Below are 1,055,582 nucleotides of genomic sequence, written 5' to 3'. Positions count from 1 at the left end.
GATGGGTTCTCGTTTGAGATATTTTTAGAGGAGAGATAGTTTCTCTCCACATATTCAGTTACATAATAAAATTATGTAAACCCTATCAAAATGGTAAACCACATGTGACTTTGTGTGTTCGGTATACGTGTATGTAAAGACATAAACACATATAACAAACCTCTCTCAACCTCTCTTCTCCAACAAGTTTTCCACAAAAATAAACTTCCACAGCAAACAAGAACACACACACATCTATAGATATGGATCTTGATTTATTACAAGATCTGTCCAAAGTCAATATCCCAACAACCATTAAAATCCCATCCAAAACCTCTAGAAACATAAACGATGGCGATGAAGAAAACGAAGATGGCATTAGCTGCAGCACACCCACATCTGAAGAACACAAGATTCCCTCCGTTCTTGATTCTCCACCTTCCCCGCCAAGAAAACCTCGTCCACCGCCGTCAGAACCGTCGGCGGCTATGATGATCAGATCGTGTAAGAGGAAGCTCTTAGTGTCGACTTGTGAGATTATCACGAACCGGGAAGAGATTGACCGTTTCTTCACATCCGTTTATAGTGACACGGCGAAAAGGCGGAGACGTTATCCTCATTGTCCGCGAAGATGAGCCTTTAGTTCAAGATTTACACTGATTTTTACAGTTTTACTGGAAATACTGTGAACTTTATAATCAAGTATAAGGTTTAAAGTTTAATATCCCCTATATATTATTTGAGAAGCATTACAACATTTTTTTGTAGCCAGGTGTCATCACTAGAATGATTCTTAGAATCCTTAGAGAAATATGTTGGTCCATCTAAATATATAATAAACTTTTTATTAAACCACAATAAATACATTATTAATGTGCTTCATTATTTCCTTAAATAAAATAACGAAATTGCCTAATGTTGCTAAAGTATATATGACAATTAATGATTTTGAATAATAAAGATTTGATAACATAATTGTGTATTATAATTATATTTGTTTAATTTTAAGCTATTAAAATAAATTAAACAATCATAGTAACCATATAATAAAAATTAAAAAAACTTATTTATATATTATATTTTTAATTTTGAAAAACGAGTATAAATTACTAAAACTGTTAAAAGTTTCACATTCAAATTTTGTGATCTATGATTTAAAACTTTTATTATGACATGATACAAATAATTAAAAAATAATATAAGTTGAAAGTCTCATTTAATAAGTATCAAAAATAAAAGATATATAAATATATGTATCATTTTAAATTAAACTATATGCCATATAAAAATACATAAATATCTTAATTTTGAAATTTACTTTGAACATTTTTGATAAAAAAATTGAAAATATTGACAACTTAATTTTTTAAATACTATAAATTACTTACACCATTAATTCCACAGTGAAAATTTTGTTATCACTAATTTAGACTTTTTGCTATAACATATACAAATGATAAAAAAATATGAGCAAAAAGCATCATCTAATAAATATTAATATTAAAATATACCCCATATATGTTACTATCATTTAAATTTAATTATATATCATTTCAAATAGAAAAAAATATTTTTTTGATTTATAAAATTTATTTATATGTTCGTACCAATTTAATTATATAAGTAGTAGATAATGACTTCTTAATTATTCAATATATATTTATTATTTCATAATATGTTATAAACATATAATATATAAAATAATTTATATATATAATGTTTATCCCGCGCAATGCGCGGGTCTTAACCTAGTGTTTATATAAAATGGATGGATAATTTTCTGCGACCGCATATTATTTTCATTTTTTTAAATGAAAGAAATCAAGGAAGAGGTGCGAGCTTATAGAACAGATCATGTTCAAGTAAGGTCGTATTGATTTTGTATCGAGGGGTTGATGTTGTAAATTCTGTAATAAATGAAAATTTAATTCCAATTGCCAAGTTTTTTTTTTAAGTTGCGAAGTTTTCTAATAATAATTGGGATATTTATGTCATATATAAGCGACAAGATCGACTTCTTTATCATCCAGCGTCAAGGAAACAAAGCAAGTATTGCTTCATGACTTATATACGTACATGTGGTACATGTTCGTGTAAATATGAAATTATTGCATTTATTCAACCAGCTAAGGAAATTCAATGAACCAAAAGTTTTGTAAGAAAAAATGAAACAAATTTTATACTCTGGTATAGTTCTTTATGAAGCCTTAGATGCTGTTTCTTTTTTTATTTTCATACAGATTGATATATTTTTGTAAGCTATTATACACATTTGTCATGTTTTTCAATATTACATACATAAATTATTATTATTGTTTGGTTAATTATAACGGTGCGCTTCCACAAACTGAATTCAGTTGAACAAGATACAAATAATTCAAGTTGAACTGCAAAATGTCATTCTCATTACTATTGTTAGTTATATCAGCTAATTATGTTACCAAAAATGCAATTAGCGTTTAAAAGTATTAGGTGCTAATTTGGTCGAAGATGTATCAGTTGCGTGACCAAAGTTGTGAAAGCAATAACGCAGAGATAATGAAGCCTTGATAAATGCAAATATCTATTTTGAAGTAATGTAAAATAAGCATGCACATGTTAATTAACGCAGTTATATTTTTATCAAATTCGTTTTATCAGAAATTCATGCTTGTTTCTGACATTTTGACGGGCCGGTAGAGCGACGGACGCAACTTTGGGATCTGTGGATACTGCAATTCATTTTTGTATAATACTATAGAAGATATTCTAAATATTTCAAAGTTTTTTTAACACAAACTTTCTTTCATTAAATCATTGAAGAACTACAATAGTATAGTAAGAGGAAATTAAACATTCTCTTGGAAAATAAACATAAACTACAACAATAATTAAGATTAAACATGATAATTCTTCGTCAAAAGATGTCAGCGAATTCAAAACAAATCTTGAATGCGTCGAAGAAGCATGTAAGACAAAGTCTGACAGCTAAAATTTAGCCACCTTATGTTGTAACTTTGAAAACTAATCTTCACAAACGAGAAGAACCGAAATAGTCTCGATTGCACATTTTAACCCCATACAGACTACTACACAAGGTGACAAACCAGTGAACAAGTTGAAGCAAACTCTTGGTAATAAACCCGAAGAATTGTCTCTTTTCACAGAAAATATTTCAAAGTTCGAAGTTGATACTCATCGCTTAGTTTTCTACGATCTCTAAACATTGTATATAAAAAATAAAAAAAATATTAAATGAATCCAAATGATTTGTTTGATGACCGGAAATTATGCATATGTAGTATAATATGTAGTAAAAAAAATTGATTGTTATAAAAATTACAATTGTTGTGTAAATTTGACAATAATATAATACAGTGATCGATGATAAATAAGCCATGATTACTTGAATGATTAAAAATGAGTTAGGTTGAGAATTTTTTCACTTGTTTTTTTAATAAAGGGCTATTAATTTTAACTTGTTTTTAAAAGATAATTTTAGCTTCTTCTTTTTTTGAACAAAATTTTTTTTTTAGCATTTTTATATAAAAAATTGAATTGTTATATGCCTGTTGACTGTTGTGTCTCTTTAGAAAATTAAATTTATTAATTTCTTTGAGAAGCAACAATTTGAAATTATCTTGCTGGCAAGATTACTCACCATACCAACAAAATTAAATATTGAGAATATGGCCATGTGACAAAAATGGAATTAATGTGCTTATTTATTAGACCAATAAAATTGAATAGGAAATTAAATAGAGTAAAAATATGGTTCGTTGTAGGAGCCATGATTACGCAACCAACAAGAAAATTATCTTTTGAACATAAGCTACTCTTTTACTTCTTCATGATTGAGTTAATTCTGTTATTCAATGGGAAAACTCAAGTGTGTATGTTGCCAACAAAAGCACACAAGGCAAAGCTAAACAACTTCGTCGAAGATATTATTACTATTTCTATATAGATCAATGAACCATGCATAAGTATGTAATTAACTAATTTTTAACACAATATTAGTTATATTAATCATGAAATGGTGAATCTGTATGCACAAATAAAAAAAAACCTTGGTCACCGGATGATCGATCGGTTTAAAGCTGCAGAGACCTCTTGTCTGAACCAAACGCTGCAGCTAAGACTGCATAGTCATTACAAGTTTCTGAAGTCATCTCTGCATATGTCTCATTCCTTGCTGAAGTCTTGTCATGTCTCCTCTCAAGTCGTTCAGTATCTTCCCATTCCTATTCACCAGCATCAAAACCACATACACCATTTTTATGATAGAGCACCAGAAGCTAAAAGCCGATAAGAGAGTCAAGAAAGATGCATTAACATCCCCCCAAAAAAAGAAGGAAAATATCCTAATTTTACAACAGCCATTCACACGGTTCACAATCCGTTCTACTGAAGCTACCTCATAATGTAAGAAGCTAAAATGCAAAGAAGAAGAAACCTAGAGTTATGTTTTTTAGAGCGTTCCTTGTCCCTTGTCGCTGTTCTTCTTCAGCTCATCGTTTTCCTGACGCAGTGCATCGATCCTGGACTGGAGAATACTGATCATAGCCTCTGCACTCATCATCTCAAGCTTGAAAGTCTCTCTCTCAACAGACATCTCGTGTATCTCCTTATGTAGATCGTTAAGCATCTTCTCTTCAGGAGATGGAAGTGGAGTAGGAGGAGAACCTTCCTTGTGAAGAGGTTTCTTCTCGGAGATATCCATGAGGGAGAACTCAAGCAATGCAGAGATGGCGGTGCTGGTGGCAGCAGCAGATGATGATATTAAGGTTGTTGTTGTGGACGACTCCGGTGTGGTCCTGCTTGAGTTTTTGTTGTTGGATTCGTTTTGGCGTCTGCGTTTGTATTGGAGGAGAGGTAACGGAGGAGGAGGAGGACACTCAACCTCATCTGCGTGCTCACGTTTGAGTGCTTTCTCATCTTCATCACAATGGTTGTTGTTGTTGTTGTTATTCTCCTGCGGCTTGAGAGCATTCTCCTGATGGTTAACTTCCATATCCATTGGAGTAGCCTCTCTTGGTGTCTCGTTGATGTTAATAAGCTCCTTGCTTTCTGACTGGTACAGTAAAATCACAAAGTTATATGAACTTAAGAAGGTGAACACACAAAAGATCTGACACCAAATGCTTTTGTCAAATTTACAGATTAAGCCTAGTAGTAAATAACACAACAAGTCCTTCTGATAAGAGCATTCACCGATCAAATAAAATGACTTCATATGATGCAAAGTTAAGTGGCAAGTGCTTCTCAAACAAGGATGCTATGTTCAGACGTGAGAGATCTACAAGTGTTGGTTACAGGCTCATGTAGTCCAGATTCTACGAACTCAGCCATCAACTGAAAACAGTACTCAGACAAAGCTTCCCTTCAGCTAAAAGTTTTTACATAAAGAAATTTGATATTTTGCAAATCAAGAGAGATGATTCATCAGATAAATTTTTAACACTTGAACTTAGGTATCATTCAAGTAGTAAGAGTTGTTCATAAATAGACTAGTCAAGTTCAAATTAACTCACTCAGCCCACTGAAACCATTTAAAAGATGGTTTCAACACATAGTTTTTGCATACAAAAAATACTCTCTCCGTTCCAAAATACAGGATGTTTAAAAGATTTTTTTTTATATTTCAATATGTAAGATGCTCATATTTCTAGGTAATTTTTTTAATTTGATCAAAAACTATATATCCAATCGGATTTTTTAGTCTATTTTGTAACTGATTGACAAGTTTTTAATTTATAATTTTAATGAAACTTTTTAGATAAAATGTAACTTTACTAATATGTGTTTTGACCTAAAACATCTTATATTTAAGAATGGAGGGAGTACTAAATATGAAACTAAGCAGCTTCTTGGTAGTGAAGGAAGTACAAACCTCGCCCATCTGGTTGTTTCCATTGGCTACTGGTAACGGCTCTGCCCTGACTCTAACTACTCCATCATCAGCCCACTCCTCTTCAATGAACGGCGCATATCTGTTCGCACTTGGTGGTCCAATGTTCTTCTTGTGGAACACTTTGACCAACACATATGCATCTTGCTGCATTCAAACAAAGACTTGAGATGAGAAAAGGAAGTTTAACTTAGGATGATTCTTTTGGAACAGTATCAGATATAAAACTATATACCACCAAGTTTCCGTTGCTTTCGGTTTCATAGTCCACAAGGCGATACTCGTGCATGACCCAGTTGGTCCGGAGCCCATCCGGGGCACGCCCGCTGTGGAAAACGAGCGTCTTCTTCATACCGAGGATCTGATCGGCGCGGCGGATCTCTCTGTCTTTTCCGGTGGCTTTCCAGTAGCCTATGTTGGTGGATCGGTTCATTCTAGCGCCGTTGCCGTACTTCTTGTCTAACGCGCAGTAGAAGTACCATTCTTGGTCCCTTGTCTTCAACCTCGAAAACACTGGAAACACACGACACGGAAGAAGGGAAAATTAAACCGGAGTAAGCTCGAGATACTTAAGACACGCAACAACAAACTTCATGTCCTGAAACACAAAGCAAACTAATGAGGAATTACACAAGGCAAAACATGAAACCGGACCATAAGACTAGAACTCAAAACTTCACATAACCAAACACAGAAACAACAAACTTCATTCCCTGCAAATTTATGTCGTGAAACTCAAGGTAAACTAATCGGAACTACTCAAGGCAAAAAAGGAAATGAAACTGGACTAAATAAACAATAAACTCAAAAACTTCAAGTAACCAAACACAGAAACAACAAACTTCATTCCCTGCAACACAAGCAAACAAAACTGAAACATAAGGATAGCAAGATAGTCCGACACACAAGCAAACTAACGTGGAAGCACAAGTTAGCAAGAAATCTATAAGGAATCGGAAATACACAAGGCACTAAATGAAACCGGACTTCATAACACTCAAACTCAAAACTTCAAATTTACCAAACACTGAAACATACACAACACAGAAGAAGAGAATCAGAACAGCATAAGCTTGAGATACCAAGACAAGCAAACTAATGTAGAACCAAAAGTCAGCAAGAAGTCCTTAAGGAATGGAAATACAAAAAAGCCAAAAAAAAACATATAACCAGAAACAAAACACCAAACTTCATTCCCTGGAACACAAGTAAACTAATGTGGAAGCACAAGTTACCAAGAACTCCTTAAGGAAGGCGAAAACTTGAGATAACCAAACACAGAACAATGTGTCCTGAGATAACCAAACACAGAACATGAGTTGGCTACAGAACAACAAACTTCATATCCTGAAACACAAGTAAACTAATGTGGAAGCACAAGGTAGCAAAAAAATCCTTTTAAGGAATCAGATACACACACAAAGACAAAGAATGAAACCGAATTTAATAACATGAAACTCAAAACTTCAAGTAACCAAACACATAACAACAACAACAAACTTCATTCCCTGCAACACAAGCAAACAAAACTCAAGCACAAAATAGCAACAAAAAAAAGTACAGATTTTTTCCAATTAAAAGTCGACAAGATGAAATTTTGTTTTCACAGTGTAACAGCCTAAACATAGCAAATGATAAATCTGCATCGAAATTCCCAAGAAAATGAATCAAAGCCCATAAAGCTTAACTCTTTCCCCAGAATTGAGTTACCTAAGAAGCCATGGCCACTCAAATCAGAATCAACAAATACACAGGTCTGTAAGAAACGAAGAGACAGTGAGAGAAACAGAGGAAGCCCATCGAACCTGCTAAGTCCCAAGGCTCGTACTTGTAGATATCGACATCCCCAATCGCATCGAACCGCACTGGTCTACCCAGAACCTTTCGCTTCAAGTAATAGCTCACGAGTTCCTCGTCAGTGGGATGAAATCGGAACCCGGGAGCAAGCGCCGTCGCCGCCACGGCAGTACTCGGCGCAGTCGCTGTAGACGGCGAGGACTCAGCAGCCACAGAACCGCGATCCATTAAAGCAAAAGACCAAACTTTGTTACTAGGGTTTGTTCTCTTTCTCCAGACTTCAGAAGACGAACAGACAAAGGAAGTTGGGAGATGGGTTTTGGATTTTACGGAGAAGAAACCAAAGAGAGACGGCGAAGATTAAAGGTACCTTCAATTGCAAGAAATTAATTGTTCTTCCTCTTTTTTTTTGGCGTTTCCCAGAAGGCTAGACAACAAGTTGTCTTCTTCGGATTGCGATTCCAATTTTGCTTTTTTTTTTCTCTGTTTTAAAGTGTGTTCAGTAATAAAACCCCCAGCGATCAAATCTTACTGAGCAAGTTTTGTCGTATTATGTAGTAAAATGAATAAAACGCCGTCGTTTCGTTGTGGTAAAAAAAGTTAAATGTGTTTTCTTTTTCAACTCTAGAGATCAAAAACGAGAAGAACAAGGCTCCACACATACAAAAATGGTACATTCATTCTACTACTAGTCTGCTAGAGCACACAAACTCATAAATGATAAAAAAAAGTTAAACATAGACAGGATACGTATACCCTACGACATGGTCTAAAATGAAAAAAATCCACCCAATTTGATTTTACAACCATTTCTAAATACATTTTCACTATGATAATCTACAAGTTGATAAAGAGTATATAAAGCTAGACAGTAAAATGAACCACCATGGCTAGCCAGACCAAGTACTAGTCCACCCCTGGCAACCACCACCTAGTCCTAGTCTATAAATTAATGAGGATTTTTCTCCTTAATGCAGCAAAGAGTTTTCATATCGAATCAAAAGAGAAAGCAAGGAAAAATATAATCTGAAAATTATGAGGAGAAGAGAAGAACATTCAAATTTTAGTATATAACCCAACGAAGACCATATGATAATTCAAAATGTGTACGATTATAAACTCAATGCAGACTCACTAAATATAAACCCAATGAAGTTCCCTACTATGGAGAGGTTGAACATTCCTTGAGACAGATTAAAAGAGTTCTTGACTGAAAAGACTAGATGATAGTATATTACAGTGGAGTAACCTTAGAATGTTCTCAAAAGATGTAGAAACATCAGAAAGAAAAATAAACACCTAACAAAGTTCTCAATCCATCTGAAGAAGCTACATAGATAACTCCTAATATTACGGAAATTAAACAGCTAAAACGGCAAAGAAGAATAAAATTAGTGTCCATTGGCGCTGTTGTTGTTCTTCTTCAGCTCATCGTTCTCCTGGCGCAGTGCATCGATCCTCGACTGGAGAATACTGATCATAGCCTCTGCACCCATCATCTCGAGCTTGAAACTTTTTCTCTCATCAGACATCTGCTTACTCTCCTTCTGGAGATCATTAAGCTTCTCCTCAAGTGTAGCTTCCTTGTGAGGACGTAGAAGGTTTTCTTTCTTCTTGGAGATACCCATGAGAGAGAACTCAAGCAATGCAGAGATGGCGCTGTTGGTGGCAGCAGCAGTAGTAGACGATGAGACTAAGGTTGGTGTGTTGTCGACGGTTGTTGTTGTGGACGAACAGTAATCCTCTGCGGTCCTGCTTGAGTTGTTGTTGCTAGACTCGTTTTGGCGTCTGCGTTTGTATTGGATGAGAGGTAACGGAGCTTCTTTGTTGAGAACGCACACGGCAGGAGGACCCTCATCCTTATCTGCATTCTCACGTCTGAGTGCTTTCTCATCTTCATCATTGTTATTCTCATGCGGCTTGAGGGCAATCTCCTGATGATTAACTTCGATATCCATTGGAGTAGCCTCTCTTGGTGGCTCGTTGATGTTAATGAGTCCCTTGCTTTCTGACTGGATTACCACAATAAAATGAGGTTAATGATTAGTCCAAACAGGACTAGAGCAGCTTCATTTCATCATACAGTTTTTGCAAATAAGAAACATTATGATATATTGCAAATTAAGGGAAGGTGATTCACTTCCAACACAGAGCTTTTTGCATATAACAAATACTGAAATGAAACTAAGCGGGTTAGGGGTTATGGAGGAAGTATATAAACCTGGTCCATCTGAATGTTTCCATTGGCTACTGGCAGTGGCTCTACCCTGACACTAACGTTTACTCCTGGAATCAGAGCTGCTCCATCACCGTCCCATTCCTCTTCCATGAACGGCGCGTATCTGTTCCCACATGGTGGCCCAATGTTATTCTTGTGGAATATTCTGCACAACACATATGCATCTTGCTGCATTCAAACAAACAAACAATTGAGATGAGATAGGGTCCCTTACTTAGACAGTATTCAGATAAAAGCTTATTCAAAAGTTAAAATCTTTTTAAAAATGTGCATACCACCGGGTTTCCATTGTTTTCGGTCTCATAGTCCACAAGGCGATACTCGTGCATGACCCAGTTGGTTCGGAGCCCATCTGGAGCACGCCCGCTGTGGAAAACGAGCGTCTTTTTCATACCGAGGATCTGAACGTCACTGCGGATTTCTCTGTCTTTACCAGTTGCTTTCCAGTAGCCTTTGTTGGTTGCTCGGTTCATCCTAGCGCCGTTGCCGTACTTCTTGTCTAACGCGCAGTAGAAGTACCATTCCTGGTCCCTTGTCTTCAACCACGAAAACACTGAAACATACACAACAAAGAAAAAGAGATATTCAAGCAGACATAATAGCACTGAACTTGAGATTCCAAGACACACAACGATAACCTTCATGTGCTGAAACACAAGCAAACTAATGTGGAAGCACAAGTTCACACCAGAAGGCAGAAAAAACTGAAACTTGACTTATTAACACTAAAGCTCAAAACTTGAGATAACCAAACACAGAACAACAAACATCATTCCCAAAAATACAAGCAAACTAAACTAAAGCACAAGATGGCAAGAAACTCTTAAGGAAAAAAAAACTTTTCACTTGAAACACCATCTCTTGAGTCAGCTTGTCAGATGCTTCTTATGGAAACACACACAACACACCAGAAGATAAAATCAAAGCCAGACATAATAACCACTAAAATTGAGATACCAAGACATGCAGCAACAAACTTTATGCCCTTATACACAAGCAAACTAGAGCGGGAGCACAAGCACAAGGAATCGGAAATACATCACACCAGAAGACAAAAAATGAAACCAGACTTAATAAAGCTAAAACTCAAAGCTTTCATATAACCAAATACAGAACAACAAACTTCATTCCCTGAAACACAAGCAAACCAAACTGAAGCACAAGCGGCAAGAAAAAAAAACTAGACTTTTCACAGTGTTACAGCCTAAACATAGCAAAATGTACTAACAGAGAAAAACATCAACAAAATTCTCACAGAAAATGAATCAAAGCCCACAAAAAAAAACTAAACCTTTCTCCTGAACTAAGTAAGAAGACGCTAAGACCACTAAAAAATCCCAAATCAGAACCAGCAAACTCCAATGTCTCACAGACAAAACCCTAAATCACACAATACGCAAAACATAAGAGACATTTCGAGAGGAAACCCATCGAACCTGCCAAGTCCCACGGCTCATGCTTGTAGATATCCACATCCCCAATCGCATCGAACCGCACAGGCTTACCCAGAACCTTCCGCTTCAAGTAATAGCTCACTAGCTCATCGTCAGTGGGATGAAATCGAAACCCAGGAGCAAGCGCCGTCGCCACCGCAGTGGCCGTCGTCGTCGGCGGAGAAGACACAGCAGACACTGATTCGCGACCCATCGAATGCAAAAAGACCCTTAAAAAAAAAATCTACCTTTTCCCCCAAACCTGAACAGGGAGAGAGAGAGAGAGGAGTTGGGTTTTGATTTTAAGAGGAAGAAGAGTAAAAGGTTACTTCAATTGCAAGAAATTTGTTTCTTTTTCGACGGCTATTTCGGATTTTGCGATTCCGATTTTGATTTTCAATTCCATTTTTTTCAATTTTTCATTTTCCATTTGCAGTAAGCCCTAGAAAACACTGCGTACTTTTGTCGTTTTGTTAAGGAATCACTGTCGTTTTAACCTATAGTTGTTTTTTTTTAACGATCCAACGCATTATCAAAGAATTTAAAAATAAAAATAAAATTGTTACAAAAATGAATTGAATTTCCCTTTTTATACTAGGTGAATTGTATATCTCTAGTTAGGTATCTTATTATATCCAGAAAACAGAAAGTTAATGATAGAATATGGAATGTGAAACAAAACACAAAAAGAGTGACATATACGTTTCCTTGCAGAAGGATACTTTACCAATAAGGCAAGCTAAAGACTTGGTCCACACGAATCATCATCTTCACCCATTTTTGATTTTTCTCTTAATGATAAACATAAATTGTGCTTATCTTGTGAAATCATACGACAACTTCGTTATCAACCTGTTAAGAGTACAGATTATTAATAAGCTACGAATATACATATATAAGTTACTTTGTACATATTAAACAAGTAAAGGTGCACAAAAAAGTTTATAGTATTTAAGACTACAACTGTATCAGTTTAATTATAATACAGTGCAAAACCAAAACCAATATTAGTAACATCTTTACAGTGCACAAGATCAACAAACAAAGACCAGAAACTAAAGCTTAGAACACAAAACAAAACCTTAATCTCTTATTCATGGAAGAGGGACTAGACTTGGAACATACACATAGCCACAAACGAAGGCGCGAGAATATTCATGCACGTCGTCACGTTCTGTCACCTTTTCATTTCTCACCCCATCCTCATCAATCTCATAAAGCGTAAGGCAATTACGAACCTTATCACCTTTTCCTTCAACTCCCACGAACCATACGATGACACTCTTAGGCAGGGGCGTCCCTGAGATGCTGGGGGCCTAAAACAGTTTAGTAAGAGTTTTAAAAAAAGAAATTTTTTTACAAATTTAGGGGCCCCTTCTTATGTAAATTTTTTTAAAAATTTTGGGGGCCCTAAGCCGGTGTTTCAGTCCGCTGTGCCCAGGACCGCCCCTGCTCTTAGGCTTCACAAAACAGTATACAGGACTAGCATCATCACGGACCTGTAACGCCGGCCGAAGACCAGGACCGGACAAACTGAAATATTTGCTAAACGAGACATCACCATCACCCAACTTGCTTGAAACCCACACCTCAATGTTTCTTGATGATCTGCCTTGTTGTAGCAAAGACAAGCTATCTCCATTGAAGCAAGATAAATGACTATTAACATAAGAGGTTGGACAGAAGCATACGTCCTTGAATGTTTCATCCGAGAAATCGAAACACCGAATGAACTCATATTCTTCTTCTTCTTCTTCATCTTCTTCTTCTTCTTCTTCATCTTCTTCTTCATGATCTCTATAAGCAATCCAATACATGTTACCCATCACAGCCACACATTTCCTCGTAATCTTCACATCAGCATCAACCTTTATACCAATAGTTCTCCAAGCATTCGTCTTGAACTCGTAAATCTCAACATGTGGTACTACATTGATCTCGTAATTACCCTCAAGGCCACAAGTAAACCGCACGATCTTGTAACCGTCGTCACGAGCCTTCTTCTTGCTGTTGCTGTATCCAATCCCGTAGTACTCACTATTCGTGATAACATCCACGGGGTCGACCCATCTGAATTTCCTTGTGGCGGGATTCCAAAGAGCTAGGTTGGCGAATCTCAAGTGATCGGCACACTTGCACAGCATGAGTCCATCGCAGTGAACCATAGTATCAATTAGAGGTGTCAACTGGGCGGGCTGACCATGGGCTAGCCCAGTCCAATTCATTTTGGGCGGGCTATGGACATGTCCAATTAATAAATGGTCCAACTGGACAAAAGACCAATTGGTATACGGTCCAATTGGGCGAAGACCAAATGGACAATGGGTGTCCATGGGCTTCTTAAAATATAATTTCATGAGTTTAATAAAAGAAAACATAACTTTACAATTTAACCAAAAAAAAAAACAGTTTTATCGTTAAAATAAAAAATTAATGATTTTGACGGAAAACGTAATTCACAGTTTTGACGGAAAAATGTATTTCATAAATTTGGCGAGAAAATTTAATTTTTCGGTTTTGGCGGAAACACACACAATTTCTCGGTTTTGGCGGGAAAACGCAATTTCTCAGATTTTGGCGGAAAAACATAATTTTTCGGTTTTAGCGGGAAAATGCAAATTTGCGGTTTTAGCGAGAAACACACAATTTTTCGATTTTGGCGGAAAACGCAATTTCTTGGATTTTGACGGGAAAATACAATTTTTCGGTTTTGGCGGAAAAATGTAATTTCTCAGATTTTGGCGGGAAAATACAATTTCTCGGTTTTGGCGGGAAAACACAATTTCTCGGTTTTGGCGGGAAAACGCAATTTCTCGGTTTTGGCGAGAAAACGCAATTTTCCGGTTTTGGCGGAAAAACGCAATTTCTTGGTTTTGGCGAAAAAACACAATTTCTCGGTTTTGGCGGAAAAAACACAATTTCTCGGTTTTGGCGAGAAAATGTAATTTCTCGGGTTTGGCAGGAAAACGTAATTTTTTTGATTTTGGCAGAAAAACGTAATTTCTCGGTTTTGACGGAAAAATAAAAAAATATCGGTTTTGGCAGAAAAACGCGATTTTTCGGTTTTTGCGGAAAAATGAAACTTTTTCGATTTTGAGAGGAAAACATAGTTTTACAGTTTTGATAAGAAAAAAATTACTTTTATAATTTTGGAAAGTAAACATAATTTCAAAATTTTAAAAATAAAATCTAAACTAATAATTAAAAAATAATTATAAATATTATTGGGTGTCCATGGGCATGCCCATTTGGACATGGTCTCTATTGGTCTTAGACATTTGTTGGACCATTGTCCAATATGGACCACCCATTACTGCCCAAAACTGAAATGGTCCAAATGGTCATGCCCAATTGGGCCATGGACGGACCATTTGACAGCTCTAGTATCAATCTCATATGGAGGAGGTTGAACGTTTTGGATTGGCGAAGCTGTGCGTTCTCTGGTCAGTACTGGATCCATGATTTGTACCACACCATCAAAGATTCTTATGAATCGTTCTTGAGAGCGACGCAAGTGTTCGTAGATGAATGTTTCGTCGGTTATGAGAGCGTACCACTTCTTGCATGTCGGTTTTGATCGGACGAGAGCATCCGTCGGAGTCTTGTAAAAGATTTCTTGTGTTATCTCCGGTGGCAGCGAAGACAACGACCACGAACGCTTTGAAGAAGAAGCCATGAGCGCACTCAGAAAGATTTGATTAATCGTCGTGGATTCTTGAACCAGTTTGTGATTTTTTTTTATTTTTTTTTGTGTGCGCGAATTGTTTTGTATGCTCACTCTAATATAATCAAATATAACGACCGAATCGGTTAAGATGTAAGATCTCAACGTACATATTGATCGAAATGTGTAAATCTAAATCATGGATACTCCAAATTCTCTGTTTAATTTAGGCCACGTGTTGTTGATCACGCAACCTAGTCTCACCCGTAAAGCAACACGTTCGTGGGATAGTTTTCGTCTAGTGCATGGGCTTCGTTGTTTTCTGATGAGCCGATACGATATATGTTTGAATAATTTGCTATATAAAATAAGATTGATGTGATATTTTTTAAGAGAATTCATACACATATATACGTACATACAAATTAACAGTTAACAAAATTGCTATTAGATGATTCATGTCTTATTTATTTACTATGAGTAATATGAATCTTTTTTTTATAATCACTGGAGTAATATGAATCTAAGAAAATTAAAGTGAAGTAATTTATAAAATAAAAAATTTAAAGGCCATGCAAAAATTAGAAGACAAATGGTAACAAACCAATAAACTCTTGCCGTAGAGATTTCAGTGCCAGAATGTTAGGTTAGCCAATCAGATTTTTACATAATGTAACCACATTTTCAATTCATAAGTAAATGTTTCACATAAATAATACTCACATGCTTTTATAGAATAATAAATTTTCTTGTCAGAGAAAATGATGAACTTGCTTTGGTAGTAGCATGCCTATGGTCATATTTTTAGCATAAGTAGTACTAGTTAGTGTATCTGCCAAAACAGAGTGAATATTATGAGCTCATACGACAAGAGAACTCATACACCTATCATCCAAGGTCTTCAATAATCAACGAGAGAATAATCAATAGATCTAATCCAAGCTTGAGCACCAAGGAAAGGCACATACATCATACATGTTGTGACGTGATCACCACTATCCACACAAAAAAAATCACTAAGCTTGATGAGTTCGTCGTTGTTACCAAACCGGTGGTTACTAAACCGTCGTTACCCAAACGGTGATTACTAAACCGGTTCGTCTGCTTTATTCAGTCATTAAGATTCAAAGATTTCATGTTTTTGGTTAGGTTGAATCTTTAAGTGTTACGCTTGATTTATTCAGTCAATGATGTTAAAATATTTTACAAAAAAATAAAAATAAATCAAAGAATCACAGGGAGGAAAAGAATAATTATCCAAAAAACGGTGGTTACTAAACCGGTTCGTGTTTTTGGTTCGTTTCGGTTGAATTTAACGGTAAAAAGAACCACACTGTTTAGTCGTTTCCCTCTTCTTAATTTTTATCCAAGAATCTCTGATACGACTCGAATCTTCCTCAGAGCGCTCATGGCTTCCCCAAGGCGTTCATGGTCCTTGCCGCTGCTGCCACCGGAGATAATACAAGAAATCTTTTACCGGACTCCGGCGGAAGCTCTCGTCCGATCAAAACCGACGTGCAAGAAATGGCACGCTCTCATCACCAACAAAAGGTTCATCAACGAACACCTCCAACGCTCCAAAGAACGTCCCCAAGAACGCTTCATAAGAATCTTCGACAAGGTACGGATCATGGATCCAATAACCAGAAGAAGCGCAGCATCACCAATCCCAAACGAGCTACTACAACATCCATATAACATCAATACTTTGGTCTACACCCTCATGGTTCACTGCGACGGACTCATGCTGGTTGCGCATCGTGGTTGGAAGTGCAGAAGCGACGGATCAATACTCCCCAACATCGCACTTTGGAATCCTCTTTTGAATAAAATCAAATGGGTCGAGCAGCCCACGGGGTGCATCACGAGTGGTGACTACTACGGGATTGGATACAGCGGCGATGGTAATTACAAGCTCGTGAGATTCACGTCTCGTCCGTTTGAGGTCGAGGGTTTCGAGGACGTGCCAGAGGTTGAGGTTTACGAGTTCGAGACGAGTTCTTGGAGAACCGTTGGCGGCAAGGTTGATGTCGACGTGGAGATTGCGAGGAAGTGTGTGTCTGTGATGGGTAACATGTATTGGGTTGCTTATAGATGTTGGAAAGAATATGAGAAGTTCATTAGAGTTTTCGATTTCTCGGATGAAACGTTCAAGGACATATGTTTCTGTCCTCCCTCTTACGGTGATAATAGTCACTTGTCTTGTTTCAATGGAGATAGCTTGTCGTTGCTGCAGCAAGACGCAGCGTCAAGGAAGATTGAGGTGTGGGTTTCGAGCAAGTTGGGTGATGGTGATGTCTCGTTTAGCAAGTATTTCAGTTTGTCCGGCCTTGATCTTCCGGCGTTACGGGTCCACGCAACTGCTGCTCGTCCTGTGTACTGCTTTGTGAAGCCTAAGAGTGTGATCGTGTGGTGCGTGGAAGTTGAAGGAAAAGGTACTGATAAGGCTTGTAGTTGCTGTACTCTTTATGAGATTGATGAGGATGGGGTGAAGAGTAAGAAGGTGACGGAACGAAACTACGTGCGTGACTATTCTCGCGCCTTCGTTTGTGGGTATGCGTATGTTCCAAGTATGATCCCTCTTCCATGGGTTAGAGATTAGGGTTTTATTTCTTGTTCGCCAAGCTTTCGTTTTGTTCTTTGTTTGTTGATCTTCTGCCATGTATATCTTGAAAGGAACTATATGATACCTGATGTGTTGTGCAGATGTTACTTAACATGACGTTGGTTATGGTTTATGTATTAGAATCTTGACAAGTTTTAGGTTATGGTGCATTGTTATATCATGTGTGTCTCAGTAACGGTAACGTTGCTTTCAGTGCTGGTATGGGCTTAGTCTTTTGATAATAATTTTCTAGTTCAAGAGGATGCCTATTGATCCACCTTTGGAACATGACATGACTCTGGTTTATACGCTGGAGGGTGCCATGCACCCTACAATCAAACCCACAACTCAATTAAGAAATATAGGTGAAAACCACGATAAAAAACGTTTGGGAGGATATAAAGATAATGAACTTGCTTTGATAGTAGCATATGTCATCTTCTTAGCATAAGTAGTACTAGTTTATCTGCTGAGCTCATACAAGTACAACAAGAGAACTCATACCGCCTATCATCCAAGGTCTCCACTCTACAGTAATCAGTGAGAGAATAATCAATAGATCTAATCCAAGCTTGAGTTCCAAGGAAAGGCACATACATCATACATGTCGTGATCACCACTATTCACACACACAAAAATCACTAAGGCTAAAAAAACCACTATAAGTCTACAAGCTTGAGTTCCTCGTCGTTACCAAACCAGTGGTTACTAAACCGGTTCATTTGCTTTATTCAGTCAATGAGATTAAAAAAAATGATTTTATGTTTTTCGTTCGGTTGAATCTTTTAACTGGTTCGCTTCTTTTATTCAGTCAATGAGGTTAAATTATTTTACCAAAAAAGATTAAAGAATCACAAAGAGGAAAATAACATTTATCCAAGAATTTCTGATATCATAATCATAGTTCCTCGTCGTTACTAAAAAACGAATGGTTACTAAACCGATTCGTTTATTTCATTCAATCTATAAGGTTAACCGGTTCATGTTCTTGGTTCGTTTCGGTTGAATCTTTAACTGTTTTAGCGGTAAAAAGAACCACATTGTTTAGTCATTTCCTTATTCTTTCACAGCGCTCTCATGGCTTCTCCAAAGCGCTCGTGGTCGTTGTCCCTGATGCCACCGGAGATAATACAAGAAATCTTTTACAAGACTCCGGCGGAAGCTCTCGTCCGAGCAAAACCGACATGCAAGGAATGGTACGCTCTCCTCACCGACGCAAGTTTCATCAACGAACACTTCCAACGCTCCAAAGAACACTTCATAAGAATCTTCGATACGGTAAAGATCATGGATCCAGTGACCGCAACGAGCTCAGTTTCACCAATCCCAAACGAGCTACTACAACATCCATATACGATCCATAACTTGGTCTACACGCGCATGGTTCACTGCGACGGACTCATGCTGGTTGGTTATCGAGGTTGGAAGTACAGAAGCGACGGTTCAAGAATCTCCAACCTCGCACTTTGGAACCCTGTTTTGAAAAACCTCAGATGGGTCGAGCCGCCCGTGGAAACTATCACGAGTACTGATTATTTCGGGATTGGATACAACAGCGACGGCTACAAGATCGTGAGGTTTACTACTCGTCCGTTTGAGGTTGAGTGTTGCGAGGATGTGCCAGAGGTTGAGATTTACGAGTTCAAGACGAGTTCTTGGAGAACTATTGGTGGAGAAGTTGATACTGATGTGGAGATTACGAGTAACAGTGTGGCTGTGATGGGTAACATGTATTGGACTGCTTATAGAGTAGAAACACCAGAAGAAGAGTTCATTAGGGTTTTCGATTTCTCGGATGAAACATTCAAGGACATATGCTTCTCTCCAACCTCTTACGTTAATAGTCATTTATCTTGTTTCAATGGAGATAACTTGTCGTTGCTACAACAAGACCAAGCATCAAGAAACATTGAGGTGTGGGTTTCGAGCAAGTTGGGTGATGGTGATGTCACGTTTAGCAAATATTTTAGTTTGTCCCGTCCTGATCTTCCGGCGTTACGGGTCCGTGATGATGCTAGACCTGTATACTGCTTTGTGAAGCCTAAGAGTGTCATCGTATGGTGCGTGGAAGTTGAAGGAAAAGGTACTGATAAGGCTTGTACTTGCTGTACTCTTTATGAGATTGGTGAGGATGGGGTGAAGAGTAAACGCGAGACAGAACGAAGCTACGTGCGTGACTATTCTCGCGCCTTCCGGTGTGGGTATGTGTATGTTCCAAGTATGATCCCTCTTCCATGGGTAAGACATTAGGGTTTTCGTTTTGTAGATCTTCTGCGATGTTTATCTTGAAATGAACTATATGATACTGCTGCTTTGTGCAGATGTTACTGAACATGACGTTGGTTTTTGTTTTTGTATTACAATCTTTACAAGTTTTAGTTTATGGTGCACTGTTATATCATGTGTCTTCTGATAATAATTTTCTTGTTCAGGAGGTTGCTCATTGATCCACCTTTGTAACATGAAATAACTATCCTCTGGTTTAGACTCTGGACTAGTGTATGTATGGCTCCCTACAATCAAACCCACAGATCAGTTAAAAGGCACAAGTAAAAAACCACTATCAAAACGTTAGAATGGAAGCAGAAAAAACGGACTTTCTTTTGATTGTAGCAAATGGCAGTTTATTGGTACCAAGTCCTAGTGTATCTGCCAAAACAGAGTGAATCAAATGAGCTCATATATACACCTATCGTCCAAGGTCTCCCGTAATCAGTGAGAGAATAATTAAGAGATCTAATGCAAGCTTGAGTCCCAAGGAAAGGCACATTCATGTTGTGATCACCACTGTTCACCCAAAAAAAACCTCACTAAGATTAAAAAATAAAGAGTCTTGAAAGCGTGAACTATTTCTTCAAAAGGCAAGAGTTTAAATTACTTTGAATTGAACTTGAGAGAAGGATGGCCACAGATGCTGTTATTCATATGGTCATGGTACGCTGCTTTTAATGTCATGAACGTAAGGATGTAAGTTTTATTAATTCCCACACCGGTGGTTACTAAACGGTCGTTGCCAAAACAGTGGTTACTAAATGCTTCACATAAATAATGTTCACATGCTTTCAAAGAATAATACTTTTCTTGTCAAAGAGTCTGTACATTGATCCACCTTTGGAACATGAGTCATAACTCTCCTCTGGTTTATACTCTGGAGTGTGTCCTTTATTAACTGAAGTGTACCAAACACTGTGCCTCAAGCAGAGGGTCTTGGAAAGGCGAAGACTCCGATTCTCTCAGAGGCTTTTGGCAAGACAAAGACTCCTGCTCTTTCAGAAGGTTTGGATGATGATGTCCCAGTTCTAGCCGTTAAGGCTCTTGTCGCTACTCGCAGTCAAAGGAGCAACAAAATACCTTGCCACCAAGAGAGTACGAAGATGACAGCTAAGGGAATCTTTACCTCCAACAGATTTGGATGTTTGGAGTCGTGCGCAATCATTGGCTGATGCCAGCTTGACGATAAGATCGGATTTTGTGTATAAAAGAAGATGAACCCTTGTATCTGTTTCTTAAGTTGAAAAGCATTAATAAAATAAAAGGTGTCTTCTTCATATGTCTCTGTGTAACTTTCATGGTATCAGAGCCATGGAAGAAACCACAAACACACTCTCCCCTCCATCTCTAAGCATTTCTCAATGCGTTACTCTAAAGCTGTCCTCCACAAACTACTTTTCGTGGAAGACTCAGTTCGAGTCGTTTCTTTCTAGTCAGTCTTTTCTTGGATACATCGACGGCTCAACCCCTCGTCCCCTACCCACTGTGACAACCCAAACCGGTGAACTAGTAACTGAAGCAGCAAATCCCGAGTTTGCCAAATGGATGCGTCGTGATCAGCTGGTCATGTCGTGGTTGTTTGGCTCACTCACTAAAGATGCTTTGAGGTCTGTTTACGGTCTACACCTTCTCCCTACAATCAAACCCACAACTCAGTTAAGAAACATATCAAAAACGTTTTAGTGGACACAAAGAAAATGAACTTGATTTGATAGTAGCATACGTCATCTTCTTAGCATAACTAGTGCTACTTTATCTGCCTAAACAGAGTGGTTCTAATGAGCTCATACGAAAAGAGAACTCATACGTCTATTATCATCCAAAGTTTCCAGTAATTAGTGAGAGAATAATTAATAGATCTAATCCAATCCAAGCTTGAGTTCCAAGGAAAGGCACATACATCATACATGTCGTGATCACCACTATTCCACAAACAAAAAAATCACTTAGGCTACAAAAAAAACACTAAGTCTACAAGCCTGAGTTCGTCGACGTTACCAAACCGGTGGTTACTAAACCGTCGTTACTAAAACTGTGATTACCAAACCGGTTCATTTGCTTTATTCAGTCAATTAGATTCAAAAAAAAAAATTCATGTTTTTGGTTCGGTTGAATACTTAACTTTTTCGCTTGTTTTATTCAGTCACTGAGGTTAAATGATCTTACCAAAAAGAAAAAGATTAAAGAATCACAGAGAGGAGAAGAACATTTATCCAAGAATTTCTGATATCATAGTTACTAAACCGGTTCGTTTGCTTCATTCAATCAATCAATAAGGATAACCGGTTCAGTTTTTTGGTTCGTTTCGGTTGAATATTTTAACTGTTTTAACTGTAAAAGGAACCACATTGTTTAGTCGTTCCCCCTTCTTAATTCTTATCCAAGAATCTCTGATACGACTCGAATCTTTCTCAGAGCGCTCATGGCTGCCTCAAGGCGTTCGTGGTCATTGTCCCTGATGCCACCGGTGATATTACAAAAAATCTTTTACAAGACTCCGGCGGATGCTCTCGTCCGAGCAAAACCGACGTGCAAGGAATGGTACGCTCTCCTCACAGACGAAACTTTCATCAACCAACACTTCAACCGCTCCAAAGAACACTTCCTAAGAATCTTCGATACGGTCCAAATCATGGATCCAGTGACCAGAACAAGCTCAGTTTCACCAGTCCCGAACGAGCTACTACAACATCCATTTAAGATCGATACTTTGGTTTACACGCACATGGTTCATTGCGATGGACTCATGCTGGTTGAGAGTTATATGTGGAAGTGCAGAGACGACGGGTCAAGATTCTCCAACCTCGCGCTTTGGAATCCTGTTTTGAGAAACCTCAGATGGATCGAGCCCTCACGAAGTATCACGAGCTCTGATTACCACGGGATTGGATACGACAAGAACAATCGTAACGACGGTTACAAGATCTTGAGGTTTGCTAGTCGACCTTGGGAGATTGAGCGTTATGAAGGTGATGAACCAGAGGTTGAGATTTATGAGTGCAAGACGAGTTCTTGGAGGACTCTTGATGTCGAGCTTGATATGGATGTAAATATCATGCCTCTCTGTGTGGCTGTGATGGGTAACATGTATTGGACTGCTTATAGATATGGAGAAGAAGAAGGAGATGAAGAAGAGATCATTCGTGGTTTCGATTTCACGGATGAAACATTCAAGGACATATGTTTGTGTCCGACCTCTTATGTTAATAGTCATTTATCTTGTTTCAATGGAGATAGCTTGTCTTTGCTACAACAAGACCAAACATCAAGAAACATTGAGGTGTGGGTTTCAAGCAAGTTGGGTGGTGGTGATGGTGATGTCTCGTTTAGCAAATACTTCAGTTTGTCCGGTCCTGATCTTCCGGCGTTACGGGTCCAAGCAAACGCGGCTCGTCCTGTATACTGCTTCGTGAAGCCTAATAAGAGTGTGATCGTATGGTGCGTGGGAGTTGAAGGAGAAGGTACTGATAAGGCTTGTACTTGCTGTACACTGTACGAGATTGATGAGGATGGGGTGAAGAGTAAAAAGGTGACAGAACGTGACGACGTGCGTGACTATTCTCGCGCCTTCCGTTGTGGCTATGTGTATGTTCCAAGTATGATCCCTCTTCCATGGGTAAGAGATTAGAGTTTTTTGTTTCTTGTTCTGTAAGCTTTCGCTTTTGCTCTTTGTTTGTTGATCTTTTGCCATGTATATCTTGAAAGGAACTATATGATATTCCTGTGTTTGTGCAGATGTTACTGAACATGACGTTAGTTTTGGTTTTTGTATTACAATCTTGACAAGTGCACTGTTATGGTGCACTGTTATTATATCATGTGTGTCTCAGTAATGGTAACATTGCTTTCAGTGCTGGTATGGCCTTAGTCTTCTGATAATAATTTTCTTGTTCAAGAGGTTGCCCATTGATGCACCTTTGTAACATAATATAATAACTCTCCTCTGGTTTATACTCTGGACTAGTGAGTCATGCTCCCTGGTGATGGGAATATGTAATATTGTTGTAGAAGTTTCTATAATCAAACCCACAGATCATTTAAAAACGCATAAGTGAAAACCACTATCAAAACGTTAGAATGGACACAAAGAAAAGGGACTTTCTTTTGATAGTATCAAATGTCAGTTTATTGGTACAAGTCCAAGTGTATCTGCCAAAACAGAGTGAATCTAATGAGCTCATACGCCTATCATCCAAGGTCTCCAGTAATTAGTGAGAGAATAGTTAAGAGACCTAATCTACGCTTGAGTTCCAAGTAAAGGCACATACATGTTGTGATCACAACTGTTCACCCAAAAGCCCATTAGGAATAATTAGGCCCTATAATCTTAATCTATATCTAAGGAAAATGTCGATACAAAGTTCAAACCGACCTTAGCTCAGTTGGTAGAGCGGAAGACTGTAGTGGGAAATCCCAAAGAAATCTTTAGGTCGCTGGTTCGATTCCGGCAGGTCGGATTCATTTTTTCTTTATATATGTGTGGGACCCACATCCCTCCATCCATCTTTTGATTCATCTCGCGTGTGCGTAACCGTTGATTAACCAATCCCCAGACGTTATCTACGACTACGCGTAACAGATCAGTCACTATTTCTTGAAAATCACAGATTAGCCCAAAATTTATCCGATACGTCCAGAAGACCCCTTTTTGTTTTTGATTAAACCTCCAGACGTTATCCACGTGTTAACAGATCACTCACTATTTGTTGTAATTCACAGATTGGCCCCCAAAAATCTCGGACACGTCCAGAAGATCCCCTTTTAGATATTTTCTCGCCACGTGTACCTTCCTTCTCCTCCCTCGTACACAAACAATCTCAAAAAGCAGTTCGAGGTAAAAAAAAAAAAAAACAAACGAAAATGGAGAAACTAACTTTCCTCCTGCACATCGTCGTCTTCATCGCTTGCGCATTTCCATCTTCTTCTTCCACTCTCTTGAACGATCGGAGCTTCGAGATATCGAACTTACCGTCATCGCGCGCGGAGAAGCTGATCCGAGAGCTAAACCTCTTCCCGAAGCTCGACGTCAACGTGATCGATGTCACCGATTCGACTCTCGCTTCCGCGGAGGAAGAGGAGGTGCCTTCGATTGTTGAACGGAGCTTCAGATTCCCGAATATAGTCTCCGACGGAGGCGCCACCGTCGAGGATTTAGGTCATCATGCCGGTTACTTCAAGCTCCCGAAATCTCAGGGCGCAAGGTTTATATCTAATCCTAGCTCTTGTTGTTCATGTGGTACGATCTGTGCATAGGTATCTGATTTGCAGCTAGCTGTTGACTAGGTTTGTGTGTATATGTCGATCTGAGCATTGTTTCTAAATATGAATCTCGATTTAAATGTTTTGATTGGTGTGTGTGTGTGTTTAGGATGTTTTACTTCTTCTTTGAGTCGCGCACGAAGAAGAAGGATGCTCCTGTTGTGATTTGGTTGACGGGAGGGCCTGGATGTAGCAGTGAATTGGCTATGTTCTATGAGAACGGTCCTTTCAAGATTGATAAGAACATGTCTCTTGCTTGGAATGAGTATGGATGGGATCAGGTATCATTACCTTATATTGCGATCCTTGTAAAACTATATATCTGATTCTTATGCTCATGAGAGTTGATTGAGAATTGATCATGCAGGTTTCCAATCTACTGTATGTTGACCAGCCTGTTGGAACTGGTTTCAGCTACACCACAGACAAAAGTGATATCCGTCATGATGAAACTGGAGTCAGTGATGATCTGTATGATTTTCTGCAGGTATGGTACTAGATTTTTGTTAGAACTGAAGTGTATTTTGATTAAGATCCGCCCAACCTCCCTCTCTTAGTCTCACAGATCGAGTACTAAGCCAGAATACACTCTTGCTCTTCTCAGAGTCAAGCCCATACAAAATCCACACCGAACTCTAAACGACCATGGGTCCTCTTATATACTTGAGGCCCATGTACATTCCTTTAAACGATCGTAACTAACTCGTAACAACCTCTTCCACGTCAGCAGTCTCCTCTTCTCTTCTCCCTTCTTCCTGCTGCTTCTTTCTCTTCCTAACATAGACCCTCCAGGGCATATCAATTTTCTATTGATTTCCTTTTTCTTCTGAACTTTTTTGAATACAGAAACCTGCTTCCACGCTTTGACTTAGATAAAACCTCTTTAAGATTGTTCTTGTTTGTTTAGCTGTAACAAGATAGTGATTATGTTTCCTCGTGTTACCTCAGGTCTGGCACTAGATATTCTATTGAGTTCCTTTTTTTTGAACTTTTGTGGGTATAGAAACTTGCTTTCAAGCTTTGACTTGGAGAAAACTTCTTTTAGATTGTTCTGATTTAAATATCTGTAACAAGATGGTGAATTGGTGATTATGTTACCTTAGGCATTCTTTGCGGAGCACCCTACGCTGGCAAACAAAGACTTTTACATAACGGGAGAGTCATATGCTGGGCACTACATTCCGGCGTTTGCTGCCAGAGTCCATAAAGGAAACAGGGCTAATGAGGGAGTTCATGTTAACCTTAAGGCATGTGATTGTTTCTTTTTTTTTTTCCCTTCTCGTAAAGGTATTAATGTAAGGTTGGTACTTACAAGTATAGTCTTGCAGGGATTCGCCATTGGAAATGGGCTTACAGATCCTGCAATCCAATACCCAGCCTATCCTGACTATGCTTTGGAAATGGGTTTGATTACACAAGCAGAGCATGATCGTTTAGAAAAGATTGTCCCACTGTGCGAATTATCCATAAAACTTTGTGGTACTTCCCTCCTCTTTTCATTATCAAGTTTTGTCTTTAAATTATTGATCCATGTGTTTTGATGGATCCTGAATCCTTGCTTTTTTGGTTTGTTTGGGGTTTTTCAGGAACTGATGGAACAACTTCTTGTTTGGCGTCATATCTTGTTTGCAACACCTTGTTCACTGGTGTAATGAAACATGCTGGTGGAGTAAACGTAAGCCCAAAATAATTGACTTCCATTGCTAATTGGATATCCAGATAATATTGTTTCTAGCAACATCATGTGGATAAATGAGACCCTCGACCATTGCTATCCACCAGAGAAGCATCACTAGTATAAAAGCAATTATGCATTTAAAGTAGTGATAACTTGACTCACTTCTTTTGTAGCATTACGACATCAGGAAGAAGTGCGAGGGAAGTTTGTGCTACGACTTCTCAGACATGGAGAAATTCTTGAACCTGCAATCGGTGAGAAAGTCGCTTGGTGTTGGGGACATAGAGTTCGTCTCCTGTAGTACAAGTGTCTATCAGGCAATGCTACAAGACTGGATGAGGAATCTCGAGGTTGGGATTCCTACGCTCTTGGAAGATGGAATCAACCTTCTTGTGTACGCAGGAGAATATGATCTTATCTGCAACTGGCTCGGTGAGTTCCAAAAACATAACAACTGAACTTTTAAATATACAATTGTCAATACAGAAACTGGAGATTTTGTGATACATGATATATTGAATTTGGAGCAGGTAACTCGAGGTGGGTGAATGCAATGGAGTGGTCAGGGAAAGAGAACTTTAAGGCGAGTAAGGAAGTACCTTTTTTGGTTGATGGTAAAGAAGCAGGCAAGTTAAAGAGTTATGGACAACTCAGTTTCCTCAAGGTCAGGCTCTTTCTTACATAAAACCGCAGCCGTTCTTCTGTTCTGATGATTGTCTTTTTATAGCAAAAGACAGAAGAGGTTTTGATGATTTAAAACAAAAATATAAACAGGTGCACGATGCGGGGCACATGGTTCCAATGGACCAGCCAAAAGCTGCGCTGGAAATGTTGAAGGGATGGATGGAGAATTCGCTTACTGGAGTAGATGCTGTGACTACTAGTACCACTACAGAAGGAGAGGATTTGGTTGCTCAGATGTGATCCCATCTTCTTTTAAAAACAATGTGTACTGGTTTCTGATGTAATTTGAATATTTGCTTACAATGTTTACAACATACTGTATACTAATTTGATTCCAATTTGGCATCAAAATCACATCAAACCGAAATAAACGAGAATCTGGTTCGATGCGGTTAAACCGAAAAAGTTAGAAGACAAACCAAGTAGAATACATGACAAATGGCGAAATACAATTGGCTAGAGGAACAATTTTATCTCAACAATCACGATGCAAATGAGATAGGGAGAAGCAGCAATGTCGTCTTCTTTGCTGCGGTTTGGAATCTCAAGGCCGTCTTCTTCTTCTTCTTCTTATAAGAACTTAGTAAGCTCTCACTCCTTTGGGCTCGCTACGTCTTCTTTGTCATGGGCAAACAACACACCTCACCACACAAAGCTCAAGCAAAAGCAAAAGCTTTGTGTTAAAGGTTCAGCTCAAGAGATTCCACAGACACTAGAAGAAGATTCGAAGTTTGTACCTTTAGATCCTCAAGATCCTGTGTTCGGCCCTCCTGTCAGTTTCTTTTACATTTTAAATATTTGCTCACTGTTCATTACTGTGAAGTCTGTGATCATCATAAGCCAACACTTTGGAATATATCTTCTTTTTCAGGTTTTGCTGTTGCTTGGCTTTCAAATTCATGAAGCACAGAAGGTAATATATAAAATGGAAACAGAGTTACATATCACACACTGCAAATATTTTGGAGTCTTTGAATTAATCTATCATCTTGTAATGCAGATACAAGAGCTTCTTAAGGAACTCGATGGTGAATTCATGAAGGTACAATCGAAAACTCCCTCTCTGACTCTTGCAAGATGATGCCAGACTAATGTTTGTTGATTGGATAAAAATTGTAGATTATGTTCTGTACAGAAGATATGATCCCACGTTCGTTATGGGAAGCAGTTAACACAAGACAGACTGACCTGAAGAGAGTTAAAGTATGTGTCTTTCAGTTTCCTCCATCAAGGTTCTTGTGTGTAGTTTTTTTTTCTTACATTATTGATCCTTTGTGCAGATTGCGGAGTCGCTGCCACGGATATGCTTCTTATCTGGTTTGACAGGGGAAGAGATGATGATGTTCATTGATGCATTTCCAGAATCTGGTACCTTCTTAATATTCAAAATGTATTAAGAAAACAGGAATACTTTAAAGCATATCGTTTACAAAGCTGGTGGATTCAAATGCAGGGCTAGAACCAGCTGTGTTTGCAGCTATGGTTCCGAACAGCGCTGATAAACCCATCTCGGAGTTGATGGACGAAATCATGGGAGATCATGAGTTGTTGGTTAGTAAACATCTCAGCTCCAAACTCACCAGTTTCAGCTATGGTCTTGAATATTGACACATAACACACTTCTTTCCTATGCAGACCGGGAGCGGTTCCAGCTGAAGAAAGACGAGAGGACAGCTCTGGAAAGGCTCTGTAAGTTGGCTCTTATGTGTTTTGTTCCGCTATGTGAATTCGATCAGATAAAGAGTGTTGTGTTACTTGTATTTACATAACAGAGATAATCTTAGTCATTTTATTAGTCTTCGTGTACATTACAAACACTACATACGTGGATTAATAGTCAGTATTTATCTGCTAAAGTTACAATCCAAAGAGAGAGAGGAGACTCCATCTGTAAATAAAAGAAGAAGTGGGATGAACTCTCCTGAGGCTTTTGAAAGTGGTAAGTCACAGATCATTCATTCATCATCGTCTAGTGAACTCTGCACCTGATGGCCTCTCTTCAAGTTGCCTGGCTTGGGTCGGAGTTGAGACCAGAACTACATTTGTTCTTGTCTTCATCAAACTCATTTGCTTGAGTGAGGTTTTGTTCACTCATTCCGTCATCTTTTCATCGTCTCTCCATGTAAGGAACCACCTGCGTTGTTATATTCAAATGTAAATTGATTATAATTTCAAAAGGATCAAATCAATACTCCCACGAGTGACATGAATTAAGAAGAATGAATACCAGAACTTGATGCAACTCCTGTGCTCAACCATTTGCTTTCCTCTTGCGTGTTGCTGCTTCCTATGGCCTCTGCTATTGTCGCTTGCATAGAGGCTTTGCCATTACCTAAAGATTCATGTTTCACAGTCTCCGAGTCACCATTGTTGTTTTGATTCAGTGGCACCGGTCCTTTAATCCTTCTTGTGCAACAAAAAATTATCTAAGCAATGGCTATTGAAAAGTGCGAGAGATTATTGCACATAAGATCGCTTGTAGTTTACCTGATCAGCTTCCGCTTCAATGCACTCGATTTAACCTTTAACATACCTTCTCAATAGAGTAGAAAGTAAAACATGTCAGTACTGGTTCTATACAATAAGTATGGAGAGCAATCAAATCAAGAAGCCTAACCAGATTTTGTGCCTGAAGATGACAATGCTGGCTTGCGACCGGTTCGCTCAGCTTTAATAGAAGCGATAACGGAATCGGCTCCGATTCCTAAACCTTTTCTTCCCACAAGCTTCACTCCGAGTGTCTCACATAGATAGTAAAGCCTCTTTTCATCACCACCTCTGACTTCTCTCAAATAAAGAGCCTGCTGTCTAGTCAACAACGTATACACCTGAATCTGTTGCTGCTGATTGAAATGAGACTGAAGCTGCTGAAACAGTATCTTGTTCGAGTACTGATCCGCGACTGGATCTTCATTCCTCTTACAAGGCTCGCTCAGCGTTACCCTCAAAATTGCAGGAGACTTTGGGTCTGGATTTCTCCGACTAAAGATTATGGAGAAACTCCCAAACTCCAGATCAGGGTCTCTGAACAAATCCGCAAGAAGGGTAGCGCAAGCGTGAGGGTTCTTTGAAGGGTTCCTATCGATTCTCTTCCTTATGCCTCGGGACTTTGCGGATTGAGCCATGTTAGCAGCTTCTCTCAGACCGGTAACGAAAGCTCCATGCATGGTTGCAGGATACCTCCTTGTTGTGGCTTCACCGGCAAAGAAAAGCCTCCCGTCTCCAACACTTTCTGCTAATATGTCGTAATCATCACCTGAAGCTCCCACTGCAACGTTGGAGTAAGATCCGAAGCTGAATGGATCACCTCCCCACCTGGTGCAGACCGTTTGAATTGGGTCAGGAACATTTATTCCTTGTGGCTCATACATACCTGAAATGTGAATTTTAAACCAAGCTTAATGGAGATTTGGTCTCCTCACAAATGATAATCTGAGTATAGCAAATCTTATTACCCCTAAGAATCTGAAGAACACGAGTCACTGCATCAGTGGGTGGCATTGTCTCAAACTTATGAGCAGCTTCTCCCGCAACCAACGCGATCAGTAGTGGACCACCTGCCACTTGTGCATAGCTATAGAAGAGGAAGAACTCACCTCTATTGGCTGGATCCTCCGTAAGATGTCCAAAGGTATCGAGATCCGTGCCCCAAAACACAAACGGAAACAGCATCGCAACTTTATTCAACAACCCAAAACCTAGCCTCTTTATACAATCAAGCTTCCTCTGAGGCAACTCCGGCACAAATTTGATGGATCCGTTCTTCAGAACACCAAGGGGAACTGTACACAGCACCATATCACCTTCATACACTTGATGTCCAGCGGTTACCTTCACACCATCCGCACCGTATCTGATCGTCTGAACAGTCTTCTCATACAAGATCGGTACATTCTCCGCCAAAGCATGAACCAGCCTCCCATTCCCTCCAGGCAAAAAGCAATGATCCCCACCCATATCGTAAGGATCATCTTGGTCCCAGAACGCAAGAGAGAGCTTAGACACCAAACCCGCATTCGCGTACTCCAAGTTAGCAAGATGCCAATTAAACAAACTCATCTCCTCAGTAGCATCCCCATAAACCTGCCTGAACGTCTCCAGCGCCGCACCGAGCGACACATCCATCGAAACATCACCCATCAGCTGCCTAAGCTTACTAGCCTTATCCAAAAGCCGGTTAAAAGCCCCTTCCACCTTCATATCCAAATCCGGATCAACCGGTTTACCATCAACTCTATAAAGAGGACACTTATCTCTTACTTTATAAAGAGAACAACCTAACTGCCTCGCTATAATCCCTAACGGATTCCCTAACGTCCCGGTCAAAACACTCCCTCCCAAATCCGCCGCCGCCTCCACTCTATTCCCTTCCATCCTCTTAGTATAAACCCTCCCGCCAGGCCGCTTCCTACCTTCCAAAACGGTTACTTTAAACCCGAACCTCAGTAACTGCCTCGCCGCGGCTAAACCGGACAAACCAGCTCCCACTATAACCACACTAGGCTTGCTTTGCTGCTGCTGAGTAGGAGGAACCTTTTCTTTAACCGCCTGGGATATACCGAAGTTGATGTAACCGTGTAGAACCAAGTAGTCGTAAGCAGAGTCTAACAGACTTATGCAGTGGTTAGGAATCGAATCTAGAAAAGATTCCTTCGCGATCCAGCTGGAGATATTCTCTCTCCATTTGGATATGATATGGTTTCTGATTAAAATGTAGTTGACTTGTTCGATTCCTCCGACGACGGGGACCACGCCGAAGTCGATCTCCTCCTCGGTGAGGGAATCGGCGGGGAAGCCGGCCGTGAGAGCGAGGAGAGCCTCCGTGGTGGCGTCCTTGTTGATCGTGATGATCTCGTCGCCTATCCCTGGGTTTGTTGATCTCGGGGCGGCGTCTATGTTGGGGAGGAGTCCTCCGGGGTTGGGGAGAGTGTGAAACGACGACGTTGAGCGCTGAGATCGGCCTCTTCTTCGCTTCTTGGGAGCGGAGAAGGAGACCATTTGCTCGAAGCTAGGGTTGGAGATTGAGATTGAGGTTGGGTCTGGGTTGGGATTTGAGTTTGATTGTGGAGGAGGAGTGGGGAGCTGAGAGTGGGGTGTAGACGGAGCATTGTCTTGGTTGTTATCCGGTGGATTCATGGTTCCACCGTCGCCGTCGAGTTGGAGGAGCGTCGTGGTGGACGAGGAGGAAGGTAGACGGAGGAGGCGTTTCTTCTACAAAAAGCCCAGTTTCTTCTACAAAGCCCAACATGGAGTTCTTTTTATTAACGTAGTTGTGAGTGAACCAGCCCATTACACCGACGAGATTTTGTTTTCCATGTGTATCATTATCTAATCAATCTTCGTATATTTGATCAAAAAGAAAATCAAATTTTTTTTTGTTTGAAAAAAGAAGAAAAAAAAAAGAAAATCAATTTTCATATATTATCTCAATGAAATTAGAGAAAAAGACTAGGATAGCACCAAAGCAAGTTTTTGTTCCCAAAGTAGCACTCAAGACTCAAAGTCACAAAAATAGGTTTCATTAAAGAGGTAAATATACACTTATACCCCTTGGGTTAATTAATCCAAACCTTAGGGTTTAGAGTTAAGGAGGTGGGGTTTTGGAATTAGGGTTTAAAATTTTATAAAAAATAAATACTAAAATAAAAAATAAAAATTTATAAAACAGTTTCTAAAATTATTTTTAAACTATAAAAAGAAAATTTGAAAAAAAAAATAAAAAAAAATTCAAAATTTTTTTTTTAAAAAAAATTATAAAAATTTCGAATCTGAAAACATATAATCTAAAACTATAAAATTTTTATTTTTTTATTTTTTTTATTTTTATTTTTATTTATTTTTGTTTGTTTATTTAATTTAAACCAAGGATATTAGAGACATTTTACCCTTTAATGAATGTCATTTTTGTGACTTTCTCCTTCTAGTGCTCTTTTTGAGACATAAACTTCAAAAGGTGCTATTATTGACAATTGCCCATGAAATTATTAGTTTCTGGGAAAAAAAATTATTAGTTTGTATATTTGTAGATTTAAACTAAATTTAATGCTATTTATTTTATGATTTATGTTAAAATCATATATTGTCAAATGGATTTACTACTAAATTTCATTTCATTAATAAATTTCCGTAGATATAAATGAATTCTTTGTTAAAAATATTAAAATAATTAAATTATTTAAGAATTTATAAAAAAAAAATTAATTAAGTTTTTAACACAAAATTTAGATTCTAATACAAGTACTTACAAATCAACTTCGGTAAATGCTATATCAACAAAATAACAAATTAGAAAAGCATTTTATAATAATATATATTTTGTTGGTTATTTTACTTTTCCGTATATCTTAATTAAAAAAGATTTATATGTATAAACATAAAACTAAAATGTTGAATATATATATTTTACTGCAAATTTATTGTAAGAAATATGATTTAATATTCTTTCCCTGTACTTACGAATAATCCATAAAACGTATTACAGTCAGATAGTGGTTTACCGGTTTACATGTACATTCTGTTTGATAATTATGTATTATTAATGTTTGTTTGTGTGACTAATTTCCCCACAATAAAATTAACATTGGGGGAAAACAGAAAACAAGGAAAAAGTGGAAGAGAGAAACAAATAAATTACAGAGAAGAAAAAGTCTGGTAAAAATTAGAAGAACTCGGAACGTGAAGAAGTTTAGATATATTTCTTCCTTGTTAGCTCTCCTCCTATTTTCTCTTGGTGATCGGGAGTCGCACTCATCAGATTCGTATCCCAGGTAAAGATTCGTAGCTGAAAATCCATTTCGTCTTCTCGATTTTGGCTCTCTAGATCTACTTCAGCACCTATTGTTTGATTGCAATTCTCGATTATGTAAGTTAAAATTTAAACGTATTTGGATTTGGATATTATCTTTTCTCTCTGCGTTGCGTTTTTGTATTTTTGATGTTTGGGAAATGAGCTGCGTAGCATCGTGTTCGCTCATGTATGTGTTGGTTTTCGAACTTTTGATTTCAGCTACAGAGAGCTTGATTGGAATGTGCTGAGGAATTACTCATTTAGGCTCGAACAAGCCAAGCGCGATAAAAAAGATCGCAAGCATGGGAATTTTCAACGACTTGCCTGTTCCCTCGGATAAAACTGTAAGTCCACACTCTAAGGAGCAATCGTCTGGTTCAACGGTGGTGTTCTTGCACCCCTTAGGAGTTTTATTCAGCATGTGAGAAATGATGTTAAGGTCTAGAAAGTTATGCAAGGGGTAGAATGGGAAACCAACTGGAACTATCACTGTTCTTGATTTTTTTTTTTTTGGAGTATATGAGTTTGTGTGTGTCTGAGTGATGATGGTTATTTGCAGTACCTTAGGGAGGAGCTGGCACGAATAGATGAGAGCTGGGCTGTTGCACGTTTTGACTCTTTGCCACATGTGGTCCACATCCTTACTTCAAAAGACCGTGAAGCTGACATTCATGTTTTAAGGGAACAAAGCGATGTTGTCGAGGAGGTTGTGGATGAAGTTGTGCATGCTTATCATGGTGGTTTCAACAAGGCCATTCAAAACTACTCTCAGGTTTCTATTTCTGTTAGCTCTTCCTTTTCTTATCTAAAGCAACAACCAGCGATATCTGTCACATAAACTTCTTTTACCGCTTATTGGCATTCAGATTTCATGTTTAAATTTACGAATCTACTCTATACTAAGTTGCGGCTGCTTCTGTTATTTATAAATTTTGGTGTTTCTTTTGGAATTATACTAGTCAAGAGATAATGTAATTTAGTAAAAGTTCATTCGTGAAGTAAGTTGATTTTGATTCTCTCGTTTTTTTTGCCTGCTTTGAATGTATTCTTCATCAGATTTTGCGTCTATTCAGAGAGTCCACTGAAAAATTAGGCGACTTGAAGCATGATTTGGCAGATGCAAAGAAGAGCTTGGGTACACGTAATAAACAATTACACCAGTTGTGGTACCGTTCTATGACATTGCGGCACATCATCTCAGTGCTGGATCAAATTGAGAGCATATCTAAGGTTGGTTGGATTAACCGTAACATTTCTTAGTTAATTCTTTTTGACAATGCTTGTTATGTATTTTCGCTGCTCTGAAGTTTTATACTCCATTCATGATAGCACTCGGTATTTCTGATGATACATTTGTTGATATGTTTCCAAACTGCTAATCTGTTGTGACAATGGTGGCTCTGCCTTTTGAAACATTGAACAGGTTCCATCTCGTATTGAGAAGCTCATTGCCGATAAGCAGTTTTACGCTGCTATTCAAGTGTATCTCCAGTCGTCTCTGATGCTTGAGCGTGAGGGCCTTCAAACGGTAATTTCCTAACTGCCAATGCTAGCAAATGCTGGAAAAGTAATCTCAGGGGAATTGTTTTGGGTTTTCTCATTCAATTGTCAAATTCATTGATCTCTAGGACTGTTTTGTTACAAATTCATTGAATGGGATCTTTAACATCTAATTTCCATCGGAATTTTCCTGTTATTCTGTTCGAGAGATCTACTGCTCACTTGGATGTTGTACTTATAGATATTCTGGTACGTTCACCTAGGTTGGTGCTCTTCAAGATGTCAGATCTGAGCTATCTAAGCTGCGAGGATCCCTTTTCTTCAAAATTCTAGACGATTTGCATGCACACCTATACAATAGAGGTGAATACAGGTAGGTTTCTTTTCAGCTTCTATACGCAAATTTCAGAAGCTGTGCTGCTTTTTATCCTTGGTTCCAGGCGCCTGCTTGCTTGATAGTGTGTATTATCACTTCTTTCATCGCCCAATTTTCTGTTCTTGACCTTGTCTATGATGCAGTTCGGTTGCGTCAAGTATATATGAAAGAGATGATGAAGTACCAACTACAACAGCTGTTGCAACCAGTCAAATGAGCTCACAACCACTTTCTCGTAGAACACGGACACTGAAAGGTGATAGTCAGTTTGGTGCTAGGGGACTCACAAATGGTTCACATAGGTCGGCTTCTATTGAAGAAGGGTATGATTAAGAAATCTTTCACTTCAATTGATTCTTTATCGGATATTAGGAATACTTTTTCGTGTATAAAGATTAAGATTATTTTTTTCGGAGGGATCAATGTTTAGTAACTGTCTGGTTCGTTTCGGTTCTTTATAGAGGTTCTCTCGGCTTTATTTTCAATATAGAGGTTGAGAATTGCAATATTTCTCTGATCATTGTTTAGAGGTTCTCCTTGTAATTTCATTCCTTAAAATTTTTGTCAGTAAAAGAAAATATGCTGTAAATTGATTGTGGCAGAAGTTTCTTTGCCAGCCTAAGGTTGTTTTACTTCGCTAATTTGTCTTTCTTTAATCACCTTGTGTTTCTTAGTTCATCATTTGATGGACATGACGAGGAGGACTCTGTAGTGCATGATGAAGCATCCGCTGATAGTAAATTGCTTTCTTACCATCTTCCTCCTTGGCTTTCTGATTCCACTCCTGACGAGTTTATTGTACGTGCTTGTTACGCTTATATATCATATTTTATGCTCATTTTTTTAATTGATGCGACATTGCTTTTTCTCCTGTTTCAGGAAGCAATAAGAAAGAGTGATGACCCATTGCATGTGAAATATCTACAGACCCTTGTTGAGTGTCTCTGTATGCTTGGGAAAGTTGCAGCGGCTGGTGCTATCATATGGTTCGTTTTCTAATATCTTTGATTATTTTTAATTGGTTTTAGATATGCTAGAAAATTCACTTCTTTAATTAATATCTTTTAGTTTTAAATCGCCAGCAGTGGCCTCATTTTGTTAGTTAACTTGTCATCGATGTCATCACTAAATACAATCTTTATTAAATGTATTGTGTAATTTGGGTGGGGTGGGGGGGGGGGGGGGGAGTTAACATTTATCATTCTTGAAGTTAAAGATGAATGATAACCGATGCAGCTTAAGTTTATCTTCAAACTTCATTTCGTGATGTTTTTGTGTTCTCTTGCAGCCAAAAACTTCGACCCACAATACATGAGATCATAATATCCAAGATTAAGGCCCATATGGAGACTAGAAATTTGTCGAAGTCCGGGAGTAATCAGGGTGATCGAACGGGAGCTGTGGGATTGCATACTATCAAAGGACAGTCAGAGGCCTACAGATTATCAAAAGATAAACCTCAAAATGGGATGCCAAATTCAGGATCTCACCTGGCTATGAGTCCTGTTTCGCCTCTTATGGCTCCTGGAGGCAAAGCGCAAGCTGCAGCAAAAGATCTTCTTGACTCAATTTTAGATACTATTGTCAAGATATTTGGTGAGAAATCCAACTGTTAAACTCGTCTGAATGTCTCATTTTCCATAATGAAAGCTCAAATTTTCTCTTACTGTTACTTTTATAGAGAATCATGTTGTTATTGGAGAGCTTTTGGAGTTGAAGGCTTCACAACATGACATTAACACGCCAAAGTCATTGCCTACTGATGTCAATTGGAACACCGATCCCGAAGCATCCCAAGTTACTGGAGGCTACACTATCAGTTTACCCTTGACAGTCTTACAGGTCTGCATATGGATTTCAAAATATCTGATTTTTCGTGAAGCCAAATGTTTATAAACTACATTGAACTATTGGGTACTCATACGTAAGCTTATTGAAATTTAACGTTAACTTTGAAGAGTGAATGCCAACAACTCATATGTGAAATTCTACGCGCAACTCCAGAAACCGCTTCAGCAGATGCTGCTGCACAAACTGCTAAACTTGCAAAGAAGGCTCCCAAGAAAGATAAAAGGCAAGTGATCCTTAGCATTGGTAGTTATTACATTCACGGAGATGGGTTTCCCAATATCATGTAGATACATAGACAACGAAACATGTCCCAAAGAATTAGACATTTTAAGATTTTGTTAAGATAGGCGTCATTTCCATGACCAAGCATGTTTTCTTGTCAGTCAACTAATATGTTTATTCGATAGTTTAGGGATGATTTAGAGCACAGATTTCTTCTGATGGCCTAATAAGAAGGTTTTACGACACCCAAGTCTAGAAATTTGTCATGTAGGTTCTTCTCAGCACGCTAGTAAATGGGAGCACTGAAAATATAACACAAATTTGAATGTGAAATTCTGCAGTTTGGTTAGTAGTATTTGATCTTTGACTGATTATTGATGATGGTGGACGGCAGGGGTGCACCTGAAGATGGGCTAACATTCACCTTTCGGTTTACAGATGCAACTGTATCGCTTTCTAATCAGGGTAAAAATTAATCATCTTGACTTTTTTGTGGTTATAATGCCTTTGATGGATTTAATGATGTTATGTGCTGCTGACAGGAGCTGATCTCATTCGTCAAGGCTGGGGAAAGAGGGCTTCAAATGCATCACAGGAAGGTTATGGATCTGCAGCAGTTTTGCCTGAACAGGGAATATATCTAGCTGCATCAATTTACCGGCCTGTCCTTCAGGTTTTGATTCTGGTTCATCTAAGCTTTTCCATTCGATGCCAACTGTTTTTCAGTAGATTTATTATCTTATGAACCTTGCAGTTTACCGATAAAATCACTTCAATGTTACCCAAAAAGCATTCCCAGCTTGTGTAAGTTCAAAATTTCCGTTTGCCTTTACTGGCTGTCATCCTGACAAAGCTAAACACCTCGCTCACTGTGCTGAGAAGTTGAATGTATTTTCACCATCAATTTTTCGATACATGATGCAGGAATGATGGGTTGCTTACATTCACTGAGAACTTTGTGAAAGATCACCTGTTACCGACAATGTTTGTGGACTATAGGAAAGGCGTACAACAAGCTATATCAAGTTAGTTCCGTTGACTCTATAGATCTGATCATAGCGTTTACTTTAGGGTAATTATCCTCTAAAGGTATACACAGTATTACATCTTGAAAGGGGACCTGTTAATTTTGGTTTCAAAGTCTTGGAGTTTTACCATCGCAAGGTGGTAGTAGAAGCATTTGCTTGCAAAACTAACTGATTTGGTCTGTCAATATAGGGTATTGCAGTTTTATGAAAAGTTAAAGCGTCTTGGAATTGTTGCATATATTTGGAAAGATTTCTTGGCTTTTTTTTATAGGAACTGTTGTATTTCAATAGTTTATGAAAATGAAGTACCAGTAGTGTCACTATGAAAATGATTCGAGGTTCGCAAAACCATTTTGCAGGTGCCGCCGCATTTAGACCCCGTGCACATACAAGTACTTACACCCCAACTGTAGAAAAGGGTCGACCTATCTTGCAAGGTCTTTTGGCAATAGATCTCCTTGCAAAAGAGGCAAGTTGTATAGGCTTTTAAACTGGAAGCTTCACTTTATTGCTTTCACATTTTTTTGATCTGCCTTAAGAAGAATGGATGGATACTTCCCATTCGATGGTTTAATCCAATTTTTCGTGTTCTCAGCTTCATGCTATTTTTTTTATAAGGAACTTCCTTGCTCTTCGCTTTTTCTAGGTTCTTGGCTGGGCTCAAGCCATGCCTAAATTTGCCACTGACCTTGTGAAGTATGTTCAAACATTTCTTGAGAGAACATTCGAGAGATGTCGAACCTCATACATGGAGGTATGGATCTTCCTTGTTTCTCATTTGGTGTCCTCTTCCTTTGACTCATCTATTTATTTATATGTTTGATATCTTGTTTAGTGTTTGCACCTATGTAACAAAATCATACACTAAAAAGTATTACTGTCAGTGTGATGTGATTTAAAAAAAGTTCAATTGGAGTTGCATGAACTAGATGCATGACGGTAGATTTAGAGTCGACAGTGTCTTTAACATCGTGAAGCTAGCTAGAGTTCAGTTTGCGATACGTTAAACTGACGTACTTAATTTAAGTCGCAGTGTTATTCTGTTTTAGGCTTCTGGAGTTGTCTTGGGTAGCCTACAGTGTAAATGTAGGTTGTTTACCAGCTTATGATAAGCCCTATAGCCGAACTTGGCACTTAATGCTTAGTAACAGTAGTCGTCGTGATAAAGTTTGATTTAAAGAGAGAAAGAGCTGGAAGATTATGGATTTAGCCAATCTTATATGCGCATATGTCCATCTTTGATAATAATCTGCATTTTCCTTCACTATTTTCTTACGATTTTGTCTCAAGTGTCCCAAAATGTAAAAGCGATGTATTTCTTCCATTGCCACACTTTCTGAGCATAAGTTTGATTATTAATATATCAGGCTGTGCTAGAGAAGCTCAGTTACAGGCTCATTGGGAGGCATGATATTGAGAGATTGATGCGACTTGATGCTGCGAGTGCTTGTTTGCCATCTTCACTTGGGCATTCTGTTTCTCACTCTGAGGCTGTTGGCTCCGGAGTAGAACTCAATGATCTATTCTTAAGTTTGCCGTCTATCAAGCAGGTAAATTCATGTGTTGTCTGAAATAATTTTTCATCTGGTGATGATTATTTAACTAACTATAAATCTTACAGGATAATCTAATTCGTGATGACAACAAACTGATTTTGTTAGCCTCTCTTAGTGACTCACTTGAATATGTGGCAGACTCTATTGAGAGGTGAGTTCTTTGGATCGGATTAATTATGCATGCCTCTTCCTATCATGTCTTGTTCCTAAGTACATCTTAGATGTTATCAGGACACAAGGCAAAATGGGAAGTTCTATGATCTTATAACCGAGGAAATAAGGACATGCATAATTAAAAATGATATATGAAAGAGACTAAACTAGATTGATTGCTGTCTTTTCCATCTTAAATTTAAAGAAACTCAGAAACCTCTGCGTTTAGTGTAAAAGAGAAACTTGCATGGTTTGATATGTCTTCCTTTAGCTCTCTCTTCCTTCCCTAAGTAGCAAGTAAATGAAAACTCTTTCTTAAGTTTTAAATTCCCAAAATTTTAGGCTTGGCCAAGCAGTTCCTCGTGCGGCAAGTCAAGATAGTAATAGCAGGAATCAAGCAACTTCTCCTAGGAATCTGGCATCATTTGCTGATGAGTACAGAAAACTTGCGACGGACTGCCTAAAGGTTCTTCGTGTTGAGATGCAATTGGAAACAGTCTTTCATCTGCAGGTATGTGATCGATGCTCCCTTTGTTAGGAAGCTTGCGGGGAAATGAGAAATTCAACTTGTGTCCTGTAAATTTTACGAAATTCTATGGTTTTGAAAAGGAAATGACAAATCGGGAATACTTAGAGGATGAGGATGCCGAAGAGCCAGACGACTTTGTGATTTCTCTTACTTCACAGGTTAGTCATATCACTTTAATGATGGCCTGGATAAGTTTTACAACCATCAAATATTCACATCACTCTCTTCTGCTGCGAGTACCTAGTGAGCCAAATGACGAAGTCATCTCAATTTTATTGCGGTGCATTATATTTCTGCTCCAAGTTTTCTTACAGTTCCTCTTTTTCCAACAGATAACACGTAGGGACGAGGGAATGGCGCCTTTCATCTCTGGTGAGAAGCGCAATTACGTTTTTGGTGGCATTTGTGGAACTGCAGCAAGTGCGTCCATTAAGGTACACAGTACCTCTTTTTTTATATATACTGTAATGAAATTTACAAGATCTTTGGTACTTCAATTAAAATATCAAATATACTATATCTCAATCCTGTATCTAACACTTGATCATCATCTTTCTAAACTGTTAAAGTCTTTAACTAATTTTTCTAGGCTTTGGCTGACATGAGATCAATCAACCTCTTTGGAGTTCAACAAATTTGTCGGAACACTATTGCATTGGAACAGGTAATAGATCATCAGTCTTGTTTAGGGATCGAGTTCACTATTTGTAATATTTTACAATAAGCATTTCACTGTCTACATTTGTGTGTATGATACCTGGCAGGCCATGGCAGCTATTCTATATATCGATGGTGAAAGCGTACAACAGAACCTAGATCGTGTCCGTACTTACTTTGAACTACTAAACATGCCATTCGAGGTTAGCCAAAAATAAATGTTTCTTCTTGACCTTTTCTCAGCCTTCTTATACTCAAATCTTCACCTGGTTTTGTCTGCAGGCGTTACTTGCATTCATAGCGGAACATGACCAAATGTTTACACCCACAGAGTCTGCTTCTCAACTTTTATCTTCTGCGATTAATGCTAATAGTACGGTTTCTTGACTTAATGTATATTGGCTTGTCAGGTATTCCAATCTTCTAAAGGTGAATGTTCCTGGAAGAGATACTCCTCCAGATGCTCAACACCGCCTTTCGGAAATTCTTTCTCACTGATATCAAACTCCTCGAGCAGCCATCCGCGGGTTACCCCATGAATAAGCAAAGCTTCTCCAAGCAGCCAAGCTCTTGTTACACTATTTTCATAAGCTGCAGAAAAAGCACACTGGTGAAATCCCAAAGGAGAGGCAAGTGACATAACACAATGTACATCATCTTGGTGCTTCTGCTGCAATAATAAGCCTGGTTCCATTATTCTTTAGTTTGTTTTTCTTCTCTCTTGTCCAGTTTTGTGATGTTGAATACAGAACCCAAGACCTTTCTTTGAGAGTTTTGTTAGACATTTCGTTTGAATAAAACTTTCCAAGGTGAGTTCATTTTCCAAGTGAAAACAAAAATGGAGAGAAAGCCACAGATATCTACCATTCATCTTTGATATGGAACGTTATAAAGACCTGCTTGTTTATATCACAATCTTTAAAGGCGTTAATTTCGCTTTGATTCTCACTTCACTCTTACTCTTCTATGCATGAAATAAAATAAATTGTAAGAGATTCTTGATTTTAATAAAAAGCTCAATCATTAATTAATCATCTTAGAGAATGATATTAGACAAGATGAGAGATCACACACGGTCTTAAAATTTAAAGATTAGTGTGTAGAATATAATTAAACAAATAACAAAAAGACAAAAAAAGGAGACATATCCGAATCTAATAGAAGTAGACGAATTACAAGAGAGAGGAGAGGATGAAGGCGATCTCAGACTTCCATGCTTCTTCTTCTTCTTCTTCTTCTTCCCCTCTTCGTTCCCTTCCCAGCTTCTCATTGTCCTTCTTCGTGTTAGCGTAAACGAGAGAACGACGTCGTTCGTCTACGATAAGATCTTACGTACACATTCAAATCCAGAGGTGATTGTTAAATTTGATCGCGATCACAATTTTTTTCGAGGAACTCTCTGATTAGGTCTCATAATTGATTTCAGATGAAGGGAAGAGATGTATACTGATAGCTACACGGACACGCGATCAAACATGAACCGAGGATCCAATGCAGCCGATCTCGAGGATCGATTCCAGAGAGAGCTCGAATCTCTCCTGCAACAGCATCGCAACCACCAAACATTCGGCTCGCAACGAGACGTCGTCGCCGATGTGCACAGAAGCGGAAGCGCGCCGCCGACGGTGGAAGGTTTGTTGAGAGCCATGGATAATCAATACTTGATGAACACCAACGCTGATTACATCAGAGACGCTGCGAACGTCGGCGTCGAGCTTTTGTCCGACGACGAGCTGCGTTGGCACCCTGCGTATTTATCGTACTACTACTCGAACGAGCACTCGAACCCGAGGCTGCCGCCTCCGTTGCTGTCTAGGGAGGATTGGAGAGTTGCTCAGAGGTTTCATAATGGTGAGACGGTGTTTGATCCTGTTGGGGAGTGGAGGAAGAAAGGTGAGAACAGCAACAGCAACAACAACAACTCTTCGTCGTCGCTATTCTCTGTTCAGCCTGGTGTTGAGCAGGCGGAGAGTGATTTGATGGAGCTGAGGAATGCTGTAGCGCAGGGACGCTCTCAGAAGACGGCTGTGCAGAGGCTTGATCCTGGGCTTGGGCCCAGAAGGAAGAGTTTCGCTGATATACTTCAGGTAATGTCTACCAGAGGTCGTTAGCTCAACTGGCAAGGATCTCTAGTCATTGTGTCAGAGGTCCCCGGTCGAGTGGCCCTTGAGACGAACTAATATTATATGTTGCTGTTTTGGGCCTAGGGGGATTACTGGCTTTGGTACCGAACCTCTTGATATTCAAAAGAAATAAAGTTTATACATTTACTAGAGGTTGTTAGCTCAACTGGAAAAGATCTACATTGTGTCAGAGATCCCCGGTCGAGTGGCCCTTGAGACGAGCTAATATTATATGTTGCGGTTTTGGGTCTAGGGATTAGTGGCTTCGGTCCCGAACCTCCTGATATTCAAAAAAACAAAGTCTATACATTTAGTGTTTATGTTCATGTTGAATATATGCTAGCCTTGATTTAATTCTACTTGATTGATTTGTAATTTGTACAGGAAGGACTTGACAGAGATGCAGCCTTACGCAGCCAGCTTTCTCGGCCTGCGAGTTGCAACACTTTCCGCGACATGAACGATCCTGCTGTCTTAACGAATTTTAGTCCGGGTGGATTCGACAGCCCATTAGCATTCCATGAGTCTTTACATTCCGCTGGACAGAACACTCCGAATGCTATGCTGGGATCTAACATGAGTTCTCCAGTGCCAAGGAATAGAACTCCTGAGTCACATCTAGTAGGGCGAGCTTCGGCCTCTGGTTTGCCCCCTATTGGTACCAGAGTCGGTCCTGTCGAGAAGAAGAATACGTTTGGCTCAGCCATCCACACTGCTGCTGATGTTGCTGACACGCTGTCGAGGTTGAACATGGCAGAGATGAATCAAGTCAAAGATAACCTTATGCAGTCCCAGATTCAGGTGGAATTGGAGAATCAATCTGATGTCATGCGTTACATACCCAATGGTCATAAGAAGGCTCTGCGTCAACAGGGTATTGGTATGACAGAGTCAAACGATCAGTTATTTTCTTCAAATTATGGTGGAGTTATGAGTGGTTATGGAACAAGCCTTGGTGCTTCTACGGTGGCTTCCCACGGACAGGTCAACATCCCTAAACGAGCCTCCTCTTCGGCGAGTCTATACTCAACTTCAGACCGCTCTAGATTAGGAAGCCTGGGCTTATCTGATAATATTCAGAATGCAAATGTTAATGGAATGGACTTCTCCACAGCTGGTGGTTATTTGGTAAATAACAAGTTGAATTCACTAGCTGAGCACTATTCCCCTGAAGGTATCTCCCTCGCTCTCTCACTCTCTTACTCTCATAAACGCAAAAAGCGTATCATCTTAGATTTGGTTTTATTCGTTTGTTTTAGGCTCACATTTGAATGGGGAAGGGGATATACAAAACTTGAATAGATTGATAAACCAAGCTGCTGCTGAGCTTCATTCTCCAATTATGGACCCTCATTACAGCCAGTATCGGCATACGGCATCAGCTACTGGTGCACCAAGTGATCACCCTCTTCTTAGAAACAATCTCGGGACATCAAACGGAGATACAGCTAATGAGTATCTCGCGATGTTACTTGCTCAGCAGAGGCATCAGCTGGGTAATCTCAGTGCTGCAAATTCCAGATTGTTTGATAATCCTCCATATGATCTTGGCAGCATGTATCTGGGAAACCATTTACCTTCTCCTTCCAAGAATTCAAGAAACCTCCAGAACATGCGAATGTCACAATCTGCTGCCTCAATGATGAAAATCCCCCTTGGAGGATTACCGGGATCTTCCCATGTAGATATCGGCAGCGCAACGGAAGCATCATTACTAGAAGGGTTCAAGAACAACAAGACAAGGTCTTTGGAGCTTTCAGAAATAGTTGGGCATGTGATTGAGTTCAGGTATTTACCTTGCCTTAACTTATATACTTCATTTAAAGTTATTACTAGCTCACTTTTGTCTTCCTTTGACACCACGTGCAGCATGGATCAATACGGAAGTCGTTTCATTCAGCAAAAACTTGAGACTGCAACAGATGAGGAAAAGAATGCAATATTCCCTGAAATACTTCCTTATGGTCGCACTTTAATGACAGATGTCTTTGGAAATTATGTCATTCAAAAGGTAAGAGCTGTAGCATCTAAACAATTTCGTTGCAAATGGCCTGTGTCTCTATACTCACAGGTTGTTCTGTTTTTTCTTTTCTTTTCGTTTTTAGTTTTTTGAGCATGGTACAACCAAACAGAGAAAAGAACTCGCTGAACAAGTTACTGGCCACGTTTTGGCTCTCTCTCTACAAATGTATGGCTGCAGGGTTATACAAAAGGTACTCAGTACAAACACATTGTTTTGACCCTACTTATTATTATATAATGGTAAGAGTCTTATAGAAAGAGGCTTTAAATTCTCTGAGCATGTCCCTGTCTTGTTTCTGCGATATTGATACAGGCGTTGGAGGTGGTTGATGTTGAGCAGCAAGCTCAAATGGTGCGAGAGCTTGATGGGTCTGTCTTGAAATGCGTTCATGATCAGAATGGTAATCATGTGATCCAGAAGTGTATTGAGCGTCTTCCTCAGGAATGCATACAGTTCATTATTTCCTCATTTTATGGGAAAGTCTTAGCTCTTTCAACACACCCTTATGGATGCCGTGTTATCCAGGTCTGATATATATATAAATCACATCTTATGGTTGTTTTCTTATCCGCTATTAACAACACTTGTAATGTACTTCTTTGGAATCACGGCAGAGGGTACTGGAGCATATTGATGACATAGAAACCCAACGGATCATTATGGAGGAAATCATGAACTCAGTCTGCACTCTAGCTCAAGATCAGTACGGGAACTATGTTATTCAGGTAAGTTTCTTAATGCTTGAGTTACATTGTTAGTGCATGAAAATAGTCACACTACCCTGACAATGGTTGACCTTGCTTTCGTCTGTAGCATATCATACAACACGGTAAACCACACGAACGGACAGAAATTATCAATAAGCTTGCTGGGCAGATTGTGACGATGAGTCAACAGAAGTTTGCTTCTAACGTTGTTGAAAAGTGCTTAACGTTTGGCGGTCCAGAGGAACGCCAGGTTCTAGTGAATGAGATGCTTGGCTATACTGATGAAAACGAGCCTCTTCAGGTCTGCAACTAAAAAAAAAAAATCTTTGCTCGCTCCTGTCTTTCTGCAATGTCTGAGAAGTCTCCCATTAACGCTGAAAAATATGCAGGCGATGATGAAGGATCCATTCGGGAACTACGTAGTGCAGAAGGTTCTTGAAACATGCGATGATCAAAGCCTTTCACTCATTATTTCTCGCATCAAAGTCCACTTGAATGCCTTGAAGCGATACACATATGGGAAACACATCGTTGCCCGCGTTGAGAAACTTATCACCACTGGAGGTAACTATCTCTTCTCTCTCTGTATAACATCTAGTAAGACAAATGTCACAGATCATGCATCATGCATCATTATTCGTTTTTTAATGCAGAGAGAAGAATCGGGCTCTCGTCATCTCTAGCTGCAAATGCTTCTCCTTAGCCATGTAAGTAAACCTCAAGCTCATAACACAACCAGAGAAAGAGGGGATAATTTGATGAACAGAGAGCTATATATGTACAGCCTAACTAAGCAAAGCACTGGTTCATGTTTATATTTATAATTCTGTAAATAAAAAAGAGGGTTTTAGATTTAAGTCAGTAAATAAAATGTATTTTGGATCTCCACTGGCTTAAGTTTAGACCTCCTTTTGGGTGTGTAAAAAGTGAAAGCATTGCTGTTTTATTATGTAAAGCAATGCTTGCTTATCTTTAGGTCTCTTATTATTCTACACATAAGGACAATGTAAATATCTTGAGGCTTTGCTCCCCAAGAGTTGCGATATTTATTGTTTTAAGCACTTAAGTTTTTGAATTGAACATTTTACACCACTAATTAGTTCAACAGTTTGAAACACATGTACAGATGGCCGGTTTGGAATTCTTATTTCTTTTAACCGAGAATTTCAGATCCGGTTTTCTTTTGTTCTGACTTCTGACACACGCTTAACCAATACACGAATCTTTGGATTAATTTTTCTCTGGATACAAATCTACTTGAGAACTCTGGTTCAAGTCTGGACCAAACAACTCTATAACCCCAGATTCCAATAGAAACTAGACTTGATTTATCAAACAAGAAGGCGTGGTAACAAGTTAAGAGAGAGAAGATGAAACACTCTAAGGGCTCTGAAGGTTCTTGAGATCTTCTTCTTTAGCATACCAAGCTGGTATGATCTTGGGAAGGTGAGGGTAGAGATCTTTGTACGAGTTCCTAATAGTTCCTTCTGCAACTCCAGTTGCCACTGAGATATCTGCAAGGAGTTCAACATCAGCGATTGTTTTAAAGTTGTATTGTTTCAGTTCACACGATGTGAATGGAACAGACCTCGAAGAGGCTTCTTCTCATCAGAGAGCTGTGTTATGATGTATATAACCGCTGCTGCAATCGATATGGGACTCCTCCTGCAACCAAAGGTGTTTAAAGCTCCATGTGTGAATACTCGTAACATCGATAAACCCAGAGAACAGAAGTGATAAGACAGTAAATGGTCAACGATGTAACCTTATATCGAACTCCTCTGACTTCTTCACAGATTCTTGAGCCGCCTTCACCGTTTGGTTAGTCATACCAAGATTGGAGCAAAAACGTCTCTGGAGATTTACCAATCCGGTTAACGAAAACAAGCAGCGGATAAGAACAAACATGCACTTGATTTCAAGAGCTCACCATGAAGTCTCCGGCGTGGATAGTTCCCATTTCTACTGATTGTCCAGTTTCAAGTCCCAACTGTTTGACTATATACTCTTTTGCACGACCAATCTCCTTCTTAGTAGCTCCATTGGCAACAGAACATATTTCTACACAATGATGGATGATGATTAACGAACATATGAACCAAAAAAAAAAAAAAACAAATAGCTGTTCGGTAGTACCCTTGACTGTTCGTGGCTTGTCCTCTTGCCGACAAGCAATGTATAAACAAGCAGCCAAAAGAGCATCCTGATTCCTTCCTCTGCTTGACTTCTGATCCTCTACCCTTTTATATATCTCATTGGCTCGGTCCTTTAATCCAATATCAACAAAGGAATGTAAAACCCCACACAAATATAACCATGTGATGATGAAAGAAACATGTCTAGCTAGATACCTTGATGGTCGCCACAAGCCCCAACCTGGAGAAACACAAGGTTCATCAAACCTTGTTAATTACAACTTGTCAAGCAATCTAACTTACAGGGAAAGCAATCTAGTCTCATAAATAACATTCCATAACCCATTGAACCGTCTCAATTAACGTATTATTGCCAAGTAATAAGAGGCATTAATTGCACAATATCATTTATGCAGTGACATAAACTTTGCTTATATAAAAGATTCATCTACATGGAGCTTCATAGTAACTACAATCCTCAAACTTTCAGACCACAACACAAGCAATCAAAAACTTAAAATGAAAACGCAACATAAATAACATTCCATAAGCCACTGAACTGACAAGATTAAACATATCATAAGCAAAAAAAAAAATCAAAATCAAAAGTCTTTCCTTTTCAGTAACAAACACTTGCCATAAATAAACCTTCTAGAAACCAACCACAATTCTCAAACTACTTTCAGACAACAACCAACCAAACAAAATCAATATCCAAGAAAACGACCCAAACTACCTATCAGCCATAGTGGCGATCGTCTTGAACGCGACGATAAGCCCACGATCAGGGTTCGATCCCCGGTTCTGCCAACGACCAAGCGAAGACGAGAGAAAGTCCCCGGACGATCCGTTAGGTTTCGAAATGACGGTGGTGAGACCCCCGTCGGCGAGAAGCGGGTTCGTCGGACCACCGACGCGGACGGGATCGTTGTCGCCCGACTCGTTGGCGAAGGTGCGCCACTCGGAGGTTTCGTCGATTGAGTGAGACTCGAGGACGAGGCCGCACTCCGAGCAGACGGTGTCTCCGGCGGAGTGATCGAACACGACCTCCGTGTGTTTCTTGCAGTCCGAGCAGAACGCGTCGCTCATTGCTTCTCTTTCGTCTCTGGAGTAAACCCTGAAACCCCCTTTTTTTAGTTGGAGTTTGGACTTCGATTTGGACTCTAGTTACGAAAGATTGACACTTTTTGTTCTTCTTCTTCAACGATTACTGTTCTCTCGGAGATGTTATCGCGTCATCATACTGTCTTGTGATGATCCAACGGCTGAGATTATTCGTGGATATGAAGATAAATGGTCTTTTGTAACAAATATGACCCAACTTTTTCAAGCCCAATTTGTTTTTTCCATGTTATAATAGAACATCCATGCATCACACACTCAACACTCAGTGCCCGGAGCCAGAAACTTTTCCTACTGAGGTCGGAAAAAAAATATCAAAAACAAAATGTTTAAATGACCAAAAAACTACAAATGTATTACACAAAAAAAAACCTACAAATGTACTATACTCTCAATCATAGCTTGAAACCTTTTTATAACAGTTTCATTGGTTACATTTTCAAGTATTTTTTTTAATAAAACAAATAAAATAATCATTTAAAAACTGATCACCGATGCGATTTCGTCATACTATCTTTACGATCTTCATTCCTGAAAAACATCTCTCAATGGTTGCAGTAGCAACGTGCAAAGTCAAAGATAACTTCAAGAGAGCCTGTACACCAAAGGTTGAGAAAGATAATTCTTGGTTTCTACCATTAACCGCAATAGATCTCCAAGATGTTTTACAAATACCCCTGTGGGAGATTAAGATAACTAATCTGCATTACCAACATCAAAGTCCTTTTTAATTATAGCAAAGACGGTGTTTATAAAATTTCTAATTTTCTGACCAAAACGAATTAATATTAATGCTGATTATATACATGCATGTAGCTAGAGTCTTACAATATGCCTTATGATATGTAAATGTTTTGTCAGTACGTAATCGTTCAAGCCATGTGGACGTGGAAGTGGAACACAGAGAATATCTATTTATTCATATGATATTTGATTTAGCCACTTCTGTTTCAAGTTCGTCTTTTCGGTGGCGCGTTAAGAGAAATCCTAGTAAATGATCTTCGTGAAAACTCCTATAACAAAGACATTTACTCTCGAGGTCGAAAGCAGTGTCACCGTCGACAATGTCAGAGCCAATATTCAAGCCAAGGAAGGTATTTTTACTAGGAGTGGACACAATTACTTGCTACTCAGCTAGTACTTCTTAAGTTATCCGTACATGATTCGTAAAGTATTCATCTTGATAATGGTGATGTTATATAGATTACAATTGCAAAATTTCCAATAAGTCATGAATGGCTTTTGATTAGTCCAAGTTAACTAAGGATATGTATGACTAATTTTAATAGCTCTCAAAATAAATGGTAAAAGCAAGAAGTTAACATGTCATTAAACTCAGAACGTGGAGTCTTATATATGGGACTTACAATACCATTACTTTATTTTAATGGCTCTAATACCATTAAGAAAAAATTAAGCAAGAGAATTAAGCAGGAAGAGTGGAAACCCTGGAATTTGTAGAGAGCTCCTAACTGCGGTAATTATATACAATGATAAAAAAGAAGAACAACCAATAAACTCCTGCAAGAATCATAGCCACGTTTATACTGGGGAGATAAATAAAAATATAAGTGCCAAAAAGGCAACATAACCAACCGCAAAGAAGCGTGATATAAGCATTCTTCATCTCCATCCTAAACTTATCTGATAGCTGAATCAGACCTACCCCACCAGTGAACAACGATATGGTGAATAACGACATGTATAACAATACGTCATGATCCACCAAAAGTGAATACATTGACGGAGATGTCATTAACGCTAATATGGAAAACTCCGCAAAGAGAAACTGAGGAATCCTCTCTTTGTTTGTAGTAAAATCCTTGTAGCAACCAGTGGAGGGAGGAGGATCGGTGAATAAGAGATACCTGAGTACCGTCACTGCATAGAATGTTGTGGCACTCACTGCGCAGTCCCTGAGGAAAGGAGACGATCCTGGTGACTTTGCCCCAGGTGGCCAAAGAAGATTGAGTGATATGGAGAGGCCAAAGAGCGAGAGTATAGCCATTACATACCATATTTCTCGGCATACAATCACATCTCTTCGACTCATTTCAGTCTTCTCCATCGTATAATATATATTTCTCTTCTCTCTTTCTATTTTTCCTTTCTTTATGGGTTTTATCGTAGCTTATTATACATATATATATATACCTTAGATATACGGACTAGGGATAGGGACTGAATTAGGGTTATTGAGTGGTTTTAGGTTAGGCAGAATAGAGAGATCTTCACAAGATCACAACTGACAAATAAATTATAAATAACTAAATCAATACGTACTTATCCGTTTGATAATACTCAATTAATAAAACAATTAAGACTATTCGGAGAAATAAGATTTCCAAAAAAATCTTCGATGATTAAAAAAAGTTAACACTCATAATTATGTCAAGAAAATTGAAAATCTTATTACAGAAAATCTGGAACGGGTGTAGCGTATCTAATTAGGCGTAATTCGTATCACTTTTAATTAAAAAGTTGTAGTCCGTGCACATGGAGGACTATTTAGTTCTAGTATCATATATATATTTTAAGAAAAATGATTAGGTGTAATATACCCAACAGAAGCTCAAATTTGTAATTTACCCTTATGTGACTCAATTGCCAAAACCATGTACATTTCAGGCTTGGAAGGACGAGAATGTCCATGCTTTTGGAGAACCTGGAACAGCCAAGGTAAGAATTGTGTCAGAAAATAGATTCATGGTGCATAGTTGTTCGCAGGCGTACACCGGTCCATAGATAGCATTATCACTTAATTTTTTATTTAATAGATTTAATAGTTAATAGATTTGATTATAACATTTGAAACTAAAAAGATATTAATTTGATTATTATTTTTCAATTTTGGATGTAACTTTTTGTTAATTTTTGAAATAAAAAAACTTGACATGTATTTTAAGTGAGTAGCAAATCATTTTCTGTATAGTTATATGTATATTATATGAACTTAAAGTATAAATAGTATCAATATAAATATATATATATATATATATAAAAATGTTAGTCTCACTCTTAAGCTATCAACGTGGAAACTCACTCTCTGACAGGCTGACACGTGCCCATCTTCTATTAAACGTTGCATTTCATTAAAGTTGTCGCAATGTTTATGGGTTTCATTTTATATGGACTTTGTTTTGGCATTGAACATGGCCCGGTCTGTGGCAGTCCTACCGCACTCTAAACGCTTTGTCTCATTTTTAGGGTTCTTCTCATTAATCGATCTCCGCCATTCTAGATACTGATCTGTCGGCGTGACACGAGAAAGAACACGAAAGAGACATGAACTCGGCAGCTTGACACGAACGCGGCAGTGTTTAAGTCGGCGTTACACGAATACCGCGGCATAACTCTGGATCTGAGAGATGGTGGAGGAGGCCGATGGTGAATTGGAGAGGAGAGAGAGGAGAATCTGAGGTTGGTGAAGATAGGAGAGCAAGTGAAATGGAGAAGATGAACTGTGAGGAGTGGATGACGAAGGAAGTGAGAGGAAGGAGATGATGGAAAAGTAATGGAGCTAACACCATTTAAATGAATATAATTAAGTATTATAATATAGATAATTAAGTATAAGAACTGTATTAAATTATCCATATACTGAAATTAAAATAATTATATGGTCCAATCCATAACGGATAAAACCTCAGCCCTAGCGCCAAAAAGTTGATGGAGAAACCGAAAAGGTGACGAATAAAGAGGACTGAATACATGAGTAGGTTATATTTTTTGGCTTGCTGACATGGCATCTTAAAATTATTTGACTAGCCTGAATATTTTCACCTATGTTAGCTTAAGAAAACTTTTTTTTTTTTTGTAAACTAGCTTAAGAAAACTTCAAATTAATCTGTTTGATATGTTATGGTTTGGTGCGCTTTACTTTCGTAAAAAAGAAAAGACATGCGTAATACAAATCTATACTATTAAAGCAGGATCCTATTGTCATAATTACCTTAGGGGCATGTTTCCTTCACTAACCTTGCATGTTTCATTAAGGGCAATTAAGTAATATTAATAACAAATCTATATTGGGTCATTATTTTTGGATCCAGCCCAAATCAAATCTCTCTTGGGCCATTTGGACCTATTAAAAAATCAGATTCAATTCTCACTTTTTTTTTTCCTTTGGGCCATTGAGTCCAAGTTCAAATATTTTTTTTTCAACTATTCTTAATTATTATTTTTTTCTTTTCTTAATATAATTTAAGCATTCATAAAAATAATTGAATTTTTTTATTGAAAAGTATAAATCTTTATTAAAAGTATATACTTTTTTAATTAAAATATTAACCCCATAATAAAATTAATTTATCAGAGTTATACCAACTTAATTCATTAAAAAAATAAAGTTTAATTTTTTTAACATAAATAGTCATTTAAAATGAAATACGATAAATAAAGATAAAATTTTTAAGTCTTTTATAAAATAAAACGCAAATATATGAAAATGTGACATTTACTAAATATTTGTCAATTGAAAAAAAAAACAAAAATAAACCCGCGCTTTGAAAGCGCGGGTCAAAATCTAGTCTACTCTATTAAAATAGAGTCCTATTTTTATCTACCATACACAAGTCTATGTTATACCATTCATTAGAAATTTAACTAAACATTCTAAAATTACTCATATATAATATTCTCCTAACAAAAAAATATACATCTAAACAATAATATTTCTAAAAAAAGATAAATATATTGTCATTAGGTAATTATCATTTGATTGTTTATCATATTTAATATAGATCATATTTTATATATTTCAGTAACTAATTTGAAATTAAATAGTATAGCCTAATTCTTTTTAAATTATCAAATTAAATTTTTAGATAAAACCAAATAAACAATTTTTTATTGGTTGTAACATTTTATGTTTGATATTTTAGTAAAAATAAAAACATTAAGCTGAAATATAATATATTAAATAAATAATATTTTAAAATATAAAAAAAATCAATTTATTTACATAAAAACATTTCGAGAATAAAAATTTCTAAACAAAGAAGCTAATAATTTTTTATTAATTCATATAAAACTAATGTTTAATATTAAACTATTAATATTGATGTTACATTTAAATAAATAAACAAAAATACTTCATTAATATATGATTTGTATAATATCATCAAACAAATTTAACAAATAAAAAATTTTAAAATAAAAAATATATACATAAAATTGATATTAAATATATTTATTTATAACATATTTAATATTTTAAAAGTTAATTTAAAAATATAAATATATTCGCACGGATGTGCGGGTTAACATCTAGTATAATAATATTTCAAAACAACTTAAAAGTGCACATTATTACTGACGAATAAGCCAAATCAATGGCTATTTAATCGATTATTCCAAACCACACAAGTACACAACAAAACATTTAAACGCATACACACCCAGAAATTCAAACACAAATATCAATGCAAGTGCAACTGATCGAACAGATGGTTTATTCCCAAGCAGCACAAGTCGTCGTTCAAGCTTAGCAATCGTAACAGAAACAAACTCTACTAGTCATGTCACATTCGCCGTGGGCTGATCCATTACCCACGCAAATACTGCTGCATAAATCATGTCCTGCTAAACAGAGGTTTCGCGGTAGAGTTTTGCTTGGTTTTCTCAGGCATTCACGAGCTTTTCCTTTCGGTATCCCTGAATAGAAATGCACACACACACACATATATATAATTTACATTATGTATTGATAAAATAATTTGATAGTACAAAATGCAGACAATTAACTGATTTTGTTTGATTCATTTAATATAACTTTTATTACCTGTGGAGATCAATAGAAAGATCATCAAAAGAGATACGATGCATATGCTCTTCTTCATGTTGTTTCTGTATCTCTTCTTTAGTTCTGATACTTTGTTTATTTATTTTCTTCTTAATATTCACAAACTTACATGAGAATACTAGGGTTCCATTTATACTGAAAATTCGTTGATTTTTTTTTATTAGGTTCGATGTATGTTGGTAATGATGGATAATATTATATGCTGGCCACTATCTCAATCGTTCAAGCCTTCAAGGTGTGTAGAGCCATTATTTGTTAAGTACTTCCAATTTTAAAATCATATCTTTCTCAACTTTTTTTTATGTGCGTGTTTATTTTCTTCATATGTTTTTGGGTTTTTCGTGTGTTAAGAGTATGTTTAAGCCGGCGCCCAACGTGTTATTAATAAATGTTGATATGTATATTTGACAATCAAAGGGATACGCACAACCCATAATCTTGAGCATGCGATTAGTAGAACTTAAATCATGGTTAATTCCACGTGGCATTGGCTATGGTGATTGTATCGTATATTAAGAGATAATTTGATAGCTTGATTGCAAAGGGATTTGATTAAGACATTAACGTGATCACCAAAACATATAGAATTAAATTACAATGATATCTTAATTAATACAAATTTTCTCATATTGGAATCTCCAAATTATAGATATCCAGTTTGACTTGTAAATCAGAGACGATAGTCACTGGAATATTGAATACAAATAGCTCCAGTTATAGTATTTAGCAAGTTATCAAATTCCATTTACCGATGATACACAACTCAGATTGTCAACCTGAACATACTCACCTCTGGGAATCTGGAGATGATTTTCTAAATATTTGCTCTACATTTCTGCAGCTAAAGCAACTGAACCAAGTTGGCTTCAACTGTTCTGAACACACTCACCTCTGGGAACCAAGTTTGAGGAAGCTGATACTCTCTGTTAAACGACTGCAGATTCGAGTAGTTTTCAACAACCTTGGCGTCGGGTCCAGGGTGAATCTTGTTGATAGCATTGCATAGTATCATACCGTTTCTCAAGCAAGTAACAAACTCTTTCTCAGACGGCTGACTCGGAATACGGAGTTCACCCACTGCAGACTGAAGCCATTGCACGGCTTGAAATCGCCTCGACGCTGCAACAAAAGAGAAGATCAGCCACAAGCGAATCAGAGTCAGAAATCTTTCTTATGATCTTTTGTAACGAACGGCTTTTCTTTAGGCTAAATGAATCTCATGCAACCCAGTCACTGGAATCAAACCCTATAAAAGTTGAAGGAAGGGATCAAAAGTGAGATTGCAGATCAAACGATAGTAGTCTTCTTCCGCTGTTTTGTTTATGCACTGTGTATTGAATTTTTAGGGCTCGGCCTGAAACGTTTATTGTCTTTGAATTCAAATATGGTAAATCAGCTTTATATTTTTGTTTTCTATTAAATATACAAACTTTTTAAATTTGCAGATTTTACACATCGATTTAGATGATATCAACTATGTTTAGCAGAAGTGAAGATAATGTTAGTGTTTAATTGAGCATGTGGTTAAACTGCGAAGAATTTTTTTTTTTAAATGTCCTCCGATAGATTATATTGTTAGCTTTCTTTTTCATTACGCTTCAATAGTGTAAAATTTTTTTCTGATGTAATTTCAATTTTTTTAGCATAGTAGAAAGAATATATGTAGAACTTAATTCATAACACTAAACTTATTTACCATAGTATAAATTAACCTTGAATCATAATCACTACTATCAAAGCAAAGAACAAGAATTAGAAATGCATAACACTAAACTAATTCAAAAATCAGAAACTTGTTTAAAATTACGTAGTTTTCTTCGTCTTTTTTCACGACATGTAGATCGACTCCACTTTGAATTGAAATAAAAAAAATCAAAGTAAAGAAGAAGGAAAAAAAAATATTTTGGATAATAAAAGAGGTTGGAACAGATTAGAGTGCCAAACTCGAATTGAAACTAACTCAAATTAATTTCAGTTGGCTGAGGGTGAGCATGCTTTTCACAGTTAAACCACTTGTTTAATTTAAACATTGTCTTTACTTCTGCTAAACATAGTTGACGTCGTCTAAATCGATGTGTAAAATCTGTAAATTTCAAAAGTTTGTGTATTTAAAAGAAAACAAAAATTAGTTTGTGTATTTAATAGAAAACAAAAATAGTTCGCGAATTTTATTAGCAAATAAAAAATAGTTTGTGTAATATTAAATTCTAATGCCGCCATCGTCACTATCGTTTAATATAGTTAACGCGTTAACGCGTAAAACTATGCGTAAAACCTGCGAATTTCAAAAGTTTGTGTAGTTAATAAACAATAAAAATTAGTTCGTGTATTAAACGAGAATCCAAAATAGTTCATGTATTTTATTAGCAAATGAAAATTAGTCTGCATATTTTTTAAGGAATTTTCCCTTTATACGTGTACTTGAATATTAAGGTACCCAGTAAAAATTTACTTTCTTTCCGGTAAAATGATTTCATCATAAGGCTTGTAATGGGCTAATACATATTTGTTTATGGGCCGAAAGAAACAGTTAAGGCCTCAAGAGTCCATATCTTTGGAATAAAAAGCCCGAATTTATTTCTCGCAGTTAGATCTACAACATGATTCGCTGGTCACAGTAGACAATTGGGCCAAGACAATGAATGGAACAATGTTCTTTAGTGTCCACGCGATAATGAAAGTATATTTATTTTATACACAGTATATGAATACAGATACAGAAATACAAATACTGTAAACGGACAACTGTTACGGCGACACTAAATGCCGCAATATGATTGGTGAAAAAGTAAAGTAAAGTAAATAAAAAAAGGTTATGAATGTGAAGGGCATATTTTATGGGAATTATTTATATTTAAAATGGTAAAAAGGAGAAAAATCAGATGAACAGGCTGTCTAGTTCTTGTGAACAAATGTGACTGACGACAACACTCTTTGTCCTTTTGCCTCTCTCTCTCTCCTCCACCAGCAAACCATTACTCCTCTCTCTCCTCCGTGACTCCGTCCTCCATCGCTGCAACCCCTCATTCCTCGATTCAATTCTTCCCTTTTCCAATCTTTACTTGAAACCCAACCTCAAAGTTCCAATCTTTACCATTCTTGAAGACTTCACGGCGAGTTTGTACTGAGTCACACGTCTCTGACTCGGCCCTGGGGAAGAAGAAACCCAACAATGGGGTTTCTCTTTAGTCTCCAGGTGCTTCTCTTTCTCAGTCTCTCTCAAAAACTCTCTGCTCAGCCTCCTCCGACCAATGTGACTTCTTCTTCTCTCGACGCCCTTCTTCAAGATTACTCCTTTAGAGCTTTCGTTCGTCCCCGCACCGGCATTCTCTACGACGCCACCGTTCCTTCCAATTTCACCGGGATCAAACTCGCCGCCATGAGGCTCAGAAGCGGAAGCTTCAGAAAATACGGAGTATCCTCCCTGAAAGAGTTCTCAATTCCGACAGGAGTCATCGTGAAGCCGTACGTGACAAGGCTCGTTCTTGTTTATCAGAACCTAGCTAACTACTCTCAGTTCTATTACCCTCTTCCCGGCTACGACTACGTAGCTCCCGTGCTGGGACTCCTCGCCTACGACGCTAAGAATCTCTCCGCCGTTAACTTACCGGAGCTGGAGCTAACGGCGTTAAACGATCCCATTAAGATTGGTTTCGCCGATCTTGAACGTATCCCGCAAGGTTCTGGCGCTAAGTGCGTTAGTTTCGATTCGCGAGGGAAAGCCACTTTCAAGGACTCGGTTCAGAACACGTGCGAGACTGTGAATCAAGGGCATTTCTCTGTGGTGGTGAAGTCTGTGGCGTCTGCTCCATCTCCAAGCGAGGGAAGAAAGAAGAAGAAGGAGGAGAGGTCTGAGGATAGTGCCAAGACTTGGATCATTGTAGGATCAGTGGTTGGTGGGTTGATACTATTGGGGCTGTTGGTGTGTCTTGTTATGAGGTGTCGGAGTTACAAGAAGGATGAGAAGATTAGGGAGATGGAGAGAGCTGGAGAGGCGGGGGAAGCTCTTAGGATGACTCAGGTTGGAGAGACGAGAGCACCGACAGCTACTACTACTCGTACACAACCTATGCTTGAGACTGAATACGCAGCTTAGAGGAAAACTTTTGATTGTGGTTTTGTGTACATCTTCATTATTGTTAGAGTTCAGCTTTGATCCATCTGTTACTTGTCTTCTGGTAAAGTGTTTTTTTTCTTCTGATTATTATTTTTTTTTAGTTGTGGTTAGCAAGTTGATACGGTACATTCATCTTGATTCTCTACGAGTGATTTTAAGGAAAATAAGTGTTTATTGTTTAGCCTCTCAAATCACAACTTTGATGGAAGATAGGGATTGTTTCTGGAACACACTCACATTGTTTGCTTTCTAACTACTTTTTTCTGTAAAGCTGTTATCTCTTTTGTAATAATGTTAACATCTTTTGACAGCTTAAGAAGATGATGCTCCATTCTCAACTTTGAGTTTATCATTCTTCAAATGTTAGTAGTAGTGTGTCCACATTCATAATGTCATTCAGAATTGTCTCGCCTGGTTGCTCTTCATAAGACTCGTTATGGTTCTCATGTAGCAGCTACCTCTGAGAAACATAGCAGGCAAAAAGTTTTGAGTCAAACGTGGAATAGCCTGGCTTTGTGTCTTCTTGTGCTATGATTGCATAGTTTCATGTCAACAATGTTAATTTACTCTGACATCTGTAGATGTATCAGAAGATTCTTAATGTCTTTGTCTCATCATTGCGAGATCTTAGTACTGGATCTGAAAATGAAGATAAGAGTGCATTGTATTAATTGTGTTCCAAGGACATCCAAAATGATTGCCCAAAAGGAAAACTATTGTTGTAGAATATTCGTCCTTTTTGTTCCTTGTCTGTAACTTTGGTTGAATAGAACAGAAAGGTCTCAACGGTAAAATAAAAACAATCTTCGTTTTCACTAAAGAGTAAGAGATTCCTTATTAGGTTCACTCATATTCAGGTGTGGCTAATCAAATCCTATTGATAATGGAAGGTGTTTTAAGGAGAAACTGAAAGTGAATCTACCCAAGACTTTTTTGGTTGGTACGAGCAACTTGATGGCATGAAACAAAAACTCTTCTGAACAATGCAATTAAAAAATGGGCTGCGTTACAAGAATCAAGAATGGACCATTTTGGAGAAAAAAGTCAGAAGAGACCCAGTTGAAAGGGACATAGCGAGAGGACTACCTCATGTGAATCTGCAAGCAGAGACAGAGGCTTTGACCTTTATTAACAGGCACAGCCATATAAAACCATGTGATTCAGCATCACAAGCTTCGCTGGACTCAACTATCTTCAAAGTCTCCCCGTTCCCATCTAATATACACTCAACAATCTGCACACATGAGATCCTACTCCCAGCAAACCGAGGATGTAATTCCTCTTCTTTCTTTTTTTACCATCGGCACTTTAAAGTTTTTGACGAGCCATTTTTCAAGATAATTATTCATTCACACAACAAAGAGTGTAAGTTTCAGTGTCTCATACAACTTAAAAGCATGTATTATATCACAAACAGAGATATGTTATAACCAAATGCCATTACGGTCTGAATTCTAAAAGCAGGAAAAAAGAAATCAAACGGGAATAACAATATGAGACTCTTCAGCTTCTTCTTCTTCTTCTGGAATACACTTTATTTGTGTGCCCACAAATGTTCACCTTACGCCCCTACATTAATCACCATGTTACTCAAGAGTTACATCTCAAGCCAAAAGGAGAAAACAGAAAGCAGCAGGAAGGATTCTCTACGCCGAGAAAAAAAAGAAAACCACTTCCCTAGAGCTCAGCTATGACAAAGAAATAAGCACAGCTACAAACTAACCAAACCATAAACATGATCGTAGTCATTCCTAGACAGGAGACAGGACAATACAAGCTTCAAGAACAAATAGCTAAACAGTGCCGATGATAGTCTATATAGCAGCAGAATGGCAACCAAACCAACACGCTGAAGCTTCAAAAACGACAAAGAACTAAACAGTAGCTATTATCCACAAAGTCTTATCTTTTTAATCTCTTTAACGCAATTTTCATTTTCAAGAGCCCAGAGAACAAAAGAGCTATTCAGTAACTAATCACACCTTTACAAACATTCACTGGCACACTAATAGGCTTGTGAAGCAACAAAAACTAGTGCATAGAGAATATTGATCCAATAACCACTTAGAGAAAGAGGAACACAGACCTGAGGGATCAGATCATGAGGAAGGAGTTGTGGCTTTCTCGACGACTTTCTTGTCGCGTCTCTCCATGGCGACATCCCATTCATCGTGGCCTATGTGCTTCGGCTGTTTCAATCCCAATTTTGAAATCATCAAAACCACAAACGATGAATGAATTGCTCTAATTTAGGATCAAACCCTGAGAGAGAGAAGAAGGGGAAGGGGGAAGAATCATACACGGCCATGATAAGCTTTGTGGATGTAGTACTGAGAGTTTCCCATGATGCAGAGCATCCCTCCGATGATCCCCAGAGGCAGAGCTGCTTCTAGCCACACCAACGACATCTTCTTCTTCTCCTTGCCTTTGTGATTCTACTTCTCTCTATCAAAGATCCAAACTTCACCAGCTAATCAATCATCTAAGTTTCAGATCACTGATTCAATCAATGAGCTTTGGGCTTTATAGTCCTTTGGGCTTTTTGTTCAGTAAACTTTACTCTTAAAGCCCAATACATCTATTTGAGGTTGTTTTATCCAAAATTTTAACAACATTAAACCGAAATAAATAAAAAAATTCAGTAGGATTTTCAGAAACCAAACTAACCAAATATTAAATTAAAATTTATTTCGGTTAATTCGATAAGATTTATGTAGAATTAAATTAACCGAAATAAATAACTCGAACTAACCGAATATGCATGCCAATAGCCATTTTTGTTGTTTTATTTATCAACATTACCAAGAAAATAAATTCAGTAAAAGGTCTTAAATTACGAATGATGAAAGAAAGAACAAACACTCTCATAAATAGTTGTCAAAAGTATTTGCTGTTATCCTTTTGTTTTTGTTTTTGTTTTTCCAGTAGATTAGAGCTAAAACAAAGCCCTATCTACTTAATCTCATAAAACATATCCTAAAATCCGACAAAGCTTTGTATAGACACACGAGTTAAAGGGTCATGAAACTATATGTAACTATCTTACACCAGAATCAGAGAGTGCATATGCTCACAAGAAGAGCCTCTTTACTTTCAAGAACCCAATCATCTAACAGCCTCAGGTGCAGAGTTGCAATACGGCGTGTGCAAGCAGACCAGTCTAGTGAAAGTCAGACACACAACAGCACACGCAACTCCCAGCACCATCCCCACACTGCCTTTCCTTCTCTCTAACCTCACCGCTCTCTTAATCACCTGCCAGAAGCTAGGCAGCAATCCACCGCACGCCACCATCATCACGTGGTCCAGTCCACTATAATCTATCCCAGCTAGTATCGATCCTATGGCTGATACAGGTCCCACAAAACCAATCAAAGCAGCTGCTGCAAGAGCTGCATGCCAACTGTCTGTAGCTCCGAACACGCAGCTTGCAACCGCTGTTCCCCTTGGGAGCCCGTGTAAGGAAACAGGGAGTACCATGTGTCTGCCGAGACCGTGAGCACTTGGAGCAGCGACCCCTAGAGCAAGCCCCTCGGCTAGCGCGTGGAAACCAACCGCTCCACACGCTAATAGTGACTGGAGTGTTATGGCACTGGTTGGAAAATTTGTTACTGGGGTTATTAAACTACCAGCTCGAGACTTTTTCCGAGAAGTAACATTCAGGATGGTTGAGCTTATGAAATGGCTCAGCACGGCTCCAAGAGCAAGTAGACTAACCAGAGGGATGAATCCCATTTTTGCAGAGAGCAGCAGCTGAAGCGGACGCCAGAGACCTAGGACAAACGCAATGCCTGAGGCTACTCCCATGAGAAGGGCGTGCTGGAGACGGAAGGTGAGCGCCGATGCAACCAGAAACACTCCCCCAAGCAATGGGCCTAGACCAAAGAGAAGTGAAACGAAGAAGCCAGAAGCATCCTCTGAGCTGCAGATTGGAGAAAATGAATCCTTTTTAGTTAAATTTAAGAACACAATCAAATGCAACATCTTATAAATTCCACTGTTTTACTTGTAATCATGCGTGAAGTTTTCGAAAAGAGTGCTGAGAGCTTCCATGGATGCTACTGATATTGTGGCTGAAGATGCCACTTGCGACGGAGACGCTTCCTGTTGTGTTTACAGAGAAGAGAAATTAAGTCAGTCATCTTCATGTGATAGGAACATCACCAGAGGTCATTAGCTCAACTGGAAAGGACCGTAGCATTGTGTCAGAGGTCCCCAAGTTCGAGTGACCGAGACGAAACTAATATTACATATGTGGGAACATCAACAACATGCAATTCACCTTGAATGCATCAGGAAGCACTTCAGCAATAACCATCCAAATCATACACCCAGCCGCAAACCCAGTGCAGAAAGGCAAAAACTTGCTGAACGCATCCGCACATAAAAAAGCTGGCACTGCAACGATAGGCTGGTAAAAGAATCAACAAGAATCAGTAATCAGTTATGCAGAAAAAGAAATAAGATCACAGACACATCAATGGATTATTACCTGAGGTAAGGATGTGATTATACTCCAGAGCATGGCGTTTTGTGGAGAGACACCTCTCGATGCAAGCACCATGCTAACAGCCAACCCTTCTGGAATATTATGAACGGCTATGGCTAAAGTCACCAGAAGCCCTTGACTAAAACCTTTTGAACCAGCAAAGGACACACCAACCCCTGATCCTTCCCCGAAAGAATGAAGTGTCATGATGCCTATGACGAGAACAACTTTCGCTGCATCTGCACCTTTAATATCCAGCATGCTCACCTCACCATATTGTTCAAGAAACTGCCAAAGGTAAAATGAGTTTTCAATATGTTGTTGGAGAGCCTTTAAGAATCACTTTCAGGTTACCTGCTTGCAGAGCCAAATGAACAAAGCACCGGCTAGAATCCCAGTAACAACCCAGTTTCCAGAACCATGCTCTTGACCCTCCTTCACAAGATCAAAGCTAGCAGCCAACATCACACCAGCCGCCATGCCGTTGCATATCCCAGCCCATTGAGGATCAAGCTCAACAAAGAAGAAAGGCACTGCACCCAAACCAGTAGCAGCAGCCATCGCCAAGGTGAACAACGCAACTGTTGAGACAGAAACTTTGCTGTGACTCCCTCTCTTGTTCTCACCCATTCCAACGTCACGTAACGTTTTCTCTACACCACTTCCATCTATAACGTTCCGTCCCATGTCTCCATGAGGAGCAGTTCTTACTTTATGTGAGATCTCCCATTGAGGGTCTGCGCCAGTGTTCCCAATGAACACAGCAAGATATAAGAGTAGAAGTAGCATGAGTTTTGTGCAGCCTGAATGCATCATTTTGATGCTGCTTACAAATCTAAAGGAGACCAAATAAACTCTGAGGCTTTGTAGAATCAAAACTGCATCAAGAGGAGGTCACTGCTTCCTGTTTTAACACATCACAAGAACGAATTTTCAACTCACTGAAACTGTGCCATAGACAGAAACCTACATTGATTATGTTTCCTATGTGATCAAAACAACCTCTTTTGGGTGAAATCATTTAAACCAAATAGAAACAACATAAACCCATTAAAACAATTTGCAGATAAATAAGAATAGAATCATCATTCAGAAACCTAGAACAACAAAGCAGCAACCTTTATCACCCAGAATCGTCAACCAAATCGCAATTAGCGAACCCAATTGCAGAAAATCGCGATTCAATCCACCAATCTACATAATTTAGACTAACCCATACGAACCCAGATCGAAGAACTCACCAGCACAGGGTAAAAATGGGAGCTTTGGAAAATGTTGGATCCGTTGTAACATGAGCGAGATTCTAGCCGATGAAGAAGGATTGTGGTAAAGTAAGGATGGATGAAAAGCTTTGGACTGGCGTTTGATCCCTTCTAGCTTAGGAGACTTTTGGGATCAATCATTTCATTCAAGTAGTCAAAGAATTAGCCCACAGATTATTCATTCAAAAGAAAAAAAAAAAAAGAATTAGCCCACAGATTTATACATTTTTAAAGAAAAATATTTAAATTTTATTAACCAAGATAATTGTAAGTAAGTCCCTCAAGTTTACTAATCTCATAAAAGAGTCGGTAATTCTTGTAAAAAATGAAATTGACGTCAAGAATGTTGGGTTAGGAGGAGATACACTGGATATATACAATATACTGGCATTTCTTTCTAATCGTGAGTTCACGTCTGCTGTTATGTATTTCTTTTTCGGATACAGCAGTATACATGCTTCATTTACCTAATCATGTCCACGCTACTTGATAAATAAGTAAGTTAACTATATATAACTTTTGTATGATATTTTACTATAACATCTTAATGTTACACTTTAACATAGTATGTTGCAGACAGGAAAAGAAAAAAACTACATTACACATCATCAAGTTTGGCTGATGAATATGCATGAGAAACTACAACAAGAACGTACCAAAACAAATCACATTTATGAATTATGTGATTGAGATATATATTTCCCAAAAGTAGATCATTTAAACTCTGTGCTTTGCTATTTGTTTGTTCTTCTTTTGCGGGTTTTGGTCTGCCAGCTAATTTCCTTGCTCACTTCTCAATCCATTTTTGTTTCAACAAGCTGATAGTGATTTTGGATAAAATTCCACAAAAATAATTATGGATTTGTTTCGAGGACGCAAATGGTTATCATTCATGGCACTTTTGTCTTGATAGTTAAATAAAGATACAGAAATCATAAAATCATACATTGAAATCTCCTGGACATTTTTTCTCTCCGTAATCTCCTCCAAGTTTGGAATCAATATTTCGATTTAAAGAATAACCCTTTGTCCCAAAGATGGTTTAAAACCATGACACAAAGGAACCAACCCCCTTAGAGCATGGTCATCGGTGAAACCTCACCAGAATAATCAGATGTTTAGGGCACATACACCATATTATTTTACATTACAAATTTCCATTATTTATATTTTTGCTAAATTAGTTTAGGGTACTAAATAAAATTTCGCGTTTGAAAGTGATACAGTTTTATTATTAATTAAATTTTAAATCAGATAAAAATATTGAACTAGTCATTTAGTAACACATGTTAGGATAGTGCCTATGGTTTTTTTTCTAGATACTTTACTAGAGACTACCGATAATGTTGCCCTTACATTTGTTGTGACTGAAAATCCATTGTGCTCAATCAAACGCACAAGATCTATAGATGCATCGACAACTTTCATATAACGTAGCAACAATCAAATAATATATATAACCCCATATTGGAAAAGCGATCAATAAAATATCAATTTGAAGCTATAGCGAATTAGCGAGCACTATATCATCGATATGAGCCACCCAATAGACAAGTGAATAAACGAGTAACTTCACTCTTACTCTCTTGTATAATATTTTACATTTTATACCCAGGGATAACAATTATGTGGTATAGAACGCTACACCTAATCAACTTTAATTTGGCTAATGGACATGCATATAAATGAAAAATCATGAGAAACTACAACAAGAACGCACCAAAAGAAAAACAACACACAGTGATGCATGCTGCATGCATTAAGTGATTGAGAACTTATGTCTGTCCCAAAAGTAGATTCTTTAAGCTCTGTCCTTTGGTATATGTTTGCTCTTCTTTGGTGGTTTTGGTCTGACAACGAATTGCTTTCTCATTCTCATTCCAATCTGTTAACCAAAAAAAGGTAATACGTCTTTTGCTTCAACAAGTTGATAGTGTATTATTTGGAGAAAAAATATCACCAAAACAATGAGTTTCTTTACGGTAGGGCATGATTAATGGAGGGTTCTTAAGGTGGGGTTCTAGCGGAATATAAAAAACCGTCTCTTAATTTTTAATTAAAAAAGCTAAGAATTGGCTCTTGAATACGATATTTAAGAGCCGGTTCTTAGCTTTTTTTAGTTAAAAATTAAGAAACGGTTTCTTATATTTCGCTAAGAACTCTACCCTAAGACAGTGGCGGAGCCACATTGTGTGAGAGGGGGGGCATTTGCCCCCAACAACTTTTTTAAATTCCATGTAAATCTCTCAATAAATTCAATATGCCCCCATTGTTTTGATCAAATATACTTCTAATCCATCAACTAATTTTACTCATGCCCCCAACAAAAAAAATATCTGCCTCCGCCCCTGCCCTAAGAACCCTACATTAGTCATGTTCTAATGTTTTTTTTTAGTATCATGTATGGTTTTAATTAGTAAACGTGATATTACTCTACTTTGAAGTTTGGTGCAATATAATTGAGAGAGCTGCAGTAAAGGGAATGTGTACGTCTCCAAGATAGACCAGAACAATAATGGAGTCTTTATGGAGTTCCGTGCCACACTCTCTTTAGCTTTTCTCACGTACCTTGTGAATCATTCTAATATAGAAATAGAATATGCATCATTGCATGTTTCTTTCTTTAGACGGATTGAGTCACATTTAAGTCGGTAGTAAAAAGACAAGAAAATAAACGTTTTTCTTCTTCATTTGGAGGAACGAGTTCGGACCAGGCCGGGACCAGACAACACTAATACCTGATAGATTTAACTCCTTGCGCTAAATCATTAACCCAATACACCATTGGGAGAAAAAGAGTTTAAAACTTAATTAAGGTAACAATATATATTTGTTTTTGGGTCAGAACCGGTTTCGGGAACTTTCAAAATTACAAAATCTCGTCTTGATTAGCGTTTAACTTTTTATTTTGTTTAACATCTTATAAAGGAAAGTATTTACATTTCAAAATCAAAGATGATCAGAACTATTTCCCTTTATGTCTTTTTGTAAATAAAGGCTTTCCTCCTTCACATCACTCGAGAATCTTTATTCTCTAATACTTTCTTTACTTACCAAGAATGCAACAGCGTCTGCGTCTGCACACAAAGCAAAAATCATAGAGACGAGAGACTTATCTCTAAAACCCCTTGGATAGTATTGTTTTCGTTACAACGAGTCTCCACGCGATCTGGAGAACAAGACAGCGTGGTTCAAGATGGCTGGTATTTCAAACAGACCTTTGTCTCAATCTTCTTCCTCAACAAGCTCTACTTCATGTAACAGTCGCTCCTCTATTCCTCCTCCCACCTTTTCCACCTGGTTCGTCCTCTCTCTACATCCCAAGTCTTGTCGTCTCTCTTTAGCTCTACTGTATTCATTTTGCTCATATCAACGAACAGTTTGATTTTGATTATGTGAAACTTGCAGTATATTCTCTGATGTTGCCGGAGACATCACCGTTGTTGTTGGTGGAGAGTCTTTTCTACTCCACAAGGTTAGTGAGTGCACACAAGCTTATTCTACAACATATTTTTCGACATTAAAAATGTTTCTAAAAAATATATATATATTGATTTAAAAATCCCAAAAGGGCATCAATGTTGATTACAACTTCTGTTTCAACCAAAATGATCTAAATCGAAATATAGCAGAGCTCGGTTGATGCGCTTCTCACTTACTAACTCTACCATCAGGGGTGGTCTTGGTCTCGAGCATAGCAAAGTGAAACATTGGCATAAGGCCCAAACTTTTTTAAAAAAATTACATAGAAAAAGACGCCCAGATTTGTAAAAAGAAAAATTAAAAAAAAAATCTTACTAAATTGTTCGTTACTTCCAATATCCCGGAGATGCCCCCTATCTACCATCCTTAATTACCAATAGTCGTTCTCAACCGTTGAGGTTTACCACAAAACCATTAAAAATGTCAAAACTAATAGATAGAATATATCCGAGTTCCACATTGGATATTAGACTACAGAAAACTAATACACATCTGGTTCAATTATCTATTCATATGAAGTTTTTTGGGAAAAAAATATTTAAACAAATATTAGATCCAAAACTAACAATATCATATTTAGCTTCTGGTCCGTCATAATAAACAGTTTTTTTTATATTGCAGTTTCCACTAGTAGCTCGGTGTGGGAAGATGAGAAAGATGGTGAGAGATCTCAAGGACAATTCAAGTATCGAGCTAAGAGACTTCCCTGGTGGACCTCTAACTTTCGAGCTCGCCATGAAGTTCTGCTACGGCATCAACTTAGAGATAAACCCCTCCAACGTGGTCGACCTCCGCTGCGCAGCAGGTTACCTAGAGATGACCGAAGACTACAAGGAAGACAATCTCATCTCTCAAACCGAGAGTTACCTCGACAAGACAGCTTTCCGCAACCTCAAGAAATCAGTTCAAGTGTTAACCTCATGCGAGAGGCAAGAACTGTCGGAAAAGTTCAAGATTCCTGACAGGTGCGTGGAGGCCATCGCCATGAACGCTTGCAGGGAGCAGTTAGTATCGAATTTATCAGAGGAGCTAAAGGGGAGAGACTGTCTCGCGTGGTGGATCGAACAGCTCTCTGCTCTCGGCATTGATTACTACACAAGAGTTGTGTCTGTGATGGCCAGAACAGGTGTCCGGTCCGAGAGCATCGTTGCTTCTCTGATGCATTACTCTCAATCACTAAAAGGTGTTATTGTTGACCGCAACTGTCAGGGGCAGAGAGAGATCGTTGAAGCTATTGTAACCCTTTTGCCGAGTGACGAGAGAGGAACAATCATCCCTCTCAGCTTCCTCCTTGGGATGTTAAAGATTGGAATCACATTAGGTATAGAGATCTCTTACAGGCTTGAGCTAGAACGTAGAATCGGACAGCAGTTAGAGAGCGTGTCTCTTGATGATCTGCTTATACCTTCTGTCGGAAGGGAAGAGGCCATGTATGATGTGGACACTGTGCATAGGATACTCGCGTGTTTTCTCGAGAGGGTTGATGAAGAAGATGAGGAGAGTGGTTGTGATTCAGACTCCACTGGTCATTACCATGGTTCGTTGCTGAAAGTGGGACGGATCATCGATGCGTACTTGGCTGAGATCGCACCGGATCCCTACCTGAGTCTACATAAGTTCACAGCTATTATAGAGAGTTTACCTGATTACGCACGGATCGTTGATGATGGGATATACAGAGCCATTGACGTGTATCTCAAGGTAAGTATCTATATAATATGCAATTAACAAAATTAATCTGATTTTATCTATTTAACACTCAAAATAACTGCAACTTAATATACATCAAAATAAATAAATAAATAAAGAGAAATACTTTATGATAGCACTTTTTATTTTGTATATAGCACGCAAGGGAAAATTTCCAAATATAGCATCAGTTAAAAATTTAAAATACATTTTTACTTTATCTTTAGCTTTAATGATTAGTGTTTATTTTAGAATTTATTTAGTGGAATTAGAAGGAAAAAAATCCAGAGCTTAGCGTAATTTAATCATTTTATTATTTAAATAATGTTATTTTACGAATATTTCTCTTTCAATACAATTTTGTCATTAATTTATTTTGTGAAATATCTAAAAAAAAATCACATAAATGAATGGGTTAGAATTTTATACATATAACACTATATGTATTAGATAATAAGTTATTTTGTAAATATTTATACTCATGCATGAAGAAGAAATCACTTAATTTCTTTATATTGTGAAAAACGTATGATTATTAGACTAATAATAATCAAATATGATATCATTTAGGCTCATCCATTAATGACGGAAGAAGAACGTAAGAGTCTATGCAAGTTCATAGACTGCAACAAGCTTTCACAGGACGCAAGCAACCACATGGCGCAAAACGACCGTCTTCCTGTGCAAATGGTAGTACGTGTTCTCTATTCAGAACAGCTGCGGCTCAAGAAAGCTCTGTCGGGAGACTCAGATGAAGGTGTACTAGATTTGTCTTCGGGAGTTCTGAACCGAGCGGTTTCTCCAAGAGACAACTACGCGTCTCTGAGGAGAGAGAACAGAGAGTTGAAGCTGGAGATAGCGAGGATGAGAGTGAGAGTTAGCGAGTTGGAGAAGGAGCAAACGTTGATGAAAGAGGGAATGATGGAGAGGTCTGGTAATAGCGGTGGAACGTTCTTGACGTCATTGTCTAAAGGGATTGGCAAAATTGGGATATTCGGTGGTGAAAATCGGCAGAAGGTTAACCGGAAATCGAGGTCGGTTTCGGAGAGAAAGACAAGTCGAAAGGGGTAATAGAAATGATGATGGTGGTGATGATGACAATTGACAAGTCGTAAGTAGTGTGAAACGTCAAGGTTGCTAGCTATATCTACAGAGAAAGAGACAGAGTCACATGTAGAGGGTGGTGTACTGGGCCGGATAGAGTGTGGAGTAGACCCATAATAGAACCAATGAGGTATCGTTTTCAGCCTATAGAAAACAGAGGGGTATAATTGTGGGTTGGTTTGGGTCCAGGCCGTCTCTATCATAAAAAAAAATAAAAAAGTATTAGAGAGAGTTTTTCCATTGGGTATCTCATATATTTATATTAGTATAATTTTATTTTATTATATGACTAAAATCTAGATATATAAAACAAAACATTTATATACATATAAGATATGAGTCTTTCATATGTTTTGTAGAATTCCTATAAGAAAAAAAAATGATTCTTCACATTATACTTTTTCCAAATTCTTCACAAATTTTTTTTTGATAACCATGGGAATTCGATAACTGAAGTCAACTGACTAGTCCCACGAAGCCCACAGCACTCCATGTATTTTTGTGATTTAACGCTAGTCCGGGTGACCACACAAGATTTCGAAACCGGGTCCATATTTGGGGCTGTTACTCCCTCAAAACCACTAGTCCACCACCGCGTGGTTAATTCATTCACATTTTCATGCCATTAGTTTTTATTAACTCTCCAAATGAGGTAAAGGAAAAATATACTAGTGCTCTAGAAACATAATCAATAAGATGTGTTGCTTAGTCAGTTATGGTTTACCATATTATCAACAAATATTTTTAATTGTATTTGTAAGAGAGAAAGAAGAAGAAGAACCAATTATATATTAAAAAAACTGGTTTTGGTTTGTTAATAAATCAAAAGTGATAGGTTAATGAATATTTGGTAAACTGTAATATTCTAATATAAATGTTAGTTACTGTGAAAACTGAAAACCTTAACTACATGACCTGTAATAACAAATTAGTTGGAAACCCATCTTGTATATATTTACTCTAGTTGAGTAGTGATCCAAGAAGAACACCACGTGGGGGTCTAACTCAATACACATTCATTAGGAAACTTCCTTTCTTTGTCCGCCTCATAAATAATTTTTTTTTTAAAAGGAGAGCGCATGATTGATGAAAGATGAACATGCAGCGTGATACCATTAGATATTAGTTCAATCATCTCTCAACAACTTCGAAGTGACACATTCATATATCTCCTACACATTGCCTTTCTTGTCTCTTCAGATCTGAGTTTCTCTTTCCTCTCTCCAATGGCGTAGCCTGTAAGCAACAATGAACAGGAATCTTAGAGAGTCTGTTAGCGGTGGGAGGAATGCTCCGGCGATCTCACAGTTTCGCAGAGGCAGTAACAACGGCTTCTCTAGAGATTCCGATGAGAATCTTGATCTATTCTCCAAGATCCGTCGCTCTTTCCCCTTGTCATCCACCGACCATTTACCCGACGGTTCGTTTCAGATTCACCTTTCCTTTTATAGAAACTTCGAATTTCAAAAAATATAATCTCCAAAAAAAAAAACTGAAAACGATGTTAGTTTCGAACTGTCTTCGTCTCCTAGATTCGATCTCTGTTACTTTCTCTATTACAGTGATTTGAAGAGACAGCGCTGTCTTTTTTTTTTTTTTAAGTACATACTTTCGGACCAATGAGAAACTGTTGGATCTTGTTTAACACTATCTCTGCGTTTTGTTTTTAATTCCAGTTTCTGCGAAACTAGGGAGGCTCTCTGTCGGATCTAAACCAACTGCTAAAGGTAAAGGTGGTGATGATCTCTTGTCATCAGCTGAAGTAGGCAAAAATGATTATGACTGGTAAGTTCCATCTTCCCAATCTCTAGTCAGTGTCTTCCCAAAATAAAATGATCCAATCAAATAGTGGATCATTTTATTTGTGGATTTTCCACAGTGTATGCTGATATATTGGTTACCTGCACTTGGGAGTGTTGATTTTTTCGGATGTTGGATAAATCGATAGGCGATAACTAAACGTTTTATAAAGGATTATTGGTTAAACGGATGACTAGACCGATTTTTTTGAACGTCTAGATCGATTATTTAAAAATTTGGTTAAGAGAAATCGTTTCATTTATGCATGAATTGTGTCGTCTACACCAATTTTTAGAACACTGGTTTTTTCTCTTAGTTTTTGCTTTTGTGAGTGTTTAAAATCTTATTGGTAAATTCATTTTTTTGCTCTAGGCTGCTTACTCCTCCTGGAACACCTCTTGGGAACGATTCTCATTCATCTTTGGCACCTCCAAAGGTTACATCTTCCGCTAGAGCTAGTTCTGCTTCAAAGACATCAAGGGTATGAACCAAACCCTCTAAGTTTTCTTCTAGAACCTCAAAAAATTTCTTCATGAGTTCTACTTTCTTGAAATAGAAACTACATTACCTTATTCATCATATAAGAGTATACTCTTTTTATTGTTCCTTTTACAGCTTTCGGTTTCACAGTCAGAGACCAGTTACCATCCCTCACGTCCTGCTAGAAGTAGCTCACTGACTCGCCCATCCGTTTCTAACTCAGGCCGTTTACCATCTTCCATCCTGAACACTAGCTCAGCTTCAGTCTCATCCTACATCAGACCTTCATCCCCTAGCTCCCGTTCCTCATCTTCAGCTAGAACTCCCACTCCCACTCCCACTCGTACTACTTCCCTCTCACGTGCCTCGACTCCATCAAGAATCCGTCCAGTGTCATCCACTTCATCTCTGGACAAGACCAGACCCTCCCTAGTCTCAAGACCATCTACTCCAACTTCTAGAACACAGTCAAACTCACCAAACGTAGTTTCTTCCAGACCAAACTCTCGCCCTTCAACCCCTACGCGTCGAAACACATCCACCTCAGCAACAAATGGTCGTACCGCACCTTCACTGTCTAGGCCAAGCTCTCCTGGACAACCTAGAGTCCGAACCACCACCACCACCAACACACAACAGCCAATTGTGCTACCAGACTTCTCTCTTGATGCACCACCTAATCTCAGAACAACTCTCCCGGGAAGACCAATATCAGCTGGCAGGTCTAGGCCTGTTGCAGCAAAGGCAAGTCCAGAACCCAAAGGTCCCATGACGAGAAGGAACTCATCTCCTGTTGTGACGAGAGGAAGACTCATAGAGAGCCAAGGAAAAGGCCGTTTGAGTGGTAATGGACAGCAACATAACACAGGTGCACCAGAGCCGAGAAGGATTTCAAATGTTTCAGACGTTACTTCACGGAGAACCGTGAGGACTTCTTCAACTGTGATGGACAATAACAATGGGCTTGGGAGGTCATTATCAAAAAGTTCACTTGATATGGCCATTAAGCACATGGTACGTTTATCTCTTGTGCATCTGAAGTGTTTTATCATGCTGTTCAAAATTTGAAATTATACTAAACTTTTTATTTAAAACTTAAAATATTTTTAAGAATTTTTAAACAAAAGTTAAGTTTTTCCTTAACTATTTTCTTTAAACAAAAATCAAAATTTTAAATTTCAATAACATAAAATATATTTTCTTATTTAGTTGTACTATTAAAATTATCTATATTTAACTTATAATAACAAAAAGTCTAGTCTATATGTAATATTTTTATAAATATATTTATGTATATAGATAAAATATTAACCACAGGGTGGTGGGCTAGTGGTCTTGAGGTAGTTAACACACCAATACGGACCCGGGTTCGAATACCCCCTGTGGCCACGGAATGCTTTACGCCCTCCCCAAGTTTAAAGTTATCGCGGCGTTGGTGCTGGGTCCTTGGGTAATGGGTATTAGTGCCGGCTGGTTCCGGGCCAGGGGGATTAGATGGTTGGCAATCGGAAACCATGTGCGGATTACGGGCCTTTGGGCAAACGGAAACCACGTGCGGATTACGGGTCACCTTTGAACCTCCTGTTAAAAAAAAAAAAAAAAAAAAAAAAAAAAAAAAAAAAAAAAAAAAGTATATAGATAAAATATTTTTTTTAAAAATAGGGGGTCCCACAAAGTTGGAGGCTCCACTGAAATGTTTCACATGAATGCCCTCAAACCCCGCTCTGATTGTGTGTGTAGGACATAAGAAACGGGAAGAGTAACGGTTGCGCACTATCAAGCACCACGTTATTCCCTCAGAGCATCAGACAAGCCTCGTCCAAGATCCAGCCAATCCGTTCAGGGAATAGCCTTTCGGATTCTATCAGCAGCAACAGCGCAGAGAACGGGAATGAAGCAAACGAGGGAAGAAGACTGATGGGGAAGTCGAGCGATATGAATATGTATGAGAGCTCAAGGTATGACGCGTTTCTGTTGAAAGAAGACGTGAAGAACACAAACTGGTTGCATAGCATTGATGATAGGTCGTCAGAACATGGACTCATGTTTGATAATGGAGGATTCGAGCTGCTCCCTGAGCCTTTTGCCCCACTATAACAATACACACACCGCAAGTAAACAACTTATTTTTCTTTTTAAAACCACTTCTCTTTATTTTTCCTACACTGCTTGTTTGCTTGTTTAATGGTGTGGAAAGAGACAGACTAATATGTAAGGCTCTAGTGGTTTGTAACTTTGTGGTTCTTGAGTTGGGGGGGCGGCTTCAGTTCTCTCTTCTCGGAACTTATCATGTAAAGGATCTTGATTCTTGAAGAAAACAATTAGCATGTGAAAGAGGAAAGAAAGGTACTTCACACAGGCTACCGTGAATCAGAGACATACCTAAGTTAATAATCGATAGCAAAGCTCAACCAACAATTCCAGTAGCTTTTATTTTATTTTTTTGGTCACACACTACTTCATTAAAACTCAAAAGAAAGGTTACTCTCCCTCGAGGGAGAACGAGTCTACAAGGGCGAGAGCTGACTTTGCCACCAAGTCAGTCTTTGAATTGTTTAAACGAGGAATAAAGCAGAAGGAAATAGAATCAAACAAAGTACTGACATTCAATAGTGACTTTGTTTGATGTATAAGAGATTTCAATTGTTGACCACAAAAAAGAAAAAGAAATTTTAATTGTTGTTTTTTTTTTTAAAAAAAGAGAGAATTAAATATGTTGTTTTTCAGTGTTACTTCTGTATCATATTCTCATGAATGTCATAGACCAAACTCCTTCCCTTTCAGGGTCCCTTATTAAGCAAATATAGTAGTAGCATCTTATCCAACTTAAACTGTACTGTAAACTTTTGAGTAAATGAAATAAGCTTTTTTTTGTCGGCTCATTTTGCTATAAAATATTAAATGAAACTAAACTGTACTATAAAATATTAAATGAAATTAAACGGTAGTACTATACAACATTAAGTGAAATAAGTCAAAAAAAAAAAATTAGTGAAAAAGCTCATTTTGCAAGATAATTTTTAATATCCCCACTCGGTTGTTGCATAACTGGGCTCAAGGTTATGGGCTTCGTAATTTGAGCCGAATAAATAATCCGAGCCAAGTTGGGCTTTCTCGACGGAGCTTCTGACCGAATCAGAAGCTTCGAGTATTTATTATTCGATTTCTCTTTGCACGCTATTAGTAGAAGAAGGGAACCTCTCGGTTTCAGATCCAATTTCAACAACTTCGACTCCTCTAGGGTTTTCTGATCACTTGTTGTTCGGTTCGTAATCTCCGTCTTCTTCCCTTTTGCGATCTCGTTCCGTTAGCATCAATCGTGTCGGCTCGTTTCCTTGTGCAGGTTGTTTAGCGTGTCTGAGCCATGGCTTCGAAGAGGATTCTGAAAGAGCTCAAGGATTTGCAGAAGGATCCTCCTTCTAACTGCAGCGCTGGTAAAGATCGAAGCTTTCTCCTTACTTTTTTTCACTAAGCTAGATAAAAAAAAAATCAATACTTTGTTTCAATATCAAAGTTATGAGCTGTGATTTTGTTAGTCTCTTTGATTCGTCCTGCTTTGTTATATGAACTCATCATTCTATTATTTAGTTAACCAGTAATAAAAATCTTTACTTTGTTTCATCTATCAGAATTATGATTTTTAATTTTGGTGGTAAAGCTTTGATTTTTTTAGTCTCTTTGCTTGATTCTGGTTTGTTGTCTGTTATATGCACTCAACGTCTTCAAAGATTCCTTTGTTTCTCTTACAATCTTAAAGATTGATTATACAGTGACTTAGATTATTATTATTTTTTGTCTAGAGATTCCTTTTGTAGCTCCTACCAATAATAATATGTCTCTATTGATGTGGTATGAGGTCTGATTTGAGTTTTGTTGTAATTTTTTTTGTTTTGTGTGTAGGTCCCGTGGCTGAGGACATGTTCCATTGGCAAGCAACTATCATGGGACCTCCTGACAGTCCCTACGCAGGAGGAGTGTTTTTGGTTTCCATTCACTTTCCTCCGGATTATCCCTTCAAGCCACCAAAGGTTTCGTTTCTTCTTATCTGAATCATTATTTAAAGTTTATGGTGATTGGTGTGTGTATTAGCGATCTTAGCAATGTGTCTCTGATGTTTGTAGGTGTCTTTCAAGACAAGGGTATACCACCCAAACATCAACAGCAACGGAAGCATTTGTCTTGATATCCTGAAAGAACAGTGGAGCCCTGCTCTCACCATCTCCAAGGTTTTAAGCCTTTTGTATCTTTAGAAGACTCTTTCAGCTGGTTCTGTTTTGCTGATGTTTGTGATTATTGCTTGGTGGAATCAGGTTTTGCTGTCGATCTGCTCGTTGCTGACGGACCCGAACCCAGATGATCCGCTTGTGCCAGAGATTGCTCACATGTACAAGACGGATAAGTCCAAGTACGAGTCAACTGCACGAAGCTGGACACAGAAGTACGCCATGGGATGATGAATAATAAGAGACTCGGAAGTGGTGGGGTCGAAGACAAGCGAAGCATAACGTTTATCTCAGCATCCTAAAATATATATCAAAACATAAAAAAATGCATGTGTGTTGGCTTTTACTAAACGCTATTATGTGACATCATAATCCAGCAAAACTTATATGCTCGTACTCTTCTCTACTAATCATCTATTTGGGTTTTTTATTTTTTCTCTAATTATTAATTTTGGGTTTAATCATCTACCCATTTCTCATCCTATCTCTATCTTCTCTACAAATCCATTTGTTTTGATAATCTATTCTATTAAAACAGCAATTTGACATATTCATATAAATATGGTCTAACTATTTTAATACAATTATTAAAAAAAGTTATTAATTATTTAAAAAAATTAAATATAATTAAAAAACACAAATATAAATATTTTTCTAAAAATGTAAATTAAAAAGTACACCCTTAGAATTTAGTTAAGACCTTTAAATCTTTAATCATCGATTTTTTAACCACAGAGAACAAAATGTGTAGAGAAAAGGGTAAAACTGTAATTATGGAGAAGTGTAGGGGGCATTGGGTCTGACGGAGTCAAATCATAATGGGAGGAGGAAGAGCTTCATCTCCAATCAACGAGTAACGACTCCTCTAATTTGGTAGCGTCCCCGTTACGACGCCGTTCTTCCTTTGATTTTTTCATTCTCTCTCTCTCCTCGAAAACATCATTCTCTCTCTCTTTTCAGTTCTCTTCCTTCTCTCTCTCTCTTCGTTTTCTCTGTAAAAAATCTTCAACCTTTAGCCTCTCTGATCGCATCCAAAACTCCTAAAGGTCTCCGTTGTTACCGTTTCAGATTCTCGTGGGGTACGTTTGGAATCGCTTCACTCTTTTCAAATTTTCATTTTTTTTTGACGTTTTTTTTCCCCAAAATTCGATGAACTGAAAGTTTCCTCTCTTTCCTTTCATGACAGGGACTTGCAATAAAACAAAAAAAAAGAAATCGACTTTGTGTTTCAGACAATTCGATGGGAAGCTGTGTCTCTAAGGTACGACATGAACCCCTTTGTTTGTTTGTCTGTTTTTTTTTGCTTCTTGTCGCATGAATAAATTATTGATTTTTTTTTTGTTGTTTATTATGCGATGGTATAGGGCAAAGAAGACGATGATTCAATCCATAACGTTGATTTTTCCGGTGGCAACGTTCATCTCATCACAACTAAAGAAAGCTGGGATGAGAAACTAGCCGAAGCTGGCCGTGATGGCAAAATTGTAATTTTCTTAATATGGAGTGTTGTTTGTGTTTTTTCTAAATCTCATGAACCATCTTCTTCTCTTAAAAAGGTGATTGCAAACTTCAGCGCGACATGGTGTGGGCCTTGTAAGGTCGTGGCACCGTTCTTCATCGAGCTCTCAGAGAAACATCCTTCTATCATGTTCCTTCTTGTAGATGTTGATGAACTCAGCGTAAAGTCCCTTCACCATCTATCCATAGCTTCTCTTCTTTAAATGATCTTTCAATTAAATCTCAAATTTTTGTTTTATTTTGTGACGTGTGCAGGATTTTAGCTCATCATGGGACATAAAGGCAACACCAACCTTCTTCTTTCTTAAAAACGGTCAGCAAATAGGCAAGCTTGTTGGTGCTAACAAGCCTGAGCTACAGAAGAAGGTTACTTCCATCCTTGACTCTGTACCTGAGAGTCCACAACGGCCTTGAAAAGTAAATAGGCACCCTTGTGTTCCCTTCTTCTCGATGGAGAAGTGTTTGGAAAAAGTCTTTGTGTTCTGATCAATGGATGTAAAATATGCGAAAGATGTCATGAATCTTACCTCAGTATTATATTTTTGAAACGTCTCTACCTAAAGGTCAATGTTTGCTCTGGTTCTGGTTCAATAGTTTAATCGTTTGTTCTCCATCAAAACAATTCCTTCACTCTTACTAACAAAATCTCACAAAATCAAATATTAAATAGGTTTCATGTTTCAGACTCTTGCACGGTTGCACGTATATTCCTAACTAGATCGTTTAAAATAAGAACATTTAGAAAAAAAGTAAATCTAATAAATATGCTTAGAAAGTAACCAAAAGGGTTTTGACTAGCAGGGATTGTTCTGGGCATAACCAAATGAAACAGTGGCATAGGACCCCAAAAAAAAATTATTAAAAAATTGCATAGAAAAAAAGTATCTCAATTTTGTAAAAAAAAAAAGATTTAGAAAAAATCATTACTAAATTGTTTATGAATCTCATATTTTCAGGACTGCCCATGTCGACAAGCATAAAAAGAAACGCCATAAAAGTATTGAGTTTACGTCGTTTGACATTGCTGTGTATACGTTTACTTCATGTCCTGATTTTTTTACATGCTAGTTCAGTTCGCAGTGGAATTTTTTTAGCTCGTAACAAAACAAACATAACGAATGTTTTCATATTTGGTCGAAACTATAATCCATTTTGATAATTTTTATTAGAACCTTGAGGAACATAAAGGTGAAGATACATCACTGAACAACGTAGTTACTACTACCAAGCCATGTCCTAACTTCTCGTAGTAGTAGTAGTAGCTTCCTTTAGGATCTTCTGCTTATTTCAGTGGATACTGTAAAAGGAAGACATAAATGTTTGAGATTTTTCTTCATGTCCTAATAAATCATTTTACGGATGTGTTTTTTACCTGTTGCAGTTGGTGGAAGGGCTGATACTGAAAGGGAGATTAACACCACACTTAGCAGGCAAAGACAGAGCATTTTTAAGGTTGCTTGAAGAGTAAGAGGCTCCTCCAATAGCATTTTTGATGCAACGGCAGACGCTCTGACGATCCGCAGTGGTTTGAGCCTGACTGTTGAGCGTTCTGACACCGCTGCAGCAGTTAGTTGATGGGGAGTTTCCGCCTTGCATCACGTAGGAGAGGCAAGGGTAAAGATCACCAACCACGTTGTTGCAAGTCACGGCTGCTTCACCATGGTGAAAAGCAAGAACTAGGAACAAGGCTAGTAAGAAGAGAGATCTCATGTTTACTTTCTGTTTTTTTTTTCTGGTCTTGTGTTTGTGTACTTTGGTTAGAGAATTGAGAGGTTGTATATGTAGATGGGAAGAGTTTGGTCGTTGGTGGTTGAGGAGTGATTGCAAGGTTAAGAATTAGTTGTGGATGAATTTAATGTCTACCTTCAACCCATTAAGAATTTAAGATCCAACCCTCCTGATTCAGTTGCTTTGTATCTAGCAATTTTAAATAAATATATTTTGTGGATATTGTGTTATTACTACACTGTAGTTGTGAAACTCAAGACCGATAGTAAAAACAGCAACAAAAAAAAAAACTTTTCTCCAAATCCATGTTTGTAATAAAAATGATTAGCAACAAATCTGTGAAAGAAAATTCATAAGTAACCGATTGTTAAATCTTGAATTTAATTCAAAGAACATAAAAACAAACTGAGAGCTTCATAATGTTTAGTATGTAATGTTTTTGGTCAGCTTGAAATGTTAATATGATCATCACCGGCACTTAGCCTCACCAGCCAGTTAAAAATGTTAGATTCATATAGTATGTATTCCACCATTTCGCAAAATTTATTCGAAGAAAAATTATCATGCAATTTTCGTTTTGCAGATATTTATTTTATTTTTCTTTTCACAGCTTGGTTAATTTTTCTGTGAGTTCACGATTAATCGATATTTACCAATCAGACCAGAACTGATCGTGTATAAATTCGGGTACGGAGTAGAATGTCTAAATATGTCATTAAACAACGAAAGTGTTTGACTGATATTGGGCGGTGGATTTTGATGGTCTGAGTTAGATCACAGTGCATTAAAACTCCAGAGAAAGAGTGTGGGGCTTCGTACGTTGTTGTCGTTAGAAGTAATTAAAGATAGCACAAAGATGATGGTCCTCCTTCCGTGAGCTGTGTGGGGCGAATTAAATGATTTGATAAGGAAAAGCCGTTTTGTTTGGTTTACAACAACACTATCTATTACCTTACATAGTGGTCCCAAACCTCCTAAGGCCCTAGCCATGTTCGATTCAACCGAATCTTTAATCAAAACCTGATTCAGAAGAAATTGTACCATTACATTAGTTCTGATTCAGCCTTCTACAAAACTTGTATGTTGTATATATAAATAATCAAGTAGACAAAACAATGTATTTTTTACCTCTATGGAAATTCAAACTGAGTCACTCAGACTCTCTGTGTAGCAAGATGGAGCAATTTGCGAAAGAACTGAGGAGGGTAGATTGGTGGCTGCTCTGCTAATGCCTATAAAGTTTCCAATCACAAAACAAAAACGTATCAATGTATCATGATAGTTTTTATCAAATACAGGCTTGAAGACATGTATGAATGTAAAAAAATTTCACCTGTTGGATTAATACAGTGGAAGGAGTCATTCCAGGAACTGTGTTCACCTCTATAACCAGCACCTGCACAACTTAATTTGTGAGAAACCAGAAATATGATTTTGGATTGAAATATTAGAGTACCTCTCCTGTTTCAACGTGCACAAAAGCATCGATCCGTGAAAACCCCTCTAACCCAAGAGTTTCCGCAATCAGCTCGATGCCTTGTTTGCATCTTTCCAAAGCGTCCTTACTGAAAAACCACACAAGTCATCAGATTTATAAATATTTTAGCTTTATTAAAAAGTAAAGTTTTGTAACAAACCTCATGATTGTTGGTGGAGGTGGAGTCAGGTTTATGCCAGTGCCGCCTAATAAAGAGATATATTAGACTAATACTTTCATGAAAATGCATGATATAGCAAAGAAAGACGAGTAAGAGTACCTTGGAACTTCTCCTCGAGTGATAATATATCACCACTTTCCTTTACAGTAAGACTAGGATTCAGTGAACGCATTGACCCACGCTTTCCGATTACTCCCACGGTTATCTCTACCCACCGCCTGGTACCTTTCCAAGAGAGCTGCTGTTTGGCTTTGGATGAAACTATTATTTCATCAGTTTCAACAAATGGTTCGAAAATCAAGAACTCGGGAGTAGTGTTTGGCATCTCAATCATTCCATGTGTCTACAAAAAAGTGGAGATAGCTATTACCAGTGAAGGCCTTAAGGTTTGTACCAATAGAATGACTATTTGTTTTTACCTTAGACAAAGTGTTTGGAGGAATCCTTGGTAGACAATCTTTTAAAGCTTGTACATATACAGCAAGGTCTTCAGCGGAACTGTACAATATCCAAACGGTTCAAAATTAAAAATTAGAATCTTGAAAATGAGTGTCAAAAGGCTTTTGGATATGGATTACCATAATCTTGCAACACCAGTAGAGCATCCATCCCTTGCTGGTTTAACACAGAATGTCATACACCGAAGCTTGGTGATCAATTCATCCCAGATGTTTGAGATGGTCTCATGTATTATATCATCTGTTCTCTTCACATCTTTGCTTATGGTATGAACTCCAACCTCTGAAAGCTGAGAAACCCAAAAGAAATGTAATTTGTTTTACTAAACTGAATACTACTCGCGTATTTCAGTATATTTTCTTGAAGAGATATATTGACGTGTAACCGTACATGACTAAGAGCCTGTGATGTCATAACCTTGTCCATGCAAGTTCTTGAAGCTAGTACGCCTGGACCTTTAATTAAGCACGGAAGAGGATATATAAAACAACCAGGTGAACACATTTCATGTGGACAATTGAAGAGAAACACTATTGATGTACCATAAGTTACAACGAACCTGTGTAAGCAACTCCTTCATCATCCAGTAAGGCCTGCAGAGTACCATCTTCCCCAATTCCTCCATGCACTGTCACATTGCATTTGAAAATTATAATTTCAAAAAGACTGAATATAAAGATGTAGCGACTAAAGGTGAGTCAATACAGAATAAACTCATTGTCTTAACAGAGAAGTGCTTCCGGAGGGTATCAACATTGCTTCAACAAAAGTGTATCACCCTCCTCAAATTTTGTTTTTGTTCTTGCTATTTGGCCAGTAGGCCTTATTATTTAATTTGTTGATAGCTTTTTGCTCATTCTATTATATTTGCTAATGTTAATACATAGTAAGAGACACTGCAGTCTCTCGGTTTTAACACTGACCTGCAATGAATACGGTTGCTTGAGCTTCCTTGGCAAGTTTGATCCACTCTCTCAACGAAAATTTCATTGGCAGTTCGTCTGTTATATCAAACCCTCCAAACCAGCTTTGATTCTTCAAACCATCCATAAGATCCTCCATCACTTGCTTTTGCAGCATAGACGTAAACAGAGCCCTATCAGGCTCGATTGCTTCCAAGCACTCCGCAAGTATTTCCTCAGCAGTGTGCCTTAACACAACAGAGTACCTGAGAAGAAATAAAATCACTGGTGATGTAAAAGGATAAGGCATTAACTTGAGGACAGTTAAAATAGTTTCATGAATGCATGTGAATTGCCATTATGTGTCGTTCCACTCCGTATAAGCACATCAATGCAGTATTGTGTTTGAGGTCAACGTTGTTGTATCTATCTGTAGACAACTACTGTAAATCTTATTTCTACTTGGAATCCGAGAATATACTTACGGTAATAACCAGACTTCTCTGTTGTCCAAATCAGATTCGGTTTTGTCCGGAAATGCACCAGATGAGTTGCTAAGTGATGGGGAAAGCAAGCAGGGAGTTACTTTGAGCTGCAAAAAAAAACCAAGATCACCAGTCAGGGAAAATGTTTTTGTGCCTGCGGTTTAGCTTATAGATACAGGTTAACGACACTGCCAACTGGGATTGATAATAACATAATGGTGCATTGTTTTCAACTTACATCAGCAAATCTTTGCAGATTCATCCAGACATTTGTTCCACTCATGACAGAGACCTGCCGCTCTGAAGTGTCTCCTCCAAATATTACAAACACTTTCTTGACGTCCCGGGAGGATTCCAGGGTTGTTGAACCTCGAAGCAAATGACTAGACTCATAATTATACCAAGTAAGATGGGGAAGCCTTGAGCTAGCTCGGTGGAGGATGGTTCGCAAAATGTTTGAATGAGAAAACCCAACCTGAATTTCAAGAACCAATTATCTAAATAGAATCCAGTCATGTATGCTAATACAAACAAATGACCTGAATACTTGAATAACCTGACCTAGACATGCATGGGAGAGGGAAGGAATGGATAAACAATACATTACAGCTTAAATATTTAGGAAGATAAAAATGACTGCGATAATCATGTTGTTTTTTATCAGCCTTTGACTGTACTTTGGAGTTTGGAAGAAATAGGGTACTATCACAAACGTTTCACAAAATGACTGAGAAGACAGGTTTAACAAGAGTAGGGGACAGTTGGAAGTATATCGTTAACATAATCACCAATGTTACACCTATCTTAGATTACCTTAGAAGCCTGCTGGAAGAGAAAGCTATTTTGCTCCATGCCACTTATCTGTAAATGTACCCGAGTGCTACTTATTAGAACAATGCAGTGTACAAATAGTGGCTCGGGGTACATTCTAAGGCCAAAAATATGCAATAGGCTAACCAGATTGATGTCTGTGAATATAATATTCCCTGACTTGCGTCCTCTAGACGTTTCATTTGAAGCTGATGATATATTTGAAGTGGGAGCCAAATACCATCCATCAATGCGAGCAAAGTCGCGAAGACCTAGTTTTTGAAATAGAAGAGATGCCTCTTCACGGATACTTTTGATTACATGGATAGGGAAACGAGGTGGAGTGTGATAGGTGACCTGTTTATTTTTAATACACACATTGTGAGAGGAAATTAAGCTACTAAAATTTGGAACTCAACATGCTGAGAAACCACGTATATACAGCTAAGAAAATAAATGTTTGGCTTTTGGAAATACACAATTAAGACTTTAAGAGCACGGAGGAAATCAATGTGTTCCAGACGCGCCTTTCATGTAGGGTAATGAAAATTGCAAAAACTGTGTTTCTTTCAGTACCTGTTGTGTCGGCAAATACTTCCTCCGATAGTCGAAGATCGCATCTTCCTCCGGATCACCGCTGCCATGGAACTGAAGTTGCACCTGACCAGATAAACATTTGGATACGTAACATGATTAACATGATTCATGTAAAAGGGGTAAAAAAACATCTGGCACAAGCTCTGAACCCGTGAAACTCAGAGAACAGCTGAAAATGTGATAACCTCAGAGGGCAACAGCACAACAGGATGGGAATCAGAACCAGAACCCACATCCAGGACGATGGCAGTGAACTCATGTCCATTTTCAATAAACACCTCAACAACAACCCTATCATCAATTCCCTGTAAGAAAACAGAAGAAAATAAACAAACTGGCCGTAAAGATATCCCAGAAATAAATATATTTTATTTCTTTCACTTCCAAGTTACTATCAAAACAACGGATACCTCTAGAATAAGTTCAACAGCTTTCTTGATTGAATCCTTTACGCCAAAAGCAACCTTGACACCAATGCTTGACCCTGCTCTAGCTGGTTTTACCTTAAACAGACAGCCGTGTAGAGAAGAAGTAAAAACAAATGAAAAGGAAATTGATTCTTTGGGGAACATTCTCTATCTATGATCAGTATGAGAAATAGCCTGATGCTTACCACCACTTTTCCCACATCAAGATCCAGCCGGTTATCTGTAAACCATTGTGCTATTTCACTTTCGTCTACTCCAGTTCCCTGTTAATAAGCAAAGATATCACTAGCTATAAATACGAGTACAATTGTCTATGCATACTACGGTAGAAACGGAATGCAGATAAAGAGACAATACACTACCTGCACCAAATAGAAAGAGACAAATATACGCTACCTGCACCAAGTAGTTTGGTACTGACATGAACCCATGTTTTTTAAGCTCCAAAGAAGCTTCATACTGGAATCAGTTCACTGAAAAGAGTCAGAACTATACTACTCAAGCTGCAGATGAATATCTGTTGCTCAAAATCTTACTATTAACCTTGTCAAAGGCTCGACGGCATTCACTGGATCCGGTCCCAACAAACGGAATGTTGTGACTCTCCAACAGCTCCTGCATAGTATTAATCAAATTTGTTAAGGTTTCTATAACATTTTAAGTACTTCCAGCAGAAAATAAACTTATATAAAGGACCTGAATGCCCCCATCTTCACCAAATCGACCATGAATAACAGGGAAGACAATGTCCACAGCGGAAACAAGATGCTCGGCCAAGTCTGATAACGAAGAGAACCCCTGTGCAAGACTACACAGCACGAAACAAACATTGTTTGGATACTAATTGTATTCCCATGACAAGAGTCTCAAAGAAACCTTATGTACCTCTCACCTCTCGAGCTTAAAATCAAAATCTGCGGGAGTGTTCGAGTACAGCTGAAATTCATTTTCACAAGAAGACGGAATCAAATGATAGAATACAGCAGAAATTTATGGAAGTGTGTCTAAACAAGGTAGCAGCAAAACCTGAGCGGAGGAAATTGCGAAGGATTTGAGATGAGCATCTATGTAATAGCAGCTCACGCTTACACCGTTCCCCTGATGATTGATGACAATCGAAACGATAAGGTGATTTGATAGAAAAATCTAAAATCAGCGGGAAACGATTTTCAAAATTTAGAGAGGATAACCTGAATGTGATCGAGAACTGATCGAGCTGAGTTGAGAGAAATCCCGCGCTCCGCCGACGGTCCTCCGCAAATGAGTCCAACTCTCAGATTCTTCTTGCTCTTCTCCTCCTCCTCCTCCTCCTCGAAGAGAACCGACTTCGCGACGGTTCGTTTAGCTCTGGAGGAGGCAAGGCGTCTCTTCGTACTCAAAACCCTGCTTGCACTACTCTCGCTCTTCTGATTCAGATTCAGTGTCTTCGCTGATAATCGAGCAACATCATCGTCTCCTCTTCGTATGCCGTTACTCATCCACAAGCTGACGCCGATCGCCATGGACGCCATCTCGAAAGAGATTTTATTATTATTATTATTTTAAAAGGAAGCTTTGGTTTCGAAACGAAAGCATTCGTTCCAGTTTGCTACACGGGGCTGGGTTTTTTTTAATGAATTTGTAAAGGTTGAGGGATTTTTTAGATGCTTTTAAAAGTTCAGGGGTATTTACGATAATTTTCCCCGTAAACCAATAAGCAACCGTTGACGCGAACCAACTTCTGGCGTGCCCCAAATATTAAATGCCAAATCTCCTATAGATTCCTAGAGTCTCCTATACCCTTATTTCATAATTCTTTTTTTAATCATAATCTAAACTTCCAAATTAAATCCTTTCGGGTCATCAAAACTAAACCCTAACTCCCCTATGGATTAGTGAACCCATGGGCAAATATTTAAATTCTATACTTTTCCAAATTCAAAAAAAAATATTTTAAAATCGTTTTAATCATATTTTGATGATTTTTTCGAAAATATAGAAAAAAACGTTTTTGGATTTTTTAAATATTTTTATCAAATTCTATAAATCAAATAAAAAATATTAACGTTTTCATTTTAATTTTATAATTTTTCGTTTGACATATAAAATTAAAAGAATAAAAGGGTCTTTTTGAAATTATGTTATGAGATATAGAGGTATGAGAGGATTTGTCTCCGTTGACGCCAATGAAAAAATATCGTCACTCTCACTCGTTAGGACATGTAAAAATGGGCCTAAAGCCCACTTACATAAACGGGTCTAGTATAAAGTGCCAGCCCATGATCTGCTTATATACTATTCATTAAATAAAATTGTACCCGTTTAAACCTATTTATTGATAAAAACAATTTAAGAAAAATTCTATAAATAAAAAATAAAATCTATAATTAAATAATTTGTGAAGATGATTGTAATTTTATAGCAAATATTATACTACTCCAAATTGAAGATATTTTACAAGATGTTTATAATGTAATAATTTTTATATAATTGATATATATATTCTGAAACAAAATATTGGTATTCTAGTTGTGTTCAGGAAATATTAATTTTTTTCTAATTTTTATCATGATATGATGATTTAATATTGGAAAATTATTTGCTAATATTAATTTTTATTTTATTATGTTTACTAGTTTAATTTCCTAAAACCAAAAACATAATCAAAATAAATAAATTAGTTATTTTAGAAATAAATGATTCATATTTTATTGATCATGGAAAAAAAATGAAGAAATTTTAAGTGTGCTTAATTTGGTTCAAGAAAAAAGCTTAACAATAAAAAAAAACATCAAAATTGATTTAAAATTAAAAGACAACCAAGTACATTCGTCATAGTTGCATGCATAAACCACACACGTTCACAAAAGTTCAGTCATCAGTCATCACACAGTAACACCAAGAACCTTCACTACATGACATCCTGCAGGGACCGTAAGCACATGATCAAACCACTCAACTTTTCCCCAAATTTCACAACCACCGTTGCGCCTTTCAAGTGAAATCTCCCCACACCAAATCACCTTCTTATGCGAGAAACGACTATAAAAAGACAGGTTTTGGCTCACCAAAACCGCCATCTTTCCTCCATGATCAGCCAATCTAACACTTGATTCACTAGTGAGCTCGGGAAGTCCTACCAACCCCTCCAACTCTCTCCACCTTCCTATATATGCCTTCGCGTCGTACCATCTGAACTATCTCTCCCCCCCCCCCCCCAAGCAGAGTACAGGACGTTGTCTATTTCGCAGTAAGCAGATCAATCCATCCCTTGATCTGATTCTGACCACGTCCCATCTAACTTTCTTAAAATCGTAAATAACCACCTCTTTGTTACTCGCCACTACGAGGAACTTTCCGTCAATAGATTCGTTGTAGAATCCGTCTTTTAGTCCAATGGTTACAGGATCCCAAGTTTGAGTTTCTGTGTCGAACACGTGTAACGACTTCTGCTTCTTTTTTTTTTTTTTAAAGGGCTTTTATGTAACGAGTTCTTGCAATCTCTCGAACGACCTATTACATATATCTTTTCATCAACGACGCTAGCAGAAAGTGAATAGAGATCATCACGCATGCTTGGACCCTCGCTCCATGTGTGAGACCGGCAATTTAGTATCGAGACCGGTCCGCTATTAATGTTGTAGATATTAGGACCAACCGACACGAGACCTGTAAAGGACGCACGAGGAGAATTTAGTATTGGGACTTTAGCCAAAACATACTCACTTGATGATGATGATGACTTGGTTTGGTCAGGTTTCCGGCATAGGGTGTACCAGGTAGGACCCAGGTCGGAAAAGAATTGTATGCACACGTAAAGACAACATTCTGTGTGGTCCGAGAGTGAACGTACCTTGTAAAGCTCCGGTGAAGTAAGGAGAGATCGAAAGCTTTTGGAGACGAGGGAGAGAGATGGATAGTACAACGTTGAGATGCGGGCGAAGCAGCTCAATAGGAAATCATCCGGGAGTGACGGATTCGGCGACGGCTCCTTCTTCTTCTTCTTACTAGTTCTCTTTTCCGGGGACGACATTGACGGGATCAAAGCAGAATATAGCAGCTGATCATACATCTGTATCTATTATACTTCTTATCCAAGAAAGAACAAAGATTTATATATAGAGAATAAAACAGACAGGATGTCGGTTTTTGTATTCCCTTCCGCTCTTGTTACAAGTCCTAACGAGATGAAAACCAATGGTTGGTTTGTCTATGAATTTCCATTTTTTTTACTTTAGTATCAAAACTTTCCATTATTTTTACTTTGATAAACTGAATTTATTTTGTTTTTACTGTAGTTGAAAAAAAAAATCAAAGTCCTGTGTTTGCTTGGTTTCAAAGATTTCGATAAACCAAAATGATAATTCAAATTTTTTACATATAGAGCTACCAAAAACATTTTTTAAGTGGGTTACCAAAATATCTCTTATTTAGATCATAAATGTGACCAAGAATGAGAGCACCCCCATTCCATGGACGGAGTTGCTCTCGTTCCACAATTGATAACAATCTGCTCCATCTACCATGTCATGCAGGATAAAGAAAGGAAGATATAGTTGCATTTTGTGGTTAGACCTTTCAATGATCGCTTCAAATAAAATGGACAAATGGCATACACCAAACGTTGATGAATAGCGTGAAAACGCGAAGTGATTTGCCTATTTCCGAACTCCAACTTGATTAAACAAACACACAACTTTTCAATATACTAATCCTTCTAATAATATCACGAAAGCAAACTTTTTTTTTCCACAATTACTTTTTAACATTTTGAAACAAATTGTGAAACGGAAAAGACTTTTAAGATTTTAACAGAAAGGAAAGAAAGCACACACCCAATGAAACATGCTAAATAAAAAACAAATTACGAAACAGTGAAACTATTTACAGATACCATTTACTTGAGTTGGCATAGGAAGAGATAGAGAACTTATTTGGAGAAGCCTCCTCCTTCATCAGTTGTTAACTTAGATCTCCTTTCTAAACTTCAACGGAGGCTAACGAATAACTATAAACCACTTTACCCCCGACCAGGACTGGACCTTTCTTTATCACAAGAGCGATGCAACATTTTGACTTACGGTGTGCGACTCACCTTGCTTGTGAGTTGTCATGGGTGTATACAGAGACGAATGAGTCCGCAGCTCCAGCTGCAAGCAGAACCTGGTACGGATGAAAAGCGAGGCAGCTCACTGAACCGATCTTCTGTGCCATGAAGGACGGGTAGTAGCGGATTATCCCTAGTTGTTCTCCCTGAAGGCTAAACACTTTAATCAGCTGTTTTGCAGATCCGCTCGCGATGATTGGAGCGTGTCTGTGAACAGCTAAGGCCGTGAGTGAACCCCTGTGTGCATCAATCGTCAGGTATGTGTCCTTTGTTGTTCTGAGGTCAAGGAACTGTATGTCACCGGCCTGTGATGCACTCACCACCTGAAAATAAAAAGACCAGATATCGTAACCCTTCAAAATGGAAACCAAACGTTCAACTCAGAGCGGAACCAAAATTTATTTTTAAAACCAAACTGTAAAATTACTCTATCATAGAGTCTCAAAAAGGGTGTGAAAGCTGAGAGTTCAGAGAAAAGTTTTGGCTTCCAACCTTTGCGAGATCAAGCCCAGGCTGAAAACTGAGTCCAACCACTCTTTCAACTTTCTGATGAGGCCGAGTCGCACAGACAAGCCTTCAATAGGAAAAATTATATCAAATGATGTATTCAGTTATTTTTGTATAATGGAGGAGTTCTTGTGTAAATTTGCAGTTCAGGAATAAACTATAAAGCAACTTACGGTTCAGGTGACCGAATATCATAGAGTCTCAAAGATCCATCAGCGAAACCAGCAGCAAGTTGACCCCCGTGCACTTGAGAAGCCGACTACAAAGACAACATTAAGTAAGCAAAATTCCCACGTTTTATACACATAGACTATACAGATGTATTTTTAGTTTCTTCCTGCTCATTTTAAGTTTGAACAACCAATGTCATTTGCTAAGAATCAACAAACCCACATAATGTCAGTTTTTAAATAATAATCAAAGATCAGCCAACAAACAATCAACAGGCAACCAATGAACTGTAATTAAATCCGTTTAATCGATCATAACCGACCGGTAACAAATCATGACACTCTAGAATGTTTCTATGTTATAGATAAGAAGGTCATGTAGACTTACAAGTGCTGTAACTCCGCACTCTGACTCAGAGGGAATAGATCTGAGAAGCTGTTCTTTCTCCAGGTCCCAAAGTGCGACTGTTGACACCTCCCCAGAAGCATACTGTTAAATACCAGAATTCATAAATAACATAAACAGGTTTTCATAACTTCAAGGCTTCAATCAAATGAAACACAGCAAAGCTTGAAAAAAGTAATTACAAACCAGGTAGCCAGACTGTTGTTGCCAGTCCACAACAGCGTTCAAGTCACGTGCACTGGGCTTGTGGCCCTGAATTGAAGAAAACCCCGTAACAAGCTTTTGTTTACCCTTCGTTGCATAGTTTTTCCATATTCGGACCGAGCCATCACCTACCCATATTTCCAGAAGATCGTGTAAACATAAGTACCATTTCTCAGCAGCTATAATCAATCAATTCGCAAACAGTGGCAAGAGTTATGAATATTACATGATGCAACAAGTAGAAAAGAGTCGTCAAGTTCATTGATGAGGCAGAGCTTTGAAATTCCTTTGTCAGGAAAATCATGATTGTCAAAGCCATTGAGAAGAGTTGCTTCCTCATAGTTCCAGACTCTGAGAGGAAAATACAGTCAAGTACTTAGTGGCGTAGATGCATCTCAATAAAATAAACTAAAAAGTCACGAAGAAGATCAAACTTTAAGAACAGTTTTAAAGGGAAGCTTTTCTAAATGATTATGCTAGACAGAGAGATCTAATCAATTAGATCTAGCTTCAAAAGCGAACACCTTTTGTTTTGAGGTAACTAGACAGTACTCTGGCTAATAGGTAAACCTGAACGCAAGAAACTGATATAAGATGCAGATTTTAGCTTACCTGATCCGTTCATTCTCATCCGCAGCAACTACAATAGGAGAGAAAGGGTGAAGGAGAGCTGTCTTTGTTCCCGTTTCAAACCTCGTATCCCAGTTGGCAATAGGATTATTGCTGAGCTTGCTAATAGCTGGTCAAGGTAAAAATATTGTAGTTAAGTTCAAGTGAGTAGTGCAGGTATAGAACAAACCAGAGATAAAAAGACAAACTATTTACAGGAGTGCTGGCATTTTGCAATATGCTCGAGTGCGAATTTTTCTTTCTCTTCTCTTTTGGTAACTATCTCTTGACTAGCATCCGTCCCACCAAGAAGCGGTTTAGAAAAGTGGCCACAGCTCCAGCTGTAGATAGTTGATAATGGGAGCAAACTCCTTTCAGATCCACTGACGCCTAAAGGCGGATCAGCCAATCCTGAGTCTGGTGAACCCAACAGATGAGGTTTGAACTCTAGCGAACAAACTCTCCTCAGTAGATAGTTTGTTCTAGGAGGGCTGACCGGAGGAGTCCTAAAACTTAAGGGCAGATTACCTGTCGTCAACAACAGTGCAAGATCAAATTTACAAACACTCAATAAAGGACAATTTCCTGAATTAAGCACAACTTTCAGAAATTTCACTCCATGAACAGCTACCTGCATGCATATCAAACCATGAGGATGAACGAGCTAGGCCAGTAAGAGGAGTGTTAGATGTCGTTGCGGCTTCCCCTAGTCGGCCAGTGGGCTTCGAGGATTTCGCAACAACTTGTTCGATTCCAATGATAGAAAGCACACGCCGCCCGAGACTTGCAATACGTGGAGATGGGTCTCTAGCTAAGGCAAACATAGCTCGAATGCACTGCGAATAAACAGCATTGTCCAATAGTCTTTGGTGATGGCCAGCTCCATTGCTGACACTGTCAAGCATGATTCCAGAATCAGAATGTAACGAAGAATCATCAGATAATGGAGATCCATTCATCAGCCCAGCCGAGCCAAGAGGGCTGCTTGAGATCTTGGCCTCACGAGCCACTGGTTGGCTATCAGTGCTAGCTCTAGTCAGAGGACTCATGTGTAAAGAAACAAGTTTTGCATTCCCAGCATCATGGAGTTTAGCTATTGAAGGGAGCGAAGTAAGCAAAGAACTTGACTGAGGCTTGCAATATGAAGATGCGGCTGACTTTAGGTGCTGTTTGTGGCCGAAGGCAAAACGTGCAAGACCTGTAGAAACATTAACAAGAGATAAGACTTGGGGATCAAATAGGAAAGAAATAAAAGTAAGCAAGCTCGCTTCAAGATGTACATGCAGAATGAAAAAGACATTGGAAATTGCACAAAATTATATATGAACTTTCTAAGCGAAGAACAATATGGTTTCGAGGTTGTATTGAGTTAGAAACTATCAGGCTCTCTAGCTAACGCAACAAAAAAATTAGATGCCTATGTAAATTGGAGTTATTCAAATTCAGTAAAAGGTAAATCAATAAATAAAAGGTAGGAGAGACGTATCTAATTTAAAATAATCTCATTAGGTTAGAATATTTTAGCTTTGAAGTTAAATAACTATTTAGGTACCCATAGTCCAAAGATCATGAATGTTCAAGAGTTGCATGCTTTGCGTACCTACAGCAACCTCTGCCCGGACAAGTGGACTCCCATCTGAGACAACATCTAAGAGACTTTTAATGATAGCTTCTTCTGCTCTAATCTTTTCATCATCATCAAATTCATCGTCCACAACACTTTTACTAGAGTCAAACCCAATATCAACTAAGGTACCCAGGGCAAAAACAGCAGCAGCCCTTACCTGCAAGGGATTGTTATGGTCAGCAACTACACTACTAAAAGAAGGATAATATGAAGAAATCTAGGCTTCACCTCAGGTTGGGGCTCGGAAACCAGAGGTGCCAATTTTTGAAAAGCATTTGCCTCCCTGCCCATTATTTGGGCCTCCATAAAATCTTCCCACAACTTTCCAAGACAAAGACAAAGCCATTGTAAAAACAATGGTTCTGGCTGTGGATCACTTGGTATCGATGCTTCAAGGTGCCCCAGACAAACACCAATCAAATTTGCTTCAAGACATGCTTCCTGGCCTCGTCGGTGTCCGTCCACTATGACAGCCAGAACAAAAGCAGCCATAGCTCGTTGTTCTGGAAATGCACCCGAACTATCTAGAAATCTTATGAAGTATGTATGCCCCCCATCCTTCACAAGGTCAATTTGACATGACTGAAACAAAGAGAAACCAGTCAATGTTAATAATTCAAAGACTGAGACGAGAAGGCTTAAGCAGCACGAAAGTGCGGTGGCCGGAGATTAATTTGATGTCCATAGATATGATATTAATTATATAATATTCAGAATATATTAGATGGTAGATTTGTGCCATTTAGCATTCATCTCAAAATAACGAGATGGAAAACATAAGAGTTCCATTAAAGTCACTCTCAATAGATGCACAAGAAGATAGTCACCATAGGAACTAGCCCAAATTTGTAAAACAACAAGCAGATGCATGAAAAACTACCATCGTTAGCTCATGGAACACAAAAGACGAAATTACCTTATCAAGTGCCAGAATTTTTGTCCATATGAAAACAAGGATCTGTCTTAGCTCATTTGTTGTTGTTTGCAGAAGCTTCAGCACATATGGGAATATTCCAACAGACAAAGCCTAGAAGAATATTCAATTCAAGTTAAAGACATATAACCTGAAGAAACTATGTGTAAGCCAAAGGGAAAGGGGGTTCAAGTTTAAAGCAATACCAGATCCACGGCCCATGAACCCATATCAAGAAATCTTCCAAGAAGTACAAGAGCACGAAACCGATGGCATTGGCTAAGTAACACCTGAAGAAAACCAGAGTCTATAAATACGCTACGAAAGAAATATGCAAACAGTTCTATGATGGAACCTCCAGAAGGGAGCCAAATAATATTCCTTTAAGTAAAATCCACACGAAACCCCATGCGAAAATGATAAATAAATATGGTTTTCTCTCCCTCGCAGACGAAAATATAAATAGAAATGAATATAGAAATTTAGGTTGCACCTGAAGAACAATAGGCAATTGCTCCGGTGGCTTCTTATGCTCAGATCCATGATCAAGCCACACCTCAAAAGCTGTTAATTGCTCAGTAAAAAATGGACTTGGCTGGAACTCTGCGTTTGGGTCCAGAACAAGTTGGGGAAGGTGCGAAAGGCAGATTTCAGCAGCCATATCCCATGCATCCCTGAAAAGCATGCAACAACTAGCTGAGAGAAATCAAGACACATAACATTTTATCTAACAGAAAAATAGGGATCTTCTTGAATACCACATATGATGTTGATGCGTAGGAGGTAGCATAGGGTGAGATATTGGATTACAATTTGCGGACCGCATTATTCTCTCAGCAAGTAAGAAATTTCGGAAAAGGCTAGCGACCAACAAATCCTGTCTGAATAATCTCTGGAAAAGTTCTGCAGGGTAAAAGTAACATTCATGAGGAATACAGAAATGCAAACAAGTCATTAAGAGATTTGGCGCTAATACATCATGTGAAAAGTTTGGAGCAATACCATGAGGAAGCACATTCCATGCAATTGTATCCGTCACTGCTGTGAAGATCCAATTCAACTCCCCTAACAATGTCTTACGGTCATTTTGGCGGCCGGGAATTCTGTCAATAAGTGATTCATCGATTATTTCTTTTAGAAGAGAACGCCTGCAGAACCTGCAATGGAACGCTTCTTGTAAGAATTGCAGGTAAACTGAACTAGCAATTCTAAACGGGCATAAATCAAACCGCAAAAAAAATGCTAACTAAGATTATATAAAGTAGCTTGATGGAACTACAAGAACGTACTGTAGGAGGAAAACATGACATCTGAGTACGCAAAAACAATCAGAGGTGAATATAGGACTTACCATTTTAACGCCATTTTAATGGGTGTCGTGAGGCAAGCAGTAAAAACATCAGCTGGAAATTCAACGCTCTGAGGAAGTGTCTCATGTACGTCACAAGCAGCAAGTAGAATACAATCCCTTGTGGATCCAGAGGAACCAGACGAACCCCAATCATGAAGCTGTCAAAAGGAACAAATGAATTTCATCAATTTATGGAACGCCCATTGCAGAATCAAGTCTTAAACTTGACAGAAGGATGTGTAACTTGAGGAAAGTGGTTATTTCCTTTACCTCAGCAAACGCATTAAGAATCATCCTAGCAGCAGAGCAGTCAAAAACATAGATGGACGGTGTCTTCAACCAGGAATCAAGATCACTGATTGGCAATGGAATGTACTGCGTATAACTCTGCTCAAATACAGGATCAGTCAGGACGCGGTAAAAGAGGAAAAGGAAGAAGAACATCGTAGATAACAGAAAAGCTAGCAAGACCAGACCTTGTTGAATACCCAAATTTCCCCATTAGCTGTAGGCTTTGGCACACCATGCCCATTATAATGGAATAGAACCCTCTCGGTCTTTGCATATTTCCGACAAGTCAAGCACAGCTTCCTGACTTCGTCTACCGTCGGATCTAACTGAACCTTATATCGAGCCTGAGAGAGATAACAATATAAACATGAAAAACGCAAATTAACAAAACAATAACGATAGGGTGCAGGGCAACAAATATTCACCCTTGGTTGCCATCTTTCATACTGAGTGCTCAAGTTTTGTCCAATAGTCTCGAGAGCTTTTGGCGGCGCCATGGAAAATGGGTCTGCCATCAAATAAAAGAGAATGAAAATTGATTGTAGCGACAACGACAAAGTATAGACACACAAAAGAAGGAGTGTAATAGGGGCTCAACCTATCCAAGCCTCGATTCTTGCACAAGGAGATATCTTTATAACATCCGGCGGATCAACAGTAATGTTTAAACACAGAACTAGAGCTACACATCCTGTTTTCATCTGCAAAGACAAAGAATAAAAGCCAGAAAACAACATGAGATTAGCAAGAAATCACCTAGCAAACATATCCAATAAATGCCTGATTCAGCTTATGCTGGGAAAAATTATATTTTTTTTCCAAGGAGACATTGGAACTCTAGTGAAAACGTGTATCATGTTGCCAATTTTTTAACTTTCCGTCTCCAAAATAAAAACTTCATCGGTTAACATCACCCAACCTAGTAGGTAAACAAAATAGCAGATTGTTTTACAAACATTCTAGAGAATGTAGTTGCCCTATGCTCCTCTTTCATCCTCAACTGCACTACGATCAATCCAAAATCTAAAACAAAGTCCCATCACAAACTTACTCGCTCTTTAAGCCGCCATTTAGGAGCCAACACAATCCCCTCGGAAGTCCCCAAGAGCGCAGACGCCTCGGACGCGTCGTGCCTAAGCTCCCGGAGGACGATAGTCTGCGGCAAGTACGCCATGCTGGTAGCGGAGGCTCGCTCCGCCGTACCATTTCCGTAGATACTACTCGTAGCATCGGAATCTTTCCTCCGCGAGGAATCACCTTGACTGGAGGAGACACAGTCGTCGTCGTAGCGGTGACTGGAGGCCAGAGAAACTGAGGATTGCGAGAACCGAGATACCATTAAGTCTCCCAATGCCATCCAAATCGGAGAACACACCAGAGAAGAATCAAACACCCCAAATCCCTCAAAATCGAATCGCTCGGCCCTAGAGTTATTGTCACGATTGGGGCGAGGATCGGAGATCGATTAGAATCGAATCAATCAACAAAGCCGCTGAACCAGCGGCGCGAGAGCAGAGAATCCAGCTCGGGGGGAGAAAAACAAACCAGATGGATAGAGAAGCGGTGGTGGAAACCCTAGGAATCTAGAGGAAGATGTGGAACGATGGCGGCGATTGAGACGGAGGCGGAGGCGCGTATAACAGTGGTGGTGGTGGTGGTGGTGGCGGCAGAAGAAGAGAGAAAGTGAGGATGCGATTTAGTCAGAGAGAGGAACAAAGGGAAAGTCATCAAACACGCATTGCGTTTTTGTTTCCACTTCTCTTTTTTACCCCTCTTGAGTTAATAACAATATTATTAATACGAGATCCGAATGTATTAACTACTATGAAGCAATTGTAAATTTAATCAGATTCTCTGGTTAAAATCATAAATGCAACCTACACTTGGGTTTTCTCAGTTAATTAAGATCTATATCCAAATTGAAAAAAGAGAAATTTACGGTTTACTAGAGTTTCTATTGTGACTTGCATCAAGTTACAGAAAAGAAAGAGTAACAGAGGATAAAACGTGTGTATATTTTCATGAGCTCAGTGTGCCAGTCATTATGTGAGCTGTCTTCTCTTAATTAATCTATTTGAACCTTGACATTTTGACTGTTGTGTGTGTTTCTTTTACCGTGGTGACAGCATCGGCCAACTACTTATAAGTTGTAGCTTTGGAAAATGACCAAAAAGGCTAAGAGACTAGACTAGGCCGGGTCCATACCAGAGTACAAGCAAATGAATATCTCATCTAAAACATCACAATTTTATGCGATAATTTTTGTTGTCTTAAAAATAAGAGCACAAACTTTTATTCGAGCTTAGAACATTATGATTTTTTTTTTAAATGTATACAAATCAAAGTGAGAAAAGAAGAATTGGGTTGATGAGGAAGACACTGAGCATACTTAAAGAGCTCATCTTCACTTCACGCTGACAAGTCTAGCCTCAGCGATCACGACAGCTCTCTGGACATACGTCTCCTTCCTTCTCCACCGCAACGTCCATCGCCTCGCCCTTGATGACCAACCGTTTCACCTTTGCCCCACGGTTTCAGATTCTAATCATATAATATGTGCATATTATATTTATCCACTGGAAAAAAAAAACGAGACTTTTTTATTTATATGCTTCGTGATACATCTGGGTACTAAAAAGTAAAAACCAACGAAAGATCATAATTTCACTTTTTGTATTGTGTCATTTATATATGTTCACACACAACTACACAAGGTGAATGATTTTGAAAGATATTAGAAACGAGAGTAAATCACATCTTGGACAATGCGTGATCCATCACATCCACAAGGAAATCTACAAAATAAAAATTCGAGAAAACACTAGTTATATATAAATAACAAATAAGATATTTGAAGAAACTAATCTGAACATAAAAGTCTATGGAGCTAACCAGCGTCAGGCAGGGTGAAGCAGAGAGGAGGAGTGATTCTGAAGACGTTCCCATAGAACCCACCTTTACCCACCAACACTCCCATCTCTTTATATCAAAACATACATATTACAATCAATGCAAGTATATCAAAGTATAGGATGAGAGGATGAATTTGGTTTATAGCTCGGATCATTTGGTTTACAAGACCATCTCCGGTATAAATATTTAATATGGGAAGGAATTTACATTAGGTTCCAGTCATTTTCTTTACTATCAAAAAGCATTTTGATCATACTTATCTTTCTTTTAAAAAAAATCGGATTTGCTTTATTCATTGGATGCATCTAACCTTTCATTTGATCCATTAGATGAAGAGTCTCTGATTTAGCCGGAGTTTTTAAGTCACGGTCTGTCACAAACTCAACTCCTAGCATCAATCCTCTTCCTCTAACGTCTCCGATGACTAAACGCATAAGATCAAACATATAAAAAAATCAACAAACAAACAAAACAAATTATTTTAAAATATCTATGTTTTTATTTGGACAATAACTCACGTTCGTATTTGTCTTTGAGTTGTGTAAGTTTACGTGTAAGATGAGAGCCAACGAATAAAGCGTTCTCTTGGAGCTTCTCTTCCCGAATGACTCTAAGGACTGCATGTCCCGCGGCAGTGCACATTGGGTTTCCACCGAAAGTATTAAAATAAAACCGTCGGCTTAGAACGCCGGCGATCTCCGGTGTTGTCACCACCGCTCCAAGCGGGATGCCGTTCCCGATCCCCTGTAAATGTAGTCAACTTCAATTATAACTGATGATGGGAGGCTGAATCTGAGATTTATAGAACCATAAACATTTTTAAAATTAATCTTTTTTACAATTAAAATCATGCAAGTTATGAATAATAAATCTTTTTATTTTGGGAGCTACACCAAGCATGTTCAATCATGATGTGATGTAAACCTTGGCCATGGTGACAATGTCGGGGATAACACCATGGGATTGGAATCCCCAGAAATGGGTTCCGGTACGAGCGAAACCGGACTGAACTTCATCGGCGATGCAAACTCCTCCGGCTCTCCTCACGATGTCGTATGCCACCGGTAAGTATCCGGGAGCCAGCTCCACGATTCCTCCAACTCCCTGTTTCACCATTCCATGCACAAACATAGATTAATATACACACACGTATACGTGCTTCATTGCAATGCTATATGCATGTACAAAAAAAAACTAGGAATTAAACTCGCCTGGATAGATTCGCCGATGAAACCGGCGACTTGACCAGAAGTTCCGAATTGGATCAGGTCATGTACCTCCCTGGCGTACTTTTCACCGTCTGATCCGAATATTCCCCGGTAAGGATCTGGATTTATCGCGTGATGTACACCACTCTGTTACAAAGTTGATACCCAGGTTTAATATGTGTGTAGTTTAGTTTGATAGATAGATGTACTCAATCCTAATAGATTCAAACATCCATAGCTACCACTACCAGTAAACTATGATCATTTAATGTTTTGTACACCCTGATAAAAGTTGAAACTAAAACCAAACCCAAACCAAAAGGTTGACCAAAATATATAAAGACTTACATCAAACCAAAAATAAATCTACTGATCTACATCAAAACGCTTACTAAACCGATGCAAATGGATGTTCAAAAAGAATTTACAGATTTTAAAATATTCGTGTCTATGAATAAGTACCACACTCAAAGTCTAATTTATCTTTCTTTTTAAAAGCAAAAAAAAAAACCATTCATTTAAGTTTTATAATATGTTTCGATTCAGATTCCAATATATTTATTTCAATTTTAATACCTACAAATGAAAAAAAGAGTGAAACCAAACTACACTGAAATTGAAGCTACATGGTCTCCCTAGACTATTGATTAAGTTATCCTGTTATTTAAACAGAAATGATAAAAACAAAACCTGAACGACGTTGAATTTCCAGTTGGACTGAGCAGTGGCTCCCATTGTGGCAGCTGCGTTTCCATGGTAAGAGTTCCTAAGTGAAACCACATCGTTACATCCAGTGTACAGCCTAGCCATCATCATCGCCAACTCATTCGCCTCCGTACCAGAGTTTGTAAAAAACACAACCTATATAGTCATCGACCAACAAAACTTTTATTTAACATCTCAAAAGAGTATATATTTTTTTTTTATTATTAACCTTGAGATCTCCGGGGAGGGTGGAGACAAGAGCTTCAGCGAAATCAGAGATGGTGTGATTAAGGTAAAGGGTGGTGGAGTGTTGAATAAGCTTTAACTGTTTGATGACGGATTCAACTACTTCCGGGTGGCTATGGCCACATGAAACCGTCGCTATTCCTCCGAAGGCATCTAAATATCGCCGTCCCGTCTCGTCGAATACATATTGCTTCTTTCCCTCCACAATGTTTAACTGTTCATCATCAAACATATATACAAATTAGCATGGCCCGGCTCGTCCTAATTAAAACATTGACGGACCTACCGACTCATAAGTCATAGACATAGTCACTCAAAGAAAAATAATATATACTTCGTTTAGTTCTAACATGTATTATTATTTAACATATATTATTTTCTATGAATAAGTATTTGTTACGGTTATAAACCAATAGGAATTTAATAAAGGAGATTTTTTTTGAAAACATTTTTGTTTTAGAAACATATAGTATGTATATATACGCATATAAACAAACGGCGTCGTTTTAAAGGAAAAGAGAAAGGGTCTCTTTATTTTGTACTGGAGTATTGTAGAAGTGGAACAGAGCGGGGCTGAGGAACTCTCGCCGCTTGGCGATGATCTCTGCGGTGGAAGGACCGTCGTAAGGCGGCGGAGAATAACTGAACGGGGGTATTTTCGGAGCTTTTGTTTCGGTCTGGTGAACGGAGTTTGTTCTTTGAGCTACTACATGTGCGAAGCCATGACGTTGGAGAAATGAGTTTTCCCGTTTCAGTAATGTATTTACCGCCGTCGTCAACATCCGCATCTTTTCACCGCCGTTAAAACGTCCGGATATTTTATGAAAAGAGAAGAGATAGATAGAGCATGAGTTTTGGTGGAGTTGTTCAATTTAAAGGCGTAAATAATCTGTCAATTAGTAATTTCGAAAATTGCTATCAGCTGAAACGTATCCGTTTGTCTCACACTGTTTTAAGAAATGTGTCCACTAATGTTAATCATCCTAGTTTGATATTATAATGACGTACTTATATTATATAAGTATAATCTAAACTAAATTGAAACTCACTATAGTACACGAAAAATAATATACTTTAAAACTCCAGGAATTAATTAAGTAGTTGTTCCAACTTCTAATCATGGATAAGACGAGCAAGTAAAGACATTACTCTCAACCATACACATGAAGTCACGCGTTATATTTCTACAGGTAGGAGATAGTGATAGTCTAATCTGATACATGGTTCTATACAACGAATTTCGTACGTCTGAAACAAGATGCACAATACAATATATATACTTGACACATAAAATTTTAATGATATTAACAAACACAATTAAATTAGCATTGTATTGGTAGTCTAGCACTTTTCTTGTGTTCCGAGTTCAAACATTTTTTGGTACGAAGAGTCGTTGTTTAAAACGAAAATTTCTGAATGCTCTCTAGAACCGAGAATAATCATAATATTCTACTTTTAACAAACATAAATAAATCATAATATATATCAACATGTGCTGTTATGAAATTCTCTAATGTTCGTAACATAATCATTGTTTATAAACTCTAGCAAAATGCCAAGATTCTACGACTCTTGATTCTTTCTATACACGTTCCCTAATCAAATTACAGGCAGGCCACCATGAACCTGGACATAAACCTAGGCGTAGATTCGTACTTCACTTGTGCTGTGCTATGAAAGTGAAACAATCAACCTACCAAGCGCACGCCATAAACGCTGGTTCAAATAATTGAACAACACAAGATTTATATATTCATTGTCACTTCGATTACTTTAAAATGATCCAATCAAAGTGTTGCGCATGGGAACGAGCTGGACTGGACCTAAATGTTAAAATTACCTTTTGTCAATGTCGAATTTTGTATTTTCTCATCGCATCCAAGTATATACACTCCTTTCATTATGTGAGATGTTGGTTTAGTCTAATGGTTAACTAATTTTATTTTGAGTTAGCATACACCCTGGTTCTATCCCCCTTGGTCTTACCCAAAATATTATATATTTTAACTATATTCAATGATTGAATATATTTTTTTGTAAATTTTTGTATGTGAATTTATTTCAAAATGAAATAGCAAAGTAATACAAAAAAAATCTTTGGATAAGCTGCATAATAACAATTTCTATCTATGTGAATTTATTTCAAAATAGATTTTTCTGTAAATTTTTGTATGTGAATTTATTTCAAAATTAAATAGCAGAGTGATACAAAAAAATCCTTCGATAAGTTGTATAAAAACAAATTCTATCTAAGAACTCCCCCCCCCCCCCCCCCCCCTCTCTCCCCCCATGTGCGGATCCAAAGCATGAGAGGGTGTGGCATGTGCTCCACTTTTTTTTTTAATGTCAATTGAATTATCTTAAACATAGTTCTTACATAGCAAGCACAGTTGCTAATGCCCTCTTAGCTAGGGAATCAGTGGCCATATTGTCTAAACGTGGAATATGCAGAAAAGTAAAAGCAGAGAGATGACAAGTTAAGTGATGGATGTCCCAAAGCACTCTAAAAAGTCCCTTGATAGGATCTCATGCGTTCATAGCTCGGTAGTGACCTGAGCGTCTGACTTGAGTTCGATGTTGGCATAGCCGCGTGCTTTGGCTTGGAATAAGGCTTCTCTTGTGCTCTTGTGCTCCCGTGATGAATGATCTGGCATGCGCTCCACCCTAGCTTTTATTTTTTCATTAATAAGTAGTGTTAAGTTTTTTGTAAATATAATAGATTAGGTTTTATCATTAGTATAAAAATATATTTAAATTGTGCTTTAGGCCAGCCTAAGCTATGGGACGGGACTGCTCTTTACATGCCGAAATTGTAAGAGGAATAAGAAACAAAATGTTAAAATTCAAGGTCTTTTGGACCATTTGTGTAATCTGCTATTTGGAACCATCTGTGTGGAAGAGTTAGAAGACCTCCAAAACAATTATGACAATGGAGAGTTACTCAAGAACGTGCACAAAATGAAATTACTAATTTGATTAGCCCATTATGAGAATTTGGGCTAGCCCATTATGAGAATTTGGGCTAGCCCATTATATAAGTTGATCTGGGCCCACATCCGTATTCACTCAGTGAGCGGCAGCAGAGTCTCATCAAATCAAACTGATTTTCAAGTTAAAAAAAAAAAAAAAAACTCAGATCTTTCTTCTCCTCAAATCTCTCCGTTTCAATTTATTTGAATTCTCCTTTCTTCTTCAGTAGCCAAGAAGCAAAATCACGTACATACTTGGTACCGAAGCTAGGGGTTTACTGTTAGCCAAAGACACTGTGGATTTTCACCATCAGAAATGGGAGAGAGCTTCGATATTCAAAATCTAATCTCCTTCGGAGACGATCTGATCAGCTTGCTGAATTCCAAAAACGGGTTCGACGTCGTATCGCAAAGCTTCGACCACTCAGAAGCTCTCCACTTCGCTTGCGACGAGGATTTCAATCAGATTCAGGAATCTATCAAAGGTAAATTTCTCGAATTGGGTCTCTATAAAACTTCGAAAGACTGATACTTTACAAGACTTAATGCAGATTGTAAGAAGAAAACAGAGGAAGCTTATTCAGATGAATCAGCTCGAGACGACGAGATTGAGCGTCTTCAGAGAGACCTTGATGAAGATATGGAGCTAGAACGCAAGATAAATGACGAGCTTAGATAAGTGTATACTTTTTTTTTTTAAGTCATCTGTTGGATTAATATTGGAATAACCATGTCTTACACAAAGCCGGCAAAGAAACAAAACCTTTCCGGAGCCATAAGCCGACGAGGTAAAACAACATCCTTCGGAACCAAAAGTAAAACAACAACAAAGAACATAACTTATGCTAAAACAAAGAAGGGATAGAACACTACAGGAGAGGAGAGCACCATCTTGCAAACAAAGACGGGCATACTAAACGAGAACACATCCACAAATAACACCAGAGGAGAAGAACATCGAGGTAGACGGGACGCATACGAGCATCACCAACGCATAAACAGATTCGAGAGAGGTTAGAGTCCTTAACCGTTGCTGTACACACCCTTCAATCCCAACTAAGACTCGCCATTGGACCTTGATTGTGCTCTCCACGCGCCTCATACGCCTAACACCCCACGGCGAAGCCAATAAAGGCTTCCCGAACACGTCTTATTCACACAGCCGGTAGCTGGATAAAAACACTCCACTCGAAATCCAGTACAAACAAGAACAAATCGGAGACAATCGACCATCAATGGAACATTGTCTCCTAAAAACATCAATCTCCCTCTGATTCTCTTCGAAACTAAAATAGATCTCGTAAAAGGCTCTGACTCTCAAAAATCAACAACACCAAGAGTTAATTTCAAAGGACAGAGACAGCACACTAAACCCAACCTCTCCAAGCAGTCCAAAACCGACCAAGTTTCATAAACAAAACGAACGGAAAATTTGGGATTCCAGACCCTAAGCCTAAAAGCCGACCCCCCACCTAACCTCCATATCTTCTTTCGTCTCGCCGCTTCACCAGAGATGAAGAACGAAGCCCAAAATCAAGATCTACTTGACCAGATCTGAGCGACACAGTCATCTTCCATCACCAGGGTCGCGAGCATATCGACGAGAGAAGAAGGAGATGGCAGGAGGCAAAAAGAAACAGAGACGAACGGAGCCGGAGCTGGCGCACGCGCCGGAACAAATCTAGGCCGTCTGGTGTCTTCAAGAGTCGTTTTGATGGAACTTTGAGATCTATTCTAGCTAATTTTTGTATTGAGTGTTCTTCCTCAATAAGTGTATACTTTAGCTTCAGTTAAAATTATTGTTATTATTACTCCGTTTGGTTCAGTGACATGAAGAGTCTTTTTGTTCTGTCAATACAGTCGTTGCTGATGAACTCAAAGACCTGAAGGCCCAATGGGCTTCCACTGATGAAAAGAGGCAGTCTTTAAAGAGAAAAGAGCGTGACGACTTGAGAGCTGAGTAAGGTTCTCAAACCACATTGATTGGTAGATATTGGTTTCTCAACTCCTCTTTATCTCTGCAGGAAGAAGCTTTCTATGTATGCGTGTGTCACAAAGGTTATACCAGAAGCAGACGTTAATGATCCATTCAAGATCTCAGCCTGTATCCTTTTTTTTTTTCATTTTTCATCATCTCTTTACATCACGAGTCTCATTCCTTTGAATCCTTGATTTAAAGTGTTCATTAGATATGGTAGATCGCGAGAAAAGAGTTGAGAAGTTCCAATTAGAGACAAATGAGATGTCGGCCTATGAGTCATGTAACAGTATCTGGAGCATCATAATAAACAAGCAATAGATAGAGCACGTGTGCATTTGTTTGATGTGTTTGTCTGAACAGTCTTGGTTTTTAGCTTAGCAACCAGTGACCTTAGATGTAGAAACCTTTCCTGCTTAGCTTGCGTTGGCCTTTTTGTAATTTTGATTACGAATCTTCTTCTCCTGTAATATTATTCTAGTTTATCCATTGAACTATTGAACCTGCTAGTGTCTCTCCACTGAACCATTGAGCGTGTTTATGTCACATTGTTTTCTCTGTGTTGGGTACTACACGAGCCAAACACATTGTGTGATCTTCACTCTATGAGATTAGTCCCAAACGAAAATGAGTTCACATTGCTACGTGTCATGATTTTATTGGCTGTTGTAGTGTTATAAAAGAAAGAGAAATGAATCATTGATAGAAAAGCTTCCTCCCTCCGATCACGGCCAGAGAGAGAGTGAGAATGGATCAGATCTTGAACAAGGTGGGATCATACTGGCTAGGTCAGAAGGCGAACAAGCAGCTCGATTCCGTCGGCGACGATATCAACGTACGTTTCGTCCCTCACTCTACTCCTTTCACTCTAATCATGTTAACGATATTCAGATTTGATATTCGTTTCACTGATAAGCATCATGTTAATGCTTGCGATTTTCTCAATTAGGGATCCGTTGTGATTTCTTGCGTGTCAAGGCTCTCTGAATCTCTAAATAGCATGATCTATTTATTATTAGTTCGAATAAATGAAGTGTTGATCTTGAAATATCTATAACTAAGTTTCCTTCCAGTCTCTGTCTAACAGCATCCAAGGAGGAACAAAATGGTTGGTGAACAAAATCAAAGGTCAGTTTTATCTTCTTTTTTTTTCTTCTGTTTCCATCTGACACTCAAGGATGAGAGCTCAACAGGGAAAATGCAGAAGCCATTACCCGAGTTACTCCAGGAGTTTGGTTTGCCTGTTGGGATCTTTCCACGGGATGCAACCAACTACGAGTTCAATGAACATACAAAGAAACTAACCGTCTTCATCCCATCGATCTGCGAAGTCGGCTACAAAGATTCATCAGTTCTGAGGTTCACCACAACGGTTACAGGGTTTCTCGAGAAAGGAAAGCTCGCTGATGTTGAAGGGATGAAAACAAAGGTAATGATATGGGTGAAAGTCACAAGTATCTCGGTAGACTCGTCAAAGATCCATTTCAACGCAGGGGTGAAGAAAAGCAGAAGACGTGATGCTTATGAGGTTTTGAGAGATGGCGTTGAGATTGATAAGTTCTAGCTCTGTTTTTGCAGAAGCCAATTCTTTTATCCTCTTATCTTTTATGCCCTATGTTTCATTCAATCTTTTCATGTTACAAGGTTTTTAAATTTCTTTGTAGATGCAATCAACTTTGGTGTTCATGAATCTGATGAATTAAATTGGTTTTATTATGCATGGACACTTTTATCCGAACCGAATAACTGAATTGAGGTTTGGATTCATGTTCGGATACTATGAATTTACCTAAACGGGTCGTATATTTCTAGAACTAAAAAAACGGATCAGAACCGAGAACCGAACATGTATCCGAATTTCTATAATATACTTTAAATAGTAAATGTAGTTAGTTTTCAAAAAATCAAACACACTATTGACACACTTGAAGGAAACACATGAATGATAGATAATTAATAGATAGAAACCATATAGAAGCAAAAGTTACATAGAATAATGGGCTGACAACACAAATACTGATGACAAGTAATAGAAAACAAAAGCAGTTGCAAAAATAAAATAAAAATAAAGCAGAGGATATGATTTTTTCCTTATTCATTGACCTTCACTTTTACTCATCTTTTCCCTTTGGTGCCTTGGCCTCAGCTCCATCTGGAGAGTTAAGCTCCTCCCAAGCCTCAATCCAAGTAACCATTCCATCTGCAAGCTTGTTGAAGTAAGGATCCACCTTCCCAAGTTTCTCTTTCACTAACTTAGCCATCTCCATGTAGCATTGCTGCACCGAAGTGCATTCTTTAGGAAGAGCCAGAGATTGAAAGAAAGGTATCGCCTCTTCTTGCCAAAAGATCCCATTGTATTCCTTTCTCAGGTTCACAAATGGGTTGCTGGCTTTGCTGTGCCATATGTAAGGCAAACCCGTCTTCACTCCCCATCCCATGTGGTCACATATCACCTACATTTGTGTTTCAACCATTACACAAAACCAATGAATAAGAGTTGCATTTGACCAACCTAGCTAGAGCTTTTTTTTTTTTTAATATTAGGAGGTTCGGGCACAACAACATGTAATATTAGTTTCGTTCTAACGGTCACTCAAAGAACCTTTGACACAATGGTCATAGTCCTTTCTAGTTGAGCTAATGACCTCGGATCTAGCTATGCATTTACCTTGACACACCAACCAGCCCACATGTCGTCGTAGCGTCCTATTGGCTGCCCATCACCCATAAGTCCAAAATACATAGCCGGACCAATCAGCTCCCTATCAAAAGCTAAGTTCATACCACACATAGGGAAGAGAGTTCCTTTGGGAATGGTCATGACAGCATCAACATACCTGCACATAACCAAAAACACCAATTAGCAAAACAGAAGCACTACTTCATTGTTTAAGCTTTTCAATTTGGAAGATAAAATTTCCTGGAGTTTCTTTCAAGAGGCTTCACAAGCTGAGTAGGAGCATCATAGTCAGGGATGTTGAGCCAAAGGCCATGAGAGACAGCGGTTATAGCACCTTCACGCATACTAAAAGGGTATCCACGAACAAAGTCTGCTCCATCACCATAAGGATCATAGAGCGTGTTAAAGAAATGTGGTGTTGATGGAGTTAAGAGGTTCTTGATATGCTGCTCAAGCGCATTAATCTCTTTTCCAGATGGATCCTTTGCAACCTACATTGCATAGTCATTGTCAACTTTGAGATCATAATCGTTTGATATAGTAAGAGAGAGAGGTGTTTACAAAGCAATCATCATCAATGGTGTAGATGTACTTCTTCTTGGAGACCATGTAACCAAAGCAACGACAAGCGGAGTCTTTAAAGGAAATGCAAGATGCCTTGGGACCCAAGATTCGATTAATGTCGTTCCTGTTGTAGAGCTCGTAGTCGAAACCTTTGGGAATGTTGATGGTTCTTGAAGGATCACCATCTTGGACGATGATCAGATGGTATTGTTCAAAGAAGGGTCGCCACATCTCGAGGAAATCTAGGTTTCGGATGGTTGGTATCACGATGTCTAGCTCATCTTTCAGCATTGGCGTGGGTTTCACGGAAGAGTACAATTGCGCCATTTGAAATGAATGGGACACAAATGAGTAAGCTCAAGAACAAAGAAGCAAAGACAAGGAGAGAGGTGTATGATAATGAGGATGAGTTCTTTGGTATTTATACACACATGAGATGGGGACACGAATCATTTCTACTGTTAACAGGAAGTGTACATAGTATAACTCTCGTGTTCTTACGCCAAAACATGTCTTTGATGTTTCTTCTTTTCTGTTGTTACATTACAATAATGTTTATATATATTGATATTATATGTTTTGTAGAAGCAAGAAGGAGATGTACTCATGTGTTGTCACAAACAAGTTCACGAGTCTCACCCATTCTAACTCTCTAAACCTTAGTCATGTGACCATGGACTGGTTTTATGTGTCCATGGACTGGTTGTATCCATCTCCTAAAGGAGCGTTACAAAGAGAAACATGTGGAAGATTGTTAGAACAACCATAATAAAGGTTGTACTAAAACGTTTTTTATCAAAACTATTTTAAAGATCTTTTTATTGAGGTTTGCATAGAAAAGAACAGTTTATGAAGATAATCAAAATTTTCAAAAGTAAAGCTTTAACTAGTTCTTTTTATTCAATCTAAATACAACTTATTAGTAAAGAACAAAAAATAGAGATACATAGTATTGTGTAAGTAGATACTAATGATCTTACAATCTCCCAGAAAAAAAACAGTCACACCTAAGTTCACAACGACCACCCAAAGATCCAACTGAAATAACTGAGACCACACGTAGCAGAAAGACAGAGATGGTGTAAAGTTAAATCACATCTAAGCAGACGAAAACATGCGTTTGATTCCAGTTTTCTGCTCAGTCGTTAGCCTCGACGGGAACTTAACGTTAAACTTGATTCTCAAGTTCCCTTTTCTCGACGGGTCTTTAGGAATCGGCATGCCTTCGCCTTTCACAACCTCTTCATAGGTAGGACTGATCACGTTGTTGACAGGAACCGTTAGCGTTCTCCCATCCAAAGTAGTGACCTGAGCAGTGTACCCCGTGAGTGCTTCCACGAGAGGGATCTTTTGCGTGATCACAAGGTCGTTCCCGTCTCTCTTGAACACAGCGTGCGGCTTTTCATCGACTATGAACACAAGATCTGAGGGTATGATTCCTCGCTGCTCGTTTCCTTTCTCAGGGAAGGTTATTTTAGTTCCTTTCTTCCATCCTGGTTTGATCTCTATCGTTAAGATCTCTTCGACTGTTGTGGGTCTCCTGCGTTGTAAACAAAGAAGTAACTCTAATGTCTCAAAAGTGCAAATGAGAATGTGCACTAAGCCAAGTGCCGAACAACTCTGGTAAAACAGAACTCATATAGCTCACTGGTCATGATCCCAAACGTCCAACAAAATCTATCCAATGGCTAACGACTAATATCTAGAATTACATCTTTATATAACTAATCCACTTCCCAATCTCTAGATTTAAAAAAACTGAGACATGGTAACAGAGAACACTAGGTGTACCATTCAGATTCGGTTCAGTTGATTTGGATTTTCAGTACTATATTCACAAGTCCCATTCCGGTTTTACTAATTTTTGGCTTCAGTTCGAAAGGGATTATAACCAATGTTTGAAATCACCTAATCTCTCTTTTTTTTTTAAACTAAAAAATTGACCAAAAACACTCAAACATATAAATAATTCAAAAATCTAATTAAAAACTAGTTAAGCTACTTGAACTGACTAAAAATATTCAAAATAACAAATAAAACAAACTACAAGTCTTTAAAATACTCTAAATAGATAAAGTACCTTATCATATATAACAACATTAACATATTTAACTAATTTCCGATATTTTCAAATCCTAATCCTAGTTTTGATTTTATAGTCCGTAACTCTTAGAATCCCATTTGGATATTTTTTTTATAACGATTCAGATAGAATTTTGGTATTTTCGGCCTTTTTGGTTGGTTCAGATTTAAGTTTATGGTAAAAACGTCTAGGCCTAGAGAACACAACTATTTATTCTAAGTAAAGACTCTATAAGCAACGTCACATGCAAATCAATATTTATTCTTCACACAAATGAATAGAGGACTAACGAGTTGAAGAAAGTACCAGCTGGAATCAAGGACATCCCTCGAGATCTTCATCTTCTTAGTGATACCTTTGTACAAATCCTCCAAACTACAAGGAAGCTGTCTCTCTATAGGAGCAGCTTTCCTCGGCGGAGCATTAGAAGCTTCTCCTGTAGCAGACCTATAAGAAGAGAAAACATCCTCAGCGAACCTGAACCCACCACCAGAGGGTCCCGCACCACGTGTGTCGCCAAAGGGCCTCGCGAAGCCAAAGAACTCCGAGAAGATGTCGTCAGCGCTTCTACCGTTGAACCGGAACGAAGCTCCCCCGTCTGAACCACCGGGAAAACCGCCGGAGCCAGGAGGCGGAGCTTGGCTGTTTAGACCTTCTTCTCCGTATTGATCGTAGATTGCTCTCTTCTGAGGATCGCTCAGTACCTTGAGGCAAATGCAACCAATCAAAACATCATAAGAACGGAGCATTAACACCTTTGTCCCCAAACAAGCTGTCCTTATTCAATTTAAAGATTGAAACTTTCTATGGGAAACGAAATGGGTTTTGTCGGGTATGCAATCAATCAAAACATCACAAGAACAGAAGATTAACAGTTTTGTCGGAATGTCATAACTGTTCAATATTCAAATTCCGACAAAGATTGAAACTTTCGATGGAAAACGAAATGGGTTTTGTCGGGTATGTAATGAACGCGAGTTGTGTAAGAGAAATTTACATCGTAAGCTTCGGAGATCTGTTTGAATTTGGCTTCGGCTTCTTTTTTGGTGTTAGGGTTCTTGTCGGGATGCCATTTCATGGCGAGTTTGCGATAAGCTTTCTTCAAATCGTCATCTTTCGCGCTCCGATCCACTTGAAGAACCTTGTAATAATCGACCCCCATTGCTCTTCTTCCTCCTCTTTGATTCGCTCTTCGTTGTTCTCAACTTGATCTTCTTCAGTTACATCTCAACTCGATCAAACCGTACCGGTTTGGAGTTATAATAAACGTGATAATTAATCTCCGAGCGGTTTTCTCGGTTCGGTTTGAGTGTGCAGAATTTATACCAAGGTCAACCGGATACAACTAATTTACACTTAGCGGCCACAAATATTTTATTAGTTTACAATTTAGCCCATTAGTATCGGGCCATAAACTTCATGAAAGCCCAATAGTATAATTGGTTTTAGAAGCCCAACATTGATTCTACATTAGAACCCGTACGGCGCCGGTTAAGGTATTTTATTACCTGAAGATCACTTTCATTAGTTGTCTGAATCATGGTGCTTCGGAGTTCGGACAGCTGGACTCCCGATTGAGAATGACATTTATACCCAAAGCCACCTGGCACTGGCGCCGTATTCACGTAATTACATCACATAACTGAGGGCAAGGATGTAATTTAAGAATGTTCATCACCTCCTTCCTCTGTCTGGTTTCTCCAGAGGGAAACAAAATCAGATCTGCTAAAATCCCCAAATTCAATTTCAAAATTTTCGAACCCTAGCTTTTTTCTTTTTGCAATTGGGTCCCTACATCTTCAAATCGGGATCGGAACCTCTCGAATCGGATGGGCGATTTCAACCTCGCTCTCGTGATCGTAGCGATCGTCGTCTGCGTCATCGTCTTCATCTCTAGCGTCTACCTCCTCGTCAACTACCAGCATCCAGACGATGCGAACCAGGCGTATTTCCCCAAGTTCGTCGTCGTCTTCGGCCTCTCCATTGCCATGATCTCGATCCTCATGCTGCCGGCTGACGTGGCGAATCGGCACGCTTGTAGGCACGCGATTTACAACGGAGCGTGTAATCTGACGTTGCCTATGAAGGATCTTTGGCTTGCGGTTTACATTGTTGACGCTATCCTCGTGTTCTTTGTTATCCCTTTCGCTATGTTTTTCTATGAAGGGGACCAGGAGAAGTTCGTGTCTTTTGATGAAATTAATCACCTTTTGTTTTTTTTTTTAAATTGTATTTTGTTTTGGTTGAATGTTGATGAATGTGTTGTGGGCTTGCTTTGTTTTTTTTTTCTTCAGGACTATGGGGAAAAGGATTAAAAGTGCCTTGCTTTGGGTGGTAAGCACGGCTGTTGTTTGTGCTCTGGTGCTCGGAATCTTATACGGTTAGTCTTCTGTTGGCTAAAACCAATGTTGGTCTTCTCTTCACTATGATATGGCATCTGTGAACTGCATTTCTATGTTGATTTCAGCTGATAAGTTACCTCATTAGGGCTTGTGCTGAGATATTTTGTCATGTTTCTGCTAGGAATAGCTTATAGTTGTTGGTAACATCTTTATCTTACCTACTGAAGTTATAAACTCTCAGTTATTGAACTCTTACTTAGCCGTTCATGGTTGCGTTTGATTTTGCATTCATTGGATTCACTCTCCTTTACATCATGTTAGGTGTTATTGGAAAGGTGGATTTCTCTGTCAGGCACTTGGCTTCTGGCACGACCTCTTTCCCTACTTCCTGGCAATTTTCAAATAATCAACCATGTATTGGTAACACCGCCCGCCAGGTAATATTTGCTTATCATGATTCGTTTATGCCATTGAAGATTTTCAGCTTGTAACATATTTCCTCTCTCTCTCTCTCTCTGGTTTAATCGATGCAGTGCTCAGCATTTACAGCTAGCGTCGCATCTGAGAAAACGTGGACCATGCGTACTACTTTCCCAGAATACGTTGTTGCTCTTGCTACCATTGTTGGTTCAGTTCTTTTCACGGTATGAGCATTTTTCTATCTTGTTGAGAAGTGCCATGTATGCTTGGAAAGGATAGGATAGGATAGGAACTGTCTTTTATAATGGATTTGTATCTTTTGTAGCTAATTGCTGTTTTAATTTGAGATTCCCATATAAAAAATCTGATAACTAATTGTTCTCTCCAATGTTTCTAGATATTTGGTGGCGTTGGTATTGCCTGCCTACCATTAGGACTTATCACTGCATTCATCCGGCGACCAAAGGCTGTTATCACTCGATCACAATATATAAAGGTTTGGTTATTGTTCTTCTCAGGGTTTCATGTCTTCTACTTCTTGAGTCATTTCTAAATAAACTCCGTAATGTTTTACAGGAAGCAACTGAGCTAGGGAAAAAGGCTAGAGAACTAAAGAAAGCAGCCGATGGACTTCGTCAGGAAGAAAAAGGTGGTGCTAAGGGCAGGGCATGGAGGAAAAATGTTAAAGCAGTTGAAAAGGTACATACTTGGTATCTTCTCTCAGTTTTGTTTCATAATTAAAATTGGAAAATCTACCTGAATTTTGAGTTCTTAATGTCCCCTTGATCCTGTAATTGAATGTGGTTAACCTGCAGGAGTTGCTCCAATTGGAGGAAGATGTGAACCTCTTAGAAGAAGCGTATCCTCAAGGAGAGAAGGTAAGACGAGTGTATTTCTTACAACTATATCTACATTCTTTGTGTTATTTAACTATTCTATGGCTTTTTTTTCAGGCAGAAACTGCCTGGGCTTTCACTGTACTAGGATACTTGGCCAAGTTTATTCTTGGAATCATAGGGTTAGTATTTTGTTTTAAAATAGTCTTCTTCACAGTTTTTTTTTCTGGTGTTATGGCCTTAGTTTACTGGCTTGAATTTATATAAGCATTCATAGAGGTCTTTTTAATGTCTATGTAGATTGATCGTTTCTATTGCATGGGTGGCACACATCATCATATATCTACTTGTCGACCCTCCTCTTTCCCCTTTTCTTAACGAGGTTTTTATTAAGCTTGATGACGTTTGGGGTAAGTTCTTACTTACTGTTCTTTCTATATATTAACGTTCCTCATACCTCTGCCTGACTCTATGTTTGTATGTGCGGGATTCTATAGGTCTTCTTGGCACTGCTGCCTTTGCTTTCTTCTGTTTCTACCTTCTACTCGCTGTTATCGCTGGGGCAATGATGCTGGGTTTGAAGCTTGTCTTCATCACCATTCATCCCATGAAGTAAACCACATCTATTGGTTTTTAACAGTGTTTGGCTATTTTCCAATTATCTTTAATTGCTAATTGGGCCATTTGGACTTTGTTTTCAGATGGGGAGCTACTTTAATGAACTCTTTCCTCTTCAATGTTGGCCTCATTCTTCTTTGTTCAATCAGGTAGGCTACACTAAATGTTAAGCCCTGAGTCAGAGTCCCTGACAATTGAAGTGACTGATGGTTCTTTTAAATTGCAGTGTGATTCAATTCTGCGCCACTGCATTTGGATACTACGCTCAAGCCACTGCTGCCCAGGAGATCTTTGGCCACACGTTGCAGTCACTCCGAGGAATCAAGTACCTCTACAAGTAAGCAGTAACGGTTTAGCACATAGCAGTCTTTTAAACTGTATCTGTCTCTTGTCTTATTAAGAGGTCGATGTGGTATATATCTCAGGTACAACGTGTTCCAAATCGGGTTTGTTATCCTGGCTGGATTGACCTTCCTGTACTACATTGCTTTCGTAAGTCCTATTTCATCATTCATGTTACCTCCCCAGTTTTGTCTTCTGTATAAATGTTATGAAGATTGTTTCTTGTGTTTCTGGTAGGGATGGAGAAGAAAGAAACCTAGCGCCCGTTTCCAGCTCTCTTCTTAATGTAAAAATGTTTCCCTTCCACTGGGGGATCTGATTGAGTGCTGTCCACACAAAAGTGTCTGATTTGTTTTCGGATCATACCGGAAGTACCTGGAGACTCTGCTTGTGCTTATGAGTTTTTTTTTCTTCCTTTTTAATATTTTTTATCATTATTTTTATTATGTATTTACTGTCTGATTGTGTAACTGTTAGCTGTCCTGTCTTGGTCTTGGTTTATTGTATGGTACTCTCTTCTGATGCGAGATTATGTAATGAGAAGCCTTTCATTTCACAAGACGTTGCCTTAGACTGCCATAGATTTCCTTGTGGTTAAAGAGGCCTGTAACTGAATAGATGTTTGGGAAACAAATGTTATAATCTTGACTGCCTAACCGTAAAGTTCACCAAAATATACTAATCTTTATGGTTGAGATAGAGGCGGAGTATATTGATAAAAATGTGTTAATTTAGGGTGGAAAACGTAAATACATAAAATTAAAGGATACCTAAAGTCTTAAACTAGCTTAATGGGCCGTAACGCTAGACAACAGTGGGCCTAACGTACTAAACAGTATGGTGTTTTATTGAAAGGCGTGTGCAAACCTTGCCGTTTACTAGAAGTTTATTACATTGTAAAACTAAAAAACCTTCTCTTGTTCTATTCAGACTAAAACCCCCAGTGAAAAACTCCGATCCGACGTCAAATGGCGTCTGCTCTATGTAGAACAGCAAGCCGTCTTCGTTCCGTTCACCGACTTCGCGCCTCAAGCTATCTACAATCTCCTCCCTGCATCTCCGACGCGCTTCGTCATGGAGATTCCTCTCTTCCTCTATCGGTTCGACAATTATTTTCACTTAGCTGTGGAATCGAACGGTTGAAAATGAATCAGAGATGTTTGCTGAGCACTTTCGCTTCCGATACAACCTCTAAGCTTCCTAAATCCAACGACCCGGAAACAAAATCCGGAGGATCCGATCAGAAAAACGAACGAGCTTCCGGAAAAGACGTTCGCGGAGCGGTAAATCGTTTTTTTTTTTGATAGATGTTTCCATTACCTAAACTCTTGGTTCTGTTAAAAGACTTAATGATGATGTCTTGATGGTGGCATTTTGGTAAATAAAGCCGGTTTCGTGGATGAGCTTCTTCCTGCTGTTTGCTACTGGTGCTGGACTGGTCTACTATTATGATAGGGAGAAGAAACGTCATATCCAAGGTACTCATCTCATGGTGAGTTTGCTTTTTTTCTAGCAATGTCACAACTTTATCATGTAGAGTACCGTTACGTGATAAACACTGTATACTAGGATTCTAGGACTGGTCTACTATTATTCTTTTTTTGTATATTGACCTGGTTTCTTGATGGTGTCGTTAGATATAAATACAAGTTCTATAGCCGTGAAGGAGGGACCATCTGCTGGAAAAGCAGCCATTGGAGGACCATTCAGTCTTGTAAGAGACGATGGGAAGCGTATTACGGAGAAAGACCTGATGGGACAATGGACCGTCTTGTACTTTGGGTTTACTCATTGTCCTGATATCTGTCCTGACGAGCTTATTAAGTTATCTGCTTCCATTGACAAAATCAGTGAGTTTCCTTAGCATTTTTTTTTTCATTTTGTGTGGGTATAGTTTTTCGCTAAGGTTGTATCACATTTTTTACACAGAGGAAAAGTCTGGAGTAGATGTGGTTCCAGTGTTTATCTCTGTGGATCCTGAAAGAGACACAGTTGAACAAGTACATGAATATGTCAAAGGTAGAGTAGATTATCTTCTTAACTCGGTAAAGATGATTTTGTTTCTTGAAATGAAAATTCATATGGTTTATTGTAGAATTTCATCCGAAACTGGTTGGGTTAACTGGGAGCCCTGAAGAAATCAAATCGGTGGCCCGTTCTTACAGGGTGTACTACATGAAGACAGAAGAGGAAGATTCAGACTATCTCGTTGATCACTCTATCGTCATGTACGTGTCTACTTATTATCCCTTTTACAGAGTATTTGTTAGGAAGCTTATGGTAGTGTTTTTGATTGTTTCTTTTGAGTTGGAGGTTTGATATTTGGTTTGTGTGGAATATAGGTACTTGATGAGTCCGGAGATGAGTTTTGTGAAATTTTACGGAAAGAATCATGATGTTGACTCGTTGACCGACGGCGTTGTAAAAGAGATTCGACAGTACCGCAAGTGAAGAGTCTTCTGGAAAAGTGATTAGTTACCATTTTGGATTTGTTGGTGATCATTAATACAAGAATTTCTCAGTGCATGAAAATGTGATTAAGCTATTTAATAAAATTTGATATAGCCACCAACATATGGCCTTTTAGTTGCCTAAAACTCTGTTAGTTTGCATAAAATCTCGAATCAAGAAAATATTCGATTGAAGCCGTTGAGAATGAATCACGAAACGATAGCATAATGAAACCAAATTCTGGAAAAATAAATAAATCAACAGAGTAGGAACGTGAAGAATGAAACTCTTAACAACTCCCACCCTTCTCTTCATATATAACTATTGGGACACAACGTACCCGAATATAACTGATGTTCTGTGTTGGTTTTGAAAGAATGAACTGACATATTAAACTCAAGCATATGAAAGTAAAAAGAAGTTCTAACGACCCTCTCCTTTTGTCCTTGCAGGGCTAAAAATCCCACGGGGAGCTCAAAGAGACGCACCTAACGCACGTACCAGAGTTCCTCAAACCGCCAAGGACGCAGAGGAGACAACGCATATGGTAAAGAGAAGAAAAACTCACTCATTCACCTGAACAGATATGATTAAGTTGCGAGTCAGCTCAAAAGGTGGAGATACATCACCATACCATATACAAATACAAGACTCAATAATGAGGGATCAGAAACTCACTTGAATACTGCTGCTCTTTTAAGTGATATGGAATCAACCAATGAAGAGGCAAAATAATATATAATCACGGCAGTTTTAAAGCTTGTTTCACTTGTGCAAGCTCTGATGGGTGAATCCTACTAATTGCAGAATTGAAGGCATCTCCATGCAATGTGGAACATGTCTGAAGATTCTCACGCACTGACTTCTCCAATGACATCTGGTAGATTGGATCGGAAACTTTGATCTTATAACAAGATAGAAAAATTTACAAACTGCGTTAGAATCAGTGGTTTTGTGGAAGCTGCTTCGTTAAAAAAAAATTACTAGCTTTTACCTGACTTTTACGTAACTCTTTGCTAGGTGGGGTTCCTTCTCCTTGAGACCTGCTTGAACTCATGTCACCGCTGGAATTACAAATCGTAAGTTTTTCAGATAATAATATTGAAGTGTTAACAGTTCAATAACAAATCACAAAACTGGCTTGGAAACTAAATATTTCTACAAGCATTTAAACTTAATATAACCTTGATTCGTCTTCTGTTAGATCTCTGTCTCCACCAAGGATTACACTGGTGCATGTACTGTTTCCAGAAACACGATCAACATAGATACATAAATAGATACATAAATCCAGTTGTTAATATTCGATTGTGCAAGCATGTACCTTAGTATTTGATCAAGCTTGTCAAGAACTTGAGGCATTCTAAGTGTAAGTATTATGGAAAGAGCCAATCCAAATGTCTTTTTTTGCATGGGAGACGCATTATCCACCTGCACAAGAGTAGATGTAATAATAAAGTGAGTCGGAGGATAATATGCAAAATGCAGAGTGGTTTAGAAAAGAGCTATTGCTTAGGATCAAAACGAAAGACCATTTAACAACATTAAAGATTCCGCAAAGCACATTCTAAAACAAGTTAAAAGTTCCAGAAAGCTGGTCAAACAACCAGTTGTTCAAAATACGTTCACCACTGACCTTGTCGAGCCAAATGTCGGTGAGGCAAAAGAGTACGCTGTCTTCGATTGTGACCCCTGCTTGTTGGAGTAACACTGAGAGAGATGAATCAGATGTTAACTGGGCCAAGTAAGTGGTGTTCACCACCAGAATCCTCGCCAGGATAGCAGCTGAAGACGTTTTAACTGCCGTCTTGGATGGATCTCGGTCATCCCCACCACTCAAGCAAATAATAACCAGTTTCTGAGAGATGCCAACAAGTGTTTCAAGGAAGAATATGAATCTTTCATCAATCAAAAAGAGAACTCGAAATTTACCTGTAAACAGCTGTTGATGAGAGGGGGCACTTCCGCAGGAAAACACTGTTCAATACAAGAGAAAATACTTTAAATCAAGAAGTTGTTATTTGTCCACACTTTCAAACATATACATATATAAAAACAGTCATGACAAACACTGTACATCGTAATGATGCAATAAAAGTTCCATCACTGGTCAATTTATATGTAATCCAAAAGATAAGGGTTTGTAATTAAGAAAGTGAGAAATGAAACGCACCTGAACTAAGATGTCAATCACCGGAAGAATCGAGAGTAACCCCTTATCATTTACATTTCCAATAATAAGATCAAGAATCTTTGCTACACTTGAAGCATGCATATTAAGAAATTCCCCTCCATCCAAAATGATGTATGATTCCATGATACTGACAGCAACCTACTTTTGGTTAAGATGTTAGTGCAAAAATTAAGGGGCATATGGTCATTTTGAATGTCTTTAAGGTATGACTGACACAGCATGTTTCAGTAGATCTGAGCCGCGACTTTACGTTATTAACGAATCAAAACGTTAACTCCTTGAAAACTTAAAAAGCTAACCTGTAAGTGATCGAAACTTTTTTCAATGATGTCCACCATATAGGGAAAGCATGCTAGTAGCTGGGGCACCATCATAGGAGCATAGGAAAGTGTGGTTTCCCATAACTGCATATGTTCGGCGTCATTTTTGTATCACATTTGTATCAGCAGAAAAGAAAGGTATATATGTTACGAAGTGGAAACTTACTGCCATGCTATCTTCCAGAAGGTTGAGTGCATCAGGGCTATTAATGTCAATTCCCTTTTGGAGAATTGGAAGCAGTATGCTATAGCAAATGGGAGACTGATAAGCAAGCGCAATTACAAAACTCCGTAGTGCAACAAGAAGCTGAATCTGTAGAAGGCTTTCACCATAAGATTCCTCCCACACCTGTTATTAAGTCAAGCACATAGATAATAAGGCGTCATTTGAGCACCAAGATTTGAATAAACATATAGAGCAAAAAATGATATTATACCTTCTGGAAGAATTGCACCAACTTTTGTGCGTACGGAATGACTTCACTAACATGCCCAAGAAGAACAGAAATCAAGTTCAAAATTTGAACCTGAGAAAAAAGAAAGGATAATTAGATGGAGAGATAGAGAACCGTCTGCGTCATTTGAGGAAGAAGAATGACAAGAATGGAAGGCTGGAATGAATTTGAGGCAGCTAGATCATGTACCTTCGAATCAAACTCTTGAACTTCCTCAACCATTTTGAAACATGACTCCCAACAGATTGGAAGAAGATCAATAAAATATTGCTCCGAGAAATTCGCATCCTCAACATGTAAGCACAATGATCTACTAGCTGCCAGCTACATAAGCAAACAGAAAATCTCAGAGGCAGCTAACAAAATACAAAAAAAAACGGGAGTAAAATCCGACCTTAATGCAAGACAGTAAGAGAAAAGCAACAAATATGTGATAGGATGAGACTACCTTTACAGCGAGGTCATTGTCCTGTAACAATGTTATCAAAGAACAATAGACTGCTCTTTTTGTGTCATCTTTAATCTGAAAGGTTATTATCATCAGTCATAAACCATCAGCCAACAAATTTTCAAACAAATAAATAATTAAGAAAACCTATGGTAGAGTAGATAACAAAAATCAACAGGGCAGCTAATCCTATTAACCTCTTGTTACAAAATAGCCAAATTGTTTTGCTTTTGGATGATTATTCCTCTAACTCAACTTATTCGGACAAGACATTACTTCATTTTGCATATTTATGCCATAATCATCTTTCATGCAGTGATAAGATGCATTTTCTACAGAACATAAGATGCAATTCCCTCTAAGTGTAGTCAATATTTGCAGCATAAAAAAGGTAAAGCCAAAGTAAAACAACATTACCTCTGAAACCCAATGTCCCAATATCATTGCTACTTTTCGGTGGATGATACGCCTATTTGGATGGTCATTTGACAGCTCAAGGGATAGTGCACCATTAAACCTGCATCCAAATCGCCCGATCATTAAGAAGGGCACGTTATTTACTTAACTAATCAAAAACTCTTGTCACATTCTGCTGACTGGCAAAACGAAGGTTTCGTTACGAATTACACAGCCATGTTTAAACGAGATGAAAATAGCGTAGGCATTAAAAGATCAAAGAGCATACCAATCTCTGAAATTAAGATAATTCGAGAGCTCATAGTAGACATATGCAGTAGCAGCATATGCTGCATCTTTAAGAAGTAGCGCTGGTGTTATTTCAGTGACAGAAGGGGGGCAATTATTCATTGCTTCTTGAAGGATGGACACAACAATAGGTCCTAGGAGCTGTTCACAACAATGAAGACAGAAAGAGTAAGTATCAGTTTATATAAATTAGCAGACTTCTTGTCTCTTATTTTTTGGGTTAGATTTAGCATACTTTTCAGAACAGGCTGAAATGCTTAAGACTATCTGCTACTTACTTGGTTGTAGTTCTCAAACAAAACCATATATAGAGCTTCTGCACAAGGCCTCAATTTCTCAGACCACTGAATCATGTCCTGCTCGTGATGAAAGGACTCAGGGTTTTGGTACCACTCCTCTAGGTCACTTGCTGTTAGAACAAAATACCTGTTGAAATGTTGATGATTAAATTTTAGTAAAGTATTTTCCCCGCCATCATTCATACGACCACCATAGAGCGGTGACTGTATGGAGGTAGGAATGCATGACAGCATTAAGACGATCCATGCAATATTTTTCAAACTAAATCCAGAAGGTCCCAAGAGTAACAATCCCTTCTCAAATATTTTACATGCACGTCAGTGACTCTCCTGAATGTTGCATGGCTGAGTATGTCCATACAATAACGATACTTGGATTCACACATCTTATTATTGGTTAGAAGGATACCTTCTCACTAGTATGTTGCACAAAAGAACAATCCTTTCGTTGGGTAAAAGTGAAGACACAATGCCACTAACTGCGTTTGAAGCATTCTTCTTCCTCTGCTCAAATGTAACTCCATTTTCTTCCATCACTCGACCAGTTAGACTAGGCTTATACTCTTTACACTCAAGTACAGATTTCACCATCACCATACACTGAATAAAAAACTCTTCAAACGGCAACGATGCCTGTTTAGGATCTGTTATCTTGTTTAAGCAGAAATCCACTACGACTGGAAGAACACATTTATCTCCAAAGGAATAAGGATGTCTGCTTTGGATTGCGGCTAACACTTTCATCAGCTTGACACATGCCTTCTTTACAAACTCCCAGAATTTAGTATCTCGATTCTGAAAAGATGAATCTGCATAAACAAACGGAGGAAAAAACATCTTTAATATAGAGTTAGTTCTATGTGCTTTTGTCATATGCATGAAAAAATGTTCATCAGCTAAAAACAAACTCACAATATGGAAGAAACGACTGAACCGCATTCAAGAGCAGAGGAGATACTTCTTTCACTGGTTTAATCTCCTGAAAGAAAAGAGTTAGCTGTATATCATATATCTGCATGTAGAGTAAATGTCTGAAAGAAAGAGCGACATCTATATTCCGAAATAGTTTATCAATCTACTAAGGTTATAGATTCAGCTTAACTACGGAAGCTAAAAGAAGAAATTTCGGGGTCAACGTAACACGTCTTTGGTGAAAATATACCACTAGTTCATAGAAGGAAGATAAATGAACATGGATGTAATAAAGGACTGAAAAGTATCACGGAGAAGTATAGTGTAATCTACCTGTATGCTTTTGGCATCGCTTTGAAATCCAGAAATTGTGAGTTGGCGGACTATTTTCAAACATAGAAACCACCTCTGGCAAGTCAGAAAAAGCTCATCGTGATGCTGCTCGGCACTATTTGAACTATAGCTCTGAGCCATTGTTGAAAAGCCACGTAGAATTGTTTGGACATCAGTTTGCCAAAGGTGCCAACTAAAGTCGAAGAGTTGCGACGAGATCTGCCAACAAAATAAACTGGACCTTATCCTTAACTAAAGCAAAGATCCAAGCTTTGATCCTACAATATACACAATAGGAGAAAATAAATTGATCTAAGGGATGAAGACATAGTAGCATACACACCTCAGCGAAAGTTCTCTGATCTGCCGTGAGACGTTTAGTGGACAACTCTTTTAGAGTTCGAAAAAGAATCATAAAGATTCTGTGAGAAGCAAGAACGTCAGCTGAGTGAAGCTGTTGCGCTAGTACCGAAAACAGGTCGGGCCTGACATCACAAAGCACAAAAAAAACATTTATTTCGCTAAAAGAATCAATCCAAAAAAACCCTCAAACCAAAGAAGATACTGTCATCAATCAATTAGAGTTATCAAATGAAAATGCTGACCATTCCCTAGGATAATCAAAGCGGGCTATCTTCGATATGAGAACAGCCAACATCTCCGCTATCTGCAACAAATAAAATAAAAATGAGATACATTTCCACTATATGTCACAGTTGATGCAGCCACGGAATGCTAACGTTACAAGTTACAACACCTTGTAGTTCTCTTCTCTCAAGTGAGACAACAGCTTCTGCCTCAAATGAATCTTCTCCTCATTGCTTATACCCCTGTGAAAATTCCAAGCAAAGAGTGTCAAAGCCTAAGTAATAGAGTAGTAACTTCAAGGAGCTCACGCCACTACACATCCAAAAGTCTAACCCAGCCAGCAAGTGTAATCAAGGGATCCTTAATAATATATAAGATAGCCGGACCAATCCACTTATCACCAATTAATTCCGGAGAAGATGGAACTTACGATGAAGCATTTCGTCTGCTCTTCCAATGACGGTTGATACTGTTCTTGAAGTAAACAGACGCCATCAACCTAACGTCCACATGAGACACCAAATCCTTAGACGCAATCACTTCCTGCAAACCAAAAACGAGAGGGAAGTGAATCAATCAAGCTTCGCATTAGCAGAATCCAAAGCGCTAAGAGCGTTAGATTAGATAACGAACCATGAGGCAGGAGCAGAAACCAGGCCTACTCTCCGACTGAGAAAGAGCCGCCTCCGCCGGCCGACGAACGGACTCGTCGCCGCTCATGGAATTCGCTAGCAACGAGTACATCGCCGGTAAATCGGAAGCTGTCAACGCCATCTGAAGCAATCTCCGTCCTCCTCCGCGAGATCCGACGAAATCCTTGACCTAATCCTACCCTGAGGAGGTTGCGGCGGCGAACAGAGACGACGGGGATAAAATCTCGCGGCGGAGAAAATAAGCGAAGCTAGTAAAAGAAGATTGTCTTCTTTCAACAAAGAAGATTGTCTTCTTTCAACAATGCACCAAGGACAATGGCATATGTGAAAACATTTTTTTTAAATCTTTTTCACTGTCGAAAACGAAGAAAAGTTACCGTCGGGTTGATCGGATTCCGATCACCGAGCCGGAGACTTTAACTTGGGCCGTGGGTCCAAGTTTAAAAGGCCCAATTGTTATAGCGCGTGATGTCGCGAGCGTGTGGCGGCAACTAGACAATAATCATTTTGCTTGCTAGAATCTTATTGGTTGAGATACGCGGGATTCATCGTATCTGCCACGTGTAAATACCCGCCTTAACTTGAAACTGGAAGCCAACGGAATTTATTTTCAAGAAATACAGAACAACCCCAATACTTTTAAAGGAGCAAATTTTCCCCACAAAAAACTGTTAACATAATTAATGAATTTAGTGTCGTTTTGTAAATTTTATAAACCAATGGGACATTGTGAATTAATGTTAGCAATATAAATAAGGGAACATCTTTATAACTTGTCTCCACCACAATCGATGAATATAAACTAATAGTTAAACAGGTGCATTAATAAAATAAAGATGGGAAGCGAATATTTTTTTTTGGATCTTTAAGTTGACAATTGAATTTTCTCTTTCGATGATTTCTATTTTAGCATAACGATGACATCTAAGTAAAGGGTAGTTTGATGACGATTTGTTTTTGTTTTCCTCCAAAACATAAAATGTTGACAAATTTTTTTGAGATAAAAAGAAGAAAAAGAGATACACGTGGTAGTGTGGAACGGCGACAATGACAACAACGTCAGACTTAATGTGCCGTGTAGTTTGGTAATCAAACACTTAACGATAGATATCAGTGCTTATGTTCAAATATGCTAAGTTACTATAGTAAAAAAAGATGGAACAAAAGTAAAGACACTAAAAGACATTATCGAAGCCATATAGACAGAAGGGTCTTGAAAGAGTCTCAATAGTAGACAGAAAGAGTCTCAATGGTAGAGATGGAACGACCTGCCCACTAAAAAGTTAAATACTTTTCTGCGATTCATTTTCTTAAGAGAGGATTTGTTAAAATGACACTGTTAAACTTTTCAAATGTCATTTGACTAAAAATGAAACTCCGCAAATGAAAAATGGAAAAAGTTCAGAGTCCTTTTACTGACTGTGCTTCAAAAAGAATTATGTACTTATTAATTATTTTTTTGTAGACAGGTATTGATAACACATTAAATAATCTCTACTAATAAAAGGGACCTTTTGAGGCTCCATAGAGCGTCCACATTAGCAAAAAAAACTTCTCTCGAAAGATGACACGTGGCATAAAATATTACAAATTTTTGAAAATTATAAATAATATGTAAACATACAACACAAAAAATAGAAAAACTACATTAAACATATGTAAGATTACCATTTTTCACTTAAAAAAAAAGACGGATTATCTCCATAATATAACATTACCGTTTTATAAAAAAAACAAAAAACATTATATATAATTTCAAGAATAATAAATATATGTAAACATACAACATAAAAAAATAGAAATACTACATTAAACATATGTAAGATTATCATTTTACATTTTTATTTAAAAATAATAATATGTAAACATACAACATAAAAATGGAAAAACTACATTAATTAAACATATGTAAGATTACCATTTTTCACTAAAAAACGGATTATCTCCATAATGTAATATTACTATTTTGTAAAAAAACATTATATATAATTTCGAAAATAATAAATAATATGTAAACATACAACATAAAAAATGGAAATACTACATTAAACATATGTAAGATTACCATTTTACATTTAAAAATAACAATAATATGTAAACACACAACATAAAAAAAATAGAAAAACTACATTAAACATATGTAAGCTTACAATTTTCACTAAAAAAACGGCTTATCTCCATAATGTAACATTACCATTATATAAAAAAAGAAAAAAAACATAAATATAACTATTTGACTATTTGTCCAAGTTCTTCTATTGAACATTGCCGCTTTACACTAAAAATGGAAAATACATTAAGATTTAACCATCTATCTTAAAATATAAAATATATAAATTAACTAAATATAAAGTATAAGAAAGAGAAATACTCAATATATAGAAAAATAAATAATAAGTAAATATTATAAATATACAAATTATATATACAATAATAAGTAAATGCACAATTTATAAGAAATGGAAAGAGTATATTAAATATTAAACATCTATCTTAAAATGCAAAATATAGATATTAAGTAAATAGAAAGTATAAGAAAAAGAAATACACAACTTAAAAACAATGGAAAAAGTATATTAAGATTTAAGCATCCATCTTAAAATGTAAAATATAGATATTACGCAAATAGAAAGTATAAGAAAAGGAAATACACAATTTAAAAAATGGACAAAGTACATTAGTATTTAAACATCTATCTTAAAATGTAAATCTATCTTAAAATATAAAATTATTAGTAAATAGAAAGTATAAGAAATAGAAATACACAATATAAAAAAAATTAGTAAATATATAATATAAGTAAATACCCAATTAAAAAATGGAAAATTACATTAAGTTTTAAAAATATATCTTAAAATTTAAAATATAGATATTACGTAAATAGAAAGTATAACAAATGAACGTACATTAAGATTTAAACATCTATATTAAAATGTAAAATAGAGATATTAAGTAAATAAAAAGTACAAGAAATAGAAATACATATACAGGAAAATAAATAATAAGTAAATAATAAGTAAATAATGTAAATATATAATATATGAATTATATATATAATAATAAGTAAATACACAACAAAATTTAAAAAATGGAAAAAGTTCATTAAGCATTAATCATCTATCTTAAAATGTAAAATATATAATATAAGGAAATACACAATTTGAAAAAATGGAAAAAGTACATTAAGATTTAAATATCTATTTTAAAATATAAAATATAGATATTACGTAAAAAAAAATAAGAAATGGAAATAAACATTTTAAAAAATGGAAAAAGTATATTAAGATTTAAACATCTCTCTTAAAATGTACATCTATCTTAAAATGGTAATAAATTATATAAAAATGGAAATACCACATTAAAAAAAAGTATAGTTTTACATCAAGAAAGTCCCTATAAAACTCATTATACTATCAACATCAACCTCACACTATCAAGGAAAGCTTCAAAGCACTCGAGCAAAAAAATGGTTCCACCATTAACTCTTGCCGTCCAAAAACTTTTAACGACCTTGAAGGAGATTTTTTATAAGAACGAACTTTTTATTAGGTGGATTCATTGTTGGGAACCCCGCAACTTCCAAAGGGCAAACTTATTCATGGGAATTGAATTGTTTTTCATAGACTCAAAGGTATTCTTACAAATTTAAATTAATCTAATCCATAATTTTATTGTTAATATTCATACTAACTCTTTCATGATCAAACCATTACAGTTAATATCCATTCAAGCGTTTATCACGGAACACTTCCTTCCTCGCCGAATCAGGTATTAGTTCATGTTGGTTTAGTATTGTTTTTGGTTTATTAACCGGTTTAGGATGGTCCTATTGTAAATATAATTTAAGTTGATTTAGCATATATTATGCTTAAAATAACTTAAATTAAATAATAGTAATTATGCTTAAAATATAATTGTAGAGAGTTTTCAAATATAGTTTACAGAACATTATAGGTGATGAATTTAATTTATTAAATTCATTTATTACTTCAAACTAAGTTTTTTTTAAGCATACTGAGTTATAAATATCAATGATGGATTGATGAGTATAACACGAAGACAAAAATATAATTATTTGATTTTCAAGATAAGAAATTCAGATTTTATTCAGTTACTCAATATATAACATCTTAAATTATTTTTTAAAACATACACATAATTCATATATATATATATTAATCTTCCAAACTTAAACTATTATATTATATATGAATAATGTTTTTAAATAAAAATAATTTCTGATTTAAAAAAAAATAAAAACAACAAATGGTTATTTTTAAATAATGGATGTAATTTACATTATAGTATCATTTAACAAGTATTAGATACGTTTTGATATATCATTATTTTTTATTTCTAGAAAATAATAAATTGTTAAACATCAATATCATCTAGGTTAAGTATACGAACAAAACAAATTCAAACATCACAAAAAAATATTTACATAAACATTATAATACAATAATTTAATCAAAAAATACAATTCAAAAAGAGAATATCCAAAAGAATACTTATATACTTAATATTTGAAAATCAAAGATATTTTTGCTAAAATTGTACTTACCTGGCCAAGGAGATCGACCATCTTTTTACGGATCGATCGATTGTTGAGCATGTGATCGATCCGAAAATACTCTGCAGTTTAATTAAATATCTAAAACATTTATTCCAACACTCAACAGATAGTTTTGCTAAATATGATAATTAGATAGCCAACAAAATTACAAAAAAAATATTTAAATAGTAAAAATATGTTAATTGAACGTGTTAAAATTTAAAATAAATTTTAATTATGACATGCATCTTAAGATTTATAAAAAATATATATCATAACCTAAATATAAATAATTTAAAAACTTAAATTAGAAAAAAATAAAAATCCCGGGCGTAGCCCGGGTTAATCCCTAGTGATATAATAGAGTTCCGAAATAATAAATAGAACATTTATACGGTGAAAATGAAAGTTCATTTGATAAGTTGAATGTTCATATAATACACACACAAACAAGATCATGCAACATACAATGTTTATGTAGGTAAATCACTCATGTTTAATATCTAAAACAATCTTTTTCTTTTGTAAAAAAATATTTTTGTGTTAAAAACAAGTTTTGAAACATTATCAATTATATCAGTCACGTCGTCTTGTAGCTGTCGCTTTCGAGATTTTTTTTTTTGTCTCAGCATATTCACTGTTCATATGTCCCGACTGTGTTTGGTTTGGTTACTAAATAATTTATTGTCATCCACACGAAAAAGATTGAAAAAGCAAATTCATGATGATTTTTCTCTTTGATTAAACTCTCTGGTCTTCTTGTGCCAAAGAAATTTACCCCACTAAACAAGTTTTTTCAAACAAATCCATAATCTTCTTCTTCCTCCAGATTCAGTTTGTATCCAGAAGACAGGTCAAATTTGAGGTTCTTGTAGGAAACTTTTCGTTCTTACATCTCTATCAAATCCAGATTTAGTCTGCATCCAGGAGTGATTCTTGTATATATTCTCTCTGGATCTTGTGATGCCCTTTAATTGCTTCAGAGTTCTTGATAAGTGCAAAAGAAATGATCGTCTTGGTCAGAAAGAAGCTGAAGGTATATGCAAACCATTCCATTGATACGTTTGTACTGATGTACAAGTTCTTTTGTCTGTAGTCATTAATTTTAAGCTAAAGAATCATCAAAAATGGTTGACCAATTCAATTTAGTGATCTTTTTTTTTTGCTAAAGAAAATGGTTCTTGAATTAAATGATCTATGGTTCTTTGAATGATTCAGAGATTTTCACCGACAATGTGAGGGTCTTCTCATATAACTCATTAAGATCAGCCACAGATGACTTCCATCCATCTACCAGAATTGGAGGTGGTGGCTTTGGCGTTGTCTACAAGGTGAGAAATGTTACGTTTGATGTTTCTGGTGAATCATGCAACAACATGGTTCTTGAATCTTGCAGGGAGTATTGAGAGATGGTACACAAGTAGCAGTGAAATCACTTTCAGCAGAATCCAAACAAGGCACACGCGAGTTCTTGACTGAGATCAACTTGATATCCAACATTCATCATCCTAACCTGGTTAACCTCATTGGCTGCTGCATCGAAGGGAACAATCGGATTCTCGTCTATGAGTACCTTGAGAACAACAGTCTTGCTAGTGTTTTGCTTGGTAACATTCGTCTACCAAGTCCAACACAGTGTGTCCTGTCTTTCTCCTGATGTTGTTTTGAGTGATCTTTTAGGTTCAAGGAGTAAGTATGTTCCACTTGATTGGTCCAAACGTGCAGCCATTTGCGTTGGGACAGCTTCAGGTTTAGCTTTCCTTCACGAGGAAGTCGAGCCTCAGGTCGTTCACCGCGACATAAAGGCCAGTAATATCTTACTAGACCGAAACTTTTGTCCCAAGATTGGAGATTTCGGGCTGGCAAAGCTTTTTCCAGACAATGTCACTCACATTAGTACCAGAGTAGCTGGAACAGTGTAAGAATCGTTTCATGTATGTATCCGTCTTTCCTCTACAGATGTTTTCAGCTAATGAAGTCTGACACTACAGGGGATACTTGGCCCCAGAATACGCACTTCTAGGACAGTTAACAAAAAAAGCAGATGTTTACAGCTTTGGAATACTTGTGCTTGAAGTCATAAGTGGTGGTAGTAGCAGCAGAGCTGCCTTTACAGACGAGTTATTGGTTCTGGTCGAATGGGTAAAGCTTATGAACTCTAATACCTTAACACACAATATATACATAAGTCAATGTAAACATCCTAAACTTTGTTGTGATAGGCCTAGGCATTTTACCCGATATTCAAAGAATCAAACTAAAATAACCAAAACCGGATCAAAACTGTTGAATACCTAACTATCCAAAAAATTCTTATATTTATATATACAAACCGAACCGAAACCAAAACGAGAACGAATTGTATATTCGAATATATATAAATAATAATTATATTTACATATAAAATAACCAGAAATATAATTTAAAAATGTACTTAAACTATTTGAGAAAAAGAGACGAATTGTCCAAAACTATCTGTGATCAATGGTTTATATAGTTAATATGTGGTTTGGTAGGTATGGAAACTGAGAGAAGAAGGGAGGCTACTAGAGTGTGTGGATCCATATCTAACCAAGTTTCCTGAAGCAGAAGTGATACGATTCATCAAAGTAGCTCTATTCTGCACTCAAGCCGCGGCACAAAAGAGACCAAACATGAAGCAAGTGGTGGAGATGCTTAGCAGGAAAGAGATTAAGCTCAACGAGTCTGCCTTAACGGAGCCTGGTGTCTACAGAGGTGTCAACAAGGGAGGCAACCACCGTGGCCTCGGTCTTATAGGTAGCAGCTCACAGGAGAGTTCATCAACACAAGGTTACAAAGGGAAAAGCCCAGCTGTTAATCAAGGATCGTCGTCGGTTTCTGTTATTTCGTTTCAGAGCATTTCAGAGGTGGCTCCTAGATGATTATGATTATTTCTTTGGATAGAGCAGATGCATATATTCTTGAGTATATTAATTAGTTTCTGATGGATTAGTATCTAAATATAGATATAGTAGATCAAATACCAATAGAGAAATATTATTAATTCAATAAGAAGTCTTCTTTTTGTGAGTGGGATTCATAGCATTTTTGTTTTTGTAAAGTTCTGTTTCTAATTGATAGTTACTGTAACGAACTAATCCATTTTATGTTAGGTTTTACGTTTTAGTTGAGTGGAAATCAATATAAAGTGAAATACAGGCTTTAATAAGGTTAAATGTCTACCCATTAATATTTTTTTTAGATCTAAAGTAAACAATATTATGTCAGCATTATGGTTATATGGATATCTTTTAGTCTTCAAATCAAGTTTCTATTGTATAGATAGCTAAAATTCAACTACTCTCTTGTCTTTCTCAACATAATGCTCTCTTTACTCATGAAATGTTTTACCTATTTGAACAAGACAAATAATCTTTTTTTTATGTCTTTGATTTCTTGCCAATGTAATAAAACCTTTTGTTTCAACTTCTGCTAGTGCATTCGACTTATAGGAGAGGAACACACATTTTTTTCATAAAAGTGTTGAATGTAAGCTTTTCTTTGGATTCTTTAGATACTGTTGATACGTTTTGTTCTTGTTAGGTCAGATATTTTTTTGAACCAACAATTTGTGAAACGCTTAAACTTTTGTCTTTTTGTTGAATCATCATCCTTCTTTTAAGAAAATTATTGGAACTTACCTCTTGTTTTTTTGTTTGGCAAGAATTATTTTAAATGAGATCAGAAAAGAAGAAGAAAGCCAAGTGGGGATTGCCCATGAGCTTTCTTTTCATTGGTCCATTGATATCGACCCCTCTTTCTTGTCACTGAAACGAGTTTATTTATTTAATGTTAATTATCTTTGTTGGACGAGTTCACTTTATAAGTACATCATTACAGTAGTACTATTCACTCAAGCTGTCCTTACGTATATGTATGTGACCATCTGATCGTAAGTAAAACAAAAAGTGTGAAGCAAAGCCTCTTCAACCATTTTAATGTATGTTATAAACGTTTTGAAGAAAATGCGCATAGGTTTCATAATCTCAAAGACTAAACAAGAGAGAATGTAATAATAACATTGAATAAAAAAAATCAGAAACAGCATTAAATACATTCACAACCTTTAGTCAGCAAGCACTACAAGAAAGAGAATGAGAGCGAATCGTGGTCTCTGGTTTCTGCACAAGATTATATTATTTTAATCTTCTTCTTCTTCTTCTTCACGTAAATCCACACAATAACAAAGAAAACAACTTTACTTTTGTCTTCTTTAAAAGTAGAACTCTTTCTCGGTTCCTAAAAGATTCCATCTAGAAGAAGAAGAAGAAGAGCTTGTCCCTGTTCAAAGCTATGGCGATGTTGCTCAAAGCTCTATCCTTTTTCTTTGCTCTGTGCTTCGTGAGTTATGGAACCATGGCTACTACACATGAGAACTCCTCCTTTTCATTTGATGGGTTCGCGAAGTCTCAGACTTTTTACAAGGATGTCTCTCTGTTCGGAGATTCGAAGCTGGTCAGTTCCACTTCTTCGATTCAGCTGACTAACTCAGTGAGTGGAAGCTTGGGAGGAGTCTTTTACAAGAAACCCATCAAGCTTCTCCAAGGTAAAGAGAGGAGGAACTCGCTATCTTTCTCCACTCACTTCTCCTTCTCGATGCCTAACGAGATTGCTGACGTCCTGGGGTTTGTAATGGTCCCGACAAGTTTTGATCTTGGTCTGTTCGGTAAGAAAGACACCACCTCCTCCTCTGCTTTAGGGTTTCTGTTTCAGTTCGCAAAGAACGAGACGGTTGTTGGCTTTGAGTTTGATGTATCCAGTGGAGGTAACCGTGCGAGAATCTTGATAGGTTCTCAAATTAGAAACCTTTCGTTTAGGGGTGACTTGATGATGGAGAAAGGAGGGAGGCTGAACTGTATGGTTGAGTATGAGGGGAGTTCCAAGAGGATGATGATTCGGTTTAGAAAAGCTGGTTCGGTTAAGATGTATGATCCGTTCTTCTCTTTCTCGGTGGACTTGGAGGAGCTTTGGAATGGTGGTGAGTTCATGGTGGGGTTAAGTTCTGCAAACGGGAACTCTTCAAATGCGCATTTTCTATATTCGTGGGGGGTTGAGGTATGGCATCCTCCTCCGGTGTGGATGCATTCAGAGCCGCTTCAGCCGTATGAAGCATTGGAGGGTGATAGTTCTACTGAGGAGGAAGAGGGTGTTGGGAGAAACGAGTGTGTATGGGGGATGATAGGTGTTTTGGTGTTGGGTGCAGTGTGTGGAGCCTTGGGAGCAGTGTTGGCTTTGTGTATCTGGACATTATGTGGTGTGAGGAGGTCAATGGTGGTGGTTCCAGAGGAATGTCCTGTGAAAGCTGTTAGTTTTGTTGAAGAAGGCAAGAAGTAGTGAGGAGTTTGGTTTTGGTTTTGGAAGGTTGTCTTATGTTGTTGTGTAAATGTATGATCTTATTCTTCTTCTTCTTCCTAGCCCTTTTGTTTGCTTTAGTGACTCTTCTGTGTGTTTCTTTTAGTTTCAGATTTGAAGTTAAAAATCAATTTCAAATGTAAAATCACTATGAAAAGAAGACATAATCTTATTGATCAAAGAAGACATGAAACTTACTGATCTTGATAAATGTAACATCTTTTCTGTTTCTGGTTCTGAATCCAACACGTTCGTCTCCTGGTGCAAGATTCAGGACCCACTTTGTCTTCTTCTCACTTTGATGTTTATTGCAACATACTAACATATGAATGTGAACCGAGTAAAATAAGTCTTTGGTCAGTCATCTCGTGACACAGATCAAATATCTACATTATAGACAACAGTCCCATGTACCATCACTTGTCACTTGCCTCTATGTCTCTTAACCGAGAAGAAAGGAACTGCTATAATGTAAACTTAACCTCAACGTTGGATACAAACAAGAGGGGTCAAAGAGAAAACTAGATATTACAGATCCATGCAAAATGCTCTAAGATGCAAGTTCTATAACCTTCTAATTGATCCTCCCTAACCACTGGATTATTAAGAATCATCTGGAGAGCAACCGCCATGGTAAGCTTCACAAACATCTATGTTGGCTGCAAGAGGCAATTCTTGGTAAGCACGGTGTAGAGGAGGTAGAATTAGAGCAGATTTTTTATCCATCGCTAATAGCCTTCCACATTTACTGCACCATAAGAGATGTGAAAAGTTCACTCCGCTGTTAACACGAGTGCTTCAATGCACAAGAATCTTATAGACTGGCCTATTATTACCTGCACGATTTACTAAATAGGGATTCAAAACTGCATATCCATAGCTGCATTAGAGGACAAGAAAATGTGTAAATTAACTTCCATGGATCCAAAAGAAAGTAATGGTTTATGTTATCCAAAGACAGATGAGTTCTTGCTAAATCTTTTTACCAGAAGAGAGTACAGAGCTGTTCCGGTACCAAAGCCGAGGAAATATTGCAAGGCCGTAGAAGCATGTTCCTGCAAGAAAAAGCTAATTAACGCAAGTTCCTAATCAATCAAATTCGTAACACCAGTTGCACTCTCTGTTACCGTGATGTGTTTGTAAACATGATGAGCCGAGAAGCCTCTCGAATGTAAGTAGCTGCCTCCCTATAAAGAAGTGAAGGGATGAAGCAAAAAACAACATCCTCTGAAGATCAGTTTTAACTAATGGAAGTTACCTCATCTGGAGAGAAGAACGCAACAGAATCTGGATCAACAGAACCAGCCGGATTCAACGAGACCACAGCTCTGAACACAGATGGAACATACAACTCAATCACAGCAACTTTATCAGCGACCTCAGCCTCTAACCCTGATCTCAGCTTACTAGAATTCTGAAAAACAAGTTTCGATGCTTCTGCTGGATCATCATCACTGCCTGACACAGGTAAAGAATTAGCTCTTTTGAGCCAGCTCAACCGTCCATATGTAGACATCTTCACATTCGGAACCAGCTTCTCTAAACGCAATTGTATATCAGGCAATGTTTTGTAATCAAACGGCTCCTCTCCTCCATGTTCCAATAGTGAATGGGAGGCACGATGTTTCTTTAATCTTGGTTCCTTCAGTCCATCGTCAATGTGTGGAAAGAAACGCCTTTTCTGATCCGTGAAGGCCTTAAGAGCTAACCTACAGTCACAAAGAGTCATAAACTCTTAACAAACCAGGATATAGCCATCATTCAAGAGAGAAGAGAAAATGGAAAATAGTAAGCATGCTATAGCAGATGAAACTCCAAAGTGCATGATTCCTAATAACAATCCTTCCAACATCACATGGTATAAACCAAAAACAGAAAGTGAGGACAGATGATGGAAACATAAACCAAAACAATCTACTCTCCAGGAGGAAGATGGAACTAACAGACAAATGTAACTTCAATTCTAAGCTAGCCTTCTTTTGATCCTTGAGAGCTAAACTACAGTCATTAAGAATCATATTCAAAGTTTTAACAAACCAAATCATTCGCCAGAGAAGAGCAAATGGAGAATGCTATAGCTGATGACACTACAAATTGCATATGATTCACTAAGGTTAATGATCATTTCAACACAAATGTATCTTCAATCCTAAGATGTTAGACTCGAACCTAAACACTTAGTTATGCTCAAAATCTCTAACACACAATGTGATACCTAGTTCTATCAACAGCAGAAGCACCAGCTTGGCCAGCAAGCTGCCTCTTCCACGCATACGCAACGACCGCACCATCTGGACAAACCAACGGCATGTGAAGGCCCCACGAGTTACTCCTCGACCTGAGAGACTCAGTGAGAACCCCAGACTCTTCCAGCTTCTTCCCTGAGATCCAATCAACACCATCCCATCCATCCTTAAATCTACAGATACTAACGAAGAGAATCAATTTTGTAAAAAAGTACCAATCGAACGGAGATCGTGAAGGTGTTGACGCATGGAGGCGTCTTCTCTGAGTAAGAGCTGAAGTGACGTGTCGGTTGTGCTGCTGCTGCGAGGATGAGAAGTTAGGAAGACGGCTTCGAAGATACGGTCAGCGCCGAGGCGAATATCGGCGATGGCCCGTGCAGCTTGGTTGAGTCGATCCATGGCCTGAGCCACCTGCTTCGGCGGCGCGTCTGGCTCGGACTGATTGTTCGCCGAATCGGCAGGGTTCTGGAGAAGTTGGGACTGCTGCATAAGCTGTGATGAAGGATCAAACTCTCTCTCTCTCTCTTTCTCTTTCTTGATTGCAGATTGATTTAGTGAACTGTTATCTTCCCGACGACGGCAAGGGACTTAACCGGTTTGAGGAAGAAGAAGAAGTTAGAACTTAACCGGTTTACCCAAAACCATACAAAATTAAAGTATATTGATTTCATAATTTAAATTTTAGATAAGATTATCCACAGATTCAAATTTTGATTTTTTTTTTAAATCTCTACTAATAAAAGGGAGCTTTTGAGGCTCCATAGGGCGTCCACATCAGCGGAAAAAAATTATCCCGAAAGATGACACGTGGCATAAAATATAGTTTTACATTTTAATATTAATTATTTTCAAAAATTGTAAAAAATATGTAAACATACAGCATTAAAAAATAGAAAAACTACATTAAACATATGTAAGATTACTATTTTTCACTTAAAAAAAAAAGACGGCTTATCTCCATAATGTAACATTACCGTTTTATAAAAAAAAAACAAAAAACATTATATATAATTTCGAAAATAATAAATATAAGTAAAACATACAACATAAAAATGGAAATACTACATTAAACATAAATATGTTTGACTATTTGTCCAAGTTCTTCTATTAAACATTTCCGTTTTACATTAAAAATAGAAAAATACGTAAAGATTTAAACATCTATCTTAAAATATAAAATATAGACATTAACTAAATATAAAGTATAAAAAAGAGAAATACTCAATATATAAAAAAATAAATAATAAGTAAATATTATAAATATATAAATATATGAATTATATATACAATAATAAGTAAATGCACAATTTTTTAAAAATGGAAAGAGTATATTAAATATTAAACATCTATCTTAAAATGTAAAATATAGATATTAAGTAAATAGAAAATATAAGAAAAAGAAATACACAACTTAAAAACAATGGAAAAAGTATATTAAGATTTAAACATCTATCTTAAAATGTAAAATATAGATATTACGCAAATAGAAAGTATAAGAAAAGGAAATACACAATTTAAAAAAATAGAAAAGTACATTAGTATTTAAACATCTATCTTAAAATGTAAATCAATCTTAAAATATAAAATTATTAGTAAATAGAAAGTATAAGAAATAAAAATACACAATATAAAGAAAAATAAATAATAAGTAAATATATAATATAATCTCGAAAGATGACACATGGCATTAAAATATAGTTTTACATTTTAATATTACTTATTTTCGAAAATTATAAAAAATATGTAAACATACAGCATTAAAAAAATGTAAAAACTACATTAAACATATGTAAGATTACTATTTTTCACTTAAAAAAAGACGGCTTATCTCCATAATGTAACATTACCGTTTTATAAAAAAAAACAAAAAACATTATATATAATTTTGAAAATAATAAATATATGTAAAACATACAACATAAAAATGAAAATACTACATTAAACATATGTAAGATTACCATTTTACATTTTTATTTTAAGAAAATAATATGTAAACATATAACATAAAAAATGAAAAAACTACATTAAACATATGTAAGATTACCATTTTTCACTAAAAAAAGACGGCTTATCTCCATAATGTAACATTACTATTTTGTAAAAAAAAATTATATATAATTTCGAAAATAATAAATAATATGTAAACATACAACATAAAAAATGGAAATACTACATTAAACATATGTAAAATTACCATTTTACATTTAAAAATAACAATAATATGTAAACATACAACATAAAAAAATGGAAAAACTACATTAAACATGTGTAAGATTACCATTGTTCACTAAAAAAACGGGTTATCTTCATAATGTAACATTAGAATTTTATTAAAAAAAGAAAAAAAAACATAAATAATTATTTGACTATTTGTCCAAGTTTTTTTTTTTTTTTTTTGACAGCAAGACATTCACAGACTCATGTTGACTCTGTAAACCAAATCGGTAACTCCGCATCCATATGAACGACGAAAGACGGTTGTTTCCTAGCACTACGTGCCAAGCTATCCGCCCTTTGGTTCTCCGTTCGGGGTACATGGATGATGTCTGAGTTGAGGAAACTTCTTCGTAAAAGCTTGATATCTTCCAGGTAGCTTCCAGGTACATGGATGATGTCCAAGTTCTTTTATTAAACATTGCCGTTTTACATTAAAAATAGAAAAATACGTAAAGATTTAAACATCTATCTTAAAATATAAAATATATACATTAACTAAATATAAAGTATAAGAAAGAGAAATACTCAATATATAGAAAAATAAATAATAAGTAAATATTATAAATATATAAATATACGAATTATATGTACAATAATAAGTAAATGCACAATTATTAAAAAATGAAAAGAGTATATTAAATATTAAACATCTATCTTAAAATGTAAAATATAGATATTAAGTAAATAGAAAGTATTAGAAAAGGAAATACACAATTTAAAAAAATGGAAAAAATACATTAGTATTTAAACATCTATCTTAAAATATAAATCAATCTTAAAATATAAAATTATTAGTAAATAGAAAGTATAAGAAATAGAAATACACAATATAAAGAAAAATAAATAATAAGTAATATATAATATAAGTGAATACCAAATTTAAAAAATGGGAAATTACATTAAGATTTAAAAATATATATTAAAATTTAAAATATAGATATTACGTAAATAGAATGTATAACAAATAGAAATATACAATTTAAAAAATGGAAAACATACATTAAGATTTAAACATCTATCTAAAAATGTAAAATATAGATATTAAGTAAATTAAAAGTACAAGAAATGGAAATACATATACATGAAAATAAATAATAAGTAAATAATGTAAATATATAATATATGAATTATATATGTAATAATAAGTAAATACACTATTTTTTTAAAAATGGAAAAAGTTCATCAAGCATTAAACATCTATCTTAAAATGTAAAATATATAATATAAGTAAATACACAATTTAAAAAATGGAAAAAGTTCATTAATATTTAAATATCTATTTAAAAATATAAAATTTAGATATTACGTAAATTAAAATATAAGAAATGGAAATAAACATTTTAAAAAATGGAAAAAGTACATTAAGATTTAAGCATCTATCTTAAAATGTACTTCTATCTTTAAATGGTAGTAAATTATATAAAAATAGAAATACCACATTAAACAAAAAAAAATGTATAGTTTTACATCAAGAAAGTCCCTATAAAACTCATTATTCCATCCACATCAACCTCACACTATTAAGCAAAATTTCAAAGCACTCGAGCAAAAAAATAGTTTCACTATCAACTCTTGCCGTCCCAGAAACCTTTAATGACATTGAATGAGATTTTTTTATAACAACAAACTTTTTGTTAGGTGGATTCATTGTTGGGAAACCCGCAACTTCCAAAAGCCAAACTTATTCATGGGAATTGAATTGCTTTTCATAGACTCAAAGGTATTCTTACAAATTTAAATTAATCTAATCTATAATTTTATTGTTAATATTCATACTAACTCTTTCATGATCAAACCATTTCAGTTGATAACCATTCAAGCGTTTATCTCGAAACACTTCCTTCCTCGCCGAATCAGGTATTGGTTCATGTTGGTTTAGTATTATTTTTGGTTTACTAACCGGTTTAGGATGGTCTTATTGTAAATATAATTTAAGTTGGTTTAGCATATATTATGTTTAAAATAACTTAAATTAAATAATAATAATATTATGCTTTAAATATAATTTTAGAGAGTTTTCAAATATAGTTTACAGAACATTATAGGTGATGAATTTAATTTATTAAATTCGTTTATTACTTAAAACTAAGTTTTTTAAAAAACATACTGAGTTATAAATATCAATGATGGATTGGTGAGTATAACATGAAGACAAAAATATAAATATCTGATTTTCAAGATAAGAAATTCAGCTTTTATTCAGATACTCAATATATAATATCTTAAATGATGTTTTAAAAAATATACATAATTTATATATATAGATTAATCTTCCAAACTTAAACTATTATATTATATATGAATAATGTTTTTAAATAAAAATAATTTCTGATTTAAAATAAAAATAAAAACAACAAATGTTTATTTTCAAATAATGGATGTAACTTACATTATACTATCATTTAACAAGTATTAGATACGTTTTGATATATCATTATTTTCTATTCTCAAAAAACAATAAATTGTTAAACATCAATATCATCTAGGTTAAGTATACGAACAACAAAAATTCAAACATCACAAAAAATATTTACATAACCATTATAATACAATAATTTAATCAAAAATACAATTAAAAAAATATTAAAAAGAATAGTTATATACTTAATATTTGAAAATAAAAGATATTTTTGCTAAAATTGTACTTACCTGGCCAAGGAGATCGACCATCTTTTTACGGATCAATCGAATGTTGAGCATGTGGTCGATCCAAAAATACTCTGCAGTTTAATAAAATCTCTAAAACATTTATTCCAACACTCAAAAGATAGTTTTGCTAAATATGATAACTAAATAGCCAATAAAATTATAAAAAAATATTTAAATAGTAAAAAATATGTTAATTTAACGTGTTAAAATTTAAAAATAAATTTTAATTATGACATGCATTTTAACATTTATATAAATATAAATCATAGCCTAAATATAAATAATTTAACAACTTAAATTAGAAAAAAATAAAAATCCCGGGCGTAGCCCGGGTTAATCCCTAGTCCTTACTAATAAAAGAGACCTTTTGAGGCTCCATAGAGCGTCCACATCAACAAAAAAAACTTCTCCCAAAAGATGACACGTGGCATAAAAAATAGTTTTACACTTTAATATTACTAATTTTCGCAAAATATAAATAATATGTAAACATACAGCATAAAAAATAGAAAAACTACATTAAACATATGTAAGATTACCATTTTTCACTTGAAAAAAAGACGGCTTATCTCCATAATGTAACATTACCATTTTATATAAAAAAACAAAAAACATTATATATAATTTCGAAAATAATAAATATATGTAAACATACAACATAAAAAATGGAAATACTACATTAAACATATGTAAGATTACCATTTTACATTTTTAATTTAAAAAAAAAATAATATATAAACATACAACATAAAAATAGAAAAACTACATTAAACATATGTAGGATTACCATTTTTCACTAAAAAAAGACGGTTTATCTCCATAATGTAAAATTACTATTTTGCAAAAAAAAACATTATATATAATTTCGAAAATAATAAATAATATGTAAACATACAACATAAAAAAAATGGAAATACTACATTAAACATATGTAAGATTACCATTTTATATTTAAGAATAACAATAATATGTAAACATACAACATAAAAAAATAGAAAAACTACATTAAATATATGTAAGATTTCCATTTTTCACTAAAAAAAGTGGCTTATCTCCATAATGTAACATTACCATTTTATAAAAAAAAAAAACATAAATATAACTATTTGACTATTTGTCCAAGTTCTTCTATTAAACATTGTCGTTTTACATTAAAAATGTAAAAATACATTAAGATTTAAACATCTATCTTAAAATATAAAATATAGATATTAACTAAATATAAAGTATAAGAAAGAGAAATACTCAATATATATAAAAATAAATAATAAGTAAATATTATAAATATATAAATATACGAATTATATATACAATAATAAGTACATGCACAATTTTTAAAAAATGGAAAGAGTACATTAAATATTAAACATCTATCTTAAAATGTAAAATATAGATATTAAGTAAATAAAAAGTATAAGAAAAAGAAATACACAACTTAAAAACAATGGAAAAAGTATATTAAGATTTAAACATCTATCTTAAAATATAAAATATAGATATTACGCAAATAGAAAGTATAAGAAAAGGAAATACACAATTTAAAAAATGGAAAAAGTACATTGGTATTTAAACATCTATCTTAAAATGTAAATCTATCTTAAATTATAAAATTATTAGTAAATAGAAAGTATAAGAAATAGAAATACACAATATAAAGAAAAATAAATAATAAGTAAATATATATTATAAGAAAATACCCAATTTAAAAAATGGAAAATTACATTAAGATTTAAAAATATATCTTAAAATTTAAAATATAGATATTACGTAAATAGAAAGTATAACAAATGGAAATATACAATTTAAAAAAAAAAAAGAAAACGTACATTAAGATTTAAACATCTATATTAAAATATAAAATAGAGATATTAAGTAAATAAAAAGTACAAGAAATGGAAATACATATACAGGAAAATAAATAATAAGTAAATAATATAAATATATAATATATGAATTATATATATAATAATAAGTAAATACACAATTTTTTTTTAAAAATGGAAAAAGTTCATTAAGCATTAAACATCTATCTTAAAATATAAAATATATGATAAAAGTAAATACACAATTTAAAAAAAAATGGAAAAAGTACATTAAGATTTAAATATCTATTTTAAAATATAAAATATAGATATTACGTAAATAAAAAATATAAGAAATGGAAATAAACATTTTAAAAAATGGAAAAAGTACATTAAGATTTAAACATCGATCTTAAAATGTACATCTATATTAAAATGGTAGTAAATTATATAAAAATGGAAATACCACATTTAACAAAAAAAATAAAAATGTATAGTTTTACATCAAGAAAGTCTCTATAAAACTCATTATTCCATCAACATCAACCTCACACTATCAAGGAAAACTTCAAAGCACTCGAGCAAAAAAATGGTTCCACCATCAACTCTTGCCGTCCCAAAAACCTTTAATGACCTTGAAAGAGATTTTTTATAACAACGAACTTTTTGTTAGGTGGATTCATTGTTGGGAAACCCGCAACTTTCAAAAACCAAACTTATTCATGGGAATTGAATTGCTTTTCATAGACTCAAATGTATTCTTACAAATTTAAATTAATCAAATCCATAATTTTATTGTTAATATTCGTACTAAGTCTTTCATGATCAAACCATTACAGTTAATAATCATTCAAGCGTTTATCCCGAAACACTTCATTCCTCGCCAAATCAGGTATTGGTTCATGTTGGTTTAGTATTGTTTTTGGTTTATTAACCAGTTTAGGATGGTCCTATTGTAAATATAATTTAAGTTGGTTTAGCATATATTATGCTTAAAATAACTTAAATTAAATAATAGTAATATTATGCTTAAAATATAATTTTAGAGAGTTTTCAAAATATAGTTTACAGAACATTATAGGTGATGAATTTAATTTATTAAATTCATTTATTATTTAAAACTAAGTTTTTTAAAAAACATTCTGAGTTATAAATATCAATTATGGATTGGTGAGTATTACATGAAGACAAAACTATAAATATTTGATTTTCAAGATAAGAAATTCAGCTTTTATTCAGTTACTCAATATATAATATCTTGAATTATTTTTAAAAAATATACATAATTTATATATATAGATTAATCTTCCAAACTTAAACAATTATATTATATATGAATGAAGTTTTTAAATAAAAATAATTTCTGATGTAAAATAAAAAATAAAAAAAACAAATGGTTATTTTTAAATAATGGAAGTAATTTACATTATACTATCATTTAACAAGTATTAGATATGTTTTGATATATCATTATTTTCTATATCAAGAAAACAATAAATTGTTAAACATCAATATTATCTAGGTTAAGTATACGAACAACACAAATTCAAACATCAAAAAATATTTACATAAACATTATAATACAATAATTTAATCAAAAAATACAATTTGAAAAACAATATTCAAAAGAATAGTTATATACTTAATATGTGAAAATCAAAGATATTTTTGCTAAAATTGTACTTACCTGGCCAAGGAGATCGACCATCTTTTTACGGATCGACCGATTGTTGAGCATGTGGTCGATCCGAAAATACTCTGCAGTTTAATTAAATATCTAAACATTTATTCCAACACTCAACATATAGTTTTGCTAAATATGTTAACTAGATAGCCAACAAAATTACAAAAAAAGATATTTAAATAGTAAAAAATATGTTAATTTAACGTGTTAAAATATAAAAATAAATTTTAATTATGACATGCATCTTAACATTTATATAAATATATATCATAACCTAAATATAAATAATTTAACAACTTAAATTAGAAAAAAAAATCCCGGGCGTAGCCCGGGTTAATCCCTAGTCTCCATGAAACAAAAGTTTAACTAAATTACACAAGAACATAAATAGAAATTGACAAATTATTTTCCCTTCAAAACTACACTATATTAATGTCTAATATCGATTATCCATCATTTAAAATGTTTAAATATTTTATTCATAAATTCAAGTTTAAAATATATATATCTCTCCCTAAAATAAAATTATAAATCAAATTACATATATACATATATGAATATTGGTTTACTATATAACAGTTACACTTTAACAATTAAAATTTAAAACTAAACCGATTTTAAACCAATAATAACCCGCTTACAGATTTATTATTTGATGGTAAATAACAAAACCAACTAGATTTTGACCCGCGCAGGCGCGCGGGTGTATATTTTGAAAAATATGTTGATATTTGTTTTTCATGTAATTATTAGGATTTGGAAAAATGAATCCGAGGAACATAACCGATACCGATCCAAAGATATAGTACCAAACCCAAACATAAATTGATTAAATATTCTAATTATTTAAAATTTTGTTATTTAGAGAACCGAATCTGATCCGAACCGAAGTATTTGGGTATCCGAATTTATCTAAAAATAGATTTATATACTTATATATATTAATTATTTTTAGATTTAACGTATATAAAACATCAAAAATGATACTTTTAAATTGGTTTAAATACTTGAAAATATATATAGATAGTCAAAAGTAAATATCTGAAATAGTTAAAGTATACTCAAATCACCAAAAATACTTAAAATAATTATTGATTTCGTATCCAAAATTTTAAATCAAGCCAATTGATATGTTAAGCTTAAGTATTATGACATATGTTATTCAAATTTATACGTAATATATTATTTTATTTATACATTTTGAGAAATTTAAAATATATAATGATTTAAGACTTTAAAAATAATTTAAATTAGTTATCCAAACCTAAACCAAACCCGCAAAGATCCAAATCGAACTCAAACCAAAATTTAGAAACATTCTAATAAGGCTGAAATCTTTGACCCCGAAAACTCAAAATACAAACCGATCAGAACTAAACCCGTATGGGTATCCAAAAGCCCATCCCTAGTCATTATTATATATCGTATTTTATCATCATATAATTAATCGTATTTTATATGTACCATCATATAAGTAATCATATAATTAATAGTATTTTATACATACCATCATATAAATAATTACATATATTATATTTTTAAAACTTAATATGAAATATGAAAACCATAATTTGAGTTGGTATTTCAAATTGGGCTTTGTATTATATTTTTCTTATATATATTGACAATATTTTTTTATAATGGTTATTGAAAAATAGTTTAGTAAAAATCCATTTTTGAATATATGTATATTTTTGAATCAATTTTTGATATAAATCAAATTTGAATTATTATTTTGATTTGAAATATGTATATAAAGTTTAAATTTTGTTTTATGGTTAGTTTAGAAAAATTTTTTTTAGGGAATTAGATTGACCCATTTTGGTATATTTTAAAAGTGGCCTAGATAACTTTCAATTTTTTAAAAAAACATAAGTCCATTACTTTTTTTTCTTAATACTACTATCCTTGTTTTCAAACAAAAATATTTTTTTTTAAAAGACTGCAATCCATGTTTCCAAACACTCCAAATTTTTAAAAGTCCTATTCAAGTCTCCAAACACTCCAATTTTGTACTTGAGTTTTAATAAGATATAGACTAGATTTTGACCCGCGCAGGCGCGCGGGTGTATATTTTGAAAAATATGTTGATATTTGTTTTTCATGTAATTATTAGGATTTGGAAAAATGAATCCGAGGAACATAACCGATACCGATCCAAAGATATAGTACTAAACCCAAACATAAATTGATTAAATATTCTAATTATTCAAAATTTTGTTATTTAGAGAACCGAATCTGATCCGAACCGAAGTATTTGGATAATTTATCTAAAAATAGATTTATATACTTATATATTAATTATTTTTAGATTTAACGTATATAAAACATCAAAAATGATACTTTTAAATTGGTTTAAATACTTGAAAATATATATAGATAGTCAAAAGTAAATATCTGAAATAGTTAAAGTATACTCAAATCACCAAAAATACTTAAAATAATTATTGATTTCGTATCCAAAATTTTAAATCAAGCCAATTGATATGTTAAGCTTAAGTATTATGACATATGTTATTCAAATTTATACGTAATATATTATTTTATTTATACATTTTGAGAAATTTAAAATATATAATGATTTAAGACTTTAAAAATAATTTAAATTAGTTATCCAAACCCAAACCAAACCCGCAAAGATCCAAATCGAACTCAAACCAAAATTTAGAAACATTCTAATAAGGCTGAAATCTTTGACCCCGAAAACCCAAAATACAAACCGATCAGAACTAAACCCGTATGGGTATCCAAAAGCCCATCCCTAGTCATTATTATATATCGTATTTTATCATCATATAATTAATCGTATTTTATATGTACCATCATATAAGTAATCATATAATTAATAATATTTTATACATACCATCATATAAATAATTACATATATTATATTTTTAAAACTTAATATGAAATATGAAAACCATAATTTGAGTTGGTATTTCAAATTGGGCTTTGTATTATATTTTTCTTATATATATTGACAATATTTTTTTATAATGGTTATTGAAAAATAGTTTAGTAAAAATCCATTTTTGAATATATGTATATTTTTGAATCAATTTTTGATATAAATCAAATTTGAATTATTATTTTGATTTGAAATATGTATATAAAGTTTAAATTTTGTTTTATGGTTAGTTTAGAAAAAAAAATTTTAGGGAATTAGATTGACCCATTTTGGTATATTTTAAAAGTGGCCTAGATAACTTTCAATTTAAAAAAAAAAACATAAACCCATTACTTTTTTTCTTAATACTACTATTCTTGTTTTCAAACAAAAATATTTTTTTTTAAAAGACTGCAATCCATGTTTTCAAACACTCCAAATTTTTAAAAGTCCTATTCAAGTCTCCAAACACTCCAATTTTGTACTTGAGTTTTAATAAGATAGATAGCCTTTGTTCAATCATGAGATTTAGAAAATCCAAGAGAAAGCAAGTCTACAAGTTAAGTTAGAAGGTTTCGGGTTCGAGCAACAGGAGTAGCGTGAATTGGATGAGCCATGCTCAACGAAGCTGCTCCAGCAACTTCATCCATGTTAACTTTCTCTTCCTTGATTCTCCAATCAAAGGCCTGCACCATTACTCCAACAGCTGCTCCTAGAAAGAGATAAGCCAGGTTTGATCCAGGACAACCTCTCCTTCCACTTCCGAAAGGAATGTATCTTAGACCTTTCGTCTTGTCCTCTTCTTGTCCTGAACGTGAAGTAGCCAAGAACCTCTCTGGCTTAAACTCCTCAGGATCTTCCCAGACATCAGGATCTCTCATTACAGCATAACCATTGACAACAAGTGTTGTCTTCTCCGGTATGTAGAACCCTTTGACCTCACACCCTTCTTGGAATGTTCTTACCACAAGAGGCGCCGGTGGGTGCAATCTCAGTCCTTCCTTCATGACCGCTTGCAGATGAGGAAGGTTTGGTAGATCAGTTTCTTAAATCAACCTTGTTTTCCCTACAATCAAATCGATTTCTCCTCTCAGTTTCTCATGACTCTTGGGGTTGTTTATCAGCTCGGCCATGGTCCATTCTATACTGTTGGACGTAGTTTCACTGCCTGCAATGAAAAGATCCTGTTCGTTGTAGTAGCGAACTTTTCTTAGTCAAGAGTCAGGACAAACAAAGGTGATATTAAAGATCTAACCGGTGACCAAAGAAATCAAGAAGAACACTACATTTTCATTTTTTTAAAAATATTTATAGGAATAATTTTTTCTTTCCATTTCTTTTATTGAGTAAAGTAGAACAAAAATTTTCTTTACTAAATTTGATACAATTTTATTCATGTTTGTTTCTTGTGTTCCTAAGATGGTCACCAGTTAGACTCTTAAATAAGTCAAGAGAGAAACATGCGTTTACCACTAACGAGGACTTGATATGGTTCCTAGTGATCTTATACTCAGCATTTTCGTCTCTATATGCTTCTATCAACACATCCATCATATCCCCACCTTGTTCCTCCTGTTTCTTTTCGTGTTCCACAAGGTACCTCTCTAGTACCTCATCAAACATACTGGAAACACCCATCAGCTCCTTTTTAAAAAGTGAGATCCCAAGCTTCTCAAGCGGTCTGCGCAAGACAGACGCCAAGAAAAGCTTCTTCGTCAGGGAATCTGTCTTTGCCACTAAGCCTCTGACTATCTCCGCATCCTCTACACAAACCCTCCCCATGAGTATCTTGCACATGCTGTTGTTAGTTAGCTTCATTGCTTCTTCACCGATATCAACTCTCTCCTTCCTCATCGCCTTATCTAGGAGGTTAGAGTAAAACAGCTTCACCTCATCACCACGGATGCCTCGTGACCTCTCGAGTGCCTGTGGTCCGAGGAGCTTGGTGGTGATGAGCTTCTTCATAAACTTCCAGTAATCTCCATAAGGTGCGAAGATGAAGCCAGAAGATCCAAAGTAGAGGGACCCCTCGCTAGTAGGGAGGCTGCGAGAGGACACGTTCACGTCTTGTGTTTTGAAGATCTCTTCAGCCACTGAAGCAGAGGAGACGAGGACTATAGGGAAGTTGAAGATGCGGAGATGGAGAAGAGGTCCATACTTAGATGCGAGTTTCTGTAATGATTTGTGGATTAGAAGAGAGAGGATGATGTGAAGATGACCAATGATTGGTAGAGAAGGAGGGCTCGGTGGCAGATCGTCAAAGCCAAGTCGTGACTTCTTTTGTTTCCTGAAGAAGAGAGTGTAACAGAGGAGTGAGAAGAGGCATAGAAGGATGAAGATGAAACAGTTTTGAAAGTCAACTATCATCATTGCTGCCATTGTTGCTCAAAGTGAGAAACCAGATCAAGAAGAGTATCTAATCAAATCACAAGATGCGACAACCCCTAATCAAGTAAATAAGAAAATACTTCTAGTCTATAAAAGGAAGTAAATAACTTAGTTCAGAATATGTCCATTTCCCAATGTGACAGCCAAGATAAAATATGCTATAATATGTGTAAGCTAACTAGGGAATAACAACCACGTGCAAAAAAAATATCATGCAAAGTGAACACTGGAAGCTTCACCTTCACAATGCTGCCACCTCCATGGCCTTGCACAGTTGCACTCTTCAGACTCCAAACTTTCACTTAACCGTTTCTTGTAACTGGAGTTTCTATCAACATCTGTTGATAATTCAAGGAAGACTCAGATGATTCAATAAGAGACTTTTATCGGACCACCTTCAATATATAGAAGATGCCAACTTAGCTTTTTTTATTTGTAACACAGCCAACTTAGCTAAATCTCCATTAAAACCACTTTTATCGGACTATCATCTCCAGCCATGCCTGGTAAAAAAAGTGATAGATTTAGTCATGTTTCCAGTAAAATCTTACCTTAGCCTCGGCAGCACACTAACCTGAGTTACCTGATAGTTTCTTGGCTAGATGAAATCTTTGTCCACATCACACCAAAGGCGAAAAACGTGGTCACCTTTGTATAAAGTTAAAGTTTCTAATTGAGTAACCGATTCAATGAATTGATCTGCTGATGTTTAGCTTTGTACAATATCCCCTGTTATTAGATACAATCATGAGAAGCATGTTCCATGATATCATGATTGACGACTGCATCATCTTTCACCAGATCATATATATCTTCAAGAAACGTCTCTATTTTGCAAATATCAGAATGAGATTTGTCTCCTGCACCAAAAACGTGTTTTCTCTCTCCCACATCAATCCAACTACATCCAGGTACCTTACTGACTCCTCTGTCTTTCATGTCTTTCCTCAAAGCGTTGACCTTCTCCCAACGTCCCTGTGAGGCATATATGTTCGAAAGAAGAACATAAGCTGACGAGTTTTGTGGTTCAAGTTCAATGAGCTTCTCAGCAGCCATTTCCCCTCTAATGTCATCTCCATGGATACTACATGCACCAAGGAGCGATGACCATAGTCTCGCATCTGGTTTCAGGTTTTGTGCTTTTATGAAGTTATCAGCTTCTTCAAGATAACCCCATCTTCCAAGAAGATCAACCATACAAGCTACATGATCTACACGCGCTTCAACACCATATTGACTAATCATCATCTCAAAAATCTTCCGCCCTTCTGACACTTTCCCTGCGTGGCTACAAGCTGTGAGAACACCTAGGAATGTGATTTCATCTGGCGTGATACGAGATTGTCTCATGGAATCAAACATCCTAAGGGCATCTTCAGCGTAACCATTTTTAGCATATCCATTGATGATGGAGTTCCATGAGACAACGTTGCTTCTACGCTTCATTTCATCGAAAACTTGTGATGAGCTTTTCATGTCCCCACATTTAGCATACATGTCTATTAGCGTGTTAGAGGTTAACTCGTCGAGGTCATGAGCCAAGTGGAAGGTGAGAGAATGGATCGCTCTACCTTCTCTTAAAGAGGAAAGGACAGAGCACACTCGAAGAACAGTGACAAATGTTGCCTGATCAGGTAAAGCATCATCACGACGCATTTCTTTGTAGAACTTCAAAGCTTCCTCATAGAAACCGTTCTGACTATGCCCTGACATCATCCCCGTCCAAAGAACAATGCTCTTAGGGGTTTGGAACTCTGAGAAAAGAACACACGCCTCCACTATTCTACATGAGTTCATGTACAAGCCCAAAAGAGAGATCCCTAGATACTCACCTTCATATGAGACCCCTCTCTTTATTATTTGACCATGGAACTGTGTTCCTAAGGTCAACGTTTCTGGTTTATCACAAGCTTCAACTATGGTGGCAAAAGTGATTTCAGATGGGTTAACACCTCTGGTCACCATCTCTCGAAAGAGAACCACAGCTTCTTCCAAGTTGTTCTGAGCATAGCCTGCAATTAACGCATTCATCGACACAACGCTCCACTCAGGCATAGAGGAGAAAACTTTACGTGAGTCTTCGATGACCCCACACTTGGCATACATGTCAATCAGCGAGCTGCCAGCATGAAGATCTGTCTCTAAGCCAAACTTGACAGAGAGGCAGTGAGCTTGTTTTCCTAGATAAAGACCACGGACATTCGCACACGCCTTGAGTGTGCTAGCTAAACACGATCCATCAGACACCATACCGCAAGAATTCATCCTCTTGAACAAGTTGAAAGCCTCACTCTCGTTCTCATCTTGGACATAACCACCAATCATCGTGTTCCACGATACGTTATCACGTTCCCACATGCGCTCAAAAACCTTCCTCGCATCTTCAACACCTCCGCATTTAGCATACATATCTACCAATGCATTTCCCACGAATAAGTTATCCGCTAATTTCTTCTTGATGATAACCGAATGAAACTGGCTCCCCATGTCAAGATCATGCGAAGCAGCACAAGTACTTAACAGGCTTGTAAAGGTGAAATCATCAACGTTATGACCAGAGCCTCTCATATCCATAAACAGCTCCATAACCTTATGAGCTTCTCCGTTATGCGCATAACCTCTTATCATAGCATTCCACAAGACGTCGTTTCTCTCCTCCAAACCCTCAAACACTTTCGCAGCATCTTCCATTCTCTCACACTTCGAGTACATGCTAACCAAAGAACTCCCAACATATATATTACACGCAAGCCCTTGTTTAATAGCCTCCGCATGAACCACCAAACCTAACTCAAGATTCGCTACAATCCCAATTGCACTTAAAACACTCCCCAGCGTCGAACGAGTGGATCTAACACCAGACTTCCTCATCCTGAGAAAATACTCAACAGCTACTTCCTCACACCCTCGTTTCCCATGCCCTGAGATCATTACATTCCAAGCCACCACATCAGGGCTCGCCATCTCTCCAAACAACACACGCGCATCCTTCAGCTTCCCTAAACTAATGTAAGTATTTATAACAGTCACGAAAGCTAGATGGTCAGGACGATGTCCTTCACCACGCATCTTCTCAAAAACTATAACAGCTTCCTCTGGCAAACCAGCTTTGACATAGCCAGAAAACAAACACGTCCAGCAAACTGTATTGGGATCCACTACCCCATCGAAAACTCGCCGAGCATCACCTATGCAGTCACACTTAGCATACATATCAACCAAAGCCCCTCCACAATACGAGTTCCTTTCAAAACCCGTCTTCACCATACAGCAATGAATCTGCCTACCAAACGTTACATTACTCTCCCTGGCACATGTCGATAAAACAATCGAAAAAGTGAACTTATTCGGAAAAACCAAACCCTCAAACAACGACACAAAACTCCTCAAGACCTTTCCAGGTAGCCCAATGCTCGAATACATCGATAGCATCGAGTTCCAAGCCGTTACATCCTTCTCAAGAGACTCGAAAACCTTCTCAGCATAAGCTATTGATTTACACTTGGCGTATAAATCAACGACGGCGTTGCTTAATCTCCCTTTTGGATCGATTCCGAGCGTCAAGCTCCTGGAATGTACAGCTTTGCCGATTCTCGAGACGTGTAAAAGTCTCTGAGGCATTTCGTCGAACACCTTGCGGGTTTTGAATAATTTGCACTGGTCCAAACATATTTCGAGGAGACTGTTATATATCTGATCGTGGTTGGGGGGAACTTGTTTAATGATCCGAAGACTCAAGTCCGTGGAGAAACTCAAACGACGTAGCAAGGAGAAAGAATCGAACTTGGGGGAGGATGGCGGCAAGAGAACTCGAAAGTTCATGATTTTGAGACAACAGTCCGACAATGTACGAACCGGAGGTTGAGCTTAGGTCTCAACTGCTATTATTAATCATGTAAAAAACAGAAAAAGCATCCAAAGGAAAAGATTCGTCGTAAGTAAACTAAGGCCAAAGAACCGTGTCGAGTTTCAAACCTTTTAGCGGCAAAAATAACTAACCTTTTTGGGTCGACCTGGAAACCCGCAGGTTAATATAATTTCAAATGTGTGTATAATTAAGAGCTTTATAGAGGATTAATTGTTTGTTTATGATCTATTTGTTTTCAGTTTTTTCTTTTACAAGGGAGTAATTTTATAATGAAGTTGGGTTTGCTTCAACTCTATAACATTCTCGAGTAAAAATGGAATAATGAACAAAATAAAATAAAATCATTCGGAATTGATTCACTTTGTATTCCACTATGGAGTGAAAAATAAAATAGAATTGAGTATTTTTTAAAATTTTAAAGTAAATTATAGAGCGAAGTTAGAGAAATTAGAAAAATTCTATGTGCCATCTAAACAGATTTTTAGCATATTGATTTCAAAGACGCCGTGAAAGGCCAAGACAAAGCAAGCTCAAGGGTTCTCGTAGTTCGATATATCATTGAATATAATATATATCTCGATGATGTTTACTCAAAATCATTCAGACCAATGCGTGCCACCCAAACGCTTGTGATGTATGTTTGATCCAATGTAGCAGATCTTGATGGTGTTTACTCATATCGTTCAAACTAATGTGAGTCACCCAAATGCTTGTGATATGTATAATCAATATGTATAGTACACTATTGACTTGCTTTGAAAAATTCCAATGACTTCTAGAAACAAACATATAAGACCAAAAAATAATTAAATCATGATTTGTGTTACTTCATTCTACTTAATATCACAATTAAAGTGAAACAAACATTGAAAAAATGTTAAATAGTAAGATAAGTTTATGGTCTCTAATAAGAATAACAAAACATAAAAAGTGAAAACGTATGTTATCTCCTTTATTCTCCTGTTGCCAAGCCCTGCTAAGCTTTTTAAGTGCAGCAAGTCTCGCCATGTTTTGATCATATCGTTGCTTTTCCAACTCGCTTTGTTGTTTCCTTTTACCTCCAGCAGCAGCAGGTTGCTTGATATCAGCTAGGCTTCGAACATAAGAGCACGCATGTTGCATCCACTTTATGTCTCTGCCTAAACGTTCTTCGAGTTCAAGCTTCTTAAAGTATCCAGCCTCTCCAACAATGTTAAATTTTGTGGGGTAGGCATCTTCAAAACTCATGGCGACTTTCTTCTCCTCGTCAATGAAGAAACAATCATATGAAATCAGAGGCTCAAATTCCGCGTCCACCACTCTCAAGAACTTGCTCCACGACACCTTTTCGGCCTCAATCTTAGTACTAATCCATATCTCAAACTCCAGTGGACCTTCTAATTCGTAGTGAGTGAATAAAACCGCAAGCTTCTCTTCTCTAACACATGATAAAGTCACAGTGGCATCATCACCAGCGTCAAACGGCAGACGCAGAAGAGGACCAAAACTCTCACTTGTAAAATCGAAACAGATTATGTGATTGTCAAGCCCTTCGTATGTGTTCCTTGGTGAAGCAAGCCAGTAAGTATTTCCCTTGAGAGACACGCCACGCTCATAAAGGTTTATACGCCAGTGTGGAGTTATAACATCAAGAGTCTTCCATGAACTAGACTCGAAATCGTAAATCTCGTACCATATGAAGTTGTCTTCATAGCCAACAAACTGATCTATAAACCTCAAGAACTTGTAGGCGCGACAAGATGAGCCACCTTTGTCCTCGTACCCTAGAGCGTAACTGAACCAGAACCATCTGTTTGGTCCGACAGAATATCTACATTCTATCGACCTTGTTTGACCCCAATACGGATTCCAAACGATGACTTTGGTATAATCATCTTTCAAGACGCATAACAATAAACCGTCGCAGTGGAAAACATGAGATATCTTATAATTTTGTTTGTCTAGGCAAGTAAGTTGACCTTTACACTCTATAAGTGGATCTTCATTAACGACGAGAACAACATTCATGAGATATAGATTGTAACGCATCAACACAACGACCATCATAGACTCGCCTGCGCTTATTTTATCAATGTGCATCTTTGAAAAGCTTCGACTCTTGGATAAAGTGTCCCACTCTTTGCAAGTTAATCGCACTGCTCTCATATATTTCAAGGGAACCTTTGAGAGAATCTCCTCTACCAAATTTACCGGAAGATCGGAGATTTTCGTCATTATTTCAATCTGGTACTAGTTTTTTTCTGTCTCTCTCTTTTATGCCTTGCGCCTCAGAATCTTTACGTATATTGAATATAACAGTTGAAGACTAGGAAACCAAACCCTACATGAGTTTTTCTTGTTATATAAAGCTTTAGTTTTTAAAAGTTAACAATTACGATGATGAAAGACATATATATGTTAATAACCTTTTTTAAGATTGTGACATGCCTTGAAAAAATTCTTATTAAACATTTATATATATATATATATATATTTTTTTGAAACACATATTAAACATTTATAGTTAATGATAATTTTTCTATTTAATAATAATTTCTTTTTTTAGAAAAATATTAATCCAAAATAAATAATTATTTCCTCCTTATAAGTGTAGTTATTTAATAATATTTTTAAAAAAATCTTAAACCAAAATAATTAAAAAATGTTTTTATAAATATATATTTTATTTTTATAGTCATTTTCTATTTTAAAAATAATAAACCAAAGTAAAATATTGCTAAGTAACATAACTGTGACATATGACAGTAAAAAAATAATATTAAATCATGTATTAAACATGATAAGTAGGTGTTTTGTCCGCATATGCGGTATAATTTTGTATGAATATTTATTGTTTAAACCAAACCAGTACGATAAGTTATTATTTATGTCTTCAAAAAAAAATCAAAAATCAAATTATTTATATTTGATAAAGTTTTTCATTAAAACGCTCAAGTATTAAAAATATTTTAGAAAATTATATTTATGCAAATAGTTTTACTTGATTAATATTTGATTATAAATTGTTGTATATTTTAATTCTAAATTTTTATAATAAATAAATATTATTTTAAGATAACAACACAATATATAAGAATTATCTTTTTTTACAAAAATATGAAATTATTAATATAAATTCGTTTTTAATTATATAATAAAAAAAATATATATATAATTTTATTAAAATATCAATGATATTAATCACTCTAACTTTTAAACGTGAGAGTTTTTTTACGAAAAATTACTTTGCAAATAACAGTATTGATAATAACATCTCTTATAATAAATATATAATGGGTACTTGATAGTAATTTTCTTTGTTAAAAAAAGACATTTTAGGACATTGATTTCAAAGATGCCATGAAAGCATGAAGGATTTCGACGGAGAAAGGTCAAGGGTTGGTATCAGTTAATAAGATTGTAAGTCGTTCTCGCAGTTTAAGGAGAGTATACCGAGCAGGCATTGTTATTAGAAGAAGCTAATAAGGGTAATTAAAGGAAACATGAAGGAATGAATGAGAGATGCTGAGAATTGGCTTCTGTATCAGTCGAAATAAATCAACGTGACATGGTAATATAGATCAACTGACCATGAAGGTAGCAGCATTGTGTAAGAGAAGATGGAGCTAACACGGCGGTGGCGGTGGTGGTGAAGCTACCAGTGTTCACTTTGCATGATATATTTTGCCACGTGGTTGTTGTTCTCTAGTTAGCTTACACATTTTTTTTTATAAAGGTCTAGTTAGCTTACACATATTGTAACATATCTTATCTAGTTATCTTATACTTGTACTCTTCTTCATCGAATTAATAAAATTCAGAAGTTGACAGAAAAATGATTAGTGACAGAAGTATCTCTTTGGCTGTCACATTGGAAAATGGACATGCTTAAAATAGAAGTATTTTCTTTATTTACTTGAGATTATGGGGTTGTCGCATCTTGTTTGTGATTTGATTAGATACTCTTTCTTCATCTGGTTTCTCACTTTGAGCAACAATGGCAGCAATGATGATAGTTGACTTTCAAAACTACTTCATCTTTATCCTTCTATGCCTCTTCTCACTCCTCTGTTACACTCTCTTCTTCAGGAAACAAAAGGACTCACGACTTGGCTTTGATCTGCCTCCAAGCCCTCCTTCTCTACCAATCATTGGCCACCTTCACATCATCCTCTCTCTTCTAATCCACAAATCTTTACAGAAACTCGCATCTAAGCACGGACCTCTCCTCCATCTCCGCATCTTCAGCCTCCCTATAGTCCTCGTCTCCTCTGCTTCAGTGGCTGACGAGATCTTCAAAGCTCAAGACGTGAACGTCTCCTCTCGCAGCAGCCTCCCTACTAGCGAGGGCTCCCTCTACTTTGGATCTTTTGGCTTTGTTACCGCGCCTCATGGAGATTACTGGAAATTTATGAAGAAGCTCATCACCACCAAGCTCCTCGGATCACAGGCACTCGAGAGGTCACGAGGCATCCGTGCTGATGAGGCAAAGCTGTTTTACTCTAACCTCCTAGACAAGGCGATGAAGGATGAGAGGGTTAATATACGTGAAGAAGCGATGAAACTAACTAACAACAGCATGTGCAAGATACTCACGAGGAGGATTTGTTTAGAGGATGCGGAGAGAGTCAGAGGCTTAGTGGCCAGGACAGATTCCTTGTCGAAGAAACTTCTCTTGGCGTCTGTCTTGCGCAGACCGCTTGAGAAGCTTGGGATCTCACTTTTTAAAAAGGAGCTAATGTGTGTTTCCAGCAGGTTCGATGAGGTACTAGAGAGGTACCTTGTGGAACACGAAAAGAAACAGGAGGAGCAAGCAGAGACAATGCTACATGGAGTAAAGGTAGGGCAGTTGCCCACCATAACATTTTTAAATTTGGTGTAATTCTTATAAAAGTTGAGTGATGCCCTTATTCATATATTATGTTTATGTTAATAGTTTTCATTTTTTCCTCGGATAAAAACAATTTCTAGATCCGCCACTCGGAGCAAGGTGTGGATGTGATGGATGTGTTGATAGAAGCATATAGAGACGAAAACGCAGAGTATAAGATCACTAGGAACCATATCAAGTCCTTGTTAGTGGTAAATGCATGTTCCTCTCTTTTTAATTGCATTGTATCACTCACTCCTGACTAAGATATGTTTGCTACTACTACGAACAGGATCTTTTCATTGCAGGCAGTGAAACTACGTCCAACATTATAGAATGGACCATGGCGGAGCTCATAAACAATCCCAAGACTCTTGAGAGATTAAGAGGAGAAATCGATTTGGTTATAGGGAAAACAAGGTTGATTCAAGAAACTGATCTACCAAACCTTCCTTACTTGCAAGCAGTCATGAAGGAAGGGCTGAGATTGCACCCACCGGTGCCTCTTGTGGTAAGAACTTTCCAAGAAGAGTGTGAGGTTAAGGGGTTCCACATACCGGAGAAGACAACACTTGTTGTCAATGGTTATGCTGTAATGAGAGATCCTGATGTCTGGGAAGATCCTGATGAGTTTAAGCCAGAGAGGTTCTTGGTTTCATCAACATCCGGACAACAAGAGGACAAGATTAGGGAGAAGGTTCCCAAGTACATTCCTTTCGGAAGTGGAAGGAGAGGTTGTCCTGGATCAAACCTAGCATATCTCTTCCTAGGAATAGCTGTTGGAGTGATGGTGCAGTGTTTTGATTGGAGAATCAAGGAAGAGAAAGTTAATATGGATGAAGCTGCTGGTGCAGTTTCTTTGAGAAGGGCTCATCCAGTTCACGCCACTCCTGTTGCTCGAAACCGAGACCTTTTAACTTAACTTGTAGACTTGCTTTCTCTTGCTTTTTTAAAAAAAATCTGATGATTGAACATGTGTTCCCGGTTTGTTGTTTACCATAGGTTTTGTTAGCCTTATTCAGTTATTTGGATAACAAAAGCTATCGTTGGTTTTGTTAATTACCATCAAATAATAAATCTGTAAGCAGTTTATTTTGGGTTTAAAATCGGTTTATTTTTAAGTTTAAGTTGTTAAAGTGTAATTGTTATATATATATATTTCTTTTTGACAAATATATAAGGAACCTTCAAAACCTAAATAACAAGATACGATTATTAAACCCAAAACTCATCAGAAAAAAAAAAGAGAAGAAAACAATTATGTAATGTTTACATGTAACTACAACTGAGAGTAAATGAAATACCAGGCCTTGATTGGTAGAGCATTAACAGTAGCAGTATGCTGCAAGAGTTATATGCTTTTGCTAAATTGTTTAATTAGATGATTGGTGTAGAAGTATGAATATGTTATTTAAAATTATTATCAAAATTAGTATATAATATATAATATATTTATTTGTGATGAATATATTTCTAATATATATATATATATAGTTATATTAACATATAAAAATTAAAAGATATATAATTAATTTATTTTATTTAATAATTTTAAAATTATGCTTATATCGAAAATATTATTTTAAAATAAATTTTATAATTAAAATATCTATTTTTAAAAATAATATTTCACATTTAAAATAAATTAAATTAAATTATCTAAATTAAATTATATTTTAAATGTGAAATACTATTTTTAAAAAAAAAAATATTTTTATTGTAAAATAATTTTAGAAATAAAATTTTAATTTTTTAGATATAAAAATAATTTTCTGATATTATTAAATAAAATAAATGAATTAATTATATATTTTTCTTAATTTTATAAATTATAAATGCAAATACTTTTTTTATAGTTTCATATGAAAGCATTGGTCAGAAAGCATTTAGAGAGCATTAGCATTTAGTAAATGGTTCTCTAAATATTTTTCTAACAATTGTTGATTGGATAATGTAGAGCATAATGCTAATGCTTTACCAATCAAGGCCAGCATGTCGCTTTTTCCTCCTTTGCCTTCCTCTTACAGCTTGCCAAACCCTACTACGCTTTTAAGTCCAACAATTCTCCCCATGTTTTGATCATACCGTTGCTTTTCAAACTCGCTTTGTTGCTTCCTTTTACCTTCTACTGCAGCAGGTTGCTTGACGTTAACTAGGCTTCGAACATAAGAGCATGCACTCGTCATCCAGTCTACGTCTCTGCCTAAACATTCTTCGAGTTCCAGCTTTTTAAAGCATCCAGCCTCTCCAACGATGTTAAACGTTTTGGAGTGTACCTCGTCAAAACCCATGGCGACTTTCTTCTCCTCGTCAATGAAGAAACAATTACATGAAATCAGAGGGTTAATCACTCTCAAGAACTTGCTCCGCGACACCTCTTCAGCCTCAATCTTAGTAGTAATCCACATCTCAAACTCCTCTGAACCTGCTTCGTCGTGACTGAATAAAACCGCAAGCTTCTCTTCTCGAACACATGATAAAGTCACAGGGTTATGATAAGCAGCGTCAAACGGCAGACGCATAAGAGGACCAAAACTCTCGCTTGTAATATCGAAACAGATTATGTGATTTTCTTCTCGATATATGTTCCTTGGTGAAGCAGGCCAGTAAGTGTTTACCTTGAGAGACACGCCACGCTGATGAAAATTTATAACCTAGTGTGGAGTAACATCTAGACTCTTTCACTAACTAGACTCGAAATCGTAAATCTCGTACCATAAAAAGTGGTCTTTGACCGCATGTCAACGCAGTGATCTATATACCTCAAGAACTTGTAGGCACGACAAGAACTGGAGCCGCCTTTGTCCTCGTACCCTAGAGCGTAACTGAACCATTAATTATGAATGGATAGTAACCACCAGCTGAAACTGTTGTGATTTAAAAACTTAGAACGATCTGCAGAAAAATCTTTCTTGGATTCACAAGCATTGTAATTGATTTTGCGCTAAACATTTCTTTTGGCAATGAGGATCTCTATGGTTGTTTCCCAATTCCAATGAGTCTATAGTTGTGCATGGTTCTGTCTCGTTCAACAAGTTTCAGATCTTCCCAAGTAGCGAAACTTGTGTTCTGTTGATGTTTATTATAGACAATCTTTATCATTGGGGAATCATGTTCGGTGGTTCAAATTGCAGGGCTCTATGCATGGCGAAGTCTCTTGAGTTTTCGTCACTCATGGTCTTCTCCAACAATTCAACGCTCATCAGAGCTATTTCCGACAACTGGAAGTAAAGAAATCATCGGAATCATTTCAGACTATCGTTCGATCTCTTCTAGTTTTGCAACAATCATGTTTTCTCGCTTTTTTAGATCGGAAAACTTGTTTGCCTACAATTTAGCTAAACAGGCCTTAGAGGTCTTTTCTTCTTTGTACTGAACTCTTTGAGGTTGGGCCATCGTTTTGGATCTCTTCTCCTCTTTCTATTTTAATAAAAAAATTCTGTGACAAAAAAAAAAGACAACCCGACCCTTCGAAAGCCAATTTTTTGGTTGGAACCAAAAACCTGAACTGATACATAAAAAAGATTCTTACTTAGCCTTTTATATAAGTTTTTAGAATGGTTGTGAAAGAAAAAGCTCCTAGTAGTTTATGCAGAAATGGTGTTTGGAGGGAGTTCTTGTTACATTTCTTGGTTCTTTACTCGTTGACAGAGTGATTCTTTGAGTGAAATCTTTTAATAAGAGCAGCCTTAGCGTCATCATGGTATCTCGTTTTACCTCCATTACAAAATTTAGCTGCCAACTCTATAAAAAGAGGCCTTGCATCATCACTTTGTTTTTTTTTTGTAACTTGTACATGGAGCTGTTGCTAATAAGTTCCCAAGTATGGTTTCCAGGAACTAATGCCGATGAATTGACATATTTACATAGCCTCTTGCATTTGACTCTGTATCCGTCGAAACAAATCAATATGAAAAGATAGTATAGACCCAAAGTGGGAAATTTATCACTTTTGGTTTGATACATAAAGCTACAGTTTCTCTTTTGCATCAGATCTCGATGATGTTAACTCAAAATCATTCAAAACCAATGCGAGTCACCCAAATGCTTGTGAATGTATATGTATTATCCAAAGTATCAGATCTCCATGAAGTTTACTCATATCATCCAAACCAATGTGAGTCTTCACCCAAATGCTTGTGATGTATGTATAATCCATAAGTATAGTACACTATCGACTTACTGTGATTTACCTCATGTCACTTCCAAGCAAACATACATCACAACTCAACCTCCAGAAACCAAAAGCTAGCTGAGCTGGTCTAGAGATCAAATCCAGAGCCAAACTATGCAACAACCCCTTCAACATTCATTACGTTAGCAATTCACCACAGCTCTAACGAGTATGTCCCATGTGACAACGGTTGGGGCAATGCCATGGCTTCGAGCATCATCAAAGAACTCAATAGCGTGCCCAACTCTGCCGCACATACACAGCCCTGACAGCATAATATTGTACGATATAACATCAGGTTGCCACCCCTTCTTATACATGTAACCCCAAATCACCGTCGCGCTGTTACCGTCTCTAACTACGAAGCATCCTTCCATCAACGTGTTGTAAGTCACAAGATTCGCAACGCAGCTCCGATGCTCCATCTCCGCCGCGAGTTTCATCGCATCATCAAGCTTCCCAACAGAGCACAGACCATGGATCAGAATGTTGTGCATTGTCACATCAGGCTTTTGACCCGTTTTAAGAAACTGGCGCCACAGGTCTAGCGCTAAATCGATCTTCCCATCGTGGCAAAGACCGGACAGAAGTGAACTGTATGTTCTAAGATCTGGTTTCCATCCGTTTTCAAGCATGTCTCTCACAACAGCTGATGTTTCACTAAACTTTCCTGCTTTACGCAAGCCGTCGATGAGAATGTTGTAAGATACAACGGTGGGACGACAACCGTTCTTCGCCATCTCTTTGAGCAAAAAAGAAGCATCACTAAGCCTTGACTCTCGGATTAACCCACTCATTAATCCATTAATAACATGAGAGTTAATCTCCACGCCGTGCTTGCTTATCTCTTTCAACAACTCTGATGCTTCTTCTAGTCTCCTCTCTTTGCATAAAAAGTTTATAATCGACGAATACGCGTAAACATCCAGATGCTTACCTCTGCTCTCGACCTCTTTCATCACCTCCAAGGCTTTATTTACATAACCATTCACGCATAACCCGTGTATATAAACACCATACGTTATATTATCCGCCGTGTATCCTTTCGCAGGCATAAGCTTCCAAATCATCGTTGCTTCGTCTATCTTACCATACTCCAACAACCCTTTTATCAAAATGTTGTAACTCACTGTGTTAACTGAACTCTTCTGCTCCATGACTCTCCATAACTCCAAACTCTTCTTGATCTCCCCGCAACGACAAAACCCATCGAGCATAGTGTTGTATGTCACCACATCTATAAAGACCTTACTTTCAACCAACTCGTTAAACACACTCTCAGCTTTATCAACACTCCCCACCCCACACAGTCCATGTATCATACTGCTATAAGTAAACAAATCTTTCTCTCTCTCGTTCTCCTTCATCCTCTCCCATATCTTCAAGCAATCATCTACCCTCCCGCACTTGCTCAACCCACTAATCATTATGTTGTGAGTCTTAACATTCGGATAAACAGAAGTATCCTCTGACAATCTCTCCCAGAGCTCCATAGCCTTGGTGTGATCTCTTCCTTTAAGAAACCCATCGATTAAGATATTATAACAAGTTACATCAGCCGCCACTCCTCTCTCAGACATTTCGTCGAACAGCTTCAATGCATCATCCAAGTCTCCAGCTTTCACAATCTCATTAATCACAGTGCTGTAGCTTAACACGTCTGGATTCAAACCCTCTCCCCACAACCAATTCAAAAGCTCTTTCGCCTTCTCGAACTGTTTCTTCTTACACGACATCTTAATCAAAACATTATACGTCTGCAGATTAGGCGTTAAGCCCGCTGTTTCGATGTAGGCAAACAAGGACTCGACTTTAGGCCACTGTCTCGCCTCCACGAAGGCGCTGAGCAGAGAGTTGTAAGATCGAATCCCTGGCTCGCACCCGAAGATCTCCGACATTCGTTGGAACACGTCGAGGGCTCGGTCGGGCATCGAGTTCTTTCCGTAGGCTTTGATGGCGGACAACGCGACGTCCTCGTCGCACTTGCATTCTTGCGATTTGATGAGGTCGACGACGCGGGAGACTTGGGCGACCATACGAGCCTCCGCGAGCCGGCGGAGGATGTGGTGGAAGACGGGGGCGGAGTGTGCGTAGTTTGGGTGGCGAGTCGCTGTGTCGAAGAGAGCGAAGGCGGCGCGAGGGTTCTTCTCTGATTTTAGGAGCTTGAGGACGTGTTTGGGGGACAGGGATTTGGGGAAGACGACCATGGAGGAGAGTTTTGCGGTGATGGTTTATCTCTCCGGCATGTTTTGGGTTCTGACAGCAGCTCTTGTCGGACTTTTAACTAAATAAACTCCAAATTAATTGGGCATTTCGGTTTAGTTCTGGTTTGGGTTTACTTCGATTTGGTTAATTCAGGTCTAAAAACAAATCAATCAAAGTTAATGTGGTTTGTCATCGGTTTGGTTTAATCAAGTATATTTTCAGTTTTGATTCTAACTCAGCTAAAAACTAAATTATAAAACATAAAATAGACTATTATGTTTAGATTCAAAATCAAATATCACAATAAAATATTAATATAATAATTTTAACTTATTATCCTTAAATCAAATAAAATTATTATAAATTTTAGTTTTGATAATAGTATAAAAAATAATATTTTTTTATTTATAAGCTCAATGCATGACATTATATGGGGTTGTTGTTGGATAACTATTTTAAATTATAATATTATAATATAGTTAGTTGGTTTAATTAAATAAACATATTAATTTTTTGGTTCGTTTAAAATCGAACTGGATTGAATTGTTTGGGTTGATAAAAAAGATTTAATCAAATGGTTGAGACATATTTTGGGTTGAGTCGAAGTTCGGTTGTCCACCTCTAGTCATTAGGTTTGTGAACCAAACCAATCTATGTTTTTAACTGAAAGTCTTGAACGAATACCTGATAGTTAAAAGGCGGTTTATTCCGGTTATAATAGACAACGTCAACAAGTCATTCGTTTGAAATGCCCCTCCCCTTAACATTTTAAAGTAAACCAATTGCACCGAAATTAAACCAAACCAGCAAAATGACAACAAAAAAACAAACGGTTCAAAGAGCTAAACCCCTTAACCGAACCACCCAATGAACATGTTGATCAATACATCCTCATAGCACTCCTCGTTATAGAATGGCCGTGACCATTCCCCCACCCACCGCCACCACCACCACCAGCTCCTCCTCCAACGCTCATTCTCCGGCTACCTTTCATCGGTGCCAAATAAAATTTCCACATTCCGTTCTCCCCATTCTTAGGCGAATACCTTGAACTCTTATTCCTCTCCAACCCGTTGACTTTCCTGCCCATTCCACCCCCGGAGCTCCGCCAGCTCACATTGCTGTTACTCCTCACCATCCTCGGCCCTCCTCCGTTCCTCAGCTCCGGCCATGACTCCGACAACGATCTCTCGACCATTCCGCCGTTTAACCTCCTATACCTCTCCTCCTCCTCCTCTTCCTCGTACTTGTTAACACTCTTCCTGTAAATAAGCCCCAAGATGCTCCATTTCCCCCACCGTCTCGACTTCTTGTTGTTATCATTACTACTCACCTTCCTCTCGCCGGTGATCGCCGGGTCCCGGAGAAAACCGTTATCAGTCGTCTCCACACCGTAGTTGTTGTCCCTCAGTGATCCTGAGTAAGTGTCTATTGATGATACTGGCGGCTTTGGCTCGTCCACATCCGCCACAACCGTTTTCCTTATGGAGCTGGACCTGTCGAGACTCTTCCGCCTTCGGGAGGATGAGTCAGTGTAGTAGTCTCGGGTTTGGATTGACCCGCCCGGTATTATAACCGGGTCGGACACATTGTTGGATGTATTATTAACCACCTGTGGTGGTGGTGGTGGAGGTGGTTCCTCTACCGGAATCTGCATATCCGTTCGGGTCACGTGACGGTGCACCGGCGCATCCTCCACCACCGAAAGCATAGACGGCGGAGGAGGAGGTCTCGCCGCCGCCGGAAACACTGTCCGTCCGATCAAAGACCCGTCCCACGAAGCTCTCGGCTCGTCGAACGAGTACCGAGGGTCGTCGACCGAGATCCTTCCGATATCGACGGAGAATCTCCCGGCGTCGAGAGAGAATCTTCCGGCGTCGAGCGAGAATCTAGGATCGGTGTCGCACGACCTCCGGCCGTAACCGTAGTCGGCGATCTCCGACTGCGTGTCCCGGAGCTGCCTCCCTATCGGTTTCTCCACCGGTAGCCTAGCGGATCCGGGACGGTGGTCGCCGGAGTTGCGCCGCTTCTTTAGCTTCTGGTTCTGCCTCCATTTCTGAAGCTTCTTGCTGAAAACGGAGGCGGCTGACCAGAAACTACGTCGTACCGATGGCTTCTTGGTTTGTGAATGCGAATCAAGATCTATGTAGTCCTTCATTGGCTTCAGCTCCTCAGGGACTTCGACTTCCTCTATCTCCTCCTCCCTCTCTTCAACGATCTCGTCGCTTCTAACGCCGTTAACCTCGCTTGTAACGCCGTTAACATCGCCGTCGAAGTCGTTAACAATCTCAAAGTCGCAAGCTTCGACGTAGTGTTCATCAAGATCGTCGCTTTCAGCTTCCTCTTCGTCGTTAACCTCTAGAACAGGCTCCTGGACGCTGGACCTCCTCGGCTCGTCGTCAACCTCTCCGCCGGGGATAGTCGTCGGAGCGTTTCGCTGCTCGTCTTGGCTAAACAGGTTCGAGAGAGAGGTCTGTCTGACGTCGCAAGACCTTCGCTGCGGCTCAAACGCGCCGGAGAGTCCGTTTCCGTCGCTGTTCTTCGACGCGGAGAAAGATTTTGTGCGGCGGAGCTCCGGGAAGAAACCGGGTTTAACCCGGCCGTTACCGTTGGCGTTTCCGTTGGAGGAGGGTTTGAAGAGGGCTTTGAGAGCCGCGGCGGAGATGGCCGGAGGTTTGCGGGAGGAGGAGGCGGTGTTGTTGGTTTGGTCTAAGACTGAGAGGCGTTCGCAGAGGCAGGAAGGGCAGAAACCGGTGAAACGCTCCTCCGGGTGACGGTCGCAGGAGGTTGAGAGACGGTGGGGCTGCGGTGGTTGTGGAGGCGGAGCTAGAGCTGCTGCGGGGTCCGTTGATGGATTCATGACTGGGAAATGGTGGTTGATACTTTCCTCTGCTTAGAGTAGTGACATCACTGTCTCTCTGGTTATAGAGAGAGAGAGAGAGAGAGAGGGAGAGAGAGAGAGAGAGAGAGAGAGAGAGAGAGAGAATACGTACGTTAGAGAGAGAGAGATTGGTTGTGTTGTTTCTGAAACTTGGTCTGCCTCCAAGGTATTGAAAAAGAAAGGAGATGAATAGAAACGAAACAAAATAAAATAAAATAAATTATGAAAAAAATATTTACAATTAATTTTGTATCTTTTGTTTTCGTGTGGTAATCTAGGATTTTAATATTTAATCAAAAGATGGAAATTGGATTATGTTTGATTAGTAGATATTTTAACCAGCTTTATTGATCATATAAGCCAAAACTTGTTTTGTATCTTCGTTATGGAAACATATATTAAAGGTTAAAATTCTTACACGTTAAACTTTGGTTCTTGTCCTCAGTTACACTTTTTGTTAACATGCCTATGGATAGAGTAAAGTCTTACCAAAAAAAAACATTAAACTCAAGTGATTGCTGTTTAGTAAATACTAATTAGAAAGATAACAATCTGAAGCTATGTTCTTCCGGTTTTGTCTCGTGTAATATAAACCCGTTACATGTTGGGTTAGTGACAAAGTGGATCATTTGCATGCTTTGTCAAAAGCGATTTTAACTAAAAATCAAAATTTTCACACTGCTTTTGACAAATTTCCAATGCACACATGTTTCAGTTTAGTTTAAACTCTTTTTGACTTACATCTTAGTATTAAAATATAGTGGTGATTCAACGAAACAAAACATTTAAAGAACATAATGTAACACAACATCGATCATCCAGTTAACAAACAAAAAAAAAAAAAAGCAAAAATATCGAGCATCCGATAAAAATTGTTTGGTCTATTTTAAGACATGTAATGCAACTAATTCTCTGATCTAAATACGTAAACCAAATTTATTTTACCAAAAAAAAAAAATACGTAAACCAAATTCGTTTTTAACTATTTTACGATACCAGTTGAGTATTAATATATTTGTCAGTGCTGCTTCTCTACAGTTCTACCGTAGTAATAACCATGTCAATTATCGCATCAATCAAAGCAACTTCTACGTCAACTAGGAAAATTACTGCTTTAACCACAGTAAAAATTAGTTTTTAAAAATATATATATAGAAAAACCAATAAAAGGGATTCTTTGGAATTTTAAAGATTCGGGACTAAATTCTTGTCTCTATGACACTCTCTCCTTTCGCTTTCTCGCTTCTTCCTTTTTCTTTTTCTTTTTCTCTCCATTTTTTTTTCTCTTTTTCATACATTTTGTAATTAAAGCTTCTCGATATTCGAACACTTATCAGATTGAAGTAACAATAGAAACAACTTTGATTATACCATTTATCTTGATGAAAAGTATGCATTTTATTAAACTAATACATAGGATAACATTAATTTTATGTATTTTACTTGTACCTTCAATTCAAAAATTAGATTGTATGTTACATTTTATATATGTTTAAAAACCTATAATACACCATTTTCTGTGATTATTTATTTTTCATGATTTAAAATTAATTTTTATGTATGTTTTAAAATCTATAATACATCATTTTATCTGATTATGTATTTTCCATAATTTTAAATTTATAAAAATAATTACTATTTGAAAATTTTAATTTATGATTAGTAACCAATAAAAACATAGATATCACAATTTTAACATTTTTTTTCTAGATATGTTGTGTTTTTGAAAGTGATGAATATTTAGTAGTAACTACGATTTATTTTTCTTTTACAAAAAAACTGTGATTTATTTTTGAATGGGGTTGAATAGCTTTTCTCGAAATTGAGCTATGAAAAATATGGTTCAAATATTTTTATATGTTATCGTTATCAAATATTCAAAGACTAAATTATTTATATGCTTTTTGCGATGCATGCTATTACCTTTAACTTTATTTTTTCCTTTATCTGATCAAATTTGTCTTGGCTTTTCTTTTTGTTTCTTTTCTTTTGTGTTTTTTTTGTTCTTCCCGCAAAAAAAAACAATTATTTGAAGTATAGTTATTCTGTGTGAGGTTTTGTGGATGCATATTAATTTGATTTTTGGAAGTATATTTTTATCGTGGTAGTAGTACTAGTACGGTCTCTGAGTGTCTCTACCATGGGAAGCAAATCTTGTCCTTCTTGTAAACGCTTTTATTGTTCGTGGAATAAGTTTGTTCTTAGAGTAGAAATTATATATACGTTTTTTAAAGTAATATATATGTGAATAATTGATTACGATCTTCAATCTTTTTAATTGATCTTTTAATCTTGAAACATATATAGAGCGATGTGTATGTAGATATATTATCAGACGTGTGGGCGAGAATCTTCCAATTAAATCATATCCCACGTTCATAATTCATCATTTGTTACCTTATCTACTTTCGTATATTAATCAATGTCTTTCTAGCATCAAAGATATACTTCATTATCGTATAAGTTTTTTTTCTTAAGTCGTCAGTATTTTTTTCTAATAATTATTTGAGCATCGTGTGTGTATGTGTGTGTGTGTGTGTGTGAGGCACGGCCGCCCATTGTTGCCTCCTATCCCACTAAACCTCACGCAATCAATGCCATTAATGTGGGTGTTTTATTGTATTATTACTTCACCTTTCACTTTAGCACTTGGTAAATGATTAAATGTTGACAAAAATAGTTCTCTTTATTTTAATGAATGGAGATCTAAAGATAGAAATCCTTGTAATCATTTTGTTTAGTCGGGGTAAAATATCTTACAAACGCCCTTTAATTATAACAATGCTTAACTAATTTATGACAAAACAGTTAATGGTAGTAATGCAATATAAATTACTCTATATAACATAATAATTATTCAACGATATATAATATATCATGTTTGGCCTGTGTCACATATATAATCATGAGTTAAATATCATGATTAAGATTTTCCTTCTCTACGGGTATCTAAACAAATAAGGAAAACACGAAACATTATTTTAGTCAAAAAAACAAGAAACATTATGTTTAATAGCATGGTAAAATGTTGCGGAGCGGTAAAAATACTGTAAGAGATTGTGACAGTAAAAACGGTATAGTTGATTTGCTTGATGATGTTTCTTATGAATTGGTCCTTGCATCTTTGTACGATACATCTTCCTTGCCAAAAATGGCCTTGAATGGGGTTAGTTACTTAGTTTATATATGCTCACTCAGTTCTTATACACATTTGTAAGATTTACCATACAAGAGATTCATCGACCAAAGATGAATCTATCTTCTTCTCTTTTACTCACTTTTCACAGTCAACAATAAGTCACTGAACAACAAAGAAATACCAGCTCATGCTTACAGATAATTAACCATGCGAACACAAACCCTAAACATTTGAGAGACACAAATACTTTAATTCTGTTGATCAACCTAAACTACTTGTAATAACAAAAAAAATGTTGTTAAAAAAACAAAAAAAATGTAATAATAATTTGAAGCTTAATTCGTTATCCACAATAACCATTTGATATGTAAATTGATGTAACTCGTTTATGAAAGAAATATACTCAACAAAATAATATAGTAATTTTAACAAATCTAAGATCATCTTTAACCCAACAATATACTCTATTTGTGGTATGATTTTTACACAAAAGCACATTAAACCGAATATTATAAACCATATTGTTTTAGTATAACACTATAATATCACATTAAATTTGGTGTGATAGTATTCAACACACAAAATACTATTACTTATTTTTATTAATAAAATGTACAAATAAATAAATAATAAATTAGAGATTAAATACCTATAAAATAATCAATTAAATATTTATAGTAAATATTATGTGTATTGAAAAATTATTTAAACCTGTTAGTTAAATATTATATAATATTTGTAGAAAAAAACATTTTTCGTGTCATTTGTTTGTATGTAATATAGTTACCTAATAATAATTATTTATATTTTAAATATTAAATAAAAAAAATTGTGTTAATAATATAAAAATAATTTCTAGCATGAAGTGTATAGTGTTATATTTAATATAACTTTTTCTAGTGTTGGAACTACACCAAAATAGTGTGATTTTGATACTAAACTAATACTATAAATTGGAAATGCCTTAAACTAGTACTTAACTGGTTTCTGACATTTTAATAAAAATTAAACATGTCCAATAATTATTAGTCTTTTTTTTAACCAACAATAATTATTAGTCTCTTTGATAAGATTGCAATTTTTTGTAAGAAAAATATGGAACATATTGGATCAAAGGTAAAGGAAAACAAAAAGAGGAATGTAATGATTACATGAGAAATGATGAGTTGGAAAATGACAATCAAAGTATGAACCTTTTGGCCCACAACATTCGACAACTCACAGAAATCAAAGGCTTTTTGATTTTCCCAATTTTAATCAAGAAGAAAAACACAGCCTAGCTTAATTTTCACTTTTATATAAATTTTTAAATCGCAAAAGATTTATTATTTTACATAAAAAGCCTCTATTTTGGACCCAACATGCTTCTGTATGTCATTCTATTCACATTTATGAAAGTCTCTTTACCTCCTTTCTTACTCGGATACTCTTTAACTAATAAGTGTCCATGTATATTATACTAACTTGTAATGTACAGATCTATATAAATGTATTATTAGTATGTGATGTGTGAGTGTGTCATGTATATAGACGTCAAAATATAAACACCGTTGTTTGAGAACGACTTTTTCACATGGTGGGAAAATATTTAAACTTGTATAGTATTTGTTGACATAAATAGAACAAGACAGATTTAGGTAAAAGAAACGTAGATGGAATACATCAAAACTCGCCAAGTATAAACAAGTAAAAAAATCCGTTTAGAAAAAAAAATGTAAGAATCATAACTATAGTCTATATTTAACTTGATTTTTGTGAACATCTATTTTCAAAACTTGTTCGGAGGATTTTTTTATTTTTTTTATTAGAGTGAGGAATCCCAATAAAGTAGACTCTTTGTTGTTTTAGCATGTTACTAAAGCAAGACAAGAAACGCACCTAAAACAAGACAAAATTCTAGGTTTTGCTTTATTATAATGTTTCGTGTCTTAGATGATTAATTGTTCCTAACTTTAATATCGATTTATAACTAATTCATTATTTAATAATTTTACTAACATTTCATACACATGAATTTGAATCCGTTCATATTTTACATTATGACTATGTGTTCCCCATCAACTATTGGAACTCATTTTGATGTGGGAAAACATTTATACAATTATTCTATAATACTATATTTTGTGATTATTAATGTATCTAGAAATTCTCTTTTTATCAAAAGGATGGCACTGTGGATCCAATAAACGCATATATCAAAAGTACCGAATATATCTATCTGGATATGGTTTTATCCTATAAAATGAGTCTACCATTACCATGAAAATCAGCAGCTATCTGTAGTAGGAGTCCTCAAACGAAGAGAGATAGAAAGGCAAAGTTGAAAAACTAAAAGCATTAACATGTCTCAACATTAGTTTGGTGGAATCGGTTTTGTAGGTCACAGGTTCGAGTCTGATCTTCAGAACTACAAAAATTAAGAAGTTAATAAGAAATGAGATAAATGAAACTATTATACAATGTTTTAATTGTATGTTCACATAGCAAACATTTTAAAGTAGTTTTAATATGTTAGCAAGTCAATGTATTCAAACTGTAAAGTGTTCTATTGATTTGAAACTAATCGTTAGACATATTATCCATCGCTTGTGTTCTATTTTACGTGCTCAAACATCATCTTGGCAATTACTTCACTAACTTTCTACATTTCCGGGATCGTCAACGTCAAAATTGCTTCAAAACAACTATGCTCAGAGTTCATCTGATATTCAATATCGGGGAGATAATTACCGACATTGATTATATGAAAACCGAAGCAGCACCATTCAAACCGTGCAATGCTTGACGGCAAGAAGCTATTCTTTCCGAGGAAGTCTTGTCCTGAGCCTGAACAGAATCAGCGATATCATAAAACTTAAAACATAAAACATATATGAATATCATTTACAAGAGTCAAAAATCTCTGTTGCCGGGACTCGAACCCGGGTCTCGAACCCGGGTCTCTCGGGTGAGAGCCGAGTATCCTGACCAGCTAGACTACAACGGATTTTGTTGTTCAACCGTTAAAACATTTATAGTTTTAAAGATAGAGATCCAAAATATTTAGTAACACACTTGATATACCTACAAGCACATTTGATTTGAGGCAAAAGGCAATGCTCACGAAGATTCTGCAGCTACACATTAAAACAAACAAAAACACAATTAACTACTTACATTGAAACAGTTTGATTGTTGATATATCTAATGGAAAGGAAAAAAAACATGTTGATGAGTGATGACAATCTAAGCCAAAAAAATAACATTTCAGAGTAATAAAGTTTCTTTTCTTCAATGGATATTTTCAGATTTTTTTTTCTTAAAATGCTGATGGAGATGCTTCTTTGGCTTCACCCTTTGAGAGGAAGTTGGAGAGACCATTAGATAAGGCAGAGGTTGTGATCAAAGAAGCAAATATGTACTCATTGGGAATGTCCAAAGGCTGTTTTACTCTTATTTGATAACATGTAATTCAACCAGCAGAAGATAAACAACGGTAACAACACATTAACCAGTGTTGTTGGTAAACTCAAAACAATCATATGAAGATGCTTACTAAAGTATTAACACACAGAACTAAGAGACTCTTCGTGCTTCCTCAAGTTCACTTCATGTTCTCCTGTTGTTAGCCGATGAACAGTCCATTTGAATCCCATGGCCGAGTTTCAAAAGACTTCCCAATGATACTTCTTTTGTCACTCACAGTTCCATCTTCTGTTTGGTACTCTGGAAAGTAATCAATGAATGTTTTTGTGCCCATCTCATTCACCCCATTGAACAGAAAATCTCTCAACAACTCCTGGTTTTGTTCAAAAATCAATTATTAACAACATCTTCACAAGGACAACAAGTGAAACCACTCAATGTTATACCTTTGCCTTTTCTTCACCAAATAATTTTCTAAGAAGACCATGTCCAGGATCCTGCCAACCACCAGACAAAGATCCACTGTCACAACAATACAGAACACAAATGTCTGTTTAAACAGAAAGTAAATCACCTTTTGTGCTCGCCATGTAAGGTACTTGTGCTGTGCTTCACGATTAGCTCTCACCTGAGACGGCTCCTTCTCCTCCTTCACTTGGATTGTCATCTCAAGCCATGCCTTTATGGTAAGAGAAACATGTTTTACTGTTAACACCTTAGCTTTTAGCCAGCAGCAGCACACAAGTTCTGAGTATACCTGATAGTATTCAAGAAACGCAGAGAACAAAGCGTTGTGCTTCTCTTGGCTAGATGAGAATCTAGTCCACATCACCAAAGGTGAAAAGAACTTTATGGATTCAGCAGTTAGCTTTCCTCCCCATGGGAACATCTGCAAGAAAAAAACTCAGATCAGTTCATACACACAAGCAGTTGAGTAACTTCGTGTTTATTGTAGCTAACCTCATCATATTTGTGATAAATAGACATTATGTTTTTGTAATACTTGTCTTGGTAATCTGTCGGGTCAGTCAACTGATGCAATGGATTCAGGTCCCTAGGATACAGTAAGCTTTTGGACATCAAGTCTCCATCTTTCAGACAACATAGACATATCTAGAAAATAACTTACAGCACCACTATGTTGGTGTTGGCAGATGTGAAGAAGTTAGCACAGAATATGGGAGTATCATACTCAGGCTCCATGAAACCAGCAAAGTCAAACACCTGAAGATCATACAGTCACTAGAAACAATCATAAACCATTTAATGGTTAGAAATGAGGACTAAAGCAACATGTTCTTTCAGCCTCCTCGGAAGGTCATATACACAGAGATCATGCCAATCAAATTTGTACACATATATTAAAATTAATAATACCTGCATTGTCTCGTTCTCAATGGACATGCTCCGCAAGAGTCTAATCTTTGGAGATTTGAAAGCAAGCATTTGAAGTTGTGTTTTGCCATCAAGTCCTGTCATGCTACTATACCTTTCCTGAAACAGTTTGATGATCAGAAAAAAAAAAAAGTAAGGAAACAGGCTTTACCAGTCAAGCTTGCCTAAAATTGAAATGGATCAGTGTTTAAAGACAAATCAGTTCCCTCCCTGTGTACTTGGACCTTATACATAATAGTTTGTGTTATAAAAATGTCACGGTTATACATAATTGAATCAAGACAAACTTCCCCAGAATCTTTGATATAGTCACATAGATGAACAAGACAGCTCAGGATGTTCTTTAGTAGTTTTTATACTTGCCGTGCGTTTGTCCTAAACGACAACTCAAGCTCAATGTAACTATAACAAATGCTTGTTATGGTCAGTGTCCTAATGACAACTAAAGCTCAAAGTAATTGCATTCTACCTGGAGAGGTGAAGGCTCAAGAGCGACCCTCTTCCTGGTTTCTTCCAGAGCAGACTCCGCGAATTCTTTATACGAAACAGCAGAGACTCTGAATGGGAATCTTTGACTTCCCCTTGTCAACGTGAGATTGGTGTTCTTAGAGATTCGTACAGGAGGGTTTGCTGCCTTGAAGCACGGCCCAATTGAAGAAGATCCTAACTCCATTGATAAAAGCTAATTTACAACACTGAAACACAAACACAAAAGTGAAACTAATGACTTCTTCCTCTGTCCCTTTCTTGAGCTCTGAACTGTTGAAAAATGAAGATATGATTCCAGTATGAAAAAAAAAAAAAAAAAAAAAAAAAAAAATGTGTTAAAAAAAAAAAAAGATTCCAGTATGAAGAAACAAAATCATTTTTGTTCTGTTTACATTAATTTTAAATACATTTTCATGTCCGGGCCGAGCCGGGCCGGGCCAGGAATTGGGCCTCAGTCTATTTGGCGGAGGATTCAGTGAATATATAATTTTGTAAACGGTTCGTTGAAGTTTGAACCTACATTGATCAGCTTCGAATCTCTCCAAGGTGTAAACGAAACTGAATCTCTCTGAAACAATGGCATTTATCAAAATATTTCAAGAAGCAAAACTTCTTCAAACTAGAAAGACAAGTGTATAAATCTGAAGTGGCCAAAGTCGAGAACATTGAAAACATCTTACTACAAACGAAGCAACACTTATAATAATAGCAACGACAAAAACGTAACTCAATAGATTTATTAATCTATTCATCACCGAACATATCGAAACCACCGTAGTCTTCTTCATCTGACTCCTCAACCACTTCCTTCTTCTCCTCTACCTTGGCAGCTCCAGCCGAAGCACCACCGCCTGCGTCAGCAGACACGGCAGCTACAGCAACAGCAAACTTGCTAGGATCCTGCATTCCAAAACCATACCCCAGTGTTAACATCAACAACACACGAACACTTCAATATCAAATTTAAAAAGTTAAAAACAATTTGATGAACTAACCTTCAAGTACTCCTTGACCTTCTCTGCTTGTGGGAAAGTGTACTCAGTGGCAATACAGATAGCCAATGCGTTCTTGTAGGCATTGATGAACATGTGCGGGGCGGCAGCGAGGGTTGGGAAAGAGATGGCTAGAGCCAAGGAAGTGACCATTGAGATACCAGCGGCGAACTTCTGGACGAGGTCGTCTTCTGTGAGGTCAAGAACCTCTGGGCTGAAGACTGAACCGTTGTCGTAAACCGACTGGACGACAAGACCGTATGAAAACGGCCTGATGCCGAGCTTGGCTAGAAGGGCGGCCTCGGAAGAACCCACCTTGTCGCCTTGTTTGATGAGCTCGACGGGGGTGATGATTTCGACTGTACCCTTGTTAATCTTAGTTGGGATGTTAAGAACCTACAAAAACACATTTATGAGTTAATAATTGCTTCAGCAAGTCAGAGTATTACAAAGCATGATTAATAACCAAACCTGGAAGAAAGATGTCTGGGATGGGTCAAGACCAGTGTTACCAGGCTGGACAACCACATCAATTGGGGCAACCAAACCCACACGAGCAGGAGCACCAACCTGTTCATATTACAAAACAGACAAAGACGAAAGAGTTATATCTCAATCCAATCCACAATGAGAAACCATCAAATATTTACACAAGCTGATGCAGAAGACAGTAATCATTTTAGCTGGACATACTACGAAGAAGAACAGAGCTATCGACTTCTCATAAACTAACAGCTATAAGACCTAATTCACGTATGATCGATTTGATGCAGAAGACAGTAATCATTTCAGCTACACATACAATTAAGAACAGAGCTAATATAAGCAGGTATGTAAGTTGATGCAGAAGACAGCACCATTTTAGCAAAACATACTATTAAGACAGAGCTATGGAACATCTATAGGTGAAACTAAACTAATATAAGCAGATAAGTAATTAAGAACTCATTCATGTATAATCACGTTTATGCAAATGACAGTAATCATTTTAGCTACACATACTATTAAGACCGAGCTATGAACAGCTACAACTGAAACTAAACCAACGCAAGCAGACATGTAAGTGAGAACTCATCCACGTCATCAAACCTTGTACTTGGCAACTTCCTCGCTCACTTCCTTAAGATCACCCTTGGTGAAGATCAAACCAACATTTCCCTAAACACAAAAACAGAACTCAGCTCAATAAAAATCAAAACTTTCAAATAAAAAGCTATGAGAAAATTTCAAAATGTGAAAACAAACCTGAAGGAGGGGCATCAAATTAAGAATCCCAGTGTTCCCGGTATTCTCAGCATGAATCTTAACGGAACGTTTCATCATAGTGTTCTTCCCCATGAGCACCACCGAGTCTCCACGAAGACCCTTCCTGATGTTCTGTAGCTGAGTCGATCCAACGTTGTCTGCTGCCACGACAAGGATCTGGGTGAACTCGTCGATGAGCTGACATAGCTTCGCGTCGTACGCGATCTTCTTCTCCGCCTTCGTTGCCTTCACCATTGTTGCTCACAGGATAATGGCTCGAACTCTCCTCTTTGGCTATAGGTAAAAAAGTTCGGCGGTGTGAGGAAGAAACTAGGGTTTTGGTTTCGTTTTTATACTGATCTAGGGTTTCGTATTAACGGTTCGTGTTTGTTTACTTAGTTACTGATCCGACGGCTCTTGTTTATTTTAATGATATTGGGCTTTTTGTCATAGGCCCAAAGTTTTATTCATATGGTATTTTAATATAGTCTTAAGTTGATAAAAGGCTTAAGTAGGCCCAATTAATCAAGTGGAGTTTCCCGCTAAAGCTGAAACTGATCGCTTCCGTTATACGGCAATGACTTAACTCTCCCCCATTTAGATAAGACAGAGGATTAACGGTAAGGGTAAAACGGTAAATGTAATAATAGAGGGTGAAAGAGTAATTATTAATGTTAATGAGGCAAAAAAAAAGAAAAAAAAAAGACACTCGAAGCACTTGGCTTGCGAATCTAGAAGAGCGAGCGTGTCTTTCACGCGACACCAACGATTTAAGTGAGAGATACTTGGAGACGATCGGAGACGACGGCGATGGCGGGGAGAGGCAAAGAGCGAGTGAAAGTGGCGTGGTCTGCGGAGGAAGACGTGGTGTTGAGTAATCTCGTTGAGAAGTTCGGACCGAGGAACTGGAGCTTGCTCGCAAGGAGTGTTCCTGGTCGGACAGGCAAGTCTTGCCGTCTTCGGTGGTGTAATCAGCTCGATCCGTCTCTTAAACGCAACCCTTTCACCGGTATAAATACCTAAATTAGGGATTTAATTTTCAATTGAATTGATGATCGTTTTTGATCAGACATGGTGAAATTGATCATAGTTGGTTGTGAAATGGAATTGAATTGTGGCTATTGATTGATTATAGTTGGTTGTGAAATGGAATTGAATTGTGAGCTTGACGGCATATATGTGAACCTTGCCCTGGTTCTTAGAGTAGCCTTTGGATCTGTGTGTTCTGAGTTTGAAAAAAGAGTAATCTTTGATTCTTCTGGTTGCTTGTATTACTATAGATAATATATATATATATATACTAATAGCTTATATGCTTGTGAAATGCAACTGGAATTTGATTGCGGAATCACTTATCCGTTTCAGTGTGAACTGAAAAAAATCTGGAAAAGTGTAATCTTTGGATCTCTGTTTTTGAGTTTGAAAAGAGTAATATTTGATTCTTGTGGTTGCTTGTGAAATGCATCTGAAGTGTTGTCTCCGTTTTAATAATTGAGAAATAACCCGGAATTGAGTAACCTTTGTATTTCTGAGTTTGAGATTTTAGATCGTTATGGATTGTGATTTTGTGAGCTTCTCCTTGAATCCAAAATGAACTACAAAGTTAGGTTTACTTGAGCCTCAAGTCTTGAGGTTAGTAACTATGCTTGGCTATAGTTTTGTTGTTGTTTGTATCTGGCCTTGCGTGGTGGTGGCTTCCAAGGGTGTGTGCATTAGTTGATTATTCTCAAGTTTCGCGTTATTTCATCAGTAACACTTCTTTATTTGTTTTAATGTTTATAAAGAGGTAGAGGATCAGGCTATCATCACAGCGCATGGCATCCACGGGAACAAATGGTCTGTAATCGCTAAGCTCCTCCCAGGAAGAACAGATAACGCTATCAAGAACCACTGGAACGCCACTCTAAGTCGTCGATGCATGGACTTCGAAATGCTGACGACGAATAACTTAGTCCGGGAAGATTCTGGATTCGATAGAACGATGAACACCATCGCAGCATCATCAGAAGCAACTTTCTCTTCAGGCGGTGGTGGCCATGTAACTACTCCACTTGTATCTTCAGACGGCAAAGAAGCAACCTCCATGGACGTGTCTGAAGAACAATGCGAAGACAAAACAAACGAGGAAGGTAATAATGATCCTCCAACGCTTTCCCGCCCTGTAGCCCGGCTCAGTTCTTTTAATGCTTACAATCACATGGAAGGATCTTCATTTAGTAAGTTCCAATCATGTAAACAAGACGCAGCGATGCTAAGATTGCTTGAAGGAGCTTACAGCGAACGGTTTGTGCCTCAGAAATGCGGACATGGGTGTTGCAGCGACAATCCTGTTAACATTTCTCAGAAAAACTCACTGTTGGGTCCAGAGTTTGTGGACCACTTAGAGCCACCAACGTTCCCTAGTTATGAACTAGCTGCTATAGCGACGGAAATAAGCAGCCTCGCTTGGTTGAGAAGCGGTTTAGAGAGCAGCAGCGTGAGGGCGATGGAAGAAGCAGCTGGTCGGTTAAGACCTCAAGGCTCAAGAGGACATCGAGATCATTGTCTTGCATCTAAACAAGGAAAGAGCATAACCAATGTCCTGTCTACATAAAAAATGGTAGAACTGATACATAGTGACTTATATTTTTCTTCAGAATTTTATACTTTTTTTTTTGTGATGTAATTTAGTAGAAATAGTTTATATAGTTATGAGTTTTGAGTCTTTTCAACTTAGACGCAACTTGTATGTCATGGCGTCTGCATTTACCGTATCATGATGGTTGTTTCACCTTTGTAACATGGCATTCACAACAAGCTTAAAATGATGCTTTATATCAAAACACTACTAAATATTGAAAATACACGAATCTTGTTTTAGCACACAAAATTTTGATGGTACTAATATTTGGTTTAAGCTGTACAAATCTTTGTTTTGTTGTAACTCTAAAAAGATTCGAGAGAAGAGCCATGACTGAGCGCTTCTTTAGCTTCAGCTACCATCCCAAGCTTTAAGAGACAAGCCGCTTGTAAGTAGAGAGCGGTTGAACACTCTGGCGATGCAAGCTCAGCTTGCATCGCATCGGTTAAAGCCTCGCTGAACATATCGCTCATTAGGTAACATAGACACCTTCTGGTCAAAACTGTTGGTGATACCACTGTTGCTCCACTCATGAACTGTTCATAAAATCATTTCATATTTTTATAAAATAATGTATTTTAAGGTTTTTTGATGATTTACAATGGTACATACCTCTGTGTAGAATTCTATTGCGGTTTCAAAGTCCTTAGCGCGAAATGCAGCATCTCCATGCTTCTTGTAATCTGTATTCTCTTGCATTCGACCCGTGCACATTTCAAATGAGAACTGCAATATATTTTTGTAACGTTATATTGAGAGGTATCAAGAGATTATGTTTCTCACAAAGATATATATATACCTCATTTGTGACCACTACATCCTCTCCATATCCGAGTTTCTCTAGCAGTTCGTGTATGACACTTAGATCCATTCTCCAGCATGCTTCTCCTAAAGGAGTCAAGCGCAATGGCTTCTTCTTTCTTGCAGGTTTAGTGTATGATATTGGTAGAGTCTGTCATTATTAAGTCTCATGAATACATAGGAAAGACTTAAAAAAAATCTGAAAACATTTGAAGAATCACTTACAGGGTTTTTGTCCACTTTGATGTTTGGAAATAACTCAACTCGTTTCTCAAGTCTTGAAAGAGCCAACGTAAGAAACTTTATGCTTGGCCTCTCGTCTGGCTCAGAACGCAAACAGCGGGTAGCTAGGTGGATTAGTTCTGTCCTGTCCTCATCAGAGTACTGGCCATCCAGAGCTGAGTCCATTAGCACCAAATAGTTTTTGCCACGGAACATATCAAGTGCCTGTAATTACAAATTAGCTAAAAATCATGAGTTACTAATCAGTCTACTTAACAAAGAACCAATTCACTTCAAAAAATTTACACTCAGTAAGAAGAAGGTTACATGGTTTGGTGGGATATGTCTGCCACTCATAAGATCTAGTAACAAAGTCCCAAAACTGAATATGACACTCTCTGGTAGCAAAGTACCTAGCAAAGTTCACAGTTTGAGAAGAGTGGTTGTGTGAGTGTGACAGAAATATTCAATAAAAAGAACATACCTAGACGCATATATTCAGGTGGAGCAAATGACAAATTTGTGCTATAGCTCTTTCCCTCTTTGCTACTCTTCATGAGACCGAAGCAAGACAGCCTTGGATTCCCAACCTGTTCATCAAACACTTGCATAAGTTATTGTAATAATAAAAGTTATACAAACCAAGATAAATGAAGTTTTTTTTAATTTGAAGTGAAAAAGTCTTCATACCTTATCAAATAATATTCTGTAGGTGTTAAGATCATGGTACAAGTCTATTCCCCGAGAACTACAGTACTCCAAGGCTCTCGCAATATGTAACGCAACCTTCAACCTCGTTTCCCATTTCATTGGTCGTTTCTCCCCTGACAAAAACCATTTTTACAGTTTTATTAGACACAAATGAAATTATAAAAAAAAGAGTTGAACTGTAAAGAAAAGGTTGGCTCTCTCACAGTGGAAGAGGTGTTTTGCAAGTGTTCCATTGGGCATGTACTCAGCAACGAGAAGCCTCTCGTGACCTTTTGAGCAATAACCGATCAGATTGGCCATATACTCACTCCTACACCTCCCCACTGCTTGTGATGCTTCCTGGGAAAAAAAAAACAAAGCTATTTTCAATAAATTCAGCTGTGCTACTGATCAAGCTAGCACCTAATATCAGTCCTCTACCAAGTCCACATGCAACAAAGATCAGAACCTATAACATTGCCACATTCAAGAGAGGTTTCGCGGAAAGCCAAATAAAAAGTAAAGAAATGAAGCCAAGACTAAACTCGCTCCAGGGTCGGTCCTGGAGACAGCCAAACAAAACATACATCCGCCTTGGTCCCCAAATTTTAGGTATTTAAAATATACTAGATTTTGACCCGCGCTTAAAAAGCGCGGGTTATTTTTCAGTTGATAAAATTTATGATATGAATTACTATTTTTGTCTTGTTATACATTATTATGTTACAAAATTTTATTATGTCAAAAAAAATTATTATTATGTAATTATATTTTTAATCGTTTGATTACTTTTTTCAAAAAAAATTATATGGATTGATCATACTCAGTGCGTCTATTATTTTAAAATAAATTATTTTCAATTAGATGAGAACAATACTTTTATATCAAGTTTGGACCCGTCGTCGAACCAGTAAACACGATGACTTGTACATAAGCTGGTTTAGATTTAATGAAAACTCGTTAATTTAAAGCATGCAAACTTCGAAAAAACATGCAATCAAGTGTGACCCGGCATTTGGTTTACATGGTAGGAAAAAAATAATCTTCAATAATATTTTAAGAGATGAATGAAACTTCTAATATATTAATGTAATAAAAAATAATAACATAAATATATATAATTTTGTTTTAACAAATGATTTGCTAAAGTGTTTTTTAATTAAATTTGATTTTGTAAATATTTAGAATTATATCATGTTAGATGACATGATATAATATGTTGTATGATATATGCTTTCATTTTAATAATTGATATCTAAATATTATATATCCATCTTTGAGCATAATATATGATGTATATAACGTTATTGAATAACAACAATAACATTGGATAATAATAAGAAAAATAATTAGAGAAGTGTATCATACAAAATGAGAAATAATATAATAGGATTTATTTAAATTATTTAAATTATTTATAGTTATTGTAGTTAATGGTAGGATAAAAAATAAAGAGTTTTATATAGATGTTATAAATTCTTTTATAAATATTTTTAAAAATATTTTCTTTTAATAATATAAATTTTCAATAGCATCTATAATATATTCTTATCAAAAATCATCATAACAATATATTTAGAATATATATATATATATATATATATATATATTTAGAATATATTGTTAAACTAAATTAGAAAAATATAAGGTAATTGATTATTGCATAGTTAGAGAAATATAAGGTAATTGACTATTGCATAATTAGAGAAATATAAGGTGAGATCAAAAAAATAGTTAAGTCTAATGAAAGGGTCCAACAACTTTTCATAGGTAGATTTTTTAAAACTCATTCCCTTTTAATAGTATAGATATGAATCATCTGGTCTTAAACCATTCAAAACATGTATATATATCATCTATAATTGTTTCAGGCCCTATAAGCCTTAAATAAAAGCACATGAGAAAACTTATTCAGAATCATAAATAATAAATCCAACATTACGGATAGGTTAAATACGAACGATAAACTTGGAAGAATCAGGCCAGAAATGCCTTTGAAACCGTTTAACGGCTATCTTTCTGCCGTTTTTGAGCCTCCCTTTGTAGACGATGTTAGGAACCTTCTCGCTCTGCTCCGACACGATGTTGCCGGCTGAGAATCCGTCTGTAGCGACTCTCAACTGTTCCAAACTGAACTCTCTGAAATTCGGACATGAGCTCACGTCATCAGTATCGTTATTATCTGCCGAAGAAAAACGGCTAGGTTAATTAGTTAGTTTATCAATCATCATCGTCTTCAGGAATAAATAACAAACGCATAAGTGGAGAGCCTATGAGATTATACCTAGTTCGTCGATGATGGTTGGTTTAATCGACCGAGATGGAGAGCGACGCCAAGGTTTAAAGAAAATGCAACCCATCGTCGGCAAAGGGAGAAAGACGACGAGATTGTGTTTTTTTTTCCGGTGGACTAAAACTTTGAATGCGCTTGGTGAAACTCCCGCGCGCAAAGTTTATATATATATTTAAAATAAAAAATTACTATCTATCGTAATTAAATAGTTGATGAGCACCTACACTAGTATATAATACTACTTCTGAAAAGATCAATGTGGATTTATATTATTTAAGATACGAAAAATGTCAACAGGATCTTGATAATATAAAGAATTTAGTTTTCTCATGACTAGCAAAAAAAAAAAAAGATATTTGTTGAGTTTGGTCTTCATTTTCAAATGGATCATCACTTAATTTTAGAATTTAATTATAAAAAGAAGAAATTCTCATAAAAACAATTTATTTTCGTAGGTTCTACCACAGATTTTCGAGATTGGGAGTGTAATATCAATTCATAAATCATAATCATCATCCATACTGTACTTTAGTAAACATATGATATCAAATCGTTTTGGTATATTTTGCTCATGACTGGCAGAAACTAAAACATGTCGTATTCATAATGGGACGCTCGTTTAGGTAAACTATATACTAAAAATGAATTAATATCACACAAACTTTCATACATATATTTTTTTAAACTACATGGATCTAGCCGCTAGTTTTTTTTAAAAAAAGTGGCACAAACTATATGGTCGTTGACACAAACTTGAAATTACATAAGACGGTTCGTAAGTATTCTTTTGTTTATTACTTATGACATAATCCCAAAGTGCTGGACCCAAAAGTCATACATATAACATGTTACATGCACCACACTAATACTAGCATGAAACACAAACAATGATCATGTGTACAAAATTAAAACATAGATAAATCACTCATTTACTATTTCTACCATCGCGGGGCTAAACTGGATTAAGAATTACGATGGACTTGAAACATGCATACCAAGAAAATAGGGGACTTGAAACATGCATACCAAGAAAATTGGGACTGGCTCTGTAATTCTTAAACCAATGGCTGTTATCAGGCCCAAGGTTATAAATGTAGGTCTAGTTACAAGTTTATGTGTGGGCTCTAACTCAAAGCCAAGTAGAGATCACTTCTCTGTTTGGTGGTTCCTCGAAGCTACTTCACTTGCCTTAAGTCTTATCCCATACACTGGAACAGCAATACATTCGGGTTAGGTCCACTCAAGCTGCACAACAAAGGTTTGTTCTGAGTTTTACTCTTACAAGCTGTGGTCAACTTGTAGTTTTAGGTAAGAGTAAGGCCCATTTCTTAAGTCTTGGTTCTGTTTGATGTTAGTGGCACTATTTGGATTTGGAAGCAGGGTCCTGTTGAGTCTAACGCGAAGACAGTAACTAAACTGTAGATGTTGATAGCGTATCATTGGATGAGAACACGTTGAAGCAAGATCTCGAGGCTGAGATACATGAAGAAAACTACGTGGAGGCAGCTAAGATCCGGGACATACTAAAAGAGCTTCAAGAATACAACAAAGCCTCTGTTTTGTCTGCCAACACTCGGTTCTACCAAGCTTTCAGAAACGGGGATTTAGCTGAGATGGAATCTTTATGGTCCAAATCTGGAAAGCCCTGTTGTGTGGATGAACTACGAGTTCCCGTTACGGATTGAGCTGAAAGATGTTGAGGCTCATGTACGAGGGGAAGTAGGTTATGTAACGAGTATGGAGTTTGTGAAGACTAAAGGGAGTAGTAGCTGGGGAGCTCAGTTTGTGTCGAATGTGTTTGAACGGATAGATGGGCAGTGGTTTATATGCATTCGCCATGCTTCTCCTGTTGATATTTGATCTAAGAACCCGACGAAATGGTACACAAGTTCTGACGTTTGATGTTGTTGTGTTTGTAATATATATGTATGAATTCTATAGTGTTTTGTAGGCGCAACAATGTTTTTATAACAATGTAATCTGTGCTTACCACGGAAGAATAGTTATGCCATTGCTAATGACTATAACAACTCATGTTATCTCATGGCGCCAGAGTGTGTGAGACGGATTAGGATGTGACAAATGGAAAAATATTTTTGATCACAATAGATGACAAACAAAAACATATCATATAAAACCAAACTAAGATGAATAAAGTTAGCGAATCAATCTATTTTAAGGATGAGTTAATTAGCATCATGTTATTTTTTATTATTATTTGTTTCTTAAATAGAATTTTGTAAGTTATATTGCATGTAATATGTTATATATATATTTTGAGCAAGTAATATGTTATATTGTGATTGATATTAATAAAGTTCTGAATCGTTTGTGGAAAAAAAAACAATCATAGACTTCTAGATGTTGCAGTTCATGAAGGCATTGTGAAATTGAAAAAGATTCTTATTATAACCAAGACTTCATTGATCTTGGTCAAATCACAAATGAAAACATAAGAAAGAAACCTTGAAACAGACAACCAAATCCTCAGAATACATCTCAAAGCTCATCTTTCTTGATCATGGATGGACGAACACCTTGGCTTAGGAACTCTTTGTAATACTTGCCAGATTCTTTAACATGTCGTGCGAGGTTATTCTTGAAGTCAACGTAATAAAGTCCAAATCTGTTCTTGTAACCATCTTGCCACTCAAAGTTATCCATCAATGACCATACAAAGTATCCAGTAACATTCACCTTGTCGATGCTGCATATATTATACAAATGGTTTTATAAGATTCTCCAAGAACAATTGTAATTTTATCATATGAATAAGACTTACCAAATAGCTTCATTCAGGCTCAAAAGATGCCTCTGAATATAATATTTCCTGTTATGGTCAGCTGTACCAACTTCAACTGAATCTGTAGCCCCAAGCTCTTCTCCATATCCTAGAAAATAAAATATATTTTAAATTCATTGCAAGACTTAATCAAAGGAAACAAAAAACTAGCTAACATGTAATACTATAATCTCTACTTACCGTTTTCCATGATCATAATCTCAGGGTTTGCGTACTTATCCTTGATGTACTTCAAAAGACTTCTAAAGCCTCTCGCATAAACGGGAAGTGCAGCGGTGAAAGGCTGGAAAACATTAGAGTTGAAAATGTTATTTTATAGGAAAAAATGGGTAGAACATTTAGCTGAAAACTTTACTACTAAAATGCATACCTTGCTACCAATGCTGAAGTTTTGAGCATTCTTACCTGAAAATAATTAAGATACATTTTGATTAGTACCAACACTACAAGAAAATAGTCAAATATTGACAAAATGTTATCGGATTTTCGTTGGAAATAGCCATTCTTAAACTTACTTTCCCAGTTAATAAGAGAATCTTGCATCCATCTTGGTTTAGAAGGATCTGGCTTCTCCAAATGGTTTGAAAACACTGAAGTGTAGTAGTTGAGGCCGACGAAATCGGCGGAGTTTTTCAGTTTTGCTTTCTGTGCATCAGTAAATTTAGGCAGTCTGTGTCCAACAATGTCTTTCATGATCTGTGGATAATCTCCATATATAGTTGTGTCTAAATGCCTAGAAAATAATCAAATATATATCATACACAAATAACGAGATAGTTAAGTATTCAATATTAAAAAAGTATTTAATATCACGGCAGATGTTAACTACTTACCATCCCAAAATAAATTGAAGTGCACGGTCTATGGATGCACCGTCCTGTGAATCAGCAAGGTCGTGTGGCTCGAACCAAGCCGGACTATGTGCAATACCGATCTTACCACCTTTACACTGTGCCCATTAAAATACACAAAACAAACTATTATTTTTTGATCCATTAGGAGATAATTAATAATGATATACTAGATTATACTATACCTTTTCGCATTGTCTGAAAGCTTCAACTGCTTCTGCATGAGAGTTAAGGAGATTGTGAGTGACAAGGTAAGCCTCGAATCCTGATCTTCCTTCTTGACATTCTTCTTTGACGTACTTAGAGCAACGTCCTGGTGCTTTCTTGCCAACGTCATAACCGGCGTGGGAGAAAACCCATGGCTCGTTGAAAGTGATCCAATGTTTCACTTTTCCACCATATTCTTGGAAAACAAAATCTGCATATTCCCGGAAATCTTTCCTGCATTTTTATATTGAAAAATTAGTTTGTCACATTAGTGGTTGCTACTATATGATATATCATATATGTATATATATATTTTTTTTTTTTGCGCAACTATCATATATGTATATATATATATACAAATTGGCATTCTTTTATTAAAAAAAACTTACACAATCCTTTCACTTAAAAAGCCACCATATTCGTCCTCTAAATCTTGTGGAGTGTCCCAGTGATACACAGTCACGAACGGAGTTATACCTAATCACAATATTTTTCAAATTATTGAATATAATGACGAGTAAGAACCATAATATGTGTCATGTATGTAGTTTCTGTTTACTTAATTAATTTATATGCTTTATACCATTTTTGATGAGCTCGTCGATGACGTCGTGGTAAAATTGCACACCAGCTTGGCTCACTCCTTTCTCCTTTCTCCCATCTGATAAAACATTTCTTTATTTCATTAATATGTTTCTAAAAATCATATATATGCCATATATTATATACAGACCATATTTGATTATCACAAGATTAATTTAGTAATCGGAAACACATATACTCACGTGGAAATATTCTTGGCCACGCGATAGACATTCTGAAGGCATCGGTGTTTAGATTCTTCATTAGTTGAATATCGTCCTATAAACATTTTTTCAGACGAGACGATTATCAACACGTAATAGAAGTCAACGGTCTATTAAACAAAACAATAAAAAAATATTTACTACGTGAACGTGATAATTATTTCTTCACAGTAATATTTTACCTTATAACGATGGAAGAAATCAACGGCCACATCGCCGTTATCGTTGTTGCATCTGGCTGTAATTAAAAAAATGATTTTCGATATTAATTAGTGGAAACCAAAATCTAAGCACAGTTAAAAGGAGATAAGAAGTGAACGTAGAGGCACTAACCTGGATATCTCTTACAGTAGATATCCCATAAGGCAGGTCCACGACAAGTTTCATTCACTGCACCTTCAACCTAATGGTATAGGTCAACTATTTAGTGTATATGGATCTTATATATGAATATTATGGACAATATAAACTATGTCAATAACTTTTTATAAAATCTTGTGTTATACCTGGTACGCTGCAGTAGCCGTGCCAAATAAAAAGCCTTCAGGGAAACTTGCCCGGCTTAGTTTGGTGGACGGTGGGCAAACAGGTCCATCGGCTGTTGCTGGAGAGACGACAATGGTTAGGAGCATAAGTAGCCCCATGAGAGGAAACTTATGCAAAGCCATTTTTTAGTTTTAGCTTTTTTTCTATGTTTTCTTCAACAGAAAGTTTTGGATGGTCTTTTTGTACATCTAAGTAGAGCTCTTATATAGAGATTTTGATTCACTAGCTGACCTCTTTTTTATTCATTTTAATATTTCAACTACGCCTCGTTAGTCGATTTGAATCTGTACAGATCCGGATCGTTCTTTCATCATATCTTAATTACCACATGCATGGATATTGACATTAGCCTATATAATATATAATGCCTCTCTTTTTGTCCCTTCACAATACTATTATGCAACTCAATTTGGAGAACCTTTTTTTTTTTACAAAACAATTTGGATAACTTTTAATCAATTCAAACTGCGATAATTGTACAGATCACACTTAATTTTTAGTGCGCAAAACAATTGATACAACTAATATAAAATAATTGTAGCTATATACTAATCTAAAATAATCATATTGGAGTACTACTTAAGAGAAAATAGTGTTTAACACATTTAATTGGACTGCTTAGTTTATTTTATAAAGTAATCATATTGGAATTTATGATTTTTAATGATAGTATTACGTGTAATGATACTTACACAATCAGTTTTATTACATGTACTTTCTATATACAAAATTAGTGGTCGGGTAATAATTAAATGGATAAATATAAACTAATATATAGAAGATGTATAAGGGCTATGATCTAAATATTTACAAATTTAAGATGTTTTTAATTCGTACTTGTCAAAAATATTTAGCAGAAGTTTAGTAAATTACTTATTTAGCTTAACTTTGGAATCATATGTATCGTTGCACTGTTACTAAATTTTAGAACATATAATATTCCGCGTGCCACACGAGCAACATATTATAAGTTGCAACTCTAAAAAGAGTGAAGCTTCCTTAAGACTATTTAGAAATAGATCACATATTAAACGGTTGTACCTGCTTTCAGTAAGACCGATTATTTTATACGCTAAAATCAACAATACAGACGATATGGGTCCATTTGATTTCATTTTCAAACTTGAAATCATATAATATTTCTCGTGTTTAACGAGATCAACAATATTAAAATATGTAATACTGAATGAATTGTTTTGGAACTTTACAAAAATCAAGCTTCCATCTTTTGTTATACGAACATGATGAAACCTATTGTTTAATAGATTCACTGCATGAGTGACGACAATGAGCTGTAAAAATGCCAAATGCTAAAGTTACACTTACTTTGTTCAATTCACAAAAATAACCTAATCATAAAACGTATGGTATTTTATTCGTTGTTGCTGGTCACTACCGCAAGAGATTAGCATACGAACATGATGAAACTTATTGTTTCTTTCAATCCATGTCCGGCTCAAAATATGTATGGGACTTGTGCTGAGCATTTTTCAAAAACAAATTGTAGTTACACTATTGTAAATTTGAATTTGAGATCTTAGACTATGCTTTTTAACCTTTTGTTGTCCAAAAAAAAGACAATATGCTTTTTAACAAATTAAAACCTTAATTTCTTAAAGAAAATTGCCAAAAAAAGGATTTAGTGCAAATGGGCTCTGAGCACATGCTCTGAACCGACATTGGATAGTAGATCGAACCATACCAAACCAGCAGTCCCCTTTTCTAATAGGGTTTTTAAGATCAAAACAAAAAAATCATGTCAAAATACTTTATCTTAGACTTGTATATGTGCACTGACTTGATGAATGTCTGGCTATCAAAAATTCAATAAGGAATGATATGTGATTAATCAGAGAACCAAATACTTACGAGTTGAATTGTCCTTTGGATCTACCAGCACTACACTAATACAGCCTCGTTAAGTTGAAAATCAAAATAGTTAATTAGAATATATCTTTAAGCGCTACAGTCATATAAAATCTCTTCGAAGGTCTAAAAGAACATTTATGAGAAAATATAGGTCGTAGTATTGACTAACTTTATGACGCTTATGCGGCTAAATTTACGCATGGTCACATGACATGAGAAAGAACATGAACTTTGCAACTAGTTAAATGAGTTTCAGAAGACAAAAAAAAATCAACCACATTCAAACACAACCAAAACGAAAAACAATGGAAAAGAAGAAAGAAGCACAGGGCTCTTATTACCATAAACATCTTCTTTGATGTATTGGTTTCCCTTAAGTTGAGGACCATTTCTACTCTTGCTAAAAGGACTTTTATGTTTTCATTTTAAGTTATCTTTAACATTTTGATTAGTTCTTGATTTATAGTGATTACGTTATCAATTACGTTAGAAGAAGAAACGGGTATTTTCTAACTGCATTTTTAAGAAAAGGCCGTCTTTAGGCCCAGTATCTTTAAATGGTTACATTAAAGGTAATGTCTCATTAAAGGTAACTAGGAATTTTCCTGCGCCATGCGCAGATATAAAATATTTAAAAATGATATATATAAATAAAATTTTCTATTTTTCTATTACTTTTATTAGCTTAAAAAAATAAAACAATAATGTAATTGTTTTTAGTTTGATTTATTCAAGTTTACTTTGACCCTTTAATTTTGCATTACTTAACTTCTGATAAAAATAATTGAAATTTATAAAGTTACTTTATTATATTATTCTTTATTTAATTACCATTTTTAAATATGTCTATTTGTAAATATATAAATTATTTCTAATAATATATGCATTAAATAAAAATAACTTATATACGTTGATAAAATATATTTTAAACTACACTTATTTTAATAATAAAAATATGATTCATATATTGATGTAAAATTTTAATATCCGTAATTATTATTTATATATAAAAACATATTATTTTAATAGATATAAAAAAAGTTATTAGGTATCATAAAATCTTACCAAAATAAATATTTACTGAGAAAAAATATTTTTGTTATAAAATTTATTAGTTATTACTATATTATGAAACTTTTCCAAAAATATAAATCCGTATATAGAAAATCATCATTATTATATTTAAGAAATCTTACCAAAAACATAAATCTAAATATAGTAAATTTTACATGTCACAATTAGATTTATGCCATGTCATATTTTTTTTAGGCCATGTCATCATTTTTTTATGAAAGTTAATGTAGTGATGACACATATACAAATCACTTCTTAAATATAGTCTGGGGGATGTCTTCAACTTAAATATCCCTGAGAAAGGCCCAAAACCTCAAACTAAACTAGGATACGCAACTTGATTAAGCTGATAACGAAACCGAAACGAACTACCTGCTACTGCAGTGGGCCACTCTTTTGGTTTGATAAGTTTCTCCCCCCCCCCCCCACACCCCAAGTTATATAAGCTCTGATTCATTGTGTACACAAGTCTCATTGTTTTGATTTAAAATTTTAATTTCGCATCACTCAAGAAAGTTTCAAATTTCTAGAAGATGTTAAATGTAAAGTTCACATCATTGTTTATATACTTTATTTTTTTGAATTGATGCTTGAATTTGCGTTTCAATTTCATTTTAGAAGAGGGAAATTTTGGTCTAAGATATGTTTAGCTTCACTTTTCGGCTATAGATTTTATAGAAAATTTTAAATTTAACAAAACCATGTAATATAAATGCACAAGTAAATTAATTTGTTTTCGGTCTTATGAATAAACAAAACCATGTATTTTGTTTTTTTTTTTGTTTTTTTTTTTTGAGAAACACCAGATAGCAAGCTACATTAGTAGGTTTTCTCCCTTAAAAATAGAGTTAATATCGTGTGACCCGATGAACCACATATCAGATATTAAACTGATAAGAACAGATACTACACTTGATATTAGCCAAAAGGCCGAGAAAGGTATTGTTTTCTTCTTAAATGATCGATATTGTACTGTCTCTATTTTTGACAAAATGCATATGTGTAAATGCATATATATATCTATTTCAACGTATTTCTTAAAAGTGCTACTGTGTTTCTACATAATCTTACTTATACGAATTTGGAAGCATAGCAGTTTAAAACTAATTCATATGCGCGAAACAAACAGAGGTGAAAATAGTTAACTGTTTAGCTGTCAAATAGTTGTAGGGTAAACAAGTACTTACAAATTCAGTATTTTTACATATATCACATGATTCTTTAGTTTTTAGTTGATTAGCATTAGCAAGAATAAAACCTTTTGGCTAAAAAACTGAAGTGAGCAATAATAAAACTTGAATTAAACTGAAAACAAAAGCAGAAAAAGATAAATAATTATCAGGAGATTCAGAGCAACCTATATTACTAATTGAGAAGATACCAAATCGAAATAAACTTTATATCACAAAGTCTTATAAATGAAATTAACGAACATTAAACATTTACAATAGAAACACTACTGACACAAAAAAATCAAACTAAAACCTTAGGAGTCCCTGTCTCGTCAGCAAAATTGGGTTTGTGTTTCCTGGTGGCCCTTAGATAACAAAACACCACCACAAGAAACGTAGTTGCTAAACCGCCAAGAATAACTCCACCGCCGGCCACCGATCTGTCCACAGTAGAATGGTGGTGGCCTCGCCGTACAGTTGCTTCTGAATGTGAAATCTCAGGTGCTTCTGCCTCCTCTCTTGGCCAGTCGTGCGCACCGAACTTCCTTGCTACCGGGGGATCACCTTCCGATAATGCTGTGGCCGTAGCAAAGGCGTACGTTAGAAAGCAGCATAGGACTATATGTTTTGTAGCCATTTTAGGTTTTGGTTGATTAGTACCTCAAGTTTTCTTTTCTTCCTTGGTTTACTTGGAGATGATTATGCTAACGGAGTTATTTATAGGTAAATAATTATATTCTCTTTTTTATTTTAATCGTTGGAGAGATCGTGTGGTGTGTCATATGGAAATTTCCGAGTGTTTGGTGTCCGAGAAAGTCGGTAGATTCCACTAAGAATTTAGCCAGGAAAATGATTTTAGTGTAAATTTTTAATACAACTTCTTTTGGTCAACAATTTTTTTAATAAATAAATTACTTATATTTGTGTTCTTCAATGGAGCTGTCGGGTTGGCAAGAGGAATCATACGGGTGTACACGTGAATTGATATTAACAATATTATGAAAAGTAACGATTCATTAAGAAAACATGAGAGAGTTTACATTGTATTGGTACGTATGTACTTAATAAGTTAATGCAAACATACTCGATCATCAGAAAAAAATTAGAAATTTGCTATACAATTTTAAAATCTCAACTTATTGATATTTAGTAAATTTAGTATTTATGAATATATATACACATATAAAAATAATCAAAAATAAGTTTTAAAATTAGGTTAAAATTTAGAAGTAATTGTACAAGCTCTTTGAAATTAAATTAAATATATAAGCTAAAAAGACACTGGATTAAAGATTTTAAAAGGAAGTGAGAAAAATATACATCCCCCATTAAAAGTTATTATCTAGCTATTATATAGAATCAATTTAGTTTGTAAGTGGATTATACTCAACTCTAAAATTAGTATTAATGATACATTCAACATGATTTTGCAAACATGAACGAACAACTGACTGAACCAATAAGTGTACGTAATATCTTGATTTTTCAGAACTTGAGGACGGTTACGTACAATTACAAATAAAATATATCAAAAACAGTGATTATTAATTAAAAATAAAAATACATTAAAATGTTTTAAAATTATTTTATTTTAAGTATTATATTAGAACAAAAAATAAAAATATCTATATATTATGCAAAATTAAAATATTAAAATTTTGAAACTATGTATAAATTTTCTTTATAAATTATTATTATTTTTTAATCTTGAATTGCTATTTGTTTTTAAATTACTATAATATTTTTAATTACTAAAATATTTTCTATTTTTTTTTAATTTTAGTCATTTTGAATGTGTCTAATAATTGTTATAATTATTCGATAATTTTATTTATAGAAATAGATAACTAATTACTTACAATTAGTTATACTATATATAAATATCTAAATTATTTTACAGATATAAAATACAAATAATTATTTTACATTATTATTTAAATGATATTTTATGTACAAAAAGAAACAAATTCGTTTTTTCCTTTAAAAACCCACAAAAGTTGGTTTTTGGTTTTTATTCATAAATTGTTTAAAACTTTGAAAAACTAGTTTCTCTAAATTTTAGGGAATCTATTTGTCAAAAAACTTGATTGGCAAATCAAATGGTTTTTACAAAAACAAAAACTAAAATCTAAAACTTGATTGGAGAAAAAATAGTTTTTGAGAAAACAAAAACCAAAAACTAAAACAAAAACCAGAAACAATCATCACCTATATGTCAGATTTGAAAGAAACAAACTAATAATTTGAGTGGAGACAAATATAAATTTATTTCAAACTTGTACCAAAATATATTTAAATCCCTAGCTATTTAGATTAAACACAGTAAATCTTTTTTTTTTTGAAACTCAGTAAATCTTCTTATATAAGTGAATTAAAGACAGCGATATCTATGGTGTGATTACATGTAAGGGCTGTCTATGAAGTGTTTTGATTGAAGGAGAAAGTGAAGCTTCTTTGTCTCCAGACAAAGACGAAGGTGGTCGGGAACTAGCTTCCTCTTTGTTTTGTTCTATTATAGATTCGTGAGTTTTTTTTAACATTATGCTTGTAAGATTTCGACTAAGTGAAGAATAGCCCAACTATCCGTTTTGTTATAAGGCCTACTCCACAGATAATTGAAATTAAAATAAACCCAATGAATAATCAATCAACCATCAGACCATCTTCGTCCCAAACCTATTTTCTCCTCTATAATTTCCACAAAAACAGAATAATTTTATTATAAAGTAAGTTTTCCTCCAATAATTTACTCTATAACAAAATTACTTTATTAATAGAAAAAATAGAAGAATTTCACTTTTTCACTCCAAATATAAAGTGAAAAAGAGAAATCCCTCTATATTATACAACTCTATTATAGAGTAAATCATTAAAGCAAGATTTACTCTACAATAGAATTACTCTATTTTGTAAAAATTATAGAAAAAAAAATAGGTTTGGGTTGGAGATGTCCTAAGAGGGACAAACACAAACTTGAGCTAAGTAGAAAGATCTCCCAACACGTGGTTTAGTTAGGTTTGATTTAAGTATGGAATATGGCAAGTGTAAAGAGAATGCCTTTTGAAGACCCCATGAGAGCGAAACAAGCAAATGGTGCTTGCCTTTTCCGTTATTTCTACAAAGACAAACCTTTCTCCTCCTGTCGTTAGAGAAATTAAAGAAGAAAAAGGTCACTAATTTATAGAATTTGTTCTCATAATCCTTTCTCATCATTAGCCTACTATTTTATTTGGAAACTGACAGGCAACTTTATTTTGTGTACGAAAATAAAACAGGAATAGACAAAGTTATAATACGATAAGAAAATAAAGCACGAATAGACAAATTTATAATAAGATAAAATCCAAAACTCTTTAGCAAACAATATTACGAAAATAGATATTTATAACCATGTATTTTTATTTATATCTTGAATACTAGGTGTATTACCCGCATATGCGGGCTTAATCGTTTTACAAATATTTATTAGTTTATTTTTTTAATTCAAAATTAGCATAATAACTTATTATTTATGTTTTCAAAAAATTAAATAAAACATATATATATATATGAAAAAATTAAATAAATATATATGTTTAATTAAAATTATTAATTGTTTTATATTTTATTTTTAAAATTTATAACTGAAAAATATGTTTTAAGATAACAACACAATATATAAGAATTATCTTACTGTTTTAAAAAGTTAATATTATTAATCAAAATTCGTTTTTGATTATATAATTAATATATACATAAAATTCATTAAGGGTAATATAGATATTAACCACTCTAACTTTGTTTTATATTTTATTTTTTTAATTTATAACTGAAAAATATGTTTTAAGATAACAACATAATATATAAGAATTATCTTATTGTTTTAAAAGGTTAATATTATTAATCACAATTCATTTTTGATTATATAATTAATATATATACATAAAACTCATTAAGGGTAATATAGATATTAACCACTCTAACTTTCAACGTGAGAGTTTCGTTGTTAAAAATTACTTTGCAAATAATAGTATAAATAGATATTTTACTTGATATTTACCCGAAGATATTAAAAACCATATATTTTTACTTTTATATTCAATATATATTATATTTTCTTTAATTTACCCTTTTTTTTTAATTTACCTGAAGATATTATCCTTCATAATTCATTAGCACTCTAGAGACACAACTTCTATTTCCCGCTATCCAATTACTTTGAAAAGAATTCAGGGTTTATAAAATGATTCGAGAAAAAGTAATGATTAACCCTAATATCTAAAAGACTGATTATTAATACTCATTCCGTTTCCGAAAGTAAGATTTTTTAGATTTTTTTCTTGTTTCACAAAAATAGATTTTATATATTATTAAGATACCTTTTTATATTTTTGAGTAACATTAATTGAGAATATTTGAATTGATTAAATTTCATTGGTGAAAAGTTATTGAAAAGTGTATAATAAAGTAAAAAATAAATTAAATTATAAATATTTATTAAATTCTTAATAAGCGTGCATACTTTAGAAAAATTTACTTTCAGGAACAGAGTGACTACTTTTCTGAAACAGTGGAACCCGAGGAGTTTTGGACCTGAGACCTAATTGTTTCTAGTTTTTAGTATTTTCCCGCTGCTAATTCGATATTAAAATTTAACCCTAATTATACCATATCTTAATCAAATATATCAACACTAGGAAAAGCTGAACGTAGCTGTTGGAAATTTTTTTTTGCTTGGAAATATTCGACGAAATGTTTTCCCCTAAATCTATTTTGTTGTTTTTGATAATATGAATTTATGGTGCGTCCAATACATTGACAAAAAACATATATTATCCTATATTTTAGAACTAATATTAAGTTATTACCCATAAAACCAAAATGTGTTTCCCTGTACAAACTAAAAAAATCAATAATTGTGAAGAGAATCGGTTCAAATAATGATCCAAGAGAAGATCTCTTTAGTATACAACACACAAAAGAATAAGCAAGAAAAGACAGTCAAAAGAAGTCGAATATCATTTGTCTATTAAAAATAGCATAATCCTAAGTTCCCATCATTGGCTCATACAGAACAAATAATCTTTCTCTAATGACTTGATGTCTCACACCCCCTCCTTTTACTTTCCACGATTTATTGTATGCCTAGTGCTTACGCAGAAAACACTCTATGCGAATGAAGAGGTTGTAGTTTACTAATGTGTGGTTTCGTTAGATTGGTCGACATAAAAAAACGGAATTCTTAATTACAATGTATACAATATAGCTGACAGTCTATAAACCAGTATGAGTCCAGGTCCTTTAACATGTTTCCGCATTCAATTTCTTAAACCTTTTTGAAGAGGCATTTCAGGAACCTCACATGCACTTAAAATAAGAAGGGGATTAAAATAATTGATATTAAATATATATTGGCTAATCTATTAGTATTTGTTGTCAAATTGTTTGAAATCAAAACTCATGATTTTTAATAAATTCCATTCACTAACCGAGCATCTCCATCCCCACTCTATAATTTACTGCAAAATGAAGTGAAAAATGGAGTAGTGAAAAAACAAAAAAGTGATTATTCCATAAATAGAGAAATTTTTTATTTTTTGTTCATACTCCATTTCTCACTCTATTTTTGGAGTAAATTATGGTGTGGGGATGAAGATGTCCTACCTATTTACCAACTTATGTATTAAAATATCCACGTTCAGAGATTCATTTTCAATAAGCAAAAATAGAACAACATTTTTTAAGTATATATAATACCCACATGCAGTTAAATGATTAATTCCAGTAGTTTTGTATTGGTTTGTTGAAGATTATGTTTCATAGAGAAACTTAGACACCGCATAATTCACGCTAAATGAATGCCCCAGACTAAAATAAATGTGAGTTTCGATCTAAGAAGCTCACGTATCAATCAAATATAACTTGTTTCTTACAGAACGCTAGCTAATAATTAAAGCTTAGAGTATATACAAATTCTACATTGATCCTAGGCATATATTATAGCTCTAACATCTGTAACAAAGCTAAGAGTATGACATACACGATAAAACACGAACAAAAGATTTTTATTTTCTACTAGAGCATATGTTCTCAAAGCATTAAACCTTTCGAATCAGCATCTTCTCGTTACTATTTAGCCTCAGAAGGCTTATAAATTCTCACATTTCCCTATTAAATTATCAACAACTAAAACAAAAACCATAAGAGCAAACCATAAGAACTCATAAAGGAGATCTTACAAGATAGAAGCAAAAGCAATGAAGGATGCTGCGGGTATGCATCTCCAGATGACAAGTATTGGTGAGGACCGGGTAATCTGCATCCTGAGGTTTAAAGCTTGATTATACGCATAACATGCCGACGCATATAACTATGTGTTTTAGAATAGCTTTTAGTCCTCGGGATGCGGATTACCTCTTCCTTACTATACGTACACGGTTACATGTACACGATGACTGAGAGGTTAGTTTTTTTTCTCCAAAGATACAAGACGTATTACATTCATATGCATTATGTCTAATCTAATGTGTACCTACGTGCATATGAATGTATTATTACTACCGATCTTTTGTGTTTTGTCTATTAACAATTTACGAATATAACTTAAACAATTTGACGAACAAGAGGATCCATCACCCATATACTATAAAGCCGGAAAAGGAAAGAACAATGAAAAATATTGGAAGCTGAGTCATTGCCCTAATATTTTAATGTTTACGAATGTGAATATTTGGGAGCTTCACGTATAAAATATGTTATGTTTTTTTCCTTCAAAATATATCTTTACAAATGTATGATACGTTCATATATTCTAATACTCCAAAGTTTTGTAGTATTAATATATCTACTACTATTACATTTGGTACAAAAGATGTCAGCAGCTACTACTAATATGAAATTTGAAGACAGCCAAACCCTATATTTATTCTTGACATGATCAGGATATTGGATATACCCGTTCAGATACTTTCTCTTTCTTTTTGGTATATGATTTTTTTAATGGATTTGGATACAGAGTTATTTTTAAATCATAAATGGAATACCTTATGATCCGACTCTTTCGGCCAAGCACCATCAGTTTCACAATGTCTGGATTCGATCCGACTCTCAAGAGCTTGTTAGAGCCATCAACTGGAAGACATATCCCATGAATCTTTATGGAATTCTCATGGACATTGAGTTCATATCTTCTTGTTTCGATTTTATTTGCTTTTCTCATGTTTCTCAAGAGCATAATCGTCAAGCTGATTTTCTGTCGAAATCTGCTCTTCTTAATGACTCTCCTGCTATGTAGTAAAACCCTTTCTATATTGAATGAGTTTGTTGTTCAAAAAAATGGAGTACCTTACAAATTAAAGCACATATTAATGAACTTAGAAACAAGTCGGACTGATCAACTTTCAATTGGTAGTTGGTAACACATCGGCGCGTTTAATGGGCAGACGCGATATATATATATTATATCTCAATTTGAAATTAACACGAATAAAACTTGCATTTTTCTTTTGATCAAAGAATAAAACTTGCATATATCATAATGTTACTCTGGAAAAGCAATCTCAGAAGGTTATACTAAGTTTAGCTTAATTTTTTTTTATTACTAGCACATAATAAAAGGATGAATTGTTTCAAATAATAAGTTTTTTTTTTTGATATCCGCGGGAATCCGGTGACCGAGGTCAACCGACTAATCCCATGAGGCCCGCAACAGCCACGTAATTTCCACTCCAGGAATTAGCAGGGAGGGCCCGGGTGGCCACATGGGGTTTCGAAGCCGGGTCCGTATTGACGGGGAAACTGCCACCACTAGCCCATCATCCTGTGGTTAATAATAAGTTTTTTAGTTAAGAAAAGTTATATTAATGATTCATTCCACATATACTCGATGGCAACGGTTAATTGATTACAGTTAACTAGATTTGTCTGATTAATTTGTCATAACACGACTTTCTGTTTTTTTGAATTAGTGAAATTTAGTTTGTACTCTCTCTGTTTCATATTAAGTGTCGTTTTAGAAAAAAAATTGCGTTACAAAATAAGTGTCGTTTTCGGTTTCAATGCAAAATTTATTAATTTTATTATGTTATTTTTTTTTCTATTGGTTGAAATATGGTTAGGTGTATAGTTAATTGTGTTTTTATATAGAAAACTTGCAAAATTAATTATTTCCTTAATCCGTATGCACAAGCCTAAAACGATATTTAATATGAAACAAATGGAGTATATTAATTCACTGATGATGTCAAATACTGGAATATTTGTTGGTTATTTCAGGAAAGCACAAGTTAAAGTAATGCTAAATATATAATAAACTACTACTCCTTCCGTTTTTTAATATAAGTCGTTTTAAAACTGTGCACATAGATTAAGAAATCATTAATTTTTTATATTTTCTAAACGAAAACATCATTAATTATTTACCTAACCACAAATCAACCAATAATAAAATAGAATGTAAATTATCATTGGTCATATAACATTAAATGTTAATAAATTTTACATAGAAAACCGAAAACATCATATAATTTGAAACATAATTTTTTTTTCTAAAACGACTTATATTAAAAAATGGAAGGAATATTTTTTGTGTCAAAAGTATTAAACTACTAATTGTGCAAGGACAAAAAAGAAAACTCCAAAATGCTTGGTTGGACCATGCTTTGTCAACTGCGTATCTGTTAATTATTTTGTTTATAAAACTAACAGAGTATATATAGAAGTACAACAATTGTTAGCAACCAAAAAAAAACAATAAATCAAGCTTTCGTCAGATTAAAATTAGTGGTTTAATGTAGAACAAAACTTAGGGTGAACCTTTAGCGACCAGATACAACGTCGATCACATCTTAGAAACAAAGTATACGTTAATTATTTTGCAAAAAAAAAAAGAAAAAAGTATACGTAGTTAAATATACTGATTTACGTATCCAATTCCGGAGTATATTTTAAATGAAATCATATTGGGAAATGATGTACGTCCGTTTCGATTGTTAGATTTGAACATTTTATTTTCGGAGTATTATTATAGTTGCGATTATGTATTAGTCATAAGTGTTTCAATATTATTACTACCCCATGAATTTATATGCGAAATAATATTATATCAAAGAATAAATTACTCATGTAACGACATAGAACCATTTGTTTTCGTTTTTTGACATAAAAAAAACTGGAACGGTAGATTTTGATTAGAGTGTTACTTAATAAACTATTCTGCCAATTAAACATACAAAGAAGAAGTTCGAGTAGTTGACCATTTCATTTCCGAGATCAAACTCATTCTTCTCCTTCTCGTTTGTTCTTTCTTTCTCTTAATGCTAAATTTCACAATTGTTTCATAGTTCTCTTTATCCTACGGAAAAATCCAAAATATTATATGGAAAACATCAGAAACCCTAAAAACTCGGATGATCATTCCGAACACATATCGAGAAACACTCGTCAAAGCGTCGATAACTCTCTGTCAAGATCTTACACATGCAGTTTCTGCGTAAGGGGCTTCTCGAATGCTCAAGCACTAGGAGGGCATATGAACATCCACAGAAGAGACAGAGCTAACCTCAGACATAAGCTAATGGAAGATAATAAGGACGATGTTGTCGCCGAGAGTGATTCATCAGGAGTTGTCTCTCTAGACCTTAATGAAAAACAACAAGAAGACGATTTGGCATGTGATGATGATGATCAAGATCAAGGTGTGGAGAAAGATATAATCCCTGGTCAGAAACTAGGGTTTTGGGTTCAAGAAAACAAGCTTGATATTAATGATGATGGAAAAGTCACGGAGGTTTGCAGCATAGATGGTTCGAGTTCGAGTCATCATCTTGAGAATGAAAATTTGGATCTTGAACTCCGGTTAGGGCAAAGCGCCGTGGAGAAGAAGACAACATAATCTCTCAGCGATCATCATACGTTGAATATATATCGAAAGGAACAAAAACCTTGAAACATCAAACTCAAGAATACATCTATATTACAAATGGATTCGTGGATCATCAATCTGTATGTATTGAAGGTATGCATATGTGTATATATTATTGCTATCATTATCATCGTTTTGTTTATATTTGTTTACTTGCTTCTGTTGGTTTCAGCAACTTTGTAAGACATACACGTCCAAACAAACATATAAACAAATAAATGCAGATCTAGCATTTGCCTAATGATTGTTAATGTGAAATAAAATAACGTTAACTTAGTTCAAAAGTATTGACATATTCATCAGTGATAGAGATCATTCGAGTAGTGCAGTGAGAAACGTTTTTTTTTTGTGATTTTTTCTGAACCGTTGTTACACTTGACGTTATAGATGTTAGTATGCTACACTTGATTTTTCTCTATATATATAATTCACCATTTAATATTTGTCCACATACTTTTGAATGGAAAACTCATTTCGTTGTTACATTCGAGGTCATTGATCCTCAGCATGTAAAATATGTTATCAAATAGTTAAGTTGTATTATGTTTGCCAGAAAACATTATAAACCAAGATTTATACATCAACTTAGATTTTATACGAATTTTGACTCCACCATCCATTTGCGACTGGTGATGACTGTGAAAACATCATTGAAATGCATAAACATGATCGTAAAAGAGAGAGAGAACATTGAGCGAGTTCAAAACTGAAGGAGCATGCATTTTGGTGACGCCATCAATGACCACGAATTGATCATTTCTACAAGAGCTGCTTCGTTTTTACTAAAGCGAAAATAACAATAAGGTCGATAACCAACAAGACGACTTAAGCCAACCCGGTTCGGTTTAGTTTTTAAATCAATCTTATTCCGATTTAACATTAAAAACAGAACCGGTTAATTTGATCATATTAAAATAGAACGAGTGCCAACGAAGACCAGCTCATCGTCTCCATCGCTGACCTTCCTTCATCGAAGAATCTCTGTATCTATCTTTCTCCCTTAACCGGAGCTCGTAGTGTTGGTGGTACACGGCGGAGAGATGTCTATGTTCGGTGCTATTGCTCCCTCGATCTCAAATTGGGTAGCAGCTGTGACCAAATCAGTTAACGGGTAAGCTTCTTGAGATCCATTTGATTCGAATCTTTTCCCGCAAAGATGCGGCTTTTATAATAAGGGTTTGGTCAAAGTTGAGCTCTTTTTGGAATAATCTATGTGTTTCAGTTTGGTTGGGTATGAGGGAGTTGAAGTTATTAACCCTGAAGGAAGTAATGAAGATGCAGCTGAGGAAGCTAACAAAGGGAGATGGAATCAAGAGGTTTAGTTATTATATACTTCTGTTGTTATCACCTGTTAATCTGATCATTTGAGAAACATTGTTTCAGGATCGAGATGGTTATTGGAAGATGATGCACAAGTACATAGGATCCGATGTTACATCAATGGTGACCCTCCCTGTTATTATTTTCGAACCCATGACTATGCTCCAGAAAATGGCTGAGGTTTGTGCTCATCTTGATGTTTGTTTGCTGTCTGTGATGCTCATGACAATATCTCTTCGGCTCTGTTTCTGACAGTTGATGGAATACTCGCATCTATTAGACATGGCAGATCAAACCGAGGATCCTTATATGCGTATGGTGTATGCGTGTAAGCACTTCTCTTCCCTTCCCTTCCCTTCCTTGATTTCTTCTATGATCAGTGTCTGTTCATGTAGTGGCTTAATTGTGAGAATTGATTTTTTAACAGCATCATGGGCAATATCTGTGTACTATGCTTTCCAACGTACCTGGAAACCGTTTAACCCAATCCTTGGAGAGACTTATGAGATGGCTAATTACAATGGTCTTAACTTCATATCCGAACAGGTCAGCGTCATTTCTTTTAGAACTCTAATTAATTGTATCTTTAGTTCTTTTACGCTGCCAACTTCTCCCATTGACACCAATAGTCTTATTCTCAGGTCAGCCATCATCCACCAATGAGTGCTGGTCATGCTGAAAATGAGCATTTCACTTATGATTGTACTTCAAAACTGAAAACAAAGTTTCTGGGAAATTCCATTGACGTTTACCCAGTAGGAAGGTACAAAACCACAGCAGGGCTGCAAGTGTATCTATCTACTAAGTTAACATTCTTCATTGTCCTAAACGTTATGAGTCTGTGATGCAGGACACGGGTGACACTTAAAAGAGATGGAGTAGTTCTTGACTTGGTACCTCCTCTAACCAAAGTTCATAACCTAATCTTTGGACGAACTTGGGTCGATTCTCCTGGGGAAATGATCATGACTAATCTCACCACTGGTGACAAAGTCGTGCTTTACTTTCAACCATGTGGTTGGTTCGGGTAAGTCACCTTTAATTCAAACCTCCTCTTCCTGTTTTTCTTGTTTTTTCCACTTCGAGCTTAAGAGACATGTGAATCTCAACAGATCTGGTCGATATGAAGTGGATGGATATGTCTATAACGCCTCGGAGGAGCCCAAGATACTCATGACCGGTAAATGGAACGAGTCCATGAGCTATCAGCAGTGTGACGGTGAAGGCGAGCCTCTCCCTGGCACCGAACTAAAGGAGGTGTGGAAACTCGCTGATGTTCCAAAGGATGATAAATACCAATACACACACTTTGCTCACAAGATCAATAGCTTCGACACTGCCCCCAAAAAGCTGTTGCCGTCTGATTCACGGTTACGTCCTGATAGATACGCACTTGAGATGGGCGACATGTCCAAATCCGGCAATGAGAAGAGCAGGTATGATCACAGAAAAAGAACTTGTCCTGTTAGAATCTGGAACTGAAAGTAGAGCGGATTCTCATTATACATTTTGTTGCAGCTTGGAAGAGAGACAGCGAGCAGAGAAGAGAACACGTGAAGAGAAGGGGCATAGCTTTACTCCCAAGTGGTTTGATATAACAGAGGAAGTCACTCCTACACCATGGGGGGATCTTGAAGTTTACCAGTTCAATGGAAAGTACTTAGAACACCGGGAAGCTGCTGATAAATCTGAAGATAACACTGACCCTAAGTCAATCCCATTCAACCCATGGCAGTTCCAAGACATGTCTACTTGAAATGAATTGCTCCAGAAGACAAAAAGTGATCAGATCTTTTGGTAACCATTGTTGTAATTTTTATTCTCTCTTAGTTTTCAACCAACTCTGCTAGCTTTCTCTAGTAATAGTTGACAACCTTTGTTGTTCTTTTTTTTTATTTTTTCAAATCACCCTTTCATACATAATTATCTCTTCTTCAGACCTCTGTTAAGTTAAACAATGGGGGCTTCTTCTGGTGTATATAATAATCTCTTAAACGTGGAACCCAAGTCTGAACCAGCGTTGATCTTGAGGTTGGAAAAGGGCTTGATCTTCCTCTCTGATTTTGTTATTCTTCTTCTTTGTCTAATTTAGTTTGAAACAAACTTCTTTTCTCTTATGAAATCTCAGAATCAAATAGCTTGCTTACAAACTAAAACTCTCCATATAAACACAAAACATACTCAGGAACTGTCTGATTCTGATTAGAAATTATGAATCTTACAAAGATGTCTTTTCACCTTGTTAATTGGTACGTATAATAAGTATAATCACAGTTTGAGTTATGTATCCACAACCCTAACTTCCTTCTCCTTTTTGAGGAATCCAAAGAAAACAGGGGAAATAATGAGAGAGAGATCCTTGTCAAACAGTGGTCTTGGTTTTTGAGCTGAGGCAGCTAAACCGCCTGAACATGATGAGTCAAGAGTGACGTGAAGTTGAACATCTTGCTGCCTTTTCAACAAAAAAAATTGGTAAAATATGATTCGTGTCATGGGCTCAAGGTTTCGTTCCAGAAGAAACAGGTGCTGAGTCAAAAGCTGTACGGAAACGCAGACCAGAACCGATATGCTTTGATGTAGGACAGAGCCAAGAAAGTATGTTCGGACCCAAAATCTGTAAAAAGAAACAGTTCAAAAACTTCAAGAAATAGCCTTTGACTGATACAAACCAATCTAAAGAAGATATAAAATTATTTTACCAAGGTTAGGTTTTCATATGCGCCTATGTCATATGGATGCTTATAGACTTGCCCACCTTTCTCTGCTAACCACATAGCTCTCACCCCTTCGTGGTACTGCTCAAACAACTCCCACAACATTGATTAGCAGATAGAAAAGAGCAGCTAAGGAGATCCATATTAGCTAAAGAAGAGAAAGAAAAAGAACAACCTCGATGGTTGTCTTGTTTTGTAAACTGAGGTAAACGTGCCACCCGAGAAGAACACCTAACGCAATGCTCAAAGGGACAAGAACCAAACCTGAAATCACCTGAGAGAAAGAAGAAAAAAACCATAAACATTAGAAGGGAAAATGAGATTTGTTGGTTAGTTTCTGAAACAAAGTCATCATTACATATATAGTTCTTAGATAGCTTCCCATCTCTTGGTCTTCATCTTGTGGTTCAACAGTAAGGCTTCCCACAAGCAACACCTAATAACCCAAAGCATATACATACATATAAGACTCATATACTTAAAGTGTCACAGAGAGAGAGATATAGAGAAGTTAGGAAACAAACCAGAGAGTACACACACGCAGTCATCGCATAAACAACAAATACAAAGAAGACCTTGTAGTTAGTGTGTCCCACACAGTTATTGATCCAGATACAATGGTGGTCCTTCAAATCAAAACAAGACTGATTCAACACAAAGATCACATAAGGTTTGGGAGATTCTGATGTTCAGTAGAGAAAATACCATTCTAAGCACACATCGTTTGCAAACCCGACAATGGTGAGCTCGTGGAGGTTTGAAAAGCGAACACTTTTGGCAATATCTCAAATCTCCTCCCTATAAACAAACGTAAGTGAGACAAAAACTCTAAAAGACTCTCCCAGACAGAGCCAAGAACAGAGTTTCAACAGCATCCCATCATTAAAGCTTCAGCCTTTTTAATGTCTTAATCACAAATTAGCTACAAATTCAAAAGCTTTTAAAGGATAAAAGTCACGAGAGAGGCATAAAGATGCGACCTTTCGTTTAATCTCGTGGACAGGACTCTTTGGATCTTCGACATCGGGCATGTAATTGGGCGGGACCCGACCGGGATCCCTGAAAACCGCGATGGAGTAGTTGTAGACACACATCAGAGCCAAGGCGGTGAAGGCTGCGGCGTTGGCGATCCCGGGAGAGGAGGCGAGGCTGAGCCAGCGATCGATGAAGGTGAAGACCGTTGAGAAGTAGATGAAACCGATCACTAAGATCACCGCCGTGACGGGGAGAGAAAAGCCGAATCCTTTCCGTTTCATTTTTGATTTTTTTTTAAAAATTTATCTCCGGTGAAAAAAAAGGTTAAGACGGAGCACCGGCGTCGAAACGACGGCGTCTCCGGCGATTGGGTTCTGATTTGTTTTTTTGTTCGTTGATTGTTTTTGTTTGTTGTTGGAGTGCGTTTGAAGTTTGTCGACGAATCTCGAAATGTCTTTAAACTCGAAGCTCCCTCACCTAATTAATTATAAACGACTCCTTTAATTCTTGTTTTATCTCGTTTCCACCCTCTTATTTAATTTTTTTGAACTCAAAGGTCCAACTAATAACATCCCTTAACAGCTAGCTATTAAGGCAAATTAAAGCTTATGGGGACTTTATGTTTCAGATATGAAATTGACCACATAAATTTTGAAAATTACGATTGACAAAGTTTTCGATCCATCCTACATTTTAAAATAATTATGTTACTTCTTTGAAGCCAATTATAACATCTTTAAACATTTCATTTGGCTACAAAACGTCCAATATCGATTTTGATGACAAACTTTATGGTATGATCTTTACAAAAAATTCATTTCATAACTAAGTCTTAACTTTTCTTCTTAAAAGTTTAACTAAATACAATGTCAAATGCGCATACTGAAAATTATGATCAAGAATGACTCTCTCTACTAGTTAAATCAAAAATCCTTGTTATGATATTGGAATTAGTCTTTCAAAGTTTCACAGTTGTAACTGTATTACTCTAATAATGAAAATCATTTTTTCTAAAAATAATAATACAAATCGTTCTTTACAGCTTTTACTGTATTCCACAACTGTTGCATTGGTCACCAGTGTACACGTTCAACTCCTTTCTCCTACTAACTTTCCAATCGCAGAGTAAGTCCCGCAGCAACCACTTACAATGCCAGCGATGATGATCAAAACGCATACTCCCATCTACAAAAACGAGAGGCGTCAAATGAAATTATCATGTGAAAAATCCAACTATGTAATCAAAATTAAAACATATACTTACTTGTATCTTGCTCAATCTACCCCTCAAGATACTGAGATAACAAAGACATGGAAGTATAAAAGCCTGCACAGTAAGTAATACCGAGTTATATATGAAATTATATGAATCCATATTAACATGTTTGATATGTCTACGTAATAGTTGAAACTCTGCTAAAATATTACACCAAAAAAAAAACTCTGCTAAAATATTATGGAGACTTACAAGAAGCATTGAGAGGAAAGATCCCATCAAAGCTCCCATGATCGCTGTGAAGTTAATTATTAGAACAAAGGAAATAAAGGTAGGTTACTGAAGAAAAAAAAGATAAAGTTCTTGAAAATAATTTACCGAAGAATGGGAATGCAAGTGCGACAACCAAAGTAGAGAGAACTAAGATCGTTCTAAGAAACATTGATACTCCATTGGATCTCATCTTTTCTGAAGAAGGCATTAGTTCTTCTAAGCTTAGTACGATCGGTGTGAGAGTTAAGGCGTATTTAGTCATCGGTGTAATGACCTGAAGTGCGATCGAACCGGTCATTATTTAAAAAAAAAAAAAATTCTACATCTTCTTAAAGATATGTGAAAATTATGGTTTAAATTTTTAAATTTTAAATTATACTTCTAAATTTAGAAACTATCATTTCAAAAAGGTTAAAACATATATAGAAGGAACTATTAACTTTAAAAACATTGTTGCTTCTTCGTATATATTTTAACTTTTTTTTTGAATATTATTGAGACGGTACTAGAAATTAGTATTATATGTAGAAGAACAAGACAACGTTTATCAAGTTTGATTTGGTTAGGTATTACTAACCGCGGTCCAAACTGCGATTTTAGATGACGTGAATTGTTGCGGCATGCTTAGCGTAAACTGCGACTGAATCGCCTCACCAAACATGCTGTAGCCGCAAACTGCCACAGCTATGTAGAAGACTACGCAGAAACCGAAACTGCAAAATAAATAAGAAGAAATGAAAAGTTACTACCGTTTACTTTCGTTCCAAGTAACATAGAGAAAAAAGGTTTACCTAATGATGAGCACCAAAGGAAACTTGGATGGATCTTTCATAGAAGAGTAAATGTTTGGGAAAACCGCGTGTCCACTGAACCCAAACCCAAATATACCAATCGCTACAGGTAAGTTACTAAGATCTAGAGCTTGTCCACCTGAGTGAAACCCGACTCCATCAACAGACCCGACCCAGAAGAGACAAAGAGCTAGCAAGATGGAAGAGAAGACACCTCCAGCTACAGAATGAACAACATGACGTAGAGAATGACCAAAGTATTTGTAAGGAATGTGTATAAGAAAATGGAACCTGAGAGATAGGAGAGTAAGCTTAGGTCTCTAAGCCAAACTGTAGGAAGAACAATAAGAGCAGTTGCTATGGCAAAGATCTGCGAAGAATCAATAGATACTCCAGCGACGTTTAACGAAACGTGGGGGAAGAATCTCGACAAGTTATCACTCATCATGATAATATACTCCACACAACATGCGTATAACTCCATGTACAAAAGTATCTACAAGTCTCAAGAGATGGAAAAGCACCCTAAGTTTTAGTTTGGATATGTTAGAAAAGACTTTTTTTTAAGTAAAGATGTAAATGCATGGTTTCTATATAACATACGGAGATGATGAGGCGTCCAGTGAATCCAAAGGCAGCTTGACCAATGTCAGGATAGGTATGAATGTCAGGAGAGCTTTCAAGACATCTCTTGAGGAGAATACCGGTGTAGCAAGTGATGATACCGAAGAAGAAAAGTATAATAAGCCCTAACCACCCTCCTTCTTTAACCGCATAAGGCATTGTGAGTAGACTTACTCCACATAGGATATTGATTCCTGCACCACAAAAGGTTCAACGGTGTTAAAATGTTGAAACTTAAATCTCAGTGCACACGAGCGAAAAGACACATTCCTTGGACCGGACGAACAAAAAATTTCCTTTAGTATTCGAAAACTGCTTAAAAAGATAAACAAGCTTTTCTATATGAATATCGGATTTTGAGGTTATATAAATTACATGTTTAAAAGTTATAAATTATTCATTCGCATTAATCAATATACAAACTCTAAATCGGATATTTGCATTAGACTTATTCTTGGGTTCACTCCCTAGGGTGAACCTCTAAGTTCACCAACCAATAGGATTGTTTTATTTTATATTCGAAATCTTTTAAAAAAGGAAACAAAATATTTTCTCAAGTTATAAGTTATATTATATTTTTAAAATAAAAAAGGTTAAAATAAATAAATTTAAAAAGTAGTAATTAAAAAAAAAAAATTTTAACATTCTCAACAAAATACTAAACTCTAAATCCTAATCCCTAATCCCTAAACCCTAAATCCTAAACCCTTGGGTAAACCTTAAACCTTTAGATAAATCCTAAACTTCAAATCAAAAACACTAAACACTCAAGGGTTTAGGGTTTTAAGATTTAGTGTTTTTGATTTAGAGTATGAATTATCCAAGGGTTAGGAGTTTACCCAAGGGTTTATAGGGTTTATGATTTAGGGTTTAGGGATTAGGATTTAGGGTTTAGTGTTTTGGTGAAGACGATAAAAATATTATTTTTTTTTAAATTTGTTTTTCTCTAACTACTATTTTTTCTAATTTTTTTAACCTTTTTATTTTAAAAACATAATATATCTTGACAATATTTTGTTTCCTTTTGTAAAAGATATCGAATTTGAAATAATAAAATTTTATTGGTTGGTGGACCTAGAGGTTCACCCTAGGGGGTGGACCCAAGAATAACTCTTTGCATTAAGAGTAGTATTAGTGGTATAGATTCTTCAAAGAGTACCTCAACTATTTAATAATAATAAAATTTTAGTATATAATTAAAATTTTAAAAGTAAAAGACTAAAACCATTAACACAATGACACCTACGGTTTGGGTAATTTTAGTCAAGAGATTCAGAGAGACTGGCGATGCGGCTGCTCTAAGTTTCCTTTTTTTAATTTTCTTCGTGTTTAATTTGCGTTTGTTCACAGGATAATGATACATATGTGAACCAAATCGGATACTTGGGTATTAGTTCTTAAGGTAAACTCTAAAACAATGTGTTAAGAACTTGAGACATAGTCAATGCTGAGGTTAGGTCTTTACCATTGAGAACAGATTGAGGAAACGAGCAGAGATTCTGTTCTTCATAGGAGAGATCGGTGATTGATAACTTTAGCTGTGATGAAACATATGATTTGACTGAGACATCGTCTTTATCGGCGAGCAAGGGTTGTTTGCTTGTGGAAGAAGCAAACGAGTTTAGAATAGAGTTTGGACGTCTTCTGTATAAGGAAGCGATGGAGCTGGTGAATGATGATGCCTGAGAACCTCTCCGGTGAATGAAACTGGTCGTAGGAGGTGTAACTCCGGTTAAGATATCCACAGATTGTCTGAAATAAGGAAGAAACTTTATTAATATAAACCCTTGAATTTTTATTTTTTTCTAATGTAAAAAATGAAGGTTTGATTGTACCGATAACTTCGAGGCCATGGAGCGGAATCGTTCATTGATAATTGAGAAGACTTTCTGGAGATTTCATCTTCATCATAACAGGAAACATCGACTTGGCTTTCTTCGTCATCTGCATGAAACAAAATGTCACTTTCTTGCTCCTCAAGCTTCATCTTCTCTGTCTCTGTTGTGAGTTAAGACAAGCAAGCAAGCAACAGATTTTAGAGCAGAATACAGGAAACATGAAGAGAGAGAGAACAGAGGAGGGAGATGAAAGACTGGAACAAATCAAGAATGAGATCTGCTGTATTTTTTATTTGTTGTCACGTCGATCATATTAAATAATATAATCTTCTTGCTGTTATATTTAATAGTTGATTGAATTGGAGGGAAAGTTATCGTTCACATGTCAAACCCTGAAAGTCAACGGTAAAGAAGAAGTAATCTGAACGTGATGGGCTTTCAAAGGCCCATTAGTGTGGATAATTTGGGCTCGGACCTTAAAGCCCAATAATGTTAAAGACGCGTCATCGTCGTTGCTTCTCCGCTCTCTCTCTTCAGAGGTGGACGAGGTTTAAGGTGTTGTAGCAGCTCTGCCAAAAGTCTCTGGTCTTATATAAAACCAAACCAGCGATTCGCCGACTCTTACTCTTTGTTATTACAAAACATAAAGGCAAAAAGCTTCAACTTTTGTAATAAATCTCTCTTTCTTCTGTTCCAAGTTTTTTTTCCGGCGCTTCGATGGCGAAAGACGGACCCAATTGGGATGGGCTACTTAAATGGAGTCTCTCTCACGCCGACGGTACGCAACCAACTCGCCAGTTGAGGTAATGAGTTCACTTTCTAGCTTCTGTCTTGTTGTTTGTCTGAGAATGAGTAGTTATATAGAAACTTTGTAAAGCTGTGATTTTGATTTCACTTGAGTGAATTCAAATCTAGGTCTGTGTAAAGTTTGGTTCTTTCTTTCTCTCTTTCTGTATTGTGTTTGGTGCTCATAGTGGAATGTTTTGTTGATTTGAGTTGTTTTGATGAGGCAGTGAGGAGGAAAGGAAGTGGTTTATGGAGGCTATGCAGTCACAGACTGTAGATGTAGTCAAACGCATGAAGGAGATTACACTCGTTATGCAAACACCTCAACATGTTTTGGTTGATCATGGAGTCACATCTCAAGATATCGAAGGTAGCCATTATACACAGTTTCTTATCTTATACAATCTTGAGGAGGGAGGGAGTGCTAATTTGTTTTTTGATGTTCTGGTAGATTTGTTGGATGAGTTGCAGGAGCACGTTGAATCAATCGATATGGCTAATGGTAAACAAAAAACAAACTATCTCCTTCTTACTCTTGAACTTGGTTTTGGTTAAGCTCAGTTTTGAATACTGTGTGTAGATCTTCATGCTATTGGAGGCTTGGTTCCTCTTCTCGGGTTTCTTAAAAACTCTCATGCTAATATTCGAGCAAAAGCTGCTGATGTCGTGAGGACGTTAGTTCAGAACAATCCTCCAAGTCAGGAGTTAGTTATGGAAGCCAATGGTTTGGAGTCGCTGCTATCAAACTTCACATCCGACGCAGATGTTCATGTTCAAACTCAAGCTCTGGGGGCAATATCATGTAAGCCTGGTCTGATAGTTTATAGTGAAGGTTTAGGTGATGAAACATCTTCTAAAGACTCTCTTTGTTTTGTTAATGTTATCTAGCTTTGATTCGCCATAACAAAGCTGGAGTCTCTGCTTTCAAGCTTGCTGATGGTTATACTGGCTTAAGAGATGCTTTGGCGTCTGATAGTGTGAGGTTTCAAAGGTAAAGCCACTAAACATAGCTCTGATTCGTTACAGCTTATGTTGCTTATTGTCTTTCTAACCTCTCTACAGGAAAGCACTAAACTTGTTGCAATATCTTTTACAAGAAGATGTTTCGGACCAAAGTATTGTCACTGAACTCGGATTTTCCAGAGTGTTGATTCGTCTCGGGTCTAGGGACGATGCTGAGACGAGAGAAGCTGCTCTTGGCGTATTGCTGGAGCTTGCAAGAGGGAAAAACGATGGAAGCGGATGTAGCAGCGTAGAACTGAGGCAGCTTCTTGAAGAGAGGATAGAAGGAATCAGCTTGATGTCACAAGAGGATCTTGAAACTGTTAAAGAAGAGAGACAGCTCGTGGATGCACTGTGGAGGGTTTGCTACGATGAACCTTCTTCTTTGGGAGAGAAAGGGCTTCTTGTTCTTCCCGGTGAAGACGCTTTGCCTCCTGATGTGGCAAGCAAGCTCTTGGAGCCTCTTCTTAGAGCTTCTGCAGCAAATGGTAATGCCACTGAGAAGAAAGAAGAACCTGTGAAACTACTTTGACCATGCACCATAGGGAGAGAACTTGAAGCTTAACTTTATGCTTTTGTTTGTCTTGTAACATTTTAATTTTTCAGACAAAAAGACTGATAGATTTCAATATGAAGAATCTAGTTTTTATGTAATGGCAGTTTCTGTTTTTTTTTTCTAATGATTTGAGATCTTTGTTACTATTTTTTTTTTGAGATCATTAATTCATTTTGTCGATTCAAAGGTATCTCAATTGATAAATTTTCTTCCCAAATTCCGTTTAGCAACAGCACATGTCAACCAGATAAACAGAAACATACTAGTTTTTGGTCCGTGTTTGTTGGCATAACTTTTTTCAAATATTTATAAATAGATGCATTATCAATTTAAAGACCATTAGAATAAATTATTTTTTTATGTTTAAATATTAAAAGAAACAACAACTTTTTTATATATAACAAAGTTTTTTTAATCGCAATATAAATACTTTTATTGCGTAAAGTAAACTTGAGAACAGTCATTCATCTGAAATATTTAATAATAAATTAAATAGTCTACAATATTATTTATGAATTGATTTTTTATTTTGTTCTGGACTGTTACATTAAAAATTAGGACAGTTAAAGTCTTTATTGTCTTTAATAAAGAATTAGTTTTGTTAATATATAACTAACCATAAGTTAAAAACGAATTTCATTAGTTTGATAATGATCATTATCTAAAACTAGTTTATATTTTGTTATAAATTTTTATTAACTTTAATAAATAATTAGATTTGTTAATATCTGATTAACCACAAATTTAAAACAAATTTTATTGATTTGTAAAGCTTTTTTTTCTGGGTTTTATTCTCTGATTCGTGTTAGATTCAAAAGGCTTACTTTAGAGAGTTAAAATTTCATCTTTACATTAAAAAAGTTTTGTATTTATGCTGATATGATTCAATTGATTGTGAGTTCAATATCCATAGCAGCTCATATTTTTTCTCATACGTTCTTATGACTGTTTTTTAATGGAAAATGCAGTCTTTTAGTTTATTTGTGCATATTTATTCTTTTAGTTTATTTGTGCATATTTATTATTTAGTAAGATTCGTCATGATCTTTGAGCAACAAGCTAAGCTTTAATTGATGCTATTGTTGTGTTTGATGAGTAGATTATGTCACTAATTGATGCTGTTGTTTTTGTTTGATGAGTACGTGATGATGATGGCTGCTGTATATCATTTTTTGGAACCACCAACGAACTGAACAGTCGCAAACCTCCACAAAAGCATCACCGCAAAATATATGTATACGGGAATCAGAGGAGCAGTGTATGTGAACTTCTTCGGACAGTAGATAGGAGCTGTGTCAGGATGTGAAAGTAGTGCTTAGTCTTGGTGATTCTTTACGAGCAAATGCTATTGACATAGCTATGGTTTACTGTTAGACTATTAACATATTCAATAGCCTAAAAATCCAATGTTAGATTGCTAACAATTTTAATAGCATATAATCATTTATCTGTTTATGTATCTTTGAATAATATTGTCGCTCTATTAGCCTGTTTTGTGATATTGTTAGCATGTTAACACATCTAGTAACATATAACAATGTTTTCTAAGTTTGTACAATTTGCAAATGACAGCTAATAAAATAATTAGTGCTTAGTCTTGGTGATTCTTTACGAGCAAATGCTATTGACATAGCTATGATTTACTGTTAGACTGTTAACATATTCAATAGCCTAAAAATCCAATGTTAGATTGCTAACAATGTTAGAGGCCAGCTGCCCCAATGGCACCAGTGATGCATCCTAATATGCGAGTAAGCGATCTTATTAATCAAGAATCGAAGGATTGGGATGTGGGTTTACTGGAGAACTATGTTCATCCTGATGACATACCATTCATTAGGAGTTTGGCCATAAGCTCAACTCATCGTCGAGACTCTTACTGCTGGAACTTCACAAGGAATGGTCAGTACACGGTCAAGTCTGGATATTGGGTGGCTCAGAAGTTATTGAATAAAACAGAGCAAAGGGAAGTTTTGGACCCAAGTATTACCAAGCTCCAAGCGTTTGCGTGGAAACTGAAGGCTCCTACGAAAATATGTCATCTTATATGGCAATTGTTAACTGGTCATGTGGCAGTAACAAGGAACCTGGTAAGACGCAATATGAGATGTGATAACTACTGCCCACGATGTGGAGAAGCAGAGGAGACTGTCACATATGCAATTTTTGAATGCCCGCCAGCTCTTCAAGTTTGGTCTTTAGCTTCGACTCCGACAAGCCCGAACATCTTTCCAGTATCAAGCATCTACACGAATATGGATTATCTCTTTTGGAGGAAAAATAGCATTCTTGAGCCTGATCGTGATAGGGACCCTTATCCCTGGATAATATGGTACATTTGGAAGGCTAGGAATGAGAAACTCTTCAGGGGCATAGATCGAGATCCTTTGGAGTTAGTCCGACATGCGGAGAACGAATGTCAAGCCTGGTTTGATGCTAATGAAGTGGTACAACCTGTAACACAAGCTAATACAGATGAGGAGCCCCAAGCCATAAGCTTGGGAAATATTTGCTTGCTAGATGGATCTTGGACATCTTCTGCTGACTTTAGTGGATGCGGATGGGCGTGGATGGATGGGTCTGGGAATGTGCAGCTTATGGGGACAAGGAATTTCACTCGGCGGGAATCAGCTTTGCACTCGGAAGTAGAGGCACTGCGATGGGCGATGGAGAATATGCTGCAACATTCGAACTGCCAGAGCTTCGGGACAGATTGTAAAGAACTGATAGCAATGGTGAAGAAACCTCAGGCGTGGCCAAGCTTTGCGACGGAATTGGAGAGGATAGAAACGCTACAGATATGCTTTCCGGATTTTAAAATCGCTCACGTCCCACGGACACGCAACCAGACGGCTAATTTTTTGGCTAAGACTGCTAGATCCTTCCATAGGGAGTTATGTTTTATTGGTTGTTTTATTCCGGTTTGGTTACCCAGGCCATCTCAAGTTTGAGTAATAGAATAGCCTTTCGACGTCAAAAAAAAAAAAAAAAAAGATTGCTAACAATTTTAATACAATATAACCATTTATCTGTTTATGTATCTTTGAATAATATTGTCGCTCTATTAGCCTGTTTTGTGATATTGTTAGCATGTTAACACATCTAGTAACATATAACAATGTTTTCTAAGTTTGTACAATTTGCAAATGACAGCTAATAAAATAATTAGTTCTACTTAGAAAACTTTAGCCGGCTAACAATTATTTACATTATATGTTGTTGCAAATTAGAAAGCTAATATTATATTTTGCCTTATATGCATATTTTTACATCAAATAATAAAGCCTCATAAGCTTAGTGTGGCTTCCTCAATTTAGTGCACGCCTATAAAAGTCTTGTACGTATGGTTTTATCTCCATAACACTTAATATTATTTCACAAATTATATTATTAATTAGTATATATTACCGGTTAACTATAACAATATCAAGACAGGGATGAAAGAAAGAGAGAGAAAGAAAAGGACTATTAATGTATTTTTATACATATTATTGCTAGACCCCACATCATTTTTCCATCCCTGCAAATTTTTTGTTTACTGACTATTTTCTATGCAAATAGCTTTTCAAATATTTAAATATTTAAAATAATAAATTCTTAATTTTTTTGCTCATCTTACATGTTTCTATTTTTCATTTAATGGCGGGTTATTATTCACAAATATTAATTCATTTGTTTTATTTTTTATTGGTTGTTATATTTTAGCCATAAATTTCTTTTGACTAATAGTAAAAATAGTTCTTGTCTGATTTTAAATTTAGCTAACAGCATAAATAGATTATTACTACACTATATAAATGTTGTGAAAACAAATAATGCATATTGAACATTGATACCCTGATCAGCCTATCTTTGATATAAAAATGAATCTTCTAATATGTTTTGTGCTAATTTTGTCTACCTATTACAGATTTGGTACAGCTTGCTCACCGAATAGTGTAGAAATTCATAATCAACTCGGCCCTGATATTATTCTCCATTTTCATTGCCGTTGCAAGAACCCAAAATGTGATGTAGGAAACCAGCAGTTAAAATTTAAGGACTCTTATGTCAATAAGAAGAAGGAGGGATCTCTAATAAATTTTGAAAGACAAGAAATAAATTGTCTTTTAAGGTATGATAAATATTACCTTGATGTTCGCGTATTTCGACAAGCAGCTTTTCGAAGATGTGGCATATTACGCTCATGGTTGGCCGAAAAAGATGGAATTTATTTTAAAACGCGTCCTAATGAAACATGGAGATTTAGATATCATTGGAATGTTGGTAAATAATTTTTACTATGTGGGTTACATGTAATGCAATATTTTATTAAGCTATGTGCAATCTATATTATATAATTTAATTTTAGAAAATATAATATATTTCTTTACAAAATTGTATCTTTTAATTTAACTATAATATCTTATTTATTTATAAATGTACTTATACTGTATAAGAATATAATACTTTTAAAATATTTAGTATGTTGTTCAACGCATATAAATTGCTAGTACTTTTTATATGTGTACATAATATACAATATTTAGATTTCAAATAACACAATAAACATGTGTTAAATTCAAGTGTATATTAATAGCCTTTTTAGATAATTGATACAATGAAACACATATTTATTTTACAACTGTTGGCTAGTATTTAACTACTGACTCGTGGTAAAAATAGTTTTTGTCTAATTTTAAATTTAGTTAACAGTATAAATAGATTACTACCAGAGCCGGCCCTGGACCATGTTAAATGAAATATTTTTCATCAGCTTTCAAACCTTTTTAAAATAATTACATACAAATAGGTTTAAAAAAAAATTAAGCTCCAAATGTGTAAATTTTTTTTTTAACATAGACATAGACATAGGTCCCCAAAATCTCAAGACCGATCCTAACTATTACTACACTATACAAATGTTATAAAAACAAAATTATACATATTGAACATTGATACCCTGGTAAGACTATCTTTGATCTAAAAATAATTTTTTTTATATGTTTTTGTGTTTTTTTTGCTACATTGATAGATTTGGTACAACTTGCTCATGGAATCGTGTAGACATTCATAATCAAATCAGTCTTGATAATGTTCTCCAATATCACTATCGTTGTAAGAACCCAAAATGTGATCTAAAAACCATGAATTAAAATTCAATAACTCTTTTACTATCGGGCGAGAGATTTAAATACAATCCTACTATATAAAAGGAGCTAAATCCTAGATTTTCTAGAAGTGCCACATGGGCAAAATAATCTCCACCTATCAAACTGCCATGTCACTAGCGGATTGGACTTCAAATTAAAATTGCAATAAAAGATTTGGGCTTCATTGTCGCTTACAAAAATCTCGGTTTGTCTACGATTTGCCGGTGGGCCAAGTAAAGAAAAATCTCGCAGCCCAGCCCATCAACCCAAATCGCCGTCTTGGTAAAACTATTTCCTTCGGACAATTACTTATTTCAACTGTCAAACTATTTTCTTTTGAATTTTCTATTTTTTTAGACAATTTATTATTTCTGCTGTTTTCTTTAACAATGTGTGAACCGCCTAAGTTTCCTTTCATCTTAAAATTGTCCGCCCAAGATAACATAACCCCCTCATTTTACACACAGTCACTATAAATTTCTAAAAAAAACCTAAATTCTACTATCAAACCCACCCAACAAATTTACAACTACCAGTTCCAATTACTCATGCTTTGACCTCATTCAAATAATTATGGGCCGGCCTACTTTAATTTTTAAATAACCATGTCAATAATTTAAAAAAAAAACAAACAAACCATAACTATGTTCACTTCAAAAGAAATATGAAATTAATAAAAAATGGGCAATACAAAATAATTCTCATTCTTATCTGTGCATAACATGCAGCAGAAGATCAAAACAATTGGGGCGACACCCTCGGACCGCATCCAATAATCGTTAGGATCATTAGGATGTGGCTCATCAAAAATCACAAAAATAAAAATGCTTTCCTAGGAACAACTTTTATTTGTCTTGACATCCAGGTTTGTCTTAAAAATACTTACTTTTAATTATTCCAACTACATTTCAAATGATGGCTTTTAACCACTAAACATGAACAAATAATGGAAGGGAGGGTGTCTATTTCTACGTCTGACACAATCTACCAACACTTCGAGGAAGGGAAAATTTATCACATTAGATATTTTAATCTTCTTCTCAATAACCAACAGTACATGCTTACCGTTCAACCATACATAATCAATATCAATGAGACAAAAATTACTACACTGATTCAAGAAAACATTCCACCGATCCCTTCATACATATTCCGGCCCCAACACTACCACCAGTTGATCAGCTTAGCAAATGCAACCAACTTCCTCCCAAGTAAAACAAAAACCAATAACTCTCTCACATACAAATAAATACTACATTTTTGTCCCTAAAACCAAATTATTCCTACAGATGTTGTTGGCCGCATATGCCTCATCCAAGGAAGTGATTTATATAACCACTACACAGATTCAAAAATCATCATTGGATTGCGTTTAGACAGGTACTAACTTTTTATTAAATAACAATTGGTTTACAACTAAACAAAATATAATACAATAATTATTTGTAGATTGAAATTGGTACGTCTAACTTTATGGGACAAGGAGGCGTCTAATTTCAGGGAGTTAAATCACATATATACCAGGAAAAAACAAATTGTAATCATCACAAGTATCATTCCACGGTTACATGAAGGTAATAAACTAAACATAAAATTTATGTCAAAATAAATGCTTACAAATATTTGACTTTTTCAGGACAACTATCACTCACAACCACACATGGATCGTGCTTCTACTTTGACAACGATATTAGTATCATACAACGCTTCCAAAAGAGGAATAAACTGCTATCCTAAGCCTCATAGCAAACGACACCAGCCAACTTTTAAAAAATTTACGTTACCGCTTCCTACGTCAATTAAATAGGCACACTCAAATACTATTTTCTCTTACGAATATTGAATTCCTTAAAATAATTTATTATTCAAACTTACTGTTGTTTTTTTAAAAAAAAATGATCACCGCTTCCAACGTCTTCGCATTATAAAATAAACAAAATATAACTTACCCTTTCAGAAACTTCAAAACTCCCAATTTTAATTGAACTGGACTTTTATTAAACATATAATCCGCGCGAAGCGCAGATACCGAATCTAGTAAATTTTAAAAGAGAAGAAATTGATTATCTTTTAAGGCATGATAAATATCAATATGATATTCGAGTTCATTGGTCTTAAGCTTTTTTTAGATGTGACTAACAATATTCACGGAAAGCCAGAAAATTTTGAATTTATATTAGAAGGTCCATATAAACCATTGAAATTTGTATTTTATTGGAATCATGGTAAATAATATTATTAGGTGATTTTGCGTGCCATCCACAAGACTATAATGATATTCCTATGCACATTATTTACGCTATGTGCGAATCTATATCAATAATTTAGTTTTATTATTGTAAATAACTTTAAACTTACCAAAATATAATGAATTTATTTATAAAATTTTATTTATATTTAACTACTAGTGTGTATTCTGTGCCTATAAGTGTATAAAATGTATTTATACTGTTATAAGAATATAATACTTTTTAACTATTTTGTAGCTTGTTCAAGCATATAAATTTCTAGTACTTTTAAATATGTATATTGTATATAATACTTAGATTTCAAATAACACAATAAATGAATGTTAACTGTAATTATATATTAATAGATTTTTGTTAGATAATTGATACAATGAAATAAAAGTATATACAATATGAATTTATCTTTCTTTTTATAAATTTTTAGCATGTAAAATAATTATTTAGATAACACAATTACATAATATTTTTAGATAATGATAATTATTAAATCAGTAAAATTTGTTTTTGATTTATGGTTATTATAGAAAAAAATAATTTAATTATTCATCAAGGATCTATATTATTATCTAAGAAGTGATTTTGTTTATGTGTCATGTTTTAAAACGTAATTTTGTTTATGTGTCATGTTTTCCATGATTTTAGGTTATTTTATTTATATTATTATCTAAGAAGTGAATTTACTTATGTGTCATGTTTTCCATGATTTTAGGTTATTTTGTTTATTTAATATATTTTAATTAATCTTAACTTACTCATTAATTTATTTTACAATGTTTATAGTAATCTTAACTGATTCATTAATTTTTAGTTTTAAAATATTATTTTTTCAAACTTTATACTTATAGATATAATTATTTTGCTTAACTTTGTAACTTCAACGAGTACGATACAATTCTAACTAAAACGAGTACAAACCATCAATCAAATACATGCATGGAAAATAATAACGTAAGGTCAACGTAGGTGATCTTTTGATCTTTTATCATAAAAATTAATAATATACAAGTGATATTTATCGTAATCGATGTTATATTATAATATACTTATTAGCATATAGATTATATATGACCGTTGGGAAGTTTCCTTTAGCTAACCAACTGGTTTAGTAGTGGTTTAGTTTTCCTTAGCTTAAACCGTTCGTGTATATATATTGAATCAATGTACATTTTGAGAATTAATCAGAAATCTTTTATCATACTTCATCTTCTTCAATATGGTATCAGAGCCAGGTTCACAAAATGCATGTGATGCCGACTCTGTAACTACTATGTGACTGCTATAATATAGAGAAACTACATGTGATGCCGACTCTGTGTTAGTGTATATCTATGTTAGAATAGATCTCATGGTAAAAGGAAAATCTTAAACTAAATTAGACTTGTCTGTTCGTGACACAATGTAAATTTTATTCAATGTTTAATTTTATATTATTTTGTTTTGATGATATGGTGGTGATTTTAATTTTTAATATTTAGTGATACACATTTAACATATATATTGTGGTCTGGGTATGCAAATAAAGTAACAGATTTCTTTAAATCTAATGAGACATTATGTGTTGTATGTGTTGATCGATTTGTTTGAGTGCAAGAATGCAAATGTATTTTTCACAGTTTTTAAGATATAAACCATTGATTCTATCAAAAACTTTTGGAGATGGATGAGTCGAAAGAAACCGTTGAATGTCTAGGTACAAAGCCACATAAAAACAAATCACAACGAGATCTGATTAAGAAACTATGAGTGAAGCCTACCTAATCCGACAAAAGAAATAGGCCAAGGATGGATTAGACGGAATCCACATCATTCAGTGACAAAGATCTTGTAGTTAGGCTACACTATCAATCAATAGATCAAAGATCTTATGATAAAAATCCACACCATATCTGAAAGTAGTCGATTTTAATTTTATGTGTGTTTGAAGTTTTTTTTCTATAGTTTTCTGTATGTTGTTGGTTTGAAGAGGTAAATAGGAATTAAAAGAGACGAATGTTCACTTTTTTTTTATTTTACTTTATTACATAGAATGTTTGATATATGGTTATATTCTTATAGTTCTATAGATTTTTATCGGTGTTTAAAAAGACGAAGTTTTTATGGAGGTTAAAAAATAACTAAAAGCATAAAATAATTTATCATGCTGATTTTAAATTTATAATATATGTATTAACAAGTATTCAAAAGATAATTATATTCGCATGTGTAGGTAAAATACATAGCAATAAATATTTTTGCTGTTCTAAAATTTTAACACGAGAGCTCGGAATGAAAACAATTGCTTTTTTTTTTGAGCAACTATTTTAATATAAGTTGTAGGAGGGGAAATAGTCAAAAACGAAAAGTAAGGGTGGTTTAGTGAAGAATCAAAATTTTGGGGGCAATTAGAATAAAGTCAACCCTATCTAACAAAATATCCCACGAACTTTTGCCTAACTCCTAGAGACCCGAGTTCGATCCAGAGTAGTCGCCAATCAGAGGATCTCAAATATCTCAGCTTCGCCTTCTACAGAGCCATCGCCGCAAGTTATAATAAAATTACGCACGGAACCGTTAAACCCTAAATCCTCTCCACTCTCTCGCACGATCGCCTATGCCAGAAACAGTCTGATCTTCGATTGAAGCCTTTTGGATCCAATTGATTAGCAAAGTTAGTAGCTTTCTGTGTTTGGTGGGGGGAGGAGCCATGGTGTGGTGTAACCATTGTGCGAAGAACGTTCCGGGTGTACGTCCCTACGATGGTGCACTGTAAGTGTTTGTGATAATTCACTTTACCCTTTTGTGTTTGTAGTCTCAAAAATGTGATTTTTTTATCTGCAGGGCATGTGATTTATGTGGGAGGATTTTGGAAAATTTTAACTTTTCAACTGAAGTTACTTTCGTTAAGAATGCTGCTGGGCAGGTAAGAGTCAGAACTCAGCTTACGATTTTTGATTCACTTGCAATGTTCTGTACTGGTTTGTATGAGAAAGTTGGGAACTTTTTGTGTGTGTTTTAGTTCAGTGAGTATGTTGATACGACTCTGTTAGTTTGATCTTTTGCCTTTTACTTATTGTGTACCTGCAGAGTCAAGCGTCAGGTAACGTAGTGAGAAGTGTTCAGAGTGGGGTTTCAAGCTCACGTGAAAGGAGAATTAGACTAGGTATGTACTTCAACTTATACATGTACTCTACTGCTTTCGCTTATGTTTTGATCGAATTGCTCTGTTGGATTCAGCTTTAATGATGCAATTCCCTCTCTTTAATTGCGTTTCAAACTTTTTGGTTCAGTAATTGATTAGTTGGTGTAGTCATTAACATTAACCATTGACGTTAATGCAATTCAGAACCTGATAGTTAACTCTGACCAAAACCTTGGTTCTTATTTGCAGCTAGAGATGAGTTTATGAATTTGAGAGATGGTTTGGGACTTGGTGATGAGAGAGATGATCTGATTGACATGGCTACTCGATTCTTTACAGTATGTTTTGGTTTATATTAATTTGTTAGGACTTTTGCCCAAATTTTAACTCAGTTTAATCTTCTGAAAGATGGCAGTTGAGCAAAATTTCACTAAGGGCCGGAGAACTGAACTAGTACAGTGTTCCTGCCTCTACTTGACTTGCAGGTTAGGTTCTTAGTAACCCGTCTTGTTTCTCTCCTAGTTCTGGTTCTTCTTTAAAATACCATTTTGTATGTTTGACCAAAACCTTTTTTTATCTGTAGGGAAAAGAACATCCCGTTTCTTCTTATTGATTTCTCAAGCTACCTTCGTGTTAGCGTGTAAGATGCGTTTTTTTGCATCTTTATTTCTCTTTCTTTCCATTGTAATTCAGGTTTTGATGTTTTTGTTTCATAGTTATGAGTTAGGTGCTGTGTACTTGCAACTCTGTGAAATGCTGTACCTTACTGAAAACAAGAACTACGAAAAGCTTGTTGATCCTTCAATCTATATTCCTCGGTTCGCAAACGGTAACTACTCTCATTCTTTTCTGTATTTGGTTAATGCTAAATGTTACTACTATTCTAGTTCTCTAGTTGCTTTGAGCATCAGCCAACAAACAAACATTTATATAGAGTAGTACTTAACCCAGTTTACTCATTTCATCACACACTGCAGTCTTATTGAAAGGCACATATAATAAAAAGGTCCTGAAAACAGCTAGAAACATTATAGCTAGTATGAAGAGAGATTGGATACAGGTTTGAACCTTTATCTTATCGTTATTTATTGTTTATCATGCCTTGTGTTTAAACTGACCATATATTGGTTGCAGACCGGCAGAAAACCTAGTGGAATATGCGGAGCAGCACTTTACACAGCTGCGCTTGCCAATGGTATCAAGTGCTCTAAGACGGATATTGTAAGATATGTTATCTTAGACAAAAAAAAGTATTTTTAAAGATGAGAGGAGAGACGTTTTATCACTTTTATTTAACAAATTTAGTGCTGATATGGTGTAATTTTGTTAATATTTCAGGTAGGAATTGTGCATATATGTGAAGCAACTCTAACCAAAAGGTTGAATGAGTTTGTGGATACTGAGGCTGGAAGTTTAAATGTGAGTTCAGGCTATATGTATATGTGTATTGACACCGTTTAGGCTTTTCTTGTTTGTACCCTATATGTCTATTGACACCGTTTTTCTATGAGTGGCTAGGTTAAGGAGCTCAAAAAGAGAGAAAAGGAAATGCAGAAAAGACCTTTTGCAACGAACCAGACGTCTAACAAAGAGACGGTGCACTGTAAACATCAGGATCGTAAGCCTGTTAACTATGGACTCTGTGAGGAATGTTACAGCGATGTAAGTCTCCGGTTTTATGCCTCTTTTCATGTCTTTTGTTTACGTAATTGCGAAACCTTAGCAAATGGATATGAGAGTTAACTGTCTGATGTTTTTTGCAGTTCATAAGTGTTTCAGGAGGACTTGTTGGTGGGTCGGATCCTCCTGCTTTCCAGCGAGCAGAGAAAGATAGAATGGAAAAAGAAAAAACAGCTAGAGAAGAAAACGAAGGAGGGATTAGTAGCCTAAACCATGATGAACAACAAAATGTAAGTTTAGTGTTTTCTTACCAAGCTTGTTCAATTCTGCTTTGGTGGAATCTTATGCTTGAATATTTTTCCGTTGGCAGTCCAAGAGAGAACCAGTCTACTCCAGTGTGAGCAAAAGTGCAAAACCATGTTCAGGTGAGTGCGCAATTGCTATCTAATCAGATTAAAATTTGTTTGCTAACGTTTGAGCTCTTGAGAATCTTTATTGTGTGCTGTGTCACAGAGAAAGGTGAAGGAGAGAAAGAAGAGGATGATGGTGAAGTTTCAGATGAATCAGGCAACTTTTCTGACGTCAGTGATACAGAGGTAGGCAATAATTTTTGCTTTCTTTTGTTAGCTATATTACATTCGAAGTGGTCAAATGTTCAACGTTAAGTGTCTCTGTCTCTTGGTTGTAATATTTGACTGTTAACTCAGGTGGATTGCTACATTAACAACGAGGAGGAAAGGCGCTATAAGAAGGTGGTATGGGAAGAAATGAACAAAGAATATATTCAGGTGATTTTTGAGGGCTATATCATCTATGGATTCTTTATCAGTTTAAGAATCTTACAGAACTATATTGTTTTGTAGGAGCAAGCAGATAAGGAAGCTGCTCTGAAGGCGGCTAATGACGCTTTAAACGCAAGCAGCTCTAATTTGCCAGAACATGCAAGAAAGCTTGTTGAGGCTTCTAAAGCTGCTGTAGCAAAATCTAGAAAGGTGAGTCCATTTCAGCTTTGTTGTTGCAATTATGTTCCTAACGTTGTATCAAGTATCTGACGTATGGTTTGCTCAATCAAATTCTGATTCTCTTTTATAATTCCATACAGGAAAAGCAACAAAAACGAGCTGAGGAAGAAAAGAACGCACCTCCCCCAGCTACAACCACGGAATCTGTTCGCAGAATGCTTGATAGAAAGGTGAAAATGTCTCTTCTTTGACGCCTTTAGAACTAACCTGGAACTGAAAGTACATAATCATGTCCATAAAATATATATATCCTCTTCTTAAAGTTAACACTCATGACTTCGGTTGAATCTTGACGTTTGCAGAGGCTTAGAGGGTTAATCCCCGACGATGTTTTGGACGACCTCTTTGATCCATCTGTAAGTTTTTAATCTTCTCCTATGTTTTCCTTAATCATCATCACTTTTTTTGGTTGCGTATGAGTTTGTAGCTTTGTATTAACTTTCTTCCCTTTGTGTTTGTTTCAGCCAACTGAGAAACCAGCCAAGATTTCAAGAACCGAGACAGTCATCGAAAAGACGAAGGAAGTGAAGAGCAATAAACAAGAGGATGGTGAAGATGAAGCTGAAGAGGATGAAGAAGGCTATGTAGAATCATATGACATTAACACAGATTTTCCAGACGGTGAAAAACTCTATGACGAGGAAGATGAAGAAGAAGAGGAGGATGGTTATGATTTTGGACTATATTGATGTCTTCTGAAACAAAGTTTTCATTATGTACACTTCATTTTGTAGAACATCGTTCACATTTTTCTTTTGAGAGCATTCCTCGAAGTCAAGAGTTAGTTATGGAAGCCAATGGTTTGGAGTCACTGCTATCAAATTTCACCTCAGACACAGATATTCATGCTAGAACTCGAGCTTTGGGGGCAATATCATGTAAAGCCTGATCAAAACCTTGAGTGATTTTGGTTGTGAACATATACTAAAGACTCTACTTGTTGTTTATGTTATGTAGCTTTGATTCGCCATAACAAAACTGGAGTCACTGCTTTGAAGCTTGCGAATGGTTATGCTGTGGTTTAAGAGATGATTCAAACCGCAGTATTAGCCACTGGACTTGGATTTTCCAGAGTGTTGATTCATCTCGCGTCTAGTGACGATGCTGAGACGAGAGAAACTGCTCTTCGTGTATTTCTCGAGCTTTCAAAAAACAATGGAAGTGGGTGTAGCAGCATAGAGAAAGGGGATGAGAAGCTGAGGCAGCTTCTAGAAGAGCTGAGGATCTTGAAACGGTTAAAGAAGAGAGACAGCTCGTGGATGTACTGTGGAGTGTTTGCTACAATGAACATTCTTCTTTCAGAGAGAAAGGTCTTCTTGTTTCCTGGTGAAGACGAGTTGCCTCCTGATGTGGCAAGCAAGCTCTTGGAGCTGAGAAGAAAGAATAACCTGTGAAACTACTTTGACCAACACCATAGACGATAACTTGAAGCTAAACTTTATGCTTTTGTTGTCTTGTAACATTTAAAATTTTCAGACAAGACTTATACTTTCACTGTGAAGATTCTAATATTTATGTAACGGTAAACTTCTGTTTTTTTATAATTTAAAATCTTTATTCCTATTGTTAATGTTTATATTAAGACCGTTCAGATTCAAATTTTTTTCAATTCAAAGGTATCACAATTTCACAGGTTTTCTTCTCAGTTTCTGTTTAGCAGCAGCCAGTGTGGACCAGATGAAAAAAAAAATAAAAATATTCGATTGTAGGGTGGTTTAATAATTAACGTTGAAAAATTAGGGGGTTTAATGAAAAACCGAAAATGTTTGGGGCCAATTTGATTAGGAAGCAGTACTTGAGGGGTATATAAAGTCAACTCTATCTAAAAAAAATAGCCCACGAACTTTTGCCTAACTCCTAGGGACCCGAGTTCGATCCCAAGCAGCAACCTATCAGAGGAAATATATCTCAAACACATCTCCCACCTTCTCCTTCTACAGCCATCGTCGCAGCCTCAGCTATAACTGGTAAGTTATATATAAAATCACCCACATCGTTAACACCAAATTTGATTTCGCCAGGAAACAATCTGAACCTCCTCTTTGAAATCGATTGAAGAGTTTTGGATCCAATTGATTAGCAAAGTTAGTAGCTTTATCTGAGTTTGGGGTGGGGAGCCATGGTGTGGTGTAACCATTGTGGGAAGAGCGTCTCCGGGATACGCCCCTACGATGGTGCACTGTAAGTGTTTGTGATTATTCACCTATGTGTTTTCTTAGCTTCAAAGTGTGAAACTTTGTGTTTGTTAACGTTGCAAGGGCGTGTAATCAATGCGGGAGGATATTGGAAAATTTCAACTTTTCAACTGAAGTCACTTTCGTTAAGAATGCTGCTGGGCAGGTAAGAATCAGTTTCATTCTTTCTTGCAGCTCTTTAAGACTTAAGGAATGTGTCGTATGTTCTCTTGTCTCATTTGGTTGTTGGAGAATCTTGGAATTATTTTTAAGTCTGTGCTTTGTTTGATGTTCTCTAGGGGTTAGTGTGAGAAAAGTTAGCAACTTTCTACGGTTATTAGTTTCAGTATGTTCCTATGACTCTATTATAGTCTGATCTTTTGCCTTTACTTATTGTGTAACTGCAGAGTCAAGCGTCAGGTAACGTAGTGAGAAGTGTTCAAAGTGGGGTTTCAAGCTCACGTGAAAGGAGAATTAGACTAGGTATGTACTCTACAGCTTTCGCTTATGTTTGATTGAATTACTCTATTGGATTCAGCTTAATGATGCAATTCCCTCCTTTTTAATTGCGTTTCAAACTTTTTGGTTCAGTAATTGATTAGTTGGTGTAGTCATTAACATTAACCATTGACGTTAATGCAATTCAGATCCTGATAGTTAACTCTGACCAAACCTTGGTTCTTATTTGCAGCTAGAGATGAGTTTATGAATTTGAGAGATGGTTTGGGACTTGGTGATGAGAGAGATGATCTGATTGACATGGCTACTCGATTCTTTACAGTATGTTTTCGTTTATATTAATTTGTTAGGACTTTTGCCCCATTTTAACTCAATTTATCTTCTGAAAGATGGCAGTTGAGCAAAATTTCACTAAGGGTCGCAGAACTGAACTAGTACAGTGTTCCTGCCTCTACTTGACTTGCAGGTTAGGTTCTTAGTAACCCATCTTGTTGCTCTCCTAGTTCTGGTTCTTCTTTAAAATACCATTTTGTATGTTGACCAAAACCTCTCTTCATCTGTAGGGAAAAGAACATCCCGTTTCTTCTTATTGATTTCTCAAGCTACCTTCGTGTTAGCGTGTAAGATGTTTTCTTCTTTCCATTGTAATATAGGTTTTGATGTTTTTGTTTCATAAAATTCTTGTCTAGTTATGAGTTAGGTGCTGTGTACTTGCAACTCTGTGAAATGCTGTACCTTACTGAAAACCGGAATTATGAAAAGCTTGTTGATCCTTCAATCTATATTCCTCGGTTCTCAAATGGTAAGTATGTTTTCTTTCAAGTCTCAATTCTTTTCTGTATTGTTTGATGGTAAATGTTACTATTATTCTATTTCGTTTGTTGCTTTGAACATCAGCCAAGAAACAAACATTTATATAGAGTAGTACTTAACCCAGCTTACTCTTTTCATCACAAACTTGCAGCCTTATTGAAAGGCAAACAAGATAAAGAGGTCATGAGAACAGCTAGAGACATTATAGCTAGTATGAAGAGAGATTGGATACAGGTTTGAACCTTTATCTTAGCGTTATTTATTGTTTATCATGCCTTGTGCTTAAACTGGCCATATATTGGCTTGCAGACCGGCAGAAAACCTAGTGGAATATGCGGAGCAGCACTTTACACAGCTGCGCTTGCCAATGGTATCAAGTGCTCTAAGACAGATATTGTAAGATATAATTAGCTTAGAAAGAAAAAAATGATTTTTAAAGATGAGAGGAAAGACCTTTTAGCGTTTATTTAACAAATCTAGTGCTGATATGGTGTATTTTCTGAATAATCAGGTAGGGATTGTGCATATATGTGAAGCAACTCTAACCAAAAGGTTGAATGAGTTTGGAGATACTGAGGCTGGAAGTTTAAATGTGAGTTAAGACTAAAAGAGTTTCTACTTGTCGAATTGTTGGCTAAATGTTCATATTATCTGATAAATACCGATTGACTTTAGAGTGTTTAGGGTTTTATGGGGTGTTTTAGATAATGTTTTCCTTAATTATCTTTAGGCTTTTCTTGTTTGTACCCTATATGTATATTGACACCGTTTTTTTATGTGCGGCTAGGTTGAGGAGCTCTCAGAGAGAGAAAGGGAAATGCATAAAAGATCTTTTGCCACGAACCAGACATCTAGCAAAGAGAAGGTGCACTGTATGCATCAGGATAGTAAGCCTGTTAACTATGGACTATGTGAGGAATGTTACCGTGATGTAAGTCTCCGGTTTTATGCCTATTTTGTTTCTTTTCATGATTGTGGAACCTTATCAAAATGGCTATGATAGTTAACAGTCTGATGGCTTTGCAGTTCATAAGTGTTTCCGGAGGACTTGTTGGTGGGTCGGATCCTCCTGCCTTCCAACGAGCAGAGAAAGAGAGAATGGAAAAAGAAAAAGCAGCTAGAGAAGAAAACGAAGGAGGGATTAGTAGCCTGAACCATGATGAACAACTAAATGTAAGTTTAGTGTTTCTTGCTAATAAAGACACATGTATGTATACCAAGCTTGTTCAATTCTTCTTTGGTGGAATCTTATGCTTGAATATTTTTTCTTTGGCAGTCCAAGAGAGAACCAGTTTACTCCAGTGTGAGCAAAAGTGCAAAACCATGTTCAGGTGAGTGCGCAATTGCTATATAAATCAGATTAAACTTTGTTTGCTAACGTTTGAGCTCTTAAGAATCTTTATTGTGGGCTGTGTCACAGAGAAAGGTGATGGAGAAAAAGATGTGGATGGTAGTGAAGTTTCAGATGAATCAGGCAACTTTTCTGACGTCAGTGATACTGAGGTGGGCAATAATAACGCTTTCTTATGTTAGTTTATATTACATTTTCGTATGATAGATTGATCTTGGTCGTAATATTTGACTGTTACTCAGGTGGATTGCTACATTAACAACGAGGAGGAAAGGCGCTATAAGAAGGTGGTATGGGAAGAAATGAACAAAGAATATATTAAGGTGATTTTCTGTGGCTATATCATCTGTGGATTCTTTTATCAGTTGTCACATACATAAGAATCTTACAAAACTATAATTGTTTTTGGTAGGAGCAAGCAGATAAGGAAGCTGCTCTGAAGGCGGCTAATGATGCTTTAAACGCAAGCAGCTCTAATTTGCCAGAACATGCAAGAAAGCTTGTTGAGGCTTCTAGAGCTGCCGTAGCAAAATCTAGAAAGGTGACTCTCCATTTCAGATTTGTTGCAACTATGTTCCTGAGCTTATTGATTTGGATTCATCCATATTTCATTTGGTATCAAGTTATCTTGACTTATGGAGATTAATGACATATGGTTCACTCAATCAAGTTCTGGTTCTATTAACTCCACATAGGAAAAACAACAAAAAAGAGCTGAGGAAGAAAAGAACGCACCTCCCCCAGCCACAGCCACGGAAGCTGTTCGCAGAATGCTTGATAAAAAGGTTAAAATGTCTCTTCTTTTGATGCCTTTAGAACTATCCCGGAACTGAAAGTACACAATCATGTCCATAAAATATATGCTTATGCTCTTCTTAAAGTTGAATCTTGACGTTTTGCAGAGGCTTAGTGGGTTAATCAACTACGATCTTTTGGACGAGCTCTTTGATACATCTGTAAGTCTTTTTAGTCTCTCCTCTGTTTCCTTAATTACCATCACTTTTTTTGGTTGTGTATATGAGTCTGTAGCTTTGTATAACTCTTCTGCTCATTTCAGCCAACTGAGAAACCAGCCAAGATTTCAAGAACCGAGACAGTCATGGAAAAGATGAAGGAAGAGAAGAAGGAAGTGAAGAGCAATAAACAAGAGGATGGTGAAAATGAAGAAGAAGATGAAGCAGAAGAGGATCAAGAAGGCTATGTTGAATCATATGACATAAACACAGATTTTCCAGACGGTGAAAAACTCTATGAAGAGGAAGATGAAAAAGAGGAGGATGGTTATGATCTTGGACTATATTGATGCTTTCTGAAACAAAGTTCCATGTAGAACATTGTTTACCTTTTAAATAATACTAGGTTAAGATCATTCCGCGCAAGTGCGCGGAATGAACATTATATATATAAATTATTTTATATATTATATGTTTATAACATATTATGAAATAATAAATATATATTGAATAATTAAAAAGTCATTATCTACTACTTATATAATTAAATTGGTGCGAACATATAAATAAATTTTATAAATCGAAAAAATATTTTTTCTATTTGATATAATATATAATTAAATTTAAATAATAGTAACATATATGTGGTGTATTTTAATATTAATCTTTATTAGATGGTGTTTTTTGCTCATATTTGTTTTTTATCATTTGTATATGTTATAGCAAAAAGTCTAAATTAGTGATAACAAAATTTTCACTGTGAGATTAATGATTTAAGTAATTTATAATATTTTAAGAAATTAAGTTGTCAATACTTTTTCAAAAATTTTATCAAAAAAATGTTCAAAGTAAATTTCAAAATTATAATATTTTTGTATTTTTATATGGCATATAGTTTAATTTAAAATGATACATATATTTATATACTTTTTATTTTTGATACTTAATAAATGAGACTTTCAACTTATATTAATTTTTAATTATTTGTATCATGTCATAACAAAAGTTTTAAATCATAGATCACAAAATTTGAATGTGAAACTTTTAACAGTTTTAGTAATTTATACTCGTTTTTAAAAATTCAAAATATAATATATAAATAATTTTTTTTAATTTTTATTATATGGTTACTATGATTGTTTAATTTATTTTAATAGCTTAAAAATAAACAAATATAATTATAATACACACTTATTTTTATCAAATCTTTATTATTCAAAATCATTAATTGTCATATATACTCTAGCCATATTAGGCAATTTTGTAATCTTATTTAAGGAAATAATGAAGCACATTAATAATGTATTTATTGTAGTTTAATAAAAAGCTTATTATATATTTAGATGGACCAACTTATTTCTCTAAGGATTCTAAGAATCATTCTAGTGATGACACGTGGCTACAAAAAATGTTGCAATGCTTCTCAAATAATATATAAGGGATTCCTGTTTTAGGTAAACGTAAAATTACTCAAAAATTATTTTCTGTTTCAAAAATATCATCAAAATATAATTATTTAATTATTTAATTATAAAATAAACTATAAAATATTATTGGTTATACCGTGCTTAATAAAAGTGAAAACTATCAAGAACGTATGAAAACATTTTTATATATTAAAAATAAAAAATAATCTTTTAAATATTTTACAATTTGGAACAGAAGAATAGTGAATTTGATTTAACAACAAGAATAAACCGGCCGAGATAGAAAATAGGTTTACCTAATAAGGTAAACGGTGAGGTCAGCTGAAGAAGTATTCGTTATAATATTTTTGTTTTGTCTTTTTGCTCTGTTTGGATCCAAAGTCTCTCTCTGCTTCAACGGGCAAATTAGGGCTTAAGGTTTTGTACCTGTGATCAGATGTGGTGAAAGTTGTGACTTCACGGTTTGTTTAGGTCTGAAACTGACGCATATTCTATTAGGGCTTCTTGATAACCAGTTTACGTTATTAGAATTGTTATAAAGCCTAGATTTTTTACTCAGTTCTTGTCTTTTTTGAGATCTGGGTTCTGTCTGCTTGCGTGTTTTGTCTGAATGTTGTTCTCATGGAATTAAAATGGATCTTCAGGAAAAATAAAAAAATGGAGGATGAGTGTATAGAGAGTAAGCAATCAACAGCTGTTTCTCCCTCTTCTGTATCTGAAGGCAGTAGTAGTAGCTTCCTCAAGTCACCTGGTGCTGTTCCAAGTCCTGCTACAGTATCTCCAACGCATAGGTTCTTTTTGTTTACATTCTTACATTCTATTGTCTGTGTGTGATCACTTTTGTCTTGTTTAAAGTTTTTGTAATGATTTAAAAGTTATGCCAGGAGGACGAGTGGTCCTATGAGGCGAACCAAAGGCGGCTGGACAAAGGAAGAGGTTTAGTATCTGTCTTAAAACTTGTGGTGGATCACTAGTTTTTGAATTGAGATGAGAGTTGTCTTTACTTTATTACAGGATGAGATATTGAGACAAGGAGTTTGTAGGTTTAAAGCCAAGTCCTGGAAGAAAGTAGGTAAATGACTATTGGTTGCATGCTTCTTGTTCTATGTAGTCTTTGTGAACTGTTCTTGTTGTTTTTGAATTGGTTTTATTTTTTTTGCAGCTGAGGTTCTCCCTGGTAGGACTGAAGTTCAATGCATGCACCGTTGGCAGAAAGTGTTGGATCCAAACCTTAACAAGGGACATTGGACGCAACAGGTTCCGTTATGTTTCTGATTCTTTTTTTTTTTTTTTTTGGTGAATGTAAGAGCTTGAAAGTTATTTTTTCTTGCAGGAGGATGAGACAATCATTGAGCTTGTTGAAAAATATGGGGCTAAGAAATGGTCTCTTATATCACAGTCTTTGCCAGGTCGAATTGGGAAGCAATGTAGAGAGAGGTAGCTATTAAATTCATAATGAACAAATCATTTTGGAAGCTTCAATGTGTGTGTTTGTGATATGTAATGCAGGTGGCACAACCATTTGAATCCTGGTATCAACAAGGAGGCTTGGACCCCAGAAGAAGAGTTAGCTCTCTTGAATGCTCATGTAATCTATGGAAACAAATGGGCTGAAATTGCTAAGGTCTTACCCGGCAGGTATGTACTTTGTTTTGGTGCATGCTGTTAGGATTCTATACAAGGGTTAGTGATGTAGTGGAAACTTGAAAGGATAGAATACAAAGTTACTTGTTTAGTCTTAGAATCCACAAATAAACTAATTTTTTTTTACATTGGTTGAGATATCTATAGATCTACCGAAAACAAAGAACAAAGAGAGCGTAACATTTGATTGGTATTTCCAAATATCTATCTGCATCAGTTAGCTTCTTGGTTTAATGAAAAGGGTTTACTTAAAAAACTTGATGCAGAACCGACAATTCGATAAAGAACCATTGGAACAGCTCATTGAAGAAGAAGTCAGAGTTCTTCTCAGCTAATGGTGGCTTACCACCAACACCCAAGTATGCTACTACCAAGCCCACTCCTGCCAAGCCAGTGATGGCAGTAACTACATCAGCAAAGAATGGTGTTCTCGATGGTGCAACTACACGGTTTAAAAAACCTGATGAAGAAGGAAAATACCAGTTAAACTCTTCTGTTCCGCTCCAAGAATTAGTAGCTGCTTCACCAGTCACCAGTGTTAGTGAGTACACTCGCTCTTCTCCTCAGTTGCATAACCCAGAGAATGGTTATCAACGTTACTACAAGCCTCAGAGAGAGCATTCCGTGGCGTCAGAAGAGGATAAGCAGCGTATGTACGGTTATGAATACGGTTGCAGTCCAAGCACACCACCTGTTATCTTCTTCACACCACCGCCACCTTGTAGAAAAGAGTACAACAACGGTTCAGGTCCAACGAGTCTTGAGTCTTTCTTGAGAGAAGCTGCTAGAACATTCCCAAACATGCCTTCTATTATCAGGAAAAGGCCACGCAAATTTGTTGTTGCTCCTGATAACAACAAAACAGATGAAGAAGAAGCTGCTAAAGAGGTTGTTGACGAAAAGGTGAGCCCTGATTGTGAAGAAGAAGAAGAAGAAGAAGAAGAGAAGCAGAACAATGGAACAAATGCTTACTATATATCTCCTCCTTACCGGATAGGATCCAAAAGAAGAGCTGTGCTTAAGTCAAGACAGCTTGAGTTCATCACTCAAGAGGCAGAGAAGGCTGATGATGAAACCAAATCACCTGAGAAAGATAAAGTTGCTTGATGGAAGAGATTCTCAACTCCCAAGCTAAAAAGGATATATATTATTCTCTTGACAGGCTGATGTTTTATATTGGCTTTTTAGTATTTTTTATTTTGTAGGGTTAACGTTTAAGGTTGTATTTAATCCAATTAATCCCCTAGACATTACATGATTTAGGTTAGTGTTAATACCCAAAATAATACACAATGTCATGGAGATCAGTTTCACTTTCAGTCATTCAAAACTGCAAAAATACCTCAGGTTTTATGCAAATGAGTCTTTTTTTTTTGAAACACAACTAACTTTCATTCATAACTTTCTTGAATACAAAAACTAGAGGGAATTATCCATCCTCTTTGATAAAAAGCATAAGATACAATAACAAACCAAATTAAGAAAGATAGATCTTCAAAGGAAGATGACAGCGAATTCAAGACAAAGCTTGGATGCGTCGATGGGGCATACCCGACAGCTGAGACTTAGTCACATAATGTGCGTTGTGGGACAACCCTCACCTGCGAGACAACACATGGTAATCTCGGTTGCATCTTCTGGCCTTGTACAGACCGCTACGCAAGATAACAAACCGGTGATAAAGCTGAAGCCGAAGCTCGGCAGCGAAGCCGAGAAATCATCTTCTTCCATGGGAAGAAGGTATGGTGAAAAAGTCCTCTCTTCAAAAGACGAGGAAGAGTGAAATGGAAACTGTCTCGGTGAATCCACAGATAAACTCTTCTTAACAAGATAATATGCTATTATACGCAAAAGTAAGGCCCCGGTGAACCCACCAGAAATCCTTATCAAACAAGTCAATACCAAAAGATGTTCAATTAGCAATATTAGATTTATTTGACTAATTTAATATCATGTTTAGTCAAGATTAAATTAATTAATTTGTTCCATCAAAAGGTTATAGAAGGAAACTTGTAGCTGCGGTTAGGTTTCTTGCGCATCTCGTGAACCAGCGTGTAGCTGGAGAGACTGTTGCACTCGAGCTTCTCCACATGCTTCTTGGTGAGCCTAGTGGAGACACCGTTGAGGTTGCTGTTGCGTTTGTTAAAGAGTGTGGAGCCACGCTTCTTGAGGTGTCTCCAAGAGTTTTCGACATCTTTAGAGGGATTCTTCAAGAAGGTGACTTGGAGTACACGTCTAAGTGTTTGGTTGAGTCTTTGGTTAGTATCAACTTTGAGAATCACAAAGCCATTCGTCCTGAGTTAGATTTACTTGACGAGAAAGTAACGCATATAATCTCTCTTTTTGATGAAATCGATCCTGAGACTTCCTTAGACGTCTTCAAACCCGACCCTGAGTTCCACCAAAACGAGAGGAAGTACGAGCAGCTCAAAAGGAAGATACTTGGGGAAGAAGAAGATCATACAGAAACTGATCTTGTCAGTCTTAGGAGGAAAATCTACCAAACAATCACGTCAAGTCTTAACTACGAGGACGCAGGGCACAAACTACTCCAACTACTCAGAATCAAACCAGGTCAAGAGATGGAGCTATGTGTTATGATCTTGGAATGTTGCACTGAGGAGATAACTTACCGTTCCTTCTATGGTCACTTAGCACACAGGTTCTGCCTCAAAAGCAAAGCTTACATAGAATGTTTCAAGAATCTGTTTGTGCAGCAATATGTTACACTTCATCGCCTTGAGACCAATAAGCTGAGGATTGTAGCCATGTTCTTTGCTCATGTCCTAGCCGCAGATGCTCTTCCGTGGGAAGTTCTTGGTAATATTAGGTTAACAGAGGAAGACACGACTACGTTCTCTCGTATCTTTGTGAAGATTCTTTTTCAAGAACTCTCTGAGAAGTTGGGGGTGGGTTTGGATGAAAAGCTTCAGGATCCAGCCATGGAGGAGACTTTTGAGCCAATCTTCCCAAAGGACCATCCCAAGAACATGAGGTTCTCCATGAAATTCTTCACCTTTATTGGCCTTGGAGGCATCACTGGAAAACTCAGGCAGCTTTTGCAAGCTCTCTATTAAGTTGTATACATTACAGACTTTTATTTGGCTTTTTGTGTGTTGGATTTAGTCTTAAGAACTATTATAACTTTTTTCATTGTGAATCTACTAATGGCTTTGATATGGCCTATTTAATCTACAAGTTGAAACTAGAGGAAGAACAACAAAAGCTTGCCAGCTTAGAAACATTGTCAACAGAGTAAAGAGAGATCTTAATTACCAATAGTGTGCCAGAAACTGGTTAGAGAGATATTAAATTACAAATATTGGCCCCGTTGACATCATCACCATGTTTCAACTTTTTCATACCATACTCTAATCATTTAGTAATGACAAGAAGTTGTGATTTAAAATATTTGACAATGAAGTTGAAAAATAAAGATTAAAAGGGTCTTGTTCTGAATTATATTATCATATAAAGAGACTCAAACAAGAAACTAAAAAAAAACTATTTTTCAAAAAACTTCATTCCACTGAAATACAAGTGACTCATGATGGTCACATATTGGCAGAGACAGACCAAACACACAAACTAAGACCATCATCGGCTAAAACAAAAAAAACAAAGACAAGGCTGCATGCAGCCGTTATTAAACATAAAAGCGAAACCTAAAACATCATTAGGGTTATATTATTACGTAATTTAAAAGACACTGACTATCTCTGCCATTTTAAAGTTTTATTCATGTACAAGTGCAAGGATCACACTTGCAGTCAGATCCACACTTGCATCCATCGTTCTCGACGTTACTCTCGCCGAAAGCCTCGTACTGATTCTTCATGGCCGGTGCAACACCAAAGACAAAAGTCTCAGTTGTAGTGGTCTCGCCAGAAAAGCCCAACTCAGGGTTCTTTTTGCAACTGCAACAACCGAAACAACAACCATTCAAGATCCAATGAAACACATATAATGAATCAAAAACATATATTAGAGAGGCTCAATAGACTTGCCCTCCACAACAACCACTGACGCACGTGCAAGCAGATCCACAACCACAGTTTCCTCCGCAGCAAGACATTTTCTCAGAGAATATTCAAAGAAAGAGCGAAAGAAGAGTATTAACAAAACTGATCGATAAAATGTTTTAACACAAATGAAACTTGTGATCGATGAAGCTCCCAAGTTTATATATAGGCTAAATAAAGAGAATATTATTTTTTTTGGTAAGAATGTTAAGATAATAAAGAGAATATTCTCCATGAACGTGTCTCGATCTCCATCTCTCTATCCGCTCATATCTCGTACGTCGTTTCAATAAATGTCGGGTCGATAGTTGTGGAGTGTTTGTTCGTTCTGGTACGCCCAAAAGCGGCCGGGAGAAATCGAAGGAAAAAATCAATTCCCTAATCTTATCCGAGTAACAATATTTTTGAATATGATAAGTGGTTTATATTGTTGCCAATACCTCTGATTCTACGCATGATTTTACAAAAAAAAAATAACAAATAAATATTCGAGATTTAGGAGATGCAAATGCAAGTCGAATGAAAAGAAAGAACATAAACTTTCAGTAAAAAAAAAGAAAGAACATGAACTGATCATGTACTATCATATTGAGATGATCGGTATTCACGTGTTGTGAGGCATCAGAGCACTCCATTACAGATACATACTGAAATACTTAAAAATGTAATAATAAATATAATAAAATAAGAGCACTCCATTGAGTAGTATTCCAAATTTAATTTAAAGTATTTTTGTTTTATTATATTTTAAGATATTCTATTAGAAATTTGCAACGAGCGTGCTCTAGCTAGTCCACTATGCATGTAACTAATTATCAAACCATTAGCTCCATTTCTCACTCGGCGCTGAATGGTAGTGCAAGTTTATACTTTATGGTTCGTGATACTAGTACGATTAACCGATTATAAGACATATACAGTTTAACTTATATCATGGTTATATTTATATAACACCATGATTAGGATTTAGGAGATGGTTATGACAAGTTGCCGAATATATGGCATATTAAAAACAGAGAGAAGTTGCATTTGCTTAATTGCTTACCAGTATAGCTTAGCGACCAATGCAAGAAGATACATACCGTCTAACTTATTATCCCAAATAAATGGTTATGCTCTTCTTGCATTATATATCAATTTCACTAAACTAAATATTTAGTTAGAAAATACAGCATATCAAATAGATAACAAAAACTCACTGGAGAACAAAAAATCTAAGTTCAGTGAGTCTGTCTCTTGACAAGTTTTTAAATATATATTTTTGTTTGTTAAAGAAGATTTTAATGATATTCACATGGAAGATCTCCAAATTCTTCCTTCGAGTGAAATTACAATCACCGAAACATCATCATGATACTTGCGGCGATCTCCTTGCGGTATCTCCAGCAACTCATGGAAGTCCATACCTGAAAAACAAACAAAGTTGTACGTGAGTTTCATTAAAAATCTGCGTTTAGCTTCTTAAACTGCGTTTGCGTTTAGTTCTATGTTAGTACCATATTTTTTAGCAGCTCTAAGGAGGACTTCTTGGATGAGATGCTGAGCAGGATCACCTTCAGGGAAGGCCGAGATGAAAGAGTCGACCTCAAAGATGGCTTCCTCATTTGAAAAGTATTCATACAATCCATCTGAGGAGAGGATGAGGAATTTGTCACGTGACGTGAGTCTGTGGTGGTGTAGGGACGGAGAGCACGTGATGTATGGCGATGTTCCAACGTAGTTTATTCTGAACATCTCTAGAAGCGTCTCGTTCCATTTTGGCTGAGAGGAAAGAGATTTTTCCTTTTAGTTAGATGTACAAAGGATCCAAAATCTAAAAGTTTCCTAATGATTAATGTGTTATATCATATAAATTACTAGTAAATGTCACCGCATGTTGTCCTTGGTTCTAACCATTGTTCTAAAAATCTGTTTATACAACATTTAGGCGACAAATCGATTATAATCGAAAACAATTGATCAAATCCTTTTTAAAAATTAGTAAAACGCCTACTTATGCTTTAGCTATTTCTTGAACATTGTCCATAACAAATAAACCCTAATTTTAATTGATATGAGAATCCAAAAGAGACAAGATTTCGAAAATTGTCTAATATAAAATGGTCTTATAACATACTTGCTTAAGAAACCCAGCGCCAAAAGCACGTGTGACCTTGAGATATCCTTTCACTCTATCTTTCTCTATCGCCAACGGATCATCAGGATGTTCCATCTTGATTCTTCTCACTTCCTGTCACGTTAAAAATATATAATCAGTTTACGTATTATTGTTGATCAAGACAAAACAATTTGAAACATGACATATAGTTTCACCTCTTTATTGTTTGTGCTGTGTTCCATATTGAGTTGAACAGGAACAAGAAGATTCAATCCTTTGTCTCGGACTAAGAATGTCTCCAATGGACTCTCTTCTTTGATTCTCTCAAGCTCGTTTTGCATCTTCTTCCTCTGCCTTAGATCAGGTCTTCTAGCCAAAACCGCTCGGCTATCTCCGACGCTCATCACGTAAACGTCTTCTCCTTTCATCAGTGTCACAAGAACACACGATCCCATCAGTGCTAGTTCTGGATTCTCATCCACCGTTAGATCAAACGCTTCCTCGGTTTTCTTCAACGCTTGTTGAAGAGCTCTCAGAACGTCTTTGTGGTTAACCATCTCCAAATCGGTTCCCTTGCGATTCTGATGCGTAGAGTTCTTGTTTATTGAGTTATGCTCCCACTCGCACCTCCATTGCAACTTCGTTACATCCTCTGTTATGTTGCTTGAATCACAAGCAACGGAGTCTTCTTTCATATTTCTTGAATCACAAGCAACAGAGTCTTCTTTCATGTTTCTTGAGTCACAAGCAACATAATCTCCTTTCATTATATGGCTCGAAACAGAATCTTGTTCGAGTGTACTATGTTTCTTGATCTGAGACTCACCGTTTTCGATATATGATTCAAGATCCTCGGCTTCTAACTTGTCGTTCCACAGCAAGCCTTTGAGCTCTTTAAGCACGGCGGTGTAGAGATTGTTGAGAAGATAATCCGGCGGATCTGGACCGCTGAATCCATCATAAATCCCGACGAAAAGCCAACCATTGTCCTCAGAGAGGATGACGTGTACTCGATCTTCCCCAGCTTTCCCTTGCGCCCATTGTATCTTTGGCTCCTCCTCCAAAGAAGACTGATCAGACTTCTCTTCTTCTTCTTCTTCCGAGTCTTCTTGTTCTTTGGTTGTTCGAGGGCTTTCTTGGCTTCTCAGAGTTGTGTTGGTCTCATCGGAATCTAAAGATTCGTGAGATGAATAGGAACCGTCGATTGGCTCAACCACGCTCTTCTTAGAGCAAGAAGAGATGATATTGGATACAATGGTCTTGAATGTGAGAAACTTATTGTTCGGTTTAGGTTTCGTGAATGATTTGATCTTCTTTGGTTTCTTCTTCTTGTTATTCCCGACCGGACCTGAAACCAAACCGCTTTCGTTCGGACCAGATAAAAACCGCCGCTCGAACACACCCGACTCGTGACCCGGCTTCTTACTCGGACTACGCGGGACGGGCTTGAGCGGCAAGGAAGCGAATCTGTTAGAGCTTTCGAACCCTGAGGCCTGTAACGACGCGTCTGTTGACGGGGAGCCGGCAGAGAGCGCCGTTGAAGTATTGGCGCTAACGGAAGCGCCGGAGATTGAGAAGGTTGTGGTGGTGGCTCCGGCGATGGAGTCTAGTCGGAGGGACGGTTCTTGTTGGAAGGAAGATCTTGATACGTTGAGAACCGGCCCGACATAGCAGAAGGAGTGACCTAGGTTGTCGTGGACCGGTACGCCGTCGTATCGCTTGGAAATATCTCCGGAGGTGGTTACCGTGCAACAGCCACTGACTCCATTCCCCATTTGTCGAAGGATGAGGTGAACTGGGTAGAAAACGGCACCGTTTAGTGAAGCCGAAGCGTGTTGTGTCGCATGTTGGAGGAGGAAAGTTATGGAGACATTATGAATAGCGTTTTGAGTATTTATGTTGTGGAGGCAAAATTAATGCGAAGAGGATGAAAAGAGTTGACTTTTGTAGAGGTTTATTCTGTTGGTATTATGTTTATTGGAATTAGTAAAACCTGTAAACGACAATCATAATGTTTGTTGTTGTATTTTACATTACTTTGTTGGGTAAAATTTCCACTATTTAAATTAAATAAACTTTTTTGGAGTTGACATTTAGAGAAGGGTACGTGTGGTTTTTAAAAAAATAACAGAAAAGTATGAAATTATTAAACTAAATGGAATTGCAAAAAGTCAAATGATGTGGATGTTAATCCCATGACTAGTGTGGTTTAGACTAGTCACTACAAAGAAACGAATTGTAGGAAACTTGATTTAGCTTCTATCTAGGGAAGACAAATCTATGTGCTGATGATTTAACAAAATAAAAGACAAATCTATGTGCTGATGACCTAACCAAAGATGTTATTCAAGAAATAAAAATCATAAACAAAATAATACTTCCTATGTTTTACAAAAAGTCTCACCTTGACATTTCTGATCAGTAAAATATTTTATTTTATTTTAAATTTCAGTATAATTTTAACGTCAAATAAAATTTATATGTATTCAGCAGTATCACAATGACTACTGGATAAATAAAACTAATTATAATTATTTGAAGTGGAAAAAAAGTTTTAACTATTAAAAAAACTAGTACCAAAATGCTTTTCTTTGTGAAATAAAGGGAGTAATACTCGATTTTTAAGAACATTATTAACTAGATTTCCAAGATGAGAGATAATGATTATATTGGTTAGGGTTAGCTCAATTATTGTCTCATCTTTGTTTTAGTACATATGAAAACACGTCTATTCAGCAGTCTCGTAACTAATTACGGTATAGAAAGATGTCTACTAGTATATTTCTTGTAGAATCTTATTATCTGCCCCCAACCATATACTAGTAGATGTTACAGCCTTTTGATAATAAGGGGCGTTGTATATAACAATCTGATATTCAAAATTTACATTATATTGTATATCGAAATGACTAAGTATAAATGCAGAATACATAATTATTAATTATTATTTTAACAGATGGAAAATTAATATCCTAAAAAGATACCAGATATTCCTTAAGGAGCAGCTGGCTGCTTACGTTGCAATATGCATTGCATGAACTGTGCAATAAAATTTCCTAATTAAAGAACAAATCTTTTGAAATTTTCAACATACCATTTTCAATTTTTCACAGACCTCAATGATATGATAAATTGATAATAATACTACTTGTCTATGAGAATAACTCGATCAGTTGCCATGATCAGGAATTCATCAGGACAGAGTGTTGGCACATTATTTTTAAATAAAATATATATTATAATATAATTAGACACTTAGTTTATCAACTTAACCATAGATTATGCTTAGGCACGTAATTACATTTTGTGGATCATTATAAAAAAAATTGTCAACGATTTCGAGATTGAGAACGTGGAAGCAAAGAGTTTGGAGATCAAAATCTCATCTCATCTCTGACTTTTTCCTATATATATCGTGATTTCTTAAACTATATTTCACCACCAATATACATGTGGTAAAACTACAACTAGGAGAAGGTAACGTAAAGGATGCATACAAATCAGGAATTATTCATAGTTTTGAAAATTTTATTCGATTCTTAACGAGATTAAATATTCAAACAAGTATTTGCTTAGTGTTTGATTTAAGAAAGAAACACATTACTAAAAATAATACCCTGATTTTTCTTTAGAAAGGTTCTTGATCTTACCCCTTTAGTAGTTGCCTTAACGCAGCATTCTTCTTTAGACGTGTAGAGGACATACCTCATTTGTATGGTTCGTCACATCCAGCTTTCTTTTTTCTCCATGAAGACGTCAAAATGATAAGATCCCACACTCAAAATGAAGAGAGAAAGAACATTAATGGTTTATAACTCTAAACGACACATTTGTTTTCTTAACCTTTTTTTCCTTCACAATCTGACCTTTAAGAGTGAGTTCTACTCCAACGTTTCCACACGACCACATCTGGGCACATTCCAATAAAATTTTGGCATTGGCCCCCAAATTTTCTAGAAGTTATACATAGACATAAATCTTTAAATTAAATTTTTTTATATGAAAATTCTTTATAAATGTTCATGGTCCCTAAAATCTAAGATCCGACCTCAAAGGCTCATCATAATGGTTCAGATTCAGCTTTCTTTCCCCACTAACATGGATACTTCCATCAACCTCTATGTTCTCCTTTGCTACTATTTGCTTGAACGTATTCAAATCTTTTGTTAAGTTGACTAAAATAAACACACTTGCAACCGTTTTTTTAACTAATTTTCTTTGGTTTTGGCCTATGATATCAAAAAGATATCAAGATCTGCTGCTCTGTGATCACAAATATATATATACATATGCAATCTCAGAAGACCCCAACGTGTAAATATGCCAATATGGACTGTTAATTGTGTTGCTTTTGTAATAAAATCTTTCTCTATGATCAGCTACTTTATTATACAAAGCAGGTGAGTTCCTCTGGATATCTTCATGCTTCAAGAACATGAAAACCCTTTTGAGACTCAACCTGATTGTGAATTCTAGGACACGGCTGCTCCTGATCAGATGAAGAAAGTTCGGGAGAAGTGGAGAATCAGAGGGATTGGTCAATGCAGCTAAAAGGAAAGTTCAGCTGAACTTCAGTTGTGACAGGAGGGATTGCAAGGGTAAGGACAATCAATTAGCTTAACCGGTTTTCGGTTGAAGTACCAGTCACCTACAGACTCGGCAATTGTCTGTTCCAACAACAAAACAGAATATAGACAAACCTGATCAGTTTAACTGTAAGAAGAAAGGCTCCATAAGCAACAGATTGTGTGTCAAGAGTCTTTACCTTGTTTTCGATTCTTGTTGAGGTTGGGGAGTGCCATGTCCCTTGCGTAACTGTTTGGCAATGAATGAAGCATGAATCTATGAACATCCCACCAGCTTTGTTCTGATGAAATGTCCCTATGGCATCCATCAGAGAGCTGCGAAAACCTGCAGATCAAATAGAGACTTATGCAACTAACCATTTTAGAAAGAAATATTAGGAGAAGCTTTCCAAGAATAGTTTATTGGCTTAACAGTCATTAAGATTGACTAAGAAGTAATCTACCCTGTAGAACATTCATCTGTGCAGCATCACATTCTTTAATACTGAGTCTGCACTTTGCCCAACTTTTATCTGAATCAGCAGAAGCTGGTACCAAGACATTTTGAATCTGAATATGTGTTTGGTATTAGTAAACATGAACTGGAGTAGAATCAAATAGAAACATGCCAAAAGTTATAACCTGCCAAGAATCATAAGCTGCGTTGACAAGAAACACTGGTGTTCTTATGTTACTAACGAATTCTTGAGGAAACATACACTGAACAAGTCTCAAAACCAATCATGATGAGTCAAGAAAGATATTAACAGAGTAAGAGATATGATGAACAAGTCTCAAAAACCAACCGTGGATGGCTCCATTTTGGCTACACAATTCTGATCCAAGCTCTTATCTACGCCCTGGTTAGATTCAACCATAACAAACCAGTCCAAAAACCATGCAAACAAAGAAGCCATGACAAGTTCTTGTTCAGGATTCAAGAAAATTTATCGAAAAGTATGGTTTCAAGTATTAACAGAAAGTGAATTTGGAAACCTGCAAGGTAACAACATCTTGATAGAAAGATCTCATCGTTGGGTTTCCAAGGACATCAAGCCTGAAAATAAGTAGAATATTTTTACTGAAACTAAGAGACACTGTTAACCTGTTTTCACAGTGGCAGTAACTTTCTAGATCTGTGGTGTATAGTCTCATTGAGACAGGTAAATGATCAGTTTATTAGGGGAAAATACACGTTGAGAAAGAAGCCGCCGTCAGAAACACATTTGACATCTGCATCTTTAGGGAGATGGTCACGAAAGTAGTCACAATGTATAAGAGTTGCCAAGCCACCAGCAGAACATCCTGTAAGTATGCCCTACACTTACTCAAATATTAATCTCTAGCTGATGCAAATTAATTACCTAAGTAGGCGAGCAATTTTATAAAAAGATCATGAGGATGTTTACCTGTTTGGCATCTGACATGCCCATCAACAACAGCTCATCCATAATAGCCTCCCAAATAAGCTGCCCCCGGAAGAAAAGCCCAGTTCCGTTCTGAGAAGATAGAAACATGAGAGACTGTGCATCTTTTGAAGAACCTGACACAAATGGTTTAGTCTTAATTACCTTGAATTCAGCTTCAGGGTGTCCAGCGAAAGAAGCACCATCACAGTACCGTATCACAACTCTGTTCCAGTTAAAGAAGTCTACAAGAACAAAGACTAATATACATTCAAAACTGAACATATACAAGCAAAGTATAGAAGAAGCTAAGTATAGGTTTCACCTACCAGGGTTTTGAGATGGGTCATTGCTTAAAACACCTGGAAACTCAACTTCATCTTCAAAGTAGTTGGAAGAGCCTAACCTAGTCATTGCTCGAGCGGAACATGAAGCTATTGTGTTGCACCAGCCTCCACCCTTTTTATACATTTTCACTCAAATATATTACAAGTAAAAATAAAATCAACCAAAAATAAGAATACCTGAAGGTGAAGAAGCCAGCTATTCGAGCCAGATCCTGAACCCTTGTCAAAATGATACCCAGGCAAGCTTCCATCCAAGCAAACTGCAAAATTACATAACTTTTCAATTTTTTTTAAAACAAGAAGTTTCAAATATTGAAAACAAGGAAAAGAAGAAGGAGACAGTACAGGCTCCTCTCTCTTTAGCTTTACTAGACAACTTGAGTTTGACCAGATTAGTTGGGGATGTAATGGAGGGAACAGTGGGATCGAAGAAGAAAGAGAGGAAGAAGACGACCAAAACGAATCCAATAGAAGCCACAAGCCAATCGCTCTTAGCCCATTTTCTGCACTGTAGCAAGAAGCTGAACCTGGGAATCTCCATTTCAAGAACATGCCACAAAAGGAGACATCATCCGTCAGGAGAAGAATGTTTATTCTTACAATGTGTCATGTGAGTCCCACTATCTAGTAACCACCAATCAAATGACTTGCTCACTATTCAATTGAAAAGAACCTCATAACTACTTTAAACCAGGTTAGGTAGGCCGACAAAAAAAAAGAAAACAACTTAAACCGGTTTTAGCAAACCGATACACCGGTTTAAACATCATAATGCATAAGGTTGTATAGTTAGGCTTGTGTTTGTTAAGACCCATATAAAATGGGCTTTATTAGGCCCATTAAGGAGACTAGGGGTTTTATTTTGTTTTCTCTCTCTCGCTCTCTTTGTTTCGTATATAAATCCCATTTTTAGGGTTTCTGATACACTGAGCTAAAGAAGAGTAGCAGCGGCGGAACAGGAGTGAAGATAACACGATGGGTATGTCGATGAAATCATCTAATTAAATCTGTTCGTATTGGTCTGATTAGATTCTCGTGTTTGTAGCGAGGATCAAGGTTCACGAGCTGAGGGACAAGTCGAAGAGCGATCTGCAGAATCAGCTTCAGGATCTGAAGGCTGAGCTCGCTCTCCTCCGTGTCGCTAAAGTCACCGGCGGTGCTCCCAACAAGCTCTCTAAAATGTACGTTTCTTTGATTTTAGCTAATAATAACACTTGTCGATTGGGAGGTTAGGATTCGAAAATGAGGTTATATTCGTAATGTGTTTTTTTGTTTGATTGTATGTGTCGGAATCTGAAACTGTTATGTGTTTTTTGTGTAATGAATAACAGCAAGGTTGTCAGGAAATCAATAGCTCAGGTGTTGACAGTGACTTCACAGAAGCAGAAATCTGCACTCAGAGAAGCATACAAGAACAAGAAGTTCATCCCTCTCGATCTCCGTCCCAAGAAGACCCGTGCTATCCGCAGACGCCTCACCAAACACCAGGTTTGTTTAAACTTAGCCTCTTGGCGGTGATGACATATAAACTCAATCGATCATTGCCGTGTTCTTACATGTTTTCTTGGCTTTTTGATTTCCCTTGCAGCTCTCTTTGAAGACAGAGCGCGAGAAGAAGAAGGAGATGTATTTCCCAATAAGGAAGTACGCGATCAAAGTTTAAGTCTTAGCTACTAGAAACTCTGTTTCTGCTTTGTGTTTTTGATGCAAACTTGTTTTGTTATTGGCTTTCTGCTATTTTCTCAAACAGTTTCACCAACATGGATTTTGGTTCCTATTGATACTTTGCATTTTATCTTTTGCTCACTTTCATATTTTAACTTGTGTTATTCATGCTGTTATTTTACTTGAAATTGAAGTTAACCAGCTCAAACTACAATGTTCATTGTCTAAATATATTTGTGTTTAAGAGCATCTCCAATGTATTATTCTAAATTTTACTCCAAAATGGTGTAACTCCAAAATGGAGCTGGGTTTTACTCCAATGTATTACTCTATTTTTTACTCTAAAAAGTATATTCCTTTTTCATTTAGTTAATAATTGTTAGTAATACATTCAACTTATAAAAATTTAACAATTAACACAACTATTTTATGTTTACAAAATTTCCATAATAATATATTTTATTTAAATTAAGTATTTATCATTAAAAATACAACTTGAGATTATCTTCCATAATAATATATTTTATTTAAATTATTTTTGACTTTTATGAGTTTATGCATATTTTATGTAAACTATTAAATAATTTTTTGCGGAGTATTATATTTTTTCATGTTATTATATCATTTTAAGTATGAAATAAAATATTAAATATTAAAAAGACTATTTCATAAATAAAAATAGTTCAACTCCAAAATGGAGTAATGAGTAAGATTACTCCATAAATGGAGTAACCCTAACCATTACTCCATTTTGGAGTTGAATATGGAGTGGGGTTGGAGAAGATTTTACTCCATAATTGAGTTTGGAGTCAAAAATGGAGTAGTGTTGGAGATGCCCTAAGCCGGTGTTTATTTATAGTATTGAGTGAGTGAACGCATGGTCTGAAGGTGTTATTAAATTGCTTTCACGGTCGAATAAAGCTTAGTATGATTGAGTAATTAAGTTGTCACGTCCTAATTATGCTTGTCAAGCATATGTTCAGACTGCTACTCATAAGACATGATAAAAACAAATGTATAACAAAAACAAAACCAGACCAAAAAATGCGACCACAGTGGGAGTTCGAACCCACGACCTTTTGATCCAAAGTCAAACGCGCTAATCCACTGCGCTATGCGGTCGTTCTTGCTCCTTACATCTTTCTAGATTTACAACAAAATAAAATGTGTTCTTAATGTGATGACACGTGAAGGGCAAGGATGAATCAAAGGTCTTCCTCAATTTTCTCTGTCGTCTTTGACCACAACGATTTAACGACCTGAATAATTAATTTATCGTTGTGTAACAACTTAAAAAAAAAAAGAAGTCTAGAACTTATCTCTTCTAACGAACCCTCCCTGGATTTGGATTCAGTGGTAGGTTCTTCAAAAAGGGGTCCCACCTTGTTCTTGAATCCATAAACAAGGCAAAGCGTTTCATTATTTAATGTAAACAAACTCTTTTCTTCTCCCTTCAAGTTTCTTGCAAAGACAACAACATTTGATCAAAGATGAGAACCAAAACCGGTTTCAGCTTCTTCTCCAAGATCACTTATTCCAAAAAGAAACCTTCTCCCACAATACCTAAGAAAGGCTTGGACTCATCAGAGATCGACCATACCATCGACAACGCGGCCGAGATCATCGAGAAATGGAACACGGAGTACGTTTCCACAACTAAATTCTATTCTCTCTTTTGCGAGAGCAAGAGAGAAGCCAAGAAGTTCATAAACGGCGTCAAAGATTTGCAAAAGTCAATGGATACGTTAATTAAAGAAGATCCAAACTCCGAGAACCTCCTCAGAGCTCAGAAGCTCATGCAGATCGCTATGAAACGTCTCCAGAGCGAGTTCTACCAGATTCTATCGATGAACCGTGCCCGTTTGGATCCTGAAACCGGCGAGGACGTTCGTCTTGCTGGAGACTCCATCGTTGAGGTTGAAGAGGTCTCCAGGAACTCTATGAAGGAGCTGAAGTCCATCGCCGAGTGCATGATCGCGGCAGGCTACGCGAAAGAGTGTGCGAGTACTTATAAATGCTTTCGAAAATCGATAGTCGACGAAGGGATACACCGTCTCGGCGTCGAGAAAGTAAGCTCGTCTAAGGTGAAGAAGATGCCAAGCGAGGTTGTTGAGGTGAAGATGAGGAGCTGGATCGATGCGGTTAGCGTCTCGATGAAGACACTCTTCAACGGGGAGAAGACACTATGCGATGAAGTCTTTGAAGGCTGCTCTGTCTCTCTCAGAGAGTCTTGTTTTAGAGATATATCTAAAGAAGGAGCTCTGCTTTTATTAGGGTTTCCTGAAAGTGTTGCCGTGCGAGACAAGAAAACTCCGAACCCTAAAAAGATTTTTACTTTACTTGATATGTACGGCACTATAACTGAGAATTTACAGGCGATTGAGTCTATCTTCTCGTTTCATTCAGTGTCGGCGGTTCGGTCTCAAGCTCTCAGCTCGCTTAACCGGCTCAGTGAGTCGATTCTATCCCACCTGGTGGAGTTTGAGTCTGAGATAAGGAAAGACTCGTCTAAGACGGTGGTCCCTGGAGGAGGTGTTCATCCGATGACTACCTCCTCCATGGACCACCTCTCTCGCCTAGCGGAGTACAGTGGCATTCTCGTGAATATCATTGTTAAAGGATCATCTTCTTCCGCTAAAGCATTGCTTCCAAAATCTTACTTTAACCTCTCTGAATCTGATGGATGTCATCATGGATCTGAGGTGAGGGTGCGATTCGCGTGGATGGTTCTTGTCCTCCTCTGTAAGATCGACGGCAAAGCGGAGATGTACAAGGACTTCTCCATGCAGTACCTCTTCTTAGCCAACAACCTCCAGCACGTGGCGTCTCGCGCACGCTCCACGGGCCTTAAGCACCTCCTCGGCGATGAGTGGATCGAGAGGCATTTCGAGAAAGTAGGACAGTTCGCTAGAAGTTACGAAAGGCTCGCGTGGGAGCCACTTGCGTCGATGTGTCCGAAGACGGAGGAGATGTCGCCGGAGGAAGCCAAGATGCGACTCGAAAAGTTCAGCGAATGTTTCGAGAGCACGTGCCAGTCGCAGAGCGCGTGCGTCGTACCTGATCAGACACTCTTGGAGGAGATGAGAAGCTCGATCGTGGAGAAGTTGTTGCCGGTGTATCGTGATTTTTACAACGCTCATAGCAATGCAGCTATGTTGGCGGGAACGGAAGGTGGGTGGAATGTCCGGTATACCCCTGAAGATGTGGCAAAGTACTTGTCGTCGGAGTTGTTTAACGGGAAAGGTGTTTTGGAGGAGGAGAAGTCATGTGTGTTTCGGACATCTTTCGGTCTTGTTACAGCTCGTAACTCTTCTCGACGAAAGAAGCGATCTTTGTCATGCAGAAGATTTTGAAGGGGGAATATATCTTGAAGATAGAATAGTGATAGTATTCTATCATTTTTATGTTCAACCTTGATGTGGGTTTATTATCTTCACGTTACTTAAATTACGGCATACCATAAATGATATGGTAAGCCAATGAACAATGTTCTCTCGTTATATGTATATGAACATATGAACCCTATTTTAGAATGCTACAAAGGATAAAACTAACTAGCAAACTGAAAAGAATAAATAAAGAGAAACCAATAGATGGAGTTAACTAAGGGAAAAAAAAAAGGATGGAGTTAACTACTTGATCTTTCGTAATAAATCAGTGTTATAAAAAAAAACTACTTGATCTTTTGATAGAAATAGTCGACAATAGTTATAACCCATGGTTATAAGTCCTAGTACACCAAATCAAGTCTTTTGGTCTGATCAACTAACAAAAAAAATTATTATATAAAATTTTTAACTAGATCAAATTGGTATCCCACTTGACATTTATATTAGCAAATAGTTAAACAGTAAAATTGGTATCCCACTTGACATTTATATTTGCGAAGCGAACGCGATGGTGTCGCTGACGTGTACCGTATGAGTCGTAACTCTTAAGCATGGCTTGGGTCTGCACCAGTCAACATTGTTTTGTTGTGGTTCATGAAATGGCATCTAAACGATTTCATCAAATAATTAACACAAAAAACATAATTAACTGCATCTAATTCAACCAATAAAAATTATATTATATATTATAAACGCTCATAAAACACCAAATAAAATATTGCATTGAAACTTAAAAACATTAATTAATATGGAAAAACTATTCTTAAAACATTATTTAAAATAAAATATATATGAAGAAATAAGTTAAGAAAAAAACCTTGAGACAGTAATGTCAGTGCTCTCTCGTGTGATATCAATCAAACCATCATAGTAATTTTTGAAACTACACCGATCAATCCAAATGTTGCTTGATTTACTAAGATAATTATATTTTGGATTTCTGATTACAGTTTTTTAAACAGAGAAGTAAATAACTTTTTCTAAAAAAAAAAAGAAAGACCAATAATCCAAGAAATGTATAAATAGTTGAAAGTGTGAAATCTTGAATTTACAATTGACGTGACAAACTGGACCATTAAGTCCACCAACGGCGGCTAGACCGAAACCCCTCAGCCTTTCCGGCGAGGGAGCGGAGGCTACAGTCTACATGGCAATAAGGGTCCAACGTCATTTGGGGACCAGATGGTGCAGATGAAGATGGTGGGTAAGTGGCTTTGGGGGTTTCACCGGCGTGATGGGATCTGCGAAGGCCATGCAAGTTTCCCATCACTATTTATAACATACATAGAATTTAATTCCGAACAGTTTCAGTTTTTTGTAATTACTCTTTTGTTGCAACTGAAACTCACCAAAAAAAAACTGAAACTCACCATAGATGTTATCTTTGTTGGAACTGTGTGAAAACATATTTAGACCTCTCTTTTTATTTTTATTTTTGTTGTTGTTGTTGCCAACAGTAGATGTCTAATCCTACTCTATTTTCTCTAAAATATAGTATTTTGTATGCAAAAGAAAAATATAAAATAGATCGAGAAACACATTCGAAATGAATTTAACCTTTAAAGTTTATCTATTTAAAAAATAAAATAAAAATGGATTAGAGGATGTTCTTAGATATTTTAATCTGATGTATGTGTCAATACGTAGTTCAACTATAACATGATCGCATATTAAATTCATTATCTAACGATAAGAAAGTATGAATACCAAACCGGCCGGGAACTAAAATACCAATTACAATGTTTCCTAAACCGTATTGGAAGCAGGGATAAAGAGAGCTAACATTCTAAAAACGGGTAAACTAATAAGATGAGCTTACAACACCATATGTTCTGTCCTTTTGTGTGTAAGATGCTGACGTGGTAAACATCCCTAACTGAAACCGAAGAAGATCGAAACAAGACAACCCAAATTACTCAAACAAAGAAAGGCTAAGCTCTCTGCTTCATATGAAACCATAATCGGATCTCTTGCCGTGACGGTGAAGGTACCGTTGGCCAACGACGACGACGGCTCTTATGACGTAACCTTCTTCTCCAGCCGAGCCAGCATCAGTGGTCTATCTATCAAACCTACAATATCATGATCCCGCTTTGAAATCTCTCAGCCTTTATCTCTGAAAATGGGATCTAGAATCCAAGAAGGTACAACGATTGAATATTGATAGAATATGAAACAGGAAACAATTTTTTCATTGCTCTTAATTCCAGATCCTGACTCAAATCGTTACGAGAATTTGTTAAGAAATTAGAAAACGTGCGAATAGATTAACTATAATTTTAGGGTTAGTCATTTGCGTGATATACAAGCAAACAATGTATTACCAATCTGACTTGCAGAGAAGGAGCTGGAACCGGATATGGAGAAGGGTTGGGCGACCGATCCTGTGAGTCCGGCAGGGAGCACTGTAGCGGACCTGTCGTCGCCAACTCCAACCCCAAGGAAGACTCTGGTCCTGTCCAATTCAGGGAAGGCTCTTATGGTGTCTAACTCAAGCAAGTCCTTAGGCCTTTCCAATTCGGGAAAACGGTTTGATCCAACCGGTAAAAAGAAGTATGTCAAACAAGTCACTGGCCGCCACAACGACACCGAGCTTCACCTAGCTGCTCAAAGAGGAGACTTGGCTGCTGTTAAGCAGATTCTTAGTGACATTGATTCTCAGATCACTGGTACCATTTCAGGATCTGATTTTGATGACGAGGTATGATGAAACCTTCCTCTTCCTCCTCATATTAAAGCTCAAAATGAAACTGTATTGATTATCTTGTTTTGTGTTGTAAACTTAAAAGGTGGCACAAATAATGACATCAGTGGTAAACGAGGTGAATGAGTTAGGAGAGACACCACTTTTTACAGCAGCAGAGAAAGGCAATATTGATGTTGTGAAAGAGCTTTTGTGTTATACCACCAAAGAGTCTCTTATGCAGAAGAATCTTTCTGGATTCGACGCTTTACATATTGCTTGCAGTCAAGGCCATCGAGGTGAGTCTCACTAACCAAAAATTTCAATGAATGAATGAAATCTCACATTGATAGTTGGAGAAATAATTAACTAATATATAAAAGGATAAGACTAATCCAATTATCGTCAATTGGTTTCAAAGTTGGAAGTCTATGATAAGTTTGGATTTAATAAGAATGATTGCATTGTTTTTTTCTAACCGTGGTATTCTTTTATTGCAGCTATTGTTCAGTTACTGCTAGAGCATGAACCTCTATTGAGTAAAACAGTAGCTCAATCAAACGCAACACCACTTGTTTCTGCTGCAACACGAGGGCATTCAGAAGTAGTTAATGAGTTGCTTGCTAAAGACTCAAGCTTGCTTGAGATATCAAGATCTAATGGGAAAAACGCGCTTCACCTAGCTGCACGTCAAGGTCATGTAGATATTGTAAGAACGTTGCTTGATAAAGATCCGCAGTTAGCAAGAAGAACAGACAAGAAAGGACAAACGTCTTTACATATGGCTGTGAAAGGAATTAGCTCAGAAGTCGTGAGATTACTCCTTCGAGCTGATCCGGCTATCGTCATGCTTCCTGACAAGTTTGGTAACACCGTGTTGCATATCGCTACACGAAAGAAAAGAGCAGAGGTAAAATAATGAAATTTGATTGTTTCGCGCTATTTGTTGCTCGGTTTTATTCTTGATTCTTGTTATTATGATTCTTGATTCTTGATTTTATGATTCTTGATTATGAATTCTTGTTTTTATGATTTTTGGTTATTGATTCTTGTTTTATGATTCTTGATTCTTGTTTTATGATTTTTGATTATTGATTCTAGTTTTATGATTCTTGGTTAATGATTCATGATAATTTATTCTTGTTTTATGATTCTTGATAACTTATTCGTATTTTATGATTCTTGATAATTTATTCTTGATAATTTATTCTTGTTTTATGATTCTTGATCATTTATTCTTGTTTTATGATTTTTGACTATTGGTTCTTCATTCTAGTTTTATGATTCTTAGTTAATGATTAATGCTTCTTGATTTTTTTAATGATTCTTGATTATTTATTCTTGTTTTATGATTCTTGGTTCTTGTGTTTATAATTCTTGATTCTAGCTTGTTTTGTGATTATTTATTCTTGATTTATGATTCTTGATTCTTATTTTGATTTGTAGATTGTGAACGAACTGTTACAACTTCCGGATACAAACGTCAATGCGCTAACACGAGACCATAAAACCGCTTACGACATCGCTGAAGGACTTACTCATTCAGAGGAAACACAAGAGATCAAAGAAATATTATCCCGTTGTGGAGCGCTCAAAGCAAACGAACTGAACCAGCCAAGAGACGAGCTGCGAAAGACCGTGACCGAGATAAAAAAAGACGTCCACACGCAGCTAGAACAAACCCGAAGAACCAACAAAAACGTAGACGGTATCGCCAAGGAGCTAAGGAAACTCCACAGAGCTGGAATCAACAATGCTACAAACTCGGTAACCGTGGTGGCTGTCCTCTTCGCCACGGTTGCATTCGCCGCCATTTTCACGGTTCCGGGAGGCGACGACGACAACGGTGTGGCCGTGATGGTACACGCAACATCATTCAAGATATTCTTTATATTCAACGCGATTGCGCTCTTCACTTCGTTAGCAGTAGTTGTCGTGCAAATCACGTTAGTGAGAGGAGAGACTAAAACCGAAAGACGTGTGGTGGAAGTAATCAATAAACTGATGTGGTTGGCCTCTGTCTGCACCAGCGTGGCATTCATTTCTTCCTCGTACATTGTGGTTGGTCGGAGAAATAGATACGCAGCGGTTGTGGTTACGGTTATAGGAACCGTGACAATGACGGGGATTTTAAGTATAATGACTTATTATGTTGTGAAGTCTAAGAGGACTAGGAAGGTGAGGAAGAAGGAGAAGAAGAAGAAGTTTGGTAGAACTGGTACGGGCTCGTGGCATAATGCGAATCCATCTGAGACTGAATCAGAGGTGAATCCAATTTACGCTATCTGATCGATGATGATGATTGATTATCAATGGAAACTCATATTTTTTTTGGTTCTTGATTTATGTAAGTGTAGTATTTTTTTTTACCATTAAGAGTTGAACTGTCTTACATGTGACTGAAAAGAAAATCAGAAAACAATGTGTTTATGACACCAACGCAAACTATTGTTAGCCTACACGCTCTCCTGTTAAAGAATCAAAGTGTTGGTTTTGTTAGATTAGGTTTATTTTTTTATTTTTACATTTTTCATGGATTGGTTTTGTAATCTTTGCTAACTTGCTAAGTTTATATATGTTGATCTTTGTATTTTTTTCTTCTCTTCCATTCAACAACGCCTTGAAGGTCCGATAACATAATTAAGATTATATGATACCTACAAATTATATCCAAATGCAAAGGTTCTCTACTTTTTTTTCCTATGTAATTGGGAAAAGGAACAAAAACCAAGGTCTTATGCAAAACATTCTCACATCATATATAGTTCTTTTCCTATTGTATTAACTCCTTACATGAGACATTACAAATAGAGAAAAGGTTCTGCTTTTCTTGTGTACAAAGTCATCAAAAGGCTTACAGAAGTTCAATAATGGAGTTTCCACAACTGCCATGTTTGACCCATATGGAGCTCGTTTCTAACTGATTTCTTTAGTCAACCTCTTCTATTGGTAGTTTCCAGAAGTTCCATGGGTTATATAATCTTCTTATGTAGTGGATGTGTAAGCAAACACACTTGAAAACAATGCCAACAAACTCCGTTAAACGTCAATATGTCCAAGTGGTGAAGGAGACAGACTCAAGAATCTGCTGATGTTCAATTTCTTAGAAGAGGTTTTTCACAACCTTCTAGAATTTCTTCAGTACTCTAAAAATCGGTTTAGGCGTCTATCAAGGTATTAAATTAGTCATAAGCAAAAATGTTTTTTCTACACAATTTTTAAAACTATTTTTTGAACACTGGTTAGTAGTGTGTACTTGCATACCTTAACAGTTGGAAGTTAAAACAAAATCTAAAAATAACGACAGTTTTTTTGGTTTTATAATGTTTATGTATCAACCCAAAAATAAGAATTAAACAATCTGTTAAAATGGCAAATCTCTAACTGAATAACGTAACAAAAACAAACCTTAGAAACAGAGAAACTCATGATGAGACACAACAATAATACAAAGACATGGAGATGTCTGTCAAGTTGTCTCACCCATCATCATGTCTACTCTTATTCTTCCTTCTCTTCTCCGATCACCATTCCGCCGCCGGAACTTACATCCCCGGCATGTCAGATGCAGCTGCACGTATGTTCAACAGAGCGAGGAAAGCAAAACAAGCGAGAGAATTTCTAAACGCTCACAACACAGCACGCGAGTCTTCAGGCGTACCACCTCTTGGATGGCACAAAGGCCTGGCCCGGTTCGCTGATAAATGGGCCAAACAACGTAAGCCAGATTGCAGTATGCAACATTCCGGTGGGCCTTACGGCGAGAATATTTTTTGGTACCGGCAGAGGAAGACGTGGTGGCCAGAGAGAGTGGTGATGAAATGGTATGAAGAGAGGTTTAGCTACGACTCGAAAACAAACTCGTGCGCGTCGGGTGAGATGTGCGGTCATTACACGCAGATCGTGTGGCGAGACACGACAGCTGTTGGATGCGCACGTGTGAAATGTGATGAAGGCCGTGGGTTTCTTGTGGTGTGCGAGTATAATCCACGTGGGAATTACGAAGGTGAAAGCCCTTTCGATCAAACACAGTAAACGAGAGATGTTATAGCGACTGAAAACATGCTTTTTTTTCTTCCTTTCTTGTATACATATATAAAGCCACGAGGGGATTGGAATTGTTCTTGGAATGGTTATGATAAAGTTATAAGTTGACTGTTATATAAAAATGTCCCTATTTTGGTTGCTTTTGTAATGGTCAAAACATTCAACTTAATAAAAGCAGTACTTATTTTACAACTTAATAAAGTTTTGAGATTTCAATTTTTATTTTTATAACTAAGAAATCTCTTTCAGACACTTTAAAAACTTTTAAATCACTCTAAAATTTTTAATTTAAATTTTGTTTAATGATAATGGATTTCAGAATGTTTTATAAAATGACAAATTCAATAACACTGAATTTAAAAATATTTTTTTAATTATGGTTTAAATAATAGTAATTTTTTTATTTTAATACAAATCATCTAAAATTCTTAGTTGAATACACCCCACACCTCCTCCCCGTTAATTTGAATTACATATCTATTTTTATCAAAAAATTATATACTTTATTAAAATACTAGGATAAGACCTGCGCCTTGCGCAGGGTAAATTTATATGAAAATTATTTAAGAAATATCGTATAGAAAATAAATTTATATTATTGATCGAATTAATATTTGGCCCTTAAACAATTTTTTAAAATTTTTTTTGTTAACTACATAATTTGTTTACTAATGAACTGGTCCCATTTTTAAAAATATTTTAAGTCAAAAAATTATTTATCACATAAAAACCTAACGTTTAAGCCGAAGAATCTCATGCCGACTATTTAGTTACAATGAAACTATGTCAGCTCCGTTTTATATCATGATTTAGCAATTTAAAAGTTAATTATGGTTATGAGAAGTTTACGTTCACTTGTCAATACTATATATCTTCAATATTTTTCTCATTTTTGTGTCATTTTAGTTATTTGCATTCAACTTACGTGACAACTCATCTTGACACTTTTTTAATTAGTACAAACTACATGTTCTAAACTTTTAAAATGTTTCTCTATTAATATATAGGGGATGTTAAACCATTGATCATTAATTTTTAACATAATAATTTTAACAGTTTTAGTAATTTTGTCATTTTTAAAAATTCAAAATATAACATATACGAAAAAATCTATATTTTAATTTCATAGCTAATTTGATTATTTAATTTATTTTAATAATATAAAATTAAACAAAAGCAATGGATGGGATATAAGTTGCTATCAAATCTTTATTATTAGAATCATTAATTGTCATATATATATTAGTCATATTTGGTAATTCCGTAGGTTTTATTTAAGGAAAGAAAATAAAATAGTAATTGTACACTTTAATTAATTGTATGATTAGTTTAATGAAAAGTATAATGTATACTTAATTGGACCAACATATTTTCTAATGATTCTGAATTTCATTTTGGTGATGACACGTGGCTACACTTAAAGGTCGTAATGTTTCTCAATTAATATATAAGGGATAATTTTTTAAAACACTAATTATATTTAACATAAACCAGTTACATAAGCCGGAGATTCCACGACTTACATTAGAAACAGAGGCCGACGAATTAAACAAAGGTTCTCGGAGGCAGAGACCGACGAACCAAACAAAAAATTTCGGAAACAATAGCCCACACACAAAGGAAACAAGAATTAGACAAAGATACAAAACATAGAACTAAACTAGTATATCTAAAGTGATTAGTTTCGATAACATTATAAACATAATATATTTTATTTACTTCCGCTACTGACTAAAAACAAGTAAATATAATATACTAGGGTCGGCCCGCCCTACGGGCGGGATATACTTTACTTACGATCTAGATTATTATTTTGCATGGTTTATGTCTTAGGTTTGCATTTGTAAGTGATATATATGATAATGATTTTTGTTTGTTAAAAAATTTTACGTGAGGAGGGATTAAATATGATGAGATATATTTTGTTTGTTTACAATAGTTGTTTATGTATTTAAGAGTTGTCGCATTGATATGCTGTGAGGGTTTCAAATGGTTTTTATGTTGTTTTATTTTACAAAACTTTGATCCCATATTCGGTGCACTGTGGTTTGTAATATTTCGGGTTTGGAATGATTGGGTTGTAGATAACTATTTTGTGTATGTTATAAGAATAATTACTCTTTATGTTTAAATCATAATCTTTCTATATGCTAATGGAGTGGAAGTGGTGATTATTTGAAGTTGTATTTTTTATTAAAAATAGAATATTATATTGAATGCGAAGAAGGTAGTAAAGCAAAGTTAATCAAATTAAGAAAACATTGACATTCAAAATTATAAAGATCATATTAGTTATATAACACTTCTTTTCAATATAGAGACGCCACGTAAGGAACATTTGATCTATCTCCAGCATTTGTCAGCTCGAGACATGTCGGTTTGCCATTCATGACAATACATAAATTTCATGCATTCTTCCTATTCTCATGTTCATAGCAAAATTATGGCATAGATATAGTTACCTTTACCACAATTGTTGTTTGCATATGTGAAGATGTATTAGTCCTTATTGCGGTTTTGTTTCAATGTCAAATTTGTTTGTTTGTTTTCCTAATATTAATTCTTGTATAGAATAAGTAAATATTTTCTTATTTAATCTCTCATACACTGACTTTTACAGTCATCGATCTGAAATGAATTGAACAGTTTTAGGATATTTTAATTTCTCTATGTTACAATTAAAAAAGTAAAGAAAAACGCATTGGTTAAAATTTAATCGTATGATTAAAGAGAATCCTGGACAGTGGTCCGCTTGGAACTTCTATGTGTGCAGAGCCAAAGTAAATTATTAAGTTCTTTGTGAACTTTTATATACTATCATCTCTGTATACTTTATAACATAAAACTTCTGCAAACTTCTTTAAATATTTAGCATGCACATTTGGCTATTTTACTATGAAGATTCCATTTCTGACCTAAGTTTTTGTTTAAAAATAATAATAATACAGTTATATCATCACAACTACATCATTCACAATTTCCATCTACATCCACGATGCTCTTGATGACGTGGCGCCCTCAGTTTATAATTAATATTTGATTATATTAAAAAATTACTTACAAAAGATGAAAATTATTTAATTTCTACAAATTATTTTTGATTTAACTTAATAGTAAAAATATTGTGATATTTATTTAACATATATTATACTTCCTTCTATTTCGAAAATCCACATTATAGAAAAAAATTGTTTTAAAAATATATATTTTTACATTTTCAATTCATTACTTAATAGTTAATTGTAAATTTCAAAAAATATAAATGTTTTTCATTAAAATTTTATTGGTTAAAAATTACGGAGAATAATTCGTTTAGAAATTAATCTATTGATAATCAAAATTTCATATGTTTTCTTAATACTGGTAAAAGTTCTAAACCATATATATATTTGAAATGAAAAGAGTATTAGATTAGATGGTTAACTAACGTGGGTTATTAAATATTTAAATATATTGGGATTTATGTTTGTTATCATTTTTTTTTTTGCTCGTGACTCGTCACCAACATGTTTTTCGTTTTATATGTTTAATAATATGTTAAAGTAGGTGTTTGTTTCTTCACATATTTCAACCGCACAAATGTGGATCTGTTTCATTTTTGTTATATTTTTTTTCTCTATTGTATAGTTGCTTGTATAAGGGTTATGTTCACCTTACCAAATTATATTATTTCTCTGGTGTATTTGATAAACAGCGACAAAACCATAAGTTCTCATAACAGCCTCTGTACCCAGTAAAACCTGTAAAACACATCCAAAGCCAGGTAAATAACCGAAACAGGAAGCATTAACTTATTTTACTGTAAAGCTTAGAAGAGTCGGATCAAGACAGTAATTAAAGAGTTAAAGTCCAAAACCATCAAAATCCAAAACGTCTACGAAATCAGCGGAAGAACAAATAACATGCTAAAGTCATTGAGTATCACTGTAAATTTTGGAGGCAAAATCTACACAGTGCAGGTTTAACGCCTTTTTTGTTTTACAATCTTCACCTGATCCCATCTTTTTTACTCTCTCTGACCCTTTCTTCTTATCTTCCTCTTCCTCACTATATTTGCTTTCATAATTCTCTTCATTCTCATTTTCTACTTCCTCCTCCATGCCTTCTTCTGTAACCTCACTCTCCAAATCACTGGTTCTTTTCAAAACCTCAACTTTAAGTAATGTCTTTTGATCACAACTGATCCAAGCATCTCTTACGCAAAACTCATAAGCAAGTCAACTTATTAGTATCTTCTGCAGGTTTTTAGCGTTTCCCCATTTCCAATGTTGATCGGCGTTTAACCTTCTCTAACTTCATTGTTCTTTGCCTCGACGCTTGCTCCTAAACTTTTCAATGTCTAACAAACATCACTTGAAGAAGTGTATAGCTTCAGCTCCATCCATGAAACTAACCTTTTGAAAGAGCCATACATTGTTTGAATCCGCAAAAAGAGCCCATAAGCCTTTCTCTTTGTGGTAAGGATAGCGAGGAATAGCGCCTAAGAGTCAGTTAAAACATTTTAGAGTGATCCAAGCTTGAACTATCACCTTCTGTTTTGCACGTGACTCCTACTTTCAAAGAAGGTATCATTTCTATACACATTCTCGATGTCTACAACATTGCTCTCCGACAAACCAGCAACCCCCGGAGGAGTTGAAGACGTTCTTCCAAGTGAAGCTCTTGAAATTCTCGGAATGATCTAACCTGCAACGCAATCTTTTGAGCGATGAACTTGCTGAAATAAGGGAGCCTACAATAAAAAAACAACATTAATAAACCTGAAAATTGAAAACGTTCTGGAAAGTTAACTTTAAAAAAAATCTTGATACCTTAACAATGCACTCATTTAATCTTAAAGCTTTATCCCCTTGCCAACACTGCTCTGTTTGCAAGTAATATCGTGTTAATAATCACATATGATCGTATTGTAAGTGGTAACATCAGGCAAAACAATCATTATATATCAAGAATAAACATAGGTTATTGGTCTCCTCGGACTACCAGTAGCCACTTACCATAACAATTAGAAGTTATCACATCAGGATGACAGGAACAACACCAGAAACTTTAGGAAACCAAATCTTGTTGTCCTGACCAGTCCAGAAAACAATTAATCAGTGAGAAAACATTTCCTACAATATTATATGAATATTCTTGCCATCATTAAACCCTGTTAGCCCATTAATCAATCTGATTTAGCATCTATAAACAATCCATCACCAGACATTTCCTACAGGTTAGTTCTAAATCTATAAGCAATTAAATTGAAAATAAGGCTAACTTTCTCTATAATTGACGCTTTACATTTCCATTGGTTTTTTGCAGTGGACGATAAGTTGGGAAGAAGGTAATTTCGAGGCCAAAGTGGTTTGTTTTGCCTTGCATGTTTGAAGTTGTTCACCCTCTTTTAATTCAATTCCTTCCTAAGACTCTGTTAATTTCTCAAAACCTTGTAAGTGATAACATCGGATTTTCATAAAATGGCCAGAGAAGAAGGCTTAAAACAAAACCTCAAAAAAAAAAACAATTTGTTCAAAGAATTAACGTTAGTTTCTTTTTGCAGAACTTCATCAGATTTCATAAAGTAGTTAGAGTAGTATGAAAGCAAAACCTGGAAACTCGATCTACCCAGACTTTAGGTACTGCCGCTTCCAGTCAACCGATTCTTAAACGGTATTAGGGATTGAAACTGGGACCTTCAAAATCATTGTACGGAGCCTTCTTAGATATGCAGCAAGCAAATTGTCATTGTATATCAAATCAATAAAAAATTGCAGATGAGAGATGAGGACGAAAGAGTTACTCATGTTTTGATGCAGCCACGAAGACCTGGTTTAAAGCTTGAGTTGATTGCATCTCAAAATATCATGAACGCATGGAGCTTGATCGCCCTTATGTTCACATATTTATACCTAACACACACCGTCTCGCAGAACTCATAGTGAGCGACTGAATCGATGAGATTTAACACGAAAGCCATAAATTGAACCGTTTCAGATAACCCGAAGAAACTCAGGCGTCAACGCCATCGAATGAAGGGGAGAGAATGTGTTTTGTCTTCCTGAGACACGTGTCACTTTTATAGAGCATGACTTTCTGATGTGTCTGTCTACGTGGCTCTCTAAGGAGTGAGTAAAACTGTTCTTTATATATATAGATTATATTTATAATGTTATCGAAACTAATCACTATATATTTTGTTGACAAAAAAAAATCACTATATATTTTATTAACTTCGGCTACAACTACAAGCCTGTCCCAGTTGACTTGGGGACGAAGTACAGGCCCACTAATCGAACACACTAACTCTAGACAACCATAGTATAAATAACATTTCAAGCCGCAGCTTCACACAGTGAGAGAAGAGACACAAACCCTAAAATATCGAAATGGCCACCGCCGCCGCTCGTCCCCTCGTCACCGTCCAAGGCCTGGACAACGACATGACCACCGACCAATCCCCAACCGTCGTCCTACCCAACGTCATGACAGCCCCCGTCCGCCCCGACATCGTCAGCTTCGTCCACGCCCAAATCTCCAACAACTCCCGCCAGCCCTACGCCGTCTCCACCAAAGCCGGCCACCAGACCTCCGCCGAGTCGTGGGGAACCGGACGCGCCGTCTCGCGTATCCCCCGCGTCCCCGGCGGCGGAACTCACCGCGCCGGACAAGCTGCCTTCGGTAACCAGTGTCGCGGCGGACGCATGTTCGCCCCGACAAAGGTCTACCGTCTCTGGCACAGGCGCGTGAACGTCAACATGAAACGCCACGCCATCGTCTCCGCCATCGCCGCCACCGCCGTTCCCGCTCTTGTCGTCGCGCGCGGGCACAAGATCGAGAACGTCCCCGAGCTGCCACTCGTGGTTAGCGACTCCGCCGAAGCCGTGGAGAAGACGTCAGCTGCTATCAAGGTTTTGAAACAGATTGGTGCTTATGATGATGCTGAGAAGGCTAAGGAGAGTATTGGGATTAGGTCTGGCGTTGGTAAGATGAGGAACAGGCGTTACGTTTCTAGGAAAGGTCCTCTTGTGGTTTACGGCACCGAAGGGTCCAAGATCGTGAAGGCGTTTAGGAACCTCCCCGGTGTGGAGCTTTGCCACGTGGAGAGGCTCAACTTGCTGAAGCTTGCGCCAGGTGGACATTTAGGGAGGTTTGTGGTTTGGACCAAGTCTGCTTTCGAGAAGCTTGAGGGGATCTATGGTTCGTTTGAGAAGGGGTCGGAGAAGAAGAAGGGTTATGTGCTTCCTAGGGCGAAGATGGTGAATGCTGATTTGGCGAGGATTATTAACTCTGATGAGGTGCAGAGTGTGGTGAAGCCGGTTGAGAAGGATGCGAAGAGGAAGGTGATGAAGAAGAATCCGTTGAAGAATTTGAATGTGATGCTGAAGTTGAATCCGTATGCTAAGACTGCGAAGAGGATGTCGTTGTTGGCGGAGGCGGAGAGGGTTAAGGCTAAGAAGGAGAAGCTTACAAAGAAGAGGAAGACAGTCACCAAGGTAATCTCACTTGTTTATTTTGTCTAATGATTTAGGCGCTGTTCGTTTGGTGGTCGCTAGCGTCAGCGACCAACTTCAGCGACTATACGTTGTTCGTTTACCGGTTGCGGACTCAGCGACTGATCGCAGCGACCAGACGCTAGCGACTCGCGATTAAAAATTTTGATCGCCGAAAATTTCAGCGTTTGCGACCAAAAAACCTGCGATAAAAAAAAATGATATTTAATAAATATTTGGTCGCCAGCGATACTAAAACGAACAATTCAGCGACAACCGCTGCGATCAACCTCACGACCTTCAAACGAACAACTATCAGCGACACTATGTTGCAGTCGCTGACTCTGGTCGCTGATGCTGGCGACCACGAAACGAACAGGGCCTTAGTAGTACTGTCTTAAACCGAGTTATTACTTATTAGCAATGGAGATTTCATTTTGGCTTAGTAACTAAATGTCTTTGCTTTTATGGTCTTAGTTTGTTTCGTCTTTGTTAGTGTTTTGTATACATTAGTAATCAATAGTTTACTTTTTTTTCTTTGTATAATATGCTTTTTTGTGCAAAATTTAGAGTTTTTCTAACTCTGTTTTAAATTTTGTTAATCTTACAGGAGGAGGCATTGGCGATCAAAGCAGCAGGGAAGTCGTGGTACCAGACTATGATCTCCGACAGTGACTACACCGAGTTTGACAACTTCACTAAATGGCTCGGTGCTAGCCAGTAATACTATCGTTATGGTTGAGACAGTTTCATGTTTAGGAAAAGATTTTGGTTTTATATCTGTTTGGTTTTTTGCTGTCTTAATACTAACTTCAGCTTTTGACAAGTTTCATTTTTCATTTTTGGACCTTGCTTTCATCAATCAGACTACTATTTATTTATTTTTTGGTTCCTCAAAATGAATGCTTGTTCTCTTATGAAATAAATCAAGACAAAGCTCAAGTTTTTGTCAGTTTAAACAAAGTTTAAACAAAGTATCCCTGTAACAAGCCAAGGAAACAAAGTTTAGTCCAATGAAGTAATAAGGCTTCTAACTATGGGTTTTATAAATGGGCCCAATTGATTGAACCCTAGACCCAGTTATTACAAAAGCAAAATGCTTTAGTTGTTCGCCACGTGGATAGTCCCTCACAATGTAAGAAGTTACCAAACAAAAAGACACAAAACGAGAAACCCGTTTCCTTCTGGTTCGGTTTGACGGGACTCTTCATTTACTTCAAAGAAACCACCTCCCGCCGCCGGAAAACCGCAGCCTCACCACCACCACCACCACCACAATTGGTTTGTTGACCGCACCATCTCTCTCTTTCTTCACTATAGGTATTTGATTTGTTGTGAAATGAAGTGAAGTTTATTTCTGATTACATTTCTCTCTCTAGGGTTTTGTCTTGGTACTGCTTATGTCGACTGAACAAGAACGTCTTCACCCGGGGTCCGACGCTGTTGATGACTGTGATGCCTCGGAGGTTGAGGTTAAAATGTCTGAGTTCTCAGCTGAGCCCTTGAGTGGTCAAGATCAGGAGCTGGTCGGATGTTTAGCTTCTTCAGCTGGTGATCTTGCCACAGAAAAAGAATCTGTAAATGGAGGGTTAGATCTGAGCATTGAAGCTCAAAATGTAGAAAGTGAGAAGAAGAAAGTCTCAGGAAAGCAAGGAAGTAAAGCTGAGAGCTTGGATGATACTGAATCTTTTATGGCTTTAGAGCCATATGAAAGCAAGGATGAGAGTGCTTTGGATAATGACAGTGCCCCTGTAAGGTCGAAAGTGAAGTTCCTTTCTGACTCAGATTTGGTTTGGGCCAAAGTAAGGAGCCATCCGTGGTGGCCTGGACAAGTGTTCGACGCTTCTGCTTCCTCAGAGAAAGCCAAGAAACACTTCAAGAAAGGAAGCTTTTTGGTGACGTACTTCGGAGACTGCTCCTTCGCTTGGAACGACGCGACAAAGATAAAGCCTTTCCGGCAACATTTCTCACAATTGGCGAAGCAGAGCAGTCTTCCTGATTTTGTTGATGCTGTTGAGGCTGCTTTGGAAGAGGTGTCGAGAAGGGTAGAGTTCGGTTTGGCTTGTTCTTGTGTAGGGAAGGAAGTCTTTGAGAGGGTCAAGAGTCAGAAGGTAATGAATCCTGGAGTCAGAGAAGAGTCAAGTAGGGTACAAGGTGGAGACAAGGTCTCAAGTGTGGTCGTCTTTGAACCTGCAAAGCTTGTGGAGTATGTGAAGGGTTTAGCATGTGCTCCAAGGTATGATGCTTCTGATGAGCTGATGTTTGTGAGTCAGAGAGCTAGGCTACTCGCTTTTAGTCGCTGGAAAGGCTTTATTGAACTTCCTGAGTTTGAGACGCTTCAGGGATCTCTAGAGTCTGCACCCAAGATGAAAGAGTCTGCTCCTGAACCGAAAAAGAGTACTAAAAGGAGAAAGACAGAAGACAAAGATGATGGAGTGTTTGAGTATGAGGACACTGCTGTTCTGAAGAAGAAGGAGAAGAAGACTTTGGCGGAGTTCATTGCTGAGATACGCTTAAGCAAGAGTAATGGGAAGAGATCACATGGTGAAAAGAAACGCAAGGTTGTGGATACGAAACTGACAAAGTCTGCTAAAAAGATGAAGGTGAACGTGCAGAAAGAAGATTCAGGATCGCCAGTTTCTCTTAAGAATGATCAGAAGGTTACACCGAAGAAAGCTAAAACAAGTTTTGGAATTGGGGCGAGCATATTGAGAGTAGCAAACCAGATGCATTGTTCAACAACACCTACTGGACTCGTACCTTGCAGTAAGAGCAATGGCAGTGGGAAAAGTCTCCAGGGCAGAAGTAAACCTGAAGCATTGTCTAAAAGAAAGACTTCTCCTAATGAAACACTTTCAAGCATTCACTCTGCTTCTGCTACCAAAGCCTCGAATGAGAAAGCCAATCTCATCAGCATAGACAAGCTACAATCTGGAGAATTTGAACATGTGGAAGACTCGAAGTTGGAGGAGTCCGGGGACTTGAAAGGCTCTTCTGAAGAACAGATGGCAAATAAGGATAAGGAAGAAGCTGCAAACGTTGTGGGTGAGATGACTACTGAGGAGAGTAATCTAACCGAGGAGAAAACCACAGGCTCAGTCTTGAAAGAGCAGCTTGTCAACAAGAACTGATCTAATGCACTAATCAACTTACGGTTATAGACAACTTTTGTTTTCTTTCTAAGTTCATGTTTGTTTTTGACTATATTTGAGTAAAACAAAACCCTTTTGAGTGAGAAAAGGTTACAAACTTATTTGTTGTTGCACTGATCATGAGCTGAGATCTAACGCTAGCTAAAATTAGTCTCATAGTGAAAGCTTCAAAGTAAATATATTACTTTAGGCAAACAGGATCCAAAACAGATGAGATAAAACCATGTTTAAAACTCAACCACTAGTACATGTTCGAGAATCTTTGAAGCAGAAAAGAGGTAATGGCTTCAAGCCATGAAGAAACAAAAATCCATTAACAAAATAAGCTTGAAAAAACAGTAGTCTCTAAGACCTAGGCTTCTCCTTCTTCTCCTTGAAAAGAGCCAAGAGCGAGACACCAGACACCTTCACCACCTTGAACCTAACTCCAGGAATATCTCCAACGGCATGTCCTTTACGCCCAAATCCAGCAATCAACACCTCATCCTGCACAACATTCATCAAATGACCCAAAAGATTGTAAGCATATTAATAAGGAAATAAATGGTAAATAAAAAACGCTTACGTTTTCTTCAATGTAGTTCAAGCAACCATCATTGGGAACGAAAGCAGCAATCTTTTTGCCGTTCTTGATCAACTGAACTCTAGCACATTTACGGATGGCAGAGTTAGGCTGCTTAGCTTCAATACCACTGCATAATTAAACAACAAGCTCAGAACAAAATCAAGGAAGAAACTGAGATGTGTTGGTTAGAGAGAGAGAAGTGGTGCAAGTCTTACATCTTCTCAAGGACGATTCCTTTAGCGTGAGAAGAACCAGCAAAAGGCTTCTTCCACTCGTTTCCTTGGTGACTCTTCTTGTACTGCTTGTCAGCCCACCTCTGGTTAATCCTAAGCCTCTTCAGCTTGCGCCCAGCTCCCATACCACGTGTCTTACTGAAGAGATTGAAAAGACAACACATTGAGGTTACAATTGACATAAAGTCGGAAACTTTATCAAACAAAACACTTTCAGCCATGGAACACTAAGAAGAGAGTGAGTGAAACTAGACATGAGGCATTGTATTACCACACTAAAGTTGTAACATTTAACTGAAACTCAGTAAAGACAAGCATTGAAACCATACTTGTGATTAACATAACACTAGCAACCACTAGAGAACTAAGAGTTGAACCCAACATGCAACACATTGAGCTCACAATGACATAAAGTTAGAATCTTTATCAAACAAAGGGAGAAAGTGAAAGTAAACAGTGAGGCATTGTATTATCCACACTAAAGTTCTAACATTTATCTGAAAATCAGTTAAGACAAAGCATTGGTCGCATCCTTACTTGTGATTAACATAACACTCTCAACCAAATTCACCATTTCCATTATTAAGCGTAGAGAACTTAGAAGTGAGAGCACAACCAGAAGACAACGAAACAGCAATCCTAATCAGACAAGGCATGTATGATGGAAGTTAACTAATCATCATTGCGTTTCACCGAAAACATGAAAACAGAACATAGACATTCGAGCATAGAGATGAGGTTGGAGACAAAAGGATCCCAAGGGAGGAAAGCATACCCCATGTTTGCGACGGCGAGAGAGTGAGAAGAGAGACTGTTGCTGCAACTGCGGAAGGCGAGACGTGGAGAGGAACCCTAAAGCTAAGAAACTATTTATATATATTAGTGGTCGTCAATTGATATGCAATCCGGTCTGGTATAAACCGGTTTGCTATTAGAAGACGGATTGTTGAGATTTTAATTGGATTCTGTGGTTTTTAGTGGATTTTGTTGAATAAAAATTAGAGTGACTGATAAACTTTTTTAAAATAAATTTGTTTGCTAAAAACAGTTAATTATCTCATTTATTTTGAAAATGAAATAGACTATATTTTATAATTTTTGTTTCTTTACATTTTGGCGTTTTAATTTACGTAAGATATTTGCTTTTTATTCATTTGTTTTCAATGTGGCAAGAAAGAAAGAGAGACAAAAAAAAACTGTTTACTTGAATTCAGTTTACAAATCAATTTTGGTATGGTTTGATCCAGGCTCAGAAGTCAGAACTAATAACATCAACTATTCGATAAATGTAACATATATATGAAGCAATTCAACAGTCTATATATCGATAGAAAATATCGAAAAAAACATTAGAAAAGGTTATATGATTGACAGATACTTATGCTGCACATTCTTGTAACCAACATCGTATTGCTTGCATGTTAGTTGATACAAAACTCAGAACACCATCCTTGGTGCAAAAATGTATATATAGTGGTAGATAAATAATACAAAGGTTAAGCACACGGCGTTTTCACCGCTTTTAAAACGCTGTTTTCAACCTTAGGCGGGGCTGTGGATCGTCTAGGTTTGGGTGCAGGAGAAACTCGTTTCTTAGCTGCAGGTGCTTTCTCCCGTAAAACATCATTACTTTCCTCTTTGGTTGCCTTGGTCGCAGCAGCTGAGCTCTGGGCTTTGAGGTTGACACGTGCTGGTTTTGTGGGAACCATATTGCTACGTCTAGCCACTGAGCTAGCCAGACCTTCGTCGTCACTAACCGATGACCTTGCAATGATGTGCCTACTACGGTTCTTCTCCGAGCTCTTGGGGATTTCCTCGGCTGGTTTTGTGGGAACCATGTTGCGACGTCGAGCCAGCCCTTCGTCGTCACTAACCGATGACCTCGCAATGCTGTGCCTACGGTTCTTATCAGAGCTCTTGGTGATTTCATCAGTGGTCTTGGGTCTTATGGCCGGTGGGTTTGGCTTGTTCTTTCTGGGATTGCTCGTGGTGGATGATGATGATGTTGATGTGGTATTTGGTTGAGTCGAGCTGTTGAGCTTTTTGCTGTTTGAAGATTTTGTTGTTTCTCCTCTATGGGAGCTGCGGTTAGTCGAGGTCTTAACCGCTGGCTTAACGGTGTTGGTTTGTTCTTTCTCTGAGCTCTCCTTGTCAGCCGTCCACCTTTCCAACCAACTCCAACCCCAAGTAAGGTTATTAGGATCCATGAACATAGTATATGTATGTTTCAAGTTGCTCTTCAAGTGTTGCTGCAAATATGAGCCACATATGATGATCATTAGGCATTACTCCGAGTGAATTCAAAATATTATTAAGCCACATTTGTCAAGATATCAAACTCCATGCCTCAAACTTCTTTGTCTACAAGTTTAACTTCCATGTTCTAGCACTTTATTTGTAGCAACACTTCAGCTTATAGTGTGAAAGTAAGTACCTGATGTGTGGATGCATAAGCCAATGCCCTTTCCTTTCTCATTGTCGCCGCCTCGTTCTTATTCAACAAACCTGCTTCAACTTGTTTCTTGGACTGATTGTTGACCCCATTCTATAGAAGAAAGAGCAAACATCTTAGGATTAGGAAATAGATAAACAAGATCCCATCAGAAGATGTGACTGAGTGAGCAAAAACTGTGGGAAGAATAAATGAAACATAGAGTGGTGAATGAAAATTGCATCTGAGATTATACAAAAGGTGAGAGACCTTAGAGCCTCTTAGCTCTTTGGCATGCTTCTGAAGGAGTTGCTTATGGCGACCCTGATTCTCTTCTGCCATCCTGATTCTCATAGACCGGATCTTTGACTGCATACGAGTGAAAGTCTGCATAGATCTAAGAGTATTTGCAGCTTGCCTTTGTACAACCAATCCTTCCATCAATAACTTAAGTCTAGCCCACCTCCTCATCCTCAGCGCTTCTCTTCTTGCCTACATTGTAGAAATTATAAATTTTAGGGTCATACTTGAGAAAAAAAATGCTCTTTGCTCATATTGCAACTCAAAGAAAAATCAACCAAACACAGCTTGATTCTATCTAATCTATTTTAAATATAAAGTAATTTTTTATCCAATTTCAAACAGCTTTTTAACAAGAAAGATGCATTATTATTAATCAAGTCCTAGTGAAGCCAAAACCATGCGTATGAATAACCAAAGTACATACCAAATGTCCCCTAAATGTAGACTGGATAAAGATGGCAGCTGCTTCTTCCCCTGCAAACCTATCAGGTGCAACTGGTGGAGGAACAGACTCAGGAGTTGAATCTCCAAGAACATTTTCTTGTTCTTCTGAAGGAGGAGGAGATAGATTCTTCTTCTTCCTGTGTTCATAGTTGACCTCATCAACTCTGACCTCAAACTGAGGAGGAGAGCTTCTGGATCTTGCAACCAGTACAGGGTAAGAAATGACACTCTCCTCAACCGATTGGTGTTTCAACTTCTGCATATGATTTTACATCAGTATAGTATGAAAGCTAATAGATAACAAAACTTGATGATTACCTTTACATCTGGACTAAAAGCCTTCTTTACGTTCTCCAGCCATTTCGCTTTCTTGACCATCTCACTTTTTTTCAAAAATCAGTTAGAGAGAAAAACAGGAAAAGAAGAAGATGAATTGAACTTGTAGAAGAAGCTTAAAATTCAACATATAATCTTTTCTTTCTCCAAAAACATCCCTCAGAGAGTTCTTCTAGTGGTTAAGTGCGACTTTTAAAGAAATGAAAAATGCAAATAATAAAGAAGAATTTTGAATCGGTCAAGTTTGTCATTCTTTGCTGACTTCTTGAGATGGAAATCCTGCGATCACGTTGTCATCTAAGAGTCCATTGTTTTGTTTTGTGTCTATTGTGAGATCCCACTAATTAGCAACTTCTGTGGGGCCTACCTTTGAGTTCGTTATTTAACAGCTTTTTTATATTCTAACGAATTTAATAGTGCATTTATTAACCTAAACGCACGAGTCTTGCTACATCATTTCTCTGTCACGGTTAGTCAGATTTGATATTATTCTAATCTTGGGACAAATGATATTAGATTGTTTTGAATCTACTGTTCTACATCTGCTTCAAAACGTGGGTCATCTTATAATAATCAAACAAGGTTTTAGTGCTTTTTGAAACTCTGATGATTTTTCAAAAAAGTATATGTTCATATGCTGTTGTGGGATTACTATCACTTTCATGATGAGAAATTTTGAATCTTAGTTAACTTATAAGAGTGTTCAGAGCTGAGCTTATAATATGGTTGACCTGTGTGTTTGGATCTTTTGGTATGTAATGATATATAGTTGCGTTAGTCTTTGGATGGGTAGATCCTCTGATATCTACACATTTTAGGACTGCAAGAGACTTTTATGATTATATGACTAGTAGATTGAATAATCTTGTATATTAACCAGAAGAATCCCAGACTGTCAGAGTCTTCATTAGGGATGTTAACGTAGGGTAAAATAATCCAGCCCAGCCCAACCTACAGATAACCCAACCCAGTTTATACCCAACCTGCAAAAACCCAGAAACATCAAGATTGAAATCCAAACCCAAAAAATAACCCAATAGGGTATAGGGTTACCCATGGGTACCCAAAGTATTATCTTATTTACTCAAAAAATATTATGTAAAATATTAATATCATTAATGTCAGTTTTAATATATAAATAAGATTTCGCAATTTTATAGAAAAACTTGTTTTATCGCAAAATCTCGTTTACGCCAAACGGGAAAACCCGTTTTCGATCGGAAAAACTCGGCTTTGCGGTTTCGGCAGGAAAATTTGATTTTCCGGTTTTGGCGGGAAAAATCATTTTGTGATTTTGGCGGGAAAACTCGATTTTACGATTTTGACGGAAAAACTTACTTTGCAGTTTTGGCGGAAAAACTCGCTTTTGCGATTTCGGCGGGAAAACTCGGTTTTTCGGTTTCGGCGGGAAAACTCAGTTTTTCGGTTTCGGCAGGAAAACTCGTTTTGCGGTTTTGGCAAGAAATTTGGGTTTTGCGGTTTTGGCGGAAAAATTGGGTTTTGCGGTTATGGTGGAAAAACTTGTTTTTGCGGTTTTGGCGAGAAAACTCGGTTTTGCAGTTTTGGCGGGAAAATTCGGTTTTGCGGTTTTCAGTCGGAAAACTCGATTTTAAGGTTTTGGCGGAAAAACTCGGTTTTGCGGTTTTGGGGAGAAAACTCGGTTTTGCGGTTTTGGCGGGAAAACTCGGTTTTGCGGTTTTCAGTCGGAAAACTCGATTTTAAGGTTTTGGCGGAAAAACTCGGTTTTGCGGTTTTGGTGAGAAAACTCGGTTTTGCGGTTTTGGCGGGAAAACTCGGTTTTGCGGTTTTCAGTCGGAAAACTCGATTTTAAGGTTTTGGCGGAAAAACTCGGTTTTGCGGTTTTGGGGAGAAAACTCGGTTTTGCGGTTTTGGCGGGAAAACTCGGTTTTGCGGTTTTCAGTCGGAAAACTCGATTTTAAGGTTTTGACGGAAAAACTCGGTTTTGCGGTTTTGGCGAGAAAATTCGGTTTTGCGGTTTTGGTGAGAACACTCGGTTTTGCGGTTTTGATGGAAAAACTTGGTTTTATGGTTTTTACAGAAAAACTCGGTTTTGCGGTTTCGGCAGGAAAACTCGATTTTTCGGTTTCGGCGGAAAAACTCATATTTTGGTTTCTGTGAGATAATTTATTTTTATGGCTTTGGAGGAAAAAATCATTTTTTGGTTTTGATGGAAAAAACATTTTTGCAAATTTTATATAATTTAATTTAAATGGTGAAAATATAATAATATAACTGAAAACCCATGGGTAGACCATTACCCTTTTATATTTACCCAACATAAATATGGGTTTCAAAATTAATACCCATGATCGACCCAATAAATCTTAGACGGGTAAAAACTCAACCCGTTATTAGTGGGTTTGGGTAAACCCATGGGTAATTACCCATGTTAACATCCCTAGTCTTCATAGTCCCTGACTTGTCTAGAGATTTAGATTGCTAAATTTAGCAGAAGATCTAATGATTATGAATTTGTGATTCTAAATGTCTCTTGTAATGAACCAAACACAGAAACACGTGCAAAAGCTATTTTAAATTTGGAATCACATTATCTCAATAAAGCTTATAGAGTTGAGGATTCATTGTCAATACAAGAACACATCATATGCTAATATCTTTAACATACAAAACTAAAAAAAAAAGAGTGCAGTCCTGCAGAGGTGAGTAATCAACAAAAGGATCTAATCACAAGTAAAGATAACAGGAATCTACTCGCCAGGAACTTGAACTCCTTGCTTCAGCTTCTCTTTCTTCATCTTCTTCTTTGAAACCGGCTTCTTCTTCCTCGGAGGCAGATTCTTCTGCGCGTAGGTGTAAAGGACGAAGTTCCCTACGAGGAATGCCACTAGCAACCCTCCAATCACAAGAAGGACGATCAGCCCCGGGTTAAGCCCTTTGCTTTCAATCTTTCCCTGTTTCATTGGTTCTTCAACAACTTAGAAAATGAAATCAAGATGCAAGGAGTACAATATGAGAAGTGACACAAGTGCTCAACAATAACAGAACTCAAACAAGCATGAAACTCTCCAAAGGCTAAAACTTTACCGATCCAATTCCACAAGATCACAGAACCAAGCTAAAGTTTCATGTAATCATGTCAAAATGGACTCAAAATGCTCGCAATTTTCAATCTTTAGAACTGGAACATCATGCATTAAACTAGATTTGATCTCAGTCTACACAGTTAAATGCAGATCTAGCGATTCATCATCGAAAGTAACTAGATTTGAACTACTCAGAGTTCGAACGAGGAAACACTACACAAGTAGACAGATGAGTTCAGAGAGTGGATTAGATCTTACAGAGAACTCATCAGCCATGTCTGCGAGAGATCAGCACCAATCGCCGGAGACAGTTGTGAAGACTAAAACTTTTTTCTAAGAAGATTCAGCAATTAATAAACAGAGACCGCTGCTGCTAGTCCACGGGGTTTGGTTTGCACTATTAAACTATTTGGGGTCAATACAAAATAAAACAAAAGTATGAGTGGTAGGTGATGCTGATGCATCAATAACAGAGACCACTGCTGCTAGTCCAGGGGGTTAGTTTTGTCATATGTAAAATATAATGGGGTCAATACAGAATGAAACAAAAGTATGAGTGTTAATGCAAAAATAACAGGGACCACTGCTAGTCCACGGGATTAGTTTTGCAATATAAACACTATTTGTGGTCAATTTAAAATAAAACAAAAGTATGGGTGGTGATGCATAAATACTTATACAGCAAGATTCGGACGTAAACAGAAAAGAGATTCAAAAACTTTATTTGAGGAATCAGATATTTGTCTTCTTGTAAGAGAATCGGTAGAAAGATAACAGTTGAGGTCAAGCCGGAACTTCTGCATAGATATTGTTTTGTTGTGTATTGTTCTTGGCTTCGCTGCATACTTTGTACAAGTAACTAAACAAACCTTTGTCCTCTGCAGTGTACTGAAGCAATGAGATGAACAGTAAAGGACACATCATTACTCTCTCATGCCCTCTGCTGTTACCGTTTCTTACCTAAGTCAGCGTGTATTGTAACTTTATGTATCTCTGTGATCTTTCTACTAGAGTTTCTTCTAAGTGTCAAGACTATTGAAGTTGTGTTCTTCCGGCAATATTGTATTATTCCCATGTTGTTCTTCTCCATACAATGATGAGTATATATATGTATTATTCCTTTGTACTTACATTTTTGTACAAGAAAGTACCAAAAAAATAAGCCATAACAAACAGCTGATATACTCTCACATTCACACACAAAAGAGACCACCCAAAAACAATCTTTAAACTCTTCCAGGTATATCACTACTTAATCCACATGACCAATCTGTTCTCACATCTCTAAACCGCTAGTGGAACATGTGATCAGCATTTATGAGCTCTGGCTTCAGTTTCATGATCCACAGATGCTCTAACCTGCTGTCTGAACTGGTGGTGGATCCGCCTGACTACTGCTTGGAGGTTCATCTGCTCTCTGGATTCTCCTCCATTTTGCAAATTCGGCTAGACCCGTTTGCCCGCTCATGGTGAGCCCAAACCCAACCAATGTTGCTAAGAGAATGGACACGACTGGCTTCATGTGAACCTGTACAAAGTAAACACCATCATACAGACTATGAGATAAAACAAGAAGGATAGAATCTTGTTCTGTTCTTGAGAGAATAAAAACTCTCACCAATGTGAAGAAAATGTGAGAGAAAAAAACTACAAGACCGAACTGAACTGTTGCGTAAATCCAGATATATTGCTTCGTCACTACACAACAATGTACAAGAGATCAAATAAACTGATGGGGAAGCAATTTTTTTTTACTGTTAAGGAACTTGTACCCATTGTTGTTGTGGTCATGGAGGCAAGAAGACCAAGAACGCAAGAGAATGGTAAAGATATTGCAATGGCGCCGGATTTCATTTTCGTAAGCTGTTAATGATATTGAGACAAGAACATGTTACATAAGCTTGGTACAGAAAAAAGTGTAAGAATCATAAATTCACCAACTCATACCAGAAGCTGCTCGAGGAAACAGAAGTATGCAAGCATGCTGACAATGACAAGTACTGGAACATCCTTCCATACACTGAAAGGAAGAGAGTACCAGTCAATAACATACACAAAGTCCAAATCTTTTTTCAAGGTGTTATAGTCCTTGGCATATTAACTGAAACCGAGAAAACGAACCGGAACCGAACCAAAAAAAATTAGACTGAAACTGGACCGAAAATTACAAAAACCCGAATAGTACAATTTATCAAAACCGAACCAAAACTGTGTTTCTAAACCAAACCGAAACCCGATCCTAAGATAATTATATATATAATTTAATTTATAAATCGATCATTATTTTTATTAAAAATCCCAACTAAACCCAAACCATTTATAATTTGGTTATGTTTTGGATTTTATAAAAAAAATAGAAACTCGAACCGATCCGAAAGATGTCCAGTTTCTAAATGAGTCCTATATACACCAACCTGAACCGGAAACGAATGCACAACACTAGGGTGTTATTTAGATTCTGACTTGCCTGTAGTGAGAAGCCTCCGTATCAGCATCTCCAAAGTTCCCCTGCGAGTTCTGCATTCGAAGAAGAGTCACAGGGAGATTCTGAACCTCTTGCTTACACACATCACACGTTCGGTTTCCTTTAATGGTAAACCATTTGATCGTACATTCCTTGTGTGCAAGAGCTAATTCACCTCTACACATACATTCCATCTTGAAGGCATCTGAGTCTTCTCCCAATTCCACCATGCAGATCCTGCACACAGCTTCTTCTTCAGGTACATCTTCTCCTCCATCAACATCCGTGTCTGAAAAAACATTACACACCAAATATAAGCCTATTCGGATAGAACCAAAAAAACACAAAATACAAATGCAACTAACCGTTAAGTTTCATGATATTTCTTGCCGGCGTCATGTTTGGAGTAGGAATCACCCGGAAAACACCTGCTTGTCTTAGACTACCATCTTTGTTGAACGCTGGAACGGAGCGTGATCGGTGTATAGGCAGTGGAGGGCCTTTCTTCTGTTTGAGACAAACATTAAAAATTAAAATTCTGGTCAAACCAACAATGAAGTAAAGCACAAGATAACCTTATTAGTACTTAAACTTATCTTTTTTTTTGAAACACATACTTAAACTTATCTTACAAGCAAAATGCATTACTTAAACATACTCTAATGAGACCAAAGCAAAGTACAAGACAAGAAAACGTCTCTTGCCAACGAGATAACAGCACAAACCACAGTATAATTTCACATGAGAGTCTAAATGAAAAGACCATTATTACTTAAACATAATCTAGTGAGACCAAGGTGAAGTATAAGACAAGAAAACACCTCTTGCCAACAAGACAACAACACAAACCATTATTGACGTTACTCACCAAATCAACCACATATCTCCCATGCGTAGACCCAGGATTAGAGTGAGCTAAAGGGGTAACAGGCAAGGACTCAGTTTTCTTCAACCTCGGAGTCAAAATATTACTGAGAGTCCACGTGGACCTGTCCCTCCCATTGCCTTCAAAGGCCAAATCCTCAGCTTTCTCGACATCGCTGTTTCTGTTTTTGAAGCTCAGCTTTGGGACAAGATTCTTCAAACTATTAGGTTTGTTTCTCGAAGAGGAAGATGAAGGGCTAAGTGATGCACCACGCTGGCCGATTCTAGGACTCGACATTGGAGAAAAGTTTACTCTTTTGGCAACAGGGCTTGATGTTAGGGATGCATTTTGTCTCGAGAGATCTTCTCCCGTGTCTTCAGGTGTTGTTCCCGACACAATGCCTCGTCTCCATGGGTCTTCTTCTTGTGCAATCTCAGGAGAATCTCCTTCCTGTAACACCAAAGATCATTTCAATTATTAAAAGGCTTAATCTTTTTTCACATAACAGACTCAATTATTCAAATCAAACAACCAGAAAAAATAATATAGATTAGGAAAATTTTACCCTTTGAGGTGGAGAATGGAGAGAGGTATGTTCTTCTACGCGAGGCTGATCTCTACCATCCATCACCGAAGTGGGAACGAAAGCAGAGGAGAATCTAAAACTACAGAATCAATATCAAAAACTGTAGTTTAAGAATCAATCAGGAACCCTTTTTGGAGGATAAAGGCGAGACCTTTTTCTTCTGGGTTCCTTAGATTGATTGAGAATATGTGATTGATTGATTGATCTCATTCATACATACATACATTCATTCATTCATTATATCACTGTCTGTTTTTTAGCTGAAAAGGTTAAGTTTGGTCCGCTATTATTTATTACATTTTAAGTAGTTAATTTATGGCGCATACTGGTAAGTTCGTTATTTATGTTTCAAAATAAAAATAATATTTTATAGAGCTTTTATGGAATTCAAATCAATTATTAAATTTAAAACATGGGTAATCTAAGCCAAGTAGTGGTATATTTTAAGAAATATATTTGATCAATATATTTTGATCGATAATTCAGTAATATATGGTTTGAATTTGAATATTTACAGCATATTTTTAACAATAGATATATTTTCATCACTTATCTGTAAATAAGCAGTATTTAATCTTAAGATCCAAAAAACTTAATTGGTAAATGGATATAAAACAAATAATTAATTTTCGATGGATGCAAAAAAAATACAATAGACCCAAAAAAAATACAATAGACCAAAAAGGTATATGTTACAAACTTACAACAGCAAAAAATAGTTAAAAGTTTTTTTCTTTTCTTTTCATAATATTTTTTTAGTTTTTTTTTTGTTCACGAAAGATACCAAAAGTTAATATGTAAATATGAAATCTTCGAAAAGTATGTGTTGTCAAATTTTTTGAGTTGGGAAATTGCAGAAAAATAAGTAATATGGATATTAAAACATTTTAAATAAAGAAACAAGACTGTAGTTGGGAAATTAAACAATTTCAGTCTTCCATAAAAATATTGATTCTGCAATATCCAGTAGTCAAAAAAAAAATATATTCCAGCATTGCACACACTGATATACAATACCCCAAACATTAAAGTAAGCAGAGTGTTTGAATTATTACAAGACTTTCACAGAAGTTGGAAGTCCATTCTATTATGTGTGGGCATGCAATGGATACGAGGAAACTCATGTAAGCAGACTTCTTGCCAGATGTTCCCGAGCTGTTGCCAGTGCTTGAGTTAATGTCTGTAAAACCCAATTTAAGATTAGCCAAACTAAAACTAAATCAAAGACTATAAAGGGAAGCTGTAATAGTCGTAACCTGTTCAGAGAGTGAACCACTAGCTTCTGTGCTCTGCATTGCTACTTTCCCCGCAATGACGTTAGGGTCTGTTTCAAGAACCACCCTGAACACAAACACATAATCAAACAATAGCTAAATGCTAAGAAGATATCTAGGATAAACCCAAAGCAAATCCTTCACAAGCTAAAGACTTGCATACCCCTGATCGACCATTTCATCCAGGCACAGAAAGATGAGATCCAAGTTCTCGAGAGCTTCCATCTTTTCAACATTGTTCCTGATCAAAGAAAGGAGATGCATCAAACATTAATTGTTTAAAGGAAAATATTAGATCGTTAAGTCGAGCAAATACCTCAGAAGAAGAGCAACAGCATCGAAAAAGCCTTGAAGAACCGAAGACAAGACGAGCTCGTTTTCATTTTCGCCTCCAGTAACAAAGAAGTGAAGGTCCTGGGCGAACTTATAGACAATGATGTTACTGTCCAAGAGTGTGATCTCAGCTGCAACATAAATATCAAAACCAAAACATAACACACATCTATAAGAAACAGACTGTTACTACATAGAGAGCCCATGATGAAAGACATGTATGTGTAAGGTCTTCTAACCTTCAGTGCGAGCATTGGTCTTAGAGGTCTTGGAGAAGACATACTTCTCAAAAGTCAACTTGGCAGCATGAGTTGGCCAGTCATCGGAGTAGTACTTGACAGCCACACGCTTCCCTTCAGAGTCTAGAAGAAGAATGTTCTTCACCAAAGGACATGAATCCTATTCAAACAGACAAAGCACAGTATTCAAGTTCCACATGAAAAATGAAGCAACAAAAGATCATGTGCGATATGCTAAGAACAATTTGCGACTAAAAAGATACACAGAGGATGATAAAAATGGAGGCTTTAGCAGATGTGCACTTACATGAGTCCCGTGAAAGCCTGACATTGTTGAGTTATCGTCACTGCAAACACAAAAGCAAATACTTTTGAGATTAAACCAATCAAAGCTAAGATTTTTACAGCATAGTTAAGCTTCATACAAACCCCAATGGATCCACACATACAATCACTAAGCAAAAGTTCCATACAAAAGAAAAAAAGAAGAAATCACACAACCCAGATCAGATCTCTACCGTTTACTAATACACAATTAAGCTGATCCTAACAAAACCAAAATGTGAAATGCGATTGAAGATCTGAGAAAGCAATGTCGAGTGATAAAGACGCAAACGATCACCGGAACTGAAGATCGGAGAAGAAGAAGCGATGGAGGAGGAGGATTCGGATTTACCTTGAAGCTTGAGATCCAGAGGATTCGCTATGAACCCGTTTCGCTTCGTCGTTTGAGTATTTGTTGAAGACTTGGTCAAATTTTTCGGTTCCTAGATCTGATCTGGCCGGTTATTGAAAATTGATTAACCGGATTGGTTCGCTTCGCTAATTTTTTTTTAGCTTGAAACTGCGCGCCATTTCTTAAGTTTGAATGGTTACTACGTCCAGTTTTAGTGTCATTTTAGAACGGTTCTTGTTTAAAATAACTGGACAACTTGGCATTAAGGCTGAAGGAGCATATCTGATGGTGGAACGTCTCTAAATCGTGGGGTTTAAATATTATCACCCAATGTTGAAGACTAGAACTTGATTCAATCCTTAGCTTATGATCTAATTGGTGGCTGATAGAGATGTCAAACGGGTTGATCCGTGTCGTTCCGTACCGCAGCGAGCTCATCTCATTGCGGGTCAGGTTCGCGCGGACTGCGGTCTCCCAAAGATCGTCGCGGGCTGCAGTCTCCCAAAGATCGTCCCAAACCACCAATAATTGCACACTCTTTTGCGGGCTGTCCCGGACGTAGGGTAATGCAGTGTATCTGATGGTTCCTGACAATGTAGGACGTTCCAGAACGATTCCTGGTGTTGCAGGCTGCTCCAAGACGCCTCAGGCTGCTCTCCTACACAACCATGCTACACAAACAAGTTCACATAATAAATATACATGAAATAATTTAATTATATGATTTACATTTTGGTGTTATATATTATGTAACTTTATAATTTTATTATTTGCTCGAACTTATTAATATATAATTATTTATTGTTTATACATAATTTATTTTGTTATTTCATACTAATATCAAATTACACTTTCTCAAAAATACCCTTATTTTTACAAAGGATGAAAAAAATTCATTAATGGCATTTAAGTCTTTTGGTTTTGGGCCTACATATACACCTAAATAGATCTATAAATAATGGGCCTATATATATTTAAAAGATATACTAATTTAAATATAATATATGTATAAATATATTACGAACTATAAATAAATTAGCAAACATGAAAATATCATTTTCTTAAATATACATATCAATATTCAAAACAGATCATTTGAATATTATACATTTTTTCAATACAAATCAAAATCCTATATCCTATACCATATATCATATACATATTTGAATATCATTTTTCCATTTATAATGTCATTTTATACATAATATTGATATGACAATTACGAGTGTTCAAGAAAATTTTAAAAACTATATTAAAATTAATTTTTAAATCTAAAATAAAAACACAAACTTATAATAGGTTATTAATGACGAAAATAAAGTAATATTGTCATATCAATAAGTTTTTTGTATTATCATTTTTTATTTGGATAACATAATAAAATTTTATCAAATTCTAAGGAATCACTAATTATGTAATATTAATAAATATATGAGTAATTTAATCAATTTAAAAAAAAAAATTACTATTAAATATTTTGTAATCGGATCAATGGTATCAGATTGCAGGTTAATAGTGAGTTTTTGGATTTTTACCTGGTTACATCAAATTTTTAATTAACGAATTTTTCATTAAATCCGAACCGGATTATATACAATGTATCGGGTCTATAGGTCCAACCATAAATCTAAGTCAGATATGAAAACAAATCTTAAAACTCAAACATTATCATAGAACAACTACATATTTCAAAAAATACCATATTTTGAAGAGAAAAAAAATGATAAAACCCTAAAAACTCAATTGTTATGGTTCGAAACAAAAATAATGATAATTTGCAAATCAGTTTTCGATTAATAAATGAAAAACAAACAAACCCGCGCTTTCTAAGCGCGGATCAAAATCTAGTCTTTTCTATTATTTTAGTACAATAAATTCATAATCTGAAATGGTCAAATAATGAATCATTTTCAAAATATTAAATAAATCAAATTCTAAAGTTTACGTACACTATATTTTAATTTTTATTTAGTTATACTATTGAAAATATGTTCATTTAAGATGATTTATTTTTCGTGTTATGTTTAAAAACATTTTAGCATCTATCATTTAATATATTGCAGAATTTAATAAGTAAATACATAGTGTTTCAAAAAAAAGAAGTAAATACATTATTTTATTTGAGAAATTTAAATATACTCAAAATTTTGTACTGGTAGTTGTGAGTAGAAATATTATCTTTCAATATATTCCAAATCTGGATTACTTTTATTTTTTAAAATTGTATTTGTGGTCAAGATAAATTTTCTACAAAAGGAATATTTATTGTAGATGCGATAAAACCTTGATTCCTTGAAATATTATATATCTAAAGTATAATGTTATATTCTAGATATTATGGAAATATATAAATTTAATAATAAACGTTAATATTACTAGGAAAAGATATGATAGAACCATTAAAAAATCATGAATATCTAAGGAACTATTTAAATAAAACAATCACACATTAAAAAATCATAACTTATGTTTTAATAGGTAAGATAATATTCCTTAATTTTGAATGTCAAATTAATCATATTTTTCTTAGGTTAACATAATATCTAGTGGAATAGTTATATGGAATATGTTAATATAAATCAAATTTAGATGGCTAGACAGATTTTTTTTAAAAATTGTCTAAAATTCAAATTCAAATTCAAATCAGGAGTTTAAAAAAAAAGCATAATCAGGATTTTTGTTCCAAAGCTTTCTTCACAAAAAATACAAGTAAATTTTGTGTAAATGTATTAATTTCCGTAAGTAAATATTACCACAAACAAAAACAAGAAGAAGAAAAATGGAAACGATTAGAGAGAATTGGAGTTGTTCTCACAGAACACACAAATTAAGGGATAAGTTCAGTAATAAAGGGAAACACTAGGGGTAGGTTTTGATATTCCAAAAAAGATTAGAAGAAAAAGGAAAAACATCTCTTTTGCAACAAGAAACAAAGAGATATAATCTCTTCTGCTCTTTCAGATCTCTCAGATAAACTCCCAAAAGCTCTCAACTTTCTCATCGATCTCAAATCCAATTATGTCAAACCCAGCTGAATCTTCCGACTCGTAAGTACCCAGATCTCCGATTTCGCTTTCCCGATTCGGATCTGAAGCTAAAAAGCTTAATCCTTTGTTTTGTTTTGTTTTCAGGAAATCGAAGAAAGATTTCAGCACTGCTATTCTCGAGAGGAAGAAGTCTCCTAACAGACTTGTCGTCGATGAGGCCATCAACGATGATAACTCCGTCGTCTCTCTCCACCCCGACACCATGGAGAAGCTCCAGCTCTTCCGCGGCGATACCATTCTCATCAAGGTTGGGCCTTTAGACATCAATTAGGGTTTTTCTCATTTAGGGTTTTGATCTTAGGCATTATGAATACCAAAGAGACATGTTATTTTTTATTACTGATGCTGTCCTGATGTCTGTTTTTGTTTGGTTCTTTTTGACATCAATTAGGGTTTTGATCGTAGGCACTATTATGAATATGAAGAGACTTGTTTTTTTTATTACTGATGCTGTCTTGATGTCTGTTTTTGTTTGGTTCTTTTTGACATCAATTACGGTTTTGATCTTAGAGGCATTATGAATATGAGAGACTTATGTTTTTATTACTGATGCTGTCTTGATGTCTGTTTTTTTCTTTTTGGTGTTTGAGAATTCTCATTTGTTTTTGGCTTTGTGTATTATAGGGTAAGAAGAGGAAGGACACTGTCTGCATTGCTCTTGCTGATGAATCATGTGAGGAGCCAAAGATCAGGATGAACAAAGTTGTCAGATCTAACTTGAGGGTTAGACTTGGAGATGTCATCTCTGTTCACCAGTGCCCTGATGTCAAGTACGGGAAGCGTGTGCACATCTTGCCTGTTGATGATACCGTTGAAGGAGTCACCGGAAACCTCTTTGATGCTTACCTCAAACGTAAGTTGTCCTTTTGTTTCTTTTGAGATGTTGCTTACAGGTATGGATTGATTGATGTCTGAATAAAACTTTGTTTTGTTTCAACAGCTTATTTCCTGGAAGCATACCGCCCGGTGAGGAAGGGTGATCTCTTCCTAGTCAGAGGAGGAATGAGGAGTGTGGAGTTCAAGGTTATAGAGACGGATCCTGCTGAGTACTGTGTGGTTGCTCCGGACACAGAGATTTTCTGTGAGGGTGAGCCGGTGAAGAGAGAGGACGAGGAAAGGCTAGATGAAGTGGGTTATGATGATGTTGGTGGTGTGAGGAAGCAGATGGCTCAGATCAGGGAGCTTGTTGAGCTTCCTTTAAGGCATCCACAGCTCTTCAAGTCGATTGGTGTTAAGCCACCGAAGGGGATTCTGCTTTACGGACCACCTGGGTCCGGAAAGACTTTGATTGCTCGTGCCGTGGCTAACGAAACCGGCGCGTTTTTCTTCTGTATCAATGGGCCTGAGATCATGTCCAAGTTGGCTGGTGAGAGTGAGAGCAACCTTAGGAAAGCGTTTGAGGAGGCTGAGAAGAACGCTCCTTCCATCATATTCATTGATGAGATTGACTCTATTGCACCCAAAAGAGAGAAGACGAATGGGGAGGTTGAGAGGAGGATTGTGTCTCAGCTCCTCACGCTGATGGATGGTCTGAAGTCACGTGCTCATGTTATTGTCATGGGAGCTACCAATCGCCCCAACAGTATTGATCCGGCTTTGAGAAGGTTTGGAAGATTTGATAGGGAGATTGATATTGGTGTACCTGATGAAATTGGACGTCTTGAAGTTCTCAGGATCCACACCAAGAACATGAAGCTCGCTGAAGATGTAAGTTTTTTAATTCTAGCTTCGCCTGTGTTTTGTTGATTGTAATGGTTATTGAAGCTAATGGTTGTATGTTTTCAGGTTGATCTTGAGAGGATCTCAAAGGACACACACGGTTATGTCGGTGCTGATCTTGCAGCTCTCTGCACAGAGGCTGCCCTGCAATGCATCAGGGAGAAGATGGATGTGATTGATTTGGAAGATGACTCCATTGATGCTGAGATCCTCAATTCCATGGCTGTGACTAATGAACACTTCCACACCGCTCTTGGGAACAGCAACCCATCTGCACTTCGTGAAACTGTGAGTTTTGACATTTACTGCACTTAGAACAAAATCAAAACCTGTAATGTTACTTAAATCTCATTCCATATGTCTTCGCTTTGCAGGTTGTGGAGGTTCCTAATGTTTCTTGGGATGACATTGGAGGTCTTGAGAATGTCAAGAGAGAGCTCCAGGAGGTAAAGTAACTCTTTCCCTTCTTGCACTTGGATCTGTACTTTAATCTAATAACTGTAAGCTAAGCCTTAATCTATTTTGTTTAAATGCAGACTGTTCAATACCCTGTGGAGCACCCAGAGAAGTTCGAGAAATTCGGTATGTCTCCATCAAAGGGAGTCCTATTCTACGGTCCTCCTGGATGTGGTAAAACCCTTCTGGCCAAAGCTATAGCCAATGAGTGCCAAGCCAACTTCATCAGTGTCAAAGGTCCTGAGCTTCTCACTATGTGGTTTGGAGAGAGTGAAGCCAATGTCCGTGAAATCTTCGACAAGGCTCGCCAGTCCGCTCCGTGTGTTCTCTTCTTTGATGAGCTCGACTCCATTGCGACTCAGAGAGGAGGTGGAGGCGGAGGTGATGCTGGCGGTGCGGCTGATAGAGTCCTCAACCAGCTTTTGACAGAGATGGATGGAATGAACGCCAAGAAGACTGTCTTCATCATCGGAGCGACCAACAGGCCCGACATTATTGATTCTGCTCTTCTCCGACCAGGAAGGCTCGACCAGCTCATTTACATTCCACTACCGGACGAGGACTCACGTCTCAATATCTTCAAGGCATGCTTGAGGAAATCTCCTGTTGCTAAAGATGTGGACATCAATGCTCTCGCTAAGTACACGCAGGGGTTCAGTGGTGCTGATATCACTGAGATTTGCCAGAGGGCTTGCAAATACGCCATCAGAGAGAACATTGAGAAGGTCAGAGAGATCATTCATTGTATTAGGCTTGTTAAATCTTTTAACTGGAATCACTAACGTTTTAGTTTTTTTTTCTTGTTGCAGGACATTGAGAGGGAGAAGAGGAGGAGCTTGAACCCAGAGGCGATGGAGGAAGATGGAGTGGATGAAGTGTCAGAGATCAAAGCTGCACACTTTGAGGAGTCGATGAAGTATGCACGCAGGAGTGTGAGTGATGCAGACATCAGGAAGTACCAAGCCTTTGCTCAGACGCTGCAGCAGTCTAGAGGGTTTGGTTCTGAGTTCAGGTTTGAGACTAATGCTGGTTCAGGTGCAACCACTGGAGTCGCTGATCCTTTTGCCACCTCTGCAGCTGCTGCTGCAGATGATGACGATCTCTACAATTAGTGATCCTTATTTACCATCCTTTTTTATAAAGTTCTCAATCGAATTCGCTTCTTTTGGATGACTGAGGGCAAGTGATACTGATACTTTTCCTTGTGTTTTAAGTTAATCAGAATCGTTTATGTTTAATACTCCAGATCCTAAGCAACCTCTAGATATTGAAGAGAGGAAAAATAAATTATACAGAAGATCATCACAAACACATTTTTAGTACTAAAGCCAATTCCGTACATACAAAAAAACAGTCTCTGATAGTGATTACTTTCACTTCTCTCTACTATCCTCTGAGCAATCAGAATCGATGAATCTCAAAAACAAAAAAAACAATTATAAGTTTATAAACTGAGAGAAGAACAAAAAAAAGTTGAAAGAATAATACTTATATGTTTATCCATCTAGGAAGTGATCATATGATCTTCTCCTCCAACTCCATCTCGCTTTGCCGCTGCTTCAGCTAATCTCTTCCATGATAATAGGCGTTGTTCTTCCACTTCTTTGGATTTCGCTTGTTTCTCTTCATACTGTCTCTGGCATTCTTCAAATAGCTCAAGATCCATCTCCATGAACATCTTCTTGATATTTGTAGTTAGACCATGAACCGCTTGGTTCCAGTGAGACTGTATGTTCTTCTCCAGTGCAGGGTATATGATTGGAAGGATCACGGTTCGGTTCTGCGCGATGAGGCCCACGATGTGCTCGTTATTCCACAAGAACAAAGCTCTTTCTGCAACCTGTATCAGATTTTAATGAGATATGAATGTTTAAGTATCAGGCCCAAACACAAGCAGATACCACATAAGAGAAAGATGCTCATTACTAACCTGAAAGTGAGAGCTATTGAGGGAGCGACCAATCTGTTGGAACAATGGAACCATGCAACGCTGGAACTCAACAGGCTGAGTTGCCTCAAGAACTTCTTCAAGTTCCGTAAGGAAGAGATTCTCCTTGGTGCAGTTTGTCACAGGCCAATACTTCAACAACCCCCTGATAACAGTATCCGCTAGCTTATAATCCTTTTCCACAAACTGAACGATGCAATAAGATAACTGCTGATGGTATATAGCTATTGGTTTAGGCTTATGCAACGGTATCAACACCCTGATCAGAAACAGCTTGTGCTCTTCCTTCATAGGCAGAGCAAACCCGTTAATGATACTGCCTAGAATCTCCAAGAGCTCACCGATCCCACTGTGTCTCTCCGTCTCGTAAATAAACCTATAGAAAATGTTGTTGATTGCTTTCCTAATAAAGGGCCTGTGGACCATAAACTTCCCGTAGATCCTATGAAGAATGGTTTTCAAATACTCCCTCTCTCTCGGGTCTTCGGAGTCAAACAAGTCAAGGAGCTTCAACACAAAGGAATGGTGGATATACCGTTTAGCCACTTTCGTATCAGTATCAGTGGAAACAACGTATCTGAGCAGCAACTCGTAGACAAGCTGCAAATGAGGCCAAGAAGGCTCCAAATAAGGCTCCTCTTCCTCAGGATCCGCAGGCTCTTGACCCGTGTTCTCATGAGATCCAGGAGGGAGACACCGGAAGATATTGAGAGAAACCATCTTAACCATCTCTTCCTGACAAGACTCTGAGATGATCTTACTAGCTCCAGACTGTACAAAGTCCACCAGCTCCAGCAGCGTCTGCCTCTTGATCTCCTTCTCCCTCGCGTTCTTGACGGTATCGGTGAAGTCGAATAGGAAACAGCAGTTCTGAAGCTTCCTCAAGAACAAAGCTTGCCTCTCTGAAACGGGAACGTCTCTGAACAAAGGGAGCGGCTCTACAGAGGTCATAGGCGGAGGTTGTGGAGTGGAAGCAGTCAGTGGGGATTGAACCAGCGCGCCACGAGAGGCGTGGCTAACGACAACGTTGGAGCCAGGACCGTAAGTAGTAGGAGGTTCATTGGCCTCGGATTTAGAGGGCTTTCGATGCCCACCTTTCATGATCTTCTTAAACATGTCTAAGCAGCTTAAAGGAACAAACTTTATCCAATACCCAACAAACTAAGAAACCCTAGAAGATCCACGAGCTCTAAAGGAACAGACTTTATCCACCTAACTAAGAAACCCTAGGAGATTCACGAGCTCAAATTTGGATCAGCATGCAAAGGGAGGGGCGAATCAAAACCCTGAGGATTCAAATTCAGAATCTTCAGATTGATTCCACTATGACTCGCTTGGATCAAGCTCCCGATTTCACGGATAACGAAATGGAGGCGAAAGCTAGAGAAAGAGTACCGGAGATCTGAGCTGGGAAGAGTCAGACCATTGATGTGATTTGCTCGGAGTATAAGCTGGTTGATCGGGCGGCTGAGATTTACCGGCGATCGAATCGGGAAGAAGAGAGAGAGAGAGAGAGAGAAGGTTAAAGAGGAGAGAGGAACTCAAATCAAATTAGATACAGTATTTTGAGTGCCGATAGATTTTTTTATTTTTATTTTTTATATTTGTTTGTTCCGTTGTTTTTTTGCGCGAAGTAAAAATTACCATATTAAAGACGTTATTAAAAAGATTTACCATTTTTTTTGTTGGTTAATTTATTATTTATAGTAAACCTTTTTTTTATAGTAAACCTAATCATGATTAGTTTTTTTTTATAGTTTTTTGTTCGAAACAAAATGATATAATGACAAGTTTACAGGACAATACTCCTTAAATTTCAGTTTATTTGATGCTAATAAAATTGTTTGCAAAATAAATAATGCTTTCATCATTCTAAGTAAAAATTTAATAAGTTTTTAGATTTGTTATTAACTACTACATATATACTATAGTTTTAGTTGATTTAATTAGTTTGTTTTATTTTATTTCTATATAATCAAAATAAATTATCTAAAATTTGTATTTTTAATTTATGTGCATTAATCTTAAACATCAATTAAAAGAGAATATATGTTAAACAAAATACAAGAAATGATAAGCAAGAAAAAAGAGTGAAAAAACAACCAAGCTTATAAGTATGATTTTACAAGTAATTTTAAATATTTTTTAATAAACTCTTTAAAATAAATTAGTTATCTGCATATTTATTTTTTTTTGGTCAAATCTGCAAATTATTTAAATATATGGACTATAGTCTATACGAGTCACCACCAGTATATAAACGAGAAAAACCTAAAATTTAATCGCACGCCGGCGACTAGTTATTATTATTACAAGCAAAAAAAAGATCATTACACGGAGGTGTAGAGAGAGACAATGGCGGTTCCTAGGGGAGACAATGGTTTGATGGAAGAAGACGAAGTCGACGCTCTTATCGACGAAAACGGTGTTGACTACGAAAGCGATCCCGAGCTTTCCTCTAACCTCCGCGACTTAGCCGCCGCAGCTCAGTCCGGTGACGTCGTCGCCTTACGCACCGCCATTGGTACTTCCTTTCTTGCTCCTTTACGAATCTCTCAAGGCTCTGTTGCCGACCCTTTTGGTCAAACTTTGGTTTTTTAGTTTCACATTTCAATTGCGTTGTGCTTTGATTAGCTTGGCTAGGATGTAAAGTCTCGATCTTTTTTAATGCAACAAGGCATCATAATTGGCTGATATGTCCTTATGTCTGCTTATGAAGAAGACACTCTGCTTCTTCTTCTTTTTTTCTGATGATTTGTTAATCTGTGACTTTGAATTTTGATAGACAGGTTGAATGGGAGAGTTGATGAGCCACTTGAGGATAATGACTCTGCACTTCACCTGGCGTGTCTCTACGGTCACCTCCCTTGTGTTCAGGTTTCTTTTGCTACTCGAACTCTCGATAGCTCATGTATTTATGTAAACAACTCACTAATGTATTTACTGCAGCTTCTCTTGGAGAGAGGTGCTAATATAGAGGTCAAAGATGAAGATGAAGCTATTCCTCTACACGATGCTTGTGCTGGAGGTAAACTTGGTCGTCCCCCCCTTTAGTTATTTCTTTCTCAAGGCATGATCACGTTCTATAGCTTATTTTTGGTTGAACTTGGTGGCTAGCAGGATACTTAGAGATAGTAGAGCTCCTTTTCAGCCGAGCTAGTGGTCCTGAATGTGTGAAGAGGATGATTGAAACTATCGATGTAGAAGGTGACACTGTAAGTATCATTCTCCATCTTCAAATGACTCATCCTGAACTGTGATTAATGACAAGGTGTGTTTCTTGTTCACACAGCCTCTTCATCATGCAGCGAGAGGTGAGCATGTCAACGTGATTAGATTTTTGCTGAGTTCAGGGGCTTTACCAACAATCAAAAACTCTTATGGGAAGGTAAACATTTTAAAACATTTTTGCATCTTTGGCTCTCGAAGTCTTCTTGATTTACTGATAGTAAGGGTTGTGATTATGCAGATACCAGGTGAGTTAGCTGATGTAAACACTGATGCTAGGAGGATCCTCGAAGCTGCTGCCATTGGCAACTCACTTAGCTCCTAAATGTTTCTGCAAAAATCTTTGGCATCAGTGAAGTTGAGGGAATATTTTTCGTAGTTTTTAACTTATTTTGGACTGTTTTTATACAAAGGATTATGACCTGATGATACCTACCAATTTTAGAATGTTGTGTCGGATATAAAATTTGTTTCAGATTAATAGATTTGAATGGCTTCTTGTTGAGTAAATGCCTAATCGTCTTCTACAACTGAGATAATCAGCTACTGATCTCTAGTCGTCTTTAATCTTTTGCCGTAATCCTTGTGTCTATTCTGCTATCTCCATGGCCTTTAACACTATTCAAAGACCTCCATCCAATTAATGTACTGCATATGTATAGAGTTTTAATTTTTAATTTTTAATAGATAAGATACTTATTTTTAATTTTTCGAGTATTTTTAATTTTAGCTCTCAATATTCAGTTAAATTTTAAGTTTCTGAAATAGTCAAAGAAAATATACAAGAAATTAATTAGTTATAATTTCGTTAGAATAAATTATAAACTATAACTACATTATTTGTATCTCAAGTAATAATCATTTATAAAATTAATGTGTACATTCCTGCTGAGGTAGGTTACACATACCTGATTAAGTATATAATAAAAAGTAACATGATTTGTGTGGATGTCAGCATATGAATTAGAATATATATTTGTGAAAAAGGCAATTTGGGTAAATGGCATATTCCATGGGATGATCCAAAATGCCAAGCATATTCAGGTAAGACTCCCCTTGTTTCCATCATCATCTGCTTCCACTTCCACTTAATAATTTGTTTAAATTACTTTCACACTCTCTTTACACCATTAATATACTTATCTTTTTTTATCTTCTGCAAATTTTATTGTAAAATCCTTTAAAGAAATTCCCCCAGAGCGTATATGAATCTTTAGCCTAAACTTGTACAGTATAGAATTTTTCATATTGTTATGTATTGTGTAATTCAGCATGCGATATCTAATAAATACGTGTATATGATAACAAAGCATAAATCTTGCATAGATCTATAATACGGAAAGGAATATCCTTTGTAAAGAACATTAACAAACATGAAATATATTGGTTCATTGTTACAAAAAGTTATTTCTAAACAATTAAAAAGAATTGAGAAAAAAGTGGAAAGAACACTATAGCTTATGTAAGATGGGTTTTTAGTGTATTTTTTAAAAATGTCTTCATGACCATAGACAAACAAAAAAACACAAATGCAAAGAAAAAATAAAAGCTATATATAACCCCCTAGCAAGCCTCCATGGTTGAAACCTTCTCTTAATCTGGCACAACACCACAAATCAAAAGAGAATGGCCATCCCCTGAGGTGTAGAAGAGAAAGCCTCTTATTTATCAAGAGGGGGGTGGCCTAAATATATAAAATGAAGATTACTATTAATGTCTAGCTAAGCAGTTTTGTGTTCTTGTAAGGAAAGTGTTTTGTAATATGGAGCAATGAAGATTGCAGAAGGCTGAGGATGAAGAGGCAGCTGATATTCAGACAGCTAGTTTTCTTTATCTCCCTCTATAAATTGGGCAACTTCTATCCTTTGGCAAGCTTCGGTTCCCCTCGGAATCAGCAGATTATGAATTTACTTTGTAATACTCTCTTTCTCTATGTTTTGTTTACTTTAATTATCTTGATCATGTTTGTATTGTATCCAGTTCCATGGAAGATCCTAGTGTGAGGAATAAGAGAATATTCGGATTTGAGATATATTATTTGAGCGTTAGTTTTATTGGAGTTTATTTTGTCATGAAGTGTCTAATATGTTTAGAGAATTGTTAGTCCAAGTTTCTTTTGTCAAAAACTGTTTCCATATCTCATTGGAGTGATTTACCTTTTTAACACCAAATATAAATATATCGCCTTAAAAACAAATCTATGCAACTAGCACTACACAACATCTATGTTCAATTTAATTGAATCGTGCAAAACTGGTTTTAAGTGACTCGCAGTCTCGCAGATATTCAAGCTCTCACTCAATTTTTCAGTTTGGTTACGTTTACGTTTATACCTCGAACACGAAATATTTGAGGCAGCTATCTTAGCTAAAAATGTTTGTGTAGCTCTTAAAACATTGATTTCTATAACTTGAAATAAAGTAAAATGATGGTGGCGAAAAGGCTATTACTCAGTTAGAATAACCTATGTAACTCGTTTTCAATATTACAATACTAAATTAAATCCAAATCCAAGATTTAAAATTTTGATCGAACATATTTAGTAACAGGGAACAAATTACAAAATTAGTATAATTTATGATATTATGAAAAAGATATTTTAAACCATTGTTGGAATACAAACTAAAACATACATATTATGATTAAAGTGTATGATTTGTAAGAATTATAATTTTACATTTACAAGAATCAACACAATTAAGGAAGAAAAAAACATGTCAAGTTACATTTTTGAGAAATATATATATGGCAAAGGACCAGTCAATTTAAATGACCTTAATCAAAAGTCAAACCATCCAAGTCTAATAGTTGTTTTCATATTTAGGAGTCTCACACATGGGGGTGGTATAGTAAAACGGTCCGACCACAAACTTCACCAGATCCTTGAAAACCATGAACGGCTGAACTAGCTTCACTCCACTTTGACCATTACCAAAATCGGTTGGGATATCACATGACTTGTCAGGAGAGGACACGAGCCTGACGGTACAAAGTTTAGGCTTAAGATTCTTGCCGCCGTAGAGGACTTTGTCAAGGATAAGATCGAACTGGCCTCTCTCGTCGGTCTTGTCGCTGCCATAGTACCTCACTCTTTCCCTCTCGTCCATACAAGTGATTGATACCACAGCCCCTGAAAGATACAAAGTGGAACTATTTTGGTAAATAAATCCGGGTTTGAATAACTTCAAACCGGGGGTATATAAGTTTACTAGGATCGGAACTCATATTTTGGGGACCATATAAATATTTTCTTAATAAAATATATTGATTCACCAAAATTTAAAGGCCAAACCAATGTTTTATCCGGTTGTGCCTAGAACCGGCTGGATTTAACAGGTTAATTAAAGTCACTGGATCCGATTGGAGAGGCAATGAGGTGAGGCCGTAAGAATGTGGTAGCAGTTAAAATAACGGTAAAAACGATTATATATTAAGAAGCAGTAAATAGATAATGGTAGAAGATGGTGGATTAATACCTTTGATGGGTTCAGAGCCGTTGATCCATTTGTCGTAGTTAAGAGTGCAGTCTTGGCACATCACTTTTCCGGCTACGTGAATCACATCTCCGTCGTTATCCGCTGCGGTTGTGGCGAACTGACTCACATAATTTACCAGAAACAATATCTCTATGAGCATAACCAATGTAGTGATTCTCTGCGCCATGACGACCTCTCTAGACTCTTTTGGGATTCAATGTTTTGAGATTATGCTTAGTAGATGTAAGAATGACTTGGTATATATAATACTTGTATCATATTGTTGTTATATGTGTGGAAGGGCACTACCTGAAGACGTGCCGTCCATTTAGTATTATGGTCTCAATCATTTAAAAAAAAACTTATATTGTAGATCATAAAATGTTTTAAAATGTGTGTAAAACAGATAATGTTTATGATATATATTAAACTAAGTTGTAAAACAAGAAACTGTTGACATTGGGTTTTACAATTGCACATGTATTTTATATCTCCCACATGAGAGAGTTAGATCCTAGACATGCTTAGATATTGTATGGTCAAACAAGAATATTAATACTCTTATAGAAACATATATGTTATTTAACATGGCAGGAAACTAAGACCCTATTTCTATTGACCCTTGATCCAATAAGCAACTCTCCAACGTTGGACAACACCTCAAGGCTACCAACTGAAGGTTGTGTCCTTGCAACTCTAGCAATTGCCTTGTTCTCTTCCACAACTCCTCCTTCCAGAAATGCTCCCACCACTTTCCCATCTTTAACCCAATAAGTCCCAAACTTTGCCTTTGGAGAGTTCGGATCGTTGTCTCCAAATATTACAGATTGTCCAACGTTGTCTCCATAGAATTGCCACGAGAGATCAAAGGCTCGAGAGTTGAAGAAAGGTAGATACTCATACTCTTGGATTGATCTCCCTTCCTCTGCCGCCTTGATTGCCTAAAATAAACCATTAGATAATACTAATCATATCATTAGTCAAATGATAAGATGATTAAAAGTTATTGGTTGGTACCATGACGGCCTGTTCAGCGGATTTGAAAGCATGGTTAACGTGTTCTACACGTCTCATGTCGCCATAGAGTTTCATAGGGAATGTAGCGACATCTCCAATGGCGTATACACTGGTTACACTTGTTTTGAAGAACCCATCAGTCTACAATATCAAATTAAAGATCAATGTGTTTAATGGTAAATCTTGGGAAAATTGGTGAATAAACCACGAACCTTTATCCCACCCTTCTCCTCTTCTACTTGACCTTTGAAAAGCGATATCATCGGTCTACCACCAATGTCCACAATCACCATGTCAGCTTCTATGGTTCTACTATCATCTAGTTTCACTTCTGTCACCTCACCGTTTGAGTTGGTAATGAATCCAGTGGCTTTAGTACTCTTGATGATCTTTATTCCCTTGTTAGCATAGTAACCCTCGTAGAAAGAAGCGATCTCAGCGCTGAAAAGCCAATGCACTACAACAAAACAGAGGAAAACAGAGGAGTTAGTTTTCTGTTATACCTAACAGAAATAAAGTTTGCTTGGAGGTCAAGCTTTTACTTACTAATCCAAGGTTCTGGAAAAACCATGGTGACCTCATAGTTGTTAACCGTTAGTGAAGCACTGACTTCAAATCCTCTGTATCCGCCGCCAATAACCACCACCTTTCTCTTCTTCTTTGTTTCCATTGTCAATGTGAGCTGATCAACATCCTTGATATCTCTTAGGTAGAAGACATTTTTAGCATTTGTATCTTGGAAACCACATTCTGACAATCTTACACACTGCAACATTTTAATGGATATGAGTTTCAAGAATAGCTTTAGATAACAAGAAGATCAACAGAGTAAGAGATGGTCCTCACGGTAGAGCCAGTTGCAACTATCATAGTTTGGTATTTGAAGATTGTTCCATCAGTACTGAAAAGACTCTTCGTGGAAAGATCTGCTTTGATGATCTCTGTGCTTAGAATCAATTCAATACCTGTAATTTAAGGAGAAATTGGAGAGCATTGTGAGGTGTGAAAACATGACATGATAATTGAGAAGGAAGCTTTTAAGCAGTGAGGTTGAAGTTAAGTAAACCCTGAGAGGTATTGAAAACTAAACTATTGTCAGAGATGTTGTATAGGCAAAATGCTTACACTCTAAGTCAGTATCTCCAAGTCCAAATATTTTGTTACTCTGCCAACATCAAATAAAATTTCTTAGGCCACAATCTTTTAAATCATATTTTTAGAAAAGTAATTTTTTCAAAAACAATATTTTGCTTTAGCAAAAAAAAAAACAATATTTTGAGAATGTAACTAACAAAAAAAAAATATTTGACTTAATTAATGATTTCATATGAAAGAAACTAATAACTAAGAATGACATAAGATACACAAAATAAAAAAACATACTGCTGGTTCATTGGATATAATTGCTAGTTCGCCATGCTTCAGGCCCTGCCTGGCAAATTCTCTAGCCGCATAACCCTGTGTGTTTCCAACAACATAAAACCTCAAATCAACTTCCAATGTAGCCGAAAGATAGAATGAAAAAAACAAATGATTCGTTAGTGAAGAGAGAAAACACAAACATAATGAAAACTTGAGAAGAAGAAGAGGAGAGACTTACGGCAGATACATCAGCTCCGAAGATTACGTACTTGAAGTTGAAGCTCTTCTCTTCCGCCATTAAATGAAAACTTCTTTGACAGCTTTCTCTTCCGAGGAGAGAGTAATTGAGCAGAGGTTTATATATAGAGGGGACGATGGAGCACGAGTTAAGTTTTCACTTTGGACCGTTAGATTACCCGCTCAATGGAGACATCATGTTCATCATGAAAAGTTGACCATTTGTGGCCGTTGAACTTGTTTGCCCTATAAACAATCTAATTACACCGTGTCAACGATCTCCTCCCGGTCCCCAATAGATTCCTATCTACGAAATTAAATGGATAATGCATTTTATTTTGATTTCCACGTTTTATAAAATAGCATACATGTTTCAAAGAAGATGACTGTCCTCTCTTTTCACAAAAGTTTCACTATCTAAAATAACTAACGTTGTATCATCTTATGTAATTAACAATACAAATCATAGGATCTTAAGTTTAGTTTATCTAAATGTTTGTTTAAGAAACAAATAAGTCTCATATGAGAATTAGTTTCTCGTTTCGTTTTTTTTTTGCGTTAGAAAAGTAAAAAACTTCATAAACGCTCTATATTTTAACTATTACCACTTATATTTATATTTAGCCATCTGTTTTAATCAAACAACCTTCATTTTACAGTTATTTTATTGATTTTAATCGTTGGAAGCTCGTTCCCGCCTAGTTAATAATTTTATCACCATTCCGAAAAATATTCAACTTTTTTAAACATCAAACTGCTACTCTCATATGCAAATTTTAAGCAACGTGAATAGTTTTCCCCTAATAAATATGTGTAACTTGCACATGTTTTGGCGATGCTTATTCTTTTATTCATTAATCAAAAGCAGTGCTATATATTTCTTTGGTTTATAATTGTTTAAAGCATGTTTCATAGTAAATGATTTACATGTTAAAGGTCTTTTTAAAAAGTTAAGGCTATAATGCATGGAAGCTGTTGGTATTAGACTGTTCTGACTGGACTTATTGAAATCTGAGATACATCCAATAGAATAATACAAACTGTGGTATAATAATACTTTACACAATCACGCCTATAACGTTTACAAAGAATTATAAACAACCTTTAAAGGCGTGGATACTATTATAGGACTAGTTGTGTTACAATTATCGGACTAGACATGACATTTTGCAATGATTTATATTAATTCACATCCAACTAATCAAGATATAATTCACACATAAATGATAATTAATGGCTGACTCACGCAAATAAAATAAAATGGTATTGGCAATATTAATACAGCTCTTTGGAGTATGGACACATTAATAAACTCTGTTACAGCCTAAGTTTGGAATTTACTTCCTCATATGTAACGTAGTCGATAAAAACGTACTTAAAAACGTAACGTAGTCTAGTCCTCAAAAAAAATGTTCTGCACGCGTCGATATCTTGCAATATTTAAGATTTGGCAGCCTACTCATAAAAACGTACGTGGGATCAGCTGACATCCTACGAATTTGTATTTTATGCACCAACAAGGCAACAAGTTATATGAAAAGAAAAAAACGAAATGTATAATTTGTTGGTGAAGAAATGGCGTCCTTAGACAACATGTCAATACTCCCAAGTCCGAACGGGAAGCTGTTCTCGTGCCACCTTAGCTATGCCTTTTTTTTGTCATACGTACCGAGTTCCTCCTCCTAAAAAAGCTCCGACCACTTTTCTCATTTAACCCAAAATGTTACAAACTCTCTATGGTGACAGAATGTGAGATGAGTAGCGCTGAACATGTCGGCCATACTCTCAAATCCGCTGAACATGTTACATGTCGACCATTATAACTCATGGACCGTTTGGTTGTAGACTGATGACTTCTTCAGAACAAGCGTGTCCCCCGATGTACACGCCATTTGGGATGTAGCTACATTTCCCATTTAACTCTACGATGATATGAGGCGCGTTGAACATGTTGAATATAGCGAACTATCATCTTACAGCTTTTATATGCCTTCCCAAAAAAAAAATATTTGTTAACGGGCCGAAACTTTTCTTTTGTTTTGGGCAAATAAAATACATGGGCCGAAACCCATGATATAAATACACTGTTAAGATGCTGGTTTAGTTTGGTTCGGTATCTACGGTTTAAGACGCGACAAATGATGATTTTTTTTGTAACGAGCTGTCTCCGGGTCAGCCATTATGCATCCTTCGTTGGAATAAAGATCCCAAATATCCAACGGTCATACACAGAAAGTTTGAAAATTAACGGTTACAATTTACAAATCAGATTCTCCTTTCTTTTTCCTTTTAATATCTTTTTCTATACCTCCCTTTTTTTATTTTAAAAAACAAAAAATCCGAATCTCTATCGGTTGTTGGTGGCAGTTATGTAATTTCACCTAATGCATCTTCTCTCTTTTTAGTTTCTACTAGGGTTGATCCGAAGAAATAATATCAAATCCGAACCAAAATTGATTAAATATCCGAACAGGTCTAAAATTTTGGTATTTAAAGAACTGAACCCGAACCGAAATATTTCAGGTACCCGAATGTATCCGAAATAGATTTGATACTTTTAACTTATCCACAATATTTGAAAATATATACAAATAATCAAAAATAAATGTCTAAAATAGTTAAATATACTAAAAACACCAAAAAATACTTAAAACATTTACTTATTCTCTATCCGAATATTCAAACCAAACAATTTATGTGTTAAGTTTAGGTATTTTAATATATGTTATTCAAATTTATATGTAATATATTATTTTGTTTATAGATTTTGAGTAATTTAAATATATAATGAATTTTAAAATTTTAAAAATAATTTAAATGGGTTATCCAAACCCGAACCGAACCCGGAAAAATCCGAACCGAACATGAACCAAAATTTAGAAATATCCGAATAAGACTAAAATCTTTAACCACAAAAACCCGAATAGACCTGAAACGAACCCGAATGAGTACCCGAACGCCATCCCTAATTTTTACCTGTTGTCTCGTTTGTTTATTATACGTTATCAATATTATAATATTTTAAAAAGTTCCCGTTATACCACTGTATTTTTCCCTTTTTAATTTTTCTTTTTATTAATATGTTCATATCACAACACTATTTTTCTGGGATCAAAAAGAAAAACTCAGACAGTATCCATCACATTTTTCTCTACCACAGAAGAACCTAGAACCACACAGAGATAGACAGAGTCAAAACAAGAGAGCCAGAGATCGAGGTTTCAGTTAAGAAGGAGGTAAGAGTAAAATATGAAGGCAGCAGAGACGTCGCAGCCAACGGTGCAAAGCCGACAGTTAGGGACTCAGCTGTCGGGAAGCATGAGTTTCAGCAGCCAAATGTCGAAGGAAGACGAAGAGATGTCGAGGAACGCTTTGTCTGCTTTCAGGGCGAAAGAAGAGGAGATCGAGAAGAAGAAGATGGAGATTAGGGAAAGGGTTCAAGCTCAGCTTGGTCGTGTTGAAGAAGAGACTAAGCGTCTCGCTTCGATCCGTGAGGTAATATATATAATTATCATCTTCATCATCACAATCTTTACTTAGTTTTTTTTTCTTGTTTTGAGAATTGTACTTGAATTTTGGTTTCAAGATCTGACAATTGAATTGAACAAAAAGGATTATACTTTTGTGTTGGGTTTTGTGGTTTGTTCCGTAAAGGATGAGACTTTTGTGTTGGGCTTAAGGATTTAGTTTGGTTTCTGGGGTTTAGATGAGTTTTGGGGATCAAAGCTATTTCCTTTTTTATGAGAAGAACCATTTGCATCTTCTGGGTGAATTTACTTTGATGAGTAAGGAGCTAAATGGTTGAATTGAATATTCAGGAACTTGAAGGTTTAGCTGACCCAATGAGGAAAGAAGTTGCTTTGGTCAGGAAGAAGGTTGACTCTGTCAACAAAGAGTTAAAGCCATTGAGTCTTACTGTTCAGAAAAAGGTATGGCCTTTGCATAATAATCAAATTCATTTAATCTCGTTTTCAAAATATATGTCTGGTTGAGAGATTATTAAGATGCTAATCGGTTTGGTGTATTTTATGCAATGTGCAGGAACGAGAGTACAAAGAAGCTCTTGAGGCATTCAACGAAAAGAACAGAGAGAAGGTGCAGCTAATCACCAAGCTAATGGAGGTTAGTATTTGAATGCTTTGTTTAACTGTTCTACTTGGTGTTCACTTCCTCTCCTTTTGTGGTTCTCTATCTTTAGAGCTCTGAGCTTTGTTGATAATATATTCATTCTGATTTGTACTCTTGACTAACTGGTCTTTGAAACAACGAATGATTCGCAGTTGGTGGGAGAAAGCGAGAAGATGAGAATGAAGAAGCTAGAAGAGCTGAGCAAGAACATAGATACACTCACTTTGAGCCCAAGACAGAACAAAGGAACTTCTTGAGGGCCAGAGATCCATTCTCTGAGTGTTTTAACCCCACGTTTAGGTTTTGTGATGATGAAATGTAATTTTATAATCGTCGTGTGTTATATTACTACTATTGTTATTATCATACTTTGTTAGGGTTCCTGGAGGGTTTATTATGTTTTCTAGGAAGTAATTTCAAAAACATACTCAGCTAGTAGTGCTTGTAACTAAACACTACTCTCTTTTTCTACTTCTGTTAATCCTTTTTTCTACTTCTTAGAGCATTTCCAATCCATAGCTATTTCCACCTCTATAATAGCATTTAGAAGTGAAATTGCTCCAACCCACCTCTATAATAGAGATCTCTATTTTTTCCTCTATTTATAGAGAAAGAAATAGCATTCCTCTATTTTTTACTCTACATTTAGAGATTGTTATTTTAGAGGAATACATTGGAGCATATTCCATCTCTATTATAGAGTTCCTCTATTTTAGAGGTAGAAATAACAAAATACATTGGAGATGGTCTTATAGCCTTTGTAGTTAATTTACAATTTTTTATATCTGTGAAGCCATTCTTGCAGCATAATGTACTAGTTAATAGTGTAAATTATTTTAGGTAAATGTGCTTAAGAAATCATGGGTCAGATACTCAGATGTTATCTATTAGTCCTCTTCCATAGGAGCCAGATGCAATACACGCTCAGATATTGCTGGTGCCAAATTGTAAATTTAATATTCTATTGTATATGGTGGGCTTGTATGTTACAATATACCCGCTAATAAAGTATGTATTGGGCCCAAGTGTATGTCATTTTACAAAATAGATAACCACTATTGAAGCATAGTCTATAAGCTGTTTTGCCCGAAAGGTTAAGGGGGAAGACTCGAGTTCTTCTGCGCATATATTATACCACCTATGGTTACTGGAAGCGTAATCAACATTATACTAAAATCAAGTCACACTTGTGGACATTTGGCGGTGTTTGAAAGATTCAGACCGAACAAACAGACACCTTGACCTTACAATATTTATATTAATGACACAGTAAAAGTGGCCGACAGCAACTAATAATTAATTCATTAAGTGACTGTGACATGAAGAAACCAAGTGAGACATTTCAATGCAGTATATATTATTTCTTTACACAAATAGCGTCCCAACACGTCAACAATACATTAAAACGTCACAAACTTAAATTAAAAATCAAACCCCCAAAGTTTCACTCCCTTCTCACATTCGCCCCAACACTTTCCCCCTTGTCCTAGCAACTCAAGGAGTAGTGATCAAGCGAGGATCAACCTCCACCCTAGCCACACCTCCCGGCGCTTCCTTCGCCACCTCAACCTCTCCTTTCACAACCTCCACCGCCACGTCATCACCACCACCACCGCCGATCTTCTCCTCGTCGTAGTTAGGATCGCCTTCATCCATCGCCGCCGGATCCGGCTGCATCTCGTAGTCCTCCATCCGATCAGACCCCTCCCACGTGTACTTCCCGCCGTGACCTGACTTCGGCGGCGGACGTTTGATCTGAGTCCCGTCGGAAGGGTGCCTCTCCATCCTTTGGACGCCTTTGTCCATCAGCTTCTTCTCGACTTGCTTGATCGTGTCGGGGTTTCGAGTCTTTAACTCGAGTTTATCCACAGCTTTCCTACCTTCCTCGTCCCGGTGCTCAGCTCGTAGCACCACCGTGTTTTTGGTCTCGTCCACCGATACCGTCTTCATCGCTACGTCTTTATGCGTTTCTCTGAGCTTCGAGGAGAAGAGTGTTGTTTATATAATGAGTGAGGTTGAGTGAAGATAAGAAGGGAGGGGACATGTATCTAATGAAGAGTTGAAGATTCACATCACGTTCTTTTGTCGTTCTCCTACATTACAAGACACGTCTCATTTTATTTTTAATTCTTATTTTCTAAACTCTTATTTTATCCTTAACACTGATCTAGTAATTATCCGTTCGGACCGGTGAACATTATTGAAACTGTGGACCACCTTTGCCCGGTTTTACTTGAGAACTATCAATTGATGGTTTGGTTTTTTAAAATTAACCATTTAAAATTAATTAACTGATTATTAGAGTACTGATAGTGTAGAAATGTTGGTTTTGGTTTTCAACTTTTTTTTTACATTACTCACAAAACTGTGGAAACTTGTTTCTTTTACCCAAACAGAGATGAATAATCTACCTTGTTTAAACAGAAATATGAAATCAGTGGTGTTCTATCAACCTGTTTGATCTTTCAAGAATGTCTTAACAGAAATATTTTTTTACTAATACTGTATAATCAAAATTCTTTACCATTCTTTTCAGCCTGTTAGAACCAAAATTCTTTATTTCAGAAAACAAAAAAAAAACTTACTGTCATGAGTATATAAATATAAAACCTGACTGATTCCAACAGAAGCACCCGTGGCCTAATGGATAAGGCGTTTGACTTCTAATCAAACGATTGTGGGTTCGAGTCCCACCGGGTGTGCTTACGTTTTTGGTCTTTTTAGGGATCGATCCATAATCATTATGTCTTCTTCATAATGATCTTAAACAATTCTGAAAACCTTTGCCTAATGGATAAATCGTTTGTTACTTTTCATCCTTGATTCGAGATAGATACATTTCCTCTGACTTTTCTACTTAAATCATTCAAAATACGTTTTGCCTTTACATATAAAAAAAAATGACTTTGCTGATTATGTCGAAAATGTGAGAATCTCAAACATGCCAGAGAACTGAAACTAATCTAACCCAAAACATCGTTAATCCTAAGTTCCTAACACTAATCAGCTCACCCGGTTGCGGAACTCGGGTCGACCCGTTTACCCAACGACTGTAACTCCACCAGCTCAATCTCCCTCCGCCGGAGAATCAAAACCATCCTCTCAGTCTCAAGCATCCGTCGCTGGTTCTCCAGCTTAGCCTTCTCCATTTCCCTCTCTTTCTTGCTCCTATACCTCATCCACTTCACTCTCTCCTTCTCCATCTCCACCGCCTCCCACTCGTACCCAACCTTCCTCTCCTCCAGCTCCAACGCCTTCCTCCTCATCCACTCCCTCTTCTCCCACGCGCTCTTCCCCGGTTCATCCAACGCACGCGCCGTCTCCTCTCTCATCCTCTTCACGGCCCCGGATACTCCTTCCCCTCTCCTCCGCTTCTTGCTCGTCTCCTCCTCCTCCATCTCCGACTCCGAATCCTCCGCCGTCTCCGACTCTTCCGCTACCTCCGCCGCGTGAAAACAGCTCTGCTGCTCCGGACGGTGATGACTCGGAGCCTGACTCGCTTGCGGTTGGTCGAGATGGCCGCAGCTGTTGTGGTAAGCGCACATCTCCTTGAAGAAGAGATGTTTAGAGTTGAGCAGCTTCTTGACTTCGTCTTTCAGTTTAGGAGTGAGATGATCCATCGTCTCGAGCAAGGCTTGATTCTCCACGACACGACACGCTGTCCCTTTCCCGAGGATGTCGTTGACTCTCTTGTACCTTTTGTTCAAGTCGTTGAACTTGTCCTCGCACTGTTGCGGCGAAACGGAGAAGCCTTTCTCCACCATTGCTCTCGACACCGACTTCCACTTCCCTTTCTTCTGCAACACCGCTCCTCCTCCGCCGCCGCCGCCGCCACCACCTCCTCCGCCGCCGCCGCTGATTTTTTTCTTGGCCTCGGTTTGATCGCCTACTAACCCACCTTCGTCGCCGATGTAGTACACCGCCATGATCAGGAGCCGAACCATCGTGTCCGTCCATTTCATCCGATGCCACGGAGAGGCTCTCCTCTTCCCGTCGGTTCCCACGCTGTCTTCCGGGTGGCACCCGGACCCGGAACCAGACCCGCGGTCTTCGTCGTCGCCGCCGCTTAACGGGGAGAGTTGCATGGCTTTGGAGGAGCGAGGGTACAAGGACTTCAACGGTTGTTGATGATGTGGATGCTGATCGCCGGCGGTGGAGTAAGGATGCGGATGCTGGAACTGCACCGGGTTTGGTGGGTTCTGCGGGGTTTCTAAGGTTAACATTCTCGGATCAAACGCAGAGAAGCCGTTAGGTTCCATCTTATTTGAATTGTGAAGTGGTTTCTGTATCAGAGAGTCAAAGGACGAGAGAGAGAGAGTTGAGTAAGATATAGTACAAAACAGAGAAACAGAGTAGCTGGTTTTGGGCCGTCAGAGGGATGGTCTGAAAACTACCCATGGTTTTGTGGTTTTGGTTTTGGTTTTGTTTTTATTTTTAATTTTAATTTTCTTTCCTTTTTTGGAGATTTTGTTCATAGTCAAGTCAAGCCAAAACCAAGGGCCTGGTTTTGGTAATACTATGGAGCTGCTTTTTCTGGCCACCGTTTGTGACGACAATAAATCCAAAAAAAATTCATAAGATTTTTCTTTTAATTGAACTATAAGTTTAGAAAATGTAAATGTTGACAAAATATGGTTGACAAAAAAAAATGTTGACAAAATATAAATGACAAGTATATTATATATATATACCTTTTTTTTTTTTTTTTTTGGTCGATATATATATACCTTTTTAACTGTGATTCTTAAATAAAAGAAAAATGCACTATTACAATTTTACAACACCAACAATAATAATGTAAAGATATAGTTTATTTTAAAAATATTACATTTTTTATTAATAGTATTTATATCATGCATATCTGCATACAAATATGAATCTTCTTTGTTCACCTACATATATCAATCTCCAAGAAAAAAACAATTTGTTTAAAAATAAATATTGGATTCTGGTAAATATTCTACCATAGTATTTTAACGTCTCTATTTAAGTATTTATCTAACAAAACTAGCTAGATATTGTAACAAAAAGTGTGTCTTTTTTACATATTCTAAGATATTTTATACACTTTTATCATCTGAATTATATATTACTCACGGCCTTAAATATTCTTTCATAGATATTTTATACATTAGAAAGCATACTTTTTATACATACAAAATGGCAAGTTTTATTCCAAGGTTAGCTTCAAATTATTTGATGAAAGGTATCCAAAAGTCGACAACATACTAACATAGCGCTGAGAGCTCGTGGGAAATAAGGTTACACATTGAGCTAGTCCCAGATTTGTTTCTAACAGGAGCTCAAGAACAACCGTGGTGAACACAAGGAAGACTCTGATATCTTATTCTACTTACTCGGTTTTGGTCTCTCCATAACAGCTTCAAACTCACTGCATTAGAAGGTTGAAGATGGCGTCTTCACTCACCAAGACGTACTCGTATCCAAGAACTTGAGCTCGGTTTCGAAATTCCTCCATTTCTTGCTCCGAGACTTGGATCCCCACCAGCACGTTCGCGCCTGCTCCACCCTGTTTTGAAAGAAGGAAACATTGTATAGTAAGAAGAAGCCTCAAAAGTTACAACAAATGGTGAGTTCAGATATAAACCTCTGCACGGTAATGGAAAAGGCTAATGTTCCAACGTGGACTGAAAGAGTCCAAGAAGTTCATCAGAGCACCGGGTCTCTCAGGGAAGGTGAATTGGCATAGAACCTCTTCTTCAACACTTGATCTTCCGCCCATCTGAAAATATACAAAGTGTGATTCACATAACAAACTTGTATCAAATCAATGGGAGTTGTGGACAGAAGGGACGCACCAAGTAACGCAGGTGATCTTTAACTAAGTCACTGGTGGTGAGGTTCCTAGTTCTGAGTTGAGAAGATTCCATTCTCTTCTCTAGTGCTTTGAGCTCTCCGGCTGTGTGCACTCCAACACTAAGCATCAATACACAAACTGTGCGGATTAAAGGACTAACAACAACTAGGCCTGGGGATATAAACCAAGAACCGAAAACAAAATCGGAACCGGAAAAGAGAAACCCGAAACCAACATTTACAAATATCCAAACGGTTTCTACTTCTCTAAAACCGAGAAACCGAAAAGGAACAAAGAACCAACTGGATAACCAAATATCTAAAATACAGTTTTTATAGTTAATTATATTTAGTTTTAAAATTACCAAAAATTACTAATTTTAAAGCGAAATATCCATAAAAACCGGATTAACAAAATATCTTTAGCCGAAATTTTTCTTTTTTTGAATTATCCTATATTTTATCCGAAAATCCATAAAAATCTATTTTTTACTAAAATTATCCAAAAACCCAAAACTAAATTGGACCCATATATTTATTAGATATTAGCCGGTTTTTAATATTGTTATCCAAACCAAACCCAAAACAAAAATTCATAAATAACCAAAGATTTGTTATATCTGAACCGAGAAAAACAAAAACCAAAAAACCGAACCGGAAACAAAAACTGAACTCCCAGGTCTAACAACATGTCAACAACTTTTTCAGGAACAGACTTACCTGTAAAGTACAACAGATTCCTTTTCCGAGCCACATCTATACTTGAACTCGGTTATATTCATTGGTCCAATCTGCATCATTCAAATGTATTGAATTACATGCGCTCTGTATCCTGATTAACTGCTATACATGCTGTAACACCAAACACTCACCAATTCACAGAACTGCTTAAAACTTCCAGGCTTTTCCGGCAAGAGAGTAGCAAGAACAGCCTCCTGTTGCCTACCGACATTGGCTAGTTCCGTCACAATCCGTAGCTTATCAAAGTTCATGTTTGCACCACTGGTTATGGCTACAACATTCACGTCCTTTAGGCCATAGTATTTACAATATGCTTCAGCTCCAGCGAGCGCAAGAGCACCTGCTGGTTCTAATATGTTCCTTTGCTCCTCAAACATATCCTGTACTGAAAAAAGTCTATGATTATCCAGAACAATGCGCTGTGCAGCCATAACAAATAAAGTGTATAAGTTACCTTTATTGATGCACAAATAGCATCACGAGTGACAAGAACAACACCATCCACAAGATTTTGGCATATACGAAAAGTCTCTTTGCCAACTTCTTTAACTGCTACACCATCTGCAAAACCACCAACCTGGTCTAGTATCACTCTCTCGCCGTGATGCAAGGACAACGCCATTGTATTTGCATCCGCTGGCTCTACACCAATGATCTTCACCTTCATAACTCCAAAAAGCCACAATAAGGTAGGTGACAATACCAAAGCAACTAGCATGACCGGATCTGAGATTTTGGCGGCTATAGACATTTTTTAAAGAAATATTACAAAAAAAAACAATTTTTATGATTTTGGAAGCCTATGCCTATGTACTAGAGACTAGAGAGTAGAGAGTGCACATACCTCAGGACAAACTCTCTTCACATAAGAAGCAATACCAGCTATCAAACCACCACCACCAATGGGGACAAAGATAGCATGTAATGGACCTTTAGCTTGCCGTGTGATCTCCATCCCGACAGTCCCTTGTCCGGCAATAACATCAGGGTGATCAAAAGGAGGTATAAAACTCAAACCTTCTTCTTCAGCCCGTTGCTTAGCAAATGCTTGTGCTTCATCATACGAATCTCCAACAAGAACAACTTTAGCACCCAAGTCCTCCACAGATTGCCACTGTTTTTTATTTATTCAAAAGACCAAATCAGATACTAACTTCAGAAGGAAGCAAAAAACATCATCAAGACTAAAGCAAATACCTTGATTTCAGGGGTTGTACGAGGCATAACAATCACGGCGGTGCAACCGAGATTAGCAGCAGACATAGCCACTCCTTGAGCATGGTTTCCAGCTGAGGAGCAGATCACCCCTTTTGCTAATTGCTCTGATGTCAGCTTTACCATCATGTTGTAAGCTCCACGAAGCTTAAACGACTTCACCTGAACCATCATCACACACACACACACTCTAGCCTCAGTTTCATACATGATTCAGCAAAAATCAACCAAATGTATAAACTTTAAATGTTATTAGCACTGTTCTAAAAGTCGGTTTAGGCATCCACCTAATTGGCATATTGGGTCTAAACGAAATGAATTTTCCTGAACCATTTTTTTTAAAAATCGGTCTACGCGTTAAAAAAATCGACCACCTGAATAATAATCTACTATAACATTTTACCAAAAAAAAAAAATCTACTATAAAACTGGTCTAGGCGCCCACCTAAACAATAATCCTCTATAAGACGCCTGACCATCTGCTAACGATTTCTTGAACATTGGTTATTAGAAATGCCAATATCAATGCATAACCAATGCATCACAAACACACACACACTTAAATCAACCAACGGTGTAACCTTTCGATGTAATAGTGATGCTTACAGGTTGCAAGTCTTCTCTTTTCAGAAGCATACGAACACCTAGCCTCTCCGACAGCTTCTTAGCCAAGTGAAGCGGCGACTCAACGGCGATGTCGTAAACCTTCGTGGACAGTATATTCGTCAGATACTCCATAGCCTCCACGATGCTTCCGTTATCGTAGTCGCTCGCACGCTCCGGAACCGCGCCGAGGTAACCGGACGGGTACTGCAGCGAGTTCGGAGAGACCTTGAGACGTGGCAGAGGAAGATCCAGCGGAGCTAAAGACGTTTCTTCGCGGAAAAGAACAGCCACCGGTGACACGTGGTGGCTACGAGATCGAGTGATTCCGATGACCGGTTTTAACGGGAAGCTACGATGAGGTAGAGGAAGGTGGTGGAAGTGATGGGGTGACATTTGGGTGCGGAGAGATGACGGAGCTGTTGGAAGCTTGACGGAATCCATGGCGGCTCTGTTAGTGAGAGTGGTAGGTGGCGACGGCGGCAACAAAAAGTATCTGAGACTGGTTTGGTTTTAAAAGACTTACAGCAAAAGTTATTTATAAATTATAAGGAGGAAAATAATAGTCTTTGTTTATTTTATTTTAATTTTTGTCATCAGTCTTTGTTTATATTATTATTAATTAATGTATAGTGCTGCTTTTTTCTCTTTTTTTGGCCATACAATATTATAGTTTTTTTGTTTTTTTTAGAATATGTTTTATGAAATAACACGTATTATGTGTGGTTATATTAAATTTGTATGTATATGTTTAGTGAGAAAACTAAATGTTTTAAGATATTTTAGTATTATATATAAGATATGTGGTGTTACAAAATCTTAAAACTACTACATATTTTCTCATTTTGCTCTCTTTTTCATCCATGCAACCTTGATAACTTGTTGTGAAATTAGCTGAAACTTTTGTTAGGAGGGGTTTAAGACAAGTTTAAAGACTTTTCACATTTACCAAAATTGACTATGTTTAAAAGATGTAGTTATTAGAGTATATATATTATTTTTGTTAGTAACTCAGTATATAATATATATATATATATCAATGTACATCTGGATCCAGCCATCTCCTAGATAGTAAGTAGATTACTCATGTAATGTGATCTTCTCTTGTAAAAATTCAGAATCATGTTCTCTATAGTGGTTTCGTTAACTTTTTCCTTGTATCTAGATAATGGGATCCGAACCCGATCTAAACCGAAATATTTTGGGTATTCAAATATATCCAAATCAGATTTATATAGTTGAATATATATTAGCTAATTTTAGAGTTAATATCCAAAAAAATATCCAAAATGTAGAAGATATATTTTAAATTGTCAAAAACATTTGAAAATATATATAAATAGTCAAAAGTAAATATTTAAAATAGTTAAACAATGCCCAAACATCAAAAATACTTAAAATATATATTGATTCTTCATCCAAATATTCAAGTCAAACTAACTTTTATATTCAATTTAGGTATTTGGAATATATTGCTCAAATCTATATGTTATATATATATTATTATTTTTTGATTTTGAGAAATTTAAAATATTTATGATTTTTTTAAAATAAAATAATTTAAACGAGTTATCTGAGACTGAACCGAACCCGCAAAGATCCGAACCGAAATTTATAAATATCCGAATGGGCTGAAAAATTTAACTCCGAAAACCCCAAAATCCGAATAGACTCGAACCGAACGCGTACCCCGAACGTCCATCCCTAAAAATACTTATTAATCGAAGATTTTCTAGAGAATCTTTTCAAACAAAACTGATGTTGTGACATGTCGGTATTGTTTTTTGTGATAGAGAAGAGAACGATCATTATTTTTAACAAGAAAACAAGTTAATATTTGGCACATTCTATATTAAGACGAGTTTCTACAGGGGCATCACATGTGATATAGGTGAAATCATACAGTACTAGTACTACAAAGTTGTAATGAAAACTCATACGAAGTCATGTTTGGTACTTTTGTTTCCTTGTGATAATTGAAATTCCTGTTTGTGCTTATTTTCGCAATGTATGGTACAATGACAAGGATGTGGTGGAACATATATTACATTAGCATAGTGGAAAATAGGGTGGTTCTCCAATAATCACTTTCGGTTATGCTTTAGGTTTATTCCTCTTTAATTAGTAATTAATTACACACCATTGACGCCTCTTTTGTTTGGTTAAGGGTCTAACGACGTCAAGTGTGGGGTGTAACGGTGAGAGAATCTAAAATTTGTGGATGAGAATACCAGTTTTATCTCTTTCTCTGTTCCTCTGTCTCTCCCCCACACAATTTTGAACTCAAACTCAAGAAGAAAGACAAGAATGAGAAAGTTTCTTTGACTTAGACACAAGAATCAATCTGTTTACGTGACGCACAAACAATGATCTTAACAATGAAACTTCTTCACCCTCTCTCTTCCTTCACTACTCTTCCACCAAGTACACACTCTGTTTCTCTCTTTACACCACTAATAACTAGCAACTATACGTTTTTAATTTAACCAATAATAAGACATGGAACCAAGCAATAGCATTATTTTTAATCAAATTTGCAGAAACAAGGCAATCTAAACTTTACCTTGTCGGACAGTCAGAGAAAGGGAATGTTCTGAAAGGACTTGACCTCGGCGTTGAGGGGATGCGTGTTGGTGAAAATGAAAGACTTTACATAAACTCAAAAGTATGTTTTGATAGACAAGTTGAGAGTGTTTTGATATACAGAGATTGGTGATTGTTCCTCCTGAGCTTGCTCATGGGAAGAAAGGAGTGCAAGAGATTCCTCCAAATGCAACAATCGAGGGGACCAAACTATGTTGTTAAAACTTGAATCAGTTCAGAGTTTTGTCTGCTCCTAAAGTGGTGTTCATGTTTTGGTAGTTGGTACCTAGCTTGACATTTAGCTCAATTCAATCAAGCAGAGTCCTTTCAGGTATGTGAGATCAATTGTCTAAAACTTCTGTAAACTCATGTCAACAAAACATTTCTTGTAGGTAAAGTCTTCTCGGTTTTATTCTCAAAGCTATTGAAGATTCAACTGTATCAGAAGAATCTATTTAATTGATTCAAAAAGAACTTTTCATCTCTATTCATACACTCTTGTGCTCCGCAAAAAAAACTACAATTACCAAGTGATGGTCACCTAAAATTATATTCAGCCATAAGAAACACCTGAGGACCGCGTAGAAACTTCATATCCAAGCATTCCAGAAGTTTTGAGCTGATATGGTGATTATAATCCTCAACTCATAAGGCAAATGTTCTTCTTTATGATGAGACAAAGCAGAGGCATAATCATAAGAACAACTAAAAGTACCTACTTGGGGAACATGATGTTTATTCTCTTTAGCCCAAATTTGTTGCAGTCTCATTCGATTTCTTTATATGAATCATAGCACGACTGTGACTAACTGACTATATGCTATGTTAGTGTAAGAAACTATGAAATATTACGTTAATCTTATCTCCAAGACTTTTTGTTATTTTCGAAAAATATATAACAGAAATCAGAGTTATATTATACGTTAAATTTATAGATATCAAAATTTTATATTAAAAATAAAAACTGCTACTTAAAATATATTAGATCGCATGGTTTACAAATTGTCAAAAAAAAATCAATTAATATTAACATAAAAATATTTATGATTCTAAAAATTTAGATCCAGTCTTTTATCAAGACGCCAATGTGGATATAAGGTGGGACATGATGAATGAAACTGACGGTAGTTACTCGGCTAATATCACAATCTCCAACTACGTGATGGATCACCACCTTGAACAGCCATGGGGATTAGCGTTTAAATGGGTCCAAAGGGAATCACTACTGAGCACTTTGGGGTATGAAGGCACACCACACGGCTTTATTTCTTTCGGTGAGGGAGAGGCCGACACGTACTGCTTGAACAACGTGACCTTTATGGACTCGCCACGACAAACTGATCGTAACTGCATAGGCGGTACTGTGATTATTCCGCGGTTAGAAAAAGCCCACCTTGCGAAAAGCTCAAGTTCGTTTCAGGTTTCTGTTAGCCATTCTAATAGAGGATATCGAGGGCAGCTGCCTTCTGATGTAACTTTGATGACCACACGAGGATTTGAATACGAAAGTGAATGTGATTCAATGGAGCAAGTAACTGATGTTCATCTGAGTAAGTCCATTGTATTGTTGTGGCACATCCTATACATACCCACTTCTTTTGTAAATGGAGGACGACGTGCATTCTCTCCATAGCCAAAGCTACCAAGTTCCACGAGATTCATGACGCGGAAGAATTATGAAATGAGAAATACCTTATCATAGCACTAAAAAAGTTTCTATCGCAAATATAGACTCTAAGAATTAAAATGATCAAAATGTTTTATTAAAAAGGTAAATATATACTTATAGTCCTATGGTTAACTAATCTAAACTTTAAAGTTTAGAGTTAAATGGGTGGAGATTTGGGTTTGAGGTTTAAAATTTTATAAAACAGAAAATAAATATTAAAAATTTGAAAATAAAAATTTTAAAAATAGTTTATTCGAATTACACAAAAAAGATTTGAAAAAAAAATTCAAAAAAAAAATTATAAAAAAGTTTGAATTTGAAAACATATAATCTAAAACTATAAAAACTATTTTTTTTATTTTTATATATCTAGGGTATTAGTATCTTTTTACTTATTAAATGAAACATTTTGGTCATTTTCCTCTTTGTGGTCTATTTTTGTGACCAAAACTTGAAAATTTTCTATTTACGAGAATTACATTTGTGTAAAACAGTTAATTAATTATTATTTTTTGCCAACTGTTAATTAATTATTAATCAAACCAATACACTAATTGTATCCGCATGTAATTGTTTTTCTTTAATTATTACTCCCTCTGTTTTTTTAATATAAGTCGTTTTAGAGAAATTTTTTTGTTCCAAATTATATGTCATTTTCGGTTTTCTATGTAAAATTTATTAATAATTAATGTTGTATGACCAATGGTAATATATCTTCTATTTTTCTATTAGTTGAATTACGGTTAGGTAAATAATTAATGATATTTTTGTCTAGAAAATATAAGAAATTAATGGTTTTCTTAATTTACGTGTATAACGTAAAATGATTTATATTAAAAAACGGAAGGAATATAATTTTAAAATTCGCTAAATTGATTAACAGGTGTTATAAGCTGATTGAAATAGTTTATTTAAAGTGAAAAAATAAATAAAAATTGAAACTTCGTCACCAGCCGAGTTTAAAATCGCTCCGACAAGGAGGTGTAGCGGCGTCTGTTGGAACGCACGCCGCCGGAAGAAAAAACAGGGACATGGGTCGTCTCTCATTAACCAGTTCGATTCAGAGATTCCGCTTCTTCTCCTACTTATCTCAGGTTCTGCATAATCTTTCTTCTCTCTCTCTCTTCCTCTCTAACTGTTATTAACAACGGCTAAGCTCTGTAGTTTCTGTCCTAATGTCTCCAAAATTTTGAGAATTTAAAGAGCTTCTACATACTATAACAAAGACTTGATCTTTCCTTAGTAAAAATAGACTTTATGCATTGGTGAAGATTTGCTGAAGCAGCTTATGAACTAAAGTTAATAGCTTCTCCTTTTGTTTTACTCATGTCTTGCTCTTTGTTTTGTCTCTTAGCATAATGTACGAAGAGGTGTTCTCGCTTGCTCTAGCTATGGAAGTCATTATCTTTCGTCTTTAGGTAATTTCCCTTTCAATGAATGAATGGTTCTTCTGGTTTAGTCTCTTGACTATAGTGCTTCCATTTGTTTTAGCTGAAGCTTCAGACTTTGAGCTTGATGAATCTCCAGAAGATGATACCAACATAACGGAGAAAGACACTAATCTCCGTTCAGCATTATCACAGCTCTCAGTGTCAGGCATCTTCGATCAAGACTCTAAGCTCTGGCTGCAGCGCTTCTCCAGAACAAGGAGAGTCTCCGTCATATCCACCGGTTCGCTCAACCTTGATCTAGCTCTAGGCGTTGGAGGTTTGCCAAAGGGAAGAATGGTTGAGGTTTACGGCAAAGAAGCTTCTGGAAAGACAACTCTAGCTCTTCACATCATCAAGGAAGCTCAGAAGCTTGGAGGCTATTGCGCTTACCTTGACGTGGAGAACGCCATGGATCCTGCTCTAGCTGAGTCGATAGGTGTGAACACGGAGGAGCTTCTGATATCGAGACCTGATTCCGCTGAAAACATGCTGAGTATTGTCGATGTGTTGACCAAGTGTGGATCGGTAGATGTTATTGTGGTTGATAGTGTGAGTTTCTTCTTATTATTTTCATCACAAACGTTGTTCATGTTACTAATAGAAGTGGGGATTTACACAGGTTGCTGCTCTTGTCCCTCAATGTGAAGTTGGTGCTCCTCTAGGAGAAAGTTACAGAGATAGACAATCAGTGATAATGACGCAGGCGCTTAGGAAAATACACTACTCGGTTGCTAATTCTCGGACGCTCATTGTTTTTCTTAATCAGGTAAGAGAAGTATTGTGAATAGTGTTCTAAAAATCGGTCTAGGCGCCTGCCGCCTAATGAGTAATCTCTTATAAAGCGCCTAATTACCGTCTTGATTGTGAATTTGTGATTGGTCCTCTTTTTGCTTCTTTAGTTGGATCCTACAAAAAGATAAAGATCTCTCTGCTTATTGTTTTTTTTGGTCTGATACAGGTCAGATCACATGCCAAAGCTAACATGCGTTTCCCACATTCTGAAGAAGTGACTTGTGGGGGAAACGCATTGCGGTTTCAGGCAGCTATACGACTCAAAATGATAAGAACAGGGCTGATTAAGACTGATAGTGAGGTATGTATAAGCACATTGTTTTATGTGTTAGCTTGGTTTAGTCAGTTCTTTTAATGTTAAGTGTTAACCATGTCCTTAGGTAAGTGGTCTGAATGTGTGCGTGGAAGTGGTGAAAAACAAACTGACGCCAGGGAAGAAGAAATCTGAATTGGGGATTCACTTTGGTCGTGGCTTCTACGTGGAGCGTGAGGTGTTAGAATTGGCTTGTGAGCATGGGGTTATTGCAAGAGAAGGTAATAGCCATTTGATTGAAGGCGAGGTTGTTGATGGCAAAGACGCAGCTGAGAAGTATCTGCTGGAGAATAAGGAGGTTCTTGATACTGTCATCAATATCCTGAGGAAGCAGCTCTTCTAGATGTGTCAGAGACAGGGAGGAGCATTGAGTAGTTAGCTACGTTAACTAGAAAGAGCAGAGAAAGCATGTTAAAGCCTAGTTGTTGTTAGATGATGTCTTAGGCACTGTTCTTGCAAAACATTCTGTTCTATGTGCTGCAGAATCCGGCAGATCTGTAACTTAGCTTTCTACTTAGCCATTGAGTTGAAGGTTTCAGTTATGTGAACAGTTCAGCTCATGTAACGTTTAAGATTAGATGAAACATGAGAGGAAATTTAAATTTAATTTTTTTTTTAAGTGTAACAGATAGTATGTAACTCTTTGTGTGGCTCTCCTTATTGCAAGTTTGCAACGTATATCAATCATTTGTGGAATGTTGGAGAGATATTTTAGGAAACAATATGTATAAGAAACATATTTAATATAATCAAACTTGAAAATTAACCATGCGTTTAGTGCAAAGATCAAACAGAATGTACATCAACAGAACCACTTCAAAAGATTAGAGACATTTACTAGCCGTGCATTAATAACTACTAGTTAAGAGTAGTGTTGGTTAACTTTCATGACATTGTTATCTTGAAGAAGCAGAGAGCTGCTTCTTAAGGTCGATGACTTCGAGTGCTTTTGATGCTAACTTCTCCTTTAGCTTTGCGGATGCTTCTTGGAACTTCCTGTTCATAACTTCCGATTCTTTCACAGCCTGCTCGTGCCTTATAGATTTTGCATCTAAGCGCGCTTGGGTCCCCATGAGTCTCATTTTTAGCTTCGCCTTCTCCTTGTTGTCTGCATCTGCATCCTGTGATCAGATACAGCAGAGATATGTAAGAATGAATGGTTAGTACGACATGTATAACAGAATTATATCCGTCTGCTCTTAACCCAACCTGCAAACGATTTGATGAAACTACTTCCTTCTTAATCTCCTCTATGCGAGATAGCAAACTCTGGCGCTCACTTGTGACATAATCAAGCTCACTCTGAAGTGTATCTGACATCTCGCACGCACGTTGAAGTTCGGACTTTAGCGTGTCAATGTCAGACTTGAGTACCTGAAGGCGCACATACAAAATTACTAACGGTGCAAGTGATGGCTTCTGGTCTTTAACCAACATACCATAGACATGAATAGCATAGTCAGAAAGATATAACATCATTAGCATCGTTACAAATTTCAATGTAATAGAACTTCTGCATCAGATGTTCAGAGAGAAACCCTTTTGAATAAACTAGTGAAATGATTCTTACCTCTTGAGATTGTTTACTCACGGCATGAGCTGACTGAAGTTCATTCCCAAGTCTATCAATCTCCAAAGACTTCTCCATGCTACAGGGGAACATAAAAGAGTTAATTTTTAGAGAGCAATTTTAATTTTCTCAAAGAAAGAGAAATGAAAACTACAAACCTGCTTTCGTTTTCCTGCTTAGCATTTTCTTCAGAACATCTTAGCTTATCAGCAAGGGTGATACATTCAAGTCGGCAAGATTCAAGCTCCCTCTTTGCCTAAAAGTTCAAAGCGATTGACAACTTTAAAGTGCATGATAAAAGTAGAGAAAAGGGCTTTTTCGATTCGAACATACCTCTGACACTTCTTTAGATAGTGACTCTATTTTTATATTATATAGATTCATCTTTTCTTCCATGGCCTCTGTCAAAGCTTTTTCTTTCGAGCTCCATATTGCTTTCTCTTCCTCCATCTCTAAAAGTGAGGTCGCCAGATGCTGAACATCATAACGAGTTAAGTGGATTTACTCAAAACAAAGAACCAAGTTAAAAATCTGTATTTGCAATCATCTTACCATCGCTAGCTCTTCCTTCTCTTCAAGCAACTGTTTAACCTTGGTTTCCAGTTGTTGCTGATCAGAAGATGAGCTTTCGAGTCTAGCCTTCTAAAACAAAACATAAAGCGTACGCACTGTCTTAGAATACATTCAAACTCAAAACTATTGGATCAATCATCAATTGCAAGAAAAGACTTACAAGCTCCGTGATATCTATTTGCAGCTGTTCTAATTGGGTATTTGAGAGCTCCAGCTTCTCTGTCAGAGATGTAACTTCTTGATCTAAACCCTCGCTTCTACATAGCAACTCCTCTTTCTCTCCACGTTCAGCAGCGAGTTCCTCCTCCAATGAAGCAATTGTTGTTTCCATCTCAAAAGCAAGCGCTTCAAGGTTGTGAAATTCTTCCTGATAAATGCAAAGTAGACATTAGGATGAGAATTTTACTTAAACAAAGGTATATCCACCAAACAGACTGATATCGGTTAGCTATTGAGAAAAGATACCATAAGATAGATATAGTATTAACAGTTTTTTTATCAGACATGCTCACGCAGTGTTTGAACAAAAGCCAAACTCAGCCAATATAAAGTGATTTGCTGCAATACGATCATGATATCTCCCACATCTGAGATTTTGACATTTACATTTCCAACATTGAATATATATATTGTGGAGATGTTACACGATATGACAACTGTAAAAATAAAAAACATGCAGCAAGACAAATCATTAGATAATACCTGCAAGGACTGTTTTGCATTTCTCTCATCTTGTCTTTTACCGGCAAAGGACTCCTGTTTGCTAATATCTTTCTCGAGGAGGGCCGTTTGGCTATGCAAACGTTTTAACTCTCTCTCAGCAGATGCCTTCTCCGCCTTTATCAGAACATCAAAATTATTAGTACGACTTAGATGTGTTATCTAATCGAAAAAATACAAAAAAAGGTATAGTTAGAATTGGAATCCACTGCAAACCTCTAGTTTGGTCTTATCCTGCATGACATTCTTAAGCTTGGATTCAGTGTCTTTTAGCTTTGCTTTCATCTTATCAAAATCTTTTCTTAGAGTTTCCTTCTCTTTGGCCAAAGAAGAGGTAGATAGGCTCGCTATATCCTTCTCAAGACATTCTATGTGAGAGAGGAGATCTGACCTCTCCGACTCATTCTGGTCTGAGAGCATCTGACAAATGGTTAAGAACACCAAATTACTTTCAGCACTTGAAAGTTGAAGGAAGAAAAGAAGAACTCTAAATACATTTCAGTTGAAGGAAACAAAAATACCATTAAGGAAGTTCCATGCTTTTGGGCTTCTTGGTTTAGTCCTTCTATTTGGCTCTGAAGACCAGCACACTGCTCTTGCAAAAGAACCTGGAAAGAATATCACGATTTTAGCTAACAATACAGAAAGATCTACGATCAAGTGTAGTAGGGTGGGAAGAGAACAAGAGTTTGGACCTTCTCATTCTCAATGTCAAGAACTTTTTGTTTAAGAAAAGATTGGACATTTTGATATCCGCTGATAATTGAAGCATGCTCATCAAAACTTTGGCGCATAAACAATGTGAAATCCTGCAGTGAGAAATTCTAACTTAGAAAACATGATCGTCTATCTCTATTACCAACCATGATTGAGGTTTGCTGCCTAAACACAGCTCCTAATCTACTAAGCAAAGCAGAGTACTTACATGTATCAAAGGAGAGAAGGAAGCAAAATCTTGGAGACCCTCATCCATAACTAACGATATGGTTTCCAACGATGCTTTAAAGTTTTGAAACTCAGATGCTAAGACTTCAACTTCTGTTGTGACGTTGACCAGAGAGTTAAAATTCTCCTTCACAGTAGAAAGTAAAAAATCAATTAGGCAATGCCAAATGGTTGACAACAATGATAATCTGCAATGCGGAAATGGTTGACAACAGTGATAATCTGCCTTGGAATTGTCAGATTATTGGGATGAATTTAAAGTGGAAACCAACATTAAGCACATGAGTGACTTCAGACTCCTTGGACACAAGTTGTTCGCGAGCAATCTGGGCCTCTTCTCTAGCAGCATGAATCTCTTCTTGAATCTATAGAATTTCATACAACATAAGAGGTTTTCAAACAGTTAGTACCAGAACAAGACTAGAAATCTGACTGCATTTAGGTGGCTGGATAGAACAGCAGAGCACAATCAATTAAAGAACCACGAGTACCTCATCATTTTTTTCCTTGGCACAGATATTCTGCTCAGTAGCTTTCGTGACAAGATCATCAAGATTTTGCTTGCTTGAAGACTTCTCAGTTTCCAGCATGTTTATCTTTTGGACAAAATGTATCAAGGGTAAGAATAAAGCCGAAATAGAAGAAAGCAAAGCTACTTAACTAGATGTTTCAGTTGTAGGTAAAGAAAAGAATAAATGCACCTTCTCTTGGAGTTGCTTAATGAGAAGAATATCTTCTGGATCCCTAAGATGGACACCACTTTCCTCTTGATGTACATTACCAACAACTTGGCAATCTAAATGCTTGCATGTTGCTTCACCAGATAAATCTTTTTCGCCCAACTTTGCTTTAAGGCACTCAATTTGTATTTCGTGGGTGATTCTCTATTGGAAGGTGCAGAGAAATAAGAAACAGAAAACACAAGCTACTGAACTAATGTTGAGAAGGACAAAGTATTACCTCAGTTTCATATTGCAAGAAGAGATCCTCATATTCCCTTTGAATCCTCTCTGACTCGCTTTCAACCTATGAAACAGTAACAAAATGTCACTTTCACAACAAGATAAGCAAAAGATATATTCAAAAAGAAAGACTGACCACTACGGGACTTTTCTTCCTGACCACTACAGGACTTTTCTGCCTGATTGATGATGGTTTCTTTCTGCTAGTCACATGCACTAAAGCACACGGATCCGGAAGTGCAGAATCTTCAAGGGTTTCATCGATATTATGTTCATCTTGCTCGCTGATGCTGTATAAGAGTTCGTTTTCTACCAGTTCCGCAAATGGAAGTAGTGGGCCTGTCTCACGCTCGGATCTTTCAGATTTAAGAGAGGATCCCCTTGACAAGACATGAGACTGAACCTGATATGCAAAAGGCAAAGTATTTTTATGGCTGAAATAGTCAAAACTTTCTCCTGTTTTTGTTGACCATTTACACAATTTTACCTCTGATGTTGAATCCCGTGAAAGGAGACCAGTACACCATGTATCTCTCCTCTTTCCCTGCGTTTTGGAATAAATGTATAACGCCTAGCAAATGCTGCTTAAACTCGAAAGGTATCACTAAACAAAGAATGGAAGAAAAAGAAAAAACCTTCTTAAAGTGATCCTGCTCACGTTTCTCATCTCTATTCGAGAGGAGAACCATTGAACTCAAGTTCTCAATTTTCTTTGCTTGCTCTTGCAAAACTTTTTCCCTCTGAGCTTGTGCCTTTTTCTCCTCTTCTAATTCGAGTGCAATCCGCTCTCTTTCTAACTCAGACTGCGAAAACGGATTGTATCAAAAACATATTAAAAAGTAATCAACTGAAGAATCAAGAGCAAAAATGCCAGACCTTCAACAAGGTGTTGCGCAAGTTAAGAATCTCTTCGTCCGAATGATCAGAGTGAGAAGTCTGCAATAGAAAAGCTGATATTTCACCCAAAACAAAAACATAAAAGCTACCTTTGAGAATAAAATGAAAACAGTTTAGCAACCTTTAGTTTGGATCTGAGCTCCTCAATTTCCTTCTTTTGGCGCTTTAACAAAGCAGCATCAGTCAATATCTGTATCATAAACACAAAGAATGGATAGGTTATTAGTTTTAAAACATGCACATCTTATATACCAAACTTAATCAGGAAGTATGTTACAAAGATAGAGAGAAATAAGCCCAAGATAACTGGATCCTACCTCGTTGACATGTGCACAATTAGTGACACGTAGTGCTCGGCTAGCAAACTGAAGACTGCTCTTGGTTTCATCTGCATGGTCCTGACATCAAAACGAATGTAACATTGTTAGTTGTACTAAAGCAAACAAAGAAAAAACTGAAGACTGCTATTTCATCTGCCTTGCTCATCCTCATGCCATAATATTGGTGATTAATACGTACTGGTGCAAGTGTTATATTGCATATGATAGCTGTATTTGCATTTCCACCTAAAGCGGGTTGCAAGATCCTTGTAAGCTTGCTGTCTCGGTATGGAACATGACCACTGATTCAATTAAAGAAGATGTCAATAAGACTATATACACAACTGGTATGTACCATATGCTACAAAACTAGACCAAAAACTTACCCCTGATTTTCAACTCCTTCACTCAGTTTTTTAATTACAGTCCCGAGTGTCATCAAGCTCTTGTTTATATGTGAACCTTCCTTCAGCCTAACACCCTCTGCACCGGTTTTGGAAGCCCGTTCCGAACCAGCTAGATCCACCAAATTCTACAAGTAAAAAGAAAGATGAAACTAGCATGTTGTATATCAGGAGAACGAAAACATTGATTCCAAAAGATAGTACCAGAACCGAGACACGGACTGCGTCACAGGCATTTCCAACACCTTCATCTTGCGTCTTCTGTCTACTTTCTATAATCTGTTTGATGAAACAGCTTGCACGTTTAAATTCAACTTACACATAACTGAGCACTAAGGTTGAGTATATATGTATATTTACCATGCGGAAAATAGTGTGAGATCTGCTACTGTGAACATTCATATTTGTCTCTCCAATATGCCGATGAGCTGAAATTTATCCCAGAGAGAAATGAATAACCATTCACTAAATCAGTGTTATCAAAACCAAGACTTAGACAGAAGAAACGCATGCGCACAGGTTATAAACACACACAAAAGCTCTGCTCGGAAATAACAAAATAGAGAGCAAATTACGTGAAGAGAAGAGAAGAGAAAGTACATTCTCCAAACTCCATCATTTCAAGAACTTGTTGAGGGGAAGCAACAATTTCTTCTCGTAGTCCAGCCACAAAGATTCCTTTCTACAACATTTAAGATTGAAAAAACGCATCAGACTCGCTAGAAGAAAGAGGATTCTAAGAAGGCATATATGTTGTACCTCTAGATTCTCATGAATCTGTAGTTTCCGGTGTTCAGGAGCCAAGAGATCGTTTATATCTTCGTTATAAATCTCAAGGTAAGACATACGCAACAGAAACTCCCTGCTTGTATCCTAATGGTGAACCAAAGAACGGTGTTCCTCTAATCAAAAGCTTTCCACAAATAACGCTAAATCTAAGGAAAATCACTTTACAAACATAAACACACAAGTTTTGGAGATAAAAACCTGATATATAGTCTCAAACATATCGTGTACAGCAAGAGGGATGACTCCTGGCTCAGTCGGTGAGCCTCGCATCGTATGCGTCTTGCCACTGTTTGTTTGCCCATAAGCAAACACAGTTCCTTCAAAACGAAACAATTAGCCAAAAAACTCAGCACAATTGCAATCAAAAGAGCCAAAGACTACTGAGATTACAAAATCGAAGTAAACCAAATAGAAAAGCTGACTAAATCAGCTAAACCGATTCGAGTACTTGCTGATTAAGCCAAAACGAAACAGAAACTCAGCACAATTGCAAACTTGAGAGCTTCATTTTCATCAGTATGGAATCAAAGAGCCAAAGACTACTGAGATTATCAAAATCGAAGTAAACCAAATCGAAAAGCTACGTAGACCAGCTAAACCGATTCGAGGATTTGCTGAGTATTACCGTTGAATCCGCGAACGGCGGCAGCGACGATATCCTTCGTCCGAGCTTCGTAGACTTGCACAGTTTTGCAATCTTCTCTGAAAATCCGATCTGTTGTGGCAAGAGAGAGAGGTTGAGCATGAAAATTACCAGAGCAGATGGAGAGGGGAACGAGGAAAGAAAAGTACCAAATTCGAATGAGAGAGTAGAGTGATTGGGCATGAAAATCGAGTCCGACGAGATCTTCCATGGGCTCGTCTTCGCGTCCTCCGTCGAGAGCGGACGAGATCTGACTGAGACGTGTATTCTCTCCATTCTCCGGCGCCGATTATCTTCTCCGGCGTAACAAAAACCTAATGGTGTTCGAAATTTTCCCTCCAGTCTCTTCCGCACTAAACTGTTTAGTGTTAAGTGTTAAACCATAAGGTTTTCGAATTTCAAAAACCGGATCGAACCGGTTTATTAATTAAATTAGACCAGAAGAGAGATTGTCCCCGTCTAATGCGCCGTTGGTGAGTCTAATGCAAATATTTAAATGTGTAACAAGGTTTGATGTTGATAGAAGTAAAACTATGTCCAATATAAATGTGTAGTTTTGTGAATTTAGGTTTGTATATAAATCATCAGTCGGATAAATTAATGTGCAGATGCATTATTATTTTAATTGAGTTTCGTTTCTCTATGCCATTTTCAAGGAAGCTTATACTTTTGTAAATGTCGTTTAAGATTTTCACAAAAGTATAATAAAACATTTAAATTTTCTATTTTATTTCTAACTAGTATATTGAATACTTAATATTACTGATTAACAAGCTAAATGTGTATGGATCAACTGAAAAGTTTGTCAAAAATCTACATTAACAATGTAAAATGACATTTGAAATGAATTTTAACTCTTAAACAAACATATAAATTAAATTACTTTTTATCAACGATAAAAAATATGTGAATTTGAATTGAAAGGGTGACATATATAACACTACCACAGGTCCACAACTACATATCATAGTCAATTGACTATCGTTATGTTGAGTTGAAGTCCTCATCACTTGTTTAAACGAAGAGTCAAAGCTAACTAGCTAAGACTCCGTCAGTTGATTAATTGTAGAGATACATTGCATATGAAAGATGCATGAAGATAAGATAATGATTGAGTGAGTGCTAATAAATTGGGTTTTATGCACTGTAATTAAAATAAAAGGTAACATAAATGTTATTGCATCAATATTATGATGAAGCTCAAGAGTTGGTGGTCGTCCAAGAAGGAGTGGTGGGAGCTGCAGGAGGTGGCCTTTTAGCGAAACAGCTACAATAGCCATTGTAGCAGATTGGCATCCTCCCTGTGCGCTTACATCTTGGAATGCCAATGTCTATACAATCTTGGTCCGTATGACATATATCTCCAACCGTTACTGTTACCATGCCTGTTCACAGTGTCAAACAGTATAAACAAAGACGATAGAACATATATATCAAGCATCAATAGCTAAAACATATGCAACTTACACAACGAGACAAGGAAGAAGATGAAAAAAAATGCTGAAATTTTCTCCATTTTATTGTTGTTGCGTTGATAATTTATATCCTTATATACTTATGTGCTGACTGAGAGCTGATTTTGGATTCATTAGGTGCATCCATACATATATATACTCAAGGTTGTTAGCATGGGTTGATCTGGTCAAGTACATTCCCAATATGACTGGTCAACAATCACTAAAAAAATCAAAACATTCTTTTTCAGTCTCTGACTAATCAAACCCGTATATTCATCGACCAATAAGAATTAATTATTTCATATTTAGTATCCTTTTTAAAAAGTAACAAAATATTGTCAATTTATGTCATGATTTTAAAATATAAAAATAAATAAAAAATAGTAGTGCATTTGCTTGGTGTTCAACTAGTAGATACCGTGCTTTTGCTTTTTCACCAAAAGTAAATATGATCATGCTAAACATTTCTTTGTCTAACTATGGAATTTGAATATTTTGCATGGATGACTGTGTGATGTTGAACAAAGGCAAGCATATAGTTCAAGTTGTTTATATGTTGGTCACTATCCTTCAATACCAAGCTTATCTATAAGAAACCATACTCTAAGAAACTACACTACTGATGATGCTTATCACTGGAAAGAGAATTTGTAGTTTGCTTGGTCCATCCACGAACTGGGTGCGTCCCATTTAGTCCTAGTTGAACAGACAGTCCCATTTAGTCCTAGTTGAACAGTGTGTCTTCTGTAGCTGTCAAACTCAAGGTTTAGACCTATTCATAGTGCCGGTTATACACTGGAACATGTGGCCTTGATTTCAAGTTTTGATTTTGTTTCATATTTCTGTTTTGTTTCATATTTTTATTTTCAAAATTTCAAGCTTTGATTTTAGTTAAAGATTTGATTATTTTATTTGATGGTAGAAGCATTTTTACTTTTTTTGTTCATTTGTTTGAACATGTAATATATTTTTAATAAATGACTGTGTTGACAATATGACTCTAAAATTCATATAATATGATCTCAAACTAAATAATTATGTTTATTGGTATAAAACTGAATAAACCAAAAACCGACGGTATATAAACCGAACCGAACCGAAGTAAATATGGATTTAGAATGGTAGTTATATTTTACTAACCGAAATACCAAAAACAAAAAAAAAACGAACCTAAACCGAACCGATATCCGGATTGAACACCCAAAAATAACAATTTTCCTAATTAGTGAAAGGATCATGATATTATAGAGATCTAATTCATAAACGAATAATAGTCAATAGATTTCATCCCTTAATTACGAAAACTAGAGATTTTCCCGGGCTACGCCCGGATTTTTTTTCATATATTTAAATTAAATTAAGATTATTTTAGAATTCATATTTGAATATAAATATTTTATACTTAGACGACTGATTATGCTATCTAAATTATTAGACAGTCTGAAAGACTTGAAATGTTGATTTTAGTTAAGTTTTCTTGAAGATCATCCTCTGAGTTTGGTGTTGTTTTGTTCAAACTCATGCATTAAACTTGACTCTTATCATGCTTCTGAAGTCTCTAATGATTTGTATTGTGTTGCCAAAGTAAAATTGTGTCACCGATGATGAAGCAAACATATTTGAATATAAATATTTTATACTTAGACGACTGATTATGCTATCTAAATTATTAGACAGTCTGAAAGACTTGAAATGTTGATTTTAGTTAAGTTTTCTTGAAGATCATCCTCTGAGTTTGGTGTTGTTTTGTTCAAACTCATGCATTAAACTTGACTCTTATCATGCTTCTGAAGTCTCTAATGATTTGTATTGTGTTGCCAAAGTAAAATTGTGTCACCGATGATGAAGCAAACATTAGCTTCCCTATAAATAAGATGTATTAATTTTAGACGCCTTAAACTTGTTTTGCAATGAGACGCCTGAGAAAGGTAGTAGTAAGTCATTGTACATTTGTACGTCTCTGTTTTTTACTCAATTTCTGGTACACTGCTTAGTTATTAACAATCGCATCTTGTTATCCCTGTGTATATAAGGAAAATTACTATTCAAGCTTGTAAAAATAAATGGAAAAGGATTATATAAACATATATTATTATTTTACATTTATCTTCTGTAGTATCTGAGGAGGTAGCCCAAATAATGCGTGTGTCCAGAGGATTCATGACCCGTATTAAGATACATCAAAAAGGTATCGATAATTTCATGTACCTCTAGAGTCCTTCCGTTTTCGTCTTTATCATCATTAGATAATCCAGCATGTCCCTTCAATGGATTTCATAAAGTAGCCAATCGCAGATCTAAGACTTTGGGAGCATCTTCAAGAATCTGCTGAAAAAATTATGTTTTTTTGGAGTTTCAGAAAGAATCACCGATGTTTATTGCATTCTACTTGATGCTAGAAAGATTGAAATTTAATGGAACATGTAATGAAAGTAGAGAATATAAATGAACATTACTACATGAGGAAACAAATTTATGATTCTAAGCTAAATCAATATGACCAAAAAAATGCTAGTCTTCAAGAGAAGAATAGATGAAAGCAATCAGATGATGTCGCCATATGCAACAAAAATAGGACCTGACCACATCTTAAATCAAATCGAGCAAAGATTTACATTACCTCAACCGTAACCAGGAAGTTAGGCTGGAAGAAAAGTGTTCCCAAACTCAATCTGTTGTTGATCTCGTCATCAACTTTTCTTCTTATCTTTTTACCGACAGTATGATGAATTTCCTTCTCAAGTGAAGCTTTTTGCTTGCTCCTCTCTTGAAATTATTATCATACAACTGCGCATCCACGATCTGTCTGTTTTACTCTTTTATTTCTTAAACAACACACATCGTTAGACAAACTCTCCTACAAATACTAATAATAATAATAATGTCAAAGCTCTCGTCTTTAAACGTTCTATAGGCTAATAGGATTCAAAGGCAAGACCTTTTCTCAGTTCCATTAACTGTAAACACACTAACAGAAAAATCCCAGAAAAAATATATTGAATTCAGACAGTACCTGTTTTTAAGATGTAGGACCCTCGAGTGTAGTTGTCACGGTGTCGACAGAACTGGGAAAAATCCAATGCTAGAAAGATCAAGACACAAGGATAGATGAGAGAGAAGCAAATCGGAAAAGTCAAGTAAGAACGTACACGTTACTGTGTCTCCTTCTCCAAGCTTCTAAAACGACGACGGAGAAGACGATCAGCACCAGCGTGAGGCCGAGTTCTACGACTGTAAATCGGAAACAGAGAGACTGAGTGGTGAGAGATTGAGTGGTGAAGTATAATAATAAACTAATACCTGACTTTCAAATGTAGAGAACAACAAATTGTCATTGTGTTATGAATCTGGAATCGAGGGTTCATATTTTAGATAACTCAGGCTGGAATGACAATAGTTAACGGACCTGTCTTATCATATCATCAAGGGGTTTATATAACAGGAAAAACAAAGGAAGGTGGAACGATAATCTCTAATGAAGATAGGAGAAAATATCAGAATTGAATGAGCAAGATTGGGGTGTAATAATTACAGAGAGATTGCAGAGATTAGAATAGTGAATTGGAAGAGTCGGAGTTGAAGGCGACGAACATTCTGCGTAGAATAAGATATGGGCTGTTCTATATAGGTCTATTTTTTTTTGTTCAGCCCAGATTTACTGGACCTTTTAAATTTTTTGTCGACAAAATAAAAGTGACGTGGCAAAACAGAGCTTCATGATTGGCCTGAATAAAAAATCCTACGTGGCACGCTCGTTGCTCTTCTTATTCGGCTTTTAGTAGTGTTAGATGCGCATTTGTACAGCTCAGCACGTGTCACATGACCTCCGATTATATCCATATATAAAAAAAAAAATCTTTTCTCCTTTCATCCTCACGTTTCTCGTTCACTCGCCGCTCAGATCTGTCAGCGATTCCAATTCCTTCTACACTCTCTCGTCTCCCATCTCTTCCTTCTCGTCCCTGCCACATAGCTGTCTCTTCCCCCAGATTCTCTCGCCTCGCGAAACTCTGGTAAAAAATGGCGGCAGCAAACGCCCCCATCACGATGAAGGAGGTCCTCACGGTGAGTTCTTCTTCTTCTTCTAACGGAATCGAGCTTAGTTTTCGACGATATTGTAGCTTACCGTTCCCAATTCTGCTCGATCGTTCACTCTCTGATAGCTAGTTTGCTCTGTAGTGCATGTGATTGCTCTTAATGTTCCCAGATCTGTGATACGATCTCGAATCTCTAGCTATTGTGTGTAGTGCATTGTGCTGATAACGAACTATCTAACGAATCGTTTCGTTTTTGATTTTGTTTGCAGCTTCCGAGCGTTGGGATCAATCAGCAGTTCATCACGTTTACGAATGTTACTATGGAGTCTGACAAGTATATATGCGTTCGAGAGACGGCTCCTCAAAACAGCGTTGTAATTATCGATATGAGTATGCCGATGCAGCCTCTGAGGAGGCCTATTACTGCTGATTCTGCTCTTATGAACCCAGACTCCAGGATCCTTGCCTTAAAAGGTAATTTGACTTGACTGCTAATTCCATCGAATAAACTTGCCTCGTGGTGGTGCTTATCAGTTATAATGCCATTCCGTCTTTTGCTTATATTATTTGCTATTTTTTTTTTCTTACTTTGTTGTTCATTGTTTTCTTCATTTTGTATATAGCTCAAGTTCCAGGAACTACTCAGGATCATCTACAGATATTTAACATCGAAGCAAAAGCAAAGCTTAAATCACATCAGATGCCTGAGCAGGTGAGTTTTGATGGAAAGATTTTTGTAACCTCATTGTCTTTCCTGTTGCACGGTTGCTTCAGACTCTGTTTTTTTTGTGCGAATCTATTTTTGGGATATTAATGGTTCATTGTTTTTATAGGTTGCGTTTTGGAAGTGGATTACACTCAAGATGTTGGGGCTGGTCACACAAAACTCCGTGTATCATTGGTCTATTGAAGGTTGTACATCATTAGTTTACTCCCATCTTCTTATCATGTATATGTGGTTCTAATTTTGTTTCGGATTTTCCAGGTGATTCTGAACCTGTTAAGATGTTTGATAGAACGGCCAATTTAGCAAACAATCAAATTATTAACTACAAGTGCTCTCCTAACGAGAAGTGGTTGGTTCTAATTGGAATTGCTCCTGGCCCTCCTGAGGTAGGTTTACTGCGCCGTATATTAGTTTTGAGTAAAGACATCAAAACTGCAGTCATATTGTAAACTCTTGACTGATCTTATCATTATTGTCGTCTGCAGAGAGCACAATTGGTAAAAGGAAATATGCAGCTTTTTTCTGTGGATCAACAGCGGAGCCAGGCCCTTGAAGCACACGCTGCCTCATTTGCTCAGTTTAAGGTAAACTACTTGGTTCTTTAGTGAGTTCGTTCTATCATCCAATCTCGAACTGTAGTATGACTTTCAACATCGTTGATATTAGGTCCCTGGAAACGAAAATCCTTCTATCCTTATATCCTTTGCAAGCAAGAGCTTTAATGCTGGGCAGATAACATCAAAGTTGCACGTCATTGAGCTTGGTGCCCAACCCGGTTAGCATCCTTGGCAGAAACTATATTGTCAGCGTTATTTAGTGTCTTTGGTTACATTTTTAGTTGGTGTTGTCTAAATGTGGGTTATTTTGCAGGAAAACCATCATTTACAAAAAAACAGGCGGATCTCTTTTTCCCCCCAGATTTTGCTGATGATTTCCCTGTTGCCATGCAGGTTTGTAGTTGCACTAGAATTTCAACTACATTTAGTCTGTTTTGGTGAAAAATTTACGACTCGCTGAATTCTCTTTTTCCCTGGCAGGTCTCTCACAAATTTAGCTTGATATATGTCATCACCAAGCTTGGATTGTTGTTTGTATACGATCTAGAAACTGCTTCTGCTATCTACAGAAATCGAATAAGTCCAGACCCAATTTTCTTGACTTCTGAAGCCTCTTCAGTTGGGGGTTTCTATGCCATTAATATGCGAGGACAAGTTCTTTTGGCCACAGTAAACGAGGCTACTATAATACCTTTTATTAGTGGTCAAGTATGCTCTTTCTTTCTCTTTTCCCGATATAAGCTACCCGTGTCACAATGCCATTCTAAGATATCTATGCTTTTGTATCGTAGTTGAACAATTTGGAGCTTGCTGTCAATCTTGCTAAAAGAGGAAACCTCCCTGGTGCAGAAGAGCTGGTATGCGATGGTTATATTGCTGAAGTGATTATATCTGTGGATTGACAGCTTGAAGAAAAAGAAAGTTATTTGCTGTGTGAACGTTCTCATGTTCAGTTCGGATGCTGCAGGTTGTCGAGCGGTTCAAAGAGCTGTTTGCTCAAACGAAGTACAAGGAGGCTGCAGAGCTTGCTGCTGAATCTCCTCAGGGGATTCTAAGGACACCTGATACAGTGGCCAAATTCCAGGTATTTGTTCCTTATTCAAGCAACATATTTTGTGTGAACATGTTAACACCACTTTGAAACTCCAACATCACACGATAAATTTTTGCAGAGTGTTCCTGTACAAGCTGGGCAAACTCCTCCATTGTTACAGTATTTTGGGACTCTTTTAACTAAAGGAAAGCTCAATTCATATGAGTCATTGGAACTATCTCGGCTTGTTGTGAATCAAAACAAGAAGAACCTCCTCGAAAACTGGTTAGCAGAGGATAAATTAGAATGCAGTGAAGAACTGGGAGACCTTGTCAAGGTAATCTTAAAATGGACTATTTTCTTTTTAAATATGTGTGATGTCTCCTTTCGTCTTTTGTGACATAAACCTTTCTATTCCAGACTGTGGATAATGACCTTGCTCTGAAAATATATATCAAAGCCCGGGCAACTCCAAAAGTTGTAGCAGCTTTTGCAGAAAGAAAGGAGTTTGACAAAATCCTGATATACTCAAAGCAGGTAAAGAATAATATATTAATTCTGCCCGCCTCTGCTATGCGTACATTAAAGTTCACTTTGCTCAATAATTATCATTGTTTCATATTGTGAATTTAGGTTGGGTACACACCTGATTACATGTTTCTTCTGCAAACCATACTCCGTACAGATCCACAGGTTCGTGTGGTGAACTTTTGATACCTGCAACATATTAAACTCTTAATGGACTGGTTTACTATATACTTGCTGCGTAAGCACAAGAAGAGTCATGAATCAGTTTACTTCGTATTCAGTAATTTTGATCTAACGTTATTTAGAATGCAGAAAATATTTTCCCCTGTATTAAGATCAATAGTCTTTTTCTTCATTATGCAGGGAGCAGTCAATTTTGCATTAATGATGTCTCAAATGGAAGGAGGTTGTCCAGTTGACTTCAACACCATCACTGACCTTTTTCTTCAGGTGGGTAAAAATTTTTGTATGCACCAATATTAGTAGCTCATTACTTGCTCTGCAACTATATACAAAATTTTATTCAGGTAATTAAGCTATATGAAGTGCTAATTTATTTATTTTGCATATCCAGAGAAATCTGATCCGAGAAGCTACTGCATTCCTTTTGGATGTGCTTAAGCCAAATTTACCTGAGCATGCGTTTCTTCAAACTAAGGTTGAAAATAGTTGCCAATTTGAATTGTTTCTATGCTATTATTATTCACCTTTCCTCAGACTTTTTAGTTCGAATGTCAAAACAGGTTCTGGAGATCAATTTGGTAACCTTTCCTAATGTGGCTGATGCGATTTTAGCAAATGGGATGTTCAGCCACTATGACCGGCCTCGTGTTGCTCAACTTTGTGAGAAGGCTGGACTTTTTATCCAATCCTTAAAGGTGGCGCTCGCTGTCTTGCCTTTTTTTTCCCGGACAAATAGAATTATATTTTCATCTCCAACATTTTCCTTTTGAATTGTGCAGCATTACTCAGAGTTACCTGATATAAAACGTGTAATTGTGAACACACATGCTATTGAGCCACAGGTAATGCTTCGAAAACAGAATTTGATTGCTAAACTTTTGGATGTCACGTTGTTGAACATCACTTCGTCAAAATGCAGGCTCTTGTTGAGTTTTTTGGTACCCTTTCTAGCGATTGGGCTATGGAGTGCATGAAGGATCTTTTGCTGGTCAACCTTAGAGGCAACCTGCAGATAATTGTTCAGGTAAGTGGTGTATGGTATGATGAATCTTATTGTTTAGTGTGACACTAACGTGTCCATATGACCGTAGGCTTGCAAGGAGTACTGTGAACAACTTGGTGTTGATGCATGTATTAAGCTCTTTGAGCAGTTTAAATCATACGAAGGCCTTTACTTTTTCCTAGGCTCATATTTGAGTATGAGGTGATTTATATAATCTACTGGCATTCCTCTAAACAAGCGCGATTCTTGTTTTTGTATGTTGATGATGACAACTTTTCCCTCTGTGCAATAGTGAGGATCCTGAGATTCACTTCAAGTACATTGAAGCAGCTGCCAAAACTGGTCAAATAAAGGAGGTTGAGCGTGTGACTAGAGAGTCTAACTTCTATGATGCTGAAAAGACGAAGAACTTTTTGATGGAAGCTAAGCTTCCTGATGCCCGACCTTTGATAAATGTCTGCGACCGTTTCGGCTTTGTACCTGATCTAACTCATTACCTCTACACAAACAACATGCTTCGTTACATTGAAGGTTACGTTCAGAAGGTATGGATGTTTGAGAGTTCTTTTAATGCGTTTGAGTTCAGTATTTCATTAAATACTAATACATGTGATTCCGTTCAAAGGTGAACCCTGGGAATGCTCCCTTAGTTGTGGGTCAGTTGCTTGATGATGAATGCCCTGAAGATTTTATAAAAGGCCTCATTCTCTCTGTTCGCTCATTGCTACCTGTTGAACCCCTTGTCGAAGAATGTGAGAAGAGGTGAATCCATTTGGTCAACCTGGTTTCCGTTCATAATTTATGTCTGTTTGTTCTGGAAGCTCTAATACGTTTCTGCTTTTCCAGAAATCGACTCCGTCTCCTCACTCAGTTCTTGGAGCATCTAGTTAGCGAGGGAAGCCAAGATGTTCATGTCCATAACGCCTTGGGTAAAATTATCATCGACAGTAACAACAACCCCGAGCATTTCCTGACCACCAACCCGTACTATGACTCTCGGGTTGTTGGCAAGTACTGCGAGAAGCGTGATCCTACCCTGGCTGTTGTGGCATACAGAAGAGGACAATGTGATGAGGAACTCGTCAATGTCACCAACAAATATTCTTTGTTCAAGTTACAAGCCAGGTATTCAATCATTGCTTATGAAATCTCTTAAGTATTTCACAGTGGTTATTCTGTAGATTGCTGATACACTAATTTTCAACTGTAGGTATGTAGTGGAGAGGATGGATGGTGATCTTTGGGATAAGGTTCTTTTGGAAGAAAATGAATATAGAAGACAACTTATTGACCAAGTTGTGTCTACTGCTTTACCCGAAAGCCAGAGCCCAGAGCAGGTATCCGCTGCTGTTAAAGCATTCATGACCGCTGATTTGCCGCACGAGCTTATTGAGCTTCTTGAAAAAATAGTGCTTCAAAACTCTGCCTTCAGTGGAAACTTCAATCTGCAAAATCTGCTTATATTGACAGCTATTAAAGCAGATCCATCTAGAGTGATGGATTACATTAATAGGCTGGACAATTTTGATGGACCTGCTGTTGGAGAAGTGGCTGTTGAAGCCCAGCTGTACGAGGAGGCATTTGCTATTTTCAAGAAGTTTAACTTAAATGTTCAGGCTGTCGACGTATTACTGGATAACGTCAAAAGCATTGAGCGTTCTGTTGAGTTTGCTTTCCGGGTTGAAGAAGATTCTGTTTGGAGTCAAGTTGCAAAGGCTCAACTCAGGGAAGGACTAGTCAGTGATGCAATTGAGTCCTTTATCCGTGCTGAGGATGCCACGCATTTCCTGGAGGTCATACGTGCTACTGAAGATGCTAATGTCTATGATGACTTGGTCAGATACCTTCTGATGGTTAGACAGAAGGTGAAGGAGCCCAAGGTTGATAGTGAGCTCATCTATGCATATGCAAAGATTGATAGGTTAGGTGAGATTGAAGAATTCATTCTGATGCCAAACGTTGCTAACCTACCAAATGTTGGTGATCGCCTGTATGACGAAGCTCTGTATGAAGCTGCAAAAATAATCTATGCGTTCATATCAAACTGGGGCAAGTTAGCTGTCACGCTTGTGAAGTTGCAACAGTTCCAAGGTGCTGTTGATGCTGCAAGGAAAGCAAACAGTGCAAAGACATGGAAGGAAGTCTGCTTTGCTTGTGTTGATGCAGAGGAATTCCGGTTGGCACAGATCTGTGGCCTTAACGTTATCATTCAGGTAAATAAGAACCCAACTTTAGTTCCATGGATTGTTGGCACAAAATGTCTTGTTTTTTTTTCCATGTATGATATTATTATACTTCGATGTATCTCATATATATACCGTGACGTGGTAACTTTTGGTGCTTGATAGGTGGATGATCTGGAAGAAGTAAGCGAGTTCTACCAGAACAGAGGGTGCTTCAGTGAATTAATCTCACTTATGGAGAGTGGACTTGGGTTGGAACGTGCTCACATGGGTATCTTCACAGAGTTGGGTGTACTATATGCTAGATATCGATATGAGAAACTTATGGAACACATCAAGCTATTCTCCACTCGCCTCAATATCCCCAAGCTCATACGGGCCTGTGATGAACAACAGCACTGGCAGGAACTTACTTATCTCTACATTCAATATGATGAGTTTGATAATGCTGCGACCACTGTGATGAACCATTCTCCTGAAGCATGGGAGCACATGCAATTCAAAGACATTGTTGCCAAGGTTGCAAATGTCGAGCTCTACTACAAGGCTGTGCATTTCTACTTACAAGAGCATCCTGATCTAATCAACGATCTTCTCAACGTGCTTGCTTTGCGGTTAGATCACACCCGTGTTGTTGATATTATGCGGAAGGTAACTGACTAAATATTTTTTACCCCTAAAAACAGCCAAGACGTCTTTAACTGATCAATCGCTTTCTTCTGATCTCAGGCTGGTCAGTTGCGTCTTATCAAGCCATACATGGTTGCAGTTCAGAGCAACAATGTCTCTGCTGTTAATGAAGCTCTGAATGAGATATACGTGGAAGAAGAAGACTATGACAGGTTGCGCGAGTCCATTGATTTACATGACAGCTTTGACCAGATAGGCCTCGCGCAGAAGGTAGACGTTAAATCTACTAGAACTTTTATATACTTAATCTTTACGAGGGTAAACATGGCCTGAGCGATGATATAAACTTTTACGAACAGATCGAGAAACACGAGCTTGTTGAAATGAGACGTGTGGCTGCTTATATCTACAAGAAAGCTGGCAGATGGAAGCAATCAATTGCTTTGTCAAAGAAAGACAACATGTACAAAGACTGTATGGAAACTGCTTCACAATCCGGTGAACATGACCTTGCAGAACAACTGTTGGTTTACTTCATTGAACAGGTATATGGTTGGTCTGAAGCAGGATTACACCGAAAGCTGTTTACTTAATTGCCGAAAAACTATTGGTTAAGAAGATGAAATTAATATCCCTTGCTGTGATCTAATTATACAGGGCAAAAAGGAATGCTTTGCGACATGTCTCTTTGTATGTTATGATTTAATCCGACCAGACGTTGCTCTAGAACTTGCCTGGATCCACAACATGCTCGACTTTGCCTTCCCGTATCTCCTCCAGGTGACCTTCTATATTATCTTATTGGTGAGATATGAGCCCAAAGGATGAAGTTTCTTATCTCATATTGTGTTTTTGCAGTTTATTCGAGAGTACTCGGGTAAAGTGGATGAGCTGATCAAAGACAAGCTGGAGGCACAAAAAGAGGTGAAGGCCAAAGAGCAGGAAGATAAGGATGTTATGTCCCAACAGGTAACAACTTACACAGCTACACTCAGATATCATGGCGAGTCTTTTTGTTGACAAATAAACTTAAAGTGGTGTTTTGTTTCTTTGGTTTTAAACTCAGAACATGTACGCCCATTTGTTGCCACTTGCTTTACCCGCACCACCGATGCCAGGAATGGGAGGTGGTGGTGGGTATGGTCCGCCACCACCAATGGGCGGAGGAATGCCAGGAATGCCTCCGATGCCACCATATGGAATGCCACCAATGGGTGGCTACTAAGTGGAAAGTTATCAGAACCCCATAGGCCGTGTTCGGTTATTACATGTCTCTCTTGCTAGAATTTGACTGGGTTAGTGAAAGGTGTAGTGGAAATAATGTTCTCCGTTTAGTTTATAAGTTGCGGGGATGCTTTCGTTGTAGTATGTAATATAATCTTGGGAATTAGTTGAGTCTTTCTTTGGTTGGAAGCCACTTTTCTTTCGAGGATATTTAGACTCATTTAGACATCTTTACTCATGAGTTTGTAGTTTCTCTTCTCCACCTTATTTTAGAGACATTTTCTGACATGCTTTATTCGGACTTTGACTTTTATTAGTAGACTCAGAATACTTCCTGTTATAAGGTTGCAAAAGATTTGATACGTTGCATATAGTCACACGTAAAACATCATAATCATGTAACAAATCTTCTATTTTTACCTATACGCTGCGATCATCAAAAGCAGAATGATACAGACACAAAAGAAACTCATTTTCTTTTATCATATTTCACTTGAGCACTATCTAAGAAGGAATTGTATCCTTTGTGCTCGATGAAACCAAGAAAATGTACTAGTCATGAAACTGAAAATGATATGGGTTCATTTCTACTTTGCTTCGAATAATGTAATCCATCTAAACAACATTTTCCCATTGAAACAATATTACGAATTGTATATGTATACACAACATTTATTTCATTCACAGTAATTGAAATGTTAAACTCAGATGACAGTAATCTAACGGCTTCGTGTTCATCTTATCAAATGCTGGACGAAAACTAATCCTACGCACGCAGACAGCAAGTATAAGATCATCATCATTCATCTAACCACGATTATAAGCAGACTGTAGAAAATAAAGAGGATAAATCGAGAACCAAGTCGTGGATTCTCCCATGTAATAAACATAAGTATTCTGATTGAAATCATAGCTTGGTCCAACAAAAACATTAAAATGTAGACAGAAAACCAACAAAACTCTCACAAATGTCGGTAAAGAGACAAAAACAGGTTACGAATCTACTTAGATCGCTGTCTCATCTTTCGTCTCTTCCTCTTCAACCTCCTCATACGCTTCTTCTTCCACTGAATACAATAACAAACAAAGACACACGATCAATACACCTCCTCAAAACCTCTCTAATTCTCATGCATTAACATAACAACATATTACTCACCTTAGCCCTCATGCTGGTTGCCTCAGAAGATTCACCCTTTCCCTCCTCTGGATGGGGTTTTAGATCTAAGCAAATGAGAAAAGCGGCGGAGTAGCTAGATAGATTTTGATGGTCAGCTTACTCTTTTATATGCATCTAACCCCTAAAAACTCTTATTTTATGGGCTCTACCAATTCATAGGCCCAATAAAGCTCAATAAAGCCCAATGATGCCTAAAACCTTATGAAGCTTTGTAGACATGTCCACAAATATTTGACTTCACACGACAGAGATTGAAGATTTATTACATGGAACAGACTAATGGTGGGTTTTGTTTAGCAGTTTAATTAAAAAAAAGGATAATTTAGTTTAAAAAAAAAAGAGACGAAAATGGAGAGGAGAGGTGGTGGAGGGTGATGAATCGCGCTCTATCCTCAAAAACCGTAGAAAAATCCTCTGAAAAATCCCCCCTAAAATATAAAAAAAAAACCTTCTCCCTTTCCTTTTAGATTCTTCTCTTTTGTCTGAATCCCTTTTTTCCCTCGCACAATCCCGAGATGTCCGACAGGTAAATCTTAAAACTTCTTTCAATGTCCTGTCTTGAATAAAGATTGACTCTTTCAATCTCCTATTGACAATAAAGATTGACCCTTTTGATTGCTTTTTATTGAGCTGCTTTGTAAACATCAAAGATTCAATCTTTTTTTGCCTTTAACAGGATACTCTGCAAGTTCTTTGTCCATGGCTCGTGCTTAAAAGGAGAAAACTGTGAATACTCCCACGACTCCAAGCACCACGCCAATAACGTAATCTTCATCCTTCTTTTTCTCTTTCTACAATGCGTTTCTGATTCATCCCCTTGATCAGGTCTGCACATTCTACCAGAAAGGAATCTGTTCATACGGAACCAGATGTAGATACGAACATGTCAGAACCTCTCAGAAACGAGACGGGGACCACCACAAAGCCCTTACCCTTTGTTACACCCACCCAAGAGAACACCCGATCTGCTCCTTCGCCGCCGCCGGCGACTGCCCGCGAGGCAGCCAGTGCCCCCACATGCACGGAGACGTCTGCAGCACCTGCGGGAAGAAGTGTCTGCACCCTTTCAGACCCGAGGAGCGAGAGGAGCACACCAAAGAGTGCGAGAAGAAGCAGAAGCACATCGAGGCTTTGAAGAAAAGTCAGGAGATTGAGTGTAGCGTGTGTTTGGATCGTGTCTTGTCGAAAGCTACTCCCGGGGAGAGGAAGTTTGGGCTGTTGACGGAGTGTCATCATCCGTTTTGTATACAGTGTATTCGTAACTGGCGTAGCAGTGCTCCTGTTTCGGGAATGGATGTGAACAGCACGTTGAGGGCTTGTCCTATTTGTCGTAAGCTGTCGTATTTCGTTGTACCGAGTGTTGTCTGGTACTCTAGTCCTGAAGAGAAGAAGGAGATTATTGATGTATACAAGGCAAAACTCAGGTATAGGCTTAGCTTGTTTGTTTTTACATTTGTCCCGTTTGATATGGATTAGTAGATAATAATACATTGTGTTCTGGTCTATTCTTGAAGGTCTATTGACTGCAAGCACTTCAACTTTGGTAATGGGAGCTGCCCATTTGGTGGAAGTTGTTTCTACAAGGTATAAATTGTACTTTCTTCTTTACTTTCGATCAGTGTTCTAAAAATCGGTTTAGGTGTCCTATTAATCAGCAAAATCAGATATGAAACAATTTTTTATTTTAAAAATTGATTTAGGCTTCAAAAATCGGTCTAGGCGCCCGCCTAAACAATAATTTTCTATGAGGCGGCATAGCTATTTCTTGAACATTACTCTCTTACCTGTCAAAAGAATTGGAATCAATGGTTATAGTCAAATCGTTTTTTATTTTTATTTTTGGGCTATATAGCATGCATATACTGATGGTAACTTGGAAGAAGTTGTTGTACGGCATCTTGGTTCTCAAGAAGGAGAGACTGTAATAGCAGACAGTGTCGCCGGGTAATGTTTCTTGCTTCCCTTCTTTTCCTCTTATCTCAATATGGTTTTTACTTTCAGATAATCAGTTCATTTTCCTTACTCTTATTTTGTCGATTATCTACCTTGTGTGCTATGTTTTCAGGCTATCTGAGTTCCTTGGTCGCGTGCATTTATAAATAAAAAACACTTTTCTAAATAATGAATGTAAGTTCCAATCCGTTTGTATCAGAATGCTCTACAGATCTGTGTTTTGTAAATATGATGTTGAACTCTATGATGAGGCAGCTTATTGGTCTCTTTTCTGACTAACATTCTTTGTAAAACAGAAGACAGGAGGCTGATGACAACCATCTTCTCTTTCCAAAAGCATTTGATTCTCGTTGACAGTCCCTTGAAACATTAGGTGAAGCCATTTCTGCATTTATCTTTAATTTGATTATCTTACTACTATATTCTTGTGCGTGTTGGCTGATTCAAGCTTGTGATTGTAGATATGAAGACTCAGAGAGGGATAATAGTTCAAAACATATTAGGAGACAGAAGAAAACTCATTTGTAAATAATATTTAGATAGGGAATGCATACTACGGTATATGTAAATAAATAACAAAGATTGTTTGATCAAAGGATGTTATCATTCATGTGATGTAAATAAAACCTTTCATAACAACTCATGTGAAAAGATTTATATGAGAGACAAATTCTGAGTTTCTATCCAGTTGGACAGCTTTATGTCAAGGGAAATTGCATTGTATAACAAACAAAAAAATTATAATTCACCATCTAACTAAAAAATAAGTTGATCATGATATTCAATATATTTTCTATCTTATTTGCCAAAATACCCTCTTAAAGTCACCGATGCAACCGTTTTGTGTTTTTTTTTTCCTTTTCTTCCATTAATTTTTTTTTATCCTCTCAAATCTTTGATTCTCACAAACATATTTTTAATTTTTTACTATGGTTTTGCTTTTGTAAGCAAAACTGGAAATATGATTACATCAGGCTGATTCCAACTATTATCCAGATCTAGTGGTGGTGATGGTTAACGATGATGAACTGAATGCAGATCAACTGATCAGAAAAAGAATAAGAGATGAAGAAGATAGCTTGCCAACATTATATGGTAGTAAGTAATAATGACAGTGAGCCGGCGAATGAGTGTCATTACTTCTTAAAAGAGGAGAAGATGAAGAAGATGAGTTCATACACTATACTATATTGGGTATAAAAAAACTATAGTATAATATATTTTGTTTAGTAATGTAACTTTCTATGTAAAGTTACTATACTATTTAATATACAGTATTATATTTTTCACGTATTTCTATATTATTTCCTTTAAATTAAACAATCGGTTTTGTTTCTCTTCTATGTCATTTTGTATTTTTTCTTGGGATATAAAATTTGTTTTGTTCCAATGTTAGAAGATGTTATGTTTGAATGTTAGGATCATGTGTAGTTTGAAGATGTTATTTTCATCAACAAATGCTCTTATTTCTTTTCATATTATTTTACATATGATGCTCAACTAATGTAAATAGAACATACATTTATATACTATTTTATATAAGTTTCATACTATGTATTATTTATTGAACAAGTAAATGTGATTTCAAATGTAATTTATAGATTGTATTTGAGTTTATAGAATCATACTTAGAGTTTAAATTTACTAAGTAGGAGTTTGGGTATAGGAAGGTTTGGTGGTTCATTATTTACGTATGTTATGTTATATCTATATTATATTTGTATTATCTATAGGATTATCAGTTACAAAAAAAAAAGATTATCTATAGGATTATGTTCCATTTGAAGTTACTTACTATACTGTATATTTATTTTCCATTCTGTTTGACAAGTGTGTTATCTTTTTCTGCATATGGTAAATAAATTGGTGACGTTGTCTTCGGTCTCTCATGATGCTAAACCACCACGTCATCTCTACCAGTAACCGGCAACATGTACGTTGAAAGGACAAAACCAGACCTTTCTTTATCTAAATGTTAGCGAATTAATTATGTCAAAATCACTGATATATTCTTCATTTTCATTAGTGTTTTATATATTGAGCAAATTCTTCCATGTCAAGGACTAGAGAAAGAATTCTTTTTTCAGAGAAGGTAGTGATGTTTTACTTTATTTAGATTTGAGACAAAAACATGTAAAATAAAGAAGATGAACACATAGGATCTCAAAAGATGTATTTTTGGGTCTAACATCTGAGAATGACAATCCAGAAAGGATGAGAGAGAGATAATCATGACATTTTGAGAAATGATGAATTTAAACCCAAAAGTGAGGTGCAAACAAGTGTATTGAAGAAACATCACAATATGGAGCATGAGCACTATAAGATTTTAAAGGCCCAATGGGTTTTTGATGCTTGTTATGTTGTGTTTCCTTGTCATTTAGTGTGTTAGCTAGCTCTACTGAAAATGGGAAGCTGAAAAACTTAGAGACAGTAGTCAAGAAATTTACTGAGCTTACTGATGTTTTGGTTAACAAAGTCATGTAAGCCATTGTGTACCAGCAAATACCTTTTTTTAAGGACCAAAACTCGTTTTGTGTATGTGATGCATGATGCTATGCATTAAGATGGAGTATGATCTATCATCTATGCTCCAATCAACATTTGATATTACCCATCATTTATCAGTTGAGTAAGCAATGAAAACGTTAATGGGATGCACATATTTTGAAAGATTTTTTGTACTTCTTTTGAAGATGTGGTCTATTTAAGCAACTCGTGATAAATAGACTATTTTTTATTTATTTAAAGATAATGGTTTTTATGTCACGTGAAAGTTATGTGAATTAATTATCCTGACCTCATTCATCTTGCACATATTCTTACGTTTGGATTTGATATCAATCTGTTTATATGTGCTAGACTTTTGCTGTTATTATATGCTTTTGTCCCATCCACCCTGTAATATTCTATTATGTTCCATATTTTTGTCGAAGGATCTTTTGATCGCTTCTAAATATTCTTGTTTATTAGATTCGGTTGATTTTGTAGTAAAATGGAAGTTGCTTCAAAATAAGTCTGCAGCCTAGAGAAGAAAAAAACAATATTACTTCTTTCTCTTTTTTGTCGGTACATAAATATTGAAAAATGGTTTTTAGTTCTAATAAATCACATAGTCGTAGTCGTAAACTCACAACTCATGAATGTATGTATGTATGTATGTATGCTTGATACTTCAAACACACGTGTAGTGGTGTGGGGTAAGAGAGAGAGAGAGAGAGAGAGAGAGAGAGAGAGAGAGAGAGAGAGAGAGAGAGAGAGAGGTTGGTCTTGTTCTTGTCTTTGACTCTAAACCAGTCTTTTTCGATGCATTTTTCTTCACTCACAAGTCTATCATCATGTTTTCAACAAATGGCAAATATTTTTATTAATTTTATAACAAAAAAACATGACCCACCTCTTGCTTCTTCTTCACATTCTTCTCTCTATTAGAGAGACTCTCTCTACTCTACCCATGATCAATCCCAACAAACACTTTACGTTCTTCCCTTTTCAATATCCATTAGGACCATTACACATATTCATATCATTCCAAAGCAATCCCCACAAATCATATCCTCCTATCCATCTTCTTCCAATCTCTCTCTCTGTGTAGTCTTCTTCAAAAAGGATCCAAAAATCCAAATGATGATGAGGAATCAGGACATTACTACGATCAGAGACAAGAAGAAGCCAACTCATGCGTGTGGTGGTAGTAACAACAAACCAAAGCTAAGAAAGGGACTTTGGTCTCCTGATGAAGATGAAAGGCTTATAAGGTATATGTTGACCAATGGACAAGGATGTTGGAGTGACATTGCTAGGAATGCTGGTCTATTACGTTGTGGCAAAAGTTGTCGCCTCCGTTGGATCAATTACTTGAGGCCTGATCTTAAACGCGGTTCCTTCTCCCCTCAAGAAGAAGATCTTATCATCCATTTTCATTCCATTCTTGGTAACAGGTATAATTTTCACATGCAAACACATGAATTAGAGTTTGAACAACCGAGTCTTAGAATGAGTCTTCTATTTGTTTATCTATAGCCATTATTTATAAGAAGTAACTCTTATTTTATATTTTATTCATATGTAAGCAAATGCAATGTTTGAAACAGAAGGAGACTCATATTTGTTCATAATTATATTTTTATCCTAAAATGTTTTCTTCAGGTGGTCTCAAATAGCTACTCGGCTTCCAGGAAGGACAGACAACGAGATCAAAAACTTTTGGAACTCCACATTGAAGAAGAGGTTTAAGAACAACAACAACAATACTTCTTCTGGATCATCACCTAACAATAGTAATAGTAACTCTTTGGATCTAAGAGATCAGCATGTGGAAATGGGAGGCAAGTCAAACTCAATGATGGGTAGCTATCATCATCATCATGATGACATGATGATAATGGGGAACACCATGGGTATGGACTCTTCTTCATTCCATTTTGCACCCGTGGTTAGTGGTCTGGGATTGAACCAACTTGACCCCTTGATATCAGTACCGGATCATAGCCAATATCAACAAATGGGAAACACAGGGAATGTGTTCAACGCCAACGGGTTAGGAGATTATGGAAACGCAATTCTTGATCCGATTAGCAAGAGAGCATCAGTAGAAAGTGAATGGTTTCTTCCAGCGTCCGAGAATATAAATGCTATTCCTTGTACCACAAGCAACAACCTAAACGTAGAAGTCCTTGATCCCTGTTTCAATAGCAAAACAATGTGTCATTCAGAAAGCTTCAAAGTAGGGAACATGTTTGGCATGGAGAATGCTTCTTGGGAAACAGAAAACCCTAAAATTGGAGATTGGGATTTGGATGGTCTCATTGATAACAACTCTTCTTTCCCCTTCCTTGATTTCCAAGTTGATTAACAAATATTTCCTCTTCCATAATTCTCTTTACTCATTTGTATTCATTCTTCTATACTTATTTTTTTTCTTCCTATTCATCTTCACAATTACCAGAGCAGATACTACGTACCCCTCACTAGGGAGCTAGTTTTAAACAATTGAGCTGCTTGCGATGGGTTTATGCACGGTTCCTGAGTACATGAAATGTGAATAGGAAGGTACATTGAGATTTATTTGCGGAGGTTGTACTTAAATAATGGTCCACACAAAGTGTTGATTAGTTGGTATATTTGTATAGCTTTCTCTTATCTTTTCAATTCTATTTTTTTTTTGGGTACAAATCCGAGTTTGATGTGTAAAACACGGTTTCGTAATAAGAAAGAATTATTCATTTCGTTCTCTCTTAACCTAAGCTTTGACTTATTTACCAAAAAAACTATTTAATTTCTGGAGAGATATATTTCATCCATTCCCGAAAGTAAGATTTTCTAAAGTATGCACGTTTATTAATAATTTAATAAATGTTTATAATTTAATTAAAATTTTTACTTTATTATATACTTTTCAATAACTTTCCACCAATGAAATTTAATCAATTCAAATATTCTCAATTAATATTCTTCAAAAGTATAAAAAGTATTTTAATAATATAAAAAATCTATCTTTGTGCCTTTGTGGAACAAAAAAATATCTAAAAAATCCTACTTTTAAGAATAGAGGGAATAATAAACAATGTTGAAACTCTTTTCTTTTTCCATCTGAGTTACAATAACTCCCTTTGTTTCAAAATAATGCATATTTTAGAGTTTTCACACTTATGAAGAAAACACGTAATTTTTTGATAATAAATTCATTGTTTTCAGTATGCTATTTCCTATGTTTTTTAACCAATCAAAGTTCAATAAATACAATTAATCTTTTTAAAATTTGCAATTTGCCATTATTACATATATTGAAAAGGTAAAATATGAATCTTTTAGAAACAATTTGTTTTCCTAAAACATGGATCATTCAGAAACAGAGAGAATATTTCTCTATTAATTAGTTGACTTTATCAATTTAACTCAGATTACATACTTGATTAGTTGATTTTTCTGGTATGATTAAATTAGAAAATGAAATACTGATCTTATGTCGAAAACTAAAAATTTATACTTTGTAAGAAAAACCAAAACGTATACTTAAAGAAATGGTAGTTAAATATGTATAAATAAAAACTGTCTATCATAATATTTCGGTTTGGTTAAGTTTGAAATATCCATTGGGTACCCGTTTGGAGGTTCAAAAAGTCGTTTATAATTTTTAAGTGATTTCTTGACCATAAAAATTGAAAATTTAAACCATACTAACTATAAATAATTTTCTAAGACAAAGTAACAAAAATGTACAATTACATTATATATACAATATATATATATACACATCGAGTATTACAAGAATATAAATATATATATATAGTTTCATAGGCAGAAGAATGATTGGTGAAGTAGTTATCAGAATATTTAATTTTAAACTTAAGAATGAAGAAATTAGATTACAAAAACAACAAACCCAAATCATGACTTGTGTAATTATAGTTTGTTTAGCGTAATTTGCCATAAACGCTTTTGATGAGAATGTAGCTTTATTTCTACCAAAAAAATTATGTAATTTCACAGAGGGTTTAGTCAATTCATGTTAGAAAAATTAGAAAAATGTGTGGTGGATTCACATGGAGTGGTGACTATGTTCCTCATTTGCAATTTATCTACTAAGCTTATAGTGGATAACAAGTCTAATGTCTATAGACTCCACATTGATCCTCCATCTTTCAAATTCTTTTTTGCCTCTCAGCTTTGCAAATGCACAAGTTTTTTGTATATAGACCTAGAAATGTATATTTCAAAATCAACTTAATCTATATGAAATTCTACACCCATTGTTTATTTATTAAAGTAACTTAACTATATGCCGCAAGCCATGAGTCAACAACATTTGTTGTATACATAGGAAGTAGGAACAAAGAATTAGTGATACATGCAAGGGGCCGGAAGAGAGATGAATGATATTAATTCTTCCTATAATACTACAGATGAACATAACTCCAACTTTCAAGTTGTCTGGATTATTATAAACCCTATGTACCATCACAACGTCATGTGATTACAATTCTTTCTTACAACGAGAGACGCAACCAAACTATAGTGGTAATAGAAAGATACAGATTGGCATCATAATTAATCAGAGATTCTTCTCCCTAAATGCATTTGTAGGTATTGGAATCATGCAAAGGCGATGCCATGAGTAACATATATATTTTTTGTTGGATATCCGTATCTACATCTTATCAAATCGTGATGATGCATAAAGAACCAAGTGAAAACTATTAGTTAGACAATTTCCTTTGTATATCCCTACATTTCTACAGATTTTTTAATCCCGATTTTTGTACATCATTTTTATGTATATTTTGTTTTTAATTCACGAAACTTTTTTTTGAACATATACGAAACATAAATTAGTGACAACAAACTTGCTTCTCATCTACATCATTTTCTTTCTTTTTATGGAATATTTCATAAATGTAAATGTCTACACAGAAAAAAGCTTTACAAAGATCTCTAGTTTCATAGTTCCCAAATCATTTCATCTACAAACGAGAGACTCTCTTGGGGCCATAGGTGCACAAATGTCTTCCCACCTCATAGGCTACGCTCTCCAAATCCATCTTCAAATTGGTTAATTTTATCTATATGAAGGATATAAACCTATACTTAATCGTGTAGCTAGCTACCCTCTTCCCTTAGTAGCAACAGAATGTAAATTCTGGATTGTATCAAAATTGACATTTAATATATAAAACAATACCAATAAAGCAAGCATGGAGCATGCAATATAAAAATAGTTGCTCGTGCAGTTGTGCGAGTAGACATAATGGTGTCATTTTGGAGTGTTGATGTCTTTGTGATTAAATAATTTTCGAGAGACGTCGAGAGACGTCAAGTGTTTTTCTATGGAATATTTAAGCCATGGTACATTTGTACTTATTCATGTACTCTTTATATAAAGTACTTGTGTTGTTTAATAATTCTATCTTTTGAATTTAGGGTACGCACTAATGCACATATCAAATTTTTATAAAGAAGTTAATCAAGAAAAAAAAATCTAACAATCTCATCCACCAATCATTTTGCATTTCATCTGCCAATAGTTAGAGATATGAATCATATTATCAAGGGGTTTTTGCCAAAACTAACCCACAACTTGATTTTAATTCCAAACATATACCCAAACTTGAATCAAATGCAAAACTAACCTAAAAGCCTAGTGAAATTACAGCTCAGCCCCTTGTGACCAAACAAAAAAACAGAAGCCATTTTTACGAATATAGCCCCAGTAAATCGTCTGAGTCGTCTGAGATGTTGGAAGTCGTCTGGACGACTGAAGTGTAAGTCGTCTGGACGACTGAAGTGTAAGTCGTCTGGTACCAGTTTATTTTAAAAATAATTTATAAATCTTGTAAAAAAATATTTTGATGCGTAAAAAATAAAAATCAAGTAATTATAAACAGTTTTAACTGATATAAATTAAGATATGATAAAATTGATTTGTTTTGAAGATATATGAGTGGAAGTAGTGAATCATGAAATACTTTGGTTTAGGAGTTTGGCAAACATATGTTGTAGTATTGTATGTATTGTTAGGGTTAGATTTTGGAAAACTAAAATGTTTTTTTCAAAAATTAGTTTTCACCTATATGTGTTTATTTCTGTGTATAGTAAACACTTTTCAAGTTTGATTTGGTTTTATGAAGTGTTTAATTAGATAATTAAGTTTAGGGGTTATGTTTAGGGTGTGGACGACTTATATTTCAGTCGTCTGTTAAATAATTTACCCGGACGACGTATATTTCAGTCGTCCAGACGACTTACTTGTAAGTCGTCTGGAAAGTCTTCTATTTTAGTTTCCCGCTAAAAATATTTAATTTCCCGCTAAAAATATTAAACTCTTCTGGACGACTTACATGTAAGTCGTCTGTTTTAATTTCTTCACCAGACGACTGAAATGTAAGTCGTCCAGGAAGTCGTCTGAGTCAAAAATATTTAATCTAATTGGATTTTTTGTCTCCCTATATAAAGAAAAATTTACACATTCTCTCTCCTCCTCTCAAATGGCTGCAACAAAAATGTAATGTTCATCATTCTAAAACTCTCCAACCTCTCTCTAATCTCTTTGAATTGAAAACACCAAACTTTATATGAATTTTTCAGTTTTGTCTCATGTATTTCTTACTAATCTATCTCTTTTGCAGGTTTTTGATCAAATGGTACTCATCTTCCACTAATTTAGAGGTAGATCTATTAATTTTAGATATGTATTTTGGTGTGTTCTATAAATGTAGATTTATCTAATCTTCCACTCATTTTCTCTATTTTTAAGTCATTTGAACGTTTTTGAATATGCAGGTTTTTCAGATCTGGATTTGATGTGCAGGTTTTTCAGATCTGGAAGACTTCTGGGACGACTTACCTGTTAGTCGTCTGGAAGTCGTCTGGAAGTCATCTGGAAGTCTTCTGACAAAGTCGTCTGGACTTCCAGGAAGTCGTCTGGACTTCCTGGAAGTCGTCTGGACTTCCAGGAAGTCGTCTGGACTTCCAGGAAGTCGTCTGGACTTCCAGGAAGTCGTCTGGACTTCCAGGAAGTCGTCTGGACTTCCAGGAAGTCGTCTGGACTTCCAGGAAGTCGTCTGGACTTCTAGGAAGTCGTCTGGATTTTTCTGAGCGTTTTGGTAAGTTCTTATGTTTGATTTTTCTTCATTTGGTAACTTCTTGTTGTATAAAGTTCTTACTTTTTTCCCAAACTAAAACTCTCCAAACCCACTCTAATCTCTTTGACTTGAAAACACCAAACTTTATATGAATTTTTCAATTTTGTCTCATGTCTTTGTTACTAATCTATTTTTTTTGCAGGTTTTTAATTATTTGGTACTCATCTTCCACTAATTTAAAGGTAGATCTATTATTTTTAGATATGTATTTTTGTGTGTTCTGTAAAGGTAGATTTATATAATCTTCCACTCATTTTTTTCTGTTTTTAAGCCATTTGAACGTTTTTGAATATGCAGGTTTTTCAGATCTGGATTTAATATGCAGGTTTTTCAGATCTGGAAAACTTCTGGGACGACTTACTTGTTAGTCGTCTGGAAGTCATCTGGAAGTCGTCTGGAAGTCGTCTGGACTTCCTAAAAGTCGTCTGGACTTCCTGTAAAGTCGTCTGGACTTCCTGTAAAGTCGTCTGGAAGTCGTCTGAACTTCCTAAAAGTCTTCTGGCAAAGTCGTCTGAACTTCCTGGAAGTCGTCTGGACTTCTTAGAAGTCGTCTGAACTTCTTAAAAGTTGTCTGGTCTTGTCTACTCAAGTGGAATCCAAGCTTGTCTTTGTAGATGAATGATCTATAATAGTTTTGTTTGTGATCTGTTTTATGAATTGCATGTATACTCTTTTAGTTGTGAATTTTTTGTAAAATCAGTAATAATGTTTTCCAAGATGTATTAAATGTGCTAACAATGTGTTTACACATTTACAAATCAATGAAATAATAGACTTCAGTAGCCTTTTTCTTATCTTTGGATCTCTCATATGCAATAATAAACTCCAATGGCCTTTTTCTCATCTTAATAAACAAGAATGTTGGTAAGAGATGGAAACAAACAATAGTAACTAGTCAAAGCATATCATATTTTTTATAAGTTTGCATTGAAAAACTTAGTCAAATTTAGTAAAACTAAGGGAGAGAACATATTTTGTAAATATGAGTTTTACATATCTTGAAGTTACTTATCACTCTTAAAAATACAAGTTATTCAAAAACTAACGTAGAAGACTTAAAAACTAGTGGAGAAGACGCGGACGACTTCAATCTAAGTTGTCTAGACGACTAAACTATATGTCGTCTGGTCAACGCAGAGGTTATTTTTGCAATTGACTTTGAAATCTGTTATTTCGGACGACTGAAAGTTAAGTCGTCTACTATTGTTTGGTTAAAAAAAAACTCCAAAAAAGCTAGACGACTTACATTTCAGTCGTCAGAGGTTAGTTTTGCATTTGACTGGATTATTTCAGAAGTTTGACTTTTTGGACGACTTACGTTTCAGTCGTCTAGTGAAAATTAAAATAATAATATTTTTTTAAAAGTAGACGACTTAAAGTTAAGTCGTCATAGGTTAGTTTTGCAATTGAAAAAAAAAACTTCAAGATTTAATTATATACAGACGACTTATAATTCAGTCGTCCACGAGACGACTGAAATGTAAGTCGTCCAGGATTTACGAGGTTTGACCAGAATCTCAGAAAAAAATCCTGGACGACTTACAATTAAGTCGTCTGGTGGACGACTGAATTATAAGTCGTCTGTGTATAATTAAATCTTGAAGTTTTTTTTTTCAATTGCAAAACTAACCTATGACTACTTAATTGTAAGTCGTTTACTTTAAAAAAAATATTATTATTTTAATTTTCGCCAGACGACTGAAATGTAAGTCGTCTGGGGAAGTCAAACTTCTGAAATTATCCAGTCAAATACAAAACTAACCTATGACGACTGAAATGTAAGTCGTCTAGGTTCTTTGGAATTTTTTTTGAAACCAAACAATAGTAGACGACTTAACTTTCAGTCGTCTCAGGTTACAGATTTCAAAGTCAATTGCAAAAATAACCTCTGCGTTGACCAGACGACTTCCAGGTAAGTCGTCTACAGCCAGACGACTGAAAGGTAAGTCGTCTACAGCCAGACGACTTCCCAAGTAAGTCGTCTGACGAACAGATCTGGAAAAAAACTCGATGTCATACCTTAAATTAGTGAGATAAGTTCCTTAGCATACATAAGGCTTCTCCAAGCACACAGAATCACAAACGGAAGTCACCCACCCATAATCGTTAGCTTCTATGACTCTATGAACCATGAAAATTTTAGAATCAAAATCTTGAGTTTTTTAGCTCATTGTGGAGAGAAAGTGAGAGATATGTTGTGTTTAGGTCACAAGAATGGAAAAAGAAGAAGGGTAAATCGATTTTAGGAGCATTAAGAGCTTCAAATTGGTTGTTCATGGTGGTTGTGGTATTGATGACAATGGCAATCTTGTAATTACTTGAAGATGATGAGGGTGAGAGAGTAAAAATGTCATTTTCGAAAAAAAAAATAAAAAAAAAATGGATGGCATTTTCGTAAATTATATGAACTTGTGGGGTGAATAGGGCAAAACCAATTTTCAAAAAAAAAAAGAGGTTAGTTTTGTGTTTGACTTTAAGTTATAGGTCAATTTTGCAAAAATCCCTATTATCAACGCACATTGGATAGTAAAATAATAATTTAAGCATAGGATAGCTTACAAAAGTAGATGATAAGAAACGTGAGGTATCAAATGTAGTTCAATGGGTATCGTGATGAAAACACAAAATATTAGGTGAGGTGAAGGCGCATAACACGCAATATATATATATATATATATACACTTATAAAAACACTGCGTTAAGTATTAACAAATGCGAAAGAAGAGACAACTGAATGTTAAGTGAGTTAAAAAAAAAATGTTAGCATCGTAATTGGGAATCCTACGTAGCCCACTTTCGTTGTATAAAACTGTTTCGTTGATTGTGAGCTGTGCTGCTACGTTGATTGTGACTTCAGCGGCTACGTCACGTCTCTTAGACGTTTTCTGTTCACTAAATGGTTTTGGTTTCATACGCAAATCGAATACTTTTATTTTTATTCATATTCTAATTTTCTTAACTGGAATTTATGAGGTGAAACTGAGATTTATGAGACTATAAACATGTCCAAGTTAATTTTAATAGTTTTTTTTTAATATATTTAGAGATCATACTATTTATATATAATAATTTAAAAAAAAAATTGGAGATCAAAGTAAATGTTTCATCCGACTGTGTTTAGAATTGATCATTAACCAGGACAGTGTAACTACGTTGTAAATATATGCAATTCCTAAAATGTGCATGCTTATATTTACAAAACGTACTGTATATCTTTTAGGAAATTGTGAGTATTTATATACAATAACAATAACAATTAGGATATATTTACAAGTCCCATAGTTTCAACTTGTGACAAAAATAAGTATGCATAAAAGTAAATAAAGTAGGATGTGATTACTTTATACATAAAGCAAAGTTTAGAGAACGTATGGACAAAAATGAGAAAAGAGAATATGAAAGGAATTTCTGTATAAATTGGAGCCAAGTATTGGCACACACTTATTATATTAGAGCCAAGTCCCACTCCTGGCACACGCCTATTAATAATCCCCTTTAAACTCTCCCAATACTCGCTTGTATCACTACTCATCTCAAGTTCACGTGATTACTTACATAGCGTTGCCCACATACAGGTAAAAAGATTTGTTTCTCAATATATATCATAATTAAGTTATTTGATTGCTTCTTAGTACGTATTAGCATACATGTTCTCTATCCCAAATAAAAAGGTTATATATATTCATATTTATATAGTATGTTTATGATTGAGAGAAAGACTATAACGTGTTAGAAATTGGTTGGTTGTTAATATCTAGTATCTACTTCTTTCGTTTTATATTTAAGATTTTAAAATATAATTTAGTTTGACATATTCACTACATTCGGTAAATCATATGACCACGATGCAGAATGTTAGACGTTAACATCTTCTTATTTTTGTTGTTGTTGTTAGTTCATGGTGCAAACAACTAATGTATAAACTTATAATTGTATTAATTAACACATATTATTGATTTATTTACGAAGTGTTTAAATGGACATGTATGATTTGTCGTTTATTATTGACACTTGTATCTAATGACATTATACTACTTCATGTATTTATCAAAAATGATAATATAATCATAATTTTCTTTAAAAAATGAACGGGAAGTGGTAATGTTGGTAGTGAAATAGACGTGGATGCTTTGGGAAAGATGGCCTTATCTCACGGAACAATTACATACACGACACGCACTACATACAAACCACCTGTGTTGGTCTGTGTTACCATCTTTATGTTATTTTGTATTTAACAAACACAAAAACACTTCGAAGGTTTTCTAACTGTCGAAAAGAGAAGGTTTCAAATTATTAATTGATTTTTAGTGATAAAGTAATTTATTTTGAAGCTAGTGAATTTCAGTAATGCAAAATGATTCACTTTTTAGTGGAAGATATAAAAAAAAATGAGGATCTAAGGAGAAATTAAAACTCTTTCTCCACATATGTTATTTTGTATTTAACAAACACAAAAACACTTCGAAGGTTTTCTAACTGTCGAAAAGAGAAGGTTTCAAATTATTAATTGATTTTTAATGATAAAGTAATTTATTTTGAAGCTAGTGAATTTCAGTAATGCAAAATGATTCACTTTTTAGTGGAAGATATCAAAAAATTAATGAGGATCTAAGGAGAAATCAAAACTCTTTCTCCACTATCATGAATACAATTGAGAAAAGTTTCAATGAAAAAAGTATACACCCTTTCACAGTCAGCTTCAGCACCATGTTTTGTTATAGTTTATGAGGACCATGTTTCCTATTTATTTATTTAATACAATGTTTGACTATTTGCGGTTGTACCAATTTTCCTCAATAAACAAAAAATCCATATTATTGGTTTATAAAAAAATCTTTATTATTAGTGTCAATAGTTGGAAATAAAAAGCATGAAAAGTTAAGGAAGTCCAGGGGCAGATCCAAGATGAGTTTTAGTATGGGGCACAATTGCACAAAGCTATTTTCTGATAATTCAAAGCTTACTATAGATGTAGTTGATTAAACTTAGCATTAGTCATTAATGAGAGAAAAAATAGAGTGTGGCACATGCCACACCTCCTCATGCTTTGGGCTCGTCTCCGTGAGGAACTCACACTTTTTCAAAAAAAGAAAGAAATATCACACTTTTTTCAAATTAAATACTAAAGATATGCATGCTCATTACGTGTCTATAAATACACATAATTTCATTTGTACATATATATGGCTTATATAAACCTTCCCTTTACATCCGATTCTTGAAAACATTTAAGATATTTTCAGACACGACAAACCAAACACATAGACAGAGTTTCTGCGGAGAAGCTCCATTGATGACGGAAATTAGTGATCATACTTCAGTTCCCGCCAGCGTGGTCACACAGATCCCATTTCTTGTTATCTTCAAAGATTTAACGTAAGTGTGTTTATATCTCATACTAAAAATGTGTGTTTATATGAAATGACGTGATGCATAACGTTTATTTGTATATATATAATTGCAGACATGTATTCAGTAAGGATGCAATTGGGCGAGAGATACTAGGCATAGCGTTTCCTGCGGCTTTGGCTTTAGCTGCTGATCCAATAGCCTCTCTGATTGACACCGCTTATATCGGACGTTTAGGAGCGGTTGAGCTAGCAGCGGTTGGAGTATCCATTGCGATATTTAACCAAGCTTCTAGAATCACGATATTCCCAATTGTGAGTGTTACAACTTCCTTTGTCGCTCAAGAAGACACGATGGAGAAGATGAAAGAAGACGAAGCAAAGAAAAACAAACTTGTTCATGCAAATACTTTAGCTGTTCAAGATTCTTTGGAGAAAGGCATTGCGTCACCCACAAGTAACAACATTAACCAGCCGCAGCAAACGCCAGGTAAATACCGTCATAACCAAATTATTACATTATCTAAAACTGTAAGGATTTAGTTTGTGTGTTATAGCGTTAATTTGCATTCTAAATAAAAATTTGATTGCTTTTTTCAATTTCTGTAATCTTTTGCTTCTTTTTTTTTTTTTGCTTTTTGTAATTTAATTTTAGCTTTTCTAGAATACTTTTGAAAAACTAAAGGATGTTTTAAATAATTAATTATCCTTGCTTTTTTTGTGTCTAGCTTTAGATGCAAAGCCAAGCAGCGGAAACAAAGCAAATAAGAAAGAAAAAAAGAATATTAAATCGGCATCAACGGCCATGATCATAGGGTTAATCCTAGGCCTTGTGCAAGCTATAGTCTTGATTTTCAGCTCGAAAGTGCTCCTAGGTGTCATGGGAGTGAAACCGGTATAAGGTTATATAAATAGATAGTCATGCACATAATAGTGGACATGACAAAATGTTTGACTATTTTGAGTTGACTTTCGATGATCAGAATTCTGCAGTGTTATCACCAGCGCACAAATACTTGACCATACGATCACTAGGTGCTCCTGCATTGCTTCTGTCGCTTTCAATGCAAGGCATCTTTCGTGGCTTCAAGGACACCAAAACTCCTCTCTATGCTACTAGTAAGTTAATTTTTCTATCATCTTTAGGCAAACATATTACCATATCATGAGAGTCCAACATGTATCATCTTGATGAATGAAACAGTCGTAGCAGATGTTATCAATATAATTCTCGACCCAATTTTCATCTTTGTGCTTCACCTTGGCGTCAGCGGTGCAGCCATTGCCCATGTCATTTCTCAGTAAGACAATAGCTCTCAATTTTTTTTTTCCACACATGCAAATATGAAACTAGAACTTGTAAACCCCAAGAGTTGCTTGAATAAAAAAAAAAACAAGAAATGTAAAACTAATGGTTTCACTTGTGTGAAGGTACTTCATGACTCTAATACTATTCATCCGCCTCGCGAGTAAAGTTAATTTGATGCCACCAAACTTTGGAGCTTTGCAGTTCGGCAAGTTCCTTAAAAATGGTAGGGACGCATATTCATTAACGTTGTTTTTCTTGCTATTATCAAAGTAAATTTTATTACAAGTAAACAAAATTGTGTAAACATCACTTTTCTTTTCAAAAATTTCAAGTATATATTATTAGTTTAGTGAAAAAAATATTTATAACAGTATACATAAACGGGAGATGTCTAACAAGTTGTAATATTGTGCACACAAAAATGAAAGGGGGACTATTGCTGGCAAGGACCATAGCTGTGACGTTTTGTCAGACACTAGCAGCAGCAATGGCGGCTCGGCTAGGAACAACACCAATGGCTGCATTTCAAATCTGTTTACAAGTCTGGTTAACTACGTCCCTCCTGGCAGATGGTCTTGCTGTAGCCGGTCAGGTATAATCTATTTTTATTTAATTTTCCATTGCATTGTTATATAGTATGGTTTGATCAAGTTTTATAAAATGTAAATCACATCATTCATTTTAAATATTTTGTAGGCGATTCTTGCTTGTTCTTTTGCCGAGAAGGATTACAATAAAGTGTCTTCTGCTGCATCCCGTGTTCTACAGGTTATGTCTTGATCATCTTTCCTGAAACGATACCAATCCTTAGTCCCATGTCTTATGCTTTATTTTAAAATTTGGGATTGGACGACTACTGTCGATTCCAACCCTCTGGAGAATTATTTGGGTTTCGTCCCAGGCACCCACAATTATAAGAAAAAATCTGAACCAAGTGAATTTGATATGCAGATGGGTTTTGTGCTAGGACTTGGACTGTCCGTTTTTGTTGGACTAGGACTATACTTTGGTGCTGGAATATTCACCAAGGACCCTGCTGTTATTCACCTCATAGCCATTGGAATACCGGTACTAATAGTACCACATCCACTACTAGTAAACACTAGTAAGTAGTGATAGTGACTAATAAGATGTTATATATGATTTATGTGGGAGACATCAGTTTGTAGCGGCGACACAGCCAATAAACTCACTTGCTTTTGTGTTGGACGGAGTCAATTTTGGAGCATCTGATTTTGCTTACACTGCATACTCCATGGTACACACTATTTTCATTAACTAATTAATATGGTTTCAGAATGATTATTTATTTTCTTTTAAAAAAATGATTATTTATTTTTTTGCATGCTTTTTTTCCTAAAATGTGTCTGTCTTTTGTTATGATAAATCAGGTAGGAGTTGCAGCCATAAGCATTGCAGCAATAATACACATGGCAAAGTTCAATGGTTTTCTCGGAATATGGATAGCTCTTACCATCTATATGGGCCTTCGAGCTATTACTGGAATTGCCAGGTAAATTAATTGGGCCTTAATGAACCTTTTTATCTTCAATTTCACTCTATTTTCCATTATAAAATAGAGTTTATGGTAAATATGTTCCATAGTATTCTATTTTTAATTTAATCACTCTATTTTACATTCTAAAATAGAGTACCATTGGAATATATCACAACTCTATTTGGAATATATCACAACTCTATTATAGAATTACTCTATTTTTTGGTGAACCATTTGAGATGGTTTTTTTTTTTTGGGCAAAACCATTGGAGATGGTTAAGTTGTATACATCTATATTATTAAAAGAGAAGTACAAAATAAAAATACCCCTTAATTTTACCATTTATTTACATTAGAATGCCACTGAAATATTTTTTAAACTAGCTTGTATTTTCCTAATTTAAATAATAGATTTAAGTATTTAATGTTTTTTCCTAATTTAAATAATATATTTCCTTAATCAAATGTTAACCGAAATAGATTTACTAATATATTTTATATTAACATATTGTATATTTTTAATATTTGTTAGTAATAAATAATAATATAAAATATTACACATCATAATCAATTTATATACCATATAAATAAAATATAAAATATTTTATTCATATATTATTAGTATAGTGTTTCATAATATAAGTCTAATTAGTTATAAATATTGGATTTTTTATATGATACATTGTGATATAATAGACAATTACAATCACAAAATATAATTATTCAAAGTAATAAATAAAATGGTTATGCTTTAAAATGTTATATTAACAATTATGTTATATATTTTAATTTACAAATATATATTATACCATTAGTACAAAGAAAAAAATTAAAGTGAAAGCAAATATTTATACGGTCACAGATCAAGTTCTAGAAATAAACAACAACAGCGCAAGATTATTTTTCTTTAACAAATTTATTTTTGTAGATATTATAGTTCCAAATATGTTTATATATTTTATATATTTTACGTATTTATAAATTTATTTTCTTTGTTTTAAGGGATGCTAAGATTTTGAAAATGGAAAAAGTTATGACCCACCTCAATATATAAACATATTTGGAACTATAATATCTACAAAAATAAATTTGTTAAAGAAAAATAATCTTGTGCTGTTGTTGTTTATTTCTAGAACTTGATCTGTGACCGTATAAATATTTGCTTTCACTTTAATTTTTTTCTTTGTACTAATGGTATAATATATATTTGTAAATTAAAATATATAACATAATTGTTAATATAACATTTTAAAGCATAACCATTTTATTTATTACTTGGAATAATTATATTTTGTGATTGTAATTGTCTATTATATCACAATGTATCATATAAAAAAATCCAATATTTATAACTAATTAGACTTATATTATGAAACACTATACTAATAATATATGAATAAAATATTTTATATTTTATTTATATGGTATATAAATTGATTATGATGTGTAATATTTTATATTATTATTTATTACTAACAAATATTAAAAATATATAATATGTTAATATAAAATATATTAGTAAATCTATTTCGGTTAACATTTGATTAAGGAAATATATTATTTAAATTAGGAAAAAATATTAAATACTTAAATCTATTATTTAAATTAGGAAAATACAAGCTAGTTTAAAAAATATTTCAGTGGCATTCTAATGTAAATAAATGGTAAAATTAAGGGGTTATTTTGTACTTCTCTTTTAATAATATAGATTTTTGTAGATATTATAGTTCCAAATATGTTTATATATTTTACGTATTTATAAATTTATTTTCTTTGTTTTAAGGGATGCTAAGATTTTGAAAATGGAAAAAGTTATGACCCACCTCAATATTATTTTAATTAGGATAAAATTTATATCATAATATTTTGTTAAATTTTTAATTTTAATTTTTATTATAACTGCAAAGATTAATTTAATATAAATTTTTTGTTTAAATACTACAAATACATCATTTAATATAAACTAAAAAAACTAAAAACATAAAATAAAATACCCGTCCGGTCGGACGGGTCAAGGTCTAGTTCTCCATTATAGTAGACGATGCAGTCTCTGACTAGTTTGAAATTATGCAGGATAGCAACAGGAACTGGACCGTGGAGATATTTGCGTGGACGATCCCCTTCATCTTACTAGGACTTAGTTTATAATGAGATGCACCTTTTTCGTCTTTCTTCGTTTTTGTTGTATATTTCTTGTGTTCTTTTCACATTTTGCACGAAAGAGCTCTCTCTCTCTCTCTTGTTTAGCTTAAACACTAGTTGCAGATAAATAATTTGATCAGGCGATTATGTGGAGCCCTGGATGGCTAGACATTTTCTTTGTGGAAATGTCTGGTTAGGCTAAGGTGCTTCAAAGAAGTCTGTAACTCACATCTATGCGCTATGTCCATAATAATACTACTTTTTGCAAACTCATGTAACTATTTCTTTCAAGAGTGTGAGACAAATCCACAGTTCAACTTTGTTACAAAATAGCAAAACACGGTTATTACCAATTTTATCAAAGTGAAAATTAAACAGGATGTGGTGGCAAATCAATAAGAAGCCAAAAGCCAACACAATAATCAGAATCCAAGTCATCTTGAATCGCAAGAAAATGCAAACCTCCACTTGCTTTCTTTGCAGATTCCCAAGCTTCAGCTTCATCAGTAGTAACAGGTGTTTTCTTGAGTGATAATGATCATGGTTACAGCTCATACCTGTAATCACAACATGCCGTTGACTGAGCAACATAAAGGAGAAAGAGAGAAGAACTCAGTGAGTGATGATCACGAACCAAGTTTCAACGAGGAAGGTGGTGATGGTCACAACGAATCCAACGATCAGCTAAAAAAAAAGGAATACCAAAGGGTCTCCATGGCAGCAGGTGAAGTGGACTGATAAGATGGTGAAGTTGTTGATAACCCAAGTGTCTTATATAGGTGATGATTCTAGTATGGATGGTAGGTAGTAGTGGCTTTACATAAAAAGAGCAACTGGAAATCTATTACTGAAGTTCTGTTTGAGAGAGGTTATCATGTTTGGTCTCAGCAGTGTAAGGATAAGATTAATGATTTTAATACCCGGTTTAAGAAGCTAGAGCACACTTATCAATGGTATGAACATGAGGTTTTCAAAAGGTGATTAGTTGTTAATTAAAGCAAAAGTGATTGATGGAATTTTAATACCCACCTAATAAATCTTTTTTTTTTTTTTTGACAACAACATTCAAATACTAACTATAATCTCCAGTCGATCTAGCAAGCCAAACCGGTGGAGTTGAATCGACATAAAGCAAAGCTGAAGGAGAATTCCTCGCACCACGTGCAAGCTTATCCGCCAAGGTATTTTGTGCTCTAAGAATATGTCTGATCCGAAAATAGGGGAAGAACATCTTACTTCGGTTGAATTCTTCCATGTGTGTAGAAAAAGCAGGCCATTCTTCAGGTGTCGACACCATCTTCACCAGTTGAGAACAATCCGTCGCAAAAACTACATCAGAATATTGGAGGGTCTTCATGCATTCCATTGCCCAAATTAGTGCTTCACATTCAGCATGGAGAGGTGATAAACTTCTACGAAGATTCATCGCCCCCATCATGACCTCTGTTGATCCACTCTTTCTACAAAACCACCCTTGTCCTGTGAACTTATCACCCTCTTTCCAAGCGCCATCAATATAACAAACTCTAGAATCTTCCAGGGCTAAAGACTCCAAATGATGTGCATTCCCCGTATAGGAATTCTCTGTAGGAGCCTTAACGGTTAGCTGTGCCTCTGTCCACATCCTACTTTCCACCTCTGCCAACCTTAAAATCTCCTGTGGATTGGCATCCTTATTTGAATATATCTTGTCATTTCTTGCCTTCCAAATATACCAAAGTAACCATGGAAAATAGTGCAAATCTTCCTCTTTTGGTAATTTCCAAAATAAATAATCCATATTGGTGAAAACAGACGCCGATGGAAAAATTTCTGGAGAAGAGGGAATCCTAGAAAGTGCCCAAGTTTGTAGTGCAGGTGGACATTCGAAAAGAACATGGTTAGTAGTCTCCTCATCTGCCCCACACATGCTACATCGTGTATCACAAACAATCCCTCGAGTTGTCAGATTTTTGAACACTGGTAGTGTACCAGAAAGAAATTGCCACACAAAATGTCTCAATTTTGGTGGACATTTCAGTTTCCAAGAAAAGGACAATAACGGTTTAATATTAGGTCCATAGAAAATAGTCCTCTGGACTCTATCTGGGTATAAAGATTCCGTTCGAAAACCTGATTTAACCCAATATTTACCAGATTCCGTAAAGCTCCACCCCACTGTATCTGCTTTTCGAGATCTACTAATTGCTAAACCTCGAATCAATTTGACATCATCGGGATGTATATGGGCATTCAGCAAGTCTACATTCCATGAGCAGTCAATTGGATTAATGAAATATTCCACCTTTAATGAAGGGTTTAAAAATTGAATATTTGGTTTTGGTATTGCTGACCTCGGGCGAGGAGCGGGAATCCACGGATCTGTCCATACGGAGATGGATTGTCCTGTTCCCACTCTTTTGATTAGCCCTTTTTTAACCAGAGATCTAGCTGAGCAGATGCTTCTCCATCCATAAGAGGATGAATATGATCTGTGATCGTCCAAAGGATCTGTATTTCGAAAATAACGGCCTTTAAAGACTTTTGAGAACAAACAATCTGGTTTATCTAGTAACCGCCAGAATTGTTTAGCCAACAGGGCTGTATTAAAATCTTGAAGATCTCTAAAATTCAGCCCTCCCTCCTCCTTAGGAGTACACACTTTATCCCAGGAAAGCCAGTGTATTCCTTTTTTATTTCCACTTCCTCCCCACCAGAAATGAGAAAGGGTACTTGTTATTTTCTTTGTAACTCCTTTTGGAAGTCTGAAACATGACATTACATGCGTTGGCATCGGTGCAGCCACTGATTTGATCAGAACTTCCTTTCCCCCTTTAGTAAGAAATCTAACTGTTCAGCCATTTACTTTATTATTAACTCGGTCATTCAGGTAACCAAAAATTTGTATTTTAGATCCCCCAAGACTTTCCGGTATTCCTAAATAATTGCTCATCCCTCCTACACTAGTAATCCCCAGAATATTATGAATATCTGCTCTAATATTATCTGGGACCTTATGACCAAATTGAACCGATGATTTCTGAAAGTTAATTTGTTGGCCAGAGGCTGCCTCATACTCTTTGAGTAATTTTAAAATTATACCACATTCCTCCTTTGTAGCCTTACAGAAAAATAAGCTATCATCCGCAAATACGAGATGAGAAATATTTGGACTGCCTCGTGCAATTTTCAGTCCCGTTAATCGTTTCTCACGCTCCTCCTTCTTAATATTTGCTATGAGGGCTTCAGTACACAAGATAAATAAATATGGAGACAATGGATCGCCTTGCCTTAACCCTCTCTGTGGGACAATATGCTCCTTCGGCTGTCCATTCAATAAAACCTGATAATTAACTGAAGAGATGCATTGCATCATTAGGGTCACCCAATCACTCGAAAAACCCATCTTTAATAATAAGCGCTTGATAAAAGGCCACTCTACACGGTCATAAGCCTTACTCATATCCGTCTTAATTGCTAAGAACTTATCTTTGCATGCCTTGTTTGTGCGGAGACCATGAAACATTTCCTGAGCAATAAGAATATTATCCGAAATTAATCTTCCAGATACAAACGCAGACTGAGTTTCCGATATCAGCTTTGGTAGCAAACCTTTTAGTCGCTGACATAATACCTTGGAAATAATCTTATACCCAACGTTACATAAACTAATTGGTCTCAATTCAGTCATCCTAATGGGTCTCACCGTTTTGGGAATAAGACAAATATTCGTCATATTTAATTTATCATCAAAAGCTCCTGAAATAAGGAAATTATTAACCATATTTACCACGTCCTCTTTGATGATTGACCAGGATTGATGATTGACCAGGATTGATGATTGATGATTGACCCACCTAATAAATCTTAAAAGTTCTTTTTTGAAAATTTATTTGGTGGGTTATTAGAGCCTCATCAATCACTTTTGCTTTAATTAGCAACTAATCACCTTTTGATAATCCAAGCTCGTAACATTGATGAAGTTGTTCTCAATGATTTGACCCCAAAAAGAAACTCAATAGCATACTTGGTAGGGGAACATGCATTAAGAATACAAAAAACGCTTTTTTAAACATTTTTTTTCTTCTAAAACACACATTTTTATCAAGCTGGAGCAAGAAAAGTTTAAAAATACATGAATTTCTTAATAAATAAAAAAAATATTTAAAAAAGAAATGAAAGAAAAACTATATTTATAATACTTTTTTCATGTTTCATCAAACATAGATAACAAAATAAAATAAAACGTGAAATTCATGAAATTTTTATTTTCATTTTTCTGTTCACCAAAGTTTAGAAAAAAAAATAAAAAGACAAATACAGGTAAAAACCAAAAAAAGTATAGATGGTAGATTAAAAAAACTCAGTTATAAAGATAAATAATTTATAATTGAATCAGTAAATAATAATTTAATGAAATATATAATTTAATTTAATAATATAAAAAATATAAAAAATCACAGAGAAAGAAAAAAAAATATTTACCATATTGTTGTTTCAGATTTTACAAACTTAAGCCAAAGAAAAAATGAATCTTGAGAAATTATTCTTTTTGTCACTAAACTCAAACTTTGAACTGTTAAAAATTGATTGAAATTACAACCTAAAATTAATTAATAAAGATTTGAAAAATATAGTTAGGAAATTTAAAATAAATGTATAATAAAAATTAATGGAAAGCATAATATAGCATTGATAATATAACAAAAAATATAAAATTTTAATATATATAAAAACCATAGGAGAATCCATTTCCAATATTACCATAAAAGAACTGGATGATCTAAAAAATCAAAAGATCTATACGGCTAAAATAAAATAGTACATAGCTCTACTAAAATCATCTCAACAAACATATTAAAAATTAGTTACTCGAACAGAATATTATAACATCAAACAAAACAACTTCAATCAAAAGAGATAGTTAAAATAAATAATATAAAAAACATAAATAATGATTCACACATTATACATAATCAAACTTTCATAATAAAAATAAGTGTTAAAAATATTGTATAAAGATAAATTCATTGCCAAGCGCAACCTAACCCCTAGAAAAAATCTACATCATTCTATCGGCCACCAACAATTGTGGAAAAGATTCAGTTAAAAAAAAAAACAATTGTGGAAAAGATAATTGCCTTTACGCAGGGGTGGAGATATATTTTGTTGGGGCATAACTAAAATTACTTATAGAACTAGGGAAAAATTTGCTATAAACACAGGGGCATAACCGAAATTACTCTATGTTTTACATAGGATTTTGAAAAAGCACTGGGGGCAGTTGCCCCCCTCGTACGTAACGTGGTGGAGCCACTGCCTTTACGCTATACTTTTGCTTTGCAATGGTGAATTTAAAGAAGGGAAGAAGTTCATGGATCGCGGTAATTGACAAATGGACATAAGAAGTCAGATAACTACTCGAGCAAAGTAAAACGGCCTTAAGAGCCCTTTTTTTTAAAAAAAGAAGTAAAACGGTCTTTACGTGAAGTCTGTACTGCTCGGAGAGATTCTACGAGACCAATATGATTCTCATCATGCGACGAAGGACCTGCCGTGTAAATAAATGCTTGCCTACGGTATATTGAAAAATGTATTCGTTTTAGGTCCTTTAATAATATTATTTTTCTTAGAGTTCTTAAAATTTAAAATAATTTTTTGTATAGTTACTTAGACTTATTGTCTAAAAAATAAAGTTTCACGAGAATCAAATAACTCACTTTCTAAGTCTATGTATTTTTTCTTATTTGACATAATATAGTATATTTACATAATAAACTTATTCTTGTAAGTATTAACTTTGTGTATTTGGCGAATGTGATATATAGACAATTATTTTCATTATAATTTTTTATATTTTTAAAACTTGCCTCAGGTCCGTAAAACCCTTCCGACGCCACTACGTCTTAATGACCTTAGAAACAGATGTCCCAACTGTTTTTACTACAAACAAATGGAAAATTCCTCTCCACTTCATTTAAACACACAAAACAGCACCTGTAAATATCTCGACCGTTATGACACTAAGTTTCTCACTTCACATTGCCTTTCGTTTGCTTAGCTTTGATTCAGGTTTTACGTTACAATACTAAAGCTCCTTCTACACAAGTTACCTGTTTACCTATTCAAATTTTAGGTATACAAACTCATCAGATATGAGAAGTTAAATATGCTAAATTATTTAAATTTCTATCTTTGACAAATGTATATGTCATATGCTAACACACTACAAGAAAACGTAGCAGTAACAACGGCATTTTACGAGGAAATAATTTCCTCGTAAATTTACATGAGCTTTACAACGCAATTACGACGCGACATGACTTCGTCGTAAACTCGATGGTAATTTACGACGAAATGTATTCGTCGTAAAGTTAATGTAAGTTTACGACGAAAGTACGTGGAATGCAAAATAGTTGTAAACGTTACATCGACATTACAACGAATCATGTTACCGTTACATAAAGGTGAAAACGTGTATTGAAAGTGCTTTAACTTACCTAAGTTCGTTGTAAACGCGTTGTAAATTTTCCATGTAAAATCCATGTAAAACTTACCATATTTCTCTATATATATGTCATTTCCCACAACTCTCTTCCTCACAACACACAACTCTCTTCCTCACAACACACAACTCTCTTCTTCTCGAACCACCAATTACTATTTCGAAGATAACGATAACGAACATGAGTCATTCGTCTGTCTGCCAATTCAGTAGAGCGATAAGGAGAAAATGGAGGGAAGTGAAGTTGGTTTATACTTGAGTGAAACCTCCGACCATCGTCAAAAGTTCCTCTCAAGTACAAACCAGCTGCACTTCCGTCCACTTTCTCCTTGTCGTTCCACTGAATTGGCAGACAGACGAACGACACAGGTTCCTTATCGTTGTTTTAGAAATAGTAATTGGTGGGGTAACAACGCAATTACGACGAAACCAACGAAACCAAATTTCGTCGTAAACGCCATGTAATATTACGACGTAAGTACGTCGAAATTGAAATTTTACATCGTTATTACAACGAATCATGTTACCGTTATATTTAGGTGAAAAACTTATCGAGTTTCGTTGTAAAGTCGTTGTAAAAAATCTATGTAAAATCCATGTAAACTCTCCCTTGTAAAATCGTTGTTATATTTCAACTACCCAACTCGAAAATTTCTCTATATATATGTCATTTCCCACAACTCTCTTCCTCACAACACACAACTCTCTTCCTCACAACACACAAACGGAAAAAAAAAAATTTAAAAAAAAATAGTAGAAAAAATGGTCGGTGGCGGTAGTATTTACGAGTTACGAAGTTGGATGTATTTGCACAAAGATTCCGACGGGAGAGTGACGAATGCATTTCTGAACGGGCTAGAGACATTCATGCACCAGGCGGGCTGTACACCGATCACGCAGGAAAGCGGTAAGATGTTCTGCCCCTGTTCAAAATGCAAAAATTCGAAATTTGCACGTAGTGAAACTGTATGGAATCATTTAGTAAACAGAGGATTTACACCACAGTATTACATTTGGTATCAACATGGAGAGGGTTATGGGGGAAATGAAGCTAGTAGTAGTAATGCTAATTTTGAGGATGCTCATCATAATGAAGAACCGAATCATGTGCATAATGAATATAATTATCATCAAGAGGAGCAGATGGTAGATCATGATAGGGTTCAAGATATGATTAGTGATGCATTTTTAGAAACAACTACAACAATAGCAGATGGAACTGGAAATGTAGAAGAACCTAATTTGGATGCAAAAAGGTTTTATGAAATGCTAGATGCTGCAAATCAACCAATCTACACTGGTTGTAGAGAAGGTCTCTCTAAATTGTCTCTAGCAGCTAGGATGATGAATATTAAAACGGATCATAATTTACCTGAGAATTGCATGGATGCATGGGCGGAGTTGTTTAAAGAGTATTTGCCAGAAGACAACGTGTCTGCTGAATCTTATTATGAGATTCAGAAATTGGTTTATAGTCTTGGGTTACCCTCGGAGATGATTGATGTTTGCATCGACAACTGCATGATCTACTGGAAGGAAGATGACAAGTTAGAAGAGTGTCGATTCTGCAAAAAACCACGATTCAAACCGCAAGGCCGTGGGAGGAATAGGGTACCGTACCAAAGGATGTGGTACCTACCAATTACAGACAGATTGAAAAGATTATATCAATCTGAGAGGACTGCTGCGTCGATGAGGTGGCATGCCGAACATGTCCAGAGAGATGGTGAGGTTGCACATCCATCAGACGCAAGAGCGTGGAAACATTTCAACAAGGTACACGGAGATTTTGCTACAAATATTCGGAATGTCTATCTTGGGTTATGCACCGATGGATTTAGTCCATTTGGAATGTCTGGTAGACAATATTCTTTGTGGCCAGTCATTCTTACGCCGTATAATTTACCGCCGGATATGTGCATGGAACAAGAATTTCTATTTTTGACCATATTAATCCCAGGGCCGAAGCATCCAAAACGGTCTCTTGATGTTTTTCTTCAACCGTTGATAGAAGAGCTAAAGCAATTGTGGTCAGAAGGGGTGAGGACGTACGATTGTTCCTTGAAAACCAATTTTACGATGCGAGCAGTTCTGATGTGGACGATAAGTGATTTCCCTGCTTATGGGATGTTGTCTGGCTGGACAACACATGGAAGATTATCTTGTCCGTATTGTCTTGGATCCACGGATGCTTTTCAACTGAAGAATGGTAGGAAGAGTTGTTGGTTTGATTGTCATCGTCGGTTTCTTCCACTTGCCCATCCGTACAGAAGAAACAAGACATTGTTTCGACACAAAAAAATTGTCAGAGACAGTCCTCCTCCATATCTCACCGGCCAGCAGATCGAAGCGGACATTGATTATTACGGAGCTCAGGAAACAGTTAAGGTTGGAGGAAATTGGCATGTTCCTGGAAATATGCCTGATGGGTATGGTGTATCTCACAATTGGCATAAGAAGAGTATATTTTGGGAGTTACCGTATTGGAAGGATCTTCTCTTACGCCACAATCTGGATGTCATGCATATCGAGAAGAACTTTTTTGAGAACATCATGAATACATTACTTAACGTCCCTGGGAAGACAAAAGATAACAAAAAGTCAAGGATGGACTTACCTGATATTTGCTCAAGAAGTGAGTTACATATCAAGAGCAATGGAAACGTTCCTGTTCCCATCTTCCGGTTGTCATCAACAGCGAAAACAACCTTGTTTGACTGGGTTGCATCGGAAGTTAAGTTTCCTGATGGTTATGTTTCAAATATGTCAAGATGTATTGAACGAGGTCAAAAGTTCTCCGGAATGAAAAGTCATGATTGTCATGTGTTTATGCAACGACTGCTTCCATTTGCTTTTGCCGAGCTCCTTCCAGCAAATGTCCACGAAGCACTTGCAGGTAATTATAAATTTATATATATACATATGTTACGAAATGTTATTAATTTGATTCCTTTTAAAATATACAGCCATCGGAGCATTTTTCAGAGATCTTAGCACACGTACGTTCAAAGAAGAAGTCATCGAACAACTTCATCAGAACATTCCGATCATATTGTGCAACCTGGAGAAGATATTTCCTCCTTCATTTTTTGACGTCATGGAGCATCTAGTTGTCCACCTACCGTATGAAGCATTGCTTCGTGGACCTGTTCACAACGGATGGATGTATCCATATGAGCGACAGATGAAACATTTGAAGGGGAAAGCAAGAAATCTTGCAAAGGTAGAAGGTTCAATAGTTGCAGGGAGTTTGACAGCCGAAACATCTAACTTCACATCATACTACTTTGCTCCAACTGTTCGTACGAGAAAAAGAGTTCCTAGAAGATATGATGATGGTGGAGTACCGACATCATATCCAATTGATGGTGTTCCTGACATTTTCTGCGAAATTGGACGGTTTGGTGGTAAAACGAAAGAAGTATGGTGGTCATGTGAAGAAGATAAACATAGTGCCCACACTTATATTCTGCTCAACTGCGAGGATGCAATGACCCGTTACTTTGAAAGGTAAATTATTTTGTGAATGTTAATTATATGAATTGAAGTTAATTATGTATGATTTGATTATTTGTTCAATTTGCAGGATGTTTGTATCTCAAGTTGAAGAAGCAATACCAGGAATATCTGCAACTGATGTGGATACACGTAAAGATAAACACTTTGTCAAGTGGTTAAAATCACAGGTAATATATCTCATACTATTATATTAATTAAGTAAGTGTTTAAGAATATATATATGTTTTTTGCAGGTTGATTATGACGATCCTTATTATCCCGTATGGTTTCATGAATTGGTTCAAGGTCCAGTTGCAAAGGTCACCACATCACCTATGTATTTCACACGAGGATTTACCTTTCACACATACGAGTATGGGAGACATCGGGCAACGAGTAACTACGGAATATGTGTGAAAGGTGAAACAGACTTTTACGGGATATTGCAGGAGATTATTGAAGTGGAATTTCCGGGGTTATTGAAGCTAAAATGCGTGCTCTTCAAATGTGAATGGTTCGATCCTGTTGTGAACCGCGGGATTCGGTATAACAAATTTGGTGTTGTGGATGTCAATTTTGGGAGAAGATACAACAAATTTGAGCCTTTCATTTTAGCTTCACAAGCCGAGCAAGTTAGCTTCCTTCCTTATCCTCGGCTTCGAACTTCCGGGATAAACTGGGTAACTGCTATCAAAGTTACACCTCGTGGACGCATTGTCGTTGGAGAAGAACCGCCCTTGCAAGAAGAAGACGCTATCACTGAAGTTGAGGTACCAGAACAACCAACTGATGAAATCCTTTTGATCGACCCGCAAAACTTTCAATATGAAGATATTCCCGAAGATGCGACAGATGAAGCACGTGAAGACGAGTTCGAGAGAAGCGACGATGATGATTGTAATGATAGTGATGAGAACGAAAACGATTTAGAGTGATGTAATATATGTATCAAATGTTGGATTTCTCTATTGTAACATTTTCTAAAAGAAAGAGTAAGAAGTAGTATGATATAAGATATGATGTTAGATGATATGTCACTTTGGGGTTTAGGGATTTCATTCTCGGTGTTTAGGGTTAAGCGTCGTAATTTCGTCGTAAATGGAAAAACGCGGGCCTGGTAATTTCGTCGTAACACGAAAAACACGGGCCTGGTAAATTCGTCGTAAACGGAAAAACACGGGCCTGGTAAATTCGTCGTAAATGGAAAAACGCGGGCCTGGTAAATTCGTCGTAAATGGAAAAACGCGGGCCTGGTAAATTCGTCGTAAATGGAAAAACGCGGGCCTGGTAAATTCGTCGTAAATTTACGTCGATTTTACGACGAATCCTAATCTATATAAGGGGACGCCGAGAGCGAGGCTGCCTCGCTCATTCCTCCCAAACTCCTTTGCTCTCTCTAAGGTAAACTCTCTCTTCTCTCTCTTTTTTTTTTTTTTTAAATTAGTTTAGGTGATTAGTTAGGTAACGGAATTAGTTTAGGTGATTAGTTAGGTAATTAGTTTAGGTGATTAGTTAGGTAACGGAATAATATTTTTATTATGTTGTAACTGATAAAATTTATTTTAATTTTTTTTAGATGGCTCCTAGAAGAAAATCCAGAGCACCTAGTTATAGAGATTTGTTTGGCGACGATGGTTCCGGTACATCTTCTTCCGGTCCATCGTCTTCTGGTCCATCATCCTCCACCGCAGTTCCAGACTCTCAGCCTTCTCAGAGAGTTGCTTGGAGTCCTCCTCCACCGCAGATGCCTCCACCGCAAATGCCTCCACCGCATATGCCTCCACCTCCTCCTCCAGCGGCTGCACCTGAGCCTGTCCCAGAAGGTGCAGTTCATCCGGATTTGCGTGTGCCTTCATATGCCCCATTCGCGAGATATACGGTAGAGGATTTGCTTGCCCAGCCCGGACGAGAGGGTTTGGATGTTCTAGACCCCGATAGACCCCGAGGAACTTATTGGTAAGTTATTGATTTTTATTACATAAAAATTTAAAATATTTTTATTTTCTAACGGTTAAATTGTTTTCCTTTCAGGTTTGGGGCTAATAACCGTGTTGGCCGGAGCGTTTCGAAAACGATTAAGGGTTACTACGACGGGGCATATCCGAACTGGAGCAAGACTCCAAATCACGTTAAGATCACGTGGTTTAAAATGTTTGCGGTAAGATTTTTAAATTTAATTAAATTTTAACTTTTAAATATGTATATATTTTTTAAATATTATTATTAATTGTAATTTTTTCAAATTTTTTGTGTTTCAGCAAAAGTGGCATTGGTCTTTGGGAATCACCGAGATGGTGAAGGCGGAATTCGTTGCAAAAGCAAAGATCCGCCTCTGCAACACAGTCTCCGATTGGAAGGACAAGTGGGAGCTCGACGGGTATGAGGGAAAGCCCACTGAGCTCACGAAGGATGTGTGGGATGGCCTCATCGCCTATTGGAAGCACCCGTCTTCGATCAAAAAGGCCAATTCGTGCTCGGCTTCTCGAAGAACGAAGGATAAAGATGGTAATTTGCCCATGCTTCACAGAACCGGCCAAAAACCACATGCAGGCATCCGTCTAGACGTTGTAAGTTTTGTTTTTAAATATTTATTTTAAAATATTCAATTAATATAACTTTTAATATTTTTTTTTTTTGTAGTTGGAGAAGACGGGAGTCTTACCATCTCTGTCTGACCTATTCAAGATGACTCACGCCACATCCGACGGAGTTTTTGTGGATCCTGCATCTGAGAAACTCGCTCAAGCAGTGGCTACTCGGATTGAAGAACGGGAGACGCAACTAACTCAGGAGTCTCCCGATGGATTACCCGTCACATTGTCCACCGAAGAAGCCGACCGAATCTTCGAAGAGGTAGTACAACTAAAATTTTTTTTTTCATTATTTTTAATAACTATATTAATATATGTTTTAATTTTATAGCTGGCTCCTAGAAAGAAGGGCCGAATAGTCGGTATAGGCTCCGTTAACCAAGTTGCAAGGGCAACTTCGTCATACACTTCGAGACGGGATGAAGAGACTTCTCAGATGAAAGCTCGAATGGATAGCCAGCAGGTTCGTTTAGACTCTCTTGAGGATTTGCTAGACGTGATGGCCGTGGGAAACCCGGTTATGCAGAGAATGTTGAGTCAGAGACGAGCCGCTCTTGGGTTGCCAGTACGAGATCCCCAAGAGTCCGATCCAACCCGTCAACAGCCGAGCAACCCCACCGACTACTTCGATGATATGTAGTTTTTTTAATATTTTCGGTTTGTATTATGAATTTAAATATTATGACTTTTAAATGCTTTTTTATATATGTTTTTTATTTTCATATTTCGTTTTAAAATTTAATTTATTTAAAATTAAAATTATTTAAAATTCTGAATTTTAAATAAATTCAAATTATAATATATTTGAGGTTAAAAACAATATTCAAAATATATTATAAAACGAAACGTCGATGTAGGCTCGACGTAAACATTTACAACTAATTACCGTCGAAATGATTTACGAGTCTTTTACATCGAAGATTTCACGTGGTCTTTACATCGAAATTTTACGTGGAGTTTACATCGAAACATTTACGAGGGTGTTACAACGAAACAATTTACGTGTGCTTTACATCGAATCCATTACGTGGAGTTTACCACGAAATTTTACGTGTCATTTACGACGAATATCTGCCCTGCGCTTTACGAGGAATATATTTCGTCGTAAACGTAACAAGTCATTTACGACGAATCGTCGGTTACGACGGGCGTTTTACGACGAAACGTGTTTCGAAGTTCATTCGTCGTAACACTCCGTTTACGACGAAGTTACAACGTATATTGCCCTCGTAAAAAATATGTTTTCTTGTAGTGACACAAGTAGTTTTACGCATATAACATAAGAAAACACATCTCTGCAACAAATTAAGATAACAAACCGATAATCGTCCAAAAAATTATTAACAACCCACAAATGGATCACTAAAAACTAATAATCGTCCAAATTTCCCCGGCAAAAGGCTCATCAATGTTTTACAAATCCAATTAAACAAAATTTGGCAAAACATATATTAGCCCCAAACTACTGACCTCATGAAGAGATAAATAATAACAAAATTAGGCAAAAAAATATTAGCCCACAACTACTGCCCACGTCATTTGCAAATATAAATAATAACTTAAACGAATACGACTACTCACCTCGTGAAGTCCAACAATTACGATATACTCGCAAACCCACCCATTCTTAATAATATACACTAGATCTTGATGCGCACAACCGTGCGGATGATTATATTTATTTGTACACACAAAATTATTTGCTTTATGTGACTAATTGTAATATTTACAATATTACTAATTGTTTGATATAATATTTTAAAATACAATATCTTTATAGTTCACGTACAATAAATTTTTTTTTTTAATTTTCAGTGATAGCATATTTTATATTATGTGATACAAAATTATGAATTGAAATATATTATTGGTTAAGGATCAAAATTTTAATTGACAAGTATTATATTAAATTAATATCACAAATTTAATATAAAATTATACATGATTTTATTTATAATTACAAAATTAATTAGATATTTAAAAAGTTTTTGATTTAAAATGAAGTATACATTTATGTTTTAAATAAACACGAAATTAGCAAATATTTTATAAAATTATTACGTAAAAAATTAAATATACATTATCTAAATAAATAGGAAATTAATTAAATATTTTAAAGGTTTATTTTAATGAAAATCAATAATATATATATTTTTTGTAAAAAAAAGATATGAAAAGATTTTATTCATATACAATTTCAGAGAAAATATAGGAATATCTATTTGATTTTTGTTTTAGAATAACTAAAAATAATTCATATATTTATAAAAGATTTAATTTAAACAAATTTCTAAGGGATGGTCCAAATAAAAAATCACACATGAACTAAGTCATGACTTCTATTTTAATATATAAGATTAGCCGACATTACTTTTCAAATTCGAACGGTACACTGAATAAACAAAAAAGAATACAATGAATGTTAGCAAATTAAGGTCACCAGGCTTTTTAAAACTTAATTAACGTCGTCTCTCGTAATCACTCGCACCAGCCTAAACTACTCCCAAATCCCAACGGTTTTTTAACTCAATCCAGACGCTGAACCGGGAGTGCCCGGATCAATAACCCGGATCGACCGTGGACGAATCGCGTGAGTTAATAAATTAATTAGTTTTGATAAATAATAATATACTAGCTATTGAAAGTAAAAAGAAATATTTTATGTTTTAAAAAACATTTAGAAAAATATATAACTTTATTTTCTTTATTTTTTTTCATTTCACATACAAAATATCAAAAAATAATTTAGACTATTAACAATTTTTGTAACAAGTTAAAAGTAATGACATATAATAAACATATATCAAAAATTCAAATTCTTAAAAATAATAATAAAATTAAACTTTAAATCTAAAATAAGCAAAAGTAAAACATAAAATGTAATAGATTGTCGATAACAAAAAACCTAATACTAAATCACATCAACTAGTTTTGTTAACTGATTCATAATACACATGATCATATGATCTTTTTATATTTTCAAACTAAAAATTTAACTTTTTAATTAGAATACGAAACATATCCTAATAATGCAACTGAAATAATCTAAAAAACAGATAAGTAGATGTTACATACTGGTTCAACTAGCAGTAGTTCAATCGGTACCCAAATTCAGAGGTTTAACAGTTTTTTCAGATTTTATCGAGTTTTTAAATAATAGTTTTTTTTTTAATTTTCGGATTACATATCGGGTCACTGGATTACATATCGGATCACTGGATTTACCGGTCGACCACAGGTCCTGGTCCGATTTCAAAACATTGTTGTTAATCCATTTAACTTAATAACTAGATTTCCACCCGCACAACCGTGCGGGTATATATTTTCACATTTATATATATAGATATTTGTTTTACATAATTATTATATATTTTTAATGTTACTCACATATTTAAAAGTTTGTATAATTATGCTAAATATAATAATTTTATAGTTTTCATGCTGTAAATTAAAATCATCACATATATATGTTGCTTATTATATATTTGTCTTATTGAATTTGTGTTTGATTACTAAACTAAATTTTTTAATGCATGAAACAACATATAAGAAAACAATTTTGTATTTAATTTATTATAATCATGATCCATAATTCAAATCGCTAGATTTTTTTAGTAATTTTTTAATGTTTATTAATTTTATATAATAAATTACTGTGTATTAAAAAGTTTAAAATAAGTTAAATTTTTATATATGTATTATATAGTTTACTAATATTAACCCGTTCTACCAACATATTATATTTTTAGCATAAATATTTTATATTTATGAAAATAAAATATGTTAACTTATCAATTTAAAATATTTTTATCAAATTTTGTTCAATATAACTTTTTTTATTTTAAAATGATAGATATTATTATAAAATTGATAAAATAGGATATAATTTTATTCTTTTAGTAACATTTCATTGCAATCTTATTATAATCTTTTTCAAGAGATTTGTTAGAATTTTATTTTTATTTTTTAAAAAATTAAAATATATAAAAGATATTATGATTAAAGTAGTTAAAAATATTATGTATATTAGCATTAGTGATATACATTTAATATAAAATTTAAATGATGGTCCAAATAAAAATATCCCTCATCAAAAAATCATGATTTTTATTTTATTAGAAAACAAATTTGAAAAAATTAAAATAAAAATAAATATTTATTTCTAACAAAATATTTAAAAATTATTAGTAAATGTATTTGTGAAATTAATTAATTTCATTTTATTTAAATTTTCGTTTATAAACCAAAACTATATTCAATTTTAATTTCTAATTATATTTTATGATAATTTAAATTAAAACTAACTAATTTTTGAAAGTAAATTTAAAAAGATTCTAAGAAGATTTTAAAAAGATTTTGTTATAACATTTTAAATATATTCATTTGTATTTCAAATAAAAAGATAAAGATATTAAAAGATATAATAATGAACTTATGTTAAATATGATATTTTTTAGGAATTGTCCAAACTAAAAAAATCACACATGAAAAGAAGTCATGACTTCTTTTTTAATATATAAGATTTTTATTTTATTAGAAAACAAATTTGAAAAAATTAAAATAAAAATAAATATTTATTTCTAACAAAATCTTTAAAAATTATTAGTAAATGTATTTGTGAAATTAATTAATTTCATTTTATTTAAATTTTTGTTTATAAACCAAAACTATATTCAATTTTAATTTCTAATTATATTTTATGATAATTTAAATTAAAACTAACTAATTTTTGAAAGTAAATTTAAAAAAATTCTAAGAAGATTTTAAAATGATTTTGTTAGAATATTTTAAATATATTCATTTGTATTTCAAATAAAAAGATAAAGATATTAAAATATATAATAATGAACTTATGTTAAATATGATATTTTCTAGGAATGGTCCAAACTAAAAAAATCATACATGAAAAGAAGTCATGACTTGAAGTCATGACTTCTGTTTTAATATATAAGAAGTTAATTAACTATTTTTGTTTTTTTTTAAACACAATTTGCAGCTTTGAAAAAATTCCCGATTTTGTGGGTTCAACGGAAAAACATGATTTTCCAACTTTGTGAAAAATGCGATTTCATGTAATTTTTTTGGTTTTGGCGCAAAATACAATTTTATAATTTTGTCGGTGAACACGATTTTGTGGTTTTAGCGGGTAAAACAAATACGGTTTTAGCGGGAAAACATGATACTGCGGTTTTGGAGAGAAAACATGACTTTGCGGAAACACAATTTTGCGGTTTTGCTGAAAACTCAATTTTGTGGTTTTGGCAGAAATGAAGTGGGGAGTCCAGATCAATCCATCGAAAAAGTGGTTGTGAGCCATTGGCGAACTATCAACGCATCTAAGGCTGCATTAATTGTGAATGCGGTTTGGCGGGAAAACTCAATTATGTGTTTTTGGTGGGAAACTTCAATTTTACGGTTTTGATGGGAAAACTTGATTTGCGGTTTTGGTGGAAAAACTCGATTTTTAAATTTTTTGGGTTAAAACATGATTTTGTAGTTTTGGGGAAAATTGTAATTTTCGATTTTGGCATAAAAATTCGATTTTTTGATTTTGTGGGAAAACGTGATTTTGCAGTTATAGCGGGAAAGTTTGATTTGCGATTTTGGCTGAAAAACTTTATTTACAGTTTTGACATAAAAACTCGATTTGCGATTTTGGCGTGAAATTCTTATTTTATGATTTTAGCGGAAATTAATTTTATGGTTGACGGAATAATTAGATTTTGTGGTTAAAAGAAAACTGAAATCTCCTTTTCCATAATCAATCTTTATATATTTTTATATTTTCTTAATAATAAAATTTTATTCCAAATAAACTTACATTAAATATAAATATTAAAAACATAAAAATCATATATCACTTTAAATGGGTCTAAACGAGTTTAAATGGGATAATTTAATATTTGCGTGTCTAAATGAGTAACCCTAATACTAATACGTACATCTTAGAACTATATGGATCTAAACAAGTTCAGGACTTAATTGGGGTGGGTTCTATATGAAATGGATTTAAGTGAGGAAGGTTTATCCATTTTAACATCCCTAGAAGTACCTTTATTTTCATTTTTTTGGCCAGGGAAGTACATTTATTTATTTAAACTCGTACTTTTTTCAAAGAAAGAAAGAAATGCTCACACTTTTTCAAATTAAATACTAAATATATGCATGCTCATTACGTAGAAATTTCGCTTATTTAAACCTCCCCTTTACATTTGATTCTTGAAAACAGTTAAGATAATATTTTCAGACACGGCAAACCAAACACATAGAAAGAAGCTTCATTGATGACGGAAACTGGTGATCTTACTTCAGTTCCGGCCAGCGTGGTCACGCAGATCCCATTTCTTGTTATCTTCAACGAGTTAACGTAAGTGTGTTTATATCTCATACCAAAAATGTGAGTTTATATGAAATGGCAGATATTAATAATATTAAAAAGGAGTAATGCATTTGACCAAAAAAAGGAGTAATGCATAACGTTTAGTTGTATATAAATCTGCAGACGTGTGTTCAGTAAGGATGCAATTGGGCGAGAGATACTAGGCATAGCGTTTCCTGCGGCTTTAGCTTTAGCTGCTGATCCAATAGCCTCTCTGATTGACACCGCTTATATCGGACGTTTAGGAGCGGTCGAGCTAGCAGCGGTTGGAGTATCCATTGCTATATTCAATCAAGCTTCTAGAATCACGATATTCCCAATTGTGAGCGTCACAACTTCCTTTGTCGCTGAGGAAAACACGATGGAGAAGATAAAAGAAGAGGAAGAAGAAGCAAAGAAAAACAATCGTGTTCATGCAAATACTTTAGCTGTTCAAGATTCATTAGAAAAAGGCATTGCGTCGCCCACAAGTAACAACATGAACCAGCCGCAGCAAACGCCCGGTAAATATTGTCATGGCCTAATGAAATTATTACGTTTCTAACAGAACAAGGGTTTAGATAGTGTTAGGATTTTTTTTTTTGGTTTTTCTTTAGTTCTTTTTCACTTTTTGATTAAAGTTTGATTATTTTTTTTTCATTTTCTGATTAACATTTGCCTTTTTTTTTTGGCTTTCGTGTTTAGTGCATATATTTTATGTGAAAAATTTTGTGGAAACAAAATCTAAGTTTACACATTCGGTTTGTGCTTGACTATAAATACAAACGGTTTATCTTTCGGTTTGTGCTTGACTTTGATGTTTACACCTTTTGTAATTTAAGTTTACACTTTTCTAAACTAGTTTTTGAAAAAAAAAACTAAACAATGTTGTTTGTAAATTTTGATAAACTGTACTTTCTTGTTTTTTTGTTGATGTGTGTACTAGCTTCAGATACAAAATCAAGCAGCGGAAACAAAGCAAATAAGAAAGGAAAGAAGAATATCAAATCGGCATCAACGGCCATGATCATAGGGCTAATCCTGGGCCTTGTGCAAGCTATATTCTTGATTTTCAGCTCGAAAGTGCTCCTAGGTGTCATGGGAGTGAAACCGGTATAAGGTTATATATATAGATAGTCATGCACATAATAGTGGATATGACAAAATGCTTGACTATTTTGAGTTGACTTTTGATTATCAGAATTCGGCAGTGTTATCACCAGCACACAAGTACTTGACCATACGATCATTAGGTGCTCCTGCATTGCTATTATCCCTTTCAATGCAAGGCATATTTCGTGGCTTCAAGGACACCAAAACTCCTCTCTATGCTACTAGTAAGTTACATTTTTATCATCTTTAGGTAAACATATTAGATATCAATCTATCATGAGAGTCTAACATGTATCATCTTGATGCATGAAACAGTCGTAGCAGATGTTATCAATATCATTCTCGACCCAATTTTCATATTTGTCCTTCACCTTGGCATCAGCGGTGCAGCCATTGCCCATGTCATTTCTCAGTAAGAGAACAGCTCTCAAAATGTTTTCACACATGCAAATATGAAACTAAAACTTGTAACTCCAAGAGTTGCTTGAATCAAAAGAAACAAGAAAGGTAAAACTAACGGTTTCACTTGTGTGAAGGTACTTCATGACTCTAATACTATTCACCCGCCTGGCGAGTAAAGTTAATTTGATGCCACCAAACTTCGCAGCTTTACAGTTCGGAAAGTTCCTTAAAAATGGTAGGGATGCATATCCATTAAAGTTATTCATTCTTGCAATGATCAAAGTAAAGTTTATTACAAGTAAAAAAAAAATTGTGAAAACATCATGTTTTCAAAAATTTCATGTATATTTATTGGATTAGTGACGAAATATATTTATAAAATATATAGAAATGTGGGATGTCTTAACAATTTTGAAAATGAAAGGGGGGCTATTGCTGGCGAGGACCATAGCTGTGACGTTTTGTCAGACACTAGCAGCAGCAATGGCGGCTCGGCTCGGAGCAACACCAATGGCTGCTTTTCAGATTTGTTTACAAGTCTGGTTAACTACTTCTCTCCTCGCTGATGGTCTTGCTGTTGCCGGTCAGGTATAATCACTATTATAGTATTATTTAATTTATCATGTTCCCATTGTGTATATATTATTGCTTGATCAAGTTGTATATGTAAATCATCATCATTTAAAATCTTTTGCAGGCGATTCTGGCTTGTTCTTTTACCGAGAAAGACTACAACAAAGTGTCTTCGTGTGCATCCCGTGTTCTACAGGTTATGTCTCGATCATCTTCATGAAACGATACCAGTCCCTAAGGATAATTGCTTTTTCCCATTTTTTTTTTGGTAACTAGCAACATGGGACCATGTCTTATGCTTCATTTTTAAAATATGGGGGTTGAGCTACTCATTGATAACAACCAGGGAAAAAATTGGGATTCGGTCTAGACACACATTTATAAAAAAGTGTAAAACAAATGAATTTGATATGCAGATGGGGTTTGTGCTAGGACTTGGACTGTCCGTTTTCGTTGGACTAGGACTATACTTTGGTGCGGGAATATTCACCAAGGACCCTGCCGTTATTCACCTCATAGCAATTGGAATACCGGTACTAATATATAATACCATATCTCTACTTATAAATACTAGTAAGTAGTGATAGTGACTAATAAGATGTTATATTATATCTGATCTGTGTGGGAGACATCAGTTTGTAGCAGCAACACAGCCAATAAACTCACTCGCTTTTGTGTTGGACGGAGTCAATTTTGGAGCATCTGATTTTGCTTATACTGCATACTCCATGGTACGCACTATTTTCATTACTTCATTAATATGCTTTCACAATGATTACTTATTTTTGCATGTTTTTCATGAAAGTTGACTTTATTATGATAAATCAGGTAGGAGTTGCGGCCATAAGCATTGCAGCAATAATATACATGGCAAAGTTCAATGGTTTTCTAGGCATATGGATAGCTCTTACCATCTATATGGGCCTCCGAGCTATTACTGGAATTGCCAGGTAAATTAGTTGGGCCTTAATGGGCCTTTAGTAAGTTGTATACCTAATTTATTTGATTATTTACATTAATAATAAACCAATTATAATTTTTTTTTAAATTATAAAAAACATTTATTGAGAAATAATCTAACAAAATCTTACTTAAAATTTTAAATATTTTTTTTAAAATAACATATTAATTAATTTCATAATTAGTAATATAATATTGTTATAAATCAATGTTAACCAAAATTTTATTATAAAACAAGAAAATAAAACTATATACTATTTTATAAATTATATAATTATATTATGTATTATATAAAAATAGAAGTGCTATATTAATTAAATCCAAAAATTATATTAAATAGGTAAACTAAAAATTTATTTTTAAATTGTTTCATTTAAATAAATTATCTATCATCATTAAAATGGGTTAAAATTCGTAAAATATATAATATTTTTATACAAAAATAAATTTATTAACATAAGTTAAAATTTTATATCTACAAACTATATGTTATCTTCTTATTTATTTCAAAACTCTCAACAATATATTGTTTAAAATGTTTATATACAAAAATATAATAGTGTATAATAACCTTTAGTTCATATACTATTTAAAAAATATGTTATTAGAAAACTATGAAATTTTAATAATTCATTTAAAATATTAATGACAAATAAAATTTTAATTATAAATTTTTTAGTTTATTTTAATTATAAAAAAATATGTTGAGAAAAAATAGAAAATATTACCAAAAGTTCAAATATTTTTTAATAAAATAATGTATTAATGTAGTAACAAAAATAAATTCAAAATTCATGTAATCTTCCAAATTAAAAAATAGTAATGTAATTTTTCAAAGTTTCTTGACAAAATATTAAATTTTGAAAATAAATATTCAAACTCAAAATGATAATATTTCAAATTTCTTTTCTATAATATAGATAAGTAAATATTAAAAATGTATTATAGCAAAATGTATAAATTAAAGAAAAAAACATATTTTGAAGGAGATTATCTATTTGATTATTTCATATTGTTATTTTATTATACTAAGTCGAAAATATATTAGTAAGTAATAAAAATTAATAACAAAGTAAAATGTATTAAACAAATCAGTATATATTAATAATGTCAAATAAGAAATAAACAATAATATTATAGAGTTAAACAATTTTTTGTTTGTCATCAGAATTACATAATAAATAATATTAAAATAGAAATTATATATCTAAACATTTGTAATAATATCATATGTATTTATAAAATGAAAAAGTATTCGCACGGAAGTGCGGGTTAAAATCTAATTCTCCTTTATAGTAGACGATGCAGTCTTTGACTCCTTTGAAATTATGCAGGATAGCAACTGGAACTGGACCGTGGAAATTCTTGCGTGGTCGATCCCCTTCATCTTCCTAGGACTTAGTTTATACTGAGATGCATCTTCTTCTGCATTTCTTCGTTTTTGTTGTATATTTCTTGTGTTCTTTTCACATTTTGCACGAAAGGGCTCTCTATCTTGTTTAGCTTAAAGAGTTCCAGATAAATAATTTGATCAGGCGATGATTATATGGAAACCTAGATGGCTAGACATTTTCTTTGTGGAAACGTCTGGTTAGGCTAGGTGCTTCAAAGAAGTCTGTAACTCACATCTATGCGCTATGTCCATAATAATACTACTTTTTTTGCAAACTCATGTAACTATTTCTTTTAATAATGTGAGAGAAACCCATAGTTCTACTCTCTTACTAAATAGCAAAACATGGTTATTACCAATTTTATCAATGTGAAACTAAACAGGAGGTGGTGGCAAATCAATAAGAAGCCAAAAGCCAACACAATCATCAGAATCCAAGTCATCTTGAATTGCAAGAAAATGCAAACCTCCACTTGCTTTCTTCGCAGATTCCCAAGCTTCAGCTTCATCAGTAGTAACAGGTGTTTTCTTGTAAGTTGCATAGACATATCTTGTCGAGATCCCAACGGCCAGAATCAAACATCCTTTAGAACTGTCTGCTTCGATCGAACATACCTCAAGACCATTCATCCAAGCTATATAATGACAATGCATAATGATCAGAAACCACATAACTGACTTGTCAAGAAACTACAGACACTAACCTGCTAGAGGTTTAGCACGCGAAGAAGCAACGGAGAGACCAGGGATCAGTGTGTTCTCATCAACGTCAATGCCAAGCAGGTCCAAGTCTAAGGTTGCACCAAACACAAACTTCTCATCAAAGTCTGAGATCTCTTCTCTAACGGCTGAGTAAGGTAACTGAACAAACGCCCATTTCTCCCCAAACAAATTCTCAGGAAGATTCATTGGAAATGGATTGTCTAGAGATAGAAGAGGCAATGACCCCTTCTGGAAACCAGGGTGACGCGTGTACACAGTGTCATAACGTTCTTGCAACCATAGAAACAGAGACAGACACTGCAGAATAGAGTTCACTTTTGTTATATAATAAACAAGAAAACATGGGCTGTCCTGAGATTTTAGGAGATATAAACAATTTAGTAATGGTTTATATAATTTTTTTAAAACGAAATTTATGGACCTATTTATGTGTAAATATTTTTCTAAAACTTTGGGGGATATAGACTAATTAGGCATGCGGTTATGAACTGAACCAAACCAAAAATTTTGGTTAGTTCGGTTTCGACAGGTTTATAAAAAACTTCAGTTTTTGGTTTGGTTCGTTAATCGGTTAATTCGGCTTTTTCCAAAAAATAGGTTAACCAAATTAACTAAAATTTTGAACTGAACTAACCAAATTAACTAAAATTTTGAACCGAACTAACCAAAATTAACCGATTTAACCACAATTTTAAGCAAAATTTTGAAAAACCGAATTACCGGAATACCAAACCAAACTTTTTTCGATTCAATTCAGCAGATTTTGGCCGAACCGAACTACTCGAATTCCAAACTACCCGAACCTAACTACCTGAACTACCCGAACCCTCAGGCCTAAGACTATTGATGCACTAGCCTATGCTCATGACCATAAACACAAGAAAGAGTGCTCATACCCGTTTGCTAGGCACTTCCTTTATAGCAAGCTCTTTGCAAGCTTTTGTGATAATGGTTTGCATCTGTGACCTGCCATTTAAAAAAAAAACACAAACTTCAACAATAAGATCATTGAAAAAGATCTACTTTATGAATGTGTCTTTGTTCACTACCTAAAGAAGCGAATCTTCTCAGGAAGAGGGACACCCAAGTCTTGCGTAATAGAAACAATAGCATCTTTGAGTGTTATACTATTGATGACATTGTTGGGGAAGTACTTGGTGACTTGAAGCGAGAGCGAAGCATCGCAAACCACAAGCTCCCATATCTTCTTCCCTCTTGAATCAAGAATCGGCCTCGAGCAGAAGTCCAGCTCCCACTCTTTTATGCTCTCTGCATCTGTTTCCGGATCGAGATAGCTCAGCTCAGAGGTTGGATCGTCGTCTTCGGTTTCTTCCTCCTGTTTGATGATGAGGGTCTCTTCTTTTGTCTCAGGTAAGGATCGAGAGACGAAACGGTGGCGTTTGGATAAGGTTTGTGAGGAGGAGGAGGAGGAGAGATGGGTTTTGATGGGTTTAGTGAAAGAAGATGGTCTAGAGATTCTTGGAAGTGAAGGTGTTCGCATACGAGTGGTGTTGAAGCTTAGAGTCGCCATTGAAAGGAGGGAGCTTTGAGGAAAACAGAGAAGAAGATGATGAATGTGCAGAAGAAGATTTATCCTTTTCGGTTGGTCCTTCCTCAGCCACATTTTTTTGTTAGGATATTTAAATTAAAAAAAGTTTGTGGCACATTTTAAATAGAAAAGGGTTAAATGGATAATTTTAGAAATGAAGGGTTGAAATCGTAAAGAAATAAAATTTCAGGGGCCAAATAACAAACGAAGAAAGTGGCGCGTGAGGGAATCGACGACATAACTGTCTCTCTGTTAATCCAGTTCGGTCACAATGTCCGAACCAAAAATCTTAGTTGTCTTTTCTTTAATTTTTAATTTGAATTTTTTTTTTAAATAATTAAACAACAAGAAGCTATAATCAATCTCTCGAATTTGTGTAATTAAAACCCTAATTGTAATTGTTCTTGTTGTTGTGATTTGTTTCCCTTGTAAAATGGATCGGATTCGTTAGCAATTGTTCGTTTTGACGACGGAGGAAGGAAGGAGAAGAGATGGCGAGACAAATGACGTCATCTCAGTTCCACAAATCGAAGACCCTCGACAACAAATATGTAAAGCCTTCTTCTTCTGATTCTGAGGCAAAGGAGGAAACTTTTGTTTTTTTTTTTGTTTTGACTATTTTTGATGGCAGATGCTTGGGGATGAGATTGGCAAAGGAGCATATGGTCGAGTATACATAGGATTAGACCTGGAGAATGGAGATTTTGTGGCTATTAAACAAGTCTCCTTGGAGAATATTGTTCAAGAGGATCTCAACACCATCATGGTTTGGTTTCTTTATTTGGTTCTGTCCTTTATGGACTAATGTGTTCTGTCTCTCATCTCCTTTCCTTTTTACTTTTTGATGGTTCTTGGCTGTTGGGGATGATTGTGTTCTCCAGCAAGAAATCGATTTGTTAAAGGTAGTTTCCATTACATACTCTTTATCCTCTGGAACTGCAATGCATGCAGAGCTTGACCCATTATTTAGACATAACTGTTATACAAATTTGAGATAATTAATCACCTTCTCAGCTTTGGTATCTTCTCATTAATGGTTACTGCTCTGTAGTGTCTCTCTATGTCCTTCTAACATAAGGTTTCTAATGCAGAACCTAAACCATAAAAACATTGTCAAGTATCTTGGCTCCTTGAAGACAAAGACACACCTTCACATTATCCTGGAGTAAGTACTACTACTAGTTTTGTGTTTATTTTTTGTTTTCCACCCAAAGTTCAAGTCCAATCAAATATGTATTTGCAGGTATGTGGAGAATGGCTCTCTTGCAAACATTATCAAACCAAATAAATTTGGACCTTTCCCAGAATCTTTGGTCACTGTTTACATTGCTCAGGTCCGTCCCTATCTATGTTTTTTTTCTAGTTAAGTTTCTGAAAATATCTGTATACTAACTAATGAATTACAGGTCTTGGAAGGTTTAGTATATCTGCATGAGCAAGGTGTCATACATCGTGATATCAAGGGTGCAAATATTTTGACAACAAAAGAGGTGTGTGTTTTTCTCTACCTTTGTGGATTGTACTATGCGATGCACAAGATTCATCTAGGCTGTTCTTTCTTTGACACTTGAAAAATCTCATGCTTCAGGGCCTTGTCAAGCTTGCTGACTTTGGAGTTGCTACTAAACTAAACGAGGCTGATGTTAACACTCACTCTGTGGTTGGAACTCCTTACTGGATGGCTCCTGAGGTATACCATTGACAATACATATCTATCTTGTTTTGAAAAATGCATAAAGTTATATATAATTGTAACTGGTTATTTGTGTACTGATGGAGACTCAAATTTTGGTTGAAGGTTATTGAAATGTCAGGGGTGTGTGCTGCTTCAGACATATGGAGTGTTGGATGCACTGTTATTGAACTTTTGACATGTGTACCTCCTTACTATGATCTGCAACCCATGCCTGCTCTCTTCCGTATTGTTCAGGTTTTTTCCAACACTTTACAAGTTTGTTTTATCTCGTTAATGGTGAAGAAAATGGTAATTGCTGTGAGCCTTTGATTACAAACTATTGACACTTTTCTGATTTTGGTTTTAGGATGATAGCCCTCCTATTCCTGATAGTCTTTCTCCAGATATTACAGACTTCTTACGACAATGCTTCAAGAAGGTAAAATTTGATGCGATATTGTTTGATCATTCTACTTACCACTGTACACCTTTCAGTGTCATATCTGATTTGTATTTTGCATAATACAGGATTCTAGGCAGAGGCCTGATGCGAAGACACTGCTCTCTCATCCTTGGATACGGAACTCTAGACGAGCATTGCAGTCATCACTTCGTCATAGTGGAACCATCAGGTGCGAAAACTTGTGTGTTTTACTTTAAATTTTGGAAAAATATTTCAAAATACTTTATCTATCTCACCCTTGAGTACTTAATTCTCTGCAGATATATGAAGGGAGCCGATTCAAGTTCAGAGAAGGACGGTGAAGGTAGTCAAGATATAGCTGAGAGTGTTTCAGCAGAGAAAGTGGGGATGTCAAAAACTGTAAGATTCCTAAGCTTTACAGATGAACTTTGCTAAAGTTACTTATCCAGGACCTTTTGTTTGTCCAGAACTCGAAAAGCAAATTAGGTGTGGGGAGTTTTAGGTCTGAGAAAGATCAGTCTTCAGCCAGTGATATTGGTGAAGAAAGAGCAGATTCAGAAGATGATATCATGTCAGATCAAGGTCCTACGTTGTCTATCCATGATAATAAGTCTTCTCTTCAATCCAGTACTTGTAGTATATCTTCTGATGCAAAGGGGACATCTCAAGATGGAAAATCTGAACCTGATGGAAATCTTGAAATGGAAGCTTCTGAAGGTAGACGAAAAGCTTCAGCAACAAAGCAGGTTGGAAAAGAATCTTCCATCCAGATGCAGCAGAGATCACATAGTTTTGGCCCAAAAGGTGAAGATCGTGGGCTTCGAAAGGTGTGTTGTTGCATCATTTTTGTCTTAGCACTTTGTCAGATACTATCAGTGTTCTAAAAATTGGTCAAGGCGGAAAATCAGGCCTACGCAAATAGAATTTTCTTGAAAGTTTTTTTTTTTAAAATCGGTTAGGGGTTTAAAAAAGATCAGTCTAGGCGTGATACCCTATAGCGCGCCTAGCTATTTCTTGAACATTGGATACTATGGTCACTCTAGGGTATGATTTGATTTTGTGTGTTGAGTTAATTGGTAAGGTCCTTTTTCTCTACTGGTAGAAACAAAACAGTTTGCTGAACTTGTAGTTATTTGATTTTGTTCTTGGCATGTTCCACTCTTCCATGCTTAGATGCTTCAATTGTGAGATAGATTTTTGTTTGTTGTTGGGCCTTGGTCTTGTTCTATACAAGATTTTATACTGAACTGACTAGATCTGTTATGTTTGGTATAACTATCTTAAAGGCAGTGAAGACTCCATCTAGTTATGGTGGGAATGAACTGACTAGATTCAGTGATCCTCCCGGGGACGCTTGTCTGCATGATTTATTCCATCCACTGAATAAAGTTCCTGAGGGAAAACTAAATGAGGCCTCAGCATCAACGCCTGCGTCAAACGCCAACCAGGGAGATTCTCCTGTAGCAGATGGTGGAAAGAATGATCTGGCAACAAAGCTGAGGGCTAGAATTGCTCAGAAGCAAATGGAAGGTGAAACTGGGCACTCAAATGATGGTGGTGATCTTTTCCGGTTAATGATGGGTGTTTTGAAAGATGATGTTATTGACATTGATGGCTTGGTATGCTCTCTGTCTCTCAAGTATGTAGGTTTTGATAATCACAAGTAGTTTATTGTTTTAACATGTTTTCATATCCTGTTTTTAGGTATTTGATGAAAAAGCCTCTCCTGATAATCTGCTTCCTCTACAGGTATTCTTCAACTTTATATCATGCTGATGCTTAGGCCTGCAGGTTCGGGTAGTTCGATTTTCAGCTAGTTCTAATTCGGTTTGCATAAATCTTACCGAATTATCCCGAAATAAAGTTCAGTATTCGGTTAGTTCGGTATTTGAAAATCCTACAGAAGTTTTTTATTTCGGTTAGATTTTGTTAAAATTGTGTCAAAATTTTGGATATTATGCTGATTCTACTTGAGTGACTCTCAGCTTAGTATTAACTTCTTGAGTTCTTGTAGGCAGTTGAGTTCAGCAGATTGGTGAGCTCCTTACGGCCAAGTGAAACAGAAGATGCAATAGTAACTTCCTGTCAGAAACTAGTTGCCATGTTCCGTCACAGACCTGAGCAGAAAGTAGTGTTTGTGACACAGCATGGTTTCCTCCCTGTAATGGATCTTCTCGATAGTCCTAAATCCCGTGTATGTTTGTTTGTCTCCTTCATCATCAGTAGTTGTTAGTTCAATGTGAATGCTACGGTCTAGCTTATGCTTTGTTAATATTTTTCTGGTGTTTTCAGGTAACTTGTGCCGTGCTGCAGCTCATAAACGAAATTATAAAAGACAACATTGACTTCCAGGAGAATGCTTGTCTCGTTGGTCTCGTAAGTCTTACTTGGTGAATCATTATCCGTAGTTTGGTATACTGTGGTGAATGTGACAAGTTTGTTCCTATAAAGGCTTGTGTCTTAAATGTCAAACATATCAACAGCTAACACTATCACTTTTGAACTTCCATGACAATCTTAAATAGTTAACTTTGTTTTCTTTGGCAGATACCTCTGGTAATGAGTTTTGCTGGTCCTGAGAGGGATCGGTCTAGAGAAATCCGTAAGGAAGCAGCCTACTTCTTGCAGCAGCTTTGTCAGTCAAGGTTACAAGTCCATCAAAATATATATTACTTTTGCATCTATATTTGTTTTTATTTCTTGCAAGTCATAGAGTTGATTTCTTAGCTTCTTTACAGCTCCTTGACATTGCAAATGTTCATAGCTTGCCGTGGAATACCAGTTTTGGTGGGGTTCCTTGAAGCAGACTATGCCAAATACAGGTCGGTTCAGTGAACTGTCTTCTTACAGTGTCTGGACTACTTTCAATATATTTAGTGCAGAAGTTAATGTGAGACAGCATCTGTCATCATGCCTACTAGTTTCTACTGATTTTGAGTTTTTTTTTTTTTTTGTGTGTCCAGGGAGATGGTTCACTTAGCTATTGATGGGATGTGGCAGGTCTTTAAACTCAAAAGATCCACTCCAAGAAATGACTTCTGCCGTATAGCTGCAAAGAATGGCATTCTTCTAAGGCTGATCAATACTCTCTATAGCTTAAACGAGGCAACTCTATTAGCTTCTGAAGGACGCTCTGGTCAACTTGATCAGCATGAGGCTTTACTCAGTGTGATTGATCATCCCGATGTGTTGAAAACTAGACCTGGAGGTGGTGAAGAGCCTTCAAATTCTCAAAGATCAGATCTCTATCAACCAGATGGTGATAGGCCTAGATCAAGCAGTGCTGCACTAGATGCAACAGAAGATGTTAAACAACATCATAGGATCTCTATCTCTTCCAATAGAACATCAACAGACAAGATTCAGAAACTGGCTGAGAGTGCCTCTAACGGATATGCTGTTACTCAGCCAGAACAAGTCCGACCTTTGCTTAGCTTGTTGGAGAAAGAAACTCCTTCAAGACATGTCTCTGGTCAGCTAGACTACGTCAAGCACATCGCTGGCTTAGAGAAACATGAAAGTATACTCCCTCTTTTGCGTGCATCCATTGATACTATGCCTAGATATTTCAGTAAAACGATGTCGAAGAAGGTTATGGCTATTGAAGGAGCCGCTTCTGCATCTGGTGTACTGTCAGGTTCTGGTGTTCTAAATGCTAGACTTGGAAGTGACACATCATCTGGTTTACTTTCACATATGGTCACCACGCTGAGTGCAGAGGTCGCAAGCCAATACTTGGAGAAAGTGGCTGATTTGCTTCTTGAATTTGCTCGTGCTGATACGACGGTAAAGTCATACATGTGCAGCCAAAGCTTACTGAGTCGTCTCTTCCATATGTTTAACCGTGTAGAGCCTCCTATTCTGCTAAAGGTACTTCAAAAATATTATGAATATTTCTTTATTCAGGTCGCATGCTTATAATGCCTTTTTGTTTGTCCAGATACTGAAGTGCACCAACCATTTGTCTACTGATCCAAATTGCTTGGAGAGTCTCCAGCGTGCAGATGCAATTAAGCATTTGATCCCCAACCTTGAGGTTAAAGAGGGGAATCTTGTTGACCAGATCCATCATGAGGTTACCTTCTTGACTTGAATAGAGATAGCTTTCATCTATTGGTTACAACTTGTTGAAAGATTGAAGTTTAGATTCTTGTTCCAGTTTTTATTAGTCCTGCAGATTCGGTTTATTCGGATCGGGTATTTTGGTTAGATTGATTAATTTTGGTTAGTTTGGTTACTTTGGTTCGGTTATTTTGGTTAATTTCGGATAATTTTGTGTTTTAAATCTTTTTTGTTACGGTAAACCGAACCAAAAACCAAAATATTTTCAAAAGCTTTCCGAATTAAACCGGAACTGAACCGAAAACCAAAAATTTCAGTTCGGTTCAAACCCGCAGGCCTACTTTATATCATCTGTTGCTGTTTTTAGCCAGTTTAAACCCAAACTGACGTTTTTAAAACTGTAATTTTGTATAGGTACTTAGTGCACTATTCAACCTGTGCAAGATAAACAAGAGGAGACAAGAACAAGCGGCTGAAAATGGAATCATACCTCACCTGATGCTTTTCGTCATGTCTGATTCTCCTCTGAAACAATATGCATTGCCACTACTATGTGACATGGCTCATGCATCTCGGAACTCAAGAGAGCAGTTAAGGTCTCACGGTGGTCTGGATGTTTACTTGAGTTTGCTAGACGATGAATATTGGTCTGTGATTGCCTTAGATTCCATTGCTGTTTGCTTAGCTCAAGACAATGACAACCGCAAGGTGGAGCAGGCTTTGCTGAAAGATGATGCAATATATACATTGGTTAACTTCTTCCAGAGCTGTCCTGAAAGACATTTTGTGCACATATTGGAACCATTCTTGAAGATTATCACGTATATATATCTCTCCTCTCATACAACAAATCATCTAACCATGAGTGAAGTTGATGTATCTCCCTCCTCTTAAGGTGGAGCTAATCCTCTTGTTGTTGTTGAATTCAGGAAATCATCTAGAATCAATACTACATTAGCTGTAAATGGATTGACTCCGTTGCTTATTGCACGGCTAGATCACCAAGATGCTATTGCTAGACTTAACTTGCTGAAACTCATAAAGGTAATGTATCATTAGACCATCCAAGTCTTGCTTGTCTTGTTCAGGTGGTGTTATTGAGTGTTTGGTTTTGAAACAGGCTGTTTATGAGCACCATCCAAGGCCAAAACAGCTGATCGTAGAGAATGATCTCCCTCAGAGACTGCAGAATCTGATAGAAGAGAGACGTGAAGGTCAACATTTAGGAGGACAAGTTCTGGTGAAGCAAATGGCTACATCTCTCCTCAAAGCACTTCACATCAACACCGTCTTGTGAGAGTCCAAAACCAACCTCTGCCTTGGGACTAACTGTACATTCATTCCAAATTTTTTGCAGGAAGATTATACTCAAAAGTGTATACATTTTTCTTCTTTTCCAGTTACAAATGTTTTGTAATTGTTGAGTTGTGTGGCTCTCTTGAGTTTTTTTTTAGTTTCCCCAAGAGATGCCAACACTTGATCGTTTGGGTGATACTTGATTGTTTTATTTTGCTGACGTTCTGATACATAAATTTGTAACCATTCTTTATTCATTCTTGATTTTCTTCTTCTTAATAGCATTATGATCTTACTAGCTGATACTTCAAACATTGTCTATATACACAACTCACTACCAAATTAAGTAAATATAGAAAAGTTTGAAATGTGTTGTTCACGGAGATCAAAAGTGATCAAGTGCAAAGGGAGGAAAGACGTCCGCTACTCTTTAACTTCACATTCGAGCAAGTTGCTTTAGAGACATCTTGTTTGGTATTTTGATCGACCAGTTCAACGTTTTGCAATGAAATGCCTTGACATGGAATGCTCTTGCTGCACACAAATTTTATAGCTTCGGGACTTGAACTCGTCCCATGTATGTTTTTGTACAATACATTGCTCACTTGTACCGCAGATTTCTGCAACATATCCCATGTCAGCTTTCTTATGAGTACTCAAACTATGGTGAAAATATTTGGTTTTTCGGTGCAAACCTGTTCGGGACATGCTTTAGTTTGATCACAATAGTTCTGGTTGATGATTATTGGGTTTGTAACGTTTTTCATTAAGATGTCTTTGAATATTATGTTCTTTGCCATTCCATGTCCTCCCTGTTCATGAATATTAGTTATATTGTTTTTGGATCATCAAATTAAATTTGACTAACATAAAATATTGATAAATTAATAGTGTTGGAGATTTACCTGCCAAGTCTTAATTCTCACACCATTAGTGGTTCCTATGAGAGTTGCTTTGCTGACTACCACATTAGAAACATATGCTTCTGAGTTATGAGCTCCCAAACTCCCAATGCTAAAAGAAATAAATAGTAATATTGAGATATTATGTAGTTAACAAAGTAAAAGCGAGAATGAAATTTAAATTAGAATACTATATTGTTTAGATATTTGTTTAAGAATCTGACAAATGGAGATGATTTTAGAATGGCTAAGACCATTTTTAAAACATTGCATCTAACTTTACTCGTATATTTTAATAACTTGCAGCATCTCTTTTTATATACAAATTGTTGATTTTAAGTTGATAAAAATTAGTTGATCTTTTTCCAACAAAGAAAAACAGTTAGTTGACAAATTGAATGTTGCTCATAGTTAAAATAAGATTAAAACAAAAACATTAGGTGAAAATAGGGAGAGAGATGGTTTGACCTGATTCCATGACCCGGCCCGCATGTAATGCCCGTCGCTCTCACATTCTCCGACCCACTCACTATAGATATACAGTCATCACCTTCATCACCAAAAACAAACCAACACATTACTATTTATTATCCACAAGAAATAAACAAATAATATAGCTCACTTGTTTCCCCTTTACTATCTGAATTTATAAAAAGAAAATTCCTTTCAAAAATAAATATTCAAAAAGAGAAAGTCGAATGTAAAGTTTGATATGAAATTTATTTACAAAAAAAAAAGTTTGATACGAAAATTTCTAGATCACTCCTATTTTGTGGAATATTTATTTATTTATTTTCTTAGTATAATCTCTAAAAAAGGATTGTTGATTACCAGTACGGATGATAGAGTCCTGAATGAGGATATTGCGAGTTCCGGTAACGTGAATGCCATCGGTGTTAGGACTATCACCCGGAGACTTGACCATAAGATTCAAAGCCTTCACGTTTTCGCATTTTTGAACCCTCATATGCATTTGCTGTGCGTTTTCCAACCTTATGTTTCTTACCATCAAGTTGTTGCATTCCACAAACGTTACCGCCTGCCCATTTATTCCATTTACATCAACCATTAATCGAAACTGAAATGAATACTGAAAACAAAGGTAATGCGTTTGAGGTTCTCACCGTGGGAGCTTCCTGGCATGGCTGTTTAACAAAAATAAATGGTAATTAATATTTCATTAGTCAGTTTCAATGCAACTTATGTCTTTTAAGACATTGAACTAAGAATTAGAGCTTACAAGTTCAGGGTTGATCTTGCAAGATTTTGGCCACCAGATTTTTCCATTACCATCGACGCGTCCACCGCCTTCAACACGAAGGTTATCAACCGTTTGGAAAACAATCCAGAACCCACGTTCCCTGTAGTCTGATGGGTTTTTCCATGCCTCAATCTTACCGTAAATCTAAGTCACAAATGTTATGAATAAGATGATCAAAACATTATACAATAATAACTGAGCCTACGTGCATTGGTTTATATCATACCTTAAAAACAATCATGGATGATTTACATGGACCGGAGAATTTAACCGGTTTAAGAGTGTAAGCTCTATTTTCCGGAACAACGATGTAAGCTGTTCCCTTTGACGAACAAGCTGCTTCCCAAGCTTTCATGAATGCCTATGACTCAAAACATAATATTTCATTTACATTGAATGTACAAGATTTTGATTATATATTGCTATAGAAATAATTTACAGGGATACCTGAGAATCGTCGTTTCCATTGGCTTTAGCCCCGAAAGAGTTGACGTTAAAAGCTCGAGGAGAAGATCTAGGAGCGGCATGGGGATCTTTCATGTGCCTGTTGTGTGTAATGTGACCGTGTTGGTGATTGGTTTCATAATAAACATTGGGAGATATGGAATGTTCATATCTAGGATCAAACGGGTAGCTGCTAGAACAAGAGCGAAGAGACGTTAAGAGTATTGTTAAGAAGATTATGGTCTTTTGATACATTTTTGGTAGATTGTCTCTCAAAAGTTAGATTAAGATTGGGTTTGACGTATAGAGAGAATGATTAGGAATGAAATGAGTGAGGTGTCATAGAGAATGCAAAAATGCATATATATTTATATAGATGGGAGAGAAAGAGAGGTACTGACTGAAACAGATTTGGAAGAAAATATTCGTTATAATTCATTTTTATCATCAAATATTCGTTATAATTCCTCAAGTTTATTACTCAAATCGTTTCCAAAATTTTAGTACGATGACGTTTATTTAATATATTAACATTTTCATAAAAGTAACGAAAGAAAATAATTTAAAGGTTTTATATGAGTAAATATATAAATAAAAATCTGAAAATGGAAGATGAAGTTTTCAAAAGGTGATTAGATTACTAATTAATGTTAAAGTGAATGATGAAATTCTCAAAATTTTAGATACAATACTCCATAAATTAATAAACTCTAGTCGTCCCAAGTTGGACCGGTTTAAAATATGACAAAAATCTATAAGATATAATAAGATAATAATAATTTAGAAAACCCCATGCAAATATATAGTCTCACTAAAAATCAAAATTAATAATTTTTATATATACAATTTATATAAGTAAAAGTAATACATTGTATTGTTTGTTTTATATTTACAATATAGTCTATTTCTACTTTTTTCTTGAGATTTCATAACACTTTGATTGTTCTTAATAAAATTATATCTAGAGCAAATTAGCTCAATATACTCAAAAGAGTGGGATACCATTGAATTGGGGGAAAATGGTAGTGATGGGGGGAAAAACTATATGATACATATCTTATATACATCAAATAATATAATAAAGAAATATGAAAGTTAAAATTTTCAAATTTAATGAATATATAAACAATGAAACCAACTATTTTTTTATTTTACAAAAATTCTATTCTAAAATATAGAAATCTAAAAAGGAATCTTATTATAAATTAATAACTCTATAAATTAATAATTTTCAAAAATCAACATTATTAATTTATAGATTTTTTACTGTACATATCCAATAAATTATCAAATGAAAAACTATTGAACGAATATTTAAAATTTAAAAACTCCATTTATTATTTAAACATTAAATTAGTATCTAATCACTTTTGAGAATCTCATGCCAAATATGGAGCTGCTCTAAACAAAGAAAGTAAAGACTAAAGACTACTGACTTTGGTCTGATCCAAAAGAAAAGGAAAATAAGACTATTGACTTTGGCAAAGATTTAACCGCTGATTAGATGCTAATCAATGGGGATGTTGGATCAAAATTGAGTAGAAGCTATTTTCAAAAATCTATCCACAATGGAGATGCTTAATAAAATATTTAACAGTTGGATAACTATGAACTTGTTAAAAAAAATGAAATTTGATGTTGAAATTATTCAACATGCTGAATAAGAAAAAATGGAGACCATTGACGCCACATATCATTTTTGGATATTTTGATATTTTTATATCTTCTTAATTATTTAAAACCAATAATTTATAAATTAAATTATTTATTTTTATTTCTTATACGAAAATGTATTATTTTAGATTCTCTATAAATAGAGATTAGTTTTATTTAATTTAGAAATAGAAAAAATATTTATTAATTAGTAAAATATGATATTGATTTTTATTAAATAAAACTATTATAATGTATAAAAGTTGAATATCTATTAAACAAAACTATAGTTTATCCTTCTGAGCGCTCTAGTCGTCATGTTTTTTCCGAGTTGCAAGTAAGATCGTTAAAGTCTCCAGTTACGAACGACGGCGCCTCTCGGAAATCAGAAAGTGAAACCAGTGTGTCTCAAAACTCCATGTGCTTCTTATAATCTACTAGAGGTTGTCCGCGCTTCGCGCGAAATATTATTTTATTGTTCTTAATATGATTTTCTGATGATGTGATTATGTGATTAGTATTTATTTGCGAAGAGCATTATTTGATGTTTTATTATGTTATGTAGTAGTAGGCAATAAGTTAATATATTATATATTTGTTTCTTTAATAATGTGTTGTTGTATGTATAATACTACTTGTTAGTGGTGAAGTGAGTTTATGATATAAAACATATGGAATTTCAATAACTTTGTCTTTAGGCATTTGTTGATTTTAAGATTAATGGCGTCAAAATTGTATTTTAGGTGTTTTTTGTACTCCCCTCCATCTTTTGACCTTGAGCCATCACTCTGTCATTAAAATACACATAAATTTATTTACAAAACTTATTTAAAACAAAATATAAATACAAAATAAAACTATCGTAAATTCTATATAAATATAAATAAATATATATATATATATATATATTAATTTGATCTCGAATGCCTTTTATATTTGATTTCAAATGCTACTTATACAAGTAATTAAGCATTAAAAAAAGTATCATACCTTGGATGATTTTTTCTAAAATAATTTTTACACATATATTTCTATGGTTATTTTTGTATAAATAATTTCTATAGAAATTAATAAAAATTGTGACTTTTAAAATAAAATTTCCTTTTGAAAATTTTTGAACTTCTTTTAGTTTACAAGTAAGAGAACTTCTTCTAATTTACAAGTATGATAAAATATTTTTTGAGTGCTGAGGTGAAAAACTCGAAAACAATTGCTCTAGTTGTATATATAATCACTTCTTTTATATTAATAAAGTACAAAAAATGTATTGATGATGTGATGGTGAAGTGAACATATGAGAGTGGCAATGAGGCATAAGAATGAGACAAATAATGAAAAGAAAGATCAGTTACAAAAAAAATGAAAAAAAGACCATTAAAATTAATATGATAAATAAGAAAACATAATAAAAAAATCATCGTAGGAAACTGCCAGAAATCTAAAAAAACACAGATTTTGGTTTTTGTGTGAAATTAGGTAGTTATTTGAAAAACTAATTTTTCTAGTTTAAAAAAAAATCATTTTTAGCAAAATTTTCATTGGAAAATAAAATAGTTTTTCAAAACCAAAAACTATTTTAAAAACTACAAACAATCAACCTCTTAGTGTTTTTTAACAATGGCTAAGACATGACTCTTTTTATTATTATTTGACTGAAGCCTTAAGACATGACTCTTTCTTCATCTAGTTAAATCGTAATAACTTAGTTTCTACATGGACTCAAACTTAGGACCAACCTATTAAACAGATGTTTTTAACTTATTTCCTGACGTGATTGTTTCATACTGACATACAATTGTAAAGTCCTATGTAAATAAAGAAATAAATAAATAAATAAATAAACAAAACGTATAAAATCATATGTAAACTAATTACTTTGAAAAATTGAAAACCATTAGCATTGACTTTGAGGTTGGCCTGTCGAGTGTGTGCATCATCAGAATTCAGAAACCTCATATAGTCAACTTGTTCTCACTATTAAAAATCAATTTGAAAACCATAAATAACCACGTCTAATTAAAAATAATAATCTGAAAAAGATAGAAACATTTTCTATAAAAATGAATTGTAAACTTGGATGGGATAAGTTAATAAGAAATACATGTCAACATCTGTACACATCCTTTCTTTCACGTATAAAGAAACACAATACAAAGAGTATCAAAAAGAAAAAGAAAAGGCAGAGTATTGAACTTAATTTAGTTACAAAAAGAATCATTTTCCCCTATTACAATGGATTTTGGTTAAATAATAAAATTTACAGATATTTCTATAAAGAAAAATAAACAAGAATTTCTAACAAAAAGAAAAACCTCAACTTTGTTGGGCGTTGGGCATGTGCAAGTTAATTAGATGGCTTGGTCTCAAGTGTCCTCTGCGAAGATCTTGAAGATAAAATCCTTGAAACGTCGAGAATATTGCTTTGGATCAACAGCTGAGATCGAAGTTGGATCATACTGCATTGATTTGTATGCATGTTCAAGCTTTTTGCTTATATCATAGTCTTGTAGAATGTCTATAACACCAAAGTAGAGAATCACATCGTAAAATTCGCCAGTTGGTTCCCCAACAAGCTGATTCTCACAGTCACTTCTTCTCATTGTCCTTTCAACTCTTGCAGGCATGTTTATACCCAGTTTTATTGGTGCTAACCTGAAAAAGAATCATCCAAGAAACCACCCTTGTGTTATAAAACACCATTTGCAGTTTCACTTAAACTGTGGGTATAACCATTAAGTTTGTGGTTTTTACTTGCTGGCATCAAGAAGAAATCGGTCCATGTCTGCTCGGGAGAGACGAGGGTTTCCACTATCAGGGTTTCCTGCTCAAACAAGAGAAAATTGCCTTAAACAAATAAGCTTTAGAGCATTTTCTATCCACTTTTATATTCTTTCTCTAAAATAAAATTTTATTATAGAATTTGGTTTTGCTCTAATGTATGTTGTATAACAGAGTTATATACTATTCAGAGAAACTATAAAATAATGTTATTATCTTTTTTTTATCAACAAAAGAATGTTATTTATTCCTCTAAATATAGAGATAAACTAACATTTATTATATTTTCGTTATTTTTACCTTTCAAAAATAACATTTTCTCTATAGAGATATTAATTTGAGCAAAACCAACCTCAAAAACAGTTAATCTATTCTAGGAAAAATATAGAGATGGATTAGAGATGGTCCAAAATTTGAAAGTTGAGATAGAATTTTACCGGTAGGGGTTCTAGCACCGGAAGTAGGAGTGGCAGAGTCCTTGGATGCTTCCCGAAAGTGAAGACCAACCAAGAGACTATAGTCCATGATCCTCTCTTGTTCAAGGAACTCACAGTCTTTGTCCACTTGCCTATCAACAAAAATGCTAGAAATTAGGTGACTAATGAAAGAAGAAGCAAGAGTGTTATTACATGTAATGAATCAAATCACCTGCAGAATTCTTGAAACCAGTTCTTCTGCAAACGGAATATGAAATTTAGATCAAGATCTTTGAGCGTTGTGTTTGGATCTATTTCAGACTCTGGTTTAGTGGTAAGACGGCCATGAGATGATCCTTTGAGGTCGAACCGCCTATGTATGGAGTGACCAGTACAGAAGAGATTCCCCATTATCACAAACCTAACCTGCATGGGCAAGTATTCTTCCATCACTACATCCAAAACTGAAAATGCTAATAACAAGAACACACATAGACGAATTACAAAAATGGTAGTTGACCTTCTTCTGTGCAGTGCCAGTCAATTTCACGCAGTGAAGACCAAAGAACTTGGTAACTAGAGTGTTTTCACATGCCCTTACATGATTGTAGTAAGCTGGAAGCATCCTTATAAGAACCTGTTTCAAGTAAACACAAATGAATGTTTCTTGATAAACAGCTTTTAAGTTTACTCTGATACTTACCTTTGTTTCTGCCTTCTTCATGGTCTTGATCATGTAGCCATCATCATTGGTCAAGTAGAAAAAACTTCCACTCTTCCCTGGAGATGATAGCTCCCTAAGAGCATCATTGCCACATATCGATAACATATAGTCTGCTGCATCCACATTAAACAATTTCCGCAGAGTCCTATATAGAAATTTCATAAGTTTTCTTAAGTACCAACACAAGAGAAAAAAATCAAAAGAAGACAGACAGAGGTGCTCTTCGGAGAATCGGCTCTGGGTAGTTGACGAAAAAAAAGAGAGCATATTCTAACCTGAAAACCACAGGACAATAGTCCTTCCATTTGAACTCAACAGACTGGTGTGGAGGAGTGTACTTAGATCCCTCAGATGGAAACTTAGTCCAAAGTTTTTCCTTTGGATCAAACGCCGAAGCCTTCAAATCAAGAGAAGTAGCCGGAGCTGGTCTTCCAACAGAATGTCTTACAAAAAAAAACACAACAATGAATCAAAAACATCAAAGAAAAAACACACACAAGCAGTTTCAATCACAAACACACTTACCTAATCCCAAGCTGCAAGTTAAGCATGAGGTCATAGTTCTTATGTCCTTTAGAGATAGTTTGACCTTGTTTCTTAGCAGGCTGTATTCTCAAAGGCCTTAACGGTGATGATCTATTACTCTCCGTATCATCTACCTGAAGATAACCAGAACCATTGTTCCTCAACTCCATCTCACCATTACTAACCCTTCCGTCAACAGATCTCCTCCTCGGCCTCTCGCTGCTGCCACTACTCTTAGTCTTGTTCCCGCTACTACTCTCGGACGAACCGTACCAAACCGGCATCTTCTGGGACGGCAAAACCGGGATTCTCTGACAAGTACAAACCACACACTCGCTCAAATCAACGCAGAACACTTGCTGCGGTTGCCACTCGAAGTTCCCTGAAGCTGTGGTCGGGTAATAAGTCCCGTTCTGTTCTTCAGGATCTTTACTCCAAACCCCGACGTAGAAACTCCCGTCCGACCAGCGGAACGTACCGTTTCCTTTAGGAGCAGAGTCTTCCCAAGACCCGTCGTAACGGTTCCCGTTGCTCCATATCATCGTCCCGTTACCGTTCATCGTCCCGTTCTTCCACTGGCCGATGTAATGATTCTCGTTCTTCCACTGGTACCTCCCGTGCCCGTCTTGCAAGCCTCTCCTCCACTCTCCGTCGTAGCAGTCTCCGTTGACATAGCTTTTGGTGCCTTGGCCGTGTCGTAGGTTCATCACCCACGATCCTCTGTACAAGTCTCCGGACGAGTCGATGTAAGTGCCTTTGCCGTCCATGTAGCCGTTCTTGAAATCGCCCTCGTAGGTCGCGCCGCTTGGCCAGCTGAAACGGCCTTTGCCCATGGTTTTGCCGCGGTGCCATTCTCCGACGTACATACAACCGTCGGTCCAGAGATATTTGCCGTGTCCGTGAGGGAGACTGTCTCTCCATTGGCCCGTGTAGAAGTCTCCGCTTGGTAACGCTTTCTCGGCGTGGTAGGTTTCTCCCGTTGGTCGGCTGTAATCGTCGGCGTCATCTGCGTGTGCTACCGACATTTTTTGGTTAACTCTTTTTGTCTGTTTTGTTTTGTATTGGTTTGGTTTTGTGTGTTTACTTTTTCAGATATGTCTTCGTCTTGGAATCAATGTTGTTCTCATTCGTTCCTCCATGGGAGGATCTTGGTAGGAAAAAAAAGAAGGTAGTAAAGCTAAGAAGATAGAGAGAGAGGAGAAATGAGATGTTTTGATTGGTGTGAGAGAATGAAGAGTTTGGTAATGGCCATTGTTTGTTTATTGGAGGTCCGCGTTTCATTCCTGAAGCTATTACCGAACCAGACATCTGGAGGGACTCGACGTGCTTACCTTGTCAATGCTGACGTCATTTATTATTCTTTTTTTTTTCTTTTATCTAAAAAGGAGATAATGGTTATAAGTTTTTTTTAAGAGGTTTGACCTCATGAATCCTTTCTCTCTTTTCAAATAATAAAACTAAAACAATAATAAAAATTATATATACTATAGTTAAATATTATGTTGTCATTTATTTATAAGTACATAAATTATGTTTAGGTTGTTAGAAAATACATTATTTAAATTATATACTACTGATGACAAAAAAAAATTATATATACTACTAGGTAAATATTATGCTATCATTTTACTTATAAGTTCACAAATTATGTTTAGGTTGCTAGAAATACATTATTTACTATTTTCTTCATTAGTTGGTTTTGTTTAATAACACGTTTGAAACAAAAATAACACGTTTGAAAAAAGTAGTAATAAATCGTTAGTGATGTAAACACATAAGCGAGATTAATTCTTTTATGGTTTTGATTAAAAATCAATAGAGTCAGGTAATCCTGGTAGCTTGAAGCCTGAAGCCTTGAAACATCAAAAACACATTACATTTATTAAAGGAAAACACGTTGAAGCTATTGCTTGTTTTCATATTATTTGGTAGAAACTAGGATTGGTTCTGAAAGAATTGTCAATCATCAATCAAATTATGCGTTTTTGTACATAGGTTTTGAGGTATCTCAAGAAAAAAGTAGCATCTCTTCACTATCAATATAAACAACAACAAGAAAACGAGGGAGAAAACGAAAGTGTTTATCATTGAGTTAGTGGAAGACATTCAATCTGGATCTCAAGAACACCTCTCTCCACTTTTTGAAGCCTTAGTGAAATGTCTTGTTTCACTTTCACTTCTTCATGTGAGACTATTCCATCACTCACCGATGTATCCTCTTTGCACGCCAGCCAACTCCCCAGCCGCCTCGTTTCTCTTATGGTTGATGTCTCGTACTCTATTGCTGCACTCACCAATGGTTCTATGTCTATCTCTGCCTCTCCCATGAAATCATCCGTCGTGAACTTGTCCTTGTCGTACACTAGCTGCAAAAAAAATGACATGTTTAAGAGTTTGGTATAGCTCGGTATAAGGGCTGACCCTGGACTTTAAAAGCCATAAACATTTTAAGATCAATTTTTTTTTTTTAAATATAACAAAACCTATGTATATTAATCTTAAAAAAATTAATGAGTTCAGTACACACAGTCAAAAACATTATTCTTCAACCTAGTAGCATATCTTTTTCCACATCTTCCTTCTTTGTTCGATCATTCTCTCATTTCTTGTAGGAAATTCAACTATGTAACTGTTATTATTCTTGAACCTATAAGTCAAAAACATATATGCACTTACCACTTTGAGAGGAGGCACCTGCTCAGGTATCGAAAGCATCAACGTCTCATTCCACACAGGATTCAAGTTGTTCTTTATCACCCTTGTTTTTACCGACTTCACCAACATCAAGAAACAGACCCTGTTTAGTTTCCATAAATAGTTTAGTTCTAAAGATCATTTTTCCAGAGAGCTTACTTGTTGGCCAAGAGAAAGGATGACATAAGGATCACTGGTCATCACATCTCGAACCGCAAGGTTTGTTCCTTTAACCACATTAACCTTAATCAATCCGACAAACTCGACCATACCTGCCTATAAAACACATCCACAATAACTAGCATTAGCAACATTCATTACATTAAATAGGTATGGCATGTATGTATACTGGTTGTTTACCAGAGAGTTGCTCTTCTTTGTGCCTTTGTGATCAGATTCTCTTCTTCCCCAGCTATTCCTAAGAGCATGACCAATACGGTTTTTCGCAGAACGGTGGCTAGAAGAACATAAAGACGCTGGTGGATTATTTACTTGGCTAGGCTGCTGATGAGAGCACAAATCACTATCATTTGGATCCATAAACTGGTGCAGCTCATATTTCTTCCTGCAGATTCAGGATAATAAACAATGAGATGACTATATACGTACATGACACTATATCAAAGTGTGAGTAAAATATGTCACCTGATGAAATCACTGCGTTCCTCATTATTGGAATCAGGTTTAGGTTTCTTTAACTGGTCGATGTTGCAAGCTTCGAATCTTTGGTTCACTACAGTGTTTCCACCGCACCCTACGAGCATATCAACTTGATCATCTGTCCACTCATCTAGCTTAACTGATAAAACCTGTGATTAATGGCCAATAAAAATTGATGAAAAGGCTTTAAAGATACAAAAAAAGGCAGAGAGAAGCAAAGTAAGACCTTTGATATATGAACTCCAAGGCTTCTGTGTACACCAGAACACTTTATGCAGATGAATACGCCGAGGTTTAAAGATCTACACAACATCACTAAAATGAATCAATCCATCAATAGAAGAACTGTACAAGTGCACACACACACATAAACCAATCAACTTACACCCATTTCGGTTTGGGAGATCCACAGTCAGCACAATATTTATTACCAGGTTGCTTCAGCAACTTCTCCAACCGATCTCGAGGATCTGAAAATGTCAAACAGGACATGAGGTGGTCTCCAACAAACACTAGCAGGGCCCAAGTAGACAATATCATATACTAATTGATAGGAGTAGAGGTGGAAATAGAGTAGAAAAACCCCCAACAACTAGCATAATATGTAGAGAAAGCTGCATTGCAGGAAGTCGTGTTTTAGGTATTACCAGAAGAAGAAGATGTCTGCAAATCCATTTGAAGAGTCCATCTTGGTGTGTCAGAACATAAAAGGTCATATAAGCAAGCACGCGACCCTAAAACACAAAGTCAACATTTTAAAAACGGTATTCATAGAGAAGCCTTGTAAAATGGATATTGACATTATTAATAGGTTACCAGGAACTTCGACAGGATAGACATTTTCTTGACCGACAGACATTTTCGAACTAGAGCCGAGACAATGAGAACACGAGAGAGACATTCAAACAGGTTTTTGTCTGAAAGATTTTTCACGACATCCCCTGAAGAGCCATTGCATTTGTCAAACAAAACAAAATTGCACCAAAGAAAAGTTTTCTTAAAAGGATTTATCGAGAATACCGTAAACAAGGGTCGAATATGCAAATGCAAATCCATCAAAGCCTCCTTCGAAAAATTCTAATTTTCTTGAAAAAAAAGAAAACTAAAAACTCCAAGAATCAGTTGTTGTTTTTTTTTTTGCAGAAGGGAGAACAAATTGTCTTTGTATGACTACTGGAGAAGGAAAAAAAAAACAAAAAAAGTTACGAAAGAATTTGGATGAGAAATTTGGATGAAAATTGTCTGAAAAATTGCATCATCATGCAGACAAGGAGACGGATAAGCTGTTTTTTGTTTATTTGTGGGTCAGAGATGAAAGGAGAGGAGACACAAAATTGTAATTGACACGTCATAAAACAATTATTAAGACATAAATTACTTCTTGATTCTTAATTAGTTTTGGTAGACAAAACAAAACAAACTTACAAATCTCTATTTAGAATGCACAATTTCATTGATAAAATTATTAGGTATAATATCCTACATCAGATGTTCGAGTTCATATGGATTTTAAATAATATGTAAAAAGTTGGCTGATTTATTTATCACCGATTAATTTTAGTTTTTTTTTAGATTGAAACTAATATGGTATCAAAAAAATAATCCATAATTAATTCGATCCAAAGTTGGTTTCATCAATCTTTGCCAAAAAAAATTTGAAATTAATAGCTAATAAGCCATTGTCTCAAAATAGTGAATTATAGATAATGTTCCACATCAAAAGTTAGAATATATTTTTAAAAAGACGAGGCAATCTATTTTTATCAATTGGATTTAGATTGTAAATTCATCTAACATAATAAAAACCACATTACAAACACAATTTAAAGGTTGTGATTATTGCATCTGCTTATAGAGAATTACTACCAGAGTCACCGCATTTTATATAATTTGTGTTGGATCCGTACCAAACTTACTGTAAAAGCATTATTTGCTAGTTTTCTGGTCAAGTATACGACAGAAAAAAGAAGTTGGTGTTTTCCATGTTGTGGAACAAATATTAAAATTTCCGACGTTCTCAAGTTCTATAATGAGACATGTCCTTTTGATTTGCTCATAGCAGTAGTTGCCTCACCTTTCTGATTATTATTAATATACCGTGACTTGGTGCCCAATCAAACTCCCTACAACTTGTTCTTTTTTAGTTTTTTCGAAGCTGCATAGCTTTTTGACCTCATCATTCATGCCACAGCTTAGGTGTTTGACAATATTAAACACATAAACACAATAGATGATATCAGTAGTTGCTTCAATTTCTGATTAAAAATCTCTCTAATCTGAGATTCAATATAGAGTTGAATGAGTGACTTGTATTAAAGAAAAGCAATTTCCTTCAAAGACACTTGAGAGTCCAAACTGATTGCATAACCCATAGCAAACTATCACATTCTGCCCCATACACACATTCGAAAGATTGGGTGATCATGCCTAGTGCCATTCCATATAATTAAGAGGCTTAAGACATGTAAAATATCAAATATGTAGCTCTTATAAAATAATGAAATATTAACAAAATGAAAAGTTGTCTTTGGAAAAATTAAAATGAAGTGTTTAAAGTGAATTGAATTTAGGACATGAGTGCCATTTACCTGCTTACAACCATCTAAAGCTAAACTACACATGATGTTTTAAAATGTGGTTTGTTTAATTTTGCATGACATGTGGCCTAAAGCAGATGGTTTATATGCTTTAGAGGAGGGACTAGGGCCGGCTTTGAACAATATGTGACTCCAAGCAAAGGCAGAATATTTAGCCCACGAAACAGGGGTTTATCAAAAGATGCATCAAAATTGCATATAATAATAATCCACCATGACAAACTCTCACGTTCTTTCATTGTAATAATCCACTTGAACCTGGGTTCTCTATATTAACATCTCCTCATTTCCTTAGTTGTGTCTGGCCGCAATGATGATAAGTTTTCATTGCCATATGTAAACTAACATTTCTGCCGGAAAACAAGATATTCCTTAAAAAAAAAAAAAACCTTTTCTTATAGTTATGTTTCATACATTTTGCAACTAAATGTAAGTAGTGTCTAAATAATACTACTACTCTATATGTTTCACAATGTAGATTGTTTTGCAATAATTTAAAATTTTGTTAGTTCAAAAAATATCATTTAACATATAAACAAGATATAATTCAATCAATAACGAAAGACTTCATAATTAAATTATTCACACAATATCTAATAAATATAAAAATTTCCACTGATTCTATTTTGAAACAATATTTTCTAAAAACAAATTATATTATGACACAAAATGAATATATTGTTTAATAAATTGCTACACTGGGAACCTTTTTTTTTATCAATGAGAAAACAATTAACGCGCCGGGTTGGGTCAGGACTCAGACCCACTCGAGTCGGGGGAGTTACTAGTGATCAGGGTAAACCGGTCAGATTCACTCAAGTAGCCCCGGTTTAAATTTGGTTATTGTAAGAAGTCGGTGTTACATGCTTTGTCTCCCTGTAGTAGCGAAAGGCAAAAATCGATTGTCCAAAAAAAAAAACATAAAAGCGGCGAAGACAACCACCGCAACGTTATTGAAAGATGGCGAAAGATTGTTTAACCAAAGTCGTTGCCGGAGCTGCAATCGGCGGCGCAGTTGGCGGCGCTGTAGGTACAATTTTCTGGAAAAAAAACCCTAAATCCCAATTGCGATTGATACAAATTACAATCTTGTGGTGAATTAAATCTCTCAGGTGCTGTCTATGGAACTTACGAGGCGATTAGATTCAAGGTAACGACTTTCTCTATATGAACATCTTCTCAAGCTTGTAAAAGTCGGTTCCTTTTTAGTGAAATGAAATCTTTTCTGACAGTCTTATGGCGTGTCTTCACGTTGAGACATTAACTAGTTGTCACCATGTTAGAGAACTTTAAAACAAACGATTCAGTTATAATTGAATGCTCTTGTTGTTGTGTTTGTTAGTTAGCTTAGCTAGAGAGGATGATAGATCTGAAGTCTTTGTGCTTTAAGGTTAGACTAGTAATCAGCTCTTGAAAACAATCTCGATACATGATGATGCTCTTGACACTATATGCGTAAGCAGTTGTGAAAACAATCTCAATCTCAACTGCTTGATGATTCATTTGTGACTTGCAGGTCCCTGGGCTAATGAAGATAAGGTACATAGGGCAGACAACCATGGGCAGCGCAGCGATTTTCGGACTTTTCCTAGGTGCAGGCAGTTTGATACACTGTGGAAAATAAGCAGCGTTAAGTGTGTGCCCTGGTGAAAGATTTGTTACTTTTCTGAAAGACATTGAGCTTTTTTATTCAATAAGTTTTTTTTTTGGGGTGAATCATCATCATCATGTCTTGGGTTTTGATGTTTTGTTTCTTTTGCATGATATAATCTTGTTAATGAAAAGATTATGATTTTTTTACTCTCCAAGACACTTTATGTATTTGAATTTACTCTCCAAGACACATTGCACATGTGATATACTTCTTCCTTAGTCATTGTCTTCTATACCCTTATGGTAGAGAAAGTAGAAAAAACAAACCGGTTGAAATCCTATATTTTGGTTTACCAATTGTACCAACCCTATCTTTAATTCAGATTGACACATTTTTCTCTCTCTCTCTTTTACAATTCTCTCTCTCTCTCTCCAACACTTCCTTTTTGCGGCGATTTCTGAAAACCCTAGATCTAAGTTTTTTACAGTCTCTCCTTCCATCTCCTTGCGTTCTTCACACACTCTCCGCCACTCCGCCGTTCTTAAATATCCGCTGCTTCCTGTACTTGTCACAGTCGCTAGCTCCTATGGAGGAAGATCACATCCACTCTCCACTCGTCAGCCAATACGTGGCACAGCTTTACGGCTCAACTTCTCACAGCAAGTCAACAACTGGTGAACCCGTCCACGCTTCACCCATCCACGCCTCACCCATCCACAATCCCCAAACACCTTCATCCCCATAAATGTTTCACCCGTCCACTCTTCCTCCGTCCATGCTTCACCCGTCCATGCTTCACCCATCCACACCTCACCAATCCACAATCTCCAAACACCTTCATTCCCCATCAACGTTTCACCCATCCACGCTTCTACCACCCAAAATCCTTCCGTACACAGCCCACCCGTCCACAACTCAAGGAAATGCAGTTGGATCTATAAATGTCAAACCAAAAACAAGAACAAACTGAAACCTTCAATTTCTGTCAAGAACAGCTCCAATAAAGACAAAAATTTAGTGTACTCGGTCGCTTCCTCTACATCCAACACAATAAATTCACGTCCTTATCAAAGCTGACTTACTTCTCAAGTTTCAATTTTGGCCTTTGATTGAAACCACAAGATCCAAATCCGACGGTCAAGATTAAGGTACTTCACTCAATAAGCCTAACCAATAAATGCCTCCTATGAAACAAATAAACCGAGCTCCATAGGCCAAACCGGTTTCCCTTTGAGAATCAAAAAATCAAGCTGTCTTCGATAAGGGTATATTCGTCTGTTTTTTGTCTTTGGCCAAAGGAAAGTGCTTCACATGAGCTCCTTAGGTCAGTCTGTCTGTCCTAGAGATTACCTGTGTAATTGTTTTTATCATCTTCTCAAATTCTGTGTTCAGTCATTGATGTGTTCAAAGAGAATGTGAGCATATGCCTTATGTTTGGTGTTATATTTGTTATAAGCTTCTGATTTTGTTCATAAGCATAAGGTTTGTGACCCTGTAAAATTAATTTTTCAATACCTTTTCCTTGTTTTAAGAATGTGTAAGTAAAACACCCACTGAAATTGACCTTTGAAACCAATCGAAACCTGAGAGTGTGTACATGTATCGTGACTCCTAGGTTCCCTCCGTGAGATACCATAAACACATCACTCGCCTTGCACACTATATAGACGATAACTACCATTATCAAAGCTCGTTTTGTGTTGAGTTCAAGGAGAACGCAATATCGCGTTTGTTGTATAGATGTGGGAGTTCACTTGTTAACAAACCGGATCAGTGTGGTGTTGATGAGTTGGGCGGAGAAAACAGTTGTTATAGGTCCAAGAGTCTTGCGTCTGATCCAGTGGAAAATGCACATCACAACGACATAACATATGCCTTCAAATTACAACGATACAATAACAAACATATCAAGTTGCTCTATCTTTCTTGAATATGGTCAAGAGACATGAGATGACCGGGACTTTGCATTTCATTCTGAGGCTTGATATACCAAAGGAAAAACATATTATATTGTTGGAACTAATTGGTAGGGGATTAAAAATGGTCAAGAGTTTGAAACGCAAAGTTATGAATGGTTAGTGGAGTCGTGGACTCACGTATCTTGTAAGCAAATCTGATGATAATTAAAAAAAAAAACTAGTACTTATGAGATACCATATTTTATCCACCGATGGGAGAGAATATATAATCCACCAGTCATCTATATTAAACTTCAAAAATGTACATGTCATTATCATATGAACGAACGCCTTGATTGTATTCAATGTAGCTACATAACACTTCAGCACGTTTTTAGCCGTCTTAAGTTTGAATAATCAAAGCAAATTTTAAAGTTGTTTAAACGCATGCATTCCTCTAACTTCAAATTTTGAATCTGTGGAATACAAAACCATTAACTCCATAAAGTAATATATATACTACTGTTTATAATAGTGTTTGTGGACCTTCATCGACTCGTGGATAAGATAACCTCTCCCTCTCATACATCTCTTCTCGACAACACCAATAGACACGGGACTCAACTAAAAGCTCCTCTGGATTTTTCATTTTGATTATCTTTTCTTTTCCATTTTTAGTGTCATCGTTACTCACAGGAGGGTGGTGGGGGAAAATCATTTGTTCTTGGTTTTTTCTTCTTTTTTGCTTCTGAATTTTTTATTCACAAAAAAATTATTTGACTGCGTAGAGGAGAAGATTAGAGAGAGAGAGATAACGTTTGCAGAACGTGACAACATTAAAAAAATAATTAAAGGTTACAACTTTTAATTAAAATTTAATCCAATAAAGGAGCTTCCTTTACATTTCCTCTGAACCATCCTCAGTTTCTTTTTTTCTCTTTCTTGACATGTTCGTGATTGGTCCGAAACTGACTCCAAAAAAATCAGACAAGACCCCACGATGTTCGGAATCCAAAGCAAAAGAGACTTAACAACCGAGCTCCAATCCCAAATCCCGATCCTCCGCCCCAGCATCCACGCCCGACGAGCCAACATCGTCGTCAAGTTCCAAGACCTATACGGCTTCACCGTAGAAGGAAACGTCGACGACGTCAACGTCCTAAACGAAGTCAGAGAGAAAGTGAGGAACCAAGGCCGTGTCTGGTGGGCTCTCGAGGCTAGCAAAGGAGCTAACTGGTATCTCCAGCCGGATACTCTGTTGACCGGAGACGGTATCGTGTCGAAGACGTCTCTGAAGATCTCGGCTTTGAGTAATGCGATTACGCTGAAGAGGCTGATCAGGAAAGGGATACCTCCCGTGCTGAGGCCTAAGGTGTGGTTCTCTCTCTCCGGTGCTGCTAAGAAGAAGTCTACTGTTCCGGAGAGTTATTACGGTGATTTGACTAAGGCTGTTGATGGGATGGTTACGCCTGCCACGCGGCAGATTGATCATGTGAGTTATTTGGTCTTTTATCTAAAGTCACAAACATTTTTTTGATCTTTCTACGCAAATTAAAAGGATACTACTACTGTGTGATATGGTCATAGAAGACTACTTCATGTGTTATGTGCTATGAATAGTTGATTCGAACCCCTATGATCATGACATTATGCCTCTGAGGAATTGTTTTGTGGGTTGTAGGATTGATGTTGGTTGCAGGAAACCAATAAGTGCGGTTCATTTCCATATATTTTGGTTGTTCTAGATCCGACACTGTTCTAAAAATTGGTCTAGGTACTGTAGTGCCTAGGCATAGTCGGTATATGCACCCACATAATCAATAATCTCATATAAAATATCTAACCACCGTCTAGCGATTTATCGAACATTGAGATCAGCTGTTCATTTTTGTGTTCTAGCAACTTATAGGCAGAGCTTTTATGCTGCTATGTTACTTGTTTGATTAATGGTCATTCGAGGTTATGTGATATGATAAGTTGATTACATTATCCTTAAGTGCAACCTCCTTGGATTTTTTTCATGATTTGCCTTTGAAAGTTGTGTATTTACTTTTTGTAGGATCTGCCACGGACTTTCCCAGGGCATCCATGGTTGGACACTCCAGAGGGTCATGCTGCTCTAAGGCGTGTGCTTGTTGGATATTCATTTCGAGACTCTGATGTTGGTTATTGCCAGGTACACACATAATTATTTTTCCCATCTTCATTGTCTTTATTCAAATGAGTTTTGTAATCTTAATCATTTTGTTGCAGGGACTAAACTATGTTGCAGCGTTACTATTACTTGTGATGAAGACAGAAGAAGACGCCTTCTGGATGCTAGCAGTCCTTTTAGAAAACGTATTAGTCCGCGACTGCTACACAACCAACTTGTCTGGTTGCCATGTTGAGCAAAGGGTTTTCAAAGATTTGCTCGCCCAAAAATGTCCTCGGTATGTCCTTCTTGGTTCTTAATCAAATTGTGTTTGATTATCCTGCTGTTTTGATCAAGAAAACACATTATATATTTTTGCAGAATAGCTACTCATCTTGACGATATGGGCTTTGATGTTTCCCTTGTAGCCACAGAGTGGTTTCTATGCCTCTTTTCCAAAAGCTTGCCTTCTGAGGTTCTTTTTTTAAAAAAACACTACATTGGATTCTTTGGCTTTATAAGCTTTGCTTTTGTTAGTTACATAGAGAATTTTTGTTTACAGACAACTCTACGAGTTTGGGATGTACTTTTCTATGAAGGAGCTAAGGTTCTTTTCCATGCAGCTTTGGCAATATTCAAGGTTCTTACTTCTCTTCCTTTTGATCAGTGTTTTTTTTTCCATAAGGTTAAATCTCATTTTCACGGATCTCTTGTTTATTTGTAGATGAAAGAAACTGAGCTGCTTATGGCACACCAGGTTGGTGATGTAATCAACATAATACAGACTACCTCACACCAGCTCTTTGACCCTGATGAGTTACTAACGGTAAGCTATATCCCTAATCCGAAAATAAAAAAGAAACTAGTTCACATGTTCAAGATTCATTTATTATCTTTTGTTTAGGTGGCGTTTGAGAAAATTGGATCAATGACTACCAACACAATATCTAAGCAGCGGAAGAAACAGGAACCAGCGGTGATGGCAGAACTTGACCAGAGACTTAGGAGACTAAACTCTCTTAAAGAAAGTGGTAAGAGTACATAAAAGTGTTGGGTTGGGAGAAGATGAGGCATAAAGTGTACAACAAGGAGGGAGTCCAATGGTTTATTTACTTACCCCTCTTGAAGTATATAAATAGGATGTTTTTTTTTTCTTTTAACTTTGAGAGCAAAACAAAAGACCAAGATGATCCATTTATGAGATGGTAAATGTCAAAGTTTCTTCACTTTCCTAAAGATGTGTTCATTGCCTTTGCTTTGTCAACACTACCTCTTTTGATATTAATCAATTGTGATCTTCATATTTTCTCATAGATGCATTTCAATTCTTCTTTGCTTCATAGCAAAGTGTTAATTCTCATTACTGTTTCTTATTAGCCATGAGGATAAGACTTCACATGGTAAAGAAAGTGACATATGAGCCATGAGGACAATACCTGTTGTGATACTAAAATTAATATATAAATATATTATATTAGAGAAAACTTTGCAGCAGTTCAAATTTGGAGTTTGCGTGTTTGAATAATTGGAATGAGAACTGAAATTCAAAACATGTGAATCCATATCTAATTACAAATAATAATAAAAAGGAATTATCTTCTCTTGAAAGCCATATGATGATGCATTTTCTGTCAAGCAAACCCATTTTGTCATTTTTAACTTTCACCTCTTCAGCTTTTGACTGAGAGACAATTACTCATTATACATATCTAAGGATATGAAGTATGACACAATCATATCATCAGACACATGTTAAGAAGCAGAAGGAGAGTTAAGACTTGAGAACAAACACCAAACGAGATTACTGGACAAAAAATCAAGATCAAAGAGGAAGTAAAATGTCGCTCTTGTTCTACCATGATGATTTAGAAAAGAAAAAAAAAACAATAAATATGTTCAACGGTGAAAAAAGAGTGAAACAAACACAACTTCTACTGAAAAGTGACAACACATCATCTCAGGTTCTTGAGTTTCAAACCGCAGGCCATTCTTTACGGATGTCGAAGCTGTAGTTGATCTCCAAGTAGCACTTATTATCATCATCAAGAAACTGAAACAAGGTTTTGGCAAAGTATCAACACCAAAGAATATCTATCTATAACAGATTTAGTTATATTCTGAATGAATGACACTCTATTTGACCTTAGTTCTTGCAGAATATGATCCACGAGCAAACAAGCCAGAAGGAGTGGTCTCTTCAGGCATCACGTGGTTGTATGGCTCTAGCTGAGGACTAAAGGTTCCAAGCATTTCCTTTGTTCTATCCACTGAGAATCCACATAATAAAAAGAATTAAATCACATTCCAAACAATTAAGAGAATCTAAAAACAAACTCATGTGTGTTGTTGTTTATTACCTTTAACGCCGGTCTTCCACACAGTATTGGTGTACCTAAGACCAGAGACAATGTTGTTGTTAACATGAAATGTGAATTTCAAACAGTACTTGCTCCCTTCTTTCAAAGTAAACCACATTCCCTTTGGATTCCCATTCTCAGGCACCATAAGAACAATATCAGGCCTTCCAGGTGATAAGATCGCCAGGCTAATGATCTTCACTTCAGGGTCAAGAGTCTCTGCACATATAAAAGAGACAAATTCTATAAACTCCATAAAAGAAACAAATGTAGAATCTATAACCAAACTATTCACATAAAACACAGAGACAGCAAACAAACACAATGACCTATCAATCATTTTCCAAGATTATTATAATTACTATTATAAAGTGTGTATTTTTTTTTTCACAAACCTCCAATGTTGGTGACATCAACACTTCCAAGAAGCTGTTCCTTCCACTTCCTCAAGCTCTCATCATCCTATACATTCAGATTCATCAGAAGAATTCTCCAAAAAAATTTAATAAAATACAATGTTGAAAAAAAAGAGAAAAAGTAAAAAGGAAGCAACTTTATCCTTCTCGAGATGCTCCTTGATAGTGTACTGAGGACCCAGATGCAATTTTGAATCTTCGTCTTCCTCTTCTTCCTCTGTAGCGCAGATAGAAGACTCGCTCATCTGCCTCCCCAAGGACTCAACGCCCTCGTCGTCTGTGCCGTCGTGACGGTGAGTTCTGGACGTGCTTTCGTCGTCTCCTCCCATGTCTCTGGAACTCGATACCAAAGACATTAATCAATCAATCAATCCCTCAAAGCCTTTACCTTTTTTGGGGGATCTAGCGTTAGAGAGAATGAGGAGTTGGGGGAGATTCTTTAGGGAGATTGGTTCTGTGTTAACGGGAAGGAAGGAGGAGGAGATGAAGTCATGTGGTGATCCGAGTTACAGGAGAGAGAAAGAGAGATCGTGGAGAGTCACTACCGAGAATTCCGACAAAAGTATGATTGTACTTGTTCCACGCGCAGAGGAAACGAGCCTCGAGCCACGACACGACCAATCTCTCTCTTATGTTTTTTTTTTTTTAAATATTTGTTGTTGTTTGGATACTTGGATTATATTATTCGTCCGAGTTAGTTTGCTTAACCAATGTACTGGTTTATATTAGCCGGTTTCTTCCGGTTTGAAGTTGAAAACTAATGGCACGAGACAAATACAAGTCTCGAGTCATGCAGCACAAACCTATTTGATTCATTCAATTTTTTTTGGACCATGTGAGTTGATAGATGATGTACCCAAATATAGATTGTCACTTTCAATTTTGATGTTCTTACTATTTATGATACGCACATTCGTCTTATATTTAACCTAACAAATTTTGAAACATTTCTAACTATTACTATCTCTAGCTACTACGAATCTGAAACATGCAATAGTTATAGACTATGCCTTTTCAGAGTCATATGCTAGTTGCTTGGATAAGTTGTCACTTAGTCAAGCAATATGTATGCTAGATAAAAGCATTAACATATGGGGCGTGTTCATTTATTCGAGCATGGAACTTTCGACCAAAGGGGTATATAATCAACGTCTATTTAAATCCTGAGTATGAAATTTTCAGAAATGGGAAAAACCATAACATGCACATTCTAGAGTCTAGTGGTACCAGTGACAGTGAGCAAGAAAAATGGCCACTGTGGCCTTTTGGAGATTCACCGGCCTTCCACATGCACTAGCTAGTCAGTCGACGTATCTTTTGTATACATGAACGTGATTGTTGGCAAGCCTTTTTCTGTTGTCGTTGTAAAATGATGGTAGCCTATAACATATACTCCAATATTTTAAAAATCGAAAATGATTTATGTTTATCCAACGGTAATCATTTCCTCATGACCTTTAAAAAAAGTCACGATGTGCAAATTATTTTCGGTCGTTGACATTGTAACTTAATTTGATTCATTTTAATTAAGTTAGCCATCATCCGAAATAATACTATGTAATAATTCCGACATAATGAAGACTTCAATTTCTTCAAAGAAAGTTCTAGATCTTTTGTTCTTATAAAATATGATGTTTAGATCTTAAGATGTATGGAGTTTTTATTTTATTTTCAGACGGCAAGGAATCTTTCCACATGGGTTTAATATTTAGATCGAGAATCACTATAGTTATCTATATTTATATGCACAGAATTTTCTTTTTATTGAATTATATGATTTGCGTGATTAGCGAAAGCTTCTTTTGTATGAGAGTTCTTTAAATTTTGCTTTATCGTCGTGCCTTTATTTTCTTGTTGTGAACTCCATGGATCTAAGTATATGCTAGGAGATTCTTTTCATGGATGGCTTACTGATCCAGCATGCAAATTTTATGATTGTACTGTATTAGATAATATATAGTAAAATTTTATTAAACAAACACAAAAATTAAGACATAATAGAATGGACGACGGTTACAAGTCGTGAAAAATGAGGCTCTGGTGGCTGTGGTGTAACGTTAGTTAAGCTCAATTAACCATTTCTGCAACTAATGTTACATATTTAGTTCTTTCTGTACACATTATCTCATATATTTGTTTCTCACATGCATGTTTATGAATTGCATATTTTGGTTTAACAATTGTATACTCTTTGTTTCATTCAAATATATTGCAGTAAATTTAGTAAAATATCATATAGTAAAGGCCATGCTGTGATGAAAATTGACACAGAATACAAAGGCATAAAACTGAATGGCACATATATCTTCATATATATTTACCAGTAGATTTATGAAACCATATCTACATGAAACCACCAAAAAACATGAAAAAATCAACAAATAATACATTCACCAGAAACGAAGCAATAACTTGGAAGGATGAAAGAAGATGACTCAATAATTTACAACATTATTTAAGACTATAAATGGAATATTATATGACAATAAAAAGGAAGAATTTTCTTTAAAACGTTTCATAAATCAAGTGGTGTATCAAGCCAAGATAATGTTCCAACATGAACAACAGTGTGAAACCAATTAGGCATACCTTGAACAACAAGATCTTTAAACTTACCCAATTTTGGATCATAAGACACAAGAACCCTACTCTTATACTCCAACAAGATCTCTCCATTCTCCAACACACACAAAACCCTAACCACTTTACCATTCTCAGCGTTCTTCCAAATCCACATTGGTCGGTCCGAACTCTGCTTTAGCCCCTTCGGCACGTAAGTCCCAATGCTATACTCTTTGCCCCAAGACTCCTTAACCCCGTAGCTCTTCATAACCCATATATCTAACTTCCCATAGTTTCCATAAACAACGGCACTAAGACACCCTTTAAGGTTCACTAACCTATGGTTGATCCGGTTTAGCCCACCGCAGTCCGGTTTAGGAATCTCTCTAAACTCCTCATCTTCAAGATCAAATGATACAAACTTACGATCAGGCACGTGCCTACGAGGCCTTGTCACAAAATGTAACCTCCCGTTGACCAAAGCCTCCGTGGGACGTTTCATAAACTTGTAAGGAGCTTTCCCTAAGCTTCTCCAAGATAAAGATTGATCTCTTCTTGTTGGTAAGGTTAAGACCTGAACCTCTGATTGCTTGTACTGGATCCGACCACGACCTCGGTAGCTACTACTACTACCTCTGAAGTAAACTATCTTTACAACTTTGTACTCCTTTGTCTTTTGATGGAACCCGAAGCCGAACACGAGTTCTTGATCATGGTACTTGTTGGAACATTCAGGAAGCTCTAAGGAGTTTGTGGTGAAAGGGTTGTAGAGGTAGAGAGAGTCGTTGTAAAGAGAATCAGACAAACAGAGCAAACCGTTACAAGAACCTACCACGTCGAACTCAGGCATGGAAGATGCGAATCTTAAGGTGAATTTCTTGGTCTTGATACGTTTCTCTTCTTCAGACAAGTCCAAGAAGTGGAGGCCGTTGCGTATTGGCGAATCGCAGTGAAGGAGAAGACATGGCTTCTTGTCGGAAGAACAAGAAGAAGAGATAAGACCGTGTTGTGTCGTCAAAATGGATCTCCAAGATCTGCAAACGAACATGAGTTTAGCTAAGGAGGAGATGGGAAGGCGAGAGAATATGTCGGTGAGGATATCTCCGGGAAGGGATTCTAAAAGTCCTCCACGGTCGTCCACGGTGGTGATCTTTCTCTTCTTGAAACTGTTCTCTTGAGCCATGGATGAAGGAGAGAAACAGAAGCAAGATGTTTGATATATTGAGATGAAGAGAGAGAGAGAGAGAAGAAGATTGATGAGGAAACTAAGGAGGGGTTACGTTGAATGGGCATCACATAATAATAATTCTATCGTGGAAAAAGTTTAAAATTTTGTAGACCGTAGGATGAGATTTGGAGTTACGGATTGTCAAAAGAGAATAAAGAAAACGAAGAAGAAAACAAAAGGGAGGAGGGGGAAAGTGTGATGATGATGACAGAGCAACACTTACGTTTTTTTTTTTAAATTAGGTTTACTTTAAAGACTTTAATAATAAGAACAAAAACTGAAGTTGCCAACTCATGCAGAAGTCCTCTCTTTTGCATCTCTCTTTCCTTTTACTTTTTATCATCTAACTTTGTTTTAAAGGTCCAACAGTAAATCGAATTGTTTACTGGTCACACTTTTTTTATTTAATAGATTTGTATTTCAGTTTCTAGTTTAGTGTTTTTTCTTTAAAACGTTGAGATATGAAAATACACAAGTCTTAATTGGAGTTGGAGAGTTTGTGTGTGATGTAGATATCATATTCATGTTGGACTTTTCTCTTTCGGTTAATATAATAAACATTTGGGAAATTACCTCTAATAACTCACATTTTATGACTAATGACTAGATTAACACACAAAAAAGAGAAAGATAGAAAATGCATAATTAAGACTGAAATGCCCCATCGGTTAAAAAATTAGTTCCCAGGTTAAATTAAATTAAGGCAAAATTACTCTTACTTAACCAAAAAAAAGTAAAACCTCTTTGAAAAAAAAATATCCTCACGACACTTTTCTCTTCCATGACTCCAAGAACCCTAAATCCCCAAATTGTGAAATCCTCAATCTCTTGACTCTCTTTAGTTTCCATCATGATTTCTCATCGATTTCTTCATCTCCACACCCTAATCAACCACTAAAACCTTCGATTCACATAGGAAAAGTGAATCCAAAACCCAAGCGACGAAACCTAAACCCCCTTTCGAAAATTCTCAGCTGCGTCGAATCTCAAGGCTTTCATCACTTATTCTCGTTGATTTCGACACTCTTATAAGCTCCTCTCCACATCAATCAGTTTAATTTACCTATTTTGCCATCAAAGGTTAGTCTCTGTCAAACTATTTTTGATACAGAGTATCAAATGAATTCGATTTTGTTTTGATACAGAGTAGATAGAAGTGTTTTTCGTTTGTACATTTGTTGATATCAGTTTGGGTATGTCTGGGTCGTTTGTGTTCTTCAGTCTTGGTCGTTTCTATGTTTTTGGAAAAAAAAAATTCTAATACTTACTACATTTTACAATTTTGCAGACGGATGACTACATCAAAAAGTGGAAAAAAATATCCAGCAAGACTATATCCAGAAGGGAAATGTCCATTGCAAAGTGGAAGCATGAATCATAACTGTCATTTGGCTAATTTACAGATGGTGGAAGAAGTAGTTGGTTTAGATGTGTGGGAATCCATTAAAACATCATCTGTTGGAGTTATTCTGAGGCTGAAAGAGCTGAATTATACCTGGTAAGCCAAGGCGGTTCACCATTTACTTACAAACCAATTGGTGGTTAATAATATCCATGAGATATGGTCTGCTATAGAAGGTCAGCCAATTAGGTTTTCGCTATATGAGTTTGGTGATATTACGAGTTTAAATTGCGAGCCTTTCAACATAAATGACGAGGTGGAGATTGATCATAAGCCATTTTGGGAAGAGCTTGGTGTCTCTCCTTCACATGGTCCTATGCTTTCTGAGTTGCAGTCGTTGTTCACTAAAATTAGGAATTGGTCGTTTGAGAAGAGAAGAATGATTGGTTTACTATGTGTCTTGTCTATTGGAGTACTTGGCATCTCTCCAGGCAGTAGAATTCCTTTGGATCAAGCAAAGAGAGTCCTAGACATAGAAGCATTTGACAGATACCCTTGGGGGCGTGTGGGATTTTCTAGCCTGGTAAATTCAGTGAAAATTGTTTCATATGAAGGAAGGAACAAGTATACACTTCGCGGATGCGTACACGCTCTCCTCATCTGGGTGTATGAGTCGATACCTGGTATTGGGCATGAATATGGGAATCATATTGAGGGTAACCAAGTTCCTCTTCTCTCCTGGTATGGATCTCGTGGTCGTATAAACTGGGATGAGTTTTATAAAAAGGAGAAAAGTCTCCATCTGAAGGTTACGTTTCTTTTCTTCATTATTGTTTTTTTTTAAAGTGATCACTTGAGATATTAAGATACTAACATTTGCATTATTTGATTGGTAGGTACGAGTCAGACATCTCATTGTCAAGCAAGAAGCTGAGATATACCCTCAATGGCCAGAGGACAAGGTTGATGATGATCTTCACAACTTGATCACAGACATTCTACATGGTGAGCTCGATGATACGTATTGGAACTTGAACTCGCGTACTGCACCAGTACCAAACAAAGAGAAAAGGAAATTGGTGAGTGAAGAACAAGAGTGTATGAAAAAAAAAAGCCAAAAGAGAGGACATCCACTGTGAGTATATAAGCCTTTTGTTATACATATATGCTTGATGTTTATTGCTGAGTTTGTTTACTGTCTTGTAGCATGCTTGCGGATCCAGCCTTAACTCAAGTCGAGATGATACATTCCAACTTGGCCTAATGGAAGCAATGAACACATTGACTGCAAAGGTTGGAAGTATGGACACAATCATTGTTGAGAAGGTGTTGACTGCAGTAGACGCATCTGTAGATGAAAAAGTAAATGCAAGGATTGGTGAAGCCGAGCTGGTATTTACACAGAAAATCTCCACTTTACAAGAAGAGATTGCTCAACTTAGAGAGCAAATGCAAGCTACTGTCCCTAAAAATGATGCACATTACAATGTGAACCATGAAGATGAAGTCAACAGCAACGACCCGGTTAGTGATTTGCTTCCTTTAACTAGTATGTCAATTTCATTTTTAATAACTTACTCTTGAAATTTGACTTTCTATTGTTTTTTTATATGCTGAAATTAGTCATGGATGGTCCAAGACAAAGCCTCATCACAAATGGATGCGGCAATACAATGTGTGGTTAGAAAGAAAGCCAAAAAATCCGAGGTCAAGCTAACATCTCCAATTCTACTTGACACTGGTGGTGAGAAGGTTGTTGGAACAACAAAAGTAAAAAAACCAGCTAGAGGATTGAAAAATGTAAAGAAGGAGAAGGTTGAAGTTCCACAACTTAGGGATTCTGGTGGAACATGGTCTGATTCAGAAGACAAGCAAAAATATGGTAATCTAGATGCCACATTAGACCAGTTGGTGGCAGTCTTGGATGGACCTTTGCAAAAACGCAAGACACAGCTGACAAAGACCCAAGTGTATCCATATGTAGGTAACTCAACTGTCAAAAGGATCATAAAAGGTGATGTCTCTAAAGCCTGCTATGATCCCTTAGCTAAAGTTGATGAGACAAAATTTAGGAAGCTACTGGATTATTTGCGAAGTCTTGAGTAAGTTTAATTATTAGCATGCCTTATTTGTTCTTAATAATTTGTTACTGTTATACTAACTTGAGCTTGTTTTTTATTCATTTCAGTGGTGATAATGATGTAGACACTAACTTCTATATGAAGCTAATAACGCCAAGAAATGTGTGGGAAACAGATCGTTTTTGGGTGGCTGTCAGATCGTTTTGGAGCCACTGCCTTAGCCTTTTTCGATTTGCTTGCTACCCCCATCTTTGGCGTACACACTTTCCTCATATTTGTATCTACTTCTGGAATTAATCCGTAGGCTATAAAGTCTTCATCATCTGATGTCGCACCATCTGAATCATCGCAATAGTCAAACCGTTCTCCGTCAGTGTCTGAGTCTTCATCATGATTACAATCATACTGGTTAATCTGTTTCATCGTCTTCATGTTGTCTTTAAAAGTGACCTCTATGCATAGACGAACTTTGTCAGATTGTAGGAGACGGAAGAAACCTTGCAACTGTCGAAAATTCCCAATTTTAACTGGGGGTGTGTCACGAGTTAGCTTCATCAAGCTTTTCCTGCCAAGCATGTAACTCAATTCGATATTAACATGTCTCTTATCTAATTCGTAGTCCTCATAAACCATGTTAATCATATCTTCAAAGCTTGTCTTGTCACTGACTGGAATTACTTTGCTTCCTCTTCTGTTATCAACGTGAAACATCCACTTATCCTTCTCGAATAACCACTGCCCACAAACGGCTATAACCCCCTCCATCAGTTTCTCTTGAGATTAACGTGAAATAGCCACTTGTCCAAAAAATGATCGTGACTTGGAGAAGAAGAAGTTTTACGGCTAAATCTAGGTTTTAATAACTGGTTGAAGGTATGGTCGAAATTTTGGTTTAATTAGAGCAAACCGGAATTTTTTTCTTCTAATTAGTTAACCAATTATGTTGTTAACCGGTTCTGGATGAAAAAGTCTGCCATCCCTTGAAAGTCTGCGGTAACTAGAATAAAGCATGCCGTAAGTATGCCGTAACTAGAAGCATACTTATTCTGAAAGTTTGTCGTTTGTAAACGTAGAAAGTATAAGTCTGCTATAACATGAAAAGAAAATCTGCTAAATTATAAAAAGTCTACGAGATAAATCTGCATGCCAGTACAAAACTTTCGACATATTACAAAACCTGTCGTCATAGGAAAAAAATCTACCACTAAAAGTCTGCCAACGTAAAATAAATCTGCGAGTATAATCAAATCTACCATCATGTGAGGTAGACTTGTTTTTGAAAGTATGTGATGGTATAAGTCTACGATACTAAGTTTTCGGTAAACAATAAATCTGCAACAGTTTATTAAAATTGCCATCAAGTATTGCAGATTTTTTATAGCAGACTTATATTACTGTTTCGTTAAAAAAAAAAAATTGATGACGTGCAATATTTTTTTTTTCTGTAATTTGTTTTTTTGTTAACAAAGAAAATAAGGGTATTGTAGGCATAAAAAATATTTTAGTAATTAAAAAAAGTTATAAGTTACTCTAGTAATAATAACATAATTTGGAGTTATTTTAGTAATCTTACCTAAACATTTTGTGGATTTTATATAAGATAAATAATGGGTGAGATAAGCATTTAGATCAAAATGATTTGTTGATCATAGATATTAAAGTATGTCTATTTGAATAGCTGGGTTTTGGTCATATATAATCAGCGTGTAAAACATATGTTAGACGAAGAGTTTGGATCAAGAGATTTTTTATCCTACATTGAAAGATAGTTTATAATTACAGTTTCATCTCCATAGTGATTTGTAGTTGTCTACGCTTGGATTGTATAATGGCGATCTGTTGATTTGAATTAGAAATGTTCCAAGATCACCTAAAAGTTAATTAGAGCAATAACTTTGGTAATCTTTCAAATGAATATTCCATCAGATAGTTATATACATATTTAATATTCAAATGTGAATACATGATTTTCTTAATAATTTATTGATGAATCTTTTAAAAAACTTGAGAAATTCACACTTGGACTTTTTTATTTGAGAAACTTTTGTGTGGAATAAACTAGAATTTCCAAAAAGAAGTCATTCACTAGAAAAGAAATAGAAAAAGAATATCAAAATGTTTCTCAGGCTTTTAGAAATTCACCACTAAAATGTAATAAAATTTTGTGTTCACACTTCATACATCAAATATTAATATTTGATAAGAAACTCCCTTAATTTCCCTTAACATCCAATAATTATGCCCTTAATACATCAACCAATGGTTACTAAGGCAAGTTCCTAACAAGATGGTGTAGAATCACAATTAGAAAGTGAAATGTGTGTTTAAATAATCTTCCCTCGGTTTCATTATACACCAAGTTTAACACTCAATGAGTTTAACATATTTAAGATAGTTTCATGACTATATATTTTGGTAGTGTTAATTAAATAATTGTTGCTTTTCTATTCAAGGATAGAGAAATAGGAAAGTAAAAAACGAAATGGTGGGTGGGGGCAGTTGTGCCGTGAGTGTTCTTCAAAGGCTATAAAGATTTAACAAGAGGTGCACAAGTTTCCCACCACTTTGGTTTTACCAAACACTTAATATTATTTTGTTGTCTTTAGGCTGTAATTATATGATGTAGCATCGGAGAATTGATATCTGTAGGCCCGAATATGTTTTCCGTTTCAAAATTTACGCAATTCAAGACAAGATGTCTATTCTTAATGTGTTGACTTTGAGAGGAACTTTTAATCTTTTTTACAAGAATCGAATTCGCCATCATCAATTGCGTGATTGACCTAGATTCTTAATGTTACTATTGTTTATGGTGCATCACAGCCTACGGTTCGGTGTATAGAGAATTTACTAAGAGTGGTCCGGCTCATACACGTAAGTGTTAGTGTGTAGAGTATAATGGATAACACAAGATTTGGTAAGTGATACTTTAAGGCTGTAACTGGATCAACAAAATTTGGAATTGGAATATGTGGAATGGGTCATTCCGTTTGATTCCAAAATAAAACCACCAGTTACATGGAACTAAAAAACAATCACATTCCAATAATTCCTATGGGATAAATGGAAACAAAAGGAACGTAGTAGTAAATCATTCAGAAGAAAAAAGTTACGTGAATGGAGTGGAATGGAACAAAATCAGATAATAATTATTTATTTGCAGTCACATGTTAGATTTGTTAAGATTTTAAATTGAAAATTCTCATAGAGTATTATTTGTTACAATCTTAAACTAAAATATATCAAACATATTTTCTTATTTAAAAACTCCGTAGTGATCAAACTTGCAAAACTGTACGCATCCCAGCGCTAGATTTCACTAATAAAAATGTTAGTATCAAACTAAAGTTTAAATAAATATTTTTGCTTCCTTTTTATCATTGTTTATTAAATTTAATGAGCCTTTATTTTACTGTACGCATTGTTTTTAAAAACAATACCGACTGTAAAATACATTTAATTAGTATAATGAGAATATGTAGTAATTTAATTAAAGCTATAGTTAATGTCATTCCATTCCTTTCCTTTAAAATGTTACCATTTATGTTACAAAAATGGTTTCCTGCAGTTACTCATTCTAATTTATGTAATTCCATAACTGCTGCCATTCCAACATTGACGTTCCATTTTTTCTAGTTCCTTTCATTCAGAGCATTCATAAAATCTATTTCCAGTTACAGCCTTAGAGATCTTGATGTGGATAAACATATGACCTGATCTAAACACATAAACATATGACCTGATCTAAACACATTTCACTAAAACATTAGCCTTGACTTTCATTTTTTCTAGAAATTATATACATAAATATAAACCTTCAAATTATGAAAAAAAAAGATTATTAATTTTTTTATTAAATGTTTATTATCCCCAAAATAGTAGATGTATGTATAAAACAATATGTTCTCTTCATTACGATTGCTACATTTCCACTACATCTATTTATCGTCCTAAACCATAAGATCCATAACAATCTCATCATTAGTTTAGCAGGGATAGAGAAGTTTGTAACATATAATTCAAGTGCCAGAATGAGTTGTTCTAACATGACCATTTCAGCTGCATACGATTCACTAACATAAATGCAATGAGAACATAATTCATACTGAAATAACTCTGACTGTCTTAATTAAAAGTGTATATATATATATATCTCAGCAAGTTTGGGATCTAAAGAGGCGATGATCAATCATCCAATAGCTGAGTAAAGATTTTCTTAAAATAAATATTATAACAATGTGACCAACAATAACCCTAGCTTAGCATTCATTAGTAAGCGATGCAATTTATGTTCTGTTATGCACACTGCAACCAATAAGCTGAGTTTATATACAGAGTTTTACACTAAAACAGATTATTATAAGCTAAACCAACTCCATCCGGCTTGCGCTTGTTTTTCTATACTCTGCTTGTTTTTGCAGCATGCTGGTGCATCATCCAGCCCACAGTCATGTGTTTTTTTCTGACGCCAGACAACCTGATCAGAATACTGTAAAACTAACAGCGTAATCAAAGTAATTATAATAAATAATAATAAAATGGAAAGACGTAGCCTAGTTAAATGTCGCAGAATCTCAAGAAATAGTTAAAGAAAGAATCGATGCTCATTGTAATGGGCGGCAAAGAAACCCTCAGAAGTTGCCAAGAATCTACAGCAATGGTTCCTCTAAAACCTCCATGGTAAAGTTACCCAAGAGGGAGCCCCATTTTCTCACCGTTACAGATTACTAAAACTTTCATCACTGGGAATCTTGACATGATTTCAAAAACATATCAGACCTAATGTCTTAAATAAATAAAAACAAATTAACGCTTTTGAAATGTATCTAATGAGGCCTCAATTTTTAGCTCAAGTGTTGAATAACATAACTACGTTTGGTCGAAAACCTACCGATACTATCTAACAAGTCTTGTGGAGTGAACGAAAGAGACGATGCTTCTTCCTCTTTGAGTGTCTTCCCGGACCCTTCTTCGTCACATACGGAACAAAGGCGATCTGTATTCATAAAGACCAATCAAAACAAGATTAAAGACAACTAGAGCATATGTAGACAAATGGTTTGAAACATAGTACAGCAACAGAGGTAAACCTGAGAGTTGTTCCGGATTCCGACATCCTGAAGAACAGCGTCATCGTCAAGCAACTTCTCGTTATTCCACGAAAGACAGAAGTTTGACCACACATGCTTCCTGCACATTCCCAAACAAAACTCTTGTAATAACTAAAGGTTTCTCTTTTTCCGACAAGAATCAAAGAAACAAGCTTTTACCAAGAGATGTGGCGATGACCCATGTTTGCTTGCTCCATCTCATTAACTTTCTTCTTGATCAAAAGCTTCAGATCCTTCAAAGTAGCTGAATTCATAACCGCCACATCTGCCAATAAAGAACAAACGTAAATGTAAATCTACAATGCACACCACTTGTTCGACGAAATGCTCATATGAAAGTAAATATTTACCCAAAGAGGAGCCGTCGAGTTTGACGATGGAGAGACGCATAGCGCTTCCCTTTTCAAGACTGACGAGAGTGACGACATCTGAGAGTGTTGGATTCTTGGGAACGTCGGCTAGAATCGGATCGGCGAGTAGTTGAGAGAGCAACGATTTCAGCTTCTCTCGCTTCGTCTCAACGTCGTAATCTCCGGTTCCGACAATATCGCCGCTGTCCATTGTGGTGTCTTTTCTCTTTCTTTTAGGGTTTCTCTTATACAAGTCTGGAATCAAATTGTTTAGCCCATTATTGTTTAGCCATGATAAGCCCATTAGTAGATTTTCATGTAATGGGCCGAGTTAACTTCTCCATTTCCCCCGATATTCATCGATTTATTTATTTATATATATACATACACATTTAATATCAAAAACATTTTATTTTTACCTCATAAAAATCTTTTTTTTGAGCAAATACGTCATAAAAATCTAAGTTTCGAGTGAAAGGTGATTTATTAACAACTAACTATACTGATTGATGGGAAAAGTGTAAACCGGCAAACATGAATATTGTTTGAATGCAAATAGAACCGTCAACATAAGTTGTAAAATTGTTTTATGTTATAATTCCATCATTTATTTTTCAGAAAAAATAATTCCCATAATTTTATAAATATTTTTTTAGAACATTTATTTATTCGAATTGGAATTCTAGTATCTATAACCGAATCAAACTTAAAAAGAAAAAAAAACTAAACCAAATGTAACAAAAACATTTTACTAGTCTGATTTTCTTTTGTAAAACCGAACTGAAATAAATTATAAACCGGATTTTCGATCGCTAGATGAGACATCTTTTTTGCAACCTCACATGCATGTTTCCATAAATAGAAAACGGAGCAAGTCAAAAAGGTCGTGCTTAATTCTCTCATTATGTATTACACATAATCAATAGTTCTATTTTTAGGTACGCGGAATTTGTGGTTTTCAAACTCTTTCGCTACTCTATAAAACGAACTCTTGACTCATCAGAGCAAACCAGAAAAAAAAAACGAAAAAAAAGTATAAAGAGAAAATAAATGATAAATAAGAAAATAAAAAATATCAATAAATTTAAGAGAATTAAAAAAATGGTGGGTTTGCGTCGAGCAAAGACACTACTTTTTATAGTACTAGTGGTTATGGCCACAACAATAGCAAATGGGGCTAAAATGCTTACAGAAAACGATAAAGACGAACCATCCAAAGGAAGCGGTGAAACAATTGATGTTAAAGCATCAGGAGCCAAAGGAGACGGCAAAACCGATGACAGTAAGGTACGTACCATATCTTATATTGTTATACGTCTAATCTCTCTAGTTATATGGTTTTAAGTAAGAATATGGTGTGGAACGGATGTTATGTAGGCATTTGCGGATGCATGGAAAAAAGCATGTGAATCAAAATCACCAAGCAAGATTAAAGTGCGAAAGGGTAAGTATTTGGTAAAGACCTTAGAGTTCAAGGGTCCATGCAAAAGTGCCGTCACTTTCGAAATGGATGGCCATATAATGGCTCCTTCTAAGGCCACTCCTGGTAAACCTCACTGCGGATGGATTAATTTCGAAAAACTCGAGAATTTTAATTTGAATGGACATGGTGCCATTTTTGATGGCCAAGGCGCCCACGCTTGGAAGATCAATGACTGTGCTAAAACTGGCAAATGCAACACTCTCCCTATCGTAAGAACTTTCAATTCGACATAAAAGATGAAAACATATTTTTATGAGAAAATACCTTGTAGAAGAAAACATGTTTTTATTCCAAAATAGCACAAAACATGACAGGAAAAAACCAATACATAAATTAAAAGTTAAAGAAAACTATTTTATATTTAGATTTGATTTTAGTGATTAGAGTTTAATAGTTATAGGATGAAATTAGGATGATGGTCTAGGGTTTGAAACAATTCAGTCATTTTATCACTTAATTAATAGTATTTTCGGGATTTTTTTGCATGCTATTTTGTCATAATTTTTTGTGTTATCTTAAAGATTCATCTAATTTTTCAGAATATATAATTGACTAACTAGGTAAATATTTATTGGTAACAGAACATCCGGATCACAGGTCTCACAAACTCGAAAATTAAAGGCATAAAATCAACAAACAGCAAACTTTTCCACATGAACATTATCAACTGTAAGAACTTAACGCTTGAGGATATTGGTATTGATGCACCTCCAGAGAGTCTTAACACCGATGGTATCCATATTGGAAGGTCTGATGGCGTCAGATTAGTACGTGCAAAGATTAAAACCGGAGATGACTGCATTTCCATAGGAGATGGTACTGAAAATTTTCTTGTCGAGAACGTAGAATGTGGACCAGGACATGGTATTGCCATCGGAAGTCTTGGAAAGTATCCTAATGAGCAACCAGTGAGAGGAGTCACCATTAGGAGAAGCCTCATCAAGAACACTGATAACGGTGTCCGCATTAAGACATGGCCTGGATCTCCCCCTGGTATCGTCTCCAACATTCTTTTCCAGGATATCACAATGGACAATGTTAGCTTACCTATTCTCATCGACCAAGTGTATTGCCCTCATGGCCACTGCAAGAAAGGGGTATGTAACCAAATCAAAGTATTTACTATATTTGAAAATACATTCTCATAATCATGTGCTTTCAATTTAAAATCATTTAGGAGTGCAGGGACCATGTACTTTATATACTACTTTAGATTGATGATATTCACTTTTCGAAGTGAGGTATTATAACCAGAAATGTTATGAGAGGGAATGTTTCTATACGAAACTCAAATTTTGACACATCACACATATATATATATTTTGGTGTGGTTGATAATACTGAACAAGCTTTTAAATCATATATGCGCAGGGACCATCGAAAGTGAAGTTGTCGGACATCACCTACAGGGACATTAAGGGCACATCAGCGTCAAAGGTGGCTGTGAAACTACTTTGCAGCCCAGGAGTGCCTTGCACTAATGTTACTCTCTCTAACATAGACTTCGTATACACTGGTAAAAAGGGACCAGCTGTTTCGGCATGTTCTGACGTCAAGCCTAAACTCAAAGGAAAGATGGAACCACCTGCTTGCACTGAAAAAGCTAAACCGGATTCTTAAAGTTAAAGTCGCTTGTCCACCATGCACCCATCCAGTCTGGTTAAGACGCTTTGGTCAGGGTGCGATGAAAAAGTTTAGAAATATGTCTTGTTTTTTTTTAACCTTTAAATGATATATATGGATATCTAATAGAGATAATAGTCCCTTCAAGTTTGGAATTCATTAGCTGAAAGAGTGACACAATATTGGGTAGATAATTTTTGTGTAATTCGCAATAATAATATAATTGAAATTTAAAGATTATTATAAGTATTCTCTATATTTATTTATATTTCCCAAACATTCATAATCTATTATGAAATAACACAAATACATACATTATTTTCAATAATAATATCCATGAAGTAGAGATAAGTTTTTGTTATTATAATTGGTAAGAGAAATTGTATGCAAACAATAATACCTAATAATGATCTCAGATTCGTGTAACGGTATGTTTGTCTTTAAATCAAAACACCTGCAGACAGGGGCGGATCTAGAAAATAAATTAACATGGGGCACAATATATAAATATTATGGTATTTACAAAAAAAATATTAAATATAATTAAAATAAATAAATTATATAATAATTTTAAAATAAATAACATTAATCATTAATATTTACATCTTATTTAAGGAAATATTTTAATCAAATAAAAAGATAAACATTTCATAATAGTTGAAGTAATATTAAGATAAAAATATATATTACACATATAGTTTCATTATAAACACTTATTCAATATAGTTTTCATTTTAATCTAAGTATTATAATTAATAAATACGAATTAATACAAATAAATAACAAAATAAAGTGTAATATTTTTTACTTCAGAAAAACTATATACTAAAGAAAAGAAAATCACTCATAAAAAAATTTAGCAACACAATAAAAAGAATATATATTTATGAAAAGTGATTAAAATAAAACAAAACGTATAGAGAAAAAGATTATTTTGTTAACATCAGCTTTGTCTCTGGTTTCAGTCTTGAGATTTGTGTCAAACTAAAACACTACGTTATTTATCTTTATCCTAATCACACAAAAAAATACTAAAAAAGAGAAGCCTAGGTTCGAACTCGTAAAACGTGGGGCACTACTGTGAGTCTAATAACCAAAAGAGCTAATGACAACAATCTGTTACATAGGTGTACAAGAAATATATAATTGTAGTATGGGGCAAGTGCCACACCCCACTCTACCGTGGGTCCGCCCTGGCTTCAGAGACAGTATACATAATTTAGAGAGAGTATTTTCAAGGTTTTAATCCAATTAAACATAATGATGTTTTGATAGTCTTTAAAAAGTATTTTCACGTTTTCAAGATAAGATAATAACTTTGAATTTTTTTAATTCTTGTGTAGGCTCACGTTGACATAGTACCTCCAAAGATTTTACACATCGACAACATAAAAAAAGACACTGGTATATATATATATATATATATATAGATGTTTTTAATATTGTGTCCCCCATTAAAAACTTTTCAAAATCTGCCTCTGCTTCTCTCTGAGCTATATACATTATAGCCTTCATATGTTGGTTTACGATAAATCCGTCCAACCGTATGTTTTAAACATAATGTCTCTTCTTCACTCATGTCAATTTCATAAGTTGGCTAACAATTAACCTGAAAAATGTACGTATCGTAAAAATGCTATAAACGTGCACGAGTAGAACAAGTCTTTCGTCTAATAATAAACCGCTAGTTTCTCAAAATTAAATTAGCCTAGTAATTCCTTGATAATTGGCCAAACAATCTAAAAAACGAGACGTTGAGAGAAAAATGGGTTAAACATATCTCCATTAAGGGCACTATATAAAGCAGCAGAGGCATAGCTAAACTCTCATAAAACAAAACAAATAACAATAAAAAACAAATAAAAAATAAATAAATAATGGGTTCATATTTAGGAATTTATACAATTTTGGTTCTATGTTTGCTGGGATATTCAGCCAATGCTGAGGTGTTCACCGTTGGTGGTCCTCCAGGTTCTGATATTACTGCGGTTAGTATCTATACTATTTTCTAATTATTTCACCCAGAGAAATCTATAACTGTTTTTTTACTTTTTTTTTGGCTAACGTAGTCGTTGGGGTTTTGTTGAAGGCTCTTCTTAAAGCGTTCACATCAGCATGCCAAGCCCCTGCACCGAGCCAGGTTCTGATCCCAAAAGGTGACTTCAAGCTTGGTGAGATCGCTATGACTGGTCCATGCAAATCTCCAGTGGAGTTCACCCTTCAAGGCAATGTCAAAGCTGACGGTGGCTCAACGCAGGGAAAGGATAGGTGGGTCGTCTTCGAAAAGATCAATGGGTTTAAGCTGAACGGAGGTGGAACATTTGACGGTGAAGGCAATGCAGCGTGGAAGGCCAATAACTGCCACAAGACTTTTGAGTGCAAAAAACTTCCCATCGTAAGTGTTTTTGTTTTAATAAGATATAGACACTTATTTTCAAAAATAATATATATATATATATATGCTTTAAGTGGTTTTAAATAAGAAGATATATTATTCATTGATGATCAATTTAATATATATGGTGCTATTATTTTTTTGCAGAGTGTAAGGTTTGATTTTGTGGATAACGCTGAGATAAAAGACGTAACCTCGTTAGATGCCAAAAACTTCCACTTCAACGTTATCAGTGGCAAGAACATGACCTTTGATAACATCAAGATCATCGCTCCAGCTGAAAGCCCCAACACTGACGGTATCCATTTGGGAAGATGTGAGGGAGTCAAGATCCTCAACACTAAGATCTCCACAGGAGATGACTGCATCTCCGTGGGAGATGGGATGAAGAATCTCCTCATTGAAAAAGTTGTGTGCGGTCCTGGACACGGAATCAGTGTCGGAAGCCTTGGAAGATACGGATGGGAGCAAGATGTCAACGACATTAAGGTTATAAACTGCACCCTCGAGGGAACCGACAACGGGCTGAGGATCAAGACATGGCCATCTGCGGCTTGCACCACCACTGCTGCCGGTATTCATTTTGAGAATATCATCCTTAACAAAGTTAGCAACCCAATCCTCATCGACCAGGAGTACTGCCCTTGGAACCAATGCAACAAGAGCGTAAGTATTTTTTATTAGATTCTATGTCTTGCCACTATCACCGGATTCTATATATGAAAATGGATAAATTGATTCAGCACACAAATTATTCTGATGTTTTCTAGATCTTTAGCATTTACCATTTTGGTAGAGGTTACATATAGAGTTCTATATATGATTCTGATTCCCAAAGTTTTTATATTATTTGCAGAAACCATCAACAATTAAGCTGGTGGACATTACCTTCAGGAATATTAGAGGAACATCAGGGAACAAGGACGCAGTGAAACTATTGTGCAGCAAGGGACATCCATGTGAGAACGTTGAGATTGGAGACATTAACATTGAGTACACAGGACCTGATGGTCCACCCACTTTTGAGTGCACAAACGTCACACCTAAGCTTGTGGGAACTCAAAACCCAAAGGCTTGTGTTGGACCTGTGGTCAAGGCACCTGGCCAAGCGTAAAATGTTGAAGCTGATCAACACATCTAGGGCTTTCACATCCAATTTTGTTTTTCCTTCTTTCTAACCCTTTTTTCTTTGAAAAGTCTCACATAAGGGAGACTTTATGAAAACTGTAAATGAAAAAATGTTTCTATTCGATGCCAACACATATGTGTGTGTGCATAATGATGTAATAAAACTAAAAGATTTATATATCTTTTCTGCATGTGATTGGTCTTTTTAAGAAATTTAAAATGCTAAAAATTACTTAAACCTTAAAATTAACTAGCAATTAATGGGTTGATCTATGTGACCAGGGGCTGGGAAGAGATGGGGTCAGCTGACCCCACTACTTTTCTAAAAGTATTTGTTTTTATTTTTAAAAAATGTAAAATATTTGTTTTTACTTAAGAAAAATTATATTGATCCCACCAAAAATGAAAATTTATCTCCATTAATTTTTTTTTGATCCCAGTACAAAATGTTTACTTTATTTTCTCGTTGTTCATTGATGAATACGTGAAAAGTTACCTAGTGATTTTAAAAAGTATGAGAAAGAATAGAGAAGAATTCTGATTTAAGATTTTTTTTTAAATAACTTGCTTAGAACTCTTAATAACACTTATTAAAATATGATACAATTATTAAAAATGTAATTATACAAATAATTATGATATTTTTCTTTGAGAAACTTTAACAGTTTCTTAACAAAATAGCTGCTCCAGTGGTCTCATCTCACTTTTATTGTGAGATATTCTTCAGACGTCTTATCCAGATACTTGTTAATTGTTATTCTAGTTATTATCGTAGTATTAGATTTGAATTAGACAGCCGAATTAATTTTGAGTCCTGCTGATTTCGGATTTGACAAAACTTGAAATTGGAACGGTAACGTTTTCTGTTGAAGTTCGAGCTCTAATAGCTAATAGTATTCATGTCAAATTAAATTTAAGAACTTAACAATTTACCCAAAAATAAATAAATTAAGAACTCCATTGTTGTTTCTCCAACGCTATGTAGGATAAACGACACCAGGGTATACAATACATATATATATATATATATATATATGTAACTCTATATATTTGAATGGGAAAAGAGACAGTATTAAAATTAGGGAAATTTGGCTGTATAACCTTCAAACAAATTATAATTCATTCTATGTCTAAATACCCTAATACACCAATACACCATGCATCTTTTATATAATAATACTACTATGCCCTCTTACACAACCGGTAAAACCTGTAAACTAAAAAAAACTAAATTAATAATACTTACCTTACACACATACAACGTGGCCTTTGGAGAATCACATACCTTGTAGAACGTGGGTTGTTTCTTCTCCATTTTTGATCCACTGTGTAACCACCAAAACCATTTCTGGAGTAGCTTTGCCTATGAGATGCCCATCTGCAATGACTCGCTTCGCTACTGACAAAAAGCTTTGCGCATCTGAAATCTATGGAGTCGCCGACAACGTAAACGGCACCGCCGCAAGGTTCGTCAACTCTTCCTTCAATCACCTTAATCTTTTCGGTTTACGAGGCGGTTACATGTACTATTCTCACGGATGTTGCCAGTTACACATATCTTTCTCGCTGTGAATATCCTTGAATTGATCGGAGAAGATGAACAGTTTTTGTAACATTGTGTTCTATTCTATTTTATGCGTATAGAATAGAAATGTAAAACAATATGTATTATGAATGTTTTATTCATGTTATGTAATGTAAAATAGTCTGTTACTATATGTATTTATCATGTATCGTTCCAGTTGATGATTAATAAAGAAGGTGTTATTTTCTTCACCAAGTACTATACTATGTATTTTTTTTCCATTCTATTTGGGTTTAGAGTTTATATTTGGGTTTAGGATTTATTGATTAAGATTTAGGGTTTAGTATTTGGAAGGTGGGGTTGAGGTTTGATGGTGACCCTATCATGTATCGTTCCATTTGACGATTAATAAAGAGTGTTCTATTTTGTTCACCAATATGTACTATACTATGTATTTTGTTTCATTCTATTTGGGTTTAGGGTTTATACTTGGGTTTAGGGTTTATACTTAGGTTTAGGGTTTATACTTGGGTTTAGGGTTTAGTGATTTAAATTTAGGGTTTAGTATTTGGAAGGTAGGGGTTGAGGTTTGGGTTTAGTGATAGCCATAGTATTTAGGAGTTGGGATAGTGTTTAGTATTTAAAGATTACGGATGTGGTTTTAGTATTTCTATAATACTTAGTGATTAGGGTGATTAGTGACTAGAATTTAGGGTTTAGTATTTAGAAGGTGAGGGGGGTATGGTTGGGGTCAGCGTTAACTTCTTTCATGCAATCATAGACATTTTATAGTTTCACTAATATGTACTATGTTATTTATTTTGTTCCATTCTATTTGGGTTTTGTGTTTATATTTGAATTTTGGTTTATAGGTTCTTGCCTAGGGTTTAGATTTACTAAGTAAATGTTTGGGTATAGTAAACCATATTATATACATTCTATTTGGGTTTATACTTCCTTGATCAGGGTTTAGCTTAATCTATTTATTTAGGTTTAGCGTTTAGGGTATATTTGGATAGGGTTTAGTGACTGGAATTTAGGGTTTAGTATTTAGAAGGTGAGGGGTATGGTTGGGTCAACACTAACTTCTTTCATGCAATCATAGACATTTTATAGTTTCACCAATATGTACTATGTTATTTATTTTGTTCCATTCTATTTGGGTTTTGTGTTTATATTTGGGTTTAGGGTTTATATTTGAGTTAGGGTTTAGTGATTAGAGTTTAGGATTTAGTATTTGGAAATTTATGTTTTTTTTGGGTTTAGGGTTTATACACTTTTTATTTTTTTTAAAAAATTATGTTTCTATCCGCTCATTCTACTTCATATAGTAAATAAATATGTTATAAGTAAATTTGTGACATGAGTTCTTTTACGTGATGTGTTTGTAAATAATAGTGATTCATTATTGACCAGCAATAAGAAAATTTTGGGTGGATTAAATTGGTACGTGGCTGCATGTGTTTCTATCAAATAAAGTAGTATTTAATTTAATCTTTACCCTACGTTATTTTGACCAAGTCATATCTAGCAATACAATATTACCGGATGATTAATGGAAGAAGGGGCAGAACCGGATAACAATTGGCATAAATGATAGATATTACATTACGTCAAAATCAATGCTACTCACTTAATTTTGATGCCAAAGTTGGTTATTCAGCAAATTGACCCTTAAAATTATCAGCTACGTATTGACATTGCTTTTTCAAGGATAACCACAATATTTTCGTTTCAAAATCCAAAATATTACAAGTTTGTCTTTAGAAAGGTTCGTAGTAAGAGCAAAATCCCAATTAATGTGGATTTAACACAATTGAAGTATATGTATATGTATATATAAATATTCATATTTTATCATAATTTTAAAATATTTCATAATTTACTACGGGGTTTTCAAAATCATGAATATTTTGAGAAAGGATGTTCATGAATTTTGAATTTTCAAAACAATATTTTATTCACTAATATGTATAGTCTAATTTATTTTGAGAACTCTCATTAATCATGATTTTAAAACTAAAAAATTAGCTAATGTTCAACGTATCATGTTTTCTAAAACACAGGCTCGTAGTATATTGTATGTTGGTAAAAGATTTAAAAGAATTTCATAACCCACGTGCAATTCAAGTATTTTTGGTTACAAATGCAATTCAAGTTTTGCATGTTCTGAGATCTGTGTGTTGTTGGACCATTCCTGACACAACGAATAAAAAGATAGAATGCCTCCGGAAAAATCGTTTCAAAGCTCGAGCACGTGTGCATTATGAAGGTAAAAACTATAAAGGACAAAATTGCAGTAGAAAGACGTTTTGGTGACATAGGACTCAAACTCAAAGTACAAAGAGCAACCTTAATTTGGGAGCATCACTCAAAATCTAGCAACCACGTTGAAAGTTGAAACATGACATCACACACTTTTTTCAAAAAAAAAAAACATGACATCACACACAAGTCTCCTGAAAATATGAAATGTTTATTTTTTTTGTTTTTGCTAAGAAAGAAAAGTTAAGTGGTTTTATTGTGTACGTACTTTAAGAACTTAATTATCAAAAATAAACTGAATATAGCGTTCTAAAATCAGTTATTTTAAAAGTTATCAATATGATTGAGTACAGTTGTTAAAAGTTTTTGTGACATTTTTTCAGTAAAAATATTCTTGAAAATACGACGTTAGTTAGTTTCCAGTTTTTATCCTTCAAGATACACAATTAGAAATATGATCACTTCCTAACACACATGGGTCAAACAACCTAAAAGTAACGAGAGGTTGTGAGAAAAGTTAGACTTGAACATTTCTTTCCCTAAAAGTTTTTGTGACATTTTTTCAGTAAAAATATTCTTGAAAATACGACGTTAGTTAGTTTCCAGTTTTTATCCTTCAAGATACACAATTAGAAATATGATCACTTCCTAACACACATGGGTCAAACAACCTAAAAGTAACGAGAGGTTGTGAGAAAAGTTAGACTTGAACATTTCTTTCCCTAACCCACTATATAAACGTAACTCATGAGTCTAATCAAACTCAAGAAACAAAACAAATAAATTTAAAAAAAATAGTAATATTAATAGTAAATAAATTTTTTATTAAAGAATGGGTGCATATTTTGGAGCTTTTACCGTTTTTATTTTCTGTTTATTGGGATTTTCAGCCAATGCTGTATACATCACCATTGGCTCCTCTCCAGGTTCTGACATTACTCAGGTTAGTTACATTGCTCTCCTTTTTCTTGCTATACAAGCAATCCACAAAACCATATTATCGGCTACGTTGTTAAGGTTCTATTGCGCATGACATATGCAGGCACTTCTGAAAGCATTTACAACAGCATGCCAATCTCCAACACCGAGCAGAGTGGTGATCCCAAAAGGAGAGTTCAAGCTTGGTGAGATCCAGATGAGGGGTCCATGCAAAGCTCCAGTCGAGATCACCATTCAAGGCACTGTCAAAGCTGATGGTAACGCGATCCAGGGAAAGGACACATGGATTGTCTTTGGCAACATTAATGGCTTTAAGTTGAACGGAGGTGGAGCTTTCGATGGTGAAGGAAACGCAGCTTGGAGAGTTAACAACTGTCACCAGACTTTCAACTGCAAGAAACTTCCCATCGTATGTGTGCTTATATATGTCCTCAATATATCTTAATTTAATTGGCTTTTTGTGAAAAATAATAGATTAGTGATGTTATTTTGTCTTTTTTTTATAGAGTATAAGGTTTGATTTCGTGGAGAACGCTGAGATCAGAGACATATCTTCAATAGATGCCAAGAACTTCCACATCAACGTGCTCGGTGCCAAGAACATGACCATGGATCACATCAACATCATTGCCCCAAAAGACAGTCCCAACACTGACGGTATCCATTTGGGAAGAAGTGACGGAGTCAAGATCCTTAACACATTCATCTCCACCGGAGACGACTGTATATCCGTTGGAGATGGGATGAAGAACCTTCACGTGGAGAAAGTCACGTGCGGTCCAGGACATGGAATCAGTGTCGGAAGCCTTGGAAGGTACGGAAACGAACAGGATGTCAGCGGCATTAGAGTCATAAACTGCACTCTCCAACAGACTGACAACGGACTGAGGATCAAGACATGGCCTTCTGCAGCTTGCTCCACCACCGCCTCCGATATTCATTTCGAGAATATCATTCTCAAGAACGTTATGAACCCAATCCTCATCGACCAAGAGTACTGCCCTTGGAACCAATGTAACAAGCAGAAACCATCAACGATTAAGCTTGCCAACATCAGCTTCAAGCAGATCAGAGGAACATCAGGGAACAAGGATGCAGTGAAGCTATTGTGCAGCAGGGGATACCCATGCCAAAACGTTGAGATTGGAGACATTGACATTAGGTACAGCGGAGCAGATGGTCCAGCGACTTTCCAGTGCTCAAACGTGAGCCCCAAACTCATGGGAACTCAGAGCCCTAAAGCTTGCAGTGGTCCAGTGACCAACTTACCCCAATAAGTAGAAGCTCAAAAAATATTAAACTAAAACACCCATTCATTATTTGTTTTGTTTCCTACACCCAATTTAATTTATATGGTCTATGATGTATGCTCTCATTCTTTCTAATTCAATATAAATGCATTCATTATGCCTTTTTGACAAAACCATTTTTCAAGTAAACATTCTAGTCTCTGTTTTTATTTACATTGAGGTTAACATACTACATTTCAAAGCATTATTCATGCAATCTAAAGATTAAATATAATCTTGGGAATCAATATAGTGAAAGTTAGGAAGTTGTGTGGAGGATACATATAATTAGAATATCATAAATCAAATAAGCACTAGGATTCATAATAATTGTGAAAAATTGCTAAGAAATAAAGATTAGATTATTCGTATTCAAGCAATGAATGTTAGTCATTCATTGGAATATTTATAAAACAAACTAGCATAATGAACAGAAGACTATAAAAATATCAATAGAACATAAAAATAGTTTTCTATAAAGTAGAAATACATGAACAGGAACGAGTTTGCTTGCGTTCGCACAAGACATACAAACAAGCATGAGAACAGAATAATCTCATAGTGATAAAAACACTTATTCTCAAAAGCCCTACATGGCTAAATCCTCTTCCCAATATCTCACACTAACAAAACCAAAAAGACCTTAAAATGCCAAGAAACTTATAACCTCTAGTACAAGCTGCCTCAAAACACAAACCTTAAGACATAACCCCAAGAAGAAGAAGAAGAAGAAGAAGAAGAAGAACCATTACATTGACAATAAAGAAACTAAGGAAGGAACTTGTTTTGAACTCTTCTTATGTATTACCCGCCTGGCCGGAGACTGATACAGTTTCTTCTGTCCCTCATTGAAAAAAAAAAAAAAGAAAAATAGAAAAGAAGCCTAGCAATGAATTTAGAAAACCAAACCATGAGGGATCTTTCTGGCTAAGCTCTAGCTGATGATTATGATCAAGTTTTGTCCTTATAGGCTTTGTATGAAAGGAGAAGATAATCTAAAAGATTCGCCAAAAGATACACAGATCGTTCACTCTGATGGCTCGCCTACAATACCGTGGTAAAACAAAAACGAGTGTTCTAAGTAGCAATTCCTGCAACACAAAGACAAGAGAAGTAGAGAAATTATTCAGACAAGAGCTATAAGCAGGGCCGTCCAAATTAATTATTATTATTTAAATAAATATATAACTTATGGTCTAAAACTTTAAATTTTTAGAGTTTATAATTCCAAAAAAAAAACGACAAAACATATATAAATGAAACTATAAACTAGTTAAATATATCATTAATATTTTTCTGAACAGGGTCTAGAAATAATTTGAGAAACCATTCATTCATGCAATTTGGTTTCTTCATCACAAGTTTCTTAGACTTACTAGAGACTCTGGTGTGAGCAATGTATAAGATTAAGCTAGTTTCCTAGCTCCATGAAACATACAGAAAGAATTTTTCTTCATGTAGATGATGACCCTTGATAAACTAGATAACAATAAACATGCAGAAGACTGGCTACTGCTTCTACCACATTATGTATGCAAACAAGTTTCTGTTTCTGAGAAAACGCCAATTCACTATTAGTTCAAGACCCTAAACCATGGTTCTATCTAGGACTTACTTATCAGCTAGCTCATGGCATTTCTAGGAATAGAATCAGTTATTAAAAGCGAAGATTAATATGAACTTAGATTACCTCTGTTTGGTTGTCTCTTGTTCACACTGTAACTACCAACATAACCTGGAGATGAACTTCTAGCTGAAACATCCGAAGAAGGACCTCCTCCTCCTCCTCCAATCCCATAGCTAAAAGATGCAGGCCCTTCTGTCTCAGGAGCTGATGATCTCCACGTGGGATCACTATAAACTGCACCATTCCCATAAAACTCTGCAAGTCCTGCTCCATCATAACCCGCCGAGGCAGAAGAGAATGAAGACGATGGTGCTGCCTTGCTAGGAGGCCCTATGTTCCTTGCTCCTCCCAACCCAAAACCAGATTCACCGTTTCCTCCATAACCAAAGTTCAAATTCTCGTTACCAACACCACTGTTCCCTCCTCCAGGAGCACCCCAGTTACCAAATGGACCGTTAAGTGTGTTGTTCCCACTTGTTGATCCTCCTCCCATGTATGTATTAGAACTCGAGTTTGCAGCGTTGTTGTTATAGCTACGACCCCCATTGTTTCCCCAGAGATTCGAACTGAAGAAAGACGAGTTCCCTCCTCCTCCACTGCCTCCTTCATAACCAAACCGGTTGGTGTTACCAATATAGTAAGGGCTCATCCCTCTCCCATAGTCTCCGTTCCCATTAAAACTAGAACCTCCAGTGAACCCTGTGGGCAACCCCTGCCCATATCCAGACCCACCGAAACTCGCAAACCCGCTTCTCCCAGCACCAATGGGACTAAACCTACCATCCATCCTAAGCCCATAGCCTCCGGGGCTAAACCCTTGAGCATATCCATTAAGGAGGTTGTTGACTCTACTAACTCCATAGCTGTAGCCAGCACCGAGCGGGCTGCTGCGAGCTGGACTCGGAGACAACTCCTTTGGAACAGCTCGCTTGACCTCAACCATTTTACCGTTGAGTTCATGGAACGTCTTGAGCAGCACTTTCTCAACGGCCTCCTCGGAGTCATAAGTTATGAATCCGAAACCTCTAGGCCTTTGCGTGTTGTGGTCGTACATAACAACCACGTCTGTAGTCGTCCCAAACTGCTCAAAATAGGTTTTGAAGTCGCTCTCTGTGATAGAAGAAGGTAACCCTCCAACAAAGATCTTCCTTGTCCGACCTCCTGGTGATCCTTGGAGGCTACTGCTGTTGCTTCTAGTTGCTGTGTTTTGGTCGTCTCTAGGAACAGCCTTCTTGGCTTCAACCTGCAAAATGATGAAAGAAGAACAATCTCTTTCATGACTTGTAAACAAGTTACATTGTACACAGGACCGGTCCTGGGCTAACAAGTGTAAGCAGCAAAGAGAGATTACCAATCTCCCATCAATATTATGTTTTTCCGTTATAACAGTCTCTGCAACATCTGGATCAGCAAAGACTACAAAGCCGAAGCCACGTGCACGACCAGTGGTGCGATCTTTCAAGATCACAGCTTCGATGACTTCACCAAAGCTGCTGAAATACTCCTTGAGACGTTCCTCGTTGGTGTCCCACGATATCCCGCCGATGAAGAGCTTTCCACTGTCTGATTGCATTTTGCTCTGCAATAAATAAAACTAAATTATAAAAAAGACAAAACTTTCGGCAGATCAAAGACAGGTTCTGTCAGATTCGATCAAATCTGATCAACCAAACTGACAGAAACAAGACAGGCTTTTGCGTATCAAAAGAGCAACTTGGGATTCAATCTAGCAAGAAGAGATCTTTTTCATCAGGATCAAAAAAAGGAAACAACATGAATGGGAATCTCAGATCAAAGAATCAAATCGAAAACCCACCAATCAGATTCAATTAAAAAAACTCTAAAATCTCGTCAACAACGGAAACACTAAGATCTGAGGAAGAGCACGATTTGAATAAAGGCCATAACTTTAAACTGACCCTTGGAAAGATTGAGAGGAGGAAGGAAGAAAGAAAAAGTTGGAATCCAAGTTCTGTGATATGTGGTTTTGGTTCAATCCGATTCAACCCGATTTATCTCAATTTCAATGGCGTCAATAAAAACATACTGACGCGCTCTAGAGAGAGAAAGGACGAGTGTTGTAGAGAGAGAGAGAAGAGGCTTTTCGGATGCAAGAAGAAGAAGAAGAAGATATGTCTGTGTATATATATATGCCATTTATGTATTACATCAAAAAGGAAGTTTTTTATTACAGTACACGCTATGTAAGGAAATGCGGAGTTTCGTTTTTTCGTTTTTCAATTTTTATTACACGCACCTTTTTTTTACTATTGTTACCAAAATAATAGTAATAATCATCATTTTGAAGTATTAAGTTTATATTTTACAGATTTAAAAAAATTCTTACATTGTAAAATAGTGCCACTAAAACTACTAATAAACAAATGATGATTAATGAAGTTTATTCAATATTCACATAATTTGTAATGTAAAAAATAGGTTGATTGTTTGCATTTAAATTTATAAGTGTGTATATTTGACTTTTACTCTCTTTTTTTGATATTTGTTTTATTTTTTTATTACCACGGTCAAAGTGGAGCTAACCTAATAAGTAGGTAGTAGACGCAAAAATATAATATAAATGTTTTGTCTTTCAGTTCGTTTTTAGGAATATTACAAAGATTCGACATTTGATTAAGTGATCGAAAAATGCAACTCAACCATATTATATAGCGTTGTAGCTTTGGATACGAAGGTGCAGCTTGAAAATTGAAGTTTTTAAAATCCGGAGAAGCAATAAGATAATGAAACACTTGAATAAGGCCTATGAACATGTTCTACTTATGGGCCACGGAAAGCCTAGCAGTTTTGGGCTTAGGCCCATTTAATGAAAAAACTCCCTCTTAAAAATAGCTTTCCCTCCAAAAAAATGTAAAAAATTCAAAACCCACAAGTCGTCTCCTTCCTTCTTCAACCTCTGCATCTCTGTTATATATTTACCATCGACAGTGTATCCTTCATCGTTACCCAAACCCCACAAGCAAAGCTTCCTCCTTTTTCATCCCTACACTCACAATCTTCTCTTATAAAGTCCCTACCACCATGGCCACCCTCAACAATGACACCTCTAGAGATGTTACCGCCGATCAGAAACTTCGAGGTTCCGGTGCGATTCATGTTATCATGGGTCCGATGTTTTCTGGGAAATCAACCTCTCTCCTCCGCCGAATCAAGTCAGAGATCAGCCTCGGAAGGTAACAAGATCATTGAAAAGCTTCGAATTTTCACGATTAAGTGATCTAAATTTCTTTCCTTTTGGTTATGTAGAAGCGTTGCGATGGTAAAATCGAGCAAGGACACGAGATATGCTAAAGATTCAGTCGTGACGCATGATGGAATTGGATTCCCTTGTTGGGCTATTCCAGATCTTATGTCGTTTCACGACATTTTCGGACAAGATGCTTATGACAAGGTAGAGTCTTTTTGGGGTAGTTTTTGTCTTATTGTGAAGGCTCTGTATTGAAATTTTGTCTTTTTAATGATTGATTTGGCAGCTTGATGTGATTGGTATTGACGAGGCGCAGTTCTTTGGAGATCTTTATGAGTTTTGCTGCAAAGCAGCTGATGATGATGGCAAAACTGTGATTGTTGCAGGCCTTGATGGTGATTACTTAAGGTGTAACTTGACACTTTTACTTCGAATCTTTAATAACATTTTTTTTTTGGTTGAACTGTAAGTTGAATATGTTTCTTTCGTGGCATAAATGCAGGAGGAGATTTGGTGCTGTTCTTGATATCGTACCAATAGCTGATTCTGTGACGAAGCTAACTGCGAGGTGTGAGGTTTGTGGGCAGAAAGCTTTCTTCACTCTGAGAAAGACTTGTGACACCAAAACTGAGCTGCTTGGTGGTGCTGACGTCTATATGCCGGTTTGTCGCAAGCACTACGTTAACAATCGAATTGTTATCAAAGCTTCAAAGAAAGTGTTGGATTCTGACAAGGAAAGAGCTAAGCCCTGTGTGGAGACAGTTGATGCTGACCCATCTATAACTGGCTATTGAACCAGTAACATATATGATAGTGAAACTCTGTTCTACTGTGTGTTTTGTTTTTACTTGTCTATGTTGTCTTTGAAAACACTTGTGATGTTTCTTGTATAATATGTATGTATACGTTTGATTTGATGATATCTCTATGGCTTCTGATCCATGTTTGTTTCAAGCATTCTACTGGCTTTTGTTAGCAGCTTCTCTCGTCAAATTTATACTTCCATTAACTTTTCTGAGAACCCAAAGCAACCGAGCATACATGCATAAGTGAAACATCTCTTTGCCGAATCTAGATACACTCTTAGAATGTGAGACTATAAGAAACCCGACCAAAAATGTGATATGTCCAGCTGCCATAACATATAACATCGATTGAGCAATAGACAATATGAACATGCCACCACCACACAAGTCGATAGAGAAGCCATATTAATAATAAATCTAATAAATTAGCATTTCATGTATACACCAACGTACCAAACCATAATTTTCTTTCTCCCTTGCAATCAATATAAACCAAAAAATAAAATGAAAAGAAGAGAGACAAGAACGCACATAATAAACATGCAAAGTGTAATGTCAAGATTCATGTTTCAGAGATACAACTCGAGATTGTTGGTTGCGCTTAGCCGCCTTAACAAAAACTACTGAGAGGCAAGAAGGTGCCCACCATGGCCGTCGAACTCTCTGCTCACCTTTCAAGCAAGCCACTGTCAGAGAAAAAAACACACATTTATTTTCCTTTTAGTCAAAAAAATTTCTCTAATTGCAACTTTGAGCTGAGAGGATAGAGAAAGAGAAAACCTTTAATCCTTCGGAGTTCTTTACAGAGGGTGATGAAGTCACCCCATTTCATGTGATGCCTCCTTATGAAGTGAAGGATCTGTTCGGTTGTGAACACAGACATGCTTTCTAGATATTCGCCGTTGACACTACTTTCTTTGAAAATCTGGCGGTAGCTGCCAAGGTTTATCTCCTCAAGCCAAGATCCAACATCCTGTAAAAGGAAAATAACAAATGTGCTTCATCTACAAGAAACCATCTGAACTAAATACACTAGTTGGGCGTGTGGGATTTGCGATGCTGGATAAGTGAGAAGAGGTAAAGCAATTTGGAGCTTGCATAATGTAATTGCAATCAATGGTAAGGTAAAAAGATTTGGTCTTTCGATAACCGCTCCACCAGAAAGGTGGACCAAAAGAACAAAAAAAAAAAACAAAAGTAACAAAAATAAACATGTTCCCAGTAATTTAAGATTGGATCCAACAACAAGCCTTAAGAGGCAAACTATAGGGTCATACATACCTGAATAGTCAAACCAAACTAGCCATAGTAAAGGGTTAAGTTGGCTGTAATTCAGATCAAAATTAGGGGCTCGGATTAAATAAGATTGATTCTACAACACAATGAACAAAGTCTAACGAACTTATCAAATCCCAAACAAACATGGCGCGAATTAAAAGGTAGTTGGCTCAAGGGGAGAAACAAACACAAATAAGAGAGAGGGTTCAGGGAATTGATTGATTGGTTTACCTCAACAGTCCAGATGAAGAAATCAAGTGGCTCTGGTGGATTCCCTCTGCTCATCCTCGTCTCCTCTGCGCAAAATTCCCCAATACAGCTCGATCATCAAAAGCAAAAAACATCATATCGAACATGGAACACGAAGTCGCTATTTCCTCTCATCTGATTAGAAATGAAAGAAAAGACAGAAAGAACACAATACCTACCGAAGAGACAGCTGTTGTAAGATCCTATATTTCAGCTCTGGTTCCAATGAATCTCAGTGCCAAAAATGTGTGGTTTTTAGGGTTCGAAGAGAGAGAATGAAGAGAGAGAAGTCAGGGACAAATGGATTCATAAGTGAAAAAGTGTGTGTGCTTTTCTCTCTCCCTCTCACCCCACGCGCCTCTTCCACCATGACGCGCCACCGTCTCTCTCCATACCAAGACGACTTCTTTTTCTTTTCTTTACCAAAACGCAAAGCACGAGATACACACGTGATCATTTTACTTTGGGTTTAGTCATGGACCACTCACTCACAAAGCTTCTCTTCTTCAAACTAGTTTGCACCAAAGCCTAGCATCACTATTCACGGCTATAGCCATCTGCTACGTCTTCTCCATCATTCAAGAAACAAACAACTCCTCAAAATACATCTCTTTCTCAATTCAAACCTAAACCCCTAGCTTGTCAGAAAGCTTCTTTATGTTAATAAAGAAAAGAAAATGACTTGATACTTTCTTGAACATTTGGGAAAACAAAAAAATTATCCGATGAACTAAGATTCTGTCTGTAAAAAGAGTCAAAGTAAAAAAACATTCTCTGGTACATTTTAACTTATGAGGCAAAATAAGTTCTTAGGTGGCTAATAACAAAAGTCTCCAAAATCATAATAGACTCAAATGCTTTTTAGACACGAGACATGCCGAGTTTGCGTTCAAACAAACGACGCAGAAGATAAACTTGAAGTACACTTGCCCCTATCAACGCAAACGACTCGAACAAAGCTTTGTGTACTGCTCTCTTGCTCATATTCTCATTCACTGCCCAACAAACAAGACCAAAAACCATATTAAACTCTCTCTCTAGCCAAAAATAAATGGATATTTATAGAAAAGAATGTTACCAATGGCTTGACGATCAGTCTGAGCCTCTAACCAATGCTGTTCAAACTGAATATTGTAAAGAGCCTCCTCTAACTTCGATATCTGCTCCATCAACGGAGTGAAATGCTCTACACAACAACAAACAAACAAAAAATATACTTACTTAATAAACTCACCAACACAAAACCAATTAAGAATAACACCTCACCGTCCTTTGCGTGCTGATCGTAGTACGCAAAGTGCCCAAGCTGCACATCGAAGTCAATGGTTTCATGATAAGGAGACTTGTTCGTGAAACAAAAACGGTAAACCCCTTTCTTCTGGACAACGAAGTCGTGCTTGGCGCTAATCTGCTCCCTAAAGTCATGAACTTGCTCCCCTGTCGGGCCGTGTATCTGTGTTCCCAAACAATTGGAGATTCAAAAGCATTGTCGTATCGATTAAACAAAGGGGGGTTAAGGTCTCATACCACGAGATCTACACCGTCTTCGTTGAAATGCCATTGGGAATCGGACTTGATGACGACGAAGGAGACGTGGAGGGTGTCGCCTTCGTATTCAGCCTTGTGGGAGAAGCATTCTTCTCTGTCTATCACGAATCTGATACCTAACGATGCCTGGAAGCTCCATAGAAGGCCTAATAGTACGATCGTAGCCTTCAAGCTCATCTAAAACAGATAAAATTTTGAATTTTTATCAAAGAACAAAACGTAATTCAATCGTTACGAAGTCGATTAGAGATTTGGACAATTGAATTGATTTAGTTTCGATTCTTATGATAGAGAGCAAGAGAGATTTACCTTCCAAATATGCTCGATGAGTGACGAGAAAAGAAAAAGTTGGGAGATTGATCGGAGAAAGAAGACGGTGGGGCGAGAAAGGGAGAGTTCGTTCAGATTCGGACACGATGGAGCCTGTTTTGACTGGGGCAGTTTCGGCGGACCGGACAACATCATTAACTTTAAACGTCGTCGTTTTATTCTTCTTTTTAGTTACTTGGTCAGCGGGCTTACGTGGCGTAATATCATTGGTGGCAATATACCTTTTGAACCATTTAAGTATTGCCACATCACAAGCTATCGTTTTAATTTCATTAACCGATGAAAAATCATATACTTTGAAAAAAATTTCTTTTTTGAGAAAGACTTCGAATTTTTTTTCCCGGGAGAGCTGAATACAATAAATCAATTACATGTCAAATAAATAGTTTTTAGATATATATTTTTAAATCTTTGTTTAACCATATATCACTCAATCAATCTGAAAGGGTTCTTGGTTGAATTAGAGGAAAACCTTTTATTTTGGATTGATTTCTTACTTGAATCTCTTGTTTTATTTTTATCCTGTTTGGAAGCGTAAACGAGAGTGATACGAGAGGCAAGGAAGAGGATGCCATTGATAACTATAACATAGTATTACTATTATCCTAAACAACTGCTGTACAATTAAACTGCAGCTTCCAGAGCACTCTCATTTTTATGAATCCAGTCTTTTGGTGTTTCTATATATATTTTTTTTTTGGTTTTTAGCTCTCGTTTTTAAGTCTTCTGAGCTAAGCCAATAACTTTGCTGCCTGAGTCTGAATCTGACAACTCTTTGTTCTCTTTTTTTAGCCTTTTGATCAATGTTTTCATATCCAGGTCAGCAATCAAATTTGGACCAACCTCAACTTGACTATAAGTGGTTATGAACTTGTAACAGTCTTCAAGAAAATTCAAATGTGAAAGTGGTCCTTTAAAGCTACTGTGATGCATTCTCATCAATTTAAATCAATGTTCAATAAAAAAGTTAAGACGCTAAGAAAAACCTCTTGAAAGCTGCAACAAACGTCAAGCGTGAACCTGGAGACTTTATGTGTTATCACATAACTTTGACTGATAGGTTCAGGATACTGTCTTTAATTTACAAGAATCCATAGAGCAAATAACAAAGAGATCATTTATGAGCATACATACAAATTGAAAGAAAGTCATATACAATCATATTTGTTTAATCTTAAACTAAATCTCCCCGACTTTTAACTACCAAGAGAACAACAAAACTCATGGAAATTGAAGCTTTTGAGGCCAAAAAACCGATTAAATCCCAAGAATGAATGATTGCTTACACTAATCATCAGCTTAGTAACTTCTCAAACCAGAGATCAGTCCTGTTTCTGACTTGAGAACTCTCTCTCCATAAGTCAAAAACCTTTCTTGTTTCGATTTTCCGCCAAGTTTATCTAACATTGTTTACCTCTCAAGGAGAAGAATCCACTTAATAGCTTCTGGTTGGGGTGAGTGGGTCGTAGTCATAAGCCTCACCAGCTTTAACAAATCTCCCCTTTACACGCCTTCTCACATCAGCTCTTGCTTTCCGAGAAGCATACCTCACTCTCTTATCAAACCTAAACAAAAACCACAATCTCTCATTTTAGAAAACACTCAACTTACTTCACTGATGCATGTATTGAATAAAGGTTAACTTACTTGCGAGCCTTCTTCTTTTCCTTGTAACGCATAACCGCGTTATTACGGGTTACTGACTGTGATGTTTGGGGATGCCATGGTGGCTCACCCGTGAGCTGCACGGAAGATGATGCACCACATTCTTGAAAATCTCCAGCACTGCTTTCTCCGGTGACTCCAGAGAAAGATATGTTTGAATGTGCTGGCTTCGACGTGTAGCAAATGATTGGCTCCGTTTTAGAACTCATGAACGAGTCATCATTACTCTCAGCTGGCTGCACCAGATTCCCTCCCTGGATTAACAAATATCATCATTAGAATCACACAAAGATGCAATCTCTTTCTTTAATTGTTTGCTTATAAATCATGGAAACATACCTCAGGAGCAGCTGCTTGTTGATGTTTCTGGAAAAGACTATCGACTCCACCTTGTCCAAAGAGATGTACCGAGGTGTTAAAGGCTGTTCCAAAGAGCTCTTCGTAGTTATCAAGAGCCAAGTCAACTTCATCCATACCCAAGTTCCCATAAAAGTCATCTTCACACACTCCAACATCCTTCAAACCATAACAAGAACTTGAGGTTTTAGTTAAAAGAAACATGATAATTTTTTAGAGGGTATTTTTTTTTAATATCATGAGGTTGGGGGCCAAAGCTTGTAATCCCCCGATCCGAAACCACAACATGTAATATTAATTAGTTTTTTCTCAGAGGTAATTTGAGCCGGGGACCTCTGACACAATGGCCATGGTCTTTTCTAGTTGAGCTAACGATGAAAGAAAATTAAGTTACCTTAGCAAATGATGCATTTGTTGCTTGTGCTGCAGAACTGGTTTCATCTTTCTTATCCTCATTACAGTTTTCTTTGGTCTGACCATCATCGTCTATATTCATCATACCCATCTCTTGTTCACAAGCGGATTCTCCTGCTAATTCCGAGCAAAAAGACCAGATAGAGGCGAGCTCTGAGCTTGAAGGACAACCAGAGTAGCAGCTTATGGTTTGCCTCTTGTGATCATTTGAAGAAGTAGAGTTGTTGTTGTGGCCTGACCAATCACAGTTTTGACAGAGTGAGACTCTTTCTTCAACACACCTAACTGTGGCAGGCTGTGCATTGCATCTCTCGCAGACAAGAGTACGAGAATGTCGTTTGGATAATGCGTTAGCGGAATGAACACTCCGGTCACAGGAGAGACAGAGACAGGCTGAATCTGATCGGCAGTACACCATTGATCTTTGGTCACCACAGAAGTCACACATGTAACCCATCTTCTTTACCAGATTTTAATTTCTGCGGTAAAAGAGAGTAATATATATATTCTTTAATTAGATAAAGGACAAAGAGACTTGGTTCAAAAAGCAAAGCCTTGAAGAAGACATAGATGGAATGTCTGAATATAGGTTTGTGAACTATGTCTATAAACAGGTTGAGAATTAATAATCAACGGAGAAGCATAATCATGAGATTACTTTTTTTTTTATCAAAATAATGAGATTACTATTAACACTAATCAGTAGTCAGAGATTTCATATCAATAGCCAGAGACCCAAACCCACACAAGATCAGTAAATCTACAGTTTTTTTTTTCGCTTATTTATAGTTCAAAACTCAATAATTCTTATAAATAATTAAGCTTTTTTATCATCACAATCATCATCCTCATACGAACAAAGCTTAAAAATCCAATAATCAAAAGAAAACATGAAGAGATCGAAGATCCAATTTCAACACAACACATATAGACAACAGAGGGATCAACCCTTCAGACAGAAACAGTGATAAAACGCTAACATCAAAATAAGAACACTACAAAAAACCTAAAAGAGAGAGAGAAAAAGGAGGAAAAGAACTCACCGTATAAGACAAGATCTTCTGAACTACTTATCTTCTCAAGTTGAATCCTGAAACTTTCAAGCCAAACACACACAGATCCTTCGAAACAGAGCCGATTCGTCTTCAGCTTCTCTCTTTCTCTCTTGAGTTAGAAAAATGAATGGATAGAGAATGGGTGGGTGTTCCGCAAAGGGACATGTAGGCTGCTTCTGACAATAAATCAAAAAGTGCCTAATTTTTATTACAAAAAGTGCAAAAAAGTTTGGTGTAGGGTACGGTGGGTCCCTGTTGTATTTATAATGAAAGCTCATGGACCCCACAGATATCTAATTGGGTTAAAGTTTTCTGGTACTACTGCGAGTGCTGAAAACAATGTACTCGCGACTAGGAATGTAACAAGTGGCTATTTTCTGCCATAATGGATTCTCAAGCGTTCGCTTTTTCGATGCTTTTAGACGAATCAGAGACGCTATTTTCTCGAGTACTATTGTTTTTGCCTTTGCTCACTCACCATTTTGATAAATATCTTTTATTTGCTTTGACCTTGCAAAAAACCAAAATATCTCTCTTTCCTTTTTCGGTGGGCGTATAATAAAATATCTTTTTGTTAGAAAAATAGAAGATATTTTCGATGGGAAAACCAAAAAAATATCTGCCAAATTAGATACGTATGTGTGACGAATGACGATGATGAGACCAGAAAGATCTTATATATTAAAACAAAAGTCACAACTTTGATTCATGTGTGATTTTTTAAAAATAGACCCTCAGTAGAAATCAATTATCATTCATTTATTACTTATAATATAGATTAGTAATATATCATTCCTAATATAACATCTACTCCTAAAAACACGGATTGGTTAACAAACTTACATTTATTCATGTGTGATATTTTTATTTGGATCATCATTTAAAATTTGCATTAAATATATTTTCTTAATGCTAATATATAATCTTTTAACTACTTAAATCATAATATAATTTTTTAACTTTTAATTTAAAATATAAATATATATATTTAATTTTCTAACAAATTTGTTGAAAAACATTATAACAATATCTTAATTATCAAAAATTGTATATAAATATTTTCACTAATTTTGTAATTAGTAATGAAATTAATATTATATATATATACTCAGTTATCTTTTATAAATTGAAAAAAATTATATCAAATTTTACTATTTTATAGTTATATCTATCATTTTAAAATAAAACATTGTATTTAACTAAATACGATAAAATTATTTTAAACTGATAAATTAATATAATATGTTGGTAGAACGGATTAATATTAGTAAATTAGATAATTCATGTATAAAATTAACTTATCTTAAACTTTTTTTTTATATATAGTTATTATATTAAATGAATAAACATAAAAAAATATTGATAAAGAAAATTTAGCGCTTTGAATTACGGATCAGGATCATAATAATTGAATAAAAAATAATTTTAAAATATATATAATAAAAAATACCAAATATATGTGATGATTTGAAATAATCAATTAACATACAGCATGAAAACTATCAAATTGTTATATTTAAAATAATTATATATAAACATTTAAATATATAAGTAACTTTAAAAATATATTCTAATTATGTAAAATATATATATAAACATGAAAATTAATACCCGCACGGTTGTGCGGGTCCAAATCTAGTATTATTTAAAATAGTAATGAAATTATTACGAGTGTAACAACAAAAGTTTCAAGGATGTAAAGAAACAAAATAAACAAAGCAAAACGTGGTCATTTTTTACCAAAAAAAAACGTGGACATGCAATAAAATATGATTTTTAGTTTGAATGAATTTAATCTACAGCTTTTAAAATATTAAATACAAAAAAAAAAAGTTAAAGAAGTGTTTGAAATTTTAATCACACTTTGAAACTAGTATTATTTTCTATATAGCCTGGACAATTACCTAACTTTATGTTATCATTGCTTAAATATCTTCAATAACGGTTCGCTCGCTTTATCTTCAATAACGGAGCCTTAAAGAAACTAAACAAGAGGTAACCTTGGCCAAGCTTTAAGGTTAGTGTTTAATCAAAACGAATGATAAAACAGTGAGTTATCGCTAGGAATAAATCATGAACCTTAATTGGATAATTATCAACAAATCAGCTTGAAACACACAAGTGAAAAATACTAATCATCGACAGCGAAAGCAGAAAAAAGAAGAAGATAAAACCCACTGAAAGATCTGATTTTTTTTTTGAATGTGATGCTGAAATGTGAGTTGGATAAGATTCTAAGACGATCCGAACTATCGTACAAAAACATCGTATTCCTTTCTCCAATATAAAACCCCCGCCTTAGAGCTGACGGCACTCACTTAATTTTCCTTTAAGATAACATTAACTAACTTACTATACTATTCCATGAGTGCCTTTTCTAAACTTCACACCACATTTTTCTCAGTTATATATGCCTCTCCCACCAATCATAAATCATTAATTAATAATATTAAAACATCCCACTCCTAGGACGATATCATTAGCTATTTGACCTAAGGAGAAGAAGATCTCATGAGTTGACACAACCTAACCTTTTAAATCATAATCACTAAATGCTTAATGTTAAGGTTTTAAGATTTGCTGGAAAAAAAAACTCTTCGTTTCTTATAGAAATCCCAAGAGGAAAGCATAGTAACATGGTTTTTGATTCAGCTGAGCAAAAGTGTTTTAACAAAGAGCTACAACAATAGGGTAAATTAAGTGCAAAGGCCCAAGCCCATACTGTAGCAGTAGTGTTGGGCCATGAAAAAAAGACCTGATATGAGAAAGATTAACCGTAAAGAGCTCTCCATGGACTTTCCTCTTCTTTTGACGTCTTTGATGCGCTCCACTTGATTCTGTCTCTTGCAAAACACAGTCCGGTCCAACTAGCCACAAGCTCCCCTGTTTCATGGATCACCTGTGATGACAATCACACATTCAGTTGAAATCCATCATCTCTCAAAAATTGACGATCGATTTTCATTCCTATTAATATTCATAGTGTATGAGTGGATATACAATCTTTAACTAAAAAAATTACCTGAAGCCCTTCGTTTAGTGCTTTATGAGATGTGCTACTACTTCTCTGCCCTATGAGGATGGAGGTAGGCAAGCATTTGACACGAGCTAGATGAAGCAAGCATGACAAAGGCTCATGAAGGATCTGCATCAACGGTGGTGGTTTCTCGACGCGAGTAGCAAACAGCCTGGTGGCTTCTGTTTCTGGACCAACTTGAACGTAACGAAGACTAGCTTTTCTGCTGCTTGCTTCAAGGGATTTGTTATTGAACTTGAGCTTAGATGCCGCCACAAAGAAAGGAGCCACAATCGTGGGTAGAGCCGATGATTCCCTTGTAATTAAGTCAAGCAGTTCGTTCATTGCACATACTAGCGCAGGAGGCTCATAGCTTCGCAGAAGAAAAACAGAGACCTAAAAGAAAAAAAAAATAATCATAAAGCTAATACTATAAATAATCGTAAAGCATTCAGCTATTATTAGTCCACGGAGGGACTCTTATCTACGGTCCCATACCATGCACATTCAACATGGAAACAAGGAGAAAGTCTTGCAATACAATTATAAGAGTGATGATGATGAACAAATGATACAAGAGGATAGATCATCATCACTAAAACATAAAACCTGATCAAGCTTATACGGTAGCCCCACCACAACATAAGTTAGGTACCAGAAAGACTAATGAAATGGCATTTTTACTTGAGCTTCCACTCGCCAGTATCAACTTAGTTTCTTTCTCATTTCGTCATAAATTTAGGGTAATTACAATCTACCAAGTCATTAACTAGTGAAGCGAGAAACGAACACAAATCACTCAATAACAGTCGCATATCACCAAGAATCCAATCATACATTCTTCAGCTTAACTACAGTAATAGCACTAACGGAATCTCAGTTCTTAGATGAAAGTCAAACAGGGTGAGACCACGGAAGATTAGAAGCCACCAGGCAGCGACTACAAGCCAAACAAACTCTCAATTAAACCTGATCAAGCTTAGCTTAGAAGGTATCCCCATAGCATAAGTTAGGTACTACAAAAGGCTGATGAAAAGGCATTACTATTAGAGCTTCCACTCACTAGTATCATCAACACCTCAATACCTCATGTAACCTCTAAACTTACAATAACACAAGCACACAAAAATAAACTTAGTTTCTTCCCTCCTTCTCATAAGACTAACTAAGAACTGATCAATAACTAACTTTCAGCTTCATTTTGCAAGTTAAACATAGTCGAATACATACAATCTTCAGCTTAACTAACTTTCAGTTCTCATATTAAACAGGTCACCCCACACGGAAGAAGCAATTAAAACCTGATAAGCTCCATCTTCATCGACGAAGTGAACGACACTCCCGCCGCTTCCGCCGTCTTCGATTCCGTAATTAGCCAACGGAAGGTGGATCTGCTCTTCTCTGCGGAAGGATTACAATGTTAGTGAGCCGGGAAAAGACAGAGAAAGGGAGGAATCTAATTTACAGTTTACGAAGAGAGGAGGTTGGATTAGTGCTCAGAGCATCGGCGATGGTCGCCGCGAATCCGTCGGATTCATTCCAGAGGATGACAATCTTCTCCGCTACTTTCATCGCCGTCGTCGAGAGAGTGAGGATCCAACAAAGCTGTTTTAGCTTATAGCGCAAGACGCAGCTATTCTTTCTCTTTTTGGATTATAGTCCCTATAGTTTTTCTTTTTTTGCGTTGAAGTCCCTATTTTCTCCTTTTTTTGGTTATAGTCCCTCACCTTCCCAATGTTTGATAGAACTGTCTATAAGATTTATTGTTTAGGAACATCATCGTCTCTATTTATGGATGCAAACACCAAAAAGTGTATAAAGGTTCTTTAATCTTGTTTTTGAGAATAGGACTCTGTTTTAATCCTGTTTTTGATATCTGACTATTTTTACTTCTAAAACAACAAAGCTCATCTTCTAAAGAAGAAACGAGTAAAATTAAGGAAACTGGAGAGCAATGTCTCGCAAGGTGAACCGGTGACTCCTTGGCCGTCACCATATGTCTAAGGCTCTTATCCATTGGATCTGCATAGCAATGTTTTCAAAGATTAATGCTAATATGTAGACTGATGCTAATATGGTGAAATGAATTTGACAGAGTCTCAGAGAGCTTTCTGCACTTTGCAATGCAAACCAATGAACTACTTACATGTTGGAAATGATTAGAGCATTGTTGTGTCCACTGGATAGCTTCCCAGTACCCGCAAAAAAGTAGCGAATTCCTGTAGGATTAAAAAAAAAACAAGAGGCTTAGTGATATTCTACTTGACCAGGTAAAAAAGAAACAAAGGCTTTACCTCGAGATGCCTAAGTGCGTTTTGAGCAACTTCATCAGCCATGGATGCTTCGAAGTCCACATAGAAAAGATAATCAAAGTATCTGCCAATCAAAAACAAGAGAAAATCCTTCGATCATGGTTCAGGAACTGTGGGATATGGTACAAGAGTCAAAGAAGTGGTTTGTGAGAGGAAACTACTTCAGCCCTCCAGATGCTCGCAGAGGAGTTTTCCTTAAAGGGCGGCTTTCCATCTGATCAAATCCACAAGGAACTGATTGTTAGCTGACCTTTGTGAGGCTGCATAATATTTGAGTGTACTAACTGACCTTTGTGAGATTGATTTGCCTAAGGGCAAACACAGCAAGTGCTTTGAAGAGCACTCCAGGCCCTTCCTCTAACGAGAAAACTATACTTGTCTACAAGAAGATCAAAGTCACTTTATCCATTGTCAAATATTAGAGAGATAAATTAGGGATTCTCACCTTAAAAAGTCTGTTAGTTCCAGGGATAATAGGTTCCCTTGCGAGCATCAGAAACCTCGTAACGTTATCAGAGTCATCCTAAATTGAATTGAAACTTCACAATCAAATAAAACCACAAGTGTAAAACTTATAAACGAGAAAATGGTAAAGGCAAATGAAAACTCTACTAAACCTGGATATCTTCAACAACTATGCTCAATCCATATATCTCCGCAGCTTTGGCGCTGGCAACTGCTGCTGCATCACTCAAACCTTCTAATGCAATTAGCTGCAAAAAAATAAATCAATTAACTCAATAATAAGCTAATGAATATAAAATCATTACTTGAAGAACATAAAACTAACCTTTGCAGCACCAGCAGTGTCATCTACCGCTTCTCTCACCAATCCCAACCTAGTCAACGTGTTTTCACATTGAGCAAGAGCCTGATCCAAAGCTTTTAGTTCATACCAAGAGACGAAAAATTAAAAATCCACAAAGACATGTGACGTGGTGTACTACCTGTGGATGGCTTAACACTCTTCTCAAACCGTCAAGCTTTACACCATGGTTAGCCAACAAACAGTGGCGAACAGCTAACTTAACTTCCCCAACAATGTGCAGATTGTGTCTCAGCAAAAGATCGTAGTTTCTATGGATGCTTCCACCCAAAGAGTTCTCAATTGGCAAAACTGCTCGGTCAACAAGCCACCGCTCAACCGCCTAAAACAAGAACACAAAGGTTGGTGTAATAGAAAATCCAAGCTCAATAGTTAGTTATTGGTGTGAGATTTTTAACCTCAAATGCAGTGTCAAACTCTTCGCAGGGAACAGCTTCGCAATTTGGATATGCCTTCTCAGCTGCTGATTCACTGTACGCACCTCTTACTCCCTATTTAAGTGGCACATTTATAAAAATCGGTCTATACATTCAAAATCTCAGTCTAGTTGTCCGTCTAATCAATAAACCCCGTAAAATAATAATAATAAATATAATTATTATTTTTAACTTTAGAGAGGCTTAAACTAATCTCCAAAAGGTGGTACGGTTCATGGATGGACTGTCACTACAAATTGAATAAGTTGGTTTCATATACACGTGGCCACAAAATGAACTGTTGCTTAGCACCCTACAGCGAGCCAACCACTAGACCACCTCCTGGTGGTTCCCTAAAAGCAATTAGTGCCTAGTAATTTATTTTAACATTGATGTTACCTGATAGGCTACACGAACACGGGAGCCGTTGGAGACAGGTTCCGCGAGCTGGTTTGATGATAAGGGCTCTGATATTTTAAAAACAGACAGAACACAAAGACAAACACTAGCCAGTTACTAACAACGTCGATGCTAATGTCTAGGAAAGTGAAAATTCGAATTCGTACTAGGAAGGAGAGGTGAGTCTTCCGGAATCTTCTTTACTTCCAGAGCTCTCACGGAGTTTTCTTTGCCATGTTCGTTGCCTTCATGGAGTGATGACGATACGGATATGAAACGGCGTAGTTTTGGTGATCTGAAGCTGAGTCGGATGGCGTCGTTTGGTTTGCGATGGGATGGTGAGATGTTTCTGGAGGTTCCAGTGTGAAGATGAGTGGCGGGTGATCGAACAGTGTGCACCGCCATTGTTGTCGACGACACAGAGGACGAAGAGAAGAATCAAAGGGAATAAAAAAACTGGAGACGAATCAGAACGCAACACTTTTGAGACGGCGTTTTAGATGAGACGCATTTATGGGAGTTGACCATAATGGGCCACATTATTTATCCACTATAAAAGGTTTCTTTCAGTTTTGTTGATGGGCCAGAATGATTTTAATATATCGGCCCATGCGATATTTGATTTTTATTCTTCCCTTTGATTGATTTAGGTTTGTGATAAATGCTTCAAACATCAATATTTTATGTTTGTGTTATGGTTCTATACGTTATTTTTTTTTGCTTATAAAACTATAATTATTGTTCTATATGTCGATGTGTTTAATATGATTATACATTCTCTTTGGTAAGAAGATTAAATGTTAAACTGTTACTGATGATTATTGTCTATTGATGCCAATAATGAGTTGATCAAATCATTTTTGTGCAGCCACTGTCAGTGACTCACACTGGTTAGACAACTAGAACCATTTATTTATTTTTTATTTTTATGATTTGACCGTTTCATAAAACTGGAAAATCGAATATGACTACCGACCTTACATATTGCAAGTCAAGCATATACTATTTGATTAATACAAATTGATGTCAGGTTAGCAGTCAAACCAATCTTATTTTTTGATTAAGTAGGAAAAGAGAGGGAAGCATGCACCCTAGAGGAGACCAAGACTTGGACACACTTGTTCCATTAATTATTTTGTATGTACAACTGGATAGTAAACCTATTAACCATTAAGACTATAATTCTTGAGCCATGCATAGTATATATATATAACAATCAAGACAATGGTATATTTTTAGAATATAGTACAGTATGTATTATTTAGTATGATTTTTTGACCCAATCAAATAACTATTTTTATAATCTTTTAAAATTGCTCCACTAATTGTTACGTAAACTTGATGATGAGAAAAAATCTTATTAATCATCATTGTGCAGATATTGACAAAAAAAATATAATTCTTGAGCCATGGATATATAAAACAATTAGACAATGCACTTATATATATCATTAGAACATCGTCACACTTCGTATCTCACTAAAATTATTAACATATATTCTAATAAAATATTAATAATTTTTTGAGCAACATAAAATATAAAAATGTTTAATCTATGAAATGATGTTAAAGGTTATTTCAAAATTTGAGATATTTCTTCATAACTAAATGAAATATTCTCAGAGATATGAGATAACTTTGAAGAAGTATCTTAAGTCTTGAAATACCAAAAATGTATATATTAGAATTTTATTTTAATCTTGGCAAAACTATAGTGAGATACACTGGGAACTATTTAATCTGATTATTGACCTAATCAAGCAACGATTTTCCTAAATTAAAAAAAATTGACAAAGAAGCTTGTACCAATTGTCAACTAGAACAAATAAAACAAGTAAGGAACGATATGAAAGTCGAAATTCAAACTATCCTATTCCGTTGGTGCATGACAATGACCCATTGGAAAAAATCCACACACTTATTTATACTTCCTCAAATTTGTTTATCCGGAGAAACCCAAAAATTTACTAGCAACATCCCATCAAACGTTCAAAAGCGAACTCTCAAGCTAATCATCTCTGATCATTCACAATACCGGTCGTGAAGAAGACAATAACATGAAGGTATGTATGTGTACTCAATAAAAAGTACCAACTAGGATACTCTTGTGCGTGTGTGTGTGAAATAGACTTCTCTTGTGATGTTAAGTGGTCTTCAAATCGTGTGCAGCAAAAGATCCTGATAAGAATCTCTATGACTGATGATAAAACACGAGCAAAAGCAATGAAAACTGCGGTTCAATTTCAAGGTAACAACGATACAAAACCATACGTAATTCACTTCTCATAATCCTTGCTGAATCTAACGAGCTAATGCAACGGTCTACAGGCGTGTTAGGTGCGGAAATAAAGGGAGACCACAGGAACCAGATTGAGGTGACCGGTGTTGAAGTCGACATGATCTGTCTAACCAACACACTGAGGAAGAAAGTAGCCTTTGCAGAGCTTGTAAGCGTAAACAAAGTCGAACCACCAAAGAAACCCGAGGAGAAAAAGCCAGAGCCATGTTATCAACCATGGCACTATGTATATGGTGTGCCATCTTCCTATCCACACCCGTGTGATCCCTACGGGTACAACGGAAAGGGCTACACCGAGGAACCCGTCTACAATCACGAACCCAATTGCAGGATCATGTGAAAAGACTTATGGAAAAGATTAACACAGTTTTTTCTATACATTAAGATTCGTCGCATGAATAAAAAAAGCATTGAGCTCCAAAACCACGCAATAGCTATATACTTGTACATGCTCTCACAACATGAAAAGCTAAATCTTCTATATCAATGAAATTGCATTACTTAGTAACTTTCTTTACGAGCGTTAAATCATACCACTTTCCTAATCAGATGTTCCCATTGCAAGATACATAGTTCAATACATTCTCCTACTACAAATTCAGACACAAAAAAGGTCCAGTGCTCTATTTAACGACCTCTGCCTCCACGAGCACCACCACGTCCACGGCCTCGCCCAACAGGCTTCCCTAAGAACAAAAAAAGGAATAAATTGATTGATAAAAACAGTCTTATTATTATGGTTGTGCAAACTTATATATCAAAATGAAGGGATAAATATTATTACCAGCAACAGGCTTCTTAGGTTTAAGACGAGGAGTGTCTTCAACAAGTAAAGTCTCCAGATTCAAGCTATCAGGAAGAATGAAGTAGCGTATGTTGTTACCCCTCAAGCTCAGATGATCCATTGTCACTGGGTTCTTCCCTTTAAGGCTCATTTTAACCGTCTTCAAGTGAGTGTTGATGCTCACATCAACACCTACCCCCAAAACATCGAGTTTTAACTTGAGCTAATAATATAATCACAGTGATGCGATTAAAGCCACTAAATTAGAACGTACCAGTGATGGTTCCATGGACCACGGTCCCGTTCTTGAGCTCGATCGACACAGTTTCGTTGTTCAATTTCATCAAAAACCTAGTAAAAAAAACAAATCGAAACTAACAAATCAGCTCAGGCGATCAAGAATGGGAATGTAATGACCATAGCTGAAGAGAATCGAAACAAGTACCTGACGAGCTTCATCGTTGGGTGTGAAGAGAACGAATCTGTGAAACCTTCAAAACCCTTCTTCTCGGCAGTGAGAACCTCGGAATAGGAATAGTAGCAGGCACGGCTCCGGACTCCGATTTTGGATCCATTATCTAAATCACGATATTAAACAAGTTTGGGCTGAAAAGAGATATAAAAAGGCCCATTAGTATCTAGTCCATCCGGATATTCCCAAGGCCTTGGCTTATTTATATTCCGGGTCTGACCGGATGTTAACCACTAACCAGGTGGCAAATTGATAGAAAACGGAATTCCAGGGTTTGTGGCCATTTTCTCATAGTTTGTGGGACGAAACGATTACAGATCCTGGCTTTAGCCAACAAGACATTGTTGAATCCTAAATTCGGTAATAGGAGTTTAGAATACTTGAACAAGTGTTTGAAAGAGATTAAAAGGGCCAAAGGTTTCGTTTATTGAAGTGTAAGCAAAATGCCGAATGGAGATACAAAGAAAGAACTCGTGGTCTTAGAGACAAATTCGTTGCTGAATAGTTTCTCTATATATTCTCTCTCTAATTTTTCTCGGTATTTTTCTGTGTCTTCTCTTCATTGAATGCTCTTCTATTTATACTCTCCTTGACCCGCCTTTTCTACTTCGTAGTTGTTGTGTGTCAGAGGATTGGTTTAGCGATCATCATTGTATTATTACTTTTGTAGGTTTATACCTATGATCGGCCGTCAGTACAGCCTACGTCATTAGGCATCTGTTCCTTGCGTGCGCGCCGAGGGTTTATCGATCCGGTTGGACCGGTCATTTGTTATTGGGCTTCTTCTTTCATGTCCGACTCGTGAGTGGGAAGAAGGCCCATCCTCCAACAGACACAGCCAAGGGATTACAGAGCTGAAGTGCACCGAGGATTGCTGACAACAAGAACTTCAAGTCCTAGACACCTTGTTCTGCTGATGGAGAACTCATTAGGCTAGTGGGGACCTGGGGTGGGGTGGGGTTTGGTGCTTGTTGAGATAGCGGAACCGATTAATTATCAATGATTTTTCTCTGTTTTCGGTAGAATAAAGAAGATTTATTTTTGTTGTTTCAAGTCGTCTCCTCTGGTCCCCGAAAGTGTAAAAACCAAAAACCACAAGGTTTGATAATTAACAGTGACATAACATTTTGCGTGATTGGTTTACAAAATGCATCGCTCCTTCAAATGTATTTCTCTCTTAAGAAATAGATATGATATTGAGAGATAGACACGGTCGTTTTAAGTCGATGGACTTAGTAAGATAGAAGAACGTGTAGAAGTAGTACAAGCATTAAAAGCAGTACACATTGTTGAATTATTCAACTGTTTCTGCTCACACTATCTCACACACTACATATATATAAAGTCATTTTCATCGTAATTATTCTGATCATTCCATTTATTTCCTTTTACGTTCATTATTGATATTAAGAGAGGGATAACGAAGAAGATGAAGCTTTGTTCTGTTTCTTTCATCTCCAGCTTAATAGCTCTTCAGCTTCTACCTCTGTTCACCATAGTTAATGGTCAGCAAGCTACGGATTCGTGCAATTCAACTCTACCTCTCAAGGACCTCGCCTTCGACTCGCGCCACCATCAATGCGTGGAAGTTTGGAGAGTCCAGAATTACATCCTCCGAGTAATTCATATTTTCATTTTCAAATTTGATTATTTTTCATAGATTTCAAAAGAGAGTATATGGAGTTGCACTAGATAAACAAGATATAATCCGTTGTACGAATTAATCGGATATAGTATACGTTTTGCCGTGTTGGAACTGTGGTTATTCTCCGCATCATTTGAGTTTCTATTTTCGTCATACAAATACGTGTTAATAATCTTTTATACCCATTTAGGAAATAGTGAAAATATAAATATATGTATACTTTTAAAATAATATATATATATATATATTCACTGAAATAACGCTCTAGATTTCATCTTATATTTTTTCATGTATCTTGTAATAGCAACATTTTGTAATTTAACATTTTCTTATTGAAAATCATTTATATACTTATATTTATCAAATTAAAATGAATGTCTATATATTTTTTAAATGAATGTATATTCTTTTTAAAAATTGCAGTCAATGAAATAACGCTCTAGATTTCATCTTACATTTTGTATGTCTCCTGTAATATCAACATTTTGCAATTTGTCATTTTCTTAAGGAAAATAATTTATATATTTACATTTATCAAAATAACTCTTTTTAACACCTACCAAATTAACTCATTTTTTGAAATGTGGCGCGCATAGTATGCTAGAACGGTGGAAAACACATGGAGTTTCATCTTATCGGCGCCTGATTCCAGTGCCTACATCGGGATCGGATTCTCGACCACCGGTCAGATGGTCGGAAGCAGCGCAGTGGTCGGGTGGATTACTTCCGACAGCAGGAGCGGAAGCGCGAAACAGTACTTACTCGGAGGGAAATCACCTGGTGAAGTGATACCTGACCAAGGAGATCTCAAGATCATCAACGGCTCGTTAAAGATTGAGTCAGTGTCGTCGCGTCTTTACCTGAGTTTCCAGTTGAGGGCGGAGCTGCCGCGGGAGAGGCTTCTTTACGCTAGGGGACCTGCCGAATTCTTCCCATCTTCGCCGGACTTTAGGTTGAGAGAACACCAGTTCATGACCACCACGACCATTAATTATAATACAGGTAATCCTTCTTTTTCTATTTTAAAATATTAGCTTATTTAAATTACTAAATTAGGTAAAGTCAATCTTGAAATATTAATCTGTTAGTTGACGTATTAATCACGTATCAATGGATATATAAAAGCATATTAATCACGTATCAATGGATATATATAAAAAAAAGGATATATAAAAAATATTTGTGACGAATAAAAAGTACATTTGTGTTTAGGAAGTGGTACAAGATTGTACTATGCTTCTGAACACCGTGTGGCGAACCTTAATCCAAAGCATTTGAACCCTATCCGAGTCATGCCTAATACTTGTGTAGTTGTGTGTTGTAACATGCCAAGAGTCCCTCCTCTATGCAACGTCAAATAAATAAATTAACTCATTAATAATTATGGAGTCCCTCTATGAATTGCAGTAATTTAATTTTATGTTCCTACTCGAGTCAATAATCTACTTATCTTCCATTTTTTGTTGCTTGGAATAGGACCTGCTACATTTGGACCATCCATGTCTCCAGGTCCAGGGTCGTCCCCGCCTTCTCCTTCATCTGCCTACGGCCTCTCACCGTCTCTTCTCTTCTTGTTCATGGGCCTCGTAGCTCTGAAATTTTACTAATTTCCTTGTTTCATATTTTCTTTCTGTTTTCATCCCCATGTTATCTAATTCATGCATTGTTGATTTATAGTTATGAGAGAAATAAAACACATGTATTTGGCCTTACATTGTTGTGGAAAATTTTTGTGCGTATTGTGATTTTTTTCGTGTGAGATTTACTTCGTATTTTCTCAAGTATTTTATACCATCAATCTTTTTGTCGTTCTTGAATATGGAATCGCAACACTTGTGAACTAAATTCCCAAGGATACATTTTTAACGTAATCTTCCAAGGACAGAAGTATTCACCATTTCTTGATGTAATTAACAAGGGGTTCTCTACTGTTTCTTTAAGGTAACTTGCTTCACACGACACATGTTTTTACTTTTGTTCTATAAATAAAAAACGAATTTAAACGACATAAATATTTTATATTCAACTGCTTATTGACACACACTCATAAAACTTAACATATATAACTCATTGTCGTCGTCATCATCATCATGATCTTCCATTACTTTCTCATGTATTTGCGTCTTCTTGTAGGTTGAGAGAGTTGCGTCTTCTTGTAGGTTGAGAGAGTTAGGCTCCTGGAAGCTTCCAAGCCAAAATTGGACCAGACTTGCATGTTGTAATACAGAACATTCAGCTTTATTATTACAAGAAATAATGAGTACATTTGTTTCCTTCTAAACTAACAACTCAGCGCACCATCTGTAGTACAGATCTCAAACTTTTCAGCTTGAAACCAAATTTACACAAGACTTTAACCATAACAGTAGAAATCTATTCACATCCTAAACGACAGTACAACTCTACTCACATGTATCAATTCACCATTCGCTAAAAAAAACCATCCAGAGACGACTCAAACTGCAAAAGAGACAGACTAGTAGTAACTCTACGAGTAAGTAGAAAACCACCATCCTATCTTCATTGATCCTGGTGTGGAGAGAGTACTTTTTTCGTCAGAACCAAACCATATATGACTCTATAAGATCCATCATGACTTCTTTTGATGAGGCGGGCGAGGGAGGATTGAATTAGCCAGCTCTTCGTTCACCTTCACAGGAAGTGGTGGCATCTGCTTCATAACCTCTGGCATGTCATTCAAGCTGAAACACAAATTGTTCAAATCAAGTTGGAAAAAAATGACATCATCTATAGATATAATTGAATGAATGTATTACTCGTTCAAGATTGAGAGGATGTTGTCCCTAGCTTTGCACAAGATATTGACGTTCTCATGTATCTGCAAAGAGAAGAAAGAAACAAATCAAATAAACTATACAAAACTCTACAAGGTGAAAAGTGGGAAGTTGCATTCACCTGGAAAGCTGAGAAGTTTGTGGAAACTTGGTTGAACATCTGAGCATTTTGTTCGAGAAGATCTCCACTCACACCACCAATAGCTGCAAAGAAGACAAGACACTACTTAATATTTCTTCTAAACCCAATCTAGATGAAAGAAACTAGGATTCTTGGAGACAAACCAAACCTTTAAATGAAATGCCATCATCAGTATCTATAGGCATCATAGGAGGAGGATATGAAGGACCATTCGGATGCACATTCATATGAGATGAGGATTTGGCTGAAGAGTCTGTAGTCTTTTCCTGCCAAACAAATATGTGAAGACAGAGATTCATTTGCTGATTTAGACTTCTAAAAACATCATAAGACTAAGACTTCAAGCTAGTTACACACTAGAAGACCCCAATCATTCTTTTATTTATAGCTTCACTATATCTATAGCCTGAGATTTTAAGGGCTATATACAATTTATTAAAAGTTTATATAATTTCTTCTTTTTTTTTTTACAAATTTGCGTTTTTTCCTAAATTTTGCAAATGTTTCAACAGGACCGGCCCTGCTTCACTAGTATAAAAACTGCACACATGAATCAAATTCCACATACTTTCTTATCTTTGCTCTTCCTTGACGAATGATCTTCTTTCCTACGCTTTCCATTTTCCTTTTTCTGTAAATCCATCAAATCAGTGCACTCTCAGTACTGAACAAAGCCAAAGATTAAGAAGAGTGATCAAGAACAAAGAGAAACTTACAGTCATCCATCTACAACGCAAAGCAACATCTCTGACAGTTTTATCCTTCATCTTCATAGCAATCTTGGCATAACGAACAATCGTAGGCTCTGACGCGTACCTGTATATATAAACATCAATCATCAACAAAGGCACATCTGCATAATCAGTATTCTAAAATCGGTCTAGCTAAACAAAACGGTTTTGCTATAACCATTTTAAATTAAAAAAAATTGATTTAGGCTGTCTCCATAATCAATAATCTTATCTAAATCGCCTAATTAATGCCTAGCGATTTCTTTAAACACATCCAAAAGATCACTGCTTCTCTATCTACACATGAAAGCTAACAATTCAGACACAGCTAATACGAAGAGAGTTCGAGATAGAGAGAGAGAGACAGAGAGAAAGAAGAGTACTTTGCGAGCAAATCTTCCAGCAACGATTGCTCCTCATGAGTCCAATCAACAGAGATTCCTGGATTATGCCTCAAAGCGCGTATCGTCTCTGAATTATCCACCGTCGTATTACCACCATTATCCACCGATTTTACAGCAGCTCCATTCGCCGCCGGAGATGAAGACGTCACCTTCTGCGCCGCCGACGAACCTTCCTGATTGTTCCCCGGCGGATTCGCGCTCGCCGCCATCAACACCAAATCTCTATATTCAAAAATTCGCTTCCTTTCCTTAAAAGATTCAACAAAGGTTTACACCGAAGTGTGTCAATTTTCGGACAATTCCGGGATTCAGACAGGACAGGAACAGAGAGATGGGTGGAGAGATTATCCGACCGTCTAATAATAATGGAATCTTTTGTAATAAAAAAATGAGTAAATTAGCTCAATATCCAAAAAGAAGTGAGATACCATAGAGTTGTGGGAAAATGGTGATGATGGGGGGAAAAAAATTGGGGGGAAATAAGGTATAGAGTGCAAATAGGGTATATGTTGAGTGTAGGGAATACAAATTCTCTAAAAAAATCTTTTTAAAATCTTTTTTTCATATTTATCCTTTCTCGGCTTTTCTTTTCTATTTTAGTTTATTACGTGGCTTTTTTTAGCAAAGATCGAAACTACAGGGGCTAAAATATAATAATATCCTAAAAGAAGAAAGTAATCTTTTTTGTTAGAGTATTTGTACTCCCTACATACAACTTCCCCTTTATTTGCACTCCATACTCTATTTCCCTTCAATTTTTTCCCCCTATTACTACCATTTTCTCTCAATTCAATGGTATCCCACTCTTTTTAGTATATTGAGCTAATTTTCTCTTTTTGTTATCTCCTCTCATTTCGAGGTCCCTCCTCATCTGTCTTCTTCCTCCTCTCTCCGCGCTTGAGGTTAGGCGTCGGAGATTACCAAAAAGCTCTCGAATCCTCTCCGTTATGGCTACATCAGGTTAGTCTACTCATAAAGCTTTCGCCTTTTGTAATCTTTCACGGATCAAATCATCATCATCCTCTTGCAGCTCTGTTCTCTCGTGTTGTTCTCCGCTTCGAAAAAATCATGAAAGTGAGAACATTTCGTCGTATACGTGATTGAATTAGTGTTGTATTCAATCAATTTGATCTCTTTTACCTGTGGATCTATTCTATTGGCTCTTCTTGATTGCAATTAGATGCTCTGTTTTTTACGGATTGCAATTTGATGCTCTGTTTTCACGGATGCAATTTGATTCCTTTTCGTATTCTACTTGTGTAATAACTTTAGTTTTGTGGCGGGATGTAGGTGGAAGTCCTCCTAAGCCTTGGGAACAAGAAGGGAACAACAACAACGCATCTGGGCCTAAGCCCTTCAGGCCTCCTTCGAACACCAGCACTGCTGATTCCGTCGAGGCCTCTGGCACAGCGAATCCCGGCGAGCTGGTTTCGTCTGCTAACAGGACTAACACCGCCGCTACAATGAATGGATTGACTAGGCCTGTGCCAAGTAGGCCTTGGGAGCAGCAGCAAACTTATGGAAGCACTTACGGTGGTGGTTATGGTTCAAACCTAGGTATGAACTCCGGGTATGGATCGGGTACATACGGTTCAGGGTTAGGTGGGTATGGTTCGTCGTATGGGGGTGGGATGTATGGTGGTAGTAGCATGTATAATAGAGGAGGGTATGGTGGTGGTGGGATGTATGGGAGTTCAGGGATGTATGGTGGTGGTGGGATGTATAACAGCAGTTTTGGTGGTGGTTATGGTATGGGTATGGGGACTGGTATGGGGATGGGTATGGGTATGAGTCCTTATGGTGGTCAAGATCCTAATGATCCTTTTAATCAGCCTCCATCTCCTCCAGGCTTCTGGATATCGTTTCTCCGCGTGGTATGGTTCATCTATTCATGTTTGTGTTGTTTAAAGAATCAAAGAACTCAACTTAGCAAGTTTAAAGAGTTTGTATATAACAGTGTTCTAAAAATCGGATCTAAACAAAATGATTTTTTTTTTATAAAATCCGCCTGATTAAGCAATAATCTCTTATAAAGCGCCTAATCACCGACTAGCGATTTCTTGAGCATTGGTGTAGAACATTAAAGTGTTTGGGTTTTGGTTGATGACAGATGCAAGGTGCTGTGAATTTCTTTGGCCGTGTAGCGATGCTGATAGACCAAAACACACAGGCTTTTCATATGTTCATGTCTGCTCTTCTTCAGGTTCATTTATTTTTCTTCTATTTAGTTTATCTTGGTTTTGTTGTTTCAAGTGTTAACCATTTGTCTCATCTCTCAGCTATTTGATCGTGGTGGTATGTTATATGGAGAGTTAGCAAGATTTGTATTGCGTATGCTTGGGGTGAGAACAAAGCCTAGAAAGATGCAGCAGCCGCCACAAGGGCCTAATGGACTCCCTTTACCTCACCAGCCACATGGAAACCAGAACTTCATTGAGGGTCCTAAAGGTGGGGCTGCACCAGGTGGTGGTGGTGGAGGTTGGGACAATGTATGGGGTAACTAAGTTGCTTCTTTCACTAAGACAAATCCTTCAACGTTTCTCTGAATACACAAATGGTAATCAGTTGGTTATGAGTAGATTGTGCAGTACGAAAAGTCTGATGTTTGTTTACAAATTGAGTCTCTCTCTCTTCTCTCTCTCATCTCAGCTTTGTGGTTATGTGATAAACAAGTTGCAGATATTTATGTCGAACTCAATAAAATGGAAAGCGAAGTTGTAAGAGTTTTAAAGACATATCTGTTTGTAATTCATATAATATTATTGGATTCTCTTCTTTTACTGGAAGAAACAACAGTGTTGATCGGTTAAGTGTGTTCATTTTTTATTACAACATTGAAGCATATTCTAAAATGCATCATTTTCTTGGGGTTTGCCTTCAATCAAATACAGCTGGGTAACAGATTGATGCTTCATCCTCGTGCAGACAGTCTCCATTGTGGTGGTCCTATAACCATAACTTCTTCTGTCCCCTGACTCCTGAGTATGATATATATATACTCTGTGTAATCTAAACTATCATCAAATCTATCAACGGTAACAACATTGGAGATGGAGAAAAACGTTTGATGAAAACGCTCATTGGTGTCATGGATTAGACATCTTTAGTCAGTGAAGCCAGCTGATGTACTAGGATGGGACCTGTTTCTGTTGGATGTGACATTTGCTCACATGATGATTTGCTTTTGTCTGGATCCGACACTTGCTCATGATTTTCACTAACATTAAGATAAAGTCAGGTAACTTGTCTTCGCTGTTTAAATTTGTAGTTATAGAAATTTCAATGTTTTTGTTATCTGGATGGTCATTCATAAGGTTGTATTCATACATACTTGGTCTACTTTCCAAAGTGGTCTGATTCATCATCCTAACTTGCATCTTCTTCAAATCCCATTTGAAAAAGAAAAAAAAACAGTAAAAGAAAAGAACCACAAAATTACATTATAGTTCGAAGTAGGAGAGTGAATCTTGTCTCATGACCATGGTTGAAAAGTTGTATCCTTGGATGTTGTGAAGTAGTTGGACTTTTGCATATTAATTACTCCACCAATGTTATAGCACAAGTCTTCAGCTACGAGTTTGTGTTCACATCATCACATGTGATACTTCATCCTCTTTCTTTTTGTAGGTAACATTGAAAAAACAACAGTATCTACCAGTAGAAATGTTATCTTAGTTGTTTTCCTCGTAGATAAAGGTGTCAGCACCTTTAATAATCATTTTGCATAGAAAGACAAGATACCAGTAAAGAAAACGTTAAAAGTCAAAAAGATTCTTTGTGAAAAGAGAGGTCCCAGATTTGTTTTCACGTAATTATTGCATTTCATATACGTTCTTCCCTTTCCCTATTAGTTTCACCTTTTCCATAAATTTTATTTTTAATTCAATGTGTATTTTACCTTAAATCTTCTTCTCTTTTTACACTATCATAGTGTCACTCACTAACTCTTCATCCTCCTCAGATAGTGCGCGCATTGCAGAACACACAATGGAAGGTCTTCGCTACATCATCATCATCTTCTCCCTGCTATCATGCGCTTCCTCTCGCTTATCTTGCGCCTCACCTCCCACTTTCACTCGCCGTCACCTCTTACAAGCTCCTGTAACCGGCGGCTTGCCGTTCTTCCCAGCTTACGGCTCACCCTCCCCTCCTCCTTCTCCTCCTCTTCCTCCTCCCCCGACGCCTCTTCCGCCTCCTCCCGCCCCCGCGGACCTCACATTCCCGGCGAACATCTCCGCACTAGTCCTCCCTAGCTCCCCAAAACAACACACTGCCTCAAGAACACTCCTTATCCCGGTTATCTCCGCCGTCCTCGCCGCCGCAACGGCAATCATCCTCGTCTTGTTCCTGTACGGAAGGTGGAGTGTGCAGACCCGTCGTCACGAATCCAAGAACTTAGCTTCTGAAACTAAACCACCCGAACAAGCTCCCCCTCCAAGAAACACAACTGAAAACAAACTCTCTGTCTCAGCTTCAGCTTCCGGGTCACGTTTCGTCAAACCGGAGTCCCCGGAGATCTCTCCTCTCCCGCCATTGCCGGCTCGTAGCTTCCTCAAAGAGGAAGAAGATGACGACGACGACTTCTACTCGCCTCAAGCGTCTCTAGCTAGTAAAGAACAGAGGAAAAACCCGTACAGTAACTTCTCCCCCTCTCCCTCTTCAGCCTCTGTTTTTCCGGCGATTATCTCGCCGGAGAGACAGATGAGAAACAACAAGAGAGCGTTCAGCCTCTGGAACCAGAGCATAGGCTTCCCACGAGTCTCCTCTGCTTCTACTTCGCCGGAGAGAGGCGTGATCAAGACTCCAGACGCGTACGCTCGTTCCTCCATGTACTCTTCAGTCTCCACCACGCCGGAGCGTTTCTTCCGGAAGGTTCTCGAAACTTCCCCGCCGAGGTGGAACGATCTCAGTCGAAACGTCAAGTCTTTGTTCCTTTCTAGAGAAACAGAGCTTGATTCAGCTGAGCAGAGCAGATCGGCGGCTGTTCATCCTCCTCCGCGACGGCCACCGCCTCCCATGCCGGTACCACCTCCTCTTGTCCCGCCGTCCCAGTCTTTTACGGCACAGAAACTATCTTTCTCGGAGTTGCCACAGAGTTGTTGTTGGGAAGGAACAGCAGAACGAGCAAAGCCAAAGATGAAGCCTCTGCCTTTCCGACCAAGTTCTTGTCGGAAAAACACATGGGACAGTACTAAGTTCAACTCTTTAAACGTTAATCCAAAGCAGAGAAGTCTTAGCTGTGATCTTCCAATGCTGAATCAAGAAAGCAGAGTTTTAGATCCAAGAAAGAGTCAGAGTGTTGCTTTTCTACTTACAAGACTTGATCTCACCACAAATGATGTTCTTCAGGCACTTCAAGATGGTAAGATCATCAGTTACAAACCTTAGTTCAGCTTGTTTTCGATGAAACATGAATAATATATAAGGAACTTAAGTCAATCTACTTATAGCCAATTGGCTATAAGCTCAGCTCGTTTTCGATGGAACGTGAGTAATATATATATATAAGAAATTTGGGTCAATCTACTTATAGCCGACTGGTTACAAGTTCAGTTCGTTTTCAATTGTATTGAGTTGAATCTGAATTGTATTTATTGAATCAGGTCACTATGAAGCAATTGGAGTTGAGATTCTTGAGAGTTTATCAAGAATAGCACCGAGTGAAGAAGAAGAAAGGAAGTTGAAGAGCTATAGTGATGTCAAGCTTGCCTCATCAGAGAAGTTTCTTAAGGAAATTCTTAATGTACCTTTTGTGTTCAAACGCGTTGATGCATTGCTCTCTGTTGCTACTTTTGGTTCCAAGATTCAAAACTTGAAACAATCATTTGGCGTTATACAGGTATTAAAAAAAAACTGAATTTAACAATAGACAAGTATGCTGTTGTAAGCTTATGTATATCTGATTCTTTTGGCAGGCTGCTTGTGAGGAGCTAAGGAACACCAAAACGTTATTGAAACTTCTTGAAGCTGTCTTTGAGAGAGGAACAAATAGCCTTGAGGCGCTCCTCGAGCTTGTTGGAAGAACCAATATCTTGCATTCCGTTGTACACGGCATCATAGAATCAGAAGGCATCAGAGGACTACAAGCTGTTGGAAGTCTCAGTTCAGTCTTTGTGGAAGTCAAGAAAGCTGGAGAAATGGACTATGGTGTTCTGAGAAGCGAAGTGTTCGACATTTATCAAGGAGTCAAGAAAGTTAGTGAGGTTCTCCTGCTACTGAATGGTGAGAATGGAGATGGTGAAGAACAACGGTGGTGGACGTTTAGAGAGTCGATGACGCGGTTCTTGGAAACGGCTATTGAGGAGATTAAAATGATTGAAACAATAGAAGGTTGTGTGATCTCTGCAGTGAAAGAGGTCACAGAGTATTTCCATGGAGATTCAGCAAAGGAGGAAGCTCAGGTGTTGAGAGTATTCGTGGTTGTGAGAGACTTTCTGTTCATTCTAGATGAAGTATGCAAGGAAATAGATGCGAGTTAAAGAAGAGAGTACTCTGGCTTAATTATGTGTTGTGTTGAAGTTGTGTTGCCTATTAGTTATGTACTTATATGTATGTATGAATCGTTTGGAAAGCTATGTTTGTATTTAGAGGGTTGCAAACTTTTACAGACATAAGTGGCTTGAACACATTTTATATTTTCATGACATCTTTTAATTCGCTTGTAAATCATCCACAAATTCTCATCTAGTACCCACGTAATTGATGTAGCTGAATTTTAGTATTTCTTACAAGTAACAAAACTAATAAAATTAGAATGATTCTGTAATCATGTCTAGGATTTACGGTTTATGATGTTTTTACTGATTAATAAAATACTATCTTGAGGATTTTTATTTTAAGTGCTATTTTATGATAAAAACTAAAAATATGATATTTAGGAGATCTGCACAAAAGTTGACACGTTTTCTAATTTTCGTCACCTAACTCTAAAGTGGACTTTTTGTTTGTTTGATATACATAATTTTTCTATTTACTGACTGATTAATTTGACATTGCCAAATGAAACCGATTTCGATGATGGGTGAGGCATCTTACACCAATGCCGATTGTAGCCTTAGTGATTGCATATCCCAGTTTTGGGGATCATGGCGAGGATGTAAGCTTTGCTTTCAAATATATATATATATATATATATATATATATATATATATTGTAGATAATTCTTCAAATTCCATTCTATAATGTTAATTTCTTTGTTTCAACATGTATTTGCATCAATCCCTGAGGATCTAAAAGTTAGACATAAATGTGGCCAACACACAATGGTGCTTTGTGGCTCGAGGGATGGCTACTGGCTCTTTCAAGACTCATATGGCTTACCAAGAGGAGTTGATGATATTATAAAAGTGAGGAAAGGCAGACTGACTGTCAGTAAAGTTCGTAGAGATAAAACTTCTGCGAGTGGTGGAAAACAATACGTGGATTCCAAGAAGTGTAAGGCTCACTAATAATTTATTTGGTAAAAAAAGGACCCGGTGCGAAGCTTGTTCAGTGCGGGTTCATACTGAAGTTGTTGTGAAGAAGAACCTGAGAGTACATATTGCTAACCAAGATGCAAAAGATCTAATCCGAATTTGTGGAATGAACAGAATTGTAAGCATGATTCTTTTTCTTCATGTTTCTTGAAAACTTGTTTTGTAATCATCAATCAACATTTGTATTAAATAATCAACGTTTAGAGAGTCGATGACAAGAAACAGCTGTTGAGGAGATTAAAAAGATTGAAACAATAGAAGGTTATGTGATCTTTGCAGTGAAAGAGATCTCAGAGTATTTCCATGGAGATTCAGTAAAGGTGGAAGCTCAGGTGTTGAGAGTATTCGTGGTTGTGAGAGACTTTCTGTTCATTCTAGATGAAGTATGCAAGGAGATAGATGCGAGTTAAAAAGAGAGTATTCTGGCTTGCATGTGTTGTGTTGAATTTGTGTTGCCTATTAGTTAACTTATGTGTATGTATGAATCGTTTGGAAGCTATGTTTGAATTTAGTGGGATGCAAACTTTTACAAATGTAAGTGGCTTGAACACATTTTATATTTCATCACATCTTTTAATTCGCTTTTAAATCATCCACAAATTCTCATCTAGTACCCACGTTATTGATGTAGCTGAATTTTAGTATTTCTTACAAGTAATAAAACTAATAAAATTAGAATGATTCTGTAATCATATCTAGGATTTACGGTTTATGAAGTTTTTACTGATTAATAAAATACTATTTTGAGGATTTTTATTTTAAGTCTATTTTATGATAAAAACCTATGTTGCGTGGAAATTCGGTCGAAGGTACGTTTCACGTTTCGAAAACGTTTCGGAATCGGAATCTCTCGAAAACTCGCGGAAACGCATTGGAAACTCGTTTCTTAAAAATCTCATTTTGGAAACTTAGTGGAAACTTGCGTTACTATTTTGGAAACTCGCGTTTCTGTTCTGGAAACGCTATAACTTTCCAATTGGTTATGATTTGTTGTTATGATTTTTATTTAAGTTAAACTATTTAATATTTAAGTACTAGTTTTTGTTATTTTGAATTTTTTATATGATTTTGATGTTTAATGATGACTTTTTTCGTATGATTAAATAGAATGGCTATTTACTTATTTATATTCTAAGATATACTAAACATAATAAAAATAAATGCAAATATTAATCAGTTATATATATATATATATATATATTTATAGACGTTTCTAAAACGTTTTTAAAGCAAAAAAAAAATCAAAAATCACGTTTCCACGTTTCAAAACGTTTCGTTTCCACGTATCGGTTTCCGTTTCCATGCAACCTAGATAAAAACTAAAAATGTGATATTTAGTAGATTTGCACAAAAGTCAACACGTTTTTGTTATTTTCGTCACCGAACTCTAAAGTGGACTTTATGTTTGTTTGGTCAGTCTTCTCTGTTATTTACCTACATTTTCTTATAGTACTTGTATTCTTTATAAATCATTTGGTCTCATAGAGTCACACTCACTTCTTCATGAACCCCAAGCCATGTGATTTGCTTCGTCTTATAATTTTTTTTGCTATCAAGAAGTGCTCAACATTCAACAACAACAAAACACACCCTTTGTCTCGTTACTAGAATTGCTATCGTATTTTCATCAGGTGAGTCTTCTGAGTTTCGAGTCTTTTTGTTAGTTGTGCTTCACTCTTTCTCCAAGTTTCATCATTTTGAAGTCCAATCATAATGGTTTGATCTTTAGATTCTGAAATTTATTGTCTTCTTTTATATAAGTTTTTGCTTTTGGTTTGGTTTACTATTCAGGTCTATATGATGATGGTTGCTAAGCTAGTTTGTACCATTTTCATCCGGAGCTGTCTCTGGCTGTTACTGCTCCCTGGCTTGACCCGTGCAATGGAGTCCGACATAACTTGCCTGAGAAGCTTAAAGTCCCAGCTTAAGGACCCCCATGCATATCTGTCTAACTGGGTATTTGGAGACTACAGTGACGGTTATATCTGCAGCTTCTTTGGCATGTACTGCTACCGTAGTAGCCTTAATAAGGTGCTAAGCATCAATCTTGGCGGGTCCGGTCTGGAGGGAGAGTTTCCTAGCGGTGTTAAACTATGTTCATTCATGGAGAGTCTAAACCTTACTGGAAACAACCTCACTGGCACTCTTCCATCAGACACATTCTCATCTCTTCCATTTCTTGTTACTCTAGACCTCTCCAACAACAACTTGGCTGGTGAAATCCCTGCTAGTTTGCCAAACATGTCCTACTTAAACACGCTTTTGCTTGATCATAACCGGTTCACGGGTCGCATCCCGTCCGAGTTAGCCTCAAGTCCAGGACTTCTACAGTTCTCGGTGGCTCACAATGATCTTAAAGGCCCCATTCCAGAATTCACCGCTGGAAACATATCTCTCTCGAGCTTTGATGACAATCCGGATCTGTGTGGTTTCCCGCTGGATCCCTGCCAAGACTCTTTCTATTCCATGGCCATTATAGCAGCCAACATTGCTGCAGCTGCATTTTTTCCTGTAGGTGCATGCTACGGCTGGTTATATGATAGCCACAAACAGAATCAACGACCAAGAAGACGTTAAAGCAAAGTCCTTACCAGATAAAAAGTACAGTCCACTTGTTTCAGTGAATCTTGTTGTATCTTTAGCACACATAGTTATCATGTTATGTAACAAACCCCAAAATAAATTTAACTTTGCAGTCTTTGAACAAAAAAAAAAAGCAGCTAGCAAATGGGAGTTTTCTTATATATTGTAGTATTTGTAACAAAGTCTGCCATGTGAAGCCTAACGTAACCCATACTTTACGCTTCAGTGCTAACTATATAACCAACTTGGTGCATATTCTTCTTTGGAGGTGTTTTGAGTCAGTGTAGTGATACAAACATCTTCAAAGTTTTTAATATCACAGCTAAACCAGTGGAGAGGATAAACCGGGGAAAACATCATGAAGCAAGCATTAAAAAAAGACTCTGCATCTCGTCTTGTTTCTTTAGATTTGGTTGACTTTCAAATTTCTGATTATTACCCCATGTAATCATCAATTCTGTATTTAGAAAATATTTTCAAATATTTATTTGGTATAAATATCTCCTAACAATTAAAATTACTAATCTAGTAATTTGAAATGAGTACTTTCAAATCTACTATTGTTTGTGTTAACTGTTAAGATAAATATATATATATATATATATATTTACTCTTCATGATTTTAAAATTTGTAACAACTTTTTCTAATTCACCGGAAAAAAACATTTTGAAACTTATCATAATTTAATTCATGCAAATTACCCTATTTTATTTGATTGAATACATTTAAAACTCTCTTTTAGATGGTCTGAAAAAGCTCTCTTTTAAGACAATCCATCCTCTCTCTCTGTTCCAGTTCCAAGTTCCAACAAATCTCCGACCAAAAGCAAAAGCATCCGCAGAACTAGATTCCTCAATGGAAGCGTAAAGCTAAACTCTTTCTCTCTCTCCGTAACTCAATCTTCCTTTCTTTGATATTCACTCTGTTTTCTTCTCTTTCCGAGCAGATCTGAGCCAAAAACTAACTACACACCCACCGTGGAGACAATGACGTCACCTGCTTCTTCCTCCGCCGCCACCACAAGCGTCCACGTAAGCGCTCTCGACGGCCTCGTCAACGTGAACTCCCTCTTCACCATCGCCGTCTTCGTAGGTCTCTCCATAGCCACTCCAGGACAGCACAGCCTCGAGCTCCGGTCCAGCTGCGACGCGAGCGCCGACGTGGCGAGGAAGCTGCTGGTATTCGAAGTCGTCTCCTTCAGCTTCTTCCTCTTCTCCTCTCTCGTGGCTCAGGGTCTCAAGCTCGCACTGAACCTTCTCAACAGCAAAGACGTCGACGAGATTTTCAGAGCTCATATTAATATCACGGTGCTGAGATGGGGAATGATGGCGTCTGCTGTCGGATCTGTGATGGGTTGTTTGTTCTTGATGCTGTCTATGGTTAATGTGATTCAGATCCGTTTAGGGTTGCTTTCTTGCGGCAGTGAGTCGTCGGCTCAGGCGGTTGCGACGCTGGTGACGCTTGTTTCCTCTGCTCTCTTGGTTTATATCTCTACTGCTATTTATGCTTTCTGGCATTGAAAGTGATTTGAATCGTCAGCATTGGATTATACAGAGAAAAAATTATTTTGCTAGTCATTGGCTTTATTTTGATTGGCCAATGTAATTTATCATTGTCTTTAAATCTTTTTTTTTGTTTGTTTTCTGGTTAAAACAGTTTCTCTATATTTCTTTGTTTTATGAACACAAGCGAAGCTGTGTGTATTTTTTGTTGTTTTATTCAGCTGAGGGGTTTAGTGAAACTATTGGACTTTATTTCTTCAACTTTATGGATAACATTATTGATATTAATGGAGAAATGATTGGAGTATTCTTCCATCTCCTTTAGGACCATATCATTATCAAGCTGCTGTTAAGCTCTTGAATCTTTGTGTCTTTCTCATCCTGAAAATATCGTTTGTACAAGACTATAAAAGCTCAGTTCATGAGTTCAGGAAAACATGTGTCGTCAAAATGATAAAGAGAGAGAACTCATTTTCATTTTATAGGGTTGGTCCGGTCCTTGACAAATCCTAGTGAAACATTAGCTTTGACCTTCAAATTTTAGTGAGCTGATATACATGGTTGTATGGCTTCCAAATTATAAAATAAACTTTTATTAAAATTTACTCTATATTGTTTATGCTGCATAAATTTCAGAACCGGTTCTTGATGTGGTTCTGGCGGTCCAAGATTTTTAAAGGTTATCAAATGCAGTATATGCTTGAAAGATAGCAGGTCCTTGAGAATTGACTAATGAGAAGAGAAACTCTAAACTATGCATTTCTAAACCTTATTTAAGTAGCAAGAGAATAGCAATTGCATTGACCTTAATCAAAGTATAAGCGAGAGAGGAAGTGATGATCTCTGAAAGACTAAAACTGAAGTTAGGAATGGGAAAAGGAAGGGAAGTGGTGAGGAAGTAGACCACAACAAAAAACGAAGTCGATGTATGTAAAATGCATCCTCTACACTCCACAGCACAATGACTAAAACACTTAAAACCAAATAGTAAGGACTCAAATTGCATGGCATGATCTTATAAAGAGATAGCAAATTCATCACCAATATTTTGTAGAGGAGCATTCAAAACGAAGCTCACAAAGATTTTTTTCGAGTTTTTTCTTTGCAAATCAATTTGTAATTTTTCTTTCAAGGTTTTGCCCTAATCATTCTGAAGAAAAAACAATGATATCGAGTCACAAACCCTAACCCTAAAATGGGTTTTTTCTTTCTTTGTTTACAAGTTTGATTCTAAGGCGGCAAATCCACCACCTTTCATCATTTGTTTAAACTCTTTATAATTCACCATCCCATCTCCATCAGCATCCACTTTCCCTATCATCTTCTTACAATCCTCTAGTGTTCTGCCTTGCTTGAGCCCCAAGGAAGCTAACACAGATTTCAGCTCCTCGACCGTGATGAACCCGTCTCGGTTCTGATCAAACACATTGAAAGCCTCTCTCATATCTTCCTCCTCGTCTCTCTCCTCCATGATGGTCTCGTACAACCCTCCAAACTCTTCGATGTCCACGTACCCATCGCCGTTGAGATCAATCTTCTCAATCATCTGCACCAAATCTTTGTCAGGCATGTAGATTCCAACGTTCTCTAATGAATCATTCAGCTCTTGCTTGGTGATTTTGCCGTCACCGTTCCTGTCGAACATTTGGAATATCCGGGAAAGCTCTGCTTGATCCATATTTAATATGGTTTATTAGTTATAGAAGCTTTGAAGAGAAAATGAATGAGAACAAAAATGGGTTTATAGAGGAAGAGAAAGGAAGAAAGACTGGTTCTTAAAGAAAAGGAGTGGTTGCCATTTTAGAAAATTTATTACAACTGTGATCGTGGTCTGCACCAGCTTTCTGTTGAACTGGTCTTAAAATAGGTTTCTTGTCCTTCAAGAATACACAAAAACTATCTATAGATACACACGGAATGTACACTGTCTCGTAACATCATCGTCATCTTCAAAAAGTTTTCCGCTAGTTCAGGTTATAGAAACAGAATTTTATTCAAATGCTTATCAGTTTGAAAATGTTTGTTCAATCTTTTTGAGTTTTATATTATCTTATAAGTATAAGATGTGATTTATTCAAAGTGATTTAATATCACGTTGTTTGAGAAATAGAAGAGACAACTTGAACATTTTTTTTTTCTTTTTAAAAGAGAGAGAAGGCGTTTAACAAAATAAAGGCTTATATCATGCTGTAGTGTATTATCAATGATTTGAAATCCGTGTATGATCCGTGGATTGACATGGTGAATTGTTTTTGATTCAAAAAGGATTTAGTTTTAATTTCGTTGTTTGGAGTAGACCTCAACATTCTGTTTTTGTTTTTGTTAGACTTTCACTTGTATATATTTTTAGTATATTTAGATAAATATAGTTTTGAATATATTTGGTCACAGATGTCATAACATTAATAAATTTCGACGTACTTGATTCATTCACATAAATCAATTAGTGATCGGCTGAATACGGCCTGTCTAACTACTCCTAACTCCGGTTAATAACAAAACCGCATAATTCCAACGTCTAGAAAACAAAACCATCGCTTTTTAGAAGAGAACACGACCAGTAGGAAAACAAAAGCTAACCACATCCTATCCTCAGTGTTAGTATTAAGTATTAACTATTAAATCACTCTTATGACACAAAACTGTTTTAAGAAAAGAAACTTCGAGTTTGTTCGTGCTTGGTTTTTTTGTCCGGATTTGTTTTAGGCATTTGTAGTCGGAAGCTGTAGGAACCGTTGTTTCAAGGTTTGAGGGCGTCTTTCTCTCCGGTAGCTCGCGGTGCCCGATTCTCGTTCGAGACTTCTTTCGGTTACTCTGGTATGGGCTTGACTCGTTACTAATCTGGCTCTTAGGCTTTGCTCTACTATTCTTCGGTTTGACTCTTTCAGTTTAGAATTGTTGGTTAGTTTATTTTTTTTGCATTCCGCTACAAATTTTATGTGTAATTTCTGTCACAAATTGAAAATTTATATAATAATTTAACATTTTACCTAAGAAAAAAAAAAAAAAAAAACTAAACAGAGCTCGAGTCAAATCTAACAAACCATCAGCATAAAGATGCCACATTTATTCATTCATCCTACCTTGTTCCTTGCCCTAAAAGCAGAATCTAGAGCTCAGAGTCATATAATGTTACTCAGCCTAACGAAAGATGCAGAACTAGTTTTATGAGAATGATAGACCAAACTCCCCTAAGCCTCCTTTGGCAATCTGATCCCAAAATGAAAAAGGAATGGCCTTTTAACCTTTTTAACCTTAAACATATTGAAACTGACAAGGCTGAGGCACAGCATTCTATATGCACTCTTCACATTATACATGCCTTTAACTTCTTCAAGAACTGAGATAAAGAGACCACCACAGCAGCATACTAATAAGATTTCCAAATATATTTTTTAATTTTTTGAGAAGAAAATCGAGATACACGTTTTAAGAAAGTAATAAGATTTTCAAATATTTTTAGAATATTTTGTAACTGAATTTTCGGAAATATAATTATTCTTAGGGAGAATTAGAAAAAGAGACACTTTCAACTTTTATTTGTCTTAATAAGATTTTTGATATTTTTAGTCATCTTTGACATGTTTTACGCTTATGTAATGGAAAAAATAGTAAACTAAATTTTTAAATTTTTAAAAATATGAAAATCATTGAACACAAGTATGACTATTTATATGTTTTATTTTTTTTAAAAGATAACTGAATCATATTTTATTTTATGTCCTACCTAAGACCATCTACTTAGTCTAGAAATCATATACTAAGTATTAATGTATTATACATAGATATATCCCATGTATATAACACAAACAAATTTTTCTTGTATATTTTATATTAGCTAGATTTCGTTCTATGATACACCACAATTTTTGTTTCCTATAGTTGTTTTCTTCGGTTAAACAATTTTTCTATGTTCCCCAAAAAAACAAACAATTATCTTAACACAACATATTTAAGTATAAATCATGAATTATTACAGTAATGAATTTTTAACACTGTTTAGTTTTAAACCATAAAAACACAAAGTTCAAACAATATCTTTAAAAAAAACTAAAAAAACTAAAAGAAATTACGAGTATGTAACATAAAGAGCTCAAAAGAGCATATAGATAAAACACACCAAAAATTGAGATTATACCAACCAACATACTGGTTTTGTACTAATTCACAAAGCGTAAACCTTATTGACCAGCCTCCTCACTAAATAGTTGTTGCAGCCAAGGGGACATGACGAGCCGGACTATGATTTCTGATCTCTTACTGTTTCCACTCTATTTTGCAAGTGAGAGTAATGCTATGGATACAAAATAGAATCATCAATATGAACAAAGAGATCCATAAAGATGATACGGTTATGTTGCATGTTTGCAATTGATATGGAAAATCCAAATTTAGAGGCCAAATTGTAAAAACATAAGCTCAGATCCTTAAAACTAGCTCTTCTTTTATCCACAGTTAGAGGCCGAATTACACTAATGATTTGACAGCCAAGAATATTACATGCATTATTGAAGATTTACATCTAACCGTTCAACTTGCTTACTACATATGTACTATGAATCGATAAATCATAAATCTGTTTGGTTTATATGTTTTTCTGAAATTATAATGTCACTCTAATATTATCAAATTTACTTGTGTAATATTTTTTATTTGAAATTGAGATCTATTGACATATAACCATTAATGAACTAGGGCTTTCACCAGTTCTTTCATAGGTTGAGATAACTATGACTATGCCACTTGATGAATGTTCTCTTCTTTAATTTATCACATATCGCATTCAACAAAGGTGAGGTATCTTGGATGTAATCTCTTGTCATAGACTCATAGTGTCACTGTGATCTTAAAAGAAAGATTAACGAGAAGGCCAAAGTGAACTACTTTCATTCATATATCTGATCGTGATGCCTCTTCCTAATTTTTCACAAAAGATCATTCGCTTTGTTAACATAAACCTACTCAGATTTACAGAAAAACACCACAAAGTCATTACACAAAAGCATCTCATTGTCGCATGTGTTCAGAAGCTTTTAAGACACGAAACCTAAACTACTTGTAGCAGTAACTATTACATTCGGATTGCCGCATCTCTTGATCCACGTTAACCCATGCCTCTTTCTGTTCCCATGTGATGAGGTCCACTTACCACCCACATTTAACTAATAACTCACACCAACGGTGGCTAAAAAGGTGATAGATTCAAATTCTGTTGGGAAAAAGATTTCTTACCAAAGTAGAGTAATAATTTAAAATGGGAGAAAATTTCTTACCATAAATTTAAAATTGTTTGGATCTCACCCTATAATAGATTTACGAATTTAAAAAGTTAATAATCCACGTGGCTCTCATTAATTGGTTAACCTGTCAATGGTCAGAGAAGCAGAGGATCGCTGCTCCATCCGAGTTCCGCCATCAATAATTTGACAAAACAAAACTCGTTCCACTCTGTTTCAAGCTGTCAGCAAAATGTCTTCATCTTCTCCTTCTTCCTCATAACGAAACAAACAGATCAGCAAAAACAAAAACAAAAAAAAAAGAATCCTAAACATCGTGAGTTCTGAAACAGAACGAGCCATGATTCGTATAATTCAAATAACGATTATTCTCTGTTTCTCCATCGCCGCCGTGATCTCGATCTCCACCGATGACGAGTCTATCTACGAGATCCTCAAGCAGAACGGATTGCCTTCAGGGATATTCCCAAAAGGCGTGACGGAGTTCAACTTCGACGTCAAAACGGGACGGTTCTCTGTTTATCTGAACCGCTCCTGCGATGCCAAGTACGAGGCAGAGCTGCGTTACGAGGCGAACGTTACGGGGACGATAGGTGATTCTCACGTCGCGGATTTGTCGGGGATATCGGCGCAAGACCTGTTCCTGTGGTTTCCGGTTAAAGGGATACGAGTCGACGTGCCGAGCTCTGGTCTTATCTACTTCGACGTTGGCGTTGTTCGCAAGCAATACTCGCTGTCGTTTTTCGATGCGCCTAGAGATTGCGTTGCGGTTCGCGGTGAAAATGAGGTAATTGTTGAAGTCTGAGTATTGGTGGTCTCCTCTCATATGAATGTCTCTGTAGAACGAACTAGCTATTGAAGTTTATGAAAAATGTGTTCACATGAAGATAATAACTCAAAGGTGTTTTAGTTGAGATTCTATTTATTTAGACGAGGTTAGAACATAAAATCAATTGGTGATAAGTGTATTGGCTCGTATCTCTTATATACGAGTTAATATCTATTCCAACTTCTGAAGTCCCTAACAGATTCTTATTCCAAAGTCAGTTTTGGATATTATTGGGTTAGGATCCAAAGTACTGCATATCATAATCAGTTCGGGTATTATTTAGCTGGATTCAAAATTTTGAAACGGGTTTCGGTTCAGTTTTTGGTTTTTGTCTGCTCGGTGATAAGTTAGAGACAAGAGAAAATCTATGGAACTAGGAAAGATTGTTTTTGAAAGTGTTTCAATTAACCATATTCATTGATATGGTGGAACATGAACTAATGTGTCTACAATGGCTATTGCAGGTTCAGGCTTCTATGTTGTCATTGTATCAAGTAGATGAATCTCTTGGGAGAAACATTATTTAGCCGGGGAGTTTTAAGAAATGTTGTTATACTATACCAGAAAGATAGACAGATTTTCTCATCAATTCTTGAAAATACTTTGTACTGTTTTTGGTCTCAAATCTTAAAGCGTGATTCAAGGTCAAATGCCTTCCCATTCCAGTTTTGTTTTCTGTATTGTATTTTCAGATCGTGAGGGGGGGACTGAACCAAGAGAATCTGTGAGCGGAAGATAGATGGGAAGAAAAAAACATTATCTGGTTTGTTTGGAAAAGATGTTGAAGGACTGGTCCATATGTGGTTGAAGTGATTGATGATAACAGTGATGTGAGGTGATGAATGTTTTTCTTTATTGTATTTTGGTGTCTCTGTCTTCACAGATATTATCCTATATATAGCCAAATAAGTCTCTGGAGTTCACAAAATATCTGGTTGCTTTGCTTTTGGTAAAATGATCCCTAGAGTTTTACAGTCCAATCAAGTGTGACATAATAGGACTCTGACCCTTAAGTAGAATCTGTCTCCAGCTTGTCTTCGGAAGTCATTGTCTGAATTTATTAGACGTATCAATGAAACAGTAACACAAAATTATTCCAATCAGGAGAGATTTTATAATACTCACTCTCAAGCTCCTTCTTAGCTTTCGTGCTGAGGACGTAAGTGATCAAAGAGGGATTATTAGTTTAATGTGGTGGTTAAAAAGGGGGATAGTGAGTTTAAGCTAGTGAGACACCGATATATTCAGCTTTTTATGTTTGTCTTCTAGTCAACGTGGTAACAAGACCACTTTAAAACACTCATTGATCACAGGTTTTAGAACACAGTCACGCAGATGATAATGCCACCAGGCCATCAACTAACAGATGGTGAGATATATTAGTTTAAAATGGTGATTAAGCCCCATGACGTGGATGAACATATATTAAAAATGGACGATAATAGAGTATATAGTCTATTTCATGGAAGATAGAGAATATAAATGTGATATGTATTAGATTAGGATCCAGATATCTGAACTCTAAACGTCAAACTTATGGAATAGAATAAGTGACCCTAAAAACAACAAGCCAAAGTTTAACGATCTATCTTAACCAAACTTATGCAATCATTTTCGTTGCTCTCCTAATATTTTATGCGCAAGTTATGACTTATGAGCCTTGTCTTTAAGACAGATTCAAAACTATATATCCGTGAGATGACTGAATATCAGGTTCTTACAAATATACTATTACTTAAAACAGCTTTGGTCGAGTCAAGTTTGGTCAATGTGGGACACCCATGTGGTCGAACAATTTTGACGGTTTTAAGCAACTTGTACTGTGTAGGCTGCTTATCTTAGGCCATCATCCGCATCAAGAATCTCTCACCATGACTCTCACTAAAAAATAATAATATGAAAGTCGCTCAAAAATTTGTGAGACTCATACTAGAATTTCTCAAATTCTTATATACGTTTGAATTTTATCAGCGGAGGAACGGTTAGAAACATCACATCAGAACAACGGATCTAGGAAAAATGGTTTTGAATCGATCAGTAACGTGTATAATTGAAAATGAAGTAACGTGTATCCAATTGACTTTTGCTGGTTCAGTCTTCTATGTGTGCCATTGTATCGAAGTAGATCAAACTCTCGGGTGAGAAGTTGCTTAGCCGTAGTCTGAAAAGAATGTTGTTATACTGTACAAGAAAGATAGACAATTACTTGAATTTTTTTTTTTAAACACTGACAAGTGCTTGGTTTTTTTTATTACTTTCGTCTCAAACCTTAGAAACGATTCAAGTTTCATTAAGAGAGATCATTAGTTTAAGATGGTGATCAAGAGCATCTGAGCATGCAATTTGACAACCCATTCTTTATGCATGTAAATAAACTGGTTGTGCGTTACACTGCTAGTTAGATAATTTCTTGTTATGAATATGCAGGTTTAACATCTTTTTAGTTGCATTGAAAATTTGAACCTACAAACAATAAACCCCAAGTTTCATGATCCATCTACTTCAACTCCATTAGGTTACTCATGCAAACATTCTCCTTAGAAGTTATATAATGAGCCTCACCTTTTCAAACATTTTTCAAAACTACAAATAAATTATTAAAATGAGAAAAACAGAGGTTCTTACAGTAATGATTCTTATGGTTTTGGTCGAGTCAGGCCTGCTCAAAGAGGCTACGGCACACCCATGTGGTCGAACATTTTTGTCCGCTTTGATTGAACTCGTGCCTTGTACACTATCAGTGGTGCCGTTTAGCACGTTGTCTCCGAACGAGCCATGTTGCACTGCCATCAAAACGCTTGGTCAGCCTTGTCTATGCGTTATTGCCAATGGACCATCTATTCCTGGCGTTGACCACACTCTCGCTCTCCAGTTACCTGGAAAATGTTCTGCCAATTTTCCTCCGTGTAACTAACTAATTTTCTGCATGTAATAAGAAAATCACGAATTGCTTCGGTTTTAAATTAGACTTGAGAATTATAATTTTAGTGACAATGTTCAAGACTAATAAAGAAGTGAGAGTACCTTTAATTTTGAGAAATTTTATTGAAAACCATTTTTATTGAAGATTAATAATCTAAGGTATAGCTACATTTTGGGGATTTTTGGGTGTTAAGATGTATATTTAGAAATCGAAATAAAATTATTGGTCAGCTAGTAAACTAAAAGAGATTTCACTCTATAGCAACCACTACACAAACAAATATAACTTCATTATAAAGCCAATTATTTAGATTCATACAAAAAAGTGGGAAAAGGAAAAAAAAACAAGAAACATATTACAGTTTTGTAATTAGAGTTTGGTATAACACAAATGGTCAACATAGTGGAAACAACTGCGGACGTAAGATCGGTAAAGACCAAAGATAAGCATCCAAGAACTTAACATTACCACCATTTGTGATAATTCCCAAAATGATATTTCTCATTATCTTCAACGGCTTTCCGATGTTCATCCTCCATCTCTGCACCACCGTCCGCGGTTGCCCCACCAAGAACCCTCGTCGCCTGTTTCCTAATCTCACGACGGCCCGTTTTCCTTTCCTCCGTTGCTGCGGCCACCACAATCTCGACGGAAGACTTGAAGTGGCATGAACTGCGTTTCTTCTTATCATCTTTTCTTCCTCTTCTTGTTTTATATGTCTTTCTTATTTTATTTAGCTTTCAGTTTTTGAGATAATTTCCAAGTTCTTGAACGTGGATCTATAAGTAGGAGAAGCGAGTGTGTGATGACTGATGATGTGTAAAGCTTGAAATCAAAAGAGCTTTTAATAATTGAACGAGGCAATGATTATAAGCATCATTAAGGCCTATGGTGTGTAGGAGGAGGTAAAACTTTTTGAAAATATTCCATTCTCATCTCAGAATATTATACTCAAGTTTAAGATGGATCTAGCTCAAAGTGATTAAGCAAATGCTTAATCAATAACATACTAGACCTCGGAAAATGATAATAATGATTCTTACAACAATTGAACTGCCTCATATCACATATTTATACATAATGACTTAACGATTCCTTGCTACTTATCCTAATCTTCAACGAGTTTAGTTAGAGATTGGCATTTTGTTCGATCATTGGCCACACTCTATAGAGACTAGCTAGGGTATTATAAGATTTTATTTCCAACTTGGTATTAGTTAAATATGTTGCTTCCGTCTGCAAATTCTAGACCTCAAGACTACGTTTAGTTGGATGTTGGAGAGAATATCTTATTGAAAAGGTGAATTATCTAAGTTGTGATTTTTTCGGCGTGTAGCCTCGTGGTGACCATCATTACAATTTACAGGTGAACTGGCCCCATTCATACTCTTTTCTCTGGTCTTTCAACTGCTTACTGACAAGATCGTACCTAATTACAATCGATACAACAAGCGGTTTATTATTATTATTTTCAAAATAATTCAAAAAAGTAAATTCCATCGTAGAACCGTATGCAACGCACAAAAAAAACCTGTAATAAGCAAATAAGGTTATAATCAAAACATATTCATACAATCATACTGGAATAAACATTTCAAAAAATGTAGATTTCAAATCATGTATATCTCTTCGTACGATTAGTGTAAATCAATGAATTCAACAGAAATGTTTTTCTTTTGGAATAAATTTTGTGGAAGGGATCATTCTTTAAGTTTTCCTCAAAAAGTTAATAGTTACAAAGAACATTTTGAAAAAAAATTAATTGCATATATTCTCTTTTCTGAGTAAAGAAATTTTTAACATTGTAAAATTTATCCTTTTACCCACTTCTTAACTGTATATGAATAAATATGATGAGTGAAATTCAGTTCTTTATAATTTTAATTTTTGTTCCAATTCATTCATCTTTTCAGTTTTCTAGTCCATAAACAATTATTTATTTTATTCAGCACATAATCAGCCAATATCAAGTAACCATCAGGTTGCAATCTAAATGGGCACCTATTGGGCCATTTGGGCCTCATAATTACATTTAAATATGTCCAGGTTTTAAATTAATAATATAATCATCAATCTCTTACAGTTCCCGCGAATCTAAACTTCCTTGAAGAAGACCAAACCTCGTCTCCTCTCCCTCTCCTGTCTCTACACAAGAGAAAAAAAAAAACAATCCTTTTCCTTCTCCCAACAATCTAACCTTCCTCTAACCTCTCTTCTCTTCTTACAATCGAATTAATCTTCAAGTAATCATGTTTATATATAATCACTTCCTCCCTTTCGATTTCTCAAATCCAATTAACCTCTCCACGCTCAAATCTCCTTATCAATCTTCTTCCTATGGATTCTCACAGGAAAACACATCAGAGAGAGGATGAAGATGACGTCATCTCTCCGAAACCCGTTGCCTTGTCGAAGTACTCGAACCGAATCGAGTTAAAGACTCTCCTCGAACGGAGCGACGGCGGCGCAAGATTAGCCGGTAAAAGGGTCGTGATCGGTGGGTGGGTTAAGTCTTCTAGAGCCGTTAAGAAAGACTCTCCTCCTCCTCCGCCGCCGTCGCAGCCGTCGTCAGTAGCCGTCCCTCCGCCACCGTCGACGACGAAGTCCAACATTAGCTGCACGGAGATCATACAGTCAAAGATGAATATTTTCAGAAAGCTTTTCGATGTGTTGAGCGGCGGCGGAAAGACGACTTACCCGATCTTCGATAAACCGGAGATAACCGGTCAGAAAGCCACGTCACCACCGGAGTATACTATATACTTCTTGATCAGTGATGGCTCCTCTGTCAACAGTCTCCAGGTTAATGTTTTTGCACAGAAAGTGTTTGATGAAATGCCAATGAGAGCTTATTTTTATTTATTTATTTTTTTGTATATCTAATTTTTATAGCTCATTAAAATGATTTTATAGCTAGATTCAACAAAACTAAAATATCTAATATGAGTGTAAAATATAAAAATATATATATCAAATATTCGTTAACTTTTAGGCTTTGTCTAGATTTCGAATAATTCGTTTAGTTGCTAGTTTTCTATAACCTTTTAATTACCGAAATTTGATGAATGTTGCACTATAGGTTTTCGATGAAATGCCTATGGGAACTAATTTATAATTATTTCTCGCAGGTTGTTGTTGATTCTGCAATGTCGACTATTCCAACAACTCAGCTTATGTCTCTAGGGACATGTATCGTAGCAGAAGGTGTGCTAAGACATCCCCTGGCTGCCTCTGCAAAACACGTGATCGAGCTTGAGGCAGAGAAGCTTCTTCATGTAGGAACAGTTGATCCAGAGAAGTATCCACTCTCCAAGAAACAGCTTCCTCTCCATTTGCTTAGAGACTTCTCTCACTTCAGGCCCCGCACAACTACGGTTTGAATCTATATTTAGAAGCTTGTTTTGTTATTCTTCTTAGCTGATATAAATTTTGTATTCTAATTGTTGGTGAAGGTTGGGTCGGTGACTCGAGTCCATAGTGCGTTAACCTTAGCGAGCCACACGTTCTTTCAATCTAACGGGTTTCAGTATGTTCAAGTACCAGTTATCACAACAACTGGAGTCGGCGAGATGTTTAGAGTCACTACTACTCTTGACAGAGAGGAGAAGAAGCATGATGGATTGAGCATTGAGACAGTAAAGGCTGCGATAAAGGAGAAGAGTAGACTCATTGATCACCTTAAGAGATCTGACAGCAACCGAGAAGCTGTGGCTGCTGCTGTGCACGACTTGAAGAAAACGACAGATCTTGCAGCTCAGCTTGAGAAGAAACAAAAACCAAAGGCAGCAACTCAGAAGCTTGATTTCTTTGGTTGTGACGCTTATCTGACTGTGTCTGGGAGGTTCCATCTTGAGAGCTACGCTTCTGCGCTTGGAAAGGTTTATACCTATGGACCGAGATTCACAGCTGATAAAATCGATAACGCGAGGCACTTGGCAGAGACGTGGAATGTGGAAGCTGAGATGGCTTTCTCTGAGTTGGATGTAAGATAAACATTTGATTTTGGTAAATGCTATTCAATGGTTGGTAACTTTGTTTCTTTTGGATGTTACAGGATGCTATGGACTGTGCTGATGACTTCTTCAAGTTCCTCTGCAGATATCTTCTTGAAAATCGTCATGAAGATATGAAGTTCATATCGAAACGAGTTGACAAGACCGTTACCACACGTCTTGAAGCAACAGCTTCCAATTCTCTTCTGAGGTACTCTTATACTGAAGCGATTAGTCTTCTTCAAAAGGTAAAAACACTTTCAAATATTCCAAATAAGTTTGTTGATATGTTATAATGATCTCATTTCTTTATAAACAGGCAACCACTAGAACATTCGAAACCAAGCCTAAGTGGGGCGTTGATTTAACAGAGGAGCATCTCAGGTATATACTGTTTTTGCTTGTTGTGAATGCAACTGAGTCTTTGTTCACTGTTCACTGTTCACTGCTTAATGTTTGCAGTTATCTAACTGATGAGATCTGCAAGGGCTCTGTAATGATCATACATAGCTACCCGAAAGAGGTTAAACCGTTTTACGTAAGGTTGAATGACGATAAGAAGACTGTGGCAGCGTTTGATCTGGTCGTACCAAAGGTGAGAAGAGAGAAGCAAACCAAACTTTTTGATCTAAAAGTTGTTAGGAAGTTCGAAGTTGAGTCTTCAACTTTCTTTTTTGCAGGTTGGCGTTGTGATCAGTGGGAGCCAAAACGAAGAACGGTTTGAGATTTTGGATGCGAGTATCAAGGAACTTGGATCAACATCAAGGGAGAAGTACGAGTGGTACTTAGATTTAAGGAGGCATGGGACAGTGAAGCATTCAGGGATAAGCCTAAGGATGGAACATATGCTTTTGTTTGCTACTGGGCTTCCTGATATCAAAGACGCAGTTCCTTTCCCAAGAAGTTGGGGCAAAGCAAACAATTGAAAGCAGACTCAAAGTTGTGTGCACAAACAAGCTCAGTCTTATTGTTATTCAATTTATCTGTGTAACCATACTTGGTGAAAAAGGGAATTGTATCCCAAAGTGTTCATAATGATTATTTGGGATTGTATATTTTGGATTGTAAATATGCAATAAGATATCGAAACCTACATGAAAATAATGTCTAACGTTGGAACCACACATAAATTGTAAAAGCTTTGATAGATTCCTTAGATCATCTATGCTCTCTGCTTTGTACCAGATTGTTTTAAAGCATTTGTGAATCCAAAGAATTTTACTAGCACTCAACACCATGAATGATTGTTAAACTAAATTTGATAACTACTTATTATAAAAACATTCGATAATGGTTTGATGAAACTAGAGAACACACAGTTCCGTCAAACAGCCACACAAATGGGAATAAGGGATCAAACGTTGGTAAGACGGTTTATTGGTTTATTCTTTAAATCATTATTTAAGCACCAGATTGACAACAACAAAACAAAACAATTGATAACTTTTCAAATGAAATGGAGAACACACAAAAAAACAATGTTGGACAAAACAAATATCTATGTGAATATTGCTTTGTTTATCCTAAAGCTTTTTTAAATTCCATTTTGAAAATAAAAGCTGAAGGACAAAATAAATATCTATGTGAATCTAATGGCAATAGTCCACTACTGAAGGGGGATGCAAACGCAGTTATTTTAAGCAGACAAGATGATAATATAGTAATGGTCCATACAAATCCAATAATAACTCAGAATAATAATGTGGGTGAGAGGGGAGATAGGTGGAAAACAAAAAAGAGTAAATGACTCTAAAGACTAAAAAGATAAACAACAGTATATGTCTCCATTATTGAGCAAAAAAAAAAGTAATGTAAAGATGATGAAATCATACTCAAAAGATGAAAATAGTAGCCAACATAACCAAAATTCCAAAATTAACCCCGAAATTTACGCTGGTCGACATCGAACCCGCGTTCTCTGGACCTCCCGCCTGTCCTGGAGTGGTCGAGGCACCAGGAGTGGTCGGCCCTTGAGCAGACCCTGGAACAGAGCCTGGAGCAGAGCCCGGAGCAGAGCCCGGAGCAGAGCTCGGAGCATCAGAACCGGTCAATCTCAACACCCGTGTAGAGGCCATGTTCGCCGGAGTCATAGGATGCACTCCCGGACGACCGTTAGTCACATTCCCGCCGATCTGCCACACTTGGTTCACGCTGTTGGCTCCCATCGGAACCTTAACCGAGGCGTAAATCACGATCAGATTACCGGGCATGGATTCGGCGCGTACGTTCCAGAAGTCGAAGGTAAGTCTCCCTGGGGTGAGGTTGTAGCTGCTGATGTTGTACGTGTCCACCATGGGACGCGCGCCGGCTCGAGGACTGTAAGCGAGGAAGGCCTGAGAACCGATCATTCTAGTCCCTGTGGGGTTGATACCCCAAGCGACCCAGTCGCCGGAACGAGGCGGAGTAGCGACGAATGCGACGGAGAGGGATGAGTTGGCTGCGTCGTAAGTGTAGTGGAGGTAGGAATCGAGTACGGGGAGGTCCATGCAACTGTCGAAGCTGGTGGAGACGTTCTGCGTAGAGCACGTCTGTGAAATCGCCGGTGAGATGAAACAAGCGACGGCTAGGACAAGAAGAAGAGAAGAGTTAATAGAAGCCATGGCTGAGTTGAGTGCTGGTGTGAATGTGATGTTGTGTTTTTGATAGACATGTAACGTTGTTTTTATAGACGGAGTTTGGTTCAGTGCACCGCGTCTACGATGGAGGAATCAAGTAAAACCGTTAGGATGATGCCACGTGTTGAGTTGACTGCAAGATGAGAAAAGTCACGTCGACGATGGTGAAAAAAAAGTCTCAGATGGTTTAATACGGTAGATGAATTTGGGTAAGGAGCATGTGGAGAGTGCGTGTTCTTTTGGGAAGTTGACTGCAAGTGGCGTCTTTGATATTTTGTTATATTATTTTTGTCAACTTATGATTTTGTGTTTATTGTCATCAGTCAAATGAGTTGAAATGCATTGTTTGTTTATATACATAACTATTAGCTGGAAAATCTTTTCATATATTTTATTAAAATATATATATATATATATATCTAAAACGCGTTCATGAATTTATTGTATGCATATTCTCCACTGTGAGATAAATTGAACTTTGTAACATTTTCTTGATGTTTTCTCCAAATTTATCTTATTATAAAATAGAAAAAAAGAAGAAGAGAAAAACAAGATATCTTACTCTTTTTGAAAGATTCTCAAAAAAATATTATAAACTATTAAATTCTGTATCATATTCTAGTTGATTTAATTTTATTTTATAAAAATCATATAGATTCTTCAGTGGTAATAATTTCTTATAGCTCAGTTCCGAGTTGAAAAGACAATGTGTATGGACGAAATGTTTGATATTTTCTTATTGACAATGTCAATAATGTTGAACAATGAAATCATTTGATGTGAATTGGAAATAAGCCAGAATTCATTTAACTATTATTTATTTGTTTTCGCTTTTTCCCTATTAGCTTTTTCCTAGTTGTTGGGCAACTTTGAATATATACCAATACCCGTGTCCCTCAGTTTGCTTTTTTTTCTTCTCCTTTCTAGAATCATTTATTTTGGGGCTAGAAATCATTAGTTAATAGTAAAAACAAAGTTAGGTATATAGACGATAGATAATCACAGTACCAAATGTTTGCATTATGTTCATGGAATTTTCTTTAATTGAATATCTATATGTGAAAAGTCGGTGTTTTTTTGCTTGTACAAAAAATGGAAATGGTCCTCATTTTTCCGAATTGTCATGAGATGATGTAGACGATAGATGAAGAAAACATACAACAAAAGCAAGGCTGCTTACATAAGCATTATTGCATACCTGACGTTTATACGGAGCCCCAATGTGTTTTCTAGTCCACATGGTTTTATTAGAAAATATAGTGGGTATTGTCATGCTATTTATAGTATTTTATTTTTATTTAATTATTTATTGTATCTTTCATTGGGCGACAGAACTTTATAGTTTTGCTTAAATATTGATGTATTTTATACGAATATCAGATAAATATCATAATTCTCTATCGGGGATTCATTTAGTTCAACGCTCCAGATGTTTTGACGGGAGCATCGCCTTCACCGCGAAACATATAATAGATAACAGTATTTTTTATTCATACGATACGATTTATTTTTGTGCATCCTAGTTTTGGGAAGAAATTTGGGGCAAGTAACAAATATTTGTGTCTCATTTTTCTTTTACATTTGTTTCTGTTTTGTTATTAATTGACAGATAAAGTCTAGTTTATATCAGACAGCAAAATTATAGAGTGTAAACATTTTTCATTTCAAGTTCAAAAAAAAATCATTTTCATTTTATTTGTGTCTGCATTTCACTTATATAAAATAGAATTTCCTTAACTTTTTATATACGTTAAAGCATTATTCAAGATAAAAGAATGGAAATAATCATAGAAGATCATCATAACTATCTATAGTTAATATAAAAAAAAAAAGTCAATACCTAATTATACCAAAAGTATTACGAATCCCATGCAGACGAGAAAAAAAAGTACAGGACGTAAGAAAAAGGAAGCATCCTAAGAAACGGGAAGAAAGATTAGTTGGAAAAGGGTTTGAAGAAATTGCACACGTTGGTTAAAGAACGCAAACAAAAAATAAAAAGAATTAACATATAATTCAAGAGAGAGAGGTGAGAGAAAACGCTCTCAAGCCCCTCTCCACCCCAACCCTTTCTTTTTCTCGGCGCCGCTTCTCTGATCTTGTCTCCGGTGACCGTCGGTGGTCTAGAACCGTCGGTCGCCACCCCAGATCGCTCCATTCGTCCATCCTCATCCCTGTTGTGCCCCGATCCACCCACCTCCTCCTTGCTTTTCACCTCTAGTTCTTCGTTTGGATTGCGGCCGGATCTGACAAACCAAAAAGGTCGATGGGTGCGTACTCGTCCTCCCCGGAGTGATGGCGAGGTGGTGGATGTTAGTAGCGCAGCAGGAGGCTCCGATTTGAAGGTAGATCTAGGGTTTGGACTTCGATTAGATCTGGGTCAGATCTTTCTTGGAGGCTCGCCGGTGCTGCAGGGTGTCGTTGCCTCTGCCTTTCCGGTTAGATCCGTCTCCTCTGTCTCCCTTTGTCTCCGTCTTTGGTTGCTTAGCTAGAACTTCCCCGTTTTGACCTTCGGGTCTGAGACGAAAGGCGATGTTGAGGGCATCGCTGGGGACTTCTCCTGTGTTCTTATTTCGCAACAGCCACCATGGCATTTTTGAAGGGTTCGGCTTGTCTGGTGGTCGAGATAGCTCAGGGTTTGCCGTTCTCTGTTTTGTCACTGCCTTGCGTCGAGCCTCTCTCATTCTCTGCCTGTTGATGGGAGTCATTCTCCTCTGTTTACTTAGTTTCAGAAGAAAGCTGACTGTCGTGTCCTGCCCTCTTCGATGCTCAGCCGCCAGATTCGTTTGTGCTCTGCTCGCTCGACGGGACCGGAGTTCAGCCATTTATTCCTCCGCTTCCGTCTGCCAGTATTTCACCGGTGCTTCAGCTACTGGCCTCTTTGTGTCGGTTTGGATTCTCAGGGCTCGATTAGTCACCTTTCCTGAGTGAGCTTCGTCTGGAGTGGACTGTAATGGATGTGATGGCCGGACCACGGCTTGGTCAACCATGCTTCGCCTGTTCTCCTGTCGCAGTCGCCTTTGGGACGGTCTGCGGTGCCTCCGACTGTTCTCCGGTTGCGAACTCTATTGATCTCCTCTCTTGTTACAGGTTCCGGTATCAAGGCCAAGAAGTGATCTACTGAAACCGAATGGTTGTTCTGAAAAGTTCAATTGCCAAGCTTTAGTCTGTTCTCTAGAGATCAAGATTAAACCTTTTGTTGCTCTAGAGAGTCTTTTTTACCTTTTTTGTGGCTTTCTTTAGCATTTGTGCTTTAATTAGCCTATTAGATTTCTAGGATTTGAGTTCTTCAAAACCTGTAATCTCCTTGTGTCATTAACAAGTTAATGAAAATTCACATACTTATCAAAAAAAAAAAAAAAAAATTGCACACGTTTTAGTCCTTAAATTCATATTGATGGACGTCATTTGTCAATGATCATTGTATGTTTGTGATATTCCAGTATGTTTGTGATTGTATGTTTCAGATATTCCAGATTCTACAAGGACTGATGTTAAAGATACATACACCAAACTGATTTCAACATATCATTATTGATTTATGAAGGTTTAAAAAAGACATTCTATCATTATGAAGGTTTTAAAAAGACATTCTATCATTATGAGGATACGTCAACATTTGTACTTTGTGGATTCGCATTGATTAATCTACATAACGTCAAGCCGATTCTATTTGGGCCAGTAGCTCATTCGCATTTTTAAAACTTATTTTTAGGCCAATATTACGTGCTATAATCAGCTCGGCCCAATCGGGTTTTGCCCAAGAATTGTCGGGCTGACCCGGTTAAGACTCCTGAACTTTCTTCGATTATTTCAAAAATTCAAAGACACTTTCTCGTCTGAAACACTCCGAGAGATTCTTCTACCCACGCGCCGTCTGTCACCAAAGGTTCCTGTTTACTGGACAAATCGAGCTCTTTGCTTCATGAAGCGAAAGTATGTATGGTTAATTAATACATGCTTAGATAGTTTATTGTTCATTTTCTTGTTTATGTTTGCTTGATGGTGACTTGCATCAAAATCCAGGGATCGGACTAGGGTTGAAGAGGATTTTCGCAAAGCTGTTCAGCTTGACCACAACTCCGTCAAGGCTCGATTATTTTTCTATTATTGGCATTGTATGAGATCCTTTCTCCTCCTTCCTTCATATGGGGGCTTGCACGTGTGTTCTGTGGCAGGCACATTACATGCTAGGCATCATCTCTCTTTGCTGTTGCATTGATCACTCTATTTTTCTTTTAAATTTCTTTTTCTTAAGGTTTGGTCATTTAAATTCTTCTTGCTAGGTGGGGAAGTTCGATCCTATAACGCGTGAGAAACTGGACCCATCAAAACTGGTTCCAAATCTGGCTATCAAAGAGGCAGTGGCTGCGTATCTAGAGAGACACGTCTGGGCTTACAAAGTGGGTTCCTGATTCAAATGAGGCTTAACATACACACAATGAAGCGGAAAAGAGATTGAGTTTAACTACTCTGTGAATGAACAAGGCAGACCAGTGCATTTATTTAGTTTCGTGTGTGTTTGGTTCTACTTGCCACTGTATTCAGTGTAAGATTCATTGGTATATATATTTGTTTTTGCACACATTCGCAATTCTGTTTAGTTCTAACACACACAAAGACTTCAGTCTCATACTCGTGGGAGAAAAGGGTGATTAAGTTTATTAATTAATTCAAAGAAATCAATAATTCGACTAGTTGTAAATTGTAATCTTATTTCTTTCCCAGCCAACAAGTATGGATTTAGTTCCACAAATTATGGTTACAAATAAGGTACAACTTTAAAAAAAAGCTTTGAATTTATGCTACAAATGTCCAAAGGCCATAAACTTTCACTTAAGCCATTTAAATTTATAATTTATACTTTATATATTTAATTGTGGTTAACTTCATTATTTTAGATACACAAAAAATTCGTGATTAAATTTAAAATGGATAGTTTATGACAATTAAATGTTAGAATAGCTCCCGAAAAATGTACTCTAGAATTTTTTGAGTGTGTTGTACTTTTTACTCTTTATGTTTCATATTAATTGTTATTTTAGATTTGTGCATACAGATTAAAAAAAATATTTATTTTTCATATTTTTTATATAAAATAATCATTACCCGTATACTTAACCATATTTCAACCAATAGAAAAATAAACTGGAAAATAAAGTCAATAAATTATGCATTGAAATGCTAAAATGACACTTATTTTGTAACGAAAAAATTTGTCTATAACAACACTTAATATAAAACAGAAGGAGTATAATTTTTTATACGGACTCGATAGTTAAACCATTAGACTAAAAGAATTTCCACAATTGCTTGTTCTCAGGCAACTTAATTTAATGAAGGATAGGAACATTGGATTTCAAAGTAGTGAATGGGACCTCTAAATTTTGCCTAATAACAAGGCGGATATCTTGGGGGGAACTTTAATACAAAGAAAACTCTTTTCCTTGTATATATGATTCCATTGGGGGCACGCAAAAGTGTAAACCGACCATTGTGGACTATTATGCTTCGTCGGCTTTTGTCCGTAGAATAACAATCTATTTTTATTGTAAACATTACTTCTTGTGGATAAGAAGTTGGAAGAATCAAATTCTTTCTTTACTTTGCTTTTCTTGTGAAAGTTGGGTGAAGAAACAAATACCGAAGAGTGTGGTTTTTAGGACGATTCCATATTCTATCTTCTGTCTATAAATATTCCCATTTTTCTCCATCTTTCCCGATCTATCAACCCGTAATTATTACCAATCACGAGTAGTGTCAACTCCGTGATTTAATCCTAACTTCCAAGCAATCTAACAAACGAAGTAGTACATGTGATTTTTATCATTACTTTACATATCTTGCCGTGTTATGGCAAACATATTAAACCTTTTTTTTTTATGTACATTACGTTCACAAGTATTTCTCATAGAACTCAGAATAATATTACAAGCTTATTCCTTATATAAATTACATTTCTTGCGTAAACTATAGTGAAATGTACTTATTTATAAATAGTTTTGAAAATGTTCTAATACTGAAATGACATACGGCAAGACGGGATCACATAACAATTAATAATATAACATCAAAGACGGTACTAGCATAGAAAAGATAAATAATTTACATTGATATAAGTCCTATATTGGTAAAAAAAATTATAAAAATTCTTATTAAACTACATATAACTCCCAAAATTACCTATAACATTACATCATAAAATAATGCAACCTTGTGACTCTCTAATAAGCTCTTTTTCCACAAGAGAGTGGAATAAGATTGATTTGTTTCGTAGTTCCCTGTGATGTGAAGAAGACGACATGACAGCCTTTCTAATACTAGTATATTTTAATTCTTTTATTTAGTTACACAGTTACTTGCAGACCAAGGCATTAACTGCTTAATAAAGCCAACATTTATTTTACTGGAACATCAAACAAAGAACTATTTACACAGGTTTCTACTTACAACCTCATCATATACGAAAACCATATATATATTATTATTCAGATCCTAAATATATGAAATAATTTACAAAAATTATGAAAACCAAATAAAAAAAAAGAAGAGCATATATAGGTATAGATAATTTACATTGCTGAATTTAGGGGGCATTATCTCAGGCAGTGTGAGTAAGATTCATAGCTTTCCTCAGCCTATCCAAGATCCCATTGGCTTTCCTCTGCGCCCTAGACGTTCCTTCACGCGCAAGCCTTGTTATCGTTCCATGACCACTCTCCTCTTCTCTGATCTCCTTCCACTTTGTCCTGTCACTAAAACATATAGTATGCAGTATCACAATCGCGTTCTCTTTGTTTCTCTTGCATTCACTCTCCCTAGTTATCTTTAGCAACCAAGACACCCCACCAAGCTCACCCAGCTCCTCCACAGCCTTCCAGTGAGTAACAAGCATTGCTAATAACGCTAAAAGCTCATCCACATACAACCCTTCAGAGATTTTCTTACCTAAAACCCTAACAGCTCCCTCCTTCACAGCTCTGCTCCTGTTCTCATGTGCAATACAGAGAGTGAAGATCGCTGCGGCTGCGTCTTTGATAGCTAATGGATTCCCTTCTTCTAAAAGATCGATAAGCGGTTTCAAGACTCCAGATTTCCCTATGAGCGCTTTGTTCGAATCGAGAGCAGAGAGAGTGAAGATCGCTGCAGCTGCATTGCTTCTCGTGGCTACGGTTCCTCGCGTTAATGCATCGATCAGGAGAGGAATCACGTTAGGGTTTTCGCAGACGAGCTTCTTGTTGCTGTCATCGTGTATAGATATGTTCAGCAACGTTGTGATCACATCTTCTTGAAGTTGCTCATCTCGGTTCAACAGCAACGGACTCACCAAGCGTGTGATTCCTTCAGAAGATTCACCGAACAGAGCTCGAAACTCGGTTCCTTTCTTGGTCAAAAGTCTTAACTCCTTTGCAGCTGATCTTTGATCTTGAATGTTTGAAGAAGACGAGAGTTTACAGAGCAAGGAATTGAAAATCTCACGATCTGATCTAGTGACAGCTTTCTTGGACTCATGTAGATTCTTAGTCTCTAACCCAACCGTCTTGCACCATTTAGAGATCATATCACGGATTAAGACATTGGGAGTTAAAGCTGTGTGAGGCAGAACTTGTTCTGTCTTGGGACATGTTCTGTTGCCTGAACTCAACCATCTCTGGATGAATAACTTGTCGTATGTCTACAAAAATGTTAAACTTCCAATTCAAATAATCATTCATATTCAATTTCTATACATAATATAAATATCCTAAAAATTGTCTACGCCTAGGTAAATTGGACCTAAATGAATATAATGAAACGATTTTTCTCTAGAGATTTTTTTTAAAAAAAAAAATCGATATAAAACAACTATATAAAGGTAAACCGGACCTAAATGAATAATGAAACGATTTTTCTGTAGTTTTCGATATAAGACAACTATATAAAGCAACTAACTAGTTCCTAGCGATTTTTTTTTAACATTATTGTCAAACAAATTAGTGACTTTGAGATTCATGAAACCCAAAACGACGTCGGATCAGATAAACAGTTTTCAAGCCAATCAAAATCCAGAATGTGACATCACTGACCTGACCAGAAGCCAAGACGACAGGATCACGCATGAGCTCGTTGGAGAGAGGACAACGAAACTCGTCAGGACAAGACACCGCCGTCTCGAGCATCTCTAAAGAAGAAGACTTCGCCATCTTCCTCATCGTCGTCGCTTGTCTAAACGCGGACAGAGTTTCCTGCAACTGATCGATTGTCTGAACGCTTAAACCATCCTCTTCCTCGATGTTACTCAGAAGTTTCTTCATCTCACGCTTTAGCTCCTTAGCTTTAGCAATCGCCGTCGGATCCGAATCGAAAAATCCGGTCTTTGCCATCTCCGTCGGATCCACCGCCGGTTCTCACCAAACCCTTCTCGAGGATTATGTTGCCGAATCTTTTGAATTAATATCTCTCATTAAATCTTTTTTTTTTTTGGTTTCTTCTCTTCTCTGTGACAAAGAGAGTAATAATAATAAATATGAGGAGAGAGGGGGAAGAAGGAAGTGTAGTGCCGCTGTGGCCACCGAAATCGCCACGTCATTATTCAGTTGTAATTATTAATAATTATTATATCCAGTTTAAAACTAAACTAGATTTGGACCCGCACAACTGTGCGGGTATTAATTTTCATGTTTATATATATATATTACATAATTAGAATATATTTTTAAAGTTACTTATATATTTAAATGTTTATATATAACTATCTTAAATATAACAATTTGATAGTTTTCATGCTGTAAGTTAATTGATTATTTCAAATCATCACATATATTTGGTATTTTTTATTATATATATTTAAAAATTATTTTTATTCAATTATTATGATCCTGATCCGTAATTCAAAGCGCTAGATTTCCTTTATCAGTATTTTTTTTATGTTTATTCATTTAAGATAATAACTATATATATATAAAAGTTTAAGATAAGTTAATTTTATACATGAATTATCCTAAATTTAGCCAAATGTTAATTTTATATAAAAGTTTAAGATAAGTTAATCACAAGAAGGAATTGAAAGTAGGTTAAATATATCTTAGTCAGAAGCGGATCAAGTAAATAGTAATCAACAAAGAGAATAAGCAATTGAAAAGATTTCCATATCGTCTCTTTTGTGGAGAAGCTTAATCTTGTAAGAATGTTCAAGTTAACTTTAGTCTCTCATTATCTAGTAACTAGTAATCATCGTGAATTGGTTTTAACTCGCAATATTTTAGAACATACAAAGATGGGAGTGTAAACTGTGTCAACAACGTAGAATTAATGTACTGAGAAAGTGAGAAATAGAGCGGACAGACGGTAAAAGCGCCTAAGCATTAAGACGTTTTGGAATTAACAGCTCAATGTATCCTGTATCAACTCTGGAAGCAAAGGAACAATGTTTTGCACAATCAACTTGTCCTCCTACCACTATCTATTGTTAAGCTCATTGACAGGGAGATGCGCAACACCATCACTGCTCGGAGAAATAGGAAGCTCTTCCTCAACTTCATGGCCAAGTGGATGTACTGGTTCTAGGATCTCTTCATCTGCTCTTTTGTTATTCCCTTGTTTTTAGTTTTTTTTTGGCAAGGTGTAACATAAATTAGATCTACTTTGTTTTGTAAATCTGAACCTTCATCTTTGTGATATTTACCATTTAACAAAATAGAATAAAAAATAAGACGTTTTGGAAGATGTTGATGAGACGAAGAGTTTAGCGTTTGGGAGTACGCAGAGTCAAGTAGTGAGACCCATCCAACATGGCAACAAGAGGGAACAGCTGTGTTTCCGCGTGGATTCTGTATTGTACTCTTTCATATCTCTTCACTCTCTCCGACACTCTATTACTTCTTTGACATTCGTACCCCTGCGGTCTTTCAACACTTTTTTTCTATCAACGTTACTTTTTTTTGGTTCTCAACATTTTTTTTGCTTGGTTGAACAATATGAAAATTGAAAAGAAATAAGCTTGATTGTAGTTGTAGCTTTATCACGTGATTATATGAATTAAGAGCATTGACTACGAAAGGTTAGGTCCTGAAATTAACTTCTTTCTCAAGATTCATTTTTCACCTTCTAACATTCTTTTACGTAACAAGGTGACACCAAAGTCAAGATCTATATGTTAGTATATTTGTCTACAATTTTATTTGTAAAATCTTTACAGTCGAATTAGGAAACATTATTATATTCACTTAACAATCGGTTTAGCTAACCTATCGATAACCACTGGAAGGTCGTGATTGACGTCCATGCAAAGAATCCGGGTTAGAATAGTAGTATTAGAGCACTCCATTAGTGAACCCCATAAAAAGGGTTCACAAAGTACTTTTTTATTATTATTTTTTTTGTTTGATTTTTGTTTTTTTTTTAAAAAAAAAATATATATTTTTTCGGACCAATCGCGGACCGCCACGTGCCGTGGGACCCGCGCTACAGTGATGAACCAGGTTCACTGGAAAGAAGTGGAGAGATATAAGTTCATCACTATTCAATATTTTAATTTTTTTTTTTTGGAATCTGTGTTAACCCCCTCCCATAAGTTTACTAATGGGGTGCTCTTAGAGCATCTGCATTAGTGAACTCCATGGAGAGTTCACACAGTTTTCGAAAAAAAAAATATTAAAATAAACAAAAGTAATGAACCTCCCTCTTAGAAGTTCACTGCACTGAACCCGGATCATCACTGTAGCGCGGGCCCCACGACACGTGGCGGCCCGCGATTGGTCCGGTTATAATTTTTTTTTTTTTTTTTTTTTTTAAAACAAAAATCAAACAGAAAAAAAAAAAAAAATGCTTTGTGAACCCCTTCCAAGGGGTTCACTAATGCTGATGCTCTTAGGTTCAAAACTGAAGTTAGTTCTGCATAGTTCAGACAAGTAGGGACCACTCATCTGCAAACACAGAGAATCTTACAAGTGCCTAGTTGGACTGCTTTGGTCTTAAATCAGCAGTTAGCCCACGTGTCCATATCCAATCCTCCCCACTCATCATCTTCGTACTATTTTTTTCATGCTTGGTAGACGAGACACCTTTGCTTTCTGACATTATTATCTTTGTTTTTATTTGTGTGATAACAACGTTATAAAGTCTTATCTCGAATAATTTCCAAATGTTTGATAACAAAGCAATGGAATCTTTTTGTAAACCAATCAAAACAAGAAGTTTATGAATCTTTGTGTGCTTTGATTCAGAATTACAAAAAAATTAAATAAAAGAGTTCATAATGATCGAAGGATTTATTGGAAAAGTCCGTGTCGAAGTTGTGTACTTAAAAGCAAGATTTAAAATTTGATTAGATGTTAAATATGGGAATCCCACGTCGAAAAATTGATGGGTTATCTAATATTCACATGTTCATTAGAAGGTTTTAACATTAAGCATTCACGATTAAAATATTGTAACAATGTTTATTTTTAATGGTATACTTCAAAAGCTGAAAATCTTTTCGACTGTTTTTCCTGAGTGTCAGATTCGCATTTGTCTGTTTTATTTCTTACATCAGAAAAAGAAGAAGAAAGCATACATCAAGATAGAAGATCATTAATGGGAATTGGACGTACATGAAAATCAATTAAAGTGTTGTAAGATAAAAGACGAGACCAATAATTGAGAGGAAAAGAAATACTATAGTTATCGTATTATTGTTGATAAAAAAAAAGAAGTTATCGTATTATTATGTTATGTGGAACATACATAAAGGAGGCCCATTTGACACATGTTTCTTTCTATCGAAAACCCTTCTTTTGTAGGTGCTGTCAACAACCCACTGTTTTTTTTTTTTCACTGTGTTTTCTTTGTTTCTTATTCTTTCTACAAACAACCTATATAACCTGACCTCTACGTTATCACTTCATTCGTTACAATATCTTCAAATAAAATCTAGGTTTCTTATGAATGACCTAAATAACTTTAACTTGGTTCACAGGTTTGGATAAACCTACATTCGTTAGCAAATGATATTCTTATTCTATATACAATTGAATGTCTACGATCCAAAATCTGACCCTGAACGACAAAGTTACTTATTCAAGAGAAAAATGTCTAATTAACAACCTGAGTCTCCGAAATTTGGTGACTACACGCAAACCGAATGTTCGGCTCATTCCAGGGCCGATAGCAATATTCAACAGAATGGGCCACAATTAATCATGAGAAGGCCAATCTCTGAAACCTGGGCAAGTATTAAAACTTATCAGGAAGTGGATTTTAATGGGTTTTTTTTCGAGGTGCTACATCTTTCAGCCCAAACAAACACATCCATGCCACACGACATTTTTTAATATCTCAAAGGTTTTTTAGATATCATATACCTAAATTCTTGTATCATACAATTAAATAATTAAAACCAATAATTCTTACAAATTAGTTTAAATAATTAATAGCCGACAAAAATAATTAATTAAATAGTAGCGATAGATCTCATCGTGAGTTAGTGGTCGTATGCTCGTATTTTGTAGCATGAGTCGCATGACATGTTGTGAAAACAAAAGAAATTATAGGTACCATACCAGAAACATTTTAAATTAGTATATTTATAGATACTAGGTCCGTGTCCGCGCTACGCGCGGATTATATGCTTTTAGTGTTTTAAAATTTTCATTTTTTTGTCCCAATATGTTAATTGTTTTATTTGGAATTCGTATTAAAATTTTAAAATGTTCCACATATCTATTTTAACCTGTTGTGTCTCATTTTACTGTCTTTTGTGTTTTTGTTTGATTTAAATTGAAATATAAATTTTAATATTTTCCATTTACACACATTTTGTGTTATTATAAAACAGATTTTCAATTTTGAATCCATACATTAATACGACTACCACACTAAATATGGGGAATGTAGTTTACCCACATTTCTGTATGAAAACCTTGAATTACATGGTATGTTATCTGAAAACTCAAATAATCTTGTATAACTATCATAATTTATCTAAAAAAATCTCAAAACCAGAAATTAATTTATAAATAGTTGAACTAAAACCAAATCTAATTTCATAAACACATGTACATATCTTATATATTTAAAACTGAAAATTATATAAAAAAATATATGTTGAGCCTAACTTTAGACATTTAGTTTTTCAGGTCTATTATTTTAAAATATATTTGTAGTTAAAATATGAAATCTATATTTGTCTCATTTAACAGTTTGTGTTACTATAAAATTTATTCACTTTTTAATCCAAAAATAACTAATATGACTAAAACTCTAAATACGGGAAATATAGGTTAAACTTGGGGTTATTTATTAAATAACCAAAAACAAAATTGGATTTTAGAGAGACAGTAGAAAGAGATGGGATGCGGAAAGAGGATATAGAATGGAATTTTGTTAGTTTGTGAATTTTGGTTTTTTTAGTTATTAGGTTCAATTTCTGTTTAATCTTTGCTTTGTTTTTTTTTTCTTTTTAATTATTTCCCTCACATTCATTCTTTACTTATTTGGTGTGATGTAGAACTCATTTTAGGTACTACAGGTCGCAACTTCAATTTTCTGAATATCTTTTCTTTTGCATGCCCTTTTTTATTCTTTTCTTAATTGACCACAGAAAGGTGATAGTTCATCAGCTTATAACTGCTACGACAGGTTAGTTTATTCATGTGAGCACCTAGTTTTTTTCCTTTTAAATACAAAGAAATATATATGTAACACATGTTTATAAAATCTTAATACAATGATAATATCCAATATCTCTCCTTCGGAACTTCATTGTAAAAGCGAAAAATAAAACAAAAAATTCTTTGATGATCCCATGAAGACTAATCCTCCCACATGTGCTTAGTTAGCACAATGACAGATGAATGATATATGATATATCATCTTTAACATTCTCTCTGCTACTGTACCCAGGGCCGGCCTATCGCGGAAGCAGGAGAAGCGACCACTTAGGACCCACTTAAAACTTTATTTTGTTTCTTATGAAGTTATCATATATTTTTCAGAACAGTTACCCGTGCTTATAGTTTTTCTTTTGGGTCAGAATCTCTGTTTATAATTTAAGCGTGACATTTTGTGGTTTAACTTCTTGAAGTAAAACAAACAGTATTTGTCAACTTCCAACCTTTGAAAAAATGAAACTGCTCGTAAAAATAAACGGAAATATTTGAAACTCCAGTATTAAGCCGCTCCTCACAAACCTGTGAAAACAAACAGAGTATTGCAATGTCTCTCAGATGTGTGGAGCACCATAGAAACTGGGTAGAAACTTGATGATATGTAAAGAATGGTGAACTATGACTTGAAAAGGTGACTGGATTCTTACCTTCTCAACTATCTGTTCCATTTGAGCAGCCCTCAGAATAACATCCTCTAGGCATATATCTCTTTAAAGGTTTCAACAGGGAAACATGAGCAACTATAGTAAAAAATACATTACCACAATCTGGAAGATTACACTCACTAAAGAACAAAGGAAAAAAAGAGATAGACTTCAAAGCATTTTAGATGGGACTTACTTCTCTCGAGAGAGTGGGAAAACAATATTTGACTAAGAACCCTTTGTCTAGCTTCTCTAAACAAATGTTCCAATCAGAATATATATTAGTTCCAAACTTGTAAAAAAATTTAACTAATAGTCAGCCACACAATGAAAACTTTTCAGCATCATCCGGTAATCATAGAATATTTGGGTTCTGTTGATTGACATTCTTCCCCTGCTAGTCAGGTTGGTTCAGGATGAGATAAAAATCCAACTTTTCCCAATTAAAAAAGAAATTAAAACTGACATAAGTAAAGGTAATAAATAGTTACAGCGCCATGTCGAGATACCAGCTCGTGCAATTGTATGTCTAATATCTTCTTGTTCAGAACCAGCCTACACAAAAGAAGTAGAAGAGACAGATCAATAAAATATTAGTTTTGCAAAAATCGTAACTTTCAAATAAGAACTTTCAGGTGCTTGATCCAGTCACCTGAATAATTATTTTTTTGGAAAGGATGTCTTTCCACGATAGTACAGTTCCTCAAGAGCACCAGACATGCTTACTAACTTGAAAAGTCTCCTGCAAACCAAAAAGAATTAAGAGCGTTCATAATCCAAAAAGAGTATATCTCAGGCTAACCAAAAAAAGAATTCATCACATACTTGTCATCAGGAACAGAAACTCCACACTCTGCATCATTAGCAAAGAAAGAGCAAGAAACATGAGCAAGATCATCATGAAACCATACATTTTAACCAATTAAACTCAGATTAGTGCAAGTTGCTCACTGGGAATGAGTTTGACTGAGAGAAACATGGGATCATGCATGCTTCTGCTAAATCAACTTTGACTTTTTCATGCCGATGCTTGAATTCTGGGAGACAGAGAAACATGCTCAGAACCAACATTAAAGGAGTCAACAACATAAGCTCACGACTGGCATCGTGAAGCAAGGGATATTGTAATATATAAATATATACTATCAGATACCAACTCAGGACTGGAATGGATACAAATGGTGATAGTACTTGGATTTTCCTTGTTAACCTCAAGATTGACTTACGCAAGATTTCAAATACTCACCTAGTTGAAACTTTGATGTTGATAAGTTAGAGAGTAGAAATTTGCCATAGAACTTTTCTCGTGAAGCAGGCTGAGTCTTTAGTTTCTTATCTTTCAATTACTACAGAACATGAAGAAACAATCAACATTTGTCCAAAAAAAAAAGAAGAAACAATCAGCGTATGCATTTCCCAACTAAAAGCCACAAGCATTAACATTATGTAAATACCTCTAAATTATCTCTTCTCCTGTAAATATTTCTTCCCTTAGCCTCCAACTCAAACTTGATCTCCTGCATACAAATTTAAAGCCAAGTTCTCAACTCTACTGAAACCCACAAACCAATATAGTGTTTTTAGATTCTAACCAATGAAGGAGGTACATACACATCAGGATGCATGACCTTCTCCATCTTTGTTTCTAGATCCGTAGAAGCTGGCGAGAGTGTATAGAGAGCCTTGCCTCATATGCGGGAGGAATTTTTTGATCCTTCCCGGTGGGACAAAACCTTGAATTACAGTTCCCTGCAAACAATTGAAGTTCGAGCATAAGCGACAATTAAATTAAAAAAAAAAATGATTAGTAACATGATACAAAGAACATTCAACGATGAGCTAAATATAATATGAAGAACATGATACGAAGAACATTCAACGAAGAACATGATCGGCTCCTTGAGGGCCCAGGGATATTTCGTTGAAAAACATAACTTTGCGGTTGTCGTCGGAGGAAACATGCGCCTTGCCCTTTGCTTTCACCGCGGCGGAGAGAAGTGGATTAGATCCGTTTTTCTTATCACTGTTGTCATCGGAGGAGGAGATGATTGATTTGCCGTTTGGCTTCATCGACATGGTTCTTTGATAAGGAAAAGGGATTTTTGATTAGGGTTGCGAAAATGAAAGGGGATTTTAGTATAAATAAGAAGCAAAATCATAAATCCATGATTGATTATGGATGAAACGAAGAGGAGAAACCGAAGTGGGAATATGAATAGAGAATTACAGGAGAAGATGAAAGAGGGGGAAGAGATCGACAGTCGACGAAGAAGCAGGGTTTCTTTTTTTTTTTCTCTTATTCGGATGGGTTTTTTCTCTTAATTTGGATTGTGAATTTTAGGCCCAGCAGAAACGAAATGACGCGGCATCAGAACTTATTTTTATTGGTCGATTTTATTTGGGGACGTGGACACCCTCTCCTTTGAGGATATATTGCTTTTAGTATAGTATAGATGTTTTTGCCAAATAGTAGTTATTAATTATTAGATTTTTTTTTTCACTCAACAAGATTAGACTAAATTTAGTAAATTTTCTCTCGCACTGGACTTTTAGCCAAATCCTTTACTTCCCTAGTTCATTTTTTTTTGCTGTTAGCAGTGTTTTTTTGGGTTTACAATAACTATAAAATAAATCTCTGAACGTTTAAGAATAATTTGGGATTCTGAGAATAATAAGTAGGATTCCAAACCATTATTCTAATCAGAAACTCATAGATTTGACTTATAGTAATTCTAAATTTAAGAACTCAAATAAAAAGAAGCAATAAAAGTGTACATTTTGGAGATGCAAAGAAAGTTTCAAGAAAAAAAAAACAATTTTAGCTTGCTTTCATCTAGCTCTGTCTTTCTTTTTCTTTTGACATAGAATACTTTAATTTTATAAATTTTAGTTTGATATTTATCTGTTTACTTAGTAACTTTACTGTTTCAAAATTAGCAAGATTACTAGGATAAGACCCGCGCCTTGCGCGGGATTAAGTTATTATTTTTATTATATTTTAGAGAATGAAACAATAGTTTGGCTTCATTTGGATTACGGGTGTTCAATCCGGATATCGGATTGGTTTCGGTTCGGTTCGGTTTTTTCGGTATTTGGTTAGTAAAATATAACTACTATTCTAAATCCATATGTGCTTTGATTTTAGTCTTTCACATACTTTTGAAAGATTTCAACTGGACGACTAAATTGATCAGCCAATCTTGTTGCTTTAAATCATTAGTGTTTATATATATATATATATTATTTAGTTTGAATATTTATTAAATAAAAATTCATATGCGTTATATTTTATGATCATTTGTAACTTATTATAACAAAAAAATAATTTATTGATCACAAAATTTTCAGAGTGGGAATATTCAAATTTCTAATAATATATAGACGTTTTGAAAAATTCAAATATAACATATAAGAAAAAATATAAATGTTTTTATTATATATTTAATGTGATTTTTTAATATCTTTCAATAATATAAAATTAAAAAAAAGAACTAAGATACCAAAATTGTTATCAAATATTTATTATTTATAATAATTAATTTTCATATATACGTTAATCATATTAGGTAATTTCGTAGATTCTAATTAAGGAAAGTGCAAAAAAAATTTTGGTAGATTATTTATCAATTCGATAGTTAGTTTAATAAAAAATATAATGTAAGTCAAGATGGACAAACCTATTTTTCTAAGAATAGTATATTTTATATAGTCATTTATTAAATGAGAATTTATAATCATACAGTTCTATGATCATTCATATCATTTTATAACTGAATATTTAAATCATCGATAACAAAATTTTCAATATGAAATCTTTAATAAGTTTATAATTTATAAATGTTTTTGAAAATTCATTGAAAGTTTTAATATTAAAATATTTATGTAATCTTATGGTATATAGTATAATCTATATATATATATATAAATATATATGTTTTATTATTAAATGATATTTTTTACTCATATGGTTTTAAAATAATGTGTATCTTCTTATAATATTAAATAAAAGTTCATATTAATACAATTTTATGATCATTTGTAACTTATTATGACAAAAAAAAAATCTATTGATCACAAAATTTTCAGAGTGGGGATCTTCAAATTTCTAATAATTTATAGACGTTTTGAAAAATTCAAAATATAACATATAAGAAAAATTATAAATGTTTTTATTATATATTTAATGTGATTTTTAAATATATTTTAATAATATAAAATTAAAAAAAAGAACTAAGATACAAAAATTGTTATCAAATATTTATTATTCATTATAATTAATTTTCACATATACGTTAATCATATTAGGTAATTTCGTAGCTTTTATTTAAGGAAAGTGCAAAACATTTTTTGGTACGTTATTTATCAATTCGATGGTTAGTTTAATAAAAAGTGTAATATAAGTTAAGATAGACCAACCTATTTTTCTAGGAATGGTATATTTTGTATAGTTATTTATTAAATAAGAATTTATAATCATACGGTTCTATGATCGTTCATATCGTTTTATAACAAAATATTTAAATCATCGATAACAAAATTTTTAATCTGAAATCTTTAATAAGTTTATAATTTATAAATGTTCTTAAAAATTCATTGAAAGTTTTAATATTAAAATATTTATGTAATCTTATGGTATATAGTGTTTAATATCTATATATATATATATATATATTTTATTATTAAATGATATTTTTTACTCATATGGTTTTAAAATCATGTGTATCTTCTTATAATAAAAATGTTAAACCATTGATCATTAATTTTTAACATAATAATTTTAATAGTTTTAGTCATTTATTATCGTTTTTAAAAATTCAAAATATAACATATACGAAAAAATCTAAATTTTCTTTTTATAGCTAATTTGATTGTTTAATTTATTTTAATAATATAAAATTAAACAAAAAATGATGGAGGAGATATACATTGTTATCAAATCTTTATTATTAAACTCATTAATTGTCATATATATATTAGTCATCTATGGTAATTCCGTAGGTTTTATTTAAGGAAAGAAAATATCATATCATATCATTATATCATATAGTTTGGCCAACTTATATATCTAACAACATATAAAAATCGAATGTGGACCTACTTATTTTTCAATTGAATGTAATTGACTACCTAATTGAGTGACACCTATGCATTGGGGCCTCTTTTAATTAATACAAAATTGAGGTTACATCTTTTCAAATGTTTCTCAATTAATATATAAGGGATAAATTTCATGATTATGGTATTGTATATTACCAAAGGCTACAATATTAATCTAGGTAAAGAAAGCAACAAAGCCCATTAAAAAGCCTAACTACCCAAAAAAGAGGCCGTAAACTCTTTTTTTCCTCTTTGCTTTTTAGTTTTTAACCAACCTTACCAAACCGCTGTTTAACTACAATCCGACAGGAGTGTAGTTTATGTCTAAACGCGAGGGTAAACCAGTCTTCTCAATTACAAACATCAATCTCTCCACACTCTTTTTTTTTAGCCTCCCCCCCTCCTCCTCCTCCACCTTCATCATCTTCTTCCTCCTTTCGTTTAAAAAAAAAGCCATTGTAGATCGATCCACAAACCTCAGTGTCTCCGTCGACTACAGAGACTCGTCGACTTCTACCGGTAATCTCTATTTCCCTCTCTACAGATCTGTAAAATGCTTTAACCCTCTCTCTCTCTCTCGATCTCTCTCCCCTCCCTCCTTAGATGCAAATGATTGTTTCATTTAATGAATGAGATCTCATAACATTTTAATTACCATATTGTATAATAAAAGATGTTACTAAGTTTGTTCTTAATTGATCTAAGGCCCAGGATTGGATCCATCCATTGCGTTGTTGTTCGATGTCTCGCTCCCAGAACGAGGAGTTTCAGCAATGGTGGAATAAGCAGCGGAACAGAGACCACGACGGCGGCGGCGGCGGAGGCGACGACGAAGCATTCCTCACCGTCGAAATCCGAACTCCGGCCGTTGACCCGACGGACAAAGATCGGATCCGGACACGGACCCTCCGCCAGCTCTCCCGCCTCTACCTCCTCAGGCTCAAGCAGCTCGCCTCCTCCTCCGTCTGGATCGCCTCCTCCTTCCTCCACCTCCTCCGCACCGCCAACCGCCGCATCGCCAACGACAATCCCCCCTCTTCGACCTCCTCCGCGAGGCTGTACCGTCTGATCAAGGCCTTCTTGGTCGTCGTCGTCCTCCTCCTCTGCTTCGAGCTCGCCGCCTACTTCAAAGGATGGCACTTCACGCCTCCCTCGGTTGCCTCCGCCGAGGCCGCCGTGGAGGTGGCTTACGCTTGGTGGCTCGAGATCAGGGCGTCTTACTTGGCGCCGCCGCTTCAGAGCTTGACTAATGTCTGCATTGTTCTCTTCTTGATTCAGTCTGTGGACCGTCTGGTGCTTGTGCTTGGATGCTTCTGGATCAAGCTCCGTAGGATTAAGCCTGTCGCGGCTATGGAGTACCCGGCTAAACCGGTTGGTGAGGGGATTAGATTGGAGGATTATCCTATGGTTCTTGTTCAGATTCCTATGTGCAATGAGAAAGAGGTGAGCATTTGAATCTTAACTTATAGCTGAATCAAGGAATCAAGCATTTTGAAGTTGGGATTTGTTGCTATACTTACTAGTAATCTAAATGTTTTGGTCTCACCTCTTTGCCGGAACCCAAACATTGTAAATAGTCATTTCCTAAGGAGAGTTGAACCCCAGTGGTGGAGTGCCTACTAGAATCTTCCTTTACCACTAGGCCAACACCTCGTTGGTGGTAGTAATCTAAGTGTTTCTTCTGTGGTTTCATTTCTAAAACTGTTGATCTAAGCATAGGCTAATGAAGCATCGCCATATAGCCCCCAAAATTTTACATAAATATATAAGCTCTTAAATTTGTAAAAAAAAAAGTTTATTACATAAATTTTTACTAAATCGTCTATAGCCTCCAAAATCTCAGGACCGGCTCACAAGATTTCTGTTTTTTTTTAGTTATTGCAGTTCTTGTTTTGTTACCTAATCTAGTTGGTGTGACTTTTGCAGGTTTACCAACAATCTATCGGAGCGGTGTGTATGCTTGACTGGCCGAAAGAGAGAATGCTAATCCAGATTCTTGATGACTCAAGTGAGTTAGACGTTCAGGTGCTTATAAAGGCTGAAGTACAGAAATGGCAACAAAGGGGTGTTCGGATTGTGTATAGACACCGTCTCATTCGCACTGGTTACAAGGCTGGAAACCTCAAAGCTGCAATGAACTGCGAATACGTCAAAGATTACGAGTTTGTCGCCATTTTCGATGCAGATTTCCAGCCGCCGGCAGAGTTTTTGAAGAAAACGGTCCCTCATTTTAAGGTTATCATTCACTTTTTTTAAAATGTTTGGCTCATATAAGTTTTGCTTCACATCATCAGTTCGTTACAGTTGATCTTTTACATAGTGTCAAACAAAGAAATCTCTAGATAGTGATTATGCGCTTCAGGCGGGTGCCTAGACCGATTTTTTTTTGAACATCTAGACTGATTTTAAATTAAAAAAAAAATCATTCTAGAAAAATAGCTTCGTTTATCTTTGAGATTACAGATTTTTCTTACATTTTAGTTGAAGGTTTACACTTGGACAATGATACCACTAGCCTTTCTGACATGTATATGTTTATTCCAGGGGAGAGACGATTTAGCCTTGGTTCAAACACGGTGGGCCTTTGTGAACAAAGACGAAAATTTGCTTACAAGGCTACAGAACATAAACTTGTCTTTCCACTTCGAAGTCGAACAGCAGGTTAACGGTGTCTTTATCAACTTCTTTGGCTTTAATGGAACTGCTGGTGTTTGGAGAATCAAAGCTCTTGAGGATTGTGGTGGTTGGTTGGAGCGAACAACTGTTGAAGACATGGATATAGCCGTCCGTGCTCATCTCTGTGGATGGAAGTTCATATATCTCAATGACGTCAAGGTACTTTGTGTTTGCTTAGAACTTTCCTTTTCATTCTCCAGCTCTCTAATCTCATACCATTGACACACAGTGTCTCTGCGAGCTTCCGGAGTCTTATGAGGCGTACAAGAAGCAGCAGTACCGTTGGCATTCAGGTCCAATGCAACTGTTCCGTTTGTGTTTCATGGACATTCTTCGCTCAAAGGTGAGGCTGATGATTGATTATACTGAGATTGTTGTAGAGTTTGGTCTCTGATCTTTTTCTACTTGCAGGTGAGTGTAGGCAAGAAAGCTAATATGATATTTCTCTTCTTCTTGCTAAGGAAGCTTATCTTACCATTCTACTCATTCACTCTCTTCTGCGTCATTCTCCCATTGACAATGTTCTTCCCAGAAGCTAACTTACCATCATGGGTCGTTTGCTACATCCCCGGGATCATGTCCATCTTAAACATCATCCCAGCCCCAAGATCGTTCCCTTTCATCGTCCCTTACCTCCTATTTGAAAACACAATGTCTGTCACCAAGTTTGGAGCCATGATCTCTGGTTTGTTCAAGTTTGGAAGCTCTTACGAGTGGGTGGTCACCAAGAAGCTAGGGAGATCCTCCGAGGCTGATCTGATTGCCTACGCAGAGTCAGGGTCCTTGGTTGAGTCAACGAATATTCAAAGATCGTCGTCTGATTCGGGTTTAACCGAGCTTAGCAAGCTAGGAGCGGCTAAGAAAGCTGGGAAGACTAAAAGAAACCGTCTGTACAGAACAGAGATTGCTTTGGCTTTCATCCTCTTGGCTGCCTCGGTGAGAAGCTTGTTGTCTGCGCAAGGGATACACTTCTACTTCCTCTTGTTCCAAGGACTCACTTTCGTGATTGTTGGTCTGGATTTGATTGGAGAACAGGTCAGTTAGTTTTATATAAAAACACCCCTTTCCTCGTTTTGAAACTACATTTGCACCCATACAAGTTGAAGAACAGAAAAGAAGAGAGAGAAGCTCAAGAGCAAAGTCAGGAGGATGAAACCAACTCAGATATGGATTATTGCTGGTCCTTTCTACATAAAAAAAAAAAGAAAAACAATTCATTTTTAAAAAGTTTTTTTTTTGTCTTATGATACTCTTTACCTGTGATGGTTTAGATTCTTCTTTCGTTTTGTTTTACGGATAGTATTAGGGGGAAGTGGCAGAAAAGAAAGGCTTTGATGATGATGACCTCTCTTTGTTGTGGTCTTAAGCCAAAAAGACTTGACTACCGATTTAGAAATTTGTTGTAATGCCACACTCAATTCTTTTGAGTAATTTGTTGTTGTTTCTTTCTTCAGGATTCATCTATACTTTTGAACTCAATTATTATTCTTGTTTTTTTTTTTGCCAATTTGGGGAGTTTTCCATGTTCTTTTAAAATCAATTTTGTGATAATTTCTTAAGTATGAGGCCAAATCAATATTTTTTTCTGTTATTAGTTCCTATAAATAAATTTTATTATAAGGGCATACATTAAGATAAAACCATTTCTATAATATAGTTCTTTTTTATTTTGAAGTAAAATATAAAATTGGCTTTAGTACTGGGGGCCTACTGGCTTTATTTACGACTTTATTGATTTATAGGTATTATTGTAATGTTTGTCCAAAAAAGAAAAAAAAAGGTATTATTGTAATAAAACACTAGATTTTGACCCGCGCTTAAAAGCGCGGATTATTTTTCTGCTGATAAAAATATATGATATGAATTAGTATTTTAGTTTTGTTATACATTATTATGTTACAAAATTTTATTATGTCAACAAAAATTGTTATTATGTAATTATATTTTTAATCGTTTGATTACTTTTTTCAAAAAAAATTATATGGATTGATCAGACTCAGTGCGTCTATTATTTTAAAATAAATTATTTTTAATTAGATGAGAACAATACTTTTATATCAAGTTTGGACCCGTCGTCGAACCAGTAAATACGATGACTTGTGCATAAGCTGGTTTAGATTTAATGAAAACTCGTTAATTTAAAGCATGCAAACTTCGAAAAACATGCAATCAAGTGTGACCCGGCATTTGGTTTACATGGTAGGAAAAAAAATAATCTTCAATAATATTTTAAGAGATGAATGAAACTTCTAATATATTAATGTAATAAAAAATAATTTAACGTAAATATATATAATTTTGTTTTAACAAATGATTTGCTAAAGTGTTTTTTTATTAAATTTGATTTTGTAAATATTTAGAATTATATAATGTTAGTTGATATGATATAATATGATGTATGATATATGCTTTCATTTTAATAATTGATATCTAAATATTATATATCCATATTTGAGCATAATATATGATGTATATAACGTTATTGAATAACAACAATAACATTGGATGATAATAAGAAAAATAATTAGAGAAGTGTATCATACAAAATGAGAAGTAATAATAGGATTTATTAAATTATTTAAATTATTTATAGTTATTGTAGTTAATGGTATGATAAAAAATAAAGAGTTTTATATAGATGTTATAAATTTTTTTATAAATATTTTTAAAAATATTTTCTTTTAATAATATAAATTTTCAATCGCATCTATAATATATTCTTATCAAAAATCATCATAACAATATATTTAGAATATATTGTTAAACTAAATTAGAGAAATATAAGGTAATTGATTATTGCATAGTTAGAGAAATATAAGGTAATTGATTATTGCATAGTTAGAGAAATATAAAGTGAGACCAAAAAATAAGTTAAGTCTAGTGAAAGGGTCCAACAACTTTTCATAGGTAGATTTTTTTAAACTACTTCCTATGGATGAGATCTAAAGAGCATAATGTCACGTCACATCGTTAAAGCATCAGAACGTTACTCTCTTTTTCTTCCTCAACTCTCATTGAACATTTACTTCTTTATTACAAGACGACCGTTGAGATTTGTCTAGAATTAAGACACGAATCAACAGTGTCTTGTATGAGTATTGAGTATTTATATACAGCCTTTTCATCACACATCAATCTCATTATCTGAATCAACATTAATACATTTTTCAATGAACATTAAGTGATAATTAGTAGGAGAAGATTTTTTTCCTCTTTCAGTAACATTTGAGAGTTAAATTAAAAGCATTTGATAACAGTTCATCATTTACTCATCTTGCTAATAACCCAAGTAGCATTAGGTGCCCATACGATTACTATATCAGCTAGACTGAAAATAGGAATTAAAACATGATTCTAACAGAGTAACAGTCTTTTTAATCAACGTTAAAACCCCCTCAGTTACACTTAATATCAACCGTTAAGACTAATCTGTGCTCATGCATCATGTAACATCCTGACGAAACAAATTTATTATAAAAAAGTAAGTATTCATAGGGCACTACTGAATAAATAAATCTACTCATGCATCATGTAAATACATTAGAGATACGGTACATTGTATTAATACATCTGTATACAAACTTAACTAATACAGTACATTGTATTATCGTTTAAATTTAATCCTCAAATTAGATTATTTTTCTTTGGTGTGGGGAACAGGTATGTAAACCCTACCCGTTAAATATCTCCATTATTCACTCTTCTCTCGTACGTCTTACATCTACTTTTTTTTGGTCTTACATCTACTTGCTCTCTTCAGACAAGAAGAAGAAGAGTTATCAGTTAACAATAACATCATGAGTGTTCTACATCTTCTTACTCTCTTTCTGCTCGTAGCTGTTTCAGGTAAAACGATATCTAGAAACCTCCATTAATGTCGGTTTAACATCTCCTTTACTGATATCTTTACCTCTGTCTTGTCCACAGGAGCAAAGTTCTCAGGCCGACCAGGAGTCAACTACGGCCAGCTAGGAGACAACCTCCCGTCTCCGTCAGACTCAGTCAAACTCATCCAATCCCTAAACGCGAAACGCGTCAAGCTCTACGACGCCAACCCAGCCATCCTCGCCGCATTAAACGCCACCGACATCACCGTCTCCGTCATGGTCCCTAACGAGCTCCTCGTCAACATCTCAAAATCCTCATCCCTCTCCGACGAGTGGATCCGATCCAACATCCTCCCGTTTCACCCCACCACCAAGATCCGTTACCTCCTCGTCGGCAACGAGATCCTCTCCTCCACGGACTCCGAGCTCAAATCAGCTCTCGTTCCCGCAATGCGCAAGATCCAACGGTCTTTGAAGAAACTCGGCGTCAAGAAAGTCAAAGTGGGGACCACGCTCGCCGTCGACGTTCTCGAGACCTCGTTTCCTCCTTCGAGCGGCGAGTTCCGTTCGGATATCTCCGGTTCGGTTATGAAACCGATGCTACAGTTCCTAAACCGGACCAAATCGTTTTTATTCGTAGACGTATACCCGTACTTCCCATGGGCCCAAGATCCGGCCCATGTAGATCTCGCTTACGCGCTTTTCGAATCCACCAACGTCACCGTAACGGATCCCGCCACGAATCTCACCTACCACAACCTCTTCGACCAAATGATCGACGCTTTCGTCTTCGCCACGTCACGCCTCGGGTACCCGGATCTTCGGATCTGGGTCGCGGAAACGGGCTGGCCCAACAACGGAGACTACGACCAGATCGGAGCCAACGTCTACAACGCCGCCACTTACAACCGCAACGTCGTCAAAAAACTCTCCGCCGTGCCTCCGGTGGGAACTCCGGCGCGGCCCGGGAAGGTCCTCCCGTCGTTCATCTTCGCTTTGTTCAACGAGAATCAGAAAACGGGTCCGGGTACGGAGCGGCATTTCGGACTCTTGCACCCGAACGGGTCTCGGGTCTACGAGATTGAGTTGTCGGGGGAGACGACGGAGTTTAAAGAGAAGCTGCCGGCGCCGGAGAACAATGAGGTGTACAAAGGGAAGATATGGTGCGTGGTGGCTAAAGGAGCGAACTGGACTCAGCTTGGTGAAGCTCTATCGTACGCTTGCTCACAGGGGAATAATACTTGCGACCCGATTAAATCCGGAGGTCCGTGTCATAAACCGGATTTAACCGTGTTGCATGCTAGCTACGCGTTTAGCTCTTATTGGGCTAGCTTTCGTAAGACCGGTGGGACTTGCTCGTTTAACGGCCTTGCCACTCAAACCATTAAAGATCCAAGTAAGTCATGTACTCCGGTTTAGTAATTTCTCGATGTTTAAACCGGATGTGGTTTGCTGAAATTATCTACTCTGTTGTTGTTTGATCAGGCTTTGGACGTTGCGAGTTTCCGAGCGTGACACTGTGACGACTAACGAGTTACGACAGTGTCGAGAAGACATAGGACTAGGAGGAAAGACCGCGCACGATGTTACTGCTTGATTAGTAGATTCGTCACGTGAAACCGCTCGATGTTACGGCTTGATTACTAGAAACGGCACGTGATTACGGTCGGATGTTTTTTTTTTTTGATCGACGGTCGGATGTTTTTAATGTGTTGTTTATTTGATTTGTTCCCCCCGCGAATAATAAAAACTCATGAGTTAGTAGTAATAAATTCGTTTCTTCTGGTTACGTGACCGATTCCTTACGTCTAATTAATACTCGTATTTGTCTTAATAAGATTAGAAGTTAATAGTACAAAGTAGTGTTGAATATTGATGAGAATATACCTTTTGTAAAATGTAAATTGTAATCACAGAGAATCGGATGAAGTTAATAGTACAAAGTAGTGTTGAATGTTGATGAGAATATACCTTTTCTAAAATGTAAATTGTAATCACAGAGAATCGGATGCCATTATGATTCTCTAGGGAATATGGTTTATCTAGGGAATATGATTCCATAACACTTTTCACTTTGCAACAAAAAGTCAACCCGTGAACTTTGCGTCTTTGCTTTAACTTTTGCAAAAAGATGGAAGTATTGTATTTGTAAGTACTAAGTAGCTTATAAATTCACAGCCTTTTTTTTACTACATATAAATTCACTTCTTCATATACAAAACGAGACAAAAAAAACCCAGACTAAATGAAAACTTGAAGGTAAAATACAGCCTCTGCAGTGTTTGCTATGATATCTCGAGTGAATATGGTACATGTTTAAACCTCTTCAAATCTGTGTTTTTCTTTTCTCGTCTCTGGCTTATAAAATAGATCTCAGATGATGTGATAATTCACAGGTTATAATTGGAGCTCACGCAGTGATGGCTAATGATGGGGTTATAGGACCTGTTGGAGTCAACATGGCAGCAAAAAAAGCATGCAGTCCCATTTGTGGTTCTAGCTGGTAGTCATAAGGTCTGGTTCCAAGTTGTTTATTTTGTTCAAAGCAGTGAACCTGAAAACTTGACTTATTGCTTTTATATATGTCAAACAGCTATGTCCACTCTATCCTCCCAATCCGGAGGTATTACTAAACGAGCTGAGATCTCCATCTGAACTTTTAGATTTTGGTGAATTCTCTGATTGCCTTGATTTTGGATTGGGTTCCGGGTCTCCTCTTCTTCAAGTTGTCAACCCAACATTCGACTCTGTCGGTCCCACCAAACCATGTTAGTTTCTTCTTCTTTATTTTTTGTGTGCACCAATACGTTGTTGTAGTTTTTTATATATATATTTTTTGAAAGAATGTTAAATTAATTCAAAAAAAAAAAACTTATTTAACCTCTTTATAACGGATATGTAAGTCTCATTTTTTATATCCTTTCTTTCTTGTAGTTAGTATATTCTTCATGGCGTTATTTTGTTTTGGTTAAGAAGCTGATGATAGTAGTTTCTGTTTTGGTTAGAGGGGAGGACACAACCCACATTACATGTACCGTCTTATCGCTCATTAATAGTCTGCTGGTGTAGCAATATATAAAGGACTAGTTTTTGGGTCTCTTGGCCACACAACACTCACTTGGTCGGCCATTCATATATATGTACATTGCACAAAACAGTTGCTCAAGGGTTGCGAATGTCATGAGAAAGAGAAACATCTTTTGCGTTTGTGAAAACTGGTCAGGGGCAAGTTTGTTTTTTTGCCGTGTTTAGGGAGTTGATTATTACTTGATGAACTTTTCTTGTCAATTTACAAGAGTTTACTACCGAGGGTTGAAATCTTATAATTCAAAGTTGGGTGTTATTAAAGTTTGTAAAGTACTCTTTTAAGTCATGTCCGGAAACCGTGCAAGTCTTGGTGATTTAAGATTCCAAGGAGGAAGGGGATAAAGTCATAAAGAGAATGTTAGCTGAGCTGAAATGGAGTTGTACAGAAACTAAAGTATTGCCTTACGTTGACTTGTCATGGATTGAGATAAAAGGTGAAAAACAGTTTTGAAGACTTGTCAAAGTCAAAGTTGCGCCAATAGATAATGGGCTTGGCCCAAATATTACTTCAAAACCCGAAAAGCCCTTTCTTGTTCTATTTCTCGTTATAAATACCATTTGTCGATGTTCAGACCAAAGTTTCTTTCTTTGGTCGGGGTTTTTAGAGAGAGAAAGAGAGAGAGAGAGAGAGGAGTCTTCTCTGTCTTCAAGAAGAAACCCATATACAAAATAATACCCCGTAATTAAAAAAAAAAGAGAGAGAGAGAGAGAGCATTACAGATATATACAGAAAGAAAAGGTATATAAATATGCCACCACATGGAGATTTAGAGAGAGAGAGAGAGAGGGAGGAGAGAGAGATATTTCTCACTTTCATCATTGTTCATCTTCTCTCTCCCTCCCCTCTGAGATCTTCCAATCCCTCTCTATCTGTATATGATTTTCAAATAAAACCAAAAAGAAAAATGTTTTCAAAGAACCACCCTTTGATTTTCTAATTTCTCTATTGAGCTGAAAAACCTTTTTAATTTTAAAGTGAAAAGTTTTCGTGTTTTTTTTTGAAATTCTGATCCGCTGAATAATCTGAGCTAATTGACGTTGTTTGCTAATCTGGGTTTTCTCAAAATCTCGTCTTTCTTACTTGAACCTAACCCAATTGCAATTACCAATCGTCGTTGGCTGCTAAATTTTTTGGTCCGATTGGTTTTTGATTTTTTTTTAGGGTTTGATTGGATCGCACCCTAATTTGCGGTTTTTGATACTATTAGGGATTGTCCCTCGGAGATTAAACACTTGTGGCAAAGAGTCTTTGTGATCGAGAATAAGTGTGTGTATCAATCGGAAAGAGGAAGCTACCTTTTAAGGTGCTTTCATAACTCGTAAACTAAACTAATTTGAGCTTTATCTTGGATATGATATCCATTTCTGCTGCTCGCTTTGGCAGGTTAGCTACAAATCTCGCCGAGTTAGTTGCTAATTTTATAGTGCATTTAAGGATCTGTCAAAAGATAAAGGAGGATTTGAAGTGGCCTTTTGGTTTGTTGGTGAACCAAGTTTTGGAGCTTCTAAGTGATTTTTGTATTGAATATGATGAGCTAAAAGGTCGAGAAAGTAACAAGAGTGGTTGAGAGTAGACCACTTTAACGGGGGCTTGAGGGAGGGGAGGGGAGGGGAGGGGGTAAAAGTGCCATGTCTCGTTGCTTCCCGTTTCCACCTCCAGGATATGAGAAGAAGATTAGCACCGATGAAGCTCACTCTTTGATTAAGGTTACCATATGTTCACTCTTTCTGGTGTTTGTTAAGCACGTATCCCACATGATTATGTTGGACAGTGATTAGAGCACTTATGTAACCAAATGCTTTGCCTTCTAGGCTCTTAGAAACCGATGAAGAATCCTTAGAACATCATGAGACTAGACTCTTATGAATACTAGTTTTAGCTAATGGAGGAGAATGGTGAATGGAGGAGTTTGTGGGATCTTTTGTTTTGTTTATTTTAGAACATTTGCCTGTACATTGTTTGAGAGTTTCTAGTACATATTAGGCTTTGCAGAATCATTGACTAGTTTAAAATGCTGAGGTGCTAAAATATTTGAAGTGAATATTTGTTCATGTATTTGATTGTTTTGGATGTTAGATAATTGGTCAAAAGTTTACTGTCAACTCTAGACTTAGCAATGTCACTTACTAGGAATGATGGAGCTTTTTTTTTTTGAGAAAGAATATGAGAATAATTTCTTAGGAATAGTTGCTAGTGTAGCATCTTGAGAAACTGCTGAAAATGTAATAAAGATATAGGAAGAAGCTTAAGCATTATTATAAGACTAATAATGAATCAGCCTAGGTAGGTACTGGAACTAACTAATACTATGTATGCTTTATCTTTTAAACTATGACTTATATCTGTGAGTTCTTTTTCTCCTGGGATTGAAACTGCAGCAGGAAAAACAAAAGAAGGAAAAAAAGCACAAAAGGGATAAGGAAAAGAAAGAAGGGAAAGAGAAAAAAGACAAAGAAACAAGCAAAGACAAACATAAGGAACGGAAGGATAAAAAGGAGAAACATAAAGATAAGAAAGACAAAGATCGTCATAAAGAAAAGAGCTCAACTTCGGAGGACAAAAAAGCTGTTTTTGGTGTTCTACCAAACACAAAGGACAGAGAACAGCTTGTAACAAATACCGTGCTGAATAATGGCAATGGAGAGTCTAAGTATATACAAGATCTGGCAAGAAGGATCAGAGATGAAGAAGCTACAGACAGTCAAAGTGTGGGAAAGATTAGTCTTCCCAATGGAGTCACAGAGAACAACCTTAGGAAAGTTGATGAAAAGAGAAGCTACGCCATGGAAAAAAGATCTGAAACTGATCAGAAAGGAGCTGAGATTATGGTTAAACCATCGGAGAAAAAAGATCATGCTAAGAAAACAGAACTACAAGAGAAGAATCACCGCAGAGAAAGTGTCAGTAAGAGTGATTTGCCTCTGGATAGCGAAGGGATAAAGAAAAATGAACCAAAGCACACAACACATAGAAGTAGCCAAGAGGAGAAAAAACAGATTGGTCATGACAAACCAAAGTATGTAGAGGGAGGGCCGAGGCTAAAAGAGAGAGACTTAGACTTTAGAGCGCATGACCTTTCAAAGGCAAGCGTTAAAAATCTCACCGCAGGTGGAGTACTTGGCAAACGGAAAGATCATGAGACAAATGGTTTCTTGTATGGTGAGTCCTTCCTTGATCCAACTTTTATTTTTCTTCAGTCATGATATGTTTTTTTAGTTTTGGTAACTTGTTTGATTTCTATATATGTTAGTATATATTCATTTCACACTTTGTATAGTTCTTATTGGAAGACTGATTTTTATTTTTCTTCTGGTTTTTGTTTTCGTATAATGTGATTGATCCAACTCTTTTGTTTAATTGAAGGGATAATATATTTATATTGATGTGTATTAACCTTCTATATTTATTTGTTATGCTACTATTGTTTGTCTCTTAGCATGACTTTTTAAAAATTGTTATGCAGAGAATGGATCTAGGCCAAACAAGATACAGAGGCCAGTTGCTTCTCCAATAACATCAGTGGAAAACGGGAGGAAGTTGGGAGGATGCCAAACTCTTCCTAAACCTGTTACTGAGTTGCAAGGACCAGTGTGTAGTAATCCACTGGTCAAGGAGGAGCATAGAGTTAACGGTTTCGTTGATTCTCAAGAACCCAAAGATCGTCCAAAGAAAGTGAAAGAAAACGGTGAAGCGTCAGCGAAGAAGCGGTCTCATCCGGACTTGAAGTATTTGGATCAGATACTGAATGTACCGCAGAGGGAGGAACTGCGTGAGGTTGATGAGAATGAGGAACAAGAGTGGCTGTTTGGTCTGTCCGGCGTGAAATTATTAAAGAAGCCAAAGACGGATGCTACTACTTCATTGGATGAGGGCCTGCGAGTCTGGAACCAGGCTCTTAGATTAGAATCTGCTGATATTGTAGCTCTTCCATATGTGGTTCGCTTCTAGTTTGATGACGCTCTGATGTTCATTCACTTCAGCCGAGGAGAAAGATCCTCCATCATATTCCAATACTCGGAATGGGAGTTGTTGAGGTATGTCTGGTTTGGCTTCATGAGAAGAGAAACTTCCTTGCAAGAACACGTCAAGTCTATGTAGGTTTTAGAGTAAAGTCTTTTCTTTCGAGAGTGATTGTTGGAAAGGAGATTTCAGACTTTTGATTCAGTTTTGGTTCTGTTGTTTCATCATATCAGTTGATGGGATTAGCATTAAGTTGTATATTAGAGAGGATATAGAAATTGGGGGGAGAGATGTTATAATTTTACCCACTAATACATTACATTTTTACACTTTGTCTCCCCTCTTCTGGGAGAATCAAAGTCATTCTTGGAATGCAAACAAAATTTCATCTTCGTTGTTTACTGATTGGTTCCTTTTATTTTTTTTTCGAGTAAGACACTTGAGCATAGGCATGTGCTTCCCACACCCATACTTTGTAATAAAGCAGATCATCAAACGGCACTAGATCTTGTCTCCATGGCTAATATAAGAAAGGGTTTATGTGGGCCTGAACATAAAATATCTGCCATTAAATTGAGCCGCCTCAGTACACCCTTATCTCCATAACCCAACACTTCAAAATCCAGCATAGTTTAGATAAATTAATCAAATTTTCTGGTTCGATCTTTTAGTAAATTATTAAAAATTATAATTTTCAATAAATCTATAAACTAACCAACGTTTTTTCCTTAACTTTTCTATTGATATTAGCTGGATAAGAAATAAGCATGAGCTTCTTAGACTTTATTGTTTTACTAAGCTCAACAGCTAATAGCCTAATACCATTAAGCCTAAACAAGCATTGAAGGAGCTTAGCCCAAGTGCATACTCCATCTGTTTCATAATAAGTCATTCTAGTGTTTTTTCTTGTTTTACAAAAAGTGTCACTTTACAATTCCAATGTAAATTATATTTATTTTCATCTGAAAATTAATTACAAACTGTATTTGTTTTATACATAATTTTATTTATTTTAAATATTATTAGTCAGAAAAATATAATTAATAATAATTTACATATATTTCTGCTATTTTTTTAGTATGTATAAAAAATATCAAAGTGACATTTATTTAGAAATGGAGAACTTGACGAAAGTCTCTGACAGTAGGGAAACAAACCTCGTGTCCAGTAAAACAACGCTGCTGGGTTGACGCTCTTCGGATAGTGCTTCTATCAAGGATCGAGTATGATGGATGAGAACATCCATCACCTGAAAATAAAAGGTCCAGTGCACAAAGAGGTGACATGAAACCCAGTGGTCACTTAAAAACGACAGAGACTGTAAAAATACCTTGGCAGTTAAGTGAGAAGATCTCGCAAGAATTGCAGACAGGTCACTGCTGTCTAAACTTTGTCCACTAACGTCGATGACACTGCAAAGAATAAGTTGGAGTTAAAACTTAAGTGTTAGCCGGATAAAAAGGTCCAGTGATTATTGGAATAAGATAGTTGTAAGTTAGAGGTGAGGAACAGACAATTCTTTTTGGAGCTTTTCGGCCAGAGCACCAGCTTTAGCCGCATAGTCAATTACCGGGCCACGATGTATAGCGTTAACATGGGCCTCCCAAGCTCGGGTGAGGAATCGTTTATCGCACTGATAGTCTCCGACGAGGCTACGGGGCACAACTTTCTGTCTCTTGCTTTTCCTGTTTGCTGGAAACGGTTCTTGGTCGTCATTGAGAGAAATGGATGCACCCTCTTCCAATGATTCATCAGCGTCCACCAGATCTGTTTTACTAAGGTAACGTTCTTCTTGCGTTAGTCCTAGCGAGAATGTAGGCTTTGGGAAGGCCAAATTAGACTGTGCATTATCCTTTCAATAAACAAACAACGAATGAGTGACCACGTTGATGTATTATGAAACAAAATAAAAAAACGTTGAACAAAAACATCAATGGTATGCTAACCAAACAGGAACTCGGTTGAGGGATGACATTGGGAGTTGGTGGGTTGCTGTCGGAAGAAGTAGATGACGTTACTTTGGCACTTTCTGCATGACTTCCACCCGTCCCCGCTGTGGTAATGTTAGCATGTTCCTGGACGAAGTAACCAGGATTTTATCAAGCTAAAAACTCTTTATATACCGCTAAGAAAAAAATTACGCTACTACATGACCATGTTAGCATTGCAACTCCTCCACGACCATCTAGTAATATACATCAGTACATTGATTATCGGTGAAGAGAATGATGGCTCACCGTCAAATCCAATGGTGCAGGTTGTGTCAAGGGTGGACTGTTGATCATGTCCACCGCATCTTCAGGATCCTCTTCCTCAACCTCCCGAGCTTCTCCGTCAGCAGATGAATAAGCGGGATGGACCTACATCGGTGAGACGTGTTAGCGAGATAGTACATACTGAAATGAGAAAGGAGCGTTGCTAAAAGACCAAACCTGCTCCTCTCTAGGATTAAGATCGTTATTACCATCATTGCATTTTTCGGGGCTACCTTCCTCATTTAGAGAGGCATCGCCCATATTAACCTGAAAACAAATATGTATGCGTAAGCCAAGTGGAACAACGATAAGGGCAATGATGTTGATAATGACTTTTTCTTCCAGGCTTACATCTCTGGACAGTGGGGCCACGTGGTCTGCAAAATGAATAGCGTCCTGTATGCTGCCACATGGATCAAAATGACCGGGCCGTCCCGTTGACTTGTTCCTTTTGTGCGACGCAGTTGCTACGGGAACATTAGGTGGTGCGCCGGGGTTGGGCTCCGTGGTTGTCTTCTCTCTGCTGAAAGTGGTCTCTGCTTGATGGGCATGCGGAGGATCAGCGTGTCTCCCAGAGGACGGGGTAAGAATCATATTACTAATGTTCCTCTGAAATGTGTCAAACATGTCTTGTATGTAAGACCGCATTTGACTTTGCGATTTCGTAAACATCTGACCAAGGTTTTTAATTTCTTCCTCCATACGACACAGGTCCGCAGATAGACTACTTTTCAATATGGAGACAACATAATCAGGGTCAGCAGCGTCGGCACTATTAGCATTCACACTCCGCTTGTTCTTTTTACGGGTGTTGTTTTCTTTTGCGGCTTCTTCGCCCATTTGGATGACATCAGCAAGGGTCGCACCACCGAGAAAATGGGACTTCCGGAATGAGAAACCATCGTGAATACACTTCTCCAAGTTTGCCACAAGTATATCCTCCTCATCTCCAGGAATGTGGGTTTCTTCCTCGACATTGTCGAGTTCCACGCCATCAGAAATAATGGAAACAACATGCGTCTGCGTAACAGAGAAAAAATCACTAAAAAGGACTGATAACAAAAACATGATATAATGTTGCTGTTAATGACAAATACCTTCGAAGCTGAATCAATATCACGTACACGCACCGGATTGATACATTTCTTTCTCTCGGTATCATCGTCCACAAAGTCATCGTCGTCTTCACAATCACGTTCGGAACCGGAGGAACTCCCACTTTGCACGACTCGTGTAAGTGAAGGAGTTGCTTCTATTAGAACAAGTTGTATCGATAGAACAAACCCTTTAAGTGCAATTGTTTTCTGTGAGAGTGAGACTTCATCCCTCTCTTTTATACTACTAATGAGCATTTCAAATGAAACACGGCCCCACGGGTAAGCAAGAAACTGATCGATATCTTTTATCTTCTCCGCGTGTTGTTCCAAAATTTTAGGATTATGCGATGTCGGTAGAATGACGGCTGACAACAAAGCAAGCAGGGCATACTTGATCCTCGTTTCTGTATCAGCAACCGTCTTCTTCTTTAGCATGCTAATGACATAACTGACAGGGACTTCCCTCATAGAGCCAAATAGCTCTCCCCAATAAGGCTTCTCTATTAGGTTCTTCGAGCTCTTTTTCTTTGTACGCGGCGGGAAGTTTCGACAATTGAGCCCTGTGACTAGAGCAAATTCTCTAATTGAGAATCTTACGGGTTTGCCAGAAAATATAAACCAGACTTCGTTCTTCTTGCCCACTTTCAACTGTCTTGATATAAGAAAACGGCCAAACCGACCGGAGTATGGGGGTTTATCTGCGATTTTGACAAGCTTTCCAAACGGGGTCTCCTTAATCCTCCGGACTTCATCAGGGCCGAGTGCGTTGAGGATTTTTCGAATGGATGTGGGTTTGTGGTAAGGTGTAACCCTAACTCCCTCGGGTTCTTCCCCTAACGCAAACATTCGGGGAGGAAGTGGTAGTGGAGGAAGAGATTCATCGCTGTGATCCATAGAAGGATTACTACGACCGAAGTGGAATCTAGATCTGTTTAGAAACTGTTTGGAATGACAAGAACAGAGTATCGACGGTGGATAATATAGTAAAAAAAGACGGAGAGAATCACGGTATTCGATACCAACTACCAAATAGGGAAGTTTCGAAAAATGCAAAACATCAACTTGCCTGACACATTAGATGCGTGTCCGTTTGGGTAATGAATTAAAAAATATATATTAGAAATACAAGAGGTAACCGGTTACTTTACTAAGGAAGAGAAAAGGGTTAGTAACGTCAATTACACACGTTCTAGATGCCTCGAATATGTCAAAACGGTATAGACCTAATTACCTCATAAGTCTTGTGTGTGCAGTGCAAATTCTCAAGAAAATATATATTTTTGCACAAGTTGTTACTACTTTTCATTGATCAATCAAAGAATCTTCCTTTTGCACTTTCCAGGTGCAACTCATGCAGGAGAAAGGCGTGTGTGTGCGTGTACTTTCTTCCATATAAAGAAACTTCTTTAAAACTGTACCACGACTTGAAGAAAGACATGTGTCACACAGGTATGTAAAGAGAACATGCCTTCAATGAGAATAGCCGCAAAGCAACGGCGCCTCCGCTGATCTGGACGGTCTAACCTATTACACTGTCCTTATCTTTCAGTTTAAGATTGTGGGACCGTCTTTAACAGATGCTCTACACGTGTCAGCCTGGGAGTCGAGTTAGTGTTCGAGATTCGCGGAGACGCAAGAAACTGAAAAACGAACGTGTCCTCGTCAACGCCAGCAGATATCTAGTAAACACGTGTCTGATGCATGTTTCACGTGTTACACGTGTTGGACTCGGTGCTTCCTGCTGGTTTTTAACCAATAGATAAATAGAAACAAAATGAAGTGTTCATCGATAATACGAGATTATAGCGGTAATAACGTTTACAGGCTACCTTAATTAGTCATACGTGTAATTGAAAACCGCCCATGTCCACTATCCTCGTTAAACACGTGTCAAGCTATACGTTACATGGTTTCTTAAATCTTAAAAACAAATATCCCAGGGCATAAATATCGATAAAGAAACCATATATTTTCTTTCCTTTGACGTTACATGGTTGTTGAATCTTCATCAATGGCAACAAAGATTGGTAAAGAAGAGGATGTTGAAGTCGAGCTTGAGCTATGTCTTTCTCTAGGAGGTCCTTTCAAGAAATCAGACAAAGCCATCATCATGAGATGCGCCAATGATATTGGGGTTGATCTTAATGACGGGACTACAACGTATGAGGTAAAAGAGACAGGGAAGAAGCGAGAAGCGAAGCAGCAACAGAGAAGCAGAGGAGAAGGAGGAGAGTGCAAGAGGATCAAAACAGAATGTAAAAAAGCTACTAACGGCGTGGATTTGGGTTTGAGCTTCGGTGATATGGGTAACGGGTACGGGTCGGGTCGATATAAGGAGAATAGCAAAGACGTTACAATTGGGTCACCCATTAGCAGCACGTCCGACGTTTCCGATCCCAGCAGCTCTCCATGCCAAGAAGGTATGTAATGATCATCATAATATTTTTTTATCTTTGATCGATAAAGAGTATTATTATAATTTTTATTCTTTATCAAATGTCTTGGTGTAAAAATACAAACGTCTTCTGGTAACAGATAATGAGATAAATACTCGAGCAAATGGCAATTACATAAGAAAAGTTCTAGAGGTGTTGTTCAAAAAAAAAAGTTCTAGAGGAATTAATATTTTCTTTATTTCGTCTTTTTTTTTTTGCAATTTAAGTTTTTTTTTTAATTTCCAAAAATTGCAATAGAAACAAGAAAGATTATGAAAACTAATATACTCGACTCTTTGTAAAAATAATATAACCGATGAAGTTGAATTTGATTAACTGATGTTTACAAACTTTTTTCCTTTATTTAGCAAAGAAAAAAGAAAACTTTTTTTCTGTTTTCACAAAATCTGTTTTTTATAGTATAGGTTAGATATATTGAACAATCACGAAATTCATGGTAGTTGCATGAATATAATTCGTAGTTACGTATACGTTGTGTCCTTCATGTTCAGGTGGAACTAGCGAACTTGGGGAAAATCCAGATCAAACAAAACCGGTTAGATTTCCGGTTAACAACACTCTAACCGGTACAGAGGGAACCGTGCGGATCACGGACGGTCCAAACGATGCGGTGGTAGAGGAGACGCAAGAATGTTCCAACTCTATAGCAAAAGAAACTGGAAAGCCTCCAAAACCACGTCCAAATAGCAACGGAGTTAACGGCAGTTTGCTTCCGTTTGCTAAGATGCCGTGCGTGACTAGCACCGGTAACGGACCCGATGGCAAAACTGTAAATGGGTTTCTGTATCGGTACTCAAAATCAGAGATCAGTATAATCTGTGTCTGCCACGGAACGTCATTCTCGCCAGCTGAGTTCATTCTCCACGCCGGTGGGACCCATGTCCCGAATCCGTTAAGACATATAACTGTTGTTCCGTCAACGTTCTAAAACTTTTATTTTTCTCTTCTTGTTGTTACCTTAAGGTTTGTGTATATGTTTAGCTGATGGTCTTTTTGAGTTCAGGGGATTCTTTATTGGTGATATATTTTCTGGCAACCATTTTTCAACACAAAACTATAATCTCTAGTGAAAACATAAGCTTGGTATATGATTCATGTCATGGAGAAGTCGGTTTACCGCAACTGTACAACATATAGAGCCGAAGACCTTCATAGAAAGGGAGATATTCTTGTACAACAGTACAACACTAATGTGATTTCAACTCTTGTGCAGACATATTGAAGAGAACGCAACGAATAGAAAACATACAGTCTGCACATTTACATTCATATGCAAGTTTTTTCTTGAGAAATGGATGAACAATGATAAACTACACAACCAAAACACACTACTATATTTAGTAGTGATTTCTCCAACGTTGTTCACAACAAAAACCACTCCTTTTGTTACAAAAAAAGAAAGAAAAAATAACCAAAAGACATAAAGAGATATGTCAAAGAATATGTACATTGTCTTCAGTATTTACTTCCCTTTCGCCCCCATGGGAAGCAGCAGACCTGTGCGCATACCTTTCACATTACTACACATGATATGTACTGTTATGGATATCATATATATTAGCTAGATGGTTATGTGTAATACCTTGGAGGAGTTTGGGGAGGGAGATTCATGTTGACTGTTGATGGGGCGAGATGGAGTGTTTCCGGCTGTTCCACCGTAGGGTCTGGCACCTTCACGCCTCTCTTCTTTGACTTGGTCGAAAATGTGTGTGTAACTCATGTTCTCCCCTGAACCTACTGACCCTGGAAATGGTGGAATCGTCGTCCCTCCCTAACATACAATTGTAATAAGCTAACTACTTCATAATATCCCTTAATTAAACTAATACAATATGACTCCTCAAACGCCAGTGACTAAATAAATAAATAAAAACATGTAAATGTATGTCATACCCTTCCGTTGCTGCCTCCTCTATGATTGGGTCTAGGCTGTGTCTGTGCGGGACGAGGAGGAGCTTGCTGCTGCCGGTTTCCTGATCCACCTCCACCTACATAACCTCCGTATAATCCGCCTCCATCTCTGCCTCCGCCGTAGAGCTGGTCAGCAGGAGGAGCTCTGACTTTGTTTCTCTCGGTTGGTGGAGGTGCTCTTGGCGTGCCCTCCCTAGCTGGTTTTGGTGGTTCAGGTCGTGGAATTCTAGGAGCAGGCTGAGGAGGAGTTTTGATATCTGAGTTCTCTAGAGATTCGTATAAGTCTGCTCGTTTGTTTGTCCTCGCGTTGTCGAACACGACCGTGAATGGCTGGTCTTGGTTGCTCCAGTCCCCAAACTTTGGAACATGCGGACGGTTCTGCAGTCAAGGATTCAAGGATGAAGTTATTTCTGAGAGTTAGGTCGAAAGGTTTTGAGTTTTAGTCCGACGTAAAAAGACTTGTCCAAACAAAAAACGAAAAAAAAAAATACTGACTTAAAAAGATCTAACTTGATGTGCAAGAAACCAATATGCTTCGTGAGCCCTAATCAGAACTACGAGAGCTAGCTTCCCGTTACACACTAGAGAACAGATAGAATTTTCAGAATACGAAAGTCAACTGATTGAAACAAACTAAGATCTTTCTTTTTTTTTTTTTTTGTAAAAAACAAACTAAGATCTCTGTTTTAACGTTCAGACAATGAATTTAAAGAGTCATTGGAAAACAACAGTTTACGAGTTGAAGATTCCGACAAACTTTAAGGTTTTGTTAAACATGGTTTGATAAGCAGATTTGAGATGGGAATACAGGGAAAGAATAAAAACATATAAAGAGTGTTGATACAAAAGAGTTTTTTCAAACTTACTGTCATGTTTCTTGATCTACCGCTATAAATGAAGAAAGGCTTCAAGTTCAACAATGGCTATGTCTGAAACCAGGAAAGAAACATAGAAACGTGTTGAGAGAGAGATTAGAGATACGTATATATGTATATATATATGAAGACGTTGACTATTCGTATAAATAATGTCTTGTTACTCTGTAAAGTTTGAATGTCGCCGTTGCGTCTCTCACGGTCAATAGCGACTTGTTCAAAACTTTACGACACGACTTGGCATTAACCGAGTCTTCTCTAAACGCTACACACGCTTTTCACAGTTTCTTTTGCCAGAGTGTCATCCACATTTGGTCTTTTCTCCCTCAGGTTTTTCTTGTCTTGTAATATATCAAACTCTTTTTGTATTTTAAGAAAATGTTTCATGGCCAGTCTTTTTTTGAACAACCATGGCCAGTCTATAGACTATGATTACGTACTTAATAACAGTTGTGAATATCGAAATGTATCTTATCCGTTGAAGTACTTAATTTTGGAAACATTTAATCGTGTTTCAAACATTCGATTAATTAACTCGGATAAAGCAAATTATATGATGGATGAGCAAAAAAAAGCCAGATTATGTGAAGGAGGGTCGTGCAAGTGCAACTCACCATTATCTTGTTTGTAAGTGGCATCTTTGTTTAATCAATTTGTCGCTAAATATTTGTTGTTAATTAAACTACCGCCGTCGTCATCAAGTATAAAATTAAATATTGTGGTTAGCATGTAGAAGATTAAAAACAATTTGTATCTTATTAGTTAGCCTTGGCGTCTCTTGGTTAATTAGCTGTTGAACGTACCTAGTTGAACAGGCAACATGGTTACAGCTGCATTATTTGGTTATACTAATTACCACAAGACATATTATATACTCAATCGTGGGTGTATAATAAGAGAAGTTGTCTCTCTAGGAGACGAAGACTTCAACGACTGTCTATTTGTCCAACTTGTATATAGCACCAAATTAAATATTTTTGACTTTATCAATCGGTCCATCACATTCAGTTCACTTGTGTTTTTGTATATTGAAACAGTGGAGAGGTACATAGTAGCAGAACTCTTGTTTAACATTTTTAATATCAAAGTCTGGTTAATTATACTGTTACAAAGTATAAAAATATTAGTTGATTCTCATCCAAGCTTCGCTTACATATATTATGGACCTAGTGCTGAGTAGTTTTCTTGGCTAAACTTGTCCTTTTGAAAATTAGGACTCTAATATATGGACCTGAGTCCTGCTCTTATCTTGGTTCTTTACCCACTGATGGTGTCTCTAAAATGGTAAAATTATGAAAGGATACAGTTTTTAGCATCAGCAAAAAGTCATCTGAACAATGAAATTTCTACCAAAAAAAAATGTAATTTGAGCATTAGTAGGAAAAAATGTTAAGTAACGCCGTCTGTGGGGATCGAACCCACGGCCACGGGATTAAAAGTCACGCGCTCTACCACTGAGCTAAGACGGCTATTGAACATTGATACGATGAGCACTGCTACTAAACCCTTCCTTCAACGTCCTCCTATCGCTATGGACCGATCAAAAGAGATGCTTTTGGTTCTGGGTTTGATGATAGAGTGGACGAGTCACTGGATGATGTGTGTTCAATGGCGGTTATAGGCATAGTGGGAAAAATGTACAGCGTTGTTGGTGTGAATGAAGAGAGTGGTGATGAGGTGAAAACAGGTAGTGTTTGTCTCACTATATTTAAAAATTACATAAGTCTACCGCCAAAAATTCTAAGCTTCTGAAACGGGAAGATACATTAAAAAAAAAGAGAATAAAGAAAGCCAAATCATAGTATAGCCATATCATAATGTAACGACTTCCGGAGATAATTCAGCTGATCTTGAAGCCATCATACAAAAAGACACTAAACTATTAGCGTTTTGATCCCAATGCAAGAAGTATCTTCTTCCTGGGGCCCTGAAACAAAAAACACAGGTAAAAGATCATAAAGATGTTGAACAAAGTGTTATTAGTGTAGACTTATAAGTAGCTTACCATTGGTATAAGCATAGCCTTGAGGTCATCATCAGTCATATGCATGAGAGCATCCATATCAACCTGAGAAAGATCCAAAAAGAAGAGAACATGAGCTTATGACAAGATGACAGCAAGCATACGTATATGCATCAAATATTACATACTTCTTCCACTTGAAAAGCAGTTGAGTATTTCTCGAGACCCAATGATTCCAGAAAGCTATCAACCGATGCACCAGCCTGAAAACCAAAAGGATGACAAGCTAAGAAACAGAAGTGAACAGTATCCATAAGCTCCCAACAGTCAGAAGAATGGTTTTATAGTTGGAGAAAAGTGAATCATATTTGCCTGCTGTGACTTCTTCCTGGTAGCTTGACTTGAAGTTTTTCTAGTAGTCTCTGTTGCAGTTCCAGTCACTAAACTCTTCAAGCTCGGTCTAGCAGTCTCCACTTTAGATATTGGTTGCACATTCATTGTCCCAGAGAGCTTTTCCCTTAAATCCCTCACGCCTGAACCACTTTGAGACCCATGATGTCTCTTCTGGAGCTTCATTCGAAGGTCTCCAGAATCAACTCTGCGATCTAAGCAAGTCATCAAACAAAGCAATCAACAACCAAACATAAACACCTTAGTTTCTGGTAAAGAGAATTGGCCAGAGATAAGAAAAAGACATACTTGAGAGTTGAGGCTTGTCACTACCGAAAAGATCATGCTCCCATTTGTCATCCTGTCTTTGCCTAGAAGCATAAGAAGGAAGGTGGAATAATGAATATAAACCCAATCTCCAACACATAAACAAACACAGATTCAGTTAAAGGCAAAAACTTTAAACAAAAGGGCAAACATCAAGTCTCCAAGAGCATCTCCACATCTAATTAGTCCTCCTAAACCTAATTACCTAAGCAAGGATAAGCTTGTGCTGCAAGGAAGCTCATAATGTAGCTATCAATCTATAGTCTATACACAAGAGGTAACATCCTACACCAACAAATGCACAATCCTAAATCGAGATTGAATTATTCAAAACAAGTTAGAACCTTTTCCCAGTCACTCGTCGCGAGGGAGTAGAGTTGTCGCTAGAACCGCCATTGATTCGATCCTTTAAGAGTTTCCTGGTTCCAGACTCAGACTCCAATCTATCAGCATACATCTTTTATTCGACGAAAGATTCAGACTTTTCTATCCTAAGCCCTAAATCAAGAAAACCCAGAAGGCGAAAACGTTCTAAATAGAAACCCTAGAATCTCTCGAGAAATCACAGAGGAAGGAAGAAGGAGAGCTCTTTGAAAGAGGATCTGCGTTAAGAGGAGAGAGATCCAATCAATTACCCGGTCAGCTTGGCTCGGGTCCGGTCTAGTGTGGTTAAGAATTACGATTATACCTTACCGGACACAAATAAAGAAACGGTTAAGCCGGTTTGACTGAGAAAAAATGATTGAAACCGGTTTAATCCGATGAGAGAATTCGATTCTTTTTATCCAATCAAGCACCGCGTCAGCTTGGCTCCATCAGGTCGGGTCTAGTGGGGTTAAGAATCACGATTAAACCGGTTTGACTGATAGAAAATTAAAGCAAAAATTGGCTAATTGGGCTATACTGCGAAATGATTCGTCTCATTATAGGTTTGAGCACAGTGCTGTTCGTTTGGTTGTCGCAGGTTTCGGTGTCAGCGGCGGTGGCAGCGTTGAGGACAGTTGTTGTTCGTTTTGCAGACGCTGCCGCATATTATATTGCGACCGCAGGTTTTATCAGCATCAACCGCAGGACGCGGCGAAACGAACAAGAGTTGACGCAGAATGTTGACGTTGCTGCTGCCGCCGGAACCTGCGGCAACCAAACGAACAGCCCTTACATTGTTTTTGTCCCATTATATCTTTGCATTTATAAATACAAAATTAAGCCTATAATTAAGAAATAACATAATTTTATTAACCTTGATTACTAATAATATTTGTGTTTTTAATTTTTCATTAGGAACCTCAAAATCTAAGAATCTTCGTCCCTCGTTTACTCGATTCCAAAGTGAATAATTTGCCTGGTATTATTTTAACAACAATAAATTTTCGCTCTGTATTCACATCGCGTCTCCAAACACCACATGTTACATGGACATGAACCATTTGAGAAAAACAAAGAAAATAAAAGGAAGAAGAGTGCTGAATAAAAAAATGAATTTAACATGATTCAATGTAATCAATCTCAAGAACAAGATAAGTTTGAATAAAATTAGTTAGGATTGTTTCCTATATTGTTTTTAGATTTAAAAACATAGAATACAAAAATTTAGAATACATATTCTAAAAATGATAAAATATAGACAAAAAATAAGAATACATACTCTAAGAAAGATATAACATAGACAAATGGTCTAAATTGTGACATAGGAAACTAAGCAGAATAATCAGTTTCTACTCATTTTTTGAAAAGTACACCATTTATGAAGAATATTCGATGCGTATGGTTCTTTGTCATTCCTTAAATTTTAAAGAATTATAGAACAAAAACATTCCTTATCAAAATTGATATGGAACAAAGTAATAAATAATTCTTTTTCATTCCTTTTATTTTACTCTTATTTATTATTTTTCTACTTATTTATATTTCTATTTTAACGCTCACCAGTTAGAGCCAAAAAGTTAAAATATAAATTCTACCATATTTAGAATGTAGCATACAAATAAAAACTCAATGTTTTATCTACGATATATATAATAGAGTAATCTTTAACGTTTTCTAAAATTTTCTACAATAAAGTAAAAAGCCTACAATATATTATATTTTATAAATAACAAATATCTTTGGTTAAACCTGAATACACATATTCTATATCTGGATAGATCATAGATAAGACTTTATAATATAAATTACAAAATTTATAAAATAAGTCAGAACGTCAATTTTATCCTTGTTAAAAGTTATAATATACATTCGAAGAAATTTAGATCAACATATCTAAATTGTTTGGAATTCGATTTTTGTACATCAAAAAAATGTAAAATATTATCATGATGATATTACTTTTTCACAAAATTTTATTAATATAAAAAAATTAATAATTATTTTCGTTATTATGATGGCATTTATATCCAAAACTAACCGGTTAATGTAAGAGTATAAAGAAACAAATACATTTCTCCTTTATCCGGTTTAGTCCAAGATTCGTTTTTTTACTTGCCAATTCGGTACGATTGCTGTCCTTTTTTTACATTTTGTTTCTTTTCTGTCAAATTCCTTTCTAAAAAAACATCGATTCCTTATAGTTGTGATGGTTTTGTGTTAAAGTTTTAAAATACAAAAACTTTTGAAACTCAGAGCATAGCTTAGCTTAGCTTTCTAGCTTCTACTGCTGATTCTTACATGAGTGATCCAGTTCTGCTTAATCTCCATATCTAGGGTCTCTTACGTTTCTCATACGGTAACTCCCTCGTCTGATATTTTTTTTGAGTTGTTTTGGTACATTTTTTTTGGTTTCACTTGTTTTGATCCTCGACGAAGCTCAGATTCATGATACCATATTTACTATCTCTTTTCGTTGATTACAACTAGTCCCAGGACAAGAACGTGGTCTCTTTTAATCGGTAAATTTACATTTTCCGTTACGGCTAGGTCACTTGTCCTAATATGTTTGCGTGCTTGCTGTTTTGTCTTTTCATGGTTTTAAGCTGTTGAGTTTTTTTTATAGGTAGAGAATGTCTCGAGCGGAGTCGTCATGGAAGCGGCTCGTAAACGCTGCGTTACAAAGGGATAGAGCAGGAGGAGGAGCTGGTGGTGGTACTGGTCAGGGCAGCCTTATGGATTATGTTCCTTCATCTCTACCGAACAACAGGGACATAGATGCTATTTTGAGAGCTGCTGATGAACTCCAAAATGAAGACCCCAGCATTGCTAGGATCTGTAAGCTGTTTCTTGTTTTTTTATGGGCAGTTTTAGTTTTTATACTGTTTGTGAATTTTATTGAACATTTTTGTTGCAGTATGTGAGCATGCTTACTCGCTAGCACAAAATCTTGACCCTAAGAGTGAAGGCAGAGGTGTTTTGCAATTTAAAACCGGATTGATGTCTGTTGTTAAGGTATGTTTCTCTCATGTGATGCCATTATTTGTTAAGATTGTAGTAGATGATGATGATCCATGTGTGACAGATAATTTGGAAACTAGAGTCTGCGTTTAGTTTTTCATTTGAAACTTTTTCCCATGGTTTTGCATATTAATACATTATTATGTCTTGGTTCACTTCAGCAAAAGTTAGCAAAAAGAGAGGTTGGGACCATAGACAGAACTCAAGATAGTAAACGACTGCAAGATTTCTACAGGCTGTACAGAGAAAAGAACAACGTTGACACTTTAAAGAAGGAGGAGATGCAGCTCCGTGAGTCAGGGGTTCTCACTGGCGAGTACGTATATCAACTACAGAACACATAATCTGTAAAAATGTAATTTTTGAAGCCAAAACGCTTTGATATTGGCTTCCAGGCTGGAGCGGAAAACAGTAAAAAGGAAAAGATTGTTTGCCACCCTTAAAATTCTTGGAAATGTGTTGGAGAAGGTTGCAAAAGAGATCCCTGATGAGGTTGTGTATATTTCCTCTATGCAATCAAGCTTCTATTACTCAAAATCCGTTTTTTTGGGGTCAAAGTAGGCCTTTAGAATGCAGCTAATAATCAACTATTTTGTACTTCAACAGCTGAAGCATGTTATTGATTCTGATGCTGCAATTAGCGAGGACACAATTGCTTACAACATTATTCCTCTTGAGGCTCATGTCACCACAAATGCCATTACGGCTTTCCCTGAGGTCAGATATTTTCCACACATGCGTCTATGCTATGTGGCTCGTCTTGATTTATGACAATAAAATGTGAGCAGGTGAAAGCGGCAGTTGCAGCGTTGAAGTATTTTCGAGGCCTGCCAAATTTGCCGGCTAATTTTCCCATTCCTGCGACAAGGAATGCTGATATGCTTGATTTTCTCCACTATATATTTGGGTTTCAGGTTTGTCTATCCGAGAAGCATCTTTTGTATTACTAAATGAACTTTCATGCATCGTATATGATTTCTAATTTTTTTTTAATTCCAAGTTGAAAGAGTATGGATCGTATGTGAAGTCTTAAACAATTTGAAAATTTATAATGTTGAAAATTTTAATGAGTCTATGATCTGTTTTTGGCTAAAGACACTATTGGTTTCCAAGCAAAGCTTTTGCATGATGTTTTAGGATCTCTTTTATTAGCTTCCCTTCCATATTTTACTTCTGATATATCCTTTTCATGTTCATATATTAATTTTCCTGTGGATTGCTACTGTTAATATCCAGATTCACATTGGACAGCCAAGCTTTGTTTTTGTTGTGTTTCATTTTTCTAATATATCAATTCTTATGGCCGCAGAAAGACAGTGTTTCCAATCAGCGTGAACATATAGTTCTTCTTCTTGCTAATGAGCAATCCCGCCTTAATATTCCTGAAGAAATGGAACCTGTAAGTGCCAAAGCTTATTTGAATCTCATACGATGAATTTCGCAGAATTTTCTTGATTAGAAGTAGACTATTCATGATTTTGGCTTTGTTCATTTTATTATAGTGGTTATTCTTTGTTTGGACTTCTAGTTGACAAAGCTTAAAATTGATGTATTTTTATGTTAATTTCTCATGAATAACCTTTTATTTTATGCTCTATCAGAAACTGGATGACGCTGCAGTGCATAAGGTGTTTCTGAAGTCCCTAGACAACTACATTAAGTGGTGTGATTACCTAGGCATTAAACCTGCATGGAGCAAGTAAAATTATCCCCTCTTCCTTGTCTTTTCCAGCTACCACTCTTGCATGCTCATTTTGGTTTTGTAAGTTGCAGCTTAGAGAGAATCAGTGGAGAAAAGAAACTACTATTCGTCTCTTTGTATTTCCTGATTTGGGGTGAAGCTGCTAACATACGGTTTCTTCCAGAATGTTTGTGCTACATATTCCACCACGTAAGTTTTATCCTGAAGGCTTATTTTTACCAGGATTCTCTAGTGTCTCATGCTGAATATTTTATTATAATATTTTGGTCCTTTGATTTTATTTGCTAATGCTGAATATTTTCCTGTAGATGATAGTAGAAATGAACGAGATCTTACGCCAGCAAGTTTCTCGCCCTGCTGTGAGTTGTATGCCAGTCGATAGTCATGGCGGTTCTGACGTTGGTGTATCATTTCTTGATCATGTCATTGCTCCACTGTATGAAGTTGTATCAGCGGTATGCTATCTAAAGTGTTCGTTCACCCCTGGACTTGGTAGTCATGCTAAGAATTGTTGCTCTGTGCAGGAAGCTTTTCACAATGAGAATGGCCGAGCACCTCATTCAGAGTGGAGAAACTATGACGACTTTAATGAGTATTTTTGGTAAATTATTAAATCTTTGTCTGTTGGGTTAATTTCCTTCTCTCGGTTGCCTGACTTTTTTTTAAAAAAATTTCGAGGTCGCTTCGCTCATTCGAGCTTGGTTGGCCTTGGAGAACGAGTTCATCTTTTTTTCAGAAACCTATACGGAGACGAAAGGTCTGCATGCCCCCCTTGATGGCAATTTGCAAACATCTATATTTCAGCTCCTAGACAATCTAGGCGTATTTGATATTAAAATACTGGTCTTATTCTTGCAGTACGAGTTTGAAGCCGGTAGGGATAAACATCGAGGAAAGACTTCCTTCGTTGAGCATCGAACATTTTTGCGTCTTTACCACAGCTTCCATCGGCTATGGATATTCCTCGCTATAATGTTTCAGGTTTGACGTTTAGAATATTTGGTTGTGACTTGTTTTCACTATCATCGTTGGTGTGAATTTTTTAGTGTCGATAAATGGTTCTCCTGCTACCACACTCTAACAGACTTCTTTACAGGCACTAGCCATAATTGCGTTCAATAAAAATAGCATTATCTCCACGAAGACTTTGCGTCAAATTCTCAGCCTGGGTCCGACTTACGTTGTGATGAAATTTTCTGAGAGTCAGTCTTAAACCTCATTTATCTCTTTACTTTATTATTTTACCAATATTATGACTTGCTGAAGAAAAAGCATATGCTTAATGTTAAAGGTCTTCTGGATGTCATCATGATGTATGGTGCTTTTTCTACTACAAGACGGCTAGCTGTTTTACGCATTTTCCTCCGTCTCATTTGGTTTAGCCTTGCTTGCGTGTTCATATGCTTCCTCTATGTGTATGTGGAACTTCTTTTATTCTACCATTCTTTTTCATATTGCTTTTGCATTTTTCCTTGTTTAATATTTTTTTTGTGTTTACAGGAAAATGCTTCAAGAAGATACCAAACCAATTTATAATTCAGTCATGTTCAAGGTTTATGGGCTTGTCATAGCCATCTATGGCGGTATTCAGTTCCTTTTTACCATCTTGATGCATATCCAAATTTGTCGCAACATTGCTAGTAAATGTGATCGGTGGGCTGTGATTCGATTCGTTGAGGGGATGCGACAGGTTCTGATCCTCAGTTTTTCTATTTCATTCTTTATGCTTGATATTTGGATCATTAATAATAATCTCTGTTGCTTACTTTGATTGTATTTTTCAGGAAAGACACTATGTTGGCCGTGACATGTATGAAAGGATGTCTGATTTTATAAAGTAGGTGCCTTCACCTTATTTTTGTTAAATTTGTAGCTACCTATTTTAGTTATCTTATATTCTTGGGACTTCAAAGTTGTTCTAGGTATATGCTTTACTGAAAGTACATGGGCTGCTTACTTCAAATAAATTTTAATGATTTAAACTGCGTCTCTGACTAGCTTGGGAGAAGCAGAGATATACTTGTTTGATCAATGCCAACGAACTTCAGCATGTATGGTCCTTTGTCTTTTTAATTGGTAAAGGTTGTACTAACCTATTCCTGTATGACGCAGGTATTTTCTGTTTTGGCTTGTCGTTCTGTCTGCAAAGTTCTCCTTTGCGTACTTTCTTCAGGTTGGGTTTTTTGGCAAGCATCATTAATTTTTTTATGTGTTGATTGTTTATACTTGTACTGAAGATTGTGGTTACACGTGAAATATACATGTTACATTCACAAAATGCAGAATGTTTTTGTTTATTGCGATCTCTTGTAGTCAGATGCTGAAGTAATCATTTGACAGTTAAAGAGTGACTCCAACTTATATCTCTCTTGCTGATGAATTTGCAGATTGCGCCGCTTGTTGATCCAACAAGGATGATAATGAAACAGGATAATATCCAATACTCCTGGCATGAGTTTGTGTCAATAAGTAAGTATGGGTTTTGTAGATTTTGTTTAGGGAGTTGAGTGGACCATAGACATGGCTTTTATGCTTAATTTTGTAACCTTAGTTGCTTGAAAGATTGTAATGTATTATGTTAGTTCTCTTTGGAATCATGCACCTGTGCTTCTTTGCAGTATATGATATCAAAGTTGAACTCTAAATGTTGGCTCCTCTAGGGATGTTACTAGCTCCACTATTTGGTTTTCATGCTGATAATTAAATCATTATTCTGTAAGATTCTCATACTCTAATATTTCTTATCTGGATGCAGAAAACTATAATGCTCTGACTGTTGCCAGTTTATGGGCTCCTGTGGTCGCTGTAAGTTAAATGATTTTTACACGAGGGTAGGCACTTTTGTTGTTCTAGGTTTTATTGGGATCAAACCAATCACTGGTGAAATTCGTTCTGATTAGGATGGATGTTTCCACTGGGGGGTTTACAGTAGAGTTTCATTCATTGTATTATATATTTCTCTATTTGATAATAATGCAGATTTACCTGTTAGACATCCATATATTCTACACCATTGCCTCTGCTTTTTTCGGTTTCTTGCTCGGTGCGAGAGATCGTTTGGGAGAGGTAAGTGTGGTTACACTTCTCTGTCTTACAGATGTCAAAATTAAGATATACATATATGTTACTTTCCTTGCATTTTTCATAGATAAGATCTTTGGAAGCAATTCACAAACAATTTGAGGAGTTTCCAGGGGCTTTTATGAAGGCTCTTCATGTTCCTGTTACCAACCGGTTAGGTTCCTGTCCATCTGTCATCTCACTTTCTCTTTGTTAAATATTAACAGTTTTCTCTTCTTCATTGCCTTTTTCATATGATTCAAAATCATGTGCAGGACGTTTGATCCTTCTCATCAGGTACCTCTTGGCCTGTTTTACATTTATGAATCACTAATGAACGTATGGTTTGTCATGTTAGTTTTCTTCTCACGTTTGTTGCTCATATCTGCATGTGATTATCAATTCGAAGGCTGTGGATAAGAATATAGTAGATGCAACACACTTTGCTCCATTTTGGAACCAAATAATAAAATGTCTACGAGAGGAAGACTACATCACTGATCTGTAAGTGCTCTATCCTTTTCCGATAACTTATTTGCTTAGTGTTATTAAACCATCCGCATTGGTGAGTCTCTCAAAAATCTCTCACTAGTTATATTAATATTTAATTGAAAAGTTTTTCGAAAAAACTGAGAGATTCATATGAACGTCTGGCATGAGTATTTCAACTCTTCAATTAAATATTAATTTAATTGGTGAGAGATTCTGGCATTAGTTTTAAATTTTTGTGGTTTTGTTTTTACTCATTTTTCTCATATGGAACAATTTTCTAGTGAGATGGAATTGCTCCTGATGCCCAAGAAATCTGGTAGGCTTCAATTGGTTCAATGGCCACTTTTTCTTCTTTCCAGCAAGGTAAGTCTGTTACTTTACCTGCTTGTGTGTTAAGATTCAAAGCTAGCCTCATTGATTTCCGTAAAAATCTAATATGAGATTATTTTCTTAGTGAAAATTATTTTCCTATAATTTAATGCAGATATTGTTGGCCAAAGAGATTGCCGCTGAGAGTAATTCGCAAGAGGAGATTGTGGAGAGGATCACAAGGGATGGCTACATGAAGTATGCTGTTGAGGAAGTCTATCACGCTTTAAAACTTGTCCTAACAGAAACTCTGGAAGCTGAAGGGAGGATGTGGTAATTGGGTTTTTAAGTTCTAAAACGACACTCTTAAACTTGCACAGAGTTTTGATGGATAAAAGAATGATATTTCTCGTGAATTTTGTAGGGTGGAAAGAATCTACGAAGACATCGATGCCAGCATAAAGAATAGAAAGATACATAATGATTTTCAGCTGAACAAACTCTCCCTTGTTATCACGAGAGTGGCTGCACTCTTGGGAATCCTGGTATTCACACTGCTAGTGCTAACTATGTCTTTATTGAACCGGTTTTTAGTTTTATTCTAATAGTAACTAGTAATCTTCAGTGTGCTGAAAGTTATATTAGATGGAGTTTTATTTTATTTTCTACTTTCTTGAACAGAAAGAAAATGAAACACCTGAGCATGCGAAAGGGGCTATAAAGGCACTTCAGGATCTATACGATGTTATACGGCTTGACGTATTAAATGTTAATATGAGGTACATTACAAGCTGCGTTTTGTGCAAAAAACTCATGAATGTGACTTTCTTTAATAATTTTCCAAAAATATGTTGCTGTGTAGGGGTCAGTATGAAATGTGGAACAACTTAACTCAAGCCTGGAACGAAGGTCGGCTTTTTACAGAATTGAAATGGCCTAAAGATCCAGAGCTGGTATTATGAATGATATTTGTTGTCAAGGTTATAATTACACTCGTTTATATTCTGTTAGGCTGATAATTATCTTTGGTTTGCAGAAAGCTCTTGTCAGAAGATTGTACTCTCTGTTTACTGTCAAAGATTCTGCAGCGCATGTTCCTAGAAACCTTGAGGCCAGACGTAGACTGCAATTCTTCACCAATTCCCTTTTCATGGATGTGCCACCACCAAAGTCTGTTGACAAGATGTTATCCTTCAGGCATTTTTTTCTCCTTACTTTCAACTTTTTATCGTTAATTACAAGCTCTTCACAAGCTTACTATCTTCCTTTGAACTTTTGTTTTCAGTGTCTTCACTCCATATTATTCTGAGGTTGTGCTATACAGCATGGCTGAACTCACTAAGAGAAATGAGGACGGGATATCAATATTGTTTTACCTTCAGAAAATATATCCAGGTGTGACATTTGCCTAGCTTTTTTTTTAAAGATGTTTCTTACTAATAAGTTACTTCTGTAATGAATAGGTGAATAATATTTTCTTATTGATATTTTGATATGTTGCAGATGAGTGGAAAAATTTTCTTGCACGAATAGGACAAGATGAAAATGCGTTAGAAGGCGATCTACGTAATGAGAGAGACATACTTGAACTTCGATTTTGGGCTTCCTACCGTGGACAAACGTTAGCTAGAACAGGTATGTAAAAAATCATTAATTACACATTTTTCCCATGTATATTTTCTGTGTTTTTTTTTGTTTACATGTTATCTGTCATTATATTTGCAGTTCGGGGGATGATGTATTATAGGAAAGCTCTCATGCTTCAGTCTTATTTGGAAAGAAAAGCTGGCAGAGGTAAGAGGCTATAAGATATTTCTTTAGATATATCAGTTTTGGTGAAGCTTTTTCTTATGGCTATCTCACTTATTACAGACGGTGGGGAGTCCACTCTTTTTGGTAATAACATGACGGATGCTGAAGGATTTGAGTTATCTCCTAAAGCAAGGGCCCAAGCAGATCTTAAGTTTACATATGTTGTCACATGCCAAATATATGGAAGACAGAAGGAAGATAAAAAACCTGAAGCTGTTGACATTGCATTGCTAATGCAAAGGTAAGAAGACACTTTCTATGGATTTCTCTATCTCAGGTCAAGAGCTTCTGCTAATCTCTTTCATTCTATTGTCAGAAATGAAGCCCTTCGAATCGCTTATATCGATGTTGTTGATACCCCCAAAGATGGTATATCTCATACGGAATATTATTCAAAGCTTGTGAAGGCCGACATCAATGGAAAGGATAAGGTAAACTGTGACCATCTGTGAAACAAGTCACGGGTGTAGTATTCTCGTTTCCTTAATGCTTAAAACATGATTTAGAACATTTTTCCTTTTTGGAATTTGTTGTCACTTGAGTTTTTTTCTGGTTATGCAGGAAATTTATTCCATAAGGTTGCCTGGGGACCCGAAACTTGGAGAAGGCAAACCTGAGAATCAAAACCATGCCATTGTGTTTACTCGTGGAAATGCACTTCAAACCATTGATATGAATCAGGTTAGTATGCATCTTATTATAAGGCCTTCTTTCGAGCTCTTCTGTGTGTTTATTATAGTTAAGGTTCACTTGAAGTTCACTTTAGTAAATTAGACATGTAAGCTTTGTAAAGAGTAAATAACAGTTTGGAATTGGACATCTCAGAATATGTCAGTGTACCTGAATTTTCTATCATGATTACATTCTTTACGTGAGAGCTTAATACAACTCCAACATGTGGCATCATGTTATATTTGTTAGGATAATTACTTTGAAGAAGCTTTGAAGATGAGAAATCTTTTGGAGGAATTTAACCGGGACCATGGAATTCGACCACCCACCATTCTTGGAGTCAGAGAACATGTATTTACTGGAAGGTATGATCCACTCATTCGTATATCTATTTTGTTAATTTCATATACTATTTCATCTTAAATAATTGGTTTGTGACAATATGCAGTGTCTCCTCCTTGGCCTCTTTCATGTCCAATCAAGAAACTAGCTTTGTAACTCTTGGTCAAAGAGTATTGGCGAAACCCCTCAAGTAAAGCTACTACCAATAAGTTTATATATCTTCCTTGAACAACTTAAACTCATATGTAATCCTTATTCTAGGATCCGCATGCATTATGGTCATCCAGATGTCTTTGACAGAGTTTTCCATATTACTCGTGGTGGTATCAGCAAGGCCTCTCGGGTCATCAACATTAGTGAAGATATTTTTGCTGGTAAAGCCTATTTGTTAATTGAAAGTTACCTTTTTATTGAGCCAATTAATCTAATTTTTTTTTCCACACTTGATGCTATGATTTTCAGGTTTTAACTCAACTCTACGTCAAGGAAATATTACTCACCATGAGTATATTCAGGTCTGTATTTTTTAACTATTTACAAATAAATAGATAAAGAATATATAATACGTTAATTTTATTTACAGGTGGGCAAAGGGAGAGATGTGGGGCTCAATCAAATAGCTCTGTTTGAAGGGAAGGTTGCTGGTGGAAATGGTGAACAAGTTCTTAGTCGGGATGTATACAGACTTGGCCAGCTACTTGATTTCTTCAGAATGTTGTCATTCTACTTCACAACTGTTGGCTTCTATTTCTCTACAATGGTATAGTGATTTTGTTTGCCTTTTAGTAAGAGCAGTCTTAGCGTCATGGTATCTCATTTTTACCTCCATCACAAATTTAGCTGCCAACTCTATTAAAGAAGTCCTGCATCATTAAATTTCATTTTATTTTTGTAACTTGTATATGGAGCTGTTACTAATTAGTTCCAAGTTTCTCCAAGTGTGGTTTCCATGAACTTAATGCTGATGAATTGACATTTACATGGCCTCTTGCAGTTGACGGTTCTTACTTTGTATATATTCTTATATGGGAGGGCATACCTGGTAAGCATGGTTTCTTAATGTTGGTTATGGCTCATATGTTCTATCTTAATGGAGCGCATTACCCATGAATGCTGGGTGAAGGTCTCTAACACCTACTTGTGTATGAATTTTAATAGGCACTTTCTGGAGTTGGAGATACTCTTCGCGAAAGAGCTATTAGTCTGGACGACACTGCACTTAGCGCCGCCCTCAATGCTCAGTTTCTGTTTCAGATTGGTGTCTTCACTGCTGTGCCAATGATTTTGGGCTTTATTTTGGAACAGGGTTTTCTCAAGGTACTGGTTTTCACCTTTTTTTAAGTCATATCATTATTGTTATGACGTATTTATGATATTATTGATAGTGAAGCATGTGTTTAAAACTTCATTGTACTGACATGTGTTCTGAGTTAGCTCGTTCATTTACTTACCTACTGTATTTATATTGGATTATAAGTTACCTTATGATAACAGATTCACAATTTAACCATCTTTCACTGTATAGGCCATTGTCAGTTTCACAACGATGCAGTTTCAGCTATGTACTGTCTTCTTCACATTTTCACTTGGCACAAGAACCCATTATTTTGGACGGACAATTCTTCATGGTGGTGCAAGGGTATTATTCTTATCCTCTGTTCTTTATTCTCTCAATACTTTTTCTGGAATGTGACAAGACAGTGTTTTTCAACAGTACCAAGCCACTGGAAGAGGGTTTGTCGTCAAGCATATCACATTTTCTGAGAACTACCGTCTTTACTCCAGAAGTCATTTTGTCAAAGGGTATCTGTATTATCCTTTGCATACATTTCTTTATGTATACCTATTTAGCCATAGTAAAAGATGGTTTATTCATTTGGTATGCTTTTCTTTCTTCTACAGGCTGGAAGTTATTCTCTTACTGGTTGTCTACCTTGCGTATGGAAATGATAAGGCTGGTGCTGTTTCCTACATTCTTCTGACTGTTAGCAGCTGGTTTTTGGCTGGTTCTTGGCTTTTTGCTCCTTTCCTGTTCAACCCTGCTGGATTTGAGTGGCAAAAGTAAGTAGTGATGTCTTGTTTATGCCCCATTGCAAGGAGCAACGCGTTCTTTCACTGAGCAAGATGATTGTTTCTCCTTTCAGAGTGGTGGTGGACTTCACAGAATGGACAAATTGGCTCTTTTACAGAGGTGGAATCGGTGTGAAAGGATCTGAAAGCTGGGAAGCTTGGTGGGAAGAAGAACTGGTAAGAACTCTATTTCCCAGCAAACGCTGTTGTGTCCTTAGTTCTTGAAACAAAACTTGAAGGAAAAGAAAATCAAATATTCATCTGCTTATAGTTTTTTTTTTCATTTTTGTTGGATCCTTATTAAATAGTGCTCTTCATGCTGTCACATTAACATTAATTTTTCTACTTTGTTTTGCTAAATAATAATATCATCTTTGTACATCAACAGTCTCACATTCGGACCTTGAGCGGGAGGATAATGGAGACTATATTAAGTCTACGCTTCTTTGTCTTCCAGTATGGTATTGTCTACAAACTGAAACTACAAGGATCAGATACATCATTTTCGGTACAGCGTTTCTCTTTGTCTACACTTCAACCTTACCACAGTTTGCTAGTTTTTGTTCATATGGATAATATAGTACCTATACATGTGCAGATCTATGGTTGGTCATGGGCTGCATTAGCAATCTTTTTTTTTCTTTTCAAGGTCGGTTTATTCCACGTACATTTCATGCTGAATATATTGCATCACATGACTCTGATGTATATCTCTCCATTGGAATAGGTCTTTACCTTCAGTCGGAAGATTTCTGTTAGTTTCCAGCTTGTGCTGAGACTTGCACAAGGCATTACCTTCTTGGTGGCTTTAGCTGTCGTAACCGTAGGGGTTGTACTCACAGACTTGTCAGTGACAGACATATTCGCTACTGTATTAGCCCTTATACCAACTGGATGGGGAATCCTCTCTGTAAGTTTCACTACCTGTAGTAGCTAATCACTTGCATGAGGTCTAAGTTTTTAAGATATGTAATCCTCTCTTTGTTGTTAGATTGCGTGCGCTTGGAAGCCAATCATAAAGCGAATTGGGATGTGGAAGTCGATCCGTTCACTAGCAAGGCTGTATGATGCAGGAATGGGAATGCTCATATTCCTTCCCGTTGCGTTCTGCTCGTGGTTCCCATTTCTCTCGACGTTCCAAACTCGTATGATGTTTAACCAAGCGTTTAGCCGTGGTCTAGAGATCTCTCTCATCCTCGCAGGAAACCATCCTAATTCAGACCTTTGAGTTTGAGATCGTTAATAGCTTTGCCTTTTGTTAAGGCGAACACTAGCTATAGCTTGTAGTAGAGAAAACAAAACAGACCATATCACAACACCAATCGTGATTATTTCCATTAAAGAAGCTATTTCTTCATTATGAAAATAACTTGTAAAAATTCAAAGTTTAGGAAATCTACAAATAAATTAAATAATTTTATTTATAAAAAACAAGTGACGCTAGGCGCTTATAATAAATTTCCATATCTATTAGTTTCTCTCTGCAACACAAGAAAAAAATTAAGAACTTTATAAAAAGAATTCAAAGTGGCTCTTCCAAACTCTCCATCATATGGCCTATATTTGTCAGGTTACCTTGGTCATCCACAGCTCCCCGATGAAACAAATCGGTCAAGGCCCGAAGGAGCATTCGAGTGCAAGGAGGATCTATATATTCAAAAAATGTCAAGTCGTCCACACCCAGCCTTTTCAAAATCAAAACTGTTATAACAAGGTGTGATCTAAGTATCTCAGGAGTCTCCCCATCCATGAAGTCATTGAAAGTATTCTCAGTGTAGAGCCTGAAACATATTTTACCGGCACGTCCTGCTCTCTGGTAAGCGCTTGCTTGTGATATTCGGGACACAAACCAGAGCTCGTCAGTAGTGAGAAAACTATAGTTCTTTTGCTTGGAGAAACCAGGATCAACCACGTAAACAATCCCGTCCATGGACAAAGAAGTCTCAGCAACGTTGGTGGAGACGATGATCTTTCTCACTGCATGTGGTGGTGGTGTAGGATCGAAGATCTTGTGTTGCAGAGCTGGTGGAAGAGAGGAATACAAGGGCACAACTGTGACTTGATCTCCAAGACTACGGACAATTCTGCTGCAAGCATGTTCAATCTCTTCTTCCCCGGTCAAGAAAACAAGAACGTCACCTGTTGGTTCACACATGTGAATCTCGATAACTTTGCTTATGGAAGACTCGAGATAGTCCATCACAGGTTGTCGAGTGTACAAGATCTCCACTGGATGGAGGAGCCTACCAGAAGGGACTTTGATGAGAGGCGCACCTCTAAAATACTCTCTGTTAAAAGCCTGTAGGGTAGCACTCATCACAACAAGCTTAAGATCAGGTCGGCTAATCAAGGTGCGGTTAAGAATACCAACAAGTAAATCTGTGGCTAAACTTCTATCATGAACTTCGTCAAGGATAATCACTTTGTATCTTAAAAAGAGCACTGTTCGGGAGCTACTGCAGTCCTCCAAACGGACTCTGGACTCTGTAACCCACTTCTAAAAACAATATAAATACAAAAATAAAAATAAAAATAATTTTTTTAAACTGAAATAATAGAAATACTAAAATATATATATTATATTATTATATTATATACAAGTAGAAATACTAAATTTTTTTTGGAAAATTAAAAATATAATTTTTATATTTATCATAATATTATGATGTTTGATACTTTAATAATTATATAAAATGTAAATATTATTAATTTATTATTTAGCCGTTATTTTTTTGGTGGTTAACCAGTCATAAGTATCCGGAAAACGCATCAATTTCTAACCGCAGTACCAGTCGTACAAATCTTTTTAAACCGTTTAAAATCGCAACCACCCGCAACCGCAACCGCTGCGGTTACACCAGTCAGACCCTAAATCGTTGGACTGTGATCGGAACGCTGCTGGGATGTGTTTGGGATTGGGGATAAGAATATCCGCGGGGATATGAAAAGACGAGGTCCAAACATAATATGATCAATGATCTTTATTTGATCTTTCCTCAAAGCTCGTCGTCATTGTTATTTGAACCAAAAAGGCCATGAGCAGTGAAATTGCTGATTGCGTAATATTCTTGATCTCACTAAACTTGACCTTATGGTCGTCATACAGTAAGAAGATGTTGGGATTAAACTCCAGCTTTGGGATTGAGTTATATTCTAGAAATCTGTTACAGTCATTGATCATATTAGTGAAGATGAAAAGAAAGAGAGTAGCACATGCTGCTATAGAAGAACTCCATACGCTCCTGATATACAAATGTGATTCTTTCCTACGAAGAAATGATTGTTTTGATTTTCAAAGAATTTTTATCATATCCAGTCTCAAAAATTATTGCTGAGAATCTACCACCACTCTTTGTTTTCTCAAATGATCAATGTTATGTTTTTACTGATGGTTGATTTAGCCGAGAAAGAAATAAAGTCTCATAGATTTTCAGATTATTTGTGTTAATACTCTCATTTGCTGGTGTGATTATCTTAAGCAAGTTATACGTACAGGTTGCAGAACAAAATGAAGAAGGAAGCTGGACATTAGGTATGTATGTGGTTTAAAATTGGAGATTATTTTCTCTCACTCCAATGAGAAAAGTTCAGATATATCTTAGTAGGTTGGAAAGATAGTGTATATTAATTAACTAACTATAATATTCTTTAAATTTGAAATTCCGGCATCCAAAACAAATATCCTAACTAGAGAATATTTTTGTTACTAAGTTTTATGGATTTGTATATTTAAAATGATAACAAACTAATTTTATTTAATATATGTATGGTAATTTAAATTTTAATATATAAGATACATATATTTAAAGTTTATTCTAAAAAAATCTGTTGATAAATATTTAACAATATTTTAATTTTCAAATGTTTATGTAAATATTTCCATTATTTTTTAATTAGCAATGAACTATTATTATGCATTAATATATATTCAATTATCGTTAATAAAATAAAAAATTCTATCTTATTTCTATCTATTTTATAATCATAATCAATCATGTTAAAATATTCATTTAAAAAAATATAATACAATAATAACGACTTAACATTAGCAAACGGTATAATATATGTATAAAATTAAGATTTTTTTATACGATAATATATTATTTAAAATGAATAAAAGTAAAAAAATATTGATAAAATAAAATCAAGCCTTGAAAAGCAGGTCAGAACTTAGTATAAATTAAATAAAAATGTTCAAATTTGTTGTTTGATCCATATATTAATTTTTCAATAATTAATTGCAAATATAATAAGACAAATATATAATAAACAACAACATATACATGTGACTGTTTTAAACAATTGATTAACTACAACATATAAACTATAAAATTATTAAATTATTGTATCCAAAATATTTATATAAACATTTAAATATATGATTAACTTTTAAAAAATATATACAACTAATGATCTAAAATAAATATTTACGTATATAAGACTGTAAATAAACACCCCGCTCGGTTGCGCGGATTGATTGGTTAGGATTAAAAATAGTAATACATATGGAAGGAGAGGAACGTTGTAAGGCTTCGTTCTCTCGGTTCCCTCAAGCGATCAGGTATCCTTCGTATTGATCCTATATCTTCACAATCGCCATCAACAAAACTTATCTCCTTCTTTTACTCTCCACTTGGTTATCTCTCTTTCAGATCTTTTGATTGTATTTTGTATCTTGGAAGTTGAATGTTAGGGTTAGGTTAACAGGTTTGGGACATATGTTTCGTTTCTAGGACGAAGGTGCTGCAGACAGGACAATGACCTTTCTGAGCCATACAAAACGTGTGACCACACGGCCTAAAATAAACTTGAGGTCCACTGAAGAGAAAAGTAAATTAAACTTGATCATACAAAACGTGTGACCACACGGCCTAAAATAAACTTGAGGTCCACTGTAGAGAAGGAAACTAAAGTTTTGTTGAAAGGAAATTTTCTAAATTATTTTTTTTTTTAATCAAAATTTCCTTTTCCAAAATACACTATAAAAAGGAAAATAGGGTTTGGTGACTATAAATACAGCAAGTGGTTACGACTTCATTCAATCTAAAGTAAGGGAAGCAAACAACTAAAAAGCATACAAGTACGAGAAGCTGGTGCGGTGTTTTTTGTTTGGTTTGTTTGTTTGTTGAAGAGAGTAGTGGATATGATGATGAAGAAGAAGTCAGAACGTAGGAATCTACCAGTATGGGGGCAAAAAGAAGAGTTTGTCCGAACATTGAAGGAGAATCAGATGGTGATGGTGACGGGTGAGACCGGAAGTGGTAAAACAACGCAGATCCCACAGTTTGTTTTAGAAGCAATGATGGATGAAATCCCTCGCTCTGATGATCAGTGGTTGATTGGGTGCACGCAGCCTCATCGAGTTGCAGCCATGACTGCGGCACGTCGTGTCGCTGAAGAGATGGATGTAAAGCTCGGGGAAGAAGTCGGTTACACAGTCCGTTTCGAGGATCTCAGTAGCCCCCGAACGGTGCTCAAGTACCTGACTGATGTAATGCTTCTGAGGGAAGCTATGGTGGATCCACTCTTTTTGAGATACAAAGTGATTATCGTTGACGAAGTTCATGATAGAAGTTTAGCCACAGATTTACTTATTAGTATTCTTAACCGCACCTTGATTAGCCGACCTGATCTTAAGCTTGTTGTTATGAGTGCAACCCTACAGGTTTTTAACAAAAGGTATTTTACAGGTGCGCCTCTCATCAAAGTCCCTTCTGGTAGGCTCCTCCATCCAGTGGAGATCTTGTACACTCAAGAACCTGTGATGGACTATCTCGAGTCTGCCATAAGCAAAGTTATCCAGATTCACACGTGTGAGCCACCTGGTGACGTTCTTGTTTTCTTGACCGGGGAAGAAGAGATTGAACAAGCTTGCAGCAGAATTGTCCGTAGTCTTGGAGATCAAGTCACAGTTGTGCCCTTGTATTCCTCTCTTCCACCAGCTTTGCAACACAAGATCTTCGATCCTACACCACCACCACATTCAGTGAGAAAGATCATCGTCTCCACCAACGTTGCTGAGACTTCTTTGTCCATGGACGGGATTGTTTATGTGGTTGATCCTGGTTTCTCCAAGCAAAAGAACTATAGTTATCTCACTACTGACGAGCTCTGGTTTGTGTCCCGAATATCACAAGCAAGTGCTTACCAGAGAGCAGGACGTGCCGGTAGAAAATGTTTTAGGCTCTACACTGAGAAGACTTTCAATGACTTCATGGATAAGGAGATTCCTGAGATACTTAGATCAAACCTTGTTAAAACAGTTTTGACTTTAAAAAGGCTAGGGGTGGAGGACTTGACATATTTTGAATATATAGATCCTCCTTCCACTCGAATGCTCTTTCGGGGCATGGAGGATTTGTTTCATCTAGGAGCAATGGATGACCAAGGTAACTTGACAAATATAGGCCACATGATGGAGAGTTTGGAAGAGCCACTTTGAATTTTTTTATAAAGTTCTTTTCATAATATATTTTTTTTGTTGCTGAGAGATACTAAAATATATGAAAATTATTATAAGCGCGTAGCGTCAATTTTTATTTTATAAATATTATTAATTTTTTTTTGGGACAAATAAATATTATTAAATTTATTTGTCGATTTGTTAACTTTGAGTTTATATAAATTGTTTTTTTCATAATGAAGATAGCTTCTTAAATGGAAACAATTACAATTGGTGTTTTGTTTTTCTACGACAAGTTCAAGTGTTCGCCTTCTGTTTCATACTTGGGCATTTCCTTAATACACAAATAATAAAGAATGGGAAATAGATAGATAGCACTCAACAAAAGGTAAAGCTGTGGAAGGATGATTTAAAGTCCTAAATTAGGATTGTTTCCAAGAGAGATCTCCAGACCACGACTAAACGCTTGGTTAAACATCATACGTGTTTGAAAGGTCGAGAGAAATGGGAACCACGAGCAGAACGCAACGGGAAGGAATATGAGCATTCCCATTCCTGCATCATAGAGCCTTGCTAGTGAGCGGATTGACTTCCACATCCTTCAGCATCCGTCATGTCATTACCAAAAAGAGTGGACTCCCCACCGTCTGTAATAAGTGAGATAGCCATAAGAAAAAGCTTCACCAAAACTGATATATCTAAAGAAATATCTTATAGCCTCTTACCTCTGCCAGCTTTTCTTTCCAAATAAGACTGAAGTATGAGAGCTTTCCAAATATCTTATAGCCTCTTAGTCGTGGTCTGGAGATCTCTCTCATCGTCGCAGGAAACCATCCTAATTCAGACCTTTGAGTTTGAGATCGTTAATAGCTTTGCCTTTTGTTAAGGCGAACACTAGCTAGAGCTTGTAGTGGAGAAAACAAAACAGACCGTATCACAACACCAATCGTGATTATTTCCATTTAAGAAGCTATATCTTCATTATGAAAATAACTTGTAAAAATTCAAAGTTTAAGAAATCTACAAATAAATTAAATAATTTTATTTATAAAAAAAAAAGTGACGCTAGGCGCTTATAATAAATTTCCATATCTATTAGTTTCTCTCTGCAACACAAGAAAAAAATTAAGAACTTTATAAAAAGAATTCAAAGTGGCTCTTCCAAATCCAAACTCTCCATCATATGGTCTATATTTGTCAGGTTACCTTGGTCATCCACAGCTCCCATATGAAACAATTCGGTCAAGGCCCGAAGGAGCATTCGAGTGCAAGGAGGACCTATATATTCAAAAAATGTCAAGTCGTCCACACCCAGCCTTTTCAAAGTCAAAACTGTTTTAACAAGGTTTGATCTAAGTATCTCAGGAGTCTCCCCATCCATGAAGTCATTGAAAGTCTTCGCAGTGTAGAGCATGAATCTTAGAGCCTAAATCTTAGAACAAAAAACTGAATCTAAAGCCAAAACATTATAAAAAGAAATATGTTAGCTTTAAAGTGTATTTTTTATTCTTTTCCCAAAAAGATGAAGGCAAATTGTTGTTGTCCTCTAAGTTCGTTGTATTCAATCAAGGCAAAAAAAAAAAAAAGAGGCAGTCACTATCTGTTCAGCTAGGTACAGTCACAAACTGTTTAGTTTGTTTCAGCTATAGTTGCTGTCTCAGGTGAACATCAAAGTCTTTAGGTGATTACAAAAAGAGTTTCTTCTAAGCGTGTATGCAGAAGCTGAAGACTGCTGGATGAGGTATTTTCTATTCAACAATGTAGCTGAAGATAGAAGACTCTCCTCTCTATTTCAGAGAATACACTCTCTACTTCAGAGAATAGAAATTCTCCAGCTCTTGTGAACCCATGGAAGAGCAAAGTGGAGAAATGAGATGTGTTCGGTGATACATTTGAATCTGAGCACAAAGATATTTGGATCCAATATAGTTCCACATGTTCCACTCCTTGTATCGTTTGTTTTGAAGTCTGGTTTGTTTGATTTCAAGAGAAATGTAGGAGTTTGCTTTTTTTCACTGACTCTAACTTACTATATGTGTATCACTGTGTTTCTTATTTTTATCATTGTCTTTTAACTATAAATCTTTCTACTTTTTTAATCATCTTTCTTCTTTCTAAGAACCCAAAATTCTCCACAATCTTTCCCTTTAACCATATTACATATAGTAAGATTGTAAAGGAATACAAATAAATTTGATAGAAACCAATTATTTTATATTTCATGGACTTTTTGAATTTTTCTAAAAAAAATGCCCAAAAAAGGAACACAACTTTTACCGAGAAAAATAATAGTCATAATCACTTGCATGTCATATGGATAGAGAAACACATTTTAAAAAGTGGAGTAAAAACTCTACTAACTAAAAATAATAAAACCTACTATTATCAAGACGAATCATTTTTAATAATATTACTTAATAATAATAATAATATTGCCTTCCCTTGTGTGTATAGACTTTTCAGTTTTGAGACCTTGTAAACTAGGATTAGGAAAATATCCGGATCCGATAAACTAACCCAATCGAAAAAATAATATCAAACTCGAACTAGTAAAATATCTAAATGGATTCAAAATTTTGATATCTAGAAAATCGGAAATGAACCGAATATTGGATTCTTGAAGATACATTAATCATAATTATATATTTAGTATACATTTAGTATTTATACAAAATTTGCTAGAGTTTATCATAAGTTAAAATGAAAAATTTATTTATACTTGTAATCATATTACTTTTCATTATTTTAATAATAATATGTATTTTTATATAAATTATAGTACGCAACCTGATTTATTTATATTTTATTTTAAAACATGTACCATGAAATCATTTTAAACTAATATGTCATAATTCAATGTTCACCAAGTCATTTTTTAACCAAGCCTTGTCATCCTTTTTCATAATCAATATAGTGACGATATCTATTTGTATTAATACGAATCATGAACAGAGATCATTAATCTAACTGTTGCTCTCTGCTTTAGTGGTGGTCGTTGTTCCAAATATTTAACAAGATATGTGAAAAGACAGCAAAGTAATTTACTAATTATATCACAAAACTATGATGTGCTAAAGGCCGCAATGATGAATCTGATCCTTGTAGTTCCAGTTTCTTGACGATCTCTAAAGCAATAGGAAACGCAAGGGAATGGAATATGGCGCAGATAACACCAGGCCCCTCACTCAATCATCGCAGTCAGTTAGTAAGCACACCCGACCTGGTTGCTTTACAAATTGGCTTTTCAGATGCAGCTTGGAGAAAGGAATCCAACACAGTAGCTTTTGGATGTATCTTTAAAAACCGGGAAGGTCAATTAATTCATCAGGAAGCTCGGGTTGAAAGATATGTCTCCTCACCTGATCAGTGTCTCCATTACGACCAACTTGTTAACCATAGCTAAAGCTTAAAGTTAAACAGAAATGGTCTAAAAGTAAAAGATTTCTCTTACAGTCTCATCCAATAAAAGTTTGAATCTTTTTGATGTAAGAAAAACAAAAGTTCCAAACTTTCTCAAAAGTGTGTTTCTCAAAAGATCTCGAGGAACTCGAGGACGAAGGTGGTACAAACAGGACAATGACCTTTCTGAGCCATAAGCTCTTTAGAACAGAGCTTACAAAACGTGTGACCACACGACGTAAAAGTCGCGCCTTTGATCTTCACCTGACAAACGCAGCAACTCACTTCTCCTCCATCTTCTTCTTCTTCTTCTTCTTCTTCCTCGTCTTCGTCTTCTTCGTACTCATCTTCTCCATCATCCATGGCGTATCTTGCTCCCGTCAACCCCATTTGCCTATCCGTCTCCTCCAGCAAATCCATCAGTGACATCGTCTGCTTCGGCGCAGAAGAAGCTTCCTCCTCCTCCGCTTCTCCCGAACCATCATCTTCCTCCTCCTCGTCGTCGTCGCTTGCAGCCTCCGCTTCCGCCGCTTCCTGCGCCGCGACAGCTTCTCTCGCCGACATCTGCCTCTCGTCGACGAACTTCACCACCGGATGACGCCGTATCTTATCGTCGTCCCCGTCTCCGTGATCTCTAACGGAATCGTGACGTGATAACTGCGGTTTAAACGGAGGTCCGTCTCCAGGGATGCTTACGTCAGCGAAATTATTCTCCGGGGTTTTACCCGACCCGACCCGCATTGAGGATCCGCGAGTGAACATCCCGCGTCCTGAGGAGCCAGGTGGATCAGACATCGGAATTGGGTAGACTAAACCGTTGGTATGTGATCGGATCTGTTTGGGATTGGGGATAAGGATATCCGAAGCGGGGATATGAAAAGACGAGGTCCAAGCGGAACCGGTTCGTTTGAGACGGAGTTTTTCGCGGAATATTTGCCACGTGGTCCGGTCCTTGTGTCCTTCCTTTTCGTATTCGTATGATATCGAATAGCGTTTGGCTTGTTGGTGTTGTTGTTGTGCGGTTTGGTACGAGTGATTGTTGCGGCAAAGGCGGTGGAGATGATGGTTGTATAACGATTTCGCCGCCAAGAACAGCGTCTAGTGTTAGTCCGGCTAACGAGTTACTACGGCTCTTTAACGCCGACATTTAACTCCAGGACCATTGTCGGAGGCCAATCTGTAACAACGATTAAAGTAACTAAAAATGATTTATTTCTTCCATGCAAAATATAATGGAAATGTCTCTTTAAAAAAATATATTAATGCAAGTGTTTTACCTCTTGCATAGTTTAAAGAGTGTTGAACATCGTTTTTTGGCTTAGATTGAAAATTCTAATTTTTGGGTAATTTCTTTATTGTTTTTTTTTTGGAATGTTTATTAACTTTTTCATCATTCAGACTTAGAATTTTTGTTCTTGTCTCGGATTTTTTTGTGGTGTAAGTGTTTTAAAATGGAGAACAAGGATCAATGATGAACGAGTCCTAAGGTGAAAAATGATCTAAATTAAGGATGTTCCTATAGTTTTTTTTTAAAGAAAGTTATTTACTTTTTTTTTGCTGATGATAAATGTGAATTATCAATCTACAAACAAGTTATCAAGTTATGTGTATTTTTAAATAAAAATATTAACAATTTATTTAAACTAAATCTGTAGGCAAATGCCTAGAGCCGTCACTGGATATAAGCACATAACTTTTTGAAAAGTTTTTTTTATGATATCTCCAATCTTTCATCGTGAAATTTTAACTGATATAGTTTCTTGTACCGGAGTCTTGGACTCTTGGCCATGCTATATCGAAAAATTTCAAAAGAGTTTTATGAATGAGCAAGAAAATATCCATGCTATCACCAACACTCTGACAATGTCTTAGCTATGGACTTTGATGTTAACCCAATCTCTCATTACATTACGCAACCCTGACCAGCAGCTTTTTTGTAGGAAACAGAATTAGAAGTTGGCATCGTCTAAGGTGAATGAATAGTTACATGCTGTTTTCATGAGAATAAACAATACAACAAATCTTATAGAGACCAAACAAACAAAAGTGTCAATATGTCCGAGTGGTTAAGGAGACAGACTTGAAATCTGTTGGGCTTCGCCCGCGTAGGTTCGAACCCTGCTGTTGACGAAACTTTTTGCAATATAAATCAAAACTGTAATTTACAGAACTACCCATTACCATTGATCTTTTTTTTTGACAATGAAGAAAGACAAGCCTCAATACTTGGACTACACAACCCAAAGACCAGTTAATCTTGGCCCAGTAAGGATTTTATAAAAACGTTACCACGTAACCAACTAACCATAATTCGAAATAGTTGCTGAATTAAATTTGAGTAAAAATCTCATTAGTTTTGGACTGAAGTCCTCATCAGCAAAACTATAGAGACTATTTTTAAAAGAAAAGGTAGATTCAGTAAATAGTATAAACTAGAAGGGGAAAGTGTGCAAGTAGAACAGAGATGAGAATATGCAGTTATGTGAGTTCTGGAGCCCATAGAAACGGAGCGATTAGTGATCCAATTATCGGCCCATATATCACATCGTCTCCTTCAGCGCGCATGATTCTTCTCTCCAACTACGTGTCAAATCTTCTCAGGGTCACGATCTGAAGCCGATCGTTGCTGTAGAATCAGCTTCCTGCTTGCGCGAGCTTTCTCTCTCACACTCGAGGTAGTGCTCCCGGTCTAACCATATATCAAATTGATTTCAATTCAGAACTTATGTAGCTCATATTCAACGGTGACTGATCCAGATCTTCCCGAGCTTTAGAAGAAGTGAGCTGAATAGTGAGTTTCTCGATCTAAATCGTAGTAGAAGATCTTCTTTGAGAAGAGACGGAAGATCATTATCGAAGTTGCCAGTTTTTGAATATTGAAGTGAAATTAGCGATTCTCAGAGGTGGATCTGTATAGCTTGTTACTGTGAAACGGGAAGTAGATGAGTCTAGGTAGAATCTAGGATTGTAATTGATCTGGTCCCTTGCTTTGAGTTTGCCTATAACAGATTCAGGTGTTAAGTTGTTGTAAGCAATAATGAATACAGAGAATCAAGGCTATCCAAATTTTCCAGCTAGGCCTCCTCCGTCTTCCTCCTCTCCGTTTGCATCTGCTCCGCCGCCAGGTGTTCCACCTCAATCCGGTGGACCAGAGAGTGTTGGATTTAGACCACATACAAGGCCTTTCACACCTTCTGGTCCTCCAATGGCTCCACCAGTGGGTGTGATGAGGCCTTTCCAGTCTCCTTTGGTTTCTCAGATTCCAGGTCAAGGGATTAGACCTCCACCTCCACCGCCTTCGTCGAATTCGTTTCCTTCAACAGCTTATGGTCCTCCTGGTGGCGGCTCTTTTCAGCGGTTTCCAACTCCTCCTCCTCCTAGTGGTCCACCACAAACTCAAACGCTTGCAGGTCACTTCTCGCCTCCAAGGCAACCAATGGGGCCTCCGCCACAAAGTCTGACTTCTGGGGTACCTGGAGGATATGCTTCTCCTCCTGGGACTGGTTTTCAACAGTCCATGCCTCCAGTTAATCCGTCGTATCCTGGTGTTGGTGGTCCACAGCCTTCTTTTCCTCCGTCATCATATCCTCCTCAGACGGGAGGTTTTACTCAGCCTCCAGGACAGCAGAACCTGCATCCGAGCTATGCACCTCCGACAAGCAACGTACAAGGCTTGGCTGAAGATTTCAATTCGCTGTCCCTTACAAATATTCCGGGGTCGCTTGAGCCAGGACTTGATCCAGCCTCGTTTCCAAGGCCATTGGATGGTGACGTGGAGCCAAATACGTTTGCTGAAATGTACCCCATGAATTGCCATTCCAGATATCTACGGCTGACAACTAGTGCTATACCAAGTTCACAGTCTCTGGCGTCGAGGTGGCATTTGCCTCTAGGAGCTGTGGTTTGTCCACTTGCTGAGGCTCCTGAAGGGGTTAGTATTCGTCTTTTACTTTCATGTTTTACTAATCTTGAACTCTTCACGTGCCACATATGAGCCGCATTTAACTTTCCGTAATTTTGAAAATTGTCGTTTATATGCAGGAGGAAGTAACACTTATTGATTTTGGATCAAGTGGCATCATCCGCTGCAGAAGATGCCGTACCTATGTGAATCCTTATGTGACCTTTACAGATTCTGGAAGAAAGTGGCGGTGTAATATTTGTTCTATGCTCAATGATGGTAAGTAATTTTTCCAAATCTTCAGGATTGGTTTGTTAACCAAAGTGCTATAGAAGGTCTTGTTGGTTGAATATGCCTTGTCTAATGGTCGTAAAAATTCTTCTCTCTGATTTTTAGAAATAGTCAGTCTTTTCCAGTTGTCTTTGTATAATCTATTTGTGTTTAAATTGAGTTTTGTGGGTTTCTCTGGTTTTCCTTTATGAGGAAGTGGCTATCATCAGGGATCTTGTAGTATTAGCGTATATGGAACTGGGGAAAGCTACAAGGAACTGTATTTGGCTTTGTGTATGTTTTTCCTTTTGCGGTGGAATGTCATCTGTGTTCAGTCATTTAAATGTCCTCATTTTAACTTTCCGTAAATTATTTGATCGATGGCTCGTTGCTTAGTACATTTAGGCATATGTATATATCATGAAGATTCATAGTTATGGGTCAAATTTCTTGTTCAGTACCTGGTGAATACTTTTCACATTTGGATGCAACTGGCCGAAGAATGGACTTGGATCAACGGCCTGAGCTGACAAAGGGCAGTGTTGAAATCATTGCTCCAACAGAATACATGGTTCGGCCTCCGATGCCACCCATCTACTTCTTCCTCATCGATGTTTCATTTTCGGCTGCTAAAAGTGGGATGCTTGAGGTAAGAATGCTGAATGTTAATATTCCTCCTTGTAATTTTTCTGTGCATTAAAATTATTCTTCCTTAGTTAGAAGTAAGAACCAATCTAAGCATGATTTATCTGAATACACTACGTACCAATGGATGTAGACCAGATTAGACACGCTCTCCCTTTTAGAGGCAAGCTGCCCTGAAATTTAGATCTTGCACTGACCCCTTTTTTGGCAGGTTGCTGCTCAAACGATCAAGTCTTGTTTGGATAACCTGCCTGGTTATCCCAGAACTCAAATTGGATTTATTACTTATGACAGCACTTTACATTTTTACAATATGAAGGTAAGAGAATTCTAATTACGCAGGAAGTTTGGTTCGGAAATACTTTTAGCCTTTATCAGGTATTAATTTTTGGACCTTGGAAATGCAGTCATCTTTGAGCCAACCGCAAATGATGGTGGTTTCAGATCTAGATGATATATTTGTCCCATTACCGGATGATCTCCTTGTCAATCTATCTGAATCTAGAAATGTGGTGGAAGCCTTTTTAGACAGTCTGCCTCTGATGTTTCAAAATAATGTCAATGTGGAATCGGCTTTTGGTCCAGCCCTCAAAGCGGCGTACATGGTTATGGTTAGTTACTATACTGCCATGTCAAATGAACATCACATATTTCATTTGATTTCAGTGTCCTATATGGAACCTCCTCCGGAATTTGTATCAGTTTGTAGTTGATTCTGTTTTCTCTTCATTTCAGAACCAACTTGGTGGCAAGCTGCTAATTTTCCAGAACTCGTTACCTTCTCTGGGTGCTGGGCGGTTAAAGTTGCGCGGAGATGATCCTCGTGTCTATGGAACTGAAAAAGAATATACTTTAAGGGTAGCGGAAGACAACTTCTATAAGCAAATGGCTGCCGATTGTACCAAGTTCCAGATAGGAATTAATGTTTATGCATTCAGTGATAAGTACACTGATATTGCCTCCTTAGGTACGTTACCGTTATGGATTATTACTGATGGGGTTTGCACTCGATGGCTAAGTAGTAGTGTCTTCTCCCCTTATTGCTGTTTCAAATGTGGAGGCTTTATTAGTTTTATGTAGTAAAATGCATTGCTTTGTGTAGGGACTCTGGCTAAATACACTGGAGGACAGGTGTACTATTATCCAGGTTTCCAATCATCTATTCATGGAGATAAGTTAAGACACGAACTGGCTAGAGACCTTACAAGGGAAACTGCTTGGGAATCCGTTATGCGAATAAGATGTGGAAAAGGTTAAAGAGTTCATGATACAATCTTTATTTGTGCTATGTCACTCGATTCTGCTAAATTCGTTGATATGCTACATGTGATCTTATATATTTTGACATGCAGGAATTCGTTTCTCTTCCTACCATGGGAACTTCATGCTAAGGTCTACTGACCTGATTGCTCTTCCTGCTGTTGACTGTGACAAAGCATATGCAATGCAGCTAACTCTGGAAGAGACATTGCTAACAACCCCGACGGTGTATTTCCAAGTCGCTCTACTGTATCCTTGAATAGTTGATACTTAAAAACAAACTTGCGTTTGATATTTGATTTTCATCTGGTAAAGCACATCATGTGGTTTTAATAATCCTTAACAGACCCAAGATATACTGCTTCTTGCGGAGAGAGGCGTATAAGGGTACACACAGCTGTTGCACCAGTGGTTACAGATCTTGGAGAGATGTATAGACAAGCAGACACCGGTTCCATTGTCTCTGTATATACTAGATTAGGTAGGATACATTTGAATTTTCTCAGTAGGATCATGTGTTACTTTAGATACTATTTCATGGCCGTTTTAATTATGCAGCAATTGAGAAAACTTTGTCCGGAAAACTGGATGATGCACGGAATGTTATACAGCAGAAGATTGTTAAAGCTCTCAGAGAGTATCGGAATCTTCACTCGGTGCAGCATCGGTTGGGGTCTAGATTAATATACCCTGAGTCTCTGAAGTTCTTGCCATTGTACGGATTGGCAATTTGCAAGTCCACTCCTCTTCAAGGTGGACCTGCTGATGCTTCACTTGACGAGCGCTGTGCGGCAGGCTTCACCATGATGGCTCTTCCTGTGAAAAAGCTATTGAAACTGTTATATCCCAGTTTATTCCGTGTTGACGAGTGGCTCTTAAAGGTGTGTGCTTCTCTATGTCAACTTGCATTATCAAACATCTTTTTTTCCATAAAATTCTTAAAATCCTTTTTTGAATTCACATGTTGCAGCCATCAGCAGACGTTGATGACCTTAAGGACGTACTGAGGAGATTGCCTTTGGGTGCAGAGAGTTTGGATTCTAGAGGACTTTACATATATGATGATGGGTTTCGATTGGTTTTGTGGTTTGGCCGGATGCTTTCACCTGATATTGCTAAAAATCTTCTTGGGGCCGACTTTGCAGCAGAGCTCTCAAGGGTATGCTCTTTTAATCTACATGCATCCTTACATATGGGCATATGCTGGTTTCTTGTTTTTTTTAAGTTTCTGTAAAATCACATAATGTGTCTTTTATGTTTGGTTGGACTTAGGTTACAGTGCAAGAGCAAGAGAATGGGATGTCGAAGAAGCTAATGAGGCTGATAAAGAAAGTGAGGGAGAATGATCCGTCATATCATCCCATGTGTTTCCTAGTGAGGCAAGGAGAACAACCCCGAGAAGGCTTCCTTTTCCTCCGTCATCTCACTGAAGACCAGATGGGTGGTTCTACTAGTTATGTTGATTGGATTCTGCAAATTCACCGCCAAGTCCAACAAAATGCGTGATAGCTCACAGTGGTAAGAAACCTTCAGTTCCATGTCATATCAATACATACCCTTGATTTTTTCTTCATTTGTTTTATATATAGAACTTTTCTCAAGTGCAGGCTTTTATTTGCCTAACCAGAATGTGTTTTGTTCTAAAGATTAGACGTTTTGTTTTTCCTCTGTTACCTCTTTTTCTTTCTTTCTTTCCATTTTTATCTTGTGGTCTCATCTATCTTAATCAGGGATATTAACAAGATGGCTTCTGTTGATTGTATATTTTGTGATTAGATCTTTGATTCCATCAAAGCGACTACATTTTAAACATAGTTATGCAAAGGATAGATGTACTATTATCCATGCTTCCATCTGGTTTTAGTGTAATAAAACAGATGAACCTTATTTATTTTGGTATTGTATTGTAACCAAGTCCATGATCTCAGACAATTTTATTACTATATTTCCTGCTACATTCGTATATCAATGTTCAACGATTTACAGACTAAATCACAACCAAAAAAAGAAAAAAGTTATCAGAAAACAAGAGAGCAAAACGATATAAGCACCATGGACATTAGAGTATGAAACAATTATGACGCTAGGGTCTCTGAAGAATCTACTCGTATGCTATCCGACACAACCTGAGGAGGATCTGTGAACGAAGTACCAGGTTCCAACTCAATAGATGTCTCTTTGGATCTACAAAACATCTCTGCAGGAATATTGATGCCTGCAAAGCCAACCATTACAGCTGCAGCACCAATGTAGTCGGTGAAGCTTGGTTTGTTCCCTGCTAAGGTGTCTACAATGGCTGCCAATGGAACCTGAATGGTTAGCCCAGCCGTTGCCACTGTGGTTGTCGTCAAAAGTACTGCCTTTGCCCATAGATAGTCACTGAGTACATTATCTAACAAACCTGAAAACTCAAACCACACATCATTCCAACATCAAATCCTGACCAGATATGAGAAAGTGGTGGAATATAAGGGATGTGGTTAGCATACCTTTACCAACCACCAGACCCAACTGTTTCAAGGTGAGTGAGTTGAAGCGTTCTCTCTTTGTAAAGTTGAGTATCAGAGCAACAGGTAGGAAGATGAAGAAGTTAAAGAGACCTAGAAACCCAAGAAGCTGAGCCATACTGAAACGGCCGTTCTTTTCATCATCATCTGGAAGCTTTTTGCGTATAAGAGTGATGTAAACAGCGTAAAAAGCCGCCGAGAGAAGCGAAAGAACATCTCCCAGAAGAGGGTTTTTAGCCGTCGCAGTTGAGTTGGATTCTGAGTCACCCAAACTCACAATTATAGTCCCAGACATACAAAGAAGAACGCTGAAGAGTTTCACCCACGTGAACTTCTCTCCCAAGAATATTAATGACACAAGAAAAGTGAATAGGCTTGACGAGCTGCTTAAGATTGTATTTGACTGCAACTCACAAAAAAGAAAAAAAAAAGTCTCAGATCAAGTCTTTGTAACAAAAGATTCAGAATAAGTTCTTACCGTGACAGTTGTGTACTTGAGAGAGAGATTGAAAGTGAGCTGCGCCAAGAACCAAAACGGACATATCACAAGGCTTACTTTAGCAACACGCATCCTTGTCCAACGTCCCTTCTCATCTAACCCTTTAGCACAAATCTCACCACTACCATCAAGCTCTACACTTTCCACACCAGATTCAATCCCACTACCATCTCCCTCCTCTTCTCTAACAACAACACCTGATCCTTCAGACACATCTGATGACACCACCACACCACCTCCTCCAAGCAAAACATCCTTCTCTGACTCAACCAACTCAAGCAAATGAGACCTTTTGCTTCTCCAAAACAGTATACTCCCATACGCATCTTCTAAATACCGACCGATTTCGAAGAGAGGAAGGTAAACGACGAACAATGAGTTGCAGATGAAAGTGATCAAGAACGGGGAAACGCCGGCGTCTACCACAGATTGGACTACGAAGCTGGCAGCAATCCAAATCATGGCAACAGCGAGTATATAGATCAGACCCAATACCCATCTCCATACCTTGCTTGACATTATCTCCTTGGATTCCAATTAGGAAAGAAAAATGAAAAAAGGAATAAACTTTGAGCTCAATTGTACATTGTAGAGCTTGAATCGAAGATCTCTTCTAGCGGAAAATTTTCCAGAGATGCAACGAGCGTTTAAGGAGACGACAAGGGAGCTAATGCAGAGACGGATATTGAGATCGGCTACACTTTCGCGGATACTTTGAGCTTGAATATGGCTTTTTTATAGGCCCAATAATGGCTTTCTTATAGGCCCAATATGAGCTTTCTTTTAGCCCAATTGTGTTAAAGACCTTTTAGAATCTATACCATTTTGAGAAGTTATTTTTAGCAACTTTTTTTAGCAAACTACAACAACCCAAGTCATATTATTGGTAATTTTTTTTTGAATTTTCCAGCTTTTATTAGGAGTTGACTTTGATTGAAAAGGAACAAAAATTATCAGACTGGCAATAATCATCTTATTTTTTATATTAACTTTAAGATCAGAGAATTTATGTTTTGAGATTGCGTTAGGTGTTAGTCATACAGTCGATTTATCTTTAAAAAGTTACTAAATACTTGGAAAATAAAAGCAGTAATTAAAGAGTTAATTTTGCAAGAATTAATATATTTGAATATGTTTATCTATAAACTATCATACGAATTCACCAATATATGGGATGCTATTTAACTGGTTTTATCAAAATCAATTGTTGAATATGTTTGTCTATGAACTATAGCACCAATTCACCATTAATATGTGTTGCTATTTAACTGATCTTTATAAGCTTCTGTGGACACCAAAGCTATACTAATGGATCATTTTGACAAGAAAACAAGATGTTAACTATAAACAAGGAGAGATCAATGTCCAAATCATAAAACCAAGAATAAGAATCCATGAAAATTTGCATTTCTCGAGCTATGAACACACAACTAGAATATACACAATGAAACAAAACAGAACATTACAACACAAAGAAGGTAACACCATTATATACATTTACACAAAAAAAAAAAACGTCTATCACTATTCTCTAATATGAATCAAAAATATCAAGGAGACAAAGAGATGTAAATATAAAAATCAAGAAGCACTTGGGTTCCTGGAGTGTGATGCACTTGGGTTTAAGGAAGGTGCTGCACTTGGGTTTAATGACTGGGCTGCACTTGGGTTCCGTGAATGAGCTCTCGAAGCAACTCCCCATTCCATTGCCTCTGCCACGGCTCTTTCCCGTTCCTCAGCCGCTGCAGAATCATCACCGGACGTTTCACCCGATGGCTGAGGAGGAGAAGGAATGTCGTCGTAGCGTGGAACAGAGATAGATCCATCGGGAGCTGTTCCCAAGAAACCTAGAGCGGTCACGACGTCGCTTATGAGTGGCCGTACCGTTCCCTCTTCCTGTAAACACATCGCAGCCACGGCCACGGCCTGGTTAAGTGCTTTCTCTGGGAACACTCCTTCCAGACTTGGATCCGCTAACTCATGGAACCTGCCCGGTTCTTTGAACATTGGTTGTGCCTAAAACACACAAAACAATCTTGATTTGTTATGTTGAGATTAAGCAAAAGCAAAAAAAAATTCATATAATCAGGTTCGGTCCTGAGCAAAGCACCAATGAAACATTCGTTTTGGCCTCCAAATTTTTAAAAACGATTATACATGCTGTATAGTCTTAAACTGTAAAAAAAATTCATTAAGATTCATCTTAAAATGTTTTTAACCTCTAATAGTCTAAAGAGACAAAATATAACTCACCCAAGTCACTAGATTATGTTCATCTTTGGCTCTTGTCGTATCGATAACTCTTCTTCCAGTTATCAGTTCCAACAACACAACTCCGAAGCTATAAACATCAGATTTAATAGTTAACTGACCGGTTCTCTGATACTCTGGAGCACAGTACCCGTAAGTTCCCATAACTCTGGAGGACACATGCTGTTTGTCCCCGGTAGGACCTACCTTTGCTAGCCCAAAATCAGATAACTTGGCGTTGAAGTCACTGTCCAAAAGGATATTTGCTGCCTTGAGATCTCTGTAGATCACCGGAGGATTTGCCTTGTCATGCAAGTATTCAAGACCCATCGCTGCTCCTAGGGCAATTCTCATTCTTGTGTCCCAATCCAACGGTTCTTGGTCTGGTGTTAGCTCTGTAAGCATTTCAAATCATTAATCAAATATTGGAACTAATCCAATAAAACAGTTAAGATTGATTCTTAGTTTTGCAGTTTGTACCGAGGAGATGATCTTCGAGTGAGCCACGAGACATGTACTCATAGACAAGAAGTCTCTGATCTCCATCAGCACAATACCCAATGAGATTCACAAGATGCTTGTGATGCAAAAGACTTAACATCATCACTTCTACGATGAACTCTCTGTTCCCTTGCAGCCCGTTTCTATCTAGTTGCTTCACTGCCACAGCCTGAATCCAAAAGCAACCATTATAATCTTCTTGAGAATTTTTTTTTGTATATAGAAATGTTGAAACAGACATCATGAAACTATTCCATAATCAAACTATTGATATCTTTTTTTTTTCCATCTGACCAACTAGTCAAACTAATCCTGAGAAAGATCTTGAAACTAGTTAGTAATAACCTTGTCACATTTTTCGAGTTTTCCCTTGTAAACCCTACCGAAGCCACCTTCACCGATTAAACATTCTTTTCTGAAATTCTTGGTGGCAGTAGCTAGCTCCCTGAAGGTGAATGTTTGTGCATCAATGTTGCTGGTCACTTCTTTGTTTGCATCATTGTTCTTGTTCTGCTCATTTTCAGCCTTCTCTGGATTCTCTGCAAGAACCAACATCAAGGCTTATAAAACCTAATACATAAATATCGAAAATGTCTCAAATATTATATAGAGCTTATGAGCTTACCAGGGTGTGTTTTGTTGTTGTCTCTACCGGTCAACTCACCATTTCTCCGGCGGCTGCTTTCAGAATCTCTGGGAGCTTTTTTCTTTTCATGGAAATGAAAACATGAAAAGCAATTCATCTCTTCTCTAAGAACTCTTTCTCTAGAAAACTTCGATCTCTCTTTTTTTTTTTCCTTCTTCTTTTTGTGATTAAGAATCAACAAATGTCTGCGTTGACAAGAAAAAAGAGAGGGTATTTTCAGATAAAAGAAACATTTATCTGGAAAATAAACGTGGGTATATTGAGATAAAGCAAAGCAAACCTTAGAAGAATCCTTCATACACAACAACGGTTGCTTCTTTCCCAAAAAACCCTTAGGTTTTTTTTAATCTTGACCTTATTATGTTTTCAACCTCAAGATCTAACAAAACCCAGATCAAGAAAAACAAAAACAACGCCAAAACCGTCGAGAAAATTGGAAGGAGAAAACAGATTCTTCAGGTGTTAGTTTTCTGAATTTGTCTTAATATAGACGATTAAACTATTGTTTAATTAATGTAATAAATATGAAAATGGTGTCCATCTCATGTTTGTGTGCAGTATGCCTCACATTTCATGTGCAAGTTGTATTTAAAAATACACAAAAAATGTTTTGGAGATTATAAACGAATGATGAAGTTATTAATATCATGGAGACTATGAAATGAATACAATAAAATGATTGGATGTAATGTTGATGGTTGCACGAACTATATATTTTAAAAATAAAAATGGTAATTATTGTACGTTACAATTTGTAACATTATTATTATGAATGTTTAGTGAGGTACATTATCTAGTATAAGGTTTGACACGATGGATCACCCAAAAGCTGATAACTCAAGAGACGTTATTATCTTGACCGAATGTTCTGCTCAGAACAACGTCTTTGACGACGATAGATCCGTGCGTGCATGCAGACAAAGCATCAGCGTTGTTTCATTCTCCTATTAAAAGTGACATTACTAGATACCTTTCAGGCAACCGGTACGTAGAAGAATGTGATTTGGAACAGAGCTTAGGTTATTTTTTTTTTTTGCTAAACTGTGAATATCATAAAATGAAAATTTAGGGTTACAAAAGTCTAAAAGTGATACCTTGGCAAAAAAGAAATAAAAAACAAGGTATACACATGATTGTTAGATCAGAAAGTTGCAACTATCTAATCCAAAGTTGCATAAGAGTAGTGAATTTTCTCCTATGTCTTCTCGCACTGATGGCATTACGGATATCCCTGTCTATGGTGGCGAATGTTGTCTGCTGCGGGGAGAATCCAGTGAGATGAACTGCCGAGTTGCGCTGCCTCCAAATGTTGTAGATCATGGACTGAGTCGCTAGCTTCCTGATGGTGGATGGGGCTGATGCTGTGGAGAATCGTATCCAGGAGAGGAGTTCTTCCCACGAGAGGAAAACCAAACTGAGCTTAGGTTATTTATTAGTTTGATATAGAGAGGTTGAGTATCGGGGTGGTGGCGCAGTTGGCTAGCGCGCAAATCCAGCAAAACCAAACTTAATTTTTTTGGTTTTAGGTTTAACATCCGGTTGAAGCTATAAATAAATCACTCCATTTTAAAATTTAATCGTTTTTGGCTCAAGTATGAACCAATTGGTTTTGGCTCATACTTTATAGCAATCTAATAAACTGAAATAAATGGTTTTGTACCAAATAATTTGAAAAGGCCCGATTTGTATCGAATTCAACATTATATATTTTTGTTTTTTACAACAAAATCAAATACAGAATAAACCACATTATAAATCTAATGGAACCTAATCGAACCGAACCAGAATATGGTTCGGTTCAATTGGGCAATTTGTTTTTAAACCGTATAACTGAATAAACCAACCCAAAAAGGTATAAACAGAATGCCCATCTCCAAGCAAAACCCTAAGTCCCGCCGTTATCTTCATAAACCCAAACCTACTCACTTCTTCTTCTTCTCTTTGCTTCGCTCCCAGCGGCAGACAAAAAAAGATGCCGAAACGTAGTAAAAGTAAGCTAAACCTCCTCAATCGAATCTCAGTATGTTAAAAGGTCTTTTACTGATTCGTTTTGAAATTTTGCAGAGAGCAAGAGTAAGAGGGTGACCTTGAAGCAGAAGCACAAGGTCATTAGAAAGGTCAAGGAGCACCACAAGAAGAAGGCAAAGGATGCTAAGAAGCTCAACCATAACCGTAGGCCAAGAGCAGAGAAGGACCCAGGTATCCCCAATGACTGGCCTTTCAAGGAACAGGAGCTCAAGGCACTAGAAGCTCGACGTGCCCGTGCTCTCGAGGAGATTGAGCAGAAGAAAGCCGCCCGCAAAGAGAGGGTATGATCAATCTTAAAACTTTATAGCTCCTTTCTACACTGTTTCGGTTGATGTATTGATAAAGCTTCAGTCTTTTTGGGATTACAATTGTTAAAGACATGTCCTTTGTGTTCTGGGTGCTGTTCAAATTGTTAAAGACATATGTCCATTTTGTTCTGGGCGTTGTTACAATTGTCAAAGACATGTCCTTTGTGTTCTAGGTGTTTTTAGAATTGCTAGAGACATGTCCTTTGTGTTCTGAGTGTTGTTGAAATTGTTAAAGACTTCTCCTTTGTTTTCTGGGTGTATTTAAAATTGTTAAAGACATGTCCTTTGTGTTCTGGGTGTTGTTACAATTGTTAAAGACATGTCCTTTGTGTTCTGGGTGTTGTTACAATTGTTAAAGACATGCACTTTGTGTTCTGTGTGTTGTTACAATTATTAAATACATGTCTTTTGCGTTCTGCTCTCACTTTCTAAGTGCATTTTCAGGCAAAAAAGAGGAAGCTTGGTTTGGTTGAGGATGAGGATACCAAGACAGAAGAAGGATATGGAGAGGGGAAGAAGGGAGATGACTCAATTAGAGTTGTTAATGTTCGAGGTGAGTGGTTTTGTGCTTTTGACTCAACTCTAGAGTTGTCAGTTGTCAACCTTTTTTACATTCACTGATGTCTATTGTTTCACAGATAACTCGGAGAGGGCCTTCTACAAGGAGCTTGTGAAAGTCATTGAACTGTCTGATGTCATTCTCGAGGTTCTTGATGCTCGTGATCCCCTTGGGACGCGTTGTACCGACATGGAGAGGATGGTGATGCAAGCTGGTCCCAATAAGCACCTCGTCTTGCTTCTCAACAAGATCGGTAAGCTTTCTGTACAAGTCTCTGCTGGACATAATCATTACAATTTGTAACGCAACCTCTTTGTCCAGATCTTGTTCCCAGAGAGGCTGCTGAGAAATGGCTCAAGTACCTTAGGGAAGAGTATCCAGCTGTTGCCTTCAAATGTAGCACCCAAGAACAAAGATCAAACTTGGGCTGGAAATCATCAAAGGCGTCAAAACCAAGCAATATTTTGCAGACGAGTGATTGTCTTGGAGCAGACACTCTTATCAAGTTGCTGAAGAACTACTCCAGAAGTCATGAGGTTGCTTTTTTTTTTCATAAATAATTTACATTCTTAATCATCCAGTTTATTGGAATTAATCTTGCCTTTGTTGTTTTGTTTTTGGCAGTTGAAAAAATCTATCACAGTTGGTATCATAGGACTGCCAAATGTGGGGAAGAGTAGTCTCATTAACAGTTTGAAGAGAGCTCACGTTGTCAACGTCGGCGCCACTCCTGGACTGACTAGGTCTCTGCAAGAAGTTCACTTGGACAAGAACGTGAAGCTGTTGGATTGTCCTGGAGTTGTGATGCTCAAATCTTCAGCGAATGATGCTTCTATAGCTCTCAGGAACTGTAAAAGAATCGAGAAGTTGGAAGATCCAGTTAGTCCAGGTAATAGAATCGAATATCGTTTTGTGCTTTGTCTTGTTAAGGTTATAAACCTCAGTGATCTAACTGTGTAATTTTCTGCTTTGTGGGAAATGTAGTGAAGGAGATTCTCAAGCTTTGTACGCCACAAATGCTGGTGACTCTGTACAAGATCCCTAGCTTCGAGGCTGTTGATGATTTTCTTTATAAAGTCGCCACCGTTAGGGGCAAGCTTAAGAAGGGTGGTCTTGTGGATACTGAAGCTGCTGCGAGGATCGTTTTGCATGACTGGAATGAAGGTGTGTTGTTACCGTCTCTTAGTCCACACTCATAGACTTGGAATCTTGACTAACTCAATGGTGTTTTTGCAGGTAAGATTCCATTCTATACAATGCCGCCAAAGAGGGACCAAGGTGAACATGCAGAGTCAAAGATTGTGACCGAGTTGGCTAAGGAGTTCAACATCGATGAGGTTTACAGTGGCGAGTCCTCTTTCATTGGGAGTTTGAAGACTGTTAATGACTTCAACCCTGTCGAGATTCCTTCCAATGCTCCTCTAAATTTCGATGAAACTATGATTGAGGTTGGTTAATACATTCTCTCTTGCTTTGTAACCTGCTTGGTATGTTTTAACCACTGGTTATTCATCACAGGATGAGTCTAAGACTCGGACCGAAGAAGAAGAGGCTGATGAGCCTATGGAAGCTGAAGAGGAGGAAGGAACAGGAAAGTCGAAATCAGAGACAAGCAAGCAGAACAAGAAGCTGTACGCAGCTGAAAGCATGCTGAATACAAAGAAGCAGAAAGCAGAGAAGAATATGAGGAAGAAGGCGAAGAAAGCAGCAGGCGGTGAGGATTCCATGGACGGTGATTATGATTTCAAAGTGGATTATGCCAAGAACAAAGCTACGGACATGGATGAAGGAGAAGGGTTCCAAATTGAGGCTAAAGTACCAATGGCTGAACTAGTTGATTTGACTGAAGAATGAGTGGGTTTAAAACACAAACAAACAATCTTGTTGTTCTTTCTTATTTGGTGTAGTAAACTTTCGATATACACGTGTTTTGCTTCATGAAGCGATTTTGATTTCTACTGTTAAACCCTTTCTTTTGCTCCACCAGTACTTGGATTATCAAATATAAAGTGTTAACCGAAGCTGACTTTGCTCAAATACAACAAATTCACTCAAAAAGAGGTCCAAGAGAGACCCTAAGTTAAGCCACAGGTTCGGATCAGTTGTTGGCAGTAGTTCACAGCGAGATTGAGAAGATGTAGTTGCAAATTGTATATAGTTTACAAATGGTTCAGAACTAAAGCTGGAGCAAGAACTGTCAACAGAGCATCTACAACTACAATAAACCTCTAGTGTTTGTCACGTTTTCTCTTCTTCTTTGTTTTCTTGTCTTTCTTTGAGTACTTTTTAATTCTCCGACCAGGCTCCTTGTCATCTGAATGCTGTCTCTGAGAAGGTGGTCTCTCTGGACCCAAGACTACCTTCCATTCCCTTGTACCAGAACTTTGCAACTCATCAACCTTCTCGGCGGGAAGATAAGGTCCAGTTTCATCCATCCTAGGACCAATAGACCCTCTACCACGTTTGTTCCTGTCATTAACAAAGAAGACTCAGAAGATGACGGAAGCTATAGCAAACTCAAAGGTAAACAGAAGCTATAGCAAACATACATACCGTGACTGGAGAAAAGACTCAATCTCATCATCTCCTAAACCTTCATCCTCATCGTCCGATGGATGTGTGACCTTTTTCTCATCATTACTGGAACTACATCTCTTATCCAAACTACTCCGCTTCATTCGGCTACTACTGCTTTCCTCTCTTGATTTTCTTTTGCGTCTCTCGCTCTCTAGCTCAATCTCTTTCTCCCGAGCCTTCCACATCTCATTGGTCTCCACCGCTCTGTTTGCTGTACAGTCAATAAACAGTCAGAAACATGTAAAGATAGATTAAAGTAAACAATTAACATGTTAAAGCTAATACATTGAGTACTAAGACAGACACATAAGCCACAAGGACAGTAGGAAAAGCATTACATTGCTGAACACCAAGGACGGTTGCAGTGAGAAACCTCGAGTTAGGACGATGCCTTACAATAGGCTTCTCAAGATAAGCTCGGACACCATCTCTTTCAGCTCGTCTCCTCAACTCTGCTGCTTCTCTTAACAGAACCGAAGCTATTCGATTTTCAGTCTCCAGATCCATCCCAAGCACACACAAGCAACTGATAGAGAATCCTAAACCTAAAGCTATGATCTTTGGATGCGAGAGAGAAAGTAAGTGAGTAAACAGAACAAAAATCAAAAATCGGAAAACAGAGGAGATTGATTACCAGTAAAGTTAGATACTTTATGAGAGATAAGCTTCGATTTCTCGGCGTTCTTCTTCTTCTTCTCCCGCACGACCACAGATCTCCTTGGTCGCCGGATTGTGGTGGAGGCGAGTCAATTGAATCGATCACGCCGATAAAAATTTAGTAAACCGAACCGGGGCGGTCCAATGCACACTCAATTTTTTCTGGTTTAGTTTGGTTTGGTTTAGGAGTGTTGATTTTACTTTCCGGTGAAATTTTGAGATAAAGTAAAAAAAGGAAGGAAGTAAAAAAATCTTGTTATCAACGATTCGCGGCGGTTAAGATGGAGATAAACTATGGAATAATCTGGACCGTTGGTGTTAATCACGCGCGAGTAATAAAAGAGATGATACGATGTCCCATGAAAATCGGATCCGGATCCGAAAAAAGCTGACCCGTTTTTGAAGCGGTTCCCGAAGCATATACCGTTTTGGGCCCAGTCAACAGTACAAGGCTCTCTTTGGTGTCGCTTCGTATAATCGAGTCATCGGCCTTTCCCGATGCTGTTCAAAGTCATAGAGAGTTTATTAATGCTTTCACTCTCACTCCCACTCTCACTCACACTCGTCCTCTCAAAAGCGTTTTACTGAGTAGTAGTTTTGCTCCAATGGAGAGATACAGTAGAGTGGAGAAACCAAAACTAGGTTCTCCGATCAACGAGAACGAGATCCGTATCACCAGCGTTGGGCTTATTCGTAACTACATCAGCTATGCCATCACTCTTCTTCATGTACCCACTCCTCTATCTACTTCTCTCTCTGTCTGTTACAGTTTGATTGACTCACGAAATGTTCTGTTCTGTTTTTTAGGAGAAAGGTGCGAAGGACATTGTGTTGAAGGCGATGGGGCAGGCGATCAGCAAGACGGTGACAATCTCTGAGATACTCAAAGTCAGTGCTCTCACTTGATAAAGTCTTTATATATCATTGATTGTGCTAAGATTATATATATATTGCAGAGTAAAGTTTCAGGCTTGCATCAAGATGTTAATATCAGTTCTATGAGCATTACTGATGTGTTTGAGCCTATTGAGGAAGGTCTTTTACCGTGAGTATTATTTTCATTACACTCTGCTGCTTTTGTTTTTTTTTTTTTTTGGGTGGGTTTAAGTGGATTTAACGTAATGGATGCAGGGTGGAGGTGATACGTCATGTTTCCATGATTTCAATCACATTGTCTTTGAGTGAGCTTAATCAAAACTCTCCTGGGTGAGTCAAGTTTCTCTTTTTTCATCATCTCCTCAATATGGTTTTTTATTCAGGGTTTACTTTTGTATTTTTATTTATTTTTTCTTTAGAGAGGCATCTCAGTTGCTATATCTGATGAGTTCACCTACTTATGAATGAGTTCAGGTACCAAGCTCCAGCACAGATAGATCAATCTAAGCCTCTATATCAGCCAAATCAAGCCCGTCTTCCTTACAATGCTTACCGTGAAGGTAATGCCTTTTGACTTTTTTGTTCTCGTGAACTACACCTGTTGATGTTTGGTTATTGTATAACAACTTTCAAAATTTTGGTTGGTTGTAGATTCTTATGGTCGAGGGAGGGGACGTGGCAGGGGAAGAGGTGGATATGGAAACTACAAAGGGGGTTATCAAGGGAAGTACAACCAAGGGAACTATCAAGAAGATTATCAAGGTATTGATATGCCATAGAATTGAAAGATAGAGATGCGTTCATATTTTGTCTAGTTTGTAACTGACTTTGATATTTTATTGTGATATGATTAGAAAATGATGGCGGGTATTCAAACCGGGGCAGGGGTCGTGGTCTTGGACGGAGCTATGGCTATCGTGGTAAGTCAGAACATTGTCAATTAGAAAAAAAGAACCAGCAAAATGGCAGGGTGTGTGGACGATATATATAAAATTGATTAGTTCATATGCTTGTCACACATCTTTAAACTCTTCTGTATCAAGTGATATCCTCTTTTGGTACGTTTTGTTTGAAATACAATTGTTGGATTTGTGTTAGGTGCTGGATATGGTGGTGGCAGAGATAGTGGTTATGGTGGTGGCAGAGATAGTGGGTATGGTGGTGGTCGAGATGGCGGGTATGGTGGTGGCAGAGGCGGTTATGGTGGTCGCAGAGATGGCGGATACGGTGGAGGCAGAGACCATGCATACGGTGGAGGCAAAGACCAGGGATACGGTGGAGGCAGAGACCGGGGATACGGTGGAGGCAGAGACCAGTCGTACGGTGGAGGCAAAGAACAGGGATACGGTGGAGGAAGAGAAGAGGGATTTAGAGGAAGAAGAGGTGGGTTTCGAGGTGGTAGAGGTGTCAGGTTTGTTGGAGGTAGAGATGATGGATATGGTGGAGGCAGAGGTGGATATGGTAGATACGAAGACCAAGGTGATGGATATGGTGGAGGCAGAGGTGGATATGGTAGATACGAAGACCAAGGTGATGGATATAGAGGAGGAGGCCAAGGTGACATGTATAAGGGAGGTCGAGGCGGATATGGTGGAGGCAGAGGCTATGGTCGTGGACGTGGAAGGATGGGTAATGATGGTCGTTCAAGAGGTGGTGCTAGTAACCAGAAGCAAGCCTAAGTTGTTTCTTTTCCATTCTCTAAGCTAAATGGGCAAATTTGCTTCTCTGCTTTTTTTTTTACGTAAAACTTGTAGCACAATCATGTTAGTCTTTGTAAGTCTCCCTTTGGTAGTCTTCATATTAAAAAGCCCAAAGGGAGTTGAAGTAAGGAGGTTCCTTTTTTGTTTTCTCATCTCTTTTACTTCTACACAAATGTAGTTAAGTGCAAAAGAAGCTTATGTGTTCAGTGCTTTGTTTCTTGTAATTAGCTATTGCCTGCTTCCTTTTGTATTTTGTATGTCATGATCTTTCTATACTGTTGTGTAGAGAGTCCATTAAATTAATTTTTCTGTCAAGGAGAAAAACAACACTTCTCTTAGATTTCGTAATTAATCCCATCCCTTCCTCAAGTTGCAATGACTGTTTGAAAACTGAAAGTTGAAACAATTGGCCTTTAGCTCTTTTTCATTAATCTTAAAACCAAAAATATGAAAAATGGTGCTGCCCAGGATCGAACTGGAGACCTTTTGCGTGTAAGGCAAACGTGATAACCACTACACCACAGCACCTTATGATTATCATCTGATTTTAGTAAGAAAATAGCAAATATCTGGTTTTCTTTCACTATATTTTAAATTCTTAAATAAACTAATTTACTTTATATAGGTCAGGTATTTTTTTCTTGGGCACAAATTGATAAATATCTTAACTTGTTACATATCTCAATCAAAACTAGTGAATTTTGTTTGATTAAAAACTTTATTATGGAAATGAATCGAATAAAATATTAGCATTTGACCATAGCAGCTGTGAACCATTAAATAAGTTAAAGTGGAAAAACTATACTAAATAAAGAAAATTATGTAGGTTAGCTGTTATTTTCTTGGGCACAAATTGGGAAATATCTGAATTTTGAAAAAAAAAAAGTTCTTCAATAATATGATGAAAGACTAATAAATATCCCGGGGAGAGGGAAAAGACGACAAGGACGTAAAATACGAAAATGACAAAAAGAGTAGATTCGCTGTCAACGCATGCGACAGCGTTTTAAGGAACATTTATTCTGAGCCCAGTTTATTCTCATTTATAAATTGACGGAACTATCCATCGTTCCGACAGTTATTCGCGATATCATTACCTGAACCGGAGGGATCCCAACCATCACGCCAGACATCGACCCTTTTTTTTTTGTCCGAATGCGCCGCTTCTCTCTCTCTCGAGACAAAGATCGAACCTTTTTCTTTTCTTTTCTTTTTTTCTTTTAAAAAGTTTCAATCTTGAATATATCGCAAGAAAAACCAAGAACAGAATCGTAATAATTATATTCGAGAAGACACCGAAGCGCAGGAGGATCAAGAATCGTCTCTGCTGGTCGAGAGAGAGAGAGAGAATACGATGCCGGAAACATCGCCGGCTAATCTTGACAGGGCTGCTTCGTCTTCCTCTTCATCTTCTTCAAGCTCCGAACGTGCTTCCGTGAAAATCGAGGAGATTGAAGGTGGTGGCGTCATCAATGGCTCTCAAGAAGCGGAGAGCCAACCGGAAACGACTGCAGCCTCCATTGTCGAAAACGCTTTGGATGAATCTTCAGGTAATTGAACGGAAAGAAGAATTGGATTGAAACAGTTTAGGCTTAAAGTTTGTTCCTTTTGTTTGCATCTCGATCTTGTGGATGATCTTGTAAGCTTCTTTGTGTGGTTGTTTTCAGGTGGTGGCAATAAAAGCTTTTCTCGACAATGGTCAGTGCCGATGGACAGATCTACAAGCAATGATAGAGCTGAATCATCATCATTACCATCCTCAAAGCCTAGGTTACACAAGTCAAAGACCGAGAGGCACCGCAAAGTCACTCACATTCTTGCCGAGGACGCCGCTAAGATATTCGACGACAGAATCTCTGCAGGGAAGAAGCTAAAGCTGCTGAACCGTATAGCTAATGTGAAACCTGATGGCACAGTCGTGTTCGAAGTTCCAGCTGATTCCATCCCACAATCTATTCCTTTAGACCGTGAAGAAGATTCCAAAAACGGTGATGAGCCTATCGATGGAGTAGACTTTCAGTACGTTCCTCCTATGCAGATTGTGATGCTAATCGTCGGTACGCGAGGAGACGTTCAGCCTTTTGTTGCAATAGCCAAACGCCTTCAGGACTATGGACATAGAGTTAGACTTGCAACCCACGCAAACTTCAAAGAGTTTGTTTTGACTGCTGGATTGGAGTTTTATCCTTTAGGTGGAGATCCAAAAGTGCTAGCTGAGTGTATGTTATCTAACCAAAAGTGTTACTTCAATCTAATATGTTATCAGCAATTCATTTCATTGGGTTTCCTTTGATACATTGGTGTGCAGATATGGTTAAGAACAAGGGGTTTTTACCGTCAGGCCCTTCAGAGATTCCTATCCAACGGAATCAAATGAAGGACATCATATACTCACTACTTCCAGCATGTAAAGAACCTGATCCAGACTCTGGGATTGCCTTTAAAGCTGATGCTATTATAGCCAATCCTCCAGCTTATGGTTAGTTTCAGTAACTTTTGAGATTCACTTTGAATGGTAACTAACTTGTGAATCGCCATTGCAGGACATACACATGTGGCAGAAGCTCTGAAGATACCTATTCATGTATTTTTCACCATGCCTTGGACGTAAGTCTTTGTATCAGAATCATTCAAAATTCATTCTGTTTTAGAATCATTCACACTATCTTTCTTATGATGATCCAGGCCAACCAGTGAGTTTCCACACCCTTTGTCACGTGTGAAACAACCAGCAGGATACAGAGTGAGACTTGATTTTTCTCAGATATTATCTGATTGGTTTACTTCTTCTAACATTGACTTAATGCAATTTTCAGCTCTCGTATCAAATCGTCGATTCATTGATCTGGCTTGGGATAAGAGACATGGTGAATGACCTTAGGAAAAAGAAGCTGAAGCTAAGACCTGTTACATATCTAAGTGGAACACAAAGCTCTGGCTCTAACGTTCCTCATGGATACATGTGGAGTCCTCATCTAGTCCCAAAGCCTAAAGGTAGTAGCATGACTAAATGAACTTACTAATGCAATGATAGATGTTCTTAGAATGTTACTTTTCATTTATTTTCAGACTGGGGTCCACAGATCGATGTAGTGGGGTTTTGCTTCCTTGATCTTGCATCAAACTATGAACCTCCTGCAGAGCTTGTGGAGTGGCTAGAAGCTGGTGATAAACCTATCTACATCGGCTTTGGTAGTCTCGTGAGTTTTTTTTTTTGGAGCCTTCTTAATCGCTCAAACGTTTGTCTATGGTGAAAATAATGTGTTTATTTGTGGTAAAGCCTGTCCAAGAACCAGAGGTGATGACTGAAGTCATTGTGGAAGCACTTCAAAGAACCAAACAGAGAGGAATCATTAACAAAGGCTGGGGTGGCCTTGGAAACTGTATGACCTTTTACTTTAGTAATTGCTTGTCTGTTTGGTGTATTGTTGTAATAATATATGGTTGATGTGGCTTTCATACAGTGAAAGAACCCAAGGACTTTGTCTACTTGTTGGATAATGTCCCACATGACTGGTTATTCCCTAGATGCAAGGCAGTGGTATGTCTATAATAGTCTAGAACTCTTCTGATGTTTTAGCATTGTGTGTTGTCACAAATTGTGGCTCTTTCTGCTCTCAGGTTCATCATGGTGGTGCTGGAACAACGGCTGCAGGTCTTAAAGCAGCGGTGAGTTTAGTTTTAGTCATTGAGTGTAAGCTGAAAGGTCTGCCTCTTGAGATAGTTGCTAATCTTTAAGTGTTTTGCTTTGTCTGAACCACACAGTGCCCAACTACAATAGTGCCTTTCTTTGGGGACCAACCTTTTTGGGGAGAACGAGTGCATGATAGAGGAGTGGGTCCTCCACCAATCCCAGTGGACGAATTCTCACTTCATAAGCTTGAAGATGCCATAAATTTCATGCTCGACGATAAGGTAAATAATAATATGATCATGGGCAATGCCATTGAGTTAACAAATGAAACTGAGCATATTTATAATTGGGAGCAGGTGAAGAGCAGTGCAGAGACTCTAGCAAAGGCGATGAAGGACGAGGATGGTGTGGCTGGAGCTGTGAAGGCCTTCTTCAAACATCTTCCGAGTACAAAACAGGATCTTCAGGAATCGATCCCTGAGCCATCTGGATTTCTCTCTTTGAGACAATGCTTTGGCTGTTCTTAACTTTCTACCCACCTCCTCCAGAATCTCCTATTTTCTCCTGTGCATTGTTACCTCTTCTTGTTATGTCTGTTTTCACTTCTTGTTCCACTGGTTTTGCTTTTACAATTCACTTAGAAAATGTTTTAATATTTGTGAAGTACTTTGGAGTGTGATGTATAGGTGATGCATATAAGTTTTGATTTGTTATAAGCAGCAAAATAAAATGATGACAAAGTTCTTAAGTTTTGTGGGTTTTGATTTTTAATATAATACAGTATAGTTTTTGGTAAACAATGGTTTACTATACTATAATAAACTACAAGAAAAAATACAAGACGATTTATATATGTGACAATTATATATATTTTATGAAAATTTATGTCACCGTCCTAAAAAAATTGTAAATACTTTTTCCATTAATCTGCATAATCCATATTTATAGGATTCAAAAGTGTTTGTATATGTTCATAAATTTCGAGTTCTTTATTTCAGACTTGTATAATGGCGACAAGAAAATGTTTCATCTACACAAGTTTGAATGCATGAGAAGAAGGAACATATTCAATCATATATTTTTATTAATAATTTGTTTATTTTCTCATTACATTTTATGATTCAATATTTAAAAAATTGGTCTTTTATGATCAGGAGGTATAACAGGTTCAGACAATATCGATGGATCATATCTCTTATGATCGGGAGGTATAACAGGTTCAGACAATATCGATGGCGCATATCTTTTATGATCGGGAGGTATAACAGGTTCAGACAATATCGATGGCGCAAACCTTTTATGATCGGGAGGTGTAACAGGTTCAGACAATATCGATGGCGCAAACCTTTTATGATCGGGAGGTATAACAGGTTCAGATAATATCGATGGCGCAAACCTTTTATGATCGGGAGGTATAACATGTTCAGACAATATCAATGGCACATATCTTTTATGATCAGGAGGTATAACAGGTTCAGACAATATCTATGGAGCAAACCTTTTATGATCGGGAGGTATAACAGGTTCAGATAATATCGATGGAGCATATCTCTTATGATCGGGAGGTATAACAGGTTCAAACAATATCGATGGCGCAAACCTTTTATGATCGGGAGGTATAACAGGTTCAGACAATATCGATGGTGCATATCTTTTATGATCGGGAGGTATAACAGGTTCAGACAATATCGATGGCGCATATCTCTTATGATCGGGAGGTATAACAAGTTCAGAAAATATTGATGGCGTAGAACTTTTATCGCAACAACATTTCGCAACACTGAGACCTTCATTTACATATATCCCTCTATTAAAACCTTTCTCTTGACACATTACATCGCACTTGTCAGGACGCAATACTTCATTAAGACATATCATGTTGTTAAGGACACTCACTGCACTTGCTTGTCCTGTAATAACTCAAATAAAAACTTTAATCGCACAACGAAAATTGTCATCACAAAATCATTCTTTATGTATGGATTTTTGTAAAACTAATGATTCACCTAAAATGAAAAGCAAGAGAATAGTTGACATCATCACGAAAGATTTTTCACAAACGTATGAAGATCTTAGGGTCTTCATTTCCCTTGTATAACAATTTTTTGTTGTTGTTGAATTCTTCTTCTCTATGTATGTAAATATTTTGCTTGTTTGTTTGTTTGTATATTTGATTTTAGTGGTGTGCATGGTTCTTATTATATAGGATGAATTATATTTGGTATAATGGTAAAATAGCTATGTAATTACACATAAGTGAATTATTTTAATATTTGTTTGAATTTATTTATGTAACTTAATTATTTAAATAAATTAAATTTTAAATTAAATGAATATTTTGATATTATTTTCTTATTAAGTATATGAGAATAGATATGTTTGAGTTGTATAATGTAATTTTTATACTTGTAAATTATTATAATTCAGTTTAAAGAAGTTGTCTAAAAATGCTCTCTTCTCATGCTTTCACATCATTAAAGAAGTTATCTAAGAATTTGACACCTAAACATAAATTTTAGAATTATTAATTAATCTATTTATAATTTAAATCAAATCTTTTAACAACATATCTAATAACCCATAAATCATTTCTAAAGAATAGTTTATATTCAGTCGACCAAAATTTTAATATTAATCTTTCTGAAGGTAAATAATAATCTAATAAATGTTGACAAAAAATAATATAAGAAATAAATAATATAATTTTAAGAAAAAAGAAAAACAATTCATTTACGATTTTTTCATGATTCATCAAATCTACCTTAACAAAATAAAAAGAGTGAATCACGCAAATTCTTTTTTTTTTCACTGAGCTCAAGACTAAAAAATAGAACGAAAATTAGTTAAAAACACAACCACAGATAAATATACAATCAAAACATATAAAAGAACATCAGAAAACAGATATAATAATATATAATAAATTAGTAAGTAAATATATAGTAGACATATAATTTAGTGTTGGTGAAAATTTAGTCAACAATTGATAATTTAGTAAAAATACATAATATTATAATCTAGTACATAAATTTTAATAATACAAGGAAATACAAAATGAAATACAGAAAAGAATGAAATCCTTTACAATATTTCCACGCTTCATCAAAATCCAAGACAAAAATAAATAAATAAAGTAAATCTGGCATATTTTTTTTTCTATTTTAGTCACTGAACTCATGTTTTGCGAATTTGATAAGAAACAGTAACAAACCCCACAACCATTAAACTCAAGATAATGAAAATTAATAAGAAATTATTGAAAAATCACAACCAAAAATTAATACATAATTAAAATTCAAAATTCAAAAAAAAAAAGATGGAGAACAAGCAAAAAAAAAGTCAATAAATTTTACATTGAAAGCAGTACAATTTTATTACAACCGCAAAGATGAATGATATAAAGCGCAAATCTAAAGTTATAATATCAATCAAAAATTTAAAACGTATTCAGTTTCTATTTTAAAATATTAAAGAGATACTATATAAAATCAACGCTTATATAATACTAACATTTTTTAAAACAAACACAATATAAACCACACTAAGATTAAAAAAAAATAAGACTACAAAATAAATCAAAAGAAAATACTTAGAACAAAATACACATAACTCATGTATAAATTTCTATGTAGGTTAATATGATTAACCACCATATAAGACGGCAAGGTTGTGTTTCTGTTAATCTAATAAATGTAATGCTAGTGAACGGTAATAATTAAAATGAGATAATACGAAGACAACGATATGACAGAAAATTAAAAACAAAGTACATAGATATAAAACAATTGTCAAGCAATAAACTTTTATAAAAACTTTACGCGCTTCGCGGATAAGCCCTTATAGTTAGTTTTAGTATAGTTCAATTTTTCTATTTGTCTTGAATTTTAGTTATATATATATATATATATATATATATATATATATATATATGAATATTAAAATCATAAGCATTCAATTTCTTAATTTTTATTTATCTAACTTATAAATATTTAATTTATTATTTTTGGCAGAATAAGCTATCTTAATTAATCTTAAGTTGTTTTTTTTAAATTGTTATTATTTTATTAAACTGATTTTAGATAACATATTTTTTTACTAGTACTGGTTAAAACAATAGATTTTTTAATTATTAGTTATAAATGTGTATTTTACTTAAAAGAAATTGTTTTTTGTTATGTGATTATTTTGTTTACAAACAGTTTGAGCAAAACAATGGTAAAGGCCAGTTGTTATCGATTGTAAATAATTGTGACCCTTGTTTTTCTCAGCATTTTCAACACATACGGAAAGTAAGATAAAGAGTTAAGTGAGGTTGTGAATTCATATGCGTTTGGGACATCATGAACCGGATGATCCTTCTGGTTTGGCTAAATGATCCTTTGTGATAATGCTACTTGTTTCCCCACCACAAAGACTAAAACCTTTCCTTCTCCTCTTGCCCTCTTGTTGTTCTTCCAACACGTCCAATGTAACCATGATCGGATTACATGGAAAATGAAAAAACACCACATAGACGGTCTTGAGATTTTGGAAGTTATAGATTGTTCAAAAAGAATTTTTATAGTGTGGAGGTCTAAAATTTTTCTTTTACAAATTTGGAAGTCTATTTATATTATTTTTTAAAAAATTTTGGAAGTTTGAGACAAATGTTTCATCCGACTTGATCCAACATCGGTCCTGAATCATGATCATCAATGCCAAAGAAATGATCTAGTCCACGAGAAGCTCTGCCTAGAGCCGACACTGACCCTGAGATTCATGACTCATGAGTTTGAAACAATTATTAAACAAATATTTTTTTTTTTGATCATTTAGAGTCGAATTATCTTATACCTATTAATCACGAATATTTTATATTTTAGAGGTTATAGACGAATATTTTATCTTGCTATGCTCAACCACCGGGCTCTCTGCCAATGTTTTTGCAGGAGGAAACACTATCTTTAATATCTTCACTGTTTCAGGCAACATATAGCATCACAAAAATGATTAACCAAGTATCTATCCAAAGAGCACCTTTATCCCGGTTGTTTAGGGGTTGCTTATCAGCTGTGGTCCCACAAAAACAATAAGCATCGCAGCTTCTAACTCCAAATTAAGCGCCTTGTTCTTTCATTGCTTGCACTCTTTCGCAGACCGAACTGACACATGGCGGCTTGTGATTGGTTTGTTTTTAATTTTTTTTTTAATCAGATAAAAAACTTTAAAAAAAAAAAATTTAAGCACCCCATTTGGAATGCTAGGGTTAATGGTGCTCTAAGTTCTAACCGCTAGACCATTGCACGTTTTTTTTATTGTACAAAAGTTGAAATAAAACTCTTAAAGATATATATTAGTTCACCAAAAAAGAAGATAAGTGACACTTTTTGTATTTTACAAAAATTTAAATTTAAAACTCTTAGATATATATATATATATATATATATATATCTTGAACAAAATATATATATCAAAATAAAAATAAATGCAAGAGACTTAACATTTTTTTTTCTTTTTCCTTTTCCGCAAAGGAATTAAATTCCATGAACTTATATATCATCCCACCATTCTTACCGAAACAATCTCATCAAACAAAAAAACGTTTGCCATTCTAAAACCCTGCGCTCGCTTGACTCTCTACGTCTTCGTTTTTCTACAAGCAAAGCTTTCGTTTGAAAGAGATTACTTATCATGTCTCAGCCAAACCAGAAAAATAATAATTTTAAAGACACGAAGATCTTCGTTGGAGGTTTAACCTGGAGAACAACAACAGATGATTTAAAAAACTTTTTCCAAGTAAGGTTTGGAGAGGTTATTGATGCTAATGTTGTCAGCGAGGGTCTCCCAGGAGGAAAGTTAAGATCAAAAGGCTATGGCTTTGTAAGTACTTCTTGTTTATTTCAATTCCATGCATATAATAATCTTTGATTCTTGTGAACGGTTTTGAAACTACTTGATATTGTAAGCCTTTTTTTCAAAAAAAAAAAAAAAAAAAAAAAAAAAAAAAAAAAACTACTTGATATTGTAAAATAAAGGATTCGTCATGCATCTTCTGAATCGTGTGATTATCATAAAACTTGTGAAACTGAGCTTTTTAGTTACATATTACATGTTAAGTTTGTTCGGTTTGCGTTTGGTAGTACGAAACGATCCTTCTGTTTGATTTATGATTAGGTTAACCAAACGATTATTCTTATTCATAACTAGGCTTTATATTACGATTACATATACTTTCTGAATTTTTGTTACGTGCAGGTTGTTTTTAGGAATGCTGAATCTGCCAATACAGTTTGTCAACTACCGGGGCCGGTTATTGATGGAAGAAAAACCAATGTCAACATGGCTTACATTGGTGCGAAGAATAACACGAACCTGTCTAACCAAAACGGTTTAATCTCTAATCTTCATCAATTTTGTTTTATAGTTACCTTTTTTTGCTGCTAATTTCCAGCTTCATTAATTAATCTTCTTCTTAAACTTCAAAATTATGTAGGTTTACTAAATCAGGCTGGACCATCGCATCAATATCAAAACGGTTTGATCTCTTATTTACATATTTTTATTTTGTTATGCGACAAAACTTTTTCATGAACAGCTTACTAATCTTCATAAACCCTAAACTTGCAGGTTTATTTAATCAGGCGGCATCGCATCAATATCAGCTAGCTTCTCACAATCCAAACCAACATGTTCCTCAGCCCTACTGGTAAATTATTTATAGATTTTCTTAAAATAAATTAAAATCATTGTATTGTATGCTCTTTTGACTATAATGAATAACTAATCTAATTTTATTGAATTTTATTTTGTAATGTCTAGGGCTCCATATTATGGACATCATCCTTACATGTACAACGTTCCATGCTATTCTTACCCCACCGCCATGGTTAGTACTTAATTATGTTCCATAATATTGTGCTTTGACATTTTTTTATTGGCTTTTTCTAATTAACACTTTTTGAACATTTTATAGGTATCTGTGCAGATGCATCAGTATGTTTTAGCATATAGGATGCAACGGAACTGGGAACGGCTGATTAATCAACCAAGTGTCAAAGTTTCTGCCCCTCCTAATGCACCAATAGTTGAGAACAATGAAGATGAGGCAGATACAGAAACAGACAGTGATCAAGAAGGAGATATCAATGGTGAAGACAATGACATCAATCAAGATGTAAATGATCAAGAGTTAGGAATAAATGAAGAAGATGCAGATACAGAAGCAGACAGTGATCAAGAAGGAGAGATCAGTGCTGGGGAAGACAATGACATCGAGCAAGATGTAAATGATCAAGAGTTAGAGATCAATGAGGAAGATGCAGATGCAGATACAGAAGCAGAAAGTGATGAAGGAGAGATCAGTGCTGGAGAAGACAATGACATCAATCAAGCTGTAAATGATCAAGACTTAGAGATCATGAATGGACAAGAAGATGACACCAAGCAAGAAGTAGATGTAACAAAACAGCTTGCTAATGGAGTTGAGGTTACACTTCAATGTGAGATCGTCTGTGAAGAAGAAGCTGAAAATACACCCCAAGAAAACGGGAATGGTCATGAAGAAAATGGAGAGCAAGAAGAAGGAGAAAAAAAAGAATACATTAAGGAGCGAGTAAGAGAAGCGATATAAATAGTTTAAGTCTGCTCGATCGTATTTGGAACTATGATCAAACTTAATTATCTTATCTAAGCTTATATTAATTTACTTAATTTAGGACTAACCACTTGTCTTTACATTTACCGCTTTGTGAAACTTATAACAATCTGTTTGTTGGAGCTAGCGAATTCTATATCATGTGATCTGTTTGTTGAAGCGTTGAGCTATCTAGTTTTTAATAACTTAACTAACTAATGTTCAAAAAAAAAAGAAAAAAAAACTTAACTAACCGATGCGACATTTTTTAAAGCATATGGTCTTTGGCTCGATTGTAATCTTTCATAAAAGTAAATAGACAATGTTTTTTTTCTTCTTCTTTCAATTTCTATCTTAAAGAGTTTTCAATAGAAGGGAAGTTTACACTTTGTTATAGTGTGATGTCTACCAAAACTAGTTAAAGGAGAATCTGGTGGAAGCTGTAGATGATCTTCCTTATATTTAACAGAGACAAGACAAAGACCATGAGGTGGCGCAGGCAATGTATACTTGGCAAGCTCTCTCCTGTCTTTGGTTTCTAGAATCATTGGGACAATGTCTGAATCCAATGCTTCTTTTCCAACCTGAACCAGCAAAGCTACCTGCAAACGTTGAATGACTCAGAACACTAGTTTTTTTTAAATCTGATTCTATGAGTGACTGTTAAGAGAGACTATAGACTTAACCATGTTTCTGACTTGTCTGTACATAAACCCTGAACCTTCAACTTCAAGCTGTAGAAGAGATCCCTAAACACCAAACACACAAACATAACTAACAGAAATTAACCAAACTTATCCGAAGTTCTACCAAAATGAAACCAAAATATAACCGAAATCAAAAACTTCTGTAGGATTTTTAAAAACCGAACTAACCGATTATCGAACCGAACTTTGGGTTAATTCGGTAAAATTTATGTTGAATCGAACTAACCAAACTATCCGAACCAAATTATCCAAAGCATGCCTAATCTTTACCATTTCAATGACATCAAAACGAGATATAGTTTTCAAAGGATCAGGCACTCCGTCTTCCCTTGTAGCGTTAGCAAACGCAGAGAAATCATGCTTGCCAACAAAATGCTGTGCAGCTTCACGCATTTTACAAGCATTCAGTTTATAAGCAGTGTGGTAAGCGAAATGACGCTGGAACGGGTCCATGAACGTGTCGCTGTATATCTGGTATCGGTAAACCTTGCTACGGCAAGAGAACCGAGCGTGGAACTCAGGAACAGCCGCACCGATCTCTCTGACACGGATATCTTGAGGAAGAAGACCGTTTAAAGCAGAGTGAATGCTGTCCAAGCTAGTGTAATTAAACGGAGTCACAAAGTGAGCTACCTGCAATGAAGAGGCGAGCTGAATCTTGAAAATTTTCCAGAGAGATTTGGGAGTTTTGAGTCGAACCTGACCCCAAGCGTGAACTCCTGCATCAGTTCTACCAGCTCCAACTAGATGAAGCTCTTTTCTTTGGAGCTTTGTTATCTGAGTTAAGGCTTTCTCTAACATTGACTGGACCGTTGGTGGTGACTCCTGATATTGCCAACCTGAAACCAAACTCCTGTTATTCACAAGGTAGGTCCAAAGTGAAAGCTCCAAAACTATGACACATGCATTGATGCTTTAAACTACACAACAAAGATGATGGACTGATTCTAGAGCTATAAATCAGTAAAAGTCCTCGGAAACATTACTAATGACTTTAAGTAAGAGTCTGTGATGTAATTCTATAGATACAATAATCAACGCACTCTCAAGGATTATGACTATGCATTTCAAATAAATAAGAACTATTATATATTGTGTATGGTCCTCCTGACTTAGGGATACTGTTACAGTTCTGAAAGACGAACCTGCGAACTTGGTGCCATCGTAAGCTATCACAAGTCGCCATTTAAAGCCACCAGGATCACTGACCTTTACAAAACTGTTCAAGTCAGTCTTCTGCAAAAACACACACAAGTTCAGATTATGTCACCGAAAAGAGCATTTCCAAGCCAGCAGAGAAGTCTAAAGATAGGAGAGAGAGAGAGAGATTGTTTTTCTCTTACGGAGATATTCTGAGGAGAAGATAGGGACCCATTGGTAAAGAGTGAAGGAGGAAGCGCTGGTGTAGCGCTACTCATCTTCTTCTTCTTCTTCTTCTGTTTCTGTGTGTAATCTGAAAGATTCGGACTAAGGAAGTGAAGTCCCGTGAAACGGTGCGTTTTAATTAGTGGTCTTGGGCCTTAATATGGGCCTTTTGATTGATCTGGTTTAATATAATAGAACTTAGAACAGAACAGAACTCTATATTATTACAGAACCGAAGATACTCCGACAGTTAATAATTAAAATACATAAATCGTATAAATACAGACGCGAAACGCTACTTTTGTTCCTAGGTTCTTCTCTAACGTCGTAAACGCTGCGTTTTTACTTCTCTCTTCTCTCTTACAGCCGCACGTGAACGTTTCTCTCTCTCTCTCTCTCTCTCTCGTCTGCCGGAGAAAAGGGCTCTGCAAATTTCGATTCTTTCCTCCCCTGAAACAAGAACCCAATTCGCGATCAATCCTGTCTTACGCTGACGTAATCAACGGTAACACTGATGTCACATCTTCGAGCCCTAAGATTCAACCTTTGTTCTGCAGTAATTGTGATCTATTGCTCAATTTCGGATTCGTTGTTTTTTTTTTTGCGAAACTAGGGTTTATAATTTCAACGGTGGTCTGAATTTGAACTTTGCGATTTCTCTGGTTTGGTCTTTTTACAGGTGTGTGTTTGGTAATGGCTACCAACAACAAAGTGATAGCTATATGTCGGTCAGGAGGAGAGTTTATAACCAACAAAGACGATGGATTGTTATCTTATTCCGGTAGCGGCGATGCCTTTGCTATAGACATCGATCAGACCACTTCGATGAGTGATTTCAAGACAGAGCTGGCTGAGTATTTCGGGTTTGGTGTGGAGACGATGACGCTCAAGTACTTTCTACCTGGAAACAAGAAGACTCTTATCACCATCTCCAAGGATAAGGACTTCATGCGCATGGTTAAGTTCTCTGCTGATGCAGGGACTGTTGAGGTCTTCGTCATGCCTCAAGAAAGTGGTGTGGTTAATGTCTCCAATATGCCAGCTAGTAGGTAGGTACATTTTTTTTATTGTGCCTTTGTTATATAGTCCCCCTTGTTACATTGTTACAAAAGAAGTTTTAGATTAGTGTAGATCTTGTATTTGGTCCACTGATCTGATCATTGTTAGAATTGTTTGTTAGATAATGTGTGAACATTGGTGTTCAATTTTTTTTAATGATTTTATTGATTATATTTATTTTATTAAATCACTAGCTAACTCATTTGACTCTGATATGAGTTCGAGTTTACATGAGTTAAACGAAGTTGAGCTAGCTAGCTAACTCATTTGTCAAGCAGGATAATTTCATCATAAATTTACAACTTTCTAGAAGTTTTAGATTAGTGTAGAAACTTGTCTTTAGTACACTGAGCTAATCATAGTTAGAATTTCTCTAATGTGTGATGTGTAACTAATGTGTGGTTTAATTTTTACAGGTCAAGTAGGACTACTGCATCAGAAGGGGTTGTACCTGTAATCACAGCTGCAGGAGACGACGACATTGTTGACGAGGACATGACAAACGATTTCCAAATCGACTTAGCCATGCCTGACGAAAGCCCCTTGCCGTGCAACTTTGTTTTGGTCGATCAGAAACACCACACTGCAATCCAGCAGTGGGAAAACGTCATCACAGGCGTCGACCAACGTTTCAACAGCTTCATCGAGTTCCGTGACGCACTGCACAAGTACTCGGTGGCTCACGGTTTCGCTTACAAGTACAAGAAAAACGACAGCCACCGAGTCTCCGTCAAGTGCAAAGCCCAAGGCTGCCCGTGGCGCATCACCGCGGCGAGGCTGTCGACGACTCAGCTGATCTGCATCAAGAAAATGAACCCGAGGCACACGTGCGAGAGGGCCGTCATCAAGCCTGGCTACCGCGCGACGAGAGGATGGGTGAGAACCATCTTGAAAGAGAAGCTGAAGGCCTTCCCTGACTACAAACCCAAAGACATCGCCGAGGATATAAAGAGAGAGTATGGCATTCAGCTGAACTACTCGCAGGCGTGGAGGGCCAAAGAGGTTGCTAGAGAGCAGCTCCAAGGCTCTTACAAAGAAGCTTACAGTCAGCTTCCTCTCCTCTGCGAGAAGATCAAGGAGACAAACCCTGGAAGCATCGCCGTGTTCGCGACGAAAGAGGACTCTAGCTTCCACCGTCTCTTCATATCGTTCTACGCTTCGATCTCCGGGTTCAAACAAGGCTCCAGGCCTCTCCTTTTCCTCGACAACGCCGTCCTCAACTCGAAGTACCAAGGAGTTATGCTTATAGCAACGGCCTCCGACGCCGAGGACGGCGTATTCCCAGTGGCATTCGCCGTCGTCGACGCGGAGACCGAAGAGAACTGGCTCTGGTTCCTCCAACAGCTCAAATCCGCCTTGTCCGAGTCCAGGAGGATCACGTTCGTCGCTGACTTTCAAAACGGTCTGAAGAACGCGATCCCCCAGGTCTTCGAAGACGCGCACCACGCCTACTGTCTCCGCCAGCTGGCCGAGAAGATGAATACTGATTTGAAAGGACAGTTCTCTCACGAGGCGAGGCGGTACATGCTCAACGACTTCTACTCCGTGGCGTATGCAACAACACCAGAAGGATACTGCAGTGCCTTGGAGAGTATGAAGAACATATCTCCCGACGCTTGTAAGTGGGTTACAGAGAGCGAGCCTCACCATTGGGCGAACGCGCTGTTCCAAGGGGAGAGGTATAACCAGATGTACTCGACGTTCGGGCTAGACTTCTACAGCTGGGTGTCTGAGGCTCATGAGTTTCCTATTACTCAAATGATCGATGAGTTTAGGGCCAAGATGATGCAGTCTATCTACACGCGTCAGGTGCAGTCACGTGACTGGGTCACGACTCTGACACCGTCTAACGAAGAGAAGCTTCAGAAAGAGATGGCACTTGCGCATACGCTTCAGGTTTCTCCCCCAGAAGGTAGCTTGTTCCAGGTCAACGGAGGAGACTCTTCAATCAACATTGTTGATATTGATCAGTGTGACTGTGACTGCAAGATCTGGCGGCTGACGGGGTTACCTTGCAGCCACGCGGTTGCTGTGATCATGTGTATAGAGAAGAGCCCTTATGAGTATTGCTCTAGGTACTTGACGGTCGAGAGCCATAGGTTGATGTATGCGGAGTCGATTCATCCTGTGCCGAATATGGATAGGATGATGATGGAGGAGGCGGTGGAGGGGTTGGTTGCGGTGACGCCTCCGCCTACGAGGAGGACGCCGGGGAGGCCGAAGATGAAGAGGGTTGAGCCGTTGGATATGATAAAGCGGCAGCTGCAGTGTAGCAAGTGCAAGGGGCTAGGACATAATAAGAAGACGTGCAAAGCTGATTAGTTTGTATGTGTTGGTTTAGTTATAAAGTAGACGATTTTGGATCTTGCCCTTGTGTGAGTGAGTGAGTGGAAAAATAAAGATCTCGTTTGTTTTCAGACCAAAGCGAGCTTTTTTTTTTAAATATTTTGTTCAGCATAACTTGTTGATCTATGACACTCGCACTCTTCATTAGACAGCTAAAGGGTTTTTTTATCCTTTTTTTTTTTGAACAACCTAGGTTTTTTCTAATCTTTGATTCAACATTTGTGTTTTGTTGAGAACCCAAGAACGGTTGTAGTATTCACATATTGTATGTACTTATATTTCACAAAATCATTTTGTTTGTTGTTACCGGTTCATTTTGGTTAATGTGGTGCAAATAGAACGGTAGACTTCATCTGGTCAAGAGATCACTGGTAGACTTCATTTGATAGCCCATGGTGCTCAGAGTTACACCATAGATCTAACTCTATCAGGTCCAGTATACTCTTCTTGTGTTCTTTTTATCATTCAAAAGTATTATCATCGAACTTTGAATTTGGTTTTCAGGATTTTAACAAAAGAAATTTGGATTTTAAACAGCTAAAATGTGGGGTCCTGGTGCAAGTAAAGGCAAAATCCTCCAATCATCAACATGCAAATTCGATTTAAAAGAACCTTTATTACAAAATTTCTCAGGCAGAGGCAGAGGCATACTCTGTTGCACAAGAACCAACATTACCAATACAACCGCAGACAAAATACAGGTAAAAAATGCATTCAAACCAAACCTATCAATTATTGAAGTTATCTATGATAATAGTATCCCGTCTAGCAAAACCTGCAGATCATTCATCCAAAAGTAATAGAAATAAATAGGTATTCAAGCTCAGGATAAGATCATAAAAGATCAAAATCGTGCTCTGTGTTATATTGCAGTGTTATAAAATTCATTTCTAGTAAACATTCTTCTTGAACTTTCTGCTTCTTCAACTGCATAAGGAGCTCGCTCCTCCAGTGATTTCCAAAACTTGTGATCCTTGTAAATCAAAAACGTTCAGAATCACCACTTGACTGGGTATCGAACACAATCCATAACTTTTTCCTTGTTCCCCAAGTAACCACTCCCTACCAACACCGTGCAGCGTGCTTAGCCTTCCCCGTTTCCCTCAAAACAGCACCAACAACAGCCGCTTGCTCAAGACAATCACTCTTATGCAAAGCATCCAAAAGCACAACACACGTCTTGCTATGAATACTCAACCCTCTCCTCCGCGTCTCCTCAAAAAGCGCATAAGCCTCAACCGCCCTGTTCCCACTACTCAAACCTTCAATCATAGCATTATAACAAGCAGAGTCAGGAACACCACCGCTCCCCTTAAACCGCTCGAAAAGCGAACCGGCCTCCGCTATATTCCCAGCCCTCGCAAGCCCCGAGATCATTGTAGTGTACGAAACAGCGTTTGGCTTCATCCCTTGCTTCTGCATCTCTTGCCAAAACACAAAGGCCTTATTAAACTTCCTCACCTTGCATAGACCGTTGATCAAGATACCGTAAGTAACTTGGTTCGGCGCGCATTTCATCTCTTTCAAAGACTGGAAACAAGCCAAGGCTTCGTTGATCTCCTCAGCCTTCACCAACGCATCAAGCAACGAGTTCCATGTATAAACATTAGGTGTTAACCCTTTCTGCATAAGCTCCTCTAAGATAAGGTAAGCTTCATCAATCCTACCCACTTTCCCAAACCCATCAATCAAACTACTGTAGATCACAACGTTCAGCTCTATCCCCTTCGCCTTCGCCTCCTCAAAGAGCATATAAGCTTCATCAAGCCTATCTATCTTCGCAAGTCCATCGATAACCGAACCATAAGTAACAACAGTTGGTTCAAAACCTTTCACTTTCATCTCCTCTAGCAGCTGATAAGCTTTGTTAACTTTCCCACACTTGCAGAAACCATCAATAACAATGTTATAAGCACGCGTGTCCAACACGCATCCTTGCTCCTTCATTAAATAAAACAGCTCGTGAGTTTCATTAGCAAACCCTGCTTTGATCAGCCCATGGATTAAGATCGAGTAGCTTCTCGCATCCGGAACAAAACCACGAGCTTTTATCTCCTCAAACATCGCTCTTCCCTTATCAGCCTCACCAGCTTTAAACATACAGTCCATGTAAGTATTAAGAAACTGCAGATCAGGTGAACATCTTTGACTCATCATCTCTTTATATACCTTGTGTCCATCTTCTTTCCTCCCATGGTTAAAGAAGCTCTTTATAAGAGACGTGTAGACAACAGAGTTTGGCCTACACTCAGCGTCCAGCATCTTCTCGTAGATTCTATAAGCGTCGTCGACTCTCCCAACCTTCCCTAACCCATCTATAAGCGAGCAGAACGTGATCTCATCCGGCGTGCAAAGTTTACAATCCATCTCCTCGAACACACCACAAGCTTCATCAAGCTTGTTTGCTTTACATAACCGATCAACCATTATGTTCACGGTCCTTACATTAGGAAACAAACCAGCTTTCTCCATAGAATCACGCATCGAAAAGGCGGAATCGAGCTTACCAGCTCTACACAACATGTCGATGAGGATGTTATAGGTGGAAAGATTCGGGGGAGCGTCTTTCTTCATCTCTTCAAAGACTCTCAGCGCTTCGTCAACTCTCCCCATTCTTCTCAGGGATGTGAGGATGCAGTTGTAAGCTATCACACTCGGTATAGAGCCTTTGGCTCTTTGTCTCTCTAACAGACTATAAGCTTCCTCAAACTTTCCAGCCGAGCCGTAACCCATGATCATTGTGTTGTAAGCGTAAGTGCAAGGTACGCGTCTGCTCTTCTCCAAACCCTCAAAGATCTCCACAGCTTCTTCCAATCTATTGGCTTTACACAAAACTCCAATCATGCTGGTGTAAGTGACTTCATCAGGGTGCAAACCGTTAGCTTCCATCTCGTGGAAAAACTTCCACGCCATGTCGACTTTACCCGCTTTACCGAAGCAGTCTATACACACGTTGTAAAGAACAATGTCAGCGTCGAGAGAGCTGCTCTTCATCTCATCGAGTAAAGACAATGCAGAATCAACTCTTCCTTCTCTAGCGAAGCCGCGGATCAAAGTAGTGAATAAATGAACCGTCGGCTCGTATCCTAGCTCCTGCATCTGCTGGAAGAGAGTCAGCATCTTGTCGGAGTCGTTGGACGCTGACGAGAGAGCACCGATCAGTGTTGTGTAAGCTGAGAACGCGGGACGGAACTTGAACTTCCTCATCATCTGCAACACGTCAAAGCCTTGTTTAAGCTTGTTAGCCTTTACACAGCTTGTAACCATCTCGATGCAAGTGGTGACAGAGGGACCAAACCCTGCAACGCTCATTTCTCCGAGGATATGCTCCAAAGGTTCGAACTTTCCGCAGCGTGACATTAGAGAGAGCAGCGAGTTGTAGGATTCAGGACAGTGAGGGAGCTCGGTTCTTGTTTCGAACCAACGGAAGTAATTAATTGCGATGTTGACGTCTTTTAGACGACGTAAGACGCTGATGATCAGCTCTGGTTGAGGAGACACGTTGAGAGAGGAGAGAGCGGTTTCGGAGGAAGGTCCCCATGGACCGCTCTCTAGAACGTTGCAAATCGAATTAATGAGCTGTCTGTTGTTGTTATTACCCTCACGATTTTCGCCGTTATCAGAGAAAGATGATAGATTCTTATTACAAAGGGAGAAGACACGGTGAGGTTTTGTATCGTTGCGGAAGATAGTTCCTGCAACAACAGAACCAAACGGATTCATAAAAACAAAAAAGATTGAAACTTTTACGGAAGCTGAAAGTGGTGATGAATTGATTTACCTGGTCTTAACAGGATCCGCATCTTTCTTGCTTTTGTGTTTGTGTTCCGACCAGCTGATTGAACTCGAATTCAATGTGATATAGTGAAAGTATGTTTCTGAGGAAGACAGGAATCAGAGCTTTTAGTTTTGTAAGGAATTGAAGTGAGAAGGTAAGGTTTGAGGAGAGAGGTAGAAAGGGTTTAACGAGAAGGAAGACATAGGTTTGGGCCGAGAGGGAGCAAGGCCCATAACACCCGGGTTGTACCAGTCGGGTCGGGTTACCCGGTCATTATAGGGGAGAGTCGCGAGTCGAAAAAGATAAAAATACAGTGGTGTTACTGTTAACTATTAAATGATGCTTTGGTTTAATTAATTTTTTTTAAAGTTAGTTATTTATTTAAAACTAAATATTTTTCTAATAAGAAAACATTAAATTAGAGAAATTTGTCATAAAGAATTTCGCCAGTTAAAGAAGTAACATGGTGCGTACGAAATTATTATTATTAAATGAAGATTGCAAATGAGGTAGCAGAAAAATGTCTCTACTAATAATCTCACGTGGTCATGTGGTGGGGACGAAGATTCCGAAACTCCAATGTGTCCGTCTCCCATATGTTACTCAACAATCCTCATATAAAAGAACTATAGTGTATTTTGAAGTTATTTTCACTAAAATAAAAGTTTCATATGTTTTATAACCATTTCACTTTAATCAAACATGAAAAATTTTCGGCATAAGTCACATGACTCGCGTGCGTAACTACATACATCAAACCGCTGTATAGTTGACTTCAACCGTTAAATAAATCAAAATAAAATAAAAAAGATAGAAAAATCGAATAAAATATATTAATCCATTAATTGTTTTCGAAACAAAATAAATAAATAAAAACTACAGATCTGATGATACGACGTCGCATCAGTCGTCGGAATCATCACCTCCACCAAAGATGGAGAAGCGGTTGTAAAGCAAGAACAAGATCAGGACTAGGAACAGCGCGACGCCGACAGGAGATCCGCTAACCCGGTGAATAGACTCGGGCTCTCCGGTGGAGAAAATGGCCGACACGAATGAACCGCGCTCCGACGAGAGGAACTGTATAGTGAGGAGGAGCACGATGGGGAGTAACAGAAGTCCCACCGGACTAAGAAGCTCAGCGATCCCTTCGGTGATGGCTTCGCCGCCGTCTCCGAGGAAGAACGGAACGAACACTACCAATGCGACAACGACGGCGAGTATGATACCGTGCGGCGTAGATCCGCCACCACCGCCTATAACGCCTTGACGATCTTGATACATTGTTCGATGAGTGTGTGTGTGAGACTGTCTTTTTCTCTTTTTTTTTTCTCTTTTTTTCTCTTTTTTTGGTTACAGTTGGAATATGTAATGGAAGCGAAGCGAGGGACGCGTTTGTCTTTTTGTAAAGTTCAAATTATTTTCGTCTTTTGCGTTTTGAAAATTACTTCGAAACTCGTGGGACGTTTCCTTTCAAACGTTGTTTACGATAATATTACTCGATTAACAGAATTACAGAACTACTTTAATTAGCAGAAAATTAAAGTATGTCAGGATCTTTAATGTTTTAGTGGGATTCATGTACATTTACCGACCATAAAGCACCATAAGTAGATCATAAAATTTGTAAGAGTATGGCCCACGACTAATGGGCTCTATGTTGTTTCCTCGGCCCCTGAGTTCAATCATGTGTGATGGCCAGTATGTTATTTTTGGTATATTCTAAAAGATTTGTTTATTGATCTTATACTAGTGCATTGACCTCACTCACAAATTATTCAACTACACCTCGAACATGCCTAACTATAGATTTTTCTTTAGATATGTGATCGGAATAAGTATAATTTAGTGACATAGATCAATTATTTTAACATTTTCCAAGTATATGAGAAATCGAGAAGTTATAATAACAACAATATATGACTCTAATTAGTTGGTCAGTATTATTAACTTTTTTTCTATTTGGTGTTGTGAGAAATCTCTTTCTTGAAATGAGATTGATGAGTTACCTATTTAATTTGAAATGACACTAGTACATGACAAATAACTTTACCAAAGAAAATTCATGTACATGACAAATAACTTTACCGAGGTCTATCTGCAAGTCTTTACTTGTCACCTATCTAACAATCCAACTGAAATGATTATAGTTTTAGATTGAAGAGTAAACCCACTCCCCACTGAATCATTGATCACTATTTAAACAACACACAAAGGACATAGAAAATCAAAAACCATTGTTTTGCATTGCATAATGAGAAGGAGATGAGCTCTTGGCCATTCTTATTTTATTTGTACCTTAGCTTCTTCTATTTTCATCATAGCTTACCGTTCCCCGTGACAGACAATCCTCAAGCTTACTTCTTTTTCATGGGGCCCAACTTTTTTCTTCAACCAATTTATCATATTCTTTTTTATAACCTCAAAGGCCAAATCCAACTAAGATACAAAATGGGTTTTTGACACAATCATCAAATTTAGCATAGGTATAATATGTAAATATACTCGAGTTTAAACATAAAGTAAGAAAAAAGTATAACACCTTGTTTTGTCATTGTCTCTCACAAACCTTACGGTCCAAGTTGTGAAAGAGTTGATAAGTGATCTTGTGGGTGTTATCTAATCATTTATCCAAGTTAGGTCATAGTCCCACATGCACCTATGTAAAGTTTAAACAAATGGTAAAAAGATAAGACTCATTGATGGTCATTATAAGTATGCACAATGTGGTTGAAATAAATATTTCTAATCTTAATAATCTCACCAACCGTCCTCTTCCACTACTTAATACAAATCATAGCCTCCGTTACAATATTTTTAAGGCTGAAACTATTTTCCTAATGCTCTTTCTCTTAGGTTTCCTCAGACACACGCAACACTTTTGACTTTTTTTTACTATGTATCCTTTTGACAGCAAAAGAATACAAACTAGGACCAATCGTTTTCATTCTTTCTTGGAGTTTGGCTTGTTCCTTCACGAGACTACATTGTTCTTACACCTCTATGCTCTCTCTAGTCTCTCTCTCACACTTCATTTCTTCTCTCATCTTATCCCCATAAAACCATCTAAGACTTGTGTGCAACAGTGTATAAGAAAATGGCTTCTCCTCCAAATCTTATCTCCTGTAACGAGAGTTCTGATCTTGAATCCATTCAGGAGACTGTAGTTTCCATCAACGACTACATTCTCAGCGTTGTATCAAACCCTGAAGTATGGTTCTCTCTTAAGCAGCAATGCATTAGCATGTTAAGCATTGAAGAGGAGAATACTCTCTTTGAATTCTCCTCTGAACACTCTGCTCTCTCGAATCTCTATTGGGGAATCGAAAGCATCGAAGCTTCTTTACAGCCCGAAAGCTCAGAAGAGAAGATGTCTCGCCTCAGAAACTCAGAGAGGATGCTTCAAATGCCTGCGTTGCTTGAGGAACAAGGAACTACCACTTCAGGTGTTCCCAACTCAACCTTGGTTGCTTTCTCTTACTTCTACCTCTCCATTGTAAGCTGTATCCAAGGTGATTCCCTGCAGACAACTTTGCATTTTCTCCAGTCAGTTTTGGTCTCACCTGATGTCCTGAGAAACGAGATTGCCCCTGAGCTCTGCCAGTGCCTTTTCTTCACTCCTGGTGTGTCTAAGTCAGATGAAGAGATCAGAGAGACTGCAAGGAAGTATAAATATAGAGCAACTTATTACCAGGTTATATCATATGGAAAGAGTCATCAACGGCCTAGTGAATGTACAGAGAAACAACTTCAAAGGCCAAATAAATATAGGTATGGATTCTAAGCTTATAACCAAACACACATAGTCAGTAAGTATATACAATGTTTCTAACATATAGACATGAACAGGCCAGAGGTATCTACAGCTAATGGACATTCATTTGCAGAGAAGCTAGAGTTATCTGAAACCTGTGAGGTATCTTTATTAATGACCATAACATTTTCTTGTAACATTAAAACTTTTTTTAACTTCTTGTTGAAGTCATTGCAGTACCAGAACCTCCAGAGTGTTGATATGCAAGAGGATGAGCTTAATGACATGTTTAACAAACTCAAAGCATCAAGGCCATGTTTGGATTTGAACCTGCATGAAGATTACAATCCAGAGCTTGGAAAAAACACAAGAGTCATGAGCCTCAATGACTTCTTGAATGACTCTCAGACAAGCAAATCATATAATGAAGAGACAATAGCCAAGAGATCCCACAGTTTAATCGGTCATTTTAACCGTTCCATCTTTGACATTCAGGCTCAGCAAGCATATAAAACCAGGAGTGCACACATAGAAGATGTCTCCTCTTTGAGGCAACTGGAGTTAGAAGAAGATCCAGCCTATGGTTCCATTACTTTTGAAGGAATGAGGAGGAATCTGCAAACCATAAGACTAGGAGATGGAGTTCAGACGCATTCAAGAAGAGCTAGGAGGATGAGTTTATGGGAGAATCTTCAGAGCTTTATAAAGGAAGTGCTAGGGAACGATGATGAGAAGTATCTCTCAGAGGTTACAATGATCTATCAAATGCTGAACGGTAAACAAGGAGTCAAGTATAGCATGCTCAAGGATGTGATTCTAGATCAGCTTCTTATGGCCATTTCAAGCTCTGAGGAGAAAACTGTGATAAAGGCTTCAATGACTGCACTCACCAAGATCATATCAGTCAATAGAACAGCTATAGAGGAGGTCAAGAGGAAGGGTTTGAATCTAAGCCATTTAGCAAACGCCCTGAAACAAAATGTGCAAGAAGCAGCTATTCTCATCTACCTTATAAAGCCATCTCCAACAGAGATAAAAAGGCTTGAGCTGTTACCAGCTCTTGTGGATGTTGTTGCATCAACTTCTTCTTCTTCTTGTTCTTACACGTTTAGACCTTCACCTCCTCTCTTGACACCTCCTGCAGCATCACTGATGATAATTGAAGTGCTTATCACTGCTTTTGATCATGCCACAAACACAATGCACTTGGCTGAGATAAGCTCTCCTTCTGTTCTTGGTGGACTTCTTGATGTTGCAAAAAGTGGAAACTCAGGGGAGTTCATCTCCTTGGCCAGAGTTTTAGTCAAATGCATGGAGTTTGATGGAGTTAACAGGAAGTATATCTATCAGCATACCCGAGTGGCTCCTTTTGCGCATCTATTGCAGAGCAATGACAGAGAAGAAATCCTCGTTGCTCTTCAGTTTCTTCATGAGGTTCTGAAGATACCAAGGTATATTCTCAACAAGCAAACTTTTATTTTTACACTATATAACATACTTGTACTTTCAGGTCATCAGCAATTAAGATACTGCAGCAGATAAAGAAAGAAGGAAGTTTTGACATTCAGGATACACTGCTGCAGTGTATTAAACAGTTGCAGGGAGATCACAGACTCTTTGCAGCAGATATATTGCTTCAACTGAATGTTCTGGTTAGTTCTAAACATTCAAAGCCATGTCTTGTTTATTAGATTCCTAAAGAAATAAGTTTTTATGGTAATTCTCAACAGGAGTCCCCTCCTGAGAGCAAAAGGTTCAGAAATGAGGCCACAAGAGCTCTCCTTGAAGCAGTTACAGATAGTGAATGCTCAAATATGCAGATTTTATCTACATTGATTCTTTCGAACATCGGTGGAACTTATTCATGGAAAGGAGAACCATACACTGCTGCTTGGCTGATGAAAAGAGGTGGTCTAAGTTCAATGTCACACATGAATATGATAAGAAACATAAACTGGTCAGATGAATGCTTGCAGGTATTATTTTTTAAATTTAACAGTAACTAACAAGCCAAGCCAAAAAATACTAAAATTCAAAAGTTTTTGCAGGATACAGGAATAGATGGATGGTGCTGTAAGATAGCAAGAAGAATCATTGAGACAGGAAAAGCCACGTTTTGCGGTTTACAAGAAGGTTTAAAGAGCAAAAACAAGAGTGTAGCAAAGGCATGTCTTATAGCCATTGCATGGCTCAGTATAGAGATTTCAAAAGGTCCAAATAGTTTAAAATATTCAGCATGTGAAGTCTTACTTGAAGAGATAGCACAGTTTTTACACCCTGGTTTGGAGCTTGAAGTGAGACTTCTTGCTTGTATATGCATCTACAATTTTAGCTCTGGCAAAGGTGAACATGAAAAGTTTATATGTGACAATTTATAAGTTCTTAAGTTTTATACTAAAGTTCATTGTGCATTCAGGGATCCACAAACTAATCAATTTCTCGGAAGGAGTTAGGGAGTCTTTAAGACGTCTTTCAAATGTGACTTGGATGGCAGATGAATTGCATAAAGCAACATATTATCTATTCAGCAAATCAGTAAGTCTTCTTCAACTTATTACAATCTCTAACCATCATTGAAACCACAAGTTAAAGCTATACATAAGTATAATAGAATGATTATACTAAAGTTTTAGATGTCAGGTTTTAGAGCTGGACTCATATTTTCAGATCATTTTTTATAGGACCAGAGGATATCTTGTGTTCATACACAAACCATAGAGATGCATCAATCTGGCAGTGGAGCTGTAACAGCCCTCATCTACCATAAAGGCTTTCTCTTTAGTGGATACTCAGATGGTTCAGTCAAGGTATGTGTCATCTACTTTAATAAAAAAGTCTATAGAAAGAGAAATGTTTAAAGAAAGCTTACTAAGAGCATGCAATATTACCAGGTGTGGAATGTAGATGAGAAATTATCAACAACGCTTCTATGGAACATCAAGGAGCACAAAAGCGCTGTAACATGCTTTTCAGTTTCTGAAACAGGAGAGAGCGTCTTAAGTGGATCTGCTGATAAAACTATCAGGGTATGACAATGATTCAGCTCACTGTCTTCTTCCAGGTTTCTTCTTTTTCATGTGAGATGTATGTTTTATCTTCTCTTATATAGATATGGCAGATAGTTAAAGGAAAGCTAGAATGTGTTGAAGTCATAAAAACAAAGGAATCAATAAGGAAACTGGAAGCATTAGGAAATATGATCTTTGTCATAACCAAGGGTCACAAGATGAAGGTAGATATATCTCTCATTATTACATGATAATATCAGATAATAATCACCAGCTCCAACTTAAACACTCAAAGGATGCTATAATAACTTTCTACAGATGCTTGATTCATCAAGAACATCTCAAAGTATCTTCAAAGGTAAAAGTGTGAAGAGTATGGTAGCATCCCAAGGAAAGATGTACATAGGATGCATAGATTCAAGCATACAGGTACATATGGCCTTTTATATTTCTTGCCTTTCATTCAAATGATACTGGATTCATAAGAAACAAAGTTATAACATGGCTGTTTAGGAATTGATCCTTGCAAATAAACGGGAGAAAGAGATCAGAGCACCAACGAGGAGCTGGAGGATTCAAAACAAGCCCATCAGCTCAGTGGTTGTGTACAAAGACATGTTATATAGCTCAAGCACCCATGTTGAGATGTCCAATATCAAGGTAAAATCTATAATATTAGAACTTGTCGTAATGGGATTAATTAAAGAAAGTGACTTAAAACAATATGGCTTACAGGACTTGAGAAGGAGTTATGAGCCCCAAATGTCAATATCAGCTGAAAAGGGGTCCAATATAGTAGCCATGGGTGTTGTTGAAGACTTCATCTACTTGAATCGAAGTTCATCCACAAGCACTATTCAGGTATATATGGTTGTATATCCCTTGCCTTTCATTAAAATGATACTGGATTCATAAGAAACAAAGTTATAACATAATGTTATCTTAATTATGCATATATCTTAATTATACATGTGGGATCATCACAATTTGTACTAATATTAAATTATGTCCATACCGTTATTGGAAAATAAGATTTGGTTGAGAAGGACACAACAGAAAGTGGGAAGGTTATCAGCAGGAAGCAAGATAACAAGCCTCTTTACTGGTAATGACATTGTTTTTTGCGGTACAGAAGCTGGAGTAATCAAGGTAAACAATAAACACATAACAGTTTTCAGATGGTTAATCTTATAGAACCAATACTAACTTCTGACGATAAAAAAAACAGGGATGGGTTCCGTTATAGCACAAAAGACAAGGATACGAGGTAGACATTACATTTTCAACAATCAGCTCAAAGTTATGAGTAAATAGGTACACAGCTATAAAATAGTGTGAAATGAATAAGCTTATTGTGATATTTGTAAATGTATTACATATATGTAAGATTGTAGTTGAGTCATCCATTTCACTTATGTGTAGATAGATGTTGACTTTTAAAGTATTTATGATCTTGAATTGAATATATATCAGTACCTTACATCAATCATGCTTGCTCTATTCAACGTATGCAATGTTAAGAAGTTACGTGATAGTTAGAAAATCAAGTACTTGCATCAGAATCTAATAATTCCTCAATTTCAAAACAAAAGACACACTTGGCTGAAAAGAAAAAAAGAAAGAATCATTTCTACACACTACTACACTGCGTTCGCTGATACTAAGTCCACGCCTAACATTTTTACTTTCTAGTAACAAAAGAAAAAACAACTCTAAGATAACAGTTACATTGTGAAATGAAATGGGTCCCTACTACATTTTGACGTAAAAGATGCTCGGTAAATATTTCACAACGGAAAATTGATCGCATTCAGATGATCACGTAAGATATATATGTGTATAGGGTTAAATCAGAAGGCAGCCTTTTTCTCTCTTCTGTCTCTTTGCAGAATTGACAGTCTTTATTTTCTTCTCAGGGACCCCTCTTGATATCCTTGTCTCAACCATCTCTTCCACATATTATATCATCTGAATTTATTAATATTATCATAACACTGCTGTTATGTCTGAAAAAAAAAACACATTAATTATGAATGTGAATGTGTTAATGTAATCATAGAGGGTCTATCATAACATGATTTTTTTTGTTTATATTCCTAATAGTTATGTGATGTCTTGATCGAGTAGACATTCCAGTGTTTCCCCCCTCTGTTACAAACTTGTGGTTTTGGTCGGACAGCAAACTCAATATGTTGGCTTGCATTTATTGTGGTGTTACCTACAGATTAGCTGGTAGGTGATCTAACCAAATTGATCTTGATGATAATGATGATAATAGTTTTGAGATGTTGACTTCTTGTTGTTGCATGTGCAAAGGCATGTGCATTCGGATTCCACTCATTTAATACTTAAAACCCTAAGTTCTGTTGACTGCTTTTTTCAAGTGGAATTTGTTAGTATGTATAATAGTACTACTACTATAAGTAACAGCACATCTGGTTTAAGTGGCACCACAAGAGAAATAGTTTTGATAAATAATAATAAGCCATTAATAAGAAAATAATCATAAAAACAATATAAGACAAAGCAGCAAGTATCATAAGCTCATTCTCCTAAAGGTTTCAAGCTTTTATGATGAATCGATGATGATGATCAACAACATTCGCCAATAGGCTAAACATAGAAATGAAAAAGGATAAATAGGGTAACATTACATAAATAGTTGTACTCAAAAGATCAAACCAATGATTAAAGAACAGGCTAACTAATAAACACATGAATGAAATATAATCCAGAGATTAGAAGTACTTATAATGTATCTCTTTTAGCTTTTCATAGTAACCAACGAAGGAATTGAGTCCAAGTTTGGAGCTGTGTTTTTGTGACCAGCTTTATGAGTAGTCTTGGCTCTCATTGGACTTGCCCATCCCCATGCGCTTCTATTCGCCATCTTATGTTGATGATGATGATTAACTGTTGATGATGATGGTGTCATGATCATAAACCCTCCAAAGATACCACCACATTTCACCATTTCACTCATCGCTTCATCAGCTTTATCACCACCATTACTAGTGACCTTTGTGTGTTCTCTCTGAGACTCAATCCTTCTCAAGGCACAATCTCCTAACCCACTTGAGAAGCTTCTGTTTCCACACCCGACAGATCTTGATCTCAACACCTTCCTCCCAAAAGATGATCCTCCACCACCACTACCAAAAATGTTTGTTGGCGTTTCTACAACAACTTTGTTACTAAGGCTCTCATCTTTTTCCTCAACTATCACATCAATGCCTCCACCAATGACCTGATCCGATGTTGTCTCTGTTGTCTGGTGCTTCTCGTTATCGATCTGGTTTCTTGGTCTCGAAGAATGGTGGACTTTTTTGGTGGTGGTTTGGTGTTTGGAAGAGTATAGATGAAGAAAGGACCAGAACCCACTTCGTTTCCTCTGGCTGAAACTCTCACCGTAAGAAGCGGCCATTGATTTGCTTCTCTTGTAGATAAGATTAGCCGAAGAAGACGAAGAGGAGGAAGAAGAAGGGTGGTTAGGTTTAGAGAGAGGGAAAGAGGAAGTGACGAGCTTACCAAGTTTGTCTTGGAGACACAATGCACATATCCCACCAAGGTTCTTTGTGTAAGGATGTGTTAAGCATTGCATCCCTTCTCCCATGTCATGATCTTTGAGATTCACCATTACAGAAAAGATTTAAAACAAGGAACCAGAAACTAGCAAAACCAAAAACCGTTGAGTCCTCTCTCTCTAGTTTCTCTGTAATGAAGCAGAGTTTGTAGGGAAAGAGAAAGCGTTGAGTTCCTTAGTGCACGTGAGGGTTCTGTTAATCATGTTGGACGTCGACTTGCCTCATAATTGAGGTTTAAAGATCAACTGGTTACTTAATTAATTTCAAGCCATCAATAAAACTGATGGTTGACAACAAGGAAAAATACATTTACTATGCATATGCCCTAGTTGTTTCCCATGTTAGTCCCACACCCCATGTTAGTGTATTAACTATTACTTATCTTTTAGTTTTGTTAATTAAGAAATTCACCGGCTTCTGTTTGATAGAGGCCAACCAATCAAACAAAATTATTTATTGTTCATGACCTCTCCATTGTATTTAACAAAGTTGTATAAAATAACAAGTATGTGTTGATAATTGGTACAACCTTCTAATATCCATTTTTAATTGGTTTTTAAGGGGGTTAAAATCAATACGAAGATGTGTTAGAACTTAGAATTAAGATCATGTAATCATCCAGATCATGTAATCATATTCTCTAATCATCCAGATCAAGTAACTAAATTTATTTTAACTTTCCTATAGTAGAATTAAGAAAGATTTAAGAGTCCAGGAATTATCAATAAATCATAGAACTTATTCCATAGAACTTTATAGCAAATGTATCTGACGGCTTTATATGACAAAGCATCATGCATAACATAACCATATCTTATTGCTACTAGAACTTACTTTCTACTTTCTCCCAGATTCATCTGTCTGAGATGAGACTTTATTTTAAAAGCTCCCGGAGGCCAAAGATCCCAACGTTTTGGCAAGTAAATGTGGACATAAAAGAAACACAGTAGATGCAGCAACAAAGTAAAGTTTCCCGTTGAAACGCTGCCCTTACAACCGTGATCTGGATTGTTCCAAAGGAGCGCTCTGCAACACAGATGTAGGAATAATCAATAATCTGAGTTGCAACTGAGCAAAGCTAAACTGGACATGTTTAGTCTTGTGAACAGAGGAAGAATCATGTTCTTAATGGCAATCCTAAGAAGAATAAAAAATAATCTGCTTCATAAACAAGTGAATACTCACCAGAGGAGCTCCTTTGGATCCCCTTTCAGCCAAGAAAGCACAAGGCTTGAAGAATTCACCATAAGCCTTCGACCACTCCTCTAGCTTTGAGTAAATGTATTTCGATCCAATGGAATCAGCCCAGAACATGATTCCTCCTCTGTTCACAAGACATATTTAGATTAAATCAACAATGAACAAAAGGAGAATTTGACAAAAGATTTTGTTTGATGACAACAATGACCTGTAAGGTGGAAAACCCATTCCAAATATGCCAGCAATGTCAAGGTCTGCTGCTTTGACAGCAATTCCTTCCGCAAAGACTCTACACGCCTCGTTCACTACTGGGAAGAACGTCATTTCAATAATTTCCTTCTCCGACAGTTTCTCCAGCTGCAGGCCACAGCAACCAGTCATAGTCAGAAAAAACAGTGAGATCCTCTCAAATGCAAAGTGGAGATCTCTACTTGATTATTGGACAGAGAGAGATACCTTCGGGTCAGGCTTTGCTCCTGATACGCCCCTTGCCTTGTCTATATATTTCTTTATTTCAGGGTCAGGTTTAGCCTTGCGCCTATCATCATAAAGATAGAAACCTTTACGAGTGGCTTCACCTGAAATCACGAACGTTCACGAGATTTAGAACAATGTTAAATCAATAGAACATTATTGAGCTGTCCTCTCTGGTATACCAGCTCTCTTGTCCTCTTGCATGAGTGGGATAATCATTGATTTGTATGTCCGTTCAGGGAAGTTCTCAATGAATTGTGTTGCGGTTGCAATCGCCACACCGAATCCAACCAGGTCGCACAATCTACTCGTCCATATAGGTAACGAAGGTACAGTTAAAAACAATGTATGAGGTTTACATGGATCTTTACAATGCGATATACCTGAAGGGACCCATTGGCATTCCAAACTTGCTGACTGCTTTGTCGATTAGATATGGATCTGTTCCATGCTCAACAAGGAACATAGCTGCCTGTGTGTATGGGAAGAACATCCTATTAACTGCGAACCCCGTGCAGTTTCCAACCACGACTGGTGTTTTCCTAATCTTCTTCCCAACATCTAACAGGTCAACAATTACTTGGGCAGAGGTATGATTGGTCCGAACTATTTCAAGTAGTGGCATGACATGCGCTGGACTGCATCAGGAAAATGAATAAACATGATTCATGTAGAGCGAGCAAAACCACTACAAGCGTAAGACTTTCACTGAGAAATTAATCAAAACTGCAGAAGATAAGTAATCACCTGAAGAAATGTGCTCCGATAATCCGATCCTGGGACTTGGTCCGCTCCCCAATTTTGTTCAAATCAATGGTAGATGTGTTGCTAGCAAGGATACAATGTTGAGGACAGTACTTCTCGAGATCAGCAAAAATTTGCTGCTTCAGAGATATATTCTCAATGACAGCCTGTTCAAGCCACCAAAAAGACATCAAGCAAAGTAAATTCACTTAGCAACTATACAGGATAAAAAAAACTCAGCCTCATTATGCCAATTATTACCTCGATGACCATGTCCACATCCCTAAAGCTTTCATAGTCAAGAGAACCCTTGAGGAGAGACATGGTTTTCTCAAACTTTTCCTTCGACATCTTTCCTTTCTTTACACGACTCTGAAGATTAGCTGATTAAATCAACGAAACTAGTCAGAAATTGCAATTCGTTGGTACATTTCATAGATATTCAAATCCATCCCCACCTTTGACCCTGCCAATTCCAGCCTCCAAGAACTTCTCATTAACCTCCTTGAGAATCACTGAATAGTTACTGAGGATCAATGCAGTGGCTATTCCAGATCCCATTAACCCGCCTCCAATTATGGCTACCTTATTAATCTTCCTTGGCACCAACCCACGATCAGTAACTCCAGGAACCTATCCATAATATAGATAGGAAGGAATAAGAAATAGAGGGGAAGCTTTCATGCTAATAGTTAAGATCTTGTAAGAACAAAAAAAAAAAGAAACCAGATGTTTAGTGGTACATAAGTCTAAATGACATGACTGCATAAACACTAGCATACCTTTGTAGTTCCTCGCTGAGAAAAGAAGACATGGATCAGTCCTTTGGTAGTATCCAGGTTTATCACTTCTGAGCCGACTTGAGCCTCCTATAAGTGACAATGTAACGGATATTTGTTAAGGGTCACTACACTCTCAGGGGAAACGATAAAGAACACATAACGCAGTAACAACAAGAGAATAATATACCTTTTCTAAACCAGCCCTTGAACCAGAAACAATACCAACTTCAACAGCCTCAAGGCACATTAAGGGGTGTTTCATGTTGGGGGCTTGCCTGCGCGTCTGATCCTTGGCGAATTTCAGTATCTCCCTTGCCTCTCCAAGAGGAGGTAACTTATCAGTCTTTAAAACACTAGAAACCCATGGTTTTCTCCTCTCGGCAATGTCAAGGGCCCAGCGACGAGCAGCGTTTAGTAACTCCGCAGGTGGCACGACAGCATCAATAAGACCCAATGAATGACCTTCCTCTGCTTTAACCGGCTTAGATGTCTACACGTTTCAACAAAAGAAACGATGTTACATTTGAACCAAAGTAGACTAACCATAACATAAGAATAAGGCACTAACGTACCAAAATCATCTCAAGGGCTTTTGTGAGACCAACAAGACGTGGAAGACGCTGTGTTCCTGCAACAATCCAAAGGAGTATAATCAGGAAAGTAAAAAAAAAAAAACAAAAGTTGCTTGATTCATTCAACACAAACATGATCAAAATATATGATTCTCCATAGGATTCAAAGATTATGGCTCATATACGATCAAAAATCTGCTGACAGGCAAACATTAAGGAATTGATAACCAACAAAATTGATAATGTACCTCCAAACCCAGGAATAACACCGAGTTGAAGCTCGGGCAGACCTAACTGTGCACCAGGAGCTGATATCCTAGCATGGCAAGCCTGGGAAAAAAATTATACAACTCTATCAACATCCACCTAATAAAAAATTGCTCGGCAGTTTCGAGAGGATATATATAGGGAAGGTAGTATGGAAACGTTACCATGGAAAGCTCTAACCCTCCTCCTAAGGCAAGCCCATCAATAGCAGCTACAGACGGTTTCTTTGCAGCTGAAATACACAAAAAAAAATCGAACCCTCAGAAAAACATAACCAGAACCATTGCATGAACCAAACTTAAGCCGGTAAGTTAGAAAAAGAACCTTCAAGCAAATCGGTTAGGATATCAATCGATATGTATCCAACCTTTGGCTCTTTCACTGAGATAAACCAAAATATACATTACTACAAACATCAATACATAACCCCAATGCAATCAACAAAGATACCAAGACACTGAAAACATACTCGTCCCTTTCTGAATTTCACCAAATCCAGATATATCAAATCCCCCAGAGAACTTCCCCTTAGCACCTACAGTAATTAAACACACAAAAGTTTGCATAAACGTTCTATTTTCTCGTCTTGTGAGAGAATGATTATCCAGAAACATACCTGTAACAACAATAGCTTTAACATCGTTCCTGCTCAAGGCCTCCTCGTAATTACTCTTGAGACTGTATAGCACTGTACACAAAAACAGAGTATCACTATCACAGGCTTGTGAAAAGTTTGTTATGTGATGTAACTGAATCAGTTACATTTACACACTTATATTATATGAGAGTGTGTGATCGGTACGAAACATAACCGAATATTAATAGACTCGGTTTACACTAAACCGGACTATACATGATTCAGATTCACATGATAAGAATCAAACGCTGAGATTGATCAGATTCACAAAACAGAGTATCAAACAAAGGTTACCCCCAATTTCACATGATTCAGATTCACAAGATGAGAATCAAAAGCTGAGATTGACCTAGAGATTCCAGATCAAATCTGAGGAGGAGGAAGAGTACCGTCGAATGATAGCGAATTGACGGGAGGATTGACGAGAGTTATGACGGCGACGCCATCGGCGCCAACTTCCATCGTCGTCGTCCCTTTCGTTCGTGAAGCCATTTGATCTCTTCTTCGGTGAGATTGCGGAGCTCAGAATTTAAGGAGAGGCGTGAAAGTTAAAACGATATAAATAGAAAGATGACGTGTGATAATTGGCACACTCCTCAACGTAACGGTGGGTGGATTTGATAATGTTTTCGATAATTTGGTTTCTTTTATATACATAGTTTTTTTTCATTTTCTTCTGCATATTTACATGTATCGATCATTTTTACATTATCTAGTTCAACTATCTATTTCTGGAAATGAGACAAAGGTCATAACTAAGCCCGGAACTAAAAGCCCAATAAACTCATATTGGGCCTAGAATGGTTATAAGTCGTAACCAACAACTAACTATATTGATTGCGCGACTTCACCTGTCATCAACAACCACCAGTTCGGCCTTTTAATAGAGTGGATGATCATCAGCTAATTAAGCTCAAATCAAGAAGACATGCGTGTTCCTTTGATCCTCCTTAGAAGTTCCGTGCGCTGATTTTTACTGACGTCAGTGGCATCAGATAAGCCGGATCCGTGAACAGTCACTTGGTGATTGGTGTCATGACTCAGGACACATGTGTACCGTTGATCCTCCTTTAAAAAGCTCTGATGTATTTCTGACGTGGCATATATAAACTAATCCGATCATTTTCTTTTTGTTTGTTATCGGCACTAATCCATTAGTTATATCTAATCAGCAGCACTTAGCTTGTTTAATCAGATTAGGACTGAAACACGTTACATTGCCTGACAAGAGTTGTTAAAGTCGAGCTGTTTTAACTTAGAAAGTGAATCCCAATTCATCTGCTTGTTTCTTCTTCTGTTTCTCCCAATACTGTTTTTTAACCAAAAGACCAACCGTGAACGAGGATGATCGCAAGGCGGATCTGGCGGAGCCATCGGTTTCTCCGCCCATTCAGCTCGTCTTCTGTTTGCGCTCCGCCGTTGCTAGCTCCTTATCATTCTCAGTCGTTCGCGTCGCGCCCGTTCCTTGTTCCTTCTCTCTCCGTAAGTTTCTTCAACTTGTGTTAAGTTTTATAATTTTGTCTTAAAAAAAAAGAAGCTTTGAGGTTTGATTGTTTTGGCTCCACTCCGAGGGATCAGTTTCCGACAAGCTAATCCGTTAGTTTTAGGCAGAAGTAACTTCTTTTCTTAGAGGACATAGGTTGAGAAATGTTTGGTCATAATTATCTTGATTTGGTCCAGTTGATGAAATGGTGTGGACGAGGAGGAGGAGGAGGAGGAAGTAGAAGCTGGTATTCAAACGAAGCTATCTCCATAGATTCAAACGCAGGAGGAGGTTTCATTGATGTGCCACTGGCACAAACTGGGGAAGGTATTGCTGAATGTGAGCTTCTCAAGTGGTTTGTCAAAGAGGTCTGTTCTTTCTCTTCATTTCTTTGCTAAAAGATTCAATCTTTTTGGTTTTAATTTCATTTTGATGTTTGCTTTCTCATTACAGGGAGATCCTGTGGAAGAGTTTCAGCCACTCTGTGAAGTTCAGAGCGATAAAGCAACCATTGAGATAACAAGCCGTTTCAAAGGGAAAGTAGCTCTCATTTCACATGCTCCTGGTGACATTATCAAGGTTAGAGAAGCCTACAAGATGACTATTTCAATACTTAAAACTGTATTTAAAGCTCATGGTATCATTGGTGTCTAGTTTTTTTAATAAGGCTATGATTAATCAGGGACCCTCCTGAGCATAGCCAAGTGAAACACATTGGCCTATGACCCCCAAAATTTAAAAAGTAATTTTCATATAAATAGATCTCCAAATTTGTAGAAAAAGAAATTATAAAACTAATTACTTATAGCCCCAAAAAAATCTCAGGACTGCCCATGTGATTAAGCATATTATGCAGATTTTTTGTTAGGGAAAGTTTTCTACACATCAACTAAATGATTTTGACGTTGAAGTCTTTTATATTATAACTTATATATATGTTTATTGTTAAGGTTGGAGAGACTCTGGTTAAGCTGGCTGTAGAAGATGCTAACGATGCTCTTCAAGTATCCTCTGATACTCCAAAAAATGTAGAACCTATCTGCTCAAAGCCAAAACTAGACACTCTTGTTGGAGCTCTATCAACTCCTGCTGTTCGTACCCTTGCTAAAGACCTTGGCATAGACATCAACCTCGTGATTGGAAGCGGTAAAGACGGGAGAGTCTTGAAAGAGGATGTTCTCCAATTCAGTAGCCAGAAACAAAACGTAACTGATTCAGCTCCTTCTGAGAATCCTGTTATAAGAGGAGACTCGGTCTCCACTAACTTTGAAGATCAAATAGTTCCTCTCAGGGGATTCAACAGAGCAATGGTCAAGACAATGACTATGGCTACAAAAGTACCACACTTTCACTTCGTTGAAGAGATAAACTGCGACGCGCTCGTGAAGCTCAAACACTTCTTCAAAGAGCACAACACAGACTCCACCGTTAAACACACGTTCCTCCCCACTTTGATCAAGTCCCTCTCGATGGCTCTAACCAAATACCCCTACGTGAATGGTTGCTTCAACGAGGAGTCGTTAGAGATCATCCTCAAAGGTTCACACAATATTGGAGTTGCGATGGCTACTGAACATGGCCTAGTCGTTCCTAATATAAAGAATGTTCAGTCACTATCTTTACTAGAGATAACCAAAGAGATGTCACGGTTACAGCATTTGGCGACGAACAACAAGCTTAGCCCCGAGGATGTAACAGGTGGAACCATAACTCTGAGTAACATTGGAGCGATCGGTGGGAAGTTTGGTTCCCCTCTTTTGAACTTACCTGAAGTTGCTATTATAGCTCTTGGAAGGATCGAGAAAGTTCCGAAGTTTAAAGAAGACGGGTCTGTTTATCCTGCATCGACAATGATGGTAAGCACTTAGATCATTTCTTGGTTCGGAGATTCTTATTAGTACCAAAGCTTGATCAAGAACTTGTTTTTTTTTTTGGTAACAGGTTAACATAGCTGCGGATCATAGAGTTCTAGATGGAGCAACGGTGGCTCGGTTTTGTTGCCAGTGGAAAGAGTATATTGAGAAACCGGAGTTGCTAATGCTTCAGATGAGATGAGAACAAAACAAAGAAGATTCATGTTTCTTTGTAAAAGTCTCTCTTTATTTAAATCCTGTAGAAGAGAGAACGTGAATTTGTATGAATAATCATCCTAATGTTCGAATAAGATTACGTTTAATGTCTGAACTGAAGACTGTTGTCCGAATGGTGGACAAAATATGGCAAAATTGAATATATTTCTTTTTACTCATGGCAAAATTGATTTGATATTTCGATTTAATCCAGAAAATATAGATATCCTAAATTTTATGGATCAAAGTAAAATATTAATATTGAATATTCATTAAACAAAGCAAATTAAAATTTAAAAGACACAAATCAAATTATATATAAATATTTATACGATAAATTGATTGAAATGCCATAAGTTTGATTATCACATTCAATCAAAAATATTAAACCTAATTCTACATTCTAAACTCAAATGTTAAAGTATTTTTGCCTGAATGTATTTCTCAAAACAGAAGTGATCCACATATTTTCAAAATTCTAAATACTCGCAACTGTAAACTAAACTATCAATAAATTAAACATCATACACTATTTAATTATTTCTATTCACTAATCAGTTCAACTTAGCTACTTCACTCTAACACAGTTTCAGTAGAACACATTTAAAAAAAAAACACACACATGTACAAATTGTAAAAATCTCCTACAAGTTGGCAATGTAAGGAACTTGGGTGTGAGGGATCCACGAGTCACCACCTAAGAACCTACCTCCAGTATATAACTGCGCATCTTCAGCCGTTATATTCTTGACACCAGGCCACTTAACTCTAAGGCTATCATTCGCTCCAAACCCACCACTCAGATACTCGGCGAAGTACAGCGTCTTCAGCGCAAACTCACCTTTCCAGGGAAGCCACCCGTCCGGATCGATCACGTCATCCAGCGCTGACATCAGCATGATCGTCCTCGAGAACCGTTTCCACGGTCTCCCTAGAAAAGACTTCTTCGCGGGTCTCATCGCCATGTACTCCTCATCCCCCGTTATGTGGCAGTTCTGGAACACCAGCCCAGTGGACTCGTGCCTGTCGCTGCGCCCCTGAGCGGCGACGACGCACGTCTGGCCTTTCTTGGGCTTTCTGAAGACGATCACGGAGTTTTGGAGGATGCACTTGGCGTCGCCGAAGACGAAGTCTATGGTTCCCGTGACGGTGCAGTCGCGGTAGAACTGGCGTTGGGAGTGGACGAATAGAGTGTCTTGGTAACCGTCGAATTTGCATTCGTAGAACACGGCGTAGTCCGCTGAGACTCTCATCGCCACCGCCTGGCGTCCGTCTGGTCCTGCTGTGTTCTCGATCCCGATGGCCTTCGCTGTGAAGTGCTCCCCCTCGATTGCTGCCAAGACAAGACACACGGTTAGAAAGGTTCTCTAACGTTAGGCTTTCGGTTTTTGATTTTAGTAATACAGTTATATGAACTATATTTATGAAATTCAGTTTAATTTCTGTTTGGTTATTTTCAACTTTTGGGTTTGGGTAACAAAGTTAGAAATTCTTACTACAAAGTTAGAAACCAATTAATATCCCATAAAATTCTAGTTTTAGTTTGATTCCAGTTTCTTTCAATTTTTCAGATGATTCGGATCAAAATAGATGATTCGAGTATTTTGTATTTAATTTTAGATAATTATGGTTATTTCCGATAAGAAATATCGAATAATTCACATTATTATTTAAAAAACATTTAGATAATTCAGTTTTTTCAAATGATTCGATTATAAATACTGGCTATCTCAAAAGTAAATATAGTTAACATTTTTAGGTATGTAAACTATATTTCAGATATTCTAATATTCATTTGATTTTGGATTTTCTATTCTAGTGATTAGAAACCATTCGGATATTTACGTACATATGTTCGGTTTGGCTCGTTTTGGTTTTAGAGGTTAAAATGCCCAAGGCTATGTGAAAGATTGAAACTCACTGACTGTGGCTGTTAGGAAAGTCTTGACTCTTCCGATGCCGAAGTTGAGGCTGCCTGTAATGATGGTCAAGTTTTGTCCATCACCTATCATAGTGACGTAAGGCATTTTCTTTGTGATCTTTATTTGCTCCTTGTATATACCCGTTTTGATGTAGATGATGAATGGACTGTTGTCTTTGGGAACAAAGTTTAGAGCCTCGGCGATGGTCTTGAACTGTCCACTTCCGTCTTGAGCCACCACCGCATCAGTTCTCGCTGGTGGTGGTGGTGGTGGTGGTTGTGGTTCTAATTCTATTGGTGGTGCTTCTTCTTCTATGAGCCTCCGTACCTCTGGTCTAACCCATGTTGGGATACCATCTTCTTCTGTATTCAAAAGCTTTCTGGCGTATTTCGAAAGAGCTTTTGTTAGTCCTGTTATCATTAAGACTTGCATCACATATTGATTGATTCATATGTATATATATTGGAGACAAGGTTGGTTCTGAAAATTTTGGAGCCAAGGATATTCAATAAGATTTTTTAATTTTTTAAAACAAATAATTTAGAGGCATGTGCCTAAAAATAAATTATTTTTAAAAAAATTTAGACTCAATGTTTGAAAGCTGTGTCGGCCCTGACTAGAGATGTATTTGGTAGATACCTGTGGTGTTGGAATTTGGGAGAATGGTGGAAAGTTCAGTAACCATGGCGAGGCTATTGCTGGTAAGCCTTTTTGATGGTTTGAAGATTTTGCGCATGTCAATCATAAGAGTATTAGACTTAATCTCCTTGAAGGAATCTATACAGGTTTGCTGGAAAGCAATGGCGCCGCTTAGCCAAACCCGAAGATCCTCAACAAAGCCTACAATTTGAGCAGCTGAGAACCCACGGTTAAGACATTTTTTAAGATCATCAATAGCGTCAAACATTAGCTTCTCACATAGCTCAAAAGCATCTTTTGCTTCTGGGTCTTCATCAGTCTTGGGTTTAACATCTATAGAGGCTTTCTTGAGGCCCTGGTTGATGGATTCGATAGTGACGTTGATGGCAAGCTTGATGAGTTCGAGAGGCTCTGTGGAGTTGGGAGAAGCGTCCATTATACTTTTGAGGCATATCTCTTTGTAGTCAGTAGGTGCACAAACTGCTTTAACGGCTTTGGTGGCTTGCCTGATCTGATTTTCATTGGGTGAGTTTTTAGATGTTATGACAGCTACCGAGACAACCATAATCAGTAGCACAGCCGAGACACTACCAGCGACGAGGCATTTCTGTTTCTTGTCCTCATCCAACGCCATTTCTTTGTGGTTTTCTTTATACACAAAACTCAAAAGGCCGAAAGAGGCAATTAATGTGTTTTTAACATGTTAGAAATGGGGCAGACGGGGCCTGCAACTCTGGCTATAAGGCCCCTTCTAGCTATGGTTCTTTTTTGGGATGGGTTTTTGGTGTTTAAATTTTACAAAGGTTTGAACAAATGGCTAGAAAGATCTTGATGGGAGGGTTAATATAGACATGAGTTGCGTTGCTATTTTTGGGATTTAAGGAAATAATATGAGGCTATGTTACATTTTCTGTCTTTAGGAATATTATAGCTTTGCTTCCACAAGTCTGTGTATTATTTCCATATAAAACGTTCGGTTTCCCAGCTTTTATGATAAACCTATGAATAGTATGGGTCTTGGAGGCATGGATGTGTGGGATAAAGTGAAACTATGCTAAATATGATTTTGATAGATAGTTTTATTGCTGAACGAGGAATTGATTAAGAGATGAGAAAGTAAACAGCTGCGAGGAGGCATAAGAGGAATCTCACAGTGGATTATTATTGACAAGTATGAAACAGATGAGAAGATCATGTATAAACTTATGCATGGTTGAGTACTATACTGCTTTGCAGTAAAAAAAGCCAAAACAGCTTTATTGTGAATCTGTGATGTAACTAAAAGAACAATACTATATATGGAAAGTCGCAAACATTATTATTTATTACATTGGGGTAATGTTATTTATTTTTCAGCTAATATATAAAAGTTTTGTTTTACATTTTTACCTTTCATTCACTGAATATTGCAAATTTAACTATTAAATTCTGGTTAAAATTAGTATTGTGGATTATGTGAAAAAAATCTTTTCAACTGTCTCTAGATCCGAATGTTCTAGGGGAACTCCTTTATAGAACTGTTATATGTAAAAAAAAATTCATCTATATCATATACATTTCAGTTAATTTGAGATTATATGATAGTGTAATTGATGATTCTACTGCTAAAATAAGATTTTGAAGCATACATAAGTTAAGGCCCACTGAAAGAGAAATAAATATCTGAATAATAGATAATTAAGGCCCACTTAAAGCCCATATAGTTTCTCGAAGCGTCTGAAAAAGACTGAAGACTGAAGTGAAAGAGAAAGATAGAGAGCAGAAGCCAAAACCCTCACCGGCGAATCGGCGATGGCTCTTTTCACCGCGCGGCGCAAATTAGCGACAGTACTAAGCAAAGCACTCTCTTCTTCTTCGTCGTCGTTCTCTACGCTCTCTTCTCGTTCTCGATTCGCCGTGCCACTAATCGACAAGCTTTCCTCGACCCGAACCGTACTAGGCCCGTGTTACATGCCCACCCGACCCAAGACATCCGGGTCAGGATACTCTCCGCTGAACGATCCTTCGCCGAACTGGAGCAACCGTCCGCCGAAGGAGACGATTCTTCTTGACGGATGCGATTACGAGCATTGGCTCATCGTCATGGAGTTTAATGATCCCAAACCAACCGAAGATGAGATGATCAATGCTTATGTCAAAACGTTAACTTCCGTTGTCGGAAGGCAAGTTCCCATTTCATTTTTTTTTGTCCTTCTCTCATTTCGTTTGTGTATTTGTCATTGATTTGTATGTTTTGTAGCGAGGAAGAGGCAAAGAAGAAGATCTACTCTGTTTCTACTTCGACTTACACTGGCTTTGGTGCTCTGATCTCTGAAGAGCTCTCTTGCAAAGTCAAAGGTGTGAACTTATGTCTTGTTCTGTCCGAATTATTGTTGTTGTCTGTTGGAAGAGGACAAAGAACATATCAGTGTCTTAGGTTTGCAACTTCTTGACCTTGCTTTTGTGTATGTAAGATACGTAATCCAGAGTTGTGTGATTCTTCACAGGATTGCCTGGTGTTCTCTGGGTCCTACCAGATTCTTATCTTGACGTACCCAACAAAGACTATGGAGGTTTGTAATGTTGTTTGAATTTTCGTTTGAATTATTTGAGATATACACTTATCAACTAAACCAATTTTGTTCAGGTGATTTGTACATTGAAGGAAAGGTGATACCCAGACCACAGTATAGGTTCACTGAACAGCGCCAGATCAGAAACCGGTCTAGGCCTAGGTACGATAGGCGCCGTGAGACTATGCAGGTGGAGAGGAGAGAGCCAACACAACAGAACAACTGGAACCAAAATCAACCACCATCATCCACGGGTCATCAAGCTCCGGATAATTAGACAAAGCGCCAGTGCTTAATAATATACTATAAACACTCTACTCCCTAGTTATAATTATATTTTGCATGAACAAGTATGCATCTGAAATGGAGTTTATTAGGCTTAATGAGTTACTAGATTTCTACCCGCACAACCGTGCGGGTATATATTTTCACATTTATATATATATAGATATTTGTTTTACATAATTATTATATATTTTTAATGTTACTCACATATTTAAATGTTTGTATAATTATGCCAAATATAATAATTTCATAGTTTTCATGCTGTAAATTAAAATCATCACATATATATGTTGCCTATTATATATTTGTCCTATTGAATTTGCGTTTGATTGCTAAACTAATTTTTAATGCATGAAACAACATATATGAAAACAATTTTATATTTAATTTATTATAATCATGATCCGTAATTCAAATCGTAGATTTTTTTAGTAATTTTCAATGTTTATTAATTTTATATAATAAATTACTGTATATTAAAAAGTTTAAGATAAGATAAATTTTTATACATGTATTATATAGTTTACTAATATTAACCCGTTCTACCAACATATTATATTTTTAACTTAAATATTTTATATTTATGAAAACAAAATATGTTAACTTATCAATTTAAAATAATTTTATCATATTTTGTTCAATATAACATTTTTATGATAAAATGATAGATATTATTATAAAATTAATAAAATAGGATATAATTTTATTCTTTTAGTGACATTTCATTACTAATTACAAAATTAGTTGAAAATATTTATATTCAATTTATGACAATTAAGATCTTATTATAATCTTTTTCAAGAGATTTGTTAGAATTTTATTTTTTTCTTTAAAAATTAAAAGATATAAAAGATATTATGATTAAAGTAGTTAAAAATATTATATATATTAGCATTAGTGATATACATTTAAAAGAAAATTTAAATGATGGTCCAAATAAAAATATCACTCATAAAAAAATCATGATTTTTATTTTATTAGAAAACAAATTTGAAAAAATTAAAATAGAAATAAATATTTATTTCTAACAAAATCTTTAAAAATTATTAGTAAATGTATTTTTGAAATTAATTAATTTCATTTTATTTAAATTTTCGTTTATAAACTAAAACTATATTCAATTTAATTTCTAATTATATTTTATGATAATTTAAATTAAAACTAACTATTTTTCGAAAGTAAATTTTACAAGATTCTAAGACGATTTTAAAAAGATTTTGTTTGAACATTTTAAATATATTCATTTGTATTTCAAATAAAAAGATAAAGATATTAAAAGATTTAATAATGAACTTATGTAAAATATGATATTTTCTTGGAATGGTCCAAACTAAAAAAAATCACACATGAAAAGAAGTCATGACTTCTGTTTTAATATATTGGATAATTATATTTTATGATAATTTAAATTAAAACTAACTATTTTTCGAAAGTAAATTTAAAAAGATTCTAAGAAGATTTTAAAAAGATTTTGTTAGAACATTTTAAATATATTCATTTGTATTTCAAATAAAAAGATAAAGATATTAAAAGATATAATAATGAACTTATGTAAAATATGATATTTTCTAGGAATGGTCCAAACTAAAAAAATCACACATGAAAAGAAGTCATGACTTCTGTTTTAATATATTAGACTAGATTTCCACCCGCACAACCGTGCAGGAATATATTTTCACATTTATATATATAGATATTTGTTTTACATAATTACTATATATTTTTAATGTTACTCACATATTTAAATGTTGGGACCCCTTAAATGTTTGTATAATTATGCCAAATATAATAATTTTATAGTTTTCATGCTGTAAATTAAAATCATCATATATATATGTTGCTTATTATATATTTGTCCTATTGAATTTACGTTTGATTACTAAACTAAATTTTTTAATGCATGAAACAACATTTATCAAAACAATTTAGTATTTAATTTATTATAATCATGATCCGTAATTCAAATCGCTAGATTTTTTTAGTAATTTTTAATGTTTATTAATTTTATATAGTAAATTACTGTATATTAAAAAGTTTAAGATAAGATAAATTTTTATACATGTATCATATAGTTTACTAATATTAACCCGTTCTACCAACATATTATATTTTAACATAAATATTTTATATTTATGTAAATAAAATATGTTAACTTATCAATTTAAAATAATTTTATCATATTTTGTTCAATATAACGTTTTTATTTTAAAATGATAGATATTATTATAAAATTGATAAAATAGGATATAATTTTATTCTTTTAGTAACTATTTATTACTAATTACAAAATTAGTTGAAAATATTTATATTCAATTTATGACAATTAAGATCTTATTATAATCTTTTTCAAGAGATTTGTTGGAATTTTAAATTTTTTTAAAAAAATTAAAAGATATAAAATATATTATGATTAAAGTAGTTAAAAATATTATATATATTAGCATTAGTGATATACATTTAATAGAAAATTTAAATGATGGTCCAAATAAAAATATCATTCATCAAAAAATCATGATTTTTATTTTATTAGAAAACAAATTTGAAAAAATTAAAATAGAAATGAATATTTAATTCTAACAAAATGTTTAAAAATTATTAATAAATTTATTTTTGAAATTAATTTATTTCATTTTATTTTAAATTTTTGTTTATAAACCAAAACTATATTCAATTTTAATTTCTAATTGTATTTTATGATAATTTAAATTAAAACTAACTAATTTTCAAAAATAAATTTAAAAAGATTCTAAGAAGATTTTGTTAGAATATTTTAAATATATTAATTTGTATTTCAAATAAAAAGATAAATATATTAAAAGATATAATAATGAACTTATGTAAAATATGATATTTTTTAGGAATGGTCCAAACTAAAAAAATCACACATGAAAAGAAGTCATGACTTCTGTTTTAATATATTAGATTACATCTCCACCTTAAATTATCATATGATCATTAATTCATCATCATAAATATATGTACATTGCCTATAAAATATATATACACACGAGAGATCATTTGATGGAACTGAAGCTGTGATTAACAATTTTCCGACACATGACTATTGTCAGCACACCGGAGATAATGTCAGATTCAACTTCTCCCTCTCACCGTCCGTCACGATCCTCACCATCCTCTTGAACGCAAAGTGCACGCAATACGACAACGCGATGAGAGATGTCAATCCAAGTCCCACATTGATCAATAAGTATGTCTTTGTATTGATCGATGACTTCTCTAGGTATATGTGGGTTATGCTATTGAAGGAGAAGAGTGACAATTCAGATCTCTTAGAAACACAAAGAGTTATAAGAACAACTTTTCTTATTAGCTTTAGAAACTACTCAAAACTAAAGCTCTCAATATGTTTCACTTAGATCATATGGAACACCTCTCCATTAGACCTATATTTATATGAAAGACAATTCCCTTTAACATGTGGGATATGGAAAACACAAACCTAACCTAAATAGAAACTTCCTTTTCCTATTTCTAGGTTTCCTTATTGTGTTTATCTTAACATATTAAACATCTAATAATATGTTAAGTTTCCACAAGCTTGGAATTATCCAACATTCACCCCCTTAATTCCAACTTGAATTAGGGAGATCAATTTCTTGAACTCCGATTAAGCTCCTCATTTGCTTGAACTTAATCATCAAGTAATCATCCTCCACCACACCATGGTGTGCGAATCCACCCATTGAATTCACATCTTTCTCAAGGTTAGACCGGATGCTCTCCTTGCTTCCGTACCGCTTCTTCTTAGAATCGGCCCAGTTCTTGTATAACCTTCTCATGACCTCTTCACTTAAGTTGCGATGAGTCTTGTGGCTGAAGCTCACTGCGATGATAACTCTGGTCACATCCGCCATCTTGCGTACATGAGCTCTGGGAAGGATGTCGGCCTTCTGCTCAACACCCAACTGATTTATCTCTGGTTCATCTTCATCCTTTGAGAACCTTGACTCCATTGGTACATGCGTTGTGTCACACGCTTCCACCTTTGTGTCACACACTCCTCCGTGAGTCGTGTTGCACACTCCTACGTGAGTCGTGTTACACACTTCCATCTTTGTGTCACACAGGATTCCTTGAGCATACCTCTCTTGCTTTATTCTGATTCCGTCTGCTCCTTGAATCACCTCTATGCCAAGGTAGTACGTTAGCTTACCTAGATCTGACATCTCGAACTTCTTAGACATCTCCTCCTTGAATTGCCTAATCACCTTAAGCGAAGTTCCTGTCACAAATAGATCATCAACGTAGATGGCTATGATCAAGACGTCTCCTCCTTGAGTCTTGCAGTACACTGATGGTTCCTTCGTGCACTTCTCAAATCTCATCTCCTTGAGAACCTGATCGAGTTTTACACTCCATGCTCTGGGTGCCTGGCGTAACACATGCAACGTCTTGTGTAACACACAAACTCGATCATCTTCTCCTTTCTTCTCAGAACCAGTCGGTCTATCTTCAAGCTCCCATATCTTGTTTCTTGTGATAGACTCCAACTCGTCTTCCATAGCTTCAACCCAATCTTCTTCACAAGATAGGTTGAACTCATCTGAGGCAATCTCTCCTCCTCTATCGGTGCATCCTAGATTGAGCACATCTGAGGCAACCTCTCCTCCTCTATCGGTGCAACCTAGATTGAACATAGCTGAGGCAACCTCTCCTCCTCTATCGGTGTGAGATCTTTTGAACCGATAGAATGCCTCACGATTATCTGCTGGTGTTGGTGGTGTGATACATCCACACAAATTTCCAAGCAATAATCTCACTGGCTTTGATGTACAAATCATGGCCTTAGTCAGGAATGTGTCTCTGGCTTGCTTCCCTGCGAGACATGTGTCACACACGCCTTCTTTGTGTGTTACACTCGGGAATGAGTGTCTCGTTTGCTTCTCTGCGAGACATGTGTCACACACGCCTTCTTCGTGTGTTACACTCTGCATTCCTACGACCATCTCCTTCCTTACCATGTTGTTCATCACTCCATAGCATATATGTCCTTGTCGAGCATGCCACCTCCATGTAGCATCTTCGTCCCTGACATGTAAACATTCCGGGTAGCTTATCTCCATAGGGGTCTTGTAGAGACGGTTTGGAGATCTTGTCACACGAACTAGCAACCTTCCATGCGAATCTGTGAGCGTTAAGTAGACATCTTTCATGTTAACCTCACATCCGTTCTCTGTTGCTTGCCCAAGACTTAATATATTGTGCTTCAGATCAGGTATGTAGTATATGTCCTTGAGTGCCTTCTTCTCTCCAGTCTTGCACACAAATGTAACCACACCCTTTCCTACAATGTCAACACACGATCCATCACCAAACTTCACCTTCCCTTTGGTGTTGAGATTCAAACTCGAAAAGAACTCCTTGTTCCCTGTCATGTGATTGCTCGCTCCATTATCCAAATACCAGACACTTGCATCGCCTTTGTTGATATCAAGATTCTTCGGAATCACCTTATCTTCGTTCAAAAACACCACCTCGTGTACATAGAGTGCATCGGCCTCTTCTGTCTCGTTTAGGTTGGTTTCTTGATCCTTCTCTGACTTCTCGGGACAGACAGTTGCGTAGTGACCAGGCTTGTCACATCTCCAACATATCAGCTTTGAGCGATTCTTTTCCGAGTTGTTATCTTCGGTGTGTGACGCACGGTTTTGGTTGTGTGACCTACCTCGACCTCTGCCTCTACCGTTCCTTCCTCTTCCTCTACCACGAGAATTCTCATAGCCCCTCTGACTATGCTCTTCATTGTTCGAAAACATTAGCTTCCCTTGGTCTTTTTTCTGAGTTTCTTCTCCTACACGCTCCTCGTACGCCTTAAGCCTTCCAACTATGTCTTCAAACCCCGTCGAGTTGAGATCTAGGACTTGCTCAAGTGATGCTACGATCTGGATATACTTGTGTCTTGGAAGACCCTTCAAGAACTTCTTGACCATCTTGGATTCTTCTATGTTTTCCCCCAAAGAGGTTGCTTTGGATGATAGGCCCGATATCTTCCCCGCGAAGTCATCGACCGTATCTGAATCATCCATCTTCAACCTGTCAAACTCCGCCATCAACGTCTGAAGTCTCGCCTCCCTTACACGATCAGCTCCTAGGTGTCGCGACTTGATGGCGTTCCAGATCTCTTTTGATGCGGTTTGTTCTCCCACCTGGAGAATCAATGTTTCGGGAACAGATTGAAACAAAAGAGCTATCGCAACATCGTTCTTCTTTTGATCATCTGAACCGGGTTCGATTGTGTCCCACACTTCATGAACACGTAGTAGAACCTTCATCCTCATCGACCAAACTGTGTAGTTTGTCGATGACAACATCGGACATTGGATGGATGTAGATCCAAAGTCCTTCGTGCGTGGAGCCCTAGTCACGTCAGCCATCTTGCCGTCGCGATATCTTGTTCACAAGCACCAGGATCTTAAGCTACAACTTAAGCTTAGATCGAGTCTCCAACCTGAGGCTCTGATACCAATTCAGATCTCTTAGAAACACAAAGAGTTATAAGAACAACTTTTCTTATTAGCTTTAGAAACTACTCAAAACTAAAGCTCTCAATATGTTTCACTTAGATCATATGGAACACCTCTCCATTAGACCTATATTTATATGAAAGACAATTCCCTTTAACATGTGGGATATGGAAAACACAAACCTAACCTAAATAGAAACTTCCTTTTCCTATTTCTAGGTTTCCTTATTGTGTTTATCTTAACATATTAAACATCTAATAATATGTTAAGTTTCCACAAGCTTGGAATTATCCAACACGCGATCCAGCAAATCACTTCGTACACGAACTCCATCGCCGGATCCGACCAAGACGATGACTCATCCCAATTTCCACCTCCGCCGTAGCTCCATCCCTTCCCACCGCCGCCGCCATCACCTCCACCGCCGAATCCGAACGGACCGTCGTTACCACCGAAACCGCCTTCTAATACAAACCGACCGAAATCTCCTCCGTCTTCCGAATCGCCGCCGAACGAAACGCGCTTCGTGCGCCGCTTTTTGCGGATCCGGCGGATTGTCTTAATAGAGCTGGATTGTATCGACGGAGCGATTGCATCGACGGGGAAGATAACCGGCGGTGCTTGATCAACGGAGGAATCGGCGAATGAAATGTGTTCCCACCGGTTAAGTAGAGATTTCCCAAACGCTATGCCTTGCTTCGCCGTGCAAACTGAGATTGTATCGGCGATCAGACAGAACTCCATGATCTAGAAATCCGACGACGACCTTGTTCTATTTTTTTTTTTTTTCGCACGAAAATGGTTTGGATTAGGGATTTGTCTTGCTTGCCGGTTAAGTTCGGTAATAAATATCGTGGGAGGCGGGCGAATTCGGACACGTAACTGGTCCGTGTCGTATATAAAACATCACGTGTGTTTAGAAAGAAACTATTGTAGTAACACTCAAGTGGGCCACATATACTAGTTTGAAACCACACTTTATGGGCCATATTACTTAAATTTGGCCCATATTGAGTATATGTGTTGTGTTATCCGTTGATCTTTCTAAGTTCTTGTTTTCAAATTGTATGACCTCAAACAAGTTATATGCCTTGTAAGTTGTAACCGTTATGATAATTTATATAATAAAAAAAAACTAATTACATAATTTATTTAAAACCCCAGGACTAATTGGCAGAAAACTTATTTCTAATCAAGAAGTTAGCATCCCCATGTGATTTATTTTACTTTAGGGTGGCCAATTACAACCGCTATGTTTGACTTAATACTGATCTTGAGCAGTGATGAGTTAGATTCCAAATTCTAGATTACTGAAGTTTGTTTGGCTTCATTACAATAAGTCAACCCACACGTAAAACCTTTTCTTTAAAAGTTAGTTTATGTGATATACAAATCAGTGTTTGTAAGTATTTATTTTCACTTTGAGCTTCTAAATCAACGTGCGTGCATGTAACATTAGGTATATACTTAGCTTCCAAAGCCAAAGCCATTCTCTTATACTATTGCTGCTGTCTCGAGTTATGTTCAAACATCAAGCACCAGAAAGAAAATCACGAAATCCAATATAAATCCAAAGCCAGAGATATATATATGTAGTATATGTTATAATTTGAGTTTACATTTTTATGCCTATACAACCCATCAAATCTTGTGCTATGGAATTGGAAACCAATAAATCATTGCAGCTTTGATATTTCATGTAGTCGGTAAAAAGAACATATAAGTTAGGTAGTCTCTTCATTTGCTTGTTTTTATTACCTAGCTACTTTGCTTGTTTTCACCTATTTCATTTGATTTCGAATAAAGGCATCCTTTAGTATATGGCTGTTCATCTCTGTTTTATGTGTCACAAGTCTCATGTTCTACTATTGAATTTCTAGATTTAACAGCTATTAAATGTGTACATGATTTATAAAGTACTTTTACAATATATATAATTGATCATGATCGTATGTGTAATATAAAAAATGATCGTATTTATATCTTATAAAATTTAACCTGCAGCCTACAGTATATGATGCCAGCATGAATGAGCATCTGAAAGTTTGCATGGCACGAGCTAATTACAACTTGGCTGGACCTACCGTTACTTTTACCCGTTCTTCTATTTGAATTTATCAGTAATCTTTGATAAAACGTTCTAAATTTTCGATAACTAATGATTTTTTTCTATAATAAATGGGTCATTTTATTTCTCTTCTCTCTCTTCCAATTTAAAATGTCGCTCCCGTTAAGTCTGCCTGCATTCTCTTAACGTCTTCTCATTCTCTCTCTAGCTGCTCACTCCTTCCTTTTTTCACAGAAAACTATTTTCATTCAACTCCATATTCCTGGAATTTTCTTGGAACTATTGTTGCAATGGGTAAGATCCGATCCGGACAGGATCCAAAAGCGGCATTGGTCTCAGAGATTTGTTCGCTGTCGAGATCGCCGATCGCTTGCATTCACATCAACGGCAACTCCGTTTCATGTTTCATCGACTGGTATCTCATTCTCGGTGTATGTTATTTATTTTTCAGTTTGTATATTTCGTTGCCACTGTTTATTTATACATATATTTGTTCTATTTTTATTGTATTGGACGAAGTTTTTAATTGCGTTATATTCAAGTCAACAAAAAACAAAGACAAAGAGAACATTGAATTGTTTATATCATTACACAGATCCAGGAAGATGCAGAGGTCAAGCTCATACGTAAACGATATCACAAACTAGGTCCGGTTTTGTTTCAGTTTCAGTATGAATAATCATAAACATTAGATGTTAAACATTTTTGTTATGACCAATCTCTAAGATAAATCGTTATTTATCTCAGTTATGAAGGTTCATCCTGATAAAAACAGCCACCCAAAAGCAGATATTGCTTTTAAGCTCATCCACGAGGTCAGCCATTTTTTTCTTATTTATATGAAAACAATTTAAACATGAATATAGTTATTTATTTTCTACAATTTTATATCTTATTATTATAAGCTATAAAATGTGTGTGGACATGAACTTACTTAGTAATAGCATCCGCGTGTTATCAATGAACTCATTCATTGTTCTATAACCCGGTTTGGTATGTTCAATTAAGTTTTCTTGAGAAATCCGGTTATTTACGGTTCAAAGATTCGACTCTAGAACTTAATTATGTTGTTGCCTTCGACGCATGTAGGCTTATTTATGTCTTACAGACGAAACAAAGAGAAGATGCTTCAACACAGACCGGCAAAAGAACATATGTCTGAAATGCAGCCGTCTCCCACACAAAACCAAAGAGAATCGCCCAGATACTAAACCGAACCGGTTCTGCCAAACCCTCAGGAACATTAGGGATAAATTTAGAGAAGAGAACAAGGTGATAGAGAGATGTCTAAAGACAAACAGTGCAAGATTTATGGGGAACCTAACTGAGGAAACCCCGGTTTTCGGTATACCGAACCTAAACCGGTTTAGTAAGGAGTTACCGGTTTTTAATCCGACGGATTACAAATTACGGGGTTATCCACATGTGAGAAATCGAGTGTTGGACAACAACTTGTCGGATTGGAAGATGTTCATGAGAAGCAGATCCACATGTGTTCACTCCTCATGATAGATAAATTTTTTTCCTTTCTTATTATTTATAATTCTTCTTTACTTTTAGGTCTATTAAGCTAAGAAAGCACTACTGGCTTTAGTAAATTTATTGAATTATTTCATTGCTCAAAGTTCAAACCGACAAATATTTTTTTTTTTTAATAAGTTAACCGATAAATCTTCCTATAACAGATAATCATCATATGTAACTTATCAGAAAATGTTATCGGAGGGGTAGTCTCTCACAATTGGAGATGATCTCTTAGTCTCTTACAATTAGAGATGATCTCTTAATTAGTCTCTTACAATTAGAGATGATCTTTTCACTATGTATTGGGTCGCCCGATACTATATGATCTTGATTCAGTATAGTCTCATTAGGTTCAATCTCTTACTGCCATGAGACTGTTGCCACATTTTGATTACTTTTGGATATATATTTTTTTGGCAATGTAACTATCCTTGTTCTTAAATCATGTTTTGGTCGATAAAAAATATTATTCCGATAAATAATCATGTTAGATTGTACTATCATTTATCAGACATCTCTGATTTACATTAGAAAATAAAATATTTATGGTTCTAGCCTTCTTTGCTAAGGGTAAGGGATCAGCACAAACATTGCAACTCCTGTTAAGCTTTAATTCTCTAGATAGTTAGGGAAGAGGCGAAAATAATCTTATATAATAAAGTTGAGTTGTCTCTCTCCTTAAGCTATCCACATCATCAACTACATAGGGGCAATTCAAGACACATGTCATACTATAATTCTCAGATTTCGCTTCCTGTTAGCGTCTTGCAAAGTGGGTTTTCATGTTTGCAGAGGCCCAATAGGTAATTTAGGTATTGTGATAGATTCAGAATAGGTCCAAATGCCCCGTAACGCAACTCCTTCTACGTTCCAATCCGACGATTCAAAGTTCCCAGCCACCGCAACCTGTTCGTAACCGTCGACGTTAAACTTTGCAATCACTACAAGCTTTCAACGACTTCTTAATCATTCTGCATATAATATATATATGGACTAGAAGGCATGAATCCACGTATCTCATCGTTTCTCAGTTTTCTCCTCTCCAAAACTCTCCAAAGCTCTCTCTAAGGGCGAGTTTGACTATGGCGATTCTTCTGATTCTGTCTGATTTGAAGGCTGGTCTTGTCAGCAGGCTCCTTTGTTGTTGGGAAGGAATAAGGTCGAGAGCTTATTGGAATTGGAAAGGTAATTTTTGTCAACTGAATATTTTAGATCTTAAAATTATTGGGAAATGTTGTGTTGTTAATGGTTCAAACAACTGAAGTTCAATTTCGTTGCGGAAGTGGGTGTGGATAAAAGCGATTTCAAAGAATTTCTCTACCGAGTAAGAGCTCCGCGGTGAAGTTGGTCGTGTCCATTTTGGATACACTTGTGTTGCTAATTACACTTTCGCATATTTAGTGTTTTCAATGGATCAATCCTAGATTTTAGGAATTGATTTATGGGGGATGATGAGTACTTTTATATAGATCTCCCTTGGCTATAATTTGGAAGTGCTCTGATTTTTGAGCAACGTTTTGGGTTTTTGATTTTTAAAATCGTAGAATCCAGTAGTCAAGTTTGTAAAAGTGGTAAACGCGAAAGAAAAAGTTATAGCAGAAACGATGCATCAACTCTCCCTGGAGATCAATGGCGTTAATAAGAAGAAATTTTATAAAGCAAAAATGTGGGTGAGCCAATGTTGAACTTCAAGGAGTTGCAGGAGTTCAAGCCTGTCGGTGATGATGCCCCTACCACTACTACAAACTTGACTGAAAATAAGGTATGACAACAAACTACTGTATATAGATTAATAGAAAACTTTGATCATGAAAATTTGTTCTTTTAGGACAGATGAGCATGAATCTAGATGGGGAACTTCCATGAGATGATCCACTACATTACTTTGCTGTTCATGCTGTCAAGAGCATCCAAAACAGATCTAACTCTTTGCTACTTTATGAACTTCAATAGGGTGTGCATGCAACCCTGAGGTATGCCTACATGAACAAATTAACGATTCTGAATTGCAAGAATGTATGGTAGATTTGGCTGTCCTGTACCTAACATATTTTTGCAGTCTTTTCCCGCTTCAGGTTTGAGTAAACTTTCTGAGTAGTTTCATATTTTGTTCCAACAGACCGATTTGAGGTTTATGGAGCTTCGTAGATGACATCAGGACTGTCGTGTATACATGCTTTGGAGATGTGTGCTTTTTGAGCTGTGAAACATGACTACTATATAGTGGAGTTATACGGGCATGAGATATCTTTCAAATGGAAAACCTCAGAAAATGGAAACGTACATCAACACATATTTCAATTCGCTATCCTAATGGAGTTTATAGAAGGATGATCTTCTTCTTTTTTTTGATCAATAGAATGAGGATCTCTAAAGGTATCTTCTTTCTTTGAAATTTTAAGTCTATATATATAAGCCCCTCCAACTTTATCGTAGCAAAAAGTGATGAATATGATTAGGAAAATATGATTAGGTGAGATCAACACGGGAACCAGGTGTTTGATTTGATCAAAAGGTAAACAGTGTGTTACATCAGGTAAAGAATAAGATTACTGGGTTCGGTGGAGATAGTTGGAATTATCCAAATTTGTAACTTTCGGTGACGAACAGACAAGTGGTGACTAAGCTAATGGTTTGTGTTTCCTTTACGTACTTGAAACATCCAATATAACCTGTTGTTTCCATCATATAGATTAGTTAGCTAGCAAAGGACTCTAAACTGATGCGTTTTGGAATATATGATGTTTTTGGTCGACATATATTTCTGACTTTACAAATCAAACACAAGAAACACACGTTAATCGTCCGAATCAGACCCACAATGTCCAGGAATATTTTAAAAATGGTTACTTAATTATCTACTAAATTCATAACAATATGAATTCAATCGGATTTTCGTTTCCATGTTCAATCTCGATTAGCAACACTTACAAACCACCATCAAAATGTGAAAGGCATTGGGTTTTGGAATTAGGATTTAAAATTTTATAAAATAAAAAATAAATATTAAAAATTAAAAAAAAAATTAAAAAAAAAATTTCGAAAAAAAAAATTTCAAAAAAAAACTATAGAAAATTTCGAATCTGAAACTGAAACTATAAAAAAATTCTTTTTTTTTTTACTTTTTTTTTGTTTTTTATTTGATTTGTTTTTATTTATTTTTGTTTGTTTATTTAATTTTACACCAAGGGTATTAGGGATATTTTATCCTTTAATGAATATCGTTTTTGTGACTTTCTCTTTCTAATGCCATTTTTGTGACAAAAACTCAAAATGTATTATTATTGACAATTGCCCATTTTAAAACTCTTACTTCTTAGTTAACAAACAAGAAAGAACATGATTTCTGAAAACCAAAATGGAGCCATCAAATTTATTAGAACGAGAACCTATCTTCTGATTTCTTGATGATCAAGCAAAGAAATTGTCTATCAAATTGACTCGGCCATTTCAAACACATTGAAAAGTAACATAATCCATTTGGTAAGAAATTATACATCAATTGTCATTTAAGCGAAATGCATAACGTCCACAAAGAAACCGTTTCATCCTAAACGGATCTCCTATAAAAATGTCTGGTTTATCAACATATTGGTTGAGTTGATTGGAAGTCAGCCTTACTGCTCAACTTAAAGAAGAGAAACAAATATTACGCAACTTACTGATATAAGGCAGATTTCATTACACAGATACAAGATATGATCAACCATTAATCTAAAACATTACACCAAAAATTACTAATTACAACAACAAATGTGACAAAAAAAATATGTTGGTAGACAAGAAAAAATGACTTGAAACAAAAAAAAAAAGTAACACGAAAATCAAGGTCCGGGAACATAGTAAACCAACAAAATAACATCCACCTCCAAATGGATAATAAGCCAAACTTATCCCAAATAAATAAATTTTTTTCGTGCCCTATCACTCCTTCATCAGTCATCCCAAACGCCTACAATCTAAGCTCCAAATCCACATGCAATTAGCTTCTACATTAAGAAAAATTAAAACAATTACCAATAACCAGTATACAATAGCAATAATTGGAGCAAACTAAAGAAAATTTAAAAGATATAAATGCTTACCCTTCTTCGCCACATGCTATCCGTCTTCTTCATTACACACTTAAATAGCACGAAAAACTATCATTTTCTCCTCGGCATAAAACTATAGAAGTACACATCTATTGACCTAAAATAAACCTATAGTTATCACATTATAATAAATTTACAGTTCAAAAATCAGCAACAAAACAAATGAGGACCAACGTTGGGAATTTAGAAACAAAAACCTCTCCTTTCTACTAAGATGATTTTGAAGATATTACTACATTAATTGTATAATGTGACATTTCCTAAAACAAATTATTAATTTACTATTTAGTAGAAACAATTATATATCCTAATGAACAATCAAAAAAAAAAAAAATACCCAACAACTAGAAAATATAAAAACATAATATATGTTTGCTAGAAACCCATATCGACCATCAAAATGTAACATCTCCAACAACATCATACAAAGCAGGTAAAAGAACAGACACACACACAATGTAAGAGCTTATCCACATATACTGGTGATTCAAGGATTATGAACGATTTTGAACTCATTAGAGATTAAAATATACGAACCCGGCGCGTAGCGCCGGAATACCACTAGTTAGCTATAAAGTAAAAGCTAGCCAGTTAATGTGAGTCGTTTGTCTTGATTTCGATTGAAGAAATCTACTTGTTTTTTTTAACATGTCATATATAGTCCAAAGTAATTTGGACATCTCGGTATGTAAAACCTAGAGGATTCTGTGACATTTCGGATTCCAAACTATTCAGCATCCATTCGGCCTTTATGAATCTAGTTCATATGTATCTCAAGAAAATACAAGTGTAACGTGATGGGCTGAAATGAAGCCTATTTAGCCTAAAATTAAGGCTCGTAATGTTGAAGTTCATTATAGACATATATGTGATGTATTCTTAGTTTTTGTTTGTTTGTCTTGTTGGGCTAAATGATTGTAGAAATAATTTTCTTAAGTTTAAAATTGATCCAAAAGAAGAATGTTACATGAGCACATGTGAGCCGTTTCTAACATTAGCTAGCTAAGTCTACACTGCTATTAGAAAATTATAGTATAATCTTTAGGTTAGGACTTAGGAGTTTGATAACAATGCTGATTGCTGACATCTACATAAACCAAGCATAGTTCACGAAATCTAGGGGATTATATCTTGTTTATACTACATTTTAGAACGAAAATTGGAATGATGATTGAACTTTTTAAACAATGACTTGATTTAAGCAAACATAAATTCAGGTTTACAAACATAACCAAAAACACAAAGTGCCAGGCTGGCAAATTAACGTATGATTGGGGGGTAGGACCCGTTCCATTTGCCTCCGCCCTGTCACTCCACATGCTTCCACCGTCTCCTTCTCATTCCCACATTTAGTGCTTTCTTTCAATGTCAAAAAACATTTCTAAAAAGTTATTTTTCCAGTCAGAATGTTTCATTTTATGAGATTTTGTACAACCTAATCGTATTTTTTATAGTTATTAACTAGTATTTGCTAAATTGTTGGCTAGAAAACTATATATAGCAGTATATATTAAAAAAAATATTCACTTAATAGTGTGTTCAATTTTATAGGTGAGGGAGGAAGTAAGCAAAGAAGTATCTTTACTCAAGTGGTTAAATGTTTATTTTACGATTTTTATCGGAATTAGATACTACTAAATTACTGTTTTGCATTGTGAGCTGGTTATGGATCGATTAAACTGATGACAAAAAAAAAATTGGTAAATAGGCAAATACATATTTTTTTTTTTTTGGACAAAGCAAATACATATTCAAAATAGAGTTATTCACGTACATATCTTTTGACTAATATAACTCCAATGTATGAACGGTGATAATTCTCAAATGAGATAAGAGAAACCAGTCAGATAACATTGATGCTGAATGTATATAAGAATGATTCAAGGAAAATATTGCAAATAAAAATATCTTAAAATGTTAGAATGCTACAAAACCAATAATAACAATTGACAGAAAAACAAGAAAACAAAACAAAAAATAAGAGACACATGCATTGTCTAAAACAAAAATACAATTCTGTTGGCTAAGCACAGCTTAAAACAGCCATGTTGAGAAGAAGATTTGTCGGCGATAATACGCTACCAGATCCCTTAATCAACTTGATTCCAAACCGATATTATTTGCTAAAAATAGTGTTTTAACATTTATTATTATTATACATTAATGATTGCATTTTGTTTTTCTCTTACTCTGTCTTTCCTAACATAATATTTTTATTCTCCCACTGTCAATTTCCTTCCTATATTCTTCTATTATTTTCCTTTTTTAAATCAATCTATTATGCTCATATAAGGCTGTCATTTCGGCGTCAATCTTCTTCCTTACCTTATTTTTTTCAATTTATAATAAATTAAATTTCTGTGTATTAAAAAGCTTCTCTGTTGTGTATTAAAAAGCTTCTTCTTCTCCTTCTCTCTTTCTCTGTGTTTGGTTACACTTGGCACGTAAGGTTCTTGCCTTTATAGCTTTTTATCATCCGACAGCTTCATTACAAATAAAGATGTCAGTAAGTGTGTTCTCTCTTAGTTATATATTTGTCCCTTTCTTCTCGGTCTTAGAGCCAATTTCAAACAAAACTCGAAACTCTCTGTTTTTCTCTGTTTCATTACATTTTCTTGGTGTTCTTGCTCTTGTCGCAGGGTGCATTAATCTTGGTGTTGGCGTTAACCAGTTTGATTCCGGTTTACGCAAAGACTCACGGCGCCGGAAGAATATGCGACGAACTTGGGGGGAGGTCGTTGAGTACGAGACCGCACAGCGTCTCAATCGCAGAGTTTGGAGCGGTTGGAGATGGCAAAACGCTCAACACTCTCGCGTTTCAAAACGCAGTTTTCTATCTTATGTCATTCGCCGACAAAGGTGGGGCCCAGCTCTACGTCCCTCCCGGAAAATGGCTCACCGGGAGTTTCAGCCTCACCAGCCATCTCACTCTCTTTCTCGAAAACGGCGCCGTTATAGTTGCTTCTCAGGTATAATAATACTTCTTCTCCTTCTCACATATAGTCCTAAACTTTGATATGGAGCAGGAAAACCCCAAATATTAATGTTTTTATGTTTTGGTGTGTCTGTTACTACAAAAGGATCCATCGCATTGGGGAGTTGTTGAACCATTACCATCATATGGACGAGGGATTGATTTGCCTGGGAAGCGATACAAGAGTTTGATAAGCGGTCATATGCTACATGATGTTATTATAACAGGTAATAATAACAATGCTTTGTGTATACGTCCTTTTGATCTCATTATGTTAGTTTACTCACTTTATGATTACTCCTTTTTAGGTGATAATGGTACTATAGATGGTCAAGGATTGGTTTGGTGGGATCGGTTTACTTCTCATTCCTTAAAGTACAACCGTCCTCACCTCGTTGAGTTTATTTCTTCCCAAGATATAACTATCTCGAATGTCACGTTTTTGAACGCACCGTGTTATACAGTCCATGCAATATACTCTAGGTACGAGCTAGCTTAAGCCTAAACCATTTGGTAACTCTCTTGATTCTAACCATTTTCACTAATGCAGCCATGTATATATTGATAAGATATTGGCTCATTCTTCTCCTGGATCTCCTTATACAATCGGCATTGTACCAGGTTAGTTGTCTCTGTTTCTAGTTGATTAAATTTTTTTTGCCCAAATCTCTTATATATTAGTATCGGTCATTTAAACTTTCGATATAGAATCTCAACACGTCTCTTGGAGATAACGGTAGTTCTTATGGGCATATCCTATATTCAAAAATCGCTAGACGCTTTATATGAGATTATTGATTAGGCGTGTATCTAAACCAATTTTTTGAACGGCTATACAGATTTTTTATTTTAAAGCACTTAAGAGCCGTCTGCACTGATTTTTAGAACACTGAGCATATCTCTTCATTTTAAGATCGATACTAATTCTTCTTTTGGACCATTTTATTTGAGTCAACAAACGAAACTCTCTGCCATGTTAAGTTTCATATGTTTCTAACTCAAAACTAATGATTGGATTAGCCAAATTTTAAATATTAGTGTTGGCCTTTAAAATTTATGCGGAATCTCACTACAAATATTAAAATACAATAGCATATGTTCAACTAGTTTTATGTTTAAGAATATATAATTGACTCCTTTGTTGTTAATTATTCTGCAGATTCTTCTGATAATGTGTGCATCCAAAACTCTACCATCAACATGGGGTACGACGCGATTTCACTCAAAAGCGGTTGGGATGAATATGGAATCTCCTACTCACGTCCTACTGAAAACGTTCATATAAGAAACGTCAACCTTCAAGCAGCTTCTGGTTCATCTATCTCCTTTGGTAGTGAAATGTCAGGTGGAATATCTCATGTCGTGGTCGATAACGCCTTTATACGCAACTCACTAACCGGCATTGCCTTTAGAACCACTAAAGGAAGAGGCGGTTACATCAGAGAGATCGATGTTTCGAATATCGATATGTGGAGGATAGGTACTGCTATTGTGGCTAATGGTAGCTTTGGTTCTCATCCGGATGATAAGTTTGACGCAAATGCTCTTCCCATAGTTAATGGCATTAGATTAAGCAACGTTTCTGGAGTAGATATCGGCGTTGCGGGGGAGTTGTTTGGGATCAAAGAGTCTCCGTTTAGGTCAGTGGCTTTATACAATGTTTCTTTGTTGATGAGCTCTGGTTCTTCTTCTTCTGATGGTTCTTGGAGTTGCTCCTATGTGTATGGGTCTTCTAAGCTCGTGACACCTGAACCGTGTCCCGAGCTTATGAGAGTTAATAATGGTTATGGTAGAGCTACATTCTAAAAAAGAAACAAGGGGATTCTTTCTAGGACTCATTCATATTGGTGAAGTTAGAAAAGGTCAGATTCTTTTTTCACCTCAAATAAACCAACATGATCTGACCTCAGACCATGCATGTTCCTTTCAGTCCGTTTTTGTTTTTAATTTGTTTTGCATATTGTGAGATGACAAAGTCTGTACAGGTTCATTTTTTTTTAATACAATGTGTAATCAAAGAAATTTTGTTTTTTTTTTTTTAGTTTCAATTTTCTCTTGTCATGATTCAAAGACCATTTCATGTTCTCTTGTCTTTTCCCAAAACGTATTTTTTTAATTAGAATCTATGAACGTCTCAACGAAAAGAAAGTATGCACAACCAAGGTTTCAACGTACAATGACAGTAAGATATGGATTAAACTCTGCTTCCCCTTAACTTGCAAGCTTTTCTCCATCATACATTGAGAGACCACTCTAACAATTTTCAACCGCTCTAGTAATCATCTCCAAGCATGGTTGACAAGAACAAACCTCGCACAAACTCGCTCTTCTTCGCCTTCTCTTGATCTTCACCTGAAAGTGGAGCTTCTTGAATGTCTCTACACAAAACAAAAGCCAAGAGTCCAAAGTGAGAAAGAAGCTCTCTATTGTTTTGCAGATATATACATATTATTATACCTTTTGAGAGATGCCTTATGCGAGACTTTTGTAGCTGAGGTTCCTTCTACAACAGATTTGCTTGAAGGAGAACTAAACATAAAGGATGACAGCAACGGATCAGAATCTATATTCGTTGAAGAAGTGAAACTTGAAGAAGATCCACCAAGAAGTGACTGTAAGTTTGCTTCTCGGAGTTCTTTCTTTAAAGCCAGATAAGCAGAGCTGTATCCTCCTTTTCTCAACCTTCTCCTTCGCTGCACGTAGAATCTCACATCAAGGAATAAACATAGAGCTAAGGTATAAAACAGAACAAAGCATCAGTTAACTTGTAATAAAGAAAGGATATCTTGAAAAAGTTTGCATGTTGCGTAGTGATGTGGCCAACGATATCTAACCCCACCCTCTTTGTGCATACAGGACAGACCTGAGAGATAACAAAGATCATATTGTTTCAACGCCAAGTCTAAGAGAAAGCAGATAAGGATCATGAAAGATCACTAATTACTTATTACCAGCTAATGAAGAATACTCAATTTAATGAAAACAATCCAAAGATTGGATTTCATAAGGCTGCTAAATGGGCTCATCTGATAAGAAGAAACAAGAGGTTGGCAGAGAGCATTTTAACGTCACCAAGAACAGAACATAAAACCAATAAAGCTTCAGACTTTCTAAAAGAGGAAACCATGTTTTGTAACAATCTGAACAATGCTGAGGGTAAGACCTGACCAAACCTAAGAATCAGACAAAACTTGCCTCCACAAAGCTGTTAAATGGGCTCATCTGATAAAAGGAAACAACAGGTAGGTAGGCAGAGCATTTCATCATCACCAAGAACAGAACATAAAGCTAACATTTTCAATTACATTCAAAGCTTCAAACTTTCTAAATAAGAAACAAAAGTTTGTAACAATCAGAACAAATGTAGAGCTAAAGACCTGGCCAAACCTAAGAATCAGACAAGTCCTGTCTCAAAAGACATATCATTTAGAGAAGGGTAAGAAGAAACAACAGGTAGGGAGAGGAGAACATAAAACCAACATTTTCAATTTCAAGCAAAGCTTCGAACTTTCTAAAAAAGGAAGCCATGTTTTGTAACAATCCGAACAAAGCTAAAGCTAAAGACATGACCAAACCTAAGAATCAGACAAGTCCTGTCTCCAAAAGACAGTAACATTTTTAAAGAAGGGTTTGATGATGATTCGTTAATTACCCCGTTCTTGACCTCAACAGGATGCTCTTCATCAATGTGACAACAGAGCCCAACAATGTCAAAGACCTCCGCGCAAAAAGGGCATATAAACTCCGACTTCAAATCGTCTTCTCCTTCAAGATCCTCGTACCCTCCACCTATATACAAATCTGCCCCCACCAATTTAACGGATCAGTCTCATGATGAATCCTGAAAATAAAGAAGAAGCGCGAACCTGATCGAGATTGACACCGTCGAGAAGAAGAAGAGGATGAGAAAACTGAGGGACAATTAATCCATGAATTGGAATCCATATTCCTCTGATTGTTACAGGATACAGAGAAGAATTGAGATGAAAAGGAGAAAACTTTGAACGTGATGAACGTAACCCTAGAAGACCGGAAGAGAGAGAGAAGGGGAAGAACAATGGAAAAAGAGAAAGAGAAAGAGAAAGAGAGAGAGAGTGGAAGCTAGACTTATTACCGAACTACAAGTTCGCAAAGACACGAGTTTACAAAAAAGAAAAGTCAAGATAATATTTACATGTTTTTTTTTTGTCAGCGATGACATTTACATGTTATACCCTCTAACTTTTGTCTTATTATAGTTTAAACCCCGTTTAATATCAGTCGTTCATGCGGTTTGGTTTGGTTTGGTTTGGTTTGGATTGGACCGAACATAAGAGAGGTGTTTCGCTGTACTTATGCTTCACACGTGTGCCGGCGGTCAACCACTGAGAAAAGAGACTGCCACAAAGTTAACTGCTTCAGTGACTAGTAAATAATTTTAATTTATCCCAATAAAGGTAACAAGGATTCTGCTATGATGAATTGTGTCAGTGATAGATAACAAAACTAGCGGATGTTTGCTGACTTCCATAAAAAATAGAACTGAATTATATTAAAATGATTTACGCAAAAATAATTATTTTGAAAAGAGTGTGTTAATCTAGTTAAAATTAGTCATGGTTCAGAGTCGAATGTTTTATCAATTTCACAATCAGCTTTACATACACCTGATTGTTTGATGGAAGGTCTGAAGGGAAGGGGAAGGAAGATAATTGGCTTAGGAAAATTGCATTATTGTATTTGTATTAGATCATCTGCGGATTCATGTACGTGATATTCCTTTATTATGATTAAAATTCGATGGCGACATGAGTCATCTCCAATTTGTAAGAAAAAAAGAAGCTGCATGTGAAGGAAGGGAATAAAGTGATGACTTTACTATCAACAAACAAGGAAGAATCCGATAAACATGAGACATTTACATACAGAGACACATTATGTCTTTTACTTTTAGAGACACATTCTATAGTTGGGACACATTGTCCATATAGCTGTTCTTTCGTGGACGGAATTACCCCTGCTTTAGGTGGAAAGAGAAGTTTGTTCTCTTTAAGAAATAAACTACATGGTCAATTGGATTTGGTCACACAATAACTTATTTATATTAGATTTTGGTTTGAGTGACTAAATAATTGTAACTTGACCGATGAGTTGCAATTTTTTGTATTTTTTTAATATATTTTTATTATTTTTATAAGTTCACCTCTCGTTCCTTAGTTTGATTATTTTTCAAATATTAAAGTATAAAAATTAAAAAATTTGACATAGTAAATTTTAGCTTTTTATCTTCTACATTTTAACATCCATTAACATATATTTTAACCATTTGATGTCAGATTTTTGGATTAAGCATTTGTGGACAAATGAAATATGGATATCTATATTGTGGATAGAAAAAAAAAGTGGATTCATGAGTTGTGAACACGTAAATTACAAATGAATTATAGAAACAAGAATTATGGACAAGCAAACTAAAATCTATTTAATTATTTTTTTACTTGTTATATGTACATAAATATAGTAGAAAAGTTAAGTAAATCTGAAAAGTCATCGAGCATAATCAATAGAAGATTTATGGACACAAAAAATGTGGACGCAAGAAACGTGGACACTTAACAGATACTTATGGATAGATATATATGGACGCAATGCTTGTGGTTACGATGAACCGTTGACAAAAAATAAACTATTATTCTCTGTTCTCTGCTAATTTAAGAACAAAGAGACGAAAGTTGAGATATATCATTAGAAACAAAATAAACCTAAAATGGTTCGATTTTGAAGCAAAAATTGCACATTGCATCAAGTGTTTGTGGACACGAAAAATTGTGGAAGAGTTAGATATGAACATACACATTGTGGATGGTAAAATTATGGACACGGGAAAATGTGGACACATGAATCAAGGTTTTGTGCATGAAGATCTTGTGGATGAGGTCTTATGTTCAAGGTTTTGTGGATGAAGATTCGGCATCCACCTCCACTAACCACCACCATTGTATCCATACTCACGTCTTCCACCATCGCTTCCACAACCACCACTGCCTCCACTACGGTATCCACCGCTTCTTCCACCACGCCCTCCACAGCCACCACCATCGTTTCCACACGGGACTGAGCCTAGAGAAAGGGGTTCAATTTCTCAAGATGTAAAAAGTTCGGGTTTGGACCGAGAAGACAGAGTCAAGTAGTTGTTTTAAGAAGCGGGATCTAACCTTCAATTTGGAGTTAATATGTGAATCATCAGAGGCGGTAAAGAACAGAGTTTCGAGGTCGAGAAACAGAGATCGAGATGTCAATTTTGATTTCGGGAAGAAATTCGGGGAGAAAGAAAACGTCGAGATTCAGGGAGAAAGAAAACGTCTATAGAAGGAGAAAGGGGTTCAACTTCAGATTTCGATTTCTGAATCTAAAAGATGTCGGGGAAGAAAGAAATTAGGGTTCATTAGAAACGGCGATAGATTTTGTGAAGATAAAGGAAGATATAAGATTATTAGAAATGTTTTATTCATTTTCACAAAAGGTAAAAAGATTATATCAGTTTGGTTAGTTGGATTGGCTAACAAGAGTTACCTCTCTCTTTGCCTCTCTTAGTTGAAGGTTTCCTAGTTGGAGGTTATGTTGGTAAAACTAACATGAGAAAGTGTGTTACATAGACAATGTGTCTCTTAGTGATATTGTAAACTCAAATTGTGTCTCCCAGCGTAAATATTTCGTCAAATGTTTTAGTCATGGTTCAGAGTCGAATGTTTTATCAATTTCACAATCAGCTTTACATACACCTGATTGTTTGATGGAAGGTCTGAAGGGAAGGGGAAGGAAGATAATTGGCTTAGGAAAATTGCATTATTGTATTTGTATTAGATCATCTGCGGATTCATGTACGTGATATTCCTTTATTATGATTAAAATTCGATGGCGACATGAGTCATCTCCAATTTGTAAGAAAAAAAGAAGCTGCATGTGAAGGAAGGGAATAAAGTGATGACTTTACTATCAACAAACAAGGAAGAATCCGATAAACATTTTGACAGCCAACACATATGGATCTTTTGTCTCCCTTTGCCTTTGTTGCTTTGTTTGATTCTCTTTATCTTTCTTTTTCAAAGTTCAAATCACTTCACTCCACTCCACTACATTCACATTACCTAAGATAAATAAATTGGAAAACGTTCGAAAGCAAAATTCAGTTTTGTCTTTGTCACTTTAGCAAAATGTGGAAGACCTTTTTCTCAAATGCAATTTAATCCTATTGGTATTTTGATACATGATGATTACACCGTTCCTTTTGCATGAAAGTAACTTTATATGTAAACTGAAAAACCTTTTACATCAATATAGGGTGTGACTTTCCATTGGCCCTATTGGTTGGCTGAAAACCTTTTACATCAATATAGGGTGCGACTTTCCATTGGCCCTATTGGTTGGCTATCGCAACCACCGTTCACTTACCTTAGACCAACTAGGTATTCAAGGTGGTAGAGTTTACTTCAAATAATGGAATACTATTGATCCTAGGTGCTCGTAGTGATACAATATCACTACTCTTTCACACTGTCATCGTTGGTAAATTATGAATAAATGCATGCAATCGAATTTTAAAAAGAACAATAGAGTCAGGTAAAAAAAAACCAAAAATAAATATAGAGTCAGTTATTAAGAGAAGTACTAAAGGTATGTAATTAAATTTGTCTACTCTTCACACTGTTGATCTTGTGGTGGCGTTGGCTTAATGCTTATAAGAGCATGTCAATTGGTAAAACTCCAATAGATATTTCACCAATAAAATAATGAAATAAAATATAAATATGTAAAAAAAATGAGAGATTTCATTTAAAAAATAAAACTTTTTAATAATTCAAAACTATTCCAGATAGGTGCTTATTATTAAGTGTTTTGTATTTTTTTTAGATTAAAATTTAATTAAGTATTAGACCAAATTTTTTTTATTTAAGTAGTTATAATTTAGTAAAATATTTTTACTTTTTGTTTTAGATATCTTAACAATGAAATTGTTCTAAATGTAACCATTTCCTAGAACCCTCGCGATTTAAACTACAATCCATCACAATAGAATAGATGTAAAAATAGAGTCTAATAAAAACTAAATTTATATCGTCTAAGACTAAATATTCGAATATAGTCATATGCCTACAAATGGTAGAGGTTAAAAGATAATGACATATATAAAATACACATATCTTTGAATATATAAAATAAAATTTTCTAGAAAATAAAAAAATAATTAAAAATATGAATTTCCTTGATAAAAAGAAGTACACTTCTACTCTGAGCCTCTGAATGTGCTTCTTCCTCTCTCTCTCTCTCTTATCACTTGATCTTTAATCCTCTCAGTCTATCATTTGCCGTCAGCAAAACTTCTGACAATGGAAGCAATCAGATTCTCAAACTTGTCAGCTCTTCTTATACTGCTACTACTGTCACTGTCTCTCTGCGTGACGTCAAAGGACCAAACTGTTTCTTGCACAATGTGTTCCTCTTGCGACAATCCATGTAACCCTGTCCCGACGTCTTCTCCTCCTCCTCCTCCTACTCCTCCAAGCTCCTCCGGCGGAAGCGGCGGCGGCTCTTATTACTATTCTCCTCCTCCTCCTCCTTCAAGTTCAGGTGGTGGTAAATACCCTCCTCCGTACGGAGGATATGGAGACGGTGGACAAAGTTACTATTATCCGCCTGCTTCTTACGGCAACTTCCCGACGCCGCCTCCACCAAATCCCATCGTTCCTTATTTTCCGTTTTACTATCACATTCCTCCTCCGGGTGATTCTGGATCGGATCGTTTGTTGGGTTCTCTTCTCTTTGTTATTTTCTCCCTCTTGCTTTGTTTTGGGTGACTGAGAAAGATAATTATCCAATGAAACCTTCTCTTTTACTTTTACTTTTTAACCATGCTACTATGTTTTACTTTCTGTTGACAATTTGTATTTAACGTTTCTTTATTAACATCGTAATTAATCGTTGGTATGAATCTTAGCTAAGAAAAACATTTTACAAATAAAACATTTTTTACTAGAGAATCTGACCTTTATGTAAAGCTTAAAGCGTTTATAGCTGGTGAGTTTCAGTTGCTCTGTAAATAACGAAGTCCACTCCACACAATACAACTAACTAGACAAGTCGATGACGATCAGTTTCACTTGCCCTATTTTGTCGGTCCGGGTTATCTGTTATCCAACGTTCTCTTAATGATGACGCATCTAAAAAATGTAAGTTATTTAAACATCTACTGGATCCTATAACGAGTAGTAGTACTATGTGTACAAAAATGCTAAACATTTTTAGATGTAGAACACCGGGATCATCTATCTACAGTTTCTTTGGTTGTCTGTGTAGAGATTGCATGGCTTTTGATGTCAACACTTTTACATTTCATTTGTACTAATCGTAATGCTTTAATTCTATTCAAAGTTTGCATTCCAAGTTACTGCTAATAGTCAAACTTGATGTTTTTCCAGAATATATCATGATTTTGGGGTTGACAAAAAAAAAAAAAAATCATGATTTTGGGTTCATTTGGTAGGCTTAATATAAATGAAAGCAGGGCCCAAATATGTATTTGTGGCCCATACGATCTATTAGGGCCATTTTAGTAATTTAAGTTCACTATAAATTCAACAAGAAGCTAGGGCTTTGTTGTATTTGTATCGCCATAAGCAACTCTAGCCGAGCAGATCTATCCGACGCAGGTTAGCCACTTCTCTCTCCGACCATACCTCTCTTTCTTCTTGTTCTCGTTCTTAGTTTGATTGTATAGTTTGTACAGAGATGGCCAAGTCGAAGAATCACACAGCGCATAACCAGTCTGCTAAGGCACACAAGAACGGAATCAAGAAGCCTAGGAGACACCGTCACACTCCCACCAGAGGAGTAAGTCTTTTACCACAGCTCAACATCTAACTTTCCAGATTTTTTTTATTTTAAGTTTCGGAGTTTGATTTTGCTTTGATGAAAATGTTGTTACAGATGGACCCTAAGTTCTTGAGGAACCAGAGGTACGCGAGGAAGCACAACGTCAAGAGCGGAGAGAATGCTAGCGTTGAAGGATAAGCTTTTGATTTTTTTTGTCTGAGAATACATTTTGTGTTTTTTTCTTTAATGAAGTTGAGACAGTTTCAGTTCGGTTTTGGATTATGTTTATGTACCCTTGATTTAATATCATTATTCTCTTATATTTTGCATTTCTTGATTTGGTTTAGCTTGTTTAATGGTGTAGACTGTTTCACACTGCTTCTCCATGTCTAGTGAATCTATATGATTGGTTCGTATTCAACAACAATGCATGTTATTATTCTGGGTTTTATTTGCGTGATAGTAATGGATCTTTAACATTGAAACTCGTTTTGTCTAAGCGAATCTTGTTTTAGTTGTTCATCTATATCTCGAAGGTGCTTAGGATTTGCTGAACTTCTATATTGGTTTTCTCTGGTTTAAGTTGGTAATATAAATGTGACCAGAGTCGATCGACCATTGACACTGTTTGAACTCCTTTATAGTTGTTTTATGAATGGAACCGCGTGTGAATATCAAAGCGAGCCATTGTCTCTAATCTTGTTATTCCTCATAAGTTAAAATTACCATTATAATGGTTTAAGTATTTTGATGAAAATGAAATTGATTTTTGACTATGTTCTCAGTTTTTGACTTCCTCATGACATGAACCGAATCGAAGATGAATACGAAACCCGTTAAAAATGTGATGAGACGTAGTGTTTGGGATAACCATCGTTTCAAAACGTTAGGATTTGTTAAAAATCCTGGCTATAATTAGTGATTATGTCAGGATTAAAATCGTAATTCTTGTAATTAGAAAGAAATAATTTGTAAAGATTAATTGATTATGACGAAAGAACCCCTTTTTAGTGCAGGAAGTATATAATACACAGCTCGTGTCGTGATTTCGATTACTCGTCTCTTCTTTTTATTGCGCTTTTGGACCGATCTACCAACTACCTAAAGCCACGTGGGTATTTACTTGACCACAGAGTCAACGCACTTCAGAGCCTCACTAATCTAACAAACATGAGGTACCAATATCCCACCTGGCGCTCTTTGATTGGGCTTAACGCGTTTTAGTACAGACAAAACTTTTCCGCTTGTTATTTCTTCCACGTCACAGGCTGTCATTTTTAATTAGAGCGAGCAAGACTCGCGGGAAGAGAGCGCGTGGCGATGTATGCCTCGCACTTAATGGCCTTTTGTAGATATCGATAGTTCCAGAGGGTATTAATGGAATATTGACCATAACGTATTAAGAAGAACTATAATATTTTCCACTGCTTTAATTTTATTTTCCTTTTCTCTCCTTTCTTCTTCTCTCTCCTTTCGCATTTCGAAGCTCAAGGAAAGCTTTCGCAGAAAAAAAAAAAAGCTAGAGAGAGAGAGAGAGATTGTCAATTTTATTTTGATTCTCCGTATTGGTAATTAGGGTTTCCTATTCGATTTCGCCCCCTTCCAGAGCTGAATCTCCCGCCTTTATCGCCGGCGTCTAGAACCCTAATTTTGCTTCGGTGTCAGCATCTTCACTTTCTCGGCTCGATTTGGTGTTGGAGGTGGAGAAGTCAGTGATGGGCGCCCCTGAAAAGTCGCAATCTAATTCCAATTCCAGTTCTATGCAGGTGGGTGTGTGTGTGTCGCTCTCGCTTTGGTTACTTGATTCGAGCTAGGGTTTCTTCGATTAGCTATGTTACTATGCTCCCTGATTCATAGCTACCAATCAAATCACTGTGCAATTCAATTGATTGATAATATAAAAACGGTATAAAGTTGTGTGTTTGATGATTGTTTTTTGAATCAATTTGTTTTAGAGAGTGAAGGTTTATCATTTGAATGAAGATGGTAAATGGGATGATCGAGGAACTGGGCATGTAAGCATCGACTATGTGGAGGTCTGTTTTTTTTTTATTCTATTTGACTTATTCTGTAAGTAAACTTTCAGTACTTGTTTGCTTAATGGAAATGGTATGTGATGCAGCGTTCCGAAGAGCTCAGTCTTTGTGTAATCGATGAAGAAGATAACGAGATGTTACTTGTGCATCCCATCAACCCTGAGGATATTTACAGGAAGCAAGAAGGTAGGCTTTGTTTGTAGCGGTTTTATTAGATATGATTATATTTGGTGTGTATGTGTGGATAAGTGGTATTTTTTTCAATGTACAGACACGATAATCTCATGGAGAGACCCAGAGCGTTCAACAGAAATGGCTTTGAGCTTTCAAGAGACTGCTGGGTGCTCTTATGTATGGTTAGTGAAGAAAGTTTCTCCTATTATCCCCTTCTCGACATCCTTCATTCTTATATGTGTTAGTACTCTTGACTGCAATTATGGTGTTTGTAATATTCAGGGACCAAATCTGCGCTACGCAACGAAATTTGCATTTCAGCTCTCTGAACAGTAAGAATTTTCTTCTGGAGGATTTGTATTAGTTGATCTTTGTTAATCGGACTTGCTTTTTGTTTAGCATATGCCTATTCTATACATTAGGTTCTGTGTCACTGAAGTGAATTTAAATAGTGTTTCAAGCTTTTGTAGTAGTAATGCATGGTTCTTAGCTAGGTTTGTTGAACCTCCTGTAACATCAGAATATTTTGTGAAGATTTGTTTCAACATTTGCATGCTGATTGAAACTTCTCTTCTTACTAATCTTGATATTCTTCTTATATGTAGTATATGCTTAATCTATTCGACTCTATCCTGATTTGATTTAAAGTTCTCATTTCATTTTTGCTGTAAAGTAACTTGAGGGTTTTACTTTGTAACCGAGTTATCAGATATCATGAATCATCTCTTAGCTTCTTTGGCATTTGCATTTCAGATTAACTGATAGCAGACAGTGTCTAAAGCACTTTCATGGTGATTGGATTGTTTGATCGTTTTCCAAGGACACAGTCTGAATCTTGCAAGTGGTATATATTTTACTTCTGATTATGTAATCATCTGTGATTGAGCAGGTGAAACTTTTCACAGCTTGAATAGCGAGTTGAGGGAGCTTCCTGCTGTAGAGCTTACTACACTTCCCCTAATACTGAAGGTTATACATTCTACTGGCCCTATGTTTTATTGATGTCTCGTGTGTGGTGATTCCTGGGTTTAATTTTCCAAATATTTTGTTTTATCTTTCCATCTTGCAGATTGTTACGGAGAGTGGCATGACAGATCAGATGCGTCTAACTGAACTTGTATTGAAGGATGTAAGTTATTAAGTATTCTTGTCCTTGCCAGTTCAGTTTAGTGTGATATTAAGCTTGCACTCCCTCGGGAAAATCTTATTGCACGCTTAAGTTTTTCATTTATTCTGTCAGTGGTATTATATTATTTATGTTTACTTACAAGTTACAAGCGCTAGCAATAACATGTCCGTTGATATAGTCGAGCCTTATATTGTTTTGTTTTCGTCTTTTGGTTACTCAAAGTTTGTGATTTCAATGTCAACTCTTCAATTTTTACTAATTGTAATAGTTTATCTCCTAAAGCTACCTTTTCCCGTGGTGCAGAATGATTTCTTCCGGAATCTGATGGGTGTCTTTAAAATATGCGAGGAATTGGAAAATGTTGAAGGCCTTCACATGATATTCAATATTGTCAAGGGAATCAGTTAGTATTCAAATACATATCATTGTCACGTTTTCCATGCACATTTTATTATTTTTCTCTTAATGCAGCATTTCTTGTGCTTTTATATGCAGTTTTGCTCAACAGTTCTCAGATCTTGGAGAAAATATTTGGAGATGAGCTGATCATGGAAATTATTGGATGCCTTGAGTGTAAGTTTCACTTTGATGTCAGTAGTTGAATCTTATGATCCCTTAGTTTTGTAGCTGGTGGATATATGTTGGATAGGCCTTGTAGATATTTACACTTTCGAGAAACGTTCTTGTGGTTTCATATCCTTAGTCATACATGGACAACGATAGCTTATGTTTCTTGATTATTTGGTGGATAGTTTCTTGCTGGATCAGATAGACTTTTTCTTAAGGGTTTGTGTATGCGACAACAAATATTATAGCCAATGTGTTGCTTTCTCTTTTTTTACCCGATGCCTCGTATTTAGCAATATTTGATGCTGCATGTTGATCTTCTGATAGATGATCCCGGTGTTCCTCACTCTCAGCATCACCGGAATTTTCTGAAGGAGCATGTCGTTTTTAAGGAGGTAATACAATGTTCCCTCGTGTTACTGATTTCATGTAGTTCAGGACCACTAACGTAGACTGGACTTGGAGGAATATTAGAAACGCTTTCCTTTTACAAGAACAGAATATGCATCCTAGAAATGTTAGGTATAGTTTCTGTCTTTGTAAAAAAAGAATTTGCTCAGTATGGATACTTTGGGATTTGCTTTCATTGACATTTAGAGCGATTAATCTAGAATGTTTAGAAATTTTATTCTTGGAGTCTTTACTCTTTAGCTGTTTAGCATAGCTCTTTATTTTTGCTCTTTATTTGTGCAGGCTATACCAATTAAAGATCCGTTAGTCCTGTCAAAGATACACCAAACGTACAGAATTGGCTACTTGAAGGTTGGATCCCATCACTTTTCGTCCAACTTTTATGCCTCTTCGTTACGGTATTAGGTTTCTCACCTATTGTCACTTTTTACAGGATGTTGTCTTGGGCAGAGTATTAGATGATGCTATTGTTGCAAACTTGAATTCAGTTATACATGCCAACAATGCCATTGTAAGTTATCCATGGAAATGCTTTCAAATATATGGCATTGAGGTAATGCATTCCAGATTTTTGTTTAACTGAAGTGCATCTTCTCCAGGTTGTTTCATTGCTGAAGGATGATAGCACTTTTATTCAGGAATTATTTGCAAGGTTTAGGTCACCTTCTACATCTATGGAATCCAAGAAAAATTTGGTATTTCCTGACTTCAAGAGGCATTTGTTATTTTCTTTTATGCCTCAATACATCACCGTTAAAAAATATTGCTTTTCAGTAGAGTTAGTTGGACTGATATGCCTCATTCTCTTTAAAATAGGTATATTTCTTGCACGAATTTTGTAGTTTAAGCAAGAGCCTCCAAGTGGTGCAGCAGCTGCGGCTTTTTAGGTATGTACTCACCAGAAACTAAATTCCTTCTCTTTGTTAAGTGCTTCTTTAAAAATCTTCTTTAGGGATCTGTTTCTCAGTTATCGTACTTGTCTTGTCAATGATTTCAGGGACCTTGTCAATGAAGGAATTTTTTATGTCATAGAGGAAGTCTTGCAGATTCCAGACAAAAAACTCGTATTAACTGGGTATACTATTTATTAAAGCCGATAGCTCATTCTGGTTACTCTGTTTCTTTTTTCTTGTGGCTGTAAGAAATTTTAGTGGTCATTTCCAAGCTGCATACTCAAAGTAATATTGTTGTGGATGCAGAACAGATATCCTGATTCTTTTCTTGAATCAAGACCCCAGTCTTTTACGTTCTTATGTTGTTCGCACCGAAGGAACCCCCCTTCTCGGTCTCCTGGTAATTTTCTGTAAGCCTTTGGGTTGGTTAGGCAGCTGAAATAATTTTTTTTTTGCTTTCTTTTTTTGTATGTTATAGATTTGAGTTAAAGTTGTCTCTCTTGTTTATGTAACAGGTGAAGGGAATGATGGAAGACTTTGGTGATAAGATGCATTGCCAATTTCTAGAAATTATCCGAACATTACTGGATACAAATGCATTGTCTGGTGGAGCTCAGGTGCATCCTTCTTTCCTTTCAATTTCTGATAAGTAGAGAGGGTGGTATTCTCCCCCTGTTTTTGTAGTGCTTTGGAATTCATTTATAGTCAAGCTTGCTAAGAAAAGTTCCGAGTCCGTCAATATCTTGCGTGTCCTTGAATCAGTTGACTATAAAGTTCTTTCTTGGATTTTTTTTTCACTGTTTACGTTGTATTCAGTGTTTTTCAAGCTATCTGCTACAATTTTCAAAGCCCTGAGTCTTTGTGTTGCTACCCATGCTTCTCTTCTAATCTGGTAGATAGACACCCTGATTTGTATTATTTACTGACCCATCTCATTTTAGCAGAGATCAACTATCTTGGATATTTTCTACGAGAAACATCTACCTGAGATAGTGGATGTTATTACTGCCTCATGTCCTGAGACGTCAGGCAATACATCTGAAGGTCCAGCGAGAAGGATTCGCACAAAGCCTGAAGTCTTGCTGAACATATGTGAACTGTTGTGCTTTTGCATCATGCAAGATTCATCCAGAACAAAGTAATCATGTTGATGCTTATTTTTTAATTATCTGTCTAGTTCTCATGCTGGAACCCATTAGATAATATTTGTTGTGTAATTTCATCTTCTCTACAGATGCAGTTTTCTCCAAAACAATGTGACTGAAAAGATCTTGCATCTCACACGGAGAAAGGAAAAATACCTTGTGGTTGCTGCTATAAGATTTGTCCGTACTCTCCTATCCGTGCATGTGAGTAGATTTGTTTGAATACTCCCAGTAACTGAAGAATTGAATCATATTAGTGTAGCCATTAGCCTATCATGCTTTTTGCGAAATATTTAAATAAACTTATATGCCACCTTTGATTTTCCATCATTGACTACATAAAAGTTCATCAGATGACTTACTTTCTGAATATATTTCTATTGCAGGATGATTTTGTCCAGAACTACGTTGTTAAGAACAACACACTGAAACCAGTTATGGATGTCTTCATTGCCAATGGGAACCGGTACAATCTGTTGAACTCTGCAGTCTTGGATCTGCTTGAGCACATACGCAAGGTTCTTTTTTCATCCTTTTCCCCCTTTTGTGTATTTAGTAATAGATGGTATCGTATTTAGTGATCATTTTCTTTATGTGTAGGGAAATGCAACTCTGTTGCTCAAATACATAGTTGATACGTTCTGGGACCGGTTGGCTCCGTTTCAGTGCTTAATCTCTATCCAGGCTTTTAAGATCAAGTATGAGCAGGTTTGCTTCAGGATCCTGATTTTTTTTTTACTTTAGAAAAAGTTGTCTGTATCTTTGTTCAAACAATGTTGTCTTCAGTGCTTAGAAAGTGCCGTACCGAAAAGCAGTGCTGATGAGGTTAATCCGAGAAGAAAAGTTGAGGAGCGTGCATTGGATAAAGAGGAGGAAGATTATTTCAACGAAGACAGGTTTATCTCTGACCGTTAAAACAATTTCTTTTTTATTCTGCCTGAACGTTTCTCACATTTAAGTACTGACAGCGATGAAGAAGATTCTGCATCTGCTTCTAATACACAGAAGGAAAAACCTGCCTCTAATACACAGAAAGAACAACCGAAGCCTCCTCATCTTTCAAATGGAGTGGCTCCAAGCTCTTCTTCCAGGTATAGTAGTTTAGCTCCGCATTTAAAATTGATGAAAATGATTTAAAACATTTTTGTCTGATGGGTTTTGGTTTGCGCTTCTATCAACAATATAGCCCGAGGTCTGGAGGCTTGGTTGACTATGAGGACGATGAAGATGATGAAGACTATAAGCCGCCTCCTCGGAAGCAACCAGAAGCCTCTGAAGAGGATGAAGGCGAGCTCCTTAGGCTGAAACGCAAATCCCCTTTAGTAGAAAGGGAACAAGAGGCATCCAAGAAACCACGGCTGGGTAAAAATTCGAAAAGAGACAATGTATTTGCCGTTCTTTGTTCGACGCTGAGCCATGCAGTGCTAGCCGGTAGGAAAAGTCAAAGCACCACTGTATCTTCAGCACGGTCGGTTGTAGCTAAGGAACCAGAGGACCCGAGTAGTGAAGAGAATAACAGTAGCAATTCAGATGACGAAAATCATAAGGATGATGGAGTTTCTAGTTCTGAACGCGGAGCATCATCAGACAATGGAAAGCTGAATGGGGAAGAATCCATGGTAGTAACTCCCAAATCATCACCTGAGATGGCTGTAAATGGATCCTGAGATTTCAACACCTCTGGACTTCTATATAAGTTGTGGCCGTAGACGGAAGGCACTTCTCATAGGTGCAAATAGAAAACGCTTCAGAGTTTTAAGACTGAGAAGGAGACGTGAGAAAGTTAAAGAAAGCTTTGTGGCAACAAAAGGAGAGGAACAAGTGTATAGTGAGCGGCTGTTTGAGATGTAATAGGGTCGCCGCCCATAGTGTTTGCAGCCGGGATAACTTTTTAGTTTATTTGTTTCGATTTAAAAACAACAATGTATTTTTGGTTTGAATCCTATCTTTTAAATTTAAATGTCTATAAGTTCTATAAAATACCTATTTCCAGTAAAAAATATGTGGTTTACTCATTTGGTTTAATCTAATTCAAAAAGAATAAAATACGACATTATAAATGTAATAAACTACAAAAATAATAGACCTTTTAATATAACAATAGAATCTTTTGATGTAGACAACATATCTAATTTAAATAAATAGTTAATGTAGAATATCTTATGGTTATAAATATTTTAATTTTGATTAAATTATTGATTTTTTTTATTCCTAGTTTTTTTTTTTTGATCAATTTTTATTCCTAATTAAAATTGACTTTTTGTTCATTTGATGATGTATGTTATTAGTGTAACTAAACAAGGATACGAGTGCATTTAAATATAGCGTATGACTAGGGTAAGTAAATATGTTTGTTATGCTAATTTATAAATGAAAAGTAATGCATAATAGCACAAGTTGTAATATTAGTGCAAAATTAAAAGATATCGAAAAAGTATTTCAGTTTCAATAATATTGATATATTCATCTTTGGAAAAACTTAACACAGTCTCTGATTTGATCAATTACATATTGTAAGACATCATTAGTGTTATCAGTAACTAACTTTTTCTTAGTTACAAACTTCTAATAATTTTTTTAACCGATCCTTTTAGTGGATATTCCAACTCTGTTTGCTATATTTTTGATGAGCATCCAAAGAGTGTTATCAAAATCATGTTTTAGATGTTACAAATGAATAATATGATTTTGATATTTTTTGTATTGTGAGTTTGGATTTGATATGTAAAATCACTAGAGTTTGTTATGATTACAAGTTATTAAATGAAACAAAGAATCCAACACTACGGTCCTGGTTATGTCAATGTCAACCACACAAATCTCACATTTAACCTTTTTCAATGTCCACTAAAATCGAAAAACTAAATCTAATCCACTAAAATCAAATAGCTTAATCTAGTAGGCTCATCAGAGACCACCACAAGCTCCTTGGTTAATGTGTACTGTGACATGAATCAGGGAAAACAATAGTGTGACTCATGTCCAAGATGGATTCATGTCCCCAAGTTAAGGTTAATGTTCAATTCTCAATACATTACATTTTAAAGAAGCATGATGTGGGTGCTGTGTGGATGCTTCGAAGTCCTACTCTAGATGAATTGGTCAAAGATTGTTTGTTAGTGAATGCTTTGTAGAAAGGATGTGACCACACATCCTTTTATCTTTTAGAATCTTACGTGAGGTATTTCAACACACTGCTTTGGAGGACACCGTGAGTCTCACAATACCAGGGTCCAATTGACTATGAGGCAGCAATGCTTGATATGGAATATTCCAAATTAGCTATTAAAACATGTCTGCTTTTAATATATTTAGGGATGATCATTTTCTTTTCATGTTTGCTTTATTGAATTTTAGTTGAACATATCTACTATTAATCGTATGTTTACAGATGATTGATAAAAAAAGCTTGTTTTCTTTAACCGATCCTCGTAGTGGATATTCCCACTCTCTTCCCTATATTTTTGATGAGCATCCAAGGAGTGTTATAAAAATAATGTTTTAGATGTTAGAAATGAAGAATATGATTTTGATATCTTTTGTATTGTGAGTTTGGATTTGATATGTATATCACTAGAGTTCGTTATGGTTACAAGTTCTTAGATGAAATAAATAATCCAACACTACCGTCCTCGTTATGTCAAAGTAGTCAACCATAAAAATCTCACATTTAACTTTTCTTCAATGTCCACTAAAATCGAAAAGCTTAATCTAATCCACTAAAATCAAAAAGCTTAATCTAGTAGGCTCATCAGAGACCACCACAAGCTGGTTGGTTAATGTGTAACATAGCATTGGAGTGGAATTGGAAAGAAAAAATAGTGTGGCTAATATCCAAGATGGGTTCATGTCCACGAGTTAAGGTTAATGTTCAATTCTCAATAGCAATACTATCTTTTTAGTTTTAATCTACATTACTACAGCTTGACATATTGTTTATATATTAATTATGTAACACTAAAAACAAAATTGGTTGTCGTTTAGTGGTAAAATTCCATTTGTGGCCATGGAATTAGTTTTGAGTTCAATTCTTGTCAGTCATACTATATTTTTAAATTTAATTTACCTTATTACGGTTATTTATCTATTAAATATATAATTTTATCAAAAAAATAAATATATAATTTTAAAATTTTAAAAAGATTGTAATATAGTGGTAAGATCCCCACATTATGGTCATGGTATTTTGAGTTCAATTCTCAACAACGACATTATCTTTTTAGTTTTAATTTATTTTACTATGTTTTAACATGTTGTTTATATGTTAATTATGTAATATTTAAATCAAAAGTGGTTGTAGTTTAGTGGTAAATTTCATATCGTTTTAAAATTTAGTTTACATTACTACAACTCAACATATTATTTATATCTTAATTATGTAACACTAAAAACAAAAGTGGTTGTAGTTTAGTGGTAAATATCATATTGTTTTTAAAATTTAGTTTACCTTATTACGACTCAACATATTATTTATATATTAATATGTAACATTAAAAACAAAAGTGTTTAGTTTAGTAGTAAAACTCCATAATTGCACTCAACGACTATTTTTTCTAATTTAATTTATCTTACTGCCCAAAATTTGAAATGATGATGTTATTTGAGGCCCAAGGATCTAACAATCGAAATGTAATTCTCTTTGATACTTAATGTTTTATTCAATGAGCCCATATTTGAAACTGTAATGTAATATTAAGCCTACAAAATGAGGCCCAAGAAGCTAAACCGTGCGAGCTTTCATTGTTAAGCAAAATTTGTCGTCAATTGAATTGGTTTGCTGGTGATGAATGTTTCAGTGAAATAGGCGAAGGTTTGTGCATGTTAAAAGAAACAATTACGTGTGTAATAATACATTTTGAACAAAACTCTGTTAAGCAATTAGCAATGAATCAAAGGTTGTTGCATAGCCTTGTAACAACTGAGACTGCATAGTGGTAGCTTCGACTTCGAGTCCCTGTACTTGTACGAGTTCTCACAGTTTGGCCCCACGCATTTCTCACGTGGAGGAGGATAACTGAAGAAAGATCAACACAAACAAACACAGCTTAACACCTCACACATTCCACATATATGGTTTCTATAATTCTATATACTATACTCAGATTCTTGCATTACCTGCAGGTGATTGGCTTGAAGATATCTGGAAGACCAATGTCTTCAGAAAATGTCAAAGTTGTTCCACTCGGACCAATAACTAATCTGACAGTGTTTGATGCGAGTGTGCTTGCTCTTGTAGCTCTCTCCTGTGAAGATGAAGTTAACACAAATAGAGACAGATAGAGACAAAAGATAAGAATGTCATCATCAGCTATGCAAGTACCTGAGCTCGTTCTTCTTGTTGTTTCTTAATCTTCTCCTCTTTCTTCTTTCTCCCTGAGTCTTGCCCAAGTATCTTCCTGATAGCTTCAGCCTGGTGAAGAAGACAAAGATGATCTTATACCGTTACAGGACTGTCTTGGCATTACTCAGAAAAATGTGCTCCCTCTATTTTTTAGTAGATGATGTTTTAAAGCTTTTTTTTTTTGTTTCAAATTACATAAATATTTTCAACTTTCAATGTAAAAATTTATTGATTTTTGTGCTATATGACTTATATTCTACATATTATTTTTCTAATTGGTTGAATTATGGTTAATTAGGTAGTTGATGATGTTTTTGTTTAGAAAATCTATAAAATTAAATATATTTTTTTGATTTGTGTGCACAACTCCAAAAACATCAAATAAAAAGAAACGGAGGGAGTATTGAACTTAACCTCAGCTTCTTGAGCAGCCTTTTCAGACAGCATTCTTCGTCTCTGTGCAGCTTCAGCCTTCTTGGATTGTTGCTCTACCTCAGACAGCTTTTGCTTTTGTCCTGAAATTGTTCAAGTTTTACAGAATCAGCATTCACAGCAATCAGCATTCACAGCTTGTCATATGCTAAAAAGGGGGACAATGAGCTACTCACTTTTAGAAGAGGGGCAAGGTAAGCCATCAGGAAACTCAAGAGGACTTGACCCGGTGGGAGCCCGGGTGCGTGTAGTAGGAACGTGTCCACTTGTTGATCCTTCCACAAGCGAATCAACCGTTCCCATCTTCAGCTTATGCCTTTCAGTTACAGCATGTTTGTCTGATGAGAGATGTTCTCCGTCTTCCATGTTTGTCTGATAATCCCTTGTGATCCTTTTAGACTTTAACTTAACGAGGTATCTAATCTCCTCATCATCACTGTCTTGTTCTTGATCCAGCAAACGTTTTTTAAGACCTCGTTTGGTCTTTTCGGTCATGGACTGATGTATCTCTCTTAGATACATAGTTTTCTGAACACATATCTCATTATCCTGCATCAGTCTCAAAACATTAGGAAAGAAACAAAACAAGTTCAACAATAACTAGCAGACTAAGAGTTTATATTACGGTATAAACACCCGCCTCTGAGTTGGTTTGGATAGTACGAGTAAGGCCACCGCCAAGCTTAAGCTTCAGTTTCAGAGAGTTGTCACTTGAGGGTGGCATGAAAGTGAAACTATGCAAGCTCCCTTTTATATCACGAGGTCGACGAATCAGAGGGCTTCTCCTTCTCCTATCCATGAAGCCAGATAAGGTAGAAGTTGAACCTTCAGAGACTGGCTCCATTATCTTCAAATTGTACGACAAAACAACTGCAGCAATGAGCAGAGTTAATACATAGTAATAGAACACTAACAAGTAACAACTGTAAGAGAAGGCTTCATGAAGAGATCAGAGTTAATTAACAATTGAAGATATCAGACAGAGTGCATTCTCACATAGACACAAAACCAATGGAACTGTGAAAAATTAAGACAAGCTAAGCTTCACTAAGTAGAGTGATGTCCACAATTTAGGAACTAGAGACTAAACCCACCTTAACACTTCCTCTACTGATGATTTAATTCGACAAGAGAGAGAGAAAGCGAGGGAACTTACGAGGGAAGAAGAAGGAGACAGAAACCCCCTAGGTGGAGTTGTTGAGAAAGAGGAATGAAGTGTGTGGAGATTGGGTTTAAGTGGGAGAAGACATGTTTGTGCTTCCAGTTCTTTATCTTCTCTATTTGTTTTTTCTTTCTGATTTTCCCTCGTTTTTTTTTTCTTTTTAGGGCTTTTCACTTCCATTGCCGCCTCTTTTGAACGTCGCCGGCGAAGACGACACAGCGTTTCCTTGTCGGAGGTAAAAGCGTAAGGCGATCAATAAATACTGTAATTACTTTTTTAGATGGGCCCTTAGCATTCAGGCCCATTAATAAGAATCTATGTATTTATGTAATTTTGCTTTATATCATTTTATCAATAGGCCCATACTGATTTCTTCTAGTTGAAACCGATAGATTTATATTATTATTATCAACAAATATTTATTCGATTTTAGTTTACCAATCAAATTTGTTACGACGTGATTTTATCTCTGTTATACGTCGATGTCGTTCTTTGTTAGTCAAGTCAAAATCCTATTGCACTATAACAACGTTTAAAAATATAATATGGAGTAGATAAATGTGTGGTAAATTTATTTCTTAGCAAAATAAAAAAAAGTGTGTGGTAAATTTTGGTCAAAGATGATCCCATGCAGCCATGCTATATACTACACTGACAACACTAGTAAACAATACCAGGTTCATTTTTCCTCTAAAGATCCACTCTCCAACGTAGTTGGTGCATGTGTTAGTTCATTCAGCACCACACTTTTAACGTTTATCACTTCGTTTCACGATGAGTTTGTTGTATCCAAACGTACACCTGACGATGCAATAACGAGGAGTTAATTAATTAAATGGATGCATGAAAATATCTCTGAGCTTTTGTTACAGCATAAACCCTAAAGCTTTTGTTATGTATTAAATTTTAGATTTATTTATTAAATTAGATAATGATATTAGCTAGGTAAGATAATGATGACAAATTAATGAAAATTATCCAAAATATAAAAAATGTATTTTAAAACAAATAAGTTAATTCATATTAATGACTTAATGTGTTGTATCATCCTCCACAGAAAAATTCACCTTTGTTAAGGATTTTTCTTTTGACTTGTGGTAATTGAACTTTTTCCGTCGTAAAATTGACAGGAAGCAACGTAGAAAGTCACCACTTGCAGTCAAAAAGCATCATACTTACTATATTACAATTATTTTAATTTTCATAAATTTTACTTTTGTCTTTAATTAATAATCTCTCACATATGCGTTTGCCGCTTCAGAGACAGAGAGTGCATATAAAGAAAGAAAGAGAGACGACGACGAAAAAGAGTTTCGCGCGATTCGCCGGAGATGACCCAGCTCGGTGGCTCCGATCAGATTTTCTCGCACGGGGAACAAGAAGAAGACGGCGAAGAAAAGCTCTGCCGGATTTGTCGATCAGCGGAGGAACCAGGAAACGCGCTGATGCATCCCTGCTCGTGTCGAGGCTCAATCAAGTACGTCCACCACGATTGTCTCCTCATCTGGCTCAATCGCCGCGGATACAAGCAATGCGAGGTCATCTTTTGCTCTCGCCTTCTCGATTTTGTTGTTGATCAAGGTTTTAGCTTTGGCTAGTTTTATGTGAAAAAGGTTCAAGCTTTAGCCTTTAGCAGAGGGTTTAGCGTTATCTATGCTTAAAACTCTCTCTCTCTGCAGGTATGTGGAAGAAGCTACTCTTACGTTCCAGTTTACTCCGAGAATGCTCCAGAGAGGCTTCCTTGTAAGGAGTTTCTGATTGAAGTGTTACTGAGAGCTGTCAAGTTGATTGTTGCTTGGCTTGCTGTGATGCTCCTCAACACATACTTCGTTTCTTTCCATCCTTGGGCTCAACAACTTGCTGCTGCTCACTCCCGGAATGATTCTTGGATGTCTCGGCGACTCGCTTACTGGCACCCTGGCCTGTTATACTCCATTCTTGTGGTGTCTTTCATGACTATGATGACCACTATTATGGTGACGGAAGTAGGAGATGTCGATGTCAGGAGATTTGGCCGAGTAGTGGAGGTGCTATGGAAGCATATGACGATCCTTTGCGTTTGGTATCATCGTAAGCTTGGACGCGTCTTCGGCCAACCTCATAGACCGATTGTGCTTCCTCAAAACGCGGAGGTTCATGAGTTTGGGGTTATCCGGGAGCTGCTCTTCTTTCTGGATGATGATGCCTTTGCTGTAAGTTGTGTTTCATCTATTTCTATTGTCTTTCTTCTTGCTGACTAGTAACAAGTTGTGTTTTGTTGTTTAACAGCTTCTTGCCATCAGCGTATATGTGTCTACCCTCTTTGTTCTTCTGCCAGTTTGGATTGGATGGGCTGTATTAGCAACTGTTGGAGGCAGCTTTCTGTTTGGAAACTCGCCTGTTACGCTTGGATACGTGACGCTGCTGTCAACTTGCTTTGCTTACTTCACTCTCCCTCTCATCCCATTTCCAGCCATAGTCCGGTGGGTTTCTCTGGGAGTTCACTTCACAGCACTGAAACTGCCATGTCTTCTCTGGGCTTTCTCTGTAAAATCCTGCAAAGCCCTTCAAAGTCAAACCTCGTTTCCAGCCATAGTCAAGTGGTTTTCTTTGGGATTTCACTACATAGCAGTGATCTTGCCACCTCTCTTGTGGATTTTCATTAAGGAAGCTTCCGTATTGTGTTTCAAAATTGGTGTTGTGCCTTGGATGATTGGCTATTGGCTCGAAATCTGCACCTCCCCTTTGTTTGGAACGAGCTTTTTCCTGAGATTTGAGACTCTTTCAGACTTCCCCGGCATGACGACCTTACGTTGGGTTGCTGGTACCCTTTACTTGTTTGTTGCTGAGTCTTTCATGAAACGTATACAGGAGGTAATAGGTTTAATCATCACAATGGTACCTTGTTCTTTTATCTGTTTTTTTTTTAATTTGATTTTCTGCTTGTTTTGGCAGATTGTTCATAAACGAGCCTTTTGGTATCTCGTAGATGTCACAGATCCAGACTACGATATCACCAAAATGAACTTTGCTTACACTCTCTTTGCGCTTGCTTCTCATTGTGTATCGTTGGTGATTATGTTTCACTTACCAATTAGAGCAATTACACTTATCAGCCCATCGTTTTTCCCTCTTGTGTTATGGTAAAGCTTTTATGCGTTTGCTTCCCTTTTGAACCTTTACCTTGTATCAGTTTCTAATTTCTTGTACCTTGAACAAAACGCAGGGTCATGGACGAAAAGGTTTCTTTGGGTGCACGCTTTGTTTATTTCAGACTGCTGACGTCATCCCCCAAGTGGTTGATAGGACTTACCAAACCAGCTGTGGAACTCTTAGTTCAGAAGTGGGTTATCACTGTTAGTTCTTGGCTTGAGCTGAGTGATTTCTTGCTGGTTGCGCCTAGAGGAGAGGACTTGGATCAAAATGTGAGACCAGTGATGCAACCAAGAAGTTTCCTTCTGTTTTGTTCCCTAGCTGAAGGCTCTATGGTCACTTTACACGGATCTCAGAATGATGAAGACGATGTTAAAGACCAAAGAGATAACAGGTGATTAATCAACTGATACAAACAGGCTTTTAAGTAAAAAAAAATTGAATTGATTCTGATAAGTTACTCTATTAGGTTTCTGCTGAGGATTGTACTGATGTTGATGCTAGCTGCTTTGAGTCTGTTCATCGTTAGTACAGCCTTCATGGCTTTACCTATTTTGCTGGGGAGAGTTTTCCTTGAGTTCATCTCTTCCCTAATGCTAAGATACTTTGGACTCAAACGTGACGGTGTGTTGTTATTTTTCTTCTTCATCTTGTTTTCTTATAGACCTTTCTTCTACATGCCTCTAAGCTTTTAATTCTCGTGATTGTGTGTAGATCTTTGTGCTTTTTGGATTGGATATAGTACATTGGAAGAGATCTATACCTTCACTTGCTTTGCATATGATCAAATTCACAAGGGAAGAATCGATGTGCTTCTCAGAGATATACGAAATGGGTTGCTTTTCTTCATCTGGGTAAGAAAAGAAACCTTCCATTTTTTTGTAAAACACTTTAAAATTATGACTTCTAACTTGCAAAATCCGGTTAACAGATCACTGTCGTACCGGGACTGCTCGGTTTACTAATCGACCTTATGATCATTATACCAACACGAGTACCACTAGACGAATCACCTGTCTACTTCTTGTTCCAAGATTGGCTGATAGGAGTAGTGGTGCTTCACATATGGGCCTTGCTGGTAAGAGGATCTCAACAATAACTCAGTTTTCTTGCAGAGCAAACTAATATATCTCTTTCTCCTTCTTTCTCTCACAGACGATGCTCACGCCAATCAACTGGTTTGCGACCAAGGCATTGAGAAGAAAGTTTGAAAGAATCAGAACTGTGGGAATTGATAGGCTTCCTTCGATGTGGCTGCTTCGAGAAGTGATCGGTTCCATTGCAATCACACTTCTGATCACACTCTCCTTTCCTTACCTGCTCGTGAAGTATCTGATTCCGTTGCTTGGGTATCAAGAAAGCGTCAATTCAGCTGTTGAGAGGTTTATATGGCCGGCGTTGTTTGCCTTGGTAGCGGTTTGGTTCATGGTCAAGCTAACACGTGAAGTCGTTATCTACGTTCACCAACTGGTCTTCAATGAACGGTACATGGTGGGTGAAAGAGTGGGCAATTTGGCTGAAGAAGATATAGAGCTGCGTATATAAATCCATGGAGTGTGTGACAAACAATGACTCTTTTGTTGATAATCAAAACATGTTATTGTCTTTAGTAATGGTTAACTTTGACCGTAACCAGAGGAAACCAGATTTAGATTTAATATGAACCAGCCGGTTCAAAGTTGTGGTTTTACCTCGGTTTAGCAAACGCCAATGTTATTGTTAACCAACGCTTTATTTTTTAAGTTTGACAGTAACTAGAGGAAACCAAATTTAGATAAAATTTTAACCAGCGGGTTCAGAAGTTGGTTTAACCTCGGTTTAGCAAACGCCAGTATTAACCAACGCTTTATTTTTTTTTTAAGTTTGACAGTAACCAGAGGAAACTAAATTTAGATAAAATATTAACCAGCCGGTTCAAACTTTTTGTTTAACGCCGGTTCAGTATGCGTGTTCCTTTGTGTAGAATAAGCTAATCAATGTTTGATTTATTGAATCAGTATTGGCTCATGGGAAGGATAAGGAGGAGAATAGCTTCATTAATGTGAGTTCTTCTTCATTCGATTCATTCTCATTATCATCCATAGTGTTGGAGTAATAGGAGATTTAAGCTGCCGATCTTTGTATATTTTCCGGTTTAGTTTGGTTTAGGACTTTGATTTCATATCTGTATTATGATAGCTAATTATCTGTTGAATCTGTTTTTCTTGTGAATTAGCCCAAATAATCATAAACTATCTCTTAACAAAAAAAAAATCATAAAGTCTCTGTGACTTTAATCTTTAGATTTCTCCACGAGGAAGGAGTCAACAGTCAGACAAAAAAGTTCAGTGCTATGAACCTGCCACGATGAAATATCTTGGATATTTCCCTGCTCTCTCTACTGCTGAGATTAGTAGCTTCTGTGTTTTTTTTTTGTGAAGTTGTATATATGTATAGTTAATTTTTAGAGAAATGCTGCTGTATTAGTCGGAGGTTTCTCTCAAGGCGATCCACACCTTACCCTGAGATAGGATGTAACTTCTGTGTTCAGGTTAAGGAGAGAGTTACACTATCAAGGAAAGCTCGGGCACAAAGTAGCTTCAAGGTGAGAAGGCAGTTCTTGCGGATTCTTCTCAAGTACATTGTTGAACACCAAGAGCTTATATGCGAGTAAAGATTCTTTTATGTGCTACTGAGTGGTAAAATTTTTAGAATATATTAATAAATCATAGATCATTATTAATATAACAATAAATAATATAATAGTAAAAAAAAATATAACAACATGTTATAATTTTCAAATTATATATTTTATAATTATGTAATTTTTATTAGTAAAACAATTCTTTTAAGTTTTATGCAGTTTTTTGAAAAATTGTAATTTCCTAATCTTAATACTTTTAGTTTCTTTTTAATATCTACAAATTTTAGAATTGTTATTTGTTTTATGTTTTGATAGTTATATACCTAACAAACTTTTCTCTTAATTTTATAGAATTTGATTTAATATGTTTTAACTAAAAAAATATAACTATCTGAATTTATAAAATCTTTCCAAGATTATAATTTTAAATATACATATATATATTATTAAAGATAAATTTAAATAAAAATATAGTTGCTTATAAGAAATTAAAGAATTGTTTTTTGAAATGTAAAGTAAAATATTTCAGATTGTATGATTGACTAGTGGTTAATATTAGAAGAAAGACGATGACTAATGTGTAATCATGTGTTGCTAAGCTATTGCCATCTAATTGTACTTATTAAACTATAGGTGTAATCATTTGAGATCCCAATTAAAATCTCTATCTATTATGAGAGCATAAATTGTTGTTTAAAAAGAAAATAATAATTTAGCAAATTAGCATTAAAAATTCACATGTGTGAAGCAAGATTAAAACTAGGAAAATGTCAACTCTTTTGAGGAGTATTTTTAATAGTTTTGCTAAAATATATGCATAAAGTTTTCCAATTATACTTGATGCTGAGAGCTTCATGAGTTGTAGAATCTCTAACATAAAGCGGTGGGCTGAAATTTTATTTAGTGCTTTTGCATCATTACTAAACGTTCATTTTTGGAAAACTTATAATATTATTTATTTTATTCTTTTTGGTCAAACAAAAAACTTTTAATATCAAAGTTCATCATTCTTAACTAAAAAGCTTAATCGTTATTATCAGTTTGTTATTGTTTTATGTGTTAACGATAAAATATGCATAACGTGAATGTGATACCATTTTATTTAACAGCAAAACTAATATAATTCAGCTGCCTATAAATTAGAAGGCATGTGTGTAAAGCAGAACACGTATACAAACAAGAAAAAAAAGTATATCTCTCGACTGGCTAAGTATATAGAAGCCAAATCCATGGCGATATCTCACGTCCAGCCTTTACTTCTCTTTGTTTCCCTCTTTTTCTTACCAGCTGCTTTGGGCACAGCCATCGAATTCTCTAACTGCCACCGCCCTTTATTTACTGGTGTCGTTAATATCACTAAAGTGGAGATAATTCCGTATCCGATTAAATATAACGATAATCCAATATTTAAGATAACCGGTGTTACATGTATGTATTATGTAATTATTTATTCGTTATTTTGTTGATTTTCAATTACAGATGTTTCAAGTTCTCCAAACTTTAAAAATACTTTTCTTGATAAATATCTTTGGTGTGAGCATGATAGACTTTAGCTATCTGTAAGTGAATGAACAAAGAAATACTTCTTTACTATCAATGAGAAATACAAGAATAGCTTGAGTGTGATCTAAAGTAATACTCTCATAGCGAGTAAGCTCCGATCACCAGTCTCATAACGACTGTGTATTCTAGACTCATAACGTCCAAGAACATACAACAACAAGCATACCCTTTACGCTCACTAGCTTCCTACTTATATACTCCCGTTACAGACTCATAACAGACTAACGGCAAACCCTCTCCCTCCCTCAGAGTCTTTGCTTCTTCTCTTCTTTATTCTGAACTTCCAACGGCTCCTGCCACGTCACTCCTTTCCCTCTCGCGTCTCGCTTCCTTTCCTTTCTTCCTCCTGAAGTAAGCCTTCTTGAACCTATCAATACCTCCCCCAACAAAACTAAGCTTGCCCTCAAGCTTGTAATCTGGAAACTGCTCGACGAATTCCTGATAAGGCAACCAAGTATTGTCAGCACTCGATTTTCCCACCCACGTTACCAATAACTCCAAAACACCGCGTGAATCATAGCGCTTATCCAGCACTTCAGCAGGTTCCAACTCGATCTGATCCGGTCCTAAACACACTTGAGGTAGGTCTAATACTTGTTCCTGCGGATTTATGGCCAACTTCAACTGAGAGACATGAAACACCGGATGTATCTTCGAAGACTCCGGCAACAACAGCCTATACGCTGCATTACCTATCCGTTCTGTCACCTGATACGGTCCATAGTATTTTGCTGCTAACTTCTGACAAAATCTCTTCACGACTGACTGTTGACGATAAGGCCGCAACTTCAGATACACCATATCCCCTACCGCGAAATGGACATCTCTGCGGTGCTTATCTGCCTGTTCCTTCATAACCTGTTGAGCTCGAGCTAACGTTTTCTTCAATGTTATCAACATCTCATCCCGCGCCAGTAACGATTGTTCCAACTCAAAATTCTTTGTAGATCCCGGTTCAAATGGTAACAACGACGGAGGTTCACGACCATAAAGAACCGTGAATGGAGTTGCCTGCAGAGCACTGTGAAATGTGGTGTTGTACCATAGTTCTGCCCATGATAAAAACTTCGACCAAGTGCGCGGATGTTCAGAAGCAAAACAACGCAGATACGTCTCAAGACATCTGTTCAAAACTTCGGATTGTCCATCCGTTTGAGGATGAAACGCAGTGCTATACTTAAGCTTAGTATCTGCCAATCTAAAAGTTTCTGTCCAGAAGGTACTGAGGAAGATCCTGTCTCGATCTGAAGTAATGCTCCTTGGAAACCCATGTAATTTCACAATATCTCTTATAAAAATTCTCGCCACATCTGTTGAAGTAAACGGATGATGCAATGCAATGAAATGTGCATACTTACTCAATCTGTCAATGACCACCAATATCACATTCACACCATTTGACGTCGGTAAACCTTCGATAAAGTCCATATTTATATCCTCCCAAACTCTCTCCGGAATTGGTAATGGTTGAAGAAGACCCACTGGAGACAGAGTTGAGTGCTTGTGTGTCTGACAAATACCACAACTCGCCACATATTCCTGCACTGTCTGATACATCTTGTTCCAATAAAAAGACCGTTGTACCCGTTTCAATGTTTTTAGAACCCCGGAATGTCCTCCCACTTTGCTGTCATGACACTCCGATAATATCAGCGGAATAAACTTTGAAGCTCCCGCAATTACTAACCGCTGTTTAGACCACAATCTGCCATCACTGACCCGTAATTTTCCAGACTGTAATGTACCTTGTTGTAGCTTTTGTATCGTCTGCTGAATGTAAGGGTCCTGCGCACATTCTTTATCCAAATCTTGCCATTGCAGTGCTGAAGGCATCGTTAGTGCGAGCAACAATGATGAAACCGACATACACCGAGACAAACCGTCAGCCGCTTTGTTCTCACATCCTGGTTTATAAGAAATCTCAAAATCGAACCCCAACAGCTTTGTCAACCATTTCTGATATTCCAAATTAACTTCTTTCTGTTCTAGCAGAAACTTCAAGCTTCTATGATCTGTCAGCACCTCAAATCTGCGACCTATCAAATAATGTTTCCATTTCCTTACGGCCATGACAATAGCCATCAACTCCCTTTCATACGCTGGCTTAAGCTGTTCTCTGCCCGTAAGAGCATGGCTGAAATAGGCTATTGGTTGATTATCTTGCATCAAGACTGCCCCAACTCCTATACCTGAAGCGTCTGACTCGACAACAAACTTCTTATTGAAATCCGGTAATGCTAACACAGGGGCTGACACCATTGCTCGCTTCAATGTCTCAAACGCCAACTGAGCTTCCCTCTTCCAATCAAACTGATCTTTCTTCAGAAGTGATGTCAACGGTTTAGCCATGACTCCATAAAGCCGTATGAACCGTCGATAGTAACCAGTCAAACCCAAAAAACCCCGGAGCTGTTTGATATTCTTTGGTACTGGCCACTGATTCATCGCCTCTGTTTTCAAACTATCTGTTGCGACACCCTTCTTTGAAATGATATGGCCAAGATAATCCACTTGTGAAGTTCCAAAAGAACATTTCTTTTTATTGGCGAATAGCTTCTGTTCCCGTAACACTTGTAGTACCAATCTCAAGTGTTCTACATGTTCTGACATATTCTTGCTGAAGATTAGAATATCATCAAAGAATACGAGAACAAATTTTCGCAGAAACGGCTTGAAAATTTGATTCATTAGCGCTTGAAATGTTGCTGGAGCGTTTGTTAAACCGAACGGCATAACCAAAAATTCGTAATTGCCCTCCAAGGTTCTGAAAGCAGTCTTCTTAATATCATCTTCAGCCATCCGAATTTGATGATAACCAGAGCGCAGATCCAACTTAGTGAAAACTGCAGCCCCATGTAATTCATCCAGCAACTGATCGATGACAGGAATGGGATATTTATCAGGAATTGTGACTCTATTGAGAGCTCTATAGTCAATACAAAACCGCGAAGAACCGTCCTTCTTCTTGACCAATAAGACGGGGCTCGAAAAGGGACTGTTACTCGGTCGTATTATTCCTGATGATAGCATATCTGTCACCATTTGTTCCATCACAATCTTGCTTGCATGTGGATATCGATACGGTCTCACTGAGACTGAAGATATCCCTGGTTTCAACACTATCGAATGTTCTTTGCCTCTGAGTGGTGGTAAACCTGTCGGTATGGCAAAAACATCTTCGAAATCTTCTAACAGCGATGTTAAAAGTGAACTCGTAGTGCAAGATTCTGATGGATTATTCTCTGGTTTCATGGATGTAACGCTCGAGGAAAACAACAGCACTCCACCTTCTTGATGTTTTCCAAGATATATTGGAGCTAGTGACTTGAAAGAGAGCTTATTACAATGCAGGGACTCATCGCCATACAGTGTAACTCGCTGTCCTTCATAAACAAATGACCATACTTGTTGCTTCCAATCAACCTCGCATGTGCCAAGTGTTTCCAGCCACTGAACTCCAAGGATTACATCCACGTTTCCCAGTTCTAAAGAGATGAAGTCCGACGTGAACTCGGTATGATTAAGCATTAATGTAACAGCTTTACAGGTTCCCCCTGCTTTGACTGTAACACCATTGCCCAGTAACACGTCGAGGCTGCTATCAGCACACACTTTCAAGTGCAGCCTGTCCACAATCTTTGGAGAAATAAAATTGTGCGAAGCTCCGCTATCGAGCATGACTATCACCTCTTTGTTGTTAATACAACCTTTCAGCTTCATTGTCCTTGGTGAGTCCAATCCGAAGAATGAATTCAAAGACAATGTACGAAGTTCTTGATCATAACACGTAATATTCTCTTGATCTTCATCCTCTCCCGTGTTCTGATCAACCACTTCCAGCTGTAGACCATTGATTACAGTCATCACGCGTAAAGCTCTATTCGGACATTCAGATCTGTGTGTGACTGACCATGGAGCTTTACAGCGGAAACAAATCTTATCTTTTCTCATCTTATCCAACTCGGCATCTGTGTATTGTTGTCTAGGACGAACTGTGTTCTTCCCTCCTTGATTCTCTTTGTTACCTCTCGTGTCCTGGAGTTTAGGAAGAGCTCCATTGTTGTACACTCTGCCTCCTGATGGCCCGCGTTGTGTCCCTTGTTTGTTTTCTTCCTTCTTAACTCCACTCACCACCTTACAAAAGACACTTGTTTCCATTCTCAATACCGCTGCTATGAACTGTGGTAAGCCTTGAGGATCTTTCATTCTTATCACTTCTTTCATCTCTTGTGTCAAACCATTGTAAAATATCCTCTCCAAGTGCTTATCATCCAACCCTGACACTTGAGACGAAAGTTCCTCAAATTCTGATACATAGTCTGCTACGGAACCAGTCTGCTTAATCGAGAACAAACGAGTTTCTGGCTCATCGTCAATCGATTCCGCGAACCTGATAACCAGCTGATGCTTGAAGTCCACCCAATCACGAAATCCTTCTCGTTTCCGTACCCAAGCAAACCACTTCTTGGCCTTATCTTCCACAGCAAACGCAATCAGATCCAAGCGTTCTGAATCACGAAAACGCCCAACCTCGAAGAAATGTTCCACTTCAACAATCCAATCAATCGCATTGGTACCGTTGAATCTCGGCATCTCAATCTTCTTGATCATACTGTCACGATTCGCAGTATTCAAATAACCAGATCGATAACCTAGCTGCGATTCTTCCGGATATTGTTCCCAGATTCGATTCGGTACCTGATGGTTGTGATTCGATGATTCAGGAACAGATCGGCGATTTTCCGCCGGAGACGTCTCCGTGACCGGTCGTTTCCCTAGCGTCTTCATAATCTCCTGGAAATGATCTTCGAGTCGTGAGAATCGCATCTTGTTCTCCGCAACTTGATTCATCAACACCGTGTAACCTTCTCGCAAGAACACCACCTCATCTTGCATCGTCGTCTCAGGCTCATCCGCTGCAGTCGGACGTTGCGGACTCGCCGGAGTCGCCGTCGGGGACCTCATCGCGTTGATTCGAACCAGTTTCACTGCACCAATGATAGACTTTAGCTATCTGTAACTGAATGAACAAAGGAATACTTCTTTACTATCAATGAGAAATACAAGAATAGCTTGAGTGTGATCTAAAGCAATACTCTCATAGCGAGTAAGCTCCGATCACCAGTCTCATAACGACTGTGTATTCTAGACTCATAACGTCCAAGAACATACAACAACAAGCATACCCTTTACGCTCACTAGCTTCCTACTTATATACTCCCGTTACAGACTCATAACAGACTAACGGCAAACCCTCTCCCTCCCTCAGAGTCTTTGCTTCTTCTCTTCTTTATTCTGAACTTCCAACGGCTCCTGCCACGTCACTCCTTTCCCTCTCGTGTCTCGCTTCCTTTCCTTTCTTCCTCCTGAAGTAAGCCTTCTTGAACCTATCAATACCTCCCCCAACAAAACCAAGCTTGCCCTCAAGCTTGTAATCTGGAAACTGCTCGACGAACTCCTGATAAGGCAACCAAGTATTATCAGCACTCGATTTTCCCACCCACGTTACCAATAACTCCAAAACACCGCGTGAATCATAGCGCTTATCCAGCACTTCAGCAGGTTCCAACTCGATCTGATCCGGTCCTAAACACACTTGAGGTAGGTCTAATACTTGTTCCTGCGGATTTATGGCCAACTTCAACTGAGAGACATGAAACACAGAGCCGTGCTTCAAGTGTATTCAAAAAAGCTTTCGCCTAGGGCCCCCAAAATATATAGTTTTTTCAGGGCCCCAAATTTTAGAAAATAATTAGTAGTAGAGTGATTTAAATTTGCCATTTATTTGATAAACTGAAATCAGCAAGTGAAGATAGTTTGATGGCATCTTGTACCAATATTGCATCTTTAAGGCATGTAAATCATTCTGATGTTGTTGGGGATGATTTGTGTTTGAACTGATGGTTCTAAAAGAGTCGTTGCCATTAGATTACAAAAGACCTCTTGAAATTCTAAATTTTTTGAAAGAAAAGGAAGAGTGTTATCCAGACTCATGAATTTCTTATCAAATATTATTGGCGATTTCAGTTTTAGTCTTTGTTGGAAAAAACTTTTCCAAGTGGAAACTCGTAAAGTTTTATATGCGATCAACCATATCACAAGAAAAGATAAATGGTTTAGTAATTATATTTATAGAAAGAGAATTTGTTAGGAATTTAGATTATTAGAATTTAGTTAAAAAGGTTATTGGAAAAGAGGGAAAAAATATTTGTCTTAGTTTTTAAAGTATTATTTTTCTTCTTAATGTTTTTTCAAATATATATTATGCTCTAATAAAAAAAAATTATAAGGAAGGTTTATTTTTATATTCGCCTCAGGCCCCACTAAACCTCCGCACGGCATTGGAAACACCGGATGTATCTTCGAAGACTCCGGCAACAACAGCCTATACGCTGCATTACCTATCCGTTCTGTCACCTGATACGGTCCATAGTATTTTGCTGCTAACTTCTGACAAAAATCTCTTCACGACTGACTGTTGACGATAAGGCCGCAACTTCAGATACACCATATCCCCTACCGCGAAATGGACATCTCTGCGGTGCTTATCTGCCTGTTCCTTCATAACCTGTTGAGCTCGAGCTAACGTTTTCTTCAATGTTATCAACATCTCATCCCGCGCCAGTAACGATTGTTCCAACTCAAAATTCTTTGTAGATCCCGGTTCAAATGGTAACAACGACGGAGGTTCACGACCATAAAGAACCGTGAATGGAGTTGCCTGCAGAGCACTGTGAAATGTGGTGTTGTACCATAGTTCTGCCCATGATAAAAACTTCGACCAAGTGCGCGGATGTTCAGAAGCAAAACAACGCAGATAAGTCTCAAGACATCTGTTCAAAACTTCGGATTGTCCATCCGTTTGAGGATGAAACGCAGTGCTATACTTAAGCTTAGTATCTGCCAATCTAAAAGTTTCTGTCCAGAAGGTACTGAGGAAGATCCTGTCTCGATCTGAAGTAATGCTCCTTGGAAACCCATGTAATTTCACAATATCTCTTATAAAAATTCTCGCCACATCTGTTGAAGTAAACGGATGATGCAATGCAATGAAATGCGCATACTTACTCAATCTGTCAATGACCACCAATATCACATTCACACCATTTGACGTCGGTAAACCTTCGATAAAGTCCATATTTATATCCTCCCAAACTCTCTCCGGAATTGGTAATGGTTGAAGAAGATAAATATATTTATAAAGCCCGAGACCTCGCAGGGAGATCGTTTCATGTGGCTTTTGGACGCAGAGGCTCTATTGGTACTTTATGGATTCAATACTACTATGACATCTGTGAAGTAACAAAATGTCCTATTGAGCCTGGCCCCTTTGTGCTTACTTTAGCTAACCTAAACTTCGCACAAAGTAATTATCGATCAGTAAGTTTTTCTGTACATACATGCATTAACACTAGCTTTAGATGAAGAGTATCATAATCGTTTTTATCCATAAATATACATATATATTCCATAGTAGCTACTATATTTCAAACCAATTGGCTATGGTTTCCTGATGATCATCTAACACGACACCCTTCTTTCTCTCTTTAATATCTCAGGGAGAATATGCTGTTGAATTAGGACTTGACGACATAAGTCTTCCGTCGCCAGACATGTGCGCCTTTTTCTATTTTCACGCCAATGGTTAGTTAAGCTAACTAAAACTATGTTTTTTTTTTTGCTATAGCTAGAGAAATGATCTTGCAAGTCCATGGCAACTTTGTAAAAATATATGCGAGCAACGCAAGTTTTCTCACTTGAAAAGGATTTCCGTTTGAAAATGTCTCCTGGATATAACGGCGGGCTAAAATTTTAATCTTGTGCTTATACGTCACTACATTTTAATATTAAAACTGTGACCACTATTATCAGTTTGTTATTAACTTATTATTGCCTCATGTTTTAAAACTTTTACCAATTTTTTTTCTCTCTTTCTTTCTTCTCCTTGTTTCATTTCAGCTATGGCGGAATTCCAAAACGTACCGATAACTAATGGCGTTAATGTCAGTAAAGTGGAGCTCTTTCCATTTAACGCTACTGTTAACGATAATCCAGTCTTTAGGATAACCGCTGTTACACGTATGTTTATTTTGATGATGTTTAAGTTTCAACACAACTTTTTCCAGTATATTTTTTTCTTGATAAATATATTTGGTCCGACCAGCCAAAAGCATCGCATCTGCTACAACGGTATCAGCAAGTATGGTTCTAGAGGGAGAATCAGAGCTACTTCAGTCTTCGAGAAGGGGTTACGAACTCTGTGATTGTACGAACCACTGCCCAGTTGCACCTGGCGGCTTTGAGCTTGTTTTTCCTCACCCATATTGGAGGTACAAGATAAAACCAGTAAGTTTTTCTTTACATTAACATCAGCTTAAAGACAGCGTTTCAAAGTTATTCTTTTCATCAAAAATATTCTGATGATCTCTTCTTTCTCTTTTTCAATACCTCAGGGTAGATATCGTGTTCATGTACGAATGATAAATCAGAAGAATGTGTTCCAGGAAAGTATGAACTTCTTTTTCTGGTTTTCGGTTAATGAGGCCTAGCTAGAGAGTGAAACTATATGTTTCAAAGAGTCTCTCTCTGGTGTATGGTAATCTTAATCACTCTGTTTGTATCCTTTTTGTGTCGTCCAACAAATAAACAAGGGTTGTTGTAAGAACACACCTTTGACCCACCCATGTATGTGTGTTTGTTATTTGGTTTGAATCAAATTATGTATCACTGTGTTTATTTGTATCTCTCTGGCTAGGTCTCACTAACCGAAAACCAGAAAAAGAGATTCATACTTTTCTGGAACACAGAAGAGACGACGTCTCTTAGTTTTTTTTAGTTAAAAACTAAGAGAAATATCTTATAAGAACTCTACCCTAAGAGACATGTATTAATCATGTTCTTATTGTCTCATACTCAAATTAGGCATATCAACCCAAATATATTTTTATTTTAATGAGTTTTTATTTGATAATTAAAGGAGTAATTAGAAATTGACAGGTGGTGTCAAAGAGTTCTTATAAGTGTGTCAAATTCTCTCTGCAGTCATCTCGTTTCTCTTCTCTCTCCTGCACTCTATAAATTTTTTATTTTTTTTTTTAAATGTTTTGATACTCCTCTGTCTACAGTTACGTCCGCTGGAAGAAACAACTAATGTTTGTGTTCTGAAACTGATATGGAGAATATTATCGGCTAAATCTCTATGGGTCGATTGGATTCACCCCTATCTCATACGAAAAGGCTCGTTTTGGAATGTTAACTCAAAAAGCTCTTTGGGGCCATGGCTTTGGAAGAAGTCGAGGTATGGCACAAGCGCTAACTAGGGTTGAGGTCAACAATGGAGCTCATAATCTTTTTGGTTTGATGTTTGGTCACCATTGGGTAGAATTTTCGACATGACTGGTTCTCGAGGCTGTATTGATCTTGGACTCAATATTAACATCACTGTGGAGTTGGCTGTTCTTCAGTATCGCAGAAGGAATCATCGTTCTGTTTTGCTGATCAACATCAAAAAATAGATACTGAAGCTGTGAGACCAAGGTCTGGATCAGAATGATGATATCAGACTGTGGAAGGGCCTAGGAGATAGCGCTATAACAGAGAGTTTAGTACTTGCCAGACCTGCAAATACTTGGAACTCCTGGTCCGGCAGTTAATTGGTCTAAGGGAGTATGGTTTTCTGCTGCAACTCCAAAATTCTCCATGATTGTTTGGCTTGCAGTCCGAGATAAGCTTTCTACAGGGGAGAGAATGTTAAAATGGAATCCACAAGGAGATGCTATTTGTGTTCTCTGTCAAGGTCAAGTGGAAACGAGGAACCACTTATTTTTTGAATGTGTCTACTCTGAAACAGTTTGGAAAGGGCTGATGCGAAAATTCATTGGATCGCGATACACGAGCAACTGGAATCAGCTTCTTGAGATTTTGATTAACACAAATCAGGACAACACAACATTGTTCCTCATCCGATACACATTCCAAGCGCTCCTTTACTCTATCTGGAGAGAAAGAAACTGCAGAAGGCATGGTGCAGCAAAGCCATGCATGAGAGTATGGTTTGTATCAAGATGCAGGCAAAGAATGATTTTTTTTTCTTCTAAAATAGCTCAAAAAATTTCAATTATAAGTGGCACATCTATTGTACAAAAGTGTTTTTTTTTGTCTTGAATAAATTTAACATTCATTAAAAAAAAATGGAAGTGCTCTAAAGACATTTGGTGTCGACAATAAAAATTAACACTACTAATAGGGAAACGTAGAACCAGATTGAGATTGATGTATTGTTTGGTTTGTGGGATAAACCGCCCTTCTAACGGTTTAAAGTTTAAACCCCGTGAAATCTATCTCTCCTTTTTTGTATAAATTTTTTCTTATTCAATATACAGCGAAAACTCTATAAATTAATAATGTTGAGACTTTAATATTTTATTATTTTATATAGTTATTAATTACAGAAAGTTTCTTTTTAGATTTTTCTATTTAAAAAATATATTTCCTAAAATAAGAAAAGTATTTGATTTGTGTATATACATTAATTAACATTTTGAAATTCAACACCTATATTAGATTTATTATATTATTTGGTATATATGAAATATTTTTCATAGAATTTAAATGTGATTTTAGATATAATTTTGCTAGATCTCATCAAAATAAATTTAATCTTAAAAAAATATAAAGATAATTCTATTGTGAATATATAAAAAAATATAATGGTTGGTTTGCACTCTTATAAAATGTATAATTTATAATTTTAATGAGACCATATATTTACATACATTTTATAATTTTAATGAGACCATATATTTACATAAGATTTTTTGAAAATTTATTATTTTATTAAGTTTTATCATATTTTAAACCATACCAACTCGGGACAAGAGAAATTTATTAATTTATGTTGTTTATTAATTTATCGAGTGTTAATTTATAGAGTTATACCGTACAATAATAAAGAAATTGATAATAGACATTGCATCAAGAACAAAAAAAATCTTGAAAAACACATCTAAACCATTAACAAATATGATGTGACGATATAATTTCAGGAGTAATCAATGATGAAATCTACACTGAAATTATATTGGATTTTGACAATATATTGATTGCAAAATAATCTTGTTCCGTGTATTTTATTAACCGAAGTACTTTTCCGCATCCTAAAGATGTTGCAATCGCGTTCGTTATCTACACAATAAAAGATGTTCAGATAAAGATAAAAAATTTGGGCTAAATTTGTCGAACAACCTATAATAATCATTACAACGAAGATTGGATCAAAAAGAATATAGTTCCAATAATAAAAACCGGAAGAAAACAGAATATCTTTAGAAATTAAAAAAAAAACTATATTACTAGAAAACAAAAAAAAAGACACTATTAGAAAAGAAGTCACGGCGCCAACACTAGGAAAAACATCGACTCAGACAAAAAAATATCTTTATTTTTTCCATGACGACGGGGCAAATTTACTCTTTCTTGAAAGGTCCAAAAATCTGCCGAAAAATTACCTCATTTTAATTTGTGTAAATAAAATAAATTAAAACAAAAATTATAAATTAAATATTTAAAGATTTTACGACTAGATTTTTTTTATATACCCTATCCGCTGATTCGGTCAGCCTCGTGATTAGAAAGTTCCAACTGTATAATTGGAACTAGACAAATATAGACAGAAATGAATGAAAAAAATAGAAGTTTTAAACTAAAAGTATCTCCAGTTGTATTTTTACAAAATGAATAAGTGATTAGATTATATTATACCTAAATTTGCTTTTCCAGAATATATTTAGTACTGAAAAAGGAATCATATACAGAAGTTTTGGTTTTTTGCTGAGACCATCTTTATTGTTTTTGGTTGTAAAGAAATTAGTTTGGTAATAATGTATTTTTTTTGTCAGCATGGTAACTTTCTCTTTAGTAGTCCAAACTACAATTTAATAATAAGGTCCACTAAAACTAACAATAGTCAAATATCCAAGGATATTGATTGAAGACATAGAAACAATTCAATGCTCTAATAAGGCAGTTAAAGATTTTACCAATGACCATTTTAAGTATGTATCTATGCAAAATTGACTTTCTTAAACTACTCTTGAATATGATGATGAGGCTCAATGAAAACCCTTCACACATTCACTACTATAAATACATAAAGAAATGACTGCAAAACAAATCAAATCAATAACTTAAAAACATAAACAAAAGAAAAAAAAATGGGTAGGAGAAAGATTAAGATGGAGAAAGTGCAAGACACAAACACAAAGCAAGTCACGTTTTCAAAACGTAGACTTGGTTTGTTCAAGAAAGCTGGTGAGCTTGCGACTCTGTGCAACGCCGAGGTTGGTATCATGGTCTTCTCTCCCGGAAACAAACCTTACCCCTACGGGAGTCCGAGCTTTGAACTGGTTGCAGAGCGCTACAACAACGAGTCAGAAGACTCGGACAGCTGCGAGACATCAGGCAACGGTAGAGGCAACCGGGCTAGGCAAGAGAAAAGGATATGCAAACGTCTCAACTCGATCATGGAGCAAGTTGAAGCTGAGAAGAAGCGAGGGGAAGATTTTGAGCATCAGCTTGAAACTGCTGGTGGAGAAGAGAGGTTCGACAAGCCCATTGAAGAGCTTTCCCTTGAGGAGCTTGAGGAGTATGAAGGTAAGATGATGGACATGCTTGATAATATTCAAGGTAACATTAGTGGTATGGAAGTTTCGTCTACTCTTGTGATCATGTCTAAGGATACTCAAAATAAGTAGACAGAGATATCGTTGTGCTGCTGATCTTTTAAAGTCTTTGTTTCCTTTTACTTTTATGTTAAGACATGTAATAAATTGGTTATGATCTATTATTGGTTGTAACTTTTGGTTTCTTGAAGACAATCTTATTATGAAAGACTATATTTATGAACACAACTGTCTAAAAAGCCTTTCAGCGAAAGAAGTATATGAACTTAAAACAAAGATTATATTTCCTCGAAAAGATCAAATAAAATTACAAAACAGAAGGAAATAATCAGTAAAAAAACAAAACCTCAGAAGAGGATTTAGACAAACAGTGAGCATGAAGATGGACCTCATTTACAGAGCATTTCATAGTTCTCGTTTCAGTATAACGCTAATGATCCCTATTTGCGATTTTGGCTGGTAATGCTCATCTGTATCCACTTCCTCAATCTCCTGTAACCGTTAAAACACATTAAACAATGAGACAAAACCATAAAAGTTCAGAAGATGAGAGTGTGTGTGTTTTGTTGAATGATCAAACCTGTACTACATCCTCTCCCTTAAGAACTCTTCCAAAGACTATAAGTTGATCATTCAGATCCGGGATTGGTGCCGTTGTGATGAGAAGCTCGAAGTCCTTGTTGTTGTTGTTCCCTTTGGTTTTTGGTGTCCCCAACATGAATGCCTCATGTTTTGGGCTGAATAACAGCACAACGGTTTTAGTTTGAATCTTAAACCAAAGAGAGATGATGAAGAGTTTACTTTTAAAGCAAATTACCTAGTGTTAAGGCGACCACGGAGCTTTCCTTTAGATGTCCACTCTTCAACAGGTATGGAGCTCTGAGAGTGACCAGCTTGTACCAAGTAGTTTTTTATAACTCGATGAAATGGCATTCCCTTGAAGTGATCTTTTTGACTGCAACAAATACTCAAATGTATTACTTCTAACACAGAGTAAAGAATGATAAGGACTTGAGGTTCAAAGTCATTCAACGAAGAAACTGAAGCTACTCGAAACCTATCAAGGTAGATGTAAGAGTCCTACTTAATAACGAGTCATGAGCTAGCTTAATCAAATACATATAATATTCTTTTCTTCCTAGCTTGAAAGAGAAGAGACGAATTTGGATACTAACCATAGATCTAGAAACCGGTCCACAGCTTCAGGGGAAGCATCTTTAAAGAGTTCCACAGTTATGAGACCTTTTGATGTGCTTATATCCTACATGAGATAGAAGCAAGACATCAATGAAAATGCATACAAGAAACTTAAACAAAGAGACAGTTATTAAACAAGAGAGATAAGAAAGTAGACAGGGAGATAAGATTAACATACGGCATAACCAGGAAGATCGTAACTCTTTTGTTCTGAAGCAGCATTTGTGTCCTGAACACACAAACACAAAGTCAGATCATTGCAATCCAAACAAAAAAGCACAAGCATTGAAAAAAACTTCTCAAGACAGTACCTCAAATCTTTGACTCTGGGTTTCAATAGCGTTTCTTGACCTGCGAGATCATATTAAACCTTTATAGATAGCAAGTTTCTAGCTATAAGCAAAATGAAGTAGAAAATAGAATCTTTATGACAACATAAGTGTATCAAAGAAACAAACCTCTGGGACCAATGGCGATAAGTAGTGACCAAGGAAAGTACGACTACAGCAACTACAAGATTACACACGACAATCGTGGAGATACTTATACGACTTGGACCTTTCTTCTTCTTGCTTTGATTAAGAAGAGCCTGAGGCTTTATCCTCGCCATTGCCAACAGCAAACAACTGACACAACTTTTCTATTCAAAACCCACAAAATCAACTTTAAATTTTCACTTAATAATACACACACAAAAAAAAAATCCGAATTCAAAGCCTTTCAAGTGCAAGTTCGATTTTTTAAGTTGGCAAAATCAAAACTGCATAAGATTGAATAGTCCACAACTTCTGATATAGCAGATCCACTACTTCTCAATTAAATCAAAATCATATTAAAACAATACGGATCCTTCTAGAGAAACATTCCAAGACTCTTAAAGTGAATTCATATAAATTCCAAAATTTCGAAATTGCAGATTTAAGAGAGAAAAAACGCACCTTGGAAGCTAGAAAGAAGAAAGAGCCTCTTTTAGGACAGGAACCGTGATGAGATTGGTCGTTTTTTATCGTCGATGGAAACTTGGTTTGAATTCTCCTCTCTGTAGAAGAGATTCTTCAGATCAACCGCGTGTTAATCGGACGGCTGAGATTCCACCTCACCAAAACTCGACGAATATTATTTGCGGAGACGCTTCCAATTTTATTATTTACTTCTAACCACAAAACTTGGTCAATAACTGGTCTGGTAAACCGGTTATCAAGCGAACCGGTTATCAAAATTGATATTTAGAAAATACTTACTATTTATTACAAATATCTGACTGTAACTTGAAATTACTGTGGTTATCACGATAAGTATAAACGTATGCTCTAATTCACAATATCACCGGTTCAATCTTTGCTAGATCATTTTGATTTCACATACTAAACATTAAAGTACGTGGTCAAAAACTCTAATTTTTATGGTCAAAATGCAAAATAACCTTGAAATCTAAGTCCAACCATTGATAACCGTAATTGTATTTAACTTCGAATAGCCAAAACCAATTTGATATTTTGCTTGCTAGCTATGCACACCATCGCCTCTTCCTAACCGGTCTCACTTGATTGGTAACATCGGTTTTGGCTTCCTGCTCGGTTTGAAAATGAAATTTGGCTGCTACCAATTCGGGTTCCTTGAACCTCTCTCTTCGTCTCTCCATCTTCTTAATGCTCTCTTGTATACGTTCCTCGTCTATTCCAGTCCCTGTCACGTTCCTCTCTTCTTCTTGAATGATCTCACCTTCCTCTTTCTCAATCAAACTTTGAATCTTCACAACAGCTTTCTCGTTTCCTTTGCCCATTACATTTCTTGGTTTCTGACGGCCTTGCTGTTCTGTTGTATCTCTGCCGTTGGAGAATCTTATTCTTGATTGGTTAGCGAGCTGAAACACACAAAAAAGATCACATGAGAAAAGGTCATGTTATTCATTCCACACAAACTGATATTTAATCTCTTATAAATTAAAACATTGGAGCATGACTTATATTTGATAAAAATGTGTATGACTTCGGTTTCATTGTTTTTTTACCTTCCCTTGTCTACCAGTTGAGTCAATCGGATCCTGACACTTGATGAAAGCATTCCCATCTCTTCTCAGCTTTTTGGATCTTTGATGTCTTTCAACAGTTTCATGAACATGGCTCATAAAATATCCAGGTCTTTGTTTGATGGAGATTCGATCATGTGCTGACACTCCTATGTTGGTGACTAAAATCTCATCAGTATATGAAGGATGCTCAGAATGAGCAATTTCTCTCACTGAATCTCCCAACTGATACCTCCTTTTATCACGACGAACCCAATTATCATCATCATCATCATACCTTAGTCTGTCTTGTATGCTCACATTATCGCCACGAACAAGATTCCGTGTCCAACCATCTCTTGGTGCATCCTTATACAACAGATTATTCTGCCTGTCATTTGCTTCCCTTTTTGTGAAGTCTCTGGTCTCATCTTTCCAAGAATCACCTCTCGATCCTTTTGTCTGCCAAGAATCTCTGAATGGTAAAGACGGCGTAGGCCAAGCACCTTGGTCTCTGTACTTATTATGACCATCGTTATCTGAGCCAAACCTATCATGATGCCAACCAAGTGTGTAATAGTGTCTTCTATCTATTTCAGAGAAATTCTCTTCATATCTTTCGAAGTCTCTCCTTCCCATTTCAGCAAAAGAATGCATCTCCCTGTAAGCAAGCTCAAATGGAATTCCATTTTCTGTCCTCTGAACTTCATCTTCATGTCTGCCACGAGGGAAATCATAATCGTAGTCACACCTTCTTCCATAATAAGGTTCATCCTCGCGACTCTGATTGGGGTTATGTCTTCCATTTATAGAACAGTACTCAATCTGGTACCTATATTCCATATCAGATATTGGAATACGGTCCTGATAATAAGGCCTTCTTTCTTTGTTGCGTTCATAGGCTAGGCCAGGGCTTCTTTCACGGCTATATTTTCTTTCACAGTGTTGCCTACCGTATCTATCCTCTTTGTTGCTTTCATAGGCTATGGCAGGACTTCTTTCACGGCCATATCTTCTTTCATTATGTTGCCTACCATATCTATCCTCCTCTTTGTTTAAACTCACTCGAGAATTTCTGTGGTTAAGATTGAAGGATGAACGTGAGTTATACTCTTGAAGACCCGCTTCATACTTGTAACCATTAGAAGGATCAAAGCCTCGGCCATGTGATGGTTCTTTGTTGTTGCGCCAACCTAACCTTTGCCCTCTATCTCGATCAAGATCCACAGGTGAATATGAACGACCATGACGTTTTCCTCTATCTGAGTGCGGAAGGCCTCTAACTTCAGTACCGACCTTTCCCAAAGTAAAATATGGTCTGTTCTGCCAGTTTCTGCTCGAATCACGATATGATCTTCCACGTCCATAACACACTTTCTTGCCAAGATCTCGATCTGGTGTACGCGATGCATCTGCATGCTTTGTTCTCCTATCTGCCTCATAGTCAACTCTCCCATAATGCCTTTTGCTTGAGTCTTGGTGAGATCTTCTGTGTCTAGAATGCCCTGTATCACTCCTTTCCACGCATTTAGTACTGTTTGCTTCATGTTCCGCAAATCTAGTTCGTCGTGGTGGGGTACTGGCTTCACGTTGGTCATCAATAGCACCGTCTTTTGATGATTCTGTTCCAGGATCTTCGGATTCCTCAGTTTTACCAACAGAATATGAAGAGGTAGGGCTAAAACGAAAGCGATATCTATGAGATGATTCGCTTTCCACTGAGGATGAATCCGCCTTATCTGAACTCCAACAAGTCTCTTCTTTCTCCTCCTCAATAACTTCCTTATCGCAAGGTGTTACTTCCCTGCTGCGGCAATTCTCTTTCGAAGGAGATTGCTCTCCTCTGAAACTTCCAGTATATTCGTCTTCACACCCAACAGAAACCTCTTCTTTCATCGAATCACCAGACGAATGCAAATCTGCTCCGATATCTGAATGAAACTCCTCGCTTCTAGATGCTCCATTTGATGGTTTGATGAGAGACCTTGCTTCCACAGGTGTCATGCTTGATAGCTCCTCAACATCAGCAGTCACCGGGACCTGGTTTTAACACATTACATCATCATTAACAAATAATGGCAACAAAAAACATAACAAACCAAGAATCATTCATTCAGTCTCTGACTGACCTGTATCACCACATCAGGGTCTAAATCACGTGGATAACGCAAATCCACAGAAGGTGTGCGTCCAAGAGTTCCACCTTCAACCTCAATTGCTCTTCCTTTTACCTAAAACAGAAAAAAAAACTCATCAAAATCAAACCAAATACGCCCTTTCCACAAATGATATTACATCAAGAAATCGAAACATGTTTTACTTACCCCAGGGTTACAATAATCCTTCCAGCTTTGCTCATTAAACCCAAAATTAAAGTAGTCATTAACATCCACACCAGGATTCCTCCACGGCTTCTTCTCAAACCCATGGAAATTTGCCCTGAGAACAAAAGAGAAAGCATTGTTCACCAATCACTTCCAACAAAAGCTAGAATCAAAAGTGGCAGCCTTGACCATTGACACTAACCTTGACCAAGTATGTGAGAAATTATTATACCCACACTGAGGCATTCCTAGAGACGGATTCATAGCTTCCATCGTCATGCGTCCATTAACCACCATCCCACTGTTTGGCATTGTGCACTGGACAAGAACGCATCAAACACACACAAAGATTCAATTAGATAAAACCCTGATCACCACCAAATCAAAACCCTAAAACATAAACACTCACCCAGCTTCCAACACTCCGTCTCTGATTGCTGGCGTTCGATCCACAAGCAACCGAATCGTCTTCTTTCAGCACTATATTCAAATCATCATCATCGTCACTGTCACTGTACTCCCACTCTTCTTTCGCCTCGGTTCGATTCGCAGCACAAGCGTTGTTGTCGACGCACGGACTCGAATCCTTATCCACATCATCGAGTTTCTTCGCTTCGAGTCGCGATTCGGGTTCTTCTGTCACTTCAAAACCCTTGTTCTTGCCGGGAAGAATCGGAGTGTGCTCCGATTCTTCGCATACGTCATCGCCGGCGAGGGAAGCAGTCGCGTGAGCCTTGTCGTCAACGTACAGCTCACCGAAATCGTCATCAGTGGAATCCATTCGCAGGGGTAGAGAGAACTCTCAGTGAAGAATCGATTTCATCATTCAAGCGAGAGAGAGAGCAGTTAGTTGCATTAAACCCCAATAGATGAAACCCACCTTAAACCCTATCTCGGCCCATTTATACTAATCTTCTAACTTGTAAATTAGTAACAAAAATATTGTAAACTAACTATTTTTATCTTAAATAGTAGGAAGTAATGAGTATAATCTCTATCTTTTATCCAAAATTTTAGTCATTTTTACTCCTAAAACTTAAAATTATATTAATTTTTTTAAAAAAGATTTGTTTATAAATTTTAGAGTTTTTTTTTTTAATTTGGTTTGAAACCAATTAACATTTTTGATTAAAATGAGCTTGGTATTAAAACGGGTATAATTTTAAAACTAAATTTATTGATCAAAATAACTATTTTGGGTATTAAAATGGCTAGAAAAAAAATGAGTATTAAAAGCTTAAAAATTTAGTTGGATTATTTTTGTGGAATTTTTCCTTTTTAGTTTACATCTTCTTTTTGTTGTTGTTACAGTTAAGCCGGTGTCCGCGCTCCGCGCGGATTACATATTTAATTAAAGTATGTTAATATTTGTGTTAATAGATTTCTACGTGTTTTCCTGGGATTAAAACAATGGTGTAGAGGTGCCGCATGTTTGTATAGAAAACGATCATCATCTAAGAATCTTCATCACAAAAATGTTTTTTTTTTGCCAAAGTATTTAATTATTCCTATATGTGTCTTCTAGGGGTGAATGACGAATCTGTTGATACAGTTGGGAGCATGATTTTTTTATTAAGAACTAATTGTGGTTTTTTTCATAATTTGTATTTTTAAATAAAAAACATATTTTACTAATAATGTTTATATTTGTTTTATTAGAGTTTTGTAACTATAAAATGAACAAAAATATCTTTATTTAGTACTTATATAAAACTATATAGAGATAGATTATTAATTTATGATTCTGATGGGACTATATATTAATTTGGAACAAATATTAAGCAACTCAATTAGATTCTTGCAAACCAGGAGAAAAGGAGTGGTCGGTCATGTCGTCTGTATTTTTACCTTTTCCCAAGTTTTTAAAACGTTTCGTAGCAATAAACAAAAATCAAAACATAGCATTGTATTTATATATTTGGAATCTTATCAGATAAGATGTAACTTTTCTTTTTTTTTGTGCACTTCAAATTTAATAAGATGTAAATAGTCAAAAATATAAATATATATATATATATATAACATAATTTGTATTTTATATTTGTTTTATTAAAGATTTGGATTAAAGTATTAAATTAATATATCAATACTAATAATGTTTTTGATTCAAAAATGCACTTGTAAATTCAAAATACCTCCCATAAGCGGAAGACCTTTGGCGGTTGGTTTGACTATGGTATTGAGGAACAATCAATCCTTAAACAAAGGAAAGAATATTTAAATGTTAGGCAAAGTGAAATGGTTTGATAATAAAACATAGTGAAAAAGGTCTCAATGGATAAAATCGAACCATGAGATTAATTACAAACTAAAATCTTATAAAGCCAAAAAAAACTAAATATTTTATATGACCGATAGACGTGAACTACAATTGTAGTAGCTTAGCAGGCAGGAACTATTATATTAAATCAAATTTTTTTGGCGGAGACCAATAGCTAAAGACGGAAGATTGTCGGTCTATGTTTAATCTTAACCAACTAAAATCTTATACGTTTGTTCGCACAGATTATCAATATGAATCTATTATTAAAACAATTGAAAATAAACAGTGGAAGGTGAGCCAAACCCCACGTCCCCAACCGCATACGGACTTAACTATCCAACTCTTAAACATATCACTTATGCCAAAAAATTGACAAAATTGTGACTTTCAAATATTGACTTACACAAAATCTTGAACGGTTGACGGTGGTGGTTTTTTCAGAGTGAGAGGGGATGAATATATAGTCTTCAGATTAGAGTTCTTGATCCTAATGGTAGAATATATGTTATTTAATTTTCAATGAATACAGTATGCATTTTTGACATGAAATATAACGATTTCCTAAATTAAATTGTTCACCAGCTATAAGAATATTAAGTATGGGGCAAGTTAAAGTTGTAAAAATCGATTTTGATTTAGGATGGCAAAGATGTGGTAGCTAGAAGACTAATAATCAACAATCAATGCATGCATTGTTTTATTATGATGTAACTGGAGTTGAACCAGGTTAAACCGTGACTCTTCGCATATTTTAATGGTTGGTTTTTTTTTTTTAAAGTCCAGTCCGGAATGACATGGCATAATGGTTGGTTCTGATTATTTTGTTCATGTGGCAAGGCTTAGGAAGCTAGGATTTAGCTCCTTTTATATAGTACTAGGGGCTTAGCCCCGCGCAAGCGCGGGGGTCATTGAATTTAATTATTTTTCGTTACCGTATGTTGCAAATGATTTGGTGTAGTTGATGGAGCATTTGTTTAAACTCTGCAGTAGTTGTGTGTATAATTATGGCTATAACTTATAACTGGTGATGTTGTGGATTTTATGAGTTTGTATACTTTGATAGTGTCTTCCCTTCCTAATAATCCTATAATTTATCTATTCTGATTTTGAGATAACAACATGCAATATTATCTTGACCTTTCTGATCCATAGTGACAAAAGAGTCTTGTGGGCAATTAACACTAACATTTTTTATATCAATTCTTATAGCTGCTCTCCTCGTGGGAAATACTATATCGTAATTGGCTGAAAATAAAAACACTAACAGCAAGTCAATATTGTTCAGATGAGTAACTTATGAGAATGTGATTACATTTATTAACAACGAAGGTATTCTCTTCTGAATTGCAACAGTAAGATATTTAAGTAGGCTGTATCCAATACTCCAATATGATGTATGATTTATGAAATTTTTCCAACCATGTCCTTTCATTCTCTTCTTTATACATCTCCACTTCAGTTTAATAGGTCTTCAAGGATGAACATGCGTTGGGTATCTAACCAAGTCAAAGAAATCAAGATTTGTTGCTTTGTAGAACTGGAAATGTCAAAGTCTCTCTCAGCTTCTCAGTCCATACCTTTTAGTTTCTTCATAGAAAGCTTGTTTCCTCTCACTTGTAATTGATATGCTTCAATGTATTCAATGGTAGCTACTGTGTAAAGTAGAATCACAAGTACGTCCTAGTAGTTGAACTGTCGAGTGCACTAAATCACGAGTGTGTTAAATGAGCTCTGATTAACGGTTTCCGCCACCGCTACTACCGCTTCCGTTGCCAGAACCTTGAGCCTCCACCAACCCCAACACCGATTCCTATTCCAATCCCAAAGCCTCCTCCTCCGCCATGTCCTATCCCATGACCTCCACCAGCACCAAATCCACCACCATGTCCATATCCACCGCCCACACCACCTCCTCCACCACCACCTAGTCCACCGCCTCCCCCAACACCTCCTCCCGCTCTACCACCAACTACCCCTCCAACTCTAAAACCACCACCATGACCAGATCCACCACCAGCACCACCTCCTCTGCCGCCACCACCTCCACCACCAACTCCTCCAACACCACCGAATCCTCCTCCCGCTCCAAATCCACCACCATGGCCGGATCCTCCTCCATGTCATTAGATACTATTTTCATACATGTCTTCATGAAATGGATCAAAGTAAAGTGGAGTTTTGATTGTGAAGAAGGGGATTCATTAGAACTCTATCAGTAGGGTTTCAAGCGGAGAAGATGAAAAGGTAAAGATCCTCGTCACTTCCGTCTTACTCGGGTCGATACAAATGAGAAAAAAAATAAAGCGTACCACGATGCAATAAAGCCCAGCCCACTGCAAATGAAAGAAATACGTGAAACCCAGACGTGACTAAAGCCTGTGTGACGTGTAAAAACAAAATGAGCTGATTGGTCGATTATATTTGATGACGTGGACAACCTAATTGCTCACTATATTGGCCTTTTAGTATTGTGATGACTATCCACTACAATTAGGGACAATTTTTCAATTAACCTATATCCATAATTCCAAGAACCACTCTTCCTTTCTTTATAGATTTTACAATTTTTGAAGATTTTTTTTTTTTCAAGATTTTTAAAATTTACAAGAATCAGTGATACTTTGATCAAGTTCTTGGAATCTCAATATAATCTGATTTAAGATCTTTTGAATGGATGACTCGTTTTCCTCTCATGGTAAGTTTTTGAATTTGTAGTATTGAAGTATTCCAAGGAGACCAAAGGCTTTTATTTGGTGTCATGAAAAAACTAAACGGAAATTCTGCTACCCGAACAAGTTTGCATTTATTAATGAAGAACATGATATCATCAAGAGAAGAATGATGATTTTTATAATTTTAAAAATGTGGGAGTTAGTTGCTGATATTTTGGGCTACATGCATTGGCCATATTTGAGATATCGAGAGTTCAAATTCCATTGGGTACATGTGAAAAACAGATAATAGCATGACGATAGAGAGATAATAGCATGACAGTAGACTAGTAAGCTGCAAGTTAATGTTCATGCATGCATGGTGGTTAGATCAGCATCACTAACTTACGTGTAGTGATTGTAATTTTTGTTTTTGTCTGTCTAACCAACTAAATTGTTGACTAGTATTTATTGTCTGAGAGCCAATAAAAATCCAACCAGAGATGTGTTCTGTCTCTCTCCCCCTTAAGGTCGGCTTCAACTTCGCAATGGAGACTCCACCAACGAAGGAGCTGCTAATGAAGATGCTAGAGCTCGAGGAGAGTCACGAACGCCTAAAGCAGGAGATGTGTAGGCTCAAGGCCGTATCCACAGAGAGCTTGGTCATTCAGAGAAGAGAAACATCGGCGAGGGAGCTCTAGTATTGAGGAAAAGCTGCGCCGAGTCGTTGCGGAAGGAGAGGCGTATCCAGGATACGATCAGTCTAAGAGATGGAATAGGAGGAGAAACAAAGCCATAGGCAGGGAAGTTCACCCATCAACAGTATTTGAACATTGTGCAGTCGATGGGCCAATCAGTTCATGCCTTCGATCTCAAAATGAGAATTATCTTTTGGTGAGTGTTAAATGTCTTTTTTTTTTTGCTAAAAGGTGAGTATTAAATGTCTCTTATAGGAAACAATATATAACTGATCCGGCAATATTCCGTTCTTGAAATAGCTTTTAGGTGTGAGTTAATCTCATTACTAATAATGAGTAGTAGTTTGATCTAGTGAAAAGAGGTTTATGACTTCCCATATTGTTTATTCAAGTTTCATAATATATGTGATGTGGCGATCTTCCAAGTTTGATTTTGGATGTGAGTTAAGTCAATTACTATTACTAGAATAGAAGCTTGATCTTGTCAAATGGGGCTTATGGCTTCCTATATTGTTTATTCATGACATGGTTCCAGGAATGCCATGGCGGAAAAGCAATTTGGATACACTGCTGAAGAAGCAGTTGGGCAGAACCCAATTAATGTTATGGTAGACGATCAGGATGCTGCCTTTGCAATGAACATTGCTCAACGTTGTTTCAATGGAGAGAGCTGGACCGGTGAGTTTCCTGTCAGGAGCAAATCAGGGCATAGATTTTCAGCTGTCACTACATGTTCCCCATTTTACGATGATGCTGGTTCTCTTGTTGGCATAATTTCTCTCACAAGTAAGTCAGCACCGTATTTGCACCCAACAATCTCTTTGGCAAAGTTAAAGGCAAAACAAGGTGAAAAGAGCTCTAGCCCTGTAAGTAGTTTCGTATCAAAACGTGGTTTGGACTCCAAAGGAGCTGTTTTATCGAAACTTGGGCTTGACTCTCATCAGCCTATACAAGTTGCTATAGCATCAAAGATAACAGATTTGGTTAGTACCATTTTCTTAGCTTGTATGGATTATATATGTCACCTTTTATTTTGATGATGTATATTTTGATTAGTGTTAAACTCACAGGCATGCAAGGTGAGCAACAAGGTCATGTCGAAAATGCGAGCAGGTGACAGTAGTGGTGCCACACTCTCTGAGGGAGTTTTTGGTCCTGCTCTCTCTGACCAAAGGGACGATGCATCTGATAGGATAGCACACGGTGGAGTTGAGAACAGAGTTGACAAGATGGTCCTACGTAAGTCAACTAGAGCAAAGGTACCAACAAGAAGATACGTGGACTAAGGAAGGAGTATTTCATTTTGTTATTTCTTATTCAATAAAAGACCTAGTCTTGAGGAGATAGTTCTCCACTTTGTTGCATTCCTGTTTTATAGGAAGTTGAGTACTTCCACTTTCCCTCATTCACGTATTGTAAGGAGTCATGACTCCATTTGTTTTCTTATTTAAGCTAATGAAAAACCCAGAAAAAGGTAGACTTATCTACCAACAAATATCTTGAGTACTTGTGTTATTACAATCTCTTTAAGCTTTGAAGAGGGACCTTAGCAATTTGGTATCAAAGCCCGTTTGTTCTTGCGACGACATTCATTCACGTGAATCAACGTCCATCAAGAACATATTTTCTTTTCATCACCATTTCATTTTTTTTCCACCACCATTCCATCTACAATCACCAAAAACAAAACAAAAACAAAAAAACAAAACAAAAACCAAAAAAAAAAAATCTAAGAGATACGACCATGACCAACAAGGAGAGACTCGGTGACCTGGAAGCAGGACTGGGAATGATGCAGGATGAGTTCCAGAAGCTTACCGTCGGGATCGATGACAGACTCCGAGGAATTGAGAGCTCATTCCAACGAACTCTAGAGGAAACTCTAGGACGAATGCGGGAGATGGTCGCCAATAGTCGTGCAGGTGACTCCAGTGCAACACGTCAGAGCAGAGAGCCTGACATACGACCACAAACCACTCCTCAGGAGGAAACGGTGAATCCCTTCGCTCCGGTTCGATATAATCCGCACCGTGTGAAGCTGGAATTCCCTAAGTTCAGTGGAGGAGATCCCACCGAATGGATAAGCAAGGCGAAACAATACTTTGCGTACCATGAGATGTCGCTGGAGAAACGCGTGAGCTTTGCCTCATATCATCTCACCGACGAGGCCAATGAGTGGTGGCAGGCGATTTCCAAAGCACGGGGAACCGATCCATCCCAGGTCCCATGGGCGACGTTTGAGACAGAGTTGTGGACCCGGTTTGGTCCAATGGACGGCGAAAACTTCGACGAAGCGCTTTCGCATATACGACAAAAAGGATCACTATTGGAGTACCAGAGAGAGTTTGAACGACTCCAGAACAAGGTGGAAGGCTGGACGGAGAAAGCTCTGGTTGGTGCATTCATGGGAGGTCTCCACACCAACATCTCCAATGCTATACGCATATTCAAGCCCAAAACCTTGACAGAGATCATCAATCTCGCACGATTACGGGACGATCAACTACAGAAGGAGAAACGTTGGAATAATCCCCGACAATATCCATCAAGTTCATCGGCTCCAACTAATCAGGAGCGCAGAAGTGAGAAATCACCAACAGAGCCGCGGAAATTGACGTGGGAGGAGATGAAGAGGAAGCGAAGTTTGGGATTGTGCTTTAGCTGCGATGACAAATTCGCTCCGGGTCACAAGTGTAAGCAACCCCAGTTGTTCATCATGGAGAGTACACAAGATGGTGATAGCAGCGATGAGGATCAAAACGAGGAAGAGCAGCAACCTGAGATCTCATTACACGCTTTGACAGGATGGGATACACCATCAACTCTTCGCCTCCACACTAAGATCGAACAGCAACATTTGCTAGCTCTTGTGGACAGTGGCTCCACACATAACTTCATCAGCGACAAGGCAGCACAGCGATTACACTTATCAGCGACACATACGACGCCTTTCACGGTCCGGGTGGCCAACGGAACTCCGCTGAAGTGTCACCAGCGATATGAAGCAGTAGCTATGAGGATTGGGACGGCGTCTTTCACGATAACCCTACATGTCCTTCCCTTAGCAGGCCTCGACATTGTTTTGGGAGTTAAGTGGTTGGAAACCCTAGGCCCAACTATTTGCGATTGGAAGGCCCAATCTATACAGATAGCGTGGGAAGGCCAAGCCCATCTTCTCCAAGGGATCCAAGCTGCAACCATTCACGCAATTGGGCCACAAGAAATCATTAAGGAAGCCCGTCAAGGCCACCTTCTGTATGCTCTCTGTCTCTCCGACACCGAGACACAGATTTCTCAAGTAGCCGACGACATGAAAGCATTGATTCATGACTTCGACGATTTGTTTCAGGCCCCAACTGGTCTACCACCACACCGTGAGATTGAGCACACAATCACTCTTAAGGAAGGAACCGATCCTGTGAATGTCCGGCCGTACCGATATGCATACTTCCAGAAAGAAGAGATCGAGAGACAAGTGGAAGACATGCTGAAATCGGGAATCGTCCGCACTAGCTCCAGTCCATTCTCGTCGCCGGTTCTTCTGGTCAAGAAAAAGGACGGAACTTGGCGCTTTTGTACTGACTACCGTGCTCTTAACGCTGCAACCATCAAGGATCGTTTTCCAATCCCGACCGTAGACGATATGTTGGACGAGCTACACGGCGCTGCGTACTTCACCAAGCTCGATCTTACTGCTGGGTATCATCAGGTTCGCATGAACCCCAACGACATCTCTAAGACAGCCTTTCGGACACACAACGGACACTATGAGTATCTGGTCATGCCGTTCGGCTTGTGCAACGCACCATCTACTTTCCAGGCGCTCATGAACTCTATCTTTCGGCCATTGATGCGCAAATCAGTTCTCGTCTTCTTCGACGACATTCTAATCTACAGCTCAGATTGGGAGTCCCATTTACGGCATGTACATGAGGTATTTCGACTCTTGCGTGAACACAAGCTTGCTGTGAAATTCAAAAAATGTGACTTTGGCAGAGAAGAATTGGAATACTTGGGGCATATTATATCTCGCCAAGGAGTCAAGGTGGATCAATCGAAGGTTCAAGCCATGCTCGACTGGTCGCCTCCGACAAACATCACAGAGCTTCGTGGATTCTTGGGCTTAACCGGTTACTACCGCAAGTTCGTCAAAGATTATGGGATTATTGCTCGTCCCTTGACAAACAGACTGCGAAGAGGCCAATTTACATGGGATTCTGAAGCGGAGCAAGGTTTTTGTGCACTTAAGGCAGCTATGACAACAACACCGACTCTGGCCTTACCGGACTTTACACAATCCTTTGTCATTCAGACCGATGCGTCAGGCGACGGTATTGGGGCTATTCTCTCTCAAAATGATCAACCCATCGCCTTCATGAGCAGATCATTGGGTGTGGCAAAGAAGAGTTGGTCAACCTATGCTCGGGAAATGCTAGCTATCATTGTGGCCATTCGTACCTGGAGACCATACATCCTTGGCCGCAGATTCATCATTCAGACCGATCAACGCAGCCTGCGTTATCTCCTGGAGCAACGTATCCTCACCCCCGAACAACAAAAATGGATGGGGAAGCTGGTGGGCTATGATTATGAGATTGTTTACAAGCCGGGAAAAGCTAACGCTGCAGCAGATGCATTGTCACGACGACCAGATAGCCCTGTCCTCAACACTCTTTCTGCTCCTTCAGTCACGATATGGGAGGAACTACGCCAACTAGCACAAACAGATCCTTACTTGCTTCGTATTGGAAAGGCAGCAACAGCAAATCCAGGAAAGCCATACGCTTGGAAAGATGGATTGTTGTGCTACAACAATCGCATAGTCATTCCACCAACATCTCATCTCGTCAAACAACTTATCTATGAGCATCACAACACAACGATGGGAGGTCATTCCGGGATTCTCAGAACCTTCAAGCGCTTATCTCGGCAGTTCTACTGGCCATCGATGCATCGGGTTGTCTTGGAATACGTATCAAGCTGTGACACTTGCCAGCGAGCTAAAACGCAGACCATGTCTCCTGCTGGACTCTTGCAGCCACTGCCAGTGCCTGATCAAGTCTGGGAAGATATATCACTTGATTTCGTGGATGGCTTGCCTCGCTCCAATGGATACTCATCGATCTTGGTTGTGGTGGATCGCCTCAGTAAGTCTGCACATCTTTTGCCTCTTACTCACCCATATACGGCATCTCAGGTTGCTAAGCACTTCGTGGACATGGTGGTTCGCCTTCACGGAATCCCAAGATCAATCCTCAGTGATCGCGATGCCATATTTCTCAGCAATTTTTGGTCGGAGTTGTGGAAATTGTCTGGCACCAAACTGCGACGATCAACAGCCTATCACCCCCAATCGGACGGACAGACAGAGGTGGTCAATCGCTGTATTGAACAGTACTTGCGGTGCTTTGTGCAGAGCCGACCAAAGCAGTGGAGTGTCTTCTTACCTTGGGCTGAGTACTGGTACAATACCACCTTCCATGTCTCTACGGGGATGAGCCCTTTTGAAGCTTTGTATGGTCGCAAACCGCCGCTGATGCCGCGGTATGAGCTCGGATCTTCCTTAGTAGAAGAAATTGATGAACAGCTGCAAGCTCGTGACGAGCTACTCACAGACCTGAAGTTGCACCTTGCATCAGCCAATAACCGCATGAAACAGATAGCTGACCGTAAGAGAAGAGATGTTGAGTTCACAGAAGGGGAGTGGGTGTTCTTGCGTCTGCAACCGTACCGGCAGAAAACAGTTTTCAGGCGATCTTCGCAGAAGTTATCCAACAGGTACTTTGGTCCTTTTCAGATTGAGAAACGTATAGGTCAGGTAGCCTACCGTCTTAAGTTACCAGAGGGAGCCAAGATACATCCTGTGTTTCATGTTTCATTGTTGAAAAAGCGTTTAGGCGAAGATGAGCCGTCGACGGTAGAGTTACCTCCGCTGCGAGCTGATGGATTTTTTCACTTGGAACCAGTGGAAGTATTGTCTGTGCGCCGAGTTCAACATGGTACTAAGGAAGTTCAGGAAGCATTGATTAAGTGGAAGAACATGCCAATTGAGGAAGCAACTTGGGAGGAATATGATCAACTGGTGGCGAGCTTTCCCTTCTTTGTCTCGAACCTTGAGGACAAGGTTCTTTTGGACAGCGGGAGTGTTGATAGGATAGCACACGGTGGAGTTGAGAACAGAGTTGACAAGATGGTCCTACGTAAGTCAACTAGAGCAAAGGTACCAACAAGAAGATACGTGGACTAAGGAAGGAGTATTTCATTTTGTTATTTCTTATTCAATAAAAGACCTAGTCTTGAGGAGATAGTTCTCCACTTTGTTGCATTCCTGTTTTATAGGAAGTTGAGTACTTCCACTTTCCCTCATTCACGTATTGTAAGGAGTCATGACTCCATTTGTTTTCTTATTTAAGCTAATGAAAAACCCAGAAAAAGGTAGACTTATCTACCAACAAATATCTTGAGTACTTGTGTTATTACAATCTCTTTAAGCTTTGAAGAGGGACCTTAGCAGCATCGTCAAGTGGTGCCAGCATAAAAAGAGGGGGTTTTATATATTCTCCTTTTGGGGTGTTCAGATGTGATGAGGAACATAAATCTCACCAGATTAATCCCTGTTCTGGTGTTAACTTTGAAAGTGGTTCCTCTGATAGTAAGACTAGCAGTAATAAGGGAATCAGTTTGTGTTCTTCACCAAATTCAAACAACAGAAGCAGTTCCAGTAGCTGCAAAAGTATAAGCAACAGTGATATGAACAAGGTTGATACAAATAGTGATTGCTTGGAATATGAAATTTTATGGGATGATTTGACAGTTGGAGAAGAAATAGGACAAGGTAAGTTATTCTCTTAAACATAGTAACTTATTTGAATGCAAATATATCCTTTATAACATCATACATTTTTACTAACTATTCTGTCTCTGTTCTGCTAACATGCACTAGTAATTTTCTTTACAGGTTCATGTGGAACTGTTTGTCGTGGTCTCTGGTTTGGATCTGTAAGTATTTTTTTGGATATTGTAGAAAATGCATATGTTGATTCATTCACAAGTTATCTGATCTTGTAAGAATTGTTAATATCACTGCAGGTTGTAGCTGTGAAAGTGTTCTCAAAAGTAGAATATTCAGAAGAGGCCATACAATCTTTTAGACAAGAGGTTTTGTTTTAAAATCCTTGTCCATAATGATTTGCTCTGACTATAGTTTTAACAAATTTAATTGGGTTTTAGTAGAACCAACATTTAAGAGTTCTAAGTTACTAATATTAGTCATGTTTTGAAGGTAGCGTTGATGAAAAGACTTAGACATCCTAACGTTTTGCTGTTTATGGGAGCTGTGACTTCACCTCAGCGTCTCTGTATGGTGTCAGAGCTCCTTCCACGGTCCAGTCTCATCTCTTTAGTCTCAAGCCTTAGCTCTAATTCATGACCATACTTATTTGGATTACTATTTGCAGTGGAAGCCTCTTCCAGCTACTACAGAGGAAGACATCAAAACTTGATTGGAGGCGGCGTATCCTTATGGCCTTGGACATTGTGAGTAATAGTTACACGGTCATTAGACATCTGATTTACACGGTCATTGGCCATTGACAAATACACATAAACCATTTTGTATGCATGGGCTACTCTATTTGTTTACTTCTTTGCATTAGTATTGTGATCAGTCACTAGCTAGTACATCTCATACAACATATTACATAATTGTACGTTCACACAGGCTCGTGGTATGAATTATCTTCACTGCTTTAGTCCACCTATTGTCCATCGTGATCTTAAGTCGTCAAATCTACTGGTAGACAGGAACTTGACTGTTAAGGTAACATGTTCATCTTGATTTTATATACAAATAATCATTTTTATGTAAATGAAAGTGAGGCTCCAAATTTCCAAACTGGTACTAGAGACATCGTCAACTTACAGTAGTGACATTTCTAACAGGTAGCTGACTTTGGTCTTTCACGTGTCAAGCATGAGACATACCTAACCACCAAGTCCGGGAAGGGAACGGTATTTTAAACCTATGTTCTGGACTCTTCTTGATTTATGGTCGACCTCTCATAACGCTCTTTGTTTGGCTGTTTACATGTGCTGCAGCCTCAATGGATGGCACCAGAAGTTCTTAGAAATGAGTCTGCTGATGAGAAGTATATTCTCGTGTTATTTTTGGTTAAGTTCCGTTTGATTAATTGTTTTTACAAGCCTTGTATGCTAACTAGCTCTTCTTAATTCATTAATACAGGTCTGATATTTACAGCTTTGGGGTAGTACTATGGGAGCTTGCCACCGAAAAGATCCCATGGGAAACTCTCAACTCTATGCAGGTGATTGGAGCTGTGGGGTTCATGAACCAGAGGCTGGAAATTCCAAAGGACATTGATCCTCTTTGGATCTCATTAATGGAGAGTTGTTGGCACAAGTAAGCTTAACATATTGATTACCACATAATCCTTGCTAGAAGAATACTATAACCTTTAATTATTACAATTATCATTTGGTTTAAATGTTCTACGTGTTAGACGGCTAATGGCGTGACATTAATTTGTGTTTCTTCTATATTTGTTTGTTCCTCACGGCAGCGATGCAAAGCTGAGACCTACATTCCAAGAACTGACGGAGAGGCTAAGAGAGCTGCAAAGGAAGTATACAATACAGTTCCAATCTACTCGTGCTGCCTTACCTGAGAACTATCTCCTCAAAGGCTAATAGATATGCAAAGGAAGAATACAATTGTTCATGAAGCAAATTGAATCTCAAAATGAAGCTGTGAATAAATTGTTGCAGGCACACATTCAACAAGAAGAGCATGAAGTAGCCACTGTACTGATAACTCACTGGAAGATATCTTGTAAACCAAGTAATCAAATCATTAATACACTTATTGTCCTCTTATTAAAACCTTATTGCCCCTCCTCAAGATTATTCGTATTTTTTGTCTTTTATATATTTGTTCTCAATTGTTTTCATTGTAAACTCCCGTTCCTTTTCTGGTTGTTACATCTCAACTGTTTTCGTTATGACTGTTTTAACAATGCCTCAGTAAAAGTTCCTGCATAATAAAAGAATGTAAGATCGTTGGAATATGATGATGAGAATGTAGAAAACCTTTGATTAATTGTTCTTCTAGCCCTCAATGCTAACTAGCTAGTTAGTTGGAATATGATGATTGATATCTTGCATATTTACATTGTTTTATCCATTCATTCATAAACATTTTCATCATATAGATTAGAATTTAGACATGTTTAGGTTGCATTTTGCATACATATGTCTCTATCAGATATTTGAGTACCACATGGAGTTTCTGGAGACATTTGGGTGCATTTGGAGCTCAAAAAGGAGTGTTTAGAGTGGTCATTGGGCGAGCAAGGCATGGAGCGACCAGTCCGGAGCGACACCACCAAGTCGCTCTGACTTCCCTATTGGAGCGACCTTACCAGAGCGACAGGGAGAAGTCGCTCGCGGTTTCATCACTCGGAGACGCGAGAACGAGCCCAGAGCGACCTCCCGGAGCGACACCACGAAGTCGCTCCGTTCTCACACCCCTCTCAGAGCGACCTCCCAAAGCGACACCCCGAGGTCGCTCGCGTCTTTATGGAGAGACGACACGAAGCGAAGCCTGGAGCGACCTCTCAGAGTGACCTACCAAGGTCGCTCCCGATCCAGAGCGACCCGTTGGAGCGACACACCAAAGTCGCTCGCGACCTCTCGCCCGGAGACACCAAAAATCGGCCCTGGAGCGACTTCCCGGAGCGACACCTGCAAGTCGCTCCGCGTTATTTTGCTGCCGAAAATCATGATTTCTTAAGGACCTTTTTGCAATTTATTTTGGACGTTTTGCACTTGGAAAAACCTATGTTTTAAACATCTTTTGTAGCCACCAGAGGCAGATTATCTTTTATCTTTTGATCTATTGAGAAATACACAAGAACTCTCTTGAGAAGTTCATCTCTTGGATTTTGATTGTTATGTTCTTGTGTTCTTGTTGATTTCTTATCTATTTCTTACATGATTAATCTGAAATCCAATATGGGTTTAAGAGGAATCATGGAGATTAGTGAGTAATCACCTTTTGAATTCATGGGTTAGGGAGATTAAGGGTGATTAGGTTAGAGCTAGGATGTTTTAGTGTAGATCATTCATATTTCCTTGCTAGTAGAGTAATCATAATGCATCTTCTGAGTTGGCCACTCAGTTGTTGATCCTTAGGCATTTCTCACCCGAAAGGTGTTCGATGAAATGCCCGAGACAACTCTCCTAGGCTTTTAGTATACTTTGCCAAAGACATTTGTTGTTAAAGGTGCTAAGATAGCTAATAGACTTGTTAGTAATGATTGCTTTCATATTATTCAACCAAAGACATTTGATGTTTGAGATATGTTAGCAAATGAGCATTCATCTAGACATAGAGCTTGCTTAGAATTGTGTCTAGGCTTAAGGTTGATAGTTTGATTGATCATTTGCCATCCTTAGTTCGATACTTGATCACCCAAGGTCTAATCCCTATGCCCATGAGTTCTCTTTTCCTTAGTCAAGAAAGTATCATTCTGTTATTGCTTTCTAGTTTTAGTCATAGTTTAAAACCCATCTAAATCATTGGTTGCACTTAGATTAAGTGAGTACTTGCATTCTCAGTGCTTTGATATCCCTCAGAACTGGTTCGACAATCTTTTATACTACAACATTTGTCTTAGGAGCCTTGAAAACTCCTAACATCAAATTGGCGCCGTTGCCAAATTCTGAGTAGATTTGAACATTGAGATTTAGTCACTTGCTTGAGACTAAGTCATTTTTATTTTCTTTTGTTACTGATTCTCTTTCTTCACCTCCCTTTAATCTACAGGTGTATGAACTTGAGGAGCAGGGGTCCATCAAACCTAGTTCCAATAGCTGCAGACATCAGAGCTTTAGAGAGAGAGTGTGCTAGAAATAGAAGAGAAGAAGAGCAACAGGCTCACTTGCAGAGATTGAGTACTGATATGGGAGACATACCTCAAAACCAACAGCGAGCAGCTCGACCCATTGGCACTTACGACCGCCCCAACATTCATGGTCATAGATTGGGAATCCGAGCACCCGCTGTGGCAGCCAACAACTTTGAGATCAAATCAGGACTCCTCAACGTGATCGAGAACAACAAGTATCATGGCTTGGCTCTAGAGGATCCATTTGATCACTTGGACAGGTTCGACAGCTACTGTGGGTTGTCAAAAACCAATGGTGTGTCCGAAGATGCCTTAAAGCTCAAGCTATTCCCTTTCTCTTTGGGGGATAAGGCACGTCAGTGGGAGAAGTCTCTACCCAGTGACTCCATCACTACTTGGGATGACTGCAAGAAAGCATTCTTGGAGAAGTTCTTCTCTACTTCAAGAACTGCTAAGCTGAGAAACGAGATTTCCAGCTTTCAACAGAAGAACTTGGAAGGCTTCAGTGAAGCCTGGGAGAGATTCAAGGGCTACCAAGCTCAATGCCCACACCATGGCTTTTCTAAGGAGAGCTTACTGAGCACATTCTACCGTGGTGCTCTTCCTAAGTACAGAGCCAGACTGGATACAGCTAGCAATGGGTTCTTCTTGGGGAGAACTGAGGAGGATGCAGAAGAGCTGGTTGACAACATGGTAAAGAGTGATGCAGTCTACAGTGGAGACCACGACAGAGACAGTAGAACAGATGATAAGCAGACGAGGAAAGAGATCAAAGCTTTGGAAGACAAGATCGACCTACTCATTGCTGAAAAAGCAACCCAAGAGCAGCTGAAGTTTGTTGGTAACTCCAAGCAGGAAGATCCACTTGCTGTCAATGAGGTTGAGGGTTTGGAAGGTCAAGAGGAGTTGTGTTTCATCAACAACAATGGTAGCTGGTACAAAAAGGAGCTCAACTTTCAGTACAACAACTACCAACAGAAATCCTATCCAAACAACCAACAGAGTGGCTATCCGCCAAAAAACAACCAGCAAGGCAGCTATCAGCCTCAGCAAAACCCCTCGTCTGGTTCCTCTGCTCCTCAAGAGAGCAGCACTGATACCTTACTGAAGCAAATCTTGGAGTCTCAGACTAGAAGTGAGAAGCAAGTTGGTTATGAGTTGAAGAACCTTCATTCCAAGATTGATGGGGGCTACAATGAGCTCAACAACAAATTCTCACACCTTGCTTCTACAGTCAGGAATTTAGAGAATCAATTTGCTTCCATGAACACTCACCAGAATCGCCAGCAAGGATCTCTACCTGGAAAGTCTGACCAAAATCCCAAGGAGGCCAAAGCTATCACCCTTAGGAGTGGTAAGCAGTTACCTCCTAGAACCCTCACCAAGGATGCTGAGAAATTAGGTGAGGGGGTTGCCATCAACATAGATGATGAAGTGGTGATTGTTGATGAGAAGATCAATGACGAGATCTTGGAGAAGATAGTGGAAGCCAAAGGTAAAGGAAAGGTTGGAGAGGAGAAGAAGACAGTAAAGGATGGTGAAGTTGTTACTCCAGCAAGTGAAAGTTCTTTTGTTCCTCCTCCCTATGAACCCAAACTTCCATTCCCTGGTAGATTCAAGAAGCAGCTGCTAGAGAAATACAAAGCTCTGTTTGAGAAGCAAATGAGTGAAGCTCAGGTTGCAATGCCCATCATCGATGCTTTCATGTTGATTCCTCAATACAACAATTTCCTGAAAGATGTTGTAGCTGCAAAGAAGAAGGAGATGGAAGGCATGATGATTCTTACCCATGAGTGCAATGCCATCATCCAGAGGCTTGATGTTCCAGAGAAATTAGAGGATCCAGGAAGTTTCACACTACCTTGTGCTCTTGGACCTATGGTATTTGAGAAAAGTCTCTGCGATTTGGGAGCTAGTGTCAGCTTGATGCATTTGTCTGTTGCAAAGAAGCTTGGATTCACTCAGTACAAGAAGTGTAGACTCTCTCTGGTGTTAGCTGATCGTTCAGTGAAGTACCCTGTGGGCATCTTAGAGGACCTCCCTGTGAAGATTGGAAGGTATGAGATACCTACAGATTTTGTGGTGTTTGAGATGGGTGAGGAGGCTCAAGATCCATTGATTCTAGGAAGGCCATTCTTAGCTACAGCAGGAGCTATTGTTAATGTGAAGGAGGGCACGATTGATCTCCATTTGGGTAAAGAGAACATCCTCCACTTTGACATCAAGGGGAAAATGAGGAAACCAACTGTGTTCGGGCAAGCCTTCTGCATTGAAGAGATGGACACTCCTGCTGATGAGCACCTTGAAGAGTTACCACCTGAGGACGACGAGGAGGGAGCATCTCCCTCTACTCATTCCCCATAGAAGGTAACCCACCACACTCCCTTGTATATACCATTTCATTTTTGCATATTAGTCTTCTTTTCGGTATCTCTCTCTACTTGACGACACAGAGACTGTGTAACTCAAGTTTGGGGGAGGTACCAAGTATTTGATCATGTTTGCTTTGATGTTGTTTCATTGAGTCATGCATTGCATACCTATTTGCATATAAAAAAAAAATCAATCATTTAGTTTGCATCATTTGCATTTCTAGGAGAGTCTAGAGCATATAGGTTGCATTCACTTGCATTGGGAGCAATGATTTTAAATGCCTTGTAAAGAACACTACGTTGCACCTGAGTAGCTTTTGCACCTCTCAAAAAGACTTGTATGTTTCGAGCCTTGAAAACTCTTCCTGAAACTTGTTGATTGCTGAAACTCAGTCTTTGAAGCCAACTACAACCTTATTTGAACTGAACGAACTTAATGCTTCTTGCTCATGGTCCCTTGTGTACTGAGTCATGGCTATACACACTTGAGTTGTCACATCTTTTATACCAATCTTTTTTGACAAACTCTAGTGGTAGACCACTCCCAAAACCTTTTCCTCCTTTTAAGCTTTCATTGTTTGATGAGTGAGGCCTTTTTCGGAAAGTCTTACATGTGCATAATGTTGAGAGTATCGGGAACGACAATGCTTGATCTTCATTCTTGCTAGATTGGACACTCTATTGTCTAGCTATAGGTGGGGGTGAGTGTTGTGATTATGATTTGGGAGAAATGAAAAAGAAAAGAATAGACTCTTTGTGCTTAAGTGAATTGTTTTATTGGGACCAGTATAGAAGCCTCTAGCTCAAGTTTTGAAAAGTCTTGGCCCCCAGCCTAAAAAAAAAAAAAAAAAAGAAAAACGAAAAAAAAGAGAAAAGAAAAAAAAAAAAAAAAGAGAAAAAGAAAGAAAAGGGGGCTAGCAAAGTTGTTAGGAGCTAAGAAATGTTTTGAGGTTGTGAAAAAAAATCCCTTGTAGATTTCAAAGAGAAGGAGTTAAAGTTCTTAGGATCTTTTGGTGAGAGATGTGAGTTGGGTTTGACATTGGAAAATGATTGTGTGATTTGTATGTTTGAGAAAAGGGTAGAACAATGGAGATTGAGCATTGTATGCATGAGTTGGTCCCTTTCTTAGATATATTATGTGCAATGTCAAGGCTACTTGTTTTGAGAGTAAACCACCTTAAAGATCATATGTTTTGAACCTCTTGAATCACTTGAATAAAAGCCTTCCCTTACCCAACCAAATGACTTGGACCAACTGACCATTTGCAAGAATTCACCTGATGTTTTGTGCTTAATGAATGTGAGAGTTGGTTGATTTGAATGTGTGGATGCTTGATGATGAGTGTAAGAACAAAAAGAGCCTAGAGAAGCTAGAGTGTAATAAGAGAGTGTGCTAGTTGTGTTTCTTTTGGCTATGTGCTCCCACCTTCAACCTCTCTCCCTATGAGTTCTAGAAAGTTCACTTGTGGACAAGTAAAAGAACAAGTTTGGGGGAGTTGATATCTTGCATATTTACATTGTTTTATCCATTCATTCATAAACATTTTCATCATATAGATTAGAATTTAGACATGTTTAGGTTGCATTTTGCATACATATGTCTCTATCAGGTATTTGAGTACCACATGGAGTTTCTGGAGACATTTGGGTGCATTTGGAGCTCAAAATGGAGTGTTTAGAGTGGTCATTGGGCGAGCAAGGCATGGGGCGACCAGTCCGGAGCGACACCACCAAGTCGCTCTGACTTCCCTATTGGAGCGACCTTACCAGAGCGACAGGGAGAAGTCGTTCGCGGTTTCATCACTCGGAGACGCGAGAACGAGCCCGGAGCGACCTCCCGGAGCGACACCACGAAGTCGCTCCGTTATCACACCCCTCTCAGAGCGACCTCCCAAAGCGACACCCCGAGGTCGCTCGCGTCTTTATGGAGAGACGACACGAAGCGAAGCCTGGAGCGACCTCTCAGAGCGACCTACCAAGGTCGCTCCCGATCCAGAGCGACCCGTTGGAGCGACACACCAAAGTCGCTCGCGACCTCTCGCCCGGAGACACCAAAAATCGGCCCTGGAGCGACTTCCCGGAGCGACACCTGCAAGTCGCTCCGCGTTATTTTGCTGCCGAAAATCATGATTTCTTAAGGACCTTTTTGCAATTTATTTTGGACGTTTTGCACTTGGAAAAACCTATGTTTTAAACATCTTTTGTAGCCACCAGAGGCAGATTATCTTTTATCTTTTGATCTATTGAGAAATACACAAGAACTCTCTTGAGAAGTTCATCTCTTGGATTTTGATTGTTATGTTCTTGTGTTCTTGTTGATTTCTTATCTATTTCTTTACATGATTAATCTGAAATCCAATATGGGTTTAAGAGGAATCATGGAGATTAGTGAGTAATCACCTTTTGAATTCATGGGTTAGGGAGATTAAGGGTGATTAGGTTAGAGCTAGGATGTTTTAGTGTAGATCATTCATATTTCCTTGCTAGTAGAGTAATCATAATGCATCTTCTGAGTTGGCCACTCAGTTGTTGATCCTTAGGCATTTCTCACCCGAAAGGTGTTCGATGAAATGCCCGAGACAACTCTCCTAGGCTTTTAGTATACTTTGCCAAAGACATTTGTTGTTAAAGGCTAAGATAGCTAATAGACTTGTTAGTAATGATTGCTTTCATATTATTCAACCAAAGACATTTGATGTTTGAGATATGTTAGCAAATGAGCATTCATCTAGACATAGAGCTTGCTTAGAATTGTGTCTAGGCTTAAGGTTGATAGTTTGATTGATCATTTGCCATCCTTAGTTCGATACTTGATCACCCAAGGTCTAATCCCTATACCCATGAGTTCTCTTTTCCTTTAGTCAAGAAAGTATCATTCTGTTATTGCTTTCTAGTTTTAGTCATAGTTTAAAACCCTTCTAAATCATTGGTTGCACTTAGATTAAGTGAGTACTTGCATTCTCAGTGCTTTGATATCCCTCAGAACTGGTTCGACAATCTTTTATACTACAACATTTGTCTTAGGAGCCTTGAAAACTCCTAACATCAATGATGAGAATGTAGAAAACCTTTAATATTTTGTGATGAAAATAAAGTGAACAATGTATCAATGATTCAAGAATAGCTAGTTAGCATTGAGGGCTAGAAGAACAATTAATCAAAGGTTTTCTACATTCTCATCATCATATTAGACATGTATCAATGATTAAAGTGAACAATTTATTTTCATCATCATATTAGACATGTATCAATGATTAAAGTGAAAATACAATACCATGTCTTTTTTTTATCAACGCAATAAAGTGTGCTCACTTTAATTTAAAATTTTTGAATCTTAACTGTCCCCTCAAATCTAACGATTTCATAACAGGAAAAAAAAATGAAAATTAGCTGTGGTATGAGTTTGATACACATTGGTTCGAGCCACCAGGAGAGCGACCTCCCTCCCTATTCTTGATCCTTCTATTTTCGTGGGCGCCGGATTTTCCAAATCCGTTATGCTGAAATAGAAGATTGATGAATGTATGAAACCATTCGTTTCATCATTCAGGTATTAATGGAGAACTGTTGGCACATGTAATCTTTGATTTAAATGTTCTACGTATTAGACGGCTAATGGTGTGACATTAATTTCAGTTTCTTCTATATTTGTTTGCTCCGCACGGCAGCGATGCAAAGCTGAGACCCACATCCCAAGAACTGACGGAGAAGCTAAGAGATCATCAAAGTAAGTATACAATACAGTTCCAAGCTACTCGTGCTGCTTTAATTGACAACTCTCTCCTTAAAGGCTAAGAGATCTACAAAGGAAGAGTATGAAGTAGCCACTGTCCTGATAACTCATTGGTAGATGTCTTGTAAACCAAGTAATCAAATCATTAGTTCCATATTTGTCATCTTATTCCCTCTCCTGCGATTAGGCTATACTTTTGTTGTCTTTTATATATTTGTTTTCACTGTAAACTCCCATAATTTTCTGGCTGTTACATCTCAATTTTTTTTTCGTATTGACTATTTTGACAATGCCTTCGTAAAAGTTCCTACATTTTTATAAACGCATCGAACTTTGCATAATAAAAGAATGTATAATCGTTGGAAAAAAGATTTAATTCCGATCGTTTTCCAATATTTATATTATCCAAATATATTGATACAAAAATAAAGGATTTTTTTGTTTGAAAAATCTAAAATATAAACCCACGTGTATCTTCACTAGTGTATATTAAATTTAACGATGGCCCAAGGGAAGAAGAAGAAGACATTTCCTGACAACTGTGAACAAAGACAATGAGAGAGAAAGGGAGCTTGGAAGACACATTCGTTAGAGAGACTACAGGACATGGCGAAACAGGAAGAAGTTACAGTCCCTATCTTCTCGTCCCTTGAGTCTGTCTACGGGGAAGGATCTCAGCTCCAAGAAGCTAAGACAAGATTCCATGTTTTGACTGCCAAATTCAACCAACTCTTCGGTGCTACTCCCCAACTCTTCGCTCGCTCTCCCGGTACAGAACATGTGTTTGATTCTGTAGCTTTGTCGTCAAGTGATCTCTTAGATAGCGTTGACATTTTTCTGAAAGAGATGTTTTTTTTTGTGTGTTCAGGAAGAGTGAATCTGATAGGAGAGCATGTTGACTATGAGGGATACTCAGTGCTACCAATGGCTATTCGTCAGGACACCATTGTTGCTATCCGGAAACGTGAGGGTCAAAGTCAGCTCCGGATTGCAAATGTTAATGGAAAGTACTCCATGTGTACTTATCCTGCTGATCCTCACCAGGTTTCTCTTTGTTTTGTTGCTCTCTATTTCTCTGTTTGGGAACGATAGTGCCTTGTCATTTACGTCAACCTTTGCAGGAGATTGACTTGAAGAATCACAAATGGGGTCATTACTTCATTTGCGCGTAAGGGGGATCTCATCTGTTTTGTTATTGAATGAATAAAAATGTCACATCGGTAGTTGGAAAAATATTAATAGATAATGAATAGAGGCTAATATACTTATCGTCAATTGTCTTTAAGTTGGAAGTCCATGATAAATCTAAATTTAACAATTTTCCATTAGTATTAACTAAGAGATCTATGATGTTCTATTCTTACAGGTATAAAGGGTTCCATGAGTATGCAAAGTCAAAAGGGGTGAACATTGGTTCACCTGTTGGACTTGATGTGATTGTTGATGGGGTTGTTCCCACAGGTCTATCTAGTTCCCAACATATATGCTTATCATGTTAGCCTCAAGTATTTGAACTTGAGTTCTTTTTTCTTTTAATTCAGGTTCTGGTTTGTCAAGTTCTGCTGCCTTTGTCTGCTCATCAACAATTGCTATTATGGCTGTCTTTGGTCAGAACTTTGAAAAGGTATTACTCAGTCATGCTCTGATGAAAGAAGCCTCTCTTGTTGATTGTTCACTTGGCCAAGTTCTCCTCTCTGTATCCTTTGTTTTCAGAAAGAACTTGCACAGTTTACAAGTGAATGTGAACAGCACATTGGGACACAATCTGGTGGGATGGATCAGGTGACTCACTACCATCACTGCACCTAGAATTATCTCTGTTTCTGCTTTATTAAATTCCAATTATTGCAACAGGCAATCTCTATTATGGCTAAACCTGGTTTTGCCAAGCTTATTGACTTCAACCCAGTACGTGCAACTGATGTGAAACTCCCTGATTGTGGAAGTTTTGTAGTTGCACATTCTCTTGCAGAGTCTCAAAAGGCGGTCACAGCTGCTAAGAACTTCAATAAAAGGGTCGTTGAATGTCGACTTGCTTCCGTAAGTCATAGCATAACTTACAATTAACTTTGTTTGCTATGGACTATACATGATTCTCTCAAGCATGTGGAGTTTGTAGATCATACTTGGCATTAAGCTTGGAATGGAACCAAAAGAAGCCATATTAAAAGTTAAGACTCTTTCTGATGTGGAGGGTTTTATGTGTGTCATTTGCTGGTGATCATGGCTCCTCTGATCCTCTTCTAGCTGTTAAGGTACACTCTAACCATGATTCTCTTGCTAAAACAGACTTTGTTATTTTTAGTTAGCTATGATCTTTATGTATATGATGCAGGAGTATCTGAAAGAAGAACCATATACCCCCGAGGAGATTGAGAAAATCGTCGAGGAGAAGTTACCATCAATCTTGAACAATGATCCTACATCTTTAGCTGTACTTAACGCTGCTACGCATTTTAAGCTGCATCAGGTATATTAATGTATAAAAACCTATTGATGATGTTTCTTTCCCGAAGTCTTAACAGTAATCTCTCCTTACAATCATCAATAGCGAGCTGCACATGTTTACTCCGAAGCCCGGAGAGTTCATGGTTTCAAGGACACTGTCTATTCAAACTTAAGGTCACTATCAAACTTCTGAATAAATCTTTTTGTTTGAGCCTACCTAAAGACCTTGAGACATCAACTGTTGCAGCGACGAAGAAAAGTTAAAGAAACTTGGTGATCTCATGAACGGGAGCCATTACAGCTGCAGTGTGCTATACGAGTGCAGGTGCATAACATTTTAGGAATAAGTGTTAACTTTGAAACCAATGGGAGTGAAAATGATTATATGAACTTGATGAAATCTTGCAGTTGCCCGGAGCTAGAAGAACTGGTTCAAGTAAGCAGGGAGAATGGAGCACTTGGAGCAAGACTGACCGGAGCTGGATGGGGCGGTTGTGCTGTGGCCTTGGTTAAAGAATCTGGTGTCTCTCAGTTCATCTCTGTGGTTAAGGTAATAAAGTTTATTAGGACAATAGTGTTGTAATTTTGAGAGGGAACTAATGCAATTGTTGTATTTCAGGAGAAGTACTACAAGAAGAGGATAGAGAAAGGAGTTGTAAAGGAAGAAGATATGGAGCTTTACCTCTTTGCCTCCAAGCCTTCAAGACTTCAAGTGGTGCTGCCATCTTCATCTTCTAAACATGTATTTCCCTCTTTTTCTTTTCATTTATTGAATCTGAATTGTTTGCAGTTTTCATCTTATATTGAAGTTTCAGAACTTTTCCTTTTAGAGTTTTATAGTAACAATAAAACAAAATTTTCATACATGGAAGGTTTAGACAAACTTATCACTAGCTATGTAAATGAACAACTCATGAGACATGAAGAATCATTTAAAGAAATACCTCCCAGAGACGGAAAAAGATGTGGTGCTGAAATAGAAGATTGATAAATGAAACCATTGGTTTTATTACCCATTAATTTATTTCATTATGTGATTAGCGTTTATCATAAAATATAAACTACATTTCAGAAGGCAAGTTAGTTATCAAGTTATGTAACAGAAACAAATATTTTATCAAGTCATAACAAAAGAACTCAAAACTGTTGTTCATAATCAAACCGTATTTCACATTCAGTCACAAACAGAAGACATCAAAACTGAAATTCTAACGTTTTGTAGCAAACAGAGGTTTCTCATAGGTGTTGCGCCAGATCTTCACCACTCATCTCTTCCAGCTTTGCGATGATATCTTGAGACAAAGACTTGACAGAAAGATCAACGTCTTCTAGTAGTTCACCTAAGAAAGGAATAGTCTCAGCTAGCAATACAAGATACTCTTCTTTCAGATTATCCATCAACTGTTTCACACTCCTCAAACTCAACATCCTCGCACGCAACTTCTCACTCCTTGTTTGCATTAGCACCTGAACCAAAAATATATGATTTTTAATACGTTTGAAATCAAAACTGTGTTCTGACCATTGTGTAGAATGTCTAAAGTAAAGTTAAGATTGATTTACCTCGTGGTTCAACGGTTTCCAGAGAAGATCAGAGCCAGATGCCACACCCATCTGACCAATACATAAAACCACCAACTCATCAATCTCTTCTACAGATGGTAGACGTGGATGCTCCTTTAAATCAGATGGCGGTTCAACAACAAGCTGAGATACTATAGGCTTCAGTAGCACCTGTGGAGAACAATACAGTTTGTATCAAAAAAAATCTAACACTCCAAGAAAAAGGGATATAGACATTCGATCCAAGAAGACATGAAAGGTAATGAGATAAGTGACCTGGAAGTTATTTGCGTCGAGGAACTTCAAGCTTCCAGTATCATGCAAAAAGCAGTTATTTAGAGAAGAAAGCACCAACGCCCTAAGATGCCAGCTCTTTGGTGGTATAGTGTCAACCGTTTCCTGAATCTTGGCTTTCTTTTTCTTCCTTGTTGAAACTGATGCTCCGGCACTAGTGAGATGCGATACAATACTATCAAGCATGAACTTGAAGTATGGTACAAAGATCGACCTGCATTCCACAACAAGAATAATTAAAGTTAGTTTCCCAATATTCAAGAAGCTTAGGTAAAGAGGATCACAGCTTCTTGTTTACTCACATGTGACTCTCACAGAGCCTATTCACTAGACTATAGAAAGAGATGGATCTGTCCACGCTCTTGTTCTCATTCCCAGATCCATCTACAATATCTGACTCTGCCCAATCAATACTTCTGATAAAGAGGGGTTTGAACTCAGACTCAGTCAGCTTCTTTGTGAGTGTAACCGTCGCACTGATTACACTTCTCTCCGCATCATCAACGTTCTGAATCGTTGCTGGATTTTGGCGTCGGATATCTAGGGCAACTAAGCATTGGTCGAAAATCTTTGCATGGTTGCAAACAACAGATGCTCTATCCATTTTTGCAACCAGGTTTTCTAGCATGTCAAAAGCAATCACCAAACTTGCATCTCCAGAAGTAACAGCTTCATCGTATATTCGCAGAAGAGGTTGCAGAGTGAGGCGAACCTGGAAGAAGGGTTGTTATTATTAAGATCACTACTACAAGCAAAAAAACTCAGATTCATATAACTATGTGAAGAGCTTACTGGTATTTTTTCAGTGAGGAGTCTCCTTATGGCATTGGCTTTGGACTTGAGGTTCTTGTCGAAGTCAGAGACATATTCAGGATGCAGAACCATGAGTCTGATGATATCCCCAAGATGAGGATTCAGGAAGCCTCCAAGTTTATCAATCACTGCTTCCAAAGTGACTAGAACAGACAGCATAACCAACTGTTCGTCAGCTGTTGCGCTTCCAGTTGTTGTTGATGCAGATGACACTTCGCGAGATTGTTGTACCAAATTTTTCATTATGCGTGGAAGTTCAACGAGCGCCTTTGGTCCAAGAACATTGATCAAGGCACCAGTTGTACGAAGACAGCTTGAAGAAACTCCCAGATTCTTTGAGCTGATGCCTTCTGCAACAGATGCAAGACACCTGCTGAAGATCTGATGATCAGAGGGAAGCCTGCTAGCCAAAACTTCTAGCGTAGAAATGGCAGCTCGTTTAGCTGGGACACCTGACTCATCATCTGTCTCAACAATCACATTGACGATTTCCTCACACATCTTCCCGAAAGCTTCAACAGCAGCCTCATCCAGGTTCAACCAAGGATTTCCTCTTTTCTGATTGGAAAGCCTCCTCTTTTGTTTCAGTTTAGAAGAAGAAGAGTCCTTAGCTCTTGCACTTATAAGGCCAAGTACCTGCATTCACACAAAAAAATAGCATATCAAAGAAAGCCATCAAGTCTCAAAGGAGAAATTTTTTTTATAAGAGGTTATAATGTATACCTTTCTCGTCCCATTACGATCCGACTGCTGTTGAAGCAAGCTAGTAACAACTCTGAAATATATAGACAGATCCATAACTCCCGTAACAGTCATCAAGATATCATGTACACGCATTCTGATTTCCTTTCTAACCAGAGAAGTCACATCTTTCTCCTTCGTGGAATCAACAGCTTGCAGGAGAAGTATACAACCCTTCATAAGTTCCTGTAGTTTTTGCTGAAAATTTAACAAAATGCGTTAACTAAAAATGGACATTTAAGAAAGCAAACAAACAGCTATACAAAGTAATAAACAGAAGTTTAGAAATAAAAATTTGAAGAGGGTTACCTGAATGCCAACTGAAACATTATTTCTTGGTTCAAGTGACACTGCAAATGCAAATTCTGGGTCTTGCAATTTCTGGAATATAAATTCTAGGACAAGTCGCATCTGAAAAAAACATTCTTTACTAGAACTGTCTTTGCTGATAGTCTGAAGAAGCATGACCAGGGAAGAGAGCCATGTTGAAGAAGTATATTGTTCGCATATTTCCACGGCAAAAGCATACTCCCATTCCCTCTTAACATCGGATAAGAAACTTTCTGAAGTCTGGACTTTACCAAGCCAAGCTGAGTCTTTCCTTGAAATCAGGGACTGGAACAAGAGGACAAGTAAAGAAGGCAAGCCATTTTGTTCACCAATAACTCTGCAGAAATAAAGGATCGTCACTAATATTTTCAGAGAAAACCCACAAAAGTTTCAATCAATTTTATTTATCTACACATTACCTCAGCAGGTAAGCTACAATGGAGCGCCTTCTATGCTTAACAATATCAGGCAACACTTTAACAAAAATCTGAAAAATCAAATTAGTAAAATATATTAATCCACAACTGATGTACTTTATAAGGAAAAAAAAGAAACATCACGAAAAGATTACCTCCAGCAACTTCTCCTCACTCTTAGTCTTAGACAGCCAAAATGGAATAACTGATGATATAAACTCCTCAAAGATCGACTTGGAGTGGCTATCAATCTACAAATAAAATAAAGAATCAGGTGTCTGAAGAGTCTAAGGGGAGTACCAAGAAAAATCAAGTGATCTGAAGGGTCTAAGGGGAAAATGAATTTGATACAAGAGTAAGAAGGTTATGGACTAACACACCTGTGTCACCGTTGATTCTCCAACAAGTGTAAGTATGCTGATAATATGGTCCAAAACTCTATCTGGAACAATTTTAATTATTGATGTGAAGAGGGAGAAGATATAGTTCCGTGTGACTCCATCATTTGAGGAATGGGCAAACTCAACCAGCATTTTGACATTGATTTCACTTGTTATGTCAGCCTGTTATCAAAAGTAAATTAAGAGAAGAAACAAGAAAAAAAACCGTTAATCAACCCCATAAATAACTCTAAAGCATACCTTCAAAGGATTCATATTCGGAGAATCAAAAATATCTTTGAGGAGTAAGAGCACTGTCTGTTGGATGGAAGAAATAGATGCCTGAGTTATTTCACGGACGTCCTGAGGAGGTTGGACGGAGGTTTCTTCAGCCGACGAAGCAATATTCACCCATTCATTAGACATAGATCGTCCTAGGAGCTTAAACAAAGGCCCTACAAGGGACTCCCTAAGCAAGAATAAGATATAAGAAAATTAGATGGCAATAAATCGTCTCCAATTGCCAAAATTTACAAAGACAGGCAAATATAAGCATATAAAAATTCAAGAGACCTGTGAACTAGATCTTTCTTTAGAAGCAGCATGTCAACTAACGAGGCAATGAAAGAGAGAGCCTTTTCTCCTCTTAGAAGTTCCCCACCATTTACGTCCTCGTCTAGGCAGGACTCTGAATTTTTCTTCGGTTTCTTCTTCTTGCTCAAAGAATCAATAACAAGATTATTCTGCTGAGTGATATGATCGAGTGTATGGACCACCGTTGAACAAGAAATCTGCAACAGCATTGAAGATACCATGTAATTAAAGTAAAATGCAGCCAATAGAAACTGTTTGGCAAGAAAAAAAAATCTTTTTATCAAGGTTTTTGTAAAACTGAAAAAGATAGTTTACATACTGTATAAGAAAAGACAGTGAAAAAAGGACAGAAATGAAGAATACGAGAAATAAGTAGAAAGTGAGCATACCTTCAGGCGTAAGACAGCTTCTTTAGCAGCATTTTGTATCCTGCCATTTGTACTTCGAAACATAGACACTAGCTTGTTGAAGAAACGAATCTGATCAAGAAAGAACAATCAAGAGGGTTTGAAAAATTATTGATTAATTACATATACATATGAAATAGAAGGATAGTTACTATGCCATTAAACTGACCTGAACCTCAGTCTTCAGTTCAGTAAAATATTGATTGGTTAACTTCTCCAAAATAGTAATACATGGAGAGATAACCGCAGGATTTTCTGAATCCCCATAATCCATCTGCAAAAGCAAACATCAGTGACAAGAACAAAAAGAAGTACCAGGGAGATATGGAACAATTAACCAATCTTACTTTCAATGCCTTCATTATGTGATCGTCAAGAGACTGCCCTTTAAACAATGATGAACGCATCATGGAGCACTGACACAGGAGAGAAAAGCAAAATCAATATTAGCCTATGGTGCAACGCAACAGATAAGTTATCCTAAGATGGGAGTGGAGATAAAGTAAATTTACCTCCAGGAGAAGGCACAATAAGTCGACCTCAGTTTCTGATATTGGCGGGGAAGTTTTGTCCAGTTTAACATAGTACTGACTACGTTTATCTAGAAGTTGTGCTAATGACTTAACATTTTCATCATGCATAAGCAAGATGCCCAGACCTTTTAGCAGTGATAGAAGTTTTAGCTGCAAGAGGGAAAAAGTAAGATTTAATACTTGTTAAAAATAGTGTCACCAATCATAGGGATACTTGAACTTCAGAAGGAAAGAAGTGAAACAGAAAACAAATAGATGAAACACACCTTCCCATAAGCAGGAAGTTCTTGCGCATACAATAAGATGAATGAAAGAACGCTTTCTTTTGTGGATTGATCAAACCTGAAGTTGAAAATCAAGAGAAGACTGCATTGAGGGAGTTTGCCAATGGAGTAATCTAATTAATATACCCATATGTCATTAGACAGCTGTTCAAATCAGCTACGTACCTCTTTTGCAGGTCAACTGGCACTAGCAAGTCATTAGGGGTTGAACTGAGCAACGATGTCAAGTACGATGAGAGAAACTTATTGTCCGACAATATAAGCCTCCTTTGTTGAATGATCATTCCCAAAAGTTCATCAAAGGAACTACTATAGATTGCAGCACTCCCTGGTTTTAAATTACAGAAGAAGGATTAAGCAAATGTTAGGATAAGATGTAAACACCTAATGCGAAACCAAGATTTACCATTTTTCTTGCTAGAGTCAACACGGCACCATAGGTTGAAGAACGCCTCTAAGCAATTCATGGCAGCTACTTTAACGTCCTACAGAGTTAAAGCACCAAAACGGGTTTAAGAAAAGGACGATAGTGCAAAGAGTAACGCAATATGGAAAACACAAAACTTGAGGTGTCACCTGATTATCACTCGACATGGCAACCAAAAGTACTGGAAAACTAGAGAAAATCTGAATCGACCATTCACTATTTCCAGTGGAGCAAAGATACGAGAAGCATTTTAGACTTTCAATTTGGACCATAGGAGGAACATCTGCAAGAAGAAGAAACAAGCATAAGAAAACGAGAGATGGAGTCAAAAAAAAAAGAGTTAGCCTCAATAGATTCCATAATACCCAAGCGCAGATCAAATATCAAAAATATAAACTAGAACTTTGATAATACTAGAAAAGAGTTCAAAACAATTTCATTGTTTTGTAAATGATGCTAAAGTGGTTTATCTAGAGCAAATATAGACTCCTTGCGAACCTTCTCGTGATAGGAGTCGAGTGAGAAACAAAACGGGACAGACTTTGGCTTCTCTCACACGGTAGTGGAGGTGTTCCTTGAAAACATGCTGTGATCGGGTTGTTGCAAAAAAGAAAAACAAATCTTCAAGTCCGCTACACAACCTTTTGCTAAAAACCTGAACCAAGGAGACGTCGGACACATATAGTTGTTAGGCGGCAAGAGATTCAATATAACAAAATAATAAAAATATAGAGTTGAAAATCACCCACCGAAGAGACATGGGCCGGTTCAAGTTTAACGAATGAGTCGACCAATTTCCAAAACAAGCAGAGTAGAAGCTTTGAATTCAGTGCAGTGACATCATAGGTGTCACAAAGTTGATATAAGAGTTCGCGGCAGTTGCTTTTGGACAGCTGCAAGTAAAACACAGTACATCAAAAAGTAAGCAACAATTGTAAATTATAGAAACATAAGAATGCATCAGCCAGTAGAACACTATACCTCTTTAAAAGACACATCAACTGCAACATCAAGATCTTGCCACTCGGTCTTCAGAACAGGAAAGCAAAGGTCGACAAGATCCAAAAAGTGACTCGGATCTGAATCAAAGGAATGCACAGCCATCAGTATAAACTCTTGATAACTTATCAAAGGAGACAAAACTTTAACAGTCCTTAGAAATAGAAACCCAGCTATCATCAAGATATATAGCTAACGCATAAACCATGGATAGAACCTTACCAGATGAAGAATTCATCTTGTGCAACGACTGCATCAACAAAAGGTAAAACAGCGTCTTTGACAACGGTGCATCTTGGCAACTGTTATTAAGCCACTGAATAATGTCACCAGGGTGCATCAGAAATGCTTCCGCCAGCTGGTCAACGATATTCATGTTCAATGCGGACACACTTTCACGGATCAACAGTCCCTTCTGATATGAGAAAAAAAATTCACAAGTTACTAAGAGCATCCATAAAATGTTAGAAACAAAGAACCACAGAATCATTTGCCCCTCACATACGCAAACGATAGACAAGAGAAATAGTTAAAATACCAATGAAAATCAGACAAGTAATGACAGACCTGCAACTTGTTGAGTTCCTGTTCTGTCAATTTGATATTGCTGCATGCTTCCAAAACTTCAGAAAGCTTAAAGTTGCAAGCACTCTCAATTAGCTCAATCCTACGCTCATCAGGTTCCAAGGAAAGTGCTTCCCCCAAAATATTGATGATATCCATGCTTATCGAGGATATATTTCCAGACATGATATCTGGGAGATTTTTCTGCCCAAGAAAAAAGGAGATTCTTAGAAGATATGATAAATAATACAACAACCACAAAAAGGATTTTTGATATTGGTGTATGAAGAATACGCAAATCAAATACTCATATTTACCATTCCGTCATCAGCAACAAGATTCTTGATAAGTGGCCAGCTAACATCCTTCACCAATGTCAGCACATGTAGATTTAAATTCCAACTCTACAGACAGACATTGTACAAACATTAGCGTAAATCAAAATAGTCTTTTTTCCATAGATGTAGAAAATAAAGAGAACGAGAAAGAACCTTAGGCTGAATTAAGAGAAATGGGAACACTGCAGAGGCGACTTTCTCGGTAGAGTCTGCTTGATTACAGAAACTTGAGACAGCAATTTTAAGGGACAGAGCAACGACATCTGCTGCAAGTTGAACATTTTGTGATCCTACAACAAAACGGTTGATTCCAGATAAATTGACTGCACATCGTAGAAATTTGCACTCTTGAAGTGGTTATATATATATTTCACTAGGCAATATATTAAAAAAAATTGGATTACATATTTGACAACACCACATATTTTTCTTTCAGCCATTCCCAAAACCCATTCAGAAGTTAAAAACATAGACAAGACAAAGAAATGTGGCTCTAATAAGAACATGGCCTGAGCATAATACGTTCCTATAAATGAAACGGTGGACCAGCAGGGGACAAGAAAGCAAGTTAAAATCAGAAAGACAGTGCAGCCTAGAAACATTCTGATTGATGTTAGCACACAAACTCGATCAAGGTATTACTGCTAGCGAAAATGTTATATCAGATAACAGACTGATGATCAACTTCACAGATATGGTAATAAAGCTCTAGACCACAACACTGAGCTAAGTTAAGAAAAGAAGAGAGCAACTTCAATCACCTGATAGGAGAATCCCAACACACCGTTTCACCAAATGAAGCAAAGCATCCAGAAGACTAGAACTGGTTACAATATTGGGCAACTGATCAATAGACAGGGCGGCTTGAACAACAGCCAGGTCATCATCCCAAAGCTGGCGCACTATAGCATCCTGAATTGTGATGAGGTTCTGGACAGAGAGTTACATAGAATTTAAAGGTTATTCAAATGCCAAAAAGTGCGTGACCAGTAATATTTGGATGAGTACCCCAACATACATACCTCTGCCTTAGATCTATCACTCTTGAGATCACTGTTTAGACTTGAAAGCGCAGCACAACGTACAGCAGCCTATATGGTTCATACCAAGCCGTAAGTCATGAACAAAAGGGAAATAGAAAATAAATTCACAAAAACTAAGATCACAGTTTATAGTACCTTAGGATGGTGGAGCCGGAACCATAATTTTGAATCCATGAACGGCGTGGAAATGTCTGAATTTCCATCCATCATACGAGACAAGATCTCCAGCTTCAAATCTTCTTTCTTCGACTGACCTTTAGTATCCTGAAGCAATAATTTTATGATTCAGAAGGGACATAACTAACAAAGGCAGAAAATAAGTCACTGAGAGTTGGAACACAGACCTCCATAAATTTTGGTACTGCTGCACGTAATTCAACAGAATACTTCTTGCTAACAACAGCCAGAATTTTCTTGGCCCAGCTCCCTACAATTAAATTGCAAGTTGCAACGAAGGCCGTTATAAGAAGAGAGCTGCGAACGAGAGTAAACTTGAAGACATGGTAGTTGACATTTCACTAACCAGATGTAGAAGATGTAAGATCACTTTTGTTCTTCTGGTATTGTGTCATACAAGTAGAGAAAACCTTGGAGATCAAATGATCAACCAACTTGTCTACTGGAACATTATCAATTATCGAAACTAGAGTTTCCAGACATTGATCATCAGACGAACTGCAAACAGAATACAGTAAGTTAAAACTGAACACTAACAATACAGATGCACTGGAAAATTGCAAAACAGTGTCACATACGCACCTGTAAAGAAGAAGAGAATCTAGTAACACTGCAAGGAACCTCTTAATGTTGAACTCTTTGGACAAGCCTAGAAGAACACCAGAAATATCCCTATACAAAATTGAAGCCCTCGTTGGAAAAATAATAATACGAGAAGTAACAATTAAAATAGCCAAGAGGGAATACAGTCTATATGTGACTACCTTATTTCCTTTAAAAGGTCCAAAGCTTTCTTTGGGATCAAGTCCACAGACTGCAACTGTAGTTGATCAAGTAAAATCAATTAGTTCAAAAAGACAAACACGGGCCAGTTGTGAGCACTGAGCATTAATCGAATGTTCACGCACCTGAACCAGATTAATCAATGCCATAAATGACAATCGAAGCCAATGACGATCAGAGGACTCTTTGGCATGTTCACGAGAAATGTCGATGATTGACCTCATAAAGCGTTTGATAAGGTTATCATTTAGCGTGGCTCTGGTAGCCAACATGCCAACAACCATCAACGCACCAGCCTAGAAAAAAAAACATGTCACAATAATCACACAGACTGAAACAAATTTAATTTAATCAACAATATTGATAGATTCCGCTTTACAAACCTGCTGATCTAAACATCCTTTTACAGCGGACTGAAGACCAGAGTCCACAAATGGTAAAATCTGCTTTACAATATCTCCATCAACCTTGGCCACAGAACCTAGAACCTCGACGACAACAGCTGTGGAGAAGCTGACCACGGGTTTTGAAGGCTGATACTTCTTGGTCCGAGATCCCTACAACAACCAACAAAATAACATGTTCATATATGTAATTCACACAGACAATTTGGGGATATATAAACAACAGCTACTTACATAGTCACACAAGGCCTCCAATACATTCATATCACGTATACACTGGTGAACGATAACAGCTCTAGGAGGTGGAGCACCTGAGTTCTTCACACCATCCAGAAACTTCCACTTGGTGTTTCTATAATACAAATGAGTTGTTGATAAATCAAGAAGCTAACACTCAAAAAAAACGAATGAATGAAAAGAATCATCGCTCACTAACCCAGTGGTAATCAGCTGAACAATACGGACAAACGCATGCGTATCGTGATACGGCAAAGCACATAACACCACATCTTCTACATTATATACATGCACCCTGTACAATCCCTTAGTTAGACAAAAACATACAAAGCCAAGTCAAAAGAGAGAGATACTAATAAAAAAAACACATACTTGTATCTTCGTATGAGATACTCAAGCGTCTCCAAGGAAGCACGAAACTGAAGATAGCCAGAGAGTAACCGTAGATACGAGCTGATCGACGCATCAATCTTAGCATTCTCTTCTTTACTAAGCAGCTCTCTATCGATTTCTCTACTCTTATGACTAAACAAATCGTTCGCGAAGTTCTTAAACCTCTCGTCTTTGTTTCCAAGCACCTCGAGACCTGAGCATTAACGAAGATAGCAAGCATAAGGATGACGATGTAATCAACAATTAGAGAAAGATGATCGAAACCTTTGAGTCCGAGTTCGTGGATTGACTCGATGTCGAAATCAGCTGCTTCTTTGGGGCTGAAGAGGATCGAAGGGCGAGTGTAGGGTCTCTTTGAAGGCTCTGTATCGGCTTGTACAATTGACTTGATGGCTTGTAGCTGTGAAGCTAACGAGGAACTCATTCTCGCTGTTAGAGTGAAGACTGTGTTCTTCGGAGGAAGGTTGAAGAAGAAGAAGAGTGCGGCTGGGTTTAGTTTAGGGTTTAACTGTTACTTCTAATTTTTTTTTAAATTTGTTGGTGAAATAAATAGAGAACCCCCTGAGTTTTAATGAAATTGCGTTTTAAAGCATTATCTATTTTAAAGTTTTAAAATCAACCCTAAGCTTTAAAACGTATTAAAAAGGTATCTAACTGAAGCCCAAAAGTTAATTTTATGGGTTTTATTAACAACTGACCTATGGAGCAGTCATTGTTAAAGCCCATAATTTAATTATTAAGCCCAAACGGTGAGTGTTACTTTTACGTAAGTAGATTTCAATTTGAACAACCCATGCGTTCACTTTACAGATGTTTGTTTTTTTGGTAATCAAATATCAATGTGGGTTTGACGAGGATTGTTCACTTTATGGATTGTTTGAACTTATTTATGTGAAGAAAAGAAAATGGAGAAGTTGATTTTTTTTCAAAATTATAAGAGCTATTCAATCATATTATTGTTCATATTTAGATGCCTAACAACGATAATTCAAGCATGTGGGTGTAATGGATGGACATTTATTTATGTATAACCGAGAATGAGATAGGATATAACGTGCATCAGTTTTTTTTTTTTTTTCCAACTGGTTGATTTTAAATAAATATAGTGGACCAAACCCAGATTACACAGCTAACAGCCCAAATACATAATCAGATACCCAAGGCCCGCAAACAGCCGCTACAACCTAAGACATTAAACGGGCCAGAGGCCCAAAAAACTCGACCGGTGAACCGACGACTCGACCCACACGTCAAGGAGGCCGACTGCGGAACACGTGGATGCATCTCAACCATCAGCCCGACACGCGTCGCATCCGCCTCGACTCAACCGCCGCCGTCTCGAAACACCACCGGAATAACCTCACCACAACTTACTTTCGTCGGAGCTCCGAAACCGTAGAGCCTCCTCCGAAACCATCTCAGTTCTTCCAAAGACAATCAACCCGTCGGAGAGCATCATCACTCATCGAGAGCTCCTCCGACCAGGCGAGCGCTTCACCACATCAGAACTAGCACCCCAACCAAGACCAACCCTATCCAACAACGAATCCCCAAACCAAAATAACGACAACTAAAAACCTGAAACCGGCGACGAGAAGCTGAGGTAGCCTTTACTTCCCGGGGACTTGAGCCGACGACGGTGAAGCAATGGAAACTTCCACCCCGCGGTAACTATAGCCGGCGACGACGAAGCTGTGAGAGCCTCCATCTCCCGGAAACAAAACCATCTTACGAACGTCCTCCCCACACCAACAACTCCAAACAACCGCGTCTTCGCTCCATGAACCGAGCCACCACGGAAGGTGAAGATCCAGAGTTCAAACAAGGCGGTCACTGAAGATGACGAAGAGAGGACCGCAGCGGGAACAAGAAAACTGAAAGACAACGGGTTCCGGCGACGGCACGCGCGCTCACGCGCCGGCCGCAACGTGCATCAGTTTGTTTTGTTTTTTTTTTTGTCAGTTTGTTTTCTTAATATATAGCTAGTACGGTCTTATCTTCAATCCACATGCGTCTGTAGTTATCAACCAAATATGTATACGTTTTAGCAGACGTTTTGGATGATATTTTCACTTGGTGATTGATAAAATCTGTAACCAATGTGTGAGACAATATATATACATACAAAATAACAAAAGTTTAATTTATAAGAGAAAAATAATACGAAAGAACTAACTTTTACTAATAAATTTGTGTCAGAATTCCAGTTGGATATTGATGCGTTTTCTAATCTAAATTAAGCATTCTTGCTGAATACTAACTGAACTGATAAATTAAACTGATATTTACATGAAGTAAACTAAAACCGCTTTCTCAAGCATGACTGTATTATAAAACTCTCTTTGTACAACAAATACATCTAATCTTTAAACTTTCCCACAATATTTAGATTATTCGACGTCATCAGCATGTAAATCGTATATTACATAAGCATATTCTCTATGCTGAAAATGTGGAAAAAAATGAATTCTTCAAATACAATGTATTTCGCTGGTTTCAGATTAGATATGGTATTGATAATAATGTATGTAAAGCAAAAGTGAGACCCAGCACGTTGACGCCGACATGTAAGTCTTTGGACGGGTTGACCATGACCATTCAAAAAGATTATTGAGTCGGTCCTTCATTGTGCTAGCCTTCCCCAGCAGTGGAATATTATCAACCCTAACGAATCATCGAGTGTTTTTTTTCTTTCTGTCATGTACTGAATAGGGTTATGAAGAATATCCATCTCACACCGTTAGTTGATGACAAGTATTTAAAATACATTACTACCATATGAGCTAAAAGAATTAGAGTGAAGGTAGCTGTAAATATAGAAGCCAAGGATTTTACGAAATATTTTTAAAAACCGTGATTATTATAGTAATAATAATTTCGATGGGTAATATACTAACATTATATAATGTCAAATTTATATGTTACATGTTAGTGGTCTTGCCTTGGGTAGTTTAGGTTATATAGCTAGTTTTTTCGTGGCCTCTCAAGTCTCAGCGAAACTTTAACGTTTTTGTTGCAGAAAAATTATTTTAAAATATTGAATATTTATTGTGTGGTGTAAGAACAAAGTACGTAGCCACATACGAAAGTTGAAAAGTTTGCCTTCTGAAAAGTTAATAATAATTTCCTTTTTTTGTCTGAAACCACTATGTATTATGCTCCACACAAAGAAATGGAAAATATTGCATTCCAAAATCTTATGCTATGAGAAGCCAAGCACGTTGTGCAAACAACTAGTCCAATTTTCATCGATATATGTGTAGCTATCAGAACTAACTTAGTTCAACTAAGTCTTGGTAGCATCAAGATTTCAATCTATGAGTCATTTTGGATAAAGTTTGATAAAGATTTTGCTGGTGAATATAGATCTTCATATTTTGGGACCACTATGGATCTTGACCTGCCTTTTAGGCGTCGGCTTGCTTGCTCACTATACCATACCTCCTACGAAATTTCATTCTCTTAGCCGCCACAACCTTCTAAGTCTTCCCTCTCCTTCACTAGCTACTTTAATCACATGCCTTTTCTCAATTCCATCACGTGTCATATCCATAAGATGTGCAACATGTAAATCTTATGTAATACGTGTGTGAAATCAATATTTGAGTTTAGAAGATATTCCACTCGATAGGAAAAAATGAGGACAGCTTTAATGCTTAAAGGACCAAGTTGGTGTATAGAACTAAAACGACTTGGACTAAAGTTTTTTTAACGGCTCACACTTCATGTTTGATTGCAAGCTTACGTAGATACCGTATCCAATTAAACATTTATGTTAATTGGATTTCTTGTCAAAGTATATTATCCTGTTATCTTGATTCTCATCAATTTTGTTTAACTAGATTCATATTCCAACACAATAATGTATATAACTACACTCACAAGGGGCGTAGTGTTACTATTTACCACTGTTAATGGTGTGATCAAAGCAAGAAATGCATAGTGTAGTGGTTTGTTTGAGTGGATAGAATTAATTAGTTCATGTGGGTCAAGACGATTGATCCTTTAAGCAATAATATGTGTTGCAGAACACGGTTTTGTCTGGATAATGGTGCAACGGTCCGTACAATAATGCGGTTTCCAATAATTAATTAAGGCTTTTGGACATATTTAGTGGTGGGTTATCATCACTAATTTAGCATATATTTCAACAAACAATTAACTTTTCAATGAATAAAACTCATAGTATCCACCTTAAACGCAAAGCCTAGATCAGAGCCAACGATCATTCGCCAAGTGGTGTTAACATTCAAATTTTAAATGTTCTTTTGAACCCAAAGAAAGGCTTTCCCACACACTAACTCTTTTTCTTTCCATGTACATGCCCCATAGACTTACTTACCAAAAAGCAATAATAGTTTTTGGATTATATATCTTTTAAGAATATTTTCTGGTGTGTTGTTTTATTTGTTTGTGTCATATCTTGGGGTTAAGTACATAATAAGATGGAACCAATAATGAGCTTACGTCGTTGAGATATTAGTAATTAAATGAATAATGAATTATATGCTTCCATTGAGGAAATCACTCAATCTATAGTGTGAAAACAATTTCGATTATTTAAGTTTAAAGTATGTATAGCACTGATGACTTCTTTGTTATCTTAAAATAAATCATAAAATAATCTTCATCCATACTTATGAGTTATCCAGAAAATATCATTACAATCCCCACCCCAAAAAAAAACTAATCAAATTAAGCGATTTGTTAAACGCCCATGGTATATGATCAAGCTTGGAATAAAAAAGCTGATCATATATCATAATTAATTATCGTAAACACAGTCCTTATCCTTAATTACTCCCTTGAACAAATACCTTTTACATACTTAAAAGACTCTAGTGTGTTTTAATTTGTATTCAGAAGTCGTTATTATTGTTGAACTGTTGTTGCTGCTGACAAAACCAGAAGTCTTCATCACTTTCTCCAATGTTCCATAAACTCTCTGAAGAAGAAGAAACAACTTCATCAATATTTTCAAACCAGTCGAGGTTACTCTGCTCATGCGTAGCTGTTAAATCTTCGTCTAGTAATCCAGAATAATCGAAATAATTATCCGGTAACATTTGTGGACCCACCAAATTCTGATCCGGGTTCGGTTTTGGAGCGTTGTAGTAATCCGTCAAGTCTGACACCGGAGACACTGCCACGCTGGAGTTTTCCGGCGTGATATAATCGTTGTTGTTCATTACACCAAGTCGTTCTCCGATGAAGTTGTTATTGTTGTAATCATACGTCATGAATTCATTGTTGGAAGTTGTGATGCATGATGACGTAGTGGCTGATCCTGTGGTCGAGGTTAATGATGCGGCGGCAGATTGGATCCTCTCGACAAGCCGAGGCATCCACATATACTTCATCGTGTCTTTGAATTGTTGGCTGTTGACATCGCATTTAAGCTGTTTTGCATGTTTTTGCACTCGCGTTCTCCAATAGTTCTTGATCTCATTGTCTGTTCTTCCCGGTAGATACTGGGCGATTTTTGACCATCTATTCATTGTAAAACACACACATATACAAATTAAATTAACTGCTTTCAACTTTATTTGTGTGGAAAACGAACTTAAAACGATACATATGTAATTTATATTTTGAATGAAATACCTATGTGATTTAAGAGATCTTTATAGCTCATGAAATTAAACGATACAAAACAATACTATTGTTCAATCATTTAGAACATACCGATTTCCCCAACGGGAATGAAGTTCGAGGATCAAGAGTTGTTCTTCGAGGGTAATGTTTCCACGGCGGACGTCAGGGCGGAGATAGTTTAACCACCGTAGTCTACAGCTTTTACCAGTTCGTTGGAGTCCTGTTTCAATGGCAAAAGTATATATGATTAATTACCGGCCGGTCATGTATACGTATTATGATGATTTTCATACGGAATAAACTCTTTAGAATAACGTCTCATATTTGGTAAAGTTATATAGAAACTCCCAACAACAAAAAGATGGACCGTATACTATACTATGATGCAAAATGCAAATTGTCCTAAAGGGTCTTTTTCTTCAAGCTTTCTTCCATTGAGTTAGTGCTCTCCCCATATAGATGATGATCATTAATTCCCATTAGTTCCTCTTTCTTTTTCACCTTTTTCAATAACCAAATTTGGATATTTTGTTCAAAACTGAGATAGTTGATAATTGAAACCCATTGCTAAAAACATCTCACTAAATTCATCAATATTTGATTTATTCGAATGAAATTATTTTTTGAAATAAGAAAGAGAAAAACAAAGAAACATGAGAGGTATGCACTTTTTGATTCATACCTATGAACTATGAAGGGTCTTTTCATCTATGAAAAAAACTCTTTAAAAATGGAAAATGGGCAACCTAAAAAAAAACAATCACACATCGTGATTGAATCATGAAAATGATTGAACATAAAGTGAACAAATCAATTATGTCATGCAACTTGTCCTTGGGCTCTTTTAGCCAAAAGGATGCGCATAGAAGTAGAACATACATACACACACACATATATATATATATATTGTAGGTATACATGAAATGAATCATACCTGCACAACGAGAAAGAGAGTTCCATCGACCTTCTCCATGAGTAGCAATGTAATTGGTGAGCTTAAAGTCTTCTTCAGCTGTCCATGGACCTCTCTTCAGGTCCATTTCGTCTTCCATGTTGTTGTTCTTGAAGCTTCTTCCTTTCTCATCCATTGATGAACAGAAGAGACCCACAAAAAGGAGATTCTTGAGCTAAGAGATTGAGACTTTCTACCCTTTTTATGTGGTTTTGTGAAGAGAGAGAGATTGATATTTTTGGAGTTATTTGTAGATAGAGAAAGGATGAGTTATGGATGCACAAGAAAGTAAGAAGTTGTGGGTTTTATAGAAGAGAAAAGATGATAGTTTTCAATTTTTGTTTTTATTTTTAAAATTATTTGGAACAAGTGCGAAGAAGGGACTATACAGCCGTAATATAGGAACTGTGTTTTATTTATTTATTATTAAATACGTTCGAATTCTGTTTGTAAACTTTTTAAAAACTCAAACTCACTCTTTTTATGTTTTAATATTGACGATGCATAAAAGGGAAACTACCGGTGAGATTTCAAGTTCGATCCTAAATATTTTGCAAAATCAATATATTGAATTAGTTTATTAACGAGGGATATTTCACATTTTAAGAAAATTATAAAATTGAATACCTATAATTTATTATATAATTCTTTTTGGGACTAACATCTTTCAAATTAAAAACATAAACTATTACGAAATAAGACAAAGAGTCTTTATAGTAGTTGGAAAAAATTGCATGAAAAAACTTTATTATATAATTAATTTTTTTTTGAAAAAAACTTTATTTTATAATTTTTGATTCCTCTAATTTTGTATTTAAAATGATTGTGATTCATGTTAAGTTAATAGGAATTTATATACGTAGTGGCGGATTGTTGGCTTGCTAGGCTCTTTGCAGAGCTGATGATTCTTTTAAAAAACATTTTACCTTAGCCTGGCTTATTCCGACAAACGTATATAACGTAATACACGATATTAATCGATAATTATTAAAAACAGAACCACTCTCTAAAAATACCTTCCGGCCTCCGCAGCCACGCTCGAAGCAACTATATTAATTGTTGTAATTAGTTAAATATCATTCACTACAGTTTCTTGTACATTTAAGTACAAAATTCAAAGCTACAAGCATACGACGCCTAACTAATTACTAATGCATCAGCTTGTCAACTTGGCAATATGTCAACTCGTTTTGCTTATCAAACCCAATGGTTTAATCTTTAAGATATAGGTATAACAAGCGGTTTATTCATATACACGAATCACGATCGCCTAGTTAACTTTTTTTCTCAAATAATTGCATTACATTAAACTTCAACCAAAACCATATAATACGAAACTGAACATAACGATCGCTTAGATGATGGTATATGAAAATTCTGATATTCTGCATTGCCACAAAAACCAAATAGGAATATCTACTAATATGCACATTCTGAATTTGATGGCTATCAGGAACAGGATTTCTTCACTAAGGAACCGTAAGCCAGCGTTTTATAGTACCATGATGCAACATTGGCTTGGCAGGACCAGTAATTCTTAAGCTCCAACCTCATTGTTTCTTTTCATATGTTTTTTTTCTTTCATATTGAAAGCATAAACCTCAGTTGTTGTCTGTAACATTTTTTTCTTTGTTGATAATCAATTTAAAATTTCAGCAAAAAAATGCACATTCTGAATTTGATGGCTTTCATATTGTTTAGAAGACATCTAAACATTATTATAAATAAAGAACTTAGGTGGCACGTACATCACGTGTTGTCACTACAAAGTGAGTGAAGTGTAAATGACTTGATACACACTCACAAGTCGCAACTATAAAACACACAGAATATAATTGAGACATGTATGTAGAAATAATTAATTTGTTTTAGCTCCACACATGTCTTTCTTTAAGGGAACCACATCCTTCTTTAAAATAATAGTCCTTGCTACCTTATGAACATAATATTACTCTTTCCTTTCTATTTGTGGTATCTAAGAATATGAAAATATTTTAGTTAGTCAAAAATCCTTAATTACTTTAGTTTCAATATAGAATCATTTTTGCAAGTTTCAAAAGTTAGGAAAAACTATGATATCTAAAACTTAGACAGTCAAATTGTTTTTTTTTTGGGTACAAAACAGCCAAATTGTTACTTATGGACGAATAAAATTTTATTACCAGCTATATCTCTGCCTATAAAAAAGCTACCTCTGACACAACTGATTGTGATGATCTGCATCCATAATATTTTGATTCTTAACATCCTTTACATCGGTCTCCAATTCGGGGTAAGTAGAAACGGGAAACTGTAAAGAACCTTTTAAATACCAGATAATATATTTTTATAAGAGAATTATCGCAGCCAATGGATTGGGCATATCAGCACGAGGCCACGTACACCCGAAAGACTGAAATATATCCTTTTCTTGCAAGACTTGTAAGCCTTGATGTCTAATCATGATTGGTTGGTCGATATCATAATCTAACTAATGAAAATGATTAAAATAATTAAAATAAAGAGGTAATAATGTATACTTGGTTTTCATAAGTTATGTTATTAGGCCAAAATTTGTGAATCAATAAACAATGTGGCAACAAATTCCTGTGGGCATCATTAGTAGAGGCACAAATCCAAATGAATCAGTTAGAACAACACAAGGACGCTCTCATACATCCATGTATATATCTTGTATAATAATTCATTAAAACGTTACACTTTTTCTTTGTAATTTCGCCGCAATTTAACATGTTATATGGTCAAGAATGTACTAAACAAGTCCAAGAAGTTTAATCATAGAGTAAGTAAAATGCTTTATCTATACAAACTAAGACGTAAGTACTTCAACAAAACCGAAACTAATGTGAACATATAAAACTGCATATTTTGGAAGAAAAAATGAGAAGATAAATTTAACAAAACAACACTAGAAGAAATAGTTTAAAATGAAAACACGTTTGATCCTACAGTTTCCAGAGTGACTCCTAAGAAAAAGATAGACATTAACCATGAATCTAGAATTCTAGATGAACCAAAATGAAAATTATGCGCTAGCCACGCTTATAACAATCGGGATATGACTCAGTTGGACAAAAGGCCACAAAATAAGAAATCCCTTAATTTGGAATAAAATTTGTGTTGAAGAAAATGCAGGGAAGTAGAATTCCATTATCAATTGATTTGAAGTGGACTAAATAAACGACTCCTTTGACAATTATATTACTTACTTTGAAAAAATATGTACTTTTCTCTTTTTTTTTTACACTTTATTATTGCTATTTGAAATACACGACCGTATGCGGATTTAAAAAATCCAATATCTTTCAAATCCGGTCTCTCTACATTACATTTTATCATGTTTTATTTGCGGCAACATTTTGGTATAGAGACACAATTAATACATAATTAGGAGCTTAGCAAATTCACAAAACCAAACAATATTCATGCCAAAACCAGTATGGAAACAATCGTAAACATACAATTAAGAATGACCAGGTGATGATAAAACTCACAATGTTGAAACCATGTTAAATTTTTTTTTTTGAAATATCTGAGAATGTAATAAATCATCCAAGACAAATTCCTAAAACATATATGTATCTATGACAGTGTTATTATTATGTACATGTATATATGAGGGTGGAAAATTGCATGTATAAATATCTACTAATATGCATAGTATATCATTACATTATTTTATGAACCAACCAAAATAAATTATTAAATCTGTTTGACATACACGATAAGCATCCAAAAATATGATCATAATAATATACTCCTTTTATTTGTTGAATATATGGGATGACTTATATTAAAGAGTTGGTAAGTACTAAACATGTATTGCATTAGTGAAATTTCTGGTTGGAAGCTTCTAATACTAATTAATCTCAATGTACTTTATATTACATATAAATTTATTGACCCACACCATGGAATGTTAAATGTGAACGCAAATATGTGAAGTTATATATAATATGAGAGAGAATTAAGCTAATGGAGAACATAAAGTATTATTTAGGATTATAAAAAGCTTCAAACTTATATTCTAAACAATTTAATTTCCTCCAAAGTGGAGAACACAAGTGTTCCGTAAAGTATTATTATTCTTTTCATCTTTTCTCTAAAAGTTTGTTTAAAGACATACATTTTTCACTAACCTCATTTTATGTCACTTAAAATTGCTTTAATTTCTTTGGGTTTTGCGTTATATATAAGTTTCTTCTAAAAATGATTTCTTATGTAAGATGACTATCAACAAAAATACTATTTAAAATGACTTTTGAAACAATGACAATGGAAGTGTGAAAGCATCAATAAATAAGATGAGTGATTTGTTTTCTCTACTGGAATTAATATACAATAACAATTAGTTAATTATGCTCTGGTCAAACTAGTGAAATATCTCTTCAAATTAGTCACACAAACCATTCATGCCTTTTGGAATCTCTTTGTCTTTTTTATTCAAATAGGAATTATACAACAATAGTTGATGTCGAAACTAACTTTGCAACGATTAACATGTGTGTATTTGTGCATCAATCGTCGGTAAAGATAACAAAAAACAAAGTAGTGTAGTTTATTTATTGATATGTGAAACATTGGTCTTCAATGACCATATGATATATTCCACAAGTGAAATGGAATTCAGAAACAAATCCTCTAGTCCGAACAAGTCAAAGATGAACTCATGCACATGGAGAATGAACAAAGTCTGAATATGTTAAATGAGGTCAACGTGATATTAACAGTAGTTAGTGTAAAAAAACAAATTAGCCATTGAAAGATTCACGAAGTTGGTGAGATAGATATTGAAGTCAAACACCAACTCGTTTGTTGTTCCAAAATAAACAACACTTACAAATTCCAACTTCTCTACGTGGAATGCTTATGAGTTTAGCCGAACACTAATTGCCTACAAAACTTGGCTACATGAAATTAATAATCTACTCATATGTTTCCTTAATGAATGTGATTTAAAAAAATAATTAAAAAAATATTATTTTACATTGGATTTTTATTTTAATAACTAATAATTTTTTAAAAAAATATTTGTATTTAATCTATAATACATTAAATAGTGGTATATGCTATTAAAAACACACACACACCAATAAAGTGTTGGGCTTATAAGAGAAGAACGGGCCAGAAGCCTTTTGTAGTGTGCTTCTTCTCTAATTTCCACATAAGATAATACAATCAAAAGGTGTGTATCATGTTTTAAAATGTTTTTGGGAAATTTATCTCACAAAATAATCATGACAATTTAACCAAAATAGTTTTTTTTTTCTTTTTGAAATTTGTGTGTGCAATTCCCTTTTTACTTAACAACATAATGTTGACATATTTTTTGACGGCAAATTTGTCATATAAAAAAGACTTTAATCTTGAGTTCTTGACCCAAAAGAATAATAATATAACAAAGACTTTAACCTCAAAAAAGGTAAATAATAATCTAAAATAATATTCCAGAATAACCAGAACCACACGATCACTCAATCCACTCGCTACAGTAAATCCTAATCCATTGAATTAGCGGGAAACACAACACAACCTTTCAGTAAATATCATTAATCAAAAATTACAAATTAAAAGAGTATTTATTATCATCTATCATGTGCCCATCTTAAACCCAATCCTCTCTGTTCTCTCGTTATCCAATCATCTTCGCGGGTTGATGATAACAGTGGAGTGCGACGGCGACGACGAAGGATGGCGGTGAAGAAGGCTAGCGAGATGTTTTCGAAGAGCTTGATCGAGGACGTTCACAGATGGGGATGCATGAAGCAGACGGGCGTGAGCCTCAGGTACATGATGGAGTTCGGTTCCACTCCCACTGAGAGAAACCTCCTGATCTCCGCGCAGTTTCTTCACAAGGAGCTTCCGATTCGGATCGCGAGGCGTGCGATCGAACTCGAGACGCTGCCTTATGGCCTCTCTGAGAAACCTGCCGTCTTGAAGGTATGCTTCGGAGGTTCCGGTTTATTCCGGTTTACGGTTTAGTTATTAGTGAGTGGGTCAATTGATTCTGGAGATCCTTAGAACCGTTTTGTTTGCGAGTGATTCCGTTCAGCTTTGTATGTAATTTCTGTTAAGTTTTACGGACTTCCAACTCAAAACCAATCGACAATTACTAATTGATTTAAGTGTTTAGTGTTGTTTTTCGACACGATCTCTCGAGTTGATGGCTCTTATAGGTTCATTTTTTAGACTGTGATAAACCATTTTTTGACAGGTTCTACGGCTTCCAACTTAAAACTAATTGGCCATGAATTGGCCATGAGTGGATTAGTCCAATTTTTTTAAATATATTATTGTTATCTATTTAAACTTCCGATGTGCGATCTCAACGGTCTCTGGAATGACATAAGATTTGGCAACTTTGACACCTAAATAATCTTAAAATATCTTTTTGTGGAGTGATGTATTGTGTTGAATTATTCTCTCATTTTCATTCTAACTGTGCTGTTTTGTTTTGTTTTGTAGGTGAGGGATTGGTATGTGGAGTCATTCAGGGACATGAGAGCGTTTCCTGAGATCAAGGATACTGCTGATGAGAAAGAGTTCACTCAGATGATTAAGGCTGTTAAAGTAAGGCACAACAACGTGGTTCCCATGATGGCTCTGGGTGTTAACCAGCTGAAGAAAGGAATGAAACTCTACGAAAAACTTGATGAGATTCATCAGTTTCTTGATCGCTTCTACTTGTCACGTATAGGGATCCGTATGCTTATCGGTAAGACTTGTTTTTTTTTTAATTACTTAACTGAAAAATCTTCGTTTGTGTTAATACTGTTTGATGTTGTAATGAAAATTCTCAGGGCAGCATGTTGAGTTGCATAATCCAAACCCACCACTTCATACTGTGGGTTACATACACACCAAGATGTCTCCTATGGAGGTGGCAAGGAATGCTAGTGAAGATGCAAGGTCAATTTGTTTCAGAGAGTATGGTTCTGCTCCGGAGATAAACATATATGGCGATCCAAGTTTCACCTTTCCGTGAGTTCTTGTTCTCTTCTTGGATTCATTCTCTAGCTTTTGTTTTCACATAGCCAACAATGGTGTTTTGATACTCCTTTTCATAGGTATGTTCCGACCCATTTGCATCTTATGGTGTATGAGCTAGTCAAAAACTCTCTCCGTGCTGTCCAAGAGCGGTTTGTTGACTCTGATAGGGTTGCACCACCAATCCGTATCATTGTTGCTGATGGAATCGAAGATGTTACGATAAAGGTTTGTTGTTTCCCTCTCTGCTACGCTTTTCAATCTTTTTTGTTGCAGCAGTTTGAGCTGATCATTGTTGTGGGTTAATCTATAATAGGTCTCAGATGAAGGTGGAGGTATACCGAGAAGCGGTCTCCCCAAAATATTCACTTACCTCTACAGCACTGCAAGAAACCCACTTGAAGAAGATGTGGACTTGGGAACCGCTGATGTTCCCCTGACTATGGCTGGTTATGGTTATGGTCTGCCTATTAGTCGCTTGTATGCTCGCTATTTTGGTGGAGATTTGCAGATCATATCCATGGAAGGATACGGCGAGTCTAATGCTTATTCCATTTCATATTTGAGATCATATCCTTTCATATTTGAGATCAACTTTGATGTATGTTTGTTGTTGACACGTGCAGGGACTGATGCTTACTTGCACTTGTCTCGTCTTGGAGACTCGCAGGAGCCTTTGCCATGAGAGTATCTCGCAAGTCAGGCTAGTGAAGAAAGGTTTGGCATATTGATGGTAGATGAGGGATCTACTTTACTCAGTTTAATATGCTATTTTTAAGCTTGTACATACATTATTTCTCGCATTTATGATTTCTTTGATTATAAACACTCAGACATGGAGATTTACCAAGTGAGTTGATCTCATCTGGTTTGATTTGAGCTGATTCAGAGCAGTTTATCCTTTGTTTGTTGCAACATTTCTCTTGTATCCGCAAGTAAAAAAAAAAGTTAATTTTATTGGTAAGTTTAAATCTTGTTATTAATTTTCTTTCATAATTTGTATATTTGATTTTAGATGGTAAATTAATTATTTTTATCGATTCTTAATGATTAGTTTATATGTTTAATTTTCTCTCTTTTTTTACAACATTTTTAATTTTCTCTCTTTTTTCTTGTTTTCAACTATATTAATATTTTTTAATTGGAGTATTGTTAAAAAGAAATATAAAGATCTTTGAAAATTGCTGACTTTTATTTTCGTTTGGGCTGGGCCCAAGTAAAGATTTACCCAAAGTTCTATTAAACACTGTCGTATTAAAACTCTCGAGTACGACGTCGTACGCTTTTCTTATTCTCTCTCTTTCGTGAACCCCAGCCTCACTACTTCAATCAAGACGCCGAAACCCAGCTCCTTGTCTCTACTATAGTCTCTCGCTTGCAGCGACGTCATCTCTCTGGTTGACACCGGAGAAATTCGTCTTCTTTGCATCGCACAGGCGTCGCCGTCGATGTAAGTGTATCTCTCAAACTCTAAATCTAATCGGCGATTGTTGGATTTATCGGCATGTCTTGTGTTATAGTCTCGTGGAAAGCAGATGATGTTAATCGATTGTTGAATGATTTGATTTTGTGCACGTTAGCCTAGATTAACTATCTCGTTGATGAATCATAGTGTCAAAGCTTAGGTTAATTAGGTCTCTTGAAGATGATAACATGAGAATTTCTCTGATTGCAGAGCCTTTGCATATGGCTACGGCAGAAGCAGCTCCAGCTTCTGCTGGTCCACGATACGCTCCAGAGGATCCCACTCTTCCCAAACCATGGAAGGGACTTATCGATGGAAGCAGCGGCGTTTTGTATTACTGGAATCCTGAAACGAACGTTACTCAATACGAAAGACCTTCTCCACCTTTGCCAGCTGGTGCTCCTCCGAAGCTAGCTCAGATTCCTGTACCTTCCGCAGGACAACAAGGACATCAAGCTCAGCTTGAGCTAGGAAAGCCCGTTGGTCATGTGCCTCAGCAACATGGTTTACAACAACAGCCTCAGCAGTTCCCATCTCAACATGGAAGGCCCCAAATGATGCAGCAGCAGCAGCATCCGGGACAGCAGATGCCTCAACAATCAGGTCAACAGTTTTCACAACCACAGGGCCAATCTATGGCGCCGCAGCCACATGGGCATCCTTCTCAACAGACGTATCAGCCAACACCACAGCAGCAGCAGCAGCAGCAAGCAATGCAGAACCAGCATTCACAGATGCCTCAGCAGCTGAGCCATCAGTATCCACATTCACAACAACAGTACATGGGTTATCGTCCTTACATGCAACAACAAGGGACTCAAAGTTCACATCAGACGCCACCTCAGATGGGTCCCCAGGGTCAGCAGTTTCCGAGCCAGCAAGAGTACAACTCAATGCCTCCAAAGAGGGAGGGGGAGGAGTTCCATAGGGGTGAGAAAACTGGGTTTTCACAACCCCATTTACAAAATTCTGAAGCTTCCCCATCTCAAAATACCGCCTTTGAGGCTAAGGCATCATCACAAAGACCAAATGCAACTCAGCAATACAGTGGACCTCAAGGAAACTTTCAACACCCTGCTGCAGTCACACAGTTTCAACAGCCAGGGGCTAATCTGGCTCACCAGCAGCTTGGACCTAGGCCTCCACATCACATGGACCAAATGTTGCACCAGAAGTCTCATGCTTCCCCTTTCCGATCTAATAATACCTATGAGAATAATCTACAAGCTAGACCTGGAAATGACTCCTACGGTAACACAAGAATGGAAGGGCCGATGAGAGGTGCACAGCCACGCCATCCTGCAGCAATGCCTGAGGTTAGCTGCAGATGATCACTTTCTCCTATCTTTTTTATCTTGTGAAATATCTTTGCCTCGGAGTCATTTCTCAGGTAAAGAACCATTTTAAAATAATATGCAGGATATAAGGATAGGTGGCGGTCCACCTGCACATGCTGATCCGGCCATGGGGCAGACAGGGCATGGACCATACGGACACGCTGGTCCAGCTTTTCCAACCGTAGGAAGGCCTCATTTTGTAACAACTCCTGATGGTCCCCATCTTTCGCCTGTTGATAGTTACCGAAAACAGCATGAAATCACAGTAACTGTAAGTTCATATTCTTTGATTGCTTGCCTTTGGCTGTTAAGTTCTTTAAGCTGTAATGTGCTGTAATTTTTTGCAATTGTTGTTTCAGTGAATGTTTGTCCATAAAACTACTGAGAATGTGGGATTGGACGAACTTCAACTGGAATAAGTAATAGCATTTTAGAATAGTATTAAACCTTGCGCTTTTCTCATATATTCTAATTTGTGTGCCACTTTTAAAAATCTATCGCTCTTGTGCAGGGTGAGAACATTCCAGCACCATTCATCACGTTTGAATCTAGTGGTCTCCCACCTGAATTACTTAGAGAGGTCAGTTTTATTATGAACTTTATTAATGGCCTTGGTTCTGTAAGCATTATTGTGTGTTAATGGTTTTTTGTTTATCAGTTGCTTTCTGCTGGATTTCCATCACCAACACCGATCCAGGCTCAAACATGGCCAATTGCTCTGCAGAACAGGGATATAGTTGCAATTGCAAAAACTGGTTCTGGTAAAACATTGGGATACTTGATCCCTGCCTTCACTCTTCTTAGGCACTGTCGTAATGACCCCCGCAATGGCCCCACGGTTTTGATCTTAGCTCCTACTCGGGAGCTAGCTACACAGATACAAAATGAAGCCCTTAGGTTTGGCCGGTCTTCCAGAATATCATGCACTGTGAGTTTTATTCGAGTCTCTTTTGACTTTTGTCGTCATGGCTGATAGAGCCTTCCTTGTTTTTTTGGATACTTATCTATATTTTGGTTATCAGTGCTTGTATGGTGGAGCTCCAAAGGGTCCTCAATTGCAAGAATTGGAACGAGGAGCTGATATTGTGGTGGCAACTCCTGGGCGCCTAAATGACATACTGGAGATGAGGAAGATTGATTTCCAACAAGTTTCCCTCCTTGTGCTTGACGAAGCAGATCGAATGCTTGACATGGGTTTTGAACCCCAAATCCGTAAGATTGTGAATGAAATACCTCCGCGGAGACAGACTCTTATGTACACTGCGACTTGGCCAAATGAAGTTAGGAAAATTGCAAACGATCTTCTCGTGAACCCTGTCCAAGTTAACATAGGCAGCGTAGATGAGTTGGCTGCAAACAAGGCGATAACGCAGGTGATGATCATCTAAACCATTATTTATCACTTCCTTCTACAGAAGTTGGTGATGAGGTTACTAATTCCATGCTTACTATTGCAGTATGTTGAAGTTGTCCCACAAATGGAGAAGGAGAGGCGTTTGGAGCAAATCCTTAGGTCGCAAGAACGAGGTTCAAAAGTTATAATATTCTGTGCCACAAAGAGGCTTTGTGACCATCTTTCACGCAGCGTTGGACGTAATTTTGGTGCTGTTGTAATCCATGGAGACAAATCTCAAGGCGAGAGAGATTGGGTTCTTAACCAGTTCCGCAGCGGGAAGTCGTGTGTGTTGATAGCTACTGACGTTGCTGCCCGGGGGCTCGATATAAAAGACATAAGGTTTGTTGTAATAGTTCTTGTTATATATATCTCTTTGCTTGCTTATTATCAAGATACCTTCCTTACCTTTGATTGCGTTATACCACTACAGAGTTGTGATCAACTACGATTTTCCAACTGGTGTTGAAGACTATGTCCATCGTATCGGGAGAACTGGTCGAGCTGGTGCAACTGGAGTTGCATTCACTTTCTTTACAGAGCAAGATTGGAAATACGCACCTGATTTGATCAAAGTCCTGGAAGGAGCAAACCAGCAAGTACCGCCTCAAGTGAGGGACATTGCAATGCGTGGTGGTGGTGGTGGTGGTCCGGGTTTTAATCAGGACCGAAGAGGCATGGTAAACCGTTTTGACTCTGGCCGTGGTGGTAGCCGTTGGGATTCTGCAGGTGAGTTTGGTGGGCGTGGCGGTGGGTTTGGAGGCCGAAGTGGCGGATTTGGAATGAGAGATGATTCATTTGGACGTGGTCGGGGTTTTCCTGGTCCTGATGGTGGTCGTATGAATGTGGGTAGAGGTGGATTTGGTCGGTTTGGTAATAATAATATGGATGGTCGAGGCTTTGGTCGTGGTGGTGGTGGTGGTGGTAGAGGCTTTAGTCGTGGTGGTGGACGGTTTGATAACAGAAGAGGTAGAAGCCGTAGCAGAAGTCCTGATTTGGTTAGGCCACGTCGTAGCCCGAGCTATAGCAGGAGCCGCAGCCGGAGCTATAGCCGTAGTCGTAGCAGGAGCTGGTCACGCTCAAGGAGTCGTAGCCCTAGGCGTAGTGGTCATAAACGGAGCAGAAGCTATAGCCGTAGTCCTAGTCCAGTGTATGAAAGAAGGGATAGGCGACCGCGTGTTTCTGGGTTTGATATTAAACCACCAGCTGAGTCTGTCGTGAATCCAGACACTGTAGGAACTGCTGCTTCTGAAACCGTGGTCCCTGCTCCATTGTCTGAAAGACAAGGGAATGGTGTTGTCGAGTCTGAGGTAGAAGCAGCTTTAGTTGATAAGCCCTAAAAGCCAAGACTCGAAACAGAGAATAATTTTAAATTTTTAAAGCCTCAGAATGAAGAAAACACTATTTCATCCCAATATGTTTGGTTATTGAATTGGAGGTCTTGCTAAATGCTGGAGTTTCTTTATTCTTATTTTATTTTCCTCGTTTTCTTGTTGTATTATGGAGAGTTAGTTTGTAATGTATTTGAGAATTTTATGATTTTATCGTTTATGTAAACACCAACAATTACCTTCAAAATAATCTGGACTACAAACTAGTAGCTACATATATTAAATTTAATATTCGATTAGGTACAAACTTAGTGGTGTACGAGTAGACAAATCTCATTGTGCAACTCTTAAAAGTCACCTTAATGTCACGTTTCTGAATCTAGGAATCAGCTATTTTATTATTAGTGTTACATTGTCAATATATTATGTCATCTTATTCATAATTAAACAATTTTCGAATCTAGAAATCAGCCACTTCATGATTAATGTTACATTTTCAATATTTTTTTTTGACTAAATACATTATTAATATATTTCGTCATCTTATTCATAATAAAAAAAATTTCAAACACTACAAACATCATTTCAAGTAACAACAACACAACAAGAGATCGACAATACATAATATTCAACAATCTAAGCCAGTTTAATCGTTTCTTTTGGAAAATAATTATCTAATTGTTTCTTGCTAGCATAGTTCTTGGAGCGGAAGTTGAAGAAGAGAACCAAGAGAGACCCATTAAACGCACCCATGAAATATATTGTCCAAACCCCGGAGCAACCCGACCCGAAATAATGCTCCGGAAACATCCAACCTGATAACACGAACCCGAAAACAAACTGCACAATCTGAAACTCCGTCACAAACCTCTTCCACCTCGGTCTCCGTCCAACGGCACAAAGGAAGTAGTAACCGTACATGACGACATGAACCAACGAGTTCGTCACAAGCGCGACAGGAAACATTGACTGGCGGGTTCGGAGCCAGGTGAAGCACAAGATCACAACCGTTGCATGGTGGTACACGTGGAGGAACGAGAGCCGTTGGAATGACTTGCCGAGTATGATGAGGAGCGTGTCTCCGAACTCGAGGATCTTGGATAGGTAGAAGACTTGACCCCAGAAGAAGAGCGGTCCTTTAGGTTTCACGTCAAGGGGAAAACAAATCGTGTGGAAAAGGCGCATTGTGGGGTCTGAGGTTACGGAGAGAGTGCAACCAACGGCCATGATAAGAGAGAGGAGGCAGAGGACGAGGCTGTGAACGGCTGTGATTGGTTTGAGAATTTTGGAACCGAGTGAGGGGAGTGAAACGACGGCATGTCGGAGGAGGAATGTTGCGGAGAGGTAAAGGGAGACTACAACGGCTACAAAGAACACGGTGGAGCCGAAGGTTTCACCTTCGGTCCACGTGAAGTTGGCGATGTAGGGGTGGTTCACGAGCCAGTAGGTTAGGGTGGAGTAAGCCAATGCCATTCTCCAGCCAAGTTTGAGTAAATGGTAAATGGTTAGAGAGAGTCTATATAATGTATTTTGAACATCTTTCATTAATGAAAGTAGTTGGACTGATTTGCGTAAACTGATGCCTTTACGTCATGGAGTGAACCGGTAATATTGCGTCGCCTGGATTCACGTGTCTTTGCTTCCCCTGCGCTGGTCTGGCCAGAGGCTTACTCAAATAGCTTTTGTATATTCAAGTGGAATGGTATTATACTATTTGATTCATGGAATGAGAGTGATAGATGGATTAATGCATTGTTAATATTATGCATAACCAGGGCCGCTTCAAATTAATTTTAGACCATGTTCAAAATAATTATTAATTGTACATTTTATCAAGTTTGTCTGATTGTTTATATTATAAATTCTAAATTTAGCATTATATCTAAAATTTTAAAGTTTTTACCATAATTTATTTATATATTTTTAAAAATTCTTAAATTTTTTATTTTTATATTTCGGGGTCATGTTCGACCGCTCCACTTACGCGTGCTGTTAGACGGTCATGTGCATAACGTGAGAACGTAATAACGTAGAGAATGCAATATGCATAACATGGGATGTCGTAAAGAGTGTATCATCATTTAATAAAAGACTGTATCATCGTATTTAGTTTTATTTTTCTATGCATTACGTGGGAACGTGACGTAGTCGTATTATGCATGATATGAGAACGTAATATTAATGGGTTAGTCCTGCTAATCTGTTTTGAGTTATATTAAAAAAATTTACCAATTCGAGCTATTACATAACACATTTCGAATTTCCATTGGTGAATTTTGGTTTGGTTTGATTTAGGTACATATGCCAACCCCTAGTTCTTCTATGTACTTTTGAAGACCGAACATTCACTCTATCCAAACTTTTTCACCTACAATTTTGAAGATCGTAATAAATATTAACTTAAACATTAACCTAAACTGAAACATTTTCGCTATACTTACAATTCCAAATTTTAATCAAATGGTCCCTGCATTTGGTTGAAGCCGATCATGTGACCTGGACCTCAACAAGAGGAAGTTTATTGTTTTAGCTACTCATAATACAAGATTTTGGGTTAAATTATAATGAAATTAAGTTTATTTTTCAACTAGAAAATTCTTTACTGACTGTATTTGAGGCTTGGAACTCATTTTGGTCTGACTTAAACCAAAACAATCAGAACATTTGTAAAATGAGGTCTTCGCATGTTGGCCCTCTATGAAATGTTACGACAGATTTAGTGGTCGTAGTGGCGGATTTGGAATGACAGATGATTCATTTGGTATTGGACGTGGTTTTCCTGGTGGTGATTGATGCTGATGATATGAATGTTGGTAGAAGCATTAGACCTCGAATATATTATATTTGATTAGTCACAAACTTGGTGCAGTTATACACTAATCTCAGCTCTTTCAAGAATAGTAATCTTCTTCATAGAGAAACTAATCTTAACATTTTCCCAGTAGAAACAAAACACATCAACAGTTTAAAACTCTAAAACAGTGAACAACTTAAGACAAACCAATCTAATCGAAGTTGAAGTTGAAGAAGAGAAGCATCGAACTCAACATTGAAACACCATCCCCTAATCCCGGAAAACCCGAGCAAATGATCACGAAGACAAGACAATCAAGGTTTGCATCGTGGCGTATACGTTTCAAAAGTTATAATAAGACAATCCCTCCTCATATATACAGATTATCAGATAAGTATATATAGTTTCTAAAACAGGTCTTATAAGAAGAGTATATTCAGTCAGCTATAGTGATAGTGTAGCATACGTTAAGTGTTTCTTGTCAACGAAAATGCTTCTACTTTCATCGTATGACTAACCTATATTCTTTAAAGAAATACAAATTACTTTTTACACGTATTAAAGATCATCCCTCGACCCTCGTCTATGGGTTTTCAATAAAAAAATTTAAAGTATAATTAAACAAATAATAACATTATATAATTTATAAATCAAAAATAATAAAATAAAATAATATATGTAATATTTTAAAAGTTGAGATAAGCATACAAAAAAAAAGATCTCAAGTTTGAAATATCTTTATATCATTTATAATTAATAATATTTCGAAAATTCCATTGGAATCTATGGATGAAGCCACTCTATTAATGGACGTTCTCTCTGTTTCTTACCATATAAATAGGTTGCCACTAGTAGAAAGGATATATTTATTGGAAAAAAAAATCGCCAATTTTTTTAGAAGAAAATTACAAAACCCAATAAATCTTGTGAATCGTCATTATCAGGAAGAATGGGACTTTTTGTGGAAAAAGATGCCAAATCATCTATCCGAGGAAATGTCAGTCCCAAAATCCAAATTCTCTTTGAAATAAGTACATGTTATTGTTTGGGTCGAGAGAAGAGATAATGAATCAACTTGACTAAACAAAAGGTAGAGATTCATTTTAAATTAAAACATTAATTAAAGAGTGAAACAGAAACATGTTAATGCCGCGTTATTAGACAAATGTGTACAAAGTACCAACCAATCACGAGCTGTGTCTGTCTGAAACCCGAGGCAGAAACACAGAGACAAACATCTCTTCCTCTCTCTCTTCCCATAAAGATCTCAACATCACTCTCACTCTTTTTCTTCTTTCAACATTTTTTATCTGCAACAGTTAAAAAAAATCTCACACAACCCTCCTTAAGAGGCCAAGAGCAGAGAACGCAAGCTGCACATTTCCTTCTTCTTCTTCTTCTTCTGGGCAGTTCTAACCTGTTTTGTCTTTGGTAAGTGTTTTTTTTTCTTTTCGTTATAAGTCATTCTTGAATCCAAGCTTAGATCCCATGTCTTTTACTTCTCTGTTTAGCTTTTTGTTTCTTTTTTTTTCTCACCAGCTTTTTGCTTTTTCTTTTTGAGATTTCCAGCAAAAATATATTGTAAAGTTTTTTCCTTTTTGCCAAATCAAATCTACTGTACAACCGCAATCAACGCTTTTAGTAAATCTCTTCGGATTCTCTTTTAGCTTTCCCGCAAAGATATTCATATTTGGATCTGAGTTTCTTGGTACACTTTCATAAAGTCATTCAAAGTATCTAACTTTTCTTTGTTTAGTTTGGTTCTAGACTTCTAGTGACATTCAGAAGTAAAAAAAAAACAGTTTTAGCTACTTCAAAAGTATTAAATCTCAACCAGTTGGATTTAGAATTCTAATCTTGGTTAATAGTGTACTTTGTCTTGACCATTCACTTACTCTAATTTTTTTTTTTTAACTTTGCAGGACACCAAATCTAAATGGCAGAGGCAGAGAGCTTTGTGCCTTTTCAAGGCATAAAGAATGACGTCAAAGGAAGAGTCAGATGCTACAAACATGACTGGACCAGTGGTTTCAGAGCTGGATTCAGGTAACATTCATTTATCTTCTCATTTTCTTTTGTTAATGCTTGAGAGAGATGAGTTTGATCTCAGTTTATGAAAAAAAAAAATAGGATTCTGGCACCAACAACTTACATATTCTTTGCATCCGCCATTCCTGTGATTACATTTGGAGAGCAGCTGGAGAGAGATACTGGTACAACAACCACACTCTTGCTCCTACACTTACTATCTTTGATCTTAGTGAGAGATGTAAACTTGTGTGTTTTTGTTTCTTTTTGCTACTTGGTTAGATGGGAAGATAACAGCTGTTCAAACCTTAGTTTCAACTGCATTATGTGGAGTGACACATTCCATTATAGGAGGCCAGCCATTGTTGATTCTCGGTGTTGCAGAGCCTACTGTTATAATGTACACCTTCATGTTCAACTTCGCCAAAAACAGACAAGACTTGGGGTCTAATCTCTTTCTTGCGTGGACCGGATGGTAAAAACTCAAAATCTTTCTCTTTTACATAACAACAAAATAAGTATTCAATCTCTCTTCTTTCTTTTGAAGGGTTTGCTTGTGGACGGGGCTCTTATTGTTCTTGTTAGCTATACTAGGCGCTTGCTCCTTTATCAATCGGTTTACACGTCTTGCTGGAGAGCTTTTTGGTATCTTGATAGCAATGCTTTTCATGCAAGAAGCCATTAGAGTAAGTAACAATAGCTTACATTCACAAACTTTATACACTGCCATTATGTTTGAAACTCTTTACCCTTTTTTTTTACAGGGCGTTGTGGATGAGTTTGGTGTCCCTGGAAGAACAAATCCTACTTCAGCTCAGTTCCAACCTGCTTGGGTGTTTGCAAATGGAATGTTCGGTTTGGTTTTGTCTTTTGGACTTCTTTATACCGCTCTGAAAAGCCGTAAAGCAAGGTCTTGGAGATTTGGTGCTGGTAAGGAACCTTTAGTGCTCATACTAGGAGGTTCGGGGCGAAGCCACAACATGTAATATTAGTTTTGTCCCCTTGTGATTTTCAGAATGGTTGAGAGGGTTTATAGCAGACTATGGTGTGCCAGTGATGGTGGTAGTGTGGACTTGTGTATCATACATACCTTGGAAGAGTGTTCCTCAAGGGATACCAAGACGTCTCGTTAGTCCTAATCCATGGTCTCCTGGTGCTTATCAGAATTGGACTGTCATTAAGGTACTCAATCAGTTTCATTACTCTCTTTTACTATTATTGCTTTTATGCTCATATTTTACCAAACTGTTTGCAGGAGATGCTGGATGTGCCTGTGGTTTACATTATCTTAGCGTTGGTTCCAGCGTCAATGATCGCTGTTCTTTACTACTTTGACCATAGTGTAGCTTCACAGCTAGCACAACAGGAAGATTTTAACCTGAGGAAGCCACCTTCTTTTCATTATGATCTGCTTCTTCTAGGCTTCTTGGTAAAACATGTAGTCTCTTATCTTTCTTGACTAAGCCGTTTAATTTACAATATAACCTTTCTTCTGTAGACAATCTTATGTGGTCTCCTTGGGATCCCTCCATCTAATGGTGTCATCCCACAATCACCAATGCACACCAAAAGCTTAGCAACACTGAAACACCAGGTTTGTTATTATTACCTCACTGTGTTAGGCCTTCTTGTCGTTTAAAACCAGATGATGTGTGCAGTTACTACGAAACAAACTCGTGGCAGCTGCGCGAAAATGCATCAGAAACAAAGCAACGTTAGGAGAAGTCTACGGAAGCATGGAAGAAGCTTACCAGCAAATGCAAAGCCCTCTGATACACCAAGGAGCTTCTCGGGTATGTATGTGTGTATCATCTACATCAGTTTATTATATAATCAAACTTTTTTTAAACTCGTCTACTGAACCGTTTGCTCGGTATCAGATTCAGGGACTCAAACAGTCACAAATGCAGAAGGGTTTAGGATCAGTAAACGCAGATACGCTGGTTGATGAAGCAGTTTTCGATGTGGAGACAGAAGTGGAGAATGTGTTGCCAGTGGAAGTAAAAGAGCAAAGACTAAGCAACTTTCTTCAAGCTATGTTGGTTGCTGGATGCGTTGCAGCGATGCCGTTGATCAAAAGGATCCCTAGTTCGGTTCTTTGGGGTTACTTTGCTTACATGGCTATTGAAAGCCTCCCAGGGAATCAGTTCTGGGAGAGGATTGTGCTTCTCTTCACTGCTCCAAGCAGGAGATTCAAGTAATCATCATCATCAACCTTTCTTATACAATCAAGAGTATGTTTTGTAATAATGGATTTTGGTTCTTGTTTTTTTTTTTGGCAGAGTTCTCGAGGATAACCATGCGGTGTTTGTTGAAACGGTGCCGTTTAAGACGATGGCGATGTTTACTTTGTTTCAAACGGGGTACTTGCTGGTCTGCTTTGGGATCACGTGGGTTCCGGTGGCTGGTGTTTTGTTCCCGTTGATGATAATGTTTCTTGTTCCGGTTAGGCAATACGTGTTGCCTAACTTCTTTAAAGGAGCTCATCTTCAGGACTTGGACGCTGCAGAGTATGAAGAAGCTCCTGCTCTCTTATCATTCAACCTCAAACCAGTAACAAACTCTCTTCTTAATTCTTTTTGGTCTATATAAAACTTTAGAGCTTTCTTGAAAATCAAATAAACACCCGACTATGCACTAATCCTTTTAAAACGTTTAGTTACGGTCTAGAGTTTATTAACATTTGATAAAATTTATTATTTTGTGTGCACCAGGAAGGGGAAGTGAGCCGTGCGACGTCGTTTGCGGACAGTGGAGAAGTGATGGACGGGATGTTCACGAGGAGCAGAGGAGAGATAAGGAGAGTGAACAGCATTAAGCTCGCTGGCAGCGTAGGAGGTGGATCAACGGGAGGCTCGCCTGCGGGTGGAGTGGAGTTGATGAGAAGAGTGGTGAGTTTTCAGAATCCTAGAGTTTCGGAGAAAGTGTATATACGGAGCTTAAGTGATTACAGAGGAGGAGGAGAGAGTAGTCCGAGGTCGCCAGCTGGAAGAGCTCCTCTCAGTCCACGATTTGCGGCTGCGGGAGGTGGAGAACAGAGACTTTCTAATTTAGGAAAGTCTGTTTAGTCAAACATTTAGTGTCTTAAATTCATATTCGTAACCGATGACTCTACGAAGCCTATCTGTCTGTTATAATGAAATTACTGAAATGAAAAAGGAAAAAGGAAGATTATTGCTGAGAATTTAATTATTTCAGTAAAACATTTCTCCTTTTCTTTTACACTAGGATAAGACCCGCGCCTTGCGCGGGATTAAGCTATTATTTTTATTATATTTTGGAGAATGAAACAATAGTTTGGCTTCATTTAGATTAGGGGTGTTCAATCCGGATATCGGGTTGGTTTCAGTTCGGTTCGGTTTTTTCGGTATTTCGGTTAGTAAAATATAACTACTATTCTAAATCTATATTTACTTTGACTTTAGTCTTTCACATACTTTTGAAAGATTTCAACTAGACGACTAAATTGATCAGCCAATCTTATTACTTTAAATCATTAGTATTTATTTATATATATATATATATTATTTAGTTTGAATATTTATTAAATAAAAATTCATATGTGTTATATTTTTATGATCATTTGTAACTTATTATAACAAACAAAATAATCTATTGATCACAAAATTTTCAGAATGGGAATCTTCAAATTTCTAATAATATATAGACGTTTTGAAAAATTCAAAATATAACATATAAGAAAAAATATAAATGTTTTTATTATATATTTAATGTGATTTTTAATATCTTTCAATTATATAAAATTAAAAAAAAACTAAGATACCAAAATTGTTATCAAATATTTATTATTCATAATAATTAATTTTTATATATACGTTAATCATATTAGGTAATTTCATAGCTTCTAATTAAGGAAAGTGCAAAAAAAAATTTGGTAGATTATTTATCAATTCGATAGTTAGTTTAATAAAAAATATAATGTAAGTTAAGATGAATCAACCTATTTTTCTAAGAATAGTATATTTTATATAGTCAATTATTAAATGAGAATTTATAATCATACAGTTCTATGATCATTCATATCGTTTTATAACTGAATATTTAAATCATCGATAACAAAATTTTCAATGTGAAATCTTTAATAAGTTTATAATTTATAAATGTTTTTAAAAATTCATTGAAAGTTTTAATATTAAAATATTTATGTAATCTTATGGTATATAGTTTAATCTATATATATATATGTTTTATTATTAAATGATATTTTTTACTCATATGGTTTTAAAATCATGTGTATCTTTTTATAATATTAAATAAAAGTTCATATTAATACAATTTTATGATCATTTGTAACTTATTATGACAAAAAAAATAATCTATTGATCACAAAATTTTCAGAGTGGGGATCTTCAAATTTTTAATAATTTATAGACGTTTTGAAAAAATCAAATTTAACATATAAGAAAAAATATAAATGTTTTTATTATATATTTAATGTGATTTTTTAATATCTTTTAGTAATATAAAATTAAAAAAGAACTAAGTTACAAAAATTGTTATCAATTATTTATTATTCATAATAATTAATTTTCACATATACGTTAATCATATTAGGTAATTTCGTAACTTTTATTTAAGGAAAGTGCAAAACATTTTTGGTAAGTTATTTATCAATTAGATAGTTAATTTAATAAAAAGTGTAATATAAATTAAGATAGACCAACCTATTTTTCTAAGAATAGTATATTTTATATAGTTATTTATTAAATAAGAATTTATAATCATACGGTTCTATGATCATTCTTATCGTTTAATAACAAAATATTTAAATCATCGATAACAAAATTTTCAATCTGAAATCTTTAATAAGTTTATAATTTACCAATGTTCTTGCAAATTCATTGAAAGTTTTAATATTAAAATATTTATGTAATCTTATGGTATATAGTGTTTAATCTATATATATATATATTTATTTATTTATTTTATTATTAAATGATATTTTTTACTCATATGGTTTTAAAATCATGTGTATCTTCTTATAATAAAAATGTTAAACCATTGATCATTATTTTTTAACATAATAATTTTAATAGTTTTAGTCATTTATTGTCATTTTTAAAAATTCAAAATATAACATATACGAAAAAATCTAAATTTTACTTTTATAGCTAATTTGATTGTTTAATTTATTTTAATAATATAAAATTAAACAAAAAATGATAGAGGAGATATAAATTGTTATCAAATCTTTATTATTAAAATCATTAATTATCATATATATATATATTAGTCATTTATGGTAATCCGTTGGTTTTATTTATGGAAAGCAAATAGCATATCATATCATTATATCATATAGTTTGACCAACTTATGTATCTAACAACATATAAAAATCGAATGTGAACCTACTTATTTTTCAATTGAATGTAATTGACTACCTAATTGAGTGCCACCTATGCATTGGGGCCTCTTTTAATTAATACAAAATTGAGGTTATATCTTTTCAAATGTTCCTCAATTAATATATAAGGGATTTCTTAGTAGTAGCTTGGCTTTCCTTTTTGCTTAGCACACCAATGAAAAGGTCAATCTAGAAATGTGGAGAGAATGGGACAAACGAGTTTACGGAAAGTATTATTTGATTTATATATGAAAACATTACAATTGTTTGACTCTCCATAAGATTATGTAAATATGTTTTAAAAATACTCTGGTTTAATGATAATCAAATCTAAAACAAAAAAAATTACTTACTTTTTTCATTAACTGAAGTTACAATCTATATGAATGAATATGTAGTTAAATTATTGGAAATCAACAAAAATCACACTCCAACTAGTTAGTAGCTATGTGGATCCACACTACTGACTAAAATCTTCAAAGACGAGAACCAACTTATTTACGAATATTTTACCAAAAAAAAAAAAAAACCTTATCTACAAGTACGTTGGGATGAGTTTGGTGGCTCTCAAAGTGATTCTACTAATCAAATCCGTGGTCTCTGATACTCCAACCATATTTTATAGGTCTGGATCGTGTCTACGATCATTTAGTTAGTGTTTTTCTTCATCATCTTCTTTACAATCTACTATAACCGAACCCTAGAAGTCTCTGTTCTCATCTTATACATCCTTTATGGTATGGTGGCTTTAGTGCAATTGCTTTTTCCAATAGATGATTTCTATGTGGGTTATGTTATGGTGTATAAATGTATAATTCATTTTTTACTCACATTTGTTTCAGCAAATGAAACACTTTTTGTATCTAGATTATCTTTTTGGAATCCAAGACTGTTTTTGTTTTTTTTTTTAACACTGATTTATTATGATATTACAATTATGATACGAGAAAGATTATATAGACGATTCGACAACCGATAATACTAATTCGAATCCCAAACTTGGATGTAGAACTTTATGAGGATTCTGAGACTTAAAACTTGGATTTTCTGTAATCTGTAAGAAATTACATAGTTTGGAATTTGAATCCCAAACCTGGATGTAAAATCTTTTAAACTTTAACTAATAAGTTACGTTGTTAGTACTTATTAGTTACTTGCAGCTTCCAGTCCTAGTTGCAGAAGGCTTAGCGCTAGTTGCAGTCCTAGTTGCAGAAGGCTTAGCGCGGAAGGAAGCGGTAGCTACTTGCAGCTTCCATGGAGTGAAGGAAGCATTGTTTGAATCGGATTCGAGCCAGCTAATTTCGGCTGTCAATGGTGATAACTCCTCCTTGGAGCTGTATGGAATTGTGGAAGATATCCACATTATTGCTAGTGCTTTTGATGATGTTGTATTTGGTTGGATCTCGAGAGAGAGGAATGAGGAGGCTGATTTACTGGCAGGGCCGGGCCTGAGAAATATTGACCTACAAGCAAAAAATATTTTTGGCCCTTTGTTTCTAAAAAATAGTGATAATATTATAAGATGCAGTTGCAGAGAATCGAACACGGGTCCATCTAAAACTTTTTTAGGCCCCAAACCAATAGAGTTACATGTTCTTTATGAAAAATAATTGGCCCCAAAATATCTATATTTTCGTCGGGCCCCAAGCACATGTTTGATGGGTTTCTATTCAGACCCGGCCCTGTTTACTGGCCAAAAATGCCTTAAGATTGTATGAACAAGAGGTGGTTGTAGCTTTAATGCCCCCACCAAACTAGAGCTATGAATGAATGTTAGTTGGTGACAAAAAAAAAAAAGTTACGTTGTTATGTAGACTGTTTTGGTTCGTCAGAGAATAAAGTGGGTAAATAAGACCGAATCCTTTCTCTCTGTGCAATATCTTATGGGCTAACATATTATATAATCAGCCCATTAAGAAAGTCCCTGACTTGCCCAAGAATTCAGAGGAGGACGAAATGTCAACTTTAACCAGCCTTGCGGTAACTACTTGTCTTTATTCTATAAAATCATCTCTCTCACCTTCCTATCTGTCTTTCTCTCCTACCGTTTCTTCACAAACAACCAAAGCGAACCACCACAGAAAGAAAAAAAGAAAAAACAAACAGCTTCGTGATCGTCATCATCCTCCGGAAAAAAAACAAAATGGGGATCGTCGTCAAGTCATTCAAAGATCAATTCTCCTCTGGTTTGTTCCTGTTCTCTCTGTTTTTGATTTTTTTTTCCCGCGGAAACGAAATGTACGCAGATCTTGATCGGTCTTTGCTTTTTTTGTTTGTTTGTTGGATGGTGCAGAGGAGAGATTGAAGGAGTCGAGCAACATCATTGCCAAATATCCAGATAGAGTTCCGGTTAGTTTAATTAAATGCCTTGAGATCATTGTTTGGTTTCTGAGGTTGACGTGTGATCATGGATCTCCTAGGGTTCGAATCAAATTCTAGGTTTAGGGATCTGACGTGACGATAAAGAAAGATCATCTGAATATTTTTTTTTTGTTAATAGTGAAATTAAAACAAGATTGATGATAACTCTACAACGTCATCTAATGATTGAGTCAACCTTTTTCTTTTTTAGTCATTTTTATTTTATCTTTTTTTGGAATCATTAAGAGGTATTGGCCTTACATATTTAAACTCTTTGTTGGAGAGTAGACTCTTCCCTGGATCTGAACATGTGAAATTATGTCTTTATAGTATTTTTATTTTATTTTTGGTATTCCATGGTTAATTACAGCATTATGTTTTTTTTTTACTATGGGTTCATTATTATAGGTGATCATTGAGAAATATTCAAATGCAGACCTCCCTGACATGGAGAAGAGCAAGTAAGTTGTGTGTCATCACCTAACCTGTTGGATTAAAGTGAATATATATCAAATATGAGATACGATCAAATACATTATATATATTGAATGAATCACATTTTGATGTATGCAGGTTCTTGGTCCCACGAGACATGACTGTTGGACATTTCATTCACATGCTAAGCAATAGACTACAGTTAGATCCATCTAAAGCTCTGTTTGTTTTTGTACAGAACACACTTCCTCAAACAGGTACCTAATCAAGCACCATCCATGTTTAAGACTTTCTCAATAATAAAACATCCATTAATAGACCGTTGACTATTCTCTTGATTCTTGCAGCTGCTCGCATGGACTCTTTGTACAATACTTTCAAGGAAGAAGATGGTTTCCTCTACATGACGTACAGCACTGAGAAGACATTCGGCTAACCCAAAAAAAAAGATTCGTTGCTTTAATATTTGAAAAGCTCGTTTTCTGAATAATCCGTTTGTTTGACATATTATTTGTGAATAATGAATGTCAGCTCTTGTTAGCTGACCTTTGTACAGAAAAGCTAAAAAAAAATTGACTTTGTAAATTGTATTCAATAATAAAACAATGTGATGATATGATTCACACGAAACCCTTTTCTTTGTTTATGTTCTTCCCTTAGATAAAGGAACACTTATAGTTTCGTGCAAGCACGTAAGGTTGGGGGGATATGGTAAACTGAGGCCTAAGAAAATTCAATGTCGGTGCGTTAGACGTGTACCATACGACTTGGATTGTGTGTTATGAGATATATAATGTTAAGAGTTGAACCGCAAACTTTAGAATATAGTTTGTACGTGTATATCCTCTAGTCAAAATTTTCATTAGTAATTTTTTTTTCACAACAATTGAAACCATGGTACAAAACACACGTTTGAGTTCGGGATGTTACGGCACGATACATGGTCTATACGATTGGATAAAGCATCTTTTCTTGGGTCGGCATAAAAGCATCATTGTAGTTTTTGGAACTTTGGTGCTCTTTTCTAGTGATATAGATTCGGATATTCCTCACTAATACCGACACAATACTATATAATAAATTACTTGATCCAAACGAAAAATAATTGTGCTCTCTGTTGTAGTTAAATAATTTTTTTTTGAGAAGTGTTGTAGTTAAATAATTGCTATAAGGGTCATTTTGTCAAACTGCAGGGGCTTAGTTTAAGAAAGGATAACAAATCACGTGTTCTGAGAATATGTCCGGTCGAGATTCATGGTGTTCCAACCTCTTAAATAAAAGAGTTGAAGCCTCAGCAGGAGTTGAAAATTAGAGATGCATGTATCCAATCCAACCAACTTAAACCAAATTCAAAACGTCAGCTAACCTAAAGCCAAACCTAAAGGATGATTTTGTTTGACTCTATCCTAAAGTGAATGCTTAACCTAAGGATGTATATGATATGGCAAAAATATGAATTTCTAACCCTAAAGAAGGCCTTTTACATATAATAAGACTGAATAATGGGTCTTTTTTGGTTTTAGTAAAATTAAATCTTAAATTCTTAATGCAGCCTTTTTTTGTTAGACCTTCAACCATCAACCGTTTTCGACATTTGACACCTCGTTCCTCTTTATTAATCTATGTAATCATGCAGTCATTTCTAATCATAGTTCACCTGTCTTAATCGGCTCGTGGATGGCATGTCATTGGTCAAAATTAAAGATGCCATAAATAAATTAAGATTTTAAGCCGAAATGTACCAATATATTTCAAAAAAATATTCTCAAGTAGCCAATAGGAACTCTTGATTTTAAGCTACAATATAAAATATGCATTCCCACATGCCGCTATATTTCTCTTTACAGTACTTCTTCTGTTTTTTTAATATAAGATGTTTTGATTAAATGAACAAGAATTAAAAAAAGTTACCTTTTAAAAAGATAATATTATTAAACAGTATAAATTAAATATAAATTAACCAATCATAAATAATACAGTAAAATATAATTGGTTGATCAATTTTCAATAAAATTAAAATACTTTAGAATTATCAAAACATCTTATATTTTGAAACATTAAAATTTCTCTAAAACATCTTATATTGCATTTATTCAAAAAAAAAACATCTTATATTGTGGAACGGAATGAGTATTTTTTATCATTGTGTTTCATTTTTAACTATAAGTGGAGCCAATACTTGATAGTACTTCATAACATTAACATTGTGGAATATAATGGGAGTTTTGATTGGTCAATATAGTTTTGTAACTTTTATCATATGTTTCTTTTGGACCAGATTGGGCCTTTTAAATAGAACACAGACCCGTTTTAAAACTGTACATTTCTTTGTTATCTGGACCAGATTTCTTTGTTATTTGGATCAGATTGGTCACTTTAGTTACATACCATAATGTTCTTTTTGGTATCACAATCATCTCAAGTTGGCCGTCCTAAAGCGCTCTAGACACATCTCTCTATACTCTAGAGTAAGTTCTGAGTACTATTCTATTTTTTTTCTGATCATGAGTTGTAATTTATAACTTCGACGAGAGAAGGGTTTAATCCATTTGCTTCTTTGGAGATAATTAATTTGGAATATGGTTGCTTAAGGCTGTTGTGTTATTAGAGCATTTGATTTTATGAAATTTATAAATGTTTCTTGATAAGAAGGAATCAAAGCATAATCTTAAGGTTTTTGTTCAGGGATTTTGGAAAGGAGAAACATCAATTCAACACGTCCAAGACTCGATTTGAAGATTTTGAGGTATATAATCTCTGTGCTGCTGTCTGGATAAGGAATAACATTTTGGAATATGTGTGTTTTATTACATTTTAGAATATATGTGTGTTTTATTATATATTAGAATATATGTGTTGTTGACTTGTTCCTTGGACCTTTTATAAATTTTATAAGGTATCCTCTGATCAAGATGTGCTACAAAACTCTCAAGCTTCAGAATATGAAATAAAAAAACATAAAGAATAAAGGTTAATCGTGTGGCATCTCTTTCTTTTTGTTGTTTACCCACAGAAAATGATTCTACAATCTTTATGAGTCAATGTTTATGTGTATTCAGTATTCATGTCCTCAAAGGTTTTTGGAAGAAGCAGATAAACTGTGGATGAAAATTGAAAATGCAACTTCGAATATCTTGAGGAGTTTATATATGCCTGTCTTAAGATGAATTTTGAACTCAAATGGTTGAAAAGCTTCAGATGTGATGTGCTTATAGATTTCGTCATTGGCATTGCTCTAGTTGAATTATTGTTATTACTAAAATAGTAACATTTAAAGTACGTAAGTACTTGTGTATAGTTGCTGCCAGCAAGAAAAAAAGAACGAAAGTACTTGTATAGTTTTCTTGTATACTAATCAAAATACTCCCAACAATATTATATTTTCCACACGTCATGCAACAAGCAAGACAAGGATGTTATGGTGCCTTACTCCATTCAATATTATAGTTTAAAGTAATTTTAAACTTATACAATTATGTGTACTGGAAATTTTTAATATTTAAAGAGAACAAGAAAAGTAAATTTGCTCGCCGACATTTGGTAGATGAAGAAAGGAGGGGATGTTATGGCCCCAAAGATCCTTTGGGGAATAACATAATCTTCAAAAGCTGGTCACATGTGTCTCATTCCTGTCCAAGTCAAACCATATACCATTTTTATTCTTCATTTTAGTACACAAGTTTATCAGCTTATTATTATTATTACTATTACTCTAAACTTCTTTCGCAAAAATGCTTTTATGCTCATTAGGGCTGACTAATTTTCACTTTTCAACTTTACAAATCGGAAAAGCTTAATTTTCTTGCAGTGAAGTGACAGATTGATACGCAATAGCTTACGAAGTATCTGAAGTTTGGTCTCAATCATTAAACATTTTTTTATATATAGATTACTAAAGCTAAGTTCAAAATTTGATTATTCGTATTTGATATGAAATGTCTTTTGGTGTGCAAGATCTTGAGGTTTTTATTAATAATTTCAAATAAGTAACATATCCAAATTGATTCCATCAGTGACATTGGTAAATATACCAAGAACCTTTAGTAGCTTCTTTAACACCATACAAATATATAAGAATCTACTATTTTAAATACTAGACAAATATGAACTTTTGTTGTAAGAAAATAATTAGACTCAATCAAATTGTAACTAATGGACTGAATTGATTATGTTTGGTTTTTGTTGTTCAAATTAAATTCTCATCGAGCAGAAAAAAAAGTTAATTTGAACTTTATGAAGAGAATGGGCTGCTTTACCTACTACACTCGAGGAGCCTTCGGGTTCGTTTGGTCAGCAGTTTAATGGACAGTTATTTTGGAGTACATCTAGACCGTTGGTTATCAGCTAACTGCTTTTTGTTGCCGTTAGATTGGTCATTTCATGACCAAACCATTTTGACTTCTTTTAAGTGATTTTATTGCTCGCAAATAGACTTCTAGATTATCTCACGCGCATGTCTAAGTAACTGAACTTCAGACGCTATAATAAATCCAAATTATTATTTTTTTTGAAAAAATAAGGAAAATGAAAGTTTTTTTTTAACCTTGGAGAAATAATATATATAAGTATTTTCAAACGAAATATATATGAATATACAATTATTAGTATATGTTTTCTTTTGTTGATATAATAGTATATGCAACTTTTTAAGTCTAAATCTTCTTAAACCGTTCTTTTGAATATTTTAGATAAAATTAATCGATGGTCATGTATAAAAATAACATTTAAAAAAAAAATAGGCTATATTGATTTTCTATTTAATTTTTGGAATATAAATTTTCAAAACAACATTAACATACTATTATAAATTAAGTACTAACATGTTTCAAAGATACTATTTAATACTATTATAAATTATGCTTTTGCATAATGACTATGTAATCTCCAATTGAAGTAATAAATCAGACGTTATAAAAAAATAGTTCGTCTTAGTGTTTTAAAACAAATAATTGAGATTTATTACGGCCAATAACTTAAACCCACAAAAAAAACTATTCGATGATATTTTTTTTTAAAAATGGTAGATTATACAAACTACAAACAAATTATAACTATAACCAATACAACTGACCAAACTTTTTATGAACACTTAAACAAGCAACTTAATAGTTATTTAGATCATTTTCTGGACCATGGTTATGAAAAACCAAATATTAACAATATGAACACAACATTTAGAAAATACAATACACTTTTATCTCCCAAACATTATTATATCAAAATGTTCTTGATTTCTCTTAAATAGTTCTGATCCTAACTTGCCACTGTGATATTACTGAAACAACTAAGCATTGTTACGCAACTGTAGAGACAATCACGAGTGACTTAAGAAAGCTGCATTTTCTTAGAATAGTTGCACCAATGATATTAAAATGGAAACGAACTTGGCCATACAAAACTTTCTAAAATCTAGTAATGTACTTATCTATACTAAAATCTAATCAACATCCCTTTCCTATACGTAAATGCACAAATAAACAACAAATAAAATAGGTCAAGTTATGTAGACTAAATTATTTAAAGTACCACCTAATATGGCAGCTAGTGTTGGAGATAAGCTTTTGTATAAATACTAAACCTGAGTTTAAACTTTGTAATTGTAGTTTATGTACTCAAAATTTTTACCTCACAAAATATTTTCCGAATCATCAAAAATATTTTTTTTTTGATATTTTTTTCGTAAATGTTAAAAAGAGAATATATAAAAAATAATAATAGAATAAAGGGAAGTGAGTAAAATGCTGATATGTTTGGCGCGTATATTAACCACCACCGGCAAAACACCCACGAAAAAGGCGACCACGCATAAAGAAAGATCAAAACCTCCCATCACCCCCTTCCAAAAAGAACAAATAATAATAATAATAATCTTTCTTATATAAAAAAAGATATTATATTTTCTTTGCAGTTCAAAATAAGTTTGTAGCTTTGAGGGTAGAGAGAGAGAGAGATCAAGCGACTGAGAGAGAGAGTGGTGTGGAAGCAAAACCACGATCTGAGTTTTTCCTCTCAGATTTTCCGACAACACTCTTTCTTCTTCGATCGGAGCTTTCTGACATTCCGACAAAACCAGAAAAGATCGTTCCTTTCGTGTCTGTGTGTTGTGGGGTTTGTCGGAAAATGGAGCGGTACGGTCGCGCCGGTGAAGAAGGGTCGCGATCGGATCCGTCGATTGAATGGACCTCTCACGGAGGCGAAACTAGAGTCGAAGGTAACGTAAATGCAGCGCCTTTGATTCATCGGAGGATTCTGTTTCTAAAAATGCGTGTTTTATTTTTGTAGGTTCGATGTGGCGGTTAGGGTTAACCGGCGGTGGAGAAGCGTACCCGGAGCGATCAAATGAGCCTGATTGTATTTATTACTTGCGAACCGGCGTTTGCGGGTACGGGTCAAGATGCCGGTTTAATCACCCGCGAGATCGTGGAGCGGTAATAAAGTTTCCCAATTTAGATTCACTATCTTGAGTTTCAGATCAGTTAGTTGAATCATTGATTTGGTGTTTAGGTTATTGGAGGAGTCAGAGGAGGAGGAGGAGATGGAGCTTTACCGGAGAGAATGGGACAACCGGTTTGTCAGGTTTTGTAATAACTCAATCTCTGTCTTTATGATGAAACAATCCAAACCGGACTAGATCGTTTTTGTTTGTTTGTTTGTTTGATCAGCATTTTATGCGAACGGGAACGTGTAAGTACGGTGGTTCTTGCAAGTATCATCATCCTAGACAAGGAGGTGGTTCCGTTGCGCCTGTCTCTCTAAGCTATTTAGGATATCCATTACGTCCGGTTAGTGTTCTGTCATCTCTCTATTGGTTTACTGATCATACACACATTTGTATTGTTATGATCTCTTAAAATCTTCTCTGAAACTTTGATTACAGGGAGAGAAAGAGTGTTCTTATTACATGAGAACCGGCCAGTGTAAATTTGGTTTAACCTGTAGATTCAACCATCCTGTGCCTCAGCCACAGCAGCAGCAGCCACAGACACAGACTATTTATCCAACGCTTCAATCTCAACCAATGCCTTCTTCTCAACAATATGGTTTAGTTTTAACAAGGCCTTCTCTATTACCTGGTTCTTATCTTCCAAGCCCTTACGGCCCACCAATGGTTCTGCCTCCAGGAATGGTTACATACCCTAATTGGAATCCTTACCCGGTAACTCCTTCAACTCAGCCTTTTTTAACATTCTTCATTTGTACCCATGACGAGCTGGCTGACCTAAGGCACTTGTGCTAGAGGTCTCCAGTTCGAGTACGCTTGATAACCTAGGGAAGGGATTTAGCAACCGGCACTTGTACATGGCTCTGGGATTAGTTGGGCCTAAGGCCCGGACTACCTCCCCGTCTGAAAATCTAAAATTTTACCTGAAACTGGAAACTATACCTAAAAACCCGAATCTGTAACGTTAAAAAATATCCGTAAAACCAAAAATATACCCAAGCACCCAAATATACCTAAGATATATTAGAAGTTTCAGGTTCCCGAACGGGTCTCGTGTAGGACCCGGACCCGAACCGAGACCCGCTGGTTCAAAAAAAATATACCCAATAGGTACATTAGCCTAGATCCGGACCCAGCCCGAATCTGTATTTTTGGTTCCGGTTCAGGTTTGGGGTCCATGTAAAATGACCAGGCCTGTAAAGAACATTCTTCATTTGCTACTTTTTTTGTTTAACGAATCAGTTGATTCTTTTAGGCCTCTTTAACTGCAATGCCTTCTCCCGGAACTAAAACACAACCGTCTATTGGAACAAGCTCTGTTTATGGAATGGCGCCGTTATCTCCTTCAGGGACTGCTTATACAGGAACATACCAATCCGGTGGACCTTCCTTGACTACTTCGAGAGAAGAACCTTTCCCTCAGAGACCTGATCAGCCAGAGTGTCAGTACTTCATGAGAACCGGAGACTGTAAGTTTGGAGCTTCGTGTAGATACCATCATCCTCTAGATGCAGTTCAGACTAATACTGGCGTTCTCCTCAGCCCCATTGGCCTTCCGCTTCGTCCAGTAAGTCTTGTTATGGACACAATATGATAATGTTTTTGGGATGGGACAAGTTCTTGAATAATATGTTTTGTGACACACAGGGCACAGCGCAATGCACTCACTTTGCGCAACATGGGATCTGCAAGTTTGGACCGGCGTGTAAGTTTGATCACTCGATGGCTTCTTCACTCAGCTACAGCCCGTCTGCTTCTTCGTTAACGGATATGCCTGTAGCTCCATACCCAATTGGTTCATCAACACTAAGCGGCGCATCAGCTCCTGTTAGCTCAAGCAATGAACCCACCACAGAGGCTGTGACTGCTGTAGTGTCTTCTCCTATGGTTAGTGGCTTGAGCAGTCAAGAGCCAGCTGAGACGGGTGGTGACTCGGCTAGTGTTAGTGGCAGCATAGAAGCTAAGACTTCTTCAAGTTAAAAAAAAAAGAGGAAAATGTCCTCAGATTCTTCAACATTAAGAAAAGAGAAAAGGAAGATTATTAATGGGGTCTGAAGATTTGATGGAAGCAGAAGGAGAGAGAGACCAATACCAAAAGCTTCTGTCATTTTACCATTTGTCCATACATCAAAAATATACTCTCTCATACGGCCATATGTCTCTCTTGTTCTTTTGCTTTCTTGAACAACGATTATTACTAATAAATGGCCTTTATTCACACGATCCCATTACATCCCCCTGTTTATTTTAGTCGTCCTTTAGGTTTGTTGAATCTGGAGGAGAATGATTCAGCATGAATCTTCTGTTCCAAGCCAAGGGTTTCTGTAGCAATCCAGTTTCTTTCCTAAGGCTTTTTCGTGGTTTCATCTTTCCTAGAGATTCTTGACTCAATGTTCTTAAGCATTCTATCCATTGTCTGGAAATTCAGAGGGGAAATGTGGGCATAAGCTCCTTTTTGTGGTACATACCGTTGAGCTCCTTGTACCGCTCTTTGAATACTTGGGCGTATCTTTCTACTTCTTCCTCTGTTTTACCTTCCATCTAAGAGGCAATGCTTTTGATGTCGTTGCGGCCACACTTCCCACAAGCCCTGAGTAATCTGTTGAAGTCTCTCTTCTGCTCCATGTTGAGAAACCCTGAAGATTAAACAAAACAACTGAATAACGCTCAACGAATCAAAATGTCTAAGACACCTTTAACATCAAACAAAAACACTCCTTTTCTTCTACTTCTTTAGTAGTTAAAAGGATCTCCACCTTGTAACACAATCTTCTCAATGAGTAATAGGTTCTCTGGAAAAAAAAAGTCAGCAGAGCGAGTGTATAGACAGAGAAAGTTAGCTTGACCTTCTGGTTCTTCTACATCAATTGTGTCTTTCAACTGACTTTTCTGTTGTGTGTTGCTGAAACCAAACAAAAACAAGTTAAACTAACAGGTGTTTCATTTGAAGAGCCACTACCATGAGAGTAGTAATGTAGTAATATCACTCCGTTTTGTAACATTTCCAACAGTTTTTTCTGTCGTTACTCCAAAACTTCTGATTTCATAATCGTCTGTCAGAAAAACTTGTTATTGCGAAATAAATAAAATAAAATGAAATAAAAGTACATACCTTTTGTTTTCCACCTAATGTTGTCACCCTCACCTACCATTTTGGTCTAATGTATAAAAATGAAAAAAACACCATTTTTTTTTGGGAAGGTTCAGTTTTCTTTTTTACGACGTCTCAATGGCTTCTTCTTCAGCTAGTGTTCGTCTCACCAACCCTCCTCCTCACGCACTCACCTCCCCACGACCGTCACCAACCCCCGTCGCTAACCTCCGTCTTCTATCCGCCCGCTTCAAATCGAACCTCTTCTCCACCAAACTCTCTTCCCTACAAATCAGAAGTGTGCCGGTTCCGGTAGAATTATCCGATCAACGACGACGTCGAACCATGAAACCAAGCAATGTCTATGTCAGTGATTCTCCTCTTAGTTTAATTCTCATTTGGTTATGTTCCGTTTAGTTTAGTGATTCTGTTCTGTTTCGGACAGTGCTATAGAGAACGATTGTGTAACGCTATCCTGTTTTTTTGTTGACCTTAGGTGGCTTCAGGCTCCATGGAGACGGAGATAGGAAGTCAAAAACTTGCGAAAAATCCGAGCTTGATCTGTGCTCCGGTGATGGGGGATTCAGTAGAAGAGATGGTGATTGAAACGTGCAAAGCTCAGGAACTGGGTGCAGATTTGGTGGAGATTCGATTGGATAGTCTTAAAGAGTTCAACCCTCTTGAGGATTTGAAAATTATAATACAAAAATCTCCTCTTCCCACTCTATTCACCTACAGGTTTGTATATGTATGTGCGTGTCTATGTGTGTGTGTGCTCAAGCTTGAGACTTTTATTGTGTCTGATATGGAACTTCTTGTGTCCGCTACTGTTGAGCTTTTGATGACTGATGCTGCCTTCTTATCCTCTAAAGTTATGGGCTAGTTCTTATGCTTGTAGTATTAGTAATGTTATTGTGTTTGTATGATGACTTCTCTGTAGGCCAAAATGGGAAGGTGGTCAGTACGAAGGTGATGAAAAGGAGCGGCTTGATGCGCTCCGTTTAGCCATGGAACTTGGAGCTGATTACATTGATGTTGAACTTCAGGTTACCATAGTTAAAAACTAAAGAATGTTTTGATGCTAATTGGTTTCTCTCCTAACTTCGTATTTGTATGTTTAAGGTTGCAAGTGAGTTCATCAAGTCTATTAAAGAGAAGAAGCCTGAAAACTTCAGAGTAATTGTTTCGTCACACAACTATCAGTGTACACCTTCCGTTGAAGATCTCAGTGACCTCGCTCTAAGAATACAACAGTCCGGAGCTGACATTGTGAAAATCGCTACTACAGCTGTGGACATCACAGATGTTGCTCGCATGTTCCACATAACTTCAAATGCTCAAGTAAGTTGCATTAAAGTAGAATCAAGCTTTTGCTTCTGATCTCTGAATGTGATTCTCTTTCAGGTTCCAACAATAGGACTTGTAATGGGTGAAAGAGGTCTAATGTCTCGTATCCTCTGCTCCAAATTTGGTGGATATTTGACCTTTGGCACCTTAGAATCTGGAAAAGTTTCAGCGCCTGGTCAACCAACGATCAAGGAGCTGTTGGATCTTTACAACTTCAGAAGAATTGGTCCTGACACTAAAGTGTATGGAATCATTGGGAAGCCTGTCAGTCACAGCAAATCACCTATTGTTCACAACCAAGCTTTCAAGTCAGTTGATTTTAACGGTGTATATGTTCACCTCTTAGTTGATGATCTTGCTAGCTTCCTCAAAACATACTCATCCTCTGATTTCGCTGGATTCAGGTTTAGCTATAGAATTTCTGAAGTAATGAACATAATCATTTTTGGATGAATAATGTTAAATCTTTTGTTACCTGCAGCTGTACAATTCCTCACAAAGAAGATGCATTGAAGTGTTGTGATGAGGTTGATCCATTGGCAAAGGTCCGTTTTGCTAATAACCACCAGATAGAGTAAATAACAATGTTCTAAAAATCAGAAATACAATTCCTTTTTTTGCAAATTGAAAAATCGGTTTAGGCGTTTAAAAATATTGGTCTAAGTGCTTGCCTAAACCTTTAAATGTCTAACCACCGCCTAGTGATTTTTTTAACAGTGGTTAATAGTCATCCTGCCTCACTCTGAATGTTTTGGTTTATAATATTTTTTAACAGTCTATAGGAGCTGTGAACACTATACTAAGGAGGCAAAGCGACGGAAAGTTGCTGGGTTACAACACGGATTGTATTGGTTCCATTTCTGCTATTGAGGATGGGCTTAGAAGTAAGTTCTATGTTCACAGCATTAACCTGTTGTTGCTCCTTTCGGTTTTACTCATGCAATCTTTTTAATTTTGGTAAGGGTCAAGTGATCCAAGCAGTGTACCTTCTTCTTCTTCTTCGCCGTTGGCTGGTAAAACAGTGGTGGTTATTGGTGCTGGTGGAAAAGAGAAGGGGGCCAAAGTTGTCATTGCTAATCGAACTTACGGTACAATACATATGTTTCTTTTTCCCTTTATGAACACTTTTAAACATTCTATTACCAGTCAAGCTTGGCCTTGACACCACTCTTCATCATCTTTATCTCCTTTTTATCGTCTTGTTGGCGGTAGTAACTGATGATATGATTCCTTTGTTCTTGGTGTTGTGTGTGTTTTGAAGAAAGAGCAGTAGAACTCGCAGAAGCAATTGGAGGCAGAGCGTTATCTCTCACGGATTTAGATAACTTTCACCCAGAAGATGGCATGGTACTGGCTAATACCACGTCTATGGGTATGCAACCAAATGTTGATGAGACTCCCATCTCCAAGGTTAGCTCTCCTTGTAACAACACTTTCTATTATCAAGGAAGGACTCTCTTGAAAAATCTTTAATATATATAGCTTCTTTTTGTTTCCTCAGGATGCATTGAAGCACTACGCACTAGTCTTTGATGCGGTTTATACTCCAAGAATCACACGACTGTTACGGGAAGCAGAAGAATGTAGAGCAATAACTGTGTCGGGGTCAGAGATGTTTGTGAGGCAGGCTTACGCGCAGTTTGAGATTTTCACCGGTTTGCCTGGTAAGTGTGACTCATTACCAAACACAACCCCCATGTCTCTGGTTCCATAAAACTAAACAAAAGAAGCTGAAGTTTATGTTGCATTGTTGTGCAGCTCCAAAGGAACTCTACTGGCAAATCATGTCAAAGTACTGAAACCTCTCGCTTGTGTGTGTGTATGTGTATCCTCTTCTTCTTCTTCCATGGAAACTCAATTCCAATAAAGTTATAGAAAAGTGCTATTTGTGTTCTCAGAGAAGACCCTTTATGATGCCATAGCATGGACTTCTCTCTGTATTTTTTTATATATATAAACGATAAAACTTGTTGAGTTGATAATGGAAACTTAGGTTTTTGCAGAGTGCAATGTCGATGGACTTCTCTCTGCTTGTGAAATTTGTACTTCTCTGTTTATCTTCTTGTCTTGATGACAACTAAATAAAACACTTTTACTATCAAAATCTTCCATTGATTACAAGTTAGGAAATAAATCTTTAAAAAATTCACTAACTAATACTCCCTCTTAGGGCTGTTCAATATGGTAAAACCGAATCATACCGAACCGAACCGAAATAGACAATATGGTTTGGTTTTGGTATATACCATATAAACCGAATGGATATAATTTTATAAAAACCGTAGGATTTGGATATGGTTTGGTATATAACCGATTAAACCGAATAAACCGAACAAAACCGATTAAAAGTAGAAACATGTAAATATGTATCTATTTTATAACAATACATGAAAATCTATTTGTTACATAAGTTAAATTTGTGTTAATAACTATTACCATAATTTTATAGTAATAAAAAATCTTAATTTGTAAAACACTTGAACTATAACTAAATAACAATACATCGCAATTCATACATCTTATTTTCTAAGTCTTTTTTTTTATCTTTTTGATTTATTTTAGTCTTCACTAAATTAATATGAAGATTATAAATTTGATGGATAATAATTAATGGAAAAATTTCAATTGAAAAAGCATGACTTTAATGAACACTAAATATGGAAGAGTGGAAAAACTTTTCTTTCATGTTTCTGTTTTGTTTCATATTTTTATTTTCAAAATTTCAAGTTTTGATTTTTAGTTAAAGATTTGATTATTTTATTTGATGGTAGAAACATTTTTATTCTTTTGTTCATTTATTTGAACATGTAATATATTTTTAATAAATGACTGTGTTGACAATATGACTAAAATTCATATAATATGATCTCAAACAAAATAATTATGTTTTTTGGTATAAAACCGAATAAACCGAAAACCGACGGTATACAAACCGAACCGAACCGAAGTAAATATGGATTTAGAATGGTAGTTATATTTTACTAACCGAAATACCGAAAACCGAAAAAAACCGAACCGAAACCGAACCGATATCCGGATTGAACACCCCTACTCCCTCTGTTTTTAAAAGATGCATATTTTAGATTTTTCATATATATTAAGAAAACTCATTAAATATGCATTGTTTTTTGGTGAATAATAATTTTTTATAACTTTTAGTCAATAGAGATTCAAAAAACACCATTAATTTTTTTGAAACTTACAATTTTTCATAAAATCATACATTAAAAAGTAAAAAATGTATTTTTTTAAAACAATTTTTTTTCCAGAACATACATCTTTTAGGAACGGAAGAAGTATTCATTATGTTTCAAAAATGTAGTTTGTTTTAAATTTTTCATAAAAACATCTTAAATTTTGACTATAAATACATTATTTTTTGTGATTAACAATTTACCAACACAATTATAATTTTTTTTTGAAGTTTTCATTGTTATTTAATAAAAGTGCATTGGAACTGTAACAGATGTATCTTAAAATATATTTTTTTCAAAATGAAATGAGTAACTATTTTGACAACATTTTAATAAACAAAAAGGTATAACACACTATGCATCGAATTTCGAGAATTAATTTTCAAAAATTTGTTTCCCGCCAAACTAAAATTGGGAAACGATCATTTTCCCACGCGAAAACGGGAAAACAGAATAAAAATAGTCTCACAAAGAGTTTTTATTTTCCGCCAGATCTCTCTTGACGTCTCGTCTTCTCCTCAGCAAAGAAGTAAGCTTTCCTTTTTCTATCTTTCTCATTTTATTGTCTCCATTATTTGATTTCCTAATCTTCTCTTCCTAGTACTTGTCTGAATCTGAATCTCAACGTAGCTTCTTCTTATTGCTTTCTCACCTGAGCTTTCTCTTGTACTTCTCCAGATTTTTGATTCAAAGTTTTTGTAAAATCTGACTGTAATTTCAAAATCTTAATTCTACTTAAAATTGAAGGGCTGATCTGCAATTAAACCATAATACGTCATCTGTTAAAAATAACCCCAAAACTTAATCACATTCGCTAGAAAACCCACAATCATAATAATACCCAGACAAAAAGGTTAGATTTTTTTTTTTTTTAGTTTTAAACATCATCATACATCCGTCGTGAATCTAAACCCCGGAGGCCTCCCTCTCCGCCGTTTGGCCTCTTCCCTCCGGTAAGCTCTTGAAATTCACCGTTCTCCAGATCGTAGATAGGTTTCCATTTTCAGAATTATACTCTGTTTCGCTTCACGATTCGTCGTCGTTATTACATCATCTGTTTCGAAATGTTAGGTTTTAATTAATTATCTTATGCTTGTTGTAATCACAATCTGATTAGAGTTCTTGTCTTTTGTCTTAATCCTCGAATATCACAAAAGGAACTTAATTACCTTTTCCCCCAAAGGTTATACCTTTTAATCAAAGTATGTGTTTTTACTTTTTATAGTATGATAGGCTCAGAATAGTACCAAAAGGGTTATACCTTTATCATTGGTTTATGATTTTTAGAGCAATTTCATCGAACTAACAGAATCTTTATCTCTCTCTCTCTCTGTAGCAGGATCCAAAGCCTAGGTGGATATTGGAGGTTCTATGATACTTGTGTTGAGCTGATTATGAATATCAACAGAGACGAGGCTCTTAGAGCCAGAGAGTTAGCAGAAGGTTTAATGAAGAAGTCTGACTTCACCGGTGCTCGTAAGCTTGCATTGAAGGCTAACAAAATGGATCCCAGCTTAGAGAACATAACACACATGACGATGGTGTGTGATGTTCACTGCGCTGCGACGGAGAAGCTCTTTGCAAACGAGCTGGATTGGTACGGTATACTCCAAGTTGACTTGAACGCTGATGATACCATCATCAAGAAACAGTACAGAAGGCTGGCGCTTCTTCTCCACCCTGATAAAAACAAGCTCCCAGGTGCTGAGTCTGCTTTTAAACTCATCGGTGAAGCTCAGAGGATACTTTTGGATAGAGAGAAAAGAACGGCTTATGATACTAAACGTAGAGCTTGGAGAAAGCCTGCACCAGCACCTTCTTATAAAGCCCAACCGGTGCCGAGGAACCACCGTGCGCAGCAGGCAAGCGTTAATTTGAGGAATGTCTATAACGACTTGAGATCGCATCCTCAGCAGAAAGCTCCTCAAGCCCCACCACCACCAGCAGGTTTCAGTCACCGTCCTACCTTTTGGACCTCTTGTCCCTTCTGCCGGATGAGGTATGAGTATAGTAGGGAATCTATCATGAAACAAACTTCTTGTCTGGCTTGCAAAAAACAGTTCACTGCGTTGGAGATACCTTTCCAGAATGTAGTACCACCGGCGACAAACTCTTCTACTTTCCCACAACAGAACAAGCCTCCAGCCCAAAATGCTTGCAATGAACCGCAAAAGCGTCCACCAGATGGTCGTCCTCCTCCCACTGTTCCCTCTGGAAAGGCAACAACAACTACTAGAAAGAGGAAGAAAAAGAATTTGGATGAATCTAGTGAAAGCTCTGACAGTGAGAGTGATAGTGAGTCGGAAGATTTTGTAAATGGTGATACTATGGCAGCACAAGGTTTGGGGTCCAATGGAGGACAGCAGCCTCGGAGGTCAATTAGGAGCAAGCGGCAGGTTTCCTATAAGGAGAATGTAAAGGACGATGATGTGGACTTAGTCAATGAAGATGGAGAAGGGTCCGGTAATAATATAGATACTGAAAAGGAAGAAGAGCTAGAAGACAAAAAGCAAACACAAGAAGATCACCACACTACTGAAACCTTGCCGAATGGTGTAAACCCAAAGGAGAAGATTAAAGAAGACCAGGTCAAAGTGGAAAGCGGTGATAGTGCCAGTGATTCAGAGGATGATTTGTGTTCAGGGAGTGAAGCAAAACCAAATGTTATCAACTGTGATGATCCTGAGTTCAGTGACTTTGATAAGCTGAGGGCAAAAGACTGTTTTAAAGCTGGCCAGATTTGGGCTTTATATGATGATGGAGAGGGGATGCCTAGATTCTATGGTCTCATCAAAAAAGCTACAACTAAAGATTTCTCTGTAACGTATATGTGGTTAGAGGCAGAAGAGGATGAAGCGCGAAACTTGCCTGTCTCTGTTGGTAACTACGAACTCGGTGGAGAGGAGAAGACCAATAGCACTCACGTTTTCTCTCATTTCGTCCAGAGCAAAATAGGAAGGGCCCGGCGGTTTAAGGTGTTCCCTAAGAAAGGAGAAACGTGGGCACTTTTCAAGAACTGGAACATGGAGTTATCCTCTGACTCAGAGTCTTCTCATGAGTATGAGTTTGTTGAGATCCTGTCTGATTATGCAGAGGAGAGTGCAATATCAGTGGGCTTCTTGTCAAAAGTGGAAGGCTTTAAGTTTGTTTTCTGTCCAATGGCGAAGGACGGATCAGAGACTTGTGAGATTCCACCTCATGAGTTCTGTAGATTCTCACATGGGGTTCCGTCGAACAGATTGAAGGGGACAGAAGGGAGAGGAGTGTTGGAAGGTTGGTATGAGCTTGATCCAGCTGCTTTACCAGTACCTAGCTCTCAAAGTAAACCAGGAGAAGAAGCAGCAGATCAATCTCCACCTTCAGGATCTGCCTGTTGACTTGCTCAACAAATCTGGAGCTCTACAGAGGCCTTTTGTGACATGGTGAAGTCATTGATTAGGAGATTGTTTTGTTGTTTGTGCGTTTTCTTTTTTCTTGGTTTACTCAAGACTTGTAGCTTTATCGGCATATGCTTTAAACTACATTATTGTTAACAGTAAGAATATGTGACTTGAAAATAGCACCAGTTTCAACTTTTTTCTCTTTTCTGACACGGTATTCATCGTCCCCTCCAAAAGAGACTAAAGGGACACAAAAGGAACTTGATTAACATGTTCCAAGAAGAGTAGATACATTTACATTTAACATGTCACTTCTGGATCATATGAACAACTTCCATGGTACAAACTCAATGAAGAACAGACAAACCAAAACCAAGTTGTGTTTACTACATTCATACTTGAGTTGAGTTCTCTGCAACACGCAAACGCCAAGCGAAATAATGAAGGTACAATGAGTTTAAGCACACAGCTATCCCAAAACCAAGAATCCCTGCAAATAGTATAGAGTAGATGGGAGGTAGTCTAACCTGAATCAGAGAGATTGTGAAAGTGTTTTAGTTTCCATTAATCAGTAACCAAATGAGGGGAAACAGTGAGAGTATTGCTTACTGCATTATATAATAGATGAACCAAAATGCCCACAAGAGCAAACTCAAGTGCTGCGTATGTCCATATGTATTCTCTGATAGCTGCAGAGTCAGATTGTAATAACCAAAAACTTTTCAATTTTTTTGTTGCCAAACAAAAGAAAGAGGTGTCTGTTTACCTAGGACAATGGCGAAAAGAGATGCTAAGAGGCCCAACATTAATGAAAACGGCGCTGCTATGTAGACAGCTTGCGTGTTCAAGTCCCTAATCTACAAAACAAACCTTGTCAATATCTTTGAAGTACCAACCAAAACAAATAGTTTGTATCCGTGGCTACCAGTAATTGCTCGAGGAAGAAGAAGTAACAGACCGCGCTGATTAGAACCAACACCACAAACTCTTGCCAAGCACTGCACCAAACACATTCAGTTCTCAGTTGTGTTATCTCAAAGAACGGTGAAAAATAAAGAAGACTCTTGGAGTTACCTAGCGGTTTGTGACTGTATCTGTTGATTGAGATCACGCATGTTGTTTGGTTGATTAGTGGTAGGCACACGAAGCAATATAACTGGCAAGTTCTTGACTTCTTGTCTACAGACGTCACATGTTCTTGTCCCCTTTGTGCTGAACCACTTGATGGCACACGCTTCGTGAACGAGTCTGAGGTCACCTTTGCAGCTGCACTCCATTTTTAAAGTGTTGCCTTCTTCTAAAACGTCTAGACAGATCCTGCAGACTGCTTCTTCTTCTGGAATTTCTTCATCGGTTTCTTCTGTAGGAACGGGTGAGGTTTGATCTGACAGAGAAGGAAGAAAGTAGCAAACACAATTCAAAACAATATCAAGATCATAAGCACCTAAAGTAATCATTCATATAATAAAACTTGAGAACATACTGTATTTGATTAATGTGTACCTGAGCTTGTTACAGACGAGGCACGAGCTTTGTGGTTTTCGAAAGAAATGGATCTAACAATCACTTTGTTTCTCCCAGGCATGGACAAGGACCTTGGAACTGCTGGATAAGTAGGATCTTTCTGCAACAAGACACATTTTTTTAGTAATTTTTTTTTACACATAGTAACTTGTGAGATAGCTAATAACTCTCACATTAGGAGGTTCACCGGGCACGCCAACTTGAACCTGTGGAGGTACCACAGGAGACAACTTTGCGGCATATCTAGATGGAAGCGACAAACATCTTTTCCAATAAGGCGAAGTTGTTAAACCGGCAGTGCTGGGAGTTTTAGCTGTTTCCATGGGAGAGGGAGATAGCAGAGAGCTTCTCTCGCTTTCAAGGTGAGCTACAACTTTCTTTTTTAAGCTTAGATTACGCAAGATTCCTCTTGGTGAGTAGGACGTACTGCCACTTTTGAATGAACTTGTGGACTTTAGAGAGGTCTTTGAGCTATGGCCGCTAACAAAGGGAACTGGTCTAAGGGGTATTTGTATTGAGAGATCCAAGTGGGTTCTCCCCGGAACATCTTCAGTAGATTCTTGTTTTACCTGATGATCACCCTATAAATAGAAATCCATGTAAAAACTTCAGGCCTTTCTCAAGAACAATAAAGCTAACACACAATCCGAAAACGATTACAAAAGTTTCCCACATAAAGAGATATCTAAAACTAACACAAAAACCGATTACGATTACAATATTATCTCACATAAAGAGAGATCTAAAGCTAGCACAGAAACCTAAAACGATTACAACATTCTCCCACAGGTGCAGCTGGTATGTCTGCAATGCATTTTCAGTTCAAATCAATGACATAGGAAGTAATAGATAAGGTTGACCGTTACTTGACTCTTTAAAGGATATTAACCTTACAGTGTCACACATATGCAAACTATACCTCAGGCTCAAAATAAACAATCTTTCTCCATGCCAAAAACTATGAGTAAACATTCTAACAACTCAACAGATTTACACTTCTCATTTCACTTTTTTTTTCCCCTCAGGAAAGCTGAAAACTTCTTCAATGAATGAATAAAACAATCATTGAATCCAGATTCCAGACGAACAGAGGAAGAGAAAGGATCCGTCAGATAGCCAATATAAAAAAAAACAATTAATAATCCATCCGTAGCAATCAGGAAGAAACAAAATTGAACAACAGAGAAACAAACCCCCAGAAACGGTTTTCAACCGTTTATTCAAATTACCCGCGTTAAATTAAATATATGCTATGAGAGAGGAAAGTTTTTACCTTAGAATCTACAAACCCAGAATCGTAAAAGCGTAATTAAGGTTTTAGAAAAGGACGAGACAAAGATGAGATTTTTTTTTTTGTTGGGTTTGGAGAAATGAACCTGAGGATGAGGAGGAAGAGGAGAAGACGAATCCTCCACGATTATAGCGATTTCTCTTTGTTCAGCTGCCGAATCTTGTTGCCTCATCGTCATCGAACCGTAATTAAACCGATGATCTAAATTACTACACCTCTAATCAAAGCTGGTCCGAGAGAAGAGAAGATAATGAATCTCTATTTATTTAGTGAAAATAAATTTGAGGTTTTTATATTCACAATTTAGTAAGCTGAATTGAATCCACGACTGACATTATTATACAGAAAAGGCTTTTCTTTTTATTCACTTACGTTGCCACTGACACTATTTTAGTACTAATGACTAGGATAAGATCCGCGCCTTGCGCGAAATTAAGTTATTATTTTTATTATATTTTAGAAAATGAAACAATAGTTTGGCTTCACTTGAATTAGGGGTGTTCAATCCGAATATCGGGTTGGTTTCGGTTCAGTTAGGTTTTTTTCGGTATTTCGGTTAGTAAAATATAACTACTATTCTAAATCCATATTTACTTTGACTTTAGTCTTTCACATACTTTTGAAAGATTTCAAGACGACTAAATTGATCAGCCAATCTTGTTGATTTAAATCATTAGTATTTATATATATATATTATTTAGTTTGAATATTTATTAAAAAAAATTCATATGCGTTATATTTTATGATCATTTGTAACTTATTATAACAAAAAAAATAATCTATTCATCACAAAATTTTCAGAGTGGGAATCTCCAAATTTCTAATAATATATTGACGTTTTGAAAAATTCAAAATATAACATATAAGAAAAAATATAAATGTTTTTATTATATATTTAATGTGATTTTTAATATCTTTCAATAATATAAAATTCAAAAAAAAAGAACTAAGATACCAAAATTGTTATCAAATATTTATTATTCATAATAATTAATTTTCATATATATGTTAATCATATTAGGTAATTCCGTAGCGTCCAATTAAGGAAAGTGCAAAAAAAATTTGGTAGATTATTTGTCAATTCGATAGTTAGTTTAATAAAAAATATAATGTAAGTTAAGATGTACCAACTTATTTTTCTAAGAATAGTATATTTTATATAGTCATTTATTAAATGAGAATTTATAATCATACAGTTCTATGATCCTTCATATCATTTTATAACTGAATATTTAAATCATCGATAACAAAATTTTCAATGTGAAATCTTTAATAAGTTTATAATTTATAAATGTTTTTGAAAATTCATTGAAAGTCTTAATATTAAAATATTTATGTAATCTTATGGTATATAGTTTAATCTATATATATATATATGTTTTATTATTAAATGATATTTTTTACTCATATGGTTTTAAAATCATGTGTATCTTCTTATAATATTAAATAAAAGTTCATATTAATACAATTTTATGATCATTTGTAACTTATTATGACAAAAAAATAATCTATTGATCACAAAATTTGAAGATCCCCACTCTGAAAATTTTGTGATCAATAGATTATTTTTTTGGGGATCTTCAAATTTCTTGGGGATCTTTAGAGTGGGGATCTTCAAATTTCTAATAATTTATAGACGTTTTGAAAAATTCAAAATATAACATATAAGAAAAAATATAAATGTTTTTATATAGTTATTTATTAAATAAGAATTTATAATCATACGGTTCTATGATCATTCATATCGTTTTATAACAAAATATTTAAATCAGCGATAACAAAATTTCCAATCTGAAATCTTTAATAAGTTTATAATTTATAAATGTTCTTGAAAATTCATTGAAAGTTTTAATATTAAAATATTTATGTAATCTTATGGTATATAGTGTTTAATCTATATATATATATATTTATTTTATTATTAAATGATATTTTTTACTCATATGGTTTTAAAATCATGTGTATCTTATTGATCATTAATTTTTAACATAATAATTTTAATAGTTTTAGTCATTTATTGTCGTTTTTAAAAATTCAAAATATAACATATACGAAAAAATCTAAATTTTACTTTTATAACTAATTTGATTGTTTAATTTATTTTAATAATATAAAATTAAACAAAAAATGATGGAGGAGATATAAATTTGTATCAAATCTTTATTATTAAAATCATTAATTATCATATATATATTAGTCATTTATGGTAATTCCGTAGGTTTTATTTAAGGAAAAAAAATAATATATCATATCATTATATCATATAGTTTGACCAACATATGTATCTAACAACATATAAAAATCGAATGTGGACCTACTTATTTTTCAATTGAATGTAATTGATTATCTAATTGAGTACCATCTATGTATTGGGGCCTTTTTTAATTAATACAAAATTGAGGTTACATCTTTTTAAATGTTACTCAATTAATATGTAAATTAATATGTAGGAGATTAACGAAACGTGTACACGTCAACATTAGAAGAAAAACGAATCATTTAATTCTTGTCGTTGATTTCGACTAAAGATGACGAGGATAATTCAACGTTGCCGGTCTCTCATGTTCTCGTCTGTTTTATATCACTTTCTTTGACTTACTACGCATTTAGAGAATTTTCCGAGTATATGACTTTGGAAGTTAAGTAAGTTGGTTTTAAAAGTTTTACCAAAAATCGTTGGGTTTGAAACTTAGAATGAAAACTTAGTTTTGAATTTAAATAGACCATCATCTTTAAATTGGGTTGGTAAGCTTGGCTTCATATACACAATTGTACTACAAATATTACAAAATCATTAATCACGATGATGTTTTAAAAAAGTCGCATCTTTAATTTCACCAGAATTTATAGTATAAACTACTCTATCCACCAAGTATTATATAACACATGCTACCATAAACACTCTCCAAGAAAAATATAATACAAATATAGTTTTGTGGGTTGTGGTTTAAAGGTTGGCAGATGATAATTATAGTTTGTTGTCTGTAAATAAGTTGTATGATCAAGCCCAATCACATAACTCGATTAGGATCAAGCCCGAATATGGAGTTAGACTATCTAAATACCCGTTTATGTTTTGTATTAGGTTTCTTTAAAGATGGTAGAAAAGGACTCAAAAATCTCAGTTGTTAGGCATTTGTTGGATCATCATTCATGCAGCTTTTTTTTGTTAAATACCAGGAGTTCTGGAACCGAAACTCCTAATCCAAGATCCGAAACTCCTAATCCCTCCGTTCCCGAGATGAAGATTTATTTAGAGTTTATTTTTGTTTCACAAAAATAAATTTTCTATATTTTTAAAGTACTTTTGTATACTTTTGCGAAACATTAATTATGAATATTTGAATTGATTAAATCTTATTGGTGGATAGTTATTGAAAAGTGTATTGAAAAATAAATTACAAACTAAATTGTAAACATTTATTATATTTTTAATAAACTTGAAAACTCTAGAAAATCGTATTAATTTAGTCTCAGCGATCGTTCGAACTAAGGACCTCTGACACAATGGTGAAAATATTTTTCAGTTGAGATAATAAACTCTGATAACCATAAGAGTTAATTTATAAGGAAACAAAGTTCCTTAGGTTAAATAGTTCAGTAGCCTCCTAAGCGATTAAAAAATACGAGTGATATCAAATTGTATAGGCTGGTTGAATAATTGCTAGCTATGCCTATGCCTTGAGCTTCACAGTCTCTGCACAACTTACCGGTTTCTTCAATCAAATCAGACCGACCGATGACATTTGCTTAACCGGTATCAAACCAGAAGCAAAAAGGCAAAACAAAGACAAACAGATTCATCTGCAAAGAACCTGTTATTTTGCATTTTGTAAGAGACTATTATATTGCAATGATACCATTTCATAGAGAAGGAATGTTAAATGCATTACTAGAATGTATAAAACACATTTTACTCCCCTCCTGAGAACATATACTTCATTATGATAATGATATGACTGTTTCAATCACATATTCTTCTAATAAAACTCCTCTTGTTTAATTCTCACTGTGCATAACTTGACCTATAAGTCAAGCTAGAAAAACGATCATCCTTATAGGACCTAATTGAAACGGAGAGTCTATTGATAAGAAAAAAAAAGTAACTGATTCAAGAACAGTGAAAACGAAGCTCAGATCAATATAAGAAGTACTTAATGGTACAAAGAGAAGATAAATTTAAACTCTTTTAATTAACAAGCTTTACAGCTACGTCTACAGTTTCCAGGGAGCTCTGGAGTTCCCACCATATACTCTGGATTCTTTGCGCATTCTCCAAGCACCGCCCACCTCTCACAGCTCTCGTTTACATCCGTACAGTTACCGTCATGCGTCACAATCTTATCGAACGAGTCCACGTGGATCCACTTAGTTGCTGACCATTTTTCTCCTTCAATCACAGGACAGCCTCCGTGAAGGCTCAATGTATCTGGAGTTGCGTCTTCGTGGAGGTTGAAGAACAACAGTGCATCTCCTTTCCTCGGTTTCACTAAATAAAACATGTGTTTAGATTATTCTTAATTAAGAATTTTTGATAAAAATTACATAGATACACAGCTCTCAAAAACAAAATTTTAGACCCCCAAATTTATTTAAAAAAAAAACAAATTTAGTTGAAATCTTTAATAGATAGCCTAATGGCCCCTAAATCTCAGGATCGGCCTTGATTCTAGAGGAACTTGTGATAAGTTTTGTAGTAGCTTACCAGCGATTCCTTTCTTCGCACAATCAGAAAGATCATCTTTGTTTACAGAAAGCTTGCGGCGAGAAGATTCCTGCAGCATAAATGTTTCATCAGACCAGACCATAGTGTCCGTTGTGTATATATGTAAGTGGGGGAAGTGATGGGTTTTGTATGAATACAAACCACTGCATTAGGGAAGACAGTTTCTCCACCCTTTGTGACATTGGAAAGATACATGAGAACCGTTGCTATGCGGTGTCTGAAAGCTTGGTGAAACAGAGTATAATAAGTGAAGAAGATAACTTTGTTATTGAATGTTTCTTGCTTAACTTTCACGCTTTACAACTGACGTCAATATATAGGAAAGACTGTAAACCCTAGTACAGACAAGACAAAAGACAGCTCAACATGTGGCCGCGCACAATCCCCAGGTTTCGAACCGGTTTGATAGCTGTAACTCCTTAGCTGTGAACCCCGTACAAGGACCACCTTTTGACGTCATCGAGTCTGATCTTTTGTGACCGTTGAAAGAGGAACGTTGAGTAGTTTCTTGGGCCTCAACAGATGTGTTTGCGGCCTTTGGGCTTATACACCCCCTCAAACTTGTGGCGGGAGAATCCTGAACACCAAGTTTGTCTCGCAAGCTTAGGAAAGGTTGTTGAGGTAAGGGCTTAGTGAAGATATCCGCCAGTTGCAGAACTGCAGGTACATGACTAACGACCAAAGCTCCAAGAGCTACCCTCTCACGCACATAATGAAAATCTGTATCAAAGTGCTTACTTCGATTATGCATAGCTGGATTGGCAGTCAAGTATACTGCAGAGAGATTATCACAGAACAACTCCGGTGTGTCAGGTAGAGAGATCCCCATTTCACCAAGTAGAGACGCCAACCATTTAAGCTCAGTTGCGGTTAATGATAGGGTGCGATATTCAGCCTCCGTTGAAGATCTTGAGACAGTGGGATGTCGTTTAGCAGACCAGGAAATGATGTTTGAACCAAGGAAGGTACACAAACCACCAGTTGAGCGCCTTGTATCACGGCAACCAGCCCAATCACTATCGCTGAACCCGTACAAGAGAAACCCTGTCTTGGCATTGATGTTTAACCCAAACCGTTGTGTGCCTTTCAGGTAACGAAGAATACGCTTGAGGTTGGAGAAGTCTGCAACAGTTGGAGCATGCATCTTCTGACAAACGTAGTTGACTGCAAATTGTATGTCAGGCCTTGTCAATGTGAGATATTGAAGCTTGCCTGCGAGGCTCCTGAAGTAAGTTGGTTCGGAAAACAGAGTATCTTGACCAGAGACTTTGTCCAGTTGCATCGGAAGCGGTGTTGGCATCGGAGCACAGTCAGACATTGCTGCACTTATTAACAAATCTGTGGTATACTTCTCTTGACAAAGAAACAAACCATCGGATGTAGCTTGAACTTGGATGCCAAGAAAATAGTGGACTGGCCCCATATCTTTCATCCTGAAGGTCGTGTTGAGATGAACCAGAAGCTGACCTATGAGCTTGTCATTGTTGCCTGTGAGCAACATATCATCAACGTAGAGCAAAAGGTATATCACGTCGTCACCATGAAGATACACGAACAAAGACGGGTCTCCATGAGTACATTTGAAACCAAACTCAATCAGGAATGTACTGAACTTGTCAAACCACGCCCGAGGTGACTGACGAAGACCGTAGATAGCCTTTCTTAGCTTGCATATGTAATCAGGTTTCTCAGGATCTTCAAAACCAGGTGGTTGTTTCATATAAACAGGTTCCTTGAGATCACCATGTAGAAAGGCATTTTCGACATCTAGCTGTTTGATTTGCCAACCTTTAACCGCAGCAACATGAAGGACTGAACGTATAGTAGCTGTTCGAACAACTGGACTGTAAGTTTCCACAAAATCTACACCTTCTTCCTGTTCGTTTCCCCGAGCTACTAGTCTTGACTTTCGTTTGTTCAACGTTCCATCAGCATTCAGTTTGGATTTGTGAACCCAGCCACTACTAATCGGTGTGATACTTGGATCAGGTGGAACCAAGTCCCATGTGTGTGTGATATCCATGTTGTTCTTCTCATGTCTCATGGCATTGGTCCAATTTGGATCCTTTAATGCCGCAGCAACAGTTCGAGGTTCAGGATACTGAGAGGTTACAGAGAGAAGAACATATCTTGGATTGGGTTTCCTGATGCCGTCTTTAGCTCTTGTGACCATTTGGTGCACATGTGCTGGTTGAGGAACAGGCTGAACTGGTGGGGCAGGAGAGGCTGCAGGGGAGGGGAGAGGTGGGAAGTCTGCTTCAGAAAAGATCGAACCAGTGGACTGAGAGGACGCTGGTGTTTCTGAAGCTTGAGGTTGAACATTCTGTTGAACCGGAGGGGTAAAATATTCTTCCTCTGGAGCAACTGTAGGCTCTACTGGTGGTTGTTCCTTTCTATACTCTGATTGCCACGCAGAGAGAAGTGGCGTATCTAAGGGAGTTAGAAAGGACTGATATTCTTTTTGATAAGGGAATGAACTCTCCTCAAACAACACATGTCTGCTGATATAAACTCTGCCAGACGGTGGGTGAAGACAGCGATAGCCTTTGTGTTTCTCACTGTAGCCAATGAAGACACAATGAAGACTCTTTGGATCAAACTTGTTGTTACTATAAGGGCGAAGAAACGGATAGCAGCTGCACCCAAAAACGCGCAGAAACGTGTAGATAGGAGCTTTGTTTACAAGTACTTCATAAGGGCTTTTGTGCTCAGAAAGAACGGATGAGGGAAGAAGATTACTGAGGTAAACTGCTGTCAGAAAAGCTTCTACCCAAAGCTGATGCGGAACCCGGCTTTGAAACATCAGTGACAGGCCTAGCTCCGTTCTGTTGTGGAGTGTGTGGGCAAGACAAATGATGCTTGATCCCACATGATGTCAGGTGAGTAGTAAACTGCTTACTTGTGAACTCACCACCCCCATCACTTTGAAAGATTTTTATTTTGGAGTCAAGTTGTCGTTCTACTAGGTTCGGACAGAGGAGCGCCAATGGAAGCAAGCTGATCACAAAGAGACTTAATCTCGGAGAGATACTCAGAAAGAGAACGAGATCCCCTTTTTGTACTCTGGATGCGGCTCTGTAGATCTAACTTTCGGGTGGGGGAAATTCTGTTATACTTCTGAGCCAGGAAATACCAGAGTTCTTGAGATGAACGCAGCCCATAAACGCTTTTAATGGCTTCTTCAGAGAGAGATCCGACCAGCCACGCCATAACACGTTGATCCGTACGAACCCACTTAGCGTATTCTGGGTTAGGAGTCTCTGCAACTTGATCTCCATTGCGGACGGTGAGAATCGGAGGAGGTCTAGGTATTTCGCCAGTAACGTGACCAAGAAGAGACTGAGAGTTAAGAAACTGCTCAAACTGAAACTTCCAAGGTAAGTAGTTTGAGTCGTTGAGCTTGAGCGTCACACAATGTGCGATTGTCAATGGAGCAGAAAGAGGATCACCATCCATGGCTCTGATACCATGAAAGCTTGGTGAAACAGAGTATAATAAGTGAAGAAGATAACTTTGTTATTGAATGTTTCTTGCTTAACTTTCACGCTTTACAACTGACGTCAATATATAGGAAAGACTGTAAACCCTAGTACAGACAAGACAAAAGACAGCTCAACATGTGGCCGCGCACAATCCCAAGGTTTCGAACCGGTTTGATAGCTGTAACTCCTTAGCTGTGAACCCCGTACAAGGACCACCTGTTGACGTCATCGAGTCTGATCTTTTGTGACCGTTGAAAGAGGAACGTTGAGTAGTTTCTTGGGCCTCAACAGATGTGTTTGCGGCCTTTGGGCTTATAGTGTCCACCACGGGCGATGTTGACTTTGTCGTGAAAGTAGTCAAAGTGAGCGTCGTATTTTTGACCGTGCTGATATCTCAACACCTGAAGGTCTTCTCCATTTTCTGTTACCAGAGAGTGTAACGACTTAGAAACAATCATAACATATTCTGAAAAGCCTTTCAACAAACTCAACAAGAGTTAAGGTTCCTTGTTACTTGAATGTCTTTGTTACCTTTTGGGAGGAATGTCCATGTAGAGAGCTTGTCCTCTATTCCAGAGACAATAGGATCCTGTGATTAAGCAAAACAAGATTTACATGAAGATTGTAATCCTTACTAAGTACCAACCATAACCCATGACTGATAATCATAGATACTTAGATGGATATTTTGTTGACTAGCAACTAGCTCTTAAACCTTGTAGTCCTAGTAGTAACCATCAATGACAAATCTACCAAGATCCAGGAGGCTTATTTAAAAAGCTCCGTAAACATGATCAGTGTAACTCAAAACCAATCCAATATGTGCGTCAACTAGAGATCTAATCAGAGCCGGATTTGGTCACAGTCTAGTGAAACATTGTTCTTGATAAATGTCTATCACCCCCCATAATATCAGATCCGGCCTTAATCTAATACTAATTAATTCATCCGACATGGAAGCGAAACAGAAGAACTTGCCACCTTTCCTTTGGAGATAAACGTGCCGGAGCTGGTCCGAACGTCACTAACTTGACTCTCTCCGTTATCATTATCAGCAACCGCAGATCTCTGCAGATTCTCTTTCGCCTTATTTTCCAAAAAAAGAAAAAGAAATCAGAAACATTCGAATTGAGATCAAACCCAAAAGATTTAGTTTACACTTACAAGTGAGATCAGATGATCACATTCCAAGTCCGTTAGAAAACCTTCATACACAAATGCCCTGACCAAAAAATTCTCAGATTCATGACAAAAGTATACAAAATCGAAGCTCAAAGTTTCGAAATTTACCGAGGATTGAGGAAAACCAAACCTGGGTTTTGAAGAAACCTGTTTGACTTTAGAAGGGTTGATGATAGAACTTGGAGAGCTAATCAGAGAAGTTGATGACTGTAGCTGGACGAGGAAGACGGTGACGAACAGCAACAACAATCCGCGGCAAGACATCGACATTAGTAACTCAGTCGCTTGGAGAGATCTAAAACTGACAAAAGTTCACTTTTTTTTTTTGTTTCCAGGAAAATAACGAGGGAAAGTTTTTTTTTATTTTCTCTTCTTCGGACAAAAATGTCAACGGTAATGAAAAGTTGATGATCTACCTAACGAGATGGCGACGACATTCGCACGTGTGTTGTAATAATAACCAATACAAAGCCCATAAAATAGAGTCAAGGCTTTAAAATATCAAGGCCCAGGCCCAGGCCCAAGCATGAGATCTCTTCGGTTTAATGCGAACCCTCGAACCGACGTCGTATAAGTGAAAAAAGATGAAATAAACATCCTCGCCGGGAAAGTCACGACGGAGAGCGAAGGAGAAAACTCGATTTGGTCTCGTCGCGATTCGAAGGTTGAAGAAATAATCAATAGAGAAATTAGCTTACAGAGATGGCGTTTAAGCCTTTCGGAAAAGATGTAGGTCCGGCGATGAGCTCCAAGCCATCGCCGTTTACAACGTTTGGCGCTTCTTCTGCTCCTGCTCAAACCACAAGGTGTGCTTTTTCGATTCCGTATCGATGTATTCGCGTGGTTATACGATGATCGTACTCCCATTCCTATTTTCTGAGGTTTTAGATTGATTTCACGCTATGGATGTATTGCGCTCTCCGTTGATTTCAGTTGAAGTGTTTAGGAGAGAAGTATCTTGAGTTTTCTGTGAAATTGTGTTCTAAGATCAATTAGGCAGCTCTAAGCTTTCAGGTGTTGAAGCTAATGTGCTTATTGCGATTGTAATTTGTTTGCTTTTGTGGATTTGGTTGTAGTGATTCTCCAATTCAGCCACCGGCGTCTCAGAACCATTCAGGCTATGCAGGACAATCTTTTGGACCACGTGGAACTCAGAGGTTAGATAAGACCTTGCTTTATAGCTCTGGTTTGTTTCTATGCGAGAATGTTAGGTTGTTTGTGACTTGTGAGCCGTGAAACCTCTTTATGGCGAGCTTGTTTTCTCAAGTGCTTTAACTTTCTAAACTTCGTAATCGTTGCTTGTAGTGGTGCTTCAGTTCAGCGAGCACCGTCTCCTTCGGGATTTCAAAACCCTCCACCTTTTATAGGGCAACCTTACCGACCAGGTGGGGTACAAAGGTTAGACATTCTTATCCTCATCATGGCTTGATCTTTATTTTTTTATTTCAAGTTTTATGTGCCTGGCGATGATGTTAGGGTGGTTACTTGTTTTACTAAGTTTTCCTTGTACTAATTTATCGTGGATTTTGTTGCAGTAGTCTTCCAATGAATCGAACACCATCTCCTTTGGCTTTTCAAAATCCCTCACTTTCCTCGGGACAACCTTACCGGCCTGGTGGAACTCAGAGGTTAGAGATTTTTTACTCTTATGGCTTTCTTACTTTTTGTACCTCCTTATATGCGTGTACATGGTCTTTGGGAAAACTTTGATCTGACACAGCTGGTGATGGGATTAACCAGTTTATCTATTTCTTTCGCTTTGATTTTTTATTTTCGTTTGGTGAAAGTTCTGGTTGAATTTTCTGAATGAAACAGTTTGCTGCTATGTTTTTTTTCAGGAGTCCAGGACCTGTCAATGGAATACAATGGGGTTCAGAAGCTTTTCCACGTCCAAGCCCTTCTGTGAGACCTTACCAATTTCCTGGAGTTCAGAGGTAAAAAAGTCTACGTTTGTTATTTTCACTTTGAAGAGTGTGATATTTCACAGCTTGGCAGCAGTGTTAATCACACAATTAAAATGTTTTCAGTTTTCTGCAATAGTAAATATAGCAGTAGGATGAGAGAGCAGGGTTTTCGAAGTGCTATAGGTTTCTCTGCCCATCCCAATGCCTAATACATAAGGGCTTACGGTGTAACGGTGGCAGTGGCTTTGAAAATCCATAGGATTTAGCAACAAGCTGTTGGATTGTTCTTGACGAATTCCCTGAATTTCACCTGTTTTATTTTTTCTAGCAGGCCTACTTTAAATCCTCAGTTTGGGCATGATGAGTCAAGGAACTTACTGAAGGATCAGGGTAAACATAGTCTAGCCACATCTGCAGCTAGTATATCACACACTCTTTCGAGAAGTGGACCTGATGCAGTTGAGATTGGTCGATCACAAGATTCAAAAAGGAAAAGGTCATTTTTCTTCCATTTCTTTTAGATGAAGGCAATTTATGACAGCAACCTCTTTGTGCAATAGACATTTCGTCCGTTCTGTAGCACTTTCATATCCTGGACTTTCTTAACACTTGCCCGTTTGCGAAAGTTTGTACACCTGTGTTCTGCGCTCATGTACAGTTCTCTTTCAGATTTCAAGAGTTTGTTGTGTTCTCGGTGCTAGAAAATTACCAGTCATACGCTTGGCTGTGATGCTTAGTGATATAATGCTTTTTGATGTACCTAATATAAATCTAAAAGTCCTCAATTTTTGTCTTCCAGTCAGTCAGATCTTCCTGGTCGGAGTTTGGGGTTTCCTCGAATAAATCATTCGCCAGTATCAGATTTCGAGAATGGCAGCTTGGTAGATGATGTTCAGCAGCCATCTAGCCACACTTGGATGTAAGCTTTTTTTCTCTTGTCAGTGTCATAAATGTTTTGGTCTCTCCCTCCCTCTGTGCTCTTGGTACAGAAAATGTCATGGAATATCTCACATGTGTTATTATAGATAGTAATTTGAACCATATATGTGTCTTTCCTCCTTCATTTCTATACTGTTATTGTCTGTCGTCTCACTTTTGAAACTTGCGTCCTCGTTCTTTTTCTCATGTTTTTGAAGACGCTCTCCTTCTGCGGACAATAATCCTGTGAGGTCGAGGAGCAATCCCAATCGGTTGATCCAGCAAGAACAAACCCCAAGCTCTTCATTCCCGTACGCACATGAATCAGTTGAAATTCAGGAAGCAACAAAAAGAAGGTAAACAGCATGATAACTCACCATATTTTGTAAGCTTATTATTGTGTTTCCGTCCCCCTTTCCTACGTGTACTTATGAATGGCAGGTTAAGTCACAATCTTAAGAAACTATATCGTTAGCAAATTGGTGTATAAGCGTATTGCCGTATTTACGTTTAAAGTAAATGGTTTCATGCAAATTTTTTCTACTACTAGCCTGTGAAACCATGCTTATTTCTCTTGTAGCTCTATCTTTAGTGCTCTTGCAACAAATCTGTTTTTTTTTCTCTATCTGGCTGTATCTGTATGTGCCTTAAAATTTGCTCTTATTTAAGCATGCTGACTGTATGGTAGGCTTTCGACATCTCCTCCTGCGTCAGGCGCAAAGTCATTTATGCTTTCAAGAAGCTCGGATTCCCAATTTCCTGTGCAGCCCTCCTCTCTAAATAATTTCAATAGTGCGGGTAAGGCAAACAGTTCACCTGCAACAAAAAGGACGAGATCTCCAACTTCATATCCAGTGGAAGAGGATATCCAGGGAAACTCTTTTCCTTCTCGAGATTGTACTGAAGGGTAAATTAAACTAATTAAAAAAATTAATATGTGGACTAGTTCTTAAGTTTTTATGAACTGTGTGCGTTTTGTACAGAGAAGAACAAGCCAGGGCAAAGAGACTGGCCCGCTTCAAGGGTGAACTAGACCCTGTTCCAGCCCGTCCTGTTGATACTCAACTTACTAAATCATCTGTAAATAAAACTGTGAAGCCTCTGGACAACAAACAAACATTCAATTCACTGGAATCAAGCAGGGATGCCTTGCCTGAATATGAAAGCTCGGAGCAACCCTCTCTTATCGTTGGATTATGCCCTGACATGTGTCCTGGTAAGCATACCCAGAGACATGCTTATAAAACGACACTGAGTGTATAGTCTTTGATTTATTTTATCTGATAAAAAAAGAATTGTGTTTCTAACAAGATTGATCTTGCCCTTATTGATGTCTAGTCCTAGTTCTAGTGAGTTATGTGATTGTAGAATAAATATATTGAGGTTTTTCTTATTCATCTTCCCAGAGTCGGAACGAGGAGAGCGTGAAAGGAAGGGGGACTTGGACCATTATGAGCGTGTGGATGGAGATAGGAACCAGACGAGCAAATTCCTTGCCGTGAAGAAAGTGAGTTTGCCTTTTTCATATCAATTAATCCTCAAATTCTATCTTAAGATGTCATATGCTAGACTACCCGTTCACTCTGATGACTACTTATATATTTGCCTTTGAATAGTATACCAGGACGGCGGAGCGAGAAGCAATTTTGATACGACCAATGCCAATCTTGCAGAATACAATGGAATATTTGCTGAGTTTGCTAGACCGACCGTACAATGAAAACTTTCTTGGTATGTACAACTTCTTATGGGATAGGATGAGAGCTATCCGAATGGATCTAAGAATGCAGCATATTTTCAACCGAGAAGCTATTACTTTGCTGGAGCAAATGGTTTGTGTTTTCCGATCTTATATAAAGCCCATCAAACACGATAACAAGCAGTATTCTGCTTTGGATATCTTACTATTGATTTCCTTTGTATAGATAAGACTTCACATCCTTGCAATGCATGAGCTATGCGAATATACTAAAGGAGAGGGATTTTCGGAGGGGTTTGATGCGCACCTGAATATTGAGCAGATGAACAAGACATCTGTTGAGTTGTTTCAAATGTATGATGATCACAGGAAGAGAGGAATAACTGTTCCTACAGAAAAAGAGTTCCGTGGCTATTATGCTCTTCTCAAACTCGACAAGCACCCTGGCTATAAGGTAAATACTTTTTTGCTGAAATTTGCGGTCAGAATTTTGTGCCAAGTTCTTAACCTGACGATAAATTCTTCCTGTTAGGTTGAACCTTCTGAGCTTTCTCTTGATCTTGCTAACATGACTCCAGAAATAAGGCAAACGTCAGAAGTTCTCTTTGCCCGCAATGTAGCCAGGTAGCTCCTTGGACTTGTTTTTGGGTGTTAGTTTGTTAACCTGGTCTAAGTATTGGAACTATTGTGCAATTTCAGAGCTTGTAGAACTGGCAACTTTATCGCCTTCTTTCGCCTCGCACGGAAAGCAAGCTATCTTCAAGCATGTCTAATGCATGCACATTTTTCGAAGGTAAGGCTTATTTGTGGTGTAGGTTCAAAAGTTATATTCTTACCAATATTGGTGTGTGGTTAATTAACCGAGATCTAAGCTTTATTCTGTTTTATCAGCTAAGAACTCAGGCACTTGCTTCTCTGCACTCGGGTCTCCAAAATAATCAGGGTATCCCAGTTTCAGATACGTCAAATTGGATAGGGATGGAGGTAATTTTCCATCAATCTGCTACTTGGTGTATCCTTTTCGTGGTCGGCTGTGACAGAGTAATTGCTAGAGGTCTTACATTTTTCTTCTGGTGATGGAATTTAGGAAGAGGACATAGAAGCCCTGTTGGAGTACCATGGATTTTCAATAAAAGTGTTTGAAGAGCCATACATGGTAAAGGATGGCCTATTTCTTCATGCTGATACAGACTATAAAACAAAATGCTCAAAACTTGTTCACATGAAAAAGTCAAGAACCATTGTGGAAGATGTTTCTGCTCCCTCGACAAAGGAAAATGTTTCTGCTCCCTCTCCGTTGTCATCATTGCCGACAGAAGCAAATAAAGGACATAAACCGCTTATTACCACCTATAAACAGGAAAGGCCGCCTGCTCAAAGTCCTAAGAAACAAACATCAGTGCGTCCAGTTGATAAAGAAATGACCGACTCGAAGACTTCCCTCTTACTGGAGGAGGACAAGCCAGTGAGAACATCTGTAATAAATCCAGTGTGGCCACCTGTTATAAATCCAGCAGTGGATCAACAGAAACAAAATGACCTTACGCCGGCTGGTGGATTTCATTCTCCCCTGAAGTTCAGTTCTCCTTTTGGTTCTCCTGGATTTCCTCAAGCTGTATCCTCGAATCTGAAGAAACAACCTAATGACGGCCACACTAGTTCATCTCCTGCGAAAATTAAATTTCCATTTGTAGCGCATATGCAAATGAATCTTGTGCCTGAACCTACTTTGCAACAAAGTCCGAAGTCTACGCCAATGGAGAGTTTGCCTGTAACTACCATTTCAGAGTCTCCGACGATTGTAGAAAACATATCTGCTTTGGAAGAATCAGTACCTGAAGCTGCGATGACTGGTACCATGGAAGAGGGACTCCATGACATTGAACAGGAAGATGAGGATGGAACTGAGGACATCACAAATCAATATGACGAGGAAGTGGCGAAGGCAAAACTTAAATTGATGATAAGGTGTACCATCTCATGCAAGTTGATAATTGGTGTAGGTTACTCTTTCTAACTTTTCTTTTCTGAATCTTCACAGATTATGGAAGCGGTGGTCTTCACGCCAAAGTCAATTACGGGAGCGTCGACAGTTAGCTGCAACGGCTGCACTGAGTTCTCTATCCCTGGGCACACCTATCCGATTCAGCAAACCTGATGTAAGTTTCAGTTTCCTTCCCCGTAACATGTGCTGATCATTGGTCCTTTTGTCAAGCAAGCATTGAAAGTCTTTGATGCATTTACTAACGAGGTTGGTAGTCTAATCTCGTTTCTTACTTCATACACAGCAATCTAGGCCGTGTGGTGAGTTTGACATTGATCAAGCAATGAAGAGGAGATTTGAAGAACGTGAAAAATCATGGTCAAGGCTGAATATTTCAGATGTGATAGCTGATACACTACTCGAAAGGAATCCAGACTCAAAATGCATATGCTGGAAGGTCATCTTATGTACTCAGGCTAAATCAGTTAACACCTCAAGTCAAGATACACATTCAGCAGCCAGTCGTTGGTTATTATCAAAGCTTATCCCTCACACAGAACATACCGTCCCCGATGAGAATCTGCTGTTTTCAGCCCCCGGTGTATCGGTATGGAACAAATGGATTGAAAGTGGATGTTGTCTTTCAGTAGCTAGGGATGTGGAAGCTGATAAAGCTCTCTGTGAAGCAACACGTGGCGCAAGTGCAGTTCTTTTCCTTGCATCTAAAGACCTCCCTCTGAATCACCAGAGAGAACAGCTTAACCGCATTCTTCAATCAGTACCAAACGATTCACTCCTTCCCCTTCTCGTTATAATCAGCTCAAGCAACCGTGAAAGCGTGGATCCTGATACCAACCTCGTCTCTGAGCTAGGCCTTCATGATATTAACAAATCAAAGATCGCAAGCTTCACCATCGTCTCTATCGCTAATAAATCTCAGAAGGGACATGAAGTTCGTTTTTTCAGCGATTCACGGCTAAGGGACGGGCTTAAATGGCTTGCGGGAAATTCACCTCTGCAAGCAAATCTCCATCACGTTAAACCGCGAGAACTCGTTCTGACTCATCTCAGTTTTTCACTGGAGTTGCTTAAGAAGATGCCGGATCAAGAACTTGGTCCTAACATCTGCATATCAGCCTTCAACGACGCATTGGAAACATCAAAAAGAAACGTCGCTTCTGCTGCTGAAGCAAATCCTATCGGTTGGCCTTGCCCCGAAACAATGTTGCTAGAGGATAATAGAAAAGAACATTTAATGTTAAAGCAGTATTTACCCAACCTAGACTGGAGCAGCGCAGAGAGCATCAAACCACTCAACTCCATGCTCGAGAACTGTAAGCTTCCATGTCTTGAAGATGATCTGAAATGGTTAACCAAAAAATGTGCTTCTGGTGATGAGATAGAGAACCATACGCAACGGCTCGAGGGATGCTTAGTTGAGTACTTGACACAGACAAGCAATCTTATGGGAGTCTCATTAGCCGCCAAAGAAGCAGGAGTGATGGTGCAAAGAAACACTAGACTCGAACTCCGTAGCTCAAGCTACTACCATATCATCCCGAGATGGATCGGAATCTTCCAGAGGATCTTCAACTGGCGGATAATGGGTTTGCTAGATTCGTCGTCTTCCTCAGCTTACGTACTGAAGTCCGACCTCACCATGTCAGCTTCGAGCTATGCTGATAAGTTCTTGTCTGAAGAAGAAGCAGCATACCAGTCTCCTCGTCCGAATCTTCCTTTGCTTCGTGAAATGATCCAAATCAGCTGCAGCCCCTTCAAGGCGTCTCAGGTTCAGACAGAAAGGGTTATCGATGATCATAGAGATATAGATGAGACAATGTTGGAGAAGAGTAGAGAAGCTTCTAGAAGGATTGATGTGATGATGATAACTGAGGATGATGAGTTAGCTGATGAAACTGAGAGAACGCTGAGGGATAAAGAAAGAGAAGCTGCGGAGAAGAAGATGATGAAGGATAGAGAAAGTGAGAGATTAGATGAATTGTTGGAGAAATGTAACTTGGTACAGAACAGCATAGCTGAGAAGCTCTGCATTTACTTTTGAAAGGTTCTTCATCTCTTTCTGTTAATGTTAATGTTGTTGCATGTTTCCATGTCAGTTTAGTTGAGCTAGAGGGTGAAGATGCTGCTATTATGATTAATGATTTAATATGCATGCTTACACACTATTACTTGAGGAATACCAAATACCTATAGCAAATGTATACTAATCTTTCAACTATTAAAGTAGAGCTAGTATCGTTTTTTGTGGCATGATGGCATCTATAGCAAGACTTGGGTTCCAACTAAAAGTCCACCAACATAAAAATTAACTTTTGCAAGGAAAAAACCTTTACTTTTTCAGAGAACTAAAACAACACTGGCTGACTTTTCTCCTTTTTGGTTTAAATTTTGGAAAGCAAAATATTAAAACAAGTAAACAACACAGCAATTTATCACAACTGAGCAAAAAATTGACTGACTTTTGTGCTATAAAAATACAAAAATTGGCTGACTTTTGTGCTGCAAATAATCAAAAAGTTGGCTGACTTTTTTGCCATAAAAGTTCAAAAAGCTGCCGGCCATTAAAACTTTAATCTACTCATTCCCTTACTTAAAGATAATAATAATATACAAAACCAAAACTAAACACATTTCAACTTTTCATGTTCAGTGGGAAAGAGCTTAATCATCATCAATCAAATATTTAACACTGAAAGCAGATGTTGAGAAAAAATCTAAGGAAAGCTTCACCATTACATTGTATCTATAGCTTCATCTCTGCAACAAATCAACTTCTTTGGACCAAATGTTGTATTAAACACATCTTGTAACTCAGTAAAAGAATCTCTTTTCAACACACTTTTACTTTGCTATATATGATGAATCTCTGACATAGAAACACAGAAAGAAACAACACAAAGAGGCAAATAGAAAATGTGAATCATGCCATCATCATTCATTAGACAAGTTTTTAATCTGTACAATGATAATTGTGATATCATCTGTCCTATTCTCATGCTGCAACCACAGTTTGTATGACTCCGCCGCAGCTGCTGCACATCCATCTCTCGGATCAGCATACCTCCCCACCTGCAAACAACACATATCTCAATCACATTCTATAGATAAACAAACAACACATCAAAAGAGTTGTGTCTTTATGTCTTAAAATTTACCATATCAACAACAGCTTGGCTTGGAAGAAACTCGAAGATCCCATCACTCGCAACAACAAAGAACAAATGATTCGGCGAAAGCTTAACCATAGACACTTCAGGCTCAGCAGTAACACCAATCCCCTCAGCTAAACTATCACCAACGCTCCTAGTAAACGCCGTCCCTGGATACATCCCGTTCTGCACCCAAAGCCTAGGCGGGTCACCTCCTTCGTTCTCTTCACTAGCCCACGTCTGCACGCTCGGATCCTTCAACCCTTCGACCTGATCAACACTCAGCACTCTAGCTCCACACCCTTTCACCCTCTCACACTCATCTGTCCTAAACGGCGTCTGATCATAAGACAAATCCTCAGCTAAGATCCTGTTCCTGTGACTCCCGTCTTTAACAGCCAACACAGCTCTCGAATCCCCGACATTAGCTACATAGATCTTGTCCCCAACGACAAGAACTGTAATAGCAGTGGTCCCACTCATCGAATCATCTATCTCGCTGTTATGTAACTCCTCGTTAACTCTTAAAAAAGCAGTCTTGTAAGCCTTCTCTGGATCTTGAAGCAGAGCAGCGTCTTCAGACAATAGTTCAACGACTCTGTTCTTGACGAAGTTAGAGCATTGAGTCCCGAACACGCCGTGGCCATCGAAGACGCCGAAGAGGTGAACGTTGGGGTTGCCTTGGAGCTCGGTTTTGATGCAGTAAGTGTCTTGATTCTCTTTGTCAGGCGAGTCAGGGTAGTAGCCTCGTTGGGAGAGAACAGAGTAGACCATTTCGAAGCTGGGAGATGGGACATGGATTGTTGTTGATGAGAGAGGCTTCGGAGCGGTTTCGTTTTGGGGCTTGGAGGTTGGTCCGTGTCCACGAGAAGAGGCGGCTTCTGATGATGAGGAGGGGTATCGGCTACAACATTTGCATTGAACACAACCCATCTAGAAAGAAAAAAACAGAGTACGCAAACGAAACAGAGTACGCGAAGGAAACAGAGCTAAAAGGAGGGATCTTGAGGGAAATGGAGAGATGGGTATTGGTTAGATTCAGGCAAAGCGTTGAGCTTTGCGGATGTCATGTTGGATTCACAGCCAAAGATGGAATCTTTGTTTGCTCGATGATTCGGACAAAACAGAGAAAGATCGAAACTTTCTTTTCTGGGTTGTTCGAATTCTTCTTCGTCTTCGATTCTTCTTTTGTTTGATTCGTGTTTGCCTCACAACGTTTCTCTTTGGAGAAGTCAAGATTTGAGAAACCCTAGAAGACGTTTCAAAGAAAAGAATCAGAAAACGAAAGAGATGAGCTTTTGGTCGTTTCCACGCGTGGGTTTGGCCTCTCTGAACAGCGACGCACGAATTCACAAAAGAGACAGAGATTTTTTTTGAGAAAATTGATTGAATCTTTTTTGTTTTTACCAAGAAAAATAAAATCAATGCTTTTTCTTGTTTCTTTTTTTTCTCTCTCTGTAACGGTTCGGGTTTCGTAACGTTTTTAACCGACCCGGTGAGTTTTCGCGAAAATATCGTTTCGGTTAATAAAAGGCCTAATGGGCCTAGTAGATTTAGTGGCCCATAAATCTAGTAGACAATTATACATGATTAAACCGAGGTTCTGTTCTTAGCGAAAATTAAGAACTCCACTCTAAAAACTGCGGATTAATCATGATCTTACTTCTTACCATGATTTTGAGTTACGTTGCAGATATACAACTTTATCAATCATTTATTTCCGTTTAATTGTAGTCATGGTTGCTAAAATCATATTCTTTTAACAAAACCCTGTCGGCTATCCGTTCGATCTGGAAGGAACACACTTAGTGTTACATGGGTAGACTAGTTCGAAAACGTATCACATTGCCTAATCCAAGTTTGAATACCTTCCGACTGTTGCTAGAGATAAACTGATTGTCTGTTAAGATTTCTATATAAATTATTTGGACCAAAATCCAAGTCCAGACCGGCCAAATAATGATAAAATCAATTTACATAATGTGTTGACATTTCATTCCAGATAGTATTAATCTGTCTTGTAAAGTACATGTATATATGGGTCTATCAGTGAATAAATAATTTTTTAAAGAATGAAAATTCTTTTATTAAAGAGGTAAATCGATAAAGAAACAAGTATTCTGTTACACAAAACAAGTATTTCTTTTCTAAATTTTGGATAAAATGGCAAATTAGTTGTAGAGGCAGTTACGTTGAAAACTTCGTTAGATTCATAGATTGTGAGTTATGTATATTTTCAACAGATTTTGTTTATATAATTATATGCGAATGACATGCGACCATATGTATATAATATCTTGGTTGCATGCATGAAGAACGGAGTATTCAAATATGGACTGAGTATATCTCAGAGATAAAGCATTAGGCTCTATCTGTTTTGAGCTACATAAGATGAGCATTTTTATCTCCTTCTCAAAATACATTAAACCATATGCAATACATTCTAGAAGAAAGTTGTTATTCTAATCTTAGAACCGCAAATGCAATCAACTGAAAGAAACGACAGCAAAGCAAATTATTCAGCACAAACTCATCCTAAAAATCATTTCTCAAAAAAAAAAAATCTCATCCTAAAAATAAGCAAAACATTTATCACCAAAAAAAACTTGCACCAGTTTATAAGAATCTAAGGAAAGAAGAAACAAAATCTAAAAACTCCCACCTGTTTCATTGGACAACAAACTTGTCTTCTTCCTAAATCATAGGAAGTAGATTTTTTTGAGACAAAGATTGCGTAGGAAACACTCCTCCTACCTTCAATCTCTTCCTCACATTTCAACTGCTAATAAAACAATCATCTTCCCAAACCCTTTATTCTAGCCCCTTCCCTAAACAATGGCTCTGTTAACTATTCATCTCTTTAATTTGTAACTAAACCCTTTTCTTAAAAAAAAATAAAATAAAATAATTAAAGAGTTTACCTGAGAATTAGGTTCAGGATGGCCTCAAGGAGCCTCTCCTACACACAACTCCTAGGCCTCCTGTCCTTTATCCTCCTAACCTCCACAATGGCGGTTCGTGTTGGAGTCATTCTTCACAAGCCTTCTACTCCAACCCTTCCTGTATTTAGAGAAGCCCCAGCTTTCAGAAATGGTGACCAATGCCTTGAGGCTGATCAGATTCATATAGCCATGACTCTTGACACAAACTACCTCCGTGGAACAATGGCTGCTGTTTTTTCTCTCTTACAACATTCAACTTGCCCTGAAAACCTCTCTTTTCATTTCCTCTCCCTTGCTCACTTCGAAAACGACCTCTTCTCCAGCATCAAATCAACTTTTCCTTACCTAAACTTCAAGATTTATCAGTTTGATCCAAACCTTGTCCGCAGCAAAATCTCCAAATCCATCAGGGAAGCCCTAGACCAGCCTCTAAATTACGCGAGGATCTACCTCGCGGATATAGTTCCTCCCAGCGTCGACCGGATCATATACCTAGACTCTGACCTCGTCGTGGTAGACGACATAGAGAAGCTATGGCACGTGGACATGGAAGGTAAAGTTGTGGCTGCTCCTGAGTACTGCCACGCAAACTTCACACACTATTTCACAAAAACGTTTTGGTCGGACCCGGTACTTGTTAAAGTACTTGAAGGAAAACGACCGTGCTATTTCAACACGGGTGTGATGGTCGTGGACGTTGATAAATGGAGGAAAGGGTTGTATACACAAAAGGTAGAGGAGTGGATGACTGTTCAGAAGCAGAAGAGGATATACCATTTGGGTTCATTACCTCCTTTTTTGCTTATATTCGCCGGTGATATTAAAGCGGTTAACCATAGGTGGAACCAGCATGGTTTAGGAGGAGATAACTTTGAAGGGAGATGCAGAACGTTGCACCCTGGTCCGATAAGTCTACTTCATTGGAGTGGGAAAGGGAAGCCATGGTTGAGATTAGATTCAAGAAAGCCTTGTATTGTTGATCATCTCTGGGCTCCGTATGATTTGTACCGTTCATCAAAACATTCTTTAGATGAGTAGAGCCAAAGAGGAAGTAAGAAGATTGACACATATGTGTAAATAGGAGATGGAGACGGTCCAAGCAGGGTGGGTGCGAGCAAAGGAAGCGAGATGCAAAACAAAGCTAAAACAAGTTGTAGCGAAAAGAGAGAAACCAAGAGAGTTGATTTTTTTGTTAAGACACACTCTTAATGCAAAAAGACACATTGTGCATGAGATCAGTAGTGAGATGGTATCATCATCATCATGATTTGTTTCTCTTATTCAAGTGTTTTTTTTTTAACATTTCTCCCTCTCTTGGATTTAACGTGTAATATACATAGGGTAGTGTTACTTCAAAAATGGAGGATTAAATTCATTCTTTATTAATTCAATTTTTCAGTATCTCATGTTGAGATGAAGAGATCAAGCTATATGAAAGAAGGATATCAAAGGCACCAGACTTGAGAAGTTAGGCACCAGACTTGAGACTGTTGCTAAGGCACCAGACTTGAGAAGTTAGGCACCAGACTTGAGACTGTTGCTACAGTACTCGGCCCAGAAAGGAAGAAGCCCATGACAGCCTTTCTCAAGCTCTTAAAACCCTTGTATACTCTCTATATAAACTTTATAATCTCTTCATTAAGATTCAAGCAAGATAATAAAAAGTCTCTGGTCATCTTTGAATTATCTCTCTAGCCTTTTAATCTCATTTCCAAATCTCATTAATCTCCAATCTCTAATTTCTTTAATAATCCTCTCAAATCTCTTTCTAATCTCATTTATTATTCAAGATGTCTAGAAATCTTATGGTATCAGAGCCTGGGTGAATGTTCTTGAGTTCTTGAGTGTTCTTGAGATTATCCAAAGCTAGATCTTTGAAAATCTCAAGAAAGTTTCTGTTGGTGTTTTTACTGAAGAACTAGCCTAAAGCTGGTTTCTTTGGTGGTTTGGAGAGCTCAGATCCGTGTTCAAGCTTAAAGGTCAAGTCTTTGAAGTGTATTGGTGCTTTTGTGTACAAACTGAGAGGTCTTTGAGGTGTTCTTAAGGATCTAAGTGAAAAAGTTCAAGTCTTTTCAAGCTAGTGGGTTACTAGAGTCAAGATTGAAGCTTTTTGAAAGAAGGAAGATAGTGGTGGAGTCTACATGAAGATTGCTACCAAGTTCAAGGGAAACAACTACCTTGTGTGGTCTAGGATGGCCAGGAATTCTATTGGAGGCAAAGGATTGCTCAAACATCTCACATCCAGTGTGATTCCAAAGCAAGAGATCAAAGAAAAGGAGGAAGAAGATGACGAAAGTGAGACTGCCTATGATAAATGGCAACAAGCTGATTGTATGGTGATTAATGCTCTTCTTGCCTCCTTGGATCAGAACTTGATGGATGTTTATAGCTACTGTGATACAGCTAAAGAACTTTGGGATACATTGAAGCAAATCTATGGAAACACCTCAAATCTCAACAGGGTCTTTGAGGTGAAGCAAGCTCTCAATAGTCTAGTACAAGAAGATATGGACTTTGAGAAGCATTTGGGCAAGTACAGAGCACTGTGGTCTGAACTAGAGATGTTGAGGCCAAATACCATTGATCCAATGGAGCTTAACAAGAGAAGGGAGCAGGATAAATTCTTTGGACTGCTTCTCACTTTGAATCCAGCATATGGAGGGTTCATTCAGCACATGTTGAGAGATGAGACTCTACCTAACCTAGAAGAGGTGTGTGCTAGGATCCAAAAGGAATATGGGAACATGGAGCTATTTAACAAGAAGGGAAAGGAGCTAGCTTTGGCAAATCAAGCAGCGCAAGCTCAAGGAGATCAGGGAGAACTTGCACAAGCTAACAAGGCCATCCATGGCAAGTATGAGAAGTTTGGTGGGAGTTGTGATCACTGCAAGAAGCAAGGCCACAAGAAGAGCCAATGCTGGATCCTACATCCTCATTTGAAGCCAGCCAAGTTCAAAGAGGCCAAAGCTCACATGGTGGAGAGTAGTGGTGGTGGTGCAAGCAAGGAACAGGCTGGAGAGATGGATAATGGGAAGTCTTTGGTGGCTTATACTGGTGGTCCTAGTTCTAGAGGCAGCACTAGTGGTGATGAATACTTGAAGAGATCAGACTTGGATGTTCTCATCAAGCTCTTCAAGGAACATGGTAACACCCTTGCATACTCTCATGGAGCTTCTATGATTGCTAGAACTGATAGGTTACTAGAGGACTCATTTGACATGTATAATCATCTTAGAAAGGGTATCTTTGATAGGATTGATCATGCATATGATTCTGCCCATGCATATAAGCCCTCTAGTATACTAGCGCATCTAGCTAACTCCACATCTAGTTCATATAAGCCTCTCATTGTTGATTCTGGTGCATCTCATCACATGATAAGTGACACTAGATTGATTAACAACATTGAACCTGCTCATGGTAATGTGATGATAGCCAATGGTGCTAAAATTCCTATTAAAGGAATAGGAGAGCTCAAGCTATTTGATAAAGATTCCAAAGCGCTTTATATGCCTGATTTTACTTCTAATCTTCTTTCAGTTAAGAAGTGTGCTACTGATCTGAATTGTAATGTCATTTTCAGCCCTAACAGTGTAAAATTTCAGGATATTGAAAGTCATAAGGTGCTTGGAAGTGGAGTTACCAAGGGAGATCTTTATGTGCTAGAGAATTTGAGCTTCTCTGCTCCTAGTTCAAAATTTAGTTATTCTTTTTCTTCTGCTTCTACTAGTCTAAGCAAGAATGCATTGTGGCATGCTAGACTAGGACACCCTCATAATAAAGCTTTAAAACTGATGTTGCCAGGTGTTTCTTTTGAGAATAATGATTGTGAAGCTTGTATTTTAGGCAAGCATTGTAAAACTGTTTTTCCAAACTCTTCTACTATTTATGAAAATTGCTTTGATCTTGTTCACTCGGATGTTTGGACAGCTCCCTGCTTATCTAGGGAAAATCAGAAGTATTATGTCACTTTCATTGATGAAAAATCCAAATACACCTGGTTAACTTTAATTCCAACCAAAGATAGGGTGCTTGATGCATTTAGAAACTTTCAAACTTATGTGATTAACCAATATCATGCCAAGATTAAAGTTTTCAGGTCTGATAATGGAGGAGAGTACATAAGCAATGCATTCAAGCAACACCTATCTGGCAGTGGGATTCTTCACCAAACTAGCTGTCCATACACTCCTCAACAAAACGGTGTGGCTGAGAGGAAGAACAGACATTTGATGGAGGTCGCTAGGTCCTTGATGTTTCAAGCCAATGTCCCAAAGAGATTCTGGAGTGATGCTGTCGTTACTGCTTGCTACTTGATCAACAGGACACCTACTCTTGTGCTACAAGGGAAGTCGCCATTTGAGGTGCTCAACAAGTACAAGCCAGTTCTCTCACATCTCAAGGTCTTTGGGTGCTTATGCTATGTAATGGTTCCTGGTGAGTTGAGAAATAAGCTAGAAGCAAGGAGCTCCAAGGCTATGTTTATTGGATACTCTACCAGCCAGAAAGGGTACAAGTGCTATGATGAAGACACTAGGAGAGTGATGATCTCCAGAGAAGTGAAGTTTGTGGAGGAAAGAGGGTATTTTGAAGAGAAGAACCAAGAAGATCTGAAAGATTTGGCTTCAGATAGAGCAACAGTCTTGAGAACTATACTGGAGAATCTTGGTATCAATGTGAACCAAGGAGGTGGTAGTGCACCAAGGGATGCGCCTACTACAACAACAAATGGAGGTCAAGAAAGTGCACCAGTGAGTGCACCAGTTACTGATGGAGTTCATGTTCCTACTCTTGATCATGAGGGGGGGAATGAATCAGAGACTCTTAACCAAGGGATGGGAGAGAGTATTTCAAGTGGTCAAGAGAAATCTAGTTCTCATGATCAGAGTGGTGATCAAGGTGTGGAGCCTATGAATCATCAAGGAGAAGCTGAGGCTAGTGGTGATCAAGGTGTGGAGCCTGTGAATCATCAAGGAGGAGCTGATGCTAGTGGAGATGATGCGCAAGAAGAGGACAATGTGGAAGAGCCAGAACCTGTACAAGGTCCCATGTTGAGGAGGAGCACACGGAATAGGAAGCCTTCCAAATGGGTAAACACGAGAGTGTACTACAATGCCCAGGCTGTGGAACATTCTTCTCAAGCTGTGTGTTCTTTTGCTCAATATCCAGAAGAGCATTGTGCATTTCAAGTGAGCTTGGATCAGAGTCATGTTCCAAGAAGCTATGAAGAGGCAATGCTGATACAAGAGTGGAGAGATTCAGTTAAGGCTGAAAGTGATGCTATGATCAAGAATGAGACATGGTATGAGAGTGCATTGCCAAAAGGGAAGAGAGCTGTTTCTAGTAGATGGATCTTCACCATCAAGTATCTTCCAAATGGAGAGATAGATAGGCGCAAGACAAGGCTTGTTGCAAGAGGTTTCACTCAAACATATGGAGAGGACTACATTGATACATTTGCTCCAGTTGCTAAGCTCCATACTATCAGGATTGTGCTCTCTTTGGCTGTGAATCTCGAGTGGGATCTTTGGCAAATGGATGTGAAGAATGCCTTTCTTCAAGGAGAGCTAGAAGATGAGGTTTACATGCATCCACCACCTGGTCTTGAGCATCTTGTGAAGAAAGGGAATGTATTGAGACTAAAGAAAGCTATCTATGGTCTCAAGCAATCTCCTAGAGCTTGGTACCACAAGCTGAGCACTACTTTGAATGGAAAAGGATTCCGCAAAAGTGAGCTTGATCATACTCTCTTCACTCTCACTTCTCCCTTGGGTATTGTTGTTCTCCTTGTGTATGTTGATGATATCATCATCACTGGTAGTGATAATGATGGTATCAAGGCTACCAAGGAGTTTCTCAAATCTGTTTTTGAGATTAAAGACTTGGGAGAGATGAAATACTTTCTTGGCATTGAGTTGTGTAGAGCCAAGGAAGGTTTGTTCATCTCTCAAAGGAAGTATACACTTGATCTCTTGAAAGATGCAGGTGCTTATGGAGGAAAGACAGCCAAGATGCCCATGGAAGATGGGTACAAGGCGCCACGTGAGGGGGAGCTTGAAGATAGCAAGCTTTTTCATGATCCAAAGCTTTATAGAAAGCTAGTGGGTAAGCTCATCTACTTGACCATCACTAGACCTGATATTTGCTTTGCTGTGAATCAGGTGAGCCAGCATATGCAAGCTCCAAGGGAGCATCACTGGCACATGGTGGAGAGAGTGCTCTTGTACCTGAATGGAACACAAGATCTTGGAGTGTGGATGGGCTGCAACAGAAGCACTGAAGTGGTGGGCTACTGTGATGCAGATTGGGCAGGAGATAGGACTGATAGGAGATCAACTACTGGCTACTGCACATTCATTGGTGGTAACTTGGTTACTTGGAAGAGTAAGAAGCAGAAGGTGGTTTCATGTTCTAGTGCAGAAGCTGAGTATAGAGCCATGCTGAAGCTTACCAACGAGTTGGTGTGGATCAAAGGGATCCTGAAGCACTTGGAGATTGATCAAGCTACACCAATGACCATGCATTGTGACAACCAAGCATCAATCCACATAGCCTCCAACTCAGTCTTCCATGAGAGAACCAAACACATTGAAGTAGATTGCCACAAGGTGAGGCAAATGATTGGTCTTGGAGTGATTCTACCTTGCTACACCAAGAGTGAAGATCAGTTGGCTGATGTGTTCACTAAGGCTGCGCGGCAAAAGACTATGGAGTCCATCCATATCAGGTTGGGACTCATAGATCTTGGCAAGAGAAACTAGTACCCCTTACCATGAGGTCTTTACTCTTTTTCCCTCATCAAAGTTTTGTCCCAATGAGTTTTTCTTTGGTGAGGTTTTTAATGAGGGAGATCTCATGGCTTCCAAGCTTGACTTGTTCCACATGGTCAAGCTTGAGGGGGAGTGTTGAGATGAAGAGATCAAGCTATATGAAAGAAGGATATCAAAGGCACCAGACTTGAGAAGTTAGGCACCAGACTTGAGACTGTTGCTAAGGCACCAGACTTGAGAAGTTAGGCACCAGACTTGAGACTGTTGCTACAGTACTCGGCCCAGAAAGGAAGAAGCCCATGACAGCCTTTCTCAAGCTCTTAAAACCCTTGTATCCTCTCTATATAAACTTTATAATCTCTTCATTAAGATTCAAGTAAGATAATAAAAAGTCTCTGGTCATCTTTGAATTCTCTCTCTAGCCTTTAATCTCATTTCCAAATCTCATTAATCTCCAATCTCTAATCTCTAATCTCTTTAATAATCCTCTTAAATCTCTTTCTAATCTCATTTATTATTCAAGATGTCAAGAAATCTTATCTCATTCTATTAGAAATTAACCGTTCTCCTTATCAAACCAACAATGGTCATTGTCCTTATTATTTGTTATGTTCAAGTTTCATAACCGAAAATATTTGAACCTTCGAAAGCTTGTGTTGCCTCATTAGCTTCAAGATTTTTTTTTTTTTTTTTATGAATCACAGCATGCTATGACTATATGGTATCTTAGTTTATAAACTACGAAGTGTTAGGTTAATATTATCCCCAAGGCTTTTTGTTATTTTCACATAAAAAAAAAATATATATATATATATATATAAAACACTCAGAATTAGCGTATAATTAATAAATATTAAGTTTTTCGCTAGATATCAAAATTATATTTACTGGAAAAGAAACTGTTACTTTTAAGCTTGTCCCGGATATTTTGCTCTATCCTGTTAGGAAATAGTCATCATCAAACCTAATAAGAAAAGTGAGATCGAACTTCTTATGTACAAAGACAACAAGATATCATCACGACAGGGTCTAAACATGCGTAGTCCATATTCGACAACCAAAGTGTTCTTTCTCTTTCTCTTTCTTGGTGGTGGCTTCATCATGGGGTCTATCGTTGGAGAAAGAATATCCTTCTTTAAATGTCACTTATCTTAAGATATTTATGTTGAAAGAACGTTATTATGCGGTGACTAGATTAAGGCACGGCTCGATGAGGGATCCCAAATTTCGAGTCAAATCGAATAAACTCGCTCCTAGAGGTAAAGTTAAATTGCTATTCTTAAACTATATAGCTGAATGAATCTTTCATATGATAATACGTAGTGAAGCAATTACAATACAGTATAATGATTTGTTTTTGGTGTCTCTCACAACGGGGTTAAGACGCGAATGTGGATATAAGGTGGGATATGACGAACGAAAGTGATGGTAATTACTCGGCTAATGTCACAATCTCCAGCTACGTGGTGGATCACGAAATTGAACAGCCATGGAACTTAGCGTGGATATGGGTAAAAAAGGAAACACTATTTGGAACTTTGGGTTCTGAAGGCACACAACACGGCTTTGTTTCTTTCAGTGAGGACGCTGATATCGGCACGTACACGTACTGCTTGAACAACGTGACGTTGGACTTACCGCGACAAACTGATCTTAACTGCATATGAAATTGCGAAAGGCTCAACTTCATTTCAGATTTCTGTTAGCCATTATAATAGAGGATATCGTGCACAGCCCCCTTATGATGTAACTTTGAGCACACGAGGATTTGAATACGAACTCGAATATGATTCAATGGAGCAAGTAATTGATACTCATCTGAGTAAGTCCACTGAATTGTTGGCACATCATATACATACCTTTTCTTTTGTAAGCTTTTACGAGTCAGTTCACGTCCCTTTTTTTTTGTAGATACCTGGAGTACGACGTGCATTCTCTCCAAGACCAAAAAGTTCCACGAGATTCATAATAACAATGATGAACTGTGAAGTTGTGGGTGTTTTTCTTATTTGCCGTTTCTGTTGGTGATTTCATCTATCTTTTAGATCAGAAATAATGTGTTTTTTTTTCATGTGTGGAGTTTTTCACCTCATCATGCAAAATGAAACTCAAGTTATGTTGTTTTAATAGAATATATTTTTGTTTCGAAAAAATTTAAACAATTTCTCAAAACTACAGATAATCTAAAGTAACTCTTTGACAAATAATTTATCCTATCAAATGTTTTGAAATCTAATTTATATACCTTAAAATATCAGTTTCATTTAACTTCTCAATAATTTAATATCTAGTTTTTTTTCCTTTTACGTAATTCATTGTTTCTAAAAAAATTACTTTACCGTAAAGTTTATGTAGCAATTTATACATGCAAGACAAAGTGTCCACACAATGAAAGAAACAGATAATTTCTGTTTGTATTTCACTCGAGGAACGATTACAATAAGATGATACTAAGAAGAAGAAAAGCATAAGAAATTAGCTTTTGTAGAAATAAGAACATCAAATTTATGAAAATGTCTTCCTTTTTCCATTTCATTGAAGTTCCCTATGCAAATAGAAAACATTTCCCCAAAATGGTGAATTATGGACATCTCACCGAAGAACCTTTCCGATATAAAGTAGAGCTCGGTGATGGAGCTGTATATGAGGGTACAATAGGAAGAGAGACATTAACGTATAGGACAGGCTAGGGGCTTTAGCACCATAGATGACGTTTATTTTGACGTTTACTTGAACCCCTTCTTAGTTTCGTCCCCAACCCCAGAATAAACGTCATCTATGGTGCTAAAGCCCCTATAGCCTGTCCTATACGTTAACGTTTCCCTTCCTATTGTACCCTCATATATAGCTCCGTCACCGAGCTCTACTTTATATCGGCATGGGCTATTTCTTGAGCCCGTCCGGACCAAAAACTCGGGGCTCAGTCCCTCAGCTCTCAGTCCCTCACAGCTTATGGGAGAAAAGGAGGATGACTTTGACAGACTGTAGAGGGTGTTGGGCTTGGGGAGAACCCAGGTCAACTCTACGCCCGTATTAGGTGCAATCGTACTTCCTCCGGTGGGTCCCCGACTGAGATGCCCGCCAGAGCTGCGGTTGGAATGACTTGGAGTTCATCTTGATGATCTTTCTTCCGCTTGTTCCTATACTTAAGTCCTGTCTCGGCTTTGGACGAGACGTACTCCCAGGTGGTGGGAGTGACGAAGGTGGCACAAACGACTTGAAGGAGTATGATGAAGAGCATTTTGATTTTACTTTGCAAGATGTAGAATTGTATATGAAGGGATATGCAAGATGTAAATAATATTATGATCTATATATAAGTTAATTAAGTGAGATATGGTAAGTAAGAGCATGATTATCCCTAGAAACTCATAAGGTTTCTTAACTACACTTTAATGACTATTTAACTATTAAATTTTAGTTAAGGACCTTAGTTAAGAATCACCTAATTTTCTTGCTCCAATGGGAGTTTCTTAATTTATGTTTTAAAAAAAAAGTTGGTATATACAAAAACATTGGCACATACAACTGATAAATGAGTACTGTCAATTCCAAAAGCATAGAAACAAATGATACAATTGACAATGAACTTTGAAAGAAAGCTATGTCAAATGCCTGCAATACACGGATAAAAACTTACTTAAGCTGAGAGTACAAATAGAAAATAATTAGGAAAGAGCTTCAAATTCCCTCTCAGAACAGCCTACGATAAAATACTGAATGCTATTATTGTTTTAAGGATTTAGATACCAAGCAGTCATCAGGCAAACTAAAGACTTGTATCTCAAATCCAGTCAATTCCTGGAAAAGATTAAAGCATATGGTCTGAAGTATCTATCCTTACCCCAACTAAATGCAAAAGAGAAAGAGAAGGATCAAAGGCAATGCTTGACTATCCTTCTGGTTTTGAAAAAAATTCCTAGGAAAACATACAAAGTATCTTGTTGAAGCCACAAAGCAGAATGTATCATACATTCATTCCTTAGAAACCCGGTACCCCGACTAACGGAATCCATGAGACCAGGCAAGGAATGAGAAATTAGACAAACCAAACAAAAAAAGCAAGGTTCTGAGATGGCCTACGCTAATCAGCCCAAATATCCTAAAGAGGTGCCAATAATTTGAAAGAAATATCTTCAATTACACATCAAGCTTCCCGCAAAATCAATTCAAAACCATTGCACGGCTCTCATCTACATCTATAACACTCGGATCAAATCCATCTCCCAATTCCCAAAATCAGAAATCGAAATTGCAATTCCTATCCAATCTCTAACGAAGACCTCGGGGAAGCTAAAATCTTTTGTATGAACGCTGATTTTTGTAGAAACTCAAGAGTCAAATCCGTATAAACAATCTTAAAAACGAAATCGAAATCGATTCACACTGTTTTGGAGATCAACACGAACCTGAGGCGAAGCGTGACGAAACGAGGCGGCACTGCTCTTCCTCCAAGACGGAGCTCCGTCGCTGTCGACGTTTCTCCTCGACGGAGAACACGAGAGAAGTTGAGAGAACAGGAGAGGAAGAAAAGAAAAGAAAGAAAAAAAAACAAAAACCCCAGAAGCTGACACGTGTTACAAGAAACTCTTCTATGATCGGTAACAAAAACTATTAACTAAGGATCGATTATAAGCTTTTAATTTTGTTTCCATTTAATTAATTACCTTATTTTCTTTAAAAACTCATCTAAGAAACTGCGATAATGATGGTCTAAGTGATAGGTGAGCGGTGCTATGTGTGATAGGGAGCATGGAATAACCATGCACTTAGCTTAAATTGTGTGATTTCCTAAACACGTAGTCTACGTGGTGATATGTGTGATAGGGAGCATGGAATAACCATGCCCTTAGCTTAAATTGTGTGATTTCCTAAACACGTAGTCTACATGTTTATTTTAAAGAAAAATTGCTTTTAAACAATATTGGTTAACTACGTGTTTACGGTTAACAAAAAACTGTACATTTATAAAGACCAAGAACCATACATACACTTTTAAATTTATAGAGTAGACATTAAATACCTTGGCATATTATATAAGGTGGTTTTTTGGACCAAATATATGGTAGGATTATAATGGTTAATATAATTTTTTGGGGTCAAAATTAGATATGATTTTAAATAAACAATTATTAACGCTACCTTTGTGAATCAACAAAACGCCATTGATGTGTTGGTGTCGTACCTTAGCTATCTCATGGGTTTTCAGTGACGGTAACTCACTCAATGCTTATTCTCCACTTGTTAATAAAACTATACTAATTATTTAATTAACATTGTCGTATGAATAATATATATGGTATACAGCTGTGTTATTATGCGCCAATTTTGTGTGTTGAACGTAACAGTATTTAATAATAGAAAGTTTTATTTATTCGTCTTAACATAAGGGAATACTTTAGATATATGATTTAATTTGTGCTAAGTATGACTAATGGTATTATATTGTAAATTTGTAATTAATCGAGTAATAGATAATTTTTTATTTAAAAGATATAAGAAACTCTATTGTGAATAACTTTATTTTTAATATTAAATTAGAGCTTGATCAGTACATCCGCACGAATATTTGTTTTAATTGGTAAGATCATCGTAAACTCATAAGTCTTTGTTAATTACTGTCTTTTATCAAGCGTGGTACATTATTAGTTAGCATTGGATTGTTATCGCAGTTAATATATTTTTAATACGAAAAATGATTATTAATACATTCAGCTAAGATTTATTTATTAAATGTTAAAAGGAGTCGTATTGATTTTATAGCTTAATATGTCCATTAAATGTGTTTTTAGTTCGTACAAAACAATTAGCAATACAATAAGTAATTCATTATTTGAAGTTTTATTTTTTATATCAAAATTATGTTACTCATGTACAAAATTATATATATTTTTTTGAATTTAGCTATTTTATATAATATATATGGACTACTTATTTTGTACATCAAAAATTGATCTATATATTTATATAATATAATATAATATGACGCCTTGTTCACAGCCGCCGCCTATGTAAATCTTAACTCTTTTGTTAACTTCAGTCATCGCAAAAGGCAAAAGGTGGTTGTGGAGGTTGAATCCGTGGGTTTAAACAAGGGCTTCTCTCTTCTCTTGTTGCCTTATATACGTTGTCTCCATAAATTAGAGCTTTTGAAAGATTAAGACATTTTTAAGGCGGTGTCATGTATTATTGTATTATCATCATTAAGTTCTTTAATGTTCTCGCGAATCATGTTACAATGCACAGACATTCCTTTGCTTTTTTTGGGATATCTTTTTCTTCATAGAGTATAACATAAGAGAATATACAACTTTCTTCAACTCGTAAAACACACCAAAGTGTTTCTTCAGTTCACAAAACCATACGAGTTAGGCGATATGAGACTCTCTACGTAAGCATCAGCCTCGAACCCATCACTGAGCTTTACACCACGAATCCCCAAATACCTCGACCCATGACTCTCGAAATTGTACAACACCATGTCTCCATCAAGCTCCAAAAGAACCTCCTCACCGTTCTCACTCGAACACAACGGCTTCATCGACCTATACAACAAACTGATCCTGATTCTCCTCCACGAACTCGCTACACCGTACTCATCCATCACCCAAACATCATCATGCACCTCGTAGCAGCTATTAACCAAACAAAGACGCCCGTTGATAACCCCAACAACAAAGTTTCTATAACTATGACCACAATCCTCAGCCTCTTCACCAGGCAACAACATCTCTCGAAACTCCTCCGTTTTAAAATCAAACGCTAACACCACTCTCTGGCTATCGTTAGCGAACACCCAGTGGACCGCGCCGCGGAGAGTCACACCAGAGCTGAAGCAATCCTTATGCTCATAACTCAAATCACGGATCCATCTCCAAGAGTCTGACTTCAACGAATAGACGCTGGATTTAAGTACATTGTCACCATCAGCAACAAGCTTCACTACTTTGTAATCATCCGTTAAATCATCGAATCCGAATCCAATAGTTTGAAACTCTTCTCCTCCGGCGGAGATTAATAATCTCTTTGATTCTCCAGTGGTTGGATTATACAAGAACAGAGCTCCTTCGCACGGAGATATACACACTAAACCGTGCGAAGATCCGATGATCTCAACCCAGTTTCTTCTATACGGTTTAAGCATATTCTCTCCCACGTGGCATTTAATCATCTCATCGAATTTAATCGGATCTTCTTTGAGAGGGTAGTTAAGCTCCTGAGCTAACAAATCTCTAAATCTTTGGCATCCGATTGAATCCAAGTCTAACGCGTAGAGGTTATGCGATGAGACGATGAGTTTGCGGTGAACGGCGTCGTTTCGGATGGTTAGATCTAGGTGGTTATTAGCGAATTTTGGATCCGATGAGAGGGAGCGGAAGAGCTTTGAGACGCACCTGAATCTCCCGATTGATTTGGCTGGTAATCGGAGGAGGATCTCTCGGATGATCTCTGGAGGAAGCTCGAGAGAGGCTTTCTCCGTGGTCTCTTCTCTCCTCCGCCGTTCATTCTTCTTCGTCGTCTCCGTTAGAGCGTCGCCGAGGAAATGGATGAGTTTCTTGTACATTGTTTTGGCGTTTTGCTTGTGACCATTCACCCGAAGCTTTCTTTAATTTCGCCCGGAAACTATAAATTCGGGTCTATACCGGTTTTTTTAAAGTGATTTAATTCCCAATTTCCCGGTTTACTGGTCAAACCGAGCATAAATAGTATACGTTTCATATTTGAATTTTTTTACCCGGTTAATTAGTTAAAACTGAACAAAAAAAATTAACGTTTCTGCTTTGCTCCTTTTTATACTTTTATGATTTATCATATTGGCCATCCTAGTGTCATCATCATTAAGTTCTTGACTATTCTCACTAATCATGTTAACTTTATAATTATATGACGGATGTTTCAAAGCACAAACATTGCTTGCGTTGGGTTTTTGGATATGGTTTTGTTCATAGATATAAGTGAGAATAACATAGATCCGATCCGAACACAAAACCCCGAAAGTTATCTGATCCAAGACCAATATAACATAGAGACTAAGCAACCATTTTAAACTTGTAAATTACAAAGTTTTTCTTCAGTTCTCAACACCATACAAGTTCGGTGATATAAGGCTCTCTATGTAGGTATGAGTCTCGAACCATCCACTGAGGTTTGCCCCGCGAATTCGCAGATCCCTCCATGCGTCAGTTCTGAAATTGTACAATACCATCTCTTTATCAAACTCCAGAAGAACCTCATCACTGTTATTACTCGAACACATCGGTCTCATACACCTGAACAAAAATCTGAACCGGATTCTGGTCCAAGAACTCGCTACACCGTACTCATTCATAACCCAAATATCATCATGCTCCTCGTCGCAACTGTTGATCACACAGAGTCGCCCATTGAGATCCCCGGCGATAAAGTTCCGAGAAACATCCTTAGCTTCACCAGGCAACGGCATCTCTCGAAACTCCTCGGTTTTAACATCAAACGCTAAGACGACTCTCTTGTTAGCCTCCTCAAGAATGAAATGAACACCCAGTGAACAGCACCGTTGACATTCGTACCAGCAACAAAGGCATCGTGGTCGTGGTCGTGCTCGTAATTCAAATCACAGATCCGCCTCCACGAGTCTGACTTCGACGAATACACACTAGCGTAGTGGACACGGCGGATATCAGCAACAAGCTTCACTACTTTGTAATCATTGGTCAGATCGCCGAAGCCAAATCCATGAGTTTGATATTCTTTTCCTCCTCCTATTACAATTTGAACGCTTGACCTTTTACTGAGCTACATCACATACCACGTCAAACTTTGAAGATCACAATGGTTGATATAACCTTGAAGATCACAATGGTTGATATAACCTCGAAGATCATTGTTCCTTCTTGTGCTTATATATTCAAGGTTCAGGTTAGTTCCTATGTATAAAGTTAAGACTTCAAACGAGAACTTAATGAACTTTCACACTTTAGATCCAAGTATCCAACTCAAGTCCTCGATTCATCACTTAAGTTGCATGAAACTTTTCCTTGAGAGAAGCGGTTTTAGTCAATACCCTTTAGGGCAAAAAAAGTACAAAAAATACAAAAACAACATTTCATTCTACGTGCTAGACACAACACAGATCATCAATCACTAATCCTTTTACAAATGACAAATGCACAACAAATCTCGACTCTTCTACAATTCTGTTTACCAAACGTGTCTCCCCCAACATGATCAGTCTCTTCCTCGGAGTTAGTTACTCAGTGTAACCGCTGCTTCACTCGTCTCCCATTCACGTCACCACCATCAGCATATAGCTCCTTCCTCTGCCCCGTTGATGTTAAAGAATGCTCACTCAGCCTAGCTACATACTCCAGCAGCTCACTTAGTAAGCACGGGCAGCTTTCCTTGAGATAATCAAACCCATCCGTTTCCATCACAGCTAAAGACATTACAAACAAAAGGGGAGCTTTTAGATTTCAATGATGATTTGATCAAAGTGGTTTAAACAAAAGGGAGCTTTTATATGTACCTTTCAGGTTTTGTGGCAATGCTATGAATTTGAGACACGCAGCTTTTAGCTGGAAACAATGATGCTGCTCTGCCAAAGCCAAGGTGGTCGCTACTGTGTTTATGCTGATTCCTTCACAGAGTTTTGACTCGCAGATTGTTCTAAGCCGCTCAAGTGCATAACGGTCTGCAGCTGCGAGTAGATGCTGAGCCACAAGGGTCGATGCCCATTTCAAGTCTGTGCCCATTATGTCTTCCATATCAGGCAACTCGTCCCAGTAGATAAAATGTAGGAACATCTGCAAACAAATCACAATATAAGAAATAGAAAAGGAAATGGGATTTACCTGTAAAGCTGCAAACTAAAGACACATTCTAAGGAACCAAGAGAATTAAACCACAAAGAGAAGCAACTGGAGTACCTTGAAAATGGGAGCTTCCATGTCTTCTATCTCTATGCGTTTGGTATTTTGGTTTTTCAACGGGCCAAAAAGCTGTGCCCTGAAAACTGGAGAACGAGCCGCAAGAACCAACGTGTGAGCAGGAAACGTTTCTCCATCAACCTGGAATGTAACATCAACTCCTTTCCCACTCTCCAAAAGCTTTCCAAACTGATGACCCAAGTCAGAAACCGGAACCGGGATATTGTAACTCCTCGGTCCCTCTGTATGTGACTTCACCACGCCCACACAGCACCGGACCAAGAGGCAATTGTCCTTGAGATAGTCCGATGACTCCAGAAGCGTCCTCTTGAAAAACCGCTTGTATCCCCTGAATCCAGAAGCATTCATCAATAAACCAAACAAAGGAGAAACAGAAACATGTCACCATATAAACATATCAGTACAAAGTAAAGACTAGGCTAGCATTTCTTTAATTCAATCACAACATGTCAGCATATAAACACATGAGTACAGGCTAGCATTTCTTGAATTCAATCATAACATGTCACAATATTAACACATCAATACAGAGTAGAGACTAGACTAGGCTATCATTTATTGAATTCACTCATAACATGTCACCATATTAACACAAAAACAGAAAGTAAAGTAGAGACTAGGCTAGCATTTCTTGAATTCACTCATAACATGTCACCATATAAACACATCAGTACACAGTAGAGACTAGACTAGCCTACAGTTTCTTGAATCTACTCACCACATACTTCCTCTGTACTTAAGAGTATAAGGCCCACTCTCAAGAGTCCTACCGAAATGGCTATGAACCTTATGCCTCTCATTACCACTCTGATCCACAAGCGTCAGCTCAAACAAAGCCCTAACATCAGCTCCTTCGCTCGCCAGAGCTATAAACAGAGACACGTACACAGAGTTATCCTCAGGACTCTTCCCATCCGGGTAGAAGTAGATCGCCCACGAGTAACCACCGACCATGAACGTATCGGACGCCACGTACTTGCCTATCCCCATCCCTTTGGCGAGAGAGTATCCGCTGATCTTGAACTCGTGTGAGCCGTTGATGGTCTCCGTGCGAGAGGTCGACTCCGTGAGCGACGATTTCGAAGATCCGGGAACCTCCGAGCAAACCCTAGTCGCGTCCATCGATAAAGACTAGATCTTGATGCGAAATTCGAGAATTAGGGTTTTGAATTAGAGGGGAAAGATCGAGAATTTGAGTGAAGAATTGGGGGATTTGCCGGAATCGGAACTCGGAGTGGGGATCGGTGGTTGTCGGAGGTGAATCGTGGTGGATCGTGGAGACGGCGACGGTGGCTGAAACGAGAGGAAGAGAGGAATGCGAGAAAGGAAGAGTTTTGGTTATCGGTTTCTAACTTTACCCTCTGCCATTTGGTAGGTAACGAATATAAATGCAAGTCGAGGAGAAAATTAAATAATAATAAATTACATGCCAATTCTGTTTGTTTGAAAATTAGAGGGAAACCATCAAAATTAAGCAGGGAATTAATTTTTACAGTTATTTATAGGGACATTTGTATCAGAAAACATATTTTAAATTACTCTCAATTAGTGGTGGTCGACTAGATTAATTAAGAATTTATTAATCAATTACATGCCAATTCTGTTTGTTTGAAAATTAGAAGGAAACAATCAAAATTAAGCAGGGAATTAATTTTTAGAGTTATTTATAGGGACATTTGTATCAGAAACATATTTTAAATTACTCAACTAGTGGTGGTCGACTAGATTAGTTAAGAATTTATTGATGTCTTATATTTTTTTTTTTGTTCAAAATTATTGATGTCTTATATAATTTTAGAATTTATCTAAGAAAATTATTAACAATTATGTGAACTTAATAAATATAGAGTAGTTTATAAAAAATTTTGGATGTAGTTCAAATAATACTGTCAACACATGGATTTTCATAAATAACTCATATGGATACATGTTAGATATAAATAGAAAATTAATTTGTAGTAGAATTATAAATTATTTAAAATTTTATTCAACTAGATGCTTGCTTCTCCGTAACTAGAGAGCTATTCTTACAAAGCCTTCAGATGATTAAGGGTATGACTGGTTTTCCAGCTACCACCCGCAAACGCAGCTTTTGCGATTGGTAGCGGTTGTCGGCGTTTTGCAACAATCGCTCAAACCGCTCCAAACCGCTCTGAACCTCATAAATTCAAAAGCTGGTTCCAGCTAGCGTTTGCGGTTGCGGGCGGTTGCGGGAGGATAAAAAAAATTTCTTTTTTTTCAAAAACAATATAAATAAAAAAATAAAAATATTCAATAAAAAAATAAATTGGAATTATAAAAATGCTAAAATATATCTATTATATTTTAATTAATATTATAAAACTTTAAAATAAAAATATTTTCTATATTTTTTAAAAAATTAAACTATAACTTTCTAAATATAACTTTTATATTTATAATAATATTATTATTTTTGATATTTTTATAATTGTATAAAATGTAAATATTGTTAATTTATTATTTAACCGCTGCTGCATTTGGTAGTTAACCAGTCATAAGTATCCCGCAAACGCACCAATTTCTAACCGTAGAACCAGTCGTACAAATCTCTTAAAACCGCTAAAAACCGCAACCACCCGCATCCGCAAACTCCCGCAACCGCAACCGCAACCGCAACCGCTGCGGTTGAACCAGTCAGGCCCTAAGTGTAGTTTGTTTACATGATCTGCTTTCTTGAGGTTCTTGTCGCAACGCCAATGCCTAGTAGTTTATTTCCACAGCTTATTTGACTTCTCTGGATACTCTGTTCTCCAGAATGGTTTGAATCTTTGAAATCATTGGAAGTATCTTGCCAAGAACTAGAAGAGCTTGTGCAACTCTGATGTGTTTGACGTTCTTAAGTTTGCAGGGAGTTCAGAGTGTCTGAAAGATTTTGTTTAATGCATATCCTGTAATTTTAGGAACTATGTCGTCGGAATTGTAAATGTCATGATGATATATTGCAGATATCACTGCCTATGGCGTATAGCTCGCTGTTTTCAGATACGGTTTCATCACAAACCAAACAGTTTTGGTTTCTGTGTGCGCCTTTCGTTTCAACGGAAATGATAGTTCAGGCGAATCCTCCTCAGTGTTTACAAGGAACATTTTTGATTTGATCAGCATATCTTTACACTTTACACGAATAGATACTGTTTGAACGAAGAGGGATTATAATGGTGAAGAGGTATACTTTATTTCTCTTAAACTCTCTTACGTTATTATGATTCATTACAAGTCTTTATATAGACATAGAATTAGGTTTAGGAGGCTACGCCAGCTCATCGCTCAAGGCTTGGAATCTATTTGCCGTTGTGATCTCATGAGCTGGAGCTGAGCATGCTTTTGCTTTTACGGACGCCAGCATTGCTTGCTCGTTGATGCTTTTCTTAATCTTGTCTTGTTTGCAGGTACAGTTTGGAGCAGAGGAGCTTGTTGCTGCGTCGTTTTGGGTAAGTGAGCTCTTGGGCCTCCAAGTCTGGATTGGTTTGGGCTTCTCACTAATACTGTTATGTACCATCCTCACAATTTGATTATTCATGTTTCTTAGTGTTATAGAGCATTGTTAGCATTGATTTAACCTAACTTTACAACATGTCCAGGGGCGGCTGTGTAACTGCGTTCCAAGAATATCGGAACATGTTAATTGAACTTGGGGAAATTTTTCTTATAGAACAAATGTTCAAGATTTCTAATGCATAAGCTATACTTCCTGAATGTTTTTACTACATGTGAAATTAATTTTGGCACAGTCTCAAGGTTGTGCGTGATATTGCCATGCAAATCAGGCTTATGTTTATTCTCGAAAAATTTACCCTGAGAGACACATTCTGAGTTATTAATTACTTAAAGAGACACATTGTGTCTTTAGAACACTTTCTCTCAGAGAAATTACCAAGATAACCTTCAACCAATGAGATGGCATCTTTAGGTGATCATGTGTCTTTAGTTATTTTTCTAACTATTTCTTTAAAACAAATAAACTATTAAAAAAAAACAAGAACATTATCTCTTGGAAATCTCTAAATCGTGAAAACACAAACAAATCAAATCCTAACCTCTTGCTCCAACATAAGGGTCTGAGAAATTGAACCATAATCCATGTTTCTCGATCCCCTTTCTTCTCCTTGATCAAGAGGTAGAATCACAATCACTATAAATATCCCTCTTGCCCTGATTTCTCTCTTATGTAACAAGATCTCCGTCATGGCGTGTTTGGTGAAGCGTCGGAGCCGTCACTTTGTTCAAGCTCTCTGTCTCCACCTCTAGATTTTACCCGATCTGAGACTGGTTCGCCGGATTAGCCTCTCCAGCTCTTCATCCTCGACCATTAGTGAGTCACACCATGAATCCAGAAACTCAAATCTATTCTCAATCATGTCTCTCTATTCCTAATTTCATAGATATATCTAACAGATTCATATATGAAAATTTAGTTTTTTTGTCTTATTGTGGTGGTGGATGCCGCGATGGTAGATGCCGTGGTGGCGGATGTGGATACGGAAGTAGAAGACGTGAGGAGAAAGTGGTTGTGGATACTATGGTGGTGGATGTGGAAACGGAGTTGGAAGACGTGAGGAGGAGGAGATGGTGGTGGATGTTGTGGCTGTGGATGTTGTGGTGGTGGATGTGGACACGAAGGTGGAAGACGTGAGGAGGAGGAAGTGGATGTGGATGTTGTGATGGTGGATGTGGATACGGAGGTCGTAGACGTGAGGAAGAGGAGGAGGTGGTGGATGCTGTGGCTGTGGATGCTGTGGTGGTAGATGTAGACACAGAGGTGGAAGACGTGAGGAGAAGAAAGTGGTGATAGATGCTGTGTTGGTGGATGTTGTGGACAGAGGATGTGTGGATGTGATCGGCAGTATGTGGATGTGGTGGCTGTGGACATGAGAGTGAGAGGAGGGGAGAGGTCAAGTGCGCAATGGTTAGATAAGAGGTGGTAAGATGAGATATGGATAACAATGAAAATCCCACCTCTGTCTTCTATGTTCTAGGTATTTACGAGATTTGTATAACATGATAGGGTTCAGATACATTTTTGTTTTGTATTATACAATTAGATTTTGGTTCATATACATTTTTGTTTTGAAACCAAAAGAAAAATTTATCAGTGAAATGGTTAAAGCCGTGTGGCTCACATGACATCACACTATTCTCACCATCTTTGTATCTCTTTTAATTGCACTATCTACCAATATAAAAATATTTACATTATAGAAGGTAAACATATTTGCAGTCGTTAGATCTTATGCCTGTAAATAGATCCAATGCCCCAAAAATTTCACTTTTACTTATATATCTACTTTTTCATTTTAACTTTTATCATTTATTGCAACTAAGAACAAACTTAGTTTCATTTTGCTCAACTTACGTTTCCTTCTTTAAAATAAACAAACTTCTCCTTACACAAAAAGTAGGGTTATTTCTGTCCACACAAAAACAGCTGTCATGAGAAAGTGTGTCAAAGAGAGAATGTGTCTCTTCACGTAAATGAAAGACAGATTGTGTCTCTCAGTGTAACTCTCTCGTTTATTCTCCTTATGGTTTATTCTTTAATCTTTACATACTTGTTTTTAGTATTTGGCTATACTTCTTTTTATAGGGAACGATAAAAATACAATAGCCTCTTTGTAATCTAACCTAAAAGTTATCTCGAGTCAGAAAATTTTCAAGAATCAATAAATCTCCAAATAAATACACTTTTATTAAAGCTAAAATGTATTTGAAATAGACCAATGCTAAATTGCTGATCTAAGATAAGAGCCCTTATATTATCACTTCTAAATTTTTTTTTTTTGGAACATTACACTTCTAAAATTGTTAGTTATACTAAATAACAAACTTTTTTTTTCCTTTTTGGTAACTATAACATCTTGCTTTGATATTGTTAGCAAAAAATATCTAAATTGGATTTGCTATTGGATAATCACTATTTTGTTTTATTTTTGGGAGCAACTGATTTTCCCTCTTATATATAATCCAATTCTTTTGATAAAAAAATATTTTTCCTTATCCCCAAATAAAACGATTCTGCAGAGAAATTAGAGCGGCGGTGCAAGGCAAACGACAAAAACAAAACACCAATCACCACCGTAAACAAACAGCACCGACGTGTCGCTGCTCAATTCTCAGCTCCGTCAAAAGATTGTCTTTTTTTTTTCTCATATTTTAGGGGCATAATCGTCTATACAAAAGATTGTCTTTTTTTCTCATATTTTATTACTTGAATTTGTACTTTCTGGTTTTGGTCGGATTCTTCAAAATGACGGAGAAAGGACCGATTCTATCTCCGGCACCAAACCAGTTACTTCTCCAACGGTCGAGTCCTCTGCTCCAATGGCGTTTCGGTGCTCTTACAGCACTCGTCTTCTTCCTCATGTTATTCGTCTGGAGCATCGACGGTTTCTCTATACAAACATTCGCTGAGCCATGGAGGCTCAGTGCGTACTCCATCCGCGTCAGTTTCTCTCCGTCTCCTTCCCCTTCACCGTCACCAAAGCCTCCTCTTATAGAACCCCAAAAGCCCACGACAGGCCCACGAAATCTAAACGCGAAGAAGAAGAAGACGAACCTCACTTCAAACCCGACCCGGTGGATCGCCGCCGAGTGGGGGAAGAATTACACGGCGAATCTCATTAAAAACTGGCTGGCTCCGGGAGTTGCACCGTGCAGTGAGGCGAAGACCGTCGAGATTTCACTTCCCGGCGTCGACGGGATTGATACGGCGGAGCTAACCGCCGGGGAGATTCACGAATTCAAATTCCAAGCCTTGGACGAATCCAATAACGCTGTTTGCGTCGGCGGGGACTACTTCGAGACGGATTTATCCGGCGAGAGTTGGAAATCTCGGCCGCCGGTGAAAGATCACGGCAACGGAAGTTACTCGATGTCGTTGCAAGTTCATCCCGACTTCGCCGGAGAATTCAACCTCACCGTCATTTTACTCTTCCGTCATTACCAAGGCCTTAAGCTCAGCCCCGCACGTCTAGGCGTTGACCGGAAGCTCCGCAACGTCCGGTTACGCTTTGTCAAGAAGCCTGACGTTGCTTTGCCGGAGCTCCGGAGATGTAAAAGGTCCGACTTTACTAGAGATGCGTGGTCAGGACGATGGACAAGGCTTGGTAAGAACGAGAGTTGCCAGATCAGCAACGACGGACGTTACCGTTGCCTTCCCGCGGATTTCCCTTGTGGGAAACCGTGGTGCGAGGGAGCTCTTGGAGCTATTGAAAGCAATGGCTGGGTTTACTCCAGCCATTGCTCTTTCAAGATGTTCTCTGGAGATGAGGCGTGGGACTGCTTGAAGAACAAATGGATCTTCTTCTGGGGGGACTCGAACCACGTTGATTCGATCAGAAACATGCTGAACTTCGTGTTAGGTCATCCGGAGATCCCCGCTGTACCGAGGAGGTTCGACATGAAGTTCTCTAACCCGGAGAATGAATCAGAGACGGTTAGGATCACGAGTATCTTCAACGGCCATTGGAATGACACGCAGAACTATCAGGGCCTTGATTCGCTTAAAGACCAAGGGTTTAGAGAGTTGCTCAAGAAGTACTTCTCGGAAGACCGTGTTCCAGACGCTATGGTCGTGAACTCGGGTCTACACGACGGTATTCACTGGACCAGCCCTAGAGCCTTTGAGAAAGGTGCTGAAACCGCAGCTGCGTTTTGGAAGGGAGTTTTCGACAGTGTCAAAAGCAGGGGGCTGCAGCCGCCCGAAGTGGTTTTCAGGAACACGGTCGCTACGGGTGGTTACGCGAGAACGCTGCCGTTTAACCCGAGCAAAATGGAGGCGTTCAACGGAGTGTTTCTAGAGAAAATGAGGGATAAAGGATTGGTCACAAGCGTGGTGGATAACTTTGATATGACGTATCCTTGGCATTATGATAATAGGTGTAACGACGGGGTTCATTACGGAAGAGCTCCGGCGAAGATGATGTGGAGAGACGGTGAGATAGGACATCAGTACTTTGTGGATTTGATGCTTGTTCACGTGTTGCTGAATGCACTGTGTGTGAGGTAGTAGTTATGATCAAAAGTTCGGTTTAGGAGTCATGGATTCTTTATTTTTGTGTAGACGTTTTGATTTGTTTTTGGTTGTATATATCAAATTAATATTTGGGAAAACTCAAACTAAAGCTTGAGTTTATATTGTATAATGTATAAATAGCGAGAGGTTGGTACAACAGATTTGTACTAAAACATTTTTGCTGATAATAAGAATGTTGATTTTCTTGCTTTAATCTGACTTTTGAAGTTGAGAGTAGCTTGTCTCTGTTTCATTACTCTGTTCTTGTTTCTTTATACATGTATTGGACTTGGAAGTTGAATTTCTACGAGTTGAGGGATTTAAGCGTTACCAAGTGACGAGTAATCTATTATGGTCGCAAGTTTAAACTGAACTAGATGATAATTATATTTACTGACACAGTCGATTGGTCTTGAAATGAATAAACGGCCCCGATCATACATGTTCTTGACATATAATCGAAGCCGTCGGTTGATATTATATTCTTTAGGTCCATATTAATTGACTAAAATGAATTATTGCCAACGGTGACGTCGATGAGAAGTATTACCTTTATAGTTCCAAACGTACAATAGTGCACTTTCCCAAATCCCAATATATGAAACTGGAAACGAATCTAAAGGGAAAGATGGTACCACGAGAAGAGAATCGGACGAAAGCTTCAAGATAATGTTATTTTGTTAAGAAGCAGAAAAGCCATGTCATGTGCTGCAGGGGACACTCATGTGACCAACATCTATTTAGATTAGGCAAAATCTTCAAACGACAAAGGTCAATTATTAATCTCAACATGCCACATGTACTTTCTCATTTATACACATTTTTTTTGGAACTTTCCATCTGTTTACAATATTTCTTCTTTTATGTTTTAGTTCTCTATCAATAATTGGTGAACCATCATGCCAAACAAGTGTTAGAGATCCTAATTTTAATGTTTTTAATTACTTGGTCAGATTTATCTAAAAACGTGATAAATATATAATCAGGCATGCTTGGTTAAATCAATATTTCTTTAAAAAATCAATATTAAAATAAATGCAAGAATCTTTCACCAAGAAAGCCATTCCATTCTTTTTTTTCCTAGGCCACTCTAAATGCTCATCTATATGAGAAATGTGAATCTCTTAAAAAATTAACTTAAGGCAAAAGGTAAAGAAAGATACGCAAGAGAGTTGTGTGTTCATGTTATGTATATGCTTTAACAACAACGAGCGATGATGGTAAATCCGTCTGAAGAAAAGTATCTGAACTTTTTTTTGTTTTGAAGAAAGAAGGTATATTTCTCAGATATTACATATATAAATATTTATATATTCAGTGATGTAACCCTATTGATGTCCTTGAATGAGTTCACAATTTTTTTTTCTTGATTGAAATTACAAGGATCCTCTCAGATTTGGAAATAAAGATAAAACGAGAGAGGAAAAGATTTGAGTTTCATCACTAAACCAATATTTTTCTTACCACCCTTTGAGAGAGAAAATGAGTAAAGAAGAGTTCATGAACATCCAGGTTTGTTCACTATTTCCTTAAAATTCATTCTCAATATTATTATTTTTTCAAAAAGAAATCTTCTCTTGACTTGAGTCTGTGATTTTTTATTTCTAGACTTGTGTTCTTAAAGTGAATATACACTGTGAAGGTTGTAAGCAAAAAGTCAAGAAAATCTTGCAGAAAATCGAAGGTAAAAGAAAAAAAATATAATCAAATTCAAAACCTCTTTTGACTTTTTTCTAAGTCTTGAAACTTATTTTGTGTTTTGTCTGAAACAAAAAATTCAGGTGTTTTCACGACCAAGATTGATGCAGACCAAGGGAAAGTGACTGTCTCTGTCTCCCGGAGCGTAGATCCTTCAGTTCTCATCGAGAAGCTCGCCAAATCTGGTAAACATGCTGAAGTCTGGGGAGCTCCAAAGGGCAACAACAATCCAAATCAGTCTCATGACTCTCACTTGGTGAATCAGTTAAAGGAAATGCAGATTGACAACAAAAAAGGCAGCGGTGGTAAGAACAATAACAACGATAAATGCCCGAAGAATGTTGGAAGTGGAGGTGGAAGTAGCAATCCACACCAGATACAGAAGATGAAAGGGCTTCAAGATATGAAGCTTCCTCAGCAGTTAAAGGATTTGAAGGGCTCTTTTCCTGAGAACAAGAACCAAAACCAGCCAGGAGCAAAGTTCAATGTTCCTGAGGAGGAGGATGATTATTTTAGTGATGACGATGACGAGTTTACTGATGCTGGTGACGAGGACTCTGATGACGATGAGTTTGATGATCTCCCTTCTCCGTCTAATAAGATGATGATGCCTAATAATCAACAGATGATGATGAACGCCAATCTTGGCGGTGGTCCCACCAAAAACGGCGGTAAGGGAGTTTACGGCGGTGGCAAAGGTGAACCTAACGGCGGTGGCGGTGGAAAAGTTGATTCTGGCGGCGCTGGGAATCAAAACCAAGGCGGAGGCAAGAACGGCGGCCAAAACGCCAATGGTGTACATCAACAAGATGGTAAAAATGGCGGTGGTCCAAACGTCGGAAAGAAGCTTAACGGCGGAGGTGGTGGACTTCCGGCCGGTTTTATTCCCATGGGAGGCGGAGTACCACCAAACATAAGCATGCCAATTGGTGGTCTAATGGGTATGGGTGATCCCATGGGAAATATTCCTGCCGGTTTATGTCCCATGGGAGGTGCAGGACCATCAAACATGACTATGCCAATAGGTGGTCTAATGGGTATGGGTGGTCTGATGGGGAATATTCCGGCGGTTCATGGATTACCGGCCACCGGTGCAAGCGGTATACCGCCAGGTTATTTCCAAAGGGCCGGGCCAGATCCAATTCAAATGCAACATCAACAACAACAACAACAGTATTTAGCAGCGGTTATGAACCAGCAACGTGCTATGGAAAACGAACGGTTCCAACCAATGATGTACGCAAGGCCACCACTGGCAGTTAACTATATGCCACCGCACATACACCTACACCAATATCCAAATCCTTATGATCCATACCCGTATCCACCTCATGGGAATGATCAATACTCTCATGTCTCTAACGAGGAGAACACATCTAGCTGCGATATTATGTGATGGTTTCACTATTTCTATAGAATTATAATGTAAATTTGGACGTATGTTAAATTATGTTGAAGTTCATGTTATTCTCCTTCATGTGACTTTTTATTTGCTAATCAAGAAAATAAATTATGAATATAGGAAACTGCTATGAACAAATTCGGTAGATACCAGATCATGATTAGTAATGAATATTCACACTTTTGGCACTCTTATATATTAATAAATTTTCTATTTGATAAAATCGTATAAAAGGGATAAGGAGTCTTGCTGGAATTGGAGTTGTATATATTACACGGATCATTATATGAAAGATCACTTATAAAAAAAATTATATGAAAGATCCTTTTTCCCCACTATATATATATCCACTATATATGGATCTTGTCTTATACATGGTGTAACCTCATTCTTATGATACTCATTCAGTCCCAGTTCCCATAGTTAGAGCATAATCTCGGATTATTATTATGGAAAATTACAACTTTGATCGAGTTGGGATACAAAAAAAAACTAAAAGTAAAACATAAGTAATACAAGTCACATAATAATTAAGTTTATTTGGGCTTGTTTCTAGCAAGGTGTCGAGTATGCTCATGTAACCCGTACATGCGATGACGCTAGTACGTGTATACTTTTGGTTTTAGTTGGTAGGAACGATGACTTCAGGCACAAAGCTTTTCTGAACCTCAAGGGTTAGATCCTCCAAGCTTAAGTGACACTCCAGTCCTATCTGCATATGTAATTTAGTTATATTTTAACCTAATTTTATTTGATCCATGTATACACAATATAAAGCTTATATCACTAATACTTGATCCATGTACCTTAACAACAAAGAAGTACAACACAGTCTCCTCCATGCTGCTAATGTTGAGATGAAGAACCTGAAGAGATAGTTTCTCCAAGACAGATATGATCCTCACCAGCTGCCCCTCAATTCGCCTAGAGACAACTCTCAGTACAACGTTAGAGCCTGAGATCTTGGCTTCGACGTTAGCATGAGGGGAATTGCAACATGCTCCCACTTCCTTGAATGTGCTTGTGGTCATTACATTCTCGATTCGACTAAACGGCACTCTAGTGGTTGTGTTGGTGGTGGTGGCGGCTGCGGCTAATATGGATGGCTCGAGTGTTTGGTGATCGTAAGGAAAAGAAGGCCGGTTTAGTGTCTTTCGACGTTTCTTAGACTCGAGAACTTGCACCAGTTGCTGAAGCTCTTTGATGAACTCTACCACTCCTCCGATTATCGAAGCTTGATCTCCCTAATACCGTTCAATCATCGAAAACAAGACCATATTTATTGATATATTGGTGCATGCAAGTAGTAATTTGTTTTAACATGTTAACAATAAAATATATGTAGTCTATCAACACACACACACACATATCTTCCCAAAATTAGAAAGATTACCATGCATGAGTCATAACGAATCTAAAACCTTTTGTTTCCACACAATTTTTTTCTTTGGCTCTTGAAAAAGAAAAAAAAAATCGAGAAGGTTCGTTCAATTATCTGGAAAATCAAATTTAATGACCCTTTGAATTTTTTTTTCTTTTTTTGCTAAATCCCTTTGAAAATACTTCAACAGAGAAATCACCGATAACTAACTCTTGAAACAATTCCTAATCTCTTGGATAAAATTAAATGAAATTGAGTACGAAGGGAAGTAGATATAACATGAAAGTTACCCTTTTGATATAGAAACAAGGAGTCAAAGAACGAAGGGATTTAAGATGCTCATTCATTTGCCTTCTTCGATTCCTCTCAACAGCGATGTGAGACATGATCGTTGATTAAATTGTCAAATATATCTCTTCGAGGTTCCTATCTATAGGATGAAGATGATCACCTTTCACTTTCTTTTTTGACACATTCTTCAAAACAACGTGGTATTTATACAGCCGTAACAACAAGAGATAGTTAGGGTTAGAGTTCTTTTTTTTCAAGGGTTCATAAATGCACTATGTCGCTATCTCGTGACATTCTTTTGTCTCATATTAACTTTCTCTCTTTCTTATTACTATCAACAATATGTATATACAGTAGAGAAAGGTATGCATACACAAAGATACGTCACGTTTGTGAAGTTGGATACATTTACATTTACATTCACTGCGTGAGGTCTTTTATGATTTTATATCGTATTTTCATTTAGATTGCATGCCTTTGAACCACCTTCTTTTACTTCTAGTTTCTACCGTTGTGCCTCCTTTAGTTCTTAATTACCGAGATTCCTTACCCAAAAAAAAACTAATATCGAAGGCCCTTCTTTAATATAACAAAATTATTAGCCAGAGTGTTTTTTTATTCTCCATGATTATCCATAGTTTTACTTTACGATCGAAACCCCATGCTATTGTTTTTTTTTTTTTTTTTTTTTTTGCTAACCGAGTATCCTGGTTCCACCGAGGTGGTCCAGACTAGAGACCGAAGTGAGCAAGGACGCTGCCAGGGCGTCACCATGTGGTTCACCGTGTAACGGTCTTCGGTCTTGGATGCTATTGTTTTTTTGATATGGATCACTTTGCATGAATTAATTAATAGACTTTACAAGAAAGATGATATACCTTTGTAGCAAACTTAAGTTGTTTAAGTTTCTTTCATGAGTCTCCAACGACATGGACGGCTCATTAAGATTCCTCCCAAAACTAGTATGTTTTTAATAAAAGAGGTATTGTAAAATTTTGGGTTCTATTTAATTAGTAAAAGCTAACAATATCTAAAATTCTCAAATGCATGTTCCAAACTTCATTTTTATACGATCTTAAGTTTGTAACCTAAAGCAAAAGGTTGGGAAGGGAGAAAGGGAACAAGCTAACAAGAGAAAGGGAGAGATATAACAAAGTGAAGTTGCTAGAGTGACACACAATTTTCTCTATGCAACAAATCCACTGGAATAACACATAGTTTAGCTTATTGTTAAACTAACAAATGCGAATATGTAAGATTTTTTTTGAACTTCTATCCTAATGAAGTCCCAAAAATGTGGAAGCTGGAAAGAAAATGTTGGTGACATATGTTTGTAGCTGCCAATGTTATGCTATAAGACATGCAAAGGTGCATGCCCCATTTAACTCCACCTTCGCTATTCAATATTTCCATGGCCTATCACGCTATAAAATACTGATCGAGAAGAAAAAAATAAAATAAAATTCCAATAAGAAAACTCACGCTCGATCAATATGTGTTGACACAAGAGCAAGTATACACTTAATATCTTATCCACAAAAGTATATAGAATTTGGTTGTATGAATTCTATTTGACAAATTAAAACTAACAACTTCGTTAAGGTACGGTAACTTATTATGAAATTCTGATTACTAGTAGTAATTATTATTGTTTTTCCAACTTTCTTGAGAAAACATATTATTTATGCATTAACATAATGCTTATATGCAACTATCTATCTATACAGTGTACTGACAATCTAATGACGTTCACATTTGTTGCAACTACGCAAGGGTAAAAAAAAAACAATTCAATCTGATTTAGTCTTGGTTAAGTGAATTCATCCTCTATTAGCAAAAAAAAAAATCATCCTCTACGAAAATATTAATTGTAGTAACAGAAGAAATGTAAATTCTGCGTTTTCATTAATTTCAATAGGCAAATGGACATGGCAAAGAGCTCACTATCAAAATTTTCACAAGAAAAATCCTTCACAGCACGAAACATCTTGAGACTTCTTCGTATTACCCTTGAGAGTTCATGCCACTATCTTTTTATCAGCTGGATCCTCATCATGTACTGCGTGTAACCAAAAAAGAGAATAGATTGTATCAAATACAATACGAGTTGATAGTTCAGCCTTAATCACCGTTGTTATACTGAAAGAAAGAATCATATATATACTTTTGATAGATTTTTCAAATTGCTGGAGCTGAGAAATGAAACCAAAAGTTAGGTGATGCTTGAGGTAGCTGACTCTTTACAAGCTCCATAGCTTTAGAGAAACCCATGCCGTGCTTTCTCATCAGACACGCCACCACTATAGTCACACTTGAAAAAAACTCACAACAATCAAATTGTTGTAGATGACAACAGTAACAAAATCACTAGGGCTAAAGTAGAAAAGCAAACTACAAGATTCATATCACACATGACACACCCTTTTTGGCAACTGGGTTTCACGGTTGAGTCCTAAAGCTACTATATCAACTGCTGAATCTATCAGACTATGAGGAAGAGATCAACCATTTTCTCCATCTTCTCGCTCCACTTGTTCCACTTTCACTAAATCCACTCAAAATAGGTGAACAAATATATGAAAACATAATTCTTTGTCGTGTTAAAGAATACAACAAGCACCAGTGGTCTAGTGGTAGAATAGTACCCTGCCACGGTACAGACCCGGGTTCGATTCCCGGCTGGTGCATTTCTTTTTTTGTTGTTGTTAATGTACTATTTGGTTTTGCCTTCACATTTCTTTTACACTAGTCATACTCTACAGACAAACATTTTTGCTCAACGGTTAATGTAGCCCAATAGGCCTTTATTGGGCCTAGATTAAGCTTACTGCTAAATTCTTATGTAGCAAATAGAGGTGAGTAAAGAGGAGGTGATAAATGATAATAACCATTACATACTCAATCAGTCGATTGTTTTTTACTAATTGAATGTAGAATGAAATTTTAAGAAAATTATTATCTGTTAACTAATATTTTTTTTTAAACGATACGAACCGCTATATATGTATAATCAAATAAAACAATTTATGTATCTATTTACTAATATTTGGGTAATATGATATATTTGTTCCATTATAAGAAAAAAATCTCTCTGTTAAAGCAAGGAATCAATTGTTACTCCATAGGAAATGATTCAACAGAAATTGATTCTGCGCAAATCACATACTTCTTCTATTAAAGATTACACAAATCCTCACTTATAACTTTTAATAATTAAGGGATTCACATAAAATAACTTTTATTATTATCTATCCAGGTGAGCACCGCACCCCTTAAACCCCACTAGTAAAAGCGCACACGGCTGAAGGCCCCCACCGGTATGACCACTATACCAAATTATACTATCTTTTTTTTCTTAATGATAAAGCGGATTTGCCTTAAGAAAACAGTTAAAAACAGCCAGCTGCTCGAAATAAGAAATTGTTTTTTTTTCTTGTCACAAGAATATATTAAAGGTAGGCAGAGAACTTGAGAGAAAGGTGTTTGATTTATCTGAATTTTACTGAAGTTTATTCATCTGAAAACTTGATTACAACTCTAGCCTTAGCTTAGGTTTTATACAAATGAAAAGAACAATCTGGATACGTCACAGCTGTCTTGACAGCTCACTCACTTTCACCTTGAAGAGCATCAAATCGGTTGCGCAAAGAAAGGTGAGTAGCTGGCTGTGCCGTACGTTTGTTTTGACTGATAGCTTTGTCTTGTCTTGTAGTTTTGGTGACCGTTGATGAAGCCAGATGTGTAATGGGCTTGTTGTGAGGAGAGCCCAATGTATTCTTTCTATCTGGCCCGTTGGGTCTAATACCCCCGCTCAAACTCGAGGTGGGTGGAAACTCAACACCGAGTTTGTATCGCAAGTTGTAGAAGCTCTGTTGAGGAAGAGACTTGGTGAACACGTCTGCAAGTTGTTGAACTGCTGGAATGTGTTTAACAATTAGAGAACCGTCTGCAACCTTTTCACGAGCAAAGTGGTAGTGAGTAGCGAAGTGTTTGGACTTGCGATGAAGTACGGGGTTCGCTGTTAACTGAACCGCTGACAGATTGTCACAGTAGACCTCTGCCGCTGTGTATTGCTTCACGCCTATGCTGTTCAACATACCCACTATCCATTCAAGCTCAGCTGCTGTGTCTGAGAGAGTTCTGTATTCAGCTTCTGTCGACGACCTAGCCACGGAGTCTTGTTTCTTCGCTGACCATGATATTAAGTTGGAACCGAGGAAGGTGCAGAAGCCTCCCGTAGAGCGTCTTGTGTCCTGACAACCGGCCCAATCACTGTCACAGTAAGCCCTCAGCTGTGAGTTCGTGTCAGACTCGAAGGAAACTCCCATGTTGATCGTCCCTTTGAGATACCTGAGGATTCGTTTCAGTAGATTGAAGTCCGAGACTTTTGGTTCATGCATCTTCTGACATACCAAGTTTACTGAGAACTGAATGTCTGGTCTAGTCAGCGTGAGATACTGTAACTTTCCTGCTAGACTTCTGAAGTAAGTGGGGTTATCGAACACTTTATCTTGATTTGGGATTCTGTCAAGTTGGAGAGGAAGAGGTGTGGGCATTGGGGCACAATCCAACATCCCTGCAGCTTGTAACAGATCTGAAGCATATTTCTCTTGATTCAGAAACAGTCCCGTAGGTGTGAAGTGAGCTTGAATGCCAAGGAAGTAACTTAGCGGACCCATGTCTTTCATACGGAACTGCTTCTTAAGAGCCTGAAGAAGTTGTTGAATCAGGTCATTGTTGTTTCCTGTCAAGACCATGTCGTCAACGTAGAGGAGAAGGAAGATGACGTCTTTTTTCTTCTGATAGACGAACAGTGATGGGTCTTTGACATTGCATTTGAAGCCAAACTCAAGAAGAAAGGAGCTGAACTTGTCAAACCAAGCTCTCGGTGCTTGTTTGAGTCCATAAATAGCTTTGTGAAGGAGACAAACATAATCAGGATGAGCTTTGTCTTCAAAACCTGGAGGCTGTTTCATGTAAACTGTTTCAGTCAAGTCTCCATGTAAGAATGCGTTCTTGACGTCTAGCTGTCTCATATCCCATCTGTTGACAACAGCAAAGTGAAGAACAATTCTTACTGTTGCTGTGCGCACTACTGGACTGTAAGTCTCCAGAAAGTCCACACCTTCTTGCTGTTCATTTCCTCTTGCTACTAACCGAGAGCGAAGCTTTAGTAGTGTACCATCCGCATTTAGTTTTACTTTGTGAACCCATCCTGATCCTATCGGCTTTGCGCCTGAAGGTAGTGGAACAAGACTCCATGTTCCAGTTTCATGACAAGTGTCGATTTCTTCTCCCATAGAGCCATTCCACCCTTGATGATTCAATGCTTCAGAGGTCGTTCTTGGAGGTTGAGGAAGACCTTTGACCGTGAACATAGCATAGCGTGGGTTTGGTTTCATTACACCAGCTTTGCCTCTAGTCGTCATCCTGTGAGAGTTTTCTGGTTGCGGAGCAGGGACTATAGCTTCCGCAGCATCATGTTGATCACCTTCTGAGTCTGAGTTACTTTCAGAAGATGACGAAGTTTGTTGACCAGTAGCACCCACTGTCTGTGTAACTGTATGTTGTGGTACTGACACTGGAACTGTGATCGTCTGTCCAACCTCTTCGTGCTGTGTTGTTTCATCATCACCTGACTGTGCCGGGTTAAGAGATGATGGAAACTGCAGGCGCCAAGCACAGCTAAGACGTGAGGTTGTAGGAGGTAAGAGATGCTTGTAGACATCAGTATAGGGAAGTCTTGTTTCATCAAATAGAACGTGTCTATTGATGTAAACACGACCAGTGGGTGGATGATAGCAGCGGTATCCTTTATACTTTTCATTGTAGCCAACAAAGACGCAGAGGAGAGACTTTGGATCAAACTTGTTCTCAGCATAAGGTCGAAGGTACGGAAAGCAAGCAGAGCCAAAAACTCGAAGTGCAGTGTATACAGGAGGTTTTCCATTCAGCAGCTCAAACGGACTCACCATCTTGTCATTGACTGAAGATGGTAACAGGTTACTGAGAAAGGAAGCTGTATAGAAGGCTTCTACCCACAACTCATAAGGCAAGTGTGCTTGATACAACATCGATAGTCCCAGCTCTGTGATGTGTCTGTGCCGCCGTTCAGCTATTCCATTTTGTTCAGGTGTGTGTGGACATGACACAATGTGTTTTATCCCCGTTGTAGCAAAATGGTTAGTGAGAGAGTTGTTTATGAATTCCCCACCACCATCAGACTGAAAAATCGCAATCTTCTTGTTGTATTGGTTTTCGACTTGTAGTTGAAACGTTTTGAAGATTGAAAACACTTCAGACTTGTATTTAAGGGGATAAAACCAACAAAACCTTGAGTAATTGTCAATGAACACAACGTAATATCAAAATCCCTGAACTGAAACAACAGGTGCAGGACCCCAAACATCACAATGTATTCTCTCAAGGACTCTACTTGACCGGAAAACTGAACTAGAAAACGGAAGTTTGCACGTCTTGCCGACTTGACATGCTTCACACAGATGCTGAGACAGCTTATTGAAGGAGATAGCTTTTGTTGTAGATAGATGCTTCAGAACTTGATCGTTGGGATGTCCTAGTCTCATATGCCACACTCTGTCACTTGCTGCTTGCTGTCGAGACGAGTAGAAGACTTGAAACTGAGAGTCATCCAACCGATACAAGCCTTTAGTTTTGCTTCCCTGACTGAGCACTTTGTTGGTTCGCTTGTCCTTAACACACACAGTTGTAGCATCAAAAGTGAACTCACAGGGGTAATCATCAGTAAGTTTGGACACAGACAACAGTGATTTGGTTATATCAGGACAGACCAGAACATCAAGGAGAGGGAGAGTACCTGATCCTGAAGAGATCGAAGCAGAACCAACGTGCGTAATAGGCAAGAAATCACCATTACCCACCATAACTTGATCACCACCATTGTAGTCATGAGCCTCTTCAAGATGTTGAGCTGAGCTTGTCACATGGTGAGACGATCCGCTGTCAGGGTACCACTCTGCGCCGCTACTTCTCTGATTTGATGCAGTGGTGAGAACATTGGCTTGTGGAGGAGGGTCGTTGATCGCAAAGTTATCATCAAACCTCCAGTGACATTTGTATGCCGCATGACCATACTTGCCACAGATTTGGCATGTGGGGCGTTGATTGTTGTAGCCGCTGGAGTTTCTGTTAGCAGTTTGACCAAACTGCTGTGGGAACCCTCTTCCTTGCGTAGAGTATGAACCGCGTCCTCTGTAACCTCCACGGTTCTGTCCTCGACCACGTCCAGAGTAGCCTCCTCGATTCATATAGTAGGCTTGATGTGGTGTTACTTCAGGAGGTTGTTCATAAGACTGCAGCTTGTCGTCAAAACCAGTGAGCTTGTGAACTACATCTTCAAAACAAGGCCCTGGTGGCGTGTCCATGGAGTGTTCTATCACCGTACAAACAGCTTCATATTCTTTGCCTAAGCCGTTAAGAACTCCATAGATTTTCTCATTCTCGGTGAGAGGGGATCCTATAGAATCTAACTGATCACAGAGAGATTTGATCTCAGATAGATAGGTAGCCATTGTTTTATTACCTTTCTTCATAGTCTGAACACGTCGGTGAAGGTCCATCTTTCGTGACGCCGAGACACGATTGTACTTCTTTGCCAACGCCATCCAGACATCATGAGAGGTGTGAAGGCCATAGACTGTCTTCAAAGCATCTTCTGACAGAGTACCATACAGCCACGCAAGTATGAGCTGATCTTTCTGGATCCACTTGTTGAAGTCCGGGTTCACCGCTTCGGTTTCTTCTTCTCCATTACGAACGGTGATTGTCGGGGCAGGACGTGGGTGAGATCCATTGACGTAGCCCAAAAGCGCTTGGCTTGAAAGAAACTGCTCGAACTGAAGCTTCCAAAGTAGGTAGTTTCCTTCTTTGAGCTTCAAGGTAACAACGTGAGTGAGAGTGAGAGCTGTAACAGCGACGGTGTCTTGATTCCCATCCATCGTCTGTGCTCTGATACCATAAAGGTAGGCAGAGAACTTGAGAGAAAGGTGTTTGATTTATCTGAATTTTACTGAAGTTTATTCATCTGAAAACTTGATTACAACTCTAGCCTTAGCTTAGGTTTTATACAAATGAAAAGAACAATCTGGATACGTCACAGCTGTCTTGACAGCTCACTCACTTTCACCTTGAAGAGCATCAAATCGGTTGCGCAAAGAAAGGTGAGTAGCTGGCTGTGCCGTACGTTTGTTTTGACTGATAGCTTTGTCTTGTCTTGTAGTTTTGGTGACCATTGATGAAGCCAGATGTGTAATGGGCTTGTTGTGAGGAGAGCCCAATGTATTCTTTCTATCTGGCCCGTTGGGTCTAATATATATATGCTTCATTTTTTATATACGCATGGTTGCAATTTTAATAAAATTTAGACCTGTTACTGTTACTGCTTGATTGCAATAATAGTTGATCTTGAAAATTAGCACTGTTCTAAAATACATCTTATGCAGACGTACATGTTATACGGAACCTTGGCGTATTGAATTTCATAGTTCAGTTACTTTAAACAGTATAACCTGTTTTAGAAGTTAATTAAAATGACCGATGAACACAATTACTTTACTCGGTTGTGCGTGTATCCATATTTTATAGAAAGTAATTCTTTGTTTTACATTCGGTTTCTCCATAAAAGTTCATGTTAATATACACTCTTTCCATTTCATTATAAGTGTCGTTTAAATTTTTTGCACACGAATTAAAAAATTTTTTTTTTTCTATTTTACCTTTATTTAATATATTATTTTGTTTGATTTTATTAATTATTAAGCAGTAATGATAAAAACTGAAAACATTTAATATTTACCTTGAAAATATAGGACATTTATAATGAAACAAAATTTAAAAGGTAAAACAACACTTAATATGAAATGAAGAGAGTATTCAAAATTTTACTATTATTTAGATTAGAAAATATTTAGAACTATACAAATTTATGATACATAATTTAAATCAATAACTATAATTACAAAAATATTCTTTTTTTTAAATAAATATTTATCGTATATGGTCCACAAAAACTCCCTTATATAACAATTATATTCACTTTCTTACTGCTTGTGGATATTATTTGCTAGTACCACATAAACATTTATTTTTCCATATTAACACATAAATAATAAAATAATTAATCTTGGTAGATTCAAGAATTAATGTTTTGATTAAAAATGAATCCATATTTCCAAACCCCCACGATTCTCATCAACCAATAGCCATTCATCTCCTTGAGAATGTGAACACAAAAGGACAACAAGACAAAGTTGAGAGTTTTCTTTTTGCATCTCTTCTTTGTTTCGATTCGCCATTACAGAACCGCTCTTTGGTCTCTTCCTCTTCCTCTTCCTCTTCTCTTGTCTGATAAAAATCAAAACTTTTTCTTCTCAAAAAGATTTAAAATTTTCAAATAAAAAGATGTAAAGGAGTCACTTTTCTTCTTCTTCCAGCTATTAACAATCCTCTACATGCTTCTCCTCCATTCGCCATCATCATGTGAACCGTCTTCTTGAACTCTCAAAACCCACCAGAATGTCTAAGAACACACAACTCGAAGAAAACAGAGAAGCAAAGCCATTCAAGAGGTCGAGGCTCGTGTTCGAGCCGTCTCTAGGAGTGTTGGGGTTCTTCACAGTCGGTTTGTGTCTGGTATGGAGCTTCTTCTACTTTGATTACAGAACCGTAGCTGCTAAAAGCTATAACCTTTCGGACAAATCAGAGAGATTCGTTTGGCTCAAACTTGACAACAAGAACAACAAGAGTGATGTTATTGGTTCAAACAGAGTTGGGTTTCTTGAAGAGAGTGGAGATGGGTGTGATGTGTTCGATGGAGATTGGGTCTGGGACGAGTCTTATCCTCTCTATCAGTCCAAAGATTGTAGCTTTCTCGATGAAGGGTTTAGGTGTAGTGAGTTTGGAAGGTCTGACTTGTTTTATTCTCATTGGAGATGGCAACCTAGACACTGTAACTTGCCCAGGTAAAGACAAGTTTAATGTTCTCTCTGTTCTAACATAGTTTTTGCCACTTGGTTTGTTCTAGAGAAAGTAGATTTTGAACAGTGTGGCGGAAACAAAAAAAGGGTTATTGAATCTTAGATTAGAGCTAAGGATACAGTAAACTACAATTTGTTACAGTAACAGTAACTTAAGTCATAGCTTGTTTGAGTTTATGTTGCTTTCAGCTTTGATGTCGGTGTCTATGGTCTCTTATCAAGTTGTGTCCGTAATTTATGGTTTAAGATAAGCACAACCTAGGGTCAGCTCTCTCTCTTATCTCGTGAACCAGTCGTCTTCGTTGCCTATTAAAGCCAATGCTTTTTGTTCTCTTCACTTGATTAGATCTTTTTATAATGGTCCCTTCTTCACATTTACATCAAACACCTATTTTTTGCAAAGACTTTTGTTATTATATGAACCCGTGAGTTTTTTGAAATGATTAGGTGCCACATAACATGTATGCAAACATTATCGTCAAAACTCTTGTGAATATAGTTTTTGTCTTTGCGCAAAATATTCAAAAAATCGCTAGGCGGTGGTTAGATTCCTTATATTGTTTAGGCGGTGCGCATAGACCTATTTCTAAAAAAAAATTATTTTAGAAAAATCGACCCGATTTTTAAAACACTGCTTAAAGTTAAAGCCTTTATGTAAACAGGTTTGATGCTAAACTGATGCTAGAGAAACTGCGAGACAAGAGGCTAGTCTTTGTTGGAGACTCAATAGGAAGAAACCAATGGGAGTCTCTTCTTTGTCTTCTCTCTTCAGCAGTCAAGAACGAGAGCTCGGTTTACGAAGTCAATGGAAGTCCCATCACAAAGCACACAGGGTACTTAGTGTTCAGATTTGAGAACTACAACTGCACAGTGGAGTACTACAGATCACCATTCTTGGTTCCTCAAACCAGACCACCGAAAAGATCAGCCAAGAAGGTTAAGACAACTTTGAAACTAGACACTATGGATTGGACTTCTAGCAAATGGAGAGATGCAGATGTTTTAGTGCTCAATACTGGACATTGGTGGAACTATGGGAAGACTATTAGAACGTAAGTTTTATTGTCTCAGTGTCTCTTATCTTTGATCGTTTTATCTGATCTTGAAATGGTGTTGTGACTAACAGGGGATGCTACTTTCAAGAAGGAGAAGAAGTGAAGCTTAAGATGAGTGTAGATGATGCTTATAAGCGAGCTATGGAGACCGTTATGAAATGGATACAAAACGAGGTTGATTCAGACAAAACTCAAGTCTTCTTCCGCACATACGCCCCTGTGCATTTCAGGTTTGTATAGCTGCAACTCTTTTATTTTAGGGTTCCATTGCGTGTGTAGCAAGTTTGTATAGCTGTAACTCTTTTTAGGGTTCCATTGCGTGTATAGCAAGTTAGTTGCTTGTTTAGGGTTTAGTTTCAACGTGCTTGCTCCTATGGAACAGGGGAGGAGATTGGAGAACGGGAGGAGCATGTCACATGGAGACATTACCTGAGATTGGAATTACCTCATTGGTTTCATCAGAGACATGGCAACAGTTAAAGATTCTCGGAGATGCGTTATCACGTTACTCCAACAGATCAGAGACTATTAAAGTGAATGTGTTGAACATTACGGTAATGTCTGCTCAAAGAAAAGATGGTCATCCATCGGTTTACTATCTTGGCTCGCGTGGTCCTGCACCGCTTCATCGCCAAGACTGTAGCCACTGGTGCCTTCCTGGTGTTCCTGATACGTGGAACGAGCTCATGTATGCGTTGTTTATGAAACAAGGAAGAGCCAAAGAAGCAAATAGTACAGGAAATATCACAATGTCGTGACCCTTGACATGCAACAAGCTCAGGTTTCTTATACTGATGGCGTTTTATTGAAGGTACAGAGCTCAAAGATCAAAAAGGGTTTGAGTATTTTTCGATTAGATTCATTGGGTGGGAATATGTAATTAGGTTGATAATTTTATATGATAGCTGTAAAGATAAAAAAAATATTAAATGATATTCAAAGTTTCATATAGATTGAGAGTTACCCTCACACAAGTCTAGGTTACCTTATGAAACAAGGTTCAAATTGAAGATTTGGTCTGAAAAACATTGAAGATTTTTGAACCGACTACAAGAAGAACAAGTAATGATACTGTCTGGATCATGTTGATCTGTGTCTGATAAATCAGAGTGCACGTACGCCTGTCTGGCCACTTCCTTTTAAAAGTGTGTTTCTGTATATCTTTTACGTGTAGACATAAAGAGTGACGTACCAATTATATCATTAAGGGTCATGCCAACTAAACATGCATACCACTTTAACAGCACGTTCTTATACCGGCTCAACATCTTTAGCTTACTAAATGACTAAAGAAAAGTGCATGTATCATTATTATTCCATGAAATAGACCAACGTCTTTTTATTCTATAATTTTTATGTTTATTTTCCGCATAATCTAATATTGAAATACTAATTACAAAAGAGGCCCTTTCAATGAATCAAGTCATGATATGATTCACAAAAGACAAGTCGGTGAAGCTAAATAACCAAGTCGGTGACTGTGACATGACATGAGCCTTAGCAAGAATACGATGACTTGATTATACTCTTCGGAAACACCAAGTCCCACACTCTTGACATTATTTATTTGGTCATTTGAGGATCATGGAGTAAACATAGAGATAAACTTACGTTCATTTGAATCTGTAATATGGTTTAAGATGGTTTGGTTTAATAAGCTCCATAGTGAATCCATTCACCAAACATTACAATGACTATACTATTTTGTTAATATGTTTTTGAGTCATTTAAATTATCTTTATTACTTAGACAGAAAAGTTATACAACTTAACAGTTTGACAACCGACAATTTAGGTCGGTTAGATTGCATTATATATTTATTCTATCTCTACTCTGGACCCACTCTCCCACATGCACTTCTCTCTATGACACCGTAGCTCTTGCCTATTTATGCCACCCCTTTGAACATTGCCCCTTACATCTCCACTTGAACCGTTTTTCTAAATACTTCTTCCTACAGACAACAAAAGGCTAATAGAAAGTCTACTTGAAAGATATAAATATGGCTATGGACCTTGAGCTTGATGATGATGTCTTCTTTGCAGACATAAGCAAACAAATCAATCTCTTAATCACAGATGAAGATGAACAGATCCCTATTTCACTCTCCTCTTCTGTCTTCCAGGTTTGTCCAATTTAACCTCTCTCTCTATCTCTCTTGATTAGTGAATATATGTGGATGATGATCATTGATTTCAAAAACAGGGTTTGTTCAGAGAAAACTACCAAACATCATCAACACCACATATGATGTACCATGAGCAGAATTACAACCTAATTAGAGAGAGCAAAGGGACGGGAGTGTTCATCCCAAGATGTACTCAGCCAAGAAGGAAACAACAACATAATCATCCTCGTCAGAAGAAGCAAGGGAGTGCCGGTTCCCTCATCTCGAAGCAACAGTTTTCTCATCATGTTTATGACAACAACTACACAACTCTCAACAACAACCGAGAACGCATCACCCTTCATCATGCACCTTCTACCAACTCAAGAAGGGCCTATAGAGACGCAGCATCTCTCTTCACTTAGTCTCCATCAAAATTCAAGACATGGATTTTTGTCATTAATTCATATTATATATAATTGATTATTGATATATTATAGATTTTATGTTTGTAAAATCAGCAAATAATAAGGATGAAGGAGGAACCATCAATCTAAAGGGATTTGGTGTGATTTACGCAACTGTCAACACAGATTAACTTGCGCACTCTTACCATATAATTGTATCATTTTGTCTAATTATTTTAAGCTAAGTGAAAAATAAACCCCATGAAACTAGTCCTCAATGATCATCAATGTAGGAATTAATTTCTGGACCAGGACAACTCTCATGTGAGTTTGGAAAGTCTTCGATGTCAGGTTCAGAACCATTCAATCTCTTTAGGACCTCACAGGTACAGAGTAACAGTTATGTTGGCAAGAATGTTTGAATAAACAAAAGTCTGATCTAAAGAAGAAAAAGACTGACACAGACTCACACCCACATGCCTACATGCCCATCACTCTTATTTTTTTTCTTTTCCATATTATAATTTTAGTATATTTAATTTCTTTCTATTAAACAGACAGAATTATATATGTATATTCTTCTGTATAATATTTTTATTAGACAACAGAAGTTCACAGTTTAGAAATTTCTATGGACCAGTACCAGATCAGAGCTGTATGTTTTCTGTCAAGTAGCTGTAATTTTCTTAAATTAGTATTTAATGTCAAATAATACTACCACATATCAATACGTGAAAGAATAACTCAAAATCTGTTTCTTACAAGCTGCAGAGTGCAAACTTAACGTTTTCTAACCCTAGCAAACGTAGTCACGTATCACCTTCTCTTGTGGAATCGGTTTCAGAAGAAATAAAAATAATTTCCAAAAATAATTATTTGTTCATCACTTGTTAATCAATCGAAACTACATAATGTATTGTCATTTTGAATAAAATGCTGCAGTATTTTAGTATTTGATAATGGTAACATCATATCTAAGAGATTTTTAGTCAAAAAATAATATATATAAGAGATTTTATTCAACTTAAAACCTTGGCTACTTATCGAAAGGTTAATAATAAAACAACAAAATAATTACAGCGCGAAATTCAACGACCGGTTCAGATAAAAATACTTAACCGAGTTTTCGGTTCGTTTGTTTATTACAAATCTGTTGTCATCTTCCCCGACCATCATCACCACTGAGTTCCACATCGTCTCTTCGAAAGAGCTTTGTGTAAATGTAATCACAGGCCTTAAATCTTAGATTTGAGGGTTATATAGGCGATTTAATAAAAAAATTAATGATTTTTTTTTACACATTTGAGGTCTTATATGTATTTAATGATTTTTTGTTTTTACAAATTTGAGTTCTTATATCTATTTAGTTTTCTTCAAAAAAAAATTGGGATTTGAAGCCAATGGTTCATTTGGCTTTGACCAGGACCACCCGCTGTAATCATCATGCGGAATATTTTGGTGAAGTGTGTTCTTTCTATGTTCCAGGTGGGTATCTATGGCTATGCTGCGTATTCAGCGAGCAAGTTTGGGCTTAAGGTTTGGCACAGTCACTGCAACAAGAAGTTATTGCTGATGATATTCATGTCACTCTTGTTTTTCCTCCTGACACCGATACACCTGGTTTTGAAGAAGGTAAACAAATACATTACTCTGAAGCTTTTGTCTACTTTTTTTTAAAGATTCATTAGTATGCATAGAGTATAACAGAACATGAAAGTAGCTAGGATTATGTAATGCCACTAACGAGCTTCCTTATAAAGTTGGAGACAGACTACATAAAGTTGTACGTTATGGTTGGGAGATATGAAGATATGAAACTAAATGTTGATCTTTAGTTGTTGTTATGAGATAAATTCTTGACCTTATCTGGTCTGAATAATTGTATCAAACTCGTAGTATTGTGTTTTCTATTGATGTCACTGGGATTAGCTAGTGCCGCTAATGAGTTTACTTATGCTGAGCTGATAACGCAATTAAAATGCATCCAAAAAGTTGGAGACAGACTACATAAAGGCTGTACTATATGGTTGGGAGATATGAAGACATGAAACTATAGTTGATCTTTGGTTGTTATTATGAGATCAAACCTGTGCCCTTATCTGGTCTGAGTCGTTGTATACTCTATCAACTTTATAGTCTTTTAATTTATTCTTCTTTACGAGATTGCTGGCTCGGAATAACTGTGATGTGTGAAGTACTGAGTGATGACAATCTCGTAAAAGACAATTACTGAGAGTGAAGTAGAATCTGATAATTCTCAGTTCATTGAATTTTATATTATGAAGTTCTTGATGATGATAAGGGTTTTTATTTGATTTTCCTTGTTTTCATCTCACAGAACAGAAGAGCAGGCCTGAGGCTGAGGTCACTATCATAATAGCAGCGTCCTCGGGTTCAATGAAAACGTAAGAAGTAGCCAGGAAAGCTATGGATGGAATCAAGGCAGGAAAGTTCACAGTCTCATGCAACTTTGAAGGATTTTTATTGTCTCTCGCGACAACCGGCATGTCCCCTCAGAGATCGTTTTGGCTAGCGTTTCTTGAAATTATTACCGCAGGGCCTATAAGACTAGTCGCTCTCTTTTTCCAATGGGTTTGGTATAACGCTATAGAAAAATGGAGCAAGACCAAAACACATAGTAAGCAGCTAATACCATCAAGCTAATTCAAACTAATAATTCTTCTTGGTTTGACTGCTTCACTCCTTACCCTTTTTTTTTTGCTATTTTTAATTTTGCTTCTCTTTTGTAATTCCAGAGAGCTAGATGGCTATCTGAAACATTATTTTCATATTGGTTCCTGAAGAAGAAGAGGTATAGGGAGCGAGATGTAGTTGAGGTTTTGAAGGAAGTTGTTCCATCTAATAGTTTAACGGTGCTGCATGAAATCTGTTGAGAACTTCTTAAGGCTTGTTCAAAGCACTATTAACATCCCACATCGTGGATGTATAGTGTCCTTGGACAATATATATGTGATGTGCAATCCTCCACTCTTGAGCTAGTTTTTGGGTATGAATTATGCCCATCACTAATATGGTATCAGAGCCTATGGTGAAAATCCAGCATATGGTTTCCCACATAAACAGTTTCCTACATATGTAGTCTGTACAAGTGGCCCACACTGTTGTGGTATGTCCGAAATGGTGGGCTAGGGCTATTTCCGATGGACCGTTTCCCACCCACATCTCGAGAGGGGCTATTAACATCCCACATCGTGGATGTATAGTGTCCTTAGGCAATATATATGTGATGTGGCAATCCTCCACTCTTGAGCTACCTTTTGAATGTAAGTTAGGCTCATCACTAATAGAAACATTTGTATCTAGTCGGAGGTGACATTTTCTCAAGTGAACTCCATGCTGATCATGCATAGAGATAGCACCAGATTCTCGAACAATAAGATATAAGCCTCATTCTCCTTTCTAGGAGGCCATGATTGTTGAGGCTTCCCTTGTGTGTTAGAGTTAGTCCCTTGATAAGACTTCTAACTGTGACCAGGGGTTTATATCCAGTAGGGTATCCATGAAGTCTGCAATATCGGTTTACTGTATGACCAGCCATGCCGCAATGCGAACAATTAGGTCTTCCTTTCTGTTTGTAAGGAGGAACATATGCAGCAACCAGTTGTTCAAAAGATGTGGCTGTTGGCGATGTCTGAAATATCACTGAAATAGTGTCATTTGTTTTCATTGAACTCTGTCATTCTTTTTGAGAAATTAGATTGAAAACCTTAGAGATGGATGGTTTTGGTTCCATCATCAGATACCAAGAAAGAAGAAGCTCGAATCGGACTCTAAATCAACAAGATGAAACAGCAGAGAAGAACAATTGATGTGATAACATATTAGATTCTGTAGATGTTGAGCACGAGCTCAAAGATAAAGAAAGTAAAATTTGTCATTATTAATATGGTCGACATTATGTTACATTATAAACAATCCGGTTTAATATCTCTATGATCACATTAGAAACCAGTTTATTAACTCTATAAACTGTGTATTTGCGAGATAGTTTGAGTAATCATATCAAACTGAAAAAAGTCATCTAGTTAAAAAAATATTTAGAACAAGAAACAACATTGCTATATAAAAGATTAAATAACTAAGCTAACAAAAAAAATTATAAAGATTAGACCAAGGTCAAGGTCAAGATCAAGGTCAAGGTGAAGGTCAAGAATCACTGGTCAAGGTCGGAACCCTTGGGTTCTGATCAACCATATGGACACTGTCCACTCGCATAATCCATGCAGTTTCAACCGGTATGCGATTAGGATTGATGGCAGGACCGAATCTTGCAGCATTGTTGAAGAAGATCTGCCACTGCGCAGTGCTAAGTCTATCGTGTAGTGACGCTTCCAAGATCGCCACCACATCGGGAGGAAGTCCAGCTGGGTCAATCTCGTTCATGGAGAGCGCCGGAGGATGTAGTTCAAGTTCAAGAGTAGTCAGTCTTTTTAACTTGTTAAAACTCAGTGAATAAAACTCGGCGGTAAGAGAAGAGATTCGCTGACTGCGCAACATCCTCTATAAATTAAAATCAATTTCATTATATTAAAATATATCAGATTTAAACTTTTTATTCATTTCAAATTGATTCATTATTCATTTGAATCTAGATTTTTAAATATGTATCATTGTATTTATAATTATTCATCATAGTTTTTGTACTAGAATTGAACTCAATAACAAATGATTAACAAATCTACTAACTTTTTAAAGTTCTACAATAATTTCTTCACCTTGGTTAAAATGGAAGTAATTGTTTGAATGAATTATAAAACAATGTTATAATGGAAAAACTGATGGTGTTTAATAACATTGTTTTTGTTTGAATAAGAAATGATTTTAAAAATATCATGGTAAAATGTTAGATTTTTTTTATTGGTAAAAATCATTTGTTTCTTGTCATTTTTATACTATTGGGCTTAGCCCATATAAAGAAATTATAACTCAGAACCCAATTTGAGGAAGTAAAAAGTTTTGTTGTTGAGATTCCATTGGGCTTAGCCCATAAATCGAAATGTTCGTCCTAAACCCATCTCGTCTCCACCATCACCTCTGACCCGGCGAAGCTAATCAGTTAGCTCCAACTGCAACGCCGGAGGTAAGCCATTTCATTCTTTATCATCTTCTTCTCTTCTTTCTAGCTCTCATTCTCACATTATTTGTCTATGATTCATGGATCCCATTTTTTTATTTTGGTACGAACTTACTGAGTTTGGATCATTCGTTCTGTTTTTTTTTTGTATAATAGAGTCATGAAGAAGCTTATATCACTTGTCAAGAACGTTCATTCTCGCCACCAATGCCAAGTAAAGTGGTCTGTGCAAGTTCGTCTCTTACAGAAAGATTCTGTGTCTAAACCCAAGAGATACAAGTATCCATCACTTTATGATCCGTACGGTTCTAGACCACAGCCTTCAAGCAAGATCATGGAGCTATCTGAGTGTATAGCTTCTTTGTATCCAAAAGAGCGGAAACTAATCAGTCCTGCACTCAACGAACACCTGAGGCTTTCGAAGTAAGAGATGATTTCGACGCAAGGGATGATGAGTTTGGGAGCGAAACAAGAAGCTGGAACGGGAAAACAAGAGGAGAAGAAGAAGAAGACGGTGTTTGATGTGAAGCTGGAGAAGTTTGATACAACTGCAAAGATCAAAGTGATTAAAGAAGTGAGAGCGTTCACGAGTTTGGGTCTCAAGGAAGCTAAAGAGCTTGTGGAGAAAGTACCTGTGGTGACGAAGGAGGAAGCTGATGGAATCATAGAGAAGATTAAAGCTGTAGGTGGAGTGGCAGTTATGGAGTAAGTGGACTTTGATTTTGTCTTTTGGTATTGTGATCATATCTTGGTACTTATAGTAGACGTTTTGTAATAACAAATCAATGAAATCATAAAGTTTTTCAAGAACTTTGTTTCAAATTTCAACTTTGTGTCGCAAGTGAGTTTATGTGCTGCCAAGTTCTGGTTCTTTATCACTAGATTTGGTTTACTTAGTCTCAAGAAATCTAGTTACTGACATAGTGACATGAGTTCAACACCTTGTTTGATGAAGCACAACATGGAAATACATAATGGCTTGCTCTTGTTCCATGTTCATGACTAGCTCAGCTCAGATCGGTTTCGATCTGGTCGGGTTTGGATCTATTTTCAATTTTTATGAAACCACTAATGGAACTGAGTTAATACAATTCGGATGTGGTTCGGGTTAAACCCAACTGATAAAAACCCGAAATCATGAGTTAAACCCGAAAAAAAAAAAAAATACTCGGATGTTTCTGATTTTTTAAAAAACAAACTATTTTCGGTTTATAAATTATATTTTAGATATGTAATTAGTATTTCGAGTGTTTGGGTATCCATTCGGTTTTTGGATTGGTTCCGGTTTGGTTTTTTGTTTAGAAAAATAAGAATTGTTTTGCGTTTTGTAAATTTTGGTTCGGTTTTGGTCAGTGGTTTCTGACGGTTCAGTTTCAGTTCGGTTTTCGAGTTTTGGATAATATGCCTAGACCTATTCATAACAGAACGACCTCGTATAGGAGGATGATATAATCCTCAACGAACTAGTTAGTTAAAAGACCTTGAACGTTTGGCGCTACGTCAATGTCCAACGAGCAGGAAAAACACAACAGGATCATAACACAACTCTCAAAATAAAGGCTACGTAACCATTTTCTCACCCTCAATAAATAAAAGCCATGCAGCGCCAAAAAAAGATAATCATCAAGAGACTTATTGAATCAGTTTCAATGGCGAGTTACAAGCTTACAGTTCTTCTCCTTCTCTCTTTCATCTTTCTCTTCCTTAGTGGTCATGTGCTTAGCGATATTGGTAACTTCATCTCTCTTACAGGATCTTCTTGTTCAAGTACTCTTGATAGATTCACTATGTGTACTTATGATCTACTTGCTAAATCTTGATTTGAGATTGTGATATGCAGATGAAGAGGACGTTCTTTTCAAAGGCATCAATAGCTACAGAGCATCACAGAATCTCACAACCTTAAACAATAACGAGAACGCAGAGTGTCTAGCCGACGAAATAGCTGATCAACTCAAGAACAACCCATGCACCAACGACACTGGCTCAGCCACAGTACCCGGAACCGAGCCACAGTTCGCGGACTACCCCAATATTCTAGCTAAATGCCACTTAAGCGTCTCCGACACAAGAGACGGCTTGATCATGCCCGCATGTGTTCCTTTCTTAGAGTCGAGCCCAAGCCTCGTCCTCACAAACTTCACCAAGTCACAATACTCGTTGAGTTTGAACGATTTTAAGTTTACAGGAATGGGTATTGGTAAAGAAGATGATTGGATCGTTGTGGTTCTTACTACCAACTCACCACAAGGAAGCTTCTCTACAGCTACTAAAGTGGATTCTAATGGCTTCATCTTTGCTATTGGCTTCTTTCACTATGTGTTTGTTTTCATCTTGTCCTTTTGTTTCTTTCTTTGTTGAAATGTCTATCGCATGTTTCAAGGTTTTATTGGTTTCAACTCTTCCTACTATTGTTGTATATCAAATCAAGAATAATATCTGCCTGTGATATTTACTATTTTTCTTTACGTAAACCAAATATATTGTGAAAGTTTTTTTTTGTTTTCGTTTCAGTACTTGAATGTTCACTAAATTAATTTCTAGATCATGAGATATGTGCTTTAAGAAATTTTAAAATTCATTTATAAATAACTATGCAAAATTTAATAAAATATTTACTATGATCTAAATCTATACTATTAAAGCAGGATTCTATTGTTCTTTATACCTTAGCTACCATTTTCTTTACTAACATTGCATGTTTCATTAAGAACAATCAAGTAATATTAATAACACATTTATATTAGGTCATTTTTTTTGGATCCAACCCACATCAGATCCCTCTTTGGGCCATTTGGGCCGATTAAGAAATCAAATCCAATTCTCACATTTTTTTTCTTTTGGGCCATTGAGTCCAAGTTCAAATAATTTTTTTTCAAATATTCTTAATTGTTATTTTTTTTTCTTAATATAATTTAAGCATTCATAAAAAAAATTGATTTTTTTCATTGAAAAGTATAAATTTTTATTAAAAGTATGTATTTTTTTATTAAAATATTAACCACATAATAAAATTAATTTATCAGAGTTATACCAACTTAATTCATTAAAGAAATAAAGTTTAATGTTTTAAACATAAATAGTCATTTAAAATGAAAAACGATAAATAAAGATAAAAAGTTTAAGTCTTTTATAAAATAAAACACAAATATATGAATATATGACATTTACTAAATATTTTTCAATTGAAAAAAAACGAAAATAAATTCGCGCTTTGAAAGCGCGGGTCAAAATCTAGTAAAACTATTAAACGTAAATCATTCATAGAAAAGGTTGAAGAAACTGAATTGTTTCATTTTCTGAAAGGAGAAATATCAATAATGTATGAACTAACAATATATATGATATTGATAACTAGGATTAAAGCACTAAACACATGTTATACTAAAATAGACAAGAAATATATAGTCGTACTATACACATATATGAATGATCTTTCTTCATAAGAAAGTATACAAATGTTACAAAACCTTAAAAAGTAGAAATCACACATACAAAATGAACTCTTAGATGTAATGTGTTTGCCTCTCTTCTCTTTTACATATCAGTCGTCAATCACTCATATAATAAAACGAAGATGGAGAAATAAACGAAAGTGTTTGATTCATTTTTTGTTGAATTATCTATAGTGCTTGGTTGGATGGTGGGCTGTGAAAGAAAAGCTGAGCAAAATTCACAGAAAAACATTAAAGAGGAGAGAAACATGAAGATCTTGCTTTTACATTTCTTGATTTTTCTTCCATATCTATTAATAATCAACATTTTCGTTCAAAAAATATCAACATTAAGATTTTGTGCTTTCCTCTTTTTCAGTGTTTGGACCATATTTGATTGAAGTATTGACCATTTGTAGATTAGATACATATATATATATATCCCCGAAACAAAAGAACAGAGAATGACATGTGAAGTTTTCGTGTTTTGTGTACGTTCTTGACAAGTCACTATCTAATGATTTGAGAATTATAGAAAGCGAGGTACTCCTCTTCTACGTCAATTTATTTTTGTTTTGTTTTCTGTGAGGTTTACAGTTTATCTATGATAGAAGTTATAGCTCAAGCATTTCTCGTTGATTTTTGGGATTAACCTTATTGCTAAAAAAAAAAAAAAAAAAAACCTTATTGCTGTGTTACACATACACTGATACACATGATCTTTATATAGTTTCAGAGACTCGTAAATATGTTTTAGAGAGACATGATTGTTCGATAATGACTAATGATAGAACTATAAAATGATGATATGCTTTGTATTTTCGCTGAAAATTGAATCCGAAAAGAAAACGCAAATAATATAAAATATTCTTAGAAACTAACACGTATTAGTCTTTTATAGAAAAACTAACAAATATCTTTATTTTTTCTTTTGAAACTAACAAATATTATTAGTTCACGTGGAGATAGTCACACAACTCAATTTCTTGAAATCTGATTGGGTCCTACGAATTTTCAGTGCATTATCCAAAATAATTTCACAAAATTATACAAGTTTTTTTAACATAAAAGGTTGCAAAAGGGCTATGCGTTGTGATTACTCCTTTTTCCTTTTAAAAACACCTTTTATATTCGTGTCCAAGAGAATGATAATCTCCCGACTTCGTGTTTTTGTGTGTGTGTGTTAGGGGGTGTCCTCGTTGGTTTAACCGTGGTCATTATAATTAGACATATACATATATGTGTATTAACGAAGGAGAACGTCACTGAACTATGCACACGTTTTAAATTAGTATATGCAAAGCATTTAAGTTAGGACAAGATTCGACCAGTAGAATTGCTTTGATTCGGTTTGCGCTACGACACGCGCCCGAGGCTACCCGAAAATAAAAATATACAGTCTTTGATAAAAATATCTGCCAATGTGATGTGAAAAGTTGTATTTCAATTTTAAATAACTAAGATAATGTGATATAAGCTATCGATAGCGAAAAAAAAAGATAAATTAAATATTTTGATATCAAGTATTATGGACATTTCCTCCCCCACTAAAAATATAGACACTATAGTATATGCATGAATATAATCCAAGTATCTTTAATTTTTGTTTCTAAAACTGTGAGTGTCTGTACTGAAATACAAACAATCCATTAAGAGATTGAAACCGATAAGTACCCAACCTTGAGTTTTCTAAATGAGATCTATAACATAATTTCATTTCGTATAGCTAAACAAATGGCATTTTATAAGTTGTCCCAAATTTATAAGTTGTCCCAAATTCTCAAACCAAACAATATATCACAGGTTAGTTAATCTTCAACTTTATCGTTTATACATATATTAAAGTTTTTTTGTATCATTGGATATATCCGAGTGCTAAATTTTCTACGATATGTTTCACTAATTAATAATTTAACTAACCGGTCAAAGAGAGTGACAACCTAAATAATAAAAGGCATTAAATTAGATATTTATTTCATTGTTAATTTTGTAAGAAAAAGATCTACAAGGGCAAGTTGTTTGTTCAGGGAGAAGTGTGGATTGATGAGTAAAGGAGACATAATGGGCATATACACTTGTAAGTCCATCCACATTCTTATATTTCTCACCAGTCCTTTTGCTCTTCTTAGCCACCAAGAAAATGCCCACTTCTACTTTTCGTGATGTCATTTAGTTTCTCCTCTAAAATTCCACATTGTTGCATTGCATCCTGATCTCACTCTCTTTCATATATAAATATATGCATAGTTGTATATTATAAAGTCTGACCTAATTTTGTAACGTAATTGATGATTGCGTCACGAATCATTTAAGAGCAGGTTTCTTGGGGCTAATCAATGGATTAGATCGATTTAAAAGGGTCGGAATTAGGCATGCATGAACGTAAGCATGGCTTTTGCGTTTATATATTCAGAATTGGATATAAACTTTGGTGTAGAATTACTTTTTGTGAGAGAACATATTTTAAAAATTAAGTGGGGTTTTAATCGTACAAGTTCTAATCACAGTCGATTTTACTGATTAGTCCATTAAAAAAAATCCTTTTTGTATTAAAACATCATTGACCAGAAAACACAGTGTAATTTTATTTTTACGTAATATTCCAAAAATTACATTTTTTTTGTAAATTTCAAAATTATATTTTACATTCATTTCTATATGGATTGAGTATTTATCGATTTGATAATAGTCTGCGTATCTTGATTTCAGTTGTTTTTTATAAAACAACGGACGACTTATATTGTTTAATTCTATACCGAAGTAAAATATAAGAGAAATACATTGCGCAAATGGATAGACGCAGATCCCATGCAAACTACTTTACAGAAAAGGAAACATTAAAAAGGGTCGCACATAAACATCAAATTCAAATTCCACCAAAATAAGATTAAAAGCTAAATCAGTTCTTGTGATAACTGATAAAGCATACAATAGTACAAAATAATGGTAAGTTTTTAATATGCAACAAAGAAGTAGTCGTCATGAAAAAAAAAAAAAGACTTTGGAATTTAGATGTGGGTTTTTACGTAACATGCACTACATTAGTTTTATTTTTGATGTAACAAAGACGTAGACAACAACTAAGGAAAAGCCATGCAATATTTTGGTTTTGCAAAGAAAAACACATGCAAGTTGGTAATAACATAGTTTCAGAAAAAGTTGGTAATAAAATATAATAGTTTTTTTGCAAAAAAAAAATAAAAAATAATAGTTAGATAGAAATAATATTTCTTGTATCTTCTATTTTCCTTACTAGTTACTAGACGTCTAATTATTAAAAATGAATACAATTTTTTTTTTGTTAATTATCTTGGTGAATGATGGGTCTAACATTAGTCTTTTCTTGTATAAAAAAAAAGTATTCTTTCCATTGTAAAGTGGAAAAGGCGAGGGCCGTAGACAAATAAAAAGAAGTAAATACTTTTATGGAAGAGACGTGGATTCTATATATATATATATATATTCACAATGTATATTCACATTAGGTATGGTCTATCGGGTGCAAAATAAAATAAATAAAATTGGCCAATGTTATGTTCTAACTCATCGACTATAAATCCCTCCATAGAAAAAAAGGAATAGAAACAAGTAGAGGTTTAATAAATTTATTTGAGTCGAAGAGCAGAGCAGATTAAGAAATCTTACAAACCAGCTATTGTTTAGTGAGTGATACAAAGTGTTTAATAGACATTTAGCCACTCATATTTAATTTTCGTTGGGAAAGATTATCTATATTGTTTGGATTTCCAAAGAGAACGAAACCATCTTTTTTTAGAAAAGAAAAATCTCGTCTTGATGAAATTAACTTATAACTATGATTCATTTTGAAATAGGTATAAGTGGCACCTATTATCTCTCTTTTTTCTTTGTAATGGCACCTCGTTAAAAAAAATATTTTTATTTTTATTGTCAAAATAAATCACTAAATAATAATTATTATTTATCATTTACAAATAATAAAAATATAAATAATCATCTAAAGGTGACAAAATAATTATTTATCAATTACAAAATTTTAAAAATTGAAAACATTAAATAATATCCCCTAGACTATATTTGCGAAGTGATTTTGCCACATGTTCTCTCTACAATCATTTTTACAAAAAAAATGATGACATAGCTAACAAGATTGATGATATGACTTATAATTAATATGACATGAACAATCACATTTATTATTGACATATATTTTTGGTAAACTTTATAGAATATGACAATAACAAATACATTACATTTAATGTTGATTTATATTTTTGGTAAACTTCTTAAATAAGATAATAACTCATAAATCATCACTAAAATAAATATATTGAAATATGCATTATAAATTTCGAAATATTAGTTAATTGTATTTTTATAATTATAAAATTTTTATTACTAATATTTTCAAAATTTTCTACATCTGTTTTAAAAAATTAATAAATTGTTAATCGTAATTTTATTAGTTTCTTTTAAATATCTACAAATTTTATAAATATTGTTTAGTTTTTAAATAACTATACAATTTTTATATGATTTTTTTAGTAATTTTATACAAGTTGATTTAATACATTTAACCAAAATAAATAGATAAAAATTTATCTAAGATTCAAATTTTAAATATATTACATATATATATTATTAAATGTACTTTAAAATAAACAAAATTATTATTTTTTCTTAATTTTATTATTAAATAATCAACTTTATATTAATATTAGTCAAAAATAATAAAATATATAATATTAATAAATTTCATTTTAAATATAATTTAACTTTTAAAAAAATTTATCACTGCACATGGTGCAGGAAAACACCTAGTATAGTATTACATTTGGTATCATTATTGAAAATTACAAAACAATGTAACACCAAAATACCAACACTAAATTTGGTGTCATTGTTAGAGATGTCCTTAGTTTGTTTTTATTTTCTAATAAAGTTAACAATACCTTATTTTAATACATTAATTAAATTTATAAGAAAACTAATAAAAATACAGTTGTTTAAATAGCGAATTTTCAACCAGATGCCTTTTTATCTTGTGGACTGTGGGGCTAAGAGAGAGGCTCAGGGGACCAGAGGCGGAGACTCGGAGAGCTTTTGGTTAAGATGTGACGTCGTCATTGTACGGAACAATAGTCCCTTGTTTTTTTTTCGTTTAGTATTTTATTCCTTTTTCTATTTTGTACTATTGTTTTAATTTCTAGGATTTATAAGATTATTTCCCAAATGTATTTATATAGTATACGATAATACTATCCCCCCCCCCCCCCCCCCCCCCCCACAATATATAATATATGACCAATTGTGATGAAAATGAATGCTTCTTAAGATTTTAGACAATGACGAATGAATGGAGTGGAGTCTCTTTTATAATGTCCAATCATAATACAAAATTAAAGTCTTAGTTTTACCAAAAAAAAAAAATTAAAGTCTTAGAGATATGATCAATTTTGAGAAGATGAAAACGTGGGGAAAGAAAAACAAGAATAGACGGAGGGAACTAAATATAAGCCTAATTGCTATTTATTTGGGGTTTATTATAATTTTTGTAACACATACGATTTACAAAAGTTAGTTGATAATTTTTTTTATTATGAAGATATTTTAACAGACCGTAAAACAACCTTAAATATTTACTTATTAAATCAGTAACCAAGGTAGTTGACAATATAAAATTAACAATCAAGGCCTTCTGTCGGTAAACCAGTATTAATACCATCTCTAAACAAAGAGAGTGATAAAAAAAGGTTGTTAATTATACAAAAACGAAAACACAATGCAGTAGAAAAAAGCTTGTGAAACTGTGATCACAGAGAGATCAGAATTATTCTTTTTTTAGGAAGTGGCAACACAGAAAGATTCCCAATTTAGAAATCCTCTGTTTTCTAGATCACCTTCATGGCATCTATTTGATCTTTGAGTGTTCTTGATAACCATCAGTTCAACTTCTTCTTCCTCGTATTGTTGAATCTCTTCTTCGTTATCTCTCATTATCTCAACTGTTTCTCCTTCTTCTTTGATCTCTGTCTCTATCTGGTCATTAGAATCAATCAAGATGGCTAGTCGGACGCAGCCATTACTTCGGTCCTGTAAGCATCGATCGCGTGGCAGAGGTTTCATGGCCGTCATTACCAATCTTCCATTCTCACGGTGAGACTTGACTTGAATGCCATCAAGACCTCTCATACTCGTCAAAGGAGGTGGAAGAGAAGCCACCGTGTTCCTCTTCCTATCTTGTCGCGAGGATCTTGTCGTTGGTCTAGTTTCAGTAGTTTGTAACTCGGATGTAACCGAGAACAAATCTTGATCGTTAATGACATCAGAGCCAGTCTCGCTACCGAGGCTTTCAGTGCACAATGCTAAGCTCTCATCACTGAGAGTTCTACGAGAAGATGGAGTATGAACGTACGGTGGTAATGATGTCTTCTTGTCTTTGTCATCAGAGCTCGAGTTTGAGATGGGCTCGAGGAAGCTCCAACTTTCTGTCTTAGAGGCAGCTTTAGTGGTAGAAATGTTGTCTTGTGGAGTGATGGATGAGTCTAGGAAATGGGATTTGAGAGGTGTGGATGAGTGGGGATTGTTGGGAGAAGAGAGTCTGAGTCTTAGAGCTCTTGGCTCAAAGTGTTGAGACTCAAAATGAGACTGAAACCCTTGGTATACAACAGTTGCCATGGCTTAAAAGTTTTGTAAGAAGACTTTTGTAGGAGTTTTTGTTGTTATATGAAAACAAGGAAGCAGAGAGAGAGAGAAGTAGGAGAGGCTTTGGAGATGGATTTGAGGGATAAGGAGAGGGAGATGGTGTTAATTTGTAGTGCCTAAAAGTTACTTTTTACAACAACAAAAAATAAAGAAAAAAATAGAAAGAATTGTTTGGTATGGAGAGAGAGAGGGTGGTGGATAAATAGCTTTTCCACACTACCCACTTGAATAAAAATGAAACTATTTATGCCACATTATTTATATGGGAACATCAATACTATAAAAGGTGAAGGAATAGAATAGGGCCATTGTACAATTCCATATTTGTAATATACACAGGAAATATTTATTCCTGTCTTTTTTCTCTTTTTATAATTTAGTAAAAGGAATGCAATTGTAGAAATGAAGCAAGCTTGGTCAATCATAGTTTTATCACTTAAATAGCAAAAACAAAAGATATGATCGAGTCAGAGGAGAGGAAGCATCGATCCTCGTGCATGTGATGTGGCCAGAAAGAGACCACCCACAAAAACAAAGAAGTGAAAGAGACTTTCCTATGAAAGTTGTGCAAGTTTGTTTTGGTTAAAATTTTGGTACAATTTTAAACATGTCACACTATTTATCTATTTGGAACGTAAACCAGAACAAAATATTGTTGAGAAAGATTTGTATTGAGAGATTTAAAATATCAGACTAAATTCAACCGTCAAAATTAGGAAAATCATCAAAGAATATAGAAAATATTTTATATACATCATATTTTTTTAAAAAATTATCGTTATCTATAATATATTTATATTAGTTTAAAAAATTGGATCCATTAATTATATCCTAAGTCGTCTAAGTATTAATTTCTATGAGAGTCATAGTACTCTTTCAATTTATAAATTCTCACCGATTGGTTCTAATCACAACTTCAATTAGATCGTGTAGAGATTTTTTTGTGGTCAAAATCGTGTAGAGGGTACTAAAAAAATTATAATGGCTTAGACGTCTTTGGACAGTATATTAAAATAAAAAGTTACAATCGTATTAATTTCCTTTTTATCTACTTATCTACCAAAATTAAGAAAACCTAGACAATGAACAAATCTTGTTTCCCCCTGATGATAGTGAAAATGACTATTTGTTTCTTCTCAGTACCAGCATAAAAGCAACGCTCAGTTATTCAGTATCTCTTTCACTAACCACGGAAATATAATTAATATACGATTATGGGCATCGGTAAAGGCGTGAACATCTAGAGAGGAATGTTCGTGAACCGAACATATGCATGCATCATACACGAAAAATAAAATAATTAGTAAAAAGTGTGTCAAACACACGCTTACCAAACAAAACTGCATGTGAATGCAAGGAGCAAACCCCATTTCCCGCCCACTTGTTATGACCTGGAGTGATATTCATGCCCTTAAATACTATACTAACAACAAATAATGAAAACATAAGTGGCTTAACAGATTAAGAAAAGGAAGGTACGTTGTTTTAGTTTTGCTAGATTTTAACAGGAAGTTTCGTCTAAGGGATGTCAAAATTTATTTCCAGCTGATTTTGTTAAATTGTACTATATATAATATAGTCCAATCTTGTTAACGATGCAAAGTCGCCAAGACCATGATCGATCTGAGCAGTTATGTCCACGTGAGAATTGTAGAGAGACCACTATTATTTGATTAATGCAATACATTTAAGGTTAACTACCGTCGATCATATGTGTTTTTATTTTGGTTGAGTTTTGAAGATTTAGAAAATCACATTATCTCCACATATATAAATAACACATCGATCTTAGATCTGTAAGTATTATACTTAGCAAAAAAATATCTGTAAATATTATATGTGTTAAATTATATTCAAAACCGCCGCTTAAACCATGTATAATGGTTTCAACGCCCATTTCATTTTCAACATTTTTTTTAACATTCAACTTCATCTTCTGTTTCGTCCACCTAATTTATTCAATATTCACTTTATTTTTAACTTTTACAATGATTTTTAAAAAAAATTGAACACCCTATCCCACTATTTTTAATTGTTGGGATTTTGGTAGTTAACATGAATATTAGAAAAAATTTGGGTGTTAAAAAAATTATTATTGATATTCATTTAATAAAAACAATATTTAAAACACTAAAATAATTGATTATAATAAAAATGACATTTTTTATAATAATATGAGAGTAATATCTATTTATATATCATAAAAACCATGAATTTTGTTATAATTTTTTTTTATTTTTTAAGTTTTATTATATAATATATGAGTTTGAATTATTGGGTAAAGATAAAAATTAAAAAAAATCTGCTCAACATTTCTACCCAATCAATTTGCACCACGTGGCTGTATTGGGCCAAAAAAAAATCAACAGTAGAAACTTTACAACCATTTAAATCCACCTAAATAAACTACAACATTTCAATAATCTCATTACTGGGTATTCAACAGTTGAAACCAAGTTTCAACATTCTCATTGTGGATAGTTTTATTAAAGAAGACGATAGAGGGAAGCCGCAAGCCACCTGCTTTAGGTTTCTACTTTTGGAATATTCTCTCTCAAATTCTGCACATTGTTGTTATAAATAGTAATCCAGTTAGACTAAGTTAACATCAAACTTTGTCCTTTTTCTCTTTGGCTAGCCAACATTAAGTTGCTTTTACCCTCTCCAAGTCCAACCCATGTTACCTCTATGAAATTGTACGGTGTAGCTTACGAAAACACAACGTTTTAGACTCGTGAATCAGCATTGATTCCCCACTATCACTTACACTTATATGTCTTTTTGTTTTTCAGATGCTTACACTGTTTAATGTACGAAAAAACCCTAATTAAAACCTTTTTCGGAAAAGGAGAGGGACAAAACAACACTTGCATAAAACTTTTACAGGTAAACTAATGCCTTAAAGTCACTAATTACTCACTAGCTAGCTTTTCCATAAACTCTAAGCCATGTGAGGAATGATAAAACAAACCATGCTCATAGCAAGTGTGTTTGCATTTGTTAGTATTACTTTTATATTCAGCAGGAACAATGATAATGCAATGAACTACTCTAGCGTAAGAATTTCTGACAGTTTGATGCCTTTTTTTACAACCTTTAAAACGTAATAGATCTACTAAAATTTTTAAATAATATATGTGTATGTATATTTTTTTTTGTTAAAATGCATATATATATATATATATATATCAAAAAATTCTTTATTAAATCAATTAAAACTTAATAAACTAGTATATGAGAAAGCCAGAAATTCTATTTTCTTAGCAAACTTCGAACATGACTCCAATTAGAAACATAAAACATAAATAATATAAAATAATACATGATTATTATAAATATGCGCTTCGTTACTATTTATTCATTTAAAAAAAAAACTTGCAACCTGGACTTTTTGAAAAAAAAATATGCATTTACATTTTTTGAATGTTTTGATCAGAACACTAAATGTTGTAATTCTTGTAAGGAAGCAAATATGCATGTATTAAACTAAAAAGCAGTTGAACCCTAACCTCATCTTTTTTTTTTGTCAAAAAACCCTAACCTCATCTTTTACTGAATAACTTGCAAGAAATAGGCTAGCTAGAAGTGTGAGCCGGTCCTTAATAATGAAGAGAATGGGAGAGATTTTTTAGGTTCTGGGTTTTTCTGTAACGGAAAAGTTTTATCAGCTTGTGTACTGTGTGTGAATAAAGAATGTGTATACAAATATAATTGCTAGCTAAACATCATCAATGAACAGCAGACCAAAAATTTTCGAGGTGTATAGCAGACATTAACACAAGTAGATACATAGTTTATAGTTTCTCACAGAATTCGACGAGAGACAATGCATAGGCGATTTGGTACGAAGATACCTCAGATATGTATTATATATGACAAGTAGATGTCAGTTTTCTCTTTTCCTACTAACTTCTTTTCCAAAATTAGTACGACTCAGCCTCTAGAACTAGAACATTTTACAATATGTTCCAAATGGATGATCATGCATTACTTAGTGCACTTAATAATAGAATTAGAATTTGTGTATTTGCATAACTAAGCAAATGAAAGATGATTAGAAGAACAATAATGTGATACATATGATTTTTCTTATTGTTTAATCGCATGAAGAAACTACCGTTTTTAAAAAAGAAAAAAAAAACATGTCAATCAATGTGCGATCCGATAATTAAGTCCAAAAATTTATGTTTCAAACTAATTAACGGTACTTTCGTGATAAGAAGAACAATTTGGGACAAACCATAAATCCGTCGTTATGGGTTCAAATCCTGTTAAGTTGCTACTGTTTTACCAGACGAAGATAAAAATATTTTTTAGATTTCATTTAAAATCTGAGATCAGAGTACTCGTTGGTACTATTCTTCTAAATATCACTGATTAAGAAAAAGTAACGCTCCACTGTTCAACACTCTTACATGAAGGAATCAATAATGAAATGATTTACCATTTAGTTTGATACACTATATGATGATGCAGATAAGTATTTGAAATATTTTCAAATATCTTTATTATTCACTAGTTTACATGAATAATTAATTTTTATTGTATTTTTTATATTTTAGTAGTTTTTCTATTTTAACTAAGATTAGGGTTTTCTAAATTTAAAGATTTATTATAAATAGGTATCGAAACCTAAAGTTGTATTCAGACTTTGATAATTAATAATAGAGTTTTTGCTTATTCCCTTAAAAGAGATTTGATTCAATTCATCTATTTTGAGTTGCCTTGAACAAGATTCGATTAAATTCATCTTATTCAGAAAGTTGGTCTCAAGAACCTATCGAAAGAAAATTGATCCAAGAACAGGTTTCGAAGAACCCTAAATTCTTTGATCGACCGTTCAACCTAGTTGTCCACTGCATCCCTATCGAAATGATTAAATAAAATAATAATAAAATAGAGGGCGTAAGCATGAGAGTAAAAGTTATTTGACATAATTTAATGAAGAAAATGTAGGCAAAGGAGCTGACCTGCAGACGTAATCTGTCAAGACAAATATCAATCTACATATATTGAGTCTCTGATCAACCACATGTGGTCCTAAATTTCGAACCAAGGCAAAGAAATGAAGTAGAAAGTAGCATAGCAACCTTTGGCCGCTCCAAACGGTCATGGTTTGCTTTTTTCATTTGTGTCGTATTACATAAAGATGCTTTTATTAATATTAATTGAGTTTTACAATTATTAAGTGAATACCGACAGGGGACACAAGTCACACAAGCAAATTAAAGTAGGAGAATTTAATTTACGAAAATAATTTGACTCGTCAAGTCACAAAAGTCCCCATGATGCACACACGCACACAAAGTTTTTAAAAATAAAATACAGAGTGAAACTCGAATCGTTATCCATCAATATTAGTTATTTGTTTCAACTAGTGGAGACAGAAACTTAAGTCTTACGTTTTGATACATGTAAACCATATTACTAGCAATAGTGAGGTGTTATAATGTAAACTAGGTGATTTTTCCGTGCTTATGCATGGATATAAATATTTATAAATTAAATATATTATAATAATTTATTAAATATTTTGTTTTTAATTTTATTATTCTGTTATTTATATTGTAATCAATATGCATGATTAAATAAAATTATGTTATTTTAACTAGACGTATAGTTTTGGATATATAATATCTTGACTTTTTGGTTATTATTTAGATATATTAGATAACATTTACTTTTTGGATTCAAATAAAATATTTTTGTCATACAGATTAAAATTTTGACTAATTTTGTTATTTTCATATAGTTTTATTCTTGTCTTAGATTTGTAAATATATTTTAGTAAGATTATGTATATTTAATATATGTTATTTTGAGAATCAAATAGTATAAGTAAACTAAAGTGTTGACCGATTTAAAGTTACATAAATTAATCTAGCAATGATAGTCCTTTGAAACCTTATGCATATATACATATAAGTTTACAAATACTTAATTGTAATAGTTTCTTAATATATTTATATAATTATTTGAGAATTTCAATATTTATTTAGTAATACGTTGAGTTGTTCTATAATTTATATGTATAAAAATATTAATATAAATATAAATATATTATTTTTATTTAATATTTGACTTTGTATAAAAGATTTTGGATTGGTTTAGTTACTCGTTTTATGGGCATATTGTGTTACATATATTCAGTCAAATTTAAGTATAACTATTTATAATCTAATTCAACCAAATTGTATTCATTGTATTAGTTTACTTTTTTTCATCTTAGATGTGTAATCTATTTTTGATTTTTTTAGTAATTTGGTATAGGTTAATTTACAAAAATAAAGTGATGATAGGTATAAAGTTACATAAAAATATAACCGATAAATTTTAAAAGGGAAGATTAATTCTTTACTTTAATATCAAGATTATTTGTCTATGCTTTATTTTTATGAAATCACATTAATATATATATATATAAACATATTTTCGTCTTAAGTTTTATAAATATTATCTTATCATATATGTTATTTGAAAAATATAAAAGATAACTCAAATAAAAAAATTAAATTTTATTCATTAAAGATATCTTAGTTTATGTTATTTAAATTATTTCGTAATAATTTGAAAAATAGATTGATTTAAATAAAATGCGTAATACTTTGAAAATTTCCCTAAAATATATATTATGTTGCTTAAGATATCTTTTAAAATGGAAGATTATTTTTATATTTTAAAATCAAGATTATTTTGTGAACTTTCCTTACTATGAAAGCTATATATAAAAGATATTTTTCGTTTCTAAAAGTTATAAATTTTCTTTATTATATAGCTTATTTGAAAAAAATAAAGAAAAATAAAATTTAAATAAAAATTGAAAAATAAAATAAAAAAAATATTTAATAAAGATAATTATATATATTTGATTCATTAATGGTATCATCGTAATCAACTACCGCAAGAGTTAATGTGAGCGCAACACGTATGAAACTGACTTCTCAAATAATATTATAGAAATTTCAAATTTCATTTTAGTTTGTAACAGGTTAAACAAGCTGCAGCAACAACACTTATTAGACAATATTCTTTTTGTTTGAATAACAATTTTACCTTCATTAAAAAATGTAAAACGGAACTGTAAATTAATGCAAAAACAATATTTTGTGTTGGCATATTTGAAAGCATTTCTTCCTGCGCTTTACAAACATTCAATTTTTTTTAGGATAGTTTGATTCTTGATTTCGTACTTATTCGAAAAGAATTTGGCAAGAAAAATATGTAATTGTAATGGAACAAATTTAATCATCCCAAAACTAGGTGAACGCTACATCGAATCTGAACATACACGATGCGAAACCAAAGTGTGCATCTCATGGCTCAAAATGATTTGCATACGCAAAACCATCTTTTGACTATCTTAGTGGAGCCTTTATGAGCCACTCCTTAAACTTTTTAAATTGTGACCATGTATTAAATTTTTAATTTGAGCTTATAATATAAACAATGCTTACACATGCATATGAACTATATATTGGTTAACAGAGTTCACATATATTTTAGGCAGACAGAGAATATAAAGAGAATGTTATGTATTGGCCACATAGAATTATTGTTTGTCTCCTTAGCTTTTGTTGAAAGCATGACATCCACATGAAAATATCATTCTCATCCATAACTATTGTCTCACTCACATATCATCCAAGCAAACTATAACTTTCACAAAGTAGATGTCAATATATGTGTATAATAACATAGGCTTTTATTTTTAAGTATAGCTAGTTTGGATAAGAGTACCGATTCAATGGAATAAACCACAGTCATGGATACTTACATCCATCTATTCCATTACTAGAACAAGCATCCTTAGGAGTTATCCAATTTAAAGTTAAATAAAAGACAACACCATGACAAAAAAAAATGAAAATATACAAAATAATAAGATACAGAAAGATGTATGACCAACACATTACTATATATGTTATATAATAATACAACAATTTAGAAATTCGAATGGAGATTAGTCATTTGTATTTGTGTTGTTACCTCTTTCTTGGAACCTATACAGAAGACAAACAAAAAATGTTTTAGCTCGTGTCACCACATGCTTCTTCTAAGAAGTTCAAAATTTGGTTTAAGGGTGTTCCAGATGATTGTGACCTATACGAACAGTACGCTCCAGATGATTGTGACCTATACGAACAGTACGCTCCATTTGTTAGGAACGAGACAAATATAATCAATACAAATGTGATTACTATTGTTATTTTTTTCTTTTAAAAAATTCATATCGCATTTTGTTTTTGTGGAGCTAGCAGACTATTACTTAGGCTGAGTTTATGACCATGTTATGTGTTTTTTACAAGCCCAGTAGAGATAACAATTGCCAGACCGTATAAAAGAATAGCCCATTACTTACTAATATGTCTAAGTTATAAACCCATTAAGAAGGGGTTAATCGTGTAAACAAAACAAGAAAGGGAAAAAGGGATGTCTGGCGAGTGGCTATTCAAGTGGAGTACTCATAATTTTGGGCCTAGCTAAGTAGATGTTTCAAAACCTTAGAGCTCATGCTCGAGAGAACATATGTTTCTGTCATCAGATTATGACCCAGGTTTATAGAGATCAAGTCTATAACGCGTAAGAAGAACCTTCATAAAAATTGGTCTTAAGTATTGTATTTTTATATAAATATTGTCTTAAGCTTGGTATTAGAACAAAAGAGCTAGGTATGAAAACATGCAACATTCACCCAACGACTGGACCAATAAATGTTTACGTTTGGTTTTATTTAGATTGAAACCTGAGATGATGATGACTGATGAGTATAATACTATCCAAATAGAAACTTTAATACATCTTATTATAAGTAATGTTTTGTTATCAAAATCTTCAATGAAACTAGGAGACATGTAATGAATTATACCAATATCCGAGAAGTTGTATTTTTCAGAAATTAGTTAATTATATTATTACAAAATATAATAAATATTACATAAACAGTTTTACAGTTTATATAAATTTATTTGTGTTATAATAATTCACGTCTAGTTGCAAAGATCTTTTATAATTATTTTTCTATTAAATTACGTATTTATCTTTTTATGATTTGAAACTTAAATTTTACTCCCTCCATTTTCGAAAGTAAGATTTTTTAGAGTTTTCAAGTTCATTAAAAATATAATAAATATTTATAATTTAATTTACAATTATTTTTATACACTTTCCAATAACTATCCACCAATAAAATTTAATTAATTCAAAAATTTATTATTAATGTTTCTAAAAAATATACAAAAATACTTTTAAATATAAACATCTATTTTTGTGAAATAAAAAATAAATTTTTAAATTTTTTTACTTTCGGTCGGGAATGGAGCGAGTATAATGTAAAAATACTAATAAAATTTTAATCAAACACTGAGGCTTCCATTTCCCGACCGGATGAAGTATATAATATAAAAACACTAATAAACTTTTAATCAAACAACGGAGGCTTCCACCGAAATTATATTCTAGTGTATAAGAACTTTTTCTTCCCAGCTCCCCCTGACAAAGATAAAGCTCCTTCGAATGAGCAAACTGCTACTCAAAAAACCAAAGAATTCCCACAAACACCCGCTCAAAGCCTTCCCAAAAAACTCCACAAAATACCCAAAATACCACCCATAATACCAAAAACCCCAATTCATCTTTTACCCCTTCAAAGGCTTCTAGAAAACTTCACAAAAAATACCTGCCTGTTGTTAAGGATCTCCCTTTAGGCTCTGTCGCCTTAACTCCGGTTGACCTCCCATTACCATCTCTCCAAACCCCTTCCTCACCCACTTCCCTTGCTCCAACTCTTCCTACTCTCCCATCCAATTCCCTAGTAAACACTAACCCCTTTTCCTCACCTACCCAAGCACCCAGACCATCGCTTAAGCGCTCCAGATCCTCCCCTACCTTCTCTCCTCCGTCCACCACCTCTTCAAACCCCTTCACCGAATCTGTTTTAAACCCATTCCCGTTAACCTCTAACCAATTTGCCCCCTTACTCCTAAACCATTCGCTCATCCCCTTACTTCCTAACCCTCCCCTTACCCCCCTTCTTGATCTAAACTTTTCAAAAACACTTTCTTCTTTTGATTCTAAAGGACCTCGCCTTGAGGATCCTCTTTCTCCCTCCCTATGAGTGTCAAGCTCTTTTTTTGGAATGTTCGAGGTCTAAATGACCCGAGCAAGCATCCACCTTTTGTAAATTGGATTAGTAGTCAAAACCCCTTTTTTGGTGCCCTATTAGAAACTCATATTAAAGAACTCTTCTTAAACCCTATCTTATCTAAAATATGCCCTGGCTGGAAGTACCTATCAAACCATCAATCAGACCCTGATGGGCGCATTGTACTTATTTGGAAATACCCTCTAGATGTTCATATTCTGGTCCAGTCTAGACAGTGCATCACATGCGTCCTATCTATCCCTAACCAGGCTCCTATCTACTACACCGCTATCTATGCTTCCAACCAAAGCGACGAGAGAGTGGAATTGTGGAATGAACTCCTCATTACCCATTCCACGCTTGATCTCGAAAACAAAAACTGGGTGGTGGGAGGTGACCTGAACCAAATCCTATTCCCTTTTGAGCACTCAAACCCAGATGTAAACTTCACAGATAATCCCATGTACCAACTCCAGGATTGTTTGCTACAAGCGGGGTTATTTGACTTGAGGTATCTTGGTCCTTGTCATACATGGACGAACAACCAACCGGAGAGCCCTACAGCGAAAAAACTAGATAGACTGCTCGTTAACAACATCACTATTGACTCCTACCCCCATGCTGTAGCCTCGTTCCTAGCCCAAGAAATGTCTGACCACACCCCCTGTCTCCTAAACCTGGCCCTCTTCCTCCCTAGAGCCGGAACCTTCCCTTATAAATTCCAAAACTATCTCACCAAACACCCGGGGTTTGCTCAGGTGATAAACGATGCTTGGATTCATGCTGGAAGCGCTTCGCAATCATTAACACAGCTGTGTTGGAAGCTGAAACAAATAAAGAGTGATTTAAAGAGGATAAACAAAGAAAATTATTCAAAGATTCAAGAGAGAGTTGTGGAAACTCACAGTTTGCTAAAAAATGTGCAGGTACAGGCGCTGAATGATCCGAGTCCAGACACTTTTCAATCGGAAAGAGAACTTCACCAAAAGTGGAACTTCCTAAGGGAAATTGAGGAGTTATTCTTCAGACAGAAGTCTAGAATAAATTGGCTAAAGGAAGGTGATCTAAATACAGCTTACTTCTTTAGAATCTGCCAAGTCAGGGCGAGCTACAATGCCATTCGAGCTTTTTTCACACCCGCCGGAGCTTGGTTGACTGATCCCTTCGAAATGAGCAGCCTTGCTGTATCACACTTCTGCTCTGTACTAGGACCTTCTTTTGTGAATCCAGTCGCTCCCTCTACGCCAGAGTGGTTCCAATCGCTCCTAGACTTCTCAATCTCTCCGGTTCAAGCCTCGCAGATGCTGCGAATCCCAACTGGTGATGAAATAAGGTCAATGATATTCAAGCTCAACCCGAACAAGGCACCGGGACCAGATGGACTAACCTCAGGATTCTTCAAGGCCGCTTGGAGCACAATAGGAGATGAGGTGATCACGTCCATCACTCACTTCTTCTACACTGGTTTCCTACCTTCTTCAGCAAATGCCACGATCCTCACTCTAGTCCCGAAGTTCCCTGGAGCATCAGAAATCACAGAGTTCAGACCAATCTCATGTTTGAACACAGTCTACAAAGTCATTTCCAGATTACTGGTAAAGAGACTAAAGCCCATTCTGCCTAAACTCATTCTGCCTAGTCAAACGGCTTTTGTCAAAGGAAGACTTATACTGGAAAATACTATTCTTGCCAGCGAGCTAATAAACGGATATCATAAAAACAAAGGCTCGAAGAAGATTACCATCAAGGTAGATATAGCTAAGGCTTTTGACACTCTGTCGTGGAACTTTCTTTTCTCATGTCTCCAAGGCTTGGGGATTCCGCACCAGATGCTTCACTGGCTGCATTCCTGTATCTGCACAACGAGTTTTATGGTGGGTTATAACGGTACAGTCAATGGGTATTTTAAGGGAACAAGAGGCCTTAGACAGGGAGATCCGCTGTCCCCATATCTGTTTGTCATAGCTATGAACTGCCTGTCCCATATGCTTAATGCAGCTGCAACTAACTCTAAGCTCAGATATCACTCTAATTGCAAGAAAGTTAAGTTGACTCACCTGTCTTTTGCTGACGATCTCCTAATCTTCATTGAAGGAAACATAGAATCTGTCCAGTGTGTGCTGCAAGTGCTCAAGGAGTTTGAAAATCGCTCTGGATTGGCTGTCAGTTTGCAAAAAACGAGTTTCTTTGCTTCAGGAATGACAGAAGAGGAGATCAATACCATTCAAGCGTCAACAGGGATGGCGTGTGGAAGCTTACCCTTCAGATACCTGGGAGTCCCTATGAACTCGAGGAAACTGTCCTTAGCGAGCTGTGAGCCACTTCTCCATCAAATCAAGACCCGCTTCTCCTCCTGGTCAACAAAAACTTTGTCATTCTCGGGTAGACTAATGCTTATAAAAACGGTGATCGCGGGAATTACCACTTTCTGGTGTTCTTCGTTTGTGCTTCCAAAAGCTTGTGTTGTGAAGATCAACTCAATGTGTAGTGCCTTTCTGTGGAAAGGGAACCTCGACGCACATAGCACAGCGAGGGTGGCTTGGACTACGGTCTGTAAACCGAAGGAAGAAGGTGGATTAGGCGTTAAAGATCTACTAACATGGAATAAAGCTTGCTGTCTGCGACTGATCTGGCTCCTATTCTTTAGACCTGACTCTGTGTGGGTTTCCTGGTTCAAAGAAGTCATATTAAAAGGGTCCGTAGGCAACTATTGGACCACAAACCCCTCCCAAAAATTCTCCTGGCTAGCAAACAAACTCCTCAAGTTAAGAAGTGTGGCTTACCCTTTAATTCACATTCAAATCCAAAATGGTGAGCATGGCCGGTTCTGGATTGATAATTGGAGTCCATTTGGGAAGCTCCAAGACTATTTGGAAGGAGGCAGATCAAGATTGGGGATCCCGCTAAAGGCAACTCTGGCTTCACTTTATCGCAATGGAACTTGGCAACTTCCTGCGGCAAGAACAGAGAATCAACTTCAGGTTCTGACATTCATTACTACTATCAATTTCAATAGTCAGCCAGATTAATATGTATGGAAGATTAATGGGAAAAGCAGTGAGAAGTTCAGCACGGGTGAAGTTTATCAATACCTCAGAGGCGACGTAGAAGAAGTTAACTGGGCAAAGGTCATCTGGAGTCCTAGAAGTATACCCCGACAGAGTTTTCATGCTTGGCTGGTAGTCCAGAACAGGATCCCCACTCGCGACCGCTTGATCTCTTGGGGTCTCCAAGTACCATCGCTTTGTCTTCTTTGTAACCAAACGGATGAATCGAGAGATCATCTTTACTGGGATTGTGGCTACGCTTTTGAATTGTGGAATCGCGTTGCGGGAAGATGTGGGATCGTACCACAAAGAAGTTGGGACAACTCCCTCAATCAGATGTTATCGCTCTCACCGGTGGCTTCGACTATGCGATCACTGACTCTCCTTGGGTGGCAGGCATGCTTCTATTGGATTTGGAATGAGAGAAACAACCGCCTGCATGCAAATCAATTCCGATCACTTGATTCATTGTTCTCTATTATTGATCACCAGATAAGAAACAAAATACAGAGTTTCAGAGAAACTAACCCGAGGCGTTCTTCACAAATGATGCAGCGGTGGTTTGGGTAAAGAGGGATTGAATCATCAACTGGCTTCATGTCTTTTTCAGGCTCGGGGTCGGGAACCTTCCATTGTCGTCTGAAATCATCGTGTCTCATCACCATCTCTTCTCTCATTAACAGGCTTAGGACAAATGTGGGCTAAGGTCAAATTGTATGGGGTTGGGTTCTACTATATGAGTTTTAAATTGGGCTTCGGCTCTAACACTAGAGTCATTGGGCTTTTGTAATCTTTTGTTTCTTCTGTTTTTAATATAAGTAAGCCAGTTACAAAAAAAAAAAAAAAGAACTTTTTCTCCAGTGTTATTATTTTCTGTGAAAAATATATTTTATTTTGTTTTATGTAATTTACTAGAAGTTTTTATGATTGACGAAATCAACTGATAACGACATCAACCGAGTTAGAAAAGCGTGCCATAGTGTCAAATTTTTTATCGGATCATTCTCTCTCTCTCTCTCTCTCTTTTTTTCAGATTCCGAATCGGAAAATGGATTCTACCACCGCCGCACGCCGCCGCATAAACGCTATCCACTCCCATCTCGTCACGTCTTCTCGCTCCTCCCCTCTCCTCCTCAGCTCCAATCCCACCGCCGGCGAGTTCTGTCTCGGTCAGTAATCCCATCTTCTCATCTCCTTCTCATCTCTCTCTTCAGCTTCCGCTTCTGATCCCTTACCTGATCAATCATAACTAGATAATGGATACAGCGTCGTGCTTCCGGAGAAGCTGAGCACTGGCAAGTGGAACGTCTACAGGTTATATATCTATCCACCATCATCTTCCTCTCTTCCTTCAAACGTTTTTTTTAACCTTACGTGTTTGATTTGAATTTTGTTAGATCTGCTCGATCTCCGTTCAAGCTCGTTAGCAGGTTCCCGGATCATCCTGACATCGCCACTCTCCATGATAACTTTGAGTATGGATTCAAATTCCTTTTGTTCGTTTATTTGTTTTAGTCAACTGTTCTGATGATAATTAATGAATATGTGTAGGCATGCTGTTCATGACTTTCGGGATTACAAGTACTTAGGAACTCGCGTTCGTGTCGACGGAACTGTTGGAGAGTGAGCTACTTGCTTATACTGTTCATGTTCAGGGCCGGTCCTGGGTATAGCGAAATGAAACTTTCGCGCCGGTCATAAAACTTAAGTGGCTAAATATGCAATGTTCAAAAATTCGTTAGCTGGTGATTAGGGGCTTTATAGAGGATTATTGTTTAGGCGGACGTATTGTTTAGACATGATTTGCCGATGCGCGCCCACCTGAACCGATTTTTAGAACACTGCTAATATGTATAGATTATTATGCATCCAATTTGGTTAATATCTTGACAAACAATCAATAAATATGTTCTTTTAGTTTTATTTATTATTTAGTTTATTATGCGTAATTGTTTCAAGCTCCATAAATCTCAAAACCGGTTATTATGCGTAATATGTATAGATGATCGGGCCTCAAAATTGGTTAAGGAAAATATATGTATTGATTATTAAGTTTATAATCTGTAATTGTTGTTCTGAAGCTCCAAAAATCTCAGGACAGGTTTTGATTATGTTATGTTTTATTAGACGGCTTTTGCAGTTGTGGTTTCTCTTACGTTACTCTGGTTTACTCTTATAGCTACAAATGGATGACATATGGAGAAGTTGGTACAGCAAGAACTGCTCTAGGTTCTGGTTTAGTTCATCATGGAATCACCACGGTAAACGATTTTTGATTTTAACTCTTTCTTCTCAGCTTGAAGTTTTGGCTGGTGCAAGTTTGTGTTTTTTTTAATTAGGGATCGTCTGTTGGAATTTACTTTATCAACCGCCCAGAGTGGCTCATCGTTGATCAGGCTTGTGCTTCTTATTCTTATGTGTCTGTTCCTTTGTATGATACTCTTGGTAAGTATTTAGCTACAGCTTTTTGTGTTTTCATTACAAGTTTTCTTGGGGATGCTCTAGTTATACTTTTTTTTGGCTGAAGGTCCTGATGCTGTGAAATTTATCGTCAATCATGCAAATGTGCAAGCCATATTCTGTGTGGCAGAGACGTTAAACTCCGTGAGTTCATTAATCTGCTGCTTGAGTTACTTTCTTTTTCCATATGCTTACTTAATTGTTTTTTCTGACGTCTCTTTACTTGTTTCTCTGGTTGGTTTATCGCTTGAGCTTGCAGTTACTTAGCGGCTTGTCTGAGATGCCAAGTGTACGCCTGGTGGTGGTATGAATAAACTTCAGTTCTGTTACTATTGATTATACTTTGAGTATTGTGGCTACAGCTTTCAAATTAATTTTCTCTTCTCCCTGTTTCTGATTCTTATCATCTACCAAGTAGGTTGTTGGAGGGTTGAATGAATCTTTACCTTCGCTTCCCCCATCCGCAGGAGTTAAAGTTGTATCATATTCGGTGTTACTGAATCAGGTACACTTCTCTGTTATCTAGCTCTAGAAACTGTAATGCAATATCCGTTCTCCGAAGATATGTAGGATTAAGGACATTCCATCAACTAAGAGTTTGCAGTTATTACATGTTGGTTTCACAGTTTTCTGACCACAAAAAAAAATTGTTTCAGGGCCGTAGTAACCCTCAGCCGTTTTCTCCACCAAAGCCTGATGATGTTGCAACCTTATGCTATACAAGCGGAACAACTGGGACCCCAAAGGTTTTGCTTACTTGAAAATTTTGTTGCTTACTTGCAAACTGGGACATTAGTCTTCTTTATTTCATATTTACAGTCTATGGCTTCTAAATTACTGTTTATGCTATCATGTACGCTTCATTCCTCTCTGGCCTGCTCTTTCTGGATGTAAAGGGAGTCGTATTGACTCATGCAAACTTGATTGCAAATGTTGCTGGATCCAGTTTTAGTGTGAAATTTTTCTCTTCAGATATGTAAGTGCTTTCTTTCTTTCTACTTATAGTCTAATAGTAAAACATTTTAAATGTTCTCTTTTGTATCCATTTACTACATATACCTCTGTTCTTAAAAAAGTCCCATTCTTCATGTTAAGTACTTGTGTAACTAATTTTGTGGTACTCTCTTACACTTCCAGTTACATTTCATATCTTCCACTGGCACACATATACGAACGAGCAAATCAGATCCTAGCTGTGTACTTCGGAGTTGCTGTTGGTTTCTACCAAGGGGTTAGAAACTGAACTTTCTCCTTTTAGGCAACTATTTGGCATAAACTTGTTTCTATACTTGATGGTAGAACCTCTGGAATTAGATTATATCCTAATAGACCTGTGTAGCTGTGATGTGGTGGTCTTTGCTTATAGCCTCACATTCAAATTCTTTTCTGTTGAATTAATTGGAAGAACCACTTGCCAAATTTTCTGCAGGACAATATGAAACTACTGGATGATTTGGCTGCTCTGAGACCTACTGTATTCAGCAGCGTCCCCCGGTTATACAACAGAATATATGACGGGTAATAAATGGTTTCAGTTTGTTGATATACGCTCTATGCTGGTTTTGGTGATTCACTGAACTAATGGTAAATTTTTTATTGCCAGAATTACTAATGCAGTAAAAACCTCGGGTGGGCTGAAAGAGAGGCTCTTCAATGCTGCCTATAATGCAAAGAAGCAGGCTCTCTTGAATGGTAGGTCCTCTCGTGCACATTAACTCTAATTAGATTTTTTTTTTTTAAATTCAGTTTGGGGCTTGATTTACTTTCTATGGGTACTGTTGGTTCAGGAAAAAGTGCGTCTCCCATATGGGACAGGTTGGTATTTAATAAGATAAAAGACAGACTTGGAGGACGAGTTCGTTTTATGACGTCTGGGGCTTCACCTTTGTCTCCTGAAGTGTTGGAGTTTTTGAAGATGTAAGTTCATCGCTTTGAAGAGATTTGTGTTCTTTCATTTTATACAATAGAGTTCATCCTCAAGATGCACACATATAGTCCTTAGCGCATGCATAGTTATTCAGGCTCTGGTTTCCTTTAACTTGTGTATATGACTACTCCAGATGCTTTGGAGGAAGGGTATCAGAAGGATATGGAATGACTGAAACATCTTGTGTTATAAGTGGAATGGACGAGGGTGATAACCTCACTGGACATGTTGGCTCTCCTAATCCAGCTTGTGGTAAGCTTCTTAGTGACTCTGCGATAAGATTAATATTACAAGTTATGTCTCTGTATGATTTAATACGCATTGCTTTTTTCAGAAGTAAAGCTTGTGGATGTCCCGGAAATGAACTATACATCAGCGGATGAACCACATCCTCGTGGCGAGATATGTGTTAGGGGTCCCATCATCTTCAGAGGCTATTACAAGGATGAAGTTCAAACGTATGAAAACCTACATTGCACTCCACTATCCAAATTATATCAAAAGTATAATCGGTTCAGTTAAATGTATTTAAATTTCAGGAGAGAGGTGATTGATGAAGATGGATGGCTTCACACTGGAGATATAGGTCTTTGGCTTCCGGGAGGACGTCTCAAAATTATTGACAGGTTTTTCCCAAATCACTTGATTGGTATCCACTATTTGAAGATGGCTTAAGCTTTTTGGGAACTTGTTGTTGGTATCTTTTGTACCGAGAATCATTCTTGTTAACTTTCCTCATTCTTTGAATAGGAAAAAGAATATCTTCAAGTTGGCGCAAGGGGAGTATATAGCTCCAGAGAAAATAGAAAACGTCTATGCCAAATGCAGATTTGTGGGCCAATGCTTCATATATGGTATAAAAAATTTTCTTTAGTGTTTTGCTTTGTTTTTTCCCTATCTAACCGGTTTTTATGTGTACTCAGGTGATAGCTTTAATTCATCATTGGTGGCTGTTGTATCGGTTGATCCAGATGTGCTTAAAAGCTGGGCTGCTTCAGAAGGCATTAAGGTAAATATAAACTTCCTTCACCAAAGTTTCAAATGTAACACTTGGAAAGTAAATTTATACCACTATGCTAAAAATGCTGCAGGGAGATCTGAGAGAGTTGTGCAATAACCCGAGAGTGAAAGCAGCAGTATTATCAGACATGGACGCTGTTGGGAGAGAATCTCAGGTAATGCATCTTTTACGCTGTTGGGAGAGAAGCTCAGGTAATATCATAGACTAAAGTTTTAAAAAACCTTTGATGCAGTTGAGAGGCTTTGAGTTTGCAAAAGCTGTAACATTGGTGCTGGAGCCATTCACGCTAGAAAATGGCTTGTTGACACCAACATTCAAGGTAAATTCTGCAGGACCCATTTGAGCAACTTAGATGAATTAGAACCACTAGTTCTACTCTTATAGTCGATCACTGGTTCTCAACATAGGCTAGTGAAACATTGGCGTATAGGCTAGTGAAGCATTGACATATGGTCTCCAAATTTTTTTAAAAAAGTTATATAGATATAAGCTTCTAAAGTTGTTAAAAAAAATATAATCCCAAAATCTCAGACCGGCCATGACTAGATGCGTTAGTAAAGGACGTAGGATGATTAGTAAACCTTTTGTGAAAATGAATTTAAGCTGAAGGATTTTGATTGAATGTTTGCTGCAGATTAAGAGACCACAAGCAAAGGAATACTTCGCAGAAGCAATAACAAACATGTACAAGGAGCTTGCTGCTTCTGATCCCACCGCTAATAAAGCTTTGTGACTCGTGTGTAATTCGAGTGATTAATAAAAAGTCCTAAAATTGTAATTCTTTTTTATTTTTCTTCGTGCTTCATGTTTCATTGAATGTTCGTTAAGGTAATAAAGGTGCTACAGTATAGATACTTGTGTAATAAGAAAGGCAAAAACATTCTCTATTCGTTTTGTTTTTCTTTCAGATTCTTCCGTACTAAACGACAGAGAAACATATTATAGCGAGCAGTTAGAGAAACATAAAACATTGACTTATCTTTTTGCCTACAGTTACATCTTTATTCAACGTTTTAGTGGTCAGAGAAACGTAAAACATTGACTTATCTTTTTGCCTACAGTATAGATCTTTATTCAACGTTTTACTGGTCAGAGAAACGTAAAGCATTGACTTATCTTTAAGTGGTAACGCTTGTTGACCAAATTAAAAAAAAAGTTGTACTTGTAACGCTAAGCGAGTGGTCAGTTTAGCAGGAAGTCTTAATTGTTATTTAGTTGTCTTAGAGCACCATTAACCTAGCACCCCAAGTGGGGTGCTTATTTTATTTTTATTTTTTTAGTTTTTTGTCTGATTTAAAAAAAAAAAATAATTAAAACCGAGCCAATCGCAGACCGCCACGTGTTAGTGGGACCCGTGAAACAGTACAAGACCCAACAAAACCCGACGCTTAATCTGGCGTCTTTGGCGTCGCTGCTTCATCTTTTGCTGTGGAGCCCACCCTTTAGCACTTCTCCAAGCGTCCCCGTTAATCCTACCCTTAACGGTTACCAATTATAATAGTTTATAATATTTTAGTTTTAGAAAGTTTTATATTATATTTTATATAATTTTAAATTATTTATTAATACAATATTATATTTTTTTTAACTTACAAAATAATGACTACGATTTTGGAAAACTCTAACACGCCGTTTAAAAGTCGTATAGACAAAAAGACATCCAGCCTAGATGGTAACCTCTCCATCTACATCTGATTGGTTTGTTTTCTACTTTTCTTTCTCATTTTCATTTTAAGCCGCAAACATCACATCCAAATAGATTGTCATTTAGAGATTAAACCCGATATACACGCAATAAACGGTCCCGGTTTTCGTGTTTAAGAGAATAAAACCAAAATTGGTTTGCTTAACCGGGCTTCACAGCCCTAATCTACTGGTAGATAAAGATTTGACTGTGTAATCCACTAACAAGTGGGGAAAGAAAAAAAGCAAGATTATGGTCCAAAACAAGAAAGAGACTTACAAGCCATACAATAACCGTGGATCTCTGGCCTCAGTTATTTTCAAACACAATCCCATTTTAAGACACCTCGGGATCTCAGTTTGGTCTGAAACTCTGTGTTATATGTCTTATAAATATGTGAGCTCTTTCTTCTATCCAACAAAGTCTGTAATCTCAAACAGAGTCTCTCTGTCTATTAGTTGATCAAAAAAAAAAAAAAAGTCTCTCTGTCTATTCTTCTTCAGCTTACATAGTACACACAAAAAGTACATACAAACACTTTTGTACATATATACTGAGTTAGAGTGGTTTTATCTGACCAAGATCCATTAAACATGGCCGTTGTTGTATCTGCCAACGGGAATGGTCCGGCTTTTGAAGCCAAGATGACTGTATATGTCTTTGTCTGCGTTCTGATTGCAGCTGTCGGCGGTTTGATCTTCGGTTACGACATCGGAATTTCCGGTTTGTTCTCTTTCTCTGTACTATTTTTCACCTTACTTGTGTCCCAAGGAAACAGAACTCCAAAAACCCAAAATTGTGTTTCATGTTAATAACCTGTGATTTTAAAAAAAAGGTGGAGTGACGGCGATGGATGATTTCTTGAAGAAGTTTTTCCCTACGGTGTGGGAGAGGAAGCAGCACGCTCATGAGAACAATTACTGCAAGTATGATAACCAGCACTTGCAGCTATTCACATCGTCTCTTTACCTAGCCGCACTCGTGGCCAGCTTCTTGGCTTCGGCCGTCTGTTCCAAACTTGGAAGGAAGCCCACTATGCAGTTTGCTTCTGTCTTTTTCTTGATCGGTGTCGGGCTAGCCGCAGGAGCTGATAACATCGTCATGTTGATCATTGGAAGAATCTTACTTGGCTTCGGTGTAGGCTTTGGCAATCAGGTAGATATATAATGCATTTTTTCTTTTCTTTGAGATTCACTATATTGAAAAACAATTCACCATATATCTATATAGTTCAACTTTTAAATGGATAAAACCCAAAAATTGATACAGTGTTCTTTGGTTTGTGACAAAAATTGTGTAATGATATTTTTTGAGAATTCTTTTTTATTAATTTTATTTTGAGAATTAGTGAAAATGTGTGTTTCTATCAATATTTTACAAGACTAATTAATAACAATTTCCTAAACATATTAAAATTATAATATTATTTTAAAAATTAATATTGAATATTAAAATCTACGTTTTACAGAAACATAATTGATTTAATGTTAATTACTTTTTATTTATTTCATTTTCATTTTGGTTTTGTAAACAAATCAAACTGTATTTTGTAAATTATGTTGACACTTATTGTAACATAAATATGAGATTAATTTGTATATATTTATCCTGAATCTTTTGTTATAAGTTCATGATTTTAAATCTATTGGATCCTCTAACATTTTGGACTTCATTCGAACATTCTTATAAATGGTCATGCCTGGCAGATCTCTAGAAATGACCTAACATTGTTGTATGTACTTAAAACTTGTAGGCAGTGCCGCTTTTCTTATCCGAGATTGCTCCTGCACAGCTCAGGGGAGGTCTCAACATTGTATTCCAACTCATGGTCACAATTGGAATACTAATAGCCAACCTTGTCAACTACTTCACTGCCACCGTTCACCCTAACGGATGGCGAATCGCCCTCGGTGGAGCTGCAATCCCCGCGGTTATCCTCCTCTTGGGTTCACTGATCATCTGTGAGACCCCCACGAGCCTCATAGAGCGCAACAAAAACGAAGAAGGCAGAGAAACTCTAAGGAAAATCAGAGGAGTTGAAGATATAAATGATGAGTATGAATCTATCGTCCATGCGTGCGAGATTGCGAGTCAAGTCAAAGATCCTTACAGGAAACTGTTGAAACCAGCGAGTCGTCCACCTTTAATCATTGGAATGCTTCTACAGCTTTTCCAGCAGTTTAGTGGAATCAATGCTATTATGTTCTATGCACCGGTTTTGTTCCAGACTGTTGGATTTGGAAATAACGCAGCTCTTCTCTCTGCGGTTATCACGGGAAGCATCAACGTTCTTAGTACGTTCGTAGGGATCTACCTCGTGGACAGAACCGGTCGGAGGTTCCTTCTTTTACAATCTTCCGTTCACATGCTCATTTCCCAGGTACATAGATGTCACTCTCTTTTTTTGAACTTCCGGTACATAGATCTCTCTACTTCTTTGTTTATTGTCTCTAGTTCTATCTTGAAGTAGGTATCTTGCTCCACAAGTAATCTTCTTTGTTTATTGTATCTAAGAGCAACCTAATGCTAGTGTCTAGCAAGGATTCTAGACATTAAAAAAATAACCAAAAAGCAGAAAAAAAATGGAGAAAGAATGAATAAAAAGTATAAAAAGGAACTGAAAGAGTTCTCATTTGAAAAATCTTTTTTCTTTTACAAATGTGTTAACTCATGATTGGTTTAATTTGTTTTTATGATTTAACATTTAATTGATAGACATGCTCTAAGCATCTTGAAGTAGGTATCTTGCACCACAAGTAATCCTCTAAAACTAACAAACTCTTCTAACAGTTGATCATTGGAATCATCCTAGCGAAAGACTTGGGCATCACGGGAACACTCGGGAAGGCACAAGCCATGGTGGTTGTGGTCTTTGTGTGCGCTTACGTGATGGGATTCGCGTGGTCATGGGGACCATTAGGATGGCTAATTCCTAGCGAGACGTTTCCTCTAGAAACTCGAAGTGCAGGGTTCGCTGTTGCAGTCTCGTGCAACATGTTATTCACCTTCGTGATCGCGCAGGCTTTCTTGTCGATGCTTTGTGGGATGAGATCAGGAATATTCTTCTTCTTCAGCGCTTGGATCATTGTGATGGGACTGTTTGCTTTGTTCTTTATACCGGAGACTAAAGGTGTGGCCATTGATGATGTGAGGGAGAGAGTGTGGAAGCCACACTGGTTCTGGAAAAGGTATATGCTTGCTGAGGATGATCATCAAGATGTGGAGAAGAGAACTGAATGATATCATAAGTCTTTGTTGATCAGTGTGTTTGCTTTTCCTTTTTCTTGTTGATGTTGGTTACTTCTTTTGTTTTGCGGGAACAGAATAAGACCAACTTGTTGATTCAGGTTAGATGTTTTATCAGTGGAAGTCAACAAAAATTACTTATCTTGAATTCTATTTTTTTTTTTCAGTTATAGTTATAAACAATAAGCTCTGGATATACATTCATGATTCATTGTACAAATGGGTTTTTTTTGTTTGAATAAATTTAACATTCTTTCAAAAAAAATCTAAATTTTTGAAATTGAGTTATATGTTTTTGTAACAGAATTCTATGTTTTCTAAATTGGGTTCTATGTTCGTTTAGTAAAATTCTATGTTCTGTAGTAGAAACTTATGTTTATTTTGTCAAAAATATAATCATATGTTTATACTATAATTTTATGTTTTTTTTTTTGTAATAGAACCATATGTTTTAAAAATAATTTATCTTTTAAATAATTATATGTTCTTGTAGTAAAACCCAAGTTTTTGAAAAAAAATTATCTGTTTTAAAAGAACTAGTGTTTCACCCACGCATGCGGGTATACACATCTATATCAGGTGATATTTATGTTAGAAAAAAAACATATATATACTATGTTGTTATCCGTAAAAGACTAAAAAGTTTTTTAAAAAAACAGAATAGACACTAGAATGACATTCAACATTCGTCATATAAAGGCTTCGATTGGTGACCACTAGATGAATGAAAAAAATAAACAAAATAAAAAAATAAAATTTCATTTGAAGAATTAAAAAATAAAAAATATGAATTTCTGTTTATTTTGTTCCTCGTCAAAATTGAAGAGGAATCTTTTTTTATAAATTCATTCATCTTTCATTCATCTTTGAAGAATTAAAAAAAAAGTATGAGACTTACCTATTAATAATTTGATTAAAAAATTCAACTTTAACTCGTATAAATTTTGAGGAACAAAAAATTTACCATAAATTTTTTTCTTTCGGCATGGTCACCAATGGAAGCCAAAAATTTGTATGTTAAATTTTAGTCGCTAGCCGTGATGCAGCATCCCGCAAAAGAACAGAGCTAATATTCTTCAGTATTGGTTGTAAAACCACTGTACAGTTATAAAAGAAAATTCTTCAGTAGCCTTTAGAAACCTCTCTTCAGCATACTCGTGAGCATAAGAATGAACATTTAGTTGCATACATCTTAATAAATAACTAGATACTGACCCGCCCTTTCAGAGGGCGGGTATTCTATCTATTAAAATGGCATTTTTCAATTTTAATATTATTTCTAATTAGATAAGGATGTGTTTCAATATTTTATTATCTAATATGGTTTTATTTTTATAAATTGTAATTTTAATTAGTGCGAGTATGTGTTTGAATAGTTTATTATCTAATATGGTTTTTATTTTTATAAATTGTAATGTAATATGTCAAAAAAAATTGTAATGTAATTTATTTGTTATTATTAAAATTGTGTTTATACATATAGGACTACAAATCCGTTGTTTGTTTAATTTTTAAATATATCACGTATATTAATTTGTTTATTTCTTAAATGTATAATCTCAATAAAAATAAAACAGGCTTTTTATGATTTGAAGTATAGATATTTTACACAAATTGGCATAATGGATTAATATATTTGTTTATCTCTTAAATGTATAATCTCTGTATAAAAATAAAACAATCTTTTTAATGATTTTCACTAAATATATTTTAAACAAAATGGCCTAATGGGTTAACAATGGTTCAATTTGGACCTATCGAATGGGCTTTAAATTTCTGTAGATCATTAAAGATATTAAAAAAAGTAATGGTATGTTTTGTAATATTTTTAAAAAGTCAGGGGCATAATCCTAAGAAGGATTCTGGTTTAATAGTATAGATTGTAAGTAAATGCAGCCAGAAAGTCTTGGAGCACCAAGCAGAAGAACACAGAAGAAGAGAAAAAACAGTTACATTGTAAGAATTGACTGTCGATAAATGTTATACTGAAAAAAGTCACGGCAAATAAAAGTTGTACTAGAAACAGTACAGATACAATAATGTAAAGATAAGCGAAACCTGTGTGGACGTAACTAAGTCAACAAATAGGAAACTTCCTTCAAGTTGCGCTACACTCCAATCTGACAATTTATATGGACTAACATTCTTCAGAAGATCAATCACCAAGTCCTTCTTTTCCTTCATATTATTTTTGCTCCTATCTCTATGGCTCTCTCATTAGCTTCTTCTCCTTCCTCTTCTCGCACTTGGTTGTACGATGTTTTCCCTAGCTTCAGTGGGGTAGACGTCCGTGTTACTTTCCTCAGCCACTTGTTGAAGGAGTTTGACAAAAAGTTGATCACTGCTTTCAAAGACAACGAGATCGAGAGAAGTCGATCACTGGATCCCGAGCTTAAACAAGCCATTAAAGATTCGAGGATCGCGGTGGTTATCTTCTCCCAAAACTATGCCTCTTCAAGCTGGTGTCTTAATGAGTTGTTAGAGATAGTCAAGTGTGGTCAAATGGTGATACCTGTTTTCTACCGGTTGGATCCTTCCCACGTGAGGAAACAAACCGGTGACTTCGGGAAAATATTTGAAGAAACATGCAAGAATCAAACAGAGGAAGTGATAATAATTCAATGGAGGAGAGCTTTGACCGATGTAGCCAATACTCTCGGGTATCATTCAGTAAACTGGTACGGTTTTATGCATCATTCATTCTTTTGAATAAAGGTTAGACTTCTGGTTGCTAGGGGGTGATATTATCTTTCTTATTGTTAGGGGTAACGAAGCTGCAATGATTGAAGAAATCGCCAATGATGTTTTGGATAAACTACTTTTAACTTCATCGAAGGATTCAGAGAACTTTGTGGGCATCGAAGATCATGTTGCAAAACTGAGTGTATTGCTGCAGTTGGACGCGGAGGAAGTGAGGATGGTTGGTTTATGGGGTTCCTCAGGGATCGGCAAGACTACAATTGCAAGAGTTCTGTTTCAACGACTTTCTCAACACTTCCGAGGTAGCATTTTCATAGACAGGGCTTTCGTATCTAAGACTATGGAAATTTTCAAGGAAGCTAATCCGGACGACTATAACATGAAGCTGCATTTGCAAAGAAATTTCCTATCTGAAATCTTAGGTAAAGGAGACATAAAGATAAATCATTTGAGTGCAGTTGGGGAGAGGCTGAAGAATCAGAAAGTTCTTATTTTCATTGATGATTTTGATGATCAAGTTGTGCTAGAAGCCTTGGTTGGTCAAACTCAATGGTTTGGAAGTGGGAGCAGAATCGTTGTGGTTACAAATGATAAGCAGTATCTAAGGGCCCATGGGATTAATCACATTTACGAGGTCTATCTCCCAACTGAAGAGCTAGCTGTTGAGATGTTATGTCGATCTGCTTTCAGGAAAAAGGCTGCACCTGAAGGTTTTGAGGAGCTTGTAGCTAAAGTTACAGGACTTGCTGGTAGTCTTCCTTTAGGTCTTAATGTTTTGGGTTCATCTCTACGGGGAAGGGACAAGGAGTACTGGATGGATTTGTTGCCAAGGCTTCAGAATGGTTTAGATGGGAAAATTGAGAAGACATTGAGAGTCAGCTACGATGGATTAACAAGCGAAGAAGATAAAGCGTTATTTCGCCATATTGCATGCCTTTTCCAGTGGGAAAAAGTCACATACCTGAAGTTGCTGCTCGCTGATAGTGGGTTGAGTGTTACGGTTGGGCTGGAAAACCTAGCTGATAAGTCCCTCATTCATGTAAGAGAGGATTATGTGAAGATGCACCGTTTGTTAGAAGAGATGGGTAGAGGTATTGTTAGGCTTGAGGAGCCTGAAAAACGAGAATTTCTGGTGGACGCACAAGATATCTGTGATGTACTCAGTCAAGACACTGTAAGTTATCTCTTATGTTCGTGCTCCTTTCAGTCAATAAATAAGATTTAGAGCATGCCATTTTATAAGCAAAACTAATACTTGATATTATATAATTTTCAGGGTACTCATAAGATATTGGGTATAAAATTGAATATTGATGAGATTGATGAACTGAATGTGCATGAGAATGCCTTCAAAGGGATGCGCAATCTGCGTTTCCTGGAAATTCACTCAAAAAAGCGTTATGAGATTGGAAACGAAGAAGTTACAATTCACTTACCTGAAAACTTCGACTATTTGCCTCCAAAACTTAAAATATTGGATTGGTTTGGATATCCAATGAGATGTCTGCCTTCTAAGTTTCGTCCTGAAAAACTCGTCAAGCTCAAAATGGTGAATAGCAAGCTCGAGAAGCTGTGGGAAGGGATTGTGGTAAGTTTTGAGAATAGTTTGTGATGTTATTTGTAGTAAGACTAATCTTTATTTTATTTTTTGGATGACAATATTGTTCTACTGAGCTCATGTGTTCTGTTCCTTTTTTTTTTTGTTGAGTACAGTCGCTTACATGTCTTAAAGAGATGGATATGTGGGGATCTACAAACTTGATAGAAATGCCAGATCTTTCAAAGGCCACCAATCTGGAGACACTTAAACTTCGGAAATGCTATAGTTTGGTCAAGCTTCCTTCCTCCATTCCACATCCCAACAAACTGAAGAAATTAGACCTGAGAAATTGTCGAAATGTGGAGACTATTCCAACTGGCATTAGCCTCAAATCTCTCAAAGACCTAAATACTAAAGGATGCTCACGGATGAGGACTTTTCCCCAAATCTCAAGCACCATCGAAGATGTCGACATAGACGCAACATTCATTGAAGAAATACGTTCAAATTTGAGTTTGTGTTTCGAGAATCTCCATACCTTTACGATGCACAGCCCAAAGAAACTATGGGAAAGAGTGCAGGTATGTATGTAGTTCCAAACTTCGTGTGTTTCTCCAATCTATTTTACGTTATAGATATTAGATAATGGTGCAAATGAAACTAAGGTTATATTGTATTTATCGGAGGGAAGAAGAGTAGCGCTGAATATGATTTTGTGTATCTGTCTCCCTCTTTGTGGCATCTGGATCTCTCGGATAACCCTGGTTTGGTGGAGCTTCCTTCTTCATTTAAGAATCTCCATAACCTGTCGAGATTGAAAATTAGAAACTGCGTAAATCTGGAAACTCTTCCCACCGGAATCAACCTCGGATCTCTCTCGAGAGTAGATCTCAGTGGATGCTCACGGTTGAGGACTTTTCCTCAAATCTCAACTAACATCCAAGAGCTCGATCTAAGCGAAACAGGGATTGAAGAGGTTCCTTGTTGGATTGAGAAATTCTCCAGGCTTAACTCCCTACAGATGAAGGGATGCAACAATTTGGAATATGTAAACCTAAACATTTCAGACTGCAAGTCATTGACTGGAGCTAGCTGGAATAATCATCCAAGAGAAAGTGCCTTGAGTTATTACCACAGTTTCGACATTGGTATCGATTTCACCAAGTGCTTAAACTTGGTTCAAGAAGCTCTGTTTCAAAAGAAAACATATTTCGGTTGTCAACTGAAGTTGTCAGGTGAAGAAGTGCCTTCATATTTCACGCACCGTACTACTGGAACCTCCTCCTCTCTCACCATTCCTCTACTTCACAGCTCTCTCACGCAACCATTCCTCCGATTCAGGGCTTGCATTGTGTTTGATTCGGACAAAGAGTCATATCGCAGTTGTGCCTTTAGATTCAAAGGCAGTTTTCGGAACTGCTCTGATTCCTATAATCAGGCACAAGACTTCTGCGCAGTCACGGAGGATTATAAGATCTTTTCATTTGAGGAGGATAGTTGTCTGTTTGTATTAGACTACCAGATGACTCAAATCCCTTTAGAAATGAACTTCGATGGCCTGGATCTGAAGATTCATATTGTTGATTGTAATCATGCTAAAATAAAAGGATGGGGTATACGAATCTTAGAGGAGGACTGTTCATCGGCAGACAACCGACTTAGTTATCCAAACATTCTACCACATGTTTTTGAAGCCGATGAATGCAATATGAGGCTGGTGAATGTGGAGGCAAATGATGCAGTGACGGAAAGAAGCGGGTAAAGGCATTAATCATGAACTTATCACAGTATTTTTGCTATATCATAATTTCTTGTACTGAGACTTTTTTTTTTCTTTTTCTGCAGATTTCGTGAATAAACTTTTGATTGTGTTAGGTTGTAACGCAGAGCATCTAAAATTAGGAATTAAATCAGTTCCACAAACCAAATAGACATTTTTCGACTGGTGATTTCAGATGATGCCTTTTTTTATTCTCTGTGTGTTTAATGATCAAGTATATATATATATATACAGTATATATTCATGCCATATTTACATGATGATCAAGAAGCTCTCTATCAACAATGATGTGTAGACAAGGGCAAAACAATATTGTGGGAAGGAGTAGTGCATGTATGTTTTCTTCAACCTTCCTTCCTTTTATACTAGTTCTTAAAAAAATGGTTATGCCTGGCAGATCTCTAGAAATGACCTAACATTATTGTGTGTACCTTAAATTCTCAGGCAGTGCCTCTTTTTCTATCAGAATTTCTCCTGCACAGCTCAGGGGAGGTCTCAACATTGTATTCCAACTCATGGTCACAATTGGAATCCTAATAGCCAACCTTGTCAACTACTTCACTGCCACCGTTCACCCTAACGGATGGCGAATCGCCCTCGGTGGAGCCGCAATCCCCGCCGTTATCCTCGTCTTCGGTTCACTGATCGTCTGCGAGACTCCCACGAGCCTCATAGAGCGCAAGTGTTGAAACCAGCGAGTCGTCCACCGTTCATCATTGGAATGCTTCTACAGCTTTTTCAGCAGTTTAGTGGAATCAATGCTATTATGTTCTACGCACCGGTTTTGTTCCAGACCGTTGGATTTGGAAGTAACGCAGCTCTTCTCTCTGCGGTTATCACGGGAAGCATCAACGTTCTTAGTACGTTTGTAGGGATCTACCTTTTGTCGATAGAACTGGCCGGAGGTTCCTTCTTTTACAATCTTCCGTTCACATGTTCATTTCCCAGGTACATAGATGTCTTTTTTTTGAACTACCTACTTCTTAATCTTTGTTTATTGTACTTAGTTCTATCTTGAAGTGGGTGTCTTGCTCAACAAGTAATCTTCTTTGTTTATTGTATCTAAGAGCAACCTAATGCTAGTGTCTAGCAAGGATTCTAGACATTAAAAATAACAAAGAAAAGAGAAAAATTAGAGAAAGAATAGAAAAAGGAAGTGAAAAGTTCTCATTTGAAAATTCAACATTTTTTTTTTGCAAATGTGTTAATATTCATGATTGGTTTAGTTTATTTTTGTGATTTAAAATTTAATAATGAATTATACTAAATTATTAATTGTTTGCTTATGAAATACTTTGATGGGTTTCTGTTGTACTCTGTTTTTATTTTCTTGTTCACTCTTTGTTTTGCACTTGTGTAACAATTGAACACAAGCACACACTCATACTCTCTTGACTCTCATGTTTTGTTTATTCTTGTAGAGAGTAGAGAGAACTCTTTAATTTTCTACATTCTTACATTGATCTTAAAGATATTTTTACACAACATTGCACACACATATTTATACAAGAAAAATGATAGCAACCTCAGTTTTCTCCACTCTCTCCCACACTTTTTGACCTAGACTTAGGAGTACTAATTTCCATATCTTGCCCATACTTTTTGACTTAAACTTAGGCTAATACAACAAGCAAACTCAAAGACTTTTACATTCCAAAACAACACCTTTCAGTAACTTCCGTTGACTGGTTTGTTGCTCCTTTCACATTTTCCTTGTTCTTCTTTTCTTTTTGTTTCTTTTTCTTGTTTAATCAAAGGATACAATTCCAACAGTTTCTCATTGATAGAACATCTTGAAGTAGGTTTTTTGCAGCACAAGGATTCCTCTAAAACTAAAAAACCTTGTAACAGTTGATCATTGGAATCATCCTAGCGAAAGACTTGGGTATCACGAGAACACTCGGGAAGGCACAAGCCATGGTGGTTGTGGTCTTTGTGTGCGCTTATGTGATGGGATTCGCATGGTCATGGGGACCATTAGGATGGCTAAGTCCTAGCGAGACGTTTCCTCTAGAGACTCGAAGTGCAGGATTCCCTGTTGCAGTCTCATGCAACATGTTATTCACCTTCGTGATCGCGCAGGCTTTCTTGTCGATGCTTTGTGGGATGAGATCAGGAATATTCTTCTTCTTCAGCGCTTGGATCATTGTGATGGGACTGTTTGCTTTGTTCTTTATACCGGAGACTAAAGGTGTGGCCATTGATGATGTGAGGGAGAGAGTGTGGAAGCCACACTGGTTCTGGAAAAGGTATATGCTTGCAGAGGATGATCATCAAGATGTGGAGAAGAGAACTGAATGATATCATAAGTCTTTGTTGATCAGTGTGTTTGCTTTTCCTTTTTCTTGTTGATGTTGGTTACTTCTTTTGTTTTGCGGGAACAGATAGTATAATAAGACCAACTTGTTGATTCAGGTTAGATGTTTTATCAGTGGATGTCAACAAAAATTACTTATCTTGAATTCTATTTTTTTACAGTTATTATAGTTATAAACAATAAGCTCTGGATTTACTTTGATCAAAAAAAAAAAAAAGCTCTGGATTTACATTCAGAGCTTAAGGAAGAGGTACGAGAAAAAGCAGAGCTTAAGTTTTCAATAATTCATCACTTTCCTTTATTCAAAATATATTTTCTATTTAACATTCTGTTTAATAATATAGAAATTTGCAATTCCCTAAAAATAAATTATACAGTTAATGAAATTTTAATTGATTTTAGAATACTAGGATGGGTGACCTCCCGGAAAGTACTCGTGTTGCACCCTTTTTTATTTTAGTTGATCAAAAAAAAAATTGATTTTAGAATAGTAAGCTTTGTTTATAGAAGAAAGAATAAGATTTGTATATTTTTAAAATAGAAAAATATGTGTTGCATAAAAACTTAGAAATTCAGAAATTCAGAATTTATAACATTTTTAACTATAAATAACACTTTATTATTATAGTGTTTAATAGTAATGTATGTATTAATAAATATATATAAAACTAGATTTTTCATGCGCGCATTTGCGCATATGTAAACACTTATTAATACATTTTCACTAATTAAAAGATTATAATGATAAATTATTTTTTATGTTTTTAACCAATTATTATTTATATTTTTGTTAACATTTTTACGTATAAACTTTTTGAAAAAAAAATGGACACTATATTCATTATTAATAGATTAATCTTATAAATCACTCAGTATTATTTTTTCAATTATACAAATTTAGTTTTTAAATTTTCTATTAAAAGATATTTCGTATAACAACACAATACATATATAAGAATTATCCATATATTTTAAAATATATTTTTTAGATTTTCAATTCATTATTAATAGATTAATCTTATAAATCACTCAGTGTTATCTTTTCAATTATATAAATTTAGTTTTTAACTTTTCTATTAAAAGATATTTCGGATAACAACACAACATATATATAAGAATTATCCATTTATTTTAAAATATATTTTTTAGATTTTCAATTCATTATTAATACATTAATCTTATAAATCACTCAGTATTATCTTTTCAATTATATAAATTTAGTTTTTAACTTTTCTATTAAAAAATATTTCGGATAACACCACAATATATATATATAAGAATTGTCCTTTTATTTTAAAATATACTTTTTAGATTTTGAATAATTTTAATCATTTATCTAATCAAATAAGTTTTAAACTTGTTTTTTATTTATTTATTTATTGCTAATTTGTATGTTTTATTCATTAAAGTTATAAACAATATTAATCACTTCAAAAATAATAGTTTAGATTTTATGTTTTTGAAATTCATTTGTGCTTTCAATCAAAATCAATGTAGAATTCTCTGTTCTAGTAGTATAGTTCTGGTTTTTTTAGAATTTTATTTGGTGTCATTATATATTTTTTGATGAAATTCATTTCATAAAAATAAATATTCGCTGTACCATACGTAGCAAAACCAAACAAGTAAATCCGGGTTAGACTAAAAATAAATCAGCGTCTTGCAATGCCAACGCCTTTGCCTCCAGAAATAAACAAAAGATTCATCACTCAAAACACTCACTCCCTTCAAGATCTTTTCTCCCCAAGTCAAAATGCAAAACAACAAGATACTAAAGAGACTGTCAAGTTCCAAAAACATTCCAAACTAAAATATCAAAACAAGACCAAAAAAAGGAACAAGATTAAGTTGGTGAGAGCACAATTTTCTAGTCGGGAAGTATTTGCTCGTTGTCTGCATCTCCTTCTGTCTCAATGGTAGGCTTTGAAGGTCCAGCTCCAGGAGCTTGCTTCTTCTTGATACCACTCACTATATCATCAATCCTCAGTAGCATACACGCCGCTTCTATCGCTGTCTTAAACGTTTGCGCTTTCACATTGTAAGCATCCCATATCTATTCACAAAGTTCAAACCGTTAGCCTCAAGAAACACTAGATTCACTAACAAAGTAAAGCTTTCTTTTATTATTTACCTTGCTCTCTTTCATGTCAGCTATTGCACCAGTGTTTCCATCGATTCCAGTCCAAGCATTCTCACCATTTGCATGCTAATCAATGAGAATGATTCAGAATCATAAAATGGCAGATACTGAGAAAAGAAGAGTAGACAAATGATACCTTTCCTTGCAGTGCTGTCATAGTTCTGATAACATTAACTCCACAGTTCTGAGCTAAAGTACGTGGAATAGCCTCAAAAGCTATAGCAGCTGCTTCATAAGGCCACTGTTTCAACAACAATCAGAATTAGAGGCCTCATCCTACTCTGAAAAGATTTTAACAATAGGTTAAGTGGTAAAAAAACATAACCAACCTTTTCGATTCCTTCAATTGTTGCACTTTTCTGTTTTAAAGTGGCAGAGACGGTTAACTCAGTGGCTCCACCACCAGGAACAAGCTTCGGGTTCTTGATGATGTTTCTTGAAACAGACATGGCATCCTGTAAGAAGAATGTAACAAAGCATTAGTGACAATGACTTTGACAGAAGAAATTAAAATATCATTCACACACCTGAAGATTCCTCTCCACTTCATTGAGAAGATCTTTACTTGGTCCTCTTAAGAGCACAGTACACGCTTTAGGTTCCTTGCAATCAACAACGAAGGCGAAGAAGTCGTCTCCTATCTTCTTAACCTCAAACAAGCCAGCGCCAGTACCAACATCAGACTCCTGAAGCTCATCAGGCCTGTTCACAATCACAGCTCCACAGGCCTTAGCAATCCTGTTGTTGTCCGTCTTTCTCAGCCTCCTTATTGCACTAACCCCAGCTTTACTGAAATAGTGACAGGCTAAGTCGCTAAGTCCCTTCTCTGTGATGACCAAATCAGGTTTGAACTTTAGTATCTGCACGCAGATGTTCTCAATGTACTCCTCTTCAAGCTTCAGCAGAACTTCCCAGTCCTCTTCTCTAACCAGCTCAGCGTTGGTTTGGTTTTCACCTTTCTTGTACTCAAGGGGACAGTCGAGAAGAATGATCCGTGGGTTGACGATCTTTCTCTTCATTTTACCGGGAGCGACTACGTCTTTGTTGAACATGACTCCTTTGAGAACCTTGGAGTCTTCCAATTGACCACCGGGGACCTTCTCAACCTTGATGTATTTTTTTATATCCACCTCCCTTAGTCCTTGTCCGAGATCAACACCAACGGTAGTGGTGGCATCAATAGCCAAATCCTAAAAGAGCCACATGAAATGGAGTAAGCACTTGAGCACAATAGAGATTAACTTGAGAAATTAAAGTACTCACAGCAATAAGATCACCAAACTGGCTAGTGAATTTTGTGCCTATGCAGCTTTTGACTAGTCCTAGTACTGTTGCACCTGCAATATAAATAAACATTCTTGTATCAGTAAACATTGAGGTAAAAACGGAACTTACAGAAAAGAAATGTCTATCAACCCTTGGCTGAAAAAATATCAAAAACAAAGGTACAAGTTGACTTACGGTCATTGACATCGATTGACATGGCAATCTTGTCAAGAACAGCGATAGCATCCTCAAGAGCCTTATTATAAGCTGCAGAGAAGGAAACATTCTTCAATGAAAACAGTACAATAAATAAAACCCTGTGGTAAGATAAAAAATGATACGAAAGTATACCACGGCAGATGACTGTGGGATGATAACTCTTCTCAATAAATGCTTCAGCAACATGTAACATTTCACCAGCTGTTGAAAAACAAAATCAGTGACAACAAAAACTAAAACCAGCATAAAAAAATGTTGCTTTCAGTACACATTCGTATTACTTTAAGTGTTCAAAGAACCTGTAATGGTCTAGAAGGATTTCAACAAAAGAAACATCAGAATATATTGAACATACCAAGTACAATAACAGATGTAGTCCCATCACCAACTTCTTCGTCCTGTGTGCGGCTCAACTCAATCATCGACTGCAATCAACACAGAGAGGAGAAAAAATACATCATAAAACAATTAGAAGACAACAAGAAGGTTGAAGATAGGAAGAAACAAAACCTTAGCAGCAGGGTGAGCAACATCCAGCTCACGCAAAATAGCATTCCCATCATTAGTAACAACAATCCCTGTAAAAAAAGCCATAAAACAAACACCGTAGCGCACAAAACAACTTAGGATCCACTCAACCCACTATAATGATTTCTTTAACAAAGAGAGATTACATTTATATACAAATCTGCAAAGACTGGATCTTTGAAAAAGGTATAAACTTTAACCTAATATTATTCTCTTTTTAAGATCTATAAAACAGTAATAAGAAGATGCAAAGTACCTCCACCAGCATCAAGAAGCATCTTCAACATAGAGCGAGGACCCAATGTGGTACGGATGATATCAGCAACAGCCTGTGAAAACGAACCCAAGAACTGTGGTGAAGCCATGATCCAAAGTAGCAACATTTCAAACACTCAAAGGAAAGGACTTTCGTTACCTTGGAAGCTTGGATGTTACCATGGTGAACCTTTGTTCCAGATTCACGCTTCAACGAATCCTCTGAAACATTTTTCACCAATGAGTAGGATTAAAACAGAGTAACAAGAGTACAGATCTGGAGAAGGAGAAGATGCTTACTGAGAACTAGAACAGGGGCGTTCATATCTGTGAAGATCTAGGCGTATGACGGAGATTCCGAGCAGAAGGCTTAGAGACGGCGACGGTGCAAATTCGAAAGGAGTGGAAGATGGTGGAGGCTACTACTACTGCTTCGCGGCTCTCACTCTCTATTTAGTTTTCAGGTTTTGTAAAGCCCATTAACTCTATTCTGATTAAGCCCATTAGCTCAAAAGCCCGTAAACCCAATATTATATTTGTATTTATTTTATTTTTCATGGTTTCAAGTAGAGAAAAAAACCAAAATAGCATTAAATCAAGTTTTTGTTCTCAAACTAGCATTCAAGGCCAAAAGTCACAAAAATAACACTCAAGGGGTGGGGTTTAGGGTTTAGAATTTAGGGTTTAGGGTTTAGAATTTAGGTTTTAGGGTTTAGAGTTGAGAAGTGAGGTTTTGGGGATAAGATTTCAAATTTTGAAAAATAAAAAAATTTAAATTTTTCAAAAGATAAAATGCTATTTTAGTCATTTTAGTTTTTGAGTGCTATTTTTGTGATATAAAGTTAGAAAGATTCTATTTTGGAGATTTGCCCTTTTTCAAGTATTCCAGCAAAATCATTTAGAAACTAGTACATGTTTCTCTTAGTTGGGATTTGTAACAATTTTGAGATATCTGATATTTTTCTGGCTCTGATATATATGTTTCTGCTCAGAAAGTTAGCAGATATAAAAGTATGGTATATTTCCAACTATATCTGTGATTGTCATCAAATTAGCTGCTGAATTTTTAATCATGCAAACTTTAACATTGTATTAAATATTTTAAGTTAAGAGTATATTTTGCAAACTGAAGAGAAAATAATCATTGAATTATATAGATGTAGATGATTATGGAATTTTGTTTACACAATCTCAACACTTGTGAATACATTTGGGGGTCCCTTGGATAAAGTTTGGAGCTGTATCTATTGAGTTTATCTGAAGTTTGGAGCTGTTAGGCCATCTCTTTTTATGTTCCTTTCAGACTGCGATTACTATATCAAGTTTTCTTTTTTTTTTTTGTGTCATAAATATGCTAACATTGTATTAATTGTAGAGTTCATACTCAAGTCTTGTTTTTTAATCCTTCTATGAAATAAGTTCAGTGGATTAAAAATATGGATACACCTAAAAACCCCAGAGCAACAAAGCATATGATAATCAGAAACCAACAATACATTTGTTCGGTCAAAAACAAAAGACAATTGGAAAATGTCAATATCATTCAAGTTTATAAAAATCAATCAACTAGAATTAAAACAAACCGTCATATGTAAATGAATTAATGAATACAAATTTCATTTAAATTATTTACTAAAAAAACAGAATGTGAACTTTGGTCTTCTTTATTGAATTTTTACTAGTTGGGAAGTTAGATTAAAGTCTCACCTACTTATTAGTGTATTTGATTTGACGAGAGGACTTGTATTTTAGTACATGAAAAGAGAGAGAGACGCCATTAAAATCAGAGTAGTATAGTACGTCAAAGGTTAAAGAGACCGAAACCAAATTATATTTAAAGCAACAACGTGAAGCACTTGAAACAAGATTGAGATATAACCATAACCAAAACCAAATCCTATCCGTTCTAGGCGTTTAACTTCGACGGTTTTGGCGGCTGCTAAATGCTTCCAATGAGCAGAAACATCAACAGCGTTGGCGTTTGGCAGAGCAACAACGGTTACTATGGCTACAGCTATGGAGGAGGATACGTGGAGAAGAGACAGCTCTTCCTTAAGAGCTACCAGTTCTCGAGGAAACAGAGCTTAACCGAGAGGATCAAGAGATCTGTGGGGAGGGTTGTGAAGAAAGTTGTCTGGATGAAGTTGAAATCTGCTAAGAGGCTGAAACGCGTTGTCTGGTCGCGTCTCAAAACGGCGTTCTTCTACCGCCGTAGACGTTTCTCTCGTCTCCTTCACCCAAACAAATCCTCCTCTCACTGCTTCTACTAAGTCTTTCTATTCTCTCTATGTTCATTCGTTTGTGTGTGCATTAGTTTGCTGCGTGCTTAAACTAAGATTCTTCTTCTTTAATCATGTTGTTGATTCACTAAATAATCTTTGTTATAATAAATACTATGCTACAAATTGTGATCAGATATTAGATTTTGATTATAGACTTTGGAAAAGAGATGTCGAAATTTTGTTTTTAGATTGGAAAGAAACTTTACGATACGAAAGATCATGCAAGAAACGTGAATTAAGTTCATGCTCGTAATTTTTTAATACATTTATTTAATGGTTTAATCATAGTCATTAGTCACAAAACGCAATAACGTAAACGAGTCGTGTTCCTCTTTTGTCGTAACTCTTTCCCAACAAATCAGTGAAACGTAAGCGAGTCCTTGTCTTACTAATTAAGTTCCATTTTACAATTAAGTAGTATCCCTATAGCGGGCCTCGTATGGGCCTAAATGTGGGTCCATATAACATTCAATGGACCTGCGACATTGCCATTTTTAATCCAAACCTGACCGTTGATAACTATCTGAAAGAGAGGTTAGTTTAGGCTGTTTAGCCGGATACACACTATGCGGTTGAGATATCTTAGAAATAAGAACTATATACTATAACAGGGATAAATAGACTAGCAACCAACTTATTCCTTGTCACCAATCTAATCATTGTCGGTTACGTGTTTATAAATATTTTTGGACCATTGTCTCTTTCTTATTGTTCTTCTCTCTCCTTGCTAATGTCACATTTGCCAGGGCTGCCCAAAATAATTATAGATTATACTCTTCTCAACTACTTCTAGTTTTGTTACAATTCATGAATTATATGACTTCCAAAATCCAATCATTGGACATAAATCTCCATATATTCCATTGATACTTCTTTATAGTCAAATTTAAATCATTAGAAAAATCTTTAGTAAAAACGTCGTTTGTTTGATCTCAATTCCATTCTTAAAATCTTTCCCTATATATCCGAATACATTTTCTTACTAATAGCAACATTCATTCAAAAATGCATGCAAGGTAAAATAAATTCCGATATAGCGTTAGTAAAAATAATAATTGTGGGTTTTATCTAAGCCTACATAATTCATTGTATATATATTATGTGTTTTTGTTATAGAGTAACTTAAAATGTAATCATTATTTTATTAAAGACAAAAATGAAGCATTATAAACTCAGCAAAAGTGTAAACATATAATCTCGTCTATAAGAAAAGAAATCTTGTAGGATTCAATATTTGCCGAAATGTAACTAATTCACACACCACACCAAAATATGTATTTGTCTTCTTTTGTAACATCATCGTCACACCCTTAACGGCGTAGGTCCATGTACAGGGCGTAGGTCCATGTACAGAGCATCTGTTTATGTGGTTTAACATGAGCTGCTCATTTAAGCAGAGTTGTGATATTTATGGGTTTTAAATGAAAACACAGAATAAAACCATGTGCTTTAAGAATCTTTCACACTCTCTCTATCTTTATATAACCACATGCCTTCTCTTCAACATCATCATCATTACAGTGTTTCCTTATCCCTACCCTTCGAAGCAAAAACAAAACTCCTTCTGTTCTATTCATCACTATTGCTCTAAGACAGCATCAAAACACTATCTTTTATAGAGCCAAAGATGCTGCAGATTGTTGGCAAGTATAGGTGGAGACAATCATGTCGTTACAAGAAGCTAACGAATCAACATGAAAACTTGACTGCATTGCCACCACCAACAACAAGGTCGACTAAAAGGCAGAACTCGGGGAAGAAGAGCGAGATTCGAGCAAAAGGGTTTAGACTAAACCGATCAAGAAAGCTGGTTCTTAAGGCATTAGCATTTCCTAGAAGGTTATTTAACATGTATGTGCGTATCACAAATAAGATGAACAGAGAAGGTTTGTATCCTAATCTTGTTTTTTCTTCTCATTGGGGTTTCCCTCTGAACTCAAGAGGTGGGTTCTGTTAGAGAGAAGAGGTCTGCTTCTGATTAATCATACAAAGAATGATACATAAAATTGTGAAGGCAATGATTACATTACTTACATACATACAATGTTCTTGTAACTTGCCATGTTTATTGATTTGGAGAATAACTGAAACAGAGTTCAGAGTTTGTTCTTTCTTAATAGTTAAGCTGAGCAAAAAGATGGGTGATTATAGTTACATCCACATCAACCTTGGTGAAAATTAGGTCAAGTTGGTAAAAAAAAAGAAGGAAGAAGAATTGATATTATAAAGGACACATGAAGTTTACAAGGGATTTTAAACTTACAAAAAAAACAGAATGTAATGATTTGTGACAACCACCTTTTTATCATTTTATATATACATAGAGAAATGGATAGTGTAAAGATCAAGAATTGGCCAGACAATAAACTAACTTTATCTGATAGTATGGCCTAGTATCCTTGTCTGAGACATGATTTGGCTCTAAACTCAGCTGATAGTTTAGCCGTTGAAACTGCTTCACTAAAAGCAAAACATAAAACCCATAGATTCTTGTAGCAAAGTATGCTTCAAAGAATTGACAATGCATTGTATTATTTGTTTGAAAATGTTCAAAGAAATATTAACTCCAGGGATTTACTTATTGAAACTGGTCTCATTGTAATCAATGGGCCAACAAACTGAAAGAATATCTACAACAATTACAAAATTTACAAGCATTGTTTGCTTTTGTGTAGTATTTTACAACTTTTATGTTTATTATTTGTATATTATTATTGCATTATTAGGTATTGTCTGAAACCTATATTCATTTCTTGGCTGGGAATTTTCCCTTAACCTTCTGAATCACCTGTGGTTCAACACCGAACGCCTTGGCAAGCAAGTCATCAGGAATAGGAGGGTTAGCACCAAACAGAGACGGTCCAACACTTTGAGTCCCAGGGTTCTGACTATCAAAAGCAGCGATCACGGAGGCAGGAGCATTGTTAGGGTTCTGCTGGAAATGGAGGAGAGCTCTGGGGAATACAAAGACGTCTCCCTTGTTGATGTGTTTGGAGATGAGTTTTCCAGTGGTGGTCAAGAAGCCGACGAAGAGACGTCCTTCCAGGACGAATATGGCTTCAGACGCTCGGGGGTGAAGATGCGGTGGGTTGAGTCCACCAGGTGCGTAGTCGATACGAGACATGGAGGTACCCATCATGTTGAGGCCAGGGATTTTCTCAACGTTGCCTGCTGTAATGGCTGACCCCATTGCGGTGTTGGATGTGTCTGCAGCAGCGGCTAAGCCTATGTAGTAGAAGTCCTCTGGTGTTATTTGTGATGGGTCTTTGCATGCGTATCCGTTTACTTTGGCACCTAATAGAACATAACAAAAGTCAACGACAAAAAAACTATTAAGATTGGTTTCATTTCTTGCAAGAATATAAATGTTAGATCAAGAGAGACAGAATGGTCGGGTTTTGATGACAGCCGGATGAAACATTCGCAATGGTTTCCAAATTTTAAAGAACTATTAAACATATGTCATATAGCCTCCAAATTGTTTTAAAAAAAACAGTAAGATTAATTTAAAAATGTTTGTGTGTCTTTAAACTTCAGTTTCGACCATGAGAGAAAGATACCTTTGAGATCAGCAACGCAAAGATCTTGAAGCATATTTGTTTCGGCGAAGGCCGTGTGGGCGGCCACAAGCAGGACGGTCACAAAAAGATGGGTCATGAAAGTTTTCATTGTTGGTTGTTGTTGATAAATGTTATTGATGAATTTCAGATGACCATTTGACCTTGTTTCTCGATTTATATATATTGTCAAGAAGAGAAACCAATGGAGAAGAGATATACATGGAGGGGCCATAGGCTTGTTAATCAATTTTGTTTGCCATAATTAGGTTTAGGTGTTCTGATCGTTGGTTAAGATTTGGTAATGAAAAGAGGGCTTGTTTGTTGAAGACATCAACTAGCCTATAGCTATAAAATGACCTGATACTTACCAATAAAAAAAGACCATCAATCTCTAATAATCACCAAACTATAAATGATTAAAAGAAGGGATGATGATTTTGGTTGTTTGGTTGTAGAACTCAAGAGTTTTTTTTTGTTCAGTTAAATCCAAACCGGCCCTTCTGTTTCGATAACCAAACCGGAAGGCATGGTTATATTGCTTCTTTTGTTTATAACCAAATAAAGTCAGAATCTTAACCGTCTAAAGGTGAACCAAAACAAAGAAATGAACCGAAATTGAATTTCTCTATTCATGTCAAGTCTTACAAGGCGCAACCTATATGTTAGTGAAGACTAGTTTCTTATATTATTAGGCTTTTTTATAAGATAAGTATCTTTGTTCTTGTTTCTCCCTCCCCTGCTTATAGTTACTAGCTCCTTTGATGCTTGTCTCATAAACACCAAGTCTCGATGAATTTTCTATAAGCATGTGAAACAAAAGATTCATAGACCTTTCCTGATCTTCAAACTGAAGCACATTGCCATGAGGCTTCACTCTGGCTGTCTGCCTGGTGGGTCTTTTCACACCATTCACTAGGCCGATTAACTTTATTGAGCCCATTATAGTTTTGAGCAAATCAGTAAAATCGATACATTTGAAAGCTTAGGGCTCTTATGGAAATAAATAGTAGAGTAAGGGACCATGGTTAGAAAAGAACAGAAATTGAACAAGTGGACGACCGCGGCGTAAGAGCATCTCCAATGTAAAACTCCATTTTTTCCTCCAAAATGGAGTAAAAGTGCAAATGGAGTAAAATTGCTCCAACCCTACTCCATTTCTCACTCCATAATAGAGTGATGAACAAACAAAAAATAGATTACTCCATTTATGGAGTAAATTTTATTATGGAGTGAGATATGGAGTTGGGTTGGAGCATTCCTCACTCCATATTCACTTTTACTCCATTTTAGAGAAAAAAATGGAGTGGGGATGGAGATGCCCTAAGATCAACATGTGATTGATGGGAACGAGACGAAGACCGCATTTTCTCGTTCTGCCATGCACGCTTTGTCTTTTTATGATTCTTTTTCTTATGCATTTTCATTTTTTGTCGACATTATGCATTTTCAATTTTCAGGGTGAAACTTATACAAAATCCATCAAAATAAACTATATATATAGCCAACAAGGAAATTATAGACTACTTAAATGAGTTAAAACCTTTCCTTACAAGAACAACAAATCTACTAAAAAATAACTATGCTATATATGTAAATGTTTAAACATTGCGTTAAAATTAGTTTCAAAAAAACATTGCGTTAAAATTAATCAAAACAACTATATCATTTTCGGAAAGAATGTTTTAAATGGATGAAGTCAATCCAATCCAAGCATATATGATTCCTTATACCTTGCATATATAACACCCACCATCACTTGTTAATATTTTTGCACATATCTCTAAAGGGTGTATGATGACTTTCTCCTAGTTCCCATTATACCATCAACACTTGGTTGAGGAAGACCATCAAAGGCTATTGCTAGAAGAGTCCAAAAAGAATCTATACCTTACTCAAGTTTTCAGTGCATGTTTATTACCAACAAGGAACGGTCAACATTTTTTTTTCTTTACAAAGAAATATTTGTATTGGAGCCTTAAAATTTTAATATTCATAAATTTATTTTATTTTGCTATGATACATACTTAAATTTATAACATCCAGTTATTAAACTATTTTTCTATATTATTTAGAACTCTTAAAATTTCAGGAAGGAAGAGATCATAATTCAAAAGTTTGGTTATGCAAGCCTTGCGTCAACGTCAGTTCAAAGTAAAATGATTCTATACTTACTTTTTAGGTATACATTTATTCAAAATCACAGTGTTTTGACAACTTATGTACGTACACTTCTTCTCTAATTAAATTCATGCAAGAAAGAATAGAGAGATTAAAGTTTAAATGTATATCAATAAAATTTATGTCGACATCATAATTTAATCTACAACCAATAGAAATATGAGGCTACAACCAATATAATTAACTACCAATGGACCCATTTGGTCCATGTGCTAGCTATAATAAGCACATCAAACTAATTACATCTGCTTTTTTCTGTTGTTGTTGCCGCAGTCCTTTATTTGATGCTGTGTGTTTTAAATGTGAACTAAGATCTAGGAAACAGTTTAAGATGGTCTCTGTCTTTATCATATTAATAAGAGAGTGAATTAATCTAAAACATAAATAAAACTCCAACCGTGAATCCAGCCATGAAACTCTTTTCAATATTTTTATTTTTATTTTCTAGTCAGAAAAGCTCTTTTTTTTCCTACAAAGATTTTTTTCCCTACAACGATTGATTCCTTTTTTTTATTACACTGAGTGTTTGGCTTTAAAGTTTGTTTGTTTCTTCTCTATCTCTCACTCCCAGAGATCTGTTTCTTTATCCTTTTCTTGCTTTCACTCTTCTCTCCAGTGAGAGAGAATGGTGAAGCTTTTGTTGTTGGTAGGGTTTATTGTAGCTTGCTGGCTGATACTAGGAACTCAAGCAAATGAGTATTTAGACTTCAATGTAACAGAGATAGACCGCATTGAGGAACTGGAGTTTGGATTCTCCAAGTATAGCTCCAATCTGAACCCTTTATTAGTTGGTCTCACTCTTATCAGAGGAGCTGACTCAGGAGCTGGTACTCTCTCTGCTTCTGTCACTAGATCTCTCTTTATTTACTTTTTTTTTATGTGTTCTTTTACCTTTTTGTGTGTTCTTCACTTTATTCACTTCAACTACATTCTTCTCAGCTTGTTTGTTTGTTATGTCTCTTGTCCCCTTCCAGATTTTAACTTGGTTTTTACGTTTACTGTTATGTATTATTCACGATTCCTGCTTAGAATAATGTTTCTATAAACAAAATTTAAGTAATTCATATGATCAGAGTATGTTATGTTGTGATGTGTCACTAGAAAAATATTTGAAAGTGATTTAACCTGGATTTGGTTGTGTCTTATCACACAGTTTGTTTGGATGGAACATTGCCTGGATACCACTTGCACCGTGGACATGGATCTGGAGCTAACAGTTGGCTCATTCAATTAGAGGTTTAGTGAATGATTTGTTTATCTATGAAAGCTACTGTTTATAGTTCTCCATTGTTAATGTTTATTATTATGATAAATAGGGAGGAGGATGGTGCAACAATGTCAGGACATGTGTATACAGGAAGAAGACTAGACGTGGGTCATCTAACTACATGGAGAAAGAGCTTCAGTTTACAGGAATATTGAGTGATAAAGCTCAAGAAAATCCTGGTTTAGTCTCTCAATATTTATTCATGTGATGTGCGACAATGTCAGTAATTTTGAGGATTTACTGATCCTCATTGTCTTTTTTGCAGACTTCTTTAACTGGAATAGAGTTAAGCTTCGTTACTGTGATGGCGCTTCTTTCAGTGGAGATGGTCAGAATGAGGTTAGAATCATTACACTGTTGAGTTAAATAGAGGCTTTGTTTTAAGTTCTGTACATTTGAGCATCTTTTTGGCTTTTGTTTATAACTTTTTTTACAGGCTGCACAGCTTCAGTTTAGAGGAGAGCGTATCTGGAGAGCAGCCATAGATGATTTGAAGGCCAATGGAATGAGATACGCTGACCAGGTTTGACACTTAAACCTTCTCTTAATCTACACTTCAGGATCAAAGACTAAGAGTAGTTTCTTATGAACTTTCTATTGTTGTGTCAGGCACTTCTCTCTGGATGCTCAGCTGGTGGTTTAGCAGCTATCTTACGCTGCGATGAGTTCAGAGACTTGTTCCCTGGTTCCACCAAAGTCAAGTGCTTAAGTGACGCAGGCTTGTTCTTGGACACGTTAGTTTATTTATCCACCAAACTCTCTTGATTAAGTAAACTGTTACTGAGTGGTCTGTTTCTGTTAATACACAGAGCTGATGTGTCTGGTGGACGAACAATAAGGAACTTATACAATGGTATAGTAGAGTTTCAGAGTGTGAAGAACAACCTGCCTCGTATCTGCACAAACCATCTCGATCCAACTTCGGTAGTACATTCTCTCATGATGCTATTGCAAACCGGAAACTGACCATTCAAAGTGTTGTAGTTTATGAATTCCTTTTTGTTCTGTGCAGTGTTTCTTCCCAGAGAATCTGATCAGTCAGATGAAAACTCCACTTTTCATTGTCAACGCAGCATATGATACATGGCAGGTAAGGAACATTACATTGCTTAGGTAATTCTCCTTTGATGGTTATGCTCACATTACAAGTTTTGTTATAATCAGATACAAAGCAGCATAGCTCCAAAATCAGCTGATCCTAGTGGCTTTTGGCATGACTGTAGACTCAACCATGAAAAATGCACCTCTGGTCAAATGCGGTTCTTGCAAAGTTTCAGGGATCAGATGCTGAGAGTAGTCAAGGGCTTCTCAATGTCTAGACAGAACGGTTTGTTCATAAACTCCTGCTTTGCTCACTGCCAAACCGAGAGGCAAGATACTTGGTTTGCAGATGATTCTCCTGTCATCAGTAAAAAGGTAAAAGCTCAAATCATTCACACACAAACAAAGGTACACAGAAGAATCTGATCTTGGCTTTGTGTTATGGAATGTAGGCAGTGGCAATAGCTGTGGGAGATTGGTATTTTGATAGAGCAGAAGTGAAGTTAGTTGATTGTCCTTACCCATGTGACAAGAGCTGCCACAACATGGTGTTCAGATGATTTTGATTTATATACATAAACCTTAGAAAAGCTTCTCTCAAACGGAGAGAGGCTTTTGTATCCTTAAGCATTAACCAATGTCTCATTGGAGAATTGTATTATTAATTTTGCTTCTCTGGAAAAACAATAATAAAACCTCAAAACAAAGTTTTAAGTGCAATCAAAGAGAAATAATTCTTCTAGCTAAACTAATCTTTTTATTTCATAAAATATCAAACAATATAATAGTGAAAAGAGTAAAGAGAATATACAGAGTGTGTTGACACTTGACAACCTGGTTCTAGTGTGAGAGACAGCTATACAGTGTTCCCCACTTTGTGATGATTATATGTGTGAGTGTTTTTCTTCAACAAATGATCTGAAACTTTTGAAGTTTGAACCCTGTCCACTACTTTTTTTTGTTCTCCTCCCTTCTGAATCTTCTTTCATGGCTTCTGATTCTCAGACCGCAACTGCAACTATGTCTGAAAAGGTAAGCTAGTTCAGATATTCTCCCTCTGGCTTTATAGAATTTTATTACATATGTTTATACTCTTCTATGTATGTATATGTACCTGCAACTATGAAAGTTTGGTTAGAGTCAAGGAGATAAGATTTGTTTTGTGTCTTTCATTGTTTTGGAATGCTCAGTATGGTTTTAATCCTCTTATTCTGTAAGAATCCGGAGAATTATTAAACAATAATTAGAAGAAGTTGTTGATGATAGCACATGGTTGTTTTAAGAAACCATTGAAAACTCTTCTTACATTTCTTAAGTATGATTAGAGTTTCACAATAAACTAAGCAATAGTTAGTGAGTTTTCTATTTAACAAGAGAATAATAGAGTGTGTTTTACTTATACCTGATGCAGCCACTGGAGACCAAGGTGAACGACGAGGCTAAGCTGATGGAGAAAGAGATTGTTTTGTCAGAAACTGTGGATGTGGTGAAAGATAAACCGGTTTCAGATTCAAACCTGACGATTGAGGAGGAGAAGACTGTTCAGACTCCTGCTGGTGTACCGGAGAAAGAGATACCTGCAGATGTGGAGGAGGCTGCAGAAGTGGTGAAAGCAGATGAATCTAATGATAAGGGGAAAGATGAGAATGGTGAGGAGAAGGTAGCTGAACAAGTGGGACTTGAAGAACCAACCCTTGTGAAAGAGGTTGTTGCAGTGGTTAATGTCCAAGCAGATGATGTGGAGAAAGCAGAAGAAGGGAAAGGAAAAGATGAGAATGGTGAGGAGAAGGTAGCTGAACAAATGGAGCTTAAAGAACCAACCCTTGTGAAAGAGAGTGTTGAAGAAGTTAAGATTGAAGCAGAAGAGAAGCTAGCCGTGGAGAGTGTTGCTGAAGAAGACAACAATGATAAGGAGGAGGAGAAGAAGATGGTTGATGTTTCTGAATCAACAGATGAAGCCGGAGGCAAACAGGTGGAACCAATTGATGTTCAGCTTGTTAAAGAAGTATCAGTAGAGACCGTAGATGTTGAGGTTCTTGAAGTTGAGCCAAAGCCAGAGACTTCTGAAAAAGCCGAGGCTCAGCCTGAGAAAGCAAAGGAACTGGCACCAGAAGCTGAAGTAGTAAAAACACCTGAAACAACAGAAGAAGCTAAGGTTGAGCTTGAGGATAGCATTGTTGTTGAGACCAAAGACTCCGGTATCAACTCCAAGGATGAACATACTTCTGAATCTGGTACTGCTTTGTTGCCTGAAGAAACTGTACCAATAAACCAAGATTTAGACACTGCCTCCAAAAAGGAGACTGAAGGAGACGCTTCCTCTCCTCCTGATGTCACTGAGAAGACCACTACTGAAGAGAAACAAGTGGTGGAAGAACCATCAAAGGATGAAAAAGAGAAAGTGAGTGAAGAAGCCAAAGCTACCGAAGATGAGAACATCAAGAAGGACACTGAAACACCTGCTGCAGATGTCCAGAGCGAAGAGACTTTGAAAGAAACTGAAGGAACCAAACAAGAGGAATCAATCACAGAGAAAGTACCAGAGGTTGCAGAAACAGCAACTGCTGCTAAAGAGATCGAAGAGCCAAAGCCACAACCAGAAGTCACAACCAAAGAAGAAGTTGTTAAGCCAAAACATTCAAACAGCATTATGTCAAAGGTGAAGCAGTCTCTTGTCAAGGCAAAGAAAGCAATCATTGGGAAGTCTCCAAGCTCTAAGACTATCACAACTGAAGAAACCAAAGAAGAGATCATAGCCAAGTGATGGGTTCCTTTGAAGTCTTTCAAGTGTTTATTTATTTATTTTGTTGGTTTTGTTTCGTGTGGGAGAAGAAAGCAGAACATTCTTTTCTTTGTTGTATGGCTTTGTGTGGTGATAAGTTAATATCTGTAATCAAACAAAGATTTGGCTTTGTGTTATGGATGTGTGTTTGAGACATTCCAGACGTGTAATTAATCAGCGATCCAATATGGGCCGTAATGGGCTTAGATTAAATTCCAGACAAGGTCCAAAATATGTAAGAGTGGACCCAAATGCTCGGACCAACGTCGGTCGAAAAGATAAGAACAAATGGTCTTTTTTAATCAAGATATTACCACCTATTTTATAACAAAGAAAGAAAAAGGAGAGGAACCATTTTGATTAGGACATCATGTTTAAAGTAGATACATATAATAATAGCATGTCTAGTGTTAATTTGATGCCATGGTTACGCGTTGCAGCGTTGGTGTCGGCCATAATATTTTATAATCAAATAAAAACTAAGAATATTAAATCAATAATGGTGATTTTATGAAAGTATTCAGTGTTACGAAAGCAGCTTTAGGAAAAAAGAACATATGCTATTATGCTGGACAGAGTAGAATGATCCACACTGAGTCACTAAGGATCTCACAGCTTTCTTGCTTTGGCTCCAAAGATTTTTCATATAAGCTAGGCTTTGCTGTCATAACATTAGATTCATAATGTACATAATGATGTGGGTTGCAAATATGGACAGATTACCAACAAGAGCTCGCTTGGCTTCTTGGGGTCTTCAATTAAATACATCTTGTTGCTTATGTTCTGCTCATGAAGAATCAAGAGACCACCTATTCCTCTCATGTGACTATAGCTCGGAAGTTTGGCGGCTTGCTATTGCCAACCTCAATCCACCTCGCACCAGGTTCTGCTCTTGGCCGGAACTCCTATCCTGGATCAGAAGTTCCTCCTCCTCTGCACCAGCTCTGTTAAGGAAGCTTGTGGCCCAGTGTACAATCTATCACCTTTGGAAGCAAAGGAACAATGTGTTGCATAACCAGTTCACTCAGACTCCATCAGTGATCTTCAGGCTCATTGACAGAGAAATTCGAAACACAATCACTGCTAGGAGGAACCGGAAGCAATTCCAAAACCTCATGGCTAAGTGGATGCACTGATCTTCTTTTAGTTCATCTTCATTTTGTTATTACCTTGTTTTTTCTCTTTTTTTGCCAAGGTGTAACATAAATTAGGTCTACTTGTTTGTAAATCTGAACTTTCATTAATATGATATTTACCTTTTAGCAAAAAAAAAAAAAAAAAAAAAAAAAAAAAAATGATGTGTAGCTCATGCATATTTATATCTACAGCCAGCCATGCATCTATATTGGTACCCATACGATACAGCGAATACAAACTGAGAAAATGAACATACGGAAGGAGTGTAAAGTAATCAAGCATATGCCAATGTTTTTATGGAGCATGGTCTTGACACGTGAGAGGACGGCCGGAAAATGTGTTGACAGACCTGAAGGCATGTGGATTATCCACGTGTTATGATCCTGTAGGTAGAAGGTGTGAGAGTTATATGTATGGGCATACCGCTCACCGACATATACGGCGGGGATTGTCCCGGCCCACATTCGTATTCCGACAACAATATGGTTTGATAGTAATGTTAAGGTTTTAAAACTTATAATGAGTTGTGTTTGTGCTACGTGTACCTTGTGGGTTAAGCCACTTAAGTTTCTTACAAGTACCATGAAGTTTAGTCAAATTTGAGCTTTTCACTTAAGAAAAGAGTTTTAATTTTTAACTAATACGTTAATTCTAGGTTAAACATTTATGTTTCGTGCACGCCATCTACATATACATGACCATTTATTTACTCCCACATCACCTTCAATTTAAATGATATATCCTATAAAATGTTTTTTGGTTCAGAACTGATAAATCTGAGGATATTAGTTTGTATTATCACATGAAAGAGTAATCTAATGTATTAATGTGACAGTCACATCTTTATAGAATTATCCTACTATATAAAAGAGACTAAATTCAAGGCTTTTGGAAGTAACAACCTCAGCCAAAATATTCTCTTCCAAAAAAAATTAGAAATAAATATCATTTAGAAGATAATTAACTAACACACGACTTTTGATATTTTTAGAAATTTTAAATTTGTAACTGCTAATTTATTAGTAGAATCATATATCTATATTGAATTATGTTCTATTTTTAATCGTTAGACTTCAAGGGTAATAAATTATTAATTTATAATATATATAGTTTATAATTTTATATTGTAGTTATAAATAAAGAAAAAATAGCCAAGGAGGGTGAAGAAGAAAATGGTAAAATGGTGAGCATGATGAGGTGAATTTAAGAAAATTTGTTGTACAAATTATGGTGCTTTCTTCGTCCACTATAATGATTTAAAATAAAATGTATATTCACATAAATAAGTCAATAATTGTTGTTTTTTTGGGTAAGATGTTAAAATTATCATTTTCTGAAAGGTTACACTGTTATTTTTAAACAACTTATTACAGCAAGGAAACAAAAACAACCAACAACAACTTAAGGTGAAAAAAGCATTAAGGAGGTCTTATACAAGAAAGATAAAAAGAAGTAGGGAAGAGGAGAAAGAAGAACTTGCCGGGTAAGAGAGGAGACGGTCACACATCATACGGTCGAGAGAGCCAAGGATGACTGATGAAGGTGAGGAGACAGCTGTGAACACACGAGCATTACGCTCTTTCCACAGCAGGTAGATGGCGGACTGAAAGTAGAGCTTGATGAGTGGAGTAGCATGTGCATCTGCGTTGACGCGAGGTTGATTGATCCAGGCTGCAACAGAGTGTAGATCAGCCGGAGGAAAAATCCAAACTTCAGCAGCAAAAGGCTCCTATATCAAGCGAGAGAAAGAGCATTCAAATAAGAGATAATGGTGAGTCTCTATTTCCAGATTACAAATGACGCACGTTCCTGAGACATTTAACCCCCAACGCCTCAAGCGATCCTTGGTTGGCAGTCTTCTCCGCAAAGCCAACCATGATATAAACGCATTATGTTGAATATGTTCCTTGAACCAAACAGTCTTGTGCCAATATTTATTGTTGATAGTGCTTATATTCTTTTCTGACATTAGTATCCATATTTTTTAGTAAACTGATCCAAAGAGATTAGTTTGTGGAGCTAACCAAACGAGGATTATTGTGTTTACTTTGGAAAAAGTAAAAGGTTGAATGATAGATGACGTGCATGCTTTTTCACATGGAAATTTGCACATATATTAAAATTGTAATATTTGAATCATAGAGAAAATATAGTGTATATGACTGAAGTTGGTCCATTCCGAAACTAAAGATGGCTAAAATTCTTCTTTGTCAAAATGCATAGATGTGAATCTTATATGAATAGAGTTTTCCATTGCTTATAGCAGTGTAATAAACTCCATGTGTAAAGGAGAAAAAATGTTATATAAGTGAAAACAAAAATTATGATTTTTTTTCTTGTGCCTATAGGCTCTTCGCAATTTGAAGAAGAAAGAACATATTGTGTGAAAATCTTTGACTCGGTCAAATTTTATCCAATTGTTTATAAAAGTGTTGTTATCTGATTCATGTAATTTTTCAGTGTTGATTTAAAAGCCTAAAAAAACCATCTATACTGACTTTTTGATATTTTTTTCTGGGATTTAAATTAAAAAAAAAAGATAAAATTTTCGATAAGTTATGTAAACTCAGAATAAGTATTTAGGTTTAGAAAGCATTTACATGTTTCAAACTTATAATATATACATATATAATGTTTAAAATTATGCATATAAAACCTGTGTAAAATGTGTCTGAATATCTTTCTCTTCTTTAATGTATTAATCGTACTATATGTAACATTGTTTTAAAATTTCAAAAAGTTTATGTCACTTACAAAATACCATCAATAAAAATATAATTCTCCATCTACAACAAGAAAAATAAAAAATTATAAACATATAAATTTAAATTAAGAAAAACTAACATTGGAAAAACAAGAAGTTAATGTAAAAGAAAAAAACCAACAAATAATATCATAAATAAAATAAATTTATAAGACACAATCCGCGCGAAGCGCGGAAAAAATCTCTAGTAATTTTAATATTAACAGATATACTGTTTAATCTCATTAGTAATGTTTTGATCAATTGGATTGATGACTCAAAACATATAGTAAAACTAAAAATTGCAAGAAAAATTGATTAATAAAAACTATATAATTCATGAAATATTTAAATTATTAATTTGAGAGTTATGTTTGACTAATTTTGTGGAATATTATTGTTGGATAGTACCTCTTTACCACAAAGAGCAAGGATAGACAACGTTTACCAAAATGAAAAAATTAGTTATACCCTTAACTATTTATAATAGTTTCAAGATTCAACACCTTTCTATTTATTTTTAACATTTTATATCAGTTTTTTTTTCCACCTTATTATTCAACACATATTCAATTTTTAGACAGTAAAATAATTTTATATAATAAAATTAAACTTATTATTTATTAATTAATTATTATTATTTTATGTCTAAATTAGTTTATAATAAGAATCTTGATTTTAAATAATTAGAAAGATATGAAAATATAAAAAATCTTTTAAAAGTGACATATATCTTTGATAGTCATCAATTTGTTCTTATTCAAGATGATGAATCTACTCAACATCAAATCATTCATATCATCAAATTTCATTTTTCAACACATTCCCTATAATGATTTGACTGTTGGATCTTTTCTATTTCTATTGTACATATAGTCTAGATAAAAGAGAAGTACAAATACGCTCATAAAGTATGGTATATATATAGCGAGAAGGTGTCAAAGAGTCCAAAATCATCAAGAGAAGTTATCTTACAACTTAGTGGCTTATCTTGTAAGAAATTTCAAGATCTTCAAAATGGGCGCAGCCACTGTCGTAGAGATCCTTATTGCTATCCTCTTGCCTCCTCTCGGCGTCTTTCTCAAGTTTGGCTGCAGCGTAAACTTTCTCTTCACTCTGACTACTTCTGTGATTTCTTTTTCATCTTATAATTACTCGTATAATAAAATTGTGACAAGTTAAATTATTTTGTTCTTTTACAGGTTGAGTTTTGGATATGTTTGATATTGACGCTGCTTGGTTATATTCCCGGGATCATCTACGCTGTTTATGCCATCACCAGGGAATGATTGTTCTTAGCTCTTCTGTTCTTTCCGTTTGGTCTCCTCGTAAGCTTTCTTCACTATATATCTCTCTCCCACGGTATATATTTTTATAATTGTATAAAGCTACATACGTGCATGTGATGACTATAGAACGAGTTTTGGTTAAGTTGAATCTTATTTTATTTTATCTATAGTTTAAGGAATCTACTGACCAAGCTTAATTTTACATTTTGCTGTTGTGTAGGGGGAACATGCTGCTTTATCGTGTTAGCTCATTGGGAGTGATTCATCATTTATTTTATGTTATCAGCAATTAATCATCGTTGTTGTCCCTTTTTATTATTATATAATTTATGTTGATCTGAAAAAAAAATCTTGGTTCATTTGAGGCCATTTTTATTTCGTGTTATAACTATTGGTAAAATGCTGGAAGTGGCGTAGGTTTGATTTGGACCACTACAATAGAAATTTAAATCCTACTTTATATAATTCCATGGTCACGTCTCTCAATTCGCCACAAACAATTTTACACCATATGATAAAATTCACGTGGTCCATGAGATACACAACACAATCATCATCCCCACCACTTGTTCATAGCCCAGTTTTTAAATATACGATTACGATTAATTATCGAATTGAATCGACCATACGATCAAGGCACTCTCCACCCTTTAATCTTCTTTTTAATGAAATTTTACTGTTAAAAAAAATAAGGATTCCAACTGGATGCCTCCTACCAAATTTTAAGTGTCTAGTGTCTACATTAGTGTCATGCACTACAACAAGAGAATAATAAACCATATTAACGGTGAAAAATGAGGAAGACAAAAAACAATGCAAGTGATATCGACAACCAGCAAATTTATAGTAATTGACGTATGTAGCATGTTGCTAAAGCATTTTCTTTGATTTGGGGATATCTAGACTGAAACCAAACTTTTTTAAAAAAAAGTAGTATAAATAACTTGTCCAATTCTGAGCTTTTTTAACGAGGCCAAAACATTGTTTCATTTTCGTCTGCCCAAGTCTAAAGCATTATTTACATGGATAAAACATACATTTTATTGTTGTTGGAACTTACCTCTTCTGTTGTTTAAATATTCAATTTTGGTTAAAAATATATTTTGTTACAAAAAAAAAAAAAAAAAAAAGGTTAAAAATATATTCATTTTTGGTCGCTACAATGTGTAGTCGATTTCACGTCAACGATAGTGGATGCTTATCATACCTACTTTTGTCTGAAACGGCATGTCGTTTTGTTGAAGGGATAAATATTGTCATGTTTTATCTACAAAATAAATGCAACATGAGTGAATGTAACTAACGGTTATTTACAGTAATACCTTTTAATGTCGGTCACAATAATTATATCACGAGATAATGTGACGTTGATATACATATGTGACGTTGACCCTTTGGAAGTTGGATCATAACGACTGACTAAAAATTCATAATGTTGAAATACATGTATCACCGCCGACATCACGGGTATGTGACGCGCTAAGTGAAACTATATGGATGTTCCTAATGCTGATGCTAAATTTCAGGAAACTATATAGGAAAATGAAAAAAGAAAAAAAAGGTAAGCACCACGTGGCTTTTAAGTATCTCAAGAGTTAGGTCTATATAATGTGAGAGGTACATGAAGGAGAGAGTAAAGAAGAAAGACACAAACACACTTTGAAGCTTTAATAATTTCACACAAGCATCAAAAAGAGCTAAAAAGAAGATGGGAACAGCTACTTTCATAGATATTCTTCTCGCTATCCTCTTGCCTCCTCTTGGAGTCTTTCTCAGATATGGTTGCGGGGTAATTAATTCTGCATAGATTTTTTAATTACTCGACTCATATAATATGTAGTTCTTGATTCACATATTCACAATAAATATGAATTTTTAAATATATTTTGTGGCAGGTAGAGTTTTGGATATGTTTGGTTTTGACGCTGCTTGGATATCTTCCTGGGATCATCTACGCTCTTTTTGTCCTCACCAAATGATTTACCATCTATCCTCTTTTCTTGTATCTTCATCTCCTTGTAAGCTTTTTCTCTTTTACTCTCGTTTCTCTATATGTTAGCATATACACACATGTCATGATCATGCCCATGGAACGAGATTTTAGAAGATTCTTCTTTTGGTATAAACTTTTATTAGTACTAATTTTCATTGGGAAAATCAAGTATATGTTTAGGTGGTGGTGATGTTTAAAAAAAAAAAAGTTTAGGTGGTGGTCAACCCTACTTGTGACAAAGAAAAAAAAGAATTGTTTTTTTTTGTCATCGAAAAAAAAAAGAACGAGGTGGTGAACATACGCTATACACCATGTGAATTCAGATGTTTTACACACAGAATCATCAAAACTAAGAACTTATGTTATGATAATAATTATATTTCAAGTTAGTTTTAATTAAGATATTATTAATGGTATTTTCTGAAACAGACCAGATCAGTAAGAGCATGATTAAACTAGCCTCAATTTGGAGTTTTTAATTTATGATTTGACATTTGTTTTTTACATTTTTCGGCTAAAAACCGGTTCTTATATTTCTTATTTAAAAAACGGTTATTAGTTTTTTTTAATTAAAAAATATGAAATTCTTAGTTAAAAGATAGAAAACGGTTCTTAGCCGAAACTAAGAAAACTAAGAACTTCACCATAAGAATCCGGATTAATCATGGTCTAAGACTGCTGATATAGAGAGTTTCTGAGTTTTTTTTTTTTTAACATTTGCATATTAGACTCGTTGTACAAGAATTTTCAGATAACTTTTTAACTTTGCATTTGTTGTTATTATGTAGGAACAGCTGTTTCGTCGTGTTGTCCTCTACTCGTTATGTGTGACCGATTCATCGCTTCTTATGTTGTGTTTGCATTGTTATATAATTTTCTGTTGATATAAAGAAGATATGGTTTGTTAATTGGATTTTTAATGCTATACTTTGAAATCGGAATTTGTGTTGCCTTGGTGGTAGTAATAAGTCTAAACCTTACGTTATATAGCCCCTCGTTACACGCATCATTTCATCACCAATAAATGGCCCCCATTACTTGGCACCGTTTGCGATACCCACGAGGAACAGCAAACGCACTCACCTACCGGTTGTTATACCTAAGCATAAAACAACAACATCACGATGTTATGTATACAGTTTCTTGATTTCTCATTAATTTGTCCAAGCAATCAAATCAAGCCAAGCTTCAGAAACACTCTGAGCTTCACTTGAGCATTGATCAAAACTCTTACTTCAATGGTCCAAACACAACTCTCCCAAGAGATAATCTCAAAGCACTTAAGACAAACCCTCTTTGAACTGCCATTCTCTTCGACACATGGGGCAATGAGCTTGGCTCGTCTGCGAATTCACCCATTTCAATATACAGTGCAGATGAAAAGCGTGGTTGCAAGCTCCCCAAACTGCCCTAACACCATAACAAAACGGTCTTAAGACGAACACTTTTGTTTATTTATCATACAATAAGCAAGTAAACAATGTTTCAGCCAGCATGAGAAAATGTGTGCGTCCTAAGTAATATAACATGAAAAGCAGAGAAGTTTACTTAGAGGACAATCATCCCTTGCAATCAGGGGCAACAACCATCAAAAGCCACCCGACATATCCCACACGTTTTCGTCTTGATCATCCCATATCCATGAAGCAACTGCATGCCATCTGTCCCAAAGTAACCCCACCTTATTGTAAGAGCTCATGTGCAGGAGCTGAGATTGTACATTAGCTTGAGAAGGGGCTTACTCTGTTTCATTTCAGGGGATGCAGGACATAACAAGTAGCATAGTAAAGTCAAGAACAACCATTTCATTTACTCTTTTACTTGTGCCATGCTTCAGGTATTTTCAAAAACCCTAGTCTAATGTATAAGCATTAGTTGCGTGGATCACAAGGATCCTCATTAAATAGCTATTATAAACAAAGAAGAAGTATTTGCAAAATCAGTTTTGTTTCCGGATTCAATCGCCGCTGCTCTGCTCTCGATGAACTTCTCACCCAGGGCCAGGGATTCACTGACTCTCTGGTTCAGTTCTCCATCAAACCGGTCTTGTAACTTAACCCAGTTCATGGCTTATTCATTTGGTTCAATTAGTTTTTCTTGGGTAAGAACAAAAACTACTGGGCCTAGGTTGGGCTTACTGTCATATGTAATCCCTTATGCTCTAATATTAAATACCCACTAAAACATGTAATGATCAGATCATGAATCCAATCTGTCATGTAAGTGTTTTCTTTTCTTTTTTGAGAACTGACTTTCATATAAATGTTGTTTTTGGACTTAGTTTTTTTTTTTTTTAACAACAAGGACTTAGTTTTGTAAATGTCATTTTTACTGCATTTTCCGTATAAAGTTTAATTTTCATACATGTTATTTTTTTTTTTGAACAACCAGATTTTCATACATGTTATATATATATATATATATAATAGTGGTTAAAATAGTGGGTAAAAACATGATATAATCTCTTGCATATACACTATATATGTAAAATTAAGTTTTACGGTCGAGCTCTAGGAATGTTTCCCACATGTGAGTTTGTTTTCTTCTTAACAAAAGAAATATTCCTTTTAAAAAAAAAAAATTCTCTGGTCCTATTTTTTGGGGTGAGAACTAATCCTGGGGTTGAACAATTAAAGTTAAAAGAGTGGTGAATTGGTGATGCATGTTAGGTGCAAATAGATGGTACGCATTATCTCAAATTAGTCAGTCAATAGAGACCGACAAGCAGTGACTATTAAGGAGTCTTGCAATGATCCACATAGTACCCAAATGATCTTTTCATGATTCTCACTTTTATTTTCTATCTTGTCGGCAATTTGTTGAGCCTAATATATACACTTTTTATTTTGTCTCATCGAAAATTATGGACCAAGTTATACATGTGCACTAATCATCAAAACGTTCATGCGTCAAACTTAGTTATAAGCTGCGTTGTTGGTGTTAAATTTTTTTTTTTGCTATGTATTGCGATTTGTGAGTGACATTTGTTTATCATATAGTGATCGAATCTTGTAGACTGAGACACTAACAAATCGTGAGTTATATAGGCACCACTACGAGATCACTATACTTACAACCATTTAATAAAACAAAAAGGGAATATTTTGGTTAATAATTGGCAGTAAAAGTAAGAGTGCGTGAACCAAGAAAAGGTTCTAAGCCAAGCAAAAGATAAGAAGAGGAATCAAAGTACTCACAAAATGTACCTTTTGTAAATAAAAACCCTGCAGCCTTATGTGTGGGGAAGAACTGAACAGGGACCTCCCCTCCATGCAAATAATATCTATCATATAAAGATTTTGATTCTACAGCTGGTTTCAAATCTTTGCATTTTTGGTGTTTTATCCTTAAATGAATCTCAGTATATGATCGAGCATCTACACAAAAATATAACAAATACTGATTTGGTTTGATTAGTTTAGTTCCTTGGCTATGTCACAATTCATGCCCTGTCTAAATAAGAACGAATGACTTGCTCTAAATTACTTGTATATTGGATTATGTTCTAACTTATAGTCAATGTAAGATTTATAATCTAAACACATGGTTGGATATGAGATTTTGTGGGGTAATAAACATTTAGTAAAAATATTAATAATTTTTATATATAATTTGGGAATCTATTTTTATGTGTATATCTTTCGAAAAAAAAATTGAGGGCCAAGACTAGTGTTTCACTAGACTGTCTTTAGATCCAGCCATGCCTGAACCGATCCTAAAATTTAAGAAACCATAAAAAAAATCCCAAGCAAATTTAATTAAAAAAAATACTTTACAATTTGAAGATCATAGGATCTATATATATATTAACTTTTTAGAATTTAGGAAACAGTACAAATGTTTTATTGGACTTTTTCCATGATCAACAATATTCATAACAAGGTACATCCTGAATATGGGTCTTTTGGAGAGTCAGATCTTTTTTTTTTGTTGAAAAAAACGAGCCAATATATTAGCAATATAAATAGAAATGATTCTACAAGTTGAAGCTTTATCAATCTGTGGGCTATCGTTTGAGTACGTCTTCTGATGATTAATTTGGTTCCACGTAAATGAAAACAGAGGGTTTGATTGGTGACATGAGTTAGACTTGATTAAATTTGAGTTAGGAGCATAACTCAAAAATGTTACCAATCATAAAGTTATTTTATTTTTTTGAGTTATTGTTTGAGTTATAATGTATTATCATTGAGTTATAATTTTGAGTTACTTCTTTGGAAAAATTGATAACTCAACTCTTTACTCAACATCAAACAAAATTCAATGTATTAGAAGTTGAGTTACTATTTTTTTTATATTGTGTTAGTTATCCTACGTTATATATTTTTTTTTTAACAATTTTATATTTTTCAATACATCCACTATCTCACGTTTAGCTTTTGGAATTCATAATATGTTTTCAAAAAAACTTAAATACCTATTTACTCATTAGTCAAAGATGTTTATAAACAATTATTTCAATTTCAATTATTTAAACAAATATGTTCACATAATTTTAGCTGCTAATTCTGTTTAATAGCTCGAACTTTTACAAACATAAAATATTATACATAAATATATAGGTATTTTTATAATATTCAAAAAGTATATTTCCTTAATTTTAATTTCATTATTTAATATAATATACTTTTTGTAAATTATATTTATAATAAATATTAATATTATTGTATTCATTATTTTAAAAAATTATACATACTGCAATTTACACATCAAAAATGTTACCAGTCAATAATTTTAATAATATAATAATTCATATTTTTACAGCGAACTCACTACATAAATCTACAGTATCTACCACATAGTTTCTACTCCGAGTTACATCAGATCGTAACTTTTATTGTAACTCAACTCTAATATAACATGTCACCAATCGGAGCCAGAGTCCTTATCTTGTTATTCCAGTTTTTATATCATCCTTATAAAAATAAAATGAACGAATTTTGGTGATGATTAAGTTTGGTTCTATCGAAAAAAATTATTTCTCTTAAAGTTTGCCAACTTTAAGAACCTTCTGTTCATCTTTATACAGTTATATGAGGATTTTTTTGGGTGTACATAATGACGATTTTAGGAGGACTGGGACTAAGGAACAAGAACTCTACAAATCATCCTTATGATCTGAATCAAATTATTATTTTTGGTCTAACTGAATTAAATTATTGAACTAGCTAGACGAATGAAATCAGTGAAAAAATATTGAAAAGCTAGAAGAAAATAACTGTAAATAAAGATATATTATTAATATTTTACCCCCAAAAAGGATCCATTATTAACTACAATTAAGACACAATCAATACACCCTCATAATAAAGGACACATCAAATAAAAAGAAAACAATCTACATAGAATCCAATCAACCTTTGATCATCATCATTCATCAGCATGCCTTCTCGGATTGGTAAGGAGAGAGAGTTTGGCGCTCAGACTCAGAAACACGAGTGGCATGAAACTTGGCGATGAAGGCAGAAGCTTTGCGGTCAATACCAGGTTCAGCCACCCAATATCGTTTGTCCTCGTCACTCGCCATTGCTTTGCGAGTGTAAACGACGTCGTCCCAAGAGGCGTCTACTTCCACTCTGTGAGATCTTCGTGTTTTAAAGAAGCTGAAGAGAGAGAACCTCTTGCTACTTTTTGATCTGTTACCTCCCATTAGTATTTGTCTAGTTTTGGAACAGAACAAGAAGAGACACGAAAATGAAGAGAGGTTGTTTTAATGTGTTGGTGCTATAAGTGGAGATGTGGGTTTGTGCATGTATTTATAAGGAATATGGTTCACCAAAACACAGTAGCTAGTGAAACAATAATATAATAGTTTAACCGTTCATCCGAAAATGTTAAATATCAGCAGACAGCAGTACGTAGCATGCAGCGATACAAAGTCTAGTAATGATTTTTTCCAGTGATTCGATTTAATTTCAGTTTTAATTTGTACTTTTTATATAATATGTATTCTTTAAAAAAAAAACTCATTGATATTTTCTTCGGTTTGTTTTATTTGTCTTTTCAACAATATGTAAAAAAGTTTCATATGACAGCTTAAAGTTCGGTTCGCTTTAGGTTTTGGTGTGGCTCAAACCAAATTATGCATCTCTTTCTCAAAAGCATATCAGTAAATTTGAATGTTTTATCACGAAATTCCTCCTCACTCCTTTGCATTTTTATTTTTGGGAAGTTTTATATCAATTCAAGAAACAATGTCAAATTTTCAAAAGTAACAATTGTTCAAATATAAAGCGTGCAAATCATAATAACCGGGATGTTATTATCCGGTAATCTTTATGGGAGATCGAACGGTGTGGATGGAGACACGTGGACTACGCACACAATCGGATGGTGGTGAAGATTTAGCAAAATCTCATGTAATAGTGTGTTGGTTTAAACTTTCAACTGACCCCAAAAAGCATTGGTTAAGCATCCAAGTTCTCTGTTTTGTTTGGTCTTTTAGCTCACACTTTCTTTCTTCAACCTCTTTTCCCCTTTATAGTATTTTTTTTTGGAACCAAATCTTTTTAAGAAACTGTTTTATTATTAGTTTTTAGTTACATTGGAATTTTCTTTTGTTATTATCAAACTCAAAAATACTCTTACTTTTCTTCTCCTTCTTTTCTTTCCCCGCCAATCTAAGCAACTCTTGCCTAACTAAGGCCACTTTCATTTTTTCAAAACACTGTTCATTTTAGTCGCTAGATCCTCAACTATGTATTTTTTTCACCAAAGAATCATCGGTCACTAATATTTAGAATGGGAATATAAACACTTTTTCGCTTGTGGAAGTTCTAGAATTTAGATCTATAATCTCTCTTTTATCTAAAGTTAATATTTAAAAATTTTGATTTAAAAAATAATATTTTGTGTAACTTTTTTTTATCCAGAACACAAGAGAACTAACTCTACTAGCAAATAAGGAAAGTATACATTAGGAAGATAATTCTAGTTTAACCTAACATCTGAAAGATGACTCTCCATCACTTGATTATGTTACCATCACTAAACTCTTTTAAGAACAAATATAGTATCAACCAAATCAATTATTTGAACTGAATCTCTCGCATATTTTGTTAATTTCATTGAGCTTTCCTAGATCTTAATGATTAATATAAAGTGTCTGAATTTCTAATTGACCGAACGATAAAAATTACAATACGTTAGTTAAGATTTGAATGACTCTATTTGTTCAAAGTTAATCAGTCAACTATTGTGTTGAATAATTACACGTTTCAGTAATGAGGATCAGGAAACTTGAATTTTCTATTTACGCTTGCTAGCATGTGAAGAATTGTAAAATAGTTTTTTATCCAAACGCCGTTAGCAATTATTAATACATAATACGCACGATTTTTCTATGGTTTCGTGGAAAATAAAGTTAGGTTCGTGCTTTCTAACTATATCGAACGTAAGTGAGGGAACTAATTATCGGTTTCACATTAGCACAAAAATTAACTATATTTTACTCGAAAAAATACTATATAGATTTAAGTAGAAAAGTCCATATATAATTTGGTAGGGATGCAGTATTGCTATTATATAAGATTAGCACACAGTCAAAAGAGAAGTGAAAAAGCTATACACTTCATCACTAATTAAATATATATTATGCCGCTTTCATAAGATAATATCCTAATCTTCTTTGGTAATCTTTCACCTATAAACTGCAATTCTTTTAGCTGTAAGATTAGCATGTAAAAACGGAACATAGTTTTAGAATTGGAAGTTGATTTTTTGGTCTTGAAATTCGTAATAGGGGTATATATAAGATGGGTCGTAACTTGTACGTAACCAATATATCAAGAAGATAACAAAAACAATTAGCATTATTTATGAATAATGAGATTGAGAACTGCAAGTAAAGCTAAATTACTTTTACAAAAGAAAAAGTAAAGCTAAATTTCACTTTCTAGGCTATGCTTATGAATCGGTTGCTAAATCTTCTTGTGGCGTTTCTTCTAGTAAGTAGTAACAGTTAAATATAATGTTCTAAAAATCGGTTTTGGACGGTACATTTGGCAAATACGTCATAAACAAAACATTTTTTCTAAAACAATTTTTAGAAAATCAGTCTAAACATGCCTTGTCGCCTGCCTATACACTAATCGCTTATGAAATATCTAATCATCGCCAGCCGATTTTAATCATTGATTAAATCATAGTCCCTTAAAATAGGGGGAAGAAGAATGCATGAAGTTAGCTAGTCTCGAATTATTACTACAATGTTATGCAGCTGATTGGCTACTAGTGTTGTTGGTAGTGACGAGTAAGAGAATAACTCAAAACACGTGAATCATTTCTAAATCCTATTAAAATATAAAAGTTAAACACATCTTATGTACAAGAGCGTAAAAATTCTCCACTCATCAACTATTCGTTTTCATTTACGTGGAACCAAACTAATCCATCAGAAGAAGTACTCAAACGATAGCCAACAGATTGATAAAGCTCCAACTTGTAGAATCATTTCTATTTATATTGTTAATACATTGGTTCGTTGTATTAGCTTAAGATGATATATTCGAATTAATTAGCTGTAATCACTAATCAATTACAATGATTATATAGTAATGTTTTTGTCTCAAACGAAACGAATATATAGCATAACTGTGCACCCAAAAATAAAAGCGAATCCATATTTTAATAACATCGTTTTCTAAGCTGTGGACTTTGTTTTTCCTTTTTGATGAATTTTACGTAGCATGAGACTCCTATGATAGAAGACACGTTATTTGGCTTTAGATGGCACGATGTTTGGAATGAATTAAGCGATATGGCATGATGTGTTCATGTCAGACAGCGTCCAAAACGACATGTAGTATGTTATGCTATTGCTATGAGATGAGAAGCTTGAAAGCAAAATAGGTTCTGAATTTTTGGGATCTATAACCAATTTACTATTAAAAAAAAGGACTACAAATTTGAGAAAAATAGTTTTTATGAATTATTTTAAAAAATTTAGGAATTTTCACTTACCTATGCCCAAAACCACTTCTGCTTGAAGGGAGTTGGAAAGAGAAAGAGATAGAAAACACCAAACTGTATTTTAAAAAATCTGTGTTGACTTTTACAAGATCATAACCCTCCACAATAATTCACTCTTTCCCTACTCATTCATTATAACAAACAAAAGGGTTACAAAATCATCATACTGAGATTGAATAATAGTAACAAAACAGAGAAGATAATGAATATCTTGGACTCTTCCCTCTCTAGTTTTCGTGTTTGCAGATAACAACAGATAAATCATAAACCGAGCCATGGACACTGCTTCCTCGCATGTTCAGGTACTAACCTAGCCACCATCTCCACAGGCACACCTTTAAGCTCTGCTTTCACACAACACATTAAAAAAAACCATGAGATTAAGTCACTTATATCCATTTTTCAGGTAACAATTTGAAGATTGTGGTTAGTACCATGAGGCTTGAAGTTGAATAGTGGTGGAAGGAAACGTCCATTAGGCAACCGTGCATTCGGATCTCTAAGCTCGTCAAAGAACGGGTGGATCAATGCATCCAGCTAATAAGCAAGATCACAAAATCTCAACAACACAAGATAAAGAGACGAGAGAGATTTTGCAAGAAGAAGGAAAGTGAGAGAAGTTGCAAATACTCACAGCTGAGCAACGGAGATTAGGAGAGTATTGAAGAAGCCTTGAGACCAAATCAACAGCTTCTGGAGGCATCCTCTTGTGGAAAATCTGCATTTCAATGATAAAATGTTTCAGTTAAAAGCTACTCAAAGAAGACAATGAACTAGTTATGTTTGATGTTTTGCATGAAAAAACAAAATACCTTATGCCATGGATGAGCTTTAATCTGAGGGAACTTGAACTCAGTGTAATTGGGGTTCATGCATTTGATCTCTTCCCTTGTTGGTGTTCCCAAAACCTATTCAATAAATGAACAAAGTCAAGTACAATCATTACACAACAGAGAAGTGTAACTCTGCACAGTTACTAGAGTTAAAATGTTATACCTTTATGATCTCTACAAGCTGATCAACACCACTCTCACCAGGAAACAATGGCTGTCATAAACAAAAGAACATATTAGGATTTGAAACAGAGCAAAAATGTTTTTATTAGATTATTTACCTGTCCTAGAAGAAGCTCAGCGAGAACACAACCTGTAGACCAGACATCAATGGCTGTAGTATACTCAGTTGCTCCAAAAATAAGCTCAGGTGCTCTATAATACCTTGAGCATATATATGAAATGTTTGGCTCTCCTCTAACCTGTTCCAAGAATCAAGAATTGATCAATAAATAGATTCAAATAGAGAGAGAGAGAGAGAGAGAGAGAGAGAGAATCATCAACAAACTCACCAATACTTTAGCACTTCCAAAATCACAAAGCTTCACTTGATGAGTGTGTGGATTCACCAACAAGTTCTGAGGCTTTATGTCACGATGGCACACGCCAATACAACGGTGAATGTAGGCTAAGGACCTAAATATCTGATAGAAAAAGATCTCCAATAAGAGATGATAACATTAAAATAGATAACTCTTTGAAGTTTAATATCTCTACCTGATAGGTGTAGAGTTTGACGTAGACGATAGGCATGCGTTGGTTAAGTTTGTTGTAGTGTTTGATGACTCTGTGAACTGTTTCCGGAACGTATTCAAGGACCAAGTTGAGGTAAAGCTCGTCTTTCTCGGTTGTTGAGAAGAAGCAGTGTTTTAAAGAGACTACGTTTGGATGGTCGAGTAGCCTCATTGTTTGTAGCTCACGGTTCTTGTACCTACGGTCTTGCAACACTTTCTTTATCGCAACAGTTTCTCCTGTCTCTAAACATTTCGCCTGTAAGAAAAAAAAAATGATCTTGTCAATGGCAATGCAAAGACATATGGTTTGGTAAGAGAAGAGGAGGAACAAAAATACTCAAAACTCACTTGGAAGACAACGCCGAAGGAGCCATGTCCAACAACTCTCTCTGCCATGTAACTGATTGTCTGCAATTTTAGCATCCCAAGAAGATTCACATTAGCTAATGCAAATACAGTCAGGGCCAGTCTTGAGCATAGGCTAGTGAAGCATTGAGATATGGCCCCCAAATTTTTTACATATATATAGGCTCCAAATTTATAAGAAAAAGAAAATTATATAAACATTTACTAAAAATCTCAGGACCGGCTCTGAATAGACTCGATCAACTTAGCTAATGCAAATACACAGAGAGCATAAGCTGGGTGAAGCAATGGCCTATGGCCCCCAATTTTTTTTTTTTTTAAATTACATATACATATAGGCCCCAAATTTATTTTTTAAAGTTTATAAAATATCTTATTAAATTGTTTAATAGTCTCTAAAATCTGAGGACCGGCCTGAATACACTCGAATAAGTTTATAAAGGATAGGTTTTGTGCAGGCACAAACCTGCTTTGGTTGGCCGTTTCTTCCACCTATAGTAGTAACTATTATATGACCAGTCTCTGTGACATTGCCGTTTACAATTGTAGCTTCCATTTCCTGGTGAACATCAATCAAGTCAGTTTAACAAAAACGACAAAAAAAAAACAGAATCTGATACAAAAAGAAACATACTTTATCATCTTGAATTTTCATGTGATTCATCTCTTCAGGTAATCTATCAACATCAGCAGTAACGTTTCCATTAGATTCTCTAACCGCGGCACTAGGCTCCACGCCCACCGTGGCCATTAGAAACTTCTAAAAAGAAAAAGATTCTTCCTTTGTCTTCAAATCTTGATCAGATCAAATCCTGCAGCAAAGAGAAGAGGGTACTTAATCAACAAAGCTAATCTCAAGACTCATCTGGGAGCTAATCACCTAAGAAGCAGGATCTAGCAAAAATAAGGAAAATATTTGATGGAAAAGGGATAAATCCATAAAAATAACAAAAAAAGACAGAAACTTTCAACTCAGACAACACGCAGACAATCAAATTCAAACTCATCTTGGCTATATCTACCGATCTATACATTCATTAGATCGGAGATGAAGCTTAGAGACGTACCAGAGAAAACCCAGGAATTTTGAGATCCACAGGAAGGGAGGGAAGATGGGTTGATGATGAATCCCCTTCTCTCTCTCTTCTCTTCTCTCTCTTCCTTTTTTTCAGTTTGGTCTGAATGATAATAATTTTGTAAGAATAAAAATGGAAGCTTTGTGGCTGTGCTTTTTAATGAGGGGAGCAATGCTATAATGCGCTGGTGACAGTCATATCTTAAAAATCAAATCAAATCCAAAAATAAAAATTAATTTAATAAAAGATAAGAAGACATCGGAGTTAGTAATAAATTGGAGTTTGAAAGTACATCGGGTTTGGTTTTTCCTTTTTGACCATTCAAACTTCTTCTGCCACCACCACTCTTCTAATCTAATTACCTGTACTTATATTAATGCAACCTACTAAAAACGTTGATCTTCTCTATTTTAAAATTTTAGATTGTGATTAGTTGGAGTGACATACTTACAAAGATAACTCTAAATAATGCTAGCTGGTTTTAATCTAAAGAATCAAGATTTAAAGTACTTCATTCTGCATAAATTTAATGGTTTTATTTTAATAGTTGATCCTTTTTTATTGTTAGCTTTTTTAGAAAAAGGAGTCAAACTCCTAATGACAAAGTTGATAAAGCTAAATTGACTAAATTGCACTAATTCTTTTATTATTTTTATTTCTTTTATAGATGTACAATAATTAGTTCATAAATGCCATACAATTGTCTGCTAGTATAAATTAAGAGAACCTAGTTTAACAACCAACAGCTATAAATATAATGGCATTTTCCAGCCAAGTATATAGTTTATAATTGTGGTTTTAGTTTAAATCTAAGAACCGAATCATATAATTAAAATGGATGGGACATTTTGAAATTTTGGACAAAGCTGGTGAAGGTGGGGTCGGTGAGAAAACGACAAAGTAGGAGTAGTTTGGCTGTTTTCTGTTTACTATTACATCCATGAATACGCATATATAATGGATATATCGGAATATGCCAAAGAGTTTACAGGTTGAACCGGGACCATATGTCAAACGTGTCGGAGACGCAAGAAAAAATTAAAGCAGAAGAAAAATAAAATTTTCAAATTTATCAGCGTCAGCGACCACTTTATAGGAATGGGAAAACATATCTGCCGTCGGTGGACGGACCAGCGGAAAGTAACATGTTTAAATTGGGCTTTGTAGTGGGTCTTGTGAAATAATGTTTAAATCTATGATCAGGCCGAAAGTATGAACCTCTAGCAAACAAGTTATTTTAGTAGTAAAGCCCAGCATGAGAGGGTCAGTCCAACATAGTGCTCAAACAGGTTTTTTTTGCTAAAAGGTAAATATCATTAACAAGATAATGAAGGTCTGATTACAAGGAATTGCAATCAAAATATGCAACTAAGCCATTCAGATGAAAAGGGCCGCAAAAAAAAAAAAAACCCTAAACATCTAATTAAGATCACAAGTTTGATCAAGAGAACAAGACTTTGACCTATCAGTTAAGCATCAAACATCAGCAAAGGTTCCTTACAAGCGCTTCCAGGTACCAATAATGGTGACGAGGAGAAGGCTATGCAGAGTCGGTTTACCTTAGAGGAAATCCAAAGAGTTTCTTTGCCGCGACGACGGAGGGCCAGCTACCACTCCGGTGCAGGCTTAGGAAGACTCCACAGATTCTCTCAGCCGCGACGACAGAGGGCCAGGCAATCCACTCCGGTGCAGGCTGAGGTACGCTCCGTTGAAACCAAAACCAGAAGCCTCTCGGAGAGCTCACACTCGAAAGAGGAGCAGCCGGAGCTTGTAGACGGAGTTGAAGATTGGGAGAAGCCATACGACTTCTCAAAAACAGGCAAAATCCATCAAAAGCAAGTCTCTTCCGGCGTGGTTTTTAGAGACACAATGGGTCTGTCCTCAAGGACCCTGATCATCAACCATCAAAGCACAACAGAGAGAAACAGAGCAACAACAGATATTACCATGGAAGCTGATACTTGAAGCTAAGAGAAGAGGCTCTCAGCGGAGAACCACCACTCCGCCGCTCTCAGAGGAACAAATCCTGAGGAGAGGCTCTACGCACCTTGGATCTACGCGACTGACATACCACCAGGAGGCAAGTCGGACGTGATGAGAGGAGAGGCAGCGACGCTTCCAAACTATTCACGATGGCTTGGGCTTAGATCTGACCCAGATCTAACGCTGGCGGTTTGGAGAGGCGGAAAGGCAAGGCCACCATGATTCACGAGACCGTCTCGACCTCGACTAGGTTCCAGGGAAGAGAGGCACTCACCAAACTTCCGATTAGATTTGTAGTGACAAAAATCCAGAACCTAGAGACAAGAAGGAGGAGACAGTGATTCTGAAACATGGTGGATATGGTTGAGGCAAGCTACAACTAACAAGTGGAGGAGGCCGACAGCCAAGGCTGCCGCCGGCCTCTTCGAGCAAGATTCAGATGAAAAAACTAGGGTTTAGTTGGCGGAGATGGAGAGACCAAAGAGAAAAAGTTACTTCTCTCTCCTCTCTCTTAGTTTCTTTATAGAAATATGTGCTCAAACAGGTTACGGTTATGGAAACCTAGAGCTGACACTGATGCCTTGATCGGGGCGACGATAGAGTTATGATTGATATTTGAAATATCCCCATGACAGTGTGGACTTTAGCTGCATATAGATATAACAGATATGTGACCATTGGATTCAAGAACTTGATAAGTCAGCAATTTTGACTGTAGAGAAGCTGTAAACTCCAAAAGGCAGCCGTCATTGGTTTTGGTCGGCAGGTCTGAGGTCCAATGTCATGGTAAACAAAAAGACAAATGCTAGATCATGTCCACAAGTTCTGACGGGTCGATTTGTAAGTGTCAACGCGTATACACTGAGAAATTAGAATGCCACTTAATTTGCCGATGCTAAGAAAATGACCACTCCATAACGGAAGAGCCATTTTTGGTATTGGTAATATGAAGAATGTGTGATCCCAGATATGGCAACATTTCAAGGAGTTTCCTGAGTTTTGTGGTTACCAAATATAAATAAAAAGTTTTTTCATAATCGAGAATAGAATCAACTATTTTGGACCCGAATTGATATTTACCATCTAATTTTTTTTTGGGACCAAAATGTGACATGCCTAGCATTCGCCGAGACATATGTCAACAATAATATGCAAGTAAGTACTTTGGGTTTTTTAGCGTTTTTCTTGAGACTTGGCTTGAGTTGCATGTATCGTAGCATCTCGGCCGGATTAGAGCCTGGCTAATCCTTATTTAGAATGTTATAGAAGCACAAGGATAATTATAAACAAAAGGTGTAGTAGGTCAGAAAGTGGTGGGTGGTCCTTGAGCCTTGAAGGAATCAAAGAAGACATCTCACACTTGACCCCAATTATCATGCCACCTTCTCTCTCACGTCCCCATCCCATCCATTTTCGTTGTCATCTCTTTTTTTCTTGAGGTTTTACTCTTCAAAGGTGTCACCTCTTTAATGGCAAAATCTCATCTTGTATTTTTCAATTGTGTTTTTTAAAATGATATATTTTCCCTATTTGTAGCCATAAAACGTTTTACGACGTCAATAATTTTCTTCAAACATTAAACCGTATTCGAACTCGCATCAGCATAACCACATCATATTTTCTAACATGTTGATCTATCATCATTTTAGAGTACTGTCAAATATTATAGCCTCTTCAATTTCTATACATATCTAACATTAACGTAATCATGTTCTTTTTAACTATCAAATATTGTACTTCAGTTCATATGATCAAGATTGATATATTCTTCTCCAATCAGCTGACGTTCAGACAATAGACGACCGATTAACTTTAATCTCTACATAAATTTCATCATGTACACAACTCTAGTTAGAAAAGAAAGTAATCTGGATACATACATATGTATAAGGACAAAGTATGATAAATGCACTCAATTTGTTTCACAAAGTTGTTTAGATGTAGGACGCACGAAAGTCTTCTTTTAACTTTTTATCATTTTATATGAATATTGTTTCCTCACATGAAAATAAAATCTGTTCGAGAAGGAACTAAATTCAGATAAAGAGATTTCACATGCGACGCACTCTGAACAAAAGAGTCGGACCGTAGGGTCTGCATGCACATGCCTCTCGTGTATATTTTAAACTTTATTTTATTTTCAGTTTTTGGCATATAGCTTAGAATATCAAATTTATATTTTCTTAACAAATATATTGAAATTTGCGCAGGGTGAATGGGCCATTGATTTTATAAATTCCGATTTTATATACTCAAATGTCAATTATTTTAAGGTTAGCATTGAGACAAATGGTTGTATTGGAAGTTAACTATTTGATAATTACTTGTCTATTAATATTTGAGACACTATGATGTCCAAAATTTGTAAAAAAAAATATTTACAACTAAAACTTATGAAATGACACCAAAACACTTCGAACGACAAACAACAAAACAATTTCATTGCAAACAATTGATTAAAAATATTCGGATCATAATTTTGTAAAATAATTAATCAAAACAAATATTACACACATTGGCTATAACGCCGAGCCGAGTTTATGAGACGGCTGAAACTCAGACAGTATCTTGGACAGAGCTGTCATGGCTCGGACTTGCATTTCCAACGCAGCTATGTAATCCGCCGTCTCGTCCAAAAGCTCCGGTAACGCCGTTCTCCGGCAGCCAGGCACCAACCCACCTAGAACTCTGACCCGAGTTCTCACCGGCGACAACTTCCAACTCCTTCCTCCGTCTCCCCTGGCCGTAGACGCCGGCTTTGTATTCTTGTGCCGGTACAGACCATTCCCGAGTGGACTCACCAAAATGGCTCTGCTCCACCGAGTAGTACCACGAGCCGTAGCTGCAAGCATTTTGTTGGCCGTGTCTCGGACCGTTGTGCTCCGCCGTGAACGCCGGAGAGCGTTGTAAAGCTTTAAGGAATAAACCTTCTGAGCCGCCGTGGCTCTCCATCTCCAACTAAGATGCCTCGCTGGAGCTTCTGAACTTCTTCTTGATCGACTAAGCCTGAGAAAAGGGACTGTTTCAGTTCCTTCTACGTCTAGCGACGTTGAAGGATTCGCTGCACTACCCTGTTCAGAAGACATTCACAAGAACTCTAAGAACACTAACTAAACGATTATGTCGAGAAATGTGATTTTATGTTGATATGCAGAGTAAATGGAGGGATCTCTATATATAACCATTTGGGAGATGCCATTCTTAATGCAACTATTTTCTATATTTTATTTGTTTATTTTTTTGTAACATATTTTGTTTGTTTATATTTCTTGTCCTTTTCGATTAAATACCATTATGTATATTCTTTTTCTTGAATAATAGACATCCCGATTCACTTTGGCCACTAATGATTCACCAGGTGACTGCAAAAATCAGTTTCCTAAACTAAAATTATGCATTTTAAGGTTTGAAACTTGATTTCTCCATTTCAAAGAGATGTATGCTTTGGAGTTTTCATTCATATGAAAAAACATCTTAAATATGATTATTAATACATTATTTTGTGAATAATTATTTCGTACAACCTATATCCAAACAAAATTTAAGAAATACAATTAATTTTTTGTAAGTTTACAATTTACCATTGTTACCTAACAAAAAGTATATTAAAGATAGAAAATATATCTTTTAAAACATAATTAATATTGAAAATGATGGAATAACTAAAAGGAACAAAAATATCTTCTTTTTTTAGCTTGACGGCCAACAAAAATATCTATCTTCAATATGATATTTTGATAGATATTTTACACAAAGGCTGGAATTTAGGCTTTTTACATATCTATTTATGATGGTGAGCGGCGTAAATTTATGTTATGACCTGGATTTGGTTGATTTGTAGGTTTTTAATTAGTACTAAAATAACAAAATTGTCGACGGTGTAATAATGTGGAGGGCAACGATTGGTGGTAATATAACCAATAGATAGAACGCATAGCTATAAAACAAAATTTAACATAAAGAAACAAGAAAAAACTAATGAGCTTTTAAAGAATGAGCAATAGAAATTGGAAAGAATATGAAAAGGTGAAGATGCATGCGATGGTGTTTTCTTACACGACCCTTAGGCTTAGTATTGTGGCTAATTATCATCCACAATTTTTCTGCTCGCAATTTCTCTTTATTTAGAATTGATTTTTTCCCTTCAAGTTTTGGTGCTTTGTGAAACATATAACATGTTCTTTATATGTTTCCTCTCTTTTGGAAAATAATAATTTGATTAAGTTTTTGTCAAAAAAAATCGATTACGTTGAATTTTCCGGAAAAAAATGAATTTAGGTTTTGGATTACAATTGTCAATCAATCTAATAGTAGAAAGACAAAATGTAGTATATCTGCCGACTAAAAATAAATATTGTTTTTATTTCGTAAAATGTAAATTTAACCTCAATATGAAGAAATGATTAGTATTACCAGTACTGAGTATTACGTCAGTCTTCTTGCGTCAGACACGCTTTGCTATCCGCTTCGTAATTTTTTCCTTTTGGTTTGTTTATTATTCCCAAATCAAATTATTATTGTTATCTTTATTGATTATTTGTTATCCCATTCAAATATTAATAATGAAGCTTATAAAGTCTGTTATTACAAAAGTGGAGATGATGTTCAGTTCAAAAAAAAGTGGAGATATTAAAATCATATTCAAGCAATTATCGTGTTGCCGTTTGATCAGGTAGCTCTTGTTAGTATATGGAATTGGGCTATCAGAGTGTATTCAAAATAATTGTCTATTGCTCATTGGCAGCTTGGAAGGAGGTACCACACGGCCCATACTGGCGACCGAGCCAGTGCAGAATGCAACTTTCTAGACCACTTTCTCAATATTATTATTGACTTATCCAAGGTTTCTACTCTTTTTGCCATGACGGTTTTTTTTACTCTTTGCAGTTTTGGGTTTGATGTAACTTCTCAAGTTGATTGTACTATTGCCTGGTTGATGTGAGAGATGCAGTTTTTCATTTTTTTTTCTGGTAAAAATGTTAAAGATTAATTATCAAGTTTTAGAGTTTTTGACCGAACTACAGAGGAGACAAAAAACAGAAAAATGAAATGTAACTACACAAAACTCAATCTAAGCTAATTAGAGCCAAGAACAACAGACAATACAGCCACACATAGTGTGACACCCCCGATCGTAGATAACCGGAAATGACACGGTCGATGTTCCCTGATGGTCGACCCGAGGTTCTCGAAATAAATCCGATCACCTTAGACCAACAACCAAAGAACACAGACACTCCTATCGGATATTACTCTAGGCTTTTCAACCCGATAAAGCAATATTCGATAGTTAGTTCGTCCCGGACAAGGACTAATATCATATGAGAACTCGTGATTTATAAACATCTTTTATACATTATTTATTTACTTTAAACATCTTACAAACTGTTATAGTTTACCCTACGGCCTATCGCCCAACAACGTTTTAAGTAAATATACATCAAAACGTACGTTGCAAGGACAACAAAATACTACCGCTGGTTGGCCGCTCCTTCCGTCCAAAAGATTTAAGTGTCTCCCGCCTAAGGTTTACCTGCACACACAAATGAGTCATGAGCAACTAGTTTACTCAGTGAATCTAGAATCACAACACAATCAATAACAATCAAGCAATTATCAATGCATATACATGATCATGCAAGTACTAGTACTATACTTTAATATCGATCATCATTGTGAATTCTTATTTTAAACATCACTTCCACAACACCCGCCCGTTACCATGCTCATATAATACAATATATATACTAGACCCGAGAAACCACTAAGGCTAACCGAGACTAGTGAGTTAGCATCACCATCATTGTCGAATGTCCGGTATGGACAATCCGACACTGCATCGTCATGCAGTACACGGTCTCCAGGGAGCTACCCCATCATCGTGTCTTCATGACCTTGTTCCGTTCGCAGGACCAAGTCACGGTAATGCGGGGGCTTTAGGGATAGTGAATATAACAAGACTTCACATGATTTTACTTCCATAATTATTCCAAAATTAATCCTTAATTAATTATAATTAACTCTTAACTAATCCTAGATTAATCCTTAATTAATCTCATATTAATCCTTAATTAATCCAAGATTAGTACTTAATTAATCTCAGATTAATTTTCAATTAAACCAAGATTAGTTCTTAATTAAACCATGATTAATCAATAATCAAAACCATGATTATTTCATAGTTAAGATTAGTACTTGAGAACAAGTACTAAGATTAGGATTAATCTCACTTTAAAATTCTTCATTAAGTGTAAGTGTTTACCATGAGTAAACAAGACCATTTTTAAATATTCAGACACTTTACTAACTTAATCAAGGACTCATTCATGATCTATCTCAACATCTGTCTAGACTCACCTAAAGAACAGTCTTGAAACTGGCTTGGACAAGACTTAAGTTCCTCTTGAACAAAGCTGAATGGACCTGAGAATGGACAAGGTTCTGATCGGTTACTATGGTTAACTCAACAACTCATCTGACTCACTTGATTGTGGCTTACCAAGAGACTGAATGGATAGGATGGGACTAGCAAAGCTCCACACCTTAGCTGATCAAAACAGGGTAAGGTTGGGTTCAGAACATCAACAATCCGACAGTTCGGTTCAAGCTAAACAACTTAAATCAAATCAGTTCAAGCTCGGTTCCTTTCATACCAGATCAGATCAGTTCAGTTCTATTCAGTTAACAACAGTTCAAGACAAGATCAGACTGAGTTTAGTTTCGTTTCTCCAATCAATCCATAACAGCTTAGCAAACTGTTTTAGGAGATGGATTCAAACCGAAACTAAACAAGAACTGAACTGTATCATAACTTATACAACTAATCCGACCAAGATCTAAGGTAGCCATGAACTGTTCTGATCAGATACTGACTGAGGCTAGGAGACCAAAGCTTACCAAGATGAACTAAAGGACTAGATGGCCTCAGCTGATCCTCTTCTCCATGGTAAGCTTGCAGCTGAACTGATCAAAGAGAAAGATCAAGGTCTGATCATGATCTGAACTGAACTAGGTCTAGGTTTTTATTTTAAAATCTCACCTTCTGATCTTTCTCAAAGCAACAGACTGGTCTAGGGTTGAAGATTAGATCACCAAGAATTGTTTCTTGATTTATTTTCCTAATTTTCTCACTGATTTTTCTGTTCTTCTTTCTCTCTTTCTCTCTGAAATTCTCTAGGTTTTTCTGTAGGTTTCAGAACGTGGGAAGCAGCTGGAGGAGGGTTAAATACAAGCTGTGGTTGCTTCACCTGAGGGTTTAGCTCATAACAAAGCTTGGCTGAGAGCAGACAGCTGGCAACCTGTTTCATCATCTACACCATACTGTCCTTTCCCTCCCATGAAGTAGTTTCCAGCCAATCATAAATAATTAAAGGAGGAAGCAAGCACACAGGCAGCTTGTGATTGTCATGTGCCATTTACTGAAGAAGCTAATCAAGCAGGCAGGTGCAAGTCATGTGATTAAAGACTGAGCAAGCAGGCTGGTGGAAGACATGAGTCTTGTCCAAAATTACTTGTAGCAGTTGGTTGATAATTTCCAATAATTTTTAACTAAATATTCCTTGTCTTTGGCTCTCGTCTTGTTCTCGGAAAATCTCTTCCAGTTTAATAAAAATTCGACCAAAATATTTAAGACTCGACCAAACTATCAAGTGAAGGTCTTTCAACCACAAGACAGTCCAGTCGAGAAATTAATCTACCGGGTCGATTTTTATTTTTATTAATCATGGTCGAACCAACTAAAAACTGGTTGAGCGGAATTTTTCTCTACCAAAAATTTATTGGCTCGTGAGGGTTATTACACATAGGAGGTAACCAAATCGGCACATCACACTTGCCACAAAAGAAAATAACCACAGTGATAAAGAGAGATTGAGCCCGGTAAAGTTTGGCGTACCCGATGAACAGCTCTTTGAGATAAGGTCCAACCAAGAACAGCTCATGAGTGACCTCCTTAACCACACCCAGCACGCATAGAAAGCAAGGCCCGAGACCGGGAACACCCGAGCAGACAAAGGACGAGCTTTTATTCGGAAGTAGTAGAGTCCAAGAGCCGCCACACTCCACAACCTAGCAGCCGACTGCAGGAACAACACGCCTTCGAGAACACATGCTGGAACGGAAGCAACACCTACCCTCGACCAACATAACTTGCAGCAGAGAAGGCATACAGTCTACCTAGTCAGCCAAGAGACCAAGCAGGTACTGGGATGACCGTAATCCCAAGCAAATCTCACACGCCGGACAAGGACCAAGGACTCCGAAAGGTCCCCAAACCGACACTTTACCCCGGAGATAGAGAGCCTGTCTCGGTCTCTACTCGCCACCACAGGAGCACCACCATAAAGTGAGCAAACCCAAGAAGCAGCTGAAACTGAAGGGCTCAGATACGAGCAAAATGAGAGAAGCTAGCACGGCTGGCGAAGAAGGAGAGAGCAGTCACCGGAGAAGCAGTTGCAACAGCCATAGACGACAGATCAACACCGCTTAACTTAGACTGCACGCGCAAACCACATAGGAGAAATAGCCACACAGCCACCACTACTTTGTGCACACGCCTACGGGCTAAGCCCAAAGCCTAACCTGAGCAAAAACGAGCCGATCAACCACGACAAGACGCCAAGCTGCGGTGAAAAGAGACGGCTTCAACTCCAATCCACGACGAAGACCACCTTCGGATGATAAAAAGCAGCTCTTCATTCGGGATGATAAAAAGCAGCTCTTCATTCGTTTCATTGATTGGAAATTACCACATAGAAGCTGGAGTTAGAAAGCTCCACAAGTTCCAATTGTTTGTCAGTTTTTTTTTTCTTTTGTTGAATAATAATACACATTTTGTAAATTGCTACAAAGTCTCAAACTATATACAGAGTTCCCAGGGTCTAAACTACTTGTCCCATTTAACAGTTCACTACAGGAAATAAGGGTTTTGATGGCACCGCTAAAGCGCTATAAGACGCTACCATAGCGTTGTAGAAAGCGCTCCAATATCGCCCGCGATAATAGGTCTCGTACATTTCATAGCGGATTTTTGTTGTGCTATTGATATTTTATTATTAATAGCGGTTCTTGATATGCAATTGTAAATTTGTATTATAGCGTCGCCAAAATGATATTATAAGTTTTTAACTATAGCATTTTTTAAAATTAAATATAGCGATTTGTAATTACTATTGTCGTCTCACGAAGAACACCTTGGGAGAGAAAATGCAGAGACGATATTCTTTTGTTTTAATGAAAAAGTACTAAATATTCTTTGCTTTGGTCAAAGATATATTTCCCACAAAATTTATCATTCGCGGGTTTTAATAAAAAAATAAGCGGTCGAGGATACCATAACGATTATTCTTTCTCAGTGCTATAATCTAAAGATCAAAATCCCAAAAACATGCGCGCTTGCAAATTTCATTTTGCCGCTCCAGATATAATAGCTTTTTACTTAAAGAAACGCTATTATATTTCTAGCCACAAACATACAATAGCACAAACTTCTTTTCCGCTATATTACATTGCTATTAAAACCCTTATTTCCTGTAGTGGTTGCACGCTAAGGGGCATCCGCAGAAGTGCATGCAGTATATATGGGTTAATGTTACTTACACTGAAGTTACTAAATCTTTGGCCAAGACCGAAGGTTGAAAAAATGAAGTTGGCTGATATTATGAAGATACTCTGAATCAGCAACTGGAGTTTCAATAGTCTATTATCAAGTGGAGGAATCAACCTTGTTTGCTTTGCTTTTACGATGGGGGGGTTTGTGATAATCTTTGAGATGTGACATCAAATGTAGAAAAGCAAACTCTGGGGCATATTGAAAAGGGGCCAATCAAGATTTTCATATTTTGACTACTTTATATCAAAATCCATCCAAACACACAAAATCTGATAATGAGATGACAGCCCTACAATATCTTAGGTTCGATCAAGCGATCCTAAAATCTTCATCTTCTTTTTGCGGTTGCAATTATTAATTCATATCGAACTCTAAGCTCGACTTGGATACTTTAGGTAAGTAACAAATTTTTTTTTTAAAGTACAGAACTAAAGATTGATTAGACAATGTTTGAAATGCATATATAGGTTAATGATTAGTTATAAATGTTTTTCAAGAACAAAGAGCTACAAAAATGATTACTCGTAATTTTCTTTTCGTGGATCATACGTGGCAATAGTTTATTCACATTGCTTATAGAGATTAACAGATTTTATCATAATGTAAAGGAGATTTTATATGAGAGAATGAGTCATCAAACCATTTTTGAGCTGAGGAAGGATAGGTAGATATCTTGTGGTACGGTAGAGAATCTGAAGATGCATGAACCATAACCATGGCTGGCAATAAAGAACATAAAGTAATGTATAACATGAGAGAGTCACAATTATTTAGTACTCCATAAATGGAAAGCCACTAAAAAGGCAATACGGACGGTACCCTACAAAGATTTCAAGCACACATATGCTCCATGCTTGCGTCATCGACACATATTTTTCATAATATGATATTACGTGTATCTGTATCAGTATAGCATCTACATATACAAGAAAAAAACGTGTGAATTTGAGTGTTATAGTTATAGAGTATATGTATATATAATAAGTGTGGGCGTGTCTCTTATAAACCTCTATCAACCAATCAATGTGTGTTAAATGCCTAATAAGCCAAAATATGTGATAGTCTGACGTTGATAGTGGAGTCTTTCGCGCTTTCCTTTTCAAGTCGTGTGGATAACTAATCAAAAATAATATGTATGCATATTCAATCTAGTGATCACAAATTTTAGTAGGAACCATATATACATGCTAAAGGATTACAATTTGGTTATTATAAACGATTAAAATCTAATTGTTGTGGTTAAATGGTCGGCAAAACCTGAAAATATATTACTAACGCCTTCTTTGAAACAAAAATCAAGGCACATGTAATTTATTTAATAGGTCATTAATTAGCAGGCAATCCAGCTATCACATGCATTATTCATAAAACTTTCCGAACTTGAGTAAGACCATGCAGTGATTTTTCAAATAAAATTTCATACTAACACTATATTTTTAGGAATACTTTCGGCCCTAGCCAGATTAACTGATAGGATTTATCAAAAATAATATAATATGGGCCAAAATCATTCAAACAAAAAAGTAGTCTCTTAAGATATGATGATGTTATATTCCAATCGGTGCGTTTTTGTTAAGTTTGCAAACTTTAGGGGTTTGAACATACACCTCCAAAGTTCTATGTATTGATCAATAATTGTTTTATTTCATGTTTAATAGCTCTCTTTGAGACACAAAATCTGATGTGTATCTAAACCTCATGAACTAATTATGTCATATCATTTCAGATTCTCTGACGTCGCCTTAGAAAATATATTTTAAAGGTAAAATTTAGATTTGAGAATGATTATACAATTACATTTAATCAAATATACAATGATTGGATCATCCTTTTTCGTGTAAAGACAAACTATACACAAAATAGTTAGAAAAGTTGGAAATCTAAGTGATGCACGCGTGGTGATGGCTTATGGCTATTGGTTGCAGCTTTGTTAAACTTTAATCATCAATTAAATTATCATTTTTCTCGTTGTAAGATTTAGATGTAACTTTGATGATTTGTAAACAGGTTAGACAAATAACAGATTTATGGTACAAATTTTATATAATTTTTATACAGTTTTGAACGAATAGGTTATTTTATTTTGTGATATCACAAAAATCATATTATTATTTGTCTAGATAAACTTGATCTCAAAAAACACAGTATATATTCCCTAAGCTAGGCAATATCTGAATAAGCTGTGACAAAGGAAAGCCAACAAAAGGCAAAAGCCAAAACAAAACCAGAGAGGTGTTGATATTATTAATTCGATGGATACAAGGGAAGAAGAATCTCAAGATGACCCTAGCAGAGTAGATGTATGTACTTTGCTCTGTTATCTCTCTTTCTATGCATTATTGTACTCTGTTTCATTTTTTTTTTTTTTGTGCAAACATAACTTCATTAGATAAAATTTAAATTGTGTTTACAGCCCAAAGGGCCTGCTTAGCTAATTGATCAGCCCAAACATTAGCTGATCGTGGAATGAACTTAAAAGCGATGGAGTTAAAGAGAGAAGAGAGTTGGTAGATGTCATTCAAAGCTCCAAAGATCTCCAAATTCATCATCTTCTTGTTGATGGTTTGCATAAGCTTCTGTGAATCTGAGAATATTGAGACAGATTGAATGTTGCGAGAGAGGGCAAAGGTTAGGGCGGAGCGAACCGCCAAGGTTTCTGCCATTAGGGGCGATGAGACTGAGGTCTCTGTCGCTGTATGTTGTGATGAAGATTCCAGATCATCAATGATCCAACCAAGTCCTGCGAATCCCGACGAGGAGTTCCAAGCAGCGTCTGTGAAGATCGTGCAGCCTCCGGGTTTGCTAGGGTTTGGTTCGCACCTGATCAAAGGGCTCGACAATATCAGTGGAGGGGGTGATTGTGCTCTCTGCCATTCTCTAGCATCAGAGATAGCTTTTTGGATAGTTTCTTCAGGGGAAAAACTTCTTTTCTCAAAGATAAGGTGATTCCTCGACCGCCAGAGAGACCAGCAGATCCAAGCTGCAAGTGATCCCGGTTCTATCCCCACTGGTGGTAACGACGGTAACTTTCTAACCCGTTCCCACCCTTCTTTAAAATTCCCTAACGCAGCAGAATTTATATCGATAGGAAAAGGAGCTAACTTCCATACCTTGTCTGCAAAAGGGCATTGGAATAGGAGGTGGTGTACTGATTCAACGGCTTTGCATCTCGTGCAGAGGGCCGAGACCGGGATGTTGCGGACGGCGAACTGTTCTCCTACTGGCAGCGCACCAAGTAGGGATTTCCAGAGGAAAACTTTGATCTTCTCGGAGGTTTTGATGTTCCACACACTAGGGAACCAATCCACTGCAGAAGCGGGATTTTGAGGAAGGTTTGCTGTCTTCTCTTGAGAAACTGTCAAATAGCCTGATCGAGTAGTGTATTCCCCCGTGGGGTTTTTCATCCAGACCAAGGTATCTTCGATTCTTAGAGTACTTGGTTTTATCTTCAGTATTTGCTCCTTGTGGAATGGAAGACAGCGCTCAATCTGTTCTATATTCCATTCAGATGTCTCTTGGTGGATGAGGTCCGAAACTTTGAGGCTTTGCATACCTTCTGGTACTGGCCCAAAGGGTCTCATCTGTTCACTGTGTGAGAGCCAAGCATCTTCCCAGGCGTTTATCGACTCTCCTGTCCCCACCATCCACCCTAGTTGTTTCTTAAGTAGGTCTCTGCCTATGAGCACGCTTTTCCAGCCATGGGAGGCGTTCTGTGGTGCCTCACACTTCAGGAAAGAATCCTTTTGGCAATATTTTCCCAGTAGGCAACGAGCGAGAAGGCCCGAGGGATTCTTTAGTATGCGCCATCCCAGTTTCCCCAGTAGTGCGTCATTGAACATGGTAACATCTTTAAACCCCAACCCTCCATTTTTCTTTGGCCTAGCCATCTGATCCCAAGATATCCATGAAACTTTTCTTTTTCCAGGTTCTGTGTCCCACCAGAATCTTGTGAGGGTAGATTGGATATTTGAGCAGACCGATTGCGGGATCTTGAAGCATGACATGGTGTGTGAGGACATTGGAGAGAGCACACTTTTCACCATGATCATCTTTCCGGCATTTGATAAGAACTTTGACGACCAGCTAGAGGCTCTTTGCTGTATTCTTCCTACCACAGAGGCGAAGACATCCTTCTTTTTCCTTCCAAAATACTCAGGGAGCCCTAAGTACTTTCCCATTCCTCCTTCCTTCTCAATTCCCAGTACATTTTTCATCATGTCTCGTGTCTCTGTGGATGTCTTTCTCGAGAAGAAAACGGATGATTTATCCTTGTTTATTAGCTGCCCCGAGACTGCTTCGTAGGTTGAGAGCAAAGCCTTCAATGACTCTGCATTCTTTCTATTTGCTTTGCAGAAAAACATAGTGTCATCAGCAAAAAGGAGATGGTTGAGGCTTGGGCTGTGAGTTGCTATGGATACTCCTTTCATGAGGCCCTTTGCTTGAGCGCTTACACAAAGCCCTGTCAATACTTCAGAACAGATTATAAACAGGTATGGCGACAGTGGGTCACCCTGTCTTATTCCCCTTCCCGGTTTGACAAAACCCCTTGTAGCTCCATTGATGATAAATGTGTAGCTCACTGTAGATAGGCATTGCATAATCCAGCTCGTGAAAATAGGGTGGAAATTCATCTGATTCATAACCTGGCTGATAAAAACCCACTCTAGCCTATCATAGGCTTTACTCATATCAGTCTTGATAGCCATTGATAGATGCTTCTCCGCTTTTGAGTTCTTGAGGTAGTGTAGTACCTCGTGAGTTATTAGAACATTATCTGATATTGCTCTTTTTGGAACAAAAGCAGACTGAGTCTCGGATATGAGGGAGTGAAGGATAGGTTGTATACGCCTGGAGAGCAGTTTGGAGATTGTTTTGTAGTACACATTACAGAAGGCGATCGGTCTGTAATCCGCCACAGCCCTTGCCCCCTGTCCTTTCGGGATCAATCTCACGTGTGTCTCATTAATCGATTTCGGCATGAGACCAGATGTGAAGAACGTTTGGACTTCTTTTATCAAATCTCTTCCCACTACTTCCCAGTTGGACTGAAAGAAGCAAGCAGAGAATCCATCTGGACCTGGGGCTTTCTCAGGGTGGATGGAGAAGAGGGCATTCTTTATTTCCTCTGCAGAAGGTATTGAAATAAGCTCCTCGTTCTGTTCACTGTTGACTCTAGGGCTGATTGCCTCTGCTATGGTTTCTTTCATGATCTCCAGGTTGCAAACTTTTGGAGTGAAGAGGTTACTGAAGTAGTTCTCAATGGTATCTGCTATTTCCTCTTCTTTATAAACCTCCAATCCCTCTTCATTTTCAATCATTGCAAACTTATTGATGGCTTTTCGTTTCTTTGTAGATGCATGGAAAAAGCCCGTGTTCTTATCCCCAAGGTGCAACCAAATTTGTCTACTGCGCTGCTTCCAGTAGTTCTCTTCGGCTCTGTAGGCTTCCAGCAGCTCCTCTTTCTGTTTTTCCAGGAGCTCCACATCCGGCTGCAAGGAGATTGTCTGCTCTTCAATCGATCTCTTTAGTTGATCCAGGTTTGCTCTGTTCGCATCTCTCTGTCGTTTTGACCAACTTATGATCGCAGTTCTACAACTGTCAATTTTTTGCTTAACCCTGAGTTGAGTGTTGTGAATCCATGTGTCTTCAATAAGCTTCTTCACTTCCAAATTCGTGTTTAGACGTCTATCATATCTAAATATGCCCTTTTTCTTCTTGCGCAATGGTTCAAAGAAAGTTATGATGGGTCTGTGATCCGAGCTGTCAAACCGGAGGTATTCACATCTCCCCGAAGGGTATGTCTCTGCCCAGGAGCTATTAGCAAGTGCTCTATCTAATCTGCATTTCACCTCATGTGTGTATCTAGTCCCTTTCCAAGAGAGGCATTCACCTTCGTGTTGGAGATCATAGAGGTCTCCTTCCTCAAGGAAGACTCTGAAGTCAAGAAAGGAGGCTTCTGTTCTCTCTGGCCCCCCTTGCTTTTCATGATTTCCTGATATGTCGTTGAAGTCTCCAGTTACTAGCCAAGCAGAATTCCTGAGGAAGGCTAGAGAGGTTAGATAATCCAAAGTCTGCTTCCTCCTTTTTTTATCAGTATTTCCATATATGAAAGTCAAATAGGAAATATTTCCTTCATAGGTGATCCTTGTATCAAAGTAGTTGTTACAGGAGGAAATGATCTCGAGGTTGAGCCATTCCTTCCAAAGGATCGCAAGCCCACCTCCTGCAACTCCATGTGGGGGGATCGTTTTCAGGTTAGTGAAACCCAACTTCTCTAATTTCTTAGCTACCACATGGTGGGGATTTTTGGTTTCCGAGAGAAAGATAACATCGGGATCATATTCTCTACAGATCTCTCGGATTCTTTGGACTGTCCAAGGGTTCCCCAGCCCTTGGCAGTTCCATGCTAGTACTTTTAAGGAAGAGGAGAGGGCGGATTTTGAAAATCCAGCCCTGTATCTCTGCGAGAAGAGCCCGCAGCTGTCGTTGAGGTTCTTTGGGCTCTGTTTGAGGTCCCTGCTCTGCTCTGGTTTGTCTTCTTTAATCCCATTTTGGTCGCTTTCTCCTCATTACGAGGGATTCTTTTAGATCTGTTCTCCTCTCTAGGAGGGATTATTTTATTACTTCGTGTGTCCTTCAAGATTCTCCTCTTACGAATTCCTGCGTTAACCATGGCTAGGGATAACGGAGTAGTTCGTCTCAGAGGGGTTTTTGCCGCTTTCCTTTTACGGCCTGATTGCAGAGACAAAGGTGCAGCTCTGGCTTGGGGGGAGGTTAAAGACCCCAGTCGATTGAAAGCAGACTGAGATTCACTTATCGGGCCCAATCTCTGTGATACAGGAATTCGATCCGGAGATGCTTCAGGTACTCTAATAACCTCCTCAATTCTTTGGGATTCCAAGCTATTTCTCACCAGGCTAGTTGCTGCTTCTTCTAATTCTCCTTGCTCCTCTGCTTGTCTTAGACGTTCTTTCCGTGCTGCACTTTCTGTGGGGTCCTGGCAGTTTGAGTACTGTTCCATGTAATCTCTGATTTCCTTCCTCGCCAAGTCAAGGATTTCCACAGGGATATTAGCAGGGGGATGATGTGGATCCTTGGTTTCGCCGGGTGGGATGACGTGAGGCCTCGAGGATTCTGATAACTCCAGATTAGCAGGTTGGGTTTCTTTGTTCTTTTGCTTTTCAACCCACAGCGCCTTTGCTGACTGTAGATGGCGCGATGAATGACTATGATCCCTGTATTCATGTCTTCTGTACTCAAGAGATTGATAAGAGTTTAAGCTATGCTCTCTTCTTATAGGGCCGTAGTTTGTCTCCCCTCGACGTTGGCCTCTTGCTGAGATGGTTCTCTCCGTAGAAGGAGGATTTCTATACTTGTATGACTCCGAGGGTCTCTCATATCTTCTGTTGTATCTTTCAGATTCAATGTTGGAGCTTCCTCTGACCTTAGCCCTCTCAGCATTTCGGTGATGGTACTGAGAGGATGATCTCTTTGAATATGAGGGTTCACTAGGAGACTCTCTGTGAGGAGGCTTGGGTTTGGGAGAGGGTTGGCGCTCTTGTCGGTCTTTAGAGGGAGCAAGAGGAAGTTGTTTTTCCGGGCAATCTGCTATATCATGGCAGAGGCTGGAGCAGGAGCTGCAATGGTTCTGGAATTTTTCATAAACTAGAGAGATTTCTAGCTCCTGTCCATTATCAAACTCCAGGGTAGTTTTACGAATGAGGGGCTGTAGTCCGTTGATGTAGACCCTCATTCTAGCCACAGTATTGGTTATCTCCGCAACCTCAAAAATTCCAATGTCTCTTGCAATACACTCTAATAGCTCAGGCGACCAGAGGTGGAGTGGCGCGCCTTGAATCTGGATCCAGAACGGAATCTGGTTTGGGAAGGAAGGAGAGAGTGAAGGCTCCCAACGCTGGAGAATGACCATCCAGTGCGCAAAATGGTATGGTTGGTTTTCTAGGACTTTTGCAAGATCTTCTTCTGAAGCAAACTGGAATTGGAAGCATCCTTGGCCCAGATCTGCACCTACCGGCCTTGATTTGCACTTCCAGTGGTCAGAGAGAAAGGGAATGAGTGACCAGATTCTTTGTACCTTCGGGTTGGTCAGTCGACCCACCAGCGTGAGTGAATGCTTTCTGATGAGCTCAGTGCTATCAAAAGCAGGGACTCTTACTCGAGCAGTACGTGGGGGTGGGGGGGGAGGATCAACCGGTCCTTTTCCTTTCTCGGCGTAAGAGAGTCTTCGGTGCATGACGTTAGTGGTATGGTTCTTACTCTGACAAAGCTTTTGGAATCTGTTTAAAGAAGGTCTTTGCTGGAAAAGCTTTCTTCGACACTATCACCCGAGATACGTGCTAAGTAGAGAACGGATCTTCTCACTGAGGGACTTGAGGTAGAGAGAGGGTTCTATAGATTATCAACTTATATTGGGTGGTTCCATCCTTCTGAGGTGTCGCCGGTGGCGGTGGAGGTGAGCAACGGTCCCGCCGACCACGGGTCGGGGGAAGAACCCGGCGTGTAAACCGTCAAGAGCTCCTAATATCCACCAGATATTCCCAAAGAGGGAATAATTTGAAATGAGCAGCTTAAAATCTTCTGGGTATAAGGATGGAAAATCTCCTACTCTGTTTCATTATTTGTTATATCTCCTACTCTGTTCTTTGTTCTGCTTCATTTTTTTTTTGTTGGTAATGTTTTCAAATAGTTTAAGCTTTGCACTATTCTAGAACAATTAGAACAATTAGGATTTAGGTTTCAAGTTGTTATAAAAATTGTTCTATAATCTAAGGTTATTGGTTTTACATATAATTTATATTTACTAACAACAAAACTATTTCTTCTTTGAAGAAACTCCCTTACAATAACTTAAAATTTGTAATATTAGGTACTTGTCTTTTTTATTTGTGAAACACGTAGTTAGATTTCTTATGTTTAGAAGGTTGATTGGCAAGTGATTTAGGAGTTTTCCACAATCCATATTATTTCTAAAAACAATATCTTCCAATCATATGATTTATAAAGATATTCTAGATTTATAATGATTTTCTAGAACTTTGATTTTATCTTTCCTACTTTTTCATTCTTTTTGGTTGTAAAAAAAAATCAAAATCTCCAGAGTATATATTTTGACTTAATATTTACAAGTTAATAACTAAAAATTGCAAACCTACGACCAAAATCTTACATCTATTTATGATATAATCTCTAATTTGTTTTTTCAGGGTCTATTTCCACCTCTAAACTTGCTTTTTACACCAACTCCGGAATTGATTGCCTTGATTGAGATCGAACTGCAACAAGACTACTCAAGTCCTCATCAACAAAACTTTCATTACACCACAGAGCACCCAAAGACCTTAACACCTTCTGAGACTCCTAAAAACCATGAAAAACTAAAGGCTGTGGATTCTCAAATCTACAAGATCACAATTGGTCAATGGACTCACACGCGGGTCTACCCGGATGATATTAAGGCGAAATTCTATTTTGCAAAGAAGAGAATTATTTGGGAGATTCTAGACGATGTAGAAACAGGAACACAAGTGGAGAGGCTGAAGAGAAAGATTGAGAGCCAATGGTCTGATGTCTTGTCTTTCAGAGCAACATATAATTCAAATGATGGAGCTGGAATACTAGAAGTCGAGGTATTATACAATAACTAGTGGTTTGTCCGCGCTACGCGCGGGATGCTTGCCATTTGTATTTTTTAACAAAAAGCATTTGTCATTAGATTCATTTGTTTTAATTCGAAAATCAACGTTTGTAGTTGTTTTCTATGTTGACGTACTTCTTTTTATTAGTTAAATTATTGATCGGTTAATGGATCCGCTAGTTTTAGAGAAGCGAGATTATGAAATTAGTTTAGTGTATGGTGGCAGTGTGTATAATACAAAATGTATTTTGTATTTGTTTACATGCAGTTCAGGATTTATTTTAGTGCTAGTTTGAGTTTAAACGGAGTCGTGTTAACCTATTATTCAATGTTCTATTCATTCCAGTAAAGAAAAGTCATACATTTAACACAAAATATTTAAGATATATCAATAGAAAATAAAAATCTGAGACAATGTTCTTGTTGTTATGGATAGAACCGATATACCTATTTAGTCGACTAATATAACCGGTGGAAATGGGAGATCCCTGGTGGTAGCAGAGGTTTTTGATAACGATAACTCCGTGCTTAAAAAACCCGACCAAGGATCACATTCATATAAACACTTCTTCCACCAACAACGGAGATTTACCTAGTTATGTAAATATTCACTTATAGAAATCTACATATTCCCACCAAATTCTAGGAAGTGCCTTTTTCTGTTTACTCAGGTTTTGATTGGTAACCTTGCTAAATGGTGGAATGACATCTTAAACGCGATTCTGCAAATATTTTACTAATAAAAAAAGAAGTTGCAGAATAAAAGAAAAAAAAACTAAAACACAAAAAAGTTTCATTAACTGACAAAGTGATTTTAGTTGGTTATTTACAAAATTAAGACTTTCATATTATTAATTTATATGATAATACCATTTTAAAATTTAAATAAATAGCAGTAATTTTTTAATGCTAAATAGTCATGTTGTATATAAATTTATTCTATAATTTGTTTTAAAATTTATAAAATGTTAATCTGTTATTAAAACGTATTGAATAGCAAGTAAAAATATTTATAATAAAAAATAAAGTATGTTTTAATAAATTTAAGTTATTTTAACATTTTGTAATAATTAGTTTAATTATTGATATTTGTATTTTCTTATAACAAAATAAATACCATATGAAATATTTTAATCCATTTATCATGTATTTTTTCAGTCTCATGATTACATGAATATTTGATATCATCTACAAAATGATTATGTCCGCACATTGCTGATTTGTCATTTTTTTCTATAATTTTTGTCTAAGTGAACAGTTTTCTTAATTTTATATATTTTAATAATAAACAGTTTTGGAAACATGATAATTACCATATTTCATCTATGCAAATATTTGATATTATCTTATTTATTAATGTATTAAAATTTCTATTTGATTTTAGGTGAATCAATTATTTAATAAATAATTGAATAATATTTTATTAGATAATAAACATTTTTAAGAAAATATGATAATTATCATTTACACAACTATTTGATATTATCTAATTAATATTATATCAAAATATTCTTTTCTTATATGTCATGAAAGGATTGTATCTATATTTTTGGTAATAAAAAGTTTATTAGGGTTTAGTTTTTAAAAAAATATGTTTTATACTAATTGTAAATTTTGCTAATATGTGTTACCACAAAAGCTCATATTTATGTGCTACCAAATGAATACTGGATTACATGTCGTATGGGAAACATATAGAAAAAAACTTGCAAAGAGAAAAAAATGAATATTTTAAAACATAAGAGGTCTCCTAAATATTTTGAAAATATTGGAGGAATTATTTTTTATTAAAAATTATATTTTTGTCTATAAGATAATTCTTTTATATTTACTGTTGTTATTTTTAAAAAAAATATTTTTTCTATTATAAAAATTTAAGTACTAAGATAAAAATATTTTATAATTAAATATTAATCAAAAAAAATTCTTTAAAGAAATTTTTAAAAATACTTTTAATATGTGAATGTTTTAAAAGTTTTGACTCAGTAATAAGTATATATATTTTGATAAAAAAATTTGTCATATAGAAATAATTTGATGTTTGATTGAAGCCTTTCGAGAACATTTAAACTAATAAGATATAAACTAATAAATATGCGTAAAATAATTAGACCCGCATGTGCGGGCAAAACACCTAGTTTATTTATATATATAAGCATGAAATAAAATAGTCTTTTGGCTCTTTAATAAAATTTATTTTGGTGATTTTCCTTTTTGAAAGTTTTTTTTTTTTGTGAGAAAAATTTATATTGTCTATTTGGAAGAATTGTCAATAAACAAATATATACATATATTAAAATAAACAGCAATACAAAACGACTGCAAAAAAAAAAATATACTACACAAATTAGTGCTTTGTATTTGTATTAGTGAATATTAACAGTCTGACTTTATCAGTTGGATAGTATCGTCATTTTTGAGCTTACTCAGAAGCTATCGATGTTCGTCATCAGATATTTTCAACTCTTTACGCAAGTCTAATACCAAGACTTCTTTCTCCTAAGTTGTCAAAATGGTACAGCCAATAGAACCTATAGAGATAGTCGTCATGAGACTAACATAACCTTAATTTTCAAACCTTCATCTCCCCACCAAATTCTCTTAGTTAGACATCTACATAGCCACCATTTGATCAAATATCTCTTAACTCATATTTCAACTGCGTCAAACCATTAACAAATACTCTACAATTATTCAAGTGTTATTTAGTGTGTTTGCGTGTGTTTTTCTAAACTGAGAGGTTCAGGAAATGGAAAAAAAAAGCAAAAGATGATCGCATGAGCTTCTTCCTCTTGAACTTTCTTGGACTTGAATGGCTTGGACCCGTACTACAGATCCCCCGAGACTCTCCTCTGTTTGTCTCCAGAGGCTCCCCATTTTGATATAGGACAACATACGTAAAGTTTATTTCTGAGCAATAGAACACTATGAACATTCGAACGATGAGTTTTGGATGTTTTAGCTCTCCGGGTATTTTTCTGCAGGAGTTGTTAAGAGCTTGAGTACTATTGTCTCTCTTCTTTATTTACTTCATTTTGCTTGAGACAGAGGATCTCACTCCTGGAGAAATTGATGCCAAACGTCTAAAATGGTTTCTATTTTTAGCTCCTTTTTAACTGATGCTTCATACTTGAAGCTATAAGTGCCAACCGCAGCAACTACAGGTGGCGTTGCTATTTACCTCACAAATCTAAGTTTCGAAAAAATCACCATAAATTAGTGAAATAAAAGAAAATATATTCCTATTTAACTTTACTGCATCAGCTTTTTTATATTTTGACGGATCATACCTAGCTTGAGGAAGATGAGGAAGGTTCCCAAATAAAGAATACAACATTATCCTTGTAATTTGATTGCCTTCTTATGTATAGATTTCCGTATGCTTTCCTATAAATGAAAAGTTGCTCAATTGATATGTTTCAAAGAAAATGTTATTGAGAAACATTAAGAGTCAAGTATCAACTGGATTCTTTTGCGTCAGATTGTTTAGTTGGATAGATTCAGCTCACCAGAAACCTCCAAAATATGAGTGAGAAGTTTTCCATATAACTCCTCCTGTTTGAATACATGAAAACCGAGAAAAACGAAACTCAGTGAGAGAACTTGTGAATTGATTAGGAACATCAGATTAAACATGAATAGTGCTAAAGGACAGAAGTAGAGTAGTGAGTTACCAGGAGAGTCTATGTAATTGTTCCACTCAGAAACACGGTCTTCTTTACCCCACTGTCATTTCACGAGCTTCTCCGAGTACCATCTGCATAATAAAAAGTAAAAGATGCAACTTTATGGTTTTGAGATTTATAGAGCAACTAAAATATTATTTAAGCATGTGTGAGCGACAGTGAAACCTTGAATCAAAGGGGAAAAAAACAAAAGAAGAAGTTTCTAAGTTGATAATGTGTACGCAATAACAACATATAATATGAATTAAGCTTTATTATGCGTACCTTTTCCGTCTGCTAAAACCATATAAGCTCGCCGCTTTTCTTCAGGTCCCTGGCCACCCAAAAGCATAGCAGACATGTGACCATCACTTGTTTACAACGGAGAGCCTTCATATCGGAAAGTGCTTCGGAATTATTTCTTGGATATGCTATCAAGAATTTGCAGTCGGCTTATGTAATGATGGTGGAATCCTGAAAGAAATTTGAACGGATTTCGTTTTGTAATTAATTAATTGGTGGTGTTTATTATTGGAGTTGTAACCGAGTCGGCGTTGAGACGATGAAGACGAAGTGGAAGAGTCAATGCGATAATAATGAACATTAGGGTAAGGCCAGATGAATATGGGCCGTTTTGTTTTTTTAGCAGCCCATAATTTTCAAATTTAATCTATTTTGCGTAAAGATGGAATGACATGGCAAAAAAAAAGTATCTAATTGGATGATTTTTCTAGCTGAGGTGGACACACTCTCTATTGAGGATATGCAACTTTTAGTATAGTATAGATTCTTATATATATATGCATGTATATCATATGTTAACACATTTTATTGCAAATATTGAGCCTAATTAATGATTGTGAGATTTTTTTATTCAGTTGGGAAAACGTCCAACGTTCTTCATAGAGACTAATCCACAGCGGGGAAAACACACTCTGTGGAAGATCTGTCCAGATTTTACCCTAAATCAGTCTGCTTCTATATACAGGTTTCATTATCTATCTTTGATCCCTCCTTCTTAGTTTTATTTTCAATGAAAGAGATTAAAAGCCTCGCATTTATGTATAACAGGAGACATACACTTCATTTTTTCCCTGGAGATTTGCAAAAAACATTGGACAAGCTTGTGTCCGGAGATAGCTTCTGGTCAAAACTGGCTAAAGTCAGTTTCCCAACTCTACAGTCTCTTTACTTCGATTTTGGCTTCGGAGACAGCAACGACGGCTTTGGAGACAGCAACAACAATGCTGCCATCACCTTGTCTCACTACGGACACTATCAAACAGTTCCAGGTACTTAACTCTGAACCTTTTATGGGCATAGCCAGTTTAAACATTCGTATTGGCCCCAAAATTTTAAAGATCTATTATACATAGGTTGCATGCCCTTAAATTGTTTTTTTTAAGATACCTGGTCCTAAATCATTTCATATGTTAGTATATGTATTAAAATAACTTAAATAACCAATTATTTTTATAGTATTTGGTCAGGTGCCTGAGCCTGATGTAAACGTAAACTTTAACGTACCAACTGATCAGTTCTTCCCTAATGATGGGAGACAAATGAACTCATTTGTTCAAGACGTTGACTTCCCTGGGACGCAAGTTATCCAACCATCCTATCAGTTGATCGGGGGAAGGTACTTTAGTGGGACACAATTTAACAATCCGATGATCCAAGACCAAACGAGAAACACAATGGAGTTACGTGGAAATCAAGCGTATGAACAAGCATTACGTGAGACACAAGCTAGCTACATGATGTTTCAGATGGAACCGCATCTACAAGACTGCTTAGCTCAAGGAGGAGATACACAGAGCATGGAGCACATAACTCCTGATGGTAACTTTCAGACCAACAGCATATGTAATTGTGACACATGCCTCATCAACAATGGTTTAATGCCTCACTGATTTGTTGGTACAAGTATGTATACCACTAAAGGTCTAGCTTTGTCTTTCTCTGCTACATCTTCCATATAACTCTTGTGTTTTTTTTTTCAAATTTCTCTTGGGGTCTTGTATTGCAGAAAGTGTGTAACTTCAAAACTGCATTTGGTACAAATTAGAACCCTAACTTCTAAAATTCTTATTTGCCGATCATTGATTTATTATATTGAAGAGGCACTATACGTACGGTTTTCCTCATTTATGTGATTTAAGTAGTTTGCTGAATTTTGCCCCCAAAAAAAAGTAGTGTGATGAATTTTTAACCGGCCTGTGGGAGACAAATATCATTAGCAGATATACCAATGTGGATTACAGGTTTTTGCTTGTGTTTTAGAGGATTACAAAGAAGATAATATCTTTTTCTTCTAACGCTATGTACTATCAGTCTAGGGTGTTTGGTCTAGTGGTATGATTCTCGCTTCGGGTGCGAGAGGTCCCGAGTTCGATTCTCGGAACACCCCACACAATAAAATTTTAGTCCCTCCAAACTGTCACAGAGACACCTTTCTGTTTCTACATGATGAACACAACTCCACGCCCTATCTTGTTTTCCCTCACATCACCAGAACGAAGTATACACAATTTCTTTTACTATTTTCCATTTGAGAGATACTCAGGGAATGTTTCTAATCATGTTGAATACTGTGAAACTAGACCAGATGAAGATTCCTTCTAGAAGACCACCAGGTAATTAGAAACACAAGAGAAGATCATTATTTAACTAATTCAGACACAACCCCTTTTCCTGGGTCACAAGAAAATCTCCTTTAAGATTAAGAGCACTAGCATGATGAAGCAGATAATGACAAGAACAATTTTAGGTTTACCTTTTGTACGTTCTGCCTATGGAGATTCACAAAGCGAGTCATGAAACGTTGAGAGAGAGGGTTATATATTCTGGTCTTAAACAATTTTAGGTTTACCTTTTGCAGCTGTTTGAGTCCCATCTTCAACTGTACTAGAAACGTTATGGATGCTATTGTCAAATCGATCAACTATCGTACCCTATTACGAGAAGTTTTTTGCTTTTAAATTATTGTATTTCTGGAGTAAGTGACTTAGACGCTGGAACACAATTAAGAGTGTTAAGCCCCTTGCACGCTGAATGTTCACTGAAATCTCCTCAGAGACATCAACCCAATCTGGTGGCAACTCCACTGTTATTGTTCCTCTACAGTTACATAGGAGGAAGGTTTCAGCTTTAACAGCATTTAATAACTACTGCTCTCTTGATAATCCAGTAGAAACATTGTTCTGCTTCAGACAACAACTTACGTCAAAACAAATGTTATTTATCAACTCACACTAGTAGCTTTTATGTCTCTCTTAGTTCTATACAAAAAAGCTATACACTGAAATTATTGGTGGGGGCTGCGCGGACGCAAACCCCCTCTGCCACAAATAATGACGTAAGCTCTTCCACTTGGGAAGACTTTAAGCTAAGCGCCCTTCCTAAGTGCAATGGAAGTCACTAGCCTAGGCCACTCGTCTTCTTGATCACGAGTTGACCCCGTCCAGGTAAGTAATTTGCTGGAACACACGAGTGTCCAATTTATAGTGAGCTTCTCAAGGGTCCTTCTTTTCCCGTAAGCGATGTGGGACTTTGTTTGAGTTTCACACTCTCCGCTGTTCTAATTTTCTTAAGAAGCATCGTGTGCCGTTTTATTGCTCCTCTTGTCTGACGGGCTAACTAAAAAAGCGAAACAGTAAGGCCTTTCTTTACTTGTTTACGTTCTATAGTGGGCTGGGTGGGTGTCTTAGTGGCCCAAAATCAATTTGTTATAAAATGTCATCATTTTCCGAATTTGACCGACTTAAATTATTTAAATTTAATAGTGTTGGCTAAAGCCATAGCTAACCTAGAGATTAAACAAGAACACCTTTAAAATTATGTGATCGACATGGTTCATGAGTTATGTAATATGTAGGTTTAAAGCAATAATCCGCATGGTTCATGAGTTTTGTAGATCTCTAAGTTATAAATATATATGTAGGTTGAAATTCAACTAACTAGGAAGTTATTTTTATTTTTATTTTTTTGAAACAACTACGAAGTTATTTAGAGAACGACTTTTAAATTGTTTGAGTTTGAGTGGAAAGATAAGCTAGAAACGAGTGTCTCACGGATTCAACTATTCAAACTTTATAATTGATTTGGCATTTGCTATGATACTAACAAGTGCAAACGTTTTCTTTCACCGGTTTTTCTACAAATTAAGATCGTGAACAAATCTAAAGTTTTTTAAAACATTAGTTAAAGTACATTATAAGGGTATTAATTCCCCCAATGATGTGGATTGCATGTCCAACAAAATAGTATATAATGCGGAAGACTAATTGTATTAGTTTAATAATTTATAAACAGGATAAAAACGAAAGTGGGATTATTTTTCTTGGCCAAAACGATCAAAACCTAAAGTAAGAAAAAAGACCTAAAAGTAATGTTCTTTTAGTTCATTCACTACCGTAAACGTATACACTAGACTTCCACTTCGTTGTACTTAGTTCGTGCATTCAAGTGGAACGCATATGCAGATCTACCTCATATAATATGCGTATTAAAAAGTTTGATAGCCAATGTCCCATATTTTAAATCTCTTATTTTATTTTGGAATAAAGAATATTTATTAAAATATATAGTTGGTGATTAGTCATTCCGTAGTTTTTTGGAAGTTTATGAAAAAAGTGGAGCCGTCATGTGACTTAAAATAAATAAATCGTATAAGAGAATAGGATGAATATATGTTTAGAAAATGAGATATATATTAATTCGTCTCTAAAGGTAAAATTTATGTTTGAATACGGTAAAATTATACTGCGGTTCCTTTACCAATATTGAAAAAATCTATACATATAGTAATTGAATTTAGAAGTATAAACGATTTGAAATGAGCTATTTACGCACTCTTCCTCTATCAAGTGCACTTAAATGGTAGATCACTAATCCAAACAAAAAGTTGTGGTTGTGGTCCATATCTTTAAGATAGAATAATTGCAAGTTAAAACTAGATTTGAAATGAGCTTCTACATAATGAAAGTAGATATTTTTGTTAAAAGATAGTAGAAGTTAATTAACAAGTTCACAATTCAAATGATTAATGTGTTAGCGAAGAGAGAGAGATGGTAGTGGAATAAGCTTAAGCTCCACGTACAGAAGTACATATAAACAAAACCAAACACTAATTAAACCTAACCAACTAAACTATATTGTATGTCTATATAATCTTTATTTCGTTTATATCATATTCAGTTGTAGTATCTTCTTATATTTTTAACGTTACTTTCCTTTTTGCATTTACGGTTTACATTTGCATGCTAAGCTTTGTGTGTTTACATAAAAAGAAAATAGCTATATCTAAGACTTGCACTATCTTTAGCATTTTAAACAATGCCAATTGTCAATTAACATAAGAAGAGTAATTCATAATCTACCAAATGAAAGTCCCAAAAAAACATTAACCTCTTACAAATATATACACTATGTTAATTTCTCTAGAACTATATATCTATAGAGGTTATACACACGTGTGCCTTCATGTTCACAAAAGATCTTGAACTACTTAAAGAAACATAACAAAAGAGGAAACAAAAGGACAATCTGTAAAGAAAACCACTTGAAAACCTAGTTAAGAATAACAACATCTCAACAAGTGTCGTCAAATCTATTCATACGTATGTGTTTGGTCTATTTACAGAATTATACAAGGATTAAGAGCCGTAGACTCTATATTATAATTGATAGGGAATGAGTCATAAGCTTATAATAGCAAATGTTGGCACATTATTGTTGAAGTTGTCAGACTGCTTGCTTTATTTATTTTATTTTCATTTTGAGTGGTGATCCTATTCTTTTATGCATATGACGCATATACAAAATTTAATATTAAAAAGCTTACAAGGACCACAATTATAATAAGTAAATAAACGATGCAGTTGACAACCCTAGCACTACTCTGCTTAATGGATGGAAAGTAGTTTTAAGTGGGATCATTGTAGCTTTTGAAGAAAGCAGGTCAAGCCAACGCTACAGTTAGAAAAGAGTAGAAGAAATTACTTTGTTAGATCGACTTATTAAGTAAAACCAATTACCTACAAAAAGATTAATCTATTTCTTTTATATTACTTAAAATATTTTTAATTTTTGCTGTGAAATTTTGTTTTTAATATGTTTCTTCAAAAATATTATTTTAAACATCAATTTAGAATGTTTGAGCAATGATCGATGAGCTAATTTTGGATTGGATCGCTAATTATGGATTGGATCATGTTGAATTGGGTGAACCATGGTTTGATATCAATATTAAGTTAGAAGATTTTTTAATATAAAATTAACTAGTGATATTGGTTTATTAATTTTTATATTTATAGAAGAAAACAAGACAGAAACATAGTAGCATAAAAACTGAAGGTGATTGGTGGATGAAACTAGAGCTGCCATCTACACTTGTAATTCATATATTGGTTAGTCTCTCTTTCTCTTTCTCTCTTGATTAAAGTCTTGGTGAATGAATATCTGTTTCTTGATTTGGAACCGACATGGCTCCTAACAATTGGGCTTTTCTTTGCCTCTTCCTAGGAATCTGAAGCTCTCTCTCTCTCTCACTCACTCCTGTGTGTAAGTTTTCGTCAATCTCTTTTTGCTTTTAGATTCACATAGGTTTTGGTGTGTTTGATGTTGACAAAATTTGGGGTTTTACTTGCATCTTACTCAACTTCTTCTGTCTAGTGTTTGGTTTGTTATCAGTTTCTTATGTCTTTATCTTTATTGGTTCCTCTAAGTTTGTTCTTACTTTAGATAACAAGTCTGTCTCTTGATGATGATTCACATATGGGTTTTGTCATTCGTGTGGTTTTGCGTAATTCCCAAATCCCAAAGTTTCTCATTTGGGTAACAAAGAGTTTTACTTTGTTGACTTTTTGTTCATGTTTATCTTTCACAGGAACTAGTATTTCAACTCGACAACATCGAATCTTGACTTCCTTTTGATTTTCTTTACTCTTTGTATTGGATCTTGGAGATGGCTATGCAAACTATGAGAGAAGGTCTTCCCTCTGCTCCACAGATTTCTTGGTGGAACGCTTTTGGATCTCAGCCGTTGACTCCGGAGAGTCTCGCCGGAGATTCTGATTCATTGGCCGGAGTTAAGGTCAGATCTGCTGGAGGGATAGAACAAGGTGTGAATAAACAAAGCAACTCTGCATCTCACTTTTCTTTCTCACTTGGTAAGTCTTAGCTTCCTTTGCCTTTAATCTCTATGGATGTCTACAAATAGATGGTATAGTGAACTTTGTGTGGAATACTGATAGAACATGTTTAACTAGCTGCTTCTAGGTTTGTGGAAGTGAATGTAACTGAGCTAAGTCTAAAAGGGAGTCATCTTGTGTGCTTCAAATACTGAGCTCATCAAATGTTTTTTTTGGATCAAAGCTCATCAAATGTTTCTATTTATAGAAAGTTTTCAATATAAATTGCATGTTTGTTATGCTGTTAGGTGATGTAAAGAGTCCAAGAGTTGTGCCAAAGCCTCATGGATCTGCTTTTTCAATGCAACCACCTTACTTGGAACTTGGATTTTCTCAGCCACAGGTAACATTATTCTTCATAAAAAACTTCTACAAGTATGTAGCTTATCATTGTGTTACAAAAAAAAAGTATGTAGCTTATCATCAAATGTCATTTAATTTGTTCTGAGTATATAGTTCTTTGGCTGTTTTCTTCCTTGGTCATTTAGATGTACACAAAGTATCCATGTGTGGAACAACAATACTATGGAGTTCTTTCACCCTATGGATCTCATAGCAGTGTAATGCTTCCTCTAAACATGGAAACAGAAGATGGAACCATCTACGTTAACTCAAAGCAATACCATGGAATCATCAGGCGACGCCAGTCACGTGCAAAGGCTGCTGCTGTTCTTGATCAGAACAAACCGAGTAGCAAATTCCGTAAGGTAAAACTATAACATATTGAAACTAGTTTTAGTGTGTTTTGTTTTGCACTTATGTTAGTGTATGTTACAGCCATATATGTATCATTCACGCCATCTCCATGCATTGCGCCGTCCTAGAGGATCTGGTGGGAGGTTCTTGAACACTAAAAGTCAGAACAATGCAAAGAAAGCTGATGGGACTAAGCCGACTCAGCCTCAGCAAAGTAACTCTCAGGATTCAGACGTTCTTCATCCTGAAAACGTGACCATGAACTTATCAAACCGACTAGGATCAGAAGTTACAAGCATGAACTACTTTTTAAGCTCTTCGGTTCATCCCCTTGGTGGCATGGTAATGCCTAGCAAGTGGATCACAGCAGCAGCAATGGATAATGGCTGCTGCAGTTTCAAAACCTGATATTTTGACCAGAGTTCATCAGTCAGACCGAGAGAGAGAGAGAACTCTTTTGTCTTGATAAAGGACAGTTTGAGTTTTTTCTTGTTTCTTGGTTCCATCTGACTATGAACTGGCAACTCATCTTTGGCTCATTCTCTACTCTAAGGCTTCTTCACCCTCAGGTGAAGGGAGCCTTGCATTTTATCTCAGTGTGAAACTAGTTTGGAACAATGATGGGTTTTGGCAACTAAACCCACTTGTTCTAACTCTATCTCCTCTCTCTCTCTTTGTCTGTGTGTGTTTTATGTATGTTTCTGAAACTGTTGTAAGAACTTCTAGTTATGCGGCTTATGTAACATATTTTAAGTCCTGCTTTTCTAAAAAAATGTGTGTGTGTGAGTGTGTTTATGTATGTTTCTGAAACTGTTGTAAGAGCATCTAGTTATGTGGATTATGTAACATATTTTAAGTCCTGCTTTTCAATAAAAGATCGTGTGTTCTTGTAAACTTGGTCGAGACGTAGAGTATTATAATCTACTCGATGTGCTTGAAGTTGTAAAAGTTTGTGTGTCTTACTGTCTTTCTCAGTTTCTTTTCTTGCTCAAAGATCTCAGGATCTTCAACTTGATCGTGTGTTGTTCATATGCAAAGTTCTAAACATTTAACAATTTGATCATTAATCCGATCATGTCAAGTATTAAATTAGTGTATAATATGAACTCTTCCTATCACACATTTGATAGCTTTAAAACGAGCTCAACCAGATTTACATGTGTTACTTATATAAGAACTGAACCCGAAAAATATGAATCGAATTTAAAGAACAGAGAAACAGAGACAGAACGTGAAGAGGATAACTTGAACTTTACTGTTATTCAACTTGATCTCATCGTTACATCACTACCTCTACTTATACACAAAAGTAGATCTTATCCTCTTGCTTGTCAGCATGTGACAGCTAATGAGGTTAGACAGCCAAATCTGTTAGACATGTTGATGGCGTGAGCTGGAACCGTCGTACAAAGGTCTCTCTTCAGAACATTGACCATTGACGACTTGACCGTTGAGGGTTTTGAAACAGAGATATTGGGCTTCGCACTTCTTCCATCCACATGGGCCGTCTTCGTTAAGCCCAACTGGCTATTACTCCCCCTCAAACTTAGTGTAGTTGGAACAGATACACTTAGTTTGCTTCGTAAACGATAGAACGGTTCTTGACCCAGTGACTTCGTGAACACGTCAGCCGTTTGTAGAGCAGCAGGAATGTGTTTTACTTCTAGCTTTTTCATTGCCACTCGCTCACGCACATAATGAAAGTCAACCTCAAAGTGCTTCGTCCGTTTGTGAAAGCGTGGGTTTGCTGTAAGACAAACGGCTGAGAGATTGTCACAGAGCAACAATGGTGTAACTCTTTGTTCTAGCCCCATAATCTTCAACAAATTTTGCAGCCACGCCACTTCAGATGCTGCCATTGACATTGTTCGGTACTCTGCTTCCGTCGATGACTTAGAGACTGTGTCATGTCTCTTTGCAGACCAAGAGATGATATTTCCTCCAAGAAATGTACAAAAACCTCCTGTTGATCTTCTTGTATCCTTGCATCCTGCCCAATCGCTATCACTGTAACACAACAGAGTAGAGTCCGTGCTCTTCTTGATTGTGATACCCAACTCTGCAGTTCCTTTGACATACCTCAGCACTCTCTTTAGTAAGGCAAAATCAGAAACACTCGGTTGATGCATCTTTTGACAGATGTAGTTGACTGAAAACTGAATATCTGGTCTAGTAAGAGTCAGATATTGCAGCTTACCTGCAAGACTGCGGAAATAGCTTGGTTCTGAAAACACTTCATCTTGACCCGGGAGATTATCGAGCTTCATAGGCAATGGAGTGGGCATTGGTGCACAGTCTTCCATTCCAGCAATCACCAGCATATCTTGAACATATTTTGACTGATTCATAAACAAACCTTCTTCAGTGTGATGAACTTGTATACCAAGAAAATAATGAATAGCACCCATGTCCTTCATTCTGAACTCCCCATTCAGTTGTTGAAGAAGCTTCTCAACCAGTGTGTCGTTATTACCAGTCAATATCATATCATCCACATACAGAAGCAGGTAGATCACATCATTGCCTTTGTGATAGATAAAGAGTGATGGATCTGGAAAACTGCACTGAAATCCAAACTCAAGAAGAAAAGAACTGAATTTGTCAAACCAAGCTCTTGGCGCTTGTTTGAGTCCATAAATTGCTTTCTTTAGACGCCAAACGTAGTCTGGTCTTGCCTGATCAACGTACCCTGGAGGTTGACACATATATACTTTCTCTTTCAAGTCTCCATGAAGAAACGCGTTTTGAACATCAAGCTGACGAATCTTCCAAGACTTGGTTACTGCAACGTGAAGTATTGTTCTTATCGTTGCTGTTCTGATCACTGGACTGAAAGTCTCCAGGAAATCTACTCCCTCTTCTTGTTCATTACCTCTAGCTACCAGACGCGATCTTAACTTCAACACCGAACCATCAGCATTCAACTTGATTTTGTAAATCCAACCACATCCAACTGGATTCTGTCCATCCTCCGGAGGAACAAGCTCAAAAGTTTCAGTCTCCTTCATGTTTTCAATTTCAAAATCCATTGATGCTGTCCATTCTTTATCTCTTAGAGCCTCCTTGACAGAGCGTGGTTCAACAGGACCGATCTTGATCGTAAACAAAGCATATTTCGGGTTTGGTTTGATGATTCCAGACCGAGCTCTTGTTGTCATAGAATGAACTGGAGCTATCTCCACTATAGGTTGAATGTTCTCCTCCACACTTTCTTCTTCACTGTCATTTTGAGACGAGTCACTTGAAGATGAACCTTGCTCTTCTTCTCCGTTATGTTGTTGTTGAGGACTCTGTACCAGTGGTGAAACTGGAGTGGGAACTTGATGTGCTTTCTTCGGAGGGGGGTATTCTTCTTCTGACAGCAACACTTCTGAGCTCTCTTCACTTGAAGAAGCCTGCACCGCTGTTTTCATCCAAGCATTTCTCAGTGGTGATGTTGTTTGCTCATGATACTTTCCATACAAGTCACCAAAAGGGAATGAGCTTTCATCAAACAACACATGACGACAGATGTACACTTTGTCTGTAGGTGGGTGATAACATCTGTAACCTTTATATTTCTCGTTGTAACCAAGAAACACACACGGCAGCGACTTTGGATCAAGTTTATTGTTCATGTAAGGCCGCAGATACGGAAAGCATTTGCACCCAAACACACGCAACGAAGTGTAGATAGGAGCCTGCCCATACAGTTGTTCATAAGGGCTTTTGTTATCCTCAAGAACTGACGACGGTAAAAGATTCCCAAGAAAATTTGCTGTAAAGAATGCTTCAAGCCACAGTTTCTGAGGTACTTTGCTATGATAGAGCATCGTCAGGCCCAACTCTGTAATATGCCTGTGCTTCCGTTCTGACAAGCCGTTTTGTTGTGGAGTGTGTGGACACGACACTAGATGCTTGATCCCACAACTAGCAAGATGAGACAACAACTGACCACTGATGAACTCCCCTCCACCATCTGACTGAAACTGTTTGATCTTTAGCTGAAATTGATTTTCCACTAGAGTTTGAAACCGAGTGAAGACCGAAAAGAAGTCAGATTTCAACTTGAGTGGATAGAACCATGTGAATCTTGAATGGTTATCAACGAAAATTGCATAATATTTGAATCCTTGAGAAGAGACTACAGGACTTGGACCCCAAAGATCACAGTGAATCCTCTCTAAAGGTTTTGTTGTAACAGTTTCAGAAGCTACAAAAGGAAGTCTGCAACTCTTTCCTAGTTGACACGAATCACAAAACAAATAACTGTCTTTCTTATTCAGAACTATAGATTTATTCTTGGCCAGAAATTGAAGAACATCTTTGTGAGGGTGACCCAGCCTTTGATGCCACACCCCATCACTTGTGACTTGCTGCCTTGAAGAGTAGAAAGCCTTAAACCGCATGTCCTTCAACATATAAAGATCTTTATGCCTTCTTCCTTGAGCTATCACTCGTTTGGTTTCCTTGTCCTTGACACACACAGATTCAGAGTCAAATGTAAACTCACATGGAAAATCTTTAGTGAGTTTAGAGACAGAGAGTAAAGACTTTGTTATAGTGGGACAAACCAACACATCTCTGAGTGATAGAGTACCTTGAGGTGTCTGAATAGCTACTGAACCAACATGAGTGATCGGCAGATAATCTCCATTTCCTACAATGACCTGATCATTACCGATATAAGGCGCAGACGACTGAAGCTGAGACTGATCATTTGTAATGTGAGCAGATGCTGCAGAGTCGGGAAACCATTCTTGTCCTGACCGCTGTTCCTGATCAGACAATCTAACCGTAGCTAGAGCATTGTGAAGGGTCTCCTGACTGTCGTATTCTTGATCAAATCGATTGTAGCAACGAGCAGCGGAATGTCCATAGCGACCACATATCTGACAAGTAGGTCTTGTGTTGCCACTTGAGCCACCAGTAAACTGCTGTTGAAAACCTCTTCCTCTGGTGGAGTAAGACTGAGCTCCTCTTCCACGATAGCCTCCTCGTGCACTCTGTCCACGACCACGGTTTGAATAGTATCCACGACCCGCAGTGAAAGCCAAGTGAGGACTTGTCTCAGTTGACTTGTTGTAAACTTGAAGCTTGTCATCAAAGTTTGTAAGTTTAAAAACTGCATCTTCAAAGCTCATTTCAGATGCTGTGTCCATTGAATGCTCTATCACCGTACAAATAGACTCATACTCTTTACCAAGACCTCCTAAAGCACCATAGATAACCTCTTGTTCCGACAGAGGACATCCTATTGAATCTAACTGGTCACAGACGTTTTTGACTTCTCCTAGATATGCTGACATGGTTTTGTTACCTTTAGACATACCTTGGAGCTTTCGCTGCAGATCCAGCTTTCTCGTTGCAGAAACCCTGTTGTACTTTTTCGCCAGACTCATCCACACCTCCTGTGCCGAGTGAAGACCATACACAGAGCGAAGCGCATCTTCAGTCAACGAGCCAAAGAGCCAAGCCATAACCAGCTGATCCTTTCTAACCCACTTCGTGAACTCCGGATTAGCTTGCTCTACGACAACATCTCCATTCTGGACCGTGGTGGTGGGTGTAGGACGAACAGAGCTTCCATCGAGAAACCCTAGTAGAGATTGACTCGAAAGAAATGACTCAAACTGAGTTTTCCACAAAAGGTAGTTTGTGGAAGAAAGCTTGAGAGTAACACAGTGAGAGATACTGAGCGAAGGAGACGAGATTGGATCATTGTCTTCCATGCTCTGATACCATAAAGAACAGAGAAACAGAGACAGAACGTGAAGAGGATAACTTGAACTTTACTGTTATTCAACTTGATCTCATCGTTACATCACTACCTCTACTTATACACAAAAGTAGATCTTATCCTCTTGCTTGTCAGCATGTGACAGCTAATGAGGTTAGACAGCCAAATCTGTTAGACATGTTGATGGCGTGAGCTGGAACCGTCGTACAAAGGTCTCTCTTCAGAACATTGACCATTGACGACTTGACCGTTGAGGGTTTTGAAACAGAGATATTGGGCTTCGCACTTCTTCCATCCACATGGGCCGTCTTCGTTAAGCCCAACTGGCTATTAGAATTCACCCCAAACTTTAAATATGGGTTTGATTGGTTGAAGCTGTAGCTTTCTATTTTGCTCTAAACTTTAGGTTTTAAATTTTTAATTTTGGCTTTAATTTATTTTGCTGTAGAATTTTTTTCAGAGCACTAAATAAAAGTTCTAGAGAAAATGCTTTTTAAAATTAACATATTTCCTATTTTAATGTTTTGGCTTTGGATTCAATTTTAAAAATAAAAGCATGATTGCTTTTAAAAATGGCTGGAGAAATTAAAAGTCTGTCTACTAGTGATTACACAATATTTCTAGTGATTAGAAAAATCATTTTTCATATTAATAATATATATTTTTGTAAATTTGTTTGTTTCGAATATGACATTAATTTTAAATCTTGTATACGTTTAAAGTAAGAAAATATTAAAAAGACAAATAGAGAACAAACAAATCTAAACATTACCGGTTTGGCTTCGGCGGTTTTGTATAATCGAATAAACCGCAAAATTCAATTTCCGGTTAATGAAATTCAGTTCGATATCATCATCGTTCGGGGCCAACCCTAAAAACCTTAAACGCCGGTTAAACAAAAAAAAGCTTCATCGGCGTTTACTCTCCTTCTCCTCCTCCTTTGCTCCGCGTCGCCTTCTCCCTCTCTCTCTCTACAATCCCCAGGTAAAGCTTCTTCGATTCGTTCTCTTAAACAATCACACTAGTATTTCACATTCCTCCTATGTTTTTCTTCGTTTCTTAACGAAGCTTTCTCCCTCTTTCAAGGTCGATATCGATCCCAAACTAGTGAGATTTAGCCCTAATTTATCGTAGAAACCTTCTAATAACCCCTAAGTCGTGATCTAGTTGCTGCGTTTAACATATAGATAAGCTTTAAGCTCGCGAACTCTTCAGAATAGTGATTTCGATTGAATTCGTGTTTAAGTTGCGTTTGTGTCTCTGGTTACTCTAATGCAGAGGCATAGTTTTTGCAATCCTCAGGTTTAGCAACCAGGCTTGAGTTAAATCGAGAAGACTGGGAGCGATTCTCTAGATATGGTGCGGTCGGAGCCTTGTGTTCTGTTCGCTCAGACCTTTGTTCATCCTCAGTTAGACGAATATGTTGACGAGGTAACCTTCTCAATTGTGTCCCCCTATTGTTCTTTAAATCTGGTCTCTTAAGTCTGGTAGGAATAGTTAGTGCGAACTGTGGTTGGTCGGAACCAACTGTTACATATGGTGATTTGGTTTGTCATTTGATGGTGTTCGGTTATAACGCTTCTGGGGATTTATTGTATGTTTCCATTGATTCTCGTAGGTGATATTTGCTGAGCCAGTAATCATCACTGCTTGCGAGTTTTTGGAGCAGAATGCCTCTTCTTCTTCTCAAGCTGTTTCCCTTCTCGGGTATGTTTTTCCGGCTGTGTGTATTCTTACTCTTTATCGAATTTAACTATGAAAGATCCTTCGAGTAGTAAAATAGCCATTACAAGTCTTGTTCGAATTTGTCCCATGTTGTCGACCATGTAGTAGTAAACTCTATTTGGCTCTTTGTTACATTACAGGTCCTTGATAATATTTCGGTTGAATAATCTAGAAGTTTAAAAATAGGTTTATTGTCATTTTCAGACAACTCTAGATTTTTGAGTCAATAGTTAGTTTTGTCACATAAATGGGTGGCTTGGTATTCTTAGTGAGCGACTTAGAATTGTTGATTTGTCTGTAGTGTGGGTGATATGATTGATATCTGTGGATACTTATCTGAATGTTGACAATATTCTTCATTAGGGCAACTTCACCTCCATCATTTGCATTGGAAGTGTTCGTTCGATGCGAAGGAGAATCAAAGTTTAAGCGACTTTGCAACCCTTTTCTTTACACCCCTTCAGCGCCCTACCCTTTGGAAGTGGAGGTAACTACTAAGATGTGTTTTGTCTGTAAACGTTTGTTGCTTTTCCCTTTCTTTTTGGTATGGTTAGTAATGATATTCTGCGACTTGTGCTGGTAGTTTGGCAATGGTTCTTTATTCTTATATATGATGTTTCGGACATGACTTTTCCTGTCATTTGACCAGAGTAATTGGCTATCAGAACACACTCCCTTAGAGATGTTTATATGTGTAATTGCTAGGCCACATATTCGTCTTATAATATGGTATATGATAAAATAGAGGGACTAAATAACTTGTAGCAGAACTGCAGAAGGTTAATGGGTTTAGTCTTGGTTGAGAATGGAAGGAGTTTAGAGTATCGAATACCTTTTGATTCTGTGATCTTGTATGTCAAAAGGCAGACCTTCCCACTTGGAGGGTTCAAGTCATTGCATTATTCTACGTTACATCCAGATTTTAAAGGACCGTTTCATCAATATTGCAGGCTGTTGTGACAAACCATCTGGTGGTTAGAGGTAGCTATCGGAGTTTGAGCTTGATCGTCTATGGAAACATCGTGAAAGATTTGGGGCAGTACAATATCATTCTTGAAGGTCGTTCTGTAACTGATATTGTGAATTCCACTGAAGGTAATCTTGAGGACTTGCCATTGGTATTGCACTCAGTCAACAGAACAATAGAGGAATGTCTATCATCTCTGGACATAGTATCTTTACCCCTGGCTGCTGTAGATGTTCCCGTGGAAGTTAAGCGATTGTTGCAGCTGCTGGTAAAAGTCTTTGACCAGCTAGCTACTGATGATGTATTAAATAAGTTTGTGGATACGGTAGTATCTGGGGTCTCGTCTTATGTCACAGACAATGTAGATTTCTTTTTAAAGAATAAAAATTGTACGGCGGTGGCCAGTTCCGTAGATTCTGGGATTTTCCATGATATTACTGACAAGGTTAAGAAAGATATTCTTGATCTCAATGAAATTCAAGAATCAGATGTGCCACTTGGATCGTCGGAGCTGCTCAGCTTTCTTGAATCAGAGACTAATTTGGCCACTTCCCAACAATTGGTCGATATGTTAAGTCCTTATATTCAGTTTGAAAGTGATTCCTTGTGTACTGCCTTTCCACAGCTTTCAAAGGTATTACAAAATTATTAGCTCTTACACACGTTAGTGATAGAAACTTATATAGTATTCATAGATGATTGCTGTGTATTTTTCTCATTTCAGGGAAAAGCCACTCTTCTAGGATTAAGTTTGGCCTTTTTATTATGCTCTGGTCGAGAAGGCTGCCTCCATTTTGTCAATTCTGGGGGGATGGATCAACTTGTATTTTTGTTTGGTCATGATGTTCAGAATTCGACCACCATTACTTTGCTGTTGCTTGGAGTTGTTGAGCAGGCTACTCGCCATGCAGTTGGATGTGAGGGGTTTTTAGGTTGGTGGCCTCGTGAGGACGGAAGTATCCCGTCTGGGAAGAGTGAGGGCTACTGTCTTCTGCTGAAATTACTCATGCAAAAACCATGTCATGAAGTTGCCTCTCTTGCAATATATATTCTTCATCGCTTGAGAATTTATGAGATTGTATCAAGATATGAGGTACTCTCCATATTAAGAATCTTTTTTTCGTTGGCATTATTTTAATAGGTCCTTAACGTATCTTGTTACTAATACTTTTCTCTCAGTTTGCAGTGTTGTCAGCACTGGAAAGTCTCTCCAATTCTCATGGGGCTGCAACTCATAATCTGAATATGCTATCTGATGCTAAGTCTCAACTTCAAAAACTCCAGGTTTGCTGATTATAATTTCATGTTATTTGGTCGTTAATACAATCATGTAAACCAACCATTTAATATCGTCGCTGGTGTTACTGCCGACTATCAATACAGAAGCTGATGAACTCACTTGGATCAGTTGAAGATCCCTCACCATCAGCCTACGCCGAAAGAAGTTTGGTTTTTGATCATTCTGAGGGGTGGTTGTCATACAAAGCCACAAGTAAACTAACTGCTTCATGGGCATGTCCCTTTTCCAACTCTGGAACTGATTCGCACATGTTGTCACTTCTGAAGGTAAATCTTGGTTAAATTAGTTTTTAAATTTTACCCTCAGCACTATCTTAATTGCTAAAACATTTACTGAATATGTCGCCTGTCATGGGTCTATCTTTTCCCCTTCTCGTAATGTCACTAAAATCATTTTAGAGAGTATTCTAATTGCTAAACCTTACTTGAAGCATCTCATTGTGAGCAGGAGCGAGGGTTTCTTCCTTTGTCAGCAGCACTTCTCTCAATACCTGGATTGCATTCTGAACTTGGAGACATTCTGGATGTCTTTACTGATATCGCAATGTTTATTGGAAACATCATTCTTTCACTCATGTTTTCTCGCACAGGTATTCCTACGTAGCCTTCCGATTAGAACACACTTGATCATTATGTGCATTAGAGTTGTAATATAGCCGGATTTCTTCTGTTTTTCAGGATTGAGCTTTTTGCTACATCATTCACAACTGACTGCTACCATAATACAATCTCTAAAGGGATCTGTTGATCTGAACAAGGAGGAGTGTGTCCCTCTGCGCTATGCTTCAGTTTTGATATCCAAGGGTTTTACTTGTAGCTTACTGGAAATTGGAATAAATCTTGAAGTGCATTTGAGGGTGGTGGGTTCATGTTACCATAAAGGGCACATGCTTTACATGGATAGAATTGTATTTTTGTTCTACTATTATTTACGTACTTCTTTCAGGTGAGTGCGGTAGATCGTTTGCTCAAATCGTCTCCACAAACAGAAGAATTTCTCGGGATTTTATGGGAGCTACGTGATGTCTCTAGGTGAGAATGTCTTTATGTGCCACAATCTACTTATGCTTGTTTTGTCTTCTTTTGAAATAAACCTAAAGCCCTTCTGCAAGTGCAGGTCTGACTGTGGGCGTGAAGCTTTATTGACTTTAGGCGTTTTCCCAGAGGTATGAGTCTGGAATCAGGAAAAATAATGATATAGTATTGCTCTTTTTCAGTAACATACTTTATCTTTCTTTCTAGGCTTTAGCAGTTTTGATTGAAGCTTTGAATTCAGTCAAGGATACGGATCCAGCAGTTGAAAATAGTGGTACCGATGCTGCTTCATCTTTGAGTTTACTATCTTGGCGTAGTCTCTTGGTCATCTTCCTTCAAACCCTCTTACTTGCTTAACATTCTCTTTTTCAGGAATTTCACCACTTAATCTAGCAATATGCCACTCAGCTGCTGAGATATTTGAAGTCATAGTCTCCGACTCAACTGTATCATGCTTGCATGCCTGGATTGAGCACGCCCCCGTCCTTCATAAGGCCTTGCATACTTTATCACCGGGTGGTTCTAATCGAAAAGATGCTCCTTCACGATTACTTAAATGGATTGATGCGGGTGTAGTTTATCACAAACATGGTGTAGTTGGCCTTTTACGTTATGCTGCTGTCTTGGCTTCTGGAGGGGACGCCCAATTATCATCATCAAGCATACTTGCACTGGATTTAACGTCGGCTGAGAATGGTGTTGGAGAATCGTCGAATGTCTCTGAGATGAACGGTCTAGACAATCTCGAAAAAGTTATCCTTGAAAAATCTTTTGAAGGTGTTAACCTCTCTGACTCATCGATTTCACAGTTGACAACAGCTCTTCGGATTTTAGCGCTGATTTCAGATAATACAGTATGTTATCGTTCCCCATTATTTTGTCCAGCAATTTTTCTCTCTTCAGATGGTGAAGTCTTCTTATTTTAGTGTTCTAAAATGTTGTGCTTTGTACAGACTGTTGCTGCTGCTTTATATGATGAGGGTGCGGTTACAGTTGTGTATGCTATTTTGGTCAACTGCAGCTTCATGTTTGAGAGATCGTCTAATATTTATGGTAAACGAGTGTATATTCTATGCTTTCGTTTAACTCTTCTATTTGAGGCTTAAGCTTAGACGACGTGATGATAAGAGATGCCGGGAAGAGCTTAAAGCGCCCACTGGGTGGATAATTTTTCATTTAACTTAGTTCAATATTCATCAGTGACCCTCAACTAGCTCCTTTGTTTTGGGCAGATTATCTTGTTGATGACGATCATGGATGCAGTTCTATTTCTGACTTTTTATCTGAACGGAATCGTGAGCAAAGCTTAGTGGATCTGTTAATTCCTTCCCTTGTCCTTTTGATATCTGTTCTCCAGAGACTACAGGTCTGTTACTTTAAACAATATTTGGTCTTTATCGTGTATTGGCAGCAAATGAATTGATTTTGCGGAACATATTCAATTGCGAATTCTGCCTTTATTTTTCTTGCTGAGGTTCTATAATTGCGGGTTTATGCGTTGTTAATCTTCCCTCTGGCCATTGATATTGTCTTTTCTATCTAAAGGATTCTAAGGAGCAGTACAGAAACACCAAACTAATGAAGGCTCTCCTAAGGCTACATCGGGAAGTCAGGTGGGTTATTGTGTCTTTGGATTTAGTAGCATAAACCACATGCTGATATTTTTATGAAAATCTAAGCTTTGAGCTTGTTCTCTTTCCAGCCCGAAGCTAGCTGCTTGTGCAGCTGATTTGTCCTCCCATTATCCAGACTCTGCTCTTGGCTTTGGAGCAGTGTGCCACCTCATTGTGTCTGCCCTTGTCTGCTGGCCAGTTTATGGATGGATGCCCGGGCTATTCCACTCTCTTCTCACCGGTTTCCAGACATCCTCTGTTCCTGCATTGGGTCCAAAGGAAACATGTAGCTTCCTCTGCATTCTGGTATGAATATCTTACACTTTCTGCGAATTAGTTTTTACTCGGTGATTGTGATGGCATGCGTAACTTGAATTTTGCGATAATTCATTTATTTCCAGCCAAATATATATGACTCTATCGTAACTTTTGTGATGGAATTTTGTACATGTATGTAGTCATTTCATATAAATGTTAGCAACTAGAAATCTCTATTTATCTGTCTTATACTTTAGAATGATTATATCTCAATCCTCATTTATTTCTCACTGCAAGAGCGATATTCTCCCGGAAGAAGGAGTCTGGTTTTGGAAGAGTGGCATGCCCTTGTTGAGTGGTCTTAGAAAGTTGGCGGTTGGGACATTGATGTCTCCACAGAAGGAGAAACAGATCAATTGGTATCTGGAGCCTGCCCCTCTTGAAAAGCTGCTAAATTATTTGACACCTAATCTTGACAAGATTGCAAAGATTATCCAACATCATGCAGTATCTGTATGTTTTTCTCTTTCTTGTTAGCTTCAGTATTTCTCTGCTGCTTTGGCTTTTGTGAGCATCTATTCAGCATGAATTGTGTGTTTGATGTTGTTTGTTTTTCAAATAGGCATTGGTGGTCATTCAAGATATGCTCCGGGTTTTCATAGTTCGTATTGCATGTCAAAGGGTTGAACATGCTTCCATCCTTCTGAGGCCCATATTTGCATCTATCAGAGAGGGTATATTGGATGAGTCCTCAACAAGAGAAACTGAAGCTTATAAGGTGCTTGCTCTGCCTCTCTAACTCTCTGTCTATGTACTGCTGTTCCTAAACACTCTTATCCTCTTTTTCAGGTCTACCGATATCTTAATTTTTTGGCTAGTTTATTAGAGCATCCGCAATCGAAGGTCAAACCCTTTGCCTTTTGAACACACTTTCCCTTCACTTTTGTTTTTGTTTCTTTATCACCTGGAATTTATTCATTTCAGGGATTATTGTTAGAGGAGGGTATTGTTCAACTGCTTGTGGAAGTTCTTCAACGATGTTATGATTCCACTTATCCAAGTGAAGATAGGGTTCAAGAATTTGGAATTGTGTCCGAGTCTAGTGTGATTAGGTGGTGTATTCCAGTTTTCAGATCGATCTCATTGCTTTGCCATTCGCAAGTGCCTCTCTCGTGCTTTCCAAAGAAAGAGCTGTAAGTATTTTCCCTGCAGGGGTGTTTAACGTTACCACTTAGGTGCATTTATATCTCGGATCCTACCTGTACTAGTATTACCTCATTTTGATCACATTTATACTTAATTGCTTTTTTTCGTTAATCATATCAATTTGTACAGATTGGCTAGTTTGAGTGCAAAAGATTGTGCATCAATTTTCCCCTTTGTGCTGAAGTTCTGTCAGGTATAGTATATTTTGTCAGCAATGTAGTGATTTATGTTATCAATTCTACAGATTCTCAATGATGATTGATTGTGACAATAGATTTTTGTTCACATCAATGACCTCTCCTAATAGACGTCTTTAGAGTATTTTTCTTGCAAAAATCTGATTACTAAGAATTTTTTTATTTTTACAGGTGTTGCCTATTGGCAATGAGCTCTTATCTTGTCTTTGCGCTTTCAAAGACCTGGTCTCGTGTAGTGAAGGTCAAGATTGTCTTGTTTCACTTTTGGTGCATCTGTTTTCTGGCCTTGAGAACCCTGCGTATGACACAAATAATTTGAGTCTCGATCAAGTAGAAATGAAGAAAAATCCTCCTTTTCTGTCCTGCTGGATCAAGTTATTGAACTCAGTTAATTCAAAAGATGGGTTATCAGTTCTTGCAATAAAGGCAGTAAACGTTCTGAGCGTGAGCTCAATCAGATTATGCATCGATGGTAAAAGGTGATTCCCTGTCCCTTCATAATGTACTACTTTCCTGCTTCCGCAGTTTAACACGAACTTGGTATGATTTTTTTTTTACTCTAATAGGCTACGTATCATGTGTTTCATGTTAGAATCGTTAGTTGATGATGTATGGTATCTTCACTGCGTATGTTGGATACATGAAACATAATGTCCACCGATGCCACTTTTGTAGTTAAGTTTAGTTAATCTGGTTTTGTTCATTTGATATTAGCCTAATAGTTATACGTAGTTGCGTCTAATGCTGTTCACGGATAAATACTTCCAACTGGTCTATCAATTAAGCTAAGAAGAAGGTTGCAGGATTGCTCCGTGTAGTCTAATTTTCTTATTTTTTCCAGTTTGGACTCGAAGAAGGTTGCAGCAATAAAATCCCTCTTTGGCCTTCCAAGCGATTTTAGTGATACAGACACTTTTAGAGTGGAAAACATTGGTTTGATTGAACAAATGGTGACACTGTTGAGTTCAATGACTTCGGGATCTGATACTTCAGCAATAGCTGAGATGAAACCCTGTCTGCATGAGGTACTGATTACCCGTACCTGCATAATCCACTTCCTTTGCTGTTTTTCTCTTGACGCTGACCTTTGTATTCTCTTTGTGAACATGTAGGTATCACAGTCGTTGCTATCGTTGCTAAAAGACGGAAACATTGATGATATTACCTCTATCAAAATTGCTCTTGTTTCTACCGAGAATTTTGATATGAATGATGTGGACTCTGAAAACATTGAGGATGATTTCCTTCAAAGAGGACTTGAAGACAAGTTCTGGTGGGAATGTCCAGAAACATTACCTGAGCGTTTGCCCCAATCATCTCTTTCTGCGAAAAGGAAACTACCAACTGTGGAGAGCTCTAGCAGGCGTGCTAAAGGCGAAAACTCTTCTGTTGACATACCGACCCAAAGTTCAATTCAACGGGTGGGTTCTGCATCCCTTCCTCCTGCTCCTACACGTAGAGATACCTTTAGGCAGCGCAAGACGAATACCAGCAGGCCTCCCTCTATGCATGTTGATGACTATGTTGCGAGGGAAAGGAGTATTGATACAGCTGGTAATTCTAATGCAATAACCATTTCACGGGCAGGATCGAGCAGTGGTAGACCTCCATCTGTTCACGTTGATGAATATATGGCAAGAGAAAGACGAGGCCAAAACCCCTCTACCATTGTGGTTGGAGAGGCTACCGCTCAAGTGAAAACCCCTACTCCTGCTAGAGAAACAGAAAAAGCCGCAGGTAAACCCAAACAATTCAAAGCAGATCCTGATGATGATCTACAAGGGATAGACATAGTTTTTGATGGTGAGGAATGTGAAGGAGCTGATGACAAGTTGCCCTTTCTTCAACCCGATGAGAACCTTATGCAGCCTGCTCCTGTCATGGTTGAACAAAACTCTCCTCACTCCATCGTTGAAGAAACCGAGAGTGATGCAAATGGGAGTAGTCAGTTCTCCCACATGGGCACGCCATTGGCATCTAACGTTGACGAGAACGCTCAGAGCGAGTATTCATCGAGGATATCAGTTTCACGACCCGAGATGTCATTGATCCGGGAACCGAGCATATCTTCAGACAGGAAATTTGTTGAGCAGGCAGACGAAACAAACAAGATGGTTCCGCTGAAGAGCGAGCCTGGGTTTGTGCCTGGTTACAACAACATTCCAGGATCTTCAGGACAGAATCTGATGGATCCTAGAGTTGGTCCTCAGGGCTTTTATTCAAAGAGTAGTCAGCAGCAACATTCAGGTCATATTCAGGGTGGCTTCAGTGGTCGTGGGGTTTATGATCAGAAAATGCTACCGAACCAGCCTCCTTTGCCCTTAGTGCCACCTCCATCAAGCTCACATGTGATGCAACATTCTTCTGATTCCCTTTCGAATCAATCCTCTCCGTTTAGTCGTGGAACACCGTCTTCAGGAGGAGGACCCATCAGGCACATGCCACCGCATCCGTCAGCAATTCCTCAATACTCATCAAACCCTTATGCTTCGCTTCCACCAAGGACATCTACAGTTCAGACGTTTGGATACAATCAGGGAGGTGCAGGTACCACCGAACAACAACAACAAAGTGGTCCAGGCATTGATCCTCAGCCAGGTACCGGAATGACCTCTTACCCTCCCCCCAATTTAATGCAATCTGGTTATAGTAGGCCATTCTATGGTAATCCTATGCACCAAGGAGGTGATAAGCAGCAGCAGAACATGTTGCCGGTTCCTCAGTCACTCAATCCACACTCGATTCCTCAACAGCTGCCGTCAATGCAGCTGCAACGGCCTATGCAGCCTCCTCAGCATGTTAGACCACCCATGCAGATATCTCAGCCATCAGAGCAAGGAATATCGTTGCAAAACCAGTATCAGATTCCATTGCATCCGATGCAGATGATGCAACAGCCGCAAGTCCAGCCTTACTATCACCCACCTCAACAACAAGAGATCTCTCACGTGCAGCAACCGCAACCACAGCAACAGGCTGTTCAAGGTCAGCAAGGGGCTGGTACTTCTCAGCGACAAGAATCTGGAATGTCATTACATGATTACTTGCAGTCCCCAGAAACCATCCAGGTCTGTTATCCACATCCTTGGTAATGATGCTCTATTTTCATTTAACATGCGTCACTACGTCTTAATCCCTTAACTCTCCTTTTCAGGCTCTACTAAGTAACCGCGAGAAGCTGTGTGAGCTTCTGGAACAGAATCCAAAGCTAATGCAGATGCTTCAGGTTGTTGTCTAAATTGATTCTTCTCCTAATTATTTTTCATGTGCTTTCTGAAAGCCGCATAGAATGGAACCTTGTGCTCAGTTGTAGGGTTACACTCATGAGTTTTTGTAATGGTTCACTGTGACAGGAAAAACTAGGGCAGCAGTGAGAAGAAAGAGCGACAACTCAACAAATATATCTATCCCTTGCTTATCAGTTATCAGTTGCTTTCGGTTCATCTAGTGTTTAATATACAGTATAACATGTACATTGTTTCAGTTTGATATGTAGACTGTAAACGCTCGGTTGTTGTTGTTTAGTTTAGACTGGTGTACATTGGTAAAGAAGAGAAACATTCTTCACGTCCGAGTCTTTAGCTATTCTTACAAAGCGAGAATCCTGAGTTAGTTGTATGCCATGAACATTTAACACTTTGATTAGGGAACACACATAGCTGACTTGGCAAGTATTGGATACACTAAGTTTCAGTGTCTGACTCTTAATTTCTTCCATCTTAGATACAAATCAGAGTAGAATCTGTTATCAAACTTTATTCTATAAATCATAATCATTGCAGATACCTTTCAGATGTTCCATTGTCATTGACTTCATTAACAGAAGGTTGTCAAATCTTCAGAACATAGGTCCAGGATAAAAGTTTTACTCTAAATTACATTTATAACCCTTTAAAGTACTACATAAAGAAAGAAAACATTGCTAATGAGCCCTGACTAGACCTTAAAGCCCACTAAGAGACCCAGCAAAATTTAACCGAATGCGAACAAAGTTTATCACTTTAGGCCCAGCACTGAAGCTCTGACACATCATCATCAAGTAGGCATAGAAAAAGATTTTGTACCAAAGAAAAAACAGATAGAGAGATCGAGTAGAGTCTGGATGATATCAGTGTGGTTCGTAGATTGCAAGATCAAAAAGGCTGTATCCTCTCTCGTACGGCTCAAAGAAGCTCAAACTGAGAATCCTAAAAGATTCAACATTTAGGGTACATCATAAAGCTGACGCCTTTCTATTTCTAGGTCTGAGCTCGTAATTGAAAAGCTTCTTGCTTTCTGTACTTTTGGTTAAATGTGTTAGCTAGATCTCACTTCTTCATTGTGTTTGCTTATTCAGCTGCTGAAATAAACATCAAATTCACAGGAAAGATCTCTGCTTTTTACTCTATGGAGCCTCCTGTAAGTATATACATACTCCCGGATGTAAATTTTAGAATTTTCACACATTAATAAAATATATTTAATATTGATTATTAATGTATTACTTTTTGTAATTTGCTATTTTCACAATTTTTAACCAATATAATTTTAATAAACACAATTATCTTTTTTTTTTGAAACTTAAATTTTACTATTAAAAAATGTATTATTTTGAAACCAATTTTTGTTTCAAAAACATGGGTCTTTTTGGAACGGAGTGAGTAATAAACAATGAGAGTGTATAGCTTGTGGATGCTGAAGTGTTTGTATTCATTTTTGTTTTTGGACAGGATGATCAACAAGCAGAGGCATCATATACATTTGGTGATAGATCCACCAGTGACATAGTCGTTAGACTAAGAAACGAAGAAGGCCGTGACGACTGGATCTATTGCCACTCCAAGATCCTCACCGAAAAAAGCAGATACTTCGCAGACCGTCTCTCTGATAAATGGCCCACTTGCAAGATTCTTGATTCACGTTACTGTGTTGAAGTCATTTGCCAAGAATCAGACTATGACCATCACATCAATCTCTTAAGACTTCTCTATGTTGTCTCTGACGATGTCCCTGAGGATCAGTTATGTCACAACGTGAAAAGCGCGCTGGGGATTCTCTGCGTTGCTAAGGAGCTTGACTGTCCTTTGATTGTTACCGCTTGTGTGAACTACTTGGAAGCTGTTCCTTGGGAGGAAGGTGAAGAGGAAGAGATGCTGAGGGTTGTACCGATGATTGGACCAGAAGCTGAGCCGGTTCTTGCTCGTTTACAGCCGGTCGATCCGTCTGCTGTTGCTGGAATCTTTTCGTCTGGTTTTAGGTTCGCTACCTCGTCTCCACCTCAGCCCTTGTGTGACATTAAAGCATCTGCTCAGGAACAGATTGAGTATATGATAACCGAAGATGATGATGCTCCATTGTTGATTGCTGATGAAGTAATCAAGCTTGAAGTGAAGGAATGTGTAAAGAGCCTCTTTGCTAGATTCTTCCAGTGTTTAGAAGCAATGGATTCTGGCAAGAACGGGTTGTCTTTAAAGATGGTTGTGTCGGATTTGTCATGGGCGTTTCAGATACTAACAAAGATGGAGATGGTGAGAGATTTTGTTGTAACATGGGTTGACACGTCTGAGAAGTTAGTTAAGGTAGTTCAAGCGATGGAAGCGGCTGCAGAGACGGTGGAGATAAGAGTTAAAGTCACTGAGGTGACTTCGAAAGTTGTAGAGGCGATTGGTTATGGAACTGTGATATTACCAACAGTGAAACGGCTTCAGATGGTGAAACTATGGCTTCCTTTTGTAAGAGAAACAAAGCCTCTTGTTGACTCAGCAGGTTCCAATCAAGAAGAAGATAAGGAGGAAGGGGTGAGATGTAAGATAGATGGAGAGATATGGCAAGCTTTAGAGTCTTCCTTTGTGTCTATCATTCTAGCGTTGCCATCTTCAGACCAAGCGGAGATATTAACTGAGTGGTTAAGCAAGAACGGGGTGTATCCGGATTTGACAGAGGCTTTTGAGGTTTGGTGTTACAGATCAAAAGTGGCTAAGAGAAGACTGGGATTGCTAGGGGGAGAGGAAGATGGGAAGGACATGTCTTAAAACTCTTTTGTTGAGATATGTAACATTCTGTGTTTTGTTTTTTGTTGTTGTGTTCTCTGCCACATCCATCATTGGCAGGTCACATGAATCTGTAAATACTGTTGACAGATGTGTTAGTTATTTTCAGTTGTGCAGAGATATTTCCTCATTAGAGAGGAACATGCTTTAAATTTTGTAGAACGTCCATCTCTCTCTATCTTATCACTCCTGTTTTCTCTGCAACCAACGAGTGTACCAAAACTCGGTGCCATTTTGGTCTTCGAGAACAATCACAAAGTATAAAATTTTCTTAAAAGAAACAGCTTAGACATTTTTTTCAGATTGATCGTATAACCGGAAAAAACATGAGTTTACCAAACAATACAATCAGTTTTAAGCTTCCACTATGCACTTAACACAAATAATGTCATAAAAAGTGCATTTCTTGACTCATCCTCTCCATTTGGGGAAATGATATACCTCGTCCAACAAAACTAGGTTTAGGCTTTAAACAGAGTTTTTTTTTTGTTTTGTTTTGGACTAAAACAGAGCTAAAACAGGCTTAAAACAGAGTTACTTGTCGAAAAAGTCATACCTAAATTCGTGATTGCATCCTACACGTGACGTGGCACGAGTAGGGTCTAGTTATATATTGGTTAAAACTTAACTAACACGTGATGATGAAGGTGGTAGCCTGGTAGGTACTATCTGATTGATCATGGTATGGATCTCCGGTAAGTGGTAACAAGACATGCTTATGGCGGCTTGGATATTTTTTTTTTTTTGAAACACAAACTTCATTCATATCAAAGTAGTTAGGTGGAGGTCATAAAGGCCTCACTTACACCTAGAATCTGTTTTGCAAGCAAGTCAGCTGCAAAGTTATCTCCCCTAGGACTCCATTTAAACGAGACATAATCAAAAGCAGAGGAAATAAATAAGATGTCAGCTACAACTCCATAAATTTGTGGGAGTGCATTGTTGTTGAGGATGCTGTTGATGAGATTCTTTGAGTCTGACTCTACGTTCAAATTCTTGACTCCGAGGTCACTGCACTTCTGTAGGGCGGCGTGGATATATACATACATATTCGGTCCCGTTTAGAAATAACCACAAAGAACGGTGAGTTTCGTTTAGTTATAACTAAGATGCGATGCGGACTTAAACATTTTCATAATTTTTGAAAAGTTATTTTGTTCACTATATTCATAATTTTAGTAAAAAATTTATTTGATTAATATTTAATTATATAATTTATGTTTTAACTTTTTACTAAAATATTTTTTCAGATAATAATACAATATATATATAGAAATTATCTTTTTTTATTATATTTTAAAATTTTGTATAATTCAATATTTTATTTTTAATTATATAATTAAGAATTTTATTTGATTAATATTTAGTTATATAATTCATGTTTTTAACTTTTTACTAAAATATTTTTTCAAATAACAATACAATATATACAGAAATAATCTCTTTTTAAAATTATATTTTCAGATTTTGGATAATTCTTACTATTATTAATTTTAATCAATTATCTAATCAAATAAATTAAAATTTCATTTTATTTTGTTAATTTAACTACACATTTTATTCATTAAGGGTATAAACGTTATTAACCACTCTAACTTTTAACGTGAGAGCTCGATTCCAAAAATTTAATTTGCAAATAATAGTATAGATAGCTATACATTTTATTCATTAAGGGTATAAACGTTATTAACCACTCTAACTTTTAACGTGAGAACTCGATTCCAAAATTTTTTTTCGCAAATAATAGTATAGATTCAAATAAAAAAAACCAAAACCGGTTCAAGTAACCTGGTCGTTACAGTGCATTTCTTTACTCTTCCTCTCCACTTGCAAAGAAGTCAAGACCTAGCTGTGTATCCTCTCTATTTAAGCGTCTTTACCTTTTTTTCTGTTTCTTCTTCAGATCTGAAAGCTTAGTGATCCTCTTCTTCTTGCTGTTAACAATGATGGCTTCTTCTTCATCATCATCATCATCTCTGGCTCTCATTTGGTTGTATCACGTCTTCCTGAGCTTCCGTGGTGAAGATGTACGCAAAGGCTTTCTTAGTCACGTTCTGAAAGAGTTCAAAAGCAAGGGAATCAATGTTTTCATTGATAACGAGATCAAGCGTGGTGAATCTGTCGGTCCAGAGCTTGTTAAAGCGATCAGACATTCAAGGGTTGGCGTGGTCTTGCTCTCCCGTAACTACGCTTCTTCAAGCTGGTGTCTGGATGAGTTAGTTGAAATCATGAAGTGCAGGGAAGAGGTTGGCCAAACAGTGATGACCATTTTCTACAATGTGGATCCATCTGAAGTTAGGAAGCAGACCGGAGATTTCGGAAAAGCCTTTGATGAAACCTGTGTGGGGAGAACAGAAGAGGTGAAGAGGGCATGGAGGCAAGCTTTGAATGATGTCGCGAGTATAGCTGGTTACGACGCTAGCAACTGGTTTGTTCCCTTTCTTATACTTCCACTTGGATATTATGTTGTAGTACATATTGGTGACTGTTTTTATGAATATTCTCTGTGGTTTTTGTTAGTGACAATGAAGCTGATTTGATCAACAAAGTCGCCTCAAAGGTCATGGCTGTGTTGGGTTTTACACCATCAAAAGACTTCGATGACTTTGTTGGCATAGAAGCTCGTATCATGGAGATAAAATCGAAGTTGATCCTACAGTCAGAAGAAGTTAAGGTGATTGGGATTTTTGGTCCTGCCGGGATTGGTAAGACGACCACTGCCAGAGTTTTATACAACCAACTCTCTCCTTATTTTCAATTCAACACGTTTTTGAAGAATATCAGAGGGAGTTATGAGAAGCCTTGTGGTAACGACTATGATTTGAAGCTGAATTTTCAGAAAAGCATGTTGTGTCAAATATTCAACAAAGAGGACATTGAGGTTCGTCACTTAGGAAGGGCTCAAGAAATGCTTAGTGACAAAAAGGTGTTGGTTGTTCTTGATGAAGTGGACAACTGGTGGCAGCTAGAGGAAATGGCAAAGCAGCCTGGATGGGTTGGTCCCGGAAGTATAATTATCATTACAACCGAAGATAGAAAACTCTTCAAGGCACTCGGACTTGGGATCGATCATATCTACGAGATGAAATATCCAACTAGCAAAGAGTCTCTCCAGATCTTCTGCCAATATGCGTTCGGTCAAAAGTCTCCCGATCAAGGTTTTGAAAGTCTTGCTAGGGAAGTTACTTGGCTTGCTGGTGATCTTCCTCTAGGCTTGAGAGTTATGGGATCTTATCTACGAGGAATGTCCAGGGATGGGTGGATAGAGGCACTACCATGGCTAAGGTCTACCCTTGACAGAGAAATTGAATCAACTCTAAGATTTAGCTACAACGCCTTGCGGGATAATGAAAGAACTCTTTTTCTGCATTTAGCATGTTTGTTTGCTGGTATCAAGGTTGATAGGTTCAAAAGGTATTTTGCAAATAGTAGTTTGGAAGTCAACCATGGGCTTGAAGTCTTAGCTCAAAAATCTCTTATATTTATAGAATACGGATTAATACAAATGCATAGATTACTGCAACAAATAGGTAGAGAAATTGTCAAGAAACAGTCGATGGAGGAGCCTGGAAGGCGACAGTTCTTGATGGATACTAAGGAGATTTCTCATGTACTTGATGAAGATACTGTAAGTCTTCTAATTCCTTGCTTTTAAAGCTGAGATTTTGGGTTTTTTTTTTCTGAATAATTTATTCTAGGATACTGGAAATGTTCGAGGCATAATGTTGAGTACGAGCGAGGAAATCAAAATAAATAAAAGCGCTTTCCAAGGGCTGAATAATCTCCAGTTTCTATACTTTAACTCTTACACCATACGCACACCCGGGGGCCTCGATTGTTTTCCCGCCAAACTCATATTTCTACATTGGTACAGCTGTCCATTGAGAATTTGGCCATCCAAGTTCTCTTGCAAGTTTCTTGTTGAACTAATCATGCAATATAGCAAATTCGAGATGCTTTGGAAAGGAATTAAAGTAAAAACAATTCAGTTTCTTTTTTCTTTTTGTATTGTATTGCTTCTTTATTAGGCATTTCTGTAATTAAACCTAATATTTTTTCTTTGTATAGCCTCTCCCATGCCTCAAGATTTTGGATTTGAGTTCCTCTCAGAATCTGAAAAAGATTCCAGATCTCTCAGAAGCAACGAGTCTCGAGGTTTTATGTCTCCATAAATGCAAAAGTTTGTTAGAGCTCACAAGCTCTGTTGGCAATGCCACTAAGCTTTATCGATTGGATATTAGAGGGTGTAGAAACATCAAAGACTTCCCAAATGTTTCTGACAGCATCCTAGAATTGGAGTTGTGCGAAACAGGGATAACGGAGGTTCCTCCATGGATTGAGAGCCTATATCGTCTGCGTAAACTAATTATGTGTGGATGCGAGCAGCTGAAAACTGTATCGCCAAACATTTCTAAGTTGGAGAATCTTGAGTTTCTTCATCTGACTAACTATGATCTATGTGATGCTGGTGATCATTATAATGAGGACAATGAAGAAATATATTACAATGAAAACTTATTTGCAGCAAGAATCGAGTGGGGGCCTGACTTTAAGCGTAGTTGGAGATTACGATCAGACTTAGATATTCACTACATTTTGCAGATATCTCTACCCGAGAAGGCTCTTACATCATCATTACATCTCCGCAGCTTTAATGGTATGAAGACTATTCCAGAATGCATCAGACGACTCTCGGGGCTGATTAAGCTTGACGTCAAAGAATGCAGAAGGCTCCAAGCACTTCCATCGCTTCCAGATTCCCTTCAATTTATAGACGCAGAAGGTTGTCATTCTTTGAAGAGAATAGAATCCTCTTTTCGGAATCCAAACATTTGCCTAAACTTTTTTTGCTGCTACCACCTGAATCAAAAAGCTAGAAAGCTCATCCAGACATCAGCTTGCAAATATGCGGTCTTACCAGGTGAAGAAGTGCCTGCACATTTCACTCACCGAGCCAGTTCAGGTTCCTTAACTATCAATTTGACTCCAAGACCTCTTCCTTCATCCTTCAGATTCAAAGCTTGTATCTTGCTGTCAAAGGTATATGATCAACCTGGGGATAACAATGACGATGATGATGACGAGGACGACGATAATGAAGAAGGCCAAAATTCATTGAAGGGCATGTCTTATTCCATCAGAGGTAAACATAATGGCCTCACAGTCGAAGGTGAATCAAACCAGATCCATATTCCAGCTCTATATAGGCCATCTCGATATAACCTATCTCCATATAGGCCAGATCTAAGTGAATATAGAGAGCATGTGTATATATTTGAAGATTTTTTCTATCTAACCCATGATTGTCCTGAAGCCGAAGAAACCACTTTCAGCGAGCTTACTTTTGAATTCATCGTCCATGATAAACCCTTGAAGGTCAAAGGCTGCGGTGTACGACTTTTAAAGGCCCCTCATTGTATTCTTGACGGAAAGGAAACTAAAGACCAAGATTCAAACAATGAGAGTGCAGGTGGTGAGAATGAAGAAAATGATGGTGATGATGAAGATGATGATCATGTTGAGGATGAGGAAGGTGGCGATGGTGATAATAATAAAGTTGTGGAGAATGATGATGTGATGCCACATTCTTCTGATGGGAAGAAGGTGAAGAGGAAGAGATGTTGCTGGTTATACCTATGATTGGATCAGAAGCAGAGCCTGCTCGTTTACAACCTGTTGGATCAGTCTGCTTTTAGATTCGCTACCTCCTCTCCTCATTTGCCCTTGTGTGACATTAAATCGTCTGCTCAGGAACAAATCGATTATATGATAACTGAAGATGATGATGCTCCTTTATTAATTGCTGATGAAGGAATCAAGTGATACAAGTGGTGATCTTTTAGGACCAAATGGTTAAAGGATAAGGATTAGAAGTGGCAAAGTAACTCTAGTTATGTTGGGTTATTCTAAAAGTAACTATGGTTTAGGTAATGCTTTAGCTTTATAATAACGGGGAAGGTTGGGGAGAGTCTTTATGGAGAGTTTGAGTGATTTCAGAGAGTAGAGAATGTGAGATATCTCTTGATCTATAATCGTTTCCTCTGTAATTCCTAAGTTCAAATCAATATAACTAAGCTTTTTTTATTGATCTCTGTTTTTGATTACAATTGATACCTAAAACGTATCATCAAGCTTGAAGTAAAGGAATTTGTGAAGAGCCTGTTTGCTAGATTCTTCCAGTGTCTAGAAGAGGTCACTAGCGAGAACGGGTTGTCCTTAAAGATGGTTGTATCGGATTTGTCATGGGTGTTTCAGATACTGACAAAGATGGAAATGGTGAGAGATTTTGTTGTAACATGGGTTGAGACGTCTGAGAAGTTAGTTAAGGTAGTTGAAGAGATGGAAACGGCTGCAGAGACGGTGGAGATAAGAGAAAGTCACTGAGGTGACTTCGAAAGTTGTGGAGGCGACTGGTTATGGAACTGTGATATTACAACCAGTGAAACGGCTTCGGATGGTTAAACTATGGCTTCCCTTTGTTAGAGAAACAAAGCCTCTTGTTGACTCCATTGTAACCGATAAGGATGATGATGGAGAAGAAGATAAGGAGGAAGGGGTGAGATGTAAAATAGATGGCGAGATATGGCAAGCTTTAGAGTCTTCCTTTGTGTCTATCATTCTAGCCTTGCCATCTTCGGACCAAGCGGAGATATTGACTGAGTGGTTGAGCAAGAATGGGGTGTATCCGGATTTGACAGAGGCTTTTGAGGTTTGGTGTTACAGATCAAAAGTTGCCAAGAGAAGATTGGGTTTGCTAGGGGGAGAGGAAGATAGGAAGGGCATGTCTTAAACTCTTTTGTTGAGCTCTGAATCTAGAAAGAGGAATATTCTGTTTCTCTGCTTCGTTGTTTAGGTCTCTTTTAACTCTTTTTGTGTGTGTTTCTCTGCCAAATCCATCATTGGCTGTTTACACAAATCCGTAAATATGTTTTAAGTACCTTCAACTGTGCAAAAGCTATATTTCCTACTTAGAAAAGAAGAGGCTTCAAATTTACAAAACGTTCATCGATCTGTAAATGTGGCCATGGTTCGTATGCATGTCTCTACGAAAACCTCCCCATGCAGAAAATGATGAAATGTGGCCATGGTTACGTCCCATATAACTTGCCACACCCACAGCTATTAGATCATACAGTGTAAGAGATACAATTAAGGGAGTGTAAATTAAGATTCCGGTTTGCATTAATTGTAAGATAGGAACCAATGCTTCCATTCAGCTCTTACAACAACACAATTTTTTCCATAACAGCCACTTCACGTGAGGAAGCTCAAGTATGTTCGCAAACAAGTGCGTCTTAAAGTCCAGTGCTCCGTAGAAAAGCAGATTGTAGATTTTTCTAAAACAGAATTCTAAACCTTCCCACTAACATTCTGCTTCTGCAATAAATAGATTAAAATTTTTGTATTCATGATTTAATCATCATATTCATTGTTTTAGAGTTTGAATTAATTTGTTCCAAGATTTGATTTCTTACACTTAATCTACAAGTACAACTCTCAAAAACATACCGTTAAAAGGGTCGACGCTTTGCCAAAAAAAGAAAAGAAAAGAAGCAAAACACTTAATGATGACATTATAACATTTGATGATCAAACAAACTTCTCTACTATGTAAATATTAATTTGATAGAGACGGAAAAATTCCATTAGAACTTTAAAACTAAAACAAAAAATGAAGACTGAAATAACACATATCAGTCACGAGGTCCCTAACAACCAAAAGACTCACACAACATATAGTGTCATAAAAAACAAATGTACTAAAGTCTTCCACATACAAGATCACTATTATATTCCCGCGGTCGCCCACTAGTTATTTATATATAGAAAAAGACTGACCCTCTCCACTTGAAAAGAAGTCAAAACCTACTACCTGTGTATCCTCTCTAGCTACGCGTCTTTACCTTCTTCCTTTTTGTGTCTTCTTCAGATCTGAAAGCTTAGTGATCCTCTTCTTCTTGCTGTTAAGGATGATGGCTTCTTCTTTATCATCATCTCTGGCTTGCAGTTGGTTGTATCACGTTTTCCTGAGCTTCCATGGACCAGACGTGCGCAAAGGCTTTCTTAGCCACGTTCGAAAAGAGCTCAAAAGCAAAGGACTCATAGTTTTCTTTGACGACGAGATCAAGCGAGGTGAATCTATCGATCAAGAGCTTGTAGAAGCTATCAGACAATCAAGGACAGCAATTGTATTGCTCTCCCCTAACTACACTTCTTCAAGCTGGTGTTTGAATGAGTTAGTGGAAATCATAAAGTGCAGGGAAGAGGATCGACAAACAGTTTTGACCATTTTCTACGAAGTGGATCCATCTGATGTTAGGAAGCAGACCGGAGTTTTCGGAAAACTCTTCAAGAAAACCTGTGTGGGAAAAACAGAAAAGGTAAAGAAAGCATGGAAGCAAGCTTTGGAAGATGTCGCTGGTATAGCTGGTTACCACTCTAGCAACTGGTTCGTTCACTCTTTTTTTTTTATTACTTCTACTTTGGATACTATGTACATGATGATGCCTGTTCTAATGAAAATCCTCTGTTTATGTTAGTGCCAATGAAGCTGATTTGATCAAAAAGGTTGCCTCAGATGTCATGGCTGTGTTGGGTTTTACCCCATCAAAAGACTTTGATGACTTTGTTGGCATAAGAGCTCGTATCACGGAGATAAAATCGAAGTTGATAATACAGTCAGAAGAAGTTAAGGTGATTGGGGTTGTGGGTCCTGCCGGGATTGGGAAGACGACCACTGCCAGAGTTTTATACAACCAACTCTCTCCTGATTTTCAGTTCAACACGTTTTTGGAAAATATCAGAGGGAGTTATGAGAAGCCTTGTGGTAACGACTATCAGTTGAAGTTGCGTTTACAGAAAAACTTGTTGTCTCAAATTTTCAACAAAGGGGACATTGAGGTTCTTCACTTAGGAAGGGCTCAAGAAATGCTGAGTGACAAAAAAGTGTTGGTTGTTCTTGATGAAGTGGATAACTGGTGGCAAGTAGAGGAAATGGCAAAGCAGCGTGCATGGGTTGGTCCCGAAAGTATTATTGTCATTACAACCGAGGATAGAAAACTTCTCGAGGCACTAGGACTAGGGATCGATCATATCTATGAGATGACATATCCAATTAGCTATGAGTCTCTGCAGATCTTCTGCCAATATGCTTTCGGTCAAAAGTATCCAGATAATGGTTTTGAAAGTCTTGCTTCGGAAGTTACTTGCCTTGCTGGTAATCTTCCTCTAGGCCTGAGAGTTATGGGATCTTATCTACGAGGAATGTCCAGGGACAAGTGGATAGAGGCACTACCATGGCTCAGGTCTACCCTTGACAGAGAAATTGAATCAACTCTAAGATTTAGCTACAACGCCTTGCGGGATAATGAAAGAACTCTTTTTCTGCATATAGCATGTTTCTTTGATGGTTTCAAGGTTGATAGCTTCAAAAGGTGTTGTGCAAACAGTAGTTTGGAAGTCAACCATGGGCTTGAAGTCTTAGCTCAAAAATCTCTTATATCTATAGAAAAGGGGCGCGTAAAAATGCATAGATTACTGAGGCAAATGGGTAGAGAAATTGTCAAGAAACAGTCTATGGAGAATCCTGGGAAGCTACAGTTCTTGACGGACAAAAAGGAGATTTCTGATGTACTTGATGAAGATACTGTAAGTTTTTTTACATCTGCAATCTTCTATTTCCTTTTTTCAAAAGCTGAGATTTTCTCTTGTGAATAATTTATTCTAGGCTACTGGAAATGTTCTAGGCATACAGTTGCGTTGGGGCGAGAAAATCCAAATAAATAGAAGCGCTTTCCAAGGGATGAATAATCTCCAGTTTCTATACTTTGAATCTTTTACCACAACATGCATATCCGAGGACCTCGACTGTCTTCCCGACAATCTGAGATTGCTATACTGGCGAATGTGTCCACTGAGAGTTTGGCCTTCCAAGTTCTCTGGCAAGTTTCTTGTTGAACTAATCATGCCAAATAGCAAATTCGAGATGCTTTGGGAGGGAACTAAAGTAAAAATATTCAGTTTTTTTTTTTTTCTTTATTGTATTGCTCAATTAGTCATTTATCTAAACTTAATATTTTTTTCTTTGTCTAGCCTCTCCCATGCCTCAAGATTTTCGATTTGAGTCGCTCTTCAAATCTGAAAAAGGTTCCAGATCTCTCAAAAGCAACGAGTCTCGAGGAATTACTTCTCCATCACTGTGGAAATTTGTTAGAGCTCACAAGCTCTATTGGCAATGCCACTAAGCTATATCGATTGGATATACCAGGGTGTACACACATCAAAGACTTCCCAAATGTTTCTGACAGTATCCTAGAGTTGGATCTGTGCAATACAGGAATAAAAGAGGTTCCTCCATGGATTAAGAACCTGCTTCGTCTGCGTAAACTGATTATGCGTAGATGCGAGCAGTTGAAAACTATATCGCCAAACATTTCTAAGTTGGAGAATCTTGAGCTTCTTAGTCTGAGTAACTATGCTTACTTTCCATTTGATGATCGTTATTATAACAATGAACATGCAGATGATCACCTAGTAGATAAGTGTGATGATGTATTTGAAGCAATAATCGAGTGGGGGCCTGACTTTAAGCGCCGTTGGAGATTACGATCGAACTTCAAAGTTGACTACATTTTGCCGATATGTCTGCCCGAGAAGGCTCTTACATCTCCTATATCATTTCGTCTCCGCAACAGAATTGGTATCAAGACTATTCCTGATTGCATCCGCCGTCTCTCGGGACTAATTAAGCTTGACGTCAAAGAATGCAGAAGACTCGTAGCACTTCCACCGCTTCAAGCTTCCCTTCTATCTTTAGATGCACAAGGTTGTAATTCTTTGAAGAGAATAGACTCCTCTTCTTTACAAAATCCGAACATTTGCCTAAACTTTGATATGTGCTTCAACCTGAACCAAAGAGCAAGAAAGCTCATCCAGACATCAGCTTGCAAATATGCGGTATTACCGGGTGAAGAAGTGCCTGCACACTTCACTCACCGAGCCACTTCAGGTTCCTTGACGATCAGTTTAACTCCAAGGCCTCTTACTTCATCCTTCAGATTCAAAGCTTGTATCTTGTTGTCAAAGGTATATAATCATCTCGCGGATAACAATGATGACGACGATGAAGAGGGTGAGAATTCATTGACGGGCATGTCTTATTCCGTCAGGGGTAAACATAATGGCCTTACATTAGGAGGTGGATCAAACCAGCTCCATATGCCAGCTCTATCTGGATATGAAGAGCATCTGTATATATTTGAAGATTCTTTCTCTCTAAGCCAGGATAGTCGTGAAGCCAAAGAAACCACTTTCAGCGAGCTTACTTTTGTGTTCAGAGTCCATGATAAAACATGCAAGGTCAAAGGCTGCGGTGTACGGCTTTTAGAGGCAAACAATTAAAGTGCAGGTGGTGAGGATGATGATGATGGTGAGTAAGATCAAGCCGAGGCTTCACTTACATTTGGTGATCGATCTACAAGTGACATAGTTGTTAGACTAAGAAACGAAGAAGGAAGTCATGTGAAGAATCAGACTTGTGGCTAAGAGAAGATTGGGATTGATAGGTGGAGAGGAAGATGGAAAGGACATGTCCTAAGTCTTTTGTTGAGGTCTGAGTCTAGATTGTGTTTTGTTGTTGTTGTGTAGGTCTCTTTTTACTAATTCTCCCGTGTTATCGGCCAAATCTGTAACTACTATTGACAGATTGTGTTAAGTTCTTTTCAATTGTGCAGAGATATCTCCTCATTAGAGAGGAACATGCTTCAAATTTGTAGAACGTCCATCTCTCTCTATCTTATCACTCCTGTTTTCTCTGCAACCAACGAGTGTACCAAAACTCGGTGCCATTTTGATCTTCGAGACAACAATCACAAAGTATAAAATTTTCTTAAAAGAAACAGCTTAGGCATTTTTATAGATTGATCGGATAACCGGAATAAACAGGAGGTTACCATACAATACAAAATCAGTTTTGTAGCTCCCACTATGCACTGAATACAAACAATTTTATAAGAAAAAAGTGATCCTCTCGACTTGAAAAGAAGTCAAGACCTAGCTGTGTATCCTCTCCATTTCGGGAATTGATATGCCTCGTCCAACAAAACTAGGTTTAGGCTTTAAACAGAGTTTTTTTTTGTTTTGTTTTTGGGACTAAAACAGAGTAAAAAACAGGCTTTAAACAGAGTTACTTGTCGAAAAAGTCATACCTAAATTCGTGATTGCATCCTACACGTGACGTGGCACGATTAGGGTCTAGTTAAAACTTAAGTAACACGTGATGATGAAGGTGGTAAGTACGATCTGAATGATCACGGTAATGGATATCTGGTAACAAGACATTCTTCTCTAGTGGCTCCCAGCTTATGGGGGCGTGGAGGTGATGCGACACAATAGAACCTCAACCGAATCCCATATCAAAGTAACAGCCACATGGTAAAAGTTGGTCTCCAACACTACGTGAGTTTGGTTTAGTTATAATTCAAATTAAATAAACAATACCGGTTCAAGTAACCGGGTCGTTACAGTGCATTTTTGGACTCTTTCTCTCCACTTGCAAATAAGTCCAGAGCTAGCTGTGTACCCTCTCTTTTTAAGCGTCTTTACCTTTTTCTGTTTATTCTTTCAGATCTGAAAGCTTTGTGATCCTCTTCTTCTTGCTGTTAACAATGATGGCTTCTTCTTCTTCTTCGTCATCATCTCTGGCTCTCATTTGGTTGTATCACGTCTTCCTGAGCTTCCGTGGTGAAGACGTGCGCAAAGGCTTTCTTAGCCACGTTCTGAAAGAGTTCAAAAGCAAGGGAATCAATGTTTTCATTGATAACGAGATCAAGCGAGGCCAATCTGTCGGCCCAGAGCTTGTTAAAGCGATCAGACATTCAAGGGTTGCGGTGGTCTTGCTCTCCCGTAACTACGCTTCTTCAAGCTGGTGTCTGGATGAGTTAGTTGAAATCATGAAGTGCAGGGAAGAGGTTGGTCAAACAGTGTTGACCATTTTCTACAATGTGGATCCATCTGAAGTTAGGAAGCAGACTGGAGATTTCGGAAAAGCCTTTGATGAAACCTGTGTGGGTAAAACAGAAGAGGTGAAGAAGGCATGGAGGCAAGCTTTGAATGATGTCGCTGGTATCGCTGGTTACCACTCTAGCAACTGGTTCGTTCACTTCTTTTTTTTTTTACTTCCACGTGGATATTAGAGTTTCTGATATTATTTATACATTTTTTTTATATTATTATTTATACATGATAATGATTGTTTTAATGAATATCTCTGTTGTTTTTGTCAGTGGGAATGAAGCTGATTTGATCAACAAAGTTGCCTCAGATGTCATGGCTGTGTTGGGTTTTACACCATCAAATGACTTTGATGACTTTGTTGGCATGGGAGCTCGTGTCACGGAGATAAAATCGAAGATTATCCTACAATCAGAACTAGTTAAGGTGATCGGGATTTTTGGTCCTGCTGGCATTGGGAAGACGACCACTGCCAGAGTTTTATACAACCAACTCTCTCATGCTTTTCCATTCAGCACGTTTTTGGAGGATATCAGAGGAAGTTATGAGAAGCCTTGTGGTAACGACTATAGGTTGAAGTTGCGTTTGCAGAAAAACTTGTTGTGTCAAATATTCAACCAAAGTGACATTGAGGTTCGTCACTTAAGAGGAGCTCAAGAAATGCTGAGTGACAAAAAGGTGTTGGTTGTTCTTGATGAAGTGGATAACTGGTGGCAGCTAGAGGAAATGGCAAAGCAGCCTGGATGGGTTGGTCCCGGAAGTATGATTATCATTACAACAGAAGATAGAAAACTTCTCAAGGCACTTGGACTCGGGAGCGATCATATCTACAAGATGAATTTTCCAACTGAAGATGAGTCTCTGCAGATCTTCTGCCAATATGCTTTCGGTCAAAAGTCTCCAGATGATGGTTTTGAAAGTCTTGCTAGGGAAGTTACTTGGCTTGTTGGTGATCTTCCTCTAGGCCTGAGAGTTATGGGATCATATCTACGGGGAATGTCCAAGGACGAGTGGATAGAGGCATTACCATGGTTAAGGTCTACCCTTGACAGAGAAATTGAATCAACTCTAAGGTTTAGCTACGACGCCTTGAGAGATAATGAAAAAACTCTTTTTCTGCATGTAGCATGTTTGTTTGGTGGTTTCTACGCTTCTAGCATCAAAAGTTATTTTGCAAACAGTAGTTTGGAAGTCAACCATGGGCTTGAAGTCTTAGCTCAAAAATCTCTTATAACTATAGACCACAAACATGAACGCGTACATATGCATATATTACTGCAACAAATGGGTAGAGAAATTGTCAAGAAACAGTGTACGGAGAATCCTGGAAAGCGACAGTTCTTGTGGGACACCAAGGACATTTCTCATGTACTTGATGAAGATACTGTAAGTTTTTTCATTATACTTTACATCTGCAGTCTTCTGTTTCCTTGTTTTCTAAGCTGTAATTATTTTTTTTGTTAAATAATTTATTCTAGGCTACTGGAAATGTTCTTGGCATAAATACAACGTGGACGGGCGAGGAAATCCAAATAAATAAAAGCGCTTTCCAAGGGATGAATAATCTCCAGTTTCTATTACTCTTCTCTTACAGTACCATACACACACCCGAGGGCCTCGACTGTCTTCCCGACAAACTCATATTGCTACATTGGGACCGCTCTCCATTGAGAATTTGGCCTTCCACGTTCTCTGGCAAGTGTCTTGTCGAACTAAGGATGCAAAATAGCAAATTCGAGATGCTTTGGGAGGGAATAAAAGTAAAAATATTCAGCTTCCTTTTTTTTGTATTGTATTGCGCAATTAGTCATTTATCTAAACCTAATAATTTTTTTCTTTGTATAGCCTCTCTCATGCCTGAGGACGTTAGATTTGAGTTCCTCTTGGGATCTGAAAAAGATTCCAGATCTCTCAAAAGCAACGAGTCTCGAGGTGTTACAGCTTGGTGATTGCAGAAGTTTGTTAGAGCTCACAAGCTCTATTAGCAGTGCCACTAAGCTTTGTTATTTGAATATATCAAGGTGTACAAAAATCAAAGACTTCCCAAATGTTCCTGACAGCATCGACGTGTTGGTGTTGTCCCATACAGGGATAAAGGATGTGCCTCCATGGATTGAGAACCTTTTTCGTCTGCGTAAACTAATTATGAATGGATGCAAGAAGCTGAAAACTATATCGCCAAACATTTCTAAGTTGGAGAATCTTGAGTTTCTTGCTCTGAATAACTATCTTTTCTGTGCTTATGCGTATGCTTATGAAGATGATCAAGAAGTAGATGACTGTGTATTTGAAGCAATAATCGAGTGGGGGGATGACTGTAAGCACAGTTGGATATTACGATCAGACTTCAAAGTTGACTACATTTTGCCGATATGTCTGCCCGAGAAGGCTTTTACATCTCCTATATCATTATGTCTCCGCAGTTATGGTATCAAAACTATTCCAGATTGCATCGGACGTCTCTCGGGACTAACTAAGCTTGACGTCAAAGAATGCAGAAGGCTGGTAGCACTTCCACCGCTTCCAGATTCCCTTCTGTATCTAGATGCACAAGGTTGTGAATCTTTGAAGAGAATAGACTCCTCATCTTTTCAAAATCCCGAGATTTGCATGAACTTTGCCTACTGCATCAACCTGAAACAAAAAGCGAGAAAGCTCATCCAGACATCAGCTTGCAAATATGCAGTCTTACCGGGTGAAGAAGTGCCTGCACACTTCACTCACCGAGCTAGTTCAAGTTCCTTAACGATCAATTCGACTCAAAGACCTCTTACTTCATCCTTCAGATTCAAAGCTTGTATCTTGCTGTCAAAGGTATATGATCAACCTGGGGATGACAATGAAGATGAGGAAAAAGAGGGTGAGAATTCATTGACGAGCATGTCTTATTCAGTGTGGGGTAAACAGAATGGCCGCACGGTCGGAAGTGGATCAGACCAGCTCCTTATGCCTGCTCTATATGTATATAGAAAGCATCTGTATATATTTGAAGATTCTTGCACTCTAAAGGATTGTTCTGAAGCCGAAGAAACCACTTTAAGCGAGCTTACTTTTGTATTCAGAGTCGATGATGAAACCTGCAAGGTCGAAGGCTGCGGTGTACGACTTTTAGAGGCAAACAATGAAAGTGCAGGTGGTGGGGATGAAGAAAATGATGATGATGATGATGATGATGATGACGATGATGATGATTGTCATCTTCATGATCATTATCATGATGATGATGATGATAGTGGTAAGGAAGAAGATGATGATGATGATGGTGGTGGTGAGGAAGATGAAGGTGGTGATGAAGATGACGATCATGGTGAGGATGATGAAGGTGGTGATGGTGATAATAATAAATAATAGAGCTGAGGAGAATGTTAATGATTCTGTTTTTTATGATGCAGGAAACACAGAAGCAAACAATGAAACTGAAGGAGAAGAATCTAAACGTGATGAGGATGAAGAGACGAGTAGCAGTAAACGAATGAAGTTGAACTTTTCTAGATTTTTCCAGTAACCAAAAGTTTCTTGCTCTCTGTATTACTTCTGGTGATTTGTGTAAATTTAAGTAATGATCTCTTTCATGGTGATTGCTTATTCATGTGCTGAGATAACATCTAATTCACGGGAAAGATCCAAGCTTTTTTCTCTATCACATCAATCTCTTAAGACTTTTCTGTGTTAGTCTTTGATGATGATGTCCCTTAGGATCAATCACTTGTGTCATAACGTGAAAAGCGCGTTGGGGATTCTCTGTGTTGCTAAGGAGCTTGATTGTCCTCTGGTTGCCACTGCTTGTGTGAACTACTTGGAAGCTGTTCCATGGGAGGAAGAGATGTTGCGGATCAGAGAAGCATAGCTGATTCTTTTCCGTCTCCAACCTCAGCAAATAATTAGTAGTTTTTTGTACACTGACAGGCCAAGCAAACCCCCTCTGCCACAAATGATGAAGTAGGCTCTTCCACTTGAGAAAGACCTTAGGCCTTTAGTACAATGAAAGTCATTACCCTAGGCCACTTGTCTTCTTGATAAAGAGTCGACCCCATCCAGGTAAGTGATTAGCTAGAACACATGAGTCTCTTATTTATACCCAGTTTCCAAAGGGTCTTCCTTCTCTCGTAACCGTGTGAGACTTTGTTTAGTTTCACACTTACCCCGTTCTTATGATACACCGCGTGCCTTTCCAATGCTTCTCTTCAACGACGTGTCGGATGAGCGTAATAAAACGCGAAACGGCAAGACCGTTGCTGTGTTTAGATTCTGTAGTGGGCCGGATTATTTACGGGCACAGATCATATTTATACAGAGATAACAACAATGCTATGAAGGTTCATCTCGAATATCCAACTTGACATAATAAGCTAATTGTGAAATAATAATAAAAATCAAATTCTTTTTACGTGAAAATGAGTCTTCCCCATTTATCATATACATTATACAATGGCTAAAAATAAAAGATTCAGAATCTGAACAAAGACAGAAAGAAATCAATATCTAACAAATCTAAAACAATTGAAGCAAAGTGGTGATTTAGTGGAGCCCTAACCTCAACCAATGGGGTTGTCTTGTGTCCAGAATCATCTTAACTACATCTTCTACAAATGAATCAAAGCATGAATAGCAACACCCTTTCATCAGGCTGCTGCTGCTGTTGTTGCTACTGCTGCTGCAAGGTCTCATATCATCGTGAAGACACGTCACTGGCGGCGGAACAAGGTGGACTTCACTGCTCTTGTGTTCCAGTCCACAAGCTGCCAGTATCGTGTGTAATGAGCACGTGGCAATCTCGTCAAACGTAGCTTGACCTGAACAAGACAGTGGAAAGGTACCCCAGAACTACAGTAAGAAGTCTTATCTAAATAACAATCCGAAGGGTGGAGATATGTACAGATGAAACTAACTTAGAGAGAGTTAACAAGTTGTAGATGTGTGCCTAAAGGCTAAAGCCAAAACCGACATTTTCAATGAGTTTGGCAAATATCTAAGCTATAACACAACCAAACTAACTAGGAAGTCAAGCCGAGATGAACTTAACCAAAGTTGTATACAAGTTGTAATCAAATTGTGGCCTAGATCCAAATTTAATCTAAAAACAGCTCCTAAGGTTTTAAACATTATATACTTGTCTACAATGTACAGCAAAGAAAAACAGAACACTAGTTGAAGAGGGAATTATGTGTACCTAAGTTAATTTGACGGGACAAGTTCTTGAGATGGGCACTAACTCTTTGTTGCAGTTGTTCTCCTCCAGTGAAAGGCATTGTGTTTGGCATGTAGCCACGTAGATGTTGTTGATTACCAAACAAGGGTTCACCCTGAGCCAGTCCATGATGCAATCCTAAATCGCTAGGTCGATTACCATGAAATATATCACTAGGGAAACGTCCTACTGCTTCTACGCTTCCAAAATGATCCAACCTTGAAGACAAAAGCTCAGGTTCATGGGCAGATATCAACGGATTGTTATTCGGTAGTCTTTCCTCAGAGATTGTATACAACGACATCCCTGTTTGTAGTGAAGGTTGAGGCGCTTCTCTTTCTCTGCCATGACCAATTTGTGTAGACACGAAACCATCACTCGAGTTAGCAATCATCGATGTTCCACCACCTCCACTTCCCATATTAACAAGCCTATCACCGTTGATAATGTTTTGTATGTGTCTATGAAGCGTCCTTCGTCTTGATAACGTCGTTGCTCCTAAGCCGGAAGGAGAAGAGCCTTGAACATCACTATTAGGGAGCCTTGAAGAAAAAAGGTACTCTCCATTGGAGAATGGTGTACGTGGGGAGACTAGCAAAGACGGATCTTGATATTGCCCTGAAACTACAAGAGGTGATGGTCTAGTATAAAAGCCACTGACCCCTTGTTGCTCAGATGTAGTATGCGTTTGGGAACTAGCTGATCCAAGTGCAACAGGTCTGCAAACTTCACAGTACCAGTTTCCTTCAGGCACTTCCCTCCCGAGTCCAACGCAGTACGTATGTGCAGATGAATCACAGAGATCACAAAGCAACATAAGCCCATCATCTTCACCTTGGTGACATTCAGAACATATTGTATTTTCATAGGGATCAAGATAACTCCTCAACTCTTCCTCAGTCGGTTGATAGACCTGCACACAACCAAAAAAAACCATATAAATAAGCAAATTTAATGAGCAAAAATTGCAACTTATATCCAAAGGTTAACAAAAGTTGATAAGGTCTTGTCCATCATTCATTAGGATACCAGGACATTACTCAATCAGCTAAGTAATGAATCAACTAAAGAGACTCTATCGGGTAAGTAAGGTAACAAAAAAGAGTATAAGAAACAAACCTGATCCCGTTCAGGTACAGGTATCAGAACTTCTCTCAAATCAACTCCAGGTGTAGATCTTGCTGGTTTACTGATTGTTCTGAACCGCTGCTTGCATAAAGGGCATCGAGATTCTACTTTCGACCACTCCATTATGCATGTGAAGCAAAAGTAATGACTACAACAGTCCAGTGTTCCCTTCAATCTTCGCATGTCTTCTTCAGACAGACAAATCCCACAAACGTTTTTCATCACATCCCTTTTCACTTGCTCTATCTTCTTCTCAACTTTCTTCACAGGTGACTTACGAAGCTGAGGCAAAGCTTTATGGACCGTAGTTTTTCTTATAGATGTCACACTACTTCTCAACAGACTACTGGCTTCCCTTACCTGCTCTCTTTCCTCCTCTGAGATTGTGTACTCAAAATCGGATTCTCCAGAGGAGGCAATGTCTGAATCTGATGGCACAGTACACCGACGCCTAGGCCTCGATGATCTCGTCTTCACCTTCTTTCTTACAGGTAAGCAATCATCATCATCTTCATCTTCATCAACTCCTTCCTTTGTTTTCTTCCCACGTCTCTTTCTTCCATTTCGTCTTTTACGGCCTCCTCTAGATCTCTGCTTTCGCTTGTTTCTCTTACAAACATTTTCTTCTTCTTCTTCTTCCTCCTCTTCCTCGTCTAATGAGACATCTTCCTCATCTGCGGTAAACTCTTCATCACCATCCTCACCCTCATCATAATCTCCATCATCTTCCTTTTCACTCTCGTGTGACACATTCTCCTGCTCTTCCAATCTCATCTCTCCGTCTTCACCATCATGACCAGAATCTAAATCCACCTTTTCACAGCTGGCACTTTCCACATCCCTCTCTTCCTCTTCCTCCTCGCCATCTTCATCTTCTACCTCATAGAAAACTCTCCTTCGCTTTCCCAAACCAATTCCATCCAAACACCCAGCTTTAACGCCCTTCCTTGACTCTCCCATCTCCTCATCCTCTTCGTCATCCAAATCCACATCTTCATTGTCAGATGCAACAACCTCATCCACCTTCCGCGACTTGCATCCCGTAATCTTCCTATTACCACGAGGACCAGTCTTCACCTTCGGCCACTCAACATTCCTCAGCATAACATCTTCCTCCTCTTCCTCCACCTCATTAAATCCCTCATCCTCCACCGCCTCAGAGACATCACAACCATCAAAAGAACCTTCATCATACTCCTTGAGATCACAATCATCATCAAACTCGCTGAGATCAACAGCTTCTTCATACTCTTCCTCCTCTTCCTCTTCATCCTCATCAGATATTTCATAATCCTCATCTGAATCATCCGAATCCTTAGATCTAACCTTTACATCTGAATTTCTTCCTCTCTTTCCCATTATCTCCAAAAGCCACCAAACCAACTAATCTAAAATCTCAAATTCACCAAAAAAAAAAAATCAATGGTTCTATTAAGCTCGTCCTGCTCTAGAATTTATAACCTAATCAAAATCAATCTCAAAACCAATCCTCCAGCTCAGAAACGCAGCAGATCTGCAATCAAATTACACGAATACACACAATTAAAAGCTATCGATTTGATTCCGATATACATAACTGAAAACCACATTAATTACGAATCGATCCCAAAATTAGAAACTGAAATCAAACAATTAAATGAATCAATTAATTTTACAATTCCAGGCTACAAAAATTGCAAAAATCAAATAATTTTACAAATCATCATTAAGAACACGAACCTCTCAGATGAGATTAACCACTAATTTAGTGGATCGTGATCCTTTTCCCCGCCTTGTTTTCCTCTCTCTATTTACAATTTTTTTTTTTTTGGGTGTGTTGGTTGCGGAAGTGAGCAAAATGTATTTTGATTTGTTTAGAGGCTAACGACGACGCGGTTGCGAAGGTGAAGAGAGCTAGCGTGGAGAATGACGGAAGTGCCCTCGACCGCTTCTGGTGGCAGTTGGGCTTTTTTGACTTTTTGTTTTTTTATTAATGATTGTGTGAGCGAGCACGTGAGGCAGCTATAGCCTGTGCTTGATCGTACTGGAATGTTTCTTATCGGACGGTTTTTATTTGTCCTTACGTTTCTAATCTAGGAATAGATGGTAAATGAGAAGATTATAAAGTTACTATTTATAGCAGATGTTGATTTCAGTTTTACATGAAAATATTACAGAAAAATATTTTAAAATACAAGAAAAAATATTAACAAACAAAAAAATCACATTATTCACGAGTTAAAATTGCTCATTTTAAAATTTTAATGAGCTAATATACATAAATTATATTTTTTTCTAAAAAGTTAGTAGCTTTAGTTCGATAATTTTTAGGGCTGCATGATGTATAGTTATGAAAATCCATGCATAACATTGTCGTTGCTCAGACAATATGATTAGGGTATTGAGATTTTGTTATCAAAGACGAGATGACAAAAAAAAAGATAACTTTTAATTGGGCTATTATTTCACAATTGGGCCTTAAAGAAATACATACAAACGAGAGGGCTCCAAGAAAAGCCTAAAACCGTTTCAAACTAAACCGGAGCTCCAGTTTCTACAAAGGCGGTGAACTTTAGCAAGTGAAGCCATGTAATCATCAGACCTGAAAAATAAATTTGGGATGAAGAAAAAGCATCAACAAACACTAAACCAACAACCTCTTGATTTCTGATTGCTCTAAGTATGTGCTATAGGGATTCAAACCTCTGCCCATATGGAGATCCACAAGCCGCTGTTATGTGAAACTTTGCCTTTTCTGATTTACCCTACAACAAGAATCAGACAAGAAACTCAACAAGATTGATTGAGCTTTGAACAAGAGTAAGAACAAGAACAAGAGCATACCTCGGCTTCATAGTAGAGCCCTGCATATAATGAAGCGTAGAAAACTTCACTTGCTTGACCACTCAAGAAGTCATTAACCAACTGTTTTTTGGGTCAAAATTAGAACATTAGGAGTACAGACAGTTTGTTTAAATAAGAATCATAGCATCATTTGTCAAGAAAGGTGTTTCAAAAAAACCTTTTCAGGATCACCACCGTTCTTGAATAGGTTATAAGCTTCCCTCATCACAGGCCGAGAATCTCTACCAACCTACAAAGAATACTATATCTTGATTGTGTCACTCATCATAATAAGCTTTAGGATAAGAAGAGAAAAACAAACCTCAAGAAATTGTTTTCGTGCAACATCAACACCGTGGAGCCGAGCTTCGCAGAGAAAGCACCAAATCGATTCCTCAGTGTCATTTGGGTTCTGAGCAACATCTAACCTGAACTGTTTTGCTCCTTCTTCAAACCTATAAAGACCAGAATCAACTCAAAAACGTAAGAAGAGACAATGATTAGGAGCTCTAGAAGTCAAGTACCTATCCATATAGTAAAGAGAAAGCCCACGTTGCCAAAGATCTGTCATCAAAGCAAAAACGAATGATCTAAAATCATTTTTATTCGAAAATTTTCAAGCTTTTCAGACAAAAACACGTAACACTTACATGCCTTTTGTCGGGAATCCAACACAATAGCTTTATCGAACTCTGTCACCGATCCAGAAACATCACCCTTTCACAACCAAAAAAAAAAAACAATTACGAACTTTTAAAAGATCCCTTTTTAAAAAAAAAATGATCATTTGTTCGGACAAATGTGTTTGTCGGATTGTTAGTTACCTGTCTGAAGAGTTGCATTCCGTTTCGAATCGCTGCGATGGCTTCACGAGGATTCGAATCTCCGCCTCCAGTTATAGCATCCCAAATCGAGGAGACAGAAGGGAGGAAGAGTCTGCGAGAGAGTGCGTGGGCGTGTTGAGGTGTGTGGCGGGAAAATTGGGGGTTTAGGGTTTTAAGTGGCGAGATCGCCGCGAAGCGCCGGGGGATAGTGGGAGAAGAGTATATGATGGGATTCACGATATGGGTTAGTGCCATTGGTGGCGGAAGCTGAGGAATTTTCACGGCGATGATTACGATTTCGCTGAGTCTCTAACGGATTAGCTCACTTGAAGATAAGATGACAAATGGGAGGGAAGAAATGAAGCCTAAGTAAACCGGAAAATCACGGTTTGTTTATTTGCTTTATGCGCCAAACCGTGAGTATGCTTAACTCTCCTAAGTTTTTGTTGAAGAAATATTAATTAGTATTCAAGAAATTAAAAGAAATTTAAGAGAACAAAACACTTTTGTTAAAAAAATACATGTTCGAAGTTTATATATTGATTATGTAAATGAATAATTTAAAATTCTGTATATATATTTATATTATTTGAAAATCCGAAATTCATTTTTAATTTAAAAAAATATTTTTATATCACTATAATAGAAGTGCGTTTCTTATTCTTCTTTAGTTTTCTTATTGCCAATTGTGATATCTATATGAAAGTGGTTTGCAAAATCATGGACATAGTGAAAACGATTTATTTTTCTTGATCTCCAAAATTTGCGTGATTATATGTAGAGATCAACTAACTTCTAAATTAACTAAGAAAAATATATGTATTAATTGTTTATTCCTCAATTCATAATTGTTTTAAGCTCTATGAATTTTAAGACGTGGTTGGCATATCAAAATTAGAAAGAACATACCTAAAACACGATTAAGACACTGAATAATCTGGTAGAGAAAACAAAGTTTTAATCCCTAAAATTAATTATTTTCCTTATTTAGAAACTCATGGAGAAACAGAGAAGACAAGAAAACTACCACAAGTCTATTTTTCATCCTTTTCTCACTAGCCGCATTTCCCGCCAAGCCTCATAAAACAGAGCAACCAGAAAAATAACGAACTCTTAATTTCTCGTTTCCGTTATAAATAATCCATCTCGGCAACTATGAAAAAATTACATACTCCTAAGGAGGCTACGTAAACCTTCGAAGGGGTCGTCACAATCTTGTTTTCTCAAAAGAATAACGAACAGCTCTTATCTTTTAAAAAACAAATAAATATCTTCAGAGCTGTTCAGGTTCAAAAACAATTTGATTAATAGAAATCAATAAAAAAAAGAAAAAAAAAAGACAAACATGTCGTACGGGTACGATGATGATTCCAAGAGGAAGAGAAGGTATGTCATCATCTCAATCTCCTCTGTTCTTCTCATCTCCATGGTGGTGGCCGTTACCGTCGGTGTCAGCCTCAACAAGAACGAAGGCAACGGTGACTCTGACGCGCAGATAACGTCTTCCGTCAAAGCCGTTAAGGACGTATGTGCACCAACGGATTTCAAAAAGACATGTGAAGACAGTTTAAACAAAAATGGTAACAACACGACCGACCCGGTCGAGTTGGTTAAGACAGCGTTCAGCGCGACGATGAAGCAGATCACGGCCGCTGCCAAGAAGTCGCAGACCATGATGGAGCTTCAGAAGGATCCAAGGACCAAGATGGCTCTTGATCAGTGCAAGGAGCTGATGGATTACGCGTTGGGAGAGCTTAGCAACTCTTTCGAGGAGCTCGGTAAGTTTGAGTTCCATTTACTCGACGAGGCTTTGATCAACCTAAGGATCTGGCTCAGCGCGGCGATCAGCCACGAGGAGACTTGCCTCGAAGGGTTCGAAGGGACGCAAGGGAATGCTGGGGAGACCATGAAGAAAGCGTTGAAAACCGCTATCGAGTTGACACGCAACGGGCTAGCAATCATCAGCGAAATGTCGAATTTCGTGGGACAAATGGGGATTCCTGAGTTCAGCAGCCGCAGGCTGCTGTCCCAGGAAATCCCCTCGTGGGTGGACCAGCGAGGGCGTAGGCTCTTGCAGGCTGCTGCTGCGTATTCCGATGCTAAGCCTGATATAGTGGTGGCTCAGGACGGGAGCGGTCAGTATAAAACAATCAATGAGGCTTTGAAGTTCGTCCCAAAGAAGAAGAACACGACCTTCGTGGTTTACATTAAGGCTGGTATCTACCAGGAGTACGTTCAGATCAACAAGAGCATGACTCATCTCGTGTTCCTCGGTGATGGTCCGGAGAAAACCATCATATCCGGTAGCAAGAATTACAAGGACGGTATCACTACCTACCGTACCCAAACTGTTGGTACGTCACATATACTCACTGAATTTGGAAGATATAAATATTTTTTAAGAACTTTTATAAAGATAAGAAAATCATAATTTGGGGGTTTATGTAAAAAGCTACAAAAATTACTCATTAGCTTATAAATATATTAGAAGTTATAAATGTTGATGCATGTAAATGTTCTTGCAGCCATCATTGGAGACTCCTTCATTGCCAAGAACATCGGGTTCGTTAACACTGCTGGTCCAGCCAAATTCCAAGCTGTTGCGGTTAGGGTTCAATCAGACGAGTCCATCTTTTTCAACTGTAGATTCGACGGCTACCAAGACACCCTCTACGCCCACTCTCACCGTCAGTTCTACCGTGATTGCACCATCTCAGGCACTATTGATTTCCTCTTTGGAGACGCGGCTGCCGTGTTCCAGAACTGTACTTTGTTGGTGAGGAAGCCGCTTCCGAACCAGGCGTGCCCCATCACAGCCCACGGTCGTAGCGACGCGAGGGAAGCAACTGGATTTGTGTTCCAAGGTTGTACTATTGCCGGCGAGCCGGATTACTTGGCGGTCAAGGCAACTAGCAAAGCCTATCTTGGTAGGCCGTGGAGAGAGTTTTCGAGGACAATTATCATGAACAGTTTCCTCCCGGATTTCGTCCAGCCTCAAGGATGGATGCCGTGGATGGGGAACTTTGGGCTTGACACGTTGTTCTACTCTGAGGCTCAGAACACAGGACCGGGAGCAGGGCTTGCAAACCGGGTTACTTGGGCAGGAATCAAGAAGTTGAGTAACGAGGAGATTCTCAAGTTCACACCGGATCAGTTCATCCAAGGTGGCATTTGGGTTCCCGGCAAAGGTGTTCCGTACACTCCTGGCCTCTTGGCTGCCAACCCTAACGCTGCAACCACCGCCCCAAGCGGCTCAGCTGCTTCAGGTACCCCCTCCGTCACGGACACAAGTGGTGCTGGCTCGGTTTCTCCATCAGCTGCCCCTGTTTCTCAAGTAGCTACCCCGGTTTCTCCAGCAGTTGCCCCAGTTTCTCCAGCAGCTGCCCCGGAAGGTTCACTAAAGATGGCTTCAACAGAGACAAATGGTGCTGGTTCGGTTTCTCCAGCAGCTGCCCCACAAGGTTCTATCAGGATGGCAAGTGGTGCTAGTTCGGTTTCTCCAGCAGCTGCCCCGGAAGGTTCTATCAGGATGGCTTCTATGGAGAGACCTGGTGCAGGCTCAGTTTCTCCAGTAGCTGCTCCGGAAAGTTCTATCAGGATGGCTTCTATGGAGAGACCTGGTGCTGGCTCAGTGTCTCCAGCAGCTACCCCAGAAGGTTCTATCAAGATGGCTTCATCGGTGACAAGTGGTGCTGCTGCCCCGGTTTATCCACCACCTCCCCCATTTTATCCTGACATTGCATTGTCTAACTAAAAGATCCATTAAGATGCCATATAATGTCTTTTCTTTTTTTTCTTACTAAAACCTGGAACCAAAAGCATTTGCATAACCTTGAAGAATTCAGGATTATTGATCTATACCAAATTGTTTGAGATTAATAATGTCTATAGCTTTGTAAACTCATGTTTAATCATCGCAGTAAATTAAATATGTTGTTTATAATTCTATAATCATATCAATTCATCATGTAGAATATTAGTTCACAAACTGCTCTAAAGAGATTTGATCATTTCATCCATTTTAGTATACTTGGCCAAGACGTTAAGAACTTTTGAGGAAAGAATTTAAAGTTTGATAAACAAGGCACCAAAAACTCTGGATATTGTCTGAAACAAGGCACCAAAAAGCACAATTCTCTAACAAAAACCATTATGAAAGTGATTAAGAAGCAACAACACAACAGAATCAAGTTCAGTGACACAGACAATGTTCTTAAACCTTGAAACCACGGCTCTTCCTCTTTCCTCTGGCCTTCTCGAACTTCCTTCCCTTGGACCGAACATATGGCTTCGAGTGACTGTGTGGCACACCAGGAGCGGGACCAAAGTGCTTCACAGCCTCACGTGAGTTCTTAGGTCCTCTAAGAAGAACCTACACACAAGAACCAAAGTAAAGGTTAAACACTTTTTATCACACCAAGTAGAAAAGAAAATGTAAGTAGAGCGGTTACCGTGTTCTGTCCCAAAGGAGCTCTGAGAGCAAGCTGGTCAAAGGTCAAGCATTCACCACCAGCTTTCTCAATACGAGCTCTGGCTCTTTCCGTGAACCTCAAGGCAGTGACTTTGATAGCTGGAATCTCGTGTACTCTCAAATCATCGGTGATGGTTCCAACCAAAACAGCAATCTTATCTTCCTATCATATGATCACATTCAAAACTCATAAGCATGATTCTAAAGAAATGAAACAGAGTTTATCATGACCTAGGACTAACTTCTACACCAAGGAACATAGAGATAGGAGGGTTTTGAAACGAAATGGAACCTTGCCAGTCATGAACTCGACGAGCCTAGATAGAGAAAGAGGAGCTTTGTTGACTTTGCTCATGAAAAGCCTCTTTAGGATCACTGCATTGAACTTGCTCTGAGTTCTCCTCACCAGAAACCTGTAAAGCTGCAATTTTTGAATACAAAAGACCAAATCTCATGTTCAGTAAGATTCACCAAACATGATAACTCTTCAAAAGAGAAAGAGTGTTGGTTAAAGTTTGGACCTTGACAGTGAGCTTGAGGTAGACATCATCGGACTTGGGAGCTGTCCTTTTGGTCTTCTTGCTCTTACCTCCAGCGATCAAATCGATACCCTGCAAACACCACCGAATTTGATCTCAGAATCAACAAAACTCAAAGCATTCAGAAACGGAGATTGAGATTGATAGAGGTGAAATGTACCATTGTAGCGTCCGGGGATTTGGTGCCGCCGCAGTCGAAGCTTCAGCAAGAGAAGTGATGAATCTAAGCTTTTATATCAGTTCATAGTAACGGACTCGATTCAGCTTTAGGGTTTTCTTATTTCCAATATGGGCCGTAAAAGCCCAATATAATTAAAGTCATCTTTAAACATTTGGGTCACCCTAAAACATTTAGACTTGAGTTAGAGCCTAGATACCACTTGTACTTCTCTTCTATTATGTGAGTCCATGCCATGTTGTGTTTTATGGGTTAAGCTCATTAATTGACATGAGAAAGAGACCCAACATCAATAATAGGGATAATGTTTTAGATTAAAATTGTTTAATGATTTCTGTTGTGTCAGTTTGATGTGTGTTGTATTATGTTAATCATCTATGGTGTCTTGACAAAAGGATTGAACCACTTATTAGGTGTAACATTGTTGTTAGCCTTTTTTTTGGGACCAAAACTGTTAAGCTATAAATTATTATATATAGAATCATATACACATAGATAGCTATGGAGTATTAATCACATCAATCAAGGTTCAATTGAATTTAACATTTACTCAAAAAGGTTATAAACTATACTCAATTTGTTTTTAATACTTAATGTTTTAGAAGAATTTTTATGTTCTAAATTAGATGATGTTTTCAATTTTCTATGTAAATTGTATTCACAATTTTTTTGGTCAGCAATTCACAACTAATATATATAATCAATGACATTATACATTCTATTTTATTATATATTAGATTATAGTTAGTTAAATAACTAATGATATTTTTATTTAGGTTATTTTTTAAAATTTATATGCACAATCCTAATATGTTATCTATTTTTTTATCAAATATGTTATCTATTAAAAACTAAATCATACTCCCTCCGTACCAGTTTAACTGGTGTTTAAGGATTTTGATTTTGTTTCAAAATAAGTGATGTTTTCACAATTCCAAGTAATTTGAAATTTTTAACTAATTATAAAATACTGCATCTTTTTTTATTGGTTGAATTAGTTTTATTTAATGTTATTTTATGTAATCAAAGCTAATTACATAAAATTTTGTATTTTTTAATATTTTTGCAAAAACCTTAAACATCTTATAGAGAGAATATTACTTTTACTTTGTAGTAATAAATAATTTTAATATTTACCAAAAAGGTAAAATAATGTGTTTTTGAATATACCAATTAGAGAGGAACATGATCTAGTCACACACGTGCGTGCTTACCTCTAACGATAAAACCGAACTTTTCAAAAAACGCGGTTTCTCGCCCGACAACAAAATTACTTTTGACCAGTTCCAATGAGAATCTTCCACGTCTCATCTTTTTGTCTGGATCTTCTTCCACCACCGTCCACTAACCCATATCCTTGCCTTAGAAGGTTAAAACTAATTACCTTCTAGCTATTATAATGTAAGTCCATTGATTCCAATTGTTCCATTTCATATTCTTAATTATCTTTATGATCACCATGTCCATCTGTAACCTTACTATTTGACCGACTTCTTCATTTTCTTCATTGTAATCAATAGCCATTAAAATCCAAAAACTGCGTTGAAAATAGATTTCCAAAATTTCCAGACAGGAGAGAGAGAGAAAGACGACGACCTATCTGCACCATTTGTTTTTCTCCCCCCCCCCCCCCCCCCCTCAATACTCTAAAGCTGAAACTTTCTTTTTTGTTTCTCTGTTCTGAAATAAAACAAGTTATAATCTTAAATTCGGATTTGTTCTAATCTAATCTCTGTCCATTTGATCCACTTGAGTTTTAAGACTAATCAAAGATTTACTTCTGGTCTCTCCCCCCTTTTGTTTTGTCTCTTTCTTTCCCGCATTTTCCCGGAAAAATCCAAAAAAGCTTCCGACTTTCTGATCGCCTCCTCATTAATCCTTGAAACCACCAACGACCCATTGTTTCTCACCTGATTTGTCGCAAACCCTTTTGTTTTAATTTTGCATTCTGGTAAAAAAAAAAAAGAAGGATGACGACGACAATGGAAGCTGTGATGGAGATAAGTACGGTGGATGATATCATAAGAAGACTATTAGAAGGCAAAGGAGGCAAACAGGTTCAGCTCTCCGAGATCGAGATCCGTCAACTTTGCGTTAACGCTAGACAAATCTTCCTCTCTCAGCCTAATCTCCTCGACCTCCATGCTCCCATTCGCATCTGCGGTACTCTCTCTCTCTCTCCCTCTCTGTTCAACAGATTCAAAAAATGGTTTCGCATTGTTTTTATTATGTTATTACAAACTATGAGAAATATTACAAAAGACGACTATACCAGGTGATATTCATGGACAATACCAAGACCTTCTTCGTCTATTCGAATACGGAGGCTACCCTCCTTCAGCACACTACCTCTTCCTAGGAGACTACGTCGACAGAGGCAAGCAAAGCCTCGAAACAATCTGCCTCCTCTTGGCCTACAAGATCCGTTACCCGTCCAAGATCTTTCTCCTGAGAGGCAACCATGAAGACGCCAAGATCAACAGGATCTACGGCTTCTACGACGAATGCAAAAGGAGATTCAACGTCAGGCTATGGAAGATATTCACCGACTGCTTCAACTGTTTGCCTGTAGCTGCTCTCATTGACGGCAAGATCTTGTGTATGCACGGGGGGCTGTCGCCGGAGCTGGAGAATTTGGAGCAGATTAGGGAGATTGAGAGGCCTACTGAGATTCCGGACAATGGTCTTCTTTGTGATTTGCTTTGGTCGGATCCTGATCAGAAGAGTGAAGGATGGTCTGATAGTGATAGAGGTATTTCTTGCACGTTTGGTGCTGATGTGGTTGCTGAGTTCTTGGATAAGAATGATCTTGATCTCATTTGCCGTGGCCATCAGGTTAAAAAAAAGACTTTGTTTAGACATTACTTGAGAGACCTTTGTGATTTACTTTGGTTTGTTTTACAGGTAGTGGAAGATGGGTATGAGTTTTTTGCTAAAAGGAGATTAGTTACTATATTCTCTGCTCCAAACTATGGTGGAGAGTTTGACAATGCAGGTGCATTGTTGAGTGTGGACCAGTCTCTTGTTTGCTCTTTTGAGATTCTGAAACCTGCTCCAGCTTCAAGCGGTATTCCTCTCAAGAAGGTTTGTTTTTCACCAGACCAAGAAGCCCCCTTCTTCTGATACTATGATTGGTATAGCTTAACACATGGCTTTCTTTATGTTTTATTAGGTACCAAAAATGGGAAAGTCTTAGAAACTCAAGAAAGCTTGTTCCCTTGAGATTTGGTTTCATGAGCTCAAGCTAGGCTATATATGGCATTACTTCAGATGTAGGTAAGCTGCAACGGAGAAGAGAAACTCAAAGACTACTTTACTTAGTCATCAAAGAAGAACAAAAGGGAGAGAGAGGAAACAAAAAGCTGTAACCCAAATATTTTTCTGTGTATAGTTGCATAAACTTCTCTTCTCTGCTTTTTCATCTCCTTTTGGTTTGTTTTCTTGTTCTTATGTTTATTCATTTAAGTTATAGAGTGGCCTCTCCTCTTTTGCTTGTTCTTATTTTCTTGTATCATCAAAAATACAATTTCACAAACTTTTATTCACCGTAACAGTTTCATAAAACAACGAAACAAAAGCAGAATCAACTCATTGGAAGAGACTCACACCTCACAACCACGTCCTTTAGTGACCAATTCATCTTCTCCACCAAGAAACTCAACCTTCTTCTTCACCGTGTATAAGCCGGTAGATTTTGCAACTCTCTTGCCCAAAATTTTGGGAACTATTGAGACAAAGTCGGTGAGCTCGGAGTTTGAATATCTCCTCTGGACGGTAAGCTTGAGAAGAAGGGATGATTCAGCATCTGGTGTAAGTAACCATGGGTACGTGGTAATAATCAACACTGTCGAACGCTCAACTTTGTTACCCTTGAGTTAAGTTCGCCTCTAATAGTTTTGATCTTCATTAACAGATTCTTCAACCATAAGATAATAACCAAAATAATCTTCTTAAACAACTGTCTGAAATGATAATTAACTTCAACCAAAACTAGATAAGATCTCTCACAAAAAAGAACCAAGATAAATTGTATTGATAGCAGCAAAAAGCAGAAACCAAAACAACAAAAGAAACAAGGAGTAGAGCTCTTCTAGTCTTCTTCCTCTCCCTCGTTCTCAGCAATGTTGAAGTACCTCAACTCATAGAGGTTACGGTCCTTGTTAGCCGCAATCACTCTAAGCCAATCCCTCACATTGTGCTTCTTCAAGTACTTCTTCGTCAAGTACTTCAAATACCTGAAAAGTAACAACAAACAAAGAGTTGAAACTTCAGATTGCTTATAAATCCTATAATCACTAGAGGAAAAATGTGGTGTTGAGTGTTTGTTACCTCTTGGAGAATTGACCATCGGAGGTAACAGTGATCTTGTTCTTCTCACGTGTGATTGTGACGGAATCACCGAGCGCACCGGCTTTGCCACCGACTTTGATCCTCTCCTGAAGGAACTTCTCGAGGGAAGCAATCTCCATGATCTTGTCATCGACAGGCTTGGAGCAGTCAATGGAGAAGGACACTCCCTTCTTCTTTCCCTTGGCAACGGCTGCACCTCCACGACTCATTTTCTCTCAAACCTTTCCTATAAAAATCCAAAAAACAGGACACAGAGTGTTTATAAATCACACATACAAAGCCAAAGACATGTCTGAATACAGACAAGGTGTTTAAAAACATTTAATGAATCTTATTTGAATACTATATGCCATTTCCAAAACCTGTGAGATCTGATTAGAATCGAAACTTGTTACAAGCGGGTTTCTAATCTAACCTCGTTAATTACACTATCAAGAGAGTGAACACGAGCTCAAGCAAGAGAAAGAGTGAAAGTACAAACTCGTGAATCTATTCTATCTTAATGTTTCGAGAGATGATTCTTATCAAATCTAATATAAGACACTGAAGAGTGCTCCATCAGATGGAGAGAGAGAGAGCGAGTAACAGCGTACCTTGAAGACGAGCGGCGCCGGTTGAACGAGAGAGGAGACGGGAAACAAAATGTGGCTAGGGTTTTTGCTCATTTAAAGTGCTTCTTATAGACCTAATTTATGTTCCTTTAAATAACAGAACTTACCCTCTAATATTTTAGAAATCTCCAAATTAACCCAAAACTTTCGTACTTGAATTAAAAGCCCAATTGTTTTTGTAACAAGTGAGATTTTTTTTGTAAATCACCAGCAAAATGCAAATGCTAGTGTAGTAGTTCAGTTTAATTATTGAGTTTTTATTATTTTCCGTATATATGTAACACATATTACAACACAAAATAATCCATCTGAAAGTTCATGGTTCGTTTACCCTCATGAACATTCATATACAATTATACACAGATGTTGCTTGGAGTATTATATTTTCAGATTTTCTTGTTACATATACGACTTCAGGATATGGTGATTTGTCATTTTTTTCATTTTGCATAGAAAACAGACATCATTTTACTAAAAAATTGAACATATTAAGAAGAAAAATGTTGCGTTAGGGTATTTCACTTGGATACCCAGTGTAGCCACATCAAAGAAAAACAAATAACCAACAACCTGTTCGCTACTCGGATCTAAACCAGACCCAAACCGGCTTTAACCACACGGTCAACACCAAAACAGGGGAAGCAAGTCTCTCTCTCCAGACCATTACATACCATTCATTTGTGTTCATATATTATCAATAACTTCAAGCATGCAGTGAGTGTTTTCATGTCTTATCAAATATCAACTTCCCATAGTTTTCCTTTTTTCTTTGGGTATGAGAATTGCCCTCGCCGGCAACTGACTCACCTCTCACGATGGTCCTCCACCGCCATGCCTCTGATGGAAGCTCCCTCCTCCTTCGTTGAAAGAAGACGCCCAAATGGATGGTTCTCTATCCATCTGGTTAACTTGGTAGGCTTGTTGCGGTTGCATATAAGGCTCTCTCTCCCATATGTTAAACCGGAGAAACCCGCTCCCTCCTCCAGCCTGATCTGAAGATGAAGAAGCTGATCCTCTACTGGGCCTCCGTCCAGAGGGGAACACAGGCCCACGAGAGACTATAGGCGAATCTGGTTGGTGTTGCTGTGCAGTAGACTGTTGGTAATACGCTTGAAGAGCTTGTGTTCTGTCTCTGGTCCGAACGTTGCTTCCTGGAAAAGGCGGTGTTCTCGGAACAGACGCCACCGAGCTCCCCGCTCTACCACTTGAACTGTAAATTCCAGAGTGTTAGCAATAAGATTATAGCAAGAAGTCAAGAGTTCAGGACAATATGTACCTGTGACCATGATATGATGGACGCATGAACTGAGGCATTCTTGGTCTGATAACATCCGAGCCATTGGCTCGGGAAGTTCTTGCAGAAGCTGGGGGAGGCGTGGGGTGAGTTGGACTCCCCACGTGAGGGCCAGAAGGAGAGAAGTGCTGTGGCGGTGTGGGTGGAGGGGAGTGATACTCCCAGCCGTGATAGTGAGGGAAGCCATAAGGAGTTGGGACTTCAGCCGATGAGCCGGTGTTCCAATGGCTAGTGAAGCTTGGACTGTCTGAAACGCCTGCAGCGCCGGCAGAGCTTGAGGAAGAGGAATGAACCGGGCCAATGTAGGTTACGTACGGACATGGGTGACCCGCTGCTGTTGGAGCTGGTGGTTCTGTGAAGTAGCCTTGCTGGTTCAAGAGATCATGATCTGTGCCATAGTGTTAGACTCAATAGGTTAATAAACCAAGACAAAGGGAGAGAAAAACGATCTTACATGAACTCGGCGAAAAGTCTCCATCCCTACAAAGTTTAAGAGAGATTCATTCATCAGCAAAGAAGATTCCAAAAGGTATCAGAAAATGGAGTTTTTAATTACTGACTCGAATGAGGGAAGACGCGCTGAGCTTCCAAATGGGCACCAGTGAACTCCAAAAGCCTGCAAAGATAACATAAACACAAGCGTTTTCGAACGTGGAACACAACTCAAGCAAGTGGGGCAGAGGAGTGTGACGTAAGAGAGCTTGGGTAAGGATAGGGTTTTTACCATTTCAGGGTAGCTTCCGATATCATAAATCTCCTCTTCATGAACCCAATCCTCGACATTGAACTCAGGGTGTGAGCGGCAACCGTTTGCGTAAAGCCACTGGCCTTTCTCTACTTTCCTACAGTTTGGGCACTGCATCACCCCCTTTGCATTGAAAGCTGACCCAATACAATCTAAGAAAAAGATACGTGAAATTAGATGAGTTTGTGAAACAGGATAAGAAACCAAACATAAGGTATTTAATACCGCCACACAGTGGAGGACATCTCAAATTCTAGCTGGAAAGCTCTCTTGCATCGATTCATATAGATAATCCCCAATCTATCAGGAGAATTTGGCCAACTTATAAACATATAAACACACAGATACTCCTAACTAGACATCCAAGATTGCCATACAGTGAACAAAGATTAAGAAGAAAAGACGCATATGAACTCTCATTCCCTCGTAAACAATACTAATGAAGAGCACATAATGCATTTTACTGCAGAAACACAAACGGGACTAATACTCTGAGCTAACAGATGTCATCAAACAGGGTAAAGAGATCAATCAAACAAACTTGGCATTGTGATAAAAACAGTGATCAAGCTATCTGCAAAAGAGCTTTTTAGCTGCAGATCATGAACATGAACAGATCAGTTCCAAAGCTATTACCCATCCATAACTATTACAACAAAAAGTTCAAATCTCAATTAACAACAGTAGCCACCAACCAAGAATGTAACAGTAACCAAAAAACAAAATACAGATCTGGACGATTCAAATCGAAATCTGAAGCAATACTTTTTCAGACAATCACTAACCACAATTCAATCGAACCAAAAAAAAAAGAGCACATCAAAATCAAAGCTTAAGAAAACGTTACCGAGATGGAACTGGTGACCACATTGGAGATTAGCCCAGGCTCGATCGCCGTCTTTAGCGACGGTATCGAGACAAATCGAACACGCAACCGAGCCGAAACCATCTCCTTCTTCGCCGCCACCTCCTTCGTCGGGGAGATGATCGTTATCTCCGAAATTGAATTTGTTTACCTTATTGCCTAAACCCATAACACACCAATTCAAATCAAATCTCAACAAAAACCCTTTTCTCGTCGAGCTCGAATCACCACCACACAAATTCAATTCAATTCAAGCTCTTCCCCCGATTCGATTAATTTAAGAGAACGGTTTTAAAAGCTTATGAATCAATGAACTCTCTCCGATCGTTACCCACCAGAGACCCCAGAAGAAGGAAAAAAATCGTTTTTCTTTTTGAAGTTTTTTTTTTTGCTTTTCTTTTGTTTGCTGGGGTGTGATGTTTTGTGTGAGGAAGATTGGGTTGCGGGTAGAAGCAATGTCCCATGTCCGAATACTTTTATAAATTCTACGGCTCAGATTTATTCTCACTGTTTTGTCTACTTCACACGGCCCTTAACTTTTTCCTTTTTTTTTTCTTTTCCTTTTTTCCTCTATTACCAATTAAGTACATTGTTAATACCACCTTGGTAACTAAACTTTCCATTTTTGGGCATCATATCTTACAACTGGTTTTTTTTTTGGGTAAAATTGGTTTTGAATTTGGTTTGGTTAGTATGATATTGTTAAGCAAATATCTATTAACCAAAAATTAAATATTTCTCGCAGACATCAGATTAGAAGAAGATAATAAAATTGGAATATAAAAGAAAAATCGAATGTTTCTTAGAGGAAAGAAAATGAACAAATCAAACGCATATTACTGTATTTAGGCTCTATTCAGTTTTGGTGGGTGTTCAAATTTACCATGTTCAAGACCCATAGATTCATAAATGTGTTCAATTTTTTCTTTTATATTCGTTGCTTCGGTATCAAAAATCCTTTTTGTTGATTACTTCTAACATGGACATGCAGGTGAATGTGCTGACGTGAAAAAGTAGTGTATCATTTTAAATTCCACTTTTTAAGGAAAAGAAGATGAACACAACTAAATATGAAAAATATCCAAACCGGAATGTAAAACTAGTTGAAAGAAACAAAGACAGAGAGAGAGAGATTAAGCGTAGTAGTTCAAGCTTGCTTTCTTCTTGGCCTGGACTTGGATGATACCTTCATTGAAGTCCTCATGGTTCACCTGAAAACACATCAAACAAACAACAGAGAACCTCTCAATGTTTAAAAACCAGACAACACTTCAATCATAGAGCATAAAGACTTTTGTATCTTCTTACCTCTGTGGCATCACGACGAAGAGCTAACATGCCAGCCTCTACACAAACTGCTTTCAGCTGAGCTCCATTGAAATCATCTGTCGATCTTGCAAGCTCCTCAAAGTTGACGTCTGGGTGAACATTCATCTTCCTCGAGTGAATCTGTTAATGTTCAGTTTGGGCAAGTTAAGTAAGGAGAGTTTTAAAGCTTACAAAGGGTCATGTTCAGAATATGGGAGAGACAACAAACCTGCAAGATTCTGGCTCTTGCTTCTTCTGTTGGATGTGGGAACTCAATCTTCCTGTCTAGTCGACCAGAACGCATGAGTGCTGGATCCAGAATATCTGCACGGTTAGTTGCTGCAATCACCTGAAACATATTGGAGAGGTTTGATTGTTACTCTTTCTTTGTGAGACCATATATAGCTAAATGTCTAGAATAGATAAAGACTCTCTCACCTTAATACGCTCATCGCTACTGAATCCATCAAGCTGATTGAGCAGCTCCAACATAGTCCTCTGCACTTCCCTGTCTCCACTTACTTCACTGCACTCTCAGCCAAAGAATGTAGCTAGTGAGCTGCTGATGAAGTGCAGAAATCGAAAAACTGTAAACTGTACCTGTCAAAACGCTTTGTACCAATTGCATCGATTTCATCAATGAAGATGATGCATGGAGCTTTCTCTTTTGCTAGTTGAAAAGCATCACGGACAAGTTTTGCTCCGTCTCCAATAAACATCTACATACATTCAGATATGACACAGAATCATTACACATGCATCATTCTATACCTCCATAAGATATAAGGTAATGGATTTTTAAGGAAACGCAATTGAATATAACATTATAATATACCTGGACCAATTGAGGGCCTGCCAATTTGAGGAAGGTGGCATTGGTCTGTGCTGCACAAGCACGAGCCATTAGAGTTTTACCAGTCCCTGGAGGACCATACAGGAGCACTCCCTTCGGTGGACGTACACCAAGCTTCTCGAAACGCTCCTTGTGCGTCATGGGGAGCACAATAGCCTCTACAAGCTCTTGGATCTGTTTCAGAAGATAAACTCAAATCAGATCCAATGCAGCAACAAACACACAAACACAACGGGAAAAAAACTGACCTGCTTCTCCAGTCCTCCAATGTCATTGTAATCTTCGGTAGGTTTCTCATCGACCTCCATGGCTTTAACTCTAGAGTCATACTCAGACGGCAAGGTATCCAAAATCAAGTAACTGTCTTTATTAACTCCAACCAAGTCCCCAGGCTTCAAGCTATCAGGGTCCACGAGGCCAACAACTGGTAGAAAGATAGTCTGCAATCAAAAGGATTTGCTCAGAAATGAAATGGGACGAACATAAAATGTATAAAATATATATATGAAAGAACTCTCACCTGTCGTGTAGAGGTTTTCAACACAACGCACTTCCCCTTGCGTTGAGAGTCAAGATCAATATTAGCACCGTCTTCCTCAGCATCATCTTCCGGATTCATCTCCAAGATCTAATAACATAACAGCTATACATCAACTCCAAACAGAAGATGGTATAAATAACGCAAAGAAACACTTGTAGAGAGTACCTCAACAATGTTGCCAACCAAGTAAGGAAGCTGCTTGTTGAGTTTAATCTTCTCCTGATTCTCCTTTATCTTCTCCTTGTAAGAATCACACTCAAGATTCGTTCTTTGTGCGTCTTCCTGTATCCCCAAACACAAAGATCAACAGTATCATATTATGAAATTACATATAAGTAGCTTCCAATGTAGTGTTGAAAATCAAAACTTTGAGATAATAGTAATACAATTAACTTAAATTAAAGGTCACAGATTACAATCAACTTAATCAGTCAAACCCTAAATCAGATACCAGCACGAACTTATTCCAATTATAAGCAATTGCTGAACACAAAATTATATCCTAAGGTCCAATCATGTAGCTACGAAGAAGCGGAAGAGAGATCGAGAGAGTTGTGGGTAGGAACCTTGAGGATTCGAATCTCGTTGTCGAGGAGGCGAGTAGCTCTGATGATGTCTTCGGTGGACATGGATGCAAGCTGATCCTCTTCGAAGCTTGACGTGTCTTCTACCATGGGGGTTGCCATCTCAGTAGCTTAATCGGAGGGAAACAGAGATCGCCGGGAAGAGGGGAGGAGAGCGACTATGAGCAAAAGGGAGAAGAGGAGGGATGAGGAAATAAATAACCAAATAAAGTTTAACGTTTAATAATTATAAAAAAAAAGTTGCCTGTCAGGACTTCTGAAATACAGGAACTCTATGGTGGTTTTTATTCCAATGTATTTTTCTAAAATAGAAATCTCTACATATAGAGCAAAATATAGAGGAATGCTATTTCTTCCTTTATAAATAGAGGAGAAAATAGCAATCTCTATTTTAGAGGTAAAAATAGAGATGGATTGGAGTGATTTTACCTCTAAATACTATTATAGAGGTAGAAATAGAGGTGGGCTGGAGATGCTCTTAGGCCTCACATCTTTCACAGAGGTACTATATTTCACCTATTCATAATATTATTCTACTTTACATCTTTCACAAAGGTAGTATGTAAACCCATCAGATTGCAATTAAAGACACTGAAACTCAAATGTTTTCCAACTCTAAGAATACTCTTAACAGCACTTAAACATCAATAGAAACCTCCAAAATAATTTATAAAAAAAACTCCAAAAGAGTGTCACAATCTAATACTGAGACAAATTAACCTGTTTTCCTCTCTAAGAATAATGTTTTATTGCTAACCCAACTGAACGTAACATCAAATCCGATGTCGTCCAGCGGTTAGGATATCTGGCTTTCACCCAGGAGACCCGGGTTCGATTCCCGGCATCGGAGCTTTTTGCAATTTTTTAAAATCCATTATATTCATTGCATTTGCACTTGCACAGAACGTTTGATATAACTTGAAGAGATGCGCGGTTTGTACATTCTTTTTTTCTTCGCCATTTGTATATACTAGTTTGTTGAACATTGCTTTTAACATGAATTTTCAAACCAAATAACCCATTTCTTGAACTCCACTAACAAATATCAATGATTCAACACTGCAAGCAGTTTTGTACAAAACCAACAAAGGAAAAACAAATACACAGACAACAGAAACATAATCGATGATACTATTCCTCTTCACAGAAACTTTAAATAGAGAAGTCCAGGTTGAGATTTGATGATTAGTCTCACTTGCCAAGTCCAAGTTCTTTCTCCACCTCTCTGGTTAGGCTGAACTGTAAAGTGTTCTGCCATGGGAACAGAGTTCTTGTCACTGGTAGTTTCCTCCTCAGATCCTGCAAAAAATCCCAAAACCAGATTGATGAGTAAAAAAATACACACCTCTAAGTTACATCCATCAAAAACGTTACCTTGAAAGTGTTATCCGGTAATTTAGAATATGCTACCTAATGATTTGGTTCGAAGCAGAATTAGCCACACAAGCATCAATGGTAAAAGAAGGAAACAACAAATAATGAGTTAGCTATTTGGATACCTCTAGAGCTCCAAGATACTCTGTTTCATGGTGTCTTATGATATTGGCTATGGCAATCGCGCAGTCATCAGCAGACTGAAAAAATGTAAACAAGAATTCATCCACAAGTTTAGTATCAGACCCTACATTATACATAAGGTGTAAAGGACATGCTAGCCTTAGCTTGTGGTGAGATTATAGTCGAGCATGTCGAGAGTACCTGAAATATTGTCGAATCCTGGAACTCTTTCTTTGCATCTAACTCTACATTCCCCTCTTCGAAATAATGTGCTCCTACCTGAAGAGAACGAGATAATATACTTCGAATAAGCTCACTGATCTTCCATTGGCTTTTGAATAAGTCACAACCAACTTACAGAGAGCATAATGTTACCTGCACTTTCCCTTTTATGTCAAGCACCTGCGATTCATCCTGGAAATCAATGTTCCATACAGATCTCCAGCTTCCATTACTGCACAACCAAAGCTATTTCAGCAGAGAGACCATAGCTGATGCTAAGAGAATTTAACAATAATTAGAAGAGGATCAGGAGGTACACACCAGAAGTTCTGGGGACTGAGTTTCCTGGCAGTAATTATAACTACGAGCTCAAAGTCCGTCCCTGGTCCATCAGCATATTTCCCCTTCACACAATTAACGGTAGACACACCTTTCGGGTAAGACTCACTAACGTATCGCTGGATTTCAGCATCAAGAGCAGATCTGTAATACATAACCGTCTTTTCAATATTATATTCTAATGTTTTCATCTGCTGCCATAAGAACTTAAGCTAGAACTAGATGAACATTCAGAAGTGACTTTTTTTCATTAATCTGATTTTAAATCAGGTGTAATACCATACCTGAACTCCTCAATATAGGAAGATGGAAGTTCTTCATCATAAGCAGGACGTACTTTTGTACAAATCTAGTCATAGAAAAGAGATGCAGGCTAAGTATATATTCACAATCACATCACGGATCACGCTATAACTAAGAATAAAATAGAATCGATAGTGAACCTGTTTAACGTGATCAACTATGGCAACCTGGGCAGTTCTTGGATCAAGGTACTCATTCTCAGTAATTTCACTATAAGATGAAATAATCACCTGTCACAACAACACAAATTAATACTAAATGATTTGATCAACAGTATCAAAGAAATGTTGCGTGTTACTTTAAGATACCAGCCTTAAGTTCATGAAAACTATGTAGAAGACAAAGAGAAAAGTACTTTAATTTTCAAACAATTATAGATTTCAAAACTCATGAGAGATTAAACTCACATCACCAGCCCTACTGGGCATTTCAAGGCAAATCATGTGAGACTTGTTGTACACTGGAAACGCCTCCATGGCCGCCTCGTTGTACACTTCCTCATCGCTCAAAACCTCCTTCAAATCTTCCATAAAAAAAAAAAAAATCGAAATGAAAATGTCAAATTACACACAATGATCCTTGAGATATCAATGCACGGGAACAATATACGATTACGAATCCGTATGCAGAGTCCACATCTCAGTGGAATAAGATACACATCAGAAAAAAAAAACATATTAGTGTAATATTTGAGTACCTTTGGCGACGTAATTGATTTCGCCAGCGGGAGCGTTGAGGAGAAACCATTTCGCGATTTCCTTCTTCTGATCGTAGCTTAGTTCCGTCTCCTGTAACTCGTCTTCTTCGTCCGCCATAGCTTTCTATCTCTCTACTACCAAAGCAAATGACGGAGGAGATTAAATTAAGTTGTTGTCGCCGGCGATAGCCTGAAGGGTTACATTCGTCATTGAATAGATAAAACTGTTATGATCGAGAGTAAATCAGGACCGTTGGTTTGCGATGAATCAAACGGTGCCGTTTTAAGATTTACGAATTAATTGAATATTTTTTTTAATGTCTGCCAACTTTTTTTTGATGACTCAATTATTTTAGAATCATAACAAAATTTGTTACAATTATTAGTATTCCTCTTTGCCTAAAACCGGCCCAAAAAAAAAGAAGATTTTCTAGAAGATTAATTTAATAGAATAGCGTAAACCTATTTGTGTTTAACTTGCGATCTACCACTCTAACCACCTAGATCAACTAATCGACTACTCAGCCATAACACAAGAGATCAAAGATTTGATTTTGGCAATTGCAAAAATCGATTCTCAGCTAAAATAATAATAGGATTTAAGTTCAAAGTGGCATGAAAAACAAGTAACACAATGTATATTAGAATTCAAACTAAGAAAGGTCGATCTAGGATAGTTAATTTGAATGATCTCAATTGCAAACGGCAAACGGCAAACCAGACAACTATTCAGGCTCAAATAAGGACAAGTCTAGAACTCAGAGCTCGCAGTTAGAACAACACATTGGCGTATACTTGCTTATTTCACCGATCAGACCAAGCCATTAAAATGTCGTTTGGTCTGAGGTCCGACAGTAAATCTTAGAGAATAAATCTGATATGTTCACATAAACATCCTAGCATCTACGAAAACATCAACTTTCGCATGGCTAAAGATCTGATTCATTCATACTAGATCTAGTAAATTATGTCACTTTTGATGCACACGATAACCTAAGATCCAATGCTAGGTGATCAGATTAGCACAAGCATTAAGTACAGCACATTTATCCATAAAATTCTGTTATTCAAAACCGAGCTTCTGTAACTAAACTAATGATCATAATGCAAATTAGTAAGTGTAATCGAGTTTTTGTAATCCATTGTTTACATCATAATACTCTCTCCATGCCTTTAAACCCCGGATTTCACCATAGTTTGCAGATTCATCCCTACTCTTGTAATTGCTCTGAAACAACCCTTTAGCCGCAAACCCCATGATCTCTGTAGAGTCCAGAAACCTCTTAACCTTCAGGCTGATGCTTCCTTCGGATGGCAATCCCCTTTTAGGAACCTGACAATCCAAACCATTTGAGACGACGTCGGTTTGGGAAATTTGTTTACCAAGAAGGGCTGGTGATTCTTCTGAATAGTGTGCTCCCAGAGATACTTTATCAACCTGTTGCTTCAACTGGTGCAATCTTTGTCCTATCCTGGAAGATACAGTGTCATACAACTGCTTCCTTGAAACGTGTTTGGCTCCTTCAGTGTCTACAAGGTCATTAAAGGGAATAGGATCTCCAATGATCACTGTCACCTGCAAATGTTTCACCGTCATTCTATAGCAAGATATTTCAAAGTTCAAACACGTTTCATTACACTAGGGGTCTGAACTCTAAATCAACCATAGACAGAACCAACATATGAAACCCCAATTAAGTGATCGATTCATCCTTTCTTAAAGCTTAGTTCAAGATTGGTTTCAACCCATGAATCACTAAGAATCAAGTCCCCTTAAGCTAAGAGTGTATATAGTTATGGTTCGCTATTAGTACAAAAAATGGTTCCAAACTGTGAAGTGGGCTGTAGCTTAAAGATACTCACTGTTTTGCCAATCCGTGGAACACTGGCTCCTATAGGCATTATATCTTGCATACCAGTATGCACAAATGGAACAACCATAGGGAGGGTATCTGCGTCCAAAATCAACCTGCAAAAATAAGTGAATCACAAGCTTGTTTGTCTTAGAATAAGGTAATAGAAACGCATTACACAACAAAGTAGCTGAAATTAAAGCATATATGACTCACCTTCCAATACCTCTTTTTGCTGAGCCCATAGTCTTGCCACCGTCCCGAGAGCGACTACCTTCTGGAAATATGTGAACCCATCCACCATTATTCAATTTCGAAATCGCAATGTCCATTCCCTGTGAGATAGTTACAAAACAGTCACTCACTTTAGCTCAACCCTTGTTTCCATCAGATGCTTTGAAGTAAGATAAAAACACATGTGACAATTAAGAAGCTAGGCAGTCTATTTCACCTGCTGATAAATTCCTTCACCGCGAGAAACTGGCAAAACTTTGACGGATCGAAAGAAAGCTGAAGTTACAGGGTTCTTAAAGCATCTATCTGTAGCACAAAGCGTCCACCTCAAATTACGAGCATCGAGTAGAAGCTTAGGCGGAAGTAACGAAGCAATGACAAATGGATCATCCAAGGATGCCACATGATTGCTAACCTGGAGATTGTTAATACAAGCATACAATTAGGTACCGTAACCCCCAACCACAAAACATACAAAAATCTTCAGAACATAAGTCACCTCGTACCGTTACAAGAGGCTTGTTCTTTGGTCTGTTGAGCAGAGCATCATGCAACTTCTCCAAACCATACACCTAGAAAGTTAAACAAAACTAAGAACTGAGAACACTTTTGAAAGAAAAGAATGCATCTTTACAGAACAGTAATCTAAGATGTCACACACCTGAACACGGTTAAGACCATTCATGAAAACATGACAAGCGTTTCCAATAAGTGGAACAGCCACAGCTTGAAGCATCCGGAAGATAGCAGACTCTTCTTCTGCCGTCAAATCTTTAGGTACTGCAACAATAAAGAGTTATCTGATAAAAGTTCCCACAAAGAACCAAGACAAACTTAACAATCTCTCATCCACGACAAGAAACTAAACCAATAGGCTCCAAATTAACAATCTCTCTGAGAACCACCAAACTTGCCGAGAACACAAGCATTGTAAATAGTCTCTACCAGCGCGAATTGGGTTGCGAATTGAACTCAAATGGCGGTAGTTACAGTTGTAACCCCTTTACCGCTGGACCAACTCGACATTGGTCTCTCATATGAATTTAACAAAGGTATATGCACTCTCTGATTCAATTACAAAATCAAAACAAAGCTCAAACATGAGAGATTAGGATCCAATTGCCTGTAAGTATCATTTATACACACACCATACGTAGATATTAAAGATTCATCATAGAGTTTCTAACAAGGGGGAGATGATCCAAACCTCTTCTGCGATAGAAAGCGGGGGCAGAAGGGAGAGACTCGCGGCGGAAGTTCCGGAATCGAGCAGCCAAGCGGTGGATGGAGGAGGAGAAGTAACCGTCCGTATATAAAACCGCGGCTCTGCCACGGTGATCGTCGACGGCGATTCGAAATCGATCACGGAGCTGGACCTTTAGCAGCAGCAAACTCTTCCATAGATCCGCCTTGTCAAATAATTGAATTCCCATACTGAATGCTCTGATTCAGATACGAAGACGAGATTTTTTTCGAGTAAGAAACTTTCTGAGGAAATAAACTTTTCCCGGCGAAGGAGGTAGGGAGAGAGATAGCTCGTAAAGGGTTTGGAGTATGTTAACGTGAACGGCGGTGAGATTTCGCGCATAATAGCAATTGGATCAACGACACGTGGGCCCGTATGTAAATATCTGATATGGGCTTTTTGTTAGCCCACAATGCGACTTATCATAGGATAAACAAATAAATTAATGGCGATGACATGGCGCCACGTCGTTTCAGATACGAGACGGAATCACGAAGGTGTTATTAGTGGTGTAATTGGACTCGCTGGAGGTCACTAGTGAATATGAGTGAGGCCCAGTAAATTAAATTACCTACGCATGGTAGTGACCACTGACTAGTGAGTGATATGGTTTTTTAGTTTCATTTTGTTTTGTATTTAATCTTACATTACTGATGTAGAATGTGGAGGAAAGACTAAAACATTACTCAAACAAAGCCAACTAAATATTAAGATCAATCATAGCCTATTTATTCCCTTTTTCTTCAAAACCTTACTTATTAAATATTATTTGGCACATTTTCATGATTATACATTTTCATGGTTACTGTTAGCCTAATAATGTATACAAAAATATCCAACGATGCATACCAAATACAGAAGACAACAGCTGCAGCAAAAGGAAGTTTCACGAAGATGAATAATACAATATGAAGAAAATGTTTTGAATTAAAGCGTGTTAGGCTGTGATGGTCCCATCATTACCTTATTAGCCAACATGCCACCACCAACTAATAAAGGAATGCATTTCTGTTACTCAATTAATTATATGGTCCGTTGATATAATTAAATACAACTCAGATTCCAAATTGGACTAATTACTTTTCGTTAATTGTTACAACACAAAACGAAGCACAGATCTCAATCCCTTCTCGGACTAATAACTTTACTAATCTACCCAACTTTGAATTATTTTTTTATATTTATATGAACAACCAGCAAAATAAAAATAACGATATGTTTTTTTTTGTTGTTTTCATCAAAGACTATAGTTTTCATCAATGTGTAAATCAAACCCATATATCCCCGAAATAAATAAGAAAAAGAAGAAAATAAAGCGAAACACGCAAGGGCAAAACAGGAATTGTACTCATCATCTTCTTCCTCTTCAACGCCTGCACCTGGTAATGGTGCTGCATCCACGGCGGTAAGGATTCGCCTGAGCGCCACGCTGGCAGTTGTAATACGAAGCTCCACGTCGCGAGCAAGGCACACTGTTCTTCCTCATCGCACCGTAGCTAACGTACTTCTTCTGCGCTAAAATGCGCCGGCTGATATCTGAATCGAACTCCATCTCCTCTTCCTCGGCTATACACTCAGCGATCGAACCTTCGCATCCAGAGAAGAGCGAAGAAGATCCTGTCCGTACGAAATCAAGCGAATCTCCGAAGCCTCCGGTTGCGTTGACGGCTGAGATTACGAGCGCGAGGAGCGCGATGACGGCGTAGATCGCGCGAGAGTTCATCTTCTTCTTTGACTAAACCTTCTGGATGAATCAGAGGCTTTTTGAGATTTCTTTAGTCGTCTTTCGCGAATTTGTTTCTCTCTCTCTCTGAAACTTGATTCTGTACACAGCTTAAGACAACAAGTTAAGCATTGGTGTTTAGCTTCTTATAACATGGTACATTTATTACAACGGGCTTCTTTGTGGATATATTTACGACAGTGCCATTCTCTTTTTCTTTACATTTAAAGAGCATGTAATCATTTTTTTATTTATGAAATTGACTTATACGCAATTGGCGCCATATTATTTGTATTAATAAATCATGAATTTACAGTTTATAGCCTTTGAAATATTCCTTGGCTTATTCTCAAGTTATTTGATGTTTTCGTGCACCCACGACTTAATTAGGACGGCTTCTACATAATTATTTTTAATTGCAATTTGATTTTATTGCATCATTTAGCTTTAGAAACTTGAGTCTTGAATAATTCTTTTTCGAATAATTCTTATGGATGGATAAAATCTTCATTATACTAGATTAAGACCCGCGCCTTGCGCGGGATGAACATTATATATAAATTATTTTTACATGTTATATATTTTTTTACATATTATGAAATAATAAATAAAAATTGAATAACTAAGAATTCAGTAACAATTACATATATGATTAAATTGGAGCAAACACATAAAATAAATTTTTATTAATTCAAACAAACACTTTTATTTTATTTTATACGGTATATGTTTAAATTTAAATGATATTAACGTAGATATATAATATATTTTAATATTGATATCTATTAAAAAAATTTATACTCATATTATTTTTGTTCATTTGTATCCTTTTATAAAAAAAACTTTAAATCGACAACATAATTTTTATTATGGGATATTTAATAATTATAATAATTTATAATTTAAAAAAAATCAATGTACAGTTTTAAGTTTCAATATTAAGTTATCAATATTTGTCAAAACTTTTATCAAAAAATAAATTTCAAAGAAAATTTTGAAATTAAAATACTTATGTACTTTTATATGGTATATAATTTATTTCAAACAATATTAGCATATAAATATATACACTTCTTTTTTCTTAATATTTATTAAATGAGACTTCCAACTTATATGATTTTCTAATAATTTGTATATTGTCATAATAAAAATTTTAAACTATGTATAATCAAAATTTTAAATGTGAGATTTTTAATAGTTTTAGTAATTTTAAATATTTATGTACTTTTATATGGTATATAATTTATTTTAAACAATATTAACATATATATATATACACCTCTTTTAATCTTAATATTTATTAAATGAGACTTTGTACTTGTATGATTTTATAATAATTTGTATCTTGGCATAATAAAAATTGAGTCATTCTTGGGTTCACTCCCTAAGGTGAACCTCTAGGTTCACCAACCAATAGGATTTCATTATTTCAAATTCGATATCTTTTAAAAAAAGAAACCAAATATTCTCAAATTATATTATGTTTTTAAAATAAAAAAGATAATAGTTACAGAAAAAAGAATTAAAAAAAAATATTTCTGATGTTCTCAACAAAATACTAAACCCTAAATCCTAATCCCTAAACCCTAAATCCTAAACCCTAAACCCTTGGATAAACCCTAAACCATTGGGTAAATCCTAAACCCTTGGATAAATCCTAAACCCTTGGGTAAACCCTAAACCATTGGGTAAACCCCAAACCCTTGGATAAATCCTAAACTCTAAATAAAAAACACTAAAACCCTAAACGCTTGAATGTTTTAGTGTATAGTGATTTTGATTTAGAGTTTTGGATTTATCCTAGAGTTTAGGGTTTATCCAAGGGTTTAGGGTTTAGGATTAAGGGTTTAGGGATTAGAATTTAGGGTTTAGGGTTTAATGTTATGCTGACGACGTAAAATTTTTTTTTTGTAATTATTACTATTTTTTTTTTACTTTTTAATTTTAAAAACATAATATAATTTGATAATATTTTGTTTCCTTTTTTAAAAGATATCGAATATAAAATAAAAGAATCATATTGGTTGGTGAACCTAGAGGTTCACCCTAAGGGGTGGACCTAAGAATATTAAACTACGTATATCACAAATTTCAACGTGAGACTTTTAATAGTTTTAGTAATGTATAGTCGTTTTCAAAATTTAATATATAACATATATGAAAAAATCTAATTTTTATTATATAGTGGTTGTTTAATTTATTTTAATAAGTTAAAAAAATGATAGAATATACACTAATGTTATCAAATCTTTATTATTCAAAATTATTATTTGTCATATATACTTTAGCCTCATTAGGTAAATCCGTAATTTTTATTTTAAAAATAATGAAAAAATATTAATAATTAATATATGGTTAGTTTAATAAAAAAATTATTAAATTTTTGGATGGACCACTTCAAATGTAATAATTATTCTCTTTAAATATATAAGGGATAATAGGAAAAACGATGTAACTACATTTACATCTTGAACAGATTACTTGCCGTATATTTCTTCGGTAAATCTTTGCATTGATTATCATATTTACGTATTCACAAAGACCAATTTGAAAATCTTTATGAGTTATTTCCTTATCTTAAGAGTAAATTACGGACATAAATTTATGTTCTTTTAAGATTGAGTTGTTAGACTTGTAAGTGGCTATGGAAAACCGTTCGTTTAAATGACAACTTCTGAATTCAATTACAAAATCATGTTTCTATAATCCATAAGAAAAGCTGAAAATCAGAACGAAAACAACCCAAGTCTAGGACTCTAAGTTAATATTTCAATGGCCTCGTTAGTTAACTATCCATCTGTACTTACATTTTATGTATGTTTAGAACATGCACAAATATAATGCAAAGAACATGTTATGTTTATGCGGAGAGTTTACATTGAAATATCTTTGATTCTATTGTTATACTGGACAAATCGTTTTAATAATTTTTAGATTTTGATAAAGTCTCTAGTAAATTTAGCTATTGCAATGGCCTAACATAGCAGAATTGAAAACTTATTTCGTTATATAATATTAAGAACTAGATTTTGACCCGTGCAACCGCACGGGTGTTTGTTTTCACTTTTCTATACATAAATTATTATTTTAGAACATAAATGGTATATATTATAATGTTAATCATATACTTAAATATTTATATAACTATTTCAAATACAATAATTTTATAATTTACATGTTATAATTAATTAATTGTTTAAACCTTATGTATTTGCCACTTCTTATTATATATTTATCTTATTGTATTTGTATTTAGTTATTAAGCAAATTAATATATTCATGAGAAAATATATTTAAAAAATATTTTGTAGTTAATTTATGCTAAATTCTGACCCGTATTTCAAAACTGGATTTCTTTTTACCAATATTTTTATGCTTATTCATTTTAGATAATTTATTATTGTATATATAAAAGTGTAAGATATGTTAATTTTTAGACATGTATTATATAATTTGTTAATTTTAAGCCGTTCTATCATCATATTATATTTTAAATAAATAGTTTATATTTATGAAAATAAAATTTATAAATTTATCAATTGAATATAATTTTATCATATTTATTTTAGCATAATAATTATATTTTAACATGATCATGACTATAAAAATAGATAAAATAGGATATAATTTATTTATTTTCAGTTCTAAACGATAACTTAAAATACATTAAGTTATTGTTTAAATATTACACAGATTTATTAGAATTTTTAAATATAATATATAAATATATATTATATTTAAAATGAAAATATATTATGATTAAAGTAGTTACAAAGATTTTATATTATTAACTTTAAAGAAATACATGTTAATTTTTATACATATATTATATAGTTTGATAATGTTAACCCATTTTACCAACATATTAGATTTTATTTTTGAACAAAAATATTTTATAATTAAGAAAATAAAATATATAAATATATAAATATATAAATTTAATACAATTTTATTATATTAACTCAATATAATAATTTTATTTTAATATGATTGATTATGATTATATAATAACTAAAATATTATAGATTTTTTTATTTTTCATTTTATATAACTGAATATATTAATGTATAATAATATTTTAAACTAATTTCAAAATTAGTGAAAATATTTAAATATAATTTCGAAAATGAAGATCTTGTAAAAATCTTTTTAAACAGATTTGTTAGAATTTTAAAATAAATATATTTATATTTAAAATGAAAAGATATCAAAAGATACTATGATTAAAATATTTTAAAAATTATATTTATTATTAGTCTAAATTAAAATATAGTATGAATTTCTATGAATAGGTCCATTAGGTCCATTTTTAAAAAAATCACACATGAATCAAGGTTGTGACTTCTGTTTTAATATATAAGATTGTGTTTGATACTTTTGTTCTATGTGTTTCAGACTACGTGTTCTATGTCTTCATTTTACCAGTTCAGTAGTGATTCAATCGTTTGATATATCTTATGACTTTCTACTTGGCCATGACAACTGATATTGTTTTTGTGGAAGTTATATAATGGAAAATTTCTTCTGCAGGTTATTAATCGTGATGGAAGAGTTCTTCTGCATATTAAATAATGAATATATGTAGTTTAGAATCATGTGTGTAAACACATACGGGAATTAGAATAAAATCAAATGATACGTATGTTTATAAGTGTTACACACATTTTATTTACATTAATGTTATACCAATGGCAATGTTAGTAATTACTCTAGATATGAATGGGTATATGTAAAAGGGGGCTGAGAAGAGCTCTTGTGCTGACACATCAGCATAATGGCATTTCTGTGAATATATTACATTTTAAAGGTTAGTCTTAAAAATTGCTTCTCTTTTAATAATAAAGGGATAATGTTATTACTAGTTCTAAGTAATTATCACTAGTGTTTAGTTAAGTAATTATTAATATTGTTTAGTTAATTAAAATTTATTTTGGGGTTCTAGTGAGCCGAACATGATGATGGCGCTTTACGTAATTAATGAGTGAAACCATGGGCCTCGCTAGGCAGCAGCTGGTTGACCGGTTTGTCCTTTTCATCGTCGCTGTATCGGCCAAAAATGGTCTGAACTCTGGTTAGACGGTAACGCACGTTTTCTCCTCCTTCCGTTAATGTTATTTCCGTTCGGTCGTTAAACCAGGTCCGTGATATGCTAAAACTTGTTAAACTGCATATTAATACTTGTTAAATTCATTTTCTTAATAGTAAAAATTCTCTATGTGTATATTATTCAGTTTCGACACTAGTATAACTTGATAGTCTATCAGGATGGATAAAATGAGACATGCACAGGTAGATTAGTTATATAAATTAAGTTATCATCAATCTTAATTAGGACCAACATAACCGATTGAAATATTGGTACTAGTATCCAGATTTTAAGAAATAATATACATAGACATAGTGTTTAAAAAAAAAAAATACACATAGACATAAATCTTCAAATTGTTTATTTTTATAAAGTTTTTACTTAATGTTTATGGTCTTTAAAATTTCAGAATCGGTCATAATCTCAAGTTCGTACATACACTAGTAATAGACTTTTTTTTAGTAATATAGACTTGGTTAAGAACTTAAGATACAACTTAGTCTTGCAGTGAAAAAGTCTATGTGAAGACATGCAAACCACTCTCCTAACATTGTCACTGTTTTATACACACCACCATTCATTTTTTTTCTTTTTTTTTCACACCACCATTCATGGGTAGCACTATTTCTAGGCGTGAGTGTGACACCATTTTCTTCTTCTTAAAGATTATTTAACTATCATAGTTATATACAGAGAGAGAGAGATGATAATCCATGTGTCTTTAATAACGTGTGTAATGACTATAAGTTCAGAGATTCGCTAAATGATCTGAAAGTGTCGTTCTTTTTGCAGAGTAGTTTTATCGAAGAGCGTAAAGAATGCTTTGATAGGATCTTTACCCAATACCTATACTCATTTTTCAAATGAAAGAGCAACGGCTAGTTTGTCTTTTTATTACTATTATATTGTTCCCTCCGGTATGCATTTACACGGCGTTAGTGAGAGAGGCGGCGCGTAACATGCGACGACACCGTTCAGAACAAGGTGGGGCCAAGTCACAGATCACCAAGGACGGCGTTTGCGCGTTACCAACTTATCCCAAGAGCCAGCTAGCCCCTTCAACCAAATTTTTTATATATTTTGTTTAAAATTATAATCTAATAGTTAGTCTGATACTAAACATTTGCTTTATTCGGTTGTGTTGTTTCAAATATTTGATAGATTACTAGCAAATCATATGGTCGTTAATATTTATAAAAAGTAGTAATGATTAGTAAGGCGACGACAAATCTTTGTATTTTGAAAACATACCATACACAATAATTGATGTAAACGAAAAAATTAAAAAGCAACTAATTAAGAAGAAGATACATAACACGTATATGTAATGCAAAGGTTCACTTTTCTTATGAGGCTAACACGAATAAGATACCAATGATAAGGAAATCAACGAGAAAAAGCAAAGATTCCAAAGTTATGGAGAGCCTCTTTCATATTTCCACAGATCTTTTATCAAGTAGATGAACCTCTTTTCAAAAGATAGACCTCTCTTTAAATTTAAAATAAAGAATGTAGCCAACTCCCAAAGTTTGATATTTCTATAAGATTATAAACATAATTTTATAGTTGTCCCTTTCTTTTGTTTCTTTGGACTTGTTCACCATTATTTGCTTGTTTAAGTTTATAAAGAGAAGTCGACAAACAAAAGGTTTATAAAGAGAAATAGAGTTGTTGGTACATTTAAGGAACATTTTAAATTGATGACCCATTTCAACCTGTCTCATGCTTTCATAGGGTATTCATGAAATAAAACCATCTTCTTATGTATACATATTTCTTTAGGCAAACGGAGAAAACAAAGGTTATGTTTTGCGGTAAATCGATTGTGGCATTGGTAAAAGGATATAATAATGCGGTTGAATATATTTTATGGACAAGAATATATGTAGATGAAGAGGTTCAAGGTGTGTTGGGATTCTATTTTTATGTTAAGTCAAAAAGAAAACAAACAACCCTGACTAAAACACACAACACGCGGATCCAAAAGTGTTGCCAAGAAAGGATCAAGTTTGATGATAGTGGAAGAAGCACCTAACACAACATATGCATATAGCTTCACCTTTTCCATCTATTCTGCTCGAGATATATTGATATATCTTTTGTCCTAAAATACAGAGAATTATATATATATATATTTGGGAATATATCAAGATCTTAGTGTCTTGCTTTATTTTGACCCAAAAAAAGTGTCTTGCTTTGTTCATTATTACCAGCATGTTATGTCCCATTCTGATGTAGTTCCCATTGTATTCTTAGGACCCGTTTTCTTGCAAAAAGAATGTACAATAGAGCTCAATAAGAGACTAGATCCGCTGGTTGATAACTTAAGAGGGACTGTAGCTCCATGCAATATTCTTGTTCTTGACGCCTATAATCATGGTTTAGTAAAGGTTTCCCATCAAATTACAATAGAGAATAATGAAAGAAACAGAAGCTTGATGGCATTTGGAAGCATTCTATGGTGCCATTGGTGATATGATATCATACACCATAAAAAGCTATTTCTTGCAAATTACTGCTCTTTTAATTTAAAGATGGTGAACCTCAATTATGGATAGTGACATTATCACCACGTACGTCTACAAAACTGCATCATCTAGGTTTTACAAATGATGATAGCAACGTGAAAGAACAAATGAATATGGCTTAACAACTGTAACATTCCAATACACATTTGACCTTAGACGCATCTTGAAGACTTGAACCGGAAACTGCACATTCATAGCGGTCCTAAGAACATAACAAACATCTTGGGAAAGTTATTTCCAGCCACAGTTTCTTAGACCAATGAACCGAAAACAACTAAATACCTTAAAACGCACAGTAAAATGAGCTTTGGGACCTTGAACATCATAAGCATCAACGAAACTTGACTCAAAAGAAAAGCCAACATCTTTCAGACTGAATCCTTATAATGGGTCTTTGTTGTGGGCCTTGTGGCCTAGACTTAATGGGGTTTTGGTGGAAATTTTAGTCAGGCCCATATATCGATAGTGGCGCCATTGACTAGTTCCAAGCGTGAAGTGTTCGGTGGCATACTTAACTACTAGCATTTATTGAAAGAAAACGGGACAGAGTTTATAGATCGCGAAATTATTTTGTCGTGTGACAGAGACAAATCTCGTAATTGTACTGTTTTCTTTTACCGAACCACGTATCCTAAAATCTGCAATTATTTAAACTCTGTAAAAAGAAATTGAATATTTTATTCTTTTTTCTTGCAAATGGAATCTACAATGTTTGCAATAACCTCTAGAGCAACCATGTGATATGTCCGACAATTCATGGGTTTAGTATATTTGTATATAAAATTTTGTTTGTTTCTCTGAAATATTTTCTTAACTTTATTCTCAAGACAAAGTGGGTACAAACAACTCTCTGTAAATATATATTCTTTTATTTTATGCTAAATGTTGACAGAACAAAGATTTATAAAACTCTTTTGTAATGAAATGACTGATAAATGCAGACAAAAGTCGTAACTTTCTGCAATCAACTTTTTAATATATATGACGCAAAGTTAGATACTTTTGCGAACTTCATCCTCAAATCATGGTTTCATAACTTTCACTGGTCTTCTGTATACGTTGACTTTTAATTTATTTGATTGATAAGCAACACTTGAAAATTTGTACTCACTCGCGTTACCGGCCGGTTACCATTACGTGATCGTGCTCTAGTGTACCGTTTCCGTGTGTGATATTCATATATTTAGAAAAATGTTTTACATTAGTTCTTGTGCTACATATGATAACATGCATGTATAACACAAAAACAACACATAGATATATAATTGTTAATTAAGAGAATCATGTAGTTTAAATGTACTTATGAATTACGATATACATATGACTACTGTTTCTTTGACTATGCTTGTCAGAGATATACCTATACTATTATTTGCGAAGTAAAAATTTTGGAATCGAGCTCCCACATTGAAAGTTAGAGCGGTTAATATCATTTATACTTTTAATGAATCAATTATATAAATTAGTCAAAAATAAAAACGAATTTTAAATCTATATGATTAAATAAATGATTAAAATTAATAATAATCAGAATTATCTAAAATATAAATAATTAAAAATAAATTTATATAAAACATAAGATAATTCTTAAATACATTATGTTTTTATCTGTTTATATACTTAATGAATCAATTATATAAATTAGTCAAAAATAAAAATAAATTTTAAATCTATCTGATTAAATAAATGATTAAAATAAATAATAATCAGAATTATCTAAAATATAAATAATTAAAAATGAATTTCTATAAAACATAAGATAATATTTAAATATATTGTGTTTTATCCGTTTATACCCTTAATAAATTAATTATATAAATTAGTCAAAAATAAAAATGAATTTTAAATATATCTGATTAAATAAATGATTCAAATTAATAATAATCAGAATTATCTAAAATATAAATAATTAAAAACGAATTTCTATAAAACATAAGATAATTCTTAAATATATTGTGTTTTTATCTGAAAATAATATTCTTTTTTAGAATTGAGCTCTCACGTTAAAAATTAGAGTGGTTAACATCGTTTATACCT

General features: G+C 36.5%; 226 protein-coding genes, 8 long non-coding RNA genes, 15 other non-coding genes and 7 pseudogenes across 368 annotated transcripts; 133 read left to right on the top strand and 123 right to left on the bottom strand.

Annotated features, from left to right (window-relative positions):
• Positions 1 to 78: 78 nt before the first annotated feature.
• Positions 79 to 1,933, top strand: LOC103859350 (cyclin-dependent protein kinase inhibitor SMR1-like). 2 transcript variants are annotated; one of them, XM_033286391.1, is made up of 2 exons: positions 79 to 673; positions 1,020 to 1,074. In XM_033286391.1, exon 1 carries the CDS (start codon positions 243 to 245, stop codon positions 612 to 614), a length of 372 nt encoding a protein of 123 aa, XP_033142282.1. In that variant the 5' UTR covers positions 79 to 242; the 3' UTR covers positions 615 to 673; positions 1,020 to 1,074. The 2 variants fall into 2 exon arrangements, with proteins under 2 accessions (XP_033142282.1, XP_009135115.1); XM_009136867.3 differs by lacking the exon at positions 1,020 to 1,074 and adding an exon at positions 1,732 to 1,933 and having other exon boundaries at positions 81 to 703.
• A 1,942-nt stretch (positions 1,934 to 3,875) lies between these two features.
• LOC103859349 (NAC domain containing protein 50) lies at positions 3,876 to 8,609 on the bottom strand. Of its 3 annotated transcripts, none has more exons than XM_009136865.3 (5): positions 7,675 to 8,609; positions 6,105 to 6,382; positions 5,852 to 6,016; positions 4,415 to 5,032; positions 3,876 to 4,202 (listed from the first exon to the last, which is right to left on the bottom strand). In XM_009136865.3, the coding sequence occupies exons 1-4, from the start codon at positions 7,892 to 7,894 to the stop codon at positions 4,430 to 4,432; spliced, it is 1,266 nt and encodes a 421-aa protein (XP_009135113.1). In that variant the 5' UTR covers positions 7,895 to 8,609; the 3' UTR covers positions 3,876 to 4,202; positions 4,415 to 4,429. The 3 variants fall into 3 exon arrangements, with proteins under 3 accessions (XP_009135113.1, XP_033142273.1, XP_033142272.1); XM_033286381.1 differs by having other exon boundaries at positions 3,893 to 5,032; positions 7,675 to 7,944; positions 8,037 to 8,609; XM_033286382.1 differs by having other exon boundaries at positions 3,882 to 5,032; positions 6,105 to 6,467; positions 7,675 to 7,910.
• Positions 8,610 to 8,850: 241 nt separating this feature from the next.
• Positions 8,851 to 13,078, bottom strand: LOC103859348 (NAC domain containing protein 50). The gene is made up of 4 exons (XM_009136863.3): positions 11,342 to 13,078; positions 10,181 to 10,458; positions 9,888 to 10,073; positions 8,851 to 9,678 (listed from the first exon to the last, which is right to left on the bottom strand). Exons 1-4 carry the CDS (start codon positions 11,550 to 11,552, stop codon positions 9,058 to 9,060), a joined length of 1,296 nt encoding a protein of 431 aa, XP_009135111.1. The 5' UTR covers positions 11,553 to 13,078; the 3' UTR covers positions 8,851 to 9,057.
• Positions 12,433 to 13,503, bottom strand: LOC103860148 (putative F-box only protein 15). The gene is made up of 3 exons (XM_009137746.1): positions 13,154 to 13,503; positions 12,817 to 12,970; positions 12,433 to 12,654 (listed from the first exon to the last, which is right to left on the bottom strand). The coding sequence occupies exons 1-3, from the start codon at positions 13,501 to 13,503 to the stop codon at positions 12,433 to 12,435; spliced, it is 726 nt and encodes a 241-aa protein (XP_009135994.1).
• Positions 13,230 to 18,468, top strand: LOC103859343 (F-box protein At3g08750-like). The gene is made up of 2 exons (XM_018657989.2): positions 13,230 to 16,097; positions 16,404 to 18,468. Exon 2 carries the CDS (start codon positions 16,411 to 16,413, stop codon positions 17,602 to 17,604), a length of 1,194 nt encoding a protein of 397 aa, XP_018513505.1. The 5' UTR covers positions 13,230 to 16,097; positions 16,404 to 16,410; the 3' UTR covers positions 17,605 to 18,468.
• Positions 18,469 to 18,684: 216 nt separating this feature from the next.
• LOC108871167 (putative F-box protein At3g10430) lies at positions 18,685 to 24,463 on the top strand. The gene is made up of 2 exons (XM_033287336.1): positions 18,685 to 19,858; positions 23,509 to 24,463. Exon 1 carries the CDS (start codon positions 18,685 to 18,687, stop codon positions 19,855 to 19,857), a length of 1,173 nt encoding a protein of 390 aa, XP_033143227.1. The 3' UTR covers position 19,858; positions 23,509 to 24,463.
• Positions 20,716 to 23,649, top strand: LOC103860146 (F-box protein At3g08750). Its single transcript, XM_018657982.2, has 2 exons — positions 20,716 to 21,485; positions 22,294 to 23,649. Exons 1-2 carry the CDS (start codon positions 21,157 to 21,159, stop codon positions 23,504 to 23,506), a joined length of 1,542 nt encoding a protein of 513 aa, XP_018513498.1. The 5' UTR covers positions 20,716 to 21,156; the 3' UTR covers positions 23,507 to 23,649.
• Positions 24,246 to 24,335, top strand: TRNAY-GUA. Its single transcript is given in 2 exon segments — positions 24,246 to 24,282; positions 24,300 to 24,335. It is a non-coding gene; the product is annotated as a tRNA-Tyr (tRNA).
• Positions 24,464 to 24,695: 232 nt separating the features above from the next.
• On the top strand, positions 24,696 to 27,866 carry LOC103859344 (serine carboxypeptidase-like 49). The gene is made up of 9 exons (XM_009136859.3): positions 24,696 to 25,079; positions 25,247 to 25,418; positions 25,505 to 25,624; positions 26,241 to 26,384; positions 26,466 to 26,616; positions 26,724 to 26,812; positions 26,989 to 27,247; positions 27,346 to 27,479; positions 27,590 to 27,866. Exons 1-9 carry the CDS (start codon positions 24,739 to 24,741, stop codon positions 27,737 to 27,739), a joined length of 1,560 nt encoding a protein of 519 aa, XP_009135107.1. The 5' UTR covers positions 24,696 to 24,738; the 3' UTR covers positions 27,740 to 27,866.
• A 96-nt stretch (positions 27,867 to 27,962) lies between these two features.
• On the top strand, positions 27,963 to 29,355 carry LOC103859345. The gene is made up of 7 exons (XM_009136860.3): positions 27,963 to 28,271; positions 28,371 to 28,412; positions 28,500 to 28,541; positions 28,619 to 28,702; positions 28,780 to 28,867; positions 28,953 to 29,050; positions 29,135 to 29,355. The coding sequence occupies exons 1-7, from the start codon at positions 28,014 to 28,016 to the stop codon at positions 29,153 to 29,155; spliced, it is 633 nt and encodes a 210-aa protein (XP_009135108.1). The 5' UTR covers positions 27,963 to 28,013; the 3' UTR covers positions 29,156 to 29,355.
• Positions 29,271 to 32,903, bottom strand: LOC103859346 (protein FLOWERING LOCUS D). 2 transcript variants are annotated; one of them, XM_009136862.3, is made up of 5 exons: positions 30,955 to 32,903; positions 30,117 to 30,872; positions 29,987 to 30,032; positions 29,727 to 29,902; positions 29,271 to 29,633 (listed from the first exon to the last, which is right to left on the bottom strand). In XM_009136862.3, the coding sequence occupies exons 1-5, from the start codon at positions 32,633 to 32,635 to the stop codon at positions 29,599 to 29,601; spliced, it is 2,694 nt and encodes an 897-aa protein (XP_009135110.1). In that variant the 5' UTR covers positions 32,636 to 32,903; the 3' UTR covers positions 29,271 to 29,598. The 2 variants fall into 2 exon arrangements, with proteins under 2 accessions (XP_009135110.1, XP_009135109.1); XM_009136861.3 differs by having other exon boundaries at positions 29,727 to 29,905; positions 30,955 to 32,900.
• A 1,183-nt stretch (positions 32,904 to 34,086) lies between these two features.
• On the top strand, positions 34,087 to 42,981 carry LOC103859342 (exocyst complex component SEC8). 2 transcript variants are annotated; one of them, XM_009136857.3, is made up of 27 exons: positions 34,087 to 34,266; positions 34,506 to 34,630; positions 34,846 to 35,058; positions 35,343 to 35,516; positions 35,710 to 35,814; positions 36,050 to 36,159; positions 36,306 to 36,485; positions 36,837 to 36,960; positions 37,042 to 37,148; positions 37,451 to 37,758; positions 37,844 to 38,004; positions 38,121 to 38,236; positions 38,630 to 38,700; positions 38,778 to 38,908; positions 38,990 to 39,039; positions 39,160 to 39,260; positions 39,623 to 39,732; positions 39,910 to 40,017; positions 40,631 to 40,813; positions 40,885 to 40,970; positions 41,315 to 41,483; positions 41,582 to 41,659; positions 41,834 to 41,935; positions 42,091 to 42,165; positions 42,266 to 42,361; positions 42,441 to 42,490; positions 42,569 to 42,981. In XM_009136857.3, exons 2-27 carry the CDS (start codon positions 34,589 to 34,591, stop codon positions 42,654 to 42,656), a joined length of 3,138 nt encoding a protein of 1,045 aa, XP_009135105.2. In that variant the 5' UTR covers positions 34,087 to 34,266; positions 34,506 to 34,588; the 3' UTR covers positions 42,657 to 42,981. The 2 variants fall into 2 exon arrangements, with proteins under 2 accessions (XP_009135105.2, XP_033142264.1); XM_033286373.1 differs by having other exon boundaries at positions 34,090 to 34,361.
• Positions 42,982 to 43,368: 387 nt separating this feature from the next.
• Positions 43,369 to 48,093, top strand: LOC103859341 (pumilio homolog 4). Its single transcript, XM_009136856.3, has 11 exons — positions 43,369 to 43,510; positions 43,585 to 44,245; positions 44,666 to 45,455; positions 45,541 to 46,069; positions 46,151 to 46,292; positions 46,387 to 46,494; positions 46,617 to 46,829; positions 46,919 to 47,029; positions 47,118 to 47,312; positions 47,401 to 47,575; positions 47,665 to 48,093. The coding sequence occupies exons 2-11, from the start codon at positions 43,598 to 43,600 to the stop codon at positions 47,712 to 47,714; spliced, it is 2,961 nt and encodes a 986-aa protein (XP_009135104.1). The 5' UTR covers positions 43,369 to 43,510; positions 43,585 to 43,597; the 3' UTR covers positions 47,715 to 48,093.
• A 124-nt stretch (positions 48,094 to 48,217) lies between these two features.
• Positions 48,218 to 50,437, bottom strand: LOC103859340 (transcription initiation factor IIB-2). Its single transcript, XM_009136855.3, has 7 exons — positions 49,883 to 50,437; positions 49,363 to 49,387; positions 49,148 to 49,277; positions 48,942 to 49,072; positions 48,777 to 48,865; positions 48,600 to 48,676; positions 48,218 to 48,525 (listed from the first exon to the last, which is right to left on the bottom strand). Exons 1-7 carry the CDS (start codon positions 50,233 to 50,235, stop codon positions 48,392 to 48,394), a joined length of 939 nt encoding a protein of 312 aa, XP_009135103.1. The 5' UTR covers positions 50,236 to 50,437; the 3' UTR covers positions 48,218 to 48,391.
• Positions 50,438 to 50,560: 123 nt separating this feature from the next.
• Positions 50,561 to 54,369, bottom strand: LOC103859339. The gene has a single exon (XM_033286390.1). The coding sequence runs from the start codon at positions 52,334 to 52,336 to the stop codon at positions 51,737 to 51,739; it is 600 nt and encodes a 199-aa protein (XP_033142281.1). The 5' UTR covers positions 52,337 to 54,369; the 3' UTR covers positions 50,561 to 51,736.
• A 1,105-nt stretch (positions 54,370 to 55,474) lies between these two features.
• LOC103859338 lies at positions 55,475 to 60,420 on the top strand. The gene has a single exon (XM_009136852.3). It carries the CDS (start codon positions 59,244 to 59,246, stop codon positions 60,165 to 60,167), a length of 924 nt encoding a protein of 307 aa, XP_009135100.1. The 5' UTR covers positions 55,475 to 59,243; the 3' UTR covers positions 60,168 to 60,420.
• A 1,096-nt stretch (positions 60,421 to 61,516) lies between these two features.
• Positions 61,517 to 62,708, bottom strand: LOC103859337 (NADH dehydrogenase [ubiquinone] 1 alpha subcomplex subunit 1). The gene is made up of 3 exons (XM_009136851.3): positions 62,489 to 62,708; positions 62,275 to 62,377; positions 61,517 to 61,757 (listed from the first exon to the last, which is right to left on the bottom strand). Exons 1-2 carry the CDS (start codon positions 62,594 to 62,596, stop codon positions 62,288 to 62,290), a joined length of 198 nt encoding a protein of 65 aa, XP_009135099.1. The 5' UTR covers positions 62,597 to 62,708; the 3' UTR covers positions 61,517 to 61,757; positions 62,275 to 62,287.
• Positions 62,709 to 63,031: 323 nt separating this feature from the next.
• LOC103859336 (putative zinc transporter At3g08650) lies at positions 63,032 to 66,269 on the bottom strand. Its single transcript, XM_009136850.3, has 6 exons — positions 65,919 to 66,269; positions 65,032 to 65,581; positions 64,681 to 64,965; positions 64,471 to 64,599; positions 64,195 to 64,292; positions 63,032 to 64,110 (listed from the first exon to the last, which is right to left on the bottom strand). Exons 2-6 carry the CDS (start codon positions 65,491 to 65,493, stop codon positions 63,294 to 63,296), a joined length of 1,791 nt encoding a protein of 596 aa, XP_009135098.1. The 5' UTR covers positions 65,494 to 65,581; positions 65,919 to 66,269; the 3' UTR covers positions 63,032 to 63,293.
• Positions 66,270 to 68,327: 2,058 nt separating this feature from the next.
• LOC103859334 (putative BTB/POZ domain-containing protein At3g08660) lies at positions 68,328 to 72,607 on the top strand. Of its 2 annotated transcripts, XM_033288123.1 has the most exons (5): positions 68,328 to 68,755; positions 68,998 to 69,239; positions 69,348 to 69,414; positions 70,044 to 71,123; positions 71,682 to 72,607. In XM_033288123.1, the coding sequence occupies exons 2-5, from the start codon at positions 69,136 to 69,138 to the stop codon at positions 72,180 to 72,182; spliced, it is 1,752 nt and encodes a 583-aa protein (XP_033144014.1). In that variant the 5' UTR covers positions 68,328 to 68,755; positions 68,998 to 69,135; the 3' UTR covers positions 72,183 to 72,607. The 2 variants fall into 2 exon arrangements, with proteins under 2 accessions (XP_033144014.1, XP_009135095.1); XM_009136847.3 differs by having other exon boundaries at positions 68,328 to 69,239.
• Positions 72,608 to 73,212: 605 nt separating this feature from the next.
• Positions 73,213 to 76,849, top strand: LOC103859335 (mucin-5AC). Its single transcript, XM_009136848.3, has 5 exons — positions 73,213 to 73,635; positions 73,892 to 74,000; positions 74,388 to 74,496; positions 74,631 to 75,509; positions 76,236 to 76,849. Exons 1-5 carry the CDS (start codon positions 73,464 to 73,466, stop codon positions 76,590 to 76,592), a joined length of 1,626 nt encoding a protein of 541 aa, XP_009135096.1. The 5' UTR covers positions 73,213 to 73,463; the 3' UTR covers positions 76,593 to 76,849.
• A 670-nt stretch (positions 76,850 to 77,519) lies between these two features.
• On the top strand, positions 77,520 to 79,167 carry LOC103859333 (ubiquitin-conjugating enzyme E2 11). The gene is made up of 5 exons (XM_009136845.3): positions 77,520 to 77,760; positions 77,839 to 77,929; positions 78,396 to 78,523; positions 78,617 to 78,721; positions 78,806 to 79,167. The coding sequence occupies exons 2-5, from the start codon at positions 77,860 to 77,862 to the stop codon at positions 78,947 to 78,949; spliced, it is 447 nt and encodes a 148-aa protein (XP_009135093.1). The 5' UTR covers positions 77,520 to 77,760; positions 77,839 to 77,859; the 3' UTR covers positions 78,950 to 79,167.
• A 237-nt stretch (positions 79,168 to 79,404) lies between these two features.
• On the top strand, positions 79,405 to 80,813 carry LOC103859332 (thioredoxin H9). 2 transcript variants are annotated; one of them, XM_033288126.1, is made up of 5 exons: positions 79,499 to 79,797; positions 79,907 to 79,979; positions 80,083 to 80,202; positions 80,275 to 80,397; positions 80,492 to 80,813. In XM_033288126.1, the coding sequence occupies exons 2-5, from the start codon at positions 79,959 to 79,961 to the stop codon at positions 80,648 to 80,650; spliced, it is 423 nt and encodes a 140-aa protein (XP_033144017.1). In that variant the 5' UTR covers positions 79,499 to 79,797; positions 79,907 to 79,958; the 3' UTR covers positions 80,651 to 80,813. The 2 variants fall into 2 exon arrangements, with proteins under 2 accessions (XP_009135091.1, XP_033144017.1); XM_009136843.2 differs by having other exon boundaries at positions 79,405 to 79,797; positions 79,905 to 79,979; positions 80,083 to 80,397.
• Positions 80,814 to 81,346: 533 nt separating this feature from the next.
• Positions 81,347 to 82,003, bottom strand: LOC103859330 (non-specific lipid-transfer protein 6). Its single transcript, XM_009136842.3, has 2 exons — positions 81,609 to 82,003; positions 81,347 to 81,533 (listed from the first exon to the last, which is right to left on the bottom strand). Exons 1-2 carry the CDS (start codon positions 81,944 to 81,946, stop codon positions 81,524 to 81,526), a joined length of 348 nt encoding a protein of 115 aa, XP_009135090.1. The 5' UTR covers positions 81,947 to 82,003; the 3' UTR covers positions 81,347 to 81,523.
• A 592-nt stretch (positions 82,004 to 82,595) lies between these two features.
• LOC103859329 lies at positions 82,596 to 88,904 on the bottom strand. 3 transcript variants are annotated; one of them, XR_631230.3, is made up of 26 exons: positions 88,494 to 88,814; positions 88,330 to 88,401; positions 88,196 to 88,239; positions 88,000 to 88,111; positions 87,847 to 87,918; positions 87,700 to 87,762; positions 87,489 to 87,566; positions 87,286 to 87,378; positions 87,061 to 87,180; positions 86,855 to 86,938; positions 86,426 to 86,635; positions 86,282 to 86,329; positions 85,707 to 85,943; positions 85,469 to 85,575; positions 85,005 to 85,249; positions 84,641 to 84,709; positions 84,472 to 84,536; positions 84,201 to 84,370; positions 84,042 to 84,120; positions 83,722 to 83,965; positions 83,602 to 83,647; positions 83,421 to 83,529; positions 83,298 to 83,360; positions 83,093 to 83,196; positions 82,916 to 82,984; positions 82,596 to 82,842 (listed from the first exon to the last, which is right to left on the bottom strand). XR_631230.3 is itself a non-coding variant. In XM_009136840.3 (25 exons), exons 1-24 carry the CDS (start codon positions 88,812 to 88,814, stop codon positions 83,119 to 83,121), a joined length of 2,829 nt encoding a protein of 942 aa, XP_009135088.1. In that variant the 5' UTR covers positions 88,815 to 88,904; the 3' UTR covers positions 82,769 to 82,984; positions 83,093 to 83,118. The 3 variants fall into 3 exon arrangements, 2 of the variants coding, with proteins under 2 accessions (XP_009135088.1, XP_009135089.1); XM_009136840.3 differs by having other exon boundaries at positions 82,769 to 82,984; positions 88,494 to 88,904; XM_009136841.3 differs by having other exon boundaries at positions 82,769 to 82,984; positions 88,189 to 88,239; positions 88,494 to 88,737.
• A 1,232-nt stretch (positions 88,905 to 90,136) lies between these two features.
• On the bottom strand, positions 90,137 to 91,716 carry LOC108871166 (F-box/kelch-repeat protein At4g39550). The gene has a single exon (XM_033288124.1). The coding sequence runs from the start codon at positions 91,352 to 91,354 to the stop codon at positions 90,683 to 90,685; it is 672 nt and encodes a 223-aa protein (XP_033144015.1). The 5' UTR covers positions 91,355 to 91,716; the 3' UTR covers positions 90,137 to 90,682.
• A 290-nt stretch (positions 91,717 to 92,006) lies between these two features.
• On the bottom strand, positions 92,007 to 99,824 carry LOC103859328 (regulatory-associated protein of TOR 1). Its single transcript, XM_009136839.3, has 22 exons — positions 99,519 to 99,824; positions 99,066 to 99,168; positions 98,893 to 98,975; positions 98,653 to 98,811; positions 98,447 to 98,563; positions 98,177 to 98,334; positions 97,828 to 97,982; positions 97,584 to 97,728; positions 97,319 to 97,499; positions 97,032 to 97,115; positions 96,829 to 96,939; positions 96,141 to 96,494; positions 95,886 to 96,069; positions 94,917 to 95,483; positions 94,502 to 94,813; positions 94,289 to 94,415; positions 93,903 to 94,027; positions 93,659 to 93,804; positions 93,455 to 93,556; positions 93,070 to 93,155; positions 92,882 to 92,963; positions 92,007 to 92,712 (listed from the first exon to the last, which is right to left on the bottom strand). The coding sequence occupies exons 1-22, from the start codon at positions 99,822 to 99,824 to the stop codon at positions 92,374 to 92,376; spliced, it is 4,026 nt and encodes a 1,341-aa protein (XP_009135087.1). The 3' UTR covers positions 92,007 to 92,373.
• Positions 99,825 to 100,776: 952 nt separating this feature from the next.
• On the bottom strand, positions 100,777 to 104,692 carry LOC103859327 (alanine--glyoxylate aminotransferase 2 homolog 3, mitochondrial). 2 transcript variants are annotated; one of them, XM_018657987.2, is made up of 10 exons: positions 104,082 to 104,692; positions 103,523 to 103,753; positions 103,279 to 103,449; positions 102,592 to 102,735; positions 102,305 to 102,484; positions 101,899 to 102,124; positions 101,691 to 101,804; positions 101,360 to 101,446; positions 101,223 to 101,262; positions 100,777 to 101,043 (listed from the first exon to the last, which is right to left on the bottom strand). In XM_018657987.2, exons 1-10 carry the CDS (start codon positions 104,325 to 104,327, stop codon positions 101,037 to 101,039), a joined length of 1,446 nt encoding a protein of 481 aa, XP_018513503.1. In that variant the 5' UTR covers positions 104,328 to 104,692; the 3' UTR covers positions 100,777 to 101,036. The 2 variants fall into 2 exon arrangements, with proteins under 2 accessions (XP_018513503.1, XP_009135086.1); XM_009136838.3 differs by lacking the exon at positions 100,777 to 101,043 and having other exon boundaries at positions 101,048 to 101,262; positions 104,082 to 104,327.
• A 1,507-nt stretch (positions 104,693 to 106,199) lies between these two features.
• On the top strand, positions 106,200 to 109,006 carry LOC103859326 (kinetochore protein SPC24 homolog). The gene is made up of 5 exons (XM_009136836.3): positions 106,200 to 106,993; positions 107,060 to 107,183; positions 108,367 to 108,468; positions 108,533 to 108,612; positions 108,698 to 109,006. Exons 1-5 carry the CDS (start codon positions 106,825 to 106,827, stop codon positions 108,805 to 108,807), a joined length of 585 nt encoding a protein of 194 aa, XP_009135084.1. The 5' UTR covers positions 106,200 to 106,824; the 3' UTR covers positions 108,808 to 109,006.
• LOC103859325 (uncharacterized protein At5g01610) lies at positions 108,536 to 110,202 on the top strand. The gene is made up of 5 exons (XM_009136834.3): positions 108,536 to 108,612; positions 108,698 to 108,769; positions 109,159 to 109,321; positions 109,560 to 109,614; positions 109,680 to 110,202. Exons 3-5 carry the CDS (start codon positions 109,235 to 109,237, stop codon positions 110,048 to 110,050), a joined length of 513 nt encoding a protein of 170 aa, XP_009135082.1. The 5' UTR covers positions 108,536 to 108,612; positions 108,698 to 108,769; positions 109,159 to 109,234; the 3' UTR covers positions 110,051 to 110,202.
• A 230-nt stretch (positions 110,203 to 110,432) lies between these two features.
• On the bottom strand, positions 110,433 to 112,141 carry LOC103859324 (UDP-arabinopyranose mutase 3). The gene is made up of 4 exons (XM_009136833.3): positions 111,728 to 112,141; positions 111,407 to 111,657; positions 111,155 to 111,323; positions 110,433 to 110,939 (listed from the first exon to the last, which is right to left on the bottom strand). The coding sequence occupies exons 1-4, from the start codon at positions 112,055 to 112,057 to the stop codon at positions 110,598 to 110,600; spliced, it is 1,092 nt and encodes a 363-aa protein (XP_009135081.1). The 5' UTR covers positions 112,058 to 112,141; the 3' UTR covers positions 110,433 to 110,597.
• A 454-nt stretch (positions 112,142 to 112,595) lies between these two features.
• LOC103859323 (dnaJ homolog subfamily B member 1) lies at positions 112,596 to 115,075 on the bottom strand. The gene is made up of 3 exons (XM_009136832.3): positions 114,811 to 115,075; positions 114,120 to 114,517; positions 112,596 to 113,270 (listed from the first exon to the last, which is right to left on the bottom strand). The coding sequence occupies exons 1-3, from the start codon at positions 114,973 to 114,975 to the stop codon at positions 112,829 to 112,831; spliced, it is 1,005 nt and encodes a 334-aa protein (XP_009135080.1). The 5' UTR covers positions 114,976 to 115,075; the 3' UTR covers positions 112,596 to 112,828.
• Positions 115,076 to 115,393: 318 nt separating this feature from the next.
• Positions 115,394 to 118,927, top strand: LOC103859320 (LIMR family protein At3g08930). 2 transcript variants are annotated; one of them, XM_009136831.3, is made up of 14 exons: positions 115,420 to 115,992; positions 116,108 to 116,193; positions 116,477 to 116,592; positions 116,689 to 116,799; positions 116,973 to 117,071; positions 117,152 to 117,274; positions 117,391 to 117,453; positions 117,529 to 117,593; positions 117,712 to 117,821; positions 117,909 to 118,023; positions 118,113 to 118,178; positions 118,256 to 118,366; positions 118,455 to 118,521; positions 118,609 to 118,927. In XM_009136831.3, the coding sequence occupies exons 1-14, from the start codon at positions 115,643 to 115,645 to the stop codon at positions 118,654 to 118,656; spliced, it is 1,530 nt and encodes a 509-aa protein (XP_009135079.1). In that variant the 5' UTR covers positions 115,420 to 115,642; the 3' UTR covers positions 118,657 to 118,927. The 2 variants fall into 2 exon arrangements, with proteins under 2 accessions (XP_033144012.1, XP_009135079.1); XM_033288121.1 differs by having other exon boundaries at positions 115,394 to 115,992; positions 117,391 to 117,593.
• Positions 118,928 to 119,090: 163 nt separating this feature from the next.
• LOC103859318 (protein SCO1 homolog 1, mitochondrial) lies at positions 119,091 to 121,016 on the top strand. The gene is made up of 6 exons (XM_009136829.3): positions 119,091 to 119,654; positions 119,759 to 119,849; positions 120,009 to 120,221; positions 120,301 to 120,390; positions 120,467 to 120,599; positions 120,714 to 121,016. Exons 1-6 carry the CDS (start codon positions 119,340 to 119,342, stop codon positions 120,820 to 120,822), a joined length of 951 nt encoding a protein of 316 aa, XP_009135077.1. The 5' UTR covers positions 119,091 to 119,339; the 3' UTR covers positions 120,823 to 121,016.
• Positions 121,017 to 121,063: 47 nt separating this feature from the next.
• On the bottom strand, positions 121,064 to 128,154 carry LOC103859319 (importin-11). Its single transcript, XM_033288120.1, has 24 exons — positions 127,710 to 128,154; positions 127,507 to 127,619; positions 127,246 to 127,318; positions 127,094 to 127,155; positions 126,832 to 126,973; positions 126,489 to 126,707; positions 126,156 to 126,222; positions 125,653 to 126,052; positions 125,223 to 125,370; positions 124,925 to 125,085; positions 124,657 to 124,756; positions 124,240 to 124,314; positions 123,981 to 124,115; positions 123,774 to 123,863; positions 123,503 to 123,685; positions 123,316 to 123,420; positions 122,996 to 123,154; positions 122,755 to 122,799; positions 122,459 to 122,680; positions 122,147 to 122,253; positions 122,007 to 122,063; positions 121,817 to 121,886; positions 121,501 to 121,726; positions 121,064 to 121,398 (listed from the first exon to the last, which is right to left on the bottom strand). The coding sequence occupies exons 1-23, from the start codon at positions 127,848 to 127,850 to the stop codon at positions 121,565 to 121,567; spliced, it is 3,036 nt and encodes a 1,011-aa protein (XP_033144011.1). The 5' UTR covers positions 127,851 to 128,154; the 3' UTR covers positions 121,064 to 121,398; positions 121,501 to 121,564.
• A 4,822-nt stretch (positions 128,155 to 132,976) lies between these two features.
• LOC103859317 (putative serine/threonine-protein kinase) lies at positions 132,977 to 135,345 on the top strand. Its single transcript, XM_009136828.3, has 6 exons — positions 132,977 to 133,320; positions 133,503 to 133,615; positions 133,681 to 133,891; positions 133,965 to 134,202; positions 134,276 to 134,426; positions 134,801 to 135,345. Exons 1-6 carry the CDS (start codon positions 133,248 to 133,250, stop codon positions 135,185 to 135,187), a joined length of 1,173 nt encoding a protein of 390 aa, XP_009135076.1. The 5' UTR covers positions 132,977 to 133,247; the 3' UTR covers positions 135,188 to 135,345.
• A 1,053-nt stretch (positions 135,346 to 136,398) lies between these two features.
• LOC103859316 (probable L-type lectin-domain containing receptor kinase VI.1) lies at positions 136,399 to 137,802 on the top strand. Its single transcript, XM_009136827.3, has one exon. The coding sequence runs from the start codon at positions 136,599 to 136,601 to the stop codon at positions 137,637 to 137,639; it is 1,041 nt and encodes a 346-aa protein (XP_009135075.1). The 5' UTR covers positions 136,399 to 136,598; the 3' UTR covers positions 137,640 to 137,802.
• Positions 137,803 to 138,023: 221 nt separating this feature from the next.
• Positions 138,024 to 140,468, bottom strand: LOC103859315 (mediator of RNA polymerase II transcription subunit 27). The gene is made up of 7 exons (XM_009136826.2): positions 140,119 to 140,468; positions 139,873 to 140,038; positions 138,916 to 139,366; positions 138,785 to 138,844; positions 138,644 to 138,712; positions 138,494 to 138,537; positions 138,024 to 138,405 (listed from the first exon to the last, which is right to left on the bottom strand). The coding sequence occupies exons 1-7, from the start codon at positions 140,390 to 140,392 to the stop codon at positions 138,261 to 138,263; spliced, it is 1,209 nt and encodes a 402-aa protein (XP_009135074.2). The 5' UTR covers positions 140,393 to 140,468; the 3' UTR covers positions 138,024 to 138,260.
• Positions 140,469 to 151,597: 11,129 nt separating this feature from the next.
• LOC103859313 (cytochrome P450 705A5-like) lies at positions 151,598 to 153,750 on the bottom strand. The gene is given in 2 exon segments (XM_033286259.1): positions 151,598 to 152,326; positions 152,613 to 153,750. Coding segments are annotated over 2 exon segments (1,533 nt in total). The 5' UTR covers positions 153,522 to 153,750; the 3' UTR covers positions 151,598 to 151,702.
• On the bottom strand, positions 151,598 to 157,406 carry LOC103859314 (pentatricopeptide repeat-containing protein At3g09040, mitochondrial). Of its 4 annotated transcripts, none has more exons than XM_009136823.3 (4): positions 154,105 to 157,406; positions 153,770 to 154,033; positions 152,613 to 153,429; positions 151,598 to 152,326 (listed from the first exon to the last, which is right to left on the bottom strand). In XM_009136823.3, exon 1 carries the CDS (start codon positions 157,350 to 157,352, stop codon positions 154,266 to 154,268), a length of 3,087 nt encoding a protein of 1,028 aa, XP_009135071.1. In that variant the 5' UTR covers positions 157,353 to 157,406; the 3' UTR covers positions 151,598 to 152,326; positions 152,613 to 153,429; positions 153,770 to 154,033; positions 154,105 to 154,265. The 4 variants fall into 4 exon arrangements, with proteins under 4 accessions (XP_009135071.1, XP_009135072.1, XP_033142148.1 ...); XM_009136824.3 differs by having other exon boundaries at positions 154,114 to 157,406; XM_033286257.1 differs by having other exon boundaries at positions 153,770 to 157,406.
• Positions 157,407 to 158,190: 784 nt separating this feature from the next.
• Positions 158,191 to 160,393, bottom strand: LOC103860143 (F-box protein At2g38590-like). The gene has a single exon (XM_009137742.3). The coding sequence runs from the start codon at positions 159,610 to 159,612 to the stop codon at positions 158,248 to 158,250; it is 1,365 nt and encodes a 454-aa protein (XP_009135990.1). The 5' UTR covers positions 159,613 to 160,393; the 3' UTR covers positions 158,191 to 158,247.
• A 270-nt stretch (positions 160,394 to 160,663) lies between these two features.
• On the top strand, positions 160,664 to 165,703 carry LOC103860142 (cytochrome P450 705A5). 2 transcript variants are annotated; one of them, XR_004455967.1, is made up of 4 exons: positions 160,664 to 162,217; positions 162,349 to 162,459; positions 162,540 to 163,345; positions 164,517 to 165,703. XR_004455967.1 is itself a non-coding variant. In XM_018657980.2 (3 exons), the coding sequence occupies exons 1-3, from the start codon at positions 161,375 to 161,377 to the stop codon at positions 163,167 to 163,169; spliced, it is 1,584 nt and encodes a 527-aa protein (XP_018513496.2). In that variant the 5' UTR covers positions 160,664 to 161,374; the 3' UTR covers positions 163,170 to 163,374. The 2 variants fall into 2 exon arrangements, 1 of the variants encoding a protein (XP_018513496.2); XM_018657980.2 differs by lacking the exon at positions 164,517 to 165,703 and having other exon boundaries at positions 162,540 to 163,374.
• On the bottom strand, positions 164,269 to 164,769 carry LOC103860141 (F-box protein At2g38590). Its single transcript, XM_033287335.1, has one exon. It carries the CDS (start codon positions 164,767 to 164,769, stop codon positions 164,269 to 164,271), a length of 501 nt encoding a protein of 166 aa, XP_033143226.1.
• A 435-nt stretch (positions 165,704 to 166,138) lies between the features above and the next one.
• On the bottom strand, positions 166,139 to 169,072 carry LOC103859312 (pentatricopeptide repeat-containing protein At3g09060). Its single transcript, XM_009136821.3, has one exon. It carries the CDS (start codon positions 168,626 to 168,628, stop codon positions 166,565 to 166,567), a length of 2,064 nt encoding a protein of 687 aa, XP_009135069.1. The 5' UTR covers positions 168,629 to 169,072; the 3' UTR covers positions 166,139 to 166,564.
• A 242-nt stretch (positions 169,073 to 169,314) lies between these two features.
• On the bottom strand, positions 169,315 to 177,791 carry LOC103859310 (protein OCTOPUS). Its single transcript, XM_009136820.3, has one exon. It carries the CDS (start codon positions 171,484 to 171,486, stop codon positions 169,507 to 169,509), a length of 1,980 nt encoding a protein of 659 aa, XP_009135068.1. The 5' UTR covers positions 171,487 to 177,791; the 3' UTR covers positions 169,315 to 169,506.
• On the bottom strand, positions 177,547 to 177,632 carry TRNAE-CUC. Its single transcript has one exon. It is a non-coding gene; the product is annotated as a tRNA-Glu (tRNA).
• Positions 177,792 to 178,035: 244 nt separating the features above from the next.
• On the bottom strand, positions 178,036 to 180,274 carry LOC103859309 (phytochromobilin:ferredoxin oxidoreductase, chloroplastic). Its single transcript, XM_009136819.3, has 8 exons — positions 179,916 to 180,274; positions 179,429 to 179,545; positions 179,181 to 179,275; positions 179,012 to 179,105; positions 178,809 to 178,940; positions 178,626 to 178,730; positions 178,498 to 178,548; positions 178,036 to 178,424 (listed from the first exon to the last, which is right to left on the bottom strand). Exons 1-8 carry the CDS (start codon positions 180,117 to 180,119, stop codon positions 178,251 to 178,253), a joined length of 972 nt encoding a protein of 323 aa, XP_009135067.1. The 5' UTR covers positions 180,120 to 180,274; the 3' UTR covers positions 178,036 to 178,250.
• A 226-nt stretch (positions 180,275 to 180,500) lies between these two features.
• LOC103859308 (60S acidic ribosomal protein P0-2) lies at positions 180,501 to 182,507 on the bottom strand. Its single transcript, XM_009136818.3, has 5 exons — positions 182,173 to 182,507; positions 182,017 to 182,085; positions 181,399 to 181,497; positions 180,931 to 181,323; positions 180,501 to 180,835 (listed from the first exon to the last, which is right to left on the bottom strand). Exons 1-5 carry the CDS (start codon positions 182,425 to 182,427, stop codon positions 180,680 to 180,682), a joined length of 972 nt encoding a protein of 323 aa, XP_009135066.2. The 5' UTR covers positions 182,428 to 182,507; the 3' UTR covers positions 180,501 to 180,679.
• Positions 182,508 to 182,746: 239 nt separating this feature from the next.
• On the top strand, positions 182,747 to 184,951 carry LOC103859307 (transcription factor MYB1). Its single transcript, XM_009136817.3, has 2 exons — positions 182,747 to 183,181; positions 183,957 to 184,951. Exons 1-2 carry the CDS (start codon positions 182,983 to 182,985, stop codon positions 184,763 to 184,765), a joined length of 1,008 nt encoding a protein of 335 aa, XP_009135065.1. The 5' UTR covers positions 182,747 to 182,982; the 3' UTR covers positions 184,766 to 184,951.
• LOC103860140 (serine/threonine-protein kinase BSK6) lies at positions 184,819 to 190,252 on the bottom strand. 3 transcript variants are annotated; one of them, XM_009137739.3, is made up of 10 exons: positions 188,790 to 190,252; positions 188,467 to 188,687; positions 186,730 to 186,865; positions 186,506 to 186,639; positions 186,300 to 186,405; positions 186,143 to 186,228; positions 185,819 to 186,040; positions 185,592 to 185,744; positions 185,405 to 185,518; positions 184,819 to 185,328 (listed from the first exon to the last, which is right to left on the bottom strand). In XM_009137739.3, exons 1-10 carry the CDS (start codon positions 188,863 to 188,865, stop codon positions 185,098 to 185,100), a joined length of 1,479 nt encoding a protein of 492 aa, XP_009135987.1. In that variant the 5' UTR covers positions 188,866 to 190,252; the 3' UTR covers positions 184,819 to 185,097. The 3 variants fall into 3 exon arrangements, with proteins under 3 accessions (XP_009135987.1, XP_033142151.1, XP_018513502.1); XM_033286260.1 differs by lacking the exon at positions 188,790 to 190,252 and having other exon boundaries at positions 188,467 to 188,707; XM_018657986.2 differs by lacking the exons at positions 188,467 to 188,687; positions 188,790 to 190,252 and adding an exon at positions 186,975 to 187,700.
• On the top strand, positions 189,773 to 190,715 carry LOC103860139. The gene is made up of 3 exons (XR_004456222.1): positions 189,773 to 189,846; positions 189,934 to 190,056; positions 190,176 to 190,715. It is a non-coding gene; the product is annotated as an uncharacterized LOC103860139 (transcript).
• A 470-nt stretch (positions 190,716 to 191,185) lies between these two features.
• Positions 191,186 to 194,189, bottom strand: LOC103859306 (beta-glucosidase 23). Its single transcript, XM_009136816.3, has 13 exons — positions 193,972 to 194,189; positions 193,799 to 193,868; positions 193,648 to 193,703; positions 193,445 to 193,520; positions 193,243 to 193,320; positions 193,049 to 193,136; positions 192,638 to 192,893; positions 192,435 to 192,550; positions 192,117 to 192,334; positions 191,972 to 192,006; positions 191,782 to 191,884; positions 191,581 to 191,689; positions 191,186 to 191,505 (listed from the first exon to the last, which is right to left on the bottom strand). The coding sequence occupies exons 1-13, from the start codon at positions 194,131 to 194,133 to the stop codon at positions 191,298 to 191,300; spliced, it is 1,575 nt and encodes a 524-aa protein (XP_009135064.1). The 5' UTR covers positions 194,134 to 194,189; the 3' UTR covers positions 191,186 to 191,297.
• Positions 194,190 to 197,731: 3,542 nt separating this feature from the next.
• LOC117133088 lies at positions 197,732 to 197,897 on the bottom strand (annotated as a pseudogene).
• A 4,036-nt stretch (positions 197,898 to 201,933) lies between these two features.
• On the top strand, positions 201,934 to 209,344 carry LOC103859304 (transcriptional regulator TAC1). The gene is made up of 2 exons (XM_033286318.1): positions 201,934 to 209,138; positions 209,250 to 209,344. The coding sequence occupies exon 1, from the start codon at positions 207,482 to 207,484 to the stop codon at positions 207,995 to 207,997; it is 516 nt and encodes a 171-aa protein (XP_033142209.1). The 5' UTR covers positions 201,934 to 207,481; the 3' UTR covers positions 207,998 to 209,138; positions 209,250 to 209,344.
• MIR2111A (microRNA MIR2111a) lies at positions 204,390 to 204,550 on the top strand. Its single transcript, NR_120816.1, has one exon. It is a non-coding gene; the product is annotated as a microRNA MIR2111a (primary transcript).
• LOC103859303 (oxysterol-binding protein-related protein 3B) lies at positions 208,922 to 211,324 on the top strand. Its single transcript, XM_009136812.3, has 9 exons — positions 208,922 to 209,138; positions 209,250 to 209,343; positions 209,411 to 209,527; positions 209,603 to 209,675; positions 209,775 to 209,893; positions 209,989 to 210,110; positions 210,198 to 210,374; positions 210,460 to 210,783; positions 210,866 to 211,324. The coding sequence occupies exons 1-9, from the start codon at positions 209,068 to 209,070 to the stop codon at positions 211,101 to 211,103; spliced, it is 1,335 nt and encodes a 444-aa protein (XP_009135060.1). The 5' UTR covers positions 208,922 to 209,067; the 3' UTR covers positions 211,104 to 211,324.
• Positions 211,325 to 211,525: 201 nt separating this feature from the next.
• Positions 211,526 to 213,549, bottom strand: LOC103859302 (probable protein S-acyltransferase 16). Its single transcript, XM_009136811.3, has 7 exons — positions 213,042 to 213,549; positions 212,767 to 212,859; positions 212,586 to 212,687; positions 212,420 to 212,497; positions 212,237 to 212,335; positions 212,047 to 212,142; positions 211,526 to 211,961 (listed from the first exon to the last, which is right to left on the bottom strand). Exons 1-7 carry the CDS (start codon positions 213,315 to 213,317, stop codon positions 211,845 to 211,847), a joined length of 861 nt encoding a protein of 286 aa, XP_009135059.1. The 5' UTR covers positions 213,318 to 213,549; the 3' UTR covers positions 211,526 to 211,844.
• Positions 213,550 to 213,854: 305 nt separating this feature from the next.
• Positions 213,855 to 217,955, bottom strand: LOC103860137 (amino acid transporter AVT1G). Its single transcript, XM_009137737.3, has 10 exons — positions 217,776 to 217,955; positions 217,406 to 217,692; positions 215,920 to 216,134; positions 215,608 to 215,812; positions 215,317 to 215,536; positions 215,103 to 215,238; positions 214,631 to 214,799; positions 214,505 to 214,548; positions 214,301 to 214,363; positions 213,855 to 214,221 (listed from the first exon to the last, which is right to left on the bottom strand). Exons 1-10 carry the CDS (start codon positions 217,925 to 217,927, stop codon positions 214,126 to 214,128), a joined length of 1,587 nt encoding a protein of 528 aa, XP_009135985.1. The 5' UTR covers positions 217,928 to 217,955; the 3' UTR covers positions 213,855 to 214,125.
• A 286-nt stretch (positions 217,956 to 218,241) lies between these two features.
• Positions 218,242 to 220,291, top strand: LOC103859298 (hsp70 nucleotide exchange factor fes1). Its single transcript, XM_009136808.3, has 6 exons — positions 218,242 to 218,581; positions 218,792 to 218,934; positions 219,016 to 219,066; positions 219,145 to 219,366; positions 219,453 to 219,555; positions 219,627 to 220,291. Exons 1-6 carry the CDS (start codon positions 218,496 to 218,498, stop codon positions 220,096 to 220,098), a joined length of 1,077 nt encoding a protein of 358 aa, XP_009135056.1. The 5' UTR covers positions 218,242 to 218,495; the 3' UTR covers positions 220,099 to 220,291.
• A 9,714-nt stretch (positions 220,292 to 230,005) lies between these two features.
• On the top strand, positions 230,006 to 234,074 carry LOC103859299 (transcription factor IIIB 60 kDa subunit). Its single transcript, XM_009136809.3, has 19 exons — positions 230,006 to 230,248; positions 230,321 to 230,402; positions 230,567 to 230,642; positions 230,871 to 230,959; positions 231,030 to 231,106; positions 231,205 to 231,261; positions 231,338 to 231,450; positions 231,599 to 231,681; positions 231,756 to 231,842; positions 231,960 to 232,040; positions 232,140 to 232,283; positions 232,385 to 232,531; positions 232,612 to 232,666; positions 232,755 to 232,837; positions 232,949 to 233,029; positions 233,105 to 233,233; positions 233,344 to 233,433; positions 233,566 to 233,619; positions 233,728 to 234,074. Exons 1-19 carry the CDS (start codon positions 230,187 to 230,189, stop codon positions 233,950 to 233,952), a joined length of 1,815 nt encoding a protein of 604 aa, XP_009135057.2. The 5' UTR covers positions 230,006 to 230,186; the 3' UTR covers positions 233,953 to 234,074.
• A 182-nt stretch (positions 234,075 to 234,256) lies between these two features.
• Positions 234,257 to 234,826, top strand: LOC117132402. The gene has a single exon (XM_033286319.1). It carries the CDS (start codon positions 234,292 to 234,294, stop codon positions 234,655 to 234,657), a length of 366 nt encoding a protein of 121 aa, XP_033142210.1. The 5' UTR covers positions 234,257 to 234,291; the 3' UTR covers positions 234,658 to 234,826.
• Positions 234,827 to 235,083: 257 nt separating this feature from the next.
• On the top strand, positions 235,084 to 239,481 carry LOC103859301 (transcription factor IIIB 60 kDa subunit). Its single transcript, XM_009136810.3, has 20 exons — positions 235,084 to 235,230; positions 235,322 to 235,444; positions 235,522 to 235,603; positions 235,845 to 235,920; positions 236,129 to 236,217; positions 236,286 to 236,362; positions 236,460 to 236,516; positions 236,586 to 236,698; positions 236,861 to 236,943; positions 237,019 to 237,105; positions 237,221 to 237,301; positions 237,497 to 237,640; positions 237,736 to 237,882; positions 237,986 to 238,040; positions 238,130 to 238,212; positions 238,303 to 238,383; positions 238,473 to 238,601; positions 238,756 to 238,845; positions 238,963 to 239,016; positions 239,118 to 239,481. Exons 2-20 carry the CDS (start codon positions 235,383 to 235,385, stop codon positions 239,361 to 239,363), a joined length of 1,836 nt encoding a protein of 611 aa, XP_009135058.1. The 5' UTR covers positions 235,084 to 235,230; positions 235,322 to 235,382; the 3' UTR covers positions 239,364 to 239,481.
• A 1,313-nt stretch (positions 239,482 to 240,794) lies between these two features.
• LOC103859297 (transcription factor MYB3R-3) lies at positions 240,795 to 243,407 on the top strand. Of its 2 annotated transcripts, XM_033286317.1 has the most exons (8): positions 240,795 to 240,911; positions 241,085 to 241,231; positions 241,325 to 241,376; positions 241,455 to 241,512; positions 241,603 to 241,697; positions 241,774 to 241,877; positions 241,950 to 242,078; positions 242,351 to 243,407. In XM_033286317.1, the coding sequence occupies exons 2-8, from the start codon at positions 241,098 to 241,100 to the stop codon at positions 243,189 to 243,191; spliced, it is 1,413 nt and encodes a 470-aa protein (XP_033142208.1). In that variant the 5' UTR covers positions 240,795 to 240,911; positions 241,085 to 241,097; the 3' UTR covers positions 243,192 to 243,407. The 2 variants fall into 2 exon arrangements, with proteins under 2 accessions (XP_033142208.1, XP_033142207.1); XM_033286316.1 differs by lacking the exon at positions 240,795 to 240,911 and having other exon boundaries at positions 241,015 to 241,231.
• A 656-nt stretch (positions 243,408 to 244,063) lies between these two features.
• On the top strand, positions 244,064 to 245,672 carry LOC103860136 (pre-mRNA-splicing factor CWC22 homolog; the record flags this gene model as incomplete). The annotated part of the gene is made up of 1 exon (XM_033287334.1): positions 244,064 to 245,672. A coding segment is annotated over one exon (1,098 nt), but the record flags the coding sequence as incomplete, so codon positions are not given.
• On the bottom strand, positions 245,579 to 246,254 carry LOC103859296 (metallothionein-like protein type 2, MT2-18). The gene is made up of 2 exons (XM_009136806.3): positions 246,092 to 246,254; positions 245,579 to 246,001 (listed from the first exon to the last, which is right to left on the bottom strand). Exons 1-2 carry the CDS (start codon positions 246,157 to 246,159, stop codon positions 245,824 to 245,826), a joined length of 246 nt encoding a protein of 81 aa, XP_009135054.1. The 5' UTR covers positions 246,160 to 246,254; the 3' UTR covers positions 245,579 to 245,823.
• A 1,035-nt stretch (positions 246,255 to 247,289) lies between these two features.
• On the bottom strand, positions 247,290 to 252,204 carry LOC103859295 (probable protein phosphatase 2C 36). Its single transcript, XM_009136805.3, has 4 exons — positions 248,420 to 252,204; positions 248,223 to 248,336; positions 247,603 to 247,867; positions 247,290 to 247,512 (listed from the first exon to the last, which is right to left on the bottom strand). The coding sequence occupies exons 1-4, from the start codon at positions 249,977 to 249,979 to the stop codon at positions 247,397 to 247,399; spliced, it is 2,055 nt and encodes a 684-aa protein (XP_009135053.1). The 5' UTR covers positions 249,980 to 252,204; the 3' UTR covers positions 247,290 to 247,396.
• A 266-nt stretch (positions 252,205 to 252,470) lies between these two features.
• On the bottom strand, positions 252,471 to 255,276 carry LOC103859294 (pectin acetylesterase 5). The gene is made up of 12 exons (XM_009136804.3): positions 254,868 to 255,276; positions 254,700 to 254,782; positions 254,505 to 254,634; positions 254,341 to 254,420; positions 254,179 to 254,268; positions 253,963 to 254,087; positions 253,766 to 253,826; positions 253,576 to 253,629; positions 253,412 to 253,489; positions 253,234 to 253,339; positions 252,970 to 253,115; positions 252,471 to 252,871 (listed from the first exon to the last, which is right to left on the bottom strand). The coding sequence occupies exons 1-12, from the start codon at positions 255,061 to 255,063 to the stop codon at positions 252,776 to 252,778; spliced, it is 1,245 nt and encodes a 414-aa protein (XP_009135052.1). The 5' UTR covers positions 255,064 to 255,276; the 3' UTR covers positions 252,471 to 252,775.
• An 89-nt stretch (positions 255,277 to 255,365) lies between these two features.
• Positions 255,366 to 256,355, top strand: LOC103859293 (60S ribosomal protein L35-1). Its single transcript, XM_009136803.3, has 4 exons — positions 255,366 to 255,501; positions 255,568 to 255,703; positions 255,854 to 256,010; positions 256,111 to 256,355. Exons 1-4 carry the CDS (start codon positions 255,498 to 255,500, stop codon positions 256,183 to 256,185), a joined length of 372 nt encoding a protein of 123 aa, XP_009135051.1. The 5' UTR covers positions 255,366 to 255,497; the 3' UTR covers positions 256,186 to 256,355.
• A 245-nt stretch (positions 256,356 to 256,600) lies between these two features.
• LOC103859291 (exocyst complex component EXO70H1) lies at positions 256,601 to 260,576 on the top strand. The gene has a single exon (XM_009136802.3). The coding sequence runs from the start codon at positions 257,678 to 257,680 to the stop codon at positions 259,538 to 259,540; it is 1,863 nt and encodes a 620-aa protein (XP_009135050.1). The 5' UTR covers positions 256,601 to 257,677; the 3' UTR covers positions 259,541 to 260,576.
• Positions 257,235 to 257,309, bottom strand: TRNAQ-UUG. Its single transcript has one exon. It is a non-coding gene; the product is annotated as a tRNA-Gln (tRNA).
• Positions 260,577 to 260,832: 256 nt separating the features above from the next.
• On the top strand, positions 260,833 to 265,059 carry LOC103859290 (ankyrin repeat-containing protein ITN1). The gene is made up of 5 exons (XM_009136801.3): positions 260,833 to 261,720; positions 261,916 to 262,277; positions 262,366 to 262,558; positions 262,760 to 263,169; positions 263,706 to 265,059. Exons 1-5 carry the CDS (start codon positions 261,699 to 261,701, stop codon positions 264,546 to 264,548), a joined length of 1,830 nt encoding a protein of 609 aa, XP_009135049.2. The 5' UTR covers positions 260,833 to 261,698; the 3' UTR covers positions 264,549 to 265,059.
• Positions 265,060 to 265,462: 403 nt separating this feature from the next.
• LOC103859289 (pathogenesis-related protein 1) lies at positions 265,463 to 266,295 on the top strand. Its single transcript, XM_009136800.3, has one exon. The coding sequence runs from the start codon at positions 265,716 to 265,718 to the stop codon at positions 266,292 to 266,294; it is 579 nt and encodes a 192-aa protein (XP_009135048.1). The 5' UTR covers positions 265,463 to 265,715; the 3' UTR covers position 266,295.
• A 3,779-nt stretch (positions 266,296 to 270,074) lies between these two features.
• Positions 270,075 to 272,425, bottom strand: LOC103859288. Of its 5 annotated transcripts, none has more exons than XR_004456095.1 (5): positions 271,900 to 272,425; positions 271,593 to 271,719; positions 271,304 to 271,378; positions 271,118 to 271,170; positions 270,075 to 271,038 (listed from the first exon to the last, which is right to left on the bottom strand). It is a non-coding gene; the product is annotated as an uncharacterized LOC103859288 (long non-coding RNA). The 5 variants fall into 5 exon arrangements; XR_004456096.1 differs by having other exon boundaries at positions 271,304 to 271,719; positions 271,900 to 271,984; positions 272,092 to 272,416; XR_631225.3 differs by lacking the exon at positions 271,593 to 271,719 and having other exon boundaries at positions 271,900 to 271,984; positions 272,092 to 272,405.
• Positions 272,426 to 272,627: 202 nt separating this feature from the next.
• LOC103859287 (60S ribosomal protein L4-1) lies at positions 272,628 to 274,666 on the top strand. 2 transcript variants are annotated; one of them, XM_033286815.1, is made up of 2 exons: positions 272,628 to 273,819; positions 274,169 to 274,224. In XM_033286815.1, the coding sequence occupies exon 1, from the start codon at positions 272,678 to 272,680 to the stop codon at positions 273,809 to 273,811; it is 1,134 nt and encodes a 377-aa protein (XP_033142706.1). In that variant the 5' UTR covers positions 272,628 to 272,677; the 3' UTR covers positions 273,812 to 273,819; positions 274,169 to 274,224. The 2 variants fall into 2 exon arrangements, with proteins under 2 accessions (XP_033142706.1, XP_009135047.2); XM_009136799.3 differs by lacking the exon at positions 274,169 to 274,224 and adding an exon at positions 274,392 to 274,666 and having other exon boundaries at positions 272,630 to 273,784.
• Positions 274,667 to 274,898: 232 nt separating this feature from the next.
• Positions 274,899 to 277,034, top strand: LOC103859286. 2 transcript variants are annotated; one of them, XM_018657979.2, is made up of 3 exons: positions 274,899 to 275,062; positions 275,161 to 276,675; positions 276,748 to 277,034. In XM_018657979.2, the coding sequence occupies exons 2-3, from the start codon at positions 275,182 to 275,184 to the stop codon at positions 276,910 to 276,912; spliced, it is 1,659 nt and encodes a 552-aa protein (XP_018513495.1). In that variant the 5' UTR covers positions 274,899 to 275,062; positions 275,161 to 275,181; the 3' UTR covers positions 276,913 to 277,034. The 2 variants fall into 2 exon arrangements, with proteins under 2 accessions (XP_018513495.1, XP_009135046.1); XM_009136798.3 differs by having other exon boundaries at positions 274,900 to 275,062; positions 275,161 to 277,034.
• A 58-nt stretch (positions 277,035 to 277,092) lies between these two features.
• LOC103859285 (40S ribosomal protein S23-2) lies at positions 277,093 to 278,662 on the bottom strand. The gene is made up of 4 exons (XM_009136797.3): positions 278,507 to 278,662; positions 277,714 to 277,869; positions 277,499 to 277,625; positions 277,093 to 277,419 (listed from the first exon to the last, which is right to left on the bottom strand). Exons 1-4 carry the CDS (start codon positions 278,509 to 278,511, stop codon positions 277,279 to 277,281), a joined length of 429 nt encoding a protein of 142 aa, XP_009135045.1. The 5' UTR covers positions 278,512 to 278,662; the 3' UTR covers positions 277,093 to 277,278.
• A 223-nt stretch (positions 278,663 to 278,885) lies between these two features.
• Positions 278,886 to 282,813, bottom strand: LOC103859284 (protein IQ-DOMAIN 1). The gene is made up of 5 exons (XM_009136795.2): positions 281,228 to 282,813; positions 280,890 to 281,165; positions 280,433 to 280,654; positions 280,166 to 280,276; positions 278,886 to 279,980 (listed from the first exon to the last, which is right to left on the bottom strand). Exons 1-5 carry the CDS (start codon positions 281,285 to 281,287, stop codon positions 279,228 to 279,230), a joined length of 1,422 nt encoding a protein of 473 aa, XP_009135043.1. The 5' UTR covers positions 281,288 to 282,813; the 3' UTR covers positions 278,886 to 279,227.
• Positions 282,814 to 285,359: 2,546 nt separating this feature from the next.
• Positions 285,360 to 288,481, bottom strand: LOC103859282. The gene is made up of 8 exons (XM_009136794.3): positions 288,205 to 288,481; positions 287,643 to 288,089; positions 287,140 to 287,281; positions 286,778 to 287,063; positions 286,258 to 286,330; positions 286,083 to 286,173; positions 285,929 to 286,008; positions 285,360 to 285,838 (listed from the first exon to the last, which is right to left on the bottom strand). The coding sequence occupies exons 1-8, from the start codon at positions 288,265 to 288,267 to the stop codon at positions 285,665 to 285,667; spliced, it is 1,356 nt and encodes a 451-aa protein (XP_009135042.2). The 5' UTR covers positions 288,268 to 288,481; the 3' UTR covers positions 285,360 to 285,664.
• A 652-nt stretch (positions 288,482 to 289,133) lies between these two features.
• On the bottom strand, positions 289,134 to 290,778 carry COPZ1 (coatomer protein complex, subunit zeta 1). Of its 4 annotated transcripts, XM_033286074.1 has the most exons (8): positions 290,748 to 290,778; positions 290,573 to 290,652; positions 290,379 to 290,418; positions 290,072 to 290,231; positions 289,816 to 289,963; positions 289,663 to 289,740; positions 289,482 to 289,566; positions 289,134 to 289,405 (listed from the first exon to the last, which is right to left on the bottom strand). In XM_033286074.1, exons 3-8 carry the CDS (start codon positions 290,400 to 290,402, stop codon positions 289,346 to 289,348), a joined length of 555 nt encoding a protein of 184 aa, XP_033141965.1. In that variant the 5' UTR covers positions 290,403 to 290,418; positions 290,573 to 290,652; positions 290,748 to 290,778; the 3' UTR covers positions 289,134 to 289,345. The 4 variants fall into 4 exon arrangements, with proteins under 4 accessions (XP_033141965.1, XP_033141967.1, XP_033141966.1 ...); XM_033286076.1 differs by lacking the exon at positions 290,748 to 290,778 and having other exon boundaries at positions 290,590 to 290,653; XM_033286075.1 differs by lacking the exon at positions 290,748 to 290,778 and having other exon boundaries at positions 290,603 to 290,645.
• Positions 290,779 to 293,549: 2,771 nt separating this feature from the next.
• On the top strand, positions 293,550 to 297,259 carry LOC103859279 (cell division control protein 48 homolog A). The gene is made up of 8 exons (XM_009136792.3): positions 293,550 to 293,794; positions 293,879 to 294,041; positions 294,419 to 294,647; positions 294,735 to 295,501; positions 295,580 to 295,801; positions 295,888 to 295,959; positions 296,050 to 296,694; positions 296,779 to 297,259. The coding sequence occupies exons 1-8, from the start codon at positions 293,766 to 293,768 to the stop codon at positions 297,079 to 297,081; spliced, it is 2,430 nt and encodes an 809-aa protein (XP_009135040.1). The 5' UTR covers positions 293,550 to 293,765; the 3' UTR covers positions 297,082 to 297,259.
• A 9-nt stretch (positions 297,260 to 297,268) lies between these two features.
• On the bottom strand, positions 297,269 to 299,489 carry LOC103859278 (serine/threonine protein phosphatase 2A 57 kDa regulatory subunit B' beta isoform). Its single transcript, XM_009136791.3, has 2 exons — positions 297,900 to 299,489; positions 297,269 to 297,809 (listed from the first exon to the last, which is right to left on the bottom strand). Exons 1-2 carry the CDS (start codon positions 299,031 to 299,033, stop codon positions 297,474 to 297,476), a joined length of 1,470 nt encoding a protein of 489 aa, XP_009135039.1. The 5' UTR covers positions 299,034 to 299,489; the 3' UTR covers positions 297,269 to 297,473.
• Positions 299,490 to 300,017: 528 nt separating this feature from the next.
• On the top strand, positions 300,018 to 301,644 carry LOC103859277 (poly [ADP-ribose] polymerase tankyrase-2). Its single transcript, XM_009136790.3, has 6 exons — positions 300,018 to 300,441; positions 300,703 to 300,794; positions 300,867 to 300,945; positions 301,038 to 301,132; positions 301,210 to 301,305; positions 301,387 to 301,644. The coding sequence occupies exons 1-6, from the start codon at positions 300,273 to 300,275 to the stop codon at positions 301,468 to 301,470; spliced, it is 615 nt and encodes a 204-aa protein (XP_009135038.1). The 5' UTR covers positions 300,018 to 300,272; the 3' UTR covers positions 301,471 to 301,644.
• A 600-nt stretch (positions 301,645 to 302,244) lies between these two features.
• Positions 302,245 to 304,863, bottom strand: LOC103859276 (proline-rich protein 3). The gene is made up of 2 exons (XM_009136788.2): positions 304,622 to 304,863; positions 302,245 to 304,275 (listed from the first exon to the last, which is right to left on the bottom strand). Exons 1-2 carry the CDS (start codon positions 304,806 to 304,808, stop codon positions 303,947 to 303,949), a joined length of 516 nt encoding a protein of 171 aa, XP_009135036.1. The 5' UTR covers positions 304,809 to 304,863; the 3' UTR covers positions 302,245 to 303,946.
• A 294-nt stretch (positions 304,864 to 305,157) lies between these two features.
• On the bottom strand, positions 305,158 to 308,896 carry LOC103859275 (monodehydroascorbate reductase 2). The gene is made up of 8 exons (XM_009136787.3): positions 307,239 to 308,896; positions 307,022 to 307,096; positions 306,764 to 306,803; positions 306,485 to 306,603; positions 306,185 to 306,404; positions 305,851 to 306,095; positions 305,639 to 305,779; positions 305,158 to 305,562 (listed from the first exon to the last, which is right to left on the bottom strand). Exons 1-8 carry the CDS (start codon positions 307,296 to 307,298, stop codon positions 305,200 to 305,202), a joined length of 1,263 nt encoding a protein of 420 aa, XP_009135035.1. The 5' UTR covers positions 307,299 to 308,896; the 3' UTR covers positions 305,158 to 305,199.
• Positions 308,897 to 310,327: 1,431 nt separating this feature from the next.
• On the top strand, positions 310,328 to 311,863 carry LOC103859274 (syncoilin). The gene is made up of 4 exons (XM_009136785.3): positions 310,328 to 310,732; positions 311,056 to 311,166; positions 311,279 to 311,359; positions 311,518 to 311,863. The coding sequence occupies exons 1-4, from the start codon at positions 310,487 to 310,489 to the stop codon at positions 311,620 to 311,622; spliced, it is 543 nt and encodes a 180-aa protein (XP_009135033.1). The 5' UTR covers positions 310,328 to 310,486; the 3' UTR covers positions 311,623 to 311,863.
• A 770-nt stretch (positions 311,864 to 312,633) lies between these two features.
• LOC103859273 lies at positions 312,634 to 313,393 on the bottom strand. Its single transcript, XM_009136784.3, has one exon. The coding sequence runs from the start codon at positions 313,313 to 313,315 to the stop codon at positions 312,860 to 312,862; it is 456 nt and encodes a 151-aa protein (XP_009135032.1). The 5' UTR covers positions 313,316 to 313,393; the 3' UTR covers positions 312,634 to 312,859.
• Positions 313,394 to 313,994: 601 nt separating this feature from the next.
• Positions 313,995 to 314,067, top strand: TRNAR-UCU. Its single transcript has one exon. It is a non-coding gene; the product is annotated as a tRNA-Arg (tRNA).
• Positions 314,068 to 314,164: 97 nt separating this feature from the next.
• Positions 314,165 to 316,030, bottom strand: LOC103859272 (trihelix transcription factor GT-3a). Its single transcript, XM_009136783.2, has one exon. It carries the CDS (start codon positions 315,622 to 315,624, stop codon positions 314,374 to 314,376), a length of 1,251 nt encoding a protein of 416 aa, XP_009135031.1. The 5' UTR covers positions 315,625 to 316,030; the 3' UTR covers positions 314,165 to 314,373.
• A 439-nt stretch (positions 316,031 to 316,469) lies between these two features.
• On the bottom strand, positions 316,470 to 320,241 carry LOC103859270 (threonine dehydratase biosynthetic, chloroplastic). 2 transcript variants are annotated; one of them, XM_009136781.3, is made up of 9 exons: positions 319,745 to 320,241; positions 319,121 to 319,300; positions 318,768 to 319,037; positions 318,378 to 318,584; positions 318,055 to 318,303; positions 317,903 to 317,973; positions 317,185 to 317,302; positions 316,974 to 317,108; positions 316,470 to 316,895 (listed from the first exon to the last, which is right to left on the bottom strand). In XM_009136781.3, exons 1-9 carry the CDS (start codon positions 320,183 to 320,185, stop codon positions 316,755 to 316,757), a joined length of 1,812 nt encoding a protein of 603 aa, XP_009135029.1. In that variant the 5' UTR covers positions 320,186 to 320,241; the 3' UTR covers positions 316,470 to 316,754. The 2 variants fall into 2 exon arrangements, with proteins under 2 accessions (XP_009135029.1, XP_009135030.1); XM_009136782.3 differs by lacking the exon at positions 319,121 to 319,300.
• Positions 320,242 to 320,858: 617 nt separating this feature from the next.
• On the top strand, positions 320,859 to 323,078 carry LOC103859269. Its single transcript, XR_001958111.2, has 2 exons — positions 320,859 to 322,165; positions 322,282 to 323,078. It is a non-coding gene; the product is annotated as an uncharacterized LOC103859269 (long non-coding RNA).
• Positions 323,079 to 324,865: 1,787 nt separating this feature from the next.
• Positions 324,866 to 327,155, top strand: LOC103859268 (DNA repair protein recA homolog 2, mitochondrial). The gene is made up of 6 exons (XM_009136779.3): positions 324,866 to 325,087; positions 325,348 to 325,411; positions 325,485 to 325,972; positions 326,043 to 326,189; positions 326,382 to 326,516; positions 326,596 to 327,155. Exons 1-6 carry the CDS (start codon positions 325,025 to 325,027, stop codon positions 326,869 to 326,871), a joined length of 1,173 nt encoding a protein of 390 aa, XP_009135027.1. The 5' UTR covers positions 324,866 to 325,024; the 3' UTR covers positions 326,872 to 327,155.
• A 101-nt stretch (positions 327,156 to 327,256) lies between these two features.
• On the bottom strand, positions 327,257 to 335,004 carry LOC103859267 (kinesin-like protein KIN-7O). Of its 2 annotated transcripts, none has more exons than XM_009136778.3 (31): positions 334,501 to 335,004; positions 334,334 to 334,423; positions 333,907 to 334,025; positions 333,679 to 333,792; positions 333,520 to 333,601; positions 333,280 to 333,347; positions 333,124 to 333,198; positions 332,902 to 333,047; positions 332,715 to 332,817; positions 332,513 to 332,593; positions 332,317 to 332,385; positions 332,175 to 332,234; positions 331,934 to 332,101; positions 331,786 to 331,842; positions 331,435 to 331,701; positions 331,297 to 331,362; positions 331,038 to 331,220; positions 330,828 to 330,932; positions 330,609 to 330,701; positions 330,317 to 330,463; positions 330,087 to 330,200; positions 329,913 to 329,999; positions 329,608 to 329,811; positions 329,374 to 329,508; positions 328,832 to 329,038; positions 328,651 to 328,740; positions 328,432 to 328,572; positions 328,257 to 328,354; positions 328,099 to 328,177; positions 327,738 to 327,902; positions 327,257 to 327,649 (listed from the first exon to the last, which is right to left on the bottom strand). In XM_009136778.3, the coding sequence occupies exons 1-31, from the start codon at positions 334,625 to 334,627 to the stop codon at positions 327,425 to 327,427; spliced, it is 3,765 nt and encodes a 1,254-aa protein (XP_009135026.1). In that variant the 5' UTR covers positions 334,628 to 335,004; the 3' UTR covers positions 327,257 to 327,424. The 2 variants fall into 2 exon arrangements, with proteins under 2 accessions (XP_009135026.1, XP_018513491.1); XM_018657975.2 differs by having other exon boundaries at positions 328,651 to 328,737.
• Positions 335,005 to 335,361: 357 nt separating this feature from the next.
• LOC103859266 (defensin-like protein 311) lies at positions 335,362 to 335,933 on the bottom strand. The gene is made up of 2 exons (XM_009136777.2): positions 335,819 to 335,933; positions 335,362 to 335,736 (listed from the first exon to the last, which is right to left on the bottom strand). The coding sequence occupies exons 1-2, from the start codon at positions 335,865 to 335,867 to the stop codon at positions 335,552 to 335,554; spliced, it is 234 nt and encodes a 77-aa protein (XP_009135025.1). The 5' UTR covers positions 335,868 to 335,933; the 3' UTR covers positions 335,362 to 335,551.
• Positions 335,934 to 337,833: 1,900 nt separating this feature from the next.
• On the bottom strand, positions 337,834 to 339,613 carry LOC103859265. 2 transcript variants are annotated; one of them, XR_631222.3, is made up of 4 exons: positions 339,109 to 339,612; positions 338,958 to 339,039; positions 338,429 to 338,873; positions 337,834 to 338,133 (listed from the first exon to the last, which is right to left on the bottom strand). It is a non-coding gene; the product is annotated as an uncharacterized LOC103859265 (long non-coding RNA). The 2 variants fall into 2 exon arrangements; XR_631221.3 differs by having other exon boundaries at positions 337,838 to 338,136; positions 339,109 to 339,613.
• A 4-nt stretch (positions 339,614 to 339,617) lies between these two features.
• Positions 339,618 to 348,253, top strand: LOC103859264 (clathrin heavy chain 2). Its single transcript, XM_009136775.3, has 30 exons — positions 339,618 to 339,873; positions 340,115 to 340,319; positions 340,469 to 340,557; positions 340,679 to 340,757; positions 340,831 to 340,958; positions 341,058 to 341,156; positions 341,239 to 341,347; positions 341,443 to 341,522; positions 341,610 to 341,837; positions 341,921 to 341,986; positions 342,097 to 342,213; positions 342,302 to 342,499; positions 342,583 to 342,699; positions 342,796 to 342,855; positions 343,054 to 343,140; positions 343,265 to 343,348; positions 343,434 to 343,568; positions 343,653 to 343,715; positions 343,793 to 343,897; positions 343,965 to 344,077; positions 344,169 to 344,421; positions 344,502 to 344,638; positions 344,723 to 345,001; positions 345,087 to 346,089; positions 346,225 to 346,710; positions 346,789 to 346,959; positions 347,049 to 347,234; positions 347,347 to 347,469; positions 347,548 to 347,658; positions 347,756 to 348,253. Exons 1-30 carry the CDS (start codon positions 339,829 to 339,831, stop codon positions 347,912 to 347,914), a joined length of 5,115 nt encoding a protein of 1,704 aa, XP_009135023.1. The 5' UTR covers positions 339,618 to 339,828; the 3' UTR covers positions 347,915 to 348,253.
• Positions 348,254 to 348,762: 509 nt separating this feature from the next.
• On the bottom strand, positions 348,763 to 349,321 carry LOC103859263. Its single transcript, XR_631220.3, has 2 exons — positions 349,073 to 349,321; positions 348,763 to 348,980 (listed from the first exon to the last, which is right to left on the bottom strand). It is a non-coding gene; the product is annotated as an uncharacterized LOC103859263 (long non-coding RNA).
• A 47-nt stretch (positions 349,322 to 349,368) lies between these two features.
• Positions 349,369 to 351,727, top strand: LOC103859262 (E3 ubiquitin-protein ligase makorin). Of its 4 annotated transcripts, none has more exons than XM_009136774.3 (8): positions 349,369 to 349,619; positions 349,770 to 349,857; positions 349,919 to 350,517; positions 350,608 to 350,677; positions 350,946 to 351,037; positions 351,159 to 351,220; positions 351,343 to 351,419; positions 351,508 to 351,727. In XM_009136774.3, exons 1-6 carry the CDS (start codon positions 349,609 to 349,611, stop codon positions 351,190 to 351,192), a joined length of 894 nt encoding a protein of 297 aa, XP_009135022.1. In that variant the 5' UTR covers positions 349,369 to 349,608; the 3' UTR covers positions 351,193 to 351,220; positions 351,343 to 351,419; positions 351,508 to 351,727. The 4 variants fall into 4 exon arrangements, with proteins under 4 accessions (XP_009135022.1, XP_033142703.1, XP_033142702.1 ...); XM_033286812.1 differs by having other exon boundaries at positions 351,337 to 351,419; XM_033286811.1 differs by having other exon boundaries at positions 351,495 to 351,716.
• Positions 351,728 to 351,966: 239 nt separating this feature from the next.
• On the top strand, positions 351,967 to 356,278 carry LOC103859261 (transcription factor MYB83). The gene is made up of 2 exons (XM_009136773.3): positions 351,967 to 354,987; positions 355,196 to 356,278. Exons 1-2 carry the CDS (start codon positions 354,671 to 354,673, stop codon positions 355,899 to 355,901), a joined length of 1,023 nt encoding a protein of 340 aa, XP_009135021.1. The 5' UTR covers positions 351,967 to 354,670; the 3' UTR covers positions 355,902 to 356,278.
• Positions 356,279 to 363,151: 6,873 nt separating this feature from the next.
• Positions 363,152 to 371,260, top strand: LOC103859257 (protein DETOXIFICATION 43). 3 transcript variants are annotated; one of them, XM_009136769.2, is made up of 13 exons: positions 363,152 to 364,262; positions 365,934 to 366,066; positions 366,155 to 366,528; positions 366,767 to 366,933; positions 367,022 to 367,157; positions 367,243 to 367,339; positions 367,470 to 367,570; positions 367,776 to 367,939; positions 368,044 to 368,115; positions 368,299 to 368,415; positions 368,510 to 368,605; positions 368,739 to 368,860; positions 370,919 to 371,260. In XM_009136769.2, the coding sequence occupies exons 2-13, from the start codon at positions 365,984 to 365,986 to the stop codon at positions 370,977 to 370,979; spliced, it is 1,590 nt and encodes a 529-aa protein (XP_009135017.2). In that variant the 5' UTR covers positions 363,152 to 364,262; positions 365,934 to 365,983; the 3' UTR covers positions 370,980 to 371,260. The 3 variants fall into 3 exon arrangements, with proteins under 3 accessions (XP_009135017.2, XP_033142699.1, XP_033142700.1); XM_033286808.1 differs by having other exon boundaries at positions 365,924 to 366,066; XM_033286809.1 differs by lacking the exon at positions 363,152 to 364,262 and having other exon boundaries at positions 364,829 to 366,066; positions 366,773 to 366,933.
• A 799-nt stretch (positions 371,261 to 372,059) lies between these two features.
• On the bottom strand, positions 372,060 to 372,611 carry LOC103860134. The gene has a single exon (XM_009137734.1). The coding sequence runs from the start codon at positions 372,609 to 372,611 to the stop codon at positions 372,060 to 372,062; it is 552 nt and encodes a 183-aa protein (XP_009135982.1).
• Positions 372,612 to 379,189: 6,578 nt separating this feature from the next.
• On the top strand, positions 379,190 to 382,056 carry LOC103859258. The gene is made up of 4 exons (XM_033286804.1): positions 379,190 to 380,367; positions 380,438 to 380,981; positions 381,058 to 381,157; positions 381,224 to 382,056. Exons 1-4 carry the CDS (start codon positions 379,323 to 379,325, stop codon positions 381,902 to 381,904), a joined length of 2,370 nt encoding a protein of 789 aa, XP_033142695.1. The 5' UTR covers positions 379,190 to 379,322; the 3' UTR covers positions 381,905 to 382,056.
• A 6,314-nt stretch (positions 382,057 to 388,370) lies between these two features.
• On the top strand, positions 388,371 to 394,638 carry LOC103859259 (protein DETOXIFICATION 43). Of its 2 annotated transcripts, none has more exons than XM_033286807.1 (12): positions 388,371 to 389,927; positions 390,063 to 390,442; positions 390,871 to 391,031; positions 391,120 to 391,255; positions 391,347 to 391,443; positions 391,568 to 391,668; positions 391,858 to 392,021; positions 392,131 to 392,202; positions 392,423 to 392,539; positions 392,642 to 392,737; positions 392,835 to 392,956; positions 394,301 to 394,638. In XM_033286807.1, the coding sequence occupies exons 1-12, from the start codon at positions 389,845 to 389,847 to the stop codon at positions 394,359 to 394,361; spliced, it is 1,590 nt and encodes a 529-aa protein (XP_033142698.1). In that variant the 5' UTR covers positions 388,371 to 389,844; the 3' UTR covers positions 394,362 to 394,638. The 2 variants fall into 2 exon arrangements, with proteins under 2 accessions (XP_033142698.1, XP_009135020.1); XM_009136772.3 differs by having other exon boundaries at positions 388,372 to 389,927; positions 390,865 to 391,031.
• Positions 394,631 to 396,719, bottom strand: LOC103859256 (protein TAB2 homolog, chloroplastic). The gene is made up of 4 exons (XM_009136768.3): positions 396,132 to 396,719; positions 395,979 to 396,048; positions 395,064 to 395,379; positions 394,631 to 394,994 (listed from the first exon to the last, which is right to left on the bottom strand). Exons 1-4 carry the CDS (start codon positions 396,704 to 396,706, stop codon positions 394,735 to 394,737), a joined length of 1,221 nt encoding a protein of 406 aa, XP_009135016.1. The 5' UTR covers positions 396,707 to 396,719; the 3' UTR covers positions 394,631 to 394,734.
• Positions 396,720 to 396,878: 159 nt separating this feature from the next.
• Positions 396,879 to 404,352, top strand: LOC103859254 (MAP3K epsilon protein kinase 1). The gene is made up of 23 exons (XM_009136764.3): positions 396,879 to 397,182; positions 397,263 to 397,397; positions 397,513 to 397,533; positions 397,723 to 397,796; positions 397,875 to 397,965; positions 398,038 to 398,121; positions 398,220 to 398,321; positions 398,430 to 398,561; positions 398,674 to 398,745; positions 398,835 to 398,938; positions 399,030 to 399,129; positions 399,198 to 399,557; positions 400,017 to 400,349; positions 400,435 to 400,479; positions 400,745 to 400,924; positions 401,023 to 401,106; positions 401,278 to 401,375; positions 401,469 to 401,552; positions 401,694 to 402,600; positions 402,671 to 402,805; positions 403,207 to 403,613; positions 403,722 to 403,836; positions 403,913 to 404,352. The coding sequence occupies exons 1-23, from the start codon at positions 397,123 to 397,125 to the stop codon at positions 404,087 to 404,089; spliced, it is 3,900 nt and encodes a 1,299-aa protein (XP_009135012.1). The 5' UTR covers positions 396,879 to 397,122; the 3' UTR covers positions 404,090 to 404,352.
• Positions 404,317 to 408,199, bottom strand: LOC103859255 (polygalacturonase QRT2). The gene is made up of 9 exons (XM_009136766.2): positions 406,699 to 408,199; positions 406,478 to 406,612; positions 406,231 to 406,395; positions 406,115 to 406,135; positions 405,822 to 406,029; positions 405,459 to 405,540; positions 404,994 to 405,102; positions 404,784 to 404,900; positions 404,317 to 404,708 (listed from the first exon to the last, which is right to left on the bottom strand). The coding sequence occupies exons 1-9, from the start codon at positions 406,948 to 406,950 to the stop codon at positions 404,484 to 404,486; spliced, it is 1,314 nt and encodes a 437-aa protein (XP_009135014.1). The 5' UTR covers positions 406,951 to 408,199; the 3' UTR covers positions 404,317 to 404,483.
• Positions 408,200 to 408,829: 630 nt separating this feature from the next.
• On the bottom strand, positions 408,830 to 414,447 carry LOC103859253 (phosphatidylinositol 4-phosphate 5-kinase 6). Of its 2 annotated transcripts, XM_009136763.3 has the most exons (8): positions 412,792 to 413,816; positions 412,542 to 412,709; positions 412,246 to 412,411; positions 412,063 to 412,179; positions 411,775 to 411,968; positions 411,564 to 411,694; positions 411,100 to 411,169; positions 410,712 to 411,000 (listed from the first exon to the last, which is right to left on the bottom strand). In XM_009136763.3, the coding sequence occupies exons 1-8, from the start codon at positions 413,814 to 413,816 to the stop codon at positions 410,712 to 410,714; spliced, it is 2,160 nt and encodes a 719-aa protein (XP_009135011.1). The 2 variants fall into 2 exon arrangements, with proteins under 2 accessions (XP_033142696.1, XP_009135011.1); XM_033286805.1 differs by having other exon boundaries at positions 408,830 to 411,000; positions 412,063 to 412,411; positions 412,792 to 414,447.
• A 285-nt stretch (positions 414,448 to 414,732) lies between these two features.
• LOC103859252 (probable ADP-ribosylation factor GTPase-activating protein AGD11) lies at positions 414,733 to 419,329 on the bottom strand. Its single transcript, XM_009136762.3, has 10 exons — positions 417,166 to 419,329; positions 416,962 to 417,086; positions 416,793 to 416,879; positions 416,531 to 416,615; positions 416,372 to 416,447; positions 416,131 to 416,294; positions 415,846 to 416,050; positions 415,645 to 415,761; positions 415,468 to 415,563; positions 414,733 to 415,157 (listed from the first exon to the last, which is right to left on the bottom strand). The coding sequence occupies exons 2-10, from the start codon at positions 417,044 to 417,046 to the stop codon at positions 414,876 to 414,878; spliced, it is 1,197 nt and encodes a 398-aa protein (XP_009135010.1). The 5' UTR covers positions 417,047 to 417,086; positions 417,166 to 419,329; the 3' UTR covers positions 414,733 to 414,875.
• Positions 419,330 to 419,574: 245 nt separating this feature from the next.
• Positions 419,575 to 420,599, top strand: LOC103859250 (reactive oxygen species modulator 1). Its single transcript, XM_009136761.3, has 3 exons — positions 419,575 to 419,772; positions 419,855 to 419,892; positions 420,259 to 420,599. Exons 1-3 carry the CDS (start codon positions 419,703 to 419,705, stop codon positions 420,364 to 420,366), a joined length of 216 nt encoding a protein of 71 aa, XP_009135009.1. The 5' UTR covers positions 419,575 to 419,702; the 3' UTR covers positions 420,367 to 420,599.
• Positions 420,600 to 422,745: 2,146 nt separating this feature from the next.
• On the top strand, positions 422,746 to 425,706 carry LOC103859249 (growth hormone-regulated TBC protein 1). The gene is made up of 7 exons (XM_009136759.3): positions 422,746 to 423,726; positions 424,294 to 424,410; positions 424,488 to 424,666; positions 424,750 to 424,843; positions 424,931 to 425,008; positions 425,093 to 425,194; positions 425,273 to 425,706. The coding sequence occupies exons 1-7, from the start codon at positions 423,235 to 423,237 to the stop codon at positions 425,411 to 425,413; spliced, it is 1,203 nt and encodes a 400-aa protein (XP_009135007.1). The 5' UTR covers positions 422,746 to 423,234; the 3' UTR covers positions 425,414 to 425,706.
• Positions 425,707 to 426,134: 428 nt separating this feature from the next.
• Positions 426,135 to 428,046, bottom strand: LOC103859248 (rho GDP-dissociation inhibitor 1). Its single transcript, XM_009136758.3, has 5 exons — positions 427,279 to 428,046; positions 427,121 to 427,187; positions 426,726 to 426,944; positions 426,511 to 426,635; positions 426,135 to 426,418 (listed from the first exon to the last, which is right to left on the bottom strand). The coding sequence occupies exons 1-5, from the start codon at positions 427,495 to 427,497 to the stop codon at positions 426,341 to 426,343; spliced, it is 708 nt and encodes a 235-aa protein (XP_009135006.2). The 5' UTR covers positions 427,498 to 428,046; the 3' UTR covers positions 426,135 to 426,340.
• A 1,380-nt stretch (positions 428,047 to 429,426) lies between these two features.
• On the bottom strand, positions 429,427 to 431,411 carry LOC103859247 (F-box protein At3g07870). Its single transcript, XM_009136757.3, has one exon. The coding sequence runs from the start codon at positions 430,884 to 430,886 to the stop codon at positions 429,657 to 429,659; it is 1,230 nt and encodes a 409-aa protein (XP_009135005.1). The 5' UTR covers positions 430,887 to 431,411; the 3' UTR covers positions 429,427 to 429,656.
• A 1,029-nt stretch (positions 431,412 to 432,440) lies between these two features.
• Positions 432,441 to 436,346, top strand: LOC103860132. Its single transcript, XM_018657333.2, has 4 exons — positions 432,441 to 433,081; positions 433,170 to 433,408; positions 433,480 to 433,797; positions 433,897 to 436,346. Exons 1-3 carry the CDS (start codon positions 432,650 to 432,652, stop codon positions 433,535 to 433,537), a joined length of 729 nt encoding a protein of 242 aa, XP_018512849.2. The 5' UTR covers positions 432,441 to 432,649; the 3' UTR covers positions 433,538 to 433,797; positions 433,897 to 436,346.
• Positions 433,537 to 434,379, top strand: LOC117132601. The gene is made up of 2 exons (XM_033287333.1): positions 433,537 to 433,797; positions 433,897 to 434,379. The coding sequence occupies exons 1-2, from the start codon at positions 433,537 to 433,539 to the stop codon at positions 434,377 to 434,379; spliced, it is 744 nt and encodes a 247-aa protein (XP_033143224.1).
• Positions 436,347 to 438,565: 2,219 nt separating the features above from the next.
• Positions 438,566 to 440,088, bottom strand: LOC103859246 (U11/U12 small nuclear ribonucleoprotein 25 kDa protein). 4 transcript variants are annotated; one of them, XM_009136755.3, is made up of 5 exons: positions 439,816 to 440,088; positions 439,625 to 439,730; positions 439,445 to 439,544; positions 439,246 to 439,350; positions 438,566 to 438,851 (listed from the first exon to the last, which is right to left on the bottom strand). In XM_009136755.3, the coding sequence occupies exons 1-4, from the start codon at positions 440,024 to 440,026 to the stop codon at positions 439,255 to 439,257; spliced, it is 513 nt and encodes a 170-aa protein (XP_009135003.2). In that variant the 5' UTR covers positions 440,027 to 440,088; the 3' UTR covers positions 438,566 to 438,851; positions 439,246 to 439,254. The 4 variants fall into 4 exon arrangements, with proteins under 4 accessions (XP_009135003.2, XP_009135001.2, XP_009135004.2 ...); XM_009136753.3 differs by having other exon boundaries at positions 438,566 to 438,843; positions 439,816 to 440,083; XM_009136756.3 differs by having other exon boundaries at positions 438,566 to 438,816; positions 439,816 to 440,083.
• On the bottom strand, positions 438,981 to 439,102 carry LOC117133253. Its single transcript, XR_004457076.1, has one exon. It is a non-coding gene; the product is annotated as a small nucleolar RNA snoR130 (small nucleolar RNA).
• Positions 440,089 to 440,338: 250 nt separating the features above from the next.
• Positions 440,339 to 443,952, top strand: LOC103859245 (exopolygalacturonase clone GBGA483). The gene is made up of 4 exons (XM_009136750.3): positions 440,339 to 441,102; positions 441,193 to 441,507; positions 441,880 to 442,395; positions 442,670 to 443,952. The coding sequence occupies exons 1-4, from the start codon at positions 440,866 to 440,868 to the stop codon at positions 442,916 to 442,918; spliced, it is 1,317 nt and encodes a 438-aa protein (XP_009134998.2). The 5' UTR covers positions 440,339 to 440,865; the 3' UTR covers positions 442,919 to 443,952.
• A 798-nt stretch (positions 443,953 to 444,750) lies between these two features.
• Positions 444,751 to 446,640, top strand: LOC103859244 (polygalacturonase). The gene is made up of 4 exons (XM_009136749.3): positions 444,751 to 444,909; positions 445,011 to 445,316; positions 445,464 to 445,982; positions 446,173 to 446,640. Exons 1-4 carry the CDS (start codon positions 444,799 to 444,801, stop codon positions 446,428 to 446,430), a joined length of 1,194 nt encoding a protein of 397 aa, XP_009134997.2. The 5' UTR covers positions 444,751 to 444,798; the 3' UTR covers positions 446,431 to 446,640.
• A 4,356-nt stretch (positions 446,641 to 450,996) lies between these two features.
• LOC103859243 (polygalacturonase) lies at positions 450,997 to 452,599 on the top strand. The gene is made up of 3 exons (XM_009136748.3): positions 450,997 to 451,177; positions 451,277 to 451,582; positions 451,680 to 452,599. The coding sequence occupies exons 1-3, from the start codon at positions 451,067 to 451,069 to the stop codon at positions 452,448 to 452,450; spliced, it is 1,188 nt and encodes a 395-aa protein (XP_009134996.1). The 5' UTR covers positions 450,997 to 451,066; the 3' UTR covers positions 452,451 to 452,599.
• Positions 452,600 to 452,901: 302 nt separating this feature from the next.
• LOC103859241 (heterogeneous nuclear ribonucleoprotein 1) lies at positions 452,902 to 456,261 on the bottom strand. Of its 2 annotated transcripts, none has more exons than XM_009136746.3 (4): positions 456,009 to 456,261; positions 455,441 to 455,668; positions 454,153 to 455,332; positions 452,902 to 453,553 (listed from the first exon to the last, which is right to left on the bottom strand). In XM_009136746.3, the coding sequence occupies exons 2-4, from the start codon at positions 455,660 to 455,662 to the stop codon at positions 453,540 to 453,542; spliced, it is 1,416 nt and encodes a 471-aa protein (XP_009134994.1). In that variant the 5' UTR covers positions 455,663 to 455,668; positions 456,009 to 456,261; the 3' UTR covers positions 452,902 to 453,539. The 2 variants fall into 2 exon arrangements, with proteins under 2 accessions (XP_009134994.1, XP_009134995.1); XM_009136747.3 differs by having other exon boundaries at positions 455,906 to 456,193.
• A 609-nt stretch (positions 456,262 to 456,870) lies between these two features.
• On the top strand, positions 456,871 to 458,254 carry LOC103859240 (thymidine kinase a). The gene is made up of 4 exons (XM_009136745.3): positions 456,871 to 457,283; positions 457,357 to 457,501; positions 457,584 to 457,705; positions 457,800 to 458,254. The coding sequence occupies exons 1-4, from the start codon at positions 457,132 to 457,134 to the stop codon at positions 458,089 to 458,091; spliced, it is 711 nt and encodes a 236-aa protein (XP_009134993.1). The 5' UTR covers positions 456,871 to 457,131; the 3' UTR covers positions 458,092 to 458,254.
• Positions 458,255 to 458,495: 241 nt separating this feature from the next.
• LOC103859239 lies at positions 458,496 to 460,065 on the bottom strand. Of its 2 annotated transcripts, none has more exons than XM_009136744.2 (4): positions 459,806 to 460,065; positions 459,613 to 459,677; positions 458,884 to 459,076; positions 458,496 to 458,789 (listed from the first exon to the last, which is right to left on the bottom strand). In XM_009136744.2, exons 2-4 carry the CDS (start codon positions 459,664 to 459,666, stop codon positions 458,659 to 458,661), a joined length of 378 nt encoding a protein of 125 aa, XP_009134992.2. In that variant the 5' UTR covers positions 459,667 to 459,677; positions 459,806 to 460,065; the 3' UTR covers positions 458,496 to 458,658. The 2 variants fall into 2 exon arrangements, with proteins under 2 accessions (XP_009134992.2, XP_009134991.2); XM_009136743.2 differs by having other exon boundaries at positions 459,810 to 460,065.
• Positions 460,066 to 460,296: 231 nt separating this feature from the next.
• Positions 460,297 to 461,653, bottom strand: LOC103859238 (transmembrane emp24 domain-containing protein p24beta2). Its single transcript, XM_009136742.3, has 5 exons — positions 461,488 to 461,653; positions 461,158 to 461,355; positions 460,897 to 461,083; positions 460,709 to 460,816; positions 460,297 to 460,625 (listed from the first exon to the last, which is right to left on the bottom strand). Exons 1-5 carry the CDS (start codon positions 461,641 to 461,643, stop codon positions 460,492 to 460,494), a joined length of 783 nt encoding a protein of 260 aa, XP_009134990.2. The 5' UTR covers positions 461,644 to 461,653; the 3' UTR covers positions 460,297 to 460,491.
• An 872-nt stretch (positions 461,654 to 462,525) lies between these two features.
• Positions 462,526 to 465,437, bottom strand: LOC103859237 (zinc finger protein CONSTANS-LIKE 9). Of its 2 annotated transcripts, none has more exons than XM_033286810.1 (5): positions 464,988 to 465,437; positions 463,925 to 464,426; positions 463,513 to 463,689; positions 463,156 to 463,427; positions 462,526 to 463,073 (listed from the first exon to the last, which is right to left on the bottom strand). In XM_033286810.1, the coding sequence occupies exons 2-5, from the start codon at positions 464,399 to 464,401 to the stop codon at positions 462,944 to 462,946; spliced, it is 1,056 nt and encodes a 351-aa protein (XP_033142701.1). In that variant the 5' UTR covers positions 464,402 to 464,426; positions 464,988 to 465,437; the 3' UTR covers positions 462,526 to 462,943. The 2 variants fall into 2 exon arrangements, with proteins under 2 accessions (XP_033142701.1, XP_009134989.1); XM_009136741.3 differs by having other exon boundaries at positions 463,925 to 464,423.
• A 2,145-nt stretch (positions 465,438 to 467,582) lies between these two features.
• On the bottom strand, positions 467,583 to 469,677 carry LOC103859236. Its single transcript, XM_009136739.3, has 4 exons — positions 469,481 to 469,677; positions 469,317 to 469,416; positions 468,022 to 468,411; positions 467,583 to 467,898 (listed from the first exon to the last, which is right to left on the bottom strand). The coding sequence occupies exons 1-4, from the start codon at positions 469,585 to 469,587 to the stop codon at positions 467,770 to 467,772; spliced, it is 726 nt and encodes a 241-aa protein (XP_009134987.1). The 5' UTR covers positions 469,588 to 469,677; the 3' UTR covers positions 467,583 to 467,769.
• A 144-nt stretch (positions 469,678 to 469,821) lies between these two features.
• On the bottom strand, positions 469,822 to 472,601 carry LOC103859235 (arogenate dehydratase/prephenate dehydratase 2, chloroplastic). Its single transcript, XM_009136738.3, has 12 exons — positions 472,136 to 472,601; positions 471,969 to 472,036; positions 471,552 to 471,644; positions 471,275 to 471,475; positions 471,118 to 471,198; positions 470,945 to 471,040; positions 470,773 to 470,850; positions 470,617 to 470,706; positions 470,489 to 470,541; positions 470,310 to 470,391; positions 470,162 to 470,234; positions 469,822 to 470,037 (listed from the first exon to the last, which is right to left on the bottom strand). Exons 1-11 carry the CDS (start codon positions 472,371 to 472,373, stop codon positions 470,175 to 470,177), a joined length of 1,140 nt encoding a protein of 379 aa, XP_009134986.1. The 5' UTR covers positions 472,374 to 472,601; the 3' UTR covers positions 469,822 to 470,037; positions 470,162 to 470,174.
• A 298-nt stretch (positions 472,602 to 472,899) lies between these two features.
• Positions 472,900 to 474,747, top strand: LOC103859232 (heavy metal-associated isoprenylated plant protein 16). Its single transcript, XM_009136736.2, has 3 exons — positions 472,900 to 474,031; positions 474,138 to 474,216; positions 474,297 to 474,747. The coding sequence occupies exons 1-3, from the start codon at positions 474,026 to 474,028 to the stop codon at positions 474,605 to 474,607; spliced, it is 396 nt and encodes a 131-aa protein (XP_009134984.1). The 5' UTR covers positions 472,900 to 474,025; the 3' UTR covers positions 474,608 to 474,747.
• Positions 474,665 to 475,633, bottom strand: LOC103859234 (small nuclear ribonucleoprotein SmD1a). The gene is made up of 4 exons (XM_009136737.3): positions 475,497 to 475,633; positions 475,326 to 475,402; positions 475,052 to 475,243; positions 474,665 to 474,953 (listed from the first exon to the last, which is right to left on the bottom strand). Exons 1-4 carry the CDS (start codon positions 475,508 to 475,510, stop codon positions 474,895 to 474,897), a joined length of 342 nt encoding a protein of 113 aa, XP_009134985.1. The 5' UTR covers positions 475,511 to 475,633; the 3' UTR covers positions 474,665 to 474,894.
• Positions 475,634 to 476,075: 442 nt separating this feature from the next.
• On the top strand, positions 476,076 to 479,608 carry LOC103859230 (cytochrome b561 and DOMON domain-containing protein At3g07570). Its single transcript, XM_009136733.3, has 3 exons — positions 476,076 to 477,141; positions 477,765 to 478,170; positions 478,645 to 479,608. The coding sequence occupies exons 1-3, from the start codon at positions 476,953 to 476,955 to the stop codon at positions 478,773 to 478,775; spliced, it is 726 nt and encodes a 241-aa protein (XP_009134981.1). The 5' UTR covers positions 476,076 to 476,952; the 3' UTR covers positions 478,776 to 479,608.
• LOC103859231 lies at positions 479,391 to 481,620 on the bottom strand. The gene is made up of 7 exons (XM_009136734.3): positions 481,220 to 481,620; positions 480,822 to 480,921; positions 480,674 to 480,736; positions 480,254 to 480,371; positions 480,085 to 480,167; positions 479,946 to 480,007; positions 479,391 to 479,870 (listed from the first exon to the last, which is right to left on the bottom strand). The coding sequence occupies exons 1-7, from the start codon at positions 481,447 to 481,449 to the stop codon at positions 479,759 to 479,761; spliced, it is 768 nt and encodes a 255-aa protein (XP_009134982.1). The 5' UTR covers positions 481,450 to 481,620; the 3' UTR covers positions 479,391 to 479,758.
• A 378-nt stretch (positions 481,621 to 481,998) lies between these two features.
• LOC103859229 (peroxisomal membrane protein 13) lies at positions 481,999 to 483,992 on the top strand. The gene is made up of 4 exons (XM_009136732.3): positions 481,999 to 482,200; positions 482,531 to 483,114; positions 483,351 to 483,443; positions 483,520 to 483,992. The coding sequence occupies exons 1-4, from the start codon at positions 482,188 to 482,190 to the stop codon at positions 483,742 to 483,744; spliced, it is 915 nt and encodes a 304-aa protein (XP_009134980.1). The 5' UTR covers positions 481,999 to 482,187; the 3' UTR covers positions 483,745 to 483,992.
• Positions 483,993 to 484,999: 1,007 nt separating this feature from the next.
• On the top strand, positions 485,000 to 487,897 carry LOC103859228 (formin-like protein 10). The gene is made up of 3 exons (XM_009136731.3): positions 485,000 to 486,602; positions 486,844 to 487,079; positions 487,156 to 487,897. Exons 1-3 carry the CDS (start codon positions 485,228 to 485,230, stop codon positions 487,717 to 487,719), a joined length of 2,175 nt encoding a protein of 724 aa, XP_009134979.1. The 5' UTR covers positions 485,000 to 485,227; the 3' UTR covers positions 487,720 to 487,897.
• Positions 487,898 to 488,132: 235 nt separating this feature from the next.
• Positions 488,133 to 491,626, top strand: LOC103859225 (probably inactive leucine-rich repeat receptor-like protein kinase At5g48380). The gene is made up of 2 exons (XM_009136726.3): positions 488,133 to 490,346; positions 490,507 to 491,626. The coding sequence occupies exon 2, from the start codon at positions 490,513 to 490,515 to the stop codon at positions 491,290 to 491,292; it is 780 nt and encodes a 259-aa protein (XP_009134974.1). The 5' UTR covers positions 488,133 to 490,346; positions 490,507 to 490,512; the 3' UTR covers positions 491,293 to 491,626.
• Positions 490,342 to 493,053, top strand: LOC103859224. Its single transcript, XM_009136725.3, has 2 exons — positions 490,342 to 492,162; positions 492,246 to 493,053. Exons 1-2 carry the CDS (start codon positions 492,155 to 492,157, stop codon positions 492,817 to 492,819), a joined length of 582 nt encoding a protein of 193 aa, XP_009134973.1. The 5' UTR covers positions 490,342 to 492,154; the 3' UTR covers positions 492,820 to 493,053.
• Positions 492,892 to 497,856, bottom strand: LOC103859223 (calmodulin-like protein 3). Its single transcript, XM_033288985.1, has one exon. It carries the CDS (start codon positions 494,477 to 494,479, stop codon positions 494,018 to 494,020), a length of 462 nt encoding a protein of 153 aa, XP_033144876.1. The 5' UTR covers positions 494,480 to 497,856; the 3' UTR covers positions 492,892 to 494,017.
• A 288-nt stretch (positions 497,857 to 498,144) lies between these two features.
• On the top strand, positions 498,145 to 499,847 carry LOC103859222. Of its 3 annotated transcripts, XM_009136722.2 has the most exons (3): positions 498,145 to 498,825; positions 499,332 to 499,413; positions 499,560 to 499,847. In XM_009136722.2, exons 1-2 carry the CDS (start codon positions 498,379 to 498,381, stop codon positions 499,392 to 499,394), a joined length of 510 nt encoding a protein of 169 aa, XP_009134970.1. In that variant the 5' UTR covers positions 498,145 to 498,378; the 3' UTR covers positions 499,395 to 499,413; positions 499,560 to 499,847. The 3 variants fall into 3 exon arrangements, with proteins under 3 accessions (XP_009134970.1, XP_009134971.1, XP_009134969.1); XM_009136723.2 differs by lacking the exon at positions 499,332 to 499,413; XM_009136721.2 differs by having other exon boundaries at positions 498,152 to 498,825; positions 499,332 to 499,795.
• Positions 499,848 to 501,463: 1,616 nt separating this feature from the next.
• Positions 501,464 to 501,968, top strand: LOC103859220 (protein LIM1; the record flags this gene model as incomplete). Its single annotated transcript, XM_009136719.3, has 1 exon — positions 501,464 to 501,968. A coding segment is annotated over one exon (318 nt), but the record flags the coding sequence as incomplete, so codon positions are not given.
• Positions 501,969 to 502,058: 90 nt separating this feature from the next.
• On the bottom strand, positions 502,059 to 502,538 carry LOC103859219. The gene has a single exon (XM_009136718.3). It carries the CDS (start codon positions 502,479 to 502,481, stop codon positions 502,185 to 502,187), a length of 297 nt encoding a protein of 98 aa, XP_009134966.1. The 5' UTR covers positions 502,482 to 502,538; the 3' UTR covers positions 502,059 to 502,184.
• A 1,328-nt stretch (positions 502,539 to 503,866) lies between these two features.
• On the top strand, positions 503,867 to 507,601 carry LOC103859218 (asparagine--tRNA ligase, cytoplasmic 2). 2 transcript variants are annotated; one of them, XM_033288984.1, is made up of 8 exons: positions 503,867 to 504,033; positions 504,142 to 504,592; positions 504,919 to 505,164; positions 505,243 to 505,773; positions 505,845 to 506,030; positions 506,102 to 506,166; positions 506,245 to 506,377; positions 506,463 to 507,601. In XM_033288984.1, the coding sequence occupies exons 2-8, from the start codon at positions 504,431 to 504,433 to the stop codon at positions 506,706 to 506,708; spliced, it is 1,569 nt and encodes a 522-aa protein (XP_033144875.1). In that variant the 5' UTR covers positions 503,867 to 504,033; positions 504,142 to 504,430; the 3' UTR covers positions 506,709 to 507,601. The 2 variants fall into 2 exon arrangements, with proteins under 2 accessions (XP_033144875.1, XP_009134965.2); XM_009136717.3 differs by lacking the exon at positions 503,867 to 504,033 and having other exon boundaries at positions 504,070 to 504,592.
• On the bottom strand, positions 507,407 to 508,436 carry LOC103859216 (auxin-induced in root cultures protein 12). The gene has a single exon (XM_009136716.3). It carries the CDS (start codon positions 508,380 to 508,382, stop codon positions 507,615 to 507,617), a length of 768 nt encoding a protein of 255 aa, XP_009134964.1. The 5' UTR covers positions 508,383 to 508,436; the 3' UTR covers positions 507,407 to 507,614.
• Positions 508,437 to 514,776: 6,340 nt separating this feature from the next.
• On the bottom strand, positions 514,777 to 516,904 carry LOC103859214 (U-box domain-containing protein 9). The gene is made up of 2 exons (XM_009136715.3): positions 516,464 to 516,904; positions 514,777 to 516,072 (listed from the first exon to the last, which is right to left on the bottom strand). The coding sequence occupies exons 1-2, from the start codon at positions 516,758 to 516,760 to the stop codon at positions 514,999 to 515,001; spliced, it is 1,371 nt and encodes a 456-aa protein (XP_009134963.1). The 5' UTR covers positions 516,761 to 516,904; the 3' UTR covers positions 514,777 to 514,998.
• Positions 516,905 to 517,302: 398 nt separating this feature from the next.
• On the top strand, positions 517,303 to 524,548 carry LOC117133038. The gene is made up of 2 exons (XR_004456887.1): positions 517,303 to 524,476; positions 524,509 to 524,548. It is a non-coding gene; the product is annotated as an uncharacterized LOC117133038 (long non-coding RNA).
• A 3,507-nt stretch (positions 524,549 to 528,055) lies between these two features.
• Positions 528,056 to 531,936, top strand: LOC103859212 (probable xyloglucan glycosyltransferase 6). The gene is made up of 6 exons (XM_009136714.3): positions 528,056 to 528,285; positions 528,472 to 529,209; positions 529,693 to 530,001; positions 530,311 to 530,601; positions 530,672 to 530,785; positions 530,854 to 531,936. The coding sequence occupies exons 2-6, from the start codon at positions 528,508 to 528,510 to the stop codon at positions 531,484 to 531,486; spliced, it is 2,049 nt and encodes a 682-aa protein (XP_009134962.1). The 5' UTR covers positions 528,056 to 528,285; positions 528,472 to 528,507; the 3' UTR covers positions 531,487 to 531,936.
• Positions 531,937 to 532,529: 593 nt separating this feature from the next.
• Positions 532,530 to 539,064, top strand: LOC103859211 (probable glucan endo-1,3-beta-glucosidase A6). Of its 2 annotated transcripts, XR_004456130.1 has the most exons (8): positions 534,145 to 534,288; positions 534,370 to 535,665; positions 535,755 to 536,577; positions 536,666 to 536,783; positions 536,863 to 537,037; positions 537,275 to 538,095; positions 538,565 to 538,660; positions 538,741 to 539,064. XR_004456130.1 is itself a non-coding variant. In XM_009136713.3 (3 exons), the coding sequence occupies exons 1-3, from the start codon at positions 534,240 to 534,242 to the stop codon at positions 535,790 to 535,792; spliced, it is 1,383 nt and encodes a 460-aa protein (XP_009134961.2). In that variant the 5' UTR covers positions 532,530 to 534,239; the 3' UTR covers positions 535,793 to 536,067. The 2 variants fall into 2 exon arrangements, 1 of the variants encoding a protein (XP_009134961.2); XM_009136713.3 differs by lacking the exons at positions 536,666 to 536,783; positions 536,863 to 537,037; positions 537,275 to 538,095; positions 538,565 to 538,660; positions 538,741 to 539,064 and having other exon boundaries at positions 532,530 to 534,288; positions 535,755 to 536,067.
• On the top strand, positions 538,829 to 541,707 carry LOC103859209 (myb-like protein X). 3 transcript variants are annotated; one of them, XM_033287050.1, is made up of 4 exons: positions 538,888 to 538,936; positions 538,968 to 539,063; positions 539,736 to 540,516; positions 540,821 to 541,707. In XM_033287050.1, the coding sequence occupies exons 2-4, from the start codon at positions 538,986 to 538,988 to the stop codon at positions 541,303 to 541,305; spliced, it is 1,344 nt and encodes a 447-aa protein (XP_033142941.1). In that variant the 5' UTR covers positions 538,888 to 538,936; positions 538,968 to 538,985; the 3' UTR covers positions 541,306 to 541,707. The 3 variants fall into 3 exon arrangements, with proteins under 3 accessions (XP_033142940.1, XP_033142941.1, XP_033142942.1); XM_033287049.1 differs by having other exon boundaries at positions 538,829 to 539,063; XM_033287051.1 differs by lacking the exon at positions 538,888 to 538,936 and having other exon boundaries at positions 539,739 to 540,516.
• LOC117132527 lies at positions 541,453 to 545,621 on the bottom strand. Of its 8 annotated transcripts, none has more exons than XM_033287041.1 (9): positions 544,670 to 545,621; positions 543,924 to 544,592; positions 543,750 to 543,839; positions 543,555 to 543,677; positions 543,264 to 543,392; positions 542,832 to 543,169; positions 542,648 to 542,729; positions 542,475 to 542,566; positions 541,453 to 541,930 (listed from the first exon to the last, which is right to left on the bottom strand). In XM_033287041.1, the coding sequence occupies exons 1-9, from the start codon at positions 545,561 to 545,563 to the stop codon at positions 541,912 to 541,914; spliced, it is 2,436 nt and encodes an 811-aa protein (XP_033142932.1). In that variant the 5' UTR covers positions 545,564 to 545,621; the 3' UTR covers positions 541,453 to 541,911. The 8 variants fall into 8 exon arrangements, with proteins under 8 accessions (XP_033142932.1, XP_033142931.1, XP_033142933.1 ...); XM_033287040.1 differs by having other exon boundaries at positions 541,453 to 541,879; XM_033287042.1 differs by having other exon boundaries at positions 541,453 to 541,864.
• A 987-nt stretch (positions 545,622 to 546,608) lies between these two features.
• On the top strand, positions 546,609 to 548,148 carry LOC103859208 (ninja-family protein 6). The gene is made up of 2 exons (XM_009136708.3): positions 546,609 to 547,089; positions 547,617 to 548,148. Exons 1-2 carry the CDS (start codon positions 546,660 to 546,662, stop codon positions 548,051 to 548,053), a joined length of 867 nt encoding a protein of 288 aa, XP_009134956.1. The 5' UTR covers positions 546,609 to 546,659; the 3' UTR covers positions 548,054 to 548,148.
• A 214-nt stretch (positions 548,149 to 548,362) lies between these two features.
• Positions 548,363 to 551,354, bottom strand: LOC103859207 (RPM1-interacting protein 4). Its single transcript, XM_009136707.3, has 4 exons — positions 549,903 to 551,354; positions 549,019 to 549,414; positions 548,708 to 548,896; positions 548,363 to 548,622 (listed from the first exon to the last, which is right to left on the bottom strand). Exons 1-4 carry the CDS (start codon positions 549,906 to 549,908, stop codon positions 548,581 to 548,583), a joined length of 633 nt encoding a protein of 210 aa, XP_009134955.2. The 5' UTR covers positions 549,909 to 551,354; the 3' UTR covers positions 548,363 to 548,580.
• Positions 551,309 to 551,380, bottom strand: TRNAK-UUU. Its single transcript has one exon. It is a non-coding gene; the product is annotated as a tRNA-Lys (tRNA).
• A 204-nt stretch (positions 551,381 to 551,584) lies between these two features.
• Positions 551,585 to 553,228, bottom strand: LOC103859205 (ankyrin repeat and SAM domain-containing protein 6). The gene is made up of 6 exons (XM_009136706.3): positions 552,936 to 553,228; positions 552,574 to 552,635; positions 552,247 to 552,479; positions 552,063 to 552,137; positions 551,917 to 551,979; positions 551,585 to 551,838 (listed from the first exon to the last, which is right to left on the bottom strand). Exons 1-6 carry the CDS (start codon positions 553,046 to 553,048, stop codon positions 551,794 to 551,796), a joined length of 591 nt encoding a protein of 196 aa, XP_009134954.1. The 5' UTR covers positions 553,049 to 553,228; the 3' UTR covers positions 551,585 to 551,793.
• Positions 553,229 to 553,474: 246 nt separating this feature from the next.
• On the top strand, positions 553,475 to 567,902 carry LOC103859204 (callose synthase 9). The gene is made up of 51 exons (XM_033287063.1): positions 553,475 to 555,792; positions 555,872 to 555,969; positions 556,137 to 556,291; positions 556,371 to 556,467; positions 556,582 to 556,692; positions 556,764 to 556,889; positions 557,285 to 557,374; positions 557,577 to 557,674; positions 557,749 to 557,866; positions 557,986 to 558,132; positions 558,202 to 558,278; positions 558,356 to 558,434; positions 558,536 to 558,658; positions 558,774 to 558,879; positions 558,969 to 559,092; positions 559,178 to 559,367; positions 559,462 to 559,514; positions 559,790 to 559,850; positions 560,065 to 560,146; positions 560,433 to 560,482; positions 560,657 to 560,743; positions 560,826 to 560,911; positions 561,013 to 561,034; positions 561,147 to 561,241; positions 561,511 to 561,592; positions 561,714 to 561,871; positions 561,963 to 562,083; positions 562,220 to 562,317; positions 562,401 to 562,491; positions 562,575 to 562,735; positions 562,824 to 562,933; positions 563,042 to 563,173; positions 563,264 to 563,332; positions 563,411 to 563,591; positions 563,667 to 563,781; positions 563,912 to 564,031; positions 564,272 to 564,387; positions 564,471 to 564,554; positions 564,626 to 564,738; positions 564,827 to 564,879; positions 564,948 to 565,124; positions 565,359 to 565,406; positions 565,523 to 565,681; positions 565,890 to 566,003; positions 566,079 to 566,167; positions 566,267 to 566,425; positions 566,509 to 566,611; positions 566,823 to 566,942; positions 567,033 to 567,083; positions 567,162 to 567,344; positions 567,426 to 567,902. The coding sequence occupies exons 1-51, from the start codon at positions 555,588 to 555,590 to the stop codon at positions 567,660 to 567,662; spliced, it is 5,724 nt and encodes a 1,907-aa protein (XP_033142954.1). The 5' UTR covers positions 553,475 to 555,587; the 3' UTR covers positions 567,663 to 567,902.
• Positions 567,687 to 569,615, bottom strand: LOC108871165 (probable pre-mRNA-splicing factor ATP-dependent RNA helicase DEAH3). Its single transcript, XM_018657332.2, has 2 exons — positions 569,523 to 569,615; positions 567,687 to 568,931 (listed from the first exon to the last, which is right to left on the bottom strand). The coding sequence occupies exons 1-2, from the start codon at positions 569,613 to 569,615 to the stop codon at positions 567,957 to 567,959; spliced, it is 1,068 nt and encodes a 355-aa protein (XP_018512848.2). The 3' UTR covers positions 567,687 to 567,956.
• Positions 568,722 to 576,244, top strand: LOC103859203 (probable pre-mRNA-splicing factor ATP-dependent RNA helicase DEAH2). Its single transcript, XM_033287053.1, has 2 exons — positions 568,722 to 569,966; positions 570,026 to 576,244. Exon 2 carries the CDS (start codon positions 571,578 to 571,580, stop codon positions 572,874 to 572,876), a length of 1,299 nt encoding a protein of 432 aa, XP_033142944.1. The 5' UTR covers positions 568,722 to 569,966; positions 570,026 to 571,577; the 3' UTR covers positions 572,877 to 576,244.
• A 79-nt stretch (positions 576,245 to 576,323) lies between these two features.
• On the bottom strand, positions 576,324 to 578,434 carry LOC103859202 (annotated as a pseudogene).
• On the top strand, positions 578,285 to 578,366 carry TRNAS-UGA. Its single transcript has one exon. It is a non-coding gene; the product is annotated as a tRNA-Ser (tRNA).
• A 249-nt stretch (positions 578,435 to 578,683) lies between the features above and the next one.
• LOC103859201 (protein transport protein Sec24-like At3g07100) lies at positions 578,684 to 584,257 on the top strand. 2 transcript variants are annotated; one of them, XM_033287032.1, is made up of 13 exons: positions 578,684 to 578,911; positions 578,994 to 580,167; positions 580,278 to 580,416; positions 580,866 to 581,056; positions 581,264 to 581,371; positions 581,460 to 581,663; positions 581,788 to 582,019; positions 582,155 to 582,304; positions 582,405 to 582,561; positions 582,666 to 582,793; positions 582,871 to 583,193; positions 583,283 to 583,471; positions 583,585 to 584,153. In XM_033287032.1, the coding sequence occupies exons 2-13, from the start codon at positions 579,274 to 579,276 to the stop codon at positions 583,816 to 583,818; spliced, it is 2,949 nt and encodes a 982-aa protein (XP_033142923.1). In that variant the 5' UTR covers positions 578,684 to 578,911; positions 578,994 to 579,273; the 3' UTR covers positions 583,819 to 584,153. The 2 variants fall into 2 exon arrangements, with proteins under 2 accessions (XP_033142923.1, XP_033142924.1); XM_033287033.1 differs by lacking the exon at positions 578,684 to 578,911 and having other exon boundaries at positions 579,274 to 580,167; positions 583,585 to 583,830; positions 584,043 to 584,257.
• Positions 584,232 to 586,561, bottom strand: LOC103859200 (thiamine-repressible mitochondrial transport protein THI74). Its single transcript, XM_009136702.3, has 3 exons — positions 585,298 to 586,561; positions 584,802 to 585,222; positions 584,232 to 584,713 (listed from the first exon to the last, which is right to left on the bottom strand). The coding sequence occupies exons 1-3, from the start codon at positions 585,835 to 585,837 to the stop codon at positions 584,388 to 584,390; spliced, it is 1,287 nt and encodes a 428-aa protein (XP_009134950.1). The 5' UTR covers positions 585,838 to 586,561; the 3' UTR covers positions 584,232 to 584,387.
• Positions 586,562 to 586,792: 231 nt separating this feature from the next.
• LOC103859199 (probable serine/threonine-protein kinase PBL26) lies at positions 586,793 to 590,313 on the bottom strand. 2 transcript variants are annotated; one of them, XM_009136701.3, is made up of 6 exons: positions 588,996 to 590,313; positions 588,695 to 588,900; positions 588,415 to 588,608; positions 588,049 to 588,238; positions 587,572 to 587,963; positions 586,793 to 587,334 (listed from the first exon to the last, which is right to left on the bottom strand). In XM_009136701.3, the coding sequence occupies exons 2-6, from the start codon at positions 588,810 to 588,812 to the stop codon at positions 586,900 to 586,902; spliced, it is 1,329 nt and encodes a 442-aa protein (XP_009134949.1). In that variant the 5' UTR covers positions 588,813 to 588,900; positions 588,996 to 590,313; the 3' UTR covers positions 586,793 to 586,899. The 2 variants fall into 2 exon arrangements, with proteins under 2 accessions (XP_009134949.1, XP_033142935.1); XM_033287044.1 differs by having other exon boundaries at positions 588,695 to 590,313.
• A 264-nt stretch (positions 590,314 to 590,577) lies between these two features.
• LOC103859198 (guanine nucleotide-binding protein-like NSN1) lies at positions 590,578 to 593,631 on the top strand. The gene is made up of 9 exons (XM_009136699.3): positions 590,578 to 590,706; positions 590,780 to 591,024; positions 591,496 to 591,604; positions 591,690 to 591,863; positions 591,932 to 592,146; positions 592,235 to 592,499; positions 592,595 to 592,774; positions 592,847 to 593,058; positions 593,129 to 593,631. The coding sequence occupies exons 1-9, from the start codon at positions 590,688 to 590,690 to the stop codon at positions 593,462 to 593,464; spliced, it is 1,755 nt and encodes a 584-aa protein (XP_009134947.2). The 5' UTR covers positions 590,578 to 590,687; the 3' UTR covers positions 593,465 to 593,631.
• A 6-nt stretch (positions 593,632 to 593,637) lies between these two features.
• On the bottom strand, positions 593,638 to 594,965 carry LOC103859197 (hepatoma-derived growth factor-related protein 2). Of its 3 annotated transcripts, none has more exons than XM_033287061.1 (4): positions 594,822 to 594,965; positions 594,526 to 594,695; positions 594,164 to 594,398; positions 593,638 to 594,079 (listed from the first exon to the last, which is right to left on the bottom strand). In XM_033287061.1, exons 2-4 carry the CDS (start codon positions 594,692 to 594,694, stop codon positions 593,839 to 593,841), a joined length of 645 nt encoding a protein of 214 aa, XP_033142952.1. In that variant the 5' UTR covers position 594,695; positions 594,822 to 594,965; the 3' UTR covers positions 593,638 to 593,838. The 3 variants fall into 3 exon arrangements, with proteins under 3 accessions (XP_033142952.1, XP_009134946.1, XP_033142951.1); XM_009136698.3 differs by having other exon boundaries at positions 594,526 to 594,745; positions 594,822 to 594,956; XM_033287060.1 differs by having other exon boundaries at positions 594,526 to 594,745; positions 594,838 to 594,923.
• Positions 594,966 to 595,206: 241 nt separating this feature from the next.
• LOC103859195 (TATA-binding protein-associated factor 2N) lies at positions 595,207 to 597,630 on the top strand. 3 transcript variants are annotated; one of them, XM_033287054.1, is made up of 9 exons: positions 595,207 to 595,572; positions 595,652 to 595,732; positions 595,801 to 595,889; positions 595,976 to 596,050; positions 596,195 to 596,280; positions 596,372 to 596,482; positions 596,575 to 596,640; positions 596,819 to 597,172; positions 597,224 to 597,630. In XM_033287054.1, the coding sequence occupies exons 1-9, from the start codon at positions 595,450 to 595,452 to the stop codon at positions 597,397 to 597,399; spliced, it is 1,161 nt and encodes a 386-aa protein (XP_033142945.1). In that variant the 5' UTR covers positions 595,207 to 595,449; the 3' UTR covers positions 597,400 to 597,630. The 3 variants fall into 3 exon arrangements, with proteins under 3 accessions (XP_033142945.1, XP_009134944.2, XP_009134945.2); XM_009136696.3 differs by having other exon boundaries at positions 596,819 to 597,630; XM_009136697.3 differs by having other exon boundaries at positions 596,195 to 596,285; positions 596,575 to 596,644; positions 596,819 to 597,630.
• LOC103859194 (sterol 3-beta-glucosyltransferase UGT80A2) lies at positions 597,488 to 604,371 on the top strand. Its single transcript, XM_009136695.3, has 13 exons — positions 597,488 to 597,697; positions 597,737 to 598,970; positions 599,088 to 599,639; positions 599,729 to 599,899; positions 599,964 to 600,027; positions 600,106 to 600,163; positions 600,237 to 600,414; positions 600,490 to 600,620; positions 600,701 to 600,803; positions 600,885 to 600,961; positions 601,042 to 601,089; positions 601,186 to 601,335; positions 601,411 to 604,371. Exons 2-13 carry the CDS (start codon positions 598,775 to 598,777, stop codon positions 601,579 to 601,581), a joined length of 1,899 nt encoding a protein of 632 aa, XP_009134943.1. The 5' UTR covers positions 597,488 to 597,697; positions 597,737 to 598,774; the 3' UTR covers positions 601,582 to 604,371.
• TRNAV-UAC lies at positions 597,876 to 597,948 on the bottom strand. Its single transcript has one exon. It is a non-coding gene; the product is annotated as a tRNA-Val (tRNA).
• A 2,353-nt stretch (positions 604,372 to 606,724) lies between the features above and the next one.
• LOC103860129 (clumping factor B) lies at positions 606,725 to 608,934 on the top strand. Its single transcript, XM_009137728.3, has 6 exons — positions 606,725 to 606,913; positions 607,289 to 607,421; positions 607,527 to 607,568; positions 607,661 to 607,739; positions 607,853 to 607,919; positions 608,007 to 608,934. The coding sequence occupies exons 1-6, from the start codon at positions 606,725 to 606,727 to the stop codon at positions 608,661 to 608,663; spliced, it is 1,167 nt and encodes a 388-aa protein (XP_009135976.1). The 3' UTR covers positions 608,664 to 608,934.
• A 10-nt stretch (positions 608,935 to 608,944) lies between these two features.
• Positions 608,945 to 610,902, bottom strand: LOC103859192 (tRNA pseudouridine synthase A 1). The gene is made up of 6 exons (XM_009136693.3): positions 610,717 to 610,902; positions 610,519 to 610,609; positions 610,073 to 610,212; positions 609,644 to 610,006; positions 609,353 to 609,415; positions 608,945 to 609,268 (listed from the first exon to the last, which is right to left on the bottom strand). The coding sequence occupies exons 1-6, from the start codon at positions 610,789 to 610,791 to the stop codon at positions 609,032 to 609,034; spliced, it is 969 nt and encodes a 322-aa protein (XP_009134941.1). The 5' UTR covers positions 610,792 to 610,902; the 3' UTR covers positions 608,945 to 609,031.
• A 95-nt stretch (positions 610,903 to 610,997) lies between these two features.
• On the top strand, positions 610,998 to 614,331 carry LOC103859191. Of its 2 annotated transcripts, none has more exons than XM_009136692.3 (3): positions 610,998 to 611,243; positions 611,418 to 611,787; positions 612,214 to 614,331. In XM_009136692.3, exons 2-3 carry the CDS (start codon positions 611,432 to 611,434, stop codon positions 614,117 to 614,119), a joined length of 2,262 nt encoding a protein of 753 aa, XP_009134940.1. In that variant the 5' UTR covers positions 610,998 to 611,243; positions 611,418 to 611,431; the 3' UTR covers positions 614,120 to 614,331. The 2 variants fall into 2 exon arrangements, with proteins under 2 accessions (XP_009134940.1, XP_033142934.1); XM_033287043.1 differs by having other exon boundaries at positions 611,086 to 611,294.
• Positions 614,332 to 614,726: 395 nt separating this feature from the next.
• Positions 614,727 to 618,369, bottom strand: LOC103859190 (pentatricopeptide repeat-containing protein At3g06920). The gene is made up of 2 exons (XM_009136691.3): positions 617,925 to 618,369; positions 614,727 to 617,838 (listed from the first exon to the last, which is right to left on the bottom strand). The coding sequence occupies exons 1-2, from the start codon at positions 617,944 to 617,946 to the stop codon at positions 615,206 to 615,208; spliced, it is 2,655 nt and encodes an 884-aa protein (XP_009134939.1). The 5' UTR covers positions 617,947 to 618,369; the 3' UTR covers positions 614,727 to 615,205.
• Positions 618,370 to 618,718: 349 nt separating this feature from the next.
• Positions 618,719 to 619,536, bottom strand: LOC103859189. The gene has a single exon (XM_009136690.3). The coding sequence runs from the start codon at positions 619,203 to 619,205 to the stop codon at positions 618,825 to 618,827; it is 381 nt and encodes a 126-aa protein (XP_009134938.1). The 5' UTR covers positions 619,206 to 619,536; the 3' UTR covers positions 618,719 to 618,824.
• Positions 619,537 to 620,733: 1,197 nt separating this feature from the next.
• Positions 620,734 to 626,159, top strand: LOC103859188 (putative E3 ubiquitin-protein ligase LIN-1). 3 transcript variants are annotated; one of them, XM_033287023.1, is made up of 15 exons: positions 620,734 to 621,692; positions 621,771 to 621,837; positions 621,913 to 623,126; positions 623,186 to 623,327; positions 623,406 to 623,651; positions 623,724 to 624,018; positions 624,092 to 624,210; positions 624,357 to 624,482; positions 624,567 to 624,701; positions 624,785 to 624,907; positions 625,002 to 625,112; positions 625,197 to 625,343; positions 625,419 to 625,544; positions 625,716 to 625,832; positions 625,912 to 626,159. In XM_033287023.1, the coding sequence occupies exons 1-15, from the start codon at positions 621,019 to 621,021 to the stop codon at positions 625,927 to 625,929; spliced, it is 3,660 nt and encodes a 1,219-aa protein (XP_033142914.1). In that variant the 5' UTR covers positions 620,734 to 621,018; the 3' UTR covers positions 625,930 to 626,159. The 3 variants fall into 3 exon arrangements, with proteins under 3 accessions (XP_033142914.1, XP_009134935.1, XP_033142915.1); XM_009136687.3 differs by having other exon boundaries at positions 621,904 to 623,126; XM_033287024.1 differs by lacking the exons at positions 625,419 to 625,544; positions 625,716 to 625,832; positions 625,912 to 626,159 and having other exon boundaries at positions 621,904 to 623,126; positions 625,178 to 625,343.
• Positions 626,160 to 626,300: 141 nt separating this feature from the next.
• LOC103859187 lies at positions 626,301 to 628,721 on the bottom strand. Its single transcript, XM_009136686.3, has one exon. The coding sequence runs from the start codon at positions 628,318 to 628,320 to the stop codon at positions 627,448 to 627,450; it is 873 nt and encodes a 290-aa protein (XP_009134934.1). The 5' UTR covers positions 628,321 to 628,721; the 3' UTR covers positions 626,301 to 627,447.
• Positions 628,722 to 628,975: 254 nt separating this feature from the next.
• Positions 628,976 to 633,590, bottom strand: LOC103859186 (glyoxysomal fatty acid beta-oxidation multifunctional protein MFP-a). Its single transcript, XM_009136685.2, has 18 exons — positions 633,333 to 633,590; positions 632,923 to 632,994; positions 632,776 to 632,841; positions 632,631 to 632,687; positions 632,471 to 632,538; positions 632,288 to 632,369; positions 632,040 to 632,095; positions 631,655 to 631,957; positions 631,468 to 631,554; positions 631,144 to 631,318; positions 630,947 to 631,068; positions 630,689 to 630,852; positions 630,325 to 630,579; positions 630,124 to 630,245; positions 629,924 to 630,045; positions 629,676 to 629,824; positions 629,453 to 629,591; positions 628,976 to 629,293 (listed from the first exon to the last, which is right to left on the bottom strand). The coding sequence occupies exons 1-18, from the start codon at positions 633,433 to 633,435 to the stop codon at positions 629,258 to 629,260; spliced, it is 2,178 nt and encodes a 725-aa protein (XP_009134933.2). The 5' UTR covers positions 633,436 to 633,590; the 3' UTR covers positions 628,976 to 629,257.
• A 263-nt stretch (positions 633,591 to 633,853) lies between these two features.
• LOC103859185 (lipoamide acyltransferase component of branched-chain alpha-keto acid dehydrogenase complex, mitochondrial) lies at positions 633,854 to 636,674 on the top strand. The gene is made up of 5 exons (XM_033287047.1): positions 633,854 to 634,425; positions 634,624 to 634,794; positions 634,880 to 635,005; positions 635,377 to 636,282; positions 636,368 to 636,674. Exons 1-5 carry the CDS (start codon positions 634,288 to 634,290, stop codon positions 636,479 to 636,481), a joined length of 1,455 nt encoding a protein of 484 aa, XP_033142938.1. The 5' UTR covers positions 633,854 to 634,287; the 3' UTR covers positions 636,482 to 636,674.
• LOC103859184 (probable pectinesterase/pectinesterase inhibitor 23) lies at positions 636,357 to 640,764 on the bottom strand. The gene is made up of 3 exons (XM_009136683.3): positions 639,057 to 640,764; positions 638,417 to 638,827; positions 636,357 to 637,828 (listed from the first exon to the last, which is right to left on the bottom strand). Exons 1-3 carry the CDS (start codon positions 639,688 to 639,690, stop codon positions 637,140 to 637,142), a joined length of 1,734 nt encoding a protein of 577 aa, XP_009134931.1. The 5' UTR covers positions 639,691 to 640,764; the 3' UTR covers positions 636,357 to 637,139.
• Positions 640,765 to 640,778: 14 nt separating this feature from the next.
• Positions 640,779 to 644,910, top strand: LOC103859183 (multiple organellar RNA editing factor 3, mitochondrial). Of its 3 annotated transcripts, XR_004456131.1 has the most exons (5): positions 640,787 to 641,218; positions 641,296 to 641,393; positions 641,543 to 641,608; positions 641,683 to 641,997; positions 644,816 to 644,910. XR_004456131.1 is itself a non-coding variant. In XM_033287059.1 (4 exons), the coding sequence occupies exons 1-3, from the start codon at positions 640,848 to 640,850 to the stop codon at positions 641,583 to 641,585; spliced, it is 591 nt and encodes a 196-aa protein (XP_033142950.1). In that variant the 5' UTR covers positions 640,779 to 640,847; the 3' UTR covers positions 641,586 to 641,608; positions 641,683 to 642,011. The 3 variants fall into 3 exon arrangements, 2 of the variants coding, with proteins under 2 accessions (XP_033142950.1, XP_009134930.1); XM_033287059.1 differs by lacking the exon at positions 644,816 to 644,910 and having other exon boundaries at positions 640,779 to 641,218; positions 641,296 to 641,472; positions 641,683 to 642,011; XM_009136682.3 differs by lacking the exon at positions 644,816 to 644,910 and having other exon boundaries at positions 641,683 to 642,011.
• On the bottom strand, positions 644,830 to 649,179 carry LOC103860128. Of its 2 annotated transcripts, none has more exons than XM_033287062.1 (2): positions 648,675 to 649,179; positions 644,830 to 645,058 (listed from the first exon to the last, which is right to left on the bottom strand). In XM_033287062.1, exons 1-2 carry the CDS (start codon positions 649,120 to 649,122, stop codon positions 644,961 to 644,963), a joined length of 546 nt encoding a protein of 181 aa, XP_033142953.1. In that variant the 5' UTR covers positions 649,123 to 649,179; the 3' UTR covers positions 644,830 to 644,960. The 2 variants fall into 2 exon arrangements, with proteins under 2 accessions (XP_033142953.1, XP_009135975.2); XM_009137727.2 differs by having other exon boundaries at positions 644,830 to 645,065; positions 648,682 to 649,179.
• A 1,463-nt stretch (positions 649,180 to 650,642) lies between these two features.
• LOC103859181 (dnaJ homolog subfamily B member 8) lies at positions 650,643 to 655,024 on the top strand. Its single transcript, XM_009136679.3, has 4 exons — positions 650,643 to 650,877; positions 651,042 to 651,093; positions 651,194 to 651,261; positions 651,536 to 655,024. The coding sequence occupies exons 1-4, from the start codon at positions 650,737 to 650,739 to the stop codon at positions 651,953 to 651,955; spliced, it is 681 nt and encodes a 226-aa protein (XP_009134927.1). The 5' UTR covers positions 650,643 to 650,736; the 3' UTR covers positions 651,956 to 655,024.
• Positions 655,025 to 658,138: 3,114 nt separating this feature from the next.
• Positions 658,139 to 661,072, top strand: LOC103859180 (probable polygalacturonase). Of its 2 annotated transcripts, none has more exons than XM_033287048.1 (6): positions 658,139 to 658,566; positions 658,704 to 659,033; positions 659,145 to 659,265; positions 659,347 to 659,521; positions 659,589 to 659,659; positions 660,198 to 661,072. In XM_033287048.1, exons 2-6 carry the CDS (start codon positions 658,905 to 658,907, stop codon positions 660,842 to 660,844), a joined length of 1,143 nt encoding a protein of 380 aa, XP_033142939.1. In that variant the 5' UTR covers positions 658,139 to 658,566; positions 658,704 to 658,904; the 3' UTR covers positions 660,845 to 661,072. The 2 variants fall into 2 exon arrangements, with proteins under 2 accessions (XP_033142939.1, XP_009134926.1); XM_009136678.3 differs by having other exon boundaries at positions 658,139 to 658,570.
• Positions 661,073 to 661,099: 27 nt separating this feature from the next.
• On the bottom strand, positions 661,100 to 663,182 carry LOC103859178 (protein DEHYDRATION-INDUCED 19 homolog 4). The gene is made up of 5 exons (XM_009136677.3): positions 662,905 to 663,182; positions 662,691 to 662,839; positions 661,824 to 661,901; positions 661,496 to 661,737; positions 661,100 to 661,416 (listed from the first exon to the last, which is right to left on the bottom strand). Exons 1-5 carry the CDS (start codon positions 662,981 to 662,983, stop codon positions 661,311 to 661,313), a joined length of 654 nt encoding a protein of 217 aa, XP_009134925.1. The 5' UTR covers positions 662,984 to 663,182; the 3' UTR covers positions 661,100 to 661,310.
• Positions 663,183 to 667,281: 4,099 nt separating this feature from the next.
• LOC103859177 (proline-rich antigen homolog) lies at positions 667,282 to 668,006 on the top strand. Its single transcript, XM_009136676.3, has one exon. It carries the CDS (start codon positions 667,405 to 667,407, stop codon positions 667,870 to 667,872), a length of 468 nt encoding a protein of 155 aa, XP_009134924.2. The 5' UTR covers positions 667,282 to 667,404; the 3' UTR covers positions 667,873 to 668,006.
• A 489-nt stretch (positions 668,007 to 668,495) lies between these two features.
• LOC103859176 (60S ribosomal protein L29-2) lies at positions 668,496 to 669,218 on the top strand. Of its 2 annotated transcripts, none has more exons than XM_009136674.3 (3): positions 668,496 to 668,724; positions 668,793 to 668,905; positions 669,002 to 669,218. In XM_009136674.3, exons 2-3 carry the CDS (start codon positions 668,804 to 668,806, stop codon positions 669,083 to 669,085), a joined length of 186 nt encoding a protein of 61 aa, XP_009134922.1. In that variant the 5' UTR covers positions 668,496 to 668,724; positions 668,793 to 668,803; the 3' UTR covers positions 669,086 to 669,218. The 2 variants fall into 2 exon arrangements, with proteins under 2 accessions (XP_009134922.1, XP_009134923.1); XM_009136675.3 differs by having other exon boundaries at positions 668,502 to 668,724; positions 668,802 to 668,905.
• An 833-nt stretch (positions 669,219 to 670,051) lies between these two features.
• On the top strand, positions 670,052 to 677,257 carry LOC103859175 (serine/threonine-protein phosphatase 4 regulatory subunit 3). Of its 3 annotated transcripts, XM_009136671.3 has the most exons (24): positions 670,321 to 670,653; positions 670,843 to 670,923; positions 671,010 to 671,109; positions 671,195 to 671,279; positions 671,380 to 671,429; positions 671,987 to 672,066; positions 672,167 to 672,226; positions 672,530 to 672,629; positions 672,722 to 672,799; positions 673,121 to 673,188; positions 673,487 to 673,555; positions 673,638 to 673,715; positions 673,804 to 673,899; positions 674,021 to 674,091; positions 674,202 to 674,279; positions 674,404 to 674,497; positions 674,613 to 674,714; positions 675,042 to 675,235; positions 675,332 to 675,446; positions 675,629 to 675,760; positions 675,843 to 675,950; positions 676,029 to 676,138; positions 676,211 to 676,333; positions 676,429 to 677,257. In XM_009136671.3, exons 1-24 carry the CDS (start codon positions 670,603 to 670,605, stop codon positions 676,907 to 676,909), a joined length of 2,604 nt encoding a protein of 867 aa, XP_009134919.2. In that variant the 5' UTR covers positions 670,321 to 670,602; the 3' UTR covers positions 676,910 to 677,257. The 3 variants fall into 3 exon arrangements, 2 of the variants coding, with proteins under 2 accessions (XP_033142925.1, XP_009134919.2); XR_004456129.1 differs by lacking the exon at positions 676,429 to 677,257 and having other exon boundaries at positions 670,316 to 670,653; positions 675,843 to 675,940; positions 676,211 to 676,244; XM_033287034.1 differs by lacking the exons at positions 675,042 to 675,235; positions 675,332 to 675,446; positions 675,629 to 675,760; ... (2 more) ...; positions 676,211 to 676,333; positions 676,429 to 677,257 and having other exon boundaries at positions 670,052 to 670,653; positions 674,409 to 674,497; positions 674,613 to 674,687.
• A 2,728-nt stretch (positions 677,258 to 679,985) lies between these two features.
• LOC103859174 (INO80 complex subunit B) lies at positions 679,986 to 682,435 on the bottom strand. 3 transcript variants are annotated; one of them, XM_033287055.1, is made up of 8 exons: positions 682,352 to 682,422; positions 682,172 to 682,239; positions 681,641 to 681,885; positions 681,192 to 681,564; positions 680,998 to 681,098; positions 680,563 to 680,652; positions 680,358 to 680,485; positions 679,986 to 680,256 (listed from the first exon to the last, which is right to left on the bottom strand). In XM_033287055.1, the coding sequence occupies exons 3-8, from the start codon at positions 681,857 to 681,859 to the stop codon at positions 680,121 to 680,123; spliced, it is 1,047 nt and encodes a 348-aa protein (XP_033142946.1). In that variant the 5' UTR covers positions 681,860 to 681,885; positions 682,172 to 682,239; positions 682,352 to 682,422; the 3' UTR covers positions 679,986 to 680,120. The 3 variants fall into 3 exon arrangements, with proteins under 3 accessions (XP_033142946.1, XP_009134916.1, XP_009134918.1); XM_009136668.3 differs by having other exon boundaries at positions 682,172 to 682,435; XM_009136670.3 differs by having other exon boundaries at positions 681,656 to 681,885; positions 682,172 to 682,417.
• An 844-nt stretch (positions 682,436 to 683,279) lies between these two features.
• LOC103859173 (probable E3 ubiquitin ligase SUD1) lies at positions 683,280 to 687,156 on the top strand. Its single transcript, XM_009136667.3, has 9 exons — positions 683,280 to 683,715; positions 683,857 to 684,369; positions 684,446 to 685,030; positions 685,112 to 685,299; positions 685,383 to 685,703; positions 685,779 to 685,933; positions 686,024 to 686,163; positions 686,241 to 686,387; positions 686,465 to 687,156. Exons 1-9 carry the CDS (start codon positions 683,509 to 683,511, stop codon positions 686,852 to 686,854), a joined length of 2,646 nt encoding a protein of 881 aa, XP_009134915.1. The 5' UTR covers positions 683,280 to 683,508; the 3' UTR covers positions 686,855 to 687,156.
• A 14,345-nt stretch (positions 687,157 to 701,501) lies between these two features.
• Positions 701,502 to 702,359, top strand: LOC103859172 (agamous-like MADS-box protein AGL29). Its single transcript, XM_009136666.3, has one exon. The coding sequence runs from the start codon at positions 701,708 to 701,710 to the stop codon at positions 702,245 to 702,247; it is 540 nt and encodes a 179-aa protein (XP_009134914.1). The 5' UTR covers positions 701,502 to 701,707; the 3' UTR covers positions 702,248 to 702,359.
• A 45-nt stretch (positions 702,360 to 702,404) lies between these two features.
• LOC103859170 (peptidyl-prolyl cis-trans isomerase CYP21-4) lies at positions 702,405 to 704,492 on the bottom strand. Of its 3 annotated transcripts, none has more exons than XM_009136663.3 (8): positions 704,311 to 704,492; positions 703,831 to 704,012; positions 703,684 to 703,723; positions 703,551 to 703,601; positions 703,351 to 703,436; positions 702,993 to 703,130; positions 702,756 to 702,912; positions 702,405 to 702,667 (listed from the first exon to the last, which is right to left on the bottom strand). In XM_009136663.3, the coding sequence occupies exons 2-8, from the start codon at positions 703,980 to 703,982 to the stop codon at positions 702,581 to 702,583; spliced, it is 711 nt and encodes a 236-aa protein (XP_009134911.1). In that variant the 5' UTR covers positions 703,983 to 704,012; positions 704,311 to 704,492; the 3' UTR covers positions 702,405 to 702,580. The 3 variants fall into 3 exon arrangements, with proteins under 3 accessions (XP_009134911.1, XP_009134913.1, XP_009134912.1); XM_009136665.3 differs by having other exon boundaries at positions 703,831 to 703,998; positions 704,311 to 704,478; XM_009136664.3 differs by having other exon boundaries at positions 703,831 to 704,007; positions 704,311 to 704,467.
• Positions 704,493 to 704,664: 172 nt separating this feature from the next.
• Positions 704,665 to 710,835, bottom strand: LOC103859169 (FIP1[III]-like protein). The gene is made up of 6 exons (XM_009136662.3): positions 708,114 to 710,835; positions 707,907 to 708,022; positions 707,705 to 707,819; positions 707,510 to 707,611; positions 705,384 to 707,420; positions 704,665 to 705,236 (listed from the first exon to the last, which is right to left on the bottom strand). The coding sequence occupies exons 1-6, from the start codon at positions 708,483 to 708,485 to the stop codon at positions 704,880 to 704,882; spliced, it is 3,099 nt and encodes a 1,032-aa protein (XP_009134910.1). The 5' UTR covers positions 708,486 to 710,835; the 3' UTR covers positions 704,665 to 704,879.
• Positions 710,836 to 710,856: 21 nt separating this feature from the next.
• Positions 710,857 to 719,563, top strand: LOC103859166 (transposon Tf2-1 polyprotein). Its single transcript, XM_033287330.1, has 2 exons — positions 710,857 to 713,512; positions 713,852 to 719,563. Exon 2 carries the CDS (start codon positions 715,061 to 715,063, stop codon positions 719,561 to 719,563), a length of 4,503 nt encoding a protein of 1,500 aa, XP_033143221.1. The 5' UTR covers positions 710,857 to 713,512; positions 713,852 to 715,060.
• On the bottom strand, positions 711,725 to 712,490 carry LOC117132600 (glycine-rich cell wall structural protein 1-like). Its single transcript, XM_033287331.1, has 2 exons — positions 712,481 to 712,490; positions 711,725 to 712,077 (listed from the first exon to the last, which is right to left on the bottom strand). The coding sequence occupies exons 1-2, from the start codon at positions 712,488 to 712,490 to the stop codon at positions 711,725 to 711,727; spliced, it is 363 nt and encodes a 120-aa protein (XP_033143222.1).
• Positions 719,564 to 719,732: 169 nt separating the features above from the next.
• LOC103859165 (probable serine/threonine-protein kinase SIS8) lies at positions 719,733 to 722,036 on the top strand. Its single transcript, XM_033287329.1, has 11 exons — positions 719,733 to 719,751; positions 719,819 to 720,151; positions 720,275 to 720,315; positions 720,406 to 720,474; positions 720,599 to 720,699; positions 720,774 to 720,852; positions 721,037 to 721,135; positions 721,258 to 721,326; positions 721,414 to 721,463; positions 721,559 to 721,735; positions 721,896 to 722,036. The coding sequence occupies exons 1-11, from the start codon at positions 719,733 to 719,735 to the stop codon at positions 722,020 to 722,022; spliced, it is 1,164 nt and encodes a 387-aa protein (XP_033143220.1). The 3' UTR covers positions 722,023 to 722,036.
• Positions 722,037 to 724,694: 2,658 nt separating this feature from the next.
• On the bottom strand, positions 724,695 to 724,801 carry LOC117133115. Its single transcript, XR_004456956.1, has one exon. It is a non-coding gene; the product is annotated as a small nucleolar RNA R71 (small nucleolar RNA).
• A 4,861-nt stretch (positions 724,802 to 729,662) lies between these two features.
• On the top strand, positions 729,663 to 733,843 carry LOC103859163 (annotated as a pseudogene).
• A 48-nt stretch (positions 733,844 to 733,891) lies between these two features.
• LOC103859164 (uncharacterized protein At3g06530) lies at positions 733,892 to 746,027 on the bottom strand. 2 transcript variants are annotated; one of them, XM_033287020.1, is made up of 40 exons: positions 744,779 to 746,027; positions 744,494 to 744,707; positions 744,321 to 744,416; positions 744,119 to 744,236; positions 743,864 to 744,037; positions 743,606 to 743,776; positions 743,462 to 743,517; positions 743,280 to 743,369; positions 743,044 to 743,195; positions 742,865 to 742,947; positions 742,656 to 742,784; positions 742,500 to 742,568; positions 742,239 to 742,407; positions 741,631 to 741,767; positions 741,457 to 741,543; positions 741,143 to 741,343; positions 740,798 to 740,990; positions 740,558 to 740,655; positions 740,326 to 740,469; positions 740,075 to 740,231; positions 739,726 to 739,859; positions 739,556 to 739,634; positions 739,315 to 739,477; positions 739,132 to 739,207; positions 738,845 to 739,015; positions 738,671 to 738,748; positions 738,502 to 738,606; positions 738,315 to 738,404; positions 737,905 to 738,122; positions 737,593 to 737,800; positions 737,332 to 737,514; positions 737,107 to 737,202; positions 736,955 to 737,022; positions 736,515 to 736,872; positions 736,188 to 736,403; positions 735,444 to 736,100; positions 734,954 to 735,363; positions 734,634 to 734,865; positions 734,358 to 734,528; positions 733,892 to 734,261 (listed from the first exon to the last, which is right to left on the bottom strand). In XM_033287020.1, the coding sequence occupies exons 1-40, from the start codon at positions 744,936 to 744,938 to the stop codon at positions 734,031 to 734,033; spliced, it is 6,642 nt and encodes a 2,213-aa protein (XP_033142911.1). In that variant the 5' UTR covers positions 744,939 to 746,027; the 3' UTR covers positions 733,892 to 734,030. The 2 variants fall into 2 exon arrangements, with proteins under 2 accessions (XP_033142911.1, XP_009134905.1); XM_009136657.3 differs by having other exon boundaries at positions 738,680 to 738,748; positions 744,779 to 744,938.
• Positions 746,028 to 749,123: 3,096 nt separating this feature from the next.
• Positions 749,124 to 756,403, bottom strand: LOC103859162 (transcription factor MYB108). 2 transcript variants are annotated; one of them, XM_009136656.3, is made up of 4 exons: positions 751,044 to 756,403; positions 750,200 to 750,329; positions 749,593 to 750,004; positions 749,124 to 749,459 (listed from the first exon to the last, which is right to left on the bottom strand). In XM_009136656.3, the coding sequence occupies exons 1-4, from the start codon at positions 751,195 to 751,197 to the stop codon at positions 749,343 to 749,345; spliced, it is 813 nt and encodes a 270-aa protein (XP_009134904.1). In that variant the 5' UTR covers positions 751,198 to 756,403; the 3' UTR covers positions 749,124 to 749,342. The 2 variants fall into 2 exon arrangements, with proteins under 2 accessions (XP_009134904.1, XP_009134903.1); XM_009136655.3 differs by having other exon boundaries at positions 749,124 to 750,004.
• Positions 756,404 to 756,648: 245 nt separating this feature from the next.
• On the top strand, positions 756,649 to 759,016 carry LOC103859160 (pyruvate dehydrogenase (acetyl-transferring) kinase, mitochondrial). The gene is made up of 6 exons (XM_009136653.3): positions 756,649 to 757,001; positions 757,527 to 757,776; positions 757,862 to 758,042; positions 758,129 to 758,276; positions 758,365 to 758,581; positions 758,675 to 759,016. Exons 1-6 carry the CDS (start codon positions 756,753 to 756,755, stop codon positions 758,731 to 758,733), a joined length of 1,104 nt encoding a protein of 367 aa, XP_009134901.1. The 5' UTR covers positions 756,649 to 756,752; the 3' UTR covers positions 758,734 to 759,016.
• Positions 759,017 to 759,307: 291 nt separating this feature from the next.
• Positions 759,308 to 763,816, top strand: LOC103859161 (DEAD-box ATP-dependent RNA helicase 40). Its single transcript, XM_009136654.3, has 8 exons — positions 759,308 to 759,498; positions 759,724 to 760,829; positions 760,933 to 761,121; positions 761,362 to 761,430; positions 761,509 to 761,778; positions 761,873 to 762,223; positions 762,308 to 762,585; positions 762,677 to 763,816. Exons 2-8 carry the CDS (start codon positions 759,735 to 759,737, stop codon positions 763,581 to 763,583), a joined length of 3,159 nt encoding a protein of 1,052 aa, XP_009134902.1. The 5' UTR covers positions 759,308 to 759,498; positions 759,724 to 759,734; the 3' UTR covers positions 763,584 to 763,816.
• On the bottom strand, positions 763,720 to 767,235 carry LOC103859159 (elongation of fatty acids protein 3-like). Its single transcript, XM_033287058.1, has one exon. The coding sequence runs from the start codon at positions 765,117 to 765,119 to the stop codon at positions 764,211 to 764,213; it is 909 nt and encodes a 302-aa protein (XP_033142949.1). The 5' UTR covers positions 765,120 to 767,235; the 3' UTR covers positions 763,720 to 764,210.
• A 328-nt stretch (positions 767,236 to 767,563) lies between these two features.
• On the top strand, positions 767,564 to 771,616 carry LOC103859158 (probable boron transporter 3). Of its 3 annotated transcripts, none has more exons than XM_009136649.3 (13): positions 767,564 to 767,799; positions 768,291 to 768,414; positions 768,499 to 768,581; positions 768,679 to 768,871; positions 768,944 to 769,082; positions 769,161 to 769,326; positions 769,412 to 769,578; positions 769,652 to 769,825; positions 769,895 to 769,990; positions 770,055 to 770,189; positions 770,277 to 770,593; positions 770,679 to 770,949; positions 771,111 to 771,616. In XM_009136649.3, exons 2-13 carry the CDS (start codon positions 768,305 to 768,307, stop codon positions 771,462 to 771,464), a joined length of 2,205 nt encoding a protein of 734 aa, XP_009134897.1. In that variant the 5' UTR covers positions 767,564 to 767,799; positions 768,291 to 768,304; the 3' UTR covers positions 771,465 to 771,616. The 3 variants fall into 3 exon arrangements, with proteins under 3 accessions (XP_009134897.1, XP_018513599.1, XP_009134898.1); XM_018658083.2 differs by lacking the exon at positions 767,564 to 767,799 and adding an exon at positions 768,052 to 768,076; XM_009136650.3 differs by lacking the exon at positions 767,564 to 767,799 and adding an exon at positions 768,131 to 768,187.
• A 3,945-nt stretch (positions 771,617 to 775,561) lies between these two features.
• LOC103859157 (autophagy-related protein 8h) lies at positions 775,562 to 777,202 on the top strand. The gene is made up of 5 exons (XM_009136648.3): positions 775,562 to 775,948; positions 776,056 to 776,111; positions 776,532 to 776,584; positions 776,697 to 776,815; positions 776,906 to 777,202. The coding sequence occupies exons 1-5, from the start codon at positions 775,906 to 775,908 to the stop codon at positions 776,992 to 776,994; spliced, it is 360 nt and encodes a 119-aa protein (XP_009134896.1). The 5' UTR covers positions 775,562 to 775,905; the 3' UTR covers positions 776,995 to 777,202.
• Positions 777,203 to 782,355: 5,153 nt separating this feature from the next.
• LOC103859155 (zinc finger CCCH domain-containing protein 34) lies at positions 782,356 to 785,226 on the top strand. The gene is made up of 7 exons (XM_009136647.3): positions 782,356 to 782,769; positions 782,841 to 782,986; positions 783,063 to 783,134; positions 783,221 to 783,340; positions 783,436 to 783,714; positions 784,256 to 784,567; positions 784,648 to 785,226. The coding sequence occupies exons 1-7, from the start codon at positions 782,679 to 782,681 to the stop codon at positions 784,978 to 784,980; spliced, it is 1,353 nt and encodes a 450-aa protein (XP_009134895.1). The 5' UTR covers positions 782,356 to 782,678; the 3' UTR covers positions 784,981 to 785,226.
• Positions 785,227 to 786,150: 924 nt separating this feature from the next.
• Positions 786,151 to 789,493, top strand: LOC103859154 (bifunctional 3-dehydroquinate dehydratase/shikimate dehydrogenase, chloroplastic). The gene is made up of 11 exons (XM_009136646.3): positions 786,151 to 786,457; positions 786,588 to 786,829; positions 787,032 to 787,137; positions 787,214 to 787,432; positions 787,496 to 787,842; positions 787,920 to 787,983; positions 788,214 to 788,322; positions 788,401 to 788,526; positions 788,700 to 788,848; positions 788,940 to 789,102; positions 789,197 to 789,493. Exons 1-11 carry the CDS (start codon positions 786,230 to 786,232, stop codon positions 789,235 to 789,237), a joined length of 1,794 nt encoding a protein of 597 aa, XP_009134894.1. The 5' UTR covers positions 786,151 to 786,229; the 3' UTR covers positions 789,238 to 789,493.
• A 1,378-nt stretch (positions 789,494 to 790,871) lies between these two features.
• LOC103859153 lies at positions 790,872 to 794,206 on the top strand. 4 transcript variants are annotated; one of them, XM_009136644.3, is made up of 2 exons: positions 790,872 to 791,161; positions 791,972 to 794,206. In XM_009136644.3, the coding sequence occupies exon 2, from the start codon at positions 792,027 to 792,029 to the stop codon at positions 794,007 to 794,009; it is 1,983 nt and encodes a 660-aa protein (XP_009134892.1). In that variant the 5' UTR covers positions 790,872 to 791,161; positions 791,972 to 792,026; the 3' UTR covers positions 794,010 to 794,206. The 4 variants fall into 4 exon arrangements, with proteins under 4 accessions (XP_009134892.1, XP_009134893.1, XP_009134890.1 ...); XM_009136645.3 differs by having other exon boundaries at positions 791,020 to 791,161; positions 791,969 to 794,206; XM_009136642.3 differs by lacking the exon at positions 790,872 to 791,161 and adding an exon at positions 791,215 to 791,585.
• Positions 794,207 to 794,258: 52 nt separating this feature from the next.
• LOC103859152 lies at positions 794,259 to 797,168 on the bottom strand. Of its 2 annotated transcripts, none has more exons than XM_009136640.2 (8): positions 796,913 to 797,168; positions 795,710 to 796,117; positions 795,516 to 795,636; positions 795,087 to 795,396; positions 794,938 to 795,010; positions 794,779 to 794,869; positions 794,622 to 794,701; positions 794,259 to 794,539 (listed from the first exon to the last, which is right to left on the bottom strand). In XM_009136640.2, the coding sequence occupies exons 1-8, from the start codon at positions 797,003 to 797,005 to the stop codon at positions 794,405 to 794,407; spliced, it is 1,311 nt and encodes a 436-aa protein (XP_009134888.1). In that variant the 5' UTR covers positions 797,006 to 797,168; the 3' UTR covers positions 794,259 to 794,404. The 2 variants fall into 2 exon arrangements, with proteins under 2 accessions (XP_009134888.1, XP_033142943.1); XM_033287052.1 differs by having other exon boundaries at positions 796,810 to 796,979.
• Positions 797,169 to 800,888: 3,720 nt separating this feature from the next.
• On the bottom strand, positions 800,889 to 806,601 carry LOC103859149 (prolyl 4-hydroxylase 2). Its single transcript, XM_009136637.3, has 8 exons — positions 806,348 to 806,601; positions 806,200 to 806,257; positions 806,017 to 806,121; positions 805,567 to 805,624; positions 805,358 to 805,456; positions 801,695 to 801,771; positions 801,533 to 801,602; positions 800,889 to 801,316 (listed from the first exon to the last, which is right to left on the bottom strand). Exons 1-8 carry the CDS (start codon positions 806,485 to 806,487, stop codon positions 801,021 to 801,023), a joined length of 903 nt encoding a protein of 300 aa, XP_009134885.2. The 5' UTR covers positions 806,488 to 806,601; the 3' UTR covers positions 800,889 to 801,020.
• A 199-nt stretch (positions 806,602 to 806,800) lies between these two features.
• LOC103859148 (SAC3 family protein B) lies at positions 806,801 to 814,911 on the top strand. Of its 4 annotated transcripts, none has more exons than XM_009136634.3 (19): positions 806,801 to 807,023; positions 807,294 to 807,374; positions 807,523 to 807,615; positions 807,753 to 807,845; positions 808,056 to 808,151; positions 808,450 to 808,617; positions 808,921 to 809,040; positions 809,258 to 809,395; positions 809,728 to 809,946; positions 810,023 to 810,255; positions 810,446 to 810,546; positions 810,656 to 810,871; positions 810,965 to 811,192; positions 811,271 to 811,362; positions 811,438 to 811,531; positions 811,630 to 811,722; positions 811,826 to 812,706; positions 812,780 to 812,897; positions 813,027 to 814,911. In XM_009136634.3, the coding sequence occupies exons 1-19, from the start codon at positions 806,920 to 806,922 to the stop codon at positions 814,782 to 814,784; spliced, it is 4,926 nt and encodes a 1,641-aa protein (XP_009134882.1). In that variant the 5' UTR covers positions 806,801 to 806,919; the 3' UTR covers positions 814,785 to 814,911. The 4 variants fall into 4 exon arrangements, with proteins under 4 accessions (XP_009134882.1, XP_033142912.1, XP_009134884.1 ...); XM_033287021.1 differs by having other exon boundaries at positions 807,756 to 807,845; positions 808,453 to 808,617; positions 813,027 to 814,784; XM_009136636.3 differs by having other exon boundaries at positions 807,756 to 807,845; positions 813,027 to 814,784.
• Positions 814,912 to 815,501: 590 nt separating this feature from the next.
• On the bottom strand, positions 815,502 to 817,262 carry LOC103859147 (probable protein phosphatase 2C 35). Its single transcript, XM_009136633.2, has 2 exons — positions 815,899 to 817,262; positions 815,502 to 815,812 (listed from the first exon to the last, which is right to left on the bottom strand). Exons 1-2 carry the CDS (start codon positions 816,823 to 816,825, stop codon positions 815,675 to 815,677), a joined length of 1,065 nt encoding a protein of 354 aa, XP_009134881.1. The 5' UTR covers positions 816,826 to 817,262; the 3' UTR covers positions 815,502 to 815,674.
• A 766-nt stretch (positions 817,263 to 818,028) lies between these two features.
• LOC117125613 (probable galacturonosyltransferase-like 4) lies at positions 818,029 to 820,225 on the top strand. The gene has a single exon (XM_033287056.1). The coding sequence runs from the start codon at positions 818,832 to 818,834 to the stop codon at positions 819,870 to 819,872; it is 1,041 nt and encodes a 346-aa protein (XP_033142947.1). The 5' UTR covers positions 818,029 to 818,831; the 3' UTR covers positions 819,873 to 820,225.
• On the top strand, positions 819,954 to 826,108 carry LOC103859146 (retrovirus-related Pol polyprotein from transposon RE1). Its single transcript, XM_009136632.3, has 2 exons — positions 819,954 to 820,083; positions 820,234 to 826,108. Exon 2 carries the CDS (start codon positions 820,976 to 820,978, stop codon positions 825,593 to 825,595), a length of 4,620 nt encoding a protein of 1,539 aa, XP_009134880.2. The 5' UTR covers positions 819,954 to 820,083; positions 820,234 to 820,975; the 3' UTR covers positions 825,596 to 826,108.
• Positions 826,109 to 826,154: 46 nt separating this feature from the next.
• On the top strand, positions 826,155 to 829,272 carry LOC117132529. The gene is made up of 2 exons (XR_004456138.1): positions 826,155 to 827,426; positions 827,516 to 829,272. It is a non-coding gene; the product is annotated as an uncharacterized LOC117132529 (long non-coding RNA).
• Positions 829,054 to 831,213, bottom strand: LOC117132530. Its single transcript, XR_004456139.1, has 2 exons — positions 830,014 to 831,213; positions 829,054 to 829,219 (listed from the first exon to the last, which is right to left on the bottom strand). It is a non-coding gene; the product is annotated as an uncharacterized LOC117132530 (long non-coding RNA).
• Positions 831,214 to 831,788: 575 nt separating this feature from the next.
• Positions 831,789 to 833,223, bottom strand: LOC103859144 (F-box/kelch-repeat protein At3g06240). The gene has a single exon (XM_009136630.2). It carries the CDS (start codon positions 833,166 to 833,168, stop codon positions 831,951 to 831,953), a length of 1,218 nt encoding a protein of 405 aa, XP_009134878.1. The 5' UTR covers positions 833,169 to 833,223; the 3' UTR covers positions 831,789 to 831,950.
• A 405-nt stretch (positions 833,224 to 833,628) lies between these two features.
• LOC103860127 lies at positions 833,629 to 834,468 on the bottom strand (annotated as a pseudogene).
• A 123-nt stretch (positions 834,469 to 834,591) lies between these two features.
• LOC103859143 (BTB/POZ and MATH domain-containing protein 2) lies at positions 834,592 to 836,905 on the bottom strand. Its single transcript, XM_009136629.3, has 4 exons — positions 836,249 to 836,905; positions 835,510 to 835,858; positions 835,110 to 835,386; positions 834,592 to 835,019 (listed from the first exon to the last, which is right to left on the bottom strand). The coding sequence occupies exons 1-4, from the start codon at positions 836,650 to 836,652 to the stop codon at positions 834,838 to 834,840; spliced, it is 1,212 nt and encodes a 403-aa protein (XP_009134877.1). The 5' UTR covers positions 836,653 to 836,905; the 3' UTR covers positions 834,592 to 834,837.
• A 1,300-nt stretch (positions 836,906 to 838,205) lies between these two features.
• On the top strand, positions 838,206 to 843,776 carry LOC103859142. The gene is made up of 2 exons (XM_009136628.3): positions 838,206 to 839,863; positions 840,007 to 843,776. Exon 2 carries the CDS (start codon positions 841,796 to 841,798, stop codon positions 843,554 to 843,556), a length of 1,761 nt encoding a protein of 586 aa, XP_009134876.1. The 5' UTR covers positions 838,206 to 839,863; positions 840,007 to 841,795; the 3' UTR covers positions 843,557 to 843,776.
• Positions 843,777 to 844,011: 235 nt separating this feature from the next.
• On the top strand, positions 844,012 to 846,779 carry LOC103859141 (heavy metal-associated isoprenylated plant protein 32). The gene is made up of 4 exons (XM_009136626.2): positions 844,012 to 844,836; positions 844,946 to 845,074; positions 845,171 to 845,246; positions 845,344 to 846,779. Exons 2-4 carry the CDS (start codon positions 845,045 to 845,047, stop codon positions 846,654 to 846,656), a joined length of 1,419 nt encoding a protein of 472 aa, XP_009134874.1. The 5' UTR covers positions 844,012 to 844,836; positions 844,946 to 845,044; the 3' UTR covers positions 846,657 to 846,779.
• Positions 846,780 to 847,082: 303 nt separating this feature from the next.
• Positions 847,083 to 852,227, bottom strand: LOC103859140 (transcription factor MUTE). The gene is made up of 3 exons (XM_009136624.3): positions 848,334 to 852,227; positions 847,469 to 847,906; positions 847,083 to 847,374 (listed from the first exon to the last, which is right to left on the bottom strand). Exons 1-3 carry the CDS (start codon positions 848,427 to 848,429, stop codon positions 847,285 to 847,287), a joined length of 624 nt encoding a protein of 207 aa, XP_009134872.1. The 5' UTR covers positions 848,430 to 852,227; the 3' UTR covers positions 847,083 to 847,284.
• On the top strand, positions 850,951 to 851,021 carry TRNAG-GCC. The gene has a single exon. It is a non-coding gene; the product is annotated as a tRNA-Gly (tRNA).
• Positions 852,228 to 857,636: 5,409 nt separating the features above from the next.
• LOC103859139 (protein trichome birefringence-like 10) lies at positions 857,637 to 860,368 on the top strand. The gene is made up of 4 exons (XM_009136622.3): positions 857,637 to 858,335; positions 859,013 to 859,402; positions 859,477 to 859,635; positions 859,788 to 860,368. The coding sequence occupies exons 1-4, from the start codon at positions 857,890 to 857,892 to the stop codon at positions 860,161 to 860,163; spliced, it is 1,371 nt and encodes a 456-aa protein (XP_009134870.1). The 5' UTR covers positions 857,637 to 857,889; the 3' UTR covers positions 860,164 to 860,368.
• Positions 860,369 to 861,289: 921 nt separating this feature from the next.
• On the top strand, positions 861,290 to 862,179 carry LOC103859138. Its single transcript, XM_009136621.3, has 2 exons — positions 861,290 to 861,530; positions 861,611 to 862,179. The coding sequence occupies exons 1-2, from the start codon at positions 861,408 to 861,410 to the stop codon at positions 861,935 to 861,937; spliced, it is 450 nt and encodes a 149-aa protein (XP_009134869.1). The 5' UTR covers positions 861,290 to 861,407; the 3' UTR covers positions 861,938 to 862,179.
• Positions 862,180 to 867,117: 4,938 nt separating this feature from the next.
• LOC103859135 lies at positions 867,118 to 867,773 on the top strand (annotated as a pseudogene).
• A 760-nt stretch (positions 867,774 to 868,533) lies between these two features.
• LOC103859134 (uncharacterized GPI-anchored protein At3g06035) lies at positions 868,534 to 869,520 on the top strand. Its single transcript, XM_009136620.3, has 2 exons — positions 868,534 to 868,745; positions 868,855 to 869,520. Exons 1-2 carry the CDS (start codon positions 868,613 to 868,615, stop codon positions 869,373 to 869,375), a joined length of 654 nt encoding a protein of 217 aa, XP_009134868.2. The 5' UTR covers positions 868,534 to 868,612; the 3' UTR covers positions 869,376 to 869,520.
• Positions 869,521 to 876,043: 6,523 nt separating this feature from the next.
• Positions 876,044 to 891,398, bottom strand: LOC103859133 (protein FANTASTIC FOUR 4). Its single transcript, XM_009136619.2, has 2 exons — positions 891,171 to 891,398; positions 876,044 to 886,607 (listed from the first exon to the last, which is right to left on the bottom strand). Exon 2 carries the CDS (start codon positions 877,103 to 877,105, stop codon positions 876,269 to 876,271), a length of 837 nt encoding a protein of 278 aa, XP_009134867.1. The 5' UTR covers positions 877,106 to 886,607; positions 891,171 to 891,398; the 3' UTR covers positions 876,044 to 876,268.
• LOC103859132 (long chain acyl-CoA synthetase 6, peroxisomal) lies at positions 891,258 to 896,629 on the top strand. Its single transcript, XM_009136618.3, has 23 exons — positions 891,258 to 891,489; positions 891,574 to 891,634; positions 891,718 to 891,795; positions 891,872 to 891,943; positions 892,500 to 892,581; positions 892,660 to 892,765; positions 892,848 to 892,924; positions 893,040 to 893,084; positions 893,199 to 893,285; positions 893,437 to 893,526; positions 893,677 to 893,756; positions 893,918 to 894,011; positions 894,210 to 894,298; positions 894,384 to 894,472; positions 894,568 to 894,697; positions 894,841 to 894,959; positions 895,042 to 895,165; positions 895,247 to 895,333; positions 895,458 to 895,561; positions 895,631 to 895,716; positions 895,799 to 895,882; positions 895,961 to 896,047; positions 896,363 to 896,629. The coding sequence occupies exons 1-23, from the start codon at positions 891,369 to 891,371 to the stop codon at positions 896,459 to 896,461; spliced, it is 2,091 nt and encodes a 696-aa protein (XP_009134866.3). The 5' UTR covers positions 891,258 to 891,368; the 3' UTR covers positions 896,462 to 896,629.
• A 1,000-nt stretch (positions 896,630 to 897,629) lies between these two features.
• LOC103859131 (sugar transport protein 6) lies at positions 897,630 to 900,862 on the top strand. 2 transcript variants are annotated; one of them, XM_033287045.1, is made up of 5 exons: positions 897,630 to 897,853; positions 897,892 to 898,135; positions 898,248 to 898,567; positions 899,166 to 899,792; positions 900,203 to 900,862. In XM_033287045.1, the coding sequence occupies exons 2-5, from the start codon at positions 898,006 to 898,008 to the stop codon at positions 900,650 to 900,652; spliced, it is 1,527 nt and encodes a 508-aa protein (XP_033142936.1). In that variant the 5' UTR covers positions 897,630 to 897,853; positions 897,892 to 898,005; the 3' UTR covers positions 900,653 to 900,862. The 2 variants fall into 2 exon arrangements, with proteins under 2 accessions (XP_033142936.1, XP_009134865.2); XM_009136617.3 differs by having other exon boundaries at positions 897,633 to 898,135.
• Positions 900,863 to 902,645: 1,783 nt separating this feature from the next.
• Positions 902,646 to 906,927, top strand: LOC103859130 (protein VARIATION IN COMPOUND TRIGGERED ROOT growth response). 6 transcript variants are annotated; one of them, XM_033287027.1, is made up of 7 exons: positions 902,648 to 903,336; positions 903,422 to 904,532; positions 904,635 to 904,946; positions 905,072 to 905,190; positions 905,332 to 905,479; positions 905,590 to 906,656; positions 906,744 to 906,927. In XM_033287027.1, the coding sequence occupies exons 1-7, from the start codon at positions 902,864 to 902,866 to the stop codon at positions 906,754 to 906,756; spliced, it is 3,243 nt and encodes a 1,080-aa protein (XP_033142918.1). In that variant the 5' UTR covers positions 902,648 to 902,863; the 3' UTR covers positions 906,757 to 906,927. The 6 variants fall into 6 exon arrangements, with proteins under 6 accessions (XP_033142921.1, XP_033142918.1, XP_033142919.1 ...); XM_033287028.1 differs by having other exon boundaries at positions 905,332 to 905,481; positions 905,619 to 906,656; XM_033287030.1 differs by lacking the exon at positions 906,744 to 906,927 and having other exon boundaries at positions 902,646 to 903,336; positions 905,332 to 905,503; positions 905,618 to 905,850.
• Positions 906,928 to 906,962: 35 nt separating this feature from the next.
• LOC103859129 lies at positions 906,963 to 909,159 on the top strand (annotated as a pseudogene).
• A 1,458-nt stretch (positions 909,160 to 910,617) lies between these two features.
• LOC103859128 (T-complex protein 1 subunit gamma) lies at positions 910,618 to 913,831 on the bottom strand. The gene is made up of 13 exons (XM_009136614.3): positions 913,704 to 913,831; positions 913,564 to 913,625; positions 913,405 to 913,477; positions 913,131 to 913,198; positions 912,976 to 913,045; positions 912,753 to 912,821; positions 912,597 to 912,668; positions 912,399 to 912,472; positions 911,663 to 912,325; positions 911,465 to 911,590; positions 911,272 to 911,376; positions 911,127 to 911,201; positions 910,618 to 911,048 (listed from the first exon to the last, which is right to left on the bottom strand). Exons 1-13 carry the CDS (start codon positions 913,726 to 913,728, stop codon positions 910,863 to 910,865), a joined length of 1,668 nt encoding a protein of 555 aa, XP_009134862.1. The 5' UTR covers positions 913,729 to 913,831; the 3' UTR covers positions 910,618 to 910,862.
• Positions 913,832 to 914,183: 352 nt separating this feature from the next.
• LOC103859127 lies at positions 914,184 to 915,841 on the top strand. The gene has a single exon (XM_009136613.3). It carries the CDS (start codon positions 915,347 to 915,349, stop codon positions 915,671 to 915,673), a length of 327 nt encoding a protein of 108 aa, XP_009134861.1. The 5' UTR covers positions 914,184 to 915,346; the 3' UTR covers positions 915,674 to 915,841.
• Positions 915,842 to 916,084: 243 nt separating this feature from the next.
• LOC103859126 lies at positions 916,085 to 917,804 on the top strand. The gene has a single exon (XM_009136612.3). It carries the CDS (start codon positions 917,313 to 917,315, stop codon positions 917,640 to 917,642), a length of 330 nt encoding a protein of 109 aa, XP_009134860.1. The 5' UTR covers positions 916,085 to 917,312; the 3' UTR covers positions 917,643 to 917,804.
• Positions 917,805 to 918,200: 396 nt separating this feature from the next.
• Positions 918,201 to 919,408, bottom strand: LOC103859123 (germin-like protein subfamily 2 member 3). The gene is made up of 2 exons (XM_009136611.3): positions 919,246 to 919,408; positions 918,201 to 918,979 (listed from the first exon to the last, which is right to left on the bottom strand). The coding sequence occupies exons 1-2, from the start codon at positions 919,352 to 919,354 to the stop codon at positions 918,432 to 918,434; spliced, it is 657 nt and encodes a 218-aa protein (XP_009134859.1). The 5' UTR covers positions 919,355 to 919,408; the 3' UTR covers positions 918,201 to 918,431.
• A 2,428-nt stretch (positions 919,409 to 921,836) lies between these two features.
• LOC103859120 (pectin acetylesterase 12) lies at positions 921,837 to 924,479 on the top strand. Its single transcript, XM_009136609.3, has 10 exons — positions 921,837 to 922,250; positions 922,577 to 922,659; positions 922,740 to 922,869; positions 922,956 to 923,029; positions 923,127 to 923,213; positions 923,300 to 923,424; positions 923,500 to 923,614; positions 923,703 to 923,780; positions 923,855 to 924,106; positions 924,184 to 924,479. The coding sequence occupies exons 1-10, from the start codon at positions 922,049 to 922,051 to the stop codon at positions 924,289 to 924,291; spliced, it is 1,254 nt and encodes a 417-aa protein (XP_009134857.1). The 5' UTR covers positions 921,837 to 922,048; the 3' UTR covers positions 924,292 to 924,479.
• A 50-nt stretch (positions 924,480 to 924,529) lies between these two features.
• Positions 924,530 to 926,669, top strand: LOC103859122 (retinitis pigmentosa 1-like 1 protein). Of its 2 annotated transcripts, XM_033287046.1 has the most exons (3): positions 924,530 to 924,763; positions 925,143 to 925,602; positions 925,675 to 926,669. In XM_033287046.1, the coding sequence occupies exons 1-3, from the start codon at positions 924,620 to 924,622 to the stop codon at positions 926,493 to 926,495; spliced, it is 1,425 nt and encodes a 474-aa protein (XP_033142937.1). In that variant the 5' UTR covers positions 924,530 to 924,619; the 3' UTR covers positions 926,496 to 926,669. The 2 variants fall into 2 exon arrangements, with proteins under 2 accessions (XP_033142937.1, XP_009134858.2); XM_009136610.3 differs by having other exon boundaries at positions 925,143 to 926,669.
• Positions 926,670 to 926,904: 235 nt separating this feature from the next.
• On the top strand, positions 926,905 to 927,808 carry LOC108871268. The gene has a single exon (XM_018657562.2). The coding sequence runs from the start codon at positions 927,197 to 927,199 to the stop codon at positions 927,647 to 927,649; it is 453 nt and encodes a 150-aa protein (XP_018513078.1). The 5' UTR covers positions 926,905 to 927,196; the 3' UTR covers positions 927,650 to 927,808.
• A 2,796-nt stretch (positions 927,809 to 930,604) lies between these two features.
• LOC103859119 (hydrophobic protein RCI2A) lies at positions 930,605 to 934,585 on the top strand. The gene is made up of 5 exons (XM_009136608.3): positions 930,605 to 931,491; positions 931,596 to 931,721; positions 931,903 to 933,471; positions 933,578 to 933,700; positions 934,464 to 934,585. Exons 1-2 carry the CDS (start codon positions 931,411 to 931,413, stop codon positions 931,680 to 931,682), a joined length of 168 nt encoding a protein of 55 aa, XP_009134856.1. The 5' UTR covers positions 930,605 to 931,410; the 3' UTR covers positions 931,683 to 931,721; positions 931,903 to 933,471; positions 933,578 to 933,700; positions 934,464 to 934,585.
• LOC103859118 (hydrophobic protein RCI2A) lies at positions 933,373 to 934,616 on the top strand. 2 transcript variants are annotated; one of them, XM_009136607.3, is made up of 3 exons: positions 933,373 to 933,471; positions 933,578 to 933,700; positions 934,470 to 934,616. In XM_009136607.3, exons 1-2 carry the CDS (start codon positions 933,391 to 933,393, stop codon positions 933,659 to 933,661), a joined length of 165 nt encoding a protein of 54 aa, XP_009134855.1. In that variant the 5' UTR covers positions 933,373 to 933,390; the 3' UTR covers positions 933,662 to 933,700; positions 934,470 to 934,616. The 2 variants fall into 2 exon arrangements, with proteins under 2 accessions (XP_009134855.1, XP_009134854.1); XM_009136606.3 differs by having other exon boundaries at positions 934,464 to 934,616.
• A 4,274-nt stretch (positions 934,617 to 938,890) lies between these two features.
• LOC103859117 lies at positions 938,891 to 942,438 on the bottom strand. The gene has a single exon (XM_033287019.1). It carries the CDS (start codon positions 939,323 to 939,325, stop codon positions 939,053 to 939,055), a length of 273 nt encoding a protein of 90 aa, XP_033142910.1. The 5' UTR covers positions 939,326 to 942,438; the 3' UTR covers positions 938,891 to 939,052.
• Positions 942,439 to 942,681: 243 nt separating this feature from the next.
• Positions 942,682 to 945,885, bottom strand: LOC103859116 (shaggy-related protein kinase gamma). Of its 2 annotated transcripts, none has more exons than XM_009136603.3 (12): positions 945,646 to 945,885; positions 945,213 to 945,390; positions 945,045 to 945,137; positions 944,561 to 944,620; positions 944,196 to 944,468; positions 943,991 to 944,122; positions 943,760 to 943,900; positions 943,642 to 943,692; positions 943,458 to 943,553; positions 943,280 to 943,363; positions 943,080 to 943,182; positions 942,682 to 942,989 (listed from the first exon to the last, which is right to left on the bottom strand). In XM_009136603.3, exons 2-12 carry the CDS (start codon positions 945,327 to 945,329, stop codon positions 942,907 to 942,909), a joined length of 1,233 nt encoding a protein of 410 aa, XP_009134851.1. In that variant the 5' UTR covers positions 945,330 to 945,390; positions 945,646 to 945,885; the 3' UTR covers positions 942,682 to 942,906. The 2 variants fall into 2 exon arrangements, with proteins under 2 accessions (XP_009134851.1, XP_033142909.1); XM_033287018.1 differs by having other exon boundaries at positions 945,642 to 945,802.
• A 4,064-nt stretch (positions 945,886 to 949,949) lies between these two features.
• On the bottom strand, positions 949,950 to 952,842 carry LOC103859115 (transcription factor bHLH150). The gene has a single exon (XM_033287017.1). It carries the CDS (start codon positions 950,721 to 950,723, stop codon positions 950,157 to 950,159), a length of 567 nt encoding a protein of 188 aa, XP_033142908.1. The 5' UTR covers positions 950,724 to 952,842; the 3' UTR covers positions 949,950 to 950,156.
• A 7,204-nt stretch (positions 952,843 to 960,046) lies between these two features.
• Positions 960,047 to 974,944, top strand: LOC103860125. The gene is made up of 14 exons (XM_018657264.2): positions 960,047 to 960,269; positions 960,336 to 960,661; positions 960,756 to 961,087; positions 961,173 to 961,413; positions 961,601 to 961,737; positions 962,049 to 962,381; positions 962,464 to 962,509; positions 962,601 to 962,784; positions 962,981 to 963,301; positions 963,386 to 963,501; positions 966,472 to 966,894; positions 971,446 to 971,555; positions 971,639 to 971,859; positions 972,047 to 974,944. The coding sequence occupies exons 10-14, from the start codon at positions 963,481 to 963,483 to the stop codon at positions 972,478 to 972,480; spliced, it is 1,209 nt and encodes a 402-aa protein (XP_018512780.1). The 5' UTR covers positions 960,047 to 960,269; positions 960,336 to 960,661; positions 960,756 to 961,087; positions 961,173 to 961,413; positions 961,601 to 961,737; positions 962,049 to 962,381; positions 962,464 to 962,509; positions 962,601 to 962,784; positions 962,981 to 963,301; positions 963,386 to 963,480; the 3' UTR covers positions 972,481 to 974,944.
• LOC108871140 lies at positions 967,222 to 971,448 on the bottom strand. The gene is made up of 2 exons (XR_004456432.1): positions 970,853 to 971,448; positions 967,222 to 970,659 (listed from the first exon to the last, which is right to left on the bottom strand). It is a non-coding gene; the product is annotated as an uncharacterized LOC108871140 (long non-coding RNA).
• TRNAP-CGG lies at positions 972,906 to 972,977 on the top strand. Its single transcript has one exon. It is a non-coding gene; the product is annotated as a tRNA-Pro (tRNA).
• On the bottom strand, positions 973,881 to 974,042 carry LOC117133295. Its single transcript, XR_004457096.1, has one exon. It is a non-coding gene; the product is annotated as a U1 spliceosomal RNA (small nuclear RNA).
• Positions 974,945 to 976,904: 1,960 nt separating the features above from the next.
• LOC103859112 (nuclear transcription factor Y subunit A-2) lies at positions 976,905 to 979,350 on the top strand. Of its 3 annotated transcripts, XM_033288057.1 has the most exons (6): positions 976,905 to 976,977; positions 977,093 to 977,131; positions 977,457 to 977,739; positions 978,009 to 978,103; positions 978,249 to 978,467; positions 978,538 to 978,864. In XM_033288057.1, the coding sequence occupies exons 3-6, from the start codon at positions 977,535 to 977,537 to the stop codon at positions 978,862 to 978,864; spliced, it is 846 nt and encodes a 281-aa protein (XP_033143948.1). In that variant the 5' UTR covers positions 976,905 to 976,977; positions 977,093 to 977,131; positions 977,457 to 977,534. The 3 variants fall into 3 exon arrangements, with proteins under 3 accessions (XP_033143948.1, XP_009134849.1, XP_018512512.1); XM_009136601.2 differs by having other exon boundaries at positions 976,905 to 977,131; positions 978,538 to 979,350; XM_018656996.2 differs by lacking the exons at positions 976,905 to 976,977; positions 977,093 to 977,131 and adding an exon at positions 977,159 to 977,439 and having other exon boundaries at positions 977,522 to 977,739; positions 978,538 to 979,350.
• Positions 979,351 to 985,016: 5,666 nt separating this feature from the next.
• LOC103859111 (protein virilizer homolog) lies at positions 985,017 to 996,052 on the top strand. 3 transcript variants are annotated; one of them, XM_033288164.1, is made up of 28 exons: positions 985,017 to 985,159; positions 985,454 to 985,606; positions 985,794 to 985,882; positions 986,264 to 986,387; positions 986,851 to 987,501; positions 987,592 to 987,960; positions 988,047 to 988,151; positions 988,251 to 988,433; positions 988,615 to 988,756; positions 988,845 to 989,026; positions 989,113 to 989,198; positions 989,284 to 989,332; positions 989,409 to 989,475; positions 989,574 to 990,055; positions 990,155 to 990,254; positions 990,434 to 990,567; positions 990,747 to 990,814; positions 990,904 to 991,120; positions 991,370 to 991,585; positions 991,695 to 991,850; positions 991,922 to 991,975; positions 992,057 to 992,265; positions 992,408 to 992,471; positions 992,647 to 992,954; positions 993,317 to 993,500; positions 993,588 to 995,543; positions 995,630 to 995,701; positions 995,829 to 996,052. In XM_033288164.1, the coding sequence occupies exons 2-28, from the start codon at positions 985,532 to 985,534 to the stop codon at positions 995,847 to 995,849; spliced, it is 6,363 nt and encodes a 2,120-aa protein (XP_033144055.1). In that variant the 5' UTR covers positions 985,017 to 985,159; positions 985,454 to 985,531; the 3' UTR covers positions 995,850 to 996,052. The 3 variants fall into 3 exon arrangements, with proteins under 3 accessions (XP_033144055.1, XP_018513097.1, XP_009134848.1); XM_018657581.2 differs by having other exon boundaries at positions 985,065 to 985,159; positions 985,478 to 985,606; XM_009136600.3 differs by lacking the exon at positions 985,017 to 985,159 and having other exon boundaries at positions 985,186 to 985,606.
• Positions 996,053 to 996,304: 252 nt separating this feature from the next.
• On the top strand, positions 996,305 to 998,670 carry LOC103859108 (BTB/POZ domain-containing protein At3g05675). The gene is made up of 3 exons (XM_009136592.3): positions 996,305 to 996,717; positions 996,812 to 996,873; positions 997,185 to 998,670. The coding sequence occupies exons 2-3, from the start codon at positions 996,862 to 996,864 to the stop codon at positions 998,484 to 998,486; spliced, it is 1,314 nt and encodes a 437-aa protein (XP_009134840.2). The 5' UTR covers positions 996,305 to 996,717; positions 996,812 to 996,861; the 3' UTR covers positions 998,487 to 998,670.
• A 1,540-nt stretch (positions 998,671 to 1,000,210) lies between these two features.
• LOC103859110 (disease resistance-like protein DSC2) lies at positions 1,000,211 to 1,015,160 on the top strand. 18 transcript variants are annotated; one of them, XM_033288165.1, is made up of 8 exons: positions 1,000,213 to 1,000,932; positions 1,001,025 to 1,002,030; positions 1,008,051 to 1,008,152; positions 1,008,232 to 1,008,510; positions 1,008,597 to 1,009,892; positions 1,014,630 to 1,014,694; positions 1,014,779 to 1,014,837; positions 1,014,908 to 1,015,158. In XM_033288165.1, the coding sequence occupies exons 1-8, from the start codon at positions 1,000,448 to 1,000,450 to the stop codon at positions 1,015,018 to 1,015,020; spliced, it is 3,405 nt and encodes a 1,134-aa protein (XP_033144056.1). In that variant the 5' UTR covers positions 1,000,213 to 1,000,447; the 3' UTR covers positions 1,015,021 to 1,015,158. The 18 variants fall into 18 exon arrangements, 15 of the variants coding, with proteins under 15 accessions (XP_033144057.1, XP_033144060.1, XP_033144056.1 ...); XM_033288166.1 differs by lacking the exon at positions 1,008,051 to 1,008,152 and having other exon boundaries at positions 1,000,211 to 1,000,932; positions 1,001,025 to 1,002,132; positions 1,014,779 to 1,014,822; XM_033288169.1 differs by lacking the exon at positions 1,008,051 to 1,008,152 and having other exon boundaries at positions 1,000,212 to 1,000,932; positions 1,001,025 to 1,002,132; positions 1,014,779 to 1,014,798.
• Positions 1,015,161 to 1,015,416: 256 nt separating this feature from the next.
• On the bottom strand, positions 1,015,417 to 1,015,561 carry LOC117133297 (annotated as a pseudogene).
• Positions 1,015,562 to 1,015,860: 299 nt separating this feature from the next.
• On the bottom strand, positions 1,015,861 to 1,019,833 carry LOC103859105. 2 transcript variants are annotated; one of them, XM_009136590.3, is made up of 4 exons: positions 1,019,551 to 1,019,833; positions 1,017,823 to 1,019,344; positions 1,016,686 to 1,017,616; positions 1,016,034 to 1,016,308 (listed from the first exon to the last, which is right to left on the bottom strand). In XM_009136590.3, exons 2-4 carry the CDS (start codon positions 1,019,188 to 1,019,190, stop codon positions 1,016,034 to 1,016,036), a joined length of 2,574 nt encoding a protein of 857 aa, XP_009134838.2. In that variant the 5' UTR covers positions 1,019,191 to 1,019,344; positions 1,019,551 to 1,019,833. The 2 variants fall into 2 exon arrangements, with proteins under 2 accessions (XP_033144069.1, XP_009134838.2); XM_033288178.1 differs by lacking the exon at positions 1,019,551 to 1,019,833 and having other exon boundaries at positions 1,015,861 to 1,016,308; positions 1,017,823 to 1,019,190.
• Positions 1,019,834 to 1,020,167: 334 nt separating this feature from the next.
• LOC103859104 (TPR repeat-containing thioredoxin TTL1) lies at positions 1,020,168 to 1,021,859 on the bottom strand. Its single transcript, XM_009136589.3, has 8 exons — positions 1,021,479 to 1,021,859; positions 1,021,305 to 1,021,371; positions 1,021,179 to 1,021,218; positions 1,020,977 to 1,021,109; positions 1,020,833 to 1,020,904; positions 1,020,655 to 1,020,735; positions 1,020,514 to 1,020,575; positions 1,020,168 to 1,020,412 (listed from the first exon to the last, which is right to left on the bottom strand). The coding sequence occupies exons 1-8, from the start codon at positions 1,021,731 to 1,021,733 to the stop codon at positions 1,020,340 to 1,020,342; spliced, it is 783 nt and encodes a 260-aa protein (XP_009134837.1). The 5' UTR covers positions 1,021,734 to 1,021,859; the 3' UTR covers positions 1,020,168 to 1,020,339.
• A 780-nt stretch (positions 1,021,860 to 1,022,639) lies between these two features.
• On the top strand, positions 1,022,640 to 1,025,424 carry LOC103859103 (probable pectinesterase/pectinesterase inhibitor 21). The gene is made up of 2 exons (XM_009136587.3): positions 1,022,640 to 1,023,832; positions 1,024,004 to 1,025,424. Exons 1-2 carry the CDS (start codon positions 1,022,824 to 1,022,826, stop codon positions 1,025,230 to 1,025,232), a joined length of 2,238 nt encoding a protein of 745 aa, XP_009134835.1. The 5' UTR covers positions 1,022,640 to 1,022,823; the 3' UTR covers positions 1,025,233 to 1,025,424.
• Positions 1,025,425 to 1,025,528: 104 nt separating this feature from the next.
• On the bottom strand, positions 1,025,529 to 1,026,791 carry LOC103859102 (60S ribosomal protein L18-2). Its single transcript, XM_009136585.3, has 5 exons — positions 1,026,649 to 1,026,791; positions 1,026,471 to 1,026,560; positions 1,026,242 to 1,026,370; positions 1,025,930 to 1,026,112; positions 1,025,529 to 1,025,850 (listed from the first exon to the last, which is right to left on the bottom strand). Exons 1-5 carry the CDS (start codon positions 1,026,649 to 1,026,651, stop codon positions 1,025,692 to 1,025,694), a joined length of 564 nt encoding a protein of 187 aa, XP_009134833.1. The 5' UTR covers positions 1,026,652 to 1,026,791; the 3' UTR covers positions 1,025,529 to 1,025,691.
• A 777-nt stretch (positions 1,026,792 to 1,027,568) lies between these two features.
• On the top strand, positions 1,027,569 to 1,030,211 carry LOC103859101 (serine/threonine-protein phosphatase PP1 isozyme 9). Its single transcript, XM_009136584.3, has 4 exons — positions 1,027,569 to 1,028,829; positions 1,028,942 to 1,029,501; positions 1,029,571 to 1,029,750; positions 1,029,839 to 1,030,211. Exons 1-4 carry the CDS (start codon positions 1,028,637 to 1,028,639, stop codon positions 1,029,860 to 1,029,862), a joined length of 957 nt encoding a protein of 318 aa, XP_009134832.2. The 5' UTR covers positions 1,027,569 to 1,028,636; the 3' UTR covers positions 1,029,863 to 1,030,211.
• A 361-nt stretch (positions 1,030,212 to 1,030,572) lies between these two features.
• On the bottom strand, positions 1,030,573 to 1,031,851 carry LOC103859100 (60S ribosomal protein L22-2). Its single transcript, XM_009136583.2, has 3 exons — positions 1,031,610 to 1,031,851; positions 1,030,996 to 1,031,242; positions 1,030,573 to 1,030,901 (listed from the first exon to the last, which is right to left on the bottom strand). Exons 2-3 carry the CDS (start codon positions 1,031,223 to 1,031,225, stop codon positions 1,030,757 to 1,030,759), a joined length of 375 nt encoding a protein of 124 aa, XP_009134831.1. The 5' UTR covers positions 1,031,226 to 1,031,242; positions 1,031,610 to 1,031,851; the 3' UTR covers positions 1,030,573 to 1,030,756.
• Positions 1,031,852 to 1,032,093: 242 nt separating this feature from the next.
• On the bottom strand, positions 1,032,094 to 1,035,278 carry LOC103859098 (E3 ubiquitin-protein ligase RFI2). The gene is made up of 6 exons (XM_009136582.3): positions 1,034,514 to 1,035,278; positions 1,033,646 to 1,033,818; positions 1,033,482 to 1,033,537; positions 1,033,376 to 1,033,401; positions 1,032,904 to 1,033,309; positions 1,032,094 to 1,032,837 (listed from the first exon to the last, which is right to left on the bottom strand). The coding sequence occupies exons 1-6, from the start codon at positions 1,034,698 to 1,034,700 to the stop codon at positions 1,032,438 to 1,032,440; spliced, it is 1,248 nt and encodes a 415-aa protein (XP_009134830.1). The 5' UTR covers positions 1,034,701 to 1,035,278; the 3' UTR covers positions 1,032,094 to 1,032,437.
• A 245-nt stretch (positions 1,035,279 to 1,035,523) lies between these two features.
• On the bottom strand, positions 1,035,524 to 1,038,056 carry LOC103859097 (26S proteasome regulatory subunit 6A homolog). The gene is made up of 10 exons (XM_009136581.3): positions 1,037,800 to 1,038,056; positions 1,037,399 to 1,037,515; positions 1,037,213 to 1,037,320; positions 1,036,941 to 1,037,132; positions 1,036,675 to 1,036,866; positions 1,036,440 to 1,036,558; positions 1,036,278 to 1,036,365; positions 1,036,069 to 1,036,188; positions 1,035,840 to 1,035,980; positions 1,035,524 to 1,035,742 (listed from the first exon to the last, which is right to left on the bottom strand). The coding sequence occupies exons 1-10, from the start codon at positions 1,037,917 to 1,037,919 to the stop codon at positions 1,035,665 to 1,035,667; spliced, it is 1,275 nt and encodes a 424-aa protein (XP_009134829.1). The 5' UTR covers positions 1,037,920 to 1,038,056; the 3' UTR covers positions 1,035,524 to 1,035,664.
• Positions 1,038,057 to 1,038,595: 539 nt separating this feature from the next.
• On the top strand, positions 1,038,596 to 1,038,667 carry TRNAE-UUC. Its single transcript has one exon. It is a non-coding gene; the product is annotated as a tRNA-Glu (tRNA).
• A 147-nt stretch (positions 1,038,668 to 1,038,814) lies between these two features.
• Positions 1,038,815 to 1,041,132, bottom strand: LOC103859096 (F-actin-capping protein subunit alpha). 2 transcript variants are annotated; one of them, XM_009136580.3, is made up of 10 exons: positions 1,040,876 to 1,041,132; positions 1,040,586 to 1,040,701; positions 1,040,319 to 1,040,408; positions 1,040,160 to 1,040,224; positions 1,039,858 to 1,040,019; positions 1,039,690 to 1,039,768; positions 1,039,516 to 1,039,593; positions 1,039,317 to 1,039,391; positions 1,039,192 to 1,039,227; positions 1,038,815 to 1,039,116 (listed from the first exon to the last, which is right to left on the bottom strand). In XM_009136580.3, the coding sequence occupies exons 1-10, from the start codon at positions 1,040,991 to 1,040,993 to the stop codon at positions 1,039,009 to 1,039,011; spliced, it is 927 nt and encodes a 308-aa protein (XP_009134828.1). In that variant the 5' UTR covers positions 1,040,994 to 1,041,132; the 3' UTR covers positions 1,038,815 to 1,039,008. The 2 variants fall into 2 exon arrangements, with proteins under 2 accessions (XP_009134828.1, XP_033144070.1); XM_033288179.1 differs by lacking the exon at positions 1,039,192 to 1,039,227.
• Positions 1,041,133 to 1,041,869: 737 nt separating this feature from the next.
• On the bottom strand, positions 1,041,870 to 1,045,113 carry LOC103859095 (tafazzin). Its single transcript, XM_009136579.3, has 7 exons — positions 1,044,170 to 1,045,113; positions 1,043,624 to 1,043,742; positions 1,043,469 to 1,043,534; positions 1,043,180 to 1,043,377; positions 1,042,945 to 1,043,063; positions 1,042,739 to 1,042,844; positions 1,041,870 to 1,042,451 (listed from the first exon to the last, which is right to left on the bottom strand). Exons 1-7 carry the CDS (start codon positions 1,044,393 to 1,044,395, stop codon positions 1,041,987 to 1,041,989), a joined length of 1,299 nt encoding a protein of 432 aa, XP_009134827.2. The 5' UTR covers positions 1,044,396 to 1,045,113; the 3' UTR covers positions 1,041,870 to 1,041,986.
• Positions 1,045,114 to 1,045,249: 136 nt separating this feature from the next.
• Positions 1,045,250 to 1,046,065, bottom strand: LOC103859094 (protein RALF-like 22). The gene has a single exon (XM_009136578.3). It carries the CDS (start codon positions 1,045,929 to 1,045,931, stop codon positions 1,045,575 to 1,045,577), a length of 357 nt encoding a protein of 118 aa, XP_009134826.1. The 5' UTR covers positions 1,045,932 to 1,046,065; the 3' UTR covers positions 1,045,250 to 1,045,574.
• Between the last annotated feature and the right edge of the window lie 9,517 nt (positions 1,046,066 to 1,055,582).

The sequence above is a fragment of the Brassica rapa genome, chromosome A03 (genome assembly GCF_000309985.2).
Source record: "Brassica rapa cultivar Chiifu-401-42 chromosome A03, CAAS_Brap_v3.01, whole genome shotgun sequence".
Lineage (NCBI taxonomy): Eukaryota > Viridiplantae > Streptophyta > Magnoliopsida > Brassicales > Brassicaceae > Brassica > Brassica rapa.
The sequence above is the reverse complement of the archived record's forward strand: the minus strand, read 5'-3'. Positions and strand labels throughout refer to the sequence as shown.

Excerpts from the sequence above, each read along its gene's own strand:
- LOC103859350 (XM_009136867.3), top strand. The coding sequence starts at position 243 with ATGGATCTTGATTTATTACAAGATCTGTCCAAAGTCAATATCCCAACA.
- LOC103859349 (XM_009136865.3), bottom strand. The coding sequence starts at position 7,894 with ATGGATCGCGGTTCTGTGGCTGCTGAGTCCTCGCCGTCTACAGCGACT. Across the intron at positions 6,383-7,674 it reads CGAGCCTTGGGACTTAGCAG|TGTTTTCGAGGTTGAAGACA; the intron begins GTTCGATGGGCT and ends GTGTGTTTCCAG. Across the intron at positions 6,017-6,104 it reads AAAGCAACGGAAACTTGGTG|CAAGATGCATATGTGTTGGT; the intron begins GTATATAGTTTT and ends GTTTGAATGCAG.
- LOC103859348 (XM_009136863.3), bottom strand. The coding sequence starts at position 11,552 with ATGGGTCGCGAATCAGTGTCTGCTGTGTCTTCTCCGCCGACGACGACG. Across the intron at positions 10,459-11,341 it reads TGAGCCGTGGGACTTGGCAG|TGTTTTCGTGGTTGAAGACA; the intron begins GTTCGATGGGTT and ends TGTATGTTTCAG. Across the intron at positions 9,679-9,887 it reads GAAACATTCAGATGGACCAG|TCAGAAAGCAAGGGACTCAT; the intron begins GTTTATATACTT and ends GTGGTAATCCAG.
- LOC103860148 (XM_009137746.1), bottom strand. The coding sequence starts at position 13,503 with ATGGTTCACTGCGATGGACTCATGCTGTGCAAGTGTGCCGATCACTTG. Across the intron at positions 12,971-13,153 it reads GTGGCTGTGATGGGTAACAT|CTTGTCTTTGCTACAACAAG; the intron begins GTATTGGATTGC and ends CAATGGAGATAG. Across the intron at positions 12,655-12,816 it reads TCCGTGATGATGCTAGTCCT|GCCCCCAGCATCTCAGGGAC; the intron begins GTATACTGTTTT and ends AAACTGTTTTAG.
- LOC103859343 (XM_018657989.2), top strand. The coding sequence starts at position 16,411 with ATGGCTTCCCCAAGGCGTTCATGGTCCTTGCCGCTGCTGCCACCGGAG.
- LOC108871167 (XM_033287336.1), top strand. The coding sequence starts at position 18,685 with ATGGCTTCTCCAAAGCGCTCGTGGTCGTTGTCCCTGATGCCACCGGAG.
- LOC103860146 (XM_018657982.2), top strand. The coding sequence starts at position 21,157 with ATGTCTCTGTGTAACTTTCATGGTATCAGAGCCATGGAAGAAACCACA. Across the intron at positions 21,486-22,293 it reads CTCACTAAAGATGCTTTGAG|AGCGCTCATGGCTGCCTCAA; the intron begins GTCTGTTTACGG and ends AATCTTTCTCAG.
- LOC103859344 (XM_009136859.3), top strand. The coding sequence starts at position 24,739 with ATGGAGAAACTAACTTTCCTCCTGCACATCGTCGTCTTCATCGCTTGC. Across the intron at positions 25,080-25,246 it reads CCGAAATCTCAGGGCGCAAG|GATGTTTTACTTCTTCTTTG; the intron begins GTTTATATCTAA and ends GTGTGTGTTTAG. Across the intron at positions 27,248-27,345 it reads TCTTATCTGCAACTGGCTCG|GTAACTCGAGGTGGGTGAAT; the intron begins GTGAGTTCCAAA and ends AATTTGGAGCAG.
- LOC103859345 (XM_009136860.3), top strand. The coding sequence starts at position 28,014 with ATGTCGTCTTCTTTGCTGCGGTTTGGAATCTCAAGGCCGTCTTCTTCT. Across the intron at positions 28,413-28,499 it reads AAATTCATGAAGCACAGAAG|ATACAAGAGCTTCTTAAGGA; the intron begins GTAATATATAAA and ends CTTGTAATGCAG. Across the intron at positions 28,703-28,779 it reads CTGACCTGAAGAGAGTTAAA|ATTGCGGAGTCGCTGCCACG; the intron begins GTATGTGTCTTT and ends TCCTTTGTGCAG.
- LOC103859346 (XM_009136861.3), bottom strand. The coding sequence starts at position 32,635 with ATGAATCCACCGGATAACAACCAAGACAATGCTCCGTCTACACCCCAC. Across the intron at positions 30,033-30,116 it reads ATCTTCAGGCACAAAATCTG|GTATGTTAAAGGTTAAATCG; the intron begins GTTAGGCTTCTT and ends TCTATTGAGAAG. Across the intron at positions 29,906-29,986 it reads TTGAAGCGGAAGCTGATCAG|AAGGATTAAAGGACCGGTGC; the intron begins GTAAACTACAAG and ends TTGTTGCACAAG.
- LOC103859342 (XM_009136857.3), top strand. The coding sequence starts at position 34,589 with ATGGGAATTTTCAACGACTTGCCTGTTCCCTCGGATAAAACT. Across the intron at positions 39,261-39,622 it reads CGTACAACAAGCTATATCAA|GTGCCGCCGCATTTAGACCC; the intron begins GTTAGTTCCGTT and ends ACCATTTTGCAG. Across the intron at positions 41,484-41,581 it reads AAACAGTCTTTCATCTGCAG|GAAATGACAAATCGGGAATA; the intron begins GTATGTGATCGA and ends GGTTTTGAAAAG.
- LOC103859341 (XM_009136856.3), top strand. The coding sequence starts at position 43,598 with ATGTATACTGATAGCTACACGGACACGCGATCAAACATGAACCGAGGA. Across the intron at positions 45,456-45,540 it reads TGAGCACTATTCCCCTGAAG|GCTCACATTTGAATGGGGAA; the intron begins GTATCTCCCTCG and ends CGTTTGTTTTAG. Across the intron at positions 47,313-47,400 it reads ATGAAAACGAGCCTCTTCAG|GCGATGATGAAGGATCCATT; the intron begins GTCTGCAACTAA and ends AAAAATATGCAG.
- LOC103859340 (XM_009136855.3), bottom strand. The coding sequence starts at position 50,235 with ATGAGCGACGCGTTCTGCTCGGACTGCAAGAAACACACGGAGGTCGTG. Across the intron at positions 49,073-49,147 it reads CAAGCCACGAACAGTCAAGG|AAATATGTTCTGTTGCCAAT; the intron begins GTACTACCGAAC and ends ATCATTGTGTAG. Across the intron at positions 48,677-48,776 it reads TCAGAGGAGTTCGATATAAG|GAGGAGTCCCATATCGATTG; the intron begins GTTACATCGTTG and ends CTTTGGTTGCAG.
- LOC103859339 (XM_033286390.1), bottom strand. The coding sequence starts at position 52,336 with ATGGAGAAGACTGAAATGAGTCGAAGAGATGTGATTGTATGCCGAGAA.
- LOC103859338 (XM_009136852.3), top strand. The coding sequence starts at position 59,244 with ATGGGGTTTCTCTTTAGTCTCCAGGTGCTTCTCTTTCTCAGTCTCTCT.
- LOC103859337 (XM_009136851.3), bottom strand. The coding sequence starts at position 62,596 with ATGTCGTTGGTGTGGCTAGAAGCAGCTCTGCCTCTGGGGATCATCGGA. Across the intron at positions 62,378-62,488 it reads ACAAAGCTTATCATGGCCGT|CCGAAGCACATAGGCCACGA; the intron begins GTATGATTCTTC and ends GGATTGAAACAG.
- LOC103859336 (XM_009136850.3), bottom strand. The coding sequence starts at position 65,493 with ATGATGCATTCAGGCTGCACAAAACTCATGCTACTTCTACTCTTATAT. Across the intron at positions 64,293-64,470 it reads TGCTTCCTGATGCATTCAAG|GAAGCGTCTCCGTCGCAAGT; the intron begins GTGAATTGCATG and ends TAAACACAACAG. Across the intron at positions 64,111-64,194 it reads AACTTCACGCATGATTACAA|CTCAGAGGATGCTTCTGGCT; the intron begins GTAAAACAGTGG and ends TCCAATCTGCAG.
- LOC103859334 (XM_033288123.1), top strand. The coding sequence starts at position 69,136 with ATGGCTGGTATTTCAAACAGACCTTTGTCTCAATCTTCTTCCTCAACA. Across the intron at positions 69,415-70,043 it reads AGTCTTTTCTACTCCACAAG|TTTCCACTAGTAGCTCGGTG; the intron begins GTTAGTGAGTGC and ends TTTATATTGCAG. Across the intron at positions 71,124-71,681 it reads CCATTGACGTGTATCTCAAG|GCTCATCCATTAATGACGGA; the intron begins GTAAGTATCTAT and ends GATATCATTTAG.
- LOC103859335 (XM_009136848.3), top strand. The coding sequence starts at position 73,464 with ATGAACAGGAATCTTAGAGAGTCTGTTAGCGGTGGGAGGAATGCTCCG. Across the intron at positions 74,001-74,387 it reads GGCAAAAATGATTATGACTG|GCTGCTTACTCCTCCTGGAA; the intron begins GTAAGTTCCATC and ends TTTTTGCTCTAG. Across the intron at positions 74,497-74,630 it reads CTGCTTCAAAGACATCAAGG|CTTTCGGTTTCACAGTCAGA; the intron begins GTATGAACCAAA and ends TTCCTTTTACAG.
- LOC103859333 (XM_009136845.3), top strand. The coding sequence starts at position 77,860 with ATGGCTTCGAAGAGGATTCTGAAAGAGCTCAAGGATTTGCAGAAGGAT. Across the intron at positions 77,930-78,395 it reads TCCTTCTAACTGCAGCGCTG|GTCCCGTGGCTGAGGACATG; the intron begins GTAAAGATCGAA and ends TTTTGTGTGTAG. Across the intron at positions 78,524-78,616 it reads ATCCCTTCAAGCCACCAAAG|GTGTCTTTCAAGACAAGGGT; the intron begins GTTTCGTTTCTT and ends TGATGTTTGTAG.
- LOC103859332 (XM_009136843.2), top strand. The coding sequence starts at position 79,959 with ATGGGAAGCTGTGTCTCTAAG. Across the intron at positions 79,980-80,082 it reads TGGGAAGCTGTGTCTCTAAG|GGCAAAGAAGACGATGATTC; the intron begins GTACGACATGAA and ends GCGATGGTATAG. Across the intron at positions 80,398-80,491 it reads TAGATGTTGATGAACTCAGC|GATTTTAGCTCATCATGGGA; the intron begins GTAAAGTCCCTT and ends TGACGTGTGCAG.
- LOC103859330 (XM_009136842.3), bottom strand. The coding sequence starts at position 81,946 with ATGAGATCTCTCTTCTTACTAGCCTTGTTCCTAGTTCTTGCTTTTCAC.
- LOC103859329 (XM_009136840.3), bottom strand. The coding sequence starts at position 88,814 with ATGGCGTCCATGGCGATCGGCGTCAGCTTGTGGATGAGTAACGGCATA. Across the intron at positions 85,576-85,706 it reads ATCTGCAAAGATTTGCTGAT|CTCAAAGTAACTCCCTGCTT; the intron begins GTAAGTTGAAAA and ends TTTTTTTTGCAG. Across the intron at positions 85,250-85,468 it reads AGAGAAGTCTGGTTATTACC|GTACTCTGTTGTGTTAAGGC; the intron begins GTAAGTATATTC and ends ATTTCTTCTCAG.
- LOC108871166 (XM_033288124.1), bottom strand. The coding sequence starts at position 91,354 with ATGTATGATCAGCTGCTATATTCTGCTTTGATCCCGTCAATGTCGTCC.
- LOC103859328 (XM_009136839.3), bottom strand. The coding sequence starts at position 99,824 with ATGGCATTGGGAGACTTAATGGTATCTCGGTTCTCGCAATCCTCAGTT. Across the intron at positions 97,983-98,176 it reads ATTAAAATGGCGTTAAAATG|GTTCTGCAGGCGTTCTCTTC; the intron begins GTAAGTCCTATA and ends GTTCCATTGCAG. Across the intron at positions 96,940-97,031 it reads GTTCATGGGCCGTGGATCTG|GCTTTGTCTGTTGGAATATT; the intron begins GTATTGCTTTAA and ends ATATTCTTCTAG.
- LOC103859327 (XM_018657987.2), bottom strand. The coding sequence starts at position 104,327 with ATGCGGATGTTGACGACGGCGGTAAATACATTACTGAAACGGGAAAAC. Across the intron at positions 102,736-103,278 it reads GGAAATTCAACGTCGTTCAG|AGTGGTGTACATCACGCGAT; the intron begins GTTTTGTTTTTA and ends ACTTTGTAACAG. Across the intron at positions 101,805-101,898 it reads ACTCAAAGACAAATACGAAC|TCATCGGAGACGTTAGAGGA; the intron begins GTGAGTTATTGT and ends TTATGCGTTTAG.
- LOC103859326 (XM_009136836.3), top strand. The coding sequence starts at position 106,825 with ATGGGAGAGAGCTTCGATATTCAAAATCTAATCTCCTTCGGAGACGAT. Across the intron at positions 107,184-108,366 it reads AAGATAAATGACGAGCTTAG|AGTCGTTGCTGATGAACTCA; the intron begins ATAAGTGTATAC and ends TTCTGTCAATAC. Across the intron at positions 108,469-108,532 it reads CGTGACGACTTGAGAGCTGA|GAAGAAGCTTTCTATGTATG; the intron begins GTAAGGTTCTCA and ends TTATCTCTGCAG.
- LOC103859325 (XM_009136834.3), top strand. The coding sequence starts at position 109,235 with ATGGATCAGATCTTGAACAAGGTGGGATCATACTGGCTAGGTCAGAAG. Across the intron at positions 109,322-109,559 it reads CCGTCGGCGACGATATCAAC|TCTCTGTCTAACAGCATCCA; the intron begins GTACGTTTCGTC and ends GTTTCCTTCCAG. Across the intron at positions 109,615-109,679 it reads GTTGGTGAACAAAATCAAAG|GGAAAATGCAGAAGCCATTA; the intron begins GTCAGTTTTATC and ends AGAGCTCAACAG.
- LOC103859324 (XM_009136833.3), bottom strand. The coding sequence starts at position 112,057 with ATGGCGCAATTGTACTCTTCCGTGAAACCCACGCCAATGCTGAAAGAT. Across the intron at positions 111,324-111,406 it reads CCTCTTGAAAGAAACTCCAG|GTATGTTGATGCTGTCATGA; the intron begins GAAATTTTATCT and ends GGTTATGTGCAG. Across the intron at positions 110,940-111,154 it reads GGGCTGGTTGGTGTGTCAAG|GTGATATGTGACCACATGGG; the intron begins GTAAATGCATAG and ends ACACAAATGTAG.
- LOC103859323 (XM_009136832.3), bottom strand. The coding sequence starts at position 114,975 with ATGGGGGTCGATTATTACAAGGTTCTTCAAGTGGATCGGAGCGCGAAA. Across the intron at positions 114,518-114,810 it reads AGATCTCCGAAGCTTACGAT|GTACTGAGCGATCCTCAGAA; the intron begins GTAAATTTCTCT and ends ATTTGCCTCAAG. Across the intron at positions 113,271-114,119 it reads GATGTCCTTGATTCCAGCTG|GAGACCCACAACAGTCGAAG; the intron begins GTACTTTCTTCA and ends TTTACAACGCAG.
- LOC103859320 (XM_033288121.1), top strand. The coding sequence starts at position 115,643 with ATGGGCGATTTCAACCTCGCTCTCGTGATCGTAGCGATCGTCGTCTGC. Across the intron at positions 117,275-117,390 it reads ATGTTAAAGCAGTTGAAAAG|GAGTTGCTCCAATTGGAGGA; the intron begins GTACATACTTGG and ends GTTAACCTGCAG. Across the intron at positions 118,179-118,255 it reads ATTCTTCTTTGTTCAATCAG|TGTGATTCAATTCTGCGCCA; the intron begins GTAGGCTACACT and ends TTTAAATTGCAG.
- LOC103859318 (XM_009136829.3), top strand. The coding sequence starts at position 119,340 with ATGGCGTCTGCTCTATGTAGAACAGCAAGCCGTCTTCGTTCCGTTCAC. Across the intron at positions 119,850-120,008 it reads GAAGAAACGTCATATCCAAG|ATATAAATACAAGTTCTATA; the intron begins GTACTCATCTCA and ends TGGTGTCGTTAG. Across the intron at positions 120,600-120,713 it reads GTTGATCACTCTATCGTCAT|GTACTTGATGAGTCCGGAGA; the intron begins GTACGTGTCTAC and ends TGTGGAATATAG.
- LOC103859319 (XM_033288120.1), bottom strand. The coding sequence starts at position 127,850 with ATGGCGTTGACAGCTTCCGATTTACCGGCGATGTACTCGTTGCTAGCG. Across the intron at positions 127,319-127,506 it reads AGCAGACGAAATGCTTCATC|GGGTATAAGCAATGAGGAGA; the intron begins GTAAGTTCCATC and ends GAATTTTCACAG. Across the intron at positions 123,864-123,980 it reads TTCAAGAGTTTGATTCGAAG|GTTCAAATTTTGAACTTGAT; the intron begins GTACATGATCTA and ends CTTTTTTCTCAG.
- LOC103859317 (XM_009136828.3), top strand. The coding sequence starts at position 133,248 with ATGCCCTTTAATTGCTTCAGAGTTCTTGATAAGTGCAAAAGAAATGAT. Across the intron at positions 133,321-133,502 it reads TGGTCAGAAAGAAGCTGAAG|AGATTTTCACCGACAATGTG; the intron begins GTATATGCAAAC and ends TGAATGATTCAG. Across the intron at positions 134,203-134,275 it reads ACCAGAGTAGCTGGAACAGT|GGGATACTTGGCCCCAGAAT; the intron begins GTAAGAATCGTT and ends CTGACACTACAG.
- LOC103859316 (XM_009136827.3), top strand. The coding sequence starts at position 136,599 with ATGGCGATGTTGCTCAAAGCTCTATCCTTTTTCTTTGCTCTGTGCTTC.
- LOC103859315 (XM_009136826.2), bottom strand. The coding sequence starts at position 140,392 with ATGCAGCAGTCCCAACTTCTCCAGAACCCTGCCGATTCGGCGAACAAT. Across the intron at positions 138,538-138,643 it reads CAGCTCTGTACTCTCTTCTG|CTATGGATATGCAGTTTTGA; the intron begins GTAAAAAGATTT and ends CCTCTAATGCAG. Across the intron at positions 138,406-138,493 it reads CTATTTAGTAAATCGTGCAG|TAAATGTGGAAGGCTATTAG; the intron begins GTAATAATAGGC and ends CTTATGGTGCAG.
- LOC103859314 (XM_033286257.1), bottom strand. The coding sequence starts at position 157,352 with ATGAACTTTCGAGTTCTCTTGCCGCCATCCTCCCCCAAGTTCGATTCT.
- LOC103860143 (XM_009137742.3), bottom strand. The coding sequence starts at position 159,612 with ATGACGAAAATCTCCGATCTTCCGGTAAATTTGGTAGAGGAGATTCTC.
- LOC103860142 (XM_018657980.2), top strand. The coding sequence starts at position 161,375 with ATGGCAGCAATGATGATAGTTGACTTTCAAAACTACTTCATCTTTATC. Across the intron at positions 162,218-162,348 it reads CAATGCTACATGGAGTAAAG|ATCCGCCACTCGGAGCAAGG; the intron begins GTAGGGCAGTTG and ends AACAATTTCTAG. Across the intron at positions 162,460-162,539 it reads ATATCAAGTCCTTGTTAGTG|GATCTTTTCATTGCAGGCAG; the intron begins GTAAATGCATGT and ends TACTACGAACAG.
- LOC103860141 (XM_033287335.1), bottom strand. The coding sequence starts at position 164,769 with ATGCGTCTGCCGTTTGACGCTGCTTATCATAACCCTGTGACTTTATCA.
- LOC103859312 (XM_009136821.3), bottom strand. The coding sequence starts at position 168,628 with ATGGTCGTCTTCCCCAAATCCCTGTCCCCCAAACACGTCCTCAAGCTC.
- LOC103859310 (XM_009136820.3), bottom strand. The coding sequence starts at position 171,486 with ATGAATCCATCAACGGACCCCGCAGCAGCTCTAGCTCCGCCTCCACAA.
- LOC103859309 (XM_009136819.3), bottom strand. The coding sequence starts at position 180,119 with ATGGAGTTAGGATCTTCTTCAATTGGGCCGTGCTTCAAGGCAGCAAAC. Across the intron at positions 178,941-179,011 it reads TTTATCACAAATATGATGAG|ATGTTCCCATGGGGAGGAAA; the intron begins GTTAGCTACAAT and ends TTTTTCTTGCAG. Across the intron at positions 178,731-178,808 it reads CGTTTCTTGAATACTATCAG|GCATGGCTTGAGATGACAAT; the intron begins GTATACTCAGAA and ends CTTACCATAAAG.
- LOC103859308 (XM_009136818.3), bottom strand. The coding sequence starts at position 182,427 with ATGGTGAAGGCAACGAAGGCGGAGAAGAAGATCGCGTACGACGCGAAG. Across the intron at positions 181,498-182,016 it reads AGGAAGTTGCCAAGTACAAG|GTTGGTGCTCCTGCTCGTGT; the intron begins GTTTGATGACGT and ends TAATATGAACAG. Across the intron at positions 181,324-181,398 it reads CCCAGACATCTTTCTTCCAG|GTTCTTAACATCCCAACTAA; the intron begins GTTTGGTTATTA and ends GTGTTTTTGTAG.
- LOC103859307 (XM_009136817.3), top strand. The coding sequence starts at position 182,983 with ATGGCGGGGAGAGGCAAAGAGCGAGTGAAAGTGGCGTGGTCTGCGGAG. Across the intron at positions 183,182-183,956 it reads TAAACGCAACCCTTTCACCG|AGGTAGAGGATCAGGCTATC; the intron begins GTATAAATACCT and ends ATGTTTATAAAG.
- LOC103860140 (XM_009137739.3), bottom strand. The coding sequence starts at position 188,865 with ATGGGTTGCATTTTCTTTAAACCTTGGCGTCGCTCTCCATCTCGGTCG. Across the intron at positions 186,406-186,505 it reads ACAGAATATTATTTGATAAG|GTTGGGAATCCAAGGCTGTC; the intron begins GTATGAAGACTT and ends TTTGATGAACAG. Across the intron at positions 185,745-185,818 it reads TCAAAGTGGACAAAAACCCT|ACTCTACCAATATCATACAC; the intron begins GTAAGTGATTCT and ends TAATAATGACAG.
- LOC103859306 (XM_009136816.3), bottom strand. The coding sequence starts at position 194,133 with ATGGCTTTGCATAAGTTTCCTCTCATGGGGCTACTTATGCTCCTAACC. Across the intron at positions 192,335-192,434 it reads CTTCAATTTATTTTGGGATG|GCATTTAGACACAACTATAT; the intron begins GTAAGTAGTTAA and ends ATTATTTTCTAG. Across the intron at positions 191,506-191,580 it reads AGCCTGAATGAAGCTATTTG|CATCGACAAGGTGAATGTTA; the intron begins GTAAGTCTTATT and ends TAATATATGCAG.
- LOC103859304 (XM_033286318.1), top strand. The coding sequence starts at position 207,482 with ATGGAAAACATCAGAAACCCTAAAAACTCGGATGATCATTCCGAACAC.
- LOC103859303 (XM_009136812.3), top strand. The coding sequence starts at position 209,068 with ATGTCTATGTTCGGTGCTATTGCTCCCTCGATCTCAAATTGGGTAGCA. Across the intron at positions 209,344-209,410 it reads AAGGGAGATGGAATCAAGAG|GATCGAGATGGTTATTGGAA; the intron begins GTTTAGTTATTA and ends ACATTGTTTCAG. Across the intron at positions 210,111-210,197 it reads GACGTTTACCCAGTAGGAAG|GACACGGGTGACACTTAAAA; the intron begins GTACAAAACCAC and ends TCTGTGATGCAG.
- LOC103859302 (XM_009136811.3), bottom strand. The coding sequence starts at position 213,317 with ATGAAACGGAAAGGATTCGGCTTTTCTCTCCCCGTCACGGCGGTGATC. Across the intron at positions 212,336-212,419 it reads GCTATCTAAGAACTATATAT|GTGATTTCAGGTTTGGTTCT; the intron begins GTAATGATGACT and ends TCTTTCTCTCAG. Across the intron at positions 211,962-212,046 it reads CATATGAAAACCTAACCTTG|ATTTTGGGTCCGAACATACT; the intron begins GTAAAATAATTT and ends TTCTTTTTACAG.
- LOC103860137 (XM_009137737.3), bottom strand. The coding sequence starts at position 217,927 with ATGAAGCTTGAGGAGCAAGAAAGTGACATTTTGTTTCATGCAGATGAC. Across the intron at positions 216,135-217,405 it reads TCCTCAATCTGTTCTCAATG|GAATCAATATCCTATGTGGA; the intron begins GTAAAGACCTAA and ends TTTGTGGTGCAG. Across the intron at positions 214,549-214,630 it reads ACTTGCATTCCCATTCTTCG|CGATCATGGGAGCTTTGATG; the intron begins GTAAATTATTTT and ends TTAACTTCACAG.
- LOC103859298 (XM_009136808.3), top strand. The coding sequence starts at position 218,496 with ATGGCGAAAGACGGACCCAATTGGGATGGGCTACTTAAATGGAGTCTC. Across the intron at positions 218,582-218,791 it reads CAACCAACTCGCCAGTTGAG|TGAGGAGGAAAGGAAGTGGT; the intron begins GTAATGAGTTCA and ends TTGATGAGGCAG. Across the intron at positions 219,367-219,452 it reads AGCTCTGGGGGCAATATCAT|CTTTGATTCGCCATAACAAA; the intron begins GTAAGCCTGGTC and ends AATGTTATCTAG.
- LOC103859299 (XM_009136809.3), top strand. The coding sequence starts at position 230,187 with ATGGTGTGGTGTAACCATTGTGCGAAGAACGTTCCGGGTGTACGTCCC. Across the intron at positions 232,041-232,139 it reads CTGAGGCTGGAAGTTTAAAT|GTTAAGGAGCTCAAAAAGAG; the intron begins GTGAGTTCAGGC and ends ATGAGTGGCTAG. Across the intron at positions 232,838-232,948 it reads CTGACGTCAGTGATACAGAG|GTGGATTGCTACATTAACAA; the intron begins GTAGGCAATAAT and ends CTGTTAACTCAG.
- LOC117132402 (XM_033286319.1), top strand. The coding sequence starts at position 234,292 with ATGATTCAAACCGCAGTATTAGCCACTGGACTTGGATTTTCCAGAGTG.
- LOC103859301 (XM_009136810.3), top strand. The coding sequence starts at position 235,383 with ATGGTGTGGTGTAACCATTGTGGGAAGAGCGTCTCCGGGATACGCCCC. Across the intron at positions 238,602-238,755 it reads CCGTAGCAAAATCTAGAAAG|GAAAAACAACAAAAAAGAGC; the intron begins GTGACTCTCCAT and ends AACTCCACATAG. Across the intron at positions 239,017-239,117 it reads ACGAGCTCTTTGATACATCT|CCAACTGAGAAACCAGCCAA; the intron begins GTAAGTCTTTTT and ends TGCTCATTTCAG.
- LOC103859297 (XM_033286316.1), top strand. The coding sequence starts at position 241,062 with ATGGAATTAAAATGGATCTTCAGGAAAAATAAAAAAATGGAGGATGAG. Across the intron at positions 241,232-241,324 it reads ACAGTATCTCCAACGCATAG|GAGGACGAGTGGTCCTATGA; the intron begins GTTCTTTTTGTT and ends AAGTTATGCCAG. Across the intron at positions 241,377-241,454 it reads GCGGCTGGACAAAGGAAGAG|GATGAGATATTGAGACAAGG; the intron begins GTTTAGTATCTG and ends ACTTTATTACAG.
- LOC103859296 (XM_009136806.3), bottom strand. The coding sequence starts at position 246,159 with ATGTCTTGCTGCGGAGGAAACTGTGGTTGTGGATCTGCTTGCACGTGC. Across the intron at positions 246,002-246,091 it reads GTCAGTGGTTGTTGTGGAGG|TTGCAAAAAGAACCCTGAGT; the intron begins GCAAGTCTATTG and ends CGGTTGTTGCAG.
- LOC103859295 (XM_009136805.3), bottom strand. The coding sequence starts at position 249,979 with ATGGGGAATGGAGTCAGTGGCTGTTGCACGGTAACCACCTCCGGAGAT. Across the intron at positions 247,868-248,222 it reads GCGCTGGGTTTCTTAAGCAA|CCAAAATGGAACGAGACGCT; the intron begins GTATGTTATAAG and ends CTTTCCTCTCAG. Across the intron at positions 247,513-247,602 it reads TAGAGCTGCTAAAAAATATG|GTATGGACTTCCATGAGTTG; the intron begins GTACTAACATAG and ends TTTGTTTTTCAG.
- LOC103859294 (XM_009136804.3), bottom strand. The coding sequence starts at position 255,063 with ATGGAGATTCCCAGGTTCAGCTTCTTGCTACAGTGCAGAAAATGGGCT. Across the intron at positions 254,421-254,504 it reads TGACCCATCTCAAAACCCTG|ACTTCTTTAACTGGAACAGA; the intron begins GTAGGTGAAACC and ends TTGTTCTTGTAG. Across the intron at positions 254,088-254,178 it reads GCATGTCAGATGCCAAACAG|GGCATACTTACAGGATGTTC; the intron begins GTAAACATCCTC and ends GAGTAAGTGTAG.
- LOC103859293 (XM_009136803.3), top strand. Across the intron at positions 255,704-255,853 it reads CCCAACAAGCTCTCTAAAAT|CAAGGTTGTCAGGAAATCAA; the intron begins GTACGTTTCTTT and ends AATGAATAACAG. Across the intron at positions 256,011-256,110 it reads GACGCCTCACCAAACACCAG|CTCTCTTTGAAGACAGAGCG; the intron begins GTTTGTTTAAAC and ends TTTCCCTTGCAG.
- LOC103859291 (XM_009136802.3), top strand. The coding sequence starts at position 257,678 with ATGAGAACCAAAACCGGTTTCAGCTTCTTCTCCAAGATCACTTATTCC.
- LOC103859290 (XM_009136801.3), top strand. The coding sequence starts at position 261,699 with ATGGGATCTAGAATCCAAGAAG. Across the intron at positions 262,278-262,365 it reads GATCTGATTTTGATGACGAG|GTGGCACAAATAATGACATC; the intron begins GTATGATGAAAC and ends TAAACTTAAAAG. Across the intron at positions 263,170-263,705 it reads CACGAAAGAAAAGAGCAGAG|ATTGTGAACGAACTGTTACA; the intron begins GTAAAATAATGA and ends TTTGATTTGTAG.
- LOC103859289 (XM_009136800.3), top strand. The coding sequence starts at position 265,716 with ATGGAGATGTCTGTCAAGTTGTCTCACCCATCATCATGTCTACTCTTA.
- LOC103859287 (XM_009136799.3), top strand. The coding sequence starts at position 272,678 with ATGGCCACCGCCGCCGCTCGTCCCCTCGTCACCGTCCAAGGCCTGGAC. Across the intron at positions 273,785-274,391 it reads AGAGGAAGACAGTCACCAAG|GAGGAGGCATTGGCGATCAA; the intron begins GTAATCTCACTT and ends TTAATCTTACAG.
- LOC103859286 (XM_009136798.3), top strand. The coding sequence starts at position 275,182 with ATGTCGACTGAACAAGAACGTCTTCACCCGGGGTCCGACGCTGTTGAT.
- LOC103859285 (XM_009136797.3), bottom strand. Across the intron at positions 277,626-277,713 it reads GGAATCGTCCTTGAGAAGAT|TGGTATTGAAGCTAAGCAGC; the intron begins GTAAGACTTGCA and ends TTAATTATGCAG. Across the intron at positions 277,420-277,498 it reads TGAACTACATTGAAGAAAAC|GATGAGGTGTTGATTGCTGG; the intron begins GTAAGCGTTTTT and ends AATGTTGTGCAG.
- LOC103859284 (XM_009136795.2), bottom strand. The coding sequence starts at position 281,287 with ATGGTCAAGAAAGCGAAATGGCTGGAGAACGTAAAGAAGGCTTTTAGT. Across the intron at positions 280,277-280,432 it reads AAGAGCTAAGAGGCTCTAAG|AATGGGGTCAACAATCAGTC; the intron begins GTCTCTCACCTT and ends TTTCTTCTATAG. Across the intron at positions 279,981-280,165 it reads CTTATGCATCCACACATCAG|CAACACTTGAAGAGCAACTT; the intron begins GTACTTACTTTC and ends TCATATTTGCAG.
- LOC103859282 (XM_009136794.3), bottom strand. The coding sequence starts at position 288,267 with ATGGATGGTAGAGATCAGCCTCGCGTAGAAGAACATACCTCTCTCCAT. Across the intron at positions 287,064-287,139 it reads AAATATCATGAAACTTAACG|ACACGGATGTTGATGGAGGA; the intron begins GTTAGTTGCATT and ends ATGTTTTTTCAG. Across the intron at positions 285,839-285,928 it reads CTCACATTTTCTTCACATTG|GTTCACATGAAGCCAGTCGT; the intron begins GTGAGAGTTTTT and ends TACTTTGTACAG.
- COPZ1 (XM_033286074.1), bottom strand. The coding sequence starts at position 290,402 with ATGTCAGGCTTTCACGGGACTCAT. Across the intron at positions 290,232-290,378 it reads CAGGCTTTCACGGGACTCAT|GATTCATGTCCTTTGGTGAA; the intron begins GTAAGTGCACAT and ends CTGTTTGAATAG. Across the intron at positions 289,567-289,662 it reads GATGAAATGGTCGATCAGGG|GGTGGTTCTTGAAACAGACC; the intron begins GTATGCAAGTCT and ends GTTTGTGTTCAG.
- LOC103859279 (XM_009136792.3), top strand. The coding sequence starts at position 293,766 with ATGTCAAACCCAGCTGAATCTTCCGACTC. Across the intron at positions 294,042-294,418 it reads GCGATACCATTCTCATCAAG|GGTAAGAAGAGGAAGGACAC; the intron begins GTTGGGCCTTTA and ends TGTGTATTATAG. Across the intron at positions 296,695-296,778 it reads TCAGAGAGAACATTGAGAAG|GACATTGAGAGGGAGAAGAG; the intron begins GTCAGAGAGATC and ends TTCTTGTTGCAG.
- LOC103859278 (XM_009136791.3), bottom strand. The coding sequence starts at position 299,033 with ATGTTTAAGAAGATCATGAAAGGTGGGCATCGAAAGCCCTCTAAATCC. Across the intron at positions 297,810-297,899 it reads TCAATAGCTCTCACTTTCAG|GTTGCAGAAAGAGCTTTGTT; the intron begins GTTAGTAATGAG and ends AATCTGATACAG.
- LOC103859277 (XM_009136790.3), top strand. The coding sequence starts at position 300,273 with ATGGCGGTTCCTAGGGGAGACAATGGTTTGATGGAAGAAGACGAAGTC. Across the intron at positions 300,795-300,866 it reads GTCACCTCCCTTGTGTTCAG|CTTCTCTTGGAGAGAGGTGC; the intron begins GTTTCTTTTGCT and ends TATTTACTGCAG. Across the intron at positions 301,306-301,386 it reads TCAAAAACTCTTATGGGAAG|ATACCAGGTGAGTTAGCTGA; the intron begins GTAAACATTTTA and ends GTGATTATGCAG.
- LOC103859276 (XM_009136788.2), bottom strand. The coding sequence starts at position 304,808 with ATGGCGCAGAGAATCACTACATTGGTTATGCTCATAGAGATATTGTTT. Across the intron at positions 304,276-304,621 it reads CGGCTCTGAACCCATCAAAG|GGGCTGTGGTATCAATCACT; the intron begins GTATTAATCCAC and ends TGTATCTTTCAG.
- LOC103859275 (XM_009136787.3), bottom strand. The coding sequence starts at position 307,298 with ATGGCGGAAGAGAAGAGCTTCAACTTCAAGTACGTAATCTTCGGAGCT. Across the intron at positions 306,405-306,484 it reads TAGTTGCAACTGGCTCTACC|TGTGTAAGATTGTCAGAATG; the intron begins GTGAGGACCATC and ends AAAATGTTGCAG. Across the intron at positions 305,563-305,638 it reads CCGCTGAACAGGCCGTCATG|GCAATCAAGGCGGCAGAGGA; the intron begins GTACCAACCAAT and ends GGTTTATTTTAG.
- LOC103859274 (XM_009136785.3), top strand. The coding sequence starts at position 310,487 with ATGAAGGCAGCAGAGACGTCGCAGCCAACGGTGCAAAGCCGACAGTTA. Across the intron at positions 311,167-311,278 it reads GTCTTACTGTTCAGAAAAAG|GAACGAGAGTACAAAGAAGC; the intron begins GTATGGCCTTTG and ends TGCAATGTGCAG. Across the intron at positions 311,360-311,517 it reads TAATCACCAAGCTAATGGAG|TTGGTGGGAGAAAGCGAGAA; the intron begins GTTAGTATTTGA and ends AATGATTCGCAG.
- LOC103859273 (XM_009136784.3), bottom strand. The coding sequence starts at position 313,315 with ATGAAGACGGTATCGGTGGACGAGACCAAAAACACGGTGGTGCTACGA.
- LOC103859272 (XM_009136783.2), bottom strand. The coding sequence starts at position 315,624 with ATGGAACCTAACGGCTTCTCTGCGTTTGATCCGAGAATGTTAACCTTA.
- LOC103859270 (XM_009136781.3), bottom strand. The coding sequence starts at position 320,185 with ATGGATTCCGTCAAGCTTCCAACAGCTCCGTCATCTCTCCGCACCCAA. Across the intron at positions 319,301-319,744 it reads AAAGAGAAGACTTGCAACCT|GTGAAGTCGTTTAAGCTTCG; the intron begins GTAAGCATCACT and ends ATGATGGTTCAG. Across the intron at positions 318,304-318,377 it reads CTATTTGTGCATCAATAAAG|GATATGTTTGAGGAGCAAAG; the intron begins GTAACTTATACA and ends TTTTCAGTACAG.
- LOC103859268 (XM_009136779.3), top strand. The coding sequence starts at position 325,025 with ATGGGTCGTCTCTCATTAACCAGTTCGATTCAGAGATTCCGCTTCTTC. Across the intron at positions 326,190-326,381 it reads TCATTGTTTTTCTTAATCAG|GTCAGATCACATGCCAAAGC; the intron begins GTAAGAGAAGTA and ends GGTCTGATACAG. Across the intron at positions 326,517-326,595 it reads TGATTAAGACTGATAGTGAG|GTAAGTGGTCTGAATGTGTG; the intron begins GTATGTATAAGC and ends CCATGTCCTTAG.
- LOC103859267 (XM_009136778.3), bottom strand. The coding sequence starts at position 334,627 with ATGGAGAGAATACACGTCTCAGTCAGATCTCGTCCGCTCTCGACGGAG. Across the intron at positions 331,221-331,296 it reads TCTTGCAATATGAAACTGAG|AGAATCACCCACGAAATACA; the intron begins GTAATACTTTGT and ends ACCTTCCAATAG. Across the intron at positions 329,509-329,607 it reads AGGATAAGACCAAACTAGAG|GCGGAGAAGGCATCTGCTGA; the intron begins GTTTGCAGTGGA and ends GTTCTGATAAAG.
- LOC103859266 (XM_009136777.2), bottom strand. The coding sequence starts at position 335,867 with ATGGAGAAAATTTCAGCATTTTTTTTCATCTTCTTCCTTGTCTCGTTG. Across the intron at positions 335,737-335,818 it reads CTTCTTCCTTGTCTCGTTGT|GCATGGTAACAGTAACGGTT; the intron begins GTAAGTTGCATA and ends CACTGTGAACAG.
- LOC103859264 (XM_009136775.3), top strand. The coding sequence starts at position 339,829 with ATGGCGGCAGCAAACGCCCCCATCACGATGAAGGAGGTCCTCACG. Across the intron at positions 341,987-342,096 it reads TCCCTGGTGCAGAAGAGCTG|GTTGTCGAGCGGTTCAAAGA; the intron begins GTATGCGATGGT and ends CGGATGCTGCAG. Across the intron at positions 342,214-342,301 it reads ATACAGTGGCCAAATTCCAG|AGTGTTCCTGTACAAGCTGG; the intron begins GTATTTGTTCCT and ends AAATTTTTGCAG.
- LOC103859262 (XM_009136774.3), top strand. Across the intron at positions 349,858-349,918 it reads CCAAGCACCACGCCAATAAC|GTCTGCACATTCTACCAGAA; the intron begins GTAATCTTCATC and ends CCCCTTGATCAG. Across the intron at positions 350,678-350,945 it reads GTGGAAGTTGTTTCTACAAG|CATGCATATACTGATGGTAA; the intron begins GTATAAATTGTA and ends TGGGCTATATAG.
- LOC103859261 (XM_009136773.3), top strand. The coding sequence starts at position 354,671 with ATGATGATGAGGAATCAGGACATTACTACGATCAGAGACAAGAAGAAG. Across the intron at positions 354,988-355,195 it reads CATTCCATTCTTGGTAACAG|GTGGTCTCAAATAGCTACTC; the intron begins GTATAATTTTCA and ends TGTTTTCTTCAG.
- LOC103859257 (XM_009136769.2), top strand. The coding sequence starts at position 365,984 with ATGACGGAAATTAGTGATCATACTTCAGTTCCCGCCAGCGTGGTCACA. Across the intron at positions 366,067-366,154 it reads GTTATCTTCAAAGATTTAAC|ACATGTATTCAGTAAGGATG; the intron begins GTAAGTGTGTTT and ends ATATAATTGCAG. Across the intron at positions 366,529-366,766 it reads CCAGCCGCAGCAAACGCCAG|CTTTAGATGCAAAGCCAAGC; the intron begins GTAAATACCGTC and ends TTTTGTGTCTAG.
- LOC103860134 (XM_009137734.1), bottom strand. The coding sequence starts at position 372,611 with ATGTGGACAGAGGCACAGCTAACCGTTAAGGCTCCTACAGAGAATTCC.
- LOC103859258 (XM_033286804.1), top strand. The coding sequence starts at position 379,323 with ATGTCTGGTAGACAATATTCTTTGTGGCCAGTCATTCTTACGCCGTAT. Across the intron at positions 380,368-380,437 it reads TGTCCACGAAGCACTTGCAG|CCATCGGAGCATTTTTCAGA; the intron begins GTAATTATAAAT and ends TAAAATATACAG. Across the intron at positions 381,158-381,223 it reads TCAAGTGGTTAAAATCACAG|GTTGATTATGACGATCCTTA; the intron begins GTAATATATCTC and ends TGTTTTTTGCAG.
- LOC103859259 (XM_009136772.3), top strand. The coding sequence starts at position 389,845 with ATGACGGAAACTGGTGATCTTACTTCAGTTCCGGCCAGCGTGGTCACG. Across the intron at positions 392,203-392,422 it reads GTGCATCCCGTGTTCTACAG|ATGGGGTTTGTGCTAGGACT; the intron begins GTTATGTCTCGA and ends TTTGATATGCAG. Across the intron at positions 392,957-394,300 it reads GCTATTACTGGAATTGCCAG|GATAGCAACTGGAACTGGAC; the intron begins GTAAATTAGTTG and ends GAAATTATGCAG.
- LOC103859256 (XM_009136768.3), bottom strand. The coding sequence starts at position 396,706 with ATGTGGCTGAGGAAGGACCAACCGAAAAGGATAAATCTTCTTCTGCAC. Across the intron at positions 396,049-396,131 it reads GAGAAGATTCGCTTCTTTAG|GTCACAGATGCAAACCATTA; the intron begins GTAGTGAACAAA and ends TTTAAATGGCAG. Across the intron at positions 395,380-395,978 it reads AGGAAGTGCCTAGCAAACGG|TGTCTGTCTCTGTTTCTATG; the intron begins GTATGAGCACTC and ends TCTATTCTGCAG.
- LOC103859254 (XM_009136764.3), top strand. The coding sequence starts at position 397,123 with ATGGCGAGACAAATGACGTCATCTCAGTTCCACAAATCGAAGACCCTC. Across the intron at positions 403,614-403,721 it reads CCATTCTTGAAGATTATCAC|GAAATCATCTAGAATCAATA; the intron begins GTATATATATCT and ends TGTTGAATTCAG. Across the intron at positions 403,837-403,912 it reads ACTTGCTGAAACTCATAAAG|GCTGTTTATGAGCACCATCC; the intron begins GTAATGTATCAT and ends GTTTTGAAACAG.
- LOC103859255 (XM_009136766.2), bottom strand. The coding sequence starts at position 406,950 with ATGTATCAAAAGACCATAATCTTCTTAACAATACTCTTAACGTCTCTT. Across the intron at positions 405,103-405,458 it reads GGGCCGGGTCATGGAATCAG|CATTGGGAGTTTGGGAGCTC; the intron begins GTCAAACCATCT and ends TATTTCTTTTAG. Across the intron at positions 404,709-404,783 it reads CTAAAGCATGTCCCGAACAG|AAATCTGCGGTACAAGTGAG; the intron begins GTTTGCACCGAA and ends GATATGTTGCAG.
- LOC103859253 (XM_033286805.1), bottom strand. The coding sequence starts at position 413,816 with ATGTCGGTAGCACACGCAGATGACGCCGACGATTACAGCCGACCAACG. Across the intron at positions 411,969-412,062 it reads CTGGCACTGCACAGAAGAAG|GTTAGGTTTGTGATAATGGG; the intron begins GTCAACTACCAT and ends TTGCCCATGCAG. Across the intron at positions 411,001-411,099 it reads TTTCTTCTTGATGCCAGCAA|GTTAGCACCAATAAAACTGG; the intron begins GTAAAAACCACA and ends ATTCTTTTTCAG.
- LOC103859252 (XM_009136762.3), bottom strand. The coding sequence starts at position 417,046 with ATGTCTCTCTCGTGTTCTCATTGTCTCGGCTCTAGTTCGAAAATGTCT. Across the intron at positions 416,616-416,792 it reads GCAGACATCTTCTTCTTCTG|ATCCTCGAGATCGGTTGGAG; the intron begins GTAATACCTAAA and ends TGACATTTTCAG. Across the intron at positions 415,564-415,644 it reads TCCTTTCTCTTGGCCAACAA|TCGGTAAAAACAAGGGTGAT; the intron begins GTAAGCTCTCTG and ends ATGTTGGTGAAG.
- LOC103859250 (XM_009136761.3), top strand. The coding sequence starts at position 419,703 with ATGGCGAAAGATTGTTTAACCAAAGTCGTTGCCGGAGCTGCAATCGGC. Across the intron at positions 419,773-419,854 it reads CGCAGTTGGCGGCGCTGTAG|GTGCTGTCTATGGAACTTAC; the intron begins GTACAATTTTCT and ends TAAATCTCTCAG. Across the intron at positions 419,893-420,258 it reads ACGAGGCGATTAGATTCAAG|GTCCCTGGGCTAATGAAGAT; the intron begins GTAACGACTTTC and ends TGTGACTTGCAG.
- LOC103859249 (XM_009136759.3), top strand. The coding sequence starts at position 423,235 with ATGTTCGGAATCCAAAGCAAAAGAGACTTAACAACCGAGCTCCAATCC. Across the intron at positions 424,844-424,930 it reads CCAAAAGCTTGCCTTCTGAG|ACAACTCTACGAGTTTGGGA; the intron begins GTTCTTTTTTTA and ends TTTTGTTTACAG. Across the intron at positions 425,009-425,092 it reads CAGCTTTGGCAATATTCAAG|ATGAAAGAAACTGAGCTGCT; the intron begins GTTCTTACTTCT and ends GTTTATTTGTAG.
- LOC103859248 (XM_009136758.3), bottom strand. The coding sequence starts at position 427,497 with ATGTCTTTGGTATCGAGTTCCAGAGACATGGGAGGAGACGACGAAAGC. Across the intron at positions 427,188-427,278 it reads AGCATCTCGAGAAGGATAAA|GATGATGAGAGCTTGAGGAA; the intron begins GTTGCTTCCTTT and ends CTGAATGTATAG. Across the intron at positions 426,419-426,510 it reads CATATTCTGCAAGAACTAAG|TTTCTTGATGATGATAATAA; the intron begins GTCAAATAGAGT and ends ACCTTGTTTCAG.
- LOC103859247 (XM_009136757.3), bottom strand. The coding sequence starts at position 430,886 with ATGGCTCAAGAGAACAGTTTCAAGAAGAGAAAGATCACCACCGTGGAC.
- LOC103860132 (XM_018657333.2), top strand. The coding sequence starts at position 432,650 with ATGCTTTCTGAGTTGCAGTCGTTGTTCACTAAAATTAGGAATTGGTCG. Across the intron at positions 433,082-433,169 it reads AGAAAAGTCTCCATCTGAAG|GTACGAGTCAGACATCTCAT; the intron begins GTTACGTTTCTT and ends TTTGATTGGTAG. Across the intron at positions 433,409-433,479 it reads CAAAAGAGAGGACATCCACT|CATGCTTGCGGATCCAGCCT; the intron begins GTGAGTATATAA and ends ACTGTCTTGTAG.
- LOC117132601 (XM_033287333.1), top strand. The coding sequence starts at position 433,537 with ATGGAAGCAATGAACACATTGACTGCAAAGGTTGGAAGTATGGACACA. Across the intron at positions 433,798-433,896 it reads AAGTCAACAGCAACGACCCG|TCATGGATGGTCCAAGACAA; the intron begins GTTAGTGATTTG and ends TGCTGAAATTAG.
- LOC103859246 (XM_009136755.3), bottom strand. The coding sequence starts at position 440,026 with ATGGACAGCGGCGATATTGTCGGAACCGGAGATTACGACGTTGAGACG. Across the intron at positions 439,731-439,815 it reads ACTCGACGGCTCCTCTTTGG|ATGTGGCGGTTATGAATTCA; the intron begins GTAAATATTTAC and ends CTTTATTGGCAG. Across the intron at positions 439,545-439,624 it reads GGTCATCGCCACATCTCTTG|GAAGCATGTGTGGTCAAACT; the intron begins GTAAAAGCTTGT and ends GGGAATGTGCAG.
- LOC103859245 (XM_009136750.3), top strand. The coding sequence starts at position 440,866 with ATGATAAATAAGAAAATAAAAAATATCAATAAATTTAAGAGAATTAAA. Across the intron at positions 441,103-441,192 it reads GCAAAACCGATGACAGTAAG|GCATTTGCGGATGCATGGAA; the intron begins GTACGTACCATA and ends GATGTTATGTAG. Across the intron at positions 441,508-441,879 it reads AATGCAACACTCTCCCTATC|AACATCCGGATCACAGGTCT; the intron begins GTAAGAACTTTC and ends TATTGGTAACAG.
- LOC103859244 (XM_009136749.3), top strand. The coding sequence starts at position 444,799 with ATGGGTTCATATTTAGGAATTTATACAATTTTGGTTCTATGTTTGCTG. Across the intron at positions 445,317-445,463 it reads AGTGCAAAAAACTTCCCATC|AGTGTAAGGTTTGATTTTGT; the intron begins GTAAGTGTTTTT and ends ATTTTTTTGCAG. Across the intron at positions 445,983-446,172 it reads GGAACCAATGCAACAAGAGC|AAACCATCAACAATTAAGCT; the intron begins GTAAGTATTTTT and ends TATTATTTGCAG.
- LOC103859243 (XM_009136748.3), top strand. The coding sequence starts at position 451,067 with ATGGGTGCATATTTTGGAGCTTTTACCGTTTTTATTTTCTGTTTATTG. Across the intron at positions 451,178-451,276 it reads CAGGTTCTGACATTACTCAG|GCACTTCTGAAAGCATTTAC; the intron begins GTTAGTTACATT and ends TGACATATGCAG. Across the intron at positions 451,583-451,679 it reads ACTGCAAGAAACTTCCCATC|AGTATAAGGTTTGATTTCGT; the intron begins GTATGTGTGCTT and ends TTTTTTTTATAG.
- LOC103859241 (XM_009136746.3), bottom strand. The coding sequence starts at position 455,662 with ATGCAATCAGACAGTGGAAAGCTCTTCATCGGCGGGATATCGTGGGAC. Across the intron at positions 455,333-455,440 it reads ATAATATTGATGGGAGATTG|GTTGAAGCCAAGAAGGCTGT; the intron begins GTAATCTCTCTT and ends ATCATTTTGCAG.
- LOC103859240 (XM_009136745.3), top strand. The coding sequence starts at position 457,132 with ATGGCCACCCTCAACAATGACACCTCTAGAGATGTTACCGCCGATCAG. Across the intron at positions 457,284-457,356 it reads TCAGAGATCAGCCTCGGAAG|AAGCGTTGCGATGGTAAAAT; the intron begins GTAACAAGATCA and ends TTGGTTATGTAG. Across the intron at positions 457,706-457,799 it reads CTTGATGGTGATTACTTAAG|GAGGAGATTTGGTGCTGTTC; the intron begins GTGTAACTTGAC and ends GCATAAATGCAG.
- LOC103859239 (XM_009136744.2), bottom strand. The coding sequence starts at position 459,666 with ATGAGCAGAGGGAATCCACCAGAGCCACTTGATTTCTTCATCTGGACT. Across the intron at positions 459,077-459,612 it reads TCTTCATCTGGACTGTTGAG|GATGTTGGATCTTGGCTTGA; the intron begins GTAAACCAATCA and ends TTCCTTTTACAG. Across the intron at positions 458,790-458,883 it reads AGAACTCCGAAGGATTAAAG|TGGCTTGCTTGAAAGGTGAG; the intron begins GTTTTCTCTTTC and ends TTTCTCTGACAG.
- LOC103859238 (XM_009136742.3), bottom strand. The coding sequence starts at position 461,643 with ATGATGTTGTCCGGTCCGCCGAAACTGCCCCAGTCAAAACAGGCTCCA. Across the intron at positions 460,817-460,896 it reads CGATCAGCACGCAAAGGACG|AGCATTTCACTCCGTTGATG; the intron begins GTGAGGTGTTAT and ends GTTGTTGTGTAG. Across the intron at positions 460,626-460,708 it reads GACTGATCGTCAAGCCATTG|TGAATGAGAATATGAGCAAG; the intron begins GTAACATTCTTT and ends TTTGTTGGGCAG.
- LOC103859237 (XM_033286810.1), bottom strand. The coding sequence starts at position 464,401 with ATGGGTTACATGTGTGACTTCTGTGGTGACCAAAGATCAATGGTGTAC. Across the intron at positions 463,690-463,924 it reads CAAATGCATCATTTGCTAAG|GATGTTGGAGTGTGTGAAGA; the intron begins GTAACTTAATTT and ends TATGGTTTGAAG. Across the intron at positions 463,074-463,155 it reads GAAAAGAAGAAGGCTCGCAA|GTTTGATAAGAGAGTGAGGT; the intron begins GTAAGTTAACCT and ends GTTTTTGTTTAG.
- LOC103859236 (XM_009136739.3), bottom strand. The coding sequence starts at position 469,587 with ATGAAAGTAGCGGAGAAGATTGTCATCCTCTGGAATGAATCCGACGGA. Across the intron at positions 469,417-469,480 it reads ACCTCCTCTCTTCGTAAACT|AGAAGAGCAGATCCACCTTC; the intron begins GTAAATTAGATT and ends ATCCTTCCGCAG. Across the intron at positions 467,899-468,021 it reads CACTAAACGAAGGGCTTCAG|GTGATCCATGAAACAGGGGA; the intron begins GTAATTTTTTTA and ends TTGTCATCACAG.
- LOC103859235 (XM_009136738.3), bottom strand. The coding sequence starts at position 472,373 with ATGGCGGTGCACACTGTTCGATCACCCGCCACTCATCTTCACACTGGA. Across the intron at positions 470,542-470,616 it reads GGCAAATCAATCTCACAAAG|ATGGAAAGCCGCCCTTTAAG; the intron begins GTCAGTTAGTAC and ends GGATTTGATCAG. Across the intron at positions 470,392-470,488 it reads CGAGCATCTGGAGGGCTGAA|ATACTTTGATTATCTTTTCT; the intron begins GTAGTTTCCTCT and ends TTTGATTGGCAG.
- LOC103859232 (XM_009136736.2), top strand. Across the intron at positions 474,217-474,296 it reads AACTGCGGTTCAATTTCAAG|GCGTGTTAGGTGCGGAAATA; the intron begins GTAACAACGATA and ends AACGGTCTACAG.
- LOC103859234 (XM_009136737.3), bottom strand. Across the intron at positions 475,244-475,325 it reads GGTCCATGGAACCATCACTG|GTGTTGATGTGAGCATCAAC; the intron begins GTACGTTCTAAT and ends TTTTGGGGGTAG. Across the intron at positions 474,954-475,051 it reads ACCTAAGAAGCCTGTTGCTG|GGAAGCCTGTTGGGCGAGGC; the intron begins GTAATAATATTT and ends TTTTGTTCTTAG.
- LOC103859230 (XM_009136733.3), top strand. The coding sequence starts at position 476,953 with ATGAAGCTTTGTTCTGTTTCTTTCATCTCCAGCTTAATAGCTCTTCAG. Across the intron at positions 477,142-477,764 it reads TCCAGAATTACATCCTCCGA|TATGCTAGAACGGTGGAAAA; the intron begins GTAATTCATATT and ends TGGCGCGCATAG. Across the intron at positions 478,171-478,644 it reads GACCATTAATTATAATACAG|GACCTGCTACATTTGGACCA; the intron begins GTAATCCTTCTT and ends TGCTTGGAATAG.
- LOC103859231 (XM_009136734.3), bottom strand. The coding sequence starts at position 481,449 with ATGGCGGCGAGCGCGAATCCGCCGGGGAACAATCAGGAAGGTTCGTCG. Across the intron at positions 480,922-481,219 it reads CTGGAAGATTTGCTCGCAAA|GTACGCGTCAGAGCCTACGA; the intron begins GTACTCTTCTTT and ends TTATATATACAG. Across the intron at positions 480,372-480,673 it reads GGAAGAGCAAAGATAAGAAA|GAAAAGACTACAGACTCTTC; the intron begins GTATGTGGAATT and ends TTTGTTTGGCAG.
- LOC103859229 (XM_009136732.3), top strand. Across the intron at positions 483,115-483,350 it reads GGATATCGTTTCTCCGCGTG|ATGCAAGGTGCTGTGAATTT; the intron begins GTATGGTTCATC and ends GGTTGATGACAG. Across the intron at positions 483,444-483,519 it reads TCATGTCTGCTCTTCTTCAG|CTATTTGATCGTGGTGGTAT; the intron begins GTTCATTTATTT and ends CTCATCTCTCAG.
- LOC103859228 (XM_009136731.3), top strand. The coding sequence starts at position 485,228 with ATGGAAGGTCTTCGCTACATCATCATCATCTTCTCCCTGCTATCATGC. Across the intron at positions 486,603-486,843 it reads TCTTCAGGCACTTCAAGATG|GTCACTATGAAGCAATTGGA; the intron begins GTAAGATCATCA and ends TTATTGAATCAG. Across the intron at positions 487,080-487,155 it reads AATCATTTGGCGTTATACAG|GCTGCTTGTGAGGAGCTAAG; the intron begins GTATTAAAAAAA and ends TTCTTTTGGCAG.
- LOC103859225 (XM_009136726.3), top strand. The coding sequence starts at position 490,513 with ATGATGATGGTTGCTAAGCTAGTTTGTACCATTTTCATCCGGAGCTGT.
- LOC103859223 (XM_033288985.1), bottom strand. The coding sequence starts at position 494,479 with ATGGATCAAGCAGAGCTTTCCCGGATATTCCAAATGTTCGACAGGAAC.
- LOC103859222 (XM_009136722.2), top strand. The coding sequence starts at position 498,379 with ATGATTCGTATAATTCAAATAACGATTATTCTCTGTTTCTCCATCGCC. Across the intron at positions 498,826-499,331 it reads CGGTTCGCGGTGAAAATGAG|GTTCAGGCTTCTATGTTGTC; the intron begins GTAATTGTTGAA and ends TGGCTATTGCAG.
- LOC103859219 (XM_009136718.3), bottom strand. The coding sequence starts at position 502,481 with ATGATAAGAAGAAACGCAGTTCATGCCACTTCAAGTCTTCCGTCGAGA.
- LOC103859218 (XM_009136717.3), top strand. The coding sequence starts at position 504,128 with ATGGATTCTCACAGGAAAACACATCAGAGAGAGGATGAAGATGACGTC. Across the intron at positions 505,165-505,242 it reads TCAGGCCCCGCACAACTACG|GTTGGGTCGGTGACTCGAGT; the intron begins GTTTGAATCTAT and ends TTGTTGGTGAAG. Across the intron at positions 506,167-506,244 it reads TTAACAGAGGAGCATCTCAG|TTATCTAACTGATGAGATCT; the intron begins GTATATACTGTT and ends TAATGTTTGCAG.
- LOC103859216 (XM_009136716.3), bottom strand. The coding sequence starts at position 508,382 with ATGGCTTCTATTAACTCTTCTCTTCTTCTTGTCCTAGCCGTCGCTTGT.
- LOC103859214 (XM_009136715.3), bottom strand. The coding sequence starts at position 516,760 with ATGGCAAAGACCGGATTTTTCGATTCGGATCCGACGGCGATTGCTAAA. Across the intron at positions 516,073-516,463 it reads TCGTCTTGGCTTCTGGTCAG|ACATACGACAAGTTATTCAT; the intron begins GTCAGTGATGTC and ends ACATTTTTGTAG.
- LOC103859212 (XM_009136714.3), top strand. The coding sequence starts at position 528,508 with ATGTCTCGCTCCCAGAACGAGGAGTTTCAGCAATGGTGGAATAAGCAG. Across the intron at positions 530,002-530,310 it reads AAACGGTCCCTCATTTTAAG|GGGAGAGACGATTTAGCCTT; the intron begins GTTATCATTCAC and ends TGTTTATTCCAG. Across the intron at positions 530,786-530,853 it reads TGGACATTCTTCGCTCAAAG|GTGAGTGTAGGCAAGAAAGC; the intron begins GTGAGGCTGATG and ends TTCTACTTGCAG.
- LOC103859211 (XM_009136713.3), top strand. The coding sequence starts at position 534,240 with ATGAGTGTTCTACATCTTCTTACTCTCTTTCTGCTCGTAGCTGTTTCA. Across the intron at positions 534,289-534,369 it reads TCTGCTCGTAGCTGTTTCAG|GAGCAAAGTTCTCAGGCCGA; the intron begins GTAAAACGATAT and ends TCTTGTCCACAG. Across the intron at positions 535,666-535,754 it reads TCAAACCATTAAAGATCCAA|GCTTTGGACGTTGCGAGTTT; the intron begins GTAAGTCATGTA and ends TTGTTTGATCAG.
- LOC103859209 (XM_033287049.1), top strand. The coding sequence starts at position 538,986 with ATGTCTCGTTGCTTCCCGTTTCCACCTCCAGGATATGAGAAGAAGATT. Across the intron at positions 539,064-539,735 it reads AAGCTCACTCTTTGATTAAG|CAGGAAAAACAAAAGAAGGA; the intron begins GTTACCATATGT and ends TTGAAACTGCAG. Across the intron at positions 540,517-540,820 it reads GACAAATGGTTTCTTGTATG|AGAATGGATCTAGGCCAAAC; the intron begins GTGAGTCCTTCC and ends ATTGTTATGCAG.
- LOC117132527 (XM_033287035.1), bottom strand. The coding sequence starts at position 545,563 with ATGGATCACAGCGATGAATCTCTTCCTCCACTACCACTTCCTCCCCGA. Across the intron at positions 543,678-543,749 it reads TTAATCCTAGAGAGGAGCAG|GTCCATCCCGCTTATTCATC; the intron begins GTTTGGTCTTTT and ends TCACCGATGTAG. Across the intron at positions 543,393-543,554 it reads CTGCACCATTGGATTTGACG|GAACATGCTAACATTACCAC; the intron begins GTGAGCCATCAT and ends TACTTCGTCCAG.
- LOC103859208 (XM_009136708.3), top strand. The coding sequence starts at position 546,660 with ATGGTTGTTGAATCTTCATCAATGGCAACAAAGATTGGTAAAGAAGAG. Across the intron at positions 547,090-547,616 it reads CAGCTCTCCATGCCAAGAAG|GTGGAACTAGCGAACTTGGG; the intron begins GTATGTAATGAT and ends CTTCATGTTCAG.
- LOC103859207 (XM_009136707.3), bottom strand. Across the intron at positions 548,897-549,018 it reads GAGGAGGCAGCAACGGAAGG|GGAGGGACGACGATTCCACC; the intron begins GTATGACATACA and ends ATTGTATGTTAG. Across the intron at positions 548,623-548,707 it reads CCTCCCCAAACTCCTCCAAG|GTCTGCTGCTTCCCATGGGG; the intron begins GTATTACACATA and ends GTATGCGCACAG.
- LOC103859205 (XM_009136706.3), bottom strand. The coding sequence starts at position 553,048 with ATGTATGCTGATAGATTGGAGTCTGAGTCTGGAACCAGGAAACTCTTA. Across the intron at positions 552,480-552,573 it reads TGACAAGCCTCAACTCTCAA|ATCGCAGAGTTGATTCTGGA; the intron begins GTATGTCTTTTT and ends TGACTTGCTTAG. Across the intron at positions 551,839-551,916 it reads AGGCTATGCTTATACCAATG|GGCCCCAGGAAGAAGATACT; the intron begins GTAAGCTACTTA and ends TTTTTGTTTCAG.
- LOC103859204 (XM_033287063.1), top strand. The coding sequence starts at position 555,588 with ATGTCTCGAGCGGAGTCGTCATGGAAGCGGCTCGTAAACGCTGCGTTA. Across the intron at positions 563,333-563,410 it reads GGAAAGAAAAGCTGGCAGAG|ACGGTGGGGAGTCCACTCTT; the intron begins GTAAGAGGCTAT and ends CACTTATTACAG. Across the intron at positions 563,592-563,666 it reads ATTGCATTGCTAATGCAAAG|AAATGAAGCCCTTCGAATCG; the intron begins GTAAGAAGACAC and ends TTCTATTGTCAG.
- LOC108871165 (XM_018657332.2), bottom strand. The coding sequence starts at position 569,615 with ATGATCAATGACTGTAACAGATTTCTAGAATATAACTCAATCCCAAAG. Across the intron at positions 568,932-569,522 it reads TACTGTATGACGACCATAAG|AAGTGGGTTACAGAGTCCAG; the intron begins GTCAAGTTTAGT and ends TATTGTTTTTAG.
- LOC103859203 (XM_033287053.1), top strand. The coding sequence starts at position 571,578 with ATGATGATGAAGAAGAAGTCAGAACGTAGGAATCTACCAGTATGGGGG.
- LOC103859201 (XM_033287033.1), top strand. The coding sequence starts at position 579,274 with ATGAATACAGAGAATCAAGGCTATCCAAATTTTCCAGCTAGGCCTCCT. Across the intron at positions 580,168-580,277 it reads TTGCTGAGGCTCCTGAAGGG|GAGGAAGTAACACTTATTGA; the intron begins GTTAGTATTCGT and ends GTTTATATGCAG. Across the intron at positions 582,305-582,404 it reads GCGAATAAGATGTGGAAAAG|GAATTCGTTTCTCTTCCTAC; the intron begins GTTAAAGAGTTC and ends TTTGACATGCAG.
- LOC103859200 (XM_009136702.3), bottom strand. The coding sequence starts at position 585,837 with ATGTCAAGCAAGGTATGGAGATGGGTATTGGGTCTGATCTATATACTC. Across the intron at positions 585,223-585,297 it reads TCAAGTACACAACTGTCACG|TCAAATACAATCTTAAGCAG; the intron begins GTAAGAACTTAT and ends TGTGAGTTGCAG. Across the intron at positions 584,714-584,801 it reads GGGTCTGGTGGTTGGTAAAG|GTTTGTTAGATAATGTACTC; the intron begins GTATGCTAACCA and ends TTGAGTTTTCAG.
- LOC103859199 (XM_033287044.1), bottom strand. The coding sequence starts at position 589,013 with ATGAAGGATTCTTCTAAGGTTTGCTTTGCTTTATCTCAATATACCCAC. Across the intron at positions 588,239-588,414 it reads AACTCGAAAAATGTGACAAG|GCTGTGGCAGTGAAGCAACT; the intron begins GTTATTACTAAC and ends TTTTGGATTCAG. Across the intron at positions 587,335-587,571 it reads AACATAATCTAGTGACTTGG|GCACAACCAATGTTCAAAGA; the intron begins GTGAGTTATATT and ends TGTGTGTTTTAG.
- LOC103859198 (XM_009136699.3), top strand. Across the intron at positions 592,147-592,234 it reads ACTACTCCAGAAGTCATGAG|TTGAAAAAATCTATCACAGT; the intron begins GTTGCTTTTTTT and ends TGTTTTTGGCAG. Across the intron at positions 593,059-593,128 it reads TCGATGAAACTATGATTGAG|GATGAGTCTAAGACTCGGAC; the intron begins GTTGGTTAATAC and ends TATTCATCACAG.
- LOC103859197 (XM_033287061.1), bottom strand. The coding sequence starts at position 594,694 with ATGGATCTGGAGACTGAAAATCGAATAGCTTCGGTTCTGTTAAGAGAA. Across the intron at positions 594,399-594,525 it reads CGTCCTTGGTGTTCAGCAAT|CAAACAGAGCGGTGGAGACC; the intron begins GTAATGCTTTTC and ends TTGACTGTACAG. Across the intron at positions 594,080-594,163 it reads GAGTCTTTTCTCCAGTCACG|GAACAAACGTGGTAGAGGGT; the intron begins GTATGTATGTTT and ends TGTTAATGACAG.
- LOC103859195 (XM_009136697.3), top strand. The coding sequence starts at position 595,450 with ATGGAGAGATACAGTAGAGTGGAGAAACCAAAACTAGGTTCTCCGATC. Across the intron at positions 596,483-596,574 it reads CTATCAAGAAGATTATCAAG|AAAATGATGGCGGGTATTCA; the intron begins GTATTGATATGC and ends TGATATGATTAG. Across the intron at positions 596,645-596,818 it reads AGCTATGGCTATCGTGGTAA|GTGCTGGATATGGTGGTGGC; the intron begins GTCAGAACATTG and ends GATTTGTGTTAG.
- LOC103859194 (XM_009136695.3), top strand. The coding sequence starts at position 598,775 with ATGCCGGAAACATCGCCGGCTAATCTTGACAGGGCTGCTTCGTCTTCC. Across the intron at positions 600,028-600,105 it reads TTTTTCACCATGCCTTGGAC|GCCAACCAGTGAGTTTCCAC; the intron begins GTAAGTCTTTGT and ends ATGATGATCCAG. Across the intron at positions 600,415-600,489 it reads TCTAGTCCCAAAGCCTAAAG|ACTGGGGTCCACAGATCGAT; the intron begins GTAGTAGCATGA and ends ATTTATTTTCAG.
- LOC103860129 (XM_009137728.3), top strand. The coding sequence starts at position 606,725 with ATGTCTCAGCCAAACCAGAAAAATAATAATTTTAAAGACACGAAGATC. Across the intron at positions 607,422-607,526 it reads GAACCTGTCTAACCAAAACG|GTTTACTAAATCAGGCTGGA; the intron begins GTTTAATCTCTA and ends AAAATTATGTAG. Across the intron at positions 607,920-608,006 it reads ATTCTTACCCCACCGCCATG|GTATCTGTGCAGATGCATCA; the intron begins GTTAGTACTTAA and ends AACATTTTATAG.
- LOC103859192 (XM_009136693.3), bottom strand. The coding sequence starts at position 610,791 with ATGAGTAGCGCTACACCAGCGCTTCCTCCTTCACTCTTTACCAATGGG. Across the intron at positions 610,213-610,518 it reads CGATGGCACCAAGTTCGCAG|GTTGGCAATATCAGGAGTCA; the intron begins GTTCGTCTTTCA and ends GTTTGGTTTCAG. Across the intron at positions 609,269-609,352 it reads ACAGACAAGTCAGAAACATG|GTAGCTTTGCTGGTTCAGGT; the intron begins GTTAAGTCTATA and ends CAACGTTTGCAG.
- LOC103859191 (XM_009136692.3), top strand. The coding sequence starts at position 611,432 with ATGGCTACCAACAACAAAGTGATAGCTATATGTCGGTCAGGAGGAGAG. Across the intron at positions 611,788-612,213 it reads TCCAATATGCCAGCTAGTAG|GTCAAGTAGGACTACTGCAT; the intron begins GTAGGTACATTT and ends TAATTTTTACAG.
- LOC103859190 (XM_009136691.3), bottom strand. The coding sequence starts at position 617,946 with ATGCGGATCCTGTTAAGACCAG. Across the intron at positions 617,839-617,924 it reads GCGGATCCTGTTAAGACCAG|GAACTATCTTCCGCAACGAT; the intron begins GTAAATCAATTC and ends CTGTTGTTGCAG.
- LOC103859189 (XM_009136690.3), bottom strand. The coding sequence starts at position 619,205 with ATGTATCAAGATCGTCAAGGCGTTATAGGCGGTGGTGGCGGATCTACG.
- LOC103859188 (XM_009136687.3), top strand. The coding sequence starts at position 621,019 with ATGGCTTCTCCTCCAAATCTTATCTCCTGTAACGAGAGTTCTGATCTT. Across the intron at positions 623,127-623,185 it reads GAGGTTCTGAAGATACCAAG|GTCATCAGCAATTAAGATAC; the intron begins GTATATTCTCAA and ends TTGTACTTTCAG. Across the intron at positions 623,652-623,723 it reads GGTCAGATGAATGCTTGCAG|GATACAGGAATAGATGGATG; the intron begins GTATTATTTTTT and ends AAGTTTTTGCAG.
- LOC103859187 (XM_009136686.3), bottom strand. The coding sequence starts at position 628,320 with ATGGTGAATCTCAAAGATCATGACATGGGAGAAGGGATGCAATGCTTA.
- LOC103859186 (XM_009136685.2), bottom strand. The coding sequence starts at position 633,435 with ATGGCTTCACGAACGAAAGGGACGACGACGATGGAAGTTGGCGCCGAT. Across the intron at positions 632,688-632,775 it reads TGAAATTCAGAAAGGGACGA|TGAAAGAGCCAAAGGTTGGA; the intron begins GTATGTTTTCAG and ends GGTTTATCTCAG. Across the intron at positions 630,580-630,688 it reads ATCGGAGCACATTTCTTCAG|TCCAGCGCATGTCATGCCAC; the intron begins GTGATTACTTAT and ends TTCCTGATGCAG.
- LOC103859185 (XM_033287047.1), top strand. The coding sequence starts at position 634,288 with ATGATCGCAAGGCGGATCTGGCGGAGCCATCGGTTTCTCCGCCCATTC. Across the intron at positions 635,006-635,376 it reads CTCCTGGTGACATTATCAAG|GTTGGAGAGACTCTGGTTAA; the intron begins GTTAGAGAAGCC and ends TTTATTGTTAAG. Across the intron at positions 636,283-636,367 it reads ATCCTGCATCGACAATGATG|GTTAACATAGCTGCGGATCA; the intron begins GTAAGCACTTAG and ends TTTTGGTAACAG.
- LOC103859184 (XM_009136683.3), bottom strand. The coding sequence starts at position 639,690 with ATGGCGTTGGATGAGGACAAGAAACAGAAATGCCTCGTCGCTGGTAGT. Across the intron at positions 638,828-639,056 it reads CCCAAATTCCAACACCACAG|GACTAACAAAAGCTCTTTCG; the intron begins GTATCTACCAAA and ends TAATGATAACAG. Across the intron at positions 637,829-638,416 it reads TTTCCTAACAGCCACAGTCA|CAATCGAGGGGGAGCACTTC; the intron begins GTGAGTTTCAAT and ends TTGTCTTGGCAG.
- LOC103859183 (XM_009136682.3), top strand. The coding sequence starts at position 640,848 with ATGGCTCTTTTCACCGCGCGGCGCAAATTAGCGACAGTACTAAGCAAA. Across the intron at positions 641,219-641,295 it reads TTAACTTCCGTTGTCGGAAG|CGAGGAAGAGGCAAAGAAGA; the intron begins GCAAGTTCCCAT and ends TATGTTTTGTAG. Across the intron at positions 641,394-641,542 it reads GCTCTCTTGCAAAGTCAAAG|GATTGCCTGGTGTTCTCTGG; the intron begins GTGTGAACTTAT and ends GATTCTTCACAG.
- LOC103860128 (XM_033287062.1), bottom strand. The coding sequence starts at position 649,122 with ATGGAGTTCTGTCTGATCGCCGATACAATCTCAGTTTGCACGGCGAAG. Across the intron at positions 645,059-648,674 it reads AGTGATTTGCTGGATCGCGT|TGTCGTATTGCGTGCACTTT; the intron begins GTTGGATAATTC and ends CTCTCATCGCGT.
- LOC103859181 (XM_009136679.3), top strand. The coding sequence starts at position 650,737 with ATGGGTAAGATCCGATCCGGACAGGATCCAAAAGCGGCATTGGTCTCA. Across the intron at positions 651,094-651,193 it reads TAAACGATATCACAAACTAG|TTATGAAGGTTCATCCTGAT; the intron begins GTCCGGTTTTGT and ends TATTTATCTCAG. Across the intron at positions 651,262-651,535 it reads CTTTTAAGCTCATCCACGAG|GCTTATTTATGTCTTACAGA; the intron begins GTCAGCCATTTT and ends CGACGCATGTAG.
- LOC103859180 (XM_009136678.3), top strand. Across the intron at positions 659,266-659,346 it reads ACATGATGTTATTATAACAG|GTGATAATGGTACTATAGAT; the intron begins GTAATAATAACA and ends ACTCCTTTTTAG. Across the intron at positions 659,660-660,197 it reads TACAATCGGCATTGTACCAG|ATTCTTCTGATAATGTGTGC; the intron begins GTTAGTTGTCTC and ends ATTATTCTGCAG.
- LOC103859178 (XM_009136677.3), bottom strand. The coding sequence starts at position 662,983 with ATGGATTCCAATTCATGGATTAATTGTCCCTCAGTTTTCTCATCCTCT. Across the intron at positions 661,902-662,690 it reads CTGTTGAGGTCAAGAACGGG|GTCTGTCCTGTATGCACAAA; the intron begins GTAATTAACGAA and ends GTTATCTCTCAG. Across the intron at positions 661,738-661,823 it reads AACATGCAAACTTTTTCAAG|GTGCAGCGAAGGAGAAGGTT; the intron begins ATATCCTTTCTT and ends GTGAGATTCTAC.
- LOC103859177 (XM_009136676.3), top strand. The coding sequence starts at position 667,405 with ATGGAAGCAATCAGATTCTCAAACTTGTCAGCTCTTCTTATACTGCTA.
- LOC103859176 (XM_009136674.3), top strand. The coding sequence starts at position 668,804 with ATGGCCAAGTCGAAGAATCACACAGCGCATAACCAGTCTGCTAAGGCA. Across the intron at positions 668,906-669,001 it reads GTCACACTCCCACCAGAGGA|ATGGACCCTAAGTTCTTGAG; the intron begins GTAAGTCTTTTA and ends ATGTTGTTACAG.
- LOC103859175 (XM_009136671.3), top strand. The coding sequence starts at position 670,603 with ATGGGCGCCCCTGAAAAGTCGCAATCTAATTCCAATTCCAGTTCTATG. Across the intron at positions 672,067-672,166 it reads CACTTCCCCTAATACTGAAG|ATTGTTACGGAGAGTGGCAT; the intron begins GTTATACATTCT and ends TCCATCTTGCAG. Across the intron at positions 674,498-674,612 it reads CCCCCCTTCTCGGTCTCCTG|GTGAAGGGAATGATGGAAGA; the intron begins GTAATTTTCTGT and ends TTTATGTAACAG.
- LOC103859174 (XM_009136668.3), bottom strand. The coding sequence starts at position 681,859 with ATGGAGCCAGTCTCTGAAGGTTCAACTTCTACCTTATCTGGCTTCATG. Across the intron at positions 681,099-681,191 it reads ACCTTGCCCCTCTTCTAAAA|GACAAAAGCAAAAGCTGTCT; the intron begins GTGAGTAGCTCA and ends GAACAATTTCAG. Across the intron at positions 680,486-680,562 it reads AACAAGAAGAACGAGCTCAG|GAGAGAGCTACAAGAGCAAG; the intron begins GTACTTGCATAG and ends TCATCTTCACAG.
- LOC103859173 (XM_009136667.3), top strand. The coding sequence starts at position 683,509 with ATGACCCAGCTCGGTGGCTCCGATCAGATTTTCTCGCACGGGGAACAA. Across the intron at positions 684,370-684,445 it reads TGGATGATGATGCCTTTGCT|CTTCTTGCCATCAGCGTATA; the intron begins GTAAGTTGTGTT and ends GTTGTTTAACAG. Across the intron at positions 685,704-685,778 it reads AAAGACCAAAGAGATAACAG|GTTTCTGCTGAGGATTGTAC; the intron begins GTGATTAATCAA and ends TTACTCTATTAG.
- LOC103859172 (XM_009136666.3), top strand. The coding sequence starts at position 701,708 with ATGGGTAGGAGAAAGATTAAGATGGAGAAAGTGCAAGACACAAACACA.
- LOC103859170 (XM_009136663.3), bottom strand. The coding sequence starts at position 703,982 with ATGGCGAGGATAAAGCCTCAGGCTCTTCTTAATCAAAGCAAGAAGAAG. Across the intron at positions 703,724-703,830 it reads TATCGCCATTGGTCCCAGAG|GTCAAGAAACGCTATTGAAA; the intron begins GTTTGTTTCTTT and ends ATGATCTCGCAG. Across the intron at positions 703,602-703,683 it reads CCCAGAGTCAAAGATTTGAG|GACACAAATGCTGCTTCAGA; the intron begins GTACTGTCTTGA and ends TTGTGTGTTCAG.
- LOC103859169 (XM_009136662.3), bottom strand. The coding sequence starts at position 708,485 with ATGGATTCCACTGATGACGATTTCGGTGAGCTGTACGTTGACGACAAG. Across the intron at positions 707,421-707,509 it reads ACCCTGATGTGGTGATACAG|GTCCCGGTGACTGCTGATGT; the intron begins GTCAGTCAGAGA and ends TGTTAAAACCAG. Across the intron at positions 705,237-705,383 it reads CAACTGGTAGACAAGGGAAG|CTCGCTAACCAATCAAGAAT; the intron begins GTAAAAAAACAA and ends TGTGTGTTTCAG.
- LOC103859166 (XM_033287330.1), top strand. The coding sequence starts at position 715,061 with ATGACCAACAAGGAGAGACTCGGTGACCTGGAAGCAGGACTGGGAATG.
- LOC103859165 (XM_033287329.1), top strand. Across the intron at positions 721,136-721,257 it reads ACAGGAACTTGACTGTTAAG|GTAGCTGACTTTGGTCTTTC; the intron begins GTAACATGTTCA and ends CATTTCTAACAG. Across the intron at positions 721,464-721,558 it reads AATGAGTCTGCTGATGAGAA|GTCTGATATTTACAGCTTTG; the intron begins GTATATTCTCGT and ends TCATTAATACAG.
- LOC103859164 (XM_033287020.1), bottom strand. The coding sequence starts at position 744,938 with ATGAGTTCCTCGTTAGCTTCACAGCTACAAGCCATCAAGTCAATTGTA. Across the intron at positions 739,635-739,725 it reads CCATGTCGAGTGATAATCAG|GACGTTAAAGTAGCTGCCAT; the intron begins GTGACACCTCAA and ends TTAACTCTGTAG. Across the intron at positions 736,873-736,954 it reads ATTGTAGCTTACCTGCTGAG|AGTTATTGGTGAACAAAATG; the intron begins GTAATGTGTAGA and ends TTATTTCTGCAG.
- LOC103859162 (XM_009136655.3), bottom strand. The coding sequence starts at position 751,197 with ATGGATGAGAAAGGAAGAAGCTTCAAGAACAACAACATGGAAGACGAA. Across the intron at positions 750,330-751,043 it reads CTCTCTTTCTCGTTGTGCAG|GACTCCAACGAACTGGTAAA; the intron begins GTATGATTCATT and ends CCATTGAAACAG. Across the intron at positions 750,005-750,199 it reads CATTCCCGTTGGGGAAATCG|ATGGTCAAAAATCGCCCAGT; the intron begins GTATGTTCTAAA and ends TACAATGAATAG.
- LOC103859160 (XM_009136653.3), top strand. The coding sequence starts at position 756,753 with ATGGCGGTGAAGAAGGCTAGCGAGATGTTTTCGAAGAGCTTGATCGAG. Across the intron at positions 757,002-757,526 it reads AGAAACCTGCCGTCTTGAAG|GTGAGGGATTGGTATGTGGA; the intron begins GTATGCTTCGGA and ends TTTGTTTTGTAG. Across the intron at positions 758,582-758,674 it reads CATATCCATGGAAGGATACG|GGACTGATGCTTACTTGCAC; the intron begins GCGAGTCTAATG and ends TGACACGTGCAG.
- LOC103859161 (XM_009136654.3), top strand. The coding sequence starts at position 759,735 with ATGGCTACGGCAGAAGCAGCTCCAGCTTCTGCTGGTCCACGATACGCT. Across the intron at positions 761,122-761,361 it reads AGCATGAAATCACAGTAACT|GGTGAGAACATTCCAGCACC; the intron begins GTAAGTTCATAT and ends GCTCTTGTGCAG. Across the intron at positions 761,431-761,508 it reads CACCTGAATTACTTAGAGAG|TTGCTTTCTGCTGGATTTCC; the intron begins GTCAGTTTTATT and ends TTTGTTTATCAG.
- LOC103859159 (XM_033287058.1), bottom strand. The coding sequence starts at position 765,119 with ATGAAAGATGTTCAAAATACATTATATAGACTCTCTCTAACCATTTAC.
- LOC103859158 (XM_009136649.3), top strand. The coding sequence starts at position 768,305 with ATGGCAGAGGCAGAGAGCTTTGTGCCTTTTCAAGGCATAAAGAATGAC. Across the intron at positions 768,582-768,678 it reads GCAGCTGGAGAGAGATACTG|ATGGGAAGATAACAGCTGTT; the intron begins GTACAACAACCA and ends CTACTTGGTTAG. Across the intron at positions 769,991-770,054 it reads TAGCAACACTGAAACACCAG|TTACTACGAAACAAACTCGT; the intron begins GTTTGTTATTAT and ends TGATGTGTGCAG.
- LOC103859157 (XM_009136648.3), top strand. The coding sequence starts at position 775,906 with ATGGGGATCGTCGTCAAGTCATTCAAAGATCAATTCTCCTCTG. Across the intron at positions 775,949-776,055 it reads CAAAGATCAATTCTCCTCTG|AGGAGAGATTGAAGGAGTCG; the intron begins GTTTGTTCCTGT and ends TGGATGGTGCAG. Across the intron at positions 776,816-776,905 it reads GAACACACTTCCTCAAACAG|CTGCTCGCATGGACTCTTTG; the intron begins GTACCTAATCAA and ends TGATTCTTGCAG.
- LOC103859155 (XM_009136647.3), top strand. The coding sequence starts at position 782,679 with ATGGAGCGGTACGGTCGCGCCGGTGAAGAAGGGTCGCGATCGGATCCG. Across the intron at positions 782,770-782,840 it reads AGGCGAAACTAGAGTCGAAG|GTTCGATGTGGCGGTTAGGG; the intron begins GTAACGTAAATG and ends TTATTTTTGTAG. Across the intron at positions 783,135-783,220 it reads TGGGACAACCGGTTTGTCAG|CATTTTATGCGAACGGGAAC; the intron begins GTTTTGTAATAA and ends TTGTTTGATCAG.
- LOC103859154 (XM_009136646.3), top strand. The coding sequence starts at position 786,230 with ATGGCTTCTTCTTCAGCTAGTGTTCGTCTCACCAACCCTCCTCCTCAC. Across the intron at positions 786,458-786,587 it reads TGAAACCAAGCAATGTCTAT|GTGGCTTCAGGCTCCATGGA; the intron begins GTCAGTGATTCT and ends TGTTGACCTTAG. Across the intron at positions 787,843-787,919 it reads TCTGATTTCGCTGGATTCAG|CTGTACAATTCCTCACAAAG; the intron begins GTTTAGCTATAG and ends TGTTACCTGCAG.
- LOC103859153 (XM_009136644.3), top strand. The coding sequence starts at position 792,027 with ATGAATATCAACAGAGACGAGGCTCTTAGAGCCAGAGAGTTAGCAGAA.
- LOC103859152 (XM_009136640.2), bottom strand. The coding sequence starts at position 797,005 with ATGACGATGAGGCAACAAGATTCGGCAGCTGAACAAAGAGAAATCGCT. Across the intron at positions 796,118-796,912 it reads CTCTTCCTCCTCATCCTCAG|GGTGATCATCAGGTAAAACA; the intron begins GTTCATTTCTCC and ends TTCTATTTATAG. Across the intron at positions 794,870-794,937 it reads TCTTCCTCGAGCAATTACTG|ATTAGGGACTTGAACACGCA; the intron begins GTAGCCACGGAT and ends TTTGTTTTGTAG.
- LOC103859149 (XM_009136637.3), bottom strand. The coding sequence starts at position 806,487 with ATGTCGATGTCTTGCCGCGGATTGTTGTTGCTGTTCGTCACCGTCTTC. Across the intron at positions 806,122-806,199 it reads GTGATCATCTGATCTCACTT|GCGAAAGAGAATCTGCAGAG; the intron begins GTAAGTGTAAAC and ends TTGGAAAATAAG. Across the intron at positions 801,772-805,357 it reads AGTCAACATCGCCCGTGGTG|GACACCGCATAGCAACGGTT; the intron begins GACACTATAAGC and ends ACCAAGCTTTCA.
- LOC103859148 (XM_009136634.3), top strand. The coding sequence starts at position 806,920 with ATGGCGTTTAAGCCTTTCGGAAAAGATGTAGGTCCGGCGATGAGCTCC. Across the intron at positions 807,375-807,522 it reads GGACCACGTGGAACTCAGAG|TGGTGCTTCAGTTCAGCGAG; the intron begins GTTAGATAAGAC and ends CGTTGCTTGTAG. Across the intron at positions 810,256-810,445 it reads ATGCCCTGACATGTGTCCTG|AGTCGGAACGAGGAGAGCGT; the intron begins GTAAGCATACCC and ends TCATCTTCCCAG.
- LOC103859147 (XM_009136633.2), bottom strand. The coding sequence starts at position 816,825 with ATGGGTTGTGTTCAATGCAAATGTTGTAGCCGATACCCCTCCTCATCA. Across the intron at positions 815,813-815,898 it reads GCCAAGCTGTTGTTGATATG|GTGGGGAGGTATGCTGATCC; the intron begins GTAAATTTTAAG and ends TGTTGTTTGCAG.
- LOC117125613 (XM_033287056.1), top strand. The coding sequence starts at position 818,832 with ATGGCCTCAAGGAGCCTCTCCTACACACAACTCCTAGGCCTCCTGTCC.
- LOC103859146 (XM_009136632.3), top strand. The coding sequence starts at position 820,976 with ATGAAGATTGCTACCAAGTTCAAGGGAAACAACTACCTTGTGTGGTCT.
- LOC103859144 (XM_009136630.2), bottom strand. The coding sequence starts at position 833,168 with ATGTACAAGAAACTCATCCATTTCCTCGGCGACGCTCTAACGGAGACG.
- LOC103859143 (XM_009136629.3), bottom strand. The coding sequence starts at position 836,652 with ATGGACGCGACTAGGGTTTGCTCGGAGGTTCCCGGATCTTCGAAATCG. Across the intron at positions 835,859-836,248 it reads AAGTACAGAGGAAGTATGTG|GGGATACAAGCGGTTTTTCA; the intron begins GTGAGTAGATTC and ends TTCTGGATTCAG. Across the intron at positions 835,020-835,109 it reads ATTGCCACAAAACCTGAAAG|CTGTGATGGAAACGGATGGG; the intron begins GTACATATAAAA and ends TAATGTCTTTAG.
- LOC103859142 (XM_009136628.3), top strand. The coding sequence starts at position 841,796 with ATGACGGAGAAAGGACCGATTCTATCTCCGGCACCAAACCAGTTACTT.
- LOC103859141 (XM_009136626.2), top strand. The coding sequence starts at position 845,045 with ATGAGTAAAGAAGAGTTCATGAACATCCAG. Across the intron at positions 845,075-845,170 it reads AAGAGTTCATGAACATCCAG|ACTTGTGTTCTTAAAGTGAA; the intron begins GTTTGTTCACTA and ends TTTTATTTCTAG. Across the intron at positions 845,247-845,343 it reads AATCTTGCAGAAAATCGAAG|GTGTTTTCACGACCAAGATT; the intron begins GTAAAAGAAAAA and ends CAAAAAATTCAG.
- LOC103859140 (XM_009136624.3), bottom strand. The coding sequence starts at position 848,429 with ATGTCTCACATCGCTGTTGAGAGGAATCGAAGAAGGCAAATGAATGAG. Across the intron at positions 847,907-848,333 it reads CTTGTTTCTATATCAAAAGG|GGAGATCAAGCTTCGATAAT; the intron begins GTAACTTTCATG and ends GAACGGTATTAG. Across the intron at positions 847,375-847,468 it reads TGTACTTCTTTGTTGTTAAG|ATAGGACTGGAGTGTCACTT; the intron begins GTACATGGATCA and ends TTACATATGCAG.
- LOC103859139 (XM_009136622.3), top strand. The coding sequence starts at position 857,890 with ATGTCTAAGAACACACAACTCGAAGAAAACAGAGAAGCAAAGCCATTC. Across the intron at positions 858,336-859,012 it reads AGACACTGTAACTTGCCCAG|GTTTGATGCTAAACTGATGC; the intron begins GTAAAGACAAGT and ends TTATGTAAACAG. Across the intron at positions 859,403-859,476 it reads TATGGGAAGACTATTAGAAC|GGGATGCTACTTTCAAGAAG; the intron begins GTAAGTTTTATT and ends TGTGACTAACAG.
- LOC103859138 (XM_009136621.3), top strand. The coding sequence starts at position 861,408 with ATGGCTATGGACCTTGAGCTTGATGATGATGTCTTCTTTGCAGACATA. Across the intron at positions 861,531-861,610 it reads TCTCCTCTTCTGTCTTCCAG|GGTTTGTTCAGAGAAAACTA; the intron begins GTTTGTCCAATT and ends TTTCAAAAACAG.
- LOC103859134 (XM_009136620.3), top strand. The coding sequence starts at position 868,613 with ATGCAGCGCCAAAAAAAGATAATCATCAAGAGACTTATTGAATCAGTT. Across the intron at positions 868,746-868,854 it reads TCATGTGCTTAGCGATATTG|ATGAAGAGGACGTTCTTTTC; the intron begins GTAACTTCATCT and ends TGTGATATGCAG.
- LOC103859133 (XM_009136619.2), bottom strand. The coding sequence starts at position 877,105 with ATGGCAACTGTTGTATACCAAGGGTTTCAGTCTCATTTTGAGTCTCAA.
- LOC103859132 (XM_009136618.3), top strand. The coding sequence starts at position 891,369 with ATGGATTCTACCACCGCCGCACGCCGCCGCATAAACGCTATCCACTCC. Across the intron at positions 891,635-891,717 it reads GGCAAGTGGAACGTCTACAG|ATCTGCTCGATCTCCGTTCA; the intron begins GTTATATATCTA and ends GAATTTTGTTAG. Across the intron at positions 892,766-892,847 it reads TCCTTTGTATGATACTCTTG|GTCCTGATGCTGTGAAATTT; the intron begins GTAAGTATTTAG and ends TTTTGGCTGAAG.
- LOC103859131 (XM_033287045.1), top strand. The coding sequence starts at position 898,006 with ATGGCCGTTGTTGTATCTGCCAACGGGAATGGTCCGGCTTTTGAAGCC. Across the intron at positions 898,568-899,165 it reads GTGTAGGCTTTGGCAATCAG|GCAGTGCCGCTTTTCTTATC; the intron begins GTAGATATATAA and ends TAAAACTTGTAG. Across the intron at positions 899,793-900,202 it reads TTCACATGCTCATTTCCCAG|TTGATCATTGGAATCATCCT; the intron begins GTACATAGATGT and ends CTCTTCTAACAG.
- LOC103859130 (XM_009136616.3), top strand. The coding sequence starts at position 902,864 with ATGGCTCTCTCATTAGCTTCTTCTCCTTCCTCTTCTCGCACTTGGTTG. Across the intron at positions 903,337-903,421 it reads GGGTATCATTCAGTAAACTG|GGGTAACGAAGCTGCAATGA; the intron begins GTACGGTTTTAT and ends TCTTATTGTTAG. Across the intron at positions 904,533-904,634 it reads ATGTACTCAGTCAAGACACT|GGTACTCATAAGATATTGGG; the intron begins GTAAGTTATCTC and ends TATAATTTTCAG.
- LOC103859128 (XM_009136614.3), bottom strand. The coding sequence starts at position 913,728 with ATGAACGCCCCTGTTCTAGTTCTCA. Across the intron at positions 913,046-913,130 it reads TTGCTCACCCTGCTGCTAAG|TCGATGATTGAGTTGAGCCG; the intron begins GTTTTGTTTCTT and ends TGTTGATTGCAG. Across the intron at positions 912,669-912,752 it reads TCCCACAGTCATCTGCCGTG|CTTATAATAAGGCTCTTGAG; the intron begins GTATACTTTCGT and ends CCTTCTCTGCAG.
- LOC103859127 (XM_009136613.3), top strand. The coding sequence starts at position 915,347 with ATGCTTCCAATGAGCAGAAACATCAACAGCGTTGGCGTTTGGCAGAGC.
- LOC103859126 (XM_009136612.3), top strand. The coding sequence starts at position 917,313 with ATGCTGCAGATTGTTGGCAAGTATAGGTGGAGACAATCATGTCGTTAC.
- LOC103859123 (XM_009136611.3), bottom strand. The coding sequence starts at position 919,354 with ATGAAAACTTTCATGACCCATCTTTTTGTGACCGTCCTGCTTGTGGCC. Across the intron at positions 918,980-919,245 it reads TTGCGTTGCTGATCTCAAAG|GTGCCAAAGTAAACGGATAC; the intron begins GTATCTTTCTCT and ends ATGTTCTATTAG.
- LOC103859120 (XM_009136609.3), top strand. The coding sequence starts at position 922,049 with ATGGTGAAGCTTTTGTTGTTGGTAGGGTTTATTGTAGCTTGCTGGCTG. Across the intron at positions 922,251-922,576 it reads AGGAGCTGACTCAGGAGCTG|TTTGTTTGGATGGAACATTG; the intron begins GTACTCTCTCTG and ends CTTATCACACAG. Across the intron at positions 923,214-923,299 it reads GAATGAGATACGCTGACCAG|GCACTTCTCTCTGGATGCTC; the intron begins GTTTGACACTTA and ends TTGTTGTGTCAG.
- LOC103859122 (XM_009136610.3), top strand. The coding sequence starts at position 924,620 with ATGTGTGAGTGTTTTTCTTCAACAAATGATCTGAAACTTTTGAAGTTT. Across the intron at positions 924,764-925,142 it reads CTGCAACTATGTCTGAAAAG|CCACTGGAGACCAAGGTGAA; the intron begins GTAAGCTAGTTC and ends TACCTGATGCAG.
- LOC108871268 (XM_018657562.2), top strand. The coding sequence starts at position 927,197 with ATGTACATAATGATGTGGGTTGCAAATATGGACAGATTACCAACAAGA.
- LOC103859119 (XM_009136608.3), top strand. The coding sequence starts at position 931,411 with ATGGGCGCAGCCACTGTCGTAGAGATCCTTATTGCTATCCTCTTGCCT. Across the intron at positions 931,492-931,595 it reads TTCTCAAGTTTGGCTGCAGC|GTTGAGTTTTGGATATGTTT; the intron begins GTAAACTTTCTC and ends GTTCTTTTACAG.
- LOC103859118 (XM_009136607.3), top strand. The coding sequence starts at position 933,391 with ATGGGAACAGCTACTTTCATAGATATTCTTCTCGCTATCCTCTTGCCT. Across the intron at positions 933,472-933,577 it reads TTCTCAGATATGGTTGCGGG|GTAGAGTTTTGGATATGTTT; the intron begins GTAATTAATTCT and ends ATTTTGTGGCAG.
- LOC103859117 (XM_033287019.1), bottom strand. The coding sequence starts at position 939,325 with ATGGGAGGTAACAGATCAAAAAGTAGCAAGAGGTTCTCTCTCTTCAGC.
- LOC103859116 (XM_009136603.3), bottom strand. The coding sequence starts at position 945,329 with ATGGCCACGGTGGGCGTGGAGCCTAGTGCCGCGGTTAGAGAATCTAAT. Across the intron at positions 944,469-944,560 it reads CCTTCGGCGTTGTCTTCCAA|GCGAAATGTTTAGAGACAGG; the intron begins GTGAGTTTTGAG and ends TTTTTCTTACAG. Across the intron at positions 943,183-943,279 it reads CTAATCTCCGTTGCTCAGCT|CTGGATGCATTGATCCACCC; the intron begins GTGAGTATTTGC and ends CTTGCTTATTAG.
- LOC103859115 (XM_033287017.1), bottom strand. The coding sequence starts at position 950,723 with ATGTCTTCTGAACAGGGTAGTGCAGCGAATCCTTCAACGTCGCTAGAC.
- LOC103860125 (XM_018657264.2), top strand. The coding sequence starts at position 963,481 with ATGTGGGGGGATCGTTTTCAG. Across the intron at positions 966,895-971,445 it reads CTGGAATACTAGAAGTCGAG|TTGGGAAAACGTCCAACGTT; the intron begins GTATTATACAAT and ends TTTTTTATTCAG. Across the intron at positions 971,556-971,638 it reads CAGTCTGCTTCTATATACAG|GAGACATACACTTCATTTTT; the intron begins GTTTCATTATCT and ends TATGTATAACAG.
- LOC103859112 (XM_018656996.2), top strand. The coding sequence starts at position 977,345 with ATGGGTTTTGTCATTCGTGTGGTTTTGCGTAATTCCCAAATCCCAAAG. Across the intron at positions 977,440-977,521 it reads ACTTTGTTGACTTTTTGTTC|TTGGATCTTGGAGATGGCTA; the intron begins ATGTTTATCTTT and ends TTACTCTTTGTA. Across the intron at positions 978,468-978,537 it reads CGAGTAGCAAATTCCGTAAG|CCATATATGTATCATTCACG; the intron begins GTAAAACTATAA and ends TGTATGTTACAG.
- LOC103859111 (XM_033288164.1), top strand. The coding sequence starts at position 985,532 with ATGGTGCGGTCGGAGCCTTGTGTTCTGTTCGCTCAGACCTTTGTTCAT. Across the intron at positions 985,883-986,263 it reads CAAGCTGTTTCCCTTCTCGG|GGCAACTTCACCTCCATCAT; the intron begins GTATGTTTTTCC and ends ATTCTTCATTAG. Across the intron at positions 995,702-995,828 it reads AGCTAATGCAGATGCTTCAG|GAAAAACTAGGGCAGCAGTG; the intron begins GTTGTTGTCTAA and ends TCACTGTGACAG.
- LOC103859110 (XM_033288165.1), top strand. The coding sequence starts at position 1,000,448 with ATGATGGCTTCTTCTTCATCATCATCATCATCTCTGGCTCTCATTTGG. Across the intron at positions 1,009,893-1,014,629 it reads GCGGTGTACGGCTTTTAGAG|GCAAACAATGAAAGTGCAGG; the intron begins GCAAACAATTAA and ends CGACTTTTAGAG. Across the intron at positions 1,014,838-1,014,907 it reads TCATGGTGAGGATGATGAAG|GAAACACAGAAGCAAACAAT; the intron begins GTGGTGATGGTG and ends TTTATGATGCAG.
- LOC103859105 (XM_009136590.3), bottom strand. The coding sequence starts at position 1,019,190 with ATGGGAAAGAGAGGAAGAAATTCAGATGTAAAGGTTAGATCTAAGGAT. Across the intron at positions 1,017,617-1,017,822 it reads CTGTACCTGAACGGGATCAG|GTCTATCAACCGACTGAGGA; the intron begins GTTTGTTTCTTA and ends GGTTGTGTGCAG. Across the intron at positions 1,016,309-1,016,685 it reads GTCCCGTCAAATTAACTTAG|GTCAAGCTACGTTTGACGAG; the intron begins GTACACATAATT and ends TGTCTTGTTCAG.
- LOC103859104 (XM_009136589.3), bottom strand. The coding sequence starts at position 1,021,733 with ATGGCACTAACCCATATCGTGAATCCCATCATATACTCTTCTCCCACT. Across the intron at positions 1,020,736-1,020,832 it reads ACGGTGGTGATCCTGAAAAG|TTGGTTAATGACTTCTTGAG; the intron begins GTTTTTTTGAAA and ends CCCAAAAAACAG. Across the intron at positions 1,020,576-1,020,654 it reads GGCTCTACTATGAAGCCGAG|GGTAAATCAGAAAAGGCAAA; the intron begins GTATGCTCTTGT and ends TTCTTGTTGTAG.
- LOC103859103 (XM_009136587.3), top strand. The coding sequence starts at position 1,022,824 with ATGTCGTACGGGTACGATGATGATTCCAAGAGGAAGAGAAGGTATGTC. Across the intron at positions 1,023,833-1,024,003 it reads CTACCGTACCCAAACTGTTG|CCATCATTGGAGACTCCTTC; the intron begins GTACGTCACATA and ends ATGTTCTTGCAG.
- LOC103859102 (XM_009136585.3), bottom strand. Across the intron at positions 1,026,371-1,026,470 it reads ACCTCAAGCTCACTGTCAAG|CTTTACAGGTTTCTGGTGAG; the intron begins GTCCAAACTTTA and ends CAAAAATTGCAG. Across the intron at positions 1,025,851-1,025,929 it reads CTCCTTTGGGACAGAACACG|GTTCTTCTTAGAGGACCTAA; the intron begins GTAACCGCTCTA and ends TCTTGTGTGTAG.
- LOC103859101 (XM_009136584.3), top strand. The coding sequence starts at position 1,028,637 with ATGACGACGACAATGGAAGCTGTGATGGAGATAAGTACGGTGGATGAT. Across the intron at positions 1,028,830-1,028,941 it reads TGCTCCCATTCGCATCTGCG|GTGATATTCATGGACAATAC; the intron begins GTACTCTCTCTC and ends CGACTATACCAG. Across the intron at positions 1,029,502-1,029,570 it reads TCATTTGCCGTGGCCATCAG|GTAGTGGAAGATGGGTATGA; the intron begins GTTAAAAAAAAG and ends TTTGTTTTACAG.
- LOC103859100 (XM_009136583.2), bottom strand. The coding sequence starts at position 1,031,225 with ATGAGTCGTGGAGGTGCAGCCGTTGCCAAGGGAAAGAAGAAGGGAGTG. Across the intron at positions 1,030,902-1,030,995 it reads GATGGTCAATTCTCCAAGAG|GTATTTGAAGTACTTGACGA; the intron begins GTAACAAACACT and ends GTTACTTTTCAG.
- LOC103859098 (XM_009136582.3), bottom strand. The coding sequence starts at position 1,034,700 with ATGGGTTTAGGCAATAAGGTAAACAAATTCAATTTCGGAGATAACGAT. Across the intron at positions 1,033,819-1,034,513 it reads TGGTCACCAGTTCCATCTCG|ATTGTATTGGGTCAGCTTTC; the intron begins GTAACGTTTTCT and ends TCTTTTTCTTAG. Across the intron at positions 1,033,402-1,033,481 it reads GCGCGTCTTCCCTCATTCGA|GGATGGAGACTTTTCGCCGA; the intron begins GTCAGTAATTAA and ends TAAACTTTGTAG.
- LOC103859097 (XM_009136581.3), bottom strand. The coding sequence starts at position 1,037,919 with ATGGCAACCCCCATGGTAGAAGACACGTCAAGCTTCGAAGAGGATCAG. Across the intron at positions 1,037,516-1,037,799 it reads ACGAGATTCGAATCCTCAAG|GAAGACGCACAAAGAACGAA; the intron begins GTTCCTACCCAC and ends TTGGGGATACAG. Across the intron at positions 1,036,867-1,036,940 it reads TTGGAGGACTGGAGAAGCAG|ATCCAAGAGCTTGTAGAGGC; the intron begins GTCAGTTTTTTT and ends CTTCTGAAACAG.
- LOC103859096 (XM_009136580.3), bottom strand. The coding sequence starts at position 1,040,993 with ATGGCGGACGAAGAAGACGAGTTACAGGAGACGGAACTAAGCTACGAT. Across the intron at positions 1,039,392-1,039,515 it reads AGGATTCGACAATATTTCAG|TCTGCTGATGACTGCGCGAT; the intron begins GTACTCTCGACA and ends ACATTTTTTCAG. Across the intron at positions 1,039,228-1,039,316 it reads AGTATCTTGGAGCTCTAGAG|GTAGCATATTCTAAATTACC; the intron begins GTATCCAAATAG and ends CCAAATCATTAG.
- LOC103859095 (XM_009136579.3), bottom strand. The coding sequence starts at position 1,044,395 with ATGGGAATTCAATTATTTGACAAGGCGGATCTATGGAAGAGTTTGCTG. Across the intron at positions 1,043,743-1,044,169 it reads CGCTTTCTATCGCAGAAGAG|TACCTAAAGATTTGACGGCA; the intron begins GTTTGGATCATC and ends TTATTGTTGCAG. Across the intron at positions 1,042,845-1,042,944 it reads GCAAAAAGAGGTATTGGAAG|GTTGATTTTGGACGCAGATA; the intron begins GTGAGTCATATA and ends TTATTTTTGCAG.
- LOC103859094 (XM_009136578.3), bottom strand. The coding sequence starts at position 1,045,931 with ATGAACTCTCGCGCGATCTACGCCGTCATCGCGCTCCTCGCGCTCGTA.